The sequence below is a fragment of the Coturnix japonica genome, chromosome 7 (assembly GCF_054131305.1).
Source record: "Coturnix japonica strain WE chromosome 7, WE-NBRP24, whole genome shotgun sequence".
NCBI lineage: Eukaryota > Metazoa > Chordata > Aves > Galliformes > Phasianidae > Coturnix > Coturnix japonica.
This window is the reverse complement of record NC_140669.1, coordinates 25169264-26040304: the sequence shown is the minus strand read 5'-3', so window position 1 is coordinate 26040304 and position 871041 is coordinate 25169264. Positions and strand designations below refer to the sequence as shown.

Here is an 871041-nt window from a genome sequence, read left to right as displayed (position 1 = left end):
GCAAATTCAGCCCAGGAATGCACACATACCACTCCCAATGAGGGAGCTGTGAGCCTGCAAGGGAAGCACTATTCCCCAGCACACCGATGGGCCGAGCACAGTGCTGAGCTGGGGTAGGAACTGAGCCTCCAGCTGCAGCCCATATCTTTTCATTTTGCCTCGTAAGGCTTTCTTATGCTTTCTTGCAGAGTCACTCTACACATATTTCCTTCCTTTCTTTCTTTTTAGAAAAGCTTTTCCTTGCAGCCATATAGCTTGGGAGTTGTATTTTTTTCATCTGATGAAAGGTTGCCTTTCAACATGCTCCATCTGATGAAAGGTTGTCTTGGGGAGGGGAAAATATACAGTGTCAAAGGAATCCTATTTGTAGAGGTCTGAGTGTGGCCACGCATAGGTCAACACATTTTTGGTCATGTATTGCATGGAGCAGATGAAAGAGATTTTTTCTGTAGCATGAATTAGTACCATCTCAACACACTGTTCATTTGCATTCAATGCCCCACCTTCTCAGAGAAATGCTGCTGCTCTTACTAAGAATGTTTTGGATGGCAAAGATTGACTTGCACTGTGTTTGCAACACATCGAGATGCAGATGGAGAGATGCTCTTATCCTGAGATGATGAGTAGTGAAGCTGTTGCTGAGCCTCCACCAAAGCAAGGCACGTCTTGCAGCTGCTCTCTTCTTCGGAGCTGTCATGCTGATGTGGCACTGTGAGTAAGCAGCTCTGACAGCCAGAGGGGTTTCCTCATTTCCTGGAAAGAGAGGTCACGCTTTCATGGGACTGCAAATAGCTTAGGAAGACCCATTGCTTCTTCCTTGCCTCCCAGCGCTGCTCTTGGAGCAGTCACTCAAGTGTTAAGAGCTTCCCTTCTCCACCAAGGTGTTCTCTGCAGGTCAGCACCTACTGGCATCAAAATCCCTGCACCACGGGAGAGAAAGTGTCTTCTGTGGCTGAGGAGAAGAAACTTGGAGCTTGGTAACACATTTTACTTCCTGCCTCTTATGTCAGCTGGGCTCTGGTTCTGGGACTCTTCCATCATTTCATTATGTTTGTTTCCCCAGCTATAAAGTGGGAAGAAACCTATTTCTTTACTCTATTAATAGTCTTTAGCTCCATCAGTACCTTGATATCTAGTATTTATCTATAAAATAAAGCAAGGTGATTTCTAAAGCACTCACACACCACCTGACCAGACCAATCTTTCTAAGACAATCCACAAAGCTATTGCAGAGATGTCCATGTTACTGGCTTTGCTTGGGGTCTGTCAGCATTTCCCAGCACAAGCAGTAACTAACAATGCGGGGGGAGCAGAAGACTCTTCCTCCGGGGGAAGAAGCACAACCCAGCTGACTGCAGGATGAAACTTACTGCGGTATGAAGGGATCACCATGGAAACCTCTTTATATTATTTCAGCCAATCTTTTTGTGCTGTCACTAACAATATCACCTTCTCACTAGCCACAGAGCAAGGATTCCCAAAGAGGTTTGCAATCCTTGCGGGGTGGCTGAGTCATCCGCCATCAGTGCCAAGCTGAGCACCAACAGTCTCTGGGTGAGCAGGGAGCAGATAAAGCCAGTAACTTCTCCACAGACAGACCAAAATGGGCCCATTTGGAGAACTCACAACAAGTGAAGCTCTGCAGGAACTTCTTAAGAAAAGAAACCAATTTTTTCTTCCAGATGTAGTGACAAATGGGAGGAAGGGCACTGCTGTCTCTTTGGGCCAACTTCACCACCTTACACAAATACACATCAGAAAACAAGACATGGACCCCTCATGCTCCAGCGGCTGTGGGCACACAAGTTTCAAACCACAGATTGCATCACAGTCCTTCTGAGAGGACATTTAATGACCAATGACCACCTCTCCTTGAGGACACCCATGTTTGCTTACAGAAAGTGCTGCTCTATAGAGATATCTCCTGAAGCTCCAGGTCTTACCCCTGTGGAAGCCTGCAGACCCCAGCAACCTCATCTGTCCCAGAAAACAACTGCCAACAGCAAGGATGGGCTCATCAGTGAGTACGGCACTTGAGCAAGGAGCAGACCATGATCAGCCAGCATTCCCATGCCTTCCACTGCGCAATTGCCTTGCCTAATTACTTCATGCCAAGAAATAGCTTCTAATATACCAGAGGAAGCACAGTCCTGAAAAGAGCTCATGTACCAATAAAGCTCTCAGTAAATTCTAAGAGCAACAGCTGCTAAAGAAGCATCGCCTTGTCTTTCAAGGATGCAGCTCAAATCTCAGTCATTATTTTGTCTGTAATTCCCCTGAAAAATAAAAACCAAAACAATATAATGCAGCTACAGACTGCTCGGTGCAGGGTGTGCCCACACCCTCACAAAGAGGCATAACAAAGTGCTGAAAGTTACTTCAAAGCTTAGGAAAAACTGCACATTTTCAGTTACCTTTTTTTGGTTTCCAGATAAATAAAAGATAGTTTTAAGTTTCCACTCTGAGTTTTAGTCCTAGAGGACTAACCTCACTTGCTGTTCCTTCTAAAAGGTAACTACAGCAGTGGCTGTGAAAGGTGGGCCAGCCTGACCCTGCACTTAGCACAGGTGCCTCCTTCCAGACATCCAGGAGCTGTTCCAGTTTGTGTTTGCTAATCAGAAATTTAACAGCCCAGCTTTTTATGATGGATCTGTCACTGTGGTTTATTAGACAGGAATGTCCACCCACTGAATGAATAAATTTAGTTATCCCCATTCCTGGTCAGCTCATCTTCTGCTGCATTACAACATGGGTACATTTTTGGATCTGCTTCCTTAATAAGCTAATTTATCAGTACAAATGCTATATTAAAGCAGGAATTTTCTACCTCTTGTCCACCAGAAACACATCTCAGGCCCATCCCAGCTACCAGAGAGGAAAGATGAACAAACAGACCATGGTAGAATACCTTGGAAGATGGCTTAGATTTGCCACTTGTACTTAACCACTTCCAGCTGGTGGTCTTGGGCTGCTCCAGCTGTCTGAAGATTCCTTGTCCTTCTTGTTTACCTCATGTGTCGGTTCTTCATGGCACAGACCGTCTCCCATTGAAACACAGCACTCCAGTTAATGCTGGAACAGCCTGTTCTCAGGCAAGGCCATTCAGTACTTCAGTAATACAAATAACAGGATCTAGTCTATTTTTGACATGATGTTATATTGTGAAGGAAGTCAAAGAACCATTTTTCCCTGTGAAGTGCAGTTAAATAATTTAGAGAAAAGATGATAAAATCACAGACAGGGAACACATCTGTTTGAAAGGATTCCTACAGATGAGACTTAAAAATCTGGCTTATTGTCAGATTTGGCGGGGTGTTCTCGACTAAACTCTCCAACAGAATAAAACTATTAGGTTAAAAATATCCATTTTTTTGGATCACAACTTATTTTTTTTCTTACTAATGAGCCCAAATCAGTTTTTCAAAGTCAGATGTTTTCTGGGAATTGCAAATATCACTTTGGAAATGCTGTTTCAGAAACATTCCTTGTCGAGTTTTGGAATGCCATTTTGGTTCATTTTTTAGGCTATATTTTACAGCAATAAATAAATAAAAAAAGAAATATAGAAACTATCAAATGAGAAAAAGAACTTGGAAAACAGTCAACATAACCTTTTCAGGAGGCTCTGATATGAATTTGGATCAACGGATCTTGGAAAAGCTTAAAAAAATATTTTGACTCCTTGGTTTAATATGCGCTAAAAGGTTTCCATACACATCAATCACCGTGTTATATAGACTTCAGAAAGAGAAATGAGTAGAAAGGAATAGAGCCATATTATGCACTTACTACTGTACTTACTTATGCCATGGATTTATAGCGCTGCTACTACAAGCTTATTTCACTATAGATTTCTTCCTGTCTCAGGGAGCCTAGAAGTTTATTGGGAGACAATCTGAGAACAAAATCTAACGTAAAACTATCCAGAATAAAAATAAAATACACAAAAGCTTGTTTTTAAATCAGTAAAGGCTGCATATATTCATGAGCCCTTCATACTTCATTTTATAAGACAGAAAAATGGTGGACATGTTATTTGTTCAACGCTTTATTTTAAAAATGTTTGTTAAATTATGCCATCGTGGTTAATCTATCATCACCAATCTGGATGCTATGAATATTAATACTCATTCTTCAATAATTCAATTAGCAATTCAATAATTAATGGGAATCTTAATATTTATTAATATTTTCATCATTCTGCTGGAGTCTCTCCATCCCTCCATCTGTCTAGCTGTTCTGCACAAAGCTAACCTCTGACTCCAAGGTCCCTGTGCACCAAAACATTTGACCATGCTCTTGACTTTAGGAGCAAGAGAAGCTCATCAGTGGCAGCAGAGGTCCCCTCGTGCATTGGCTGTATGAGCTTCATCCAAGCTCCCACCTACAGCTTTTGGAAGTATTCCTTTAGCTTTTGCTAATGAGAAAAAATTTGCCTTGAAATACTGTTCTTCTGCAGCCTAAAAGGTCACAACCTCGTTGAGAAGAGTGGAAGGGAGCGTGGAAACTGTGCTGTTACCAGACATGTCATTACTTTTGGGCCACTGCTGAGACAACACAGATTTCCAAGAGGGAGGCTGTCACAGAGGGCGGCATTCAAATGTTTGCCTCTTTCTCCTTTTTGCTCTCCTTGCACATTCCAAACATCGCAGTGAAGATCAAAGCCTGCAAACGGGTTGCTTTCCCCCAAAAGGCAAACCAACCAGTTTGGTTTCCCAGCTAAATTTATCTCGGGTGGTTATTAGCAGAGATGCAGACTATGAGGGGGAAATTTGGCAAGCTTCTCATAGTCTCTAAGAAATGAGAAGACAGAAGGAAGGCAGCTCTCTGAGCGCATTAACCCAAGGAGCACGGAAGATAAGTTAACTGTCTCACTGTTTTCCAGGTCTGCCCCTTCCCAGCATCAAAACGTCCTTCACATGGCTGCTAAACCTCATCAGTGTTAAGCACAGCAGTCTAACACCCACTACGTAGATCCAAACATTACCTAGAAAACCAGCTTAAAAGCAGTAAAAAGGTGCTCAGTGAAAGCTAATTGTGCTGAAGCTGCTGTGAAACAGCTTACAGTCAACAGAAAACAGTAAGGCTCCAGTAGGACAAGTGAAGCTCACCTGCCAAAGGCTCAAGCCAGGTCAAAAGAGTCCTCCAGCTTGTGTGTGAGCTCATAGAGTTATTTGTAACTCTGCTATCTCCCAGTCTACCAGGATGTGCCAGATGGGCAAGCCAGGTGCTCCCCACTATGCACTGGAAAGAGCTTAGGGGGTCCTACCACAGGAAAGCTGCAGGCCCAGGAGGCAAGACTGACAGACAGACAGAATTAGGAGGTGCTTGTCTTGCACTGGGGTGGCTCAGTTTTACAAAGCATAAATCACTCTGCTTGCACCAGACAAGGTTACATCAACCCAAAATAAATGTGAACACATCTGCTGATGTAAACTAATCACGTCTTTGTGTTCCAAACCAATCTGATGCATTTATTTGTTAGGTAGCAGCTTGAAACAAAGCTATGCCTTGCCCTATGAGAAACACACAAGCCAAAGAAGATGACAGCATTGCCCGAAGCAAGAAGGAGCAATCAGCCATGCTGGGTGCAGTGAGTGCGTGGGAGGGGATAGAAGAGGACAACCTGCAGTGATCTAGATTTGGATCCTTATGGATCAGTAGGAGATAGACATTAAGCTTATCCAAGACCTAATTTTCTCCTGGGTTTAACTCTCTGTGACCAAAGGCCATGTGAAGCCTGCAGAACTGAAGTTAGATGGCTGGAAATTCAAGAATTAGGAGTTGTCTGACAAATTTATTAAAGCTTACCTACTTCTGTCACAGCGTAATGAACAGATTATGCATTGGTTGGTCATATAAAAGGTAGCCATGGAGAAACAGTCCCATATCTCTCCAGAATAAACAACATTTCACAGTTTTAATTGTGTCCTGATGTTATAACGATCACAGCTAAACTGGGTAATCATTCATTAAACATGAGCTAATTCTATGTCCTGCTATAATTATTATTGTTTCCTGAAAATGTAATGTGCAGTACAAGTACAATAAGCGCAAATTGAAATATTGCTTTTGGAAGGTTATTTATTACTAGCTTCAGCCATAAACATTTATAACTGAAATTTATTGGTCCATGGCCTCTTCATATAAATATTTTATGTTCAGCCTCAGGGATCTGCGTCTTCTTGTTTAAATGTCTCAGTTTTGGTGTCTGCACCAGCAAAATAAGCTCAGGAGAGGAAGTTTGCTGTCCTGCATTACTTGACCATCCTGCTGCTAACGTCAGGCAGCACTACATGTGTTCTACATTTCTTGTGCATAGGTAGCAGCAGGCTTGTTGCATCACTCTGCCTAATTGATTTGTTAATGTATCACTTGGAGCATTTCTGCATGCCTTAGGGTAGCACTAGGTTATTTCTTCTAAGTCTTTTATTTAAAAAATTGGGCTGAGATCAGTTTGGGGTGACCAGAAAGCATCAATAAATACCAGTGAAGAGAAAGAACTGGGAAGGAGATGATGCTTATTCCCATTCCCATGCCAACAGAACAACAAGAAGTCCCCCAAAGCAGAGAGAAGTGAGGGTTGTTGAGATATCAGAAACAAATTTCAGACCTAGCCTTTATGTCAGCTTTATAGGGGAGGCTCAGAGCCAGCTAGATGTGGGATGCTCACAACACCTCAGTGTGATACCAAAATGACTGAAGCACAGAGCAGCACCGTGAGACCAAATACACAGATACAATCATATTGTAGCACATGAAAGGAGAGGAATCTTGCCTTGACTCCTCTCATCCAGAAACCCAACACACCTGAAAAAGACACAAAACCTCCAGCTCAGCTTGTTGCCCTCACCCGAGGCCAAGCAGCTTCAGAAGGTGATGCTGAACACACTGTCCTGTTGTGCTGGCTGTTCCTACCATCCCTCCTGCACCTAATGCTGGGACTGGGCTGCTCCTGCTGATGGAGATGTACAGAGGACAATAAAGAGGCGCCTGTTCAATCCCAACCACTAAATAATAATAAATCATTTGGGTTTCCATGGCACCCGTCCAGAAAAGTTGAAGGAACTGAGAATGAAGTAGCTGAACGGCTCACAAAAATAATGTATGCTTTTTAATGATAAATTACAGTTTCTACAGTAGAGGACTGGAAGAAGGCCAAGTCCATATCAATCCTTTCAAAAGGAACTAATGGTTCTCCCAGGACTCCTAAAGCCCTCCCCACACTACCAGGAAAAACAGCAGCAAAGATCCTCAGAGAAAGCCGAAGAGCCTCTTGATGAATATAATATGTGAAGGGTGAGCCAGCATGAGATTTGCTAGGAAAAAAATCACTCTGTCCTAAATAATAAAAATTTACGGAAAGGAGAAACAAAGTAATGGTTGAGGGAGAGGCAGGAGACACGGTGTGGACTCAGAGGGATTTCATCTTAAGTGTCCCAGAAGAGTATTAACCCTTGGAGCATGACATATAAGCTCATGCTTTCAGCACTCGCTTTCAATTACCTGCACTGGGGGACTGCTGAGCGTATTTGCCTGTGGATTCCTGATTTTCATAAATGGATAAACACGCAGGCGGGTGCCTCTCTGCGGCGCCTGTTCTCATCTCCTCGTGTTCTGAGACCTTCCATCCCTACAGCCACTGTGTGGGTTTTATTCCCTCCTGTTTAATTTCTGGGCTTCTAGCAAGCCATCCCTTATGGCAGGATTTTTAACGGCCCTGAAGTACTCGGTGCTACATCACTTATAGCATGTAAGTGTTATTGATCTCCGCAGTTCATCCCTCTAAGTGGCTCCCATCGAGTGCCGGGAAGTCAACCAGTGTGAGCTCTGCAGCCTGTCTCCCAGGCTCAGGCCAAGACCAAGGCTACTCGGAATTCTTCTTTTTATCCATTGGGAACAAGAGTATGTGTAATGCTGTTAACACGCTGCGTTTGCATGCCCTTAAAAACAGCTTTATAGCCACACTGAGTGCCTCCAAACATTAAATATGTTTTGTAAGCAGCTGGCTAGCTAGTTGAGTACACTGTAAATGCAGTAGTAAATAAAACAGTAAGACTGAATATCAACTCTGTTTTTCATCGGGGGCACTTCTCAGCCCAGCAGTAATTCTCAGTGTTAAAAACCCAGATTCCTATTTTTAAGGTACGTTATGACTGGAATTTACACCTAATATATCTCTGTTATGCTCTCTTTCTTTCTCCTGTTTAATCTGATTACGTTCCATGAAGAGGGGATGCATTTTGTACTGAGTGGGTGGGAATGGTTTCTTACACTGGAAAGTGGCTTCCCAGGCAGCAGCAGCGTTAAACCTAATGCTACTTGTTTCACATCTGGGTGACACTGCAAACTCCTGCTCGCTCAATGTTTTTACTTACTATGAGATTGCAGATTCTCCTGACATAACCCATCTTTCTGAGCTGTGTTCTGCGGTCAGTGCAGAGGGCACCTGCAAGAAGAGGGACGCCAGGTAGAGCATCAAGATGAACTGCCCCGTTTAACCTGTCCTAACATCTTCTGTTACAGACAGAGGTTGGCATCAAACGGTGTTATGCCCTTCCCTGAAACTTCATGACTGCAATTTTGTTGGCTTCAAACAGACATTCAGTGCAAGGAGAAAGAGGAATAATAAGAAATAGAGCAGGAGAAAGAAGAATTCACTCACGGGGTTTAATTTTTTCCCTCCTTGCCCAGCCTCACAGTGTCCATATGCTGTGGGCAGGACACACAAACAGAGCAAACCCCCTTACAGCATGCACCAGGAGGAGCTTCCCTACCTGCTGGGACCCACACGTAACCCTGCAGAGCTTCTGCAGTAGCAGTTTGCAGCTCTGCCATGAAAAACCTCAGCCGAACAGACCTAAACCACGCAAAAATGCTAACATGACATTCACAGTCCTTTTATAGACAAGTTTCCTTTACAGTAAGGGCTCTTAGCTATTTCTGCTGCTTCTAGCATCAGATGCATTTTAATCCTCGTGCCAATACAGAATTCAGACCTGCTGCTCATTTTTTGCTGTTGCAGGGACAAAGGATTGCTCAGATGAGCTGGAAGCCAGCAGGGTGAGGTGCCCCAGATGACCCCCTGACTGGGGGTTGGAGCTCAATGATCTTCAAAGTCCCTTCCAGCCTAAGCCTTTCTACGACTCTATGACTGCTGCTCATCCAGACCCGTGCTGTGACAGAGCTCCGCCACTGCTAAACACAGCCCATAAATCAAAATGTGAAGATATGAAGCGGGACCGAGGCATGACTGCAGAGTGCCTGAGATCTGAGATCAATATTCATTTTACAAACCTCTCTGAAGAGATCCTTAATTAATTGTTGGAATTAAAGTCCAAATTGACCCCTCAATTTGTTCCCGTGGCCTTTAAATCAATTTTCTTCTCTTTGCAAAACATCATTTTAGGACAGGCAAACAAAACAGCACAATTTTTAATGAAGTATTTTCTCTACAGATGCATACCCACCCTCTGGATATATTCTAAGCAAGATGCACAAGGCATAGAGCCAGCATCTCCTGCTTTAATCCGAGTCTGGGAAGTGTTTCCCCAATAATAAGCACGTGGGCCAGTTTCCGCAGTTAGCTTTATGCTCTCCACATGTGCACACTCATTCCTTCCTTCCTCCCCACCATGCAAAGCCCCAGACCCTGTGTTGGTGCACCAATGACTTTGGTGTACTTGGCAGCCACGCGCAAGGAAGTCTGCACACACTGAGCCGTGCCTGGCGGAACTGCTCCTGGCAGCAGCACAGCTTTTTGTTAAGAACGACCAGGGCTGACTGACAATTTTGCCTCATAATGAAAGCCAGAGGAAGGAGAAGAATGGTTTGCCAGCTTCCACAGCCCTGGCTTCCTCAACAGTCTTTATTTTCCACTTCTTTTTACCAAACCTTAAATGACAGCAACTCACACCTTGAGTTACAGAGCTCGGAGACCCCCTTATTTCACGTCCCTGCCTAACTGCTACAACTATAATCTTCTGAATTTATCTTCCTGCTGCAATTCACAGAGCAAGGAAAAGAGAAAAAGCAATTCAAGAAATGCAGGGATTTTCCTACTACCACTGAAGTCCCAGCTTGTGTCGGCACTGCAATGCCATCTCCCAAGCCTGCAATGCAAGCTCTGTAATCCATGCACCACCACCTTCTTGCATTTTTTTCCTGGATTTCTTAATGTCTGTTATTTTACTGATGCTTTCCAAGGAATTTTCAAAACCAGAGAATTACAGAATTGTAAATATTGGTCAGGACCTTATATATATAAGTAGCTTGCACAGGAAAGCACCCAGGCAGGTTTTGCATCTCTCCAGAGAAGACTCCACAAGCACCTGAGTCAGACAAAGCTCGTGCTTAGCTTTGCAGATGACATGCTGGCGACACCCTCTTACCATCCTACATAACACTTTCCTCTGAGAGAGCTGGCAGTGCCCAGCAATCAGCTGTGGGTGCTCTCTCTTGCTGGACTCTTATCTGATAGATCCAAGACTGGATTGAGACAAGCCACTTTTCTATTCATTGCCCCCCAAACAAGGAAATTAAGTCCTGTTTAGGATAACGAGGATGGGTTTGATGTCAAAATGAGACTTCTGATCTCCAAACCATGGTCAGCTACATCGTGGACTTTCTCCTCATCCACAAATGGGACAAACACATCCAAAAGCCATCTAAAGCCTAGGATGAAAGGCACGTGAGCTTGACATAAAGTATTAGAATCTGAAGGAATATAAATTGGCAGAAAGACAGAAGTACATCAGCACTTGATGGATTTGAAAAATGCTATGCAGAATCCACCTATTCAGTTGCACTTCCTCACAACAGCGAAGAAAACCAGTAAGCAAATACACATTTAATTCGTTGAGTTAAATTGTCCACATTCTCAAAGGCCACAGTGGGACTGCCAGGTAGGCTCTTGGATGCACCCAGAGGTGCTGGCACGTCGCACCCAGTCCCCTGGTATGTGCTGGGACACCACAGAGACGGGTAATGAACGCAGGCAGATAGCATGCCTGCATTTTAATAGCACATTCCCGTGCAATTTTTTTTTAACTGATAGCTCTGCACAGAATTCACAGATGAATACCATCTGGTGTGGTGATTTATTGCCCCTGAATTTCTCAAGTTACTTTTTTTTTCTCCTTACTTTTCTCATCTTACCTTTTCCTTCTATTTTCTTTCTACAAAAACATTTCCTATAGAAATGCAGTTGAGAGAGACATTTCCCTAACATGCTATTTTATCATAAGATAAACAGTGGCCTGTCACTAGACAGACCAACAAACAACTGATGTATGGGATCTATTTAATATCTCTGCAACTCCAGAGGCCTTCTGGCCTTATGGGTTTTTTTCTTTCCTTGCTGTAAGAGTTCTCCTTATCTGGTCATACAAGAAAATGAACGTATGATAATAGCATTTAAGAGCGTATTATAATGCATAAACACAAAGAGAAAAGAGCCCCAGTTCCCCCAGACTTCAAAGAGGTTGAAGAACACAGTGAACTTCTCCTAACTTTGATTTGTAGAAAACAAATTTATCTCCAACTCATGTCTTACCTCTTTCTGCGTATATAATAATGTCCATCAGCACAGATTACAAGTTCTTTTCAGTCCTTAAAAGATTTGGTCTTTTAGCACTGGCCCAAACTAGCATTGCTCTTGTGTCAATTGGGTAGGAAGAACATGGTGTGATGCTGCTTGGAGTCAGCAGGGAAGGGAAACCTGTTTTGGAAAGAGAAAGACTAATTGTGTCAAACTTTCAGATTTTGGAAACTGAACATCATCGTGAAATAAGTCAAAAAAGCTGTAAAACCTGAGTTTGTCAGCTGAACTACACCACGCACCTTTGCCTTTTATAACTAAGGCACAACTTCTGAACATACACACACAACCATGCTTCAAGGTGTTTTAGTCTGTTTCATGACAGAAATGAGATCAAGAGTCTGAAGTAGGCTTATCGATACCAACAAGCCCAGATTCCCCAGAGCACCGAATCATAGATGTGTTCTGGGAAAGGAAAACGAGACATGGAGATGCTGACAGAACACTTACCAGTATAAGGTAGCCAAGAGCCAGGCCTTCCTGCATGACTCTCTTTACTTTGCTTTAAAGAGTGGTGTCATCCTGCACAGCAGAAACTGTTTAATTAGCCATTTCATTTCTGATTTCACAGAAAATGAAACATTGTTCTGGCTTGGACTTTATTGGATTACCCAGTACCCAGCCCCTGGGTATGCCTTTGACATAATCCATCATAGCTTTAACAAGACAATTTTCTCGGTGTGCTAAGCAGATCCCAGAAGAATCTAATACTTTAAGCCTTAGCAGGACGTGTTTAGGGGGAAGGGTGGGGAAAGACACCCAGCACTTAAGCCTGCACCTCACCTGAGCTGGACAACTTTCAGCAGTATGTTTTAACTAACAACCTGCCCTGAAGTGAATTAACAGGAGGGGTGGGCACTGCAGGTGCCTGGGAGCAGGATGGACTGTGTGAGCAGAGCTCTTCTCTTTCACTAGGAAAAAAATCAATGCTGCTTTAGGATTTTTCAGTGATTGGCTGCATGCCAGATACTTCTTTTAACCATTTGTTGAAAGCTCTCTCTGCTTCTCAATTGGTAGGGGTGCACATCTATCCTCACTGGATCTATGCTGCAGTGGGATGGAGCACAGCTGTTACAGGGAGAGGCCATGAAGGCAAATCCAGTTGTTTCTGGGGTACAGAATGACCCACGCATTGCTCCATTGATAGCAAAGGTCTTTTAGAAACATCTCACAATTGTCAGTATACTAAGTCAGACAAAGCTAGTTTAGAGTTTTGAGAAGTCCATGACAGATAAACACAACAGGGTATCCTTGTTAAAAGCAGTTTTAGGACAGCAGCCTCCAGGAGTGCTCTGCCACCTACCCACTCTTCTGGAGAGAAGAGTAAACACTGGGAGACCAGAAACACTTTCAAGCACAACACTGCTTGAAGCTCGCTGCCTCCTTCAGTTACTCTCTCTAGGTGATAGTTTTCCAGCCCATCCAAGTGAAGGCTTGGAAGGGGTTGGTGGAGCAGGCCTTTAAGGAAGGGTTGGAAGTATGTGTGCCTTGTGTCCCAGCAGCCCTGGTAGGATACTCTCTGGAGCTTTCTGGCTGGTGAGAGCCGTGTCACAAGTCCACCAGCTGAGCTCTGGGGCTGTCTGAGCTGCACTCTTCTCCCTCCAGGACTCCTGTCTGAACAAACACTTAGCAAGGAGTAAGCCTAATAAAGCTGATCACCAACAGAAGACCCACCACACTTGCTGATGGCAGTGAAGGAGGTGAGGGAAGAGTGAATCCAGGGCCAGTGAAGTGGCATCACAGCCTTTAGCCTCCTTCTCCAATCCAAAGACTGTCAGCTATGGGTCCTGAGCAACAAAAATTCCCCCCAACAAAGTGACTCCATGCTTTTCATTAAACTGTTACTAAGGGCTATGCTTTTACTTACAGAATTGTGCTTTCCTTCATGAGACAAGCTTCCTGTAACCTCATCTGAAATGCAGTGGGAAGCTCTGGTATGAAGGACTCAACACCGAAAGCCCACACAGATGGACTGCAGCACTTATCTGCAAAGAAAGGACATGGGACAGTCCTGTAGATTATTTTCTCTCAGTCTGAGTGAAAATAACCAAAGAAAAAGCAGTGATTGACAAATACACATTTTTAAGCAGCAGAAAAAAATAGAAGGACCACTCCTGTCCCTGATGCTCTTTGGTTCCCAAAAGATTAATATGAAGAACAAATCCTGAACTATTTGTGATTCTTCATACAGCTACTGTATTAAACAACCAAATCAACCCCTCTACTCTACCAGAAGGAAAGGTTCCTTTATTGTTTAAGTATGTCAGACCGAACGAAACCAGATTACAGATTGTTTGTCCTTTAACTAATAAGAAAGTATAATTAAAAGTCATGTTAAAGTTGAAAGATCAAGAGAGCTTGTGATAGATAACCAGCCAGAAGCTGTCAAAACTGTCAGGTCATTAAGAAACAAAATAATTCACACCCCAGTAATTGCTTTTATGCTCATTTTCTTACAAATCCAGGAGGCATGAGTCATTAGTCCTTACAAAAGAGCCTCGTATATAAGCCTCCAATATGCTATGTTGCACTTTTACTTTCTGGGCCTGTTTGCCACAGGTATTGTCCTCTGAAGGCTTAAGGAAAGAGAAGGAGTGATGTTCAGACTCACGTGAGGAGACCCTGTAGGGTTTCATTGCCAGTGAAATTTAACAGATCTCCAACCTGAAATATTAATGTAAAGGTGAGAATGTAGTAACTGAGGCAAATTTTGTCCTGAATCCCCATAGCACACTGCAAAGTTCTAGCTTTGCAAAACAGCATGCAAAGATTTTTCTCCTGCCCATTTCTGCAATTTCTTTGCTCTATTTGGACTGAGGCATGTCTGAGCTGAATAAATCATGCAAGCAAACATTTTGGAGTAGTAGTAAGATTTCTTCAAGCTCCTAGATGCCTCTGGCTTTCTCACAGCAGCTCGGAGCCAGGTGTGCTGGAGGGGGGATACACCAATTTAAAAAGTTATGCTCCTCTTTCCACACATTCAACTGGGTGAGACTGGAGTCACCTGCAAAGTTTTGCTTTTTATCTGAAACTGCTATTTGGGGATGGGTGGGGGAGAGTGGGAACAGGGATATGTTTTACATTAGGTTATTGGCAGTGTTTATGACCTCCAGGTTTGCTCCTGTTGGTCTTCTTTGTGCAATGATGGAGATGAACCTGTTTAAGACGAGAAGGCTGATTTAAGCTGATGTTGTATAGTAGGAAATACACTGTAAAGCCACACATACCCATATTCAACCACTAGATGCCCCTGCAAGCCACACAGTATTCTGAATACAGTGTGTGTTTTGGCAGGCAGAAGAGGAAAAGCTGAGGTTCAACTTCAGTAGGAGGTGGATTTTTATCCTTTCCAAGGTTTTTGCTATTGAGTAGTGCTTGTTTAGCCAGCTGTTTTATAACAAGGAACGTGGCATGCGTATGCAAAGGGACTTCAGAATAACTCAAAAAATCTAATGGCACTTAACCTTGACCTGTACTTGAGTCCAGGCTTCACAAGTGAAGGGTGAAAGTATACCTCCCCTATTTCGGATAGTCTGAATGGTGCAAAAGAGCAGTATGTGGATTTGTAAAAAGCCATCTCACGCTGTAAAGGGTTCTGGGTGTCGTTTACTTACTGTGCTGCACTGTGTAGTGCCAACTTATCTCCTCACATGCTCTCAATGATGCCTGCTCAGGGAGAATGATGTAGCACAGTCTGACCATTACTTTGAACTCAATGTATCAATGAACTCAATGAATCAATGATTCCCAGTTCCCCATCTGCTTTCTGTACCATTAGCAGGCTAACGAAGTCCTTCCAGTTCTCATATACACTTTGCCTCCACAAGGCAGGACTGATTGCATACTCCAGAGAGAAAATTAAGGAAAAGTGAGTATAGCACCTATAATCACAGGTATATCTGGAGCAACAAGCTGTCATCATTAGGAGAAAATCATCAGATATCATGTCTGAAGTTTGAGAACTATGACCAAGGCCAGACTGACAGCTGTGCCAAAGCTGGGACAGGCTCACCCTAGCTCACACCTTAATCTGCTACATTCCCGACATCTGCTTTCTTCTTTCTTTCCTTTCTTCCTTCTCTTATTACTATTGTCATTATTGCAATTCCTTTGAGGATCTCCGTGTTCTCTGCAGAGACAGTCTCAGCACGCATCCTGCTCCCCCGCAGGTGGGGCACGCACCGGTGCCTCGCACCCCTGGGTTTCACTATGAATTTCAGCTGCAGAACTGGCTGCCTAGCTCTGCATGCTTAGAGCAACTGAGATTTAGGGTTTGGATCTGAACCCTGATCTTTATCAACATGCACCTCCTGCAAATGAAGGGGCTGAGGCAGGAAGCACCTGGTGACTAATTCTGACTCTCAACAATCTGCCCAAAACGCCGCTACCAAGATCATCTTTTGTCAGTTTCTTGAGTTTTCTCACAGTCCCATGGCTTAGAGCTGCTCTTTCAAAGCTCAGTGGCACCAGGTGGCTTGCCTCTCCTTGGTTCTGAAGCTCAGACCTCCTCTTTTATCTGCTTCTAGGAGAGTGCCCATGGCCATCCCTTTATCTCTTGTAACAACCCACACTGTCCCCTCCACCTGCCATCAATGGCTGTGAAATCCCACCACTGCCCCCAGCCCACACCCTCTGTTTGCTCAGGTGGCTTCATCTTCCAAACACCTCTTAGTCCACAGCCAACTAAAAACACATTTAGTTGTAAACTTACAGAAATAAGCACCTGTGCTAAATCACCAGCATTGTAAGAGGTGGGCTTGGACCTGCACCAAAGCACTGGAGACGGACAGGCATCTCACCTACTGCTTGCTGTGTCTGGAGGATGAGGTTTCTGAGCAGCTTTCCATCCTCCTCCTGAGAGTTTTGCTGACATGGATGGGATAAATGCTGGATTTTGTTTTCTGGTGTCAGTCCTGTCACCATCACCAGTGAGCAGAGATCAGGGCTGCCCCTCCGTTCCCTGTGAAAAACCACAGGCCGCCATGAAGCCTCTCCTCAGCCTCCTCTGCTCTGGGCTGAACAAACCCAGAGCCCTCAGCTGCTCCTCACGCTCCATGCCCTCCAGACCCTTCCCCATCTTTGTCCAATCATCCTCCAATGGATGCTCTCTGATAGTTTTATGCCCTTGAAATTAGAGGCACCCATACCTGCACCCATGCTTGAGATGAAGCCAAGCGCTGCAAGGCCCCACTGCCTACAATGCAGCCATGCCAGTGCCTGCCCAGCTCTCCCACACAGGAGAATGGCAGCGGTGTCCCTGCACAGCCATCTCATGTCCCTTGGCTCCCTGCCCCTCCTGCCCAGCCTCCCAAAGCAGACTCCTGTAAATATTTGCTCAAGGGAGATCCTCGCAGATAAGAGAGCTGGGAGGCTTCTCGGGGTGACCGCAAGGGTAGGATTAGGGCTGTCTGGGGAGGGATGGGCGCTATGGGAGGTGGTTTCCATGGGGAGCAGGAATCCGGCTCTGCTGGTGCCTGACCATCCCACGGCATCCCGCCATCCTGCTGGAGCAGAGGCACAGTTAACCCTTGGAGCACAGCCCCACATGGGGCTGCCTCAGAAGATGAAGAGTCCTGCATGCCATGCTGGCATTCACAGAGCAAGGACAGCCTTTGCTGTGTGCTCATGCTCACCTTGCAGCCCCTGAAGGATGGGACATTCAATTTCAAGGAAAATGGGTTCAGAAGAAGAAAACCCAGCTGCTCTCCTTCACCCCCACCCTTTTATTCTTTTTAGTTTTACGTTAAGGACTCTCCCAGGCAGAACCTGCCCTCTCCCGTTTCCACAGCCCGCCTGTCCCCCAGGCTGGTGGTGACAGCAGTGACACGGAGCAATGCCACCCGCTATGGGGAACAATGCGGCTTTGAGGCTCCTGGGCGTGCAGGGGAGGGGAAGGGGTGCGAGCACCCCTCCATCTGTAATCCCCTTTTAATTGCTACACAAACACAAGCGAGCAGTGATTTCCATGGATCCACGTAGCAGCTCATTACAGGCTGAACGTGTTTTCTGAACATTTTAACTGAAAAAAGAAAAAACCAACCTGCGTTTTACTCAGGTGGGACTGACATACACCCAGCTTCCAGCATTTCAGCAGAGACTCTGTAATTTACTAAATGTCATTAAGGCCAGCAAACCGCTAATGCGGGGTGTAATTAAATTAAAAACACAAAGCAAAACCCTGTTCGTTCGCTCCTGGAAACAAACACACTCATCTGAACAGTCCCAACCCAATTAGGCCACTTTACTGATAAATGAAAGCAGCATGAGCCACGTGCATTGAGCAGCCCCTGGTTTCGATGGCCGCACACACAGCACTCCCCAGGCTCAAGTCACCAGAGCTGTAAATCAGCATCGCAATCAAAATCAATGAGGAGAGACGGATGACAACCAGCCGCACATCCAGCTCAGCAATTCTGCAAATGAACTTTTCAGGTGTCAAAATAAGTTTCTGAACTTCAGAGCTCTGGACAGATGTTATGGAGCTGTGAAGATAGCTTTCAGATTATGCAACTAGAAGTCTACAGAGGGCTTCTAGAGGGCTCCAGTTTTCATCCCTTAAGGTTCCTCTTACCTTTCTTTGTTGCTGTTGTTTTGCAGCCTAGGGTTTTGTGCTGGAATTCAGAAGGTCCTGAAAGCACAATTCTCTTCTAGCCTAGCACACAGCCTCTCTGTCCACGCACATCCTGGGAGCTGCAGGTTGCAGTGAAACCCAGCCCAGAAAGGAGAATGGCAGCAGAAGGTGCTGAGGACCACCACTCCAATGAGATGTTCTGACACCTTTTTGCCAAGATTTGAAGTGAAAAGCAGATGTGCACACAAAAATGGACATTTTTAGTAAAAAACAAACAAACAAACAAACCCAACTTTACACCAAAGCAGAAGAGAATGATGGAGCATGCATTTGACAAACTGTTTGTGTGGGTGAGTCCCTGAGAAGCCTAAGTGCCATAGGAACTCTGGTGCTCACAACGCAGGGATCAGGATTTAAAACCATGCACTGTGCTCAACAAAAGCACTACTAATGTTGACTTGCACAAGCTGGCTCTCCAGGTCACACTTTGTACACAGAGCAAAAGAAATATCCCAGGAAAGCCACCTCATTACAATAACAACATCTAGGAAAAATGTATTTGCTTTTTACTCCATTCAGATTAACTTTCTGCAAACCCATCCATCTCAGGCGTCACAGAGACCTGTTCAGGGCAACCAGCCCCATTGGAGAGCCTCGTGTCCTTATTCATCCACTCCTACAATCCTCTGCTCTCAAAGTTACCACAATTCTTCCATAGCAGCCCATGCTGCTGCAAGGCTTGGTAGGGGTCCAAACGGCACGCCTACCATAGCAGCTCAGGGTTTTACTCAAAAGGGACATTATTTTGTTTTAAAAATGGAAGCATTACAGAAAATGGCACACACAAGTAAAGCACTCGTAAGGTTTGCACAGGTGGCTATTCAAAGACCAGAGATCTGAAACCCATGTGCCTGACCATCCATTTCTGAAGGTGAGATGAACAAACACTATCTCATAAAACAAAACTGAGTCCAAACAGTTGGCCCTGAACCCTTGTGTCTAGGGTCTATCCAAGGCAGCCCTGAAACCTCGGGTCTTTCCTCACCCTGTGGCAAGGCAAGAACATGAGGCCAGGTACAAGGTGTGCCTCTCCACTTGAATTATTCCACTCAGATGCTCCAGAAGAAGCGGAGGGCACACCTATCTTCATGAGTCACAGGGAGGAAAAGTCGTTGCACGTATGGCCTGTGTGATGCCAATCTAAATGTTTGTATCCAAGAGCTGTTCCCTGGGCTCTGCAGAAACACTCCTGAGCAGACAGGAAGATCAATATAACAAAGCAGAGAGGGCACATCAGTTACTGATACAGACTCTCACAGCTAAGGATGCAGCTGGCGTGTTATTAAAGGAGAGATTTTGGCTACCTTGCAGGAAGCCTAAGAAAAAAAGCTGTCATCCTTTCCTGCTGTTGCTGAGGGAGATTGCTGCAGAGGGACACAGAGTCCCTGCTTGTAGTCATGCCTTTCACACACATAAAGCCAATCAAAACTTCCAGTAATTTCTGATAAGCCAGTAATTACCTCCTGGTGAATCATGTCTGCCTCTCCATGCCTTGGCAAACAATTCTGTTCACTGCCTTTGTCATACGGACGATAAATTTATATTGGTTACACCATAAAATGCCCCATGCTCAAACCAAAGAGCAAACCATGACTGCTGTCATCTTTACGTACTTCTAGGGGCTACACAGAATCACCCAGGTTGGAAAAGACCTCCAAGATCATCCAGTCCAACCATCCCTCAATCACCAATGGTTCCCTTCTAAACCACGTCCCTCAGTACAACATCCACATGCTTCTTAAACAGCTCACATGCTGCTCCCGAGGAACTAAACACAATGGGGTTCTGGGCTGTCTGCATCTCCCATGGGCTGCAGCATTGGTCCTTCTCTCCCTTTTCTCTGCAGATGTGGCTTTTAAGGATGAATTGAAGCCTACACTGATACATTGTTGCCCCGCACATTTCCATTCATATGCTACTGAGCTGGTAATTTTATAAGCAAGAATTAGACATTTTCTGACACCTTTTTTTGCTCGTATGTTTGTTTTAAATTTCCCCACCAAACAGGCAGGGGTGACAGCAGTGAAACAACAACTTGCAGCTCGTTGGCTCTATGCAGCAAGCAGCTCTCAGGCTGCAACACCAGCTTTACGTGCTGGGAAAGACAAGAACAAACCTGAGCACTTCTGCACCATCCCATTACGACAAGCAGACACTGTCTTAATGTTGTAAGAACTCAGGAAACTCCTCCTTTTCAGCAAGTTCTTTCCTTTCTTTCCTTTTATTTCCTTATTTTCTAATTTAAAGCAAGCCCAAGCTTACAAAATGTCTTGTGCTTCTCCAGCTCCCCAGTTCCATCCTGGTGACCCAAGCACATCCCTAACCGCAGAGGCTTCACCACAGACATTGACGGCACATGTTTCATCGCTGGGATGGTTCAGGGCTGTGTAAAGTAAATACAACTGACAATGTAATTGATGTGGTTGGTTTGTTGTTGGTTGTTTTTTCTTTCCAAGCAAGTCAAGAGAGTTTTGTTTGTCTGGGTTTGAATGTCAAGATTGCTGCAGCTCATTTCATCGGTGCGTTATCAAATTCCTTTCTTGAAGGTAAGAGGGTGCAACCAACTCATGGCTAAGAGGATTACTGAAGATGATGTGCGGCACCTGAGCCTAAATTAAACTCAGGTGAGTGCAAACAAAAAAACTTCATCTACTGACCAGATATCCACAGAGGATTCACTGTTTCCAGAAGAAGAGCCAAAACCTGGCGCCAGATGCCATCAGTAGTCCATATGAATCACCCCTGCTGTGAAGCTGTAGAACACACTGTTGGCTTGCTAAATTCCTGCTTGATAAATCAGCCAGGGAAAGGCAGGAAGACTTGCCCATCATTCAGCTTCTCTTGACATGGGATTTTTGAGCTGTGGCGTGTGGTAGGGAACATGTTTCCCTTAAAGCACCGCATGGGCAGGATGGTCTGACTGCACAGGAATGGGGCCCAGAAGTCCTGTTCCACCTAAAATATGCCACATAACCTGAGTGATTCAATTATTCCGGCCTTTTTCCTCTGAAAAACAGAGTTAAATTCCCTTAGCAGTTAACATCTATTACTTGCCAGTGAATCTGGATACCACGGTGATGCAACTATAGAAGATACAGGACAAAAGCAAGATGCTAAATAAAATGATTCCGCCCAAAGAAAAGCACATTTATGGAAAATACTGAGGGAGGCCAGCAAAAAAGCAGTAGAACTATCAACTGATATAACCCATTGCTGATGGGTGGGTCTTTTCATTGTCTACTAGGTAAACAATTTGAGCCATGAGGAGATAAGCTGTACGAGGAGCTGGGAAAAGGGAAAACAGCCAGGAGTGAAAGAGAACAACATATTTGTCTCATGAACGTCTTTAAGAATGAGGAGGCATGTTGGCCAAAGGTACACTGTTTCAGCACTTGCATTTGATGTGATGTGAAAAGGAGAGAGCTGTGGATGAGGAAGGAGATGTTAATTTACTCTGAGGCTAGGAGAGACCCACCCATGAAGTATCGGGTTGGTTTTCTGAAGGGATTAAGGTGTCCTCACCCTTTTGGGAATTCTCTGTGCTGTTTTTGTTGCTGTCATCCAACAAAGGTGTGGCAGCGGAGAGGTCACAGGAGAGGTGAGCAATGCATTGAGCACTCTGCTTCCCCCAGGATGGAGCAACACGTAGCAACCAGGCCAGGTGAGTCAGAATAAGGGAAAAACGATATGGAAGACTTCACTGCAGCACGGGAATTTATGCCCGTGCTTCCTGATCAGAGCTTTATAGTCCCTTAAAAGCAACTTTAGTACTCACTGCATTCTGTACATCTTGCTGGTTTCAGTAGAGAAGGCTACAGAAGAAACAAATCAAACTCTTCTTCAGAGAAACAGCCTGCAATATGGATTTGCAGGGGATCCGCTTAAGCAATCCGTCTGGTAGGGCTTAGGCCTGGCGTGACTCTTCCCCATTAGGGAGATCATGGCTGCACTACCTTTCCCCAGTGTAGCAGTGCCAAGGTCAGCAGAGTCATTCCTGAACACAAGTGCAGTTAAGTTATCTCCCACAGACAAACTCCTACGCATGCAACTTCAAGTTACAATGATGATGGCCAAATTCTTATTGGTAACGGCAGGTAGGGCTGCTTTTTGTGGCTTCATAAGGGGCAAAGTAGCCATTAAGAGAAGAAACTTCACTCAGTGAGTAGCATAGCCCTGGAATAGGTCACAGGGAAGGTAGTAACATCTCTATTCGCAGCAGTGAGCAAGATTTGAATAGACAAAGTCCCAGCTGTGCTGTTCTGATGTTGGAGACAGTCCTGCCAGGTGGGAGGTTGGACCACAGGTCTCCTGAGGTCCACTGACACCATCACTGCTATGAGACCTTGAGGGTAAAAATAAAGCAGAGGCAGCTTAAACAGAAAAATCTCCCTAATTTAGATACCTTGTGGGCTTTTGTTTTTTTTTTTTTGCAAGCCATCAAAACATATTTTCAAACAAATAAGGGCAACGCCATGCACAATGGGCAAGCACAGCATAGTCTGCCAATTCTCTTGCATCCCTCCTAGCCTCATACTGGAAAGCAATGGGTGCACAGGAATACAGAATTAGGGTTCAAGATTTGCAGCCATTACCCCCTTTTGACCTACAGGGAAGTTTTTTATGTGGCACTCAAGAGGTTTCATCAGGAAACTACAGGAACAACTTGTTTCAAGGCACAAGATGACCACCCACCCTCCACTGCCCTGTTGCTCCCACAAGGATGCTCCAGATAACGCCCTTTTGTAACTTCCGAAGATGCTCTTTTGCTGAGGCCACCAAAAAGTCACACTCAAAGTCTTTACACAACAGGGAAAGAATGGCTTTCCATATGAGAAAACCAATACATGCAGCAGCTAGTGACTGGGCACACGCTTGGCTGTCAGCAGCTCTGCGGATGCCACTGGAAATGGCTGCGGGATTTTTAAGGGCACATCAAATTGATTTGGATCTGTTAAAACCTAACGCCTTGAGCTCCATCTGTGTTTCAAGTGTCCCTGCTGGAGGAGCAGAGGGAAGAACAAACACAAGCAGAGAACAGGATTTTCCTTGCCTTATCCCCACTAAGTCTGTTTGTTTAAACAAGATGGGTGGAACCGAAGCCATGCATGGGTGAAACTAAAAGGAGCCAATGTATGTGCCTGACTACTTCATACCAGCACATTTGCAGAAATACATTCCCTCACAATGCAAAAGCCAATGGAGTCTCGACAAGTTCTGCTTAACACCAAAGCCATATTTTAGTCTTTAAATTTTGCCCTTTTCCCCATTACTATTTTACTTCTTCCTGCCTTCAGTATCCCAAGCAGTAGGTTTGCCCTCCTCATGTCACATGCCACCTTTTAAAATAGCTGTTATGGGGTGGGGATTGCCTGCCTGTGCCAGCACCCAAAGGTAACGCCCTGATCTCAGCGGGATTTTTCCGCCTTTCCCCATGGTTCTGCCCAGGAAGAGGGCAGACAGATCTGTATCTCATCCCCTTCCAACCCATTATTTCACCATCTGCGTAAATTCAGCCTAGCAAATGGTCTGAGTGGCAGACAGCTTTGCACAGTATTAATACAATTAATTTGAACAGTGAAGTTACTCTTCAGGAGTTCAGCCACATACAAAACCTCCTTTACGTCCCTTTCTTTTCTGTGAACAGATCTTTGGACCACATCCGATACCCAATTCACCCTTCTGGACTGAAGGGATGTGGCCACTGGGCACAATGGGGATGGGTCAGTGGTTGGACTACACAATCTTAGAGGTCTTCTCCAGCTTTAATGATTCTACGTTTCCACAAGTCTAAGGCTAGAAAAGGTGTTCTACAGCCCACGTCAAGAGCATATTGCACACATGACTTACAGCACAGGGGAGATCTCTCCGGTGTCCTTGGATCACAGTATTGCTATATGCATGTTCCTAACTAAACCACGGCAGACACCTGCAGTGACTCTCCTGCAACAGTTCACAAGTCAACAGGAGACATTTTGTCAATTAGGAGTCAGTGAGCAATGCTCCAAACACAGCCCCAAAGTGCTCCAGCACTACTTGCATGTGCCTGCGCAGCACATCCCACCCTGCTGCTGAACAACATTGCTCCTACCACCAGCATCACAACAAGCTTCACAGAACTGTGTGCATGAGACATCAAAAAACCAGGACTAGAGTGGAGGAAGAGTTTGGAAACACGTCCTCAGTGAGTAAACATTCCTTTCCCTAAAACAAAACCAAACCTAAAACAACAACAAAACAATTTATTCACACTCTTTGGGAGATGCTAATTAAAGTTTACTTTAAAATACTAGCAGACACGAGTGTGGGCTGTAACAGGAACATACTGTGAAGTGACAGGTCTGCAATAATCCCAAGCCTCAGCCAAGTCTAATTCATTCTGATCACACACAGGTCCGAAAATCCAGGAAGGCTCTCAGAGCAAAAGCATGTGCACTTGTGGGAGGTGCAAGAAGTGGCTGTGGAGCTCCGGAGGCGCGAGAGCGAGAACAGGTGTGAGAGCAAGGGTTAATAAATGAGGGGTGCTGAGGAGCCTGGCTCTGCAGCAAGCAGGAGGAGAGCTCTTCCTGCTTGGCTATGGCGGTGAAACGCCAAACACAGCACAGTAAGGAAAAAACAACCACCCAAACACAAGGGCAATACAGGAATGAAAATTAGTTGGTTCTGGTGATGCCATGTTCCAGTCAAGCCATCTACAGGCAGAGCAACACCAAAGCATTTGTGCCCAGAGAGACACAGAGTGCTGAGGAGAAGGTTGGTGGAGATGAGTTACATATCCATAAGCATGGATCCACACTGTGCTTGTATAGATTCACCTCAAGTATTCCATGCTAGGTAGGAAAAGCTGCAGAATGGGATGAATACTGGTGTTGTTAACACACCCCTTCCTAACTCATAAGTCTCTATTCCTGACAGATGCAAGAGTTATATCTATGATGGGCTTAATAAAAGGTGCAGAATACCAATATCTCAGCCCAGAGGTGCAAGTGCACCTTGGGTACACAGACAGGGTAAAACACAAACATCTATATTGGTCTGCAGTGCAAAAAAAGACAGAAAAATTCACTATGAGTTTGCCAGCTAGGAGATCACACACAGCAGTCCTGCACCTATTCACTGGGGAAGGCAATGAGAAGAGAAATACTGGGTGCAATGGGAAATCATGTCACTCATTTCCTGCTGCCAGCACCTTTTATTTATTTTAATTCCATCTCTTTTTCCCCCCCGTATGCTCGTGCCCTGGGAAGGCATTGAATTTCACCAGGATCCCACCTGCACTCGCTGCAGCACTCCTCTCTCAGGCAGGCTTTAATTAGATGGGGCAATAAACCATGTGTTAAATGAGTGATTTCACTTTTAATTGCATTTTCCAAAATGTAATAAATAGTTCCATTACAGAGAATGTGAAAGAGACACCAGACAGGCACTCTCTGTTGTCACATCACTGCTTATAGCCATAGAACACCAACTGCTTTCCAGCTTTGTCCAGTGCTGGTGCTTGCTTTCCCTCCATGGCTGCTGCATGTGGCTCCACATGCTTCAGATGTGTCTGCTCTTCCTTTCACCAACCCAATATTTCACTGGGCCCCAAAAACTAACCAAAGGAGCACACATCCTTACAAGGAATGAACCTGAGGCAGCTCACAGCCCCCAGCCTTCTCACCTGCAACTCAGTTTGTGCCCTTGAGATGCATGAAAATGCTCTCAGAGCCTTCACTGACAAAGTTTCATTCACAATTTCTTTCCATACTTGTGAGATTCCCACCACTCCCTGAGAGATGAATACATATAGATCCTAAAAACCAACCTAACAGATGGGAAGCAGTATAATGAAGGAGCATTACTTCTTACTGAATCTCAAGCTTTCTCCTTGAGCCTCTGAAGAGCCTGAAATCAAGGTCAGTGTAAATAATTTGGTGTCCCAAAGCTGTTTAATAAAAACACTCCTATGTTTACCAGGCTGCTGCTCAGCCACACTCGCGCTGACACCTCCCTAATTGGGGAGAAGAACTCGAGGGTGGCTGTTCTACATCGAGCAGGATTTCTGGCCAGAAATCTACAGCAGATCAAGTGTCGTATTTGCTGGAATTTGACTTTTTTCCATATTAGGAATCCCTTCAAGCTGATGCACCACATTTAAAAATAAATATTAGTGGTTAATGTCAAGAGGGAACTGCAGCCCTAAGGGGAATTCTTCTTAAAAGCTTGGTTAGATCTGTATCAAATGTGTGCTTACTTACTCTGTGGTCTTTGGTTCACAGAGGCAGCCACCTACAATATCCAAATGAGCCTCCTTCTTTTCTGCTGCCAGGTAATGACAGTCAGTGATGAAGACTGGGACTGCTGGGTGCAACTGAACAGTTTGATCCTGCAAAAAAGAAATGGGATTAGCACCATGAGCCCTGGCCAGTGTAAGTCACAGACCCCAAAGCTCCTGAGACAACTCATCATCTCTGTTTAGCATACAAAAAAGAAGAGAAGAAAGAAGAAGACAGACACTTCAGCAGAGTCTGCTTCGGTGAGACAAGAGAAAATGGTTTCAAACTAAAGGAGAGGGAATTTAGACTGGGATATAAGGAACAAACATTTTGCAATAAAGGTGGTGAAACACTGGCACAGGTCACCCAGACGGGTGGATCCCCCCTCCTTACAGACACTCAAGGTCAGGCTGGACGGAGCTCTGAGCACCTGATGCAGTCTCTGTTCACTGCAGGGGAATTAGACTGAATGACCTTTAAGGGTCCCTTCCAACTCAGACCATTCTATGATGATATGGATGTGGTGCCTGGGAATTGGCCAAGTGTCTCAGTTCTGTGGCAGAGAGAGCTGCCATCAGCATCAGGGGATGAGATGGTTTCCTTCTCATCCATGTCTGTGTACAAGACACAGCTCTAGGCATGGGCTCTTATTTCTGCCCAAACCTCCTGAAATACATTGCCTTTTTGACATCAACAGATTTTAAGGTATCCAAGAAGCTTGCAACTACAATTGTCACTTATAAATAGCTTATAATTATATATCAATATAAGGACAGGTACAATACACAGCTGCAGATGCATCTGGCAATGGGGAGATGGGATTTCAAGGCCAGGCTACCTTCAGTGTCCCTAAATTACATCCATTATTGCACTTGGATGTGGCATTTTTGGGTCTCAGTCTAAGACGCAGCACATGGAGAAATGCCTTCAGGTACAGAAGTGCTGAATTACACACCTGCACGGACTTCTGAAGGACAGGCCCCAGCCCTATCAACTTTTTAATCTCAACCTGAAAAATATCTTTATATTTTATAACCATCCGTTGCATGTCTGACCAGCTTCAAATCTACAAAGTAGTTAAAAATCCAATTATTTTGCACGTTAGGAAAAAAAAAGTGCACAGCACACGTTAGGTGTAAAACCTCACAGCAAAAACCAATTGCTTAGCAGATATAAACAGCCTGATTGAGATACATGGCATAAATTTTGCATAATCAGCAGCAGTGGCTAAATGTTCTTAATCACATTTTAACCACCTACTTGCAAACTTACGTTAAGTGACCACAAAATACCCAAATGCCTGAATATAATGTTTTTCTAGTTATTAAGTCCTCCTTTTTGTTCTTGTTTCATACATCACCTTATTGAACTGGTCACTCAGCTGCCCTTTACCTGTTTGGGAAATAATTCCTCCAAGAACAACACACCCTCAGGCTTACTCCTACTTAGGTTGCGCTATAAGCTAAATTGGCCCTAAATCAGGGAAAGCCCTGAAGATGTATTTAAATGTGATGTTCTTAAACTCCATTTGCAGTACTACATGAACACGCACGTCAAAACATTGCCAATGCACAGGCCACATATAGATCCCAAATTAAATAACTGCAAAATCTTATCCATCTGGAGCAGCCGGGCACCTTGGTCTGGGTTTATTTCATCACATCCCATGGCTTGCTTTCTGGTGCACATCTTCCAGCACCCACCCACCCCCCCCAATTCCACCAACATTTCCTTGCCAAGAGGTGCTGAAGGTTACCTGGTCTTTGCTGTCTTTTTCATGGAAGAAGGAAGAAAGTGTTGATCTGGTGCCTGGTTGCTGCAGTCAGAAGCTGATAACAATGTTATTTTTGCATTTTCCAACAACAAATCTTAGAAAGCGTCTTCCTGAATACTGTGATCTCACAATGTCAAAGCTCTCTCCATGCCTGGTGTTCACCCAGTATGGAACCTGGAGGCCTTTACAGAAGAAGACAGAGAAGAGTTTGCTTTCCAGGACTCCTCACCTCCTGCAGAGAACACACTGTTAGCACCATTCAAGCTCCTGCTCTCAAAAGGAAATCATGTCCTCATCTCTATAAATGAAGAGAGCAGGATTTGATAGGGCAAGTGGAGAATCATGGCCACCTGAGTCAGGTAGGACTATTGGCAGCTCTTTTCTTCCCAGCTCTGATGGCTTTCAGCTGTCACTACACCTGGAACTAAGTCAAACGTGTGCTTATCCTGCTGAGCAAAGTTATTTCAGCTTCTACAATAAATCAAGGGCATTAGCAAAGCCTTTCACAGGCTGCAATAAAGAACCATCCTGTATTTAACACACAGCAACTTCCAGCTGAGACTAAGCATGCTCTTTTAATTTCCATTGCTTAATTGTGAGCCAAGCCCTGGCTGCCCCAATCACCTCCTGCTGGGGTAGGGAGAACCCACAGCATTCTAAGCATGGGGCCCAGAAAGATCCAGCATCCCCTGAGCATCCCTGCAGGCTTGGGCTCACCTGGGTTGCTTGTATCCATTTTCACTAATCAGTAAAAAATAACTCATTTTGGACATCTTATAACATGGTCCCATGCTCCAGGGACTACACGTGTTCAGTGGAAAATGGAACGGCTGTGGGCACCATTTGAAGCAGTACTGTAAACCAATTCCCAGCCAAAGCAGCTGCTTGTACATGATTACCCCTCCCCTCCGAGTCATGCTGTTACTGTGATAGACCATTGGTGCTTCCCATCAAGTTAGGTTGGGGTGTTTAGCAAACCCTTTCAGGGAGAAGAATTAATTTTGCACATACTGAACAAAGGCAGAGAAATAAACATCCCAGACATCTGCCATTTCTGCAGTGGAGAAAAGTTCCTCATTGGCAACCTAACACCAGTTATGAAGAGTCATGCAAACACACCGCAGTTCTGAAAAATGGCGTCTGATGCACCTTCAGCTGCTGCTGCAAGAGGATGATGAATGCTTCCCTTACAGGATGGTGTCACCATCTTCTGGCTCAGAGTCGAGTGTTTCAAATGAGCAGAGGAATCTGCTGCTGAAAATAAAATTACAAATGAAGGACTGAGGAGAGTGGAGACCTTTTTGTGTCTGTTTCTCTGTGAAACTTTGTGAAGTTTATTGGAGGCAGCTTCCTGCATTCACAGAAAGCTACATTTCTTTGTCAATACCCCAATACGCCTGCAGTACGATGTCAGAGCCAGAACAGCTTTTAACCATTTCCTTTCAGATAAATGCAATCATCTGCTCAGATGTACTGATCATAAATTGGATGAAATCTTTTGTCATCTCTTCGAAGGCTTCTCCCCCACTGCAGTAGGAACAGTCACGTAACCAACTGCTGATAGCAGAACATGTGGACTTCGAATAGGTTGGCTGTGTCACTCCGAGTCCTAGCTCCATAGCACTAACTTTAATTGCCAGATATTTTCCACCTGCTCCTCTCAAATTTTGTATGAATATACAGGAGATTTCCACTATGAAGTAGCTTTCGACACCATATGGGAGACTAAGTTATTCCCATTTCAAAGTTGAGTTTGTGAGACCAAGAAAAACAGCTTGTTGACACTTGAAAATTGACTAGAAGAGTTTTTTTGGATGCTCTTAAGCTAGAATAAGAAAATGTATTAAATCAAGTTAAAATAAGTAAATGCTTATTCCAGAATATGTGCTATTATATTTTGCATTAAATAGATCAGTTACAATGGATGTGCTTCTAGATATAGGTGAGGAGTCTTCAGGCTCTCAGAAGCAAAGGTTACACCTTCATTTACTTCACTGGGTCAAGATGTTGAGAAGGGGACTGAAGGGCTGCAACCCTGAGCCTTAGCAGAGCTTCCATGGTCCCCATAAGAGAAACCTGAGCCTGGAGTGGATGAAGATTCTATCTCTGTTGTGAACAGGCAGGAAGAGCTGCTCGTCTCAAGACAAGACAACAGCCTTTCAGTATTTAAAGAGTGGCTATAAGAAGGAAGGGGACAAACTCTTTAGCAGGGTCTGCTGTGTCAGGACAACAGGAAATGGTTCCAAACGAAAAGGGAGATTTAGACTGGATATAAGGAAAAAGTGTTGTTTTTTTTTTTGCAATGAAGGTGGTGAAGCACTGGCACAGGTTGCTCACAGAGGTGGTAGATGCCCGCTCCCTGAGCACCTGAGGGAGCTGTAGGCGTCCCTGTTCACTGCAGGGGAGTCGGACCAGATGGTCTTTAGGAGTCCCTTCCAACTCAAGTGATTCTAACATCCTTTGAGCATCACACCATAAGGTGGTTGCCCCAGCTCAACAAATGGAACAGGGAACCTATGGCAGAGGAAAGATGAGGATGGAGGTATCCCTCATCTCACCTCTCCGTAGCTCTGTACTTCTGGGCTCTCGTCACACTTGACCTTCACTCCTCAACCTGGCACTTCAGTCTTCCAGTTGAAGAATGTGAGCAGGATAACTCTCTTTCCCTTGAAAAGAAAATGAAAGATTCTGTCACTCAGTATCTGATTGGCTAAAGCATATTTGTCAAATATGAGATCTAATTGCAACCTTTGAATGAAGACCAGATGCATCTTTTCTACGCATTGAAAGAGTGAAATTATCACCCTAGAATAATTCATCCAGGAGAAAAGGTAACTTCTACCACGCAGCCATCATCACTCAGTGAGACTTGAAGTTCTCTGGAGATAACAACTTGAACATAAGCACTCATCATGCAGGCAAATTATGATAAAGTTCACAGAATGCTGAGAAGCTCGAAGCTGCCTGACAAAATGAACAAGTCTTGGGTGTCCAAATCCCTAGCAAACCCTTGTACACCCCAGCTACAGAGCATACTGCTCTGGGTACCCAAGGCACGCTTACATCTTGGAGTCAAATCTCAGACTATTTCTAATCTCCTTCCCTATTTAAACTTGCCTGCTTTTTTAAGCGCACAAGGGGATGCAAACAAGCTGGTGAAACCCATCTTGCATTAGTGCTTCTTTGGTCCATCTCTCTGCCTGGAGGGACCAGCGAAATATCAGCACTCAGACCTGGCTCAGTTATCTGTACTTTAGAGCTATACGTGTTGCTGGTACTTACGGACATTTTGGGAAGTGGGAGAGGCTCACAGAATGGGGAGATATCACATATATGTTAAGGGACAGAAGACAGTGGTTAATGAGAACGTTACCGAGCTGTATGCTGGGTGTAAAGATGGTCAGAGGATATATAGATTCAGAGAATCATAGGATAGCTTTAGGTTGAAAGGGAACTTAAAGCCCATCCATTTCCAACCCCCTGCCATGGGCTGGTTGCTCCCACCAGATCAGGCTGCCCAGGGCCCCATCCAGCCCAGCTCTGAGCACCCTCTGGGGATGGGGCACCCACAGCTTCTCTGGGCAGTCTGAGCATGATGGGAATGCTATGGACAAAGCAGCGGAGGTGGTGCTGGGTCTGGCTTGAGGAACTCCATAGGGTTTCATGACAAGGTTTTGGGAGCAGAGGTTCTTCTGAGAAGAGACCAGAAGCTGCCCTATGATAGATAAGAGCCAGTTCCAAGCCACATGCCTCAATTTTTCCATAATTGTCAGGCATAGACTGTCCCCTGACTACAATTAGAGAAGCTGAGAGAGAAATGAGCCAGCAACAAACCAAAGAAAATCACAAAACCATAATGGTTGGAAAAGACCACTAAGATCATCTCGTCCAACCATCAAAGCAGACAACACCTGCAGAAGCAGCAAACAGCAGAGGAGACCAATGGGACAGCCCCCAACTCCAACCCGTTGTGTGCAGCGAGCACCAGCACACATCCAAAGGCACCAGGCATTCACAGACAAGGTCCAATGGAACAACAAATAGTGAGTTCAGCTGCTCTTTACTTAAGGACACATCGCACACACTGGCATGGGAGGGAACACAATTTTTCTGCCACAAAGAATATTCTGTGAGAAAATACAGGTGTGTTTCTCATGCCCAGAGAGAAGACGAATTACAGCCTTAGAATTCCTCAGTTGGGCCAACCATTCATTCAGGTGGCAGAAAAAAAAAATAAAGAATCCTGCCTGACAGGCTGCCACCTGCAATCAGAGGCAGGTTCCTGGCCTAGGAGCAGCCCTCTCCAGAAGGGCTACATCTGAAGGAGGTAAAAGGAAGCTCTTTGTTTTGGGGAAAAAAAATAACAAAACCTTTTTTTTTTTCCTAAGAAGACAAATCACTTGGATCTACAGAACAGCTGCACAACGGGTTGGGCAGTGTAATGTTAGGGGTTTCCATGGTACAACCAGAACTGTCTTGTTTCTGTGCTATCTGCACATGTATCAAAAATCATTTCCCTCCCAAAGAGGCTGCAAGAGCGTTAGAATGGCATTTGGAAGCCTGAAAGTAAAACAGGGCTTTGACTTTTCATCTCCCCGTAGCAGAACTTCACTTTACCTGGAAAATATTGCATCACCAGAATTTCACTTCCCCCTTTGCTTCTTCGGTAACATCTCTAGAGGCAGGAAAACACTAGACAGCAAACGGCAAGGAGAATTACAAACGTGACAGAAAGCGAAGTCACAGGCAGTAAATGGGCTTCTGTTGGTTTGTGCTTTCCTTCTTCAATGAGTAGAAAGGGAAGAGATGGAAAAAGCCCTGACGTCAAAAATTGTAAAAGTCCGGGCACTTGATACTGTTTCAAGATTCATCCCCTGTAGAACAAAGTATCAGTTCAAACCAACCACAGGCTAATCTGCTACAATCTGCAAACTTCTTTGTCTAGTTATTGTGGTGAGTGCCAAATATGGAAGACAGGCAAGGGCCCATTTTGGTTATCCTGAGCCTTGTCCATTGCAGTTTGAGCACAAACCCTCTTCCAGTGGCTGGGCAGGTGGTTCCAGCCCTCTTGCCTTGCAAAAACAGTGATTCCTGTGGTGTGAGGGGAAACACAACTCAAAGGACCACAGCATCTTCTGGAGCAAAAGGGAGATGCGTCACACACCGGCAGGACTCACCTCCTCCTCCTGCAGTCCATTTCAGCCCTGTATTTCTGTGGTTCTAAGTATTGGAACAAGGTAACTATTTGTGTGAGGAGGGAGAATGGTACACTCACTTTTGTCTTTCTAATTTTTCAGTCAAACTAACCTTGGAATGATCTTATTCATGTCAAAAGCTCCACTGAATCAAGCCATTTCTTGTGAGTGCCGCATAGAAAAGCATCACACATTTTTGAGATGCAATAAATGGTGTAACTCCTTTCTTCCCCTTGCACGAGAGCAGACTTTTCTCTCATTCCCTGCTTCTTCCATTGCCTTTCATGAAATGCAGGCACACCATTGCCTCCTTACCCGGCAGTGCAATTGCTCACATGGGTGAATTAGCTAACCCCACCCCATTTGCAGCAAGCAACCCTCAGCCATGAATCACCTATTCTTTGGTGAACTTTATGAAATTTGACTGTTTTCTTCCTCTCCTCAATTCCATTTTTCATGCCCTTGTGTCTATATGAGGGTGAAAAAACAACCACCACCACCATTGCTGCTTTGAAATCCAACATGGCTGCAAAACCCCAACAGCCAACCCAACAGTTGTTGCACAGGAAGAGCATGTGCTTCTACACAGGTGGGTGTCCCAATTACAGGAGGAAATCCAGCTGTCCACTCACCCGCAAAGTCCAAGCTCAGCTTGGCAGGATATCTGGAGAGGCTGCTGCCTTCATAGGAGGCTCCATCTCACTCCATGCTTTGGGATTTGGTATCTGTGCACTGCTGGATGGATTACGGCTGCAGTACAGGTGGACCTCTATCACCCTTAAGGCAATCCTATAGATGATGCATCTATAAAACATCATAAACTCAACAAAGCCTTACAATGATGACGTGAGGTATAAAACCTTTAGAGGTGCTCAGGTGGAACAACACTGGTAGTCCAGCACAGCTCTCAAAAATAGGAGTCCAAGTCACACATGAGGCCTGTGATAGAGATGGTGACACGAGAGAGGTGTGATGCCTCATGTCACACCTCAAGTGTATTTGTGGGCCAGAGGAAGAACAGCCAATTCTATTGCCTTTGGACAACTTCAGCCTCAGAAGCCCTTATGCAGCTATGAAACAAGAATTTCCCATTCACTTACTGTAATTAAAAAACAAACAACAGAAAAAAAAAAGACAAAACTCTTTACAAGTTTAACCAAATTCCCGACGTTTCAGCCCAAGTCCCAGCAGACTGCCTGATGAGGAGGCCCACATACCGTCATAGGAATCATCATCACACGTGTCCCACTTCCTCTGCTCTTCTCTGCTCACAAGATCTTTATCAGGAGAGATCGCTTATGCTGTGCTGTTTCCTCTTCTTGTCACAATCTCCTGCACAACAGGGATTTCTCAGAATTTTAATGCTTAATAATATATTTGACCTTTTCATTAGCCCTGCTTTTGGTTGGCTGCCACAACAGCTCTGTCTCTTTGGGTGGCACACATTGCAAGCCAGGTACAAACATGCAATTCACATGAGAAAATGCTGTGAAAACCAGGTTGAGGCACTCCACTGTTAGGTTTCAAAGAATTCAGGAGACATTACGATGTGGAAAATGATACCACCTTTTTCAGAACAGAAATGGCACCAAGTGTGTCAGAGATGACTAAGTTCCAAAGAAAATAAACACCTATTTCTCACTTATTGGTAGAAGTTCAGGAGTTAAATAAAGCAGTGCTCTTTGGTGTTGCTGGAGACTGAGCTCTGATTAGCGCTGAGGCACAAGGAGCAGCATCACGAATGTTACCTGGTGCCAGGACACCACCACCTCTCACTTCACCTCTTTTGACAGCTCCTGAAAAATCTGCTCTAACAGCTTCTTCGCTTGCATCTCTGCTGCCTATTTTCATTCACTGCTATAATGCCCTTATCCAGGATAATCCGAATTTCTCTGACAGCAGTATTTCATGCATCAGTGTATTAAAATGCTTTCCTGCAGCCAGCCTTCGGTTCTCTTTTGAAATAGATTTTAAGCTAGACTAAATTGAGATACATTTATTGATTCCGTTAGCATTGATTTATACTGATTCAGGTGCTTATTTGGGAGCAAATAAGGCGAATCAGTTTTATTTGGACTACTGCAGCTTCTCGTATTAAACCCTTTCCACTTGAGAGTGATTTCCTGGCTCTCATTCCCTCACTTCTGCACAGAGAGTCAGTCCTTGCTTCATTACTGTGACAAGGACAGCAGTGATGGCGACAACTATCTGATGCCAATTGTCCAAATTACGCTTGTCTTATGGAAGACCCCTTGTGAGCCACACTTTGTCATCTCTGGTCGCTTTCCCCCATCTGTATTTTCCCTACAGTTCCTGAACAAGCACAAGTATCCTTGGATATGAGAAAAGTACTGCTTTTGGGGAAAGTTCTGGTTAAAATTTACGTAAGTGTGCTGCTCAGCTTGAGGTCACACATGAAATGAGTCCAGCAAAGCCTTTGGGCGGTACCAAAATGCTCCAACACACCACACCATGAAACTGCTTTGGGCTTTTTGAGTTGTGTTTCCTCAAACTCCATCCTTATCGCCATATTTAGCACATTCTACTTCTCCGTATGTGCATACAGACCCCCAGGCCTTCTATACACTCAGGTGTACTTAAAAAATAAATAAATAGGTGTAGACATGCATTACGTTAAGGAATATATTTAAATTAAATGGGATATACTAATCATACCGGTTTAGGGAACAGCTGTTGGGTTTGTTTTTCCCCTCTCCATCCTCTCCCCAAAGGAAGCACCAGGTGAGCAGAAGAACTCTGGGTGGAGTAAATAACTTGGCATGAATTAATTTCAAAGTGACAATGAGCAGCAAGAACATGGGAGGTGACAAGCAAAAAGATCTGTGACACATGACTGCAACTCAATATGCCAGGACAGTGAAATCATGGCTCTGCAGTGGCTAAACAAAGCAGGTATCATCCTCCCTCCTCATCCATGAATGAATACGTGGAAGAAGATCTAAGATGACATGGTGAAATTCTCCCTGGGAAGCAGCGGGTGTAATGGTGACACTTCCTATGATTACTAAAGCAAGGAAGGTAAACTCAAGAATGTAAAAGGCTTGGTGCAATGCAGAGATGCCCATTAACCCATTTGTCTGCTTGTTTCATCATTTCCCAAAAGCAAAGCCTGGGGAAAACTGCCACAACTGGATGTGCCCATGATTACCCCTATCGTTTCAGCAGCCAGCCCACCAGCCCTATAAGTCAGTTTTAAGAGGAAGGACAAAACCCCGGCATTAGTGTTACTTCATGACTGCATCTTCAACAGTTTGATTCTCCATGGCTGCCTCCCAGCAACCCACCCTGGATGCTCTGGAGCCCACAGTTCGACCATCTCACTCACAACTCCCATCGTACCTCACTTTGCCAGACCGTCCAGTGGGAACGCATCACCAAGGTTAACTCTATCACGTTGGTGCCTTTATTTGCACACTGATTCAGAGAGAAGAGTGTTTTCTGGGTAGTCCCCACCACAGTTCGTAGAACTAAGAACTGTTACATAAAAATCGACAGTGAAATAGGAAACTGATTTCTGCTTAACTACACATGCTGTATCTCCCCAAGAAACTATCAGAATTAACTCCAGCCAGCTCCAGCTGATAAAAAACCATTTTGATAGGTAATCATTTGCTAGGAAATGGCCTAAATGTACCAGCTTAAATCCAAAATGATGAGCAAACACCTGCATTGGCTGTCCCTGACAGCGGGCTGCATTCAAACTGAAAGCCCAGAGATGAGTATTTCACTGCCTTGATCACCTATAGTCAGCCCTGACCTGTGTTTTTGAAGCTCAATAGGCAAGCAGCAGTAGATTGCTACGCTTGCTGAAGTATTGATTTCATAGACATTGCTTTGGGTATGGGAAAGAGATTATGCACTTATGATCTTTCTTCTTTTTTTTGCTATTATGATTATTTAACAGGCAAATATAGCAAGGTGGTGTCAAAGGGTTCACAAAGCTATTTTGTCAGGAGGTTCTAAACAAAAATTCTTGAAATCCAATGATGTATCAAACCCAGACATATCAGTAATACATTCTTAGAGCTCTATCCTTAGATAATTTATCAGCTGATTAAGAATAGATATTTCTCTGCTAATTACGCAAGCATGGAGAGCTTGAAGAGTTTTCCACATGAAAAGAAAGGGAATATTAATCACAAATCACCCCCACCCCTTGTCCTTACAGCTCTGCTCGACACAAGAAGTTAAGTGGGTCAGGAGAAGGGTTATGGCTAATGCTGCAAGACCAGAGATAAGCCATCAGGCAGTTGGAAGGGAAAGCATTTTATCTACAAGAACAGGCCTGACTTTTGTTCCATCTTGATAAGAACTAGAGCTTCTCTACATAGGAAAACAGCCTAAAATAGCTGTTGTGGAGTACCTCTGCCTACATAACTCCCCAGGCAGATTTGCAGTGCTCTGCTCTGAGAACTTCTTGATCCAGTAGGGAAAGGGATGTGCCAAAGGGTGTGAGGCTCTGAGTGGCAAATGGGAGGATGACCACAGAGAGCTATACACACCCCTTCTTTGGCTCAGTTTGCAATAACGTTTTATCAAAAAACAAACCTGAGATAAGGGATTGTGGCCCTGTGTAAGAAAGTTGGGGCAAGCGACTGAAGACAGGATTGCACCAGAGGTCTTCCCCACCTGATTCAGCCCAGCTTAGACCTGCACAGGTCCGTCTGAAGTAGCAGTTGAAGTATCCCTGCTCACAGCACAAGTGTCAAAGAAGTCCCAGGGGTGCAGCAACACGTGGGGTGCAACGCAGTACATGGGCAGCACTGCCTTCCCCTCAGTTTGGCGGGACAGTCAGAGGTCACAAACCAATTAGCAATTTTGCATGAATGAGCTGGCTAGTGATGTTATCTTCAAAGCCATTCCTTCTTGACGAGCTTGAGTTCTCTTTTATAACTGACTACACCAAGTCCTTCACCTTTCATCTGTTACATAAAGTCGTCTCCCACAAAGCAGCAGCATCCTGCACAGGGTGCATCACACCCGCTGCAGCTTATACACTTCCTTTCCAGCAGATATGACCAGCACAGAAATGGTGTTTTATCCACATTGTTATAATCTGCTCCCTCTCTGGAGGAAATAAAAGCAATGCTCACATATTACGTGGATTGCAGCTCACCTACATACCTGAGAGTTTTCACTAGGAAATGCAAACAGGGCTTCATCCGGCTGCAGCAATACGGTCCCATTTAGATCTGGTTTTGACCCAGATCATTGAATATCTTATCAAAGGATCTAACCAAAAATGGAGAAATAGAGCTGGTAACGTTCACAGACAAGACAGTTCTGTGAGAACATGATAACGACGAGGATAAGCCCGTTATCCAAACCCATCCGGATCTGCTGGGTAGCGGGACACATTTGACTGCCACGTGCTACAGCACATCTTGGTGTCACATCAGACGTCAAAGAACCAGCAATGTAGGTCACGTTCATGGGGACAAAGGTTGTCTTCTGAACAGCAGATAATTCAGACAGAGCTTAGGGGCCAGCTGCACACAAAGTACAGCATGCACTTGAAAACACTGATCTGCAAGTACCGAAAAACCATTCATGGGAACACAAGGATGTATACTCCCACAGCTATATACCTCTGTGCATATCCATCTATAAGTAAGTGAGGAAAAGGCTCAAGAAACAGCAAGGTGTGCTTTGGTGGGACAACCACTAGTACAATGCCTCCAAGCCTGGTATCGTACCTCAGTAAATAAAGGAGTCAGGAGAGCAGTACGATCTGTCTTTGCACTTCTGAACATGAGAAGAAGCCTGGTTCTTTTTTATATGGGGATTATAAGAACTTTGGTGCTGCCTGGGATCCGTTCTTTACTCAGTGCTACTACACCACCTAGCTCTGAAGGACTTCTAAGAATGAACATAAGGCAAATAATCAATCAGCCCACATTGATTTAAGCTTTGCTCTGTTCTCATGCCTGCTGACAACTTCTTGTTTCGTTGCTGGAATAAAGGGAAAGAAGTTGAACAAAAACAAAGACAGCATCTGAGTGAAGAAATTCAGAGAGCTTCCAAGAGAAAGCACGCTACGTGCCTCTTCATGGCAAAAAAAGCAGCAGTATGTATGGCAGGCATCTGACTTATGCACTCACAGCTTGGGAAACACAGCCATTCCCAAACTCTGCCTATCTGGGTATGCAGCACCTCAACCTGGGCGTCATGAAGAGCATGACACCAGCCAGAACCTCAGCTCCCATCCAGCAGTAAGTGACATCGGCAGTGACTGCACTCCTGAAATCTACACCTGGAATTATCTGTAAACGAGGCGTGGACTGGACTGACCATTGCAAATCGAACTGTGCTACCACGGGTTGATGTGATCTCAGGACAGCCCATTTTGGTGGCTATCACAGCTGTCCCCAGACCTGTCTGTATAAGAGCACACACACCTACGAGATGCACCTGCAGACACACACTGCAAGGTGAAGTCTCTGCAGCACTCAGATCGTGGCAGAAGTGCTCAGAGGAGCACTTGCACAGCACAAGTGAGATTACCTGCAGAACAAGCAGTTTGCATAGGCCAGGAATCTGCTGTTGTACACCAAGCACAGGGAGTGGGGAGCACAGCATCGGAGAGCCAAAACCTTGGAGGTATTGCTGGGAGGAGGCTGTGAAGCTGGGTCTGGGACACGTTTACCCTGGCTATCATGGACCTGAAGCAGCCTGACAGCTTCACTCCAGCCACAGAGCTCTCTCTTTTTTTTTTTTTTTTTTCCAATTATTCCCGTTTCTTTGCTGTCACGAATCACGTTCAAAGGCAAATCTTTATTTCTCCCCCCTCCCTTTCTGATTTCATGCAGTTGGTTATCAGGAGATAGCCACTGGCAGGCTACCACAGGAGGTGGATCTGAAAAGGGAGGCTGGTCACATTTGGCAACGAACTGATAAAAACAAATCAACCACAGAAACAAATTCCTCATCTCATTTCAAAGAACAAGCAAAAAAAAAAAAAAAAAAAAGGCTTCAAGCAAGATCTTCCCCCTCCATCCTGCTCCATCACATAGATTTCAGGGGCTGCTTTGAGTGCTTTATTTTAGCAAGGAATAAAAGTCACTGCTCCTGATAGATGGCACTGCTCTCTGCCCTGAAGACAGATCGATATTGTGGATCACAAATAAAATAGTCAGAAGGATTGAAAACAGGATTTACAACTGAACTGCTACCACACCTACATGAAAATAATAATTTACATTCCTTGCCACACCCTACAAACTACACATGGGCAGCCTGAAACAGGAAAAGTCACCAAAATAATGGGAAAGAGCAGCAAACTGTGTCCTGACATTATTTGAACTGATATGAATACAGCTGAGGGGAGGGAACTATTTCCTCTAGAAACCAAACAAAATAACCCAGAAGCCTTCAGGGGGTTTAGAGTTTCAGCCTTTCTTCCTGAGATGAGAATTCCCCAAATCCACCCATGCCTATGAAAAGCAGTCTCTTCCCATAGAGAACACCTTCACTGAGAAGCAGTTTTCTGCTAAAAATGAGCTTTGATAGGGCAGCTTCATTTCAACTCAGGTGCTGGGGGTGGCGGGAGCAGCTGATGGGCACAGAAGGGAGATTGGGGTGTGCAGAGGCAGGCGATGGGGTTTGGGCCCTGCTTCTGCCTCGCGGGAAGGCTTCCCCCATCCTGGGAGCGACCTGGGCTGCAGGAACAGATCAGAAGGGAGAGAGGTTCACGATTCGTGTGGGAGTCTTGAATAATCTGTTCCTATTTTAATGTGAACACGGGTGGTAACATGGAATTACAGCACGTGGAGGCGGGCTGGCGCGCATGGATTAATGAAAAATAATGAGATAATACGGAGCATTTATATAGTCTCATTGGGGGGGCTGGATTTCTCCACCAACAGAAATCCCTGGGAAACATTGTATTCTGGTACTTCATCCATAATCTCTATGGCAGGAATGAAGAGGACACGAGCTGTTTCATGAGCGTATTCATTTGAAAAGAGCTTTCATTCTTAGCCTTAATTTTTAAGCAACCAAAGTACTTACATGCTAATCCCTTCACCTTGTACTGCATCGTATCCGGGGGGTAGTGTGGCTCCTGAGGTGCTCTGCTGTGAGAGAAGAATAAACACTGATAACTGCATGCTGGAAATTATGATGTGCTTATGTGATGCATCAGAAGAGACAGAAACGAGCACCGAAGGGCAGGAGGGTAAAGCTGAGTTTACTGAGGACTAACTGCATTAGGATTGACTAAAACGAAAGAAAAAAATATCAAGCCCATTCAAAGTGCAACCCGAGCAAAATTTATTTTTAGCCCCTCAATTACTGTGAGTTTCATAATGCGATTTCAAGGGCCTTCCATTCCCGCACACGAACACTATTGTGCTCGATGCTCTGCGGTGTCGTAGTGGGGAATGATTCACTGTAGGGCTGGGATTTAGCATTCAAGTGCAGAGATGGAGAAAGCCGACTTTGATTCACTGCTTTCTAAAAACACAAATTCGCCCTCGGATGAAGCTTCACTAATTTCTTGAAAGTTACCACATAAAACTGGAAATCTTAGAGCTAGGGAGGTGAATGCCAGGAACCGATATGGCTGTTCATGGGGAAAACCATTTTGAGTTTGGCAAAGCTGCAGAAGGCACCTGTCAGAACGAGATGCTCCCAGCTCTCCGCAGTTGTCACCGCCTTCTGGTGACAAGTTCCGATGTGCTGGGCAGGCAGGTAAGAAATATGTGGCTTACCTGGTTATTAGACTGATCCCTGAAGGGTGGTGCTGCAGTTCAGAAGGCCCACTGCAATTACAACATTAAATCCAGCAAAGAAGGCACAGAGAGAACTATCAAGTATTTTGAAAGCAGTTGCCTCTCCTACCCCAAATTAAGGCGTGATGACAGCAGAATATGCGGACAATGGTTGATAACCAGGAAAGTGCTGTTTTTCAATAGAGCAATGGCTTTTTCCAGCAAAAGTGCTGCAGGGAAAGGATTAGATGTGATTTCCTACTGTTTAAAGAGAGCCAGAATGGTGAGGCTGACCTTGAAGGGTGTTCTTGAGAAACGGGCAATGGCAAACTCTTGTGTGACTTGCACCCACCTGTACATGTGAACAAGTGAGAACGCTGGATCTCAGTGACTTCCAGCAGGTTTCTAAGACTTCATTCCTCCTGAGTAACACGAGGTCGTGCACAGTTTCTTACACGTGCAGACAAATAGCTCATTAGCCCTAATGATTACAGCTCATTCAGCTTCTGCCTGAAGTTCCTCCCCTTATATTCTCCAAATCTCATCCGAAGCATCTGCAGCCAAGGAAAAGATCTTTACCATAAGGGGTCAAACCAGTTTCACAGTGGCACAACCTGATTCCTATGCATCAAGTATTGGGACTGTCAAATTACTTGACTCTTGGGTCCTTCTGAAGCAAAACCAAGGAGCTGGCAATGCTAAGTGCAGGAAAACAGGGCCATTCCTCTGAGCCAACATACATCAAGCAACTTAAAGGATTAAGTTTTATTCAGATGATACCTGAAGCATTTCCCTTTCTCATGTCAATGATGAACACTTTTATTACCAGGGAGAGGCTGGTTAATCTTTAACCAAGAATTTACAATTCTTAAAACAGATAACCAAACTTTTATTCGGGAGAGGTGGGTTTATTTTTTTGCTTGCTTGTTTGGTTTTTATATCATGAACACCACCAGACTGACAGCCATGTTACGAAAGTAAGAATGAATTGAGCAATGTGAACTGCCCAACAAATCCATACTCATAAGATGGCCCCTGGACACAGCAGAGGGGAACTCAGCCAAAACAAACCCAAGCTGAGGGAAGGAGTCAAAGTAATTCCTTACATGATCTCAGCATTTTTCCAAACAAGCTGCACGTCAGGCCACCAACTCATTCCAAAAGTATGGCAGCCCTGGTGTGAGATTAGCGATGCCCTCGTATCACAGAACAGCACCTGACAGGGAACACTTGTTGAACTCGCGCTAAAAAGCTTCGTGCTCTGAAGTTGATGGAAAGATCCTTAGCTCCAATGCACATCAAAGTGGATCTTGGCCCCATCCCCCAGTCTCATAACCCACTCATAACCCCAGCTCATAACTCATTCAGCCTCTCCACTTAGCTAATAGGATTTGCACCCAGGTAAGAAACGTGATTCCTTTGAGGCATAAAATTGCCATTTCCTGCTGCAAGGAAGAAAAATGTATGTGTACACCAATGCTTCCAGAAAGCTTGAATGGAAAACCCTTTCATGTCAGAAGTTTATTTTTATTGGTAAAATATTAAATAATATACAGAATTAAAAACTGCACTTACACTTCTGAGAAGAAATAATTCTTGGACAAATTATATGCTTGTTCCTGAGATTCCCTACATTTATTCCAGTAGCTGTGCACTCAAGACAGTACAAACCTTTATAATATAATCCTTTTCACAAAGTATTACAAAGTTTCTGCAGCTTCTTTTTATTTATACACACATACAGACTCACACTCTCACGTGGCTGCACAACACTCACACATGTACAGAGCACACACATACAGACGTGGAACCATATGTATGCATGTAGACTAAGGTGGGAAATAAAAACCAAATAAGTCCCATAATTCAGTCTACAGCAGCGAAGCTCTTCAGCAGAGGGATATGGGTTTACATTGGGGTTGCTCACATGCACCACTGCAACAGTGATCATTGCTGAACTCCTTTACAAGAGCATGATGTTCTGATTTCCATGGGAAGCAGTGGGGCAAATCCCAGTGTGCTCGCTGGGTTTTGGAGTAAATTCTGGTTTTAATTTGTTGGGTTTTATTATTATTATTATTATTATTAGATTCCTCAATTTGAGCTCAAAACAAAAAATCCTGACCTGTGAGGAACCAGGACCAACATGGAATTCGGCACCCAAGTGGGCATAGAGCAGCCCCGCGTGTCATAAAAGGTGTTGTGACAAATGGGTCAAAATCTGAAATTACGTTCAGAAGACCTGGTGCGCTTTGCTACCACCCCACTGCTACAGCATGGTCTCTGTTGGAGGGGGAACCTATACAGCCTACAGCAGATTACCAGAATTTGGCCCTAAAAGAGTGAACCTGTGGGCAGTCACCCCACAGAATGCACTTTTCTTCTTCAACTCAGACAGCCGAGTCTGGGGAAATATTTTGGCAATCCATCATATGGTCTTCTCACCTTTGTTATTATTAAAAAGGAATATCTTAAATACAAATTTAAGAGACAAAAGTGGCTCCTGTGCATGCGCAGCAACTGCCTTTCCAAGAATCTCAATGGGGTTTTTCTCTTTTGTTATGTACCTAAATACATATTTACAGAACAGCGGTTTCAGTCTACCGGGGGAGGAGAAGGGGGGGGAAAAGGCATTAAAAATACGCTATATATAAATATGTATAATATGTAAAACAAGTCCCATCTAAACATATATAAGACAAGGACAACTGTAAAGAAGCTTTTCTGGTCTCTCAGGTAGATAAAGGACACAAGTCCTGTAATTCTTACGCAGGCAAATCTCTCCCATTAGAGCAAATGGAAGCTTTGCCCTAGCTAAGAGCTTAGGCCTAATCCAAAATCCATCATCAAACTCAGTGAGAGTCTCCACTGAGTGGGTTTTGGATCGGACCAAGCAATCTTTTTCTTTTCCATTATTTTTCCATAAACATCAATATTAAGTGCTTTTTCTCTTTTTTTTTTTTTTTCTTTTTTTTTTCTTTCTTTTTTCTTTCTTTTTTTCTTTTTTTTTAAGAGGAAGAAAAGAAAGCTGCAATTAGAAAAGGAAGGAAGAGGCAAGAACACATTTGTCCTCAGTTCAGACCACTGGATGTGTGTCAGTGCTGAATACAAGCCGGAGTTAAGGGCTGGGCTTCAGTCTTAACCTACAGCTTCTCACTTTCTGTCAGCCAAAACCTGAATTCCTGCACTTACTCAAAACTTATCTTTGAATGTATTTAAGACAGAGCATTTTGCTTCACTGATTTGTGTTGACTGAGGAAAGGAAAAGGAAACCATCGTACATTAATAAGACATCGGGGGAAGTATTGCACTTGAACCGAAAAATACCCCTAAAAGGTGGTTTTCTTTGTGATTTTCTTTTTAAACTAATACAAGCGAATCATCCATGTCTGCAATGAGCATTTTTAGAAAGCAAGACCCAAGAATGAAGCACGAGAAGGAAATTTGGGGTTGGTAACCCCCACCCTGGAATACAACAGTAGTAAAACTTTTTAAAGCATTTTCTTCCAACAGGAAAAAAAAAACCAACCCATTATATGACTTTTTACTTTACAATGTTAAATCTTTCTAAACATTTGCATTAAAAGTTTCCAGTTTCTCATAAAAAGATATACATTTTAGGAAACAAAACAAAACAAACAAACAAAAAAACAACCCAGAAAATAAAACCAACTAAAAAGGAAGGCAAATATACAGTATTATAATTACATCACTGCAAAGTCACCTCGGAAGGTACCCTAGGTCTTTAAAGTGTTACAAAGAGTACGTACCTTAATATTTTTTCTCAATTCAACTATGTTTTTTTTCTTTTTCCTGTTTTTAATATAAAACTACACTTGAGTACAAAAATATGTAAACAGACTGTACAGCCGATGAACAAAAAACACACATACACACACACACAAAATAAAACCCTAGACAGCCCCAAGCTACAGGAGATATGAGCAGGCCCAGACTTAGAGAAGGAAAAGGGGGAGAAAGAGAAACCAACTGAAAACCGAAGGAAACTGTTACATGACAGAGGGAGGGAACGCGTTCAAGCTCTGAGAACACTTGACAATTAAGTCAAAAGAATCGATCACAGTTTCAGAATCTGAACTACAACATAAAAAATAACCAAAAGTCCTTCCCTTGTTACAGTGTGCTCAGAAGCGAACATCCATTTCCAGTAAGCAATGTCAAATCCCAGTAAGTGCATAGTCGGGGATTCAGTGACCTCTACCCCTTCAAGAAGCTTTTCTTACTCCACGTCACTTGAGGTAAAGCTAAATGGCCCAATTTACTGCAAACTGGCCTCTTTGTGCCAATAACGGCATCATGCTCTCCCCTCTGCCTCACAGGAGGCTCCCATATTTCATGCCAATGGACAACGTGGACTGCAGGCTGCCAGCACAGCACGCACATACTGCTGGGCAGAAAGGATTAAGGCTGCTACAGACACACCTGCGGATTTGCCGTCACCACAGAACTCTTCTATTGGGTGCTGCCGACCAAGAGCTGGAGGTAATTGCTGCGCTGTACCACTCAGCAAGGAAAGCCCTCATCTAACTCATTAAGCACAGGGTTAACTGTAAAGCTTTGTCTTTTTTCTTTTTTTCTTTCTCTAACCGCAAATAATATTAGGATGGTCACTGCTGCCCACAGAACAGCAAGTCTCACAACGTAAAGGAAAAGGATGTTGCAGCAAGAGAGCATGGGCAGTTGTACTCCCAAACAGGGATCCATGTGAGCAGGGCAGTAACCACCATTCCGAGGGCTGGAAGTGAACTGAAGTAACTGGGAACGCTGCATGAGCCTAAAACAGTAAACTGGCAATGCTCTCCCTGGCCAATCTTTCAACCCTTTCCTTAATGGGATAAAAAAGAATACTGTCTCTACAGTGCCAATTCTGCCTCTTCTCTCCCTAATTCCTCATCCATCCTCCCACTGGGATGGTCAGCCCCAGCAGACCTGTGCCAAGGAGCTGGCACTAGACTCAAGCTGTGCCGGCACCTTCAGATGCTGAAGGTAAAATAAGCAGGTCTGAAAATAGGTCACCAACCTGCCAGGAAAGCACCACAACCATTCTGCACTTCTCACCCAAGTATGCCAGCTCCTAAACCCATACAGAAGGGAGGGAGTTACTCCTGGCCTCCAACACACATCTCTGCCATAACAACACCCAGACGGGTTTCTCCTTGTTCTGTTCCAATGACTGGGGTGGCGTTGGCACCATGGTCACATCTTCCAACTCTGAGTCAGTTGGGACCAGCCCCATTGACCAACTCCAGCTGGATGCACCTGGATGACTGCAGCTCTTCCCACTCCTACAGACTCTTCCTGCCTACCTCACAGCTAAACACTAGCACAGCTCCCTCCCGGCCCAGCTGCCAAAAGGGCACGGGGGTCTGGGATCTGCCTTGCCTGCGGTACAAGAAGGGGTTTTACTTTGGGTTGGCTCTTGTTATGCATTCTGAAAGGGCAGGGTGAGATACCATGAACGACATCATGAACTTTCAAAATGCGTTTTTAAAAGGCACATTAACAATAAAGCATAAATCTAATCGCACAATACCATATATATAAATATACTTTCCCAACATCTTCAACTGCTCTAGACTGCAAGTCATTACTGCCATCTATTTTTGTTTTTAAAGGATACTAAGCCAAGCAAAGATACCCATTTCTAGCATCCAAGTCAATTTCATCACACTCTTCCTAAAATTCCCTCGAGTTTAGTTGATTCAGGTAACAGTGCAGCCTCCCTTATCCCTCCTTATTACATTATAATGCACAGCAAGAGTTAAGTAAAAGGAATATTACCTTGTGAGGGAACTGCATTAACACTGCTCCTGCCCTCGGCTGAAGTAAGCACCTTTCCCTACATTGTCTCCAAAGCTTTTCTCTCCAAAGCTGGATGAAGGACTGTTCTCTGTCATCTTTCACAACGTGTTCCCAAATAAGAAAAAAAAAAAACACAACAACAGTTCAGGACCAAGACAATAGTAATAATATCCCACTGAAGGCCAGTTTTGAAGGGTTTGGTTGGATTCATGGCCTTCCTCCTCTTCCTGACAGCCCCAGTTTAGAAGCACCCTTGTAAACAGAAAGAAATTCGGGAATTCTTTAAAAATAGAGAATTTCTTCACTGATGAGTAAATATACATTACTTCTACACGGCTACTTGTGAGATGTCCCCTCAGACTGCAGAAATTACTACTACTATTTAATTAAAAAAAGGCCAGCTTACAAATTTAGATTCGCTCTCTAATATGGACCAATAGTGGTTAATGCCTGGACACCTCTCTCATCAGTTCATAGATGGAAGCACTTTTTAAGGAGAATAAAATTATTTTAATCTCCTAAGTTACTGAGTAAAGAGCTGGCTTTGCTGAAAAATGCTATATATTTTGATGTGCACTCCTAAGTGACTGCAAAGATGGGTGGCTGTAAAATCCATTGGCTGTAACAGCAGATATATAGATAATGCCCTTTGCTCCAGGAATATGGATCACATCAAGAGCACAATAAGCAGCCGTGCTTCTGTGTGAATTAATAGCCTCGTGCTACTCTAAATTGAGTCAGAATCTTGCCATTTTGGATGTAAAAAGAAGTGAAAGGGTTTATTGGCAGGGATGTTTGCAGAAACGGCTCCTTTATTTTTTTTAATATAATGAATATGAGGAATGTTCAGGAAGCCAATCCTGAATCTGCAAATGCATGTTTTTAACTGGAAACCCGATTCCAAGAATTTCAAGGGAGTCCAATAAAAATCAGCCAGGTTCGATTTCAAAGACCAAATACTCAGAACAATTGGATTTGCAGGCCAAGGATTACCTACTGAAATTCCTAGTATGCTCTGAATGACTAATGAATTTGACACAACTCAACAGCTTTTCTTAGAAAAAGTTCATATGCTTCCGCACGGGGTCTAAATGACTTATGTAAAAAACTCTCCATTAGTTTTCCCTTGGCCAACCAGGCATCTGCTTTTGAGGAACCTGGGATTGCTCCTTTCTCCCAGCAGTAATGCCAAGTGGGAACTTAACACTAAAACAAACAGTAGTCCAAAATTCTGTTCAAAACTCAGATTGGAATTTAATCTGTTTTCTTTCTCTAGGTCTAAGATTAAAAGCTTCACTGAGCCTTCAGAAAAGGACAATGATAATAGAAATTACTAGAAATTAATAGAAATTAATGCAATAACTCATCTTGCTCTCCAAAAAATGAAGGTTTTGGAAGGCAGCTTTAACAGTGTGTCCCCTTCCTCATTCTCTGCTCCTGTGGTATCAATGCACTGTACCTCTCCCACACAGTTCTTGCATGCTGCCACTGGAATGAGGAGTTGGGCTTGACCGAAGCCAGCTACAACACCACTGCGCCTCTCTCGCTGATCACTGAAGCACCTATAGGATATACACTGCAGGAGGTATTGATGAACCATCAGCAAGTGAAAGAGCACTCAAACAAGCTGTGGATATAATTGCCAACAACTTATTTGTGGATACCCAAACGATGCTCTGCCTTTCCCCAATCCCTGTGCCTTGCACAGGCACATTTTTTTAAACACTTGTTCCCTAATGCTAACGATCTGAAAAATCCAAAGCCCACATTCTTAGAATCACAGAATCTCACAAGGTTGGAAAGGACCTACGAGATCACCTAGTCCAACCGCCCTCCCATAACCACTGCTACCACAAGCCCCTAAACCGTATCTTATAGCTCCTTCCTCCCACTCACCAGAAGGCAGAAAGGACCGTTATATCTCCCACAGACAGAAAATGATACTCAGACACCCTTCTTTTTGTACAGATGAATCTTTTCAGAGCCCCAGGCAAGCCCAGTGACTTTCAGCAACCTTCCCTTTACACATCGTTCCTAAATACTTTTTGCTGCCCAAGCAGAAATAACAGCTGCCTCCCCCACAACCCTTTGTGACATGCAATAAAAGCAACTCCCTTCTTCTGGATTTCCAAACATCTGATGATGCAGAGCACAGCTCCTCAGCCATCTTCCACTGCTCCAGGGAATCAGCCATACAGAATGGAAGCGATGCCCTACAGCATCTCCTTTTTCTCCTGCACAAACTCGTTTGATTGCACCAAGTGTAACAGAATGAGAACAGCCTGTAGAATGGCAGCAACTTCCTCTATGTTAGAATAAGGAAAGAAGGAGGAGGAGGAACCCAACTACATTAAGAACAATGTTGGGAAAAGGTCTTTAAATCTGTCTCTCCAAAGCCCGTATATTCCCAGCCTTGATAGCTCTCATATTACACCAGATGACATTTCTCTCCATATTGTATTATAATTAATAGGCTACTGCAAGACTTTACCAGCTCCTACTTAATAGCATTTCAGTGCTGGGAAGCAGTCATCAGGTAATCTGGCCATGATCTACTGTATCCTTTCTGAACACAGGTTCTGGCTGCCAAGAATGTCACCATAAAAAGATTTCAATCGATACCACTCAGCTCCTACTTTCAAATGCTCCAGGTCTAGGAAGAGAAAGGGGAAAAAAAAAAAAAAACAACAAAAAACCAACAAAGCAGTACCCTCCAAACAAAGAGTAAACTGGCACGTGTATGGTGTACGCAGATTGAAGTGAGCAGATGGGAACTCATTATGGCCTGATCTTGCTCCCTTCTCTTATACTTTAGTTACTTTATATTTTGGAGAAGGTCTCACTGAGCGCACAGAGACTGCTCGCGTGGAGGGGGTTAAACTCAGGCAGTTCTTTCCATTCTCAAGCTGTGCTCTTGTTGCACAACAACAACATTTCAATTGTGATTGGTACAAACAGTTGGGTTTCAATGGCAATCTGTCACATAGGTTTAAGCCCAGTTTTTAACTGATGCAACCTGCAACTTGGGTGGTTGCTGGCTTTGTTACTTTTGGGGAGAGGAACAAAGGAAACAAAACACACTGGTGTGTTGGCTTTTTTGGTTGCTGTTGTCCAGTCTGTAGCTCAAGGAACTGCGATGGGGTTTGTTTCATTTGTTTTCTCTACAGTGAAATAAATCAATTATGAATAGAAATTAAATTTGAAATGAAATCAGAGCACAGCACCTCCGTGTATCAATTACTGAAGATACAGGGAAGGCCATTTGCGATCTGTGTGTTTGCAGAGCCAGTGCGCTCCCCAAAAGCAAAGGCCATTCAGTAAAACCTGTGCTTTCACTCCTAAATTAAAGGACAGTTGATGACATGAAAACAAAAGGAAGTCACTGGTTCCAGCAAATAAGATGTCAACTACAGAAAAAATGATCAAGACTCAGATTCTGGTGTGGCTGAAATAGTTGGGGCAGTCCCATTAAACCCAGTGGAGCTAAAAGGATCAATGCTGGCCAGTGATCTGGCCCCTAGTTCCTTCTCAGCTGCCAGTATTAGTTTAGGCTGCTGCCTAGAGATTAACACTGTGATAATAGAATGAGAAAGTATTTATATAGGTGTATATAGATATATAATTATATTTAATGAACACTTTGCTAGTAGTACTTTTGTTATTCTCACCTCTGTCATTTTAAAATAAAACTATTTTAGAAGAGCAGCAGAACCTCTTGAGTAAACTACAGACTCTCACCCACTCCTAGACCACTTATGGTCCCAGAAGCAAGTTTAAACATTATTTGTAAATTAGATTTTTTTTAAAAACCATAGGGTGTAACTAAATAATTAAGGCTCCCAAGGGTCTCTAAGAAGCCAGTGAGTCAACACATAGGCATGGAGTAACAGCAAATCAACAACTCTAAAAAAAGTGCTTCATAAGTTAAGGAAAATAAAATTGGAGAGCCTCAAGCTTACCACAGAAGGCCCTCAGACTTATGAAACTAAATTGCTGTTACGTAGTACAGTGTTAAGACTTACGTTTCTTTTCTTTTTCTCTTCTTCTTTTTTTTCCTGTTTTTTTTTTTTTTTTCCTTTACATTCTAGAAGGGCAATACACACTGCGTCCAGGAATAAAGCTCACCCTAGAAAGTAATTTTGAAAGGAATGATGACTTTGACTGATGCTTCTAAGTCCCCAAGCAGTTTTGCTTTAACAATAATAGCTCACTCTGCAAAATAAGGACTTCCAGCCACTGAAACCCCACACCATATCTGCACGTACGGAAAAAAAAAGAGTCTCTCCTCTGAAATGTTTCTGTTTGTCTAAAATTGTAAATGAGTGGCAACTTGTCAAGACTTTAAAGCAGCTAGCAGGGTTGAGCAACATCCCAAAATAGGACGTGATATACAGCTGAGACAGAAACAGACTGCCTTTCAGCTCCCACAGAAAACACATCAGGTCACTCCCCAACAAGTGACAGCAACAACAACCCAACCCCCCTTTTACCTTTCCCCTTCCTTCTTTCCATTCTTAAGCCGGGCAGAGCAAATGAAATTGAGCCCACAATTAAAAAAAAAAAAAAAAAAAAAAAAAAAGGTTAACAATAATATTAATTAAACAACAGCAACAACAACAACAGCAACAACAACAACAAAACAGGCGTATCAATGTCTGAGGAAAAATGGGACTGTAAGTGCAGTATTTCTTCATGTGCAGTTCTTCTACTTCATAAGAGTCCCCTTTGGATGAGAAGGCCTAGTGGAATGTGTGCTCCCCTCGAACAATGTGCGATGAGAACTCGTAGCGGTCCTGGCTTCGGTAGCCACAGATGTTGCACTCCAGCGGGTCCCGGTAGCCGTGGCAGCCCATGTGGATGGTATACATGACATGGTCCAGGAAGAGAACGCGACAGTGCTCACACTTGAAAGCCCTGATCTGCTCCCCTTCTCCATTGATGACCTTGTAGATATCCTTTAAAGAGCCCTTAGAAGCTTTTGTGGCATCCAAAGCCTTGGCATCCTCCTTCATATAAGCCGGGCTTGGCTTCCTCTTGGGGTTTAAGGCAGAGTTTCCTTGGTAGGACTGGCGGTCTTCGTGGCTGCTCTCTGAGTCAGTAGAATCCAGGCAGCTATTGCTGGGGGAGCCCTCTCTATCTTGGGTTCGACTCTTTGGTCTGATGAGGGAGATCGGGCCATCCATGTTGTTCTCGTGACTGTCAGCTGTTTCCCTGCTAATGGGCCTTTCTATCCTGTTAGGATGATAGACCTGAGCGTAAGGTGAGCTGCTGACTGGAGCCACCTCTGCAATTGTGCTTGGTGTGTGCTGCATCAGGGGGTGAAGTGAGTCAGCTCCAAGGTAGGCGATTGCATTGTGGATGGCTTGGTCCATCATTTGAGACTGTATCAGCTCAGACTCTTTCTCATAGGATAGGTTCATATCAAAGTGAATATCTGGATAGCCAAGTCTCATGAGCTTTTCACCTAAGGGACAAGAGGAAATGAATGAGAAAAATCCATGCAGTCACTCCAAGGTCTCACTGCAAAAGGGATGAAGGAGGACAGAAAATCTCAGCTTGAAGCGAAATGCACTCCAGAATCCAAAGCTGGCCACAGAATGAAGCAAATAACATGAATACCTGACATCTTCTGTTCAAGGTGAAGTACTTCTGCTGCTCATCCCCTTAGTAAAAAAAAATATCTATCCCCAACTGGAACTGGGAAAAAAAAAAAAAAAAAAAAAGACAAAAAAGCCCTGCACCTGTTTAGGCAGGAAAACAAAAATCACACATATAGCTCAGTAAAAGGCAAACGTGACCTTCACCGCCATAGGATAAATATACTTAGAATGACAATGAAAGCTGACTCACTGTGTGAGTCCAGGTTCACATCTTTCCAAATCAGTGGCATTACAGATACATGCAATAGTGACCACAAACAGGTAGATTGAGGGAGTTACAGTGCATGATGCATATCACAGATTTCCTTTAAACTTAACAAATTTGCAGCTGCTTACGTCGGGACGCAACGCAGCAGCACTGCTTTTACAGTGGTGGCTTCAGAGTGTCAGCAAGAGGAAAGTTCATATAATAACTCCTCTTAATTAAACATAAAAGATGGTATGCATAGCAGTATGTCTGAGATACAAGATGCACTCACCCGCGTGTGTTCACACACATGAACGTTAGTTAACAGTTCATTTTTTAAACTGATTTTATGACGTCTGATAAATAATTTTGGTGAGTTTTCACCATCTTTGTTATTTTTCACTGCCTCAGAACATAAAACCACACTTTTCTTTAATGCTGTAAGCTAATTAATTCAGGGAATCAATGCATACAACTAGTTAGGCTATCCAAGAACTAAAAAACTCAAAAAACTCTATTACCTTTTGCCAAAATCGCTTGGAACAAAGCATGTATAAACCAACATAAGAAAGAAACAGAACTGTAATCCCAAATCTCTTCCAAATAGCATTAGTACATTTCAACATAGCTATCATTCAGCATTTTATTTTAGGCTATAATAATTCCTTCCATATAGTGTGGCTTATCTCAAATGGATGCACAAAGAGAAATAATTTTATATTACCCGTGAAACAATCAGGTTATCTTTGGAGATGATGCATCCCTTTTGCTTGGGAACTTAGCCCTGATTAGCAAGGTAATTAAATGTGAGCTTAAAGAGAAGCACGTAAATATGCCTGGTCCCTTCAGCAATACTGCTCATGTGCTTCTGATTAGATACCACATCTATACACCTAGATAAGTTTCCCTAAGGCTGGCTGTGTTACACTTACAGCTCACAGAAAAAAAAAATATATATATATAACATAGAAAACTGTTCCTTTGTCAATACATTACATTTGGAAAAAAAAATACAGAGAAACCAAATGGTCATAGCTTTAGTTATCTAGCATGGCTTAAGGATAACTCTTGCCAAACATCCTCTTTTCACTACAGGTATGGCTGTGCTGCTGCCAATAGTGTGGACGACACTTTAGTGGTCCAGTTCCCCTTGAAATGGAGCAGCTACTTTCCAGACGAGGTAGGAAGAAAGCTGCAGGAGGCACGCGGCATCTTTGGCATGGTGGGAGAAGGAAAAGAAAATGAAAAAGCCCATCAGCCCGTTGCCTGCTCTGGTCACCCATATTACTCTTGTATTTGAAAAAGGAACTGGATCTGGTGGAAGAGTCTGATCCACTTTCCAAACATGTTCTCAATCCTTTGTAGACTAGAGTGATTAGGAGATAACACTTGTCCCTTATGGATGACTTGGATGAATGAGCCAGACATAATTTTGATTCCTTTTTTTCTTCCACATTTAGCGATTCCACCAGACAGCAGAGTAAATAGTAAATTGCCAGTGACCTGAATTATTCATTCCTTTAATTATGTTTCAATAATGCCAGAGCCTTAAAAAATGGCATGACACATATAAAAGTAAAATAAATGATGACGTGGGGAGAAGAGGACATAAGATACAGAGCTCAGAAGAAATAATAACAAGTCAATCTAACATAGTTTTCAATTTTAATTCCTCTTCGGCCAAGCCTATACTTCAGACTAATCATTTTAATCATTTCACATTTTCACTCCCAACTATGCTTACATTCTGTATATTCTTGCCTTACATTACTCAAGTGGAAGAAGAAACACTCTCTGCCGTGATCATCTTAAGGCATGCAGAAACCCCCCTCAAAACAGGTTTCTGAAGGTAGGTCAAGCATCAGAAACATGTCTGTCCTGTGATATATGTAGCCCATTTCATCAATTACCTACAGCAACTGCAATGTCAGACACTTTGGAGAAAGCCACAGGAAACCCTGGAAAAGTCAGTTACAGTATTTACCACTGAATAAGTTTCTTTCTGACCCTTGGAGTCTGCTGATCAGAAAGAGCACTTCAGCATCAATAGATGTAGCATGCAAAGATTTGAGCTTATGCTTACAGGACCTTCTCATAAACGCCATTAAGTAGTTTTGGAAGGGTGCCCGATGTATGCACAGGAAAATTTCCTGCAAGCAAGAGAACCATTACACGTTCTTCCTGATAGAGTTGAACAACATTTCACTGGGGAGAAAATGGGAAGAAAAGTGAGGTCACCATGAAAAAGAAAGGTAGCAAAGCCCAGGTTTTCAGTTCAGATACTGATGCCAGGAAAAATCAGAAATGGAAGGAAAATAAGATTCAGTAAATGTGAAAGAGCATACCTTCCCCTATGGCTGAATCTGGATAAAAAGCTGCATGTCACACAGAAATCTGAATTCCTAACCTCAGAAAAATGAAATACCAAGATGATCTGTTATGCTTGTAAAAGAAACAACTTCATCTTACAATAAAGAAGTTTACCCTACTTAAGAGAATAACATAAAGCTACAGCATATCTCATGCAAGGATTTCCAATTGGTAAGTTTGCCTTTCAAGACAGTAAAAACATATGACCGTAAGCATGTAAGTGGACTTTTCTTTTTTGGTCTAAAATAGAGGCTGTCATTTGCAACTTCCAGAAACTGATTTTATTGGTAACATACAAACAGTGAATCAACTCAGTTGTGAGATTCACTTACAACATGCAAAACTATACTGCTTATGGCAACAGCATGAGTACTCCAAAACCCAAAGGGGAAGGAAGAGGGCCCTCATACCCTCGCAGATGAATTCTGTACCCTCACAAAGATAACCTTTAAGAGGTATTGCAAACATAATTACATCTAAGTCTGTGCACCACTAAGGGGGAAAAAGGAAAGAAAAAAAAAGGTGAGGTGTGAACTGCCCTTCTTCCTTTCTGGGCTGCAAGACATCTGAGGTCTAGCACAGATAACTATTTCACTGCTGATCACAATGTGCAGAGAAGAACAGCACTTACTAAGACAACACTATGGAAATCTGCCATGTCTACAATCTCTTACAGCTGGATTTGGTTTGTAGAGAGTTCTGCTCCTACTGTCAGCCTTTTCAACCCTAACATGCATCATAGCAGTAAAACACAATACACACCTTCCAGTTCTTATCAGCTGTACAGTAAATCATTTCAGACCACTCAAAGAAAACAGATTAAGATTTAAGCTTTTATCGCAGGAAGATGAATAACAATACAGAAAAGGAACTGATGCCTCCTAGCACTCCTTGCATGGATTCCAATACTTCTTACCTAACACCGTTAGAGAAAGTGACAGAAAAGAAACAACACGAAAATTTTCAGTCAGTGAATGGAAAAAACCTGGCACTGGTATTTGGGGATGGCCAGCTGACTGTGAGCAGTCAGGTCAGTGTGTCAGTGGCACCAGGTGAGATGCTGCATGCTGTTAGCCCTCTACAATTCAAAATCATGTGGGTTTGCTTAAAGCCATCCTCAGCGGTGATTTAACAAATCTGTCTGAATATCCATTTAGCCAAGGGGCAATGACTTTTCCAAATGGCTGTCTTAATTGCCTGCAGTCCTTCAATCCTCTCTCTGCAGGTGTCCTCTGTGTAGGCAGAATGAGTATACAATTCCCTTAAATCCTATATACAGTCCTTTCAGGGAGTGAGTGTGGAAGACGCACATTACCTTAGTTCAGCATCTAGCAGCATATACTTAGCCCAAATAATTCTGTCCTACCTCATGTCCTAATAAGTTTAACACTGCCTCAATTACTGTGAAGAGTAGATCCAAGGTACAACTCAACACCAGTAAAATTTTCCATACTATCTTCTGTTAGAAGCTGAAGAATTTTAAGATGTCCAGATACAAAGTAGGAATTCTGGGTCTAGGACTCTGAATTTGGTGATCAAAAGTGATCCAACACAGTTTTATATTCACGCACTACAAAATTTACCAGGTGCAGAACACTGCACTTGGAGCATGCACTTCTTCTAACAGAAGCAATGTGATTTTGCTTCCTTATGCTGCTATTATCAGACCAGTTGTTGCTAACTATCAAGAATTAATACAAGTTACAAGTCATGAGATAATTCTTTTTTTTTTTTCACATACACATATGGAGACAGATAATTACATGAGTCTTACTTTTTTACTTGCTGAGTGAGGAGAGGGAAAGATGACAAGTCTTTGTCGAAAAGACAAAGGGTCACAGGAAAGTTAACAAAAAAAAACCAAAACAGACTAAAGACAGAGTAAAAAGCTCAAGATTTTCTAAGTCATTTTTATTATTATGAGGACCTCACTTTTGAATGGTCTGGACTGGCAAAACTAATTCTATTGTTTTCAGAATGTCTTGCTGTGCTTTAACCCATCTCAACTATCACCCCTCCCCACCACAATCACATTCTGAGAGCGCTACCTTTCCCCTTGGTTCTTTTTTTCGCTGTCTTTCACAAGTCAGTAGCAACCTACAGCTACACTCTAAAAATAATAAAAGGCGTATCTCAAGCTTACCCACAAACTTCTGTGGGGTGGAGCTTTTACGCTTTCCCAAGTTGCTTGTCAGCTTCTCTATAACAGCAGGTCTCTCAAAAGGCACCATAGGAATATTGTTGTCCATCACAGGCTCTTGTTCCTTACAATCTTCCATAGGAGGTACTACATAAAACCAAAAAATTGTATCAGACAAGTCTGGTCTACACTTGACAGATGACACAAAACATTTGAGCTCTGCTGATTGTGCAACTAGAGCAACACAAAATAAAGCAAGGTGCAAGAACACAGTGGGCATTCAGATAGCATTCCCCTTTGAGAAGGCAGAGCCACGCTCTTCCACTGCCTGCCTCTGGGATCATCTTATTTTACAGAAGTTACACTTTACGTATAATAAAGGACTTATTTTGTTCTGAGTACAGAGGGTCCCACTGAGGAGAAAAGATCTTCTGGTACACAGTACTTAAAAAAATTCCCTCTGTAGATCAGAATTTCTGTCTTCCTCCCTCCAGCACGATCCCATGTTCCCAGTGTAACTTTATGACTGTCTTGGTGGTCTCACTTAATATCACGCTTATCTTATTTATCATTCTTATTTTCTTATTACACTGATCTCAATGACTAGAAAACTTTGGCAAAATGGCTTTGCATTCCCTAAGACAGAGGCTTCCAAAATGAAGAACGTTATTTGTTAAGGTGTTTCCTTTATTTCTACATATGAGACTAAATTCACCACACATTGTACTGAAATTGCAGGATTAACATGATATAGAGATTCCCTTTAGAAACAGTGAAAGAAACTAATTAGTTTTTGAACTAAAGCTTTTTTCCCATCAGTCACAGACGTAACAATTGGTAAATACAAGTCTGTGAGTGTCCCATCACATTCTGTTCATTAGGTAAATCTTCCAGTGAAGTCACAGCTGCTATTGCAGAGGTAGCAGAGAAAGGCCAAACCCCACATCTTCTACTCCATTGTTTCTACAGAAGCCTCTTGTCTCATTTCTCATTCAGTTACCTTTCATTTGTGATTGTGCCATAAATGAACATCACCAGCCTGCTTTCCTCCCATGTAACTTGACTGCCTTCAGGATCCTAGTGCAGAATAATCACTCATCTGTTCTCAAACATGTAGCTGTTTGCTAGCACATAATATATGAAAAATGAGGTGTTAAAAGCCTCATCTTTGCCTTCTTTCTGGTAAGGAAGCACAAATTCCAGGCAATCACAAAAGCAGAGCTATCTGCTCAGGTGAACTTGTCAATTCAGGCATTCATAATAAGAAAACATAGCAATTTATTCATTTGATTCCATTTGTGCCTCTGCTGCTAGGGCAAGCTGAGTACTTTGAGTTTTAGAATCTCCCATACGCCATAAAATGATTTACTCTGCTGCTTTTTTATTTGTACAGGATGCTCCTCCTGAGAAACACAATAGTTTCTCATTTACAAGGCAGTCCTGCTGGCATCAGTGAAAGAGGAAGAAAAAGCATAAATATGAAACGAATCTAACATTGCAACAAACTGGGATGTAGTGTTCAAATGGCCTAAGTAATACCCAGAGCAGTTTGGGAGGTCTGAAATGCTGTCATTGATATGGGTAAATTCTTACAATTACGCAAACACTCTTTGTCCAGAGCTATCTGCACTAGTTCTAGGCAAGTTTTTATTGAGATTTTATAAGAAAGGAATGATTACATCTGTTGATTTTCACAAGGAATTGATGCCTGACCGTCCTCTTAGCTTAACAAATAACCGTATGAGAACCCTGGTTTCCTGCTCAGTGGCTGTAATTGTCCTCGCTGTGATGGGACAGGTTTGGACAAGAGCGACACTTCAAGAAGTTCCAGTCCTTGGCATGCCAGGTGCACAAGACTTGTAGTGGGAACCTAAGGAGGCGCAGTGGGCTCTAAATATCTCCTACAATGATCTGCTGCCTTCATAGGACTGTACTTGCCCACAGAATCGATTGAAAGCCTAATTACTTTCATAGCTCTCTCATCAAACCCAGAATGTAGTGACATTTGTATTTCTTACGCAGATTAATAATGGAATAACTCTACTGTTGGGCATATGTGTGCAAAATTTCCTAGGTGGAATCTGAAACCTTTCTTCCGCAACAAATGAATAGTGCTAAAAAAGACATCTGTTCTTCTCTGAGTCAGGCAAAAATTCTGCTTGGACTTTTAAGACTAAAACCATCACCAATAAGAACATTTTCTTTCCTACATTTTATGCTGTAAACTCTTTTTCCTGCCTCAGAACTCAACTCCATAACCGCTCAATCACACCAGCATTTGAGTTGAGGTGAGAATAAGTTACCAGAATGCATATTGTTACACAGACTTCCTGGGAAGGAGGAGAGATAGAAATAGCCTGGGTGTGCTTCCTTACCTTGGGTAGTAGGAGCTAGAAGAACAGCTGATATGTTATAACTAGCTTTGATACAACTACTTCTTTTAACCTATGAAATTATGGTGTCCCCTCAGGGAGACTTTTTAACCCAAAAACAATGCATCCAGCCCATGAAAAGCCCAAGGCTGAGAATGTTTCTGTTAAGGGATGCTTTCACTCTGTTAGCAGGTCGCACTCCTGGATGTTCACTCTCCCTGACATAGCTGATGTCCTCAGCTACAGTTAACATCAAATGGCATTTTCAAGCTCAAACTCTCAATATGCAAACCTGGAGGGTCTCCAGAACAAGTCTTTATTTTCCTGAAGACATCGGTGTTAGGGTCATAGGGATACTTTTCATTTTTTTCTTCCTCGTTTATAAGAAACCACACACACTGTTAAAAAACTTCCTGCTCTTCCAGTGAGGAAAGAATTGGGGGGGTGGGCGTGGGGGGAAGAACCAAGTAAAAAGATTGCCCTGCATGTGTTTTGCTGATAAATACTTTTGTGTGCAGACAACAGACACTGGGCTAAGTCTCAGCTGGTATAAATTAGCATTACTACATCACCCTCAATTTCCTTTCTTAAGTTCACAATATTGCTATTTAAGAAGTGTATGTGTGTGCACTAAGAAATGACAGGATATATTCCCACAGACCCTGGTGTGAAGTACCCCACGGGACAAGCACTTTAACTGCATTTTTAAGCAACTAAGCAAGAGGGAAGGACACAGTGCCATTGTGTATTTTGTGTGCGGTTGGCCTCTGAGCCTCTCACAGCCTACGGCTAAGCTCCTTTCTCCTCCTAAAAAAGAGTATTCTTCTGCTCTTTATCTTAAGAATTTCCTTGGACTTTTTGCTTTGTGGAGATGGAGAGGAATACATATATGTGAGTATAAACCACATCTGGCATTTCTCCCTATTCGATAATGCATACATCAGACATGCAGCCTTCACAGTCTGTCCCTTTCGTCACCCCTAACACAACACCAGCTAGAAGACTACACACTAATTTCCACCTCAAGGGCCAGAACTGCTCAGCTGAGAATAGCTGACAGCATCAGGGGAACCCTCTTGCAGCATGTGAGTGAGCCGCTGAGCTCAGCTGGGGACAGGACCCAGCCAAAAGGAAGGGCAGCTCAGAGAGAGGATGGAGGGAGACCCAGCACCAGGAACTTGTGCATTCCTACCCACACGCTGAACCCAGCCTCCTGGGTAATTTATCCCCTTGTGGCCTTGGTCAGGTGACCCAGCCGTCTGCAAGGCAAAGATAATTCAAATCAAAGTAAATATTTGCAGCATGCCTATAATTTGATCAACCAGAGAGCAATGTTTGAAAAGCTCCTAATTCTCAAAGGGCTGCCCGTGTTTACTGGAATTAACCTCTGCAACAATAATTTGGACTGATCTGAAACAATGAATGTAATAGTTTGAGACACAGCACAGCCACCTACACCTAAAAGCAGGATGCTGGTGGGAATGAGAACATCCTCACATCCACCTTTTCTTCACATCATGCTGTTAAAGGATTGGACAGGAGTTCCTCTGCTGTGTTTCTAGAGGCCAGTGCAAGTGTACAGATCCAAGTAACTCAAGGCAATGATTTTAGCAACTAGAGCACATGGCTGGAGAAGGTACTGATCTCAGCTGGGCAGGCCTCACAACACTCAGAAAAAACAAAGTTCTCACAAAGCATTTGGAAAGAGAGCCAGGCAAGCTAAACACTTAACAAAATGCAAAACTGAGCAGCAACTGGAATCTCCAAAGCATATATTCACTCAGCCCCAAGAATATCCTTCCAAAGTGTGGAATATGAGAGTGAAGGAAATCAAGGCACTCTTCAGAGTTAGTCTGAGCCTTAACTTGAAGCAAAGAGCAGAGTAATCATTTGTGTGTGCCTCTCAGGTGCCTCTATGCTCCTGGAGAAAGGACTTAAAAGCAGAACCATAAAGCACACACTGAGCTTCCCAGGTGGGAGCACTGGGATGTGAGGGGAGATTTATTGCTAGCACCCACCTGGATCTAGAACTACCTGTCACTGCCAACTGCCATCACTGTGCCCCCTCTAACCAGCATGATGTAAAGTCCCCTAGACATTCACCAGGAGAGATTTAGTCATGTTTGCCAAGGGGAGAAATAGGCAACAGTTGAATACAAAATGTTGTTTTAAGCTAATATTGCTGAAAAAAAATAATGAAGCGGTTGTCTGAACATTTCTATTTTAAGCCCAAGAAAAGTCAGATTGTAAATAAAACAGATAACCATACTGGGTTTGCACTGGTTTAACTCTGGTTGTTAGAAAAATCAATGCAAGGTCAGCCACTCCAGCTTCTCTAGGTGCACGAGGTTAAAGAATTGCCCCTCTTGTCATAGTGTTGAGCTGCTCAGAAGAGGCTTTAGATTTGCTCAGAAACACGCTAACAACAGTAAACCTATTTAAAATAAATCACTGAAAAATCTGTAAGTTGAGCAGAATAAGGGAAGAAACTTCATAAAGTCATCTCTGAAAGACTCCTGCTGTCATATTGGCCAACTGTTATTTCCCTATGAAAACGCTGGCTGATATCATCAGCTACCTGGTTAATCAGATAGGCCCACCCTTGCAGAGGGAAAAGCATGTATTTTATTGGGAATGGAGTATGTGGTTGAACTACTACTATCAGCAAAGTGCTCCATCAAGTGCAGAATGGGTACCCAAAAGCAGCAAAGCCAGCAGATGAGTCTTTCTACTGACTTTTATACACATAAAGTCAGGCCTAACACAGATAATCACTAACTTCAAGATCTTTGAAGTCATTCCTTAAATTTTAAAGGTTAAATTTTAGTCTCCAGGGCATCTAAAAAGATAGCAGCTACTTAATAGAGCTGTATAAACATTTTGGGTCATGTACCTTAATAGATCTGAAACTGTCACAGTACAGTATTCTAGAATTTGGGGTGATTTTCTTCCCACCAAAAAACAGTCTGTAGTAGAAATGTTGAGTAGATTTCATTTCTGCTTGTTTTTTTACGTTTTTAGAAGCGACCTTTCAGAATTTTCACATAATTGATTTCCAAATGACGCCACATGACTATTCTCAACAAAGAAAAGCAAAATGGAAAAAAAAAAAAAGTTATTTCCCTTTTTTATTTACCTACTGTCTGCCTTCTTGATATTCTCATGTTTATGGTATTTTCTACTCGTAATGGAAAAAGTATTTTTTTTAATATATTTCCACCACAGTAAGAAATTATAAGTACTTTGAGTGCCAAATATCTAAAGTTAATTGTTAAAATTTAAAAGATTTTGAGAGTCTGAAGCACTGATTTTGAATGAAAATAATTCTCAGACAACTCGTGTTGTTTAGCACTCCAAATATACCTACAACCCTGCAGTCAGATGTTACGCTTGCTCCCCGTACCAATAGCTACAGAAATGTTTGAACACAAATTCAGGGTTTGACATTTCTTGCTTTCAACCATCTTTTTGGCAGCCTTCAGTATTTTTGTATATTAACACATGTAGCGTTAGCATAGTAACACTAACACATGCAAATGCATAAACTTTTTTTTTTTATATATATATATAATTACTTTCATCATCACTGTTGACTTCGTGTAGCTCCGGAGCTTTTTACATCTCCTTTTTATTTTTTTGATAGGATATATTACTGTAAGACATAGAAATGATGACCTCTGAGTATGTCTACCACCTTTACCTCTTAAAAGTACCAGTCACTTTCACCAAGCAGAGGAAGGGGATTCGTATGTTCCTTAGTTTTTATGGCAACTTTGCACTGGCGCCTTTATCACTTCAATGTCCACACACTTGCATATCTCAAAATTGAAACACCAATTTGAAAAAATCAGCAAAAAAAAAAAAAAAAAAAGTGCTGTTAAACCAAAGCGGGGATTTTAGCCCATCTTTTCTCTTCCTGCTTATCTGAGTGCAAGCAATAGATTAGATGGAAGCGATACAAAGCACAAAGGAAGGAGGAAAAACAGATGGAAAACCCCTGTAAGATGTGCTCCGAGTGCAAGAGGCCTCAAGGCATGGTGTCCACCCACCGTGGTGACTCAGGACCTGCCCGGCAGCCTCCATGCCAACATTCTGCATGTAGTTGTGGCAGCGTTCCTTGTGCTCTTCCAGCGAACTGCGCTGCTTGTAGCTTCGGCCACAGTAGTTGCACTTGTGAGGCTTCCCCACTGTGGAGAGAATGAGAGTGACAGGTCAGATCCGCAGCAGCCCACCTATGCTACCAGCATCACATCCGCACAGCAAACTGCTCTCGAGATGGAAAGACAACTAAGAAAGGTTACTGAAGTCCCATGCCTTCTTTCCAGCCCCGTCTCCCCCCACGCACACACCTCCCACCCGCTGGGTACTTGGCTCCATCAGCTGTTCACACTAATGCATGGTATCTGCAGAAGCAACTCGAGGTGAACTTGCTGATCGTAAAGCAAATAAACAGACTACAAGAGGGGAAAACAACCTAAACAGTTGAATCACATCCCGGCACTGCTTCTGTGTCACCGAGTCTCGTGGGAAAGAAACTTCTGAGGTGTTTTGCCCATGGCACGATCAGCTGCTTTCACGAAGTTGCGCTGCCCCAGTGGCCTAATTCTGCTTTGAGCCGGGGAAACCCATCGCATGGCACAGAGGAGTTCTCTCAGTGAAGCTGTTTTGCCAAAATTACCAAGGGAAGGTTCGGAAAAACACAAAACCCAGACAACAAAGTAACGTTGGTAACGGCCCCTGTTCCATGCCAGAGCTAAGTTGTCACCAGTACTTCACATAGACTAGATAATATTTAAGAAAAAAAGAAAAAAAAAAAAAAGAAAAAAGCTGGGAACAACAAAAATCAAGCCAGATGAATGCAAGATATAACTAAATATTTTTGTGTGTGTGCATTTCACTCATCAGGAATATGAACAAATGGCAAATGACTCTTAACACACGCAAAACCTGGCACCAGATTCCCATAAAGTACATCCCTCTCATAGCATGTCATTAAGAAACCACAAGAATGGCCTAACCCAGGGCCAGAAAGCTAGCCAGAAGTACAGTTTGCCAAGCCATGCTAATAAAGGTTTTTAATATAATTCCAACTTGAAGAACAAAACCATTTATTCTCTAATAACTAAAGAGCTATTAAGTCAGTGCTACAAGTCCCATAAAACATAAGGGGCTGAGATTTTCAGAGCAGGCTAAGGGATGGGGAAGGTCAAACTCCTTACAGAGTTTTCAGAATCTTATGTAAGAATTTTAATTTCCATTCAAAGACACAGAGAATATCCTCTTTTGGATAATGTGCATAAACATTGGGTTTGTCCCAGTCTTGAACATTTTTCACTGTTGTTTACTTAATGAAATCCAAGCTGGACTAATGACAGACAAATATTGTCACTCTGAGACAACTGGTTCCTTCCTACCATTGTAAGATAGACCTGGGGCTGCTCTGGTGCTGGGGGAGAGATGTAGAGGGCACAGTGGGAGGATAATGATAGACAATATGAAGTTGGACAGGAAGCTTTCTGTGTTAGCTTGGTGTTGGATCAAGAAATCTAACACAGCTGAACACAGCCATGAACACAGCCGTGTTTTCAAACTATTAGGTGAACCATAAGATGCAAAGGAAATGTGTGATTGCCTTCAGCTACTCAAGAGATAGATGCTATTAATTAAACATATAATCATTTTGCACAGATAAACATATTTTCTTACAAGCTTACAGGAAAAAAAAAATCAAGTCAACAATTAAAGAAAAGAAAAAAAAAAAAAAGCTGGTATTACACCTCTTCAAATTGCTGCTACTTGCATCATAACTGTTTCACAAACTATTCCTAGATAGCGAGGCTGAGCTTTCCCATTGATATGCAGGACATATATCTACCCAAATCTCATCAAATTTCAAGGTTCATAAGAGATGATAAAAGCTAATGGCAATGGCAAGATTTGTACATGCAGTATGGGATTTGAGGAATGCAACTCCCCAAGGAAAAAAACACTCATGAACTCCTTCCTCCAGGGAGAAGACAGGAGTATAAACAACAGGTGACAAATGTTAGCCACATTGTCTAATACACAACTGGAAGCTGCTCAAACACAACAGGCAAGAGTGAAGTTTGTGTATTCCAGTTCAGCAGACTTGAATGTAACTCCCTTGGGTTCATTTGCAAAGTCAGTCCCCTGACTCTCCCTTCTCAACAGATGTAATTACATCACAGCCTAGACATGACACAGGGAAAAACTGATTTATTCTATAAAATTACACAAATCAACTGCAACTCGGGTTGTGCCCTCGATCAAGTCAGTCCCCAATGGGAACAGGTTCCAGCAGCAGTAGTTCATTTCACCAGCAATGCTCATAATCTAGCTGGTGATGAACGCAGCTAGCAGGGGAAGCAGCTACAGTCTAGATATTAGGAACCTCGCTGTTGTGACAAATGTCAAGACATTGAATTCGTCACAAATTTCCCTTTTTGCTCTTATCAAAGTCAGGACAAAAAATACATGTCTGTGGATATGAACATTGCCAGCAGGTGGACATTTTTCCATTTTTTGTGCTACACAATATAAAGATGTAAAGGTGTCTCAGTTTCAGCGAGCTTCTTAACAGCGTATTTTGTTCCACATAACAAACCACCAGATTAAACCATGTAGCTTCCAAGAAACATTTCAGCCCTTGTCAGTGAAGGTATAGTAAATAAAAGTTAAGAGTCAAAAGTTGCCTCCAGAACACACAGCTGTGCTCCAGGGCACAGGTCCTGTCTTTGCAGAATTCAACTACACTATAACCACCAAAAACCTTCTCAAGCCCACACCAAAAGACTGCTCTTTCAATGAGTTCTTTATGGAGCCATCCAGTGCTTGGCTCAGCTTGAACCTGATTTCCCCCAGCTCCTGACCATGGACTTTGTCAACAAACATGGTGTTCAGCGCTCCAAGTCACTGTACCAATGGCAGTGGCATCCAGGAAAGGTGGTTTGGAAGCCCCTGGTTTGGGGTAATTATTCCTGTATTGACTTTAGATAGAAAATTACCATCACTCATTCTCGTAGAAGTGACACAATACAATGAATGCAAACAAGCCCAAAATCTTGAGAAATCTTCAATTTGTCGTTGAACTGGGAAAGACCAGGGCACCGGGTAAAACCCAGCGGCCATATCTATGAAAAAGCTGACTTGAATACAAAAAGCACACCTTATTTTTCTTACTTATATGTCAGAGTTTCCACACATTTAAGCTCAGATTCATACAGATGACAATGTGGCACAGAAAACCCACAGTGGAGTCTCAGCCTCAAATGGAAAATATTATGACAGTTACACAGAAAAAAGACATTTCAATTTGAAGTAGATTTTTACCATGAAACAGGTAAACCGCTTGCTGAAATTCACAGAGAAACCCAGTTTGCTTGTGAAACGAAAACGTTTGCGTGCAGGGAGGTGTGGAAAAAGGAGGAGGAGACAGAGGCAAAGTGCTCAGGAGTGAGGAATATTGGAGTCCTTGTGGGTGAACTTTGATAGCTGAGAAGTTTGCAAGCAGCAACAATGAGATGGTGTAACACTCGGGTCAATATTCAAGACAGAAAGCAGACTTGGGCCTAGGGAAACTGCTTTTAAGTCATAAAAGAAGGTCAGTGAAAGAGAAAGAGCCTGTAAGGCATTCGCACAGCATTTTGTTCTCAAAAGAGATGGGAGTGCAAAGCAGAATATAAAGTAAGTCAAAGGGAAATCACAAGGCATCCAGGTAATACCTTGCCATAAGCACACAGCAGGAGAAAGGCCTACAGAACAGGGTAAGAGCAGTGATGCACTTCATCGAGAGAAAACCCTGCCTCCATTAACATCAATGGTAAATATTCCCTGGTTTCAGCAGGCAGAATTAACTACACCCGCATATCCCTGTTTGGGGTATCACACTCTTCTCCACAACAGCATGGAGAAGGATTCCTTCCCGTCCATCTGTCCAGCTCAGTCATTAACAGCGCAGCTCATAGAGGAAAATGCATTACTACAGCTGCATTGCTTGGGTCCTCCCAATGCAAGGAGTATTAAAATGTCATAATGCCTTTACGCTGAGCTTTCTATCAGACTAGAAGCTGCCCAGGATGGGAGATGCTCTGCAGATAATAAAGTACCTACCACAAAGGAGCCTTGAACTGGGCTTAATGTGGCAACATCAATTTTAACACCGAAGTAGGAAATATGATTAAGGCTCTAGGTTGGGACTAGGGAGCCTAGAGTTCAATTCTTAGACACACTACAAATTTTGTGACTGCAGGCAAGTTACACTGATTTCCCATGCTTCAATTATTCATACATACGATTAAGGTAATAATTCCCTTCTTCGCAGCATGTAAATGAATTCAGGCACTTTGTGAGAGACACAGAGGCTAATTTGGTGGAGTTCGCACAAGTAGGTAGACATAGAAAAATATGGTCCATATCTCTATTGAGAAATTAAGGACTTAATACAGTGATTTTATTAGATATGGGAGTGAACATTAAAGAGAAGAAGGAGATATTTAGGATGGCATAGAGTAGAGGTTCAAGTGGGAATAAGAAAATCAAATAAGAGAAAAATGTTGGTGGCATATTAGGCTGATTGCAGGCACGGTATCCTTCTAGGCAGTTCCATGATCAGCCCAGAGAAATGTAGAATGACCCTGGGATTTGTCCATTTCTTTTACTGCCATGGAAGACAAAAGGAGGGCTGGTTTAGTGCTTAGATGCTGGCAAAAGAACTGGGGCAGTAGAGATGCGTTGATGAAGCATGGTCCATCCAGTTCACAACTGTAATGTACCAGAACACCTCGCGTGTGTCCCAAAGCTGCCTATCCCAAAAGCATCTCACACAAAATATTTACATAAATAATAGACTTTTGAACAAATTAATTAAAAGAAAAACTGAGACCTAATCCCATGCTGGCTCTGAGCAGCACGTAGCTTTACAAAGGAAACTGCCTCCCACTCTGATGCTGCATCTTGCTGCTGTGCTTAATGACTGTAAATGTGTTCATTGAAATTCATGAGGGCTCTTTGATTTTTCTTTTTAATTTTTAATATTTAATTATTTATTTTTTTTTTGCCCAGGAGATTACATATAGACACAAAATAATCAGTACACACTCGAGTTCAGAAATAACAAGTCCCACAGCTAATCCAATATTGTCCAAGCCAACCTGCATGCAGAGGTCACAAGATGTAAACATCTAACATAAGTCTGCAGAACACACTAACACGCCAACTTGTGACACACAGCCTTGAGTACCTCCACCTTTGAGTGTTCAACTAATGACACCTTAAAGCAGCCTGATTTTCAGAAATAACCCATTCTATATTCATAATATGATAACTTTGCTGTAATCTTTTAATGCTTGTCAGTTCTGACAGGAGCAGCAATACCTGGGGTACGTGCCAATATTTCTGCACTGGAGTGGCAGATTAATACAGAAGTACACTGCTCTACCACTGGACTTTTAACACAGCTCTAAAATAAAACGCCTGCTCGCTAATAAGCTGCAGATTCACTGAAAGGAAGCCTCCTCCTATTGCCTGAGAGGGAGAGAAAGGGAGGGAGGACAAAACATAATAACTTGATTACGGTAACATTGCAGGAGTTCTTTCTTCCAGCTCTTTGCCACCTCCAACAGCTGGAGGAGTTCAAACTATATGCTTTGCTTTCTCTTACTTTTAGAAAGAGGAAGGTGCTGGTTTTCTTCTTAACAATTGACCTCTGACAGAGATGCAGGGATCGCTGTGGACCTCATGGGCTTCTGATGTCTCTTTTCTCATCTTTTAGGTCGAATACTAGAGTTTATGAGGTTGTGGGAACAGATAGGTTCACCAGGTCATGCAGGAGAGGAGAGACCAGCCAGATAGGTCTGTGCTTCCAGATGTTTCCGGGCTCTTTAAAATCCTCGGTGGACTCAAAATACAGCAGGACAACAATAGGGATAGTTCACTTGACTCATGTTACGACCTCAGAGCCCACTGCCTCTTAGTAGAGATAATCAATTGCTATCAGTATGTGTACAGCTGTTCACGATATTGCAAACCTCCCAGCAAATGAAATGCCTTCTGCCCTTTTTGCACAGAAGCAGTCAATGGAAAGTTATTTCTGTTAAAAGCTACCCTGTACAATCAGAGCAGCCCTAACCAACTAGTAGCAAAACACCACTATATGCTTGTAGTACATCAGCACGCAGTAAAACAACAGCAAAACATTACACCTACATACCCTTTGTTTTCTAGGCACTCCTGTCTTTCCAATACATACCTCCAGAGCACAAAACAGCTGGTTAACACCTGCATCTAACTGCCAGTTGTTTATGGTGTCGTACAACAAGCAGCTAGCAGAGCAGCGCTGTGCTCCCAACACTCAGCCCTTCATTCTGTGGCAAGTGGTGTTAAATAGATGATATATAAGCTCCAAGGACTTCATCCACGCAACAAATGCATGCGTGCACACAGTTAGGACAAGCAAATATATTCATCAGTCCAAACTTCCAAGTGACTACACCTTTGTATATAATGCACACAGGCCAGAGTGCAGTGTAAATCAAGAGTACAACAGCTACAAAACTGGGATCCTTATTTGCACCTTCAGGTACTGCCTGCAACCTTTTATTCCTTTAGTAGCTCACTGTGATTTATCTCACAGCTTCCAGCAGTTATTGGCTCTGCTATTTAATCTGATTCATCAGATTGTGTTTATTTATTAACTGATCCGCACAGTTTTACAGATAAAACAATGTTCCAATCTGCCACAAGGGTTATAAATAAGTAGGCAGTAGTTTTTGTGCCATGAAGCTTAACAAACAAACAAACTCCTGTCTCATTGGCACAATCATACGATTATTGAAATCTCCCTTACCATGCAGACCAAACCATCCTGTCTCAGTCTCTCGGCACTCGTTAAATAAATTAAGAATAGAGAAGCAAGAAGTTTGCATGCCGATTTCTTTCTGTGGAGCACAGATAACAAACAGGTACCTATGCAGGTTTGGATGCTGCATCTGTGTGGAACAATGCATGAAAATGGAAAAAAAAAATTAAAAAATCTATTTTTCTAAGTGAATCCATGCTAATTAATGAAGTAGTAAATTGAATAAAATGCAGGTAAAGGACACCAACATTGTACTTATTTCTGAAAAGGACAAAATCCCTGGTTACCTGCTCTGAATTCATGTCCCATAAAACATGTATTGCAACAGACAGAAGCTCTCATCACATATTTCTCTTGACTTCACTCTCTTACCTTCAAAATAAGAGCTTCGAAGCCAGCAGAAAGGAGCTCACACTCACTTCAGTTGGTATTAATGGCAACAGAGCTCTCAGATCTCCCTTTCGTTTGAAGGTCTCAGCACAGATGTTCTGCACTTGTGCTGTGAGCCCAGTGTCCTCGTGCCATACCAACGTGTCCCAGTCCTTCCACGCACCCCTGGCACTTAGCAGGGGCGTCTCAAAAATTTTACAAGGACTCTGAAATGGTTAAACACTACTAAAAAGAAACACGCGTTTAAACAGTGCCGTGATGGTGAGATAAACTAACAAAAACCAGGAGGAAGACTACAAATAACTGGGTGTTTTTATCACTTTGCCAGCTTTAAAATTGCTTAAAGGCAACTCAGCTTACTGCAACTCACTTGTAGAGGGTAAGAGGTCCTGCGACATACACAGGAGCTCACTGCTGTAGTCCAGTGGTCTGCTCTGGACAGGAATCTCCTCCTGCAGTGCCATCTCTATACCTGGAACTGGGTGGAAGCAGGATGGAGGTTAAATCTTAACTGCATTTACTAGCCCTGTACTTTCCACTCCACTTCAGACCTTTAACATGATATTAAAGTCGACTTGATACGTGGAGCATTCATCGGTTTATGTAACAAACCTTCCAAAATACCCTATTCAGTTTAAACCTGCTCCGAGAGCACAGCAAAGAGGAACAAGAACACGTTAAGGTGGCTGTGTTGTTCTTCTGCTCTTCCCTGCCTGCTCAGTGACACAGCTAAGTAAGAGCAGGAGGGAACCCACACTTCAGTGGGAGTAATACCAGGCATCGGCGGGCTCTGGGGGGGAGAGGAGCAGCTCACAGCCCAGCACAGGGTGTGGATACCTCAGCTCACAGCAGGAATGCTGCTGGACAAACACTCCCTTGAGAAGCTTTTGTTTGTTTTTTTTCTTTCTTGCTTTTTTTCCCCTTTGGGTAAAACAAGCACAGACATTGGGCCAGATTCACAGGCAGGGTAAATGGAAGTAATTCCCTGAAGCCAGTTTACATCAGCTGCTTACAGTTCAGTTATTCCAAGTGCGGTCCCTTTGCATATCTTGCAGGAGCCCTTTAGCATTTCATTATAAAGTCAACAGAACCTTTGAATTCAAGCATGCAGTGCCAAACGTAGTGTTACCAGTTATTTTATACTATCTAAATAAAGGGGAAGGGAATGCCTGACATTTAACTTTCACTATAGCACAAAGTAGTTTTATTTTTCCTGCACAAAAACACCAAACAAGCCCTTAGCTCTACATCGTTCCTTCTCATCCCATAGCAATGAGTTCTGTGTGTACACTGCTGCATGGGAAAAGCCTATTTGTTTTTGCACCTGACCTCTTTCCTGTTTTGTGTCTGCTATTAGGAGATTTGATGAATGAGCTCCAATTCCCCTTACTTAAGTAAATTTTCTCTTTTCTTGTCAATGCCATAAACAGAGTTTTGGAAGCAGACTATTAGCAGCAAGCTGTCATAAAGATAATAGCAAGAAGGAAGAAATAATGTTGACAGTTCCTGAGCTTTTCCCAACCACTGGAGCTGGGAGTTTTCACTTATTTTGATCAAGGCCAGCAATGAAGCAAACCTTGCTTCCAAAAACAGGTCAGGCAGCAAAACTAATGGGCTCCTTTGGGACATGAAAATTTCTACTCATACTTTCCCTACTGCCCAAGAAAAAACATGGTCTGTGCCACTGTGTTAGTCTTGTAAATACCTGCTGTCCAAGCATGGGTTTTGTCATCTCTTGCACGGATGTCAAATGAGGACTGACTCCTCTCACATACATTGTTCTCTGCCAACATCCCTGACATAGATGTTACCACTGGATTACAGAAGAGCTTGAAATAAGGGTGAGACAAGGAAATAAGCAGTCAGCACTGAGCCTAGCTTGCTGCCTACTGCTGAATAGGCTCCCCTAGCTCACTGCTCTTGTCAGCACATGGCACTCACTGCAGCTTCATTCAAGCAAAGGAATCCAACACCACAAGAGCTGGATAGATGCCTCCTGTCCCACCGTGCCTTGCACCACCAAAGTTCTGGAATCATGCTGCCACTTGTTGGTATTTACTGTTCCATATTCCAAGACACAGTATTTATAGCAGGGAAGAAAGAATCAGGATAAGGTTTTGAGAACAATTCTCAGCAAAACAAATACTAACATTAAAACTGTAGAAGACAAAGGGATCAGCTTTGAGAAATGAACCCAGGCTTTTGGACGGCTTCTATTCTAGTGCAAGCCCATACAGATCAAGTATCTCTGTCTGACACTGAGGTTACATTAATCTCTTTCAGGTAGTAAAATCCAGCAATTCCTGTTAGTCTCAATATCTTCCCTAGATTTTCTTGTAGAACAGAAAACAAATAATGACATTGCCAGAGCACTTGCAGTTCCTTTGAGCATTTTTAGGTTTGGTCAGTTGAAACAATGAGGGGAGGGGGAAGGAGGGAGCAATGATTTGGGATTTTCTTTTATTGGTGAGTGAGGGTGTTTCTTTTATTGGTGAGATTAGTTTTGCAATACAAGCTCTGGATAGGTTCAGAAAGTGTATCCTGGCTAAAAGAAAGGCAGACAAAATGAAAGGAAATTAAATATGGGTGTGAAATTAAACCAAAAGTAAGTAAAAAAAATCAAACAAAAAAAAAAAACAGAGGAAAGAAAAGCATCTACTTGGGCTGAAAGGGAGAAAAGCTGGAAAACACAAGACACAGCTCTCTAAACACCCAGAAATACATTTAAAAGGTTTCCTGTAAAAGCAGAGAGTTTAGGAGTACATTTAACTGCATTCCTTGATGAGAGAAAAAAAAAATCACATTGAAGCCCTTCACTCTACTATTCAAACTGGTGATTTTGATGAGAAGTCTGAAGCAAAAGGGTGTAAAACAGTTCTTACTTCACAGTACCTGGGAGAAGAACAAATAAAGAAATAAATCGGTTCATCCTTTGCAGAATGTGGTGGGGGCAGCAAAGCTTCCTTGTCATTTTGTTTGGGCTTGAACTTAGGCAGAAAACACTGCCTCTCTCTCTCTGAGTTCTGTGTTACTTAATGCAAAACAGTCCTTTCCCACCTTTTCACCAACAGTGCAATCGTATCCTTGTGGTCATTTACCAGCCAGCTCTAATTCAGCCTGGAATTTAACACTGATTTTGTGCTTCTGAACCAGCACTGTACTTGCAGTCTCTTGAATTTGGCTCCTTGTGAGCCCTTGAGCCAAACTCACTGTTTCCAGAAGACTAATGACAGAAATATAACGGATACATTTTTCACAATACAGCTGCTGTGGACATTTTACTTTAGCATGTAGAAGTCAAGCAAAGCACATTTTCTGGTGGATGATCTATTTTTTGTTGGAATGAAGCCGCTCAGTTCCAAAGCATGCCAACAATCCACCCTTTCATGCTGCTCTCCAGTAACACAGCTATGGATCAGATCCTACAGTGCTAGAAGCACATGCACTTCTCCCCTTAGCAAGCAGTGCTACCAAGACTTCCTTCAGCTTCCATCTCCTGGAGTCAGATGACCAAAGGGAAACATTAGATTACATGTTTTCTCCCTTCTTTGGTTAGAAGAAAAAACGTCTTTAGGTGAACAGAAAAGCCAATTTATCACCTTTCACTGTCCTCATCTGTTAGCATTTATAACCCAGAGTATTCAGACTCATGATGTATTCTTTTTTTTAATTCCTGGAGTTAGACACTAATCAATTCTGCCAACATAAATGCAGCGTCTTCAGATTGGTACAACTACAATTGTTATCAAAAGCACAGTTCAAAAACACATTTGCATACAAGCTATTTTCCTACTGGAAATCTGCTTTCCTGTTGTTTCAAAATCCACTGGTGTTGAGATGTCTCTCCTTAAATGTGCTTTTACTTATGCCTTAAATCATTTCCCTGCTCCATCCCGATGTTTTATAGGAAGAAAACTAATATTACATATGAATCACAGAATAATGTGCCTCCTACAAAAGACAACACTCTATTAGGAACACATTTTAAGTGGCACATTTACCGTGCATTTAATTTTCATTTACAGCATGTGCTCTGCATCCAGCACACTGCCTATATCAGGTTTAGTTTTCATAACCTATACCTGACACCTAATACAAGCTAGGAGTGCTGCTCCAGGATTTGGCAAGAAGGAACAGGTTGTGGATGAGCAGGTTTCTCTGACTCACCTACACGGATCAACAAGGAAAAATAAAAGGGAGAGCGTGGAGATTGCAAAGGGGAAAAAAAAGAGAGCGGGAGGGGGGGGGAGTGACGTGTTCCTGTGGATGCGGTGTGTAATGCAGCTGGCAGCCTGCCAGCTCGCAGTGCCACTGAGTTCCAGACATGCCAGCCCAGCTGACTCAGCTCTTAGGAAGAAGGAAAAAGGAGGGAGAATTTCACAAACGTTTACGATTGCCAAGGGACGGAGGTTGCTGGACTCTCCTCGATGATTTTCAAAGCTGTCTTTTGCTTCAGGTTTTCGATTGGCGTCCGCAGAGAGGTACAAGAGAAAGATACTCACTCAATAATCTTGTACAGAGCTGCTGTTATTGAATCATGCCTCTACGGCGGCTGAAAACCCAGCAGCACAGCTCCAGCCCACAAAGCACAAGTGTCAGCCTTTCCTGGCCAAAGCTAGCTGCTCTTAGAGAAGCCACTGTCTCCAAGGAGACCAGCAAAGCGCATGCAGCTGAAGGGTATCCAAGTGAGAGAGAGTCTATGGCCCGTGTCGCTTTTCTATATAAAAATTTCATCATCAGTTTCTCACCACTGCATCCTTTATGTGTGATTTATTTACTAGGAATAGCTCCAAGCCCTTAAAGGGCTCTGCCTGTCTATAAGAACTGCTCTGTCCCATGCATATCAGAACAGCCCAGGTCCTGCTTGGCTGTGTGGGGGGAAAGACTGTGCTTTTCCCAGCTTCCACTCCTAACCGAGAAGAGGTAGGAGCAAGAAAATAGCTATTTTCCAGCACTAAGAACTGCAACATAGACAGGCTAAGGCCCATACTGTCAAAAGGCACACACAGCCCATAATTCTCACTGAAATCAAGCAGACCTCAGTGCTTCTGAAGGTAAGAACCAACGTGAACTGAGCCCAAAATCAGCACTAGGAACTGAGCTTGCCTTAATTCCCTCATCAGGATCCTCACCACAGGCTTGGCCCTCAGCCTTTTCCAGGGTGCATGAAGGCATTCAGGCTGGCCTGAACTCCCCCAAAGGGAATGGAAGGAGCACAGTCCTCCATCCTCTACCCTGAGCAGCTGGCTCTCCAGACAGGAGTCTCAGGACAGCAGCATATCCGCTGCCTGACACCAAAGCTCCCGCTGACCAACACAGTCCCATGAACTGCTCACACACTGTGAGCATGAACTTAACATGAACAAAAGGAGCAAGGTTAAGGCACAGGCTTTCCCAAAGGGCAGTGCTGTGCAGCACACAGATAACTGTGGGACAGGGGAGTGCCCCAGCCAGGTGCTCTTTGTCAACGTTTCAATAAGCAGGGCCTCAGCTGCATTTCTCCAGCTTCAGGAATGAAGATAGAGATCTCATCTCTCTGTTGCAAAGCAAAGAGGGAACTTGGGGCACCCTGTGTGAAATCAAAACAGCACAGTTACGCAAAACTTGTGTGCAACTGGCATCTCTTGTGTAATCCTCCTTGTAATCGGCCTCGCTAACTACTCCAGAAAGGAAGGAGGGGCAGAGGGTGGAGAAAGTTCACACTTAGATCAAATAAAAAATGGGAAAATATCCAGAGAGCTTTAGTCAGGTAAAAACACAGTTCCCTCTCATGGGAAACCTCCAGGACAGGTTTCCTTGAACTTCATACAGGGTTATAAATAGGAGGAGAGTCATACAGAGTTCAGTAACGGTTCACTATAAAAAAAAGTCTCGACATTCTTATTTTCCTTCTCGAGTGATATCCATCAATATCTAGCTGTAAGCCAATTCATAATTACAGGTTGCTGAGAGCTCAGGAGAACAGATCACCTGTGGTTTTCTCCAGCTCTGCTATAGCGTGGTGTCAGCCAGTTTACACACCTACCCCCAGCCCACCACCTCTAACTCTCGGCTTTCTTTCCAGACAGCAAAACTACCTCCCTTACCCCTTGAAGCACTCATATGCTACCAAAAGCGTCAATGGCAACTCTCCATTTTACTAGCCCTGTAAAGCAACACAAAGATAGCAATGAAAGACGGCCTCAAACCCACATTTGATTACAAGCTTTAACTTTCTTACGGGCTCCTCCAACAACAGACAAAGGCTGGTTCCAAACGCTGCACTTCCTTTCCTCACAGGCAACATGCAAACACTTTTTGCCCTCAAAAATAATTTTCTCAAGGGAAAGAAAAAAAAACAACAATCTTTTCTTCCTTAGGGCAGGTATTTGCTGCTCAAGCGAAGTATGTGCATGAAGTGGTCTTGGTTTTGTGGAGACGTGGCTCTGTAGAGTCAGAACTGCATTTCCACCTCAAGTGCACAAGAGAGCTGTCACATCTCGGACCTCTGCTCTGCAAAAACAGCTGCAGCTACATCACAAGGCTGCCTGTGGAACAGGAGGACTCCCAGTTCACTGCACTGCGCCCCTGAAAATAAGTTATGCCAAGAGACATCCAAAGACTGAAGGCTGCCTGTGTTTACAGCTGCCCCATGATTCCTGATTCGTACATCCACGTGCCAATCTGAGCATACAGATAGTGGATTTGTGTAATAATCGCTGCCTACAAGGAAAATAAGGCCAAAAGAGGCATCTGCAGGTTGACTTTTAAAGGAACAAATGGGCCATATACCTTTAAACATCTAAGCTATTAGACTTTCACCTGACAGGTTGTCCATCGTATCTGTGGTGCATAAAGACAAATAACTTAAATTAAGGTACCTTGGTAGTTAGCTACCTGAGTTTGCAAATTGAGTCTCCTAGGGCTTTTTCCTATTTCATTTTCCCTTCACTGAAAAGCAAGGCAACAACACATACCCACTTCACACAGGCTTTGGGCTGATGAAACAGATAGTATTCATAAAGGAAACAAGATGCAAAAATTGCAGGCTAAGTAGTAAGTCCTTTAGTATTATTAATAATCACCTCGCTATTGTGTCTAAGATAATCACACAGGTATCAGGGTATAATACCTCAGTGGTTATGGTAACGATATAAAGTTATTATTCCTTCCACTTTGTAATTATCTCATTTCATCGCTGAACAAAGGATACGTAAAACTGGGGAGATAATACACAAAGCTATGCGGCAGGGTCACCAGCAGCAGTGGAATACTCTGCTAGGTACTGACATGCCCTTCATTGCAGCAATATGCCTGTACCTTGCAATAATCTGTGCATCCCGCGCTCACTCCATCACAACAAGGTTGATAAGTGGTCTTATTTTTGTTTCACCGATAGGCAACTGAGGCAGAGTTGAGGTTAAGGGGACTGCATCTCTACTAGTTTGTTTCCATAAAGTACGGTCATTTCAGTTTAGATCCCTCACAGAAGAGTAGTCGAAATTCAAAATTAGCAATCAAAAATAGATGAGTGGATGGGAAGATAAAAACAGTCTAGAACGGAATCAACACTGGACAGATGACTGCAGACTATAAATGCTGTCACGGTGTAAACCGAGTACAGGAATTATTCAGACTCAGAAGATGGTGTTAGGAAAAGCAATAATTTGCAGCAAAAGAAATGGTAGTTTAGGTTAAGTATCAGGATGAGAGTCAGTTGTAAAAAGCAGATGGGAAGTGGAATCATCTCCCTAGGGAAGCAATACAAACAGCTTCTCTGGATGTTTAAAGAACGGGTTAGGCATGCTGCTTAAGACTGCTGCTATCATATTCATCTGCTTTTTTTGATGCTAGCGAAAGCCCACATGCAGCACTGTGGCACAACAAAAGCCTGAAGGAAAGAAAAAGTCACCATTGCATTTGCTTCTGCAAAACAAGATGACTGGCACAAACTCACAGTGGAAAAGGGTCCATTTTCTCTCCAGAGCACAGAAGAGCACTTAGTCAGGCTGGCCTGTCTTATGAGAAGGACATGAGCTGCTAACATGGAGAGCAGACAGAAAACAGGCACAAATCTGGGCTTCAGCAGCCCTGTACCAAACACACACATCTTAGTGCTGGCACTACATACAAAGTATGAAGGAAGAAGTCAATATTAATGAGAGATGACTCCAGGTGAATCTTACACCATACTGAAGATGTCTGAATAAGGACCTTGACACCCCTGAGTACTATGGTGCTGTCTGAGAGCAGTGAGAGAAGATCCAGGAAGTCTGAAGAAAAGGGCAAAGGACACCCTGTTCTCTCCTTGTGAATAATTTACTGCAGTGCAGTATGGAATCTGCCCTAAGAAACTTTTCTTCATGGTGAATTTGTAGCACTAGGGGCACTACTATTTCATTTCCTTCCCCATTTTGGGATGCAAGACCTCCCTGCCTTAACACAAAACTCTTTCTTGCCATGGATCCAGAGACCTGACACCAAACACTGAGACTGCTACGCTGGCTCACTAAGAAAAGGAAACTAGGTTGATCAGGGAAAGGAGGAGACACTGCAACCTCTCTCTCCAGAGATCAGCATTTCTTTGCTGATAAGAGAGGCCTGGTCGGCAGTCCTGCTGCTGGTGGAGACCTAACAAGGCTATGCTCCACCAGGTTATAGCAGGAGGCACAAGACTTGTCTCAGACAATAACTCTGAGTACCAACTAATCTTGCTGAGAACTGACAAACAAAGCAACAGTATTCCTCTGGACTGGTATCACTCATTGCTAGCAGATGGAGTGAGCCTTTCTCTAATCAGTCAACTTACAAAGCAGCCCCAAAGCACTTAAAGCTTACATACTGAAGAAGCATGGAGCCGTACAACGCCTGTTCCCATCATCTCAATTGCACACCCTAGTGAGGAAGGAACAAAACAGACTGAGAAAAACTGGTACCCATTGCTAAGAGAGATTCATGAGGCTGGTACACAGCACATTTACCCGTACTTGCCAGTACCACTTCTCCTATTTCTCTGTCTTATCTATAAGAAACAGATCTTTTGGGTTGAACAGTCAAAGACTGATTCATAACTGCTGCAGATAAGAGGGAATCTTCAAGACTTTTAAAGGTCCGACAAGCAAAAAGCAAATGCTTCTTGCTTTGGGTGGAAACTTATCTTTTCACAAGTTCCCCCTGAACACAAAGACCAAGTGTACTTTTTCTGGAAAGATCATAATCTTACAGCATCTTTAAATCAAAGAGGGTTTCTCATTGATAATGTGCACTGCAGAAGCTTGGTCACACTAAGCCAAGATAATTCTGAGCATGTGAAAGATGACCATTTCATGTAGCTTACACTTGACACAGTAGGGCTCTGGAGGTGAAAGTGACTCCAGCGTTTCAAGGATCAGGTCCAGGCTTAGCGAAGCATGGATACAAGTTGGCTCTGCATAGGATTAAGCTTGGAGATAAAAGGCCATACACAGCAAAGCCCTGCCCTTGTATATATTTTGATCTGCTTAACTTCCAATGTTGCACATTCAAACAATATGGAAAGCGGAATACTTGGGATTTTAGAGACTACAACACAGAGGGAAAGGTACTGAAAGCACTGATGAGAAAGCAGAGCTGCTTTGGTATTGTGCACGTGCTAACAGCAGGTTAGAAGCTGGGATCTGATAGGAAAATCAAACGAGTTGGGGAAGTGATTAATTCCATTGAATTCAACTAAATCAGTGTAAGAAAAACTGAGACAAAGAGCAGCTCTGCCTGATGAAAGAGAGCTCTGAAATGCCCACAGGCTCATGACAGCTGAGGGAAGATGCAGTTTGCTAACCTATTTGCAGAATGAGGATTTGCGTGCAAAATATTGTCTCCTCCCCTTCACATACTTTCTTCATTTTTCAGATAGTGTCCTACTTGCTCACATCTAAATTCTTTTCCCCTCATTCATGATATACTTGAGGCAGGCCAGCTTTGGGTGTAATGAGACCTTCAGGTCCCAAGACTCTTCTAATTATGATGTTCTCATCATTAAAAGCATGGTTACAGAGTAGGCATTGACTTCAGCCAAGTCTTTTGAGAGTGGAGTTGTTAAAAGTGGTACGAGTCTCTCTGAGATGAAAAAAGCAATTTACAACATAGACTCGTCGTTATTCTTAATCATCATCTTTGCCACTCTCTCAATAATTCTCACTGGCTTTTGACAGGCAGTGCTTCATGCACAGCGCTGTGTTTTTCAGCTGTGTGCCAGTTCATCCAATTTTTCAGCTGGACTGAGGCACTCACAGGTGAGATGACTGAGATGACCCTCCCAGACATGCACTGGGACAGGCATTTTGTCAGAATTAAGAATTGGGTCCCTTCTGCCTCTCAGCAGTCACATGCACAAACATCACTGCTCTATTTCCCTAAGAAAAGGCTCTGTTGACAAGAACCACTTAATTGCAGGCTAGTAGGACACCTCTTGGGGCTGCTTGTAGGATGCTTTGTATGGCAACATAAGGAGCAGAGAAAAAAGCCCTTACAGAAAAGAAGAGTTGCAAAGCCAGAGATGTAAAAAGAGTTTCTAAATTTCCTTTCCACGTACAAGGGGAATTTACCTTTTTAATGAGACATATCTTGTGCACTGTACATACTTTGCTGAGAGTGTGCTTTCGGGAGTTTTTGCCTAAGCCTTTCCTTTTCAAAACAAATGCTTCACTGCTTTTCTTTTGCAAATAATATGATACCATTAGTTCGGTGCTATTAAAGAGCAGGGTAGTATCGAAATGCAGCAGCAATAAAGAAAGAAGAGAGTGAAGAAGAAACAAATATTTGTAAAAAGCAGAAAAGGGAAGAATAATTTTCTAGAAAGGAAAGAAGTGGCTTGGAAGCAAATATTAAAATGCACTGTGAGGAAAAGCTTTTGTGACAGGAAAAAATAATGATGTGACTACCCAGTTCTTAGGAAGAAATAAACAGTAAAGCTGCTGTCATATATGAATAGCACATACATACTCCTACAGTAAGGGAATGTGATTGAGGTTGCCAAGACAAAGACAGGAAAGCAGTGAAGTCATAGAATTAAGGATGCCTGAGAAGGCTTCATTTGGCCTGCCTATGTGTATGCATGACCAGACAGTCTTTTAATTACACAAATCACACAACAGGTGTCCCACAGGGCCACCCCTTGCTTAGTGTACAGGATGGATGGATGATTCCCACTAAATGAGAACCTAAATCTGCTTTTCGTTTCCTCCTTAGCAAGTGATCCTGTCCCTCATTTACTGCTTTCTACCCAGGCCCTGCTCTGAAAACTAATGCACTATTGTTTTCTAGGGGGTTTTCTAGACTGCTTATCAGTGCAGCCTGATATTTTCATATTCAAGTGTCTCTGCTTAAAATAGTGTTAAGTGGAGAAAGTTGACTTGGCTCTTTTAGACACAAGGAACTCACCTCAAAACATAACTGGTAATTTTACACACCCTCTCCGCAAAGCCTGGCTTTCCAGTACAAAGGGGCATCAGGTTCTATGCCATATCTTTCCAAGTACAGAGAACATTTAGTTTAGTTGTGCAGTTCTAGAGATGACAGAGGATATGAGTATGTATCGAGGTGACGCAGCAGGTGCTCTGTGACTTCCATCGGGGCCTGGCTTTATCTGGATGTCTTCCTCTTTAAAACAGCAAACGTTAGATAAGGTAAATCCAATGCCTCCTGTCACAACCTGCAGGAAGGGGCTACCAACTGTTGCTCCAGCCCCCTATAGCCTGTCCTTAAACTTATGTCCCAAAAGCCTGCTTGGGCACCTGTCCAGTATCACCTCCATTGAGGAACCTCAGAGCTAATCCTGGAAACAGTATCTGAAACTTCTGTAAGAATCATCAGGCTCAAGCCAGCTCTTAGTGCAATTCTCTGCAGGAATCTCTCCCCAGGCATTATCCTACTGTTGTCCTGAAGGCATCATTATATTGCTGAAACCAAAGAAGCCGCGTGTGGGAGGAAAATATAGACACAAAGTTCATCAGAACTGCGTATGTCAGTAAAAGGTAAATAACTGCAGGAGCAAATAACTGCAAGGTAAGTCCTTAATTATTTAAGGTCAAACAGCAGTAAGTACTACTGATGTGAAGTAATACTTTGCTAACCAGTCATCCCAGAAACACATAATAAGAGACAATTCTGCAGAAGACCAAGATACTCAGAAACACTTGAAAAGAAAAAGAAATAATATTGAACAGCACAAACCAAATAATCCTACCCAAGCAAAAAACAAAACAAAAAAAAACGCCCAAAACCCAACAAACAAGAACAACCCGCACAACAATCTTTTTTTAAGCTAATAGTTTCATTTCAAACCGCTCTGAGGTGCTTCTGCTAATTTATGTTAACAGTTCCTTGCTTTTTCACCTTTCCTGTCCTACTGCATGAAAACCCTGCACTAGGAACAGGAAAAAATGGACTAACTGGCAGCAGCGCTGAGAAGGTGGAACTGATTAAGTAGTGACACAAAGTGCTTTCAAAATCACAGATCAAGCCAGCTCAGAGCAAAAAAACAATATGAGATGTCTTCCATTCCTTTCCTTCTTGCATATATTGCCTCCCATTTAGCTTAAAACATTTCTTTTTTAATTAATAGCACTCTTGTTTAAAGAGGAGACAGATATGTAACATAAAAAAAGTGAATTTCGTCTTGCATTTGTGAAATCATGCGCCAGATTCTCAGCTAGTGCCAAATAACATTACTTGCCTTGCTTAGGAGATGTGATTCTGAGCTATATTAACTAAGGAACTGATCTAAAGAGCTTTCTTTTTATAAATATCAAAACACATTCAGGTTCACCTCAGTTTAGACATAAATGTACCAGACTAAAACTACACTGAAGTCTCACATTTCAAACTTGTTCTGTCTTTTCTGTCTATAATTCATCTACCTGATATCTTGTTTGTTTTTTTTCTGGTCAGAAATAACATAAAATGTACAGACTTGATGAAGTTTACGGTTTTGCTGTAGTCTTCAAGGCTTACCTACAAGGTTCCGATGTGCAGTTTCTTAAATCATAAATATGCCTGCATAGTACGCTGATAGGAAACAACTTGGGAATGTCTATCCATCTTCTCCATGAACAAGGTTCACAACTGTGGGCTTAAAACCAACCCAGCTACTTGTCCCAAGCTTTAATTGTGCTTCATCTTCATGCAAAAAGCAGAAACACGAGCCATGTACTTTTTGCACAGGAAGAATGAATAATTGCTATCAGTAGCTGTATCTAGGTAATAAAAATCTATGCTCGTATTATGACAATCTTCAACCACAATATTAATGTTTTGCCATGTGAGTTCTTTTATGTCACGATTCCTTTCTTAATTAAACTGTGGATATCTCCACTGAGTTCTCTTTCTTAATAAATTTCAAGTTGAAAATACTGTTATGGTCAGATGTGTGAAAATCACAAGTCACTGTTTCACAGACATCTTTCCCTTCTGACTTTCAGATCAGATCCTCTCAGCTGACATCTCTCAGGCAATGCTCCTTCAGCCCAGTCCCATGCTTGCACCCATGCTCATGCTTTCTGTCCGAAATACTTTTGCAACAGTGCAGCCTCCTGTGTACCTGGAGAAATTTAATAGCTTATCCTTTCTGATTCTTGGAACTGTAATAGAAACTCAGTACCCTAATGCTCATAAAACAGAGAATTCCACTGAAGTGAGGCTGACTCTTAGAATAAATGTGTATAAATAGTCAGAAGGCTCCGTGATGACATTTTCACATGCAGAGTTTCTGTCTGCAGCCGCACTTCTACCACCATGTTTCAGTAGTCACACGTTTGTTAACACCTTAAAAAAGTTCATCTGTAATCCTGTCACTTCTAACCAGTCCAATTATCTCTGCTCATTCAACAATGAAAAACAGTCTCCTACAAATGGTCTGGACATAAAAGTTGAACATCCTAGAGGATAAAAATCACGGCAAGTTAAGATCTTACTCCAGAGATCTACACAAACGAGTGAAGTGTGCAGAACGCAGCCCTTTGGTGTAGCATACAGAGCTTAGCAACACTCTGATCCTGATCATCAGGGCTATCAACATGACTACTAACATATACTTATGTGACTGTTATTTCTTTAAAATCTATTAAAAAAAAAACCCTGCATCAAGCAAGCAGGGAAAGCCCAATCTCTCCCACACCTTTAGGAATTAGAACTCCACAGGAGAAATAACTGAATCAAAAATGCAATCAGGAGGATCTTGAAAGATTAGCAAATAAGAGCTCTACCAGCATACGGCACTTAATAGATTAAGAAATTGGTATGAACTGCAAATCGGGCTTCCAAAAGCACAAATGTATTTTTCTGATCTTTGGAATTTCACAGTCACTTTGGGGCCTAGAGTGTCAGAGCAATCTGCCAGCAGAGTCTGGATACACCCAAGGAGGCATTCAAAGGGAAATGTGATAACATCAGCAGAGAAGCTCAGTTACACAAAAGGAGAGGTGTGGCTGAACCACAACTTTTCTGATTCACATCAAGGCTTTTCCAAAGCTCAGAGCTGTGCTATCTGAAGAGGATGGTGCAGCCCTGGAGCCATCAGGTATTTCCACAACATGCTTCGCTCTAGCAGTAGTGAGAAAGGAACCAGCAAGAGGGAAAAGAAGACACGGCAGACTCACCAGAGTGGGTCCTGAGGTGTCCTGTGAGGGCGTCCCTCCGTCGGCAGGCGTAGCTGCAGAAGGGACATTTGAACGGCTTCTCCCCAGAGTGCAACTTGATGTGCCTCAGCAGGTTCCCTTTCTGGGTAAAAGAAGCTCCACATTGGTTGCAGTGGAAGGGGCGTTCACCTGAAAGGGAAAATGGAAGGGAGAGTGCTGTCAAGAAACACCAGAAGATGCCCACTGTCCCACTCTCAGTAACACTGTCACCTCACATAGGTCTGCTTGCACCATCACACTGTTTCTTCTGCTTTGTCAGTAAAGCTTCCAGCTTTAACCCCTTACACAGCATCAGCTTCAGGTGATCACTGCCACCTGATTTTCACGAAGCTCCCAGTCTCAGAGGTTTTGTCTTCAGAAAATGATGAGCTCTGCTCAAAATTCAGATCCATAACTGGAGTCTGTAGTATTTATCTCTACAGTTCTGCATGTATCTTTAGTATTGGTCCAATCCACATAAATAATTGAAGCTGAACAGATATTAAAGTCTTGGTTTTGGACAGATATTAAAGTCTTTGTTTTATACTATACCTTTTGCTTACACTGCAACTTAATTAAAGCCCCCTTTTAAAGGCTGCTTTCCATTGCTGAAGTGGTACAAAGACAATTAATGCAAGTGACAGTCAGGCCCACAACCTTTGTGAAATAGCAAAGGCTAAGAAAGTCTCATGATGTTAAATAGAGAAACAGGCAAATTTGTGTAAAAACTAATGGAAAAGACTTGTTTAATGCAAAAAATAATTAATTAATTTTAACAGAGACTCTACTCCTTACTCAATCCGCCCCACAAACATACACATACACACACACACACAGAGAAATTACGTTGATGCTAATCATTTATATTTGCCCTTGATAGTGAGGACTGGATCAAGAAACTCTTATTTTTTAATTTTTTTATTTATTTTTTTTTTAATTTAAAGGGGAAAAGAAATATGACAAACTGACATAGGCTTCCTGAAGTATTATTAAGACTATAATCCAGATCAACATTTGCTGAGGACACTCGGTTCTGTCCCAGCATTTCTGGGCACATGGTCAGCTATAAGCACCTACTTGCATCCCACTGGGCAGATTGAGAGTCTGTAAGGCACAAAAATATACTCAACACTTGCCATTCATCCAGTCTTTAAATGATGAAGGGGCTTCACTAGCCAGAGCTCCCCTGCTCTAAAAGGTCTTGAACATCAGATTTCAGATGTAAGCACTTCCATTCATTTTTTTAAGCATAACCCTTATCATGGATCCTTGGTCAGATCCTGTTGGGACTCTTGAGTTTGAATTCATTATCATGAAGCACAGTTCTTGTGAAAAATAAACATGTTCTGTGATCTTTCACATCTCCCCAACTCCTTTTTTCAGTTGCTTTAAAATGGTTACTCCCTGGCTACATAACGATGTTTTTTGTCATAGTAGTTCACACGTCTGGTGTAAACACCAACATCTGTCTTCTGATTCAAATGGAAAGAGGGAGGAAGAGAGCTCTCACAGGTGTCCTCTAGCAGTTCTTGCTTTGGTGGTTTAAGTCACTGCCCATGCCATGGTCCTGTAAGAAGGGCAACAGAAGGGAGGTGTGCCATATATGTACCACATCTCTGCAACTTCATTCTGTGCGTTGAAGGTAGATCTGAAACCACTGCAGATGAACTGAAGAAGATATTAAGGCTGCTACCATCTTGCCAAAAACACTGTGGACTAATAATAAAGAAAAACCAAGCCATGAAGCTCTTCTTCCAAATACACCAAATATACAAGCTCACTGGAATTGATAGTTTGTGGTTTCTCCATGGAACTCTGAAGGATCTGATCAGCCGTTATATTCTTTTAAATCATTTTAAAACATTCTAACAGAGATATGTAAAAAGTATAAAGTCAACAAATCCTGTGTGTGTGTGTGTGTTTTCTGTTTTGCTTTCGGTGTCTGAGAAAACAGGCAGAACTCCCTCCCTCTGACACATTTCTCAGTATTCAGGAATAACAGCTTCAGTTTCGGGATGACAACATTACAGAAAGCAGCAGAATTCTCACCAAGTTTCAAGCCTGTTCTTTTATTCCTGCCGGTTTTTAAGCTATGCAGTTTGTGTGTTTTGCCCAACTTTTCTTTGATATTCTTGGAGGCCACAGGTGAGCAGGTATTATTCCTCAGTAAATAGGCAGCTGAAGACATGTTCGAAGTCTTCAGTCAGGAATTCAAGTAATCACTGCACTACTACAGCTCAGTGGCAAAGATGACATGAGAATATCCTTCATGAAGCTTCTTGCCACATACAGAATCTGCTACAAGAGCACATTTTAATTTCGATAGACTACTTTAATCCAGAAGGAACTAATTTTTTCCTACTGGTTTTAATTCTGAGTAAATCATTCGATCTGTTTCTTACAGTTTTGTCCAACCATGTATTCCCTGCTTCTTGATTAAACTGCAGCCTTCTGGGATGACAATTAATTTTAGTCACACTCATGCTATTGAATAGCAGTTTTTAAATCTAGTACAGTTAATACCAGACACAAACATCCAATGGAAAGTTACCCCAAAATAGTAAAAACCCAATAATAAGATTTTGCTGTTTTTATATGAACTCTGCTGTTTGATGCCCACTTGAGACAATAGCAAACCAACCTCTTATTTATCACGCCAGTGCCTTGAGAAGACTGCTTTCCCCATTATTTCTCCTGCTGTTTTCTGCTAGTAGGTTTCAGAAGTACTCCAGCATTATTAGTATTCTTTAACAACAAAGTAACGTCCCTGACATCTTTATTCACTTCCCTTATGCTCCTGTGAAAGTTTTTTGTTCATAGCTGAAAGTAATCATACTTCTAATTTAACACACTAATAATAACCATGCTGTATTCTAAGATTCAGCTAATAGTAACCGAAGTGCATGCTTTGTAAAGAATCAGAACACCAGACATAGGTAGATTTACAATTCTAGCATCTGACTGCATAAATTTAGTCTCCATACCATGCTGGTCTGCACAGCCCGAGCACTTGGGAAGGGTCATTACTCCCATTCTGCAGTCCTGGGAACCCACTGCACAATACATGGGATAACCTGTCTGACACCAGCTTGGGCAGCTCTACTTCACTCATGAAGAGTCTTTACCTAAATACATTTCCTCTCTACATGGCAGTTCCTGTGTTTAAAATATTTTCCTGTCTTTTGGGGCAAGTGCAGCACAGATACCTTAGAAACTAGAGACAAATACAATAGATTGCATGCGTGGCTATGGGAGGCAACAAACAATTGTAAATGTGGTGCATGTTACACCATTTATAGATATGCGTTTGCCTTTTGATTCTGTTAACTTGCGCTGACTTACTAAAATAGGAATTCATAAAAAGGACGTGTACTGAAACGTGTGACTACACGAGCTTTTTCCTTTTTAACACTGGATACTAAGTGACTGAAAATACTTTTAGTCTACTGCTAAATATTAAATCTTTTCTCTCCCTTAAAGCCAAAGCAGGGCAAAAAAGCCTTCCACCCTTAGAAACTAAAAAATTACTCAGCGGAGAGAGGGAGAAAACAGTTAACCAAACAAAAAAGATGTTTCTTTTCAGCTCCAGATTTAAGACCTTAAGTCAGAGCCCTGTTCTGCAGCATGCAGAATTTAATTCTCTAAAGCCACTTCAGGAGTAGACAGGGCAAGGTGAGCCAGAGCTGCCGAGTATTACCTGAATAAGAGCAGTCTGTGCCTGGGAACAGCACTAGTAATTAAGAAGAGCAACCCCACCAAACAAAACAGAAAGACCCAAAGCCCAAGGTTTTGTTTTCTTTAGTTTTTTAAATCATTTTATACTTATATAAAATATTAACAAGTATAATTTTGAATATTTACCTCTAAATTACAGTAAACCACCACAGAAACAAAACAGTTCATTGGTTAAAATGTATCCATTATAGCTATTTCTTCTCCAGGAAAAATAACACTGAAATATTACTTCTCCTTAGCTACACCAGTATCTATAGTACACAACTTAACTTGCTGTCACGTAAACAAATGCTGAGATGAAAAGCCATGTGGACCAGCAGAGTTGGGTTTATTAGCATGGCATGGTCTTTTTACAAGTATCTTTAATGCATGGCACATCACCAGAGACTTCAGAGCAAAAGCTATGAGTACTTTCTAACTGAAAAAGCCTGAAACCAGCCAAAATAGCAGGTTGATGCTTTAACAGCTGCCATATTTTACCACGTATATGGCAACTGTTATTTCAAAGGGCAAACCAGCTCCATTTTCTACTTAATCGGAAGCTTCCCTGTACAACAGTTCTCCTTTACTGCCTCAGCACGGAAGTGCTGCGCAGGAGTTTCACTATGAGTTGGCCTTCTCTGAATTCTGTACCCCTGCAAAATACATCAGTGACATTTTCTGTATCAAAACAGAAATGTAAGCGGCGACGAAGTGCGGCCAAAGCTGTTCTAACACTTCTAATGAGACTGTCACAAGTGGTTGTCAAAATGCACATGAATAAGTAAGTATCTCTCATAAGCTAGAGAAATTAAACATCTTCCACTTGGAATCAATTGCTTTCTGCTGTGTGTTCTACAGCTTAAAACTTTTCAACGTAATATTTGGGAAAGCGGACCCCCAATTCCCCAGATCTGGTATTGTTTTCAATACCCTGTGTCCACAGACCTCCTGACCAAGCACACTTCATAACCCTCATCTGAAAGTTTCTGTCCCTTTAAAATCAAATGGAGCAGCTCACAAAATAATACACATTCTTGGTAAAAGCAAAGCCTGCTTACTTACAGAGCCACATTCAAGTCCCCTCCTAGGAGTGCTTTAAGTACCTTCTTTTTTCTTTTAAAAACACAGGTTTTAAAGCCTCTTCAGAATGCTACAGAAAGCCAGGAAAGAGGCTTTATAAACATTAAATCCAGGTCCAGTGGGACTACATTTAGCATCTGTTCTGGTTAAATATATATCAAAGACCTCAGCCGTTCCTGTTTGGCACATATTTTTGATACACAAAGGATAACTTTGGTACTTCTCAAACAGGATTATTATTACTTTAACTACTTACTGTAAAACCACTGTGCTCCCACTGCCAGTGAGAAGGTAATTCTTCATACTGACAGTGCTGATTTGCACCCTTCGACAGTAGGCTTTTTGTTAACACTGGGGTGAGAAGAAACACAGCTACAACTGCCGCCATCCTGCTCTGTCCCAGATGAAATCTCAGCAGCCCTGCTAACACACTGGCAGGCAATGAGATGCAACACGCCTTCATCCCAATGAAATACAGAGCACCAGATTTGGCTCCATTCCCACGTCTGTTATTCTGGGGACTACCCTATCTATATACTTACTGTTCTATTCATCATTCAACAACCTGCACCTCACTTGCCATCCGTGATTCTACTATGGTTTGGTTTTTTGTTTTTTGTTGGGAAAAACCCTCTTCCAAGGTAATGCCATTTATTGTAAAACGGTAGTGGCAAATCTCTATGGAAAAATTCCTGGGAATTTTTGGGTGATTTCCCAATGTCCTCTATACACCAATTTATGACCTTTCTTTCTGTGAACAGGCCAAAACCAAATGTGTTTAGGAAGTACTGCGAGTCAGACACATCCCTATGCAGAAAGCCATTTCAACAACTTCAAGCATCTAAGCTCTTCTTCCTTATGCTTCAGTACAAAACGACACTTTCAGAGAAGTCAGATGATTCATTTAGGAACTTAAGTAGAAAATATCACTCTTTGAATTCGGCCCTATGACTTTTGATTTGTTGCCAGATGATTCTCCTTCCAAGAGGTAGCCTGCAGTAGGCTACAAATCACAAATTAAAGCCGATTACACTCTTGTACTAGAAGAATTTGGCAGTTCAAGGGAGTTAATTGTTGTGTGTTAATATGACCATTTCGTTAGATTTGCTCCTGGTTGGTTGCTTTAGGCAGAGAAGTCTTAAACTGAGCAGCCTGAGTAGCATTTCCTCACCTAGTATTAGTGCCCCAAAAACCTGAACTCTGAACCAAAAAATAATAAATTCATCATTTCAATGCTGCATATGTTCAGTCATAACACCATACATGTGATAGTAGAACTGAAGGTTTTCCTTGTTGGTGCTTGCCTTATCTCCCTTTATTCACTTGATGGTACTGCAATGCACGTGGAGAGCAGGGAAAGATCTGAGACCCTTCAGTGGTTAGGACTCCAAAAAGGCTGAGAACAACACAGCAGTGGCCCCAGAAGAAGTGTGGCAAGAGCTCTGTGCTGCTGCATTGCTTCCCTAAAGCTGCAGCTTGAGGTCTGGCTGCGGCAGCACAGACCCTTTAGGTCTGGGTGTCTAAACCTCCCAAATCTTAAAGCAATGAGGATGATTCCTATCCTGTCTTAGAAATAAAGAGGTGCTTCTGAATCTGACAGCAGACTGGATAAAGCACTGGGTGTTACTGGGGAGAAAAATCACTATTCACAGTGCAAGTGAGAGTTGTGGAGCTCACTGAGCATAGCCACAGCATGGCTGCAGCAGTAAATATTTTCTGCTTAGCACAAAATGAGGACTGAGGACATTTTAATTCAGGCCCGCTAGCAGAAAGTCTGAAGAGGTGAGAAATCATTGGCGTTCCTTTTCATTAGCTCAGACAAATTGGATTATTGACCTCATCTTCCTCCTCTCCCCTTTTCTCAGCATCCTCAGGCACAGGCCCCTGGCATATCCAGTGGCAATATTATGTGACTCGTTACCTCCAGCAGTAATAAAAAGCTCTGATAAAGATGCTGCAACCCGGGGCACTTGGTGTGGAATATGAAATTTGGACCAAAAGAAGATAGAGATGATGGAAAATAAATCAAACCTATGCTGACACATGCTATTTTTTGGACATGATAATGCGGCATGTGAGGAAGGGGCCAGGGTTAGCCAGCTCACTAAAGTTCAGAGTGCAACATACTTCATTCCTGTACTGAACATTTCTGTCAGTGACGACAAATAAACAGAAAGGCCTTCTTGTGATGGCCATGCAGATTACACAGATGTTCCACCTGAATTACCAGCATTTCAGAGAAACATTGTGTTCTGTGGCATTAAATGAGCAGCTCTGCTATGGAGGGATGAGGGAGCAAAGCATCACTCGTCCTTTATGCAAGAGCAAAGGATAAATGGGAAATCTCTAACTCTAACAAGGCAGGGAGTGGTCAAAATCATGAGAGAAAATGGATGCTTTCCATGAGGATGAGAGCTGGGACATCCAACTGACAGGCTCTGCCCTTACCCATAGGAGAGGATATTCTCCCCATCCCCAGACATGTTTGGCTGAACTACTGCGATGTGGCAGGGGAAGGCAAATGCTCCTCAAGAGCAGAGGAATAATGCCTGCAGGAAACTGTGTCCCTTTATGTGCACAACACAGCCAAAGCCACATGGCACAGCTTCTCACAAAGCTTCAGTTCCAAAGCCTAAGGAAAGCCACACTTTTGTCCCAGCACACAGGCAAATTACAACCTCTGCCATGACCACAGCACTGAGTGTGATTTACATAGAATGCTGTTAGGATTTTGGGAAGAGAAAAGGACTTCAGTTTTTGCCAGTGCAAACAACTGGCCAGACCATGCTTTGGCTGTGTACTGATAAAGAGGAATGCAAGGCGGGATCCAGCTCCCAAGGCACACATGAATTGTCTTCAGAGGTAAGGACTTACATGCCAGTCGCATTACCTGATAAAGAACATCATCCATTTCCACTTACTGGGCAGGACCTCCCTTCCCTCCACCATCCTCCCTTGGGCTGTAAAACCAGACTGCCCACAGGCCAGGGCTCATTCCAGAGCTGGGGCCAGCCCATTCAGCCCAACTGCTGAGGAAGTGGCAATATATTTTCAAGTACTGCACTTTAACAGAAAGATACCAGTATGTTAAAAATACTCCTTAAAATCAAGGATGTGGAAATCCAAGCAAATTTCTCCTTCTGTTGTGGACAGTGAAGTAGCAGCATGTATTAAAAAACAAACAAACAAAGCAGGGGAAAAAAAAATCCCCCGCAAAATTTGCCAACTGCTGTGCTGAGAGTAGAGCACCAGGCAGCACTTGTATATGCTTAACATATCTGTACAGTGCAGTGCAGCACACTCCTCTGCTCAGATGGGAGAAGAGATATAGCTCGTTACAGAGCCACCACTAGCCAGAAGGCAAGAGCTACTAGCCATGTAACTCCTACATACACACACACGTGTAGTGGTTGTCACCCATACACAAGTGAGAATATGTCCTGTTTCTTCTGAATTCACATTTTCTTTAAAACAAAAAGGAAGCTTTGTCTGTATTTAAAAGACAAGCTAGCTATCTCCAAAAAAATCAGGCTATTTAATTAAGTACCTAAATCTAAAATTAGCAGGTCTAATTTAGCTGTTCAAGTTCAAATATGTGGATTCTGATGCACCTACAATACATATGCTCAGATAGATGCAAGTGCCAATGAAAACTTTTCAGCTGAAAGCTGGAGACTCAGTCTGTTGCATTCTCTGTACTCCTTCCCTTTTCTAGTAATAGCATGTCAAATTGTTAATCAAGACTTCGTTCCTCCAGCTAATGCGTTTCCCCTGTCGTAATTGCTGTCTAAAATCATGACTGCATCATAAACGATACTGCAATACTTTGCATTATACATTTGTGTTAAGTTATTATCAATACAGCTTATATACAGGGCATTAACTACATAATATATATTTATTATTCCTCCATACAGAAATTCTATTGATTTCTTTCCCATCAAGTGCACACTACTTGACTTCAAACTACCCGATTTACAGGGGGATTGTACCAAGTCTTTTCTTATTCTGTCTTAAAACTCCACTTTTCTTTTTACATCCTGGCAGATATCTCACAGTTACAGTGGGAGCCTCTCACCCCATTAAATAATAGCAAAGAGAGAGAAATAAATATATATATATCTTTCATTTTCTCAAAAAAATAGTAGGAATAAACACCCCCTGAGGCTCAAGAGAAACCTGTGCTTAACCTCAGTAAGATTTAAGCATATGTCTTAAGCCAAAAAGTATATATTGCAGCAGTTCGGGTGTTACACATCTTAAATCTCATAGAAGTTAAACACATGCTTAAGACCTTTTTTTGAATCAAAGGCTCTCCGTGATAGATTCCATAAGACTCCACAGCATTGTCTCCTGGCACCATCCTCGCTTTTTCTTCTATTACAGGTAACTGCCACTCCCACCTGAGCGAGTTAAGGATCAGCCTCTGGGTACCTTCATTTACCCAGGTTAGCCCAGACTCCCCCTAAACTTGTTTTGAACTTGAGGTCTGTTCTTTCTTTCTTTCCCCAAACCATATGGCAGAGGTTTTGCCTGCCCCTCGAATTATCAAATCCTTAAGGCTAGAAAGCTGTTTTGGTCTCCAGTCAGTAGTAGCACTAATAGTAATAAATATAAATGCAAGGAAAATGTAAGCATCAAAAGATGCCACAAAAAATGGCATCTACATTTGTCAGGGCAAGCACTACTTCATAAGAACAGCTCAGGTGAGGTTTCTTTGATGGAGTGGTCACATGATGAGCAGCAAGCCCATCTGAGCACCAGGATAAGCATCTGAGCATGAGGCTGTGGCTTTGCACAGTCACCCAGCATCACATCTAGCCTCTCATGAAGGTGTGTGACACCCAAGCTGCTGGCCTAGTTAATCTACAAGCAGCTCCAAGGGAAAGCCCTGAAACTCACCTTAAAGTATAAAAAATTTTGCACGTTCACGCAGACAGTTATCACATACACACACCCTCCATATTCTCCCTAGTCAAGATCAGTAGAAAGATTTGATTTTCAGACTTCTGTCACGTTTTTAAGAATCAAAAACTAGAAATGAACACCGAGGATGTGCCCCACTTGCCCAAAACACAGAATCACCAGAATCCAGGGAGCAGAGGGAGAACTGAAACAGCAAAGCCCATTTTTCCCCTCCCCAGTCTCCTGCTACCCCATGAATGAAAAGGGAAGAGAGAACAGTTGTCAGGTAATATCAACATCAGATGCCACAGGCAGTCATCAGATTTTCTTTCAGCTGCTTACCAGTGTGGCTCCTTTTATGTACCATTAGCACATTGGGCCCAATGCAAACCATGCCACAGACGTCACATTTCAGTTTACCATTCGGAAGCCGGATTCCTCCCTCGCTCGATAGCTCCTGAATCTTTCTGTTATCCGCCATCTCGTTATTCTCAGTGAGGGGCTCTTCCAGGCTGCTTCCTTCATCGAGAACCCTGACCTCATCTTCCTGACAGAAGGTCTTCCTGTCAGATTCCTCATCACTTTGCATTTCTACCTTCACTGAATTTGCTGAAATAAAAACAAAACAAACAAACAAAACACAAAAATACATTAAAATGTGTATTTTTCTAAGTTCCCAAATGCTAATATAATATTAAAGCACAGTCTGGAGGCTCAAACAAACACAAGCGCCTCGAGGTAGTGGCAACAGCACCAGTTACAACCAAATTTCAGTTCAAGACAATCTTCTTTTCCTAATTTAGAGCCTAGAAACTAAGGTGTGGAGAGATCCAGACACATATGGAAAGCTGCAGAGATATACCATGCTTAAAGCCTGACTTCCCACTGCTCCACTCAAAGCACGGGAGCTCCCTTCCTTTCAAGGGACCAAAGTCACGAGTACAGTACACCAGGACACATCAACATCCCTCCTGTCCTCAGTTTGGGAAGGGAAACACAACTTTTCCAGAGACAGGACACTGCACCACCAGAGCTCACAGAAATGAGCATGCTACACAGGCAGGATTGCTCAAAGCACAGGGACTTGATGAAGCAGGGCTCCTGTTAGTAAGCTCCAAACCAGCCTGCCTGCACAGGCACGTCTCCTGACAAGGGGATGTCAGCTCTGGAGGAGCCTCAAGTACTTCTGTGCCACCATATTCTGATTCATGCAAATGGGACACTGCCAAGGCAAACAGTGAGACCTACGCTGCTGGTTTAGTTATATCTGTAAAATAAGCACACTTAGAGATGTTTCTTATCTGCCTGGTTAGACCAATGGGCCCACCACTGATTTCTTTAATGCTCAGGTCACAGGACAAACCTGTAAGTAACAAGTGCTTGTGGGTTCAGCAGATCTTAATAGAAAAGGAACATATCAGGTCTTTTCACAGAGGGGTCTCAGCGCAGGGGTGTTTTAATCACCAGACACCCACGTTCCAACGGCTGGTGGAAACTGCTGCAAGGCCTTTCCCAGAGTCACACTCTCCGACCACACTGTCAGCCAGAAGTCGAGCCCACACGCCAGTTTCCATAAGCCCTGATCCTGCTGAGGGGGTTTAAAAAGGAGGTGATTCAGCCTTCATATCTCAGCAGTCTTTGACCCCTGCACTGAGGCCATTAGCATGAGTGTGAATGGCTGCAGAGCATCTGAGTGCAGGCGTGTGGCCTGGGTCCGGCTGTGTCTCTGGATCCCTGCCGGAGGCCTGTGCTCCAGGCCCCAATGTGACAAGCGAACAAGAGAACTAGAAATAACTGGGTCTGCTTGCTGCCAGTCAGCACATTTTCCAAGGGCTGCCCTGGCAGCATCCGAAGAACTAACTAACCCTCTCACTTCCTTCTTCACCCTTTCTCCTCCTTCCCCCAAATTGATGGTCAGAGAAAACAGAAGGTTGAGAGACCAATGTTGATGTTGCAATTCTAAGCCATGATCGTTACCACCAGACAAAAGCATAATGAACAGGATAAAGGCACCAGAAACCAAACAATAAGATGCTGCTTTTTAACCATAAAATTGTTGAAGTGCATCTTCTACTATTCATCGAGGCACTAATGGAAGCTCAGGAATGGAAGTACTATCACAGCAAAGCCCGTCTCAAACAAGGACACAGACAGATCACAGCAGACTGATACCAGCACAGGCACTGTCATCACAAAATTCTTCATCTACAAAATACTTCAGCGTTTCATTTATAGAAGGGAATTGATATTTTGTTGCCACAGAGATGCGTTTATTGTTAAAAAAAGAAACAATGGCACAGACAGAGAGCTTGGCTGCAACTCAGCTCCCGCCTGCACCTTGGGTGCAAGATGGCGATTGCCACCTCACCTTGTGCCGATGGTGCACAGAGATATGGCTCAGGTCCTCCTCCCACCTCCTGTGCAAAGCACGTGCTTGTGGTATATGGGCAGCCCGACTTCAGAGCTGGGGAACAGCAGTTCCCTCCAATAATAGCAGCCTTTTGGGGCATTCAGCAAGTCGGAGAGCCAAGCTCAAACAAATGGCTTGCTGTCTTCAGGAGCAGGATTTAATTCTCTTGGCTACACAGGTAGCTCTGGCAGAGACAGGAGAGGTACCAGTGGCTCCTGACCCAAAACCCTGCATTGCTACCACAGTACCATACATCGTCTTTGCACGGTAATGCATAAAGTAACCAAAAAAACCCTCATATCAATTGAGCATATTTATATGTACTCACAAGGGAAAGAGACAACGTCGTATCTTATCTGTCTTCTTGCATTAATTTCACAGATTTCTCTGTCCGTATCTGACATGGAATCACTAGACAGCACCAAGACATCATCACTACTTGCCATGGAAGTCTGCGGACCTCTGGCTGCTCACTCCTATGAAAGCAAGGTTTTAAGAGCTTACAAAACTGGAAGATCACTTACTTTATAATGCCCTAGGGTTTCTGTCTGCTGAATGCTGGGTTTCATCCTTCCAAAACACACAGAGCTCCCAGACTCCTGCAAAGGTAGCTCACAAAGCCCAAGTAATTTAGGCTGTATTTCTCGACATATCCCAGCTATTTCGTAAAGGACAGCAAACAGCCTACACGACTTATTTCCCTCACTGTTACGCACATGCTCAGCATCGTATTTGCCATTCTCAAAAGCCCTCGGTTAGCTCCTGTTGCTGTATAAAGGTTTCCTTCAGCTGGGACTGACCGCAGGTCCCCAAGGAAGGGAACACTGGCACAGCAGGATCTCCTCAGCAGTTTGTGAGGGCTTTGCTAATCAGGTCATCTTTGCTGCCCTACATCACACTGGTGCACAGCTGTATACAAATGGGTGCTTAAATTGCATACAGTTTATTTTCTCTGTTCTCAGCCAGGCTTTGAAACTACATTCGTTTTATAGAGCTGCCTTTGTTTTCACCTGCAGCCACAAACTCAGAGAACATAATGAACCCTGCTACAAAGGGAAGAGAAATATCTGAGGGATGTTTATGGCTAAGCTACGTCGTACACCATCTCCATGTCAAACCTCACCCCAGGTTCCCCTGCCTTTCTTGTTCACACACTCACTAAAAGTGGCAAGCTTTCTCATTCCTTGCCAAAACAAAGCAGAAATAAGCAAATGGAAACTTCTATTTTATTATTTAAGTTTTTGGCACTTTTCCTAAAAATCACAGCAAACAAGATCATAGAGATAAACTCTAATCCATCTCGCTGCAATGACTTCAAGTCAGATCATTTGCCTCCAGCTAATACAAGTTCCCTCCACTTTGTCCCAGTTGAACATAACATCTCGTCTTCATCGAAGAGACACACACAGCCCCAAAATCTTCTGCCTGTGGACAAGAAAGTAGTGGCACATGTCCAGCAGACCACACAGCATCAACCAAGCGAGCCTGAATCACACTTTACCCTGAGTGGTCAAATTGAAAACAATTACTGCTAATGTCTTATAAGTGCTAATTAAATTGCAATTCCCTGTTAAACAGTATTCTGGCAACTCTTCAGTACCCAAATATTTTCTTCACCCACAAATTACTGTAGCTACACACCAGAAGTTGGAGGATCCACTTAGAAAAAAATGTTCTTAGTGTTTCCTCCTCTGACATGGAAATCTGTCTCACACAAATGTAAGATCTAGGAAAAACAACAAGTCAAACCAAAGCCACTTCCTCATCTTGCTGAAAGATCTGATGGCCAGGTAGGCAGTTAGGCACAGCTCTGGACATCCTTTCTCAAGCAAGCAAGCTCAAGCGCAATTCCCACTAGATAGCAAAAATCCTACTGCCCAGCACAACACGGAGCATGCAGCAGGGCTTTGCCTCCCCGTCTCCTCCACTGTCTGCTGTCCTAGGTCATTGCTTATTTTGTCTGTGGCCTTGGAGAAGCAGGCTGGCCGCTGTCACCAAGGGACTGTGGTCTCCAGCTGGAGGTTAGCCACCAGCCTCTTCCTGCTGCCCCCGGAGCAGCAGAAAAAGCACGCCTGACCCTTGCCTCTTCCCCAGCTCCTCTCCTCTCACCAGCAGGAAACAAAGCACTGGCCCAGGTTCAGATCCTCAGCCTTGAGGAGGTAAAATTTGAATCTGCCACCCCCGAAGAGCCTTGGGGTGGCTCTGTGGGCGAAGGCAATGAAGGATGTTCACAGACACAAGGTGTTCCCTGACCACACTCATGGGACAGAGCAGGGCAGATGCTGCATTAGCTCTCCCTGGGCCTGTAGCAGATTCACTGCCCAGAACGTTATATATGCAATATTCACAGCCTAGATAACAGGCCTGTCTTCATATCTGTATGCAAAGAAATGAAGAAATTGCTGCTTCCCTGTGAAATGAGACAGCTCCAATGCTGCAGCACAGTGACTGGCAGCTACAGCAAGACCTTCTGCATACTGCCTTGTCAATGGTCAGTGACTCTGGCTGCTCCAACCTCCATCTTCTCTTATGCAGCAATTAATGACACTGCTAATTGGCAGCTCATGACAAGAAGAAAATGACCCAACTTCTACCCCATTTCAAACCCGGCTACCTAGCTCATAAATGCTGCAATGCTTGGATGTGGAATCCTTTCTTTATACTATTAAAAGCACTCAAACAGTGAGTGGGATACATTTCATTTTAAAAGCTAGGATAGCAAACCTGCAAGTTCTGAAGATGAAAATCAAGCAGTTTAGGGGAGAGGGAGGCAGGGGGACTCTTCTGCCCTAACAGATTTTGAAAATTCAAGGTAAGGGATGCCAAAATCTGGAAACAACGAGCCCTGACTCTTGTTTGTTCTAGAAGCACTCAAGTAGCAAAAAGGGTCCTTAAAGAGGGTGTTTACACCACTCCAGGAGCGCAGTGAGACTTTAATGCATGTTCAAACATACTTTCCTCCTGGAGCTGTATAAAAGGGTCTCAGTGGATAGAAAACTTGATTGGTGAGTTTCTTGCTGCTAGTACAATTTGGCTCCTCATTAATGAAGTTTTTCAGGTCAATTTTGTTTTAATGGCGAGCAAAGAAGGGAGCACTGACAGATCTCCCTTTCTAAGAAGGTACACAGGAGGAGTGAATAGAGCTATGAAGCAGCAGAACCAAATGAGGCAACCACTCTTTCGCAGTCTCGTTGCCAGAGGGAGACAGCATCATCTGGACTCGGACAAATAGAGCAGTATGAAAAAGCAAACTGGAAATACATTAAGTTGTATGAGGAAGACAGAGAGCCAGGCCTGCTCGAGGCACTGGCAGCACGGTATCTCCTTCGGGGTAGGTAATGAAGATATCCAGGAGAAAGGAAGACATTTAAGTAACACCTGTGGACAATGCTGCCCTAACAACATGTAATGGAAACAGTTTGGGGTTAGGAAGGTGAATTACAAGGGAGGCAGTTCTGCTTGCTCAGTAGACTGCAGATCTCCGGTGGCTAAGAGGGAACTGAAGCTGTATCTGGATGGAACAAATGAGGGTGAATGTCACCTGCAAAGAAAAGGGAATTACCCGAGACAAGAGCCTGACCAGGGAGGGCCTCTTACGTTACACATGGACATCCCCCATGCTGGGTGTCAAATTTGTCTGCCAACAGCTGCCAAAGATTTAGCTTTTGGCCAATGAACAAGTATGAATCTTAGACGGCAACACCATGCTTTCACATTGACTTCAGCAGTTGTGGGCAATTCTTAACTGTAAAACTAAGCAAAACAGCTCATAACTAATAAGAAGGAAGAGGAGGAAGGAAAAAAAAAGATTTATAAGGTTTGTGCCGAGTCTTTTTCTGCATGCCATGAACAGCAACCTTCAAGAGAGCCACACAGCGCTGGTTAATACACCAGAAATTCAGTGAGAACTCATCAGCTTACTTAGGTACCCTTTGAAATTTTTGGTGTTCACATTGGAGAATCTCAGCTCCAGCCTGAAATCAATTTAAACACTCAAAAAAATGCAACAGGGTAGTTATTTCATGTCTTCTGGAGGTGTCATGTGCAGTAAGTGTAGGCTAGCAGGTCTGCTACACCCAAGTTTAGTTTAAATTAGGATGTGCCTGCATCACTAAGCCAAACTTCAGCCAGGTTTCAGCTGACACAAGCCACGGTTGACTTGTTCCCTGCTCCCCACCCCTTGCACTGCTAATCCTTTCTATTGGGACCAGTGCTCATCAAACTGGGTGGTAAAATGCTCAGGTTGGAAACCAGCCCTCCTGATGAAACCACCACGCTTCAACTGGATCAGATTCATTTCTGCCACTGTGAGAGCTGCAGAAAGAAGGAAGGGCTGTGGAAGAATAGGGTTACCCCACCTGGACTCAGATCAGCTTTGGCTGATGGGGAGCAGCACTCCAGAGCAGCTTTTGTGCTGAAATGGCTATACATACGCACACAAATACTTCAGCTGGAAAGACAACAGCGACAGCTGGAAGCCACACAACATCCCAACAAGCGCAGCAGAAAGACCTGAAATTTCTATCACAGAACTAAATTCTGATGGTTTTGATGATTTTTGAGTCCCAGGTGTAAAGCCTGAGACACTGAATAAGGAGCATCTTCGTTTAAGGAAGGATGGCAGCATCTGGACCACAATTTGCTCCAGATAACCAGCACTCAGTCATGACTGTTTGCTCCCTAGAAGCCACCCATGCTGCATACCTCTACCTGGCAAAAGAACTCCTAACTGGAGATATATGATTGCTCAGTGTTGCAAGATTCCTCTCCAGAAGAACCTCAGGCCAAATTTCACCCACAAATGCACTTTTGCAACTTGTACTTACATGAGTGAGAGTCATGTATTCATATCCCAGGGTAGCAAAAGCACTTCTGATGACCCATCCACCCCCTCCTTTTTCCTCTCTGCTTCCAAAGTAACTATGGTGCAACAAATATTGTGCGTAACGTAACACAAGGCTTCTGCTGACTGTGTTCAGGAGCAAGCAAGGGACTCTTTATCCCCCCCCACACCCTTCTACGTCGATATGCAGTGTCAGAACTGACCATCATGTGAGAAAAGCAGGACACAACTCAGCTACTAGTTGCCGTGTCCTCTGACAATGCTTGTACTAAGCCAGCTTTTAGGCTTGGAGCCATGGATGATGTTTCCCTAAGGCCAAATAGTTGGATGCCTGTTTGTTCTGCTCCTTTTGGAGCTGTTTTGATGGGAGAAGAAGCAGTAGACATTTTCCTTTTCCTTATGTTGTACAAAACACGCTTTCCTGGTCAATCATCAGCCAGCAAACTTTCTGCCTTTCTGCAAAACCTGGTCAGCCCGCGTGCCCTCCTGCCACATCCATAGATCACTACAACCTTCCATCTTGGTCTTACTGCCTTTATACTTATCACAGGCAGCCAGGAGATGTCTCAGGAAGCAGACAGGGTTTGGTGATGTGGGTGGTCTTCCCAGCCCCTTCCCTTGCCCATCTAAATAAAGCAATTCTCTTACTGTCTGCAATGTGCAATACATACCCTAAATCAGCCTCCTCTCTCACCACCACTCTTTTTTTTTTTTTACATCAGTAGAATTATTTCTGCTAAGTACACTGGAACATGGAAATAGGAAAGAAAATAAGATCAGGCTTAGCCCTCGTGTGAAATACTGTCTCTTAAAACATAAAGACCACGAACACGTTTTTATGTTTCAAACTGTTTCAGATTCCAATAATGGAGAAGAAGCACACACTCACTGAATAACAACATTTACCTCTAAGTGGATTTTCTAAGAGCCTGCTGAGACTCTCCGCGTGGTACCCAAAACTAGAAGTTTGTAATGGAAAATGCTGACAAACTACAGCTATATATGGATCATCTCTTATAAACAAAAATAAAGTGATTTATAACAGCTACTTAAAGTGACCAAAACCTCATTGCTCACTCATTGTCATCTCTGCTTCTTAAAAAGTGCATGACTTCCTAAAATGCTTTCCAACATACGCAAAGACAGTAATTATAACACTAAAAACTATTTCATTTATAAGGAACTTTCCATTAGTGATCTGCACTGTATTTGAACAGCCAACAAAGTTCCTTGAAGGATATGGAATGACTTCCCTGGGTCTGGACCAGGCACTTAGCTTCATTTTCTGGCTTTGTCACTATATTTTAAGCAATAGACATTATTTTACTGAAGTGAAAACCTCCCACTGCAAAGTTATACTCCTGCATCGTTCTCAGCTTTCAGGAAAGCATGTATTTATCTTTAATTGTACCAACTTTAAATCATCTTAATGCAACCTGACCTAGCCATGTCCTCCTCCTCCTCTAAAGGAGGCACCTCCCCTGACTCATCAACCCATGGAAAATTATAGGATAAGCACCTGTCAGAAAAATATTCTGTCTCTGTCACCAAATTGTACAGAGGAGATTAACAAAGAAACCTGTCTGTTTGAGCCAAAGCCCTGTCTGCGCCCTCAGAGGCAGCTGACTGATGCAAAGCTATGGGCAGCTCCCCAAGTACAGGAATGGGCTGGTGAAATGTAGTAGAGCAATGACCATTTGCAGCCCTGGACCACAGCAAGTGCCTGAGCCCCTGGACTTCTCCCTGAGCATTTCACAGTCATTGCTGCACTGGGCTCTACTGTGATTAAAAGGAAAATGGGAAAACAGTTTTGCCTAACCATAGCATGGCTGCACGAAGTTGAATGAAAACGCTTAAAGCCAACAGTGCCTTTGTAAATGCTGAGCTCTGTCAGCAGGGTGCTGCTTTCAAACACGTATTTTTTACTTGAGACAGACAATAAAGTGCATTTCCCTTGCATCTTTTTCTTTACCAGCTTCATATACCAACAGGGACCAGGATTTCGGGATCTGTATGCAGAGAGACCCATTCATGCTCTGAGACACCAGCAGTATTGCTGCACATTAGGGCAGGGCTTAGAGCACAAAAATCCCCTACATCTAAAGGTGTACATCAAAGGACCAGTCCAAGAAACAGACACCAATGGTGTACTATGAGGTTGGCAGAATCTGGCTTAGTGCCTCATCTTTTCCAAATATAAGGGACAAAACATTTCACCATCATTTCCCCTCCTTCAGAAGACACCTTCAGAATCCAAATCTGTTTAAGCCCCAGTAAACTAACAAAAAGGGGGTGGGGTGAGCATCTCCGTTGCCTCCTTCCCACAACTTAAAACACACCAGTTATTAAAGCAGCAAGATATTTAAATGACTATTCATTCCCGTTTATTTATTTATTTCTATAAATGCTAGGCTTTCACCTGTATCATTATTATGTAGGCAGTGACAGATGGCAATGGAAAAATATAAAATAACTCCTAAAGTATTAACTTTTTTTCAGTACCGTATGTGTCAGTTTCTTTAGCATAAATAAATGGCATTACACAGTCTCATTAAATCTATACATCTGTGTAGAAACTTGCAATTTATGGATATTTTCTGACACAATGTTCAAACCAACAGGTTTAGCTCACATGTTTCTTTTCTCACCATGCCATCTCCAAGTCACCAGAAAAGCAAACAAAAGCAAAACCCCACAGTAAATATTCCCAAAGTATTCTATGAGGACATCTGCTATTCATCATCTGCACACGTTTAAGGGAGCGAGAAGGAAAGAGGGTGGTGGGACCATTGACAAAAAGGGGCTGCCTCCAGCAGCTGCACCGCTGGACGCCCTTTTCCAAACGCCACGAGGGCACCTTCGGAGCCGCTCTCTGAGGATGCTCACCAGATCTGGAGAGCCTTCAGCTCCCGCAGAATATCAGAGAGCGCCAGGAAGTACTGCTGCCCAAACATCAAACTCAGACTGCCCAAACTCAACCCAAATAACACAACACGATCCATTGGGGAGCTCAGATTTCACATTGGCTGCAACTTCTGCACGCCAACCTTTTGTCTCCCTGGGTGAAAGCTCTGTTGGAAGCTATTTACGTACTGGCTCCTTTCCTCTAGGAGGAGCTGGTATCTCTGCCTAAAATTAAGACTGCTTGACACTTCCTACGATAAGGCCCTGCTTTTCACTTGCTTATCCCTTTGCCAAAAACAATTTAGGCTGAAATTTGTAGGAAATATTTTAATTTCTTTTGTGTGAAACTGCAATCACAACAGCTTGACTTCCCTTACAAAGAGACTGGAGAGAACCCCATCACTGGTTCTCAGGTTGAAATAAGTTGATCTAGGACTGGCCAAACTAATCAAGCCTGTGTTTTTCGACAGATTTGTACCCAGTCTCTTTCAAACCCTCTTACCTTTCAGTAATCCCCATTTAAGTACTGGCTACCAAACAGAATGAGCGAGATGAGTTGCACCCGTTTCCCCTTGCTAATGAAGGCTGCCAGTCACAGGGGATCCTCCGATCACAGCCCAAGTTTCATCTCACTGCTACATTTCTAATGTGTCAAAGAAAAGTAACATTTAGTGAAATGCTGCCCTGAATTACTTTGGTTCTGAAGATGGGCTACATGCACTCAAAAATCATTACTGCAATGACAAGAAGGGAAAAATGTAAAAAAAAAATAAAAATAAAAAAATAAAGGAAAGAATTTGGTATCCTGAGAGCTTCACTAAACCTCTTTAAAGTGCATAATTCCATCACGGTACTGTACATAGCACACAGTCTCAGAGGCGTAATTAGCCATGGGTTGGAAGCCAGTGTGAATATACGCACAGTCGGTCAATATGATGTTGTGCTTGCTGCTGCTTCTCTTTCTTTTTTCTTTTTTTTTTAAATCAATTTTAATTGTTGTGGATCTATTTCTGCTAATAAAAGAGAGTGAACTGATTCTGGTCGGATAGATTTCTGGATACGGAAAATGAGTGAGCAAAACATGTGAGAGTACTTACTGTATTACCAGAAATATTTATAAACGGCTCTTCCTTCCCTCAGCTGGCAGAATATCAAAGCACCGAGGAAGCAACACGGATGGCGTTTGAAGGGATGGAGAAAGCGTAAGTCCACTCCTCCATCATCAACCTGAGAAAGCGATGCCACAGGGCTCCAGCAGAAGCCCACACTGGAACTGCCCCCAAAGTAACACCTCCCCCTTTGATGGAAGGCTAGCGCTAGTCTGAGTGCAAAGTGTACCAGGATGGACCACAAATGAGCCTCTGCAGGGAACAGGATGTGCCCACTGGGCTATGACAGCACACCGACTGGAGACCAGGATACTTTTTTGCAGTTGAAACGTGATTTCCAGGACTGTCACTCCTCCTAGCCTAGGACAACGATATTCTACAAAGGCTTGATGCCAGCCTACACCAAGACCAACATAGACTGGGTTTGATTGACAACAGTGCAGCCTTCTCCATAACACACAGCACTATTCCAAAGCATCTATATCAGCAACATAAAAACGAGCAAGGAGAAGACACACATACAGAACAACCAGGACCTGCAGATTTCCTTGGTTAGCGACAAGCTCCCAGCTGGGATGGCTCCCCACGCACAGCCGGGAACTCACAACAAGCATCTTGTTCCCATGGGCAGAGAGCTACAGTAAGGCACTGTGATTCCCAAGTCGGCTTGTACATGTGAAAACGCCTGGGGGTCCTGATTCAGTGCAATACTTAAGCAATCACCCATCTTCAACGTTAAAGTCAACAGGGCTTGAGTACATATACATAGGTAATTACATGAATTCATCGCTGGGCTGAGCAGGCATGTTCCAGCTCACAACAGCAATGAAAGGACATTGTGAAGGAAGAACAAAAAGCCTTGAGGAAAGGATTAGTAGTGTCACAAGTTAAACATCTCCTCCCTGATGACATACAGGATCGGGTCAACTGTGCAGACAAGCGAGAATGCTGCAGCATGAAGTTAGAAACAAACTGCTGCCTCTAGTAGCATTTCAGGTAACAAACAGAATGCTAACATACAATAAGCAGTATTTTAATAGCTTTCCTGTAGAGGACAGGTAGAGATTCTTCGGTGTCTAACTGCATACCATTTTCTACTCCGGATCTCCTCCTTGGCTGCTTTAACTTACCTAGTAGATTTAAGCGTAAGAAATAACAACAAACCTCTTTTCATAATCAGCCTCCAAAATCCTGAAGCTCCTGCTTCACTGCTCCAAAAATCGTAACCTAGGAGGGCTATAACTTAATATGATATGCCTATATGTGATAAGCTGTCATTAACAGTCGACTGAATTACAACAAATAATGCAGCAGGACCTGAGAGACAACTCCGCCTCATTGTCTTAAAAATAGACACCAGGGGTTTGGTGACAGCACGAACACATCACAGTTACATTGTGCTAAGTAAGCAACCATCAGACCAGCCTTGGTCTTTAAAAAAAAAAAACAACACCCAAAATGTATTATTTTAAAAATGACTTCAATCCACACCAAATATATAAACCCCTCAGATGATTATGCCTTCTCCTAAGTACAGGATACAGCCAGAATTTACTGTAGGTTATTTGAACACTCCAGCTCACAGCAAGCAGAAAGTAGTTTGGTGCCCGCTGAAATAATTGCCAAGCGAGGATGAGATAAAGATATAAAACAAATTTATTGGCTGTCTAGCAGACTTTATATTCAATTTTCTCTTGTCACATTCTCATCAAGTGTAGGCACTCACACAATCCTACTAGCAATGGTTATGACCAGCAATGCACCAAACCCAACCACACCGGTGCCAAATTTGCTCTTAAGATTCCAAAATACAGCATGCATCTTCACAGGTAGCACATATAGTTTTATACATCCTGTGTGATACTTCATTTATCTGCTTTCACGTGTGTACCAGATCCATTCATTTCCTTTCATGCTCCTAAACATTCATAACCACTATTATTCACTCTTTGCACAAAGTGACTTGATCATATAACCAATTCTTCATTACTGCTCTGTTGTTTCAGGCCTGGAGCATCTGGATCACAGGCTTCCCTAAAGGTATCATCAACTGGGGATTCTCACTCAAGGGAAAGAACAAAGCATCTGACACAAGGCAGAACCTGAGAGACTTAAAGCTCAGAGGTTTATTTTAAGCACACACACGGAGGTGGAACATCCCAGTCTCCAACTTCCAATTCTGATGGGAGACAGAAGGAAGGAGGAGTTTTTGCAATGACTGTGGAAGACAAGAAGAAAATAATAACGGGTCAAGCAAACGTTTCATTTGCTGCAAAACTAACTTGACTTGAAACACTGATCTGAGCAAAAATAAGACAGCTTGGCAGTAGTATAACCTCCCCTTTCAAGTGCTGACCCTCCAGAGCTCAAATAGATCATTTTGAAACGAACATGGAAACATTCTCCACTTTTAGGCAGCAAAAGCCATTTCAATGTCACTGAAGTGTTTTCTCCCCCAACATTTTCATCAGACTTGACTCAAATTCCATTCTGGTCCTGCTCATAAACTGCCTTTCCAGACGAATTTATTACTGCCATTTCTACCTAGCAGTTACCACTGCATTTCACTCCTAGCTGGCTGCAAGGACACAAAGCAGCCTGAAGTTTGGTTTTCCATATCAAGAAGTAGAAGATTAGTTAAATTCTAGCTATTTTTGGAGCAGCCATCGTTTACAACACAAAACAACAGCAACACACATTGCAAAGCAATCAGAACACCGTCAAAATATGAAAAATGAACATTTGAAGCACCTATAACGACTTGTGGTAGGAAGAGGTCGCTGTACAATACTGGGAAAAAACAGAAATGGGGACTATAACTGGCTGCATATATCTGAGTAACGCTGTCCCCAGATACAGCCTACAGGTTCCTAAAGGATCCAGCTTCTAGTATCTCCTGAATGCACCTTTTGTCCCACACCAGCTCAGCTCCCAAACACTGGTGAGCCCAGGGAAGTCAGTATAAGGCTGCTACACACACTCCAGTGCCTCCTGAACTTATCAAGGCCCTGCAATTCTTTGGGCCTTAAACTTACACTGTTCTTCCACTTCCATAAATCTTACTCGGCATATAAATGCATCTTTAGATACCTAAACATATGTTTAAATCGGAATCTAAATCTCTTTGCCTGTCCATTCTTCTACAAAGCAGAGGTCAAAAGTCTTGTTTCTCATGAGGGTTCAGTGACAATAAGAAGATTAAAGTTGAAGGTAAACGTTCATGTACTAAAGTCAATGGAAGCAAAACCAAAACCTAATTCAGCATACACTGCATAAAGGAATCCCAACACTGGTGAAGTGCCTTTTCCATCACACACAAGATACACATGATGCAAAGAAACAATTTTCATCTCACATATTTTGGCTCAAGCTCATACTAACTGTCTGCCTCTATTATGAGTCCCTCAAAAAAAATCTCTGTACGCCCTTGAAGTTCTCTAATGCTGCGATCAATGAATCAAAGCAGAAAAACCTAGGACAGGGAGTGAAGTTGAAAACAGGCTCCGAGAACAAGAAAGAAAGGCAGGACTTCATGTATGTTTGCAGAAAAGAGAAACCGTTCAAGTGGGTGACAAAAAACTTCTAATGCCGATGTCTTATAATATGACCGTGCCAGCTGAGATGTCTTCATAAAGACCACATCACGTGCTATTGATTCCATGACTCACTATTTCCAATGTTAAAAGGATGGCCAGATAAGGTGCTAATAATAAACTGTTCCTACAGTGAGTTTTCTTTATAATGTAAATTGAATATATTGATAAAAAAAAAAAAAGAATCCTGGATGTTAACATAAGACAAAATATGACACTAATAGCAGTTTGGAAAGAAAAAAGAACTACATCTGCTAAAATACCTACTGGAATAGACACGGAACAAAATCCTACCTAGCCTTTAGCACGTTTCATTCCCTCACTCTGCAGTTAAACACAAGGTATAAGTGGTGTTGGCTTTAAAGAGGGGATATATTACATAGAAAACATCAGGGCTGGCTTTGAGAAAATCCTGAAGATGTAAGGCAGGACAGACTCCAGCAGGGTGAAGAACCCTATTACCCCTCGGGGTCTTCAGTGACACTTCAAGCACTTGCTCAGCTTGACTGAACCCAAGCTGTCTATGGCACAGCTACATGCTCTGCCTTCTCAGCTGGCCACGGTGTTTTGATCAGAAGTTCCATCTGGATTTTCAAAATCTTCTCAATTTAGATCTCATCAAGACTCGCACACATCTACAAGGAGCTTTGATTTCCAGACACCAAAGTCATCCTGCAAGAAAAAAAGCTACTCAGAGTATCATCCCACCCATTCTAGCAGAATGGTTGGTAACAGATCACTTGTGCCTGTGATTTTTGGGTAGCAAAAGTATACCTATGTGTTCATATGTGCACAGGTGCTGTTTCTGGCACAGATATGCTTTCTACTTAGTTTGAGTTGGATTGTTCCTGCTTAAAAAAGTATCACAGCATCCTCAGAGCACTGCCCACTACCATGGGTTTGCACAAGAAAATGTCCATGCTGATTCATTTGGTATTTCCCCCCGCAGTGCACCCACCATCACGAGGAATATTACCAGTGTAGGTTACCAGAAAGCACAAGGCCTGAAACTGCCAGTTATTTACCCCTGGTAGTTAACAGAAGTGATGCCCTCGGGTTTTGTTTCTATCATTTTCATCTGTCTGCTAGAGAATTTTGGTGTCAGAACGTGGACATCAAATGCCATCAAGCCACAGCTGAGTCATGCAAATGACAGGACTGGATGGATTTGACCCAGAGACCACTAGCCTTCCAAAATGTTACACGTGACCACTGCTTAAGTGGATCTCATAAAACATTCTCAGACAAACAGTTCATCTTCCCTAAGAAAATATCCTCCTGTTTGCTTTCCTCTTAGGAGAAAAAAAAAAAAAAAAAAAAAAAAAAGGACGGGGGGGCAAATTTTCAACCTTCTTAAAAAGACAGTGAGCTTTCTGCACTCCTGACCTTTCACTTGCAGAGGGAATGCCGATTTCTTGCTGAGCTATGGCTCTGATCATCCTTGCCAAAGCTAAGATGCACACGAGCTGGCTCACCTTCACTTCCACTGGCTGCTGGAGCGCACCAAAGAGGCTGTGTGCCCTACTGCCTTCAGCACTGAGCCAAGAGACGTGATCCTTTACAGAACCTTATACAGCACCTGAAGAGCTGTACAGAGGACTCTACAGAATGGCATAGAGTGCAGCAGTGCAGGGAGGTTGAGAAATATCTTCTGCTTTCACTGTCAAGAAGATCAAATGGTCAGTCTGAAAGTGGGGCATGACAAACTCCCTAAATTTTGGAGTCAAAAGTTAGTTGAAAGACTAGAATAACACAGAGTAGGAGGGGGAAGTGGATGTGCTCACCCAGAGACAAAAAAAGAAGGTTTATTCGAGTATTACAGTATGACAATCATGCATTGCAAATACCCCAGTGAAGTGAAAATTTGCAGTCAATACAGGAGGCCTGAGGTTTCAGCATTCACAACAGAAGCCAGCTAACAGAAGCACTGTGGGAGCTGCGTCTGCCTGTGCCACTTCTCCCAAGAAGCCCAACAGGAAACATTTGTGCTCAGCTACTACTTTTAAACACCACAGTCACTGTTCCAAGAGCCTTACTGCTACCCCTTCCATCAGAGCTGTGCCTGCAGACCCCGAATGAGGCCGGGCTGCTCTGCTTTATCCACAGTAAGAAAAATGCACAAAGGAGGAAGTCTGCACCTACAGTGTTCTGCTCGTTTATCTGTTCTGTTATTTAGTTTACTGCCAATACATGACCCAGCCCTATCACTGCAACTTTTCTTTCTGAAATAGTAGTAAGGCATCACAGCTTCATTTCATGGTCATTCCAGCAGGGATCTAGGGTGCTCTGTATCAGTACCAACGCAGCCAGATCTTATCTTCAGACCCGAGGAAAACAGAGTTTGGCCTAAGATGTTAAAGGGTTATTTTAAGGAATGTTTCCCCCTCCCCTCTCCATTTGTTTGTTTTGGAATTGATACCAGGAAAAAAAAAAAATGTAACTAGGAAACAGAATACATAACTGCCTGAGGTGATGTACAAGAAGTTTCTTCGCATTCTCAGACTTTTTCCTGGTTAAAACCAGTTTGCCTGGGGATGGGCCAGCTCGGTTTCAGCTTCCCCTGCTTTCCCAGCATTCCGCACACAAACGTGACCTTCATTAACTCAGCAAAGCAACTGGATCCAGCTAACAAAATCCAACACATGTAGGCACTTGTCCGCCTCGTCCTCAAGGGTAGAGAAACAAGGATACAGCTGTTCCAAAACTGGCCTTGCCATTTCCAATTCTTATCCTCACATAACCGATGCTATCAGGACTGTTTACTGCTGGTCAAAGGCTGCTGCAGCTTCTTGGAAGCAAACTCTGCTTGTTTTCTCCTCTCTGCCGAAGGATTAACGACCATTTGCTCTCTTGAGGAAACGCGGACGTAGCGAGGGAGCTTTGTGAAAAATAGTTTACAAGTGACACAAAACAAGTAGCTCGATCAAGGCTTCCGTTGGCTGGATTTCAGGTTATTTGTTGGTGAGTATATGGACTGTCCCGGATTGCAAAACAAAACAACCAACAAAATAAACAAGCAACAACATAAAAAAAAACACAGCAGAGTAACAATAGAAAACCCCAGAACTGCAGCAGTCTGGCAAAGTTGAAGGGACTGTGAGGGCTAAGGAGGGAAAGATCCAGTCCGGCTGTAGAACTACGTGTATCTTGAGATGCAACAGAGAGTGAAGAAAGGAGCGTTTACAGACTGGCCTCACATTTCATTCAGGCTTCTCACGTTTTCAGCAGAAATGCCACTAAAAAGAAGTCCAGCAGCTGTTGGCAGCAGAAGGCAGGACACCATTAGGAGCTAAAAAATAACTTAAAATCTCTCTAGATCACTTTCTCTAAGGACAAACATGAGCACATACCCTGCAGTGGCAGGTCTTGCACACTGCATACATCAAGACTATTTCTCTGCATTCTAGATGAAGCCTAAAGCCATTCTGAATCAATTCAGCTGCAAATGGATATCTGCTTTCTCTTCGAGGGAACAAAAGGCACCTGGGTGTGATGCCAGCCACCACCCTGAAGAGGCAAAAAGTGGCACACCTCATACCTGGGGGCCAAGTGAGAACAAGGAACACCCCTCACCTGTTTCTGATCACAATGCAAGCGTGAGTCCTTCTCAGACTGGGAGCCTTTTGGGCATTCCCTCTTAAAACACACAACAAAAATCACTGTAAGCTCACTGAAGTCCACAGACTTCAACAACAGAATAGAAACAAGCAATGGGAGATGACAGAGGTCTGAAGTAGCTGCATAGGAGGTGTTATAGCTTCAGTGGGGTTATTTAGTTGGGTTTGTCATACCAGTTAAGAAAGCAGAGAAGTGAAGGTGTTTTGTATTGAGTTCAATGAAGACCACTCAGTGCTCTGATCCTGGATGAGAGTTCTATGTACTACGATAACACCAGAAAGAATAAATATATATATATATAATCCACCAGGCAACTGCTGTGCAAGTGTGATGAGACACCCACTCCCACAACTCCAGCATCACTGCTCGCTCTCAAGCTTGCACACGTACCCAGCGCCAGCCATCCTGTCTGTCCCTTGCAGCGCTATGCTCCAGCAAGCAGACCATATACTTACTGCATCTTCTCTGCTATCTCAGACAACTCAGAATGGTACCATTTTCACCCCCAACTCAATCTTGGATATACCCACCCGGTTGCACATGCACAGCATCCAACTCCCCAGTATTTTGCAGGGGAGGCAGTGCCCTGGATGATGCTACAAAGATCATTACTGTGATGTACAAATAGTAAAATCAAAACAACCACTGCATTTAGAGTTCCCAACATGAGAGACATCCTCACCACACTCAAATTCCAGACTGGTTTAGGGTATGCACTCCCATCTTTGTCTTTTGCCATAGTGAGTTTAACTATCACCCCACTACTTACTTCTGTAAGGGCAAATTCATGCCACGTAGTTTTACATATCTAACAGTCTGCTAGCCAAGACCCAGTCAGCACTGTCTAGGCTCCCTGTGAAGTTAATCCAAATAAATACACATTTCCAGAGGGCAAATAACTTCTTCCCACCTCCTCTGTGAGACACTGATTTCTGGAGAAGCCTACAGAAGCTGATGAAGTAACTGGTTCAAACTAGATACCCAGCTTATGCATGGTTGAGGTTCCTGAGATTAATGGACACATGGATAGGGTTCTATTCAGTGCACAGCTCCACAGACTCTTAGACAGAATTTGGTACATCTTTCGCTAACTGTATCAGCTGAAGCCATTTATTACTTAGACAGCCTTAAACCACCTTCAGAGCAAGTCATCCTCATGAGAAAACAAGCCAAGCTGGGTCACACTGCTATGTCCTTTTGATTTTCAGGTAGCTGCAAATCCCCACCACCACTTCTGTTCTACTTCATTACCTGTTTTTTCCCCCCCAAACTCCTAAACAATACAGCTCACTCCTACCTTCATTTCCATGGTTTGCACGTGATACTGAAGTTAAAGTGTTCATACATTACTCTAAGTCCTGCTTAGATTTGAGAAAGATTTAGGCAGAGTTAACTTTATGTTAACAAAATTTGTTGCTCCCAATTCTCTATTACAGACCAAGGATGAATTTACATCAGAAAACCTCATCCTTTCTTCAGCTATGTCACTGATTTTTGGAGAAGAGAAAAAGTCAAGCCACCACCTCAAACTGAGAATAAGGAAAAGCAATGTGCTCTTGCCTTCCACATAAAGTCAAGTTCTCCCATTGATGCTGGTTTTTATAAAGCCTGAGATTTGCTCTGTAGAGGTGAATAACAGACTCTGTTCTCTATTTTCATAGGAGAAACAATGACAGAGAAGCAGAAGAAACGAAAAAGACACGGAGAGACACTCACATGCAAAAGCTTCAACATCCTACAACTTTGCAGTGAGGTTACAAGCACTCATGCGGAGCACTGTATGATGAAACAGAAACTGCTGATAAATCACTGTGAAATTACAAAAGGAAAGCTACCAGTAACAAAGGAGGTAGGATGGTTTGAGAAATCCAGATGCAGGAAGGACTCTGGCACATAAAGATCAGAAGATACAACTACCACGTTCTGTCCCGACACCTTTACTCCCTAACTTCTCCTATCAGTGCCTGTACAGATGCTGAGCACACTGGCTGTTTGCAGCCCCTAAACCACTGACATCCTTTCACCATCAGAGCCAGAGGCAGGTAGCTGAAATGTTTCTATCAACTAGCCTCCCTCTCTAATAAATGACAAGGGTATTACATACATAGCTCTTGTGAGGACAGTCCTAAACTCTACCAGTGTGACCACTGTAATCAACTCAGGCTTCATTACAGGCCTGCTGTGATCCGCCCTGAAAATACCAGGCCACGTGGCTGCACTTGGCTGCTCAACATGTTAAGTCCTTCATCTTGACAAGCTTCCTCCCAGGACACTGAGTGAGGCCAGGTCTAATCCCAGGTTACACGGGAGGACGAGAGCGAGCTGCTGGAAAGAAGGAGATTAGAGAAGCTGGAGTCTTCCCTTGCTCCACCTGCACTGCTGGGGCAGAAGTCTTGCAGGCTGACTCACAGCTTCCCCACCCAATGGATCTTCCTAAATGAGGAAGAAGAAAGAAAGAAAAAAAAAAGTCCTAAAGAAACACACAGGGAATTACAGCTATGATTAGATACTTTATAGGACATTAAACAAATAATAATCACTTCCTACAGCAAAACTGCAAAGGAACAACAGGATTTCTGTGCTACTCAAAGGGGAAAAAATGACTATTTGGCTTACATTAAGCCTGGCTGCTTTCAGGCTTACAGATTACTCCAACTGGTATTATCATCAGTTGGTTTGAGTTCCCTGGCTGTTGCTGGAGCAGAGCTGGAGAACAGCTTTGTACTCCCTGCAATAAACCGAGTGCTATGACTCTCAGATACCCAAGGTGTGGTCCTTGCTGGCAGGTGTTAAGGTGTTTGTTTGCCAGCCTCTTTCCCAACTAGAGGAAAGGTACTAATGAGGTAAAATTACAGAAGAACAGCAAGAGGTGAGAGCCAGGATTCTCCTGTGTGAACATTCAATGGACAACCAGTGTTTTTGAAACACTGAACGACTAACAGGTATATGACGACACAAGGAGGCATGCTGGGAAGCGAGGTTGGGATCCATCTCTGCTGGCACACACAGAACAGCTGACCTTTGCTATGTCTCCTTCCTCGCAACCACAGGTAAACAGTAAACAGGAGCAGAAGAGCAGAAAGCACCAAGCACATGGACACCATTCCAGGCCAAGGAAGACCATCCTCTCTCAGCTCACTGCTGATAGTTGCTAAAGGACATCTGTGTCCCATAGGATGCCACATCTCCAAAGATGTGGGAGAGATTCAATTGACTGTTCTGCAAGCAGGGAAATGATCGTACCCTTTTCCAAGCAGAGGTGAGAAAACTGAAAGAGAAAGGCAAAGCGCCTTGCTCAAGTCTGCCCCGTGAGCCAGAACTCGACTTCTCCGCCTCCAGCCTTCCAGCCCTGTTCTCATTCCTGCAGACCACAGTATGTCTCAGATCTGCTCCAGGTGAGCAGATAACACGAGTACTGCATGCCACAGAGGAGAAACAGTCACAGTCAGAAACGACTCCAGGATTCAAAGGTTTTGGGTATTTGTAACTAAGCGCCCTGGGAACAGCAGAGGCTGATGGTAAGCAGAGGAATAAAATTAGGAGTGGAGCTGAGGTGCTGAGGACCTGACCATAAACAATGGTCTCCCTTCCCTACACCTTCAGAAGCCTTCAGACACAAAGCAATTCCCATTTCATTCACAAATCCGTAGTACTACACCCATCTAACAGCCCAGCACTCTGTGCCATGGACAAGCATTTAGTTATGATTTTCAGAGAAGAAAAAAACCAAAATCCTTATCAATGGTGCCACCCCTCCGGGCACTGCCAGCACAAAAACCCAAGCAATGAAAAACTAAATCTTGTAAAGTGATTTCCAAAGGTTTTTGGTTGCTAAAGTTCAAATGGCACAAAGCAATGTGGAGGTGCTTCTCGTGTTTTAGGAGGCCAGAACCCGGACATTACACATCTGCTAATTACTCCTAGTTAGACACAGTGAGTTTATTATGCTGCTCAGCTCTACCTCATGTCGCTGGAAAGTGATGGCCCCCACTATCTCCAGCTTTACTAAGTTGAGCTTTACAATAAATCTCAGGCTATGGAAATAGAAAGATATGCCTAGGCTTACAGCAGTTGGAACAGCACAGATACATCAGAGTGAAACACTCCGTGGCCACAGGCACTAAAAAAGCTCAGATACGTGCTTAAGTTAAAAGCCCTGCAGTTGCAAGCTAATTTGAGTATTTGGTGAATCTTAAAATAAAGCTTCCATGTAAGCATTTTTAGGATTGTGGCCCTCATTTGTGTCTAGCAGAAGAAATGAAAACTATCATTATATGAGCCCTAGCTCTGGAAAAGGCTTATTCCCAACTAGGTCCTATTTACAGGCCAAGTTCTACCCTCCCATGTTTATCCCATGCAACTCCTACCAAAAAAAAATTAACAGCTGTCCCCTGAGATCACAGACACCAGACTGCCCAGCACGCTCCATCAGCTTTCTAACTGTGCCTATAAAACAGCAGAGACGTGGGGCAATCGGGCACCCACACATCATTGCTGCCCCCCTCTGCACATAGGAACTAATTTCAAGATGACCTATTCCAACCTGCAGCCTTCACACCTCTGGCTGTGCTGCCTATGGGGGAGCAGGGTGATTCTGAATCCATTTGATAAACTAGCCCTTAACGGCCTAATTTCCTAGAGTAACATTTTCACCTACCTCAGACAGAAATAAAAGGACTTACAATTCTTAAAAAGAATTACAGAACAAGCAGGTTTCCGTAGCCACGTGAAATATATTATATTTCAGTTTATTGAGGAGTTCAGGTGCTAAAGAGTTTTTAAAGTATTCTAAAGCACCACCTCAGCCTGGTCAGCCAACACAGCTAAACCGAAAAGGGCACAGCAACATTAAGTCAAAAACCAGCATCTTTTAGAAAAGTAGGTTTCTCACCAAAAATCATTTCCATTTTCTTTTGTTAAAATGCCTTTGGCTTTTAAATACTTCTTTGCAAGTAAGTAAACGCAGCCAGCACCCGTCTGCACAGTGCTTCTGAATTCTGATGGTGTACGGATGATGGAATGGCTGCTAACCTCTGTGTCACCAGGTCAAAGTCACAGCAAACAGCTCCTCCAACAATCCCACACCTCCTCCTCTACCTCCTCTTGTTTTCCCAAGTTTAATTAAAATCCCCAGCAATTTTTCCACTTCTCTTGCAAGAGCTGCGTGCCTCTGCCTCGCTGTTGCTTCTAGAAAGCGGCGGGGAAGGAGGGGTTAACGCTCTGCTTTCTGAACTAAATGCACAACACTGAGGCAGACCTGCACTCCTCCAATCCATTCCCTGACCAAACTTGTTGCTGGTCCTGTCTGCACCATCCGAGATCTCCCAGGTTTCACTGGCCTCCAGCCAAAAGTGTCGTTTTACTCTCATAATGAAGGGGGCCAGAAGGATTTATCTTTCCCAACCTCTCCCTACATTATGTCCATCCCTGCAGAGCAATCTTCTTGTTTTTCCACATTTTCTCGCAGTCTGAAACCCTCCCAAGGGCATATCCCCAAGGATCTGCTGAGATGGAGGGCTTCTCAGCTTACAGCTTCTGCCTACAATGCTGTATTTAGCCCATTAAAAATCCCAATAAGGTTACACATAAAAGCTCCTTCAAAGTTTTGGCCCTGACGCTTTACTCCTCGCCTTCTAAATCAAGTTAAACCTTATTTGAAAATCTTTAGAAATTGTTTGGAGGACTGAATGACCTATTCCGAGGCTTTAAAATTAGATCAAAAGTATAAAGTTGCTTCCTCCCCAGCCACTGTATTACTAAACAAGGAAACGGCCGCACAATAAAATTTCCACAAGAAGAATGGAGTCTGTAAACTGAAGCTGTCACAGGTGATGTAGTTAAAGAAAAAAAATGAAAAGAGAGGTTGATGTCTTGGTATTTGTTAAGATCCTGATAGCCAATTCAACAATAATTCAGTTCCCAAATTGTAATTTGTATAGAAAACCCTTCTATGTGTAACAACATTCTCTTCACCTCCCTCCATCCACATGGATTAAGTGCAGGCTGAGAAAGTAGGGTTAATGGGGAATATGCCAACTTTACCTTGATCTGCTTGAGTAGTACCCTGCAAGTTCAGAGGTTACAAATACAATGCGCCCTCTGGATCCTCCCTTGTCCTTCCCAGGTCCCTTCTCCTTGCCTGTATCACTACCAGGTTAATCACAGTCCTCCCTGTGACTCATGGATGGCCTCATCAAGTACTTAGAACACACCTGAAAAGCAACCAAAATCCAGCACAATGCACAATTAGGTTGGTATTCTCCAAAATGATTCATTTTCCTGTGCCTGGAAGACTAAGACCTAAACCATCCTCCTCCTGTCCACTGAAGAAATAGCTACAGTAGAGGTTCTGCAGCTGGAGTTTAATGAGCAGTCCCATTAACGAGGCATAAATGCCCGTTCTCCTAATGCGGCAGGTGAAGCTGCACTGTCTTAGTCAATACAGCAGTTGGAGCAGAAACCTGCCTTATTTTTAGGCAAAGTAAGTGCAAGCCAGAACGCTTGAAGGATCCTGAAGCCAATAAGCTCTATTTTTTACACCCTAATTGCTGATAAAACCACACTTCAGGAAAGAATGAACTTCAGTAGCACATCCATTGTTCACCATCGCCATGGTCTACTGAAGGGAATCTCGACTAGATCGAGCCTGCCTTCAGTTCTGCTTTGTGTTTTGATTCCAGCTTTGATAAGGTCACACCTTAAAAGAGCCACGCACAGTGCAACAGATGGGAATAAAGCTTTCAGCTATTCCCAGACTCCGCTAATAGCATTTATTTATTTATTTTTAAGGAGAGCAAAATCGATTTTTTCTTTTTTGTCTACACAAATAGGTCTGGGTTTTCGAGTTCGGTTTTGTGGGTTTTTTTTTTGTTCTCCTGGCAGCCCCTGCAATGATGATTTCTGCTGAGTGGAATTGCTGCAGCTGATGGTGCAGAGGCAAGTACCCACCCAGGCAGACTGAGGCTCCTCACCACAGAGCTGTGGCTCCAGGGGGCAACTCCTACCATGGGCCCTGCAAGACACACTGATCCCAAGTCAAACCTATTCCTGCAGTGTCAGAGACGACACAGGCATTTCCGTCCCAAATAATACTATGCAGCAGTTTCTCTCCTGGTTCTGCCTTCACGCACTGAAGTCACCTCTGTGAAGCTTCAGGCCTTCAGGTTCAAGCTTCCTCAAGCTGCCAGCTTGGAATTCCATCCATCCTGGGTTCTAACAGTGAAACAGCAACAGTGGTAACTATAAGATACATGACAGGGTTTAAAACTTAAAAAACATTTGAGGAAAAAAAAAAAAAAAAAACAACAAAAAAACAGAATAATGAAGTAATGGTGACCTAATTTCCTAAACTGCCTTTAATGCTAACCACAACTTTAAAGTTTCAGAGACTTTGGCGCATTATCAGCTTGCTCTAAAAATGCCTCCTCTGCAAACCAGAAATAAGCATATTGCAGGTTTCAGATAATACCATCCAAACTAAAATGAAAGAATGCCACAAACTTGCATCCCCCTGGGTAAAAAGCCAAAAACTTTATTATTCATACCAAGCTCTTATATACAAAAGCTCCCATTTCCTTTAAAATATCTTAGCCCTTAGTCCATCACAATAATGATATGTCACACAAATGACCCCGTACTAAGATTCCTACAATGCAGACTTAATCCTTAGTGAATTGTGTTAGAAAAAAAAGTTCATTTTAGTACCACTTTGAATCAGGTCAAGAGAAGAGTGGTAACACTACCAGCCAGAATGCTGAAAATCAACTGCGGAGAGAAAGTTTTGGAAACTGCATGCCATAAGAATGATATGTTAGGAAAATGTGGAAAGCTGCTTGTTTAAGTCTGTGCCGGCTGGACCGAGGCAGAAGAGGTCACGCTTAGCAAAGCCTGTGGAATTCCCGGAGGATGGTGCTGCAATGATGAGTAGGAATTCGGGGGATGTTGTACACTCAGCACTAAAAAGCGTTTCACGAGATTCTGCACCAGGCAGCAACAGTTAAGGTGAAGGGCTTTGGAAGAAGATCTGAAGTGGGAGCCTATGCAGTAAATAGAGTTCAGAACGAGAGCCAAAGGGGACCAAAAGTGAAAACACTTCAGGGTGGAACAAAATGAGATGAGCAGAAATCCAGAGGTCACTTTACATCTCTTAAAAAACACATAGGTACTCATATAATTACACATCTGACACAAGAAAGAGCAGTTGTGGTTCGCTCTTCTCTTCCATGTTTCAGCTTGTTACATTTGCACATCATCTTATTGTTACAAAAAATAAAATAAAATAAAATAAAATAAAATAAAATAAAATAAAATAAAATAAAATAAAATAAAATAAAATAAAATAAAATAAAATAAAATAAAATAAAATAAAATAAACTATATTGAAAAAGGACTGGATCAGTGACAGAACACAGCCATCATACAGCTGCATGTGCTTAACAAGCTGATACTGCACGGTCACTATGTATAAGTACTCAAAGCCATAAGCCACCATGCTGGTCAGCAGGAAGGGTTAAACCACAGTTACACTGGTCACAGTGGTATTTATGTTGAAAGCTAGGAAAGCTGAATATATGCTAGGAAGGAAAAGCTCATCCATCCTTAACTATGGCTCGTGACAAGACAAGTGTTTGAGAAAGTACATTGTGATGCACCAGAATCAGTGAAAAGCAAAGCATGTGGTCATTCTTACAGAAGGTCCAGAAGTGAAGGAGAAGCGTAAAAAGAAAAGTTGAACAGATTTGTTCCAATGTTTGCTTAACTCAGACAAACATAACTTGGAGAAGAAATGTGAAGTTCTTAAACTGAGCTTAGAGGAGACTTTACTAATAGCAGGTCAGCCTGCATCCACCTAAGCTCCTGGATCAGCTGTTTTCTGTTGGACCAATCTCTTGTGAAAAGCCAAAAAAGCAATCCAGCCCCAAGGGTTCAGAAAGAATAAGTGACACAATCCAGGCCACCTGAATTATTTATTTTTTTTTTTCCCCTCCAGGAAAGATGTGAAAAATAAAGTTATTCCAAAAACTTCCCTCACTTTCCCTTGTTCCACCACCAAGTAGATAAAAAGCATCAGCTTTTCTCATTTGCATTCAGTTAAGTACCTAAAACGCTGTGGACTAATGACATGGTTTGATAAAACAGGTTCTTAACACCAAATACTTCTAACACCCAGCCAAACATTAGCAAAGCCTCCAGCCTCCCTCAATATCCTACACCTAAATGGCAACCGTGAGCTTCCAGACCACGCTGCTGCAGTTTGCCAAGTGATTATTCAGCAGAACTGCCATGGGAACAGAGGAAGACGCTTCTCTTTACTTCCCAGCTTTTAAGCACGCATTTTTTAAGTCAACTGTTTTGCTTTTTTCCAGCCTTGCTGCAAGCCTCGGGCACAGAAAATCCTGGATCTGTCTGGTCTTACTAATATTGCTAATGCAATATTTAAAGGCTGCCGCATGAATATGAAACTGAGGTCTATTTGTGCCCATGGGCCCCAGACACCATTTTTCAGCTTGCCTCCAGCAGACAAATTCCTCGATAACAAGATACATTAGGTTCACTTTTCCATTTAAAGGAAATTGGCAAAACTCAATGCTAATTTTCAAGCAAAACGTGCATTTCCTTCCTTTTGTCAAGCAGCCCTTGCAGAGACAGTCATCCAGCAGTGGAAATAAAGCTAGACAAGGAAACGAATGTGTAAGAACCAAGCCCTATTTGTCACATAGTCAGTGAGATACTGAATCATCGCATTCCAAGATCCAGCTTCAGAGCAAACAGACACTAACCTGGTGAACCTCGTGAAACTCCAAGCACCAGCACCATATTCAATGTATATGCATGCACAGGTCTGTATTTGAGTTCGACAGACAAGATTTTGAGGTAAGGTTGATTAGAACAGCTTTTCTTCTGAATAACACCACAGGTATATTCTACTGGTTAAATACAAAGAACACACTTGTCTCCCAGAAGAGCCCCAGGCTCTTGCACTGTAACACCAGGCAGACCAGAACCATGGCAACTCTGCACTGAAGGATCATTTTCAAGTACTCCAACATTTATTTTAACCACCAGTAGTAATTTCTCCCAGTACATACATTCAATAAGATCCAAACTTACAGCACTGGGAAAATCCTACTCTTAGTCTTTAAAAGTCTTAAACGTGCATCCAGGAAACTTCTGATACTTCAACGTACGTTTCCATATGAGCCCATGGGAAGTACACGCATAAATCCCATTATTTGTTAACAGGATTAGCAAACACTCTTTTGAAAATACACCCCAGAGTGTTCTGGCGTTAACAGGAACATTTACAAATCTCAGATGCATTATAATAAATTCTTTCTCAGAAAATACTGGCCAACTGCTGTTGGCTGAGATTCTTCATAGCCAGAACCATTTAATCCCTCGTCTCATTCACTATCTGGGCAGCATTCTTGGTTTGTCTGAAAAACATGACATTACACCATCCTACCTCATAGCAGAAGAGATATAGGCTATTAAGCTGAATTTTGAGCATTGGAGCAAATTCATGATTTAACATACGTACTAGAGGAGAATGACATCCTTTTCCAAATGATAAATACGAGGGAAAGAAAACTGACTAATGGCGCTTTACGTTCAATAAAAACATTGGCAAGTCAGTAAGCCAGAAAGTCAGGTGCTCTAAATCACAGGCCCTGCTGTACTGGGTCTGCACTTAAGGCAGTTTACATCAGCTGAAAATCTGGCACCAGATGAGGCTTTAATTCTGTACGGACATCTTCCACAAAGACCAAGGCAAATTTGACAGAATACTTACGCAGTGCTTACAGTAGGTTTTACGAAAAAATACACAGATGACTTGGCCAGGAGTTTAAGAGCCACCAGAATTTCATTTACCCCAAGGACAGACAAGTATCCAGTGCTCCAAAGGCCCAAACCCTGATGCCTGCAGCTCCTTATGTCACATGGCACTGATGAGAAATACCAAGTCCCCAGGCTTACCCTCAATGTAACTACTTCCTTGTAAAGCACCGAAACTAGGTTCTGAGTACAGGGATAACGTGACAGTAGCAGAAGATGCGCACAAGAGGCATAAAACACTAAGCTCATTAGTTCCAAGGGTAGAAAGTCATCTTCATACCTCTATTTTAATCTCATGTATTAGGAATAGAGATATATTGTTTAAAACTGTACATCTCTATTTTATCCTCCTCAAAATAGTAAAACATTGGAGATGCTGATGCTTGATATCACTTATGGATACCTATAGCACACGTTGCTAAACCAGGTATCTCACTTTTTACTGGCAGTAGTGTGACCCTCTTTTCATGCTAAACATCAAAATGATGTATGAAATCATCCCCTTGCTCCTGGTGAGGTCACAGCAAAGACATTGATATGAAATTTTGTTGTGCTCTGTCAGAAGTATTTTATATTTTTAATTTTCTGTAAGTCTGGCCAATTTCAAGTTACTTAATTGCAGAAAAAGGGAAGTGTTGCTTGGCTGTTTTGTACAACCAGCGTAGCTTGTATAATTTAGAGAAATATTGCATTTATATAATTTAGAGCAGTACAACATCCAGTTCTTTCAACTGGAGAGGCATGATTTGATGGATGGACTACTTAGTGGATGGGGAATTGGCTGGATGGCTGTACCCAAAGTCTTGTGTTCAACTGCTCGATGCTCAAATGGAGACCAGTGACAAGAAGTCTGCACTAGGATTTTGTACTTTCATCAGTGATGTGAACAGCAGGATGGAGTCCATCCTTAGCAAAATTGTGGTTGACACCAAGCTCAGAAGTGTGATAACAAACAAGAGAGAAGGGCTGCCATCCACAGTTATCTGGACAGGCTTCAGAGGTGGGCCTGTGCGAAAATCAAGAAGTTAAACAAAGTCAAGTTGGAAAAGTTTGTCATAATAAGGATAGTGAAGTACTGAAATTGAGTTGTCCAGGAAGGTTGCAGGTGCCCTGTCCCTAGAGACATTCAAGTTCAGGCTGGACCTGGCTCTGAGCAACCCAATGTAGCCGCAAGCGTTCCCACTGATTGCAGGGGAAATGGACTAGAAGCCTCCTTCCAACTCAATTCTATGATTCCAGGATCTCCTTCCACTAAAGGGAGCTCATAAATTTGCCTTCAGGCATCTCAGCACTGTCTGTAGTCAACTGTTTGCTTTCTATAAAAAGTACAGTTCTTGCCAAGGTTTTCCTACTGGAGATTACATCACTCTATGGGATACCAAATTTGGGCCAGTGCTACATAAAGCCTCGAGAAAAACTGTTTCTGTTGCCATACCACTGAAATGTGGCCCATTGAAAGCAAGACCTTGTGTAAGTGTACAGACAGAACTGTGAAGCTCAGGCCAAGGTCTGTAGAGAGGGATTGACATCAGCCTTCAAGCAAGAACTTGAGGAAGGTGTTTCTTACAGGCCAAGAATCTTTACACCTTATGTCAACCCCCCCCTCTCTATCACTCATCACTAGGCACAGACCTCCACCTTTTCCAAAAGATTTGACTTTACCAAGCTGATGAGACTTGATCAAATGCACCTTCACTTCGTGACAGAGAGCAGAGATTGCTGAACTAGCTGTAAAAGCTGTACACCAAACAGAAGATGTCTAGACACTGCAGCACAGACCTCTGCGTGCACAAGGCCACCCTGGTTCTCAGGCCTGTAGAACAGCGTCAGCACTTCCCATCTCCACTGGAAACACATCACTGGCACTAGCACATCATGGCACATGCCTCTTACATAACTATAACATACTGGCATCTGACAGACACCTATTGTCACCTAAAAACATGCAGTCCTTTCTTCTCCTCTTTCATTTTCAGCTATGAGGCATGCAGGTTTCAAGAGAAATTCCTGCTAGTCCCATTGGCAGCCTGGCACAGTGCATGACCATGTTTCTTTTTCATTGCTCCATCAATGCGAGTCAGCTCCTCTCATACAAGCTTCTGACTTTCCTTCTGATGTGACTTGGAAGTTATAATAGTAACTCACCATTTTTAATGGCAAATCATTAATGACTATTTGAAATCAGTCGGTTCTGGGACTGAACCAGAAGGAACTCGGAAACATGTTGTACCCTGAGAACTCCCATCAGCTTCCATTCAGACACCTTCTCATGCACTTAACAATAGCTACATCCCTTTATCTCCCCAGTTTAACTATCAACTATCTCATTAACAGCATGTCAGCTGCTCCAAAACCCAAACACATTAGGTATGCTTTGTTTCTTGTTTATGACATACTTCCATATATACATTATTAAAGAAAAAGACATGGCAAATCAATTCTTAACCAAGAGATTTGAAGTGCCTTCTAGAGTTGGGATTTAAGAAAAAACAAGTAGGAAACTTCAGTTTAAACGTTTAAACAATGTAGCTTAACCTTGTCTCATATCAGGATCTCTCAAATGTTTCGTGAACAGCAAAAAAAAAGTGAACTATTACCCACAGAAAGCAGCGGTTCCATAAATGAATCCAAGCTCTACAGCAGAGCACATTCTCGTTACCGCTTTGCACTTTTTAAAACAGCTTTGAATTCATTTACTCACATTCGTTTTACATGTTAATATATTAAAGATAATTAACGACTTCATCTCTGAGATGATTCTTTAATTCATTATTTACGCCAACTTCATCCTGAACACAAACTGGAATTACCTCAGCCTCTCAAAGCAGTTCTTAGTCAACAGTTTGCTGGGAAAAAGTAATAATCATTAAAAATCTACCTCCTCACTGTCTCAGCTGCTTTAACTCAGCTCTGGATAAAGTGAAGATAACAGCCCTGCACCAACTGTAGTAATAAAGCATTTTCAGGAGCAAGCTTTGCTTTTAGGTGCCGATTTTCTCATGTCCCTGATTTTAGCAGCCATACATTCTTCAGCAGTTCAGCAATGCACACTGGAGCAGCACTTGTGCTACTATTATGTTTCTGAAACAGTTCATTTATTAAAACAGACTCTCTCAATTAAGCAGAGTAATCAAAAAGTTATTGAACTGAACCTGAAAAGCCAATTCATGTCTTAAAACTTCCTTTTTTTGAAGTACTGGATATTTATCTGCCTCGACGCTCAGTGCACAGCCACAGCTGTACATGTTCCTAAGGCATTTCCCCCACCTCCACCTCTTTTCATTGTCTAATTCATTACAGTGTTTTGGTTACCTGCAGTTGCCCACACCACTCAGCAAAATGACAGTGGATATTCTGCCGTGCCCTGGGATTGCTATTAACCAAATTACGCCTTCAATTGTATTTGTTTTTTTTTTTAAAAAGCAGGCTTGTAGGGAAAAAAAAAACAACACAAAACAAACAAACACCACAACCCATCAGCTAAGAGGAAGTACACAGAGTTTAATAGACAGGGATGGGCATGTTTTGCTAACTAGCTAATCGGACTCAGAAAAGCATAAACCCATGTAAAACTTCCTGGTCAAACCCAGCGCTGTCAGCTCCGGACAGGCAGTGCCGTACAGCAGCCGCTCTGTGCTGCTCTCCTTCCTGTGCTTCCTGCTCCCTCCATCCTGCTGCTTTCTCCTCTGAGCACAGCGACATTTAAGCTGCACTGGGTGGTCAGCTCAGCCAGCTTCACAGGGACATTTAACATCACCAGGGCTATGGGATAATCCTGGAGTCCTGCCCGGCATTCCTGCTCCTGCTTTCATTATCATCCATAAATCAACTGGTGCTAATGAAATGCTCATAACTGTATGTGGAATACTATTGCGTGCCTAATGTCTATCGTCAGGTGCATAATTAATTGCTTTGTGAGCATTTGGAGGCAGGGGGGATAAAAGCCCAGCCTAAGTGCTGATACAACAGTCTGTAAAGGCGGTGGACTGGAACAGAAAGGCCTCTGAGACCAGTCGCTTGCAGCTAAGACTCCTGCTAGCACTATGCAGAGAACTAATTAGGATATTATTTGTTACCATTTGGAGGAGCAGCTTCTCAGTTTGGTTAGAGGTGAACACTAATCAGCTGCAGAAATCTAAACTGATTATGTCTGAAGTGGCAACAGATGCAGAACTCCCTGAGTGAAGAACCAACATGTGTCAGCTTTCTGGGGCAAACCAAGGGAATACTTGTTTAACAGAAAAGAAAAAAAAACAGCCCGCACATTATTTAACACTGTGCATCAGTCATGCACAAATAGAATGAATCATATCAAGAACAGCAGGATTGAATGTACCAGCCGAATACACAAAAATTACTATATAAAACGTCCTTTTTCTCCTCAACAGAACCAAACTCCATCCCCACCAATGTTAACAAAGACATAAGGGGTAAGCAAGAGCAGAAGGAAAGCAAAACCTCTCACTTTGCCAGCAAAGCATCCTAGCTCACTGCTGTGTAGAATGTGCATTAATGTTGTTGTTTAAACAAGTGTAATAAATACATTTTGCATTCCTAAAATATTAAGCTCGAATTCTTTCCTTAATCCCCAAGTCATCCTTGCACATTTCTACAAGGTAATGTATCACCACCCCATATACATATACACAACCAAACAAATCTTTGCCCCGAGGAGTTTACAAGGAGATTTAATATGCAACACTCCCATCCCTTCCTCAAGGCAGCTGAGAAGTAGCATAAAGGCCCCAGTGCCAGCCAGGACAGCCATGTGGGTAGCCAGAGAGACTGCTTGACTTGGCAGGCTCTGAAAATCTCTGTATTTTGCCATAGGGGCACTCCATCGTGTTTTCATATTGCCACAGGACAGAAAGGGAGTAAAAACCAGCCCATCGCCTTTGATTTTCTCCCTCAGAGCTGCGGGGTCTCATTAAAAGTGCTTGGCTGAGCCAGGACCAAACAGCTCAACTCCAAGCAGGAATAGACAGCAACACTCTGCTTGTATTGAGTTATGCAAATGCATTTGTATTTGCAGGATTGGGGCTTCAAAGATGAGATTTGAAAAGTGAAAAGAACAGAGAGATACAGCATCAAAAATGGCATGTTTTTGCATAATCACCTGTTCACACAGTTACCACCAGATATAAAACAAAGCAGCTGCATTAAACAGCCAACAACTTGCACGCTTATCCCGTCTGTGCTCCGCTGGTCCAGGTACACAGTTAATACTGTGCGACTGCTCAAATTGCTCTTTCAGAAGTAACACACAATTATAAAGACACTGCAAAACTCCACTACATAAGGTGCCGAGAATATATATGGAAAGAGACAGCCCGTATTCCAAAAAGCTTTAATCCCCCTGAAAATTAAAATCCAAATGAACGTGTGGGTTTGAAATGTCATTGTTCGGCACCAGCCAATGAGATATTCCAGTCTGAGTTTCTGAACCATCTGGTAAAGCATCACAACAGCTTTAAGTATCCAAGGATCTGTCAGGGGCTTTAGTTTAGAAATACTAATAATCCCATCATGTGCAGCTCCTGCTGAATGGAAGATATACCTACTCAATGATTTACCCCCCTCCCTCTTCCCCACTGAGCTAGTGAGAATCAGCCTCAATGAGGCTTGTTATGATTTCTCCACTCCAATGGAGCATTTCTTAACTGGTTTGAAAGTATCACCTTCCTTTGTCACCGTGAAGACCTTGGGTGGGCCACAGCTGGAAGAAAAAGTTCCAAGGCAAACACTTAAGGAAGAAAAAGCATTTTGCTTTAAATTACTTAATCTTATAAATTTTACGCTGAGGATTTCTTTCTTTCTTACAATTTACCTTCACTTTTAGTGGTGACATTTGGGAAAAAAAAAAAAACAAACAGCAAAAAAAACCCAAAAAACAACAACAACTTAAAACAAACAACCAAGGAGAAGCGCTCCAATAAAACCATTCAACTCTCCTATGCAACCCATAAAGGAGGAGATGCTGTCTGAAGGAGCAACCACATGGCTGCAGGACAGACCTTTCAGCTTTCATTCAGCTTTCACTCGTGCCTGTTACTGACTAAATCACTTGGGACCAGTTCATCAGGAGCTGACTTATGTACCTACAGATATTCCAGCAGTCCATGCCCTCTCTAGTGGTCAGGCCCACAATACTCCCAAGTAAATTATCCCAACGGCAGGGGCTTTGGCCAAGAGAGTTCTCTCTGAAAGCACCAGGGATCCCATCTGATGTCCATTAACCATATTTTTGAGACCTGCAGATGAAATTCCTTTCTGCAACTTACCTGTTGCTCCTAAGACTGGTTTAGGGTTCATTTTTAATTCAGATGGGTTTAAAACATGCTTGCAAACTTCACATTGAACTAACAAGTTCAGGACCACTGGTCCTAACACCCAGTTTGTGGGCAGCATGTTGCACTTGGAAGACTCTGATAGTGCTCACAACCAGAAAATCTGAAAACTGAGGTGACACAGAACTGAATATTAGATGCCTGCAGTGCTGTTATTGCCCACAAACAACACCACGCAGCACAGAGTGGCTGGGGACTGTGTTCTGGAGTAGTCACTAGAGCATGGGATACTCCTAGAGGCACAAAAAAAAGGGAAAGAAGAAATGCAAAGCTTTTCCTGTTTCTAAACCATGCTAAATTCACTTAGTGAGACACACAGCTGCAATGTAGAATGGACACTGAAGAAAGTTAATTTGATTTCAATAATCATTAAAAAATATAAAAATCAACTGTTATTGAAAACCAGCCTTTGAAAACAGCTTAGCATTCCACCAGAAAGGTACTCTAAACCTAATTTGCAGAATCTTCAGGGGAATGGCTTAAAAATGCTTTGTACACAGCCAATTAACTCCAACTTATTGATTGAAATAGCATCTCTTAATAGTTCAATTTATTAAATATTTCTCTTCGGAGAATTTTTGTTCCAAAGAGCAATTTACACCACTTTCTGTAACCTGTCATTCAAGCTGTCGGTGGACACAAACACATTGATAGTAGTTATATATGTGGTGGTGAGTCTTTAGTCTTCAAAAATACAACAATAACAAAAGCTGAAGAGTCTTAAGTAACCACAGTGGAAAATAACCACTTGCAGGTAATTTTAAATAGAGATTTGTAAAGTAAACATAAACGCAGCTGAAAGCTAATAGAGCCCTATCTGTTAAACTCAGCATCCTGTGAGCCCATATTAGGCTTTCAGCACTCACCACTCTGTCAACCACTGGAAAAAAACGGTCATGGGTAAAACCCAAAAAGATGTGATAAAGTCGTCTTATTTAGCTGAAAAGCCACACACCATTTGCATGAGCACTTCAGCAAATCATTGCAGAAAAATCAGCTGTCAGTCAGCTGCTGCTCCCGTATCACAAATTGACCAGAAGGGGAGGAGGGAAAAAAAAGCCATTTTCACTATTAGGAATGATACTGACATATAAGAGACACTGACTGACTGGCATGCAGGCCAACAGAAAAGTGACATGAATCACTAAGTTAAGGAGAGCTGAAATGCACAAAGTGCCAGCCCATATTCCTCAAGATGAGCGTGCTTTCACTGGGGGAGATGAGAAACCAGAAGGTGAAAAGAAACCTGGATAACAAATAAATGGATGTAAGACAAACACATAAGGAACATCCTATTTTTCAAACAACAGTTGTGCTGGCTACACTTAGGGACACAGTTTAGTGTTTTCCTTGCAAGATCAGAACTGGACCAGCTCAGTATCTCGTAGCCTTGCACAGAGAAACTGAAGTAGTACTCCCAGTCTCCGTCATACAGTCTATTATTTATCAGCTGTGAACACCTTTACTCAGAGATAAAGAGGTTTCCAGCTCTCTAGATCAGAGGATTACTTACAACAGCATTTCAAAAACGTGCCCAACTGGGGAGAACTCAGAGCAAAAAAAGGAAGTCCTGCAGAACACGGCAGCATCTGACGGTCAAACTTGTGTGATGTTAAATGAAGACTGAATGGGGAGGGAGGGCGAAGAGAAGGAAATGTGAGTGTACCACAACTTTGCACTCATCTAATACTTCCTCTCCAGAGTCCTACGCAGAGAAACAGTGCATGAACCTTCATCATCCTCATCCAGCAGGGATAAAAGCCAGGTAGAGGAGAGGGGGAATTTGCCAAGATCCAAACAGCACTGTGGGGAAAGGAAGGATCACACAACAAGTTTAACAGCCTCTCAGGATAATGCTCTTATTACTACCCGCATTTCCATCAGAAAAGAAGGGTCCTACCATGTAATCGCTTTCCTGACACAGTGAAGGACACTGAACTTGAGAGTTCAGGGAAGAGGAGGGGATGGAGAGGGAAGACAAGCCTAGAATCAAATCTTTGGTGTGCATTTATAATGTTGTACAGAAACTGCATTTCAGGATGGAACAATTATTGATTTCTTAATGGATTACTGCTGCACAAATTTACACTCCCCCCAAAGACATCAATCTTAGGATAATAATTATAAACCTATCACAGCATATAGAGAATTCTGACTGAGTAGAAACTTATCGCTATCTGCCGGGAAATGACCAGTTTTCTGTTTCTCCCACTCCAACCACATTACAGCATGGCAAGCAGCTACTGAAAAATACATGCTGTTATAAAACAAAGTTTGTCATAGCCACAGGACATACCTCCAGTCAACTTCCATTACATGGACTCAGACTGCTGCCCTTAAGACAACACTTAATCCACTAATGAACAGGTTAATTAGCTAATAGAATCCATTCATATGATTTTTGTCACAGTGTTGAAGCAGTCACAACACAGAGAGGCTCTTTAATGGGCAAGATACACATACACACACAAACACCCCCCACACAAACACTTTTTCTGCCTGCTGGCCTATAGTTAAATGTTTCCACAGCTAAGTGACCTTACTTAGGAAAGGTACCCCTGCAACAGTTGAGTAACCAAATCACCACGAGGACTCCCATTGACTTCAAGAGCAGACAGACTGAACCACGGGAGACTGGACACTGCAGAAGTCTGTAAATCATTCCAAAACAAACCCAAGATCTCAAAGCCTGTACAAGGCGCAGGAACGTGGAGGACTCTGTCTGTCTGGTGGTTTCCACCCATTAACGCCTGCCATCCAGCTCATAATAAACGTAGACATACAATAGACATTATAAAAGGCTGTAGTCCAACACAAACTAATGGTGATCTGCAGAAGGGCTGGCTGTGAAGCCATCATCTCTCAGCTGCTGGCCCCATCTCTCTGCAAGGCACGACCCCTCAGAACAGCCATTTACAGACCTGCCAGATCCAGCCAGTAGCACAGGTCAGCATGTACCTTGCCCTCTTAAGGAATAGCAGAAGCTCCCACCCTTGCTCAGCCATCACCTTCTCAGTGTGAGACCATGCACTACACAGGATTAGGGAATTGATCCAAGCTAAAAATGCCCTATTTCTTTTCTGTTTCTTTATTTAGAAACTAACAAACCTGACTGGGCCCCCTCATACCCAGTTCTGAGTCTCACTGCAAGCAGTGAGTAGCAATGCTCGCAGGAACAAGGTGCAAGAATTTAGGAGGAAAGGCAAACTATTACTCAGTTGTAAATCAAGATGTTCCCTTCTGTGCCTGAAAATTTCACACACAAATGTAGCCAGAGACATCCCCAAGACTAAGTTTTTCACTACCCAGACCTTGCCTCCATGCTATAGGTCCACTCAAACATGGTTAGAAACAGATGGAGAAGCTCCAACTGGGAGCTGGGGATCAGGTCCCAAATTACTCCTGAGGAAGTTCTCCAGCTACACAGCACAGGATCAGCACCTTAACTCCCATTTATCTACAAGGCTACAATTCAATTAGTGCAGCAACTTCTTCCCTTTTCTCATAAGCTCCCCTAGCCCAGCACCTAGATATAACCACCACAGGAAAGCAACAACATTCCTAATAAATGTTATCTACTCAAAAGGTGGCTAGCAAACAAAAAAAAGTGAAAGAAAGTAGCATTCTCCAAGGTACACAGGCCACAGAAAAAAAACCCGAAAGGGCCCAAAGCACAGCACTTGCCATCAGCTTCAATTAGCAGCAAAGTAGGGTTTGGGAAAACAAGGGCCTCTTCAGAGCTGCTATAGGGCAAAGATGAAATCCCAGAATTAAAAAGAAAATCCCCACATGCACATTAATATTCAGAGGCAATTACCTTTCAGCTTAAAGTCAGCCAACATGCATCTTACTACAGCAGCTCTTAAAGCAATCTTGTTTACAATTGGAAATGGATTACATTATCTCAGCTCCACCTATCCACATAATGCAGAGCAAACTGTCAAACATAAAATTACAAAATGGTTATTGTAAGGTATCCCCCTTCAGCATAAGAATTAATTTGACCTATTTTATTACTAAATTATTACTCCCACACAAATTTTCCATCACAGGTATCTATCAGTGCTGACATTTTTACACCAGTGAGGCATTCTCAGATGTGTATTTTCTTCTTCTCCATCTCAAAGGTGTATTGAACAGATTCGATGCAAACAACCTCCTGCCAAACCAGTTAAAATCTATAAGCTTTACACATACAATTAGATGGTGACAATAAGCATTTGCCTTAAAAAGAAATCCACGCCGTTTCAGATTCTGAAACAAAATGCCTCACAAGTTAAAGAAATAGCAATCCGCGTTTAAGGAAGACCTGCGGATATTTTTACTGCAGCTCTGGCAGGTTGTTCTGATTGTCACCGAGAGATGTGATCTGACACAATGGCCCTGATTAAGAATGTGCTTAAGTCCTATTAAAGCCAATGGGAGTTAATCATCTGTTTAAGAGCTTTGCTAAATCAGGACCAGAACAGGAGACATTTCCAAAAACCTGGGCCTGAATTGAATGCACTAATTAGCTGCACACACCGATTACATGACTATGGATAAAACACAGTTGTGTAGCGTTTACAACATCACACTTTGTGTGGAACCATTCAGAAATAAGTTCCAATTATCATTCTGTAACAGGTCCCACAGTCAGGCAGTATAACCCATATATATATATATATTTATATAATGTGTATATATATATATATATACACACACACACACACACACACACCATGTCCCTCTTAACTGAAGGAATGCGTTTTGTCTTGGAAATAAATATATCCTTAAATTACTATTTGTCCAAACTATCAAGCGGATCAAGATCTGACCCTTTTAGAACTTCACTGTATTCACAGTGAGAATATCTGTGCACTCAAGCTTACTTTTTTGGAATCGCTGCTGCCTTGCTTACAGAGAATATTCACTCTTGCATTGCAAAATGTAACATTTGCGCTCTGCGCTGCCTAATGCTTAAGCCACGCGCTCAGGAAACAAACAAATTGGCACAGATTTGCATAGTCAAGATTATAGATATCAGCAATGCATTTCCAGCCAATTGCTGTTCCTACAGACCAGGAGTTGCTAAAATTATGATTGTTACTATTTACCTATTTGACATGAAGCAGGATTGCCAAATCTCACTTCCCCGATCGTTAGCCTGGTACGTGCTGTTTCTTCTTAGCACCAAGACTTGCAGGTAGGTGGCTACAAAAATCTCCATTTCATCAAAACAAGAAAGGGGGGAAAAAAGAAGCATTCCAACCCTAGAGGAGGCCGAACAGCCATGCCTCTGCAAAACAGCTCCGAAATGAGAAGCTATATCGAAAACTACATTTATTAAAACAAACACACACACACAAATCTCATGGCATGTAAGGCAATCTTGCGACTTAAAACTTGACTCATGATTGTGAAAGTTTGGAGTTGGCATGCCAACTTGGTGAGCCATCTGCTCACCAACAATTTCTAAATGAGACTGCTGCCAAAGCCACCCGATTACTCAGATCTAATATTAGTGATGTAACTAAAAACACGCTCTAAGGATTTTTACATCCCCCCCCACCCCGCGAACCAGGACACACAGAAAAGAAACTTGCAGGGAGGATAGTTAAAATACACTCATAATCAACATCCCCTTCAAGTCTGGTTATTAGGAACATGCAAGAGTCCATCCTTTCAGTACTGCAATCCCCTCTCAATCAACTCAGAGCAAATCCACACATTATAAATGATGAGAAAAGGTGAATCATGTACTCTGCATTCAATGTCTGTTACTTCATTAGTGATTCAAGTGATAGTTTGTTAAAACACCACGCTAAAAAGCAGCTCCAAACAGCGTTTAATACATTTGGACAAAAGAATCTTACAAGAAATTGTGCGTGCAGGCTAACAGGTACACTGCTGATTTTAGCACTGGTGCTGCTCTTATTGTTAGATCAAGGTAATTTGGAATAAAAACGCTATTTGATTTAAACAGGTTCTCTCCAATTAAAATTCCGGATTACGTAGTGAAAAAAATTGCTGAAAATTGATCTACAGTAAATAATCCTTGGGGCAAAAGATACTGTAATGAAACTGCATGGAAAATTACTCACTCATTTTTAAAACATGAGTCACAATGCAGTTTTGTTGGCCTGACACTCCAGATGCATCTCCATGGCGAGCCGGCAGCAAATCCCAAAAGCACGGGCGGTATTCCCACAGCTCAGGGATACAGTGCTGCGACAGCAATGCCAGCTACACGCAGAGCACTTCCACTCCTCACCTCACCCCCACAAGGTCTACCTGCAGCTTGGCCACTGTGTGCAGAGTTGATTTCTGAGTGCCCTACATGGTACAGAAGGAGGATGGAAAGCACGGGGAATCCTAGCAGTATTAATTAAGAGAACAACGGCAGCAATAAGCATCCTGCTTTATTTTGGAACACCTTACTCTACCGCTGCCAAAAGGAATAGCTTTCAAATCCACAATCTGAAATTAAATGCATCATTATTACACAATTATCGTTCTAATTAGCCTTCTCGACAACAGATCAGCTTTATTTACAATTAATTTTAGTTAATGAGTTAGTTGTAGTTTTATCTGAAGGATAATTGGGGAGAATTAATAACTGCTTCATCCACACAAAATTTTGATGTTCATATCGTGTGCAAAATTTTGAGAAATGCTTCTGAACCCTGGCCAACAACCACCAGCTTATTTTCCCTATCTGAAAGCAGCCAAAGCTCAGCAAATGTTACGATATTACGCTGTAGTAGATTAGAGTGTTTATGTACATAATTAGAATTATTATTATAAACGATGTTCATAATTATACACTGAAATTTCACCTCCAACTCGTAAGGAAGCTCTCTCCCTTCCAGAACACCTGGCTGCAACAACTACTTCAGGTCATCTCCTTGCTGGCCCACTGCCTTATTCCACTGTCAGCTGCACAAGGAAGCAATGCAGAAGCCCTGAATTTAAAAGGAACCGGCTATTCCTCCTCCCTGTGTGCCAGGCATTCCATACCTCTCACACCTTTCCCCGTATCACCCCAGTGAGCCTTAGCCTGCCTCCGATGACAGCTAAAGTCCCAACTGCATAAACAGGTATTGGCTTAAAACTATTTCCAATTATTGATCTACAAGTGAAATTTTATGCTGCAGATTCCCGGCTTGGCTGGGCTTCCTCTGAGATAAGGGAGATCTTAAGGGCCAGAGAGCAGGAAGTTTCCTGCCCTGGAAGGAGGGCTCCGATGGATTTTGCAATAACTTCCTTCCCTAAGGCACAGGGCAGCATTGCTCCAGGCTGTTTTAAAAGCAGGGTCCCACTGTAGAAACGGCTGCATTTGGGACACAGGTAAAGTATCTTGATGTGAGTACTTTACAGAGCATTGTTATAGATTATTTCCTGGAATGCACTGGTTTGGTTTTGAATACATATGTGATATATATTTACTACAGCAAAAATCTCACTGCTATCGATTTCTCTATAAATATTTAATGGTTGCCAGTCACAAGCTAAATTTAAATAACAATGGCACTAATGACATTAAAAGAGTTTCATTCTTTTCAAAACTGCGAGGAGAAAAAGCAAATACCTTCATACGGCATTTTAACATTTTAAGAGCAGCAAGACAGCAACCTGAAACCACGCTGTGTGCAGATAGGCTGAGTCACGTCTGCTCTCACAGCCCTACCAGCGAGGTGATCCTGCACAGCATCTACCATGAAGCAGGTCCTGTGAGGAACACACTTGACAGTGGCTGCCTTCCAACAACTCTTTCCCATGCAGCAGATCCTTTGACATTTATAAAGAGCAGCACTCGATAGCTTTCCCTTCAGCAGAGACCAAATTCACATCTCCCCCTTTTTTCTGGATTCCTAACACTTGCCATGTCTATAATATTTTTCAAGCCTGCAGAACTCTATTGTGTCGGACTGACACTCCAGTGCAGTGCCTTTACGTTGCATTTACACACACCACACATGCACAGACTTGTCACAAACCAGGCCTGGACACACTTGCAGCCTTATTTCCCCACCAGCTGCCAGCCTCCCCTACCTGGTGCAGGCTACTTCACACACAGCTGACTGGTGACAGCAATTATACCCTGAGCAGTCTGGCTTGGGATACACGAGCACGTGGGATTTTGAAGAAATAAAGATCTTGTGCAACTGACAATACAGATTTCAGAGCGAACCCAGACAGCTCTCAAGACCTGCAGGTGTCACACACTACTCGACCCTTGGCTATACAAATGGTACATCATTCTTCTGAACTCAAGAACCACCTATAATCTGACACGTTGAAGCATACACACACAAGTGATGAAGCTGACTGCCTCCCACCTATAGGAGCTGAATTCATACTAATTCCTCTAATTTATCTCCACCTCTTCAGCCTATAATTTTGTTCGCCCATTTGTATCTCTTCAACAGGCATCCTTTGTGAAGCTCTGCAAGATTTATTGCTGAAAAGGCATGATATAACGAGGAGATATTATTACATTAAATTCTATAAGAATAGATTATCCGAAGGATAACACCTAACAGTGATGGAGAGAAAGGACTGCGTATTAAAACTAGAGACAATTTTCAAACAGAGTGCATCAAGTAAAGCTGATAGCACAGATGGTTCCATACAGCTGCATGGAGATGTATCAATCTTACCCAGGGAGCATCTGCTCTAGTGCAAGGTTAAAACACCTGGTAAAGATGACCCACTTTGGGGAGATACAACCATGCAACTAGTGCACAGTGCAGGAGCCATAACTAGGAACAGAGCAAGGAAGTTTGCACAATTGCTCATTACACACGTTTGCCATCCTTCTCAAGCATTACCTGCACAAAGCAAAACGTACGCTACAGAATACTTATTGATTTCTCAGAAAATCATGAGGTACGTCTAAAAGACACAAAAGAGAAACAAAACCGTACCCGACTTTCTTTTGCTTACTCCTTCTCCACAGACTGCATTGCTAATCCAAATATGGTCTTGAATCTGCAGGCTCTTTCCTGGAAGCTTTTAAACCATCCATGACTTCAAGAGAACGGTTACTCTTTCTCAGATGAATAGACCTCATCTCACTTCTGTGTAACAAAACTCGCTGTTTTCATACAGAATCAACTTGTTTCATTTTCAAAAGAAGGGAATTCACACCGTTCTGTCTGCTGCTCTTTGGACGGGAGAAGGAACTGATCTCTCATTCATGCTGCTGGAGTCCAGAGGGTACCCAGGTGTAGTGACTGATAATTCTCTTGGTTTGTGTTTTACGGATGCACCGCTGGCTGAGAGAGCACATCTGCTCACAAAATTAATCACAGTTTGTCCAGAGGCCGAGTTAGGCACTAGGAGAGTAGGTGTAAATTCACACTGTTCATACAAACACCCCATGCCAAGAAGTGACTGTAATGAAATAGTTTCTATGGATTTGGGCACAGCAGAAGCTCCTCTAGCCAGCTTTCCGTGCCACTCACCACCTCGACCTTCATGGGCCAAAGGAACAAATACCACCCGAGAAAAACAACATTCTTCTGCTATAATTTGGGCATTTTTGGAGGTTGAGAGGAATGCAACAGAAACAGGGCTAAAAAGTAGCCGAGAAGCCTCCAGCCTATCACTGAGCACAGATATCTTTAGGATACTACTTTTTTTGTTGTTCTCTCCCACTTAAACAACAAAGGGGATACACAATAAAGTATTTCTCAGCAGAAACTCAGGCTTCATCATACACGGGATTTTATACTGGTAAAATATCACCCCTGTTTTAAGCCCTCCCCAGATCTATCATAGGCTGGAGATTAAACACGGCCTGTCTTTCCTCCTCACATGTGAAGAAATCTCATTAGAAAAAAGGTGATAGAGAGGACAGGAAGATAAGGTGGTGATTTGCTGTGCTTCACTTGGTCTCGCTTACTTTGGAAACCGCTTCAGACTTCTGCCCCCAGGACAAAGGGCTGACACAAGCAGCACCAAGACACAGCTGGGACTTTTATCTTCATTGCACAAAGCTTTGGCAAGGAGACTAGAGCCAAATCCTCACAGTAACTCCTCTAGCCGTGATGGTAAGGGAAAGAACAGCAAGATTATCATTAGTAGACCCTTTCTCTCAGCCCTACTCCAGTAGCTGCTCTCACATCCAGGACAGCCACACAAGTGGCAGCAACACTGACAATCCCTGCAAGGGGATCTGACACATAACTGTGGCTTCACTGGGAGGTGTCCATATGCACACCAGAGGAGCACTGAGAGAGCTTCATGGCCTCTGTTTACAAGCAGGGACAGAACAATTATGCTTCAATAATTGCTCTGAACTAAAAGAGCAAATGCAGTGCACATAGTGTGCCATACCAAAGCAGTCACCAGAATAATGGAACAACAACTCAAATACTGGAAAGCAGACTCAAAAAAAAAATAAAGCTACTGAGGAAGCAAAAGTTACTGATGAATCAACCCCATGCTTTACCAGGAATAGCATCACTGGTTTTCCAACACACTCCAATGTCCTACCTGTAATGCTGCTTGCAGATGACCTGCCCAGCCAGGGTATGTTCACAGCAGGAGCTTCAGCTAATGTCACTCTGCTGCTGAGGGATTACAGCTCTCCAAGCCACAGGTTGACACAGCACTGCCCAGGAGCCTGTAATATGGGGCTAGCTCCCAGCTCAAGGCCATGTTTTGCTGCGTGGTGTAAATAGGGGGCTGTCCACATACAGACCTGCTAATGCTCAGCTGGGTCAGAAGAGTTAAAATGTTACGGTTGCTCTAACATAATCCTAGCAAAATAAGGTGCATTAGGACTACACAGCTATTTCAGCGTGAAACAGGAAATAAGCTACACTGGTATTAAGGTACTGCTGTATAAGTATGATCGTGGGGCTGTAGGAATTAAGTGTTCTACAAAACCTTAGTGACTTTTCACAAAGCCTAATATACGCCTTTCAAATCCAAGTTATAAACGGTCTCTGTGATTAGGGGAAAAATAACAAACAAAAACACACAAACGGACTCCCTTACAGCAACAAGAGTTGGGGAGAAAAACCTAGTCTCCTGTCACCTAGATCTGAGCCATGTATGCCAAGTCTCACTGCTATCAGCAAGAAGCAAAGCTGTGCTTCCTTCCATTGAGATGCAGCACTCAGCTCCTGGGACACCACACAAGTTCATGCCTGTAGGCAGGGGACAACATGCCATAGCACAGGCACAGCACCACGGGCTGGTAACAGGCTTCATTACTATCGAAAGCAGCAGCACTGCATTCTCCTAAATCTTCTGCAGAGGTGCCTCAAGGCAGACCTCCCGCAAGGAGTTTCATTCACCACAGCGCAATGAAGTAAAAGCAGACGGCTGTCTTTTCCTCTTGGCTAGAATTAACATCACTCCAAAATTCTCTTCTTGCGGTGCTTGCCCTCACTAATGCATGGGGACAACACTGGCAACTGCCTTTACACCAATAAAGCCCAGCCCTGCAAACAGACATTTGGCTGGAGAACGAGGAGAGCCAACGGCCCACAGGAAAACAGGAAAAATGCCTAAATCTCAAGAGAAAACACACAGTGGGACCTTCACAAAGATCTGGAAAGCAAAAGACTCTATAACAGGTATCCAGTGCTACAGCTGCTGTCAAATGGCTGTTTCAAGGAAGACGGCAATTGCTCTTTTTGTTGGCATGTCTGAAAAGGAACCGAAATTCCATAAGCAAATACTGAAAACATGCTGACACCACAGCTACCAAGAGCAGCGAGTGTTGTAACAGGGCGTGTACCAAGGAAAGTTAACTGAACCTGACAGTCCCAGAAAATAAGAGAAGCTCCCTAAGAAAGGTGTGTGCTGCAACAAAGCCCTGGCAGTTGACCTCTCAAGAGAGTTCCATCAGAATGAATAAAAACCTATTTAATGAGATTAACCGATCAGTTCACTCCACCCTCATTATAACACTCACCAAAAGGGAGGAATGTTTTGACAACCAAGTACCTGATTCCATCGGGAATGCCTCAGACACACTGACATCACATATAGAAAAAAAACCCACGTTATTTCAGTAACTACCTTGTGTTCAACTACATGTTACTCGTATCAGGGGAACTATTGGAAGATTTTAACGACCCCAACATGAAGGATCTAGTGGGATGCGGATTAACGTAAAAGCAAGAGGCACCCAGCAAATATTTCATTGCCATTTGTTTTTCTTTTTTACTTCCTTTTAAATTAAATCCGCGCAACAATGCCGCAGAACTTCAGCTGCTTATGTGTGGATGAAGATTTAAAGTCTGATCATCGCCTCATCTTTCTTTCCCCTCCTTAAACTTCAAGAAAGCAATTCTCAGTGAATCTGAGGTTAAAAGACTAAATTTAAGAAAACTCTCCTGTAAGCATCAAAGTCATTTGCTTCTTCCATTTCTCTGCCACACTTTATTGTGTTCATCTCTTCTGTCTAAGCTCGCCACCCTGTGACCTGGGAAACGACAGGTACATCTGTATTTAGGCAGCACCATGGAATCCCACAGCAGAGTCCTCTAAAATATCACACTGTCAACATAGGGAAGTCAGATGAGGACTGCAGGACATGGGTAGACCGACAGAAGTCTGCACCCCAGCACTGAGGCAGGATCAAAGATATCTGAGATGTTATCTACCCTACTCCTTAAACTCTGAGGAAAGAGATTCCTCAGCACGACGAGGTAACCCAGTCCAAGTTTTTAGCACCATATGCAGTGTTTCACACTTTGCAGATATTTGGAAGAACTATAAACCTGAATATCTCCGCTTATAAGCGCAACAGCCAGGCTGCCAGAATTCTTCATGCACCAGTGCATGTGTCAGGGAGTAACTGCTGCAAAGCACCAACATGTTTCTCCCTGCAGCCCAGCGCAGCCAGCCCCAACCACCACGAGTAAAGAAAAGCCTCAAGCAGAGGCTCAGCCTCAGTCACCTCATGCACAGAGCAAGCACATATTGAGCCAAAAAGAAATCCAAAATGAGGTCCAGGCTTACTTGCCTCAGCTGTAGATTCTGGTGATGGCAAGGTTTGTTTGGTGTGTAGCTGAGGCACAGAGCAATCCCTAATTTAATGCAGTTTCATTCCAAAAGAGAGGCTTCACAGTTATACATACACATGTGGTGCTGACACAGTGGTGATACACAAAACACACCGGTCACAGCAGCTCAACTGTGATAAAGCAGAGCTCATGTGGCAGCGTGCAATCAAAAAACCAAAGTAATCAGGAAGACTGAGGATTCTGAAGCTACAAAAAGTAAGAAGAGTATCTTAGTTAGCCCAGCAATCTGCCCCATTGCCAGGACTGCGGCATTGGCCACTTCTCAGCAAAACTTTGCCTGAGCCCTCTCACCAGATTCAGACCTTAGACACTGTTAGAGAAATCACGCACACTTAACATGGCTGTCCCAACAGCGGCATCATTCCCCATGGAGAAAATGGAATCACCTCATTACTTTCCTCAACTGAGTCACCAACAATATATTTTCTTAATAAATTACCTCATAACTTAGCAACACTCCTAAGCTATTATAAACATCTTGAAAGCGTACCACAATTTTAATCAGTTTCAAGCATCAGATGTGGGGTTTGATACTTATGATTGTTCTGACTCCATTTCGTTTAAGGGCTCCTTTTGTCTATGAAAGCAGAGATAAGACAGTTATCTAGGACATTCTCTGAAGTCTCTAATTTAAGAGGAAATTTCCTCTGTCACTAACTGCTGTTACTTTCCATAGGACACCAGGTAAGTTGTGGTAGAAAAGCAGCTGCCATCCTACAGAAAGCGACCGCTATGTATCAAGACCAATGTGTGCCCCTGCAGCCTTGTGGCTGATGTTCTTCTAAGGCCATTTTAATCTCCAGGGGAAAAAAAACAGCCTAATAACTACAGTAAGAACTTGCGTGGTATTTTGAGGAGGTGGCTGGAAATTATTTCTTTTAAGAGCTTGTTTTATAAAGATTCCCTATCTGCTTTTAAATTAGCATGCCAATTCCTATGCCGAGTTTCCTAATCACCTGCAACTTAGTCCTGTTGCCTTCAGTGAGTGCTAAATTGATTCCCCTGAACTCTGTGGGGTCCAGAGTTTGGCTTAAGGCCACCCAGAGAACTGTTCAGCACCAACGTGGAGTTAATCGAGCAGCCCTTAGATACCCATTTCCAAGCATCACCCATCCAAAGCGTTCCCTCACAGAAGTTCTAAACAGAATCCAGACTTCCAGATCTGAGGCTATGTAAACACATAATCCCTAATCAGCAGGTATAGCACTTACTTGTCTTTTGCTGTAGAGGAAAACCAGAAGATCTATCAACCTATTCACTTTGACTATTTACATGTATTTTAAATCTCTGCTTACATAAAACTACAATGAAGTATTTTAGAACAAAGCATCTGCCAAGATACATAGAGTACTCTGCTGAAGGCAGATGCATACCGTAAGGTGCGTGTAAGATCATTAGTTAGCTATGACAGGTGATTTGCTGTGATTTATCTTTCAGGATCACCTCATTCACAAGGAAAATTGAGTGTCGGCCCCATCTATAACCCATACATGCAGCCTAGATACTTGAAAATGATAATAGGTTAAAGGATGCAGCAGACAATTCTCCAGCACGAGCCAAAATATTTAACCTGAAACCTTTTGGAACAGAACCCAAAAGCATCAGTAGCCCAGCCAGAACTCCGACTAACATGGAATTGCCAGGGGCTAATGAACACAGAACTCTTTACCTAACGCATAATTTTACTGTTGCTGGGAGAGCACTGCTCAGTCGTTTCGGTACAGATCCAAGAAATTTGCTTCTTATGGATTTGTCTCCGTTTGAGGCAGACACAAATTAAAGCTAAATTAAGAGCTGTGGTTCAAAATGAGTCAATGGAACGCAGGAACAAAGGTCAGAACGCAGATCTCTACCCTGCAGGTGCATATCCTGGGCACACAGCAAAACGGGGCCACCCGCTCCCTTGGGACAGCTGGCAACAGAACCAGGACTGAAACGTTTCAGGTCGGAGCCGGGGCGATACCCAGCTGGGATGGTGTGCCCTGGGTTTCACTGGAGCGGCAGACCAGCAGCAAAGCAGCAGCTCCGCTAGAAATTAAACCATGCTCAACTTTACACAGCCATCTCCTCTACTTACAACACACTGCTACTTCACGGGCCTCCTTGCAGCACTGCAGCAGGATGGACAACGGCTCAGTCCAACAGCAGCAGCTGAACTTGCACATAGTACAACCGACAGCCATTCCACCTCACCTCTAGACGGGCTTCCCGCTCCCCACACATCAGGCCAAAAGCTCTGAAGCAAAGCCTGGTGATTTACCCTATGCGAGCTAGCTTCAAGATTGGGCCAAAAACCTTAAGTGAACCATTTTAACAGACGCCACAAAAGCCGACAACCCATAATCAATACCTTCCATGCTTAAGACAAACCGCCTCATTCCAAAACATTCCTGTGCCTGCAACGAATATAAGAGACAACACATTTCAGAAGCTCTAACTCTGCATGGCTTAAAAACCCCAGATAGAGCCCCTCGTTTTTCAACAGCAGCGCACACTTAACACAAAGCCAGTAGTGATGAAAGCAACTGAGACACCTGTGAGACACCACAAAACACATTTGAAAGAAAGACCATCACCAAGGCGTGTGTTGCACAAACTAACAACACTTAAAGACCATTCAAAACGTTAACACAGAGAACGCGAAAATACTGAATGTGTTAAAGTATTTTTGCATGACTTCATCCTGGAGCTTTTTAATTCCCTAATTTGACTCCGGTTTTTAGTCTAGATTATAAAGAAGATTTAAACCAGGGAGCTTTTTCCCCCTTCCTATGAAGCCTTCCCATTAATAAAAAGGAAACAAAGAAAATGAAGAAAGTGAGTAGTAAAACTTTTACAACATAATAAAATACATCAGAATCCCATTGCAACAGCACTGGAATTGTCTAAAGATGCTGAATTATGATAGGTTGTCATATAAAGTTCAGTCCGGAGTATTAGCAATCATACTCTCTAGCAACATGTATATATAATTGGGAGTTCTTCATAATAACCCTCAGTTTTAAAGGCTCATAAAAACTGTGTTTTACTCATAATTTGTAGGAGGAAAGGAGAAATTCTTAAAGGAGAGGAACATCTTTTTCTCAGTCAGAAAGAGTTGGAAGGCGATACACCACGTACTTTAAAGCAGGCAATCCTAAATGCTTGCTTCTTCTTTAGTGACTTTTGGTGAAAATACTATATAGTCAGTTTAAAAAGATACATTAGATAGATACTTATCTATAGCATGCACACTGGAAATAAAATCAGTATCACATAGTGCAGAAAGGAACCTTCTGAAAGTAAGCTGTAAGCAACACCTGCCAGCATACACTTTAATACAAGAACTGAGGGACACTAAGGTAAAGGTGTCAGCACAACCTTGTAACTCAAAGTAAACAAACTAAAAGGAAAGGATGCTAGTTTTATGAATTGTGTATCAAATACATTTATTCACCTCCGTACTATCATGTGAAAAATAATTACAAACACCCTGTGAGCACTTGATGCACTCAGTATCTCAAATCTCTTCCCATTTCCTCAGTCTCCTCCTAGACACTGTAAAACAAGACCCTCTCAGTGTGCTAGCGAGTCAACTGCTGAGTGCCATAAACTTCCCATTACCCCAGCCATCTCTGGACTCGCCAAGGCAAAGCTAAGCTAATGAATAGGATGCTGAAAGTTCCGAATGGTACAGTAAAATACAAGCTGCCATCAAACCCAGATATTTCAACTTCATACTTTTGCCAGAGTAAAACCTTTTTGTAAATAAGAAGCGTTTGTTTTCAAATAAAGCTGCTTCTGGAAGCACAGCAAACAGCAAAAATAACGCAACAACAATTTCCATTTGGATCGCAAAACCCGATGAAACAAAACAATACCGGCACACGTCAAACTCAGAGTTTTCCTACCTGGAACAGGTAAGGACCAGCTCTCAAATGCCACTTGGGGATAGTTCAGACTGGTAATCCCGTTCATGGTTAGATGAGACACCAGCACCAACAAGAAAACAGAAGCCTACCCCGTCCTTCTCTTCCTTTATTGGCAAAGCCTACAGAAGTGGTTAAGACCAGGAAAGCAAGCCGAGGACCCCGACTAACCCAAAAACGTTGCCAGAGAGAAACACGTTTAAAAGAGACTTACTGCTTGCCACGTGACTTGGTGAGGTATGCTGCCCATTGGGTGTACTTGAGGTGAGGTCAATAGCCATGCTGGAGTGCTCCCTTTCGGGTGAAAGCTCATTGTCACCTGCTTTCACAAAATAAGCCACCCGTAAGTTTCCATCCCAGCAAAGCAACCCCATGATTAACAGCTATGCCTTGCCAGCTCCCTGCACCCCTGTTTGCCTTCCCTTTACTAGGGAAGCCTTTCAAAACCTGTGAACGCTGGATTCCCAGTGGCCAAAAGGAAATATTTGACAGTCTGATTTTAAGAGCTCCCTCAAACCTCCCGTCACCAGCCTTTTGCAAACACCCTTAACAAAAACCCTGCACCAACTGCTCTGTCTCAGCAGAAATTAGTATTACTTCTCCATTTGCAAACACTGAGAATCAGAACCGGGGAGCAGGAGTCTGAATTCCTACTTGACAGGACAGACCTTCCCCTCGGAGCCCCTGATCAGCTGACAGTTAAACAATGCACTCAAAATAAGACATTTTGCCCTAACACAGAGAAAGCAGGAGAAACGCACAGCAAAAAGCAAGGAAAGTTGCTGGCGAGGTGCTCACTCACGCACCCATACCCACACATTTCCCATTCACACACAAAGTTTACGTTTAAATGCCATTAATTCAGTGGCATCCAACAGCAAAGACCGTACAGAAGGAAGCCAAAGTTTCAGGTGCCCGCATTAGAGAAAGAAAGCGGGGGGGAAAAAGAGGAAGCACTATAGAATAATCAAATAAAATGACTACTTACATGTTATATATCCATCAGCAGCCTCTGCTTCCATAGTCAAAGTGCAGTGCTGCAAGGCAGAAAAGTACACCCTCAAAGACACCTGTCAGTATCAACCATTAAACGATTAAACTTACTTAAAGCCCTGAGTAGTTAGACCCATTTTGCTGCTGTTGCAACCATTGCCTAGAGAAACACACAAGTGTGGTGCATGTGCTCGCTTGCAAATCACCAAACCCTCCCTGCAAATCATCAGAGAAATCCAGCTGACCCTTGGGCAGGCTGTGCTGGGATCTTCTTGGTCTGACCAAACCCTCACTGGTCCCCACTCACTGTTTTCACCTCATTTTAGCTTCCCCACCCCGAGTTTCCTCTTGTCTCTTTGAAGCAAGGATTGTAACGCTTAAGGAATGATCAGCTCTCGCAGCCAGAACAGACTTGCAGGAGGTTGGCACTATTAACAATTGCTCTTTCCTCACCTACTCCAGGAGATCCCGGTCTGCCCTAAACAACACAAAGCCCTTGGTGCCCCTTACAGCCCCACAGCAGCACACACACACACACCTGTACACGCACCTGTTCCTCCTCACCTCGCTGATGTGCCCCAGCACGGGGCCCAACATCACACGCAATGCTCCCAGGCCATGCATTTTGTGGCATGAAGCAATCTTAAAGTTTCTGGAAGCACTTTGCTGACACAGAACAAGCTATTACTTTCCAGAAACCCAAGTAACTGTATAGAATGACACCCCCTAGCTATCATTTGATATATATTGAGGAGAAAAAAAAAAAAAAAAGAAAGGAGACAGAGAGGGATCAATAATCTTAACTATGTTCTTTTAACTGGAAAAGTTAAGAAACCAACATGACCAGAGGAGAATTTTATTTCCTCTCTCCCTCCACGGCCTCTTTTTTGCCTTTAGTTTCAAAACTCTCACTGCACCAGGCAGCTAAATTATTCACAATGAGCCATTTCTGTATTGATCGCCAAGTATATTTAGCCCTGGCTCCTGGAATTTCTCCATTACTTACTGGAAAACAGGCAGCTTCACTTCTTGTCTCCAAAACCACTTCCCTCCCCCTCCCTCAACCCGCTTTCCTCCCGCCTTTCCCCCAATAAATAAATACTTTTCTCTGTGTTCTTCTTTGGTATAAAGCAGATCAAATTCCCAAGGCATTCAGCACATAACACTTAAATTTCAACCTGCCCGGCTGCTATCAAACTCTCTCCAGTGACTGATTTTTCCACATGACTTTCAAAACAACAACAATAACATAAAAAGAAACCACGTAGAATTGTCTAAAAAAGTTTCCAATACGGGCAAGCTGCTTCCTCAAGCCCTCCCAAATTACCTTCTGTTCCCCCTAGTCCAGGTAGGCAGGCACACACTGAGGAAGGAGAGAGGCATCAGAAGCAACAGGGAAAGAGCAGCCCAGCCAATGGAGTGAAGGAAAGAAACGGGAGGAAGGGAGGAGGAAAACAAAAAAAAATAATAATAAAAAAATAAAAAAGGCACAGAACCATCCGTAACCAAAATTAAAGCACCGTTTAGGGGTAGGAGGGGGGTTATGTATTTTGCTTTTTCCTTTTTATTTCTTAAAAGTCGGGAAGAAGAGAAGGGGGAAGGAAAGAAAAGTTTGCTCCCCGTTTTCAGGCTGTGATGGGGAATCCCGGCGGCTCAGCCTTCCAGCAGAGGAGGGGGGAGAAGGAGCTGGAGACACGGCGAGGTGGGGAAAGTTGGAGAAGGGAGAAAAGGGGGAGGTGGAGGCGAGGCGGCCGCCCCGGCACTTACAGGTGGGGCATGCGGAGCCGGGCAGCGCGGGATGAGCCGCCGGGAGAGCAGCTCAGGAATGGCACATACTTTCAAGGAAGATGAAGAACAAAAAGGGAGAGAGGGAGGGAGAGAGAGAGAGGGAGGGAGAGGGAGGGAGGTCAGCCGGTGCTACAGCAATGCGATTAACCAGCAGAGAGAGAGAGAGAGAGAGAGAAAAACTTGATCCACCGGTTCCTTCCGAATCGACACGGCAACCGGAGCGGGGGGGCTCGGGCGGCAGCGCACCGCCGGGCGGGCATAGCCTAGGCCAACTTCCCGGAGCTGCTCCGGCCCCGGGCAGCTGCCCGCCCCCCACCACCACGAGCTGTCAAAGTGATCCAAGTCCTGCCTCGCTGCTCCCATTAATTCTTTTAGGACCCTCTTCCCCCTCTCCCGTTCCCCCCCACCCCCCGTCGCACGGCCGCCGCGCCTCAGGCCGCAGGTGGCGGCGGGCGCCGAGGGAGCGGCGGCAGGGCCGAGTAACGGGGCGCACAGCGAGAGCTGCGGGGAGAGCGGGGCGGGGGGACGGCGGGGTGGGAGATGGGGGGAAACACACGCGTTGTCCCCGAGGGGAGCAGCAACAAGTCGGGCCGGGAGCTGAGCGCCGTGCTCCCGGGGGAAGGCGAAGGGAGAGGGAGGGACGGCACGGGGAGGGGGCCGCCAGGCGCACATTTACCTCAGCCGCGCAGGCAGTGGATCACTTCCATGCCCCTTTTGTTTGTGTTTTTATTAGTGCCGCCGCCCCGCGCCCGTCAGCGGCCGCCTATGGAAACTGAGGCAGCGGCGCGGTCGCTAAGGGTAATCCTGCCGGCACTTCCTCCATCTTCGGAGAGCAGGGTTAGCCTGGGACAGCTGGTCAAACCCCGAGAAACCGATCCGCCCTCACACACACACACGCACTCACTCACTCCCTCACACACACACACACACACATAGGCGCACACATACACCGAGGCGAGCGCGCACCCGCCCGCAGGCGCGCCCCCCCCTCTCCGCGCGCACACGCACACACCGAGCGGGAGCGCGCCTCCGCCCCGCGCGCCTCAGCCGTGATGGAGGGAGGGAGGGGGGCACGCAGGGGAGGGGGCCGCTGTGCGGGGCCGCTCAGCACGCTCGGCAATCGATTAGAGGACAAGTGCCGCCTCACGAGGACACGCACACGAGAGCGCGCACCGCCCCCTGAGGGCACGGCGGCACCGGGCGGCACCGCGCTGCCCCGCACGGCTCCGAGGGCCGAGTCGGTCGTGATTCAGCGCTTCTGTTTTTTAACCGGCCCGTGCCCGGGTCGGTGCCGTGGGGATGCTGGGCGTTCTTAGGAGGCGTTTTATCCCATAAAGATGCTGGCACTGCTGGGTACTGCGTGAGGAAGCGCTGCCACAGGTGATGGAGCTGACAAAGGTAGGCACACAAACAGGAGAAGGGCTGATGGAGCCCGTCCTGTATCCACATCGGAGCAGAGAGCTTCATGATGTGCTGAGCGGAGCTCCTGCACTGCTCATACCCGCACTCTTTGCAGGTACCTGAGCCAAGCTAATCACTGCCTCACCAGCGCTACAAATTTTAGCCAATTAGTCATGACACCACATCTGAGAAGCGGGTTAATTTAACTCTCCTCACTTTGCATAGGAAGGAGGCAGAAGGGTTAGGGGACTGGCCCGAGGCCATGAAGAGCGGTGTTCAGAGCTGAGCCTAGAAAGCAGACTTCTTGTTTCCCACGCCTACGTTTCAGCAACTAGACTTGGCTTGCCTACCTCAGCAAATAGGCTGGCATAGCTATAGCTGTGTAATTACACCGTTACCGTAATGCTGGAATAACTCTCCTTGTGGACGTTCTCCACCAGGTGGAAAGTGACTTCCCAAAAGCATTCACTGAACAGCAAACACTTCATGGTTTATTGCACTTTTTTCCTCCCACTGTGGGGTCACCATTCCCAAGATGCAGGTCTGGGCGGCTTTCGATAGCTCTTACAAGGCGTTGGAAAGCATGGGGAAATGTAAAAGGTGGCGTTGAAATGCTGGAAGTTTTGTCGTTGAGATTTTTATGGCGCTTTTCATCAAAATGTTGAAAGCTGAAAGCTTCCAGCTGGCTCTCCTTACAGGTAATAATTTAATAACTAACAGCTTTTCTCCCAAAGCTGTTGGAACCGGCTTGAGTCATGGAAGCTGATGGGAAGAGCCAGACCCGTCCTCTACAGTAATTATTTCTGGTTTTAATCCCGCTGCTCCGTAAGCTTTCAAAACCAAATGAAGCTGTGAAAACAGGCAAGAGTGACCAAGGGAAAAGCAGGGGACAGGCGCTAACCTGAAAGGGTTCACCCTTAAAAATTAATTTGTTAAGTGCAAAGACTGCAGAGATGAGAGCATCTTCGCTCCAGCAACGTGGGCATAGCGTGAATCACTGGTTTCATTGCAACATTCAGCTCTGCCACAGCTCACGGGCTGCAGTGAGAGTTCCAGTGATTTCCATCAACCACACAACTGCCCCCAGATTGTACTATCTGGAGGCTCAGGTGCTGGTTTAGGGATCAGGACTCCAGAGCTCACGTCCAACCCTGGTCAAATGGTGTGATTTCAACCAAATTGTTATTCCTCTACGTTTCAGTTGTGTTGTTAAATTGCAGCAAATAATGCGATGAGAGGTTTTTCTTCAGTTGAAAGCAGTTCTCAGCTTTGCTTCAGACTTCTGCCCCGCTATAGAAGCTGTATGGGCAAATCTTTTAGAGCCATTTGTGGAGCTCCTTTCCCCTCTGTTTCCATCCATGGGACCTAAGCAAACCTAACACACCCTCTCTGCCACAACAGCCCAGCTGCCCATGGGACAGCCACCCAGTCCTGAGACTTGTGTCCCCAGGATACTATGGGCCTCAGTTCTCCTTCGCTCTGCTGGAGGCAACAGAGCTGCCCCATTTAACATGGAGGCTGGAAGGAGAAATTAATGCCTTATTGCTCGTCATTAACATGCTCCAATAGGTCAGTGATGGGCTCAGCCTGTTTTCAGCAGAGTATTTAACTATATAAGCATTTAACTTGTGCATGTACACATTCACACAAGTTACTATTCAAAACAGCCAAAAAATTATATAAATTCTGGTCTAAATGATCTGGTTGTCATTATTTTGTGTGCTTTTGTAAGGTCAAAGTATTCTAGCAGTTAGCTCCCCAAAAACTTGTGTTAGGTATCCACAAACATAATAGCTTATCGCAGCCAAAGCTCGAGGTTTATTTAGATTTAGGAAATGAAAAAAGGCATATCTACCACAGTGCTGCCTCGGACGGCTGTGAACACCACTGAGCAATGGACCTCCGGGTCAGCTTTCATGCCTTTAGACTGAACCCTCTCTTTTCTGAGCAAGAAGGGGTACTTTGATGACAAATTGGATCGAATCCCAATATACTTTGGACAGGACAAATGTAGACCTTTCTTTACTTAACTGTGTCGGGCCATCTACAACCATATAAGCACTAATCTATTCAGTATTCCATCTCCTCCTCTTTACTACAAAAAAGGCACTGTTTTATGCTTATATGCGCCAATAAAGAGACCTATAAAGAAAATAATGAACATCCTTGAATATTTTCAGGCCATACCCTATTAATTTTAAAAGCGGCTCAACATACTGCACCCCTTGTATTTCAGCAAGATAAAAGCCTATAGATTAATTCCTATTAAAACAGTTGGTATTTTCAGGACATGCAGATGTAATTTATGGAGAGGCACAATGCTCATAATAGCTCAAAGGCCACAGAAACTGTAGATCTGTGTCTGTTACTGTAGTTGTACAGGCATTCATTGTACAGAGAGCGGTTGAAAAGACGGAGTATGTAATCTGAATACTAAATTTGTGAATAGTTTCTCACTTGGGCTGGTTAGGCTTTTCAAGAGCAGCGGATGCTTTGTGGGGGACTTTGTAAGACATTCTGCTAACACATCACGTGGTTGCTGTATTTTCTTCTCTTATCGTTCCTGTTAGAGCTTTATTCATGAATGCACGGGATTGATTATTAGAAGGGCACAAGCTCCTGCTCTATTCTCTCCACCTGAAGTCAGCGTGCTCCATGTGAGACAATTTTCACAACAAATTCTGCTTCTTCCTATCAGGTGAGCAACTTGAGGTGTATATAAACCATAAGTGTGCAAGAGATCAAGATTCTTCCCCCTCCACAAGCACCCCAATTGCTGTATTCAAGTTACTTGGGAAATAGTATCGTATTTTATGGTTTATTATCAACAATAAAAGTGTACAGGTTTTCTATTTTATTATGGAGATATAAATGTATATGGATGCATCACTTATGAGGCAGGGAGATTCTGAAGTGTCCTAACAACTTTTAATTATGACACGAGCTACCAAGTGTGGATGTTTGAGGCTGGGTTCATCTCTATTCTTTGCACAGCTCCTAGCACAATGAGGCTTTATTTATGACCCAGCATCCCACTTAGTACTTCACCAAGATTAAGAGTCAAACTTTGCTTATAACCTGAAATCTCAATACCAGCACGACTGAATATGTCCAGTGTTGAATGGGGAACAGCACAGTAGTACACAGTTCAAAGGTATGGTGGACAATTTACTTTACTGAACGATGGAGGCATTTAGGCAGTTGTTGCTCAAGCTGAAAGTTGGTAACAATTACAGTTGTTGGTTCAGTTTAGCACTGCAAAGTATCAGGGAACATCCAATGACCAATGACTTTGCAACATTTAAACGTTTGGTGGGAATGGAGTTCTCTTTATGTTTGTCTTTGACAGAATTAACACAGATCCCAAAAGGTCAAATGCCTCCAGTTAAGGTCTGAAGGGGCTTCTATAGAAAGGTATTTATTAACATCTTCCTTGATGCTACTAAATTAGGCTGCAGACAGCATGGGAGCAGGACTTGTAAGGATCAGCCTGTTGTGATCATCATGGAATCATCGTAGCATGGCCTGGGTTGAAAAGGACCACAGTGATCATCCAGTTCCAACCCCCTGCTGTGTGCAGGGTCGCCACCCACCAGAACAGGCTGCCCAGAGCCACATCCAGCCTGGCCTTGAATGCCTGCAGGGATGGGGCATCCACAGTCTCCTTGGGCAACATGTTCCAGTGCATCACCACCCTCTGGGTGGAAAACTTCCTCCTAAGATCCAATCTGAACCTCCCCTGTCTCAGTTTAAAACCATTCCCCCTTGTTCTATCATTGTCCACACTCATAAACAGCTGTTACCCCTCCTGCTCCCTTGCTCCCTTCAAGTATAGCATGGCTACATTCGTAGTTCTCATTCTGTGTGAAAGCCACCCAATGCTTACATATCTGAACTTGTTAGGAGATCATCTCTAAAACCTGGCTAAGGTTCAAGGGATAAGAACATGATCTTGATTCCAACCTACCTCTCAGAGGGCAGCATGCACCAGTGGCCCCTTGGAGTCCAGGAGCCCCAGGAAAACGCCCAGCCAGCAGGGCACAGGCCTCATCAGCCAGAGCATCGTCCCAGAAAGTCAGCACAAATTTACTGGGATGTACTTTGCTATCACTAGTTCTTGGCCCTTCCCCTTCACTGCTTTTCCAGCATCATGCTGGTGCTGTTAGAAAGCCCAGGAGAGGTCATGGCGTATCTTTCAGACTGACACCAACTCCTGAAAGCGTGTGGCTGTGCTGTGGTCTGATGCCGGGGAGCAGGGCAGGGGTCAATCCCCTCTGTCCCATTCACGTTTGATCAGCGCTGCTCAGCACAATGCACTGAAGCAGTGCAAGCACCTCGATGTGAACAACCACGTCTGCAGTGAGCACAGGGGGTGAAGAACTGCCATCCAAACCAGTCTGCTGGTCACCGCAGAAACAGTATGTTGTCAGAGTCTCATGAGTAATGAAGCCAGAGCATAAAATTGTCTGAAAAAACAGAAACGCCCAGCTCTCCACCTCCTTAAGAGGCACAGTTGAGCCAAAGCTTTACACTGTCTCATCTCAGAGGTGAAGCACAGCATGGAGATTGACTATAAGCCTTGATCACTGTGTTCAGTTCTGGAGAAGGGTGTTCATCTCCCTGTCCATTTACAACTCAGCAATAGGCACCTTGTTTGGCCTTGTATTTCCAGGCTGCTTCTAGAGTCTATGGAAAAAGATTGGTCCATCCAGGTTGCAACTCCAGCCACCAAAATTCAATTCCACAGAAGGGTGTTTCCTCCCCCAGTGACTACAGAAGGAGGCTGAAGAAATCAGCTGGGCTAAACTGCACTTAAAATGGGTGATTATCCTCCTTTGTACTTCAAGTTCACCTCGAAAATGAAAATGATCATGTTTTGTCTCCTCTGTCAACTCTGCTAAAAATCAGGAATGCCTCAGGGAAAGGGCAGGGACTTGGCTATGGCTCTGATGGAGGCTGTGCAAGTGGATAGTTGAGAATGTTTTAAAAACAAGGCTTTTGTGTGCCTCCTTTGTGGCCATAAGGGTCGTCATACAAGCGTCCTGGTGTTGGTGAAGATACGGTGGCCTTAAATTAACTGGCCAGATAATCACTTTTGAAGTGGATTCAGGTTAACTTTGATTAACCACAGACAACAATTTAGATAATTAAAATCAAACATTAGCATCTTTTTACTCTGCTGCCAGTGTTACATTAAACAGTGTTTGACCACAGCCTTTAAGAGCTGTGTATTCGTTTTTATTGTAACAATCTGCTGCCTCCCTCCAGCAGCAGAACCGATACAGCTTTTCTCAGCTTGTTTTGCTTGGTGGTAAGGATTCCTTAATTTCTCACTTTTATGTGTTCTTATTTTACTCCAGTAAAGAAACAACATTTCTCTACACCTTGACATTACCCACACATAACTGTGCAAGCAAGGAAAACATAATTTCATTCTCATGGTTTGAAAATGCATCTTTTTCCCTGGCTGCTTGTTTTTAAGCGGGCGGTGTTTGCATTTTCTGCTTCTCCTTAGGGTGTTCAAATCAATGAAGACATCATTAGGTCCCTCTATGACAAATATGGTCTTTTCCTCCTGGCTTCTGCTAATGCATTGTAATTCTTTCTGAGATCTGGAAGAACAAATGTTGCTTTCTTTTTATTAACAACGCTGGGGATTCTTCTGATTAAGATTTTGGGTGGTGCAATGATGGCTAAAGATGTGGTAGGCCTGAGCTTATAGCACAAATATCAATAGAAGTTTTCCTACTGACTTCAGCTGGAAAGAAACAGCCTTACAGTGAAAAATAAAGACTCGGTTTATACGGCTATAATCAGGACACGAGTAAATAAATAAAACCTTGAAGATATTAAGATCATCATTTTTGTTTTAAAAATTGTTCTCTGAATAGCTTGAGCCACACAGCTGAGGTGTGCTGCCCAGAACAGAACTGTCCTGATGCAGAACATGCACAGTTTATAGTGAGGCCATACGGAAGTACTGGGTCTCAACTTACTTTGTGAAGAAGCTGAATGCCTCTGGTAGGAGCTTGCTGCTGTTCTGGGTTTGCTGGCTTCGTTTTTAATTCAAAAGGGGTATAATTTTGTGCTCAGCTCCAAAGTTTGGTTAAAAATAGCATTGAAAATGACCCTTAAAATATGAAAATGTTTTTCCATGGACGTTGTATCCAAAGCATCCGACTTGATCACAAATTGATTTCCACACTGTACTGAGCTGCCTTCGTTGGCTGACAACAAAATGATGACTCCCTGGTAAGGTTATTGCTGCAGGTTCTTGCAAGGTTTTTGCATGTTTGCACGTATGCCCTATTGAAATAAAGCGTTCTGACCACAGATGGTGGCTTGTCTTGATGTAAGATCTCCGGTGAAAAATCCTCAGTTGTCATCAACCTTAAGTTGGAGGTACCTAAAGAGGAACAATCGAGACTTACCTACAATGTAACATTTGTGACTGTTCAAAATGGATTGAGACATGCTAAAAAGAACAAAAACCAAAGTACCAAACCGTGGGGCTGACCTCCTCAGCATAGAAATGTTTTTGCTGATTTTTTCCACTGCCTCCTTCAAGAAGTAGTTTCTTCCCTTAGACAAGGGAAGCTCCATCAGCTCTTGCATAGAGCAAAACTGACACCCACTGGCCACCCCCAGTACTTGAGACACGGTGAGCTTGTGAGCGAGCCTTGCCTCAGGGCAGAGCCAAAGACAGAAAAGATTAAGGAACCTTCTGGTGCATCTCGGTCCTTCTTCCTTACAACAGACAACATGAGCATAGCCAGCAGTAGTCCCCAAGGCCTTCTGCTGCAAAGTGGGATGATGCACAGCACAATGCATGGGGTCCCCTACATTCCTTTGGTGTATCATGAAGGACTGGTCGAACCAATGCCTTTCTGGGTGGACCGGCTTTACTGACCGTTTTTATCCCTGAAATTCAGGATGAGGTTTCACAGGGTCAGTCTCAGCCTTGCTGTGTTTATGGTCTGCCGCACTTCCCTGCATGAGTTGTTTGCCATCAGCCATCCGCGTGCTTTCTGCCACTCAGATGGAGACTGACTTAATTCTCTTCCCATGTAGGTCTCACTCCTCTGCGTCCCAGTTTTCTCTGTGCAGTTCTCATTCCTCTTCACTGTCACCTCTGATCACTACAGCTCTGTTAGCAAGGCTCCCAAAGATAATGTTTCCAACCAAGCAGGGGCTCTGCACTGTGTGAAGACGTGTCCCTTTCTTCCTCCTTGTCACAGCACAGCCCAAATCACATTGCCATTTATACTTCTATTTTTCAATTGCATTGAATGCTTCTGTCTGATTTGCTACACACTTAGGCACTTTTAACATGATTGCCTAGTAAGTAGCTCCTTCCTACTGAATATCTTTGTTTTAGATTGTATTTCTCTCCTCGTGGAGAACTTCAGTCTTCCCAGAGATTCAATCTAATTCTTTTATTTCCTCCACATGTAATATATCATCATGCGCTACCCTCTGCTATTATTTCTTGCTCTCATCTGCTCTTTTAAACTCTTCTCCACTCTGCTGCATGTTACTGATTTCATGCAGTACATTATCTTCTACATGGAACATGTCGCTTTGCTGAACAGTACGTTATTATACTTCATGTAACCAGTGCGCCCTTTTATGCCTGCACGATCACTTTGCACTTTAGCTATTTTAAACATCATGGTAGTACATTATTCAAAATTTAAGGCATGGTATCTCGAAAGCACTGTTCTGTTTCTTATCGCAGCTTCCAGGCAGTATAGAGCAGCTTCAGCTGTTAAACAGGGAAGGATTCTTTTTTCAATGCTAAGCAACTTCAGCCCATGCACTTTTCTCCCTGCCTGTCCCACTGAGCTGGCTCAGCCTGCAGGGAGGAAGGAGCTGGGGTAAGCTGTGCTCACCTTTCCTAATGCTCACCCACTTAGATCTTCTCATGAGGGCTTTCAAGGATAGGTGAGCTATGCTCTTATTTCAAATAATAATTTTTGGAGCCTGCCAACAGAGTCCAGCACTCTGACTCCATCTCACATTTTCAATTTTAGTTTCTCCAGATGAGTGAAGCATCACCTTGCATTGCTTTAGAAGAACTTGATGAAGTTACAAGATTATTCAGTGATGCTTAATAGCTGGTTAATTAAAAGTTTGAAGCCAACATGCAACAGCAGCTTCTGTAGTGTGAACAGAGGCCATGGTGTTACTCCATATTTACTGTAATGTTATTTACACCCACGTCAGCCTCAAAAGCTTGTTCTCAGCCATGGCCTGACTTCAGAACAGGCTGCATCCTGAGCTGTGGATACGAATGATCTTTGAGGGAATCAACCCAAGTTGTTGGAGCCATTCATTGTCACATGCCCAGTATAAATATTCTAAGGGAAAACACTCCCCCCGCCACCCTTGACTTTCTAAGTCCAACTGCTTTGAATTGGCCCTGCCATTAGCAAGACTCAGTTCTGAAGTATCAGTCTGCCATGGCGAGCCAGCAAGGGACAGGCTGTGGGTCTTGGTTAACAAGCTATAACTACTCAGGTGATGGCTGTACAGCAGTATCTGTGAGCACAAGATACCCTGTGAGATACCCTTGTCTGCCAGTGCATTTGGGAGCAGCAGGGAAGGAGCTGGAGGGAAAGCCATATCCAAGCACAGATGTATCTGAAGCCTTCAGCAGAGTTATCCTTTACTGAATCTCACTTTGCATTCCAGGCTTGCCTAGATTACAGTTTCTCCCCAGCTTAAGCATGCAGTCTCAGGGACAGAGGATGAGGACTGCAGCATGTGGGGCTCATTTGTCCCCAGATGTCACCACTACACAGAGGTGGTGGGACTGAGGGGACACCTTGCTGTCTAAGCATCTTGTCCTGATGTCTTGGTCTTAATTAACTTTTTTTAAATAATCATCCTATCTACTCCAGTGAATGCTGTTGAGAGTTCTTCACTGAACCATGAGCTGTCAGGTTGGTATGTTACAACACTTCCCTCCACTTTCTTATACTAATACTGAGCAATGTATCTGCAGCAACAGAAACAATCATCTTATCCTATACAGCAACAAAAGACTTGAGGACAGTTCTGAATCTGGAACCCTTTGCAAATTTACACCAGCACCTTTGCAGGTTTGGATTTTGAAAAAGCCATCAGAGTGGGAAAAAAACACATAGAGAACCTTCAAGGTCAGCAGTGCATTTATTTTCCTGAGATCACACTGATGGAAGTGTTACAGTAAAGTTACAGTGCTCCTGGGTAAAGACTAATCATGTACTCCGTACTTTACCATATGTTTATATATGTAGTCTATATATGTAGACAGTTGGGTGAGGGTTCTGTGTGAAACGAGAACACTGGAAAGCATCAAGGGCTACCAGCTTTCTGATTGCCCATGCCTTCAACAAGATTCCTCAGTGTGTATGCACAGAAATCCAGACACCCAGTCTAGACTTGCAATCCAGACACTTCTTATAAGCGGTGTGTATTCTGGGAGGAAATCCCAAGGGACAGTTTGAACAGCACTTCCAATGCAAGCTTGTTTATAGAGTCGCAACCAGTATTTCCATGGTTTCACCAGCTCTGTTTCTGTCAAGAGACAACTGCTTGGTTTTCCCTTTGATAAGGTAGAAGCACAGCTATTTTCTTCCTGGGCATTGCCTTCCTTTCAGCACTGTACAAGATGCAGACCTTTTCCTTCCAATTTGCAGCTTTGGTTCCCAGTCAAATGCAATGCTTAAGCCAAGCTCTCCATCTGCAGTTAGCTCTGTCTGGAAGGTTGGGTTAGATGAGCTCCAGAAACATATTTTCCAACATGAATTCCTTCACATCTGCACTAGTACTAACAGTGCCTAGTATTTACTTTAAGCCTCCCATGACCCTAAGAGGAAAAATAAGGCTCAAAGATGTTACAGCCCATAGATGCAAGAAGCAATGGATGTCAGAGTCAGGAAAGGCAGCATAAGGTACAGAAATAGAACTCACACCCAGTGGTTTAATCATTTTTGCTGTATCATTCATATCAAGGAGAGATTTCAAGGGAAACTGCGCTCTCATCCCAATTTTTCTGCCCTTCATGCATATTTAAAATCCATAGGCGATTTCCAGTCTTTCAGTTACCTTCCTGTGCTTTGGGTTTTCTTGTCTTGTTTTGCTTTGGTTTGGTTTTTAATTTATTTGCCAAGTTCTTTCAAAAATGCACTGATCAAAGGGCTTTGTGGAATTGTAGCTTGCTTTCTACCTTGTCATAAATAATGGAGATACGCAGCCGAGGCACGGTGAGTGTGTGGCTGTACTATTTATCGCTTTCCTCTGGGGAGCCATTTATCTTAAAACTACTACGTTTTACTTTCTGAAACGTGTCTGATTGTAACGCTTGCAAATGTAGATGTTGAAAGTTGGCTCCGATAATTTATGCTCTCACGCTTCCAGATCACACGTTATTTTTGAAGCTTCCCTTTTCACTACAATGTTCCCCATTTTCTCTAAAGCAAAGAAGGGGGGAAAAGCTCACCTACAGTGCAGCTACATGAAAGCTGTGTGGACAGAATGAAATCTGCATTACATTGCTCTCAATGCCAGGCCATTCATTTTGGGCCGCAGCCTACACTGTGTATAATTCTAAGGCCAAAACCACAGGGAGAGGGCAGAACTTAGTAAAAACTACTAAACATTTATTGATTTAATTAGTGCAGAATAAGGGAAAAGCGGAAAACAAAACTAACCATATGAGTTTATGGTGCCTGAAGACTCGTCCTTTACAATTTACCTTAGTGGGCAGAAAAAGCCGCAGATTGATGGGGTGTGATGGAGTGGAAATGATTCCACTGTCCGTATTTTCCTTTTGCTAAACTGAAAGTTTTCTGTTGAAAAAGAACAAAAAAAAAAAAAAAAAATGATGGAGAAAGATGGGCTAGTTTTAGTCACCGTTCTTGCTGTTAGCCCACAGCTGCAGGCAAGGCAACAGACTGCAAAGCAGACAGAAAGAAGTACCCAGCAAAGGCTCTGCAAAAGGAAAACAGATGCAGAACAACTAAGGGATAACTTTGTTTGCCTTATTCTGGTCAAGTTCCTCATTCAGAGTTCAAAGCACTCAGTATTCCATGATTTCTTGCTACCGTTTTAAACAAATGAGACCTGGGGCAGTGTCATACATTGGAGGGCATTCCAAACCTTTTTGTGCCCTCCACATAAACCGGGGCTCACATTGCTGAACAACAGCGATCCCCAACCTGACACAGAAGACAGCAGAAACCTACAGGGCTTCCAGCCAGTTTGGGGTTTGCCCAAAAAGAAAACCAAAACGATCGATCATCTGCTACCTCTGCATGTGCCTGTTTGTGTTAGGATGCCAGTTCTGGCCCAGCAGAGTAAATTGTTAGGATGCTTCGTAGTAGTGGCTGGGGACTGCAGCTAACAAGCACATCCCTATAAAGCAAGAGGCTCTCACAGAACAGAGTCAGGGTCATGCGGGCTGCCTGCTGCCTCCTCCCGTCAGAACACTTCCCCCATCAGAAGGTTTCTAGAGCAGGAAAGAGAGGGGTGATTTACAAAACAAGTCAAAACTTTCCACTGCACTTGAACTTTCTTCTTCTGTGGTGAAAGGCAGGCAATTTTGATGTTTATTATCAGTTTTTCCTATTGTTATTGTACAGGCTTAATGTAACTGCCGTGCCATAATAATATACATCTGCTCTTTGAAATGCAGCAGTGAATGTCAGTTAGGCAGTAGTTCTGCTTCTCATGTAATTAACATCCCTTTCTTTTAAAGTAAGCGATGAGATGATACATTAAAGTCCCCACAGAATGAACCAGATAGCGTCAAAACTGTAGAAAACACAACAGAGATGGGGGCTGCCTTTCAGCACAACCCTTTGGATGCACATTTAAAACCCCACAAGCGCTTTGGGGCCTTGGGCAAGAGTGCTGCAGTGATGTGCAGGCAGGGAGAGCAGGGCAAAGGGATGGATGGTGCAGGGCTGCGGCCCCCTCTGGTTTTGGAGCCTGCCAGGCTCATGTGCATGTAGGAAGAATATCACAGTGCCCCAGGCCCTGCCAGCAGCTCCTGGCCAGCCTTGTAAAAGACAAGTCCTGGCACTGTTGCCTCCAGCAGAGGTACTCCCAGCCTTGAATCACCCCACCTGGCTCACAGCACAGCACAGCACCCTGTCGTGCAGCATGGGGCATAGTTTGTTGAGGCTCTGGGCAGGCAAAGCCTGGGCTGCTTTGATTTCCTTTTGTTCTCCAACCCATTTGTCCACCCTTAAACTCCTGTCTTGCTATTTTTCTATGTACAACATTGAGTTGCATTAAATGTTTACGATCGTATTACAGGATACAGTTTTAGTTTACTATAATAAAAGGGAGTTGGTAAGACTTCATTATCTGTGGTGGCAGAGGAAGAATAAAATCTTACACCTACAAGTTTGTCCGTAAGAGAAACAGAGAAACCAAAGTCGCTGTAACTGGCCCCAGAGTCACTATATGTCATGATGCTGGACATGGAGAAAACCAAAGCTACAATTTCATTGCCACTGCGTGCATCATTGCAGGGCAATTCCCTTTTGCTTCCTGTGCTGCCATGGTGGGAAGTGGGCAGTTATTGAAGTACAGCAGCACAGCCTCAGCAAGGACCGACTTATATCCGACTATGGGAGCAGAGCTCTGCAATTCCTGTGATCTTTTCCTTTAAAATATAAATTGCTGGTACTTTAATCATTTATCAGAAGGAAGAGAGTGTTTGTTTCAAAGGCACAGAATGGAGGCTTTAAAATTATACTTTGCTCATCTGTCCTTCTGAGCAAATGCAGGAGTAAGAAGGTTTTTAGGCTGTGCAGAGATGCTTTAATTCCTTTCAGTTTTACAGGTAAAAAAAAGCCCCTCCTCCTCCCTCCTACCAGGTGTGTGTGAAGGCACATTTCGATACAACCCTGTTCTTGGTTTTGAGTTCTCTGTAAAAGAAAAATAAAACACACCAAAGCTGAAACGCTGTGCTGACAGCCCCTGCAAAATACTCGCCTCTTCCCCACCCACGGCATGTAAGAGCTGCAGAGGGATGCAGAGAAAAGAAGAGACGGCAGGTCCGAGGGAGAATTCCCCGCGGTCTGCAGGGAGGAGCTGTCTCCCCCATGTATTTCTTGTGTTTCCTTCTGTTCCTTCTCCTTTCCCCCTAGAAATCTGCTCTGTATGTCCCTATGACAGCGGGGCAAGCTGCAGCCCCGCTGCCCAGCTGTAACCTCCAGGTGTGCTGGGGGATGCAGGGACCCAGCTGGGTCCCCTCTTCTCTCCACCCGCCCCACTCCACTGCTCCAAGTTGGTTTTGTTTCTGCCCCCCTTTACCAGCAGAAGTGGGGTTTGGCAGGGCCAGGAGCTCCCCGACTGTCCCATTCATTTTGTAGAAGAGATCTGGAGTGTTCACCAACTCGTCTCCTTGGGCTACTTTGTAAGCAGCCATCTCGTGCCCTGTAAGGAGCAGCTACCTGTGGCACACTTTGTACATCAAATTCCCGTTCAGTAGTTTGCATGGAAAGCACTGAACATTCAAGAGGCTTTTTTACACAAACAGTATTATTAGGACTTGGGCGCTTCTGCCCACATGCAAGAGAGTGGAAAGCTGCTTTCAGGACTGCCGCTTGGAGCAGACCTGTTTGAGACATGGTTTTGTGGGACAGTCTGAGCCTCCCAGGCTTTGAATTCTTGTGGCTTCCAGCTCTGGGGGCAGGGGGGCTCAGCGAGCGTCAGCCCAGGCTCCTCAAAGCTGAACAAGAAGTTAGGGCCTATTAGTCAGAAACCACCTCAAAGCTGCCGAGCTGGAGGATGCTGAAGCCCCGGGTGTGCTATTTAACACCTGCCTGCTTCTGCTGCAACTGTATCCTACCAGGCTGGTTCCAGTTGCATTTGTGGTTAGCTAAGCAAAACCCCAAATCTTCAGCAATGACTTCAACACTTTTTTCTAGGGCTGCTGCTGAAAAACGTCAGCCACTTGGCTACCTTAATCTCAGTGCAGTTTGTAGGGAAAAAAACATAGGTTGAACTCCCCAGCTCTCCATTCTATGGACACAGCAGTTTCAGAAACCAGAGGTGGCTGGGTTGGAAGTGACTTCTGGGGTCACTGGTCCAGCAAGGAAGGACAAAAGTGAATCGAGGGGAAATGGAAACAAGTTGTAACAGAAGGAGACCATTAGAAATGCGTCGGCTCCTAAGAAGTAAGGATCACCATGGGTAGCAATATTCCTCTGCAAATCCAAAGCCATCTGCTGGGGCAGCACAGCAGCGTGCTCACAGCTGTGGGGATGTGGTCATGTCCTTCCCGGCCCTTCTCCCTGCTACCAGCATCGAGTGATTAACAAGCTTTGGAAGCAGGATGGTTTTAAATGGAGTGTCCCGTGGGTATTCCTCACTTAAGAGACAAACCAGAGGAATCAGCCACCTGGGAGCAGAAGCAAATATTTATGGATGAGATACAGCTACTAAATTCTCTTTCATGACTGACTTCGTTTTCTTTTCCTTTCCTTTTAAGGGGTTAAAGAGCTTCAAAACAAACCCTCTTTGGAGCAGGATTTCAGGCTGACATCCCCAGTCATCCTACAGCGAGCACACTCTGCTACAGACCTGCTCCCCACTAAATGCCCCGCTCTTCCCAAATGGGAAACCCTGGCTTTGCCGTGCTGTGAAATCTGTAATATTCTTGCATGACCGCTGTTTTAAGTTAGACTGCATTCCTGTCTTTCAGTTGTCAGGAGAGCGTGGAAAGAAGATATTTATCGCATTAGCCCTGCACGATCAAGGAGGAGGCTGGCTGTTTGGGGATGCTTTATTAATGAATGCTAGAGGACATCCACCCCTCCTAAGGTACGAGTGGCTCGTTACTGAAAAATGCAGGGAGATAAACAGCCAAGTCCTCTGTCTTCTGTGGCTCTTCAGTAGGTGTGTTACACTTGACATACGTTATTTATGAGCCTCAGATAGTGCCCAAGGCTAAACCTACCACTGCCATTAAAAAATAAAAGCCGATGTAACCGACAGAGTGTTTCTGCTGCCGGTGGTTTAATAACACGGGTGTCTTTCACGTGACTTGAAAGGCCCAATGCAAAGTGCATCAAAGGAGAGGATAATTTTTCTATTGACTTCAAAGACGGATAAGCCCTGCGGGGCGATGTGCGCTGCTAGGCTCAGGCATTGGGCACCCACCTGAATGAAGCCTCCCCACCAGCCTTGCAAAACACCCACCAGAAACGCTTCCCTCTCCAGGAGCGAGCATCTAGCTGTGCTGCCATCAGGGAAACCCTGCCCTATGGCTAAAAAATGCCTTTCCTTTGTGCCCTCCAAGTCCTCCAAACCTTTCTCCCTCTCCACTAAGTTCAACTCCCAAATAGAAGAGGGGGGGAACCACATAGCTAGCAAATCCCACTCTGTGTTAAACTATCAGATGCATTTTATATCCATGGTGCTCCCAGTCCAGTTATGGCAGAGCCATTTAATTGTATACCATCATGTGGCACCTTTGCCACTCTGACCAAGGAGAGAAGAGGGGGCAGGAGAGAATTGCTGGCATCAGCCAAAAAGCCCCCTGGTTTAAAAGCAAGTTCTCTGGGACAGGAAGGTGTCACAGAGTACAAGATACCCTCCTGCAGTGGCTTCCTGAGCAAAACTGCTTGTGAAATGAGTTTGCTGAGAGCACCCCCCACTCCTGGCGTGCTCTGGCTGCTTGCTGCCAACACATTGCAGGCGCTCTGCAAAGTGCTGCTCACTTGCTCTGCGGTTGCTTGTGACAGCTTGGTTTGGATGGGAAGAGGGAACCAAAGGGCTCTTCTGAAGAAGAGGAGCTACCTGCAGCCCATGCTGCCTTGCTCATCCTTTTCTTTTGCTCTGAGAGGTGATCCCAAACCTGCTGGGCTAATCCCTGTATGCCAGGCATGAGCACACGCATGGGTTAACCCAGGCCTCCCTTCCTAAAACAGAGAGAAACTTGTTTTCCCCAGCACGAAACTCCTGTCGCATACGGGCACGCAGACAGTCATTTTAATGACTATACGCTGTTGTAATGTTAGCAGATATTTTAAAGAGCATATCGCTCCAACAGAAGCCACTGCCATCTGTGCTTCCCCAATTAGGAATGCAAGCAAATATGTATTTTTACAGTAACATCAATAAAATGTAACGCACAAGTGATGTATCTTCGCATTTTTTTTTAAAGGCACAAACTGGGGAGGCAGTCACACTGAAGCCATGGAATTCCCTCGCATGAAGAATGGGGTTTTTAAACCCAAAAGCACAATCCATGCAGGCATTCCACCACAGGCATTTTAGCTTCTAAAACCAGGTCAACTAAGCAGAATAAACGTGTTTTAATATCTTATGCACTACTGGTGGGGGCAAGGGAATGGAACAATGTATTATCTCCAGGAGAATATGGCCTATGTATATATATAGTGTGTGTATGTGCGTGTGTTTTGGAGTTTTAAAAACAGCCAACCCTGATTGCCAGGATATCGTCAGCAAGCAGCCCCTGCCATTCACCTGAAACCCATCTCATGCCTTTTTTTCCACGAAATCCCGTCTCTTTTTCTCCCCATTGGTTCAATGGGGCACCCCCAAACTGAGCCATCACAAATCAGCCATTTGGGAAGCAAACACATCCACATCCTGCCGCTCGCATTGGGCAGACAAAGGTGCTGCGGATGCTGAGCAGGAGCCCCCTGGAGCTGTCATGTGCCTCCGGTGCCTTGCACTGTGCTCGCTCGCCTCTTGCTGCCTTGTTGGTTTGCTTTGGGGTTGTTTTGTGTTGTTGTTTTTTTCCACCGTGCAACTGCACCTTGAACTGTTTCCTTCTACAGCCCCCAGAAGGGAGGGGGACAAACCCAAACAAAGTGAAATATCATCTGCTGCTGCCAGCCACGCATCCCCTCCCTACCTGGTGCTTAATGCGATAATGAACCTTCCCGGAGGAGCTTTTGTGGTTGAGGGCTTACTGAATAATAATGCAGTGCAGAAAGCACACAAAGCCACATTTCTGTCTCGGTTCTTTTTCTTTCCTTCCCCTCCCCCCAGCCCCAAATACACATCTGATCAAAAGTCAGGCTGCAATTAAAAAGAAGCACAGTTTGCTTCTTTCATTTTCTTTTTTCCCTTACACCACTGGATGGTCTTTCATCAGCAAACAAAAACAGGGTAAATGTTTTCTCAGCCGTGGTGAAGGTTATACTTTGTAACAGTGCTTTGTGCTTCAACACCCAGCCCTTCTAAGAACAGTTGTGTTAAAATACCGTAAGACATAAACAGTTTGGTGCCTTGCAGGATTACCCATGCCATGGCACAGGTAGATGAGCACAGGACATGCCCTGCTCTGGCCCTGTCCCCCATTGCAGTGTTCTCCATTCCTCCAGTCCACGGGTGATGTGTATAAGGTGGTGACACTTACACACATCACCTCCATAGCAATGGGAACCAGGAGCGCTGGGTCTCAGGCTGCTGTTGTCTTTCCGCAGGTTTTTCAGAGACCAGCACAAAAAACCTTCTAAAGCCTCTTCCCAGTCTGTTACGACTCGCTCTTATGTTTCTGCACTTGAGAACCTCCTTGGCATGTTTTAAGGCTCCACAGCACCAAAAAGAGTAGGAACCCCAACCAACCCCAGCAAAGTGAACCGGTGAGTAACTGTGAACATCTGCAAGGCCCTCACATCTCTCCCAGACGTCATGATAAAGAAGAAAACATCTGTGGGACCAGAGCATTAATTCCATTTTCCACTTCCTTTAGTGTAGATGGGGATATAAAATGCTGGGCTCTGTGCTGAAGGGCAGAGGTCCCCAATCCAGCCCCTGCGTGCAGCAGGACATACTCTGGAGGAGCTTTTTGCTCAGGGAATTTCAAACAGAGCACCAAACCTTCACTTTTTGTCTCTCCATACACCCACAGGTGTGTTCCTCCTTGTGGGACATAGAGGCAGCGTCTCACTTGAAACTGATAGAAGTCAACTCATAGACACAATTAAAATTAATTACAGAGCTGTAGAAATGCCTCTGCATGTTGCTAATAAAGAAATAATTGAAGTTGATGGTTGTCTAAATATCTCTCTTACCCTCAGTGTGTATGACTGGAAATACACATTTTCACTCCTGTTAATTACTCTGGGCACACACACAGACCTGGGTTCTGCAACTCAGAGCTTGGTGCACCTATTAGGAATCTCCTCTGGCCAAGCTTGCTGCCATTCCCCAGAGGCTTTGTCCCACTTCAGGACTCAAACACACCACCACGGTGCTGATAACAAGTGTAGGAGTTTATGACTCATTCAGCAAATTGTTTTATGTGCTGATGAAGTTGGATTACTCTCAACACCAGCACAGACTATGGAGCAAGAGAGCAGCTTGTTGATCCCAGAGCTGAGCACTTCATCCAGCTCCCGCTCTTCATCCAGCTCCTGCTCTTCTGCTCAAGCCCAGGCTGGAGACGATGGTCAATGCACCACAACACTTGCAATGGAAGTTCTGTAGTTTCCATTGAGAAGACTCTAGCTGCTGCATTTTGTTTATTTTGAATCTAGAGGCTTGTGCTTAGTGACAGGTTGCCGGTGTCCATCTGCAGCTTGTTTTTTGTTTTCATGCACGCTGCACATTTGTGTGACAAGACGTGGGCATGTTCAGCACGGAACAAACCTGCTTGTTTTTCACCTACAGCCTGCCCACAGGGGAGGCTTGGCTGAGTCCCGGCCTAAAAGCATTCCTCCTCCACTGCCCCAGGATGGGGCAGCTGCAGAAGGCCCCCAAATCCCGGTGCTCTATAGGAGATGGGATTCAGTTTCACTGCATTTATCACACCATCATGGATTAGAATATAGAATAGCTTTACTGCTGTTATTTAAGAGCAGGATCCACCTTTGGGGGGAATTTGAGCTTTACACCCAACCAGGCTCTCCCAACCTTGCAGTGTCCCGTAACCAGGGTCACATAACCTGTGCCAGCTCATCCCAGCACAGATTTAGCAGACAACACACAGGATTAACACTTGCCAAACCTCACCTGGCTCTTCCCATTGACTTCTGTGCCTTCCCAGCAGTCCTGAGGCTGGGCTAATTACCTTGGGCTGTTAACTAAGCATCCTAATTTACTTCCTCCACTGAGTCCTTTCCCAGTCACTAGCAGAATGTCCCACATGTCCTCATGTCCATCCCTGAGTGGCCCGGCCCGTCTCACCTGCTCGATGTTCAGGTTGCCACAAGAGGATGAGACCAGAGTTACTTTTTCAGCAGATTCTGGAGTTATCATCACCTTCTAAGCGAACCCCAGAGCTCACACCATGCAGAGACTTCACAGTTACTTGCGAAAAACCCTGCCTAAAAGTCCTTCAGTGGGTGCCAAGTGCCACACAAGACGAGTGCTGCAATCAGATGGCAACGTAGGAGATCCAGAAGTTGTGCCAAGGCTCCGTCTGGGGGGAAAGAAAGGGAATAAAAAAGGGGAGGGGAACAGTCACCCACGCTGAACAGCCTTCCTTTGCATGCTCCTTGGCAAAGCTCCTTATGTGCCCTGAAACAGCCCCGTGCCACCTGAGCACGCTGAAAATGGGCAAAGAGGAGCCCAGCAGGCAGCAGCTTTGCCAGCTGTCGGTCTTGGGAGAACTTCTACAGCACGCACTTGTTATAAACACAGCCCTGAGCTGCCAGAGATGGGACCTGGCTCTCAGACACAGGGTTTGGGTGGTGCTGTGTGGAGCCAGCATCAGACTCAGAGTAACCCTGTGAGTCCCTTCCAGGACATCCCCTGGTTGTGTGATCCTATGAAAAGCAGCTTCACAAACACACACAGACAAAAGCCCAAATCTCTCCATTCTTGCTGTTCACTCAGAGCTTTCCTCTAACACCAATGACGTGATTTGTGCAGTGTTTGATTTCTAACATTTGAACACCGGACGGAGCCAAACACTGCAGGTTTGGGAACCAAAACAAGGGCACAAAGGTGTCTGTCCCCCTTGTCCCAGCCATTCCCCACCCTGAGTGCTGCTTGTGCCCAGAGCTTCCAACCACAGGGCACAGCTATTGCTCCCTCTGCAGGATAGATACCTTTATATACTGATACATACTCGTATCTCTCTTGTACACACCTTGGGTTTACTAGAGGATTTTCTTTTGTGGGGTTGTGTTCATTTTCTATTTCATTAATGAGGAAGGAGATATAAGTATGCTGGGTGTTCTTATTTGTTGTGCCCCCATTTTGCAGTATTGCTCACTTTTGTTAACCTCAGCCTGAGGCTGGAGACATCACTGAGTTTCCCTGTAATCTCACTTTTTGTAGTAACAAATCCCCCTTTTTTTGAGCGAAACCTCAGAGCAACGAGGGAGGTAAAAACAAAAGTGAAAGCTGAACACATTCAGCAGGGAGAAGCTCTTAAGAACCAAGTCCTAAAGGGCAGGACATTGGCAAGAAGAGAGAAGGTGATTAGAATGGACTATAATGTCTTCTGGTTTTCTGACCTGTCTTGCTAGTTGACAGCTTATGCTGTAGCTTTTTTAAATGCCTGGGCTTGGTTGCACACACTGGTTTGCTCAAGCATGCGTTTGTTACCAACAGGCAGGACTCCTCGCTTCGGTACTGATGGAGAAGTAACAGCCGTCACTCAAACAGTCCCCCCCGTTATTGACATGAAGAGTACAGAGCACCTGGAGATTTCAGACTGGCACTCAGGAGGCTGAAGAGAGTAGGTTCATGGCCTTGCTCTGACAACAGGAATCTTGAACTGATTCTTAAAGGTTTTTCCACACTAATATGACAAGCCAAACCCTCAGTTAAGAGTTTCAAACCTGAACTTTTGCATTTGCAAACAGTATGAGCTGAGACTTGCTGCAGGCATCAGGTTCCCATTCCTGTACACGCAGATGTTTTCCTGCTACGTGCATTGTGAATGCAGGCTTTTTAAGGGCTTTCACCACACAATTCCATGTTTTAGTGTGATTATCTACAAAAAGCAGAACTTCGGCACCCCAAAAATACTCTCACAAAGTCTGCTGTCCTGTTCATGGGAGAGATCTGTGCCTTGCCCCAGTAGGAACCAGGCCTGGCTATCAGCTTCTATTCCTAAGAAATAAAGACTGGCAAGCTGTGCTTTGCAAAGTCCACATGTGGGGATGGCAGGGGTTGTGATAGTACTACTGAATCACAGTGTTGGGGCTCCTGGGGCACCTCAGCAGACTACTTACAGAATAACCCCAGGGATTTTAACTTGCTGTGAATTGTAGGAGCGCCCGGGCTCTGCATATGTGGTGCACTGTGCCAGGCAGCCTGCTCATGGGACAGAGCACACGTCCAGCTCTTGCCAAAACAGTTATTCTTCACTCCTGCTTACGAAAAGAGGGAAGTGAACACCAGATCACACAGACCATCTTGTTCATCGAGCAGCTTTTGGCAGAGGCTGCATTTTGGCATGTTCAAGCTACACTTCTCCCACTAGAACATCCAGTAGTTTGATTACCGCTGCAGTTATCTTCATTGTTTGAAAAACCTGGCCAAAGTGAAAAGCTGTGAGTGGGCCTCCTGGTTAACATCCATGCGATGGCTTGGACAACAGACAAATCTCCCCATTGCTTTTGCCCCACCTGCCCAACTTGCCTGGCTGCCCTCCCCCTCGCCCCATATCCATCCCACTATTGCTCAGTCTGTGCCCCCTCCCAACACCACACATACACAGCCTTGGAAACACCCGAGCCTCATCTTCATCATTAGCAAGGTGCCTGTAAATGGAGCCTAAAGAGGGAAAATGGCTTCCTCGGCAGTTCTGTCCCAGGAACCGCCATCCTCTCTCTGTTTTCCTAATGCACCTGGTTAAATACCGGCAGGAAATTGCCTGTTTCCCTGGGTCTGGTTCTCTGCTGCTTTACACGAATGCAAAATGAGGGTAAAAAGTAATTTGTCTAGCCTGGCTGTGTGTTCCACCTGCCTGCTAATATGCAAGTGACTGCAGGATGTGTGGGGCAACAGACCTAAGGTCCAGCTCTCGTTTTATGTAAACTCGAATCAATGAGAGGCAGAAACCTCTTGAAAAGGTGATCTTGGCTGAAACCCAGAGCAAAAACCTTCTGAAATGCGAATTCAGACTCACTGCTGATCTCCAGCATTGCTCCCGTGGAATGATGAAACTATCTGCTTTATACATAGCAATCCTCTTGTGCCTTCAGAAGTGGCACAGCCCTTCTCCTTCTGCACAAACCAATGGCTGGCATAATTAAAAGCAAGCCAGACTCATCTAATTTGACACTCAAGCAGTTCAGATGTAAAATACTCTCTTGAAAAAGTGCACTTTGCTGTTAAAAAAGCAGCACATATGTTTATGTATGGATAATGAGCCTTGTTGGCAAGGACAATTAAGTCTCCTGTAAGGCATCTGTGGTCATTCTCTGCCTGCTTTTCAGAGGAAGGCTGGCTGCAAGTTATTCTCATCCATAAGGTAATTGCAGTGTCTCTTGTGTTTGGCTCCCCTGGCTGCTGCTGTAAGCCCAAAGATTATTCCTTGCTGTTTTCCTGATGTATCTTTGTATCTCAGAGGAGGACAGGCATCTGAAGAACTGAGAGGGGTATTTTCTCTTCCTTTACATCACATTTCTGACTTGGACTTTGTCTAAATAAGTCATTTAAAATGATAGGAAGTTCGGGGTCAAATTGGCTGTTGTAGATAAAGCTGCCACCACCTCCCCTTAGCGACTGGGACAGAGTGCCAAGTGTTTTCATTACCCACCCCGTTAAGAAGTACTTTATAATTCACAGTAACACCTGACATGTAAAATCATCCAGACTTATTAATACAAGGGATTTTTTTTAAGTCTGGTTGGCAGTAAAACCACCCCTTCCATAAAAAGCTGGCATCCACACATGCCCTGCAGCTTCTCACAGCACCTTTAAAGTACTAAAGACATTCATGAGCTCATACACTCAAAAACACCAACCAGAGCAGGATGATATCACCACCTCAAAATGCCCCCCCTCACCTCTCCCTAAACGTTAGGGAAGTTGGAAGGCGCCGACCCCACAGCTGTAACCTACAAACACAAAGCAGGACACGAGGCCAGCACCACGCTGTGCCTGCTGATGCACCCATGCTTTGTGCCCCCCAGCACGCAGGTTGGGCTGATCGCTCTCATGTGGGGCACGGGAGCGTTGCTGAGCGTTGTGAGCGTGTCGCAAGAGGCGGGCGGTGTTGCATTACAAATGCTAGGATAGAGAACAGCTCGGCGAGATGGCAATTTTCTGTCTCACAAAGAAGCTTTTTACTGTTTCCCCTCCCCTTCTGATTCAGTACGGCACGGGATTGTGGAAGCAGAGGGAAAAATGTTGCTGCTGTGGGTTAAGCAAGCAGAAAGGAGAACTGAGTCCAAATAGAGCAAAAGAGGGGCTTGGCTCACGTTCTCCAGCACACCAAGGAGCACCACTGTCACCAAGCCGTCGGAGGAGTTTTTCTTCTTGCAGAGGGCTTCAATCAGGAGGGCAGGCAGCGCTGTTGTACGAGGCTGCTGCGTTTTGCACCACCGGCTGCCTGCTGTGCGCAGCGCCGGGCTGCTGCTGCGATACAAGCAGGAACGGCCGCAGCACAGGTTTAATAAAGACAGGAATCGCTCATCGTTAGGGCTACGCCGATAAAGGCACTCTTAGAAAGAAAATATAATTAGGGACAACCCGTCTTCCGATAAACTTTGCAACTTTTACCACTCAACCATTTCGCGGTGCGGTACTTGGCTGCACGCACCGCCACGCTCAGCAATTTATCGCCGCTCTGTCTCTCTCGCTATTTGGGCTGCGGCTTCGAGGTCCGCTCCTCCCCGTGTCTGCGCTCCCGCACCGCGCGCTCTGCGGGCTGCACCACGGCAGCGAAGCGCCGGCAGATGTCAGCATTGCCATTGCCATGCGGCAGATGTCAGCATTGCCATTGCCATTGCCATGCGGCAGCCGCCGGGAAACTCCCGACGGAGGAGGGAGCAGCGCGGCGCCGTTCTCAGAGGCCAAAATATTCAGCTACCAGGCGATTATTGCCTGCATTCGGCGCTTTTCCGAGCGCTTTTAAAGTATTCGTGGAGCCCAGTGCCTTAAGATCTATATAAATGACAGCGCGAAGTCTTAACGCTCCATCACATCTTTTAAGGCTCACCCCGTCCGAGGCTGAGAGCCCCGAAGCAGTTAGCACTACGCCTGCCTTTGCATTCTGCAACACAGCGGATAAAACATCCCGCGCACGGATGCTCTCCCCTCCTGCCCAGTGCACATATATACTCTGCTTTGCATTAGGGTGGCAGCATTGGCTGCGCAATGGGGATGTGCAGCAGCTCTGGCTCTGCTCGCAGTGCGCTGCCTTTCATGGGCTGTTGGTGCCGAGCTACAGGCACGGAGCCGGCAGAAGAGCACAGGGCTGGCAGCGTGTGGGGGGTACAAAGCAATCCCAGGACCATCAAAGCTCCATGATGCAGCGCCACGTTGAAATGAGAAAGGTTTCTCGTTTGGGATATTTGATAGAATCACAGAATATCCCAAGTTGGAAGGGATCCGTAAGGATCATCCATTGCAAGTCCCAGCTCCACAGAGAACCACCCAAAAATGAGACAAAATGACAAAGGATGTATCTTTGCAAATCATTTCTTAGCCCGTGCATGTGTTTAATTAATCTCCAGTCTGCATAAGGAAATGCAAGGAGAAAGATAATTACGTGGGGCTTCATGCTGTTTTGAGTTCTTGCACTTTGCAATTTCTTTTCCGGTGTTCAATTAAAAGTGAAGCACTCTTTGAGGCTATCCGAGCAGAATGCTATTGATTCTTTGTTCTGGAGCAGGAGCCCTTACAGCTGGTCAATTTGTGAGGCTGCCGCTTGGGATAGGAACCAGGTAGCACGACATCCCTGCGGAAATGCCATAATAAATGCAAGGTGTCAGCGACAAGAGAGCTTCCTATTTCAGGCCCAAGTGCCTGGTAATATAAAGGTCCTCTTTTATTTGTAGGCATTAAAACCAATTTTCTCACTACACGAAGAGACGGTGAGGAGGATGGAGTTTTGAAGTGTTCCTGTGTGGAGCAGCGTGCTGAAAGTTGAGAAGGGGGAAAGGGGTTTTTAGGTCTGACTGTGCTGAGTGAATGTAACATCAGCAGGAGTCTCCATGGGCACTTTGAGATCCTCTACCAGAAATAACAACCCTGGCAGTTATATTGATGGGGCACAAGCAAAACGGCACTTTGTGTGGCCTGGGACAGTTGGGAAAAGGGAAGAAAGCCTCTCTTGGCTGGTGTGGGGTGGTTCATCCAGTAGGGTCTCGGTGAGCCCCATGCTGGTGTGCTTTGTGGTCCTGTAGTGGATGAAATGCTGCAGGAAGGAGGGAACGCAGTGTGCCTTAATGCAGGATAGAACTACCAGTCTTCGTGCTGCGCATCTCTCCTCTGGATAAAAAATAGTTGGAGCACAATGTTTTGTTAGAGATTTGCTGTTTCCCCTTCTGTTGTGAGCAGTGTGTGCCCTCAGCACACGAGGCTTTACTGCCAAAAGAGGCGAGCTGACATGATGCCTGAGAAGAGAAGGAAGGAAATTGCTACTGCCCTTTGGTGTGTTTTGTTTTTGCTACTACTGCATTCCCTCAGTAATGCCTGGTCAGTGGAAATCTGCACCACTTTGTCAGGAGGATAAAAGCTTCCATGGAGACATAGTCCAAAGGCCATTCACACCCATGGGATCTTCCTCCTTATTCTAACACGTCTCAGACTTTCCCTCTGATGGAGGAACAGCCAATATGCTATTAGAGGAACAGACACAGTTGGAATAAACTTGCAAATACCCTGTGCAGAACTGGAGATCTTTATGCAGTAAAGACTAAGGAGCAGAGAAGATAGTTCAGACTGTAAGATTATAGATATAGCTATTAGAGTCCCTTATTTTCAAGGAGATAATTAGAGAAAATGCAGGAAACACTTAAGGGCAAAGCCAACAATCCTCATATGAGACTTTAGCATCTATAATGTCAAGCAGCTTAATGGCAGTCAAGTCACACAGTCCCTTTTCCTAAACCTTAAGGCGTGCAGGCCTGCAGTTCCTATATCACTGTTTCATGCCTGATGTGCAGGGCATGGGCTGCTCCTCATCACAGCCCAGGCACAAGCTTCAGTGTGGAAAGCAGCAGAGCCTGGTGTGGGTTCTGCTGCCTCTGTGGGAGCTCCTCTCCTCATCCACTGCCCATGAGCACAGGAGATGGCTGTGAGCAGCTTCCAGTGTCATTTGAGCCCTGCAGTGGTGTAGCTCATCCACTGCTAATTAGCTGTGACTGACGGATGCATACAGCTAATGCAGTACAGTGGAAGAAGCATCTGAATGCATGTCTAGAAGGAAGGGTGTTATAAAAATACTATAGTAAAAGAACTTATTTTAATTAACAGATTTATGGTGCATTGGGTGCACAGTTAATTGAGGCGGTGTGGTTAATGGTGGTGAACAAAGCTGTAGCTTAACAACCTGTGGCTCTATAAAACCACTTGCAATGCCATATCATCATGCTTGATAGATCCAAGGTGGACTAAGCTGTGCAGGAACAAATCTTTGGGCTTAGAGATTTTGCCTCACTTCACGGAATCCATCTGCAAAGTCTACGCCCAGATCTGCCTCCTAATTTTCAGTGCTAGTTCATTTTGGACTTTCCAGAACAAAGTTTCTGACTCTTGGGCTCTGGTCCTCCTGTCCTACTCAGGCACTGGACTTGTTTCACTGATGCTTTCTTGTTATTTAGAATTACTGCTACTTGTTAATATGAATTAATACGATGAGGTTAATCAAATGCAAATTAAGACACTGTATTGTGTGATAATGAAACAGGCAGAGTGCCTTTGTGGGGCTTAATGGTCATAATATTTTTCAGGTATGTTAGACAGTTTAGTGTGCAAAATGTAGAACTTAGTTCTGTATTCCTCCTGCTCTAAAACCTGCTGTTAGTCAGGCACAGTTGGTGAGGAAGGATGACATTCCTGAACTGGACTAAATGACGTAGCTGGAAAAAAACAGCCAGGTTTTGGCCACAACCAACTGCCTCCAGGGCCTAGGGAATATTTCAGCTCTTTCTTTCACAAAAAACCAGGGAGTCCTTGGAGTATGACACAGGTGTAAGAAATAGTTACCTGCACTGCCTTGATACATTTATTAAACATAGAATCATGTGCGAATCAGGAGAAAACAGACTTAGCCATGTGTCTATGAAGTATAACAAATCTGATTTTAAAAATACTGGAGAGGGGAAGAAAACATAGCTGACATCGTTTGCCCTCCTTAACCTCAGATTTGCTGGGCAGTGTAACAGTTGCAATTTACGTGTTGCCTTTGTTATAAATTTAGTGCAAATCAATTTGCCTGCTGGCTGTTAAGAAAATAACAAGTAGCTTCCAGAAAGCCAGGGATGATGCACGTAATGAGAGCTTGTGAGCAACCGGTGTGGATGGGATCGTTTTGCTAGATCCAGCCCAGGTTCACCTTAAGTTGATAGGGAAACTTGGGTCCATGTGTTTGTTTTTTGATGTCTGTGTGGTATACATGAAAATTTTAAAGTCCTTAATGCTTGTAGTCCACGTGTCTCACTAGATGCTTGTTAGACACAGTCTTGGACTGAAAAGATGGACCAGAAAGGTGATTATTCTTTCCAGAATCTTTCACTTGTAAAGGTGATCAATGGTTCTGACGTGAGGCCTGACTGCATGCCTGTCTATGCACTGACTGGCTTATCACAAAATCACCAGGTGTAGGCCAGGGTGGTGCTTTTACATCAGTGCTGTCCTGTACATCAGGTGATGCAACAAATTACAGAAATAGCCTGACTTGTTGTTTGCATGAAGATCTGACCTCTGCAGATGAACGAAACCAATAAAAGCAGTGTGTTTACAGAGGACATCCTTACCTTGGATATGCAGGGGACATGCTGGATGTTCTGGAGACCTGACTCAGGTAGGGTTGGAGGCAGTGATGTTTTCCTGCAGGCTTTTCCATAAGCCCACTGGGTACAGACCAGCATCAGCACATTGTTTCATTTTCTCTCCTGTATCTTTTCTGAGTGCAGCTGTGTGTTGCCTCTCACCTATGGGCAAGAGAGCAAACAAATCACTTTTTCCAGTAATATACTGTAATGGAAAGTAATGTCATGGCTTTCTGGAACTAGACACAACATTCTTGGATGGAAATTCAGCTAACTCTGTCCAGGAATGATTTTCTTTCACGGTGTTTATTTAAAATACCATCAATATACAAGACGTATATATTGTGATTTATTTATCTGTACTAATTACAGCAAAATGTCAAATGGTGAATGCTGAATTCTTCAACCCTTCTCATGTGACCATTTCCATATGCTACATTTCAATTCAGTATTTATGTCATCTCCACAGCAGTTTTAATGCTGATAATCTCTTAAAAGTTTATTCAGAATTTCTTTACGCTTAGTACTTTCCATTGCACAAGCGTCTTTTAATTAAATACTAATTTGGTTACGTGCTTCTGTAAAGTCACCTCAAAGGATACACCGTACTGTAGATTTTTACTATAAGGTAACGATGATTCCACAGAAAGAAAACAGAGGTTTATATTCTCTTGTGTTAAAACCTAGAGGGACACAAGCTGGTCAGTGACTCTGGCTGCTGTGCCCTCAACTGTGCTGCCAAGAAGTGAAGAGCCAAGAGCTCCTGGGGCCTGGAGCATCACCTTGTGGTGGCCTAGAGCTTCCTTTCCTCCTGGAAGCCCCTCTTTTTGGGGACACTTTGAGAAGAGCTTCTGAGGTGACCTAGCACAGCTCTTCTGTTCTTATGTTGTGTGGGCATAGTGGAAGGACACAGGAGGATCTGGTTGCCTTAAAATATGATGATGAGTGTACTCGACTGGATGGAGTAATCTGTAAGTCTTAAGCAAAGGGATTCTACTTAAAGCTAGATATGACAGCTAGGAGAGATCCCCCACACCTCCTGTACTGACACTCTTAAGCTAAATACATTTTGGCTGTAAATCCAGATGCGTACTCCTGCAACAACTTCAGCCCACTCAGAACCCAACTCAGTGTGCAAAGACATTTTCATCCACAAGTTGCACTGCTTAAAGCCAACAACATTCTCTTCTGCAAGAGCGGGAATTACAACTGTAGTCACTTACTAGATGCTCAAAAACAACCTGTGGGCCCTGGCCACTCTAACTGCAATATTTCTTCTGCTATTAAAACAAAATAAATAAAAGATGTGCAATTTTCACTCCACAGTGAAATGGAAATGTCAAAAACCATGCATATATATTAGTCTACTTTCAGTTTTCTCTGTTTTGTTTCAGATTTTCCGCCACCAAATGGAATGGACTGTAGGAAGCTACACCTGTGTGGGCTTTGAGTTATATTTCAGTATATGGGAGAGTGCAGTAGGTATGGAGCTGTACTAAATGACCTCTTCTGAGCAGGACTATTTCAGGAGACTTGGTCACAATGGCCTATGAAGATACTTGTATTAAGTTGCAATAAAACACATTCTTGTTGGAAATGTTTTAGAGGTGGATTTAGTTGGCAGATTCTTATCTTCTGAACCACCTGTGTACTTTGAAGGGTCAGAAAAGTGCCATTACAGTGAGGTATTTCTTCAATTTATTATGATTTAATAGGAAGAAAAATAGACAGATAATCTTAACTTCTACTAGAACAAACTACAGTTCAAAGTAAGGCTACATTTCTCCATATTCCTGACAAGCGGTAAGGAGTCAGTAGCCCTCAAAGCAGCCTTATAAACGTGTGTTTTAGTACAGTAACAAACACAGAGCAAAGAGCTGTCTCAGCTGGTCAACATGCAGCATTGGAAAGAGTTGTGTATGAAATGATACCCTTCTTGAGGCCTTAGGAACCTCTTGCCAGACTTAAGGGATTAGAATAGCGAGGGCTGGTATACAGTAAGCTTTTTCTGGGTACTGTGATTGCAAGAGGATGAAGTTTGCATAATCATTTTTAGGGTCTCATCAGTGAAATTATAGAGGATTTTTCTTAGTCTCTGGTGTCCCAGAGCATTAGGCCTCTCCTCCGACAACCCTGAGGATTTGGCTTTACTCATTGGGAATGTATCTGAAGTACAGGAGTAGCATGAATTATAATAAGCAGAGTGTATGTTAATCTTCTGGCATATGTGCTAGCATGCTTTAAACAAGTTTGGGTGTCTCCAGATGCAATGCACACTGCCCAAGATCTAGCTTTATTTAAGAGAACCTGAATTACCAACGCTTACTCATAGCAAAATGAGCAAATGGCTTAGTAGCCAGTGTTATGGCTGTGCTAAAATCAAGAGCTAAGAACTTAAACATAGCATTTCCAGACTGCAATTCTGTGACACTTCAATATTTAAACAAAATATTACAAAAACCTCAAAGCAAAGATTTGACCTTTAAGTACAGGGCGTCAATATTGCACTTGTAGCTCTCATCAAAGTTATGCGAAAATGAAAACCAAAAAATGACGTGGTCTTCAGCTACATCACAAGTTGTAACGGACTGGATATAAAAGACTTCCAATATAAAGAACAGCACTGTGGATGAGGGATAACATTTTTATATAATTATTGCCCAAAGTCCTCTGGCTGTTAATAAAGGAAGCAAAAAAGTGGACATGACTGCACAGTCTCCCTTATAACAACACATAGAAGCTTGTACACACCAATGCTACTTTCAGCTAAGACAGATTGGAGTTTGGTGATGTGACTTCTAATTATTTATACCTTCACATCCCGCATGTGTGAAAATTGCCTTGCACTAGGAACAAACGAAACAGCGCTGGGACAATTAAAATTCCCTGCTCGTCTCAATCAATACAACTGGCTTTAAGCAGTTAGCAGAGGCTTGGCTACATGCTCTGGTGACAAATGTTGCTTTTGGCTACAACTCACCGGCTGGTCCTTGCCTATCTGGCATCAAATTCAGTGACCTTTGAATTTGGTGAGCAATTATTACAAGTTCCTGGCTGTTCTCCTGGAATAGCAATACAAACTATCCTCCATGTGACTGTCTGAAAAGATAAGACATCGAAGAAGCACCCAAGGATTGCAAACCTGCTAACAACACAAAGTGAAATAAATGGTCAGACCTCAAAGGGGGTTGCTCAAAAGTCAGAGTGGGAAAAACCCAAACCAAAAGGATCACAGAATCACAGAATGACCCGGGTTGGAAGGGACCTCAAGGATCATGTAGTTCCAACCCCCCTGCCTGGCAGGGCCACCAAACATACACCTTTACTAGATCAGGTTGCCCAGGGCCCCGTCCAACCTGGTCTTGAACACCTCCAAGGACGGGGCATCCACAACCTCCCTGGGCAGCCTGTTCTGGGGCCTAACCACTCTCCTAGTGAAGAACATCCCCCTAACATCCAACCTAAATCTTCCCTCTTTTAACTTAAAACCATTTCCCCGTGTCCTGCTATTGTCAGCCCTTTCCAAGAGTTTACTCCCCTCCTGGGAGTAAGTTCCCTTCAGGTATTGAAAGGCTGCAATGAGGTCACCCCACAACCTTCTCTTCTCCAGGCTGAACAAACCCAACTCCCTCAGCCTGTCCTCATAGGGGAGGTGCTCCAGCCCCCTAATCATCTTCGTGGCCCTCCTCTGGACCCTTTCCAAAATCTCCATATCTTTTTTGTACTGAGGGCTCCACACCTGGACACAGTACAACAGATGGGGCCTCACAAGAGCAGAGTAGAGAGGGACAATCACCTCCCTATCCCTGCTGACCACCCCTCTACTGATGGAGCCCAGGATCCCATTTGCTTTCCGGGCTGCCAGAGCGCACTGCTGGCTCATGTTGAGTCTTTCGATGGATGCAATGAGCCCAAGCAGAGAAAGCATCAAATAGAGAGCAAGCAGGTGCTGTGGCACAAAAAGGGTGAAAGGAAGTGAAGTATTCTGTGCTGAGCTGATTAGAATACAGCTGACAGGAGAGGATTGGGGCAGGGAGAAATTTTAAGTGATTTTTTTTGAAGCACCCAACAGTCTTGAATAATTTATATATTTTCTCTAGATACATTCTTTTCAGTCTGTGCTGAAGCTGATTGACAGAAAGCTTGGCCACGCTGGGTTTTCATGTGTGCATTTTTATCTTTCTTTTTTTTTTTTAGCAAATCAAGCAGGTAAAGAAGGGGAGCAGGAAAACAGTCACGGTGATTCTGGCATGTGCTAATCAGGACAAGACTCGGAGTTCTGAAGGGAAGAGCAGTAAGTAGGACGTTACTTGGAAGCATGGTAAAACAAAGTAATAATTCCTATTAGCTTTGTGTTAGTTGTCCTCTAGTTTGTGCATTTTCTAACAAGATATCTCAATTCTTGTCTCTGTTGCCGTGCACTCATTAGGGCAGCACAGGTTTTTGTTGTCCTTGTTTTTGTGCAAAGGAGGATGCTTTTCAAATGTAGGTAACTTGGAGCACAAACAGCTAATCTGTGGCTAGCTAAAAACATTTAACAACGCATAATATGGAAAACCACGTCAACTTGACTTAGTTTCAAAGAGAAGAAGAAATGATGACAGAGAAAGCTTCTAATTACCAGGAACAGATGATCATTAGTTCCTTTAAGCTGCATAAATAACTGCACTCATGAAACTAGAGTTCTGAGAGAAGATGGGTCACTTACACTTCTAAAATCAAAGATGACTTTGTCAACTCTCCTCTCTCGTTTAGTACAATTTATTCCTGTCTGTGCTACAGAAACACTCCCAGTTCTGTACATGGGGAGTCAAAATGTACCATCTGTCCAATGTTCCTGAGAAATTTCAAAGGGAACAACGGCAGAAGATATGGAGGCTGTAGTTCTTGGAAACAGCAGCATCAGCATGGATAGAATAACTTCCATTATACACTACAGCCTGTAGGCTAGGCTGTATATATATTATACTCCCATCTGCAGTAGAAAAGCTGTACTTCACAGCACTGGACCCTGTAAAATCCATGCAGCATCAACTGTACTTCTATATTACTGGCTGGTCATTCCCAAATTTCTCTCTAAGTGGGTTCAAACCTATTCATACTTCTGCTTGCACTCAGATTGTGGCTTTTAAGAGATTGCCTTGCATGCTTTCACGTGGAAAACCTGTTTGAAATTGATACCAGGCTACAGTAATGATTCAAAGAATGGATTTTGGATCAGGTGATTGAATTGCAAGACTGGTATTCCAATGGCAGTTATGCTGTTAATAAAGTGCTTAGAAGAATGAGAATTGGCAGAACTGCTGATGCATTTGGAATCTGAAGTTCTTGTTTTTATGAAGTCGACTCAAAGCCCACTTTCCAGAGACTTTATCTATCCCAGGTCCAATCTACTGGAATGGAAACATAGTAGAAGATTAAACACTGAATATTCATCAGCAGAGTAGAGACAAAGTAGTACTGCATCCAGTCACTCAACTCAAATATCTTACAATGCAGTTTTGCTCTTTGTGGGATTAAGGAAAAAAAACCAAAACACAAAAACAAAGGAAGAAAAGAACCCAACCAAGCAACAACCTCTATTTTTATGGATTGGTTTTCAGATGGTATAAATTATGAGGATCTTATGAGCATCAGCACAAGGACTAGGAAAGGAGCAGGAGTGCACAGCAGGAAGCAGAGAGCAAAATTTATATGGATTTGTTTTGTCAGGGAATCATTTTTTGAAACTTTTACCATATGTCTTAAATCACTCCTTTCTGTTATGTTTTAAACCCAGCAACATCACAGTGCCCGCCCCCCCCGCCCCCCCCAAGCTTTACTAATTTGCCACTGAGAAACGTGCAGAGCTGTTGCTGCAGTCGTTTCACTGCATCTCATTCTCCAGTTGCACTACAGCTGATTGCTCCTCAATTGTTAGGTGGAACTTATTAAAGCATATTTTGAGACTTCATCTGCACTAATTAATGACTTCAATCTTTCTTTACCAAGCTCACTTATGGCAGGCATCATTTCAGGAAAAGAATAAAGCCCTGCTCCTGATTTTGGAAAAAGGAAAATACCTCCATAGCGTGGCAAAAGTGTAGTAGATACCTCTGAACAAAATCTAATTGCATACAATATTACACTCTTCATAAACCTGTGTGGTTACCCCCTTGTAACTTTCATGGGACTTACATGCAAAATACAAGAGTATAGAATTTCCCGTTCCATTTTCCTACCAGCAATGCTCTGTGCATATAAAGCCATCAGCTAAAGGACCTTCCCTTCTTGTAAGCCATTTTTTGTTGCAGATTCAGTGTTTCAAGTATCCTTGATATGATTCTTAAGATAACTGCTAGCCAAATCCTGCGTGTTGCTCTGTTGTTGTACAAGCAGCTGCCAGATGGTAATACAGAGAAAATGCATTTAATGTCAGTTGCCTAACTGGAAACCAGATGGCATAGCAGAAGTTGGAACAAGATGTTTGCCAACTCGTTCTAGCTTCCAGCTGTGGTCCCCTGCTGCCCCATGGCCATGTGGACAATGGCCTCTTCAGTGTCACTGTGATGTCCATACCATATTTCAGACCACACTATGCACTCATTCAGAAAAGTGAGTTGATGGCTTTCTCTCATCCCTTCTCCCCAAAAGATGCACTGAAGAGTCATGAAAGATGTGTGTGCAAAAGTCAGTGTGCCAGCACATTCTTTGTTGTAATGAAGCATATGAACTGGACACCTGAGCATCTTCCTGCAAGAGCCTGAAAGCCATTGAAAGCAGCCTGGAAGGATGTTCTGGTTTTGTAACCCAACTTCTCAGAACTGTAGTTTGTTTGTTTGATGGATCCAGGAGGATATTTTGTCCTGAGCGAGACAGTGGGTCACGCTTCTTCAGACAGTGGAAGAATACCTGGCTTTTCAGGCTTGGGAGCAGTAGCAACACTTTCTGGAGCACTCCAGGTTTCTTATGAACCATCTTTTCAGATAGCATAACTTGCCTGGCTGAGATACAGTGAAAGCGTGTAGTCTTTGCTGTGTGTGAGAAGTAAACAGCCCATCTGATGAAATGCTCAAGCTGCAGCAGATGCTGCTTCCTTGCCTTGCTCACGAGAAGTTATGGGATAGAGTAACAGCACTGGTTACTGCTATGTGGGAGAAGATAACCATTTATAACTCAAACTGTTACAGGGTTATAAAGCAGGGTGACTCAGGTGTCTGAATGCAGAATGACTACAGAGAGCTCCGCCATTACTAACAGCCTCCTAGGAGTTTCCATTATACTTGGAAATCAGTCAAATGCTATTTATTCTCACCGTCACCGATTTGCTCTTTGCTTTTAGCTGTAATTTATATCAATTCCATTCTCGATGCTCGGTTATGCTCATATCTTTGCTTATTCTTACCAAGTAAGAGCACTGAGATCTGCTCAGCACTCTCTTATGGGATGCTTCCTCCACAAGTGAATCCCATGGAAAACGCACAGTTATACTCCTAGATAGGAAGGAATTCGTCCCTTGAGGAGGAGACAGAAGCAGGTTTTTCTCCCATTAAAGTAAACAGGGCACTTCCCAGTCAGAAAGTTCGCAGCAAGAAGCCGGTAGGAGCCCCCTGAGGAACCGCAGCACCTCCCGCCCTGCATTGCCGCTCCTCAGCCCGCCTCGCTCCCGGCGGGTGAGGAACTAAATGGGCAGCAAACGCCGCCTCCTCTCGCGATAGCCTTGCAGCCCTGGTAACGGTTTGCAAGCACAGCCATGGAGGAGCAGGACGAGGAGGGGGCGTCGGGCTCCGAGGTGTCCGTGTGCCTGCAGAGTATCCTTCCCCTCACCTGAGGCGGGCAGGCTGTGGGGTTCCTCGTCCCCTTGGGGCGGGTGGGGGCTGGAGCCGCTCACCTCATGGAGCTGGGAGGAAAAGCGCGGTAATGTTATCCCCCCGTAGGGCTAAAAACGTAAAAAGCCTTTTCTTGCCTTCTGTGTCTTAATATTGGTGGTAAAACACCAAAGGTGACCCCGAGCAGGAGCCCATTTCCTTGCTGAACATGTGGGTTTTAGCAGGCTGTGTCCAGAATCTAGAACCTTCTGTTTGCTGTGGCTTTATACAGAACAAAATGGGTTCGGGTCCTTCTCAAAATGGGTTTTGCTTCGAAGATCTGAACTCTGGTTGTGTTGCTGGGCTAGTCCGGTTCTGTCCTTTCCACAGTAGCAGTGCTTAGCTGTGAGCTGCCAGTTCCACACAGCACTAAGGGTCAGGTAATCCTTAGTTCATCGGGCACTGTCAATATCTGAGTTCTCTTGCTAGAATTAGGATGTAAGCCCATTAAAAAAGATAAAAAAAAATCCTCAAGTGCAAAGATTAGCTTTTGTGAGCTTGTGCCTCAGTTTCTATCTGGTTAAAAACACCTGTCTCCATGCCGTGTGCTGTGTTCCACATCTGCAGTAATTAAGGAAGAAATCATGAGGGCATGTCTGTTACAGGTGTTTGCCTTTACAAACCTAAGCCTAGGTAGGAGGTTCTTAAGAAGCATTCATGCCAGCTTGCTGTTTATGTGTACTGTTTTTGTTGAAAGCATGTGGTGTCATTGTGCAGTTTCAGGTACACAGATGTGCTTTGACTTGATTACTGAAAGTGAGGTCTATATTCATGCAGTTTTCACTCTTTTTTGGTTTGTTTAGGAAGGAGAATGATGCCTTTCTAACTGTTACCTTAAGACTCACATCTTTTCAAACCAGAGGTGGTTTTTCTTTCTGGGATGAAGCATGTGAGCCTTCCAGATGGTTACGGTACAACTGATAGCTTGTGTGCTGTGGTGCTGGGATCTTGAATCCAGATGGTACTTTTGCATATGCTGCGCTGCACAAACTGCAGCAAAAAGGTATATATATACACACACATATATATACACTTGTTAGTTTTAGTTGAAGACTTCAGATTTGGGAAGTGGTATTAAGCTCTAATCATGGCTTTTTTCTTCTCAATTTTATTTTGTTTCCTTTTGTAAAAAGAAGTTACCATTTAAAATAGCTGTGTGCGAAGCAGTGAATTGCCCACTGTTCTTCTGAAGTTAATTTCTAGTTTATTTACGTGGGTCATTTGTAAGCTAAGTGATTTCCTAGGGAAACAGCAGCGCATCTTACAGAAAACATTGTTGTTATACTTCTAGGAGCTGTGAGGCTGGTGGATGAGATGTTTATTTTAGTTTAGTTTTACACCATTTGTTATTGTAATGAAAAGCCTGACTGAAGCGTTTGGGGGAACTGTAAATAATTTGCAATGGATTTTTACCATTGCAGAGCTCACTTATCTTTGTATTATGGATGTGCTGTGATTATTATTTAAGGGGCTTGCATCAGCTTTGGTGGATGATGCAGTATTCGCTGTTTGATCTCAGATGTTCAGTTTGGAACCCATCTATGTTTGGTGTGGGTAAGAGCAGGGGTGAGGGTGCTCATCACAGCCTGGTTTTCCTTCGGTGTTTTTTCAAATTCTAACAGGTCACATGCATTAAATGTTTCAGCCTTAACAAAGCCTGCAGAAATTACTATCACAGACTACTCTGAGGATGATTATCAGTACGAAGAGGTAATTTGCTAAATTGCTTATCTTACGTGATCTCTGTAGTATTCATGTTTGATTCTTTTGTTTTACTTCAACATAAAAGTACCCTAGGAGGAGCAGTGAACCTCCTTTTCTGAACTTTGATGATATCTCTAGTGGTCGAGAGAAGATTTGGGTGAGCTTTTTATTTCAAAATTAAGTATTAAAAAGATGGGAGTATTTCCATTTCAGCTTCTTGTTAATGCATAGAATGATAGAATTGCTTGAGTTGGTGGGGACCCTTAGAGGCCATCTAGTCCAATCCCCTGCGATGAATAGGGAAACTTATATTTAGCTCAGGATGCTCAGAATTCTCTGGGACAACAGAGGCTAAGGAAAATCCCCTCTAATTTCACTGATGAGTCCCTAAAAATGATTATGTGAACTTCAACCTCTTGCAATTGCAGTACCCAGAAAAAGCTTACTGTATACCAGCCCTCACTACTGTCTAATCCCTGAACTCTGGGATGAGGTTCCTGAGGCCTCAAGAAGGGCATCATTTCACACAAAACTCAGAGCTTATTTCAGCCTGACCTTCAGTGTCTCCAAGGATGGGAAACAACGTGTAATCAGGGCAAAATATTTTTAATGGGAATGGGATTGTTTTCAGTAGTGATAATAGAGGTAGAGGCGGTTGTGTTGGAGGATTCATAAAACACTGATACTGGTGCTCTAAATCCTTTCCTTTAGGTGTCAGCAGATGATGAATTTAGTCTTCAGGAAGGTGATGAAGACCTGTCTGAGGCTCTGCAGGCTATACAAGAGCAGGCTGAAGATGCTCGTATTTTAGTAAGTGTTTTATGACAAATCAATAGGACTGTCTGTAATTTAGCTGGTATTATTAGGTTAAAAAGTACACATCATCACTCATTTGGATTATGAGATATTTTGTGGAACGGATTACATTTCATAGGTGTTTGTAGGACTGAATGTATCACAGTGGGTAATTATAACCAGTTACCTGTGTGCCGTCTTCTTTTACCTTGCAAACAAGGTCATATTTCAAATATATAATTTGTTTTAAAACATTAATAAAATCAATTAGGTTTTGTTTTATTATGTGAGTAGAAAGAATGAGAATGTGATCCTTCACACAGGAAAGCAACTGCTTGCACTTAACACCCACAGAAATGAGCGCCTGAATACTTGGCTGAATAAGGTTGTTTCTATATTAAGAATGTTTCTGCTACATTGTGTTAAATCAGAAAATTATCATAGAATGATAGCATGGCCTGGGTTGGAAAGGACCACAGTGATCATCCAGTTTCACCCCCCCAGCTATGTGCAGGGTCACCAGCCAGCAGACCAGGCTGCCCAGAGCCACATCCAGCCTGGCCTTGAATGCCTGCAGGGATGGGGCATCCACAGCCTCCTTGGGCAACCTGTGCCAGTGTGTCACCACCCTCTGGGTGAAAAACTTCCTTCTAAGGTCCAACCTGAACCTCCCCTGTCTCAGTTTCAAACCATTCCCCCTTGTCCTGTCACGGTCCACCCTTGTAAACAGCTGTTAAAGCCGTTTCTTGTACACTCTGTAAGAAAAAGGTCAAGTGTAACCAGGAAAATCTAAGAAAAATCCTTATTTTCAAACTTCCTTCCGAAGTAATTACCACTAATTAGTAAATGAAGGAGAGCAAACATGAGCAAATGAGATGATGCATTTTACCATTTAAAAAAACATTAAAATATTGGTGTGTATGGATTAAAGCTGACTCTGCAGGGGATATTAAGGTGATATTTTTTCCACCTCTTGTGGGTTTGTGCCTGGGTGCAGTGGAACTGTTGGGCTTTTGAGAAGTCTGGGGCTCCCTCACCCTCGAGCTGTCGTTTGTAGTGTGTATCTTTGTGTCTGGATCCTCAGGGGGAGATGATGCAGGTGGAGCCCTCATCTCTAAATGCCATTTCCCCCCCAGCTGATACAAAATGGAGCTCTGTAGGCCAAGACATGATTTGCATAGTAGTGACTGTACTTACTGTTTCTGTTCCATTTGTCCTTTTCTGTCACAACTCGTGATTCATTTGTTTCTGTTCTCCTTGCTCTAAGACATCATAAAGTTATATCAAGTGTTTTGAAAAATGAGTATCAGAATATTTTGCATATTAGAGGATGTTTTCAGCTGGTAGAGAACCTAAGAAAAGGTTACAGAACTTCCAGAAAATCACACAGATGAAAGAAAGCAGAGCAAATTACTTTCTTTATTAGACAGAGCTTCTGCACTTGCATTCTAAGACCTTTATTTTTTAGTATCCCGGGTGGTAACCTGAAGTCACTTTGCCATCATTAACCTTCTGTTTTGCTGTTTAAGTTTGATTATTTTGTTAGATCTTGTTAAAAGTCTTCAAATCTTTTTTTTTTGTGCCTGCACAAAAAAACACTCTGAGTTTTAGAGAAACGTTCCAGCTTGTTTTCCAGGGAAATCATTTGTTTATCTGATGTTAAAAAGCAAAAAGTCCTCCAAGTTTTTGTGGAAATCTATAGGGTTAAGCACTTGGTGGTTAAGTTGTTGGTCAAGTGTGCAATCCTTATGCCCAGAGTCTTTTGAGGATTTAATTTCAAAGAGTAGTATTTAATTGAGAACAAATAACAGTAGCTACTCTTGGGTGTCTGTTTGGCCCCCACTTCTAAAGAGGTAAATATACACACAAGTGGTTAGCCTGATATTGCTTGTGAGGGCTGCAAAGGAGCTGGTTCTTTCCCTCTGCATTCCTGAAGCCCTCTTCCAATAGCGTACAAATAGACTGCACTTCTTTTTCCTTTTGCTGGTCTCTGCTCAGTTCCTGAACTGATTCTCAGTGCTAGTAGCTAGCTAATAAATTATCCTCTGCACAGATGAAATGGATTCCTCTCATATTTCCATTTATTAAAGGAATCAAGCTGTTATTTCTTCCGAAGACTGGCTTTATAGACGTGCTTGGGAAACTAGAAGGAATGATATTAAACATAGACATCAGACTTAGAATAAAGAAAGAAAAGCAAGAGTACAACTGCCATGTCTGCAGATGTACTCTTTAGTTCACATATTGCCACAATTAGAAAGTAGACCTGTCTAATATACTGTCTTTCCAGTAATGAAGATACGCTAAGTATTGTGTTTTACTTGGCATACTGTAGTATCCCTACTATTGCCTTGATCTTGCACATCCACTTTTTCTGTCTGTTAGGCAGGTTGCCTGAATGAAACACTTTGTTTCATGGAAAATGGCAATGAGATCATCCAGTGTAGAGAATGCTGCGTGTTTTTATTTTAGCAGGAGAAATGCTTTTATCTCCAGGTAATTTATGCAGTCATGTTGATGGAGCACTTCCTCCCCTCCTTCTTCTCTGACCTTGGTGGCTGCAGGGCTGTGTCTCCCATTTCTCACTCCTCTCTCCGGCTGCTGTTGTGCAGCAGTTTTTCCCTTCCTGAAGTCTGCTCTCCTGGAGGGCGCACCCAGCATCACTTAGAGTTGAGCCTGGCCAATGGTGAGTCCCTTTGGGAGCAGCTGGAGCTGGCTCTGATATGATGTGGGGCAATACTGGGCCTTGCTCTCAGGGTGCACTCTGCAGCCCTGTTTCTACCAAAACCTCACCATGTAAACCCCATACGTGGTCCCACTAAGGACAGGAGTAAACTGCAAGGGTGTGGGATTGTCACAGTTGCTTAGGCTAGATAGATGTTGAGCTCAGGTTTTGTTCTTTCTCATTTTACAAGGGGGACATTTAATTTTACCCACTGTGAGGTTGCCTAAACACATTTAGGTATGTCAGGTAACTGCCAAGTTGCAGTAGTCTCCTTTCCTTCACCTGATAAACTTTAAATGGCTTTGGGAGAGGAACTTTCAGACTTTATTGAAACCCCTCTGAATGGGCTTAATACCAAGCTATACACTGACTTGGTTGAATGCAGTTAACTGAAGAAGTAGATATTACGACAGTAAGGTCTGAAAGGCATTTTTCCTCTTGTAAAATCTCAGTTTTGTTTTGATTCAGCTTTTGGCAGCTGGCCTTGACCCATCAGTTGACCTTATCTTAGTAGCTTTATTTTGATAGTGGCACTGGAGGATCCTTGGTGTCCCATCTGCCTTCTTCTAACACTTGTAGGGAAGTTGACTGACGCTTCATTGTCTGCATATGCATGTTGGGAAGAAAAGGAAAAACTGGTCTTTGTGGGGCTTCCGAATAAAGATGTCTCATTATGAAGATGGCAGCTCTTTCAGTCTTTCCATTCTGTGCATCATTATGGTAAAATGTCTTACTTTTTTTATGTTATCTACCAAAGAATGCAGCTGTGCAAGGTGGAGCACTGATTTCCTCATGGGTAGTTTTGAAGGTTGCCAAAGGGACATGAGGACTAACATTTCCTCTCTGCTCAGTGGCAGAAAAACATCTGTTAGTTCAAATAGTTTTAGACCCTTATCACTTTATGCCAAGTTCAGAGTACTTGCTTAAATCAGGTAATTTTTTACGTAGTTCCCATAACCTTGCACAGATCTTGATGCTAGAAGGTATTACATCATTGATTGCAGATTTGATAAGCAAAGAGAAGGGAGGCATTCAACTGTACTCCAATAGATCTGTGACTTGGGATGACTTCAGAAATAGTGTTAACTACATTTCTCTTACAGGTTTAATAAAAAATACAATATTCTATTTTCAGGCTTCCAAACCAGTTCTGACTTCAGAGAAATCAGTGTCTGAAGTACCTGAAGCGATGGATGACTTCTTCTGCAATTTTCTTGTCAGTCTGGGTATGTCCAGAACCCTTGACTGCTTCCAAACTGAATGGTAAGACATTTTAAATAACAGCATAATAGAGCATAGTAGGAATAATAGGAAGTGGAGCTCAGGTATTTCAGGGTGTATTTCCAGTAAACTTTCAGGCTGAGTCCCAAATATGTAGTGTTTTACTGAACGAATAAATATATTAGGTGAAAATAATTGTTTTTAGGACAGATTTTCCCAAAAGCTGAATCCAGGGAGCTGCTGAACAGGTAGCTGTGAAGGTGTCTCTGCATTTCACCTAACTCCAGGTGTTTGCAAGCCTGTAGTGATTGGGGCCTTGGGTCTCTTTTGTGACCAGGGAAGAGAAATACCTCATTTGCAATGTACTGTTTAAATACACTCACATCTCCATGGACTACCGAAGAAGACAGAAAACCAGCTGCAGTCCAGAGGTTGTTAATTGATGAAATAAATCCAGTGCAAAATGACCAGCGTTTCATTTCAGTGGTGCTGAGATATACTGTGCTTCTGCTATTTTCTTGCTTTCCATAACCTGGGTGCTCACTGAGTGCTTCGTAGTGTGTTGTAGTACTAAGTCTGTTTTACTTATTTTGCATGATTTTGGATGTTTTTCACAGACCTTGTATTTTAAGGTAGAATAAACACACTTTGCATGACTTGGTAAGTCAGTCGGCTTTCTTATGTTCATTAATTTCAGTGTCACCTAAACGATCCTTAGAGCAGGAGCTCTGTGCTTCTGCACTTGTTTCAACAAAAGGGCTGATACGAGTAGTGTAAGTTTAAAAATGTTTAGTATTTTTTATGGGAAAAGGTAATTAATACTGGGTGGATGTAAATAACGACCTTTTGTGAAACTACAGCTTCCTCTGGAGCATTTACTGTCTGAATTTATATCAGTGGCAAAATTCAAATTGCTCTTTAACAGGGCAAGAGCAGGTTTTAGCAGGCTCTGTCTTGTAAATCCTTAGGTGTACATGCAGTTTTTGTTCCTCTATGAGTAGTATGTTTAATTTCAATGGTGTTACAAATAAGCTCAGTGTGTCAGGATACGATCCTACTGTATAGCAACTGGCTGCATTAATGCCTTATTTCAAAACCTTCCTTCCTGTTGGTTTGAGATAGATAATTTACAATATTAATGAAAGTGAGAGCAGATTAGTGTACTCAGGTTCCTCATTATGTATTGGGACGACTCTCTTGGTCTCATGCTGTGGTGATCAAGTACTAATGGAATTTCAAATGAGAAATTAATTAACGTAGAGAAAATTTATCAGAAGGGCTGCTTTGAAATAATTGTCTGTCTAAGATCTAAAGGTCACTTAAATTGAAGCAAATTATCTGTTTATTTCAGTGTTTGAAAAAACATTTTGGTATGCTGTCCAGCTATATAAGATGTCATGAATGTTTTATTTTAAGGCAAACTCGTTATTTCTTTGATGTCAAGAAAAAACTTCCAACATTCTCAGTGATCTTCTTCGATTAAGTATTTTTTGCACATTTGTTTTCTTCCAACTGTACTTTAAAGAAATTAAAATTAGAGTTAACATTAAATTATATTTCCTAAAAATAATATAAGGTTTTTATTCCTTCGACATATAAGAATTTATAGTGCTTTTGTTGCTCGTGAATTACACTGGATTGACAGCTCTGCAATATGAAGTGCGTGAGCTGATCAGCTGTGAATTGATGGATCCCGCAGTCTATAGTTCCTAATCCCAGGGAGCTCTCTGCTGCTGGCAGCCTGGTACCAGTCTGACAAGCAGATGAGCCATTTGCTGCTCACACACAGCATGAAGCTATCACTGCCTTTAGTGAGTAAACTCATTTGACAGGTTATCTCCAAGTGCTTTAGAGACCTGGAGATGTTTCACTTGGGAATAAAACGAACCCTGCAGGCTAATTACAGAAACAGGATTTGAAAATTCTTTTCTTTGCATGTGGTTAAAGTTGTGAATAAACTTACATGATCATACAAGGTGAAAAGCTATCTGATTCTTTAGTATACCTTTCAAGGGTTGTCTGGGTCATGCATAACAGAGCATTTGAAGCAAAGCTGCCTGTCCTCCCTGAGTATATGGGTAGATTCATTCATATCCATTTTCCTCTACCAGAAAAGGTGTTAGGTTATGATCCTCCACGTCATAACTGCCTGAAGACAGTGGAAGCAATCTGCTTATTTCAGACTGACCTGAGTTTCTTCTGTTGTGGGTCCTCCTTTGCCTCAAAGTCTTACAGTTCTGTTAATGTACATTGTGCCCCAGCCTCATAAACCCTGAGAGAAATTGGGCTTATTAGTTCTGGAACAGCATCACACTAAAGCAGACTCAGGTTTTTTTATTAGAGCTGGTGGAGAATACCCACGTGGCTTCAAGTTTGCTTGCAAAACCTAAGTGGACATCCATATTGTCTTGCTCTTGGTGCTAGCTGTCATGCAGAGCGACTGTCTACAAAGATGAGAATAAAAATCAGTTGTTCCCAGCTTTTCCTTTATTATTTTTTCCTTTATTCCCTTCTTGAGGTCATTCAGAAGAATCAGTTCTGGTTCTCAGCTTGAGCTTCTTTATGATTGAGACGTGTCTCTATATAAATGTCAGCTTGGATTTATAGGGCACTTGCAAGTGCAGTAAGTGAATACACTTTGCATATTTAGGATCAGGAGCAAATAAAAGTATTTCCTGATACTGTTTGTATACACTAGTTATGCATTCTGTTTGTAACTTCTCACTTAATCACAGAAGCATAAATTTATATTTATTTAATTGGTCTCCTGCTGCAGGAGAGGAAAATTTAGATCCTCTTTGTCTTAATCTAGTTTTGCACAAGTCACTTGCCTACAGAGAAAGCGTAACATGATCATATGAATTTTCTACTTATATGCCACAATAATAGATTGGAAGAATACACCGGGGCTTTGTTTTTTGTGCTCATTTTTTTATTAGCCTTCTGTTGAAACTGCTGAAGAGGTTATCAGTTAAAATGATAATTTTCTGTAAGAAATTCTTGTAAGAGCTGAAACTTGAAATTATAGTCCCTGAATGCATCTCTAGGTGAGTTATCCCTTGATACAAGATTATCCTCAGCTGTCTATCAGTTAGTTTAATTGCATGGCCTGTCTGCAACCTGATTGCTTTAGAACTCTTAGGAGCTTGAATTCAGTGTAATTGATGAAGTAGTAATGTATTATTGTAAGTCAGTCTGCTCTGGGCTTTGATTGTAAGATCATAGTTGGCCATCTGTTCCTGTGGTTTCCAAATTCTTAGTTAATTGTAAACTGCGATTCAAGAATTACAACTCATTTGTTCTGAAAACCTTAGAAAAATGCTCATGTGTGCACAGAACTAATTTCATTTTGCGTCACAGTTCCTTTCTATAATGGAATGAAGTGAGAGCAACAACTAATTGGCAGTCAGTTAGGCATGCAGGGGCTGTCTGAGTTTTACAGGGCTGGCTTGATGAAATGAAATCTCACACTGCAGTCTTGTTCTGTAGTTTTCTATTCCACTTCTTCTGCATGCCCCAAAACCTTCATTTCTGGGAGGGCTCTTATATGAGAGTGAGTTTATCAGCATTAATTGTATTTCATTAAAATTAGCTTTCAGATATTTTAGCTCATCTGGAGGCTGACTCCATCTGTTATCTGCCTCTGACGTGTCCTCATGTACAAAGTTGGTATTTTTCATGAAGTGCAGTTGGAGCGCTCAGTGAAGAAATTTTCCTGGCAAACACAGGAGTCCATAGATTTATGATCTGTGGTAATGAGGAGTGCCCTTCAATATTTTTGGTAGGAATCGTATCTGCGCATCAGTCAATGCTCATAAAATAAATGAGCTTCCTTCTTGGCGTTAGAAGTCTGTTGCTACTGTAATTTGCTTAAGAAAACAAAGTGAAGAAGCTATTCTGCTTTGGACAGATTCAGTTTAATCTTTCAAAATCCTTATGTCTTTTGGTGTCAAATGTGAATGACAGCTTAATCTGTAGGAACAGGCGTTTCTACAGCTACCCATAGAATACAGAGAAGCAGCTGACTAAAGGAAGTCATGTGGATACAGGAGTTTCTAACATTCCCCTTGATTTTTTGAAGGGTCTCAGGTAACAGTTGCTTACTAAGTAAGGGTCCCCTGTTCTGTAGATCTTCTTGTTTTTGCAGTGTGGTTTATTGATGGAGGAATGCTGTGCTTACTGACTGCTCTGTTTCCTCTCAAAAGGCAAATAATGTTCAAATTGTTCCTTTTTGAGAGTTTCTACACAGTGCATCTTCCAGCTGCACTCGATATGAGCAGGGATAAAGTCTGTATGTTTGGTTTTCATCTGATAAGAACTACTGGTAGTTTTGTTGAACCTGTGCGGAGCTGATACCGTGGCTGCACAGTGTCTTTATCTTCATTGTGTCTGTTGAACTTTGTACTAGCTCAAGGTCTCACCCTTCCTTCTTTCAGGACAGAAGCAAACAAAGAAATAAATGTTTTGTACTTACATTAACTGGATTCCAGAAGAATGTCCGCAGCGTGTGCATGCATGGAAGTATCTTGTGATTGTATATATATGCTTGAACCTTGGTATGTTTTGGAGTACTTGGACAGATCCTCATTGCTTACAATCATTCCTTGAACAAGTGTAGTTCTGCAGAACATTTTTTGTGATGACATTCACCTTTTTCCTGAATCCTTTCTAACATTACTGTTTTCTTTTTTTTGTATAGAAGTTACTTAGATAATTCCTGTTGCTCCTCATTTAAATGTCTTTAAATTTAGACTAAAATTAATAATGTCAGAGCTTGTCTTTTTATTGCCTCTTGGATTCTTCTTATCTTGTTTGGTTGATGTCCTTTCAAAAGATGAACATTACTAGAAGGTACTGACCTGTGACTGAACGGCCTGAATCCCACTGGTGTGCTAATTGCTGATGATTATAAAAGAGGAAAATGCCTTCAGTTAGGAAATACCCGAGTCTTTATAATTTATTTAAATGCTGACAAGAGAGGGGAAACACCAGTGAGGTGAGAGATGGGAAATGTGGAATGAAATCTTCCATCTTCTCCTAGGTATGAACTCGTGGAGAGAGGTGCGTTCACAGCCAAAGACATTGGGTTGGTGCCAACTGTGTACACCTGCAACCAGCAACTGAAGGCTGAGAACATGCGTTTGAGGGAAGATTTGGACAACTATAAACGTGCTGCTAAGTATGTTATTTGGTTTAATGAATCTTTTGATATGCAGTAGTAAATGACCAGAGAAAGGAAATCCAAGTGCTTAATGGGAGGAATAAATTTGTGTTCGTTATACTGGCTGCTCATATTTATGTTTCTAGGTGACAATTACAATTAAAGCTTAATTTTTTTTTCCTGTATTCTTTTGGAAACCAAAATCTTGATTTTGTTTTATCTTTCCTGGGCTATAGAACATAATTTTCAAGATGCAGTGATGAGAATTAATTAATAGAAAGAATCCAAAGGTTATAATCTTTAGAAGTAGGAAGTAAATTTTAGTACACATTATGTAGTAAAATACTATAAATTAGAGCTACTACAAAATGTCAGCATAGAAAAAAAATATTTACTCTCTTTATAAAGAAAGTAAAAAATCAATCACTTTGGTCTTAGCAGTATGTCAGTATAAATAACCTTCATTGATTACACTTATGTGCAAATTAAAGTAGGTAATGTTAGAAGTCAAAGATACAAGAGAGTTAAAGTATCTAGTATCTTGTATAGTGAAGATGCAGTCTTTTCTGAAGAAAGGTCCATCTGCATGTGTTCTTTGGGAACTAACCCTAAAAGATAATATCACTCTTCACTTTGATTTTTCCTACTGCTTAATTTCAAAAGATGGGCCTGTAGTAATCATATAAGCAACAACCACAAATAAGACTGTCAGCCAAACAAATAAACCCTCCATCTTTCTGGGTTTCGTCTAGATTGGTCAAGGTATTTGTTTTCATTAAGACTGCTCTTCTGTATGAAAAATGGCTACTTAGATCTTAAATAGTCATTATCACCAGCAGTGATTATGGTCAAATTATTTCCCAGTGATAACAATTTATGACCTTTTAATTAGGAAAAATGAGTTGACTGTTGTTTAATAGCATGTAAACAGCTTTAATAATGATAAAGTCTTAATTGTGCACCATCAATCAGACTGGAAGATGGGCCCTGTATAAAACACTTTTATTTTCTTCTATGATTTCTTTGGACATTTGTTTTGAGTGCTGTGTGTCTTTTGTGTACATCAGAGGGCAAGGAGCTCTCACAAACACAGTAGAATACAGCAGTACAAAATCTAGCCCTTCTGAAACATATTATTGTTATTAGATCCCTTGTCTTTAAGCTAAACCTTGGTTGTGACACCTGGTTCTAACTCCTTTTATTGAGGTGTTTAATGAGGTTTTACTTGTTCATCCATTCAATAACCAGAGTCAGTACCTTTGCTATGATGAAGCTAGTATTTGTTAGGAGCCTAAATTACCTAGAGGACAATTTGGGTTTTCAGGTATTGTGAGAAAGAACTCTTCAACTTGCATTCACATCAGGATACCTAAGGGCTCTGAGGAAATGCTGATTTGACTGGCTAGAATATAATGATTTCTTATCAAAGAATGACTCATATTTTGCTACGTGGAGTGCTCAGAAAGCTTTTGTGGTGAGAATGCAGTGCTGTGAAGCATATTTGAAGATAGCTTTAATCACATTCAGTATTTCTGAGCTTGCTTCTCTTGACAATCTTCAGTTGAAAAGAGAGTGTTAGGGACTGAAAACAGTATGGGGGCCCAGGTTTAATGGCTGTAAACCAATTCCCTTCTGCCATAGTGTTTAACAATTGGCAGAAGGGTGTTTAGATAAATTTGGGTATATTAATACATTATTTACATGACTGCATGACAAGCAGTGAGCAACTAGAGTGGATTGCAGTCTGTTGGTTGTGTTTCACTGTGGCTTTTCATTGTTTATAGGGAAAATGACAACTGACCTCATTGACTGTACACAGCATGTGTACATGTTTAATAGATTGTCCAATATTTGAAATCTTATAGAAATATAACAAAATTCCTCAGATGTATATATTAAAAGAAATAAATCAGCCATTCCCTTAAAGTTTAGATGTGCTAGTAATGTTGAAATAAATTAATAAAAACAGATGTATTCTGGTAGAAATAGGTTTGTTGTGTGACAATAGTTAAAACACGCCAAAGTATACCCTGTTTAGTTTTATGTTGAAGGCCACAGCTGATTTCTGATCCTTTGATAAGGGATGCTATCTGCTCTAATATTTCTCTAACTGTAGGCTAGATATTCTTCCTAATACACATGAAACACCTGAAAACATTCTCTGGAGACTGTTGGCTCTTAATGTAAACCAGTTTAATTCATTTTCTTCAGTGATGATGCTTCATTCAAGGATACTATGTTATAGTTACACTTTTTGGTTGTGAGCTGAATAATGGATTATGATTTCATAACCACATTAAACTCTGGCTCTCTCATTTTAAGTGCCTTGATAGTTTCCTACGACCAGATCCTTTTCTTGTTTCTGTGTTTGAATGTATAGGTAGACAACGTGATGTGAAATTGACTATAAGACTGCATTAATCACATGGACCGCTGTGGTATAAATGCTTTAAACTTTTAGGGATTTATTTAATAGATGGAATGAAAATTGTATAGGATCTAAGTCAGAGCATTTTCTAAGTACACAAATAGCAATTATTTGAAGCTTTTTTCAGGGTAGCTTTCTACCCTGATTTTTGGAAACATGCTCACAAGCATTTACTGCAGTTACAGATGGTGTAATGGTTATAAACAGAACAGCCTAGGGAAATGTATTGATTATTGCTATTCCTGCTATCACCAGCAATAAAATCAGTTGATCTCCTCCTCACTGACACAATTTTTAACAATCCTGCACTTGTTTATTCATTTACACCATAAAAAATACAAGATTTCATTTTTTGTGTTGTGCACCATATCTAAACAGAGCTGTTTAGTTATGTGGTAATTCTAAGGTTCTTGATGCTAGATAGATGAAATAAAAGCAGGAGGGCATGTGCTTTCTAATGTTCTCTTCATTTTGATCAGTCTTCCTGAAGCTACAAATTTCAGCATCTTGGAGAATTGACTTCCACAGGAGTTGGAACAGGGCATGAAACTTACCTTTGGAAATCCTTACTTGGTTTTATTGAGCTCTGTCCTCTTCTGCCATTTTTAAACTATTTGAGAAGAGTTTAAGTGGGGAGACACGCAGTCTCTGACATTTATTGTAATCAAGCCATCTGCTTAGCTTAGAAGGGTTTTGCATTCAGGGTCTAATGGCAAGTCAGATTTTATGTGAGTGGTATTATGATGGAGGCGTTTCACAGGACTATACTAAAATCAGTGATGATTCACTTACCTCTCAATTTGTTTGCCATTCTCATGAGCTTCAGCAGAGTCATTAGTCTGTACTTTATATCCCTATGTCAATGCTCTAAGTTATTCTGTTTCATAACTTTAGTGTGTGTGCGTACACAAAGTTATGTATGTGCCTGTAGCTTTATGGAGTCTTTTCCTAGTGGTTCCTGCAGGGGAATTGTTGCCTGTTTGCATTTCTCTGCCAGCTTTGACTGCTGTACAGTGTCATTAAATTCACTGTGCTTTTCTTCAGCTCTTTTTGTCTGTTGCTGCTACAAACAGTGATTCACATATAAATATGATAGTTTGTATTGGTAGTAAATAAAGCAAATGTGCATATGTAGTGGGTATGTATTACTTGTGCTATTAAATGCAATGCATTTTATATGTAGTACTTAACAGGTCCTGTTCCTGGACCTGTAATTTTTGCATGCACTGTTGTCATAGTGGTTTTCCTAACAATTCCACTCCTGCACTGAGGATGAAGTGAGCTTTATTTTTGCAAAGAGCAAATATCTGATTTCAGTGCAAGGTAATTTCAGGCTTCCTTTGTAATGAAATAATACACATACTAATCTTTCCTACCTAATAGACATAAGTAAGAGTGAGGAGAATCTGTGCGTTGTAAATATGCAGAAGGGTATTTTAAGTTTACAGAGGAAAGTGTCTGTTTTCCCTGGCTGTACTTATAACATGCTTAACGAAAAGCAGGTTATTGGTATGTTTGTAATTAATTCTGCTATTGATCTTTTCCTTGCTGCTGTGATGTACAGAGGATAATGCCTGGGAATAGGCTGCATGATATTGGGTAGAGCCTAGAACTTTTCTAGTGTAGTTTTCTTCCAGAAATGCTCTAAACACATGTGTTTGTAGGGCAATGGGTCGCTTTTCCATCTGTCTGTGTCTTTCTATTATGTCCTGCTAACTCTGAGGTTTGTAATGCCAGAATCCTTATGGATTCCACCTAAAGGAACAGAGGAAAGGTAAGGAGGTGAAGAGTCTCCATGGTTTTGTACTCCACCAAGCTACAGAAAGACCTCAAAGTATGCCCTGTGGTAAAAAAAAGACAAACACCACATACTAGCAAGTCTCACACTTGGATACAGTACTTATGTGCATGTCTGTATAGGTATCCTGTGCGAATTCAACACATAGTAGGAGGAAGCTAATACATTGCTCATGAATTTTCTGTTTACATGTAGCAAAGCAAAAGAGGCTTTCCTGAAAATGCAGAAAGAACGTGACTTCCATAGAATGCATCACAAGCAAGTGGTCCAGGAGAAAAACAGACTTCTATGTGACATTAAAAGGTAAAAAACAAAAGGATTTTTATTAATGTAAAAATAACATCTTCAGTTGTTAGCTGGTGTATGGGAACTGTTAGGTCATGGCCTGAACCAGTGATTGAGCATCTGGGCTTGCCCCAGGAGCACAGGTGCGATCATTCACTTGTGCAACCAAAAGTGTGGACCCAGAGACTCTGTGTCATTCAGAAAACATAACAGAATTTAGTTTACCTTTGTGTCTCTTTCCCTCAACAAGTAGAACTTTTGTGATGTCCATATGAAGATCGTTTTTTGCACATTTGTTAGTTTTAAAACCAAATAGTGGAGTGCTTTATATCCACAGCTCCAAACATTTCCTAGAATTCTGGCCTGTCACTATTGTTACCAATGCATGCAGCAGAAGCGATGAGTTCTATGTATTTAACTTTCAAATTTATATGTATTAATGCAGGAGAGCACTGTTCTCTGAGTCCGTATGTCAGAGTTTTGCTAAATGCAGTCTTTTTGAAGCTGTTAGTGTCATGTGTTGTACTGATCAGTTTCTCTTGAGAGATTATTTATCTGATTTTAATTTGGTCTGAGGAACTGAAGTGGCTAAGTATTCTAAATATAATGTTCACTGCAGTTATCAAATCGTCACCGTGTTACACATTTTGCCTAGATTGGGATCTTAGTCATTTTGGGGAAGTTATATAGACAGAAATCTCTGATTTAACTCATTTTTGAGGAAGCATTTGTCTCTTCTTGTTCATAGGCTGAAGGCTCATTATGCTTCGTACGAACCAGTGCTGAAGCAGCTGACTGAGAAATACCAGACTGCGCTGAGGCAGAAAATGTTAACTAGTTTGGAGAGAGACAGAGCAGTTGGGCAGGTAAAATGATGGCAACCACTACTTGCAAAGCTGTACAAAATGCTTTTGGTGCATAATTTGATAAATAAACAGAACATTTATGGTAGAGCAACTCACTTGTGTGATGGCTTGAAGCAGGATACTATAGTGAGTTTCATTTTGTTTGGTCATATGTTAATATTGAAAATATGTGGATCTTAGTACTCTAGGTAGTAGCTCTCAGTTGTTGCTGATGCTTGAAGAGCAGCACTAAGTAATGTGCAGCTTCTGCACGTTCATTCTTTGTTGACAGAGTGAGGAAAGGTGTGTTATTACTACAGATTCATATGTTTCCATCTATGCTTTTATAAATCTCTTAACTTTATTCCTATTCATTTATTTTTCTCCTAGTTGTAACCAGGAATTATCTAAATGTATTTTTTCCTGACTAGTAGGTACCAGAGATCTTGTGACATGAATAATGGAGTACTATTTTGCTTCTGTAATCTTATTTGATGTATAGGTTGGTATACATGACATTCTATTCCATTAGCAGAACGAGCTATAAGCACAGATAGGATGGGCAGAGAACAGAAAATTATCCTTGCTGTGTTTAGCTAATAGGTTGTTTGCTTAGAAGGAAAAAGAAACTGAAAATGCATTGCATTTCAGCAGCAGCATTGGCTGTGTGTGAGTGACATGAAAGGAATTCAGCATGCTGATGCTCTCTTCTAATAGTCCTCATCTCTCATTTCCTTCTTTCCTCTGCCTCCTGTTTGGCTCATGTCACCTGAGGGCTTACTTTAAAAATGTTCAATAAATAAAACGAGATGTGTTAAGGTAAAGGAAAGCTTATTGTCCAAATGTAGTTATTCCGACTCAGGAAAACAAAACATAAAATGGTTCCAGTGCTGTGGAATGTCAGGGTTGTAAACAGCGATCCAGTGGTGAACTGTGAGAATTCCAGAGTGATGGTGTTTTTATAACAACACCATTGTGGCATTTCTTATGGTAAAGCTGTATGTCATATCGTACCGTGAAATTAAAGATCAGTGATAGCAGTGGTTAAAAGCTGATAGTGTGGTTTGGTCCCAAATGTTATATATGGCTGCTTTGTTTTAATAAAATAATAAGCTGTCCACTGTTTCTCGAACTACTTTCGTCTTTTATCACACTGTTGCATTGGGTGTTCCCAGAATCTAGAATTAGATTTAATGTTTTAATTTACAGATAATAATCAGAAGTTTAAAAACAATTGCACATAGCTTAAGAAGGTATCAGTGATGTTGTGAACGCAACACAATCAAAGTGCATGTAACCTCTTGTTCTCTCCTCTTTTACATTAGGTTACAGGTCTGCAAGCTATATTATGTTCTTTAGAGTCCGGATGTGCACTTCAGATTCCTGTGAAAAAAGGTAAAATATTTCTAATAACAAACTCAGACTTTATGGGCTTCGTGTTGTGGTGCATTACAAAATCTGGTGTAACAGTAAATTAGAAGTACTAACACTTTCAGCAGTTTTATCAGCTGTCTTGGTGACAGAGCAGCAATTTTATTATGTGAATATATTTTCTGGCTGAGGACTTTGGCTGCTCATGACAACATGAAAATGAGTAACTGAGGAAGGACTTAATACTGGGAATCTATATTGTTTGATTTTTGTTATTTTATCTACTAATACTCTTTTTCATGAGTGGTTTTTTTTTAGTTCACTGTGAGAAGGTGTGTGCGGTGCTATGGGGACACTTTGAAAGTAGTAGCATATCTAATGTATATCTTTAGCTATATAACATGGCTTCAAGCAACTTCCCTGTTGCTTTGAATAAACATGTAATTATTAAGGTTTCCTAACTCTATCACAAGAAATATTTTGTCATCTTATTGTTCTCTGGTTTGCTCGGTAAGTGAAGCCTGTGCTACCACATATTTGTGAGCGCCTCTTCTGCTAATAATTTTGTACCTGTTTCCAATTTCAGTTGAATTTGTTGTAGAGAGAGAAGTCTAAAAGAAACCAGGCTTAAAAAAGACTCGTGAAAGTAGATGAGATGATGAAGGGGAGCAGTAAGCTCTGCTCTATTTGACAACAGAGCACTCATAGGATAAGGATGTTTTGCACCCAGCTTCTGTCATGAACAGTACTTTAGATTTGATATTTAGGGAACTCCGAACTTCTCAGTTATGTAGGTATTACATACCATGCAGCTTTCTTGCAACTAGGGCTTAAAGAAGTTCCTTGAAGGGCATCCAATTATCTTTTCTGTTTAGTGAAAGAACATACCCTTTTTTATTTCTATATGGACCTGGAAGGGTTCTGTAGATTACTGGTATAAACTGAGCTATTATTTTGATTCTGTGTAGAAGCAAATAGCTACTCAAACAAACAAACAGTTCTGCAAATATGCATTTCATGTGTTAAAGCTGTAGAATACTGTTATTTTCATGTTTTTGGTTTCTGATGCCTTTTTTTGTATGAATTAATGTTACGTTCCTCAGCAAGGCATGTTTTGAGCTCTCAAAATCTCTGTCTGTGGCTGCGTGTGTTGGATGTGCTCTCCCCTAATCTTTAAATCTTGTTACAACTGAAGATACAAACCTGTGTTCCCACTGGAGTGAGCTGAGCTCATTTTCATTCCACTTCAGACAGTGCGGTAGAGAACGGGCTTTTTGTTTTGTTAGTTCAGGTGAAGGGCATATAGCAGTCAGCTTCTCATTGTACTCCATTTTGCAAATATATAGTGTGGATTCTTCCCCATGTTAGTGTTTTACATTACAGATGTCCTATCTGTCTCTTCCTACTACGCATGCTTTCATTTGTTATCTGACTGATTCCAAAAGCTGCTCTCTGGCTGCTCACAGTTCTTGTTTATTCTTCAGAAATCCTGAGAGCACTTAATAATACCAAAAAGTGACAAGCAGGGGAGCACTTCATAAATGAAGGAATAGAAAAATAAAGCATTTAGTCTCTGGCACAAATTATTGAGCTCATCAGCCACCCACATGCTTATAAAAACTTTAATTTTCCTCATAGCCTGTGTATTGCAAATTAAGCAGTATTTCAGTTTGTTTCTTGCCAGTACTTTGCCCTCTAATATTACATAATTCTTACTGCACTCTGTAGGTCACACTCATATCTCAGTGGGTGATGGTCTCTGATTCAAATACTTTCTGTTGCCTCTTGATTTCTTATTCACATGCTGGTGTAATTGAAACCTTGAGCAGCAGCAGTGCATGGATACTGGTGAGGTGTTTGCTGCATTTCTCTCTAAATTTCTTAGTTCAGAAAGAACCAGTGCTGTTGGACTGGCAAGTCTCTGCTGTAAAGAGGTGTATGGCTGCATTTTTTTTTTCCAGTTCCCATCTCTCCAGGACACTGATACTTTGTACATTGGAACATTTCAGTTAGAAGTCAATGAGCACTCAGATTGCTCAGTTTGCCAAGGCAAGGTGCTTTTTCTGGCCAGCCGTCTGCTTTCATTGCAGCATGGAGCTCTGAGGTGAGAGGATGGCTGTTCACCTGGCAGCAGGAGGTTGCCTATCACTGCTGCTCCTTTTCTCCCACACAGTAGCTTGACGGTGCAACACCTGGAACAATGACTGGCTGGAGGGCATTTTGAAAGTGGCTGGTATCTAGGTTGGGAGCTGCTCAAGTAGTATAAGTTTTGAGTAGTAGCAGTGAGGTCCAGCACAACCAATCCATTATGGGTTGTTTGTTTTCAGAGTGAACCATACAGAGTATAATTAAGAACAAAGGGAAGCTTCTCAGAGTTTGCATTATAAATGTGTATTTGCCAGCTAGGTAGAAAAGAAAGTAACAGAATTTAATGTTAAGTTTAGGACAGCTGTTCTATATATTTTACTTAGGCATTTGATATAGCTGCCTTTAGCCTGATGCTTTTCAAATAATTGAATGAGCTAGCATCTGTGACACAGGGCGTGTAATTTAATTTATTTACTATGTGGTTTTTTATTTGGTTGGTTGTGTTTTTTCGTTTGTTTTTGTCCTGCTCTCAGTCAGGCTGCTATTTAGCTTTGCAAACAGTGCTTGTACCCATATCTTCAAGAGGTGGTTGTCTTCAGCTGATATTTAAATGCTTACCAGTGTAAGGCTTTGTTTTCTGTTTGCTCATCATGTTTAGAGTTAACAGGAAGAACAGTTGACAGTTATAGAGAAACTAATCTGTGTTTAGGATTAGGACTTGGCCACTTGGTAGGATCTTCCTTTGTGCACTCAGGAGTCAGTTCTGAAAGATAAACTGTTGTAAGTTGATTTTATATTTAGAGTTGAGATTATCTTTAAAAAGGATTGGATGTTTTTTGCAAGAAGACTTGCATTAAAACTGTTCAGAAAAATGGTGCTGCCATCATTCATAGAAAAATCCAATTATCAAAGAGAATTCCCAGATTTTTTTATTTTATTACTATTAAGATATTGATATGTATTAACAGAGCATTCGCATCCTTGCTTGTGGATCAAGGCATAATGTTAAGTGGTTCTTTAAGAAAAAAACCCTTATTTGCCTGAAAGAACTAAGCTATTTTGGTAATGGTTTACTTATAAAGCTGGCTGTGTGCTGTTCTACCAACTGGCTCTCTGAATGTCTTGTAGAGCTGTTATTTGCTCAGTATGTTTCTTGAATTTTCTGAAAACGGGAACTGCTTATTTATTACCCAATTATATTCAAAAGTTGAACGCAGTGAGCTTCTTTAGTCATGGTTGAACTAACTCATTGCTAAGCCTGATAACTGTTCTTTTCCTTTCTTCGATCTGCTGTAATTGCTCTTAGAAGGTCATGTAAGAAGAAATTTAAAAGGCACTGGCTAAAGTAGCTCAACTTAGTAGTCCCAGTTCTAGCTGCAGTGCAATTGGAATGCAACATCTGGAAACACAAGCTGTTCACATCTTAATGCAATCCTAGCAGTTCTTTGCAATTTGGCTTTTTGTTGTTGAACGGCTTCAGATTTCTAAGCCCTTCAACTATCATAACTCTGTGTTTATTTGCAAGTATGTGCATTTTGGAGACCCCATGGATCACAATTGCTGAATGAGGAGGAAGCGTTTGCTTAGAAAACTGTTTTACACTATACAGTTTCCCAGAAGACATTATTTAGGGTGTTTCTGATGGTAGCTTTAACTTCCTAAGCAGTGAGAATACAGGTGTTTTGTTAGACTGGCGCACTTGTTTGTATTAGTCAGTTTTCCTTTGTTTTGATATATGGGGAAGTTTTGTACTTTTTAAATCCATAGTTTTTGTCTCAAGAAAATCACAGAATGGCCTGGCTTGAAAAGGACCTCCAAGGTCATCTAGTTTCAACCCCCATGCCATGGGTAGGGTTACCAACCAATAATAACAGTAAGAGAGTGTTTTCTTATTTCTTTTCTATAAAAAGTGTATATTTTGTGGACAAGGTTTTACTCAAATTTTCGGACTTGTAGTGTTCACTTTGATTGGTTCAACTTTATTTTAGCTGTGTAATCAGTTTCTGGAGCAATGTAACTGCCCAAGTCCTGTTGGAATTGTGTATTTTCCTGTTGTTGTGTGTACATAGTGCAGACTGTTGTAACTACATGCAGATACAGGGATAGAAATGAACTGTGCTCAAGTGCATGGAAGTGGCCACTGCTGAGGGTGCTGAAGAGCACTGTCCTTCTTGCTGGATACATATATGCAAGAAGGATACAGATATGCTGTGTGTATGTATATGTACATACACATGTGTACTTATGAGCCGTATATTTCCTCATATTCCCTTCCATCTATTCTGACAACTTACAGCTATTTTAACTGCTTAGGATTTCTGTGCTGTTGTCAATGTGTAAGTAATTGCTTGTCTGGAAGGTATATTGCGAGAAAGGGCAAAGAAGTAAAAAGGAATGTAAGCTGTAAATCAGAGTAATGCGTTTGTAGTAGATATTAGGTAGGATGCAATGAGACGATGAATTGCATCCATTTTATTGTGACTCTGTCCCATACAGAAAGATTCAAAATCATTGCAATGTTTTGAGGGCAAAATCAGATACCTATTACTTAAACAGGTCCCACCAAAGCAATTAGTGGATTGTTAGTTTTATGCCTTCTGGGAATACTAAAAAAGTATGTTGCAGTAACCTTGGATATCTTTCTATTTAAAGTGGTGCTTTTCTGCTGAAACTTTTTATGTCTAGTTAATATCAAGAGGCATTTTTCAGGAAAGTGAAAAATGTATCCTGATGGCATTTATCTTGGTTTTGTTTTATAGCTGCCCGTGAATGTGAAAGGAAGAAGGGCTTGCAAGGTTCCACCCAGAAAGCTCTTCAGGAGGCAAGACAACAAAAAATGCTTGATGCTGGTCCGGTTAAAGATTCAGAGAAGAAGAGATATCCAAAGGTATGCACCTTTCTTCTTAGTTGCCCGGTATCTAATCTAGCCTGTGCTTGAAATGATGAGTAAGCTGTGGTCAGAGATGTCATCCAACATGGCTAAAAGCGGTCTGTTCTGTAATGACAGATGTTTTGTGAAAGTAAGTAGGTCAGTAGGTAGCAAGTTCTGATTTTTCAATGTGAGTTTCTATTGGGAGTAACTTTTCAGGGAATGATAGATCCTCTTATGAGCCAAAGCCAGCAAGGCACTTTTCAAAAGCCTGATGTAATCACCCCACAAAGAGCACTGCCTATTATTGCTTATTGTTCTGTGTCTTCTGTAATTTGGGGGAAATCTCAATGTAATCCATAGGGCTTCTCAAACATTTCAACTTGTTTCAACCGATTTTCAAAAGGTATTCAATCTAGAATAATAAGAGGAAAAAAAATAAGGTGAATTAGTAATTGTCAGTGGTATTTTCTTAACTTGAGTGCACCCAGATGTGCTTCTGTTTCATTTTGCAGGTTGTACAAAAATGAATTCCCAACAGAACTGTTCTACTTGTTGAAATATTTGTTTTCTTGGTTTATTTTACTTGCTTTATTTTATTTATTTATTGGAGTTGCATTTGTGGGGGCTCTATAACAGTAAAGATCAAGGTAAACATTCTAAAATGTAGGATTTTTTAGGCTCTTAGTAATGTTGCTCTGGCTTATTTTTCTCATTTGGGAATCACTGTTAGGGTTCAAATATTTCTGTAGTAAGCATCAGTGTTTCTGTTTAGATTGTTGTAGTGACAATCAGCTTCAGTCTTTCATGTCTCCATAAGGATATGGCTGTATCTTTTTGTACATTTTATGTTTTGTTTTTTTTTTGTTTTTTTTTTTTTTTTTTCCTGGAGCTTTTATTTTGTTTGATACCAGCAGTGTAATTTTGCTTCTGAAAAATATTTCAGTTGATTGCTGTTTTCATCCCTTTTCAGTGTCATAAATTCCAGATTCTTTATACGTAGTCTTGCTTTAAAAACACTCCCTTCTCATGGAAGTAATGCTGTCTCTACTGTTTGCCCACCTATTAGTTGCTGGGTATTACTGAGTATTACCTGCCAGTCCCTTTCTACCTCCTGTGTTCTTCATCCAGTGCTTAGAGGTGTTCATTTCAGACTCTCTTAGATAGCTCTTCCTTTCATTTTGACTCGTGAACAGGTGAATATTTCTTGGCTTACAAAATCCCATTTTTGTTCCTGCTCTTACTGAAGTCATCCCTACCTTTATAGTAACTTCTAGTGGAGTTAAGTTTTACCCTCAGAATATAAAAACTCTATGCAGGTAGTCGGCCTGTCTGGCTTGCTCTGGTTCTTGAAATTCATGAGCTCTGTTAGTTGACTGGATCTGGCAAGCATCTGTGCTTCTGTGGATCCTATGTTCCCAAATGACTCCTAACAGAAGCCCAGATGTCTTTATTTAATCAATGTATTAAAAAACTGGAGCAAGTCCAGAAATAAGACATCAGAAAATAGGGACATGTTTGAATGTGCTAGATTTCTGTCTTGACTGTTTGATGTTAGATTTTAGGTATGAGGTTAACAATGGGTTGTTTCTGAGAATTAAATCATATGCAGTAGGTTTTTTTGTTTCCACTTCACATCAACACCAGAGGAAATGATGAGTCCGTAGGGGTCAGGAGGGTAAGTTTGCTTAAAACAAACGTACTCTCACAGCTTTGTCCTGTAGTGTGCATTTATTGAATTACAGTTCTAAGCTCAATAACTTTATAAATAGTGCACCCGTGCTAAACGTTTTGGCTCTCAAAGTGTTTGTTCCCATGGAAAGGATTAGGTGTAAATGAGGACCCTGCCCTCCTCAGATCAATTTATGTGACATTTAGAATAGAATAAATATATGCCACCTCATCTCCTTTGGCCCATATCAAAAGATCCGGTCAATCTGACTCTCTCTTAAGTGACTTAGCTTCTTTCATATAATGTTCCACTTCAATGAGGCTGTATCTTTATTATAGAATATACTATAAATAATAGCTTTGTTCTCATTTGTAGTGATGACAATAACTCTCTGAATGTATTTTGGGGGGTGGAATTGCATACACGTATTTAAATTAAATCTGCACTTGCTTTACACAGATGAGGTAAGGAGTATAGTAAAAAGCAAATACATTGTCATGAAGCTATATCCTTGAGCCAAAATTATAAATGTTTGCTGTACACCTATGGAGATTAAAATAATTTAAAGTCTTTCTGTGTCTTGTAGCTAAATAATGATCTAAGAAATGCCTCTGCTTACTTTTAAGTAGATGCAGATATGACTCATAGCTGAGGTAGTACACTGACTCGAAGGACAGACATATATTGCCTTACTGTAATACGCTGTATTAGCTGACATGTAATTTAAAACCTCATGTCCCTTTGAGATGAAATTTATCCTTGAAGCAGTGAAAAAACAACTGGAAGGTTTTTTTGAGAGATTGTATTCTCTTGATTTTGAAGTCTTATTTTACGAGACTCAGATCATCCAGCAGCAGGCAGTTAAGCTGAACTGATTACTTATCTAGTCCTTAAAAAGCCAGTATTGATAGCATCAATATTATTAGATTGTTAATTTGCTCAAAGTACTGCTTTAAACATTTAAATAAATTAAAATGCACTCACAGATCATTAAAATTAAGGAAGCTTTAATAATTTGATTTCTGCTATTCTCTAGAAATATATTTTCTCCAGTTTTATATTGTTCTTTCTAATTTTTGTCAGGTTCCCCACAGACTATATTCTCTGTTTGATTTCTATTAGTTAGTAGCAGGGCAATTTTAGCTTCTCTATATCAATTCTATTCAATTTCCACCTAGAATGTATTACAGCAGTTTCATTTTCTGGAATTTTATTTAGTATAAAACTTTATCAAAAGGTGCCCAGGATGTTTCCAGAGACTGAGATGTTATTTGTGTCTGTGGAAAGGATTTGGAAATTGTAGTAAATGGCATATTAAAGAAATTATGGAAGTGAAACCCAATGAACATGACTAACTGCTAGCTTTCATAATTCATGAGGCTTGGAGTCCAAATATCGCATGCTTACCTGTATGAAACCCAATTTTCTCCTCAGTTGTGTTCAAGATAGTATATGAAATTTAGAAGTTCCACTGTTGGTGTACTGTGAAACAGAAGACAAGCTAAAATGATTTCTTGATCAGATTATTGAGCTTGAATATATATGTAAATATGTAAGGCATATTGGGGCAGAATTAGAGAAATAGGAAGGGTAATAAATGGAATAGGCAATCATTCTGGGTTTGCAGTGCAATTAGCACAAAGGTACTGATTTGATTTTCAGTAGAGAGAAGAAAAATGACAGATAAGTCAGGTGTTCTTATTTCTACGGTCTTTCATTGGTATAGTAGATTTCCAGTCAGATCTCTAAGAAAATTCGTGGCAGAGAGAATTACAACAGGCTTCATTCAAGAGTATGAGAAAGAAAATGCATGGCTGCAGAACAGGTGAGGAAAAAAGAAAGAAGAAATTATAGACTGGTAATTGGAGTTGAAATTCCTAAAGAATTCAGGATTGAAAAAGTGGAAATGTCCGCAGGTATGGAAGAAACAAGAGACCTTGTGGTTAGAGGAGAAACAGTAATCATTGTTACTTTATGTGTTACTGTTACTTGTAAGTGCTCCTATGTTTTCAATGAAGCTTTGGTTACTGTGTCTCAGGTCGTTCCTACCAGAATCCATGGAAATTCGACCTGATGGAAACTTTCTTAATGTAGGCAAGACAGATTGAAGTAACACGCAACTATATTGAACAGGGATTTGCAGGGATATGTTTTCATTAATGATGTGGGAAATGAAATGAAATACACGGACTAAATCTGCAAAGCAGTTTATTCTGTTTGGGCTCGACTGGAACAAAAAGTGTAGCTGAAAACAGGAGTACAATTCAAAACTTGACCTATTGGAGAATCTATGGGGGGGGGGGAGGGGGGCAATGTAAGAAAAGGATCAGAACTTCACACAAAAAAATTAACTGTACAAACGTGGATCAAGATGAAAATAAGCAGTTGATTAAATACTGCTTCTTTAGAATAGAATCTAGCATTTGTTGTATAAAACAAAATTAGCATGGATCAACAGCGACATATTGCAAAGTAGCTGAGTCCTGTACTGCAGTGTAAACCAGAAATGTTGTATGGAGGATGTGAAATAACCCCCTTGCTTTGTTCACTTGGCATGGAGCATTAGTGCAGTGTCGTGTTCGGTTGCCTCACAGTTCTCTCTTGTGGGAGAAATGTTGCATCTGCAATAGAGTAGCAAGAATGACGAGAAGTCTATGGAACTCAGTTGAGAAAGAAAAGGTGAAAGAAGTGAAGCTGCATAGTTTACAGAGGAAAAAAAGACTGTACGTATTTAAAATGTAAATGGATTCTGAAAAAAAAAAAAGAAATAACGTGATAGAACAAGAAGTAATAAGGTTGAACTCCCATAAGAAATAAGAGAACTTCTGATTACATATTAAAATTTGTAATAGCAAGTATAGTGCAGCTCTGGATCACATTGCCTCCTGTTAGTGGAATGGGACAGACAGGTTTTTCTGAGGAATAATGTTGGTGTAGTTGGGAAAAGAGGATGCACTGACCAACCAGCAGAGGATTTCCTTGCCTGCCATTATTAGATATGCGAAAAGATTATACTTAGGCAGAAAATACCTCCACCTTGCTCTAAAGAAGCAGACTCCTTTTAGCTTTGTATAGAATAGTGATACCAAAATTACGTTCTACCATAGTTAGACTTAATGGCAAAGAAAAGGGGAGTTCCACAACTTAGTGTCTGCAGATGGGAAGGCAATCGGATGATATGGTATTATACCTCTTTACTTCTCCTTAAGAAATTACTGCTCAGTGACTCAGATTTTAAGAATATGATTCACTGAGTGTAAGCCAAAAATGTTCTTTAGTTGATTTAATTTATCAGTTTATTATATAACACATTGGGTTTTTTAAAGCTCCTACAATAAACTTGAAAATAGTTGTTTTTCTTAAAAACAACTCTTCTTTTTAGCTGAAATGTATGCTTTTATATGTGATGCTAGCTTTAGTCATAGGTTTTGCCTAAATATCTTTCTAAACATGTCACACCCACATGGAGGGGGGGGGGGGGGGGAAATCTGTAAGATCTTAAATATAAAGGAAAACATCTGCAAGAAAAACTTAAAAAAGACAACACAGATGCAATTTTGCATCCATTGCTGCAGCTTTCTTAAATTAAGACACCAAAAGCGTTTCTAAAAATAATTGCATTTGATTCTTTAAACCATTGGCCCTTGATGAAATTACCTTGCAGAGTATCCAAAGGGTTTCTTTCTGCTTATTCAACACTGCTTATTCTGAGTCCTTACATGTTGCTAAGCATAATAAAATAACAGGCCCCTGAGACTGAAAACAATACAGAATAATTTTGGAAAGTAAAATTTATTTGATCTAATTGTAGGTACGCTTTACATATTCATATATATATTTTTTGCATAGTTGAGCACGAGTGTTGTGACTGATTTCAGTATAATAGTGCACCTTCTGGGAAGCTGAGAATCTCATCCTTGCTCTAAAGTAAGTTGCTCCAAAAGTAATGGCTCCTATCTATTTCCATGGACACTGCAACAGATAAGAAGAACAATACATTATTACTACTTGATAGAGCGAATTCTCAGTTACAAAACACGATTTTTCACCATAGTCACCACTGCATTTTCGCCAGCACTGAACAATAGGCTGCATGTCATGCTTGTGAAAATCCATACCAGTGGAGGCGATCCCCTGTTTCACAACTGCTGGGATGGTGTCGTTGCTAGAAACATTGCCCATGCAGTCCATCTTTCATTGGGTGAAAGTCAGAAGGCACCAAGTCTGGTGGGTAAGACAGGACAGTCCAGGCAAGATTGGCAGTGTACTCCATAGTCTTCAGACTGTTCTGGGGCCTGGTGTTCTTGTGTCACAGGAGGAAAGTCTTCCCTGTTGCCTTGAACATTTTATTCAGTGGGGAATTTGCACATTGCCACTTCATTAACTTCTGTTTTGATGTTGGCTTGTAGTGGTGACACCATGCCTTATTATGCAGTCCAGGAAATTGTCACCTTCTGGCGCACATTAGTTCAGTAGGTGTTCTTTCTTTTCCTGTATGAGCATTTGTGGAACCCACCTGGTGCAAACCTTGTGATATCCCAGTCTTGCCAGCATTCTTTTTGATGCATTGAAGCCAATACTAGGCTCTGTACACAGTTCTCTGGTCATAATTTGCCAGTGGATGAGCTGGTAGAGACACTCATTTCATGGTGTGACAGCTGTTTATGGCCAAGTGGATGGTGGCCTGTGCTTCAAATCTCTGTTGCCTCTTCTGAAGTGCACTGCCTACTGCCTCACTGTGCTGACATCCAGTGGTTGGTCTCCATGAATGTTCTGCAAGTGTCACTGGGTGCCATTTTTCTGCATGGAGGAATTCAGTGACGTGCCTTTGTTTCATCTGCGCTTCCATGTCAGATGTCGTTCTGTTAGCCTGCTTCCCTGCTGCCATCTGTCACATGGCAGCAGAATGTAATGGGATATTGGTGGGAAGGCTGAACTTCCACTGCCATACCACCAACATCCTCCTCTGATATCAACATCATAAAACAGGAGACGTTAGTTTTGCAGCTGCCTTCATGTGTCGCAGAAAGTGCTAATGGTAAAACTGCTGTTTTAATGTGCCAATGGTTCAGTTTCCTGGAAAAGTGACTTGCTGAAATTACGTTGAATAAAAGCAGCAGCAACAAAAATCAGAGGTAGACTGATAAATCAGTTAAGTGTTAAAAAAGAGCCTTGCTGTTGCAGCGTCCCTCAGGACAGCCCTGTCAGATGGGAAGAGAACTGTTGTACTTAGCGTTTCCTTATCCTGCAGGATTTCCTGCAGTGCTCTCTCATTTGCCTTATTGCTTTATGGCAGGCTCTGGCTTTGCATGACTTAAGAGAGAATTTGACAGCATGACAAGAGCCCCCATACGAAGCGCACGCAGCGGGTGACAGAATTATGCTTGTACAACTGTCAGTGTTGTCAGCATTGTTAGGCCTTTGAGATGGTAGTTGAGTAATTTCATTAGCTGTGGAATAATGCTTTGTTTTCCCTTTAGTTAAAGTGTCAAAACCTTAACAATTCTCTCAGCAATTGTTTGGGAATTTTGGAGAGGACAAGGAAGAGGATGGCTCAGTTGTGCTGGTTTCTCCTCAGAGCAATGTACCATGCTTGCAGCATGCTTTCTTAAACATGCTCATGTGGAATGTCACTAAACAAGCTTCTGCCAGTACACTTCTTTGTACCTCTGCAGTTGTAATGCTTTTTCAAGCGCTTAACTTTTTCTGTGGCATATATTCCTTGGGGAAAATAGAAATCATCAATATGAGAACTGTACAGAACTTACGGTATTGCATCTTTTGGGTACCTGGGCCACGATGCAATTGCTCCGGAGTTCATTACAGCTGAAAAATGTACATTTTAACAGAGGATTTTTTTTCCATGCAAGAGAGGAAGAAATGAACTCCACAGAAGTCTATTTCCAATTATAATTCTTTTATAACAAAGAATTTGTTTTACTGTAAGAAAAAAAAGTGCATTGCAAAAGTTGGAAAGAGCTATTTAATAATTTTGGCAGCCTTATATGCATCGTGTCTAATGCAGCAAAACAACAATCTGTTATTTTTAGATATTAATAAGATTCACCTAATACATGAATTACAATTAATTGCAGTTGATACACAGTTGTAAGTCAAAATGTTCTGAATGCTAATGGCATTTGATGTGGGGTGGGGGGGATAGTCATCACCACTGTTTTAAAGGAAATATTCTTCCAGAAGAGCCACCTGCAATATAAAATCCAGAGTTTACCTTAAGTTGCTGTTCAGGGATACAGTTAAGAAGCAGAGCAGAATGTGAAGTACTGCATGATGTATTCTCAAAAAAATAAAAGTGCTTAATGTAGGTTGAGTGAGACTAAAGCTAACTACACTGATTGTTTTCTGCTTTTCCATTTTAATTTGGTTCTGTTTAAATTATTCATCCGTGAAACCGGATCCCTTTCGAATTATAGAAATGTGACTGAAATATGAAATAAGCACTCAGACTTCAAACTCTTGAAGGAAGGGCTCAGGTGCTAACTAACCGTGGTATTTATTTTTTAAATTAACTATTTTATACTAAGTTATGGATTTGGGTGCTTCAGTCTTTTTCCAATATTTAAACAAAGCCTTTGCATATGTAAACATCACTAAGGAAAATGAAATTCAGAGTTAGTGTTTAGTCTTCATGGTAACAAATCTCTCTACCACGCTGCAAGTACTGTGGCAGGAACATGTGCTGCTCATCATGTTCAGGGCTGTTTGTCTTGTGTATTCAAATAATGCTTGACTTCTGGGAGTAGAAAATAGTTTTAATTGTTTCTGTTGAATGCTGTGGAGATGCAGTGAAATAATATGTTAGGACTGTCTTCCAAACAGCCTATGAATTAATAATCAGGCTGCTTCCCCAGAAAGTTTCATTGTTTTTCTTTGGAGTATCACATTATTTGGAAAGTAATAATAATGGTCACGGGGCTTTTCATAATTGGATTTCCAGTTCAAATTTAGGCCTGAAAAGCTTGGTCATAACTAAGACAAGTTGTTTCAGCCAATGAAACTGTGCTGAGGTGATACAAGTATTACAGCAAACTCATCTGGCAGATTTCCTTGTTACTCTCTTCTACTTTGTGGTACTTCCATTTGTTTATTGTGTTTGCAATGTTTTTATCCAGCGTATACAGTTTGGATAATGTGTTACACACCGTAGATCATCTGAAGCAGATCAGCCCGTCAGACATTTACTACACTCCAAAGAAGCTTTTATTGTTTCAGGAATGCTTCACTCATGCTAGAAAGCAAACAAGCATAACAAACCTGCAAAATGGATTCTGCAGCATCAGTAAAGAAATTGTTCTCTTGAAGTAATACAGCAAAAATTGAGACTGTTGTGATTTAAACATCAGTAGCAATTTCCACAAGTTTCCATAGGTTAAAAGGTACAAAAAGAAGAAAAGGAAAAAAACCCACTATACTGTTTTTAAAAGTTCACTCACAGGCAACAGTACAATTTGTTCAACTGAGAATTCTTTGTGCATACATTGCCACACTTGTGGTATATATTGATATTAGTATTTTTACGTTTGGGTGCGATACTCAGCTTTTGTAGTTATTTAAGTAAAAACTCATATGTCATGTCTCATGTTCATTTATGCATTTTTCATGTCCATGGTGTAAGAAAACGACCATTAAAAGATGTTCTTAGAAGTAAATAAATTTTCCAAGCTTCCCTCCTTGGCAGATAAAATATTCAGAAACAGAGCAGCTCAGTGATCCTTCAATTCCCTTCCAACCCATGCTAGTCTCTGGTTCTATGATAGACATCACTTGTGTTTCAGCATAGATCACAGCAGTATCCTTGTTCTTGCATTCATCTAAATACAAAAAATAATTGTCAGGATAGAAACAAAGTTTGAGTGTAGTGGAAATGCTGTCACAGCTTGAGGCAGTGATTGATCACCTGGCAGAAGGCAGGGCCAACCCAGGGGAGCACAGGTGCACGCAGCCTAGGACTCTGCTACCCCAAATATTGTTGCTGTACCTGCCATCACATTATCACATTGCATACAGTGCATCTGTACTTTTAAAGATTATCCCTTGGAGAAAAACAATGTCATTTCAGGTGTTCTTGTAATTTTAACATGTAGTTAGTTGTTAAGTGATTGCTTTTGTCCAAACTTGATAATGATTTGAAGCAGCTGTTCTCTTGAGTTCTAAGTTAGATGCTCTGTCGGTTTCTTATTTTGCTACTTGTGCTCTCTGCTGTTAACTAAACTTCCCCGGATTCGATCTTGTCTCTCCTGTGTTCTACAAACCAAGCAGTTCACAGGCAATTTTTGTCTGCCACCAAAGCTCTGAACCACCTGAACGTGTAGACTTTGATCTCAAAAATCCAGCCAGGCTAAAGTGGTTTTGGAATTAACAAGGAAGAGAAGCTGAAAGGGCTTTGCTGACATTGTTGTTTATTTTTAGTGTCCTGTTTGTTTGCTTTGAAATGAAAAGCAGCCTATTATATACTAATGAAGTACTTTAGAAACTGTGTGAACATAAGAACAATTAGAGGGGAGGGAAGGCTGACAATATTTGGATTAGGTTTAAAGTTTATTTGATACATCCCACTTCTTGCTGGTTAGCTACAACCAAACAAACTTCTAAAATGCCAGTGTAAATCTGTAACCTCAGTACAAATCAGCTCTTTTTTTTTGTTCTGAGAATGATGGCAAATAGCTCAATACAGTCTATGTGTAGTTTAATTCAGGATATACACACAGTAAGCTTCTAGCCACCATCTGGTATGCTGCATGACTTAGCAGCCTCTCTGCCAGTAGAACAGGCTGAGCATGCCAAAGCTGTGCTTGGGAGCTTAGAACACAGCAACACCTGTGCGGGATGCTGTTCTCACTTGGTAATATCAGCTTCTCTGCTCCCCCTTAGGTGGACTTAAAGTCAGTCTTTCGAAATGATTCTTTTGTTTATTTGGAGTAAAACGTTTTTCCTTGATAGTTTAGGAGTGTGAGGAAACATTTTAAATGGGAATCTTTGGAATTATAAAAGTTGTCCCTAATATTTCTCTATGGGTAACTGTTGATCACAGCGTGAACCTCTGATTAACCACCTGAGGCAAGTGACAAGTCAGCTGTGGGAGCACAGGTGAAGGTAATTCAGCTGTGCTCCTGCAAGGAGTGGAGCTTGACTTCACCTCTCCTAGATCCCATTTAAGGGCTGACCACAACTAAGGTAGCATCTCTTTTTGGAGATTGCTCCTTTGTGGAATTTTTGTGGTGAGCCTCAATATTGGCGAGTGTCTATCTCAACTGAAAGCCTCAGCATTGGTGAGTCTTTTCTTAGATACCTCTGGCTATCTTATTTACTCTGTAATTACAACTATATGGTTGTATTATTTCAACTATACAATTTCAGATTCTCTTTTGGTTACTTTTAGTAACCAAATCTCTTAGTAACTGCATTCATTCATCAAGAATTTCATGTCAGAAGTTATAGTATAATAAAAGTAATGAGGAGAAGGAAACAGTGTAATACTTTTTGTTTCTGCTCTTAGGTAAGTGTATTTGAATATCGCATTCATAAGTCATTGGATTATTTTGTTCAATATATTAGTCACAGCTGTGTTGATCTTTGGTATTTTAGGGCTCTGTTTTGGTGACCCTGCTTCAAATGTAATTTGGTTATTAGTAAATTCAGGCATATTTTATTAGTGTAAATTAGATCTACCTCTCATTAGCTATACCCTCTTAATGTGCTTTAGCCACACACTGATCATTTACCAGAGGGCTTTAAGGTTTTCTGTTTTTCTTCTTGAAGTAGCACCTGTGCATTTAGCAGCAATTAGCATCTAAAGTTCTGCAAAAATGTTTAGGTTTCTGTTGCTGAATCCATTAAGAGTAGGTGCCAAAATGCTTCTTAAGCTTTCAGCATTGTGTCCTAACTGGTTTAATACTTGTCATGGAGTTATCTAGATCAATCTTTCTCTGTGAAGTGAGGGGGGGGGGGGGGGGCAGGGGAGCAGTAGGCCCGTGAGCCCCTTGGCCCCTGACAAATGGGAAGGGAAAGGGGTAGGGAGATGGGAGCTGGGCTCAAGGAAACAGACAGAGAAGCGGCTATGATCTAAGCAGGAAAAACTTATTTTACTAATTATAATCTAATTGAAATTGAGACTAATAAATCAAGTAAAAAAGAAAGTGAGAGAGAGTTTTCCAAAGACCGAGCAACCTACTTTGAAAATGGAGGTGCCATGGCTTGGAAGCACACCCACACCCACTGCCAGGCAGTGAGAGAGAGGCTGCGTCACTTCCATGACGTGTTTCCCTCTCTAACCATGGGGTCCTCTGGGAAGTGTAGTTCTTCTTCTGTGCTCCACATGATGTTATGATGTGCAATACCAATAGAAAAAATTCAAAACCATGACATCCCACCCCTTATTCTGCATCATTACATCATGCGTAAAATGCATGTATATATATACACAGGTCCATATACATATATATGGACATAGAATTACTGACTACACTCCCCCAGCATCAAATTCCCTTGTGGTACACATTGAATGTCCCCATCTTTCTGCATCACCCACCAAGTGCATCTGGGTCCCTGGGCAAAAACAGTGCCCCGGAGAGGTCTGCCCTTTCCAGAGGCTGGAAGGGCACAAACAGCTTTTCCCAACATGTTCTTTACGTGTACTACAGGGACATTATCTCCCTCTTCAGTATGTAGGGGGCTGGATTGGCTAGGATAATCGCAATTGACAGATCCTCTAGTATTGACCATCTAGGTGGCTTCTGCCAGAGGCTGATTTTCTGGTAAGCTAGTACCTTAATAATCAGTTAAACAAATCTAATCCCTTCTTGCCACTGACAAAATTCCAGTTCTGTGCCTGTTTGCTTTTTTCTTCTTTTCTTGCTTGCAGGAAATAATTTGTTTTTGTGGTGGTTGCTGTTTACTGGAGTTGGGTCAACAGGGTCACCCTGGGATCGAAAAGCAGTCAGTCAGTGCAAGGGAAGGTGAAGCTGAATGAGTATGTGAGGGCAAAGCATCATCTCTGTGGCTGTTAGTGAGATTTCAGATCTATTATTACAAATCTAACAGCTTTCATTTCTGATCTCTGTATGGTAGGTGACGGTGTATGAAGGGAAGTTCAAATCTGACGGTTTCTTAGAGAATCCTGAAAGCCTTTGTTCATCCAAGACAGAAATCTGCTGAAGCTGTTGAGGAACATTTAGGCTAATTGAGCCAATGGTGAGAGGTAGTGCAGGTGTAGAAGGCTTTGTACCAGAAGTTTTCTTCTGTAACTTCCATTTAATCATCGCATTTAGAAGGTCTGTCTGGTCTTACCCCAGTGCAGTAAGGCACACTTGGTTCAGGGCTTTTTGTTTATAGACACCTGTAATTCTGAAGACTTATTGCTGTATGAATCATTTTATTTTACCTAGCTATCAAACTAGCAAAGCTGCAGATGCAGACACCTTATTTATCAGAACCAAAACACTCCACAAGCAAAGCAGTTTATTGGGATCTTCTGTTCAGTGGCTCTTTAGTAGATATTCAAACTATATCTTTGGACAGTTGCTTTGGCTGCTGTCGTAATTTTTCCTGAGATCTATACAGATAATTCAGTGCAGTTTTATCCTCATGTCTTCTAAACAGTGCTATAGTTTCACGTTTTTGAGCCTTAAGTTACAAAGAAGAAACCTTAAATTTATGAAGTGTTACTCCTTTGAGTTTCTGTGATAAGAATTTATCTTCACTTTGCTTTTCACAATCTCCTTAGATTCTGAGTGAGAAGAGGGACATGTCTGTAGAGAATGTGCTTATCAACTTGATGGAAGCCTCTGAAAATGGGATTAGGGCAGTATTAGAGTTACAGGCATGTAGAAAATGTGAGTCTATATTAGCATGGAAACCTTGGATGAAAAACTTTTGTGCAGCTTAATTTAGACAAATGAAAATGAGGAGTTAGGGTCCTTGTTACTCAACCATGGTTGAGAATCAGCTTTAATTGTACTTTTGCAATGTATTGATTCTTTTTCTCATGAAAAATGGGGTTGTGTACCACAGATGTTTTTCCTCCATAATTGTCTTTACTGTGTGTATTAGATATTGTAGTCAATTCTGGAAACTTCTAGGACTTTATTTGAGCTTCCGCTTTGCTAGCAAGGAGGGAATGTCCTGACTTGAAAGGGAAGAGCATCGTAGTATGTCTTAAAGGAGTTCCTCCGTGCAGTGATGTGTCCAGCTCTCAGTAGGAGACTCTGGAAAGGACTAGAAGTATTTTTGTCTAGCTGCTCTTTATGGATAGTTTATTAATAAGTGAATGTAGACTATGTGGTAGCGTAACATGTGGTTGTTTTTTTAAATATTAAAATGTCATATTTTAGGTGTTTTTGTTCTGAAAAAAATATACTATGCTTTGAGAAGCTGTATAGTCTTAAGGTTCACTTGAAAGAACACAATCACGTAATGTCATTATCTTTCATTGAAGTTCTTCATCTGTGTGTGTTTGACTTATTTTTTTCTAATCCAGAAAACATAGAAATTGAGAGGTAGAAGTGAAGTTTATGTTTTAATGAGTGTTGATAACTTTTGTCATGCTGCACTTCTTAATGCATCCTGTGTTTTTCTCCATGCCGCAAAAAGCTACTCCTGTATTAGCTAAAAAAATTGTCAGTGCGATTCCATTAAGTTTCTGAGTCTGATCTGGAGATCGAATTGGAGACATTGCCTTCCATTAGGGGCTGGAAATCTGACGCTTGTCTGGATTTCCTTCAGGGCGCATCTGGGGGTTCCAGGCGTGCAGTTTGACTGAACCATTACAAGCCTTATATCTTATTTCCAGCAGTGGTTGTTGTCACACTGAAAAGATACTTTGAAATTGTTAAATGCCTTTAATTATTGTAGTTACTTTCAGTAAAAGTTGTGTGTTTTTTCTTTCTTTTGGTTTTAATAAGTTAAAGCTTTTGCCAAGCATTGCTTTTAGTGTCTGCAGTTTGAAGACAAAAGCAGAACAAGAACAGGAATGATTCAAGGTGTTCCTCTGACATCCAGGGGTAGAAATGAGAGATAAAAGAACGAAATAGGTGAGGAAAAGGAAGCAGTTCTGTGGGTCTGGTGACTGGATCTTTGTAGAGCTGGAAATAAAAAGGCAATTTGTAACTTGATACAAAAAGGAGTGCAAGCTTAGAGAAGCACAGAGGAGGACAGCTGGTCAGGTGATTGTGAATACTGTGAAGTAGATGAAAAGTGAGCTGTAATGATGTGATGTTTGCTTGAATATCAACAAGTGGGAGTTTGTGATCATGCATTCCTGATTGGGAGTGATTAACTGAAGATGAAGTGCTAAGAGAAATAGATTTTATGCCTAGGATCAAAAAGACATTTTTCTGAAAAACTATTCTGATGCAACTTCACTCCTTAACGATGCTACACTTTAAAATACATGCTAATTGGAGTAGCACTTAAAAATGGGAAGGATGGCAGTGCAGTTTTTTTTGTTATGTAACTGAGGTAATCATTCTATGTTCTTTTCCATGTACCATTTAGGTATTCAGGAAAACTTGGAAGCTGGAACAGAGAATAATGAAGAGGAAAGTTGTTAAGAGTGTGGCAGGTGACTGTGACCTTAAAGTAAACAGTGAGACTGAGTTACGACTTTTAGATGAGTTTAAAACATAAGCAGCTGGAAGATATATTTGGAATTTCTAAGTACAAAAGTAGAATGAAAAAACTATGGTTGAATTTGTATGTGGAAAGGTATAGGGGATTTCTCGCTTGTTGAAAGCAGTGGAGACTAAGAGAAGACTTGTGAAACAAGTAGAATAATGGCAATGGAATATTGTTTTGCCTATCCCTGTCCTGCTGGGTGTACTGTAATGAGGAGTATCTTAAAGTGGTTTGCTGTGCTAAAGCTTTTACTGAAGACATTAAAGAAGGATGCCAACAAGATGAGGCATTTACATAAGCAGAAGTTATTTCATAATAGAAGTGTGAGTTAAGTTCAGATTTAGAATTGATTCATTATATTTTAGTGTTTTTTACTGTGGGTAAGGGAGTGACAAGTCTGCTCAGGCATATCCAAATAGTGGTTAGAAATAATTTTATCACCTATGCATTATGCTTGGGGGGACTTTTAGAGAATGGGGTCTGAACTGCTGTAGATTTTCATGAACTGGGAAAGCTGCAAGAAAAAAGCCTTTGGTAGGGGATGAAAAGAAGGAGGGACAGAAAACAGTTTATGATATTAAGGATAGTCAAACAACAAAACTCTTCAAAATGAGAGGATACCTTACTAGAAAGATGGACAGTATGTCCTGTTCATACAATATCAAGTAATGATTATTTACAAAATATGCTGGAAAGGAAATGAAATGTAATAATTTGGGATTTGAACAAGACATTGTGGAGTAGGTGTATTGTGAGACTTTCATTTAGGATTGATAGGAGAAAGGAAGTAACTTAAAATGAATGTATATATATCAACAAATAGAGAAGCAAAGTAGTGTCTGGTTGACCCTATATTAAGTGGAAATAGGAACAAAATCTTTCAGGCCATTTTGCTGACACCTCTGTGAGTGCCGTGTGGAGTGTGCACAGCATCACTTCAAGAGAGAAGAGGGTGCAGAGGTTCTACAGCTCATTTGAAATTTGAGTGTTGGTTGTTGGTATTGTGGCTCAGAAGTCTATAAACACAGGCATTCTTCAGATTGCTTGCTTCCTGTGTAGGTGTTCTGCGTATGTAGTGTGAACATCCTTTGAAGTCCCATCTCTCATATATTGAGTGATAGCTAGAGTAATCATGGGTTTTGCTTGTACTTCTTTGTTTCTAAACTGTTCCAAGTTCCCTTTTGTTTGTCTTGTTAATGGTAACTTCATGAGTTTTGTTTTTGTCACAAATATGTACTCGAAGCACAGTATGTTGCTCAGCATTATGAAGTATCCAGACTTTAATATCTAGCTGGCTGTGTCGGTAGCCTTGAAGGAATTCTCCAGACATGTCACAGTCAGTTAGAAAGCAAGATAAAATTTCTGGGGTCCCAAAGAGAAGTTCAAAATCTATTGTGTGCGAGATGTTGCATGAATCTCAGCGGTTAGATACGTGCATCAAATGTTCATCTCTGGGAACTTTTTGGGAAAGTACTTTTGAACATTTAGCTGCTACTTGATGTAGTAAATCTATGCAAGTCCAGGATGAGAATTTCTTTTATTCTTCTCTTTGTTTTATTTTTCTTCATACTAGTTCTGTATGCTGCTACCTTCTGTGTGCTTGGAGGCAGAATTCCTTGGCATATCTGTCTGTTTTTCCTTGTGGTTGTCTCGCTCTGATTTCATCCAGATTGTTCCTTTAGTCTTCCTAAAACTTGTAGTTCAGATTTTAATTTTAGCAATGTCCAGTGAATGAGAAAAGGCTGATTCAACCTGTGGTCAGACAGATTGTTATTTTCTCAGGTGGTTTTGTGTGTTACCACTCTTCTCCATCATAAATTTCTGCTGTTATCTAAATATTAAACTCAGAACCTCAGTCTGTCAATTCTGTGGGGTTTTACCACTTTCATCTCATAAAAGCTGACAACAGTGTTACTCTCAGAGCCCACGGAGATACACTGACACATAGCACTCATAAAAATTAATAAAGCTAATGCCCCTGTTCTTCATACCTGTGGTGTAACTACTGATGAGCGGAATGAAGTGTGGCGTCTCCAATAAAGGCTTTGGAAGTGTTGAGGCAGTACCTCAGTGCCTGGGGTGAAATGATGCAATGAAATAAGCTGCTTTGGTTCACTTACTGGGTGTGCTGCTGTGGAGGTTTAGTTTCAGCTATTTCTTCTGACTTAATTAGTAAGGATGGACTTGCAAGCTGCTGTGTGTGAGGGGGAAGTTCTAAAGTGAAAAGGGAGACTAAAAAAAGATAAATGGAATCTAGTTTCTTTTCAAAATTGAGTGGGTTTTGAGGGGACTAATGGTAAGAAAGGCAATGCAAAATGCTACTTTTGTTGTTTCCAAGGAGATGCTGCTTTGAATACAAAAGAAGAACAGATCTATTGGGTGAACCGTACCTGTTTTGAGAGTAAAACTTGTTTTAGGTTCCACATGTCGTCTGTCCGAGCTGACATAAACTAATTATTTTTCTGTTGATAGTACACGGACCGGTTCTCAAGAATGGAATAACATCTGGCAGTTTTGATATCCCACGCAGCAGCTCAGTATTAGCTTTGCAATCTAGGAGTCAGGTTCTGTTCTTTCATCTCTTTCTGTACTAAAGCAATTGTCTCCTTATGATTCTGCTAGAAGCTTGTGGATGCTTTTGAAACTATTTTCTAGGTATAAAAAAATGACTCATGAAATGAAAAACTTGATTAATGTAGACAACTAAAGAAATATGTGTATATTTACTACTAATGGTAACAGAAATCATCCTATGAGTGTAAAAAGGAGATTTATCCACATTAAGCAATTGTTACACAAATTCAACTTAAAAATTGCTGCTGGTAAGGCAAGGAATGACTTGCATACTTAAACAAAGAACCATCAGATATTGTCAGGGCATCTTTCAGAGATAATGCTGTAGTCATCGTATGCTATTTAGTGCTTTTTATGTGTGATGTGGAAAAAAAATCTCAAAAATATGAAACGGATTGTATATAGAATTGCTCATAAAGTTTGAAGATGATGTACTGGAGAGGGCTTAATTCATAGAGAGAGTAGGTAAATAAGGCAGAGAAATCTGGAACAGATGTAAAATACTCCCAAATAAAAGTGTACTTTTTTCCTTTAACTACAGTGATGATAATAGTATCTAGAAACATTTGTGCAGAACAGGCTTTGCTGCAGGAAGAGAGTCATGCCAGAAATGAATATTTCAGATAGCTGAGCAAGAAGCCCCTATGCAGTGCTCTGCAAAAGTGTGATGTGCTTCTTACGGGTCTAGCATGAATGCTGGGGAACTTGTAACAGCTCTTGCTAGGAATACTGGGGAAAGCCAGGGAAACTGTGTTATTATGGTGGTATGATTAGGGTGAAGAATATGAGGTTAGTCGAAATTTGACAAGTATATCCTATTATGTAATCTGCTTAGTTTCACAAATTCAGTTAAGGAGCATTTCCATCGTTGGCAGTGACCGCCTACGAAGGGAACAGCAAATGGTCCTATTAGGAGTGTTTACTTTACAGAAAAGTAGAATATGATTCAGTAGATGGAAGTAGAGTGTGAAGAAATTTGGGATTGGAAATAAGGTGTTGCTTTTCAACAAAGTCTGTGTTTAGGCATTTCACAATCGTACTGTAGGTGCAGTGACTTCTTCCATTTAGACGGACATTCTGCTGATTTCTAAGTAATAGCTGATTGTCTTATTTAGCTACATCTGATTTGGGTCACTGTTAATTCAATAAAGTGCAGTGGCCTGGATTTTATGATGTCCATTCTGGATTTATAATGTGTCTTGATGAATGTATGAGGGACTGACTGACTTCCACCTCAGGGTAGTTTTTGTCAGTTTCCTGTTTCACTGGCCAGTTTGTGAAGTCATTCTGCGTACCTCACTTGCCTTTTCTGTACCATCTCCCTTCTGCAGTGCTGAAAACATTTATGCTGAGTTGCAGTGAAGTTTAATCAGTATCACATTTGGGTGCAGTATGTATGGTTAATGCATATCGTGGTCAAATAATCAACATTTTATTATAGAGAATTCATTATTCTCCAGCACTGGCACATAGAGTGTGTTGTGTCGACCTTTCAGAAGCCATGGCAAAGTAGTTAGAGCTTTGTTCTTATTGTTAATCATTGTGTGGAGCTTGGAATAACAATTTACTACCTGTTCTGGAACTGAGTTGGCATGATAAAATGCAAACTGAAGTAATATGGACAGTGTCTGTAAGGGGCAATTGCAAATAAATCAGTAACTAGTGGACCCAGAATGTGTTTACTACTACATTGTATAAGAAGTAGTTGATGTATGAATATGAATGTCTGTAAATCCTTTGTGCTTTTATAGCAGTTACTGAGATGATCACAGCTAGTGCTTTCCTACACATGAAAAATTAATGTCTATTAGATACTGAGAATGCAAATACAATTTTTGAGGTTCCTGACAAGGCCTTAAAAGTGGAATGCTAATTTCAGGAAAATGGAAACCTTCCTGTGGAGGTTTGGGAAGCTAATAAAGGAAAAAGAACGGTGAACTTTAAGACTTGTGTGACTCTTTAGCGCTGGTGTTGGATGATAGCAGTTTCAGGAGAGAGCCTTTAGGAGAAAACACATTTTCTCCTATTGCAAGTCCAAAATAGGGCTGTGTCAAACTAAATCTGAAAAGAATACATTTTTCTGCAGTATTTTATGTTACATGTGTTAGGGATAAAATTGGAGTGATGCAGATGAACTGTACTTTGGAACATCCATAGATGAGCATAACTTGTATTACCTTGTAAGGAATTTTGTCTTCTTTTTTGGCTATGCAATTTCTGTGAACTTTCTTTACCACTTCTGTGCCATTTCTGTTGTTTACTCTTTTATCGTCTTTGCACATAATTTGTGGTGATGCTACTTATGATTCTGGGAGTTGAACAATTTACAAGTGCTTTCTCTTAACTTAAATAGACAGTCTACATAAATCTCTGAAGTTGCTGGTAAATATAGTAAAACCTTTAGAACAGAAGAATATAGCAATGTTTGTTTGGACAGTACTTGACTGTGATGTTGAATCTTTCCAGTTTCTTACGCACAGGAAAATGGTCCTGATGGAGATCTTAGTGTTATTTCAGAGTTCTTAAGGTTGTGATCTTGAGAAAGGAGTCTGTAAAGAAATGTTTGGCAGTGTTTTGCACCATCAGAACATTTTGCTAGCTGCTAAAAATGATCTTATTATAGTTTGTTTTTTTTTTTTGTTTTGACTGAGCTTTGTGTTGGCTTGCAAAGTTTGAGTTGGGAAAGTATTTGCAATGAACTTTAATAATTAATAAACAGTGTTTGATGTGCCAGCTTAAAGCTTCACAGGGTCAGTGTGCATAGCAGTCTCCTTCTTGCTCATTTTTCTCTTCAGCAGCGCTTATGTCCAGCAGCAAGAAAGTTTTCAAAGATGATTTTTTCCATTTTTCCAAATATGGAATTGGTTAACATTAATAAATTCAGTTTCTATCTCTTTCTTTGTGTCTTCCACACTGTAATGAATATACAGGTGTGTAGAAACTATGTATACCGTGTAGTATACAGTAATGCTTTGGTCCCACTATTTGTTGTAACAAATAAACCTATTTTTCTTAACAGTATTCAGAGGTATTTTAATGTAGTCTTGCCATATTTATTTGTCTTTCTGTGTAAATCCCTCCTCTTCCCAGCCTACTGTGCAATTACGGTGGAATATTTGTAAGGTGCTTTGGGATTCTGTAGACATGGAAGCGGATTTTATATTGTCAGGAATTTGGAGCTCCTGCATATTTCTCAGGAGAGAACGAAATAACACAGAACTGTGCACACTCAGAATGAGCTTATCAAAATGAAATATTTCAATGGAAGCAATATTGGGAACTCCACCCCCCCCAAAAAAAAGCAATGCTGACACTTGAAGAGTTACCTTTTTAGGTGGCTTAGTGTGTCTTAAATTGTACCAAAAGTTTAAAAGGACTGAGCTGCCGTAGTGCTGCAGCTACAAGTAGATTAGGGACCTTAAAGGCACCTAGTTTAATTAAATGATCATATAAACAAAATGTGTGCCAGATCTTCGTTTATTCATCCCTTGCAGGTGGTTTGTGGAGGTGGCAGCTACTTGGTAATGGTGCACTGTAAGCATATTTGTTGCTCAGTGTATTTAAGAGGTTCTGGAATGAAAGGAGAGGTGTTTCTATGGAGAGGACAAGGTGGATGAAGTCTTTGCCTGTGTAAGATAACCATTAATTTTTCCATGGTTATGGAACCGGAGCATATTGACAGCACGCTTGTGGCAGGCTTCCTCACTGTCTCGCTGGAGTCAGCATCTCTTAAATGGTGTCAGCATGGAGACAGGTGTGCATCAGTTATCTGCAGAGACCCCTGTGCCAAGGCTCGTGTCAGGCTGCAGCTGCCAAGCAGGCCATACGTGCTAGGACAAGGTCTTGAGTTTGCTGCATTGGCCAGAGCCTGCAGTGTGTTCTCGTGCTGACACCAAGGTTGAGTAAAGAGGTAGAAGAAGGCACATACAGCTTCACATGTTCCCAGGGAAGGCAAAGGGTGTGCTTTGCTTCAGCATTGACACGAGTACATGTTTTGCTTTCATGGTTAAACTGCACTGTGCAGACAGGTTTAGCTGAAATAGAATTCTATTAAACATGACAGTAAGTTGGTTTTCATAGGTATCTTTTCTTTTTCAGCTTGACTTCAGGTGATCAGTTGTACAAATATTTTATGGTAACTCACTGCATAACGTGAGCTCAATTTAAGGGTGTCTTTCACTTCTGCCTGTAAACATGTTCGTTTAGACCAGGTTCCCAACCAGTGGGCTGTAAGCTGGCTGTTACTGCCTCTGATGCCTGGGGTGTTTCAGCCAGTTTGAGTGCTAGAATGGGATACTTCTAGCATACTTCTGTAGTAGAGAGCATTCATATTAATGGCTGTGATTGGGTTTTAATATCTATATAAAATGTCAACGCTGCAGTGTATTTGAGATGTGCCAGGAAACTGAAGTAATTTGATCTCTATCATATAATCAAAATTACCTCTTTAACATGCCTAATTGAACTGCGTAGCACACTCTGCGTGTACTGCAGTAATTTAAAGCAGTACTGAACCTTAATTGCATTGTAAGCAAAAATTGAAATCTGAAAATGAAATTATAATTGGAGGAAGGTTGTGTGTTTTACTGCACCATTGTTTATTTTACCATTGGTCATAAATACAGTAGCTTTTTCAAGTACAGGCTGTTTAAAGGAGGGCGTAGGGAGTGTAACATCTTTAGGGATAACATATGGTTATTTGTGGCCTACAGAATTGCTATGAAATTCCAGGCAACAAATACATGCATGGTATCATCATAACTTATTGCAGTGTTCTCATTAATGTTCTGTCACTTCTCCATGGCAAATGGTCCAGTTGAGCTCCATAACAGCGTGTTCACATGTTCATGTAAACTTATGGTGTTTATTTATGGTGTATGAACGTGGAATTCATACCTTATAAGGGATTGGTTATCTCTGTGTTAGACAGGACTTAGGTTTTTTTTGTAAAACAAACAGGAACATGTTTTATCATTATGTTGTGGTGCTATGAGACAAGACTCTGGTCAGTGCACTCAGAATTGCTACCAGTAAAATACATTGAATTTGTTCAACCACGGTGCTAATTTTATATTCATGATTTCTGCTAATGGTACATGTCGGTACTATTAAGAGATTTTGTAACTTACAGTAGTAATATTACAAGTACTTTTAAAGAATTAAAATGAATTGTATGTATTAAGTCATGTTGCCCCCCATCAAGGAGCTATAAATGAAAGGTTGGATGATCGTTGCTTTATTTCAAGACTAACTGAATTTAACATTCTGAACTTTTAATATCTTTTCAATGTGGCTCCTCCCTCATCTTCTTGGCTCACAGGAGTCTGTTGTTGTGCTGTTACCCAGTAGGTAGGCAAAAGAAGGGGATGAAAAAATCTTTCATTAGATGGTAAAGGAATGGAAGAAGCTGCATGGCACAGGTATCCTCCTAAAGATCAGAGACAGATCTTTAGTGAACAGTTAAGTTTGATAACCATGCAGCTCAGCAGGTTTCACAGGCATATCCCTTAGGTTTGGTGTACATTGATAGTAATGTGTGATCTTGAGTGTTGTGGCTGCCTGTGAATGCCTTGTAGAGACCACTTCCTAAAGCAAAGGATTCAGAAACACCCAAGCATGGCTGTTGTGCCCTTAGTGTACCCGATTGTTCCTATTTGAACATTTAGGTGAATGTGTCTGTTGGGTGTACAAATCCCATTGCAGTTCCCACATGAATGGTGTGTTTTTCCTTGAGAGCATCATCCAGGGTGGTGTTGCTTTAAACTGAGAGATGTGATTAACTGAGGTTCTGGGCAGTTTGTAAGCTTTACAGGAAGCTGATATGTTGCTGTTGTTTTATTTCTGTGGAGTCTGGCAGTGCGTTTTGTGAAGGGTGAGGCATTTTCTTTTCATACCTTTTACTTTTTGAAATGGCGGCAATAACAGTTAAGCTGTAGTACTAAAAATTTGAAGAAAATTGTTATTTCTCAGTGATGGAGCATTTCGTAATCATTAGCTGCTTATTATTCTTCAAATCTCTCAGATAATTAATAATTGAGAATTGTGGCTTTAGTAGCTGCAATAAAAGAAACCAAATATTAGTGTGGCACAGTAGCTTTCTCTCTTTAAGTTTATCCCCTTTATGGTGGATGATTTCTTTAAGTTTCAGTGGCTGCTAATAAGAGCTCTAGTGAGAAAAAGCTTTGTGTGTGTAATACAGCTGTATTTACAGTGCTGCTGCTTTCTAGTTTCCTCATTGCGTGAGCAGTAGAAGGCTTGTTTTGTCACACCATTGAAACTGCCATTCCGAGGAGCAGCTTCAGGTTTAAATTTACTGCCGGCACCACTTCACAAACTCTGAAGAGTTGCATGAAGACAGCAGCCTTGTATATAACATCAGAACAGTTCTGAAGGGGCTCTTGTAATTAATCTGACTTTACAACCTATTACATCCTATCTTCATGTTTATTAAAAAAGAAAACAACAACACACCAAAAAGATGACCTGTCAGAGTTATATACTGAACAAGGCGGATTTATGTTGCCACAGCCTCTATAGGTGATTTTTTTTTGTTTTTTATTAGCAAGCCAGGCAAGATGTAGTATGTAGTAAAAGTTTTACTATCGTCTCCTGCTATTGCTTTTCAGCTTCCTTCCCATGTGTTTCAGATGTTTGTGATATAATTGTCGTTGTGATTAAGGTAGTAAAATAAGGTGTAAACTTATAGTACACTCAGTATGGACATTGACACTTTCTGAAATTGAGTTGTTTCGGTGTCAACTATCAGGCAACACAGGGTACTGAATGCTTTGCTGATGGCATTCTGTTCGCTGGATGCGCTGAATACCTTCAGAATTGTTTTACAGTCTGCTGGGTGTGCTATTCCTTCAGTTACAGAAAACATGGGGAAGATGGAATAATTCTGATTGACTGTATTTTATATTAATCTTCTGTCGGTACTGCAGCGAAGCAATTAATACTAGTTCAATAAATACCTTGTTTACATTTCAGTCTTTTTGAATGAAACTGGAAATTGTGCTATGGGTAAGAACTCAGAGTGGAATATGGGAGTTTTCATCACAGTAAAGAGAGAAATAGGCACTGTTTGTAATCTTTCATAAGAGCTACAAACCTGGAAATAACTTTCTGTAATGTCAGGTGCCATCATAATAGTGCTTCATATTCATGTCTTTCACCATGACTTGTCTGATTCTTGTAATAGTTCTAAATACAGGATAAATAAATGGATTGGGAATTGTGTGTTATTATTTGCTTTTTAATATTTTCTTGCTTGACTCTTTTTTTTTTTTTAATATATATATATGTAATTGAATAACTTAGATTTGTTCATTCATTGTGAGCAATTAGTGTTCCCTTGGTTTATAAATTTATACCTTAAAATTTCTTCTTATATTTATTTCTTTTTATATCTTTTGTTTGAATATGTGGGTTCTTGGTAATTCTTAGCCTGTGGAAATTGAAAGCAGTTCTGATTTGGTCAAGAGCTGAGATTTAGCACAAAACTGAAGACCTATTCTGGAAACTAAATATATATTTATATATACATATAATTTTGTGTAGGGCTGTTGATTTCCATGGAACTACTTTGACATTTAAGAACTAAGATGTGGAAAATGAAATGTAGTGAAATTTGGATCCTGTAAAGTAAGAAAAGGGAAAAGCAAAAGGTATCCTCCGTAATGTAAAAAAAACTGTTGTTCTTTTCAAGAGACTTAGATTTGTCATCTCTTTATAACTTGAAAAAGGTGATTTAACTGGTGTATAAATGTGGATAGCAGTGATTAACCCAGAACTTGTCCAAGATACGAGGGTGTTGATATCCCTGATTTTGGAGAGCAAGAATAGAACACTTGCTTAGATTTATTTAGACAGTAACACAAGACAGGGTATTTTACTGAGATGTGGACCAATGCAGTATCTGTACCCTAACAATAACATCATTTTTCTCACTTAGATTTTGTTTCTGAACAAAACATCTAGTGTTTGTTTGAAGTTCTGTCTTGATATGCTAGGAGGTGTGCTGATGATCGTGCCTCTGTGTGTTTAGACCCAGTCTGAGAACAAGCTTGTTCATTTTCAACTTAGAACCTCTACTGATGCTATAGAGCTTAGCTGTTTTTTTTTGCAAGGAGAGATGGACTGCTCCTCCTCCTCCCTCACCAGAGGACTTGGCTCCAACAAATGACCGGCAAATGATCCTTGTCTCAGTTGCAGATTGATTTCTTTGCTGGCAATTGCATAGTGAAGCTAGTTTGTGTGGACTTCAATTTCCCACAACTGTATAGTGAAACTTAGAACTACGTAACGATGATGCAAACAAGGCCAAGCTGTTGTTTAGATAAACAGATTTGGCTGTTTCTTGTTTTGTGTTATAGTAGGCTACATTTATTCTCAGCTTTGGGGTAAGTTCCACTTTTCTTACTATCTTCTGTTTTGACAGAGGAGAATCTCTTGCATCTTTCTTTAGGAAAATGAAAGCTGCAGACTTGCTCAGAAAAACCTTGCTTTCAGAAGCAAAGATTCAGTCTTCACTTAAAAATTGAAGACAAGAAAGGAGCTTTAAGGGTGAATTGTCTAAATTGTATAATGATTCCCATCAATACAAGATTTGTATCTTATCAGGGGGAGCTAATGATCTGAGGCTCCTGAGACAGCTTGGTTTGTAAGCTCTTGTAATGAATGTCATTGTGGTTTGCCATAGATTACCATCTTCTCACATAGTACCTATCAAAGTTCAGGTTCTTACCTGGAAGGAAATATATATGTTCTGTTATTGGGGTTTTGTTTTTGTGCATCAACCTGTGAGTTGTTAAAGCAGGGAATGCTTCTTTAAGTTCATGTAACTTTGGTTTCTGTATGGCTCTCAAGGTAAATCATGAGTAATGGAGCCTTAATTATGTAAGGGTATGGATGTGTTTGCACTGTTGTCTTTGCCAAGGATCTACCATTTGGATACCTTCCCTCTGCCTACAGAACAAATGGAGTTGGTGGTGCTTGCTCTTTCCTGTTAGCATTTTTGACTGCCATGGCAGTGCTACATGTAAATGAAGTGGGTGACAGGGCCGCTTTTTTACCAGCAGCTAACAGTCTGTATCACCTGTAGGTTTAGACAACAAAGATAGTGAAGTTTCTAAATGATACTCTGGGCAGGTACAATGCACCACTTGCTTCTGCGGCTGTCAGTGACTGAGGACGCATATTCAGAATGGTTATGGTTCACAGAGATTCTTTCTAGGGCACTATTTTGAATGTAATGTTCCTTGCTTTTGATAAAGTAACAGGATGTTTAATTTCACAGGCAGGAAATGCATTACTTTCCCTTTCATAGTGATGTAAGAGAATGCCTAAATAGCTTTTCATGTTTGTCATAGCGCTGCTGTCTAGTGCATAGCAGATATAAGGGTGAAAAAAAACAATATATAGCAGCAACAGACTCACTGTGTCTTAACTGGCTTCCACTGCTGTGTTCGGGGGAGCACTTGAATCACCTGACCACAGCAAGTGACCCCGTGGTTCATGCTGTTCAGACCCATAAGGCTGAGCCGTAGATATGAATTATCTCTACAACTGAGTCTGAGTCTCTTGTTGTAGTAAAATAAGAGATTATTGCAGCACAAGAGGTCAAAACTAAAATTTCAGAAATAAATGCAGAGGACTTCATTGCATTGTAGATGAGGAAAATGAGGATAAATACTTTTTTATTGACTTGCCTTCAGTGAAGAATGAAAGAAATACCAATATTTCATATTATCCTCTTTTTTTAACTGCATTTGTGAATTTTGCAGCATTCATTCACAGCACTATTTCCTGAAGCTGTATCTGTTTGGTTTTTTCTACTGAAAAATACAAGAATTTTTGAGTCACTTTTATTCAGAGTACCCTGGTCTGATTACATTTGGTAATTTTTAGTCTGAGTTACTGAAAGGGAGTGAAGGAGCTCAGTTGTTCACAGTGCTTTTTTCATGTCATTATTCTGATTGTGCAGATTTGTAGTTCCTGAAGGGTAACATTTCTGAAGCAGCAAGCACATCCAGCTTCTTGCATCTGCACAAAGGCAGTGGCACAGGTTGGGAATATCCTGTTTTTAGTTAATCCCCTTACTTCTCTTTTTAGCCTCTGTATGGTAAGTAGTGTAGACTCAACTACTCCCAGATCTTAACAATGTTTGGGACTGGCTTCAGAGACCTGCAGGAATATTATGCCTGAAATGTAATCAGAACTTGACTTGCATTTCTGTAAACAACATTATTTTAGCCACAAGTGTGTCATTTCTTCCTGGAATGGCAGTACAAAATTTAAGTGGTTTGGGAGCTTTATGTTTTTACTTTCTAATTTGGGATGTTTCTGTTTTTCTTTTCCCTACGTTGTTTTGTAATTTCCCTTTCTCCAATTGTTATTATACATGAGTTACAAAGTAATCTTATTTCTGTTATCTTACATAAGTTTCACATAAAATTTTGAGCATTTAGGTATTAATTGGAAGTTGATTTTCCTTAATAAATGTTTGTATTACTGCTTTTAAAGACATGCAGTCTACTTTCAGAGGAAGAAATCCAAGGGATATGTAAATTGCTTAGTCAAATGGAGATACAAATATCAGGTGCAAACTTTTAAAACTGTACTCTTTAAATCCTCTGAAATCCCAATGCTCTTCAGAGCGTGTTTGCAGTTCTTTCTCAGCTCTTATTTGTTACTTAGAATGTCTTTAAAAGCAAGTGCAAGTGTAGGAAACTACATTTGGATGGCTAATGTGTGTGAAGTGGGTGATTCGGTGTCTGTGTGTTTAGTTATCACCTCAGTGCAAGATACAGGTGCCTTGCTGATGCCTGAGTTAAGACAAGGGGGGTGATTTTTGGTCATCTACTCTGCTCACTCTCCCTTGTTTCTGTCTTCCTTCTCAGTCAGAAGAATAGAAGACCAACATCCTGGGTTTCTCAGTGTTAACAGTCTTTGCCATTCTGCAGAAATACAATCTGTTGTTCTGGGAATGGAATAGCTGAGCAGCATTAAGGCTACTTGAAGCTGAAGTTTTACATATCAGTAAAACCTTACCCCAAAACAACACAGAAATTAATAGAGGATTTTATGTGAACAAAACTAAGTATGTAGCTTCTTAGCTTCACTGGGAAAACATAAATGTGGTTTAGATGGGATGAAACTTACATAAATGTCTGTGATCAAGTACGTTATGCACTGAACATCCAAACCTTTTGTCAGACCCAGTCTTGCTTTTTTAATAGTCAAGTTCGAAAAAGCAGTACAAAACAAAAAAACATCACTGGATTTTGGACTCATTTTATTTGGCTTATTTGTAAGATTGAAGCCATAGGCTGCTGGAAAGTACCTCTTAGGTCTCATCTGTAATAGTTACACTGGCAAAGATTAGTAATGTCACTAGCTAACATTAGTAGTAATTCTGATAGTCATTTAAGGTGTTTGGTTCAGGTTTATAGCATCCTTACAGGACGTATAATGTAGAAAGCTTCTAAGGTGGGAAAAAGAATGATATTCTCTTGATAGTCTGTGATTTTGAAAATTACATGTATGCTTATTCCTTTAAATTAAATGTTGCCATCAAGTTAAGTACAAACAACAAAAGTAGATATCCTGCTGTGTGTGTGCATTTGCAGATTGAAATGCATAGATTTTATCCCATTCTTCATCTTTGTTGTGGGCATTTTAAATAATACAATAACTTCATTCTTTGGAAGTTTCTCCCAGTGGGATGTTCTGAAAATGCTGCAGATGAGAAGGATTGCAAGTTGTTAGAAAACTACAGCCTCTGTAAGACATTTTGGAATGACTGGTGGAGCACTTAGAATATATTGGGTGCTGTTACCCTCCTTACATTCTTTAATGGCAGTCTGTTTTTAATAAATCTTTTTAGTTGGGTTAATCGGAGTTGGTAATAAATATAGTCCAATTCTAACAAATAGACGCTGAGTGAAAGTCCACCTGTAAGGATTAAGTATATGTTTATATGTAATTTGTTTTTTTGGCTTTGTAGTTGCAAGACAAATGTATTTAGAAGTATGCAGAAGGTCTGCCTTCTACTCAGTTCTGGAGTAGTAGATTTTTTCTTTTAGTGCAGAAAATTCATTCAAGTTACTTAAAAGCACATAGTTAAGCTGATGCTTAAATGCAGAGGAAGATTTGTACTTGGATAATGATGGATATACAGTAGCTATGTATCAAAAAGATTATCATAATGTGATATCAGTTCTCTTCAGCGAAGATGAGTTTTGAATACTTCTTTATGCAGTTTACCTGCCTGAAGTCCTGAATGGTTATTTCAAGCTGTGTGTAAATGACAAATGCAGATGATGTCCAAACAGCCATCCGATGTCCGCTTCTTTGACTTGGCTGTCAGAAAGAAGGGCCGTTCATTCGTTCTCAATATCTCTTACCTGGTAGAGCCAGTCCTGACTCCAGCTATTTTAGTCTTCTTTTTAAAATATTCTCTTTAGTGTTCAGTTTCCAGTGTTCTTATGTCTGCGACAAATAGATCTGAAGGATGTGGGTCTTTGTACAAATCCAGTCCAATAGTATTTTAAACATGTTATCCAAGTATCTCTGCTGTGCCATCCACTTCAATCAACACCAGATTTTTTTACCTTCCGTTATCTGTTATTGTTGTGCTGTTTGTCATTATTACCAAATGAGCTAACTACATAGACCATACTCTGGATGTCTTGTAGGGGAAATTATCTACAGGTTTCATTCTAAATTCTTACCTAATGTATAATTAGTTTCATCTGAATAAAAAAATCATCTTGAAGCCACAGATTTCCAGGACAGAGACCTCCTTGCACAGCATAAATGATACATCTTCTCCTGTATTTTATGATGAGTGAACAAAAGCCTCGAAGAACTGACTTGGCTTCAGATCTGTAATAGGATCTTAGAAGGGGCTGATTAAGTGCAGATGCTTTCTCACTTTGTTGCTGCTTTGGTGAGACAAATAAAAGGCTGCAAATCTGAAAATACCCGTTAGACATAGACAGTGGCATAGGACAGCACCAGCAGCTGATTAGGCAGATGTCTCATCGAAGCTGCACCACAGGGTTCTGGTCCTCTCTTCAACAAGTGCTGCTGTGCTGGTGGATTCTGCTGGTAAGATTGTTAAAATTGTTTTCTGTTTAAGGAAAAATAATTCATTTACTTGAGATCCGATCGGTATTGACTTTTGACTGCCTACCAACAAATACTTCATGGGTGCAGAGATCGTGAATTGAACAGAAATGATTTGCTTCCATGGATTTTTGTATTCTTTTAGTGTTATGTACTTAATTTATGATAAAAACATCAGACCAAGTTTGTTATTTATAACTTCATCATTACACAAACTCAGTGGTGAGGTCAGATTTAAGCACATTTGCCACTTTACCTGAAAAAATCCATTCTGCAGAGCTGCATCTTTCCCAAAGCTGCTACTCTGAAAGACATACAAGCTTTTTTGGGGTATTGGTAGGAGTTTTGCTAGTATCAACAGTGAACTTCTGTGTTCTTATAACAAACGCAAGTCCACTGTGTATGTTTGGTTACAAACAATGATTAATGTTGGTGGTTGATCTCTTCCTTGAGCTATGCTGTATTAATGTAACTGTCTAGACATTCGTAAAAATATAATTTTATAAGAACAAATTAATAATTCTCATAATATGCAGTGGCTCACTGCAGGCACCAGTCTTCAAGATCTGCCTGTGTTCATTTTTAACAGTATGTATCAGGATAAAATCAGGACAACAGTGATTTAATAACTCATAAAAATTGAGCGGAGGGGAGGAACAAAGAGACAAAATTGTGCTTTTAAGGTTAACATAATAAGCAGTGCATTGCATGAACTTGTGCAGCTTTTCTGAAAATTATATATGTTTTTTTTTCCTCTAGGATTCGGAGTTCCCTGTAGATTCTCAAGTGAATTCGTACATTGCTCCTGCCAAAGTGTGTAGTCAATCCCTGGAACATGGAGAGTATAAACTGGAGAAGACTTTAAAACTGCATGACGCAGCAGTGAGCTGGTAGGAGCTGCTAACAGTACATTTATTTTATTGCTAAATACATGTTGAGTCTTTTTCTTTCAGCAGATCATTCAGAAGCTTTAAATCAAAGTAAATTGGGAGAAACCAACTGCCCGGTTGGGGGGAGATTGTCTAAGAATATAAAAGTGGAGAAAATGTTTGTGAAATTGAGTGGGAGCATAAATACAGTAAAATATATCAGCAGAACTGCTTACAGATTGAGATTCATCTTTGTAGGAAGGGTGGGATTCGGTTAGCAGATACAGATGTCTGTGATTCCCACTTGATAAAGTCTAGTTTTAGAATGCTGAACTAAAATGATGAATATTTTTGCTATTTGTATTTGATTACAACTTCCTTTTCCTTTAGTAGCTTAATTTCATGTTGCATCTAAGAAACGTAATCCAAGTTAGCTATGTTGTAAAAGCCTAAAAGTGTGGGCAGTTCTCATACAGGGTAGAAGTTTGACAGTTGACAGACTTGTGCAAACATCAGTGTTGAGAAAAATAAAGATTTCATTGTTTAAGCAGTACAGAATAGCAGAGCCAAGTAAAGCAGTGATGCAAATTAGAAAGTAGTTTTTGGGGTAGGTGAGTGTCAAGTAAGTCATGTCTGTGAAATGCAAAACAATCTTTATGCATTTAATAACTGTAGTGCAAAGCTCAGACTTATAGTTGGCTGCCCACATTTTGTACTGTTTTATTCTAGCTTGGCAGGGTTCCTCCTTAGACTCTCAGATACTTGATTCTGGTTTTCCATCTGTCTAAGTCCTAACCTCAAACACGTCAGGTAATATTTTGAATAATTTTCTTCTGTATTGTATAGTCATATGAGGCCAGTTGGGAAAAAAATCAGTGTTGCTGCTTTGAAGAGACTGTAACAAATCCACCTGAAATGTTATCGAGTTTGTGGGCTTATCAAAAAGCAGTCAGTGCAGCAATGGTGTATTGGTGGGGGGGGATTGAAGCCCAGACTGACAGAGGAAGAAAACACTTCCACCCTTGCAGGATTTTCAGTGAGTCAGGTAGAATAAAGATGACAACGTAGTCTTTCCAGGTTGTCTCATCCCAAAATTCGCACAAGAGGCAGTAGTGTAATAGTTGCCATGTTAATGTTTGTCAAAAGTGTCCTTTTACCTACAGTAGAAAGTGAGATTTATTATAAGCTACTTTTAAATTGTATTGCAAATTACTTGTAAGTATTAAAGTGTGCATAATGTATAATTTTAAGTGGTGATTGCTCAAAAGCTCATCAAGGAAGGATACCTCTACCTAAACTTTGCAGTTACTGTGTACTTCAGCAAAAGCAAGGTAAGTGTAATGTGTGTTGGTGTAAGAATATTCTTTGCATCTCTTATCTGTTTTGAATGGTATCTTTTATATCTTGCTGAAGGTATTATTCTAGATCTTTATATCCAGTGTTTCTAGTTATTGCTAGGAGAAATGGTTGTATGTACTGGAAATTCTGAGTACTTTCCACAGTTAGTAAATGGATGTCACACCTTGAGGATACGATACCACTCAAGAAAGTAATTTACTAGTTGAAAATAAATTGGATGTCTTTAGACTTATTTGGAAACCCTTTAACAACTTGCTTGAAGAAACAGCAACTAAATTAGAAAGAAAAAAACCCAATGATTTGGAGCATTTATTTAATTTCATGTACTGACAATATGATATTGACTTTCATCAGAAGGTAGTGCTTTAAGGGAAGTGAGGGCTCAAATAGAGCTCTGAAATGATTTGAATTGCTTGTTTAAAAACGTAAAAATGTAAAAGCATGAAAAGCAAAAAAGATTGTTAAGATGTTCTTGCAAAAATATAAGCACTATAAATGCAGACTGTAACCGAACCTCTCATTTGCTTAGAAATCTCTTTATGAACATAGTGGATTGCAATTTCTACGTGTTTAACTATGAAAAGAACATTCAAAACTCCAGGCTGTTTTAATTAAAAAGCTTTTTCTGTCTGTATATCACTACTTAAAATCAATCTTTGTAAGTGACTGGAAAGGCTTTGTTTTGTTGTCTTGCTATTGCTAAACATTGTATTGTTGCTTAGTTTTGTAACAGTGGGTCATTCTTGACAGTAGCTCCTCTGGAGTTTGTTTAACACCCTTCCCTATTTGAGGAATAAAGCACAGAGTGTTCCTATGTGCTTCAAGAGAACAGATCTTAATGTTGAAGAAAAGGATGATTCTAGGATCTGTCTGGCAGCAGGTGGTAAAGGATTTAAATGGGGGAGAGAAGTTACGAATACTTAAGTTTTGGGAGAAGATTCAGTTGGAGTTCTTAACTTACCAGATGCTAGGGAATCTTGAGGCATGCAGCTAATGCACACGGAGCTATACTGATTGTTATTAGTTTGGTAGAGCAGCTACTGGATCCCGGAGCTGACTTTCCTCAGAAGTCCAAGAGGTTATTAAATGCATAAATTGTGGTAGTTTTGGTTTTTTTTCTTTTAGAATGGCTTGGATTCATTTCTCTGTGTAAGGAATTAAATGAAAACTGTGCATTTGAAGAAATACTGAACTTCCACTAAATTTAAAGTAATGATGATTGTGCAGGTTTACAGACAGAAGATAGAGAAACCAATAGGCACTGAACGAGAACAGTTTCTTGTAGTTGATAGGATAAATAGAAATCATCCCGTTGACTTAGGAGGAGACCAGATTTGCATTTTGGATTTAGGCTTTTCTTATCAGAAGCATCGTCTAATAAAGACAGAACGGAATCTGTTTTGTATATGTATTAATACAATCTTTTATGTTTCTGTAGAAAATGCAGCTCCAGCAAATCCAAATTCAGACTTTTTACATGCCTTAAAGCTGATGCCTTAAGACCTTCAATTTAACACCTTCCCTTGGGTAGGGAAAAAAATCCCTTGGGAAGCCGTGTTTGCTTTTTACCAAGCTGAATGTTTCCCGCTTCTCAAATCTTCACATAGACACTCTTCTGCATTAAGCTCACATTTCTCAAGTGTCCTTGCAAGTATCCTAGTAAATCTTACTCTGCCTGCAAGGAAGGCTTTAAGATCTATAATGCATAAATGATCTTCTAAATCTTGCTTGCTTACTGTCCATTTTCTCCTTACTTGCTGTCTGCCTCCCAAAGGGTTTGGATGGCTTACCAAGAAAGATATTTCTGTTTCACTCTGTGCAGTACATCTGTCACAGTTTACATTGTCTTCACTTGGGAAAAGAAAGATGCCTATGCAGACGTCATTCAGTGCATTTTTAGAGGTTAGCATGGTGTTGGAAAGTAGAAAAATATCATGTATTATGTTGGACAGATGCTAATCTGAAGTGCAGCTGAAAAGAAAACAGTAATGGTGTGAGTTTGAGATTAGTGCAGTGCTGTATTTTGTATGTAATTTGGTGTGCTTTGTAGTTAAAAAAAACCTCCTTTTTCTCTTGGTTTTTGGGTTTTTTTTGTTTTTTCAAGTTTTATATCAGAAAATGAATGTTGTGAAAACAGTGGGTATTTGGTATTTATTTGTGGCCTTTAATACCCTTAACTCAAGCAGAATGACAAGTGAAGGCTCCACCACTTTTTCTTGCCTTTTTGTTAAATTTTTAAGACATCTTTTCCTTCTCCATCCTGCCCACGCATCGCAGACATAGTTTACAGTCTTCCATTCAAAGCATATTTGCTTTGGCAATTGCTTTAAAAATGCCTTTGGATTGCAGTTAAAGTGTATGACCTATTAACCTCAATGTATACCTATACAAATAGAAAATGTATATTCTTGTTTACAAGTAACTTAATGTCCCCATGTCTTTTTTTCTTGTTCAATATATTGTAAAAGAAAAAGACAATATCAAACCCGTTCTGCCTGGGCACAGTAAAATACGAAGCTGGAGATAAGTATGAGGAAAAGCAAATACAAAATGTTTAGTGATTATCTTGGCTTTCCTGATGGACCCAGTAAGAGATAACTTTTCTATGAGGACTAATTCATCATTATATCTTATTATGCTGGTTTTCCCCATTATTATTATTTTTTTATCAGTGGATTCCAGATGAGATTTTTAGAACTTATCTCCTTGGGAACCATGCAAATTGACTTGCAGCATAAAATGTGTAGGTGATTTTATGAGTCTTATTCAAAAACTGAAACTGAAGTTACTCTTGTGGTGCCCTGTACACAGTTACAGAGGTGAGACGGGACAAAACTGCAAACCCCTGCACCCTTTCCCTTTTAGCTCCTCTACTACATTTTTCCTCCTTTGTGTAAATACTTGTGTTGGTACACAGATATACATACACATGCACGCAGAGGAATGACCTTTGCTGAAAGAATACTTGGTGAGTGTTAACGTGAGGAATTTCCTTTTGAACTAGTCTGAAGTTGGCTGTAAAATAAAACAGTGCAGGTTTGTGTTTTTTTCTTTAGTTTCAGTCTGATGCAGAGAGAATTCTGCCGTCATCCACAGAACAATGTTTCGGTCAGTGTCCTGCTTTAAGTCTCCTTTGGGCACTCTGCTCAGTTTTAATTTTGATTTCCAGACTGTTGTTCTAACAAAAGATGGAATAAACAGGCTGTTAAGATTTGTTGGGTGTGAAGGAGGTAATGGAAGTAGTGTAAATCAGTTTGTAAGCAAACGTCTTGATACGTTTTTGCTCTACTGCCTGTCCCAGTTGGAGAGGGTTCCATATTCCACATTTCAAGATGGCTTTCTTCTCTCTCCTTGATTTTCATTGTGATGCCGTACAGTTCTGTCATTGGGTGGCTTGATGGTTTGCTGAGACCGCTGCCTGTCAGACTGATGAATGTTGTCTCCCTTTTTCCTGTATTCCAACCATTTGTTTCTATCTCTGTGTTTCTGTACAGCTGGTGAGGTAATGTCATTTTGTTCTGTGTCTGTATGATGCCAGGCAAAATACGGTCCATCTGCCAAGGGGTGATCAGTCATATGAATCGTATTGTGTCCTGAAAGAATGCAAGCTAGAAAAAGGGAGTTCAGAATTTGTGGGGTGAAATTCCTCATCAAAGAAGAAAAATTTAGGAAGGTGACTCCCCAAAGCATTACCAAGTAATTTTATGAAATTACTTTTTTTGATTAACAATGTTTTTGTTAACTGTGCTGTCATGTGCTGATTCTTTGCATGAGTAGACACTGTGAATTGAAGATTTGCCATAGTAGTGTTAGTTGCTGCTTAATTTTCCTATAGAAATTATACCTGATTTCAAAGGTACATGACATACAGTGTAGCTGCTGCAGAAGTTTAACTCAAGCACGGCAGGCTTTGAAGTCTTGACCCATGTTGACCATGGGGTATGTCCTGTACTCCTTGCCTTCCCACTTCAGTGATTCAGAACTTATCTTTCTTTTTCTGTTCAGTTTGCTTAGTATCTTATTATGTCTTGCAGTAGATGTTTCATACTCAAGACCCATGACTTTATAACTTTTAAATATGGTCTTTCTTGTCCCAGGTGTGAATTTCAGAGCTTTATTTCTGATGACAAGAGGTAGCTCCAGAATGGAATTTTTCCTAGCAAACTGGTCTGGAACCTGGTGGTGTATCTTTTTCTGGAACGGACTGTCCCAGCATGTAATCTCTTTTGTGTTAATACATGAAAAACATTTTTATAATTTGGCTGTGACAAAAAAGCACCTTTCTGAGAATCACTTCAGGAAGGAAGACAAATCTGTGTCCCTGTAATTGTGTAAGTAAATAGACTATAATCTTGAACCTTTTAAAGAACCTCCTGCAAGGAATTTACTGTTTCTATTAGAACTGCAGGTATCTCTCTTCTATTACTGTTCTCCGAAAGCTAAAGCTGTAATTGTTCTTTCAATTTAGGCATAAAAGACTTTTATCAAAGATGAGGAAAGTGAGTCTCACCTTCATACAGATTACTCAGCCCCATGCTTCCTAGCTCTCATTTCTATTTTATGGAGTATGAAATGGATAGAAATCTGGTTGGATGGCTGTGTGCAGAGGGTGGTGATCAGTGGTGCAAGATTTAGCTGAAGGCCAGCCACTGGTGGTGAGCCCCAGGGGACTCTGCAGGGTTCATTCTTGTTCAGCATCTTTGCTGATTACCTGGTGGGTGGGACAGAGGCACCCTCAGCAATTTGCAGGTGTCCCAGCCCAATGAGGTGTGCTCAGGGTGAGCTTGAGCTGCTCACAAACTCATGTGTGCCATCAGCCTCAACTGCAAAACCTGAATTGTGGAATGCCAGGTGGCAGCGGGCTGTGCAGGTTTACTTTAGTTCTGTGAAGACAGAGAAGGCGGATCTGTGTATGTGCTTATGTGACTGCCTGCCCTGCTGGCTGAGCCACCTTTATCTCCCCAGTGGTGTTCTGTGTGGCTGTGCTATTCTTATGGGGAATAATTCCTGTAAGATTATATACGGAGAAGATCCTGAAATTGAATTCATGTCTTTTGAGTCACAGCTCAATGCTCTAGCTTTCTATTTCAGAGTATCACTGTTTCCTATAGAAATTAAGTTCTTAATTTTTTCTGCACTTAGACCCCAACATAACAGAGAGATTATTTCACGGACTTCAATCTGTTCATTATCATACTACATCCCTGTAAGAGCTTTAATGCAGCTTATGAGGAAGAAGTACTTGTAGGAATATGTCAAATGTATTTTAGCTCCTTGTAATGCAGTTTAGTAAGGAAAAAGTGAATAATCAGAAATTGCAGGGCGGGTCACACTTGGATAAGCTCTATGAGGGCTTAGTGTAGCACCGGTAGGAAGGCATGGCTCCTGGCAACAGCCCTCCATCCCAGCATTATCCTGACTATCATCAGTAATTGGAGGAGAGCTGTGTGTTTCCTTTAGCTCTGCATTTGCCTCTTCTCCAAATCATCTGGTGAAAGTCCCTGCCTGTCCCTCTCTGTAAGTTTTCTGGCTGCCATAGTTGAGAGGAGTTTGTTTCTCTTTAGCTTTGTCTGCAGCTTTGACCACACGGATGGCTCCTGTGGGAAGGCCTTGGTCGTCACTTTAATGGGCAGCTTGAAACCATAACAGTAATAATTTGAAGTTGTATTGTGCTATTTTATGGCGTGCCCATGAAATGAGCTGGGTAGCTCTGTAATTTTGTTAGCAAACAAGCATCTTTATCAGAGAACAGGATATTTTCAGGGAAGGTCAGCATAGGGAAAGTATATTTTTATTAGTTACCTTCATAGTCTGCTTCAGAAACTTCACAGAAAGTCTTGGAAGTACTTGATTATAAAGGCATGATTGTAAAAAGACTGTCTTAACTTTATGAAGGTTCCTCTATATTTTCTGTAGGCTGGAAACTATCATGCCTGGTAACTGTCAGCAATTCTGAATTCCGGTTATTATCTTTTTGGTCCCTTACTTATTATTGGTAATCTGTGGACAGGAGCAGGGTTGAATAGATTGGGTCAATAGTTTTCTGATCTTCAAGAAACAGCCAGTCTATGCTGAGCGGCTTGAAAATAACTAATATGAATTTCTTTTAATGATGTGTAAACAGGGTGTCGAGATGTTAGAGAAAGGAAGTATTTTAATGAGCACAAAAAGTCATTTTGTGAGAGAATCCACTTTGTGGCAATGTTGAAAAAAAAACAAGTTCTCAGTTTGTTTTAGAATAGAACAATGTTAAACTCCAGGATTTCTGAAAGATGAGTAGTATCAGTCTTTATGTTTCCGTGTCTGATAGATTCTAATTCCTATCTGCAAAAAAAAAAATCCTCAATTAATGTATAGTACTGACTTTTCTTGTCACATGAAAATTCATTTACACTTGTACTGTGTTTTCATCATCCATTCAGAACTATTCTTTGTTGAGAAACATGGAGGGAGTGGTTACTTAAGAGCCTTCATTTTCATTCCATGTTTCAGTTTTAATGTTTCTGGGATTTCCACATATAAGGAAGGTCACATGCATCTTTGGGAAAAGAATATATATATATATATATATATATATATATACATACATATATATATATATATATATATACAACTTTTTAAAGCTGTTTTTTAGGTAATTGTGTGAAGACTTTGTGAATATTTGAGGCAGAAACACAGATTAAAAAAAAAAAAAAAAAAGCCAAAAAGATACAAAGTTTGTTTAGTGGGAAAGGAAGGAATATTGCTGAATGGCATTTCTGAGAACTGGATTGTTCTGTGCTTAATATGTTGTGATACTGTGGAAGTGGAAGGGGAATGTGATGAGAATATAAGGAGAAATATCTCCAACAATGCTGAACTAATGGAGTCATTGCAAGAATGGTAAAGCAGCATTCCCTAAGGACATTCATGTGATTTGTGCTTCACTTTTAAGATGCATTATATGTTTCTTTTTTCTTCAGGTACTGTACTTTATGTGTTATGGAATAATATTCAAACTGTAATAAAATTGTTGGGATTATTACATGGAAAAATTCCAGGATTTTGTCCAGGGTAGTGGAGATGCAAAAAGCAAACATGATCTTGGCCAATTTTGTATGCTCCTCATCAAGATCAGAATGCGTGAAGTTCGGTGTTTAAAAGAACGGGGGATTGCTTGTTCTTTTTACTTGCCAAGTTTGCCTGCAGGTGAGGCAGGACAGCACTGCCTTGGGTTACAAAGCAGTCTGAGCTGCCCAGAAAAAGCAACTCCAGCCTTAAACCTTCAGTATCCTGGGCTCTGCAGTCTCAATCAGGTGCTGTTCCTCTTGAACTTGCAAATACACTGTGTTGTTACAGAGCTGTGCTTTCCAGACTGTATTTCAATCAAATGAAACTTAAGGCATCTTGCTGTGGGAAGGTCCGATATGATTGCTTATTGCTGACTTGTTAATTTCTTTATTGAGCAGGTTGTGGGAATTACTGCACACTTCTACTACTGTCCTATTTGCGGTTATGTCCGTGTGCTTTTGCGTTTAATCTTTGTGTAATGGCATGCATATTGACTGAGCTCACAAAATGTTTCTTTTTTCTTTGCCACAGATGTTTTTGTTTTAATTCCATTCTAATTTCCGTATGGCATATTCTGACAATATCAGTATTGATACTCTCTGAGCAGTGCAGCTGTTGATAAGGTTAATAGAAAAAGTAGGAGTTGAACTCAGCTTGAAAGGTGAAGTTTCAAGCTTGTCTTTCAACATCTTTTAGTGGTATGGGGTGAGGGGGGAGTAAATTCTAGTGAGCTTAGTTTGAGCTGCTGAAATAAATTTAGGAATATTAATTTCACCTGTTGGCTTGTTCTCTACATGATTTCTTCCTTGATTATTTCATTCTGATTTTCATTAATGTAACAAGGCTCCAAGGAGACCTTACTGCGGCCTTCCAGTACCTGAAGGGACCTACAGGAAAGCTGGGAATGGACTTTTAATGAAGGCAGATAGTGACAGAATGAGGGGAAATGGCTTTAAACTGGAAGAGGGGAGGTTTCTCTTTCTTCTCAAGAAGAAATTCTTACTCGCTGCCTATTCCTACAGGAGTATTTTAGGCTGAGAGTTTGCATGCCTTGATAGAGGCAACTGAGCTTTGAGAGTAGGGTACCACTACCAGAAACTGAGTGACACACTTGAAAACTTGTTTGTGAAGGAGTTAATAGGCTGTGTGCTATTTCTAATGGGCGCTTTTGTTTTTTTATCTCCTTTTCAGCTGACAATGAGTTACAACTATGAATTCATTTACAGAATGGGATTTAATTGTTGCTATTACAGATAATTATGACTGGCTTGAAACTAGCTAATTTTTGGGGCATCAGGATCAGATTACATCGGTTCGTGTTTCTTGCCAACACTATTTCAGTGCAGATTTGCTAAGGAGTAAGGAATCCCTGTTGAGGGCTTTGGAAACTGAAGTACAGCTGACCTGTGGCAGTAATAATTTTTCTAGTAGTTCTACTAGTGCTGACACTTGTGCACCTCTTAAATCACTTGTGCAGAGTTGAATTCAGGCCCATCTTTCAGAAACTCTGTATGCAGGTGTGTAAATAAGTGAACATATTTCAGATGAAAGCAACTCCCATGTAGAGCCTTGAATAAAATGACAAGATTGCCTTGGGGAAATCTGGCGTATTCTAAAAATTGATCGTAAATGTTGATAAAATCTGAAGATATGCTGAGCTGTGAGTTCAGTCTTAAATTCAGCTAATGATACAGTTACGATTTTGCAGTCAACAGTGTAGGGCAGATCATCTGCAGAGTTAAACAGCTCAGAAACTCTTTCTCTTGAACCAATCAAGAGAACATCTTGATTTTCTGTTTACATTAATTGATGCTGAATGCTATGAGAGTAGTAGCCAGAGTTCATGGCATCTCTTGCATTTTACAGCAAGGCAACTTAGCAACTCATAATAAAAAAGTGGAGTCTTCAGTTCCCAGTGTATTGGACATGGAAATCTGCATTTGAGAAACAAAAATGTCATGCAGGTGGAAGTCTGTGATTGTCTTTGTTTAGTTGTGAGTGTCTGCAGTCATGAAATTTAATAGGTGATTATCAGGGTGATTGCCAGACTGAGCTTCTGTGCTGATGAAACATGTTTGTTTTTCCATAGAAATAAATCCATCTGTCTGCAGTGACATGTTTTAGGCAAAAACTGTGCAGAATGTGTTTGCTTTATTACAGTTTACAGCTCGCAGTTGTGTGTGTGTGGCTGCAGATAGTGTTCTTGGTCTGCTTTTTAATGTTTAGACTATAAAACGAAGTTCAGAAATAGGTTACTTTTAATGTTCTCCATTAATTTCTTCAGTTGAACAGTTTTGTACTTTGTCTCACAGAGGAAAATATCTAAGATTGTGTTTTTAGCTGTTATTTGCATTCCTTTTTAATTAGCCTTTGCAATTGCAGAGTTTAGAGAGCAACAAAACAAAAAATGAGTGTCTGAGTGCATGACAAGTTATTCCACATCCTAGACGTAGTGAATGAAGGCGAAAGTGCTCCACACAAACTAGACTCAGAAGCCTTTTCAATATTACTGTGATAGACATCTGGGCAGCCCAGATGGCCTCGCTTCATCTGGGAAGAGCTGACTTTGAGCAAAAGCTCCTTCCTTCCTAATGCACAGCAACAGGAGATTTTTCTCCCAGCAGTGATACCAGGTGGAAAGCTTCGCACCCACAAACTCAAATAAGTCTTAGTGGGTATTTTTATTTCTTTCCCCAATTCTCAAGCATCCAGTCTGAACGTTCCAGTATGAGTATTTTATCTTCTACTTGAGAAATCATTTTCTTTGATAGTTGACAGCTGATTATTTTCTAATTACAGAGTTTGAATTAGGACTTGACCTTTTGCTGCTGAGTAGACCTTCCCTCTTTGTTTTCATCGGTAGTAGTAGTGTAACCGGGGTTCTGTTCAGTGTGTTGCATGTTATGTCCATGCCCTTGTTAGTGGTGTTGTTGTCATGTATTGTTGCTAAGATTTGAGAGCATTGCACTGCTATTAAGTGGTGCTTTACAGTTGTTACTCCGTTGCACATGTTGAGGTTTGAATGTGCTTTAGATCTACAAAATCTGATGTCTAAACAGTGTAATGAGCATTTAGGACTTTTTTAGGACAGTTGGTAAAACTTTACTGGAATCTATAGGTGCCAAATACCACGGTGTTGTCCTAAACAGTGTTATTTTAAAAACTTCTAAAGATGCCTTTTTGTAGTAAAACGTGTATTTATATAGCTGTTAGATACATTGGCAACTAGAATCTGGGGGAACCCTTTCAAAATGCAGAGGTGCCATCATCCAGAATACCAGTAGCCCTCGTTTCACCCAAGCAGAATATTGCTGCTGGAATCTCCTGCATTTTTTTAAAAACTAATTTATGCAGCATCCTTCATCCTTAATTACATCCCAGTACAGCACTGGCTGCGGTGTCACTGGCTCTCTTCAGAGGGAGTTAGGGAGCAAGGAAACTTTTTCTGTGCTTTGAACAGTGTCTGGATGGTTCTCATCCCTATCAGAAGGCAGACAGCGCAGGGAGAGGACAAACAAGACAACAGTAAATGAAGGAAGATTGATGGCCACTGAGATCAGTGAGAGCTTTTTATCTAAAAATAACTTCCCGGGGCTTCTGAGTAGTTGGGAAAAATGTATCAAAGGAATATGTAATTTTCAGCACCATCCTGATGCACTGACAGTTAAACATGCGTGGAACTTGGTTTGCCTCAGAAAACAAAGCAGTAACTCTGACTTAATGGTTTGTGGACGGGCTCTTTTAAGTCACTGTATAATGATGTGCGGGTTTACAGTGTAGAAATGTCATTCAATTCCATTTTGTTGCCTGTTTTCCTAGTGCAGAGCAAAACAGATGTATATTTCAGGTATTTAAATATTTCTTACTATCCATTGCATGCTGTATGCTGATGAAACAGTGCACTTTTATACACATAGCAGTCTGTGTACCTTATGCTTGCTGTATGACAGAGTACTTGAATGTGCTTTTCATGTATCTGTGGGACAGTCTGCACTAAATGTGTTATTTCTAATTCCATTCTTCGAGTTTAAGAGGGTACTTACCTGAAGGATCAATCCAAAGACATGTTCACATGCAGACCAAGAAGTGTTGCTTATACTCTCTCTAAAGGGAGTGAAGGCAGAAGTTTAAAACCTGAAAGCAGAGTTTTTAAGTGTTTTTTTTTTTCCTTCAAGATGTGTTTTGTGTTTGACAGGTTGTAAAGAAGGAGTTGCTTACTCTTAGTGCCTGTACTTTGTAAAGAGGGAAGCTTTATATGGCCTTGTGGTGGGGAGCCTGAGAAAAAGGTGGAATGGGGTTGAGCATGGTCATGTTTGGGGTAGGTAACTTGAGAGGCTCCTGAGCAAAGATTTAGGAAGAGCCATCTCAATTGAACTCTAGGTGCTAAGTATTTAAACTTCATTTCTAATCCCTGGGTATCATATTTAACCTATTCTTAAAATGAAAAGAAAAACCAATCCTGTTTGTCCTTATTTACGTTATATTTGTCTCAGGATTGGTTCTTGCCGTATTTTTGTGTCATTTCTTGAACTCTCCATCCTTGTCGGTCTTCAGATGGATCATGGTGTGATGTTTAGTCTGTGTGAGCAAAAGGCCTGGACCTGATATGCAAGTCATTTTATTAATGTATTTCTGTTCTGATTGAGCTGGCAAGGAAATGGTGCATTGAAAGAAAAATTATTTATTTGTTCTATCATAGGAAGTAAATTACCTACTGTATGCCTTTTTTTTGCTAAGAAGTAAAATATAAAGCAGCTCTGGTAGCTACTGAAATTCACATTCAGGTGAATTAACTTTGGGTCTTCATATTTCTTTTGGGCAGATTAAAGAAAATGATTTGTGAAGAACGGGAGAATGGGAGCACAAAGTCTGTTGGAAAGGACAGTACCTTTGTAACTTTACTGCATAGTAGCAGCAATAACTTACGTTAGAACCTGAGCTCTAAAGGGCTAATTATGTAAAATTGTGTTCATAAATCAGAGCAATTTTCCCTAGCATTTAAACAAATTTTAAATATAGTACTTGAGTAAGCTTTTTGAAATTCTTGTGGGAATTGTTTCATGTTGAACTGAGGTTTTTGGTATTTTAATGAGCTGGCAGTATATGTGGAGTGATTTGGCTGTATTTTAGTTTTTGTAGATTACTTGGATCTGCTAATTAATACGGCCCTTTGAGACCTTTTTGTGAAGATTAATGGGTTCCCAGAAGAATAACATTCCAAATGCTAGAGATCTTCAAGGCTTTTGAGACTGGCATTATTTTAAATTATGCCAAACTTTACTAGATTAAACATTATCTGTTGATGGAAGAAAGGCTGAAATTCACAAGAGGCACGGTAAAGATAAAGCACCCATTTATACTCATTTTATTTTCCCTTTCTGCAGAAAGCATGCAAGTTAGAAACTCTCAGATAACATTAAGGACTAGAAGGATTGAAATGGGAGGGAAACAGTTCCTAACAAAGCCTGAGGAGAACTACTCCTACAGGAAGAAAAGCTCCACCACTTGGGGTGTCATCTACCCCCACTGCATACACACCTGGTAGTCCCTGTAACTGGAACCAAAGTTGACTTATAAACCTGAGTGATACTGGAGGCATCCTGAGCAGGAAAATGGGATTTGGCTCACTTGAGAAAATCCTTAGGAAATGTCAGGGTCTAGAATACTTTGACTTCAATAGTTTCAGAAGAATCACATAGGAGGAGAGTTGACATATATTCTTGAACGTGTGTTGGTCTCCCCTTTTTCACTACTCATTGAAGATGCGCAGACACCCTTGTTAATGAGTGTCCTTTTTGAAGAATGAAGTTAGTCTTTGGAAAGGCAATGGAAAGCAGCTTCATCAGCCTTGGAAAGAAACATGTCTGCCTTGAATTTGTTGTATATTCCTTATATATTGACGCTGAATGCCTGTAGAAATGTCTGCTCTGAGGTGTATTTTTCAGATGGGTAGTGTTTGTGGCGTGTCTTGGGGATTTTTAGTTGCAAGTCATCTGACTTTTGGCCCGTTTACAAGTTCTTTGTGAATCATGTTCCTAGTAGAAATTAGGTGGGGATTCAGGGAAAACTGCCTTTTTTCCTTGCCCTTCCATGGATTTTTTTTGGAATACATGAAACTTCTTCATGACTTTTTCTGCTGCAGTTCTTGAGGAATGAACAGAAGAATAGTGCATTGTTTATTGTACGTATTCTTCATAACTATATGTTTTCTTCCCGCTTGATGAGGCCAGGCCAAGTCTGAGATATGCTTTTGCAGACAGTAACAAGGATCGTGGATGAATACCACTGGAAGAACTATAACTGTTAGGAACAGAGTGCGGTTTCTGGGCTTTCTGAGCTCCTCAGCATTAATTTCTCACTGCTCCTTGCTGTCCCTTTTGCCTTTGAAAATTTTTCTTTTATGTACTTTGGAGCATATATAGGTGGATGCTTATCAGCTTGAAAGCCATATTTCCTAGATAAAAGATAAACCTTTGAGCTGTGCTACATCTGCTGAAATGAAGTAATATGAACCTCTTTCCTGAGTTGCTATCAGTAAGTTTCATACTCGTTTAATTTAGAACTATGATTTAGCTCTTATCACCAAACCTAAAATTAACTTTTGTGTTGACTTAAATTAGATGTGACCTGCCTTGTATCATCAACAGAAACTTTCTGTGGTGTGAAGGATGTCATAACAAGGATTTAGTTAAGTTTGATTTTAAAATGCTAATTTGCAGTGAAAAGCTCAGTTTCCAAGCCTTCTAGAAGTCTGAGATACCTGCTGCTTTACTGAGCAATTTGCTCTTTTCCTGGAAAAACTGATGGACAGTTTTTACCCTGGGTGTGAAACATTCAATCAGGGAGTATGTTTTTACTGTGTCAAGGGACATCTGCTTTAATACAGTTCTCATTCCATGCTGTTACAAGCCCCATAGCGTGTTTTATGCTTCTCACTGCATTTGAAAGTAATGGAATAGTGGTAGTGCTAGGTGATTGGATGATAATTGAATGATCTTTCATTACAAAAATTGGATGTTCAAGGATTTTGGGAACCTCTGTGAATTAAATGGCACAAAAGGTAGAGGAGCTGAGAAATCTCAACATCTTATCTTACAGAAATGGAGAAGTTCACAAAAATCATATGATAAAGCATCTGTTAACAAAATTAGTCTCTATAGATTTTACTGTTTTGGTTTTTTCCTCCTGAAGTTTTCTTCTCGTTTTCTCATTAGTATAACAGTATTTATTTAGAGGGGAAGAGTATTTGATAAAAACATTTAAATTATTAAATTAGTTATTAAATTAGCCAGACTCTCATATTACTATCCTTAAAAATGTGGCTGCCCCACAGTCTTTTATCTGGAGACTTGTTCTTGCAGGTGTAAGGCGCTGCTTGGTTTTGAGATAGGTGTGCCAGCTTTAAGAAGCTGAGTCTGTTCTGTTATTAAGTAGTGTGAGCAGGGAACATGCATTCCTAAATCAGTTGTTCTCCCATTTAAAATCCATCAGGTCTTTCAAGACCAGATTTTATTTGTAGTGAGCTGAATTCACACCGTGCTGATGTTGGTGATTCTAATACCAAGATGGAAGTTTCACGGAACTGGCCTGTTTACTACTTTTTCTTGTTGTTTTAACTCCTATTTTGTTTGAGTGATGGTGAGAATCCTTTTATCTGATGGAGGTGAAAGACAACAAAAAAAGCTCACATCTAAAACCAGAAAGGTGCTACCGAAAACAATTCAAAGCCTGGATTTTTTTTTTCTCTCATTGTCTTTTAATATCTATCCTTTTAATTCTGATTTTGTGATTTTAGGAGTCAGCATTCTGACAGCAGTTCAGTTTAGTTGGGCTAAGGGTCCAGTCCTTCATTCTGCTTGAAATTCAGATCTCCATTCTCCATCTCACAAAGGGTGTTTTCATGCTTTTGATGACTTTTGACTTAAGGCTTTTACTTTTTCCTTTTGATTCCTTTGAGTTTGATGTATTTCTTTTTTCCCCTCTCATGAGTAAATATTGTTTGTTCTCTTATGAATGCATGATGAATTTTTGTTTCTTTTTGTCTTAACTTCCATTGGTTGGAGGTTTTTAAATCTTGTAAGGCTGGTTCGCTTTATTGGTACGTGTCATAAAGACCACTGAATGTAAACTACAGCAGTCATCCTTAGCACTGCACAGGAAATCTTGTGAATTAGTTTGGAGTAAATTGACAGAACGTTGGTGAGTTGTTAACCTTGTGACTTCTCTGAGAGCAATCCAGTCCTCACAAACCACCTGGCAGCGCTGCTATCTCAGGCTTCATTTTGCTTGAATGAAATATCACGTTGTAAGATTAACTGTCATATACTAATAAGCCAATACATGGAAACCTCTTGTTTCACTTAATGGTTTTTTTCTTCACTGAAAGGCTCAACCTTAACAGAACTTGGGCAAAGATCATGTAGCACTTGGCAGCATGATCTTTACTTTCATTAACTATTTTCGTATTACTGATGATTAAATAACCTGTTAATCCAAAATAATGCTACGTAATTGTTATTCTTTTAAACAAATAAAGTAGCTTAATGTTTAATCTCTTATAAACCTGACTTTGTGTTCACATACGCCTTTTAAGCAGCAGTTATTAGCGTAAGCAAGCAGAATGTGACTATTGCATTTCATTAAATGATATTTGGAAAATCTCTAACTCACGTTGAAGCTGAGGATGAGCTTTCAGTAGTGCTGTGTGTTCACGTAACCAAGTAATGCCTTTCTGCTTATCCAAAAAAACAAAATTCTGTGACAAATGATGGAACTGCAGTCTCTTATTATATGCTGCACTGTTATCAGTATTTTATTCTGATGTGCTGACACATCTTGCATGCTACAATAACCTCAGCCAGCAGGAAATGCACAAAGTAAATAATTGCTGTTTCTCCATTAACGTAGTATAGTTTTGTATGTTACAAGCTGAATAAAATGTGAAGAGTTAATTGAGTTACAGGCAAAAGCCCCAGAGCAATAATTATTCAGAGATATTAAATTAACAAGTAATTGCATTAAAAAAAAGTCGCAGTCCTGATTTAATTTACAGTATGTTTCATATTGCTCTGGTATTGGATTCCTCTGTTTCTTTTATTCTTGGGAAATGTAGCTTGATTAGAAGACCTACTACTCAGCAGCTCAACTCTACATTCATTTAGTTATTATCTGTAATTTTAACACTGATAGTGAGATAGCTTTATTATTTATTATTAAGGAACTGTACATAGGGCAGAATCCTGTTTGGGCAAGAATGTAGCAGTCTCCCAGGGTGTGGGAGATGGCAGGACTGTGTTCACTTTCTGTACTCAGTTCTGTAGGAGAGGCTGAAGCAGCCTGCTGCTCTGTGAAGAGATGAGTGCAGCCCTGCGTGCCTCTGAGCTGTAGTTCTCTGCCAAGGGAGGCATTCACAGGTGCATAAGGGCAGAAGCAATGCAATCTACAGCTACCCCAAAGCAGACATGGTAAGTCTCTGGTAGTGCTTTATGCCATGGTACCACACAAACAGCAGGACTGGAAGCAAGCTGTAGGGTGAATCCATCTCTCCCATCCCATCTGGTGTAAGGCTATATCCAATAGAGAGCAGTCAAGCATCCTTTCTGCTCATACTGCAGTGCACCTGTGTGACAAAAATCTGTTTTGGTCACATGGGATCAATGAGCTCTTGTTAGAAGATCTGACTTTAAGTTGAATTAGTGTTTCATTTCTTGTTTTAGCTGAACTTCCTAATAAGTTAGGCAGGATAGGAAAGAAATTGGACAGGAAATAAACTTACGTATGGTGCATGGTGTATTTCTGTTGACAGATTAATGTTTCCTACTTAGACTTCTTGGAAGAAAGGAGATTTTCAGAATGATGTGTGTGAGAGTATTATGTGTCTAATGTTTATCTGCCATTGCACTTGTTTGAGGAATCAGTGGCCATGTAAAATTGAGATTAGAAAGAAAAGAGAAATCATGTGAAGTGCAAAAAATGAACAAGATTGCCCTGTTTGATGCTAGAGAATCTGTGTGATTTAGGGATATTATGGATGTTAGAAAAATTGGAAGGATCGGGAGGAAGGTTTCAGTCTGTGATTAAATGGATACTGTAGAGCACAGGGCTTTGTAAATTCCTTTGCTCCTGAAATGTCTTACATCTTCATATGAACCATATTCATACCAAAACATTTCAAAGCTGTATCTATATATATATATATTTTCAATACTGGAATTTTTACAGGTTTTCTTTCAGATGGAAAACTTAAAAGAAATGGAACAATTTACACCGTTCAGCAAGTAACGGTGGCCTACGTTAAAGAACTTGAGCAGTTTCTGGCCTTTGCTTCTGTAGGCTTCTATTGATATGTTTTGATGAAAAGCATGTCGTGTTCATTTTTCTGGCTTTCTGACACAATGTGCTCGCTTGGCCTTATCGGGATTGTTTTTCAGAGATCAGATGGGTCTTGTAGCGCACTGGAATCACGTTGGTGTACCACTTGGGTCAATAATACCTCACTGAAGTTTAATTTACAGACATTGAAGATTTCCTTATAGTTCCCTGTAGTATCTCATATCTGGGATCAAGAACTAAGCAGTCACAGGCTTAAAATCAGCAGTATGTATGGCTGTATTTTGGATGGCTTTTTCAAACCTTCCATGTTTTCAACCGTGAATGTGTAAATAAGGAGTGAGAAACTCTGCATGTCCAGCACCATTCCTTGTCCATTTAGATAACCTAATCTACGGCTACTTCAGGGGCTGTAACTACAATTTCCTGAAGCTTGCATTTTATCTCTCAATTGCTGAAATTGGCGAGTGTGGGATTTATGTGCTTTTACTTCAGAAACTGGGGTGATTTTCTTTCCATAGTTCCTCATTCTGTGACTAAAATCTACGTTTCATTCAGTACAGGAAGAACTGCAGAAGCAGCATGTACTTAAACTTTTGATGGCTTTGGTTTATGTCATTGTGCTGTAAGAGAGGTAGCTATTATATCCGTGCCACTAATATTTTGTTTAATAAACTTGAATTCAGATTAATTAATCTTAATTCAAATTCAGAGGGAATTTGAGCTTCTTGATTGCAGTTTGTACTGGGGGGGGGGGGGGGGGGAGGGGGGAGGAGGGAGAAGGGGAGAAACACCCAAAACCTATTCTGTCTTTTTGCTACTGAGTAGCGTTCTGCAAGCAGTGAGGCAGACAAGCAACATGTATGCACTAAAAATGTGATTCAGTAAAGAGACGTGGTAAGAAACATGCCCTAGAATTGCCAAGGTGTAAGGGCTTCCCTGTTGCAGGAACAACTGCAGCAGCAGGCTGACAGCCCTGTGTGTGACAGCAGAAGCACACTGTGGATGCTATTGCCCTATTTCTTTGATTAGTCTTGCCTTGTGTGTTTGGTGGAATGGACATAGTATATGAAAACCATTTAAAAAGCCTTTTGTGGGATTGAAAGAGCTGACTGCATGGAGATGAATGATGAAAATGAGTCAAAGTCTGCATTACATTCAAAGGCTTAAGGGAATAATAACCAAACCACATCTGCTAAGGTCACATAAAGGGTGAGATTTCTGTTTTTGAAGAATCTAAACTGTGGAAAGTGAATGGGATGTAATTGCTCACAGTGAATGAGAAAGCCATATAAGAATTGAAAGGTCCAGAGATTAAATGTTCTGACCGAAAAGATGCCAATTAAAGAAGGAAGAGGAAAATGTGAATGCTCTTTAGAAATAGACATATTAATCAGTGATAACTTTACAGAAGTCAGTGCACTTAGTCCAGACCCTGTTCTCTATCTGAAACGTTTCAAGATCTCTGGAGGATAAGGGTGGCAAGGCCAGGTGTATTGTGTAAGTTAATATGAAGCTAAGAGATGACTGGTTAATCAAACATCTATTATTAAGCTGATTTTATTCTCAGGTTGGAACTTAGTTTTCTGAGGAGGTCAGGGAGTAAGTTTTCTTTTCTTATAACATTCACTTGTTATATCATTTCTGATGTTCAGAAGTGTTTGCTTGTTTAGCATGTATGCATTTATCATTTGTTTTCTTGGATTCTAAAGGCGGCCTTTCTTTTTGGTTTACAGGTTGAGGTTATCTATCAGATACTGAAACTTCAAGTATTCAGTGTTGCCTTTTTAGTATCTGGATGATGGAGATGAATTAGATGTAATGTTGCTTGTTACAGTTGTATCAGTCAGATGATAAAACTTAGCAGAGTGGAATGCGAACTGAATGAGTGGCTGTTTTCAGTGAGAGAGAACAACAACTCTGGGAATTGGACTTCTGTGGCCCTTAAGAGTCCCTTCCAATGCAGGGTACTGTATAAACACAGCCTGAGGAGCGTGTCTGCCTGATGGGAAAGCCAAAGGCAGTAGAAGCTTTCATTTTGTGTGAAATGTCTCTGTGCATTTCACTCTGTTGGTATCTTAGTGAAAGGACTCTGGTATGTGTTTGCAGAAGCCCTGGGTCAGCATGTGTGTAAATCCAGACTGTTGGATTTTGTTGTAGGGCATGAATCAAGCAGAGATAGGTTGTATGAAAAGGAGAGTTCATTTTTCAAGTGCCACCGGTACCATCTCTTGTATTTGTGTCCCTCACCTCAGCATGGTTACAGGGAAATGAAGATGTGACGTGTGGAGATTAGCTGGAAAATACAGGACCTCTCGCATCAGTGAAGTGGTGTTGTTGGTACTGTAGTGAGGGACTGTGTGAGCTGCAGTCAGGCTGTGCTGCTGGAGCTGCTGGAGTAGCATTGGAGTGGTTTGAGGGCAACTTATTCCTGGTAAAAATTCAGCACAGATTGTCAGCAACAAATTCTGCATAAAACCCAGCTGCCCTGCTTCCTTTCAATTCCACTGTTGCTAAAGAGCTGTGGGATGAGACTATACAAGTCTATTAGTGTGCTTGTAATGGTGCTGCTGCTAATGGCTGTAGGGGACAGGTATGTATTTTATTCCTGAATAAATTAAGTGACATTGTCTTTGATGTCTTTTCAATGTCTTTAAAATGACAGTCTGTAGAAAAGAAGAATAAAGACTGTTAAATGGAAAAATGGGCCATTCTATCTATTAAGACAAGATTTATGTGTGGCACTTCTCAGCGAGCCCAGTGCCTGCATTTCTACCCACAGCACCATCTCTGCTGTGCTTTGTGACAGTGGGAGCATGCAGAGCCGTGTGTGCATGTGTTTCTCTGCAGGGAGGACTCCTGCTGGTCCTGAACACAGCATCTGGTTGCTGAGGGAGGTTTTTTCCAGCAGGTAGTGACATCTGGCAATGGGCCGCTGTATGCCTCAGAAAGAGCAATCGCTTTGCTGTTGTAAGTTGTCTCCTTAGTATCTCAGTATGCAGGGACTTCACCTGTTTCCCAGGTAGTGCAAATGTAGGTTGTATATTGGTTGACAGTGTTACCCAGTGCTACCAAATGCAAATGTAGACTTGTTGAGGTAGTGAATTGCTGCTTCGGAACAAACTTGTATGATGTGTTCAACCATGTGTTGAGAGTGCCAGTGCACTGAATTGAATTTCATAACTCTATGTGATAATTATGGGCAAATTACCGTTCTTGGGAGTAATTTCTGATCTGAGGATAATGGCCTTAACTTAGTATGGAACATCTAGGCTGTTCTCTGTTGACAGAAAATGAATGAGGGTTGTATTTTTGTGCAGCTTCTGAATAACAACGTGTGCCACGGAGCAGGGTTATTTGTTGCCATGAGAGCACCCTGGTGTAGACATGGGCAGCAGTGGGTGTCCATGGATGCTCTTGTTCTTTCTGTCCTTCAAGAGCGCAAATGCAGCTTGTCTGATCCAATATGTGTCTCTTTTGCTGGAGTGACAATTACTGTAACAATAGCAGCGGCTGTAACTCTGTTATAGTCACACAAATCTGCTCATGCAGTTTCAACAGCTGTTTTATGTAAATTGTGTTGTAAAACTTTACAGTTAAAATCATTTTCATTGCTTATTGTTCTCTGTAGGGATTTAGTTGCTTTCTCATCAGAAGAAAAATGGGAATGTAGAGGACAGTTCTCCTTAGAAAACAGGCTCTGATTATTCTATTAATATTTTCTTTACAGTGATGTGGCTGCACTTATTTCTCTTTCACTTTCACCAGAGTTTTTCTGATCTTAGAAATGGTACCAGGGATTTCAGTTTTGAATACCCACAGCCAATTAAAGACTGTTCCAAAGCCAGGGGTTTTACTTACTGTCACGTATGTTAGACCTTACAAAATAGTTACAGTTTAAGAAATTAACTTTGTCCTGCTTTAAATGTTATTTAAATCTATTAAACCCATTTTTCTGTGTCTTGTTTTTTCACTTTAGAAACATCGTGTTTGTGGTCTAAAGGTAGCAAAAAAATGTGATTTGGGTGTGAGAGGTAGGAAGCAGAGGTAACTTGATTCATGCCTGATACATTTTTTGCTGTATTAAATGGGAACTTCTGAATTTGCTGTCCTATCTAGAAACAAGCATTTTTCTGTCTTACCATTAGTTTTCATTGCGTGTGAAGTCTGACAGCATTGAGCTGAGCAACCTTTTACTTATTTGTTCATTTTATTTCCTTAATACTGTAGAATGAAATTATTTCCGACAGGTCCTTGCAAGAATAACTGAGCTGAGAACAACTTTTGCATTTCATAGAGATGAAATATAAAGAATGAACAAGGATGTACTCTTGAAATTAACGTTGTAATGTGACAACGTGAAAGCAACGGATCAGTTTGCCTCAGTAGCTTTTAGTACTTATGCGGTGCTAGAGAGTTTAGAAGCATTCTGTTCTGATATCACAGTGATGTGGGCAGTAGCAGGGCAGCAAACATGCAAGCACAATGCTGTAGTGTCAACCAAGCAAATACAAGTAGGAGTCAGGAAGGCTGCTCTTATCTTTGGTGCTGGCTTGCTATTATTCTTGAGTCTGTTATTCTAAGAATTAATTTCATTTACACCTGATGGGATTCTTGATATCTTCTTCTTCTTTACCTCTAACCTGAGTATTTCCTTTTAATAAAGCAAACAGCCACAAACAAATGACACAAGATAGCTTTTCCTATTGAAAGTACATTGTATTAATATAAGACGTTCAGAAAATTTGAAGAAAAGTATTGGTATGAAAATCAAGTTGTTCATCTTACAGGTGATAATTTTGTCTCCAGAAACAATTCAGGAAGGTCTGATGGAAATTAAGGAATGTTAGTGACACTCTGGCAATTACAACTCATATGGGCGGCGTTTATTTAAGGGTATTGTAAAAATGCAGAACTCTGTTCAGGGGGATGATAGTAATTCTTCTGGGTGTCCAAGTCTGTCCTTTATTCTCCTGTGCTTCTGGAATGTTTTCTGTTTCTGTCTCCAAAAAGGTGTTTGTGCATGTTGTGTTTCTTATTTTCATGCAGCTTCTTTGCTTTAATGGAATGTTAACATTTTAATGATGTGATACCAGTGTGGAGTTATGTTGTGTTCTCAACATGCACGCATTTCAAGATGTTTGCATAAGAATGCAGAAAGTTAGCTTAGAAGCGACTTCTGTAAGTTCTTAATGGGCTCTTAAACATCCCTGAACATTTTATGATTTTCTCTTAAGTGATGCTTCAGTAATTGGATTAAAATAGATGAACTTTTAAAAGAAGATATATTTAGAAGTTCAATGGAGGATTGATTGCAGGAGCTTTCCTGTACTACGTCCGTCTTTTGCAAGGATGCTGTTCTGATTAGTTTGATTCAGTTTGAAATGATGAAATAACAATCTGAGATAAGTAAAACATACTTTAGCAACTCAGTACTTAAAGAGGAGTTCTCCCATAGCTTTGATTTCCACTGATCAACAGCTGAAGGGCCAAACTTGCTGGAAATGTGCTTGTTGCTGTCAGGTACTGAAATTAAACTGCACAAAATGGGAATAAAACTGTTGGTTTTTTTTGTTAATTTTTATCTGCGTATGTGTGCAATTGTAAGATTAGCAACTCATCTGTAGAATACTTTAGTTCTTAACAAGAGCGATTTAGTAAATTCATGTTCAGTCATGTTATAGACCGTAGGGATCACTTGGAGCTTTTATTAATTGCTGCCTTTGACAATCCATTCATTCAGTTCTGCAATCATTAAAACTGTTAAGCGGAGTGTATTTGTGATTGTGAATAAAAAATTCCCTAATGAAGTTGTTTAATGTAAAGGATGAGCAATGGTAGCGAGTTCCAGATAACATGTGCTTTTATGATCCCACAGCTTTGCTGCTTTCAGTCCTGAAATGGGTGAGAAGAAAAGGAGCAAATCAGTCTCTTAGGAAATTTGTTTTAAATCGTGAGCTTCATGTACTTTATGAAAGAAAGAGTTTAAAATAAGTACCGCATTGAATGCATCAAAATGGCACACAAGTGATTTAAAAGACCTTCAGTTATTTCATTTCCTCTTTTTATCCTTTAATAGACCATTTATGTATCTTCCACTGCTTATTATCAAAAGGATGGGTTCCACATGGTAATATAATGCTTGTTTAACAGGAAATTGAATGTAACCCATCCAAATGTAGACCTATGCTAACGTTTATTAGCTATGCTATTTGGACAGTTGGAAAGCTTTTCGTGTTATTTTTGCCAAGATGTGCTGTCCTCATCCAACATTCACAAAGACTAGGAATACTAAAATTCAGAAACGTGAAGAGACAGCAATGTGGTAATGCTTTCTGTCTCTCTGTACAGAATCATTGGTGACTAGGCTCATTTTCTGAAGTCTCGTTATTATTCTAGCAGTAATAAGAAGAGAAATATAAACTATGGGCCAAACAGCATAGGTATAACAGAGCTCCAACATTTTCCTCTTGAACAGGGAAATCCGTTAGGTTTCAATGACCAAAATGCAATGCAGTTTCAATGCAGGGCATTCCTTTTTTGGAGGCTTGTTGGGAGTGCTCCAGCTGTTCTCTAAGGAGATGTTAAATATCCCTTAGTTGCTGCCTAGCATGTCTTCATGCGTATATTTCAATTTAATTTTAATACAGTATCTATTTCCTAAGACCATTAGACTGAGGGCAATGTGCGATACCCCAGTTAAGCATTTCATGCACTGCAGCTGTGTTCAGCTGTATTTATCATCAAATGTATGAACAGTGTAACAGCTGTGGAAGTGTGGCTTGGAAGGAGATACATACATATATATATACACATACATATATATATATATTTTTTTTTTCTTGATTGCTAGATTGAAATATTTCATTTCAAGACCCTTTTAGTGTAGTTTTTAGTCCATTAAGTAGATGGGCTGTTATAAGAAGGTGCAGAGAAATAACAGAAGAGCAGATGTACACTCAATGAAACTAATAATGCTTACCTGTGTAAGAAAATAACCATGTTTATAATCTTCCATTTCACCCACTTTGTAGATGCAATTACTGCTCTAAAAGGCCTTCTCTTGTGGCCAGTCTAATGTCACAGAATTACAGTATAGTGTAGGCTGGAAGGGACCATCAGGGGTTGTCTGGACCAACCTGTTTTAAGAGATCTGGTTTTATAGTTAGATCAGATTTCTCAGGCTCCTTTTTTTTACAAAATGCTTATAAAAGAACATAAAAATGGGCTCTGACATACTGAAATCACTTCCAGTGAGGAGAAGTGTAGCTATTGCCTACAGGTTTTAAGTTTTATATTGTGTCTGTCATTGAATACTAAAATAAAATTCCGAAGATTGACACTAGATATAGTTATGTACCTTCCTTTCAGTATTTCAAATCTTAGTTTCTTTCTCCAGTAATAGATGCTGCTGCAGTTCTTTTCTCTTACTCTTTAAAGCCGAGAATATGGCAACTGGTCAGAACCATGTGTTTTGATACCCTCATCTTTGCTCTCTAAAGCAACTGCTTTCATTGTGAGCTGAAGCTAACAATGTTAGTTATTCACCTTTCTGGTGTGGAAATGAGCTGCTAATCTTTTTAAATCCTCATAGCTGATGTCAGTGCCAAAAGCTGCACTGTCCAAAGTGCATCATAGCTTATTCATTAATGGAAAAGAAGTGGAAGTTACTGTGGCTGACCATTGCTCTCCACTTCTATACGATGCTTTGTGAAACTCTGCTCAGTTTCCTTGATGGAAAGCAATACAGAAGATGAAAGTCTTTCTCATAGTATTAAAAGCTGTAAGGGAGTAAATTAAACAGTTATGACTTGGTCCCACAGGTTGCTTTGACCAGTTATTGTTTTTCTGTCAATAAATTGTTGGAGACCTGGAGTGCTCAGTTAAATTTGATAGCAATCTGGTAGGATAAAATAAAGGCTGGACTGAAGTCATTGCAAGTTCATAAGGGATATGATGATACCAGAAGAAAGAGGAGGATTCAAATGTATTTACCTGAACTGGAAAAATGTGCAAGAGAGGGTAAAAGTGTAGGAAGGAATAATGCTCCAGGAGTCTTATTGAAGCTTCGCTGCTTTGCATTAATTGAGGGGAATTTGGATTTAATGTTTGTAGGAATGGGCAAGGACAATTCAGGTACTTTTTACAAAGTAAAAAATTAGTGACCCAAGAAATAACTTTCATTTCTGTAGTCTTTTCCTAAATCTGTGCTGAAAAAAAGAGCTGAGATTAGAAGTCAGGAACTGCTTATAGAGAAATACTGCTCTTGGTGCTGAGCAAGTCTGGGGTTTCTTTTAAGTATCTGTTAGTAAGCCTCAAAACTAGGGCAGAAGGCTGGCCATTTTTAAGTGGTAATTGAGTATGGGTACAGCAGTAATTAAGACTCCTTAATGAAGTGCAAGGATTAATTCAATTTATGTCTGTCTGAATTGCTGGTGTAGGTGTTCATAGGAAGTACCAAGCTCTAAGTGTATACGAAAGATTCATAGAGGAAATAATGTTGCGTTCTGAAATGAGAGGGTTTATAATGTGCGTTATTAATAATTTAGGAGCAGTTCAGTCATGCATAGCTCTTGCCTGCATCTCTTTTGCTGAAGAGGTATTTATAGTTTCAAGACAAAGCAGAGGTGGTCAGAAAGTGGCCAGGAGGAACAAATCATCCATGAAATATGGTGTGGGGCGTGGATCAGCACGTCATTTATGGCTTTTTTTCTGTCTACAGCTGGTCAGCTAAGTTCTCTACTAGGAATTTTTTCTTGAGAGGGATAATTAATACCTTTCATATACTCCTTCACAAATCTTTAAGTGTTCACAGTTTGTTTTGTGGGTTTCTTTTTGAAACATTAATGTTATGATTTCAAGATAAAGGTGTCTTAGTGGTGTCCACTGATGTCTTGGAGTACCATCACTTTTAGAGAGCATCATAGAAGCATTTTGCACTGTTTGTCGTCCTGGTATATTCCTCATGTACTGGAACTTGTCTTAACTAAGCTGCACAGGCTGGGTTTTCAAGGTGAAAGTTAATGGAGAAGGAAGTGTCTTTGAGTAATCAAGAAGCACGAGGGCAGAAGGGCTCCCTACGTATGCATAATATGGGGGTACTGCTGTTATTTCTTTGTTCTCTTCAGAAATGTTTTGTGTAAAATGAGTTCTGTTAGCCAAATGCATTATTACTAAAGATGGGCTATGAACCTTCTTTGTATTAGAAAGTGTACGAATAGTTTTGAAATAGATTTGTAATTTAATATGTTTGTGCTTAGTAGAAGCAAGCTTACAGTTAATCTTCAGAGTGGTTTTCAGAAGCAATATTTTATTTAAAATTGAGGAGGAAAATGATGGATTGAGTACCTTAAAGTGAGAAGTTTATAAATATCTACTTCCTCCCAGCCTTTATTCCCATCTACAGCCTTTTTAGGCAAAGCAGCCATGCAATTAATTGAAGCTTACTAGGAGCCTGTAATGAAAAGTCTAACATCGTGTAGCTGCTTTCATTAATAATATCATTGTCTTTTGTCAACTTTAATAACAGTTGGGTTTATCCAGCTGGAAAAAGTTAGACAAAGACAGATAGACAGGCAAGTCTGTTTACTGTCAATTGACTTAGAAAGAAATGCAGCTTTGCTTTTTAAATATATCAAACCTGACATTTTATATACTTTTTGGGTTTATTTCAAGAACTTTTTCTGTGGATGCTGTCAGAAGTTTGAATAATAGAAGAAAAAGGCAGGACAGTGGTTGTGACTTAATGGGAGCTACTTTGTTTCTTGGTCTTATGATAAATACGTTAATTCTGATTTCAGTTTTTTTTTCTTCATTATTTGGTAGAAGGTTTAAGCAAGCAATGTAATTTGGGTTTGCCATTCAGTTAGATAGAGGTTTCTCACAGATCTTTGAGCTCTGTACCGTTACCGTGTTAGTATGGTTTTAACCTCATAGTTGTGAAGCACTAAACAGTGTTGACATGCATCTCTCTTACATTGACACTGCATCCCTTGACAATCAAAGCTTCCTAGTGAAGCCTGTGTTACTATTTGGATGAGGAATGCTGCTGGAGCTCTGGTTGCTGGAGCAAAGCCCATCAGTCCTCATTGTGCCACAAGCTGGCATTGTTGTTGAAATTCCCAGCTACCTTGATTTTCCCCATGTTGAAATTGTGTTGTAAGTTATCCTAGCATTAATTATTCAATAATATGATATCAAAACCCTACACTGCCATCACCCTTTCATCTGCATGGTTTTGTGCTTCATTAAATAGCAGTTGGTTGGAAAGTAAATGATGATAGCATTGGTTTGCTATTCACTGCCAGATTACAAAGTGAATGGAAATTATTTTAATTCTTCTTCCTTGTGGTTTCTTGCAGACTAAGTCAAATGATTGCAGTTCATTAGTAGCGTGTAGTTATCTGAAAAGTAACAAGGGAGTGATAGCTTTATTGATGGCTGCAGTGTGGTGGCTAGTACAGCTGTGCTCATTGAAACCTAAATGTGGTTCTGTTATCAGGAGTTTAACATTTAACTTAAAAGATGTCTGTGTGAATGATGGGGGGGCACATAGTGTGCTCTTCTCCATTTGGTGTCATGGTGATGATCCCTGCCCCCTGGAGTAAAATAGCAACTTCTTTTGTAAATATGTTGTACCAAAAGTTCCTAGATCATTAATTCAGTTAAGATACCTATTTCCAGGAGGAGAGTTGGGAAGTTGGAGGTGATATTTGGCATCCTTAGCCTTTGCGAAACAGTTTTTCTAGCAGTAGGCATTATTGCTAACTGGGAATTGTACTGGAGTTGTTTTTACTCTCTCATTTAATCTTTTGAGGATTGAAATTACTGGGTGCAAAGCAAAGGTCTTTTGTCCTCTACCAGAAGTTGGACCACCTTGTGTCACATAAGGTTGCTGATGGTAGAACCTTTTCATATTTAGTGAGTAGAAGAGTTTATGAGCAGAGCACAGCACAGTGCTGCTGGCTGTTCCAGCCTCTAAGGCTTTCAGAAGCTTCTTCCAGGCATCTTTGCCTTTTTAGGTTGGTTTCAAGCCGTGATACGGTCGTTGTGCTCTCCTGTCCATTCAGGTGTGGATTGATCTGCAGGCAGGAGTTTCTAACCACTGCACATACAGCATGTATGACATCGTGTCACTTTTTCCTTTTGTACTGGGTATATGGTACATGTTTATGGAATAGACAAAGCTGGGCTATGTAGCATACAACACAGCACTAATTAAGATTATCTTGAGTCATTTCTGAGTTGGATAGCAATCAATTATGAAGACTTATTAGTCTCTTGCCTGCTGGGCAGATGTTTTGTGCGCTTTTGGGGTTAAGTTCCCTTAGCAACATTCTGTAGACCTACAGAGCCTGAATGGAGTCATTGCATTAAGTTGTTACTTTTATGCTTAGTCAAAAAAAAAAAAAAAAAAAAAGATTTGAAATCAGTGTGACTTTTCTTACAAACGCCATTCTGCTTCCACTACATGTAAGTTCAGTCTCATGTAGCTTTTCTGTCCCACAGTTTACTCGATATGCACGTGTAGTTCTTGTCTCTGTGGAGCTCTGACAAATGCTGCTATGTTATCTCTTTGCAAGGGAAGTTCTCAGCTCAAAATATGCAAATGATTGCTATCAAATACCACTTTCCAAAAGGGCACAGTGGCAACTGGCAACATTTTATTCATGCTTACTTAATAGTTTTCAAACACGTCGTAATAACAAAATTAATGCTTATTATGATATGCCAATTGAAATGGCGCTGGCCGGGAAGAAGTAGAAGCTGCCAGATTCCAACTTCACAGGAATATATCAAGTGCTGAGTGCTATGTTTTAATATTCATACGGGGAGGAATACCAAACAGATGAAAGCTTGTTTTTAAGTGGAGGTGAGCAGTGGTGATATAATCTGACAGAGCTGATGAAGCTTTTCATAATAAGGTTTTTATTATTAGTTTTTTCTTTTAACATTTTTTTTTAACATTTTCTTAGTTTTAGGGTTGCACTATGGGAGGAATGTCTCAGCTCTGGGAGCATGTGGGAGCAGGTGTGCCTTCTTCTGGGCACTGATTTGTTTTATTATATGCTTATGTTGTCCATACTAAATGCATCTTGAATTTCAGAAGTAATATAGACAGAGCAAACTATTTTACAACAATGTCTGTACCATGTTTTTCCTTAAGAATTAAGGAGCCTGTACTGAGCTATCATAGTTGCATACTATCTAATGTATGTGATTTACCACGTGGGAAAAAAAAAAAGCAAAAGAGAAAGCAGTTCTGATTCCTTTTAATTTAGAGTACTGGAAAAAATTATGACCAAAGGTTCTTTGTGCATCACCTGTTTGCAGGAGTTTGCTTTTGTGCAGTTGTGGTGAAATGCAAACTGTTGGACTGACTTCAGAATGCAAACTGTTTGTGGCTGATGCCCAGTTTTAAGACCACACTGTGCACAGAAGCTGAGCATGTGGTGGCTTTGTTTGTTGGCTGGAGTTGTTTGCACATTCTGCACCAGTGTTTTGCAAAACTGAGTACTATGGCTTTGAAGTTTAGTCTTGGTGCATCTTTGTGCTTTTAAATATGATTTTGTTTGCGAGACTGGACTTAGAAGATTAATTGCTTGGATGGTGTCAGTAAGAAGTACTGGAGAAAACGACTCTGAAGCCATTAATTTTGTCTATTCTGTAAAGTGCCACTGAGATTCTAAATGTGACCTAATAACAATAACTTGCTTGCTTTATAGCATAAGGCCACTATCTGACTGCTCACTAATTGAGCAGTGACCATCCTAATGTGTTATGTGGTCTCATTGAAAGCTATCATAATGTACATAAAGCTTGTGTCATGAGCATATTTAGCTTCTGATGCTCAATTGATGCACTTCAGGAATTTCTACTCAGGATTGTTTTGAGTTCTTTTATTTTTTGCTGTTCTGTGGAATATAGATTTCATTCTGCTTCAATTTCACAACACATTGCAGGTATTAAAAATGAGGGTTAAAATGCCAGCTGGGAACTGTATGTTAGTTTATATAAGCATGTTTTCTCAGCAGCTTTCTAATTGAAATGGATAAATATATAGATAATAGGATTTTCTAGTGATGACCTTTTTTTTTCTTTTTTTCTTTTTTTTTTTTTTTTGTGGCTATATAGTATCAAGATGGAATGTCTCAAATGTAAAAAGCTCTTCCTACTGTTCATGTTGACCAAAGGCCACATCCGAGCTGTCCATTACCATTTCATTCTCTGAACCATACAAAAATACAGTAATGACAGCACCTGTATTCCTGTAGCTGTGCTTTGATGTCTTTATTCTCGCTGTGCCTAATGCACATTCCTGAAGCTCACTTTCTGAAATAAGTAAAAAAAAATCATTTGGGAGAAGATGTTTATAATTTTATATGCATGTGCTCCTATTTTGGGTGTTTCTGTTTAGATGACCAAAGCACACAATAACTAGCCGTATAAGAGTGGGATGGCTGTCTGTCAGGCATCTTTCTAGGTGGGTTTGTCTGTAGAAAAATTCAACAGCTCTAACAGTAAAAACTTGAGTGAATGACAGATTCCTAATCTCTAACCAAGAGGAAGTGTGTATTTGGAGCTGGCGTAGGAGAGCATTTGAAGGTGGTCATAGCAGAGCTGCTTGAGGAATGCAGCGGTTATGCTGATCTTACTCTTAATTCTGCAGCTTTGATGCCTGATTTATTTTTTTTATCAGGTCTTTCCAGCTTTCTGTATGGCTACTATAACTCCTATGGCCAGTTGGTACCTGAATCAGTTCCAGTACTAGGTGTCCTCCACAAGCGGCCATTTCCCTTCTGCCTCCAGCTTGCTCCACCTGTTCTCCACATGCCTTGGCTAAACTCTGAGTTGCAAACGCTTGACTATGGATGGAGAATTTGTGTGAGGAAGAGGAATTAGTCTGGCACTCCAGTGCATGCTTCTGTATGCACTGTGAAAGTAGGAGGAGAAGAGAATGTGGAGTTACTTTCTAATTTTCAGTTGTGTGGTGTTCATGAATCACCAGGAAATCGTCCTTTCTTGAGCAACAGTTCTCCTGGCATGGCTTGCTAGCACGTGGCTATCTCTTGATTTCCTGCCATGTGCAGAAAGGTAATGGTCCAGCAGTCTGTATTGAAAATGGAAACTGCTGTGCCATAACAAAATATTGTACAAAAGAATCTGTGCGTTAATGCTGGGGTAATGTGAAAGGATGGTACAAGATTGTAATGACAGCTTACAGAGTTTCTGTGATGCAAATAGTTACAAGAACTTAATTTAGTTTATGCATGTCTCTGAAGTGAGTAAAATATAACTTTGGGGGTTGGGGAGGGCTGTTACTCTGGTGTCTGTATTTCAGTAGGTTAGAATCAATGGTTATGTAGAATTTATAATGCAGTTTTGTGTTTTAGGCAGAAATCCAAACTTTTTCACAGAGCCCTGACACCGGAGGCTCCTAAATAAAGTCATCTGCTTCTTAATGACAAGGAATGTCAGATTTTGGGGCTTTTAAATTGACTTTTGTCAGGTGAGGTCTTGGGCAATTTCTTGTGACTTTCATGTTGCATAGAGTGCTGCTTGTTTGTGCCATAACCACAGCTCCCTTTCTGCTTATGCTGCCATTGTGGTCCCTCAGGATACCCTTGGTGAAACACAGCGCACAGGCAGTGAGTGATACTCTCTGTACATGGAATTTTATCGTGTGACTGCTATTGTTGTAGCTACTGATCCATAGCAATCATGTAGATGTACCTTGCTGGTATTTCCTTTACATCCACAGCTCTGATTGGGTGATGTATCAACTGTCTGCAGCTTCTGTTGTCCAGTGAATGGGATTTATTGTTTTCCCCTGTAGCTTTGACAAACTCTTAACAGAATTAATTTGCATGGCAAAAGTAAAAAGACCTTGTTTTGTTTGTCTCCCGATGAAGCACTTCATCAACTTTCTTAGGCGTTTTTCAGCTACATCTTTGTACACCCCCTTCAGCAAACAAGTAAAAATACTTGGCAACTGGTTTTTGCCTAACTGCATTAACAAATGCTTAGGGGAGACAACTACTGCACATCTGTTGGTACTCTGTAGTTTGAAACCATCAGTTTCATGCTTTAGTATTTCTGATACCTTGAAGTAAATGCTGAAAACTTCAGAAAGATGCATTAGTGGCTGATGATACAGACTCAGCTGACATGTGCTAATAAAGCAGGTTGATGGCACCATTACCATTCTTTTGCTAGTATGTTTTCACATATTGTTCATCTCAAATCAGCAGGGAAACTATAGAGAAAAACAAACAAACAAAAAAACCAACAAAACCCTTCTGTTTCTGAAGGCTGTTGTTGTCCTCCTTGAAATGCCTTTTAAATAGAAGACAAGTCTTGTATAACAGGTGTTCGATGCACTGGGAGAACAGTCCAAAAACTTGTGATACTGAGTCTGTAGCAGCAGTAATGTGAGTAAGGCTGGAATGCATTCAAGTTACCTAACAGAACCTTGTAGGTACTTGTATTATTTTCCAAAATTCTAGTGAAATCGTAAAAAAAAAACCAACAAAAACCTTTTCCCTTCTTGTTAGCCAAGAAGTTGCGAAGAGTTTTGGCTTTTCAGGAAGCGTGAGGGAGAGCAGTAAGTACTAACCTCTTGTGTATGGAACTACAGTGCATCTCTGCTGTAAGGTAGCATTGTATGGATCTATAGACAGTTGTTTTCATCATGAAGCAGAGCAAGGACTTTGTAAATTCTTGCTTGTGTTGAAGAAATCTTCGTAATAACAAAAGAAAGCAAAAGCTAGTAGGATATTCACTGTCCAAAGTTACTCTTTTCTTCTCTTAAACTGGTTAGATTTCAAGTCTATTCTCACCTTCTGAGTAGGCTTTCTGAAGCAAGCTGTTGAATCAAATTTAGCTCTGTACTTGGAAGCAGAGTTTGGGAATCCAGCACTTCAAGAAAGCTTCTCAGAAATGGTAGTGACATGCTAATTAATATGCTTGCAAGTATGACACGCAAGAGCATTTCAGGAGATGTTTGTCAACAGGCTGTGTAGATCTAGTGCAGTTCTATTTTCTGCCATTTGTAATTAAGAGTCAAAACATATTTGTGTGTTCAACTTTCTCGTCTCTATTAAATTGTTAAATGGAGCATTACAGAAACAACAAAAGCTTAAACCACTAACAGAATCTGACACCAAATCTTTGAAAGAATGTCAAGATCTGCATTTAATCTACACGGTAGGCTTTGCTTGAATGAAAAAAAGGTGTTTAAACTTTTCGTTACTCTTTGTCTTGAGTAAATTGTTGATTTTTAAAGGTACCCTTATGCATATAAGTGATGCTCTCTTCAAAATACCAGAGATTTGGCCTTCCTGATGAACGTGAGTTGTGTGCTGCACTGAATGTGGGAAGGCTGCATAAATCATGGGTGTCTTTCCCAGAAGAAATTCAGATACGTAATTTTATCGCATTTTTTATTACTAAGCACATCACAGTATTATACTGTTTAATGGAATGTGACAGGCTCTGCTGTAACAAGTATAATGAATACAGCAGCTTTTTTGCCTTTAACAAGATAAGGTACTAACGTTTTATTTTCAGGATATTAAGTAATTGTTTTGAGTGGAGATAGTTATAGGAATTCAGCATAAGTTATCTATGTTTCTGCAGCAGACATCTGGTACCTTTACTGTCTTTTCCTTAATAGATGTTCTGACTTCCCTCCCCCTCCAAAATTCCCACTTAAATTAAGACCCCTTCTGAAGATGGCTGTGGAAGTTGGGAATGAGATTTTTGCTGATTTTGGGTGGCTGTTTTCTTTCCAGGTGTTGAGGGGAAAACACTTCTGGTTTCCTCAACCTGCAAAGCAGTCTTCCCTTTGCTTGAGCTTTTAAACAATGTGTAGTTAATATTACATTTTTAATAATATGAATTTATTATCAGGAGAAATCAATGCTTTGAAACCTTAGGTAATAAAATGCATTCTGCTTAACAGACCTATATGCCATAACCGTGTAGTAATTCAGTGATCTTAATGCCACTGATGCTTTTATTTTTTTACTTGGAATAATACAGACTGTGCAGCTAAGAATTTTGTCGATCCCAGACTTCTCTTTCTTGAAGTCCTTGTCCAAAATCCACCCACCTGTCGCCACATCGTTGTGTACTTTGTAGTGATGGGTGTTGGTACTGGGACACTCAGCATTATGAAATACTGAAGGGATGTTGAGGATGCCATATTTTTTTTCAGAACGGGTAGTAAAAAACTGGACAGCCATAGTTCTGTGATGTTCTGTAACAACCTGGTTGTACTAAACCTCTGGAATGGTATTTACATTACAGAATTACTTGTTCTGCTGCTTCTAAGACTTGGGACTGAAAGGAGCTTTCCGCCATGGGTGCTGTCTGTGAGGGTTGTACATCTACCAGCAGCTTGCTTTTCTCACAAGCTGCTTTTACTGCTTGATGAGATCACTCTTTTTTTTTCTTTTCCTATAGTTAAATACATTCTTGAAATAAGGGGAAAGAAAGCTTATGCTGATGCTTAGACTAGGGGTGGGTTCTCTTTAAAACGTTAGTGCAAGGACAGAATCTCTTTATTTTTCAGTCGCCTTCTCTGTCCACCCAGGATCATAAATTTTAATGCCTTTTTCATTGTTACAAAACTCAAATCTCTTTTCAGGGAGAAAAAGTTTTTGGTTAAAAATAAATGCTCAGTGGTGGGGATGCTGTTCTTTCAATTTCAATTCCTAGCTGTGACTGAGCAGAGGACCGAACAGACATTCTGGGTAGCATTTAGAAGCACTTTGAGGTTCTGATCCTTTTTTGCAGTGTGTGTCCAGACACATGCAGGATTAAATGAAAGCGGTGCTGTCACCTTTCTCATAATCCAGTTAGAGGAAGGTTAGTTAGTAAGTGTTTTCTGTATGTATGTGTGACCAGTGACATTTGGTGTCTTTACTGGTGGCTTCTGGTGATACTGTGTAGTTCATTTGATTAAATTCTAACCCTTGTAAGCGTATCGGTTATTTCTGTAACTCATTGCTGTTTCCTCCCCTGTTTCTGAGGATCTTTATGGAGGAAGCCATGGGATTAGTTATTCCTGTATGACTAACTTAAGTAACTTTGTCAATGATTTAAAAGTTGATGATCTGAAAGCATGATCTCTTCCTACCATATTTTACACTTCATTTTATTTTGTATCTTTTCTTTGGCCTTGTGTGCAGTAAGGATGCAGAGCATCAGTACTTCAGCTGTAGTTGTACCATTTTGCAAGGCTTTGGTGGATGTTCATCAGCTGCAGTGTTACCAACCTACAGTGTAAATACAACTCTTGTGACTCCATAACATCTCAAATGCTGTTCAGTTTCAGTTATTTTCTGCAGGGAGTTATTGCCTCAAAGATGCCTTATTTCCCAGTGCAGCTTAAAAAAATATGTGGAGCATTAGGCTGGAAAGCCTTTAGGCAGGGAGGAATTATAATTGCTGCCTGATTTCATCTATTGTATGCACAGGGTCTCACACCTAAGTTTCTCTGGTGTGTAGGGTTGATTTTTTTCAGGCTGAAGGGTTTCAGTGTTTTGATGTTTCCTTTATGTATAACGCCAAGTGCTGAAGGAGTCAATAAAATAACTTCTAGATGGAAGAAACAGCAGAATTGCTACAGGACTTCACTCCTTTTACTGCATTTCATGCTTCATTTCCTCTTCTCCTTCATATGAAGCCTAACATCTACTGGCAAGGAAAGAATGCAGAATAGGAAACCTCTTCCCTTTCTTAATGTCTTAACATGTTACTATTCTTATTTGTAATTTTAAAATAACATGCATGATTGAGAGTTATTATGTGAGTTAAGAAAATGCGTGAGAACAGCTTTTCTTTAATGGGAGTTGTTTGCTACAAAGCAATTCTCTGTGTCTGTGAAATATGGTCCTTTAGAAGCTTGCAGGTGTTCTGTGACCTGCTTGCTTAATTGCAGCATGTCCAAATACTGCAGTTCTATATACAGGCCCCTTGTTTCTGCTTTCTTCATTGAAAGGTACCGTGGTTTAATCATGATGCTGTGTTTTCTTAAAGTATTGATATTTATGCTAAAACTAGTATTTTAAACCGAATGACTGCCCATATGATTTAAAATGCAAGTGTGCTCTGGTGAGAAATATTAATTTACCTCTTTCTTGAGGTCAAAATGTGATTTGTGAATCTCCACAGCTCTCCTGTTGGCTGGTGAGACCGAGACCTACATTGTGCAGTACTTTAACTGTGTATTACGATCCCAGCCTTGGTATCGAAATGGTGAATATTATTTGAGTCAGAGCAAGTTTTGCATTAGCGTGTGCCTATGTGATAAAAGCAGGTCCTACAGCAAGAGTTACAAATTCTGTTTATTATGAAACTGTAGTACAGATCTCTACAGAACGTGTGAGCAATCAAAACCAATGGAGTGAACTGCTCTCTGTGTGAGTAATAAGATAGACATGCAGGGCTTTGGCTTCATTTGCTTATGAAAGTTTGCAGGCATTTACTTACCAGGAGAGGGATTCATACCAAGAGTCCACAGAGCCAGGATTGTTGCCTTTATAATCAGAACACGTTTATTTTAAATGTTGACTGTAATACATCTAGGGAGAAGTACATAGCTAGCAGGAGAGGTTTAAAAATAGGATTGTCAAACTCCTAATGTGTCCTTACTTTCAGGCTTTCATCATCTGACCCAAGTATGCTGCGAATCAAATGAAAATCATATCATAGTGGTGTTAACTATTGTCTCACATCATGATGTACTGCAGGGAGACAAAGCAAGAGCAGAATAACAGTTCTTTTCATTGCTGGGAAGTTGGCCCTTGAAGGGCAATGCTTCTGGTTGGCTGCAAGTAGTGGAGGCTGGAAGAATATTTCTGTAGACAAATTCAATGCATTGAGACGTTGAAGTGTAATGAGATTTGAGATAAAGTTCTTTGATTTTTATTGATGAAATGCTTAGCTTGGTAAAGGAGTACAGTGTTATCATGGGATGTTTGCACTGCTATGTAAAACATTCTAAATATTTGAAAGTACATTTAGTAAGAAAAAATGTTATATTTGACAGATTGCCTCTCTTACTATGCAGGGAAAGCAGAAATTAGGCTTCAGCTTCTGTAGTAGTTATTACATTAGAAGCATTGTTCACTAAGCTGTCTCCTAGATTTTCATGGAAGTTATAGCTAATTGCCCAATTCCAAGTGCTTTACAGTGACTCTCAAAACATTACTTGTGAGCTACAGAACTTGCTGTCCTGAAGGGGAACTTAGGAGAACACTTAATAGTGAATTAAGAGATTGTGGCAAATATTTTGTCATTCAGAAGCTCAAAGAGAACTTAGATTTGATCCAGATGATGTTAACAAGTGTGTCAAAATCTTAAGATTATTTACTTTTTGAAGGTGGCTCATAAATAAGTGCTCCTAAGTTCTCTTAACCATCTGGGGCTTAGTCTCTGACTCATTCAGCTGGAGGAGTGGCAAAACAATGTTAAGTATTTTGAGTAGCCATTTTATCTGACTAATATTGGTTAGTGATTGCATTAATAGAGGTGATCAAAATTGTTATTTATTTCTTGTATGTAAGTTCATATGTTCTTTGCCTTGTTGATATGTGAAAATGCAAAGAGGGAAGGAACTCTACCCTCAGTTAAGAATGGTAAGAGGAGTCATAAGGTCAGTAGGTGTTTTAAAACCTTAGTTTTGATTGTCAGCTGCATTGAAATACAGGCACTGATGGTGCCTGTGACAGCAGCTTGCAGCCTGTTTGCTCATTAACTGATGCTTCCAGGATATGTAAGTTTCTAGGCCATCACTGATGATGAATGCTGTCAGTCTTAGCCTGAACACAAATGTAAGTTTTATCTTTGTGCTATTCTCACTTCAAAAATGCTGCAGTTTCTTCTGCTTTTAAGAATTATCTGAATTCATTGTAAGTTAGCTATAGGCTGTGAACTAAGTTGGGCAGACACCTTTAAAAAAGGCAGCGGATGTGGTTTAAAGTCAGGCTCAGGTACCTGGCCACAAAAAGAAATGCAAGATATTTCTATTTAAATCTGAGGGAAAAAATATGTGTTCAAGTTAGTCAAGTGTGGTGACAGATTGCCCATAGAGACTGTGGAATCCCCATGGACATTTGAGATGCTCAGAATTGAAACAGTGCTGTTCCAGCTGTTCCTGATCTGAGCAGAGATTGGACCAAATGATCTCCAGGGCTCCCTTCCAAGCTCAGGTATTGGGCACCTCTCTGAACCCAAGAGCCACTTGAATTCAACCGCAGAACTTCCATTATTTTTAATGCAGAAATACTTGTGTAAAATCTGTATTTAAACTTGAAAGCAAGCTTGAGGCTGTATTTCAGAGCTTCATGATTTCAGTTCAGGCTTTTGATATTTTTCCATCAAAATGCATTACATTAATGCATCAGAGTACATTAATGCATTAATAAAGATGTTGTTAATTCTCTGTATGGTAATTGATATTGACTATAAGTTTTAAACATACTAATTTGACACTATGTTTTTTCTGTGCAACACGCTCATGTTTTAAGTCCTCAAACCAAGCGGAAAAATTAATTAATACATGGAAAGTTTGCAAGCTTAACTAACTTGGTAATTTTTCCTGAATATGAAATAATTAAAACTGAGAAATCTTTTGGTGCCTAGAAACAGGATTCTTAAAGTTCTTAAAGGAAAAGCATTCAGCATGAAATATCCAAAGTGTAATTTTCTTTTGGAATGGCTGAAAGTGAGGGGCAGATTATTTATTTTTATTTTATTTTTTCCCATTTTAAGTATAGAACAAATCAAGAACTTTGGCACTGTGATTGGGATAGAGCACTGGAACAAGCTGCCCATTGTGGTTGTGGTGTCTCCTTCTCTGGAGATACTCAAAACCCACCTGGGTGCTTTCATCCCCACTGACTGTAGGGAACCTGCTGCAGCAGGTGGGCTGTGTGGTCAAGACTTTGTATTCCATGTGTGGTTGCTAAACAGGAGGGAAAAAGCTAAAAGCTAGCTGTGCAGAATTAGGCAGTCCCAAATTTAGCAGTTGGATGTGTAAGTTTGTAATAGGGTTATGGCTAAATAGGGCTTACAGGATGCATCTGTTCTGCATGACCAGCTGTTGAAAGTCCGTTATCTGGTCTGCACGTTTCATGAGAGTGCTCATGTGAATATTGTTCACGTGTTGAAAAAAGCATCATAACGATTTGCTGAAGTTGGCTGGTACAAGTCTCTGACTGGCACAGAAAGTACTGTCATGTTGGTGGTATTGCTTTATTTTTATGATGAAAAGAAAGGTTTGACAGCGAGTGCTAAATTGTTCAGTTTGTTGGTTCCTTCTTTTGAAAAATCAACCGTATGCAAGCTTAAAGAAATTTTATAAGTGTCCCTTGGAAATCACGTCTCATTAACTGCATATGAAGAATTTAGGTATACGCTTTTGAGAGTAAGCTGTCTTGGAGTTCTCAGTGGTTGCCAAAGCCTTAACTTGCGAAGAAAGCCAATTTCTCAGTAATAGGAGATAAAATAGGCTTGGATTCAGTGTCAGTTACGTAACTTTGTTCTCTTTTGAAAACTTGAGTGGATGCCATGGGGTTACTTCATGTGTAAGACATGGTGGTGGGGGATCTCCAATACTTGATGTCTATACAGATGTCTGTATGCTAGCTGATTGCTTGTTTTTTAAATGGAGGTCAAGACTACTGACTGGAGCAGTATTGGGAAGTACTACTACAAGAAATCTCTGTAGTTCGTTGCATAGGCAAGTGAAGTTAACACTTCTGAACATGGTGTTCAGAAGTTACCGACCAATTTAAAATGGAAGTCAGTTTATTTTAAATATAGCAGCAGAAGAAACTTCACAAAAGAGGGGAGGAAACAAAGCCCTCACTCTGCCTTTAATTCTTAGACAAGGAGTCTGTTGTCTTCAGCTGCTGCCTACAGCATCCACTGCTTGTTCCTACACTTAGACACCCAATTTCCTGAACACCTCTGAAGTATTCCTGACTTGGAGAATGCAAATAGGTCTCTTGCAGATTTGGTAACTTAGCTAATGGCTGGGATTGTTGCAGGAGCATTCTGCCTTACCTGCTGCATCCCGTGTGCATTGGGAACAACTGAAATTATCAGACCTGCACTGAAAATAAACAGGCACTTTAAGAAAATCCCTGCAGTGATGGTTGTTACATTCTTAAAAGCAGCTGGAGCACAACGATGAAATCGGCACAATCACATTATTTGCTTATTCCAATGGTCACATTATTTGCTTATTCAAGCAAGTCGGAAGTTTGAAGTGTCTGTGGACAAGCGATTGGTGTTCCATATGAACACCAGTATTCATGAGGGTGAATTTTTATTTACTGCACGTACTTATCTCATGCACACCAAAGTAATGGAAGAAAACTAATTTAGGTTGAGCCTGGAAGTCTGAGGTTTGTACTCCTGTCCTGATGGTGTGATGACCTCAGCCAGTGATCTGCACGTCGAATGGTCGAGTTTTGAGTTTGTGTAGCTCTGTTCGCCTTAGATTTTAGCATGCTTTACAGTACATCAAATGTGCAATCCCAGTGTAGAATATACACCCTCATATAGTGTAAACTGAGCCAGTAAGCCTGCAACCCCAAGGAAATACCAGCTCTACCTTTTTGAGAAGAAGTTACTTCAGAGCACCGTATTTTATCTTTCTGCTTTTCCTGCAAGCGCTGCTGTCCAGAAGGGAGATTGTTAGGGAGAAACAAGTGCTCCAGGCCTTGCTCCTCTTGGCAACTGGATGCTGGGGTTTGTGGAAAGGAGATTCTGATCTCATCTGTCCAGAGTGTATCAAGAATGCACTGCTCAGCAAAGAAAGGAGAGCAGAAGATCTAACAATGTTTCACTTGTTTTTTTTTAGACATTCTGCAGACTTTGCTGCAAAATGGTGATCAGATTTAAAATGGTTTCTTTTATGGTAGGTAAAAATAAGGTAGGGAAAGGAGCATATCCAACAGAAAAAGGGGAAAGGGAGGTGAGAACCTTCCCAAACCATTAAGGTCATGGACATATAGTTCAGATCTTTGCATGTAGACAATGGATAGATGCTTCTATAGCAGAAACCACCTTAATAACCTTTCATGCCTATTAATTGCTCAGCTTTCAGTTTTCAGATTAAAATTCAATAATGAAAGAAAGATGCCAAGTATAACTCTTACAGTATTGTTTTGCTTCTATAATTTAATTCAGTAAGTAACACTGGAAGCATCCATGTCTCCTTCTATTTCCAGTTTACCAAGCAGTGTAAGTCAGTTTCTTTGTCAACCCCTTGCAACCAGAATTTTGCATTTAAAAAAATTTCACATCTGTTTTGAAAAGAGGTGTTCCATTATAATATGAAACTCACTACTGCTGAAAAATGGAGGTCCCACTGCTGTCCTGCTTTCCCTTCCATGGGTCCTGTTTGTGTGAGACTCTTTAGTGCACTCTCATCTTCTTGGTGATGATCAGCTACAGTACTGCTGTTTGTTCAACAGTGGCTTAAAGGAAGCATTAAATAACGCTTGCCCCCTAAGCTGGTCTTTGGGGAAATGGAGTAGCCTTCGTCAAGATGAGCAGTTCATTTTTTCATTATTTTATTATTTTTTTTTCCAGCAGAAGCTACTACTGAAATATTCAGATGAAATTCAGATTAACCAGCTTTGAACCAGATACCTCGCTAAACTAGAATTAGGTCTATAACATTGTGCTTAGTGAAATTGTTTTCCTTCAGACATTTCTGTGTTTTAATTACAGCTTTCTCTAAGGAATGTTTTTAAGCTTTACATGCTTTTGAGATCACGTTGACTTTTGAAATGGCCCAGCTGCTTTATTTCACTGCCCTAAGTACAGCTTCAGGCTGTGTTTGTTCTGTTATTGTACGTTGCTCTTTTCCAGTCGAGCAGCACCAGGGTTGGTGTTATTTAAAATCCTAGCTAATGGACTTACCTTTTCTTTTCCAGCTCTTTTATTATTCTGGAGTGAAGGCAAATCTCTCCAACAGCTTTTTCCTTGTCTTTGTTTCTTTTAATGGACCACACTCCACTCTGAGAATTTATATAGCTGCAGCTCAAGGAAGGAAAAAAAAAATACTTTTTTCATTTAAATGATGGATGAGATGCACAATTCAGTAGCTGTCTTCTCTTGTCCAGTTTCCTTGAAATTTCTCTGACTAGCAAATATTGGCCTAAGTTTCTTATCAAGTGCAGCATTCAAACGCACACTGCAGTTGAATAAAATCATAGCTTAACTGTGTTTAACTGTGTTCCTTAGACAGGAGTCGGTCAGAATTGGGTGGAATGCCTTCTGCTTAAATGAAAACTGAATGGAGACGTTGCTGTGATGGAGTGGGTGTCCCAGCTGGGCCCTGGGTTCCTGGGAACCTGATGGCTCGGCACTTGAGAGATCTTTAATCGGCAGTTATACCAAGAACCTGAGAAGTCACATACTCTTGAGTGGTTTGAGTTGTTGGTTTAATATTTCTACCTTGCTAGGCCCTGTTTTTCCTATGTATCTTAGAAGTATATGTGGCCTCTAGTATTATAAATTTACAATACCATAAACCATTCCAGCAATACGAGTGTAAACAGGTTTAAGCTACTGATGCCAAATTTGTTGTAGCAGTTTTCCAGTATTAAGTGCTTTAAACTAGGGGAGAAAATGAATTATTCTAATTTTCCTTACTAAAAGCAGGATATTTATTTGAAGATCAAATGAGAATATTTATCCAGGTCTCTGTAGAACTGAAAATACAGAAGTGTGTAATGCATTGTTTTACAAAGATTCTTCTTGTGCACTGCCTGGCTCACACACATGCTCTTTATTATAGTTGTTGCTTTTTTTTTTTATTGCTTAAAGAGCCAACAAAAATGAACAGTAAGGAAGGGTAGAAGAGAAGCTGGGAGCCAGAAGCTACTGCAGGCTATCAACTGAGTTTTATTACTGTGATGTAATTCACAGAAGATGAAATTTTTACTGAATCTTTCATCTCACAGCTTACAGTAGAAAGCGTGCTTAAGGAGTGTGTCCAGGTGGAGCTCAGTGTTAGCTGATATCTGTGCCCAGCGTTTTGTTTCAGGGCAAACTCAGAGAGTAAAGGCTCAACTTTTGCAGGACTTCACTGGCATTGACTCACTCCAAGTGCCTCTATTCAATGCTAAGAGTTGGTGCAAAACTGATGGAGAACTGGAGAGGATCCCTCCTGCATGATGGGAACTAGGGGTCTAGTTGCAGTCTGATGTGTACTTTAAGCCAGCATAGCTCACCAGTACTGCATCTTCCCCCCCTCTCCTGGCATTTGCTGAGTTTTTCTTTAATCTTGTGATTTGCTAAACTGATAACACTTCCAGTGACGTGTCCACTGGGGCATCTTAAAAAATGCATTTCCTTATAGGTCCTTGGAGTGGACAGGAGGTGGAATCTTAAGCCGTGTTTAATTACAGAAATGATTGTATTGCTCAAATTGTTAATGGCTAAATGATTGTATGTACTTTCACTTTATAGTTGTCTAATTCTTCCAGCTGGATCTTGACAAATTACCATAGAAATAACCAATAATTGTCTGATCTATAAAGGGAGAAATCATTTGATCTTTTTCCAGTTATTACTGAGTAATTAAATGATAAATTACCCACATGTACACTGATTTACGCATTAATAAAAACAGCACCTAAGATTGCAAGGCTCTTTTAGTTTGGCACAGTACAAGTGAACTGTGGACTGATGTTAAAAAATTCTAACTTAGGCACAGTGAAAAATTGGCAGTATTAGGAAAGGGAGGAGCAGAGAGGTTAATTTCTGTGCTTTATCACTACCAACTGGATTTGCAATTTCAATGGAAAAATAAACTTGACTGTTAAAGGCATGTGTTAATTTCCAATTTATTAGCTACATGTATTAGCTATGTGTGGCTGTATATATAAGATCTGTTTCTTAAAGAAATCATAGTTTAGATTAGGGAACTGTTACATTCCTGCATGCAGTGCTTTGAGTCTGTTTCCTTCATTTCTAAAGCAATGAACGTTTTACTTAAATGGATCATAGTTTAGATTATGATCTTTGAAAAATAAGAGAAATATTTAAATTGAATTTTGGGGTTTTTTGAGCTTATGTGAGCAGACTAAAGGTTAGCAGTGGTGTCAACCCCAAACCTGAGTTGAATTTAATTATAATTCTTCTATTTAACATCCAGTTTCTGTTAGCACAAAAAAAACCCAAACAAACCCAAACCTGGATTCCTGTAGATCGTCAACTGCGACTGCTGGCTGGTAGTGCTGTGAGTGGAGTTGTGAGATCTTTTTTGTTTCGACAGTTGAAGTGAAGTCCAGAAAGATTTTGGTTGCCCACAAGCCCTGTTGTCATATTCTTCAGATAAGCAAGAGAAATGAGTTTAAGTAAATAAGCATGTTTTGCTTGGGTCTATACTACATAAATCTTCTTGTTTTGATGTTTCTGAACTTTCTTATTACATTAGAAGTCTTCCTAAGCCGAATGTTTATGCATTTCCTTCAGAGCGTTTGTCTAAGTTGACCTTTCTGATTTGGTGAAATAAAGGCAAATCCAACATTGCTGTGCATAAAAACTGAGAATAAATTGAGTTTTTTCAAGTTGAAGCAGAACTTTGGTGCAGGGGAAAAACAGGCTGCTTCCTACGGTGATCTCTGAAAGGCAGAATCCCAGCTGAAGTGCTGTATGTATAATAGCATGGAAATGCTGCTGTAATCTAGTTTTAATGAAGCATCGCTCAGATTTCTTGGTGTATAAGTCAGTGCTCGCAGTATGCTTTAGTTCCCTGTGCAATGATACCATTACTGACTCAACCCCAGAAGCAGGCATAAAAATTGAAATACACTGTAGGATGGCACCTCTCCTACAGTTTGCTGTCTCTGATGGTCATTCTCTAACAGTCTGAAAATAATAGAAGCACTGAGAACATTGCTATGACTTTTGTATTTAATGGGCTTCGCATCCGAGCCTCCCAGCAAGTGACTTCTTCATAAAACTGTGTTTTCAATAAATGGTACTTCCTGCTGATGACTTCCAGTACTCAGAAGGATTGCAATAGTTCTTAATATTTTTTTTTTTCTCCCCAGTTTTTTAAGCACTGAAAATAACCTGAGATTCATTAATGATACATTGGAGCTTCACTTTGGTGCTTCAGTTTTTCTTCAACTCTTGTTCACTTGTATCTTTTAAAATACTGAAAACACAGAACATAAGGAATCCTTTTACTTCCGTGTTAATGGAAAAAAACAGAAGTTAATTTATTGTATGGTAAAATATAAGTTTGATGGAAAAAATACAGTAACGGGGAATTCAGTGTTTTGGTTGCCTGGAGGAATGTAAGATTTCTTTGTGTGAGATGTTGGTACTCAAAAGCTCTTTTCCTTTATCTAAACAAATGATACCCTTTCAAGGCAATTTTTTCGAAGTGTGAAATTAAGTGTAGTGAAAAATCCACTTCCGTTTAATGTTGGTACGGGAATTGAGCCATGGTGCTGCTATTTCTGTAATATAATGAGATGATTGCTAGCTATGGAAAGACCTTGTTAAACTAAAATCACTTAGTAATGTAGCCTCACTTTTGATAATTGGAGAGTTCACTTGGAAGAAGTACTCTATAATCAATTAATCTTTTGGCTAGTAAACGGAGGTGCATAAAACTTGAAAAATTAAATGCTGATCAAACCATTGAGGAGCTGCTGCGCTTGTAGGATAGCAGCAGCTTCAGAAGAACCTTATTTGTTCTTCCTCTTCTTCCTCAACTGCTGGTGATTCCTTTCAGTGTCAGAAGGGCTGGTTTCTCTTATGTTCCTGATGAGAAAAGCTATTCCTACCTTCTAGAAAGGCAGAGTACTGTGGCTGCTGGGTTCCTGATCTAGCTTCCTCTGCTTCTATTCAGGCACTGCAGACAGTCATGTCAAGGCTCTGCGCTGACAGTTCTCTTGTTTGCAGTATTTGTCTCATTTTATCAGCTTCAATAACCATATTCACTTGTAAATTACATACATCTGTAGCACAGAGCGATTCTGAAGCAAGTCAACTTCATGAATCAGAATTAAGGTGATATTGAGTGTAAACAATGTACCTAACACAGCATTTTTAGAAGGACACACCTAGCCATCATCAATCCAGTAGTGACATGCTCCATTGAGCATTGACAGGCTAAGAGCTAGATGACTGCTCATGTAATGTTGTGCTCAAGTAAGTTAATATCTTACAAAATTGCTGCATTAGTAGAAGAAATTGAGAAGCAGATCACTTCTTCACCATTCCTTTCTTTCAGATAAGGGCATTTAAGGAAAGAAAGCAAATCACAAGTGATGATTCTCACAATTAAAAATGGGAATTGGAGGTTGAAATGACAGATCTATTTCCAGTCTAGGGGTTGTGGTGATAATTTAGTTTTATCTGCTCTAACTATGAATGAAAAAATACACTGGATAAACAAGTGAATATGATTATTGTCTGTTAGAATGGGGGTGCAGGGGGGAGAGGCAGTGAAAAGGGCTGGTAACTGTGGCTCTTTAGAAGAGAGCATGCGTTTGTCTCAGGGAAGCAGCCCTTCTGCTATGCTTGTAAGTGGATTATTGCTTTGTCCTGGGGAAGCTTATAGATAGCAATAGCAGGGACAATTGGAAAAAGTACATTCTTTCCTCAGTTGCCCTTCCCAGAAGGATTCTGTGGCATCTTTCGCTCTGGGTGCCTGGGCATTCAAAATTTCTCTGAGAAAATATGCCATACTCTCTGAAGTTTGAAAGCTCCACTTGCAGAGCTAAGTGATAATAAATGCAGTTGGAGACAGTTCAGAAACAGAGGATTTCAGTGACATTGAATACCATGACCCAGACGTCAAGTAATTGGCCCTATTGCCACAGTCATCATTGTCATAGCTAAGGTAGTTCATTTTCAGGTTAACTGTCCCAGAAATATTTCTATGGCTTTTCAGATGGAGTCGTTGAATGTATTAAGATTTCTGTATTCCTGTAGCCCGTGGCTGAGATGTCTTACAGCTGTGATGTGCGGAGTCAATACTGTTCTGTGTTAAGTCTTTATTTAAAAAACTGGTTCAACTCATTAGAGATTATACACTTTTAAAATCATTCATACGGGAGTGAAAGTGGGAGTCAGCTGCAGCTTCTGGGCTTTGAGACTGGGATGGTTAGACTTAAATATCCAGGCTCCCTTAAGCATCTTGTAAGGCCACCAGAAAAGTGGGAACTCCTCTTCATTCTGTTAGTGGTACGATCAAGGGAATAGAGTGCTTCCAATGGCAGTAGCCAGGACAACTTGCAGCTAAGCACATGTTTTTTTCTTGCAGCCAGCCTGCATACAAGGGCAGTTTTACCTATAGGTTCTAAGCCTCAGAACACAGTAGAGCTGGTCTGGTGCTGAGCTGGAGACTCAAATTTTTATATTTCTGTTTTTGCGTGTGCTGGAATGTATGTTGAATATGGTATTTGATATATAAGATTATTCTTGCTCTACACATGTATATAAGGATAACAGAGTCTATTATGTTGTTATAATACTGCAGGTTTTAGTTCAGTATTTCTTGCTAGCTTTCGTTAGAAATAGTAATCACATGAATAATGGCTGTTTAATCACCTACTCTTCTTGGCAGTTGTTTCAACAGGATACTTAGTGGCATAGTGTTATCATGTAAGTTTGTCATACTCACTTTACAGGTGCTAAAGAAACTGATATAATTTTTTAATCAACAGCACCAACTGGCATATAGTTGTCTCCACTTGAATGGATGTAAAACTCTTCAGAAATGGGGGCGGGGGGGGGAAATGATATATTCCTAAGAATAGGGAATGGCTCAAGGCTTGAGCCTGTCGTATTAGTTGTTTTATTGCCAGTAGTGGAATCTAGGCATCTTGGTAGCTAAATAAGGAAAGGGCTGTGACAGTGATACTCTTGAGGAGCTTAGGGAAAAGAAGTGTTACTAAAATTGTCTCTTGAAATTATTTTTGTAGATTTAGTGTCTATCTCTATTTTACTTTTACTACTGATAGGAGGTGGCTTTTTTTATTAATATGCTATTGCCTGTGGGGAACCAACGCGTGTTAAATTCTATTAAAAGTAACTCAAGGGCTCACCCACGCATGCAGTAATTATGATTGTGAGCATCCAGGGAAAATGAGTGTGTAATATTTTAATTAAAGCAGGATAATACAATTTTAGTTACAGATCTGATGTTAATTTTTCTTTTTTGTTTTCGTGTAAATTAATATTAGTATAGTTATTTTGACAGTATATTGCTTTATTAATGTATGCTTTGTTGGGATAGGAAAATGTGCAAAATCTGAAAGTCTAATCAATTAAAAACATTATTTCATATGACAGTAAAATAAACAGTCTGCCATTTAGATACTTGCCCAAGAAAGAAATTGTCATGTGTGAGAGTGGATCAAGTAGTTTCTGTGGTGCACTGTGTAACCTTGGTTTCATCTTTCTCATTAACTTCTGTAGTATACCGAAGTTTGTTGTCTGAGTCTCTAGTTTATTTTCCTCTGGTAAATTCCAGTTCATGTTAATGTTATCTCAGAGCCAACCTGTGTTCTGAATCTTAATGATACTTTCCTGCTTTTGCAGTGAAACAACTGAGTTGCAGGGGATGGAGTACTACCAAATGTGTTTAGAAGTCAGTGTGGTTCACTGTAGAAATGAGCAGCAATTTTCATGTATCTTGATGGGTGGTTTAGGGTGGCATGTGCAGCTCTACTTGTTCAGGGGAGATTTCTGCCGGTTTCACAGGCTCTTGCATTCTGTATCAGCCCACGTGTAATCTATCTTTGATTTCAGTGGATATTTCCTGCAGTAATTACTGGAACTCGAGATGTACACAAGATATTAATCAGGAAAATGCAGGTATTGAATTTTGCTGAATTAAGGTAATCTGTTAATTGATTGAAGATGATTCACTGCAATTTGTGGTACTGAACTCTGTATACGCTTCATAGTATTTCACAGTTTCAATAATTTATGGACATGCCATTTTATCTTATATGAGAAATTGAGTAAAATGACCTCAGAAGGTTATTTTCTTGATTGATTTTAATACATGAGGGGGAAAAAAAGTTACCTGAAGTACTGCCACACTACTGAAGTAATTTAGAACTTAAATAATGTTTCCAGGTATTTGTGCTGTGAACAGGATTCAGACAGATATAGTCTGCATAAGGAGATTCTGGCTTTTTACTACTTGGAATATTAATAAAACCTCCGAGTCCATTCCTGAATTTGAATAATGAATGAGCTGTTTTCTTAGCTGTGTCTCACATACATACCCTCAAGTAGTGTGTCTCATACACTTAAAAGCCAGAAACATTTTCTTGTTGTTTCTTAATGTCACAGTAGTTATGTTTTATGCACCCATATCCTCACTTACTCTGGCATGTATTAGTGCTTAAAAAATGTCTGGAAGAGCAGAGTTATTGCATATAAGATGGGAATGCCATGTCCTTTGTTATTCCTTTGAATGCGGTAGTGGTGCCAAACGTAACTGCAACAGAGAGATCCATTGCTTCTGTTCTCAGAACTGCCTTCAGAAACAGATCCCGTATTCTGTGCACAACTGCACTTCTGGGATAAAGCTGTGGTGCAAACCTACATTTTAGATTGCTGTAATCTTATTGTCTGTGCCGGCCATGAGTCTAAATGTTCTCTGTGCTAAACATATAAATAGAGGAAAAACTTGGGAAATAAATGCCTTTCAGGCCAAGCTGGAGGTCTGAGAGGTGAAATAAGACTCTTTGGAAGAAGTACTGATAATTGATTTTCCCATCTGTGAAAACTGTTTTAGCTTTATTCCTTTTCTTTCTTGAATTGTTTTTAACATTAATATTTTTACCACTGCTTGTCTGCAGTTGTTAGTTTATGTTCAGTGTTATTTCCCATACTTGAATTGCATTGATTAAAGTTTTTGGGCAGGGTTAGGTTTCCTTATGTTGTTCTTGAGAGACTCCTATGGCAACGATCCATACTGAAAGTTTTAAGGGTAATCCAAGTCACTCGTATTTCTGGTAGCATGGCAAGTAAGTGGTAGGGCCTGGGCTGGGAATGGAAAAAATATATAGATATTCTTGTTAGAATAATTTCTGCTATTGAGAAGTCAGACCAGTGCACAATAAAGGTGTTCCAGTTATAGTATTGTAGGGGTTGGAGGAGATCTCTGGAGATCATCTAGTTCAGTCCCTTGCTGAAGTAGGTTTCTGTAGTAGGTGGCACAGGAAAGTGTCCAGATGGCTTTTGAATATCTCCAGAGAAGGTGGCTCTGCATCTGTGGGCAGCTTGTTGTAATAATTGATTGATTTAAAACTTTTCTGTAGCTGCTTCGTTTATAATATGGGGAAATGCTGACCCCAAGCTTACTGATCTCAAAGACAGTTCATATACACTTGTGTGTGTGTGCGTGCATACATTTGGGTGGGCTTTTTTGGCATGTAATGCAAAGTACCTGGCTCGTGTACAGGAAGAGAGTATTAGTTTTAATCTGATTTATGTTGCAGTATAAGGAACACTGCTTATCTCTTCTTATTTGTGGGATTATTCATTCTCTATTCTGAAATGTCAAGGGAACGGTGACTTTGACATAGGTATAATTAACATGAATGCCAAACAGCTGTTGTAGTGGGGCTTTAGAGGCTGTGACCTGGCTGCCAGGGCATTCCCTTGGTGTCACACTCATAATATTTAATTGATAGCTGAGAACAGAGATCTGCCAGGGCAGTCTCTGTGTCACAGGCCTAGAGTGAAGATGCAGACCTAGAGTAAATCTTATCCATCAATACACATTTGAGTAACTGTTAATTAAATCTGATTTGACTTTGCGTAATAATCTGCCTCCAGGATCAATCAATACATTCGTCATCTTTCAAATATGAGCGTTTCTTTGTGCTCAGAAAAAGGGTCTGCACTGATACAGTATTTAAAATGGCTTGCTTTTTGCAGGTGGAAGAGAATGTGCTTCCATATTCTGAAGGGTTTCCAGCGTTGTTTCAGATCTGAAATAATGAGTTGGGAGCAATATCAAGAGAGAAGGGTAGGAAAGAATTTAAAATAAGTTATGAATAATATGTACCTATGTATCTTCTTGGTGCAGTTGGTGTGCTTTTTAACTGTTGTTGTTAAGGGAAATGAAAGCCTGACTCAGTGTCAAACTGGACGCACTGCATAATGAATTTTAAGAAGCACAACTATCATTTTTCTTTTTTTTTTTTTTTTTTTTTTTTGTCCTGTTAAGGTTTAAGGAGAATGTATTTAGGTAACACATAATAAAGCAGCCCTTAATGAGGCTGTGGGCTCGATGCTGATATAAATCAGCATATTTATGTTGAAGTCAGTGTCAACTATTGCTGTTCATGTGAGCAGGGAGTCTCCTTTCTGTGGCCGGTGTGGGCCTGCTGAGCCTATCATGGGTCTGTAGGGAAAAGAATCATTTGGAAGAAGTTGTTCAGCTTGCATGATTTCAGTTTTCCTGTGAAGCTGTGTGTTAGTGTGTATGTGAAGCCCTCATGAGCATTACAGTGTCCACCATCACTTCACCACCTCCTCAAAAACCACACCTTTCAATCCCTCAGTGATTTACCCTTCCTTTTACTGAGAGGATGAATTCATGATGTTCAAAGCTGCAGTACAGAAAATGCACAAGTTGGAAGCAGGTTTGGACTAGCAATTATTGCTCAACAGTGTGTGTCTAGAGAAGTAGATTACTACGTAGAAGAGAGACCCATGGCCTGTTTTGTTGCCATGCGTTCATTTACAGTGATGAGTTGGCCCATGCTGGCTGCAGTTTCCTGTTCAGTTATGATACAGGAGACTTCAGGAGGCTTTGTGCTGTGGCTGTTCCTAAATCAGAGTCTGTTGTGTTTGCCTGGGTTACAAAGGTAAGAAGGAATTCTAGACACAAGCTATGTGCTACTGGGATAATAAGCATAGTAAGCGGTTCGTGGCATAAAGACTACTTAAATTCAGGGCTGCTGCCAGTTTGTGCTAAGGGCATTCTTTAACAGGCTGCTGCAGCCTTGCTCTTAATAGTAACACATAGTCCTCTTGCTGCTGGAAAAAGACAGGTCTTCATGAAACTGAAACAGTCAGATAGATGCACCCCACAGTCTGGAAAATGCTGTCTTCTCTGCAGTCCAGCATGGATGTTGGGCAGGGGTGTTTAGTACTGTTTTCTTAAGACAAACTGTTTTGACTCCTTCTGTAGGATTAAACCTTTAACACCTTCATGTCAGATTTAACCACTCCAGTTGTGTTAGGAAGATCTGCCTTCTGATAAACACTGGTGAGCTGCTGTGGTACCTTACAGGTAGGAAGATATTGTACTGTATTATGGAACTGCAGCCAAGCAGCGTGGAAAATGCAATTGCAGTAACAAGGAATGGCACTGCTACCCCTCCTGTGCCCTCTGGCAAGGGATGATCAAAACAACAGTTAAATCTGATTTGTTCTTATGTTAAGGGTGCCCCTCTCTCCTATCTTCTTTTTCTTGGTTTTGGTATGGTGACAATTTATTCTCCTTCATCAGCTTCTGAATGCGATTCTGTGTCTTTTAAGATGACTTAATAGAAAAGATAAAGGGCTGCTGTTGAAGCCTTGCCAGCAGATCGTGTCCAGGTATCTCAGAGACCATTGAAGTGTTCAGTTTTTTTCAGGTGGGAAGCTTTTGCTCAGCTCAGTTCATGTCAGAAGCCAAGGCTGGGTTAACTGAGCTCAAAGTGTAACTACTTAAAGTAGTATTTGGCTCTTGGTATTTTAGAAGAAAGCATATCATGTAATACAGATTTTTTTTTTCCATTTAGTTGAGTTTCTGTGACAAATCATATGCAACCAGAGTTGGTATCCTCTAAATGTTTGTCTTGATCATATTCCCAAGTAGTTCTAAACGTGATTTTTCTATGTTCATCCAGTACTAATGTGCTAATATAATTTGAATGGTGAAATCACCACATGCAGTCTATAAAGTGGAGAAAAACAGAAAATCATTCATCTAAGAAAAGTATTTATTACCCAGTTCCCATTTTCATCTCAATAGCTACCCATGCTTAGCTCAAATTACTGTCTGTGTAAAAGAGCTGTCATGCTCTTTTGCTAAGTGCTATTTTACCTTGAGAACCTATCAGTTGGTTTTTACTTGAGTGATATTAAGAAAGGTAACAACAGTTGGTGGATTTGTTTGTTTGTTTGTTTAGGTAAAATGGCATTTTAAGATGGTACCAGCTTGTTTTCATTGTGTTTAGGAAGGAAAAGTGGCAGAGTCATTTTTGGATCGGAGTAATTTCATTAAGAAATATTCAGTAATTGATTTTTGAGCATTTGGCTCTGCTATGTATCTGCATTTTTACCCTATTGCAGAAATGTATCCAGCATTTTCAAGAGGTGGCAAGCTGTGACAGTTGCTAGGAAATCCTGCTCCCAGGTATGACATGCTGGGGCACCTTGGTGTGCCCTGGGTCTCTGAGCAGTGGGAAGCCTCTGCATCACATATGGAAACTTTTAGTGCATCTTACCATTGTCGTATGGCTTGCCATTTTGTTTTCCAGAAGCATACTCTTGTTTTTTTTTTACTTCTGTCTTATTTCCTCATTAGTTAGTGTTATGTTTTCTCTGTTTTCATATTTCACCAAGGCCATTTTCAAACCAGTTGCCTAAGGCAACAGTTAAGTATGTTTGTCCCAGTGCTAGGAGTAAGGAACAGAATGGTACAAACTGCAGTGTATAAATTGATTGGCCCTCTTCCCCCCCCTTAGTGTATCTTCCCAGGAAAGGTGTCCGATACACAGCTACGTGCCCTTTAAATGACTTTGTGTCTTCAGCTTTGTTAGTGGTTCAAATAATCTAAGACGCAAACGTAAGCCTTATTGAGAAGATAACAAATAGCAATCAAGTTGGATTTTTTTATTGCTGTTTAGCCCCTGATTTTGCTATTGCTGGATTCTGAACTCTGGGAATCTGTTCTGAAACATTTCAGCTGAATAGCCGCAGGGATGTGGCTCAAAGAGATCATTGTCTCTATCGGAGTGCAAGCATATGGAGTTAATATGCAGTGTGCTGTCTCATCTACGTGCAAATTATAACTCTCATCCAGTCCTGTTCCCCAGCTGAGTCTAAAGTGTTGACTTTTCCAGGAAGGATACCCATTCCTTTTTTGTTTTTTGATGTTAAAATCATCATACTGAGAGGAGGTTTCTCACATCAGGATGCCTATGTGAGCAGCACAAATATGGTTTTTTTGTGAAGTTGAGCAAACAAGTGTGGCAGATGAATTTTAACTCTGACACGCGGATGTCTTGCATGGTGCCTGGAAGTTTGCTAAGTGTTGCTAATTGTTAAAAAGTGTGGTGTCATTATGTGTGTGTGCATCAACAACACGTTAAAAGTTGCCAAGATATGCGATGTTTGTTTGCAACTTGTCCAATCCCAAGAGAAGGTGATGTTGTAGTAATAAAATATCCTGTGCATGGTGTTAGGACTCAGTGGAACAACAACAAATACCATCAAATATGGAGTTGAAACTGGCTGATTATTCAGAACTATGGATCAGATACCTGTGGGGTTTTTTGTTGTTTTTTTTTTGTTAGATTTCTTCAATTATTTAAATCTGTGTGCTTCTGTACAGCATCATGGGTAATAAAGCACCTAATGATCCCGTTGTGATTGTTTCCAGTTGAGATTTTAAGGCAAATGTCTTAGGCTTAAAATACTTGGTATATTCTTGAAATAATTTGAGTTTTCCATCATGACGCTGGCTTTGGATTCTGATGTAATGTGATCTTATTTTTTCCTTTTTGCTGAATTTTGCATTAAGTGTAATGTGTCCTCATAAAATTCTTCCCGATTTAGACTGTGAACTCCTCTAGGCAGATATATTTGTGTTTTCTTTGTCTGAGGTAAAATGGGGTGTCAGAATTGAATAAATACACAGAGCAATGCTTATTAATAATCTTAGTTCCTTGTAACTAAAATAAATAGAACACTTTTTTTTTTCTCGTAGACAGACTAATGAGGGAGCATCCATACAGTGCTTTCTGTATGTAAAGTAGTATGTAAGTGCCAAGTATAACTATCACTGTGAGTTTGTTAGGAGATAGGGAGGTATTTGTCAATAGCTGTAGTTATGTGAAGATGAGACATCATACATTCAGCGTTCGTTATATTTGGCATATTGTCTTTATAACAGTTCAGTAGCTATACAGCAGAGGTGTGCAAGGACGTGGTGCACAAGTAAAACACTTGCTGGAGTGCTGGTTGTTTGGAGGCATATTTTATAGGATGGGGATCTAGCAGGAATGGAAATGGGAAGCCTGTGTCTCAAGACCTTGTACCTGCACAGGAGTTCCTACCTTCGCTTGCTGCCACCAGTGCGTGCTCTGGTCATTTCCTTTGGGATGGAGTAGTATTCATTTTCTATCAATAAGGAATGTGAAAAAGTGTTTGTAAGTACTAAATGGCTTGAGAAAAGGCCTCTGAATTAGCTGTAGGTCTGATACAGAAGAGTTACGTTTGCTCTTCAGTTTAATACTCCTTACCTTACTTTTATATATGCAGAAGGAAGACAGTGACATCCTGCACTGACTTCAAAATGACAAAGTTATTCTACGTTACCTTATTTAGTGCGTGATAGAATTTGGGGAAAAAAAAACCTTTGTAAGTTGGTACTGAATTGAAAGGGTGCAGCATAGTTCAGTTGTGTCTGTAGATGTTGGTGTAGCTCCACAGTATGTAGGTAGGAGCTATACCTGGGCTGGAGGAATAGATTACAGTAAAAGCACCTGAGCTGTCTCAGATGTGGAGAAGATCCATTGCAGCAGTGAGGTGGTTTTTCACTATAAGCCAGAATAAATGTTTCTTGTTTGTTGTTTTTGTGGTGTATGTATATGTTCTTTGCTGATTGCAGTCTGTATAAGCTAAAAAACATGTTACAGTGTCTTATCATGATGAGAAAATGTGCCTGTTTTCTTTATATTTTGTCTAATGACTTTGCCCTTGGCTATTCAAGTCCACACCGCGCTTATGGTAGGGCTTATTGGGCAGCTTTACAGTGCTCCATAACTCTTTCCATGGTAGACTATTCTTTCCTTTTGCACGGATAATGTACTTTTCTTTTCAAGACTTCTGTGATTCATCTTAGCTAGCGTGTTAACTGAGCTTCAAACCTCGTACCTGGTCTCTTTTCTCTTTGTTTCAAGGGCATCTTCCATGCACGGAATATTACAGCAAATATCTTTATCCTGGAAGAGAATAATTGGTATCTTCATGTAGAACTGTTTGCTAAAAAAAAAAATTAACTTCACTTCTGGATTTTGGCAGGTGAGTTTATGGGAAAGTTACTTCCCAAGTAGCAGCTTTCTGCAGGATTGCGATTGGAAGTACAGTGTTTCATTTCTCTTTTGATAGCTTTTCATTAATAGACCGATCAATTTAACCTACGTTTTGATGCCTTAATGTGTCTTAATGCACTCAGTTTGAAGGCTAGGATCATGAAGACACTTAATTGGCACTCTGTTAAAGGGCCAAATTATTAGAAGTAAACCATTATAGGGTAGGATCAATTCTGTAGTAGCAAAGGTTCGCACCCGCCTCTTGAGGAAAACTACTGATGACCTGTCACAGAAGATCTGTTTTGTGACACTGGTTTGCCACAAAACTGTGGCATCTGTAGATGAATCTGCCACTTTCCAGCTTACAGTATTGTTACTGAATCTCCCTGTTGCAAACAAAGAGGAAACCTTAGGAGACCAAATTGCCTTGTTGCACTGGGCCCCTAAGAACTGCTGCTGTGAAAGGTCATATGCAAGCTTGGGCTGGGGGAAGAGGGAAGTAATTTTCAGAGAACAGATCGTACAGCAATAATCTGGTTTAATTCTTCTGTGAAGCTGTGGTGGGACAAGATCAGGTGCAGTGGTTCTGTGTTGGTTTAAGACATGTATTTTTAGTCCCTTGGTCTCACTAGCCCCAGTGATAAGCTATTTTCTCAGTGTCTTTACTTGCTTTTATTTCTGGAAGAAAACATTTGAACACTAAATTTGTACAGTGTCCCATAGAATAAATGCAGCAGATTTGCTATTTGAGGAAAGTTGAAAATTATTAATGTAGCAAAAAACTTCTGAAAGCTGTTCTCTATCCAAGTTCTCCTCCCTGCAAACCTGAGCATCTGAAAAAAAGCAGGTAGTTCAAGTTGTGTAAAAAGGATCTGCTCTCACTGCAGGTTAGCTCATCTAAGGACAAAGCGGATGGTTACCTTGTGTGACCTTTCTAGAGCTGACTGATTCCTATTAGGCTAGTATGGGCAGCTATGTGAATTTACAAAGAGGAGAAATAACTCTTACTTATGTGGTTTGATTGGGTGCGCCCAACCTCAGCGTTATAACATCAAATTTCAAATACATTTATTTTGGAAAAGTGTTATCACAGAATCATTTGAGTTGAAACAGACCCTTAGTGGTTGTCTGGTCCAACTCTTCTGCAGTGAGCAGAGACACCTACAGCTCCATCAGGTGCTCAGAACCCCATCTAGCCTGACCTTGAGTGTCTCCAAGGACGGGGTATCCACCACCTCTAAATTCTGCTAAGGTGTCTGTCACCTTCTTCCTTATAGCCCCCAATGTGATACTGAAAGGCCACTCTCAGGTCACTCTGGGGTATTATTTTCTCCATGCTGAACAGCCCCAGCTCTCTCAGGCTGTCCTCATAGGAGAGGTGTTCCATCCCTGGGATGATTTTTATGGTCCTCCTCTGGATGCACTCCCATGTCTCCTGTGTACTATGGACTCCACATCTGGATTCAGCACTTCAGGTGAGGCAACACCTGCACTGAGTAGAGGGGCAAGATTACCTCCCCTGCTGGCCACACTGCTTTTTGATGCAGTTGAGAGTACAGTTGGCTTTTGGCTGCAAGAGCACACTGCTGGCATATGTCCAGCTGCCATCCACCTGCAGCCATATCAAAGGCTTTACTCCAGTACGGATAGATGACATCAGTGGCTATTCTGTTATCTGCTGACAGTTAGGCCATCATAAAAAGTGACAAGGTCGATCAGGTAGGATCTGTCACTGCTGAAGCTGTGGTGGTTATCCTGTATTGTCTCCCTCTCTTTCATGTGCCTTAGCTTAGCTTCCAAAAGCATCTGCTTCATGATACCCTCCTGGCACAAAGGTGATGCTGAGCGAACCTGGTCTAGTAAATGTGGAAGTTTGGTGGCCTTTCCAGGCAGGGGGGTTGGAGCTTTGTGATCCTTGAGGTCCCTTCCAACCTGGGCCATTCTGTGATTCTGTGATCCTTTCTACCTTTCTTAAAAATAAGTGCTGCATTGCCTTTTTTTGGTCACTATGACTTCACTTGGCCACCAAGACTTTACAGATATCATTGTGAGTGACCTGATGACTACATCAGCCAATTCCCTCCGACTCTGGGATGTATCAACTTAAGGATGTTTAGGTTCCTCACAAGCCTGATCTTCACTTACAATGCAAGGAGCATTGCTCCTCCAGATCCCACCTTCTGAACCATCTGCGTGTTGTGTGCTTCATTATGTTTCTTAATGAAGAATCACATAAATGGAAATACGAGTATTTTTTGGGGAAAAAAACAAACAACAAAATCAGCCTCACAATGAAATCTAAGAGAAGATAAATAAGATAAATAAGATAAACACAAATGCATTTCTCAGTATGCTTATAGACTTTGGATTTCAGTAACCAAAGGTTGGTCTGCTCTTCTTGGGACAGATGCTGTGATAGAAGGATGAGGCTGAATTCTTCTCCTGAATTTTGAGCAAGTATTTCTTGGAGTTGACAGCAGAGTTCTGTGAGCATGTGAGGGGGTCATAAGCAGATGTTGCTGCTAGAATGAGCAAACTTTCCCTCACTCATTTCTCAGCCCTTTATTCCAGCCTCCTTGCCATCCTCAGGCTTGTAGCAGCACAGAGTTTTAGATGGCTGTGCTGTGAACTGAATCAGAAGGCTGATACAGATTAAAATTAACCCAGCAAAATGAAAGGCAGTTATTTTTAACACAGACAAGTTCACTGACCTGATTCGTTTTACAGGTTCTTATGCCAGCACAAAGAAGGAGATGACAAGGGAAGAAAAAAGCAGGAAATGGAGCTGCAGTGTTTTGTTTAAGTGCTGTCTGATTCTGTCTTTAGGTGTGTGTAGAGACACAGTTGGAGAACATACTAAAAACTGTGAGTTATGCTCAGGGTAACCCATTCATCTGTCAGGTGCATATCTGCATTAGATCTGGTACGGTTTTCTCTTACTGTTGTATTTTAATGTCAGTAAGAGTTTTTCTTTATCAAGCACACATATATTTGCATCGGTTTTATCTTGCTTTGTGGAACTCAGAATACATAATATGTACATACACAGACTCAGAGTTTACTTGATGTTGCTGTAGTGAAAATAGATGCTTTAGAACTAAGTTTTTCTTCTTGATACTCAACCAATACTGAAAATTAACCATACATAAAATGCTGGGACTGTCTCCTTATTTTTTTCAAAATAATGCATTAAATGGAGTTCTGTTTGACTTAGTTGAGGCTGAAAATAAGTAGAAGCTGAGGACCTCAGGATGTTGCATGTGCAGAGACTTGTATATCCTTTCTTAGGCAGGACATCATGGCCAATGTAAAATAGGCTAATCTGTGTCTGTTATTTGGCAGGAGAAGACCACTGAGGATTGTTGTCACAAGTAGGTGCAGATGAACATGGCAGCTCTTAAACTGGACTCATGCTTTGTTAATGCAAGGCTTCAAACTGGTTAATATGAAATCTGAATTACAAGTATAATATGTAGGGCTCTGCAGTTGGAAATGTTCATGCTGATTACAGCTGTGTGAGATTCTTGGCTAGCCAGGTGCCCTTGTTTTCCATGCTTGATTTCTAATGACATACAGGCACAGCAGATACTTGTTAGTCATGGCAGACCAGCACCAAATAGGCATATGACTCGTTGATAATGACCAGCTGAGAAAGGAGCCATCTGAGGATCAGAGAGGCCTTAATGGTTGTTCTTGGGGTGGGGTTGTGGTTGCAGAGCATTTGGACTGGATGTGGTTTATAATCTGTATGAACATTGGTTGTGTTTCTCTGCTTTCACATTATGTGCACGTTTCTCAGTGATTTAATCAAGTTGGCAATGCCATAAAAGCACTGATTTTATTCCTGTAATCATCTTAGTGCTATGATACCTGGTAAGACCTTCAGTGGTACTGCTGCTCCCTTACACCTGGTACTACACAGCAGCAGGAGAACATCTCTCATTTTAAAATCTTGCAAAATTAGTTATCAAAATTTGCTTGCATGGACCTTACTGTGACGTAGCTGTGCCTCTGCTGCTATAATTTTGGGGCACTTTTGTATGTATTTCAGTGTGTGGAACGGTGTTTTATGTGCATGTACGTTGCTCACAGTAATTCAGTTCCATTGCATAGGCATTTTTGCATAACGTATTCAGGTAATCTGTATGCTGAGTAAATATATTAACAATTTTCATCATTGACATAATCTCCTTGCAACCTAATTGATTTCAAAAGCGTTGCAAAACCAAGTTCTTGTTCATTTTTTTAATCACTTAAACTATGCAGAATTTGCTTAGACTTTAAAAGATTATTAATGAGTTTTGTGATAATTTGCATGATCATTGAAAGGTGTCTCAGTTCTGTATTGACATTATGTTACAGTGATCTTCCAGTGGAATATGTAAAGTTAATTTAATGCTTGTCAGGGTTTCTGGTAGGCATAGAGATTTCAGTAGCTAGAAGTGCCAAGCTGATTGGAGTAGCATCTTGTACCCATTGATGCAGTTTGCTTCCTTGGATCCCAGTTCTTTAAGAATAAGAAACAAGGTGACCTCATTTTAACGTAAGAATATATGTGTCAATGTATTTCTCTGAAAGCTCTACAAACTTTCAGAGTGTGTTTGTTATCTTAATTCCAGCTGTCAGCTGACTTGTTTTTTTTTTACAGTGTCTGCTTTCCTTTGTGGGTACATGTAGCCTTAGTATGCTCTTCTGTATTGAGAGTGCAGTAAAGATTTTAGGATATGGTTGGTTGGAGTCCATTTTACCATGTCGGATTAGGATAGAGCTGTTCTGTAATAACCAGGTGTAGGAGCATGCATGCTGGAAGTGCTTGTCCTTTGAACCAGTGGTCCCTGATAACTAACACCTGCTAACTAGGGAGTGCTTAATTGGGCACTGTAACACACTTGTTAATGGTGCCAGCTTGCACTCTTTTCTTCCTGTGTACTGAGCAGAAAGTGACCATCATCTCTCAGACCTTTTATGTATTTTTTTAGGAAACTTTGTACTGCTTGCTGAAGAAGGCATCGAGGTATGGGATAACGTGGTTGAAGTGATTGTGATTCAGTGCATTACACTGCAGCTTTTCAACAGTGTATTTGTACAGTTGCAATTATTTAGGCCAGGATAAATCTGCCAGTCAAGAAAGTACTTTCAACTGCTATTCTGGTATCTGTAGACCATAATTTTAACATCAACAACCCTGCTGCCTCATGGGGAAAAACAAACCACAGGGTACGTTTTTCTTTTTATTATGAAATATGGGAGTTAACACACTTTTATGTGATCATAACTGACTTGCACTTTTCATATCTGTGTAGCTGTTCACACTGCTGCAGAAGAGAAAGCAATATTCACCCAAATGTGAGATACGTATCAAAGCTTTTCTAATTATTGTGGACAGCTAAACCACAATGTGAAGATTTTATCCTGCGAACATTTGGCCTCTCATGTTTTGAGCCCTCCCTTGTGTAAAGCATTGTACAGAGCTGGCAGTTCCATGGGGTCTGAACTTGATCTTAATGAGTGAAGAAGCAGTAACACTCAAACTGAAGGGCTCATATCAGTCAGGACTGCGAAATATACAGATGCCCTTTTTCAAGAGCACAATAGTAAAACTGTTTTTTCTTCTATCAAGAACAAAGATAAAAGCTTGCTGTAGTTTCTTTTTAATACAATGTTATCAATACCTGAAGTTATCTGTTTTGCTGTGTGGGCTATTTAGCAGGTGGTTTATTGTGATATAGACCTCTGTAAAGATATTTTTGACATGTTTGTGAACTATACAGGAGACTGTGTGACATATCACTTATCTGTTATACCTCTGTTGATTGCACAGGAGAAATACCTTGCTGCTTAAGGTGTAAGAAAAGTTCTTAAAGATCAAGAGAGGTCTTTTTCTTGAGTAGACCAGTGTATGTTTGTGTTCTGGGGGATATAGAATAAAGACACTGTGTATGAGGGAAGAGTGCAGTTAATCTTGTTCCTCATAAACCAGTGATGTAGGGATATCCTTAGCAGAAGTGATAGTGTTGTTGAGATTCTGCCTGGAAAACTGGTTCTGACACAGAATTAGCAGATAGAAAGACTAGATTTGGATAACTTAAATGTTCTTAAAAGCCAGCAAACTCAGTGTGGGGTAACTTTTCAAGGTCAGGGCTTGAAGTGGTGATGGAGCACCTGGTGAAGGGCTGTGGCTGTCCAGGGGGGCAGGCAATCTGTTAGCACCTGTGCTCCCCAGCTGGCCAGAAAGAGGCGGACACAGGGGCAGCCACCCTGAGCTCATATAGGGGCCAGCCAGAGAAGGGAGGGCATTTCTTGGAGTTGGGGCTTCTTGAGAAGGGGTGCTGCATGGCCACAGGGCTTCTTCACAGGTGGGGTGAGTTCAGTTCTTCTTTTTGCATTTGATTAAGAGCCTATTTGTGAATACTTTGTCTGGAAGCAACAAAAATCGGACATAAGCCATTTTGCTTATTCATATGCAGAGCAGGAGCAATTTACAGTCGTTGCTGAAGCATTGTTAGGTTCCTGCTGGAGGGAGTCTCTGATAATCTAGTAATTCTGGTTTCTTTTTAGAATGCAGCTGCTTCAAGAGGGGGACTATTCCATGCACTAAGGCTTATGTTCAAGTTTTGTTAAGTATTTTGCAGAAAATCATTATATCCTGTGAAGGATATCAGTATTTTAGGGCTTTAGATTGAACTTTCCTTCCTGAGAAGATATCCGAGGCAAGTGCAAGTTTGCGGGCTCCACCTCCAGTATGTGTCACTGGGGCCAGGAACATGGTGAGCAAATCAGAACTAAGAACCAATCAAATATTTTTTCTGGTTTTCATCAATACTTTGTTAAATCAGGGTTTCTTCAATTGAATGCATAGTTTTAGAGAACTCGGAAGGTATTTTTTTCCTAAAAAGTTGACTCAACAGATGTGAGTATTCATTTCTGAAGGAAAGACTGTTTTTTGTTTCTTTCAGTGCTCAGCTGTTGGCAAGTATAGCGTAGCTCATCATAATTCCTCACAGTAGCTGTATTGGTAGCACTAGGGAGATTGCTTGTTATGTGCAGCGTGTTCATCTTGGTGCTGTGTCTGCCTTCTCTCTGCATTGTCTTCTCCTAATCTTAAACTGTGAGCTCTTGATGACTTGTGGAATCAAACTCCATAACCACAAAGTAGTTATAAAGCAGGTATGTTTAATGAGTGATGCACATGCACCCTGGTGCAAGGGGGATAGCTCTACCTCACTTGCACACCGTTAGGAGAAAGCATGCTACAGATAGAGGCTGAACTAATACATGATCAGTAGTTGGCAGGAATTTGGATACATATTCATTACGTTCCTGAGACCCTATTAGCATGCAGTCCCTCCCTTCTTGCATATGCATAGTGAGTTCTGGGGGTGGTCGTGGGATGAAGGCTCATCATCTTCCTCTCTGTAAACTTTCCAGCCAGAGTTATTTGTGCTTTCTGTAAACCAACACGCTCAGCAAACTCTGTTGTACACAGTCCTTTTGTTGCTGTGGCATCCACGTGCTGCATTAAATCTGTATTAGGGCTTTCCTATCCAAAGACAAATAACCTTAGGCTTCCTTTGGCCAAACCAGGCAGAAGAGACATCCTTCAAATCCAGAAGGTAAACTCCACCTTGGTTAATAAAGTGCATGGACTTGCCACCACTGAGTGTATCTGTTCAACTGATTCTATTACTTGCCCTCAAGTCTTGTACCATACTAAAGCACTCTCTATCCAGAAATTTGGCAAAAGTGGACTTCTGTACTTGTATTTCCATTCAATGAGGAATTCAGACTCCAAAACATTATTTCTTTTATCCTTCTACAGTCACATATCCTCAAAGGGCACTGCTTTATCCTGACTGGGTGAGCTCTTGCTTTTAACTTCTACTTAGGGCTTTGTTTTTGGCCCCAAAGCCCACACCCATGCAGTTATAAAGCAGGTATGTTTAATGAGTGATGCACATACACTCTGATGCAAGGGGGACAGCTCCACGTCACTTGCACACTGTTAAGAGAAAGCTACAGATAGAGCCTGAACTAATACATGATCAATAGCTGGCAGGAATTTGGATACATTTTCATTACATTCCTGAGACCCCATTAGCATGCTGTCACGGGTTACTTAGATTTACCTATGCCCGTGACAGGGGAAGCCACCCCGTGGGCCCCCCTCCCGGGGCCCGGAAAGGAGGGGGAAAAAGGGAGTGAGATAAAACAGCGACAATCTAAGGAGGAAAAACTTATTTTACTAAATATGATACCGAAATACAAGATAACACAATATAATATAATTGAGGCTAACAAATTGAACGAAACAGAGAGAGAGAGTCCCCGAAAACCGAGAGGCCTACTGTGAACTCTAGGCGACACGGCTGGAACGCTTCCCACTCTCCGAGAAGTTCGAGAGAAGAAGGAGGGCACTCCAGCCTGGGAACGAGATTATACAGCGTCCTGGTCCCGTGACTTATCATTAACCCTGTTGTTCTCTGGGATATGTAGTCTTCTTCTGTGGACTGCACATTCAATAGAAGTATCCATACTTTACATGATGTTATGATGTGGAATACTGATACTGATAGCAAAATTACAAAACCATGACATTCCACCCCTTATTCTACATTATTACATCATGGTAAATATATATATACATATATATACACGTATGTAAAATTATGATAGCTAAACAGTAGAATTACATGTAACATAACTAAATGTACAACTATAATAACTAAAATACACTACACATGCAAACATATATACATATAAATACATAAAATTATTGACTGCACTCCCCCAGCATCAAATTCCCTTGTGGTACACATTGAACATCCCCATCCTTCTGCATTACCCACCAAGTGCACCCAGGTCCCTGGGCAAAGACAGTTCCACGGATAGGTTTGCCCTTTCCAGAAGCTGGAAGGACCCAAACAGCTTTTCCCAACATGTTCTTTACATGTACAACAGGGACCTTATCTCCTTCTACAGTGTGTAGGGGGCTAGATTGACTAGGACCATCACGATTGACAGATCCTCTAGTATTCACCAACCAAGTGGCTTCTGCCAGATTCTTCTCCCAGTGCTTAAATGTTCCGCCACCCATTGCTTTCAACATAGTTTTCAACAACCCATTATATCGTTCAATTTTACCAGAAGCTGGTGCATGGTAGGGAATATGATAAATCCACTCAATGCCATGATCTTTGGCCCAAGTATTTATAAGGGAATTTTTAAAATGTGTCCCATTATCAGATTCAATTCTTTCTGGGGTGCCATGTCGCCACAGGACTTGTTTCTCAAGACCTAATATGGTGTTTCGAGCAGTTGCATGGGGTACTGCGTATGTTTCAAGCCACCCAGTGGTTGCCTCTACCATGGTGAGTACATAACACTTACCGCTGCGAGATCGTGGCAAGGTGATATAATCAACCTGCCACGCCTCCCCATATTTATACTTTTGCCACCGCCCTTCCTCCCAGAGAGGTTTCATCCTTTTGGCTTGTTTAATTATGGCACATGTTTCACAATCATGAATAATCTGCGCAATAGCGTCCATGGTTAAGTCCACCCCTCGGTCTCTGGCCCACTTATATGTCGCGTCTCTTCCTTGATGACCTGAGGTCTCATGAGCCCATCGAGCTAGAAATAATTCACCCTTATTCTGCCAGTCCAAGTCAATTTGAGCCACCTCAATTTTGGCAGCTTTATCTACCTGATGGTTGTTTTGTTGTTCTTCAGTAGCCCGACTTTTGGGCACATGTGCATCCACATGACGCACCTTTACAACCATATTCCTTGTTCGGGCAGCAATGTCCTTCCATAATTCAGCGGCCCAAACAGATTTACCCTTCCGTTGCCAGTTGTTTTGTTCCCACCTCTGTAACCACCCCCATAAGGCATTTGCCACCATCCATGAGTCAGTATAAAGATACAGCATTGGCCACCTCTCCCGTTCAGCAACATCTAAGGCCAGCTGGACAGCTTTTACCTCTGCAAACTGACTTGATTCTCCCTTACCTTCGGTGGCCTCTGCAACCTGTCGTGTGGGGCTCCACACAGCAGCTTTCCATTTGCGATGCTTCCCTACAATGCGACATGATCCGTCTGTGAATAGGGCATATTTCTTTTCATTTTCTGGTAATTCGTTGTATGGTGGGGCCTCTTTAGCACGTGATACCTCTTCTGCTGGTGATGTTCCAAACCTTTTATCTTCAGGCCAGTCCATGATTACCTCTAGGATTCCTGGACGATTGAGGTTTCCCATTCGCGCTCGCTGTGTAATCAGCGTAATCCACTTGCTCCAGGTGACATCGGTAGCATGATGAGTGGAGGGAACCTGTCCTTTGAACATCCAGTTCAGCACTGGCAGTCGAGGTGCCAAAAATAGCTGTGTTTCAGTCCCGACTACTTCGGAAGCAGCCCGAACCCCCTCATACGCGGCTAAGATCTCCTTCTCAGTTGGAGTGTAGCACTCTTCAGACCCCTTATATGATCGACTCCAGAATCCCAGGGGTCGGCCTCGGGTCTCTCCTGAGGCTCTTTGCCACAAACTCCAAGTGGGGCCTTTCTCTCCAGCAGCAGTATAGAGGATGTTCTTTACATCCTGTCCAGTCCGTACTGGCCCCAGAGCTACAGCTCGGGCTATCTCTTGTTTAATCTGTTCAAAAGCCTGCTGCTGCTCAGGGCCCCATGCAAAATCGTTCTTCTTCCGCGTCACCTGATAAAGGGGGCTTACAATGAGGCTGTAGTTTGGAATGTGCATCCTCCAAAAGCCCACTGCACCCAGGAAAGATTGTGTCTCTTTCTTGCTAGTTGGTGGAGACATGGCAGTGATTTTGTCGATCACATCTGTTGGGATGTGACGACGTCCATCCTGCCACTTTATACCTAAGAACTGAATTTCCTGGGCAGGTCCTTTTACTTTGCTTCGCTTAATAGCAAAGCCGGCTTGTAGAAGAATTTGGATGATCTGCTCTCCTTTTGTGAAAACCTCTTCTGCTGTATCACCCCACACAACAATGTCATCAATGTACTGCAGGTGTTCAGGAGCACCACCTTGTTCCAGTACAGTTTGGACCAACCCATGGCAAATGGTTGGGCTGTGTTTCCACCCCTGGGGCAAACGGTTCCAAGTATATTGAATGCCCCTCCAGGTGAAGGCAAACTGTGGCTTACATTCTGCAGCCAAAGGAATAGAGAAGAAGGCATTGGCAATGTCAATGGTGGCATACCATTTGGCTGCTTTTGACTCCAGCTCATACTGGAGTTCCAACATGTCCGGCACAGCAGCGCTCAATGGGGGTGTGACCTCATTCAGGCCACGGTAGTCTACTGTCAGCCTCCATTCTCCACTGGCTTTACGCACTGGCCATATGGGACTGTTAAAAGGTGAGTGAGTTTTACTGATCACTCCCTGATTCTCCAACTGGCGAATCAAATCATGAATGGGGAGCAAGGAATCCCTGTTGGTGCGATACTGCCGTCTGTGCACTGTCTTTGTAGCAATCGGTACCTGCTGCTCTTTTACTTGTAGCAGCCCCACAACAGACGGGTCCTCTGACAGGCCAGGCAAAACAGACAGCTGCTTAATGTTGTCCATATCTACAGCAGCTATCCCAAAGGCCCATCGATACCCCTTAGGATCCTTGAAATGCCCCCTTCTGAGGTAATCAATACCCAGTATACATGGAGCCCCTGGGCCAGTCACAATAGGATGTTTTTGCCAGTCTTTGCCAGTGAGGCTTATTTCAGCCTCCAGCACAGTCAATTCTTGAGAGCCCCCAGTCACTCCAGAAATATGGATTGATTCTGTCCCTTCATGACTGGAGGGCATTAGGGTGCACTGTGCACCGGTATCCACCAGCGCCTTATATTCCTGTGGTTCTGATGTGCCAGGCCATCGAATCCACACAGTCCAATAAACTCTATTATCCCTTTCCCTCCCCTGACTGAGGGCAGGGCCCCTCTATTGGTTACCTGTGATGACTGGAGCAACTCCACTGGTGGTTGGTATGTCTAGTAGTTCTTTCACCCGTGCTCGTAGTGCAGACGTGGGCTGATCATGCCACTTCCTCATGTCTTCTCCACGGTCACGTAGGTAGCGCCACATGGAAACACGCGGTGCAATCGTACTGTTGTTCTTTGCTCGAGCTGGGAAGCGTGTGCGTTTAACAGCTGAGACTTTTGATGATGCAGGTGAGGAGTAGGACTGGAATACTTTGATCAGATCCTTCATTAGACCTGGTGGCCCGTACGAGGATTGACCTTCATCAGTTGTTTCTGATACTATTACGGGATCATCATTACGATTAGTTGATGGAAACAATTTCTTGCACATTTCATCTACTCGGTTTTCTAGCCGTGAGATGGCAGAAACTGCGGCATGCAGTTGAGGGAGCTGCTGATCGGTGGTTTGAAGCATTATAATCAGCTCAACAACTCGGGGCCATCTGTCCACGAACCCTTTAGAACCTGTTACCAATGACTGTGCCATTCTCTCTGGTGCTGTACTTGTGATTTTCTGCCACATGTCAGGATCGGCCCTCACTCTCTCAGGGTCAAGTTCGCTTGGATCAGGGCTGTACAACATTTTCGCCATGGCCAATTCCCTCAGGCGCTGAATACCTTTTTGGACGGTATTCCAACTATCAAATTTAGGCTTCAAAGCATCCTTATAGGGGTACCTTTCTCTCACGGCTTCTAACAGCCGCAACCAGAGAGTGGCAGCTCCATCCGAACATCTGCTAATCCCTCTGTCGATACCTGCATCTTGGGCAATGTTTCCTAGTTGGCGAGCTTCATTACCATCTAGAGACAAGCTGTTGGCCCCGTCGTCCCAGCAGCGAAGCAACCAAGCAAGGATACCTTCATCTTGACGCCGTGTGAACTCCTTTCTTGAGCCTTGGATTTCAGTCAGCTTCAGAGGTCGACAATAGGTGATTTCCTCCTCATCATCAGTCTCTTCTTCATGCCTCTTGGTTTTTGCCTTTGCTTTTTTCGGTACTGCTCCATGCCCGGCACCTGGGTCTTCTGCAGCCCCCCCCTGTGCTTCTCCTTCTTTTCGTTCTAGACGCGTGGACACCCGTTTCCATTTCTTGCCTTCCACAGGGGCAACTGATATTGCTACTGCTGCTGGGTCTGGCCACCCTGGCCTTCCCACCACGTGCTGCTGCCCAGTCACTGCCCGCATCCTCCACCAAAAATCTGTCACGGGTTACTTAGATTTACCTATGCCCGTGACAGGGGAAGCCACCCCGTGGGCCCCCCTCCCGGGGCCCGGAAAGGAGGGGGAAAAAGGGAGTGAGATAAAACAGCGACAATCTAAGGAGGAAAAACTTATTTTACTAAATATGATACCGAAATACAAGATAACACAATATAATATAATTGAGGCTAACAAATTGAACGAAACAGAGAGAGAGAGTCCCCGAAAACCGAGAGGCCTACTGTGAACTCTAGGTGACACGGCTGGAACGCTTCCCACTCTCCGAGAAGTTCGAGAGAAGAAGGAGGGCACTCCAGCCTGGGAACGAGATTATACAGCGTCCTGGTCCCGTGACTTATCATTAACCCTGTTGTTCTCTGGGATATGTAGTCTTCTTCTGTGGACTGCACATTCAATAGAAGTATCCATACTTTACATGATGTTATGATGTGGAATACTGATACTGATAGCAAAATTACAAAACCATGACATTCCACCCCTTATTCTACATTATTACATCATGGTAAATATATATATACATATATATACACGTATGTAAAATTATGATAGCTAAACAGTAGAATTACATGTAACATAACTAAATGTACAACTATAATAACTAAAATACACTACACATGCAAACATATATACATATAAATACATAAAATTATTGACTGCACTCCCCCAGCATCAAATTCCCTTGTGGTACACATTGAACATCCCCATCCTTCTGCATTACCCACCAAGTGCACCCAGGTCCCTGGGCAAAGACAGTTCCACGGATAGGTTTGCCCTTTCCAGAAGCTGGAAGGACCCAAACAGCTTTTCCCAACATGTTCTTTACATGTACAACAGGGACCTTATCTCCTTCTACAGTGTGTAGGGGGCTAGATTGACTAGGACCATCACGATTGACAGATCCTCTAGTATTCACCAACCAAGTGGCTTCTGCCAGATTCTTCTCCCAGTGCTTAAATGTTCCGCCACCCATTGCTTTCAACATAGTTTTCAACAACCCATTATATCGTTCAATTTTACCAGAAGCTGGTGCATGGTAGGGAATATGATAAATCCACTCAATGCCATGATCTTTGGCCCAAGTATTTATAAGGGAATTTTTAAAATGTGTCCCATTATCAGATTCAATTCTTTCTGGGGTGCCATGTCGCCACAGGACTTGTTTCTCAAGACCTAATATGGTGTTTCGAGCAGTTGCATGGGGTACTGCGTATGTTTCAAGCCACCCAGTGGTTGCCTCTACCATGGTGAGTACATAACACTTACCACTGCGAGATCGTGGCAAGGTGATATAATCAACCTGCCACGCCTCCCCATATTTATACTTTTGCCACCGCCCTTCCTCCCAGAGAGGTTTCATCCTTTTGGCTTGTTTAATTATGGCACATGTTTCACAATCATGAATAATCTGCGCAATAGCGTCCATGGTTAAGTCCACCCCTCGGTCTCTGGCCCACTTATATGTCGCGTCTCTTCCTTGATGACCTGAGGTCTCATGAGCCCATCGAGCTAGAAATAATTCACCCTTATTCTGCCAGTCCAAGTCAATTTGAGCCACCTCAATTTTGGCAGCTTTATCTACCTGATGGTTGTTTTGTTGTTCTTCAGTAGCCCGACTTTTGGGCACATGTGCATCCACATGACGCACCTTTACAACCATATTCCTTGTTCGGGCAGCAATGTCCTTCCATAATTCAGCGGCCCAAACAGATTTACCCTTCCGTTGCCAGTTGTTTTGTTCCCACCTCTGTAACCACCCCCATAAGGCATTTGCCACCATCCATGAGTCAGTATAAAGATACAGCATTGGCCACCTCTCCCGTTCAGCAACATCTAAGGCCAGCTGGACAGCTTTTACCTCTGCAAACTGACTTGATTCTCCCTTACCTTCGGTGGCCTCTGCAACCTGTCGTGTGGGGCTCCACACAGCAGCTTTCCATTTGCGATGCTTCCCTACAATGCGACATGATCCGTCTGTGAATAGGGCATATTTCTTTTCATTTTCTGGTAATTCGTTGTATGGTGGGGCCTCTTTAGCACGTGATACCTCTTCTGCTGGTGATGTTCCAAACCTTTTATCTTCAGGCCAGTCCATGATTACCTCTAGGATTCCTGGACGATTGAGGTTTCCCATTCGCGCTCGCTGTGTAATCAGCGTAATCCACTTGCTCCAGGTGACATCGGTAGCATGATGAGTGGAGGGAACCTGTCCTTTGAACATCCAGTTCAGCACTGGCAGTCGAGGTGCCAAAAATAGCTGTGTTTCAGTCCCGACTACTTCGGAAGCAGCCCGAACCCCCTCATACGCGGCTAAGATCTCCTTCTCAGTTGGAGTGTAGCACTCTTCAGACCCCTTATATGATCGACTCCAGAATCCCAGGGGTCGGCCTCGGGTCTCTCCTGAGGCTCTTTGCCACAAACTCCAAGTGGGGCCTTTCTCTCCAGCAGCAGTATAGAGGATGTTCTTTACATCCTGTCCAGTCCGTACTGGCCCCAGAGCTACAGCTCGGGCTATCTCTTGTTTAATCTGTTCAAAAGCCTGCTGCTGCTCAGGGCCCCATGCAAAATCGTTCTTCTTCCGCGTCACCTGATAAAGGGGGCTTACAATGAGGCTGTAGTTTGGAATGTGCATCCTCCAAAAGCCCACTGCACCCAGGAAAGATTGTGTCTCTTTCTTGCTAGTTGGTGGAGACATGGCAGTGATTTTGTCGATCACATCTGTTGGGATGTGACGACGTCCATCCTGCCACTTTATACCTAAGAACTGAATTTCCTGGGCAGGTCCTTTTACTTTGCTTCGCTTAATAGCAAAGCCGGCTTGTAGAAGAATTTGGATGATCTGCTCTCCTTTTGTGAAAACCTCTTCTGCTGTATCACCCCACACAACAATGTCATCAATGTACTGCAGGTGTTCAGGAGCACCACCTTGTTCCAGTACAGTTTGGACCAACCCATGGCAAATGGTTGGGCTGTGTTTCCACCCCTGGGGCAAACGGTTCCAAGTATATTGAATGCCCCTCCAGGTGAAGGCAAACTGTGGCTTACATTCTGCAGCCAAAGGAATAGAGAAGAAGGCATTGGCAATGTCAATGGTGGCATACCATTTGGCTGCTTTTGACTCCAGCTCATACTGGAGTTCCAACATGTCCGGCACAGCAGCGCTCAATGGGGGTGTGACCTCATTCAGGCCACGGTAGTCTACTGTCAGCCTCCATTCTCCACTGGCTTTACGCACTGGCCATATGGGACTGTTAAAAGGTGAGTGAGTTTTACTGATCACTCCCTGATTCTCCAACTGGCGAATCAAATCATGAATGGGGAGCAAGGAATCCCTGTTGGTGCGATACTGCCGTCTGTGCACTGTCTTTGTAGCAATCGGTACCTGCTGCTCTTTTACTTGTAGCAGCCCCACAACAGACGGGTCCTCTGACAGGCCAGGCAAAACAGACAGCTGCTTAATGTTGTCCATATCTACAGCAGCTATCCCAAAGGCCCATCGATACCCCTTAGGATCCTTGAAATGCCCCCTTCTGAGGTAATCAATACCCAGTATACATGGAGCCCCTGGGCCAGTCACAATAGGATGTTTTTGCCAGTCTTTGCCAGTGAGGCTTATTTCAGCCTCCAGCACAGTCAATTCTTGAGAGCCCCCAGTCACTCCAGAAATATGGATTGATTCTGTCCCTTCATGACTGGAGGGCATTAGGGTGCACTGTGCACCGGTATCCACCAGCGCCTTATATTCCTGTGGTTCTGATGTGCCAGGCCATCGAATCCACACAGTCCAATAAACTCTATTATCCCTTTCCCTCCCCTGACTGAGGGCAGGGCCCCTCTATTGGTTACCTGTGATGACTGGAGCAACTCCACTGGTGGTTGGTATGTCTAGTAGTTCTTTCACCCGTGCTCGTAGTGCAGACGTGGGCTGATCATGCCACTTCCTCATGTCTTCTCCACGGTCACGTAGGTAGCGCCACATGGAAACACGCGGTGCAATCGTACTGTTGTTCTTTGCTCGAGCTGGGAAGCGTGTGCGTTTAACAGCTGAGACTTTTGATGATGCAGGTGAGGAGTAGGACTGGAATACTTTGATCAGATCCTTCATTAGACCTGGTGGCCCGTACGAGGATTGACCTTCATCAGTTGTTTCTGATACTATTACGGGATCATCATTACGATTAGTTGATGGAAACAATTTCTTGCACATTTCATCTACTCGGTTTTCTAGCCGTGAGATGGCAGAAACTGCGGCATGCAGTTGAGGGAGCTGCTGATCGGTGGTTTGAAGCATTATAATCAGCTCAACAACTCGGGGCCATCTGTCCACGAACCCTTTAGAACCTGTTACCAATGACTGTGCCATTCTCTCTGGTGCTGTACTTGTGATTTTCTGCCACATGTCAGGATCGGCCCTCACTCTCTCAGGGTCAAGTTCGCTTGGATCAGGGCTGTACAACATTTTCGCCATGGCCAATTCCCTCAGGCGCTGAATACCTTTTTGGACGGTATTCCAACTATCAAATTTAGGCTTCAAAGCATCCTTATAGGGGTACCTTTCTCTCACGGCTTCTAACAGCCGCAACCAGAGAGTGGCAGCTCCATCCGAACATCTGCTAATCCCTCTGTCGATACCTGCATCTTGGGCAATGTTTCCTAGTTGGCGAGCTTCATTACCATCTAGAGACAAGCTGTTGGCCCCGTCGTCCCAGCAGCGAAGCAACCAAGCAAGGATACCTTCATCTTGACGCCGTGTGAACTCCTTTCTTGAGCCTTGGATTTCAGTCAGCTTCAGAGGTCGACAATAGGTGATTTCCTCCTCATCATCAGTCTCTTCTTCATGCCTCTTGGTTTTTGCCTTTGCTTTTTTCGGTACTGCTCCATGCCCGGCACCTGGGTCTTCTGCAGCCCCCCCCTGTGCTTCTCCTTCTTTTCGTTCTAGACGCGTGGACACCCGTTTCCATTTCTTGCCTTCCACAGGGGCAACTGATATTGCTACTGCTGCTGGGTCTGGCCACCCTGGCCTTCCCACCACGTGCTGCTGCCCAGTCACTGCCCGCATCCTCCACCAAAAATCTGTCACGGGTTACTTAGATTTACCTATGCCCGTGACAGGGGAAGCCACCCCGTGGGCCCCCCTCCCGGGGCCCGGAAAGGAGGGGGAAAAAGGGAGTGAGATAAAACAGCGACAATCTAAGGAGGAAAAACTTATTTTACTAAATATGATACCGAAATACAAGATAACACAATATAATATAATTGAGGCTAACAAATTGAACGAAACAGAGAGAGAGAGTCCCCGAAAACCGAGAGGCCTACTGTGAACTCTAGGTGACACGGCTGGAACGCTTCCCACTCTCCGAGAAGTTCGAGAGAAGAAGGAGGGCACTCCAGCCTGGGAACGAGATTATACAGCGTCCTGGTCCCGTGACTTATCATTAACCCTGTTGTTCTCTGGGATATGTAGTCTTCTTCTGTGGACTGCACATTCAATAGAAGTATCCATACTTTACATGATGTTATGATGTGGAATACTGATACTGATAGCAAAATTACAAAACCATGACACATGCAGTCCCTCCCTTCTTGCATATGCATAGTGAGTCGTGGGGGTGGTCGTGGGATGAAGGCTCATCATCTTCCTTGCTGTAAACTTTCCAGCCTGCGGGAGGGGCACCCCCCCAAACTGTTTTCAGCTTGCCCTGTGGACATCTAATTACCACACTGTTCTCAAGCTGTTCCACCCTTATCTTCATGGCCTTTGTCCCCCTTGCTATTCCAGACCCAGTGTCTGCACTCCCCATTCTTCTAACAACTTTTACATAAACTATCTTTTCAGTCCCCCTGTCCCAGTTTCTGTGACAGTTTCTTTCTCTCCCTTGTTGTGGGGCCCTTCTCTCACCCTTCATTGAGGCAGACTTCACTGTTTATGCAGCATTTTGCAAACTTTACTACCTGGTGCTAATTGGACTGCAGCATGTAAACAAAAAAAAAAACGGGCAGCAATTTGAACTAATTTTTCTTCATGTTTAAGCAGAAATTGATTTATAAATACCTTCTTTATCATGGGTTGCAGCTTCCTTCCTTTTGTCCTTGCTCTCCTTGGGAAACATTTGATAAAACATAACTTGAAAGTATTAGGTGGCTGTTTCACAATCAAGAATCAAGGCAAAGTGATTGCCGAGATATTTTGCAGTATCCTGTCTTTCTGGTGCACATATAGCATTGGGTCTTTTTCTGAGGCATATTAGGATAATGTTTTCTGTACTTCTGTAGTAAAACCTTCGTCTTTATTTTAACCAGCTTACCTGCTGATTCCTGTTGATTTTGATACCAAGTAGGAAGTTAGATGTATATACAATCACTTACTGGATCATTGATCTTTCCTTTATGCAATGCTCTTAGCAGAGTTCTACAGGAACAAGAAAATTCCCTTTATTGTAAGGAATAACGTCAAGTCAGTGGTTATGTGAGCAGGCAGTCGTGGACTGTGAAAGACTTCACGCAATGCATCATTCAGAAGCTCATCACTTTCCTGCTCTTTTGATGAGGAGTGAGTAATAATACAATTGTCAGCCTCAAAATAACCTTTTAATTCTCTTCTGTGTTCAGAACTCAATCAACATAATTCACATGAGTTTGTGCTTGCAAATAATTTCACTTGCACACCTTTTCTCACCTGATCATGAGGTTTAACTACTTACTATTAGAATATTCTGGTGCTTCTCTTAGCTTGACTCAGCCTCTTTATAGACAAGGGGAAGATGTTCTTTGAGGAAAATGGCTCCTCTAAAAAGAGTATCCCGAATTAAACTGAAGATCCACTTTGAGTCTCTGAAGTTTTTAGGGGAAGGAAGCAGGTTGTGCCTGGTTCTCCAGAGTGCAGTGCCCTTTCCTAGGTTTGTTCTGCCTTAGAAATTGTATGGCATAGTTCTCTACCTCTGGAAATTGGTTTTTGTGTTGTCTTTTCCTACATACTCTTAGAAATGACAGTGCTATATTTTCTCTTTCTTGGCTCACTGAAATGCAACCTTCACAGAAGAAAAAAACCAACAAAATAGTGAGGTTTGCCTCTTCTATCCATCTTGAAATTAATGCTTTCAGATTGTCTATGTGTTAAGCTCAGGTGCCATTCAAATACTATGGTGTGTATTAAGAAGGTATAAATTCATTTGTTTCTCATTTGCTATTTTGTGTTTCTGGCCACAGGTTGAAGAGGCAGCTAGAAAATGAACCATGCCAAAATTTGTGTAGCCATTGGAGAGGTCTGGCTAGCACAGATGTTTCTAAGCAAATTGTTAACACCTGCAATCTTGATTTAATTGGAAACTACTGAAAATAGTAACATGCAGGAAAGCGTGAGTGTTCCGCTTGGTTAACTGATGTGTTCTATAATGATTCCAAATAACATGCAATTATCTTTACTTAACTTTTGGGCATGTGGCCTTTGTGGAGCTTAACCTACACTTAACATCTGTAGCTGGTGTCTCCTGCAATGTGTCAATCAATGTTTGCCTGCTTTCTCAGTGTAAAGAAGTAGATAATTTTTCCACTTTCCTGTTTTGTTCTTCCTATCTTTGCCCTCCTTCCTCTTTCGTTCTTTTCCCTCCTTTCTCTGATAAAAATTTCTTTTGCCAGAAACTTATTTCAAGAAAGTGATACCTAGAAAGACAATATTGCTTTAGAAGAGCTTTCTGGATCAGAATATCAGAAGTATGAATACTTCCACTTAGTGTCCTGAAGTAAGACCAGTGCTGGACTTCCCTAAGTGAAATACTAACTTCCATTTTTTTTCCTCTCCTTGAATAAATCTCTTTAAGCATTCCTACAGTGTTTAGCTTTATGCGTATCTGTAGCTTCTTTTATACTAAAGATAGGACTGAGAGGAATGTGTTCCTCATGTTTGTATATATTCTTTTAATTTTCTAATTCACTGGTAGCCTAGGCACACAGGTTTTGAAGTCGTACCTTTCAGTTTATTTTACAGGTTGCATTTCTTTACACTGTCTCCTAATGCTGAATTTCATCTCAGATTTTGAATAGTGTGAATGTTATGTTGAGAAATACAGCCCTTAGCATTGTGGAAGCTTCTTATGTTTTAGTTTCGTGTCAGATTTAGAGCTGGCGTAGTGAAAAACTTGCAGGATCACACTGACATCAAGATTATTATTGTCATTAGTGAAGAAAGGGAAATTTGTCATAGGTTTATACTAAAGTCTGTACAAGCAGAGAGACTTGTAACCTCATGTGACTTACTGCTTTCTTTTGGCCTTTCCATGCCTGATTTGAGTAGTGGAGGTGACATCACTGTTACTTTGCTTGCTGAGAGAGATTACTAGAGACCTTTTTCTTAGGTCTTATACACCATCCATTCATCTCCTATGAGTGAGGATGAGCAGTTGAGCTGTTTTATTTTAGGAGAAGGAGGAAAAAAGTGGGCCAGACTGTAATGTGAGGAGAAGCATACCTCACTTGTGTGAGAGTGAAGAGCTGAAGATGGATAGGTGGATGAACTTGGTCCTGCAGGATTGGACACTACTCATTCTGTGGCCACTCTCTGACAATTACTTTAGTCATTATTTCAGTGGTTTGAGCATGGTTTTTGTCTCTTGCTTAGAAACATCCTTAATTAGTTCTCATTCCTGCACTGAGTCTAGCTAATGTTGTGGTGCTAAGTCCCATCTTAATTTACTTGACTCCTTCTGCTAAACACGTGTGGTTTTTACCTGCTGGCTGGAGATCGTGGGTGGGATTTTACTGGCTGAATGAGTAGTTCTGCATTCCAGTTTATTTAAGCTGCTGTTTAATGTATAATGACATGATTTTGTTTTGACAGATGAATGGTGTTTCTGCAGATCTGCAGTGACATTGCTCCGGTTTGACTTTGTGCTGTCAGCTTGGTACATTTATCCTGACACAGTTGTATTTCATCTTGATACCATATTCTTGATTTGACATTGCAATGCCACCTCCATAAATTTGTATTGACGTTCTTAACTCATTTTCTTGGTATTTTTCAAAGTGAATGAAAGCCTGACACAGTTAGAATTGGGAGCAATATAAAGGCAAAATTGTGGAGATGTATCACAGAGAAATGAAAAGGGCATAGATGGTACTTGGCAGGGAGAAGCCAGTTGTGTGAGATGCATGGACGGTGCTTACAGACTGCAACGTGACTTTCTGGTAGGGGAGTTAGGGAGAAATAAACATATTCTATTGTCATGTCTGTCTAGTTCTAACTTTTTCAGTCTCTTTCCAATAATTCCAGATGAAATTCAAATAGCCATGCCATAGAACACACTCTGTTCAGAGTACTCTCACAGTTGAGGATCGCATTATCTTTGTCTCAGTGCTGCATGATCACGGTTACGGGAACAGTCGCTTCCCCTTGATACTGTTATTGATTTAGAGCTTCACATCAATACCTGGGTTTCACCATGTGATATCTGAGCAGGCTGACAATATCAACCCTTCTTCTTTTTGGCTTCATAGGGCTGTCCATTACTGCTGCGCAGATAAGAGAGAAAGCTATATGGTGTGGTGTGTGTCTGTGTTTCCAAAAGGCACAACTACAATGTTTGTTGGGGTATTTACTATAGGATTATCTGCCCAACAGTGTACATACCCACCCTCCCACTTTGTTCAGCGCGCCCTGGCTCCATAATAATTGCAGTGGGTATAAACCTCAAGGAGCCTTGCCCATGGTGAAACTGCAGTTGGCTGCTCGAGCATCCAGTTTGACTTGTGTGCATTTTGAGTTTTTGTGTGAGATTTATGAAGTGCCTTCAATCACTGTGCTGGTGGTTGAACAGGATGGGATGTATGCTGTTTCATCATCATCTGTATGTTCAAATAATAATAACGTTTTTATCTTGGGATTAGGCTTCTGTTTCATTTATTATCAGCTCATTGTGGTGCAGTTTTTGTCTCACAGAGTCAGAAGTTTCATGGCATTAGAAATGCTTACTGAATTTAATAGGAAAATAATGTTTTAATTACGTTTATATTGTCCAGTGCCATCTGCGCTCTGTACTTAATATGGAAGTTGTTCAAGATCTTCAGTGAAATATGGGGAATAATGACTGTGATGTGGAGCCATTATCGACCTTAAAACTGTGTAGTTAAGATCAGTCTTTTTTCATACTAAAACATTATTTTTTTTCTTCATAGCATGCCTATGAGTTTTTTTTATCAGACGTCTCGTCAAGTTATTTTTTCTCAAAATGAGCATTTTTTATCACAATAATGTGAAAATAGAGGCTTAGTCAATGACTTTCTTGTCTCTCTCTCTCCATTTTGCCATCATCATAAAATCGTGAATCCTACTCCAGATGATTAGTAAATAAGATGAAGTAATTTAGCTGAGGGAATTGACCAGACACAGTGCATGAACTGTAATTGTGGTATTAATGTCAGATAGAGTTTAGTCATTTTCTCCTATATTCCGCTCTTGAGCATGAAGTGCTTTTCCTTCTGAAATGAGTAAGAGCTGTGTGTATGCAAATAACTGGAATGAGGGCCTTGATGTCCCTGTGAACTAAATGTATCTGTGGCCCTTGAGCTGGGAAGGTTCATGTTGCTCCCCTTTCCCTTTCATTTCCTGTGCAGGTTTCATTACCTGAAGGTCATATTTCAAAACTTGAAGGTTATATTCCATGAGCTGACCTTCCGGGTCATGAATGACAAAGCTGTTGCTGGAGGACCAAGTTTGACTCGATGTAGGAAGGAACTTTTCCATCCTTAGGGCAACTGAGCAATGGGAGAAGCTGTCAGCCTCTGTCCTTCTCAGTGTTCAAGGTCCAGATGGATGAAGTGTTGAGCAGAGAGAGTGTATGGATACATGATGTCATAGGTAAAAGATATTATATCTTGCAGCAAAACCTATACATCTATATACATTATGTATATTCTTAAAACACTTCACTTCTTCCTTTTTTTTTTTAAAGTGAACTAGAATAAGCAAAACCACAGAGCGGTCCATCTTTCATAAGCATTTTCCTGTCGTAGTACGCAGCTCACTGAAATTACAAAGAGGTGCTGGGAGGGGGCAAGGAGAAAGTAGAGCCAAATGGCTCAATTATGTCATCATATGCAAAATGAAAGGAACGTGCTTGCATTGTCTGTCAGAGTCTGTGAGATATTACAATAAACTGTAAGTGAGGAAAGGTCAGGAGGTTCTCTGGAATAGCGTCTAATATGCACTTTAATATTTAGTGCGGCTACTTACAGCGTGGATTTAAAGCTGTGCCAAAATTCTTTCTCAGTTTATTGCTGGGGTTCAGCATCTTTCAGTCTGGTGGGCAATGTGATGAACTGACATTAATGCTATTTTCTTTATTTTTTTTTCTCATTTAATTCAAAATAAACCGACAGCTTCTGCTGTTCCAATGTGCTTACAACAACTATTAATAATGGGTGGTTTTCTTTTCCACTTACTTGTCTCAGCTTCAGGAAGATGATTTGTTCAGTTGTCTGTCTCAACTCCTCAAAACTCTTATTTAGTTACAAGGCAACGTGTTGGTGTTACACCTAGAAGAATACTTAAGAATTAACACTGAAGTGATACTCTGTTTGCTTGCCTCCAGGTGGGATTGTGGTTTTTGCACTGGTAGGTAGTGCTGTACCAGTGGCTCAATACCTCAAAATGCTAGTTTCACTGAAGCCCCTGGAGTAGATTCTTAATTACCTTGAGTTCCAGTTCCAATTAGGCTGAACTTGGAAGAAATTACTGGCCTGCTGCAAAGATCTTTGGAACAAAAGAGAGCTTATTTTCCAGCAGGCATCTAAGCAAATTGGTCACGGTTAAGCTGGGTTACAGCCAGGCTAGGCTTGAAGAGGAGCGTTTAAAATATCCCACAAACTTCGGGATGACTGCAAATCGAGTTCCCCATAGAGAGTTGTTGTAATCATTGTTTACTGCAGAACTGCAGGAGAACTCGGCATGCAAGATATTAGTGTAGAAAAAGTGATACTGTTAGATCTATGGGGAACTATATGGATATGTCCATTGGCAATCTGCTGAGCGTGTCCATAGATTGCTCTGAATAGTTTTTCTATTGCAGGATTGCTATTGGAAATCTCCAGATGCGGCACAGCTGCTGCACTGAACTTACCTGCCTAATCATAAAGCACAGATCTCGAAGAGCTCTGTTTGTGCAGGTAACTAAGCCAGAAAGCTGTGCTTCATGTTTCCAGTTTTTTTCCACTTAATTAGTAGCTTGTATTTAAAAATCTTTTCTTACAACACCGACTGTTTGCCATGTCTGAAATTGCCTGGCTTTATTCTGTACTTATACCAGAAGACATTTGTAGTAACTGTCTGGTGATGATTGTCAAACTTTGACTGCAAAGCTGCTAAAAATATATGAAGAATAACACCATTATCTTAGGAGAAGAGAAAACTGAAGGAAGAGAAGGCATGAAGAAGAAACATTAGTTGATTAAAATAGAAATTCATGAAAACAAAAAACCCAGTTTTGTCATGTTTTAATAAAACTGTTCCCAGGCCATTTAAATTAGGAAAGCCAGAATGTTTTTTTTATAAAGCCCATGATAGCTTTCAACTAGAATAATTTTGGTGTCATGGGATTTATTCATTTTGTAGCTTCCCCGTAGCTTCTTAAATCTGTAACGTATGTTTGGGCAAGCAGAGGGAAAGGATCGGTTGTCTATTAGATATGTTGTAGGAGATGGAAATAATATGGTCTGAAGAGGCATAATTACTTAATACCCAGATGATAATGAAATTATCCCTTTTTCATTATGGTACATTATAATTTTCCCCTCCGGATTTTGAATACGGGGGGAATTTCTTTGTGACTTGCAGAAATGAAATCTGATTATTTTTTGCTACATACTCAGTTAAGTCTTGCAAGTCCCATTTTAATACAAATAAGATCAAGCTTTTTGCATACTTACATGTGGAACAATGTGTCTGTTATTCTGGTCTATCATAAAACAATAATACAGTCATACACAGAAATGTTGTTTTAACTTGTGTCATCCCAGCTCTTATTTTTTATTTTTTCCAGCAAAGTAATTATTACATTTTTACTTTTTTTCCCATGGTGTTGTCTTTCTGCCCACTAGGGCTGTGCACTCTGTGCAGCTCTTTGCATCTCCCCACCTGTGTTAGGGAAGCATTTGGAGGTCTGAAATGCCAGTGACTTTGTTTGCTCAAAAGAATTTGAAAGAGAAATAAGGGGAGAATGGTGCCTTATTCCCATACATTCCTGTTGTTAACGGCCTTACAGAGCAGGTTTAATAGCAATATGGGTTCTCAGCAGGTTTTTAACTGAGGGGTCCACAGATAGTGGATGAGAATGCTGCAGAGAAACCAGTTGCAGCTCGAAGTCAATCATACATTTTCAGGTTGGAAACAAGTAGCCAGGAGCTGTGGAGCACAGTCTGCTCATTGCAGCTTACACCTTGCTAATCCTTTCACATTATAATCACTAGACAGAAAACGTTCCTTTCTGTTCCTGCTGCTTAGCAGCAGGATGTTGTACTGAGGTCTCCTTTTCCAGTTGACTTTATTGGCTTTATGGAGTGTTCCATATTACGTTCACTGTAGAATTATGTTACAGCTCAAATGTTGTGAAACAAATTATGTTGGTCAAAATGAATGAACAAATAAATGAGCCAGATTAACTAGTGTGTGAAGGTTGTTTTCTGCTGCTCTAGTGATGCAAAACAACTGTAAATACAGTACAAACAACAAACACCACAATTATTCTGCTATGTGTTCATGCGTGTTTGTATGCACTCTCTCTAGAGCTAAATGATTTAAACTACTGCACTGAAAGCAGCTGAATGAGGTTCATTTATGCCAGTGTAGATCTACAGCTTCTGTTTTCTGATCTAAGTTTCTGCACTGAGCTGCTCATTGCTTCTTATGTGTTTGTGCCACTTGCAGTAGAGATGGTCACTTTGTATTTAGTGTGAAATGGGAGAAGAATTGGAAAGGTTTTGTGTTGGAAGAAGTCTGCTGGTGGTAATATACCAGCCCTGTGTTTCGGCTTAGGTGAGCTCTTCCAAGCTGCTAATGTATTTTTGAAGACATAATGGCAAGAGGAGTGTTTGGTTCCAGCTAAGAAATGAGAAAGAACTGTTGTATTTCCTGTACCAGTGTGATTTTTTTTTACTAACTCTATAGTGAATCAAACATTTTCATGGATGCAAAGAGCAGATTGTATGGGTTCCAGTTCATAGTTACTAGCAATCTGTTATTTGACATCTTGCTTGTTCTTAAAGCTTATTGGATATCCCTTTGGTGGGAGGGAATTCCAGAAGTGCACTGATGAATGCACTGCAATAGTCTTCAGCTCCTTCTCAGTGAAGAACATCTTATTTAAAAAGCTGGGTAATTGATTTTGATGAGGCTATTCTTTTAGGAAGCTTGTAGTTAACTTGGGAAAAACACAGGTCTAATGTGACTGAAGGGTTTTAACTAACCATTCACAACAGGCATTAAGAGAACACATGAAGAAATTTAATGTTAGGGCTTTCTCATTTGCAATGCTGCGTTCCCTTTCTAGGATTCATTGGAAGTGCTATTGTTATAAAGCTTGCTTAGATAACAAGAAAATACATTGACTGCAGGGACTTGAAAACACCTGTCAAGTCAATGCTCATTATAATCCATAGAAGCTTTTTGTGACTAATGGTAGATTTTGTACGGGAGAGGTCGACTAATTTTGCATTCAGAGAGCAGAAATGGGATTAGTGCACAGGAAGGTGAATGAAAGGCTCAAAGGGTGATGAGTTAGGAGATTGAACTGGGTATTGGCTGATGTAAACCGCAGAGCTTTCCTAATTTTAGCAGACGTACCATGACTAACACATGAGTTCTTGCATATTCCGTGAGACAGAGCTCTTTAGATGAGTCACAGCAATAACGTCATCTTGCCTCTTATGAAATGAGAGCCACGCTGACATGAGTATTGTAATTAGTGGCCACTTCAGGCTGTCCTTGGGCTCTTCCCTTTCCTGATGTAGCACACAGCATTTCCTGGTGCACTGAGCATCACTGTGGGCTACAGATAAATACAGTGATAAAATGTTCGGAGGGCATGTGGGATATTTTATGGGGCCCAACCCATTTTTTTGGCTCCATGATGAATCCTTTATTCCTCATCTTAATTTCCTTGGTAGTTTAGCGTTTGCATCATCCTTCCTTGTTTGACTTCGCGTTTTGGATCATTTCTTAAGCACACCAAGTTCTCTTTTAGTTTCATCCGTTTGCACTAATAGGCATTTTTTAATTCTTCGATTCATTTGTTTTTGAATAATTATTCCTCTCCATAATTCATAATTAATAGAGTGTCTTCTTAAGACCCACTGATGGTTCTTTCAGTTCTTAGTTCCTTCTTCCTTACCACGTCTGTTACCATTAATAATTCTGCAATCAATACTTTAACTCCAGTTTCTTCTACTTTGCTACTGTTGCATTATCCATCTCAAAACTAATCCTAACTCATGCTGTATAGCTGCTTTTGATGCTGTCGGTCCAGTGCCAGCATGTATTTCTTGTGCATGCAAGTTTGCATTCTTAACCTATAGTCTTCCTAATTCGTTAATTGCAGTTGTTATTTTTCCTTCCTTTGTAGCCTTTGTTTCTTGCTTTCTCATCTATCTGCTTCTCTTCATGATGCTGATCACTCATTTCCTTTTCCTCCCAGCCATAACTTCCTTTCCTTGCTGTGCAATTCTCTGCTTTTGCATTTAGCTTCTTGGTCATGTTTTTTTTCTTTTGCAGACGTTTTCATTGTTCTTTACTTTGTAGGAATGTTGTGTTGCTTTTGACTTTGTTCTCTCTGTGAGTCTTATCACTGGATGACCTCTTCTTTTCAGACGTGGTCAGATGCTGGTTTTATGCAGATAATTTGCAAATCTGTTTGTCAGCCTGTGGTTTGTTTGCTGCTGTTCAGGCATGCTTTCATCTGGCATCTTCAGTGTTTCTGGCTTGACAGCTTGCTGATAACAAAGGTAGAGCAGAGCTCTGTATCTCCCCCTCCGAAGCTCTCGTGTCCCTTGTTTTTTATCCCACACTCATCCTCTTACCGACACCCCCAGTCAGCTGTTTCTTATCTAGACACAAGCAGTTATGAATTCTTCTGCTCTAGTTTTATCGTCGCCATTATCTCTTCCATCATCTAGAATGTGTCCTCAGTGTCATTTTCTTAACGCTTCTAATTTCTATTAGGTTATTTCTAGCTCTTACTATTTTCCCTCCTCTTCTTCAGCTGCTGGAAAAAAAAAAGCATCCTCTATTTTCAAAAGTTACGTTTTCTTTATTTTAATTATTTTCCTTACTATTGCTCATTTTAGCCTGCCTGGTTTTAACCACTCCTGCTGGGATCATTCTAACCTGGCACAGCTCGGCTCATTGGAGACCATTTTCTGCATTTGTTTCTCTTTGTCAGTGAATAGCTTCAAGCTTTCTTCATCTGTGAAGCTTTTGAGACCCTCTAAGGTAGTGAGTGCGCTGCCTCAATTTCCTGTAATTCTCTAGGATGTTTTCCTAACTGTTTGGTTGTGTTTCTTTCTTTGTGCTTTCATGCTTTCTGAAATACCCTTGCTTTCTCCCTTCAAATTTAATTTCTTTATCTTGTGGCTTTAAGACTTTTTCACACATCCTTGCGTAAATATCTCTTGTTAGCCATCTGTGCAGTATTTATCTAATTTCTTTAATAAGATAAGGCCAAGAACTTAGTTTTTACTGCCTTCTTTTATTGCAAGTTTTTATACTATTAAGACACGAGATATTTAAACTGCTATCAGTAATACTTCATAGGCTTTCTTCTCTCTACAAATACACCTTATTGGGTTTTATGCTTACTTGTTTAGCTGGAGATTACATTATACTGCATACCAAATTCAGATGCTGGAATGAGATTTCACAGATTTCCATGCATAGAAAGCAGTGGGAAACTTGTGCATGTACACCTTCCACTGAAGGATCATGACTGTTCCTTTGCCTGGTTGATTGGTCCAACCAGTGAGGGGCAAGGCAGCCAGTAGAAGTCTGAGCCGATACTGTGTATGATACACATGTCCATGGTCAAGAGTTGTAACTCCATGGTAGAGAATCTTAATGAATTATTTTTTCCACAGCCTGTGTTCACTGTGGAAGAAATTTGAGTTGTCACTGAGCTGGGAGAGAATGGGGTTCTGTATTGTGAAGTAAGTGAATGACAAGAGTCACCAAGGACAGATCCTATTGACTCAGTTACCATCAGTAATGATTTCTCTATTTTTTTCTATGGCACTGCATCCAGGCAATGTGACACCCTCACATTTCTTGTAAGTAACAAGATCTAATTAATAAAACTAACATTGGTTACCTTCCTTTCTTTGTCTGACATAATCTGCATATCATAGTAAGTCATCTTAGTCCTTCTTCAGGATTTGCTAATGCTGAAGGTTGACCATTTTTACTTAATAACCTATAAAGCCCACTGTCTGAAAGATACACATTTCATGTGTTAAAATAGACTTCCAATTTCTCTTGCTGAACATTTAATTCTAATAGTGCATTGTGTATTTCTAAGGAGAAAGAATTCGGAAACTGGTAAAGTGATGCATTATAGTTATGTTTATTAAAAAAAAAAGTCATTGTAGAGTAGGAGCTTGCACACATTTTTCCATAGTAGAAATGAGAATGAGCAAATTTGCATTAAGTAATGGCTGAACTGGCGGTACAGCTACTTGGAATTCAGAGGGAAAGAGAGAAAGCAGATATTCATATCGAAGTGTTAGGGTAAGAACATTTCTAGGTGGAATGCTGAGATTAATGGAGCTATGACAAGTCACAGCAGCTCATATATTTGTGCTTATAGTTTGTTTTCCTATATCATTCAGCTACAGGATTTAAGGTTGTAAGCTGGATAGCAATTCTACTTCAATTTTGTGAACGTGATTTCATAGAATCTATTACTATGAGCCTGAAAATGGCTTTTCATTTTCATTATTGCTATATTGTAGACTTAGTTCTGCTCTTGTGTGTCTAAATAACATTAGTTTCCTTGGGAAGAAAAAAGAAGACTGTAATGACTCCTGAATGACTTGAGGCCATTAAAGTGTTTATGATAAGGATCTGCATCATTCCATTGGTGGGTCTGGGAATAAATCTGTGGCATTGCTGATCTATGGTACAGCTTTCTTAAAGTCATAAGTATAGTATCTGAGTGACTTCAGTTTGGAGGGACTGTAAAGATGAACTATAGTTCCAGCCCCCTGCCACGGGCTGAATTGCCCCCTACCTTCTCAGGATGCCCAGGGCCTCACTGAACCTGCCCTTGGCACCTCCAAGGGATGGGGTACCCACAGTCCCATAGTAATATATAAGAGGGACTTACTGTGCTGATTGAATTGAGAGACCAGTAGAGAAGCAATCTAACGAGGATATTAATTACAAACATCATAACTTCTACTCTTTCCAATTATAAAATGCTAGCAATTATAAGGAAACTTCTTGGTTAAAGATTGCACTGACAGGAGATGCTGAATCACTTAATCATTATTTTTTTCCCCCAACAAATGGTTCCGTGTGTGAATTTAGACTTATTTTCACTTCTAGGCTTCCTGTGATCCTCGTGGCAAGGTTCTTTTTCATAACTGAAATGCTTTTTAATCATTTTTTATTTTTTTAGTAGTAAACCCGTAGTGTTAAATCTAAAGTTCCCTTGTATAAGTGAGTGAAGCAGCTGTTCTCTTTCTTTATAAGTGAGTGAAGAAACAAATGTGTTTACAATCAGGAAAGCCCTGTGTCCATTTTCTTATATTAAGCTGTAAGAGTCAGAGTTAATTTGCTTTCCTTAGGAGCACTGACATCCTTTAAAAAATAACACCCAAGTGTAGTTAGAAAAGGCAGGGGAGGGAAGCAAAAACTGGCATGCATCATATTAGCTGCTGCTTCTGTTTTCCTTTTCTTCTGAGGCTAATAACTGTCAGTTTGATGTAAAACTTCTTTCTAGTTAAATTACAGCATCTAGATTTACATATAGTAAATATACCATAAGGTGATGAAATAATGCCCCCATTGCAGAGCAGGTGAAACTTGTTTCGTTTTTATCAGATGCTTTTCATACCTGCTTTGTCAGGACTTTTCTTCACTCTTTGAAGGAAAAAAATAAGCCATGAACAACACACACAAAAAAATAATAATAAAGGATGTTTTAAACTGAGAACAGAGAACATCTTCATCTTCTCCATTATGGTATCTGAAGAGTATGAGAATGACTTACAGGACGAATGCATTGCTGTAAACATCAGTAGTAAGATGTGGGGTTTTTTGCTCTTGCTTTCTTTTCTCAAAGGAGGTATGCAAAAATTGAAGGCAATCACAACTTTTTCCTCTTTGTTATACATGGAAATGAGCACTTGCCTGGTTTTGCAATTACTCTCCTGGCCTTTATTCACTGAGGTAAAGGTTAGTTAATAAGGTAGCTCATTTTGACATCAAAATAAAGTAAACTTCAAGTGCTTGAATCTCTTTTTATTCTGTGAGTTTTGTGAACCGTTATTCAGTGAACTATAAGCTGAATTGCTCACTATGTCTTTTAAAGAGTGAATGTGTGGAGAGGGGGTTTCTTCCTGCTACGTAATCAAAACCTCTTTTAGGTTAAAGCTGTTACTCCTTGTCCATCACTGTACTCTCTGGTAAAGTATCCCTCCTCAGCCTTCCTGTAGGCTGAGTTTACAGAGTCATAGACTGATTTGGTTTGGAAGGGATCTTAAAGATCATTTTGCCTGAAAACACACATTTAATTCTGCGCGTGTAATTTTGGTGTTTCTTTTTGAGTGAAAAATAATTTTGAGTTAAATGCCAGATTTCCTAGTGAAATTCTCACTTGGCATCAAGCAGAACTCTGTGCCCAACTGTTCATCAGGGGAAGGAAAAACTAAACACTCTAAACAGCACCTTTAGAGAGAGCTTTTAAAGTTATGTTCTTTATAAATTAAAAAAGTTTGTCGTAATGCAATGTTTATCCCTTAGGGTGCAGCTGTATTACTCTGCTTTGGCTTTGACAAAAAGGTCCATTGCATGGCACCTCAAAAAATTACAAGCTCATCAGCTGTGGCTGGCATTACTGCATTGTGATGGCCAGGCTGCTCTTTGTTTTCCTTATCATTTTTTATATGAGACTCTGTTTTTTGTGAGTATAGATGGCTTAAAAACTATGCCAGCCAATAACCTGAGACTACTGGGAAGAAGCCAAGGCCCAGCTGATAGCAGAAGTTAAGGTCCTTCAGTCAAGTAAGGTATCTTTGAAGTGACTATCTTGTTAGCTTCTCGCTTAGCACATCAAAGCAAGCAAAGAATGCCTCTATTTCTTGCAAATCCAAATGCAAATTATGGCTCATGATTGTGGAAGACTTCACTTCAAAACCTTGCAGGTATCATAGCTGATTGTAATGGTGAATGTTTTGTCATTGGTAATATAAGAATAGCTTTCCATTTTTATTGGAAATGGTGTCCTTTGGTGATCATGCTGCAGCAAATTGCATATGGAAATTGATTTCTCTCTGGATCTTCCTTTAAGATTTACATTATCACCACAGAAAAGAAAATAAAAGTCGTCGTCTTAGTCGTAACACCAAGGCTGCAGAGTGTGGCAGGCAATGTTATGCTAAAATGATCTATCTCTGCTGTTTTTCTGTAAGATATCTTTAGAAGTCCCAGTGATGCTTAAGATGATTGTATGATAAATTGTTGTACCTTAGTTAAATAGTATCTAGAGACTCTATTCCCTGAGTTTCCCTGATCTGTGTTGTTAGGTATATATTTCTTTTATTTTCTTGCTGGTTTTTTGTTCTCTTTTCTCACACTATTCCTGCTGGCATGCAGGTCTGCTGCTTAGCATAGCTTGCAGGGCAGAAGGCAAAGAACAGTTTGTTTTGCTGCTTCTGTTTGTCAGAGTGACTGTGTAGCATCATTCATATATGCAACTTGTGAATGGAATGCTAAAGCTTCATTAGATACCCTGGAATTGCAGAGAGAGTGCTTCACTCTTGGAAAGTGGTGTGATCTATCCCCAGATGATGGGTGGCTTGATGGGGGTGAGTAGGGCAGGGAAACTGGAATGGTGCCCGATTGCTGTAAAGGCTGGCCTCATTTATTAGCCCCATAGTCTGTTGCTGTGGTATGCGTGGTCACAGTAACTGCATAGTAAGCCTTTTCTTTCTGTGAAACAGATCGGTTTCCAGCTTTCTGCTCTTTGCTTTGAAGTGGTGTATATAATAATAATATAACATATTCCAGTGAATCTTTGCTTCTGAAGAAATGGAGAAAATGTAGTAACTGCAGATCTGTGTCCTTCAGAACCGTCCTACCGCAAGGGGGAGCATCATGACTGGGAGCAGCTTCCTTAACACTGAACATGTAGATGCTGTTGAAGATGTAGATTGCTGCAGGGAGGCAGGCAGAGAGAAAAGGCAGAATGTGTTTCCTAAAGTTGCAGAAAGCAGAAGCATTTAAGGATCTGTGAAAAACAAAGAAAACCTCCAGCATGCATTAGCAGTAAGGGGATACTCAGCCTTTTACCTGGAAAATGAGGGATCGGTAATGGAAAACTCAGGAAAGAAGGTATTTTGTGTCCATCCTTTGTAGATGAAAGTCACTATGGCTGACAGAAGGCTCTTAGCTAAAGAATTTATCAATGAGCAAGGCTGTATTTACAGGGGTAGAAAGATCCCTTGGTTGTTAAGTGTGGAACCCATATCAACCTACTGCAACTGGTTGCAGTTGGTCTCCAAAACCTGTTCACCACAGAGGAGAATTACGCTGCTGGAAGGGAAGGTTGGAAGGAGGATAGAGGCTGTGAGGATCACTGAAATGTTCTTCAAACTGTGATCTCTGTAAGTCATGGACGTCTTTGTAGGAGCTTATATGGGCATTAGTAACTTTTCAGAAGGTAGGAAACACTTGATTTATGGACTTTCTCCATCTCTTGGCAGCATGGAAGCTCTGGCTTTCAGAAATGAGTATAGTTTCTTTGTCAAAGATCTAAAATGTTTAAAAAAGAATGTAAGCTTAAGGAAGAAAGAATTGTCTTTTTTTAGTATTCTTTATTAATGAGTGAATATGTTCTGCTTTGTATTTAAATACTACAGTGAGCAAACCTAATACTGAGGCCAACAGAATAGCAAATAGAATCTTAACAGAGATGAATAGTGTCTTTATTGCAATATCTGCTGTTTCCCCCTCCCCCCTGTTTTTGGATGTACGTCTGATCTGTTTTGCTTAGTGAAGGTATTCCATGATACAGTGTCTTATAAACAGTCATTTCCTTTCTCTTGAGTTCAGTCTTAATACTGTTCCATTTGGATATTGTGACAGTAATTCAGATAGCTGGTGAAATTCCTTTTTTGCTAAGAACATGAACTGATAATAGTGTGGAACTTCTGCAGCAAACTGTAGTATACATGAAATTACTAAGTGAAATTGGGCCATAGGATGCTAGTTTTGTTCCCTTCTGCTTTGTGGCGTTTACTTCATTACTTGGCTTGGATCCTGAAATGGAAAGACCATAAAATAGTGAAGAAATCCAGATCTTTATGTCCTATCTTAGAACTGATGCCCTAACTGCCCTTCCAGCCATCTCTTGACTTCTCATGAAGGTGTGATTATTGACTCTCTTAATTGGCGCAGTTAAGTACTTTAATATACTTTTTTCTATTAATGTATGGTTGATGTAGTATAAGGGTAGCAAAGTAAGTAGGGTTGTGCAGCACACAACCTGTAGAGAGCTTGATGTACCTGGTCACATAGTTTTCCACAGTAAGGGGGGGCTTTTAAGTAATTGCAGGTAGCCAAGAGGCTTTGAAGATAACTTTGAGAGTTGCTGCTGCTTTCCTTATAACACTGAAAGATATGTAGTTGCTGGGTAGGCATTGCAGTGGTGAGATACTCTGAGTGCATTTGTGTGGTGGTGCACTCTTTGTTAGCCATACTAGAGTTTGCACTGGCTACTTTTTGGTGAGCTGAAAGCAACTGAGTGCCTGATTGACTTGGAACGTGTACATCCTCAGTGCACATCCTCAGATTTGTTTGGTGTTTTTTGGATAGTTTGGTTCTTCCAAAGCACTGGAGAAATATATGAGGTCAGACCTCCTGTCGTGTTTGCCAGTGTCAATTAGGAAGCAAGTTATTACATCAGGTTCAAGTTGATAGAGCGCTTTACCTAGTTGTATGTTCTTTAAACAAATAGGAAAACAAAACCATCAGCAGTGTGAGGGTTCCTGTAGCAGAACATGCTATAAAGGAAAGCTCATGTGCTATGAATATAGCTCTATGCATTTAGGCTATATGTGCTATTGTATGTACATGTTCCAAGTATACTTGTTTATTTATTTCTGTTTCTCAAATGCGTAATCACCTGTATTATTTTTGACTGTGGGAATTCCTAATGAGGAAAGCAGAAGTCCCCAGGCTGTAGGAAGCAGTACTGTGTGGTTTCCTTCTGCGGCCTGCCCACAGTGTCTCTCTACCTGCTGTTTGTTGTGGGATTGTGTTCTCTGGGAAGCCTTCTGTCTTGGGGTCAAATCAGATCAACTACTGTTTAATTAGTATATTCCATATTATCTCTTGCTTCATGAATTATACACTGAGTCCTTCACTCAGTTCAGCCTCCACAATCACAGACCTCTTTAGAAAATATCTTCCCTTGTTGTTTGTGAGCTGATAAACTACCCCTTGGTAGTTCAGCCACTTCGAGCTGGTCTCTCTCATGCAAGTAAGGTTTGGTTTGCTCTGCCCGTCTTTCTTTTTACTAGTCTGCAGCATTCTTATCCTTGGGGAGTTATGTAATGTGATGAGATAAACCAGTTTGTATTTCTGAGAGATGCTGCAGTTCACAGGAGGGTACTCCAAGCTGCAGGAAACTCAAGGTAGCGCACGCAGTTGCTCTAGCAGCTGTTTTTAGGGGCTATATCTGTACTGGTAAGCAGTGGGATCCAGTAGGGATGGATTTGGAATCCCTGATTTCAGTACATAAATCAGTGGGTTTTGTACCAGGTTGTTTTCTGGTTGCTTTTTCCCCCTGTTTGCAGCAAGGAAACAGGAAATCTGGTGCCTTTTTTGTTTGTCCGTTCATCTTTGCCTCTGTAATGCGACCTTTTTCCATTTAGGTGGTGTAGTTTTTCCATTTAGGCAGTCTCTTCTATTTGAGGATACTGTCTGTGCAAATACTTATTAATCACCTATTCAATTGTATTTTAACTTTTAAAGTACTTTTCTGTGATCACTGTCTCCAGTGGTGTTAGAATGCAGTTTCAGAAGTCATAGGAGAAAAGCTTTTCTCCTTCTAAAGCTGAAGATCTTGAGATGTGACTTTGAAACTAATGATTATATGTTGGTTTCAAATTAGGAGCTGTGTTACTCGATGCTCTGTAAGATTCCTGCAAGGACAGACGTGTATGGCTAACAAGAAGATTAAAGGAGTTAAAGGGATCTTCTGTTCTAAGTTCAGAAAATGGATGTTGAAAATAACAGCCTTTAAAAGATGGAAGCTCAAATGTTCATTTAAATCAGCAGACCTTGGAGAAATACTGTCTTCCAGCAGTAATGAGAAGGGTTCTTTTAACACTTAATCAAAAAGGTTGTTGAGCTATAAAGGACACCACAGCAGCTGCAACCATTTGGAGATTTCTAAGGGATATAAGTCAAGGTCAGCATCTAACAGGTTTCCTCTGGTCATGGCTAAAGATTTTTTTCACTAAGGATTTGGGATTACTTTGTCTCATTAAGAATATAAACAGTTTACATTGTTGTTGTACCTCTAAAAATTACAGAGTAGGACCAGCATTTTCTGGAACTTACTGAAACAGTCAAAATGCTCTACACAGAAAAGAATAACAACAAAAAAATCTATCACAAAATGTGTCTGCACACAGGAGTGTTCCTTGGCCCAAATTCTGGGACCTAAAGGGGTTGGTGGAAACTGAGAAACAAGGAAAATACGAAAGAACTGAGCTTTTAAGTACTTTGAAGTGGGTGATGAAGGAGGCTTAACTGTCTGCTCCCAACCTGAGCAAAGGGCAAATGCTTGTGGTAGGTTACTTCTACTGATTCACTCTGGTTAGCTTCATTGTAGCTTATAGGGTGGCGAAAGGTCCCTGGTAGGTAATGCATACAATCTGTTTTTGGAGAGCATTGTAATTATACTCCTCTATAAAAGAGTTGCAGAAACATAGTTGAGAAGCAGACTGGCTTGCTTTCATGTCTGTATCGAGATTGTAAGGTACATGTATTGGGTTGCATATACAATTAAAAAAACAAACCAGGCTCAGACTGAACTTGCAGTGCAGGAGCAGAGAAGTGTCACAGAATATCCAAGGGTTGTATGTCTGTGCTGGGTGTGTGTGTGTAGTGTTAGGATGTTCACCATGTAAAGCTCTGCTCACCTGAATGACTGCATTACAGATGATGCCTGTTAAAGGCTTTCATTAAAGTTGAATTTTCCCATTCTCTTCTGGAGTGTTTCTTTCAGGTGCAGGTATTGAACGAGGTCCATTTGCTGCAATGTGTGGCAATTTGTATTCTTCAGAGCAACTGATAAAGCGTTCTTTCAGCATGAAAGCAGAAAAAACACCTTTCAGAGCTGCAGAGTGATATTGGAGTTTCTATAATTCAATCAAGGAGATCCAGCTTTTCGTTTCTGTGAAAGCCAAGGACTTTCTCACGAACTGAGTTGCTCTGCCTGTGGAAGGTTTAGTAGTTACTTGTACCCTGCAATTTCGGAGAAAGAGGACAGGAGTATTTCCATTACTGTGTTATTGCTCTGCTAGCAGTTGTCACTGTTGCCTGCATTTGAGTAAATTATGGTTGATTAATAAGGGCTAATTTTGGCAGGTCCTGTCAATATCATTTCCTTTATTTGTGTTGGGAAGCAAGTGGATTTCTCAGAAAGCTTACCCTAAATTTTGTCTGCTGCTCTGTGCTCATTTGCAGTCTGGGCTTGCTAGCTGGTGAATTGGTGACAGCTAAGTGACAATCAATTTGTTTTCCTTTAAGTCTCTTTGTGGCTGTAGTACAGCAGAACTTGGTCTAGAGATGTTGTATATATCTGTATACATGTGTGGAAATAGATGTGCGTGACTTGGGTGATAGAATGCAAACTCGGAGTGTTAATTTGTTTTGTGATCTGTACAGAGTCAGTGACACTGGGACCAAAAGTTGGATTCGTGATGCAGGAACTGATGTGTCGTTACTGGGGTGGATTACCAATGCTCTTTGCTTTTAAATGAGAAAGGTGAGTGGAAGCAAAGTTGAAGGTTTTATGTTCATTTCAGAATGTGTTGTGGTAGAGAGGACACAAAAGCTTCGTATTTAGCAACAGATGATTGTAGTTGGTGTTGCTGAAAACAGAAGGGAAGGGAATCTAGAATTCTGCTGTGCAGATACACAGGAAATTACAGTTCATATTGAATGTTTATTGCAATTAGACTACTGAAAATTTGGCAGCTGTCATTCTTAAGAAATCTATACAGTTCTTTCAACACAACAAAAGGCCCTGATCCCTCCTGTGCACTGAAATACAATAGGAAACTTGATTGTTGCCTGTGAGAACTGTTTGTTGGACATCCTCTGGAAATGAAGCGTCTTGGCTCTCTCAGGTAAGAACGAGAGCTGAGTAGAATATGAATTGTGAAGATTTCTGTAATTTCCTCATATCATTCTTTGGGGAAGCAGCATGTTTTTTAGGTTTGAGAAGACAAACAGTAGGTTTCTAGTCATGTACTTGCATCGCAATAGTTTTTGTGTTTACCTGCTTCCTCTTATTTGTTACTGGTGTAAGTGTGGGCTGCAATGATGTTTTAAGGAGGACGTACCACGTTTGGGATTGGGAGAAGTACTTTATACAAGACAGTCTGCTGTTCTTAACCTCCCTTAAGAACTTCCCTCAGCCACCTCTGCAGGTTTTCCCATAAGCTGGAAGATTTTGCCTTTTGGTTGCTTCATCAGTTCTGCTCAACAGAGCTGTCCCTCTCTTTTTTCCTAGCAGTCTGTCATCTCTGTGTGAAGCAAGACAAGCAGCAGCTTACCCAGACAAAAAAGGCCTTCCTCTGTCTCAGCCTGGTAACAGCAGAAGTGGAGTCTTTACAATGGTACTTTTCATATCCAAAATCAAAGGCAGACTGGCATCCAGGAGTACAATGGGGACTTCTGGTGTTGGCATTGTTATGGCAGTCTAAATGATTAAAAATAAATAAAAAACCCTGTAAGCATATGAATTTCCATTTTTAATATTCAGAGAATGAATGGTCACTTAGGATGAGTCCGTCCCTATGAAATAAGGATGCATTTGTGCTGCTTTAGTTAAAAACAGAAATGCAGAGAGACTTCAGGATGGATTGTGAATTTTTAGTCGTAATTATCATGGTTGGCTAAGGAACTCAAAGCCAGTATTCATGGGAAAATTGAGCTAATAGACTTGATGTGGGAAGTAGGCTGAAATGGTAAAGCAGGGCCAGAGAGATCCTGATCTTACAGCAGGTGTTCATTTTCTTTTTAATTACATGGTTTCCAGTGTTGTTAATACTGTATTATTGACAGATGAGTAGTGTCAGCTATGATGAAGTTAATCATGCTGGTGCTAAAGAATATCCATAAATGGTGGTGATTTTAAAGGATATCTTTAGCCTTAATCATTTAGACCTAAAAACCACTTGGAGAAAGGGGAGATTGGATCTGGATGTTGTTTTTTTTTTCAGCTAGGCACAAAAGTCTTCGTGGTTATTCCATGCTTCTATACCCTGAATAACAGGAGTGTTCCATGCTTGTATAAAGACCTGTAAAGAGCTGTGGAGTCGGGTTTATCAAGAGGAGATTTATGAACTGTGTAAGCACAAAGCTTATTCAGATTGTTGCAGATTTAGGGAAAGCGGTGTTTACTGTGGAAGATTTAGAGGCTTAGCACAAATATTAGCATAAGTATTATTAAGGTAATAGTATGACATTTGTGCTTACATTTTGTGTGAAAGGTGGATGGGTTTTAAGGAAAATAAACAAGAAAGCTCTTTGCTCCTGCTACTGTTTGCCCTCTCCTATTAGTTTTCTTATTCATAATTCACAAAATACTGAAGCTAGTTTAGATAAACGTAATGATTTCTCTTTGAAGCTGATGATTAATGCTGGGTTTGAAGTGGTGACAGCGGGAAGAGGATTTCAAGGCTGTGATTTTGTAAATCAAACTGCTGAAGGTATTGATGGGTGGCTGCACCAGAAACGCTCCCCTCAGGATCAGTCACCTCTAAAAACATGCCCTCTGGAAAGTTAATATTGCTGAAAGAGCCAAAAAATTAACTAAAAAGGTAATTAGCTTATAAAGGGGTGATGATAACTTAATGAAAGGCACAAATTTATTTCAAGTCTTCAGAGAAGAAGAGAAAAAGTTAAGAATGGAATCAGGCCTGTGATGTTGTGTGCGTGAATGAGCAGAGGCTGCTGCCTCTAAGTGCAAGTAGTTACCGGTTACAAGGTCATGAAGTGCTGCATGCACCTCTACGTGGGGATTAGTTAGAAGTAGTAAATAGAGGGCTTTTCCTGGTGCTCTGTATTGATAACTGTTTAATGTTGATGTCGTTAGAAGCAATATTGAGATACTGCCGCACCATTTAATTAAATCCAGACAGTTGCAGTGTCAAATTGTTTCAGCGATGTCTTAGTGAGAAAATTATACCCCTTTGTTATTCCGGGGCTTGTAACATACCATAATTCTGCTGCCAAATGGTTATGTGCTGTTTTATGACAGTTCAGCTCTAAGCTAAAGTATTATTCTGCCTAGATTTTAGGAAGGAGATTGCATTTAGAAGTCCTCTTTCAATTGACATGCAACATTATGAACGCTTGGGCCTCTGAGACACATTCTGTATGGCTGCTGTTGCGTCATGGCAAATATAATGTTGATTTCTTTGGGCTTTTTCATTGCTAATTTCTACTCTAGAAAGGTTTTATTTTAAGTAATCTCCTCTATTTCTTATTAGCTTATTGATAGTCAGAATGTGTAAAATCTTAATAAACCTTCTTCAAAAGTTTTGCTTTTAAATTATCTGTTGTGCCCTGTGGGTATACAAGGAAGAATTGCCAGTTAAATTGCTTACTTGCAAAGTCAATTTGGGATAACAAGATTTTAACATGAAGTTTACACTCTAAGGGAGAAGGTGTGAACACGGTAAGTTTTTTCTTAAAAAATGCCTTTATTTGAGGACACCGTGGCTGAACTCTGGAAATTGCTGAATTTCCTGCTGCGATGAACTCAAGGAGGTTTCCAGAACTAGAAAGGTTACAGGGATTGTTGTGTGGGTGGAGAAACAGGAGCTCCCAAAGTGTCACTCTGTAGAAGCCGTGTCCCCCTGTACTCACTCTATATATGCCTTCCTTGAGTAAACCAAAGAATGGTTAGTGGGAAGATGGTCAGCTCTTACTCTGAGACCCGTTTAGCCTCACTTTACCTTCATTGCAGGTGTGACGTTCATTGCAACACTATTATAAGACTGAACTACAAAGTAACTATCAACTTATTTTGAGCATTAAGGAAGAGCAGGTTCAGCTGCAAGCAGCCTGTGCACCTCTGTTCCAAGGGCTCATGCACTGTGAGGTGTAGGTGTGGTGCTCAAGGTACTTTTCACTTGTGTGTCATGCTGCTTTTACATAGCACAATGCTTGCATTCTTAATTTAAGACTTTTTTTCCTTTGTTTTATGAAGGCCCCCACTGTCATCTACTTAAGCTGTTATTAACTAGCAGATAATTGCATCTAACAAGATGTTTAGGAGTCATAGGGGAGGAAAACAAGATTCCAATTTTTACATGATTGACTGCAGAACTTAAACACTCACTGAAACTTCTTAGTTTCCGTTTTCCCTTTACTGTGTGTTAGACTAGGACTTAAGTATAGTACACATAGTCACTGGTGTAACCCTTAGCTGCCTTGTCTTTGCCTCTTTCCTTGGAGTGTATTGAGCTGCAATACAACCTAGAATTTATGTGGGCAATCAGATAATCCTACTGAGCTGTCCTTTTTCAGTTATGTATTTTTATTCTTTTGACTGAAATTTCCTGTGAGTTATTATCCGTAGGATATAACTAATCAGTTTTAAACATTTACATTCTTCCACTTAAGTCTTTTTGCTGCCTGCATCATGGAAATGTACCTTGGAACTGGGTTCAGACAGTGTTTTCTCTTGTCACTGCCAGTACATAAGGAATATTTCAGGGGTTTTAATAACCACATTATGAAACAGAGTAATTGGGGTTAGAAATTACAGTATGTGGCTTTGCTTCTACCACCCAAGGTTTCTCCTTGTTGTACAGGCATTTTGAAGTGCACTGTTTTAGTTTTCCACAGATGCAGATAAAGAACTTGCAGCCATCAGAAAACAGTCATTTCATCTCATTATATATAAACTTGTTCAGCCCTCATTTTACTGGTGAATTACTCTTCCAAATCTACTTCCAACTTGGTTATTCCTTGTTCCTTTATGCTGGTAGTACTCTTTTCCCCACTGAAGAAGGCTTGCTAATGTGTGCAGTTGTTAGGAGTCTTCAGTGGTCAAGTTTGTACAAATTAAAACCATTTCCTTCCTGGCTCCCCTTCATCTCATTCATGCTCAGCCCATTTGTTCAGAGAAAACCTTGCTGACAGAATTGCCCTTTTCTCCCACTCTTCAGGACTGCGTCACTTGTTCTTCAGCTGATGTCAACCTTTCATCTATCAGCACTTGAGCTTTCCACTCTTGTTTTTACCTATCGGTAGAGATAGAACTCTGCTGTTTTCATTGCTTCTATTTGTGACTTTGACAACCTCTCTTTTCCTCTGTAAAAACCTTACTACAGCATCGTATCTATTTCTGGCTTTGAACGTGATGGGATTATCCATGTGAGCAGGAAGATTTGTGCTAATAAATATTGGTAAGGATGAAATGATCATCCGTACAGATCAGATTCTTAAAGGATTAGGTTTTAATTCAACATTTAAAACAATCAGAACTCTCCAGCTCTCAACCAGAAGTTCTGATGTCAGTGAAAACACCAGGAGGTGTTTGGTTGTCTGCTGGGCCAGAGTTTCATACTCAGATTATGTGACAAAAAATGCCATAGAATGATGGTAAGGCATTTGAGCATTAAACAGGTTGATGCACTTTCTTGAAAAGCAGAATGCTGACTTTTTCCAGTAGTCCCATCACCTTTTGTAGACCATGTTCATTTATTCTGTCTTAAAATACCTTTCTCTTATGGGTTCCCTTTATGGACCGCACAGAAAGGAAATAACAAATTTAAATAGCTTTGTTTTCTGCATCGGTAAAAATGATTTTCTGTTACAACCTATTTAATTGTGGCTCTTTTCTTTGACATTAAAACAGGCTGCTTATTGTTTCAGTCCAATTTCTTTGAACTCTATAATGCATTTTTGCCTTCCTTAAATTTGCTATTGAAATGTGGGTGCTCTGGGGGGAAACCAGAATGCTGGAACTGAAATTGGTAGGAAAACAAAACTCAAGGCTGAATTTCTTATTTTGTTATTTATATGAAGTACATACAGGATTAACCCTATGGGAAAAAGATAGAAGCTGGTTGATTGACTAAAATTCACACAGCTCCTATGCATCCGTGAGTAGTTTTATTAACACCTTTATGTTTCTGGAAGGTAGCAGTTCTTGAGTTGATGGAGCTTCTTTTTATCTCCTAAGTATAGAATCACCAAAGTTGGAAAAGACCCACAGGGTCACCCAGTCCAGTCTTTTAAAATTCAGTGAGTTCCCTTCTGGCTTTCCATGAAATGGGAGTTGGGCTCTGAGAATTCTCATTGCAATCAGTGTAAGAATTCTCTACTCTGTTAGTCATGTTTTTTAAAATCAAGCATTCACCTCACTTCATTTTTTCTTAAATATTAAGATGCGTACTGTTTTTATTGTGCCTGGAGGAAGGTGAAGATTAAGACTGATCATAGGACTTCAATGGATCTGATTACAGTGCAAATAGAATGTCTTGTTCAGGGCATCCTGTGGTCCTTCTCCTTGAATGCATATCCAGACTGATCATCAGTCCCGCCTGCATATCAGAAGATGACATTTACCATCTCTGTTTGTGTGGTTGTTTCCTTTTAGCTCTAAGAGGATGTGGGTGACTAGGGGTGTATCTGCCTGCTGTGTGCATCTTTAGTGCTTCAGGTTTCAGATGTGACTTGGCTTGCTGAAGTTGAAACAGACTTTTGGAGGTTGTGTGGTCCAGTGCAGCACTCATAGGATGTCAACCTAGATGAGTCTGGTCAAGGACTTCATCTTACCTGTGAGCATATGTGTTTTGTAGTATCTTGGGTTTCCCCTTCACTCTTTAATCACCATCGTAGCAAAACTTTTTCACTACAATCTAATCTTAATTGAATTTTTTTCCCCAACTGTTTGTGTGTCACATCTCATCCTGTCACTGTGCTCACTTGAAATGTTTCAGCCTGTATTCTCCACGTTCAGGCCGCATGGAGTGCAACTAGAATCTCTGCCCTTGATCCATTGCAGGCAACAATCTTCTTGTAAACTTAATGATGATGCATGTACCAAGAAAGTTTCATCTGCAGTTCTGCACTTGAAAAACAAACTGGGTGAATCCATTGAAATATATCAGTCTCTGGCTGTGTCATCTGTGCTCAAGAAACGGAAATAAGGAGGTTTAAAATTTCAGAGCCAAAAAACACTCAAAATACATTTGAATGTACCTGCTTTACTATTTAATTTTAGCTATCTACTAGAAATCATTGTAGGTGGAGATGTCAAAATAGAAAAAGTAAGAAATACATAACAGCAGTGTCTCAATGTGTAACTCATCTGGCAATGTGATATGTTGACTCATTGGTTTTATCCCAGGGTTTGGAAGAATGGAACTGTGTGCTGTCTAGCTGTAACATGACATCACGTACTGTTGAGCTTGTAAAACAGCAAATACTGCCTGAGCTTCCTGATTTACTGCCAGTGATATTCTCAGCCTATTGTGCTATGGACGAACCGCCCCAAATCTTATTTCTCATGTCTTCTGATCTTATTTCTGTACCTGTTCCCATTTGTTCTTCTCTGCTAAGCCTTGCTTTCCCGACTTGGCTCTGCTGTAATGCTGCCAGACACCATCTGAAGCATTTGTTACTCCGGCAGTTCTCTGATAAAGGCAGAACAGAGTGTTTGGGTAAGCCTGCTAGACCATTCACATAGCTTCACAAATGGGGTTTAGTTTCATGTCTTCAATCTATCCAATGCAGTGCAGTGCTCACAGTGGGATGTATTGTCCATTGTTTCATACTGCTCAGATATTTAAAGTTATTTATGTGTGCGCGTATGTAAGACAAACTGTGAAGGAATTCTGTTAACATCTTCTGAAATGTAGTTTATTCCCTGTTAACCTAGGGGAAGAAATAAATGGAAAGATATTAAATTAAGCTCAGAAATAAGTTTTCTGGAAGTTAAGCAGTTGAGTTATTTATAAATTTATTGGATATTTAAAACACCAGCCTGGAGCTCTGGGCACTGCGAAATAGCTCGAAAACACCAATTTCTTGGTTAAATATTCAACATCCAACTCATAATAGAATTTTTGCAAGTTTACAGCTTAACAGGAAATTGACAATGCTGATAGATGTGTTCCCTCCTGCCACAGAACCTTGCATGAAGCCTGATGCTAGAAACCCCCAAGCACTGGTCAGTCAAGTCCACCTCTTATTTCTGTGAAATATGAGGTTGCTATCTATTCATACCTCTCCAATGTACCAGAGATATTGTGACATAGCAGTTTCCTTGCCCTGCAGATTTCTGCTGCCCCTGTGCTGAGCAGTCACAAAGCCCTCTGCTTCTGTCCTGTGAGAGTTATGCAGTCACCTTCCCCATCTTCATCCCAGGGCACGTTACATGCAGTCTTAATGCTCTCTTCAAGTAGGGTGAGTTTTGTGTCCGGATCTCAGTGGGAACTTGTTGAGTACTGTCAGCACTCATATATCAGATGTCACTAAGAGAAAATGAAAATACACCAAGCTGACCTCTAAAAGGCAGGAAACCATCCTGATGTGTCTGCGCTTTCTGAAAACCTTGTTCCTTGCAGAATCCCAAGTGTTACATTTCTTTCTTCCTGACACAAACACTTCAAATTTAAGAGTTGTCTTCTCTTTACAATGATGGGAATAATGACCTAAGCTATAAATCATATTGTAAAGCTGATCTTTTGTACTGCTGGAGGATGTGTGAAGTATAGAGCTAATGAAACTGGTCTTTAGGGTTCCGTAGTTTGCTGGTGCTAGGGGGACTGAACTGAAATACATTGCTACACTTGCTTGAATTCATCCAGAACTGCTGTAGATCAAAGCCTTTCTTGTGTGCATGTGCGTGTACATATGATTAACATAGCATTGTATCAGAACGATTAGCTGTGTCACAGTACAAGAGAGGGACCTAGAATGCCTTATTCTGAGGTTGTCTGCCCCTGCAGTCCTTTATCGCATTGCTGTGAAACATGATTCCCTCTTGCCAATTTTTTCCTGTTAGGCCCAGGTCTTCCTCAGTTCTTTCTTGTAAGAAAAGCTGTCACAGTTTTGTTTATTTGAAGAAATGCCCTTATCACATTTCCTACCTTACAGAGACTTTCTGCAAGTATCTGCCACAGTGTGTCCTTTATGCATTGATTGCAGATAGATTTCTTTCTGTGCTTGTCCTATACTTTGTCTTCTCCCCCATCGCTATGTGCATGTCGCTATGACTTCTGCATCAGAGTTGTGGTGAAAAGCCTGTTTCACAACTTGGGCTGTCATCCCTCGTGGTCTGGTTTAAAAAAAAAAAAGTATTGTCTTAGGGTGCATGTCATGTTTCTTCCATGCTTAATGTTTAGAACACTGGAAAGATGCAGAAAAGATGATCCATGATGTACAGTGGCAGTATTTATTTATTCAGTTGGAATTAGCTTTGCTGAACCTTCGTATGTAAAGCAACCAGCCCCCACAATCATTTGACAGTTTGAATGCAGACAGCTTTAGAGACCTCTACTTGCAAGATTGAGTTAGTAACTTTTTTGCTGTCTCTAGATACCAATCTAAGGTGTAAACCCAGAGTATTTTATTTATTTGCATATCTGAGGGTGAAGCAAAATGAGTTTGGAAGTTGGTTTGTGTTAGATAGTCCTATTCTTTCTGTGGAAGCATGGTCCTTCAGGGAATGTAAGAAAATGAGCATCAATAGAAAACAGTTACGGAACTATAGGTATTTCAGCTGGAATTCAAAGAGCTGAATGTGTTTGGGTCTGAATAGCACTGCTGCATCACTGATTAGCTCCTTTCTCATCTCTGCTCTCCCAGGCTACAAACTGTGGTAGGTGAGCAACGTGTGTTGTGTGCTCATCTGCTCTCTGACTGCTTCTGAAAGGTGTGGGAGTAGTTCTCATTTCTGTGAGTAAATTCTGCCATCTGGTGATTGCTGATGTGGTGATTGTGGAACCTGGGGTTATTGCTTTGAAGGAGTTGGGCCCTTGGAAAGAACTGTGGTCTCTTTGCTTGTTCTCCTTTTTCCGTTGATGAGCACTTTGTTGCACATTATTCTGTGTTTAGTGATTTTATTTTGGACGTGCTTTACACAGTAGAGCCACCTGTGAAAACAGAGGCCTTGGGGTGAGTCCTGCTGGTCTGTTTCAACTGGTTCTGTGTTCCCAGTGTATATTTATTTTATCTTTTTATTTATGTGAATGCATCTATGTCTGTGTACTGCAGCACAGTAGCTCACAGTCTTGTAATCTTACAGTTAAAACATGCTGCATCTGCCTCTTCCTTTCTATCTCCTGTTCCTCTTTGATTCTACACACACATTAGCAGAAGCTGTGACAGTGAGAGGTGAGCACAAAGAAAGCCTGGTTCTGGCTGACTTCTGCTCTGCCCGGGCTGTGCTCATTTGTGGTGTTTCTTTATTGGGAAAGATGCAAGGAGATGGAAACTCAGGAAAGTTGCAGTGTCATTTGTCTAACCTCAGGACAACTCTTTCATCTAGCAAGCCAGGGAACAGATGTTAATTATCTGTCAAGGGCAGCTGAACCGAGTGGTAAAACAGACCCTGTCTTTTGGTGGGTTGCTCATGTCTGTAGGTTGTGTTTGCCACTCAGCCTACTGCTGTGGTTGGTCTCAGCTCCAGGCTCTACCATGGCAAGCAGCGGGCAAAGGTTGTGGGGTTTCAGGCCTGTGTCAGCGTACTTGGTGCCACGGGTGATTTAGTAGCTGCTTTGGATGAGTGCTTCTTGAGTGGTTTTCATTGCCATGGTGTAAATAGCTTTTTGTAGGGTATATTGCAAGTAGAAAAAGGAAAATGTTTCCAGCATGTCTTTAAAGTCAAATGTAATCATAAAATTTAGTGAGATCTAAAAGCCTTAGCAAAAAACCCCAACATTTGCGAGTTGGAATACTATTTTGAAAGAAATCTGTTTGAAATAAATTTGGGGAGGGGGTGGGTGAGAATGGAAGGAACTGAACGTCATGTCGCCATGCTGTTTGAAACGTGTAGTGTGTGATAAGCGGCCATGAAACCAGTGGAGCTCTATGGCTCGAACACACACTGACCAAGTGGGACATGTGGCACCGTCCTTAGAGCTGCCTGTTCAAAATGTCACAGATGAAGTTTCTGATTTGCTGCTAATGCATGCAGAAAGAGTAAAATGGATCTTCTTGCAAACAAAAGTAAGAAAATGACATTTAAAATGGGAAGTCCCTAAGGGAAAAGCTATCTGTGCTGTTTAGAGGGATGTGTCTCAGCAGGGTTTCCAGTTTTGAGTATTATAATAACTCTCTCGATGTTCTCAGGGCTTCTAAACTAGGTCAGTGCATCGACTGGGGGGGAAGGAGTGAAAAAGGCAGGGTAGTATTGCTGTCTGTGGCTAAGAGTCCTGGTGAAAAATGTGCATGAATTACAGACCTGCATTGTAGGTGTGAAGAAACAAATTAATTCTCTGGTGGTTTGGTTAGGATGAGAGATAACGGCCGTAAGTTGCGTCAGGGAAGGTTCAGGTTGGATATTAGGAAATGCTTCTCCTGTGTAAGAGTGGTAGTGCAGTGACACAGCCACCCAAGGTGTGGAGGGGGTAACTTTCGAGCTGTTCCAGAGCAGTGGAGATGTGGCACTGAGGGATGTGGGCAGTGGGCATGGTGGGGTGGTGTTGGAATGGGTGAATTTAGATGTGTCTTTAATGCTTCTATGATCTGGAAAATGGCAAGGCAAATTCACTCACATGGTCAGTGTAAAATGGAACACTTAAGTGTATGGAGAAGTGCATACCGACAGAAGAAAGAGCAAAATGGGGTGCAGTGTGGTTTTTGAACAGTCAGCTGGTGCTTGTCGAAGCGGGGCAAGCAGGCTGTCAGCTGAGGAGCAGGGAGAAGCTGCTCAATGGCTGCAGACACTAATGCAATAAATCCTGCACTTTTTCCCTTCTGGGTTCAGAGAGGCTTGCGTTGATGATGGGCATGCATTTGAAGGGAAGGCCTTCACTAAGTTTTTAGGGTAGCATAATTTTATGATTTTGAATAAGAAGAGAAAAGGTAAGCAGAGGGTACCTACAGCTGTGCAAAGGAGAGTTTGCTTTGGTGCAGCTGCAGCAGCATCGAGGGAAGAAACCTGTCAATTCCAAGCAGTGACTTCTGAAGAATCCCCCAAACCATTCTGGTTGTATGGTATCTCTGCAGGGCCCTCATAAAAATTAGATATGCTTAAGCTTGTCTCACTTCCTTTGGAAAGAGTGTTGAACTGTGAGTAACAAGGCATAGGAACAGGAAAAAAGAGAGCTTTCCCATGGCGGTGCTGCAAAGAAGATGGCAGCTTGCAGTGTGCCATGCAGGCAAGTGGAGCTCTGCAGCTCCAAGCTGCTGCAGGTGAACTTGCAGGGGATGGTGGCTGCAGGAATGGGGGCCATTACTGGGGACATTGCCAGAGCTGCTGCTGCTGCAGTCTGTGTACTTTGGGAGGTTTTCTGCATTTCTTTTGCTTGTGGTCGTTTAATTAATAGTGTGCATTAGTTATAGTGAGGGAGTTTATGGAGGAGTGAATTAGTGCTTCATTTACATTAAAGAACAACATGATTGATGTGCTAATTACATGGATACTTGTTCTCAGTATTCTATGTAAGTATATCCAAATATGAAGGCCAGCTGCAATTGCAAGCTCTGGTAATGTGTATACAGCAGTAGGGCAAGGCATTATTTTTCAGGTTCAGCAGATGAATTTCTGATGGTATGCAGCTCAGGCAAGAAGGTGGAGCCTTTAGGTTGGATATTAGGGAGCTGGGAATAGAAGCCTGTAAGTGTATAGTGTTGTGTTGGTACCTTTGCACAGGTGATAGAAGGGCACAGGGCAGTAGTTAAGTTTAAGGGTGTAATTAATCCTTCTGACACCAAAATAAATTGCCGTTGTTTGTTGTTAACTCTGCTTTGTGGAGTGAATTTTCTACATAAAGTTTTGTGTACAGCTTAAATGTTGGGCTTCATTAGCATCACAACTTGCAGCATCATACAGGATTCAATGGTGTTTTAAAACACCAGTGATACTCCTCTTCTGTATCTCCTCAGAAAGCCTTATTCTTCCAAATTTACTCATGTTGAGCCCTTGAATTCGTACAGAGCCCAAATTCCTCCCCATCTTCTGTGTGTGGGAGTAGGTTTTAAATAGAGTATTATAAAGCTGTGCTTTCATACACCCGTGCACACTCAAACGTGCAATTTATTTATTAGTTTTAATGGAGATTTTAGGTGTGGTTTAACAGGCTGTAGTATTTTGGCACAGCTGCCTTCAGTGTTCTCTTACTCGTACTCAAACTGTTAAGGCTTTACATTTATTTGTGCAGGTTTCCAAAGGTAGAATAAACGTGACCAGTTACTTCAGAAGCTTTAAAAACAGTTTGAAGTAGATGTTTCTATAAATCCCGGTTTTATTACTGTAAGTGCAGTTACTTTGTGGAATTAGGACGTGGGGCATTGTTTCCTGCTGCTGGTGGCACACAGCTGATCAGTGGCATTTACAAGGGGAGCACGTGAAGGAGCTGTTTGCATAGCACTTCCTGCCGAAATACTAAGCCCAAATTGTCATGAATTTCAGTGGTATTTTTTTCCCTTCTACACGATTGTCTGTACAAGTTGCACTGAATGAATAGAGCGTTTCTGTCTGTGACCTTAGTTCTGAGGGCCTGGCAGTAGGGATTTGAGCGTGAACGCTGCAGATCTGCATGTTACATGCAAAGCAGTGCTGTATGTTGGTATGTAAACAGCTCAACAGTTGCAAGGACCTGAGAGAAAACTGTCCCAAGGCAAGCATGATGACACAGTCCTGTTGCTCTCCTAGGAAGCCTACCTCTTGCTCACCATGGGACTGATGGAGACAAATGGGAACTGTCTTAGGAGCAACCATATCTCAGGACAGATGTGTGTGGAAGCTTGTGATACAGGACAGATGTCCTGTTGCTCTGTAGGCATGGCTCTGTACCTGCTCCATTTTCAAAGCACAGGATGAGTTTTGCAGCTCTACATCCGGGCTTGCTATGTTCCTTTGGATCACTTTGTTGTAAGCTGGGGAAAAAGTAGCTCAGCATCTCTTGGCGTTACAAAGTTCCTCTATACGTAAACTGCTGCGCAGTGCACAGTGCCAAACCATACAGCTGTGCGGGATGGAGCTCTGTGCCAGTCACCTTTACTTGATGTGCTGAACTTGAGCGTCGGCGCAGCTTGCTTGCTGACTGACACTCCACTTCCATCTCTCTGTAGCTGTTTTGTAAGGGATTTTTGTCTGTACGGGTGCCAGTTCAAGATGGAGAGTTAAAGCTTTTTGCCTTCAGATTGCTTCCCTTTGTACTCCACATGGTAGGGGAAATCATGAAGTTGCTCTTAGATGACCACAGCTTTATATGTAGTGGTTTCAGTAATTTCATCAGCTGCTTTTACTTTTGATGCTTTTGCCCAGCGAGTATTAGTTTAAAAAAAAAAAAAAAAAAAAAAAAAGTCATGCTCCTTGCCAAAAACTTAGGGGATTTTTCATTAGAAAATGAAACAATATAAAAATCGAAGTGACTTGAAGTTTTCTGGCAAATTAAAGCGATTAATGCTAGCATAGTTCGTATTAATCCCTGAGTAACTGATGATTTAAGTTCCTGTTTATGTGTAACAGTAGAGCAGAACTTATTCTAATCTCTAATCTACTTTAAAATGCTTACATCAGAAGCATTATTTAGTGCTTTCAGAATCTCAACATGTTGCTACTGTGTATAAAACTAAACTTAATCCAAGATGTGCCTCATTAGTTTTCTCACTATGCGGAGTATAAAATTTGCCAGCATTGGTCTTTAAACAGTATTTTGCTCTTCTACAATTACCATACTGATGATTTTTTTTCCCCCTTGTGACAAATAGATTACAGAGTTCTGTTGTTTCTCTCTGCTTCCTAGCAATTCTTAAATAACACTGAGCTTGCCATAGGTTGGGGTGGGCTGTGCATTGGTCTGCAATGTATGTTGATGAAGAGTCAAGGATATCATTTATATGTTATGATTAATATAAGTGATAGAGCTGGATTTGTGTACTTGGTCAGCTGGTTAGGGTATTGTGTGAAGCTGATAAAAGAGCTTTGCTTAGCCTGATTTTTATTTAGTACAAAACAATTAGTTTTAGTCTACAAGGTTTTCTGATATTTTCAGTTCTGAGGAATCTGGGTCTGCCCTTCAGAAATGTTCAGCATGTTCATTCTGGAAATGCTATAGAGGTGTCGCTCATAGGTGCTGCTGAGAATATAGCCTCATCAGTGATTGAACAGGCAGTCAATGGTATCTTAATATTTTACTCAGAAGGACTCTCTAGAGCAGCTGCTGGCACGTAGTGTCCCAATTCCTGTTCGCTAAATATCCAGTATCTCAGTAAAATATGCAGCAATGCAGATGTACCTTACTGCTAATAGAAACCTTTGCTTTCAGGTTGAGCTTCATCAAGTCTTGCTGCTATGAGCATGATTTTTTCCTAAGTGGTGCACAGGATGCAGTGTCCTGTGTCTTAACAGCTTCTTCTCAGCCATGCTTATTTTTTTTTTAACAGGAAAACATTATTGTGCCACCTATCCTATAGGTCTGGTCTCATCTCTCTTCATTCATTGGCATCATAATGATGCACTGCTCTTTACATGCAGAAAACCTAGTTGGTTTTTTGTATTTTTTGGTAGTGTTTGATCAGATTCTGATAGATCCTTAGCAATCTGCAGGCTAGTGTTTGTCTGCTAACCCAGATCCAGGAATCTCTTTTTCTCTTGTAAACAGATGTGTGGCACTGTACATGCATCACCTAATGTGGTGATGGCAAAATAGAAATGAGGCTTTCTTAGCTCTTTTATCACTGGGATGTAGGATGCTAAACACTTTTAAAAAGTCATAGAATTCTATAAACTGATTTGTAAATGGGGAGTTTCTTTCCATTGATGACTTGGTCTCCCAGCAGTCCATCTTTCTTACTCTTTTTCATGCTCCAGAAGCAGGGCTGTGCTGAATACTTAACAAGTTTATATCTGTTCCTTTTCATTAATGCACAGTGAAGGTGGTGGTCTTTTGAGACTGATCTTTATCCTTCATTATAGCTCAGTTTGAAATGAATCAAGAGCCATTTGGAAGTAGGATAAATGCTGACCCTTAAGGTAAGTATTGCTATAAAATTGCAGTTGTTGAAAACAAGTAATCATTTCAGCCACTGGTATGTTTTTACTCTTACAGCACAGTATATAAACACTGTCTATGCAGGAGTCTCACTTTTGGATGTTAACCTTTAGACAACTGCAGCTAGCATAATGGTTATGATGAGGGCTAGAAAGTGTCCTTGAATCCTGCGTGCTGCAGTGTTAAAGGGGGTTGCTCCTAGCAGGCTGGCTGCTGGGCTGACGACCTGGCACAGCAGAAGATTTAGGCTGTTAGGACTGTCCTAAGATTTAGAACCACTTCCAAATGTGTAGCCGAGGGCTGCAGATGGTAGTGGAATGCTAAGGTGGAAAGCTGTAATTTGGTATCCCATCACTTTTATTTGGATTGGACTTGAGAAAAGGCATTTGTTCTAAATAGGTTTGACTTGCAGGTGTGTTTCATAGATGCTGGCATTCAAAAGAATCCCATTTTGAGCAGTGAGAACTTCTTGCTAATGAGGTGATGGTCTGCAACTGGACTGTAGTGCTCCCATATATGTAAGAGTGACTCATGCTTAACAGCAGTCATTTTTAACTATACGTGCACATTTGTGAGCTTTGAATTCTTCCATCAACTTCTTGTCATGGATCTTAAAAACTAAAAATGTACAGGGTCTGGTAGGTAGTTTGGTACATCTCAGAGGGTATAGAGAACTGTGTGACATTGAGAGTCTCGTGAGAATTATTATTCTATGTGAGGTCATCATCATATGAAGTATTATCAGGTATTTGTACTCAGTACAACAATGCTGAGATGCTCATGGTGTAAACGGAGTTTGGCTGATAGAAAGATGGGAAAACAGCCATGCCTCTTGCTACACCTGGGAGGGGAAGCATGCCACTGTGTAAGCAATGGGGAGTTTCTGGCCTGTGTTGTTGATAGATTTCTAAATGATATGCTGGAGTCCAGCTGGAGTAATGTTCTAATTGCTCTGCTGCTTTGCTGCTTGCATGTATGGGCAGTAAATATGAATGCAAAGGATGTTTTGGGCTGTGGTCACCATGAGCTAAATAAATACAGGATCCAGAAGGACGTTGGAAAGTAGTGAGCAGCAGTGTTAGGGCTCTGTATACTTATGGAATTATATCTGGGCTTGCCTAGGACACTGCTGGGCTGCATGTCTTGTGACACAGCCATCACGGAGAGATGGCTGATTTTTAAGGGTTACAGATCAGTGCTGAGGAGCAAACGGTTCCTTTGTTCAGGGTACTGCAGTGGGAGGTTTCTCTGGCTAAGCAGGGAGCTGCTTAATTAACTGGAATGTGAGAGGGCAGGATATGGGAAGTAGGAGTAGTAGAAATTTTGACAGGAAATGTAAAAACGTTTCCTGGGGGCTCAGTGACAAAATCAAGAAAGCCAACCTCAGCTGGAGCTAAAATGGAGATGCATTGTTGATGACAAAAGGCAGTCCAGTGGTCGATAATAGGAAAAAAGCTGAAAAACTCTTAAGTCTCTATGGCTAAGTCTGCTCCAAAGGCCCCTGTGTATCATCTTGGCTTAGGAAGGAGGGGAATAACCAGCAGTGGGGGGTTACAGAATTGAACCATAGAATCACTAGGGTTGGAAAAGACCTCCAAAATCCAGTCCAACCATCCACCTACCATCAGTATTTCCCCATTAAACCACGTCCTGCGGTACAACATCTGCATGTTTATTGAACACCTCTAGGGAAGGTCACTCCAGTCCCTCCCTGTGAGCAGCCTATTCCAGTGCTTCACCACTCTAGTGGGGGAGAAATTTTTCTGAATGTCCTCTTCTGGTTTCCAATGTGGACAGAAGATACTTAAATCATGTCCTACATCATTACAACCATTACAGTGCTTGCATGTCATGCATTTTCAAAGGTTTTGCTCACTAGGATGTCTTTTCCTTTTTCCAAGAGATGATACATAATGCCAATTGATGGTTTGGTTATCATAAAATATAGTATCATTTTTTGCTCAAGTCATCCTAAATGTCTCAGGTGTTCTTAACCTCACTTTGTAGTTAATCCGTAAATATTAATCCATAGGATGTTTATGCAATTATCTAATGCAATCCATCAGTCGCTAAGTCTATAGCTGTTGAAGTTGGGTATTCTCTCTTTGATAGTAAAACTGTGTATTATGTGCCGCTGGAGAAGAAGCTGGCCAGATTTTCAATTTCAGTTCCCTCCCCCAAAGAAGATTATTAACTATTGCAACAGTTTAGCAAGGCAAATGTTGGCTTCTCTTGCACTTAAGGTTTTTAAATATTTATTGTGCATATTTCCACCAGGTGAGTTTTAGTGCAAACCAGTGGTATGGAATGGGTGCAAGAACTTGTTGGCTGAACTCCAGTCTTTGTTTCGTTCTGAGAATTTCCTTGGGAAATCAGTTCTGTTCAGTGTTTTCATTAGCAGTGAGAGTGATGGAATACAGAATAGCTTATAAAATATGCAGATGACATCAAGTTAAGAGAGGATGCAAATAACTTTCTTTATCAGATCAGAATTCAGCATAAGCTTGACAAATTGGCCAGGTTTCATCAGCAAGATGAAATTCAATGAAATGCATGTGATACGCTGAGGAAAAAAGAATTCAGATACACTAATGTAAAATGGAATATGTGCTGAGAGAAAACAGGAAACTTAGACCTTAATGTCCTGTTTCTGGAAGCTAGGGGAAGGTACCTGTGTGAAGGGGGTGTGATTTTACCACGTTAGGCTTAATGAGGCTTAAGCTTGCATGTTTTGTCTGTTTTTGGTCTTGACTTTCTTAAAGTTCAGTGAACTAGATGAATTAGTGAACTGAGTTCAAGAGGTTAGTAGCAACCATCTGATAAAGGAGAAGAGAAGAAGTAAGGAAATCAGTGTAATTTACATTCAGAGAGGCGAGCATTCAGAGCACTTTTTAAAAGAATCCTTGCCCTCCTCCAAACACTTAAACATGTTATATAGAATATCATTTTAAAGGAGAACTTAGGCAGGTGTTTATTGGGTGAATCTATGCAATCCATCCTAAATGTGAGCTGGAATATGTCAGCTGATATATCTGTAATTCCGTGCAGGGTTCCAGAGTAGAACAAATAGCTTGGAAAGCTTCTCTCTTGAAATGTCACAGAACAAATCAAATGGCTTGCTTTGATGGGAAAACTGTGCAGATAAGTGTGAGGGGCTCTGCAGCTCTTCTGGGGTCTGCAGCTTCCATTTTAGGGGCTAGAGAGTTACTGTGGTCCTTTCTGATCCCAGCATCCATTTCTTTCTCATACATATATGTCCGATTACAAATATTATCAGAGTTCAGAGCATGATTTTTGTGCATCAGAATTGTTTCTTGGTACTGGATGCAAGTGGAGTCCTTATTGTGAAAAAACTATTTACTTATGCGACTTTCTCTCCTCGAGAGTTCCCATTAATTCTGTTGCTGGAAGCATTCTTCTGCATTGTTGTGGTACTGAAACAGAGCATAGAGTGTATTCTTCCCTGCTTTGGAAGTTTGTTTGAAGGAAACACGGGAGGAAAGTGACCTTGAAAAGTTAATGCATTTGTTTCTTATTAATTTAGAAAAGTGAGCTGACACTTTAATGCTCTAATTGCAAATTATATTTATAAATATTTTCTCCAGCAACCTTGATAATTTAATAGAATTTACCAACTGGTAAGTTTCGAATAGTATTCATTCTAAACTCTTATATACCACAACACTGCTCCTAATCATCTGTGAAAAAGCTGCCATGCAACAGGAGCCTGGGAATTGCTAACAGTAATGATGAAAACTAATTCAAACCAGGCCACAGATAGGAGCTTTTGAGAAAGCAGTCTGCATCTTTTTAAGTTGGTCAGGCTAAAATTGCCTTTTAGAAAAGCAGTTTGCCTTTCATTACAAGGGAGGACAAGCTATTATCCCAGTACCCCACAAGCACAGGTCAAAAACAGGCAACAATTAGGTATTGAGTAGGAAAAGATTTATGCAAGTTTGCCTGCTTTGTCTTGGTGTAAAACAAAAAATATATATAGGCTCTCGTTGAAGGTTGGCCTATGATGTGATCTGAGTCGGGGAGTTGTCATGTGAGGTGAAATCTCTTTCAGAACTGGATTCAAGACCACACAGACCTGGGGGAAGCCGATTTCAGTACTATTTTAAATGCTTTAATTTTATGCTGCTGACAGTACCAACCATGGTTTAAATCATTCCTGGCAAGGGGGTATAGTTCTCATTCCCCGCTGGAGTCACTGGTGGAAGATGTTTTCATTGCCCCTAGTTTTTTGCTGCTCTCATTCTCTTTCTTTTGGTTTAAATACTTCTTGCAGTGCATCAGGTACCTGGTAAGTTGACTCAGCTTGGAAAATGAATTCAGATGCATATAAAATGAGAACTTGTGAACTCAGAGTGACCCATGGATTAGTTTGTTGTTGCTCTGTGTTGGTTTTCTTTTAAACATCTAGTCTTGGAGAATTATCTCTAAACCATGTGATCTCTGTCCATTGTTCTATGCCCAACTTTGTCGTCACCTGAATGGTAGGGCAGTGGGTATTAGAAAGAAAAACAAAACTGAGATCAGCACAGTGATAATAAACTGCAGTCTGAACAGTAGCTTTCACTGTAGTAAGGTTGCCTGAATCGCTCACTGCTTTGGTTTAAGGCAGGTTAGAAATGCAGTTTCTGTAGTGTGTAGCAGCCAATGTTGTAGACGAAGTGACTTCTTGGGCCAGCAGTAATTATCAACAACCTTGTAAGCAAAAGGAAGGAATGAATAAACGGAGATTCTCCAGGAAGCAATTTAGATTCATGCCTGTTGTTATTTACAAGCAATTCTAGATAAGAGGCTTCATGTTGGGTTGCTGAGGTTTGCAGTACATGAGTATATAACAACACAGACGATTTGTGTGTTATCATATAGGTTTAAGGAAAATTTTCTTTCTGTGACGTGATTATGGGCTCTATCTTGAAAAGGATTATGTATGTTTTTAAGCTAATATGCTGTGAAATGATCAGGACTCCTGGCAGTGCATAATTCAAGAATGTGCATCTATCTTCAAAGGCCTGAAACCTAAATAAAACACAGGCAAATCAACATGATAGTTTTGAATTTTTCGAGGATGTGATGTAGGGCTAAGCTTAGCTGTTAAGAAGATAATGATTTTAGAGTGGCCCAGCATGTCCGTAATCAAATCTAATGCAGTAAAGCCTAGGTAGGTTAGAAATAGTCAGGAAGCTAATACAAATTAGTGGGTTTTGATGATAGCAGACACAGCAGATAAAGTGATCAAGCACGGAGCATCACAAAATAAGCTCTACTGATTTATCACTGCAACCATGTCTGTATCTGTGAGTGATAATGATGCGTTCAGTACAATTATTTGTGCAGGCTTTGTGTGCTGTGTGGTGTTCATTTTTATGAAGTTTTTTTTTCTTAAGAGGAGAGTTGATTTAGGCAAATTAGAAAGCATGTGAATTGATGCTTTTCTACAAGAATATGTATGTTTGTAGCTAAGATTGAAGATTTTGTGTGCACAATGATGAAAATAAGTACACGGGATAGCATTTTAAATTATTAAGTCTTAAGACTAGAATTATTAAGTCTTATGGCCTTTTAGAAACGTGGGTTGAAGTTTCTGTATGGCTGTTTTCTAATTATTGTCTCACGGCTTGCTGGGCAGGCAAGACAGATGAAACAAGGAATGGTAAGGTCCCAGCAATGGCTGTTGCTCCCAATCCCTGTGTCATAGAAGCTTGGGAAGCAGACAGGACTGAGATTTTTAAACAAGACTGTGAATGAGATCAGTCACAGACTGCATTTACATCAACGAATCAAAAGGTACAAGCTCTGTGCTATGGGTGCTTTCTCCTACTTACATTTTCTCTATAGTTTGTTTCATCCTTTTTTCTTTTTTTTTCCCTTTTCAGTTCTTTTCTCTTTTGAAAGCTTTCTTCCCATTTGGTTACAAAGAGACATTTTAAGACCTCAAACAGAAATGCAAAGCCTTTCATTTATGCTCCCCTTGCACAATAAGCCCCTGAATTAAATGTCAGGGTTACAATTATTGCTCAAGTACGCTGTCAGGTGAGACCAGATAACTCAAGCCAAGATGCAAAGGTGGTAGAAATAACTGTACTAGTGAGATGTGGTTCAAAGAAAACAAATGAGGGCAAAGTGTAATGGTTATAATGGCTGATGAGGCTTCTGTGGTGTGTCTGCTGGGTGATGTGGCTGAGGGCCAGACCACATCCAGCTTCTTGCTTGCTCAGCAGGGCAGGAGGAGCAGATAGGCTAGAAACTTTACACTGAGGACCAGATTTTGACAGGAAATTGAGTGTGAGAGTCATTTTGATATATCCCTACTACAGCAATGCGATTAGGTGCATGCATGTGAAGAGGAACTTTGATTTCAGTAAAACAGTTCCTAAAATTTAAGCACATGTCGTTTTGCTTTGAGGCCTTAATGAATAGCCATCCTCTTGAATTCAGTGCATGTGATATTCTTGCCTTCAAAGCCTGCTCTGCTTTTCCATTCCAGCATGCCTGGAGAGCTTAATGGTAGAGGTAGAGAGATCTGCATTTCCCCAGGTTTCCATTACAAGGCTGGGTTTTGAGCCATTGTTAATTTCACCAGGGTGTTGCTCCTCAGACAGACATTTTCTGTGTTAATTTTAGTGTTCTGGACTCCTGCTGCTACTGTGGTCTCCTGAGATCTTGTACGCTAGAATTGCTGAATATCCAGTAATTTTTTTGGTGACCTATTCTAGCCTCTGAAATTATTTTTGAAAAATAGCTGATTTTTTTTTTTTTCCTCATGCTTTTGCGTCCTGCATCTGTGAAATTGGGGTTAACTGCAGTTATTTCTTAGAAGTGGGCTGAGGTGGTGCTTTTATTAAGTTGATGATTGCCCTTCAGGTGTGAGTGCTGCTTTGCGCATTGAATGAGCTGGGACTCCAAAGGAGCTTTGCTACTGTAGGTACCTCAGGCATCAACCAGTCTGGTCTGCCTGGGTAATAGGTGCAAGGTGTTCTAAGAACTTTACGAGTAGCCTAATGATGGCAGGTAGCCGTCAGTTCCACTGCTGCAGAGATCTTATTGCCAGAAAGCTTTCCTTATCATCAGACATCTCCCTTCCCCGGTGCAATGTAGTTATTGTTGGTGTTAAAGCAAGCACACAGTTCAGGTTGTGCAGGCAGCTTAACACTTTGTAACCAGCAGATTGATTTTGTATACATGGAGTGATCAAATGCAGTAGGTATTGAGACTGAAAGTGTTTTGCATCTTGAAGATAGCATATTTTTATGTATTACTCCAAATAAATTAGAATAATTGATGATTGTTTTGAAAGCGAATTACTGGGAGCGCTATATATCCCTGATGGCAAGTGCTGAAGAAATGAGAATAGTTTATAATGCCAGACTGAGTTGTGTAAATGTTGGTACATATACCCTGAACAGCAGCAAATCTTTAGTTTCTTTTTCTTGACTGAGTCTTTTCTCATCCCACTTCCATCCCCAAGAAGGAGAAAACCAATGTTTCTGTCATGCGTGTTCCTTTATTGATTTTCATTGCAATCTACCCAAAGTCACCTGTGCTGGAAATAATTAGAGCCTGTGAACAGAGATGAAGCAAAAATCTATAGAGTGCTGCATTGCCAGAAATGAAGACAAGGATGCCTAATTAACGTTGCGTACAGAACTCTCTTTGGATGAATGGGCTTCCCTTTCTCAGAAGCTGAGCAACAGCAGTTATGTCATATGCCTGCTGTTAATTAAGTAGTGTGCACTGTGTCCCTACAAAATTGGCGTGGAGGAAAAATAGAAGTTGGACAGCAACTTTTATAAGAGTATTGCAATTAAAAGTCTGTGAAATATATTCCTGTGGGCTTTGTTGTGATGACCAGAAATTTTCTTCCACATGAAATACACTTGATGGATCATCTTTAAGTTCTCCAGAATTTTCTTATCACTAGTTAAGTTTAGGCTTTTCAAAAACTGGACTGGAAATGTGTTGGGAGGGTGGAGGAAAGGAGAAGTGTTCCTAGGAGATGAAGCAGGGTGCCTGGCAGCACAGCTCGTATTGATGGGCAGCTGCAGGATTCAGCTCTGTTCAGAAAGCAAGGATGGATCCAAAGGAAGCCATTGTGTCAACTGTCCTTTGAATAAACTGTGAGAGATTACATGGTAATTTAATAGAAGTTGTATAATGCATCTACAAAGGCAACTATTTAGGAAAGAGAAAGAACTGATAGAAAGTCTTAATAAGCATGCACTAAACTAACACAAAATATCTTAAGGGAAGAATCGGAGACTGAGAGATGGAGGTTTTTCTATCTGACTTATCTGAAATAGTTTACAAGAACTTTAGCTAATCAATGCAGTGCTTATATACGGTGCACTACTGTGTGCATGCCAATAAAGGTTCTACTTAATGCAACCTGTTTTGATGTTTCAGAGCCTAAGGAAAGAGTAGATGTAGTCCTGATGGGTTTATCTTTTATAGATATCCCACTCATTTTTCTGGAAAGTGGGATCTTCTTTTTGGCACTTCATGGCCTGCGTGTGTTCCAGAAAGCATCACTGTGTCAGGATTTTTGGTGTATCAGAGGTCCCTGATTGTAGGGGAATTCTGGGAGAGTAGTTCTCATCCATTTGCAAGCCACTGGCATGCCTTTTCAAGCTTTTAATTTCTCTTCTTTTATCTCTCTTCCCTCCTTGCCCTCCTACCTATCTGTTATGGCCAATCCAAATGTTACAGCTGCTCTCTGTGCATCTCTGGAGAATTTAAATAACATCATTCCCTCCTCCTCTTTTCTCCCTGTGAATGCAAAGGAAGTTATTTAGGTCAAGACAAAAACCACTTTTTTTCCTCTCCCAGAAATCAGAGACTGAGTAAAACCCAGATATCTTGTTCCAACAGATGAATCCAAGTGTTGAATTTGTAGGAATCTTCCTAGACTGTGTCTCAAACTGCAGGAACAGATGTGCTAGTTGACATAAGTGTGTTTTTGGCATCAGTTGGACAGAGGGAATCGTGTTTCCCCATATAGCAGAAGCTGCAGTTCTGGTTTAGGAATTCTATGAAATAATGACAGTGCAGGAGGATGATCCTGCTTTAAAAAAGATATTTTTATAATAGAGTAATTGTGTGCCTTTTATGACCTCTGTTTTTTTCCCATTTGTCTGCTTGGCATCTTCTCTCTCTATTCTGGTACTGTTTCATAAGCGTTTCTCTCTGAAAACTGTCAGCTCTGGTGCACAACTGAAATAGGTGCATGCACAGGTTCTGATTCCTTTCTCCCTCATTGCATTTTAATTCTGAACTCCAGATTAAGTTATTTAAATAATACTGGGACTTCATTCAGCTCCTAGGCACTTTTTGATGTTCGACAAATGGTAAAGCATAACAATAATTTAAATCAAACAAACAAATCTATATGAAATATGCACTTGTTACCTTTCCAACAGATTTATTTTCTTCTCCAGATCCATTTTGGGCTGTGCTACATTTGCCAAATCAAAAATAAACCAAGTTTGCAGTATAGGGACGTGATAAGTATGTGATTTCCATTATGTACCAGTGTGCTGTATAATACAAAATGGAAAACATGTTTACATGATTTGAGTATAGAGTTGAAATGGATTTTCTGACCGTAGCCTAATCCCAGTGAATTGGTGCTAAAGTGATGGCAGAGCCGGTAGCTACTGGACTGCGATTTGAGCTACTTCTCTGTGCTATAAGACTTCAGACCTGTGGGGACAGTGGAGAAAACAGTCCTTTTGTCCTTATTCACTTCAACTGTCAGCAGCAGGCTGAGAAGCCGGTACTACTGAAATTATTGTGAGTGGGAAATGGTGATTCGCACTGGTTGTGCTTGTTGATGTGTTGGGTTTTTCTAAAAACAGAGTGCTTAGAAACATATATTCAATCCTGGAACTTCAGGAGGGTGTGGAAACAACTCTGGTTTCATAGATGTCAGTCATGTTCTGCTCTTTTCATCAGTAGAAGCAGAAACTCATCTACATAGCATGTATTTTAAATTCTGATTGTGATAGAGAGCATCACGTTGTTTATTTAGTCCATCCAGAAGCAGTCACGTTTAGATGTTGCTGAAATGATACTGATACAGAATATGACCTGCCTCTCTTTTGTTTTGCAGCTTGGCTTCACATCCTCTGAAAGACATGGTAGTCACTGGCAGTGATGACCACCTCTGGAAAATGTGGGCTTTAGCTGGTGGGAGCATCATCATGGTGGGTGAAGGTCACACTGATTGGGTTTCGGGCTGCTGCTTCCATCCAAGGTTAGTGCAAACAGTCCCCATAATGAGCACTAATCTCTTCTGGGGAGTGCTTGTTTGCTCTTTCTTTTCTCACTGGCCTGCTTTGATGACTTTCTATTCTCAGTGTAACCCTGCTCTCTCTGCTGAATTTCCAAACATGTAGATAAGTGTTCCTCTGGCTTTCGCTGTGTTGACTTAACATTGATTGCTTTTAGTATTATGTACGTCTTAAACCTAGTTCACGTGCCAGTGCACGTAATGAGTAATAAGCTTTTAGATCAAGTTGACCACATATTCCTTGTGGTTGTGCATTTTATCAAACATGTTTCCATCATTAAAAATGCTGAAAATTTGTTTTCCTGTATCATTTGTCACGTGACTGGATGAATCCTAGCTTAACCTGGAGAATAAGAGCATGAGCTTTTCTCCTTTTTTTATACAGAATCAAAGCTGAATTAATAACCTGAATGTGGATACTAAGAAACAGATATTTAGGGTGCGGTGGTCCTTGGAAATAAGCCAGAAGTTTAGTACATTTCTTGATTGTTCTGAAGAAAATAGTGCTTTCCTACTGTAAGAAAATGTTTCTTGCTTTAAGACTGAGTCTCTGCATATTGAAATGATTTTGCTTAACATTTTTGAGGCTGCAGTTGTGATAGAGTTTATTACTGTTAACGAGGTGAGTATCCTATAAGAGGAGTATTACTAAGCATCTAACCTCCTATTTTCATTGTATTTATTAATCTGTATTATTTCATTCCTTCATGAGAAGGAAAAGAATCCTATTTAACTTCGTAATTCCTCACTATTTTTGATACTGTATTGAGTTAAATGTGTGTGCTGTCCTCCAAACACTCTAAAATCCTACCTGTCAAAACCTCAGGAACCTGGAGTAATGTTTCCTGGGTCAGATTTTAAGCCCATCTGCTTTACATTCGCACCCTTTCCTCTGGTGAAACATAGTTCCTTTTCATAAGACACTCATGTTTCACGATATTCTATTTCATGTGTCTACCCTTAGAAGCAGTCTCATGGAATTGAAAGGGAGGAGTGATACATGACTTCAAAATCCCTTATAGTTCAGATGGGAAGAGGAGAGAAATGAAGTCTCACCTTCTTATGTTAAGACCATAGGAAAAATTTTCCCAGTACGGTGACAAGTTGCACCAAGTTTGTGAGCATGCTGGACATCCTAAGACTAACTTTTAGCTGAACAGAACATTGCCTTGCTTCTTACCAGTTATGAATATAAAACTCATCATAGGGAAAGAAAAGGAAATACAATTAGAAGAGCATGTTATCATTTATAAAGCTGCTGGGCATGCTAATCAGATTTCGATAATGCATTGTTACCATGACGCCCGCTGACTCAAAGTCTCAAAACTGTTTTCTCATTAGTCTTTGACCGGAATACAGTCCTTTCAATAGACTTTCCTATTTCTCATTCAATTATTGAAATTAAAATGAGTTGAGGTACATCATTATTCACTTGCAGTATAAATTGACTCCTGCTGAATGCTCTGGAGTGATTCAAAAGCAGTGCTTCTACAATATTGTCTTATGTTACTGGAGAAAATATATAATGTGACAGAAGGCATTTAATCATACTTTTTTTTTCTCCCTCCTGTACATCAGGTATTCCAGAAATGAAAATAACGAAGTAGAAATGGAAAGTTCTCAGGAAAGTTTTGAGGAATCAAATATCGATAGCCTCGTATTATTTCTGTTTCAAATATTCAGTAGGATGTTCATCCAGGAGTTGAAAACTATTTCTGTCTGGGTTGTTTAATTGTGATATGGAAGTATGGGTTAAGTTCCTTCACTTTTACATTCTTCCATTGTTGTCCTCTAATTTTTATTTTCTATGTCTATAAAATCAGGTTCAGACCAATCTCCACCTTTAGGTATTCTGTATGTAGTGGGTAGATGAGACCACATGATGTGTTGGATCTCTTGTCTATATGTTGTGTTGTTACACTGTGCCTGATGCTTTTCCATCTGTAAAAAGAATCTGTTCCCTATAGGTTCTTTCTGCATGGTGGTGGTTCCCAGGGCACTGGAGCAGGAACAGACAGGCTCCATGTGTGCAAGGAGAGCAGAACATCAGTTGTGACGCTCTGCAGATCTGAGTGCAGAATTTTGCCTTGAGCTTTTCAAATAAAAGTAGAACTTCAAACAGGTCCAGTCATCAACAGAGTTCAGTAGCTGGATGGAGGGAGGAGAACAGTGCTTCCTCTTTGAAGGTTGGATGGCAACTGGTCAAACTTCAAAAACAAACACACTTTTGACTCCAGTCTGGCTGAATGGTACTTTGTAGATGAATTAGCTGTTATAAGTGCCCGCCACTGCTGTAAACTATCACAGGAATTATGCTACTGCTATAGGGGTATTTTCCATCTTTTATGAAGGAGAGAGGGAGCCTGAATGACTGCTGCCACAGCCATCCATGTGAACTTGTTAGCTGAAGAGCTATGCAGTCTGCCTATAGACATCAGCTGGACTGAGTTGTTTGGGGTAGTAGGTGAAAGCTGCATCTGCTGAGAGTTTCCAACAAATAGGATAGGGATGTTTTTGCTATACCTTCGAGAACTTCAGTCTGATTGCACTAAGATATTTCAGGGCATGTACTGGATTTACTTACCTTCATCACTACCATTCCTGAATGGCTGGAAAATTAAGCTTTGTGGTATAGCGGTGATGTGTTAATGTCCTAGAAAGTTCTGGTGAACTGTAGAGCACTATATTTGTGCGAAGCACATATGTCTGTCTGTATTAATGTGTAGTATCCTTAATGCATTTATAAATATTCAACAGGTCAACTCCTGTGTAGTGTTTGTACCCCTTTTCCTGCAAGCATTCCCCTCTGTGGAATACACTGAATTGCTATTTACAAACCTTTGAATTGGGGGGGGAAACAAAACAGCACCAACGGTAGGTTCTGAAAGCTGTTTAAAACTTGCACTGAAAACTGTCAGATTGTCAGCTCCTCGTAGCCTCCTGTTCACCTGAGACAGAGGCCAAATTGCTTGCATCTTTTCAGTCGCTATTTGAACTCAAGGGGTTGCTGAGCAAAGAAATCAAAACTGCTATCGCTTTGTTTATTGTAACAACAAATGCCACAACAGTTATCTTGAGCTGCATGGATTTCCTGTGAGTTCTGTTGCTGCTGGAAAACGGCAGGTGGGGATTGTCTTCTTGGTAATTAGGGGAGAGGAAAAAGAGTAAGTGCATCATCACGTATCTTACAAATAAAGGGAGTTATGATCAGTACCCTGGAAAAAGGAGATGATGAGGTCAGAGCAACAGAAAGATGAGATGCTGAGCCAAAAGCATGATCCATGTTCTCCTAGAACAGAAGCAGCTTTAGATTGTGTCTGTCAAAGCTAAAAAAGGTGATGTTACATCAACAAAAACCCGTGCGTGGATAGGAAAGTGTCATGCAAAGACAGGATTCAGCAAAAATTAGCTAAATGTCTTAAGAAGGTGGATGAGAGGCCTTGAATAAAGGGTAGGGAGGAATTAATATTTGCAGCTGGGCTTGAATTATCCAGAAGCTTTTAGGGCATTTTGCAGAACATAGAGGAAGCTATTGACAGCAGAGATTTTGGTGCTCCTGAAGTGACTGAGAGGTTAGTGAAGATCAGCAATGAAATGTGTATTAATATTTGGTCTGCAGAAAGCTCTAAGTGCTGGCCTTTAAAACCAAGGTCTCTTCCAACTGCATAAAGCCAAGCAGTGCAGAGTTGCTACTGAACTTGCATTGGGCAATGTAGAAGCAGCCAAAAGCTGCTTGCTTTCACTTTGCTGTGGCTTCAGGGGAACTTTAAGGTATGAGGAGTATAGGATATAATATGGAAAATACAGTTGGATGCTTGGAATAATCTTTTTCCACTCTATGTGGTGCTGTGAGTGCCTGAGTACTATGGTGGCTTCCCAAGTCAAAAACGTTACCGGAGATCCTGAATGAAAGAAAGATAATGAATACATTCTCAGCTCTGAAGGGCAGTGAATGATATATGTGAAACTCTGGATGTAGGACTGTTAGAGTGGAACCCATTTCCTCATTGCACAGAAACTTGTAAAGATAAAAAAAGTAGGGAATAAAAAATTCCTGAGAAGAATTGAAAAGTCAGAATGAACCGAGAAACTGACATGAGTTATTGCTCAGTTAAGCCCTTGGTTTTATTTTAACATGATTTATTTTATTTTTTTTTTTATTGTTTCATTAATTGGGCTTGTTTTAAAACAAAACAAAACCTACGTAGAGGTGAATTGTAATATGAAAGGAGGAAAGCACTGATCTTAAAGTCAGGTGGTAATTGAGGAATGGAGGGAGGGCATGGAGAACCCTCTGATGGAGTAGTGGGGAAGAGAGGCTGGGTTTAGTTGGGGGGACATTCATGTGAAGGAGGAGCGAGCAGGATTTCAAGACAGCTGTGATCAGTTTTTCAACAGTATTGGGCAGAATCTGACCCTGCTCTCTGCTTGCTGAGTCCCAGAAGGTTTGTGCTTGGAGAAGGAGGGAGATGCTGAGGAGCGAAAACAAGACTCGACAGCTTGGCAGATATATGTACAATTTCAGCATCTCACGGTGGACACAGTTGTGTAGCTTGAGAGGTGGAGTGCTTTGATTATCAAGGTGAATTGCAAATAAGGAGCGTTCCTCTTTTTTCATCCCTTACCTCTGCAGCTCCTGGCTCCCTACTGACCAAAGTGGTGAGGAGGGCTCTATTACTGGTAGATACTGATGCGTTGATCCATGCCAGCCTTCCTGACAATAATAATGTGCTCATACATCAGTGCTCGCTGAAGAAACAGCTTCAGGGTTTGAAGAGAGTGAGATGGATAACCTGACACTAAAACAAATGGCTGGATTCTGTGCGGTTATGTATTGCAAGTGATATTCTTTTAGATAACTAACACTATATGTGACCCAGAAGCCTCAGCAAATGAAATGGTTTGACACACTGAGCATAGCTTGGTTCTTTGGTCACATTAAGAGTATTTGAATAGTTTCTAATGCCACACTAAAGCCTTGGTCTGAGATGGTTTCAGAGACGTCACTGATAAGAGCTCTGCATTCAAAAACAAAGACTGGTCAGGAGAGCTCCTGTTGTATTTGAGAACTTCTCAGTAAGGTCCTCTTGGTGATGGGAGCTTAGAGGTGGCTGTAAATAAATGGTCCATGAATTATGACCTTTAGAAGACTTTTTCTGCTAGTTTTTTAGCCATAAACATTGAGTAGCACCTTCTGCAGAGAATAAGGCCGAGACTTAAAAGTTAATTCTGCTCTAAAAATTAACATAAGAAAGAGCTGTAAGACTGGTGTTAATCACAAAGGTCTCCATTGGCTATCAGTGAAACAGAATTTTTCTGATTTGTGCCTTGACACAGGTGCTTTAAAGCCCTATTCAGGATTTCCTACAGAAGCAGATGTTTTTTATTTATCCTTTTATTACTTTTAGTAGCTGTTAAAGAAATTTGAGATAGACCTGCACATTTTCTGTAGGACTTCTGAGCAGTATTTCTGTTACAAAGGCATAATGATTTAATTTATTAGAGAATCTTTGGTTCTCCTGCAGTTCAACAAAGCCTCCAGTTACCGGGTTACATATTCAATTTGACAATGGTTAGAAAGTTCTTGTGAGTGTTGTGATTGATTGTTCAGTCACCTCACAGGCTGTGTGTAACGCATCCCTTTTAGCAGGCTACACATCTGATACAACGTCTCGTCAAACTGAACTCATACAGGAAACTCCATTCATTTATTCTGCAGGGAAAAGACTACTTGAGTAATCTTTTAGTCAGTTCCTCGGCATGCAACATTATGGTGTAGGATTTGGTGTTTTCAAGCATGATAACATTTTAATTTCAAACATAGTTTGGTTTATTTCAGAAGTCTTTGGCAAGCTTCAAACTTCTTATGCAAGGAAACAGTCTTTGCATAACGTCATCCTCTCTCAAGCCAACAAAGCCTACTATTTTTACTTCTCAAGCATGCTTGAGTGGGTGGGCATTACATTTCCTCTGGGATTCTCAATCTCATTATTTTTTATCAATAAAAAGCCTCTGCTGGACAAAGGAATAAATCACATATAAATGAAATATGAGAGATTACATGAGAAGCCCAGCTTCTGCTTAGACTAATCCAATATCTTTGGCCAAACATCTCAATGTCAGAAGCTTTATAAGTATTCTACAGGATCAGTCTGGCAAAAAGAAATCGATAACCAGGTAATGGATTTGATTAAAAATTTTCCCCTTCTACCCACTCTCACAAGCCAAATGTTTCTACCCATACTAATCTGTTCTGGCACGTGGAACTGCTGGTTCTTCTCTGTGGCTTTCTGGGATGTGTATCTATAATAAGCTTTATATCATTTCAGAGTGACGTGTTAACTGTTGGTGAGTATGCGCTTTAAGAAAAAGCGATATGTGTATCTTGTTTTATTTTCCTTCAGAGATCAATTCTGCAATGTGCCTTTGGGAAATATGGGATGGGCATAACTGTAACTTTGCTACACATTCAGATGCTGTTTTGTTGTGCAGAACTGGCCTTTTTTTCTGCTGTGCCTGCCGTGCTGAGGAGCATTTCCTTATGTAACCCAGATATCAAGCAGATGTCCAAACTCCTAGATGTTTTTGTTGTTGTCGAGTCACCCTTCTCCACCTTATCTTCTGTCTTGGTGCTGGTTGTACCAGCAGACTGTGGGCCATCTGCATCATTACATTTCAGAGTCATTCGTAATTAGGCTGGTAGCTTTCTACAAGGATTATTGCATCTACTTGAAAGAAATACAGTTTTCCAAACTAATAGGAAGAAATCAACAAGTTGCTATTGTGTAAGACTTGAATTTGAGGCTCAGCTGCTTCAGTTGTGGAGCTCTGTTGGGAATGTGCACTACTTGTCTAAATGAATTCTTCACTTACCAGAACTGTCCTTTAAAAGCTGTTCAAAGCTTCTTTTTTTGCAGGTCAAAAATCCAAAATGCAACGTGTTTCTTTTATATCAGGAACCTTAAAAGTCTGTCATTACATTGATTTTTTTTTAAAAGCAAACAATCTGCGCTTCCATAAGGTGGTTACTGAATAGGCTTCATTTTTCACCCAGAACGACTGCACTTTATTGGAAAACCATCTTTGGCTTCTCTTCTTTGTTGGTGGAAATATTGACCACTCCAAGTTAGTGATTTGCTAATAATATCTCCATTACAATAATTCAGCAAGCAGCAGGAGAGAGCGCTGCTGATGACAGGCCAGGAGAGGAAGCCAGCTGACAGAAGGAGCAGTTCCTACTGAGCCGTCCAAATGTGTATTTCAAATGCTGCCATTTGATGAAGCCACTCTGTGGTTTCCTTCCCAGGTGGTTTTACACACTTGTTTCCAGCAACTGACTTTTAAAGTTTAACATCTGGAAATCTTCGTGCAAAACTCAGGATAAACTGCCATCCTGTTCCTAAGAACAAGTTCATATCAGTACCATTTTGTTGAGTGCCTTGTTAGATATTGCTGCTGATTTGCACATATGGCTCAGACTTGTAAAAGCTGTGTTACAACAGGAGCTGTTTCCAATGCCCGCAGTCTGGTTGTTGTGTGAGTGGTTTGCAGTAGGCTTGGGGGCTTCTTTGCATCTGAAGTGAAGTCAGGTCTCCTGCATTTTAGGGATTTATAAGATGCTGCCACCGATTGTTTTATGTCTTTTCTATGTTTCTTGTGTATTGTAAAGGAGCTGTAGTTGTAAATGTCGTGGACAGCGTAGCTGGTTTATTCTTTTGTTTGTATGTTTTGTCTCCTACATGTTACTTTCCTTTTTTTATGTGTGTAAAGAGAGGCATAACTTTTTTTTTCCTGTTTTCTTGGGGGAAGGAGAAAGGAATGTGGCTTCTGAAACGTAAATTCCCTTTCACAGGATGTTTATGTGAGCCTGCAAGCAAGCTACCAACTTAGGTTTGTCCCTTGTTCCCCAGAGCTAGTGCTGTCCTAATGGTGGTTTGCTGTCAGCAGAAGAGAGCAGCTAAGCAACAACAGATGGTTAACGTGCCTGTAAGATGCTGACAAAAAGAGTTGGAGGCGATCTTGCTTCAGAAGGATATCATAAGGACTGATGGAATGCCGTGGGAATGGCTCAGAGCAGCACCCCAGTGACAGCCCCCGAGCAGCTCAGTGCCCAACCAGCCCTCAGGCCAAAGCCATGGCGCAACATCCCATCTCTCCAGCCAGGGGCTGGGTGCAGGGTCACAGCCACAAGTGCCAATAGCTTGGAAAATGAATCCTAGGATTAACATTAAGGCTTCATTTTTGGAGCTTTCTGCTGGAACCAGTTGTTTGTTTGTGCTCCTAGGGGTTTGAGGAGGGATTACGTCTCCCTCACAAAATAAATAATGTGTAAAGGCAAGAGATATTTAATTATGTAATATGTTTTATTGGATGGTATTTCTCTGCTTTTCTGCGTAGTAAATATTTAACCACTGATGTTTTCTCTTTGATGTCTGGCCAGTCTCACATGCATGAATTCTCTTAAATAAAACTCAGTCCTTGGCTGCGTTTTTCAAACAATTTTCCATGACAAATTGAGAGAGAATTCCAAAGGACTGATGTTGTCGCTTTGGTTTTGTCTTGAAAACAGTTTTAAATACGGCAGTAATGGATTTGAATTTGGTCAAATCAAACAGTTCAATTCAAACTCAGGAATTCTTTGGGATTTCTTACAGGGCTTATTTTCTCTCATCTCCTTCCTGTGCATTTGCACCTTTCTTTCTTTTCTCTCAGATAATATAATGCAGTTGTTACTTGTGAATTCATTGCTCCTCCATTGCAAAAGCAAAGCATCTCCTTGAAGCCTCCTTTTAAAGGACCTAAGTCTTCATACCTGTAACATATGACCTTAAATGCGTTTGAACTCCTAATGGTACAAAAAAGATAGCTGGTCTTCATATAGCATTATTTACATTACTGTTTAACTGTCTTACCTATATGATGTCACTTAAATTCTTAGCTTGTCTATAAGGTAAATGTTACCTTATAGGTAACCTTATAGGCATGTGGCATTCTCTGATGGTGTGAATTTGCTTCAGTGGAGCCATGAATATGCTCTATGAATTTCAACATTGGTTGAAATTTGATAGCTCTTCAAAGCAGTTCTTTGTCCACTTCGCTCTGGCTTTTAGTTTCAGCTGTTCCCAGTACAGCTGCTGCCCATGTTATGGTGTTTTGCAGATATTTGAGTCATTGGCTTTGGTTTTGAGAAAAAGGTGCTGTTCCCTCAGAAGGCTCTGGGCTTTGGGTAATTCAGGATCATTTTGTAACTACATTGGTGCTTGAGAGTTTGGAGTTAAAATACTAAAAGCTAACTGATTTATTTCTTGGGTTGTTTGCAGTGCTGTCAATCTAATCTTGTGGTTCTGCTAAACATCTTACTCCAGCTCTTTCCAAGGTTGTTATACACATCAAAATATCTCTTATAATAGAATCTTTTGTGTTATGTTTCTTTGTTTGCAATTATAATCTTGACGTCTTTAACATTCCTGTTTCATTATTGTTTTCTTCTGTGCAATAAAGGCAATTGCTTTGTCCCTAAAGTCTGCTGCAAGGGTTTCTAGTGGAGTAGGTAAGGAGAGATGTCTATGTTTGTTATGTTAAAATGTGCATTTCCTAATGTGTAGCAGTTAAAATAAGAGACATTAACGTGCTAGAGTTGACTAGAGAAAGGCAATTCAATTGTGAGGCAGCTTATGAGATATTTGAGTTGAAAGTAAATCCAAAATATTTGAATGCTTATTTTTTTTTATAAAATTGAATCATATGGAAGCATCCCTTTCAAGATAGGAGAATGAGGTTTTGTGTAAGTATTCACACTGAGTTTAATTTCTATTTTGAGTTGAAGGTGTCTGGTATTTTTGTCTCCTCTTCCTTGCTTTTTGTTTTTAATAATATGGTAGACTTGTTCCATTAATCTTCTGGCCTGAAAATTAAAATGGGATATTTTAGTTCACCTGTAGAAAATTAACCCTTGCAAGGATTTCATTATGCTTTCTTAGTTCTTGATCTTGTTTTCTTCCACTGTATAGTGGAATGTGTTCCTTTAGTATTTAATATGTTTCCTTAGTAAAGCATATGTAATTTATTCCCCAACCCTTGGGCAGTGTGTTTTGAAACTAGCCCATGGAGTTTTTGGATTTCTTGCCATGAACCTTCTTTCCAGGCTTGCATCTTATGTTATTGCTTTCAGTTGTGGATGAATTCAAATTGGTCATAAGTATGCACTAAGGACATGGAAGCCAGAAAGAAAGAGGGCCACGGTGTGTGTCCATGTCATGGATCAGCTTTAAAAGGAGCTGGGTTTGGACTTCTGGTGTTTGGGTTGTTGGTTTTATTGTTTTCTCCCCCTTGATCATTCAGACATTAGACTGCATGGCCTCATAAGAAGCCGTTGTCTTGAAGGATGGAATTTGGTATGCTGCTTTTTCTTATACCCGGGATTGTGTTAATATTCAGCATTTTAACTCCTCCTTCATTCTCACGCCTTTATTTGTTATTGATTGCTGCCTCCACCAGCTAATCCCCCGCCTTTGGGCATATTCTTGTCTGCAAGGCATGGCTCTGAGATCAGCAGTTGCCCAGAATATGAGCACTAGTGCACTGTCATGTGCACTTCCTTGAGCTTTTGCTACCAAGACATCATTCCACAGCATGAGTTGTTCTTCCAAGTTCCTGGGAAATGTTCAAATGTCAGAGCAGAACTTCTCACAAAGTAGGGAATTTTTATGTATTCTCTGAACTCTCTATGCATATAAATATGCAGCTTAAAAATGATGCTTTGTAGAAGCATGCAAATGAGATGGATGACTGTGTTTCATTACTGCCCATTGACTGGAATTAGGCATCACTGGACAGCCATTTGGGACTGATAATGGATTAGAAATGGCTGATACACAACTTTGCCTTACAGAGCAACTGTGGCACAAGTTTATCATCGTTAATGTGGATCATAAATCTGCTCTGTACGTGGGATTCATGTATCTGAACTCCTTCCAAGCCACACTTTTGCCTGCATCAACAGCCCTTCATTAGAATTTGAGATTTTGGAATCTCTCCAATGAGGAAAAAAAGACCTGCTGAATGAGATGGGTGTTGATATTAAGCACTGCACACTATTAACATGCTGCTTAATGTATTTTATGGCTATTGATTGGCACTGTGCATGTTTTTATGTGGTTTAATTACTCTGATTTGTTTTTAAAACGTAATACTGTATAGGAAACGTTCAACTGATACAGATTCTGATGAGGGAAAACATTTTATTTTATTGGTGTAGAACAGATAACAGTTAAGGGAAAACATGTTAGTTTTTGGCAATATCCTAAAGCAAGATGGCACAGCTGTATGGCCAGAAACTGCATCTGCCTTCATTGTAAGCAGCATTTGCAATGATGTTCTTCCTGGTCAAGCTAGTATGAGCTCCTCCACTTCTAGTAAAGTGCTCTTATGTCATGGCTGGTTGGGTCTGCAGTTGTCATATGGGATACCAGATGTGAAAACTTTATTCATGAAAACTTTATTTGTTGTAAAGGTAATTACTCATTGGATTTCAAGTCCACAGAGCCCTGCATTGTCCTGTGCCTGCTGTCTGTGCATTTTGCTACCTCTGCTTTCCAAGTATTGTAGCTAGTTTTATCCTTTCACTTTTATTCCTTACCTGGTATGCTTCCAAAGCCTCCTAGAAGGCTATTTTGTATGAGCTAAGACTGCCTTCTACCAGGTGCCTAAATTATTTTACAATCTCATTTAACTGTTCTTAATTACATGACATTGAAAGACAGCTAGCTCATTTTTTGTACTTTAAAAAGACTAGCCTGCAGTGAATGGTAACGCACTCCGTATTTCTGCAGAGGGACCAAGCTAATCTTAGCAAGCTAATGGATTGCGATGTAGCAGGTCTGACTGTGGGTTGTGTAGATTATAACCTGAGCTTGGAACAATGTGCAACCTTGTGGACGTGACAAAATATCATCATAGTGATCCTGGGTGCAGAACTGTAGTCTGCATTTAGAGCAGGCCAGAGCCCTGAAATAAAGGACTAATTATACACTGTGACAGAGACAAGCTGGTCAGAGCAGTGGGAAACACCAGGTGAAATGCTATTTCTGTCTGTGTATCGTTGGATATGCCAACTTCTGCCATCAGTACTCAGTTCAGGAAGGGAAAATGCTTTAAAATTTGGAGGACTGGTTAGGTTGTGCTTATCATCAACTTAAAGTCATTCTGTAGAATTTGTATGTATCATGCTGGGAATCTTGTTGTGGTAGTAGGAGCATGTTATATTTAAAGCATTGCAGCCATGAAATTGCAGCTTCAAGGAAGCTTTAATAAAAAAGATGAGAGACCAGCATAGTAGGACAGAAGAGTAACAGCGACTGCTGCTTGAACTCATGCTTGGCATTTGCATCCTTTGTGTTGCATGTAGTATCAAATGAAGAAATGAGATACTGCTTTCTTGTGATGTTAGTGGTAGGTCTGTGCTTTCCTATTGTTATTATTCTGCCTCACTGTCTTTAACCTTGTTTCTGAGGAAAATGAGGCTTACAAGGACGTGCTCCCTACACCTTCTATGTTCATCCTCTGCGCCGGTTCCTGACACAATTTCCCATGCTCACCAGTAACTTCTAACCCGCAGGCTAATTCTGACAAAGCTTGAAGTCTGAAAGATCAGTCAATTCCCAGTATTTATATTGAATCAGCAGCTAAGGTGATGGTGCTAAGAGGCAAAATGCACTTCCATAGATATTCAGGCTTCGTTAGTTCTGGTTTTCATGGATCAATTCATTTTTTTTCTAATAAGAGTTGTGAAGGAAGCAGCTGTGCAGTAGATGCTTCTTTCTGCTCTGGCTTAGCATGTAATGTCAGCAAAATTAAACTAATTTTTAACAGTATTTACAGTGCTGCCCTTGGATTTTGCCATGCAAAGGGTCTACCTGCTTTGATACTGCAGATAGTCCAGTGGCTTTTAGAGTTTTGCTTTGGAATAATTGCACAAATAGAACTAAATAAGAAACACAATTTTTCCAGTTGCTTAAAATTGATTTTAAAATGTTTTTCAATTGCCACAGTAAAAGGCCATTAATCCCATAGCGCTTTAGACGGTGTGGTTAAAAGTAGCTGATGAGCTGCTGATGTTGATGTGCTGTTGAGTTCCAGTCTGAGGCTACCTGCTGCTGCAGCTCTTCTAGAACACAACTTGAACACAAGTGCTGTCTTAGCATGTTGTTTTGAGAACCAGTATTTGCCTGCACTGCTTATAGGGCTTTGCTCACCTCCTTTTGATTTAGGCTGGGACTGTTTTGAGAAAGGAACTGCATTTTACTTTGTCTGCAGAGCTGCAGGTGCGTCCGTGCCACTACATAAATCGTACATACAAATGCTAGTGCCACAGATGTGCTGTGTTCACTTAATGTAGTGTAGAACACAGCAACAAAATTGTTAGCTGATCTGCAGTACTGTCCCTGGCATCTGCTGAAGCTCATATGCCTGAGATTAACCCTGAGGATGGGATATGGCGGGCAGAGAAGTCTACCTTGCTGTTATTTACCAAGTGAAGTGTAGAGGAAGCAAATGTAACGTCTGTGCACCAGGATTTGAGATAAAGCAGAGGAGGTGCTCAGTGGAGGTTATGAAAAACTGTCACTCTGGCTGAAAGAGGAAGGTCTCAGGCAGCTGGATATTGGTTATTTTGGTTGGTAAAAGACATTCTGTGTGCAATTTGGAGGATGGGGCCTGTGGTGCTGCTTGGCAGCTGATGTAGGGAAGCAGAAGAGCCTGCTGGCTCCACCATCTTCAGATGAAGCTTCTGTAAACCTGCTGGAGAGCCACAAGGTTCAGCTCTACCTGCAGAACCCATATCCCACAGCATAGCAGTGAGGCACTTCTACTGGTCTTTATGTATAGGGCTGCACCATCAGTGTACTAATTGCCTGTGCTTTTTTTTGTTATTTCATGAGTGTAATCAGTCACCTGAAATATTGTAATATAACTTTCTGGAATAGTGGGCTTATGGCATCAATTGGGAATCCATTAAAAATTCCCTTGGAAAGTAGAGCTGTGCCTATTTACTATTAGGAGGAATGATCCTATCCATAGAAACGGTTTAGGGATTACAGATCTCATTGACACTCCTTTGTGAAGTGACCAAAAAGGATAGGATTTTTTGCTTGTTCTTCCCTAATGATATGTGCTCTGTCTCCTTGATTTGTTTGGTTAAAAAGAAGATAATTAAAACTGTTTACTGTCCTCTTGTATATACATTCTGAACAGAATTAATTTGACCTTCTCTGTTAGTGATCAATTTCAAATTGAAATAGAGGTGTGTATAAAGCTGCTGGTGAACTTAAGGCTGAGCATACAGTGGTGCCTTTCCATATGTTATTTTACTAAAAATATTGTTTTCAGATCAGTCCTTCTGTAGAGGATTGCATGGGTGTTATAGACTGACAGGCTCAATCATTAAAATCATTGAGGAAAAAAACAACTTTCCCTAATGCTTTTGTTCTTCTTCAGATAACCTTGTCTCACATGTGCAGAGTGATGATGCAGTTTAGAGGGGGATGCTGAGGAGCTCGTGCTGCAGTGGCTGGGCTGCTGGGATTCCTCTGCTTCTGAGCACGTCTGCCCCTAGGCTGCTATCAGTCCGTCCCTCCGAACTTCTCCTCCACCGGCTGTGCTTTTGTTTCTGTGTCTCTGCTTTGCTCTCCTTTGATCTGCAAGGAGTGCTAAACCTCATTTGTAACTCTTTCCCCTGCCACAGATTGCCAAATTGAATCCATTTGAACTACCTTCCTGCTCATATCTGTTTCCTGAAAGATTTTCATCACTGCCTGGACAGTATCTTCTTAAAATTCAGCCCAAGGAACGAGTTCCTCATGTGGTATTTGGGGGATTATATATTAAAAAATGCATAAGCAATAAATCTTCTTTTGTGATTCACAACAGTGGCAGTGCCTGCTACCCTCTGAATCAATTATAGATTTCATCAGTCCCACTTTATACCTGCTTCAGAATTTGTTTTAAAATAGCTCTGGTTTCCTAAATGTATAAAGGGTACCATAATTTGTCATTTTGCTAATTTTATGTCTCCACAAGTGAGATGTAGCTTGAGTTATTAAAATGACGAGTGTTCCATTAATGAAAACACATTTATTCCTTGACGAAATCAGGGTCTCCTCCTGCAGCCCTCACTCAGGATTTAAGCATACATGCTTTGTCAAAATCTTTGTATTGATGGTGGTGAGATAACTGCGCAGAATTAGTCTGAATACCCAAGGTTGATGGATTTCTGGCCTTTAACTAACTTTTCCATAAATAAAATAGGAAACCTCCACAATTACTTGTATCACTTAAGGTGAATTAACTTTTTTTTAGTGTTTTAAAAGAGTGTGGGATGAATGTAGATCAGTCCACCTAACCTTTATACGGGGAGGACCGGTATAAATGATATTAAGGGCAACATTTCAGGATAGCTCAATGCATTTGTTATACTGAAACACTGGGAAATTTCAACACAAGTTAGGAAACTGTCTCAAATCCATGAGAGTTCTCTGCTGGGCTCACTGAGCATTTGAACGAGGGAGATCTCATCAATTCTGTCTGCTTGGATTTTCAGTAGATTCTTAAGGTCATTCAACAGAAACACTCAGAAAAGCAAACCTGCCATGAATAAAAGAAGAAAAATCTCATGTGAGCTTAAAAACTGGTGAAAGAATGGGAATAAAATGTCATGTTCTGAATGGAGAAATTACTTGTGTCCCTCAGGGATCTGTGCTGGGACTGAAGTTATTAGGATGATCTTGGACACTGGAAGAGAAAGAGGTGGAAAAGTTTGCTGATCAGAATAATGAGGGCAGTAAAAGTGAAGGATCTGTGTGAGAGAAAGTGCAGGAGAGGAATTCAGTTTGGAAAAGTTGGCTGTGAAGTGGCCAATGAAATTCATGCAGATGAATGTGAAGTAATATATGAGGAAAATAAATAGTTTCTCTACGCTGGTTATTGGTACTCAGGAAGGATTTCTGTGTAGTGGTACTAAAAATGCCAATTGAATGAACAGAATAAGGAACAAAACTGAAAGAACTGCTGAACTGCTGTGCTGCTCGGTACCTCCACTGAGTACCTGTTTCCTCAGTGCTTTTTTCATCTCAGAAGATGTGGAAAAGGATGGTAAATATGGTCAAAGATAAGGAATGACTTTGGTGTGAGGAATAAGTCCATAGGCTGAGTGGTAGTATCATTACTGGCTTGCGAAGAGGGTTCGTGTGTAGTCATTGTTCACTTTGCATCATAATGGATTCCAATAGGATTAAAAGCATCAAATGAAAGTATTTAGGACATGAAAATAAATATTTGTGCAATGCCAGATTTCATTTTGGAACTCATTAACACAAGAGATTGTGGGTACTGGAGGTGTACGTATGTTCAAAAATAGGTAGTATGAGAAAACCAGCCTATGGACAGTTGTTCAGGACAATATACAGTGTCTGTCTCAAAGAAATCCTGAGACACAGAGACTTTGGGGAGGGTATTATACCACTCTACATGTTCATTCTTAGCATTTTCCAATTAAGAATCCTCTCCTTTTTGTGACAGAATGTAGGTTGCTGAACTAGGTGAGCTTTGAGTCTGACATGCCGTGTCCATGCTTAAATGCAGCGGAACTGTACTCATATCTGAAGTCAATAGATAGTGAGCGCATGAGATTATCTGTTGTGAGTCAGAAGAGAAGTATGTTATGATTAAATGATAATTCATATATAGAAAAAGGTATGGATTTGGGAGATGAAAAAAAGAATCTTCCCTGAAGATATTTTATTCTACTTTGGAAGTGGTTTCCTGTTATCAATATGTTGTTCTCTTGGTATTTAATATGTGACCACTTTGCCTGTGATGTATCAGAAAATATGTATTTCTTTTTTTTAAATATCATGTTTTAATGTAAAATCTACTGTTGTTTACTTAACTAGTCTTTCTGAAGTTGTCTTCCTTTTTCCTTCTAACAGTGGCACTCAGTTGGTCACTTCAAGTGGAGATGCAACAGTACGGATATGGGACCTCTCAAAAGAGGGATGCGTTTTGACTTTGAAAGGACATGCCCAAGCCGTATGGGACTGCTCATGGCATTCGTGTGGTGATTTTGTGGCTTCTGCCTCTAAGGACAGCACAAGTAAAATATGGGATGTCAACAGGTAAGGAATTACTGGAGATTCTTTACTGTCTATTTGATAGCTGTAATTAGTAATCAGTGCTTTATGCTTCATCCCAGTCAGAGAGGGAGATGTCTAATACCAACTTGTGGACTTTCCTTTAGGATCATGAGTAGATTAAAGGGAGTGGTGCAAGAAAAACAATTTATTAGAGAAGACTTTTCAAATTAGCAGGGAAGGACTTAAGATAGTGCCACGAAGAATGTTTCCTTTTGTTTGGCATCTGCTATTCTGCAGTTGTTTTTATTGTTATTGGTTTTTGCTTGTTTGCTTTTAAGGTCATAGTTTTGTGGAACTTCGGTATGTAATGTAAAAATGTAACAGAACAAAAATACAAGGGAGTTTTCTATTTCATATTTTTAACTTACGAGTATACAACACGCTTGAATTTTAAGTTGGACAAGTAGAAATTTATTCTATTCATTATTTAAGTTTTGGCAAGGTGACTCCTGATTAATAAATAACTACACCTCTTCATTTTCGTTATTGCTTTGGCAAATGCATTTTATGAAGGTACTTAGAGAAATACAAGTACATTTTTGCTTACCTATTAATCATTAGTTCCTCATCTATCTTCAGTAGTACTTGAGGCGATACGCCTTAAAGGATACTGTTTGGAGCCGATGTTTCTAGACTCATGGATAACCTAGAAACAGCGTTACTGAAAATAATCTACTGTGTTAAGTGTGATTTTCAGCAACTAAATGTTGCCTGGCCACAGAATTCTTCAGACTGGAATCTGTTGCATTGTTCATTGCTTCTTTTCTTAATCTGTTGTAGCATTCTAATGCTTTGATTATCCTTTAGGACATGTGCATGACTTTTAAGAAATAATACTAAGAATAGTCTTGGTTTCATGTCGAAATGGTTTTGAATTTGCACAAGGGAGATTTTATTTAGACATTCTGAAGTATCCTCTCAGCTGAAGAAGCTTCTGTAGTCAGATATCAAAGCAAATCTTCATTGCCAATCCATGCCTCCTACTCATTAACAACTCTCATTTCTACCTTTAGTGTATTTGTAGTGCATTTCACATTTGAAAATAAGGAGTGCAGCCATGATGTGGAATGTTTATATATCAGCTTATAATTATTGAGACCTAAAGTCATGCCAAAGTCTCCATGGCCAAAGGAGGCAGTGTCTGTTGTGATGTGATGATCTCAAGCTGTAGACAGCCTGACTGAAGATGTAATTCTGCAGAACAGTCAGCTGCCAACAAACTTTATGCCCAAGTTGACTGAATTCAAGTGAGAAAGTATATGACGGTTTATGTATTTACTGAGGGAGGCAAGAAGAGAAAGTTACTTCCTCATTAAGCAACCTGGTCTTTTTCAGTTTGGATTGTTGTTTTATTTATACTTGTATACAGAAATGCTATAGAAAGGAACTTGGAATTTATTTTGGCTTGCAGTACTAATTGCTATGTAAATTGGCTGAGTTTGGCAGAAGTAATCCTAGGTGTTGTCCAGCGTGACCCAGTAAGTTTACATGCCTGGAGTTCTGTGATAAAAGGAAGGCAGCTGTGCCTTCAACGTACCATATCAGCGTGTAACCTCCTTCAGATGCTTTTTATGGTCTGAGTGTGTGCAACAAGGCAGGAAGGTGGGAGCAGGCTTGCCACAAAGGTTCGCAGTGCTTGGGAATCCTCCTAGAATGTCTTATCTCATCTTTAAAATTCTCCTACTCCAGATGTCTGCCAGCTCTCACAAAGCTGTCTCTGAACAGGGGCCGGAGCACGAGATAACATGCTTGTGATAGGATAATGATCAGGAATCACAGTTACTCCGCTTAATCTTGTGATTAATTCTTTCTGTGAATAAGGAGGCAACATTTATAAATGAGAGCTTTCTTTCATCCCTAATGTATCTCTGGATGTATGCCCGCTTCCAATTTAAGTATTCCTGGAAAGCATCATATTGAAGGGGCAGGAGGAAGTTAAATGAACATCAAAGTTGTCAACTATCACCTCTAAAGGGATATGTAAATACATACTTAGAATTGTATGCAGTTATATTTTGTAAACATTGGCAGTTCTCTTTTTGATTCCAGATTTCATGAAGCTGCTGTTTTACGTTAGGAACATGTATCTTCTCAGAAATCTATAAGGATAACTTTTCAGATTCCTACAACACTTTTCTTTGGTTCAGAACCTGGTGTCCTTAAAGTGATTTTTTGCCCTTTTAGTACCAAAACCAAGTGCAACTTGCACAGTCACCAAAACCATTATTGGAATCCAAATAATACAGGGCCTAAGACCTTTTGAATAGGAAAAGGTTGTCAGCCATTTTATTAAATTATATTATTGTTTGCCAATGATAAGAAAATTGAGTGCTCTCTGTGCTTAATTTTTACTTTATTAGGAGGTGAAACTATTGCTGAATTAATTTTTAATAGATGTTTTTCTCAAGCCTTTTTTATTCTGGGCAGGTTGGAAGGCTCTGTCATATTTCGAGCCACAAATGCCATTCCTACCAGGAGGATGACATAAGGTAGCTTTGTAGTTAAGTGTTTTCCTCGACATGCCATTCATGCCAGGATGACATGAGGTAGCTTTGTGGTTAAGTGTTCTCCTCCTTGACAGTTTACATCAATATGAGTAACATACTTACAATGGTTGGAAAAATGAGAAGCAAAGCAGCAAAACCCAGATCTCTCTCTTCAAGATTATCCCATCTCCTTCATGATCTATAGGAAGCCACTTGAACAGAAGGTGAGGGAGAAAAAGAAGGGAATAGGTTTCTGACTTGCAAATTGATTTTATTCATCAGTGTAGCTTAGACTGAAAATACATAGCCAGCCATGTTAATAGCTCAGCAAACAGTTCTAGGATTGTTTTCTCAGACCATAAATTCAGGGCTGTCAAAGTCATTTTGGTAGGATTAATTTCAATTATCCAACTGTAAATATCGTCAGAGATTCAAAGCCTGATCTCTGACATGCAAATCAAACTGAACTTCATATATCTCATGTAAACACAGGTGATTATTTAGTTTTGTAAACATATGCCGTAGACTGTCTATTAAATGCAAAAAAATGTTATTTTTTTTTTTAAACTTGAAAAATTATTTGCACCAAGGCCAGAACATTCAGAATTAATGTGAAAGCTTTTTTTCCCCCCTCCACTATATTCATTGTGTTGTAATTGATACAGTTCTGCATTTTTCTCTGCTTCCTTTCAGTAGTGCAAAACACAGTGGAATTAGGTCATGGAGAAATGTAATTCCGTGCTGCCCTGCAGCAGACCTCCAGGTGAATAAAGGTCTCAGAATGGGAACCATTGATGCTTTCTGTAGGCTGTTTTTATATCTGCCACTTACTTATTTTCACTTTGTTCTAGCAGAATCAATTTTGGTTAAGTCCCTGTTATTTCTCCCATGCTCAGAATTTTATTTAAGTGTTCAAAAAACATTTATGTCCAGTCGTGGCTAGTATCTTTTGGTGTGTTTATTCAGGAGTAAACTTATATATAGCATGATCACTTGTAATTGTCCTGTACAACTGCTAATAGATAACCTTGTTGGTAAGGTATTCTTAATAAGTTCTTTTACTTCTTTCAAATATACACCAAAATAATTGTTGGCAACTTGTGCTTTTCTGTCCCAAAATCACGAGTTTTTCTGCCTTCATGGAGTGTGAGATATGTCACAAATCAATTCTTGGTATATGTACATCATTCATTCATTCCTAAGCCTATGTGAAGTGTCTTGCCTTCTGGTATCCCATCTCCACTTGATCATTGCTGAGTTTAGTTTTACTTTTTCTGATAAGAAGCGTTTGCGTTTTAGTTTTGGGAAATTCAGAAGGTAGTGTGCATTTAAAAGAAACTAAGCAGGGATGGATTGTTTAATTAGAAGCCCCTTATCAACTATAGCTTCACTTGGAATGATACCATGAAATGATGATACTGTACTCTACTATTATTAACATAGTCTGACAGAGTGGAGCACAAGGCACATTTAAAAGGTTTTTAAACTGCTCTGTTGGTGTCTTTTTTGTTTGCTTTGCTTTGGTCTCAGTAAAGAAGTTAATGTCCCTTGGTTCACGTTCCAAGTTGGCCAAGCTGGTTGCTTTTTACCATCAAAGCAAGTTGAAGTCACAGATGTTAGCCATCTTTCTTGGGCATCTTTTACATTCGCATCTTTCTTTTTTCTTCCCTTTCTCTTATTCAAGCTTTTAAATGAAATATTTTTCATTAGATTTGTAGTTATTTTTCACAACGCCCAACACATCTGCATTAGGACTTGATAAAGAAAGCCACAAAGAGTTGAAAATGGAGTCCCACTCGATCATTTTGAACAGGAACAAGGGCAAATAGCCAGTTGTCATAAAGATTTTCTTTCCTGGGTGACTGTTACCTGCCTCAGATTTCAGTGGGAGAGGCACCAAGAGCTGCTGGCCAGATACCATGTTTAATTGATTCCAGTAAAAGTGAGGCTAATCTATTTTCAGAAAAGACAGATGTCCTCCAGGAAATTGGAAGGAAAGCAGAGAAAAACTCAGAGGATCTGTGGAAGGGCCATCTTCGGGTAGTTTGTAATTTGTGTACTGACAGCCCGTCAGGAAGCGCTTGCCATTTTGATAAAGGAGAATTCCCTTTGGAATCCTCTGAGGAGCGCTATGGAGACAACCTGCTATCAGTCCCTCTATATAAAAGAGGCCTGTGCTTAAATCTCCAAATTTATATTTATATAAGAGTTCTGTGTCACATTTGTCAGGACCAAAGTAAAGCTAAAACCTGTTTTTAATGATTCCCAGAGAGCCAAATTTAAAATATCAATTTAAAGATCACCATCTTTAATTATTAGGTATTAATTATCAGGTAAGACGCATGTTTATTTATTTCCAAAGCATAGTTATTGGGTTAAGGGGAAAATAAGGTTTAATCTACATAATACTGTAAAAGATTAATCTTGAAATACAGAACCAAATTAAGAAGTGTAGCCTGAGCTCTGTATAATAGACTTAATTAAACTTGTACAGTTAGTGCAGAACTTTGGCAATGAGAGATGTTCACTATGGCTGTGTATTTGAGAATCTAGGTAATTAAACAAGTCATACCTACTTCTTCCAGAATGGCTCAGCTGTGTTAGTGGTGCAGTTATTTACATTTGGTAAGGAAAAGGGTGCAGTGCTTTACTGAAAGCTGTTTAGTGAATTATTACTGAAGTGAGCGTTATACACTGTGGTGTGACATGAAAGTTGGGACTGGATCATCTTAAAGGTCCCTTCTAACCCAAACCATTCTGTGATTAAAAAGTGGCATCCCATCCCTCGGTAGCAAAACAAAGAAACATTTGTTTGATTTGAAGAAGACAGTGATAAAGCAATGTTAAATGCTGCAGAAGTTGCGTGGCTTCTGCTGAAGTAGTGTTGGCTACAGGTAATCAATGGCATCTGTTGACATGGGTTTTTACTGTAAGTGTCTGTGGTAATTTAGGTTATATGTGAGAACTATGCTTGAATTTTTTAGTAACTAGAATGATATGATTTTGTTGGTTTCTTTTAACATCAAAAAGGAGTCCTTTTTCTGTCTTTTTCAACTCTTCATGTGTATTTTACTTCAACCATCTCCTTTCTTATATTATCTCAGCATCCAGCATGGCTTAGAATACTCATTCGGGGGTCAGTTTTTTTTATATTCCATTTTCCCTCTATCAGCCCAGAGATGCACATATTCCCTCAGTGATGTGTAGCTGGCTGATGGATTCTTCTTGGAGAGCAGTATGCTTTGTTGGAACTACTAAAGCACTGTGATCTCCAAGTTAGATACCTTTTCCTACTTGGTTTACCTCTGTTGTCTAAATGCCTACTAGATTCGCTGACAGCTGTGGTTCCAGAGCAGGATGCAATACTTAGGCTTCCTTCCATCAAAGCCTAACCAAACAGGCTGGCAGGTCCAGAAATGTTAGTCTGCGTGATCCTTCTGTAGGAGGCTCAGTTGTTTTCTCTCTGTGACAATGTGCAAGTTGAATTTGTTGTCTTATTCCCAAGTGTGCAGGTGGTATAATTACGGCTCCTGCTAAATAATGCTCTGCTCTTGACAGGGTGTTTCCCCTGTCCTACATTCAAATGTGCAGGAACAGCACCCAGACACCCAGCACATTTTAAGGATTAATACAGTTTTTCACTACATATCCTAGCTCATTATCTTGTTTTTTCCTTTCTTCTTTGTGTTGTGTTCACTCATTACTGGCAGTCTTTTTGTCATCTAACCTATTTTCCTAGAAATACTGTCTTAGAGTATCTCAACCGAAACAAAAAAAGCAAAAAAACTGTACCAACAGAGAGCAATTCATACAACAGTGAAAGCTGTCAGCTGTTATTACAGAATTTATTGAAGACAACAGTTCATTAAAGTGAAGTATTTCAATCATCACAACCATATCCCGTCAGTACCAGTTAGTGCAAATATTACATGTAGAGCTTGTGAAGCGGAGTGTGCTGCAATACAAGGGACTGCCAGCTTTCTGTGCTTTTACATCTCCAGGGAAAGAAGAAGAGCAGGACTGTGTCTTACTGCTCATGAGAACAAACTTGGATAGGCAGCTAGAATGCTGGACTTCTGTCAGCTCTGTATGCCATCAGGTCTGAATCTGGCTGAACTGGTGAATAGATTTAAGAAGGAAGGTTTGCACTAATGGATATCTTTAAACAAATATATGTCTTTTTGAGTTTTTGTCCTCTGGTTCCACGCAGTCTTCAGCGTGGATGTGTGTGAAGTTTTGTTGTTAGTTTCTCTGTTATTTTAGAATTCAGGCTTTGTACAAAGTCTTGTGTTGTCCGAGTTTTTTTTCTCCCAAAAGCTGTAGCTTTAACTATCCTACCATGTACGTCCAGTTAAAGCAAACTGTTCATCCTTCATTTGCTATGTCCAAAGTCTGAACACAGCTCTTATCTTACACCTTAGACAATAACTTCTTATGTACAAAAAAAAGGTCTCCTGGGTCTTTTATTGAAGTTTAAAGAAACTGAGATGTCTTTTTATCTTCTTACGGTGTGAATTATATATAGTTTTCAACCCAGTAGTGGATTGTTTTATCAGTCATGCTTTTCAAAAGTCTCAGGGCAACTTCTGACCTAAACCTTAAATCTCTATGCCAGGTAGAAGAATACACACATAATAAAATTACTTCAGTACCATGTGCCAGTTTTAATTCAAGAAACATCTCAGAAGCATGATATCCACAAGACAGAAGAGTTTAAGCATACAAACAATTTACATAGGCAGTCTGAAGCTTCTCATGAAAACAGTTTAGCTTCAGTGTAAGTGAGGAAACAAAAACACAGCCATCTTTCTCTCTGCACTTCCACTATTCAGAGCAATATGATGCTAAGATCTCATTCTGGGCCAGCCAGTATCTTTCACATCTAGGAAGCATTTCTGAAAGGCAGTATTTATGCACATGTTTACTGAACTCAGAGACTGCAAACACATGTATATCTATTGTAAACATACTTAAATATGCATTTGAATTATCCAGAGGACGCAAAAATCACCGAGTTCTTTTGTATCTTAGGATATCTTTCAAAAATCTATTTCTGTCACCAAAACTGAAGTTCTAGGTTATAGTCTTAATAGTAAGAGTGTGTTAAAACATGGACAGAAGTAGTGAATTATTTAATACGCAACAGATAGTCATAGACCATTCCTCTTGCACAGAGAGCATGCCAGTAAAGCTGCACGGTGCAAACATAGCTGGAGTTCTGCTGGGATCTCCTCAGAAGCAGTACTTCTGATCTTGAAAGAAGCAGTATGTGTGATGTTCTGCTATTTAAAAGACAGCTTCCATAGCTTTTCATTTCAGAGTTTGTTTCATAGTAATATAGGTCTGAGCTAGCCGTGTTTGGAAGGTCAAGATGAAGGTGATGGATTGAGGATGCAACAACACTGGGTGGGATGTTAGTAGCCAGCACTGTGACTTGGTGGAAACCTAATTCCATGTGTGAACCTTCCCTGTAGCTCTTACCAGGTTATCACTCATGCCTTGGCAGTATTTCAGATACATATTCGGCGCCTACGACAGTAGCATGAGCTAAGCTTTGGTATCTGCAACTAAAGATCTTAATAGTCTCTTGCAGGATATATATTTCTAGGAGGAGAAGAATGTGTCACAGCTTGCAGAAATACAGTGCCAGTATTCAAATCAGTTAGACAGCAAAGGGCCAGGCTGGCCTTTTGGTACCAGAACTCAGGATCCCAGTCACTGAGCTTCTCTCCAGTGTGCTTCTAGCTGAACTGATGTGAGGTGCTACTTGCTGTTCCTACGCGTGTGAGGTGATGTTAATATAATAAAACAGGAGGCATTTCTGTCAGAGCTGCTCTCATATATTCAGACCTGTAGATGGAGGAAAATGAACCAGTTCACTTCTTCTGTGTGCAAGTTTCAAGGTAACCTTTCCTCCCAGCTATTTGCCAGAGGAAAACAGCCCTTTCCCAGCTGTATTTGGAAAAGGGAACTTATAGTACAGAAATGTGCTCTCAAGGAGAAAGTGGTAAATCTGAACGAGGAGGGAGTAGCCTTGGGAATGCAGCCCTCCATGCTCTGTGTTTGAGTAGCTTCCCTGCTGAAAACTTAGGGCTGGTCCCAAGGCTTGCTACAGTGATGATGAAAACACACTGAAGGAAAATGCCAGCACCTGTAGCTTCAATGAAGAGGCGAGGAGTTTTATTCCTTGCTCCGGCAGCTGCCTGTTAGAGAACCCAGAGTGATATTGTTTTTGTTGTGGCTCTGTGTCGAAGAGCACAGCAAATCCATTATTCATAATATCTTCCCGGGTTCACAACGGCACCGAATAGCGCTGCGAATCTCCTTAAAACTGCCACCCACTCAAATCCATTTTATTTGGACAAATAAAGAAACTCTGCACTGAGAAAACCAATTTGAAAACACACTGAAATTCATTTTCTTCACTTAAATATTAAAGTGCTTATATTTATTGTATTTCAGCTGTGTTGTACTGTTTTCAGAAAGGATTTTCTCATTTAATAGATCTGGAGGAGTTTCTGTCATATTTAAAATGCAGAAAAAAATGAACTACCAACCGACAAGGGCAGCGCTGCTGTTTGTGCTGTGAATCTCTGCTTTGAATATTAAACCCTTCCGTTAATATTGTAACTGTGTATTAATTGACAGTACCACAGTCCTGGCCCAGGCTTTGAGTCCTCTTGCCCTATTGTGACTGTTATTTTCTAATGAATATACAGAAGCGTTTTATATGTAAAAGGTGAAGGACTTAAGTTCATAGTTTCTGTATAACACAAAATAAAAAGAGGCCTTCAGCATTTACCTGTTGTCACATTTCTGAATTTGATACCTTTGATTTTTCTCTGGCTTTTTTTTTTTTTTTTAATAGAGGTGATTTCTTCTGTATGTCATGCAATAGTACAACAGCTTCAGGTAGAAGCATTCATGGTGTACAGGTAGCTTTGTGCCCAGTGCAGTGGTGTGTGAAGCTCAGTGAGCACAGTTGGTCCAGGTTCCCTTAGCTGCATATTGAAAGCTGTGCTATACCTGTGTTGCTGGCTTGTTTCTTCCTTATCTGGGTTGGGATTGGGGTGTAGAGGTGTCTGATCTCATATGAAAACAAGGAGCTGTGGAAATTAGGAACTACTGGCATTGCTTTGTCTACCCCATGTGGAGCATCATTGCTCTAAAACTGGATCAGTGAAAGGCCTCTAAGGTAAATTAATGGTAGTTTGTTTTGTGCTCTTTGCTTGCTCGTGGTTGTGCTCGGTAGGTTTATTCTGCTGCTCTCTTGCATAGCTCTTGTTTCATTCATTACCTTTCATCAGCAGTTAATTTTTATTTTTATTTTTTATTTTTATTTTTTTTTAAGGAAGGCAAATAATTTGTTTTAGAAACAGTGGCATCTGCATGTGGCTTCATATTGACTTTTAGTAAGTGGATGCCTGGAGAGAGTTGCTTGCTGTCCTCTAGGAAGACGAGCCTTCCCCTTGTCAGCTTCTGCCTGATGGTGACAAAGTCACGTAGAGAAGTTCTCACCCAAGCAGATGTTGGTGGGGCGGGCTCCCTTCATTTAGCATGCACAAAGGGTTGGATCTTTAAAAGTGCCTGCAGGATTGATGGAAAAATCTGTTGGAGCGGGCACGTAATGCCTGCTGAAAATCCCATTAAGCACCTAATTGATTATTTAGGCACCCAAAAGCTAAAAGAATCTGAGACTTAGCTTTGTCAGGGAATTTCGAGAATCTCATCTAAAATGTATAAAGTTGCAGAGAAATATGGTACGATAGATTTCTACAGGATGGACTCAGAATAAGTGCTAACAAGTTATTTTAAACTACAGTGTTATAGGACTAGCATTTTTATAATGTCTTTTTACATATTGTAATAGCAATGATCAGTATTTCCCCTTTCACTTTGCTTGGCAAGGGTAAGATGAGTTTCCTTCTTCAGAGCACTTATTTCAAGGACTTGGGAACATAGAAGATATGACAGTCTCCAAAACAGTTGAAATGCACAGAATGGAGAGCTGAGTATTGAGTGTAGATAACTCTTTTACAGCAACCTGTCTGAATAGAACTGATCCAACGTGAGCATAAATGCACACACAAAAACCAAAAGTGCTTGGCAGCGATCTATCAAAGGACAGGCATGTTATTATCCTTGAGTACTCAGATGAACTGAGAAAGACACTTGGGGTCAGTCAGAAAAGGCAGAAGCTTTACCCTTAAAGTTCTTCTCAAAGGGGAAAGCAAAATGAACAAAAAATGGCAGCATCCACACTGATGCAGAAGTGGGGCATGGGCTGAATGCTGATGTCAGCTGGAATGGTAATTGTGGATAACCCACTGCCGCCGGGGAGCGAGCCTCTGCTTATTCTCCTGCAGAACTGCTGAGCAGAAAACACGCTCACAGTCATTCTGCAGTGTTTAATGTCGGCTTAAATGGTTTAGATCTATTTTATTATTACTGAGATTGTGCTTATCTGATTATCTGGTACCCATATGCCTTGAGGGAGTAGGAGATAATTGTTTAATAAAATAAGGCTATGGTTTTCAATAAGTGATTTCTGGTGCTCCCATCTTTAACTGTCCAACCAAAAAATCCCTGAAGGAAGCCTGATTTGCAGAAAGTGCTGAGCACTTAGAGGTGGAGTCGGAATATTACATAAGCATTGCAGTGAACCTTTCCTAGCCTGAGTTAGGTTGCTGTCTATAATTCTGTAATACTTTTATACCTCCCAAATAGTACCAGGCATCTCAGAGGAAGAGAAGATTGTGTTCTAGTTTCTGTCCTAAGGACTGAAGTGGCATTTTGTTCAATAAGCATGAAATATAAGAGCTGACCTTAGAGGAGACCACTTCAGACCACATCATCAGTCTACAGAAACTTCATTTCAGCTGGTTGTATTTATTTTCTGCATGTAGGCAGACTCCACGAGGAAGTTAGAAAGATACACCCATGATCAGAAAGCTTAATACACATGTGTTGATTTTCCTTAGGCAGAGGGAAGAACTGAACCTAGATTTTGTACCTGGCTTCTAAGGTGTGTATTCCTGCATCAGGATAGGAGTAGTTAGCAATGTGGTTTTTGTAGAGTCCATGTCCCATAATTATCTGATACTGATGCTATGGAAGTGCTTAGTAAGCTGAGTTCATCAGAGTAGAATGAAGAAATTTATTTCTCATTTCTGACTTAGTTCAGGGGTGAGATGGGTCAAACATTTCTGATGTTCCCAAGTAAGAGCAAGGTTCTCTGTAGGAACAGGATGGTCCTTGAAAAGAGCCTAGGATCTGTATTTCAGATAGAAATGCTTATGTCTTTTTATTGTCTCAGACTTTGTTTCCAAGTTGTATTTGTTGACCCGGTTCTCACTTTGGGAAAACGTGCCCCTTTAGAGACACAAAATAACTGAAAGTTAAACATATGAAAGTGGATCATATGAACATATGAAATTTGGATCAAATGTAACATCCTTCTGTTCACAGGAAAATAGATGCAGTAGTTTATCAGAGTGGATTTGGAGCCCAGCTGCAGTGTAAAGTGAGCTTTTGCAGAGGCTGTTGCCGTCATCTAAAAGATGTTTGGTCCTGCCAGCCATCAGGTGTTGGCTAGTGGGATAGTAAGGAAATCCTGACATGGTATGGGCTTCAACTGAGCCTGCGTAATAAAAAGCAATGAAGAATGTGTTACAATCTGGTATGAAATTACATATGCTGTATAAAACTTTTCACTTAGCCTTTGTTCTCTTTGAACAAACTACAGTTGGTTTTCTATTGCACATGGAAGTGCAGAGTGGTGCAGTTCTGACCATGCCCTGTGGGGCTCTCAGCTGAGATAGCTGTGGAAATCGTGGTTTCTGTGGCTATGTTTTGGCTAGATTTGTTAGAGCGATTTATCTTCTGGTTCAGTTAAACATTTAAGAAGATGCTTGCATTTAAAGATGCAGTTACTTCCAGATTGTGTCTGTAAAGGATTCTTCTGCATCACCATTGCTTTGGAAATCAGGCTGAGCGCTATTCTTCTGGTAATTACACTTATTTTGGGTATACACCGTGATTATGTGTGTTTAATTATATTGATTTAAAATGGTACCATTAGCGGGAAAAGAACAGCAGCATTGTAAACATTCTTAAGTAGAAATCTTATGCCTTACAGTTTTATCTTTCCTGTAAAAACACTCAAACTTTTCTTCTGCAAGCAGAAAATAACACAACAACACCTCTTAGTTCCAAGCCAGGCCACTCAGTGATTTCTACGCAACACTTGTTCCAAGAAATGGAGTATGTTAAGAAATTAAATCTTCATTATGACAGAGATAATAGCCACTGACAAGGACAGTGTGATTGGCACAGACTATTAGTCTTTCACACTTTCTGGAGAAGACCAAAGTTGAGTGTTATTATTTCTGTAATTCATACTTTTCAATCACATGAAACATACAGAGCTACTGTCATTGATAGTTACTGTTCTTAGTGTTTGCCAAACCACATCTTTGCTTTGGGTAAGGTCTGAATCACACAAAGAACATAATGTAACTGTATTTCTGTTTTGTAGCCATTTGCTGCCGAGCTCCAACCAAATGTAGTGGAAGTCTCTAGTTTTGTAGTACGAAGGCAGCTTGCCTGCACTCTGTGCAGAAACATACTCCATACTCAGTGGTAGAAAGTAAGGGTTCTTATTGTATCTCAGGGTAGCATCAGGTGCTAAAAGCTGTGTTGAGTGCCATAGCAACCAGTGTTTCTTTAAAACTTTGTCCTTTTTCTCTAAGTGATTATTTTTTCAGTGCTGTGTCTTAGAAGGCTGAGCAGTATCTCACTAGTGGTCTGGGTTTCCACACACTGAATAAATACCCGGCATCTACTGAAACACATATAGCCGAGCTTTTCCAGAAAACACTTACGAATTATTACTGGCTTCTTTTCCAGTAACACATGTTCTGTTACAGAAGTTACAAGGAACTGTGACAAATAGACATTTTAATCCCAAAGGTAAGGCACAGTTTTGCAACCTCTTTTTTTCCTCCATTGTAGAACAATATTTCAAGGACTGTGATTATTTGGCTGTTACCCAGTTGCACTGCAGAACAGAAATCTGACTGGAGAGTTGCTTTTTCTGCTGCTTAATTAGAAATTTATTAGTGAAGTTCTGACCAAATGTCCCTCACTATTAGACCTTGCTGAATCTGAAGTTCAAGTAATTAGATTTCATTTATTATAATGCATTGCCCTCTTTTTCTGTTCTGTATGTCCTTTCCTATTTTTTTTCTGTTTTCATTTATGTTTGGTTTTCCTGTTCTGGGCATTATTTGCCAGAGAGGCTCTTCCAACTATCAGAAATAGGACAAAGTAATTTTTAGAACAGCAAAATATGTAGGGAGTCAAGGTCCCTGGAGACAAAATAAATCTCCAACACAAGATGAAAGCTCTCCTGTTCGATTTAGATGTTGCTGCTGGCTGAGCAGCTTGTTAGCAGCATCTGGACCATACCTGGCAGCAGGGCTGTGCCCCACTTGTTCAGGTGACATCATGGAGCCACAGAAGTTGATTATAGGTGTTGAACAGGAGAAGAGGTCTGCAGTGAAACTTTTGAGCACACAGTGTTGGACTTGGTTTTCCTGCTGTAGGTAGATTTGAGCACTGATATGGTGGTTATGAGGTTGAACCTCCAAAATATCTCTGCTAGTTTGAGAACTCATAAGGCAAAATGCAAGTGTAGGGATCAGCCACACTCAGATGTTGCCCTTCAGTTTCCTCTTAGGGCTTTGCTGGAAGTGACGGCTTGCAGCCAATCTGATCTGGACTGTGGGCAGACCTGGTCATGCACATGGAGGGCTGCCCTGCATCTGTAGGTATAGTGCAGAGCTAGGAGAAGGGAATGCCTCCGCATCCTGCATGCAGCAGTGTAGTGTCTGTTCACCTGGTGAATCGCTGCGGGCTTATCATTGCTTCCAGCAGCAGCAGCAGTGCTGGTGGATGCATGAGCCCTCATAAACTGGCCTTGAAAGAAAGCTGCTGTGTCACTGTCCCTAGAGGTGCTCAAGAAGAGTTTTAGGTGTTCTACTGAGGGAAGTGGTTTAGTGGGAAATATAATGGTGGTAGGTGGACTGTGTGTTTTTGGAAGGCTTTTCCAACCAAGATGTTTCTGTGATTCAGTTCATCTCCAGGAAGTATTGGTAATGGTTGGACTAGATGATCTTCTAGGTCTTTTCCAACCTTGATAATTCTGTGATTCTGTGATTCTGATCTCTTGGGGAAAGCACAGAGAGATGAACAGGGCCAAATTCCAGAGGAGAAATCTGTACTATATAAGCTTCTGCAGCCTCTTAAAGCTTGCAAAGCAGGACAGGGATCTCAGTGATTACTCATGTCTTTTTAATTAAAATGAGCACGTTTTGATCAATTTCAGAACATCCATGTTTCAAGATTAGGCAGGTAGCAGTTAAGCCATGACTTGTAAGTTCTCCTGATTCCCCGTGAGATCTAAGAAAAGGATTTAATGGTATTTCTGGGCAGAAACAACATGATGGCTCTGGGCAGCCTTGTCTGGTGGTTGGCAACCCTGCCCATGGCAGGGGGTTGAAATGAGATAATATTTATCGTCCTTTTCAACCCAAGCCCTTCTATGATTCTGTTTTATTGCAGGCTTGTAAATGTGCAGAGTCAGACGAGTAATATTTGTTTATACATCTAGAAAATATTAGTAAACCATTTATAACGTGTTAGAGGTTCTTTCTTCCGTGGCTAAGCCTTCCTAGCTGCTAAGTCTTTCCTTTGCTTTTGGCAGAAGAATAAGCGAAAGGAAGGAAGAAGGGAAAGAATTGCACCCTTAAACTTATCAGTTCAGTCCATAACACTGCAGGGCCTGGTCTTCTTTTGCATGCCCAATTTATTGTGCACTAAACCACAGGTGTGAGCTGTCAGGCTCCTGCAGGGATGAAACTGGAAATGGTCCCACTCCTGACACCAGCAGCAAGCAGGACTGCAGGCTGTGCTCATGGGCTTCAGATGGCCCTACCGGTCCTGCACAGCATACCCTGACCTTGGTGGCAGCCATCCTGCTTCTTTGGTATAAGCTCTTACTGTGAACGTTGTCTGAGACCAGTAATGAAAAATGATTTCAGATAATTTAGTAAGTCAGAGATGGCTCTTCAAAATGGTCCTTGCCAGAGCAGCACTGCCTCACAGCTTCTTCCAGGCCAGGGCATTCCTTGCTTTGCACAGTGCTTAGGTTATGAAGATTAACATCTTCCACGAATGCTGACTGCTAAGGGCTACACGTATGAATTTATATACTTGATAATATATTTTCTAAACATTTTAAGAATCAGAAGGACTGTGTATCTTCTGCCAGAAACAGTTGTAGCCTGTGCTTCAGCCTTTGGTTTTCCAGGTCTCAGGTTTGAAAGAGGGCACAAATGAATATCCTGAATTTGAGGAGAGCTTCATTTTATTGAAGATGGGTAACAATAGAATGAAGTGTCTCATATTGACAGCACCAAACCAACAAATATCTTTCTAGAGACAAATGTGCTTTGCAGAGAAACTGTCCTCGCATGTCAACGTCTTAGGAAATGTGTTGCGTTTAGTGAAATAATGGGTCAAGAGAAAAATCATTGTCATAAATGATGGTAGGTACTTTTTACTGAAATACTGGTAGTTTTACATTCTTGACATGAATAATTGGATGTGTCATGTGTGAAGCTACCTAGAAATAAAATAGAGGTCATAAAATGTAAAGACATGATAGGATGCATTTATAACAGCATAAAACAAACTGGCATTTTAATGTCTTAAGCCAGCCCGTTTGCTATACTTGTCCATTGATCTTGGCTAGGAAAGTTCTATGACTAATTTAAGCACATTCTGGAGATAAAGCCATATAATGGGAAATTGATAGGATTTGTTTTTGTTAAAGGTATTCTCCTTTTAACTGCTGCAATCCTATAACACGATCAGAGCTGATCTTGTGTGACCTTACACAGCTTCCCCAGGAATGTTCTGTCCCCGTTCCTGCAAGTGACTTTCCAGTGTAATTTACTTTGACATTTTGCTTGATAGGGATTGCAGGTCACATAGTAGGATATTACTCAACAGGCATGAAAAAGGGCTTAGTTTAGTGCTCATTCAATGGATTTGAGAGGGTAGCTGCTGGAGAAGATGGCACAGTTTGAGAGGGTTTGTGTGGGTTTCAGAAGGCATGTAAAAAATGGTTGCTGGAGGCCCTGACATAAAGTACGTGCTGTAATCTCATTAATTCAATTGGCTGTATGGATGCTCTTAATTACCGTGCTTGAAATGAGATTTAATATGGCTCTGCAGTAAAACAACTATGACTAACTAACTAATCATTGAAACAGCATCATCCTACCACGTTTCTTTGCAATGAGAGTTCAATGTAGAAATCACTTACTTAAAAAAAAGAGACCATCCTTTTTTCATAGGATGGCTAGTAACCACAAGTGTTTCTTTAAAAAAACAAACAAACCTACATAATAATTCAAATAGTAAAAGAATTGACAACACCTGTTGCTCTGATTTGCTGTGAATCTTTAGAAATGAGTATTAAGCTGGTGTGGAGCATCATAGGCTCTCCATTGCTTCATGCCCCGCGTGGTCTGTAGCAATGAATATGTCCAGGCAGTCGTAAAATGTTGCCATCAGGTAGCACCAGCTTGTTCTTAACTGTGTGTGGATACGAAAGTGCATTGTAAGAGAAATCTAACTGCTGTCTGCGCTTTCTTTTCAGTTGCTCTGCAGATGGAACAGCTAAGTAGTGCATAATTTGGCTGCTTTTGTGTTTTAGTGTAAGTAATGCTCAGTTAAGCCTTAAGTAAGTGGCAACATCGCATACCCGGTTTTCAATGCTGATTTACCAAAACAGCTTTTGAATTTGAATGGGCCGTTCTGGAAAGTGATTCTTCAAGGAGAAGTCTCTTAGGAATTGAGCAAGGAAATTTCTTCCATTGCAGTTAAGCTAGTGATATTGCTAAGGATTACACTAATTTCACTGCTGACAGTAATGGTGCTTCTTACGACTGTAACAACCTGCAGGTGTTGGTTTGGACCTCTTAGAAATAATTGAAACCCAGTGAGGGCAGAACAAAGGTGCTGATTTGTTGAAGGGCATCGTTACTGTATCTGGTTGTAAGGGAAGGAAAATCGACCTGGTAGAGAAAAAGAAAACACTGAGGATGATTAGTCACGAGTCAAGAAAATGTGTGGCGTTTTACACTGAAAAAATACTACAAAAATGCAAGATCTGTGAATACATTCACAATACAACCTGCAAAATACTGAGCTACAGGGCAGTATATGCTCCGTGATGTGATTCAGGCTCATTTAGGATCTTTGGCTCTAGATTTAAGCACCAAGAGAATTACAAATGCCTATGAACCAAATGTTTATAGACAGCTCCACCTTTCTTTCAAATTAACTTTTCAGAGAGAGTGAAGCTTATATACATAAGGCTGTGTGTTCATTGATAGGAAAAAAAAAAGTGTTAGTTAATGCACGTTGCTACAGATTTATTGTAATATAGATAAACTCAAGCCATTGGATAGAAATATGAGCTCCTGTGAAAAACAGGACGATGGTCTACCCTTCCTATCATGGTATTTTTTTGGCAAAAAGAATACCTAAATAAAATATTTTCCTCTTCTCCAAAAGATAGCTTGTACACAAGACAGTCTTGCTGAAATTATATCTCAGCTGGAAGGAAAGATGAGTTTATTTTATATAGCAGTTGGAGATTTTTAGAAATATCAGTCAGCCAGTTCCCCAGAGTGGTAAATTAAGTCTTGAGAGCCAGAGCTTGCTCATCAGCACGCAACGGTATGGAAGTGGCAAGGAGAGAGACTGACAACTGCAGCGGGTCTGATTGTGCATGTTCTTGATGGAAAAGTACAAATCATTTCCTTCCCTCCTGCTCCTGTCATGGTCCATCACTTTAGTCCATTTTCACCTTCTGAATGGGCCCTCCTGCTTTGGCACCTAATTAATCTCTTGCAAGCCTGTTCTTGCAGCCTGTCTGCCTGGGGTGTCCCATATCTTAAGGCACTGTCTCAGGGACACCGTTCCCTTGATTTCCATTCGTTCCCATCCTTTCCCAGCAGTCGTTCCTCCCCAAGCCTCCTGGGCAGGTGAAGGTGTGCTTCTTCCTCTGCCTTTGGAGAGGGCACGCACACTTGTGTTACAGGAAGACAGTGGAGCACTGTCACACTGTGCTCTGTAAAGTTGTTCAAAACTGACAAGTGCCCACAAAAGCACATGGCATGATTTCAGTTGTAAATGTTCAGCAACTTGAAACTCCTTACAGTGTAACAGGCAAGCAGAAAATCACAGGCCCTTTTTGAAAAATACCATTCCTCTACACAAATAAAACTATACGAGTGGAGATGAAAAGGGCATATTTGGAGGTGTAAAACATTGCTATGAGGCTGTGAAACAAAAAGTTATTTTATTGAAATGATTTTATTGTCATATATCAAGCGATCGTGAATATCAGATACAGTGTGCACTGAGTGCTAACAGCTGTGATAATTTATCAATAGTTTAAGATGAGTCCTGGTGATAAAATAACACATGTAGTCTATATAATAGATAATACTGAAGAGTATAATGTATTATCTATAATAGAAAAACATAGATTCTGTAAAATGATACATGTAGAATCTAATATTCCTTTCAAATATATTTCTTGGATAATATTTCTGCTCAGAAGTAACTTATCTCCCTTCTGCTATCTCTTCTGTGGGGATGGGGTTGGTGTTCAGCTCAGCACAGCATCCACGTTTCAGTCTGGGAAATGGAAAGACAGTGAAATAGGCTGAGAACTCACTTAGTTACATCAGTGATTTGGGTGGGTGTCCATCAAAACCGGTGAGCTCTGCTGGCCTGCGTCTGATCTTCAGAGCTGTTGATACCAAACTTGCAAGAGCTGTGAGTCTTCTGGCAACATGCAGGCAGGAGGGAAAAAAATCACATCTTTAATTCCCTCTGCTGACAGCTTCCTTAATAAATATTGTAAGAAATTCTCGGTTAAGAGCCACCCAGTAATCTAATTTGCAAGCCTCAGTGATATATTCAGCAGCCAGCTCGGGAGGTGCATTTCTACTGTCAGAATCACATGAGCAGGGAATAAAATTCTAAGCTGTCACTGAGAGCTGTAGTAATTTATGATGGGCTGTTGGCTTTTATTTTTTCCAACTGTTTTTGTTGAGCTGACTTTAAAAAAAAAAACAAAACAACAACAACAAAAAAAGGATAGAGAGGATAGAGCTGCTACTGACTGGATCTTGATTAGGTTTTTCCATAGTATGCTCTTATATATATTTTCTTATTTTTTTTATTTTCTTATTTATTATTTTCATAGTATGCTCCTTGTACATATTCACAGGTTTTAACAACACAAACACTGCTAAGTGATGGTGTTTTATCTGTGGCTGATGAAATCACAGATGAATCCTGTATCAGCATGGGTGACTTGTATACAGCCTCAGTGGCTAGTGAACACCAGTTCATTTTGGTCTCCCTCTCATCTTGTGTAGAATCCAAGCCTTTGTCTTTCTTTCTGCCATGAATAATCCCAGATCTGTTTTTTTGTTGCTTTGTGTGTTGTCCAAGTTCATCACCCTTGGGATCTTCCTTCTCTTCTCCTGGGCTCTATTTTAGACATCATTGTTTTCACCAGAACAGAAGCCAAAAACCTTGTATAATATCGTCACTCTGTAGCCATCTCCAGCTTGTTTTGCACCGTGCTTTAGTTGTTGTCTCTCTAGTAAGTGCAATAGGAAGAGCTTCCAGCGTAGTTTTCCATCTGTGCCAGGTTCATATCCTGAACTGAGAAGAACTAGTAGTGTTTTCTCAGAAATTAACCCACTGAAAGATAAGTGAACCAAACAAATGGAGAAGAAAGCTAAACAGAAACCTGTGGGATATTACTTCATAGCTGATCTACAGGGAGAAGGTGGTATAGTAACTAGGCAAAATACCTAAGGTCTGTTATTAACTCGTCTCTTCTTATCCTGAATGACAAGCTCTATATTTCTGTTGTCTTTTACAGTGAGAGATGCAGATATACCATGCGTGGCCATAAAGACTCAGTCAGTAGCATTGAATTTCTTCCATTCTCCAACATCGTTCTCACAAGCTCTGCTGACAAGACTTTATCTCTTTGGGATGCCAGAACGGTAAGCAATCTTCTTCCTGGTCTTTCTAGAATTCAAGTGAAATGGTGGTAAGAGAAAAATGAAAGTCAGTTCAAAATCAAAGGAGGAGGTAAGGGTGATGTGGCAATGGAATATTCATTAACACAACTTATAGTTCATGGACCAAATATATCACCTTTTAGCATTTCCTTGACATCTGAAGTGCCAGAGTCCTCATGGCAGAACAAATGGATGTGCAACTAAATAACTGAATAAACAGGTACACTTTGGTGTAAGTGATGGGCTGGATTAGAATGCAGCACGGTTCAGTCTTCCAGTCAGTAGACAGAATAGTGACAGTTCAGTTTTGTCTGGCGTCTCTTGTAAGTGCTGGCATGTGCTTTAAGGAAATGGGGAGAGATAACATAGGAGAAATATAAGATGCAGTAACTTGGAAGTCTGAAATATTTTTCTTCATTTAGAAGGAATTCCCCTCAGAACTTGCTGCTGATTTCTCATGCAATATGTATGATTTTTCTCTGGAACATATTGCTGTAGGTAGTGTCAGAAACTGCATCTACTTCTTTATTCTTTTCTACCTCCATTCTTTGGTATAGGTATAAATGGATTTAGAACCATTACACAGGGCGTAATTGTCCCTGGTGCTTTGCAGACCGAATATGTAAATCCTGTTCAGGTGGAATACAAGTAGGAGGCAAGAGACATTTTCTTCTCTTTCATCAGAAAGTTCAGTAATTATTGCTGCTGCTGTGGTATTTCTTATAGCAACTCTTGAAATTCTCCTGTTTCCACTTCTGATGGTAATGTGGTCACTTGGCATTTCACAAACAGTGTTAAATACAGGATTCCAGATAGCAACAGAAGGCTGTGTTGATGGAAGAGGTTTGAGAGGAAAGAGGCACGGAGCTAATGCTATGTATTAATAGGTATTGCCATCAGAGTTCTACAAACACAGCATGAGAAAAACTGACATGAAAATGACAATGGAATATTTGAGATGCTCATTATGCAATTTCTATTTATGGATCACAGAAACAGACCAAATAGAAGGTCGTTTAATAACAGTCCTGGGCACAAAGCACAAGTTGGAATGAAGCCAGTCAAGACTCATTATTATTAAATGCCTTGGTTTGTAAGAATATTTGATATCTGAATATGAATAATTCAATCAGAGAAAACATTGAAATACAGACTCATTGGAAAACAAGGTTCCTGGTTTGTTTTGTCTTTAGTAAAATCCTGCATGGAACTTCACTGTGCAAATATCAGTAATCTACTGTTTGTAGCAAATTAACATCTTGAAAGAAAAATTCTTGTACTATTAAGACAAAAGCCCTTCACCAGCTCTGCTTTACAGCAGTGAGTGGTTTGGGGAAGGGAGGAGAGACCTTGGTCGAAACCAGATCTCTGCATACGGTATCCTGTTGTGTGTTTATTCAGTTCAATTATCTCCCCATTTGGTGGGAAATGTTGCCAGTTTCAGAGAAGTGCCCACGCTGAAGCATCACTTTAGGTGGTAAAATCTCTGTGAAGATGCTATCTCCCTAAGTACCAAATGATAGTTAATGTTCTCTCCACAAAGATGATGAATGATTTTCTCCCATTAATTTGGAACAGAATATTTTCTCACCTCTCTGAGATCAATTAGCATTAAGGAGTACATTTAAGATAATTTTAATGAAACATGAAAATCATACTCCGGTTTGTTTTCTCATGAATTAGTTTCATATTATTAATCACATCTTGCTCTTCAATCATTAACTTCAGTCAGCTCTTTATTATTAAAGATAATGGATGCAGAGAACTGTAAGTCAGGGCTGTGTAAGTTGAATGGACAGTGAGCTCTGGATTTGGGGTAGAATGGAACATAAATCTTTGTAATTACTAAGCTGGGGTTATAATGCAGCCTTCAGACTTTGGAAATATGTGACTGCTTTTTTATTTTTTTTTTTCCTAGATAACGCAGGGTCAGATCTAATGGTTAAAATAAATTTACAGCACAATGACTGTAATTTTAAAACTAAGTTATATATGGCCTACAGGGAAATGAGAACACAGAACTGACAGTATTTAGATGATTATAGCTCTTTCCAAGCATTCTGGGCAGACAAATGGAGTTGGTGTTGGATTTAGATAGGAACCGTCCTTGCCCTGCGCCAGACTCCCACTGGATTGTACACATGAGGCTGAGGCCACATTTCATGGTAGGGATTTCTTGCCAGTAGAACTGATGGCACTTGTGCCAAGATAAGCTGTGGATATTATGTCTCTTTATGCCAGTTTTGTAGAAAGACAATCATTCTGGCTTGTAACCAAAATATTTTCTTGCTGACACATCACAGTGAGCATCTCTGCTCATGAATTGCAAAGTGCATCCGCTGATAAATGCGAGTGGTGCAAATGAACACGAGACCCCAAGAGTACGAGTTCACCTGCCTGCGTTAATTCTTCTTGCGATAAGCAGCCTGCCACTCATCTGCATTGCCCGCATTCTGATGAGGGATTTCTTGGGGCCGGTCAGATTTGCCAGGATAACACTTGAGCCAAGCTGGATCTTTGCTCTTTCTCAGGCAGATAAAATGCCTAATGTTTATATGCTTAAATAATTAAATAGAGGAGAAGAAAAAAACAGAGGAAAAGACTTGCATTTTTCATTCTACATTTTTTAAACTTATTGATTTAGTAACTATCTCACCTGCTTTCTGCTTTTTGAAATGTCAGGCTCTACAGCTGGATATCTCATTTTTAAGTTGGGCTCTGATTTCTGTATAGAAGTCAACATTCAGCAGCAGTACCCAAAGCAGTGCATCCAATCAAGATTTAGGAGGACTTCTGTGTGTTCTTAACTGAGCAGTGCTCCCTCTTTGTATTTGTTGGTGTGAGATTGAGTCTTGATATTGGTTTCTACAGATATTCAATTGGTTGTAGTGAAATATTTTAATTCTTCAGGGTGTAACTCTGTGATTTTCTTTCCAATGAAGCCTAGCAATTTAAGTTAAGCTCTGTTTTTCTGCCTTCCTTCTGCAGAAGGCTGCTGGTAATAATACAAATGAAACAACCTCACCCCCATCCCACTATCAAACTGAGCTCCATGACACCCAAACAGGAGGCTATTGGGCATCTCAGCTGTTTGCCATCTGCTTCAAAGCTGATTTAAATAGGGGTAAGGCAGCTCTGCAGTGACCAGGTGTGAGTTCCAGCTCTGTGCATCAAGTTTCATCATGGGCTGTAATTTGTGGGCTGAACAGCATGATCACAAGTTAAAAGCTCCAAGGCAGCAGCATCTTTGATGAATAATGCAGGCACCGATCTCTGAAGAAATAGGGGAAGGCAGGATGAGGTGGTCCCAAGTCTGAAATAATTCCCAGTAGTGAAAACTAGCTCTCATCGAGCTAGAAGCTGGCTGTGTCCAGAATGCTCTTATTCTGGCATAAGACCCCAAGGTGAGGGAGGGGAGTGAGAACCCAGGCAGATCTTCCTCCTGAGCTTGAGTCTTTTCATGGACACAGATTAACTGGGTCTCTCTCAGCCACTGGAAGTGTTTCTTGAGCATGGTAAGGCCATGCTTTCTATGATGGGACACACCAAACGTTAGGGCCAGCACAGTGGCTGCTCAGCCCAGATGCCTGGCACCCACGTTGCAGGGGCTCTCTGTCCTCACTGCCCTTCTGCAATGAGGACGTAGCTGCTTATGCGTTTTGTATGGATGCAGATAATTGCAGGGATGCTGAGCTAAGCTCCAGTGTTGCAGTCTTTTTCAAGGCTCAGCCCATGTAATGCCTGAGGCGCAGGGCAGCCCTGCTGTATTGTGCCTGAACAGTGCTCAGCTCTGACTTGCTTAGCATTCAGTAGGATTCTTCCAAATCGATAGTTTCCTTGGATAACCTTCATTTGTTCTTCTCATGAAATATGAAGTATCTTTTAGACCGCTTCTTTTTCAGCGTTCATTTTGTCAGAATTCAGTAATCTCTGAACTGGGAATTCCCTAAAATAACCTGTTCTCTTTTTCCGCTGAAATACGAGTTATCTTTTACACTAGTTGGTTTTCAACATGGGTTTTGTCAGAACCTTTTCTTCAATGGTTGCACTGTATGTGAGAACACACAGATCTTTGTAGGGATGCTGCTTGCGTTCGTGCCGGTGTGTATGTTCACTTGACCTCATGGGGTGGGCATTTGCTGGACTAATTCAGGGAAGTTGTCAGAGTATTTAAGGATGAGGCACAGAGCAGCCAAGGGAAGTCATTTTGAAATCCATTCTGGTTCTCTTCACATGTTTTGGCCAAGTCCTGTTGATTTATCACCAAGTAGCACCTTAGACACAGAATTATCAGTCAGAAAATCCTCAGGGTATTGGGCTTGTCAGTTTTATTTGAACCCCTTTTGAACTCTGGAGGAATGAATTTGAGAGCTGAGTGGATACACAGCATAGGTCATTTAAAAAAAAATCATTGACAGGCAGTTTATGGTTCGAGTCAGTCCTCTGCAGAAGTGGGTTAAAGATTGAAGTTGTCACTGTTGGAGATGAAGAGCTCTTCCATGAGAACTTTGAAGCTCTTAGTGTAATTGAATTACTTTGCTGTGCCGAAGGGATGTGCGTGATCAAGTCCGGTTCCTGGCATGAAGCGTAACAGATTTGATGTTCCTGATTTTGTTCTATGTGTTCGTAAATAATGGCTTCATATTTCAGAACTCCCTGTCTTAAAATGAAAAGAAATTCCTGAGTCACTGTAAAATACAGAATCAGGATCAAACGGGTGTGAACAGAGCCTGTTTGCTCTAAGAAGTAACGTGGAAAAGTAGAACCTGAATAGATTTCTGTGATGGCTGTCTGGGAAGCCTTCACAGAGGCTTAGTGCTTGTTTCTTCAAAACAAACAGTATGGCAGAGGAAAAGCATCTTGATTTCTTTTTAGTCTTAAATATAACAAGAAAACAACTTGGTTATGGTCATCGTCGTTTAAAAAAACATGCTGTGTTCCGACCTTCCTGCAAAACAGCTTCTGTGGGAAAAGGCAAATTAGAACAAAGTATCTCAAATATTGAGCATATAACTCTGCAGTTTGGATCACTCAACCCAGATGGAAGCAGGAATGTGTTTGTTTTGTTGTATGTTTATTTTGTTGTGGTTTTTTATGCCTCGGAGGTAGAAAAACTGTTAGCCTTCCAAATGCACTTGGCTGTTGTAATGAGAATGCCCCTCAGAATGGAGCTGAGACACTGCCTGTCCAACTTGGCTTTCCCTCACTGACTTGTCCCTCCCTTTTCTGCCTTCTTGATTTTGCTCCCAAATCAAGCCATTAAATCCAAAGTTTAACAAAGTGTATAATCAGTTGATCTCATGGGCTTCTTCCCCTGTTAAACTAGGTTTAAATTAGGCTCTAAACATTTTAGATCAGACAAGTTACCTTGTTTTGCAAAGCTCCAGGTGAATTAGCGGCTCTTAAGAGGTTATAATTGCAGTTTCATTAAGCTGTTCCTGCTCATTGACATGCCTGCTCCTGTCTGTTGGACTGCGGGGTCCTCTTGCCAGCTGGAAGGCAGCCCCATTTAGCACCTTGTCTTCCTGTGCCATGTCTGTGCAATGTAAAGAAGCCACGTTCCTGTTTCATTTCAAAGGGAAGCCTTTGAGAAGACAAGTGAGTTCTGTAAGTTTAAGATTAATACCTAGCTTGCCTCCCACTTCGTGGGGAGTTTGTAAATGGCTTTATCTTGGCACTGATGCCATTATTTAGTTAGATTAAAGTAACACCTTTTCATCGTGATGTTCACAGTCAGCAGAGCTGCTATAGAGGAGGGAGCAGCAGGGTCCTTTGCAGGAACTCTGGGCATCTCAGAAGGCTTCTCGGCTGCCTTCTCATCCCCTGGTCCCCCTCCATAGGGGTGTACATGACACTTTATCCCTGCTGCCATGCTCACAGCGCTGATATTGCTCGGCTGCTCTCAGCCTGCAGCGAGGAGATGGGATGGAGGAGGGTACTCGTTTGCTGCTGATTGAATCAGATCTCATCGCTTGTAAAATTAGAGTGGATCAATTTTCAGTCGCCGCTGGTTATCTTGGAATATTAGTAGTAATTAGAGAGCTATAAATAGATAAATGTAAAATATGTTAAGTTCTAGCTGGGGGGAAAGTGTTGCTATAGATTTCAGTAAACACTTTGCTGTGGTGTCTCCTGGTGTGCAGAGCAAGGAGCAGGCTCTGCTGGCGTGTGCGGTGTGATGGCATTTGGCTGTGTCACCCATTATTTAGAAATGAAGTGAGAGAAGCAGAATGCGTTCCTGTCTGGGCAGCAAATAGATTGACCTGGATCTGAACTTCTTACTGACTGCCTGTGTACGTCTATAATGCGTGCACATGATGTATTGCAGGCCGTATGAATTTAATTTTTATGTCGCCAATGTCACTTTGAAACAAAACGGGAATGAAGTTCTGCAAAGGCTTTGGGAAAGGCCTGACTGCAGAATAACATTTGCATTGACTTCTTGGTCCTTAAACTCTAATTAAATTATTGATTATGAAGCTGGCTGCTTTCCTAATAGTTCCTAATGTAACAATTAAAGCAAAGTAAGTAATTAAAAATGAAAAGATCGGTCCGCAAGTACAATCTTCAAAAGGTCATTTTCAACTTAATCGGTTTTTTTTGAAAGAAGCAAGACTAAAGCAAATGAATCATTAGTAAAATAGCAATTTAGTGCGTGTGTACGTGTAGTAATGTTATTACCAGACTACCACTGGCCACACAATGCCTCCATTAATTAAAAATATTAGCTAAATTTACTTAGGAGGTATTATATTAATGCCTCACTTCCCAGATCAGGCTTCATTGGGTGAAGTGCTAAGGAGATCCATGGCCGTAGCTTGGTCCTGCTCAGGACAGTGACCAAGGCAGAAACCAGCAGCTTTGGCCAAAGAACACCAAATGTCAGTGGGATCATCCTGATTCTGGTTGTCAGAAGGGAGGGGTGACGCTAATGGACTTAAGAGCAGGTAAAGTTTTGAATTTACAAGTGAAAACTAGTCAATAGCAAGGAAGTTAGGCAGCCAGGCATTGCTTACCTTCCCCTGAAGGAAGAACTCCTGCGTTCTGTGCTGGCTGCGTTCTGTGGGCTTTTCAGTGCTCATAATATTAGAGGAAGTAAAATCAGTTTTTGCATTTAGCTATCGTGTCCTGACAGGCCAGGGAACAAAAGACATTTGAGCTGAAAGCTCTATTACAAATGCTTTACCCCCTGCCACAGATCTTTCATTATGAAAAGCTTAGCTTACGTATCCCTGCAGAAGTAGCTAATTAGTGTGGTAGTACCTAACTCTGAAGACTGGCTGTTCTGGCACCTGCTGACAAACATAGGCCAGCATCTCCTCTGATTGTGCATGGAAGCTGACTGGAAACTAAGCCACAATTTGAAGTGCGTATGTGGAAGTTTGCTCAGCAGATGGCTGCTGTGGATCACATGTGTTCCCATGCCCAGGGTAATTCATTAAACTATGGGAGACAGAATTCAGATAAGCATGTACATCAAAGAAATACGTGTGCTGGGGTATCTAGGAGGTGCCTGATACCAGTGGCTTTATAGACGTTTGGGAAACTGACTTTCTGTGGGTAGTCACTGTGCACAGCAGATGTATACCTTTCTCTAGATAGGTATTGTCATGTTTGCTTCAGTTAGGTTGCTCAGAACCAAAGCCCATTCTTGACAAGGCAGTAGGAGGGAAAATTTTCCATACCATTCAGATTGTGTGAGAAAGGTAAATCTGTTAGTCTTTTAAGTTAAAGGCATTGCAAATGAAATGATCTGTTTTCTTTCCACAATTAGTTGTGGAATTTTCTTTCCTCATGTGGCTGAGGAGAGCAGTGTTAGTATCTTCTCCTGTCTACCTGCACCTACTATGTTATGCTGAAGAAAAGAAGTGGGTAGTTGGTTATGCTTCCTTCTATCTGGAAGAGCTGTTGATTTGAGACCAGAGGGGAAGGGCCGTAAGGATGTTCAGAGGTCTGGAGCAGAGCTCCTGTGGAGGCAGACTGAGAGCTGGCCTTGTTCATCTAGCACTGGTGCCAAAAGTGGATTGCATGAGAGATGGGGATGGACTTTCTCTTAGGGAGTGTAGCAACAGGACAGGGGATGATGGATTTAAACTGAAAATGGATAGATTTAGACACCACTAAGAAATTCTACGTGATGAGGATGGTGGGGCACTGGCACAAGCTGCTCAGAGAAGCTATGAATGCCCCATCCCTGGGGGTGTTCAATGCTGGGTTGAGTGGGGCTTTGGGCAGCCTGGGAGGTGTACCCTTGCCCATGGCAGGATGGACAGGATGATCTTTAAGTATCACTTCCAACCCAAATAATTCTGTGATCTCTCGCATTGAAGTAAGACGTTTTCTCATATTTTTCTACTCTGAGTATGCGATAATGGGCTTTTTATTTGCAGAATCAAAGACTACACTAAACTTTTGTCTCCAGTATGAGCTGTTGTATATCAAAATAACCAGCTGTCCCATCCTAGACAGCTCTGCATGCTTAAACTTAGAAACTCAACAGCCTGGTAACTTTGCATTCTCAGTAAGATCTATTTGGAAAAAAAAATTAAAAAAAATGCAATCTTCTCTCTGTTAACAGAAATACTGTGACTTATCTAGTATCAGTAAACAGCTTTCCAGTTTAGTAACTAGAGGATGAAAGTGTTGGTGCATGCCCTGCCTGAAATCCATCTGAGGCTTCATATAAATCAGTGCAGTCTAACCAGTTGAGACTGTGTACAGATTTACTCCTCTTCTGGCTCTACACCACCTCACTGAGTGGCTTTGTTAGACTTCCTGTTCACACATCATTACTGTAATAGAGAAAGAGATACTATCTGGGAAAAAGCATGAACTGTAAAGCAGGTGGGCCTTTGGGAGGACTTCTGTTATCTATTGAAAAATAGGATTTCAGAGCTTGCAACTTACTGGCTAAAAAGATATTTTCTTGCTGTTTCAATCAAAATGGAGTAGTCTGTTTAAGACCAAGGGTCATTGTGACACAATGGTTGAGGGTCCTGGTTTTGCAGCCTGTCTAACTGGTTTGAGTAGAACACCCACATTAATGGATAGTGAAAGTCTGCAGTAGTAATTTGTACCTCAAATGTTTTGTTCATGATAGAAATGTAGTATATTTTCAATGCACAGAGGCCAGCAAGCAGAGTTCAAAACAGTGCTGTGCTCTGATACCCTTGGTGGTATCAGAGCATGCAAGGGTAACAGCATGCAAGTTTCATGGTCTAAGTCCAACATGTGACTCTTTGATTATAATTGAATTTCAGCTTCCGTGTTTAAAATTACAGTGAACAGCTGAGAGCGTTATGTTAAAAAGCAGCATGGTTTGTCTAATATGAAACGGATATGAAATCTGCGAGATACTTCTTCCTCACATGACCAGGAATGTGCTTATGCACTGTAGACATATCATAGAATCACAAGGTTGGAAAGGACGTACAAGATGATCTAGTCCAACTGTCCTCCCATTACCATTGCTATCACAAGCTCCTAAACCATATCTTAGCTCCTCATCCAGACTTGATCTCTTTTCTGTCTCCCCTTTCACTCTTTCTTGCTCACCTAGACTGTAGGTGAAGAATCACATTAAAAGGTAGGAGTATTGCGATCGTACAGCCTGCTGTCCTAATAATCCAAAGATAGTTCAGAGAAAGTCCTAAAGTGCAGACACACTCAATTCTGTCTTTCTGGAGTCATACCTGTCTTTTGGGTTATTCTGTTGAAGAAATTAAATTGATGTAAATGACGTAGGCCTGGTTGGTACAGTGATGGTGAAGAAGAAGGTGCCAGTTTTCTTGCAAGGAAGCATCCGGTGCTATACAATGCTAATGTGGAAGTAGGGGAGGCATTAGGATGGGCTATCAGAGTGCAGCAGTAGTGATGCAGCACCTCATTTGTGTTGTACAGTTTTACTTCAAATTGCTCCAGTAAACTGGGTTTCATGGAATCATTTGAGTTGGAAGGCCATCTCGTCCTACTTCCCTGCAGTGAACAAGGCTATCTGCAGCTCAGAGCCTGGTCTCCTTCAGTTTGAAACTTATCCTGTCAAAGCAGACTCAGCTTGCAGAAATACAGCTGTGTGTTCTCTTGTTGTTCTGCAGATGAAGTGATGGGATGGTGTGTTAACTGGTAAACTGTTAGTCGTGACTTGCGTGCAGTGCCCATACCCTGAGAGCCCCGACTGTCCCCACTTGGCAGTGATGAGTATGGCTGTGCTAATTGCATACTGTAATTTATGTGAAGCAGTTAGAGATCTATCTGTGTCACCATGCTGGGCTACACTTCACACACAACAGGATGGTGTTCCAATCAGTGGTGTGAATTACTGCATCATTCCAGTCAACAGCCAGGTTCTCTAGCAGTATTTGCTTGAGCTCCCTCATTTGTAGGCAGGCTTCTTGTCAGCATGGTGGGAGCTCTTAGAATTTCTTCTCTGTTTTTTCCTCCTGTGTTTGCTGTTGTCTCCTTTGTTTCCTTACAACAATTAGGCATAACTCAAGGATGCAAATCTATCAAAGCAGTGGGGATGCAGCTTCTCATCCTACCATAAATCCTCAGTCACACACTGTCCCATGCCAAATCCAATTGTGAGCACGCTAATCCCATCACAGATGCTGAGTTTGGTTGCTTTGTGTCCCACTCTTCTGGCAGTCTGGGCTCCATCAACTTCAATTCATGAGTGCAGCGTCAGAGTCCATCTTAATTGTGATTCAGGTGATTTCTGAGCCATGGCAGAAAAACAAGCTCCAGCAGCAGCATTGTTGTCTCCCAAGTTTAGAATTCTGGCAACAGTTTGCTGCAGCACAGTTTAAATTAATTGTTTCAGGACCTGAAGCCTCCTGGCACGAAGACAGGAGGAATGAGGGGCTGCCAGAAAGGTCCCACCAGTTGATCCCTTGAGAACTGGCCGTTCCTGCATTGCTCAGTGTGGTTTTCAGGATGGAAAGCACTGACTGGTAAACACTGGTTTTATAGTTTATTTGGCTTTCTGATTTCTCTAAAAATAAATATGTAATTATTGCATTCCTGTTCTTCCCCTCTTGTGGCTTAAGCCCAGCTTCTCTGCCTCCAAGTGCATTTCAGGCCAGCATTTTGCAAATGATAGTATTTTACATGCCAGTCCCTTACTCAGCTGATTGTTTCTTTCCCCACTCTCTCCTCAAAAATGCTCTGCAGAGAAGCAACAATCTTTCAAAAAGTAGACATTTATCACACGCAGATTGGAAACACTGGGACAAAGCTGATATGCGGGAAGCACAATTTAGCAATGCGGCAAAGCCTTTGGACATAATCTTCCCCTATTGGTGATTAGAATAAATACCAGTGGTCTGATTTTCCACTGGGAACAAGCTCAGTACGGGGTTGGAGGTGCTCAGTGACGTGTGCTGATACGGCTGGGCCGCAGTCCCACTTTTTATTAAAATCCTTTCTATTTTATATGAGCTTTGGGCAGAAGAAGTGAGTGGTCAGAGCTGGAGTCAGACCAGTGGGACCTGCTGCCGAGCCCACCACGTATCTAGGGCTGTCCAGCAATGCAGTGAGAGTATGAGTTGGGATGGAGCCCTGGAAAGTTAGGGCTGGGGCTTGGTGCTTTTTGAAGATGCAGGGCGCATATGCTGTCTTGGAGGCTGTGTCATAGTCATAGAATCATAGTCACCAAAGTTGGAAAAGACATCCAAGATCACCCAGTCCAACCGTCCACTTACCACCAGTAGTTCCCACTAAACCACGTCTCTCAGCACAACATCTGAATGTTTCTGGAACACCCCCAGGGAGTGTCAGCATAGACTTATTTTGTGGTTATTTGCTCTCTGAAACACTATATTAATAGTCAAGGGTAAATAGCTGTAGTAAGCCTGAAATGCTGAATACGTTGTTATTGGATGCTGCACAGCTTCTACTAAACAAGTTAGTAGTGTCAAACAGCATCATGATCAAAACCTCTGTCTTGGTTTTGGTGATGATGTCTGTAACTGTCTGATTTAGGCACGCACATTTGAGAGGTTCAGTAATGTAAGACTCAAATCAGTGAAGCATTACCTGCTAGTCCCAGTCAACATTAGCAATCAGATTGCGTTTTCTAATTAGCACATAAGGAAATTGATAAATAAAGCTTTTTCCTAAAAGTCTGTATTGGCAATTTCCATACCTGTATTTCAGATTTTCTCATTTTTAACCTGCCAAAGTAAAATAAATGTCTGTTGAGGGTATGGAAAAGGTAATTACTTTCCTTATCCTTTAACTTTCTCTTAATTAACTTTTAATGTATGCTGTTACTCAGGGAGCGTCCCTTAATACTAAATGTGTCTAAAACAGAAAAGACAGAGATTTAAATGATTTAAATAAACATCTGCTTAACACAGAGGCATGAAAATTACAGAATCAGAAAAACAGTGGCTTACTGCCAGGAGAGAAACCAAAGTTGTTTCCTTTTCTATAAATCTCCTCCTAAGCTTACGAGCTTAGAAGAAACGATCGAGCTTTCAGGTACAGGTAGTGTGGATTGCAAATATGGTCTAATAACATAAGCTTTCTGAGCATTAACAAATTAGGAGAGATTTTTGAAGGAATGGAATTTATGTTATAGAAAATGAACCATCTTTTGATTGTTTTTAAAGCAGGCCCGCTTTTAAGAATGGAATGAGGGAAGAGTGGCAGCTTCTGTCTATAGCTTTTGCCTACCTAACTACATAATGCTAATCCATAATGTTATTAAATAATTCTGTTTAGATAAATTGGTTCTGTCTTTAGCAATTTAGAACAATCTTCTGTTCAGTAAGAACATATTAAAATAATTGCCTGCTTTTTATTTTTTAGCAGCATTCAACTGTCAGGAATAGCATAATAAGGAGAAATATTTTGTCAGAATGGCTTGATTTCCAATAGTTGAATCAATAGAGTAAATGCAATTATGGTTGTGTATAGCTTCCCAAATAATGATAGTGATTAAGGGCTTGCCACAAACCTAAACACAGTGCATCTTTTGACATTGTTGGCAAACAATCTGGTCAAAGAGAATTTTGTCCCAAAGCGGTGATTCACCAGAATACAGTTGGTGGGAACAACTGTATTTTACAAAGCTCTCTTAATTCTAGGCAGCATCCCAGAGTCATGCCCTGGGATGGAGCTTTCAGTGCTAGCCCCATGGAGGTTCAAGAAGTGTGCAGAGCCCAAAGCCTGTCATCCCTCAATGGGCTGCTCTCATGCTGAAGGGCTGGATTCCAAGGATACAGGGAGCTTATTGGGATGCTTTGCATTGTGGCTTGGGGGTTACAACCTTCCTTTGCTCTCTGTTGCTTTCTGTGAATACTGTGTGGGTCCTGTTGTACTATACCTGACATCCTGGCGTGAGCAAAAGGAATCAAAATGATAAATGGGGCAGCTTCAGGACAACAAAAATCGGGTAGACCTTGTTCCATTCTTTGTCATTGTCACCATTCCTGTTTGTGAAGGGAGGGATCTGGATGTGGAAAACAGAGGAGACAACAGAATGGAGTAGAAAGATCATGTTTTACTTCCATATCAGGTAACTGTGGATGGAGTAGGTTAGCAGAGAGAAAGATGATAGCAGGACAGAATCAAATATAAATGAAATATGTGTCAAGAGAGATGGAGGTAAAAGCAGTGGAAGAAGAGAAAGAAGAGGTGTCAGGAGGAAAAGAGGATATAAAAGAGCTTAGGGGAAGGAAACAGCAAGACAAAAATTGGAACGTATTATATATTTTTGTTAGGTTTTTTTTTTCTGCTCGGAAGCTTCTACCTAATAAAAGGCTCTATAATAATGATAGATTTGTAAGCTCCAGTGTCATTGCCCTTACTTTCCCCCAAAGCCATCTGGAGGCTGTCTGTAGCCTGCCCATTGAAAAGTATGAATTGCAGCAAAGAAATTCTGCCTGGCAGAAAGAAGGATTGGTAATCAATTCCCTTCCTACCAGGCAAGGCTGCTCCACTCCCCTCACATTTGCTGTCTGCAGGAAGCCAGCACAGACAGTACAGGTGGGAGGAGCACGACGGTAGTGGGGATTGCAAACCAATCCTTCCTGTTGTGGCTGCAACCTGCTGTTGACAAACAACACCGGTCTTTTGTTTGATGATGTAGTTGGTTTTGAGGATGAGCGAGAAAGTGGGGGGCTTTTTGTGTTTCAGGACTGATGTTCACGCGAAGGATTCATGAGCTGCCCAGGCATGCATTGGAGGAGAGCTGGTGGCTCTCCCAGCTAATATCTTCTCGTATTTCCTCTTTTTTGCATATCTGAGGAGCCAGGCAGACACACCATGTCTACTCAGGAATGTGTACAGAGCAGGCTGGGACGTTAGGAGGAGCAAGGCTATCCTCAGCCATGTTGTAGGAGAAGAAATAGCAGTCCCAGAGTGAAAACCCAAAGCTGAACAGGTCTGGAGCAGAGTGCCAGAGTGCTGGCAACGTACAAGCACCACATGCTCAGGTGGGAGCTCTTCCTCCCTCATTTGAGCATTGCTCCATCATGGGTAGAAGGGTGCTGGGGGAAGCTCGTCCCACGCTGCATCCCTGTGCTCCTGCTGGGGATACAGAGGGAATAAATAAAAATGTAAAAGAGGAATTACTAAAACTGTCCCTTGATAACTAAATGGTTGATCATAAATTGGAGTGTCTATGCAAATGAAGTAAATAATTAAAAACTCCAAGAACAGCACTGACTAGGTGGTTGATGGCTGGCAATTATAAAAGCTGAATTTTTAATATGCATACATCTAAGGAGCCAGTAAAAATTAGCTCCTAGACTAATGGACTTGCCTTTCTTCCAAGGCAGAATTTTAATGAGGGCATTATTTATAGCAGAGCCCAAGAACGAGCGTTTTCTTGCTTAGTCTCATTTCTTCTTTGCTGACACTTTATTCATTAACCTCTGAACTTCCTTTGAGAAGAATAATGCCCTACACAGGGGGAGGGCAAAGGTCATCCTGTCCCCCCCGAATTAGTCACAGGTCATATATTGTTAGGAGTGTTGCTTCTGCTAACAAATAATATTTATAAAGCCCCACTGGTGATATGTCCTCATTTCATGCTGCTTTCTGAGTCATTTATTTGCAGTTCAGTTCACTGAAGAGAAAATGCGCCCAATGTGATATCTCATTGTGCTTCCTGTGCCGCCCTATTTGGTGGATACACGTCTGTGTTGGAGCTGGGGGGGGGCTGCTTGGCCACATATTATTGGAATGATAGAGTCACCAAGGTTGGAAAAGACCTCCAAGATCACCCAGCCCAACTGTCCACCTGCCACCAATATATCCCTGCTAAACCATGTCCCTCAGTACAACATCTAAGATGCCTATCTTAAAAAAATCAGTGTCTTCTGATAAGAAAACTTTCCATTGTATTTCATTATTTAGTAAACCAAACCATGCTTTTAAAGATGTTGAGCTGCAAAAATTATATGCTGAGAGTCCTGCAGGTTGCTCGGTCTGTCTGAGAAATTGAGTTTAGTTTTGCCTAGCGCTGTATTTGTACGCAGCATCAGGATTCTCCCCCTGGCTTTCAGTCCTGTATTCCAGCACGCTTCCTTTCTTCACGTTGTGAAACGGGCTCGTTCCATTTTCGTAGAAGAGTAAGGCTTTGGCAGCACAAAGTGCAGTTTAAGTTGCAGCATTTATTTATGGCTGTTCACATAACTCTCTTCTTGCATCTTGGCCCCTCGATGATTGAACGCTGAGAGGATCGCTCTGTAAGAAGTGGCATTTAATTTGGTAGGTGCCTGAATGTTGTTATGGAACAGGCTTGTTGATGTACATGTCTACCGCAGATAATTCTTTTTCCAAATTAATTTTTAAAACTCTCTGGTTTTTGACAGTAATATCCACTCTGCAAGATATCTCTCCGCATCCAGGGTGTTATCAGATTTGTGTCTGACTCAGGTACTCTTTCATCTTCCTGAGTGTGCATGGCAGCACTCAGATAGAAGGGAGTTTGGAGATGTTAACTTCCCATCACTGGAGGAAGGTTTGAGATGCTGGGGCCAAAGCTTCAGCAGGATACAAAAGTAAATGAGCAATTGTATACATAGTGAGAATGTACAATGAGAACATGAAATTATATCCATGGTCAGCGTGAGCATTCATTCTGAAGGCTGGACTTGCAGTAGGCAGTTTCTTGTGCTGCTGGGTTGGCACGGTGTCATCCCCTCTGAGCCTCCCATGCTGTCACAGGTTGTGTTTATTCCAGCCTTTCCTGATCTTGGGTTTGCAGAGTTCTCCTGAAAATATCTTTCTTTCACTTGTTTTACAAAGTGCCACTGAAATTCAAGCTTGCATAGGCTCTTAGAAGGTCCTGGCTATTTTGTTTCATGAAAGCTAAGCAGGAAAGTGCCACCACCTATCATTATAGTTACCAATGATCTTCAGAGAGCTAAGCTTTGTTGGTTCTCCCTTCTGTGGGTAGGTAGCTCAGATTCTTGTGGCTGAGCTCCAAATGTGACTTTGTCTATGAAAACCATCCATCCACAGGGTGGTCGGGGTGCTGTGTGAAGGCCACTCCAATCCTGTTTGAAGTGGGAGCGTTGCAAGTTGTGCATGAGGTTTCCATCATATTCATTTTGTTCTGAGAAGACTTAGTGTCTGTTGTAATTAAACATACATGGGCTTTGTTCTTTTCTCTTTTAGGACTTCATTTACTTAGAAATACCTAATATGCCACAGTAAATTAAAAGTAGGAAGCTCTTCTTCCATCCTCAGCCAGCCCAAGGCTTCACAGGAGAACAGCCATGTTGGGAAATTGCTCTTACAATGGCTCTGTTTGTAGCTGTCCCTCTGCTATTGCTTCCCAAAGCACATTCTTGGGTGCTTTGAGTCTTTACTTTCTTGAAAACCAAAATACAGCCTCTTGTTTTCTCCCGTGCTGCTTTCTATTCCTCCCCACCACTCCTTCCATTGTGCTACTGCTCTCTTGTTTGCTTCAGTCTGGAATTTGCAGGGGCTTTGCTATAATGCTGGGGCTTCTCTGTGCAGGAGAGCTGCCATTCCCAGAGAGTGGGAGTGAGGAAGATGAGAAGTCCCAGTGTCAGCTCCTGACTGGCAACTTGTTGCAAACCGATCTGTTCAATCACTGCTCTGAACAAGGGCAGATTTTCATCAAAAGAAGCTCCCGGAGGGGTTACATACTTTGAAGGAAAATGCATTAATTAAAGCACTCTGAAAAATAGCGGATGAAGAAAAGCATATCATTTCAGCTCGATTTTATGCTACGCTGAGCGCTTTTTTGACCTTCATCTCCAAACGGTTAAATGGAAGGGTGGTTTTGAAAGCCTTGGTGTGTATTGGTGGCACAACTTGATTGTTTCCTCTGCCATCCCTCCTAGGAATAAAGAAAAAAGCAGGAAAAATATGATACTGTTACTATATTTGTAGCTGAAGCTGTTTAGAGCCCAGGCAGACTAATATTAACAAATGATGATAATTAGGCTTGATTTGCATATTAAAATGGTCTTAATTAAACACTGGTTCTGTAAACGTTTAAAGGCTGTAATCGATCTTTTGCAGGCTCTCGTGGTTATTTATATGATCTAATAAAGGCGAGAGGCATTGTTAATGAGACCTCTATTTCCTAACTTGTATGTGTCAATGAGATTATTTCACCGACAATTACAGAGCAGGCTGCTGTTAATAACTCACAAAAACCCAAGGCTGCAATCCTTTTGTCTGGGGCTACGTTCCTGCTACTGCTCTCAGGCTGCATACGTGCAAACCTGTTGGCTTCATGTGTAGATATATATATATATTTTCTGAGATAGGGGCCCCCATCACAGCACTTTTTGGGGAAAGATTCTGGGAAATATGTTTTGTGGGGAGATTTTTGTCAATGGAAAATGAAGCTCGCAGTGTGCTGTGAGCTGCTAAATAATGGTTCTCTCATTTATAGAGTGTGGAGCCTCGTCATGATACTTGTGGTTGCAGATATCATCCCTGTGCTATAATAGGTTGAACTTTGTGAGAACTTTTCTTTAATGTAACATGTAATCATACTGTCATTTCAGAAGGTATCTATGGAAAGACTGACAGGTGTATAACTTGGTCTGCTGTCTTTTGCCACAATAAGAGTACCTTTGGAAAGCAGTGCTAAAACAGATGAGGAGCTCTTGCTTATAAGATATAAAATGTTCTTCGTTTTATCTCCCCGGTAACCTTGCTAGCACCAGACTGAAACATTTTGGTCAAAGTGCTCCTACTAGTTTGGATTTATTTTCATTTTTTTACCCTCAGAATTTTAATATTTGTCTCACCACTGTCTTGTATATGAAGGTTATATCAAGCCAGGCATTCATTTATAACTTATTTTGACATCAGCTTTGTCACAGCATATTCCAAGTAAAGATTTTCTGCCTTCAGCCCTCTGCACGTGATTCTTTGAAGGTGACAGAGATGGTTGCATGCTCTGTTATCCTGTACGTTCAGCCACCAGCTCTTGTATTAAAAAATGCATCTATTTGTATTTCATCTAAATTATTAAGTTGGTTAGGAATCATTAATAGCCTTAGCAATACTAAACCAATAGAAAGTAATTTTAACGATAAAGCTTAGTCTTAAAATAATTCTTCTGTTGAAGGATTAATGGGCTGTATTGAACAGGTGGGACTTGCAGAATTAGTGGTTTGCCTAATTCCTATCCTGTATCCATGTTGATAGTGTGAGACAGTGACAAAAAGGATGATGCCTTTTTGTGCCATATCTGTATTTCAGCTTAACAGGAGATTGAAAACATGAAAGGCCTATAATGACATGAGGATTACAGGATTGAGTCAAAATTTGACTCCGGCTCTCAAAATTTGGCATTTCAAAACAAAACTGTTGTATTACTTCAATGACTTGTTTTTCCAGTGAATAACTTCCTTGGTTTGTTTTCTGCTCTGGCATCTGTCTCTCAGGTCAGCAGTGCTGTTGTTCCCAAGGTGGCAGTAGTTGGGAACCACATCGTGGTAAGGAAGGGCTGTTTGTTTCCTTTCGATTCAGATCTGAGTTTCTTTGCGGCGCCTACTTTTGGGAGCTAATCTACCCTTTTGGGTCTGTGAGTGGAAAACATGGAGATAAGAGAAAGACCTGACTTGCAGAATACAATTCAGCAACTGCAGCTTGCTGAAAAAGCACTGCTGATGTGTTCTGTTAAGTTTGCCCTTTTCTCTGTTTCTTGTTTTGGTGTTTTTCTCTCTGAGTTAAGTTTGGTTGAGTTGCGTTTGATGCATAATGAGCGCCAGAACAAAATCTGCAGTGTGAACGCAAGAAGCTTACAAATTCCTTTGTACCAATGAAAGTAAATGCTCTCCAAGCAACTCAGACAAGTGATAACTTTGATCCCATTGACTCAGTCTGGATTTATACTGACTGTGATATGAAGATCTCCTGCAGCCTTGCTTTTCCTTCCCTGTTTTTGGGACCACCTCATTTATCTTACTTAATAACCTCTGTCTTTTTCAGTTAAAAGAAGTTGTTTTTTTCTTTTTATGTGGAAAAATAACCGATGCTCTGGTGTGAAGTCACATCAGGCAGCAGTTTGGCACTTGGACCAAAATGGGGAGTATAGCACTGTACAGCCCTGAAAGCCTTCACACGGATGCTCAACTTTTCATCCTCAGATGAGATCAGGGGATAGTGCCTTGTATTGCTCTCTTTGGATGGCTGTTGTGTGCAGTATTTTACGGCAGCAAATGGGAAGACCAGGTGAAGAACCAGTTGCTGAACTGAGGCACTGAAGTCAGATGTAGGAGAGGTGGGTTCTGGTGCAGCAGCTGTGCAAGGCTCTATGCACAGTGTCAACTTCAAGCCTCTCTGTAGCCCTCCTGCAGCCCAGACAGCACTTACTTCTGGATGGAGGATGAGGGAAATTTGCTAAGCAGGAAAGCCAAATTTCAGGCCCTCTGCCTTTATAACTGAGAAGGAAGAAAGGTTTCCCATGCAGCTCGCTCGCTGTTTCTTATATCTAAATTAACTTATGTATTCACTGTTCTTCTTTCATGTCATTTCATTTTCACAGCCAGCATAAAATTCTTTTGTATTTCTTTTCTGTGCTTTCACTGCACTCTGAACTTAACTAGTTACGTTCCACCGTCACCTTCTGCTAGTTTACAATTCATCTTTTTTATCCTTTTTTAGGTTAAAATAACAGAGCCCGTAGTATTTGGTATCAGACAGACCTGCTGGGTTTCTGACATTCATGTCTTGCTCTCCTGAAAACGTTTGCTGTTTTGTGAGGTATTGGAATTCAGAGTTAATTTCTGTAAAATATGGTTTTAAAAAAACCAACAAACCAAAACAAAATGCATTTAGTAATTGTGTCAAGGACAAAGGCCTCGTCCTGCTTTGTTAAATCAGCAGTTTGTGAATGTCAGCGTTCAGGACACCCCTGGCCACCGCTGCTCCTGCAGTGACGCTGGGCAGGAGCAATGCCATCTCTGAATCTGGCTCTTCTGGAGGTGACAGGGTGATGTATGGCCACCTGCCTTATGAGTCCTTATTAAGATGCTGCAGCTTCTGTGACTGAAGCCACCTGCCAATATCAACCCGGGAAATAATATACAGGTCTGCTTTTAGTGAAAGAATTTCAATACCTTTCAGGTTCCCCCCCCCCCCATTTATTTTCTTCTAAGGGAATAATGGGACCAGGAGAGAGCTTTCTCCTTCTCTGTCTCTGGATGCTGTCATGACTGTGCAGTGGAGCCTTGCCCACTTGTGGTCTCTCTAAGCAGAGATGGCTTCTCTCTCTTCACAGAAGCAGGTACAGGAGGGCATCTCCTTGCTAGGAAACCTTTTTCCTTCTTCCTATAGTCAGAAGGTGAACTTCTCCTGCAGGAGTTCAGTGAGGAGAGAATCCCACATGGCCATGTCTATTTAAATACTGCCTGTGGTTATGGGTTTCAGCAGAGTGCAGAACAAAAATCCAAGTGTCAGTAGAAGACAAAAAGATAATTCACTTTCATCTCAAGAACAAAGCTGAACAGAGAAGCCTTTTTCAACTTTTTTAATTCATGAAACATTTATCTTGGAGTCAGGTTATGTTATGCTGGCACAAATCCCACCTGTCAGCATTTCCACTATAAACCCCTGTTCCTAGTGTTTTTAGGGAAGAGTCTTAAAGGTTTCCTTTGAACAGGTTTAGCATACAAGGTCTTGGCCTAGAAACATGCTTTTCTTCCCAATTAAGCAGAAGGAATATGGCTGCATGCTTGGTGCAGGGGACACGTTCATGCTGCATTCAGGTGAAAGGGATGCAGAAATGTGGGAATTCAGGAGCCTTTCAGTAAGATACATTTAGCTTTTTCTGCATTTTTAACAGCCAGTATTGCTAACAGAAGAGGAGGGAAGATGCTCTTTGAGGAAGATCCCAGCATTAGGGTTAGCTGGCAGAGCTCCTGGAGCATTACCAAGCAGCTTTCTCCTGTTTTTATGATTCCCCAAATGAAAGCTGTTGTATAAGTGCATGCATTTTAAAGAGATTCAAAATTCTCTTGTGTTTCTTTAGGAAGATATACTGAATTACTGGGGAAAAAAAAGTGGGGCTGTCTGTGAGAGAGGGAGATCAGCATAAGAATAGCAAGTAGCTCTGCAGCTGAAGTGTTTAGACTTCAGTGTACACACCTGCACCTGCGAGTCCTTGTGTAGTAAAGCACCCAAATTGTAGTTGCAGGTTATTTTTTTCCCTTACATACTGGATTACAGAATGTCTGAGTAATCCACTGGCTTTTTCCTTACTCTGTCTTCAAGAAACAGTCTTCTCTGCACGATTTTCCCCTTTAGGCTCTATTTCCAACCTAGGAGAACAGAAGCAAACATTGTGCTGAAGGTCCCGTGTTTGAGGTAATAGAGTAAAACCTGCAGTGACAGCTGGTAAAATTGCTTTGCTTGTTTGTTCCCTGCTTACTGTACACATGCCGCACGCCACGTGCTCCTAGAAGTCCTTGGCAGAGGTTCTGGGGGTGGATACCTTTTTGCATTGCCTGGTGTGCTCCAGGTGGGGTAAGATGGGGCAGATGGAGAGGAGAGCAGACCTTGCTGCTGGCAGGCGCATGCAGATGGACATCACAGGGTGCAGGAGAGTGCTGAAGTCAGCCGTGGTAATGCTGGGTGAGACAAAGGGACTGATAGAAATAAGCCATTGTGTGAAAGTGGAGGGGGCAAGTGGTTTTGGATTATTTTCTTCACTTTTTGTGCTCTCATTGTATCCCCTCCTGATGAGTTTACTCTCTTTGGAAAGTAAACCTGCAGTAGGTTTTGTTCTAATAAGGAGATCCAAATTCCTTCTAGTGTTCTTGGTGTACCTACTTCAAAGCAACAATGCAGAAGAATCCCATACAAAGCATGGGATGCCTTCAGAGTCCTTATTTTTACTGGAGATGTCATACATTCACTAGAGAGCCTGCTAGTGCTTCGCTGACACAAAGTGCATGTAAACCAGGCACCCACCTGTGCAAAGACCACATAGACAGACCACACATGGAACAGGCAAGGGATGGACTGGGATGCATCCTTTTCATTTTACACTTGATTGTAAAATGGATGTCCTTGGCTATATTCAGCAAGAGGGACTGAGAGAGCCTTCCCTGATGAGTCAATAGCCAGTGCATGTGCTATGCTTAGGTCTTGTGGAGTGAGCTTCCTAAGCTTCACATTATTTGACTTCCTGAGAAACTTTCAGCTATATAAGATCAGAAGTTTTATTCAAGGCACTGTTCTGTTCACCCTCTCCTCCTAAGGATTAATACTTTTTTTGAGATGCTGCTTTATTTGGATTTTATTTTTATTTTTATTTTTATTTTTTTTTGTGGTAAAGAATGTGTGGTGGCCAGTTCTGCTGTTCAGTTCCTCGTGGTTTGAACACCCCATACATGAAGTCTGTCTAAATGAAAATGTTTCTTTAACTTCTAAGCGAACCAAAGAATTACAAATGGGTCTTTCATCTGAGCACTGTTAGCTAAACCGCATGCTCAGATGTTCTTGTTTAAAAGCTGGTATCATATCAAGCTTATAATTACATCTTGCATGTATTTGTTTAATCTAATGGATTTGTTATCTTGATTTTTGAACTTGGCAAAGGAAGCTTTTTCTTGTCAGATTTTCATGTCCAGTAGAGCATTCAAAATTAGTATGTATGTTAAAATAAGTATAGGAATAGTGAACTGCAGTGTTGAATGAGTTAATGGCTCACCTTAATTCTGCAGATGTAAAGAAGCTGTGGAATATATGTTATAACTGTCTCCCGCCTATGTTGTCTAGCCCTACTATTTGTGTATCTGTATGGATACAGGAGGGTGGATTTGAAGCACAATTTTGCTATTGATTCAGAACTCATAGGCTTTTATCCTTTGAAAGTAAGAACAAAAAATCATTTGAATTTAGGTTCCTTGCTTAATCACTTTGGCTGCAGGATTACTGCTCACAGATCCTCCGTGCCAAAGGTCAGTCTGCTTTTGTGATACGGTGCTGGATCGCATTGAAAAAATTGAAGTGTTTTTGTTCTCTATCTGAAGTCCCTTAGATAGCTCCATCCGAGGCAAGACAATTAATATCTGTGTTCAGTGGAAGCCGAGAAGTTGATAGGCTTCACAAAATAATGCCATGGTATTTCCAACTGCTGATTCTAATGTTAATTTCTGGGTTTTAAAATGGAAAATTACATGTGTTTGTGCATGTCTGAATAGCCATCTAAAAAAACACGCTGCAGAACCCTTCATATTTTGTTTTCTTTGAATTGTTGCTATTATCTGTGTATTTTCTGCAGAGGAAGAATGTATGGTTATTAATGTAATTGGGCAGTAGCTTAAGGAGTGAATAGAACTGAGATTTCTTCCATTAATATTTCAATCAAGACCCGATGACTCAGTTAATAATAATGCATTCTCCGTAATTCACTGCCCTTTACAACAGCTCGGGTGTCAGATTCAAGGAGACTGGATGGGCACTGGAGGTTAACATGGGGGCAAAAATGTGCCCTTGTGCAGTTGCAGAGCCCTGCTCCAACATTTTGGTGTCTCTCCTGCTCTCAGGGGTTATGGTCCCATAAGACTTGAGGGTAGCTGCAATGGAATGGCCATTCTCCCTAACTGACAGCACCTCCCCGGTGTAAACATTAAGACAAGTTCCTCCTTTTTCCTTTACTCTTTGCCTCATAGTACATTTCCTAGGTGAGTCTTGAAACTTGAAAAAGTTCAGTTCAGTGGTAAACAGGGGGAGACTGTGATTTCCAGGTGCTGGTAAAGGAAACACTAGCTGTGCCTTCAATAAAAATAAAATGGTGTTTTGGAAATTAAGTTTCAGCAATAACATTGAAAAACACTTTACAGAACAATTCCCTTTGTATAGCTTTTGTTATTATTATTACTATCATTAAAATCCTTTTCAGGTGGTTTATGCTGAGTTGACTGGCAGAAGGGAAAACAGGAAGTTCCCATTCATTGCGTGGCACAGCATCCGTGCACTTTTTCATCTCTTCTGTTTGTGGTGGCATGCTTTTCTGTCTTCATGGAAAGGCTACTGTGTGTATATTGGTGCTTTAGTGTGTCTGACAAGAAATAACCATACCCTGCTAAGCAACACACTTGTTGTGCAGGCAGTACTTTTTACACACAAAACATATGCTGATGTCTGGGCTGTTACCATGGACTTAGTGCGTTGATATTGCCGCTGATTTTATGTACTGGAAATTTGCTCTTGCTTTCCTGTTCACGTGTGCTTAGTTATAGTTGTCTCCAACTGTGTTATCTTTATCAAGTGTAATCTATCTGTAGTATCTTGGGAATTGTGTGATCACATTTCCATTTCGGCAGTGAATTTATAATTGGATAGTAATTATTCAGATTTTCTTTTTATAGGGATATTTTGGCTTGGCTTTGTTATTTAAAACCACTTAAATAAGCAACCCTGGGGGTTCTTTGAGGGGTTTTTTGACCCGTAATTCTGTTGATAACTGTGAGGAATCAAAGAATTGCACTCTGACAACCTTTTTGTGCTGGAAGTTGATGTGCTTGCTCTTTTGAAGATACTGGGTTGCTTCAGTAGAACAGAGCCTTTCTTGTTGTCTTGTTCTTTGTTAGTTTCTCTTGTGAGACCTGCATGAGGATAACGCTGATCTCCTGGTTTGATCTCAGCAGTGGATGTGGCCTTGAAGAGGAGACTAGTTAAGAAGAAAAAGTGAAAAACATGGGAACGTACAAAGTGGGGCTTGCTGGAGTAGCTTGCTGCCTGCTGTGTTCTAAACAAAATGGATTCTGTGAAGGTTTTAGTACTGAGCTTTATCCTGGAGCCGTGGAAATGCAACTGGAGTCACCTTGACCTCCAGATTTTGGCCACATGCAGGAAGTCATTCATTTCCAGGCTTGTCAGGCTCCTGCTTACAGTCAATGAAGTCTTCTTCTCCCAGTGCTTGAGGTTGAGGAGAGTTTTCCAATCTCACAGTTGTATGGCTGCCCTCCAATTTCCAAGTGTAGTTTATCTGCAGGCAGTGGCTACTTCTGTGCTCCCGTGTCCATGCTGCTCTTCACCTTCACTAGCTCTTCTCCCTCTTTGCTCTTAGTGCTGATACACTTACAACAGCCAACTGTAGTTTTGTTGACTGAATTCCAGTTGGTCAGAGTTGTAATGTGAGCTACAGGATGTTTGTAGATAGTGCCCTTCTAGAATTACCTGGTGCTGAAATCTTATTAACTCCTTTCATGGAAGAGCCTGCTGCAAACAGTAAGAATATACTGCTTAAATACCTTCATAAACATGGAGGAGGCTTTCTCAATGAAAAAGAGACTTCAGATATTGCACAGTAGGAGAGCAGTTTGTTTTTTGTTTGGTGCTTGTGGCTTTGTTTTGGTTGTTGGGTTTTACTTCTGATGGTATTTTTGTTGCTGTTAACTGTTAAACCAGTGTTTTTTATGAAAACAAGGAAGTGCACCATTTGCTACCTCTGTCATGCAGACTTCTTTTTAGCATGAGATATTGTGGTTGGATGCCTGCTGCATTGGGAGAGCAAGTCAGGTATCAGTGATGACATCTGACATATGTTCCTGAAGTATGTAGGTCACTTACAGCCTAATGTGGAAGATGACAAAAGATAATTAATTTTGATTTCATGCTTGTGATTCCTTAAGGAAGACTTTAATGGTGTGTGTGGAGTATCAAGAAGCACATACTGAATCACAGCCTAAGAGCAGGGCTCGGTCTTATGGAAGCACTGATTACACTTTCTAATTCAATCCCTCCTGCTTGGTAGATGTGATTTCTTTTCATGATATTTGAATGCACCTTTTCTGGAAGCAATTACATGAAGTAAGGCAATAGATAAATCCTTAGTAATTGTGAGATATGTATTGCTCTTCCAGCAACTGGACTCTGTTTTCAGCACACAGGATACCTTCTGTTGCACCCAGCCACAAAATCAAGGTCTTTGTATTTATGAGAACGTAGAGTAATGGATAGCACTGTAACTTAAGTGCTTTCTTTATGTTTAATTCTTAGGGTCTCCGTGTTTGTACGTTCTATGGTCACCTGCACCCCTGTAATCATGCTACATTCAGCCCGGAGGTAAGTTCTGATGCTTATGTATTTATTCATATATTTATTTTTAAATTATTATCACCACATTCCTTACTCTGATAAACACCATCTCATGAAGGAGATAGCCCTGAAGCTGAGCTCAGCTTCTGGAACACTTTGTCGCAGCACACACCTCCGGCCAGGGCACAGACTCAGAGACTGTTAAATGAAGCTGCCTTTCCATGTGCCTAGTTCCATGTTCCTTTCATCACTGCAAGATAATCTAAGCCATTCTCCTTTTTATATTGTCCTTTAGTTACTTTACTTCAATGACATTCGCTGTTAGTTTTTTTCTTGGGTGGTTAATGGTATAGTTGTTGTCAAAAGTGGGTTGTTTTGGTTGGGGTGGTGACAGGCTGTGATCAAAATGCTTACAGACTTTGTAAGGTAAGTCATTTGTTTAGGAATGTTTCTTAGAAGTCATCTGAAATATTCAGAAACCGAGGCTTTTGCAGTTTATGGTTCCTCTGGCACTCTTGCCCGTGCTGCTCTTAAAACCAGTGTGGAAATGATAAAGCATATGCTGCTTCTTGCCACCACTTGAATTCTCCTCTCTAAGGAACTGGCTTTTTCGTCATCTTTCCTGAAAAGCACCTCATCAGCGTTCCTGCTCCCCATGCTCTCACTGCTAGTGTTTCATTACAAGCATAGCAAGGTACCAGTTTTCAGCTGTAGGAGATCCAGAATTTTCTCTTGTGTAGTACCCACTTGTGCTGTACTGTTCGCCTATGGGAACTGTATGTGTTTCTAGAGCAAACCCTAGGGGTTGATACAGCACAAAGTGTGAGGTAAGCTTAGTTCAAGGAGGTGAATAGGGATTCCCAAGGCATCTTAATTGCTTTTCTGCCACGTGTATGTATGTTCGACAGGCACAGCCTGCCTCTCAGTGTTTTGAAACATGATAGTATAGTAAAAATAGTATTTGACACCAAGAAGAATTGTTAGGGAAAGCTTCACTGTACCTGGCAATAATATAGCATGGTCTCTAACCTGAGTATTTACTAAGAGCCTCATGCTTTAATGCAGCTTGTAATGATTAACAGAAAGCTGGAAGGCTTGTGCTGATAATCTTCCAGCTAAGCATGTTATTTTGGTAAAGAATATTATATTTGGCATTAAACCCTAAACTAAAATCATTGGTTGACATTCTTAATGATTGAATTAGTAAAAATGGAAACATCCAGAGCAGCATTCATTAAATTGAGTGAGGAATACAATTTCAGGAGCTGTAATTGCAGCTGCACAAATTAACCCTGTATATACAGAAAATCTACTGAAAAGGCTGAGTGGTTGGTCCTGAGTTGCACAACTTAGAGTTGTGACACTGGTTGGCTGGCAAAAGAAGTTCTAAGTTTCAACCTCATGTAGCACCAAGGAACCGTTTTCTTCTCCTCTCTTGGTTGCCCACCAAGAAAATGAAAATATTCCACCGTAAGTGAGTTGAATAAGGCCCTGGGATGAGAAAGTTTTTGTTAAAACATGCGTGGTTTTTGAGGGAAAAAGCTTTTGTAGAAGCACTAACATTCTCCCATGCTGTGTTAGGAGTCCTCTCTGCAGGGTGGGATTCTGAAGGTGTAATGGTGAAACAGCCCGAAGGTTCACTTCCTTACCAGGATAGAAGTCTGTTTAAGTAAGCCCCTAAGTCACTTCAGTGGGCTTGTGATAGCTGTGGTTGAGGCTGCTGTGTGCCAAAGGAGTTCTGAAGGACCGTGAAATGCTGATTACACAGTGTGCTGTATAGAGAATGCAGGAACAAAGAGCACATTTTCCAGTTAGATCTGAGAGCTACCCAGGCAGCGTGTCCAAAGACAGAGGGATATTTTAGAAGAGTATTGTATGAGGAAAAAGTAAAAATGAATAATGCCTTTATAGAGATTGAACTAATTCTCATTCAGCTCCCTAGAATGTAAGTTATTTACTATACCATACATCTTAAGACTGTAGGTAACAGATTTTTGTTACGTGTACAGTGTTCAGTAGCATTTAGACTCCGTGATTAGCAATACTTCTGTAGAGCTGTTGTGCTGTGTGGCACTCAAAATACGCAGCCATTTGCTGAGGGCTGCCTTGTTGGGCACGAGCTTTGCGGAGAGCCTGGCTTGAGTGCCTCTGCTTGAACGAATGCTCTGCTTTGCCTTCTGATGCTGTGATTGGATTAGGAATTAAAAGGCAGGCTGGTTCTGTGCCTGTCAAAAATTTGGGAAAATTGCAGCAAAATCCACACAACTGCTTTTGAATTGATGTAGAAAATTGTATCTTTCCTTAATTTTACAGTCCCTTTTACTGTCATGCAGAGAAAATTGTTTCAGGTATTTCTTTTTCACTAGAGGCTAAGCCTTTGGGTGGAAATGTGCATGTGTGGTGGGAAGGATGTATTTTTTAGAGGCTGCTGTACATGTTCAACCTCTCTTCAAAGTCTCTGAGCACACTAAAAGTTGTATGTATCTTATATATGTGAATGTACCTTGCCTGGGAAACCAAAGGTGCCCCGTTTAGAGATGCCCAACCTCTAGAGACTGCACTGTAGAGGTAATTTCCCTGATTTTGGAACATTACAAGGACTTTTACCCAGAGGGTGGTGATGCACTGGCACAGGTTGCCCAAGGAGGCTGTGGATTCCCCATTCCTGGAGGCATTCAAGGCCAGGCTGGATGTGGCTCTGGGCAGCCTGGTCTGCTGGTTGGCGACCCTGCACACAGCAGGGGGTTGAAACTGGGTGATCATTGTGGTCCTTTTCAACACAGGCCATTCTATGACCCTGTGATTTCAGACAAGCCCACATAATTATTTGGTTCCATAAGACTGCTTAAATGCAGGCTAGGAATGGGCAGAAGGTGCTGGAGGGAGGAGCTTCACTCCTGCATCCAAAGGCTGCAGTGGGGACACCTGTGTCAGCCCTGGCTATCTTCTCTCGTGCCCATTATAGAGAATATTAATACGTATCTGTGTAACTCAAGCAAAGATGAAAATTCAGTTCACTAGCATTTTTGTATTTGTACAAGTTTTTAATCAGGGGGGAAATGGGAAAGCAGTGCAGCTTCATATAATAGGTTGCTCACAAGAAGTGGTGATCTGTTCTTGAATGTTGTCCAGCCTTTTCTACTGTGTGATAGAAAATCTAAGCACGGCCTTTAGAGCATTGGAAATCAAAGTTTTGCACGTACTTTATACAGCGCTTTCCCAGCTTGGCAAATCACCATATGTTCCTGACATACAAAGAGTATAGATGTTGGTTCAATCATTACAATTTCAAACTAGAACAAAATTCACTCCCTTATGTGTGTATACGTATGCACTCATGGTGAGATAAGGGTATAATTACTGTGCTCCTGTGTTTGTATCTATCTGCCATATTGTGTTTGTGTGATGCTTGCAGGTTAAGAAATCATTGCAGAGGTTACCAGGGTTTCACACAACAAAACAAATGTTGAAGATACAGGTTGTATTAGGAAAGCCTGCAAGACTATAAAAATATGCTTTGGTACCAACTGCCTGATTTTACCTCCTCAAGCCAAAATGCAAAAAGCATTTATCTCATTCTGCCATTGATTTACTGAAGGACAAATAATGTCAGACAGTTTTTAAACAAAAACAAAATTTCAATTTTGTTTACCTCTTCAGCAGTCCAGTTTGATGTCAGCTACCATTTAGCTGGGCCAATAATACTGATATCCGATGTCAGTTCTTATTCATTACTGCACCAAAATGATGCAAAAGTCAGATCTTTGCGATGTTTCTGTGGATGGCCACATAAAGCTGAGGATGTCTGACTGCATCTCACAGACACAAACAAGCAAAGGACAGAATGCAAACTCAAAAAAGTATCTGCTCTTATTGTTATTTATGTATTCAAGTGTTCACTTCTTTGCATAAACTCAAAGCCAGTTACTTACAAAGGTTACCTAGTAATATCAAACGTGTTCAATTATACATGCAAAAGGGCTAATGGGTTCTTCCTCTAGTTTATTTCTGTCTCCATGCATAAGGAATATAATTACCGATCTAAAGTGCATTTTAAATACAGATTTTGGTATCATTAGTTAACCATTTTCAGCCCACTGAATGTTGTGAGAAGTAAAACAAAGAGAACAGGAAGAAGAAATCTGTTCTGTATCTGTGTCACAGCAGGGAACAAAGCCTGCATCAATACGCTCCATTTTTTTGTTGGCAAAAAGCTCTTTCTGCTAATGGTGGAACTCAGAGAACTGTCCTAAAATACACTTCCAATCCATTCTCTGAAATATTCATGTTGCTCCCTATTTTTGGAAGTGATTTTCCTGGAATCCATTCTTCCTTTGGCCGGGCATTCCATTTAATCACTTCCCATCATCCCTGGTGCAGTTGCTGTTGGCAGATCCCTCCAGCTAGCAAGTACGTGCCTGTGGTACCCACTGCCTACAGACCAGAGCAGATCTGAAAAGCACTCCAGAAGGCTGAGACAGGTCCATCTTTAGCAGGATCGGCGTAAATATTCTTGCTCTCTGCCTCTGATACCAGAGTCTTAATATAGAAAGCTGGATAAACAAACAAGAATGTCTCTACCAAATAGCTGTGAAGTTACAAAAATGTCCCCAGCTCTTTCTCTCAGCAATATGTGTGCTCTTATCTGACCATGCTACGTGTCCCAGAGAACAGAGACGGTCTGCTAACAAAGGTGTAGCACACCTTGGAGAGTCAGTGACAGAGCAGTCCTCATTGTGGCTCACAGAGCAGATGATGCTGCCCTAGAGACCTTTACTGTCAGGGTTATAATGCACCAATTCTTTCTGCCACAACAGTTTGCCTCATTTCTCCTGCTGTAGGATTCAGGCCTTCCTTCCGTTCGACTTTGCTTATAAACCCAGGAACCCTTTCTGGTGCTCCTTGTCGTCCCTGTACAGATACCTGCAGTAGATGATGGAGCATCCTGTAATGTTCAGCAAAGCAAACACACAGAAGCTTCGACAGGGAGAGATTTGCTTGCATTCTGTCTTCCTGCTACTGGGGTCTGCAAAGGTATTTCCAACCTGCCAGGAAGGGCAAGATTTCTAGTCATGTTCACGGGGACTTCTTCACCCCAGCAGGTGCCTTGTGTAGGGATGGGGCAGGCTGAGAAATGTGGGGCAGACAGCAGGCAGGGAGGGCTTTGCTGCTCATTCTGCCATGAAATTCATTTGCGCCATGGCTAACGCTCATCTGGCTCGTTATTATTTGAACAAGACAGTTCATCAGTTAATTTTGCATACCACTGCTAGGTAAGATTTTTTTTAGAGTCCAATATTGGTAGGGCAAGGAGGAATGGCTTAAAACTAAGGGGAGGTTTAGGTTAGGTGTTAGGAGGAAATTCTTTACTCAGAGGGCTGTGAGGCCCTGCCACTGCTGCCCAGAGAGCTGTGGGTACTCCATCCCTGGAGATGCCCAAGGCCAGGTTAGATGGGGCCCTGGGCAGCCTGAGCTGGTGGGGGGCAACCGGCCCATGGCAGGGGGTTGGAACTGAGTGGGCTTTAAGGTCCCTTCCAACCCAAACCATTCTGTGATTCTGTATAAATAGACATTTACTTAAACTTCTGACTGGATTTACAGGATGCTGTGAAGTATTCTGGAATGTTTTAGGTCTGGATGTTTTAAAAGCTGAATATTTCTTTTGGTGGGTATAACAGTGCACCTAGCCTGTTGTTATTTCTTAAGTCAGTGATGGCTTATGCTTTTGGATGCCTCCTTTTTGGAGCCTCGTAGGCTTTGTGGTTGGGTTGCAGCATACATGCTGTGATGCACAGGTGACTGGATTGCAGACAACTCTGATGTCTGAAGCAGAAAGTGTGGCATCATATTTAAATGGCATTGACTTAATTTGATTCTGAGCAACTTAAAAAAAATACAAAAGCCAAAATGAAAAACATGCTGTGTGCCTTAGGTGAAATGTAGTCCTTGGAAAGATCCTCAGGAGGAGCAGCTAATGAATTGACCATGCAGGACTTTCTCTTTTGCTTTCAGACTTCAAATTTACGGTTACAAATATACTGTTATGTCCACTTGCTCGTAAGCGTAATTGAAAGAAAAAGAGATTATCTCCCTTAATGTGATTTTGTTTGCAGAATGTGGTGTTGTGCAGTGAATGTGACCCTCTGTGTATACAACCCCAGAAGCAAACGCTGCTTAGCATGCAGGACTGCGAGCAGTGTGTGAGACATGCCCTTCTTTCTTAGAGGAGAAGAATTAATTTCTCTTTCCTAAGTTGCAACTGCAGGAATCAGAATTGTTAAAAATGGCATTTCCTGGCCTAGGCCCAGCACGGCCAACCTCCCAGTGCCAGATTTATGCTGTGGATTTTGGGCCCCAGCCTAATTCATTTTTCATTTTAACAGCTGTTCTTTAAACATGTCGTTTTACAATATAAACAAAATCGGAATACCAGGATCCAGCCAGGCTTTTTGAAGTTCTATTTCCCACCTGAATTACAGTCAAACTCACCTTCATATACGATGTTTCACAGGAAATACTGTTCTAAAATACATGAGGAGGCAGGCTGGTGTCCCTGCGCTTTATGGTGTAACTCCCTCGTGTGACAGTAATTTTCTCAGTAAATCGTGAGATTTAAGCTGTTGTTACCACTGACTTGGATAGGAGAGAGCTCAGTTATGAGCCTGCCTGCCCTACATCTGCTCACCTGTGTGGATGGGCTCCCACTGCATTAATTAGCCCCCTACCCTGGTAGGAGGGCTGCTGTCGGTATGGTTTTGCATTGCTCCATGCAGAGAAGTGAGAGTTTTTCCAACATAAAGCACATTTGCACAAAGCTAATTCCTCAGAATTAAGCAAAATGTGGTTTGGTGAAGTGAGTGTTTGCATTCAAAGAGGGCTCTTGAGCCACTTACCCTTTAGCATCAAGTTGTGGCCAGAAAGTGCTCTGAGCAGTGCTGCGCACTTGGAGGTGCACTGCATGGCTCCATTCCATAGCAGGGCTGGGTTTAACTGCATTTAGGCAAGAATGAAAGGAGGGCCAATTTTGGAAAGGCCTCTTTGTTCCGAAGATGCAATTAATCGGTAGTTGAATAAATATCACTGTTAGAAGGCCCTTGAATAATGATTTAATCTGAAAATAATTGAGAATGCAGAGCTGAAATCGAGCAGGGAGAGGAAGTCAGATCATTCTGTTTTGACATTTTGCTGATTGTTTTTTTGAGGAAGACCTGGAACCAATGGGATGCAATTTGTTGAACTGGTCATTCTTTTGTCTTGGAATACTTTGAAACCAGGAGAGTTCATGTGCTCATAGGAGTACAGAGATGGGCCAAACATCCAGACATCCATGAGAACGTTTATAAAGTATAGATATTCCTTCCTTGTGCATTTGGATTCCCTTACAGATTGCCCGAGGACGTTATAGTCAAATATCAAGTTGAACTTCTTCACTTTCTGCACTCCTTTGATGATCTCTGTGTTTTAAGAAGGCACCTGTAGTTTACTCATAGGTATTTTTCCCCACTCAGATGTTGTATTTTGTAAAATGGCCCACAGTTTACCGTTTCAACAATAGCTCTGTTGGCACTAACAGTAATTTATGCATTTATAAGAGCACGTAGCACATGTATATATTCACATTACTGCAGTGAATGCTGCCCCGTTTTTGAAAATCAACTGATTTATATTTGAATGACAACAAAATCCCAGTACAAGAACATGGCACGCCTTCAGAATTGCAATGCATTTTGCTTTCAGGAGTGTCTAATCAGGTAATGATGTCACCCAGCTTCAGTTCAGTCATGTTGGCTCTCAGAAGAGCAAGAAAAGCCAGTAATGGCAATTATCATTCATCTCCTCCTCTCGCTGCTCAGTTCCCAGAATTCAAAGGCCCTTCTTTGATGGTTAAAAAGGAAAAACAAAATTGATTATTTTAAACCTCTCTGCAAAAGATATTGCTCTCTTTGCAGTGCCGTTTCAAGTGCAATGTCAACGGTGGCTAGCAGTAACTCTGCAGGGAGTGCAGTGATCTTGGGTTTCATATGTAAATTTATGCAAAGGGCTTCTGCAAGCCTGGCATGTGTTGCTCTCCTCAAACACCACAAGGCACTTCACACTACTTGATGTGGCAAAGAGAAGAGTGATTCCCTCTGTTTCTCACAGCGAGAGGAAAGTCTGCAGAGTGCATGTAAACAAGTGAGAGACCCATGATCCATCATTATTTTTAAAGGTGGTGGAAATGGAGATTTGCTGCAGCGAAGCTCTGCCGTCATCTTTGATTATTTTCAATGGAACTCCTCCTTTGTTGAACAGAAGGAATGTTCTTTATGGGTCTCTGCATGCTCTGAAAGGATAAAGTTAATAATCTAGAAATAATGGCACTTGAGGATATATTCTTCACCTTGTCACAAAATCATCGCTGAGAAAAAGGGAATGAGATAAACATTTCTACTGTGATATCTTTAAGCTCCTTAGTGTGCTGTGGCCCACATACCTGTTCATTTATCAGCACGCACATCTCATCCACATCTTTTTTCCCATTCCCAACATATTTGTTTCCCCTCTTTCCAATAACAACAGACTTTGGTCGCTACTCACACGGAGCAAACACATCAGTGTGCTTCTCCGGTAAGAGCTCTCCCTCCTGCTCCCAAGGGCTGCCTGGCTGTTCACATGCTGTGTGTTGTTTGCACTGACAGCACTCATCCTTTGGCCAGAGCTCTCTCTCCTTGGAGCCCCTGAAGGTCAGGAGAGCCAGCAACAGAATCTGTGCCAGGACCAGAACCATCCATGCTCCCAAAGACAGAAAACACCCGTTGTGCTGAGAGATAGTAATCTCCCTCCAGTTAGTGGGGTAGGTGCTGAGACTGCCTTGTAAGTGAGCTTGAAAGAGAGCTTGGAGCAAATTCTTGTAGTTATGAATCCATAATGGTTTTTAATAATAGATATTGTCTTTTATCAAATGCTTGCAGAGCATGTAGAGCTGTGCTTGTGAGGGAGGTTGCTCTTGCCCAGAGCATGCACAGTCAGTGCGCACAAAACTTGCACATTGGGCCATAATGTTAAGAGAAAAACAGCCCGGTGAGTTATTGCAGCAAGTTGCAGAACTTTTAATAGTCAACTGCACAGTGCAGAATGAGGAGTTGTCTCTTGACAACTGCAAATAAAGCTGGAAGAACCAACTGTGAAGCTGTGAAGACTCTTCATCTATGTTGACTCCCCTCTCTTCCAGAAGAGCTCATCCTGCCAACTGATGTCTATTAGGTTAAGAAAAAAAAAAGCCACAGGGAGGGAGTACCAGACCCCAGTTGCCTAAGCTCTAGATGTTTATTGTCTGTAGCTGCCTTGAGGCATATATGGTTACTTTGATTGTGATGTAAGATCAAAACTGAGAAGGAAATATCAGATGTGAAGGTACTGGCACTGCCTGTAATCTCCACTCTTGATAAAAATAAGTCATAATACCACCACACTCTCAAGGTGGTCATGTTGTTCTGTAGTTTTACCAAGTTAAGTAACTCTGTGTCTTTCTAAGAAGATTTTCATTTGAAACCAGAGTGCTTTTAAACCCAGTGCTTCAAAAATGGGTGGTGATTGATTAGTCATCAGTCTAATAATGGAACACATCTGCATTTTTTTCCTCCATCTGTGTGCTATTTTGCATAATTCATTTGGCTTAATAGGACATTAAAATCTTTTTTCCTGTTAAAGCTGCACCACATTCATCCACCCCTCCTTGGATTCCCTTGGGATTCCCCTGCCTTGGCTCTCTGCAGCTCAGAAAGCCTCAGTCCAGCCCACGAGATGCGATGGCTCAGTCACAGGACTGTTGGCTGCTTGTGCCCCATCATACTTTCTGACTGCTGTTAGCTTTTGTATTACATCAAGGCATGAGGTTAACAGCTCTCACCAGGTTCCTGATGTGCTTCATGCTGTAAGTGTGGGAGGTAATGATTCCTCCTCTTTAGAAATACGTTAATGCATATAAAATGGTGGTAGAGTTAAGTGACTTGGGATGTGTCCCACAGGGTGCACCTTAGAAATGCTTATTTCCCCACTCTGTCTCAGTCGGAGGCAGCTGAGGCTGCTCATCATGCGTCTTCTGGGGCTCCATGGCAGGCAGTTTCCAGCTGCAGCTGCTCGAGCACAGAACAGATGCCAGAAGAGCTGTGTCACCAGGCCAGGGCCAGGTAGGTGATGGGAGATGGGGTCTGTGCAGGGAGCTGTGAATGCGGTATCGTTACCTGATGCTCCGCAAGCAAAGGAAGTTCTCAAAGTGACAGTGAGCTCCTTCACTAACTGTTTAACCTAAAATATTCACAAAGGGCCATGGAACAACTGCTGACCTTCCTTCAGAACTAAACTAGGATGAGAATACTGCTGGGGCGGGGGTTATTGCAGCCTAAGTTAGATAAAGCTATCTGCCACAGTTCATGTGTTACTGATACACAGTAATCTTCAGGAAATTAAATTAACTTGTACCTGATGCTTAATTTCATTGTTAATCATTATTAATATTCACTAGAAAAACAAAACAAAACAAAAAACAAAAATAAGGTATGTCAAAAAAAAAAAAAAGGAAAACAAGATTTAAAAAACTTAATGGAAATGATATAAATCTGTTAATTTCTCATTAGCAGACATCATCCTGAGGCTACAAGAAATTATTTTACAGTGGTTTTTAAGTGCCTTTTGAGATTGGGATTATGTTGCATGTACCCATTGTAGAGGGGATCTCCAATAATATAGGGATGTGTACTAGGAGGCAGGAAAGGATGTCTGGAGGTAGAACTGTAAAGGCAAAGTCCGTTGCAGCTTGGAACCAGTCTCTCAATTCAAACTAATTGAATCCTTGCATAAATTTTTAATTACTCGAGCATGCACACACACAAAAGTACCAGCTTAATTGTATAGGCTAGGAAGGAGCTCTCACCAGTTTCATGAATCATTCTACACGCTCCTTGATTACAGAATATCATATGTAGGTCATGCCAAAAAGATGCCGCCTATTTATTCCCCTGGCAAGTACAACTGATACAAAGAGCACAATAACCCTACGTGATAGAGCAAACTCTCATCTACAGAACATTGTTTTTCAACACAGTCACCACTGTTAGCAGTGCATTTTTGCCAGCAGTTAACAAAAGGCTGCATGCTGCACTCGTAATCATCTGTACCAGCACAGATGATCCACTGTCACCACTGCTGAAACACACCATCCACCACCTCACCATGCTCACACCCACTGCTTGGACTCCATAAGCATTCAGTAAGTGTCAGTGAATGTCTGGGGGTGCTGTTCTTTACACATAAGGAATTCAGCTTAGGAGGCATTACTTTTGGAGCAGCCACTGTACTACTGAACTTCGGTGATGCAGTATAAAATGTAGTCTGAATGAAAACCATACAATGTAGAGCTCCTTTTGCACGTCGTCTTCTCCTTGGATCTCATTGTACCTTGCTTTTAAATGTAGGAAGATCAGTTGAGCCCTAATAGTCCAGCTTGCTGTTTGGTAAAATATAGTATTGAAAAGCCATCATAAAAAGAGATGTTATTGTGGCAGGAAGCAAAACTCTTCTCCAAGAGCAAGACAGTTCATTCTTCTGTGAATGACTGGAACAGTAGCTACGAAAGGAATGAAAAAGCCAAAAGCTAATACAGGAATTAGTAATGATTCCACTTTAAAGCTTTTGAAAATGGCCCATGGCCAGAAGCAAATGAGTTCGTTTAACATATGATTTATTCCTTTCTTCATCTCTGAATGGCATGTAGCATCAAATTGTCCTTAAGTTTGATTACATTCACAGTTTATTTGTTCCTGTTGAGAAGTTGTTATCCCACATCTTCATCTCTCTTGATTTAGAAAAGGTGTGTAATGGGGGTCAAGGCGAGTGAAGAAGTGAAATGTAATAGCTGACTCATTAACAAATCCTTTTGGTATGCTTTTGGCGTAGGAACTGCGTAGGTATCAGCAGTAATTAAAGCACTGGATAATAAGGTTGTGGGCAGAGTATTCTGAGGTACAGAAAATGCCTGCTGTCATAGGTTGTGCATTGCCACCAGAGTCCTGTACGTTAGCATGTGTTACAGGTTGCCATCAGAACCCTGTATTTTCTCAGTTGTTTTTGCAGATGAGATCTGCTCCTTTTCATGCACACTGGGCACGATATCCTACTGTGTGTGTGGCATTGATGCACAGTGTGTTTGTACCAGGCACCTGGGAGGAAAGGGATAGAAAGTCTGCAGAGTTTTGTCAGTTGCTGGTTGATAGTGTTTCTGGGATAGACTACAAACCCTTTGGAGCAGGATCATCTTTTGTAGCTTGTTTGCACAGCACCAAGCAGAGAGGGATGCTGCTCCCACATCAGGTTTGTCCAGCCCTGTTTCATTCACGTGGATCTGTGAGGATCCTGCAGGCCAGTCCTTTCTGGCATGGCCGCACATTGCAGCCTGCAGAGAACTTAAGTAATGTTTTGGGGCCTTCAGTGTATCTTACACGTTGTGCCTACCAGCAATTTGGCACATAACAGAGATGGATGAAAATAAATGTGGTAGTGAATAGGATGACAAGATTAAAAGAGGATAGGGAACGGACAGGGAAGAATGCATGGCGATGTTTTTCCTCTGAAAATGTGCTTTATTGAGATCCAGATCAAACCATGCCACAGTCCAGAGTGTAACTGTTGTATTTATTTTATTCTGTTTTGTGCATGGCTTGCTTGACCTCTTTGTTTGCACAGGCTGAACTTAAACTTTTGCTACTGTTGAAATGAAAGAGTTGGGCAAGTATGGTTGAACAGATAGTAAAATGAATAGCTCCTCCATCAAGTTCAGCAGCACCACACTTGCTGAGGTGCAATGTAGATAGGGTAACTCTGCTTTCTTACAAAGCAGTGAGTGCTGAGATGCTATGCATTGCCAGCTGAATTCTGGCAGATGACTGCTTTGTTTCTATGTATTACTCCATATTGTTCCCTGTAACAAGCCGTAATGGAGCTCTGACAGCTGAGTACCCTACAAATGGACCTAAAGATTTCATTAAACTTTGACCATGATAGTGTTTTGCAGGCTGTTCCTTTCTGCTTGAGAACACAATGGATACTTTCTGATCTTAATTCCTCTTTGCTAGACGGCCACAAGCATTTTCTTGCATAAAAATTGACTGAATATGACAAAGCCATGGATGTGGCACCTGACCAGTGTTTTACCTGAGTCTCAGTTCTGTTTCATTGTGATTCTCCTGCAAAACATTATCTGTTAATCTATTCTCTAACCGTTGCACAAATTGGAAAAAAACATTGACTTTAATGACTCTGAATACACACCAGCTGAGCTGCTTTGGGGATTCGGCATTTCAAATCTTTATACTGGAGGTTTAAATAGGAAGTAAATCCTGTGTCTCTGTGAGAGTTATAATCACAAGCCGTATTCTTGTAGTATTAAAATCCAAAATGACCTCTGTTCTCTCTTTTACTTAAGGTTTCTAATAAACTGTTTTCTTTAGTAGTTCTGGTCTTCAAGTTAATGTAGCAGTCAAGAGGCTGCGATAACCAAACGCATTAACTTATTTTTACTTAAATACATAAGTTTCAGTGCCTGGCATCAGGATGTATCCAGCCCTGCATCGTTTGCATTCTTCTGTGCCAAAATATCTAATTAACGCCTTGGTTTTGTTTCCAACCTGGACAGAGCAACATGATTGCTTCCGTCGATACCTGTGGTGTGCTGAAGCTGTGGGACGTGCGGCAGGCGGATCCCATCCAGTCTGTGGATACAGGCCCCCGTTCTGCCAACCAGGTCGCCTTCGATTACTCAGGTAGGATGCTTTCCCAACTTTATTTGGTCTAAGTCACGTTTTGTTTTGGAATGTCTCTGAAGTTCTGAAGCTAGCTAGCATATGAGAAGCAGCATAGATGTGTTCATGTGAAAGACAAGACATCCTTTAATACCAACTGGTGATGAATGCGCTCATTTTCTATGGACTAGATTGGCAATTTGGACTAATGGTCCGCTTGTTTAGAAGAAAAAATGCACAAGAAAAAGAAGTGCAATTACAAAATTATTAAGTAAAACACATAAATGATCACTGTGAGTAGAAAACTTAGTGAAACTGCTTCTGTTTCAGTGCTGTTTATTCTTCAGTACTGTTTGTTCTTTTGCTAATTCTGTAGTTGCATTTCATAACCAACTTTACTGAGTCCTCTTATAATCACTTCAGAACTTCATTGTGTTGACAGGATTGCTAACAGTGCACAAAATAACCAGGTATTTTTTATCATCAGCCATGCGTTGCTGTGTCAGCAATATTGCAAATGAAGGTGCGTTTTCATTTGAAGAGGGGCTATTGGAAAACTGTTGTTTTTTGTTGTTATAAAAAGTATATTAATTCTCTATTCCAAAGCGTGGACAAACGCTTATATTGCAGCACAAAATTTGCTCCTAGCTCAGAAAGTCATTGTAACTCAAAGGAGGGATGATATGATAACTTATAAATATTGCTTATTGAGTACTGAAGGGATAAATATTGCTTATTTTAAAATGTGTATGCATTTGCATTGTGTGTTAAATGCGAGCAATGTGATGTTTCAGTAGAGTATGAGAGAGAATTAAGGGATCATTTCGAGAAAGACTGATAACACATTTTGTCATCATGACCCACATACTGTGGAATACATAATATCAATATCTGAGCCACTTGGCAGAAAAGTTTGCCATCAAACTCTATCGTATTTATGTAGCATTTTCACAGATCTCTCTACTGTACCATTAAATAATAAGGTATTTTCGTTTCCAGCGATAAGATACATCGACACTGTCCATTTTGACAGCTTCCTAAAGACAAATTAAACCACTGTTCTATTTATGTGCGTAATTTGGAACAAGAGCACATTTTTTTCTTGAGGAGGATTTGAAGACGATTTCATGTCTGGAGCATAATGCTGGGTCATTTGCAAAGGAATCACATAGCTGAAAACTGCAGCAGCACTGCTTCTAGCCAGATGGGAGCTTTCCAGTAGAAAGGTTATTGGCTTCAGGTAATCTAAATGGGCAAAATTTCCCATCATTTGGATAAAATCCAGGATTTTCTCTGCAGGAGTAACCACAAAACAGAGATATCAAATTGAGATGGATGATCAGAATGAGACATAATGTAAAAGGACACAAATACACCTAGCTAAAGATATGGAGATATCTGGCTGAGAGAGACCTATACAACATCTATGTTTTGAGCTGCCCTTTCTGCTCAGGATATAGAAGTTGTGGTCTCTTCATGCCTGCATAACCTCACCAGGGACTTGGGGTGAGGCATGCTGGCACTGCCCACACGCACACCCCGACTGAACAGGCAGCACCTATCCACAGAGAAGGCCTTGTTGGCAGATACCTGTTTGTTACCAGAGTTAATCTTGAGTGATCCAGAGATGGCTTTTGGTGCATCAGCATGAGTGGTGTGTGATGTGTTTGTTGCAACACAGAGAACTTGATAAAATGATCCAGCCAGTTCCAGCATTGTCTATTTAATAATGTACTCATCTATTCGTGGACTTGGTCAAACTATTCAGTCAGTCACCTGTGTGGGCTTAGCAAGAAGTAATGACTATGCTGAAATAAGTCAGACAGCCAGAAATCCACCCAGATGACGATGGAAGAATATATCCCATGTTTAACTAGCAGCCTGATGGGCATTGACAGAACTGTCTCATCTGAGACCTCTGTCTGTGGCGAAGCTTGGGTGGATGTTTCTGACCTTATCAAAGTGTGGCTTAATTACTAGCTGTATGGCTCCGTCTCTCCTGGTGATATACTGCCTAGTGTAAAATACTTGACTGCATTAATAGTCATATGCAGAAAACAAATTGTTCAGCTTCCTGCAGGTGGATTTAATTACTAGATTAGAGAGCCATGGTTGAACAGGTTTTTTTTTATCCTGCCCAGTAATTATTTAAATTATGGCTAATAATGATAGAGGAGCTTTATGAACTGTTTGTCTGTATCAGCAAATGATACTTAAGTCAGAGATAGTAAGGCCTAACTTATGGGAGATTTTATTTGTTTTTCCTTTGTATTGTTTTTAAGTAATTATAATAGCAAATGTAATGTGGATGGGTACATCTTAACCTGTTATTTTAAAGTGGAAATACCATTCCTTGGTGTTAGTTTCACTGCGTGGAATTTGCTCAACAAAGAAATAGCACCAAGAAGGAGAATGAAAGCTACTGGGATTTACCCAGTGGCCTTAGAGCAGACGGGTCTTGCTAACTTTCGCGAGCTGAATGCTGTTCATAGCACAAATGTTTGACCATGAAGCCATTTTGTTCTTTATTAGAGCTACACTCATATCTTAAATGAGTTAATGAAGAAAATGTTGGGAATGAGCGTTTCTACTTTAGATTGCTTTCTCTGTTCCTCTTGCTATCATGACTTAGTCTGATCATGGTCACTGACTGAGGATTTGAAATTCCCTTGGACTAAGTTAAGGTGAAATGGAACCAACTGATCAGTTGAGTCTGTATTTGTAACCCACTACAGTACTTAGAACAATACGTGGAGTGTATCTACATACCTATACTTTAGTAGCAGTAAGCTATGACAACATGCCTTGCATTATGTTCACATATAACTTGAAAAGGGAAACAGAAGAGAGAGAGGGAGAAGAAAAGAGAGATTACATAGGCAGGGAAAGAAAATCCAGGTCACCACTTTTGGCTTAAGTGTATTCTCTGGTCTGGTAATATTTGTGTGGTTGGTGCATACCTGGCCATGCATGGAGTTACAGTCTTTTCTACTTATTGCAAAAAGGGAATGTTTCATGTACATACCTGTAGTTTTTGTGATTTAGCATCACAGAATCACAGAATGGTTTGAGTTGTAAGGGACCCTTAAAGGTCCTTTAGCCCACAGGATTCACCTGGGCCCAGTGTTAGAGCCTTTCTAGATCTCTGGATGATATCCTGTCCCTTGGGCACGTTGAGAGCACTGATTGATGTCATCTGCAGACCTGCTGAGTGTGTACTCCATCCCACTGTCGGTATTACTGATGAAGGTGCTACACTGGAGGGACACCACTGGTAGCTGACTTTGCATTGGACAGCCTTACTCTGAGGTGTGAAACATCTTGTGATATAAGGAAGTGGTTTATTTTAAAAGATAGGAGCTCTGGGGTGCAGAAGACAGATAGTGTTAGGAAGTGGCTTTGGAGCCAATGGCACTTTCTGCTGTGGTGGGGTTAGGGTAACTGCTCAGCTGTGCTATCTGAAAGCCAGCTTAATTTGCTTAATTGCACCCACACATGACAGGACCATTAGTGGGAGTTGGCTGTTAGCCCAGTGGGTGACAGAACTGTTTGCTGTCTGGTGTTTTGGTGTTAAACAGTGATCCAAAGAATCTGTGTATCTGTGATACTGAATGTAGAATTATACTTAGCAGGACTTGTTGGGATGTCATTGTTGAAGCATCTTTAACATTTGCACTAGACATGGGCTAGTTCTAACACTTTTAAAGCCATGGGTGATCCACACACGGATGGAAGCACAGGCTTCCCACACTTCAGTTTCAGTAGATCTATTTGCTGCAAAGCCAAGCTTGTGTTGAGGTGTTAAACATTGGTCCTTTCTCTTCTTTCTTTGCCCATTCCCTTCACATTTCTGGTCAATAACATTCCAGTGTTGATGAGCACACACAGCTTGATCTCCAAATGCCAGTTTTTTTTTCTGGGCTGGAAGAAACTGCCCCGTGTTGGAAAGCTGCATGGTTAAGTTCTGCCATTTGCTGCTGGCTGCACAGGGAGCTGGGCCCACACCTCCCCTCCCCAGCCTCTGGAAAGGCTGCATGTAGCTGCAGTGATCCAGATATTAAGAAAACTGGGCAATTGCGTAGTTTCTGAAGCTTCTTTTTTTATATCTCTTGCCCTTTTGCTTACAGTTAAAGTCACACTTGATGGGCGAAGAATCTCTAGTGCAGAATTCACCACAGTAATCATTTTAGCAACAATCTGCTTTTGTCCATATAGTGCGATTATGTGCTGAAATTAATGTGTATTTTCCCTGTGACCCCCATTTCTCACTAAAAACCTTTTTTTTCATTACAATGCTTTATTGCTTTGTGTTCTTTAATCTCTAGGGCAGATTACTTGATAGCAGCAATTGATTGCTTAGGGTGCTCTCTCCCATGTGGTTCAATGCTTAAGTCCTTCCTCATTCTCAGTGTTCATACGTGCTGTTGTCGTCTAAACGGTCTCAACTCAGTTGATTTTAATTTAAGCTATTGCCGATTAACACAAACTTCTAGTGACTGATCTGGGAATTGAAATATGAAGAATTAACCGAGCACTGAAGTGACCGCTTGTTCCATTCTCAGTTCAGGCTGACCCATGTCTTTCCTCTCACGTTCCTGGCCTCAGCTCATCCCGCTGGGTGTCACTGCAGGCATGGTCCTTCATGCACCATGTGTGCACTCATACTGTACCCGTGGATGTGCTGATGAGGCTCTCCTGAAGTTCACTGGGTGCATGTGCGTGAATTAATTGGGTGTCAGTGCATAAGGTGCTCGGGCAGACATGCGTGAAGTGGTGGGGCATTCGTGCAGAAGAGGATTGGAAACTCATGCAGGAGTCCACTGGGTGCTCATGCATGAGCTGATTGGAAGAATGCAGATTAATGCTGCTATGCAGAGAGATCAGTATGGACTGAAATAGGTCTGGGTACAGACTTGCCCTGGCACTAAAGTTTTCAAGCATATCTCAGACAGCTCGTGATTGAGATATCACTTTGGGCTTGTTGTAGTTCCACCTACCAGGGGCAGCAGAGTGATGAAGCCCTATTATAGATCACATCTTTCCAATTCCTTTGAAATATTTGCTCCTTACTTTGAAAATCGAGACTAGTTCCTCCCTGTTTTACTTCTTTTCTCTTAATTCTCTTCCTTTCCTTCATTGCAAACAATGGAGGGTCTCTATTGCTTTTTCCTTTCCCCTCGCTCTCTCCTTTTCCCTGGGTCAGCCCTCTTCCTTTGAAGGGTGCTTTGGAGATCTGTTGACCACCTGTCATTCCTACAGTCATCATAAAGGGATGTACCATAGGGCTGTGTTCATTATTTGCTGATAATCCCTTTTCTTCTCTTTCTCTCCCTCCAGTGCTGCTGCGTTTCCTTTCTTGTTTTCAGCATTTGTTTTCCTGGCCGTAAAATTCTCTACTTCGGAGGCAGAGGGTGGTGTGGAACTCATGTAAATATGAGTTGATTGACAGATGGTTTTGTCTCCCGGTTCCACGGGGGTGTGGAACTATCACTGCTCTGCTTTCTGGCTGCTCCAGCTTTACAAAAGAGAAAAAGTTGGCAATTAATTTTTCGCTTCTGTTGATCAGAAGAGCTTTGCCATGCAGTATTTCTGTTGTGTCATAACCATTTTTCAACATGAGCAAACTCCACAATGTTTAAATATATTAGAAGGGATTCTCAAAATATACAACTTTGTTGCCAGTACACACATAATTTGAGATGTATGAAATGTTTGTCCTTTGGAAAGAGAAGGGAGGTGGCTTGGAAGCCCTGTTTTGCATTTTCTCTCTAGTTGCAGGGTAGTATTTTGTCGTTGCCTGTGTTTTCTTTGCTGAGCTAATGAGGGTGGGGACTGTGTAGGGCTGCAGGCAATTGCTTTGAGCTTTGAGCACTTTGAAGAGATTAGCCCCATTGATATTCCCTTCATCTTTGTTAGAGAGGAATGCATCTTTCCCTCGAGTGCAGAGGAGATGGACAGCTATTTAATAGAGCCAGCCTTTTTGCAAGTAGCTACTGTAGTACTGAATATTCCCATCCCACTTGCATGCATAGACCCAGCAGAAAAACAGTGTTCTGAAAGCCAGGACTGTGCCTCATTAGAGCAATACATGTCGGGAACTTCTGGGGGGGACCCCAGGTTGAACAGGTTATTATTATCTGACTGGTGAAATGTTATCCTTTAAGGAGGAGCAACAGTTTCAGCTGTTCAGGCAGTCTGCCAAAACATGGTGATGAGCAAATTGTTTGTTCCAGTAGTAAATGAAGGGAACGTCCACATGATTTTTGCCATCCTTGTATTAAACTAACAGAAGCTGAAAGTAATTGGAGGTTTATGCATCCCAAGTGGGACATAGCTGATCAAAAATTTGATTCTCCAGCAGCTACCCACAAACTGAATTAAAAGGGTTTTCAACAGGTTGTTTTTTTATAATCCCACTTAAACTAGACACGAGTTTTAAAATATGAATGTATTCAGCATCTCATTTCTAGCATTTACTGCTTTTATGACTTTATTAGGCCCATGTATTCTCTTTTATATTTATTGTTTATATTACTTTCAGCTCACAGAGCGCTACAATTAGCAAATTCCCACTTTGAACATATTTACAGTGATTGAATGAGAACTTGTTTCTTTCACTCAAATCACACAGCTCCACATCAAGCCTGGCTTAGATACAAGAGCTTCATCTCCTGATTAGCTTGTTTCCTGCAGACATTCAGGGTAAGGGCTCCTGAAGGTCATTGCAGACTCACAGCTATCCAGGCCTTGTGTTCCGAGTGGAGCATCCCTATTATATTTAAAGAAGTGAATCAATACTGAATTCATCAGTCATATCTGTAATAAAAAGCAAGGATTTCTGAAATAAGATATTATATTGACCTAGTATTTGTGTGAGCTTTGCATATGTTCAACAAGCAAGCAAGAACAGTGTTGGCACATTCTCTGCCAAGGACTGGATGGATCAGGTAATACGTAAGGGAGCAGCCATTTGCACTTTCATCACTGCTCATCAATAACCAAGAGTCATTTGTTTGCTGGTAACTTTGTGGATTGATCCAGAATTATGCAGGGTGTAGTACTTAAGCTTATAAAAAAGATGCAATTGGATGTTCTGATTTAGGGACAGCAGATACTCATGCAGAAGGAGATGGAGTCTGTTCAGATTGAATACTGGAAAAAAAAACCAAACCTATCAGTAATTTAGCTAGTTGGGTCAGTTTAGCCACCATTCCTGTTCTGTCTAGAAGCAAATTGTCTATTTTCTTTTTGAATATTTTAAAGCTAAATGTCAGGTGTTTTCATATAAAATGAGCTTTAAACGGTCCATAACAGGAAGGAAGCAAGATTAGCTTTCCACTTGGTTGTTTTTTTGGTACTAGCTAGGTTGAATTTGAATAGCATACTTATAGCTACTTAAAAACTACATTTTCATCAAGCTTGCTGGTTGTTTTTTTTCAGTAAACCTTTTAGAAGATAACTGAACTCCAAAGTAGAGTTATTCACCTTTGATTTAGTTAACAGGTAACTTACTATGGATGCCTATATAGTAATTACAAAAAAAAAAAAGCAATGATCTGATTCCTTGCTATAGCTCTTCCACTCGATACATGAAATACATTCACAAACTGTCTCTTTTCATAGCTTTGAAAGTGGCATCTCCTCTCAAGCAAAAGATCATCTTTAAATTATGTATGCTGTCTATAGCCTTTTTTTGTTTTCGTGTTATTGACAAATTGTCAGAGGAGCTAAAATGCCTAATCATCAATTGCAAGTGATCCATGAGGTTATGCAAAATAAATTGATTAGCAATATAATCTCCATCTAGATGTCCTGGGAGTACTTGGTGTTTTTTATGAACCGGACTGAGAGTCTTTGCATGCACAGCTGGAAAAGGGTGAGTCAGGCAAAGTCCAGGATATCAGCAGTTATGCTTTTGCCACTAACAGCCTCTTAATTTTTGGAGGCCTGTAGGCCAACAAAACAAACTGCTGGCTTGGAACATTTGACCGTCTCCTCCTCTTTTCCACTCTCAACAAGACATAGATTGGTATTTAAATCCAACAGGTGGGGAATGACTTTCTAACCTGATGGTTCCCTTGAAACCGGTGAGCCAACTGTGTTGGAAGTTCTTCAGGAGCAAACATGGATTTGCTCTAGTCTACACATGCTGTCAATCAGGTGGGGTTTTCAAGGGCTTCTGAGGACTTGGGATGAGGAGCAAGAATTGTAGCTTTGTCCCACAGCTGAAAGTAGGATGGCTTTCCTTCTGTGTGCAACCTTGAGATTTACATGGCCTAATTGTTATCTTTATCCATGAAGGAAAGGGATTTGGGCATCTGCAGTTCTTCTTCAGGTGGAATGAATTTAAGGCTTGGGATAAAATTTCATTTAAATTATGCTTATGCAAAACTATTCCTTGAAGAAATTTTTTTGAGATGGATTTCATTCTGAAGCCTTCAAATATAGCCTGTCCTTTCATAATGGGTGCACAAGCAAATGCCTGGCCATTAACAGGGCAAAAAGTAGTTGTTGTGCCAAGATTTTGGGGCAACAAAATAAAGCATTTAATTCCTTTTCTTCTTATGTGGCAAAATGCTGTGTATGATGGTGACTGAGAAAATAAGGACAAAAAGAAACTCTGTGACCACCCTTCGAAACCCAGCCTGGTTGTTAGAACTGTTTGGTTTGGTTTTCCTTTTGGTTTAACATCATTTCTGTGTCTGTCTCTCAACTTGCAGAAACACATTTTGTGCGGAGTTTTTTCTCCCCGAGTTTCACAGGCTCTTGGGGAGTAGGGGAAAATCTACTCAGGTGCTGTTTTTCCCCTCTGAAATTGATTGAAGGGAAGGCGACGTCTGATTGAATCCTTTAATTCCTCCTAGAGGAATGGGGCCCTGCACAATCTCTTTGAGACATGGTGAAGTCTCGGTTTTAAATAGAAGCTTAATGAGGTTTCCTGGTTTTGTTCTCAAAGAAGTATCCACAGTGATGAAAAGATCTCTGTCCTGAGTGACAAAGGGCAGCACACAGTCTGTTACTGACTTGGTGTGATTAAGGGTGTGTTTGTTCATCAGAGCCATTCTGAGTTTCCTAGAATCAGGTTACATCTGCTGTTCCCTCACTTAAGCCCACAGTGCCTTGAGATCTTTCAGCAAGTCATTGAAATGTGCCGTTGTCTTGAAAAACACAAGTAATGTTCCACTATCAGTGAACTTCAATATTCACCTTTCCTCACAAAACGTATGTTATTATGCCGAGTAACACAAGTCCCAGAGTAGGTGTCACGTTCTTCTGGCTGTCTGTTTCTGTTCTGATGTTGGCAGGTCACCCTTCCTCCTGTACTTCCCAGCCCCATCAAAGACTGAAGCAGGTTTCTGAGCTGTGGTTTCCCATATTAAAGCTCCAGTAACTCTTCACTGTGGTGTGACATTTCTCCTTGCATCAAGTAAATCTCTTCCTTATTGTACGAGCGAATTTATTAGAGCTGTAAAGAAACCCACCTCACCAGCTGATGATTTCCAAGCTCCTTTTGGAAACTGCTGTAATGTTTGCTGCCAAACATTCCTCTGACACACGTTCAGTAGGTTTCCTGCTTCAGTAGCTGCTTTGGTTAGTTTTGTATTTAAGGTTTTATAGAGCACCTGTTTGAATACTCAGTGATTCTGGCAAGCATTTAGTCATTTTATTTGAAGATTTATGACTTCTGCTCCATGTTAAGAACAACAGCAAAGCAGCCTGAGCAGGTATATCTCAGCAGCCATCTCTGTGCATAGTTCTGCTTCCTGTCATGGCTGAAGCTGGTTGCATTTGGTTGAAATAATTCACAAGTGGCTTTCTAATCTGTAATAGAGGAGAGGGGAGTAGGCTTTTGGTACAAGGATGACCTCACCTTTGTCTGAACAGATGATTATTTGTATTAAAGACGTGTGATTCCTTCAACCAGAGGCATCTGTCTATAAAATACAGAGTGCTTCAGCTTCTTAGCTGGATGTGCATCCGTAGTTGGATGCTAAGATCAGGAGTTAACAATATCCTTGGAGTACAAGTGTAGCTGAATTTGAGAATTGGAATGTGCATCCTGCAACAGAACACTTTAAAAGCAGTATGCATAATAGGCATTTTTAGTACGGACTGTAATTAATGATGAGTATTTTAGCTGTATTTGCAAGCTAAGTTTGAGCACTGGCAAAACACAGAGTTGCCTGGAGTCATGGGCTGATGGAGCAGCAGAACTGTGAGCTTCATTTAGGCAGATAAACCCTCTGAGTCACACACAGGGATAGCAAATCCATGCCAGCACTGGAACAGGCTATGGCCAGGAGGGCTCTTCTGTGTCCTCCCTGAGCAGCCTGTGCTAGCACTGAGCTGCCTGGCTCTTGGATCACACAGCCTTCCTCTCACAGCTTCTGAGGCTGATGTGAAGTGTTCCTGGGATCTGCCTTGTGATGTTGGTGTCGTGATTGATCTGATGTTCTTGTAATGTTTAATTACGAATTAATTATAACGTTTATTATTGATTTTTTTTTCTTAATGTGTTTGCATAACTTAATAGACAACTCTACTGCTTGATAGGACTGCAGGAACAGTAGCACAAAATGAGGGGAAACAAGGCTGAGTGCAGTGAGCGCTGCTTTTCTGTTGTTGGTGCAGAACACAACGAAAGGAGACAGGAATAGAAGTCTGTGAGAACAGATCACACAGACATTATTGAACATTTCCTTAGTCACAGCTGCCCAGGAATACTCTCCTAGAGTGTCATCCAAAGCCTTGGCTGGTTAGTAGAGCTAAAGTTTGGAGAGAAGGTTGATGGTGTCTGCTGGCAGCACTGAACATTCCCCTGGCATCAGGAGCCTCGTGCAGCAGGTTCTCTGCAGACAGCCAGGGTTCAGAGGACCAGGTTTTGGAGGACCATCTCTCAGGGCTGGTTCTTTCCAGGGAGAACAGTGCAGCCTCAGACCTCAAAGAAGGATTTCCTCTTGAGCTCTGTGTGGCTGTTGTTGTAGCCCAGCCTCAGCCTGCTGGCTGGCAAGCTGTCTGTCTGTCCAGGATGTTTGTCAGTGAAACCTGGTGGGGACTCAGCTACGAAAGCAATAGCTGGTTGCTTTGCTTGTTAGGGTTTTGTTAGGTTGGACATCTCAGCTCTGTGACGTTTTGTCAAAAACCTTCACTGGAAGCTGTATCCTTCTAGCTTAAATTTCCTCTTCCTGCATGCTGCCAGCTTGGGGGCTCTTGGGGTTGCTTGTTTCAAACTTTTATGCTATCCAGGGACACTGTTATGTATTCTATAATAAATCATTTTCATTCATTGTTCATTTATTTTCAGTTAGCGTTTTCCTTCTACTGCTGAGAAAGCTCTTCTGTTCTTAGATTTGATGTTCACTTCTGTGATTTGTCCTGATGTTCTCTGCAATTATAAGTTTTAGTAGTGTTGAGGTGAACGTCTAAATGATTCAGTGGAATGGATCCAAAGTGACATAAACAGGGCTGCTCAATAGATGAGAGCCCAATCATATCCATTAACACAGAGCTGACATTCACCTTATGTACGAGTGTATGCAGATTACAGTCCTTTGGCTCTGATTTGCTCTTCACTTATGTATTTACAATCAGTTTGGGCTTTAGAGAGCGATGCACTGAGGGTTAGACAAAGGTTTTATTACCAGAAATTACCCCATTAGAAGGTTTGTGGGTAACAATGTGGCAGAGGGACCATTATGATCCTGTCACTGTAAGATGGTAGATAGCACAGCTCTACCTGCTGTGTGTTGTACATACTGCTGCTCTTCATATACATGCACTGGGGGTGTGTGGAGCTGTATTTCTCTGCAGTGTCCTCATTCTGTTCTTATAATTGGTGGGGAGAAGGGAGAACCTTACACAGTACGACTTGGCCATCTTCATGGAAGCAAAACACTTGATGGTGCATCAGCTTAAGAAGAGGAACACCCTAGTGTTTGTTTTGCGGGACATACCTGCAGTGCAGTCCAGGGACAATGGATACAAGTATTGCTTTGTGACTGTCGATTAAGGCATTGCCCTCCCTCATATATATCAAACGAACAAAAGTTAAAACACATTTGTATGCTCAGTGATTTGAAGGCAGCAAGCGCACCCCATCCCATCTAATACCTCATATGTAATCTGCTTTGGTGTTTCTAAGGAAAACAAATATTTCCTAAGGAGTTATCATGAACAGATGGACTAACATTCGTAAAACAGACAGTTCCCTTTTGAAGAGGTTTGTTTGAATAAAATAGATTATTTCCATTGAGATTTAAACTACGGTTTGCTTTAATTATTTTTATATTTGGCCATTATACTGTGAGCATATGAAATGGGCAAAATGCTGAGAATAATTAGGAAGACTGGTCCTGAATACGCTGGTGAATCTGAAAAACCATATATAAAAGAAAGCAGCTATCTGTGGAGCTGCCAGTTCTACTTACATAAGCCCATCTGTTTACATCTTCTCCTGTTCCCTGAAGAAGAATACATCTTATGTGAAGAATTCCCACCAGGTCCCTTAGACATTTTATCATTCAAGGATGTTCTTCCTGTTTGTTCTCTCTCTTGCCTTTATAAGAAAAGATAGAATTAATATTTTCACTGCTGCTTCTTAGAACATTTACAAGACAAATGCTTGACAGCATATAAAATTACATGGATTTCTTCTCTTCTGTAATGAATAAAAATGTTTGCAAACCACCTATATACACCTTTGACTCACAGTGGCTTATAGGCATTTCTTCTCTTAGCTCCCCATTGCATCCTCCTTTATTCTCATCTGAAGTCCTCCAACCATCTCTCGTGAAACCAAAACCATAGCTTTTATATCTAATTGACATTGTGGAAAGGCTGTCGAAGTATAAATTCTTGACATAAACTGTAGGGGCATGACAGATGCAGAACAAAATGAGGTCAAATCAGAAAAGGAATAAATTCAGTTGGTCTCTTCAAAGAAATTTTAAGTTTTGAATGTTTTAGGTTCTTCTTCTTACCAACTTCCATGGAACTGAAAGAAGTTAATCCACCTCACTTGAGACAGTTCCCAGTCGTTTCTGGTGATGTTACAGGTGCTTGGAAGGCTTTCCTGCAGCCTGCTGCTGTCTACCAGGTGGGTCATCCCATTCTGACCACCAAAATATGCTTTATATTTTGAACTTTAGAGCAACTGAAGGCAGGGAGCACAGTGCAGTGCTCTTCCCATGCTGCATTCAGGCAGTATTTTGGAAAAGCCAGTTGTTTCATGTTGCTGGGTCATTGGCATAGATCTCATGTGCAGAACGTGGGCTCAGTATCCTTTCCCAGCTTCAGACATTGATTCTCCCCAGCCTCTCCTAGCACTGATTTCTCATGGACTTCTGTACATCATTGTTCCTGCTAGGGTTTCTGCATCACTTGTGGGGAATTATTTTTTACCTCATATTTGACCTCTCTATCCTAAGTAGTGGCTAACTGTATGATAACTAAGGAAATTATTCTGTGGACACTTTAGAGATGGGAAAGAAATGGGCAGTTTACTCTTCATGTAAGAAGGCTGTGGGTCAGGTATGTGTTTTCACCATGCTGTCTTCCTGTGAGAGCTGGGGTAGGATGGAGCTTGTACAAAACCCGTTGTCCAGCGTTTCTGTGCTTTTGATACTTGGAAGATGAGGCACTCCTCCCAGGCCTGCTAGACTGATTGATCTTGAACTGAAAACCTTTGGGATTTGGGGTGTTAGCACATTTTTTCCCTGAAGGGCAAAAAAAGATTAGGCAGAAGGAGATGAGATTTTTAAGACCAGTGAGGTTATAGACATTTGTCTCTGTACTTTTTGCTTTGCCTAGGGGCTCTTCTGTACAGAGGAGACAGCGAGCGATAGCTGATGCTGATTAATGCTGGATTGCTCCGTGCTGGCAGCAGCATGCTAAAGGCTTTGCTGGTTCCTGATGGAGCTGGCCTTGATTCCTCTGCTGCACTCATGCACCTTTCCATGGAGATACACATAACATAAGGTGTATCATATAAATGTGTTTCTGTTTTGTATCTGAGTGGTACCTGAGTGCGGATGACGTCTGAATCGTGTTAAGAAGTGAATTTACAGAAAGGGGCAGTGGATAGACTGCTCTGGGCTTTCTCTTCAGTAACCTACAGGAACTGAATTTCCGTCAGAGACTTTGTAGTGGAATTGTCATACTGTTATGGCTTGCTTTTTTAGCTGTTGTTTGTTTGGGTTTTTTTACTATTTTTTTTCCTACTATTTATTAGCTGTGTTGACTTTTTCTTTGATAGGTATTTTTCTTTATAAACAACGTTAATCTATTTTATGTTTTTTGCTTTGCTTATTCCAACAGTGGCTCTTCTAGGTAGATTTTCAGTGTATATATATCTTTTTTATCATTTAGGATCCCGGATGTGCTTTTTTTCTGACTGTTTAGCTGTAGAAAAATATTCCTCCCAACCTATCCAGCAATCCAAAGCAGGGGCTAAAGGAAAGGTTCATATTTGAGAGTAGGTCACAGCTAAAGAAATCCAGACTGCTTTTGGGTTCCCTATTGAGGCCTTTGAAGACGCAACTTAAAACTCTTTTTAACTACTTGGCTCTGTCAGCTACAAGGGGGTCATCATCTGCTGTTTCCAAATGGTTAGCAGATAAAGTCTTACAGGCTTGGAGCAAGCCCAATTGTATGGTGAGTCAATTTATGGAAAAGTATCTCTTGTATCAGTAGTTAAAATTTTATTACAGATGGCTCAGATACTGAGCTTGATTTATTCTTTATATCTTGGTTAGTGACATGAGTGAATTGTCTACAGAAAGGCCACGTTGTAGTTATTACAGAATAAAGGGCAAGTAGCAAAGGTAGCTGCTTCTTCGTGGCCCGTATCTCTGCTCAATTTTCAGCAGCACGGAGATTGTGGAAATAAAACCAGACTTTTTTGGGGCTCTTGCTGAAACTCTGCCACCTTTAATGATACCTAAGGAAGTGCTTGAAGGCAGCTGTTTTAAATGTCTGTTACACACTCCAAGAATTTTCTTTACCTGCTGATAATAGGATATGACCTGATTTCATCCTTGTCAAAAACTATGAGGCATTACTTTAAGTAATGCAATGCAAAGAGAAGTAAATCTTACTGATTTTATTTGGGTTAGGTATCATCAGACTTGTTTAGAACTGAAAATTCCTTGCACTTCTGGAAGTTGAAAGCCTGTCATTTTCTGTGAGGCACTCAACTATTTGCACTGCGTCTACCTCAAGGAAAAAGAAATAATAATTAAAAAAATCCTTCAAATCAAATACAAAAACTTCTATATTCACCATCTTTTTTTTTCCTCTCTCACGAGAGGAAAATGCATTGCAATCTGTTCAGAATCCTTTGTAAAACACATACTCTATTTTAAACAAAACCTAAGGAGGTCCCAGGATTATAAAATTAGACAGAAAATATTACACTTCATTTATTTTCATGGTCTGCATAATGCAAGACGTAATTTAGGATTATGGTGGGTTTTTTTTGTTGTTGTTTTTTTGTTTTTTTTGAAGGACAGTCTTGATTTTAAAATCACAGCTGAGCAAATTGTCATCTTCCATGCTTAAATTCTTTTACATGTCTGGAACAAGATGAGATCTGTAGAATATCATTGAATAACAACTAGTTACGCCATACCTCTTGCATACACGTTGCATAAGTGAGAAGTAGTGCAGAAGTAATTTGTTGTAATCTCTAGTTTCTCTTGACATTTGATAGAGTTCTCTTGACTTTTGGATTGCTAAGCTGGGGATCCTTGGATCAAATCCATTCTGTATCTTGACCTTTGAAAAATATCTGTGCTTTAAAGTCTGTAATAACAAATGTTGCAGGGGAAGGATGAAAAAACCCTGCTGGGTGATTATGAAGTGATCTGCTCAGTGAGTAAGCTGCTTCTCACACCCAACTACCTGCGGCTGACTCAGGAGCCGAAGCGTGAAGGTGTGCAAGTGATGCAAGTTTTCAGCCCCTCGTATTTTTAGATACAACTGACTGAGTGACAGAATGTGATGTTGGTGCCCGTATCAGTTAATAAAATGAATGTGATGCTATTATTCATGGTATTTTAAGAATAAAAATCATTGTCAGCGTATGCATAAAATAGACGCGAATAATGGTGGAGCCTATTAGGCTCCAACTTCAGAAATATCCAGCAATTATGCAACTTAAATTAGCAGTCTTAACTTACTCATATATTTACATATTAATAGTCCTAAGTGATAATTGTAATTGTCTCTCATCATTGCTTCCTGTGACCGTCATTTTTCAAATAAGAAATATGAAATTCTATTAGGTAACTTTAATAGTTGAAAATTAATTAAAGGCAATATATCATCAATTAGCGAGCCTTTAATACGCTTCAATGTTTTCAGCCAATGCTCACTTGAAGGAAGGATTAGTCATTTTCTGTATGTCTGAATGAGAGGATATCTTCTTATGCATGTGCGACAGAAGTAAAAAGTGAAGTCCGTTGGGTTTCATGGCTTGATTTGGTTCATCTCTATAACATCCCTTCCTGAATGGTCCTCCTGCTGCCTTCCCCTTGGTGCAGAAGGACGGACCCGTGGCTGTGCTGCCCTTCAGATCGAGTTTAGGAAGCAGTGCTCACAGCTGGCCATCAGGTCTTCTGTCATAGCATCGACAAATGGAGCTAATATGGAATAATAATGGGCCAAGTTACTTCCAAGTGCTGATGACTAAAATACATTTTACACAGTGTGCTGCTCTCAGAAGGAGAAAAAATTACAAAAGCCATTAAAAGCTAAATGCCTCTTATTTGTCATGTCAGTGAGGCTATCAGCATCTGTTACAGGACATTTATGATTTTTTGGTCTGCAAATGTTACCGTTGTCCATAAGAGTGAGAAAGATTTTTGTTATTTCCTTAAATGCCAGCCAGGTAAAAATAATGTGTGTTTTTCCCATCCCTTTCTGCTTGAAAAGCCATAATTTAAGGTAAAGAAAGCACTCACAGGTGAGAAGTCACTAATATTACAAGTGGTAGAGTTAATAGCACACAACATAAAGACTGTCTGAAGAAAGACGGTGTGCTGTTTTCCCCTTTCTATATAAACTCCCCCTGGTTATCTGTAAATGCTGTACTATTTTCCTCTTGGCTGTGTGATGTTGGTAGAGCAGCACATGTTACCTGGCAGAAGTTTCCACTGCTCCTATCTGCAGGCTTGAAAGATCTGAAAGCCTGGGATCTGGAGCCAATAACAAGCTACACTGGTAGGATTTCAGGGTGTAATTAATTTTGGTATGAGAATTAGCTTCTTCATAGCATGATTATGAAGATGAGAGCTGAGGGTGCTGTGCTGTCCTGCTACATAAGGTTGTAAAAGCCAGGTGTGCCCACGTGCTGCTCCAAAACCACTGTCCTTCTGAGCTGTTCTGTTTCTCTCTGCTATTTGCAGGACTTTGTTTCACCCCTAATGGATGCTAATTAATTCCAGTTCCATCGTCCTTTGGAAACTCTCTGAATCCGGTTATCGCTAAGATTTAAACTGGCTGTAATCAGCGGATTGATTGGGGGAAAGAATATTGGGCAGCGAGATTAGCACAACATAATGAGCCAACATATTGCTGCTGCCACCATGAATGATGACAGCGAGCAGAGAATATATTAAAGGGAGCAGAGAATTCCATTGGTTGGACCAAGTTCGTTAGACCAAGCATCATCTCCACAATTACACCCACTGCATAGGAAGGTGGTGAAAACCAGTGGCGAACTGTGGAAGTTTGCTGTTGGTGTGATTATCTTCATGTGCTGATCTAGCAGTTGAAATGAATAACAGTTACACATTGAGGTAGCTCTGGAGCTCTGGGATACTCAACTATGGCAGAAGAATGGTGAAACTGTCAATGCAAAGCTTTATTCATAGGGATTCAAAGGCAGTTAACCTGGATGCTCCATCCCTGGAGGCATTTAAGGCCAGGCTGGATGTGGCTCTGGGCAGCCTGATCTGGTGGTTGGTGATCCTGCACATAGCAGGGTCATGAAACTGGATGGTCATTGTGGTCCTTTTCAACCAAGGCCATTCTGTGATTCTACAATATGATGAACCTGACTTCACTTAGCTGAGTTTTCTGGAAGGAAATAAACAGCAAACTTCAGAATGAGAGTTTCTGATTTTTTAATATAGTATTTTTTTTCCTCCTCATATTGCTTATTCACCATAGGAAGTATTTGCACATTGAAGATAGCTGTAAAACATTAAATTAGGCAAATAAGCCTTATATGTGGGAAAAAATTGAAAGTAAATTTAGCTTACCAAGTCCCATTTGAATTTATTTTCCTATCTGAAAGTGGTTTAATGGTCACAATCAGTAATGAAATTTTGGTAGTTTAGCTAGCTCTGTTCTTACAACTGGCACGAGCACAGTTCTTGTAGAGAATAGAGCTCTTCCTTCAGGTGTGAGGTGTGACACCGTAGAATCATCATAGACTGGCTTGGGTTGGAAGGGACCCTAAAGCCCATGCAATCCCAACCCTGTGTTGTGGGCTGGCTGCCCCCCAGAGCCCATCCAACCTGGCCACGAGTGCCTCTGTGCCAGCATGTCACCACCTTGAATTAAACTGAGAGGACACAGCTGGGGCTTTGAGCCAAGAGGGGTGTTTTTGTTCTCTTTAGTGCATAGCTTGGCATTCTGCTGCAGGAGGGTGCGAGCAGGTCACACTTGTGCAAAATCACTGCTGCTTGAGGACAGCAGGGCAGAAGTACTGGAATGAGGTTTGTCCTGAGCTGGCAGAGGGCAATCTATGCGTCCTAATGATGAGTAGGTTGATGGAAGCAGTGCAGATGAGCTGCAGATCCTGGTGTAGCAGAAACCCTATGACAGAGCCCTCAGCAGCACTGTCCTGGCCCTTGTCCATGTGGCCATGGAGACTGCAACATCTTGTTCCCAAGGGCAGCGCTTCTCTAAAGGAAAGTAAAAATTGGTATTCTGCTGTAGGTATTAAAGCAATGTATCTATGCAGTGTTTTCTCCCCTTGTCTCTGCGGTATTTTCTCCAGCTCTGTCTTTGCCAGGTGCTTGTGATCCCAGTGCCTCGTGTGTGTCTTTGGAGCAGTGCCTTTGGAGGACGCTGTTTCTTTAGCAAAGGGTGCCCTGTGGCAGGCAGCGGTGAAGAGAACCCACAACAGGGGAGCCAGAGCTGCTTCCTTTCTTCTGAGTGCAGTGAGCAGAAGGAGGGCCTGTAACAGAGAGGGAGGAGAGGGATGTGGCACCATTTATTGACTTCTGTGAAAGCTAAGCAATATAGGATCTGAAAGTGATTTTTTGGGAAGGGGAACAAATTGATTGCGAGGGAGTGGATAATTGATGCTGGAAGAAGGGAATTTGCATGTACAGCCATTGCATGCACAAATAAAGCATGTTTGCTAGCAGCAGCAGACAGACATTTGGGTATGCAAATGCAAGTTTGCATATACATGTGAGGGTGTTGTGCGTGCAGTAAATCTCTGCAGGTTCATTTTGTGTCTCTGCTAATACAGAGCTGTGGTGAGCGGAGCTTGACTGGGGAGAGGGGATCTGCACAGTGCTAAAACAAGGAACATACTGTAATTATGTTGAGGCTGCCCATTACAAGCAGGAAATGCAAAGTTATGATTACTGCTAAAAGAGACCCAGGCATGTTAATTTATGGAAATTATGAGCAGTTTCAGGTGTTGAAGGAGCTGCGCTATGCACTGACATAAAGTTCTGTTATAAAATTATCATTAAGGCGTTTTCCTGTTTGTGGCCCCAAGTTAAGTTTAATCTTTAAAGCTGCTTTTTCTCTGTATGCTGCCACTTCAAGGAAGGGAGCGAGGTGCTCAGTCTGCATTTATGGCTTCACAGGGGGGGCATGAGCCAGAACTGTGGCATTGGTGGCCGAAGTGTCTGCCTTTTTCTGTTGGATTTTTCACCTTGTAATGTGGGCAGCGTTTGGTTCAGTGATGTGAAGCACAGGGACACTTTCTTTTTTCTGTTGTATTTCATGACTGTATTCACGTTGAGATGGAAAGTAGTGCACTGTCATTAGGTGTATGGATATATATGGAGATGGTATATGGAGATGTAATAAATTCAGAACTGAGGGCAGAAGGGGTAAAACTGAAGTACGTGACTATTTTCTCCCTTTGTTTGCTCAGGAAATACAACTTTTCAATTGAAATACTTAACTTGCTATTGGGGGAATCCCTTTGATCCCCTACACAACTTTTAGTGTCTTTCTTTTCGTGAATTGAAAAGCAATTTTCCACGCAGCCCCAGCGCTGAAGTGATGAGTGCTGAAGGCCACAAGGCACACACTGGCTGTTCTTCAGCTTCCACTGACAACTAATTCTTCCTGGAAATACAATGAAAGTGATCTTCTATTTCTTTACTTAACCATTAAGAAAGAAACACGGACACATTTTTGCTCTTACTTCTCTCTCTGTGACACAGCTGTCCCAGCTTCAACTGGCCAAATGTCGTAGCTGGCATTAGCAGTAATAAAAACACATCACTTAAGCATTTCTGTGCTGAGAAGGAGCAGCTGAGAAGGCTGCAGTCTTGGTTGCAGGGTGCTAAGCCTGTGCTATAGAAGAAGCCTCTACAACTTTCATTAGAGCAAACAGAGTATGTTTAGCACTCTGGTGAAATAAGAATAACACTTTTGAAATAACAAGTGCAGGATGTCAATTGATTTAATGGACGATAAGAGGAGACGGTTGCAATTGGGAGACTTTAGAAATCCAATTATTTCTATTAATAAGCACGCATTAAAGAGCCATATTTCAGTGCTGTCCCATGCCTCGCTTGTCTTGCTGCCTGTTATCAAACTCAAGCCTTTAAAATCTCCTGTTTGCATTTTAATTGGCTTTGGGAATAAGCGGGAAGAGAATAACAGAAACAAGGGGCAAAATAAAAGTGATGCTTTTGAAAATCTGGGATTGTGTAACAGCACTTTTCTCACTAACATCAGCCCCCGTTCCTGATACACTGATGGCTGGGACATCTGGATCCTCCTCGTCTATCAGTGGAAGGAGCGGGCTTGAGCCTCACTCCCTCCCCTGCTCTTGTGTAAGGACATACAAAGCTTTTCAGCCATGCAGCCCCTGGTTCAGGAGAGATCAACTTTCTGCAGTGATGTGGAGTGCAGAGAAGTCTGCTTTTTTATTTCCCTTTTTTTCCTTTCCTCTACCATGTACTTTTGCAGCACATAAGAGACATAGCACTGAATCCCGTAATCCTGTCTGTTGAATCCTGCTGTAGCCTAGGCTGAATCTCCTGCTACGTGGTGTTCCCAGAGTTGGTGTTGCTGAGCTGGGTGCAGTTTGTTGGTGTGCTCACTGCATTGCTGAAGTTAGCAATGTGACCTCAGTTAGACCTTCACAGCAAGGGTGAATCTGCAAAGTGTTGCTGCAACCCAGAAGGAAATTCTTCACTCAGAGGGTGGTGAGGCCCTGGTAGGTGCCCCATCCTTAGGAATGCTCATTGCCATGAGGATTCAGGTTCTCCTCAGGGCATCCTGGGCTGCTGGGGCCAACCAGCCCATATGGGTTGGGACTGGGGGGCCTTTAAGGTCCCCAGGCCATTCTGTGATCCTGCACCCGAATTGAAGGAGTGAAGGAGAGAACACACCAGGAGTGGTGTGTAGCTGTAGAAGGCAGATGTGTATTGTTACAAGAGGATCCTGCACATGGAGTTCTCCATGTGCTCCTTTCCCTGAGGGCAGAACATCCCACGCAAATCAACAGAGCAACTTCGCCCCAGCTCCAAAGGTGAAGCTCACGCTGACTGAGCTGCAGCCTTTCAGCAGCCCTGGCCCCTGCAGATGGCGAGACAGGTTAGTTATTCGGCACTGAACCTCAGAAGCCTCCCAGCAATTTAAATGTGGGTATGAATAGTTACTGTTTTATTCAGAAGTTCCCACTCAAGTGGCCTACTGTAAGGCTGGGTTAAATTATTAATTCCTGGAGATCCTGATGGAAAGAGGGGAAGGGAATATTATTCAAAGAGCTCATTTGGAAACCAAAATGCCATTAGGGCATGCAGGTTTCCAATTTGGATTGAGCAAAGAATGATACATCAGCTGTTCTGTTTTAATTCCCTGTCACACTGTGTTCTTAAAGCATGAGTGGGATGCTCTGTGACTGCAGGTGGAGGGAATAGATTTATTTTGTGCTGAAAATAATGAACTTGCCCGTGTTCGTGTGCTTGGTTGAACGCGGGGCTTTTGCATCAACTTTACAAGATGTGACACGTGGTCCTCAAGTGCTTCCCCAGACAAGGCCAAGGTGTGTAATCCTAACCATGCCTGACAAGAAATGAAACATTTCTCTATTATATGCTAACGCAGCATCTCCTGAAAGCCAGGCCCAGGCAGATGCACTAAAAAAACAACCCCAACCACTCCAATTTAAATAGAATTCAGGATGAGTTTGGAATATTGCTGTTAATGTGAGTTCCAGAGGAAGAATTTGCTTCATTTTATTTATTCTTATGGTGGTGCTTTAATATCAGAGAGCAATAACACTTGAAATCGCCTAAACAATTTTCTGGTTAGCTCTTGAATCTATCAAGAAGAAGCTGTCTATCTTAAATGAGCATAAAGATCATTAATGTATTTTCCTAAGGATGCCAAAATCTGAGTTTTATATCAGTTGCTTTAAAAGTTTAAGTAAACTTCAGAAGGTCGTATGGCTTAGGCTTAATAAGCATTGTGTGATGTGAGTTCTAAATAGTGTGGGTTACAGAAGTTCAGCTACAAGATCTGATCTGCTGTATTCTATTGAGCTGATGTATACAGGTAAAGGAGACTTAAATTGCTTTTAAGTGGATGTAACTCAGTCCATCCCTGACAAAACCCTCAAGCTCTGCTCTTTTTACTGCGGGAGGAATAGGGGAGTCCCTCAAAACCCACTGCCCACCTTTATCCCAGCATACCCTGGCTGTGATGCTGAGCATCCCTGTGCTGTGTGCCTGGCTAACGTGTTCCTCCCAGTGCCCTGCTAAAGGGAAATGAAGAGACTGCTGCTTTTTGTGGAAGTGCTGCCCATCCCCTGCGGGATTCAGGTCCTCCAGCATTCACTGTGAGGCCCCATTAGATGGATGCAGTGCCTTGCTGGGCTGCTCTCTTACCTTCCACCAATTGCAGTGGCTGGCAGGAAAAAAAATAAAAAAGGAAGAGAAATAAGCTGCAATAAATGGGAAAAAGTGAGGAAAATCTTGGCATTTCCTATGATATAAGACACGGTCACAGTACATCTTAAAACTTAATAAGATCCTGACCTTAACTCAAGAAACACACTAGGAATAGGCTCAGAAGACAAAAAATGCATGGCTTCTCGCTGTGCTTTTTTGTAAAGGACTGTGCTGGTTTTTTTAGTTGGTGTTGAATTGTTTCTTCTTTGCTAGCACTTTTGCAGGTTAGACTTCTATCTGCAAGGCTACAGCATTGCTGCAGTGGTGGCAGGACAGGTTCAGCCAGCCTGTTCTGTTGCTGTGCCCCTTCTGTGCTGGGCTCTCCTGTGGGTTGTGTTACTGGTGTGGTGTGTCCCAGGTGGGAGCCTGCCTCCTGCTTGCAGTGCCTCTGAGGGTTTAAAAAGGCAAAAGCATTTGAATTCCTATGGAATATGCACTATGTTGTACAATAATTTGTAATCTTAGCTGCTCTCCTGATCTGACCACTTTCTTAGAATACAGTACTCAGTTTTACTGCAGTTTTACTCTTCTTATCTGGAGCTGAAGTGATAACCGTGCTTCCTGCTCTGGCAAAGGCTTCTTTAAAAATGCAGAGTTGTGCTTGTTTTGCTTGTTGTCAGGGTTTAGGTACTTCAGAACATCAGGTGATACGGCAAATTTGGTTTGTTTTTATAAGAAGAAGGGGGGGTTCATGCTAAAAGCGCACTTGTTTACACTTGAAAAAGCAGTTGCCAAATGGGGCGTGTTATTCACTGGCCTCGGTTCAGGGACTGAGCTCCCTGCAGTCCATCTCTCAGGCTGCTGTGTGGATGCTCACAGGGGTGGTTGCCCTGTCCCCTTCCAGCTTTTTCATGCACAAGAATTGTACGCTGTGAAGCGGTTTGCATCTGCCCACCTTCTGGTCCACACTGGAGCATTTGTAAGCCCTCCTAACCTTCCCAACTTTTCTGCCTTTGCAAGGTCCCAGCTGGAGTACTGTGTTCTGGGGCCCCAGCACAGGAGGGATGTGGAGCTGTTGGAGGGGTTCCAGAGGAGGGCTGCAAAGATGGTCAGAGGGCTGGAGTATCTCTTCTGTGTGGAGAGGTTGGGGGAGATGGATTTGTTTAGTGTGGAGAAGAGAAGGCTCTGGGGAAACCTCACTGTGGCCTTACAGTACTTAAAGGGGCCTTACAAGGAAGAAGAGGACTAACTTTTTACATGGTCTAATAGTAATGGGCCAAGGGGGAGTTGCTTAAAATTAAAATAGGGGAAATTTAGGTTAGATGTTGGGAAGAAATTCTGTTCTCAGAGGATGGTGAGGCACTGGAGCAGGCTGCCCAATAAAGTTGTAGGTGCCCCAGTGCCTGGAGGTGCTCAAGGCCAGGTTGGATGGGGTCCTGGGCAGCCTGAGCTGGTGGCAGCAGGGGCCGTGACATGGGGTTGGTACTAAGCATTCTTTAAGCTCCCCTCCAACCCAAGCAGTGCTGTGGTTCTCTGACCGGTGCTAGGCAGCAGGCAGGCTGGCTGTCACTCCCCCTGGCAATAAAAGTCTTAGGGCATAAAATCACATTTCTCCTTTTATTGCCTAAGATACAGTCTCAGGCCAGACAGAAAAACAGCAGATTTTGGGATACATTTTTGTTTCTGACTTTCTCTCTTTTTTTAGCACTGTATTCCTCACTGCCCTATTTTTAGAAGCAATGCATAGCGCCTGCACGAATTATAGCAAGTGGGCTCTCCGAGCCTTCACGGAATTGCTCCTTGCAGGTTGCTCAAACTCAGCAAGCAGTGGCAAGCAGAGTGAAATGTTTCCCTGCACTAAGCTCACTGCAGCTCCTTTTTGCAACAATAGGACAGGTAATTGTAATGTAAATCATCCCAGTCTGCATAGTATCTCTGTGTAGTACAGAAAAATGTTTCCAGATTCTCATGTTAGATATTGACTTTATCAGAGAAGGATCTTCTTGCATTCTAAGAGTTTAAGAAGCAGGAGGTGCACGAATGAGAGACTGTGCTGAGGCTTTTTGCCAGCAGAAAACCCAGCAATGGTAGTGGTGAGGGTCCAGAAAGGACTCCAGGCTCAGTGCTCATCAGCACTGACTGCAGTAGTTGTGTTGTCTTAAATGAAATACCTTTTCTTTCCTTGAGCTTTTGAGGTGCAAACTATCTTATATCAGTGAATTTCTATTGAAGGTTGACTAACTATTACTGCAAACCAGAGCGGCAGGAAGTTCTACCCCAGCATTTGATAGCTCTGAGGACAAAGATCCTTGCAGTGATGTTGATCTTGCCTTGAGATAGCAGAAGGAGTAATGACCTCTTCAGCATCCCTCCAGCCCTGCTTTCTGAGCTGCTGAAATGCCTGCTGGATGTCTGGGAGCTGTGGGAAAGACAGCTTGAGCAGCCCCAGACCTCAGGCTGGAAGGCTGCTGCATTGCATTAACGCTGACTGGCCCCAAACAAGTTTCATGTCCAACAGACGCCCGTAAGTCATTACAACAGATGGACTCCTCTCTGCTCATTTGCTGGCTCTTGAAGAAATGGCAAACAGGGTTATCAGAATGTTCTTTCTAATGTTACAGCAGAAGCAAAAGGCAGTGTCTTGGGATGGGTGCATGAGTGCCCTGCGGGTGCTGCAGCTTTGCCCTGTCATGAGACTGGGCAGAGAGGTTAGATTTTGTTCCCTCATGTAGATCAGAAACAGCTTTTGCCACTCCACACGTGCCAGTTCAAATCAGTGAGTCCTTACTGGCACATATCCAGCGAGATTTACACCACGATTCACTCTTAACTCATACACAGCTTTCTGCCTTCTCTCCTCAGCAGTGCAGCTTTGTCTTTTAAGCAGTTGGTGAAGCTCATTACTGCCTCATGTCATGGCCGTGAGGAATGTCCTGCCAAATAGAGCTGCCGTTGCAGGAGGGGGGTCCTTTGAGACTTGTCAGCCCTGCTGAAATCTGGACACCATGCCTGGTGGGCTCCCTTTCTTTCCAGTCACATCATAGTGGCTGTATGGGGTACAGGAAATGTTGCGGAGCAAAAAGATGATGTTTTGACAGTGTAAAAGATGGAGTAAAGACATTACTCAGCATGTTGAAGATTTACCTCGCTTAAATGCTGCCTTGCTCTCCAAGGCTTCTGATTTATGAAAGAGGAGCTTGGGGTGTTTTAGTGTAATTCTAAGGGATAGCCTCTCAGAAGTCAGGACATACAGTAAGTCGGGGCAGTTTTAATAGTTCTGTCTCTGGCAGTGATTGCTCCTTGCCCAATTGCAAATAAAGAAACAAGAAAAAATTGATAAATGGAGGGAGAACAAAAGTTATTATGTATTATTAAATGTTTTTTCATATCTTTCTTCTTACATTTGCCACATAATGTTTTGTGGTGGCAGTGGGATAACCCTCTCTGCTGAGCAGAATGCAGGGCAGGCTGAGGGCAGCATATGCCAAGTACTCCCTGTGCAAAGTCAGATGGAAAATCCACTCTGTTACACTCTGAAGCAAGGTGCTGGGTTTGTGTGTGGCAGAATGTGCAGCGCTCCTGCTGCTACCAGGAGAAAAATAGTTGTTTTTGAATTGGCATTAATGTGTCATTATTTGACATAATGTGAGATCATAAGCACGGTCGTTTCTTGTAATACATGCTTGGATTTTATGAAGGTTTTAAAAACCCTTCACTCAAGATGGTGGGGGGAGTCAGATGAAAGCAGCTTCCAAAGTGCTCAGAACTAAGAAGAACATTTTGCCTCGTTTTGCTGAGAGACTGCAGAGGTTTCCAAAGAGTTCTATCTGCAGTGCTACTAGGGGTGAAGTGGTGCAGCCCAGCAGGGTGGGATGTGGCCTGCATTCCCTTTTTGTTTCTGGCTGTCTTATACTTCGCGATCTGCAAGTTCAGATCAAGGCTTGGCAGAGGAAATGAAGCTCCATCTGTTTTACTGAGCTAGTTTTGGCCATTAGGAGCAGAGAACGCAGAAGTAAAAGACAGCTCTCCTGGGTGAGCTTGTTTACTTCCCTGTAATTGCAGGCAAATATGTCAGATAATCCTTCTTTATAAAATTGGCCTTAAAAATTATTAGCTTTTAAAAGACAGTTTCAGAACCTCACTCTCCGGAGTGCTAAAAACTTTATTCCAAGTTCCAGCCCCAAATTTAGTGTACCCTTTCTCCTTCTATGCATATTGGCCCATCTTTCCTTGCTGGTATTTAAATTTCAGCAGAATTTGACTGGGCAGTCGTATCCTCTATCAGCCTTTGTCTTGTCTTGGGAATGGATAACTCAGGCTTTATAATGCTTCTCAGATGATCAGCCCTTTAATTCCTCACACAAGGCCCTTTCCTGTACCAAGCTGAATGTATCTTTTCTCAACACCTGGAGCTGGAATTTGTGCAGGGCATTACAAATGAGCTTTAACCAGTGCCATACGAAAGCACTGATACACCCCATCTCCTGCCTCAGTGTGATAGCAGTAGCAGAAGGGTGCATCACATTGATGTATATGGCTGTGTCACCTGGAGGGAGCATCAGTGCTCTGTGATCACTCCATATATCTCCTGCACTCTCAGTTTATAGGGGAAATTGGTATTTATGTCCAGGATAAGATCTTGCTCTTCCTACTATCACAATTCTCTTCATTTTTGTTGCTCCTGTCCTTAATGTCAACCAGCAATTTGTGTGTGTAATTGCTGTGCTTGTCACGTGCCATTAGTGTTTAATTAGTTTGATTCTTGGGTTTTGTGCCATGGTAACTGATGAAAATGCTAAATACAGTGAGTCTGTGGGCCAGTCCTTCCTCCCATTTGACAGTTTCTCTTTGACCACATCTTATTCTGTCACCTTCAGTGAGGATCCTGACCATACTACCATGCATGTGCTAGGCTGGATTTTTAAGCTGTGATGTGTCCAGATGGGAGAGTTACTGTGGGATCTACTTAAATATCACAATTACCTAATTTTACTTTAGCGAGAGGATACAATTAAATGTGCAAATTTCATTTTCTTTTCCCTCTCTTCAGAACTTGGTGATAATCAAATGTCTTTTTCCTATAGCTTTTGAAATTCAATAAATGAAGAGATACTCCTGGGCTTAGGGCTTGTTTATGTTGCGTAGTTTTCTACTCAGCATTGTGTTTAACCATTCTTGGTTTATCTCTGGAGATTCGTTTTAAAATCTGTAGCTGTTGAAGATAGCTTTGTTTGATTCCAGCTATATAAGTGTCATTCTTGTACTCTCTTCTACTCTCGCTCTCTCATGCCCTGTTTTTCCCCATGTATTGATTTCTATCCAGAAATATTTGGAAGCCTAACTTATTTTGGCTTTGAAAAGCCTTCTTCATTTTCATTACCAGGTTTTATGATCCAGTCTGATATCTCTGCAGATTGACCTGGGGGTGGGGGACTGAAGTATTGATCAAGCCGCCACGTTTCTTTTCATTTACATGTTCTCTTTACAAGATGAGGTTGCCTCACCCATGAGCCCTTGGCACAGAGGAATATATACAGACTGGTCAAGCTCAGGGGCTGCCTTATGTCCTAGTGTGAGCTCCTTTTTGGAGCATCACAAGTCCTCTGTGAGTGCATAAAGGGAGCAGTGGCTCTCAGTCTTTGCATCAGACAAAGGAACTTGGCTTTTTGTCTTCTGCCACCCCTGCAGAAAGATGGGGAAGGTGCCTTACCTCTGAGGTGATCTGGGGAAGGCTGGAAACATCCGAGCTGATGGTCTGTTGCTGACTCATAGTCTCAGCTTCTTCTGTTGAGTTTTGATTGGGTTTTCTGTATGTTAAGGGCATTCTTCTTTTCTGCAGTAAGTCTCTCTTAAAAATAGAACAAAATTATGGGTCTCCAGCATTAATTAATGCACTTCCATTAGTAACCCCACTAAAAATGCTTATTAGGAGTCTATGATTGCATTTGGTCAGGAATTTTAAAATAATGCCTTTCTGTTTGACAAATGTAAGCTTTATTAATATGGCTGCAGTGGTTACTGCATAGGCTAAATAAATCTCAGCTTTGCAGACTATGTTGCATATATGTTCTGGGCTGTTTGTGTCTGTTCAGCTGACCTTGTCATTTGTTATCCTCAGTGCCAGCTAGTGCTTTTTCTGTTTCAATGAACATTGTGTTTTTAACGTGAAATGCCACTGTGTTTTTTTCTTTGGCAAGAGAATGTCAGTGTGTGTAAGTAAGAGCTGTTCAGAGCTCTTGCTAGCAATCGGGGTATTAATCATTACTATGCTTTGCTGCTCACTATGAAATCCTCTCTTTAAAAACAAATCTTTATAGTAGGATTGAGCATGTAGGTTCAAAAGATTCACGTTGTGACTTAGAACTTGTATTTCAGGTCAATGAAACCCGCAGAACCAGCTGATATTCATGCACTTGGAAGGCTGACATCTGTCCTCACTGAGATAGGTTGTTCCCTTTTTCTTTTAAAAGCCAAAAAAAAAAAAAAAAAAGAGGCAGCTGCTTGTTCATTTGTCTTTGTTTGTGTGCTGAGCTCCTGGGGATGCCAAGCAGTGGTTAGTATGCACCTCCCACGGTGTTTCAGGGCAATGCCTTAGAGCAGCTTTACCAGGGACACAGATAGCCATCTTTGGTACATCAGTCTGAACACAGCTCTAATTCTCTGTAGTTTCTCAGAAGCTCAGCAGCTCCCAAGCAATGCTGAGCACTTCCTTTCCTTGTTGTATCTCTTTGTCCCAGTTCTTAACCACACCATGCTGTGTTGCTGTATGAATCCATGAAGGCAGGGTGGATATTCAGTCTGTATTCACCATTAGCACCTCAGCCACTGACATTGGGTGTTAAAGCTAGGAAAAGTTTCCTGTGTCGCTCCTCAGTCTCCAAGAGGACTGAATCAATGTCTTAGAAGGCCCTTCTAAGCAATTCAGTGAGCAGATCTTTGTGAGTTATACCAAAAATACATTGGTTCATGTTTTTTGCCTTCACATATCAAGTGATTGTCATAGTATGTGTTACATATGGTATTGCTCTATATGGTCTGTGATGTTTGTGTAATCTGTTCAACAGAATATACAGGATATTTATGATGGCAGTAATTCTGGATTATGATTTTGTCTTTATCATTATCTATTTATGAGCTATTCGGAGTACAGTAACACTTCTAATAGACTTCTCTGCCATCCATCTTTCTTACATCTTTATTCTTCTTTAGATTCCTTTTGGTACAAAAGCGTGATAAAAAAGTAAATCTTCATTATTTCTATTGAACAAGTCCTCATTCCTTGACTTCTCCTTTTCTTTGGCTGTTGATTAATATTCACGTCTTTGCCCAAAGCCTTCTTTTTCAGGTCAGTAATTCACTTTAGGTACTGTTTATGTCCTCTGCAGTTTCTGGGTATAGATGTTTCTCTCATTTGAGAAAACAGATGAAACCGCATTACACTTTCAATACATGTAAGGTCAAACATTAAAAATTCCTTCTCTCCGCTCGCTGGAGATGAGATACTTGGAGCATTTCTTTGTTCTGCTTCATACAGTCTTGTAAATCTCCCTGTGAAGGGCACTCTTATAAATCAGTAAACAACCACCAAATCTGCCAAGTGTCTTCCAGCACAGGTTGCAGAGCTGAAGAGGCTCTCTCCTTAGCACACATTGCACAGTTCCTTGTTTTGTTTCTTGGTGCACTAAATATTTTGCTTCTATCATGAAAACATACAACTTGAAGCTGAGAAGTCATGCTTTGTGAGTATTCAGGCTGCTTTGGAACGTGCTTTTGGTTTATTTTCAGCTGTTTCTTTAAGCATGCTCAGCTACACCTTACACTGTTTGTAAAATGCACAATAGTGCCAGGAAGTTTCACTGTTGCATTTTAAAAAGCACCTTAAAGTCTGCCTCTCACTGGCAGTCTTCATATGTTGACAGCCTGCTCACACTTCTCCAGCTTTCAGAACCCACGGATCAGCAGGAGGAATTATCAGTAATGCTGCCTTTCCCTCAGACTGGCAGAACTGATGCACCACTGTGCCTCTTACAATTTGTCCATCTTCAGAAGATGTATGTAGGAATTAAGTTGCACGTTGACCCCGTGCATTCACGGAAGTGAATTTCCACCAGTAAGAATTTATTTCTCCTCTTTGAGTAAAGGTTAAAACATCAGAATTTAACTTACTGTCCTTGAAAAAGAGCTCAGTGGCTCTTCCCGCAATGTCCTGCAGTGTGACGTGTTCCTTACACCAGGGCAAATGGATGTAAAATATCATCACCCTGCTTTGACAGCGTTTTGTTTCCCTTTGCAGCAGCACTTGATAGTCTGACAGCAGGGAATGGGGACCTTTTAATTTTAATGAAAAACTGACCCAAGTTCTTACTCATAGAGTTACTCATCATGGTAATTTATAGGCCACATCCTACTCACACAGAAAAAACTGGGATGCTTGATAGAGCAAGAAAAACTGACTTTGCATCCTTGAGTACTTCAGAGAACTTACTGTGATAAATGGGTTTAATTAATTTAAATATAGTTAGAGGGTCTGATGAAGCATTATTTTACAGTGATACCAGAAGAAACTACGGAGATCTGTGATCTCTTCATTTGTCATGTCTTCTGACGTCCTGGCACACAGTGGAGCATGCAGGAAGGATCTGGCCATCACAAACCTACTTAAAACGCATTTTATTTCAGAATGACTGGCCTTGCTTCTTGTGCATTGGTGTAACAACTCTGTGCTGGCTTCAATTCGGTAGGTCACCATTAGAATTACATAGCTAACATGACAAGAAATTGCAGTAGTCCACTAGCAAGTTGGAGACCTCAGCATTAGTACTTTTATAGGAAGTACATTAAAAAAACCTGTTAACAGTTGTATCACATAGCTGGCTGGCAACCCAGAACTGTGTGCTGCTCTGCTATACAAACTAACATTCCCTCCAGATATCCTTCTGGGTGTCATTCTGTTGAAACAGAGTGGAATTTAACACAAATTTCATGTTTCCATAAGCTTTGTAGCACAGATTGCTCAGTGTAAGCTGGCATATCGTTATTTTACAGCTGACCTCAACTGTTCTTTGAAATAGCTGTTATCAAAATGAATTGACCATGTTCCATTTCTGGTGGCTCCTTGTTCTTCCCACTGACTCCTGGATCATGATGGGCTCTGGAACAAACAATTTTCAATCTTGAATGGGGTTTTGTGGTCACCAGAGGTTTCACATCCCTTCCAGCTCTGCTGATGTCAGCGCCCCCAGGGGGTCAGCAAGGTGGATTTGTACTGTTGACTCTTGATCCATTAAAGATGAATGGGAAAGCCCGTGTGAGTGGGGCCACCGTAGCTGTACAGGTATAATCTAGAAGGCTACAGTCCTTCCTTTGAGTCTTCTTTGTTGTTAAAACAGAAAACATAGTCTGGTTGCGATGGAACAAAGGGGAATGGCTTTAAACTAAAAGAGGAAAGACTGAGATTCAATAGAACAGGCTGCTCAGAGAGCTGTGGGTGCCTCATGCCTGGAGGTGTTCAAGGCCAGTTTGGGAGGGGACCTGGGCAGCCTGAGCTGGTGGGAGCAGCCCTTCCCATAGCGGAGGGTTGAAGCCTGATGATCTTTAAGGCACTCTCCAACCTAAGCCCTCTATGATTCTATGAAGGAATTAGCTAATTGAGAAAAAGAAGGTGATAGAAAGCTTATGGAACAAATGGTCCACCAGACAATTAGCATTAAAATCCAAAAATAATTTTTTTTTCTAAACTGTTCTTCACCTTCTTTCTGTCAATGCATTTCAGCTTTAATTCATATCCACTGCATAAATATTCTAACATGACCAAAAAAAAAAGTCTATCTTAGATATACCTGCATGCTTGATGACTGGGATGCTTCACTTCCCTTCAATTTAATACCTCTGATGGCTGAAAAGGCATCCCCTAAGTAAGAGTAGACAGGACCAAAGCCAGCCAGGAGCTTGAAGGATTTCTCAGTGCAGTTTTTGATGGAAGTCCTAATGCTAGTGCAGTATGACCAGCTACCGAGAGCACAATGAGGGAGAAAGGATTCCTTGAAAATATGTGCTAATATATCCTAAAGAATCTCTTAGGATGACATGAAGAAATGAAGCAGCACCAAGGACATTTTAGTAGCTTCTTCTATTAAATGAAAGTAATTTAGCAAAAAAAAAAAAAAAAAAAATTCTTCCCAAAATGTCACCATGAGACAAATTTAATGTATGGGAGAAGAAATTGCATGAAATTCAGAACTTCAATTTACTATTAATTAACTTGCAAACACAACTAAGTAGATTTAATTGGTGCTGTGGCTGGAAGTTTACTTGCAAAATTGTAACTAATGAACAGAATGGTTCTGATCAGGGGTGGCATACAGTTACTCAAATTTTCATTATAGATCTGCAAAAAATGTGGTGGGAGATGAGCGTGCATTTGATTTCTGGGTTATTCTCTCTGTTCACCAGAGAATATAATTTACTTATTTAAATGGTAAATGCCAAAAGTAGTTTGTTGCCCAAAGAAAGTTTTTAAGATGAAATGATTCATCATAACCACTCTTTGCTTGTGCAGCTAACTTAGGGATTTCACGGTGTTTGTCTCTATTGTTTGTCTCTGCTGCCTGCTCAGTGCAGGACAGCAGCTCTGCAGGGTATCATGTTTACGGGATGTGCTCTTGGAGCTGATTTCTGTCACTTGTCTGTCCAGATGGAGCAGCTATTAGAAATGTGCATTTCTTACTGCTGTCATCTAGGGGAAGGAGAAGAAATGGGTCCATTTCTGTCTCCCACCCCCAGTGCTATGTGAATCAGATTTTCCAGTTGTGTTAGTGTTCTCATGCTCTTGATGCGCCATGAAGAGTAACTGCTTGTTCCTGGATTGCTCAGAGACAGACATTCAAGTACACACTGATATCTTCATCTGAAGTGTTTGGATGCCTTGGATGCTGATGAAAAGCCTGCCAGCATATCTGGCTGTCTTTAAGCTCAGGCTGTGTTTTAGGGAGAGATCAAAGGGACAGAAGTTAAGGGAGTCTGAAGAGTGATGCTGAGGGGCACATGCTGAGTGGAGCTGCCTGAGATCTGCCTAATGATCACAAGTCCACCTCCTTTTGAAACATTCAACGTGACTTTTGTGCCTTCTGGATTTAGGGTAGATGTTCTCGTGGCCGTCTGTATAGCTTGCCTTAATTGCCATTTCATTACCAGCCCAAAGGAAAAAATGTGCAGAACCTTGGAATTTGTGTGAAATGTGTATTGCATTTGGAAAACAATGTTTGTAATCCATCAAGGTAATAACTCACATAAAATTCAGGGCTCACAGGGGCAAAGAAGCATGGGAGTAACCACATGGTATAGTAAACTTCTTTAAATTAATCTAGTTTTCCTCATCTTTTGGTAGGTTTTTGAAGTTACAGACAATCACATTGCACAGTCCCTTCAAAAGGAATATAAAATAAGCAGAGTAGCATTTTTCAATTGAAGTACCTTTTCTTAACCTAGGAAGACACTGATGTGCCAATTCATAGCTTGGTATAGTATGCGTTCATAGAAGAGCATTCCTTTTAATTAACATACTTCGATAAACATAAAGTTGAGCCATGTGTATTTAAAAGCTGTGGATTGCTCTGTTTTACTGCGCAGGTGAGGGAAACCCTGTGGTTTGAGTAAGTGGGAATGAATGAAAGATGGAGGATTCCCAGAATCTGATGGTGAGGGCTGCCTGAAGTATTCACACACTGCAATTTGCAAACATTTGGTGTGGCTTGAAGGATGGGGACATGAACTGGGTACTAGTGAGTCAAAACTAGGAAGCAAAACTTTGATCAGTGACATTTGCAGTCATTCCCCCTCAGAGCACAGGGAGTCATTGCAGGTAGTCCAGCAAAGGTAAATGCAATGTGGGAAATGCCAGGCTCTTAACTGCTTGTGCTCCACACACCTGTATCAGCAGGGCACCAGCTGCTTCTCTTGCACAGGTAGCAAGAGTAGGAGTGCAGAAATAAGCAATGGTTCAAGTTGCAAAGAAATGCCCTCTGTCCTTAAGCTGGTTCTGCATCTAGATGAATGCATTCATTCAATGCATTGTTATCTCTGGATGTGTGAGAAAGCAGTAAAGGGTGGCTTGTAGATGATGGTGGCTGTATTTCCAAGCTGTGCTTGCTTTAAATCCTTGTGAGGCTTCATGTGGTTGCTGATCAGGTTGTGCTGTTTAGGTTTAAACATTTCCATTTCAGCAAAATAAGCATCACCACCAGCGTTTTGGTTTATATGGTTGCCTATGGGCAAATGCTCCTATCTCAGCTGTTCAGCAGCCTCTGCTCCGTGACTCCTATTCTGCATTTGTCTGTGCATTATTGCCTGGCAGGTCTGGTGCCCTTTCCTTTATTCAGCAGGAAACTGTGAAAGTCAATATGAAACTCAAGGAACTTGGATGTCATGCTGGTGGCACCAGGATAGACTATGGGACTTTTGGAGCCTATGGCTCTACCCAGTACCTTGAAACAATGTCGTTGGCATCTATCCTGCCACTTGCCCTTAACTTAAAGGACTTGCAAAGAAGGACATCAGAATTTGCCTTCCAGTAAGCAGAAAACACTCCCAAACTCAGGTATCTAGGGCATCTTTTTTTTATTTAGCTTTTAAGCATTTATTTTTAGATGGCGTGGCTCCACTCGATAGCAGAGTGTGAATTTAGATGTTGTAAAGCAATATAAATGGCCATTAAGTTAGGAAGCACAGTATGACCTTTTTTGAAATATTGTGCCAAACATTGTGTTTGCTTTGTGAGCTAAGTGGAACTTGTGGAAGGCTGCTGCTGCTGAAAGGCACTGGCTGTGTCTCTGGGGAGGGAGCAGAGCACATTATTACAAGATGAATCCAGGGATCTGACAGAAATAACAAAACAAAGCTGTAAAACTGGATACGATTTTAACAGGAAGAAATTGGGATTGATTGCAGTGACTTTTGTATGCCTTATTTTTCCAGAATGCCACAGATGCCTTTTTTTCTAATGTAACTTTCCAGCTTTAGAGGTGTGCTTACAAACCCTGCAGGATGCTACAAAGAGAGGCTGTGAGAAAGCGTTTGTGCAAACCTGCCAAATATTTGTGCGCCTTCATTATTCATGTTTTGGCTATGATTATTAAATGTTAGAGCAGCAATTAAGAGCCCCACCCGGTGCTGATGGCCCAGGATGCTTCGCAGTTGCCTGACTTTGTAAGGGACACCAACATCAGAAATCAAGACGGGGCCAGTTATTAGCCACGACTGCTGTTTAATTTATAACAGAAAGGAAGCATTCAAAGCAGAACTGCAATCCAGCTCCAGTCACTTTGTTTACAAGCCCCTTCTCTATCTCTCCTCTTCAGTTTACATTTCAACACAGGCAGTAGGTCTGCTCTGCAGGGGGAGCAGCAGAGAGCTCAGCACAGTGTCCCATCTTTATACAAACAGAAGACAAGTACAGAGTTTGCAAATCAGCCCCAAACTGGCTTTGAATCCTGGCTTTTTGCTTGATGTGTCACAGATAGATGGAGCAGTCTGTGTTCTTCCATTATGGCCAGTTGGAGCAAACCTCAGTAAGGTTTGTGAGCACAGGGCAAGTATTTGCCAGTTTCCCCAAAAAGCTGTGAAAGGAGCCATCCAGGAGCAGGTAGATCAAGGATATAACTATTTTCAGTTTGCAGGAATATGTGGTTTAAGCCCATGGTTCTCAGCTGGAGAGATGCGTCTCCCTCGGGAGGCATCCCAGCTATAAAGGTTAGGCACATTCTGTATTGCAGGAAAACTGCAGAGTGAACAAATTCAGCCTTCAATTTGAAGACCTTTTATAACACCTTTTTCCTCACCACTTCATAGAAGGTACAAAACCTTATATTTTTCAAGTGCGTCTGGCATCAAAATTAGCTTTTCCCCTTTAGTGGGCTCAGCACTGCCGTGTGTCTCAGTAAGCTTCTCAGTTCATGCATGCATAATCCCTGCACTACAAATGCAGTGTGGTCTTATTTGCATCTGTTCTTGTTGCGTGAAACTCACAGGCCAGTGGTAGGATTTTAAATCTTCCTTTTATTCTCGTTTTCCCACATGCTCTTTTGGCTCTTCCTGGGTTTGAAGGGAGTCAGGGGGTCGGAATTGCAGGTTGAAGTAAGTCCAAGGGCTTGCCTTTGTACAGCATAGCTTAAATCTTCAAAATGCCTCTTCTTGAATGAAATTGTGAAGGAGGATAATTACGCATCTGCTGCGTAAGAATTACTTTAGAAAGGTGATAATGCTTCTGTCTGAACTGGGAGGCTGAGCTGGTTAAGCTTTGCCAGACAGCCAGGCAGCTAACAAGCCTTTTGCATTAGCAGGCAGTCACAGCATCAGGTGGCCTTCTTATATTACACAATCAACCTTCCTGGCGCTCACGTAACAGTGATACCAGGTTATACAAACGTTCGTCCCGTGTTGGAGACGAGAAATAACAAATAACTGATGTAGAGCTGTCCCAGTCACAACACAGACTCAACCACCAGTGATGGTGAGACCCCAGAGCAGCAAGTGCAGTGCTAATGGCTTTGCTGCATAACTGAGGCACTGCTGGATGTTTGCTGGAGGCAGCAGTGCAACCCCACTTGGCTGGGGATGTGTCTTGCCCACGCCGTGCCATGGCAGCTTTGAGGTTTGCAAGCTAATGATGTTTTTGGCGCAGTTTTAGCTGTAGACCAAATCCTTGCTAGCGAAGAGTTCTGAAGTGCAATTTTAATAATGACATTCTTCACTTACATGATGTAGCACTTTCCCAAGCACTTAGGAATTATTACTAAAGTCTCAAAATACATCCTTAGGGTAAGTTTAGTTCCAGCAGTTACTCAAGTCGAGAAGCGGAAGCACAGAGGGTTTCAGTAACTTGCCAAATGTTGCAGAAGTGTTTGTGGTGCAGCTGAATGGGATTCCCAAACCCTTGCTGCCTACACAGGGTCTGTGCCACACTGAAGCACCATCTGTGCTCACTGTCCTTCTTTGACTTTTTTAATGAAACCAGTCTTCTGAAGACTGATTTTTGCTTCTCTTCTCTTCGTATCTATCTATTAAAATACATTTCTTCAGGTACCGTTTAAGTTGTAAAGGCCATTTGTTGCAGGACGTATTTCCTAATTGCATGTTTCCAGTTAAGACTGCTCCTAGCTCTGGTAATGAGAGCACATCAATCATCTGTCAAACCATGGCAGAATTCTGAATTATGAAGCACGTTATATGTAAGCAGGCTGCAAGTACTTATTTGGGAAAAATAAAAAGAATAATTATGTGCATCACCTTAAACAGTTGGACCTGTGTCCTCAGGTGATGTAAATCACCATAGCAACATTGAATTGGGTGAATCTCACTTTTCTGCAAATGAGATCTATTCTGTTCTTCGTTTCTTCGTTCTCTCTTCACCCCTTGAAGACTCCAGCAGCTGTTCCTATCTTCCGTGTCCTTTCCCTTATCCCCCTAACTTCTTCTCCCCCTTTGTTATATCCTGGATCGTTCCCACCAAACTCTCCCCCCAGGTCCTCTCATCATTAGCAGTAGCATCCTTATAACTACAGGCGATGCTCCTTTCAAAACCAGCTGTCTTTGCTGACGTTCAAGACCAGGGGCCTTCTAGCAGCATCCCCACCTTCTGCTGCTCATTCCTTTCAACTCCTGTAGCACTCTTAGTTTGTGTTCCCTCATCCTCCTCTACCCACACACTTCAGAGAGTACTCTCAGCATGATTTCTTGTTTCTCATGGTTTGTCCTCTTTTCAGCCTGGATGTTTAAGGAAATAAAGCTTATATAATTAGTCCATCTGTCGGCACCTCCCCGTGTTTGTCAGTCCTCCTTTAATAACCTGTTTGCTAATTGCAGCTAAACCAGAAGAAGGGGCAGCTCAGCAGGAGGCACCAAGTCCCCAGGGTTTCCTGAGATGAAGTGCCTGGGGAGAGGACAAGGAGCATGAGTGCTCTGTAGAGGAGCAGGGAGCAGAGTTCAGCCCTTGTGCGTGGTATGTGGCATAAGCTGGCTGCCCAGAAATACCCACTCTGCAGCTCAGTGTTGCTTCTCATCTGCTCTGACCAGGGGAGTGGAACGCGGCAATTATGGCAGGGGCAGCAGAGCAGGGCAGCAGAAGGTTCAAATCTATCCCAAAGTGGCCAGCATTAATACCATGGTTCGCAGCACTGTGTTTTTAATTCTTTGCCCTTCTCGTTCTGTTAGATTTTCCTCCAGATTTTCCTTTTCCCTTTCCCTTTCTCCACATGTTTTTGCCTCTCAGGTTTTCCTCTTTCCTTCTTCTGTCTGTCTTTCCCTTTCGCGTTCCCATCCTCCCTTCTTGAATTCCTTTTCTCCTAAGGAATGCCTCAGCAGTGATTTCAGCCTTGCCTTTCATCCTGCACTCCCCCACATCCTCTCGTTACTGCTAATTGTGCTCCCTTCCTGGACTGACACCGCTTCCCGAGAGGAAGGAGAACTGCTGTAATGATTGGTGGCAGCAATGTCTTAACCATCTTCTTAGAGCACAAACACTGTCACAGTGTTTGAAAAGCTACATTAATTGAACATAGATTTGTTCAGGCTGCTTATTGAATGGATTTCCCTTGTGCCTGGCTTGTGTTACAGCTTATTTTAGCTATAGACTGAATCCGAACAATAGTCATTATTCTGGCCAACATCTGTCTCCCCAGATGCCATCCCTCACTTGATCTGAGGACAGAAGAACTTGCTATGCACCAGTGTTGTCATTAAAGCAATCACGAACACCAACAGTCGTATACAGAGTCAAATGCTGGGTTACTGAACGGTGGGATGGGATGAAAGGGTTTTCATGGGCTAGATATTTACTTTAGATTTCTTCGATGTGGAGGTTCTTCTGCCGCTTACATAGCACTGCAGGGATGTGGGTTATGCCAGGGTTTGGGCCAGGAATGTGAAAGGGGAAGGAAAGGAGGAGATGTCCCATGAAGCCTTCATCTCCTTTTCCACAGCTTAGAGTGCTCAGTGATTCGTGGAGAGCCGGTTCCATTGGTAACAGCAGCCAGGATGTGGCTGTTTGCTCACCCACAGGCAGCAGAGACACTGAGATCCGTGCCCATCCCATGAATTGCCCCACTCAGTCATAACCCCCAGAAACTGATAAGGTGTTTCTGCTAATGGGAGTTTAGTCTCATCAACCTGACACGTCCTACTGTGCTAGTGATTCCATGTGGGACAGCCACCGCCATTCAGCGTGATGGAAAAGCAGTGCTGGTGGCAGTCAGCTCTTGCTTGTATGGGTTTGTTTGTGGTGGTGCTCGTGGGTGCCTAACAGCATCTGTATGGGCTGCATTGTGAATTGCACCCTCAGGTTCTGTGCATGGGACAGGGCTTGCTGAAGTAGGAAAGCTGGGGCACAGGTGCAGTGGCCCTGCACACGTAAGCCAATATATTTGCATTTCATGTCTCTGAATCAGCGCAATTCCCCTAACTACCCTCTTCAGTAAGTTCCTAATTACCAGCAATTTATGTCTTTACCTATTTATTGCAGCCTGCAAAGTTTGCGGTAAATTTGGCTTGTGATTGTGTCTGTGCATGTGTGCAGCAGTTAAATCATTTATGTTCTGAGAACTTTAAAGAAACATATGCCTTAAAATCAGCCAAGTACTTACTGCTTTTGCATACACGGCGAAGTCTGTTACGTTTTATTGCATTACGCTGCTAAATAACCTTGGTTGTTATTCTTCAAGGTCTCGGTGTGTTGAGCTATTAACAGCTATGGAATGTATCTAAACTGCATTATAGCTGCATAACTACAAGCTAAGGGGTAATCGAAGATCTGTGAGGCTTAACGTGAGCATATGGACAGCTCTCTGCTACCGGTATAGGGGAAAAAAACAGCACTTAATTTGGGATTTTTAGGCAGAATGCCCTAAGGATGCTTTTACCTGAGTGATCTTCAACTTAAACAATGCAAATGGAAACACAAACGTGGGGGAATAAGGAATGAGGAGTTACTGCGCTGTAAAAGGGAGAAGGGGCACATGAATATTTGATGCGTGTGTATATATAAAATTAGTACAGAGATAAACAGTTTGATGAGTAATGATGCATATATTTAATTCATAGTTTTATGCATTTTTTAAAGAAAACGTAAGCAGATGAAGGCTTGAGCCTAATTAAAACAGTAAAGGAAGTATTCAGGCTGGTTTATTCTCTGCTAAACACGAGACACGTGTGACAACTCCTGAAAACATCAGTTCCCAAGAGGGAGGGACCAGAAGGGTCCATCAGGCAAAACACTGAACTTATTGGAGCTCTGGTTTGGCTCTGGACAGCGGGCTCTCACGCAGCGTGCAGGATTTGTGGCAATACGATATATTGAAGCTTTCAGCCCGTACTGCTGGACATGCCTTCCATCATCAGGGCAGCAGGTGCCTGAGCCACGCAGCACTGCAGTGCCGTTCTTTATGGCTTTGTATGGATGTTCTAACTTTGCTGTTATTAAGACCAAGAAATGATTAACGTAAAGAGAAAAGAACATTTTTCTTGTGTGAGCCACTGCTGAGCAACTTTAGTGGCAGTCACAGAAATCCAAATCCTGCTTTCAGAGTGCCTCAGTGGAGAGCGCAGAGCTGAAGCTTTAATTTCCAGCCCAGCTGTGGCTGATGTGCATCCAGCAGAGGCTGGGGCAGAGCTGAGCTGAAGCCACCTCCCATAGGGCAGCGCAGCAGCCTCTTCTCCAGTGTAACAGCAACAGGACAAGAGGGAATGCCTTCAGTTGCACCAGGGGTGGTTCAGGTTGGATGTTAAGGAAGTTTCTTCTCATAAATATCAGTGCTGCAGTGGCACAGCTGCCCAGGGAGTGCTGTGGTCCCTGTCCCTGGGGGTGCTCCTGGACTGTGGGGATGTGGCTTTGAGGGCTGTGGGCATGCTGAGGTGGGCTGGGGCTAGACTTGGAGATCTTAGTGGTTTTTTATAACCCGAAGGCCTTTGTGATTCTATAATAGATGCAAGAATTACTAGAAGAGGTTGTTTTGCTAGAATCAAGACAGATCTTTGCCTTAATACATTTACCAGTGACTTCTCCATTGTGATTTACCAAGAAGCTCTGTTACTGCTTTTTATTTTAAAGCATCGTCTATAACCTGTTTGCAGGAATGAAACTCAAGGAAGCCATATCCTGAAGGTATTGTTGTTGGTCTGTTGTGTCTTGTGCTTCTTCAACATGCCTTCAGTGATTTCTGTGCTGGTGAGTACTGCATTGGCCTCTGAAGTGCAGCAGGGCAGGAATAGGTTGTAGGAAGCTAGAGGGGCTCTGTACTGCAAGCCCAAGGTGGCAGACCTCGTTAATACATGGATGTGTCAGCGTGGCTGACAAATGCCTTGTCTATAAACACACACTGCAAAAGTTGGATATTGTTTTGTGCTTGAACTTCTCAGGTTCACATTTACAACGTCCTTGCTTTTTTAAAATCAATTAGCACATCTCAGGCTGTTAGGGCAGTGAGCGCAGCTCTTTGTATGCCGACTGCAGTGTTAATTGCCTTAGGCCTTCATGCTGTACTGACCTGAAGGATTCCTTGCCATTCCCCTTCAGTTCTGTGGTTTCTGAGCCCCTTGGAAATGGTGAGAACCAGACCCAGCCAGCATGCAGGAGAGCACAGAGTGCTCCAGAGTGCTGGGTTTCAGTCCATGAATTAACACAGCTCTGGGAGAAGGGGACTCTGTCTTCTCTCTAAAGCGCTCAGCTCACTATTTGTGTGCCATAAAATAAGCAGTAATAACAATAATCCATGTCTGACCATTCGGAGGAGTGAATCTAGCGTGCCTTCAAGCTTCTCACAGTCAGTAAATGGGATCATATAGTGCACACCATCTGCATTTAGTGTGACTGCCTGCTAAGGAGAATATCAATTATTTTTCCATATTATAATTCTGAGTTGATATCTTCATTTCCTTCCTAGCAGAGAATCACTCCCTTGACTCAATGTGTTTCTCAGCAAAGGATACCTGTGAATAGTGCTGGTGTGAGCTGGCTGTGAGCAGGGATAGCTGTGCTTGTGCATCCAGTGGAGCAACACCAACAGTTATTCCTGCGGGAGTGCTCCTGTCAGAGAGCTGGGCCGCTGCTTCACTGTGCTCATGCTGCTTGTCATACATCCTGCCCAAAGAGCTCACACAATACAGCCACTACTCAGTAACAAACAACTATTTTTTTTCAGCAAAAATGAAGCCTGAAAGTGCTGTACCTCTGTAGCACTGGATAGTGTTCATGTTGCATCAAAATTCAAGAGTTTTTCCCTTGTTACATGGGGAGACTTGGCTATTTGAAGAACCTTAAATTTGGTTCCAGGGAAAGGTAAAGATATACCAGCTTTTGAGAGGGAGAGATGAAGGACCAGGCTGGTTTTCTACCTTTCATCTCACTCTATTGTGTAACACCAATTGGACAGAGAAATGCTGAAATGCAGAGAGCAAGCTTTACTTCAGGCTGATGGGCTCACATGGTCACAGAATGGATGGAAATTCATGAAAGATATGGAGGTGAGGCTGCTGCAGCCTTGGGATGCTTTGTAAGGATGCTAACAATGCTGCTACGTGCCTGTAGGTTTAGGGAGGAAACTATCCCATTGCTGCAATCCAGCTACTATCTCAGTGTTTCCTTGGGCTTGGATGATGATGTTTCTCTTTACCCTTTTCCTGCTGTACTGCACTTTTGTTTTGCTCTGTTGTCCTGCAGACATAGGTAAATTTGTTTTGTTGGTACTTTTTAAATTATTCACATGCAACCTAGCCACTTGAGCTCAAATAGAATGGAAAGCTTTATTCCAAAGCAGCAATGCATTAGAAGCGTGCTGGCAGCATTTTATATTGCTCCAACACTTTGTGTTTAATGAGGAGAACGTTTTAAGTGCACACATGCCATTGTGGTAGAGAGGATGAGAATATTTGAGTAGACTGTGTTCACATTTATGATCGTTCTAGTCCTGTCCTTACTGTTTAAGCAGCAATTTAAGTTAACATACAAATAAAAATATAATACCTACGGCTTTTAGGGGAGTAAACACACACACAAATTATCAGAGGGAAGAAAACAAATTCCATAAAATGAAATGAATATTAAGCTTAGCTGCAGTTTACTAAGATGCAAACTCATTAAAAGCAATTGTTACTGTGAACAATTCCTGTTGATTTAGGAGCTTTAGAGTTCGCCAGGGAGTTAATCTAACTTCTATAACCAGTAGCAGACATTTTTTTGTGCCATTTTCCTTGCTGGAAAGTTGACGTTTGTGTAATGAGAAGGTGTGGCTGCTGTTGTATAATGTGTGAAGTGGCTTATGATTTTTTTGAGCATGCTGAGCAACCTTTATTCAGTGGTACAGGTCCTACTTGTACAAATTCAGGGCCTGCAGATCCAGTCTGTGGGTCCACATCCAAAGGAAGTCCAGTCATGGACTTCTTATTGAATGATGGGAAGCAAATAATGGCATAAAGTGATAGGGATGGCAACTTTTACTCTCTTCTTCTCCTTTTTCATAGAATCACAGAATGGCTTAGTTTGAAAGAGACCTCAAGCATCATCAGGTTCCAACCCCACTGCCACCGACAAGGTTGCTTGCTGTTAGATCAAGTTAATAGATCAGATTGCCCAGGGCCCCATCCAACCTTGTCTTCCACACCTCCAGGAACTGGGAGTGTATTGGGAAGAAACAAGGCATTCCCAGGGGCTGAAGGAATGTAGGAATGATAAATTGATTTAAAAAACTGCAGGCTGCTTCTCTCGTAGGGCAGCTGCTTCAAACAAGTGCGTCCTCAGTTGGAAGACAGAAAGTCCCTGCCACTTAATACCAGCTGTGAATCTGACCTCTATTACTTTTGTATGATTTTGCCTTTTTTTTTTCATTAAAGATTTTTCTTGTTTTCTTTCAGTTTCCAGGAAACTGCCCATGAGCATATTTTTAATGAATCTTCTGTAATTTCCTACTGAGGCCGTCCTTGCAATGATAAATACCTACAGACTAGTTTTCCTTTGTACAAGCAGCTCTGTCTGAATTGATTAACATAGAGACAGAAAAAGTATTGTGAAGGCACAACCCTTCTTCATCCAGAGATGGTGCTGGTGGGCACAGCATCTTCCCTTTCCAGGCTGCCCTCCACCAGCATATTTTATCTCTGGAAATTTTCCTGCTCTTCTCTTGGTTGCTCTTCAATGTGATCTCACTTGCCTTTTCTTCTTGTTGGCTGCACAAAGCCATTTTCTGCCCATTAATTTAGGAGAAGCTTGCTTTGTCTTAAATGAATGTCATGTAATGAATCTTGGGCCAAGCATTTAAGCCACAGTATTGCTGAACTTTGCCTCTCTGAGTTTCGTGTTAAAATGGCACGTCATTTCTTTTTGTTTGGATAGTACAGTAAGTAATGCCCTCAGATATTTCTATACCAAAATGTTCAGTTCCATTCCGTCTCTCCAGTATATTGCCTTTCTTTCCAGTCCTCATTAGTCACTCTGCTAATAGGTGTTGTTTTAAGCAAGTGCCACATCATTCTACAAGAGCACTTTCTCCTGTCTCCTTTCCCTTTTAACTTATGCTGCAGCTCTCTCAGAGTCCAAAAATCTGAAACCAGATCTTTCATTCTCAGTAGCCTGTTTAGAAATAAATCTCTCTTTTTTGAGACAGAAAAGGGAATTTGGAATTGAAACTGCAGGTAGGCAAAAGATGCTGCTGGCAATTGCAGCCTGTGCATTCAAATACAAAGCATTTAAACTTTTTTAGGGTGGAAATGATTTTCACAGTAATCAGACTGAACACTCAAATGAAAAAAAATAATAAAAGCTCAACCTTTTTATATTGGTCCTATGAAATACAGTGTGATCGTATCCGTAACTCTGGAAGGGAAATGAGTGTGATTAATGAAGCAAATCATACGTTTTAATGTGCAGGATAAAACTGTTACTCCAAAGAGAAAACAATATCTTTAGCAATTCAAAATAATGTTATTTGCACCTTTTTTAATCTGCTTTTTCTTTTCATTGCCTTCAGATTCTGATAGGCTGGCATTTATTGCCAAGACATTACTATTTCAAGTCTTGCCCGTTCTATTTGACTTTCCATCTTCTGTACAGTATAATGTCTGTGTCCATTCCCTCTTCCTTCCAAAATGAAGCACTTTTTATATCGTGTGTTTTTCTAAGTCTTTCTGCAGATAAATTAACCACACAAGGGAACTTTGCAGCAGTCTTTCCCATTGCTGCTCTGTGGAAGCTAATAGGAACATGCAAAGAGTAAAATACATCTAAATGTTAGATCCATTAACTTACTGACCTTTGAAAAGGTTGGATGGCAAAGTGAATACTAGTATGCCTAGTAATTTCAGTCATTGAAAGCTAACTAAACATTCGTATAAGTGAAAACGTAATGAAATGCTGAGCATACCTGCGTGATATGTTCCAAATTCCACTGAAATTACTGGAAAACCACTCATTTCAGCCACGTTAGGAAAGTGCCTCATATACTCATTACCTTATTAAAGCCAACTGACTTTTCTTGCAGTCCATTATTCCACAGTCAATTTACATCCTAAAACATATAGATTTTAGAGTGTCATTCTCAGTGTAGTTATTACAGATGGTTTTCTTCCTCAAACATGAGGTTGCATACCCTTACAGACAGCAGTTTGAGTGTTTTTTCATAGAATCATAGAATGGTCTGGATTGAAAAGGACCACAGTGCTCATCCAGTTCCAACCCCCTGCTATGTGCAGGGTCACCAACCACCAGGCCAGGCTGCCCAGAGCCACATCCAACCTGGCCTTGAATGCCTCCAGGGATGGCGCATCCACAACCTCCTTGGGCAGTCTGTGCCAGTGCATCACCACCCTTTGGGTGAAAAACTTACTCCTAAGATCTAACCTAAACCTCCCCTGCCTCAGTTTAAAACCATTCCCCCTTGTCCTGTCACTGTCCACCCTTGTAAACAACCATTCCCATTCCTGTTTCTTGGAAGTATTGGAAGACCACAATGAGATCTTCTCAGAGCTTTCTCTTCTCCAAGCTAAGCAAGCTCAGTTCCCTCAACTTTTCCTCATAGGAGAGGAGCTCCAGCCCTCTGATCGTGATTTTGCCCCTCCTAATTCTCCTGAAGTGCTGCTTGAGGGCTTCCCATTTATGATAGTTAGAAAACTTTTAATTTTTAGTTTATATTTAATCGTAAGCAGTCATTATGAATGGAATTCTCTTCCTGGATGTTTTTCTTTCTCTCCATGCTTACTCTTGCAGTATGCATTATCAGATAGGGCTTTGCCTTGCTCAGACCCCATTTTTTATCTGCTGCATTGTGTTTTTCTTGCTTCTTTCATCTTCTCCTTGGACTTCCCATCTGCCCTGCTTCAGACTAAGCTGTCAAACTGCACTGTATACAATATTCCAGATGAAGTAGCCTGAGGAACTTGCAAAATGATGTCAGTGCTGCTTCAACTGCATTGTGTATCCCCCATTTATCCTGTGATCAGATGCATCTTTATCAGGCCTGGCAAGCTGGAAACAGGAGCTTGCAGTGGATTGTGTTGCTGTGAGATCATCGATGATCCGTAAACCAATCTAAGGACCTTCCCTGCTTTCTGCAGACAATTTCTTTAAATTCAAGGTTGGTTGTGTCTCCTGGAGAGAGGAAAGCAATGTATCCTATTAGCAGGGAGTTGTAGTGGTACGTTTCATATGGAGCTTTTGCATCACAAGTCGTGCAGTCAGTTTTGCTGGTGTGAATGTGGCTGAGTGAGGTACCCAGAGGTGTGCAGTGGCTCCTGTACCTTTCTCTTAGAGACTGTAATTCGTTTGCAACTTGATTCTTTTTGTGTTGGGAGTTTTGTTTTAAATGTGCAGGAAATCTTTCTGTTGTAAGCCATTGAAGTGTCTTAATGTTTAATCCAAGTAAGATAATGTGCTTTTTTAATTATTTTGATTTCTTGAGAAACCTAATTCCACTTGGTCACGTTGTTTGAATCTGTCATTAACAAGCATCTGTAATCCAACCAGTGCTCAGTGTTAGGATGACAACTTTTCAATACCGGATAGCTGCAGGTACCAGGCACTGTCATTACCAGGCACCTGTGATGTGCTTGTATCAATACATACGGAGCACTGGATCTGATTGTGCTACTTTCACTCTGAGAGTAGACTCATTGATTTAAGAGGGGGCTTTTTGCAAAGGGAAACTCTTAATTCAGTGTGAAAAGTAACCAAAGTTTGACCCATTATACGTGCCCACTTTGGTAGGAGTTGCTTTGAATCATTAGGGTACATTATTTCACACCCAGGCTGTGCAGTATGAATCACACTTTTCACAGACACTCTGCTTAGGTTTGATTTTGAATCAGAATTTTCTTACTTTTTTTTTCTTTCTTTTTTTTTTTTTTTTTTTTGCTATAGCATGTGCAGATTTGATTTTAAAAGCTTCTCTGGTGTATGTCCTTGATAAAAGTGGCCTTCCTGGGTCATTGCAAAAGCAGGTCAAAATCTGTATAGCTTGCCCACATTTGGAACATCAGTGCAGACTTTTCAGATCCATCTGATGATGTTCCTCACTTGTGTTCCCCACGCTCTTTTGTCAAAGCTCTACTACTTATTTTGTATTGCTTCTGTTGCTTGCAAATACTAGCTTGGTACCTTGCTTGGGTTAGGAAGAAGTTAAACTGTTCTATTCAACTGTTCTAAACAAGCTGATTTGTACAGCTTGTTCACCTGCCTGTGAAAGGCTCCATCTCAGCTGACTCCAGGCATCTAGAAGCTGCTCTGCTCTCTTAGTGGTCTCTGGAGAGAGCTATTTTCAGAATGGTGAATCAGCTCATCCAAAAATAGTTTAAATAACTCAGCAGTGTCATCGGAACGGAGAACCTATAGATGATTAAAGCTGGGCAAGGTGTGCCTCGCCTTTGGTGTGTGAGCCTGTAGGAGTTTTCTTACATACTTGTGAAGATGAAGGATCTGTTGAAAATGACAAGGGTCGAGACCACAGCCTATTTCTTCCATGTTCTGAAGTGATCATTGTACGTCTTCAATGATACTCGTGTTACAAAACTTCATGCTGATCTTCCTCCTTCCATGGCTTATTTGTATGGTGGCAGCAGATTGGAACAAAGCCTCAGGATCTTGTCCTTTCTCAGAGCACCCTTCTACCCAGACGTGGTCCTGCCTGCTGGCCTTGCTGCAGGGCACTGCTGCGGGAAGTGCACAGCAGCACCAGGTTCTGCCAAAACCTTGCACTTGGCACAATGCTGGTGCTCACCAGGCTCCCACTGCAAGGAGGGCAGGGGCTGGAGGGCTGGCTTGAAGATGAGATAACTGGAGGCGAGGGAAATAACTTCTAATACGCTGCTAAAGGGGAAAAAAAAAGGAGCTGAAGCAGGTAAACGATGAGCAGGAGGAAAATGAGACAGCGAGTGCTTAGCAGAGAGGAGTGATGAGAGCTCTTAGCAGTGCTGAGGCTCTGGGAGAAGGAAAGGCTTGGAGAGTGGGCTTGGGAGAACAAGTTCTCATCTCATTGTCATCACACAAGTGCTCACTCTGCAGCACTTCTCATTACAATGTGTGTCTTCCCTAATCTACTCCAGCGTGTGTAATTCGTGTCAGGGGAGCCAGCTGTTTTCATCCCTTCCAGCACGAGGCTGGTGCTGTCTGCAGCCCATACCTTGGATCAGCCACTCTGCCTTCATTCGTAGAGCTCAGCTTTCTTTCCCTCTGATAGCAGCAGTGTTCTTCAGCTGATTCAGACCCACATTCAGATAGTTTGTTTTCAGATCCTGGGACTGCTTTAAAGCATTGTCTTCACACTACCTTCTATTGGCGGTTGAGTGAACCTAGTTTTAAATCAATCTCCTAATGATCTCGATCCCAAAAGATTTATTCTCCCTATTTTTTTAATAAGTGCACCTTTTGTAATAAATGCTCAGTCAAAAGAAAGTGTGCTAATCCTCTGAACAAAGCAAGCTTTGATTTCATGCTTTAGCAAATCAGTCAGGCCTTATCACTGTCACTGGCTGGTGCTTTACAAACAAAACCTGTAGCAGGCCCTTTATTTTCTCCTTAGGAATGCTTTGGAATACTTTAACTACCTTAAAAATACCAAGTTTCTGTTGATCAAAGCAAGAAAGAGGCAAATCCATTTGTATCAGTGAGAGATGGACTTATGATACTAAATTTGGGTCCCTTTAAGGCAAATAATCTCTACAGAAGATCTCTCTGATTTCAGTTTTAACTGGATTTCCAATATGAATTTTGAGTAGAAGTCTCAGGATAAGAGATGAAAATGGTGACAGCAGCAGATCTCAACTGACTTGGTGGTGGAAGGCCTGCAATCCTAGCCAGCTGTCATTAACACACATGTAACATGACTTGGAGTCATTGCTCCTGTCTGGCTGGCTGTTTCTATCTGTGCTGGTGTTGCTAGGAGGTACGTAATGGGGGAAATGGGCATAGGTGGCACTAAGTGTGTGCTTGTGTGTACTGAGATTGCCATGGCATATGGGATCTTAAAAGATTGACTTTGCTAAATAGTCTTAACAAAATAGCAACATGATAAAGGCATACATAAGGTCTTAATAGCTAAAAAATGATAGGCTTAACAAATAAGATGTGACCTCAAGCCACACAGAGCTGCCCGAAAGCCAGCTGTGTACAGCAGTGAAATTTGTACCTGGGAGGATCTGAGAAATGGTGAATGGACAGAATTAGAACTTCAAATAGCTCACTGTTTCTCCCACTACCCACTTCCATCCCCTTTCAAGTGCTGACTTTTTCCCAGAAGTGCATTTAAAGTGTGTGGAGGGTGAGGCAGGGAAGAGAGCGAGCTCACAACAGAAAGCTTTCTTGTAAATGCAGAATGTACCCAGAGGATATTAGAAGACTTTTGAGTAAACTGCGTGATTGTACCCTGGCTGAAAAACACAAGAGCCCGTAATTATGCTGCATTGTATTTATTCACTGGTGAATTCTTTTAGCTCTTTTTCTCCCTATAGGATATTCGTTATTTACAGGTCGTGTGTTTTGGGTGTACTTCATTTTTAATACCATACATAATTTTGTTTTGGAGCCAAGATATTTATTAGAACAGTATAGCACATAAAAGCCACCTTTTTGCCTTTGTGCAGCTAAAATAAATAACGTATATAATACATATCCATCTCACAGCTGAATATATTAAGACACGTTCACAGTACTGTACTTTTCAACATCCAGCTCTATGATTTAACTCTGCTCTGTACCATTCTTTTATTAAATCAGACAAGTTGGTGATCTGTTTTGCAGCGGGCAGGGATGTAAGCAGTCCCCTGTACTCTTCATTCTCTGCACACCCTCCATTCCTTAAGATATTTATTGAAATGGTTGGTGAGGTGCAACAAGCCAGACATAATATTCCCCTTGCCTTTGTGTGACTACACTGTAATGAAGAATTAATAACAGATTACTAAAGAATATTAATCATACTTTCACAAGCCAGTAGGGAACAATTTAGGTGCAGGAAAATTAATGTAACGGTCCAACTCATAGGTTTATGCAGAAAGTCAGAAAAAATGGGCCTTGCCTAAAGAGCTTTCCTTCATCTGTGATGCGGTGAGGCGTTAGCTCAGCATGGCGGTCAGCCTGTGGAGCCTCTTCCATTCCAAGTGGATAAATGACAGTCATGGATAAGGTCTGGTCATCCCTTCCACCTTCTGCCTTCAGTAGGGTCTGGCAACCTCTTCTGCCTTCAGTAGGCTTTGGCCATCTCTCCCACCTTCTGCCTTCAATCGGGTCTGGCTGTCTCTTCTACCTACTTCCTTTTCTACCTCAAAAGTCAGAATGAGACCTTCTAAATCTTTCCCAGCATTCTTCCAAGGTCTGGAGTTTCTCTGTTCATGGGAGCAGTTTCAGTTTTGACAAATTAGTGTTTTCCATGGGGAAAAAAAATAACTCTGTCAGAGACAGCCTGACTAAGCAGAGGGCAGAGTTCCCACAGAGGCTTTTCCGTACCATGTTTTGTTGACATGGTACATCTGTGATAACCCTGAGGTAGTTCTGCCTTCCATTTTTGCAAAATGCAGGGTCAGAAGCTGACCTCACCACACATCTTTAATGAAAAATTATGGCACTCTGAGTATAACCTGTAAAAGAATTAATTTTTCAGAGTCTCGTAAAATATTATGCAAAGGGGAATTGTGTTAGAAGAATCCTATTAATTAGATACAGTGTTAAAATGAAAATGGCTTTATGAAGGAGAGCACAGTGTTTCACTGCAGGCTTGTTTCTTGTAATCAGGGTAAACATACTACATCAAGAAGAGCTGTGCATTTTTTCTACGTTCACTGTTGAGGAACTTCAGTAAATTAAGATGAAGTCTTAAGCACAGAAATGACTGACTCATGGGGAGGAGGACTAGGAGGAGCTGCTTATAAGTGGGGGTAATTATGTGGGGGGAAAATCTCCCTATTCTAGCCTATTTTGTTACTGTTTTTGCAGATATGTTGAATAGCAGAGACTCCAGTGAAGCAGTCATGAAAAATTATCAGAGGTGTCCAAATCAGTCTCTTGTTATTCCCCATGAATTTTTCATTCATCTCTAATGCAGAATATGTTTGGTAGCTGGGCACTGCTTTTGCATGGTGGGATGCTTTGCGTTGCGTTGGCAAGCTGTGGTTCTGGCATCACTGATGCTTTGGGCAGGAGGAATGCTGGCTGCAGCAGGTCAGAGTGGGCGCTGATGCAGTCACTGGGAGCCAGCCTTTCTCCTCCTCCAGCACACCCTGCTTTACCACCCTGCTGTTGCTTTGGCTGTGGTAGCCAGCAGCCCTGTCTTTGCACTTAGTCATGGGCCACCACGCAATGACAGGAGGTATTTAGCCTCTCTGACAAACTGTAAGTGCTAGTAACTCTGAATGGAGCCTTGAGGGTGTGCTATGGCTCATAGGAGTGGTGTGGGAAGGCCTGAGTCAAGGCAGCTGAACCTGCTAGTGACTGTGCTTGGTTATTTTATCCCTGTCTTTTAGCAGGGGGTGAGAGAGAACCCTTATCCTGGGGCATTGTTACCACAGAGCATGGACTCAGGTGATTCAGCATCCCCAGTCTCCCCACCAGTCCAGACCCCTTGCCCCAACCAGTAAATAACGTGGCAGATAGAACAAGCATATTTGGGAAAAGTGGCCCCTGTACTCTTAGAGGCAAAATGCATTTTCCCCAAGGAGATGAGGAAGTCTACGTTCTGTACCCCAATCAAAACACTTAAATCACTACGGGTGTAATTTAGGTACTGTGTATGTGCTTCTCTCATCCATATGCGATGGTGGAAACACACAGATAATACACCTTCCAGACTCCAGAATCTTTAGGATAGCTCTGACTTTTGGTTGCATGTAGGAGTGGGGACATGAGGCTGTTAAATCCTGTAGTCTTCTTCCTTGATTCACCTGTCTAGACAGACGTGATTTAAGTCCCTAGAGATTGCATGGTAGACGGAGTGGGCTCTCTTGGGCCTTTTTGCCCTTGCTTTAGAGCATGAACATCAGTGACAGCAAGAGTTCACATCTCACTACTGAATCTGCATGCTGGATATAGATTTTAGATCTTTCGGGCAAAGGAGGAATGACTTTGCATCTGGCAAATAGCAATCAACGCATAGTGACTAAATTCAAGCTCTGATGCAAATACTACGCAAAGTCCCAATCAGCTCCTAGCAGAATTTCATAAGGACACGCAAGGAACACTGTGATTAAAACAGTGGTCTACTGAGCCTACTTTCTAACTGCTTCTTATTGTATTAATTCAAAGTTTTTCCTTATTGGAAAATTAAGTAGCAGGTGTAGTTTTAATGAGCTGTAGCAGACTGGGTTTAGTGGTGTGGTAAATAGATTGTGATATTCATTTCCAATTAAAGTTCTTTTGCAAAGATCAATGAAGCACATTCTCATAAATTGAATCACAGTAAACTAATAAACAAATTTCTTTCAGTCTGCTGATGGCAAATTCTTATTTCCTTAACATGTTGGATCGCATCATGGTATTAATTATATGATGCACGAGCAACAAAGAAGCAATCATTTCTTCAGCAATAGTTTTATATTTATTTTTACCTCGGAATTAGCTTTACGCATCATTACATACCTATAGGGAAGGAACATTAAGCATTAAAATAAAAAAAAAAAGAAGTTTCAATTGAATATTTCTAATGCTTGACTTCTGTCTGTCATCCATAAGACTGAAGAAATCTTGTTTAAAAATGTGCTGCGTTATTTGTTCTGCTGATTACAAGACCCAGTGTGTCCGAAATACAAAGCATGTCTTCAGAAAGTTTGCAGTCAGACAGATACCATCTTCAGGCTTAAATGTAGTCGTAGTAAAAGTACAGGCTATTAAAAACCCCAGTGTTTATTTTCCTTATGAGACCAGACCAGGAGATACAAAGGAAATACTTAGGTCTCATAGAAGGGAAAATAAAGTTGCCATTGACCTTATGTTAGCATCACCTCATCTGTGCTGCCCTTGTCCTTGGGCTCCTTGTGTTCGTCTAAAAGGTGAACTGTAAAGCACAATCACAGTCATTTTCTTGCTCTTCACTTGTCTGGCAGATAGCTGCTATTCTCTGGTGATAACATATTTTCAGTTCTTCTTTTCTTTTTACAAAAGCCTCCATGAAAGTGATTATTCTGTTTCAGTCATGGTGTTGGGTTTACAGGGGGTGGGGAAAGTAAGAGCAGAAATGCGACAGTAGCTACACATCCCTGCTGTGGAGCCAAGGGATGATCTTCAAGTGACCCAAAATCTGTTCTGTCTTAAGGCTATGGACATCTTTACTTAGCATAGAAATAGCTGGGTCATTGCGGGGCATCAGGTTGCTGGATGTTGTGGATTCACATACAGTGCCAATAGAAGTGTGCTTCTGTTACAGCTGTGCATCCTAATGTAATTAATGTAAGTCTTAAGAGAGAATATGAATTAGTTGTGGTCCTTCAAGACAAGTAGTGGTCAAGGAAAATGCTGGTGTTAATCAAATATTAGCTGGAGATATTTTAGCTGCTGAGAGGCGTCTTTCCTCTGCATGCATTCAATCTGAGCTATTCTATTAAGCTAATAAGTTTGAGAGCAGAAGGAAACAAGAACATCCCAGACTCGAGATGGGAGGGAAATTAATCTGCAGCTTAACAGACTGAGAAATACTTACTGTAGTGCAAAATAAGGTCTGCAGTGTGATGAATTGCTTGTGTTGTGTGGAACTGGGTGCAAGACCAGAGAAAGTTGAAAGTTTTCCTGATGTATGGGAAACTGGTAATCACAGCCTGAACCTCTGATTAATCAGCTGAGGCAAGTGTTGGGTCAGCTGTGGGAGCACAGGTGAGGGTAATTCAGCGGTGCTCCTGCCTGGAAGTGGTGGAGCCTGACTCCACCTCTCCTAGTCTTTATTTAAGGGCTGACCACCACTAAGGCAGCATCTCTTTGAAGCTGCTCCTTTGTGGGGGTTGTATAACCAGCCTCAGCATTTTCTAGCCAAACTAAAGGCATCTATATTTGTGAGTTTTTCCTATAGATAATCTTCTGGATATCTATCACCATTCCTCATGTATTATTACCATCTTTTGTATTATTTCACCTTCCATCTGAGAAAGCCAAGATGGATTGGTTTGATCAGCCAGGGCCCTCCTTTGCAGAAAGCACTGGTGATTTTGCAGCTGTTAATTGCAGCGAATTTCCGTACTTGCTCCCAGCCCTCCTCAAACCATTCTTCACAGCATTCCTCATTACGTTCACGTATTTCAGTGTTTGAAAGTTCAGTGTTTTATCTGTGGCTTGAATTAATGTGGCCAATAAGCCACAAATGAGTAAAATGGAGATGGAGATGTTGCATGTGCAATTACTATACCATACTACATCACACTATGCTACACTACGCTACATTCTTTGATTCCCAGCTTAAAATCCACTTCTTCCAGAATTTTTCGTTTTTCTTTTCGTGTTTTGCTTATCTAACATGGCCTCTGCAAGTATAGAGACATCTTTTATAGCTCTAGAAAGCCTGATCTCAACGTGTTTTTAATTAATATATGTGTTCAAGGTATCTGATAAACTGGGGAATAGCTGCTGCTGAAATGAGAATGACATCTGGAGATTTGTTTGTGGGTTTAAGCCTATCTATTCAGGTGGGTGATTTGAGTGATTCCACCTTACAGAGAGCACGAGGACTTCGATCACCAGGTAATGATGTGGTTAACAGAAGATTGGATTTCCCGCAAGAAGCAATTACCTTGATTGATAAGAAAATTTGAGAGAATTCGTTCAAGACTTAATGAGATTGACAAGGTCACGGTTGAGCCAGGCATCCACCTTGAATAGATAAGGTTATATGTTTAGAAGAAGTAATCCTAAGACAATAAGCTCCTCAAAAGAATGGATCATTTTTATCTGCGCTGAGATGATGAATGAAAACATTGAACTTGTACCTGTGACAGAGAGTCTGGGGTGTGACGATCAGGAGATTCCTCACCAAGTCATTTATAGCAGTAGTATTGTTGCTGTCCCATTTTTTTTTTAATGCTATTAGAAGGATTATAAAAATGACTTTTAGAATCTTTGTGGCCTCAAAAATCATCCCAGGGCTTTATCTTACAACCCTGGTCTGTCAGGTAAACTGGAGGTTGTACAGGAGGAGGTATCACTCCTGACTGCACGCACACCTCCTGCTATCCCAAGTGCAGACCCATACAGCTGTTGCTGAAGCCAGAAACACTTTTTAGATTAATGAATCCTGCATTGTTTCTTAGCTTGTGCTGAAAAAAAAACAAAACCCGACATATTACTGAGATAATTAAATAAGACATTAAAAGGGGATAGGAATAGATGAGCAAAGGATTTGATGTATGGCTTCAAACATGCTAGGAGTCATTTATGGAAAATACACTTAGACGTGTAATTTCTTTCTTGAAACGATGCTGATTTTGTTGCTTTGCTTTCTGTTGCATTTGGGAGGAAATGTATATGGCCAGTAAAAATGGAAAGTGATGCTTTTTAATGTGCTTTAAACGTGAGTCCTCAGGAGACACCAGACAGAAACTAAAACCTATGCTTCAGTTCCTATGTCTGTGTAAATTGTATTCCTCTGCCTACTTGATGTCACTGTTGGAACCAGCTAATTCAGGAATTTCTACCCATATCTCATCCTAACACCTGGCTCGTTTTAACTGTTTTTAATACGGTGCATAGTGATTCAAATGTACCTTGGCCTTCTAAATGCATGTGACTCCCCCCTTGTAGGCTGCCTGGGATAGAAACCTCTGAAAGGGACAAAAAACTGATGGTGCTTTTATTGCACATGGAAGATCCTTGCAGACAGTGTACCAAAAAAAGGCTCTTCTAATTTGTTTTTGAAGAGTTGTATCATTCTACATTGGAAAAGCACATTCAGAAGAACTTATGTTTGCTTATATCAGATATTTTAAAGAGTTTGCAGGCAGTAGGGGTAAGCACACAAAAGGGAAAGTAATTGCAAGTAGTGGATGATATTCTGGATATATTAAATATGTAATCTTTTATGGATGTGGTCCCTTCTCTGTTGCACTGTGTTTAGTTTTCCTTTACCAGAACCCCAGAATGAATGCAAGGAAGGTAAGTATGTTCTTTTATTTTTTTTCTATGGCGTTTCTAAATGCGCGCACAGAAACCTTGCAGCTCATGATCCACAGCAGGAAGGCTCATCCTGCTTTCACCAAGCCAGTGCCAAGTAACTGCTCCTTAATTCTCTATCCGTTTCACTGCTTTTACAATTATGCAGAGTCAAAAGTATTCTCTGCTCACCACAGCATGATTTCTGAATCATTTCTACAGAACCCCATTACGCTTTTACTGAACATTTTTTATTCCATTTCTAATAAGTTATATGGAAGTCTCCTAAGAAGTCTAACCTACGTCTTTGATGAGGCGCTGGTTCTGTTTCCAGGTCTCACTAAATAACGTTTTTAAACTACTCATGCTTTGTTGAGTTTGTTTATACTGTTAAACTCACCCCTGCATGGGAGTATGCTTGAAATGGTAATAGATCATCCTTTTCTTAGTTCGAAGGGTTCCTACTTAATATTATTAGGAGGATTCATTTATAAGCAGTTCTGCACTCAATGGACAAGATTCTAACCTAATTTAAGAGACTTAAGACATAATGAAGACAGAACATTCAAACTGACGTGAAATTGGTCCTTGTGATGTAAATAACTCCTCTTTAACATCTGCCTCTTGATTTTATGTTTCTAATGGAAATTATTTTTTCATACAGTAGGAATGAAAGGGTGTTCTCAGGGACAGATAAGTTACATCTTATCTATCTATTTGGGGAGACCTTATTGCTCTGAAAGGTGCTTACAAAGAGAACGGGGTTGGTATCTTCTCACTGGTGACAGCTGACAGGACAAGGAGAAATGGCCTTAAGCTGTGCCAGGGAAGTTTAGGTTGGATGTTAGGAAACACTTCTTTACAGAAAGGACTGTTAAGCACTGGAATAGGCTCCCCAGGGAGGTGGTTGAGTTGCCTTCCCTGGATGTGTTTAAATACCATTTGGATGTGGTGCTCAGGGACATGATTTAGCAGAGGGATGTAGTATGATTAGGTTGTGGTAGGACTCAATGATCATAAGGTCTTCTCCAATCTGAGTGATTCTGTTGTTCCCATGATCCTATGATTCTACTTTGGCAGAAGGACTTTCGAAAGGAAGTTCACTGAGAGTAGTATGTTGTATTGCAAAGGCACTGTGCGCACAAGGCAGCTGGCAAGGCTTCCTGATGCATGCTGAAACTGCTTCCTAGGATTTCTCTTTTTGTTCAGGTTATGTCTCTTGCCACCATTTTTCTTATTGCCTGTTTGTGGAAATTGTACTCACTTCTACCTACATTCCTGTTCTAGCCAGTGTGGCTACAAAATCCAGCAAATTTTCCTCTCTTTCCTCTATACAAGCCTTCCTAATTAGATTTTTACTGAAACCTTTAGTGCAGTAGCTGTGTTTCCCCAATAACAAGCATGGGAACAAATTACAGGATTCTGAAGACTTACTGTGATTAGATTTCCAAGTTATTCCTAATGCAGCTTGAAAAAACTGGGATTCCCTCAGTGTGTTTCCCTGCATTGCCAAGATGATGTGGATAACTGTGTTTTGTATTTTGCTGGATGTCAGCAGCAAGTGTGAAGGGCTTATCTATCCTATATGTGATGGTGTTCCTTTTCCCATCTCCATGCATCTGTTCAGAAGTTCCCTTCCAAATCTCAAACCTTACTGAGATATCATGTATCAACACTTTCATCCCTTAGGATTTGGTTTTTCAATATCAGCCAGCTTAAAATGTTTCTTGCAGTAGGAATGAAGGGTGTTCTATCCCTCTGAGAAGCATTCTTGGCTCTTGCGCTATGTCTGTGGGTTCTTCTTATACTGTTCCTAGCCTATTATGTTAAAGTTTCCTAGGACTTTAGGAAAGCAGCTCCATCTGATTGACACATAACCACCCAGCACTTTCCTTCCTATGTTGTTGGAAGGTCTGTTACGGAGGTCATTTATGCTGCGTGGTGTTGCAGTTCCTGATGCATTCGTTAGAGAAAGTATCTGGATAAAAATTCAGACATAAGGAAGTCAAATTGTCTTCCTTTTCTGATAGAAAAATTGTGAATCTCCCTGAGCTGGAGATCTGCCAGTTGCCCAACCCTTCAGTCTTGGATCAATGCCATGTTGGACCTTACACGCTACAAGAAAAGCTTCATTGCCTTCCTAAGGTTGGTAGACAGTTATTTCATGTTATTGCTCTTCTTGTATGGCCTTTCCTCTACAAAAAAGGAAAATGGGCCAAGTTGGTGATTGATGTGAAGTCATCACATCTCCGAAACTTTGTCACCCAGTCATTCAGCTCCGTGTGATGCAAATTTAGAGGAGGCAAAAATCAAAGAGAGGGATTGTATGCCAATGAGTGCATGCATTGATAAGAGAGAAAGAGTGGCAGGCTGTCAGGGAATTAATTAATAAGAGAACCAGAGAGGTAATAAATCATTTGTCATTCTGTTCCAGATCTATGTAAGTATTGTAAAGCACATGCTTACCTTTGCCCGTATGAATAGCTTCTTGAAAGACCTTCCTTCACTGGAAGCTAATGGAAAATATTAATATACTGAAAATTCATGTACCTTTAATTGAGTTTTAATGAAGTGACTCCTCTGTCTACATATGTCCCACGTATCTTTCTAAACCCTTTTGTCTTTATCCCTTCTGTCTGGATATCATGTATTGAAATGGTTGTTTGTGTTTCTTGCTTTGTGAAGGAGAGGAGAGCTTCTATGGCCGTAATGAAAAGAGTAATGCAGAATAATGTTCCCCTTCCCACGGAGAAGTGAATTTAATTAGCATAAGTCCTCCCTCTTCTGGAGGGAAGAGAGAAATAGCTCCCGGGCTTTTTCAAGAAAAAAGAAGTAATCAGAGATCTGTAAATAACCTTACCCAGTGTGCTGTAGGACAAAACATTTTAATAAAATAGAAGGAAATTGCTTTGGGATGGGAGTTGTTCATTCTGACAGACTAGAACAGCAGAGGGAAACAAGATGTTTTCATCGTGTGTTCATGTATGTTAAAGAGCTATCTGACAAAAACTCTCTTTCTCCCTCTTGGCAAAGTGATGTTAGCAAGGTTAGGATGAGTGGGGAAGAAAATATCATTTTAAGCTGGCTGAGCCCCTTCTTCCTCCTCCTGCCCACTAACTGCTGGGTGCTGTGGTAAGTTTGGCATCCAGCTAGCAATGTCTGTTAGCTTCACCTGGTTTGGGAAGAGGCACAGTAAGGGTTAATAAATCTGTGTTTCTGTTGCTTGTTTAACCTTTAAAATCAGAACATTGTAGGTTCTGAGGGATTTGAAATGAAGCTGCCATTCAGATTATGGTGACAGGTTCAACTTGACTTTGCTTTACAAGGATTTAAAATCAAAAGGGTTTTTACTTCTTCTGAAGTCATCCAGTGCCCTTTTTAGCTTAAACCCCGGGGATAATTTTTCATTGTTCCTGATAGAAACTCTTTTGGCACTATCAGCTTCGCTAAGTTAGCATTCATCCCAGCTTTGTGCTCAGTGCTTTCTTTACTATCAAGAAGTATTGCAGTCCAGGTTAACCTTTTAGAGGGTTTGCCACAGTGTACCCTCAGAGCAACTGAGTGGGCATCAAACTTCTCTAAGTGCTGTGCAATTGGCTGTGAGTTCCTAGTGCTTGACATTTGATGATGTTATGTAATGTGGTTCTTACTAAAAGCATTTGGAGGCAAAGCCTTGGTGGTCTACTTTAATTGTAATTGTTGCAAAACTGTCTTCTCTTTCTTCCACTGTTCTTAAGAGTTGTTTTTGTAAAGTGAACCTTTTAGCTGAAATCCAAATTCAGTTAAATACAGAAATCTGTAGGAACATGCAGATTGTGGTGGCACATCAGGGCAGTGGTTCACCTGGAGTTGCCTTCCAAAACCTTCCTATTTCCAAGTGCAGCCCCTGAATTTCAAACATAATATCTAAAAGAGAATGTGGATTGTATTTTTGAAGTCTTCTTGAAGAGAAATATTCTGTACCTGACTGAGTTTTATTCTGGTTCCTAAATGAATATACATGTAGGATGCGTGGGTAGATGTGTGTAGAATCTGGTCTGTGTTTCAACTGTATGAGTTAATGGGAATTATGCATGCGAAAGGACCATGAGATGAGAAAGGTGAGCAAATCTGCCTTCCGGTGATTTCTTTCCAAGTATTCTGCAGCCAGCTTTATTCTCAAAGTAACCTTATGTAAACGAATGAGAATATGCATTAGTTTGATCTCCTTTATTTCTGATGCTTGTAAGGATTATCTTGTGGCAAAGCAGTAGCTAGACAGCAGCATCTCACCTTTTTTGTCTCACGAGGAAACCCTGAGCTTTCTGTCTTGTGCCTGTGGGGTTCCATGTGAGTGCTGAGACAGGAATAAAAGAGAGAGATTGATGCCCTGCCTTATTACACCAGTGCTATGCTGGGCTGACACTGCTGAAAATCCACAGCAGCACAGTGATACGAGAGCTGAACACACTTGGGGTGGGCATGGGCTGGGCTGACATCCCTGCATTGCTGAGACCCTGAGATGAGGCTTTGGTCACAGAGTGGGGCATCCTTAAACCACAAACTCACCTGCTAGAATGGACACAGCATGAGCGCTGTTAAACTAATGCAGCTCTAGAATAAATACAAATATTGACCTTTTATTTTTAAACATAATATTAATCTAATTGGATGATTGCCTAAATAAAAGCTGAGCTCTGTTGGGTTAAATTATGTTCTAGCTTGGCAATATTTTTTTTATTTTTTTTTTAAATGACTCTCCTAAATCAGGTCTTAATTAAAAGCATCCAGAGACTTCTATTATTTCTTTATTCCAGTTCTTCCCTTGCTGTGACTTGCTTTTGTTTGTCAGTAATTGCATGTGGTTTAAATGATATGGTAGGCAAATGCAGTAGTAGAGTCATAGGCTGAGCTTCTGTAAGTCAACTTTGCTAGCTGGGCTGTCCTTCCTCCCCACCCCCCACCTTGGTCATTTTGTGCTCTTTCCAGGGTCAAGTGAATCTCAGGATAGAAACTTTATTGCCTACTTTTATTTTTTCTGAGTGTTTCCACCCTAAATATTTTTTGAAAATTAGTTGGTATGATGTAATTCAATACAGGGTCTGTTGTTTTGAGAGCAGCCTGCAGTAACTGATGAAAGGATTTCCTGCGCTGTCGATAATTCACTTTTGTGTACAGTAATTGACCTCATAGTGATGTTTTCAGCCTTCCCTCGTAAACAAAGGGTGGAAAATAGTTATATTTACTTTATTTATGTCAGAAGGTTAAAGAAAAAAACACAAGAGTTCTGGCCAATTTTCTTCTTCTTTACTTTAAAACCCTTAATTTCTTCCTTGTTAGAAAGGTTTGACATCATCTATTCCTATTCTGAAGTTTCTTTAATGCTAGCTCTGAGAGAAGCCAAAGCAGGTGCGAATCCAGCCATCACTTTACAATGTTGCACCTTAAGGTTTCTATAAAGACACAATTTTTAGCATGATTAGACCCTCAGTACAAACATTATGAAGCTTAATATGTTTTGTGTATTTAGCAGACTGTAAATTAGAGGACTGAGTAACTTTTCTTTTCGGAGGCAGATTCTAATTTTGTTTTAGAAAGGAGGGAGAAAGTGTGTTCATTATGTTGGATAAATTGGAGCCCTAACTAGCCTGCCAGCAAAGCCACTTCTGCTGGCACCTGACCTGTCATTGAAATTCAGTCCTGTCCATGCTTGCCTTTTCCATTGTGCTTGCAGAAATGCTTGGAGCAATCACCAAGCCCTGTGCCGTTGGGTTTTATAGATTTATCAAGAAATCCAAGTCATCTTGCTGCTTGCTCTGGAGTGTTTTGATCAGTTTTCAGGCTGAGTCTTTGAAATGGCTGGATGGCTGCTGCAGGGAATCTGGGTCTGCTCTCATAGCTCCAACTTGGATGAGTTGCATATTCTTTTGGGGGAATAAAAAAGCAAACCAAACAGACAAAAAAAAAAAAAAAAAAAAAAAAAAAGGCAAAAATAAAGAAAATTAATGAAAGGGTTTAACCCCAGCAGAACCTAAACTGCAATTCTAGCAAAAGCTGTAGTAGACAAGCCCACGGAGTGAAGGCTGAGAGGGGAGCAGCCCTGCTGTCTCCTGGCACATCCATTTGCGGTTGTACAGACGTCAGGTTTCCTGGACTAACACTAAATTGAAATGAAGAGGGGCTGTAGCCTGGCAAAGAGGGCCACAATTCTGTATCGAGAGCATTCTTAAGAGCCACCAAAGAACACAGATCTGATCTTCAGAAAAATCTGCCTTTTCATTAAGTAATAGTCTGGAAAACTAACTTTGGTGCAGATTACTAACTGCCTGCAGGTCTTCTGCCAGTCAGAGATGGCAGGAGACGCAGGTGGGACCATTAATAACAGAAGCTGTCAGCAGTTCTTGCAGTGCTACAGTGGCATTTCCTCTTCTAAATACAAAATAACATTATTTGTGTAGCAAAGACTATTGCTCAGTGCTAGGGACATCATCATCCATCTTCTCTTTGCCTTGCTTTGCAAGGAGCTGGTCAGGAAACTGGCAGTGCTTTCAGCTACTACCAACTACCAGTTGCCTTCTCAGCTTCCAATACATTGCAAAGGCAGCATTTGTTTTTCCTCAGAACAGTTGGTCCTGAAATATACAGAAGCTCTGCACTCAGGCAGTAGGATCCAGCATTTCTCAGTTCTTCCCCAAAGATGCTCCTGGGACTGCTGTGTGTTTGAGAGCCTCTTAGGTCTGTATTTGGTGCTGCCTGTTGTTCTGATGCTGTATTGGCTCTGAAGTGTTGTAACCTCATATTTTAGCCATTTTCACACCTTTCTAGGCCTTCCAATACTTCACTTGCCAGATGCCAAACCTGGGTGCAGCCCCTGAGTAAATTCCTGATGTGACAGACGTCCCATAGCTTACTCACAGACTTCTCTATTTATTGATTCTCCGTCACATGCCCTATGCCCTATTGGGGAAATTGGCTTAAGTCTTCCTATTTCCTCAAACACAGATGGTTTCCATGTGCTTGGAACATTTATCCTTTTAGTTTATGATTCATTGTCAAGGACATTTGTCTTCTGCTTGCTCAGATGCTTGACCCTCTGCGTGGTTTTTAGAAATACCAGCAAGTGTAGCTTCTTACCATCAGCAAGTCAGAAATGGTGCTTTTCTCCCTGAAATGATGCTTTAGTTTTCTTCAACAACTGGGCATCAATGTACATATTCCCCTCTACACGCAGCTCGAAAATAGTATAGAGGGTATTGGGAGGTAGAAGAACATAAAAAATGATTCTTGCTTCTTATTTTTAAGTTGTATCTGCTGGCTTTGCTTAGTTTCCTTTTGCCTCAGTTTGTTTTTACAGCACGTTTATTTTTTCCTGTTGGCACAACGTTTCCTAGATTCATGTTCTTTAATCCTTTATTGGCTCACCCTCATTTGCATCCATCTCCACTTTGACTTTCTTCGTTCCCTTTTCGTGTTTTTTCTGCCCTAGTTTGGTAACTTTTCCCCGTCCTTTCCAAGATACCAGCCGCTCTCTTTGCTGCCTTCCAATAATAGAAGCGCGCTCCCTCTGACACTAAGGAGATAACCCCTTTGTGCGTGTCCCTTTCTCGCTAAGCGATACAGACAACTCTCAAGCAATGACAAAAGCCAGCTAAGCGGTGATGAAATACAAACATTTTCTGGCATGCTGAGGAAGTCTGCCTGGAGCAGAGGCTGGGCTGCTGTGATTGATTTGCCGGTAGGATCCGCAGGGAGGGATGGAGCTGTCCAAGTGGTAAGAGTCTTTACGAGCAGCGCAGATGACAGACTTAAGACAAGCCCTAAGGAGTGTGTCTTTGAAATTTAATAACATAAGAAGAAAAAGATTCCACACTTCACTAGCAAATCTAATGCTACACGGTAAAAGCATTATGAAGCTTTTTTTTTTTCTTTTTCCTTTCTTTTTTTAGAAAAAGACAGGGGGACGTTTTAGGAAAGTTGATTAAGAATGTGGTTTCCACGTTGCTTCATTTTAGGAAATCATGCTGATGGCTGATGTACATTTTCCTGCACTTTATAACTTCTGCAGTGTATTAATTTTCTTTGCTGGGGAAGATGTCGTTCAAGAAGATTTGGGGGGAGGGAAGGGGCCTGACATCCTTATTATGCTGTCACATCGAGACTGCTTCTTCAGACTCTTCAAGGTCTCTGTCTCTGGAAGAGTGACAGACTAATAGGTTCTATTCTTAAATTCAAAGTATCATTGATAGCGCACCATGCAATTTATCTTTAAAATAAAAAAAAAAAAAAGTGGAAAAAAAATCTGCTGATAAATAGTTGCAGAAAGTCACTGGGAGATAGCTGAATAAAATTGAATTTCTCCTATCTTGCAAAAATATAAACACAAAGTATTGACATGCTTGGCTCCGGCTGCCTGTATCTTCACAGTGTAGGACCAGATGTAATTACCTACGTACTGTGAATTTCATTCCCATCACAGAATCTTGAGGCAGGAATATCGAATGCTCCCAAGCCTGCAAGCAACCACGGCATTTCCAATGGGAATAATGACTTTGGATGACATGATCCATTGTGGCGTGAAATAAGTTCACGTCGTTACACATATCTGGGAGAAGCACAAACAGGGTTTAATAACGTAGAGATAAATGAAACACAAAACATGTATTTATTCTCCATCAGGCCCTTAAGATCAGAAATCTGGAGCTTGGCAGTAGTGGGAGCAGACAGAGATGACTCTTGAGACTCAGCGTTGCTGGTATTTTGCCTCTGATGCCTTGGTTTTAAAACCCAGCTGTGGATTTCCAGCTGTGAGTATGCAGTAAATGTTGCTAGACCTGCATTTTAGAGAGTTACAGATAAACAGCATAAGCGAATGAGAAGCAAAAGCTTTGATAGTACGGGGAATTTGCCTAAACATTTCAGGTAGTCGGTGAATTACCTGCTCCTGCTAAATGAATAACTCTTACTTAAAACCGTTCCGGTTGGCCCCAGACTGTGCAAACTAGGCAATATAAATGCAGCTGGTAGAGTTCATTCACATACAAACAAGATGAGTAAAAATGAATCTCCGTTCTTTAAGCAAATCAGATGCGTTCACAACATTGTCTTTGTTTTGCTCTGTCGTGAAATTGCAGAATAGATGGGAAGGAAATGAGAATGCTGAATTGTGAAGCGATGGCAAGAACGTATGGGCAGACAGCTTCATGCTTCAACTCGGGATATCACAGCACTTACTTGGCAGGCTGTTATTCCTGACTCCTTCCTGCTGCTGCCTAGCTACTTTTCTAATGACCGGTATCAATCAGCCAATTCCATTTCACATTGCACTCTGGAAATCAGTGGGAACCAGCCATTGTTGCTGGAGGAGCACCACCCCGTGGCACTGTCACCCAGGGGAGATCTTGGCTGACAGTTGTTAAGGATCCTTTCTTTCTCTATGACACAACCCCATAGTTGGTCTTCAGTCCCTCAACCAAATCCTTTAGACCTCCAGACAGAACATTCCTCTTGTCTGGAAGAAATCAAAACAGTTTATGCCTCTTAATTGATATTACACACTTAAAAATAACTTACCAGTCCGGGTACAACCAGGTTAATGTGAAATTGTTTCAGGTTTCTATACTTTCCTTTACTCTTAAGTTGCAGTGAGCAGGTGAGCAGGGTGTAAGAGGCAATCAGTATGCATCAAGAAATCTCAGACTTTGTTCCTTTTGATTGTTCTCATACTTAAAACTTAGGCCAAGTTTTAGAACGACTGCAGGTTTTGTGTCTGGGTTTTGAGGTGCTGAAATGGAATTTTGGGGAGGGAAGAACACCAGTAAGCAATGCAAGGCCGGGGGGACCGCGTTCTGTTTTCAGACCAGCAAAGCTGGAGGAGCTGAACTGAGATAGAGGTGGCAGACTGCAGCTGGTGTGGATTGATAGCTCGTTCTGAGAGCCAGGGAGTGGATTACGCTCCTCCATTTGCCAGCTCTTCGTCTCTGCTGTGTGTAACAGTACTCTTTTTCATTTCATAATTAATTCAAAGAGAGTACAAGTAACTAATGAAAATATGATTGAAATACAGTTGTGCGGAAGACAAATGGATCTATGAATGGCATGTACAGGCAATGGATGATGCTAACTGTTTGTAATATGCCTGTGCTTTTCAGAGGAATTAAAGTCTTACCCCATGAATCCTGCTGAGGGAGTCTGTGTGATGAGAACTGATCCGTGTAGCACGAAGAGAATTTCAAAAGCAGGTTTACTGGCTTGATTTAATGTTCTCAGAAAGAGATTCAGGCCCTAATCCTGAGTTTACCATTGATTTCTTTTGTTCTTTCAGATTCAATGCTAAACACTTTGCTCTGACTTAAATATTTGCGTCGCTGGTTTTCAGGTGCTATGGAAAAATGGGATTGTAATTTTTGGGCAGAACCTCACTTTAGCATCCACAACTATCCGTGGGCTTTTCTTTTTTTCCTAGCTTGGTTTTGAGTTTAAAAGTTTCTGTTTAAAGCTTTGAAATAGTAGTTCCAGATTTCCTGAAAAGCATCGGCATCCAGGCCAGGAGAAACCTGCAGAAGCTTTGCTGGTGTTGTGCACAGGGCAGTTTCATCACAGATGCTCTTTCTGCTTCCAGCTGCTCAGCTTCTAAATCAAACTAAAAGCAGTTATTCAATCACCTCTGTGTGAATGTGCAGTAGTGAAGTCTTGGATTGGTTCTGTTTCCGCTTTATGCAACTGGTTCTTAGTTAATGCACTTTAGCCATAATTGCTTTTCGATAGAGCGGATCAGATGATTAATTTAAACTGTATTTATAATAACAAAAGAATCCCATGAATTCTGTGTTAATCCATAGATTGTGAGTGTTAAATGATTTTCTCATGCTACTTATTACAATTACTTGATGTCTTTAGGACCTCTGATTTCATCAGTGATTCACCCATGGATTGTTATGGTGCAAAACCAGACTTCTCAGCATAGAACTTTCTAGGTGAATGAGGTGCTGAGAGACAGGCAAGGAGATTCATGGGCAGTGTCATAGAAGGTGTGTGGCTGGAAGGAGGTGGAGCTGAGGCTCTTGTTCTGTTTGTGGGCTATGAGGAGCAAGGGAGCCTGGTGAAGGCTCGCTCCTGAGCTTGAAGCACAGAGCACAGAGTGCTTGGATAGAGGTTTAATGGTGAGTTTTCTCAAGGAGTATTTCATCTGAGCTCTGCTTTAAGTGCTTCCCCTGATTTTGCAAGCAGAAATGAGAATCAAGAAACAAACTCTTTAAAATCAAGCATATTAGGCCAGTTTTCACTGTTAGCGGAATTGGCGTCCACTAATGCGTTTATATCTGAAGTTAAAGTCTTGGCCCTTAGCCTGTGAGCAGCAGTTTATGACCATTCTGGATACAGTTCAGAGCTATGCTAAGTGGTTCCATTTGAAAGACATTTTTCAATTACAGAAAAAACAATTTTGGGAAAAGGTTCTGTTTAAAAGTGCCTGTTGAAATTCCATTTATGCATGCTGGCCTAGCTACTTTGGTTAGGTTGTTAAAGCTCTTGTGGAAAAAAAACTCCCTACCTCGCTAACAAGCCTATTAGCACTGTACAAGGCATGGCACAGATGAATATGAATAAACATTTGGAGATATATATCAGGGATCCACAGTTTGTGTATGAAAGTTGTGGCTGCTTTTCTCCTTGCTGTTGCTGTAATTAAACCTCAATCCTGAGCATCTTAACTTTGCAGAAAGTGTAGAAGCAGACTTGAAAGCTGTTGAAATGCTTGAACTCAGGCTAACAAGGACAAGACAGCACCAAAAGTTTCTTATTGAAACATTTTATCTGCCCCATACTGGCTGCAGCTGCACATTGGGCAGTGCAGGACTGTGAGGGGCTGCCAGTCAGGAAGCATCATTGTGGCCACTGCCCTCGTGGCCATTGAAAAGCAGAAGGTAAGGAAAGGCAGGGTGACCCAGGGAGCCTGTAGCTCTTGTGTTGCTGGGGCCTGGGAGAGATCCTGCTGAATAGAGCCAGGTGTAAAAGTAGGGAGCACAAGGAGCACCCAGCATCTGGCTGACACTGCTGCAGTGCTGGTGCTGCTACAGGTCTTCGTAGGCTGTGAGCAGTGCCTGCTGGGGCCCCAGCACTGTCTGTCTTGGGGAGCTTGGGAGCTGTGTGCTTTGTGCCTGCAGGCTCCTCTCTGGCCCAGCACATGTTCTCTGCATGGTCTGGGTACCTGGGCTGCTCCTCTTGGGGGCTCTCAATCTGAGCCTCCTGCAGGCTAGGGCCAGGGGCAGCCACAGCTCTTCTGGGATGCTCTTTGCTTGCAGCACTCCAGCAGCCCTGGGTAATCTCTCCTGAAGAGTGGGCAGGAAGGAGTAAAGGAATAACTGCAAAAGGTAAAGGGGAAGAGTTAGGTGGTGTCAGTGTGGGGCTGAGGGACAGCAAGATATGGGAACAAGGGCTGCTAAAGGCTAAGGGCAAGTGTGGGTATGGATGAGGCTTATGCATGTCTTAATTTTAGCTGTGATGGAATTGTGTTGTTCAGAGTGCCTGGTGTGATGCTGTGGTTTGCTTCTAGGAGATAAAACTGTTAACAGCACTCTGATGTCTGTGGTTGATACTAAGCAGTGCTGTACAAAGCAAATGGGAATAGTGAACGAACTATGTGGCGCTGAGCCACCTGCCAGGTATCACCACACCAGTGGGTCACTTCAGACCTATTGCTCAGGCTGACTGAGACAAGATATTGTGTGAGTTTATTGTGAGGGCCGGTTTGTTTGGGGACCAGTGGGTGCCCTTACCTTCCTATGAGCAGCAGTGGCTTCTCCCTCAGCCAGAAACTCAGGAAGGGACAGATCTTTCCAGGTTCCATGGCACTTTGGTGAAGCCATAACAGTTGAGCTGGCAAACAAAGCTCTCAATGCTTGTACAGCCAAATGTTCTCACAGGCGCTTCCTTGGCCAGGACTTCCACTGTGAACATTTGTTCCTTGATCACAAGGTAGTTTTGTCCATGCACCCACCAGATGCTCTTCACTTGGTCACTTTTGGCCAGTACCCAGAGTTTCAGTGGGAAGCGGAGGGGTGAGAGGACACTGGCTTGGCCACCGCCTTCCTTGGTAGAGCTCAGAAGGAAACCTTTGGTTTCATCTTCATCAGGAAATGTTTGTGAGTCTTTCACTTCCACTATTGATGTTCCAGCAGCATGACCAGCTGGTGCTTGGTTCTGAGCTGCTGGGTTAGTGGAAGTGGAGCCTGAGCTCTCAAACAGCTCCTCCAGATCAGAAGCTGTTTCTGCAGCTGATGCCTCCATTTCTGTGTCTCTTGTCTGGTTTGAACCAAAGACTGAGTGTGCACCCACTTGTGCAGCAATCCAGTGTCTGCCCTGCCTGCTGGAATCTGCCAGCACTGCCTGGTGGTTCCAGATGCTCAAGTGTTACCATGACACCCTTGTGTGGGCACTGTGATGTGAGCGTTCAGTGCCCAAGGCTGGGCTGGAGCTGCCCAAGCCAGTGTCACTTGTTGCCAGGGATGTTCCACTGGTCACAGGGATGTTCTCTGAGCCTTTTAAATTACACCCAGGAAGCGCCTTCTCTGAAAAGGTGAGGTGTGATTTAGAGGTGATGTATGGATGCAGGGCTGGAGTGCATGCTAAGTTTGCAGACAGCACTAACCAGGAGAAGATCTTGAGCCACTCCATTTCAAGGAGACCTTGCAGAGGTATTTGTGCAGCCTTGTTTAGTGGGTGGTGTCCAGCCTTTAGCAGGGGAGTTGGAATTCCATGGTCTTGTAGGTCCCTTCCAACTCAAACCATACTGTGATCGCCTGATCTATGGTTTAGTCTGATCTAATGGAATGGCTGTGGAAGCTGCAACAATATGAAGTTTACCAGGAGCCTGTGCTGAATTGTGCCAGTGGGGCAGCCCTGGCTCTAGGTACAGACAAGGGAATGGGTGGCCAGAGAGCTGCCCCAGGATAGGGATCTGGGGGCTCTAGTGATGGCATATGTTTCAGTGTCAGCTGTTTTCCACAGGGCCAGAAGGGCCAGTCCTACCCTGAGGTGCATCGCTCCCAGCTCAGGATATTCTTGTATTCTATGAGATTGTTTCTGAAGTTGTTACTTGACCATTCAGATTGTAGAGACTGTGCCATACTCTTTCAGAGCTCTGGTGACTTTTCAGGCAATGGATAAGCATTCCATAAAGAATTAGAAATGTTTGGGCTTTGAATAAAAGCGGTAATGTGCCGATCCATGACAACAAATGAAACACAATTCTTATATTTCCAGCATTTAATGGATAAGATATGCCATAAAGCTGTCAGAAGTGTGAACCCTTCTTAAAACCTTGGCAGGGAGCTGCATCTGAAGCGCTATAAATCTGCGAAATCTGTAATGTATCATACAGTGTGCATTTTTGGTGGGTTTTTGTTTGTTTTTTACTAGTACTTGAGCGTGGTATTACCGGATGTTTTGCATATACCTGATGCTGTAAGAACTGTATAAGCTTCGGATCCTTTTTCAACACTCCATAGCTACGTCCCATTACCTCGCCGTAGACTGTTATTGGATGCTATCCAGTGCTCCAGTATTAGTGTCATAAATGCCTCCATGACATACGACATTTGTTACACTCGACAGCAGCATTCATTACTGCAAGCAGCAGCAGCCGGGCCACGTTTCCTTCCATTATTTAGCCATCACTGGACGAGAGGTGAGCACTTTGGCAGCAGGAGGAGCAGGGCAGCCCAGGGTGGCGACACTGTGTGTTATCTCCGATGGCTGTCGATGCCTTGTGCTCACATGTAGCCGGGAAATCTGTTGACTCACAGCAGTAAACACCTTTGTTATTATTTATGACCTTTTTTAATAATGCCTCAAGGCTCTGCTGGGCAGGCTGTAAGAGTCCTGCCCCAGCCAGTCCGAGGAGATAAGCTGCACAAAGCAGGGCTATCGCTTTGCATCGCAGTCAGGGAGCAGTGCATGGAGAAATGAAGTGCTGGGAACTGCAGGGAACAAGGCTCTTGCTGGAGCTGTCTCTGCTTCAGTGCCATGTCTCTCTGCTGCACTTGCTGGTGGATTTGTGCCTATGAAAGTTAGTAGGTTCCTGCAGACAGTGTTCCTTGGCAATCTGAGTGCTAAGGGCTTAGATTGTTTTTCATTCTTTTCCATGAATCAGAACTCTCTGGGCACTAATACAGACCGTAAGAAGCTAGACGAGTATGTAGCTGGTTCATTCTGCTGCACTGGGGGACTAGAGCAAAGAGTTACAGAGTCCAGGCAACTATAGAATGGCCTGGGTTGAAAAGGACTTCAGTGCTTATCCGGTTTCAACCCCCGTGCTATGTGCAGGGTCACCAAGCACCAGACCAGGCTGCCCAGAGCCACATTCAGCCTGGCCTTGAATGCCTCCAGGGATGGAGAGTGCAGATTTTCCACCTGTGCAGTGAGTGCCATCAGTGCCTCAGGCTTTTGCCTGGTTTGGGCTCCTGTTCTTCTCTCTTGGTTTCATATTGGATCAGAAAAGTTGCACAGTGCAGAAAACAGTGCTGCCCATTGTGCTCGTCTGCTGTAGCAGGAGACCTGCAGACAAACAGTCCAGGCCTGTGTTAAGCAGCTGAGTTTCACCTACACCTGCCACTGAATGAGGCTTACAGCTACTGCAGCTCCCCTCTCAAAGAGCCACGAGAAGAAAGTTTCAGAAAGTAAACTAGTGTGAGCTTTGTGGAACGTAAAGAATTCATTTGACTAATGCAACTCTGCCCTAGGTTTCTGCCAGCAGCATTTTATAGCACGGGACTCTGAGGGCACAAAAGCCAGGATTTCTTAGCAGTGTAAGGCTAATGATTAAAGTGTGTGTGCTGGCAGTCACGGGAGCAGCACCGGAGGAGGAAGCACACGCCTTTCTCTTTGGCGTTCTGACAGCATGATATTAAAGACCTGCAAGTGTCAGAAGACGGAGGAAATCAGCTGGCCTCTCTGACAGATTGTACAGCGTAGTGTCTGTGCTGTCAAGGCAGTGAATATGACAAAGCTGAGAAATGACAGTAATAGGAATGTTTAGGAAAGGGAACAAGCCTAATAGAGATGCCGCTGTTGACAATAACATGCTTATGTTAGAAGTCAATTCTTTGAGCTTTTGTAGTCGGTGAAGAATTTATTGAGCCTGTTTTTCTACGTCTGGTTTTTCTTTCTGTTTTTGTACCCTTACTGTGCGTCTGTTTTTACTATCATGGTAAAATAGTGCTTAGTTGAAATGTGGAAAAAAGCTCGTCGCTCTGTAATGCTCTGTTTCGCTTGAATTATCAGGGTAGCGCAGGCAGCATCTGAGAGCTCCGTTATATTAGATACTGAGCAAACACCAGGAAAGAGAGGATTAAAAATCACATTATTTTAATTCAGGAAAGCTTAGAAAGAAGTGAAAATAAACCAACTTACGAGCTTGGAGAGCTGAAGTTGGAGAAGGCTAAGGATGGTATTGAACCCACCTTTCTGGCTGCATACAAGTGAAGTAAGTTGTTGAGGCTGACCATGGGGCTAGCTGTGGAGCCTACAGGGCAGGGAAACCTCAGGCTAAGTGAGAGGCTTTTGGGGAGCGGAAGCTTCTTGGTGGACAAAACATCATCCTCCAAGCATGAAAGAGTAGTGATAACAACAGGAAGCTGTGGGGACAGAAATGAAGTGTTTCCTGATGCTATTTGGAGATGAGTCCGTTGTCTTGGAGCTATTAGGATTACACTGACTATGCATGGGATCTGCTTTGCTACCATGTGCTGCTTAGGTTATGGATTGTTGCTACAGCATGAATATTGCACCAGATCATTAAGAATTGGGTTTAATAGAGGTCATTGCTTATATAAGTGTGACTTTCAGTGGCTTTTACATACCTCAGGGTGCCTGCAAATGCCTGGTCACAATCAGCAGCTCTGCAATACACCAGACTGCCATCAGAGCAATTAGGGAATTCCTATTTCTTTCTCAAATTTTCTTGAGCTGCCCATTTGCAGGCTTCAAGCAGGATTTAAATCTCTCCCCCTGCCTCAGCTGTCTGCAGATGAGATATATCGAGTCCCTCCATGGCGGTGCGCAGTCACTTGTGATAGATGTCTGAAATCAGTGGGTGAGTTGCCTTGAAAATTAAGATGTTCTCACTGGATTCTGCTCACCTGGAGCCCATGGGAATGAACTGCTCTCCATTTCTGCTGTGGGATAGCAAAGGTAGATGAGATGAATCCCACCCTGTGTCAAAATGCTATTATGCATCTGGTCATTCACATTGAGTTAATGGCAAGAATGCTGCACAAGCTGTCCAAGGGAAAAATAATTCATTGCTCACATCCAGCTCTCCTCTTCCATAACATAAGCCTATCCATCTCATCATTTGGGAAAGGAAGGACCAAAGAGGCTTTAACCGAATGGCTGCAGGCACCTGAAAATAGAGAGTGGGGAAGGAGAAAGAATAGAAAATTAATGAGAGGTTATCTCATATTCTCTGAATGCCTTTAAAGCGGTGTTTCCATTAGTCAGAGCTCAGTTCCTGCATGCTTGGAATTCTCGTCTTTATATTTTCTCAGCTCCGCTGAACACTTAAAAATGAGACATATATTGATGCCCAAAATGCATACATAGCAGTCAAGTAGGAAGTTCAGAGGAAAGCATGTTTTCACACTAAAATCTATATTCAGGGATCTCGCTTGTCGCAGAAACCAGAATAAATTTCAATTTGTGGTGACAGCAGTTTTGCTGTAACTTAATTTTTCCGAGTTAACCCATCAGTAAGTTTTATATTTTAAATGAAAATTTTTATTTAAAATAAGAGCGATGGTATTTTTCTTCTCAGGCTCTTGAAACAGCAAGAAACCAGTGAATGTGTTACGGAGATAATGTTACATGCAGCGCAGTTGTGGATGTGCTGCTTCTGATGTAGGCATTTGAGAGGAGAGTAAGACTTGTTGTTCACAATAAGATTTTAGTGCTACTGAGGTCACCTTCTCTGAAGATGCTCCGCTAACAAGAATTGAGGAGCTCCTGGCAGTGCCAGCTCCCTGCTGTGCCAGCATTGCTGGGCACAGTTCCCTTCCATGGGGATGTGAAAACCAAACACTGTATTCTGAAATCTGAGATCTCCCAAGAGCTCAGTGGGACTGAGGTCCCACACTTGGAAGCAGCCCAAGGATTGCTGCCAGAGTGCCATCTTGCCTTGCTCCTCATCTTGCTTTTATCCTCAAGGCACTTGACTTGAAGATGCACCCACATATAGATTGCAAAGGTTAATGCTGAAATCTATTTGTGTGCGTGGTCCCTTGGGAGAAATTTTCAAGAGAAAGAAGTCCAGTTCTGGACAGAAGATGGAGGTTCTCTTACCCTTTCATTCTTAATATGTTATTTTTTAGTATCTTCTGAATGTATCCAAGAGTTCCTTGAATTCTTCCAAACAGACTTGGACATCTTGAAGACTCTGCTCCTAAAGTTTCTGCCCTTTCTGTTTTGTTTTAAAACTATTTTCAAAATCCCAAATGCCATCAAAAGGCCAAATAAAATCAAATAGAAACAAGCTCAAGTCCAGCTGAAAGGGAGCTTTACAGTAATGGTCCGGGTCTAGGAATCCTTACAAAAAGCTTAAAGTTCTTTTATACGAAGGATTTTCTTCTATCAGATAAATGCTTTCTTTGCTATAAGTGACTTTCTGGTGATTTTTTGATTGAAAAAGGATTTGTTGAGTCCTGAGATCTGTTTAAGCTCTGGAAATAATGCCCCTTCATTTTGGTTGCATTTCTCTCTCAGTAAGAAGTGAAGTCCCCAGTGCCTACTGGCCAACCATCTCTCTGCAGCCCTGCTATGCTGCACACTTATATCTCATCCAAGACAGATCTCTGCACACATACTGGTATCGATACACTGCACGGGCAGTTTGGATTCTTCTGTCTTCCAAGGAAATTGCTTTCCATCTTTGCCAACTTATAATGAGCAGTTTGACTAAGGTACTTCAGTGCACTTGCTTTTTTTTATTGCTTTCTTTAAATACTTGCGTTTAAGAAACCTGCACTGTATGCCCCCACCCAGTCTATAAAGCTGCCTTTCTTTGTATCCGCTCTGATTATTGCCAAATGATAGTGAATTTGTTCATTACCAGTCCAGATACTATAACTCACTCTTGCTGTGATGAACTGGTATCAATTTCCCGATCCTACCATTGTCTAAGCAGATGATTACTGAGTTTGACTTCACCTGCGTGAGGTGAGTCACAAGTTTAAGTGCATTATGAGATTATTTTCTCCAGCATGTTTTGCCAATTCTCTGCCTATTTAAATACCTCAGAGAAGGGGAAAAAAGTCATTACGCTAAAGAATGGCAAAGGTTTTTTGTTTTGATACCAATATATGAGAACCCTATATCAGCAGATTGTTGGACCTCTTCTCTCTTTCCCAGCTTTTGCCTTTTGGTCTCCATTATTAGGAATATTAAAGTGAATTACTGCCTGCTCAAGACTGTTCTTCTGTCCTCTCCCAGGAAAGACACAAATAAACACAGTGGGGAGGCAGAGGAAGGAGGAGGTTGCCGTCATTTCCAGGAGGGGAATAGTGAGGAAGATTTATTCCCAGTTGAGGTTGGACTTGGAACAGCATTAAAAAAGTGCATTCATAAGCAGAACGTAGTTTGCATTTGGAAGATGAGCAATAATTGCTGTATTTGTTGAAAGCTGTTTATAGAACAAAAAAAACCCCAACAAAACAAGTAGAACATCTATCGTATGGTGAAGTCGGTTGCTTGGTAAATAACATTCTGCATGGTGTGACAGTAATGAAGAGTTTTATCTACAGCCACTGCAATCATAGTTTGCAGCATCTGTTAAACGTTTTATTTACTCTTATTTAGACAAGCATGCTAACATTTGCATGAGGAATCTTACGCTGTAGTGTTTGGAAACCTTCCCATCTGCCTTTCTCTCCACCCTTCCAAGGGTTCTGCAAAGTCAATGCTTTGTCTTCGCCCCAAGTCAGACTGTGTGCCAGCTCATGAGCTGCTGCAGAGATGCTCCATGATTTCCCCCTACTCCCCAGGTGAGCATCCCAGCCAGTGCATGTTCTGCCACAGTGCAGGATGGTCAGATGGCTGCTGTTGTGCTGTGCTGTGTCCAGGCTGGGCAGCGGGTCCCATTGGCTGGGGATGTTCTGGGTGTGCTTTGTGTTCCTGATCTCACTGAGCATGAGGAGCAGTGTGTCATCAATCTGAGTACCTCTGCGTGGTGCAGTGCATAGACCTGACTACAGACTCGGTCATCTGCTGCTGCCAGGATACCTATAAAACATTTTGCTATGGCAAGGCAGCAGTATCATGGCTAATTAAGCTCATAATTGCCTGTAGCCTTGTCCTCCCTGATCTATTTTCTGCATTTGTTTTTGTGGTTGTTGTTTTGTTTTATAAATTAAGCTTAGACTGCAGACTGTTTGAGGCTGGGACTGGGGTGTTGCACCTTTTACATGCACAAGAAGGTGCCCTGACCCCCAGAGACCCCTTGGGCTGGGTGTCTGGGTGGCAGTGCACGTGGCTGCTGCTCCACTGATGACTAAAAGTACTTGAGCAGAGGGATCTATGCAATCCAGGAGGGCTGAGTGCCTGAATTCTAATACTATCCTGAGCAAAGATGCCTTGAAGAAAATCAAGGGATCAGTAGCCCTCGGTGAGCATGGTTACAGCAAAACCCTTCTCTGTATCGACTAACAATCATCATGTGCCTCTTCTGGGCTGGAGTTGAGAAGTTCTGAGTAATGACACTGGTTGAACCATTAATGGAAGTCCTTAAAATATAAGTTGTTTCTTGATACTTTCCATTTTGGGGCATCTTTCTTTTCAAAACAAAAACCAGAACCAAAACCAGATGCTGCTCTATGCGCATAGGAAAAATCAATGAATGGGATCAATATTCCCTCCACAGGTAATAAATGCTGAGAAGCATTTCTGTCTATCTAAATTGATCCTAGAGAATTCTTTAAATTGGTTCTGATGTGTATAAAAATCATTTCCCTATTGATCAAAGCTTTTCTTTCTTTAGTTCTTTGATACGTTATTTCATCTCTGCCATCAGTAATGGTCCCAGGCTTCTCTATGCAGTTATGTTAAACAGAGTGTCTTAAATCCATGCGAGATCATGATTTTAATGAATCAGGAAATAACTGGACTTGCATCTTAGAAGATGGATGCTTTGCTTACAGTTAGGCAGCCTAAGTATTTTTAAACTGGCAAAGCCACTACTTCTGAATTACCTACAATAAAGCCTAAAATAGTGGCTGTGATTGTATTGGAAGCAATTGCCCAAATCCAGCATCCTTTACTCTGGGCATCACTGCTGCTGCTACAGGCAGGTGCCTTCTCTGCCTTTCTTTTTCCATGTTCTGCTCTGTATCTGAGCAAGAACATCCCACTGTTGGGTAACCCAGCTCAGGGGTGTTCAGGCGACATCTTAAGGCTTTGGCCAACAGCATTTATCAACTGTGGAGCCCAGTACCTGCAATCTGACCTTCTCTTTCTGCCTTCCCAACCCAGAGGTGTCGCTGTCTCCAGCAAAGCACTGAATGTTGTCTTGGCAGGGTTTCATTCAAAATTCATTTTACAAAGAAGACAGTAATTGTGGCTGTGATTTCTATTAGGACCTTATGGAATATAAATTGTCAGGCTGTCTTTTGACAAGTGAAGGTCTTGTTCCCTCTACCCCAGGTAATTTGGTTCTATCAACCCAGCAAATTAATCTTGTCTGGTTTTGTGTTCTGAAGAAGCGGAGTAACAAATTCCATTGCTTCAATGTACCAGCACTATTTGAAATGTAGCTCCCAGTTGAAATTAGGAGATGGGTTTTGTATTGTATCTGCGTACGTGGCTTTACCTTCGATAGTGTTCACAAAGCAACATAGGTACTAATTGATTTTAAGGTCCAGTTCTGTTCTCAGAACAATGTTGAGATGTGTCTTTAGTTCCAGGAATAAAAGAGCGTGGCTGACTTTGATTGCTTTTATGAAGCACAAATATTTTTGCAGCCCAAAGAGCAGAACTGCCTTAGGAATTTATCTGTGCCCAAAGCAAAGGGCACTGCCAGGCTGGAGGTGGCAGCCTGGACAGGCAACGTGTGGTGCTGGGAACTGAGCCTGTTCTCTGGGGGATGCTGGGTGTGGAGATGTGCAGCAGGAGCTTGTTGTAATGCTGGAAACAAAAGGAGCAGGGAGGCACTGTTCACATGGGAAATTCAGTTGCATCCTAAAAGATATGTCCAGAAACACCATGTCCCATCTGCCAGTGGCTTCGTGGGCTGCATTGCAGCTTCCAGGTGGAGTGGGGTTCATAGAATCATGGAACTGTTTGGGTTAGAAGGGACCAAAACTGACAGGGTTTTGTCCACACCATGTGGGTGAAAGTCTGGGCTATTAAACCCTGTAGGGATTAGCAATGGGTTCCTCTGTGGGTCCCTAAGATGGAAGCATAGTTGCATCCTGGGCTTGGCTGCAGTGCAGGATGTGCATAGAGAGAAAAGATAAACAGCCAAATACATTTTAGCACACAAACATTTTTGGTGGGGTAAGTCACCATCCCTTTTAGTGACTGCTTGCACAGAAGTTGTTTATACCTTCCAGTGCTTTTGCTGCTATTCTTTCTACCTTTTCTAACTCACTGCATGCTTTTTGAAGCAAATGACCAGATGGTCAGAGCTTATGTTATTCTAAGGATGTAATAGGGGTACATCAGAAAAATTAATACCTCTGTTCTAGCAATAGGCACCAACAGATAAGATGTAATTAGTACAAGGGCTGCTACCATGGGGTCTCTTTGGCATGGTGATGTGCTCTGTCATCACTCCACCATCACAGGTGGAGGAGGAAGAATGAGCTCAGGGCTGGAGTTTGGGTTATCTCCCCATGTTGCTGGTCTGTGGGCGTACCAGCAGATCTGCAGCAGCTTTGCATGGGATGGATGTCTTTGTAACCTTGAGTTTGAGATCTGGAGGTGCTCTGCATCTTCTAATCAAAAACTGTTTGTTTTGATATATTTCTGCATTACCTGCTGAGTGCAGTGGATTTGCACAGACCTGCTCGACTCGACAGCATACCCAAAGGTGTATGAAGGGTTATCTCCAGGCTTCTGTCTTGCTCTGAGCGTTATATCAAAATATTACATTATAATGAGCAAAGTGTTATGGGTGTGTAGATCAGCGGTGATGTGATGGGTGTTGGAACAGGATCTCATTTGGTGCATTCCTCTCCCCTCTCTGCTTGTATCTGCAGTGCATCCTTCTGCTACAGAGTGAGGAGTTGCAGTGCTCATAGCCAGCAGCAGCAATGCATCACGGGTGGTAGAGATAAGATGGGAGATAAGATGCTACTCCTTAGCAGGGCTGCCCTCTGCACCCAAGCCCTTTCCCTGGCATGGGGAGATGTGCCATTTGCTGTCGCACCTCATAAACTACTGGCAAGCTGCAGTTGTCCAAGCCTTCCTTTTATTTTTGTCTCCTTCCTGTCCTTCTCTGTTTTTAACAAGCACTTCGTTATGGCTTTGAGGAGGCTGAAAGTGACATTAACCCCCTGCCCAGCTGTTGTGGTGTCAGGGCTCCAGGCGAAATGGCATTTATTTGGCTCCTGGAGAAGTCATCCCAGCGACTGCCTGGAGAGCCTGGCTGCAAGTGAAATCCATATGCAGTGCTTCTGTCAGCAAAGACTCTTTCTGGAAGAGAGTTTGTAATAAATATTCACATCTGCTGTTTTGGACACTCTAATCCATCCTACAGATCTTTGCTGTGTCAGGCTTTGTTCTAGATGAGGAAACTGGGTAGTTGTAAAGGTTTGCAAATAGGGCATATTTATCATGGTTAGCTCTACCTTCCAGTTGCCTTTCCTGCAGAGGCATCCATGACTACACTAAGCATAATGCATGATTAAATATTCTCAATGCATTTGTGAGTAGCTTTAGACTGCATGTTTCTTTGGAGAGATGGAGAAGTGGCGTTGGTTTGCTTCCCAGGTTGTCAAGTGAGCCAGTGTGGCAGTCATTGTTGTGAATTAGCCTGAGTGGAAGGACAATGTGTTTCCTGGATGAACAACATTGTATGGTCACAGCCAGCACTGTGGCTTGCATGGAGTTTATGCTGGGAGGACTGATTCTTGTTGTCCTATTGGCTTTTTGGTGAATTCTTACATGACTAAAATGGCCCAAATCTCTCCCATTTTTCACAAACTCCCCTCAAAATGATGGCTGTAGTGTCCGATGGACTTTGTCATTGTCAATATTACTTATTCCTCTGCTTTCAGAAGGAAAATACTGATACGTGAAAAGAGCTGTAATCGCTTGAAGGGTATTTTGAACTTGCTCCCAGTGGAATAAGGCATTTGGCATGACTGGATCTCTTTGCTGGGAGGACCACATTGGCTCTGAAATGAATGTGTCAATCCTTTCTTGTTTTTTCTCTTTGATTTCTTTTTGTTTTATTGTTTTAATTATTATTATTTTTCTGTATGTGGCACTCATGACTATGACAGTTAGTTTCCAAAAGGAGGGAGCCTCTATCTGGCAGCAGGGTAAATAAATGTGCTAAGCACGTCACTTAACACCGTGTACCCATGCTGGTATTTAAGCAGGAGGACAAGTGACTTTCTGCATCACTGGGAGTGATGAAACCTGGGTCTGCCTGGTTTGTCAATAAGTACATGGAAACTGCAGACCCTTTAGGACCTTTTAGACTTAGCCCTAGTTCTGTCAGAAGGCTTTTCCATAAGGCTCTGAAGGAGCGAGGCATTTGAGTTCAGTTGGATACCCAACCTCTCTGCAATTTGGCTGAGAACTGCTCTTTACTTTAGGGCAGTGCTGTCTAAGAAGAGCAACGTAACAGTGTGACTCTGATACCTCCAGCTATCAGTGGGACATCTGTTTCTCTGCTTCTCAGCCTGCATGTCAGAATCTGGCTCTAAATAATTGCACGCAAGTGGAATAGCTGCGCCCTTAATGAGTGGCATACCCAGGTCTCCAGATTCACTTAATCACTCTGAATCCAATCTCATTGTCATTGATCTACTCAACTTTCCCATCATTTATCTCAGCAAACGGAGGCATGCAAGACCTGGTTCATCTTTACACTGCCCAGCTCCAAACTTCCAGCACCACTGCCCTTGCCAAACCCACTAACTTTGCTCTGTGTTTCCATTCCAGGTCACACCGTGGCCGTGGCGAGCAGCGATGGGGCTGTGAAGGTTGTGCAGCCGGGGCTGGCCCAGCTCCATAGCCTGCAGGGCCACGGCGAGAGAGAAGTGCAGAGCGTGGCCTTCCATCACCTGGCAGAGCGGCTGCTCTCAGGGGCTGCCAACGGCACAGTCTGCCTCTGGACCTCAGAAGCCTCAGTGCTTTCCATGGAAGGAACAGCGTAGCAGAGAGGGCTTAGCGAAGCGTTTCCATAGTTAATGTTTGCAGGGGGCAGAGTTGCATGAGAAGAGTGTTACCCTGCTTTTTAACCCAATAAAAGCCCCGGTTTGGCTTTCTTTATGTTGTTTTCCCCAGCATCCAGCATCCCTCATTCGGTCGCTCCGGCAGAAATAGCTTTACAATGACGCCTAATGACAGAGCAGCCGAATTGCAAGGAGATCGATTGTGAGCGTATCGCAGCGCAGCCAGCAGCGCACGGCTCCCCAATTCCAGCCTGCGGGAAGACGGGAAGTTTTAATAATGCAGCAAGGTGGGATTTTGGATGCAGCAACCGCTCGGGCCGCCGCCGGGGCAGGAAAGAGGCCGAGTTGGGGAGCGCAGCAGTGACAGCAGTGGGATCACCGCAGGGCTGCGTGCTGCTCCCCGCACCGTGGCCCCGCAGCTGGATTCCTCTCGATTTTGTTTGTTTGTTTTTTTTCCCCCCCATTCCCTTTTTTTTCTTTTTTTAATTATTTTTTTTCCCACCCATCCTAATTTTTTTTTTTAATTAATTACTATTATTATTATCACTAATAGAGGGTGGGGTGGCAATGCCCATCCCCAGGGCTGGGGAGTCCCCACAGGGGAGTGGGGCCCGCTGGGCGCCGGGCTCCTCCGCCCTCCCTCTGCCTGCCCGCCGCCTCGCCAGCCCCCGCGCCCCGCTTCTCCCCCCTCCTTCCCCGGCTGTGGCAAATCCTGCACTGCAAGAGATCCGCTGGGCTTAGGGAGGGGATCTCTCTGTTGTTGTGGTTTTTTTTCCTTCTCCCCCCTCCCTACCCTCCCCCGTCTCCCTACCCTCCACTTGAGACCTGAGGAAATCCAGCCCAAGTTCTCCGCGATGACTGCGCTGCTGGCATCGGGGTTTCTCCGCGGCATCCCTGCCTCTGAAGCGCCGCGCCGCTGCTCGCTCTGAATCCTCGGCGCCGGGTGAAAGCTTAATTCTCATGCCGTGGTTGCTGGGCTGCCGCTTTCCTGCATTTTGCCATGGGAGGTGGAGGAGAAGGGATTGTCCGTGAGTCAGCGCTGAAAATGTGATTAGGAGGAACTGCTTTCACTAATTTTTGTCTAACCTTTTAGTCCATGTTGGCCTGTGACCCCTCGCAGCTTTCAGACTGAGCCTGATTAGGTAAGTGTGAATTGTTCACTCGGGGCGAGGGAAGGTGGATGGAAGCGTTTTACTCAGGCACATAGCATGGTCCTGGCCCCTCTCCCGATGAGAAATGATGAGAAAGTTGGGCTGTAAACTAATTGTGAGCAGAGCAGCGCTTGTTTACTTGTTGCAGTCTGTTGGTGCGAGCTGTCTGCAGTCTGTCTGCTCTCCAGGATCACTACCTGGCAGTTGCTGTGGGACAGCTCGGATGGCTACAGGCTGTAGGAAACACCGTGCTCTTATTTGTGAGCTTCAGAGGACTTTTGATTTTTAATTTGGAGAGCTCCGTCCTCAAGCTTCGGCACCTTCTCTCCATTGTTTCACTGCACATGAATTACTTCATTTGCTCCTGCTGTGTTGTGTTAGTTAGTTTGTTTGCTTCCTAAATATCTACCAGTCTGCAGTATTACAACCCAGCCTACCTGTAGCATTTAGGTGGGCATCGGCTTTGTAGCTGAGTAAAGCAGGATGAACCTCCCGAATCCCAAACAGCACGTTACAGTAGGTGCTGCTGACAGGTGCAAGAGGGTGCCCGGTCCTTGCGCTGGAAATGCAGCTGGCACTTCAATTAAGAAGATATCTTTTGCATTTGATAAAGCTTGTGTAATATCCGGTGTCTCCCTCTGTTGTGGCTTTGGAAAAACTGCTTTGTCAACAGGATCCCTCAACTGCTTCTCCAGGAGTAAAGCTCGCTGCCACTGCTGCTTTCCTTCAGCTAAGGAGAATGAATTGCTCCACATCAGCAGCCCGTCCAAAATCCCAGTGCTGAAGGAATGAATACCCCCCAGGGGTGGAGGGGGCATGTTTGGCTGTGCGTGTAGGCGATGCATATTGTGCGCTGTGCGTCTGCCTGCCCGCAGACAAGCCATGCTTGGTGAGTGCTTCCCCTCCTCGATACAGAGCTGACATCTTATCTCACTGAAAAGTTTGCTGTGGCACTTTGCCCGGTCCTCCCTGGAGGGGTCAGAACCCACCGCACAGCTGCTGCTCGCGGGGCCGGGCAGTGATGTGGCACAGCAGGCAGCCAATTGCACACCCAGGGATGCAAGGAGCTTCGCTCTGAGCTCAGCCCTGGGGCCAGGCAAAGCTGCTCCCTGTGCTGTGCTGCTGCGCTCCCGAAGTTTTAGAGAGGTTCCAGCCACGATTCAGCAGCTCTGCACAACACACCGGCATTTAGCATCCTGCTCTCAGCATTTCTCCCAGGGAAGCACTGGAATGCTGAATGGTGGAGGAGAATCGCATCATGTGTTCGGTCAGGATCATACGGACCTGCTGCTGGCAGCCTAGGCAGCCCCTTTTCTTCTTCCTAAATGCTGCATGTGAAACTCTGCTGCTCCACCTCTCATACAATGAGTACAATCCAGCTCCATCTTCTGTGCTGGATGCAGATCTGCCTGCAGAGTGTGCTTCCCTTGTTCTTCAGCCCCCTTCCAATTGATGAGGAGGGCTGTGTGCTGCACGGAGGGACAGTGGCCACAGCAGGAGGTTAAGGCCATACTTAAGCTGGGGTTCAAATCCCTCTGGGTTGTCCATCCCCATGCATCTCCAGGCAGCTGCTCTAACTTCTGTTGCAAGAGAAAACTCTGCACATGAGGGAAATAAAAATGAGGTGATTCTCTGAGCCACCATTTGTATAGAGATGTTTTGTGAGCACACGCTTACAGAAGTGTGTCTAATTTATGTATTTCGTGTGCTTTATTCTCATTACACGTAACTCAGGAGAGGCTTATTCCAAATGAAGCAATGATAGCTATCTGCACAGTTTGAAAGCACTGATTTATTCTTTCATGCTGGTTGAAGGTATAGCCCTTATTAGTTGATGTTCTTTAATACCTTGAGTTCTCACTTTAAAATGTTTGCTTTCAGACCACAGCACTGGTCTCCTTATGGAAGCAGCTGTTTCTATCCGACCCTGAGATCCCATGGAGAAGCTGAGGAGGGGGATGGCTCTTCACATCCATGAAGCCTGGATACTGCTGTTTGTAATCCCTGGCTTGGTCACGCCGGCTGCCATCAACCACGAAGACTACCCCGCTGATGAAGGGGACCAGACCTCCAGCAATGACAATCTGATCTTTGATGACTACCGAGGGAAGGGTTGCGTGGACGACAGTGGTTTTGTGTACAAACTGGGAGAACGTTTTTTCCCGGGGCATTCCAACTGTCCCTGTGTTTGTACTGAGGATGGACCTGTTTGCGATCAACCTGAATGCCCTAAAATCCACCCAAAGTGCACAAAAGTGGAACACAATGGATGCTGTCCGGAATGCAAGGAAGTGAAAAACTTTTGTGAATATCACGGAAAAAATTACAAAATATTGGAGGAATTTAAGGTATGGAACACTTCTTTTTATTCAAGTTTTTCATGTTAATGTGATTGATTGAAGGCTTGCTGGGGACTCTGAGGCACTTGGTATTTGCTTACTGCCTATAGCAAAGATGTTTTCAGCTGCAATAGAGGTCAGGCTAATGCAGAAGGTGCCACCTTCCCCCTCACACGCACTCAGATCAGCTAGAAGTCCCCAAGTGAAATGCTGATGCTCTGATGCTGCAATGCTGGACAACTTCCCTGGTTGCTCGCAGCTTGAACTGAGCTACCAGGGGGGTCTGTAAACATAGTGGTAAACCAATGCTGGGTGCTCTTTAGTAACCCCTTTTCCAATTTGGATAACAGAATATGATGACACAGTACTGACAGTTATTGCTTATTACTGGACGATAATGTAAGTAGGCTGCAGGCTATGTAGAATGTTTTCATTGCAACTGTGGTAAGGCTGTTCAGAATGGCAAAATATTAATTGATAGTAAGATGACCATCTGAAGTACAGAGGAACTCAGTTACAACAGGAGAGTTCCTGTTGGAAAAGTTGTGAAGAAACCCTTTGGGAATGCGTTGTGAAAATGAGACCAGATTTCAAATGCCATTACCCTTTACACAACCTGCACCTCTCATTCTTCGGGGTTTGATTACATGTTTTCAATTTTGCTAAGGAAAACTGCATGTCACAATGAAGAATGGGGTCTGTAAAGGCAACAGGTATACACAAGTTTGTTCTCCCTGGTCACGAGGCATTAAAATTCATGCCTCCTTAATTAACAGCTGCCTATAACTCTCTGTGGCTGTATACCCAATCTCATTATACACTGGCCAGTGTGTTTTCTTCTCTGACAGTGAAAGTGCTTCCATATAGACCTTAGTACTGCGGAAGTTCTTGTAGCATAGAATGCAATTCCCTTTTTTCCCAGCTATTTTTTTTCATTCTCAGTAAAGGTAATATTTCAGTTTCTTTCTTCTATCATGTGTAGTTTACATTCATCTTTTGCTATCCATCTGCTGCTGGAATCATTCACTATGGCCAAGACAATCTAGAGCCTTAAACAAGGCAAAACAAATATATGAGGAGGGCTGTTCTTCTCATCTTGCTCTCTGCTTTGCAGAGGAGCATGCAGGTGCTGATCTTGTGAGCTGCTTTAATCACAATTTCTTCTTGTCCTACAAAGGCTGTCCCAATTTCATCCCACAGACGTTGTTCTCCGGTGGTCTCACATCCCATTCTGGCATATGATTGGGAAGGTTGCAAGGAGTTGTTTAGGAGGGATTTTAGGAAAGCAGTGGGAGGATACTGAGATGGACCTGCTCACTGAAGTACCTGTTACACGTGAAGAAAGTTCAGAAACATTAATCGCTTTACCTGCAAGAAGTAATCCCACCTGGTAAAGGATTAGAAGGCAGAGAAGTGGAATTGATGGAGGGAGGGTGTTGTGTTCAACAACTGCAGGGTATCGTGTGGGAGCAAAGCTCCAATATCCTCAGAAAAAGGCAGATTAGGTGGTGGCCCATCTAGACTGAGACTAATGTGGGATCATTCAGTTTTGGCTCCATTCGTAGTCAAGCTCTTGATCTCAACCTGTTTTTTACAGAGAGCCCGATGCTTTGTGCAACAGGGCAGAAACTGCTGTTGGGGGGAATCTGTGTGTTTACCTAGAGTAATTCTTGCTCCTCTTAGAGATTTAGGCAGTGGAAAATCAGTGTGCACTTCCAGGGGTGTTTTGGGGAAAAAGAAATATGAAAAAAGAACGAAGAGCTTCCAAGATTCAGAAAATTGCTGCTCTGAAGGGAAATGCTGACATCATTGAAGCATTGGGTTATTTTGCTGTTTGCTTCCACAGAAGCAAGATTTTATCAGCCAAGTCTGTAGAAGAAATCCTGAGCAGTCCATAGCTTTTGTAGGCTCTGAACTCTGCTAGTCTCTCATCCTGGTGCATTTATAGGGTCTGCAAACTTTCTGGAGTTCATTCCTCACACACTGGCCTCTGTCTTTGCCAAAGAAGAGAGGCTTCCTCCAGCCATTCCAACTCAAAACCAGACTGCTTTCAATGGAAGCAGAATCATTGGTGTCATAGAATCACCAAGGTTGGAGGAGCCTTCCAAGATCACCCAGTCCAACCATTCACAGACCACCAATATTTTTCACTAACCCACTTCCCTTGGTACAACATCTGAACGTTTCCTGAGCATCTCCAGGACTCCACCACTCCCTGGGCAGCCCATCAGAGCTTCTATTTGAAAACCTTTTGTGTCTTTTAGCCTGTGTGTCTGCATACAAACATTCGTACTTGCTCTATTACTGTTACCAGGACTGACTCACCATGTAGAAATTTTAGCTGCTTGATCTCTGCACAAATTAGGATTATTATTTTCTCAAGGAAATTGGTTTTCTCTGGGAAATCAGAATTGGTGAAAGGTTTCCATTTGGGGAATTTCCCATCTTGTTTCTGGGTTTCTGTTTAGGCTTAGGATGAAAAATCCCAATGCAATTTAATCATTTTATTTTCTTAGCACTGACAGGAGCTGTGACTATCTCAGGGTAAAAGAGTACTTCTAAAGACACGTTTCTTAAAGAATTAGTTTGCTGTTTTTTTTCCTAGTGGGCTGATTTTGTACCTCTAATCTTTCTGACTCACAGTGACCGTAAGCACAAAATATAAACACGACAACAAGCCATCCAGCTGAGACAGCTGTCCCAATGTTTATGCTTGTGCCCCTTAACACGTACTGATGAAATGCTAAACTGAAGTTCAGTTGTGAATCTAAACCCATTAGGAGTCTCTCTGCGTGCTTTGTAAGACCTCGTGTCCCTTGCAGATGGTTTAGTAAGCCCATGTAGGATGTTCATAGCCCTTTGATGGGTCCTAGGAGATCTCTGAGGGCTTTGGGCTCCAGCTGCGTGGATGGAGCCTGCCCGTCCCCTTTGTTTGCCTGGGACTTATCCATGCCTCCAGACGAGGCTGCAGGCAAAGACGAGGGCTGTTTGCTTTTATGGTGATCTCTTTCCTAACCTCATATTTCACTTCTCTCCTTGATGGCCTCAAATCTGCCCTCTTAGGTCCCCTGCAGTCCTTCCCGGAGCAATCCTGGGGTGATGGCAGTCTCAGGGTCAGTGTGAAGGATGCTGCAAGTCTCGGGCACTGTGTCTGTTTTCCCCAGAGCAATCTGGTGGTCATTCATGGGGTCACTTTGCAGCCTGCTTGAGTTTTGATTTCCATCCTGCAGGTTAAAGTCCAAGTCCCGAGAGCTCTGCACTTGCTTGCAGCGAGGTTGCCAGCCCTCCCATTTCTTCCAGGGAGGAAAAACAAGCAAATAGCAAACCAGACAGCAGTCTTGGCTATTGGGAGTGCACATGGCTGGGTGTTAAATGAATCTTCCCAGACAGCAGCTTATGTAAAGTAAAGGAGACAGCGTCCCGCCGGCGTGATGAATGTTCGCTGGCAGCTGATGGAGAAATCGTGCAAATGTCAGTGAGACAACAGCTTTCCTAAGTGCTGATTAGTTTTCACTCAGCTGCATAACTTACTGCCAGAAAAGTGCGTGCCTACCCGGATTAATAAATGCAATTTATGGCTTGGGTGAAGGTACGTTTGTAGCCACAGCCTTTGGGAAATTCTTAGTTTGTCCATTTGCAAAGTCTGTAATCAGATCCTGGTCTCCCACACCCTCGTATCCAGCCTAACCATCCGTAGACCTCTGTGAATCCGTGGCAGAGTGCCACTGCTGGGGAGTGGGTGATGAGTTCACAAGAAATTGCCATGCTGATGTCCTGAAATTTTCTCTTCATTTTGGGCCATGCAGGTGGGAACTTGCTCTTTGTCCCAGCATTTAGGTGCTGCTGGTGCCACGGCTCCCTGTAGCATGGTGCCATCCTCAGATTCACCAGCAGAAATCTTGGAGCCACAGGTAGCAGAATTTCTCCATTTGCCTTTATCCTGTGGGTGGGTAAGGGAGAGCTTTGGGCATCCCAGCTTTGCCAGCCTGGTGATATTTCTGTCTGAAGAACAACGGCTCCCTTCAACCCAGGGACTAGGGAGACTAGGGATGTTTATTGAGTGCTTCTTCTTTCTGACAAACACAAACTGCAGTTTCTTGCAACCAGAGGCTTTGACAGTGCTCAACCTCTGCTGCTGCCTCTCTGCTGATGGCCCTTCCCAGGCTGCACCTCTTCACTATCTTCCCCCTTCAATTGCTCCCCTCCCAGCCCATCCTTGCTCAAAAAGCCTCTATGTGATTAATTGTTTGGCCTTGCATCAAATCACACGCTTGGAGGGGTGAGAGAACAGCCCATTGCCGAAGGGCAGGACATTGCACTGTGTGGGGAGAAAAGGGAAAGGGCAAATTTTAGCTTTGTTCTAGGACAAAATCTCTGCTGACTTGAAAAGAGCCGAGACTTTACTCCTGGAATTCACCTTTGTTTTTCTTTCCAGTGTTTCCTTCCAATGTATCTTTGTCTGCAAATGACCCATAATCCTCCATCCCAGGCTCCTGTATCTCGCTGACTTGATGTCTTCTTGAGCAGCACTTTGCACAGTAGGGATCACGGCTCTTGCAGGGATCGTCAGGTTGTAATCAGGATCCAAAATGAATGAGGGACTCTATACACGCGGCATTATTGTACATTAATTCTCAGCTCATTATGAAAAGCTCTGCTTTGGAATAGCAGCACCTCCTTCTCCTTTGTTAATGCTCTTAAAAAAAAAATGTTTTATTAATGCAATTATATTAATAGAACTTAACAAAATAGTACCTTTTCATCAAAAGGCATTAGTAGAGTCAAGAGTTGATTCAGCTGCCATCCCAGCAGCTCTCAGTCCCTGAAATACAGCGTGTGCATTCTACCACTGGGTAAAGGCAGGTCATGAAGAGCAGAGTGATTCCCCAGCCTGTAATCACAGCAGCGTGAGAGAACAAGAGGTGCAACAGCTTCTGTCTGAGAAGCTTCTAAAAGAGCCACCGGAAAACAAAAAACAGTCGAAGTGGGGATAAAGGAGAAGTTCTTGAGGGAGCTTTTTGCTCTCGTCCACACGTTCACTTTCCTGGTGCATCTTGGAAAGCGCTCAAATCACGGTGAGCTCATCGCTACAAGAAGGAGCGTTAGTAAAACCTGTTGGTAAGCAGTGATCCAAATCAATAGTGGTTTCTAGATCTTTGCTTATAAATTGCAAGGCACCGATTACTAACCCAAGCCAGCATGGGGCCCATGTTTTAATATTAGCATTTTTCTCTCTGAGATATGTGCGGCAGCTTTGTTTTTCTTTTCCTATTATGACTCAAAGAAATGGGGCATATTTTCCCTTCTTGTGTGTTCTGCAATTTCACGTATGGCTAGAAAATCATAATACAAAAGAAATTTCAATAACGTGCCTGTGCTTTAATAAAAGGAGCCATGAACAATGCCAGCTCATAAGATAGCATAGAGCCATTGAAATCAGACGGGGGAAACAGAACATCAGTCAGATGGAAAAGTATGATTTATTATCTCCCTCCTGGCAAAATTACAGTGACAGTGTCTATGCAAAGGAATTTGAAATTACTGACTTACTGTATTTCTGTCATAATTTGTACCAAGAAAACATACGAAAATAGATAGGCATGCTGGAGATTGATCTGTAGCGATAGCTATTTCTTAAATCATATCATGTGCTTAGCTACCGATCCCATAGCATTTGTATTATGTTACACACAAGTATATTTTTATAGTAGGTGAAAGGTGATGGGCTGCACTGAGGATTTGGCTACAAAAAGGGCCGTTGTTTTCCCCAGATTGGAGGGATATGGTGAAAGCCCCAGAAGCTCAGAGCTCAGTGGCACTGGGTGCACCACAAGCGTATTTTCCCCTGATTTGAAACAGACGAGACCCAAAGCAGCGTGATTGGGAGTATTTTTACTCACCATCCATCATCCCTCAGTGCAGTGCAGAATTTGGCCTGTGCGTGCAAACCCAAAGGGTTGGTATTTTTCCAATGAATATGACACAGGAATGAACATGTTCCCGATGTTTGTAAGGCCAAGGCTGTGGCTGTGCTTTCAGATATTCGCTCCAGGAAATGGCCCGTTGCTTCTGCCTGCAGCCAGAAGTGGAGGATGGCCAGAAAGCTGGAAATATCTGTCTGCATGGCCACAGAAAGGGTAGAATCCAGTCTAAGGTTTCCATGGTGTGCTTGGGAAGGCCAATGAAATGTATGTTTGTTCCTTGGCTTGCCCAGGCTGTGTCCCTCTCTGTCACCTGAGCTCCCTGTAGGAGTGGTGAGCATGGGGTCCTCCAGTTGTCAGCTTATTATTAAGGGTGTTTCCCATAGAAATGTTCCCAGATGATGGGCAAAAGGGTTAGACAGTCATATCCTACCAGAGGAAGGGGGAGCACAGGTGTGTGCTTTCTGCTGCTGGAATGTGCTTTGTGCAGAATTGCGCTGATTAAAAATAACGCTTAATTAGGCAATTACCCTAGTTATTGTTTTTAAATTGTAATTAAATAAGTCAGCTAATGACAATGCTCAGACTAGTTGCAAAATAAAAATTGATGTGGATCCCACTGGGATGTTCAGTCCCATCTAGATCCTTTTCTGTGGTCTTTGTTTGTTGCTGATGCAGCCTCATCCACATTGCCAGCTGCCAGAAAGTCACAAGTTGGGCTGGACCATTGAAAGAGTCAGATAACAGAGAATGAGAGACAAAACCAGGAGCAAGTCAGCATTTGATATAATCTGTTTGCCCTGTCCCCGCTTTCAGCACACAGTGAAAACTGTGCCAGTGTCAAAGCCTGGAACAAAGGAAACCAAAGCCCAGCAAACCCAAGTGGATGTGCATAGGGCTGGCATAGACCTGTGGTGTGGACACAAGGCTTGAGCCTCTGTGCTGTCAGCAACATAAAGTGGGAAAAAAACAGCTCAGCTCAGGACCTCTGCTTGGATATATGCTTGGCTTCAGCCAGCATCTCTTTTCTTAGGAATAGAAAAAGGGGTTAAAGCATCAGAGGGCTTTAAGAGAGATGTGTAAGGAGCTCTTACCTGTACCGCCTGCACCAGAGCAAATCTTGAGCTTGTGGAGGTGAGCAAGAGCAAAGTAGTCAGCAAGAAGCTGCTGATCTTGCCTCCTTCTCCCATCTTCTGGTGTGGATGAAGAAGGAAGCAGCAGATTGAGCTGTCAGGAAATCTAACATGGAAAGGATCAGTTTCCCAAACAGCTCTTTGTTTCCCTTCTCCTTACCCCTGGAGAATTTCTCCTTGACCTGGCTCTTTTATGGGCAATGGTGAGAGCAGGCAGGGAGGAATGGAGAGCAGGAAGCTGCCAGCTGAGCTGATTTACAGGGAGCCTAACAAATGTGAAGAGCACGCTGACATTTTTGCCTATGTCCAAGTGGGGCTGTACATCCCACATTTGAGCCACAGTCCAGTCTGTCATATCTGTAGTCTTTTGAAAGAAGCCCTGTTCCCTGTGCATGTCTGAACTGAAAAAGTATCATAAGTCATAAAAACCATCACCAAAGCAGTGCAGACCTCAGTTCCCTCTGCCTCGGGGTCCACAACCTTTGCCAGGAATAAAATGAGACATAAATCAAAACAAAGAGAGCATTCCTACAGAAGTGCAGAGTCATGTTGTTATGCTCTCAGTGGGAAAAAGCAACCATGAGCCTGCAGATGTGCAACACCCATGGAAAAAGGGACAGTGCTTGGCTCATGGTTGTTTCTCTCTCATCAGCTGATAATGGAGCAGCTCTCCAGACCCAGGACAGTTGTGAATCCATTGGGTTCTATGGTATGTAGCAAAGTTATGAGCACAAAGCCTGGCAGCCAGGCTGCTGGAGAGACTGTGGTAGCTGTGAATAGATGAGTATCAGTTAGGAACAACCAGAACAGAGCTTTGGTTGAAAAACTAGAGCATCTCTGGGCAAAAAAAAATTAGGCAGGTCATCTTCAAACTCCTTGTGCTGTGACTGAGTGTAGGGTGAGGTGATCATCTATAGAAAACGTCTGTAACATGTTTGCATCCCTTGTCTTTTGCACTGAGTGAGAAATGTCACTGCATTCCAGTCTTGTATTGAAGGCTCCCTTATTAAAACAGAATCTCATCTCAGCATCAGCTTCTCAGAATCCAGCTCCTTGTTTTAGCCCATCTGCAGCATGGTGCAAGCATTTTTCAAGCTTTGGATGGCACATCTCATTTGTATTGCCAGTTCTCCATGTGAGTAGGATACAGCTCCAGTATTTCGCTGCAAGTAAATTATCTAATGACTTAGTACTTTTTTCCTGTTGCAAAATCATTTGCAACCCGATGGTGTTTTCTGTCATTATGCTCGTCTATAATCACTCACCAGACTGTTTATTTGAACAACTTTCCACCAATGGGAAATCCATTGCGGTTGCTGTAGTGTGGCTGATACTCTGTCTCTGCCAAGTCAGATGGATGTGTTTGGTTGTTTTTCTAAGTGACAAAAATGATTGCAGTTTTTGCCCCATGCACATACTAGTATCAGCACACACATACACACATACACATGCACAGAGTCATTTACCAGACTTCTAACGCAATCTAGGCAGTGACCTGTGTGCTGCTCATAGTAAGGGCAGAAGAAGCAGTATTAGAATCTGTCTTGCCTTCAGGTGGGGACTCGCTGTTCTCTGCAGTTTGACATCTGCCAAATCTCTCCATTGTAAGCATCCTCTGAACTTTCCTGCAATCTCCTGCTAATCTGCCTGAGATCACAGGCAATTTCAATAACAATGAAAATGATTCTAATTTCAAGTCCAAGAGTATCTTCAATGAACGCTGTCCCACTTTCTCTTTATTCATCTCCCCTGGTTTATGACTTCCCACCTCAGCTGTAATATGGAAACCATTTTCACCTCCGATTTTATTCATCGGGCTCTTTGTCACTTTCTTCCCTTTCTTGCTTCCTGCCAATAAATTCACCACCCGAAACTAGCTACAAAAATCATCTCCATCAGAATTGCTATTGTCCTTCGTGTCATTAAAAGTTACAGCTGCTCTTAAGACGTAAGTGCCCAATTTGACAGACTTAGCTTTGCATTGCTCTGTTTCCCCTGCTGTTCTGTCTGCGTGGAGCAGGATGCCATCAGCAGAACCCATTGAGGAGGGAGGGGATGCAATTCCTCTGTGAACACTGGTGCAAACTTCCTCAAAGTCTAAAAGATGGAGAGATCGGTGGTGGTGAAGATGGTCTTTGGGGTTCCTCCCTTGGGTTTCAAAGTACTTCAAAGGGATGAGACACATGCAGTCCTTGCCAGAGAGCTGCAGTGCGTGGGGACACAACTGGTGGATCCAAACATAAGGCAAAGGACTGACAAATGTGTGCAGACATGCCAGGTTGGGTCCATTGCATTCAGAACCACATCATCTAAAAAAGGCACATACTTCTGTACCATTTCCTTTTCAGTAAGGTTAACAAGCTTGTCGAAGGTTCCCAGTGATACCCAGAGTCTTGGCACCTTGCTGTGGTGTGATGGATCCTTGAGTTCCCAGAAATTCCACTATGCTTGTGTCTGTTCTGTGCCATTTCTTACTCCAGTCATCCAGGCGTATTTCCCAGTTATTCTGTGCACTCTGTAAAGGCACCTATTTAAGTGTGAAAAGCATGAGAGGGCCCAATTGCAGGCCTGTTGAATTAAGTGGAAATACTTAGCCTCCTACTAACTTGAACAGCCCCGTGCGATGATCAGTATGTGTCTATTGTAACATGGTTAGGTGGATGTAAACACTTACACGAAGCCTTTCTATTTCCTTCCTCAAAGCAAACATCAAGTATTTGTGATATAATAGGTGTGGAGTTTGTATTACTCTGTAGCTGTTCGGCAGTAGCTGCATGTGATCAATGAAGGGCTATTGTGCGATAGGCAGAGTGCAAGGATACTGTGAATTCGTTTATCCATTTTCTTTTCTCCACCACTCCCTAGAGTCTGGGAAGGGTTAGTGTTTTAGGCTGAAGAACTGTTTGACTGTGTGTTCCATTTGGCTACAGCCCTCCAGTGCAGAGCTCTCAGAGGTATGAAGTTTGTGGTTCAATGAAACCTAAGGGCTAGGGAAGGGACTGCTGGTGCCCAATCCTTTAAAGAAGGAAACCCTTTGTCATTGTGGGGAGTAGCTGGGTGATGTTAGCAAGCATCATTCTGGCATGTGTGCTGACATTTGCTCCTAGAGATGGTGAAAATGTTGGGAAGCAAGAATAAAGTTTAGGAGATACAGCATCCATGCTGGTGTGGCTTCTCCTGCTCAGAGTGTAACTTGTTTCTCATTCTGTTTCCTTTGCTGCCTTCTCCATTTGTTTGTTTATATCATCTATCAAGTTTATAATTACGTGCTCACTCACATAAAATCTTTATTAGCCATGCATATTCTCTATCCTCTCTTTTCATTTTCGTTCCCTCTTTCTTTGTTAATGAGCCTAGTGGATTGCAGATGTTTCCCATTTGACAACACCTGAGACTCAGGTTCTGCAGCCCTGCTATTGGATTGATCTCTCCTCCCTCCTGCAGCCCCAGCCAGAGCTGGGGTCACAGCCCTCCTTGAGGTCAGTAGTCCCAGAACTGAAATGGAAATTGAGCCAAGTGTGGCTTGTAAACATCCTTCTGCTCCTCTGGTCTTCTTTAAGTGACTGGTAGGAGAAGAGGTCAAGCAGGGCCAATGAGAAGGTCTTTTGGGCTCTGTTTCCCATTTTTTCTGTTCTCAGAAGCCATGGGACAGTGACCAGATGTTGGCCACATCCACCTACAACCATCTTGGCTTGTCCCCTGCACGGACAGTAGCATCAAAGAGGGTATTTCCTCACCAGTTCTCCCAAAAGTTAGTGCTCTTACTCCCGACATAAGCAAAAAGTGGATAGAAAGGCTTTGAAGTATTTGGCACCGGTTTTCCCAAGTCAAAATGCAGTACTAGAATCTTTGACAAAAGCAACCAGTTTGCTCCTCTGGTTTTAATGGCAAGTCCATTTCTCAGAACACACGTTGAAAAGTAAGGGGCCATGAAGTTCTGTCTGTTGTGACTGTGAATGTCCTTTTGTTATGGACAATGGTGAAAAGGAATGTTTCTGCACCAGTATGCCTTGAAATCCTTCTTAACAAATCCTTCCCTTGAGACCTTCTCAGAGATTGTTCTGCCTTGGACAGGTGGAGTGTATAAATCATCTTCTAGCCCAAGCCTTTTATGATCCTTTAATCTTAGCACTTTTTTACAGAGCATCATCTCATGGGACACAGTAAAGTACATTCAGTGTCCATGTGGGAATGTGGCACAGCCTCTGATTTGTGTCCTTTCCCCATCATACTTCAGAAAACCCTCTGTCATTTTTCAGCCTTGTTTTTCAGTAGGGATTGGGAGCTTCTTCTCAGGAACTGGGGTTGACTTGTGGATGAACTTCAGCAGATACTAAAGGATAAACCATCCATCTTCCAGGCGATAGATCTTTTAATCCAGATTCTGGAACTTGTGAAGACTGGCAGAGCTGCAGTGGTAGATCCCATAAAATGATCCCAAGGCATAACCAGTGAGAGAATGTGCTGTGATGTTCATAAAGGAAGTGGATAGGAAGGCTGGAGTCATCTGTGGAGGCGAGCCACTGTGCAGGGGCCCCAGTAAATGAACAAAGTGCTCAGACAGAGGGAGATCCTGGAGGCAAGACCATGTCATTTGACCTTGGTAAGGTGAGGAAGAGGAGGAGGCTGATAAAGTCCTGCCAATGATGCCAGAGCAGCCTTTTTGTTTGCTGGCTGCCTGCTCCTTGCACTGCCAAGGCATGCTTTTATTCTGATAATTGTATGCAGTTCTTCCCTCCTGAAAAGCTGCTTTCAGTGTCAAGCAGCATCATGGTTTATTACAGTGTCATTTTCAAGTTACACCGACAACACAATAGCAAAAGATGTGTATGTCATGTCTCATTTACTCACTTGCACGGTCGTTCAGGGGCATCTTCTGCATCTGCTGATCCTCTTCAAGCAATAGATTGAGCTGCAGTCCTGAAAATGCACCACATTATTTCTTAGAATTGCAGCTACTGGAGTAGTGGAGGTGGGGGCAAGCCCTGAAGAATACATCACTGAAAGCCTCCACGAATCATAAGATCTACTTCTACTGCTCCATATAATTAGTGATTAAAATGAGTAAAAACAAAGCAGCAATTTTCTTATTGATCCCTCAGCAAATAGTTCTGTCTATTTTCTCCTGCATTGTTTCTTTTTACTAAATAGCCTTGAATAAGAAATGTCAGTCAAATGAATTTAGATTCCTGGTGCTCCAGACAGAAATCAAAGCAGGATTGAATGAGGAAAGATAATTAGAGAGAGGAATTCCACCTCCACAGACTTCTTCCCTTGCTCAAGGAGTGCTGATTTTATCTAAATTGCCAAAGCCGTGAGCAAATAAGAGGTGATGGGAATTATAGACTGCAGATGCTGAGACAAAGCAAGGGAGGCTTTAATTAGTGCGTTTTAAGGTAGAAATGAATTTCCAGGGAATAAATTATTTGACGTGAGACATATGGAGCTTCTCAGAGGTGAAGTGAAAAGCTTTTTACCTGCCAGAACCAGGGCTCACGGGGTTGTGCCTGTCTTGTAGACGTGAGTGATGCATCTCTGAGGTTTGAAGCGCATAGGGACGATGCCTTTTTTTGTTTGCATCCTCTTCCTTGTTTTAAATGCAAAGGAAATCCCGCTGCTGCAGATTCCCAGCGATGCAAAGCAGGATTTGTTCCAACACTCACATTTACTAGCTCAAGTGTTAGCAATGGATCTACCATTGCTGAGGAGCTGGGAGTTAGATGTTGAACCCACAGGTACCAAAAGGAAGTTATTTTCCTTTCAGGTTCCTTTGGTGTCCCTTCTTAGCTCTGTTGCCACTCTCTCATTGCACTTGCAGACACCTAAGGGTAATGGGAACCTTGCACACCCTCCTTTCTGTTTTTCAACAGATTTTCACAGCTTCTCTCAGAGCAAGACAGTGACAACTCTACCATTTGGAGGCATATAGATTCCTGTTTGAATTGATGGAGCTTAAACAAAGCCATTTAGCTGGGTGCTTTAATCCCAAATTCACTGACTTCAGCAGTTATTCAGGCTCTTAATTATTCACACGCTCAGTGCAAAGCACTTTCTCACAAACCTTGTTGAAACAAGCAGAAGTGGGGCCAGGGCCAGGTCTGATGGTTGTGTCATAGAGGTGCTTATAGACCCTCGATTCAGGTGCTGCACAAACACAGAATTAAATGTCTTTGCCCCTCCAACACCATTCAGTGCTATGAGAATTGGAAGCCAAACCCAAACAGAGGGGCTGGTGGATGGAAGGTCCAGCCCCACAGCATCTTACTGACAGCCCAGGGTTTGCTGCCTGTGGTGGTCTATGTGAGATAATGAGCGTGACCTGGAAGATCAACATGTCCTTCTGGGTCTACCTGTTCCTGGAAAGAGCCATCATTCGTAGTCTTCCAAGGGCACTGTATAGCAAACAGGTAGAGCTGAGGTGTGTATGATATCACCTGGTGGCCTCAGCTTGGTCTTCCTGGCAGAAGATATAAAAGAAACCATGTACCCTCTGTGGGAAAAGCATCACATTCACAGCTTATTCTGATGTTCTGGTTGCCTGTTTCAGATATTGCTATTTTGTCCTGCAGGTTGATCTGTATTACCCAAGATGAACTAATGCAGTCAAGAGGTATTAAAAGTTGATGTGTTTATCTTATGGCAAGATAGAAATGTTGCAAACTTTTGAGCTATGGGAGGAAATGGGCTAATTTGAGATTTGTTCCTAGCCCTCGCCATGCGAATGGTGTCGCTGCGAGCCCAGCAATGAAGTTCACTGTGTTGTAGCAGACTGCGCAGTTCCCGAGTGTGTCAACCCGGTCTATGAACCAGAGCAGTGTTGTCCGGTCTGCAAAAATGGTAAGAAAGTACTGTATTGGCTTTCACAGAGATACAAAGGAAACATTGCATTAAATGTCATTACCGATGCATCGCCAGGTGGTTTGCTTCCATTGGCACAGACTGGCACTGGGGCTGTGACTTCTCTGTGTGTGTGGGAGTCAGACACAAGACAGCTGCTCTGAAAATTAAGGCTCCCCTTCCCGTGTCTTCTCACTGACATTGGTAGGATTGCTGGCTTAAGTAAGGCTTTTTAGGGTTGAGTCATGATGATGGTGATGGTCATTTCATGTCGTTGCTTTATTTTTTTCTCATGATTAATCTCACATAAAATTAAGTATGCCCCTGCCAGTGACTATTACTTGAGGCCAGGGGAAAACTCATTGAGATCAATGACAAAACTCCCTGTGGGTCTGCTAAAACTCTGGCTAAGCCAGTAACACTGTAAGTGGTGTGCTGGAGTCTGCGTGCATAGCGTTGGCCCTCACTGTTTGCTGAAACAGTTTCATGAGTTGGTCTTGGATTTGGCAACACTTCCAAGAAGGGCTTTGGGATGGCTGAAAGTACCTCTTTGGAAAATAAATCTGTTTCCAGGAAGGTCTCTCTGGTCCCATTCCACAGCCCTTAGACACATACATTTCTGCAAATGCACCTTTCTCCTAATAGAGATATGAAGACAGATTGAGAGGTGAGCTGGCTTCACATAACTCTTTTCATGGCTTCCTTAACATGTAAGTGGCTGCATCAGCTTGTCTTCTCATGTTTAGAATTTGCTATCCTTACATATTTCCCCTTGCACTCATCACTGCTGTAGAATGAAAGAGTAACATTTGCTTTTGGATCACAAATGAAAATGTTGACAGAGAAATAACATTTTTTGGCACATTTTCTGGTCTTCTAAGGCAGAGAAAAAGCAAACTATTGGAAATCCAAAGTATTCCTACATAAGGAATTGGAAAAAATTCTGAGCAGTTTGGAAAAGTATGCCAGTGATATTGAAATCCAGACATCTGTGTGAAATCATGATTTGGGCTCCAAAATGTTTTATAAAGGTTTTCGTTTAGAACTGTATGTTGTCATTGAAAAGCAGAAAAACATCCATAGGAAATGTCATTAGTTTGTCATCAATGAACTTGGGAGAGAAGGTGTTGTAGCCAGATCTGTCCAACATCTTGGGGTATGGCCCATCATGGCAGGGTGTGAGGTTTCCTATCCAGCACTAGAAGATGACTGCTGAGAGGTACCCTGCAGTGGGAGTTGCACAGGGTAGTGGTTGGACCCTCAGCTAGATGCCAAAAGGTTCATTGCTGGGGCTTTGTCCGTGGGTTTCTTGAGTTTCTCTTCCCTCTCCTGTTGAAGACACAGATAGAAAGACCTGGTTTAGGCAGGGAAGTATTTTGTAACACCCTCTTAAAAGCAGCATACACACTTTGGGTGTCTTTGGGGCCAGGGACACAAGGGCTTGCAGTGAATGAAGGTGATGTGGTGGTGTGTCCATCCTTTGGGGTGTGTCTGCATGGAGGTGCTGTGGGCTTTACCCTTCAGAAGCAGAATGAAATAATTCACAAAGAGACAGAAATAAGGTGGTGCCAAAATAGTCCCTGTTGTCCCATGTTGCCCTTCTTGGATGCTGCTTCAAGAGCAGAGCCTACCCTTCATCTCCCTCTAACATTTTGGTAAGTTCATATGAAAGAATAACAGAGAGCTGCATCTCGTCCCCTCTGAAGCCCTCTGACAAATCCTAATGAATGAGGATCACAATGCTTTAAGCTGTCTGCTCATCTTGAGACCACAATTTTATCTTCTGGCTCTCCACTGCAGCCAGTCAATTAAAGTTTGGTTTCACAAATGCATGAAGATAACACAAGCTGACAGTCCTACTTAAATGACCAAACTCCCTTTTTCTTTAATGTCTATTTCCCCCCCTTCCCTTCCATCTAGTAGCTTCTGCTTCCTACCAAAGCAGTGAAGACATTACAATGCCACGTCTCGGTGTGATGAAAAGATTTTAGCTCAGCCTCTGTGTCCATGGTCATTCTTTTAGACTGGCAAAGAGAAGAGCTCAGGGGATATAGCTGTTGGGGGGAAGAAAAAGTTAATCCCCGGAACCACACGTAGTGCAAATCCTCATTTCAGAAGCTGATCCTTAAAATTTTGGTGTTTGGGGTTAAAACAGAGCCCTGCATCATTTGCTGCGCTCTGCGAGCAGCGTGGTCTGCCTGCTTGCTTTGCTGTTGCTGCCATTAAGTGGAGAATAATTTCCTCTTAATACGTTCAGATAGATTTTCGTGCCTTTCTTAATTATGTCTTGCCAAGGGCAAAAGTGCTGCGAAGCAGTGAGGTTAATGCAAAAATCTGTTGATTTGAACGTACCTGACCCGAAGATTCATAAAAAGCCAATATCAATTTCCCTCCCTCCACCATCGTTTAAGAGCAGTCTGAGGAGCAGATTTATCCCTTATTGTCAAAAGAAATACTGAACTGTTGTCTTTTGCCTCACTGAGAGTGGTGCAGCTCGTACAAAGGCAGCTCTGCATGGCGAGGGACCCAGAGCAGAGTTCAGCAGGAGGTGATTTTCAGGGGGTCCCATGACCGTTTGTCAGAGCGCATTGTGAGGGCGATGGCTCCAGGTGCTGCACAGCATTTCTGTCGCAGAGATGAAAGGTCACTGGCTTTCACGTTTTCTGGTAGTGACAGACTGCAGAATTATGGCCCCGAGACGTTATTTCGAGGCACTGTGGCTTCTCCAGATAAAAGTGTGTCAGCTGATGTTAACTCTCTCCTCTACAGGAGAAAAACCTTGCCTCCCAGGGCTGAATCCCAGCTCTGGGCTTCCTTGGGCTGTGCCATGTCTTCTGCCCACAAGCACTCTTGCAGCTCATGCCACAGCCTTTCCAAGCAGCAGTCTCCCCCACAGTCCCCATCCCTCTGTACCTAGGGCTATAGCCATGCCCAGGTGTCATTCTTACCCCCTGACATTGCGCTCTTTGTTTCCAAACCTCCACTTGTTCCACCTTGTAAGTCAGCTCTCATTATGATGGCACGTGGTTGTTAAGTTCTTTATGCATCACTGCAAGGTTGCTCTTTGCTTTTCCTTTAGCCCTTTGGACGTGGTCTAGAAGCATCTGGTGAGTTTGTAGAGATGAGGGTGGATAGTTATAAGACAAGGGGGAATGGTTTTAAACTGAGACAGGGGAGGTTTAGGGTGGATCTTAAGAGCAAGTTTTTCATACAGAGGGTGGTGACGCACTGGCACAGGTTGCCCAAGGAGGCTGTGGATGCCCCATCCCTGCAGGCATTCAAGGCCAGGCTGGATGTGGCTCTGGGCAGCTGGGTCTGCTGGTTGGTGACCCTGCACACAGCAGGGGGTTGAAGCTCGATGATCATTGTGGTCCTTTTCAACCCAGGCCATTCTGTGACTCTTTGACAGGACAAATCCCTACTGTATCATTGCTCATCTCTTCCCCCTGCCTTGCATTTTGCAAAGCCATGGGCCACTGGTGCATCTGTCCCCCTTTTGCTGCTCTGCAGAAGCAAAAAACAGTGTGGAGTAAAAACCAGAAGTGGTTCCAAGTGACACTGACAGTGCACGAGGAAGGGCTGGAGGAGAGCAGAGGGCGGCGGGACTCCCAGGGGCCCACCCTGCTCCCAGTTTCACAAATTGTTTGTCTAGAATCATATCCGAAAATAATCTGAGCCTTAGCAAAGATGTGTCTTCGTGGGGGATTCTGTGGCACAGCTGCGACGGGGAAATTAATTTCAAACTTCCGATAAGAGCCACAATAGAATTGTTAAACTTCTTTCCCCTACCTGAAGTGTGAAATTCCTTTCATAGAATTTCAAAGGCACCCTTGCCCATTTACACATACATTAACGAATCTGCTAAAATATTGGGCTTTGCCTTGGCACTTCCATTTACTTGAGGGATGAACAGAATAAGCACTCCATGTTTCTATCTGGGGGTCCGGCTTTTGCTCTTAATTCAATTTTTGATGCCACCAGCCCTCAACCAAAGCATTGGTTACTCAGTAAGACAGATAAAAGCTAATGTGTCCTGGTCAGTGTGCTTATTCCAGCGTGGGCTTCTGGAGCCATCGCTGATGAAATACTGGGCAGCAGGAAGATGTTTCCTAGATAATCTGACACCCAGTCTTTAATTAAAGCTTTAAATTATCACAGTTGATGCAGATTTCAAAGTAAAGAGGCTGGTCCTGCCCTGCACAAACAAGTAAAAGATTGCTTTGACCTTCAGCACATTTTACCTTGGTGAAATAGCGTATATTCAGGTGAAGCTGTTACAGATATTTATTATAATGTGCTATAAATATTAATAATTCCATACCAGCTTCTTTGTATTTAAGGGCACGAGCACAAAACCGAGTAAATAATAATTTATTTACGTGCACGTAAAGCCACAGTTTACCTAAGCTTCTCTCTTAATTTACTGAGAACGTAAAGTTGCTGCTCATTATTTCTCAGCTGGAGTTAATTTGAAATGAGCATTCTGCAGCCCAGCCTGTTCTTTCTGTCACACCTTGTGTTTTGCCCAGAAAATCCCCGAGGATCATCCCAGCCCATCAGAGCCGAGGGCAGCAGCCTTTCGTGTAGCAAACATGGCTTACATTTGTCCCAGGGTGGATTTTGCACGCTGCTTTGTGGAACAGCACCTGGGGGCTGACCTTCGGGGCTGCCTTTTCCTAGTAAGCAGTCTGTGCAAATGCCTTTTTTTTTTCCTAGGCAGGTGGTTTTTTGACATCCCCAAGAACCAGAGAGGTGCCCCAATTGGCTCCGTGTGCCTTCAGGTGGGAATAACCAGGGGAGATGATGTGGGGACATGGGCAGGCAGCCCCCAGGCCAAGCTGCTCCCAACCTGCCATCCACCAGGAGAAAGCACGTTCATTAAACCCATTCTACTTCTATAAATTAGACAGCTTTCATTTAGGTGGGGAGACCTCACAGCAAAACCTCGTGTCCTAGATATTGCTCGTTTAGTCACTGGCCATAGCTGTTCCTTCTGAAGCAGCAGAGAACCCAAGCAGCTCCTAGGTACTGTGCTGCAGGAGCAATGTAGGGTGTTAATGTTGCAAAGCCCTTTGGGATTTAGGGGGAGAAAGGGCTCCATATGAATGTAAATGAGTTATTGCATTTGAATTGAAGGCAATGGATTAACAGCGCAAGTTGTTAACCAGTATTGACAGAGGGAACATCCCCATTGGTCTTCATTGTTCTGAATGATCAGATATCTTGAAGTGTGCCAAGATTTTAATATCATATAACCCATTGCCTGGATATTATGTTACCTGTGCTTTATTGCATAAATAGAGCGTGTTATTTATCTGCAAGATGTGGATCGCTGACTCTCCAGGTGATTGTTTTGGAAAGCGTCTGCTTCTTACATGGCCATTGACAAAAAAGTCGATGAGATGAGGAGAAAAGTTATTGAAAGTGTGAGGAAAAGATGAAGGTCTGGGGGAGAGGATGCTTTGTCTGCCATTTGATTATATGCAACTGTTGCTGAATAGAGACAACACAGAAAATGTGGCAAGAGGACATGAGAAGACTTCATATTCATTTGCTTTATGGAAAACGGTGGTTTGTAGCCATGGGGAAATTCCTTTAGGAGAAAAAAAAACGAACAAAAAACTAAATAAAATTCCTCTTCTAATTTATTTCAGGAAGTCCTGAAATGGCCAGATTTTAAGGTTGCAGTTAAAAACCCTTCAGTCAAAGTCTATGCAATATGCTGATTGCTTGTGCAGATGCAAGCTGAGCGTGGCCAACCAAGACGAAGATGTATCCCCATACTGGACCTTGCTGGACTCCACAACTCCATCCATAGGTCCTGGAGAATGAAGCTGGTAGAACAATGTGGCCGTGTCACACTTTTGCTCATGGTGGATAAAGTATTTGTGGAAGCCAGATGGATTTTTGAGCTCTCAATTGACCCCATCAGCACCAGCAGCCCATCCCAATGGCACACAAGGGGCCGGAGGAGGGATTTACCCTTCTTCAAGCAGCATTTGCCCAGCACATGTGGACAGAGGGATGCTTCACAGCCTTATGTGCAGATGTAGAGCCTCCATCCTGAATCAAGAGTCTTCCATTTTGGACACCAACACGAGTCAGGAGTCTTCTTCCATTTTTGCAGAGCTTGTAGAAGCTGCCTTAACATTGTGACAGCAAAGCCCGTCAAGGCTTCATGCCTAGCTATGAAAATCAATGCTTTTGAAGCTTGAACACGGGAGAAAATTCCTGCCACTACAAAGGATGCTTTTTTGATTGTTTGTCAGCTAATGTTCTTTGTGTTTACCAGCAGGAACATAAACTGTGGTGCCCTGTTAGCTCAATTAAAGGAGCGATTTGATTAGCAACCAAGGAAGAAAGGGATTGATTTGAAAGCTGGTAAAAGATCAAGACTGAACGCAAGGCAGCATATTTGGGCTAGGCCATGATTGACCTGACAAAATACTTCAATGCTTACATTACTGTTTGTTTAAAAAGGAGTTATTTCACTGAAATTGATTTTCGGTGGTGTTTGTTCTCCTCCATTACTTGGGGCCAAGAGTTTAAAGGCAGACAGATGCCAAACTTTCTGATGAGAGTGAAGTGCAGAGGTATCTGTGAAGCCCTCAGTTGGTTTTGAAAGTCTCACACAGTTGGATTTTCCAGCTAATTCAGGACTGTGAGCTGCACCCTGTGGACACAGCTGTTGGAAGCCATCTAGAACTGGTGAAGAGCTTTGGATAAACCTTCTAAAACTTGCCATCGGCAGAGTTGGGTTGCATGTACCACGTCCTGAAGTTTAGAAGGAGATGGTAGGAGCTGAAAGCTATCCTGGATTTGTACCCAGGATCCTAAACGTGTTCCCATGTCTTCCAGCGCCCTGAATGGCAGGATGGTGGGAAGCTGTTTGCTGGATGGGACTTGCTCCAAAGCTCTTGCGAAACAGACCCAGATCACGGAGGTGTGGGAAGTGTATTATACGTGGCCTGTATTGTTCTTCAAACTGAGATGGTTGTAAAGAAGCACCTGCTTACCCCTTGGGGAAACATTGCTGGGATTTGTGTGCACAAGTCTGCAGCAGCAGCACTTCAAGATCCACTATCGTCATAGTGGTATTTTGTAGAGGAGGGGATGGGTTGGTTGGGTTTTTTTGGAGAAGAAGTCTGACATTGGGAACCAGTGGCAGAGCACAAGCTGGATGGACAGTACTGAAATCCAGGCAGGCGTGGTTATTGCAGGTCCCCACCTGATTGAATTCCAGGTGTAACACAGAAGACTAAAAATGATGTTTTTGTCCAATTACATTGCTGTGAACCATTTTGCTGCAAGAGAAACCCACAGCCAGGTCCCGGGTGTGTGGTACTCGGTGTAACCCCAGCAGAGGAGCTGACTCACATTTACTCCCATTGAGGATCTGACCTGCAGCAGCTAATTTCTCTGGGTGACTCACAGGCAAATTGCAGAAGACTGGGGTGCTTTGCATGGTCAGACTTTCTAAAAGGATTAGAGATGGTTTTGCTTTTGCTGCTCTGGAAGGTTGGGCTTATTAGGCATATCTGTATGAGAAGAGAGGCATGACACTGTCTTCATGTATTTCTAATTTAATGAATGTTTAATGCTTCTTTTATTGGAGCCAACATATATGTGGAGTAGGGGACTTTAACAAGAGGTTGACTCACGTCAAATAATTGATGTTTGAGCTGCTCCTTTTACATGAAATGCAGACTTTACAGAGCAGAGAGACTGAAATGAAAATATGAATTAAAGATTAGAGCCAAGCAAGTGCAAGAAAACTTAGAATTCAGAAAGAAGTTTTCTTCTCCTGCTTCCCTCTCCTTCCCTCCACCTTCTCAGCTGTCTCAGTCCTCTCTGCTCCATTGGTAGGGTCCCCCATCTCACCCACAGCCTTCTGACTCTTCCACACCTACACATCTCTACAAAGGAGATCAGTGCAGTAATCTCGCTCCGGGTATTCCGCTGTATTTGCACATCATCCTGGCCTGTTACACTCAGCAGCCAGTTTGGCCGGAGGGTTTAGGAAATACTTGCAAAGTGCGTTTTTCTTCTTCTGTCTCTCCCTGCCTTGCCAACAGAGTGCATTTTGTGGACAGAGTGAAAAGAAGTTTGTGAGTTTTGTGGAACAGTTTGTCGGAGGGGCCCACACGTTGTTACAGCACATCCTGGTGTGGGTGAAAGAGCATTATTTGTATGTGCTGGACACACTGCTTGTGCTGCCCAGAGAAGCCCAGCTGTGCCATCAGACACTGCTGGTCCCTGTTGTCCAGAGATGCCCTTGAACATCAACATCCATTTCCTTCCACCCCCTTGTATTCATACTCCCCCTCTCTTTGTGCTCTTGCTTTGCACCAGGGTGTTCACCCTCTCAGTGCAGGTGTTGGGAGCTCAGTGCTGCAGCATAGGTTGCAAAGAGCTTGGCTGGCTGAGGGTAATTACTCGGTGGCTTTTTTTCTGTTTGCATTTAGAAAACCCTTGTACTGCGTTGATCAGAATTTATACCTAAGGTTGAAGAGCTTAGGCTTAGTCATCAGCAAATAAAAGCCCAGAGGAAGAGAGAATCGTGCTGTTTGCTTTGGCTGGTTTTGTTGGTGTGGCATGGTTCCTCCTGCCCCACTAACAGAACAAAATAAGGGATGGATGGGCAGTGAGTTCACCCACCGTACCCTAATCTTCAGCACTGTGTGTGGGGGCTCCCCTGGTTTATCCTTTCTAGATAAACTCAGGGATGTGCTCATCCCATTGATACCCAGGATTGCCACAAGGAATTCAGCGCGTAGCTCAAAGGTACGGTACAATCCCACAGCTAATGTAAATGGATGTATCTCATTCGACATAAAATAAGCCACGTTTTCCTCCCAGTTGAAAATGTTTTGTGGCAGCAGTTTTGTTCTGGTAGAGAAGCTCAGAGCTCTTAGAGTAAATAAAGCAGGAGCTGATGTTACCAAAGCCAAAAGCCCTAGTGTCACATGCAGGGTTGTAGTGTGAGAGATGGGTCTGCACACACAGAGTTCTCCAAGATGCTTCCATGCTCAGGCTTTGACTGCTGGGTCTGGTAGAGAGTATAAGAGGAGGAAGGGGATGTTCTGGCCAGAAAGTGCTGACTCACGGCAGCATGCCTGGGAAAGAGGCCAGTGATAGCAGACTTGCTGTTCTTACTCTTAAAAAGGTCGGGGGGAAAAAAAGCTTGGTGTGAGCCCCCATTTTAATGCTTCCAGAATGAACCGACTCTAACCTTGGGAGAATGACTGTCCATACAGATCTTTATCATAGAATCACAGAGTGGTTTGAGTTGGAAGAGACCCTTAAAGGACACATAGTCCAACTGCCCTGCAGTGAGCCAGCCCTCGACAGGGGAGGGATACAGACCATTTCAGATAAGGAGGGCAAAGGGGCAGGGACATTTTTTGATGATGGATTATTTCAGATAACCTGCTTTTTTAAACCAAAAAGAAAAAGTGAGAAAAGAATAGCAGAGATCTCAAAACTCTGATTTTGATGTGAAAACATCCTTCCTGATGGGCTCTCATCCTCACCCAGGTAAGCACTGAGAACCACATGGAACTGAAGCACCCCTGGGTGGTGGCCTGTGCTCAGGGTTAGCTCCATATGGACCACTGTGCAAATGCCTGGGGCATGCTGGGGGAGGCAGATGGAGGAGCCCTTGTTCAGCACTGCATTGGTTCTCCTGTGCCTCATGACTGGGGGTCGATGTGTCTGTCTAGGCTGCTTTTTTTCTGCCTTGTGAAACCCAAACAGCATCATGCTCTCGTGCCACCCCTCTCAGCTCTTAGCACAGCCAGAAAAGGCTGCAAAGGCAGGAGAGGATCCCACACTGGCTCCTCTGCCTGCATCTGAGGAACGTGTCGCAGCCATCAAGCACAGCTTTCAGGTGCAGTGCTCCAGTTTCCTAAGGGCTGAGGAACCAGAAGAGCCTCACCGTGTGATCTCTGACTCACCACAGCCACCGCTGACATCCCAGGGGCTCCTTTGCATGTAGATTAATTACCTGCACGGCTTCATGGCAGCGTCCCGATGCGTCATCCCTCATCTACAGCTGGCAGTGTAGGCACCGGCCCCTTCCTACACCTGCCATGGTGTCCCAGCTTGGAGCAGGGGCTGCTGGCAATTAGGGCTGGGATTGATCTGGTGCTGGCTGATGAGCTGCAGGAGGTGTCTGCAAGGCACTCGTTCTCCCTGTGCTGCAAAGAGATAGATAATTTTTGGTTGCTTTTCAAGCTGCGTTGAATGAAAAAAAATATATGTATAGAAGTGTATTGTAAGAACTGTCAAACAGTAATTATTAAGGACTTGGAAAACTCTGATTAGGAATGGAAACCTGTCTGCCCTAACAATAACAAATTTGCTGTTTTGCACCAGAACCTCATCTTTTCACAGCTCCCCCCAGAGAGCCAAATTGGGTTTTGGCTGTGGATTTTTGACAAGCTCTGCCCCACATCTTTCAGACTAAGGGGCTGAAAAGTGTGGAGGAGCTGGGCTTGGATCTCTCAGTGCTCCCCAGGGCCTCATCTTGAGTAGTTTCCCACATACCTGAAGGATTTTGTTCCCCAGATGCTGGCTTGAGATCCCCAAGTGGGTCTACCAGGGAAACAAAGGTTTCCTCACTGACACCAAGGGGTGGCAGGGTCACCATCCCTGGTGGTGTTGAGGAACCATGGAGATGTGGCACCAAGGGATACAGTTCCACGGGCAAGATGGGTTGGGTTGGGATTGGATTTGGGGGTCTGAAAGGTCTTTTCCAACCTCAGTGATTCTATGACTATGAAAGTCACCATTGATATTCCCACTCCTCACAAAGATAGGCAGCTTATGCATCAACATTTTACCTCTTTTGGGTGTTCTCAATCAGCTTGTGCCAGTATAAACCCATTTACCTGCCCCCTAGTGTCAGTCTGCCCGTAAGCTCTCACAAGACCTGTCCTGATTATGGTCCATAAAGATAAGAATGCTCCAGAAAGGAAGCATCCTCCCCCAAAACAACACGTGGGAGACAGATGCTGATGGGAGTCAGGGGGATAAAGAGATGCTGTTTGCTGAGTTTTCCCAGGACTGGCTGTAACAGCACATGGTTCTGCTGCCTGATGGCTCACATGCAGTGCAGTGGTTAAGAGCCCAATTCTGCAGCCTTTGTGCCCAGCTCTGCCAGCCCTCTGTGTGTGCGAGGCTCAGCCTGGCTGCCCCACAGCACCAGCCAGCTCCCAGCCAGTCAAGCAGCACCACCACCAGCAGCAAAGAGCTCACAACTTCCTTTTCTCACTCATCACTGTGGTCAGTGGGTTTTAATTAAGGGGGAAAGAAATGTGTTGCTTTTCAGCTGTGGAGGCACAGGGGGAGTTGGTGGCGGCATAAATAGGGAGCAGGGGGAGAGGAGGAAGGGAAGGGGTGGGCAGCGAGGGCAGATGGCTGAATTGGCTCTGTTTGGATGGTGGTGTGCATCCTTTCTCCGTTTATTCCAGCGAGTACAAAAACATCACAAGATGAAGCTCCTTGGGCAGGCGGTGCATCCCAGCTGCAGGAGGGAGGGGTGCTGTCTTCAAAACAAATATTTTGCTGGCTTTATTCAGAGATTAAAGCTCTTTCTGAGGCAGCGGCGTTGTTTACTGCAGCCCTCTGAGCACTGACTTTCTTACTGAGATGGCTGCGGAGGAATAAGGAGAAAATAAAAACAAAAACAAATGGAAAGAGAAGGCGAAGCCAAACAGATAGACCAACTCCTGGCACTGGCAAGTTTTCATCTTCCAAGGTCAGCTGTGATTTCATTTGGAAAGTGCTTTGCTCTTTTTAGCAGCCTTGGCGATGGCAGCCGTACGTACAAAGGACCATCTGGAAACCTGCTCCCAACTTCAGCAGGCAGCGCGTCGCTTTGCCTCCACACCCTGTTTGCTTGCTGGCTCCCTTCAGCTTCCATGTGTAGCCCTGATGTAGTACGTGCAGACTCCTCAAGCTTCCCCAGCAGTTCCTTCCTTGCTTTGGTTTAGCAGCCCTCCACCAGATCTCGATTTGGGGGATATTTTTTCCCCCCTCGTGTTATTTCACGCCATCGTTGAGCACAGCTTTTGCTACGTGCATTCAGGAGTACAAGAGCATGTTTCATTTTCCAGATTAGAAAATGCTCAGAGGTATAATCAGGTCCTTCCACAGTATTTAATTATCCATAATTAAAGGCATCTACACAAAGCACCGGATTTTCAAAGACTATTCTTGTGTTACATTGCTAATGAATTAAGTAATTAATTGGCATTGAAAAAATACAATAGGAAACATCAATCTTTTAAAGCGAGGCATTTTTAGGGCGTTTTGTAAAATCATTAAGTTGTATCAGGTCAGTAGCTGTTCTAACGTCTAAATCCCACTTCTGGTTTTAAATAAGAGGAATGCAAAGGAAGACAAGGCGGGGAAGGCTTTGCTAATAGTCGTTCCCAGTTGCTACTTTGCAGCGCAAAATAACCGTCCTGTCCTGTCAGGCTGGAATAATATCACATGGCATCTGCTCGAGTATGAAAGCCCACATAGATTGCGGTAATGCATTTGTAGTGGCACCTAGAATTATTAGCAGAGGAAAGCACAATCCTTTTCCATTTGATGATTTAGTTAAATGCAACCATTCACATGCAAAACCAGCTCTACTCATTTTTATTAGCAACCTGACTCTTTGCAGGGCACCGCTAGGAAGCATTGTGCAGAAGCCATGGATACCATTACATTCAGGAGGCATAATGGGCCCTCAGAAGAGCAAAACCAGGGGTCAAGAGCATGGGTTGAAGCACGAAGGCATTTTTCTACCAGCTGAACCATCCCTACCAAATATCCATGTTTCAATGGTGCTGTGTTTTTCTTATGGGAGACGAAGGCTGCCTCAGAGCACACAATTCCTGAAGCCCTTTCACCTCTCATACTGCCAAGCAACCACTGCCAAACCAATGCATGCAGCAGCGCTACTATCTGCCTGAGCTGACCACCTTGACTTCTTCATCTGATGTTGGGTTAAGTTGGTTTGATTACGCATGTAATGAGCAACTCAGCAATCCCACTTGCTGTATTCCTCCTGTTCCAGGTTGTAGAAGGCTTGTTTTGTCTGAAATTAGCACAGTCACAGTTTTCCACCTCATTTTATGACTGATATGGCAAAAAAAAGAAGCCATAAAACATCATGCACAGCTGTAGTGACCAAGTTAGATTCAATTCTGGCTTTATATTGATTTGACACGCAGCCAGCTCTCCCCCGTACATCATCCCTGATTGCAGTTAAGGATGAAATACTGTTTTAATTCTTACACCAAATGTGGCTTTTTTTCCACAGGAAAAAAAAAAAAAAGAAAGAAAAAAAAAAGAAAAAGAAAGGCATAAAAATGTTAAAATGGGCTATAAAGCCATTAAATTTTCACACACGGCACAACCAAGAGGTGAATGAGTTGGCTAAAAACCTCAGAAGGCCCAGAGACAATGTCCCAGTTGTTCTTCTCTTGCCATTAACCTTCACCTTGGAATGGAGATGCTCGGGAGGAGAGCAAGGACCCGGACCTTGGGGATCAATGGCTGCATTGCCATCTGTGCCCATAGATGTGGGTTTCCCATTGCCTCTTAGCCAAGGTGCTCAAATATGAAGCCACATGAGGTTATAATGGGGAGCCCCCTGACACCACTGCAGAGGCAGGGAGAACGGTGCAGGAGAATGGTGCAGGATCACAGGAGTGCTTTTCTTAATGGATTTGTTTTGATTGAATCCATTTTATGCCGGCTCTCCTCCTCAAAAGAGCTGATTTGCCATTAAAAAAAATTAATGTACCTTCAGAGGGGCTGGAGTTCATTTGGGGAAATATCTATTTAGGTGGGTTTTTAAAAGCCTATTACTTACCTGAAAGGTTAGAATGACCCAAGAGCAGCTTTCATTGCCTGCTGTTAGAATCTGCCTGTATTTTAGAAAGCCACAGTATTCCCTCAAAGGCTTATGCTGTGTTCAGGGAGATTTTTAAGAGTCGAATCCTTTTCCTTTAGATGTTGTACTGAGGGACATGGCTGAGTGGGACGGTATCCATGGTAGGTGGACAGTAGGACCGGATGATTTTGGAGGTCTTTTCCAACCTTGTTGATTCTGTGATTCTTTAGCCAGGTAAATGTTGAAGCCTTAGTCCATAGGTGGCATTTGTTCTGTCTCAGTACCTTATTCAGTACTGAAAATACCTGACTTGGAAAGCTGCCCTCTTCATTGGGCTTCCTGAGTGATGGCCCCGTGTTGGCCCACACCGCTCCGATCCATACCATGCAGGCAGGCATCACCATCCCTAAACAGACTGCCTTTAAATTGCACCCATCGATCTTCGCTGCACCAAAACGCTCCTGCTGCAGTATTTAGTGAGGCCTAAAGTTATGTCTCTGCATCAAATTAAGACCCGCGCCATCAATAAGGAGGAGTAATGTGGTGTGTTCCCAACTGGATGTCTCCTGTCCTGCATGTGTTTGCTGCTCCTGATGAAGACTGATAACGAGCTATCAGTAATGGTCTTGCGTGGTACAAAGCAGGAAGGATTAAATCAGTCAGTGCCAGTGGGTTAGCAAAAGTTTCCCTTTGGCCTGAATGTAGCTTTTCAGTTCGGCCTCACCTCGGTGCACTCCTTTGAATGATGTAGTGCTTTGTGAGGGTGAGCAGCGTGGATTTAGATGACAGAAGGATAGAAGGATGCTGCGTAATTCTAATGCAGAGATTAAATAACTCTCAGGTATCTGCAGGCACCCAGCAGTGTGAATTATGGCTGGGAAGACCTCTCATGTAAAAAGGCAGTACGGGGGGAGAAGAGGCATTATTAGCATAGCATTGGGAGGGATGGAAGGTGCAGGAAAGAGGGACAAGAATTGATGAGCAGCTTTGGAAGAGATGCATTCTTTGGGGCAAGGCTGAAAGCTGATGAGTGCCTGGAAGACCAAAGTGCTCTGCTTATGGCAGGGAGGATGGTCCCAAAGTTGAGGCAGCATCCAGCTGCTGCCAGATGTTCTCAGGGTGGTGGGTACATCTGCATTGCTTTGTTTGCCTATGGCACAATTGGTTTGAACTGTAGGGGATCCCAGGGAGGTTCTTGTTTGGTGTGTTTGCTGGGAAGATGCTGGATGCAGAGGGGTCTGTCTTACCCTGGAGCACATGGAAATCACCCCCTGGAGCCACCATGTCCCCAGCACTGCTCCCTGTACACCCTCAGACTTCAAGGATGCTTTGCATTAGGACATTCTTCAGCTTTGGCCTCTTTCTAACATGAAAGTGAAGCCCCAGGGCTGTTATCTCCTTGTGGTATTTTCAGCCCAGCCTGCGGTGCATCACCAACTTTAATTTTAATTAAGGCAAACCTCAGCATCATCAGCTGACTTCCTTATGTCTCACCTCTGGCTTCACCCGCTGCCTTCTGCTCCCCCGTGGTGAGAGGGGCATTCAGTCTTGATGGGAGGCAGCAAAAACAAGACTTCTTCCCTCCTTGACTCATTAATTAAAGCCACAAATTGAGCTCTTTTCTTGCAGTCTGAAGTGATCGCATAAATAGCATTGACAGAACAAAATTAACATCTGAAAAAATCCTGCAGGGTCAGCACATCGGGGGGGTTGGGGGGGACATTAAAAACACGATGCTTTTCTGCTCACCCCCAGCACAGAGCTCAGCCTGGACATGGAAGAAGTCACAGAGTGCAGGCAACACAAGATCTCTACTTTCTACAGCCAAATCTAGAAGGTAAATGGAGGAACTGATCTGCAAGGGGTAGCTGCTCCTTCTCAAGACCATGTACAGCCCTGCAGACATGCCTGGGGGAAGAGCTGGCTTCAGCCACCTGGACCTGGATCATTTCAACCCAAGGAGTGGAATGTGGACCATCTCAGCCTCAGGAGTGCAAAGGCACAGTGGGAATGCCAGCAATCAGTGCCAGGGCAAAGCAAGAGGACTAAGAGAAGGCCCTGGTTGCCTCCCAGGTCTTCATCTCTGTCACCATTCATGCCATCACAGCCATTGATCCCTCATCTCATCAGAACTCCAGAGTGCATCAATATGTGGAGGAGTGCCAGAATCCCTTGTGATTAATGGTTTTTGGTGTGTTTTGCATCCTCCTGTGCTGGGAGGTGTCCTGGGCACAATCCTTATGTGGTCCTTCCTTTGCACGTGGTTGTGTCGGCCAAGTCATGCTGGGAACACTCTGGAAACACTGCAGAGTGATCACATTGAGATCATCATGCAGAAATATCTGCCCCCACCCTGTTAGGGCACTTGAAACGCCCCCCCCTGCTCATCACAAACTGCCAGCAGTTAATCCCTTTGCCTTAGTGTATTCGTGGGTGCGTTCCAAAAGCAAATTTGTCAGGACTCATTCATCTGAATGAGTGTCCGTGGGGATGTTTGCAGGCTGCATCCATTCTGAAATAGGAGGGGAAGAAGGGAAGAGTAACTCCCTCCATCAGGAAACCTCTTGTCTGCTGACTGTCCTGGCAGGAACCTTGCTGAAAGGGGACAGGGCACTGTCAGGAGCTACAGTGAAGGCAACAGGCTTAGTTTTGTGCAAGATGCTCTTTAGGACAAACCCAAATATCACAGCTGGCCTGAAGTGATTCGCTTAACATTTTCCTTCCTTCTTATGGCTTGTCTGCACACGCAAAGCTAAATCCAGAGCTGCTGCAAGCCCAGTAAAACTCACAGCACTGGCAGCATCCACATGACACAATGCTGGAGAGCATTAAACCCTCACCCAGAGAGGTTGTGGAATCCCAACTGCATGCTTTCCTGTGTGACCTGCTTTTGGAGGGGTTGGCCTGGAGCATCTCCAGAAGTCCCTTACAGGTGAGTTCAGTGGCACAACATGTGCCATCACTCCAGTATCCAGTCTGAGGCATAAGGGTTGAAAAACTCAGTGTCACTGTTCCCGTAAACCAAAATGGATGTTTTTTTTTCTCTTTGTGCTACATCTCTCCCATCAAAACAGCGCCTGAACTCCTGTGCTATATCACCATAAAAATCTTGACAGCTGTTCTAGCAAACAGCCTGGAGTGCCGTGGTCTTTTATGAGTATTAATTATGTTAAGCAAAGCAGATCTCACAATTACATTGTCTGTGGGAGCAGCAAACTTCTACCATCCGTCTCCCTGAGCAAGGAGAAGGGCTGATTGCTGCCCTGCTTTCAGAGCAGTGGGGGCTGCAGCTGCCGTTAGAACACAAGGACAGCCCAGAGAAGCTCCTTGTTCCTTCTGCTGTTACCACAAATAACTTTCTTGATGTGCTTGACGTGTCATCAAGTGCTCCTGAGCGGCCTCTTCTTTTGAATAATAATAAAGAACCACATTGCTGGTCTAGTCTGGCTGTGATATGTGCTACCAACAGTTTTGGAAAGCCAGGACCTATTTCCAGCCATTGTGCTGGAAAGCAAGGGTTTGGGGTGGTTGATTAAAAGAAAGGGAGTGCAGAAATGTTGCTTTTTGTTCAAAGAGAACATTTTGGTTGGGGGGAATGGGAGGGCTTGCTGTGGTGTGCAGAAGGAAATAGATTAGTGACTATTGGTGGCACTTTTGAGATCATCCACCACTGCCTCCAATTCCCCTGACTCAGCAGGAGAGGGATCTGTTTGGGAATGCATGTCGGTGTTGGATCAGCATTGGATGCTCAAATGATGTGATCAGCAGGCAGCTGGGGGGCAACAGCAGAGAAAACGATCTTCCCCTTTCCTTACCACCCTAATCTTCAGAGGAAGTGTTTTGTTTAAATGTTTTTAAATGTTAATGAAAAGGTTTCTTTTCTCTGGGAGAGCAGAGCAGGCTGTTGTTTGGAGCCTGCCCATCCTCAGCATCCCCGACACTGGCAGGCAACTACGACACTGGCAGGCAACTACGGTGTCCCATTAAAGAGGTACAGGCACTTACTGCAGCTTTAAATGCAGCCAGCTGCGATTATTGGCCTTTCCATTGCATTTGACCCAGACTTTTAGCAGCAGAAAATGAGCCTACCTGATGGAGGAGCCTGCTCGGGTGTCATAACACAGCAGCATCCATCAGGCTTCGTGAAGCAGAGAATTAACATCTGTTGGAATTGCAGCAGCAGCACAGCCAGACACCCTGAAGACATGGGGAGAAATGACAGTTTCAATGGGTTGCTGGAAAACACTGCAGCCATTGCAGAGGAGTTTTCCAGCAAGACCAAAACAGGGTTAGGTCCCTTCTTGCACTTCCCAGATCAAATAAGGAGGGGTAATTGCAGTGCGAAAGTGGGATGGTTTGTCAGTGCCGAGCACTGTGTTTATCAGCAGATAACATGCAAAGCAGGGGTCTTGAGAACAGTAAAATGTATTTGATGCTGTGGTGTTTATGGCCTTGAGGATGAGTGAGGAAGCCTTGTGTGGCTTGGGATGAGGCCTGGGTGTGGCCAGCAGAGGGTGACCTGCATGCAGCTGTGATACATGGTTCACCTAGAAATGGCAGATTCTGGTGCAGGCATCATTGAGGACTTAGTTTCTACTGTGGCTCTGTTAACTTAAACATGAAGGAACTGATGTAAAATTGAAGAAGCGTTTATTAAAGGGGGGGAGGTCACTTAAATGTGGTCAGAATTGAAGCAACACCACTCACCACTCATCTTTCAAATTCATCCCATGTAATAGGAGAACAGATTAAAAATCACATTGTGACATTTTGGAGCAATAATCTGAGCTGCTGGGCACTCAAATGTGTTCTTGCTTCCTTGATACTTTGTATGTGACCACCCCAATTTGCTGGCACTGGTGTTAATTCATGAAATCATAGAATCACAGAATCACAGAAGGTTGGTTGGGTTGGAAGGGACCTCAAAGCCCACCCACCACCCCCAACCCCTGCCATGGGTAGGGATACCTCCCATAGATCAGGCTGCCCACAGCCCCGTCCAGCCTGGACTTGGGCACTGCCAGAGGTGGGACAGCCATGGCTTCTGTTCAGTCTTATGCAGGAGATGAATTGCTTTGGTGAACCCGATGCCATACATCACCTGTGTCTTCTGGCACTGGGGCTCAGGATGCAGGATGAGTGGGCTCCGGTCCATGGGATCACCAGGTTACAGCAGCAATGCTTGGAGCCAAACCTTGGGATAAAGCATCACTAAATGAATATGCAACAATAAAGGGAGATACCCACTGTCATTAAATTAAATATAAAACAATGAGAGAAGTGTACTCATTTCTACAATGTGCCCGTATTCCCACAGGTCCCAACTGCTTCGCAGGAACCACCATCATCCCCGCGGGCATCGAGGTGAAGGTGGACGACTGCAACATCTGCCACTGCCACAACGGGGACTGGTGGAAGCCGGCGCAGTGCTCCAAGCGTGAATGCCAGGGCAAGCAGGCTCTGTAGCTGCAGAACCCCCTCACGGCTCCAATGCATCCCAGCTTCTCCAGCTGCTGCAGGGTCACCACCAAGGCCACCTGGCGGGACAGGGTTTCCCTCCCTGCCCTCTTGCTTTTCGGCCCCACGTACCCAGCACCTCGGTAGCTGCTCCGCTTTCGTGATTATCGGCGCTCAGTAGGGATTCTGTGGTGAGATGTGGAGAGGAAAAAGAAGAGAAAATGCAACGTGCTGCACAAGCTCTTTGGCTGGTGATGCCTCCAAGGCGCCGCTTCGCTCACTGCTCTCACTTCCGACAGCGCGGATCGCGGTTTTCCACAGTCATTTCTTTCGCTGTTGTGATTTATTTATGATAACTTTTTTAAGCCGAAGCTGGGATGGTCGGGGCAATACAGCTATGAGCGAAGCAGCGGGTGGTCTCTGTGGTGTCTGTGGGGGGGCACTAAGGACAGGAGGGGGCATGGGCAGGCAGCGGGGATGGGGCTGAGCCCAACGCTGGGTCTGTGCTGACCTTCCCCACCGCGTGGGGACAGTGACACGGAGGACACCGACATGGGCACCATGAGCTTGTGGCCATGTCCTCATGAGGACGTTGAGAGCACAGCGTCTTACCCAGGTCGGAGAGGAGCAGTGTTCCCCCACAGCTCTTTGCTGGGGCCGGTTTCTCTCCTTTTGATTCACTAGTACTGTGCCAGTCACCGCTCACACTTTGTTTGCTGCTTTTTGCCCATTGCCATTAGGACGAGGGTGGTTATTCCGGTCAGCTTTCAGCCCAGCACCTGCTCTTAGCAGTGACGATGGCAAATCCAACCAGCACGTGCATTGAGGCGGTCTCAGCTGGTGCACAGCTGCCTTTGTATTTTCATTTCTTCCCCATTCTGTGTTTCAGCAGAGGGCAGATCCTTAGCTGGGGCGGGACGAGCACCGATGCAGCCACTGCTATGCTTGGGCTGAGGATGTGCTCCCTGCTGGCACCGCAAACAAAGCCATCGTCACCTTGGTTTGTCAGCTGCTCTCTGCCAATGACCATCCATCCCTTTTCAAGGTTTTCAAACAATAGCGTGCCTGAAACTAGTGAGGGAAAAACAAACAAACAAGAAACTATTCTGTATTAAAAAAATAAAACAAAAAAATGAGGGGGGGGGTGGTGGGGGGGGTGGTTCTAGAAACAATATTTGATGTGTAAAAGAATATATTATTAAAAAAAATTATTTTGTTAAATATAAAGTGTGTGAACCAGCAAAAAAAAACCTCGATACCTGTGGTGTATTTTCCTCTGCTGACTTCCCCACCCCAGCTCGCCATCACATTGCTGCCTGCAGCTCCAAGGCCCACCCCCCCACCCCAACCTCCACACTCTCTTTTCCCTTTACTGGTGCCATTTGATATTCAGCCCCATGTCCCAAATGTGGGAATTTGCTTTCCGTTCACAAACTCCTTTTGCTACCTCCAGATGCATCATTATTTACACTGATTAGTAGTTACTCTAATTAATTACAGCTTAATTACTGTAGTTAATGTTTGTACAGTGCTTGGAACAAGTACGGTGCTACACGTGCCGCATATTATTATTATTTTCTCCATTATTAATTAAACACCATCAACATTCCATGCCATGATACTCCATTATTTCCTGAGGCAGGGCAGCACCCATATACCTGCCCAGAATGACCTCACCCAGCTTCCCATGGGAAGGCCACCTAAGATGCTTGGAGCAATCCTTGTCACTGGTACAGCCAATCTCAATCCTGACAGAGCAAATCCAGACTGGAAATCCCATCCATATTTCTTTTTAACACACAACCTGCTTATTTCCAAAGAGTTTCAGTCTCACCTCAGTCTTTCTGCCTTGGTTTGTTTTTTTTTTCTTTTTTCTTTGTGTTTTAGTTCATTTCTCCCTTTAATTAATCACAGCTCTGGGCCAGCCAGACCCATTAACTACTATTCTCATTTAGACCTTTCAGAGATGCGGTTGCAGATGCAATTTAATTTGTTGACCCATGATCGATAGCAATTAATGCCATCTCTTTAATCTTGTTGGAAGGTTCATCTTGGGCTTCCAGAGGCTGCTGTCTCAAGGGAAAGCTGTCTGAAACATATGTTATTGGATGGGGGAGCACAACCTCCCCCGCTGCTTCCCATTCCCCAAGGGCTGACCATCAGGGACAGGTTTGAAAGCACCCAGTTTCAATAGGACTGTGCTCAGAGCTGCACACACTTCAATAGGGACACATGACAAGGAGCTGCCAAGGGGGCACATCTCCAAAGCCCAGTGTGTTGAATGCTCGATTTTAAGGACATCTGTCACCATAGCAGTGTTCTAAAGACAGAGGTGGGTGGATGATGACCAAGTAATGACTCTCCTCCCTAACAACTGAACTGGCCACAGTTAAGGTGGATGGATTATGCTGAGGAAATACAAGGCACATTCATGAGAGACAGAGGCAGAGAAGAAGGTGCATTAAGGGGAAGGAAGGCAGTAAGGAATAGAGCAGAGCATGGATTTGTTAGAGGAGAAAGCTGACAAAGGTGGTGTAAACGGGTTAGAATGATGGAAGGTACAGATACAGAGGTAGAAATGACATATTCTAACAGATATGAATAGAAAAAGGAGAATAAGTCTCTTGAAAGGAGTAAGAGAAGAGTGAGCTCTTTGTGGTGATACTTTCAGCATGATTTCTAGACTTATACAGAAGGAAAAGAAGGATTGTGGGAATACTTCCCCTGGGAGAAACTGAGAGGGGGCAGTGGCAGGAAAACCCCAGCCACAGAGAAACAAGATTAATTCCTCCACACCACTGGAAGGAGTCTTATCTCTACATCACTTGCACATCTTCACCAGGTACAAGTCCTTGTCCCCAACTAAGAGACATCTGAAACCAAGCTAAACCTGCAAAGAACTGGGTTTTGGGCACTCTCCATCCAGCTCCACCCAGCAGCAGGATGCTAAGCACCAATAGTCCTGGGCCAGCAACATGCAATGGCTGCAGCAGTGCATGACTTGAGTCCTATTTGACAGAACCCTCCCCATCCCAGACGTCAGCTGCAGGGAGGCTGTGGCCATTGCAGCAGCAGTCATGGCTCTGCAAAACGTAAAGCCAAAGAGCAAACCAAGCCTCAGCCTCCAGCACAGCAGGAGCTATCACATGCTTCCCTTCAATGGCTGCTGAAGTGAAAAGAAGGCCTGCATGAATGTAGAGCAAAAGAATGCCTTTTATATAGCAAAATTATATGTTTTTGCAACACCAATTCACTAAAGAAAATGACAAATTTATCAAAAATAGGCCTAGCATTGTAGTGTAGAAGGTTAGCTCTTAAAACACAGGGAACGGAACAACAGCATATTGAAAAGAAGGGCCTGCACTCATATATTAACCTTCCCATACATATATTTGCAGATGTACTTCCTGCATTTTCTGAAGGGATTTGTGGGTGGAAAGCACCTGAAAGAGCATCTAAATGAACTCTGCTTCCAAATGTTCTTGCTTGCTGACAGTGAAATGGGGAGAATACACACTAGCTCTCATAGCCCAGGAAGTAGCCTGGGGCCCATAATAATTCGCGTGAAAATGATTTTTGACCTCACAGTGCTTGATGTGTATAACCAATACAAAGCACATGAAAGTAACCCATTGCCAGCATGCTTCTAGACACAAGGAAGAAATGTAATTAGACAGTAGGAAACAGGAAGACAAAGCCCAACAAGTTCAGCTCCTCTGGGACAGCACAGAGAGAGGTGGTGCTCTCCTCACCAAGGTTGGGGTGGGTTACCTACATGCACAAGAGCAGGCAGCCAACTTAATGCCATCAGTGTTCATTCAACAAGGGGAAAACAAACCCTCTTCTCTTTGAAAGAGCTCATGCCCTCTGACCACACTGATTCCCCTGGAGCCATGGTAATGGAAATGCTGTCACAGCTTAAAGCAGTGATGGAGCACCTGGTAGGAAGGCAGGGCTCAACCCAGTGGTGCTCAGGTGTATGCAATGTACCTGAGTGATCAGAAGGGGTGGAACCAGAATCCACCCCTTCCCAGACCCCATTTAAGGGCTGGCAGTGGAGGTGAGGGTGTCTCACTGGAGTTCTGTGTGTATTTGAATCTTTCTAAATGTAAGTAATTTTTATTTTTATTTTTTTCCCCCTCTTCTTCCCCTATACCTGTAGTTGCTGCTTTCAGGGTTGTCATCATTTGCTGCAAGATAGTATTTTGTCATACTGCTATCATTACTATTCCCATCGCATTATAGTGTTACAATTGTCAAGTCAGGCAAATACTCATTTATGTTGAGTTATCTTTAAAATAATAAATAAATAAAAACACTCATTGGATGGTTACTGGGACCCCTAACACACTGAAGTAAGAGCTCCCAGGGGAAATCCTGAGATTCCTGGGTTCCCCATGATTAAGTACCACCTGGGAATGGACTATTTGCATGCAACCAACCAGGGGCAGAGATTTATGGTTACATACGTGGAGAGTGGTTAAACACAAGGTTGTACGTGTCTACCATGTTTCTGGTCATCAACCCCTACAATCACCAAGAAACAGCGAAGCTGGCATAGGTTTTATGGTTTGAAACCCAAGAACATTGTCCCACAGTTATATCAGAAGCTGTGGCATGCTGGAAGGAAGGCTATGTGGGCAGCTGCTAAAAGCGTGAGTGCTGCCTGTGCATCTGTCTGATATCCAGGCATTCTGAGACTGCAATGCTTGCTCTAGGTTGAGACCAAGACCACTACTGGGAACAACAGCCCATCTTGCTAGAGGACACAATCCTGGGCTGGAGCCAGGATCCACCCCTTCCCAGACCCCATTTAAAGGTTGACAGTGAAGGTGAGAGCATCTGGCTGGAGATCCCTGCATACTGGAGGCTTTCTCAAGGTAAGCAGTTTTTTTTTTCTCCTTTATTTCTGCACTGATGGCTGCTGTATATGGACTTGTTCTTGTTTGCTGCAGGCTAGGACTTTGCCACCCTACCATTATTGCTGTATTTCCATCATGTTATAGCATTACAGCTACCCACTAATTAGTTGTCTGTGTGCTTGGAGACTTGCCAGACAGTATTTTCTTGGCTGCCCCTACAAGGGGGCAGAGCACAGTAGAGCAGCTCCAAGAGAGGTTAGCTAGCACCTTCCAGCATCAGCTCTCACATAAACCTTCTGATCCAGAAGAACTGAGGCTGGAAGGGACCTCTGGATATCACCTGGCCCAACCCTGCTCCAGCAGGAGGGAGAGAGTGAGAGAGAGAGAGCTGGAGCTATTAGACTTGTTGCAATGGGACAGAGTAGGATTTCTATAACAATTATTGCCACAATTAACAACATTCATTTAGATTGTGAGGCATCTGGCACTGGGAAGGACACAGTCAAGGTAATTTTGTCCATTATGGCACACACACTTATGAAGTCTTTCATGCTGTTTTTCTGCTTATGGTGGCACAACAGAAAAGCCTGAAAAGAAGCAGCTGAGCCATGCTCATACCCCATTAGCCATAGGGGTCAGCCAGTCACCCAGATGGATTATTCATTCAAGTATTCCGACACTACCTTGGCTGTGTGTTTGGAATAACAGCCAAACCACAAACCATAAAACTTGGAAAGTAAAACTCTAAGGAAGGCCAGGCTTTATTTGCTGCTCTGAGTGATGTTTGATGGTGATGCTGAGAGACAGGAGGCTGAAGGCCATGGCTTAGAGCAGGCTGCAGAAGTGGTGCATTCTGCCATGGGCACTGGGATGGCTTGGACCTGCCTTTGGTGATGTGGATCCTGCCTCAGAGGTTTTCAGAAGTGGCTGTGAAGGCGAACTGATGAAAAATGTCTCTCAGTTCACTGAAACATCATTTCAGATTAATATGTAGGAACAGATGATATTTGCTCACTTATTACTGAGCAGTCTTGACGAGTGCAACATCTGCCTTGCACTAGCAGCTTTTGGCATTTCTTGGGTCTGGCTGAGTTCCTGCAAATTAGCTGTATTTGCTATTGCTTCCCATTTTTCCAAGTATAATATCTGTGTTAAGATTTTTCTTTAGAGGGGTCAGCAAGAAGCTTCCCAAGAAAACCCAACTTTGGCATTTTTAAACAGAATCATGCTGTGTTAAATCAGTGTCTTCCTCCCAGTCACCCATGTGGATGGATGTGTGCACTTCCAGGGGAAGAGGGAAGAAGGGGATATACAAAATGTGAGGAACTTGTTATCTTTCAAATAATCCTCTCCCCTGTGTGCTGAAACACTCGTTTTGCAGTCCATTAAGCTCAATTTAATGCTGATAGAACATGCCTGGAATTGAGAGGACAGTAAAGGTTTCAGGCTTTAATTTTACTCAAATGAAAAATTCTGCATGCTCCTGGCTAGTGTCAGTACTTCTGTAGCAAAGAAAACAGGCCCCGTAGGAAGCATGAGGCCAAGGTTAAAGTACTTCTAAGCCAAGATACTATGGTACCCAAAGAAGCAATTTTCTATTGTATTGCGTATCTTCTGGAACTTCAGAGGCGTGAATAGAAAGCGTGAGCAAAAAGGGGTGTGCAGGGACCCACTGGAGCTGCAGATGGCAGCTAACTTTCCCCTAACTTTCCCTGGATTCAAGGTTATTCTCTTGGCTTGCTGCAGCCCTCTGTGCTTGGGTTCAGTGCATTTCTAAGCAGTAGTGTTACCCATCCCTGCTCCTCCAGCATTAAAAGAAACCGAATGGTGATGTACTTGGAAAATAAAGCATGTTGTGAGGGGAAGTCCCATAGGATGATTTAGCCTCATGGCTTTACTGAAAGCTCCTGCATCCCACTGTTTTTGTTAGCAGCATGAGAAGTGGAAAGATGCCTGGGAGGTGAACTGAAGCAAGGTACTCAGGGAAAGACATCTCCTTTCAACTACTGCTCAGTTAAAGTTGCCCTGATGGTTTGCAGTTCCCTTCATTTAATTGCTAGAGTAGGGATACTGGACGTGCTGTAACTCCTGTGAGATGGAGATATCACAGGCTATGAGATGATGAGGTGTCCCTTCTTGCTCCCTTCTGGGCTCTTCTGAGAAGATTCAGGCTCACTGTCCCTGCAGCTGGATGCTGGGGACTAATGCATCATTCACAGTCCCACCTCTCACCAAAACCATTAGTGGCAACCTGAGCTCCATCCAGCCTGAGAAAGTGGATTACAAAGACCACCATTTCCTAGTTGAAAATCACCCACCATTTGTACATTGCCAGTGGATGTGATACCTTGTAGTGGAACTATGGGAATTTGCTGCTGTGAATCTATGATAAGGAAGAGCAGAAACAAGATCATAATGAATAAGAAATGAGATCTTGCTTGGAAATTAAGTCACATTCACCTTTGATGTCAACACAAGTCTCTGGAGAGAGTTAACCCAACAAGAAATGTTTCACTAGCCAGGTTTGCAAGGAAGCCATGCACACCACAGATTTGTTCTGCCATTTCATCAGATACATTGTGTATATTGCCCAACAAGTGACTTTCTACATTAGTTTTTGAGGGCATGGAAACACCCCTAAGAACATAAGGCATAGCAAACATTTTGTTACCTTCAGGTGCAGGGGCAGCCATGGGGTGATCATTCTCAAGCCTTGTCATAGGGAAACCTTCAAGTCTAAGAGCCTTTCTGTTACAACTAAAGAGAAAAGAGAAATTGAGTAGGTTAGAAATCACAAAAACAAAGGACAAAAACAGCTGACTCACATTCCCTTCAAACAAGCACATCATTAAGGTAGAGTACAAGAAGAAATGGGCCGATGTCATTAGATTAAATTAGCTTGCGGTCTCAAATTCCTAAAGAGAAGCAGCAGGTAATTGTATTATGAATTTTATTATTTTTTTATTAACAAATTTTTCACTCTTCCCCTGCTGTGGAACCTCCTCGTGATTAAGGATGAGTGTGTGCTTACCTGCAAAATGAGATCTTTATTACTTGTTCTGAAACAGATCGTTTGCAGCAACAATTGGTATTAATAAAGTTTGGGGATAGCCAATGGCAGGGAGCTGTGTTTCATCTTGATGCTATCGAGGGCTAACTTTGGGAAGGAAAATGAAATGTTAACCAAAGAGCCATTTCCAAGAGAAATAGTCCCACTGTACATCATCCAACTAATAAAAGAACAGTCAGGTAACACAAGGAAATTCCTCCTTCTCCAGGTATCTGGCTGCAAATCATATTTACACCATTTCCCTGAGCACAGACTGCTCAGTCTCAGGGTGCAGTTGAAGGTTTCAGTTTTGTTCATGGATTTATGCAGGCTCCTTGCTGCTTACCTACTGCTTCTCATCTCAGTCCTTTTCATTATTGAATTACGGAAGTATTAATTTACATTTAAGAGCCAGATAGCAATTGTTTTTTCTTTCATGGATTATTTAATCAAAGCTGGGCTTGTAGTGTTCAGTCATTGGTTCAGTGGAAATACAGAAACAGAGACCAGCTATGTTTCTAGATTGTTCTTTAAGTATGAAGTGAGACACTTTAAGGTGTTTCTTTTTCCTTAGAGTTATGTTTAAAGAAGCATCAGTTTCCAGAAGAGGCCCCCAGCCTTCGGTTATTCTCATGAGCAATGTTTTACAAGTATCTTTTTATATTTCTTGTGGAAACACAAACTGTCTGTATTGACTGAAGAGGAAAAGAATTCTTCTGAATGCTTGACTTGGAGTTACTCCTCCATTGAGTGCTGGGTGAGTCTGCAATGGTGCACAGATCTAGCTGTGGTCCTTCCACTAACCATCTTGGGAACAGACCAAAAGCAAGGTCTATAGATGGCAGCTGCTGCTTGGTCTCTGGTTGAGATGGAAGAGCTCCAAAGGGCATTCTTGCATGTCCCTTCTGCTATGGGAAGGGGAACCACAGGCACAAGCAGATAGAACATGAGTGTCTTCTGGTCGTGGGTATGCTTACCACCTCTTTTATCTTAGTTTGTGTTACCTCATGGGTTCATATATAATACGACAGTCATTATCACTGAAACAGTAATGACTCTGAGAGCTTAGCACTTCTATAAAGTCATGTTTTCAAGACTGATGTCCTGAACTGATACAGATAAAACCAAAGCCTCAGGCCCAGACAAAACAGGACTCCAGGTGATCCAGTCTCCTGTCCTCAGTGCCAGTGTCAGATGTACCAGCTCAGCATGGGATGGGAGAAGATACACAACAGTGGAGCAGCTGATTCTACCAGAACAGACTGTCTTCTTATAAGGCAAGCCTTTCAATGGGCCCTCCCAAGGCACAAATCAAGTCATGTGTGTCATTTTTCTAAATGAAATGTTGCTACAATAACAGATCTCAAGTGTCCCCTGAAGGCGCACTGATCGATATTTATAATCACTTAATAAACACATAAGAAATGGCACAGTATGGGCCTGCATAATCTATGTGCAACGATCCCCAGTGACAAAGTGTAAGTGACCAAATCCCTTTCCAGGCCTAATGATATTTTGCTCCAGTAAGCCAGTGATATATCATGTATGGAAAAAAATAAAGCACTCATGCATAAAATTAATACAGTAAGCTCTGAAGTCATAAAGCCTTCAGTCTGTGATATATGAGATGGGAAAACTACTAAACCGTAATTCAAGTTCTCCTACTGTCTTATTCCCCATAGGTCCTCAGGTCACCTAGGCATTGCATTATCAAGCTGGGCCATTTCAGCTGCATATGGATGATTAACAGACCAGTTGGGAAGCCCCTCAGGATCATGGGCAAAAAAAAATCTGCAAAGACAAAGAACTTCTCTTTGTAGAGATTATTTATCTTCTTTTAGAGCAAATCTTTGTCCACTGTGCTCCACTCCTCTAGAAGAGCCTGTGACATGGTCCTGCAGGGGCAGGACCACAGCTGGACCTGTGCGCTATTGCAAACTCACCCAGTATCATTGGAGAGCCAACCAGGACCTCTTGCATCTATTTCAAGACCTTTCTCATGAGAAAACGCAGACACCCCTTGTTCCAACTAGGGATTGCACACAAGACTCCATCGATCTGCAATCCATCCTTTGCTTCGACCACAAAAATAATTATCCTTTGCATGTGAGATGATCAAAGTGTTTAAAAAAAAAAAAGAAAATCAAATTGCAGCTCCACAATTGGGAGTGCTGCCAAGCTATTGAATCAATAGGTTGTTAGATACTTGAAGTGTGGGGGTATGTGAAAGCCATCAAGTGATTTCTCTATTAATAATTACCATTAGAATCAGAATAGAAAGATACAGATCAGAAACAGTAAAATGTGAATGGTTTTTCATTAAGTGAAATTAGAACACATGAGATTATTTTTTTCCCTTCTGCCTTGATTCTGTAACATTTTGCACTTGTAGACCTAGAGCTGCTTGTGCACCCTGCTTTGTCTACCAGGATTTCTGCTGAATAGCCTTAAGTCAGTGAGCCCCCAAGAAGAGGAGAAGCTTACCTGGGATCTGGAGAGTAGTTGCTTAACATCAGGGGCATGGGAACATCCAAGACCTGCACCTTGCAGAACTGAGCAATAGGAATGGTAGGAGACCAACCTGCAGCAGCTCATTTAATATCTTTATTGATGATTGGATGAAGGCATTGAGTGCACCCTCAGTAAGTTTGCAGATGACACCAAGTTGGGAAGATACGTTGATCTGCCTGGAGGTAGGAAGGCCCTACAGCAGAATGTGGATGGATTGGATCACCAGGCTGAAGTTCAAAAACACCAAGTGCCAGATATTGAGCTTTGGCCAAAACAACCCCAGGCAGTGCTACAGGTTTAGGGAACACTTGTTTGAATATGAGCCAGCAGTGTGCCCAGATAACCAAGAAGGCCAACGGCATCTTGGCTTGTATCAGAAATAGCATTGCCAGCAGGAGCAGGGAGGTGATCACCCATATGTACTCTGCACTGGTAAGGCTGTGTTCAGTTTTGGGCCTCTCGCTACAAGACATGGAGGCCCTGGAGTGTGTCCAGAGAAGGACAACAAGGGGTCTGGAGCAGGTAGGACATTAAGGAAAAATCAGTTCTCCAGAAGAGGGGCCAGGCACTTAAACAGGCTGCCTAGGGAGGTGGTGGATCCTTGGATGCATTCAAGAAATGTCTAGATGTTGTATTGAGGGACATGGTTTAGTGGGAAATAGCAGTGATAGGTGGACAGTGGGAATGGATGATCTTGGAGGTCTTCTCTAACCTTGGTGGTTCTGTGATTCAGCAGAATTCATCACAGAGGTGACCACAGCAGTGCTCCAATAGGACCAGAGCAGATTTAACCAGTGGACTACAGGTTTTAATGCAGAAACACGCACTCAGCCTGAACAGCAACAGGGAATCTGGAAATAACAGTGGGAAGGTGCAGGATGTCTCCAAAGGTGAAGGAGTCTCAGCCCATGCTGTCTGAATTCTAAGTGTAAGGACAAAGAGCACGAAAGTATCATGACTCAGATTTCTAGCTTTCGAAAGTCTGCATTGCTAAAATGTAAAATTTCAGTTAAAGAACACAGCAAGTTCTGCAAATCACAGCATCAGGAGGCAAAACAAGCAGCCAACCCTTCCTCCCACTTGCTACTTGTGGTCATTAGGGTAATAGACTGGAAAAGCCTGACCTTGTCTAAAGAGCAGGTCAGGGAAAGCAATGAGATACAGATAGGGCTCAACTTTGCTCCAATTAGCAGGAAATAAATTGCTACTTTGAGGGGAGGAGGGAGAAAATCATTTGCTGAAGGTTCAGAGGCAGTCTAGTTTTCAAAGCTAGCTCAGCTGTCCACTCAACAGCTGGAATTACTTTGATATTGTCCTTAGCCTAATAGCTGGGAGCATGTGGGTGAAAGCACAGCTTCATTCAAATCAGAGAGAGTCAGAGTAAGCAGTTCTCTCAATGAAAAATAGAAAAGCTGGTCTCAAAGCCTCCAGCTCTGCTTGTGAAGAAAAGAAAGACTGCAAGGCTGGAAAATGCTTGAAAGGTATCACTCAGCATCTGCAAGCCCTGCAGTGCTCAAACAGGACAATATTAATTGTCCCACAGCTTTGCACATAGTGAATTACAAGTGTTTCCAGACTCCTTCCAAACCTAATGTATTTACTGAAATTGGTTGCCTTCTACCAGCACATAAAAAGGAGGAGGAAAGAAAGGACTAATGGATGCGCATTAACCTTTTGGTACTAGACTTCCCGATACTCTCTACTAATGCAAAATCCATTAGAAGGAAACGTCTGGGAACCATGGTGTGCAAATGCTGTAATACAGGAGACATCCGTAAAAACCTGCAGCAGGCACACCAGGAACAGGGATCCATGCAAAGGTGGCTGCAAGTGCAACACAATTAAAGAAACTCCTGGATTTGCTCTGGGCAGAGAAACTCTGCAATAAAGGGCCTGGGGAGGGGAAGATTTGGAAGGTGAGCTCTGCAGCAGATTCTTCTGCAGTACAATTTGGTTGCTAACTCCAAAGTTAGAGCTTTCAAGAGCCTCCTTTGTTGCTACTGCATTTTTTCTTGCCATAGGATTGGAGAACTATAAATTCATAGAACTACCTGGGTTGGAAGGACTCCCCATGCACCATTGAGTCTAACCCTGACTCTACACACCCCTCTGGCTGAGAGCAGTGTCCCAGTGCCCCCTAAGCTCCAGCAGCTTGGGGACAAGCCCACTGCCCTGGGGGCTGCAGGCCACCATGATGAACTGCCATGAGAACCTGGAAATAGCCATCTGGAGAGAGAATTCCTGAGATGTCCGAGCAGATACAATTTGTCTCATCTGTTTTCAACAGCTGGGGAGCCCAGGCTTGCCTTGAAGATGAAATACCAGGAGCTGAGCATGCAGTGACCGTGAGGTTCATGACAGAAACCAGTCCCAAATATCCTTATGGGAAGATATCTTCACGTAAGTACTTTTCTTTCAAGGATGTGAGAGAACGAAGCCAGGAGAAGTGGATATTACCATTTAATATGCAAAGACAGTTTCAATAGTTACCTTAATGTTCTCTAATTAAGTGTGGGAATACGCAACACATCCCAAGGGCTGGTTACAGCCTCTTTCTTCACTGCACTCTAACATGTTTTGCCACCATGGTCAAATATTTTTCAATGTTTTCTCACCAGTCACAGCTACCAGCCAGCCTCCTAAAATGCAGGATACCCCAGCCCCAATTCATTTACCACCTAGAGCCATCAGCAGAAACGTGTAACAGGCAGGGCAAGAGCTTGGAACTGGACAACATTAACTGGGATGTTGGAGCTCCCAGTTCTTCAGTCACTGCACAGAACCTCTCCAGGCCACTGGGTGCCATCCAGAAAAATGAAATCTCAGGACTTTCTTTGACTTGTACTCTGATCTTATTTTTTTTTTGCAGCTGTGAAATCTCTGAAAGAATGCCTTACAGGCTGCCCAGAGAAGCTGTGGACGCTCCATCTCTGGAGGTGTTCATGACCAGGTTGGATGGAGCCCCGGGCAACTTGGTTTAGTACCAAATCTGGAGGTAGGTGGCCTTGCCTGTGGTAGGCGGGTTGAAACTTGATGGCCCTTTGAGACTTTTTTTTCCTCCTCTGCTTCTACTGTCACTTCTTCACACACACCCATAGCAAAATTGCCACTTCCAAGTTACAGATCGCCATAGAGCAACCCAGAGACTGCTCCAAAGCTGGCACTACCTTGCTGGCCTTCATCAGGAATTGTTCTTCCTTCTGACTTGCAGCTCTTATAGACATCACCCTTGGAGTGATGTGTACCATTCTCACATCATCTTAGCAAGGAGCCGCTGCACCTCGTTGCTTGCTCCTTTGTGCAAGAGTCTGTGAGCTTCCATTCCAAAGCCCCAGTGCCCAAGCTTAGGAATGTGAATGCCAAATTTGGCTATGGCACCTGCTGCTGCACAGACCACAGGAGCTGCTAACTCAGTGAGTGGCTACTCTATCTCTCAATATTGAGCCAAGAGCCATTTCATCAAGCAGCTTTTCTGAAAACACAAACCGATAGCCCACGAAAACTCTTTAAAGAGCTCCTACAAAGATATCCTGGGGGAAAAACAACACTAACCAAGACGAGTATTCCAGGATGTTTACGCTAACTCATTCAACAGGTACACAGCAAGCAGAACAGCACGACCACAAAACTCATACTGTAAGTGGGAAGAGCATCTGCCTCCAATTTTTCAGTGAAACAAACCCATGAAGCTTAATTTAATAACAACCTCCTGCTACAACCACAAATAAAATCCTTCAAGGTTGGCTGAGTTTAAAACCAGAAGCTGGCGCCTCTTCAGAAGCACATCAGGGGAGGAAGTCTTCCTGCTTTGACACAGCTGTGAGGAGGAGGACTGGAGCTCTGCAGCAGAGCCAGGCATGCAGAGAGCAGACAGAGCTGGTAGGCAATTCCTATATTGTTTGCATGTGGGATATGGGCACTGTGCTGCTGCACAGCACAAAATAAATATGAGGGGAAAGGTCCAGCACCGCAGGCTTATTGAATTAAACATTATTGCAGCTAACACAATCGATATGGTATTGATCGCATTATACATATTAATATTTAATTCAATTAAAAGGCCCCCAATTTATTGTTTCGTGCTTTTTGTTTGTTTGTTTTAAATGTTCTTCCAGACCTTTTGTGCTGCAAAAAAAGCTGACCTCACACAGCTATCGCAACACAAATGGTTATGTCCCTGCTCAGACCTGAGCAAGGGCTGCTGTGCCCATCAGGAAGAAATCCCAGCTTCTCCAACCCATGCTGATGTGCAGAGCAGATACCAGCACTGCAGCTTGCCATGGCATCATACAGTGCTGCAAAACTTCCTCTCCTTCTAATTACATACCAAGTGTTCCTCCGCTTTTAAGGACAATTTAACACAAGTCAAACTACTGTTAATCTAAGTCAAACAAGTCTGCAAAGGCAGAACATGTTGTACTGCTATTAAAAACACCTGAATCTTCTTTTGTTCCCTAAGAGAGTGCTGCCAGTTAATTAACCAATAAGATTTGAAGGTCCCCTTCTGGCCAGCTGGGGAGCACAGGTACAAACACTTTGCCTGCGCTCCCCCGGCCAGCCACTGCCCTTCACCAGGTGCTCCATCACCACTTTAAGCCCTAACATTCTCCAACAAACTGGCCAAACTGGTTAATCTCAGTTAATCAGACAATAAATTTATCCTATTTACAAGAATAAAAGTAAGTCACCCTCCAGCCCTGAAGTACCGAGTAGCATAAAGTAAAACAAATAAGCTTTTCTCTGCTGCAATCCATAGACCAGCCCACCTCAGTTTTCCCCAGACAAAGCACACCAACACCTAGTTTCATGTGACTGTAGTTTGAATGCTTCTTAGTTTTGAGCAGAATATTTGGAGGAGTTTTGTTGTACAGAGAGCTGATTTGCTGGAAAACTGAAGGATAAAATAGAGTATCCAAATGAAATTTGGTATTAAGACACCAGACCAGCGCAGGAATACACCCAGTGATAGAACAACCCAAATGGAATTCTCTTTATCTCCTGCTCCTGTGAGCCTCATGCAGGCTGACCACAGGTTTGAGCCCTTCCTATGTTTGTTCATAGGAAGAGGACTAAATAAAAACAGATAACGAGCACTTCCATAGTGTGCCAACTCTGCTTTTGAGTTTAGAAGTACCGACACTCTGTGCTATTGTTATTTCCTCAAAACACTCGTGAAACAATGCAACATCCAGCTCTCTAATACTCTATGTTCTTACAAGCCACTTGCTTCTTCCTCCAAAGTCACTCCTCAAATAACAAATGAATACTGAATCATGGGAATACTAATAATTACAGATAAGTAAATTGAATCATGGGAATACTAATAATTACAGATAAGTAAATTGAATCATGGGAATACTAATAATTACAGATAAGTAAAAAAAGCTGACTAACCTAGGTTTTCTGGTTGTAGGTCACTCCTCCTCAGGAAGCCTTCATCCAGCAGATGTTCTTCATTCAGAGGCCAACCTTCGAATGAGCCCAGGGAGGGCTGGACTGGTCAGTTGGGGAGCACAAGTAAATTGCTTGCACCTGTGCTCCCTGGGCCAACCACCCATTTCACCAGGTGCTCCTCATCAGTTCAGGCTGCAACAGAACACCCACCATATGCTTATTTTTAAGAAAATTCATCTCTTTTCCCTCAAACATGTATAATTAAGTGGTGGGGAAGATATCTTAGATATAATAAAACAAGTAATCAGAGGTATAAATGCGCATTAGTATGAGCTATTTATATATATATTTATATATATTCTCTGGGATTTACCCAAGACACTGAAGCAAGGAAGCTTCCCAGTGTTGCCAGGTATGTTTCAGTCAATACACAGAACTATTCTTAAAAAAATAGCACTAATAATGAAAAACAATAGTGGCCTGACCTCATCTTCTTCCTTAGACCACAGCCACACAGTAAGGTTGTGCAATATTGATTAAACATTACTTTCTATTATCAACAATAGCCTGATGCCACTGAACTGCAGACATTGCTACTGAAGGCATTATCAGGTGCCACAGATGAAGCAATTTGTAATGAAATAACGGAGATAAATTTCAAGGGCAGTGGCCTGAAAATCATTAGGCTGAGATTCACAGCATTTTTTGAGGTAAAAACAGCCAATTTATTTATAACATCTATAATCTAGAATGCAAGTATTGGATTTTTACCTCTTCCACAGACCCAAAAATCACACATTAAGTGTGTTTTCTCAGAACGCTAAATAGATGCTATACCCAAATTTGTTAGCAAACTTCAATGTGTTTGCTGATGATTTACCTACTCCATGCCATGCCAAAATAGCACTCCAAAGGGAGCACAGCTGTCCATGCCTCTGCTCTGCTGACACCATACGAAACACCTTTTGTTTTCAGCCTGCCTCCTACTTCCTTTAATGCACCCTTACTTGAAGGCAGTGAAAAATAACCCCTGCACACCCTTTGCTCCATGACTCATGGTTTTATAACCTTGTTTTTGTGAGCCAAAATCCAGTCATTGCCTTGAGGAGCTTGATTTATCCTTACTACAAGACTTTTTTCAAACGTGCTTTAATCAAGTGCTATACCTCTGCTTATGATGAACAGCGCTGAATTAAGCAGCCTGCATCACTTTTCCTTAGGTTTTGTTTTTTATGCTTACCAGTTGCCTCAGCAGTGTTCAACAATTGCTTCAGTTCTGGCATCAGAATCTTCCAGTGTTGAAGGAGTGCCCACAAGTTGATCAGGCCCAAACTCCCACAACCTGAAGGACAGACAAACAGGGGAGAGTTAATGTTGAGTGTACATCACTTAGGAAAGCAAAACTTGCTGCTTTGATAGTAACTATTCTTGTTAACATTATCTGATTCAAAGGAATCAAATTAAATGTGAGCAAATTTGCAACAAATTGAGTATGGCTTTTAAAAAAGGCACATTTCTAGCACAGCTTCTTTTCAGCTGTCAAGGAACAACAGCTCTGTAAATCTATTGCCTCTACATAAAGAGCATAGGAAGAGTTTCTTGATGTGTCAAATCCCTTTTCCTTGTGGATGGCAAAAAAAAAAAAGCTCCATGCTTCAGAATTCTGCAGAGACTCACAGCTACTGCTGCAAAGAATACCCCATTAGGTATATTGATGTGCTATGAAACATCAAGTTAAAATGTGCTACAATTGTTAAAATAAACGACCACGTCTACACAGTATTGACTCAGTACCTTATTTGCTTCCAGTGTTTATCTGCACAAAAACCCAAAACACATTCATCCTATGAGTTATTCCACTTATTAATGAGCCTTACATTTCTGCTTGCTCACACAGACCTGCAAGTACTTGAGAACTGCATTTAGTGAAGAGCAATGATTCAGTCTAGCGTAAGTGATAGATCAAGACACTCCAGCTGCTGTATTCTAGTAGGTGCTATTGAAAACTACACCTATTATCCATGAAGTGTGTATTTCCAACAGCTCTACAGAGGATGTTGAAAATCTGCACGGGATCTCCAGTGGCAGCGATTACACAAAACAACTCATACTACAGAGCTTGCAGATATAGGATACTATCTTGACAGCTTATCAAGTTCACAGAAAAGTACTTAACATTTCCATTTACCTGCTGAGACACACATAGGAACTATGCACTTATTCCACAGCTAAGCTCATGCAACGAGACACTTCAGGGTGACTGATACTAAGTTTTATTACAAGCAGTACAAACACCAAGCGCAAACAACTTCATTTCCCCCCCCCCACAACCATCATTCTCATCTCACATCGTGGCAAAGACAACATCTTTAAGTTAGGAATTCACAAAGGCAACAAATGCCATGTAATGCTTACAGCTCCTGAGAGTAGGGAAGGAAGAAGCAACATTCTGACAATAACTTATGATCAATTTGAGAAAGGAATTACAAGCTGATCATAACAAGTATGCAACAATCAAGTACTGCTCCAATGCAGCAAAGTACACTTAAATACAATGGTGCAAAGCAAGGCGTAATTGTTTTGTAATTATTTTTTCCACTTAACTGTGATAGCAATCAATCTTTAAGTACATAATTTTTTAATCATAATTTAATAAAGGCTCTGACATTTAAAAACCTTCAGAAAATAGCATTGAATTCGAGTACGCACATAGAAGAGAGATAATGGATGGAAGTGAATAAAGCATGACTTGATCTGAAAAAGAATTTTAGAACAACATTTTCACAGATGCACTTTGAAAACTTTACTTTCAAATGAATTCAGGCCAGTCATTCTGCTTCAATTTCTAGTCTCATCCTATGCCAAGAGTTTCCTATGATGTTCAATTTTAAGTTACAAGGAGCATCACACATCATCTGATCGGTGTCTATACAGGCAGATGACTTTTCTTTATACATACAAATTCTGGCCTGGCTGGGAAGTCTTGCCACACACAGCAGATCCTTGTCAAAGCACACCAAACAAAAGAAACAGGGTCATGCTCTATCACCAACTAAAGCGTGATTTAACTCTAAATTCAAAAGGCTTCATTTTGCAAAATCTTATAAAATGCCAATGCTTATTACAGCAAAGTTAAATGCAAAAATAAAGCTTAGAAAATAATCCAAGGCACAACTTTTCAACACAGCATCTCTTTTTTTCCCTATTCCATTGGCAGGCCATTTATTCCAACCTATCACAGTCACCTTGGAATACAGAGGAGCTCTGACCATGTAAATGAGTTACCAAGTGCAAAACTTAAATCATAGCTTCGGACCAGCTGCTCAAGATTCACCACTTTTGTAAAGGTCTTAGTTGTGAGACCTAAGGTATGTTCACTTTACAGGCAGCAGCTGAAACGACATTATGCAGTCTACAATCCAGCTGGAGGGAGCAAACCAGACTTTGCCTTGGCGAATTTTCTTCGGTTTGAATTTAGAAGATGCATCATAGACGACATACTGAGTGCAAAATCTCTGGTCAGAGGTAGATTCTGCATGGTATGCCACCGTGTTGATTGTCTGTGTCACATCGCTGTCTGGTTTCGGCTGCCTAACCAGGATTTGTCCTCCTCCTGCTTTGACCAGCTCCACAAGATCGCTCTTCTGGTGACTAGTGAAAGACCCCAAAAAATAGAAGTAGCATCCATCAAACAGCTTAGGCAGCTAAGGGAAGGAATATAAGAATTAGTATAAAAACAAGACCTCCCAAACTGATGAAAAAAGTGAAAGTAAACAGTGAGTGCCTACAGAAAGTACAACTGAAAATAATCAACAAGAGAAGCCACTTAACACATAAGGTCCTCAGCATAAGCATACAGCTGGCCAAAGTTTGCTTACCTGGTAAATTCTTGCTTATGTTTAACTGTTTTCCAGTACAACAAGATCTTCGGCTACCAGCCAGGATTAGTCACAGCTACCCCTTCAGAAAGTAGCCTGGTTAAATATGAAGTGCTGTCATATGGAAACCTGATGCAATTCAAAACATATTTTTCCTTTCAGCTTTCAGATTATTTTGACTACACTCCTAAAGCTGACCAGAAAGGGCCAAAGCACCTTCACTCTCTGTCCCATGCAGCTTCTTCCACAAACGTAACAGAGCTTTCCTTCTGACAAGGTTATGGCAACATAACCACTAATGGAGAAAAATGACTGCTTTATGGACGTATGCAGTTCTTTCCATCACCTTGCACATAATCAAATTTTGGTACGAGGCCACATTAAAATTTTACATCTATTGCACCTGGACGAGTGGCAAAGGGCAAAAATGCACAAACCAAAGGTCATCAAGACAATCTGTCTCAAGCAGTAAAACCCACCAGCTGTTCTTTGTTGAGCCGGCCTCTTTGAGGGCCACCTTGGATTTCATACTTCTCTTCTTGCTCTCGAACTGTACTTTGTAGACAGGCTTGTACCCCTATAGAAACCACAACAAGGAAAGCATTATTTAGTTTCAAATCTCACCATTAATTTAGACAAGAAGTATTTTTATTTTTTGTAAACAGGTTTGCATTTCATTTCAGGGAATAAACAGCTGCACTAGGATAAAAGAATTATCCGTAATGCAAAGGACTGCATCCACATAGCATCCAATCTCACATGCTTTTAGCAATTTTATTTTAACCTGGAAAAGAATTTACAGCAGTGGTTGTAAAGATGCAGGTTAGATGGAGAGAAGCAATATCACACTAAGATCAGTGTTGTAAACACATGGAATTATTAGCGTTTCCTCTTAACTGCTACTAAAGGTCAACCACTTAATGTCAAATGTCAAATGGCTGAACATTTGGAAACTCAAAGCCAGCAAGGAGAAACAACCGCAGTTAAGAAATGGAAGCAATCGCCTGATAAAGAGCAATTACAAGGCAAGTACAAAGCTGTTTCTGAATAGGTATGGTCTTAGATAAATCAGATGGGATTTCAAGGTCTCCAAGATCAGCAGAATCTGCAGGTTTACACCGAGGTTTCAACAGTGGCATTTATTTTTGTTACCACTGCTGCATAATGAGATTGTCCTTCACAGTCAACACGGTCTTACCTTGTTTTAAGGCTCATTTTTTTCTACCCCCCCAATCCAAAACGCATTGATGCTGATGTATCACTAACATTTGTGAAAAGTACCTCCTGACCTGACTTTGGAAAGAGGAATTGCTGGGGTCATCCATTCAAGGATGGAACATTTTTCCTTCATTCATTTATAAAAATTACCTGAGAAAGAAACTTTGCAAAGTGTTCCATGAGGATTACAGTTGTCAAGGTTCAACTTCCAGAGCGGTTCTCATTCCTCAAATAGTGTTTTTATTTAGGCAACTTACTTTTCCTATGCAAATTTGGGAACCACAACATCTAAAGAAACACAACCAACTGAACAAAGCCAGAAATGAAGCAGGGGTGTTGATCTTAAGAGAAGAAAGCACAAGACTATGAAGCGAAGCATCAATGATGAAGGTACTTGATTCCCACAGGAATAAGTAGCAATATACAATCCTAATCTACGGAGATCTTTAAAGTCAACTGGATTTGCTGCTGCTTTACACAAACTGGTAAGATGCAAAAGGAAATCATATTTTAGGTACCAGAAGTCTTACAATTTACTTAAAAAAGATAAACCTACACAGAAAGATACAACTGGTTAGATAATATAACGATATATATTTCCCTCTCCATGTACAGGTATAAGGTAACTGCACTTGGTAATTTCTTCAGGAAACACTGATATGAACTCATAAAACTGGAAGGGAAAGCTAGTCATGTATTTTCTTGAAAGTAACTTCTGCATTTATTATTCATAACAGCCACGTATAGAGATAAGCTATTTTCAAAGTGCTCCCAACTAAAAAATAAATCTGAAGGCTATTTCAATACTTAATCATCACGATGTAACTGGATTTCCTCCATCAATTTATTTCGAACTTATAAGGTCATTCTTTCAAGAGAACTTGGATGTTAATGGGCATCACTCACAGTAAAGAAAAGATCTTCTCAGCTAGTTTTAAGAGCAAAGCTGTCCATTTATTAAGAGCATGTGTTATTTCAATTTACCATCAAAAACTCAATTTCAAGGATTTTCCACTATAGAGCTGAGGTTTACATGTAAGAGTACATCACAAATCGCTCATTTAGTGCCAGCATCAATAAATGGTGCAAATTTGATAACAAAGTAATGAAAGGCTGAATAAACACAGAAGGCTACGATGCCTTCCTGTACAGCTACTTCTGTGAAAGGAAAAAAAATGAGACAAAAATCTATGTTAACAAAAGGTAAAATATACTTTTGCAAACATACGCCTGCCCATTCTACACTGCCAGTTTCTCCAGCTCATCTGTAGGCACTGAAATATCCCTCTGTTCTCATATTTAAGATAGAAAGACAGAAACTCTAGTTGTGTTTCTAACCAATTCATTATACATACTTGTCTAAGACTCTCATTTGCCTCCTCTCTGACTTGTTTCTTATCTTCTCCACACTAAGTGCCAAGTCACTTGCTTCTACACCACTACTTCTGGATTCCCCTTTTCAGATGCAGTGACTCCAAGCAGCTTCCATAGTCTCAGTGAGGTTCAGGACAGAATAATCAGCTTTGGCTGTGGTCTGGTGTCAGCTGGGAGCAGGAGGCACATTGCAAGCTCTATTACTCTTCAAAGACAACCTCATGCTGGAAAAATCTCAATTCCACTGTTAAAGTATGAATACAAGCAGATGATTAGTGCACACTCTAGGCCTTTTGGTGGCTTTTCTTAGTTTTTTAATTTCCATATTTTTAATAAAGCTAGGGACACTATTTTGTGTGACAACCTCTGAGTGCTAAGCAGAGTTGACTCAATAAAGCCTGGGTCTTTTTCCTGAGTAGATCATGTTAACTTTAAAGCTGCTAATGTGTATGAGTGGCTGGGTAACATGACAGTTCCCTTTTAATACCTTTTTAATCAGGATGACACTCAGCTTGATGGAGAGGACATATAAAAGGAAATAAAACACCACACTGTACTCAAAGGCACAGCACTCTACTGCTTTCATAGGGGTGTTTCCAGAAGCTCTGTGACCTCATAATACTCCTATTTAAGTCAGAGGCACAATGCTCCTTGACTTTAAACAGCAGCCATATTAAATTGATTTCCTGAACATCTTAGATTGCAATCACTTGTTCAGCCCCAGCAAAAACCTGATGCCAAGATGCACACACTGGACAAAAGAATGAAATGAAAACCAATGGCTACAAAAGTAATTAAAAGTCAATTAATACACCATCAGTACTACGCCTCTTCTTTCCTAAAACTGATAAGGGCACTTATTTACTTATGTAAAAGCCAGCACAGGAATTTCCATCTAAGGGAAAGACACCCTTAAAGGAGCTTACCATAACCAGAGAGGGAAGTAAACTTAATGTTGGGAGGACGCCTACAATTTTTGAAGGGAGAGTGATCAGAGTTGCGTTATTTTCCTCCCCAAATTTACGGTAGGAAAAAAAATATGAGTAGTAACAAAACAGAATGAGATGACTTTTTTAGCCAAGATCTCAGCAATTCTTGGTTTATTCCCTGATACTATTGCCAATTTTTCCTAAAGCACAGAGGATGATTACTGCAACTATACTTTAACGGTCCTCTAGTTTAATCACAGCAGTTGAATCAGACATCAGTTACCAATACAAGTGTCTCTCTTTCATTTCAACATGGACCAGAGCTGTTTTCCAATACCTAATGCAAGACCTCAAGCACTCATTAATAAGGCTTGCTGCCTGCCTGACAGGAGATGATGCTGAGGAAAGGTCACATGTGCAGAAAAGTCAGGGAATGTTCTCCACCAAAAATAAAGAATATTTGATGTTTGAGAGCATCTTAAATGGTTCCATGCTTGCACTGTTTTGATGCAAATAATATCAGTTGTGTGAAATTCTAGCATAAATAGAGGCTGCATTAATGGTACCTAGAAAACATTGCAGAGAAAGGTTTTGGCTTAATACCGCTGCATTTTAGTCTGATGTCATCACATTTGGAGGGGAGAATACTGCTCTACCCCATTCCTCATTAGCGAGATCAGTAAAGCACCGCTACTTAAACTGATCCTTATTAGCTCACTGAACATCTGGCCTCACCTTCTCACCTTCCAGTATTTAAGAAGCAAGGAGGTTAAAAGGAAGCCCACTGGCGATACCGTTAATTGACCTTTGATACAACTGTAACTACCAGTGCTGGAAATAAAGAAATCATTACTTGCAAAATTTAAGATCAGAGCCCTATAATCCTTATTAATGTAAGTCTTATTGGTTTATAATGAAACTAATTGCATCAGCAAAAACAGTTTAAACAGAGTAAAGTACAAGAAGAACTGGATGCCAAGAAGGTAATCACCCAGATGCCCAGGGGTAGTCCTCAGTAACTCAATTAGCTTAGTGGAGGTTTTGTTGGATTTGCATTAATAGAGCAAAGAGCAAGGGTTAGTCACAAATTTCTTCTGAAATAGCTAAGAGTAATTTTAAAAGATGCAATAGCAACAAAGAGGATGAGATACTACACAGACAAGATCCAGCCAAGATTGGAGCTTCCTCAGCTCTCTCTGCTTCTGCTTCGAGTTTTAAGACTTATATGCAGATTGAGCAAAGCTTGATGAGATTATTTTCCTAGGAAAGGAGGAAAATTGGACTGAGACTAAGTGTTAGGGGAATTTAGTAGAGCTAGCTTCAATATGCTCCCTTAAGAACACTACTGATCGCTGCCATAGCACAGAAAAGAATTTTCATGTTGTATTGTGGATTTAGAAAGTAACTTTAGAACTGCAAATCTTCATGAAGTGAGGTTAGACCTCACTTGGTGAAACACAGTCCATTGTTCCAAAAGATGGAAATGCCACCAGATGCTGCAGGTTAAAATTAATCTCCTTAAGAAGGAGAGTTAATAAGTTAATCCAGGTGGTATTTATTAAACACAATGGAGCAGATGCTGAGGAAGCCCTTAAATACTGATTGCCAGAAGCCAGGATCATGTAATATGAAAATCACCACCTTGCTTAAAGAAAAAAAAGGAATGGTTTTAAGCAGTCACCATTTGCCAGAGCTGTGAACAAAAAAGAAGTAGAGCTAGCCATACCTGAGCTGAATAGATTAGGTTAAATGTCGCTTATTTTCTCCTCTGGGGATCCCAGCAGCTGCACAATGTAAATTTGTGCCAACTCTGACACAAAACTGCTTCCCTACTCTCCTTGCCAGGAGGTGCCAGCCACTGTAGGAGTGCAGAAGTTTAGACCCTGGTGGCTGATGTGAAACATTCCTCTCTGCTGCACAGCCAACTCAATCACACACATGTGCACACTGGATATTCCTACCATCTCCCACAGAGTCCTTTACAATTGAAATAAGCCTCCAATACAGATTAAGTGTGAAATTCTAGTTGTCAAAAAATTTAAGCTGCTCTAAGGAGAAAGTGCTTTGCTTTAGATAAACATCTTCATCTAAAAATACTTCTAGAAAACAGATAGCTCAGCCTAAGAAGAGCCAGATCAAACTAACTTGACGCTTCCCTTGTCTGATAGCCTAAACAAGGCTGCTCCGAGAAAATTTTGCTTGAAATGCCAGTCATGCAGTGCCCTGGCTCTCCCTGCCAGCTCCCAGTTGTTCCAAGTCCTTACAAGAAAGGCAGGATTTTTTGCATTCTTGTAAGTGGTCAGAGCTGAGTCATTGATGCTGCTCCAAGTAAGCAAAGCAGATGAAGGAATCAGCAATTGGATACTTTGAATTCTCCCAGCTACCTTGCCAAAGACTGACACAAGCTTATTTCCATGCCTATTGTTACCAAGCCAGTGTCTCATTCCCTGCTTTAAAAGATGACAATAAGTGCTTAAGACAAAAGAAAAGCTGAAAAGCTATTAACTATTACTGTTGGTTTTAATTATGGCCCTGTGATCTACAAAGAGGACACAGGGAATACAGTATTACTCGAATCTTTGTCTCAGGCAACTTGCAGAAGTACAATGATGCTCTGCTTTGTGCCCTAATACAGACTCAGAAATAATGAGGGCAATAAAAGAATGAAACAAATGAAAGATGTGGCCAAGGGCAAGGAGTACAGCAACAACAACGGTGTTTTAGTTGAATACACTGCTCTGAAAGTGGACAGATCGCTGACAGAACAGCATGTATGGAAAATACAACTAGAAAGGTGGAATTTTTCAAATTTTTTACCTGTGAAGATCTAATACTCCACAGCAATGATATCCTTTTATGATTTCCACTATCAGACAAAAGGAAAGCCCAGAACCGAATACACACACGTAAAATCCTGCCTCCAATACTTAAAGGTCTCCCATTTTGCTCAGACAGCAGGAAAACTCCACATTACTTCTCCAAGTGATGCTGGAGGATATTTTATCAGCGCGTACAGACACACAAACAGAAGCACTACAGAATTATACAGAAAGATTGAAGCAAATGAAGGAGACTGCTTTTCTTTTTTTAGACAAGCAGCCTGAAAGTCTGCTATAGCAGAAGAGTTAACATAAATATACTTCAATGATTTTGCTTGCAAGCATGAATTACTTTTTAAGTGGAATAGTTGTGTGTGGGCTGTAAGTATAACTTCAGAAATAACACTACAATGCAGCTTAGTTTGTGGTTAAAAGGAATTCCAGCAGTCAGTTTTACGCATAGTCAGCATTTCATTAAGTGTTTGTTTTTAAACAAATTCAGTGTAGGTCTGAACATTAATTTCCTTTAAGTGAGCAGTTTGGAACACTGAACTACAAGTGACTCCTCCTCTCATTTATTTGCAGTGTGACAGAAATAAGCCAGAGCGAATATATAGTTTTGAAAGTTTATTTGCATCACATTTAAGGAAAGTTATCCAAACAGGAGTCAGAAAGCCACGATAAATAAAAAGAGAAAGTTATGGAGAAGGAAAGCAAAGACTTCTTTTTTCCTAGACAAATGTTCCATCAGCAGGAGTCCCATTATTTGTTATAACAATCTTTAATTTGTAATGACTCTGAAGAAGACTAATAACAGACTGGTAGGAACAGATGGAGTGGTGCTGTTAATTATAGGCACTTAGCTGCATCAGACCCCATGAGTTATTACTAACACTTCCCACTAGGGAGGGGAATCACTCACTTTTAAGTAGTATGTTGCTTACTAAGCTGGGAGCGCTATCAGTCAGGATTGCACTAATCAGTACTCTACCACCACAGAACACAAAATACAGTTGCAAACAAAAAGAATATATTCCTTGGATAACCCTCACCTTAACCTATTTTTCTTCCAATCATATGTCTACCAAGTTCTTCCACAAAGACTTAAACTCAGGTATAATTTGATCTCCCTGCTACCCAGCTGGAGGCAGCTACATACCTTTATTGGCAACATCAGTTTTCTAAGCACCTTACTAGCAAGAAGATAATACGAAGTACAGGCACATGTGATGGAAAGTACACAGGCTTCCTGAACTAAGTGAAGCCAAGAACCTACATCAAAGTGATTCACCACAGAAAGATTGTGGTTTATCTGAACACAGTAATTACCCAACTCAAAGTTCACTTCTGACCCGAGTTGTCCACTGAATTCCCACCTCCAAGCAGGAAACTCTCATCCATCTGTTTATTAGCAAAGCACCTGGAGTTATTAAACCCACCTCCTTAAGGAGAAACAGTGTGTCTCCTGTTAGAGAGATTAAAACAGTTCTTGTTATATGCAGGTGGTAAAAGGCAACATTGTTTTCCTTTCACCTGTGCTTAGCAGGCTACAAACTCATGGAAGCACTGCAGAAAACACTGCTGAGAGAACCCAGTTTTTACAAGCCCTTTATGAATCAAGAAAGAGATGAAAGAAATCAATCAGGAAGTTAAATGAATATTCTAAGGAAGCCCAATGACTATGTGGTGCCTTATTTGTAAAACTATTATGCACCTTCTGAAGCATTAAACAATACTTACATAAGCATTAGAGAATGCGGAAAATCCAGACCGTTAGAGAATCCTTAAACTCTGATGTTTAGTCACACAGTGAAAAAGTGGAATGAAATTTGGCTATAAGCCTTCCATGGATAGTTAACTCACTTGTAGCGTGATTATTAGCTAAAAGGACTTAGCCACAAAGGTCAGAGGGAAGAAGCTGGCTTTAACAACTCCACTAAAAGCAGATATAATGGCAAGTGCATTAGAAATCATGTAAAAAAATCAGAACTCAAGGTCCATCTTCACAGAACAACTACATGGCAAAGCATTTGCTCCATGAGAACTAATGATGAAAGATGACAAAAACAACTGCTTGCATACTAAGGTGATACTGTGCAAATAGTCTTTCCTTGGAGGTTACTGTCTAAGCAAGAGAGAGCTCTGGTCTGCACAGCTCACATGTACAGAAACAGTACTGAGAGTCAGGGTTATTTCTGTGCTCTTAGATGAATGAGCAAAACTGCTGTACCTGGAAGCTCCTACCTGTGATTGCACAGAGCCTGGCACCTTTCCCAACAAAGGGAGAAAGTACAAGCAGAGGTTAATATCAGCTGACAACATATCTTTGCTTACAGTGTCTAACTTGAATAGCTCTCACCTTAGACGTACATAGGCAAAACCTTACCTTCCTACAGGCTTTCATCCTACACCCAAAGCAATAATTTCTCATCAATCTGAATGGAAGCTGACTGTAAGAAATTCAGGGATGTGACAGACACCTTCCTCCTCTTCCAGGAGGTCTTCCAGAATCTTCACAAACCACCCCCAAGGTAGCAATGAACAAATTCATTCCCTACTGCTACTAATAAGTGTGACAATGCAACGCACACGCTTACCACCAAGAAGGGAGACGCTGCATTGAATTAAATGTCCTCATTTTGGAGATTCAATAAACAAAACCCCATGCTTTATGTGAAGCCAGTAATTAACACACACAGTCAGGATGGCCGAGCGGTCTAAGGCGCTGCGTTCAGGTCGCAGTCTCCCCTGGAGGCGTGGGTTCGAATCCCACTCCTGACAGCAAGCTATTGTTTTCTAAAAGGTGACACAGCCCAGGGCAAGTTGTTGTAATGTACCTGCTTGAAAAGGTGCAGGGCCCAGGGGATGGCCCCAGGGAGGGGAGTCCCTTCCAATCTCAACCATTCCAGGATCCTGTTAGGGGTCAGCATGTCATTTCTGTGTGGAATTCTGTGCTACTGAACAAGTAGTTCAAATACAATTTTCTCTAGAAGCTTATCCATCATTTCCAATTAGAAAAAGAATTTCACGTATTTAATACTTACACTCAAACTTCAGGACCCAACATCCAGTCAGCACAGCCATCATGCATTTAACAGTACTTGGCATCGGAATATCAGGAATAACAACGTGGGTTACTAGGAGAAATAAAAGCACATGAAAATCAGAACCCCAGAACCATGTCTGATAAGGAAGCAAGTGCTATTTTAATAGGCTGTGACAATTTGCTTTCGGTTGCTATGTGATTGTTGAAGATATGAATCCATCTGTGTGCTATTAGACACTGTGGCTTTCTACATTCTTGCTGTGATAAAGTCACATTTTTACAGTTCTAAAGATTCCACTAAAGTTTTAGAGGATTGATGTGAATCTTACCCCATAAACCTGAGTTGCCTTTGAAGAATTATCTTTAACTCTGACACAAACCTTACTATGTGACCACATAAAGCCAGCAGAAATCACAGTTCTGGAGCAGTAATTAGGGTGTAAAAGGAGACAAGGAAAAAAATTACTTTAGCATTTCCTTCACAGGCAGAAGCAGCACTTGAAAGAAAAACTAAAGGAGGTATTAAGGCAATGCTCGAGCACCCCAAGAAGGGGGAGAAAAAAGGAACCCTAAATCAGCTCCATCACCTTAATAAATTAAAAACCAATTAAGTTTGAAGGAAGGTAGCACAAATGAAGTTGTCAATTGATAGTCACACTTTTATCTAAAGGCACCATCTGTGTAAGACTTAAAGGAGATAAAAAGTTCATAGTATGTCTCACGTAAGCAGATAATGTTTATAAAAGATATGCAGAGAGAAGGGAGTCTCTGGGGAGCACTTGGTTGCTTGTTATTTAAAATCCATACACCGTCAAACCGTGGCTCCCCCAGAAGCCTTCCGCTTCAGTAACCAGGCAGGCCTCGTGTGCATTTGCATGCAACACTGCATGACATCCTTTGACTATGGCTACGATTCAGAGATTTCAGGAACTACAGTTAAGAAAGATAAAAAGGAATTGTCCCAGATAGCACCTTAACAGATAACGTGCAGAACTGCTGTCACTGTTTTAAGAAAACTACATACCTGTGCTGTTAAATTCAGTACACCTTCGAGCCTTCAGAACTGTTGCTAGCCTGCTCAGCAATTTCTGTTGCTTTGAACTCAGACTGCTCCCGAGGATACCAAGAGGTCCATCTCTAGGCTGGCTCGGACTCTGCAATGGCATGAAGGGAAAGTCCAGTATAAGCCAAGTGTTTGGGAACACAGAATGCAACTTCCTTGCTTGACAGCATTATTTAATAATGAAAAAGCATTGTGAAAAACAATTCATGGCAAGCTGAGTGGAAATGGTCTATCATTAAATCTCTTTGTAAAAGCCAGATCCAGAGGAGGACAAAAAAAAAGGTTGACTTTAGAGATATTTTGTTTAGTTTATGGAAGCTACAAAAACAGGAAGCTAATGCAAAAGTTGTTTTGTTTTTTTAAACAGACTGCTGTCCACATGTTTTGTTGGTTGAACTCTGTGTAAGCAGCTTTGCTGACTGCAGTGTTGGAGGTTTCCTCAATGTAGCAGTAAAATCTTCTGCTCATAGGGAAACATTACCAACAGCTATGCTACCAGTATGTTGATTAACTTCTATAATTGGCATTTCCTTTTTGCTAAGATGTTCCTAATGTATCGCCCTGGAAGCAGTGAATGCTTATGTTTTTTAATGCAGATTAATGTGAAGTTTAAAATACTATTTGATCAAATTTTACACTGAGAAGGCTGTGATGCTTCAGCTCCTGGTGTTGCTAAATACACAGATGTCCCAGTGCAGACACACCTTTGAGATCCAGCTACCCTAAAGCCTCAGGCTTCCTAACAAGTGATCTAGGTGAACTGGCACTTATCCAGTGGCATGCACACATCCCCAAGCAAGTATAGAACCTGACTGTTTTGCTTGCTACAGAAGAGCTACATTAGCTTGCAGTTACTACAGGTGGGAACAACAGTTACACTCTTACTGATTTAGCTGCAACAGTTTACTTGAAGGGATCAAAGCAGGCTATATACCATGACTTAGAAGAGGACTACTTGTACCAGCCAGCTCAGTGTAATCTCCCCTCATTAGGAAAAGCACATCACGATAGTGCATCTGGATAAATTTTGGTTTCAATTCCAGAGGACATTATTGAAAAATAATAATAAGGAAAAAGAAAAAAGACTCAAACCAATAATTCGAAAGCTGTTTTCAGCTATTGAGCTGACAAGGACCAAGCCTTTGGCACTTAAAGGATGAACTTAGGCTTTTTTTTTCTTTGAAAACAAACATACAAAAGCACAACTACAACAACACCCCACACTAAACACTTACCTCAGAGAGCTGGCTAAATGAAAATGATTCATTCTTGACTGGTAACATTAGCACAGACTTCATCTTTTCACTCTCTGCATAGTCCACGGGCCGCAGACCAAATATATTACTGGCAAAACAAGCACAGATGGGTTTAAGTAAATAAAATGCAACTTGTTTCTCAACTAACTGGGCACATTAGCTGGGTAGGTTCCCTACCACCACTTTCTAACTAATATGCAATTTCAGCTAAAAACCAGGAAGCCTCAAATAAGAATTGTATCCAAGACAGATGGATACTGAATTACAAGCTGCTCCATTCAGCCCAAGAATAAGGGATGTTCAGAGTGCTATGTTAAGTATGCTATAGTTCTTGATAAACTCTTTTGAGATACACTGATATCATTCACAAGTCCCAGAAATTTCTGCTTCCATCTTTTCAGTGGCCTCACAGGATCAAGAAAATGCATTTTTAGCTTACCCTTCTGCCACAAAAGGAACAGTGGAAGAATCCACCTATTGAGTTAAACACCGGAGTTTAATGTTGTTAGGCTTTTATGGGAAAAGCTATCTGCATTCTTCCTGATAGCAGAAGCTCCCTCACGCATCCAGAATTTGAGTAAGCATCTTATTTATCTGTGCTGGGCCACAGAACACATTACAGCCAATTCATTCAAATCTGTATTTCTTCGGTAATTTTGTTGAAAACTGTTCATCCTATGTGGCATCTCATAGTTATTAGATATGCTTCAAGTCCCCTCACCTCCCCCATTCTTTTAACATCCCTGACAGACATGATTTGCTATAAACACAACATGAAGCACAGCCATGGCTTTTGTCTCTTCCTCACACAGCTCTGCATTTGCAGGACAGCAGTGAGAAAAGCTGGAAACTGCAGAACCAGTGTAAGTGCTGTTAACAAACTCTGCCAGCCCCCTTGGGAGATATTCTGCTTGTTCTGACCTATGCGGAATAATGGCCAGTCCAGTTGATCCTTTTCTCCTCACCTCATGTAACTCTGGCTGTTAAAATGCATAGTAAGAGCTCATTATGAAGGGGAAGCTTGTCACCAAGAACAAAGCCCTGACTCAGTGCCTGAAACCTGGCAAGCTTTGTCATCAAGCAATGAAACATTTAAAGAGGTCAAAAAACTGCTGCATCTTTCAAGTGCTGTCTCTTAGTTAGCCACACGTTCCTGTGCAGAGCAAGAATCCAGGAAGCTTTACAGCAAATTCCACAAGGCCATAACTCAGCCCAGCCTGAACAAAAGCTCAAATCATTAAATCTTCATTCTGACTACACTGGGGGGCTTTGCCCAGCTGTAAGTTAAAAGATAGGTCTGACCCCAGACTCCTTCAATGCTCCTGGCTGAGCACAGCTTTCTGACTTTAGCTCTTGGGAACACTACAACCCACAAAAACCCCACATGGGAGATTCTGGTATTTTACAGTTTCCAATTTCATATCATTGCCCAACCAGAGCTCTCCTGCGTTACTAATGAGCAGAGAACCAGCCTAATACAAATTCTGCAGACTAAAAGATAATTGGTTAAACCTCGGCCCAGTCCTGGAAGTTGTAGCCCATTAAATACTGTCATGCTGTTCCTGCTTTGTCATGCATCATCAGGGTAGCTTTTGCCTTTTCTTTAAATAAGGGTCATTTCCCACTCAGACTGCTGCAGGACAGTTCCTCTGAACAATGGATGAAGGGAAACAACAGTAGCACATACACTAAAGGCATCCTTAGACTGGATGGCTGACTGAACTTTTGCTATGAAAAATGGGGGTGGGGGGGAAGAAAACACATTAGTTGCAGAGATTTGGGGGTGCCCTTTCTCTCTCCCACAAGTACAGTAAGATCCTTGACTAGTAAAAGAAAAAGCTAATCACCTGATGAATACTTACCTTCAGGCCACTGCTATTCTATGTTTAATTGGCAGAAGACATTTGTTAAATATAAACTGCTCAAATAGAAGCTTTAGCTGGTCCCTCTGTATTCATTTGATTGTCTTCTTCCCCTTTCTCCCATTGTTTAAGAACGTTTTAATCATCTCTTACCAGAGCACTGCAAAATGCCATCCTGTCCTTCCAAGCAAAGAATTAATAGCTAGTCATAGGATGCTAAAGTGGCACAGTTAAAGTGAACCATGATGAGCCTGAGAAAACAGAGCTGGAAAAAAATATACACACCAGCCCAAGAGATGGGTTTAAGTGTTCAGAATATTTGTATCAAAGCAGTTTGTTGATCAGAAGGGAAAGAGGGGGGTGGAAATCACTGAAAAGTGAGAATAGTTCTTCTACAAAGAACAACTAAGGAATGCCTTTGTAAAACAGATATTGAGTACAGTATTTCTTTGACTTCCTTGTATAAGAATAAGGACAAAAAACAAGATTTTTTTCATTTTACTTAGGCACTTACAGGTAATCATAAACAGAAAGAGACCAGGTCTCTGTTCAGCTGGTGCCATTCTTGGTGTAGTTAGTCAAAAGGACTATTCCTAATATGTTAGGAATATGCATTGTTTCTAGAACCATGAGCAGGACTGGCAAAAAATATGTGCTCCAATCTATCTGCAGCTGAAGAACATGAGAAATCCTCCATGTTGTTGAGGATTTGAACTTTTAATCCACACTGTGAAATGAAATTGAGTGCCATTAACACTAGGTCTGTAATAGGAACACAAACACAGCATTCTGAGGAATATCAATAATGTTCCCCATACAGGTTTCTGTTTGCTGAGCATGGGTTCACATGACTGCTGAGCCAACAAGTTCTACCTTCAGAGGGACGACAGACACAAGTGTTACCATCAGACAGTACTAAGTGCCTCTGGTGCTTCAGACAGAATACAAGGTCTCTAAGGCACACTTCTTTCTCCAAGAGTGTAAGAGGGCTTTTTGCAAGTTGATTTAAACGTTCAAGAGTCAGATGTATCCTTTGATGCAAACACTCTCCTATTAGTCAGTCATCAAGGAATATTCAGAGGAGGGCTCTTAGGGCTCCAGCAAATTCCAATCAAAGAGCAGGATGTCTGTGCTGAGAACAAAGATGAGCCCAATGAAGAGCAACTCAATATAATCTTCTGAGTACGGCTTTACATGAGACAGCGACATGTGATATCTTAAGGACTGACCGATCAAAGAGCTTCTTGCGAAAAGCTTTACAAATGGGATTCGGTTTATGGTGGAACGCTGCTGAATTCTTGGCTACAGAGACTACAAAGAGACTAATTGCTGTAGCAAATAAGAAATTTAACAGCTACCTCCTACATGTTTCAAGGAACTTTCAAGAAACAAGCAACCAGGGGAGAACAGACAGAGGGATATATCCCTGCCAGCTCCTCAGAAGCCCCAGAATCACATTTATCTCTATGCCATTCATAACTGGGGGCAACAGCCAATCCTTAAAACATTCTCCCAGGTTAATTCAGAATCAGACTCAACTATTCAGACTGCTAACACCTAAACATTTTTACTAATGCTAAACTTATTGCGCATGAAGAGCTGGCAAGATAGCCCGTTTGAGTGAAAGCATTTAGAAAGCACCATGAAACTGCAAATGCAAAGACCTAATTTTTCTAATCACTCGGCTTGCTGCGAAGCAAGGAAAAAGGCAGAATTCAAGAGAGGGAGCACATGGAAAAAAAAGCTGTAAAAAACTCAATTAGCTCCGTGTAGGAGATTAACTTTAAAAAAATTAACTAGAGCAGTGGGACAACCAATGGATCCATTGGTGCATATAATATTTTCCATTTGCACATTGTGTCCTTCCTAGTCAGAAGAAACTTCAAATGGTAAAAGAAGTGCCACAACTACCAAATCTGACAGACTTCCAAGGAAATTCTTTCTAAGGAAGACTGAAATCCTAGAACTGAAATCCAGAGACACTGTAGCTCTCACCTGTATTCTCTTTGTCCAAAAGATATGCAGTTGCTTTCTATTATACCTAGTTACTTCCTCATGCCTTGAGGTCCCTTGGAAAATGGTTGTATTTGTTCCTAGATATATCTATAATCCCCTACAGCCCAAGAGATCTTAACTGCCTTGAGGTCTTCAGTTAAAACACTGCATTTCTTTAAAAATATATATTTTGTCTTGTACAATCAAGATTCACACTGAAATTCAAAACCACTGCTCTAAACAGGCTATTCAATGTAATATTCACTTTAATTCCGATAGATTAACTCTCCAGCACACAAGGGATATTAAGACATAATCAAGTTACATCTATGGTCAGAACAGCCGCATCAGCCACTTCTGGGGGTTTTCATGCTGCATATCTCAAGTAACATCTGAGTACATGTTTCATGCTCACAGTTCACCAAGTTTAACTAAAGGAAAAATGCGAGTAACCACAGTGAACCATTCAAAAGTTCCCCCACTCTATGAGGCAAAGAAGAATGACTGCAACACACTAGGATAAAAACGGCCCTCAACCAGCTTAAAAGTTCACCAAGCACTTGATGAGCTCATGCAATTACCAAACTGAATCTCACGTAAAGAATTAAAGCAAAGACAGCAGCTTAGCAAAATTTGTTATAGTTCTAGCTTACACACTGCACACCTTTAAATTTAAGGCACTCCTGAAGTTCAAACTTCAGACACTAGTTCTGCTCATTACTTCCCAATTTCTACATTAACAAGGCTAGTCATAACATGTAGGTAAGCATATCCTGTATTCAGAAGAACGAGGCCAATTATAACTAATCATGCCAAACAGACAATGATAAGTGCACTATCTGAGGTGATCGCCCCACTCTTGCCTCCTGTTTTTAAAGCACTGCTCAACAGGTCTCCTGGATATATGAAAAAACTCTGAAGAAAACGTGCCTCTTGCCAGAGTCTTGACTTCATTATAAGGGTTCGTGAATTCACTAAGAAAAAAATATTAAACTTCTTACATTAAAGAGGTTTCAAATCCAACTACTGTTTTAATTAGGACAAGGTGCAGAGGGAGAAAGCCACCCTGTAAAACCTGGTCAGTTTGCTCCAGGGAAAGACTGAAGCAATTTGTTGTTAAAAACTAGCAGGGCTCAGTAGAAAAGGGAAGGAAGTATAAGACATTCTCAGAAGTCTCACATTCATTGTTGTTGTTTATACTGTTTCTTGGCAATGTTTGGAAGAGGTCAGCAAAGTCTTACTATTCAAGTCTGAACACCTCACTTCTAGATCTCTTTTTTTTTTACGTCTCTTATGTTCCCTGTAAAATGGAAAAAAACCATCTTCCCCTCATTGCTATGATCGGAATATATGCAGTAACTCTTCAGACAGGGATAGAGAACATACAGAAAAATTGGAATCCTCACTTTTTCCAGGGCAGGGGGCAGGCAGGGATGTTTTTCTGCCAAAGCAATGAAACAGATCAAGAAAGACTATGTTTGTTCCCCAAAATATTTAAGAAGAAAGTATATTTTTGCATGTTTATAAACAGCACACAGAGATTTTGAGTACACTGGAGGTTAAGTCAAGAACACTGTATTTAGAAGAAGCCATTTTTAATACTTAAGGTACTAAGGAAGTAGCTGGCTGCAGAGTTATGACCTAGCCTTTATCCCAGTGCCTTAATACTCAACTGAATCCTACCCATATTCAGTGAAAACTATGGCAAAGTTTAAGATTTATTTAAATCTTTCCCTTCCATGATTAAAAAGCTCCTGTTTCAACAGAAGGTCATGTTTGCTCACATAGAATGAGCTGAAATAGGTTCAGCTTTGTCTCAGTTTATCTAAGCCCACGCAGCAGAGATTAAGGCTAATAAGAAACCTGAAAAGTCCCAGTGCTGGCATTTGGAGTCTGCCATGCAAACCCTGCAGCGCTGGAGTCCTGTTGAAAACTTACATCAAAGCTGTTGCTTGTGCTACACTTTCAGATACCAGACAGACAAGTGGTTAAGTGTCACACAAGCAGAGAGCAATACAGGAGTGGTTTGAAAATTAGTTTCTGAAGTTGCCAACTTAAGGTGTAACGTGCAGGCCTTTGTTGTTCAAGAACAAAGTGAAGATGAACAACTGATCCTTTTTCACAGTTGGGGTGGCTTATTTTGTGTGATTTCCCCCTCCCTCCCGTTTCTCCAACTCCAGTGTTTTCAAGACTATGACTTGTTGAAAACTCCATCTTTTTCCTGAGAATACTTCAGTTCTGTGATCTTCATGAGTGAACACTGTAAGCTGAAGCGATTAAACTGAATCTGCTTATGTTTTGTTATGCTCCTGAGAAGGAAATTTATGTCATGAAAGACTTCATCCTGTCGTTACACATACACAGACCCTTCCTTTGACATGTGTTGGGTGCTTCTGGCACAACAGCAATACTAAAACACCTACAACCACATTAAACAGTCTGCAGTTTGGACTGAAACACCTTCTGCTAGCAAGGAATGCAGGGAAAGTAAAAAAAACAGCTGTAGCAGTTCAAAGCTCATCTAGTTCAGCATTCCATACCTCACTGAGCTGTAACAAAATATCAACAGAAGAGTGTTACAACAGGACAAGCTTCTTTTGTTACTTTCCTAGGACAGTCCCCAGTTATTTATGATTTAGACAACTTCAAAAATTCTAGGACAAAGGGAAACAGAAACAAAACACCTTGAAAAGGAGTGGATTTAAGTACAACACAGCATATAATGTTTAACATCTCCACTACCACTACAAGTAATCACATTTTATTACTAGCTTTGCTTTATATTTACTTATCATACATCCTGGATACTCTAGCTGGTGCTACAGCTTAAATAGCATTACATCTACTCACACTGCATCACGGGAGGCACCATGCAGAAGCAGCAGCTCAACAATGCTCACGTGCCCGTTCTTGGCAGCGTCGTGAAGTGGCGAATCATTCTGGTAGCCCGTAGAATTCACCAGTGCTTTGTGTTGCAGCAACAGCTCCACCACCTCTTGGTGCCCATGGTTGCATGCCTCGTGCTAGCATGGTGAGTCCACAAGCAGCAAAGAGAGAAAACTCAAGTGAAACAGAGTTCAGATGAAGGGCCTCTGTCATACCAGTTAACATGTTCATTTTCAAACCCTCTCAGAAGATAATCAGGGAAAATGATGCAAGAATACTGCATTACATTCCCAACATGAACTAACCTTGGAACCTGGCACTAATAACAAGCACAAGAGAAGAGGTGAACAAAGGCCAATTGTGTTCAAATTAGAACACAAAGAACAAAGCCTCACAGATTACAGATTCAGTCTAAAGTACTGTTTAGTAGAGAAAGAAGTCACTGAAAAAAGCCTTGTATTTATTCTCTGTAATTGTGATATTTTTTCTATTAACCACTTCATCTACTTCCAGTAATGTTAAGAAAAACAACAAGGACATGAAGTACTTATGAAATACAGACGTCTGTAAGCGATCACATTCTAGGTGTCGTAGTCACATCTTCTGCATTTGCAGAATCTCAGACAGACCAGCTGCAGGTTCTAACCCAGCAGAGAAAAGTTGGATTTGGCTGCAACTGTTAATAAGTTCTTTTACAGTGTCATCATTTTCTACCTTGAACAATTCTTTGTCACCTAAGTGTGTATAAAGAGAACCAAAGCATGAAAATAAGGACGGATGAAATCTGATTGAAAGACAAAAGGCAAGAAGTCTACAACTCACCAGTGGTGTCCAGCCAGCATTGTCCTTAATGTTGGGATCTGCCCCATTTTTCAGCAGCTCTTCAACAGCTGCTAAGTCACCCTAAATAGGTGAGAAACAATTACCATTACAGGGGAATGGAGACACACAAAGACAACAAATTGAAGAGATGCAATATTCTAAGTATACTTACAGTGACAATGTTATTAAATCAGTCTTCTATTTTGAAACTGCTAAGATCATAGAATGATTTGGATTGGAAGGGACCTTTAAGATCACATAGTTCCAACCCCCCTGCCATAAACAGGGACACCTCCCTCTAGACCAGGTTGCTCAAGGCTCCATCAATGCCTCCATGGAGGGGGCACTCACAGCCTCACTGGGCTGCTTTGGAGACAAATGTCTATCATTGCTGTTCAGTTAGAAGGAGCTGCCCATTTTCCCCATATACATATATTTTTACATTAAAATCAGGTGCATAACTGTCTTAACTCAGAATCCTGAAATGGAAAGTTTGATCTGGTGGATCATGTGCAGGTGAAACAGACTAATAAGCCAAACAAGCTCCTGTAGATTGTTTCTCCCCCACAAGTCAAAAGGAAAAGATTTATTTATTTTATTTAACACCAAAATTACTACTTACATTGAATCTTACTGAAACTCTGACACTTACTCTAACAGAACAGTTTTCAATTGCTTTTTTGGAAAACACATTATATTCAGGTTTTACTATAGGCAAGGAAATGAAAATAATGGAAACTGATTCCTGCTTGGCCTCCGATCTGCTTCCATAACAATATGGCAAAAGAAGCTACTGGGCAGATTTAGTGAAGACACTGCAAGACAATAGCTAACACTTGCCCTAGAGCAAGGTATTGAAATAATAATGTGTAAACTGGTATCTTGCCCTTGTCCTTAACCAAACTTTCAATGTATAAATAAGAGCTATAGGGAAAAAAGTTTATTACACAATACATGAAGTTCTGTAGCTGACATAGCATCAAGGAACTGTTATTCTACAGCATATCTTAGGAAAATGTGAGAAAATATTACAACAGAAATACACTTAATCCCGTTTATTTTTGTTAGTAGGGGGCGCTGCTGAAAAACAGCTTTAATCTTCACTCTAGTTAGAGAAAATATGAAGATATCAGACTCTGGTCAGCACAAATAAATCCAGCAAGCAACAACTCAATATTCATGAAGAAAGCACTGAGAAGCACCGGCTCTACAGCAGCCAAGCAAATTAGACGGCAGGGAAGTTTCATGCATTAAACTCAGAGCTTAGATGTCCCAGTAAAACATTACATTTCAAAGCAATTTAAGAATATGCTGCTGTTACGGTTGCAAGGTAACAGACACGCATCAAATCTCAACAGTTACTCAGAAACAGCTCAGATGGTGAGATCAGCATCAGATCTTTCTCTACAGAGAGAAGACACAATTATCTATATTAAGCAAGATCTGAGCTTATCATTTAAAGTTAAGTTTGCAAACACGTACAGGAAAGGTTTGACATTTCAGCAGTACTCCCCTCTAGCGCAGTAAGCATAGCTAATAATTTGTGTGGGCACCAGAGTATCACAGCTGCTCAGAACAGCAATGTAAATGTTGATTCGTAAAGCATTACTGTAGCTTTAGCAAAGGAAGCATAGCTGGCGTGGACAATGGAACAACATCCACAGAGTAAAAAACGATGGGAAGATCGGTGTTCTGCAACTCACAGAAGTATTTTGACATCCTTCCCCCCCCCTTCCCCAAGCTGTAAATAAATGGAACCCACTTCCCACAAGCAGCACCTTGCGATGAGATTGACAGAAGGGAGGGAAGCTGTCATGTCAGCGGTGCTGTGCAGTGACTGCAGTTGTGCTGTCAATCAGGATTGCAAGAGATACATTAAGGAGCTGCAGCCTCAAAATTGGAAGCAGCATAGCATTGAATTGACTGCTTCATTTCTGACTATGGCACATGATAGGAGCACATGCCTTTTTGAGAACTAAATGATCATTGAGGTCTCTTCCAAACCAAGCCATTCTGTGATGATGTGCCAAGCAGCTCTTTGATTGATTATCCTCTTGTGAAGCAGGAATTTCAAGAAGCAGATTCTTAGCAACCACCACAAAGCCCCTGCTGCAAGGAGGGTTACTGGCACCAGAGGGTGATACAAAGTGGTCAGTTAACAAGTGGTCAAAACCGATAGTTACTCATCAGTTAGTGCTCTGGTCAGTTCTAAACGAGAAAGGCTAAATACCTGGTAGGGACAAAGCCCAGTCACAAAAATCATTTATACCATCTCCCTTTTCTCCACAAGAAAGCAGGAGTCCACACTTATACCCAGCTTTGAGATTACTCAGACATGCTTCGTAAAGCCTACTGTAGAGAACTTGCCTTAGCAGAGGGTTGGACTTGATGCCTAGATGTTCCCTCCAACCCCTACAATTCCATCAATTATGCTTTGACTGACATTGAAATATATTATGTGCGTTTGATCCCTTGAATTTACGTGTGCCCAGCAATGCCAGCAGAAAATCACCAGTCCCCAGCAGTCAAAGCTACACCAGTGCGGCCCAATGGCTTGTGTTCACTCTGCAGCCAGAGTAGAAACAACTGAAGATGCTGCTTGTTCAGAAGCAAACAGGACAAACATCGGGTAGAAAAGCTCTAACATTAAAAAGCTGAGGGAAATGTTGATTTGTTTTTTCTTTAACATCTCATTATCAATGATAGATTACAACCGGCTTCTAAAGAGTCAGGAACTATCGCAGAGCATAACATTATCTGTTCAGAAGAAGTAAAGCAAAGGACATTAGAAGCTCATAACCGACCTTATGTATAGTGACAACAACATAATGGATCGGGTTTGCTCTTCCTCTGCTTAAGGGAGCTCAGAAAAGTCACAAAGCAGGAAAGGCATTGGGGCCATCTGTTGGCAGGTCCAGAAGATAGCACTGCATTAGCTTACAGAGAGGAGGGTATTTATGCAGCTTTGAAAGCGCGTCCCTCCCAGTCAGCATTTAGCTCCTGCAGATGCTGGTGGCATAAACCCAGAAAACCAGCCCCACTTGGCTTGGACAACATTTTGGGTTCTTCCCCCACCCCCTTCAAGTCCTAACATCACTTGTGTCACGATGCTAACAAGAACAGATGGTTAAGAACAATTGCAAGTGTCCCTTTAGGCACATTTTTGACATTTTCTCCTTTACTGCTTCCATTAACCATACACATTTTCCACCGAAAGTCACCTTTAAATTATTAAGTTATGTAAAAATTCTACCAGTTCGAAAACTGAAACTCAAAGCATTAGGGTTAAAAACCCGTATGACACCAGCCAAGCACTTCTCCCTTTGCTTGCAGAAGTACTCAAGAGATTTCAAGCTTTGAGTCAAACAACTGAACAAAAACCCCTTTTTCCAGTAAATGGAGAGTTTCTCACCTCCAGATTCTTTGAGTTAATTCTCTAACCGTGATGGCAGCAACCATCATAAAGGCATTTATGGTTATGGTGGGAAAAATACCAACAGAGGAAGATGTCTGCTGAAACACTGACAACAGAAAATGCTGCTGGCCTAGGAACAGGAGATATCCTTGGGAAATACACAGGGCATCCTATACAAGCAGCTGGATAGCGAAGAACTTGAAACATCTGGAAATATCCTTAATAAGCACAAGGAAACTGAACTCGTCACCCAGAAAAACCGAAATACTTTTGTGAAAAGCAAAATTCAATCTGGGAATGCGAGAATTGGTTTAAGAAAATACAAAGCAGCAACTTCAACTGGCTGTTGTAGGTAGAGGAGCAGAAGTCAGCAACAGCTCCTGGCTGCTCTGTGTGCTGGTGTCCTACACCTCCTAAGTCTTTAAGGATGAAGTAACTCAATACCTGCCCAACTGGAGCTTCTCTCAGAGCTTCTGTTACATAAACTCTGCATGAGAACTCCTGGATACCTGAGGATGACTGGGTGACATCAGACACTTGTTCACTGTCTAAAGGCTAAAGAGGAACAGCAGCAAGGGATGCGTTGCCTCTCATGTGCATGTGTGGCCCAACATTTATCATGAGTTAGATACATATCTGGTACCAAGAGGAAGGAATTGCACAGCTGGCAAGGTCAGATGTCTACCTAAAAAGGATCCTAGGATTCTAGACCTAAAAAGGTCTAGAAGTTGGACATGTGGTGCTCACAAAAACCTTCTTTCAGGTCATCGTTACACAACTGGTAACAAAGTAATAAAAAGGAATACTCTCAAGGGCTTAGAGGGAGCTTACCTAGCAGTACTGCAGTGCTAAGCTTAATGAATATGTAGAGTCCAGCTCAGTGGGCTAACCATGGGTAAAGCTTTGATGTAATCCCCTTCTTTCCTCACTAGCTAGTTAGTACAGCATCTGAAATCTAAGTAGTACCAAGTCACATTCCTGAGCAGCACTTAAGTAAGAGAGCTTACACCGTGAATAACTCATTATTTTATTGTTAAAGAAAATAATAGCACACTATACAGATGGACTGTTGAAGGGGCAATTTCCCACCATGCTAGAGTATCAGGAATGCAGAAGGGCATGTTTTGTATCTTGACTAATCTGAAGTTTTACCTTTAATGACTATGGAGGAAGATAAACACTAGTGCTGTGTGCCGAGGGAAGAGCCGCATTTATTTTCATTTATTACTGCAACTCAGCATTAAGTTCATCCATTGTAGAATCTTTCTTGAAAGCCATTCTGATTTCATGCAGTTTATCAGCAGAGTAGAAGTACTAAATGGGAACAACTCCTCAGAATCATTTGAAACAGCACAATACACTTAATTTTAATGCCTCATAATGTTGTTAATTATCTATTTTAAATAAGAAAAAAGAGGGAAGTCAATTAGCTTTCATTACAGCCAGAGTATTAGACTTTAACAGCTAATGAAAATAACAGATATTTTTTATAATTAATGAAGTCCCAGAGAACTAGACTTAGTTTCACTTGGGAGAGGGTGGCAGCTCCAAGGCTTTCTCATTACACACATGGAGAAACATCCCAGGCTGCAGAAACATGAAGAAATATTCACCTGTAACACAACACTGGAAGAGAAATACTTCTCTCAGAAACCAAAGATCTGGCAGGGATTTTTTTAGAGGCACAATGGGAAAACAGGTACAGCATGCAACCAAATATTTCCAAGACCAACTTCTTTGAGAACACACCTGCCATTTGATATAAAGTACTTGGATAAACTACTTGTGTTCCAAAGAAGCATCAGGCATGGAAACCACAACTATGTCAACACTCATCAAGGTAGATCAATCTTAAGAATGAGTCACAATACTGTCCTTCAGAAATTCCCAGAAAATCGTGGAAGGATAATTTGTAACCATGAGTTTTAATAAAGAGGACTTATGAAGAGAAGAAACAAGATCTATCCTTTAAAGCTTTTGAGTCCTGTGAGGACAACATCTCATTTTCTCTTCCCTAATTCAGTATTAATGGCATCAAGTAAGAGATGTGAACTCGGCTCAGCTGCCACTTCCACTTAAAAAGGTCTCATGTGCAGCAGGAGTGGCTTATTAGGATGCCTTTGAAAGAGGGCACAGTTATTTATCAAGAACAGCCTTTGTCTTGACAAATAGAAGCGCAGTATAAATGTCAGGATGCTTACAGGTGAATCAATTCCACCAGCATGGGCAGCTGATTAACAACACAGCATTTCTATATTATGATTTAGCACAGAGAACATTTAAATTGCTAGGGTACAAACTCTTTGTAATGCCCTCACAGAGAAGAGCCGCTATTATAACACATTTGATGAGGCTGACTGCAAGTTTTCAGCTTACTCCATCTGCATGTGTCTAAGTAACACTGTAAAATACACTAAGATCCTCAATAATAAGCATCTTTGATGATTCCAAGTCATTTCTTTATGAAGTCAGAGAGACAAGATGGAAAGTACTCACTAACTGCAGAGGAGGAAGACCATATAATGAGCTTTGCCCACAAAATCAGAATGTGCTGAGGTGGTTTTCAGGATATTTCAAAGACAATGAATGAATTTTAAACACATTTAAAGATGAAATAGAAAATATAGTCCTACCTTGATGGAAGCAAGATGGAGTAAAGTCTCCCCTTTGTAATTTCTTCTGGCAATTGGGTTACTACCAGGAGACCTGAACACAGAAGGACTCTGTGGTATTCCTGCTTGATTGCAAGCCTTGAAAGTAGATGGAGTAGAGGGAGTTTCTGGAAGTGAAGGACTGCTTCTTGCTGCAGAGCTTCTCGTCTTCATTACGCTGCCACAGACCTGAACAGGTGTCTTGGGTTCGGTCACTTGGGGAATAGGGCGATCCTGAGACAAGTCCTCTGAGCAAGAAGTCTGACTGTCTGAACTCCCATTAAGCGTCCCCTCACCTCTTTGTCTTTTAAACTGAGAAGTACCTGGGAGTTCTGATTGCTCCCTTCCACGTTTCAACGGCATTGCTTCACTTTCTATTGACGGCAATTTCTCTGCAGCACAGTTTTTGTCCTTGCTGACTTGTACAGGACAGACAGCCTCATCATTATCTTCCTCCTCTGAGGGTTTCACCTCTGGAGATACTTCCACTTCTTCCAAGTTTTTGGTGGGGTCAGCTTCCTGTGTAGACTCCTGTGGAAGTGCCTCTTTGGGACTACTTGCTTCTGGAGTGCACAGGACTACAGGCTCACTGCAAATAGTCACACTCTTTTCCTTGGAGGTCTTCTCCTGAACCCCTCCTTTTTGCTCAGGCTTCTCTAAACGCCACACTCTGTTGATGTCTGCCAGACGTTTTTTCTTCATCTTCTTACTCTGCCTCTGAGTTGGCTTTTTTGTTGGTTTGGAAGGCTTTTCATCAACAGGGGAAGGAAAGAAATGATAAACTGAAGATGGGTCTTGACAAAGGTCATTACTACTAGTCTTTATCTGATTCTTGTTCACGATGCATCGAATCTTCCTACTTCTTGGACTGAACCACATTTTTATATGTTCCTTGTTACTGTTTCCTCCAATATCCGAGCACATTGGTGTAGCCGTAGATTCCGTTGAATCTAAGAAAGAAAGGGAAGAAGAAAAATAATTCAGAGTACTCTTCAGAAGAGTACCACAACCACTTGCCTTGCTGGGCAAGCAAACACTCAGGTTGAGTCATTTCCTTAACTCCCCAGGTTAACAAGGCAGCACACACATACAGAGGTTCTCTCCTCTAACACAGAGGAGAGAAACTATTTCTCTGAGTTGTCCTTGGAAACAGGTCTACCAAAGTAGCCTGTGCACAGGCATCAGTACAGAAACAATTTCCTGAAGCAATACTGCAGTTTATCTGAGGAAAAACGCAAAGAGTTACTGCAAGCAATCAAAAATAAAATGCTTATAAGGATGTTAAATATTCCTGACAAATGTTGATTAATTCCACAGATACAGCAGATGAGTCAGAGGAATATATAAGATCTACAAGCAATTGTATCCTGCTATCTGATCCTCTAACCCTTGGTAGCTAATAACTGCAAGGAATGCTTTGATCATCTCAAACACTTCATAAAATTGCTCCATTGCACATTTTTAAGTCACGCTGTACAGCACAGTACAAATCAATAGCCAAAATGACATCGGAATATCCTGTACAGGGAACAACAGTTGAGAACAAGGGCTATTAAGTATCCTCAGTGGATTAAAAGTATAAAAACCATTAAGTGACCTCTAAATTAATGTTTAACTTAACAACTCCTTCAATCCAAGAGAACTAAAACAGATCACAGATTCCTCCTTGGAAATCTAACTTGTTTTAGGTTACTCAGGTAAGTCCTGTGAAGTAAACACGACACACTAAGGACACTGAAACAACAAGCACATCTTCTTGTCTTCATTACCTCCAAGCCCCCAGAACTACATTACCACGCACAAAAGTCCTACTGATGTGTTAACAATCGGGATCACAAAACCAATATTCATTTTGCCTAGGAAGTCAGGTAGGAGGCTGCTGCTTTTCATAAACAAGATTAGTGTGCTGTTTTTCTTTTAAAAAAAATTATAGAAGTAAAACCAATTATACAAAGTCTTAGATAATGAAAGACAGACACTGAATGCAACATACTGCCTTTAGTGTGTTAACTTTCTAAGGATGATTTGTCTTACCCATGCTTTCTCTTGTTTTTCCACGGACATAATATAACCTATTTTCCACAACAAACTGGGATGAACTGAGATATTACATAAAGTAGTCCCAATCCATTACACACAATAATATGTTTATAACTATTTTACTTAAAACATAGCTGTACAATTAGTAATCCAACATCATTTTTCTTTTAAAAGAGCATTTCAAGGTTAAACGTTTCCTTAATTCTGATTTAAACTACCCTACTTACCCCTCAAATTAAAAGAGACTCCTAGGTATGAGGAGATTTAGCTGGAGGGATATGTAATGCATCAGACAAAAGTGTATTTAAGAATACAGCTTGAGGCTAGCTAATCAATCATTTACTTATTTAATAAAAGCTACACCATACCAGCAAGATAATTACCAAGTACAGAACTGCAGCTATTTGGTTCTCCTTTAGGGTTGGGTTTCTTACAAACAGAATAGAAGGATTGAAATTGAGGCTCAAATCTCATAACAAGCTTGCCTTCAGGAAGATGTAGTACCCAATTTCATTCTGACAATAACATCTTAAGAAAAAGAACTTGATTGCGAAACAGATGCAAAATATAAGAGTTACTATTTATTTGTCTTGCCTTCATTGTTTACACAACAGGAAGATTCCCTTCTAAAATGTTTACCTTGCTAGAACTACCAGCCATCCCCAAGTAAAGAGCAAGAATGGAATCAGCCAGCAAAAATAATTTGTCCAACAATTTTGTGATGGCCACAATTCTTTTTGATGTGTACAGCACAGGAAGACTTTAAAGTCCAAGTGACAAATGCAATCAAAAGCACTGTCCTTCAGAAGCAGGATCTAAAGCAGTGTAACACAATTAAGTATTTACTTTATAAGCTCTCTATATACCACGTCTGGCAGCAAGAAAGCTTGTGAAAAATTCACAAGTTTTTAAACACATCTGGTCATTACTGGTTGCTCACCAGGGACTTAGTAGTCAGGTTACTGAGCACCTGCTGAAAATACACTAAAAAAACCCTTTCCTATGATTATTTTTCCTCACATGGGACTACTTCACATGTCAGATAGCATGTTTTTGAATAGAGGAGGTATTCATGGAAGGAGATCAAAGGGCCAGGCAGACTGTGAAGACTCCTTTCACACACCCAGAGGCCAGCCATGCAAACTCAGGGAAGCTCCTGCAGCTCCTCTTGGGTGGTGGGTGCCCTCTGGCCACTCGGCTCCATTTTTCAGAATGTTCTGTAGCTATCATCAGCTTTACTTGCACAGTTCTGCATAACAACTGCTAAGAAATGCCGTGCTCAAATTCTGCTTCCCTCTCTTCTGTTTCTGAAGTTCACAAGGCAGGGAGTATAAATAAGAGGGATAAATGGCAGATCTATCCTCCCTGAAAATCTGTTCCTTTAATGGACTCAAAGCTGGACAGAGAGAGAAAAGACACTGCTTAGAAGCTGAAAGGAAGTTGTTGCAGTTTACTATGTAAATGTTCTTTTATATAAAGAGGGAATTATCTGGTAGCTTAGTGCATTCAGTCAAACTACCTTCAGAGAAAATTGCTTATAGAAAAATCGATCCAAAGGAATTCTTTCCTGTCTTGAAGGTGGAAGCCAACTCACAGAGCCTGCATCTCAAAAGGAATGGAAAAATGACTGCGAATGATTGAGATGTAATCGTCTTATTAATAAATAGCATTTTTTTTTATTTTTTAGTTTTAAGAGATTCATTGAGACAAGGTAAATCAGCAAAGCATTACTTATCAATTCTAGATTTTAAATATTTATATTAACATAAAGATTATCCACAACAGCAGCGTTAGAAAGAGCCTACATTAAAAGTAATATTTACTCTCCGTTGCTTATATACTAAATACTGTATCAACATACACAAGCTTATCTGAATACTTTCTAAATTAGGCTCTTTGCACAGAATAAACACAAGTTTCTTAATGCTGACACTTAATAGAATTCAATTCTTGAGTGTTAAAAAAAGGACTTGGAGTAGACAAAAATAATGGTGGATATAACTGGAGTGCCATGGTTCCAAGTTATGCTGTAGTGCAGTAACAGACTAGAGCAGGGGGAAAAAAAAGAAGCAATTAGAAAATGTAGTTTAGCTATCATTAATCTGCATCAAAGGAATATAATGATGCACATTGTGTGCCTTTCAAATTATTCTCTATTATGGGTTTCAGAACAGAAGTTGAGAAATCTCTTTGACAAACTAGTCCCTTATTAAAAATCAAAGGGAAGTGCTTTGGTACCATCTGTGCAACATTAGAGCCTTCACTGAAGAATGATTATTTTGCAAGTTAAGTATTCAGCACAGGAGAAAAAGGGAGAAATTCCAGCTATTCAAAAACTCAGTTTTAGCTATTAAGAAAAATGTCATAGCATACATGAAATGCAATACAATCTGTTACAGCAGTTCATCCCCCCCTCCACATCGGAAAAACAAGAAACTGAACTGTAATGCTATGAAGACTAATCAGAAGTTAAATTCTCCTACTGTCCACCACTATCAAGACAGGCTCGTGAAAATCTGACTAATACCCACAAAGTTTTAGCACTATGTGAGAAAGAGAAGGGCTGGGGGATGAAATGCTTTGTGAAGCAGATTACATTATAAAGAATAAGGTTAAAATCACCTACAAGTGACAGCTGAGATCATTTATGATGATATTTTCAAAGAATATCACACAAACATCTGTAGTATTTAGAAACACCTTGCATAATTCTAAGGGATAGTAGACAAGAAAGTGAAAATAATCCAAGAACTAACAGCTTGTTTACTCTTAATTTAAAGGTGATGGGGACATTTCTACCCTAAGAAAGTCAGAAGTAGAATTAGGCGGCTTAATACTCATCATTGGCTTAAAGAGAAACAGCCATACCCTCAGGAGAAAGATGCTATAAAGTTTGGAGATGTCCTCAAAACGTGAAAGTGATAAGCCACAGAGTAATTCCACTTGGAGGCTTTAATCAAACACATCCTTAGCTCTGTAAAATAAAGCAATCTCAATACTTTACTGTCCAGATTAAAAATAAAGCTGCTGATTTGTAACTTGTTCTGATAAATAACCCACAGATTGAAAGATTACTTTTTTATCTGATGTTGATGCAACTGACTACACACATTTTTGCCAAGGTTCCATTGAAGTTATTTTTCATGTGAAGTAGGAAACAGAAGACAGACCAATTCTGGCAGCCATGTTCTCACCTGTACAACCACCAGCAAAAGCCCAGAAACACTTGTTCATTCCAAGGAAGCCATTTTTCTTCTTTTTAAGCTACTCCAAGCATCTCAGTGGCTTTTGCTAAACTGGCCCCTATAGAGCTTATCAACCCATCAACCACAATTCCCAAGATGTCTTGGAGTTGGCAGCATTAAAGATTGTTGGCAAAAGAACTGAAGAGTGAGGTGCAAATACCCCATCTGTGGAAACAACCAGCCAGATTCCCACTGTCCTTGTAAAGATACAGCAATGGGCAGTGAAAAGGATGCAACATCTCTAATGAATTCATTTTGAGACCCAGCTTTTGCTACCTATAGCTTGCATTTTCTATCCACGTTCTATTTGCCAGTCCTCCCTGGTCACATCCCTCATATTATTCTGTACTATCATCTGTTGTGCTTCCCTTTAAATTAAAAGGGAAGGATAATCTGTTTTGTGCAGTCGTCCCTGAATTATTTGCTACTGTTTCTTAGAACAAACACAGCTGTGCAGAAAGCTGTCCTTTATCCCAATGGAGTAGCAGGCAAGATTCCTCCTCCTGCGCTCCATGCAACTTCAAGGCTTTGACTTTAACCTTTTCAGATATTCAAAAACTGGCGTATGAAACAATTCCCACTGTAACTGCTTTTTCTTCTGCTTCTTTTCCTTTCCTCCATAGGAATATGACTGCTGACCTCACAGAAGGAGTAGAAAATATTGCTGACGGAGCAGAAGTGGCCATGTAAGAACACGATAGCAACTTCTAAATAAGAAGAGCCCACCTTTCCAAACTAGTTCCTAACTTCAGCTTCAAACAGAACACTCTTGTAAACATTCACCTAGTGTCCGCTTTAGAGTCCAAGCACAACGAATGATAAAAGAGTGTCATTTTTTCTGTGGCCAAGCCACACCACACAAACCTCATTTTAGAAGGGCTACAGCATTACACGTAGTATCCAATTTCTAGCACAGTGAAAGTACACAGAGATCTGTAAGTCACTCCGTCTGTAAGTCCTGCAGAACATTCAAGCAGTATCAATAATTGTAGACAGCTGCATATTGAACAGTGTGCTTACAGCAACACAAATGCCTCCTCTCAGAGATTCTCCTCCAACCAGGTTTTAACAGGCCTTCACCTCGCAAGATGTTTCCTTGAGATCTCACATAAGCCGTCAGCTAGAATTCTCTATGCTCCAGATTTTTTAATGTATAGAAAACATATTCCTTTGCAGTTGGACAACAGGCTTCCAGTCCCACACCATCAACTTATTTTGATCCCAATAAGGAGCTACCGCATTAATGAACATGAAGGTGAATAGAGACATTGATAAAGGATCCTTTGTTTAGACGAACGTATTAAGAAGCAACAATGAAGCAAGAATTCCTTTTTCTGTGTTTGACAACTAAATGAATGTTTTCTAAAACCTAGTGTTACATAATAGGCTCCTCTCCAGGCTTCAGAAGAGTCACACATTCACCTACACTCATCTCATTTTTCCCTACTTTGGCAATCGGTCTGAAATTTGATAGACATTAATTTCCAGTGTACAGCTCCTGCAATCTTGTACAACCAACAAGGACAAAATTCCATTGCAGCAGAATAGCTCACTGTTAGGGACCAGAATAAAATAAATGCATTAAAACTTGCCCCCTTCTCTCTCTAGGCAGAGAGCAGAGTTTTCTGTGTGTAAAAACCCCAAACTGAAAATTACTGGGATACCATGTAAATCACTGAGGGACATGATGATACGTCTTTATCCTTTAATGGACCCTCCTAAGGAAGTGTGTACTGTGGGATATTACACATTTGTTTTCCTTTAGGAGCACAAGATACAACATCTTGTGCCCCTGGTGTGCTCAACTAACTGCCACAAGACTTGGGAATATATCCTACTTTCATCTAATTTTGAAAGACAGATTCTAATGAATTATGGATAACCCGCTCATGCAGATTTCTTCGTAAAACAGATTTGAAGAACAAGCAATCCATACAGACAGCTCTCCTCACATCAAGTTTTCCAAACATGGTTTGTAACAGCTTTTCAGAATCTTAAACAGAGCTGCACTGCTCATTGTCTATAAAGTACACAGGATGAAACACTGCGGTCTGGATTCAGTGGCTGTCAGAGGGCCGGACTGGCTCTTACCTGAGGTGCCTGCACCCAGGAGATGCCGCAGTTTGCTGCAGAGCTGGACCATGTCATCCAGTTGACGGTTTACCTGCACGTCTTGCACCCAGGCTGGCACATGACACACTGGGCACCCTTTGCCAATGTAGTCGTCCACGCAAGATCTGAAAGTCAAAAGTAAAAATCTATTACCCAGTGTAAGTTATCTGTTGTACTTGCACGTAGCCTTTTCAGAGCCAAAAGCTCACAGAGAATCTTTTCCCTTAACACTGACAAACTACTATTGTGAAGCAAATGCAAGCTAGTCACAAGCACAGGAGAGGACATATTTATCATGGCAAGATGACAAGCCATAATTAAGCAAGCTAAGCCTTGCCAGGATGCTGTCATGGCTATCACGTGATTCCTACAGCCACAATTTGATCCAAATTTTCAAGGTGTGCTGAAGTTCCGTCGCTGTTTGTCTCTAGATAACAACGAAGAGATAACATGGAGGAAAAACCAGTTCGTTAAATAAAGGTCATTTAACATTTGTAGCTTCTTAGTAATACCATATATACCAATACTTATTGTGATACAAGCTTTAAATCTTTCATTCATTAGTCCAATGAGAGAACCTTATGACTTTTGCTACTGCCATCAGTTGGTTGTAAACAATCATATGGAACACATTCTCCAAGGAGGCTGTGGATGCCCCATCCCTGCAGGCATTCAAGGCCAGGCTGGATGTGGCTCTGGGCAGCCTGGTCTGGTGGGTGGCAACCCTGCACGTAGTAGGGGGTTGGAGCTGGATGAGCATTGCAGTCCTTTTCAACACAGGCCATTCTGTGATTCTATGATATGGCCCAAAACTAGTAGAGTAGCAGCTAACAGTACCAGAAGCATAACAACTACCAATTTCATTATGAGAACTATTTGCAGAACTGCACTGGCATCTTTCCCTTAAACATCACTCAAGTATCCATGCCTTCAGATAATATCAAGACAGGAATGTAGAAGCTGCTGCTAGGTGTTTGTGTTTTGCACTAATCGGTCTTCTCATAGCACAAAGATACTCAGCATTGAGGCCCTGTATGAGGCCACTGGAATGGCTGCCCAGGGAGGTGGTGGAGTCGCCATCACTGGCAGTGTTCAAGAAGTGCCTGGATAGGGAGCTAAGAGATATGGTTTAGTGGTGTTCTGTAGGTATGGTAAAGGGAAGACAGTTGGACTAGATGTGATTCTATGATTCTGTGATCTGTTGTACCTATTTGGTACCATGTTTTTAAATTATTGTTATCAAAACATTTGAAATATCATCTTGAATTCCGATTACAATTAAGCCAGCGTTGTGATTTGCAAGTGTGTGTGATTACTTGGGATGCAGCATGGATTCAGGGCGAGTGTGGAGTATAACTATTACTATTGTCGGACTGTCTATTTTTACGTTTTGTATGAATTTATGAGTGGGGACAATGAACCCATAGAGGGATGTCCGTTCCATTCAGGGAATGAGCGTCAACCCATTTAATGTGATATTGTGTTCTGCTTGCAAAGAGCTGTAAGGGATGTGGGTCAATCAGTGCTGGTTATGTGGCAAGATGTTTATAACCAAGCAATACGGATTGCTAAGAGAAAGTTATACAATATTGAGGGTGTTTATGGAAACTAATGAACTGTGTTGTTTGATTTGTTGATTTTGAAGGGAATGGGTCAAATTGTTTTGACTGTATAAGCGTAGTTGCTAATGGTATATGGAAGTATAATTGAGAGGATGTGGAAGTGTAACGGAGGGTACAAATAGTGGAATAGCGTACAAAGGAAAAAGGGTTAAAGAGAAAGTGAGTTTATCTGTGCTGGCATGAAAGCAACCCCTCCGCACTGTTCCCTTGCAAGCAGAACTCTCAGAATGGGAGAGAGAACCAAGGTCAGAGACTGCTGCTGTAAACAGCAAAGGGAGAGGAGCTGAGTGAGAAGGAATTGCCTCCGATTGCAAAGCTGAACCATGAGAACTTGGGCAGTTTACCCTAGCAGATACACTGACAAAACTGCAACTGGGGAAGCAGGAGTAGTTCATTTTCTGATGGATACAGGCACTTCTTACTACCTATTGATGGTTTTGTAACAGAAGTAGAAGCTACTGCCCAACAAGAAAAGGTTCACTTTGGGGATTAATTAAATATGAGATAAGAAAACAAGCAGGAATACAGAAATTCTTGTACATGTCAGGTTACTCTGGCAAGAAATGTAATAAAACAAGCTAAGAGTCAAACAATATTGACTGATTAAAAGTTTTAAGTCTGGCTTTAACACAAACTGGGAAAAACAATGTTGTACCCCTAGGAGTCACAGCAATCTCAATTAAGACACATTTAGGGGTGTGGGCATTGGGGCCAAAAATGAAGCCCTAAGTAGAAGTTAAAAGCAAGAGCTCACCCAGTCAGGACAAAGCAGTGCCCTTCGAGGATATGTGACTGTAGAAGGATAAAAAATAGATAATGTTTTGGAGTTTGAATTCCTAATTGAATGGGAACCCAAGTACAAAACTCCAATTTACCCAAATTTTTGGATAGCGAGTGCTTTAGTTTGGTACAAGACTTGAGGGCAAGTAATAGAATCGTTGAACGGATACACTCAGTGGTGGCAAGTCCATGCACTTTATTAACCAAGGTGGAGTTTACCTTCTGGGTTTGAAGGATGTCTCTTCCGCCTGGTTTGGCCAAAGGAAGCCTAAAGTTATTTGCCTTTGGATAGGAAAGCCCTAATATGGGGAGAAGAGACTCAGTGAACCTGGACAGCGTTACCCAGGGTTGTGAGAACACCAATGATTTTTGAGAACTGGTCAGAGAACTCATAAGACTGAGACCTGGGTTCCTCCATCCTAAGGTGGAACTTTACTGCAGCACTTGGATGCCACAGCAACAAAAAGACTGTGTCCAACAGACTGAGAGTTTGCTGAGTTTCTTGGTTTACAGAAAGCACAAATAACTCAGTAGCAAGTGATATATTTGGGATCTGAGATTACAGCTGGACTTTGAACCTTAAGACAATGAGCCTTCATCCCACAACCACCCCCACGACTCACTATGCACGCACAAGGGGGGAGGGACTGCGTGCTAATAGTCTCAGGAATGTAATGAATATGTATCCAAATTCCTGCCAGCTATTGATAACATATTAGTTCAGCCTGTATCTGTAGCACTGTATGGGAAATTGGTAATCACAGCCTGAACCACTGATTAATCAGCTGAGGCAAGTGTTAAGTCAGCTGTGGGAGCACAGGTGAGAGTAATTCAGCTGTGTTCCTGGAAGGGCTGTAGCTTGACTCCACCTCCTCTAGACCTCATTTAAGGGCTGACCACCACTGAGGCAGCATCTCTTGGAGATTGCTTGTCAGTGAAGTCCACCCCAGCTTCCTCAGCAAAGGCATCACCACTGGTGAGTTCCTCTCTTGCTTATACCTTCTGTACATTTGTTACCATCCTTGTTAACATCCGTATAGTTACCCCCTATACAACAATCTAAAAGCAATAGGACACGAGGGGATGGCTTTAAACTAGAAGAGCAGGAATTAGATGTTAGGATAAACTCAGAAAACAGTAGGGCTGGGCGGGAGCTCACTATGCAGGTCCCTCCAGAGCAGGCCGCACAAGGCCCAGCGCGGAGAGGCCTGTGCCACCATTAGAGCTACTTACAGGCAGAAGACGTGCTCGCAGCCCCCCAGGGACACGGGCTCCCGCAACACACCAGCACTGCGGGCACAGGAAGGAAACAAAGCGTTAGGGGGAACGCGGCGGCCCCGAGGGAAGAAATAAGGGGAGGGGTAGGGGGGGTGGGGGGGATGAGAAGAGGCGCCATTACCAGCGAGAGCAGCTCAGCGCCCTCTCCAGCCCCTCCAGCGCGGCTCGGGTGTGTGCCCAGCACCGCGCCATGGGGGCGGTGGAGCCGGGCTGTCCGCCGGGCTCCGGCCTGTTTCCCGAGCGGCCCCGCAGCACCTCACGCATCGCTGCCGACACTCCGAATTACCCGCTCGGTTACACTGCGCAGCCGCCAAGCGGGGAGCCCGCCTTGAGGCCGGGGCGGAGCGTCATGGCGGCCTGTCGGTCTGTGGTAACGCCCCACCTCACAGCGGGATGCTGTGAGGGGAATGCGCCGCCTCCCTGCACGCTGTAATTACTGGAGCACATAAAGCGGCTCCAGAGGGAATTTATCACTTTCAAGCAGAAATAGTCCCGGCTAAATAAAAGATACCGCTTCTGCCACTGCAGCTCTACATTATGGGCTTTACTGACATTTCGCGTCGAGATGCTACGCTGGTGAGCGAGCGGCGCTGCCATAAATCTCGGTGCTAATGGGATGTTGTGTGAGGGAACTTCATCAGCAAAGCGATGCGGATTGAGCAGGTTTGGCTGGTGGAAGCTGTGGGAAACAAGGATAAACTCGATAAATCCACTCGTGTTGAACACGGTTGTGCTGAGACATCGTGTGAGCATTTACAACTAAGCTTAACTAAGGCAAAGTATTGCCCTGGGCAGCCAGCCTCCAACTAATACTTGTTCGAGAAAGATGTAAAAGTCACCAGTGATTCATTCGTCCTAGTTTTATAAAGGTTAAGGAGTGGGCGCTCTTGGAAATCTAAGAAACATCTTCCACTGCAGTGAATTACTGTAAGCAATTGGACGGTCAGGAGCAAGAAAAAACGATGCAGAAAACAGGAGGGGGGTGAGAAATATATTGCTAAATTTGGTTTATGCGGTATTTAAAGCATGAGGAAAGCCATTTCAGGCATTGTAAGGCTCCCATGCTTGAGAAGGAATTTGCTGCATGACAGGAAGCTTGTGGAGTGGTTTCAGCATTGGTGTGATGTCGTGTGGTAGCAAAATTACCCTGACCCTCCTCAGTAAGTGGACCACTGCTATGTGACTCATTGCATGGTGGCGAGTCAAAACAGAAGATTGAAAGAGCGTTCCAGGAGAAGCAGCTTTGCACTGTGAATTCCCTCTTCCTTCAGATGTCTGAATCAAAGCCTTCGCAGGCTGAGCTCAGCTCACTTGCCAGGCCGCCCTTGGGGTGGTTGTTGGAAGCTGGAAGCCCCATGAGCTTGATTCTAGACCTCCTGTGTGGCAGCGTGGACTTGAAAGACATTGAGCTGTGGAAATCACTTGGTACAGCAACTGGTTAGGGCTGTCAGAGGAGCGAGTGTTAACAGTTGGAATACTGAGGGATTTGATCCCCAGAAGGAAATAGCAATAATAATTAAAAAAATAAAACACCACAAAGTCTATTAGGCTTTCAGACTAAGCAGCACAGTCAGCATTGCATTACACAGCGTTAAATTATTCGTCGAGGCTCAACAGCAGGAACATCTGCTGGTGTTAGACATGGCATTTTTAATTAAAGGCAGCAGCCGCCTGTGGTTCATCGGTTCTGCTCTCGCCATGTGAATTGCTAAACCCAGAGCTGGCTGGAGCAGGTGCTGTGGAGCTGGTGCTGCAGAAGGGTGAGTCACAAAGTCCCCATGGTGATGGGCTATTTGCGCGTGGGTCCGTTGGCTCCATCCCCACCTCGGTCAAAACTGCAAGGGATTTTGTGATATTGAGACTTACCCACCTGGTTTTTCCTCTCCTCACCCTCTGTAGGGTAAGAAAGCAGGAGTTTCAAATGGAAAGCAAAGTAAGTGGGAGGGAGAAACCCCCTCCCCTAGGAGTTCTATTCCCAAAGGCATTGAGGTTTGAGAAGGGAACACACTGCACTCCATCAGCCACACACCCAGACCCCTGGGCTGCAAAAAGTACCATCAGACTGGTTAGGGAGGGTAGAGACATGCTACACATTGCCTAAAGCCCCTGTCAGGATGGGCACATCTAACAAATCAAGAAATAGCTGTAGGTGGAGCAAAAAACCATGCCTTCCTGCCTTCGTGCACCCACCAAAACTGAAATGCCGTCCCACAGCCTGGCTCAGTGCTAAACAGCCTCCTCTGAAGGGATCCAGCATTTCAGTTACATGTGACTTGGCATCTGATCCCAAAAGGCAAGGTCCTAATTTGTCACAGGTTGGAGCAGAGGTCCAGGGCAGGCACCAACAGCCACATGGTGGTTGTGCAGAGTTGGTGTCCCATCCTGTTGGTGTGCAGGGGGCCGGGATTTCCCTCAACGAGTCCCACAGATGGTGTTTGTTTGCTCAGCCACGATGAGAAAGGAAAATATTTGGTGCAATCTGCTAGCAGGCAGAGTCAGACATATGGTTGGCGCGCTGCAAGCCTGGGTGCTCGGGAAAAGGCAGAGCTCTGCAGCACCTTTCAGATGCTGGATTACCTTTGAGCAGGATGAAAGTGCAGGGAAACCTTTGAAGAAGTTGGCTGCAGATTTCCTAATGTGCCGGGGCTGCTGTACTGTGACCCCTCTTATTACTAGGCCCACTCTAATTAGTCCTGTTACACTATCATGATTATATTAGTGTTATTATAAATAGCCCAATTATAATTAACACAAGCCTCAGCCCTGGCTTAATGCTTGGTGAAGTTCTCCCTGGCTGGATGCCCATTCATCAGGCACACACAAAACATGGGTTAAAAATGACAGAGGCAATTAATGGTGATGGACACGGGGGAGCCGAGGTGTGGGTGCAGCATCACCTTCCTTCTCTTTACATCTGATTGATGACGATCTTTTCAAACATATCCTTGCAGCATGAAGCCTGCTGGAAATGTTTGGGCCACCCCAAAACATAACATTCCTTTTCTTTCCCTTTTAGTTGAAGTAAAAATATCCAGATGTCCATTTCCCAAATACCAGCAGCACCTGATTCCTGCTTGGGACTAACCCAACATCGGGTACCACTGTGCTGAAGGATAACGGGGCCGTGAGCTGCCAGCTGTCATCAGACCCTGCACACCCATCCCACCCCATGAGAAAGCACCGTGGGCACCACTCATGCCACCGTAAGCCTTGTTCTCTTGAGGAGATGTGCTGTATCCCTTTTGTTTTTTCCCCAAGTACAGAGAGCACAGAAGCGTTTCCTTTCTGTGAGGGCACCTTTGTCAGGATTTAATTCCCTTTTCCCCTGCACATCTTCTTTTGAAGACGTACAGCCGAGCATCCCTTTGAAGCTCTCACTTTTAAATTCGCCTTTTGGCTGCTGTCTGCTCTGCGACATCGATCAGGGCTTGGTTTCATCAAGATGAGACATTGCTGGGGCTGTGGGCACTGGGCATGTTTGGACGGAAATGTGCCGTGGCTTTTTAACACAAACCCTTTCCTCTCCTTGAAGACTTTTTTTGGAGGCTGAAAGTTGCTTCCAAGCTTCAGGGTGGGAACTTGACGACAGGGGCAAAGCTCCATCCCTGTAATCCTGGCTGTCCCAGGCTCAAAACACCTTTCTTTTCCCCCAGGCACCACGTTCATGGGTGACTGAAAGTCCCGTATTGTGCCCAGCCTGAACCATGGGAAAGCTCTGGGTTCAAAGCTTCCCTGGGAAAACCAAGGAGCAAACGCCCCAGTGTGCATCTGTGTGCTTGCAGCCGTGGGTATGTATGTTTTAAACAGGGAAGGGTTACTTTTTTCCTTAGTAATCTCTACTAAACCCAAATTAAAACGGTAACAGCTCCCAGTGATTTATGCTGTTACAATAACTAACAGCAGCCACTTGCTGCTGAGTGGCTGATTAATGATCCCTATTTACAGCGTGTCCAGCTTTGAGCTGCAGCTTACAAAACAGTTCTCCCCCCAAAATCTTCCCTGCATGACCACAGGCTTTTGCACATCTGTAGCCCCAGGTGCACAGCCGTGCTTCTACCTGGTTTGTAAGATATTTCCTGTAACCATGCAGGACAGCATGCTCTGTAATATGGTCCAAGCTCTTACTTTAGCCAGAACTCATAAACAGCAAGGGGGGGGATGGTGGGGAGAATGAAACACAGCAGCTTCCATTCATCTGGATGAGGCCAATGAGCAGTACAGGGATATAGCAGCCCCAGGATGACACCCGTTCCTGCCATTGAACCTAACGTGAGAAGCAGTGGTGTATTGTTCTCACCAGCTGATTTCAGGCAAGGCAATTACCCTGTGTAGGATATTCACCGTGGAAAAAAAATCCCTACCATCAGGCTCTGCAGGAGCTGTGTGGGTTTGTTGTCTCACGGGTCAGGGCTGTCGCCCCATCGGCTCGTCCAGTAATTACATTTCTCTGTTCTCTGGCAGTTATGTCCTTTCGGCACCTGGGATTCCTGCCATCACTGCAATATGAGCTCTGTCTGAAATGGCATCCTCGGCCGTGCTGCCTCCACTGCCCTATGATAGGTATGTGTACATAGGCTAATGTGCATCCCCAAACCTCCCTGAATGTGTTCATTGCTGCAACCCCATGGTATTCCCCAATCCTGACACATTTTTTGCAAATCCCAGTTTATAGCCCAGCCACGAGGAGGAGGCTGCTTTTAAACCAGCAAGCCTCTGACTGACAACCAAGGGCTTTGTAACAAGCCTACCAGCTTTGCCTTTGCCATCCACCCATGCGTGGCAAAGAGCTGTTTCTGGGTAAAAAAAAAAAAAAAAAAAGAACACAGAAGTTGCTTGCTGAGTCTATAATGAGGATTCTCAAATGCCGAAGACGTGGAGAGCAGGTTAAAGGAGCACAGCCTGGCTGCCCAGGAGAGAGAGGGAATGGGTGCAGCAACTCCAGCGCATTTGCAGAGTGTTATTGCAGCACGAGGCATCGCTCTGTGAGCAAATGCTCTTTTCGCACTGCTACGCTCCCTGGGGAAGCTTTCATAATTCCTAGGGAGGCTCTGAGGGCTAATAAAGAAGTGAATAAAGAAGTCAGCCCCAGCTATCGGTCTCCTCCTCCTTCCCAGGGAGCCTCGAGCTGCCCTTGTTTGTCGGGTTGCTCAGGTGCAGCTCTGATTTCCCCAGATCCTGAAGCAGAAGCAATTCAGCAGCACAGCAGCCTGCTTTAAAGCAGTGGATGGTAACTGTTAATCTGATTAAGCTCAAGGTCTCCCATTTTGCTCATCTTACTGACCTGGAGATATTTAAAGAAACACTTGAGAAGGAGCATGTGAAGGCATGTGAAACACCTGCTTCTGGGCACCTGTCCGTATTGTGCAGGATAGCATGATTTGGTGCAATCTGACATGATTTTGCATTGAAGTGAGATCCGCAAGGTTTTAACATACGGTGTGCACAACTGACAAAGAGAAGCTTTGTGGGCTCTTTGACAGGATTTTAGAGAGGAATTACTAGGGAACAGGAAGAGGTCCTGCAGCCCATTGCAATCCAGGGCAGCCTGACTATTGACTTGGACAGCTTTGGGGCTAAAGCTCTGAGCCTGCCCTGCCAGCTCTCAGCTGGGTCTGTCTGTTTGCTGGTGTTATGCTCCAGAACAAGGGTGAAAAGGCATTTTGGATTCCCGTACTTCATGCAGAGATGCCAGAGAGAGCTGAGAAACACACAGAGGTATTCTTGTGTTTCTGGCATCTCTTAAGATTTGGATTGAAAATATGCACTCCTTTTTTTTTTAAAATCAGTTTTCTCAACAAAATGAACTCAAATGCTTCAGCCTCCAGGTTCCTGGAAGCAGGGAACATTCGGTCCATGCAAGAAGGAAACCCCTCTGCCCTGAGGACGGTGAAAATCTGTTCTCTTTCAGAATCACTTGAACCTCAATTGCTTTCCAGCTATCACCTGTTAGAGAAAATTGCTACTAAAATGCTGAAAATGTTGTCCTTGTTTTTCCTTTGCCCTGCTCCTATGGCTGGCACAGGATAGATGAGGCAATCCTTTGGGGTTAGGGTACCCAGCTCAAGTGAGGGATCTGCTGCAGCTTTCCAGCTCCCACTGCAGCCACCCAGCAAAGAGGGGCTCCCTGGGAAGCACAGGCTGGTGCCTGCTGTGGTTCATGGAGCATCTGGGCAAAAAAGCACGGCCTCCCACTGCTGGGTCCTGCTGGTTCAGGAGAAACCTCTCTGTTGGGAGCAATGTTTGCAAAGGGAGCAACTCTGCAAAGGTATTATTTTCTTCAATTAAAGAACAGCCTTCAGTAAGGTGCTAGGAAGAGGTTCTGTTTAACTACATCTTAATCTGGGTATCGCTAGACCTGCCTGCTCTGGTTCCTGGTTTCTCCATACTTTTAAATGACAAGCACTGGTTTATACTAAAGCACCACCAGTCATTGCTGCCTAGAAATCTTCAGCAGTCCTCATGGATATGGGTCACCAGGCAGACAGCAGCTCTGCGCTCAAGGTCCTCTCTGCGTAGGTCGATGAAACACCACGGGTGTAATTAAAGATGCTCTGCTAATTGGATGTGCAGCCCTGAGGGATCTGCTTTAATTGGATTTCAGTCTTCTTGGTATCGTTTTAACTTCAGTACATGGCTGTTTTGCACAGGAATAAACCACCAGGTGTGGATAAGGAGGAAGCGTGCCATCCTGCACTGCACACCCCTCCATTTTGCTCTGGCTGTGAAACCACAGCTGCACAATAAAGCCCAGGGCTGTGTGAAACCCCTCAGCTGGCAACTAGGACAGACACAGTGGAGGGGCTGGGAGTTCACCTTGACCTGCTAATGGAGGTAAAAGCCTCAATTATTACCCTGTCTTCACTTGGATTTTTTCTTGTGTGCGGTACCATAAATCCTCCTTCATGCCCTGAAGGTGCACTCCTTGCTTTCTTCCGAGTCAGAGAAGAGCTCATCTCTTTCTAAAAGATGTTTCCTTTCTATACAAGTGCTTGTTTTAGCAACAGAGCCACTGCTTGGCATTCAGGAGCCTGTGTTAAATTGGAGGCTGGGGTGGATGATCAGATTGTTGCTTTGGGCCTTAAAAGCTGGGGGAGCACCACCACTGATTTCTCTTATTTCCCTGCACAAAGCCTTCAGAATTGCTCTTCCTGGTGATGACCCATTTCCAAAAGCCTTTTAAACCAGCAGTCAGAAATGAAGTGGGAGCTGCATCCCTGGAACCCAGCACAATGGAGAGGCTTCAAGTTTTGCTCCCTGGGCTGCAAGCATCAGCCACAGCTTTTCTTCATCCTGGGCTGCATGTGGCCACTGCTCCATCCTCCCATTTTGCCACATACTGGCTTTCAGGTGCCATTGTACTCAGAGGATTGTACTCTGACACAGGACTGGTGTTCTCCTAAAAACAATACCCCTTTGGGGTGACCCAGGGCCTCCTGTGGCTCCCCCTGAGCCCCACAGATCTGGGGGGGGCTCATTTTGGATGATGTGGCCCCTAAAGAGGCCGTCCCCAGCACTGCAGGGCTGCTCATCCTCCCTCATTACCAGCACTGCGTATGCAAGCTGCGTGAGGAGCAAAGCCAACAGTAAGTTAGTGTTGGCCGTGTCCCATACTAATGTTGTTCTTACTATTTCAGTGCCATCTTCCTTATTTCCTCCCTCTCCCCGAACAACTAAATTAATTAGAGTGATTTTTTTTTATTTAAATACTGTTGTGGAATAATAATTCTGGCAAATTCGTTTCTGTCATTCCCCACTGCTCCTTTTCTCTGTTGCACTCCCCTCTAATATGCTGTAGATATTTTGTTATAGCTATGCAAGATCACAGCTGTTGTCTGCAAAAAAAGAGGGAGTAAAATCATGCTATGTGCTGTTGCCATCTAACAACCATTTTTCTTCCTCCACCAACTCACACAAACAGAAAAAAAACCCTATTCCACTATGAAGTGCAGGAGCTTACATTTTTCTCGGCTTGTAAAAACCCCCAAATCCTTACAGCCTGTTTGACAAAGCAGCAGCAGTGTAAGAAAGCTGAGGATCAGAGGACAAGCCAGGGTCCCATCCTGTGCTTTGCTGGCTCCTGGAGCGATGTTGACCTGGTTGCCTTTCATCTGACCTACAAACATGCTTGTTGTTCCAATGCCAGAGCAAAACCATCATTGTGGTTCTCATGAAAAGACAAATAAGTCCTATCAGACTCTCAATAATTACAGTAGTGATCAGTGCTGAGAGAATGGTTGTTTGATTTGGCCCCACAGGACAGTTTCCTTGGCTGCCCTTGGTGGCCACTCACTGCAAGGCAGAAGCCAAGCAAGGATCAGGCTTGAGAAGTGCCATGCTCTCACCAGCAGCGCAAAGCTGGGACAGAGATTTGAGTTGCTGTCTCTTAGTCCACATCTCCAATTACAGAATTGATTTGAATCCATCACACAATCCACACAACCAATTATGAAGGCCCTCGTTGACTCCTCGGCCCTGGATTTGTTTAGTGTTGTATTGTGTACACCTTGCGTTACTAATATTTTAAAGCATTCTTAAATGAAGCTCAGCTGAAGCCCATGCAGTTCCAATTAACACATATGAGCCATGTGATCACTCTGGCAGGGCGTTAGTGCTCCCCATTGCCTCAAACAAAGGTTAGTAGGGTGGCTGAAGTGAAATTGCATTAAACAAGTGAGATGAAAAGCTTGCTTTCCCCCTGGCTGCAGCATTCATCTCTCACTCCCGGAGAGGTGATGTGTAGCAGTACGCAGAGTGCTCCTCTGTCCCTTCTGGGGACACTGAGGTCAGTGTTTTCAGCAATCTTAAGCTCCCAGCTCTGACCAAGAGAAAGAACCAGGCTCTCTGCCTGCTTGGCTTTATTGAAAAAGTCATTTTCTGAGCGGTAGCTCTGTATTTCCATCCTGCAACCTGCACGGGGCCTCCTTGGGGAGACCAAGGGGTGATGGGAAACCCAGAGCTGGCTTTCAGAGGTAGGATGTGATTCGCTTCCATATTTCTTGTCCTGGAGCCAAGCCTGGAGCATGTCCTACCTTAGAAAAGGACAGGTTAAATCTACAAGGCTCGGAGGGGAGTTTGTAATACAGCAAAAAATGATAATTCAGCCCCTGGTGATGTTTCATACAGCCTACCTGCCAGATGCTTCATCCCCCTGAGCAGTTGTAACTACTTCTCCACAGGTTTCAATTAAATCCCCTTAAGTACCTAAACTTTTGCTTGTTTGGACCAATACCTGCAGACTTGATTGCAATAGCAGATGTTTTATTTTTACCTGCAAGTGAAACTGGAGAGCGTATATCACGGCTGTGACACGTTTCACATGAAGCAGATGTTTCTATTAATGCCAGAATTGGATGGAAATCCAAAGGATGCTTTTTGCTTTTTTTTTTTTTTTAGGGGGAGGGTAATTCTATTTTACCCAATTAAACTGCAAACTTGCTGAAGTATCCCAATGAATCACTTCCTTTCCCCCCCGTCCCCCTCTCTTTTTTTGATTAGCAGGCTCTAAAGGGACAAAAGAATAGCTTTGTATCAGTCTCCCTCAATTAAATGTAAAGTACATCTGGACAGAGCCTGAAGATCCATCTTTCACTGGCAGTTGCAAAGCCATCGACATAATAAAATAATACTCTGATTGGTATTACAAGGCTGCATTTAAATCATTGGCATTCATGCTCTGTGTCCTTTGCAGGGAGCGCAAGCCCTCCATTAGAGAAAAGCTTAATTTTATACTGTGATCTGTGTAAGATATGCAATGAAAATGAGAGGGGGAAAAAAGAGAGCTTTTTCAGAGCTGGAGACGTAATAATAGGAGGCACAATGAATGTCTGGGCAGCATTTGCAGTTACTTATAAACTGCAGGTGTCAAACGCATTCTGGAAAGAAGCTGAATTCCAAGTTTTAATTACAGCCAGCAGGTTGAGGCATAATTCAAGGCTTGATAATACCTTCAATCCATAGTAAAACTCCTCCTGCAATCAGCAAGAAGTTTACACCGAGATGAAGGAGAAAGTGTGACCTCCTCACAGTGGCTAAACTGTGAACCTTCTGCACCCCACTGTAAAATCCTGAACAGCCCTGGTACTTACAGCGCCCGCTCCTTGTGCAATTATCTCAGCAAGCCTTAGCACCACACGGGAGCTGAACTGCTAACACTCCTCTCGTGGGCAGGATGAGAAAGATGTGGCATCGCAGCTTCCATCTACGGTTTCCCTTGGCTCAAGTTTAACAAGTACAGCTGTTTCAATACTGTTCTTCTGCCCTAATGGAGATGCCATGAGCACCAGCCAAAAGGAGAAAAAGGCCACTGTGGTGGAATGGTCTTCCATGGGGTACCAAGAGCTGCCTGGGAGCTGAGGGCTTATTCTGGGTGTCATGTAGGGCTGGAATAAACCGGAATCAGTGGAAGCGCTGACCTTTAAAATAATTATATTTGTACTAACATCACCCACACATACAGAAAAGCCTTATGTCATTACCAAAGACGGCCCCCACCAACGGTATATGCAACTCAGTACACAACACCCACAGCCTCACAACACCCCCGTGAGGTGGGACAGCGCCATGAACTCTATTTGACCGGTCGGGAACCTGTCTAAGCTGAGCAACAGAAAGTTTGTTGCAGAGCAAGAAGGAGAGTGTGGGCTTTCAGAGGACGGCTACAGGGCTGCTGCTTTGTCAAGCACCCCGAGCCTCCAGCAGCTCCTCTGCTCCATCATAGCCATTTCTCATGTAAGTAAATGGCCATGGCCAGCAGGAGCAGGTGATGACAACTATGTCCTCACAGGTATAAAAGTCATCGTACAACTAGAACTGGGGAGAAAAAAAAAAGACCACGTGTGAAAAGATCAATCTGAGTTGTAACCAAATGCCAGCCTTAATTGCCTACCACATTGCTAGTAACAAAATAAGTGCATATCAAAAAAGTACTTTAAGAAGTCGTGACTTTTTATGCCTACCATCCTAGAATCAAAGAAAATAGGAAGAAATTGGAAGGACCCTGCGAGGGGTCACAAGGTCTTTTCCCCAGCTCCTGTGATGCCTTGTGGTAGTGCCCTTTCAATAGATGGAGCTTATGGTGCTGGCTTGGCTACAGGTGTCAGAGCTGTCTGATGTCACATCGGGACCAGCATCCGCGCCGTCAGGATCTGCTTGATCTTTAGCAAAGTCGATGAAAACCTGTAAGTGTAAAAGATAACATTCAGTATGCGACGTTGTAAAGAACTGACAGTGTGCATGAATAAGACAAGAGGAATGGCTGTGCATTTGGCTGAGCCTGGAGAGAGTGCTCAGGAACGGATTTGCACTGCGTTTCAGAACTGCAAATGTTGTGTTTCTTATGGCTTAATGTAAATAAACAGATGCATGCTCCTGTACTGCTGAATGGACACCTGGGAATGCAGAGGTAGATGTTCCTGCAGAACCTAATTGTCCTGCAGCTCATGTTTCAAAATGCTAGTGAGATAATACCCCCGTGTGGTAGTTCATTTTGATTACAGTGTAATACATCTATATTATTACTTTATAAACCTATCTGTCTATATATAATTGACATCTATGCAGGCGCAACTGCATGTTATATAGATAGGTATATATAATCACACATAACAGTGTGTTTGAATAGTATCTAATGAATGCATAAAATATTCTTACTGGAGCACTACAATCATATTTGCATACATAGAATCCATGCTGTCCTCTCACAAAACATGACCTGGGGCTTCCTGCTGTTTGTCAGCTGGTTTCTCTCACAACCACTGCCCCTCATTAAACAATATTGAGGACTTCCTTCCTTTCTCCCCCAAATCTGGTCAACAATTCATAGGATTACAGAGCTTGCATTTTTCCTCCTGTCTCTGGGGCAGACCTAACAGATCAGATACTGATGTTCAACAGACTGCTCTCTTCTGGATAAATCTTTATGAATCCCTTCAGCTGAGGCATTTTCCTATGAGGTTTTTATGCCAGTGGGAATGTTCTTCCAAGGGAAAATGAAAGGAACATGCCATGAAAGATAAGTTTGGAGTAACGCTCCATGAACTTACAATACAAATACAGTGCAGGAAAGAACAAAATCAAGTGTGATTTCCATGACTGTCAGGAAATCTCTGTCACCAGGATGCCTGGCATTGAGCTCTGGGGTGATCCATAATCCTGCCCTTCATCTTCATCCTTGAGACTGCTGAAATCAGCACTGACAAAGAAGAACAGATCCTTTATGCTACAGGCAGCATTCTACGTGTTTTCCCAGCGCAAGCATGGGTATCTGGAGGCAATAGTACTGATAAAGTATCCCCAGGAGGAATATGGATGGAAATCCCCTTAAAATGTAGTCTATTGTGTGCAGCAGTCCATTATGTGCAACCATCAGTCTGCTCGCTCCCCTGTTAACAGTTCAAAATGGATGGCTACACATCTTTAATTCCTTACCTCCTCTAGCGTCGTCTGACTCACTGAGAAATGCCTTATCTTGAAGGCTTCTTTGCTGGCTTCCAGGAGATCAAATATATTTGCTACCCCTCCTGCTGAGACTGGAACATGGTACTCCACCATGTTGAAATGACGATCCTGCAGGAGCAACAGTGATGGAGTAAAGTTAGAAGCCTGCTGCAAGCTGCTCTCACTGGCTGTCTGGCTGAAGATGGAAGCACAAAGGAACTGAATCGGGGGAGAATTAAGGGACAGAGGATGCGTTCCATCCTCTGGTCCCTAAAAGTGAAAAATATAATTGTTTGCAGTTGATCAGTGACCATGTAATTACTGATGGAAAGTGCATCTGCATACAGATCAGGCTTCAGTGGGGCCATTCACAGGTGCAGAGGGTCACCTAGCAGATGCCTTACAGGATCACTGCAGCTGCTTGGCTGAGGTTATTTAAGGCATCAAGGAACTTGGATAATCTAACCCTTGAGCAATGCTGCTGATAGCTGTAACAAGTGCATGTGTATGAATTTCTTACACTTTACGAGCATGGATCTGTATGTACAGCAAGTTACAAGATGTCTATCTTGCAAGATACTCCTGGTTAATGTGGGAGGACTCCCTTGAATGCAGTTGTCCTGCTTACCTTCAGGCACGTATTTGGGAAGTGTGACTTCATGAACTCTGTCAGTGCCTCTGTGCTAACTGTGTTGCCATTTAAGTGCATCTTCACAGTGAATCCTCTTCCAAACCTAGGAGATAAGGAAAATCATAATTAACACAGTAAGAAAGAGAAACAGATAAAGAGAATCCCTCGAGAATGCTGCACAGCCTCTTCAGGGAAATCTAATGCAGGCAGAGTGCAGCTTGAATGGGGTCAGGGTTGTTAACCTGGAGTGAATCTCAATAAGGAACAGGGCTGTTGTGATAACTAATAAAATCGAAGCTCGACCCTAACATGCACTTTACATTTTCAGCAGTGAATTACTTTGAGAAACACATCTCTTGGAAGAAAGGCTGTGAGAGAGCAAAAAGCGTATTAGTTAAATGAATTTCAGTGGTGCAGTAAGGAACATAAAACAGAAAATTGCTTATTTTGATGCCCTGTTAACAAAGGTCTCATGTCCTCAGCCCTTAAAGCTGTGTTAGTAACTCCAAATGCCAATCAGTAGGAGTGGAGTGAGTACATTTTACAGACCTGCTCTTGATATGCTGCAGAGAGCCAATGCACTGAAAACTCCCATTCACCATAATTGCCAGCCTGGTGCAGAGGGCTTCACATTCTTCCATGCTGAAAAACCAACAGAAAAACTCTAATAAGTCATGGAGAAGGCATACATAAAGCAATCATTTTGGCGATCAGAAAACAATACTGCATCTTCCTTAGAATATGGTGGGTCTATGTGGGCACCCCCATCCAACCCTAACCCCACATAGCTGTCACAGCTCAGTGCCCTGAAATTCTCTCAGGGGCAGCAAGGATTTTGAAGGATGGACCTCTTCGTATTTTTTGAAGACCCTGAAACTGGAGAGAAAGCCAAACCAGCCCTACCTGTGAGATGTGAGTATCACGGAGCATTTGTTCTGCACTTCCTCACTGATGATTTTCCAAAGGTGCCGTTTAGCATTTGGATCCATTCCGGAGCTCGGTTCATCCTATGTGGGAAGACAAGACTGCAGTGGGAACTCCCAGCCTCCACTGGATTCCTTATAAGAGCCAAGTGGCTCTGATAACACCACCTAAGATCAACCCTGCACTGCTTTTTATATCATGGTGCTTTACATTTCCACAAACACCAATAGTCTCAAACAAGAAGCAACCAACAAGCATTTGATTCCCAGGTGAATCTGCACTCTGTTCCTCTCATATCCTCATAAAGCAAGTGTTCAATTTCTCCATTTATAGAGAAAATGAGCCAGAGATGAAAGACAATATATTGCCTTCTACTTTATGCATTGCTGATAACATTGTTAGTCGGTTTCAGATTGCCAGATTGTTGTTGTTAAGGGTATTGTACTATATGAGGCAGAAACAAACAGCTTGGGTTCATGCAGCAGCCAGTACAGAGAAAACTTCTCCACCTTCTCTTTTTATTAAGATTTTGCATGTCACAAAAGTTATCAAAGGGCTGGTGTGGTCACTTCTGGCCACAGAACAGCTGGGCTGGATACAAGTTGGAGCAAGGAAAGCTTATTATGTTCACTAAGCATCCTATTTAACACTGCTCTTAGAGCACTGAGCATATTTAGAAACACTGAATAGAATCACAGAATCTTTGAATTGGAAGGGAGCTTTAAAGGTCATCCAGTCCAACTCCCCTGCAATCAATAGGGACACCCACAACTCCATCAGATGCTCAGAGCCCCGTGCAGCCTGACCTTGGGTGTCTCCAGGGATGGGGCACCCACCACCTCTCTGGGAAACCTGTGCCAGTGCTTCATCACTCTCACAGTAAAAGACTTTTTCCTTATACCCAACCTAAATCTCCCCTCTTTAAGTTTGAAACCATTTCCCCTTTTCCTATCAAAGCAGACCCTGCTAGCGTCTGTCTCCTTCTTTCCTGTAGCCCCCCTTTAGACACTGACAGGATGCTCTTGGGTTTCCTCCCCAGAGCCTTCTCCACAAACATTTGGGGGAGTGTCCTGCAGCCTGTGTCTAGAAAGATCATTCAAGTGTCCCTCCAGCCTGGAGATCTGCTCAGCTTTCACCCAACAAGGCCCCCATTTCTCACCAGCAGCAGAATAGATGGATTCCCAATGAGAGCCAGAGCAGTTGAGAGTTTTCTGTTAGTGCCATAACTGCACATAGAGGTGACTCTGTCTTTGTAGGCCATCAGATTCAGCCTGTGGAGAAGCTGGAGCACAATCTAGGGGTGAAAGAGTACTAATTTTACAACAGACTCCTGGAATTAATTACTAGTATACATCTACGTTGACAGACTAATTAAATCAGTGTAGAGGCTCCTGATAACTAAAAAATACTTCAAGTCAAGCCTTGGTGTTACTTACTCCTTTGATCTCTCTCTCTGGGATGCCATGGAGTCTAGCATAGTAATACATGTGCTCTTCCACCGTCAGCAAGTCATCTAAGGCATCTTCTTGAGGACAGTAGCCAAAGAGAGACCAGTGTGCCTCGGTGATGTCATTCAAGGACCTTTGTAAGGAAGTAAGCAAGTCATTTTAAACACACCAAATTGCCAATGCACTCTGGAATCTCCAGCTTCCTACCCCCTCCCCCCCCCCCCAAGCCTTGAAGGAAAATGCTAAGAATTTGCAGATCTTCAACTTTAGGCCCTCAGCTCTGCAAAGACCTGTGTTTGTGAGCCACATTGTCTAGTACATAGGTCAGCCCTTCAGACAGTGTAGCCTGTTGCTGTTAAAGAATGCTTTGGGATGAGTCCTTCTGGTCTGATCCCGTCTAGTGAATGAAGTCGAAGAAACAGCAAAGGTATGACAGCAAATGCAAACTCTAATGAAGAAACTGTGCCATCTTCAAAGGGTTACATTCCTTTCCTTATTTATTTTTGCTGTTTTGAATGTTTGGCTTTGTTTCAAACTTTCTTACTTCCTTTTCTTGGCCATTCAGCCTTATAAACTGTTCCCATGTTGATTAGTTTATGTGCCTTCCCCTGAAATCACATCTTGCATACCCAGAATGATCCTGGACCCGCAACCTTCCACTGGATGCTCCGATATCTCCTGTCAGCATCTTAAAGATGGTTGTCTTCCCAGCTCCATTCACACCAAGCAAGCCAAAGCACTGGGTTGTGAGAAAGAAAGGCAGAAATGCAACCATGCTGTATTTATAACGGAAGAATACTGCACTGAGATGAGTGCTCAGTGCAGTTTGTCACTTCTTCTCTCTGGCCTCTTGAGCAAGATAAATTGCAAGTGAGGCAGAGATACTTGGAGCATACAAACATTATAATGGTGGTTGTTTATGGTACAATATACCGCAGCGTATAATAGGACCGTTTGTTTAATATGGTGAAGAATCAAGGACATGTCTCTAATAGAGTCATTCCTTTTACTGTAAGGTGCATTTTCACAGTGAACCTCCCTGACAGGCCAAATCCTGCTCATCTCATTTGTGCAAACCTCCCATTGACAGGAATAGAGCTATTCATAGGAATGAGGTGAGTGAGGTTTGCTCTGTCATTGGTAAAACCTTAACGTGACACAAGATTTCCGTCCAATAATCTCACTAATGCACTACATTAATAAGATTAAGAACTGGCTCCCTGTAGTGCAGTTCCGTATCTCATGCTAAAATCCATATTTTATTGCTATGGCCGGAGATACACAACTGAGTGTCGCATGAGCAATCACCACTGTGCTGATAATTACTATTATTTTGATATCATTAACACAGATGAGCTGATTTGAAAATCCTTCCGTGCTGGGACACAACCAGAGGCTCATCCCTCACCTCAGGTCTGTGCAGGAACAATATCTGTGCACAGGGCCATGCAAGGTGAAGGAAGGAAAAAAGAAACCAGAGTGGAACAAACCACTCCAGTCACACTGGGACAGAGGCAAGGACTGGGAAGAAGATAATGGTGGGATTCTGGACCTGTCCCAGTGTCCCTCCCCATAGCTTTAACCAACTTGCTTACCTCTCCGGCAGGAATCCCCAGGCTGATGTTTTTCACGGCCACAATGCGTTTGTGAGGAAGGTGGTAGATCTTTGTGAGGTTCTGAAGCAGTACCACATCAAAGTCAGCTTTGCCAGACTCTACTCGGATCCTCTCTGCCTGAACATCCCCATCTTCTTCAGCCACAGATAGCAGAAGTGGGGCTTTGCCATGCACTCTGTCAAACAGGAACCTAAGGGGAGGAAATAGGGTTATTATGCCCTTATCCTTTAGCAGTCACAGACAGCAGGAGGTCTGTATGTTTGAGGTACTGAGGAGACTTCTTGTGAGATCCCAGGGCATGCAAATATACACAGGCTTGCAGTTTCTATTCTCCTATTAAATCTTTTCAGGGAATTCAAGAAAACTCAGTGTTCCTTTGATGCCTAATTTTTCTTCCTATTCAGCAAATATTCTGAGCTGGAGCAGGCCCTGCCTTATTGAATACACACTCATGGTGCCAGGGACAGGTTCTTGCTTCTCACTGGACAAAAGAAGAGGCTCTCAATGAGCTGACTCCAGCTGAACACCAGCCCACCAAAGCCAGAGGCCTGAAACAGGCACAACAGCCTGAGCCAGTGATGGTGTGAGAGCCCAGAATGAACCCACTGAGTGATGGCTCGATCCATTCTCACCAAGATACTCCAGATGTTACTTACTCCAGTGTGCTGTTCCAGACCTTCTGAATCATCCCATCGTGAACTGTCAGACGAATGGCAAAAAACACCGTGCCCTGGATAAACATGGCAAGCAGCTTGGATGTGGTCTTGTCCAATTCAAAGGTCTTGTCAGGGTAGTCCACTCCATAGGCTTTCAGGAAGCCCAGCAGTGCCTGATCCTGAGACAGTTCAATCAAGCCATAGCCAAAGCAAAATTGTGGGAACAGAAGGAATGCGTGCCTTAAGTTTTCAGCGAGATCATGCAAGCCCTGGGGGGAAAAAAAAAGCAACACCACAAGAGCACAGTCACTGTTTTTATTCATGGAATAAATTCATAGGTTTCACTATGGAACTGAAGTGTAACAATTACATTGGGATTTGCTTGTGTCTCAGAGCAGAGATAAATTGAGAGCAAAGAGCTCTAGAGACAGCTCATTTCACAGACACAAGGTCAGAAAAGTCAAGAGGCAACTCGGAGGCTGTGATCACCCATAGTAAGCAGCATCCAGTTCCTGTTGCAGGAGCTTAGTGCATGCAGCAGCCAGAAACCTACTGATGAGCCTGAGCTGAGTCCTGCAGCTGCCCAAAATTAGCATCACTGCACCAACCCACTGCAGAGTACCCATTTTTCTCAGACAAACATCCCCATAAAACACAAGATCTGGCTCTAATAGACATAAAGGCTTTTCCAGTTAATTCAGGACAAAGCAGCTGAGTGCACAGTCTCCCAGCTATGTGCTCTTGTATGCAGGGATTTGGTACATCACCAGCAGAAGAAAGGACTAGCACACAGCAAAGTGGAAAGGCTGTACATTTGTACGGGGACAGACTGACTCCCTGCCTCTGGGGCACAGAGGGATAAATGTAGATCATATTCTTACATCACTAAAATCTAAGGGGCTGCTTAGCTACAGAGCAAAATCCAACACAGCTCTTGTTTTACAAAGCAAGTGCCCTTTATTTAAAACAAACCAACGACTAAATATAAAACAAACCAACGACTAAATATAAGGTGCACACTTTGCATTTTATTCCACTGATTCCCAGGGATATCTCTATATAAAACAAGGCCTGACATTCTGGAGTCATCACTGCCTCAGAGTCATTTTTCATCCTTGCAGGGAGAAGGTGATTGCATTACAGATCAAGATGACAGACAGCCACTGCTGGGCTTAACGCAGCACACTTCACACTCAGTGCAATGAAATCTAGTTGTCGCTCTCAAGTTTGTACTGCAAGAATTGAGCAATAGTTTAAATTCCCATCAACCTTGCATCAGACATCCATGCCTTCCTGCCTTTCTCAGCAAGGGCAGTTTTTTACCTCTCTTATTATATTCTTCCCTCTTTCACCACCATGTTTTGCTGGGGGAGCAGATCTACACAAACAGGATTTGTATGTGACTTACACCCTGTCAACAGGGAAGCCCCTGTAGTCTGCACTTCCTATCCTCTGCTTAGCTGAACAGAAATACCTTGAAACTAGCCAGCTGCTAAGGACCTGACCAAAGCCACCAAACTCAAGAAGCCTCCTGCTGTTTCACTCAAGCCTTTGTATCACTGGGGTTCCTACCTGGTCTGTAGCCTTTTCTTGGGAGAGCAGAAACACGACAGAGTGCGTAATGATGGTATTGATGCCAAAGAACAAGTTGACGCAGACATAAACGATGAAGGCCATTCCTGTCTCCTTGAAGACTCCAGCCAGCAAGTACATCCATGAAAATGTTGCATATCTATAAATCCCCAACAGCATAAGGAGCAATTGAACAGTAACTCAAAGAGCAATTGAAAACCAATAACTAAAGTCCTCGGACAACTTAACAGTTCTGTCTTGGCAAATGACTAGATTCCTCTAGTACAGGAACTTAATGGAGGACAAATGGCTTGATATCTGTTTGAACTGGGAGAAGTTCATGATACGTAGCCCTGGCTGAAAGCAGAAAGACTGGGCCTGGAGGACTTAAAGTCAGGGAAACAATTTTGCTAAGTTTTCCAGAGGTTTTGTTTTTGGTCTGTTTGTTTTCCCCTTGTTGCATCTCAAAAGTTCACAACAGTTCAGTAAATATCTGCTTACAGCCTGAGCTGCCACCTGAGCTTGAATGTTTTATATCCTCACAAAGATCTTGCAGGCATGACAATAGCTTAGCTCACTGTTCCTGGAAGGAGTCACCACTTGCTAAGTAGACACTGAAGAAGAAAGCCCACATATTCCTCTCTTAGATCCCAAATCACAGCAGCCTGCAATATCCAGTTCCTCACTCTGATATTTAAATTGCCTCACACTTACCCAAAGAGTAGCAACAGAAGAAATACTGCCAGTAAGTTATTGTTGTTGCAGAACGCTGGTATCTGGAAGGATGAAATAACTCCTATGGAGAGTCCAACAGGGATCATAAAAAGTACCTGTAGAAAGATATTACAAATATGTTATTAGGACAATAATTCTCAAGAATTTTTCTAGAAAGACACAGAAGCAGCAAAGTCTGAACTGGGTCCCACTGGTGTAGCCAAAGGAAACAAAATACACATAAGTGTTTCAGTCTTATTTAGGAAGTCTTGCACTTGAACCCAATTTGAATAGGCTAAATGTTAAGAAGAAAAAAGAGAGAGAGAGAGAGAGAAAAAGAGGAAAAACAGACATAAATGGAAAAATACCCCTTGGTTTTTTTTTTCTGTTAGCCTTGCAGACAGCCCAGTTCATTGCTCCCTGTAAATCCAGTCTCCCCGGTGTTGTGTCAAGCTATTGACCTCCCATGTGTCTGCCTCAAGAGGTTCCTCTTTTCCTCAGTTTTGGCATTTAACAGAATTTCCTGGTGGGGATTCACTGAGAAATATCAAGTTGCTGAGAGTGCTGGATTAGTTTCAGCCCACTGAATACTGATTGTGGCAGGGACTCCAGGGATGTTTCCACAGGCTGATTTACAAATATGCAGTGCTAGAGCAAGGGTTTGGACCAGGGAAGGAGAAACACACTTGCCCCATTCTCCAGCCCCCTTGTCATGATGCGGGGAGGCTGTGCCAAACCAGACCACAGCCATGGCTGACAAACCCCAGGGGATTTCAGCCCTTAGCTCTGACTGCATCAAAGAGGCACCGGCCGCTCAAACACACTTGCAGAATTCCTATTTTCAGAAATGGATGCTGTTGCTGGGATTTTAGCACTAGCAGAACTTCACAGCTGGAAACTCATAGGGTATGTGGAGCTGATCACCATCGCAGCACAGCTGGCAGTGCCAAAGCTTGTGAGCAGAGATAGTCTGCAGTTGCAGATCTCTAGCTTTGTAAGGTTTGACATCATGCACCAAAGATAATTCCTAAGACACAAAGCACTTTAGTCTACAGATACTGTGCGTGTGATGCTTTCCAGCAGTGCTATTAACCCTCTTTGCCATAAAGAAACTAAAATTCAGAGAGTACAAGGGCATGTCTATGCCACATAATGCAGCACAGTGCTGAGGAGCTCAGCTCTCTCTAGGAATGCGGTAGTAAATCTATACAGCACCGTGCAGCACTCTAGAAAGCAACCTGCTCGTGACTTGGAAGGCACAGAGCTACATGAGTATCTTTCCTGGCTTAAAAACCTTTACAATAGATAGAAAGCATTCAACTAAGCAATGGATTTTGCCCAGTGGAGGACTGTCAGCTGTGAGATGTCTGCTAATGTCAGTCCCCGTGGTGGCAGGGTTTCCAAAACTGCTCCGGTCTCAAGCCCCAGATCTTTACCTCAGATGAATAAAACCCACCCGAAAACTCATGCAGTTCTGTGAGTTAAGAAAAAAGCCGCTTGCATGATAAAGTTGAAATCAAGCCCTAGCCTGTTCCGTGCTGCTCTCATATAAATGTGCTGAGTGTTTTGCATACACTCAAGAGAGAAGGAATGCCTTTGCTTAGCAAAATCCAGCGTTGCGGTTCACATTTAATCGTCTTCAGTGCCTTTGAGAACAATTACTACACAACACTCTTGGTAGTGATAATATTAATAAGTCTAAGTCAACCAACTTTAAACAAAGAACTTTTTCACCTCCTGCTGCTGAATGCCACTCTCGATGCATTTAAGTTTGAATTATTTACCAGATCATAAACGAAGTTAGTCAGCCAGTAGCTTGTCATCCCAATGCCTGAAATATGCTGCAGTTGCTTGGCTTTGGTTTGATGTTCTTTTACCACGTAGAGCACGAAGCTTGCCGTTGTGATAGAGTAGCCAACCAGAACAGACATTGAAACTATGATATCAAGTAAGCTGTTGAGCCTGGGGAGAAAGCAGAGAAAGATATATATGGTGAGTCGAAGCAATAGGCTTCCCTTGTTCAGTTATTTAGAGCTCAGAAGTGTAAAGGACCTGATTCTGTTCCAGTGTCCTTTGTTGGTGGTTATTATGTCTAGGAAAAAGGGCTTAGAGCATTCAGTCACGTGAGTGCTGTAACATCAATCAGGATTGTGACCCCCAGATTTATACAGAATCCCACAAGAAAAAAAACACCCTAAAAAGAAACATCCTGTGAGCATACAGAGTGCCACTCATGCATAAAGGCAAGGAAGGCAAGATGAGAGCAGTGTTCACATTTGGAGGGAGATATTTAGTAATTTAGGCTGCTTAGTGGTTTCCAGGAAGCAGACTTGCTTCTTTTGAAGCTAAACAATTCAGGCATCAGCCAAATGAATCTTCTTACATTACTTGTTCTTGACTTTGTCCTCCGGGATATGGGTGAGCTGATAAGAAAATACCTACAAAACCAAAAAGAAAATAAAGGTTAAAAGTAGCTGGCTTAAAGTTTCTTTCCTCAGTTCTTGAGGGTGACAGTAATACAGAGGACTGAATAGAGAAGAAAAGCAGACCAAAAGCTGTTTTTGCTCTATCATCTTGGTGTGACATTGGGCAGGATTTTGAGAGGCCCTGTTTTCCTGTGACTCCACTTTGATGCTCAGCAGCTATGAAATTCAGACCCTAGGCCTTGCTTCGGTACCTGTCCAACTTTAAGGGCTGTATCATTCACTTCAGCAGGAACACTTCTACAGTGAGGAGAACAATTTTGTCTCATGCAGCTGAAACAAGCAAAGAAAAACATTTTGTCTAAAGGAACTAATGGAAATTCCTTTGTTCAGAGGCAATCTGTGCCCATAAATCTATCATGGGGAGGAACCTGGGGGGCTTTGTTGGGACAGTTCCAACCTCCAGCGAAGGCCAGAGCCTTGGTCACACCAGCAGCTGGGAAGGGCTTAAGATTCAAAGGTTCCCTAGGAAATACATTCAGTGTGGGGAAAAATCCTCAGCCTTGTCATCAGTGAGCAAAATGGAATGAAAACCTGAGGCTGATGATAGAGCCCTGCAAACAGCCAGAAAATGTTTTCCTTCTCTAAAAGAGGGGCAAAGGAAGATACCGTCTGTCTAATCTGCTAATGCTTCACTATAAAGCCATTTTCCTGTGCTGAAGCTTAGGCTAGGAGTCAGAATTTCCATTTCAATGCTTACTCTTTTTTTGTTGGTTGGGATTGAGAGAAGAGAAAGCACAATATACGTAAGTCAAAAGCTATTATGACTCGCTTAGTGACAGGGTAAAAAGCTCTTTATGTATTTTATTTTTTCAAAAAGATATGCTAAGTCAAACGTACTAAAGCAGGACTGGCACCTCTTTCAAACTGCTGAAACGACAACACACTTTTATCTGGCCTTTTCAGTGCTTCTTAAACTGTCATTTATTTGTCACAACAACAAATAGATTTAGCTGCCAGGGATGTACCACGCAGACCGTCTGTTCAATTGTATTTCAAACTGGATTTACACTACCCCAGGGGAGCTATCCTCATCCATTCATTTTATTTCCCCCATTCTATGAATTGGATCATTAGTGGGAAGTGGAGAATTATCTGCCTGGTCGTTTACTACTAAGCATTTCATTCAGAAAAAAAAAAAACAACCAAACCAACCACGCATACACAGCAGGACAGATGGAATAAAAACTGCTGCTATTCTTTCCCCCTGAAAATTGCTTTTTTGCTGGTACCAGACTTTCTCTGTGAAAACTTTCTGACTATTCACATAAGCTTTTGCTCCCACTATGGCATGTGCTGGGAATTCAGAGATGGGGCGAGCATCGCTGCTTAATAATTCAGCTGCTTTGGGATGCTCATGCTGCTGGAAGCTCCTCTCTCCGCACCCTGGCAGGGACTGCAGCTTCACCACGTGCTCTTGCAGTGCATACAGAAGAGCTTGAACCTTCTGACCTCAAGGGCACCCTGCAAGTCTCCAAGGCACAAGCCTCTATTGATAGGATGGCGGTGGAACCAAGGCGCTGCTTTTGCTTGTTGCAAGGGGAGCTGCAGTGCATCAATATGTGGAGGTGGGGAGAGAGATGCGCTGCTTTGACTTGTAATCAGCATTCTGCTGCGTCTTGAATTCATGGCATGGCATTGAAAGCTTCAGCAGATGCCTTTTCCATTAGAGTTAAATTCAGACACATCACTGAGGAATCATAGTCTCATGAGCAAAGAGACACTCTCAAGCTATCTCCCTGCCACCTAGAACAGCAGGCACCTGAGGTGAGGGGGCTTGGCATGGCTGCAGTGTGGCTGGAAGGACAGCATTTGTCACAGACAATGAGTCAGGGGAGCATTCTGCAAACACTCTGAAGCAGCCTTTTTATGCATAAATAAGAGGCACCAATCAAAAGTACCGTAACAAGAAGCAATAAATCAACTAGCAACTGTTGACACTTTTTGGATGAAGCGAGTGTTTTACATAGGAACAGGGGTCTTCCCTCTCCAGCTCCCTAGGGCCTTTGACAAAGACAAATGGAATACGTGATTTATTCATGTTTCTCAATGCTGTTTTTAAAAGAATCTGCATCATTCAGAATTTTAAAGTGACCTCACTGAAGTCCCCCCATTGGGGAGAAATTACCTGTTCACATGACAGGACACCTTACCGTATCTGGATGTCTCATTATTTGGCAGATTAGCTCGAAGAATGAAGTTGTTCAAGCTGTTCAGATAGGCTGGAAGGCTGTGATAACCTTCGGGATTATACCACACCTGCACACAATGGAGAAATTGAAACAAATTGGGAGATAAATTGTTACTGATAACATTTTGGTTTGTTCTACTTGCACAAATGAATCAGTCCATAGCTGTTATCTTAAGCCATAAGCTCTACAAGCTGAAGTGCTGTGATTAAACCACATCAGGTACCAGATGAGTATAAAAGCACATTTCACTTAAAACACAAGTAGTCCCATCAGCTTCATTTGCCTTCGGAGAGAGAAGAAAAGCACTAACTGGGTATGTGACATAATGCTACAGATATGTGGTTTCTTCTCTGTCAAACACCAGCTTCCCTTGAAAGCAAGTGGGAAAGAGACTGTTTTAGGGCAGAAAATACAGCCCTTCTCATTCAGCAACAGCCCTTCCTATGCTCACGATCACCTTCTGCCAAAACCATGATAAACTCTGAGGACTGAGGGCAGAAATCAGACCAGAGGAGATGCACTTTATGGGGATTTACCTTCTTTAGGAACAACTTGCAGTACCCAGATTAGAGGTGTAAGTTACTTGCAAAGCACAAAGGGCTTTGGCTATTAAGGTTACAGGCTTAAATACAGCCCACAGCTCCCACCTTTATATATCTTCAAGTTCTACATGCTCAGTGATTTTATGCTTCTCGCCCTAGCAGAGCAAGTACTGCTAAAGAAAGAGAGGGCTGGAAGTCAGCCTTGCTTCCAGCGCTACCAAAATTTCAGGTATCTAATCTGACACACAATTAGCAAATAGCAGGAGCTTTCTGATCTAGAATTGAAGGGGTGAAAACATTTGCAAATTGATTACACGAGGTCTGAGCATTAGCAAAACAATTAGCAATGAATCCTGTGATTCCTTTTGACTGGGAATACCTCTGAGAACAGCGCTGCTTTTGCAAGGACACTTTCCTGGTAAGCTTGGTTTAACGTGGAAACAACAGGAACTCATCTGCAATTCTCTCCTACCTCAGATTTCAGCCTTGGTGCCTTTAATGCTGATGTGTTACAACATTTTCACTGAGCAGAAACAGAGAAATGGGTAAATCAGAACATACAAGCCAGCCCTAGCAAAGCTATGTACATTCTCCTGTGAGATAAAGGTGCCACGAACCGATCTTTTCACTCCTGGGTAATAAAATTATGACAGCAGAAAAATTGTTTCCTATCAGCAAGAGAAGTCAGACCAATAAAGAAGAATGGGAAGAGGAGAAAAAATGAACTGAAAGTCATCTCTCCCATGCCAAGCTGCAGATTTCAGATGTTTTCGCTCTCTCTTCTGAAACATCCCCCGACTCAACATCACTCCAGTGGAAGTTAGTTACCTTAGTCAATGTTCTGTTGGGGGGCACTGGCTTGATATCAAACTGGAGATCTCTCGTCAAAGGCATCCCAAAACTCCAGCCACCATACCTGAATGAAAAATCCAGAGAGAAACGCACTGTTACGCTCACCCAGAAGCTGTAACAACATGGCTACTATATGCTAGCATGGACTCTTCAGAGGCAAACGTGCACTGTGTGTCGCCACAGTCTCAATTAATTGTAGACTGACTTGAAAGAGAAGAACTCATCCCACTACATGGTGTGAGAAATGCCAAACCAACAGTGCAGCAGGAGCCCACATTTGGAGAAAAAAGGGAAACAAACTGTGTTATTACAAAAACTGCCTCAATTTGAGAAGTGTCTTGGAGATGCTTGCTTACCACTTTGAAACAAGATTGCTTCTTTCCCAGAAGATGAGCAGCTCAGGTTAAATCAATGGACAGGTGAACATACTCCTTGACAACCTCAATGGCAGGCTATTTTTGCCCTACAACATGCTGTGCAGCTGCATTGCAGGCTCCAGACAAAATAATAGTTCTAACAGCCCCATGGTGCAAGAAAACACTTGAATTCTAACTTCCCTCCAACACAAGCATTTGTTTAAGTGAAGTGCACACCAAGACTCTTCAGACAATTAAACCTAGAGGAGAATCTCTCCCCGGGGTTCACTTCATGACAAGCTGTGTCAGATTTTCCTCTTTAGAAACATTTCTGAGCCAGACAACAGCTCATCTGTGGCCCCAGCCACCAGCTCATCAGGTGATGGACATGCTATCCCCAGGTGCTCTCTGCTGTGATCAAGCAGAGCACTTACACAAAACCTTTATCTTTAACTCTGTGCTTCTAGTGCATTTTCCTCCCACTAGATACACAGAAGCTATCAGCAGAGGGGTCCTGCTAAGCCCTGACTACACCACCCCTTCTTTAAGTACAGAGATATGATAAAGGATTCTCGCAGTGCAGTTCAGAGAAGGACTGGAGATGCACAACACACCTTTTCTGCAGGAAGTCTTTGGTGGTTGCCAGAATGTAGGTCTCCACGTCGTGCCCCGTAACGTTATAAAGCATTCGTGTAGAGAAGGTCCTTCTGTGAGGGGGGGTGTAGTTTTTCTGTGGGCACGTCTGAGAAGAGACAAGGGAACAAAGAGATCAGTGACTGTGCTTTAACTGTAAACTTCACACAGCAGGACAGGGCTGAGAGCTGACAACGGTGACATTCCAGTCCTGGGACCAACACTTACAGCTGGAGATCTCAAATCCACTGTGCCAAGACACACAGCATCCAACCCTGTGTGCCGTTCTCCATGTATTTAGAGAGGTGCTTCAAAATAACCTTTGCTTGAGTCTATACGTCAGATTTACTGACATTAGTGAGACCTTGAAATGTGCTTCATGCTAGGTAGGAAGATTTTTCCCGAATTAACTCTGATCCCTTTTAGCAGAGCTTCAGAGCGACTGCACTGACAACAGCAGAAGGCAAAACAGCTCACGGAGCACAAAACTCCACGGTGGCCTCAAACTCTCATCTTGCATTTCACAGCGGCTACGCTTTACATTTTAACTGTACTGTCAGTCATTGGGAATATTTTTCAGAGCTTCAGAGAAACCTCGGATTAGTCCCGAATATATAATTTAACACACCGAGGGTCAAAATTGCACTGACTCTTTCATAAGGTTGAAACGTCCTACACCGGGCAGCATGCTGTCTGCTTCCTTCAGCTCATCCATAACAAATATCCTGGCCTCCCCTGTTGTGTATCTGTTCAAAACTCTACATCAGAATACACAAAACAGCTGCCTTCATGCTGAGGAACACCTGCCTGTGCCTGCTAGAGGTGAGAATCAGCTTTGAACATTACCCTGACATAACAGGGAATTGATGCCAGTACTTCTAACGATGTGAAATTAAATACATGCCCAGTAAAGTGCATAAAATGGCTGTGCTTTAAGAAATGCCTAGGAACTTCTGACTAAGTACACGCTTTATCTTACAAGCAGTATCATGCTGGGCCTGGAGTTTGGTTTCCTTCTGGAATAAAGCTAAAGACAGGTGAACAGCACTGTGGGGAGGAGAGTTCATCTTAAACTGGATACGTTAAGTTCTAACCTTTTTTGGTCAGAATCTGCCTTTCCCCCATATGACACCAAGCTCGTCAGGACCCATATCTGGTCCTATACATACTACTGCAAGGCAAATAACTAATACTATTAATCACCACTGTTCGTAATGTGGAATGGTGCAAAAGCAGATGGATCTAGACTTTGCATTAAGTTAAATTCTGAAGAGCAAACAGCAATAATATCTGTGCTTTCATATAATGACAGTGCTGTATGAAATGCAATTTTCTTCTTGAATATACACTCACCTCTGCTAAATGGGACAATCATACAACATTCAAAGACACCATTAAACCTTTTCCCACAGAGGGGAGCAAGGCAGATACACGAGCATGCAAATCTTCTGAGGTTACTGTTTCCTTTCCTGTCCCCAAGCTGGTGCACATTCAGTCATTACCCAAAGTACAAAATCAACAAGACCAGAGAGAGACAGGTGGGATTTTGAATGCTGAGTTCATCCACAGATCCCCACTCACAACCTGCTCATTTCCCACCAAACTCCTTCTCTTTTGGGTTTTTTTCAATTTACCTGGATGCCATCAGTGCAGTTGCAGGCAGAATACTTTGTTGAGGGGTTTCCATTGGTGATCCACGGGCCAAGCATGTCTTCATTTAAACACTGCCTGAAAATGAACACATTCTCCTCTGAGGGTCTCTGTAGCCAGAGGTGCAAATGCTACTGAGATGGCAGTAAGTAGCTTTGGCAGAAAAGGGACCTCCTTTTGTCTGTAAATACCTGTCCTCCTACTAATTTGGTAGAGATCCCTCAGCACAGTTCCCCTTGCCTGGATTAATTCAGCTGATTAGAAAGAATCCAGACACTGCTTCATTCTTGCAGTGGTTGGCCAAAGCTAAAATCATCTTCCAGTGCAGAAATAAGGGGCTACACCTGGGGAGTGCTGCAATGGGCCATACTGGCAGCAGCCACTACAAATATTCAGCATCAACATTTGTGAGCTGATGTGAGGCACACTTGAGTACATAAGCTGCCCAGGATTGTACTACTATTGAAAATTCATCCTCAGAACCCCAAACGGTCCATTTCTCATGGCACTGCTTTGATTTTGTGGATAATAGCTACGTTGAGAATGTAGCTGTGAGAAGAACAAGTTTGCACCAGCCTGGCAAAGGCCAGTCAGGCATCTGCAGTGAGCTTAAAGAGTCTGTAAGTCACTTTGGAAAGAGGCAAGAGATTTTTTTTCCCTCTGGCATCCATGTATGAAAATTCTGCAGGTGATCAAGGATGGAAAGAGGGTCTGCTGGCGAAAGGTGTCACCTCAATTCTCTTGCAGACTCAGGATTTAAACAGGAAAATAAAAGGCAAGAAGTACTTACGAATTGCTTTCATTCATGCATGTGTTATCTGTCCCAGGGAAAGAAAGCATGGAAGCAACTAGAGCATTGGTTGATTCATTGAAATTCCTGCAGTTTAACAAAAAAAAAAAAAAAAAAAAAAGGAAAATATTCAAGGTACTTCCATTACCACTGAGCAGAGGAAAGCTGTCTGAAAGAAACGGGATTTATTTAGGATGCTAAAAAAAATGACTATTCCTGGTGCTAGCCCTGCAAACTACTTCAGAACATGCAGCACATGAGGGAAGACAGACGGGTTTAAAAGAGCTGCCCACTGCTTACAGCTGCACACCTGCTCCACTGACTGCACACCTTAGACTAGTGAATCCTCAGCAGGACATCATATGCTGCACTGACAGAGAGGAGGGCAATCAGACAGTTCACAAGATGGATAGAACTTGATCCTATAGGTGTAATGTTGGACCAAACTAATGCTGCACCTCCATTTCAGATTGGGGAAGATTAAATACCTTTTTTAAAATCCTTTTGAGGCAGGATGGATGTCATGGGGACAGATGGCTCCATTAGCAAACGCAACAAAGAGTATTTCTCACATATTTCTCAGTTAATTCCGACTTAAAGATTGTTTCCCTAAAGCTTTCTGATTGCTGGCTTGTGCCAAGCCATCTCCCCAGGAGATACCCCTAGGAACAGGGTTTTAATACTGCGTTGTCTATACAACAGCTTTCTGCTGTATTTGCTGAGAAACAATCCTGATAATAAGAACTGGGCCTTTAAGAAGGCTGAAAAGGAACACCACTCACCCAAAGAAGTCTGCCTGGTCAGATGTGCCATACAGAGATGGGGAAAGAATCAGCTCTGGATATTCAGTCTCTTTAGTTCTCAGTGTTCCAAGTCCCATTGCTGCCATCACAAAGAGGACAGGGAGTATGACCTGAGCAATGAAGCCTCGAACATCGCGCCGGGTATGGTGGAATCTCTTAATGAATAAAGCTGATGTCTTCTTAAGCAGCAATGGCAAACCCTGCAGGCTCTTAGATCTGATCAGGAGCTGATCTGGGTACAAAAGAACACATTTTGTCATGGATCAGTATTCATGAGATGCAGAGAACTGATGCTCACTGGACCCTGGCAGTTACTTTGGCTGCCCGTTCTCCTTTTCAGATAGAAAAATCAAAACTAGTAAGCTGGGCCATACCCTGTTTGGACAGCATTCGGGGTTTGGCTCAAGTCACAAGCTCATGTAACACCAGATCTTTGCTTGATTTCAAATGCGTATGTGTAGCATACACATTTTGACACCTTGCAAGAGGAACAGAGACTTCCAGATACAAGAAGTTATCTGCACCGTCCCTACTCATCTACACCTTTTGTATTTGCAAACTGAAAATTCTCATCGTTTAGAAAGCACGTTCTGAGTCAAATCAATAAGAGAATTCATTAGGGAACAAGAAAACAAGGCACATAAACTAATCAATCACTTGCATGGACAAGGCTGCAGCACAATAGAAGCAGAGCTGAACCCTATGCAACCTATTCCTCTTTATGAAATATTAACCTGTGTAATGCAACACAAGGCAAATCACCTTCAGTGCTCTCATTAGGGGCATCATAAAACACTTTTCTACATGTCTGTGTTACTTCTTATGGATTTGCCCATTTTACAGCACAGGTCAGCTTTGTGAAGTGAGTATGAAAATAGCTCTGTGTTGTCCCTCAGCAGCTTCCTTAACTATAAATGATAAATCTATAAGCAGAAGGGATGTTCAGGATGTTTTTTGGACCATGCCGCCTTGGGCAGCTCTTAAACCCTCAACATACAGATACTGTTAAAGGTAAATTTATCCCAGCGTGTGGCCCTTTTTGCTGTGTGACTTACACTGCAGTTGCTGGGACAGAACAAAAAGCAGCAGGGAGGACCGAGCTCAGAGCTGTGCAGCTTTTCCTATGAAGTTTCTCTCAAATTCTACTGACTGCGTGGAAATAATTCTCTGCATCAATTACAGCAATTGCTTTCAGAGGTACACATTTGCTACCTCACCCACACACTGTATTTGATTAGATTAAAATCAATGTAAAGGGAGGCGGATGCAAACAAAACCCCTCTGTAATTTGTTCTGTGATTCAGACATTCCAAACTAGTGGATCTAGGCAACTGTTGAGTGCTGCGCTTTTAGGGAATCAGTGGCTTTGTGTTCCTGGTTGGATGAAGTTTGTTTATAAACAAGAAAGAGCCCATCTGCCACTGTCTGTATCTCTGACAAATCTGGATGAAAACCTGGAGGTCATTTAGTACCATCTCTTTCTGTGAAAGTATCCGTGCTCACAGACATTTCGTCACTGCCATTTTGGCCGCTGGCTCCAGGCACCCGCTGGGATAGTCCTGCATCTTCTTGTGGGTCCTGCCCGAGCTCTTTTGTCAGATTGAGAAACACCTACAGAACAAGAAAGCATAAAGTTTCAAACAAAATACTCAGTACTCCAACATCTTATTCTCTAGATGAAATGCTGAAAGGTGAGACAGTGGTATGCATTGTGCACTACTAGATGTATAGATTGATGCACACATCTACAGCTCCCCATGTTCATAACTGTAGCACAGTGAGTAACAAAACCATCCCTGTTACTCCTACATCCAAAACCTGCTCCCACCTCTTACCTCTTCCACAGTTGTGTTTGAAATCCCAAAGCAACCAAGGTGGAGATCACTCAGGCTGGTATCAAGGGCTCTGAGAAGTGCCTGGTAAGCCCCTGAGACTGTGGACTTGAAGGGGGGAAGCACATACACCAGCTCTCCACCAATATCCTCCTTGAGATAAGCCTCTGGGAGGTGAGACTGAATCAGGGAGGTCACTGCTGCGGTGTCACACTCCTCTATCATATTCTGAAAAAGGAGGAAAACACTCTGTGTTCAAACAGAAGGCGCTGAGGTCAAAATTCCTGCTGCAGGATTCAGCTCGGATCATGTCCTTAAGTGTAGATGGTGGGTGATCTTAGCACAGACATGCAGCATTTCATTTTTAATACCAAATGGATGTGAACCCAAATTTCCAGGCTCAGGAGATGTGGCACAGACTCCCTACCCCTTGTTGTACTCAGGAGGAGCTCCAGGTATTTTTTGGACTAAGTTGAGCCCACCTTGGTCCATCCATGCTTTGCTGGGCTCCCTTTGACAGCAAACATACCAGGGCTGGGACAGATGGACCACTTTGCACCAGCTGGAGTGTTTATAGTGAAGAGAAAAAAGTCTAGCCACATGGGAGAATTCACACCTGAACTCACCTGAACTCACACAAACACAATTGTTCTCCCTGTGAAGTACAGGGCTTGCACAGGGATCTTCTTTCATTTTCTCTATCTACGCTGCCAACAATTTGGATGAGAGCTGATCTCTTATGATATTCATATGTTATTCAGTGTGCTGGCCTACAACAGCACCATAATAAATGCTTTCAGAGCACAGTTCTGCCCTCCCTGCAAAGAGCAGAACATTTTGCCCCAGGTCAGGTACTATGAATGGATCTCTTCCAATCTGATAACTCTGAACTCCAGAACTCACACTGCATCCAGCCTTGCCTTTAACCATCAAGGAGGCCCTGTTCTCCAACAAAGCAGAGTGCTGAATTTCTTGTTTCTGAGAGCCCCAGAGGCAGGTCTGATGGCCTCTCTGGGGGCTGGCTTGGAGTGTCCCCCTGCTTCAAGGAAGATGCTCTGTTAGTATCTCTCCCTGAGAGGTAGCTCACATGCAGATCCTCTGCTGCTCTTTGGTGCCTCTCTGCATCAAACATAACCACTTTGGGAATGCTACCACTCTCAGCTCCTGACATTAGATGTGCATGATGGACATGAAAGCAAGCTGGGGTCCAGCAGGGAGGGAGGATGAAGAGGTCTGCACCTGGGCACAGAAGGCTCAGATTCATACTTTTGCCTCATCTGTTAGAGCTGTACAGCTTTGGGTAGCAGGGCTAGCCAACACATCCTACTTATAAACCACAATAAAAATGGTCACAGAAAGAATACATTCCACAAATCATAAATTAGATTGGAATAACCATTTCATGGCAGAAATCTAAGACCGATATGAACCTTTTGCAATGGACTTCATTTCTGTTGGACACTATGACTCACTTCCTTATTTCATTCCTTGCTTCCAACTGATGCAGCTTCCCACCCAAGATGTCTATCAAAAAATCATACATTTATCTTGAGAGGAGGCTGAAGATTTAGGACCAACTCTGACACGAACCTTCTTTTTTGTGAGCGTTAGGTGATATCCATCACCAAAGGTTTCCTTGAGGTAAAATGGAGACCCACAGCATTTGAGCCCTCCGTGCTCTAAGAAGGCAATTCGGTCGCTCAGTACTTCTGCTTCATCTAAGTGATGCGTAGAGAGAATGATGGTCCTGCCTGGAAAAGAGGAAGCTGATGTCAACCCACACAAAACAAACATACAGGATTACATGAGACAGGTGAAAGCTGCACTGAATGATGTAGAGTACCAGCTGAAAATCAGCTGCATTTTTAGGGAATTAATAATAATTAGATGAAAAGTAACATTACCGAGGAGCTGAAAGACATTACTGTAAAATATGCATTATGGTAACGATACTTATCAAATGACATTGTGAATTTACAAGGAGAATGAAGAATGAATCCAGAGGATCTGCAAGGTGTTCCCAGTCTCCCACAGTTGGTTCTCTATGGTTTCCAAAACCCACAGCTCAAAACCACTCCATAATTTCAGGACACAAAGCACCTCTGCCCCTGGGCAGCACCTCATCTCATCACAGTACCTTTTTTATTCTTGGAGATGATTTCCCAAATACTCCTACGAGAGCATGGATCCACCCCAGTGGTTGGTTCATCCAGGATCACTACCCTTGATCCACCCAGGAGAGCAATAGCTATAGACAGCTTTCTCTTCATCCCACCAGACAAGGAACCGGCCAGCTTATGACGATGGCTGTAGAGTCCAGTCTCCTTCAAAGTCCTTCAAAACAAAGAAAAAACAACCTCCAAATGTTGCCCTTCAGGCAATTTTAAAAAGCAGAATACTTGAAAATACCCAAAAAACATAACTGCAAATGAAGCACTACTCAAGTATAGACTGCTCTACTGAATGGTCACAGTGCACTGAGATGATTCATCCTATGTGTAGCTCAGCCACTGACATTTTAATGTTAAAAAAAAAATCTTTTTTTTAGGATGTTTTCAAAGTTCCCATCTGACAAGTCAAGGTTAAAGGCTCAACCTCATCAACAGAGGTCAGCAAATTCCAAATTCCCTGGGATGTTTTGTCTGTTTCACTTCTCCCCAGAAACAGTAAATCTGGCATCATCTTCTAACTGGTTGATTAAATCTCTTTCTGGGGAAAACTGTAAGGAAGCAAGGACCAGACCCTTAGGCTTATAAATTCATCTCCAAAGAATTGCCACATAAGCTTGTAAACTCCTGGAGAAGAAATGTTGTTTTCTTACAGCTGCAGATTTTGACACTCAATGTACTCCAGTCAGATCAAGGCATTTATTTGAACTCTAGGTTGGGGTTTGCAACAGTGCTCAAAAACCATTCATTTGAGCTTTGTAGTGGTACTACTATGCATAATTTTCACAGCCCTCTCTCTCTTCTCCCACCCTGCTGTTTTTATACCTCTTAACTTCTTGGTAGAGCTCCTCTTTACTCCAGTGAGGGACTTTGATGTACCCATAGAGCAGCAGGTGCTCCTTCGTGGTGAGGTAGTTGAAGAGCACATTGTGCTGCATACAGATACCCATGTTCTTCCTGATAACTTCCTGATCAGTCTTGATGTCTTTGCCATAGACAATGATAGTGCCTGATGACGTAGGGAACAACCCGGTCAAAATAGATCTGAAAGGGAAAAATAAGTAGAAAAGGAAGCTAAAAATGAAAGAAGAGAAAGCCATAGGTATTTTTTTTCTTCATTCTCCTGCAGTTATCATTACTTGCCAAGCTTCTTTCCATTACTAGCACACTCCTTGCAGCCAGAAATCACTGAACACAGCTTCTTCTGCAGTCTCTCCATGCTTTGGTGGAGCAGTGCCCAATTAACATCAAAGAACATCCTCCTCCCTCCCATCTGTGGGATTGTGAGGGCAAGTACCAAGCTCACACACTGAGCTCTGGCTACTTTACACATATACTTTCATCTTCCTCAGTCTCTCCCTCCCTAAGTCAGACCACTGCATGCTCCTTACATCAATACTCATGAATGCCCTTCACTTCCAATTTAATCACCGGGAATTCACATAAATGCAGTTACTCTTCATTCTTTGGGGTTTGTCTGCAGTATCCAGACAGTCTCATATTGCTAACCACTTCAGAGATTGAAAACCACATCTTCATCATACTAACCACATCACAGCACAGAAACCCGATTTCACTGCCATTATTAAGAAGGAATGGGGGAGGATTTCCTGACAAGGAACCTCACTGAGGACAGCAATTTCATCTAGTTCAAGCTAATAATTACCTACCTAGTAGTACCTAGCAGACCTGAGTCAAACACCTTCTATTTGGAATGACTACTTGCACAATATAGGCTGGTTTTAGAGCTGTCCTGCAAGGGAGTAAAGGGAGAAGACGCATTTCAGACTGCCCTTCTCCATCCCTGAGTTGCACTCTCTCCTGGGACTTTTAACTCTCATTAAAAAGGAGAGGAGATGTACCTTGTGACCTTACTCTGAATTTGAAGCCTGCACTAAGTTTCAAGAAGCTATTATACTTTTCTGTACATCACCTTTGCCTACACTTACAATGAGGACATGAGATGAATTCGTAATAAGCTGAGATGAAGCACACATCTGTCTTGTCTTACTGTTTTTGGCTCTTCTGGGGCTTCTATTCATCAGCTTAATGTTGCTTTCAGAGTGACGCATACATATACATCAGTAGAGAAATCAAGTTCCACAGGTTTCTTTTAGTGATGTTACCCAACACCTTAAACTATAATTTATAAATGGCAATGCTGGAAGGGCTGGAAGGCCAAAGCATTAACCTACTGCAATTCCAGCCCAGCCAACACACAAGTCTGTACAGCTGAAATATACCTTCATTAAGCTTTCTCGCTAATGTCACTTCAAATCTGGCAGGTGCACAAGCTACCCACAGCTTTCAGAGCAACCCAGCCCCATGCACCAAAGCCTCGTGGAACAAAATACTGGAACAATTGCTGTGATGCATATTACAGGGATCCTATCAGACCAAAACGTATATTCCTAAACAAAAAAAGGACCGTCAGTTCTAATAGATGAAGGGGCTGCTGAGGTCATCTGAGAGTAAGATAAAATTACAAGAGAGATCTGTCCTAATAAAGCATTTCATTCAGCTTCCCAATGCTGAAAAGCCCCATTTGCTCTCATATCCACCCAGCTGAGACCAACAGTACTAAATGAGCCCAACTTTAAACAACATGTACATGGTTGTAGTTTTCCCAGCTCCATTGTGTCCAAGCAGGGAAGTTATATTCCCTTCATAGAAGTTGAGGCTTAGGTTGTCCACTGCAGCTTTGGATCCATAAACTTTGGTTATGCCATGGAGAGAGACTCCCAGGGTCAGATCAGTGGGTTCCGGCTCCACGTGAGGTGGGGGGGCACCTTCGGAACCAAAAGAAAGGGTGAGAGGTCAGTTACCTTTTTTCAACTCGGAGATAAGCAAGGCTTTTGATAGCATATAACAGAGCAGAAGCAGGTGACTTTCAATTAGAAAGTCACCTAGAGAACATTTCATAGGATCTGAGACATTTTGAGCTCTCCTGGATTTCTCCTTTTCACTTATAACTTCACAGAAGTTATACTTCCAACAATAGGCATTAATCTCCTCCGATAAGGTCTTATATTTAGATGTTTCTGAGCACCTAACTTAATCTACACTAAACAAGTATATAAAATCAGAGGAAATACAGAAAAGCTATTGAAATTTCTGTTAGGTAGAACTGGCAAGTTTGTATGTGTGATCTCATTATATTCGATAGCCCAAATATTTAAAGAGACGGACAGAGCAGCAGACATTCCTTTAGCCAAGTGGAATTCTGTATATTTGCTTTCACAAACAAGAATATGTTTCGACACAGAGCATTGTAGGGTGAGGTATATGAGCACAAGGTATCTTCTCAACTACAATATACACAACTATGCATGCTGGTGTCAGTACTGGATTTCCATATCGAATTGGAAGAGAAAAAAAAAAGAAGACAATTTAAAAGCCAAATCTCCATTTGGGTAAGTATTAATTTCCAGTTTTTCCTGTGCTACGAAGTAAGGATTAACATAGAAATGTGCTTTGGCTTTGTTTACTTAAAGCATATGTTAGCATGGCTATCCCATTCAGTATTCACATACATATCTGATTGGTGGGGCTGGCTTCTTTCCTTAACACAAGCTTGCTGAAGATGAAGCCTCTTTGCTTCTCACTCCAGAAGGGGAGCCAGTTGTATTCGAGCCAGTAAGATGGAAGCAGTGGGAAATACCAGGGAGCAGCCATGCCGTATCTTCCTGCAAGAAGAAGAGGAAGCTCATTCAGGTATCTGTTTCTGCGGGAAGCACCACTACTGGACTGCACTCAAAACAACAAAAGTGAACTCGATGGAGATCTCTCCTCTCTCGATGTGCTTCATGTACTACTGATGCTTGGAAGGGATTTTCCCCTAATTGGCTCAATAGGAAGCATTTGCTCATTTGTTATTCTGAGTAACTTCATAGCCTGAGGGCTGGAGTACTTTACATTTTCCACTGGGTAGATTTCTGTGTGCCAGTGGACTGCTTCATTAGGTGGGGAAGAAAAGCAAAAGACAAATGTACTGTCTCTTGCCCAAGGCAGGAATTACTTTTTGAAATCGGATGATATAAGTAACACAACACAAAATCACTCAACTGACAAATGCTGGCTAACATGCTCGGTTCTCATTTTCACCAACCAGACAGCAAACACATTCTCCTGTGTCCTTGGCTTCAGCTTCTTCAGAGGTTCCACCAACCCACGTGATGAGCAGAAGAAACCCTAATCCTCCCTTAACCCAGCATCATTAATATTCTCAACACATCTTCCAAGTTATGGTTCCTCTGTTCTAGGAATACAGGTGTCCTGCATGTGCCTGAGTGCCTGGATCATAGAATCAGTCAGCACTGTACTTAATGTTTTCCAAATGAAACATCAACAGCCTCAGTGCTTCATATCCTTACCTGGGAATACATTTCTTATATACCATCCCAGGATGAAGTAAATGAAAGAGTCTATCAGAATGAGCCAGCACATCCAGCCAAAGGATGTGTTGTCTCCAATCATTGGAGATTTATACATGTTGTCCCACTGCAGACCTGCAGAAAGGAATTGAGAAGTACAAGAGAATCCATATTACTTAATGGAATGTCACAACCTTGGAAGCTGAAAGTGTACTTTTGTCTTCAATAAGCATACCTATGTCCTGTGCCTCGTAGCGAGCGATGTACTGGCTTGCATAACTGAATGCAGTTGGAGACAACAGGCTCTGTGGAACAGACAGAATTGAAAACAAAGAATTTGTTAATTAGTCTCAAAGAGATTTTAAGTCAGACAACCCATCAGGTGCCTCCCTGGCTTGGTACGCTAACTGGAAAAATGAGTAAAATTTTTTCCAGCAGACACAAAGAGCAGGGGACCAAGCTTCTGATGGTCAGAACTTCTGATGATGGGCTGTAACATCCCCTTGGAGTCTTTCTTCCTTTTGCTTCCTCTGCCAGTATCCAACTTTATCCCCCACCCAGGGCTTTAATTTAGGCTTTTGAAATACAGTGGTGATATAAAATTACATGACATGGCTAATGAATTTACCACTTGACTTAAAAGGTGACCTTTCCCAGATCTGAAGAACTTGAAAACAAATGTGACTCCTGGTACTTAATACCTACCTATTACCACCCTTGGCAAGTGACAAAGCTTTCTCTCATTTCCTATGGCTACAAAATTGAGGAACACACAAATAAGGAATGAACAGAGCCAGCTTTCCCTCAAGTCCTGCAACCTTAACTCCTTACCTTCCTCTTCATCATGGTTGAAGGTAAGCTATTTTTCCCTTGCAGCTTGAGAGGGTAAAGTGCACAGATCACACTACTCTGATTCAACTGGCAGTGGTTACTCACTAAAATGCCACAAGTTTCGCTTTCAGTGAAGGGACACAGGTCTCCTTCCCCCAGGCTACAGCCACCTCTCCCATTACATGATGTAGCATGTATCAGCACACACTGCTGTCATTCAAAAAGGCTACAAAAGATGTATACTTGTGACACAAGCCTTAAGAAGAGCTGAAGTGTGTTGAAGGTGAACGTTTGCTTCCACATACACACAATCCCTGTTATTGAAAAGCAGAACTTACCAGTAGGCTCTTCACAGAGAAGCTCAAGTGATTTTCAATGACAAGCAATACAATGAAGGGGAAGAAAGTGAGGATGTACACGAGACTGCCCACCAATGCTGCGATGTTGGTGTTGTTGAAGAAAACACTGATGAAGTAGCTCATGGCTATGATGGACAAGCTGTAGTCCATAAGGTACAGGAACAGGAGCGCTGTATTTGTTTTGGGAAGGATGTCACCCACTTTTAGGACAATGATGAGGAAGGTGACTGTGATTAGAAGGAAGATGGCACACTCTATGAACCAGGCGATGAAATGGCTGCTTGCATTAACACCCATCATCTTCATGTACTGTAGAGAGAAAGGAAAATAAAAGGAATTACAAATTAGAACTGTTTACTAATGTGGTTTTTTTGTTGTTGTTGTTGTTTTTTCAGTCTCTGGATAGGGCACACAAACAAAATACGCTCTCTCATACTCCAGCATGAGTTGATTACCAGAGAGAAGCCATGCACTCACACTTCTGGAATGCCCTTGGTTTGCAAGGAGCCTGTTGTAAAGGAGCAGCATAGGCAGGATCTGCAAGCATCATATGTCACAATCCCAAGTGTCAAAAAGCAGATGCTGGACCTTACATTTGCTACTTTTCTAAAGCATTTTGGCTATTTTATTTGTTTTAGATAACGCTGTTCAACTCAGCAACATGAGTGTAAATACTCTCGGGTACAGTTGAAGCCAAACGTACCATTTGGTTCAGCTGGTGAACCACTTCACACGCATCCCCCCAGCAATAAATAATACACTTACATATTTATATGGAAGTAATATTAATTTATATCAGCTGATGACCAAGTCACAAGTCGTAAGAACTGTGAACTTGCCTTGCCGAATCCAAAAGAAATGAGAGATGCTGGTGTCTTGTTGCAGATTACACAGCTGAAAGATTACTGACACCTTGGATCACAGAGGCAATGAAAGCGTGTCCCCAAAGCAATATTCAGAGACTGTCAACTGGACACTCTTATTGTCAGTCTCACTGCTGTTCGTTGGGTGATCTTTCTTGAAAATACTTCTTTGGTGATTCAGTGTTTGTTTCCATGGTACCAAATAACAAACAAATCTGTCTGAGCTTTATTGCCTGCTGAAGCTTAGCCTCCCAAAAAGTTCTCTGCTGTTCATCCCCATTGACTGTGTTCACACTGAAAACGCAAGCTAATTTAATAAATTCCCTATGTCTCAATCTGATTTCTTTTTCAACAGGCAACCTGAATGAAGAACTTCATTTCAGAGAAGCTGACGTAATATGCTGCACCTTCTGAAATGTTAAGTATAATAACTCCAAGGATAGGAGGTAAGTCACTCTTCATGTCTTTGTTCCCAGGAGGTTTGACTCAAAGTCAGTTTTCAGAGGGCTTTAAATCTTCAGAAAACTTGTAATTTCATAAGGTCCCCATTTTTTCCAGTGTTCAGAACAGCAAAGCAATATTCCCACTGCTTGAAGGGCAAATGCCCTGCATTTCTATAGTTCTGAAACTGCCCACAATGTCACAACTTGAATGCTGCAGGTCAAACAATAGGTATTTGCCATATTATTTTCCTTAATGTTTGTTTTGCTCCATTTAGTGTCGCACATGAGATGTACTACCTACTAATAAGGAAAACTTGTTTATACATTTGCACACCCCAGAACGTTTCAGCATACCTCATAAAGCCTCAGATCTTTCTCCTGAACAAGAGTTTTAACAAAATCAGCTATAAACAGCACCCAGGCAGCCATCAGAGCAAATGGAAGAGAGTAGGTCACGCTGGTTAAGAACCTGTAAAAGGCAAATGCAGGCTTTAGTTGAATGCAAAACATTCTAAGGATTAACGCTTTATACAGAATGTATTTTTTTTTTCAGGGAGTATAATTAATAATTAAAAAAAAAGAAAAAAGACTATTTTGCTATTGCATTGAAGATTCTATTAAGAGACTCCTGTACTGTTAAAAAAAGAATAGCACTATTAGAAAACATAGGGATTTTTCCAGCTTGGTTCTCAAACAATTTTGTTTAGCAGCATCACTGGCAAGAGCAGAAACCAGCAGTGGCATCTTGTGACTCTGGTGGGTGCATCCCACTTGGAAATACCACAGCAGTTGACTGTCCTGTCAATGGATACAGTGGCCTGATTTTGTTATCAGACTGTATCACCCTGCCAGAAGCTGGATGTCAGTGCAGTCTCTATTACTCCAGAGGGTGGTTATTACAGAGCCAAGTCTACCACACCACAATTCTTAGTTCCTCCTCTTTATAACCTTCCTCCTGTGCCAATTGTGTGCTGAGAGAAGGTGCAACAGTAGCCAAAAGTAAACTTCTCCTTTAGTGATGGAAAGCAAGTTTCTATTGTAGGAGATTCACTTCATGGTATCTACAGGGCTTATGCTTCCCTCCCTTATTTCTAAAGCTGACTTAAAAAAACAAACAAAAAAAACCCAACAGCATTAATTCTTAGGAAAAGTTTAAAGTACGATAGCAGTAGGAAATCAATATGATTGGTTTTTTAATTACATTTTTAACTTGCGATGTCAAAGAGTTCCCAAAACTCAGCACTTTCAAGGAATTCTTCTTCCTTCAGTGCAAACAAAGTCCTAATATTTACATGGAACAATGACAAGGCATTGCAGTCTACCACTTCTCTCTTTCTTACTTCCTTGCTTTGGCTCTTTTGTTGCTGTTGTTGGGGAAGAGCTCTTTTTTTTTTGTTCTGTTTGCTTTTTGTTCAGTTGTTTGGGTGGTGTTTTGTTTTTTGTTATCACTTTGTGCACCATCTCTAGGCCATTAAAAATCCAGTATTCCTCCACTTTCAGTGCAGTGGTATATACGTTCACTTCATTTCTCTACAGGATTCTAACTATGCGATAACAATCAATAAACAGCCATTTTCTGATGACTTCTACTGGATGGAAATAGGAAGCCTTTAGGTATTTTAATAATTGAGTATCTCATGACCCTCTGAACCCAGGGCAGGGAGGGAAACCCAGAGGCAAGCAGTTCACTCAGCAGCCCAAGAAAAAGCAAAAGAACAGATAACTGTAGTTGAGTGCCTCCAGCAGACAGTTAATCATTGTGCAAAACTATCTCACAGCAATAACCCACACACTTGCTGGAAGCTGACACCTGGTTCGAATGCTCACCTGCTTGCATACTTGCAGGCACTTTGCATGCTAAGAAGAGATTATAAGTTTCCAGCTGTCGAGTGACAGGCTGATGTGGGATTTTAATAGGTCTGTTGTAGCTCCCAGATCATCTTTTAGCTCATGCAGTCGATATGCAAAGCTCCTGTGCCCATTCTGAAATCTTAGTCTAAGAAAGACCCTCCTATTGTGGATTGACAGCCCAGCCTACTAATGTAACTTGTTGAACATCCTTCAGAGCCTGCTGATGGACATGAAATCATTTCCCTATGTGTTTTCCATTCTGCTTGGCCACCAGCTGTGGTCAGGGTAATAACTCTGAGGATGTACCATCTTGCCAGCTTTCCAACATCAACCAAAATTGTTTTGCCAGTGGGACCAGTCCTCAGCTGTGAGAGATTGGCTTCTCTCTGTTGCAGTTGGCAGAGACATGGTTTATATTAGCTTCAGATCTGGCTCAAGATGAGTGGAAAGGAAGATGATCCGAAACTTTTTGATCTGTTTTGCCATTCAAAACTTACTTTGGTCCACACACAGTTCATGCTGCACCGCTCAGTATAACAGGTTGTTAAACCTAACAACTTGGCTCATCAAAAGCTTTTCTGTCCTCCCTCATTACAGTGGCAATGAATAGTACAATTTCACACTCTTATCCTTCTTAAAGCACCTGTGAGAGAGGCACCTGTATGGAGTACTATTCACTACACACTGAACATTAGCTGGAATCAGTGGAATGAATAACAAATAGAACAGCTGGGTAGCAATCTGCAGGAACAAAGCTCATAAACCTGGGGGCTTTTTTTGCACAATAAATGTATTTTCTAAGTTCTGCTGCACTGTCTGCGTGTAAACACCTGCAGAACAAGTGAAGACTCATATTTAACCCAAGTCCTGCCAAACCCAGTCTCATTTCTATTCTGTGTAGTAAAAGAATGACAGCAAATTTTATGGGAAGATGGAAATTCCACAGACTTACATGTCCTTGTTGTAGCAGGGGTAAGGCATGGCCTGGACTTGAACAGCTATTTCCTCTAGCTTCTTGCCAGTCTGCAGATGAATAATGGCTCTTTCAATGCTGTCCTGGATATAGATAAATGCCCTGCTGTAGATCTGGCTCTGTGAGGTGGAGTTGTGTGGTCCCACAGTCCAGATGCGCTCCCTGATCCTGTTGGTGGTCTGTGTGATCCTGCTGCTCATTCTGATGGTGTAGTTGACCACAGGAGGGAGGGCCAAAGCCCCACGGGCTGGGCTGCTCCAGCCTGAAGGCAGCCTGAAAATGATACCTTGGGAAAGAAAGAAAGGGATTTTCTTCAGAGTTGGAGCAGTACACACAGAACATAGGAACTCCTCATCTTTATAAGCCTTGGCTACATTACAGTCCATCATCCCATTTCTCTGCAGCACAGATAATGCTCAGGTGGGTAGGTTGTTAATGTTCACTACCAAGGGGCTGGTATTAGAAATCAAACGTCACTGCAGCTCCTTGTACTTCCAAATCTGGTTGATGATTCTGGCCTCCACATCTTTTCCTACTGAGCATTCAAAAGTGAAAGGCTCCCAAAATAACCAGTTGTGTTGGAAAAACCCTGCTGTTAACATGGACTGCCACAAATCTGTTGGGTACGTCCCTTGCCACATGCACCTCTCATGAACATGCCCATCTGTGCTCCATCAACAGAGCTCACATAGTGGTGCTGTAAAATACACACCTCAGGAGCACAGTATTGACAGCAGTTCATGGCCTATGCACGTATTTTTGTGCACAAAACTCCTGCAAAGCTGAGAAATGTCTGGGAATATAAAAGCTTTGCAAGTTCCTGCTAGGAAACTGCATGCTGTAAATACAACAGGATGGAGGACAAACATAGAGAAAAACTTTTTTTATGGGAATTGACAAATATTATCAGGGCCTGAAGTTCAAGGAATAGAAAAAGTCTATACCTACACCTTAATTATGAGGTATAAGACCAACAGGTCATGGGACTTAAAAGTAAATCCTAACTGCGGAGTTTTGTTCATTGTCCAATACCTAAGACACATTCTATCATTCAGATTAGTCTAAGTTCTTATTCCCTGCTCTTCTGTACAGTCTGATTTGAAGCTGTAATCCAATCCCACAAATGTTAAAAGTACGACTGGAAAGATTCATGATGATACTGCACTGACTGGAGCATCTCAAGATCTTTAGAATCATCTAAATACCTTCAACTGTCTCTTTTTCAATAAAGCATCTTTTCCCTTTGGTGGCCTGAGAGAAGGGCAACTCTGTCACAAAGACCTCCAAAAGGCAGAGAAACTTAGAGAATTAACCCAAAGAAAATGCCAGATGACCAAAGGCTTTCTTTACAGACAAGAGAAGGTATATACAGGACAGCATAAAAACACTGCTACAAGGAAGTCTGAGTGTGCAGCTCCAAATCTCTAGGTGAAAACTGACTGCTGCAGGTTGGGAACTGTGACCACAGCAGGCACTGGTGGAAAGCCAAGCCTCATAGGCTGTGCTTGCACTCCGCACCAGGTCAGCTTCAGTTGACAGGGGAACTTGAGACTCAGCCACATACTTGCAAACAGTTCGTTCTTTAGGAAGAGTTCTTTAGCCATCTTTTCCATTTCCTCTAAGGTTTTGACGGCCCGAATGCGATTAAACGAGACGCAGGAGGACACATTTACTGCAAGGGTAGCTAATGTGTTCAGCTGATCAACAATGTCAGTGTTGTTCTGTAATTCCAGCCGAATATCATCTAGAATAAAATACCAAGAATGAGACCAACAGCATCAGCACATATAGCAAAAAAAAAATAAATAAATCCATCAGAACGTTCTGCTCTTTATACCAACAATGACACCAGAAAGGAAGAGAAGACTTCACACATAACATTAACAAACACATTTCTGCACTTTGCAGTGCAATGAAGGCATGTTGTTGACCCAATTTTTATGTTAATCATTTGTAATATGCTCATGAGTTTGCCTCTGGGAGGATGCCAGCAATGTGATGTGACAGCCATCCCAAATCAGAAGTTGTCACTAACCTGCTGGGTTTCTAAACCTGTGTATGATGCTCACTATTCACCCCGCATCTTATGGTTCTTGATGTAATCAACGCGTCTGCTGAGCTGCTGTCTCAGGGGAGAATGGCCATTATCCAAGCACATCAAGGGAAAGTTATGTCTGTTGTGCTGATGTGTGTACTAAACCTGATAATGAAGTTTAATAAAGATGCTGCTGTTTGCTGGCTGTTTTAAAAGGTGACTGCATAATGCAGCGTAACCAATACGGAACAGCTGCTGCAGGCATGATGATTTTATGGGGAGTCCAGATAGGAGACACTACTCATAAAATAACACAGGGGTCATCATGAACAGCATGTTCACACTGTTTGGACTTCAACAGACTAAAACTACTCTTGGCTCATGCTAAGTTTTCCTGGCATAAATCAGATTTATGTTGAGATGTATGGACATGCTGAAAAGTGAGCAGGGGCAATGAGACCAGCTAGGAGGGGGCTATGAGCACCATGCTGTGCACTATCAGGTAACACATCCACCAATGGCGGTAGCACTGATTCCCACAGTGCAGATCAGCAACTCTCAACTTGAAAGACCACTCAAGACCACCAGAAAACAGCAAATGCCATCAGGGGATATTTTGTAATGATGCTTCTAGCTTCACCAGCATGGGCTCATCCCTTCCTTCCCTGCTCTGGAAAACTTGTAAGTGAAACCCTTATGCAATGCAAGTGAGCTCAGCATTTCCTGTCAGAGTCCCAGGTAGCTCATTTGAAGTGATCATTATGGCTAAACAGTGTCCTCCAGTGGCCACAATCAGCTGCAGAGATTCCCATTCTACCATTCCTATGGTACTCAGGAGAAACATCCCACACAAGCCCTTTGCTTTCTAAGAGTCTTTTCCCACAGAAAAAGCACAAGAGTTTAGAATCACATCTGAGACTGTCCCATCTCCAATTCTGGCCAGAGCAGAGCAGGACTGGGGGAGGACTACAGTTTGATGATTCTGGAGCTTCCAGACCTTAAGTACAAACACAAGGGTAGTGTACATGAAACAACTTACCAAGCTTGTTTATTTGACTGAGCAATTCAACAGCATCCAAATCAACCATCATCTTGATAAAAACCTGCACAAAGGGATTCCATAGGGCATTCTGTCAACAAGCAAAGAGAAAAAGCATTTGGCCACAAATCCCATAAGCTTATTTGGCGTATTGCTAAAACACAACGGATCAGCTGCTTTCAGTTGCATTTATACTTTCCTGCTCCTTTCTTGACCTTCTGTTCTTCACTCTGTTTCAAGATGGAAAAGTGTTAGCAATGAAAAGAAGAAAGATAATGTTTGTTGGAGTCAACAAAAAATGCCTCTTGACTCTCCACCAGGCATTGGACTCCCATGGAAAAAAAAAATAAATCATGCATTCTCTTTAATATGGGGACTAAAACTATAGTTAATTTCATTCCTGTGCATTTTAAATCCTGTGAACGCAGCCAGCACAGAATGGGTAGGGTCCAAAATTTAGTTTGGAGACCGTCTGTCAGTTTTTTATTTGGCTGAATATTTCATTATTCCACCACTGAGTGCAGTCAGCAGAGAATATTTCATCTCACTTCTGCATTTTCTGCTCTCGATTTTCTCTCTGTGCCATGGAAATTACAATGAATTCCAGCCACTGAAATTATTTTTGAATGCTTTAGAGTTTGAGAGATCTCATTTTCATAGTTTTTAAGAAAAGGCGACAATTTGCACCATGGCAAACATGATGCATGTATGTAAAGCATTACAGCCTGCTGCTTTTTGCATCCAACCAAGGCCGGGCTCTTTGGGAGGGGAAAAAGAAATTTCATTTACATTCACTGAGGTACAAAGACATCTCCAAGCTCTTATGTGTGCACCCAGAGCTACATGCTTATTATAGATACTGTTTCATTTTCTGAAAAAGTCATTTCTTGCCTGGTCTTGGTTGGCTGGATCACTCCATCAAGCAGAAAGTTAATTTACAAACTGAAGAGCATTTCTCGCTCATCTTAGCCCTCCAGCAGCCCTCAGCAAGGCCACTGTCAGAGACCATATTATAGACATATCATTTCAGAAAAGGGATTTGCATGGAAAGGTGCATCAGGAGTATTTCTGTGATGGGAACAGGCAGACAGGCATGGAAACTGAAGTGCAGGGCAGAAGCCTGAGCTCAGGTGTTCTTGTCATTACTCCAACATTTTTTTTTCTTAGTGAAAGGAACCATCCTCCCTGTGGGTCAACAGGATAAACAGGGTGAGATCTCATACCTTGATCATTGGAACCGTCTGGTTTAACTTAGTCAGTGAATTCATGACGGCAGGAGACTTATCCAGCCATTCCTGTGACTTCAGGGCCAGATCAGCCATCTGCTTCAAGGTGGCATTAGACTATAAAGGAAGTCCACAACAACGTGTAAGTTTCAATTTATTAATTAACTGCGCAAAAGCTTAAGAAAATAATTGAGGAAATTAAGCTGAGATTCAGTTTGGTCTGGCAAAATTCCTTTTCAAATAAGTACTTTAAAAAAGCAGTTTCATACACGACATTGGGAGCATGCCTTGGGTATCAGCTTTCCTTCTATCAATGGCCTGTGAGCATTAGTTCTGGGAGACATCTCTGTCACTAACTGAAAATATGGAGATAAAGCCTCATGAACCAAAAGCCTTTAAAAAAACCTGTACTATGAATATTAGAACAGCATGATATTTTATTTTTTATTTTTTATTTATTTTTTTTTTTTTTTGAGGTAACATTCATTTAAAGATAAAGGATGACACACACAAGCAGCAATGGGTCTATCAAAAAAACATATCTGACTAATAATAGTCAGAAATAGAGTTCTGCTTCTGAAAGAAACCAGCCTGCGCTAGACACAAATTAAAATCCCTTTGAGAGGGCATATCTTCACATAGTGTAAGCAGAGCCATACCTGTCCCATAATTGCTCGAGTTTCTGGTGTATCTGGTGTATAAAGGATCTTCCCAAACACCATTGGTTTTAAAAAAGACCAAATTAAAGCTCCGGTTGGGGTCTTGACCAGATCCAGGTAGAAAGATAAACAAAACGGTGCTGCAAGGGGAGAAAAACAAACAAACTACTTGTACAGAGCACAAGTAGACCAAACACGAGAAAGCATGGCCCTAATTGTCGCTGCGTCCAGCAAATGACTTCAGGCCTTTCTTTGCTGACTGATACAATGCACCTTGACAAAAGCAATCCATCCCCAGAATCTCCTGTTGCTGAACTCAAGACAACAAGAGCCCTCATTGTTTGAGCCAGGATTCTCTGCTTGGAGGTTAAGTGGAGTTTTGTGAACTCAGAGGAGCTAATAATGTCAAGCACAGTCGGGAAAACTATGTATCAAGAAAAAACAGTGACCCATCCAGCCCTAGAACTGCACCATCAACAAATGGGAAACGCGACAGTATCAAACACTGTTGGGCTGCGCAGGCTCTTTGCCTTTTAGCACTTACAAAATGAAGCCACTAGCAATTTAGGTGAGGTAGATCTTCAACAAGCATAAACCATGAGCCCTCCAGAGAAACATCAAGGACAGTGATGGATCTCTTTGGAAGTGTGAGAGTTTGGCTTTGAAATGTATGTTTGAAATGGCACGTGAAAAAGTCAGACTTACTGGAATCATGAGGAATCCCATATTTCCTCATCATGTTTTGGATGTGGACATCCTCCACAGAAGAACTGTTTCTTACAGGGTCTCCAAAATCAGGAAGCAAGGACTCAAAGAATAGGGGCGTGATCTCCTGGTTGCAGAGAACTTTTGACATGGATTTAAATGTGCCATGTGTTATCTTAAAGCTGTTTGGTTTAAGTAGCGCCTGCAGAAGAGGGAAAAAAAGAAAACAGCACACAAATATATCATGTATGCCACAAGCACCCAGTTCTGAAGAGGAAAAAGATAACAGAATGAGAAGGTGAGGATTAAATACTTTCACAGTGATTTATTACAAGAAGTTTCTTTCCACAAAATGAGAGGCTTTACTGGAAAAGCATGCTTTTATGGCTAACCTCTGCTACATCAGAGGTGGAAAAATCATTTCAAGGTATGGAAGTCAACGTGGGAACTGCCCATAATTTGTGCAACAAGGTTATCCAGAGGCATATATATGTACAAGACTGTAGATCAGAAAGGGATGGGATCCAATGGTGTTAGTGCAACCTGACGTTACTGCAGCTGGTGCAGCAGGGTTTGTACTGAATATTTTGGGCAGTCTTGAGGCTGCAGATATGGTGTAATGGACACCAAAGCTGGAGCAAATTTTTGCTGTTGACTTGAATGGTTTTGGATGGTTTGTAGTGGGAAGTTCCCCAACTGTTTTCAATATCTAACTTCTTCTAGTGCGCCTGAATATTTTTGGGGAAGTCTATCATCCTTCAAGACAGTTCACAGAATGATGGAATCACAGGGGATGGAAGGGACCTCTGTAAACCATCCAGTCAAACCCCAGCAATAAAGCAGTCTGCCTAGAGTAGGTTGCACAGGAAAACATCCAGGTGGGTTTTGAATATCTCCAGAGAAGGAGATTCCACAACCTCTCTGGGCATCCTGTTCCAGTGCTCTATCACCCAGTAGCTCATTCTCTGCATTTCTGTTCCTAACGTTCCCTCCTCCAACCACAGTGAACTGTCCCACTGTACCAAATCTAAGCACTCTCATTAAGGCAACGTGAGAGTTTAGTAGAGATTAGTCACAGGACTTTACTGCTTCAACAGAGGAAGCAGTAATCCATGGTTTAGTGCACCTTCAGCTTCTAAGGTAAGAAATTGCAGTGAAAACTGTTCCAACGGCGTTTTACCTCCAAAGCAAATACAAACTACACGTACCTTACTCAGTGGCATCCTTCTATTCTGACGGAGCTTTTTCAGTGAATGAATGGCTTGTAGCAATGGATCAACATCAGACTCTACCCGGTGTCGGAAATGTTTCATTTTTGTCAGAAGGTTTAATATCTTGTCCACAGGTTTCTGAATTTCCTTAGGGAATAACACCTGCAAGAGGCAGGAAGGAAATCAATTACGATTTGCATGGATGTGCGAACACATGCAGGCACACACCCATGATCTCCTGCTAAGATGGAAACTGTGGGATGTTCAGAGCTGTCAGCAGGCTTAGGGAGTGGATGTCCCATGGGAAATGAATAGGATTAGTATTCCTAAATCCCCATGTGTTTTTGCAACCCTCTCCCATGCACATTACACATCCTAATTGGCACAAGTTTCCAAACACCTTCAGTTGGGAAATGTGTATTGGGTATTCACTGGGATGTAATCCAAGTTTCTAAGAGGTAGCATTTTGCACAGTGCAGATGTCAAACACTACAAGTGACTTTTGACCTCAGCCAAATGGACTGGCATTCCCTTTTTCCCCTCAGGGTCACTTCTGTAGCACTTTACAATGTGTATTCAATACATAGCTCCCACTGAACAGTGTTTCTACTTGCTGTTTCTGTATGTGTGGGATATTTGAGTTGTTTAATAATTTGTCAGTGACAACTAGATTAGGCAAATATATTTTATGGGATATTTTTGAAGACTTCCCCTTTCGGGGGATAAAAATAATTAGCCCAGTGCCTTATTTTGGGAAGCCTGAACTCAGCTGGGAATGTTCAATAGGTTGTGACAGCACACAGGTGATACTAGCAGACAGGGAAGCATTTAAGAGTAAGAAGCATTAGAGTAAGTCCAGTGCCTTTAAATTAGTTTTGCTGGTTTACACCATCTGGGATCTTCATTTCTAACCACACTGTCACAGCAAACATATGCAATAAAAATTACTGCATGAGCAAAGCCTGATATTTGCCTTGTGTAAATCAGCATTGCTCCTGGCCACTGCAATCCTTTCAGCCACTGCATGCAGCAAAGACTACAGAAAGCACTCTTCAAATCCAATACTAACCTTGTATAAGAAATTGTAAATGTCTAAGTGTTGTAACAGGGTGACCCCAAGGATGTACGTCTCACGAGTCCTCTCTGAAAGAGAGAGATTGCAGAACTCTTCTGCTACTGTTTGTAGATGTGGGTCAGAAGGACGGATGCTACAAGACTCCAGTTGGAGGATCTGAGAAATTAACTGTGTATGCACAAAGAAACGATTGGTTAAGGCCTGGACTACTTGCTCCAGTATGCATCACTTAATCTTGCCTAGCTGTTGTTCCATCCACACTGTCATATTTCAAACCTGAAAACCAGAAAATGCCTACTCCTACTCCAAGGGAAAAATCCTAAGGACTGTATTTTACTGCTCAGCTTGCACATAGCAAAAGCTTTTGTGGTTTCTATTGACTGCTGTATATGAAATCTGGAAAAGAGCACACTCTTTAGGCTTCAGTCCAGACAAGATGGCTGGGAAAAGGAAAAGCATCTTGAGCTCTGTTTGCTCATAAGGCTGAGGAAGGCAAGCTCATCTCTTATTACAGGAAGCTATTTTGGACCCCTGACTACTTCTACACATCCTGGTTAGAACTGTGCTTTTCCATCTGGACAGCACTGAGAACCCCAAAAAGAATCCTGCTAGGTCCTCGTTAGCCTGTTACATTAACCTGTGCCCTTGCTACAGTCTGGAGCAATCATGCATCATACAGTCCATGGCAGTGGCAGCTTACCAGCTATTGGTGACAGCCAAAGAGATCGTATGGCTCTTGTTCTCTAATGGATGAACTGGCATCAGTGACTACATTTCTGATGGCTATTTTGACTTATAACGTGCTATGTTTGTCTGTCCCTGTGGGACTGTTAACTTTTCCTTGTGCTGTCAACAGGATCGCTCTCTACAATACCAACAAACTTACGTGACTGCTGTTTTCTGGGAGAGACGCTTCCAGAAGGGCATCAATACTGGCTGTGGACATTCTTGTTGTGTTTTTGAGATCCTCTTTGAGCTGGTCCACATTTTTAAACACATCCCTTAACTTTTCTGTGAATGAAACCAAACAGAAATTGATACAGAAGCTCTCCACAGATGTACAGCAACCTCAAGAGCAAAGAGAGAACTTTACTTTTGGTAAAAGGTGAAAGTGCTGCATATCACTGCTGATTAAAACAAAAACAAAGCAGACTTGTAAAAGAGTCATATTTCCTTAGTTTTACAGTCTAATTGTCCACTATGAGCTAAAGATGGCAGGTTTAGTGAAAGCAAAGTTTGCCCAAATACAAAGACTTGGGACTTTCAGTGTTCAGGCTTTTGGGGCAGTACAGAAAAAACTAGGCTGGTTTAACACTGTCTCTAGAATTATCCTAGACAAAGGATCCCAAGGACATGGGACATGGTGTTTGGTTACCCCATTAATATCACTTCTTAGTAGCAGCTAAACAAGTCTTGAGATCCCCAGTAGAAGTTCTGAAGCCAATGATGATGCTCACAAATGAACACTGTAAAGAAAATACAGAAGATTACCTGGAACACTGGAGTCTGTTAAATTCTCTGTGATGTTCAACATGGAATTCAAAGCTGACATATACTGAGGAATCTCTTGAAAGAAAGCAATTTCTGGTACATTTTCTTCAAACCTAATTTGGAAAAAAAAAGTAATAACAATAACCACAAATTAGGGAATATGAGAAGAAGATAAGAAGCCTTTGTATAGTTTTGTAAATAGAATACTATGGCAGCCTAGCTTGGGGGAAGAGCCTCACCACATTATTTGTGCCTGGACATCTGTAGCATCTCCAATCAGTACGTTCCAAAGATCCTTGGAGACCCTTCTGCCATTCAGTACATTGGTCACAACTTGATTGCTCAGCTCAATAGCACGGAGAAGCTGTTCATGAGATTGACTCTGTTCACAGAGTTCTCCAAAGCTAACATTAGGAAGATGGCAAATATGCTGTATTGACTTAAAGCTCTCGTAGTCACAAAGAAGTGCCGTCAGATTCCGGAGGAGAGATATCTTCAATAAACATTTTGAAAAGGAAGACAAACGCACAAGTTAGAAGACAGTATTTTAAAGAATCTAGATGTTCCTTTGCATTTTTCTTTAGGGTTATTAGTATTTTTTTTAATTATACCTTTATACAAAAGGTCTCAAATAGAACAACTCACAACAGTTATTCCTTTTGTGATAGGTGTAGCTATTTGGATAGTCGGTCATCCCTACAACAGCACTTGAAAACAGCACATGAACAGGAGCTGGCTAAAAGTCGGGACTTCTCCCTCTACCAGCTTGATGTGCAAATTACAATCCTTTGCCTCGTCTTCTACCATGGGTTTTCCTCTTTTCTGACATCCCTCTTTACATTATCAGTCATAGCAAGAGCTGCCATGCCTGAGTACATGTTACAGAGAAACTCATTGCATTATTTTTATAGATACAATAAGCAGTGTCAGCATGGAAAACTTATCTTTTTTAAAAATATGCTTTTTTACTATTATTGGTTTTTTCTATTTCTCTTCTAACACAGAGAGACAGAATAAAGTGCATACCTGCTATAGCTCAAACATGAATGTATGATGTGAGAAGTATTTTATTCAAGTGAGGCATTGCTAAATCCAAAGCTGTCTAGGGAAATACATGAATAAATATTGCTTAGGTGCTTGATCTCAGAAACTACAGCATTGTTGTAAGGCATCTACCCTCTCAGAAAGCCGGGTATACACTGTGCACAGGACTGGTATAGGAACAAGTTTGTCAGCCCAGGAAAGTAACGACCTTTAAATATAGGCAGAAGACAGTTTCCTTCCTAGCTTTTATCAGCTGTCCTATGAAGACTTTTTTTTCTTTTTTTTTTTCATATGCTGTTTTCCAAATTTTCCATTGCACATTCATGTATCACTGCAGGATGTCCTTCAAGTCAGCATTTTAAGCAGACTCACTTTTAGCTTCAGGAGCTCTGGTATGGATGAATGTTTCTCAGAGGTATTATTTTGCATAAAATAGTTCTTTTTCAGATGAGTTTGCTTCAAGAGCAGCATGATGTTTTCTGTGGGAGGATGAAAACAAAAGTTACTTGAAACAAAAACACCAGACTTGCAGAAACTTCATAGATGGGGATACTGGCACTTTCGTGCCAATGCCTACTGAGCACTGTTAACTTCTACAATATCTAGTTGGCTCAGGACCTCTGAAACCGCAGTCCAAGATCTGGATTGCAACCTGCTGATCCAGTTTGAGTAGGTGCTCAGCTCCTAAGGAAACACACCCCACACTTACAAATACAACTTCCAACAGTGAGCTTCAGAGCATGCTTGGTATCTCCATTCTGTCAGCAGATAAACCTCTGAGGTTTTACAATAAGCATATATCATGAATATCTACTTGAAATATCATGCTAGCACTCAAAATAACTGCTGTCATCTTAAGGGTACATAAAGCTTGGAAGAGAAAATAGGTTTCTATTCATAAGGATTCGTTATCTGAGTGTCAGCAACCTGTCATCACATAGAGAACATCACACGTGCCTTTTGTATATAGCTGGATGGAAAACATATCCACAATGTGACATAACTCAAACAAAGAGGAGTCTGGCTTCCCAAAGCCTCACAGCTGCAGTTAATTGCCAGCAGATGAAACCACATAGCGCTATTCCTTCCCACCATTACACAGAACCCTTTGAAAAGTCAGACACAAACATATTGCAGCTGAGGTCCCACAACATTAATGGAACCATGATTACCTGTCAATTCGCTGTCTTCAGCTTCAGTGGCATTTATTAAACACATCAGGTAAGGGTTACAGCTATTATTTGCTGTCACTTGTAAGATGGTACTTTCAAATTCTAAAAACAGAAACCTGAAAAAATAAGGCAGGAATTTAAATCAGCTTCTCCTTCAGAAGCAAAGGTATGTTAGCGAGCGACCTGTCAGCTGCACAGATGCTGCTCCTTGGCAGCTGTAAATAAGAACCCCAGATGAAGCCATGCATCTCTCATGACACTTCCTAAGTGGGTACCCACCCTGTTTTATTTCATCCATTATTTCTGCCATTATCTCCCAAAGCTGTCATTCACTCTCAAACCATAAGGAAGAGAAAACACGCTTGAAAGGTTCACTGTGGAGGCAATACTTAGTTAAGGCATGCTTACAGGAGGCCGAGAAGCAAAAATTAAACTCATACCACAAAAGAAGGGATTCCAAAGAGTTTACTACTGGTGGGAAGCCTCCTACAGGATTCTACTTCAACCGTGAATTGAGATATGACAACACAGATATTTTTGGAAAGCCTACATTCAACTATACGTGCAGCTCAGACAGAAATTCACTGTCCTTTGATTTAACCTACATTACATCTGTTGTCTTGAATTAAGATGATTTTGGAACAAAATTGCTCCACTGGAAGAAACTCAACTTCTTGCAATGCTGGAACTGATGATAGATGCAACTCACTGAAAAAAATAATCAATATCCAAAACCCAGACTCACCGTGTGATCAGACTGGTGGGTGACAGGGTTTGGTCACTTTGAGTCCAAGGCACAGTCTTGTTGTACAGGGTTTCTGCCATGTCAATGAAGTGATGAGCAACCGTGTCAAACACAGCATCCAAAATAGTTTGATTGGAGTGAGAAGCTGAGCTGGAACTTGTACTGAGTTCATTTAGCAGATCAGAGATGTTCAGCAGCTTAAGAACATAGTGACCAGCTTCTGAGATGTCTAGAGCTGATACACTGTTGGCAAGGTTCTTTGCCTCTGCTTCCAGTAACTTCGCAAAGGCAGCCACTTCAGCTAGGTTACTTTCATTGTTCAGTGACCTGTCAATCACATCCCAGATGCTTGAGAAATAGCTCAGTTTGGTGAAGTTGTAAGAATCTAGGAATCTCTGCAGCATGTTGTTCATGCGAAGCTCGCTCTGTGACATGATGAAGAGCATGGACAGGTTATTCCAGCCTGAAGAGCTGTTGGAGAAATTCAGGGAACTGAGTTCTGTCTCATTCAGCACAAAAGGAAGGAGCGTGTTCAAAAGCTGAGATGGGAGCTCATCACCCACATCCTGGACTGAGATGGGGCAGGAGGCATTGCTCTGCAGCACTGTCTCCAGGAGTGCAGCCAGAGCTCTCATCTTCTCCTCTACCCAAGAGTTTTCTACCTCAGACACAAGCTTTAATTTGGAAAGGAAACGCAAGGAAAATCGCAGGGACTGGATGGTGCATGACAGCTCCTTGGAAAAGCTTTCACTGCTGTTCTTGTAGACAGCAGCAAACTCCGGAGACAGCTTCAGGTTCCTTATGGCAAGCTGGAACATTTTGGTGAAGGTTTCATTGCTCACAGTCCCACTCTCAACATCCATGGAGGCAAAGAGGTCTTTGCAGGGGCTTGTGGCCAACGACTCACTTAGAGTGACATTCTCAAAAAGCATCTGAAGTGTTACGTGGAGCACATCCTGAGTGGAGCAATTCTGGATTGTTCTGCCACTGCTGTCTCTGTTCTCAAGGAATGGGCTCAGGGCTAAGAACATGAGATCCACTGCTCTAGCCCTGAGTGAAGCATTGCGTGGTAAGGAAGACTCACTGAACTCCTTTAGCAGAAACAAATGGAAGAAATGATAGACATTGCCTGTTTTTTCTTTAAGTGTTTTGTTCAAGTTCATGTCATGAAAGACTTTCACCCCTGCTCTCCATATTTCAAACAGTCTCTGGGTATAGTTGCTGTAAGAATCAAATAACAGGTTAATAGTTTCAAGGTCACTGATGTTGTAACTTTTCTGCAAATCTTTCAAAGTAAAGATACTCTTTCGTATGGCTTGTGAGTACATAGTTTCTCTGGAGTCACCTTCATCATACAGCTCAAATATGGAGGAAATAAAGGTCATCATCTTCTTCAGTTCCTTACTGAAAGAAAGACTGGAGTCATTTTGTGTGGTATCAAACTGATTTTGCAGAATGTCTAGAACGGACTGGAAAGTAAGATTGCCTGTGCTGTCCCAGTTCATGGACCAAACAGCTTCAGCAATCTGGAAGAAAGCATGAAGTTCATTTCCCTGCCTTCGATGAGGGGAACTCTGGAGCTTCTGCATTAGCTTAGACAAAGAAGAGATCAGCAGATAATGATCACTAGTATTCACCTTTGCCAAAGCAGCAAAAAGCTTCTCAAGGGCCAAGAGCTGTTCTGATAAATTTTCTGAAGTTATAGGGGTCAACAAGAAGTCAGAAGATAACGATGGCACTTCTTCACTTGCACTGGGATAATTTTCTATGTCTTCAAGCAAAGCTGCATGAAGTGCAATCATTTTGATAACCTCCCAAGTCTTCTCTGTATTAAAATGAGTCTTGTTTGAGATGATCTGATTCCAAATCACTGCAGCTGTGGACAGAATATCTTGATTTTCCATCCCTTGGGGATTAGTGTAAAACAATCCTTCACCACCTGTCTCAAACAGTGGGATCATTTCTTGAAGTACTCTTTCCAATTCTAGTGTGCTGTTTGTGGCAGAAGTTGAATTGAAGAAGTGTTTCAATAAACTATAGTAATCATTCACACCTGAGGATTTCATTCCTTCAGAAGAATTACCAAGAATATTATATACTAATGTTTTTCCAGGAGCTAGCCCAAAGTCCACAAGAATTAGGGCTTTTTTCACAATTTCCAGGAGCTTCACATATTCATCCACTTCTGTTAGGTTCCATTTGGTGGTCAGCACCTTGCCAGTGGCATGCCACAGACGCAAAAAGTGTCCCCATTCAGACTTGCGGGAAGCATTTCCACCAACCTTTAGTAGCTCATTTATACTGCTGTTCCAAGTGAAAACAGTTGGTAACAGATGAGAAAACACAGGCACACTATGCCAGCCTGCAGAGCTGTCGGAGAAATTCAGGGAATTGAGTGCTGTCTCATTCAGTACAAAAGGAAGGAGCGTGTTCAAAAGCTGAGATGGGAGCTCATCACCCACATCCTGGACTGGGATGGGGCAGGAGGCATTGCTCTGCAGCACTGTCTCCAGGAGAGCAGCCAGAGCTCTCATCTTCTCCTCTAACCACGAGTTTTCTACCTCAGACACAAGCTTTAATTTGGAAAGGAAACGCAAGGAAAATCGCAGGGACTGGATGGTGCATGACAGCTCCTTGGAAAAGCTTTCACTGCTGTTCTTGTAGACAGCAGCAAACTCTGGAGACAGCTTCAGGTTCCTTATGGCAAGCTGGAACATTTTGGTGAAGGTTTCATTGCTCACAATTCCACTCTCAACATCCATGGAGGCAAAGAGGTCTTTGCAGGGGCTTGTGGCCAACGACTCACTTAGAGTGACATTCTCAAAAAGCATCTGAAGTGTTACATGGAGCACATCCTGAGTGGAGCAATTCTGGATTGTTCTGCCACTCCTGTCTCTGTTCTCAAGGAACGGGTTCAAGACTACATGCAAAAACTCCCCAATTTTTGCCTTGAGTGAAGCATTGTTCTGTATAGAAGACTCATTGAACTCCTGCAGTACAAGACGTGTTAAGTTATAGACAGCATTAATCAGTTCCTCGGTGGAAGCTTCATTGGCATTTCTATAGTGGAGTATTTTCATACCTGTCCATAGAAGTTCAGAAAATCTCTCAATGGTTTTATTGTCAAAATTAAAGAACAAATCTATATATTTCAATTTACTGACATTATAGTTGAGTTGTAAGTCTTTTAATACATACAAGGTCTTTTGTATGGCTTGAGTAACTAGTGAGATATTGGCTACTTCAGAGTTTTCCCCATCAAACTCCTTAAATACAGCTGCTATTAATTCAGACAGTTGACCAAACTGTTCACTGAAAAGACTATTTGAGTTATTAATCAGCTTTTCAAAATGGCTGTTTAGTACCTCTAACAACTGCCCATAGGCTACAATGCCTGTATTATTCCATTTCATTGATCTCAGCTTTTCAGCAAGGCGCCAGTAGCCGTTCAATTCATGCCACCGTGATTCACCCATGGAGCTTTCTACTTTCCGCATCAGCTCAAACACAGGCAACAGTAGGTACTCATAACCTATGTTTTCATGTGTCAGTATAAAAAATATCTTCTGGAGAGCTATGAGTTGGTCTGGGAAGCTTCTGTACGACACAGGTTTAAGAAGATAATCAGAAATCAAAGACGGTATTTCTTCCATTCCATCCAAACGATCTTGTAAGTCTTCCAGAAATGATGGCATGCTAGTGATGAGTAGCGTTTTGAGAGCATTCTCAGTTTGTGCTGCACTAAAATTAGAATTATTTAACAAAGCTGGATTCCAAATCATGGCAGCTAATTTTAAAGCACTCTGAATTTCTTTCCGCTGGGTCATTATATTGAAAATGGAAGTCCCGTTAAAGTCGCTCTGTAATTGCTGTGATGTGAAGTTATAGATTTCATCAATTATTTCCTTATTATATTCTTCCTTTAATTTATAATCACGATGTGGATTCACTCCCAGTTCAAGAACTGCGTACAATTTCTGTAATGTTTCTTTCTTCAGATTTCTGAATAGATTTAAGCTTTTTAATTCACTCCTATTCATTTTTTTCTCAAAGCCTTTTAAACGATGCAGAGACTTTTGTATGGCTTCTAAATCATCTGAATTAATGGACCTCTTGGAGACTTTTCCACCAATCTCTGGTAACTTTATTTTTCTGGAGGGGGAAAAAGAAAGAGCATTTTAGTGAATATGAAATCAATGCGAGTGGAGATGTGAAGTGATTTAGAGCAAAGATCATAGATTTGAGTTATACTGTTAGTAATATCCCTTTAGTCAATGCCTTACCTCAGAACGTCTTCCAGCTCTGATACTGAAGTCCACTTATCTTTCCAGTTAAAGAGATTACAAATATATCTGATCACCAAACTTTTTTCTTTATCTACAACAAACAGATTAAGGTGATATTCATATTAGTCTGGGAAACCAAGAGGAGCTCTCTAGCAAATCTGCCACATAAAATACGCATGTATGCTGTTAGGCTCCTGTGACATGACACAAGGTCCCAGACAGAACTGCCCCTTTAGGTTGGAAAATCAGGATCCCACCTGCCATTGCAGAAATGATTTTCTATCTCAGGAACAGTTCAATGGTCTGAGTAGAAACCGAGCTCTCCTCCTGATTTAGGACCCCTTGACCTAATATTATTACTGGATTTCTCTCTGTTCACTTTTTACTACCTGCATCTGAGCACTGACTGCATAATGTATGTCTGCCACAGTTAGACTCACCTTGATATCCCTATGTGATCCAAGCTTCTCCACCCTTCACATCTCCATGCTTTCCCCTACTTGCACTTCATTAATCTGCGTTCTTATTCACCCCAACTTCCACCATCTCCACCAACCAACAAATAGAGAATGGATGGCATTTTCAACCTGCCCCTGGCAGCAATTATGTGCTGTACTTTTCCCTTGCCCACTCTTATAACCTCACTTAAGAGGTGGATGTCTCTGCCTCTATTGTAAACTGAAAGGGAATGGAGTAGAAGAAGAGCTACTCCTGACAATTACAAGTCCAGTCTCAATCCCTACCTTGGTAAAGACACAAGAGTTTGACAGAGCTCACAGCTACAGGCAGGTATTGACAAAAAAACTTTAGGCAAAAATTACTGTTCCCCATTTCCACTGAGACTGCAACGGATGTTAATTCATCACCTCCTGACAAAACCAAGCTATTTTGCTTTTCCAGTCAAAATGAGGCACTTTATTCACATTTGTAAAAAGTTGAAAGGAGAATTCATTATGCTGAGCCTTGAACAGTATGCAGTTGGTATGGTTACTTATTAGCCTGCAGTTTGCTTATCCTGAGCACCACAGGTTTTCAGTAGAGATATGACTATGTGGAGGAATCTTACCTTGCTCCAAGCAATTCAGGGAATATGGGGGATCTGTAACCCCGTTTTGAACAGTTTTGAATCTATCATCAGTAACAAGTGATGCAGAGACATTCTGAACTGCCAGCACAACACTGAAGGGAAAAAAAGCACAAGGAAAATAAATAGTGGTTGCAGCTTTATGAGTAGAAATAAAGAAGTGTTCAAATAGGAAACAGTGGGAGTACAGCCTATGATTCTTAAAACTTCTGATAGAAAAGACAGTGCTCCTACTTTTAAGTATTTGTTCGATAATGCACAAGACACAAAGATAAAGGGCTTTGAAGGGAAATCCTTAGTGGTATATTAGCAGTACTGTGCATACTGCATTCATTGGAAGCATTTATTCAAAGGGTTATGCAAAATCTATAGATCACTTAAATTCTCACAATAGGTCTTAGAAAACACTCAGGTGATACAACACCCTTGTGATTCACTGCTGTGGGTGAATCTCCTCCTAAGAGAAAGCAAGAGGCAGAGCAGACAAGGCTCCTGGGAGAACAGGCTCCTTGGAGATGGTATTTTCGGATGGAAGAAGCAATCACAAATACATAACTCCTACCATTTCCAATTTTCCTTCTTTACTCTTTTATATTGTAATAACCAAGCTTTCAGGGAAGCAAGGATATATGTATATATCCTTATATATATGTATTTTTCAGTCTCTGGAAAGACCAAACTGACAATCAGTCACCTTGTATAACAAGTGAAGCTACTTAAAAGATTGCCTGTTCAATGTGTGCAGGTTACTAAAAACTTCAGGGTGGTTATTAGTCCCTTTTCCTTCTCCTATATAAAGAGCAGCTCTTCACTCTAGGTAAGGTCACCATGGAATGCATAATCTCTTGCCTGCCCAGAGGTCTACTGGCGATGCACACAACACTTAGCTGAGCTGATTCTAGTGGCATGAATATAGACATAGTGATTTGTGGGAACAGACTGCTAGTGAGAACAGAGCACCGGGGATCTCTTTTCTTCTCATTTAACATAATGCCTCCACGAAGGTTTTCTGGACTTTGTGCTCACGTTTCCATTTTGCAGAGGTGCTTTTTAGCACCTGCCTCAGAGGTGGAAGAAGCTGCTGTTATAAATGACTTATTTAGTTGAGCACAATTTCTTGTCTTCCACATCTTTATTATTATTTTTTTTTAAATACAAGAAATTCCTTTCACAGCATTTCTTCAGGAGGTCAGAACTGCTTGAGTAAAAGACATGGCCAGGCTAGCTAAGATGTTCTTTTGTAAGCCTCATTAAAAAACTATTTGTGCACTTCATTTGCAGTAACTCTTTACTAGCTGCATTTACAGTGCCCCATGCTAGGCATAAAAGCACTGCAGTCCTGGTGGTGAAATTCTCTGGGCTTCTCTGTTGTGTCTCTGAAAACTTTGCCCAACTCTGCAGTCATGAAGCAAAGCAAAGCAGCACAGTAAATATTAATTCCTCCTGGGCACTCAAATGGTGCTAGTTCTCAAGCTTGATACTTCAAGCCAGAAAGTGTGAACAAATGCAATAATCCAGTGACATTTCAGTCACAGCAGCATGGACAAAACATCAGTGAATAGCATTAAAAGCTCACCACACTGCAATGGACTCCTTTAAGGATAAGGTCACAATAGCTTGCAAATAGTTCTCCTGATGCAGTAAGGCAAATTACCTGGACAGAATCACAGAATGGCAGAATGGCTCAGGTTGGAAGGGACCTCAAAGATCATGAATCTCCAAACCCCCTGCCACAGGCAGGGCCATCAACCTCCACATTTAATACCAGACCAGGCTGCCCAGGGCTCCATCCAGCCTGGCCGTGAACACCTCCAGGGATGGACAGGGCATCCACAGCCTCACTGTGCAGCTGTTCCAGCACCTCACCACTCTCATAATAAACAACTAGCCCCTGACATCCAACCTAAATCTTCCCTCCTTGATACTAATTACACCGGTTTTTAAATGCTTTGGCAACATTCTAGTGATGAAAAGTGAGCTCCTCTAAGCCTGAGTATAATCAGACTGACAAAGGTTCTATAACCTCTTCTGGCAACTTTGCCCAACTGTTCATATGCATAAGAAAAACAAAAATGTCTGAAGACCGTCTGTTGTTTGCTTTCCTCCACATGTGCTGTAAGAAAAGGAAACTTCAGGCTAACTTCTAGCAGTCATACAGACAATAGACAGATAGAGGACTTGGTACACATTCCCCAGTCTCATGGGTCACTCAAGTCTAATTCTGAGGCTAAGCCCATTTTAGTAGTATTCAAATGTATTCAAAGCCCTGCATGAGAAGAACCAGGATCCTTCCCTCCTCTGCTTTCTTGGGATTCATTTTTGAGGAAGAAAACAGCAGTAACTGGTAACTGTTTTCTTTAAAGAGAAGTTCTGGCTTCCCTACGAATACATAAGGTATTCGGAGCCACTTGAATTTGGCTTTGTTGTTTCTGGTAAGGAAGTGGCTAGATGCCATTTTAGCAGAACAACTATCCAGCAAAGAGGGCTTTCCTTTAATGAAAGACAGGGGGTATTGCTTACCACTATTTCTATATGCATATGGAAGTGCCTCTAAGTAGGACAGAAGACAACAAACAGATCACATCAAGCTTCCAATTAAAAAGTGAACAAGAGTCAAGGAAAATCAAAACACTGCTAGCTGCATTAATGGCATCGCCCAAATCAATTACACTTTTAAGTTAAGGCCCTTCAAGGTGAAAATGATGCGCCCTTAGTGTTCATCACAAGCCCATCACCTTTCAGTGCCCCCCCTGGCATTTCATTTTTACCTGCTTGCATTCTGAAGAAAATCAAATATGTCTTGGATTTGCGTGCTGCCCTGAAACACATCTGGAGCCAGCAGAAAGAGATGCCACAGGGATGTGTCGTTCTGCACTTGGGAGATGAGCGTTAGAAATGAGACCATTTCGTTGACAAATGCTGCTTGGTATTGTGGGTTGTGTTGCACCTTAAAAAATAACAATGCAAGAAATTATTTAAGCAGAAAAGCCCTTGTTGCTAGTGGCTCTTTTTATGTTTTCCAGTCTGCACTGCACTTTTACACAACTCTACGAACAATGCATTCAAAGGACTGTAGTGACAGGCAGTAACTGAGAGTGAGCGTGCTTTATCTTCATACCTCAGATTGCTCAATAAATTCTCTGTTTAGACAAGCCTTAAAATTCAGAATGTCCTAAATAGTCCAAAGACTAGGAGTGCGAGAAAAAAAAATGTCAATTCTCGTACTGGCAAAAAAGAGGGCATTATATTTAAAGGATCCATTTGCTTTAATTATATACCTTCTCCAAAGACAAGTGCTGCTTCAGTCACAAGTTGTTGGATGAAATGCAGGAGTTACTGGATGAAGTTATATGGCTGATGTAATACAGGATGAAATTTACAGCCTCCCTTAGCTTTAACTATTCTCTCATTTATGCCACACTCTCACATTGCTCTATCTACTTGCCACTGTAGGAAATAAAAGTGAGAAACAAAACCTCATGGCATGGTGAGGAACTCTTAGTGGTCGCTATTTGGTAGCTGGCTCTCCTTGCCTTTCCCAAAGATCTGTGTGTTTACACTAGTCCACAAAAACTTGTGTTGTAGGTACTTCAGCATAGAGATGAGCTATTCTAATCCAGGTGGGGACACACTGTACCTCCAAAACAATGTGCAGAATTGTGTGAACTAACAAAGCTACTAAAAGACATTAGGAAACGGTCGCAGGCACTCACCTGAGACAACTGGCTTCTGAACTCTTGGGTAAAGGACTCTAAAAGCGATGAGTCCGTAAAGCAGAATGTCCTGTAGATGTTGGCTGCCATCTTCTCTTCGGTGAGTTCAGGAGCTGGGATGTATCGTGACAAGATCTCACACAGAATGACTTTGAGATTTGCTCCCACTGAATACTGAGTCTTGCTCTAGAGGATGTAGTATTCAAGGTTAAGGAAATACTCTATCTGTGATGGTTTTAGACAGTGCTGAGAATATATATATATATATATATATATATATATAGACACAGATATCCTCATGTACATGAACAGACATGCAATGTGTTTATAGGACACTCTAAATGTTTGTTAATCTACCATTAATAGCAGAAAATGTCCCTAGCATACTGGTGTCCCTTATATGCTACCAAGTTTCAATTACAAAGGATTTATTCTTATATTGATTCAATTACCTACATAATGAACGTACTGTACTCAACACCACTGCTTCAGCAGTGTGAGCAAATACAGAATTCAGTGGCAAAGCCATCTTTAATTTCACATGAAAAACCACCTAAACTCACACAAGTTTTGAGGAAAATGCCTCAGGTTACTGCTTGCCTGTTTTGGTCATTCAAAGTATTATTCCCCAAGGTATATGGTTTATCTGGTTTCTGCTTAGAGAATAATAAAGTCATCACAAAATTTAAAAGTGCATCCACAATAACTGTCTTCCTCTTCACAAAATGAAGCTAATTCATATAATAAGGAAGATCCTGAAGAAATAAAGGCCACACGTGGTACACTGAGCTTTTAATTCTTTACATATAACTATACATAAATGCTCAGATAAAGCTATTATACAAATACAGACTTACCTTCCCAAAACTAAGGGTCCTGTTGAACATGTTGATAAGAGAAGTCAAGTTGGATGGTGATGAAATATTCCAAAGTGTGCTTTCTCCCTGAGATACCAAATCCTTGAATGCTGCAATAACAGTTTAAAACACTGTATTTTACATAACGTCTTTTAACCTCTTTGCTACAGCATGCTACATGTTAACTAACTGACTACAGTCCATCTCCAAAGGTACAACAAATAGCAACCTGTAATTATTTTAGATATTCTTCTGATGTAATTAAATCCTGGATTACATTGCTTCCTTCTGTATCTTTTTAAAAATTACATGTATTTAACTTCTTGCTTGTGGTTCAGTGTTAATTTCCGCCTGTTTTCTCCAGTCCCACAGCTACCCAGCACAGGGAGAGACATAGGCAGCCTTACAAGGAAGCACACACAAGCTCAAACCTATAGTCCCAAAAGGGAGAGCTCTCCAGGTGTCTCTGGCACCAATGGGTGATACTCGTTATTCAGGAACAGCTTACACACAGATTTGGAGCACCGCTGCCTGCTGCACATGGCGGCACACTGCTAGGTCACCAGCTGATGCACGCCAAAGCCAACATTTGCACTGAGCAGCCTTTGCAAAACACACAGCTCCATGAAACTAAAGGAACTATGCCAATTTATTTCAGCCAAGGCTTTGACTTACGATTTTTATCTTATTTTTTAACTATGAGGTAAAAACTGAGTTCTTTCTTGATTGTGGCCATCAATGTGAGCTGATAGTTCCTATAAACTCTCACTGATTTTTCTCCCTGTGCCCCTGTGTTCAGTTGCTTTTGCATGCCCATGCACCAAGGAGCGAATGCACTGCCAGGAATGCTAATTGGAATGCTGAATGGCTGGGGCAGAACGGTCACAGAATGCAAATCTGTAATCATTCATTTGATCGTGAGCTCCCTGGCAAAAGGACTATCCATCATGACGACTTGCAGGCAGTACTAGCCATTACCACAAATAAATAATAACTGTAATGATTTTACTGAAAATTTAAGCCTGAAAGTTCCTTCAGGAAAGAGAAACACGTCAGAGGAGAACAGCACCAACAATAAATATCCACTGTGGCACAGAAGAAGACTTGTGTGCTGGATAAATGTGGCTAAGAGATGCATTTGAAAAAAATCATAAGCTGTTCATGAACAATTTGTGGGCAGTAAAATGGCAGTATTCCATTAATAGCCAGGTCTTTAATTAATGTCCAAACAGTCTGCAATCTCACATCACTCCTGTGAAGTGTAACAATTTAACCCTGGTTTATGGGTCAGTTTCCAGAATTCTTTTCTACAGGCAGTTACTTGTAATTATTCCCAAGAATTTGCACTAATGTCAAGGCCTCAGTCACGTGCCTGTACAGAACACATACATCATTTTAGCAGCGCTCTAAGAACTGCATCTGTGTTGAGAGTGCTTTGAAAGATCACCCTTTAAAGACCAGGGCTTTACATACAGCCGTGAATAACCTACCCAGTGATGCATTCCTGCTTTTAGGAACCTCAGCACTCCATGGTGATGGATGGTTGTCCTTGGACACTCTGGATGAGCTCTTCCTCTTACTGAGGGAAAGAAGAAGAAGAGAAAAAAAGACATCTGTGAAAACTCAGCTTCTTATAATTAAGCTTACGTTTAACTGCAGTGTGACTCAGGATGTGTCTATAGCAGAATTTCACGGTAGGTGTGTTGAAATCTTGGTTGTGTAAATGCTGAGTTCTGTCTAGAAGACTGGTATGTATTTTGAGAAAGCATGCTGTAGTGCTCTCAGATGCTAAATAGATGGAGGGGATTGCATTCATGCCTGATATGCAGGGACAGCAAGGCCTCACATACATTTTTGGTTGTTTAATCTTAAACAAATTCCCACTTCTTTGAAAGAAGGCTTCACTGTATCCCCCACCAACACGTGCTCAACAGAAGAAGCAGTGCAGAATTTCATGACACTTCTAATGAGGCTCAGACTGGCCATAGCAGCCTTTATGTAAGCTGAAATAGCTCTAAGTTATAACAGCAGGCTGTACGCCTGTACCAAGAAATCCTTCAAGACATCAGGATTTCACTTCATCCTTCCCAGACATTTTACTTCAGGGGAAAAAACATTGGAAGCTGTTGATGTTGAGCTCAGTGTTTGAACTTAGTTCCCTTCTATTCAGGGAAATCTCAGCTATTTTTGCACACCTTGGTAAATGCTTCTAGGGAACAGAATAAAGGATGAGAACGTTGCCTATTTTCTCTGCTGAGCACTGGCAAGACACAGTTTTAGGGCAGGTTAGAAAATAGTTTCACTCGTTTGCAGAATGCATTAAAAAAACATTCTAGGTCAGCTGAATATTACAAACTATTTAATGTTCAACAGTAATACATTCAGACAATCACAGTCACAGCTTAAGCCTTTCCCCTTCATGACAATTTCATCCACCACAATTCTGCTCCTGAGGTAGATTTGAGTCTATACATGCTGGCTATTGGAACTTTCTCCTACCTAGTCAACCTGCTGACGGGGTTTCATACTCCTGGAATTATCCTGGGAGGTATTTTTAAGGTCTCCTGTATAATATGATGCATTTCTAAAGCTAACCTTGACAACAGAAGGGGAGGTATATCCACAAACTTGCGTGATACTTCACACAGCTAATTTCTAGCATCAGTAGAGGCCAAGATGCTTATTAAAGACTCATGTGACTTGAGCTATATTTTTACTAAATCCTTTGATTTTCGCTTGGCAAGAAAAAATAGTTATTTCCTAAACAGCTGTAAAGAAATCAAAACCAGAAAGCAACAAGGATTTGTAGCTATTGAAAGCCATGGAAAACCTCCAGCTTTGGCACTGAAAGTCCCCATTTCTTTGTTTCAATGACACAAATTAACCATTGTTTGACATGCCCAGGAAAGCAGTGACACTGAAGAAGCGAGTGAAGAGCATCCAGGCACACAGTCCTCCCACAGCGTGGCTGTGTTCTGCTGCGTGACCTTGATTCACCTTGTGTAACTTCAGTTATCCACATGTTTAATCATCCAATTCTAACCAATGGATAGATCCTAACCACTGACTTGTCCCTAGAAACAAAGGAGCCTTGAGGAGGCACCATGTCCAGGATCCTATCTGATGGACTCTCTAGTGTAAGGCTTGGAGCCCTCATTAGCTTTTCAGACTCTCAGGCTCTGGCCAGAAGGGATTTTGAGGCTCTGGCATAGCCAGTCTGGAGTAAGTTGTCACTTGAAAAGAAGGATGAGCAACTGTGACCTTGGAGGTGAGAGATGTGCACATTTTCTGCTCTCATTAACCAGACCTCAGACCTGCATGTTCCCTGGGGACATGCCAGAACCTGGGAGCCCAAGTGCAGAGACAACACTGTCTGGAACATCTCAAAGCAAATGCTTCTTGGCTAGCACTGGAACATCACTGAGATTGAAATGCCTCCACTGTACATTTTGATTTCAGCAAACCAGCATTCCAACAAAACATGCTTAGCCAGCTCCACTCTGTAAATCTACATGATTATGTGGGGGGAAAAAATGTTTCAGTTTTCATCTGTTCACCTACATGTTTGATGGCCTGCAGAGAGGACAGCCACTCTGGCTGCCACCTGGAGGCTCTACTGAAAGAGCAGCCGTTCCAGAATAAACATATCTCAGAAACTAGAGCTGTTGGGGAACATTTGCCACTTCCACAGTACACATCTTGATCTGATCACCACAGAAGGCAGGTAAACATGCTGCACTGCTTTTGATGCAGTTTTATCAGCTAACAGCTATGACCCAAACCACAATCATGGAAAACTAATAATAACAATATACATATATACATATATATGTATATATTATTTCCTCTGACTTCTGCAACTTGGGTAATTAGAAGAGTTTTCCTCAATGAGTAAAATTCTCACTATCAAACCTGAAACACAACTGACACATTACCAATGGCTGTCTTTAATGTGAACATTCTTATAACTCCCTGCTTTGCAGCCCTTATTCTCATTTCTAAGTGAGAAATATCTGAATACTATATACCCAAAATATCCGAAACTATACCTGTTGTAACAGATGCCTGAGAGATGTCTGTTGTGGACACACTTGTACATGCATACACATGTGGCTGCACCCTCCACCTCAAAGCAAATTTTGCTCTACAGCTTGCGACACCCAGATGCATTCAGATTTCCTTACAGTCTGAGAGATGAGATGTCATTAAGCCTTGGCAGCAGATCTTCTGGTGTGTATGGTGTGCCTTTACATCTGGCATCTGAATCACACAGCACAGTTTGAAGGAATGGGAAGAAGCCTGCACTAGGAAGGTTTCGGGGTGCAAGATAACCTGGAGGAAGAAGTAGAAAGAAAGAAAATACCATTATTATGATGCAGACATGCTTTTTTTTTTCCGTATGTTTCTTTCAGATTGCCCTACTTTCCCCCTCCAAACCACTGGCTTGATTCTCAGTTTCACAAAGGTTGTTTTATTCCGTCCTGGTAGCAATCTCTGCCAAATTCCACTAGAAGCCCTTTCTCAACACCAAGAGAGCCATGAAAGGCTATTTAATGAGAAAAGGAGCCAATCTGTTTGTTAATAAGCAGATACCTGTCCCTGTCAATCCCAAAGCAACTGCAGCCTTTGTAGTTTAAATAAAAATAGGCATATGGCAATTGAAACTCGAAGAATCTATAAGAGCATGTTCTCCAAGACTTGTTTGGATCATTTTCTGTGCAAAGCCACAAGCTTCAGCTTCAAGCCAGGGTAATAAAAGAGAACAGTGTTTAAGTTTTTACTGTAGAAAGGAGCAATAGATTCAAGACCAGACAAACCTCCTTTGCTATTTGTGCAGACCTGCCCAAGGAAGGGAGAGGAGCAATCTATCACCACTCCCCCATAGGCCTCCTGCTATTGCAGAGCAGCTCCAGTGCCATCTGCCTGGTGACCGGTGATGCTGGCAGCCAGTGCCCAGGGATAAGATGCATGTCCCTGTCTCCCATTTCCAAAAATACCGAGAGGACCTGAGCAATATGAGTCTTTGGTGTTTCGTGTGCCGCTTGCCCCATGCTGCTTACTGCCAGCCCGCAGAGTTCACCAAATGCTTCTCCTCTCAGTGACAAACGCTCTAATAAATCTCAAAACTCTTTCGCTGGATCACAGCAACATATTATTTAAAATAATCGTATGGAAAATTACCTGGCAAAGGACGTGGCTATTATTTCTTCTATGGAACAGAGCCAGATTTACAGAAGGCCTGAAGGCAAGTTTGTGGTAATTGATTACCCTGCTGTTCAGTCTCCGAAGATGACCTGTGACTATTGCCCAGGAGCAGCTTTATCTCTAACACCTCCAACAAGTGCATCCTACATTTGAAGTACACTTATTTCTTCTAGCAGTGGTCAAAAATCAGATACTCTCAAAGGGATTGACAGTATTAGATGGAGTATCTGGCTGCCAATTTCCCTGAAGAGAAGCCATTTCTCAACTTCACTCAGCAAAGCTGGTCACAACCCATGGCTGTGCAATGTGGTGCTGGTCATCAGAAATGAGAGGGGTTGTTTAGGCAACAGAATTCTGGGTGAAACTGCAAATATTCATAGTTAAGTATGGGAGTTCATGCTGCTTTATTTCATGTAGCAATAGGCATATGACTACTGAGACCTGCAGTGTCAAGCACCCATTTTGGACATTGTTATGATTCCCTTGTACCTCAGCAGAGAAACACCCATGGAAACTAAAGAAGGTGCCCCACCATAGGAGAAAGGCACAGCTCTACCTGTCCCCCAATGCTCACTGCATCTTCCAGGCCATCAGGAGTTACAATGCAGGCTGAGCCAGCTCCCAGTAATTGCAGAGCACCAAGCAGAATGAAAGGCCTCATTTTTCTCTGCAGGCAGTCCTGGGGTTGAGGCCAAAGGACCAAGCATATTCTATTCTAAAGGTTTTGAAGTGTAAATAAGTCTGCTGCCCACAAGGCAAACTGCACAGTAGGGCACTCTCACCTGAAAGCATCCATTTGTGAATATCCACAACTGCATCTGGGATGTTTGCCCTTTGAGATCACCAATTACAGCCCTGCAAAATGGCCTTCTGCACACCCTGATGCTTTTCTTGTCTTCTTTCTGATCTCCCGCACTCTCATTCACCTTGACAAAAATCAACAAACCCAAACAGGCACAACACAGACCTCACTTTATCAGCATCTCCATCAAAATACCAGTCCAAAGAACTGGAAAGCCATGAGATTCGGGACAGACCGCACAACTGCACAAAAGCAGACAAGTAGGAGGGAAAGGGCTATACCTTCTACTGCCATCTGCATCTACCAGTGTACCAGCAATTAAGGGCGAAAGCCTCGTAACTCTTAAGTGTGACAGCAGAGTGGGAAACACTTCTCGTCTCATAGGAGAGGTGCTCCAGCCCTTTTATATCATCTTACTGGTCTCCTCTGGACCCACTACAAGAGCTCAACATCCTTCCTGTACTGTAGAGAGATGCAAGATATTTAAGGAGAAAATCACACAAGGGATCCTCCTGCAACCAAACCAGAAGATCCTCTTGGGAGATGTAAGTAGCAATGCCATATTTTAGAATCAGAAACATTATGGTTTGAACTAAGTGGAAAAAGAGACAATCAGTTGCTGTATCATAAGCAAAGTGGCCTGATCCATCAGTGATGAACTGATGCAAACCCATGTTGCTCGTGGCACAAAAGCAGGGGAAGTGCCAGAAGAGGCTTCTCTGGAAGAAGCTGAACTCTAAGAGCAGTTTGAGAATCAAGGAAGTTTTTCATGAAAGGCCACAGACAGAAAAATCTGAAACGCCCGGGCCAAATTCCCTGTAAGTTCCTCTCATCCCGCAAAGGAAGAAATATACTGATGAGAAGGAGAGACAAGAGATGAATGCAATTCCTATCCCATCCTCCTCCCTTCCTCCACTCACTCTCTTGTGGCATGGAGCTGTGACTCCACAGAGCCACACGAGCTGCTCTACCCACACGTACGCATCCCTTGGCTGTGTCACACACCCCTGCAAGGATAACCAGGGAGGAAGCTGGCTCCTTCTGGGAGATGTTTATAACCATCTGTCCCTCCCTGGGCTGGGATTTATCCTGTACTTCAAACGCAACATAAGCACTAGATACAAAACTTTATTGAAGGAGTTTTGTAAACGCCCTGCGAATTTTGAAGGACACAATGGCAATAGTTTTGCAATCTGAAACGCAATGCTTACTATCACCATTCATGACCTCTGTAATATTTCCCCTGTAGGGAATGCCTTCAGAGTGCATCTCCACCTACCAATGAAGTCTTCTACAATGCCATAGCCAAGGAAAAAGGATTTCCTATGCACAGCAGCCCCCATCTTTATGACCCCTTGATGGAGTAGATCCACAACACTTGACATAATTTATCACTGTCACCGCCTTTAGCTTTCATTGTTATCTTTTCCAAAAAATCCAGTTACCTTTGGAGGATCTTGCTACACTGCCTATGAGCCCAGAGGGAGAGATCACTGCATCACTGCTTCCCCTTCTTAGCTCTGCTGGGACATCACCTCCACGGATTTTCTTGTCAAATTTATTTGCCTGCACCTGAAACTCGAGCCCAGATCTGTATCTTATTAGTAAAGACTGACTGCTGTGTTTGCTAGCAATGGAAGCCCAACATAGAGGTATTTTGCTGTTCTCCCTCACTGTGGAGTGCTTTGATTTTCTGTCAGGGTTGAAAGAATGGCACTGAATCTGAAGCAAACAAGGCAGGCATCCCAAAGGGCAGAAGAAGCCCAGGGCTGAGCACTGAATGGGCTGGCAGGTTCTCCCTGCTCATTAGCATCTAGCCAGTCTGGCCACATCCTCAAGAGCTGAAAAGAAACAAGGCTTTCACTCTATTGCAAATTCTGTCATTTCCACATTTGCTGCTTTCCCTTGGAATAAAACTGAGAAAGTTGATTGCTTTTAGATTCTGGAACGCCCAGGATTCCAACATGCTTCAACACAAACATCTTTTTTTTTTCCAAGTAAAGGCATTTGACATAATAACAGTGAAAAATGTCAAGTTAACAATAAATGTCACATAAGACAGATGAAAATAACTGCTTCACTCCGATCTGTAAGATTAATTGAAATTGACTGAAATGGCCAAATCTAAATGAACCATGTTTTACCTTGCCACAGTGATTTTGTTGTCTTCTCACACTGGGGTTTGCACTAGCTGTGTACAGTAATTCTCTGCAAGGAATGAGGCATTTAGCAGAGTGCAGGCACACTGCAATGCATGCTGCCCCAGAATCACCACCTTTCATTGGAATTCATCAAGGCTGCCTCAAAGGCCTTCCTGCCCACACCCAGGTACAGGGTAAAGCCTTGTTCCCAGCAGCCAAGGGTCTCTGGTGTAAACCTGCAACCAGGCCTGAGGTTTTCCTGTTTTCTACCCACCCACAATTTAGCAACCTCTCCCTGCCATGAAACATGGCTTCAGATTCCATATACATTAATACTGCATGTACCTTACACATTAAGCCACGGTTCATAAAAAAAAATCCATACAAATCTCAACTCTCCAAATGGCAAATTAAGAGCAATGATGAGCAAATGACTTCATTAGGATTATTGTGTTCATTGAAAATGCATTCAATCCCTGCTACAACACACAAAGAGACTTAATAACTGGCACTCTTGGGCGAAGAAAAAAATGGCCCCAAAGTGGTGTGTCCAAGAAATAAATAACAACTTGATCAGCTGTGAAAAGGGTGAGTAAAAGATCATTCCTTGCAATACAATGAAGTAGTAGACAAAAAGGAAAGTTTTTTCTTTTTTTAAACCAGAACCAAAATATTGTGCTATATATTCAAAAGCAGACATTCATTTTAGAACAAATTGGACAAATCCTCTAAAGAAGATACTTCAGTGGCTATTAAAAAGGAATGTCTGGATACAAACTGTCTATCTTCTGGCTGAAGAAACCAACTTATGAAGGCTCCTCTAGTGGAAGGCTTGCTCTGCGCTTCACAAGCTCTCTCAATATGCTGTGATCCCTGCAAGCTCTCTCAATCATCCCTGAGCAGCAGCAGAGGTCTAGCCCAGAGCAGCAATTCTATCAGCTGTAATTTATAGTTATCTAACCCATCACAAAACATACAAGGGAAATATTTATTGCTATGGTGTCCTCCTCCCAGCTTTCCAAGCAAAATGTTGGACTAAAATGTGTACATACAGCATTCTCAATTGATCTTTCCCAGAGTTGCACAGCATTGCTTTAAACTTTATTTCTTCACTGTGCTATACGTCGAGACAAAAAGACAAAGAATGTGCCTCTTCCATTGCATGATGACTGCAACCGTTCCTCTTTAACCACACACAATTGCCATTTCCAGCTACCTTTTGTAGGTAGCCTTATGATAATGCTAGCAGCCTTGATATCTCTCTGAAGTCGAAGCCTGACAATCAGACCCATGGGATAACATGAATTTTGAAGCAGAGTTGTGGTTTTTTTATGCTTATGAAGAATGAGCCAAATAGCTAGCTGGCCTATCCTTTCATCTATGGAAAGAGAATATGTAATTGCTATGGTGTTTATATTGATGTGACGCTGCATGAAAGATTCACGTGCTCTGAAACTTATGTCAGACCGTGAACCTGGAAAAAGGGATCTATGTGTTCCTAGAGACCTTGGAATGAGGGCTCTGGTCTTGCAGGACAAGGAGGCAAAGGACCCCCAATCAAACAGGTCCAGAGCCTCTCCTCTTTCACACCTGCAAGACCAGCGCCCTCAGAAATCCCACAGTTATTGAGAAAAAAATGGGTGAGGACAGTTAAGTGCTACAGTTCCGAGCAGTACAGCTCAAATCTTGTTCAGTGTGTCTAAAGCCCATGACATAGCAGCGATTAGCCCTACTGATTTTAATGCGATTACTCGGGCTTCAGGTTAAATGCATACTTTAGAATTGCTCTGGGTCAGAGCTAATGGTTTGATATTGCACTTCTTCTCTACCTAGACTGCCTTTCATATGACAAAGCTTGCTTTTAAAACCACTGCAGAGCTAACAGGTGACTTCTTTCACCCTATTTTTGGCCAACCAGCAGAGCTGCCATTTACAATTTCCCCTGCTAAGCTGACAGCACTGGAAGAAAATATTCCCTTGTGTTTACCCTAAAGTTGCAAGACACCAAGCATCCTCAGCATCTGTCATAGTGGGGTCACTTCTGTTCCTTTGAGAGCCTCTATCACTGTTATGTGAGCACAGCTGTGTCCAACACCACACGCGTCATTACGATCAGCTGCTGTTAGCCCAAGTCTTGCTGGCACTGGAATAGGTGCATTCCTCCTCTGCCTTGCTGTTATGCATTAAGCAATGTCATACTTGGCTATCTATCCCTCAACTCTAAATGGAGTTATTTTAATTTCCTCCATGCAAATCACAATGTAACCAAAAGACGCTGTTAGTTGCTGTCATGCATGCACCAGTCCACCTCTGTACCACATAGCTCACCCTGATTCACAAGTCATACACCCAAGACCCAACTCCTGTTTTTCTAAATAAAAGCATAGCAGGGCCCCCATACAATTCTTTTCCTCCCACCAGGATTCCATTCAGCTTTCCAGAAGCCCCGTGGGGCCAAGTGAGATTCAAGAACTTGAATCTTTCACCCTCATGGCACTGGCATTCATGCTTTCTTGAGTGTCCCAATAACATGATGTCCTCGGTTGTCTGCCTACGACAGTGAGATGGAACAAGCAGACAACTCACTGCAAGGCTCCTCCCTGTGTCGGTGGCTTCAGTGGAGGAAGCATCTCATTGCCCAATTCTTCCCTCTAGCATTTCAGGCTCTGCAAATAACAAGACCAGCCCAGAACAGACAGCAACTGCTTCCATGCTTATTAAGACTAGGCAAGCTAGTTTTGCTCGCCCACAGACCTTCACCTTCCACCCCCTTATTTAATAAATTAAAAATCAGGCCTTGACTGTGAATGCATTTGGGTTCGTGTACTGAACAGGGAGATAATAAAGAGCAGAGCATAAGAACTGAAAATGAGTGGGAGAAGCAGCAGGTGTAAAGGAAAGAGAATGAACTTCTAAATCCAACACAAAGGAGAAAGGAATAGTGATGGAGACCTTCTAAAAGGCACAGGTGGAGAAATGATATTTCATGTCTGCACGGCAAGACAAAGTTGATGGAGACACACAAAAGCTTCTGTCTGTCAATGGTGAATGTCTTCAGCTACTCTCCAGAGTCCATGTTTAGATTCTTTAAACAAATATGACCTCATTTCCAGAAACAGAGACTTCAACACCTGCTAATTCCAGTGCAATCCAAAGTGCTTGGCACCTTTGGAAAAATACTTCTGTGCTTCTAGGTCCCAGTGCCTGGATACAGGTGCTTCAGGAAGCCCATCAGAATTAAGTGACTGCCCCGAGGCCTTGTTATAATTCAGTGGGGAGAAAAAAATCCTGGGAACTCAGGAATTTCCGGCTCCAAATGTAAACATCCTCCAGTTGCACCTCACAAGGCTGAAGACTGTACAAAGAAATGGCTCAGCCAGAGAAGACAAGGCTACAGAGAGTCCTCATTGTTACCAATATATATAAGGGATGCTTATGAGAAAAATGGAGAAAGACTTTTCCCCAGAGCCTGTAGTGTGTGCTAGTCTGTGTATAAAGTAGGCTGAACTCTTAGGGTGGATCATACTTGACATAAATACCCGTGACTTATCCAAATGAATGGAGTGGCCTGTGTAGTCACCATATCCTGACTACCTATAATTACCATGGGAACCTATTAATTTTTACATACTACCCAGTGAAGACTCCAAAGGGCAGACTGGTGGAGCACTCAGTATCAGAGTTTATCACAAATATCTGAGTGAATGCAATACATCATGCAGCCATCTCTCCATGGAGGTCATGGAATTTGGGTGAAAATTCTGGGCAGAGGTGAAGGGTAAAACGTTCTTTGCCAACAGGAGGCAAGGAGTTTCCTGGCATTAGGAATTTGGTGTTTTTTCAGATCAGACCCAAGAGCACAGCTTCTGTCTGTGAAGAAGGAAAAATATTTGTGAATGAGGCACAGATTTTGCAGGCCACATCTAACTTTCACCCTTGGAAAGCCAGAGGGAGACTAACAGGAAAGCAAAGCCTTATCCTCTCCACAGCACGGAAAAGCAGGGTTTCAGAATGAGTGGGAAACTAACCACACCCAAGAGAGCTTCTATGGAGAACAAGGATGAGGTCAAGCTGACAGGAGGGGAAAGAAGGAGAAAAGGAAGAAAGCGGGTGGGTAGGGTGTGACAGTGCTAGTTAAAGCAAAGAACATAATTGGGCTTCCCTATAGACTGAGTGGGTTGTGCCCTGAGGGACAGATTGTATCTCTCGCACAATTCCCATACCTTGCAAAAACCTGAAGTGATGTAAAGGGACTTTTGTCCCTGCTCACAGGTGATACAGACATAAAAGACTGGAAGATACCTCAGACCCCATTCACAGGCTTCCATGCTTCAGGCTTCCAATCCAAAGCTTCCTACCACACACGCTCTACAAAGCACAACCCAGCATCTTCCATTCCTACATGGACTATAATAAAAGGTCAAGAGACACAAATTCAAAGTGCACAAATTGTTGGGTGGGTAAATTTGTTTGGTGAGACTTTCAGATCACCACAGGAGCTGGGTATGCAGAGAAGCAAATCTCAGTTTTCTTCTGGCATTAACTTCTGCTGACCTGGAAATATATCACCAAATAAATATGTGGGGAGAAGAGTGGGTTGGGGGATTTTTTTGCTTATTTTTAAGACACTAGGTGCTTTAAATATGAAGCAAATTGGATTCCAGCTTCTTACTTTACCTCAGTTCTTAGTGTTCCTACACGTGATTGACTGCTGATGTTTATTTGGTATGCCATTTCTCTTTTGAGCTCAGCCCAGTGCTAGACCCCACTGCATTAGGTGCTACGCAAACACAAAGGAAAGTAAGTGACTTGCTCTTTCAAGAAGCTCTTGCCACTTGTTCATTCTGATGAGTATTTGCTAGGTAATTTCTCAAAATAAACCATTTGATGTGTATTAGACATACTTCAGAAGAACTTATCTCAAATTTGAGCTAATTTAATTGAGCAAATAATAGATTTCATGATATTTCTGACCCTGAATATGAGATAAGCTTAGATTTTCTGTGGGGTTATCTCTAAAGCTTCAAACCTCAGCATCTGAGTAGCTTATTCTATCTCTGTGCCATTGATCCTATGCTTCCTGAATTTTGTCTGCCTGCAATAATCTCTTGGCAGCAGAAGGAATGGAAACTGCTCCTTGTCACCATTTAATGATTGTGCCATTAAACTTGTCACTGGAATTCGGTATAAAGTGGATCTAATTCCTGTTGAATAAAAACCCCCACTTGTAATCATTTTCCTATGTGTCCACCCACCTTGTTTTTGTTTGTTTCTTATCAGAAAAGAAAGCTCCCGAATGATTTCTCTTGCTTTCAAGAGAAAAGTTGATACATTTTTCTACTTGTCAAAAATAAAGAGGGTAATCTTCAAGTGGGTATTTTTATTTAACTTTTATTTAGAAAAACAGCAGGAAATAGCTGTTCAATTCCCAAGTTAATGTTCTTCTTCATCCCCATTGGATTCCTAGATGGTTTCTGAATAATCTGGATCACAGGAGTATGCAACAGCCATTAACAACTTTTCCAGCCCAAAACCTCCATTGCAATAGAGTTCCTGTCATCTACTTTAAGACAGAAAGACTACACAGGTGCTGAGACTTGCCCCCAAATAAAATTCATCCATGCTAGTCCAAAGACAGTGACCAGTCTCCCCATCCCCACAAAGAACAACTGATGAAGATGCTGCTACTAGGAACATTCCTTCCAATCCAATAATTGACAGATGTAATCCCCCAAAGCAAACACAAATACACATTCAAATTAATAGCCAGATGCAGAAAAGAATAAATATTTTACCATCCAGCTGGCACTTTCAACACTGGCCTTATCTGATTTCTCAGGGACGGGAAGTACAACCACTGGAGCCACATGCAAGGAATGCCATTTCCACACTCGGCCAAAACTGCAGTTCTCACTAAGTACAACATGTCCCTTCCTGCCTTCTCCAACTGGTTCAAGGGAATTTGGGCAGAACATAAGATACATAACATGCCTAAAGAGGCCTTTCACTGGCAGTAGATGTGGTTGGGGTTAAAAGTCCAGCGTAACACACTAAGAATGTCCTTCTCTGTTTAAGACTTTGGGAAAGTCCCTTATTCTGACTTTCCATCACTGTTTATAAATTAGATAAACAAACTTGTAGCCAGAGTAGGCTGCAAGCTCTCTGAGAAAAGGGCTATCCTAATTGCATATCTAGTGTTTGTAACCATGTGGCCTTTTTTCATACACCACTCTGAAGTACAGAGACACTTCTAATCAGAGAACTGCACGTTATTAACTGAGTTGGAACATTTCCAGTGCACATCCCATCAAGTACAGATCTCTCAAACACATTGTACACATCCAATAAGCTACAAACACTGGAAGCCAACCTCTCGTCCTCGCTGCTGTCAGTCTGTCTCCCCAACCTGTATCAGCCTCCTTGCCTCAAATATCAAAATCCTGCATTCCCATGACGTTACTTTGTTCCTGTTCACTCAATGTCATTCTGTTGTTGGCAAGCCACAGTGATGCCTCTCCTATGCATAAGGTGTAGCAAAGCTTTTATTAAGGGCACTTTGAGGCCCTACTCCTACCCTGTGCTGCAAGGATGTGGCTGTCATTGATAGCTCTCTGCACAAGGATGTAACCTGGCAAACTGGATGTGAAACATGAAGCACAAATCCTGCATGTACTGTCAGTGTGTGTGCAACTAATGTTGAGAAACCCTCTAATGAGCAGACAGTGAAGGGGGTACAGCTCTATGATTGATTTTTTCCAACACAAATGTAGGTTATTGCTAAAAAGAGAGACCAGGTCTTCTAACCAGTCCCTTGGGCATGCACTTGTTAAGGCCCCAGTGAGCAAAACAGGGGATTAGATTAAAATAGAATTAACATTGTGGAAAGGAAAAAGACTTGCAGCTGAATAAACTCCTAGCTATTTTTTTTACCATGTAATTTCATAAACAAACATAGCCAGGATTGAGAGCAAGGCAGGACTGCTTCTTCTGGGGGTAACAGGCACCCACTGAACTCAGTGGAAATTTTTTAGAGAAGATTCGAGTGGACTCACACTCTGAGATGCAGATGCAGTTCTCCTGACTGAGGAAGCAAAGGATGCACATGAAAAGCAGCTTGTGTAAACTCCTCACCCACTTAAGCACTATCAACTATCCACACACCAGCCAGCTGCTCTTTGATTTGCTAGTAAAGGTTCACACACACCATCATGTCCCAGGAGCCAATCAAGTTATCATTCTTCAGCTGAGCCGTAGCAGCAACTGCCTAAATAGGTGCTTCTTCCTTTAGCAAACACAAGGTGAATCTTTCAGTCTGTTTTTACTATGTTTTCTTAACCCTAGTTGAATACCTTACTTACCCTTACATTTTACTGAGGAAGATTCCCCTCAGCTGCTCTCTTGTCCCTCAATTTATCAAGTAGGTTTATACTGCTGCTACAACAGCAGTATCTGAGTGCATCGTGATGAGACAGTTCTGTAAAGTTGTTTTCTAATTATGAAACTAATTTGAAAGAAACATAAATATAAACAACCTCAGAGGAACGCTGACACTTTATTTACAGCCTGCTACATCCCAGGAAATCTCCTCTGGAAGCTGCAAAGAACCGAATTTATAAAAGTAACAAAAAGCATCAGATTAACACATCAGTCACTGAAATGAGAACTAATCCCCAAAGAGATAAAAGCAAACCAGTTACTTACAGTTTGGCTGTGGTTCTGGGGGGAATTTGAGACGGATGATAGCCAAGATTATGAAAACAACCACAGGCCAGGAAATTAAAATGAACGACCATACCTATAAAACAGCAATGAAAATATATTGGTTATGTTTGTTGTATTGATGTGTCCCAGAGCTTGTCTAGAATGCACAAGTTCTACCCTAAATGAGTTATAACATACATTGTAAATAATGCCTGTCTTGGAACACATATTACTAAAACTCAAGTATTATCACCCACAACTATGTAAGATTGTAAGAGCAAATAACAAGGCTGAAAATAACACAAGCTTTCCTGCATTTCAGTTTGGCTGTTGATACACTTTGTACTGATTTGAGACACTGCTTTGTAATAGTAAAAGCATCCTTAGATGTACAAGACCTTTGGATGAGGTGATTGCAAAACCTAAGAGCCAAAATGGAAAAAAGTTGGGTTTGCTTGCAGTAAAGATGACTTTGATTTGACTATTCCTCAAAAGTCATCTGACATACAAATGATAAGGCTGCTTTTTTTTCCCCCCAAAGGTTTTCACCATCCTTCACAAACAGCAGGGCCAAAAGAAAAGAGAATTTTCATAGTATTTGTTGACAAGACAGTGAAGGAGGGGGGTTTATTATAGAGCTGTGAGACCAATCCCATTGTGAGAAATCCCATTCAAACACTGGCAACCAGTCACTCTGCGTATGGGCTCTGACCACACAACAAAACTCCCTGGTTCCATTTCATTGCGAAATTGTAGCAGCTTATGTAGATACACTGACTTAAAAGAGAAATGATGCAAAGCCAGGAAAAAAATATGAAGATTTATAGACCTCCTGCCTCTGACAGCAGGGTAACCCACTTCAATGGATGGGAATGAAGAAGTGCAGTAAGCCAATCTAAGTACAAGGCCCAAAGTCAGTGTTAAAACTGCAAGCCTTGGAGTTTCATAAGGTAGGAAAATGCAGTTCTTCAAATAGTTAACTGCTTCTGCACTAGCTGGTTAGATTGGTATCGTGTTTAGTGGATTAGATTTTTCCATCCACCAGTACAGCTCCAAGTGCCCTGTGCTGCAAAATTGCTGTGCTATCTTCATGCCAATTTTTGAAACTCCAAAGATGTCTTTTTCTTCAAAATCATCCCATTTTTCATGGCTGTGTTGCTGTTTTTTTCAGATCAGCACTTATTACCCCAAACCATTTTTTCCGAAGGTAATTCCAAACCCATAACAGTGTTTTCATTTCCTGTAACAGTAACACTCCCTGGAACATAAAAACAAACAAACAGACAGACAAATCCTGAAGACTGATGAGCTTAAAGACGGTTGTTTTACAGCATGACCCTCCATACCATCCCTTAACAACGTGACACTCAGACACAGAAGTAGAAACAAGACTCATGCCCCAAAACAGTGAACTGACAGATGTCAAATCACCTCCTAAAACAGCCTTATAGAGAAAGTCTTCCTAGAATTTCAGCATTCAGAAAGCAGCATTCTAGCTTTTACAGACGCTACTCTATTTTCTTTATATATATATGCTATACAACGAGATTCATCCCTGGATCTTACATCTTTTTATATAATCTTTTGTATCATGTTTGCCTTATAATCAGACCACAAACACAGCATTTAACTTGGATTAATTCACACACACATGGTATTATTAAGGTGTCCTCCTAGTTTAGTACCACGTAGGCTAAAGTAAAATTAGGGGTAACAGCACTGAAATTGATATTAGTCAGAGGCTGCCTAAAGGACTAGCAAGATGTCCTTCATATTTTGGGGGAAAAAATGAATGCTGATTGTCTGTACTGAAGGAAATCTTTGTACCTCCCTATTTGGTGCTAATACAGTGCTAACATTTCCCACTTCCCAGAGAGCTCTTCCCAGACAACTCTTCCCTTAGAACTTCTGTCCTTTGACTTAATGGGATTTCACAGCAGCTGGATACATCACCTGCCACACAACAGTGTTCTCTCACTGTCCCAGGCTTTTCTAGTAAATGAAAACAACACAACCAGCCTGGCCAAACCTGTGCAGGTAAAACACATTGACTTGAATAGAGCCATAATCAACGTCAATTTGGCTTGTGGGACATTAAGCACTCTGCCACACGTTGCGTAATCCTTTGGTTGCTGGACTATTTCACTGCTAAAAGCAGATTAAGAATCTCAGATCTTCATATGTTTGGATGCAGGCATGTGTTTTTTTTCCTGCCTTCTGCCTCTTTTTAAGTAAACACACTGCACAGAAGTGACAGATGGAAAACAATAAAAAAGTGCAAGATGCACCGATTTCTCCAGTTCCAAGGCCAAGCCTTGCTCCCAGAAGACCGCCACCTCAGCTCATGGCCATTCCTTTCTCAGCAGCAGTAACCTGTGTTGAGGCTCTCCCTGGGTATGGATGAAGAGCTTCAGCTGATTTCAACAAATTGATGGCCAAGCAAAGTGTAGCTCTCCCCACACTGAACAAACGGAGGCAATCTCTCAGGGGCTCTGAAGAAAGTGCACAGAGGAAATAAAGCATAAAGCAAAATGCGGGATCGAATGTTATTTGTTAGCCCTGGAGAGACTGATAAACAAAGCAATAGGAAAGCACTTCAGTCTGCAGAGGGATGGGAGCTGACTCGTGTCAGAGTGCCCTGTGACGTGCCAGTCAGCCCTGGGGAGGGCAGCGAACATCACTGCAGCAGCAGGAATGCATTTGTGGGTTATCAGAAACAGAGAAAATAAGCACAGGAATAAAAACCAAAACAGAACAAAACAAAAACTTTCTGAAAGCCCAGTCCATTGGCACAGTCAGATTACACAGGTGAAAAACAAAGAAGCAGGGAGCTGAAGGCAGAGGGAAAACAGGATGCATTTGGGAGCAGAATTCTGAGTTTACATCCTCATAGTCCCTCCAGTCTAAGCAAGATTCCTAATTTAGGGCAAGAAAGGGAAAGGAAGGAGAATCGGATGGAATGCTTGCCCCAAAATGGACATATTTGAATTGACATTTCTATTCTACCCAATTGATGTTTCATCTCTACAAGAAACCAAGAGCAGCAAGTGAGATTGTACAGTCAGATGCACGTGCAAGGTTTAGGTTAGCATTTATTCAAGGCACAGGAGCTGAAAGAGACCCAAGCCTTCAGGTTTTAACAACGTTTTTAAAACTGCTCTTGAGAAACTGGAGATAATTTGTTGATATTCTTCTGCATCTCAGAAAAAGTCTCCAGTATCCTTTGCAGCAGGCCCAGACTTAGCTCAGAGGCACACAGCATGTCTGCAGCTCCTGGGGAAGATCACAGGGACTCAGATGAAAGACTCTCCAAATCAGGTTCCCGACCTGAGAGGCAGGACAAGGCAGGCACACAGTGGACCTTGAAGCAGCACGCAGTGATATGAGGTCTTTCACTCCATCATTAAATCACACTCTCCATGGCCATTTATTGCCAGCCTATTCTGCGCATGCCAATGCTTTCCATTCAACTAGGAAGTTTAAAAGTCATCACATTTGGATTACTATGGAGGGGATGGGTTGTAGCACCAGTCCATGAATTCCAGTGCAGTTGTACTGAAAAAAGACTGTGACAGAACTACCAAAATAGGTTTTGAATGGATATTCCATGCCACCCAAAAGACCACTTGCCTCCATGATGCTACAATTCACATTGCTCTCTGGACACCATTGACAGTGCTATCTTTTGGAAAGACAGACCATCTGGTATGTTTGATTTGCCTCATACTGGGCTGCAGTGGAAATCTGCCCTATCTGCATCTCTCAGAGTCCTTTTCCTTTGGCATCTGTTACAAAAGGCTACAGAGGATACCCCTAGTGCCCTCAAGCAGGGAGCAGGGGCTGTTCACACTGGTGAGTATTTAAGCATCCTTAATTCAGGTCTGCCCATGAGTCTGTGTATGGTTTAGTCTGCATGGACTGGCCCATGGGAACATTCTGGGCTCCTGAGCCCTCAGTGCAAGATCCAACCATTTGGGCTTAAAATGACCATCTTCTCTTCCATGTCATTCCTTTCCTTCCCTCTCTGTCTCTATTGACAGCTTCTAGAATATTTATACTTTAATACCATGACTGTCCTCTGGTGTAGAACCCTTTTTGCTCTTCATTTCATGGAATCAACTGACTTGTAAGGGACCCTCAAAGTTCATCCAGTCCAACTCCCCTGCAATGAAGAGGGACACCTACAGCTCCATCATGTGCTCAGAGCCCCATCCAGCCTGATCTTAAAAATCTCCAAGGAAGGGGCATCCACCACCTCTCTGGGCAACCTGTTCCAGTGCCTCACCACCCTTATTGTAAAAAACTTCTTCCTTATATCCAATCTAAATTTCCTCTTCTTGAGTTTGAAACCATTTCCCCTTGTCCTATCATAACAGACACTGCTAAAGAGTCCGTGCTCTTTCTTACAACCCCCCTTCAGATGAGGGTTGATGAAAGACCACTATCAAGTCTCCCCCAGAGTTTATCCATGCTGAACAGCCCCAGCGCTATCAGCCTGTCCTCATAGGGACGGTGTTCCATTCCTTGGAGCATTTCGTATGGTTTCTAGCTCCCCCTCCTCTCTGGCTTTGCTTTCACACTCACCGGCTGCCTCTTGACACTCAGCCAGTTCTTCCACAGCAGGATCCTCAAGTGCTGGAAGAGCGCAGCCATCCTCGGCTGACCCAACCAAAAACGAGCAGGCTGCGTATTCCTCCTCCCCAGGCTTAGGAGGCAAAAGTGGAGGCTCTAACCCAAATGGATATCCAATGTCCAAAATCCAGGCCCCTGTCTCTTCCCCACAGCATAGCTCTGAAGCAGCTACCTCATCCACTTGTTGCTGCTGTGCTCCCTGTAACCGTAGCTTTTGTCCTCACAGCAGTAACTCCTAGCAAATTCAACAGGTTATTCTTCTCCAGGCAGGCAGGCAGACGCAGCAGCCTGCCTCCACTTGCATTAATTATAATATCCAGCCTCTCCTGGCTGCTCGTTCTTCAAGCCCTAACCGATAAAATGGATAGCATTCCAAAAAGATGCTTCTGCTTAAACAAAAGGTGATGCATGCCTCCTCCTCCCTGTGATGAAACTACCTGCCTACCCACACACCGCTTCTGCTGGACAGGTGTCAGCAGCACTAAGGAGCTGGGCTGCTTGCCAGGCCTCTCCAGCTTCCCTGAGTTCACAAGCAAGTGCTGGGAAGAATAAAGTACCCTCAGCTACAGCTTGCATCTTCCTGGCAACGCTGAACTGGAATTATTTCTTAATACTTGTGAGGATCTCGAGCCTACCCACCCAGGGAAATTAAAAAACAACAAGCAACACAGAAGCTAAAACAAGAGAAACACATATAAATGAAAATCTAATTACCCAGCTTCCTACATCTTCCTTCCAGAGAGATCAGTACTGGCATTCTGACTGAATGCAGTGTAACATATTAAACCTAGACTGCAGAACCAGACCCCACAAAGATTTCAGCACAGCCACAAGGCCTGAGCACAGTTTTATTCAATTGATTGTTGATTTTTTTTTTTTCAGGAGCTAGCAGTGAGATTTAACTAATAACGGGATATGAAAGGAGAGAGTAAAGTGCAGGTACAGAGGGAGCAATGACAGCAGAGAGGACTGCCCAGTGCACCACAGACCGTAACTGATATGAAGTTATCTGATGAGCTCTGGTCATCCAGCAGTGCTTCTTATCCCACCCAGGAGAAGACCAGGCACACTCAATCACCCCATCAGCTAACAATGAAAAAGTATAGGAAAATACTTTTTTTGACCAGTGATGAAAATATCTGCATCCTTCAGTTTTGTAGTCAAATTTAGAGGTCACTTCTAAGTTTAGCTTAGATTCGACTCCTTTAGGGCACAAACATTTTTCCAAGAAGTATGATATATTCTAGACCAGATATTAAGATTGATCAAATGAGCAAAGTGATCCTCCTCAAATTATTGAGGAATCTAGTTATTTATCCATCTCTATAACACAATAAAACTTCCTGTGAGACCAAAGGTGTGCTCTATGCCTGTTTCCTCAGATTTGCCCAGATGGGAAGAAAGTTGAGCTTTCCCAGCCTTACAAACAGAAACTTCTTTAAGCCAGTGACTCTCTTCAATGCTGTATGGAACAGCTTCTCTTCTCCAGTGCTGAAGGAATCCCTGCTCACTTATGAAAGCTCTTGCACTGGCAAGCAGGGCAAGGAGACTCACCAGGCCGCAATTACAAGAGCTCCAATAACCCTGATCTATTGTCATGGTTTTCATTCCCATTTTGAGCACTGTCACATGGGCTGACAGAGGACAAAACCATCTTCTGTACTCCAATGCTGTTCAGCTTACTATGCTACTTGGGGAATGTGGAACCCTGCCAGTGGATGCAAGTCTTGCCCACCGCATAATGGTCTGCTTCCAGCTGTTTAAGGCATGATACAACCAGATCTAACCCTCCCCAGCAAACTAGAACAGAACAATAAATGAAACTACATTTGAGCAAACACAGCAACACTACCAAAACCCTGAAAGGTTAGATTTCAACACCCAGCATCCAGCCTAGGGACATAACATCAAGCCCTAACATGGAACAAAACCCCAGCCAAGCAGCATGCTGCCCATGTCCTTCAATATCTAGGCAAGCGGTGGAAGAACACTTGGCTGCTCTCAGCATATTTTGTAGAAGAGATCCAAATAGATTCTCCCACGTGCCATTTGTTCTAGCCACAAACCAACATTATGCCTCAAAAATGAGGAACATCTTGAATGAATCCTTGCCAAACTTCACCCAGGGGTAAATGTTGTAGAGGCAACCCTGCCAGCCAGAACCATCTTGAAGCAGAACAACTTTAATCTAAGGGTGGCTGAAAGTGCTGCTCAATGAACTTTAAAGCCTTCCCTGGCGAAATTTCGATAGTGATGAAACCTGAACATCTCAACTCCCAGCTCTACACTGATGTTTCTTCTACCAAACTCCCTTAGGAGAGAGAGGTCTGTGGGTGAAGAACAAGCACTGCTCCTCAGGACGCAGCCCTAGTTTAGCTACATGCAAAAGGCACAGCTGATTTCATTTCATTTGATCCAAATACCATTTGCAAACTTGATTCACTTCCTCTCCAAGGCCAGAAAAAAAAATTTCAAAAATAGATAATTTTGCTCTAAGGGAGCAGGAGAGAAGAAATTTATGATTTCACCATTCGCTGCTTTGCCAAGGTCTTTTGAGGCGAGCATTTGATTGCTTCTTTTTGGTATTCAGTCAAAAAACTATTTCAAAAGAACATTGTGATTTGGATAATAATATTCCCAAGCAAATGCGCATCCTTAGCTCCTTTGTGAACCGAGACAACAAACATTCCCCTTGGGAAGAACCCAAAGGGTAATTTGTTCGAGTTCACCACTGTAAAACCAGAATAACTCAATGTCAATTGGCTCTCAGAGCGCCTGTACTCATCTCCCCAAACACCATCCAGTTCCAGCTCAAAAATGCAAGATGAGAACTTCATTAATCCCTTATACATTCTTGCTTTCTAACTCCTTTACTTATCGACTCCTGCAGATGGCACAGGATGCTGTGCAACTACATGGCCACCCCTGGACTGAGTGCCCAGAGCAGGCAGATGCCCCAGTGACAATGCTAAGGTGCATACAGGCAGAGAGAGGAGAGAAAAAGTAAATTCTTTCTTTAACCAATAGACTTTCTGGTATGTTATTTCTCTTGTTGAAGAACTGTAGTTCATCTCTTCTGGGCAGAGGGGTGAATTGCTGGTTCAGAGCAGGGGGAAGAAAAGCAGAACCTGCTTCTGTGAGCATGCAGCTGTAGAAATCCTCAGGGAAGCTCTGATTTCATCCAAGGTGAGTCTTTAGGGGCATGGCTCATTACCTCACATGTGGCCATGGCCCACCACGATGTCACACAAAGGGCACAGAGAGCAGGGCAAAAAGTTTCTTGCTTTACACCAAGAACTCACAGACCCTGAGTCCTTTATTTGAGAAGTCCTTTCAAGCAGAGGAGCTTTTACTTCAGCGAATATGGATGCAATGATACTTCCCAGGTGTGCCAAGTTAGCTCTATTGAGAAATGAAAGCTTAGGGAAGTGGCGCAAGACAGAACTGGGAAGAGAATGGAGTCAGTGACTGACGGTCTGCAAGACTAACACAGGGGTAGTTGGAGCAAATCTGCCAGGGCAGAATATTTACCCCATTGAAGCCAGTGCTGAAAAAAGAAAAAAATCTGTTGGTTATGAGGGGGGAAAAAAACAAACAAACAAACAGGAGCAAAACAGTAATCTTGCAATGACTGTGCATGCTACAACTAAACCACAGAGACTTCCATAGACACGCAGATGAACAGTGATTAGGTACCCTCAGGGGCCTGGAGGAGGAACGATCACTCCAGCAGTGAGAGAAGCAGCATAACTAGATGAACTGCCATGCCACAAAATACATGCAAAGCAGAATGAACTAAAGAAGATCTGCAAGGGGAGCAGTGGGGCAATGCTATGACTCATCAAAGAGGCAGGACTCTGGTACTTTCCTCTTGCATAGTCTGCAGTGTCTTTAGTTACTGAACTGCAGCAGCGGGGCATTCCTCATGGTTTGTGTAAGTTAATATTGACCAAATGTTGGACTCCATCTGCAAAGGAGTCGCAGGGATGCCATGTGTGGACTTCAGCTGTGATTTCTTGTCAACAAATCAAGCCAGGCCAAGCCAGCCAGAGTGCTGTAAGAGCAGCCTGCAGCCCCCCCAGTCTTACCTGCAGCTCACAAGGCACTAACAGACCAGTGCTGAGCAGACCTATCTGCTCAAAGATAAACACAAGTTATATGGCCTGCTAGCACGCTTTGCTAAGATGGCATCTACTAGCAAAATGCTACAGAATGATGCCACCCTTTCTACCAAAATGGTTATAGAAGCAGAAAAGGGGAAGAAAAGCCTTCATGCAGTGTATACTACCAATTTTCAGCTGGGTAGCTGCTGTTTCATAGGGTAGTTCTCTACCAAAAAATAGATCTCCAGATTAAGTCCAAGCTTTTGGATACTCTGAAACCTGAATGAGTAGGAAACAAAAAATCAAAGAACATCACATTTGTCTGCACAGACAAATGCAAAAGTTAAAGTCCACAGCTAAATTAAAACATTGGCTTCTTCACACATCATACAGCAGTTGCCTAAGGTCTTGACTACATTAGGCAACACTGAACAGTGTTGGATGATGCAGGAAAGGCGGAAGAGTCTTATGATATTAGTGTGCCACTTGCAAAAACTATAAAAAAGGCTTTTGTCAAGCAGCCCACGGCATTCCCTGTGCATGACTGCACCTGCTCTCTTGGCCACTACAGATTCCTTCCAAAGGCATGGTAGGAGCCATGTAAGTTCCTCCCTATTTCCTGAGTGCCTGATGTCAAGCACATGAAAATGGCAGAGTTTTTAGACAGATTATCACTGAGTACTTCTGAAAAGAAATAAGGGACCTCAGAGTGTCTATAGGCAACAATACTTAATGGGAACTACAGGTGACATGGCGTTACCTCACTACTGCTCTGCCACCAGCAAAGACACCTCCAGAATCTCCCCACTGACATTTTTGCTTCTCATTTTCAATGTGTTTGAGCTTGGAAATATAAGGGGTTAGAGAGGACCACATCCACAGCCTCTGTGGAGAACTGTGTTGCTGATTTTGGCTCACAGTCCTTGAATATCAGCAATATATTTTTACTGAGCAGTCCTGTTTGCAGGAATAAGACCTCAAATGAAATGAGAGTTTTGGGATATTCTGAAATCAGAGCAGTTGAGCACCAAAATGAAAATGTATGAGTTCTGTGCAAGTGAATTAGAGGCACCCAACACTAAAATGTTTGCCATAGGATTTTCAGAAGAGCTTATGATTACTTTTTTACCCCTCATGACAATTATGACAAGTTCAGCGGGAACAAACTCAGGGAACAGTAGGGAAATGCACCTTTTGGCTTTAAAGCCTCTGTTCAGATGGGAATACAGTGTCACCAGCTAGTCTTTTACACTATTCATTGGATCCTAAGGACATTTTAATCTACATCAGCTCTTAGCAAAGCTGCAGTTCCATGAATCACATCTTACCACACCCAGCAGCTGAACCCTTTATTTGTGAGGTTCCTACATGCATCTACCTTGCCAGGCTACCCACTTTACAACCAGCTACAAACTCCCATGATACCATTCATGCACAATGCTGAATCAGGATTTAAAGAAAAAAGTTGGAGCTACAAGTAACAGATAAGGAAAAGCAGTTATGCTTATAGATCTTGACAGCCACAATAAGCTCATTAGTGTCTCCCTGCTGTAGTAAAACCTTGCCAGCAGACCATGAATCCCTGTTGCTCATCAGACAGGCCCATCAGTTAACAGCTCTTCAGAGTACACACACAAGCCCACTAGTTTGGCCACCACTGTGCTCAGACAGGTATGTGAACACCTGCTTGCATAAGTCCCTTCTTCAAAATCTTGAGCCAGGGTCTAACTTTCAATGAAACCCACAGGATCTCAAGGCTTCCAAGTGGGCATTAGCTGATATAACACATGGCAAACTTTGCTCAAGAGCCTTGCTTTGTAAGAGGAAGCAGATGTTATCACTGCCAGTTTCATTAGTATGTCCTTTAACCTTTCTTCCTGATTATTAACAGTGTTCAGATCTGATCTGATGCCAAGGCTTACAATAAGGCATTAGACAGTTACCAGCATCCAAATCCTCTGACATTTCCCATTTATCATTTTCAAGCACTCAGCCAGCTTCCAATCTGCGTGGCGATGCTTATGTCCTGTCACATGAACCTGGACAGCTGACAGATGGACTAATTAGAGCCCACAGAACTTAAGGAAAGACACATAGCAAGGTCAAAGCCCGGCCACTATGAACAATGGATTTGACTTTTGCAAAGAACAACGGGTATTTCTGCGGCTGGGGACAACCAAGCTACCGAAATGAAAGCATCAAAGATGTGAAAGGGAAAAAAGAAAAAAGCTTCCGAATCAAAATTTCTAAGGACAGTCTGGAATGTTAAGGAAACAGAAGCAGCAAGATGTGCTTATGACAACAGCTGTACCACGGCCATGCTGTTCTGTATGCAATGAAAACAGTCATTTTCTGAAAGATGCAAATTGGATGAAGTTAAAAATTAACTGTGGTTGTCTGCACATGATGGGAAGCTAAACCCTCAATCATGTGAATTACAAAAAGGCTTTTTCTTTCTTCCATAAGAAATGCTGGGCTAGCTTCACAGCCAGTTGTCTTAAAACACTGGAAAGAGATAACACTAAGAGTATATTTCCTGATAGATAACGCAACACAGAAAGTGATGCCAGTATCAACAGAGCAGACATTACTAGTGCTGTGTGACTTATCCAATCTCTAGCAACTAGCAAGTATGCTTGTATAGAGACAGATGACCTTCAGAAAGTATTTAATGGTTTGACTAAGGTTAGTTATTCCAAATCAAAGGTGATCGATTCACACCCAAACGGAGATAAAGCAAACCTGAACCTGCACTTGATTTTATTGAACTATTCAAAAGGCAGCCAACAAGTTTAAACACCTGCTCCAATGTTATAAAAACAAGCAAAGAAAAGCCTTGTTTAGTTCCAAACAGTATAGTCTTGGTTATACGTGTCTGACTGAATCTGATCTCAAATACTATGCAGTCCTTGCCCACACTTATGCCTTTCTGGTAGAAGCCTTGAGACTTGTTTTATCTCTACAGGGCTGATCATTTCTGTTGCACTTATCCACCAGCATAACCTAGCTGAATTTATTCAACAGATTCAGAAGCTATTCGAGTTGGATGGACAAAAAATCCCAAAGGCTCAATTTCTAGAAGCAAACAGCAATCCAAAAGAGTATTCCAAGGACAAGCAGTCACTATACTCCTATTTAATAGGTTTCTAGGATGTCTATCCCTCACCAAGTCACTGGGGTGTTGTTACAAAATCAGCTAATTAGGACCACACCCTGAGATCCAAATGAGTACTGGGAGTGCTGATGAGTAATGACTAGTTACACAAGGCCTGTCAGCCTCCTATAGCTGGGAACTTGCTTGCTGTGGAAGAAAAATATGTGTTGAAATAATCTCACACAAGTACTGCAGTGATGGAGGAGTATGGATAGAAGCAATGCGGGGCTTGCTTCCCTTCAGACTGTGGTTTTGACAGCTCTAGCAAAGCAAAGGTTAGATAACCTCTCCAGGTTACTTATACATGACAGGTGTCCTGTCAAAGTGAGGTTGATCCTCTGACTCATATGATGGAAATAGGCAATCTTCATTGAATGGGAGAAGGAATGTGGCTCATCCTGAGGCTTCACAGCCAGCCTGTGAGAGTGTTCAGCCCTCCTTTCCCTAATGACTAGCACCCCAGCATCCCGCATAAGAGCAAACAGTGAAGTCCTTCACAAAGAACTCTGGTCTGATTCTCCAAGCTGAAGGCACCACTGTGCACATGAGAACTTAAGATAAGGCATGTGCTGAGATTTTGTCTCGTATTTCTAGGTCTCTACACACAGCATGCACATTGGGCAGCCAGGTGTGGTACACGTGCTGGGAAACACAGCAGCTCCCTGGGAGTTGCCGTAGGATGTGCTGCCACATACCTGGGCCTCAACTGGAAACCTAGAATTTGCAATTAGCCAGGAGCCTGCCTGCCACCAGCACACCCTCACCAGGGGTTGCGCCACGACCTTATCTTGGGAGTTGCCTATGTTACACATGAAGCTCCTGAGCTACAGCACACCCACCCCTGGGTGACCAAACGGGCAAGATCCCATGATAGGTTGTGCCTCAGATAGTTGTCACTGCTAGATTTATCCATCCATATGCTAGAGCTCTATTTTTCAAACAGAAATGGAAGAAAGCTAAAGACAAGAATAGATATTGTGACTGTGCTGTCATGTGGAAGCTTCCTTAGATATGGAACAAATACTGCTGTGCAGTTGCACTAAGGGCACAGCAAAAGGCCCCTGGCTATTAACAAGGCTTTTTGATGACCATATTCTGGGTTTCTTTGTTCCAAGTCCAAGGCATCCCCAAGGGATGTGCTGAGTTCTGCAGCTACCAAGTTACAAAACTGGGCCAGAATTCCAGTCATCTTCAGTCTGGACATTTGGAAATCCCAAATAAATGACTTTGTTGCTTCTTACATTTTTCTCCTCGTCACACAGATAAAAATTATGGCTGGAAAATATTTAAACAGATCAGAAAACCCAGCAGATGTGTGTCCTTTTGGGTGCCATTACAACCACAAGAAGGGTGTTCTATGAGAAATATACAGCCACAAAACGCAGCTGGACCAGTGCTGGGAGAGGAGCACAGGGCAGACACTGTGCCTGTGCATAAAGATGAATGGCTTTTGGCAGGAAGATGGTCTGACTAGAAAAAGCCCTGAATTTATGGATTCAGGAGCTTTATTTATGGATAGAAGCATTATTTAGAATCCAAAGGTCTGCCCATTTTCTTCACATTGTTTCAACAGACATCAAGGGAGGATCACTGTCTTCCTCTCCATTGCCAGAAGGTAGTAATAGTAATAATAATAATAATAACAACTCTCTGCAGTCAGAATGCTTATAAAAACCACTCTCTAATTACTTAATAACAAAACATTTGATGATGCGCTGGAAACAACATTCATTGCCTTACAAGAAGACAGAAGTAGGACCAGATGTCTGCTTGAGGAAAAATACCACAGAAGAGCCACTCTGTAGATACCAATCTGTGTAACCCTCTTAAAGGAGCCAGCTGATGCCTTCTTTTCCAAAACAAGTTTCAGGGCAGACTACCATATACACATATATGTGCATTTCACTTGAAATGGTCAAAAGAACTTCAGTTTGTATTGTGTTAGTAGTTCAGAGATGGCAGTAAAGACTTCTGAGGGGAAATGGGATCGTAGTATTTATCTGGGATATAAATTCTTCCTAGAAGTTAAACTAGAGCACAAATGTGTAGATAATATCCAGCATCAGCCAGATGATATAGCAAGGCATTAACGTTCTCACCAGCACAGGCTGTTTAACATGTATGAAGAAACCTAGAGTGCACAAACAACAAAACATGTAATAGCAATTCTCCTCCCAGCAGAAGAACAGCGATATTGAGGACTCAGTGTTATCTTGACACTGGTTAACATGACAAACCCAGCTAACATGTCTTCCTCCCAGCTAGAACCAGTGCATTGCCTCCTGCATTTCCACAAAAAAACAGTTAGGAAAAAAGCTAGTCGTGGAATAAAATACCGTAAGCAATTCTGTGCTGCATTACTATTTTGATATTGCTTTGGGCACAAAGGTTGACAAAGGATATATCATTTTGAGCCAGGCAAGAGCCCTGGGGCTTTGTTAATGTAAAATGCTGTGTTTTTTGTACCACTGGAATCTACTGAGACTCACTCAGTCTCACATTCTAATGACACTTTCAGCATTAGAAGTGGTACAAATGGCTGACATGTTTTGACCATCTTAGAAAACGCCCTGTAGAAAATTAAGGACTCCGGGGGCCTTCAGCCTCACTTGGTAACCAGCTCTTTTCTTTTGGCAGAAGGCTTCAGTGACCCACACATGGGTAGAAAGCCCTGTGACGGTATCCTTGAAGGACTGGGCCTCCTCTTGGTGGCCAGGAGGCACTTTGCATGCAGTGGATGCGGTGCAAAGCACTGAAGAAATCAAACTTTAATATAATCATTAGCTAGAACTACTTAATTATTCAAATCTCTGGAAAGCTGCGCAGTCAGGCACCTTCATTTTACATAACAAAAGGTGAAAAGCACACGCTGCTTTCTTCCTTTGCCCTGTACTGGAAGCTGGGGACTTCCAGACAAGATGTTGCTGCACACATTGGCTTTGAGTCTTTTTTTCCCTCATTCTCCAGGACACACAACAAGCACCACTTGCAGTTATTTTTTTTTTCCAGAGAGAACAATCAAGAGCTATAAAACCAATTCCAAATGCAGCCTGGAACGAGTTTCAATAAGCCCCAATGCTCTGTGTGTGTGTATGTGCACAATTTAATTTACTGTGGCTTCAGAACTGTATTCGCAGGACTATATTTAATTTTTTTTAAACTCCAAGGCAGTTATCTATTGCAGTGAGTGTGTCATAAGACAAGATCACTTGCAGCAATTGCATAAATAAGCCTCTAGCCCCTTGCCTTAACAAGCTACGCGACCCAGTGATCTCCAGCATGACACTCCTTGCGTTTTATTGCTGGCTGGAAAGATTTGTTTTGAGTCTCTTTCAGTGCCAGAGGTCTTTATTGCTAAATAGCCCTGACTGTTGAGTAATATGAGAATTTAATGTACTCATACTGGAATGATCACTTGGAAAGTAGCAGAAATTCAGCTTAAAACATTTCCATTCTCTGAGCTTTCTCTTTGCTGTTTGTAAACTGCTTCCTGAGCTGCCTCGCACGCTGCTGCGGCTCTTTATGAAGCAGAGTGTCACCTCAGTCCTGCTCAGGCACATGAAAGAGATGACAGAGAAGGCAGCAGTAAGTCTCATAAAAGCAGCTTCCTACTTGTGCTGCTTTGACAAGACATGAAACGGTCCCATTCTCACTGACCATCTTATGAATAATCAGAATCCATCTGCAGTACAAAGCACCGCCGGTAACATTTCAGCTGTCTCTTTGGCAAGATGCATGGGGGGAGAACAGGAGAAAATCTTAAGAAGTGCATTGAAGCCTGCGTTAAACTGTTTCATACCTGGAAGAGGTCAAAGGAGGGTTTTTTTGGGGGGGGGGGGCAGTTTTTGGAGTAGAATAGAAATCGTGCTTTTGAACATCCAGCATCAAAGCTCTCTTGAAAATACCACTGTTGCCTCTGGTACTTCTAGCCATGAAACAGAAAGCTTCTGTGACAACTACCTGCACTTACAAGACTGGAGCTATGCTGCTTCTGGGGGAAAAGTTCTAAGCCCATAAATACATACCTGAATTTTTAAACAAGTCTTTTTGCTGCTTCACATGGTGCTTTTCAGCAAGTACGCTGCACTTCCAGCAGGAGCTCTGACAGTTTACTGGGAGCAAACCTGTGCTTTATTACAAAGGAACATTTGTGGTTTGGTGCTCTCAGGTGTTTCATTTTCCCCCTCACGTTCCTAGTACTGGAATATAATTGGGAATACCATCTTCTCTTCAAACAAAAGATCTCTACATAGCCCTAGTGATTAGAAAAATAGATAAGAGGCTGGAAAATGTGAAGTGTACAGACACTGGCATCAGAAAGACCACACAATGCAGAGAGATCACAGTATTCAGCTGGTTTGGGGTAGGGAAACTGAGCCTGTGGTCATCCCTCTGCCCTCTGCACACAAGAAAGTTGATTCTAGAAGTTGCACTGCCATGATGAAGGGAGAGAAGCAATCTAAGCAGCTACCTACCCAGTTAATGCTCTGATTTTGACCTCTGAATAGCTTAATAAGCTGCTCTCAAACGAGTTACAGGTTCAGTATTATTTGCAGAAATAATAACAACCAACTATTTGGCATCCTTGGAGAAAACTGCTGTTTTCTAATGGGCTGTTCACAGTGACCCCAAACAGACAAAATTAAGCTAATAAGGTATTCATTATGTATGATTTACCAGCTTGTGCAACTGTCAGTTCAGAATGCAAATCCACACCTGACTTTTAAAGACATTTTTTTTCCTAACAGCCACTTTCTATCAGACTGCATTGTAAAGCAGCTTAGCTTTCATCCCTGGGACTGATGAAAACATCCCTCTCCCCCTTGGAATTGAGCATCCTGTTCTGTTAAAGCTCAGCTGCCTGAAAATGGTGCATTTCCCCAACACATATCACACCTGTTGCAAAGTTCTGTCCCTGTGATGAACAGTAGAAAAAAACATCGTGTCCGCTGAGGCCTCTCTGAACATTTCTACTACAGGTGGGGGCTACCAGGAAAAAAACAACAGCACAGAACTCATCAAGCACAAAAGCACTGAACCATTATTGCAAGGTGACGAGAAGAGCTGGCATCTCTGGCAGGTCAGCATGTGTCAGATGTCACATCTGTTACTGAGGTGAGCCTGTTCTACGTCAAAGCCGACGGATCAATGCAAAAATGAGACGTTCCCCAGGTCAGTGCCCTGACATTGGTGTACTGACGCAAGCAACTGAGCTGTTAAAATGTTACAGCCTGCCCTGCCTTTGCATAAGGGTTACCATCCCTAGCAAGGAGCAGCAGATGCAACCCTACCTCTGTGCCATCACTGCTGTACACCCACTGCACCCGCCTCCACAGGCAACCCATACACACCAGCCAGTCCACAGTTTAGGTGCTGGGGCACTGAGATGTGCTTCCTGCTCTTGGCAAAATGGGATGACACGTGGCCAGTAGTGAACCAGTTATCTGTGAAAGCGGTTTCATTACCCAGACACACTGGAGACGCTCAGGGTGGAGGATGTTTTACTAGGGAAGACCCTTTTCTTTGGAGTATAGTTCCCTCTCACTTAAATCAATGATCATTTGTTACATTAATTCAGAGACAGAAATCAGCTACCCCTCATTTATGCTCTTTAATTGGCCAGCTGGGGAAATCGATGCTTTTATTGAATTTGCTGGTTGCCACAGCAAGTTTTCTTTGATTTCTAAGGTTCCCATGAAATCAGCAGGACTCCGTCGTTGCATCTAAGTGGAACGAAGCTAATCTCAAAGTCACAGTGGGTGGATGAAGCGCAGAATCAAGGCTGGAAAAGACCATTAAGGCCATCTAGTCCAACCATCAACCCATCCCTACCATGTCAAATGACCACATCACTTGGTGCCACATCTGCATCATCCTGGAACACTTCTGGGACCTTCTTCTGATTCCTCTGCATCACACGGATATGGAATTACTTGGTCACTTGCCAGAAAAATACCTCCAACCACTTCCTCCCCTGCTTCACCAACTGTCCCTGGCCCATAACTGCACCCCAACCTTAGCAGTTCTCATCTCACACTCAGCATCTGCCATTTGCCTGCTCATCAGATCATTCTGTGCCCTAAGTTCTGCTGTCTCAGTATCTTCTCAAATACAAGTATCTGCTACACAGAGGTACTGGACACAGGTCTGCATCAAGCAAATCTAAACGCCCCCCCAGGACTCCCTTCCCTGTGCTGTCAGCAACAAGTCATCTTTATTCAAAGCACTGGTCCAAATATTTCATATCTTTTTTCTTCACAAAGGTAATTATTGTTACCATTTCCCAGCCTCCTCATAAAACCAGCCTTTTATTTTTTAAATCAGCACAGCTGGCTGGGAAGCATGATTCAGACATAAAACACCACTTTTATTGCATTCTTTCCCTTTGTCAGCCCTTTTGCTGTCAGCTACACGGGACAGGACCATTATTCTTCATTGTTTAGCAAACACACTACACATAATGGGTGATAGTGTAAATAAATGAAAATAAAAGCTGAAATCAAACAAAAGCTGACTGACATGACTTCTCTGAAACCACCTGAGTTCTGCAGGTCTTTAAGCAGCCATGCTGTGCTGTACTACATGGCATTTAGAACAGCCCTGCCTTACTTTTATCACATCAGACAGGATCACAGATGTCAATGGAAATCAGGGCCTTTAGCTATTTTATCCGTGGCTCGCTTCAATCAATTAAGAGTGATCTGTGCCTGATTGGCTGACGAGCATCTTATAGGCAAATGATGATGGATAGCCCAGCATTTATTGCCTAATCAGAAGTTCTTCCTGGAAAATGGAGGGCAGCGATAGAAATGGATGCTAAAGAACAGCAGTTAGCAGGAGATGTCAAAGTGCACAATTGATGGGGGGGAATTTCAACAGACAAGCCGGCCCATAACCAGTGAATGCAGAAGTCCATAAAAATCCTGTGCAAACAAAATTTGATCGTGTTATAGAGAACAAGGGGAAAAGACAAGGGCAGCAGAGATGAGTAAATGCTGATCTAAGCACAACTGAAAATCAGGGGAAAACATTAAAGCAGGATCAGAGGGCTGCAGTATTTCAGCTTCACCATGTGGAAGTAAAGAAAATAAAATGCAAGATGAAAACAAAACTGGTGCAGCACACAACACAGCACAGACTAGGATATTAAACTAGCCAGGATAATGTTACATGGAGACTTGTAGGAGAAACAGAAGCATTTCCATGAGGTCAATGATGAAAGGGTTGTGGATGCAAGATGTGTCTGAAATTGATATTGTTTGTGCTGTACTGCTTAAACCAAGAGCGCAAAACTTTTCAGTTAGACTGAAACCAGCTTGAAAACTGATGAGTTTATAAAAGCACTCTGTATATTCTAAATGTTTGCCTTCTAGTTTGCATCCTTCAGGCAACTTTCAGTTTTCTTCAGTAACAAAAACTAAAGCTTCATTTTCTGGAAGAAAAAGAACAACAACAAAACAACACCAACAGTCTCATCGTGTCCTCAACAAAAATACCCAAACCAGTAATTATTGCAAGATCTGCAATCAAAAAAGCTGGCTGCAAACCAAGTAACAATGAGGTTTTGGGCAGAGGAGATGGTAAATAATGACAGCAGTGAAAAGGTAAAATCCAAAGATGAGAAAGGACTGGAGGGAATTGATCTAATGCTGCCCGGCTCAGGTGGATGCAGATCAAGAGCTTCATGACATGCAACAAAAAATGATTCTAGAAAGCAATGTGTATTTGTGAGTAATATGGAAACTTCTTTATGGAAGAAACTGGAAATGATCTACTAGATCTACTCTCTGCTACAGCCACAGGTTATTTCTATTGTTTTAGAGTACAACCCGTTCCAATTGTCAGTGGAGATCTGTGATAGAGAATGGACTTCAAATGCTGGACTTCTTACCACCATCTTTTACCCTTGCTTCTTCAGGAATAAAAAACCTCATGCAGTTCACTATGCAAGGCCTTATCCATGCCCAGGATGCTTACAAAAGGATCTCCTTGGCCTAAAGTGTCTCTAAAGAAAAGACCTGCCCTCTTTCCAGAGGGTACGATGCTGATAACCACTGAAATTAGGAACAGTTGAACAGTAAAGGTGGACTTTGGCAGCAAAATGTCAGAAGTGAACAGAAAAGAATGACGTGGAAAATTAATCAGTCTTTCTCCAACCCCCGGCATTAGACCCAAGTCTCTAACGTTAATCCAGTAAAAGCAGAAACCATTTCACATGATTCAGTCAGTCACATGTATTCTTAATGTAATGTGCTCTTTGCCATGCATTATGGCATCAACAGGATTTGAAGCAGCCCAATAGCAAGATTTCAGCCCCTTGCAGGAGTTATTCTCTTAAGAAAGAACTCCCTATGTTCTATTTAAAGGACATTTACCTGACCTATTGTGATAAAACAGTCTTTGGCTTTAAGAAATCACCCTTTCCCACTGTGTTTGTGAGCACAAAATGAGTCAAATGGACATGACCAGATCCAAGCAAGTTCTTCTCCAGGTTCTGACAGTGGAAAAACAATGTAAATAAAAACAAGTGCAAATAAAATAATTCTATTCTTCAGCTCTCCAGAAATAGCAAGATGTTGCATATTGTCAGCACAATGTTCTGTTTTGGAGATTCTGCTCCCAGCATGCTTGCTTCTTTTCAACCACATTAAATTAGACAATAAAATGCAGCAAAATAAACTGAAGCGTTACCAGTCCTTATTAGTTACCCAAGTCTCATAAGGATGGGTTGAGCCCCTAATTATGTGATTAATGATATTATCATTAATTAAAAGCCAGTGCTGAAGAAAACATTAGCTAGCTAAATTGAAGAATACAGTTGGAAGTCCATAGCAGTATTTTGCAGGAATCCCCATTCCATTACTCTGACTGTTCCCTCTGGCCTTGCTGCCTTGGCCAGAATCCCAGGATGTTTTTACCACTGAACTCATCTCATATAGGGTCAACTATTTTATTCCCATGCACCTGTTAATTTCACCCAGGAAAAGAACCTTGCCACTCTGGCATCATTTGACTGCCTGCTCCTATGGTGCAGTGGTGGATCTTAGAGGCCTACATCTCGCAACTAGTAATAAAGCCAATGGTTCTCTCCCACTGCACAGAGCCATAGTGCAGTGGGAACCAGGTGATGATTAACCTGAGCTCAGCCAAATGACTGTCCCGTCCTGCAGATGTGATTGAGGGCTGACAGATGCGCTTCCTGCCAACTGATCCGGGTCACAATAAAACTTGGTGATAATGGCTGCTTCCTGAGAGCTTGGATATCCACTCTCGCTCCTGTTTGCCACTGGAATTTTGAGCGCTTGTGCCTATAAAACAGCAAAGATGAATGCACTCTGAAAAAGACAATAACAAATAACCTTTAAAGGAACATTATAAATGCTTCCCCAGGCCAACTCTCCTCCCAGTCAAAGCATAACTGATGGCTCCAGTGATTCCAGAGAAAGAGGCACAGAGCAGAGATGGGCACGGTTACAACATCTGAACTGCACAAAGTGTGGAGGAGAGAGGTTCTTATGCAAAGCCAACACTAATCCTGTTCTCTCCCTGGAGGGGTCGGGTGCAGGCTTCTTCTGTGCATCTGAGCTGCAGAAATCAACAAGCAAGGCAGGACACAGCTTGTACACTGGTAGGTACCGTGAACATCACAGCTCTGCAGCTCCAGGGTAATTAGCTGCATGACTAAATCCTATTTCTCCTGCAAAAATATTATCTGGAAAATTCTATTCTTTATTCTACAACCAGGAAATGTTAATTTTAAGGCCTCTTGATCATTTTCAAATGCTTGTTTGTTTGTTTGGTTTTTTTTCTAATGAAAAGCTTGGCTTTGATTTAGGTGAAAAAGAGCTGGTTCAGTGATGTCTTCTGGGGAAATAAACTTCCTCCTCTGGTCATTTCTTGCTGTAACACTTCAGAGAGACAGTTCTGAAAAGCCAGAATTTGTCCTGTTGTGACTGGAGACTCAGAGCAAGGAAGGTCAGAAGCAAAAGATGGAGCCACAGCTGATTATGAATGCAGGGCATACAGGATAGAAGCATTTCAGAAAGCACAAGATACTCCTGAGGAATCAAAAGCCGCTGAGTTTTAAGTACTAAAGAAAAGAAAAAACATTCATTTTCTTCCCTCCCCCCCCTTCAGTAAGATGTTATCCATGTTTCTCAAGCCAAAACACATCGACCTGGTCCAGTTTCCTTGGAGGTTGAGAAAATAAAAGTGATTTATGAAAAAAAAAAGCTTCATTCTCCCTCCATCCTCCTGTCTTTATTATGTGTGAAATCAGAAACAAACAAAAAAACAAACAAAAAAAAAACAACCACAAAACCAAACCAACCCTAAGAAAGTCTACTATAATAAAAACATCTGCCAATTCGAGACTGCTCCAGGGTCTCACAGGCTGTGGCACTGACTGCTACATGATGCTGGACATGTCACATGTACAACTGTCTTTTTCCATCCTGTTTAGCCACATTCCTATTGAGACCACAAGACATTGAGGCAAGACTCCTTACTCTACATCTTAGCTCTCTGGGGTTCAGATCAGAGTTAGCTCTAAGCATAACACATATCAACAGCCTCCTATGGCTGGCTTTCCAGGGGAGCCTCCTGCTGCCTTTGACCAGCTGCCATTTTCTCAGGCATGCTGCAATATTGCAGCTCTGTCTGCATTTGCTGTCAGGTCTCCTGAAACACAGCCTGACAGGGTTTCCTGGGTCCCACAGTTCACAGAGTTGGCCTTTCCCTGCAAGCCATTCCTTGGCATTTGACAAAAAGCTGAGCAGGATGTTTCGGTGGAACTGAATGATGGGGTTTGTTGACCTTCGCCTAAGCCCTTCAACACTGACTAGTCTAAGCTAGTCTTCCTCCCAGCTTTTCTCTCTCACTGTGTTCAGTCTCTCTCTTCCCTTGACAAGTATCTCATGGACTTTGCCAACCAAAGATGACTGAGGCTGGATTACTATACAAAAATGCATGTTTCTTCTTAATCTGTTGCAAGGCTTTCAGGCCAAGCTTCACTGATTTCCATATGCCTCCTGACACTTTATTATCAGCCCTGATGCTATTTGTATTGTGTACTAAGAACTCCTCTGTGACTGTTTTGCTTTTTACTGCAGATCCTCCTCGCCCTACAACAGATGATGCCTGGTGGACAGAACTGTCAATTCTGCCTTCAGGCTCTCATCCCACCCAGGGAGCATTTTACCATCTCTTCTTCCATAGGGTCTCTTCCAGCCCAAACTTCAGTGCACTCAGGGAGCTTCACTGAGCACTTCACAGTGTGCTTTACCCTCTTCTAGGTGAAAAGCTGTAGCCAGAAGATGGGGAAACTAATCACATCCTCTGCTTAAAGAGCACAGGTGCCATTTCTTACAAGCATCTATATTGCTTCCATTCTGATCCCAGAAGGACACCATCTCCATTATAACTGCCCTAGCGCACCCTAGTGGGAACCCACTCCCTGCACAGCTCTGCAGCAGCCCTGCAATAGACGACTCACCTCTATGAGACTCTGCTCTGGCCCTTTGCTTACACATCACAGGCTGCTTCCTCACTCATTGACGCAGGGTCTTATGCTCTGGGAATCATTGTCTCACTGCACGGGAGTTCCAGACAATAGAATACACAACAATTTGCCAACAGAAGAAACTCTTTCTTACTTTATTATTATTATTCTTGTGCTTGGATAGGAACAAACCACTGTGAGGAAAGGAATGGGAACATTCAGAAAATAAATTGTTGTTTGGTTTATGCACCTTTGGGTCTCATTCATAATCTGGGGCGTTATGAGAATAACTCAGGCTGAAATCTGCAAAATTTGTTCTATTACAAGGCAATTGTTTCTTTTGCAGAAAAAAGCATTAGAAAGTAATAGCAAAGCTTTGGGAAAACCCAACAACTTATGTTGGTGTTTGAAATGGAGACATAAGCTTTAAAACCCATTGTGCACACCAAACTCTCTGGTGTCTCTGAATCTTAGCATCATCTCTGCATCTTTTATGTGACTCCGACGACGGATTTACAGACAGCCAGTTGAAAATACGCCAGCCCCAGGGAGGTGATCTAAATGGGAGCACAGCGAAAGAAAAGGTGCTCAGGATTCACAGACTCACAGCATGGCTTGGAAGGGACCTTAAAGCCCATTCAGTTCCAGCCCCTGCTGTGGGCTGATTGCTACCTACCAGACTGGACTGCCCAGGACCCCATCCAGTCTGGCCCTGGGTACCACCAAGGATGGGACACCAACAGCTTCTCCAGTGCTAGGGTTGAACAAACAACACAAAATGAGAGCTCTTGAGTCTCTCCAGTTACTCCCAGCAAGGCCATTCATCAGCTCAGCTGCTGAAGTCAGCTCACAGATTTGGGTAACTAGTGGCAAATGGCCTGGACAGCATGAGGCAGATTTTGATCGCAGTTAAAGAGCTTAGCAACTCTTTTTCTCCTGGAATACCCCCAAAAGACTTCACCCTACAGTTCTTGCAAGCTCTTAAAGCAAAAAGGTAGATAAAAACAAGCAAACAAAGAAAGATACAATGCTAGCCATTAGAAAACAACCTATATCATGCATTCCATTCCCATCCCTGCCATGTTATATTTGAGAAAAGGCATTTGAAGCCTGCTTGAGTAATCACTTTTATGACTTCTCAAAGCTGTGATATGCAGTCTCATAATATTGACTGTATACAGATTCTTGCAAAACTAAAGTCAAGGCACTAAAGGCACCTAGAGAAGCTGAGGTCCAGCATATGGCAAAAAGCATCCTGAAGGAAGATGTGAAGCAGAACAAGGCAGATGGCAGGAGGGCTGCAACATGTTCCTCACTTACACTTCTGTAATGCAATAGGAAGCACAACAATGACAGCAGAATAGCAAGGTCTTAAGCTACAGCAAGTGAAGGTTTACCCAAATATAAAAGCCACGGACAAAGAAACAAAGGAAAGAAACTACTTACGCTCAGAAGGCCTTGGGCATACAGAAATCTCCATATGATATTTCTGCTTCCACTGCCAACCCATTAATGAGGTCTGGGAAGGGGTGGATCCTGGCTCCATCCCTTCTGGTCACTCAGACGCACTGGATGTACCTGAGCTCCGCTAGGTTGGCCCTCCCTTCCACCAGGTGCTCAATGACTGCTTCAAGCCTTAACTTAGCATTTCCACTGCAACTTCCCTATTTCCTATTTAAATAACTGTCAGTAGAAATGTTTGGCTACACATGTATGCATCTGCCCTACATCTTCCTAAATATGACTATGCTAAGGCAGAGTAATTTCTATGTGAAGGCAGTTCAGAAAGTACATAAAGAGGCAAGAGGTTGCTTGTACGTAAACCGAGTATGGAGAGATGTACAGAGAAAAGCAGGGAATCAAGCTTATTTATGAAACTAGACATGGTAGGATGACTAATTTCCAAGTTGAAGACTTTTTGTCCATGTAGTGATGCACACAGTAATGTGCTTTTAGCAAAGCACCTTGTGGCTGTGAGGCACGTTTGCTGAGGCCATTGTTGTAGCACTCACCATGGATGACACCTTGCTTCTTGAGGCAGGGTTGCAGGGTCTTGTGCTTTGGTTCCTCCATTTGGATTGGGCCTTTCCTGGTTCAATGCTGGGTCAAGCCCACTCTTCTGCCAGCTCCCAAGCAGCTGCAGTGATGGCCGGAGAAACCTAGGTTGGCCTCCTACCCTAACAAATCAACAAACAGCCAAATTAACCCGTTTTTATCTACATTTCTCTTGGCGTGAAAAGAAGTAACAATAGAGAATAAGCTTAAACAGGGACTCACAGCCAAGCTGGAAAGCATTGCTATTACTCCCTATGGCCTTAAGAGCAGGGAATCTAAGGTATTGTCCTGACAACAGCAAGACCAGAAACACTGTCCCTTTTGTATGTCTATTCAGCTTCACCTTCCTTTTACATCTCTCTATTAACACAGCAGAGTACATTGCTAATTAAGTCTGAATTTTCTCCCCTGGATGTAGGCCTGGTACAATTCAGAAATAACCTTAATTTAGTATCTATAATTGTAGTATTTACCTCTTCCCATGATTTCCAGTGTAATGCTACTGCGCTCTTGGCTTCAGTCAGACATCGCTCCTATCGAATAAATAAAGGAATGTGAGCAGAGCACAAGATAATTGAATATCCTGTAAATATCACCAAAGAAAAACCACCCCACTTAGTTAGTTAAGTTCTATAAAGCAAAACTAGATATTTTGGGAGGCAGGTGATTTATTTTCTTGGTGTGGCCCCCCAAAACCAGGATGTTCCTGTCATATCCAAATCCATACACAAGAGCACACAGCCAGGACAGCCCTACTCAGACATCAGTCCAAGAGGACACAATGTAAACTCAAACCTCCCCCTTGCACGTAAGCCCCTGTGCAAACAGGAGCCTCACCTCAATCCAAGGGACAGCAACCTTGCTAGACAAGCAAAAAATCCCAAATGTCACTATTTATGCTGATAAGGACGCTTTATTTGTCTGAAAGCAGTATCAGCTCTGTCCTCTTGTGCATATGCTAGCATGGCCATCCGCTTGCATCTGCAGCATCTCCAAACACCCTGCTTTGCAAGCAGCATGCACAGTGGTCCTTAGCGCCTCAGATGCTGCCCCAGAATATGCAATTGCTCTCCAGCCCCAGATAAATATGCAGAGCTCCGTCAAATCTTTCATTTTCACGTCCATTAATCATCCCCAAAGCCCACCTCGGCTGCACTGCTCTGCACTCCGTGTGCAGCCGCAGTTCTCTCCAAGGTACGTATTTTCATAATGATGGTGCTCATGTACCACTTAGCAGTATATTTTCATTTGGCCCCAGCCGCACTCCTGAGCGGTAATTTATTACTGCTTGTCACTAGCTGCTACTCAGAGTAATACATATACCGACTTTATTTAGTGTTCTGTATGTCTTGCTTGACTCCTTCTTACACAGACAATACTGCCCAAGCCTAGAGACGCACAAATCACAACAGCCCTGTTTTCTGGGTGTGCTTCCCAGTTTTCAGCAGGATCTACAAACTGGCATTTCTTACTTCTTTTCTAATGCCCTGTGTGAGGGTAATGGCTCTTTGGGAGATAAAACAGATGCATGTGTGGAAGTCCCAGATCGAAGCTTAGGATGCAATGTGACAGCCTGAAGTTGCACCAGGGGAGGTTCAGGTTGGATTTTAGGCACAGTTTCTTAGAGTGGTGCTGTGCTGGATTTTACACAGCTGCAGGCCTTCAGCCCCCACCTGATGGCTGCAGCACACCCTTTAAGCAGCAATATTTAACCCGAGCTCTGCCCCTTCCTCCCCTCCCTCCCGACCCGGGGTGGGGCGGAGGTCCCACGTGGTGCGACTGTTAGAGCCCAAATCCCCTCGGGCCGCCCTCGTTCTCTCCTTTCCTTCCTCCGTTTCTGACCCGTATCGTTCGCTATGGCGGCCCGGCAGCAGCTCGGTAACGTGGGGTGGGATAAGGGGGGGGAAGGCGCGGGCATGGCGGCCGCGTGGCGGTTGTTTGCAGGGGGGTGGGTTTGTGCTCTGTGGAGCTTCCGAAGGACTCATCCGCGGCCTTTTCGCCTTTCAGCTTTGCTCAGCGTCTCGGAGAAGGCCGGCCTGGTGGAGTTCGCCAGGAGCCTGAACGCTTTGGGTCTGGGCCTCATCGCTTCGGGAGGAACGGCCACGGCCCTGAGGGATGCGGGGCTGCCCGTCAGGTACATGCACGGCCCAGTGCCCTGTATTCTGCTCTCCAACACTCAGAGTTACTGCCCACCTGCTTGCGTGGTTATCAGTGAAGCCCAATGCAAAGCACTTCTCCCTCTCCAAAGGAGATGAGCATTCCTTAAGGATGGCATTGCAAAAGATTGCAACCTTCCTGGGTAAATCCAGGAGATACAGCTCCTTCTGCAAGCTGAAAAGTTGCGTCTGAATGATGTGTCCTAACATTACCAGTAGATCTAACTGTCCCCTAATGGTAATTAATCACTGAGCCTCTTGATGAAGTCATTGTGGCACTGCGGTTGGTGATGCTGTGTGTTTTCTTATTGAGCAGGGATGTTTCGGACCTGACAGGGTTCCCTGAGATGTTAGGAGGACGAGTGAAAACCCTTCATCCTGCAGTCCATGCTGGTATGTTTCTGCTGGTGTGTTTTCAGTCTGAAAGAGAAATCCATGGGCAGTGAGGGTGGAAAGAAGGGATTGATTAATGTCTTTTTAAGAACTGTGAGGAAGAACTGAGAAATGAATACAGGTTTGCTCTAGCAGCAAAAGGGGAGGTATGATGCACAAGGTGGAGAAGAAGTGTGTGGTGGCTGAATTACTTCCTCTGTTGTTAGGCTGGCATCTCTGCAGTTAGAGCTTTTCATCCCCGGAGCTATAAGTAATGGGGCTCCTCTGTAAATGCAGTTGTGAATTCTTTGTTTAGGCAATTTCAGGCCTGTTGAGGCAGAAAGCTCCACTGATTTTTAACCTGTGGGTGAATCTGGTGTGCAGCATAAGGACCATGACAGCGTAGTCTTTAGTGGGTGATTTCTGCATCTTTCCTGGCTCCTTGACCTCAGCCTGTGCTGTTCCACTAAAGTCACAGCCTCTTGCTTCAGCTGTTTCATAGGCTTTGCTTATTGCTGGCTGATAAATGACAGGTACCTTTTTCCTCTCCATGATCTCCTTGTCAGCTTTACCATTTCCAGGTTACCAAGGGAATGCTTATAAATCTTCCAGGGTTTTGTATTGGGGGGGAAGAAAGGAAGTTGTTAACATGGAATTTGAACAGCCATAGAGCCAGGGAAATGGAAGACAGCCTGAGGACCATCGAGTGAGAAAGCTTATGGGTGTGGGGAGAAGCACAGTGTGAAGAGAAGTGCTGAATTCAAAAAACATTTGTCGTGGCATCAGTTCTTTATTTTAATGAGGATGTACTATTTGTGTAACTAGGTATCTTGGCTCGCAATATTCCAGAGGATAAAGCTGATATGAGCAAACAAGATTTCAGCCTTGTAAGGTAAATTTTGGGGAAGGTGAGATGCAAGTTGTCTGTAATGAGAAATGAACATTGGAGATCAGTGCTGGCGGATGGGAGCAGTGGGGATCTGCACAGCAGAAGATCTGTTGTCTTCTTCCTCTTGGGAGATGTTATGCTTTCAAGAGTGTGATTTTTCTGCACTTAACAAATACTTTAAAGAAAGTTATGCATGTTTTCCACGGTGTTTTTAATTTCTTTTGTTTATCTGTGAATTTTAAGGCCCAACAACTAGTCTCATTGCTGTTACTGCAAAGTTGAACTCAGTGCTTTTGGAGCTGGTACAGCTCCTCTCAGCTTGGCTCTGGCTGTTTGATCAGATGGCAATTCCTGATTTTGAAATGCTTGCTTAGTAAACATACCCTTTGAGATTTACATAATGTTTACTGAGTTTCAACACGAGTAAAGACTAGATATGCAAAACAGGTCAAGAGCGTGCATCCTCTGCACAGACAGAAAGCAGATATAAACCAGAAAACTTACTTGGCCACCCTGAGAAGGAGTTGGAGCCAGAAAATGAAGTGTTACAGTTCATGCACTAACACATACACAAGATTTCTATTCTGTTTTTGTTAAAATGCATTTACATACTGTTCTTATGCAGGGCAGCTTGGGTCTGTTTTAACTACTTGATTTTAGCTAGTGATTGTAAGCATCCGCTTTTGTCACTGCTTAGATTTAGAAATAAGTGGTTGAATTGAACATAATAAATAGTAGATGTAACCAAGACAGGGGGGTATAGATTGCCTATAATAATTAGGCCAGAGTCCATCTTGATTTTCTTTTAAAAATGATTTTAATAGACGTGAGCCGAGGATGAATGGGTTTCCAGGCTGGATTTGAAAACCCAGAATTTAAAACCATGGGAGTCCTTATGGATGACTCCGCAGTGGGAGCTGTTCAAAATACACTGTGTTGTAAAGCAGGCTCCCCTGAGTTACAGGGGAGTCATGTTTTTACATCAGTGACATAAAGCCGTGCATTTGCATCCAGAGTAATAATGTAGATCACTGTATAATGCATAGTGTTAACTTGTATGTGCCTATGCTGCCACCATCCATAGTGTTTCACCACTGTAACACCTCTTGCTTTATGACTAAACACCACCATTCTTAAGTCTTCTGCAAAAAGAAGCCTTGCCTATAGGATCTTATTTTGATCACAGGTCTGAAAAGGAGGACCACAAGAACACTGATAATACCTCGTGCATATCAAGTCATGCTTGACCTTTAAATTTCTTTCTGAGTAACCCTGCTTTTCCCCTTAATTCTCAGAGTTGTAGTGTGTAACCTCTACCCCTTTGTGAAGACTGTATCTTCTCCGGGTGTAACTGTACCAGAAGCAGTGGAAAAGATTGACATTGGTAAGTTAAAGGAAGAATAAACCTGTTCTCCAGGCAGCCTTGATGTTTTTTTTAAGTGATCTCAATCCTCTTCTTTTTGTTTGGAGGCCCTGTATGCTCGTAAGGAACCATCAGACATCTGTTTGATGCACAGGGAGTGAGTTTGTAACTCCTTAGGATGCTGTCCTACTGGAACAAAATGCTTTTGCTATACCCCTTTTCTAAGTTATGGTCACAGGAACTATTTCTGTGCTGCAGCTAAAGGGAGGAGATGAGGAAACCTGATCCTATACCCTAAAATGTTTCTGTCTGTGGCCTCCACATGAGCTGGCCACTTATTTCATATGGGTTACTTGCTCCTAGCAATAGTTACCAGGCCATTAATGAAGATTTTGCCAGCAATAGGATTATCCTCATCACACACTCAAAACATCACATCCATGGTAGCTGGCATATGAAAATAAATTAATGATGACCAAGCTGGTGTGTTGTGAGAATATTCAAGAAGGAAGGGTGTTACTGAGAACTTCTCTGTGTCAGGGCACTAGAAAATGACTGTGTGCAGAAATGACCTGCTGGGAATTTGCGAACTAATTCTTTTGACAGCTGATCTCACCTTGACATGGTGAGCATCTAATAGTGTAATAGATCTGCAGCTCTTATTGCAACTGCCTCCCTCTGGTAAAGAAAGAAGAGGGGCCACAAATTTTGTCTTCTGCCTCACTTCCTAGGAACATGCAGGAGATTAGTCTTCCTGGTGGCTTTTGCCCTTTCTCCACTGAAGACAGCTGAGGAGCTTGAGGGCTACAAGGAGGAGTCTGAAGGGCATAGCAGGGTAAACCTCATTGCTTTTAAGCAATAGGAAGTGGCTGTTTTATCAGGCTGGCAGGTTGTGCTGTGTAAATGGAGAAGGTGAGCACTTCTCAACATAAGAGGCCTACAAGGAAAGAGAATGTAGAGCATGCTTCCTACTGAGAGCCAATTAAATCTCTTCTAGAACCTTTGGCAATGTAATAAAAATAAAAACCAGTTTTGGAGGAGAGGCTGAACCAGGAAGACATTACAGAGAAAGAAGTGGGTCTGCATGTGCAGGAAGGTAGTTAGTGATATGAGTTTAGAAGCACGGATGCCTGTATTATCAGCAGTTCTGCTCTTCATGCTGGTTATTAACCCCCAAAGACTTGCCTTTGCTTCACTGTAGCATCTCTGCACGGCAGCTTGCGCACAGTGCAGGCACAGTTTTGTGCCATGAGATTGGATGGGGATTGAATTTTCTTGCAGTAGTTTAGTCCAAACGATGCCCAGCAGAGCTCTCTATTAAATGTTTTATGAAGTAGTACTTGCTCTGTATGTAGCAATGCCAGCCTCTGCTTTTCTGTTGCTACAGCCTAGTATCCTGTATGATTTAAAGTGTTATAATCGCTGTGCAGAGTCAGATTTAAGGGGGAGGCATGGCATTTTATCTCACACAGAGGACCTGCACAGTATTCATTAATATTTGCAGAGAGATTTGAGTACCTCAGTTGCTTGGTAGAGTAGAAATAAATCTTCCTGTAGACTCCTCCCTAGCCCAGCATTGCAGAGGACAGTGTCAAAGCAGTATGTACAGATAGCTGTCCTCTTCAGGACGTGGCTGTGCTGCTGGAAGGTGTTCTTTCCCCAGGTGCTTTGCACAGCATGGGACTCATTTTCTCATCCCTGCAGCTGTGCTGGTTTTTTTTGCACCTTCAGCACTGGCTTGAATGATAGTAGCTGACTGCCTTGTGCGTTTTCAAGATGCTGTTATGGCCCCTTTTCTCAACAGAGCCTGGGGAGGTGGGCACATCCATCTGGCACAAATGATTGCTTGATGCATGTCCCTTCTTGGCCTCTCATGTGGTTACGCTGTGTCCAGATGAGAAGTGCCTCATGCCACCATGCTTCTCTTGCAGGAGGAGTTGCCTTGCTCCGGGCAGCTGCTAAGAACCATGCTCGTGTGACAGTTGTGTGTGATCCTGCAGACTACTCTTCTGTAGCTAAGGAGATGGCAGCATCAAAGGACAAAGACACTTCGGTAGAAACCAGACGTCACCTTGCTCTGAAGGTTGGTCGTGCTTGCTCACAGTAGAAGTGAGAAGGCTAGTCTGTCTTTCATTTATTCATTTCATTAAACACTAAGTCATTTGTACTTGGATGTTTTTAAGCTGACAAGCATCCCCTATTCTGCCCCTAGGCTTTCACCCACACTGCTCAGTATGATGCAGCCATCTCTGACTACTTTAGGAAGGAATACAGCAAGGGGGTGTCCCAGCTGCCCCTGAGGTACGGCATGAATCCTCACCAGAGTCCTGCACAGCTCTATACCACGAGGCCTAAGCTTCCCCTGACAGGTGAGGCCCTGACAAGTGGGATCTCTGGGGCAGCAATAAAAGAGGGTGGGTGGGCAAACAGGCATGTCTGTCAGTGTCTTTAGAAATGAGATACCACCTTGTACCTTAGTGCAAGGGATGCTGTACGGTTGTAACTATATAAAGGTGAAGTTGATGGATAGCTAGAGGTTATATAGGAAAGACTCAGCAATGTTGAGGCTTGCTGTAGAAACTCCACACAGGAGCAATCAACAGAAAGAGATGCTGCCTTAGTGGTGGTCAGTCCTTAAATGGGATCTAGGAGAGGTGGAGTCAAGCTTCACCCCTTCTGGGAGCACAGTTTACCTGTCACTTGCCTCAGATGGTTAATCAGAGGTTCAGGCTGTGATTAGCAGTTTCCCATACAGATGCCCAGCAGTGTGTTATGTTAAGCCACTTTACAGTGAGGGGCACTGGCTTTGCAGTGGGAAGGGTTGAGCTGATCCCCATGAGACTTAATGGTAGCTCTGTATTGTCTCGGTGTAGGTTGATGTGTCCATACTGAAGACACTTCAGGCAGATTTACATAATGGGCTTCTTGTTTGACATCAGCTTGAGATTTTGCAGAGGAGAAGTTGTCATCATTTCAAGCTCCTTTTCTCCTCATTGTCTGCATTTAGTACATGCCCAGACTTTTCATGTCACCAATTGCTGTCCAGAAATCAAGCTGTTCTTCTCTAGGCTTGAATGATTTTTCTTACTTTTCTTTCTGCAGCGGTTTTGAGCAGGGTTTATTGCCTCAATTTTCCAGAGTGCTGTTGCTGCTAGTGGTGACAGTGGCAGGGAATACCAGTTTCACTTGCAAGGGCTGAGATGGGTCTGGTGTCTGTCGTCTCCTTTTCACCAGGTGCATACCCAGCACAGCCTTACTGCCATGGGGGAATATCTGGTTTGGAGAGAACGAAAGTAGCCAGGCTTGCTTTCTTAAGTTCATTTTTAGTGTTGGTGAAAAGATGCTCTGCCTTGTAGCTCCTAGGAGGCTTTTCTGCTCTGCAGTAGAAGCTGATTTGCTTTCAAGTCTGCCTCCTAGGTCTGGCAGCAGAACAATATTGTGTTCACCTGTCTGGCTATGTATTATTACATTTCAAGAGAGAAGAGTTGTTTAAGCATCTGAAATGATCCCAGCCCTGCTCTGTCAATGCTGATCTTGCAGTTTTATGTGTGCTGGGGCAAAAGGTTTTGGAAGCAAACTTTCAAAGGATTTCTACTCTTGGTCCTTTCGTCAGAAATCTGTGCTTTAGCTTTGTGGCTGTGAATGGTTCATTTGGAGATGCTATGTATTGAGTTTGGCTATTGCATGAGTACTTTGTTGAGTTACAGCCACCCAAATTTAGCAGATTTGTTAAGAAATCTGTCTGCTATGGAACGAGGGCAGTGCTTTCTGTGTTCCTCACTGACAGCAGTGTCTATGCCTCTCAGTGAAAATCCAGCTCTGTTAGGCTCCCTCAGAAAGAGATGGCTGTGTTCCAAATTGCTGTCAGCTGAACAACTCAAAAACATGAGGGGGAATATTTTTTTCCTCCCCCATCTTTCCCAGAAGGGGAGGGGAACTGGGACAGTGTGTTGCTCTAAGGTTGTGCTGTGAAAGGGAATTGCATTTTCACCTTTTGAGTCCTAAGTGTATACATTCCTCAAGAGCCACTGAAGCTTTCCAAGCTGGTTAATCTATTGCTGAGGAGCCTGGGTCATTTTTAAAGAACAGTGTTGTACTAATTCTCATTCCTGGTGGGGAAGCAATCTCTTCCACTTGCTCTGCAGACTCTGGGGAGAAGACCTTGCCTGCTTTAATCTGTTTGTATGTTACATTTGCAGTGGTGAATGGCTCTCCAGGGTTTATCAACCTGTGTGATGCTCTCAACGCCTGGCAGCTGGTGAAGGAACTCAAGCAGGCGTTAGGGATCCCTGCTGCAGCCTCCTTCAAACACGTCAGTCCTGCAGGTAGAGTGGCTCCATGCTGCCGTACTTTTCTCTTTGAACAGACTGACTCTTGGCAGGCCCTACCAGTGGTATCTGTGTCTTAACAGGGCCCCATGGGCAGGGCTCGAGGAAGGGTTCTGATTTGAGTGCCCTGGCTTGTGTTTCCCACTAGGTGCTGCTGTTGGAGTACCTCTCAGTGAGGAGGAGGCACAAGTCTGCATGGTGCATGATTTACACAAGACTTTAACACCCTTGGCATCTGCCTACGCTCGAAGCAGAGGTGAGAGGCCCAGGAATAAACCAACCTGTCCGAAGAGCTCTGCTTAAGGCTCTGCTCTGGACAGCATATTTTGTGCTTTGCTGGCTCTTCCCTCTGTAGACTACTCCTCCTATTCAGGTTTTTCTCCATAGGCAACTGACTAAGTGAACTGCCCACATATCAGAAATTGCTTTCCAAGTGAGTTTGGCTGGAAGCATGCTCAGCCTTCTGCTGCAGATAGGATGTTAGGGAATACTGATTTGAATGTTTCTACCCAGTATTTGGTGGGTGATATTTAATGCTTTTGAAATTCAGAGGTTACAAAAAGAACAAACTCCCGTAAATCAGAATTCCCTGCTCTGCTTATCTGAGATACCTTGCTGATTATCTCATTGTCTGTGGCAAAAAACAAACAGAACCTGACAGATTATGGAAGACAAAGTGAACTTAGGTGTGAAATTAAGTTGAAGGGTACACCAGCACGTGTCCTCATTTTTCACTACTTTAGGGACCACTTTTGGTCATTGCCCACAGAAAACCATTGTGTGATTGGTGGAAATATTCTGCCATACTTGGAGAAATGACTGGAAAATGTCATTTTGCAGGTGCTGATCGGATGTCTTCTTTTGGTGACTTCATTGCCTTGTCTGATACCTGTGATGTGCCTACTGCTAAGATTATCTCCAGAGAGGTTTGTTAAGCAGCAGTAAATCATTTGAGGGAAAAGGGAGCATCACAGTAGATGGAACTGTTGGTTTGTAGCAGCCATTCACGTTTGGATTTGATAACTCAAGATGATTTATTGTCTATTTGGGTAATTCACTGTCTGGGGTGCTGGGAGCTGATGCTTTACAGGACTCTCATCCTGCTATGTGTTGCTTCTGATTTTCTTAAGAGGAGAAAGCACAGTGCAAGGGGCTGTCGTGTACACTACAGATTTCTTTTGAAATAAATGAAAGGTGGTGTTTGGCTGCTTTGTGAGGACAACATTTGGTACTCTATTTAAAACAACAAAACCAAGCCCATCGTTGTTAGGAGATGAGAATGTGAACAAAATACATTTAAACTTCACGCTTCATGGTGTTGATGAATGTAAACTCTTCAGCAGTGTTTTGTTGACTTTCTGTGTCATCAAGAGGGCCACTGTTGAAATGACTATAATATAGAGAGAATTATTTTTTTAGGCATTTTGGAGCTGAGAAGTGAGGATGTCACACATTGGTAGTTTTACCCCTAGAACAGTATATTAGTTATTAATTCTGTTGTGTATAAAGCAAGGTGCTTTTTTTCCTTACTCCTTAGCAGTCCTGCTATGGGCTGAACACCACTGCTGTTTCCTGTTTCAAGTACTAAGACAGATATCATAGTAGTGCCTTTGGTACTATATAGTACTTAAAGACCTCTGAGGGGCAAACCTTTGCCTTTCTGGATATGACAGGGAGAGTCTGCTGCATTAGCCCCTCTCTTTTTGACACAGTTGCTGAGATCTCTGTGTTGCAGGTATCTGATGGTGTGGTAGCTCCTGGTTATGAGGAAGAAGCTCTCAAAATCCTTTCCAAAAAGAAGAATGGTGGCTACTGTGTCCTCCAGGTTTGTAGTCCTGTTGCCCTACAGCCCTGCAGTGCTCTTCCTGTACCAGATATTAGTGTCTGGATAGCACCCACAGCTATCTGGAGTCCAGGCTTCCCTGCAGTGTAAGCCAAACACGTCCTACTTCTGTCTGAATCTGAGCAACACACGAGCACAGAACATTAGCAGTATGGAAAGAAAATCCAGGGCTTAGCTGAAGTTGCAATTGTAGCGTTGCTACCAAGGGAACTGTAGGAGATGGCTCCAGAGCTTCAGGCAAGCAGGAATGAAATTGCAGACAATCTTGGCAGCTGATTACCTTCTGAATTCAATTAGCTTTGCAAGGATGAGTTTGTATTGGTTAAGTCTGTAGCTTTAGGGCCTGTCTGAACAGGATTACTAAAGAAAGTTGATCTGAACTAACTTAAAGGGGTTAGCAAAACCATACAAAGAGTGTACGTGTTTGTATTTGGAGCTAGTAGCCTTAATCTGGTTTACTTCATGTCTCAATTAGCTGAACAGGGGCTATCAGAACTCTGAATCACCTATGCTTGGGTAGACCTTAATGCAGTTTAACAGTTCCGTTTAACTTGGCCCCATACACTTGTGTGGCTTAACTGTGCTGCAGGCTTGTATGGGTGTTCCCCAGGGAAATGCATCTCTGGAAATAATCATGTTCACCAGTTTAATGTTGAAGGCATTGGGAGTCGTACATTAAGGTGTATATAAACCCTTCTCAAAACATTTCTAGCTTAACTTTGCTGTGGGAGACTAGACAGATCTTTGATTGTGTGAATGCTTTTACATCTCTGTGAAAGATGGGAAGATGTTGTAGGCTTCTTGGCTTTCAACATGGATGGTTCCCTCTTCACTCCTGCAATGTCATCTCCAGTGGTTGAGACCTTAGTGCTCCAATTGATTCTAACTCCTGATGTTCTAATGCTGCTTTCTCTAAACAGTTCACTTCTTCTAGGTTCTGTTGAGGATGTTGCAACCTGAGCTGTTGCTTGAGCTTTGAAGAGCTCAGTGTTTTATTGCCCTGTCTTTTGGCTTTTAGATGGACCCTAATTATGAGCCAGATGACAATGAGATTCGAACCCTCTATGGATTGCAGCTCATGCAGAAGAGGAATAATGCAGTCATTGACAGGTCCTTGTTCAAGAACATCGTTACAAAGAATAAAACTGTAAGTCTTAGAAGATAAAGAGCTAAGAAACTAGTAGGGGCAATTGATGTGCTGTCATCAAGGAAGTGAGCACTGCTCTATTTTAAGAGCTCTTGCATTACAATTACAATAAACTTTGAACAAAATAATGCAGCAAGCTTTTTGGCTGAAAATGCTTGGGCAAATCAGGGTAATTTGCTTTTGTTTTGATTCCTTGTGTAAATAAGAAAAGCTGGGCCCTGTCCTTGATGTCAGAATAGCAAAATATTTATATTTTTTATTTATAAGAAGTCACTTTATTTCATTTCTTATGGTGAGATGGTGTGTGCCACAGATCCGCTGTGATCTCACTCTGACTCACTGTGTTGTTCTCTCTCGTATATACAGTACATAAATTCTGGCCTTCCTGATGTTGCTCATCACTTAGGGTTCACATCATCAGATAACTATTAGTTATTTCTGTGTCTCATTGTTCTCATTAAAAAAACAGATGTTTTAACGAGCATGTTATTAGTCATAGGATCAGAAGCAAGACCTTGAGGTAATAAAAATCATATTAATAAATTAGCAACGGAGTGTACTTAAATCAACATTTAATGCAGATTGCATGAGCTGCTTCTACGGTCCTGTGCATAGTTGAGTATATGTTTAGCTTTTGGCCTGCGAGCACTTCTGAGGACAGGAAGCAAATACAGAAGACCTTGCAGGATGAGGGCCTGTGATAGAACCATCTGGATCTGTAAAGACTGAGTCAATGAGATTGATGGTGGTATTTTGTTTCAGCTGCCTGAGTCTGCTGTCCGAGACCTGATTGTTGCCAGCATTGCTGTCAAATACACCCAGTCCAACTCAGTGTGCTACGCCAAGGATGGGCAGGTAACTAAACCAGACTACTCTGGGGACCGTTCTTCCAAGCCAAGCTGATCAGTGTGCTTTGGTCAGGTACAGGGTTTAAAATCATTTAGTAAAGAGGAAACTCTGAAATAAATATCCCAGTCTGGATGTGGCTCTGGGCAGCCCGGTCTGGTGGTTGATGACCCTGCACATAGCAGGGGGTTAAAACTAGACAATCATTGTGGTACTTTTCAACCCAGGCCATTCTGTGGTTGTATGAAATACAGGTGAACTGCCCCTGACAGTTATCAGAATGGATCAATCAGTGTTCACAGAACAGTATGTTTCAAGTACAGATTGTGAATGAACTGCAGTGCTGTTCCTCTTGCGTCTGCATGTGTCAGATTGTTTTTGCAGCCTGGATACATTGCAGCACTGCCTCACAGTATTTTCTAGGGTCACGTGCTGCGTGGTTCTTGAAAGCACCTCTCTGGAGGCCTGGGATTTTTTCTTTCCTTTTTCCTTGCTGTATTTTTTTTCTTGCTCTTGAGTGGATCGTTGTCCTCGAGCATTAATTCTCATAGCCCCAGAACAAAGGTGACACTATCTTTGCTCCTTTTCCCTTAACACAGCAGCAGTTTCCCCTAGTGGTTTTCTAAATCTAGACCTAACATGTTGCTGCAGCTGTTTCTGAAACGTGTGTGGTAATGTGTGTACCATATGGAAGGAAAAGGGCATGAGGGAGGAGTGGAAGGCGGCGTGGGCAGGCAGGGGTGTAACCAGCCTTGCTTCACTGATGCTTTGTGTATTTGCAGGGATGTGTTTCAATCAAGTATTAAGGTGCATTGTCTTGGTTTGCTGTATATGTGACAGGAAAGGCAAAGAGGCAAAGATCAGAGGTTTGTGTGCTGCACTCTGCCTTGTAAAGGTCAGCAGCCACTCCAACTGCTTATAAGAGTGGCAGATCTGTGTTGGGTCTTTAAATCAAAGCTTAATATCTTCCTAACAAGACTCGCTACAGTCCATATGCAGATATAGCAGTGTAGCTTGCTATAGGTGATGATGGAGGAGCTCAGATTGCAGCTGGCTCCCAGGTTTAAAATGTCAAAAAAGCCTCTTGAGTCTGAGCAGTGCGACCATTGTTCGCAAGGATCAGATGGGCAGGAAATCAGTCCTAAGATGCTGGTAAGCTCAGGTCTGTTTTGGTGATGCTATGCAGAACTAACTACTGATCATATCACCTACTATGATGTGACATCAGCTGTGCTCAGGAATATTTAGGTGCAAAGGAAAATAGCACAGATTAAGGATAGGGAACAAGAAGTAATATCCAATTCAAACACATTTCTAGGATGGGACTTAATTATGTGAGTTGTGTGAGCCAAGCTGGGGGAATCCAGAGTTCTTTCAGTTCTGTTGCTTTTGTTTTTCCAGGAGTTGTTTCAGCTTTGCACAGTTTCTGTTCTGCTTCAGCACTCCCGTGCATCAGATAACCAGAGCCTTTCTGACAGCCTGACTTCACTACTGCTCCAGCTGGGGCTTGGTGTTAATGAGTCCTAGGGAAGGCTGGAGTGGGAGGAAGCATTAATGGACCCGAGTGTCACTTAATTTGCAGGAAGTCAACTGCCACTAATTGCAATAAACACTTCCACTTGTTCTGTCTGACTTTCAGTGCAGCTGAGCCAAAGTCTGCACCGTGCTGGCTTACACTTTCTCCAGTGATGCTATTGGACTTCAACAATTCCAAATTATTCTTTCTTTATTCTCTGCAGAGTGGGATAAACCAAACTTGCTATTTTACCATCCTGTTTTCCACCAGTGCTGCATTGCCCTCTCAGTTGTGAAGCCCTTTATTTGTTCTAATAACTCCAGATGTATTTAGAATTTCTGTTTTCACTCGTCAATCGCAGTAAATCTGACTAAATCCAGGCTAACCTGCACCATTCTGCAGAGCTTCTTTGGGCATTGCCCATCCCATCCACTCCATGCTTTTGCCCCATATTCCACCTATGGGACGCATTGGGCTTTGCTTTGAGCCAAAGTGAATCACTTACAGGACATGTTATTTTGGCTGAACTTTTGTGCTAGCCTGAACTGCCTTGCTAAGCCCACATTTAAAGGCTGGGTGAGTTAAGGTGTGTGATGATGGTGATCCCCCTTGGCTGTGTAGGGAAGAGGGGCCTCCACTAATGAGACCATGTAGCTGTGTACTGCTGGCTCTGAGCTCCCTTGAGGTGCAAAATCCCATGCAAGTTTGAAGATGGAACAGATGGAGTGTAAGGAGCGCAGGTTAGACATCAAGGAGTGTTTGCTAGGGGTGAAAGTGTCCCTAAGCCATAAGAAGCATGGAACCTATTTAATATTTACCCTGACACCAATATCCTTATGAATTTACTAAGTGCTGATGACTGTTCAGTTATAGCTGAGCAGATGATATTAGATAGCAGCCCAACTCCTTTCATTTGTTCCTTGAGGGAACAGTATCCAGCAGCATGTTTTTATGGTTCTGGTAAGAGGTGAAGTCACTGTGTGTCTTGATTAATTAAAGACAAATGATTCATTCCTTTGAGGGCAGTGCTTGACTTATAGCTTTACCATCTGCTGCAGCCTGAGCTGGAAACTCTGAGGCGGTGGCCAGAAGTGCTGGCTTCAACACAGCATCCCTGGAGCGATACCCCATGTGAGCAATCTGGTGAACAGTTCAGCTCTGGCTTCACGGGGGCAGGGAATTGTGGAATAGTGTTGCTTTCTGACAGATCACTGGTATGAAATGGCAGGAGCTCTTTTTGGGAAGCAGAACCTCTGGAATCTGCAGAGGAAAGCTACCAGCCTGAGGTTTGACAGCCGTGGTGTGGCTAGATGTTGTGTTGGTCTGCCTGGCACGCTCTTGTGGCAGAGGGCTGAGGAGCAGCAGGCAGACCCCCAGCTCAGTAGCTGTGTTTACACACTGATCATTTCATCTTGGCTGAAGGGGAGCATGAGAGCTTGCCACAGACACACAGCATTGCCTGCTCTGGCTCCAGACTTGAATGTAATGAGGCATGAAAGCATAATGTGCTGACTCGGACAATACTGAGTTTCCCTGATTGCTGAGAAGATTGAAACTGGTGTTGTATTGCCAGTGTCCAGTAACCAAGATGTCCCCAGCAACATTTAATTCTCAGTAGTGTCAGCACTCTAAGAGTTGGCTTTGTCTCCAGTGCAAGCTTGAACTCACCTAGATAGGATGCCAGGGCTTGTTTGCATTGTATGTTGGGCTGTGATGCATGGCTTCAAGGTTGCCTGTCCCTGTATCCAGGTGATGGGATTGGGGATGCTGTTATTTTCCTGGCTTTCCTTGCTAATTACCTGTGTTTTCTCTTTGATCAGGTAAGGAGCAACTCATTTGTGGGAGTTCTTTGCTAATTGCTCTGAAGTGGGGTGTGATGGTGCTTTGTGTTCACTCTTCAGGTCATTGGCATCGGGGCGGGCCAGCAGTCCCGCATCCACTGCACACGCCTGGCTGGTGACAAGGCCAACAGCTGGTGGCTGCGGCACCACCCCCGTGTGCTCTCCATGAAGTTCAAAGCAGGAGTGAAAAGAGCAGAGGTCTCCAACGCCATCGATCAGTACGTCACTGGCACCATTGGAGAGGTAAGAGGGTTCCCCGATTGTCTCTTTGATGCTGCACCCATTGCCTGCAGTCCTGGAGCCTGCTCTGCACGTTGCTGTGCAGCTTGGTGTCCTTGGATGTTTGCCCCTGGTGTTAAGGCAGGGTTAAAGCCTCAGTTACTGAGTTCTCCCTGTCCCATCGTGCCTGCTGGCTGCTCCTTCTGGTGCTTTGCTGTTTGCCTCTACGGCATTTTGGATTCCCAGAATTGCTTTGACCTCCTCAGTACAAGTGAGACAAGAAAATAGCATGTCCTTTTTAAGTATTGAAAGCCAAGAGCTGGACTGGGGACTGAATGAATCATCAAGTGGCTGCTGGTTTAAGGGGATAAGAACTTCAGTGCTATTCAGAAGGTGAATCACAAACCAAGCTGCTGTTTGCAAAGTCATCTCCCACACCCAGGTGGTGTGTGCTGGCATTGACACAGAGCAGCAGGCAGGCTGAACAGAGCAGCTTGGAGGAGAGTCCTTGAGTTTTGGGGTGCAGAGGGAAAGGGATGGTGTTTAAAGGATGCAGGAAGAGCTGACATTGGCAGTGCATTCCCAGCATCACTTGGATGTGTAGAATTCCTGGTGCAGGTTGTCAGCAGCAGAGCTGTGGGAGCAGAAAGCACAGCTGAGCTGAGTCAGAGGGATGCCATAGCTCATCCCAATGTCCCCTGAGTGGGTGCTGCCAGCAGCTGGAGCCATGGGACTGAGCTGACACTTCTCATTCCTCCAGGATGAGGACCTGGTGAAGTGGCAGGCCATGTTTGAAGAGGTGCCCGCACAGCTAACGGAAGCCGAGAAGAAGCAGTGGATTGCCAAGCTGACTGCTGTCTCCCTCAGCTCCGATGCCTTCTTCCCTTTTAGGGATAATGTTGACAGAGCCAAACGGGTAAGCTCTTATCGTGGCTGGGCTTCCTGCTTGAGTGCAGGGCGCAGCTCTGGGGAATGCCTCTGTTCTGTACTGAGGGTGCTGGCTGCAGTAGCGTGTCCTGGGCAGGGTGGTGGTGTGGTTACTGGATGGTTGGTTTAGGATGAAAAGAGCATTAAATTTTATTTTAAAACACACATACAAAAAAGCTTAAGATCAAGACAAAATCTCTTGCTTCCAGAGGAACTATCTTACTCTTGGGCTGTAGAAAGAGCTGAGTACTCAGACGAGGAACTCCTCTTTGAATTGCTTTGAGCAATGGAGGCTGTTGTTTTTTCAGTGCTTGGAGTGAGATGTTAATAAAGAAGTGAGGCTCCTTTCTGGGGCAATTTGGTTTCTCAGTCTTCTAATCCTTATGCTTATCTCTGTCTTTGTTCAGAGTGGAGTTCAGTTCATCGCTGCCCCATCTGGCTCTGCTGCCGACGATGTTGTGATTGAAGCTTGCAATGAGCTGGGAATAACTCTTATCCACACCAACCTTCGGCTGTTCCATCACTGAGCTTCCTGTGAGCTGCTGTGGCCCCTGTTTGGTCACAGTCTCACCAGCAGCAATGACTGGAGTATCACCAGCTTGATGGGGAGGCACCTGCAGTCTGTGTTTAGTAAGATCTGCAAAGAAGACCTTTCTCTGCACTAGCAGAGGATAATAGTGCAGGTGGTTGACCTCTAATGTAGAAAAGGCCATTCTGCATTTTTTTGTGTCTCTTACAAATAAACATATGGTTCTTAGCTATAAGAAGATTGTCTTATGTCATCCAAATACCGTGTCCTGAGGTTTATTTTTGAAGTAAATCTTATGGCACACATTGTGCACTGACTTTACCAGTTTATTAAAAGGACATGGGATGGTGCAAGTTTGGCTTATGGCCAGCTTATTGAATGAATGGGTAAAAGGCTGGGTTGTAAACTGGGCTGAGCCACTACTTTGGAATTAGCATGTACATTGCTGCAGGTGTTTCTGATCTGTTGTGGGGTGAGGGAAGTGGATCCTTCATGCAAGTTGCATGCTCAGCCCTGCCCTCGATGGGCTTTTGGCTGGAGACAGCATCAGGTTGGTGTCTTAAAGGTGGCAGAGCTCATTGCTGCAAGTTTGTCATTGTATGGGAAACTTAATCACAGCCTGAACCTCTGATTGAACCATCTGAGGGAGCACAGGTGATGGTACTTCAGCTGTGCTCCTGGAAGGGGTGGAGCTTGACTTCACCTCTCCTAGATTTCATTTAAGGGCTGACCACCACTAAGGCAGCATCTTTTTCAGGTGATTACTCCTTTGTGGAGTTCTGGTGGCAAGCCTCAACATTTTCTGTCTTGACTGAAGGCCTTAGAGTTGGTGAGTTTTTCCCATGGATAACCTCTGGCTATCTATTTACAACTGTTCTTGTATTATTCTAACTATATATAACTATTCTTGCATTTTTCCACCTGTACAGTCATGCTCATTCCCAGGCACAGAGCTCAGTTCAGAGTTCAGGCAGGGGCACATGGGAAGCAATTTGCCTGAAGCTGCTTCCATTCTCCACTCTGCACAGTTTGCATTAAGCAGATTTGAACTCTGCCTTGCCATAGTTGTGGGCATGGATTTTGATTTACTTGAGGTAGTGACTGACTCTGTGACAATAAGGGCTGCCTGTGTGGTGGTCAGAAACAAGACCTGAGGTTTCCTCCTTGGGTTGTGCTTTTCAAATGGTAGGAACGTGCACTGTTTCATGAAGGCTTCTTGTTGCCATCCTTTGGCACGGGGGAAGACCTGTGTCAAACACGTTTGCACACCTGTATGTGTGTGCATGCTGTTCCCTAGCCACCTTCCTCACCTTGTTTTATCATGTCTTCTCTGTACGCCATCACACCAACGTGGAAGTCTTGGCTGGAGTGTGAAGGTTAGCAGGGAAAAACCCTTTGGGGTTTACTGAGATGCCTTGAAAGCGTGTGATGCTTCCTTGAGCTGCAGTCCTGTCTCTCTTACCCAGAACTGAGCAAAGCTGAGAGGTTTGGGAGTGCCAGATTAAGACAGTAGCCCACAATGAAAGCAGTGCATTAATCAGTGCTCTAAAGCTCCCTTGCTGACTGTGCTGACCCCAGCCCTAGTCAGTGTAACTGCTCACTGTGCCATTGTTTCCTGTGGAATAGCAGTGGTTGGAGTCCTTGTGGTTTTTACTAGTATATACTTCTAAAAAATTGAGTTTGAGACTTTTCTTCTAATGCGCCTTTTCAGTCCCTGTTTGGACTGCAGCTCATGCATACCATGCCACAAAGGTCCCTCAGAATCCATTAGCCTGTTCTTGAAGTACTAAGTACTGAGGCTGATGATAAGCATCTAGCCAGCTCCCCTTCTGATGCATTCCTTATGAGCTGTGCTCATCTGCTAGTTGAATGGATACCTGCAGTCATTCTAAGCTACCTGCCCAGCTCTGCTTAGCATCCATTTCCCACAGCAGAGAGCATGTCTGTTCTCACAGGAGGTGGGTCTTATCCCTGCACTTGATGTTTGAAGAGCAAGCTGCTGACAGCTCTGCTTCACACCGCTGCCATATGGCTCCTTGCCCTTGGCAGGTCCGTGCTGGCAGCCAGAACAGCTCCCAGAAGTGTTGAAGCAAACACAGGGCAGGGAGGAAGCGTTCTCAGCCTTCAGAGGGAGCAGCAGGGGATCAACCTTTCTCTTCAGCTACCACGGGGCTCCTTGCAGGTGCTGGGTGCTCCAGTCACTATGACCAGGCTGAAGCACGAGAACCTCCAGAATGTGCAGTTCTGTGCTGTTTTGCCATTACAGTGAGGAGATAAATGGGCTACAAACTTCAGCGCAGCTCCTGTGTGCCTCTCAAGTGTGTTTCTTCATGGCACAGTGACTGAGCAGGGGTCTCGGCAGCTCATCTCTGGCCCAAAACATACAGCTCTCCTTTGAGAGGAGCAAATTGAAGGAAGTCCAGTTTAACACAAATGTGTTCTTCCACATTTGTCTATGCCATTTCTACTTTGCATGCATTTTAGATAATCATTTAGCTCTTGTGAACACTGTTTGCTGGGACAGAACTGATTTCTCCTGCATTCATCTTCCTATTTGCAAATGTTTTGGTTGCTGTACAGATAGCAATCTGGGAAAGCAACTGCCATGTGTGTTTGTCGTGTCAAGAAGCCAGATTCTGTTTCCATGCTACACTTTATTCAATCCAGAGAAACGCATGACTTGAGCAACACAGCACCGTTGGAGCCAAGCGAGGAACGTGGCTGAGGAATCATGGCAAGAGCCTTTAATGTTCTGCATTGCAACGGCTGTACAAAGTTTTTGCAGGGATGGCAGCAAAAGCTAAAGCGAATCAGTGCTTATTTTGTTCATTGTAATCAAGGTCAGAGTTAGTTGATTGTTTTCTATAAAGTGCTTTAAAAGGAATTTTATGTAGCCCTCACCCCAGGGTTTAAGCATGGTAGGCTTGAAATCTGCACAGAGCAAGGTGCTGCCTGGCTTTGAGGCTTTCTGCAGAGGTAATGGAAGGATTTCTATGACTTTGTGGCAGTGCTCAAGGGTACACTCACTGGTATATAATGAGCTCAGCTCTGGAGTTTTGTTATTTACCACAGTGGAATAGCTGAGATTTGAAAGAACCATGTGACAGCCCCCAGAGAAGCCCTTTAGATGGCCACAGGTAAGTCATTCTGCATGGCGGGGAGCGGGGAGTTGTGGTCTTTCCCCATCTCTAGGGGAAGAAGTGGACCAGGGGCATCGATGTGGCCAAGAGAAGCGAGGACCCTCTCTTTTCCCTCCCTTCATGCCCAAAGCAGCATTTAAGTTTCCTTTCCCCCCCCAGCTTTCTCTCTCCTCCACTTGTTCCCACAAAGCTGGCTGCTGCATCCTGCAGCACAACATGCATATTGAGCAGGGCTCTCACCCTATGGGGCAGGGGTGCAGCTGGAAGCCTTTAGTTCACAAGCTGCTCTACAATTATTCTCTCCAGGCATACGTCACGTTTCAATGAGGTGTTTGCTCCATCTCGTTTCAAGGCAATGTTACTCCAGATCAGAATAATGGTCTTCTTCCTAGATTCCATGGCAGCAAAGAGAAGCACTTCAACTGCGGGCCTGGTTTGTAAATCTTTTTATTAAAAGAGTTGGGTTTGCTTTTTGTTTGCTTTTTTTTTCTTTTCCACAGTAGTAAAGCTTTGGCACTTACAGTATAAAAATAATCACTGCTCATAATTACACCAAATTCCTCTTTGTCAACTGCCTGCTAAGTGTCTTCAATACGTTTTATTCCCATATCAAAACACTTGGAGGTCAGGGGAACGAAACTGATAAATAACAGTATGAGATACAAAGATACAGCTAGAAAAATACTAGGATCATGGAGAAAGAAATCAGGACTGTGCATATTTTAAATATCACAGTGATTGGATTTGCTGTTCCTATCTTACTGCTGGCTGCACGCTTATGTGAAAGCAGAAGTGTTTGGTGGACTTTCCTGTCTCTAAAGGTCGGGAACGTTGGACTCAAATGTTGTTTGCATTGAATGGGAACCTTTCACTCCTAACTCTCTCCCTCCTCCTTGATCCCCCACCAGTTTGTGATTTAATGTCTCCCCCCACCACCCTCTGTTTCCCCCCCCCTCCTTTAACTTTGTAAATACTGACTGGCATTCAACACTTTGAGCAAGAACAAGACCAATTGCTACCAATTGTGAGAAAAGTCTGAAACACTCCAAGAGTGGCGCTTGGAGAAGCTGTGAGTTGAGCTTAAGCTGGGAAAATGGCTCCGGAGCAAAGGGCCATTCTCAAAGATGCAGTTTTGCTAGCATCACTCCAGTTTGGATGGTAATCGTGGCAGATAGGTATTTATGCTTTGGTTTTTCTGTTGCCATTGCTGCAAGAAGTCTTGCTGGATGTTACTTTCCCCGTGGATGTTGTGTGTCTGCCTGTACATCTAGGGGCATGAAACACTCAATGGGGCAGTTGACGTTCTGTCAGGAGGGAAGGAAAGCAGTTAGCCTTGTCTCGTCAGGGCAGACACTGTTGTGGTTTGGGCTGGGAGATGTTCCCAGCACAAAGCTTGCAGCAATAGGTGACAACTAAGAACACTATGTGCGCTACGCCTCGGCTGGAGCATGCAGGAACCTCCCAGTGCCACTGATGAGTCCCACCAGTGTGAAAGTGTGGGCTCAAGCGTGCGTCCTGCGCTGCACAGAGTGGTGCTTTGCTGATCACAGGTGTGCCACGGCTCTTGATCAAGCGCAAAGCTGCGTGCTACTCTCACCCCTCACACCCTACCCAGAGCCCCTCTGCCCGCACCCCAACCCAGACCCAGTGGAAGGGCAGTGGTAAGGAAGGTGTACTCACGGTGTTTGTGGCCTGGTGGTACCTCTGTGTGAACTGGGGGTAGGTATGGCCAGCTGAGCCTTCGGGGGCCACCTCCACGCTGGGCCTGCGGCAGTTGTCACAACGCCAGCCCTATGGTGTGAGAGCACATGTGGTGACACTGATATAGACAGAGCTGCCAGCATCCATACAGCACAATGAGTTGAAGTGCCTGCATGCACTTAAACACCCCCACTGATGAATTTTCTTCTAACACAGCTCTGTTTTGCCCTAGGCATTAAGCCACCACCTGACCCCAAACCCAACACTGCTAAGACTGCACCCCAGCACAGCCTCCCCTCTCCTCATTCCCAGCGTGCCAAGGCCCTCCTGCCTACCTGCTGTCCTCCATAACAAGTGCAGGAGCAGATGGCCCCGAAGTACTCCTTCTGCCACTGCTCTCCAACTTGGTACATTTTCCCATCGTCGTAGCATGTGGTCTCATCTGTGGAGAAGTAGGCAGAGCTCAGCTGCATGGCAATCAGAGTGGGTGCCTCCAGCCAGTGTGCTCCCCTTGTTTGTTTGACCAGGGGCTCACAGGCTGGCACAGGGAAAATCCATCATTTCTACAGCTCTCCAGACACTGTCAGCTAGACCATGAGAGTATTTGCCCAACAAAAGCAGTGCAGTTAATGCACGCTGCTTTGTCTAAAGGATCTCCAGGTGCCAAGCCCTGCAGAAGCATCCTCATCAGGGTAACCTAGACCACTTAGTGTGGTGACACACAGCTCTTGTAGGGCTGAGGGCAGTTCAAGTCACTGCACACAGTATCCAACAAAGCAGTTATCTTTTCAAGCATGAGACTGTGAGGCCCACGCCTTCAGTTCCTGTGAGAGCAGATTCAGTCACAATTTCACCTCCAAAACTCAAATGAAACACACTGATACTCCATGGGCCACCACAGCAGTGCCAAAAGCAAATGGAGCCTGGAGATGGTTGATAAAACTTTCCAAATCAAGAAGTGACTTACGAGGTTCACACTTGAATTCTCCTTTTCCATTCCCAAGGCAGGTGCAGCTCATCATCTGTCCATTCTCCCCCTGCCGGTCCCACTTCTCCCCAATCTTGTAGTTCACACCATTATCGTGGCACCACTCTGGAGAAGGCAGAGGGAACAACAGAGTTTAACAGATAGAGGGTAGAGAGGAAGAGAAATGTTTTAAATGCTTTTTGGGTTGTTTTTCTGAGCAAATCCCCAGTAGAACTATGACAGAGGCTGCAAAAATGCAACGGGTGAACCATGTGTATCAGGTAATTAAATGTAAATGTTACTCCTATAAAACAAGCATCACTCCTGCAGTCTCTTTTCTGCACCTATGTGCGTCACAGAAATGCCCTGTTTGCCCAGCTTACTCTGCAGTGTGAGAGCACGGTTTAAATGAATTCAGTATGTGTTGTGCTGAAGCTCTCCGTCAGGCTTTTGTTCCCTTTGCATCATGTTTGGATCAGGTGGGTGCTGTCAAACATGCCGTTAGTGCTCAGGTTGTCGTGGGAGGGGAGGTGGGTGGTCAGAAGCAAGCTACTCACTAGAGGAATCGCATCTGAAGTGACCACTGCCAAAGCCTAAGCACTGGCACCAGAGTTTAAAGCCCGTCTCAGATAATCGCTCCCACTCCTCGCCGATGGAATAGAAGGAGCCAGTGTAAGTATCATAGCAGGTGTCATCAGCTGGCTGGTTTAGTCCTTCGGACACTGGAATGAAAAGAGAAGAACAGGCATCACACACAGCAAGAGGAGCCACTGAAAGGCAGGATGATTTTCACTGAATGCATGTGGTTTTTTTTTCCTTTGAATATCCTGCTAGTAATGGAACTACCCCATGGGCATACGCTTGATGGCTCCATCAGCAGTTCAGACTCCCTGCGATTTATTTTCCATTTGCATGTGTCAGAGCAGTGGAATGATAAAAAAAAACCATGCTGACGTGAAGGCTATTTTCATTTTGATTTGCCAAGTTTCAAGCAAATGTGAGATTTTGCATCTGCTGGTGAAGAGCAGCAACCTGACTTAGTCTGTTTATGAGAAGCGTGCTGTGAGAGGCTGGGGGAGAAAGGCAGGAGGTTGGTGGCTGCATGGCTGCTTTCTGGAGGTGTTTCAGGCTGTAGCTCCTGGAAGGGTGGGAGGATGGAGACTTACAGCCACACCATTGGATAGACAGATTTCCACCCTATCAAAAAGGTGCTTTAAAGCCATCGGCTCAGTGTGTGGTGGCCAGAGACAAGAGTCAAGATCAGAGGCAGGACTGTCTGTAACAGACTGAAGGCAGCTGGGCTGCTGGAAAGGGAAGAGCAGCTTTATTTCCCAGGGAAGTGGGAGCAGCAGGGAGATGCGTGGAGAAGTTTATGGGGTGAACAGTGTAAATCCTTAATTCATTTCCTTTTTTTCTTACCCTCTTCTTCTTTTTGACCTTAAAGTACCCACAGGATGAGAACAAAGGAGGGAGGGTTGTTGACCAGATCCCCATGTGGCTACAGTCAAAGCCTGGGTCCCACAGGGTGTGTGTGGGCTCCAGGCTTCCCAGCTGTGGCAAGGGCAGCCTCTGCCCACACGTACTTGTGGTTGATCACAAGGCTTCTAAGTGCTCCCTGTCTGTGCTTAATCAGCATCTCTGCAGGCAGCCTGCCCCACTGCCAGACCTTCAGGACCGTCCTGAAGTGCTGCTGCATAACCAGCACAGAAGCAGTGACAGATGACTGTTAGGGCAGTTATCTTCCAGAATCTTCCCTGAAGCATGCCTTGTTCTTGTGATAGCAAGTCTTCCCTGGTGGGCAGGAATCTGCAACACCAGCATGATCCCTAGCTTCCTGTGAGAGCAGCAAACACCAGATCTCTTGTTTTCTCTCCAGCACAGACCTTGGAGGAGGGTATGGAGCCTCAAGGCACATTCTTCATGATTAGACAACAGACCAGAACAGCTCTAAGCCACACAAGCAGTGTGAACTGGTTATCCAAAACCAATGGGACTCTCACTCATCCCAATATCCTGCTACAAACTCTCCATGTCTGCACAAGTTTTCTTTCGGAACTATTCTCAGTGCAAGCCACCTGGCACCCAAGCTGGGGTAAAGGAAGCAATTCAGCTACAGCAAACGTTCAGCTAAACTCCATAAAACTTTCACTTACCAGTATTGCCAACTGTGACCACCTCTTCCAGCACCTTTTGTCTCCGGTGATCCTTCAGGGCTTCCACAATGATGTTGTAGGTGGCCCCTCTGGTGAGGCCAGTGAGCGTAGCGCTGGAGGAAGTGCCAGGAACCCTGAACTGCAAAACAGGCAATGCCATGTCAACAGAAAGGGAAGAGTGATCACACTTCAGGTGTCAACCCACTCACAGGAAAGACATGATGCCTAGACTGACTTCTGTGCTCTGGAAATTGAGACAGGCTAAGGAAGACTTTGTCATGGAATAGCTGCACTAAGGTCTTTGTAACTCTGGAGCAAATTCCCAGTTGTCTCCCTGACTTCTCCCTTTCCTGGCAAAAAGTGTATGCTAACTAAGCCTTTCAAGGGCTTTCTGTTTTGGCACTTTTATCCTGCAGCTTCCTCTGTGAATTACAAGAGAGGTGTTTATCTTTCCTGCTCTCTGCTGCATTTTAATAAGACTGAGCAAACTCAGACTGCCACCTCCTTAACACAACAAAAAGCTGGAGGCCCACGGAAAGACAGTTCATTTACCTGCAAAGTATCTTCGTCCTGGCTGACCGGTTGGCATGAGATGATGTACTCAGTGCTCTCCAGCAAAGGCCTCCAGGAGATGGTTGTCTGAGAAAGAGCTTCTTGGCCCGTGGTGTCATTGCGCCTGGGCACACGGGAGTGAGGGTATGAAGGTTCAACTATGATTGGCACTTGGTACCCTGGGATTTCAATTGCTTCATCTACATTTGGTGGCTGCCGTCTTGACCCAGGCCTAAGGGGAGTTGCTGTTGTGGGTACAGGCCTCCTGTAGCCGTGCTCCTCGAAGAAGACTTGCTGACCTTGGTGTCCTATTGTCTGTGGGTGCCCTGAAGTGCCTGGAAGTTGGATACCGTTTCCATTGTCATACCTATTGTTTGTGAGGTAAGGGGTCCCCTCATCAACAGAAGGTACGTCGAGAATGTCGGGCTGGTTGGGGTGTGGTCCAGTAATCAACGTGGGCAGATCATCTAGCCAAAGAAAGGTTAGAAGCCATAAAGCAAAGCGTGGCAAATTAACAGTGGCAAATTCAGCAGCTAGAGTGGATGCTGTACACCAATCCAGGCAAAGATTAGCAATTATACCAAGATGCAACACACTTTTTATGATCCCATTCTGACTATTACGAATGCACGGATTTATCTATATATATTTATATATTATATAGATATATTTATTTTGTACATAGCCATAAGAAGTGTGTTGGTATGAATTTTTCATATAGCTGAGCAACAGATTTGAACACCGCATCCCATGGAAGCTACCAATGCTCAAATTGAGAAGATGTAATTAAAAGAGAGATTCTGTTGTTATTATGTTAAAATAACCACTCAGATGCAGTAAGAAACCAAGCCTGAGATCACAGCTGGATGTCCAGCTAGTATTTTGCTTTGCTGCAGGTCTCTATCTCACATTGTGGAGGAGTTGGTGTAACAGAAATGCGACAGGCAACCATTTAATTGATTCTGCCTTTGATGGCTGGATAAACTAGAAGGAAATATGAGCATTAACCTTAATTGTCTATCAGGTACCCAGGCAAGAATCCAACACCAAGCATGTAGTTCCGTTCTTAGCATTCAAACACAGTTAAATGTCATTCAGGTAACTTAGGAATCTTGCACTCTAGGAAGAAAATCCTCCTTACAAAACCTATTTAACTCAAAAAGAATGGCTGAAAAGTGTGAGCAGGATATTTTACATATTATCATTATTTCAGTCTTGAGAGGGCATTCCCGAAGAGGAAAACATGTCCTGTTAGCACTCAACAATCCACAGCTTTGTTTTACCTGTCCTTTTTCGGCCAACCAGTGGTTCACTCTTTTGATTGTTCTTCACAGCAATGATGTAGATGGTGTATTCAGTTCCTGGTTCTAAGCCTAGGGAAAGACATAGAAACAACCTTATGTTTGACAGACTGATGATAAAACATGATAGGGCTCAGCTAAGAAAAAGAGCAGTCATAATGTCTGATTTTAGGGTAGTGCTGTGTGGAGTGATGAGCTGAACTCGATCTTTACAGGTCTCTTCCAACTTGGGATATTTACTACATTTCTTTGCTCTTTTACTGCAGTATCTAATGCAAGGTGTGTAAGAGCACACCTGTCCTACAAATACAATACAATTCTCTAATCAGATTTGAACAGTCCACTGACATTTCTTTCCCCTGGTGCCACAGCTGTTATCTACTCAAGCAAAAAAAGCCAAAGACTCCGGCACCTCATCAGTCATGCATTCTCAAGTTTTGTGTCTGCAGCCCCAGCTGACATGGTCAGATTTCAATTTATTCTGAAGAGCAGGAGCCTGGACTCTTTGTACTGCCCCCAAAAACCAAGCAGGAACAAAGATGAGATCCTTCTGCTGTGGGCAGAGAGGAGCTCCCAAAGGAAGCAGAGACACAAACCAGTAATAGTAGCCTCAGTGGAGCCGGGCCGAGGGCGAGGCTGAAGCTCCTTGGGTGGTGAGCCAGGTTTCTCATATCTGATGATGTAGCCCGTGATCTTGGCTCGTGGAGGCTGCCAGGTAGCCAGGAGAGAGTTGCTCGTGGTTGTAAGGAAGCGCAGGTTGGAAGGAGCGTCAATGGCTAGGTGGAAAGAAAGGAAACAAGTCAGTTGCAGTAAAAGGCAAACATCTTTATGTATGTTGTGTATTCTGAGGCCTTTTTCACACTCAGCAGTAAAACACATTGCTGTGAGTCACAGCACTACATTTGGTCAGATACACAGAACTTCTGCCTGACCCAAGGCAACTGCTGTGTGTTAGCATGTGCAGAGAATCAGACAGTATCATCACCTGTGGAAGCATCAATCACTACCGGAGAGCTGCGAGCATTCTCATTCAGGGTGTAAAGGTAGATCTTGTAGTCATTGCCAGGTTGCAAGCCTAGAATGGAGTTGAAACAAAGGGTCAGCCTTTCTTGCACGAACAGGAAGTACACTGCAATCCACCAAGGGCTGCTCTGGTTAGTCCTGCAGGTTCTCCACACTGGTGAAGGTGGAGGTTCTCCAAACTGGAACAGGTTGCCCATGGAGGCTGTGGATGCTCCATCCCTGGAGGCATTCAAGGCCAGGCTGGATGTGGCTCTGGGCAGCCTGGTCTGGTGGTTGGCGACCCCACACATAGCAGGGGGTTGAAACTAGGTGAGCATTGTGGTTCTTTTCAACCCAGGACATTCTATGATTCTATGATTTCATTTGTTGCAGCATTCATCTGAGGAAGCCATATAAAAGAGGCACGAGTGTTCCTTTCAACAACTTCTTGGAGATCTGATGCCATGACTCAAATATTTTTTTCCCCTCTTTTTTTTCCCCTCTCTATTATTCCCATCCAAACAGTTGTACTACAAAATAAGAACCCAGCATACTCACTGACAGAGCTGGAAGTCCCTGTCTGCTGAAGCATCTCTCTTACCAGTGATAGTGTAAGCCCTAACATCAGGGCTGATGGTCCTCTGGATGGGATTCTGGCCACTTGCTGCTGGGATGGCATCAATTTGGAAGCCAGTAATTGTCTCAGTCTTGGTTCTCCAGGTAATGGTGATGGTCGTCTCCGTGGCGTCTGTTACACGGGCCCTGCGCGGGGGACTGACATCTGCACCAGAAGGAAAAGGTCACCATCAGTACCATGGGGACTGTGAATTTACCAATGAGCTACTTGTGAAAGCTTTTGCTGGAACTCTGAATAGATCTCTGCTTCTCACAGTCATAATCTGTCTCTGGGCCTCTTTACCCATCACAAAACAAAATGGTCACTTGGGGAGGATCACCACTTACTTTCAAGAGTGGTCACCACGCCCTGGGCAGGTCGGCTGGTCAGAGAGTCCTTCAGGGCATACACACTCACTTCATACTTGGTTGCCACCTAGAAGAGACACAGTTCCACCATGTTATGGCAAGGACAGTGGGAAACATCTTTGTTCTGTGAAGCCATGTTTCTTGGTGACCAGTTATTGAAGTAGGAAACCTTAAAATAAATCAGTGAGTGCTGGTGTGATGATTCTAATGAATCCCACCTGTAATGAGAGACGTGGACCCTGCTAACATTGCTACTGAGAGTATGAGCAGAGTGCACATGCAGCCAGGAGCTGAGAAAGTCCTAGAAGTTGTTTGTCATCCCCCATTTTGGGATATCTGGGCTTCAAAGCTCCCTCTTCAGGAAATGAGAATTCATATCCTCATTTTCCTGGGGTTAATGGGTGCCATTTGCTATGATAACTCTCTTGCTGTAAAGAAAGGAGAATGGTGGAAGTTGTAGCTTTAAGCGTGGTCTTTAGTCCTCAGCTGCACCTGATCAGGAGACCACTTAAATTAGGATGCATTTCAAGGCTCACTTTTCAAAATGATTCATAAAACTCCCTGAAAACAGATGAGTAGCTTTTTAAGATAGCAGGAATCACAGAAGTGGTGATTTTCAAGCTCTTTCCGGTACACAAACTACTGAAATATTTCCCGTGGAGAAGATGGCTATATAGCAAATTTAAGCATACCCATAAAAGACCCTCATTTCTTACTTACATTTTGCAGATTTCTTAGAAATAGGCAGGACTGCCAGAGCTCCCATATCCCAGCTTGAAAATCACTGCATTAGGTGACTTTTATCTGACTGCTTTTGTGAAAGATGAGTAAAGGCACCTTCCTGGGTCACTGACTGCAAACCTGACTATTTGCATTTGATTAAAGCACCCACCCTCTGTGCAAAAGGAGGCAGAGGAAAGAATGCAGATCCAGCGGGCCAATTCCTCGCATTTTAAGAACTATGCTAACGAGTAGTTACAGTTGATGGCTGGTCAGACTTCAAACAGAGTCAGACCCTTAGGAGCTGTAATGAGCTGCTTTGGCTGAGGCTCCCAACCCAGGAATTTTATATCGCTTCGGCTTCTGACATTTCCCTCCTACAACAAAGTCTGCATCACGCAAAGAAAAGAGTTACCATTAATCCTGACACGACAGCAGATGTGCTGTCTGGAGAAAGGTTGATCTCTTTCATCGGACCGGTCTTCTCTTTGGGGTTCACTCTGACCCTGTAGCCAGTGAGACGAACGTTGGGTGCGTTCCAGTTGACGGTAAGGCTGGTAGGAGTTACCTGAGTGAACTTCAGGTTGGTCGGAGGTGGAATTGCTGCAGAAATGGGGATTGGCATGTGGTTAGCTTGAAGAAGGTGACAGCAAACACACAAAACAGCATTCTCTCCTGAACATGAGACTGTTTTAGGCCTGGAATATGCCAGTGGGAAAGCAGCGTGCCTTTTGCAAGCATGGGCACAGAGCACTGTGGAAGGGATAAGGTGTGTATGTGCTTCTGTTCTGGAAAATAAGGAGATCTCAGTGCTTCAAATCTGAAGTTAGGTGAGCAACAGCACCGTCTGTGATAGAAGGTGAATGCTTTGGAAAGTGCTTACATCTGTATTAGGCCCCTTTGTTTTTATTCATCTGCCCATCTCTGCTTTTCATCACACAGCTAATGGTTTAGTCCTGCTTCACTTGCCCATCTCTGTCCATTTCTGCAACGTGACTGATGATTTTCACAAGTAGGTAGTAAGCAGGCTGAGGGATGGCAAAGAGGATAACAAAATACTGCCAAATGCAGAGGGGAAGCATTTCACAGCCACTTACACAAGTGTAAATTACTACACAGAGAGCAAGGCAATGGAAAAGCAGAGCTGTGGTGGCCATAAGGCTCATCACGTCAGAGGCTGTTTGTGAGCTAATGTATCTGTTACCTTTAAAAACAAATGCTCGCATAATACAAGCAGCATCCACTGAAACATTTTCTTGCCTTACTGTTTGAAATGCTCAGGCTGTAAACAGGTAAAAAATAGACCTTACAATAGTGCCTGCTATTAGCATGTTGCTGTGAAGTTTTTCCTCGTTTTATGGACTGGAAATAAAAAATGGTTCTCCCTTGCTGCTTTGCTGAAACAGACCTCAATTTCAAGGCCATAAGAGCCAGTGGAAAGTCTTTAATGACTTCATATATGGTTTTGAACAGCCCACAAAAAAACAGAGTGGGCTTTAAAGATGACCCCATTTGCATTTCTGGCATGTAGTCAGCCGGCTGTTTCAATCCTTACAGCACTTTCCTTCAGTTTAGTACAGCAATTTATACACCAGGTTAACGCTGTCTTCATTACACCTCTGAAATTATTTGTGCCAACTTTTCACCCACAAATGAATGGGACACCTTTATTACAAAGGTGCTACCAAGATGTGTCAGGCAGTGCTGCCAGCTTTAAAATGAATTCCTTATTGCTGGATGTCGCTTTATCTCAAGGAATGGTTTCCTTTTTCTTTTTTAAACACATTCTACATAGAGTTAGATCAGACTGGCATATAAGGGAATGCAAGCCCTTTTCTTGTAGAGGTGATATGGCTGCATGGTGTGGACACCCACATGGGTCATGGACTTCAGGGCAGTGCCAATGGATGACCCAGAGGCTGTGTGAGACCTTGGAGTGGAGGAGCCTCTGTGCCTTCCCTAGGGCACACAGGCTGACTCTGCAAGCAGCCAGCTCTCCAGCACCAATCAAGCCACCTCTGGGGGGCAATCACATCCCCTTGGCTGCTTCCCCAGCACGGAGCACCAGCTCTGCAGCCTCACGCTTCACCCAGCAGGGCAGAAGCTGCTGCCGCCGTGGCCCGCTGGGCAGCGTAGTTAAAGGTGTACCTGTGGACTGGGTCCCAGTGAGGGGCAGGCTCTCCATGTCATCGTATATGGCAACGATATTGATAGTGTACTCAGAACCTGGCCTGAGGCCATGCAGCTCAGCAGTGTCTTCTTCGCCACCTGGGGCCGGCAATAGCTCATGGATTCCATCCTCAGGGCTTGAGTAGGTCACCCTGTACCTGGTGACTTGCCCCTGCGGGCTTTCCCAAGCAATTTTGATGGAATCAACATCCACCTCAGTGAATGTTAGTCCTTTAGGGCGATCAATGTCTGTTAGGCAAATTAATGGTAAGAGGTTAAGTGATAAAAAGCAGGTTGTGGGTGAGGAAAATAAAAAGCATCTCAATTACATGCAAAGCAGTTTTTGGTTTTGCACGGGGCAGAGGGCTCTTGATTCTCCTCTGTGCTGCACCTTGCACACGTGCTTACAGCTGTGCAGAGCAAGGCTGACAGTTTGCTAGTGCCAGGCAGCAGGATCTGGGTCTCAGCCTTGTTGAACCCACAAGAACTTGCATCACCACCTCCAAAGCAGGCAGGACACGCTCTGTACCTGGATCTACCCCTTTTAGACAACTCCAGCAGCATTCAGCTGGCTGAAAGTGATCAAGGTGAGAAAACAATGTATGGCCATTAGACCTGTTTCCACCAGAGCCAGCAAGCAGTACCTTGTGCTCAAGGTAGGCAGACGACCCACCCAGCTTGGAAAGTTAGGATTCATGCTGCATTTGCTTTTCACTATTTTAAGCTGCTGTGCAAAGCACCGGTCTGAGGAGAATCAGTCCCACCATTTTCTTTCATAAATTAATATCCAATTAACACACATAATCAAGAAAGCAAATTACCCAGTAAATTAAATTTTAAAATCAATTAAAAATAAAAAATGCAACCTTCTCAGCTTTGCATTGTGTGCACAGGGAATGTCCACAGGTGCAACTGCGTGATACTCACGCTTCCCAATAAGACCAGCTCATTGGATTTTCCTGTTAAGATCAGAGCTCAGTGCTAGGCTGCAAAGCAAGAGAGCTGTGCTCCGCAGAAGCCTATTGCAGAGCTATACCCTTTTGTTACACATAATGGGAAGATCTGGAAAATCATTTTTTACATCAGACCTAAATTACGCTTTCCTGCAAGATTCCAGTTTTATCATTTGCTGTGTTACATTTGTTCTGAATGTTCTGTATTTTCTAGTTGGCAAAGGTGATGTGTTTTCCAGGGACTTTTGAGCTTGAAATTGATGTGAGCGCTTTTCCCACCTCTGAAAAGTTTCAGACAAGTGTCTGCTGTCTTTAGGACAGTTCTGTAACTATTTGGGATTGAGCTGTGGTTTTTGAATATAAGCCTGAGCAAAGGAATGATGGACATGGAAATCCTTACCCTAGAGGCATAGTATGGATTTACACTGGAGGAAAATGCTTCCAAGCCCAGCCCCAGTCCCTTAACAGCAATCACCTTTGCCACCTAGGTCAATGCAAGAAATCTTTGCACATTTTTCCCGCTGATTGGCTGAAGGCAAACAAAGCCCCAAAAGACTCTGCAGGCTTAGTGAAAGAAAATCAGAAGCGCAGCATTTTGTGGGAAGGAAGGACTGCATTTCTACCAGCATCTTCTATGAGATGCATGGTACTTAACACAGGGCAGGCTACCTTGCATCCTACTGGGAACTGGGGACCTGCCACTTGGTTTCACTGGAGATGTGACACTGCTCAGTAAATTCAGACATCAAAAGATAACATTTGTTGTGTTACCCCCAAGTGAAATACATACTGGTGACAGCCGTCTCTACCAAGGGGAGGCTTTCTCCATTCTGATTCTGAGCGTAGACACTGACCATATACTCAACTGTGGGCTGCAGGCCTTCAATAGTGACTTGTGTTTGATCTGGAAGGAAGGAACAGTGTTAGAAATTTTGCATCCATGTTCTTTATAGATCTGTTGAAACAGATTTTGTGTTCTCTTACCTGGAGGGACATTCTTGGTTTTTGTAGGTCCATGTCCTTTCTTGGGGACCGCTGTCACTCGATACCCTGTGACTGGAGATGATGAAGGGAGCCATCTGATGCTGATGCTGTTGTCCTGGACATCAGTAACTTGCATCTGGGATGGTGTGTCTATTTCTGGGCAAGAAAAATAGGTTTTGATTACATTGCTACAGGAAACCCTCCATCCATGGTTACCTCCTAATTGAATTGTGTTCTGCTTTTCCTTTACTAGGCTGTGTTTCTTAGAACAAAAAACACAGCTATTTATTTATCTCTCATGCCAGCACAGAGCAAGAAGCACCATGCTGTGTAGGTGGTGAGTGACCTCATATGAAGGTTTCTTGAGTTTTTCTGTTGTTTCAAAGCTTACTAGATGCCTTCATCTGCAGCTACAGTAGCAGTAGGCTAGATCCAGAACAAGAGTGAGAAGAGAGTCCTGGAGTAAGAAATTGAGGGCTTACTGGAATCACAGGGGACCAGAAGCACCAGACCTGAACCAACAGGCACTCTTGATATGAGATCCTAACTCCACAGTGAGCAGTTACATATTGCTTGCATCCCCATGTGGACTCTATTTGTTCTCCCTCCTCCACAAGTCCAAGTCCATGATGCCCTTCTGCATTATGTCATTATCATGCTGGGCCACCACCACATGCAGCTCTGCTGAAAATGATGATCTTAGAACGCAGCCCATGACTTTGAAAAGAAATTGGGGTTTATTAATGCAGTTTCACAGGGGTTAGCCAAAGCAAAGTTGCTGTGGGGTTTTTTGGTGCGTGCTTTTTTGTTTTATAAAGTGATCTCACCTGTTTTGTAGGTGACAGTAACTGGCTTGCTGCTGGCAGGGCTGTCTCCACGACCAGTTACAGCATACACAGTGATGGTATAGTCCACACCAGGTTTGAGGCCAGTGATGGTAGCACGAGACATGGTGCCAGGCACTGTAAACTCTTGCACAGGGCTATTTCCACCTGAAGAGGGTGAGGTGGAAAAGGAAATGCAATGGAACTCTTCAAATATACATCATACAGGACAACTGTATATTCATCCAAGGGAAGAGAGGTTATAGTTGATTTGGGGGAAATTTGGGGTCAAATTCTTTTTCTGTCCAACCCAAGGAAAAAAAATAATGAAATATGCATAGAGAACCACCTCTAAAATGACTGCAGTGCTCTAGATCTTTTTTGTTTCTTTTTTCCAGAGGGAGATAAAGAGACGAGTTTTTTGATTGCTGCAGTCAAACTTGCCTTTGCTATTTGTTGTAGCTTTCCAATGGCCTCAAACTAGAGCTGCTGGTCTGCAACTGCCATGGCCACCTGCCCTCACCTGTTTCACCATACGTGATCCGGTAGTATCTGACTGTCACTGCAGGAGCATCCCAAGAGATCTCGAGGCTGGTTGGGCTGGTGGGGTTGACTTCCAGGTCCCTTGGAACATCTGACACTAGAAAAACAGAAATGAGAGCTTAGATACAGTTAACTCTACCTCAGTACCACAGAGCCTTCACTCATGAGCACAGTTTCACCAGCTGGCAGAGAAGATCTGGTTTATCATCCACTAGAGGACACCAGAATCCTCATGAAAACTTTTAGTCAGCTGATCCATCCCTCAAAGCTTACCAGTTGTTTGCTGCCCAACCAAGGGCACGCTCTCCTCCCTGCCATTGATGGCAATGATGCTGACCACGTACTCTGTCCCTGGGAGCAAGTTGGTGAGGGTGATGGAGTTCCGTGAGGGAGGCACACGGTCCTCCTTGGGCCTGCCAACGCCGTGCTCTGGGTGATGCCGAATCTTATAGCCCGTAATGGTGGCACGAGGAGCAATCCAGTGGACAGTGAAGGAGTTAGCGGTTATATCCGAGAAGTCAAGGCCAGTGGGGGAATCAAGCCCTAGGTGTTTCAAAGAGATGTGTTGAGATATGTTCTAATATTTGCTCTTACACAGACAACACACATGACCAGCTCTTTTGCAGTTAGAAAACAAGACAGACTTGGTGACAGATGCAATAGGCTCTGGGTAAGCTCACTGTCAGGCACATATGATTTGTACAATCACACCAGGGCTTACAAAGCTTTATTTAGAACCAGCAGATCTGGTTTCCAGACATTGGATGTTAGATTTCCTAGTGTTTCCCAGGATACAGATCTGCACTGCTGTTCGCTATATCGCTGATGATCTGTTAATAAGATGACCACAGACAAACAAGAGCAGCAAGATAAAGTGAGTGGACTCTTGATAGACAGCACTAATTACACGTGTAATTATCTCAGGCTTTGTTTAGTACCTGTTTTCTGGATTCCAGACAAAGGTGCGCTCTCATGTTGCTCAGAAACACTGTAGACTCTCACCAGATATTCAGTGCCAGGGAGCAGATCTGTGGAGTTGAAGTAAAGGGATTAAGATAAACTTCTTTACTAATGGTAGAAGTCACTTAACAAACTGGTGCAATTTTAAACAGTGTTTCTTAAGGGAAGTATTCAAGTTGTACCTGGTGGAAGATCTGAGCCTCCAGGACAAAGTTAGATCAGCTTTTTCCATGGCATTACAGTTACTAGAAATGTTGTTAACTTTTTGTGGGGACTGGCTTGAAGCAATGAGTTTTCATCAGTAACCTTCCTAGCTATCTAGTTACGTGCCACAGTGAAGTTCTATCTGATACAAACTGGGATAGGGCCAAGGATTTCCAACGTAGCTATTCTAACTCACACGAGTTTCAGGTCTGGTCCCATATTCTGAAAGCAGGTATTATCTTTCACTCAACAAACCTGCTTGCAGGATGGGGAAACCCTTCAAATAAAACCCAGCTTTTGCACCAGCAAAAAACAAAAACAAAAACAAAGCAATGCCCACTTTATGCAAACTGGCCAGGATTTTTTGCCATGTTCTGTGAAGTTCCAAGCAGTATTTATTTTCTGACACACAGAGCCCAAGGAGCAATGACCTTTTGCACATTCTGATCATCCCCCTGGGCCCCCTGCACTGCAAGCCCTTGACATCTTTGGCAAACTAGGAGAGTAATAGGTATTTACTCTTAATGCCTAACCAGGCTGTAAATCAAAGCAATTGCCCCACACTCTGATTCATGACTGTCCTTGGACTGATGGGAAAACGCTGCTGTGGTTTGTTTTTAACCTGGTTATAAGCCAGTGGCCAAAATTCACTTGCTGCAAGTTTGCATGAGTCTACTCTAACATCTGTTTAAATGAGCTGAGAATCCAGCCAGTTCTACTTGGAGCAGTTTCTTTTGCCTTCCCTTATGCCATCTCTACATAGAAGGGGTCTCCTTTATTTGTCCTCTGAATATAACCCTCTTACTTGTTAAGACCACCACGTTGTCTGAGGGTGAAATTGTCAGCTCTGCAACATCCTCCTCCTTCTTCACAGGTGAGTAGCGCACCAAGAAACTGCTCAGCACGATGGAAGTTGGTGCCGTCCATGTCACTCTCATGGTATCAGGCCCCACATTGGTGAAGCGGAGATCGGTGGGAGGAGGCACGGCTACACAGCAAAGAACAGATAGATCTTAACCTTCTACAATATGTAAGAGCTGATCAAGACAAGGAAACCAGAGGAAGTATCTCATGCACAACAAACTACTACTACTGTGTCAGACCCATGCAAACGGACTTCTAAACTACAGTTGGTTTCACTACAGTTAAGAGAAAAGTATGCCTGTACTGCTGTCAGGCTCCTTTAGCCTCCTGGCATTTCCCAATGCTTTAAATATACCTCGTGGGACTAATTTGAAAACAAGACAGCAAGTTTCAGTAACGTGCTTCTTGCAGCTGGATTTCATATTACACATGTGGAGCCAAGAAAGGTTTAAAGTTGCCATACAGCAGCTTACAGATGGAAAAGTCATCTCGTCTAGAATTCATACATGCACACATAGGAGAGAAAAGGGTATACCACTAATTTCTTACAACTCTACTTCTACTTGTGTTGAAGGATTTACAGCCTCAGGATTTTCCAACACAATAGGATTTCATGCAAGAACCAGTTTCCAGCTTGCCTTCTGCCCATGCACTACAGAGACCCTCGACGGTGTGACATGGCTGTCAATGGCATGTACTCAGGGAGTGGAGTTTCACCTGCATCCTTTTAGGGCATTGCGGAAAGAGTGGAGCCGCCACTGAACAGGCTGCTGGAGGCTCAAGTAGCTGCCAAGACTAGGGATAAACTGGAGGGTGCCTGCTGAACTGCTCCACGCTTTGGCACTTTTATTTTGGGGAAGTGCAGCTTAAAGTCGAGTGAATATATATCTCGCATTTCACGCTCTAAGTTCCAACTGGATGACAGAAATCTGAACAGCAATACGTGACCGAGCTTGGCAAGTCTGCAGCCATTCAAATCAGAAAGCTGATCAGTGCATATCCATCCCAGCAGCCATTTAGAAACAGGAGTGAGCTGAGTCTGCTTGCCTTTTGCCTTTCCCTCAGTGTGCGGCTCGATTCCTCTTTGGACAAAGCCCCATGTTCCTGACAGCTAGTGACAGCATGAAACACCGTCCACGTCACAAAACACGGAAGTTATCAAAATTCACCCGTTTGCTGTGTCAGAGTGGTAGGGGCGCTCTCTCCGCCATTAATGAGTGTGATTACACTGATGTCGTAATCAATGCCCGGCTCCAAGCCTGTCACTGTGTAGTATCCTACTGAGGAGTCCACAAAATCTTCAAAAATAGGGACACTTTCTCCTGCTGCAACTACTGTGATGCGGTACCCAATAATGGTGGAGGCATTTAACGGGGTCCACCTCAGGCCGATGCTCGAGTCAGTTATGTCAACAAAGCTTAGGTCAGTGAGTTGGGGCACCTCTAATGAGTTAAAGAGCAAACAGGAAGGGCAAAGACACACGGAGGCAAAAGAAAGACAAGGGAGAAAAAAGCAGTGTTCATCACTATTAACATTGACAGAAACGTAGAAGCAATTGTGGTGATATGAAAATTTTTTCCGGGGGCTTGGGTGGAGAAGCAGAATTTTGGAGATAGGGTATTTTTTGTATTGTACCCTTCCACGCAGTCCTCAGCTGCCTCTCAGAGCAGACAGAAGCTGAAATCTGGACCCAGATCCACCAGGACAATGCACTTCAGACAAATTATTTCCAACAAGGCCTGCAACAGGCTGGGCACTTAACTTGCTTGGCGTTTACTTTGAACAATGATGAGACAAAGAACCATTCTTTTCTGAAGAAAACTGAAGCATAAAACATATCCTTTTTTTTTTTTTTTTTTTCCCCAGGTATAAACAAAAGTCTATTAAGGTATAAACAAAACAAGCTCCTCTGAAATATTAGTGGTTCACCTACATTTTTTGTCTCATCCGAATGTTAAATCTGGTTTTTATGATCCCAGTGATAAAAGTATCAACCCATCTGAAGGGACTAAATTAGCCTATGCCATAACAGTGGTGACATTCTATTTTAATGTTCTGCTGGAGGAAAAAAACACCTTGTTTTACAGAATAGATGCCAAAAATGCAGATTTTCTGTAAAATTATCATTAATCTGCATAGAATACATGTACCATATCACCTTTAAAGAGTGCTGAAAGCCAGAGACATACATTCTTAGCTCTTTCTTGCACCAGAAGATGGCAAAGGGCTAAAGCCATCACTGCTTTGATTATGCAGTATTGCAGTATTAGTTCACTTCCAGATTGCATACAGTACTTCAGTGAAGAACAGACATCTTAAAGCAGTATTACAAGAGCAAGCAAACACAGCAGCTGGCATCACTGCAGGGCTGAACAGAAACAAAAACACACAAACGGAGCCCTCACAAAGAAAAATGAAACAAAACCATCTGGGGAGATGGGCATTAAATTCCTTCTACTGCCCTATGCCATGATACTAGTTGGAGTCCCACAATGTAGAGCTCTCTGGTGCAATTTAACTTAACTAAAAATGCTATCATTACCTTGTGTGACAGTCTGGGAGATGGGGATGCTCTCCTGGTCATCTTTGACTGCGTAAACACTGACATTGTACTCCACACCAGGGTTTAGGTTTTCAAAGGTGCAGGAGGTCTGATCTGCACCAACTACTTCCTCCAAGGTAGAGCCCTGCTGCCCATCTGTAGGAGCAGTGGTCACTCGGTAGCCACTGATGCCTAAAAGACAGATATCCAGCATTATTGCAGCTCCTTCTGAGACCTTCCCTTGCTGAAAATCTCAAGACACAACAAGAAGAGTTATGTCTGAGAGCGGAGTTTTCAAAAGCCTTTCAACCCTTATTTTATGGAAAACAACTGCACAGCTCCCATCAGCTTTTGTGGGAAAAGAATTCATCTTGAACACTTTCAGAAATCCCATGCATATTCTCAGTGACACGAACTCATTCTTCACTGTCAGAAGTAATTTTTTTTTTAGGTCTAGTTTGCTTTCCTTTTTTCACACCAGTCGAGGTATTTGACCAAATCCTTCAAATCCCTCAAACCGCTGAAATATTTAAGTGTATTTATACTCCAAAATACCATTTTGTATAGAATGCATGTCGTAAAAAATCCTATGGCAACCTATACTTAACTGTCAATTACATTATTGAATACAACCCAATTTTTTTCCCCCTAAATGACTCTGTATCAAGCCACCCATCAATGTCTCCTTAGTGAGCTGCAAGGCACCATAGCATAAGTGTTACCATCCTGGTGGTACAACAGAGGTTTCACAATCAGCACAAGGTCATACAGTTACCTGGAGTTGTGCTTCTATCCCAGGAGACTATCAGGATCCCAGTATCAGGATTGGGCTCCAGGCGCAGGTTGGTTGGTGGAGACAGTGCTGTAAGCATTGAGAAAAAATGAGTCATTTCTGGCTTTGATCATCATGCTAGCTCCCTCAGCATCCCTTCTTCCCAGATTCTATTCTCATCTTTCAGAACTAGCTAAAACTTCTGAAGTTGTGACCCTGTAAGCTAGTGCTACAGTCCCCTGTGCATCAAAAAATCCACAAAAGACTTCCAGAAGACAGACATTCATCTGAGGAGTACAGAAGAAGCAAGTAGAAGAAGAAATAGCTGCAGAAAAGCAAACGTGTCTTACGTGTAGTCACCCTCCTGATGATTGGGGTCTCTCTCTCCTGGCCGTCCATCAGGACTGTGAGGCTGTAGGTATACTCCACACCAGGGGTCAGGCCAGATATCACGATGCTTCCAGAATCAGAGATGACCTCACGGGGAGCCTCTCCACCTTGGCTTGGGCGCACACCAAGCTGCAGAGAAGCAGCAAAGTTTTCTTTTCAGTCTTAAGTACTCCTATCCCACAGAATTATCATCATTTTGTCTTGTCATTCAACATGCATATCATGGGTCTGTATGCTCCACACCAGCCATTAATCCTGTAGCTTGTTTTAGAAACCCAGAGCTCAAGCTGAGTTGCTTCGTATACCCAAAGTGTGCAAACCTGAGCTGGACCCAGATCACCCAGACTGTGGAGTAACAGCCCTAACAGACTCTGAGACCTGTAAGTAACATGTCCCACTGCTGAACTTGATCTGAAACCTAGAGAACACACTTGTATTGGCCTCAATGATTTATACTTGCCACCTCCAAATAGCATGCTTTTTGCATCTCTTTCCTTTTTGCTATATTCACTGTAGTTTGTAATTATCAGTTTTAATTGGTCCTTCCAATCACAATGAACATGGCACTTTGGTTTCTCCTACCTTGAAACCAATCCTTGGAGCAGGTGTCCAGGTGATAACAATAGAAGTCTCAGTCACTTCTGTGTTGTAAGGAGGAACAGAGCCAACAGGCTGATCTGTGAAGAGAATTAAGAGATGAAATCAAGCTGCTGCAGTGATGAAAACCTGACCTATGGCAGCCTAAATAACAAAATCTATTTAATAAGATGCTGAACTGCATTACTTTGGAAAAGCCAGTGGTTTGGGAGGGATCTGAGAGTCAACCTCTCGTAAGTCCTCTGTCCATCCAACCCAACTTAGCGAATACTGTTTTTGGCATGATATCTGAAGTGTTCTTCAGAAAGCAGGTTTTTTTCCTTCAGCCACCATACGTCGTTCAATCAGCAGAACACTCCACCCTTGTCTGTCATCCAGCTGTCCCAGCAAGGACCTCCATATTCCTCACCAACATCTTGAATCCTTTTGAAGTCAGCGGAGTGAAAGGGAGCTCAAAGCCAATTAGAGGGCTCTGTTGTCTCATTGACATCTGTCAGGAGCATCACACAGAAGCCAAAGTTTTGCTCATCTCAGAATCAGTCTAAATAACTTCACTGAGTTTAATCTGAATTGACCTCATTAATAACCAAGAGATTTGGTTTATTCACCTGTGGTCTCAGACTGGAATGGTTTCATTCCCATCAGCGAGGACTCAGTGTTGTAATTACAGACAATGTAATTGAGAAATATTTATAGATAAGGCTGTCTGTCAGCAAAAACACACACTGCCAAGGTCAAGATTGTTGCTATGGTGATAAGTTCAAACCCTTGTTTTAACTTCACATTGTTATAAAAGAAACCACACTCCATTTTAAAAAGAGGATGTGGTTCTTGGCTTGGATGACTGAATTTTGTTAGTTTGTATGACTACTTTTTCATTATTTAAAAGCAAACCTACTTGCTCATTCTAGAAGCACATGTTGGGCTCCTATAGAACCATCTCAATATCCAACATTTGCTGAGTATCCCTTCCATGCGATCAGCACAAGTGTAAGTGATTACAATGAAATATCAATAGCATGCCGTCTTTATGTTACCTTTATGTTATGTTAGTACTGTAACTGGCCTTGAGCTGCCTTAGACGGTATTGTTGGGCTTGAGAAATGACTACCTTCAGCTTTATACAAATTACAGACTAATTATTCCTTACCCATTTTAAGGGAGCTCTTTGCTTTCCTTGATTAGTCATGCCAAAACCAAACAACTGGAAAGAGCACCTAGAATTAAGTTCCTTTGTCATTCAGCCAACTGAGGTACCAGTACTAAGTTTTCACTTGTGCTGGAATACGTTTTACTGGAAGCTTTTTGATGCGGCTAACTCTTTTAATGCCAAATATTTCAGTGAGAGGAATAGGGAATACTTCCCAAGCAGTTCTGCTGGAATGCTACTTCAAAAGTGTTCTTCTGTAAACCAGTTCACAACAGCCACTTCCAGCACAAGGCTTCAGTTTTGAAGAAGGGCTGGGGCAATACTGAAAAGGAATATGTGCCTGTTATACTTACATGTTGTGAAGACTCCAGTCTCTCTGGCACTTTGCAAGTCTTCCTTAACTGCCACGAGGTACACAGTGTACTCAGTGCCAGGCTGCAGGTTCCTGAGGAGGTACTTAGTGGCAGAAGGACCCACATTGTATGTCCGTGGCTGACCTCCTCTCGTGGGACCTGCAGTCAGTCGGTATCCTGAGATGATAGCGCGGGGCCGTGTCCACAACACCAGCACAGAATGCTCTGTGGTATTGATGAACCTCAGGTTGGTGGGGGCATCGAGCTCTGGGGAGGAAAAAGGACAACATGCATCAGTTTTCCAGCTTAACCCCTACTTCACCCCAAAGCATACTCATCACCTTGCGTTAAAGCATGGGTGTAAAGTCAAGCTGTTGAGCCTGTAATTCTTGCTTAGGGCATGTTAGCAGCAAGGGAGAGAGAAGGAGGGAGCTGGAAGTAGAACTGACAACTACATCCGTGCCTTGATGCCATCCAGCAATCTGCACCTATCCTACCCCTGGCTGCCGTGATTTGGGCTGCTGCCATTCATGCCTTCCCAAAGGGGAAGTCAGTCTCACAGCAGAGGCGAGACCAATGAACCCAGCAGCTCTCAGGAATTTCAATAGTTTCTCATGAATGCTGAACAGTGAAAAAAAATCAGCTCAATTTGGAAACACCAGCATTAGCACAGAAACCCAACTTCAGCTCTTTTTTTTTGCTAAAAGAGATTTATGTTTTCAAATCTTTGCCTAGTCCTACTCCCTGCCCTGCTCAAAAGCCCTTCCCAAAACTAAGCAGCACCCCTGCCTTGTCATTTTAATGACAAAATAATCAAGTCAGCAACTATCTGGAGAAAACCAGTTCCTAGATCTCCTTAAAACTAATCATGCTGTGGAACTGACCACAAAACAATTTTAAGCATGCTCATCGCTCCCATGGGGCTTGTGCAATGGCTCTTATCAGGCTTCCTCCCCTGTTTTATCACTACCTCTGGGAAGCTGCTGAGACTGCTAACCCAGAGAACTACATAAACAAGCTTGAAGTGCCATAGCTTCTTAAGCATCGCACGAGAGTCCCTAGTGAGTAGCAAAGATGTCCCTACCTTGGGCTTAGCAGCTCTTGGGACAGAATGAGACTCAGAGGAGGAATCATACTTAAGCAGTTCACTCACACATGGCAGGCAGTGTGGCAAGGAGGTATGGGGAGCTTTACAGCAAGCTTTCCCACTGTTCCCAGACCCATGTTGAAACCGAGACCAATAAAGAGGCTCCAGCAGTGCTCTTTACTTGATGGCAGAATCTTCACCCCCCAGCCCCCGCTGGCCCTCAAGTAAATGACATTGCTGTGATAAAATTAATGTTTTCAGGACCTTCTTGTTGATTGAGTGAAAAGCAGTTTTTGCCTTTTTGTTTCTCTAACTGTTTTCTCTGATTTTTTTTTATTTTTTTTTTCCTTTTGCTTGAAGAGGGAGGGAGAAGGAAGCCAGGACTCCCTTCTTTCACCACTACCAAAGATGAGGAAAATATTTCAAATGCAGAAAGAATGAGTGTGACCCTCCCTAGACTCATCTCCAACCAACAGGTAGAGATTCAGCCTTATCTCTACTTGGTATCTAGACCTGTGTTCTGTTCCATCTGACAGGGACTGTATCTTTATCCATTTGTCATCTACACTCAGTTTCTTCCTGCACAGTCTAATTTGCCAGCTCTGTTAGACTTCTATCACTTCCTCTCCCCATATTAAACTAAAAAGGGGAAGATAAAAAGCCACACACATGCTTGAGTTTGTTTGTAGACTGCTCTTTACCAGAAGGCCAAGAAAAAAATCACGTTTACACTGTGGGAAGAAACTTTTGCTGCAGGGTTTTCCTTGGGAACTCCCAATGATTTCTGTTTCCCAGGACTTGGGATTACAGGATGCAATTTACATGAATACTTTCTGAAATGTGGTGTAGGCAAAACAGTTAAGTGGATGATCATGGCCTATGGAAAAGGATTTCAGACATGTTACTAGCCCTGTGCTGTCTGAATCTCATATCTATGCTTTTATGTACACCTCTAACAGAGGCACTACACCTAGCCAAGGCTCGTGAGAATGACAGAAAGCTCAGAAAGCACACAGATCTTGTATGGGAAATTGGTAATCACAGCCTGAACCTCTGATTAATCAGCTGAGGCAAGTGTTGGGTCAGCTGTGAGAGCACAGGTGAGGGTAATTCAGCTGTGCTCCCAGAGGGGATGGAGCTTGACTCCACCTTCTCTAGACCTTATTTAAGGGCTGACCACCACTAAGGCAGCATCCCTTGGAGATTGCTCCTTGGTGGAGATTGCCTCAGTGGTTCCCAGCAGACCAAAGGCTTCCATGTGGGTGAGTTTTTCCTGTAAATAACCTTTTGGGTACTTACCACCACCATCTTTTCATTATTGTCACCATACAGATCTAAACAAAAACTAAGCTCTTCTTGTTCAACAGTGTTTAGATGTTGTACTGAGGTATATGGGTTAGTGGGAAATATTGATGGTAGATGGGCTATTGGACTGAATGATCACAGAGGTCTTTTCCAGTCTCAGTGATTCCATGATTTTACATGCTTACAAGAGAGCTCAGATTCCTAAGTTGTATCCTTGCTTTTGATAGACTTGCTTTAAAGAGGAGAGGGGTTGTCACTCAGCTGCAGAACAGCACAATAACCTGGTTACCCCTTATACTGCCCAGTAAACAGGATCTTTTCAAATAAACCAGGTTCTGTCTGAGCTGCCTGTTTTGATCCTTATAAGCCAGTTTGCTAGGTTTTGCTGGGATGACAGTGACATTTCTGGGGTGCTGAGACAGACTGTGGAAAAGCCAGACCTGTCCTGGCAAAGCTAAGATGCAGTCCTTTTGATTACATGGCCTGCCCTCACATGTGTATAAAGAATTCCTTCCAAAGACAGTGGAGCTGAATAGGCAAGCAACTGTCAGAAAGGAGAGAGGGATTTTTCAAAGCAGTCTCAACAAGGCTCTTATGTCATGCTGAAATCTGCCCTAAGGTGTTCTCCGAGAAAATCATAGACTGTGATCTGCACAGTAAAAGAACTGCAGGGCCCATCAATTCTCAGCCAGTAATAAAAAAAAGTTGAATTCCAGCCATACAAAATTGTTTTAAAGTGCCACAAGAGTTAAACTCCCATTGGAAAGCCCTGGAGGAGGATAAATCTGCTGAAGAGATCATTGTTTGACTGAATGAATTCCCTGCCCTGTCATCCTAGTTATGGAATACCTCCTGGGCTACAACTGTTGCAATTTAAGTGCTCTGTTTATATATTTCTCTAAGCGACAGAGGTGTAAGCACCTCAGAAGGTTGAGAAAAGCATGAAGGAAAGGTACTTACTGGTGGTTTGCTCTCCAGTCAAAGGTTTGCTCTCCCTGCCATGGCTCACAGCAAAGATCTTAAAGAGATAGGTTGTTCCTGGGAGCAGGTCGACAACTTCAGCAAAAGAGCTTCTAGTAATGGGTAATCTCTGGCCGTGCTGGCCAGGGCGATTGACTGGGATTGCTTCCACTCGGTAGCCGGATACTTGGCTCTGGGGTGGGGTCCACATGATGGTGACCTTGGCGTCAGTAACCTCCACAAACTGCAGATCTTTGGGAGAAGGAACTTCATCTGAAAAGAAAGGAGGCAAAAGGATGTTAGAGGGAGTCCTCAGCAAATGGTAGAAGAAACTATGGGGGTCACATGGGAAAAGAAATGAATTTTGACCGAACAATGGATAGCCCAAGATTATTTACCAAACAAAAAGATGTCATGGTAACCTTATTTTGAACATATACACAAACATTCCCAGACAAGCAGAATGCAACTCAGAATATCACCTCACAGCTTTAACTACTTAACGTCTTCAGTCACAGAAAGTATCTTGTTGTCATCAAAAGAACTAAAAACCAAATAGAATTTACTAGAATGCCATAGAACCAGAACCTTGAAAAACAAAAAACTAACAAGAGCAACAACAACAGACCATCTCCGAAGCTGGGCGCAAGATCCTCCTCTTAAAATCAGGAGAGTTTTGAATATCCACAGCATGTTCTGAATGTCTACAATTAACTTCTAGATCTACTTTTCATAATTAACCAAGTACAGGGGCTGATCTGGCTTTACTGTAGTCAAAGACAAAATCTGATTTCCACTGCACTGGCCAACAGTACTGCACCCTTGAATTCCTATGTTCAAATTAAGTTTCTTTAGATTAGTAGTGATACTGTCCTAAGGTTAACCAGCACATGTTTTGAGAAGACAGATTCCAAACCATGAAGCCAGTGAGCTGAGTTCCTTCCTGGTAAGCTCCCATTTGCCAACACATATGCTTGCAACATGCAGGACCATCACATTCCACTATTACCACATCAGATCCCAATTTTTTTCCACTGTCTTTTCTTTTGGTTTGGTTATTCAACTCAATTGATAGTTAAAGAGCTCTGAAACCACTACTTTATTTTTTAATGTGGCTCCCTCAATTTTAGGTCGTACGGTGTTATTTTGGCACATCAACCAATGCTGAGCAATCTCCACAGGCTGCTATGGAAAATAACAATTAGGACTGGAAAGGAGATGGAGAAATCAGGTGAGCTATTTAGATTTGTGTTGTTGTGTCTGAGTACATAACCTTAAACATCTGCAGGCCAACTACTGAGGCAAAATGATTTACCAGGCTTATAAGATCTCTCAGCAGAATCCCCCTAAGACAACTTAGGAAAAACTGATCTCTCTTTTCCATAGACACAGTGCAAGACTAACCTTTTGATCTGCCTGCAGCCTGATCTTGAACTGTAAAACTATTAATGCAGAGCAGTGGTTTGACTGTGCCAGTTCATAATTATGAATTTACCACAGAACTTCAGTGTCTGACATTTGCAATTAAAAAGCCAAAACAACGACAAAAGCAAAATTAGAAGTCCATACAAGGACTGAGAGGCAATGCTCATTCAGTTAGGGTAATGAGAGCTTGCACTGCCGTTTGGGTTAGGTACTGACTGGTCTTTTCAATGCTACCTGTGCGTGGGACGCCTGTAGTTTCCTGCTGGATGAAGACAGGAGTACTCTCCTGATGCTCCTCCACTGCATAGATGCTGATGTTGTACTGAACACCTGGCATCAGGTCACTGAGTGTCACAGAGGTTGCAGTATCAGGCAGGTTGAGCTCTGTGCTGCTGCCTTCCACAGAGGGCGTGTAGACAATTCTGTAGCCTAAAAAAAGATTAAAGAGAAGCATGCATACAATCATCAGGTGCAGTCAGTAAACCAGCACAAGAAGTGATAGAAAAGAGAACTAAACAAATGCCTTTACTGAGGTTTCACAAAGCCAGTCTTGAACTTCTGTAGCAGCTGTGGCTTGCTTTTGCCGAGTCCCACCTACAGATTGTGTTCATAATGACCCACACCACATCATCTGACCTCTATCAAGATTTGTAACTCTTGACATGTGGATTTAGGGTCCATATCATACAAGTTTGTTGTGGCATGGTCTGGATGACAGGTACAGAGAAGGTCAAAGGGCTTGATTTTTTATTTTTTTTTTTAATTTTTTTACCCAACATAAATGCAGTAGAAATGATTCTACACCCTAAATTGCTTGAATAGAAAAGCTAGTTTTTCTGTGTGCCTTCCAGCCAGCCCTTGAGCCTGGGCAGAAGGCACTAACCCATTGTTTTGGAGTTACACTTCTGTTTCCTTTCTACTTAGATTTCAGATTCTATCAGCACTGGGAAACAGGCATGCTCCAATTAGACATACCTGTGATTGGAGCCTGTGGTCTGCTCCAGCTAATGACAATTGATGTGTCATCGACACTTTCCACACTGTGCTCAGGAGGTGCATCAGGAGCTGTTTAAAAGAACAACATAGGAGGGCAGCAAGTGTAAGGATGCAACATACCAAATATCCAGAGCAAACAAAAATACCTTCCAAAGTGTAGCTACACCCCCCCACCCTCACCCCCAACAATACCTGTTGTCTGTGAAGTAGACAGGATCAGATTCTGCTCGCCTTCTTCAGAGATCTGATAGACATTAACAATATACTTGCGACCAGGAAGCAAGTCAGGGATGTTGACAGAAGTGGCTGTGCTTGGAAGATCTAAAAGAGGTAGGAAATAAAAACGGCCTTAAAAATTTTGCCTTGGTGCTATGTCAAATGACATAGAGAATTCTGTTCTAATCTGGGCTGAATCAGCCTTCCTGCAGTAAAAAAACTGCTCTGCACTATGGCCTTATTTCATAGCAAGGGAGTTATATGGAGAGCATCTGATGGGAAACTGGGAAGCGCTTGCATTTGCCTGCAGGCCTCTATCTGTAGATAGATATGCTCAGGAACTGGTTCACAACATAGCTCAGCTGTCTGGGCAGCTGGAGCGTGCAGATAAGAAAGGTGGTGATAGCACTGGCAGCCCTAGTGTAAGCTCATGTGTTTAAGCCTCTGAGTTCAGAGGGCAGCAGGCAAGGGAGAATTACTAGGTAAGGAGTACTCTTCTTTTTCTCACGTTGCTCTTCCACCACGTTCACGTGTCCTAATAGCTATTGTAACATCAAATCCTTGTGAGATGCTGCTATTGTGATTGTTAAGACAGGAAATTAGGAAAAAGAGACTAAGATGAAGTTACATATGGTAAGAGAGGCTCCCTATCAGTTGTAGTAGAAGTGAATCCACTTCCCAGGTCAAAGTCCAGTGCTTTTAACCAGCCTCCTGTCTTAGCTAAGTTATTACATTATCAAAACCTACAAAGATCTGATCCAAACTAAACAACAAAGTGGTCTGGGACAGACATCCACGAGATCATGAGTAGCCAAGAGGGGATTTGGGAAAGATTGCTCTCAGTTTTGATGCATGGACAAAAAAAAATTAAAAAACAAAAACAAATCAAGAAGGAAGATAGCCAAAAGCTCAAAGATTTGATTCTCTCCTCATCTGCCTTCACAACACTGTGGAAGCTAATAAGTTTAGGGAAGTATAGAATAAATTAATAAATAAAGAAACGTTGAAAAGAATGCATCTACACTCAGCTTTTACTAATCTACCACCTCTGGCTCAGTGAGTTTTCCTCTGCAGGATCCCACAAGAGTGTTCTAAGGGAGTGTTGCTACATGCATGCCTTCTTCTTATACTTTTCCTTGGACTTGAACTTATGGCCACTGATGGAGGAAGGTCAACTGGGCAAGTCTGCAACCCCTGCTAGTCCTCCACTGGCACACCTTATACTAAAGGACAGCAAGATCCTCACTATTTACACCAGCTATATTGATTGTTACAGGAAACAGTGATGTTGTTAGTGATGCTTGGATCTAATAGACTTATACACTGTCTCACCAAGATATTGTGGCTCATCACCCTCCTCGCTCAGTTCATATTCAACACGGAATCCAGAAACTGTGTCAGAAGCAGAAACCCAAGAGACAACAAAGCTGCTGGCTGTGATTTCAGTGACTGACTCTGAAGTAGCAACCATGGGAGGAAGAAGAGTGGTCTCTCCTGAAACAGTGTTGCCTGAAAAGAGAAGAAAAGAGTGTTAGTTAATCATTGTCACTGTGTTAACTGGGATGCAGGAAGTAGCCTTCAGGACAGTAGGTTTCTCTGGATGCTATTCCAGCCCCACTGTTTAACTCACTTGTCACTGCTGTAGTACTAGTTGTGGTAAAATCAAAGCGTGTGACTTCTTTGGGTCCATGCTGCTGAACACTGATAAGCTGTCCTTCATATACAACGCCAGGCTTTAGGCCTGAGATGGTGTAGGAGTTCAGGTGACCAGGGATGGTAGCTTCCTTCCAGTGCCTTCCAGAGTTTTTCTGCAAGAACAAGGATACTTGTTGATATATAGTGAGAGACTCCATGGCCTGCATGCAGGCCTATCCAGTGACCCAACCTGCTGCATGGTTACTAAACACTATGATATTTTGACATCCATACAACTTGAATGCTGAATGAACAAAGAGAAAGCAGAAAGGTATGCTAGGAAGAAGAGATAATAACTTCTTGGGTGACTAAATTTTACCAGGGTAAACTGAAAAGCTATCTAGCTTTGAACTTTTTCCTTTAAAATGAACATTCTTTGTAATGCATAAACTAAAGTTTATAAAAAAAGACAGTAAGGCATGAAAGAATAGCTAGGAAATTCTTATTTGAAGACTGTTCACAACAGAACCCCAAGCCATCATCTGAAAAGAACATACTAAAAAATTTGTCCCTCCTACCCTGTGCTTGAACTCTATGGGAAGCTCTATAATAATGCTTCTTCCTCTGAGGTTTGTATTCCAGTGCACCAAAGTCCATTTCTTTCAGGCCTTGATCCAAGATACACTGAAGTTCGTAAAATACTTGAGTGCTTTCAATGGCTTTGGATCAAGGCCTTTATTGTTCTCTTAATCGCAGGCAGCACTGAGGTACTAGTGTACTTAATCATTAAGTGGTCTTTTGTGAAGCTATACTCTGGGGAACTGTAATATTAACCGCATCATTCATTAGAAAAAATTATTCCTTAAGTATGAACAAGCCAACAAGCAGTGGTTAACCAGCTTTGCTCAGACGCTGCAGAAGATGGGAGGTGACTAATTATTTAATTCTCTCCTAGCTGTTACTGTCTTTGTATCCTACTCATTGCCTGCTCATTAATTGCATATAATGTGTTGTAGTTCTCATCTCTGGATATGCACTCGGCACTAACACACTGAGAAAGCTTTTACCAGGGTTTACGTTGCTTAAAGTGAGGAAGGATATAAAGTTGTCTACTGTGATAGTGCTCTTATTAATATGATACTATACAAGCATGTTGACCAGTAGTAATGTTTGGGCATGAAAACATCAAGTGTTTATATGGCACAGGTTGTTAACAGTTGACCTCAGCAGGACAAGGACACTGAATTAGCACTCTACAGTAACAGCACACTGCAGGGAAAAGCCTGGAGCTGTGGATTCCTGGAGCTATGAATGTACCTAAAGGTCCAGCTGAATGGGGTACTCACCGGTCTCCAGCGCAGAATGTACTTGCTGATGTGAGATGTTTTGGGAGCATTCCACTGGATGGGGTGGGAGTTTGGCTGGTTTGTACTCTCTGTAATGATCACCTGAACGGGTCCAGTTGCTCCTGAAACACAAAAGTTTCCATTCTTAACATAATGGGGATGGTTTTCGTTTTAAGATTTGATGGTTCTCTTTTCTGTACCTCCCTGCCCTGCTGGGGAGGTTTCACTGAACACTCAGCAACACAGTACTTGTGTTAGTTCTCATCAAATCTCATCACAGAGCAGCCTGGAATCTGCAGGAAAGTGTGTTGTTTTAGCCATTAAATACCTACACCCTTCCCTCACTCCCAGCATTTCTATTTATAATTTATTTGGACAACTGTGTGACATATATACCTGCTACATATTTAACAGGACTTCCAGGCAAATAAACCTGTGCCCACACAGAATTTCAAAGCTCCCCTAGCCCCAAACCTACGTTCAGAAACATTAGATTTGGTTTATTTACACATTTGCAGTCACTCTTGTGTCTATAGAAAGCCTAAATCCCTGGTCTCCCGTCTGGAGGCATGCATATTTCACATAGCTCAAGGAGATGTTTGTTTAAGCAGTCTGACAAGAGTCAATGAAGCTCAGCAATCCTGAATAAGAAACTAAAGGGGAAAAAAAATAAGAGGAGAAGAAGCCTGCTTCCTATTCACCACCCCAAAGAAAAGCAGCTACTAGGTCTGCCTGCCAGGTGTCTTACTGCCTTACAGCTAGTAAGCCAGAAACAAGGCAATAGAAAAAGGGATAGTCCCCCTTCTCTTCAGGTTCAAATTCTCTTTCTGCTATTACAGAGCACTTACAGGATAAATACATTGCAGTTACTGAGTGGACAGATACTTCTAAATCTATCATGGTGTAAGAACAGAGATTCAGCTTGCCCTGAAGCTGGTACATCCAATTCTTATGCAGATCCTCCACGTTTATGCTTAAAAATGGGTTGGGAAACCCATGACATGAGCATAGCTTCCTCCCAACAGAGTACGTGCAACGCAACATTAATATGCCATCTTTTTCAGACTGAGACAATGAAAGCTGCAACTTGAAACAGGCAGGTAAAGAGGTTCCCCTTGTTTCAGAGAACTGAAAAAGAACAGCCCGTCTGTACGAAGACTTCCTGGAACTGACTATGCAAGCAAATTTCAAGTATTTAATTTCTTCAGGGAGCTGATCAGGGAAAATGCTCCATTCTTTGGTGGATTTTGCTACTGTAGTGAGTGTAAAAGGAAAGGCTATAGATGCAAGTTTTACACAGCAGAATCTGAAGGTTACAGATGTGACATTGCTAAGCACTAAGAGGTGATGAAAAGCAAAGTTGTGTGATAGTCATGCTTTAAGCTAAGCCAGGCCTCGGGAAATGCTGTTAACAATCTGGCACCCTCTTTATAATCATAACACCTATTTGTGTCTGCCAAGGTGGGGGAAAAACATTCTGTTCAGAAAGGAAACCAAAAGGATCTCTTGAGTAGTTAAGGAATACCTCCCTAAGGTTGGAAATACCTGCAGATTATAAACCATTAGCAGGCCTTAAAAACTACAGAAATAAAGTTTTCGGTTTTTCGATATACAGTGAATATCATTTCCACTTAATGGGACTGGAAAACGATGTAGAGTAACACACAGGAACCTGAACAGGTATGGGATAGAGAGATTGCTTTCCTTATGTCTTAGCAGAGGAGTCATCTATCATGTTTCTTACCAGCATAGGCTTGCAGAGGCTGGCAGTGCCACTCTCCAATACCCCGACCATAGCAATAGCACTGGTATCTGACACCATGGACGTACTTCTCCCAGGAATCTCCAATTTGGTAGAAGGTGCGGGTTTCAGAATCCTGGCACTGATCTAAAGGCACAAATGAGAAAGATAACTACTGTGTGATACCAAAATCCTTGTGAAAAACATACATCAAACAGAAGAGTCAATTCGATGAGACTTTTTCACAGCAAATGCAACCATGTTTATTTAGAAATATTGCTGCACGAAGAGCAAGTAGCAATAAACTAAATCTTGAATCAAGGTTCCTGATAGATCTCTGCTTGCTTTAAGACAAATATCAGGCAGCTCATTCCACTGTGATTCATTTCTTAAGATACCATTAACACAAGCTGTCCACCTGGGAAGCCTCCTACTAAAGTCAGTGCAGTATTCCTTCAAGGAAGGATTTATTTTGTACTGGCTATTGCGGAGCCCTGTTCTGCTTCAGTCAGATGAGTTCATTTTTAATCCAAAGCTAAACCACGCTTCTCTCCAGGAAATCAGTGGCAAAATTCCTACTACCTTAAGCACAATTCAGTCCTATGTATGTCTGAAGTGATCCATTAATATTCAGAAGTCATTCTAGATTTATCGTCATATAAACTGAAGAAGGACAAAACAAATCTGAAATCTGCTTAAGCTGGTGGGAATACAACGTAGTACCAGTGCTTCAGTACACTTTCTAGTCTGACCTCTGCCTGTGCCTTTGGCTCAATGCAAGTTTTTAGGGAGAACTAGCATTATGCTTCTTTAGTTAACAGGAGTCTTGTTTAGAGAGAGCCAACAAAACTAAACCAGTTCTGCCTTTACAGAGAACTGAAATCATCTCCCCTTCTTTCACAATGATTTTCAGGAGCTTTACAATCCAAATTCCTCGAGTAAAACTGTATAGATATGACTGTAAATAAAGAAGAATTTAACCACTGCTACTTTATTATAGATTTTCCTGGCAATAGCTCCAAGTCCTCAAGATTTAGTAATTGCAAGACAAACAGTCATGCCTTATCTTCCAATCCTGATTCACTAGAGAAGAGGAGAGGCAGAAAAGATGAAATCTCTTCATTTTTGCACAGAGCCATGATGGTTTTAGCTAACCTCCAGAGTACTATTAACATGTTCTCATCCCGAGCTTGCTTTCTTTGCCAGAACAAAGGGCATCCAAAAAAAAATCAATTTAGTCTGAGGTAAGAGAATATATGCTGGTCGTGTACTTCTCTCAGTTCAATGAGAAGACCTAAAGATTTCAGCATAGAGAAAGGAAAGAGAAACTGCACCTGGAATCACCAGCTACTCTCATATTGATTTACCAGTACTCAGTCTGAGCACCCTGCCTGCTAACAGAACAAGGTATCAGACTTCAGCCAATTCAGCCCAGTCTGGGGTTCATATACCCTGTTACCTCAGCTTGAAGAGTGTTATATTTTGAAAGATATGCCACATAATGGAATACCTCTAGGGTATGTCTGATAACACAAGCTTCCTTCCCTAAAACCACAAATGCCATCTCACGCACCCCCAACTAACAACACAGCATTGCTTCTACTTTCAGCGTTGTGCAATAGAAGGCAGAAAGTTGGCAAAGACTGCGTCCAAACTCACACACCAGTTTCACCACACTGTAATCAGCTCTTGTCAAACACAGGCTGTGCAAGTGGGGACAGCTGTGACTTACCAACGGGGTCGCACTTCCATCTCCCACGACCTTGGCCAAAGCACGTGCAGTTCAGCATGTGCCCCTCATCGTGACGCTTGTGGAACGTCTGGTTCACATCATAGGTGATACCATCCACAATGCACTGATCTGTTTGAGAAAGAGCAGAGATGTTTACTCAGCAATAGCTTTAAGCATTAAGACAAAATCCTTCTGCTTGGCACATATTTCCCTCCTCTTGATCAGCTTACAGAGACGAACCCTGACAAGCTCCATCCATGCAAAACGGAGCCCTTCTGGTATCTGTGATCACGGCAGATTAGTGCTGCATACACACCACTGCTCCTGATTTCACTTATCAGCAGTGTGCAAACAAGCACCACTTGCAGAGAAAAAAATGGTCCACAGGATTCAGTCCAAAGCAGGTCCCATTACTCAGTATGAAACTGTCTTATGACAGGTTCCACATGTGAAAGAATCTAAAGCATCACATTCCTTCACTACTATCTCTTAGGGAAGTCTAGATCAGAAAACCTTGTCAAGTACTGCCTGAAATCATTAGAACTGCACAAGAAGGAAAGGGCTACTCCAAATTCATACAGATGCCAAACTGAGGTGCAAACATGCAGCCGAAAAACATCATGAGCATCTCTCTGCTACACTTTGTAGTAAGCTTTAGACAGGAGCAGATCAACCACACATCCAAAATTCTAATGGTGTCTACTAATCTACTACTCCCTCAAAGCACAGTAACCAGACTCCATGCTAAAGTATGGTCTATTAGGTTTAATGGAGATATGTCAACCGGTGACATGGCCCAGAATTCCTAAAGCCAGTCTAATCACAGCAAGGAGCAGAAAGACAAAACAAATGATAAAACCACCCCAGAAGCATGTTGTTTTGTTAACCAGGACCCAAGAGACCCAAGTTCAGTTCTGGACTCAGTCACAGACCATCTGTCCTTGGGGAAGTGACTCAGTTAATCCCAGGCTTTCTTTCCCTGTCATACTTTCCCACAACACAAGCATGGCGTCAGGATAAACCAAACACTGGTCTGATCCACCAATGGGGGCTAAGGACTTCCTCCTGTTGCTATGTTTTAAAAGTTTTACTTAGATAACCTTTGCCTTCTGAAAAAACAATATCCATGTCATCATCATCAAGAAAGACCCCTTAAACTTGAGAAGTAAACAGCAGTGAACTAGCTTTGCTTCTAGAGAAAGGAGTTTCACAGACCAGAAAAATTTCTAGCAGTGCATTTCTCACCATTCTGAAGGAAACACAAAGCAAAACCCTCCTAAAGCCCTCGAATGGACCTTTCCCTATAAATTACATCCCATTTCAGCAGTGGTATTAAGAGTTCTTTCTTGGCTGCTTCTCAGCAGTCCCCCTGCCTTTTCCAGACACGAAGCCAATGCTGTGAGCTAGCTGTAGGCTGATCAAATATCTGTGCTTTTAAGACTTTTTTTGGTATTGCTTAAGCACTTCTCCACTTGGGCCACTTATATAAATAAGTAAATAAGAGTAATGTCAGTGCTCTACTGCCAACTTTTCATACAGATTAGCTCGCAAAGGGAGCCGAATATTGCACTGCAGAACGATAATACAGGATGGTTCTGCATTCAAGCTTTAGACTAATCTGGGGTTGTGTCTGTTCTTGAGATGTTTCTGCTGAGATCCCTCTAAGACTCAGTGGCACTGACTGCTAACAATAGACAAGAATAGGTAGAGCTATGTACTGATCAAGCTAATCAATGTTTTCCCTAGCTTGCTAGCCTACAAAGGCTGAAACAGTACTTTTACAGCATCGAATCAAGACAAGAGCTTTACATGTCCCTTCTCATCCCCTTTGGAATCTACAGAAAAGATCAGAAATATAAAATTGGGTCTGGGCTTGAATTTCCCACGATGGGAAAGAAAACCAATTTCTTCTGTACCCCCAACACTTAGACCAAAGCAGTGATGTCAACATGAGAAGCAGTACCTCTGAGCTGGGAGTATGCAATGCAAGTCCACTCTCCACGGCCATTTCCTACGCAGGTACATCTCATCATGTGGCCCATGTCGTGTTGTTTATCCCACTGGTCCCCAACACGGTACATGATACCATCATTGGTGGTGCAGATTTCCTCATGGGCTGGTTGGGAAGAAAGTAAGAAAACACTTCATGAGGTCATAGCTAACAAGGCACTGAGGGCTTACATCATTTGCAGTGCCCCTTCATGCCATATACTGGTTTCTGCATCTTAACAAGGGTGTCATAAGCACCCGTGATATTTCAAATATCATTTTTTCAGTATGATGAGCGTAGATTCCCTTGCAGAGGTTAATTCATTTAATTTGCACTTGAAAGCTAACAGAGATTGGATTCTGTATGATGTTCAAAGGGTGCTGTGTGCAACAATCAGTTCTCATCACATGTATGCTGTTACATGAACATAGCCATATGAAGAGCTGAGAGTTCATCAAGATGTTTAAGGTCTCAGACGCTGCACTGCTGATAATCACAAAGCCTTAGAACTCCCATGTGCTAGAAATCAGAGATGTGCATGGACGGGAGAAATGGACAACAACATAGTGCGGACATATTCCTAACCACACATTAAGTAAGAGTAAGTGATGAGCCATGAAGGAGAAACTTTGTCAGATGCAAGATAAAAAAAATCACTTGCAACATAGTCCAGTGCTTCTTAATGAACCTACAACAGTTTGCACCAGCTGAAAAGCATGCCTAGCTTGCAGCAAATAAGGAACAAAAATAGCCTTCTCCTGACCTGAGTCCTCACAAGAAGTGATTAGCTGGGGGGAAAACAGGTCAAAAAGCTTCAGAAATTCCTAAAGGTTTTTGGACCTGGATGCAAGCTCAGTGGAAGTCATCAGTAACTGACCAATGACAGACAGCTCCTTACTTTCCAGTTCACGAAGCTACGTGCGAGCAATTATAATCCCTTTATGGTTCTCATTCTTACCAGCCATAGGGCAGAAGCCAAATTTCTGGTCAGCATCATAGTTCTCAGTGGTTCCACACCACTTCATGTTGTCTCTCCGTCCCTCAGAAGTACAGTCGGTATAGTTGCGGTTGTTGTACAGGAAGGGGAAGTGGCACAGAGCACCATTGGAATTGCCACCACGTGTCTGGACCAAAACTGGAGATAAAAAGGAAACAGATGCAAATCAAACCTACGCTCTCCCATAACATTCAGAGAACAGCTTTAAAAACAAACCACTAGCACTATTTTTCCCATGTGTATTCTGTATGGAATTATTCACTAGCCTCTTTTATTGGATTTAATTAATTCAGATCTGGAAATATAAGCCTTGCACAAGGTCAGCTCAGTTCAAACATTGCTTTGGAAAGAGTTGCTGGACCCAGCCATGGGATTTCCTGGGGAATATGGAAAACTAAAGCTCGCTGTGTTTGGGAAGTGGCTTTGCAAACCCTTTGTACCAAAGTCTAGAGAATCAAGTAACCTCACATTTCTCAGCATACCTATATTATCTCACCGAGACTATTACTCAATTGTGCCCTTTAGCTTAAAGAGAAACCTTGGATGTCAGGAAAGGGTTACAATTCATTTATGAACAACAGGACAAGTCAAAAACTCTCTGCAGTTTGAAAGCTTTGTGTTTTGCAAGCACCAGTGGAAATAGGGCTCTAATCTATATAAACTATTCACCTCTTGTACAACTCTGGTTTACAAATAATAGAGAACAAGGAGGCATTTGCTGAGGTTTTTAGCTATATCAATATTTCTTAATCCCCACGGAATACCACAAGAAGCCTCACTAAAACAAGAATGCATGCACATCCGCATGTGGACAGGGGAACAAGTTTTTTAGCTTTGTATTTGTTGGGTTTGTTTTATTTTTTGTTGGTTTTTTTTTTTTAAAGAAAGAGTATTGTATGTGCTGTGCAGAAAGGCTTATCATTAAAAGAAAAAGAGGTAGAAGAGCGGTTAAAAAGCCTGTACAGTGTAAGAAGCAGCATTTTTGTGATGGAATGTGAAAAATTCTCTCTAAGGCCAGACTGCAGAGAAGCTTGCCTGGACACTGCTCCACAGATGCCTGATGGGCTTTCCAGGAAGTACAACCACACAGGTAGATTTGTGCTGTGAAGGGAATGCCGACCATCCACAAACAAGCAGGAATGCTGCTGCATTAGTCATGCACCAGCTTTTGATCACAGTAATCACAAATCACATTAAGATTACTGCTATATATGGCAACCTGGCTAGAAAGTCAGGAGCGAGGCAGTGACAGAGAACTGCACAAGTTGTACTCTATGGATACCCTCTTCTTTGCAACCTAATATGGGCAATGCTGTAGCAATTCAGCCAAGCAGAAACAAAGTCCACATATCCTTTGGGCCAAAGCTCTGTTCTGTCTAAGTATTCATGTTCTAAGGTCAGCTTGAAGAACAGAGAACATGACTCAAAGGCTACACCCTCCAAAGATGCCAAGAGTGTAAAAATGCCCTGACTTCAGACAGCCCTCCATTCACATAACTGCCTTGCTGTTGAGGCATGCCAAGAGTCCCTCTGAACTAACTGCCAGGACTGTTCAAGTCAGCTATGTGCTTCTGTTCCTTCCTTCACGAAGGCCATATGCACGTGAAGACCCTCTGAGAAGGACTCACCATTCTGCTCAGTACAGAAGGAGTATCTCCTGTCCTGCTCAAAGTTGGAAGTGGTGCTGCACCACAGGTGCCCATCTGTGCGGCCTTCGGTGGTGCAGGAGTAGAAAGTCCTCCCGTTGTAGGTAAAAGGCAGAACGCAGGCTTCTCCATCAGAATTGCCACCATATGTTTGGGTAACAGCTTTGAAATAAACCAAGCACAGCATTAGACTCCAGCTTAAAGCAATCCCCAAATCTAAGGGTTCTAACACAGCAACAGCCCCTCTGGGTCAAATCACTGGCTGCTATGAACCCACAGTGACTGCCGTGGACCTGGGCCAACACACACCAAGAGAAGACTTAGTCCCACAGCTGTGTCATTCTTTTACATTCTTTTCTAAACATATATTACTGCAGCTTGGTTTGAATAAAATTATGAACGTTGTTCCCCATGGGCCTCAGCAGTGTTATATATATAACTCACTGGGAAATATTTCTGCCCTACAGAACCAGGCTGCAAGTAACCAAAGTAATTATTTATTTTTTTGCCTCTTGCATCTTTTTCCAGTGTGTCTTCTTTAGTAGACATATGATGCACGTGCAAAGGGGCTCCCCATCAAAATAAAACCACAGATCTCATTGGACAGAACAGGCACTGAAGAAAAACTCATACCTATTTCCTGGCAGCTGACTCCATTGCCCAGACAAGTACAAAGCATTTGTTGGCTGCCCTGTGTCTTCAGCCACTGCATACCCACAGAATACACCACTCCGTTATCAGTCACACAGTGGCCATGTGGCTGAGGTTGGGGTTGTTGAGGCTGGGGCTGATACAACGCAGTCTGCACGTTTGTGAAGCTGGGAGAGCCAGATCCTGCGGTAGAACATGGGAGAGAACAGAGATGTCACATGCAGAGCTGAAGAACAGAACACTTCAATTAAATGCTGAGACAAACACTTAAGCACTACATCAGATTGACGACATCACTCTTAACCTCCCCAGACACATTATTCCATTTTGTAAACTTCAAAACAAAAAGAACAGCCCTCTCTCCTGCTAATGATAGCCTTTGTTTTCTACCACCTGTAGTTGCTTTAGAAAGGATTAAGATCACCAGCTGATCATACAACAAAGAAGTACTGATAAAGTAGAGAGAGAATGCAAAAAAAAGATACAACCAAACAAGGGTAGGATTCATTTTTATTTTTTCCACTGGTAAAGAACACAGGCTGTCTGTTTATATTATGGATGTTTTTACTAAAGATTCCCACAGCAATCTTCACAAATTCAGGTCTGCTGAGGTGCAGTAAACAGAGCACTGACACCATTGAAGTGATACGCCTTTTGAAGTTTGTACTTTCTGAGAGTTTGAAGCAAACCTGCTGGTGCTAACGAGTTAGAAGTCATTAATCAAGAAAATTTCAGTGTAGTTTCTGTAGAAAAACAGAAGTTTTTCTGCATACACCAAAAGAAAATGGTGAAAAGCACTTAGAAGTTGAAGACTTTGTTAAGCCTTAGGCAGGAAATAGGTTACCTATAAACCAGGTAATATTTCACACCAAAATTACAAACTACCTATGTGTACTAAACTGCACTTCATACATACTTTGGCATTTCTGTTTTTTAAAGCCTAACCATTAGTAGATGCATTTATCTTGTCAAAGAAACCAGATGGTCTCAGTGGAGTTTAAATTGAGGGCATTTTAAGGCAGTTACCCTGAGGCAAATACATCAAGTTCAAACACTAATTCAAAATGCCGTGCTTTTAAAACAGAGCTAGTAGATATTTCCTATAGGTGCACAGTTCTATGTGTGATTTACTGCACTATGATTGTGCAGGCAGTCACATCTGTATGTTCAAGCCCTGTCTGTGCAAGGCAGCCAAATGTAATTAATTTTATCTACACATCCACGAACAAGGAGCATCTCCTGAATTCTAACCCTCTGTGATGCTGGTCTTTCACAGACAAGTTTGCTATGTGCCAAAGGTAGGATGGTGCAATTCAACACCAACTCCTAGCCACTTCAAGCACGCCTTTCATTGCTTCTGTCCGTAATTTACACCATGTCCCACTTACCAGTGCTAGTTGTATGCAGGGACGTGTGTCTTTCGCATTTCCATTCACCTCTGCCATTACCAGTACAGATGCACTGAAGCAAGTTTCCACGGTTATCCTTCTTGCTCCAAGTGTCTCCAATTCTGTAGGAAGTCTTGGTGTCTTGGTCATTGCACCTATCTGTACAAGGAACATGATCATTAGATATTTCTGCGTTGGATGCTTTCACTGTGCCATTTATAGTACTGAAACATCAACACCATCAAACGTGCCGATAGTTTAAAGCATTTACTGCGAGCCAACCTTTCTTGAAGCCTGCTATTACAAGCCCTATATACTCTAAAATCTGTGTTTAACTGCATAGGCTGAGAGACCACAAAAATCCTGATGGTAAAAATAAATCAACTCGTTTTAATGCCTTGCTCAGCTGGAGTAAACCAGAACCTATTAGAAGGCAACATGTTAAATACCACTTTTTCCAAAAGAAGTGTTTGGAAAGCTGTCAGTGAAGTTAATACCAGCTGCTCATGTCCTAACAGGAATATCAGACTTCCTAAATCTTCCCGTTGTCTTTATTAACTCACAGCCCACATTGAATTGAATAAACAGGTTCAAAGGACAATGTAACAAACTACTTTTGTCTGGATGCCAGATACACATGGATCAACTAGTTCTTCCATTACACTGTTTTATGCTCTCATTCACAAGGAGAACTTGAGACAGTGGCTCAAGTATAATCACGGATCAATGCACATGGATTTATGGAGAACTGTAGAAGGATGCATGCATCATCTTAGGTGCCACTAAAAGAGCACTCGGAATAAAATATCAATGTGGAGAACACGTTACTAATTCACACTGGTTAAAATGACCAAAAACTGAGTAATCTACCACAAATGTGGTAAACTGGCGTCAAGTATTCAGAAAGTAATTTAGCAAATGTGTATGTGGTGAAGGGTTTGGGGATTCAAACTGTCTTATGGACATCCAGCTTTTTACATTAGACAATTAAAAGCTGAAATGTCCTCCCCAGCATTCAGTGGTGATTCTAGAAAACTCTGGCTGTAAAAGATATCTAACAGCATCTATGCTGAAGCATAGTGACACTTTCTGGGCTACAGCTATCATCTTACATACAGACATTCAAATTTATGTACTTAATTACATTTGAGAAATAAAATGAAAAATGAACAGGTCGTTAAATTACAATTTCCCTACAATATAGCAATGCAGACCTGAGTTATGAGGGGAGGAAGATACTGCCAGATCATTTTTATTAGTAATAATATCTCCTCAAATTCACAAACAACACATTCTGTTTTATTCATTCCTGTTTGACAGTTAATGATATTTCCCCATGTGTTCTAACAGACCTAATATTGTGAAGGCTGGTTTGCTTTTCATGGCTTGTTTCTCAACCAAAGCTCTCCAGATACACAGTTTTAATCCCAGCCCTCCTCAGAGTTTTAGTTCCTTACAGGTCTGCTGTTTACATCAGCAGAAAGCTATTATCTGTGTGTCCCAAGGCAACTGAATGGGAGGCAATTTAAAGAGCTCCTCAAAACTTGCCCAACAGAGGTGAAAGGTACAAAGTTCAACTCTTCTTGAGGAAACTGCTGTAAACTGATAGCTCCACAACAGAGTCAGTTCCTGGCAAAATTCAAGCAGAAGCCAGACAAACCAGCACGATTTTGGATTTTACAAGCCCTGTCTGCTTCACAAGTGCTAAAACAATAGAATATTTATAGCAATGCGGTTTGTCTTACTTCTGGAGGTGCAGGTGATGCGGCCGCTGCCTTCCCCCAGGCAGGTGCAGTCCACCATCATCCAGCCCTGGTAGGGCTTCTCCCAGGTCTCACCCACCACATAGGATGTTCCAGCTGTGTTGTCATAGCACCGCTCAGCTGAGGGAGAAAAGAAGGTCAGTGTGTGTGCCCCATATGGAACCGGGGACACCCCAGGTGAGGAGTGAGACTGCAAGCCAGCCAAGCTAAGGGAGGACAAAGCCATCACATACCCAAGGGCTTGCAGGTCCACTCGCCCTTGCCATTGCCCAGGCACACGCACTCCAGCAAATAGCCGCCTGTCTCGTGAGGCCGACGCCAGGTATCTCCGATCTTGTAGGACTTGCCGCCCTCATGGCAGCGATCTGCAGGGAGAGAAGGGAGCTGAGGTGAGGAGCACCACCACAGCCAGCACCACGGGGAGGTAGGATCCCCATGGGGATAGGAGTGAGCAGGAAAAGGTTTCGTCATGGTGGAGGTGAAGGAAGGAGGAAGATGAGCAGAAGGGCCGATCATGACCTCTTCCTTCATGCTGCAAAATGGTGCCTGCTGTTTTCCTCAGAGGGCGCCATTTTTCTCTTGGCACCATTGTAGCCCACACAGGCTTGTGGGCTGAGGGATGCAGCAGCCAGGTCTGTGTGCGCAGGAAAAGGTGATGTCTGGTGACATTGCTCCTCCTTCTACACCAAAATCCTGCCCCAAAAAGGCCAAATCCCAGTCTACCGGCACCTAGTGGGCCTGAGGTGTTCTGGCCCCACAGCTCAGCCCAGGCTCAGGAAGTGAACAGTGCAGTGAACAGCAGTTAGCAAACAAGATCCTTTTCCAAGGTAAGAAGCACATGTCTGGTCATTTATTAGGAGCCACTAAAATGTTTCATTGGCTCATTTATGAAAGCAGGCAATCTAAGAGTTATAAAGATTGATTCAAATCCATTTGCAGTCAATGAGACTCTCCAGTGAGCCCTAAACTGGGCTGATGATGAAGAAATTAGACTTCTCTTATGTTTGCAATTTCCTCACTGACTCTTTCTTTTCTTACAACACTTATCATCCTTGCTCAATAAAATGCCATTACATTTCGAAGGGCTCCAGCTCTACTTGCTATATTTGATGCATTTCTTTCCATGCTATAATGATGGCTGGCTTTCGAACCCTCTGTGGCAATGCTGTTGGGCTCAGCACTGTGTGTCTTAAACAAGAAACTGAATAGCTGTAAGAAAGACTTTTCCAAAGGTGCCTGAGGGACTTTGAAATCTCAGATTAAAAGGCCTGACACACAGCGAACTTCATCTGTGCTCAGAGAAAGTCTAATTATGAACTGAAGGGAAACTGTGAACAATTCAGTGACTCAATACGGAAAGGATTTCCAGACAGAGACAGATGTGAAAGGGAAAGCTGTGCAGAAAGAAGCAAGGATGGGGCAGACAGGTAAAAACAAAATTGCAGAAGCACAGAGCTGGCTCAATGGATATCAAATCCTTGTTCCCTCTGAGACCAGGGCTGGCATGATGTTTTTAGAAACTAAAGGGAATGGCTCCCAAGTGGCTGATATTTAGAATACTCCTATTAATGTTTACAGGGTAACTTTGACTTCATAGCAGATTAGACCCTGATGTTTTTTCAAGTATATTTTGACTGGAAAAACTTGTCTGTGAAGATGCAAGACATTCTTGTATATATGAAATGTACTAACATGGATGGCTGGACATTACCAGTCATCCTGGCCTATGTTTTTACACATAGGACCTCACCTCTTAAATAGAGGAGGAATTTGATTTTTAAAGTGTGCGTACACAGGGGAAGGACTTTCACTTGCAAGATTTTAATGTGCTCTGGATCAAAGCCCCCTAACTCTAGCTAATAAGCACTGGAAGAATTGTGAAAGCGGCTCTGGAAAATGTGACAAGAAGGAATGAGCTCTAGTAACAGGCTCTTGGTTACATACTAGCAATGGTGCAGCTGATTCTCCCACGTCCAGCTCCAATGCAAGTACAGTCCCAGATCATGGAGTCCTTGGGGCGCTCATAAGTCTCCCCTACTCGGTAAGTGGATCCAGTGTATTTGTCAAAGCAAGTCTCTTCAGCTATAAAAGGAGAAAAACGAATTTCATGAAACTACTCTAGTAACATGTACGGTCAACAAAAAAAATGCATGTTCTTCACCTCCTCACATGGATGCTCTTTTTTTCTGAGGGATGATAGGCCTCCTCTTTCTCCTTGGGGTAGAACAACAGAAAGGAACTGGGGCAGAGTTAACCCCCTCATGTTCCCCCTCGCTGCTGAATAACCACAGTTTCCCTCCCACAGTGAGCCAGGGGTTGAGCATGGCACCTGGGCTGGCATGCCCTAAAGGATCAACCCCAACTGTTTGAAATGCAGCAGGACAGAACTCAGAGGGGAGCAAATATTCCCCAGAAGTTGTGGGTTTTGACATGCTAATCCACCTCTTTTGAGCGCATTAATCCCGAATTCTGCAGCAGCCCTACTGAAGTCAACAGGCCCACTTGTGACTCATTCACACTTGCCCAAGCCTATGCGATTACAGAAGGGCTGTGCCAGTGTTGTCACACAACTTGAGGTCTCCAACAGAACAACGTTCTGGACCTCACTACCAGACAAGTAAGTGTGCCATAATAGCTACTAATTGACTTTGGAAGTGTAAAACTTTGGAATACCTGGGGAGGAAGAAAACGGAGAATAAACCCATTTTTAATGGAGGAGCAAGGGGACTGAGTACTCCTTAAAATACCTTTACCCAAGTCTCGCCTAACACATCTCTGGGATGCTCCCATCTTACACGAACGTTATCAGCCAGGAAACCAGTTTCTCTCTTGCATCTCCAGAGCAAGATAAAGGAATTACAGCAAACCAATGGCTCGAGACCAACCAAGACAGATAGCGTGCATCTGATTATCTAAACCACGCTGTATTCCAGCGAGTCGCATCTTCCATCGGATGCCACGTATAAAGTTTTTTTCTGTTACCTAAACTTTTACTGCAGAAGACTAAACAATCTCATTTTACACTCAATGATGGAACGCTCACAGCACGGCTGGGGGGCTGTGGAAAGTTGTAAGCTGAAGTATGTTTAAACAGGCTGACGACACCGCACAGCTATGAGAAGTTGGGGTGAAGCGATCAAACTGCACGGAGCCAGAGCTGCAAAGTGACTCCAGATTTGAGCTTCCCCATGCGAGCGGAGTCGGTTCAGTTCATTATAAAGAAGAGGTTGGCTCCAAAGTTAATGTTTAGATCCAATCCTCCAGAGAGATGAGTGATGTTTGGCTTGGGGTTCTGGTGGCAGGCCCATCTCTAATGAAAAGCATTTCTTAAAATCCCAAGCCAGATCTTCAGTGTAATTGAGAGTAGATCCGTTAGCTGACCCCAAGGAGCAAACTCCAGCTAAAAACCCGCACTGCTTGCTGTAACTCACTAGCTGAATCTGCACCAAAAGCCACTCTGCAGCTAAAACACCAACTTACGTTCGGGTTTGCTTTCGCAGTTAAACCCTCTGCTTCCACCGTAGCAGGTACAGACCAACGTGTTCCCCAGGTAAATGCGCTCCCACTGCTGGTTTATCTGGTAGTACCGTCCATTGTCAAAGCAGGTCTCTGCGGAGGGGATGGGGGGGAAAGAAAGCAAAGTTTCATCGCACCGAGGGCGCGCTCAGGGCACGAGCAGCCCGAGCAGCACCACGGACCCCCACCCGCGTGGTGTACGCGGAGCCGGCCGACCCCCGCTCCATCCCCGCAGCCCGTGCCGGTACTCACGCTTGCCCCCCTGCGCGGGGGTGGCTTGGGGCACCGAGGCGGTCTGCGCCTGCCGCCGGTTCTTCCCTCCGCGCCGCTGCCCGTCGCCCCCTCCCGCAGCCGCCGCCCCCAGGCAGAGGGCGAGCAGCGCCAGCCGCAACCCGCCGCGGCCCGGCATCCTCGGCAGGGCTCGGAGAACGGCACTTGGATCGGAGCGGGGAACGGAGCCGCTCGCAAGCAGCCCGACGGTCGCAGCGCCGCCGCCCGGGCGTTATATAGGGCGGGCGGTGTTGGGGGGGAGCAGCCGCCGCCGCCCCGGAATCCATTGGCCCTCGCAGCCTCCGGGGGACGGACGGGGGCCGCCACCGCCCCGCCGAGCAGAGCGCGGCGCTGCCCCGCCGGCAGCCACAAAGGGTCGGGGTGCGGAGAGGGAGAGCGGTCGTGCCATTTTGTGGGGCGTTTGCCTTGACAAAATGGCTTTTTCCCCCCTCTTTTGGGGAGCTTTTCTTTATTTAGCGGCAGGCTTTGCACCTCTTCGAACTGCACCGGCTCTTCACTGTTACAGTCTAACTTAAGCAAGTTGCATACGAACTTTGTCACCCAGTTCTGCTCGTCTCGTTCCCACAGCTATCTCTCCTGCATTGTGGGGTGTCTCTTTTTCCTGTTTTGAAGGGAAGTCTCAAAGCAGAGTGTGCAATCGTGACCCCAAAGCAGGAAGCTGCTACTGGGGAGATCATTCACTACAACCTCACACCCCATCCTGGAGCACTGCTTGGACCAGAGCTCAAGCTCACATCCAATATGAGGGTTGCACTGCTGACTGTTGTTGTCAGAACCTCTGTCTTTGGAAAGGGGTTATTGATCTAATAGTCCGCCCTGGTTCCCAACCATTTAAAACAGCTCTGACAAATGTGTACATGAAGTACTGTTCTTAAGCTGAACGTCCTGGATCTCCATGAAAGTTCTTCACCAAAATGAGAACCAAGCTCTAGTTCCACTTAAAGAATGCTGACTGTATGACCTGCAGCAAAAAGCAAGCTGTAATCTGTTTGGGATGAAGACATTCAGTAGGCAGCGTACATCCCCAGCACATGCTTTGTTCCCAGAAAGCACTTAGTTGGAATGGCAGGTATGCGTTCTCAAAGAAATTTCTATTCCTCTCCATGACAAATGTCCACAGATCCATTAACACGAGCTTCCCTGCTGAAAGCTTACTGGAAATTGAAACCTGACCTGGCAATTGAGGTGAGCCGTGGTGAGCCAATTCCCATCTTGTCTAATTTTCATTTTTAAATCTACTGCGCTGCATTTTTTTAGCCACCAGAGACATATTACCCCTCAAAATAATCACACAACCAGTGTCACCATAGCAAGGGAGAGCTTTAGAAATGGGACCTGCCTTCAGATTTTTCCTGCTCTTTTGAGACTGGAGATAGAAAGTGTTGTTCTCTAATGACAACTTAAAACAACTCAGGAATTCTTGATGAAACCAACTGGAGAACACTGTGAGAAGGTATAGTCATTTCTTACTGGGATGTGCTTCTTCTGGACAGGGTGTGTGAGCAAGTCCCACTGCTGAGAGCTGCTACTTAAGCACAACCGATGTGATGAAGGAAAAGGAGACAAGGAGCCTTCAAGCCCAGGAGGATTATGGTAAATAAAAATCACTCCGGGAAATCCACTTAGAATGGAACGTAACCCGGAATGAACTGGCTATGGTGGAACAAACATGTGGGTGCAACCAGCAGTCTTCCCTGGGGAGGAAGACTTCCCCCTTGGTGCAAGGTGCTGTACAAACATAACCAAAGGGCACTTCAGGGAGTTTCTAACCTCTGAAGGTCTGGGTACGTGGCATCTACCAGTTCTCCTCAAGGATAAGGGCAGGGTCACTGTTCCAAAGAGATGCGACTTCTAGATCCATTTCCAGAGTGCTGCTTTTAGTGACCCAATTTCCAGCCTGCTGCTTTTAGAGACTATTTTTATAATGGCATTTATAATGTGTATATACTGGATATACCCAGCATGGTCAACCGTTGACCTCATTTATGTCTTTTGTCATCCTGCATTGCACCTAAGTCTTCCAGGACAATGTTGAGTGTTTACACAAAAATGAAAACGCAATTCAGTCTGAAGACTGAGTGAGAAATAGTGTTAACAAGTGTGTGACTGTGTCTAATGCTTACCACAGCACTGCTTACACAAACAGGGGAACAAATGTAAGAATCTTATTTAAGAAAACATTACTGGAAGCACACAAAACAAAGTCATAATTTACAGTGATTCTCAAATTAGTTTCTTGCACAGCCATCATTTATTAGCAGCCAGAAATAATCGAAGGAGTCGTATTTCAACAAAATTTGAAACAGTCTGGTTTCACTTCCAAAGGAATCTCTGACAGTAATTATGACACAAACATGCAGTAATCATTATATTGCATGCTGTTAGACTTTCTGAGATGTCTCTTAAGTTATTTTGGGAAGTGGATGTGACTCCTTTGTCTGTCCTTCTGCTCGCTGAGCTAACAGGAATGAAAGATTCACCTGAAGGCTTTCTTAGGATGAGATCACTCTGAATTTATAACAACCTTTCCATGGTTTTTGCATCCCAGTAAGGAGTAAGGATGTTCTAAACCCTCTGCTTTAGCCACGGATATTCTGATTCAATTCTGATTCATGTTCTTGGTCTTTTTTTAACTTCCCATACTGAAATCCTAACTTTTCACTCTTGGCTAGAAAAGGCATATGTCCTTATAAGGTCCTCCTGACTTCTCTTGTTCCGTGTATTGCTCTGCAGATAAGCCTCTCCAGTGGGTTGGCTTAGTTTCCTCTACTGCACACACTGCTTGGAGGCTGTGGATATGCCTGGGAGGACGGTCTGGCCCTGAAAGCATTTGCCTGCAAGTCTAGATAGCACAGAAATCACCAAGCCAGGTCACTTCTTATTCTTTTTGCAACCTTAGAAGAATGGCCACATGGGCTTAATTATCTCCTTCTAAAATTATCACTCGTAAGAACAGGAATCATAAAGACAACAGGTCAGGATTCCTTTCCTTCACATAGGGAGACCATTAAACGCTTCCTGCAGTTTCCAAATATTTTGCAAGAACTCCTGGTGCGAGCTGAAAATTTCTGAATCATCAGAATTTCAAGTCTGTGGTTTGCGTTAGGTCAGAGCAGAATTCATTTCAAGGCTCGCTGAGGTTCTGCTGCACAGTGCTTCATTCACTCCTGAGCGCAGCCGTCCTGAGAGTCTCATCCAGGAATCTGGAACATCACTCCTTAAATGAAATTCATTCCTTCTGCTTCTTACCAGCAAATTCAGCAGTATGTAACTTTATGCCGGCTCTTGGCGTAGGAATGAATTTCATCGTGTATAAATGGTCCCTAACATGGCATTCATTACATCTTGGCACTCTCGATGGAAATTCCCTGCTCTTCTCCCTCCTCCCCAGTCTTTCATAACTAAACATTCGGTGTCATCAACACAAAAAACGCAGTTGCTTTCTGTAGCTGTCTTCAGACTATGTTACTCTGCTTGGTCACCTGAACTACTGTAGTTTACCAGTGGTGAGAAGTTCATAGCTGCAGCTCTTGCTTTGCAGTCGGCTCTGCAGAACAGTCAGCTCCAGGCATTTAACCATTCATGAACCTGGAAAATCAGGTGAGGAGCCTGGGGGCAGGATTAGAGATTTTCATTCTCTTCCAGGTACAAGGCTTCTTTTGGAGTTTCATTTTGTTTTTTCTGATTCTGCAAAGAGGATTTTCATCACATATGAAGCAATACAAGAATGGTAGCCAAGAGTCTGATATACCATACTCACCATACCCACTAAGTCTTGCCCCTTAGTATAGCATGTCCACGTTTCTTGAATACCTCCAGGGATGGTGACTCTACCACTTCCCTGGGCATCCTGTGCCAATGCATTAAAATCACCATCTTAAGATCTCAGACCTTGCTAAAGAGTCTGTCCCCTTCCTTCTTGCAGCCCACATTTAGATACTGAAAGGCTGCTCTCAGGTCTCCACGAGCAGTTCCAGCTCTCAGCCTGTCCTTGTAGGGAAGGTGTATCACCTCTTGGATCATCCTAATGGCCCTCCTCTGGACACTATCCAACAGGTTCTTGTTTCTCCTGAGGACTCTACATCTAGATGCAGCACTCCGGTAAGGTTCTTGATAACACTTTCAGATGGTAAGAAGATGTTTTCAAAGATACTCAAATCCTATTCAAGTTGCCTGAAGCTTTGAAAATCCCTGTGTCGTGACCTGCTGAGGATTTTCTGGGGAACTTCTCAGAGCATCTCAGGAAATACGACTGCACTTTCAGGATGAACCATGAGTACTGCTGAATGTGGCTTGAAACAGCAAGTGTGGTGTTGCCAGCTCTTGAAAGAGGTGTTATTTTAGGCAGCGTTGGAACTGTCTTGTTTTAATGAGGGATGTTCCATCTCCCCAGCTGATGTCTACTCCACTTAAAGGAAATCCCCCTCAAACTGGCTGCTTGTGTCACTTATTTTCCTGCTTTTAGAGGGTAAGAAGCCCCTAAAGACTGCTGTAGGGAATGAACAACACTCCTATATTCCTCTGACTTGTCATGCTCCTCACATGGAAGGAAACAGAATGTTGCAGCTTCTCCCCAAAGCAAAGATAAGAGAACTTGAAAAGGCTCAGAAGTGGGGGTACTGGGTCAAAATGCACCGAAGAGAGGATTGCTGAGAGACCATGATCTTGTGCAAACCTGTACATGTGAAGCATGGATGAAGGAGAGAAAGAAGTTACAACAGCTGGAGAAGCATAGTTTCTTATGGCTGTTATTTTCTCTGTAATTTTTGTGTTTTGGCCAAAATCCCACTTGGTGTTGGCATTGGGAGAAGGCTCCTAATTATGGTGGCTGCCTTTATTTTGTCATTACAGAATTCTAACAACAATTTCACTTTTGAATAACAGAGGTTTTTCTCTTTTAATGGAAGGACAACATTATTGGCATAACTTGAAAGTCTCCCTTAAATCCCAGCAGAAGAATTGAAACCCTTCCTTTTTCCACAGCAGTCTTAAAAGTCCTAAAATAAAGTTAAGTAATGGTGATATCACCACCAACAGCATGAGGTGAACTTAGCCACAAATCCTGGGGTTTGAGTGCAATTGCTTTTATTCTTTCCCCAAAAATATGGCAAATCACACCAGCGCTTGTTTGGTTTTAGGGGAGCCTGGTCAAAACACAGAAAGTAATGCTGGTGCTGGCTTGAGCTTGGCCTGATGCAAGGAAGTTGAACGCACTGAGCAAGCAAACAGCTATTTATTATGATGATTATGGGGAGTGTGTAACGGGTTGAATTTGAGAGTCACAAAGGGCTGGGCTGAGCCAGCAGCATCCAGAAGGAAAATATTTTGGCTCCAAGCTTCACTTTGTCTCCTGTTTCCTTCTTACCCCTTCCACCCAGCCATACATGGAGCCAAGGAGCATGGATAGATCTCTGCTGCCAATTTTGAAGGGTTTTTTTTTTTTTTCTTTTTTAAATTTCTTCTTTTACTATTGGTAACCTGGTTTTTTGGCTGAAGTCTAGGATGAGAAAAGCTCTCACATTTGTTTTTCAGCCCTAACCATGAGTTCTTGTTGGCTGTTTTTTCTACTTTCCAGCTTCTGGGGAAGAACTTGGTTCTGCTCCCTGCCTTCATTGTCATTTTCTTTTTCCCTGCTCTTCCACCCTCTCCCTTCTTCTATTCCAGGTCTCCCAGACAGCAAGATGCTCCCTGGTTCTGGTTTATTTGTTTTAACTTGGTTGTTTCTTGTGGCTCAGCAACAGTGTCACTTCTCCTGTGGGACTACCCAACTATTTCTCTTCTGTGAGTGGGAATCCAGCCCAGAGAGAGGCCCAGAATAAGGAAGAAGGGCTGTTTCTGAATTACTCAAACCCTTTTTGGAAGACAAAGCTGCATTATCTTGCTTCTAGCAAGAAATGTTAGTGAGGCAGAACTAGAGTGTAATTCTACATCAGTCAGTTCCATTCACTCACAGTGGATTGGTGTGTGGCTACCTTCAGGTCAGTGCCAGGAATTCAGAGCTCACTCAGAGCCGAGGAGTTTGAAAAATGTGTGCCATTCAGTGAAATCTGCATCATTCAGTATCATAACTACATCCTTATTCGACATATTATTTCTCTTACTGATATGGTTCTTAAAATGGGAGGTCTGCTAGTGAAAAGTGGTGGTCCTATATAGACAAAGGCATTGTGAAGATTTTTTTTCCCTCCCAAGTCACTTACATTGATATTCTTTAGCTGCTCTGTCTGGCTGAGAATCAGCTGCCCCAGTCCTGCATCTCACTGCTTAGATGTTTCTGGTGCAGCTCTGTGTTAAAATCTAAATGTGCTTAGATTATTTCTTATTTTACAACTGCCGATTTACTTGCACTTAAAGTAAGGGAGCAGCCAGAAGGCTGTTCCTGCTCAATTTGATGTGACTTTTGCCTCATTAACCTATATATTCTGTTAGAGACGTTCTAACCTAAGCTTAACCTACCTTGTCTCAGAGGCTTTGCAAAACAAGTCTCCAAGCCAAGCTACTTCTCTGGCTTTCTTGAACAGACACAGTGTCTTATGGTACTGAATCCAGTTTGTTTCTCCATTTTCTCTGCTTGAATGTTGGATCTCGTGCATAGAACTTTCTGTACTGACTCACACAATTTCTGCTCTGTCATTAATTCTCTGAGTAACTCCTTACTTTCAAATGTTGATTATAGTGAGCTGGACATTTTTATTTTATTTTTTGCTTTTTTTCTGGCATTCAAAACCGTTAATGGTCTGCATATGTTTTTTGATTATAGTCCTTGTTCTGGTTTTGGGGTTGCTTTGCCTCTTTCACTGCCTTGGAATTCATCTTTTTAGCCTATACTGAACTGTGTATCCATGAAGTCATACAGATTTGGAGCTGATGCTTTCCAACAGTCATCACTTACTTCTTTTACCTTTCTAACACTATGGGTGGAATTTAAAGTGTTCCTCATTCTTGAAATGATGAATTATTGCAGTAACAATAAGTATTACAATATTTCTGCCATCTACATTGAGCTCCTACTGCCAAGCCACAGGTGTTTCTATATGCAAGCAAAAGTTTTGTTGCTGATAGCATTTAGCCATTGATATGTATACAGCTGGTTTAGCAGATACATTGCAAGAGGACTTCTGCTAGGATGTCACAAATGAAAACGAATTGTTTTGCCCAGAACAAGGAGTGACACCCAATGCTCCAGAAACTCCTCTCACCTCCTTCGAGTGCTTAGATACCACTTCAAAGCTTCAGTGTGTTTTCCAGGTTGTCTATCACAGCTCAGAAAGCCAGCATTTCTGACATATCCCTTGTCTTGCAGAAGTCTCTTCCCAAGGCCAGCAAGCACCTCTGACTGGTGTGTTGGGATGTGACGGCCTCATAATTTAACCCACACATTCCTGCCTCCACATCTCCTGGGCAGGCACAGGAGCAGTCACTGTGTAGGCACTTAGACAGGTAATGGATGGAAAACTAAATCCCTGACATGATTACATGGAGGTGGTTTTAGTCCAGCCTTTTGAACCAAACAGTATAATTCTTGCTTTTCTTAAAAGGAGTAGAATCTGGGCGTGTTAGCATGTTGATTCTAAGAATGTTCCAAATAGGATAAATTTTAACAGAAATAGAAGGAAAATTGGGGTTTCAAAGGAAAGAAAACCTGAAGTAGCTTGATACAAGTATAGGGAGGAAAGTTTCCCATTATGCTGTCCAGAATGGCTGCTTTCAACACCAAAAGAGCTGAGCATAATTATTGAGTGAAGTAGGAAGTTTTGCTAAGATGCATCACATCTTGTGGTCATATGCTAAAAACAAATATCCCAAAGCTCTTGATGATGCATCTGGCATTTGTTCTCACTGAATATGTCCCAAGCCAGCCATACTTATTGAAGGCACATTCTTCCATAGCCAGATCATGCAGAAATTAAAACAAACATCACCTAAAAATGCATCATCTAATTGGGGTATTAATCTGGCTAAATTAGTTTAAGCCCACTTACTGTCTGTAGCTGAACTGAGAGATTTGTAGAAGCAGGTAGAAGCTTCAGAGTCCAAAGATATACGTTACTTCTGCACTTGATTATACTCTCTAAATTTACTCACAATTTGGAGAGAGATCATAATTTACTTTCCAGGAACAGCATTCATATTTTCCATACAGTGCATTAGTATAAAATGCAGATTATATCCACATTAAATAAAGGGCAAGTTTTTGACAGAATGCCTCTTTAGTTAGTTTATAATCAGAAATGTCACGTGTAACACTGAAAGTAAATCCTACACGGAGTATTTCTCTCCTGACTGACACTTCCTTTACTCTCTTTTCATGTTGTTTCATAGGTGTTTAGGGATGTGGAAATGTGAGCCTGTAAAGGATGTATATACGTCTGCAGTCCTTGGATAATGTTTTAGACAGTCTCTTCTGGAACGTAGCTTCTAAAAATTACTCTTTTTTCCTCTGGCAAATATAACAGCCTGAGACATTTCTCATATGGAAAGACCTGAAGGAGAAAACAAGAAGGTAAAGAGGGGAACATAACTTTGATAGGATATTTTTTCAGAAGATGAAGCATCTGTGCGTGGCAAGGAAATATTTAAGACAAATAAATTCTAATCCTGATCCTTCAAAGATTGATTAAAGCATCTTGTTTTACTCATTGCCATCATTCCACCAGTTGATGAACCTTAGCTGTCACCCAAATAGAGCTAGGACTGTGCTTTGTCCCTCCAGAGCCCGCTCCCCACAGCGCTGCTGTGAGCAGCACTTCAGTACGTTGGTATCCTCAGCCTGGCCACTGGGAAAGTGTGGATGAATAAGCTGCACGACAGGGTCATAAATAACATGGAGAGCAGAACAAATCTTGGCAGCAGATCACAGCTGCTGACGAGATGAGAGCTATGGTAGACACATGAGAAGAAAAGGAAAGGAAGAGTAATATTTAAGAGGAAAGTAGAAATTTTACTGCTAGACTCTGTTCCATTGAAATTAGACCATTTCTGACCTTGGTTTCTTTGCTAGCAGGCTTGGTCTCCTGAATTCTTAAATGCTTTTCTTTTTATCTAACCTCTCAGGGAGGGATTTATGCTTTAAAACCATTAGAAAATCTGCCTCCCTTATGGAAAGTCAAATTCAAAGTCAGCTTTTAAGGAGATCACATCCATCCCAAAAAAACATGAATACTGTACATGCATATCTCTAAATGCATGAAGTGCATTTCTATCCTTATGTCTGTGTGACCTTTCATGGAATGCAGGCCTATGTAATTTTACAATCTCTTGTGTCCATCACGAAGTCCAAGCACCGTTATTGCACAACATTCTTTTTTTTTTCTCTTTTTAATTTCATAACCAAAATCTCTTCAAACTGTGTTTTAAAACTGTAGCGAGACTTCAAGACATGTTTGGAAAACCTTCAAACAATTACAAATATGCACACAAAAAAATATGTGCTTAGATGAGGTAATCCATAAGAGGGTTCCCAAGTGGCCTTTTGAAAACCAACTATTTTATATATAAACGTCACAATTAATTAAAAATCAACAAAAAACAAGAAGTGAAAGCCACAGTGCTGTATTCATATACTGATTAAGCTCTCTCCCTTTAGTAAGAGCTTATCACTGTCCTTGGAGCCAATGAAGCCTTTTGAAAGAAAGGAACAAATATGGACCCACTGGAGGATGCAGCCCATCCAAATGATTTCATATAGAAACCAACACCAGGATGACAATTTTCAAGGACATTGTGGGTCCTTCTGTGATGCCTGATTAATGATGAAAATGGTCTTAAAGCTTTTGGCAGCTGTGGAAATCACTCCCATGATTTAAACATGTTGTCCAAAGTCCCATCTCTGGGGAGCTACAGTTGTCTGTGTGAGTTTATACCAAGAATCAGTGAGACATAGTGAGTTAATATTTGTTTGTTTATGCTAAGAGATGGTTTTTATGAGTGTTGCTAAATGGCTTTTTAGATCCGGTTCTTGAGTACCAAAAATGTGCCTTCCAACTCTGCTGCGTGTATCCAAGCTGGTGGAGGGAATGGCCTGAGCTTAATCATCCTCAGTATGATCTTAAGTGATTAATTTGCAGTTTTCCGTGAGTGCCACGCAGCAGGTTTCAATACTACTTTGTTTTTCCACTATTCTACTTACTTATTGCTGCTGTGTGCATTACTGCATTTTTTAAGGATGGAAGTATATGCCAGTGCATTCATGACACACTTTGGTGCCTCGCTAATGTTGCTTGCGCTTGATAAAATTCCCAAATCATAACATTTGAAACTGTATATGAACAGTATGCAGTATACAGTATACAAAGATAAAATGAATGTCCCATACTTATCAAGGGTGAACTCAATTCCCTCATCCAAATCATCAATAAAGATATTGAATGAGACAGGTGCCAGTACCAAGTTCTGCGGAGCGCAATTCAGAACCGGTAGCCAGCAGGATGTAACTCCATTCACCACCATTCTCTGGGCCTGGCCATCAGCCAGTTCTTTACCCAGCAATGAGTGTACCTGTCCAAACCATGAGCTGGCAGCTCCTCCAAGAGAATACCATGGGAGACAGTGGCAAAGGCTTTGCTGCAGTCTAGGTGGACTGTGTCAACAGTCTTTTGGTTAAGATAACACCTTCACATCCTACAGAGCACCTCTGTGCGATACCAGCTGATCTGCCTCTAACTCTCCTCCTATGTGACCAACTTTCTCACCTGTGCAAACGCTGTCACTTTGACTGTCACTAGGTACTTCTTAGATAAGCATGCTCTTGTTTGCATATATAATTCCACCTAGGTCTTCTTTATTAAGAAGAATATAAGCTAGGTGCTTAAAGAAAAGGTTCGTCTCTGGGGTGGTAATGCTTTTTGACATTCAGATGCCACAGATGACTTCAGACACTGGCTTGTAGAAGACACAACCTTGTTAAAGTGCTGGTAGAGCCGACAAGAGTGATAGCTTTACAAGCATGCAAGGGAAAGCTTCCCAAAAGAAAGGTTTGTGTAGGTAGAAGGCTTCACTGATTCCCATAACTGCATGGGAATGACTAGAAATCAGTCTTCAAGTCTCTTGTGCTGAGAGGGAATCTGAGCGAGGCTGCAAGCAAATACACGATCCCACAAAGAAGAAAGGAAGCTTTTCACCTGTCACCATTTGCAAGTTTCCAGAGGCAATGAAAATATAAATACAATAACTCACTGCGGTAGCAATAGCTTTGCAGTGAACTGCAGAGTCACCCTAAGCCCCCTTGTTATATTAGAAGGGTATGCTGAGCATGACGAATGCTTCTGGTTTAAAATATTCCAAAGAGAGCATTTTTTATCTCTCTCCTCTTCCAAACTCCTACCAACTGTGCTTGCACGTAATAAAATCCAGATGCCTCTCCAAATAAAATTGCTGCTATACTGGATTGCAAAACTTAGAATTAAGGCTGTGACATTTTTAGCAAATGCTCCCTTTTGCTGTAGTGGACCCTGAATGGGAAGCAGTGGATTTTATGACAGCAAAATACAGAAAGAAGGTGTTTGTTCTTATCTGCTAACAGATGAATTATTGTTCCATGTTGCTTTGGTGGGCAATTTCGAACAGAGATTGTGCTTAATATTTGTAAACAGTTTGATCTTGGGAAAACTGTTTCCTGAGAACAAGTCTGATTTCTTCTAACAGAGAGTGTGCTTACCTACGTGCAGGTACATGGCATGTGAAAAATATTTGTCAAGATGCTCTGGGGAATTAAAAGGACAAATATAAGCAATTTGGAAACGTACTTCCACAGCAAGGCATTTTTGGATATTAGGTCAAAGTGGACTTTGAAACTTATGATTGTTTGCAACATATTATGGCATAAGACCTAGCTGGAGGAAAAAGTGCATTTGAATAGCTCTGTTATAATGCAGTACCAGCCATTTTTTTAATGCTGATATCACAGTCTATTTCCATTTTGTTTAAAAGAGCAAGGATGCAAGCTTTGTCTTGAACCTGTTTGTCTTCAATTGTCTCCACTGCTGCTGCAGTAAAATATTTCAACTCCTTGTCTTGTGTATTTTGCTTTGTCTGGGATCCCTGTGCACAAATACTCATCGCTTGCAGGATCCTCAGGCTGAGCCATTTCTCTGAGAGGCACAGAGCATAAATCAGTGTGATATCCACAAAGGTTTCTATTATCCTAATACTGATTTGAAAAACAATATTGAGGGAACTTGAGAAGGAAATCTGTTAACGCGAAGATAATTTCCTGCAAAGTCTATTAAAGAGCCATCAAAACAGCTGTCTGCTTTGGATGTTGTAAGTGGGAATGACATAAGGTGCAATAAATGAAAGAAAAGATGGAGGAGATGTCAGCTCTGCAGATCTTTAAGTCAGCCACTTAGTCTGCTAATGTGACAGTATGCAAATACATGCTAGTTTGCTTTTAATAGATTACTGTATGGAAGATAAAGAGCATTCAGGGTATGTCGTGTTGATTCATAAAAAACTTGTATATCAGAGGTGGTGGCTATTCCAGCCCTCCTGTGAAGGAGATGGCTTCAATAACTCTTCTCAGGGCTGCACCTTCTTAGCTCAGAAAGCTTTTCTTAAGCCACCATAACTAAAATCTATGCTGAATTTTGTGTTGCTGCTCCCAGCAGCCTTGGAGAAAGACTGATCTTGATTTTCCGAAGCGTGTTTTTGTATCTACTTCCCCCTTTCTTCTTTATTTTTTCTTTTTTCCTTCTAGATAAAACCCAGATTCTTAGGTCTCCTCATTTTTCATACCTGATCACTTTTTAAAGCTTTTGTACTGCTCCCTTTGAGATTCTTCCCATTCTCTTGCCAACTTGCTGAAACACTGGAGCACTGGAGCAGAGGTGGCATCACAGCGATCAAGCAGAGCATGGGAATTGTCCTGAGTGTTGCCGACAATATAATAAGTGTTTCCACACCAACGTAGCTTAAAATGAAATGGTTTTTTTTGTTGTTGTTGTTTCAACAGCAGTTGATTGTTTTTAATCTGAATTTTCCATTACCCCTTAGTTCTTTGCTAGAGTTATTGCTGCCAAACCACACAGGCTCCCTTTATCCTAGGGCAACCACTACTTGTCTCTATCAGGTTTCAGATCTAACGTCACAGTCACTGTAGATTCTGACACCGCCCTTGAAATTCTTGGAAGTTTTTGTGACTTTTGGCCAGAAACATTTTCTAATTAGGTTCATCTTATTCTTGACATCTGTACTTGGGAGCCATGTTTTAATTGGAATAATTTGAATATTCAGCCTAAAGTCAGTCCCTGAAAAAGGAACATTCAGGACTGGAGAAATTCTGAACTTATTCTTGTTTAAAACAATCCTTATCCTACCTTATCTGTTCCTTCTCTTGAATTTCAAAAGAGATCAGGGAAGTGATTTGTTTACAGCCTTTGTAAATGGAGAAGGGCATTTACGTTGGATGTACTGATAATGTGCAGCGGCAGAAGAGAAGTGGAAACTAGATTATGTGGCAAGAGCTGCTTTTTTTTCCCCATACATTCTGATTACTTTGGATGTAACATCCCAGTAAATATGCAAAGTTTACGTACAGAGTAATGGATGGAACAACACCCAACAAGAATTCCTTTCTTTTTGGAGTTTTGTACAAAAGCAGCAATTCTGCTTCTAGTGCAAGCTGGCCTTTAAATGCCTTGTGTACGTGTACATGTTTGTGTATATACGAGTTTTGAAAACAAACTGCAGTGAATCATGTTGGAAGAGCTTCACAGACACATGTTGGCAGCCCCTAGAACCACAGCCTCATGGAAAAATCCATTGCCAGCAGGCAGGTAGAGAAGGCAATTGTTTTCTCACTTGTGTAAATCAGGTTTTTATCATTCACTCTGTGTTCCTAACCTGTTGTGTCTGTTTCTGCATTCCTGTCAGTATACTGAGGGCTGATGTTGTTCTTCCATCAACAGACTTTAAAGCATAGATCCAGAAGCGCTGCTGGTTTGGCCACACTACGTATTGCAGCCATGAAGAGTGAGGGACTAGTTGGCAGATCCACCATGGGGTGACAGCTTTCATTTGCAAGAACACTCATGTTGTAAATTAGGAAAAGTTTCTTCTCAAAAAGAGTGGTGAGGTATTGGAACACGATGTCCAGGGTGGTGGTGGAATCACCAACCCTGGAAGTGTTCAGGAAAAGGGCAGACTTTGTATTGATATGGTTAGTAGGTGTGGTTGGAGTGATTGGGCTTGGTGATCTTAGTGGTCTTTTCCTGCCTGAAGGATTCTGTGATTCTATGAACTTCTATGAACTAGTGTTCTCCACTGTAGAGACCAGAATTCCAGAATTAGACTAGGAACCCTGTGGGGTTCTTTTGTAGCAAGATGTCTGTGGGGATAAATCCTCCATCGTCTGACTCACCCCAGCCACCTCTGGCCATGAGATCATGCTTTGTTCAATGTCTAGAGCCACACTCTAGAGCCTGTAGCATCATTCCTTGCTCCCTTTGAATTGCGTACCCTAACTTTCAGTTTTGGAGGTCATACCAGAGGTTATACTGGGCTGTGAGGGACGGAGTGAGCATGTCTCACTCCTACAGCTGGCTGAAGGACTTGCAAAAACTTAAGGTGACAGACAGCATTTTGAGCTGTGCAGAGGTGCCAGCGGAGGAGTCACAGCAAGCAGAGTGATGCAAAATTAAAGCCCTAGGTATTTAGTGGATTTTGCGTATCGTCCTTTACAGTTCCTGGTATCGTAAGTCCCTTCATATTACAGCAGGCGACGTGTCATGTGGACAAAGCAGGGCAAAACAAAGCAACTTTGTGAAATGTATGCTGGAGAATGTTTGTGTGGGCCTGAGCTGTTTGCCACAATGCTGGGAGCGATGGGAATTACCTGATCAGCCCTTTTGCTGGTGCAGTTTGGTGGGATTTAATTGATTCCAATGGAGCCCTTCTCCTTGATGCAGCACGGGAGGAAATCTTTGGGAAGGGCAAAGGACAATAGCCGTTCATGAGCTGTCTGATACAGAGCTTTAGCTTTGTGATAGGCAGCTCTGAAACAGGCTCAAAATGGAACATTTAGGACCAAGGCCAAGAGTGCAGCTCTTGCAGCCGTTCCAAAGTTAGGAAAGGAGGTGTTCTCCACAGCATACTTTGATCAAACATCTCGTCCTATGAGATTCTGGAGGGCTTTGAATTGTTCACTAGGATAATTAGTCACTGGAACTACTTATTTAAAGGAATTTATTTTTCAGGAGGAGTGAAGCAGCGTATCTGTATAACATCCATCCACACAGCACTTACGAGAACAAGAAGGAAACAGCAACTTTCCTGGTTGAAACCACAAGTGCAATTATAAGTAGGCGAAATCCCATTTGAAACTGAGCCAGGGCTGTGGGCTATCACTCCTACCCTTGTGGCAAGTGTGATGGGGTTTTTAATGGTGCGATACAGTCAATGGTTTGGAATGATGCCTCCTGCAAGAAGGAATGGGATTCCTTTTCATCAGCATACACTACATCACCAGTGGATTTAGTTCTGTGTCGCTGTCATTAGGTGACAGTCATCAAAGGTGCTGTGCAATGGCTTGGATGCCTTCTAAGAATATGTTTGTTTCTCTTTTCAGATACTGATTTGAAAGACAGATTGTAGGACTATTAGCTCAAGCACAGGTCTGTACTACGCCCCTAACTTCACCTCTCTGCGCAGCTATATCCCTGATGCCTGTTAATTGCTTCTTCTGTGTCTTGGGGGAGAACACCAGATGAAAACAAACACCAATCCTTTATTTTTTTTTCAGGGTCTTTGGTTCTCTGTGATTCCACACTATATTAAATACAAGTTTTAACATGCAGGATAGGGCTGCTTCCCTCTGAACTTCTGACTGTAAATACCTGCATGGAGTATATCAGCTCCTGTTGCATTTAGAGAATGGTCAGACGCCTGGCCAGGTTACTTGCTAAACCTGCTGTATTCCCTGCTCCGGGAAGCATCCGGCAGGTCAGGAGTGGGCTGATTTGAAAAATAAGGGTGGAATGTGCTCTGAGCTGGGGTGGTGGTAATGTTGGTTTGGATTGGAGGGAGAAAAATTTTAACTTCTTAATCATCCCATACTTGCTTAATTATCCCAAAGTATGTCTTTCATTCTCCTGCCCCCTTTGAGAATGTGACACGGGCTTGTTTTAAATATTAGGAAGTATGAAAGGTGAATATCTCCTTAACGTCGCTTATTTCCAAGTTGTGCACTCTCCCCCCAGAACACAGCTGCTTTGACTGCTGTTTTTTGTTTGCTTTTCTTCCAGCAGTCTTGCCTTTATTTGACCTGTTTTTCCATCTTCTCCTCCTCCTCTTCTGAGTCATGTGTTGACACAACCCTGTGTTGGCCATAGTTGTTATACTGGAGGATTGTTGTTGTGTATAGGTACAAAGAAGGATTTCTTTCGTGCTAGACATATGAACACCAAAGCTCCCTTCAATTCTTTTTCTTTGAAACCAGGTATTTACTGTCAAGGTGTTCAGCTGGTGTGAGTTTGCTTGCACAGAGCCGACCCAGTGTGCACACATCGGTTTTGATGGAGATGATGGCCGTGGAATGAATTCATTTTCCTTGTTTTCAGCTGGGACATCTCTTCTCTGAAGTGATCTTTGTTCACCCCCCAGACTGGACTGGTGCAAATTAGCATCCTAGCTTTGAAAGGTTTCTTTTACAGAGGTGTCTGATTGCCCAGCACAACAGTATGACACGGTGCTGCAGCCACTGATTATTTTTAACTTCTGGTTGGTGTTGTGGGAAGAAGAACATTTGCGTATCCTATGCTGGGGCACATATCATGCCCTGGAGCAACGTGCCCTGGAGCAAACTGTAGTTTGATTTATTCCTTTCCAAAATGTCCTCACTCTACTCTGTAGCCCTTTATTTTGTTGTTATTCTTGGACTTGATCATTTAGTATGACTTTAATCCCTTTAAGCTCAGGAACGCAACTAGATCAGGCCACTCCTTTGTATGGGGATATCCTCTCCTTACCTCCTTCCTGCTGCTTAATTGATAAGAAGGTATCACTAGCAAGAAACTGGGCTGACGGGTTTACAAAACAGCCCTTAAGACTTCAGAATTACCTTCAGTAGACTTCAGTTCTTCAGTGACACAGGGATATTATGCACCAAGAAAATAAGAGATCAGGGAGCTGTTGCACCTGTACCTTTTGCAACAACTCTTTGGTGCTTCGATGCCTTGCATGCTGAAGCAGTAAATACTTCAAGGCAAAGGCTTTCTTATGGCTTGTTATGAATTACTCTACATTACAGCTCTCATCCACAATTTCAAGACTGGTGATGTTACAAAAAGACCAAAGTGATCACTGCTGTCTCTGATATTAGATAATATATGTTTAATAGAATGTTCTTTTTCGTTTTGTTTTGCTTTGTTTCCCCATTAATGACGCCCTTTGCTTTTAGCAAGCTTTCTGGGCTTTCTGTTCTAGTGCTTTTCTCTGTAATCTCCCTTCCCTTGCTGCCAGTTTGGTGTTGCACATCTATGCTGACCTTCACTCTGCTCAAAAGACAGCGTGTAACAAATACTGCTTGTAACTCTCTGATAAAGATTGATGAATCTCTGTTTATTCTCTAAAGGAAACTGTGAACCACTTCTCCAGCTCAAAGCAGGGCTGATATTGTTTCAATGGGTTTTATGGCCCATTTTCTTTGTTTTCTGCAAACATCTGTCCGGCCATATTTTTTAAGATATATTCATGGAAAAGAGCAGGTGTCAAATATAGAAAGGAAAAAGTGTGGCACTCTCTGAAAGCATTTGCTTGGCTGTTTTGGAAGTTTTTTTGTGGGTGTTGGAGTGTTTTAATCATTCAGTAAAAACAATGCCATGTAATTTAGCAGGTCAGAATCTGTTTACACAGCCTACTCACTATTCTAAGGCTGGAATCCATTCATTTACTTTGGAATACCGAATCCTACTAACTGGCTTTATGAAGCTGGGTACTTTCATTAACAAGATTTCTAAGTGGAGCCTTTGCAGAATAGCACAAGCTCATTCAGAAATAGTCACAAAACCTTTTTTTTCCCCCCATCCTATGGGTCTTCTTGATCACATGTTGTAAAATGTTTTACCATCACTTCTCACAAAGACTAAAAAAAAAGAGTTTCTTACAGAGGAAGTGATTCAATAACAGCAAATATCATCCCAAAGAGATGCACCCACACCAATGAAATAGCGATCCTCCAACAGTGTGAATGAGGGAGAGAAGAAGTACCAATGAAAGTAATCAGATGAGTCTCTGGGGGACTAAGTTTGTATGAGATCAGAGCAGTAGGATGAGATGAACACTCTAGAGAACACTAAAATACAGGGAGGGACTCTTAGTGGGATTAAATGCTGGATGAATAATTAAGACTATAAAACCAGTCAATGTGTCAGAAAATAAGAGAGCTTTGCTCCCATTTTTTGCAGCATGGGTTCACTCTGTTCATGGATCTGGGATTGCCACAAGTTTCTGAAAGCAGGGATTTGAGAATTTGCTGCAAGGCAAGGTCAAGGTAAGGTCAAATGCTAAAGGCTTTCAGATGGACAGAATTGCTGGAAGGAAGAAGAATAATCAACAGCCAATCCCAGGTAACAATGCCTTACTTTCCAACCACAGGAGATTAAACAGAGGGCTTAATTGGCTGGTGCTCAACAGAAGCAAGTAGGGTCTTATCCAAAAAAAAGTAAGGTGAACAGATGAAAGACTGGCTATGTCACTCCCCATAGTGAGACATCATTCAGACACAAAGCGCAGTAGCAGCAGAGAGAAAAGAAGAGCATTTCTGCTGAGACAAATAGGTGGTGAACCCAGTGGAGCTGGAAAAAATCTTGTTTTAAAACATGACACAGCAGCTAGACTGAGATAGCTGCTTACGAAATGATACTTCCTTGGAAAGCTGGGGACAAGAACCTCTTTAGCAACAGGAAACCAATGTATAAATCACCATAATATTTATTTTTTAATTCAGTAGTACATGGAAAAGTCTGCTTTTATGGCACGTCTGTACTTAATATATTAAATTAGTAGTCATGCTCTCAGCAGCTGTTTTCTGTGTCTCCCACTTCATAGCACAGAACTTGACATTATCTCTCTATACACACAGGCCTTAATGTTAAACTGTAATATATTTCATGTTTGACACCTTGTGTGATAAAATTTGCTCACAGTTTTAGCCTAGCTACCTCGCAAGGACGGACACTTAGAGAGAAGACAGGTCTCTGGGACAAGTGAGCATGGTTTACAAATGGTAAAGTCGTTTTAGCTGTGTTGCCTAAAATTTGTTCCCTTACATGATCATACTCCTCTCCCCTCAACTTCTGAACCCAATGACTAATGCCAACCAACTTCACCAGCAGGGGAGAAATGTCAGAGATAATTATGTTCCTGTAAGCATCTTGGCAATAAGTTGTTGAGTAGGAGAGAGAGATCTTGTGACTGAAAGGAAAGATTGAAGTGTGAGTTCAGGCATGAGTGGGTCTGAATGTGCCCAGGAGAGATGTTATGAAAGCTTTGCTAATGGGGAAATGATTGAGAATCCACACATCCGATGTGGCTCGGTAGCAAGGCAGCTTTCACTGCACGTTGAAAGGAGTAAAATTAATGGGGGGTGCTCTTGACTTGCAGCCTTTGAATTTGTAAGGGTCTCTGTTCTGCTCTTCTCTACAGTCTAGCAGGGCTTTTTTCCTGTAAAAGTCGACATTGTCTTACAGCTCTGTGTCTCTAGAAGCTGAGCTGTTAAGAAAACTGCCAAATACATTGAGATGAATGGTAAAATTAGAAGTGTTGATAACACAGTAGAGATCTTTGGGGATTCTCACATTATATAAGTGTGGGGACCCAGAGCTGACGTGCAACAGAAACTCCACAAATCTATGAACTGTCAGAAAACTATTTCATGACCATTATGCTGGGTAGCAGTGATAGAATTATAACATTTGCCTTCATATATATGCTTCATTTCCCTCTGCCTTCCCATCAACCAATTTATTCTGCTGACTTCCTAGATTAACTCAGAGGTCTCTTTGTGTTTATTGGAATAACACGAGAGGCTTCGGATACGTTCATAGCTTGCCCAGACAAGGCTGTGAACAGCCCGACCAAGGATAGCTGCTGTCAGAAGAGGGGACAGGCTGCACCAGATGAACTCCAGAAATCCCCTCCTACACATTTTGATCTGTGAGTTTGATGCTACGACTCCTCAGCCCAAGTCTGTCCACTGATTTAATGTGATATTGCTGGCTCATCATGGAAGACCCTTTCAAGAAGTTTGCAAGCTATGCAGTCATCAAGAAGAAAGTCAGCTCCTTCTAGCAAAGCAATCCAATGCTGAGAATTCTGATTTCTATGCTTTACATCACTCTGTGCCGAAGCAGGTGTAGGAAAACTGTTAGGTCAGGGCTTGAAGTGGTGATGGAGCACCTGGTGAAGGGCTGTGGCTGCCCAGGGGGGCACAGGCGAAGTGTTTGCACCTGTGCTCCCCAGCTGGCCAGAAAGGGTGGACCCAGGGGCAGCCACACTGAGCTCATATAAGGACCAGCCATGGAAGGGAGGGTGTTTTTGGGGCATTTGTTGTTTCTTAAGAGGAGGCCTCTTTGCCAGTTGTGTGAGTTAAGCTCTTTTTTTATGAGATGGTATGCAGAAGCTGGAGTTTTAAGGTAAATGTAATAATTTATGTTAAGAATGATAAGTGTTAGTTATTTCCTTTTTAAGAGCGATTTGTTTTTCTTGGTCTATAAGATGTGTGACAAAGGGGGTTCTGAAATTTATTTATTTATTTTGCTGACCTGAGCCTGTGATTTTGTTTAATAGTAATAGAGAGTAAATGCTTATTTCTATAGGGCTGGGATATGGCCCATAATAGCCTTGTTTAACAACACCACAAATGCTGTTTTTTCCTATCTTTTTGCCTGGCTGGAAGAGTACATCTTCCTGTGCTCTTTAGACAGGTATACATTGTTGGAAATCCTCCTGTTAGAAACAAAGGGAAAAAATCTACCTTGTTCTAAAAGATGACTTTATTTCAGTTTTGCAGCCCTTAGGAGAAGGAGGCAAATTTCAGTTAAGAAAACATGTAGGCAGTAAGTGGTTTATTCTGTCAGTCACCTTAATTTCAGTGCTCTTTTTAAACAGTTTCTCCATTCTTAAATGGGGGGGAAAACTGTATGACTTGTTTTCTTACTTGGAGAAGTGTAAATATTCCTGTAGAGAATACTGAAGGTCCTTTTGTAAGGGGGTCTAGACAGTGATACTTCCCTTCTTGAATGTTGCATTGCAATGTAGCTAGAGACAAAGCCTGGCTTGTTTATGGTGTACAGTACAGATAGCAGCTGCAAGCAGTTAAGTGTTAAAGAAATCCCTTTCCTAGCTGCTCTCTTCCTCACACAGGTCCACCTTCTTCTTACATTCCTTATCCCTAGGGGACAGGCAGGGGAAGGTATTCTCAAACACCATTTCTTATTTCTTTTATTGTGAACCAGAGTCTGTTTTGGGAGCAGAGTATGCTAAACTGAATTAGATAATGGCTTGGGAAAATAGTACTCCTGGAGGATTTCTTCACAGTGTGGGACATGCTGGTACTGCTAATTCCATCCCCCTCCCCCCAAAAACCCTTAAAATATAATTTATTTATTTTGGTGTCCTATATCCAACGTAAGTGGGAAGGTTTTCTGGTCTAGTGCTCTTGGTTGTGTTCATTACAAAGTGTATTCTTTCATATATGGTAGTTCCTAAAAGCCAGGTATTGCTTCTATGCTGGGAGCTCCTGATTATGTCAACCACCGTCTTTGCAGGTTTCACCGACAACTTGGGGCAAGTCTGTTCTTTAACCTTCTGCCGATGCTTCAGCAACAAATGATTCTCACTCAATTGTCAGAGCCATTCTTTAAGAGTAGGAGAAAAGGATGCTGTCAAGAGCTCAAGCAGGGATGAATGTAACAAATGAGCCCTGCTGGGTTTCACCTATTTAAGCAGTAATATCAAGGGCTGTTACTTTTATTACATGCAAATCCAAACGCTTGCCTTTAAGTCAACTGTGACTGTGAGTGCCTTAGGGCTTCAGCCTGCTGTTCTCTGCTGTGCTGAAAGGAACCCTCTAACAGGCTGCCAGGATGGTGGTGGAGGATTATCAGGTTTATGCTATCCAAACAACCTCTTGGCCCACGATTTAGGGAGATTGTAGCTTGATAGGAATAGATATAAGTAACTCTTAACTAGCTGAGAGCTTGGCCTGGTTTGAGAGACTGTGTAGAGGTTCTTCAGCACAGATGGTAGCTGGTTGGACTATTATCCAATTGATTAGGAGCTTGCACAATTTCTGTGCTGATGGAGAGTTGTTAACAGCATGATATGAAGTCAGGAAGAGTGGGGTGCAAGTATGTTAATAGGGAAAGCCCACTTGTGACTTTACAATGGAGGAAAACAAAGCATCATCTTGTAAATATCTTCTCATTAGAACACGGCATAGGACAAAGTAGGAAAGACAAGGAATTTTGTTAGTGTATTTAAGGCCTTCAGTTTGTTTAGCTATTTCTAAGTAGTTTCTTAGAAAATAATTTGAACCTTCTCCCAGGGCGTGGATTTTGTACTTCTCATAGATTTTCTTACCAGGCTGAAACACCTTATGGGAAATGCTCATGGTTTCAGTGGATGTTTGCCAGATGATTGACATCTCAGAGTGTGACTGGTAGAAACTGGGATTTGGAGCCTTTAGAAGTGGTGTGTTATAGATTTAAGTTTTCTTTTGTTGCCTGTGCATGTGAAAACATGATGAGGTGGGGTAGCTGCCCAGAACTGGGTTTAAGTAAAAGGCAAGGTAGAAAAGCTGGGGTGACTTTCAAGGCATATAAAGCTGAAAACTTGCTGGTGAAAGCAATGCCCTCTTAGCAATGCTCAGATGCTTACTTATACCATAAATGTATGTAATCAGACTCAACACAGGCTTGCAGTGACAACTGGATCTTGAGGACACATGTGGTAGGAAGTCTGCTGACAAAGATTCCACATAAAGAGAATGTTTTAATAAACTCAACCTTTCTGACATCACTGTAGCTTTGTCACTATAAGTAACTGGAGAAAAAGGATTTTCTTTGAGTAGAATCTTTTCACTGGGAATATTTGTAGCTATAGTATTGTATATGTGTATTTCAAAACACTGTTTGCAAAGCCTTCTCTTTTATTAAAGGAGAATTGTTGTTACTCCAATAAACTTGGAGAGGATAATTTAATTGTTGAAACAAAACTTTCATAATTTGCAATCGGAACTGACTTGAAGGCTTTCAGTAATATTGAAGCGTCTGTCTGTGTGTCCAAAACATACAAGGCAACCCTGAATGACAGGGTGAGGGAAATAGCAGATCTTGCTATAAATATGTACCTCTAGGAATGACCTTCACAAAAGCATTCCTGTGTGGCTGGTGACTGTAGATCATAATGCTAGGGGAAGTTCACAGGAACCCTTTAGAAGTTGGAAGAGAAGCTGTAGATTGCTCCTTTTGGACGTCTTCTCCAGTAGCATCTGGTGAAGTGGTGTTTTATCTTGGAATCATACCTGGCTACAGGATGAAGGCTCTGGCTGTCACCTCATCCCAGAGCAGCTGCCTTTGTTCTGAGGCATTGTGGTGGGGGAAGAGCAAACAAACATTTCAGCTGTGTTGACTGGAAAATCTCGAGTGCTGGCACTTCTGGTAAGTATGGAGGAGACAGGATCCTGACTTTGCAAAACAGACTCCTGGCGTCATACAGCCATTGTGAGTCACTGCTGAGGATGTGATTCTTTCGTTGGCTTAAAATATTCTGTAGGGTGTATCTGTCTTTTTGGCCAAGTAATGTGTTATTTTCTACTTGGCATTAGTGGAAAGGTTTCTCCCACTGTGGATAGCTTTCTTGAAGGGCTGCATGTAGGTTTCGATAAAGTAAATGCCTCTGCTGGCTTCTAAATGACACTTCATTTTGAGGGAATAAAGCCTATTTAGGGTGCTTTCACAGAAGGCTGGATCTTTTGAGTACCCCCAGACAACAAACTGTTAACAGTGACAAAAATGTGATTTGATTGGAAGAAATAAAGCAGAAGAGATCATTGTGTCCCTCCTTGTGTTTGAGGCAGTAGTTCATGAGGTAGCCTGTTTATTAACACAAATAGGAGCAGTTTGGTCTTGTTTTCCCTTGCAGTCTCCAGAAAGCCAAGTTAAGATCCCAGCTCTGAACTGGGAACTGCCTATTGAGGAGAATTCTTACCCAGAGAAATTTATCATCTAAAGCAATATTCATAACCTGTTTGAAAAGCTTGACATCAGCAAGAAAACAACTGAAAAACAACTCTAATGCATCTCACCTATGTCTTGTTGGTCAATGTGTGGGGGTAAATCCTCTAGCTCTGGGTCACATGAATAAATCATGAGACGTATCCTCCCTCCCGTCTCTGCCTTTTCTAAGGGTGCTTGAAATAGATAAAGAGATACTGAAGCAGGGGGAGAAGTTTCTTTTCCTCTTAATTAACAATGTGAGTTGCAAACCCAGAGCCAGGCTTGAAATCTTGCTTTACAAGCCAGTGTCCTGTATCTGCTGTAGAATCTTGCCTTATGAAAATAAGGCTAGAGTGCCCTCCAATAATCAGCACCCCTAATGATACTTGTACAGAATCATAGCATCCTTTAGCTGTTTTTGCCCTTAACTGAGTACTGTGTGGTAACTCAGAGTGGGATAACTAATGATGACAGTCCTCTGCTACTAAAGTACTTCTCCATGTTCAAGGGACTGGCACTTGCCTGGCTTTGAATGGGTTCAGATCTCCAAAAGAAATGGCACTAAGTCTTATAGGGACTGGTCTTGCAAGAGTGGAAGCAAGTGTCTGAGTGTACTGAATGGAGTCATAAATGGCCAAAACCTGTTTAGATCAAACCCTAAATGGTCACATCGCCCACAGTCTGCACCGTGTCAGGCTAATTCCTCATTCATCAGCTCTTCGTAAGAGCAAAGCTCTCACACAAATTCTTTATAGATAAAGATGTGTATTTAAGCATTTTGACTCTATAATTTAGTACTTTTTCAAACTGTTCAGAATGGGTGACTTTGCAGCAGACAGAACTTCAGTAGATAAATATTATTTCTAGGTGGTGTAATGGTGGTTTGTTATCTTAACATTCATGCAGTGCATGCTGGTCTACCCATCTGACAAGCTACTTCTTCCCAGTTTAAGTCTTTGAAACTTAAGACTGTTTTCTCAAGCATATGTGGAGCCAGTTACTTGAAGTGTGAAGTAATTCTTTGGGCAAAAGACAATTGGGCTCATGATTATGAATGCACCCATTTCAGAAGGCAGGTTGGTTCTGCTTGCATAAGAGCTGATGCTGAGCAGGTTTGGCAGCCTCTACACAATCTTATTGTGTTCTGGAAATGTTGTTGTTTTTTATGAAGGTTTTATTTTTTTCTCCTTTTTCTTTCTTATTCTTGGAAAGACTTTGAAATTCTCTCAGTTTTCAAGGTAAAACAAGTTTTGCCCCATTCCAAATGAGGAAATGGGAGGGGATGTTCAATTTCAGTGACTCTGAACCTCCAGAAAGTTTGACTCATTCTGTTCTAGAAATTGCTGGTACCTGAGGTGAAGAAGCTCATTTAGAAGCTCATCTGAGAGTTCAGTTTGTTGTATTTATCTGACTGGTACAAGTGTGTTCTTGTTGTCACTGCTATATGCAACCTAAAATGACTTGTTACCCCCAGAAGTGGTAAAGACATTGCTGCTGTAAATTAGTCATCACTTTGAACGTGCAGTGAGCTGCACAACCCAGAGTGGGCTCAGCAGTGGAAATAAATGGTAGGTACATCAGCAGGCAGGAGTGCTCCAAAGGGGTTAAACAGCACTGGAAAAACGTCCAATAGGATGAATATGAAAAGTTTCAGTGCATCTTACCTGGAGCTTCTGGAAGTGAAAACCAGAGCACTTCTTTGGTGAGGATACTGCTTAGAACTGAGTACCCTGTTGCATGGTGCTCAGATTTTGCCTTGTAGGTGTTAGATTTGTACTTATTCTGATGCTGGATTTGATATTCAGGCTTGAAACCATAACAAAATGTCTGATCCGAAGGGAAGAGAGACTTCCTATTAGGGTGGAGTGCTTACTTTTACTCTGTGAGTTCTTTTTATAGGGCTCTCTTTCCTTTGAATCTCCATGCAATCATTTAAAGAAACCAAAATGTTGTCAGCTTTGTCAAGGGTAAGTCCTGGAAGCGTTTTCCAAATAACTTCTGATTCATCTGGCTGGTTCTCTTTGAGCTATCTAATTCAGATATGTAAACAGTTTATTTTTAAAGCTTCGTGTTCTCTGCTTAAAAGGCTGCTCCTACACATACTAACAGTTCACATTTTATGATCAAGAGGCTTAATCAACACCAGAGAAGCTTTATATATATATTGGTGTTTTCTCTCTGTCCAAACATAATACTTTCTGTTGAACTTTCCCTTAAACTGCTTTTGGCTTTGCTGTGCAAGGACCTCAGGCTATGTAACTAACTTAAGGATTGAATTAGCTATATTTGTGTTGACACCAAGATTTGTACGTTCAGTCCTATGGCAGGCAGAGCCTTAATTGGCAGGAGCCTTGCCCCCATGAGGCTCCTTTGTATAGCTTTCCATGATAACTAAAGATGATTCTTTCACAGAGCACCTAGGTGCTGGATTGGGCATTAGGTGCTAGCACAGCTGCTCATAGAGTTGTGGATGCCTTGTCCCTGGAGGTATTTAAAACCAGGCTGGGCGGGCCCTGTACTGCCTGATTCAGTGGCTGGCAGTCCTGCCCACAGCAGGTTGCTGTTTTTTGAGGTCCCTTCCATTACCAAAGCCCTCAGACTGAACTCAATGACTGGCTGTAGAGTACAGAGCCTGTTTTTGTGCTGCCTTTTCTTTGCCTCCCTGTCTCAGATTCTTCCCTGACCAGGTCACTTCCACGACGCATTAGAGGGGATGAGGTCTGCTTACCAGACTGAGCATACCCAGCAGTTGCAACTGCTTTGAGGAAGTGTAACATGGGGATTGGCATGTTTGGAGGGATCTTATCTTTATATTAACCCAACATTAACCTTAACTTCTTTACTTTCCCCCAGTGAATGTATGCTTTAGCATTCTGGATAAGCTGTTCTGTCTGCTAGTGGCCACTTGTTCCTGACAGGTGGCATTGATGCTGGGCTTACCTAAACATAGGTCAGGCCTACTAGAGGTAGCTTGAACTGGTGAGGCTTGGTTTCAAAGTCACGTGGATGTGACAAGACCCAAAGAGAATGTTATTGTTTTGCAAGTTCAAAGAGATGCCAGCCTTTCAGTGCCTGCCACTTCCCATAGGTATGTACAATTCAAATCCATGTAGTCCTGTTGTCGGTTTGAGACCATTGAGCTCCCAGAATCTCTGGGTCAGATTCTCAGTTATCCATTGAGTGTTAGCCACATGGACAAAGCCAGTGTGTGGTACAATGCACAAATACTTAAACACAACTGAGTGCTAAGCCTGAGGCTGCAGAGAGGCACCTGCTTGTCTCAGTGGGGCTTTATGAAGGCAGAGAGGTTACATATCTTAAAATACCAGCAAACTGGTCTCATGCAGCTCAATACAAAGTGTACACATTGATACCTGATGTTATACAAAGATGGGAAGGGCTATCCTGACTGTCAGCAGAATCACTTAGTATATGGTCTATCCTGCTAGAGCATTGCTGACCTTCCAAAAAGTTGCAGTAAATAACATCTGCATTCCCCATCTCGTTTTAAGATCATAATCTTGTGCCTTTTTGTTCCTGGAGCTGCAGGGGAGCTTGGATCTTACTTGTGGGCAATATTCAAGTTAAGATTAGCATACAGATGGTGGAGGGAAGAAAATTGGAGGGAGGCTTAAGCAGTGCTGAGCTCTTGCTCTGACCCTTGACATGCTCCATCTGATAAGAGCCAGCTTCCCCCTCCCACAGAAAACTCAAACAGCAGCTAGTTATACAGTAATGGAGATTAAGGAGAAGGAATTTGAAGAGCTTAGTGCTCTGAGAAGCCTCTAGTTTAATTTCTGTTTTCCACCTTGCTATCAGAGTTCACTGAAGTCGCCCCCCAAACCAATTAAGGTGCACTGCCAGCTGCACACCTGACTTCCCAATTGTGCTGAGAAGTATAAAGTTGATCGTATTTTCGTCTTCACTATTAATGAGTATGTTTGGTATATTTGAGATCAGGGTTGCTCATTGGCCTTGAGCAGCTGGTGACTGCTGATTGCACCAGTTTGTTGTGAGGTACTCAGAAGACCTGGAGGCTGCGAGAGATGCATTTGACAGGCCATAAATTAGACTCACCTTTGTAGTATAAGACTGAGGTGTTTTCCTCCAGCTGTAAGGTAATATCTCACCTTTAGTAAACACTTGCCCCCTCCAGTTTATTCAGTACTACTTCTGTAGTCTCTGGGCATGCAATGTTGCAGTGATCCCTTCCAGCTCTCTGATCTTTACCGCACCTATCACCTGCAAGAGGTGCTGGGGTCCTCAAACCAGTGATATGAGGCCTGGTCATGTTTTAACTTTGTTATATACATGCTGCTTTTGTCTCTTCCTTGAACTCTTACTCAGAGGTGCTGTCTTTACTTCTTCTTTTTCAGTGAGGCAGAGTTGCCAAACTTTATCTTGTTTTTATTTCAGCAGTATATAAGAAACCTTTTTAACTCAGGCTCATCTCTGCAAGTAAACTAGTGACTAATTTTAAATAAATGAATAGTCTCACTGAGTTGGGAATATTCCTATGAGCAACAATCCCCGGGAGTTTCTTGGAGTTTGAATCTGTTCCACACATAAAGCTCTTTAGTAGGAAAGTTTCTATAGAAATCACAATTCTGAATGCTTGTTTGTGTTCACACAACTACATTCCTTCAGAGTTAAAGTTATGCCTTCAGTTTGTAGCTCAATGCAAATGATTTGTTTGGAGTAGTTTCAGATATTGTACTCTCTAATACAGTTTCGATTGTACAGTTGCAGTTGCCTATAGTTAAAAAACACTATTTTTTCCCCCCCTTGTTGCTAAGAGAGAAACATACAAACAGCAAAGCAAACTAAATGCCATCAGGCAAACTATTAAGCAGAAAGCAGTGCTGCATGTCAAGCTAAATTGAAGCATGTTTCAATTCTCTTTCTGTGCTATGCTTAGGTATTTCACAAAGCAATTGTAGGTAAGGTTTTTCGGACAGGAGAGAAATTAAAGCAATGCACTTAAAGGCAATGATAGATGGGGTTTGTATAGCTGTGCATAATGCGTGCCTCAAAATAGTGTGACTGGAGGGCTGAGCAGCTTTAAATCGTCTCATTCAAGAGACTTCTTCCACTTGATCTTAGTTACTCTTCCTGTGTTAAGTGTTGTCTAAACAGTGTAGTTCTCATGAGTTTCATAAGCAAACATGGACAAAAATTTTATATCTGGAATGCATGATCCACCCCAGTGTCTGTGGTTGCTCTTCAAACTGCAGTTTTGCAAGGGGCAGTACTGAAGGCTCAGGGAATGCTGCGTTAACCTGCACGGTGACTTTTATCTGGTGTGTGCCCTACAGTGTTAGATCCTAGTGGGCAGTAGCGAGTTCTTCACATTTGGGATGTCCCGGTGTTTGGAAATGCTTTTTTAATTAAAGACTTACAAATAGAAAACCTTGGAAACTGGAAGTCTCAAGAGAATTGCATAAAAGGGAAAATGTTACTTTAGTAAAAGGGAAACTCAGATGAAAGACTGTGTGTACATGCGTGGACTTGTTTGTGCGAGCAGCACTAGGAGTGCTTTCAAAAAGGGTGTCATGCATTGGGTTGGGATGAGTTTGGAAGCAGTGTGTGAGCATCATGCTGCACAGTGCCCAGATATCCTCGGGAGGAAGAAGAAATCTCCCTCTGGAGACAGAGCCTGTATATTGAAGTCTTATTAATACAACGCTTGGAAAAGCAAAAACAGTTTCTTCTTGAGTGTTTCTGAAACCAAAATATATGTGATACTGTAGTGTATGTTCATGTAACAAAGTTTATCAAGATGTGCTGAATGCAGAATTGTGTTTATGACAGCCAAAGACTGGAGGGTGCAGTGGGATTCTCCCTTCAGCCTAACCACCCTCTGTACCTACAGAGCTGCTGTTGGCCGTGGTCAGATGGCGGATTGTTAGATCTAGCATGATATTTTCCTCAACACATCCAAATGGCAACACATATCAATTACCCCAGAAGCTTATTGAATTTGTATAGATGTGTGATTGACAATGTGGAATGCTAATGTACAGGAGTTGTGGAACAGCTGTAAGTCAGACATAAGGAAATGAGGAGGGAGGCTCATTTATACTTAATGTCTTCAGCTCAGAAAGCATGTGGTCCTCACTGGGGTGGGGATCATTGCACAGTAGCCAAATGAGGGGATGGTACTTTAGAGAATATATACAGCTTCTTTTAAATGTAGCAAATACATACAAGCAAAATCATAAATAGCCACAGTATTATTTCCACATGTATCCCATGATACATGACACATGCATTTCTGACTCTACATTGCAAACTATAAGTTCTGTTTCACTGGGATTTTGTTTAAGTCTTCTAGTACTGTTTTATGTTCATTAAAGTGAAGAATTTGAGTTTCCTAGATATGCTCAAGAAATGGTTCATCTCAGACTCTGGCTGGAGATGAATTTCCTGAAGGATAAAAAAATCTTTGCCTCTTTCAAAGTACTGTTTCCAAAATAACCCCTGAAACTTCTGATGTGTTAACACAGTGTACCCTAAGGTACAGCAAGAATAACTGTATAGCTATCAACCCTTCTTACTGCCTCAAAGCAGAGGTAACATTTTAATAAAGGGGAGAAAGTGGGTATCTGGATTTGTATGATTGGACAATCATCTGATTTCTACAGATGAGAATTCATGCTCTGCACATAAGTTCTTTTGCTTCTTGGTGACCATCAGTGTTAATTTAATCCTTTAATTTAATTCCTTTTGTCCTGCTTGACAAGCCTTTGAGTCACCCTTGCCTGAGACCTTGTGTTGTAGATGTATATCTGCTGAATGCTTTTCTCCTCTGTTATATGTTGTTATTCATTCTCAAGTCAGTCATTAAATACTGAGTTTAGAGTCTTTCTATGGCTCTGAATGTTTCAGAGAACAATCCATGCTTTCAGTAAGTAGTCCAGAGATGATGTTCTTTTTAAGGTGAACTTATTGGAGGCGTCAAATAGGAAAATAGCAAAAGCTAAGTTGTCTTGCTTTTTTTTATATAACTTTTTTAGAATGTGTTCCTTAAGGTTTTAATTTATATCCAGCTGTGGTCAAGTAATCCCCTTTGTCCAGTGAATTTCTAGTAGGGATGCTGTTGGGAGATGGTAAATCCAAGTTTGATCTCTTCCAGTCACTTGTCTTTGCTCTCTCACAACCAGCGTTTCTCTTGTTATTATATTTGCTCTAGAAATCCCTTCTTGTCCTGTTTCAAAGTTTCTTGCTTTTCTTCCCCAATCCCCAAATGTTCTTCCTCATTAACCTATGTGTAAATTTCACTTTTATCAGATCCTTAATGACTAATGAATCTCAGTTCTAAAATCCTGTCTAATCAATGTACCTGTTGTGTGCTATTACTTTAGAGCTTTGACTCATGTATATTACTCAATGTACATGGAGCAACTGAGCTGTAACTGTAACATCTTACTCAAAATATTTGGGAGTTCCCACCAAGAATTTCCCTGCAAGTGGTCTAAGCTGAGCAAAAGCTGTAGTTGAAGCTTGCACTTTCCCTTTTAGATTCCAAAGCTAATCAGGCATGAGGATGCTCCCACTCTCATGTGGGGATAGTAGGTAAAATTGTATGTATTTGAGAGTATTCAAGAAACAGTGAAGCCAAAATCCAGCTCTGTAATGATATACGCCTGTTTGACATTCAACTCTTAATTAAGAAGGAAAATAGCATGTTCTTTCAGTAAGTGCTGTGAGAGTTTCTGTCTTGATATACTACTTGCAAAGCAAACTCTGGCAGCAGGTGGGCTAAATAGCTGTGTATGGCTCTTTCACCCATCCAGTTTTCTGCTGCCTGGGCTGTAGAAAAGGAACTGTGCTACTCAGTTTGCTGTGGGGCAGGGTTCTGTGCCAGCATGGTCCTACAGCAAGATGCATTAGATCTTGATGAAACAAGGTGAGCATGGTAGAAACTGCTGTACCATTCTGACAGCTGGGTCATGGGGGTTGCTAAATGCACTGGCAAATGCCTTGTTTTTTTCCTGACTGTGGTGGGTTAAGCATTCTGCCACAGCTCCAAAATGTTTGGATTCCCAGGGATGCCATCCAGCTGTTACATCCCTCTTGCAGGGCAGTGTCTCCCCTCACCATGTTCTTTTCTAGCAGGATATCAACAGTCCATGTGCAAGGGCAGCATACACTTTCCAGATCTCTGTGTTTTTGAGAAGAACTGTTGTGGTAGTACACTTGTATACTATGAGTACATTTGGAATCTGTAAGGTGTTATCTCTCAGCTGATTTCTGATTGGCCTGTGTCTGGGAGGATGAGAGCTCACAGGTGATATAGGGTGCTGTCATTGCTCTCTAATATGTTGGCTTTCAAATTCTTTGGATGAGGATTATTTTAAGTAAACAAACAAACCTTGAGTTGTGATCAGGCTTTGCATGTGAAAAACAAATAAAAATCATTGGGTGATACAATGCTGGAGCTTCAAATCTGAAACCACTTCAGTTTTGTTGCAGCAGACTTCCAGATTGGTATCATCTTAACTGATTTTGATTTCAGTTGTGATAAGATGCGGCGGAGAGGTCAGAGTTTAGCTTGACAGTTTTTAGTGTGGTCAAATGCCTTTGTCAAATGGGCATACCCATTGAACACAGTATCAGATTAAAGATAAGCTTCGATTTTAGCCTGAATTACTTTTCATTCCTTAAGGTGAATTTTTGATGTGGAGAGCAAACAGAAGAGCTGCTGAAACCTTGTTTAGCTGGGCTTGGAAATGAGGTCTTGTATGGGCAGTTTTGGCATCTTTGGATTGCATGGCAGAGTGGAAGACTTGAGTGAGGTGAAACTTGAAGTAGCTCTGCAGGAAAGCCTTGTAATTGTTTCACTTCGTAGGAGATTTTTAAAAATACAACATCTCTCTGTCTAAGAGAACAGGGAGTGAATAAACTAGTTCAGGGCTCAGTTCTACTGTCATCTTACATTGAGGGCAGCTCTATGAGAGTCACAGAATGGCCTGGGTTGGGAAGGATCACAATGATCGTCTTGTTTAACCCCCCAGCTGTGTGCAGGCTCATCAATGACCAGATCAGACTGCCCAGAGCCTCAATATGGTATAGCAGATTAAAGCAATCTACCCATGTGTTCGAGGTTACAGGAGATGTTTTGAGTCTGGCCAAATACATAACTTCATCAGAAGAGCTTTTCTCTGAACTGAGAAATCTTGCTGAGAATCTTGCTTAGCCTCTGTCCAACTACATGGAACTGTTCTCAGTTTCGAGGTGTTGAAGATGAGGTTAGGTGCACTGCAAAGGGGTAGGTATTGTAGGCTGAAAGACCCAATATCTGGGCTGATGTGAAGCTAAAGCAGCTTTGGTAAGTGATGTCTTAGCATGAATTTGACTTTATTTGTAGTGCTGGAAATTCACTGCTCACTGGAAAAAGGTAACTTGGTTTGTCCATCAGAATGTGAATGAACACATTTAGCAGTAGGAATCTTAATGCTTTATCTTCGCTTATCTCAAATATGGAGAACTACTTTTTGTTCACAGTTCCAGCAGAGTAGGTCGCTCTTCCTGCATATCACAGGTATCTCTTGAGAAATGCTATTAAATTTCTACTAAAATAGAAGTTAATGAATTCATTTTATGGTGACATCCAACTTACAGTTACATCTTTGAAGCCACTTCCTTTTGAAAGACAGCGCAGATTAGAGGAACAAACTGTCTTATTCCATAGATCTTTCTTGAATCCTTGAGGCTACGGCGGTGTGGATGGCTACAGCCTGAATCCATTCTGCACTTGAACTGATATCTTAGGACGTGTCAGTACTCACATATGTTCTTTGCTGGAATACTTATTGGTTCTCACTTGGCAAACTGGCTTTTAGATGGTACAAATGCTTGCTCCTGTGGCCTGGAATGAGACTTGAATAGTTGAGAGGCAAGGGGGAATTTTACCTGAATATCATGCAGTTTAATTGCAGAAGAGTTGATTAACTACAGTGTTGAGTTACCAGTCATTCAATGCCTGGCTCATACCTTGAAAATAATAGTTAGAACTGGGAATATCCTGCTCTGTCTGGAAATGACACAGCTCTCTGCTGGAGCCAGGGAGGTGAATTCAGCTCACACCATTTAATTTCTTACCAGGGACCAGCAGGACTGACTTGGTCACTTGTTGTGCTTTGACTAAGAGGGCATTGTGTGCTAATTGGCAGCGCTAATTTTAAAGCAATTTTGTTTCTCGCAATTATCTGGTCGTGCCAATTTGGTTGTTCTAGCAATTTCTTAATGGAACATCACTGTTAAAAATCCTTTTATCTGGTGCCTCATTTGCTTAAGCTGAATGAAACAATGATCACTTTGTTCTCCTAAAAATATTAGCTTTGAGGAAAGCAAACTTTACCCTTGAAGAGCACCTCCCATCCCTTTCTTTCTCTCTTTTCTAATTCTCTAAAGTTCAGAGGTTGAAGTGCTGATCATTTGGGAAAGCTGATTCTATATATATGAGAACTAGGTGGCTGAATGTTATTCTCTGACCAGATAACCCTTTCTAATTAGTTGTTATTCAGAATGTTTTTCTTGTTCCCCTCTGGAAGAGACTTCTGAGCAGTCATGCTCTAAGAATGTGTGGCTGCAGTATCTTTTGGGCTCTGGCTGCAGTGGAGTGGGGCCAGCAGAGATACTTTGGCCCCCTGTTTCTCAGAAATGGTTTCTTGAGTAGATTCTCATTGTTTCCCAGAAGGAGGCAACTCCACTTGATGTATTAACCAAGGAGAGTTCTTAAATACAAGAACTACATGGCAAAGTACATACGTAATTGAAGGCTACCTCTCATGCCTAGTTGCCTTGATAAGTTTTATAGTGCATGAAACAAAAAAACTGCATTCTTCACCCAGCTACAAGAAACTGTTGGTCACTACCTGGACCTGAATATACCTCTTTACACCCACTGACATTTAAGTACTTAAAACAACTTGTGTTTCACAACACTAAATCGAGAGTTCAGAGGGCTTCCTGCTTAGGTATTGAGAGGACACAAATAAACTAACAGGTTCTCATTGTGCAGTAGTTTACTTCAGCTTAGCTGTTGTATACTTGCAAATCTATTACAAGGATCATGTCATGTAAGAAGGTAGGGTCAACGGTAGAGTTCACAGACTTGTCTTTTTGTCTTATTATGTTAATGTAAGTGATTTCAGGGTATGGAGGTGGTGTGCTGAAGCATCCTTTTTTCTATTGTCAGTTAAAGACCTCTTTAAGGGTGAGAGGGGCTTGCCTGATGGTGTGGCAGCTGCTTGCAAAGCAGGGGAGCCTTGTCATGCTTGTAGTTTTAATCTACAATATATGTGTGATATAAACATTTGAAGGTCTATTGTAAATGCTACTTGTGGTTTACCAAGCTGGGAGCATTTAGCTCAACCTGTGAAGCCAAGGCCATGCTACTGGACTTGAACTAATGATCCTTCTTGGTGGAACTTCTGTGGCTTCTTCCAGGGAGCTTTTCAGTGATGTTCCTCTTAAACTGAATTGCACTGAAGCAAGCCATCCTTGGAGTGATGAAGGTAGAAAGCAAGCCTGGATCCTTACCCAAAATGAGTGGGACATGAGGCATTAGTGCCAGTGAACACAATGGACATCTGACTTACAGAAGTTTCTCTTTCACAGAGGCTTTTTTAGAAACCATGAGCAAGATACTGGTATGAACACTACTGAGTGCCACCTGACTGGATCCCCTCCTTTCCTGCTTCTTCCCATTGCTTGCTGTGGCAGGCAGACCTTAGGACAGCATACTGACTACAGAGCTAGAGGAAAGTTCTCCAAATGCATAAGAAACCACCCAGAATTCCTGCCCAATGGGCTATTCTGAAGCAAAGTCTACACAGGGCACAAGCTCCTGCACCTGTGCTAATTGAACAGGAATAGATAGGCCCTACCAGATCTGTTTGTCACCAGAACACTGTTATCATTACTGTCAAACACCAACTAGAGAGCTTCCATTAAACACTCTGAATAAGCACTTTTTTTCTCCTTCCACTATTTCTGTAAAAGTGGTCTTTGAAAATATCATTAGTATGCTTGAAAAACCCATCTGCTAAGTAGTTATTTACTGAGACTTTAAATACACGGGCTGAAGAATGGGCTCCTGTGAAAGCACTGCCATGGCCCAGGCAAAAAGGCTGGTGTGTCAACCCAGAGGCTCCAGTCATTTCCTCCCTGTGCTGCAGACAGGGATGTGGATGCCTGGGGAGCTTCTGCCACTCCCTGTCTGACTGCTGGTGCAGGGCAACCAGCTGCTTGGAATTTGCCCTTTTCCATTCTGGGAATTGTAGGTGTGTGGGAAATGGGGTCCTGAAAGGCAAGTGCTATGGTGAAGCCTGCTGAAGATGTTGAGGTGGGCTAGGAGATCTCAATGTCACATCTATCTGGTAGTATATAAGTGTCGAGTCACTGCAGACTAATAAAAGACCTACTATCAGTTAACAAGAAGACAGTGTTCGATGGCTTCAGTGGGACAAAGGAGAGATTTTTGCGGGCATATTAAGACAGCTATGAAGTTAAGAGGCTAGTGATAAAATATTACTATATGAGGTTTTGATAAATCTTTGACTGCTTTCACATCTTGCTGAGCTTTTTATAAATCAGGGAGCCATAAAAACAACTGTGAATCCTGATGACCAGCAATATTTCAGATGTGATGAATAGCCAGAGGTCAGTAAATGGAAATGGTTGTGGTTTCTTTTGCTTGTAGGTGCTATGGATGTTGTTTCTGCTTATTGTCTGCATTTGCTGTAATGCACTCATGGTGCTGTAAAGTATGGCTGTGAGCGGCTGCCAGGTCTGCTTATTTGAGAGTTGATCAGTTTGTGCTGTTTCTCCTTGCATAGGAATCGATGCAGCTGCATACATGGAAGTATATGGCTATTTCTGCATTGCTGGTGGGGAAGAGGATATGCTGTAGCCTTTCCAGCTCTAATCTCTGTAACATCTCACCATGTCTGTGTGCAGCCAGTTCTCTTCATGAAGGGCTAGTTCTTTCCCCTAGCTTGTCCCTAGGGCTTTTTTTGAGTGCAAGTAAGCTAAATTCTGATAGGACTCTGTTTTTAGGTGGAGTTATGTTTTGGTTTTTTTTGAGCTGTGGGTCATGCTTAGATTTTATTTTTATCTGTGATTATGCCTAACATTCACTGACATTTAAACTAGATTAGACACAACTCTGAAGTAATTATGTTCTTTGGAAGAAGGTTCCGAAGTGCTGATGAGCAGGGTGAACTAAGTTTTCTCCAAGTATTTATGTATCACAGCAAAACTAGAAATGCAGGTGTATTAAGAATCAATTTGAAGTCGTGGAGAACTTTTAAGAATTGCATGTATTGTTCAAAATGATAGCCCTGATGCAAAACAATAAAACTCAAGTGTTGCTTTAAGAACATGGAGTGGCTCTTGGAGAAGAGAAGGCTCTGGGGTGACCTCTTAGTGGCCCTTCAGTACTTAAAGGGATCTTACATGCAGGAGGGGAGTTGACTTTTTACAGTCTGATAGTGCTAAGTCTAGGGAGAATGTCTTCAAAAGAGGGGAGATTTAGATTAGATGGTAAGAAGAAATTCTTGACTTAATAGGTGGTGAGGCAGAAGTGGTGGATGCCCCATCCCAAGTGACGTTTGTGGTCAGCTTGGATGGGATCCTGGGCAGCTGGCAGGGTGGCAACCAGTTGATTGGGGGGAGGGGTTGGAGCTCAGTGATTCTTAATGTTTTTTCCAACCCAAGCCATATTAAAGCTCTTAACCTGGTCCTTTGTTCCACAATTTCTAAGGTGATTTGGTGTTTGCCCCTGCCTACAGGTGCCTAATATCATTGGCAGCTGCTCAGCCAATTATTTCCAGCAATTATTCTTTTCTATCAGAGAGAAACTTGCAGTGCTGATAAACCAGTAGTTTAGTCCTGTACTTGATTTGGTTATCTAATATTGATTTTATTTTTTTGCTGCTTTTTTTTTCTATTAATCATGAACATTTTTGTTATCCAGTTTCCATTCTTTTTTGTGTGTGTGCTGTTTAATCTTAGCAAGCCCAGCTGTGTATTTTGGTGTTTTCTTTCCATTAACAAAAAGGTGTTAAGAGCACTGCTGTAACACTTGTACAGTGCCAGAGCAGTGCAAGGTCACCAGAGCCTACCAGTGAGCCTTGCTCTGCATGTTAAGTGTAGGCAAGAACATCAGTAGTGACTGTGCTGTTGAAAAGATGGTGGGGAGATCTTGTCAGCTGTAATCACTTTCACGGTGTATTTATGGGGAAAGCTGAAATACTTGGTAGATGCCTCAATATATCAATATAATGCACATGTTGAAACTGGAAACCTTGAGGTTTTGTGGTGTTTCATTTCTTTCGGCATGCTTCTAGGAGGGGTCATTGGACAGGTCCCTCTTATGCTACCTATACTATGTAAAGAACTGCAAGTCTAAACCAGCAGCCAGCTTTTTATCTTCAGGCTCAACGAGTTTGAACTCCAACTTTAATTCTCCTTAGTTACCTTGAAATTTTCTCTTGCATCTCTGTGGCTGTTGAAGTCACAGCTTGTGATCATGGGATACCACAGACCAGACACTGGGAGCAGCAGGGGTATCAATCTCATTTATTTCTTGCAGTAGGCATCATATCAGGTGGCCTTTACTGTAATATAGTGAAATGGCATGAAAAGCTACTGGAAAAAAACTGAGACTATAAACGGAGTGATGCTTGTCAAGCCTCTTGCTCTGAGTGGTAAGGAATAAGCTGCTTCTTGCATTGACCACAGTTTTCTTTTTGAAGAGGGCCTCCCTAAAGGAAGCTGTATGATGTGTGTATGTATGGGGGAAGATACAGAAACAGTATGGGATGTAGCACTGATTCCTAAAGTGCAACAACTGGAGCATCTGGATCAATGGTTAAAATTATGTCATTTGTATGGGAAGAAATCAGGAGTGCAGTGGGCAGTCTGTAGGGTGATATATGCTGTAGGTTTGTTAACTCTGGTGGGAGCCACTGTCTGATGAAGATAATAGCTGAATGTTGGTTGGTTCTGGCTTTCACACATGAGCTGTGACATCTTTTACATCTAAGAGGTATTCTCCTTGCCAAAAGCTGGTGTTTAAGTGTATGTTTTGAGCTGTTGTTTATCACTGTAGAGAAAACTAAACTGGGCTGGATGCTATATTTAAAGCAGAAATGATAGCAGTACTTGCTATAGTTAAAGGCTTCCCACAGCGCTAAGGGAAACATATGACAAATCCAAGCCAGCTATTTTTCCAGATTTTGTGCCAGGGTTCAGTCTGCATAGGTGGCAGTATTGGAAACCCTCCAGAGAAAGCTTTTTATCTGACCATTCATTTCTGCTGGCTATTCTCATCTTGAATCCTACTTAAGTAGAGCTTTAAACTGCCCTGGCAAAAAAAAACACAACACCTTTGCTATACAAAACAGCTCACTGGCTTTAAACTACCACAGATTGAGTCACGGAAGCCTCAGGTAAAGACAGAGATGAGCTTTTTCATTGTTTCCTTTGTTTATCAGACCCAAAATCCTTTTCAGAGAGCAAACTGAACTCATCCAAAGGAGCTAAAAGGAGAATGTGGATGGTTGTGAAGAAAGCAACCAGCCAAACTTCTGTGTTTCCATTATTGGCAAGTAGAGTATTATCCCACACTGTGTTGAAGCCCACCAGGTAGATAGGTGGGCAAATATGAATTTGCTTGTGGGTTATTCATGCTTGCCTTCAGACAGTTTGGATGTGAGAGAGGCAAGGGAGCGGCAATTAGTCACCTCTGCCCTTGGTTACTGTTCCTACATCTTGGCTGTGTGACTGGCACTGCTGAGCAAGAGTGTTATGTACAATTAACCATCAACTTGGTAATGAATTCTCAGACAAAGGCTTCATTGTACTGGAAGTTTGGGGAACTGGGATGCTGCCCAAATATCTGCAGATACTACATAGTCTGTTTCCACAAATAACAGGGGGAAAGTGTTGGAACTCCTAGAATCATATGATCAGTTAGGCTGGAAAAGACCCTTTGAAGATCATCTTACATAAGAGCTCCTGTATTATGTAATATATGCATATAGATATATTTCTGTGAAGAGAATTGCAATGGTTTCACTTTCTGAGTAGTTCTACCAAGTGGCCACCCACTCTGAGACAGTCCCTTTCTGGGAACCAAAGCTGTTGAAAGCTGCTGAGCCTTTTGATCTGGGGAGGTGTTTTAGCAGTCCTGGAAGCACTGCCTACTTGTTTCAGACCAATGTTTTCTGTCTGTAGCTGTAGTAAGCCAACAAAGATGGCCTCAAATGGGGTGACTTAGGTGAAATTTGGAAACAGTGTCCAGCAGATCAAAATCTCTTGTGTGCTGCATGTCTTGAGACTAGTGGTTAAATTACTTTAAAAAATACTGAGTTTTCACTTGGGTGTTTTCAAGCTGAGACTCCCTTTGCCCATAGAGGATGTTATTACATTTTGTTGAGCTTTAAAGAATTAGAGCACACAACTTCCAAAAGAAGAGCAGCTAATGACTTTGGGTGATGTAGCTAATCTCAGATGTGATATCTTATCTGTAGAAGCAGCTCCCACAGACTGAAGCGTGGCACAGGGTTCCTGACTGCAGTGGTAAACGTAGTCCAAGGAATTCAGTAACTACTTAAAATTCTCATTTTCCGTACAAAGAGCAATTCATGCTTTACACTCATTTAGCTCCTTGTTTTTGCTCAGTCTGTTTCTGTTACATTTTAATGGCTGTCACGCTGAGAGCCCTAATGACTTAAAATCTGAACTAGGGAGGAAGAGCACAGCTATAGAACATGACCCTCATCTGATGTGGCTACATTTGACAACAGTAATTTTCCTTTGCCTTATCCATTGAGAATATGGACTTCAGGTTATAATGCATGCACTGCGTATATATACCAATTAGTGTTAAACACGAGTGGGCTTGTAAAATTGAAAAGACTTTGATAATGCATTGCTGTCAGCTGAAAACCCTTCCCTCAGTAGCCTGGGACCTCTGAGCACCAATGATTCAGAGCAGAGCCTAACCTGCTGTTTCAGCCAAGTTTCATCAATTGACTAATCTCACGAACTCATTAGTGATTTCTACTACCACAGCTCTCCCCAGCACTGGTAGGTGGCAGTTAAAGATTGCTACTTGCTTTTTTAAGTATCATTTGTGGCTGTCTTGGATTTGTAATTACACAAAGTGTTTAAATGCGTGGGACTATTCATGTGATGGCCCTATTGACTTCCCTAGGTTTACTTTTGCACAAGGCATGTGTTTAGGTAGATAATCAGATTGGAGTTTAACTATTTATAAGAGTTTTATCTGTTCTCTGGCCCAGCAGAAATGGAAGCTGTGAAAAGCTGGAAGGCATGACCAGTTGGAAGTGACAAGACCTCTCATAAGGGGTCTCCTAAGCCTGAGGTTAGAAAATTAAGCTGAATAATAGAGTATCAGCAATGAGGTAGGACTTGCCAGTAAGAAGTGGGATTCTGGCTAAAACAAATACCCTTACAAACCTGTGCAGCTGGATTGATTGGAGAGCTTGATTACTCATCCTTTCCTGTCTAGACAGACCCAGTTTTTAGATTTTATTAAAGTTAATATTTATTGTGCTTGATGGCTGTCTTGGTGCTAGGGTGAAGTTTCAGGAATTCCTGTCAATAGGACTGGAAATGGAGTTTGGGAAGTTATTATTAGTAAAGCAGCCTAACCTGCTGCTGTAGCTTAGTGAAAGAAATGGGCTCCTCTCCCTGTGGGTGCAAGAGGGTAACCCCCTCCTTTTCTGTGGTCTCATAGGTCTGTAATTACATGCTAAGCTGAAGCAGCAGTGTTCAATTACATTGAATGCTTTCAGTGTATTGTATGTGAGCTATGGAAGAGCTAACCTAAAGCTGAGTATCTGCAGTTGGTTTGCAGGATGTTGGTCACTCCTGTGTCAGGAGTAAGGCTGGTGGAAGCTGCCTTCCTTCACCATCCCCGTGCCTTGCAGGGAACTCAGAGTCTTTCTCAAAGCGACTGAACACCAGTTGGAGACAAAGCAGTCTGTACAGCTGAATCAAGCATGCTTTGTGGGGCTTAGTCTCATGAATGAAAACTGTGAGGGCAATCAGGGAAGCCAGCGTGTTCAAAAGCACTGAGTTAAGAGGACCATGCTCAACACTTAGCAAATGAATCTTTTTCAGCTTACTTTTCTAATCAGATTTGATTTGATTCTTGGGGGGAGGCTGAGCCCTTTGGGGAAATTTTAGTCCTCTTAACTATGGCCCAAAAAGCATTGCATTGCTTGAGGTCCTGACAAAACTCAGAACGAAAGCAAGATTGTTCAAAGGTAACAGATGAATGGAGAAAGGAAAGTACATTAATTGGTACCGGAAAGATTTCTATAACTTGGGTGCTGTGCAGCTTTTGAGCTATGAAGGCTGGTAGTGACCTGGTCCCCAGGCTTTACAATGTCAGACAACAGGGAAGTGGTGTACTTACATGTAGCATGCACAAGGAAGCCAAAGGATTTATTTTCCCCTTCCATCTGTTGTTCTGGTTACAGCAGTTTTTTGGTTTTTTTTTCTCATTTGTTTAAGAGTTTAAGAGGGGTCTAAGAGTGAGAATGAAGAACCACAGAGCTGGTTGTGTGCTCAGCAGTCTTTAAAGGCATCCATTTGGCATTGGTTCAGTCACTTATGCATGGGCTGTCAGAACTGAAGGCACTGACATCGAACTGATCCAGTTTATTCTGATAGGGAAAAGGAAATGAGAAATAGGTACTGACTGGAAGTGAAAGATGGTCACTGACGAAAAATAGGTGCTACCAGAACTTTTCTTTTGTTAGAAAAGGGATCCTGGTGTTGTGGGGTGCTTATTTTCCTTTCTTTGACAGTATCTAGTCAAAATGGTAATGATTTTTCCTTTAAAACTCACTTTGTGGAGTCTTTTCTTAATAAACTGTTCTTGTTCTGAATTTTTAACTTGCTGAAGTGTCTATTTATCAGTTGAGCAGGGTGTAAAGAAACAAAGCAGACAGAAAATACTTATTACTTAAATCGTGCTTAGACTTTAGTGCTGAATAGGAAGGAGTGATGGGTTTTGGCATTCACCAAATGAATGCTTAGGAAAATAACTGGCAATAAGAAACAGCAACAAATGGGCTAAATAACAGAGTGGATTTCAGAGGTTTCAAAAAAGGAACGAGAATGGTTTGTTTACTTAGAACATCATGTTTTATCTTGACTATCTGTGCTAGTGCTTTAAGTTAATACTTTTACATTAAAGCAATTTGCTGCATTCTGAACATATTGGTGATTTCTTTTTTTGGTGGCTGGGACAATATGGAAATTTGAGTTTAAGACCTGAGTATAGTTCCCAGTTGGGAAGTTTTGCTCTAAACAGGCCAAGGTCAAGAGAGAGTTGGAGGAGAATAAGAGAAATTGGGTCCATTTTACAGCAGGGAAACCCCAGGCAAATCTAAGATCTGCAATTGTAGAGTCTGCCTCAAATCTGAAGAGACTAAGGTGTGCAAAATAGCTTTGGAGATCAGTGCCCAAAGGATATGCCTACAGCAGAGCTGAGAGTTAAGCAATGATCTCAGCCCAGTACTTAACTAGCTGCTCTGTCTTGGTAGACCATACTACTTAAGTCTGGTATGAACATTGTGAGACATTATGTGAGAAACCCTGCAGAGCATTAGAGATGATGCTGAGCTGTACCACTGTGAGCTGACTTCATTAAGGGTCTGGTTCTGATCCCTCCTTACCACCTACAAAAGTTAGTGCCTCCCTGCTGCCAGGCTCAGATACATTAATTCTTAGTGTGTTGGCTCCTGAAAGTGATTTTGGAGAGATGCTTTAAAAGGTATTTTAACTCTCCTTTCATCTTTTATGAACAGTGTTGTGTTAAGTGCTCTTTGGCTGCTGTTTCAGGAAGCTGGCACAAGCAGAGTGGTATGGAGTTCACCGTAATAGAGCTAGACTCGTTAGCATTTCACATTCTGAAAATGTGCACAGCTGGATCCTAGCCAAAGGACGGGTCTTCTCATCTGTGGCTGTCTGCCCTAAAATTAAAGCTCAAATCAACTTTAGTAGAAAAAAGTATTCATATATATATGTGTGTGTGTGTATATATATACTATATATATAAACATATATATTATACATATACAAACATACATTACAGCCAAGCTGATGTTTGTTCATTGCCTGCTTAAAGGGTTGAGGTACTGCTCTGTCCTTTGGATGGTGTCTGACTGCTATAACTATTTTCACATCTTGGTCTTGAGGTAATAGTTTGCTCTGTTGGATCCTGACCTGGAGCAGGAACCATCATTTTAGAGCACCATACTGCCTTGGTTGATATGGGTGTTTTCCAACTGTGATCTTTTAATTCAGCACATGTGCAAGTCTTGCTTTTAATGAGCGGGTATATTTTGAAAGCTTTTTTTTTTTTTTTTTGGTAAAATAAATCAATCATTAAGGTTGGAAAAGACCTCTAAGGTCATCTAGTCCAACTATCCACCTGCTACTGATATTGCCTTTTATCCATGTCCCTAAAAGTCCTGCCTGGGGTAAGTGATCATCTTCAAATAAAGTCAGCTGGGGGAAGAAAAAAGATGAATTATGTTGAGGAATTATCTGGATAAGGGAAAAAAATAAAATGAGCCTGTGGCAATATGTTGATCCTCAGAACATTCTTCACTTCAAGACCGCATACAAAACTGGAGACCACAAAGTAATATAATATACCTATATAAAATAGGAAATGGCTGGGATGCCTTTTGTGTGAGAGGTCGAAGTGTTACTTCTTTCAGTGTGGGAGAGATGAATGAGAAGAAACTGTCTTTAGCTTCATGACCTGCAGTAAGAAGGTCATTAAGAAAGGCTTGTTCCCTTATGGTTCCAACAGCAATGGCATCAAGTTTTTAGTTAAATGTCCTCAAAATGAGTGAGAGGAGGTACCTTGTCATAACATATGAGTCAAGCATGGAAGTCACTGCCAGGCAACTACTGAAATCCAGAAAAAGGTGTTAGAAATTGCTGGAAATAAGGTTTCTTGGGAGTTAGAAATTGCTGGAAATAAGGTTTCTTGGGAGTTACTAAAAACAAAGGTCTGTATAAACATATGGACTTTGGCTCAGGAATTCTGAGCCATGCGTTGCCAAAAAATTGAGAGAATAGTGGGAGGTGGTGCTAAATGCCTGTCCTTGCATGCTTCCTTATGCAGCTGGCTCTTACAGAGAGGTTACTGGGCTTGGATGGTCTTGTCCTATGATTAAGCTGGTCCTCCAAGATGGGCAAGACTTTCCTATTTCAATAGTCTAAGGCTGGAATGCCAGCTGCAGCTCTGTGGAATTAGCCTGGGATGAGAGAGGATTGAGCCATTTAGTTTTTTAGCCTCTGCATCCTGGCCTTTATTTTTCAGAAGATGAGGGCTAGATTTCACAAGATACTTGGACATGTTTTCTTCTCCTTAGTATGCATAGGAGTGTATATCTTTATGCGTCTTTTCAAGGAAGAAATTACCTGTATCTAAATAGATGTGTATGCTTGCTTCTTCCACACCCTGTTTTATTGGCAGGAAGGAGTACCTTTCTCTGGCTACTTCTCTAACACAGGCAAAGGCCTCCTGCTCCAGTAGAATTTAAATAATCTTGGGTTTGTAGGCATGCAAGTTCCTACTTGAGAGCTTTGGAATGGCTGATTCATCTGAGTAAGACATCCAGTGAGACAAAGCAAATGAGGGATGAAGGTGTTTTGGGGAAAGCTACTGTGTCATAGATGTTGACAGAATTGATTTGGGGGGGAAGGAGGAGAATGAGAAAACTTAGCTAATTCAGTGCTGAAAGAATAGATTATGGGAGATCACTGTCACCAAATCCCTATCTAGGAGAAGTGATGGCTGTAGGAGAAGGTCAGCAATGTGCTATTAACTCATTAGACAGAACTGTCCTGAAAGTTGAATTAAGCACCATTCTAAATGATGGCAGCTTACTGGAGCATACCACACTACTGTGGAACTTTCAAGGGTGTCTGAGATGGTAATATCCTTCTAATGTTTGTTTACCTATATGTGGTGACTCCAAGTGTGTTTACAAATGATCCCAGTTCCCAATAAGGCGGTGGTGTTGGATGTAACCACTATTTTTCCCCATCATAGTCTAGTTCAAAGTTGGCCTTGTGGGTAGATGGCTGTCTAGGTCCTTCTCAACTCTGGTGCATGGACTCATTTTTAATTTAACACCCGTAATTTAAGGAACTAAAAACAGTCCAAAAAAGTTTCGTTGACCAAAGCCTGAAAATATGAAATGTTCTTTGGGGGGTTTTGGGTGTGGATCATAAAGCACATTTTCGTAATATTTACTATGTCATCTTCAAGCAATGTTTTTAAACCTCAAAACTCCAGGGAAGTTCTGTAGGCTTTAGCAAACAGATGTTAGCAGTCAGAGAAGAATTATGATTCCTGCCCAAAAATATTCCCTCTTGCCTATCAAGATAGCCTGAAAGTGTTGCATGTCAGGCTATGTCTCTTATGGAACTGAGGACATAGTGTTTCTGCAGGTCTGTGAATCAAAGAGAGGCTGAGTGCCTTTTATTAATCATCAAGGTAACATATCATTTAGAGTGTCCTGATTAACGGGCTGTGTGTGCAATAGAGCATGCTTTCTCTATAAGCAGCTTTAGCTTGACTGCTTGCATTGAGATCCTGCATATCTTGAGTTCTATAAACTGCTGCTTGGACTGATGGGAACAGACTGCAAATCCAGACTCTTTCTCTTATAAAATGTGGGAAAGATTGACCTTTGAGGACTAAATGCTACCTGATCCATGGATGAAGTTTAGTTGCACCTCAATGGGGCTATATCACCTTTCTAGCATTTTCTATTTAAATTTTCATAATAAATTTCTTAAGACACATCAAGATGACAGCATAGTACATTGATCCAATGAGACCAGGAGCTTCTGCTATCCTACAGATAGTCTGATTATGTCAGAGCTCTCACACTTTAAGACTTAATGGAAGTATCTGACATCTTGCTCAAGTTGTACTTGTAGCAGCCCTCTGAGAAATCTGTAGACAGCTTGCTTGTGCAGTAGACCATCAGCCTGTGGTCTTCTGTTCCCTTTTCCATTCTTCACCTGCTTTCCTGCATCTTCATTTCTTTGGCAATCCAGATTGCAGCCTTAGTCTGAACTGATGTGTTGTTTTCTTCTTGCTATCTGACAAACAGATCAAGGGACAAAGCTCCTATTCTGTCTTTCTACTTGCTTACATACAGGAGTCCCATTTAAATGGAGGTGAAAATCCCACTTTCAGTATTTGGGGAGCTATCAGATTTATTAGCTTATGATGAGATTTACTATTATTTTTATGAGTATTTGAAATGGAGAAAAATCACTCTTTGAAGTAGATCTACTTAATGCAAATAATTTAGGATCATGTTCTGCCAGTATTCACATGAATAGACATGGCCCACTCACATTACAGTAAGGTGAAATAGGCTACCTGTGAAAAGTAAATGATCTCTTATTAATACACAGTAATTATCAGCTGTGCTTTGTGACCTCTCTGTATGTCTTCACATCAGCTTTACTGTGTTTACACTGCAGTGTCTCATTTTGCAAAGTGATTCATCTTTGTGTTTATGGAGAATAGTTATAGGGGAGTCCTTATGAAAACACTGTCTTAGCCATAACTTCATGCTTGTCATTAATGGGAATACACTATTGTGCATGGATCACCTCTTTGGATGGCAGCTCAAACTCTCTTGGGTGTGTAAAATGAATCCCCCTTATCTGGGGGCTGTGATGGAACTGTTGCTTTGTGTAATACATTAATTATACATCAGAGCATTATGATGTCCTAGTAATATTTCATTGCTACTGGTGTAGAAGGAAACAGGAAGGTGGTGATGAACCTTCAGCTAGAGTGCTGCAAATGGGCCAACTAACTGTTTCTCTGTGATTGATATTATGGAAATGAGATGTTCCAAGAACAACTTTAAAGGCAGTGGTTTTCTCATGTGCTTGAAGCTGAACTCAGAATCCATGTAGTCCTTGGAAAGACTCCTTTCCAAGCTTCACCAGGCTCACAGGCTCTATGTAAATACATGACATGGACATGCTGCTTTAACTGTGAACCCAGACAAATGCTGGCAGCTTTCCTGCCTTAATAAAGCGAAATCCCCTGCAAATGGCTTAGTCAACCTAATAAAAATCAGAGCTGTGATCTATCATTTGAGGGAAGTATATCATAATTGTGATTATAGCCTTCTGCTGTCTGAGCCACTTAAAAGTGACTAACATGCTGAAGCGAAATAAAATTTGCAGATCTATTTATTTATGATGCTTATTTCTTTTGCATTTGGATGTAAAGATAACTTACATGAATGCAAACCCTAGAAAGGCACATGCTGGAACAATTCTGAAAGCTTCCAGAAATAGAGCATAAGGCTGATGAGCTTGGATCCAGAAGTGCAAAATTCCTTACGCAGAAGCTCCCAAGTCCTGTTAGGAGCAAAGAAAACTTATATTTGTAGCTGCTTCAGGCCTGATCCAGCTTGTGCTGGTGTCAATGGAAAGCCCTCTTCTCAAGGAAAGTTCTAAGCCCTGGCAGAAGCAGGGTTTATAGAGAAAGCTGCAAATAGGCAGTATAGGACTTTCACCCTGTTAAGCAGAGAACTGACCTGCAACAGTTTCACTGCTGGAGTGTTGCAAACCATCAGAAGTAATGGTGCTGGCAGGCTGTGGTCAGGTGTTGTCATCTGTAGGTCCTCTTGGATTTTCAGAGCCTAAGCAGTGACTCAAGTGGTTGACTTGGGGATGTAGTCTGCCTTGATAGGCCTGAAAAAGTAACGTGGATTTTATTTTATTTTTTTTCAGAAGAATCAAGTATGACAGTATCACCACTGGGTTCTTGGAGGCAGGCCAGGCATACATCCTTGGTTGGAGAAGAAAAGCAACTTTCTGTCTAGTAGAAGATGCAAATGCAAAGCTCTGAGTTTGTCTTGCCTCTTCTGGGACAGAAAGGAAGCCTTGTCTATTCTGCTTCTCTGTTCAAAGCAATTAACTCAGACTGTTGAAAATGAGCAGTTTAAGGATTGGGGTTTTTTTTTTACTGTGTTTTTCTAGGAGATGACTTTCATGTAGGTCTCTTCTGACTCATAAAGGGAGAAATCATCTGGGAGGAAGTAAATCTCTGATGGCTGCTCAGAAGAGAAAAGCAGCCAGGGAGTATGGGTGATCTAATATTAATAAACACTGCAGTGCATTGAATAATCTCCTAGTTGCTTGTGTTATGCTATTAGGAAGTTTAACTTAGGCTTCCAAGAACCACAGGCACATTTACTTCTATGGTGTTGGTTGCTGTGAGACTTGATTAGACTTTCAGTTAAAGGAGTGAAGTATGCATCATGATAATGGCAAGATCACCTTGTTGTATTTGGCCATAGTGGAAACCTGAATGCAAACTCAGCCTCAAACCCCTTCAGCTGTGTAGAATTTGGGCTTGGAACTCCTGACACTGCAAACCAGGATAACTCCTGCCTGAAGGACGATTGAGCTGCTGTCTGGAGTCACAGCTCGTCTCCTGACACAGAGGACAACTTTCAGTTGAGCTTATCCTCCATCTTGTTCCTTCTGCTTCTCTAATACATTGTTTAAATCTCCAAGCTAAATGTAGGAGATGACAGAGAAAGGTTTATGGAAGGTCTCTTAGGCTCTGTAAGCAGCACTGGAATATCAGCGAGGAAAAGTGTGTGCTGGGAGTACAAACATAGCCAGGTCTGGGTCTGAGGCCATTCAATACAGTGCATTGACTCCTGCTTACTGCATGTCACTGTTGGACCGGCTTGCTTCCTCCACCCCCTGATCTGAGCCTGGAGCGTGGCTCTGCATTGAGTCATTCCCAAATGGAGTCAAACATGAATGCATCTGGAACAGCGAGAGCTTGGCCAAGTGCCTGGTCTGATTTGGTGAAATATTCTTGGCAACAGCCAAGCATTTTTAAACCAGACCTCCATTAGGTATAGCTTTGCTTTGCCAGAGTGTGCCAGTTTCACGTGATAGGAAGTCTATTTTAAGGAGACTTATATGCAGCCTATTATTTGGGATAATGGCATTGCCCAGGGAAGTGATTTTTGCAGTGTGAGGCAGTGCAAAATGCTTGTTCTCATTCTCTCATCTTTCACCTGTCCTGTCTAGTCCTGATCCTTCCCCAGGTTCTCACTTACGTGGGCTCTCACTGTGATCTGAGCTTTGTTTAGCCAAGGAGATAGGTGCTATCACTGCAATTAGGAACTCTGTCTGTGGATGGAGCGCTTCTAGCAGCAGGAGAGTAATTCCACATGAGAAGGTGAGAAGTGTGTTCTCACCTCATCCCAGCTCTTACATTCCAGAAGGCACTGAAGCCAATGTTTTCACTCTGATTCATTCTGGAAGATGCCATCCACTTGCACATTGATTTGCAAGCCCTTCAGATGAAATTGTTTTGCTTTTGTCACTATCTTTTAGTGTTGCTGGCTAGAACTGTACACTGAAAATAGTATTTTATCTTTTTGGGCTGAATGCAATGTTTTGTTCGACCCCAGACAGGGAGTGGATCAATCCTGTTTTTTTGGTGTACTCAAATTTAATGCATTTTGGATAGATCTGAAACAAAATACCATTTTTTTCATGTTCGGCCAGCAAACCAAAATGTAATTATTTGCACAGCTGCAAGCCTACTTCAAAGGAGACATGGCTCCTCCTGGAGTCTCAGGTGCATGGAGAGGGCATCAGCTCCTGCCATGAGCTCTGCATCTATGGAATTGCAGGTCCCCCATCTTGCTTTTTTGACGACTTCTATAGCATCTCAGCCCATGTTATCACAGCGGGAAGCCAGGGTTATCCTAAATCAGCATAAAGATGCATGCACAGGCAGATGAACAGAAATATATGGGTCCAGTAACTAATTTCCATGTCAGTGTTCATGGAACAAAGATGTATCGTTAAAACACAAATAGGGCAGTAGATGGAAGAAGAATAAGCTTGTCTATACTTAATGCTTGTCTATACCACATATTTCTCTCTACTTGAGTTTAAAGCAAATGCAATGTGTTGGCATTCCTTCATGGGCAATAGTTCAGGCTGACTCTTTGCTTTGCCCTAGCATCTGTTGATAGGTGATTGATGAATCTGGTAGTATGAGGGAGGTTTAATAAAAGGGGTTGAAAAAGAATGGGAGGAGTCACACCACTGTAAATCCACACTTTTTTTTTTTGTTAGTAAACAACTCCTTTGTTATTCTAGTTTGTCTTATTGTAATTGTCCCCATCCCCACTGATATCATGACGCAGCCATACAAGGGGCTGAAGGCAAGGCTGAGGCTGCATTGCACATGTACACCTGCACAGGCCATCCCAGGAGAGCAAGTGGCTACTGGAAATCTGTTTGCTATTGTCTAGATCTCTGTACTTCTATTTGGTGACAAGACCTCAAGTGCATCTCAGCACTCTGGGAGATTTACTCGATGAGCATGAAACAGTGAGTTGGGTGGGGGTTTTTTTTTGTGTGTGGTTGTTTATTTTTGGTGTTGTTTCTTAATTTTTTTTAGCCAAGCTGTGATAGGTGGTGTCTTGAGTTTGTGTGTGAGGACTGGTTCATGTTTTGTTTCTTTCAGAATGAGAAATGCAGGAGCTGCGAGAAAATAAGGGAAATGAGGTGGGGGCTGAAGGCCCAGCGAATCTGGCAAGAAGCCACAGGGCTCACTAGTGTTGGAGAACTTGGCCTGTCCAGCTCTTAAGTCTGCAGCCAGGTTTTAGTGGGGATGGGAACTCCCGAAAGCACTGCAAGGCACTGCACAGCAAGACAGCTCTGTGGGGTCTGGGAACACAGAAGGGGAAGGTTTACCACATTCAGCTCGTTGTTTGTTTTTACTTCAATATTGAGTTCTGTATCTGATTTTAGTGTGCCTGTATTCCCAGCTTGTTTTATAAAGTGATTATTAAAAAGTGGCCTCTTAAATATATATATATTAAAAAATGTTTCCTTTGGCAGGGGAAGGTTTTCACAAACAAGCTGTGTAATTACTTTAACTAGCAAGAGACCTGCCATTTCCTTTGGTCACTGACACAGCATTGCCTTTTTCAAATGGCTGTGTGTGGAGACTTTTATTATTACTTAAGCATTTGGGAAGACTCAGGACTTAACAATAAGGTTAAAAAGTTGACTGGAGACTTTTGTGATGCTCACTTCTCCAGCAGTACTGTTCAGACAGCTCTGTGGGCTGGGCAGATGTCCAGTGTGGTGGATGGATGCTTTGCTGGAATGATCCAGAAAGGGTTTGCTGTGAAGTTGTATCTTGATGGGTAAATCCTAAACTAAGCAATGGTTTGAGATCTGCCCAGCCTGAGCTTTCATTGTTGTGTAAGATCATCTGTCCTGCTTAAATGCAGGATGAGAATGAAAGATGCTCTTTTATTGCAGGATAACTGCAAACTCCTTTTGCTCTGTGATCATAAAGCCTCAAATAACTTTAGCTGGTGTGAATTCCTTTGGGAAATCTAATGCTGCTGGATGTAGCCAACCATCTGACCTGCTGTGCCCTGTCTGCCTCTGTGTCTGTGCTATTTCTCCTCTTGAATCCCCAACAAGGAGATGAGGTTCCAATGAGTTAAGTATGCATAGGTTTTCCTTTAAGGAAACAAGACAAAACTTAGAGATAAATGCAGCTTATCCCTATGTTATCTGTTACAGCTAGGTATCTGGTAAAATGGGCTCACTGGTACGTGCCTGTGTTGCTGCATTTCTAAGCATGATAGTGAATAGCAAATGGTACACAGGCTTATGACAGGATGTGGCCTCAAGCAAGACCAAGGAGAAGGACTTTCTGCCAAATAGAATCCCCCTGAGGCTGTCTGGCATCAGTCAGACAACGGAAAGCCCAGACATCTGCTGTGCTGTTGAACACTGCTCCCTTTGCTGTCTCCTGCTACCACCCATGTTCTTTTTGTACATGTGTTCTTTCCACCTGCCCCACTTGGATGTATGTCTAGACAGAGGTCTGTGTCCACCTGACAGCTCAATCAAATACAGGTGTACCTGTGCTCCAGGTGAATGAGTGGTGATTGCTTATGCTTTTAACTATAGGAATGGCCTTCAGCTGTGCTCATGGCCACTGCCTCTTGTGGGATTGATCCTCCTGCTCCAGAGAGGTCTTTCTGATCTAGGTATGTCTTTATGGCTTTTTTAAATTTGGTGCTGAAAACCATGCTGAAATTCACACATGGCTTGCAGCAAACAGGGGTGACCTTAGCAATAATAAGCTAGGTGTTGAAATGAGAGGACTCTGGTGTTAAAAACATATTAAGAGAAACGAGTGACTTCTGATAACTCTGGTAAGTGGTTATTGTTATATATGGCATCCAAAATATCTGTCTGGTCTATTTTCTGGTTTTAACTTGAGTAGGCACCTAAAGGCTCTGGTCTGCTTTGCTGTAACATTGTCAAGGAAGGAGATTGTATGGAGTAACTTGGGTCCTGTTTACTGTGAGGTATTCAAGGTGCTTTAAATGTGTGCACCTTGCTGGGAGCTCATATAGTTGAGTGGAGAGATTCTGTTTTTTGATGGAGCTGTAGATAGGGAAGAAGCTGCTAATGAAAACAGTAGGCTGTGGACAAAGGAAGTAATGATTTTTAGGTTTGCTTTACCAAAATACCTGTTAATTTAGAAGTTCTCTGTAAGTTGTTTGGACTGGAACAAGCATACAAATTTCTTGACACTCTAATGGCCTTACTTCATAAATATTTAGTAGAAGTGTTGCTGTCTTAGACCTCCTTGGGATATCTTGAAACAAGGCCTGAATAAGGCTTAAAAACTTTAGAAATGGACAAAAGAGTGCACAGAGCCAATTCCTGCTTGGCCAAGATCCACTGGCACCACTGTATTTGGCACATGGTTTTTAATAGAGTACTTCTATCCTTACTTAAAGAGTTACACCATTAGCATTCCCTGCCTCTCTTCCTATATAGAATTCTTCTTTGGTTGCTGTTAACACTATACAGAGATGATCATTACAGCTCTCAAAGTATTTGTGTTATTAGAAAGTAGAAACATTGGGCAACATGTGTGCACCACCATTAATCTTAATTAATCTTTAAGGCAAGTCCCTTACCATGCAAGGGTCTGAATTAAGACAGGGAATCTCCCTCTCTTAACTGGCTGAGGGACAAAAAAAAAAAAAAAAACAAAAAAAAACCAGCTCAATATTTGCTTCCCTTTGGTCAAGTAACTGTAGTTCGGCTAAAGATAATTTTGTATGAGATGATGCTTTTCACAGGGAGAAAGATGGATTTTTTTTTCCTTTCTGGAACTTGACTGTTGGCAAAAGGCACGGTGTGGCTGTGGGGGGCCAGTGGTGCATGCAAAAGATGCTCTGTGGTTACTTTTTTTACCCCATTTTCTGCAACCCTGTGGCCAGACAACCCCACAGGAACAGAGAAACCAGTACCCTGCTCCTCACTCATCCATTTGGCACCTCAGCCTTGTGGGGAAATCCCTTCAGCCAAGAGGGGAATAATAACAAATCCACATGCTGAGAAGCATAACTCCTGTTTGTAGGGCTCTTTGAATGCCTTTAGTTTCACTGAGAGCCCAAGCAGCTGAAAGATGGCAGAGAAAAGGTTTGAAGATGGTGAGCCTCCCCAGCTTTGCTTGCACATTGGCAAAAAGTCACCAAAAACTCCTGAAACCAGAAGCATTTTACAAGAAAGGAAACTGGTTTTGGTCATTTTATTCTGTTTTCCTTGTTTTCTTTTCACCATGTGGTAGGGAAGGTTCTTTGGATGGAAGATGTGCAAGTGACTCCCAGGGGGTGGAAGCAGGGCTGAACCACCATCTGGGATATGCTGACCAAAAGAGGTCCTTAGCACTAAGACCAGTGCTCACATGTGATTCATGTTTTAAAGCCATGGATTGCATCTGGCTTTTTTGAACTTCAAATCATCTCTGGGTGAGAAAAATGCCTCCCTGTGTCTCAAGCTTTGAATGAAGGGTAGCACGCATTCCTCTTTCCTTACGTAACCTCTCCCTCCCCCCTAGACCATGGAGCTGCTCAGCCTTTCTCCCCTTTGCCAGCCTTTGGGGAGGGTAATGCTCTCACATCACTGCTGGCCCCTCCTCGCCTGCCTGGGCAGATGTGTCTTCTGAGCGCAGCAAGCTGTGCAGAGGAAATAACTTTGATGTCAAAGGCCCAACAGAAATTCAGGCTTATGTTGCAGCTGCAAGCTTGCTATGTGAGCATCACATTGATACCTACATCAACCCTGAGCTCACCTGTGCTGCAGATATCAGGTTTCTCTTCTTGCCCAGCAGTGTGTGCCTTGCTTCCAGCCCCTCTCCCCCATCCTCAGGCTGGGCACTGGCTTGCCCTCAAGGGTGTGGATCTGCTGGAAAGCTGGCCAGCCAGCCAAACCTTCAGAGATGTTTTTCCAGGAGCTGGGAGCTGTGCCCTACCTGCTCCACCCTGAAAGCACTGCAGCTAGATGGCTGCTGTGGGGACGAGATGCTGGTGGGGTGAGACCTAGGTAGCAGTGGGGTACAACAGTAAGGAGTGACCTGATTTTGTGCTATCCTTTTTGCTCTAAAGCCTATAAGATGAGGCTGGAGTGCAGAGGAATGTAGCAATAGGGGCAATTTTCCTCTTTATTTATTTTTTGCATTGGAGGAGAGGCTGACCCCCACCTCACAGCACCCTCCTTTCAGGGAGCTGTAGAGAGCTACAAGGTCTCTACTGAGCTTCCTTTTCTCTGGACTGAACAATCCCTGTTCACTCAGTTTCTCCTTACAAGGCTTGTGCTCTCTATTGCTTGATGAAATTTGAGAAAGAAACCAGACCAGAACAAGTCTTCCTTTCTTTCCAGCCTCAAACATTTGTGTATCATCCAGAGCCTTCCTTTGGTAGGGCTGGTTTTGCATTCTTGTGCTCAGGGGCAAATCTTGCAGGATAAACCCACCTTCCCTTTGACCCCTGCTCCTCACCACCCCACCCCCAGAGCCCTGGGAGAGGACAGGAACCCAGTGTGCTCACACCACACATCTGCTTGCCAGGCATTTCGCTTCATTGACGGAATCCTCCAGCACTTCTTACTGAAGACGGGAAGTGTTTTGAAGGCTGGAGGTGAGTTTAGGTCTGTTCGCCTCCAGCTTGCCAGTGACTCATCTGTCTGCAGCTGATAGGACGTCGTCTGAGATTTGTTCTGGAAACTGCAGACAGCGTTACGTGCTGATGTACTGAAAGGCTGATTTCTGTTTTGACTGTTGTCATGTTGGCCCACAGGGCGTAAGGTATGTGTCACTTCTTGGGGTTAACCATTCTCATTCAGCAAATTTTATTAATAGCTCTGGTGCTTATGAATGAAAAAAAAACAACTGCTATTTGTTGAAGTTGGAAGGAGTAGGAGGGAACTTCTTGTTTTTTTTCCATGTGCTGTAGAGTTTGAAGGCTTTCCATAGAAAGAGACTATCACGAGAAGGCTGAACTCCATTTAGTGTGAATGGAGCCTCAGCTGTTTGCACCAGATCTGAATCTGGCCCTGTTACGCTACAGAATGCACTGAGGCCTGTGAATGAAGTCAGCTGCACGTTACCATGTGAAGCATCCAGCAGCAATGTCTGGAGCTCAGTAGCAGGATCTTAAAGGCTGGGAATTTTTACTTTTTATTAATGCCGAAAATAAATAACTAAATAAAAAAATCAGAGGATTGCATTAAAACCATAAAGAAAGGTGAGTAGAGAGATATAGGTGGCATAGAAATTAGGCATCGAATCAATCTGAGACAACTGCAAATAAATTCCTGGCTACATTTAATGCTAGATATACCAGATATATCTAACAAAAAGTACATTTGTCCTTAAGTGCATCTGCAGGTCTTTTGCTTTTAACTGAATTTCTTTACATAGGCTGATCTGCCTGTAGTATTCTTCCTTTGCTTTTGGAACAGAACTAAGCTGCAGGGGAGTGAATTTAGCTGGCATTTCCAAAAGGAGACACAAGTTCAAGAACTCTGCATCTTTCAGATGAATCTTTTATCTTGTCTTTCGAAGTTGCCCATGTCTTGGGTCTCCCTTTGCTGATTTGGGGCATTTTACCCAAAGTAGGGCATCTCTTCAGAAATGAGGGGATTGGAATGGAGAAGATCTGAACAGGACTGATTTGTCCCTGTCTCTAAGGAAACTTGGGGAAGAGATGATGTACCAGGCAGTTTGGAGGGACTTTCAATAGGCAGTAGATCTCCAGCTGTTGTTTCTACTTGGGGACAGTGGGTGTATAACAACTGCTGGAGTCTGACTACCTGCGCTGTTTTGTTGGGTTCTTCCCACCTCTCCCTTTGCTGATCTGTACGAAAACTTGTGTGAGTGATTCATCTCCCAGTGTTCACTTGGTTATTATGAAGCACATTGCAAACAGTATGCATGTATGACATAACTGGTCGCGTGTGTGTTGAGATGGTTATCAAAGGTGGACAGGTGGACAAACGGCAGTGAGAGGCTTGCTTAACCCTGTTTTCATCTGTGGCAGCAAACTAACAGTAATGACAAGGATACAGACTTACAGGTTGCAGGAAAAGGAGGCCCCTGATTCATAATGGCAACTTGTTGAAGGGAAGTCTCTGAATATGTAGAATAGAAAAGCAATTATTTCTCAGTGGGGCTTTCAAAACGCATTTCACTGAGGTGCAGTTAACAGTGCTCTGAAAGTGCTTGGTTTCTTTGAAAATACAGCTACTAGAGCAGGCTTATGAACAATATCAAAGAGCACACATTCCGACAGTGCAGCATAACTCCATTGCTTTCAGCAGTGATTTTGGTTTAAGGACACTGTAGCGTTAGGCACGTTTTTCTTAACCAAAGTAAGAGCAGCCAAAAATTCCAAAGCTTCATCCGACCATCTGTGCACAGCCTTGTAGATCTGCACGTGTATCTTGGATGCTATATTTGAACCCTGTGTTATTTGGTAGGAAATAGTTCTTAGATCTATAAGAGGAGCTGATGTGACTCCTTGAATGCAGGCCTATTGCTTGCTATGTGCTATAGTAGGTAGCCCTATGCCTTTCCTTCTAGTCTTGCTTGCATATCCATCTGTCTTCCATTAGCTTTTAGTTACTTGCCACCCAAGGCAGCATGCTGTAAGATTTTTCTCTAGGTGAGAGCTAGGAAATTGAAGTTGGAATGTAAACAAGCTTAAAAAATTGCATTTATTTTTCAGATTTGTAATCAGTGTAATGGGATACACCTGCTGAAGTCTCCAAAGGTTTCTAGATATCACTGTGATGAGTAACACAAAGCTAACACATGCACATAGTCTTTACTATGGCCTTAGGGCATTGCTAAAGGCTGAGCATCACAGGGCATCAGATCCACAGGGTGCTGTACTACACAGGGCTGTTCCCCAAGTAAAGTGGAGGCAACAGGGAAGAGTACCAATGGATAACATTGATCTCCTGTTAATGGTTACTGAAAGACAAACTTCCTCCTACTCAGTGGCTCTGTTTCCCGCTTGTGCTGGAAACAGGGTGACCTTTTACTCTTTGGCAGCTTCCAGCTTGCTGCAAGCACAGATCCTGATCTTTTAGAATTCCTCAACTCCTACTGTTCCTACTGTACTAATGTGATGTTCCAGAAGGCCCCAAGGTGAGCCATTTCCACACTAGCAGAGTGTGTGGGTGTTCTTGAAGCTTCATTCCATGTCCTGGCACTTCTGCACAAGCAGCGATGCAGTTTCCTGCTCTGTAGTACAGTGGCTTTACATTAATTATAACTTCTGACATCAGAAAAACGATCTATAAAAGCAGAGTGAAATCCCCATCCAGTGAACGGTCTCAGTTAAACAAACAATTTCATGATAAGCCCTGTGAACTACTGAGGAACATCTACTAGGGCCCATAAATGTGCTGGCTTTCAGTTAGAGCCTTGATTAACTTTGTGCTGCTTTACTGTGTACTTTCAACCCACGCAAAGAAAATACATCAGTGCTAGATATCGCAGCAGCTCACATGGTACAAAGCTCTGTCCTTTTGGGTAGCTGGGCTGTTGGAAAAATGCATCCATTTGCCATTCCTGTATAGGTAGGCTTGGATTTATAGTAGTCTTCCATTTATGCAGGAGGACCCAATAATTCCTGCAGAGCAAATCTGAAATGCAGCAAAGTGTGAACTCTTCTATAGAAATATGTGCAGTGCTACTAACTCCTGATTACTCCTACCTCTTTCTTGGATGTCAGCTCTTCATAGTAGAATAGGAAGTAGTGCTAGTTCACCATAAACTCCAAAAGTAGCCTAAAAACTTTTTTTTATTTTATTTAGGGTGCCAGATAGTTTAAATTTTGTTTTCATTTCCTTGTCTGTTTCTTGGTGGTTTGTATCTTCAATATCAACTTTTCAGGTTTGATTGCATTTCCTCACACCTTCCTCTCTGGAAGTTTAAAAATCTGAGATGTTTATGGCCTTAAATACTCTGGTTTTATTGGACATCCAAGAGCTCCACAAATGGCTCAACCTTAGTTGGCTATTATTCTTCTCCTTGGTTTAAACAAGGCTGTTAAGGAAACAAAGCCCCTACGGACAAAGACCCCCAAAGGTCATTTGTCAGACATTCAGCAGAACGAATAGGAGCTCTGCTGGGCTGAAGGAAAGATCCTTTTTCTGTAGCAAATGTGGGCAAATCTGGATCTATTCCTCCTAGTGACCAGTAATTTGACATAAATTACACAGCAACTACTTAGCAGGGATTGGAGGTGTTTTCTTTCCTTTGCCCTGAAGATGAACTTCGTTTGCAGCCGGGCTGCCAAATACATTTCATTGTAAAGAAATTTGCTTTCTAAACTAGACACCCCCAGGGACTTGAAATTGTGTGTAAGCAGAGCCAAATCCAATTGCTTGGCTATCTGCGTTGGTTAGCTGCACCTGAACGAACCCTATCGCTCCTTGCATCTTGTGTTTACTCAGCTATTTATCTGCTGGCTTGGGGCCACGTTCCTGGGAGCGTGGAATTCCATCTGCTTCTGGGTGCACACTGGAGCCCTTGGGGGCTGCTCATGGTCTTTGCAAGTCTGGTGCTAAAGAGCATCTATCAGTTGATTTCTACTGTTCTGTACTTGCCTGTAATTGTAGAATCACAGAATGGTTTGAGTTGGAAGGGACTTTGCAGATCCATCCAGTTCCACCCCCTGCCATGGGCTGGTTGTTCCACACCAGCTCAGGCTGCCCGTGGACCCATCCAAGGATGAGGCACCCACAGCTCTCTGGGCAGTATTGTAATGATGACTGATGGAGTTCCCTGTCTAGCCTTAAGGAAATCTCACAACAACAAGATGTTGTGGTGCCGAGTGCTGTCTGATTTACTTGCAACTTAAGCGTACTAAAAATGGTTGCTATAGTGCTCAAATACGCAAAAAAATACAATCCAAAATGGGGGAAAAAAGTTCTCTCAGCCAATCCAAGCACGAACTGAGGAATGAGTCATGTTTGATGCATTTAAAAATATATGGCCTGTTCCTGTACCTGTAATGTAAAACATTGCTGCAGCTCACTCTACTAATACAGTGGAAATTCCAAGTGCATTTCTCATGAAGCCTATCTGTTATGTTATCCAGTTGAGTTACTTAGAAACAGCAGTCAGTGCAGTGTTTTAACAGGGGACCATAACCACGATTTCCTTTGTGATTTCAGTGTAGGCTTGTCTTGACAATCCATGAAGGTGACGTAACCAGAAAACAGACCATTAATCTCATCCGAAGCTTTACATTCCAGCGCACCATAAATCAAGTTTTAAACGAGTTTCCACTGAACAAAAGGGCTTTGCAAAAACTTTCGTTTTCTTGGAGGCTCTCTTTTGCTGCAAGCTATTATATAATTCTTTAAGTAGCAGCTAGTTACGCCCAAGCGATGAATTTCTGTTTTTGCATCTCCATAAAATACTTTGTTTAACAGATGCAGAAGCTGGGCAAAAGAAAAAGGGGCAATTTTGATGTTGTGTTCTTAGGGGAAAAAAAAGCAGCATTTATTTCTTTATAGCCTATGGATGCGGCTGATTATAGGTTGAAACTGTGCAGAGCTACCTACTGGAATGAACTGGGGCAGGCAGAATGCTCAGTAGTTGGTCTGATCCTCCGAGCTCATTTTTGTGCTCTGGCGCCTCTGAAGTGGTACAAGTACAAAATCAGCTGTGCTTGCAGGCTTTGTTTTTAAAAGCAGCTTCCAGCCCTGAGTCTTGCTGTGTTCCCTTGGCATATAAAGCTTGGAAATGCTGAGTGCGTGAGAGGATGTAGCAGAGATGTGTGAAAACACAGGTCTATGCACCCTTGTTGGATAGAGATGTTGGAGAATGCAATATATAGTACACAAGCAGGAGCTCTGACATGTAACAGTGCTTCTTTACATCCTTTCGGTACCTGCCTGTGGTAGGATGTAGAGGCTCTAGAGTTACTAATGCCTGCACCAGACCTGTTGTGCTCTGCAAAGCCTCCGGGTAGAATCCTAACAGCCCTTCAAGGCTCTGCAAAAGGAACGGGAGGCCCTGAAAGGGGAACTGGAGCAGGGAGCCATAGCCACATGTGAGCGTTTCAGCTCCTTTTTCAATGATGACAACCCAGGGCAGGAGGGTAAAGCTCGATAGGAGCAATTTGACCTACTAATAAACAGTAGTGTTAGCAGTAGAGCTGAAGGCGCACCCAGCTGTGATGTTGGGGTGCTGTCAGACTGTCTGGGGCAGTGACCTTTTCCCCCAGGCCAGCTCTAAGCAGTGCAAAGAAAAGAGGAAGGAAACCCTACTGCGTAAGTGGCCGGACTGGGATGTGCAAAGCTCTTCAGTGACCTTTCTGTGCCTGATTTCTTATGTTCAGAAAGTACAGACAGCAGTGTTTTCCTACCTCACAGGTGGGAAATTAACGCAGCCTGAGAGATGCCCAGACAGCACCGCAGCCCAGGCAAGTGTTTTCCACTGGAACCACTGCCCAGCCCCAGTCCCATCATGGGCTTGGCATGAGAATGGGACCTTGGCATGGCCAAAACCACTCTGTAGTTGAATTTTGTATGGCTCAGGACACTGAATCTGTTTTATTGGAAATATTGGCAAGGTCACATTGTTTTGCCTAGAAAACAAAGAGATGGAGCAGAAGAGGTTGCAGAGGGAATATGTGTTAATGTGTAACTGTTTCCATCAGGGTTCACGTTCATCTTTTCATTCAAGAATGTGATCTTGAAAAATACATCCCAGGTCAGTCCGGAGGTGTTGGTCTTGTTGGTGGCTTAAGTGGAAAGGAAGGGTATTTCCCACCTGCAGAGCCTCATTGGCCTGGTGATGGACAAGGTGAAGGTGTGGAAGCAAAGGAGCCCCTTCTGGCCTTAGCAAAACATACAAGCATGCCATTTTCCTCTGAGTGGAGTAAAGTCCCTGCTGAGCTGAAAAACTGAAGCATGTGGAAGTTGGCTATGGTATCTTTTGCAGGATGGAAATGAAAGGAAATTGGTTTCAGGATTAGATACAATCTGGGCTTGTAGGTCTCTCCAGCACAGGATCAGTTCAGCTGGTCAGCAGACCAGATTTGCTGTCTCCCTTGTATATATTAGATATATTGCCTTATGTATATTATATATATTGCTGTGGAATTATCTCAGGAAGCCTAGATTTTCACAGTACAGAATTCACCTTCTTTGCAAGCTCTAAGACTTACAAGATTTAGACTACCTTTTGTCATTCCTTTTCCTCTGTTTGCCCTGTTACTTTTCCTTTACTGGAATAATGCTTTCTAACAACAGGCACCTGGGAGAAGCAAACATTTACAAACATTACATCTGTTTGTTTCTTGAGTCCTTATCAGAGTTTTCCTACTAAGGTGCTTTCCCATGTAACTTCGGCTTTCCTCTTTTTGAACAGTTTCCTACTTTATTACCTACGCACCATCCATCTCATAGGGCCAGTAGCCAGTTCATATTCTCTCTCAGGCACTGTGCAGATCAGGCAATCTATGATTTTCATCCCTCTAAGCTTCCTTCCTGAAGTCTGGACAACTAGAAATTGTTTTCTTTGTACTTCTCTAGAAACCATCCTTTTCTTAGCTTTCTCCATCCCATATTCTTGCAGCAAGAAGAGGACAGACAGGGTAGTGTAGCTGTGTCACACGTAGCTGGTGTTGCCCCATCAGAGGTAGGAAGGCTGACAAGGCAGCACTGAGTCATGACCACCCAGCATTCATCTGGCTCATGAGGCCTCTGCATCTGACCTCTGGGTGGGATGAATCTGCACAGTTGTGAGGAAGTATATAAACTCTATTCCACCTCTGAAGTCAGGGAAATCATCAGTTTCAGGTAAAGGAGATGAGAAAAGAAGCTCCTTTATCTCTCTTGAACATAATTATGAAGTCTGGGGCATATGTAGGAAGGCATACCTTTTTTTTTTTTTTTTTTTTTTTATTTTCAATTCAGGCTTCTTGAGGGATTTAATGTCTCCTGAGGATCTTCTTTGATTGCTTCAAGAACTCAGAGGCTGTTGCAGCCTACCAGTGATTGGAAAAGATCAACTAGGGCAGTGTAATGAGTGAAGGCAGATACTCTTACACTGAATTTAGGAACTCGGATTGATAGGGTTGGAAGGGACCTCTGGAGAAGGACCTCATCAAGTCCTACCTCCCCTCTACGTCAGCTAGAACAGGTGATCCATTACCATGTTCCTCATGCGAATGCACATTGGAGGGACACCAGGCCTTTGGCATGTTGTAAATCCACATAGGTAGGTGGATCGCTGTCTGTCTTGCTCCAATGATAAAACTTCACGAAGTCTGGTGTAGTGGAAAACTACCCAGGATAAACAGAAACGTCAAAAGGAACAGCCATCTCTTCTGATGCACAGCCAGGAAACCTCAAGGTTTGCAGGAAGCTCTGTTGGTGATTCAGGAGGTGGTATTCTTCCCTTTGAGTCAGTCCTGAACGTATGCCTAGGTGTGACCACATCTGAAACGTGGTTCCTCAGACAACATCGTGCCCATGAACTGTGCTGGAGGGCTGGCTCCTCACTGCGTTTTTCTTGGAAAACTCTCATCCAGGAAGAGTCCAGTCTTGACCAATGTAGCCAATGAAAGCTGGCAGAATCACAGCTAAGGCTTTATAGCTTTGCTTGAGCAAGTAAAGGAATTTGGAGCCATTAGATCCTTAGTGAAAATCAGCATAGCCCTGGTTGAGTTGCAACTGCAAACCATTGGTCTAACACCATTGATAGCACAAGCTGCTGATTAAATGGGAGAAGAGCTGATGACATGTTTGCTTGTCATAGTTACTAAAAGGTCCCCATTAGGCCCAGAATCCAAGTTAAATGCAATAAATAAGTTAAAGACAATGTGACAAAGCATGCAGCATATTGTTAACAGTCACTGCCTGAATGATCTGTAACTCTGTTTCCTGATGGAGTTGAAATACATGAGGTGCTTTATGTGCACAGAGGTTGATTGAATCTCCAATCTTTAGTTAAGCCAGTGATTTTGCAGCGGCTTGTTCATATATCTGTGCAAAGAAAGTTGTTTTGCTGCAACACTGTGAGCAGGATGTAGGACTGAAAATCACTTCATTGGACAAGAATTCACACCCTGGCTGGAGGGATCAGGTAGGAATGACTGGCTTGCAGGCTAAAATGCTTTCTTATACCCTGGCATGATCCCCATAGATCTGTCTTGCTCATGACTGAAATGTGCCTGGGTTTGTGCTGGTGCTTCTCTGTAGCAGTGGCTGTGCAGATAGAATATTTTTTGTAGATCAGCCTGTGCATGTGTTTTAGGGAGAAGCAGATCTTTTAGCTGAAGAACCAATGCTTGGGAAGAACAGCAAATGACTGAAAACAAGACTGTGCTTGCAGTAAGACTTCTATGTTTCCATACAACAAACCCATTAAAAAGGCATCTGACTGTGAGGGTGATAAGACCTGAGGAAGCATTGAATAGTAAAGTTCTTTCACTTGATAATACAACGGTAAAATGGCAAACAGCTGGGAGTCATTTTCCATAAATGCTAATAGACTGAAAAACATTGGGCTTTCTACTGGTTAATGCTTTATAAAGCTATGTGTTGATGCAGACCAATGGATGACAGTGGTGTGGAAGTTAAATTTGTGATTAAGTTTTTTCCTGGATTAATTTGAGATTGCAGGAGCCTTAATAAATTCTGTGGCAGTAACAGCACTTAAAATGGTCTTACTCCACATTAACTAGGGACTTATAGGTCTTTTAAAATACAGGGGCTCGTATGAATGTCAAGTCATGTAGGTGAGGCTCAAACAGCACCGTTGAGCTCAGTACTGTTATCTTCTGGTAAAACATGGCAGTGCTTTGGTCAGACACTCATCTACTGGCAGACTTGTATAGATGTGAGTAGGAGGGAGGGAAGGAGACAGGAGTTACCACCTCTGCTAAATCCTCTTTCTGTCATCTTAGAATCATAGAAACACCAAGATTGGAAAAGACCTCTAACATCATCCAGTCCAACCATCCATCTATCACCAGTATTTCCCAGCTGAGTAGGGAGGTGACTTGAACCTGCATGATCAAAGCCCCTTCTTCAGACCTGAACAGGTATTTCTGTAAAATTGTTGGCCCCAGGCCACTCTGCAAATACGTTATTGAGCTGATGATCGCAGGTTGAGGAACAGGTGCATCTTCTGCAGAGTCCCAGTCTGAATGCAGAGGGGATAATCCAGAACAGACTGATTTAATCATTTAATTTGCAAGCCAGTGGTGACACGTGATGATGGTCAGAGCTGGTTCAGTTATACAAATGTGAGAGCATGCTGAAATGGGTAATAGTTTGCTCCTTTTCTGCCGACAGCTCTTAACAGAAACCATTTCTCCGATCCCCAGATCCACCCATGAATATTATGAGCTCAGAAATAAGGCCTGAAGCCAAACCATTCTTGGTATTGGTTTTGCAGAAGCAAACAAAAAACAAGTAATGAGGTCTGTCCAGATGTTTTTAACCCATTTCTAATTATAGTGTGTTTTCTTAATATGATGAATTTCTCCTGCTGCCCTGGTAGCATCGCTTAGGTGGCCATCAGGAGCTGATTGTTCTGGATGAGACAAACAGCAAGGAACCCATATTTCTCCGTATGTTACAAAGCAGTACTTGTATGGCAGAGTGATTTCAAGCTATGTGCTGTTCAGGTGCTCAAACCAGTTCCTTTAGGGTTTGTGTAATGGGGTCGATATTCTCTCTGCAATGAGTCTGCATGACCAATGGGTTGTGTCTAGACCAGTCTTAAGCCCACTTGGGATTCTTTATCTGCACCTGTGCAGCAGAGGGATGTGCAGCAGTAGCACAGATACTTTAGGGAATAAGAACAGATACCTTAGGGAATAACATCTGTGATTTGGAGTCCAGAGCTGCACACCAACCTCCTGTGCTTCATGGAGCATGACTACACCGTACACACACTATGAATTTCCCACATCAGCCTACACAAAGAGCCCAGCCAGCCATAGTCCTTCTGTTTCTGTTTCAATAAATCAAACGGGCCTGTTGTCTGGCCCTAAATTTTGGCAAAGAAAGAGAAGGAAGGATTTAAGGAGCTTGTGGGTAGAGTTAATGTTAAGAATCAATTTCAGTTAGAATATGTTCTCATTAGGTCCAGTCAATATACCCAAACATTAATAATAATAATAATAATAATAAAATCATTCACAGATTGCACAAATGCTTTATTGCTTTTTTAGCTAAATGATTTTTGGCTAAAAACTTCTGGTTTCCTAGGGTTGGATGGAATTAAAAAGCAAGCTAACCCAAGCATCCACTGAATTTGTCATTTTATGCCACACAGGATATTCCAAGAATAAGTTCTGACCGTGTTTATTTTATGTTAATGGCCTCTGCAGCAGACAGTAGTCAGGGTTTTCTTTGCTCACCCTTTAATTAAAAACAAGCTTCTGGTATAATCTTTCTGTTGAGGACACAATGTACCTGGGCCCTGTGATGAGTTTTAGCTGAAAAGCCAATTCCACTATAAATAATTTGCAGAAATAGATGAAGTTTATCAGCTGTGATAGTGCTGTGCAGTTATTTTGTGTTTGGTGTGTTTTGCCTTTTTTTAAAGTAGCCATTTTCCCATTAACAATTCTACTATAAGCATTTAACTGGGTCAGCGGTGCCAAGGAAAACCCTTCACTAATATAAATTTTCATGGCCGTCCTGCTGGCAGGACTGAAACCTCATGACTCATGTGGATCTCAGTTCTTTTCTCCCACTGGAAGCTAATAAATACTAGTGGAGTGACTGATGCTTTATGTCTCCAGTAGAGATGGAGGAAAGAAGTTCCTTGGTTGAGGACACCCCAATTAGAAGAGTAAAATAAGTGCTGCATGGAAAATGTGGTGTTTCTTCAGTTGTTCTACCCTTCTGTAGCTGTAGCAATCCCTGCTTTAGCATGTATCAGTGCCACCAGATGCTGAAATTCCTTTGCTTTGGCATTGGCAGATGTTCTGTCTGGTAGCAGAGCTTCTGTGGTCATCTAAGGAAACAGAGGGGTAGAGCTGGTGTGTTTGGCTGGAAGAGCTAACAGGAAATTGAAGTATTTGCTTGTGTATGTGCAAGGTGTTCACATCAGCTGCATGGGCAGCTCTTCAAAGCCAATGTTCCTGGGGAGGTCTACTGTCTTTGTAGGTGACCAACACGTGGCCAACCTACTAAACAATAACTCTAGTCTTCCCTTCTTGCATACACTGAACAGGATTTGATAGTGTTGTCTTAGGGAAATGGTCATCATGGAGAAAGTGTGTCGACATCTAATGTTCATAGTCCTGAGTAGTGTAACACCAACCTACCGGAATGTCTGCATCTCCCAAGCTCTCAGTGATCCCAAAAACCTGTGTTTGCAAAGTGCCTAGCTTTGCCCAGTGACACTTTCAGGCACTAGGAAGAACAAGCTAATGTTTTTCAAGACTTTGTTGTTGAGATTATTTTAGGTGTCTATTCTTGAAGAGCCTTGTTACTTGGAGCTCAGCAGTAATCTGTGTTGCCTTGTAGTTGTTATTACGAAGCAATGCAGGAACTAATTCTTCCTGAAATGTGCTGCAGCCTTTTTCTGTGATCATGCTAGTGATGTATAATGGTACCCCCTGCACTCATCTGATTGTTCGCCTTGCTCTCACTGCATCTTTTTTTACCATGATTATTTTGGCACTGAAGTAACCTGTCCATCCCATGACCTTGATCCAGGAAATTGCATGTAGTCCCACCAGCATGTTGGTGTTGGAAGGCTGGGTGCTCTGTTCCCATCATTGCTCTTGTCATTTGCTTACCGTGGCAGCACAGAAATTCTCCTTCTCTCTTCTGTTAATATTTGTTTTTGAAACATGTTTTTCATGCAGTTGTTTCCAAGCAAACCTCTGAAAACCTCATCTTTCCTTATCTGCGTTGAGCATTAGGTTCTGCAGGAGTGTGGCACTAAGAGACAAGGGTTTTTGATGGGTTCAGTAGGTCAGGCTGATGATCTTCAAGCTCTTTTCTAATCTAGATGATGCTGTGATTCTGTGATCTTTGCTATCTACAGGGTTTTCTTGTGCTGCTATTCATCTGCTGTCTCTATATATAATGGATTGCAAGTGGGGAAGCTTCTTTGTTTGATCCCTCACTGCTTATGCTTAAACCCATTACCAGTGCAGAAGCCTAGGGAACAATTTGCTGTGTCAGTCTGGTATGGATCATTGCCCTTGTTTCCTTTTTCTGCAGCATGAGCTGTAGTCTTCAGGACATACCAGCTATCCACTAGGACACCAAAATTCCTGAGGTCTCTCTCCCTTCCCATAACACAGCAGAGTTTTTTGGGGGGTTGTCTTTTCTGCTCACAACCTTGTTTTTTTTAGATCTGTCTGATGGCTGTAGTCAGTGTGGAATGGATGTCCTGCGGGTTCCAGCTGGGCTAAACACCTCTGGGATTTGTGGGAGTGATCTCAGAGCCCCAGCTGGGAGTTAGTGATATCCATATCCCATTCTCTAAGCACTATGAAGGGGATGAATGACTTTGCACAGCTTCTCCCATGAATGATGGCATCCGCACAAAGTAACAGAAGCTCAAGTTGGGGTTTGGGGTCCCAGTTTGCTAACCACGGGGATTTGCTGTGCGAGACGATGGCTTATGTTGTCAGTGAGTTATGAGGACCAGCAGATGAAGCCAGCCAGACACAGAAGCCCAAATAACAGCGGGATGACTAACGTGTCTGTAATCAGCAGGCACCACAGCACGCTGCCATGGTTCGCTGCTGTCAGAGCCAAGGCAGCTGTATGGATGAAGTTACATCATCCCTCATGATGTCATGCCCTGCTCCATGCAAGGCTGCTCCAGAGAGGGGACTAAAAATTCAGGAGGTGCGAAGGAACCTTTTTGTGACAAAGGTCCATAGGAAAACCAAGCACCTGGATGTCTTCTAGGCATAGGATGGCCTGAGGGGCATTGTAGAGCACAATTGCATCTGCATGGCATCTGCTTGCACAGACAAGGACAAGTGAGTGCTGCTCTGCAGCTCTCCTCAATCCACAGCATATGAGATGTATAATTCTCCAAGGGCACTTGGAGGAAGCTGAAAAGATATAAAAATCCCTGGATTTGGCTAGGTAAGCTGAGAGCATATCTTACTTGTGGATGCTGAGTAGGAGTGGCCTGGGGAGAGATTCTAATGCAGGTACTACAGAGCCCTGTCCCAGTGAAAGTTATTTTCAGGAAACACCTTCAATTCCTTTAGTGACCAACCTCAGTCAGTACAGTTATCCTCTTTTTCTATCAACAGCGTGCCTGGCCTCTACCTAGTATTTATCCATTATGCCTCAATTGAATTCTCATTTCAAAAAGACCGAGCTCTTTCTCCCTTCCTTCCCCAATAAGTCCCCAAAGAGAAGTTAAATGAGTTATTCTTTCTTTAATACGAGACATCTGGTCTCTGGGATCTACAGCAAAAGCAAAGCATTGAAGGAAAAAAAAAAAAAAAAAAAAAAAAAAAGGGGTGGAAAAACTTCCCAGCTCTCATTACCACGTCTCACAGAAATGCCTCCCACGGAGCTGCATGAGAAAAGTGAGAGCAGGGCTGATAAACAGCCCACGGGCCAGCAACTCATCCCCTCTACCTTCTTCTTTGCTTCACAGTGGGCCGTGCACCTCCCCAAAACACCTTTTGCTTGGCTTTGCTGGAACACCTGTTTGCATCTGCTGCTGGGTGTCCTTTGATGATAGCTGAGATAATTTTGTTCTAGGAGGCACTAAGCCCATAGAAGACACTGGGAAATGGCTGTTGACACAAGTAGAGGTTCTGCACTGCAGAAGTTTCCCAGGGTGCAATGATTTTTGTTTTAGTGGGAGTCAAGTTCAGAGATTTCTGCCCCAAAGGGCAAGTAGTCACCAGGCACGTGGTAGAAAGCACAAGTTGAATTCAGGCACATCACAAGATGATTTCGCTTTCTAAAGGATTCATTTTGTAGCTCAGATCTGCAGCAGTGGATTTGTCCTTTTGAGAACAAAGGAGAGAGTATGACTCCGAGCCGCTTGTTGATTCTACTGCATCCTGAGTTGGCTTGGCATTCATCCTGACTCATAGTGTAAGTGAGAGCAGCCTGAGCTTTGGTTTGAATTGGTACCAAAGATGGCCAGGGATTAACTCCAGGACTTAAACCAGGAGTGTATACCCCAGCCAGGTGTGAGGCCACTGAGTGTCACAACCAATTTTTTCCTATCCTAAGAGGGAACACCCAGCCCTCCTGGGTGAAGATTATTGTCACTAAGGCAAATCTGTTTTCAGCCTGGTCCAAGTACAGGATGCTTAATTTGTCTTGGAAATGTTGTTGCACGTCTCAGTGCTTAAAGGGGCGTGAGTTTGTCCACGGGACGCAGTTGTGAGTGGTGCAGAGCTGAAAATCTCAGCTGGGACTCTTCTGGAAAATCTGAGGGTTGCAACAGTTGGGGAATTAAATATAGCAGAGTTAAGACTGAAAAGAGGTCAGAATTTCTTGTTCCAGTCCTAACAAATTAAAATGAGGCTGAAAACAGATCCTCATGGATTCAACTAGTTAAAGATGAGAAAGGGATAACTCAGGAATGCCTTCTTCACTGATTTCAGGAGGTAGGATGATGAATATTCAGCTTAAGATTGTGGAGCTGAGTGAGGAAGGTTTCTGATGCAGACATCCTCTGCTTGACTCTAAGGACCAAGATAAGCCTCTTAAGGCGTGGAAGGTTAAGGATTACCGTGAAGCAACCAGGCAATATGAGCAGTCAGAGCACGGACAGCACAATTGGTTTGCCTGTCAGAGTGCAAGGCAAGTTGTTAACAGAATCAGAAGACATGGAAAGGGTTGTTTTGGTCATGTATTATTGTAACATTATGACCCAGGCCTCCAGCTCTTTCCAGCAGTTACAGTAGCTCAGAGGCTGAGGTAGGCTGTTGGTGAAAGAGTAACCCCACGGAGCTTTTGGGTGGAGTTTTGTGGCTTTGCAACATGTGCTTATTCATTCTTTCCACTTACACAGTGGTTCCAGATCTTTGAAGATTGCTGGCTGCCTGCTAGGCCCTGTAGAGTGACCTTCAAGCCACCATCCTTCACTTGCAGATCTGTTGAGAAATGAGCAATGCTGAGGGCTGGGAGAGGTTCTTTACTCAGGGATGTTTGGGAACCATTCAGCTGGAGCTGGCAACCAGCAGATACCAAGGGTGTGCTTGCTCTTGGTTAATGACATGGTATGGAGAGCTAGATGAAAAACTATCTAGAAATCTCAGAGGCAGAAAGTCGTGATAGCAGAGGATTTCTGAACTTCAGAACTTCTCAGATCATCAGGATATCTCACAAAATGTTTCTATTGGTGGTTTGGAAATAACTACAGACCATTTTTGTTATGGCTGTTTGGTGGATCTCTATTGACTATAATGCTGTTCATGGTATTTAATAATAGAAACAAGAAAATCTTGTCTACTGCCAAAACTCAAACCTGAAAGCCCAGCCTGTCTGGAGGGATGCCATGCTTTCCATCACAAATCCAGGAGAGGGCAGAAGTAGACACGAGCTTTCTTGCTGCTGATTTAGGCAGGGATGCCAGCAGCTGGGAGCTGATGCCCTTCTGCCATGCTTGGTGTATGGCTCTCAGCAGAAGGGGCTGGGATGCTCCCTCATAGCGTAGTTCTTTTCTTTGTGCTTCAAGAGGGAAAAGGGGCTGTGACTCACTGTATCTTGAAATCCTGAGGGACTTTCCACTGATTTCAGCACCCAGAGTTGGAGGAAGGGCTCACCTTGCTCAAGGAGGTCATTCCATGGAACCATTTGCTTCCCTCTCCATGACACTTCACTCGAAGTGCAATCTTTCTGCTGTCTCAGAAACCCCTGGAGAAGCTGCTTTTCTATGTTCTCATGAGCTCCTCTCATGATGTAACTGCACCACTCCATAGGATAACAACTAAGATTGGAGGAAACAGTGGTTGTTTTCCCATGCGTTGTTTTTAGAAAACCATTATTTTTTCTTAAATGCTTCCAGCACAGATAAGAATCTGGAGCACAGCCAAAATTTGGTTGTTTTTTTTTCTCCCCTCTTTGTAACTCCTTCTCATCAACTGGGAGCTGTTTAAGTTGCTTTCAGGAACCTCTCAGATAGCAATGGTTCATCATATGGGCTCAACACAAAATGTTGTTTGCAGTTGTTCCTGGGTTGCTGTAATGGAAAAATTTGGATATGACCAATGAAGTGCTCTTCATATGAGAACATTTCCACAAAGTAGTTGGTGTCTTTCCACTCAAATGGGAAAGGCAGAAAGAAAGGGGACCAGGATCATGGCAACCACAAGGATATGCCCAAAGCAAAATGTTTCTGGTAAGTATGACTCACAAGAGTCAAAACACTTCTTTTCAACCACTGGCCAGCAGAACAAGAAGAGGAAAAGAAGATAAACAGGTCAGGACAACAGAACAGCATCTCTACAAAGTTTCCAGTTCTCTTGCCCAGTCTCTGAACACAAATTTCCAAATGTCTTTTCCCTCCTTTATAGCTCACTGGCAAGCACAGTGGGTGCTTCAAAAGGATCCTTCCGTATTATATTTTCCAGGAAGGTATACTTTACGAGATTCTTCAGGATTACAGTAAAATCCAAATAAAACTGAGAATGGTAGCAGCTATGCTTGAGTACAGCTCTGGTAATGATATTCCAATTGCCTTCAAGTCTTAAGAAGCATCTACCCTTCATTTTCTATGCTGAACTGCACGCATAAACATATGTATGTGTATATGCCCAAGTGAAACCTTTGAGAATCAAGTGTTTCAAGCCAGGATTAAAACAACAGTTGATGGAGATGGTTCCTTGTTAACAAGAGCAGACATGACTTGGTGCTTCAGTGGAAAGCAAAGAAAGCCCTTCATGAACCAATTATCAGGGTATTCTGTTTCAGCATTCCAAAGTGCTTTTATTGGTTTCAGTGACTCTGGATATG

The 871041-nt window shown here is 42.3% G+C and overlaps 7 protein-coding genes, 8 long non-coding RNA genes and 1 other non-coding gene across 55 annotated transcripts; 8 read left to right on the top strand and 8 right to left on the bottom strand.

Moving 5' to 3' along the window:
* Positions 1 to 11554: 11554 nt before the first annotated feature.
* On the bottom strand, positions 11555 to 16525 carry LOC146760126 (uncharacterized). Its single transcript, XR_014948104.1, has 4 exons — positions 16399 to 16525; positions 14211 to 14263; positions 13467 to 13584; positions 11555 to 11719 (listed from the first exon to the last, which is right to left on the bottom strand). It is a non-coding gene; the product is annotated as an uncharacterized LOC146760126 (long non-coding RNA).
* A 6134-nt stretch (positions 16526 to 22659) lies between these two features.
* LOC107316446 (uncharacterized) lies at positions 22660 to 34787 on the bottom strand. The gene is made up of 7 exons (XR_014948103.1): positions 34672 to 34787; positions 34087 to 34258; positions 32877 to 32951; positions 30818 to 30925; positions 29379 to 29513; positions 28242 to 28441; positions 22660 to 26595 (listed from the first exon to the last, which is right to left on the bottom strand). It is a non-coding gene; the product is annotated as an uncharacterized LOC107316446 (long non-coding RNA).
* Positions 34788 to 48820: 14033 nt separating this feature from the next.
* Positions 48821 to 152550, bottom strand: IKZF2 (IKAROS family zinc finger 2). Of its 23 annotated transcripts, none has more exons than XM_085552773.1 (9): positions 152393 to 152550; positions 149924 to 149972; positions 149150 to 149257; positions 99075 to 99222; positions 96757 to 96945; positions 86617 to 86784; positions 64788 to 64925; positions 58370 to 58513; positions 52056 to 53473 (listed from the first exon to the last, which is right to left on the bottom strand). In XM_085552773.1, exons 4-9 carry the CDS (start codon positions 99190 to 99192, stop codon positions 52749 to 52751), a joined length of 1482 nt encoding a protein of 493 aa, XP_085408899.1. In that variant the 5' UTR covers positions 99193 to 99222; positions 149150 to 149257; positions 149924 to 149972; positions 152393 to 152550; the 3' UTR covers positions 52056 to 52748. The 23 variants fall into 23 exon arrangements, with proteins under 23 accessions (XP_015723451.2, XP_085408899.1, XP_085408896.1 ...); XM_085552770.1 differs by having other exon boundaries at positions 96679 to 96945; positions 149150 to 149254; XM_015867965.3 differs by lacking the exon at positions 99075 to 99222 and having other exon boundaries at positions 48821 to 53473; positions 96679 to 96945; positions 149150 to 149254.
* A 323-nt stretch (positions 152551 to 152873) lies between these two features.
* LOC107316466 (uncharacterized) lies at positions 152874 to 169256 on the top strand. 2 transcript variants are annotated; one of them, XR_014948102.1, is made up of 3 exons: positions 152874 to 153114; positions 155688 to 155815; positions 167822 to 169256. It is a non-coding gene; the product is annotated as an uncharacterized LOC107316466 (long non-coding RNA). The 2 variants fall into 2 exon arrangements; XR_001556370.3 differs by having other exon boundaries at positions 167609 to 169256.
* A 19465-nt stretch (positions 169257 to 188721) lies between these two features.
* SPAG16 (sperm associated antigen 16) lies at positions 188722 to 528545 on the top strand. The gene is made up of 16 exons (XM_015867952.3): positions 188722 to 188785; positions 190506 to 190552; positions 191258 to 191356; positions 195202 to 195329; positions 200329 to 200466; positions 204870 to 204977; positions 205708 to 205825; positions 207130 to 207199; positions 212023 to 212150; positions 243901 to 244031; positions 367090 to 367233; positions 384252 to 384437; positions 404985 to 405111; positions 431584 to 431649; positions 445292 to 445418; positions 528216 to 528545. Exons 1-16 carry the CDS (start codon positions 188728 to 188730, stop codon positions 528428 to 528430), a joined length of 1890 nt encoding a protein of 629 aa, XP_015723438.2. The 5' UTR covers positions 188722 to 188727; the 3' UTR covers positions 528431 to 528545.
* Positions 527462 to 529411, bottom strand: LOC146760125 (uncharacterized). Of its 2 annotated transcripts, none has more exons than XR_014948097.1 (2): positions 529274 to 529411; positions 527462 to 528699 (listed from the first exon to the last, which is right to left on the bottom strand). It is a non-coding gene; the product is annotated as an uncharacterized LOC146760125 (long non-coding RNA). The 2 variants fall into 2 exon arrangements; XR_014948098.1 differs by having other exon boundaries at positions 529260 to 529397.
* Positions 528665 to 565589, top strand: VWC2L (von Willebrand factor C domain containing 2 like). 5 transcript variants are annotated; one of them, XR_014948093.1, is made up of 5 exons: positions 528808 to 529590; positions 531481 to 531947; positions 545700 to 545829; positions 561479 to 562655; positions 565041 to 565589. XR_014948093.1 is itself a non-coding variant. In XM_085552765.1 (4 exons), the coding sequence occupies exons 2-4, from the start codon at positions 531537 to 531539 to the stop codon at positions 551507 to 551509; spliced, it is 567 nt and encodes a 188-aa protein (XP_085408891.1). In that variant the 5' UTR covers positions 528665 to 529590; positions 531481 to 531536; the 3' UTR covers positions 551510 to 554387. The 5 variants fall into 5 exon arrangements, 4 of the variants coding, with proteins under 4 accessions (XP_085408891.1, XP_085408892.1, XP_015723459.1 ...); XM_085552765.1 differs by lacking the exons at positions 561479 to 562655; positions 565041 to 565589 and adding an exon at positions 551484 to 554387 and having other exon boundaries at positions 528665 to 529590; XM_015867973.3 differs by lacking the exon at positions 561479 to 562655 and having other exon boundaries at positions 529003 to 529590.
* On the bottom strand, positions 546835 to 582339 carry LOC107316469 (uncharacterized). Its single transcript, XR_001556373.3, has 8 exons — positions 582237 to 582339; positions 580997 to 581188; positions 572714 to 572799; positions 565313 to 566251; positions 564825 to 564917; positions 563813 to 563920; positions 555836 to 556028; positions 546835 to 547158 (listed from the first exon to the last, which is right to left on the bottom strand). It is a non-coding gene; the product is annotated as an uncharacterized LOC107316469 (long non-coding RNA).
* Positions 579198 to 582776, top strand: LOC107316481 (uncharacterized). Its single transcript, XR_014948099.1, has 2 exons — positions 579198 to 579481; positions 581016 to 582776. It is a non-coding gene; the product is annotated as an uncharacterized LOC107316481 (long non-coding RNA).
* A 477-nt stretch (positions 582777 to 583253) lies between these two features.
* Positions 583254 to 621590, bottom strand: BARD1 (BRCA1 associated RING domain 1). The gene is made up of 11 exons (XM_015867992.3): positions 621409 to 621590; positions 621243 to 621299; positions 617587 to 617732; positions 610193 to 611160; positions 604145 to 604225; positions 603287 to 603459; positions 596559 to 596667; positions 595285 to 595414; positions 594259 to 594351; positions 585354 to 585451; positions 583254 to 584700 (listed from the first exon to the last, which is right to left on the bottom strand). Exons 1-11 carry the CDS (start codon positions 621549 to 621551, stop codon positions 584371 to 584373), a joined length of 2328 nt encoding a protein of 775 aa, XP_015723478.2. The 5' UTR covers positions 621552 to 621590; the 3' UTR covers positions 583254 to 584370.
* TRNAL-CAG (transfer RNA leucine (anticodon CAG)) lies at positions 593913 to 593995 on the top strand. The gene has a single exon. It is a non-coding gene; the product is annotated as a tRNA-Leu (tRNA).
* On the top strand, positions 620922 to 631375 carry LOC107316480 (uncharacterized). Of its 4 annotated transcripts, none has more exons than XR_014948094.1 (5): positions 620922 to 620985; positions 624304 to 624490; positions 624941 to 625075; positions 625749 to 625847; positions 627935 to 631375. It is a non-coding gene; the product is annotated as an uncharacterized LOC107316480 (long non-coding RNA). The 4 variants fall into 4 exon arrangements; XR_014948096.1 differs by lacking the exon at positions 620922 to 620985 and adding an exon at positions 621704 to 623047; XR_014948095.1 differs by lacking the exon at positions 627935 to 631375 and having other exon boundaries at positions 625749 to 627267.
* Positions 631376 to 631695: 320 nt separating this feature from the next.
* On the bottom strand, positions 631696 to 729007 carry ABCA12 (ATP binding cassette subfamily A member 12). 2 transcript variants are annotated; one of them, XM_085552763.1, is made up of 54 exons: positions 728870 to 729007; positions 703469 to 703562; positions 691804 to 691951; positions 689110 to 689198; positions 687620 to 687729; positions 686763 to 686948; positions 685818 to 685996; positions 683032 to 683144; positions 681963 to 682056; positions 677680 to 681831; positions 676935 to 677050; positions 676135 to 676241; positions 674958 to 675211; positions 674719 to 674831; positions 674114 to 674238; positions 673222 to 673395; positions 672150 to 672314; positions 670942 to 671143; positions 670237 to 670376; positions 669575 to 669694; positions 668352 to 668442; positions 666842 to 667021; positions 665257 to 665563; positions 662808 to 662922; positions 661127 to 661456; positions 660193 to 660262; positions 659958 to 660092; positions 659118 to 659270; positions 658196 to 658373; positions 656410 to 656628; positions 655554 to 655750; positions 655007 to 655167; positions 653420 to 653644; positions 653057 to 653195; positions 651564 to 651816; positions 650782 to 650868; positions 649976 to 650069; positions 648323 to 648450; positions 647329 to 647416; positions 645920 to 646025; positions 643667 to 643721; positions 643068 to 643245; positions 641284 to 641399; positions 640570 to 640729; positions 638998 to 639266; positions 638321 to 638531; positions 637355 to 637464; positions 636714 to 636858; positions 636437 to 636571; positions 635257 to 635360; positions 634903 to 634995; positions 634351 to 634456; positions 633714 to 633851; positions 631696 to 632462 (listed from the first exon to the last, which is right to left on the bottom strand). In XM_085552763.1, exons 1-54 carry the CDS (start codon positions 728870 to 728872, stop codon positions 632343 to 632345), a joined length of 11880 nt encoding a protein of 3959 aa, XP_085408889.1. In that variant the 5' UTR covers positions 728873 to 729007; the 3' UTR covers positions 631696 to 632342. The 2 variants fall into 2 exon arrangements, with proteins under 2 accessions (XP_085408889.1, XP_032301868.2); XM_032445977.2 differs by lacking the exon at positions 728870 to 729007 and adding an exon at positions 708053 to 708339.
* LOC116653691 (uncharacterized) lies at positions 662239 to 689277 on the top strand. Its single transcript, XR_004308042.2, has 2 exons — positions 662239 to 662456; positions 689134 to 689277. It is a non-coding gene; the product is annotated as an uncharacterized LOC116653691 (long non-coding RNA).
* A 1724-nt stretch (positions 729008 to 730731) lies between the features above and the next one.
* Positions 730732 to 747123, top strand: ATIC (5-aminoimidazole-4-carboxamide ribonucleotide formyltransferase/IMP cyclohydrolase). Its single transcript, XM_015867983.2, has 16 exons — positions 730732 to 730790; positions 730920 to 731046; positions 731385 to 731461; positions 732266 to 732332; positions 733625 to 733713; positions 735624 to 735775; positions 735905 to 736061; positions 737892 to 738017; positions 738169 to 738276; positions 738861 to 738946; positions 739756 to 739845; positions 740882 to 741010; positions 741773 to 741865; positions 745274 to 745456; positions 746193 to 746348; positions 746767 to 747123. Exons 1-16 carry the CDS (start codon positions 730769 to 730771, stop codon positions 746884 to 746886), a joined length of 1782 nt encoding a protein of 593 aa, XP_015723469.2. The 5' UTR covers positions 730732 to 730768; the 3' UTR covers positions 746887 to 747123.
* A 2399-nt stretch (positions 747124 to 749522) lies between these two features.
* On the bottom strand, positions 749523 to 802443 carry FN1 (fibronectin 1). Of its 8 annotated transcripts, none has more exons than XM_015867978.3 (46): positions 797360 to 802443; positions 797072 to 797200; positions 795536 to 795673; positions 793825 to 793956; positions 793574 to 793711; positions 791829 to 791987; positions 790423 to 790623; positions 789772 to 789951; positions 788105 to 788281; positions 787120 to 787272; positions 785157 to 785285; positions 783428 to 783571; positions 781684 to 781805; positions 780333 to 780510; positions 780035 to 780211; positions 778679 to 778807; positions 778466 to 778555; positions 777725 to 777919; positions 776066 to 776338; positions 772714 to 772980; positions 771196 to 771290; positions 770574 to 770742; positions 770227 to 770313; positions 769452 to 769643; positions 768079 to 768351; positions 766851 to 767033; positions 765820 to 765909; positions 765155 to 765424; positions 764862 to 764978; positions 764342 to 764506; positions 763515 to 763670; positions 763321 to 763434; positions 761557 to 761826; positions 759824 to 760011; positions 758668 to 758755; positions 758306 to 758485; positions 757688 to 757777; positions 757299 to 757478; positions 756685 to 756774; positions 755402 to 755868; positions 754850 to 754988; positions 753254 to 753418; positions 752697 to 752822; positions 752065 to 752171; positions 751709 to 751819; positions 749523 to 750416 (listed from the first exon to the last, which is right to left on the bottom strand). In XM_015867978.3, the coding sequence occupies exons 1-46, from the start codon at positions 797514 to 797516 to the stop codon at positions 750387 to 750389; spliced, it is 7410 nt and encodes a 2469-aa protein (XP_015723464.2). In that variant the 5' UTR covers positions 797517 to 802443; the 3' UTR covers positions 749523 to 750386.
* Between the last annotated feature and the right edge of the window lie 68598 nt (positions 802444 to 871041).

Excerpts from the sequence above, each read along its gene's own strand:
- IKZF2 (XM_032445731.2), bottom strand. The coding sequence starts at position 149,957 with ATGGAAGCAGAGGCTGCTGATGGATATATAACAT. Across the intron at positions 64,926-86,616 it reads ACACCTCAGGACCCACTCTG|TGGGGAAGCCTCACAAGTGC; the intron begins GTGAGTCTGCCG and ends TTCTCTCCACAG. Across the intron at positions 53,474-58,369 it reads CACCCCACAGAAGTTTGTGG|GTGAAAAGCTCATGAGACTT; the intron begins GTAAGCTTGAGA and ends CTTGTCCCTTAG.
- SPAG16 (XM_015867952.3), top strand. The coding sequence starts at position 188,728 with ATGGAGGAGCAGGACGAGGAGGGGGCGTCGGGCTCCGAGGTGTCCGTG. Across the intron at positions 190,553-191,257 it reads ATGATTATCAGTACGAAGAG|GTGTCAGCAGATGATGAATT; the intron begins GTAATTTGCTAA and ends CCTTTCCTTTAG. Across the intron at positions 195,330-200,328 it reads GACTGCTTCCAAACTGAATG|GTATGAACTCGTGGAGAGAG; the intron begins GTAAGACATTTT and ends ATCTTCTCCTAG.
- VWC2L (XM_015867973.3), top strand. The coding sequence starts at position 531,537 with ATGGAGAAGCTGAGGAGGGGGATGGCTCTTCACATCCATGAAGCCTGG. Across the intron at positions 531,948-545,699 it reads AAATATTGGAGGAATTTAAG|CCCTCGCCATGCGAATGGTG; the intron begins GTATGGAACACT and ends ATTTGTTCCTAG. Across the intron at positions 545,830-565,040 it reads TTGTCCGGTCTGCAAAAATG|GTCCCAACTGCTTCGCAGGA; the intron begins GTAAGAAAGTAC and ends GTATTCCCACAG.
- BARD1 (XM_015867992.3), bottom strand. The coding sequence starts at position 621,551 with ATGCGTGAGGTGCTGCGGGGCCGCTCGGGAAACAGGCCGGAGCCCGGC. Across the intron at positions 611,161-617,586 it reads CCTGGGTGCAGGCACCTCAG|ATTCAACGGAATCTACGGCT; the intron begins GTAAGAGCCAGT and ends TTTCTTTCTTAG. Across the intron at positions 596,668-603,286 it reads GGTGCCTCCCGTGATGCAGT|TAATATATTTGGTCTGCGGC; the intron begins GTGAGTAGATGT and ends TTGTTTTGCCAG.
- ABCA12 (XM_032445977.2), bottom strand. The coding sequence starts at position 708,121 with ATGGCTGCGCTCTTCCAGCACTTGAGGATCCTGCTGTGGAAGAACTGG. Across the intron at positions 637,465-638,320 it reads TGGGGATTCCTGCCGGAGAG|TGCTTTGGCTTGCTTGGTGT; the intron begins GTAAGCAAGTTG and ends CTCACAACCCAG. Across the intron at positions 632,463-633,713 it reads GTCAGACGACGCTAGAGGAG|GTTTTCATCGACTTTGCTAA; the intron begins GTAAGGAATTAA and ends TTACACTTACAG.
- ATIC (XM_015867983.2), top strand. The coding sequence starts at position 730,769 with ATGGCGGCCCGGCAGCAGCTCG. Across the intron at positions 733,714-735,623 it reads AGTGGAAAAGATTGACATTG|GAGGAGTTGCCTTGCTCCGG; the intron begins GTAAGTTAAAGG and ends CTTCTCTTGCAG. Across the intron at positions 739,846-740,881 it reads GTGGCTACTGTGTCCTCCAG|ATGGACCCTAATTATGAGCC; the intron begins GTTTGTAGTCCT and ends TTTGGCTTTTAG.
- FN1 (XM_015867978.3), bottom strand. The coding sequence starts at position 797,516 with ATGCCGGGCCGCGGCGGGTTGCGGCTGGCGCTGCTCGCCCTCTGCCTG. Across the intron at positions 778,808-780,034 it reads TGATGAGCCACAATATCTTG|ATCTTCCAAGCACAGCCACT; the intron begins GTGAGACAGTGT and ends TACCTCTTTTAG. Across the intron at positions 763,435-763,514 it reads AACCAAGAATGTCCCTCCAG|ATCAAACACAAGTCACTATT; the intron begins GTAAGAGAACAC and ends CCTTCCTTCCAG.